A 1141301-nucleotide genomic window follows, 5' to 3' on the forward strand; every position below is an offset into this window, starting at 1 on the left:
GACACCCTGAAAGCTCACGGACAGGCCTGCTTAGGACAGAAGACTCTGATTAACATTTGCATTCCTTCCTCTTTTATGTGTATTTTACTCTAGGGGTTTCACTCCACTTTTGCCTTCATTCTGCTCTAGGTGTATCCAGTATGTCACCTCTTGTTTTATTTTCAAATAAACTGTAATGTCTGTTAACATGTAATGACATAAATGTTATATAACATTTAACAACCTAATATTATTTTCAACACTTCCATATCCTAGTGTCGCCTATACTGCCTAGATCACATAGCAAAGGAACCTCTGCAGGGTCCAGATAGCTCACAGCAACCTTTGTAGTCATAGCAAAATGCTGAGTGCTATGACAGTCAAAGTATACTTCTGTAAAATTCTGTTTTGTATGAGTAGGTTCAAGAAAAGCAACAAATGCTAACAAAGTCAAGGGAAATATTTTTAAAAACCCCAACAAACAAAACCTCATGCTTCTCCTGAAATTGCTTCCACTCTAATTTATTAAAAAAAGAAAAAATAAATCACAAAGTCTCAAAGCATCAGTTCCAGCTAATCAGAACAAATAGGAATGTTATTACTGTTTAACCCTGTGGGAGACCAGGTTTGTATCTCACTGGGTTGTTCAATTGTTGGATCGAATCGACCCTTCCGATTTCCATGTGTGTGGCTGGGGGGGGGGGGGGGGGGGGGGGGGGGGGGGGGGGGGGGCAGGGGGCGGGTTTTCAGCATCTTTGTGCACAGTCAGGCTGCAGCCAACACGCTGAGCGCACACACGGGGCTGGGGGCTCACATGGCTCGGGAGCGGCGGGGCTGAGCTGGCAATCAGATAAGGCCCATCTGGTAGCCCGCCCACACCTCGTCTTCTGGAGCCTTTTATTGGCCGAGTCACCCCCCACTCCAGCCAGAGGGGCAATGGGTGCTGAGGGAACTGGATGTCCCTCCAGGGACAGTGGCCACAGGTGCCAAGGCTCAAAAATGGGGCAGCACAACCTTCCCTCCCTCCCTCCCTCCCTCCCTCCCTCCCTTCCCTTCCTTCCTTCCTTCCTCTCCTCTCCTTCCTTCCTTCCTTCCTTCCTTCCTTCCTTCCTTCCTTCCTTCCTTCCTTCCTTCCTTCCTTCCTTCCTTCCTTCCTTCCTTCCTTCCTTCCTTCCTTCCTTCCTTCCTTCCTTCCTTCCTTCCTTCCTTCCTTCCTTCCTTCCTTCCTTCCTTCCTTCCTTCCTTCCTCTCCTTCCTTCCTCTCCTTCCTTCCTCTCCTTCCTTCCTCTCCTTCCTTCCTTCCTTCCTCTCCTTCCTTCCTTCCTTCCTTCCTTCCTTCCTTCCTTCCTTCCTCCTTCCTCCTTCCTTCCTTCCATTCCTTCCTTCCTTCCTTCCTTCCTTCTTCCTTCCTTCCTTCCTTCCTCTCTTTCCTTCCTCTCCTTCCTTCCTTCCTTCCTTCCTTCCTTCCTTCCTTCCTTCCTTCCTTCCTTCCTTCCTTCCTTCCTTCTTCCTTCCTTCCTTCCTTCCTTCCTTCCTTCCTTCCTTCCTTCCTTCCTTCCTTCCTTCCTCTCTTTCCTTCCTTCCTCTCTTTCCTTCCTTCCTCTCTTTCCTTCCTTCCTCTCTTTCCTTCCTTCCTCTCTTTCCTTCCTTCCTCTCTTTCCTTCCTTCCTCTCTTTCCTTCCTTCCTCTCTTTCCTTCCTTCCTCTCTTTCCTTCCTTCCTCTCTTTCCTTCCTTCCTCTCTTTCCTTCCTTCCTCTCTTTCCTTCCTTCCTCTCTTTCCTTCCTTCCTCTCTTTCCTTCCTTCCTCTCTTTCCTTCCTTCCTCTCTTTCCTTCCTTCCTCTCTTTCCTTCCTTCCTCTCTTTCCTTCCTTCCTCTCTTTCCTTCCTTCCTCTCTTTCCTTCCTTCCTCTCTTTCCTTCCTTCCTCTCTTTCCTTCCTTCCTCTCTTTCCTTCCTTCCTCTCTTTCCTTCCTTCCTCTCTTTCCTTCCTTCCTCTCTTTCCTTCCTTCCTCTCTTTCCTTCCTTCCTCTCTTTCCTTCCTTCCTCTCTTTCCTTCCTTCCTCTCTTTCCTTCCTTCCTCTCTTTCCTTCCTTCCTCTCTTTCCTTCCTTCCTCTCTTTCCTTCCTTCCTCTCTTTCCTTCCTTCCTCTCTTTCCTTCCTTCCTCTCTTTCCTTCCTTCCTCTCTTTCCTTCCTTCCTCTCTTTCCTTCCTTCCTCTCTTTCCTTCCTTCCTCTCTTTCCTTCCTTCCTCTCTTTCCTTCCTTCCTCTCTTTCCTTCCTTCCTCTCTTTCCTTCCTTCTCACTTTCCTTCTTAAAACATTTCTTTGCATAGCCTAATATTTTATAATAATGGAGAGAGTCCATACAAATTTGGATCCCCAAATCTGAGGGAATTCAGAGGCACAAATTAATTTAGAAGTTGCTGTAAGTTTCTGACTCACATAGTTAGAAACTGTTAGTAGTACTGAACAAAGTTTTTGCAAATTCTTTATAATATGAATTCTTATTTATGTTTATTTGGAATGTAAATGTTCAGTGCACTAAATCCAACCTCTGAAATACTGCTATGGTATTACTCATTCTGGTTATAAATTTTGGTTATAAATTTTTTTTAATTGTATTTTTGCTTGTCACCATGTATTACTGTAATCCATTTCTTGCATTTCAAATGAACATATCAATGTACTGATTTTTTTCTGGTTTGGTGGGGCTTTGGTTTTTTTGTTTGTTTGTTTTGGGGGGGTTTTTTGTTTGTTGTTTTTTTTCTTTCTGATCCAGGTGGTCATTTGCTTAAGTAGGACAGCAAGACATGAATGATCCCTCTTTCCATTTCCTTCTATGTACACCAATTCCCTTCTCTCAGTATGACAAAAAACAATGCACTAAGGAACAGTTCTCCAGGCTTCAGTTATTTATTAGGTTGCTTAAATATATACACAAATTGAAGTTATGGTATTGAGAAATCCCATGGAAAAAACTTGTTCCTCATGAGCTTAAAGATTTTTTAAGTTCTTTGCTGAACTGTTTCTTCACTGCACCCTTTCCCTAAATCTCTTGCGCACTACCTAATAAAGTCCTCTGTATTTGAAAATAAGTTATTAGATAAAAATATCCTACTAAAGAATTGCAAAGTTCTAAAAGGAAGTGACTGGGAGTTACAAATAGTAGAATTAAGTTTTTTCATGTTTTAGCTATGTAATTTCTGTATATACCATATGGCTCAGTCTTTAGCTACATGATTCCTTGCTATTTTTTCCAGATCCTGCCTTATTCAGACCACAGAAGCAGGCTGGAATAACCAAACTGCTTTTTGATATTTTGTTTGATCTTCCTGGCACAAAGAGTGGCTCAAGGCATTTTGGACTATACAGTCATTACTTTCTGAGCTTTAGTGTGATACTCATCACTATTGTATGAGTTTCACATGTTACTATTAATTTCATTTCAAACCTCACCTGTGGGACCGGAGATTATTATCTGTAATTTTCATAGAACTGGAATAGATGGATGAGCCTGGGTTAAAGACTCAGGAAGCAAAAAGAAGGATTCACAGGGAATCCTACTATAGATTATTCAAACTTATTCCAGAAACTGCAGTGCTTTAAAGTTTTCAAGTCCGTTAGGGTTTTATGAATGTGCTGTGTGGCCATTACTGTGATTCTGATGGCATTGCATAGGAAACTGGTCCCATAAAGCCATGACATTTCAATATCTACCCCATGCTCACATGCTGGCAGCACATATACCTGTCTTTATCTGCAGATCTGTGTCCAGCTATCCACATGCAAACTAGTGAAAAGTTAATGCTTCCCTTTTAGCTACCTCACAGATAGTAATATTCATATAAAAGAAATATTCAGCAAGAGTTAGAAGTCCAGAAAGTTATATTGTTTCAAGGCTATGTCTAAAATCCTCAGTGTCAAATAAGCATAGGGACTAAAGTAAAAGTATCCACTGATGTACACAATTGAAGTTGCTGAGCCATATTTGGGGGAAAATCAGGATCATATAAGTCTTTCTATGTTCATGACACAGTTTACTGTTGCAACCATGGAAATGTTTGAAGTTGTGAATCTTCATCATTCTTTAAATAGACAACAAGTTTTCAAGCCAGCTCCATGGACCCAAAAACAGGGAATACACCACTTGGTATCAACTCTGAGAAATATATTTTAAGCACCCTCTAGGAAGTCTATAATAGGATCTAGACACCATTTCTAAGTAGCAAAATTTTAATAAATAGAAAAGTCCTTCTGATAACATCTGCTTCCCTTATTACACATTTTGCAAATTCTGCTGGAATTTTGAGAGGAGTCTACCAACTGACAGCACCCTTCACTAAGTGATCCCTATTCATGCCCACAGCACATTCCTTGCTCACTGAGGCAGAAGAGCTTTGGAAAAACAGTATAGGATCATGCAAATATGAAATATATAAAAATGCAGATGCCCAAGAAAGAAAAATCTCATTTCACAGAGTTTGCTTTTACAACTGCAGTAATACTTGCATTTTATTTTAGTTTGGCTTGAGCTTTTCTTGTTCCTACAAGAGAGAAAAGTGACAGAAAGTGGTTAGATGTTGTTGTGAAAAATCTGAGGTATATTTTTTCCCTGTCCTTATCCTTATTCTGGTGAAAAGGGGCAGCATGTAAGGAACAGTTCTTAAATTTTCAATATAAAATACAGAATAATATAATGTCATAGTCATGTTGTATTTCAGTCTATTTGTCAGGAAACAATCCACTGAACTGTTTTGAGGTTTGTGCCTTTTTGCACGCATTAGCGTGCTTTGGTTATATTACAATTAAATTACCATTGTCATTTTCAGAAAAGCAAAGACTCCAGAAAACAAGAATTAAAACATTAGTATTTAATAATAATTACATAAGACTGATTTTGGTAATGAATTTAATCTCTGCTGACTTGCTAGCTAACCATACAGTTACCGTCAGAATCAATCAAGAATTTCCTTGGACTTGACTTAACAGGGTGACATACAATTTAAATACATGATTTGTGATAAATACAAGCTGTCCTGATGAAGATTGCTCTGTTGAATTAGATAATGATTGAATATGAGAAGTGTAATAACAAATATATGCACTGATATTTTTAAGTAGAAATAAAGCCAGCCTGTTAGAATTACCAATAGAAAGTTTAGTGTGGGCATCGCTATCCTTAGTTACATATGTGAGCAGAAGAAGTGTCGTGCACACAGGAAAACATTATCATACTTTGAGCCACAGGGTATGGCAATCAAAGATACAGTTTCTTTATTTCATTATTGTTTAACACCTTTAACTGATGCTAATAGAAAGCTGAATGTTGTATTACTCTTCTGGTGTACAGGGATGCTGCTTTAGACAGACTGCCCTATTAGGCTATTTTGATTCTGATTTTCTGGTAAGAAAGTTTACAAATTTGATTCTAAGAAAGATATACTTTTGCAGATCATTGCTTGGTTAATAGGACAATTTTGCTATCATTTTTACTGAAGTAATCTAAAAACCAAATTTAAAAAAGCACTAACTTTCCTACTAGTTTTCCAACAAAGTACTACTGCCAAATATTGTGGCATTAATCTGCAGTAGTAGACGCTAGTAGCAAGCTTACTCAAGTGTTTCAGCTTTCACCATTGCTGGCCGTAGGGAATGTGTTGTGTTTCACTGGAGGATAGTTCTGCGACTAAAAGACATAGTACTGCTGGAGGGCTGTGTGCCAATGTCTTCAAGTTCCTGAGGTACTAAGTTTCAGCAGATTAGAGGGGGAAAACCCCTCAACTAAACTTAATTCTAGTAAAGTATCTCAGTTAAGGTATTTTTAAAAATCAAGGGCGATTTAATCAACATTTTCTAGACTAATTATAGATGCTGCCAGTAAAAGTGGCATGTACAACTCCACACATTATTAAAACAATTTTTCCTCAGCTTCAAAATTCAGGTAAAAATGGAAACTACTTCTGAATTCTGGATTTGTTTTTTTTAAATGACATTTTTTTCTGTTTCAAAAATTGATTTATTGCCTTTAATAAATTCTCTATTTATGGCTCTCACTCCACAAACTGTAATACTGATCTTGTAATGACCTGGTCCTTCTTGGAGGTATATGAGGTTGCTCAAATATCAACTGGAATTATGAAAGGCTTGTCTATTCTTTTTTTAATTCTCTCAGCTAGTATAGAAAAGACAGAGGTTAGTTTTTTCCCAAATGAACAAGATTTCATAGCAGCCATTACAGTTACACATTAATACTACAATGCTAAATCACTAGGGCTTGATACAACCACATTACTTCAGTACCTGTATTATTACTTTTGTGCCCAAAGAGAAAAAGGGTAGAATTTCCAGACAGAGGATGCATGAGGGAAATGGATATATGCTCCTAAGGATACAAAGAGAACTGGAACCCTTAATTACAGCCTGCAATCTGGAAAGAAATCTCCTATGTGCAGGTTCATTCTTTCATCAAACTAAATCAACTGGTATGCATACAAAAAAAGTGTGCTCACATCTTCCCTGAGATCACAGCGACAGAGAGAAAAATCATTATATTGCAGTAAATGGCCCTACTGCAAAGCCTGATGGCTTGTTGTTGTTGTTTCCTTTTGTTGTCTACAAAGACTCTAAAGTCAGACCTTGTCTTGACTCACGTTTCCTAGTAAAGAAAAGCGACTTAAATGAGGTCTTTACTTTCAGCTGTTCAAGAGTATCGGCGAGCCCGCCCAAGTGGGGAAGTGCTAATTTATAACTCTTCCCTGGCTTGCTGCTGTTTAGGCAATGCTCCAGCAGCTGGTGAAATGATTTAAAGGTGCTAAATAGCAGCACAGAAAAGAGTGGTGGCTTTATTTGATATTCTTCCTGATTGTAAAACTAGGAAACCTTTCAGGTTGGATGTCTTTGGTAAGTTAGACTGTGTTAAATAGTATGCTTAAATCTAAGGGGGTAAGATGTGTTTATGTTTGAAGACATCGTGTTTGTTTTGAAGGTTTGCTCATCTGTTAGAAAATTATCTCTGATAAGGTGTTCTTTTTGACTTTGAGAGCCACTGACAGTAGACAGCAGAGTCACCTTTATTTTGTGAATCAGAACAGGAAAGGCTAGGCTAAAAACTGCGGTCTGATGCTATGTTATTAAGCCCCATATGTTTCAGGCCACAAAAAGATGGTGTTACAGAGAAATGCATTCAATATGCTAAGTTTATTGAGGAAAAATCAGATACCTTTAGAAAGAGCTACTTTTTTGAGTTTATAGTTGAGGCTGCAGCAACCTTGTGATTGTAGACAGAAATGCTGGTACAGGAGGCTTTTGCAGTAAAGTGAACTTAATGTGGAGAACAGATAAAAGGCAGATTTTTCTCAGAGTACCAAATATGTTGTGGTCACTCATATTCTATATATGCAAAGTTGAGAGGACTTTGAGATTGTCATAAGGGAGAAAACAAAGGAACTAGAATTGATTTCTATGCTGGTTTCACTTGCACACAATGTAGACTATCAGTGCAGTGCATAATACTTCTCAATCTATCTGTCTTCTTGGAAAAAAATTATACCTGTCACTTATTTTCCCATTATGAAATTTAGGGAGTATGCCAAGAATGCACTATATTAAAAAAGAGATTGCAGTAGAAAAGTAAGTGTAATGATTATTCAGATTTCTGGAGAAAAAGTCATTTAACATTGCTTTCATGTTCTACAGAAGTAAGGGGAGGGTAGGGCAATACTACAGCTCAATCCAGATCCTGTTCTTTCAGTTGTAATTAAGTTTTGTCCCACAGATCATCTCATGATCAGCTGGATTCTTTTATATACCCTTAATTGCAAAGCTTGAGTGTATACCTTTCTAGCAAAAAAAAAAGGACAGATGGAGGGTTTGGGGGGTGGGATTTTATTTTTTTTCTTTGCTTGCATTTGGGATTTTTTTGTGAATTTGCTACTTTCCATGTAGATTCTTTTTCTTACAATATAACCTGTTGATATATGATGATGGAATTGGCCTCTATTTTAAATATCTTCTCTAAAAATAATGAATACCCAGATACTGTTGGCTTTCAGTACTAGACTGCTGCAGTATCTAGCATTTTTGAACTGTCATCTGTTTTTCTTTTTGAAAATTGTGTATCACCACTTAGAAATCAATATTACCAAAATGCCCTTAAAATTCTTCCTACATTTTTTTCCTGAACATTTACGGTGATACTGCCTGCAATTATATGATACAAACTATTTCTTACCAAATCAGTGCTGATTTAAAAATTCTGTGTAACCTTAAATAAATGTGAAACAACTATTCAGGACAGTATAAAAGACTTCTCCAGATGGCTTGATCATGACAGATAACCTTATTTATTTTTATGACAGTACAGGGGCAAGCTGCACCTGTGGTCTCTTCCCCAGTCTGTCTTGCAGGCTTCTGTTTCAAGCAACAGACCTTACTAACATTTTGCAGAATTGAATACAGCAGTTGACCTAACTTTGGACAGTAGCCCTGCTCTCAAATTCTTGCTCCAGTTTCATGTCAATCAGTACCTTATTCATCCTTTATACAAGCTTTACAAGTGTTTCTTCAGATAGAATATGCCTCTATTTCTTTTATTTTACTGTTCTTAGTCTTAATACCAGGACACTGCTCCCTTTTTTGATGGGGTGAACCTGTCGAGCCCAACTGTAAATTTTGATGTTGTCTCAATGACACAATTCTGAAAGGTTTTGTGACAAAGATCAAAGTTACAAAGCGTATCTCCCTATAAAGATATGTGTTATCCATTCCCTGCAGAAACACTTCACAAGTACAGAAAAGGTTGATCATAATAGGTTCTCTTGCCCAGGTCAGTGGAACATGCAGGTGGCTGAGCTGCAGGAGGTGATGATAAGGCTGTATAATATCAGGGAAGCTGAGAAGGAGTTTAATAGCTGGTTTCAAGTGCAGTCTGCAGCAAACCCAGAGCCTGTGGCCAAACAGCCGAAAAGTTCCCCCAACAACACACACAGTGGGGAGGGGCCCAATAATACATAAGAATGGAAGTCTAAAATGGCTAGGATCAGCAGGAGGAAGACTTCCCTAAAGCCTGAGGTTCCCTTTTAGAGCTCCTTCACCACTCTACAGACTGAAAAGGAAAGATCCATTGTATCAGGAGAGATGCTGGAACTGAAAAATGCAGTCCAACCTGCTCCCTGTATAACAACTGGTGCAATTAAGAAAAGGCAACAGGTGAGTGACTCTTCCAAGACCTGTGGAGGCACCTATTTAGCTACCTGAAGTGCTCCCTGGAGAGGTGTGCTGGTTACTCAGGGCTCCTATCAGGGATGTCACCAGGAGACAACCAAGCCTCATACAGTCTACTGGCTATTATCCACTGCTGTTGTTTCACATGAGCAGCAGTGATACAGACAGGAGCAATCTGAGGAGTATCAAGAAGAATTACAGAGCCCTGAAAGCACTATTAAGGTAGTTTGGAGAATGGGTAGATTTTTCATCATTCCTGCTTGTCAAAGGAAAGGTGTTTGAAGGGTCCTGGTGAATCAACAAATGATTACAGTATTGGTGCCACAGCCAGGTGTTTGTCTACTTACACCATGGAATTCACGATGAGAAACCTGGTTTACTGGGTGCTAATGGAGCCCATCTGTCAGAGAAAGAGAACAGCATCTTCATAGGTTTGCCAAGCTGATGAAGAAGATTTTAAATGAGACCTGATAAGTAAGGTGAACCTTGGTCCATCTCACTCCTACCAGTTTGATGCCAGTGGCAGCAACAGATGCCAAGAGCCTGCAGAGGTGTCACAGGAGTGTACCTGAAGAGCAGCACAAAGGAATTCCATCCACTCCAGCCAGTAAGTTGGTTTCCTAGGGGGCACAACTCAAAACTCTCTATGCAAGTGCAAGTAGTATGGGTGATAAACAAGAGGAGTTAGACATGCACACACTTGTGGGGATATGATCTCATTGGCATCACAGATAGGTGGTGGGATGGCTTCTGTGACTGAAATGTTGGAATGGAAGGACAGGATCTTTAGGAAGGACAAGGAGGGGAGACCTGGAGGTGATATGCCAATGACCAGCTGGAGTGCTGGAGCTCTACCTGGGCATGGATGAGGCACCAGCTAACAGCTTATCGGTCAGGATTAAAGGGAAGGCAGGAACATTACAGCAAGGGTCTGCTACAGGCCACTTGACCAGGAAGACCATGCAAATGAGGCCCTTTATGGACAGGTAGGAGCAGTCCCATGTTCAAACCCTAGTCCTCACTGGGGACCTAAACCACGCTGATATCTGTTGAAGGGACAGTGTTACAGGGCACTAGCAATTCAGGAGGTTGCTGGAATGTATTGGTCATAACTTCCTTCTCTACATGATAGAAGTGCTGAAAAGGAACAGTTCTGTGTTGGACCTTTTCCTAACCAGCAAGGCAGGGCTTCTGGGGAATATGAAGCTGAAGGGCAACCTTGGCTGCAGTGACCCAAGACGTGGTGGGTTTTTTGGAGAATCTTAGGAGAAGATCAAATTCAAAAGCATCTGAGGAATCTGAAGCTGCACAAGTCCCTGAGACCTGATGAGATGCATACACTGGTCCTGAGGGAACTGGCAGAGGAAGTGGCACTATCCATCATATTTGAGAAGTCATGGCAATCTGGTGAAGTTCCCACAGACTTAAATAGAGGAAACAACCCTGACTGTTAGAAACGAGAAAGAAGGAAGACACAAGGTACTACCAGCAAATCAGTCTCATCTCTGTGACCAGTACGAATCCTTCTAGGAACTAAGGGACAGGAAAATTAAGAAGGTGATTGGTGACAGCCAAAGTTATTTCATTAAGGGCAAATCATGCCTGAAAAATTTGGTGGCCTTCTATCACAGCATTGGTAGGGAAGAGCAACTATGTCATCTGCCTGGACATGTGCAAAGCATTTGATGCTGACCCACATGACATCCTTGTTGGTAAACTGGAGACATGTGGATTTGATAGATGGACCACTCAGTGGATAAAAAACTGACTGATGGCCACAGTTGAAGCAGCTCAATGTCCAAGTGAAGACCAGTGATGAGTGGCGTTCCTCAGGAGTCGCTATTGGGAGTAGTGCTGTTTAGCACATTTGTAGGTGACATGGACAGCAGGATTGAGCACACTCTCAGCAAGTTTGCCAACAACACCAAGCTGTGTGGTGTGGTGGACATGCTGGAGGGAAGGGGTGCCATCGGAGGGACCTGGACAGGTTTCAGAAGTGAGTTTGTGCAAACTTTATGAAGTTCAACAAGGCCATGTGCAAGGCCAAGTGCAAGGCCCTGCAGTTGGGTTGGTACAATCCCAGGCATTAATACAGGCTGGGCAGAGAATGGATTGAGAGCAGGCCTGAGTAAAAAGTCTTAGGGGGTGTTCATTGATGAGAAGCTCAACACGACCCAGCCAAGTGAGCTTGCAGCCCAAAAAGCCAACTGTATCCTGGGTGTCAACAAAAAGAACATGGTCAGCAGGTTGAGGGCATTGATTCTGTCCAGAGAAGGTCCAGGAAGATGATCAGGGGGCTGGAGCACCTCTCCTATGAAGACAGACTGAGAGACTTGGGGCCGTTTAGTCTGGAGAAGAGAAGGCTCTGGGGAGACCTAGCAGCTTTCAAATACCTAAAAGGAGCCGACAAGAAAGCTTAGAGAGGGGCTTTTGACAGGGATGAGGAGTGATAGGACAAGGGGTAACGGCTTTACACTGAAAGAGGCTAGTTGAGATAGTAGGAGGCAATTCTTTACTGTGAGGTTTTGAGGCACTAGCACAGGCTGCCAAGAGAAATTGTGGATGTCCCCTTCCTGGAAGTGTTCAAGGCCAGGTTGAACAGGGCTTTGAGCAACCTACTGGAAGGTGTCCCCACTCGTGAAAGGGGTTGGAGCTAGGTGGTCTTTCAGGTCCCTTCCAACCTAAACCATTCTATGAGCATGACAGCATGACTGTGTACAAGTAAGCATGATATTGCTTGAAACAGCCCAGATACTTCATATCTAACCGCAATCATTACAACTTTCATTCTCAATAGCTCTCCTACATTGTTTTTACAGTGCTGGCTTAATCCCTTTCTTTCTATGAGATTTTTGTTAATATTTTAATACCTTTTTTGATCATAAAATTCCAAAAAGAAAAACTATTAATGTAGCTGAATTCAGACAGCCAGAAATTTCTCAACTCGTAGTTCTTATTATCTTGTCTTAGTAAGTCTTGGAATTTCTGTATTATTTCTTATCTATGATATGTTTTGGGTTTTTTTGCTAGTAAAGTTTTATCTAGCAAACTATAATGATGTCAGCCAAACAGACTGAAGAACAAAAGTGTTTATAAAATGCTATAGGTATCTCCTTTATCCCCCACAGCTAATACAAATTTTTATGCTATAATGATATAATAATATGAGAATAATACCATAATGTTCTTAACTTCTCCAATTCTTAACAAAGTAATAATGTAATCAACATCAAATTTTCCCAATCAGTAATGACAAAAAGAAAATTTGGATATAATTTGTGTAGTTTCTGCTGTGAGCCTATGCACTAACACAGATATTGAGATAAGGAAAGTTAAGAAAAAGTTTACAAATTAAAAGGGTAATTTTGTAGCAAAAGGAGGCAGCAAAATGCTGAAACCCAAGTTATCATGTACAGGTGAATCCTAATTTCAAACAAACTTCTCTTAGTCATTAGTCAGCAGTGGTTGTTGTCTTAACAGTAGAAAACACTGTGGTACTGTTGTCTGATTAATAACTTCCATTTGCAATTTGGGTGTTGCCGACTACAATGGAATCATTTTCAAAGTGACTCCAATACTGTATGATAAATGGATGTATTTCAGGAAGAGGGCTTGATCCATAGACAGTGCTGGCCATGGAGAAATGGCTCTCTGCTACAATTAAATTTCAGTTACATTTTAATTCATTTTTCTTTACACTTTTATATTTTCTGGTGCATAATATACTTTGGTATGTTTCTTGCATAAATATTTTTCTGATGTCACTACCGCTTTAGCAGAAACTGCTTAAGATAAGAGATATTGTTATGGGTTAAAAGCTATATTTTTTTAATTGACTTATAATCACCTCTTATATGAGCATACTGATATTCAGCTTGAATTTTAGATTCTTAGTGTTTTTCAAGTATAGTCTGTTTGTTTAACTGATTTGCGAAGAATAAACTATGATCCTCAAATTCCAAACCCATGGTCTGTTTCTAGATTGAAAGGCAAGTATATGTGTTGTAGGTTTCTTGGCTCTGACCACACACTGAAGTTATTTCCTAGAGGAGACTCTAAGAAATTTTATTAAAATATTAGTTTATCTTTAACTGGAGAAAGTAACACATATATGTTGATAAATTAACCAATTTTTTCCGTTGTTCTGATCTCGTTTGGAGGGGGGAAAAAATTAAAGCAAGATAAAATAAACCAAAATCGAGCAATGTAGTTGGTTTTTTTTTTCCAAAAGAATAAAATATTAACCATATGAAAGGCAGTAAATGCACTTGCGTATAAATAGGAAAATATTCCTACTTTCAGGGAATGCATGGATCAGTAGCAATAGAAATAAGGACCTCTGTGGTACTGTCCATAAGCATTTTGCTATTGTTATAGAAGTTGTGAAATCCCTGTCCATATTTCCTAATAACATCTAAATTTGCAAATATTTAATGCTGCACTGAAATTTATTTACTTGGCACCTCTGAAAATCTGACTGTAGTATGTAGGTTAATTGTAAGTAAATGTAAGTACTCACCGTGATCGAGTTAGGAGCCTTGGTGTTCAACACTCCCACTATAACAAGTGGAAAAATAGCTCTTTTAAGTCTGGTTTGATATCTAGATGTGCCTTTCCCTTACTCTGTTGACCACAGGGTAGATGTTGGACAAGGCATCAAAACTTTCAGCCTTCAATAAAGGGTTCAAAGTTGGCCGGGAGAATGCCTGAAGTAATTTTAGTGTTGTTCTTCTTTCTTATTGCCTGACCAATGTAATTTAATCGCTAGATAGCATTATTTATTGTTAGAAACATTTTGGAATTGTTATTTTTTATTATCCTTTCCCTGTGAATTCTTCCAGCTTTGTTATTTTAATGCTAATACATGATACCATGTGGTTCTCAGCAAGTTTTGTGTCAAATATTTAGTACAACTGTGTTGACATTCTGCCAAGCTCTTGGTGAGAGCTGCTTGTAAGAAGTCTTGTTGTTGAATCTGATTCAGTTTAAGGTAGGTCACAAATCTCAGTCACAGCTCAGCAGATCACCCAGATTTTATTGTCTGAGTTAGCCTCTTTTATGGCTGGCTTCCAAAACAGTGTATTGTAGTGTGAGTTCAGAAGAGGCAAACTAGGAAACATGAAGGACTGAGAAGGCACCATGCTGCTAACATGCAATCTGTACTTTGCTAGCAGTCCACTGGTTCAGCTCTTGGCATTGTCCCTTGTGAATAATAACAAATTAAACCATTATAAAAATTGGTATAATTGTTTAGACGAACAAAGATTCTCTGTCTCTTCTGGAGTTTAGTGTGTCTATTATCTCTGCCATCTTCTTAATCAGGAGAAGCAGCTGACACGAAATGTGCTAAATGTGACTAGCAGGAGACCACAGATATCGAGACTCAGTGATTTTCTTCAGTTCAGAGAATATAAGTGACAAGCCCTGGATAAATTCCTTTTTTTTTCATTTAAAAATACCTGCCCATGGTACCAGCCAATATTAAACATGATATTTCCTGAAATCTTTTATCATGTGAAAAGTAAGCCTACAGAGAAGTAAATGCCAGATTTTTTAATATGCCTATGTCCACAGCAATAGGATGTACTCTATTTTGTATGTAACACAATTCACAGAAGGAAAGTTGAACTTTGAAAAAGTAAGTTTCAATACTATAAATCACGAGAGTGTATTGCTGTGTACTGCCAGCATATCTGATGACCTGAATCCACTCACTGAAATCTACTAGTAAAGACAGCAATATTGCAAGTCAGTAAATTCTGGAGAGTGCTTCTGTCCACAGGGTTTTTTTAAGTTCTTACTTCCTCACCACAGTATTAATTTCATCACCCATTGTTGTTCAGAATAAGACAATTTAAACAATCTGTGAGGAATAGCTACAGGTTTTTTCTTGTTAAATTTGCTGCTGGTTTTCAGTACCCTTTAGGAATATTGACTAGATTGGAAATTTATGGCATGAGTTTCTCAAAAATGTGTTTGAGAAAAATGTCTCCTAAAGGTATTTACAAATACTTTAGTAAAAGACCATGAAATATAATAGCAATGTAGAAGGTCATAACAGTTGTTCTGCTGTTCTCAGAAGCATAGTAAATCTTTTCCTCTTTTTGACATGTCTTTCTGTTCTGCTCTTTTTCTGTGCAATAACCTTTATAACTATTGTTAATTATATCATGTTAAGTATATGTTAACTTCAAAGTTAAAGAAACTAAAATATTTGTAACACTGAAATTTTTGACCATTTTATTACTTTTTTCCTTCGTTTCCATATTGCAGCTTGACTTTATTTTTTCCTTGTCTCAGCCTTCTTAGACCAGTCTATGTGTTATTTTGGGTTTTTATATGTACGTTACTTTTCTTATTTCAGCTGTTGCCGAACTATTTTTTCTTGTTTTTTAGAATTAAAACTTATTTCTTCTCTGAGTTTTACCCCTTTCCGTGCCTGAATTATTAGCTCACAGGTTAATTTTCCAGACCAGATTTTACAATTTTTCTTCCTTTAATTTATACATGATATCATCAATTAATATGTTATTTCCCTAGTGAATCGTAGGCCAAATGTTTGATTGTACTCAGCTAAGTCATACCACGAGGAAAGCTCTCTCGGGCAGCTGACACCAGTTAGCCCAGCTAGTTTTTAACCTCTCCTGACCCTTGACACGTTGAAGGCCAACCAAAAACTGCCTGTATGCTGTATCACTTGGTGAATGACACTGATGCTTTGTACAAGGCCATTAGCCCCCTTTTGCTGAGTTTGCATTGGTTTCCCTATTGGTCTGGGCAAAACAAAAACCCTGACTATGAGAGAGAAATACAATTAACTTCAGCTGTGTAATAGCCTTCTTTCAACATCAGCCTCGCATCAATAATTTGACAAAGGTCTAATAATCATGTTGGCATTCGTGCAACCTGGCTGAAATTTGATTGGTGTCCACACAGTATTAAAAAACTTGTCCACTTTTTCCAGGCAAACCTACATACATAAAAATACTACTGCATTCCAAAATTCATTGCAAACAGTAGATTCATGCCCTTTGCATTGTTACTAATAGTGTTCCATCGCTGTTCATTTTTTAACTAAAGAACTAGTTTTATAAGTAGATGGCATACTGTCTTCTAGACTCTAATTAAAACTTATTTTTGGTCCTTAGGTGTAATGCCTACTCTTTGGAGATGAACTCCTAATTAATGCACAGAGATCCTGAAAGTCCCACCTCTCAACAGTAATGATTGACAACCAAGGATACATAAATTGCACTAATTGAGCTTTCCATTTATAAATTTTTCTGCAGCCATCTCATCAGAAAAGGTAGGAGAACAGACGAGCATAAGAAGAGTTATTTTGCTGTGGTGGTGGGGGGTTGGGGGAGTGGAATCTTGCAGAACTACTGAATGCTTATTATTATGTGTGTCAACTCTTCAGGTTTTAGGTGTACCATTTGTTTTACTATGAAAATTAGCATTTTCAATTCTGTGATATGCAGTAGAATAAAGGCACATTACTCACTATGCAAACCAAGACTACCTTGCAAGTCAGTGGACAGTGCTTTGGATCACATATAATGCTGCATGGCAATATACTTTCTGAACAGAAGTTCTGTTGTATTGAGATATTTCAAAGTGTGATTAGTGGCTTATCTGTAAGTGTTCTCTTAATTTTGTCCCACAGTCAGAATCAGAGACTTTGTGGTATTTGTTAAGCAATTACACATTTCTAGGATTCAATTTAGTACTTCAATAATGAAGTTTTCTTTGTATTTTACTTAACTCCATATTTTTCTGGAGTCTGTTAAGATGAAGTAATTGAATAAATGTTCAGTATTCTCATTTGAGCTGAAGTCCACAATTAGATACTAATAAGAACATGGTAGATGGAGAGGAATAAAGGGCACTGGAATGTATCAGAGATATTTGGCAGAGTAATTGCATTGCAAATGGTATATAGGAAGTATAAGAAGCAGCCAAGGGCAGGGGGGGGGGGAGGGGAGGGGAGAGGAATGGAAAGTATGCCAAATATATGCCTATGTAAAGATTTATGCGTTTTAAAATGTAATCCAGGGTACAATGACAAGATATTCAGTCTCAGAAATTTTGTTTGACCAAGGGGGTTTCTTTAATGGATAACTTGGAACAGTTTAGAGTTAACTTATTTATAGCTTTAATGTCTGATGTGTTATAACAAATTTCAGTGAAAATGAAGCTTGTGCAATAGATCAGACTTTCCTGGAAGTAATCTGTTGACTTTGAATGTTTATATTTTACTTTTGCCTAGTATCTATGCTTTTTGCTAGAAATGGGAAGCATTTAAGGTGTTTTGGGGGGGGTTAAAATTTGAACATATTTCAGAAGTGATATTTTAGGATTCTAAGAACAAGCCAGGGTTTAATTTGAGGAGTTTAGCTTGACAGAGAGAAAAATTATTTTCTTGGGTTATATCCATACTGGATAAGATTAAAGTATAAATGCTTACTGACATATCCTTAAATCTGGTATAGAAACAGATCTAGCTGTTGGTATCTTGATGAAAAGTGAACAGATCTGTGGGAAAAATTTAAGCAGATATAGATGTGTGTGTGTGTGTGTGTGTGTGTGTGTGTGTGTGTGTGTGTGTGTGTGTGTGTGTTGGCCAGGGTCTGTTTAACTTCTGAGATGTTTTACTCCTCAATTGCAGCATAAGGCCATAGAGAAAGTGGTTAAAAAACCCCTAAAACTAAAGCAAGGTTTATGTAAGGTTCTGGACGGAGAGCCATCCCACCAAAGCTGTACACTGACTTTGCAACACCCCCTTTGTGTCCAACAAGGTTGTGAAAATGTGTATTACCTACAAAAGAAAAGCAAACTGGGATTATGGAAGCAGAGTGAATTAGGGTTTAGGCCTTTGTATTTCTTTCCATAAAAATATGAGGAAAAAGTGAAACAAAGCTGAAATTTAGAGTTAGACCACAAAGATATAAGTGGAGGCTACAGAAAAAGGTGGGAAATAAAAAACTAAATTATTAAAAATGTGGATATTTTAAATGCCCTTCATATCTAGAATAACTTCATATTCTCAGGATTAGCGAAAACTATTAGTAGATCTTTCTTGAGAATGTTAACTTCATCTTCTTTCTGATATAACTCTTTGTCCAAAGTAACCCATTAAAAACATATATATTTACATATAATTTATAATGTTACTGTGGTTTCCATATTGCGTGTATGGAGGCATAATATCCAGATATTAAGCAAATTTTTTTCTTAATTGCTGGACATCCAATGCATATTCTTTCCACTCTAATTTGGCTACTTTGAGACAGATGAATTGTTTAAAACACTTTGGTAGAACCAAAAAGTATTTTAACTTGGTAAGGACAATAAAGATGCTTTTGTATAAAATAATACAGCAACTAGTCTGTCAAGGTCTAACTTTATTATCATACCTTCAGAATTTTTGAATTTTTATTCTTGTAAAATGGTAAAAACTTACTGTAAGTTTCACTAGACTGTATATATGTAGAAATAGCCATTAACAGGAAGCATTCATGCATTCAGAGTTTTGGCAGTGGTTTTAAACTGTAGTTAAAATGTATTTTGCACTAATTCAAAATAACAGTTCTAGTTATAAAAGCAGCTTTCAAGATCATAGCAACTGTCAGATCAACTGAGGCCAATATATGCCTCTTGCTTATGGTAATCAATTAGACATTAATGATAGGTATTTCATTTTGAATAGCTTCAACAATAAATTATTCTCAGGGAAACATGGTGGAGCCCAGTCCTCATTTGGCTTTTGAAACCAGTAAAATAACAGAACATCAGTCAAGTTAATAAAGTGTGCCCTTATTACACATTCTGCATCTGTACATAAACTGCCAGCATATGATCAAAGACTGCAGCTGTTTCAGTTATATCACAGTCACATCATAGACATTTTCTAGTTATAGCAGAGAGTTCGTTCTAGGGACAACCCAGTCACCTTGAAGACATAGAGAGTTCAGTGGAACTCATTAAATTACACCTTTGTGTTGTACAAACTGGTAGGACATCTATTAGGTATGGTATTCATAATTTCCATGTTAAAATTTTGTATGCATGTTTTATGCATTGCCTGTGTGTCTTCTCTACAAATCCAGACTTGTATTCACATAACATTTCAGAGCTCCATGTTTGCCTATTTTAATTTTGAATTGGCAGTTGCCAAATTGGAAGGATTATTCATAACCAAAATGACTGGATTGTATTGCTCATTTCCAAGCCAAATGAAGGCATTAATAAAACAATTATAATTAAATATTTTAATGCAAGTTAGAATATAAGATTGTGTTTTCATTACTGTCAACATATTTTTTCATTTCATCTCATGGACTAGTGTTTTGCTTAAGTTTGAGTTTTGCCATAGGGTTTTTAGAAAAGTAGAAGTTCACCTATTCAAGTTTTAGTTAATATCAGGTGTGTTTTAATAGGAAGAGATTATTTTTTCTATATTACCAGATTTTAGAATGAGAAACACCAAGAGGAAGAGATCTTAGTGATTATTTTCAAATAGTTATTTCTCAAAAAAAAAGTTAATGTTTTAAGAATGAACATGGAGTAGGTAACTGCTGTATTGCAACAAAGTTAAACTGGCAACTTCTTTGGAATTTTAAAGATACTAGAACCTCAGCCTCATTGCTGTTTTAGTACCACAGTAGAATTCATAGAAATAATATAACTTGATTATTTAGGTAGTGAAGCACTACAATAAAATAAAGGCAACCACCTAATCTGATATTTGAATCTTAATTGTTTTGTAGAGTTTTGTTGGATTTAATTCCTGAAGCAAAATGAAGCAAAACCAAAAAGTGCCCAGAAGCACTTAAGGAAAAGCTCTAATTAAAAATACAACCTTGTGTTCTTAGCTACTCTTCCTAAACCTATTTTTCACACTTTACAGATAAAGAAACATCTCTATATTTCTTCTCATAACACTCAGTGCATGTATAAAAACAAAACAAAAAAAACACAAAAAAAAAAACAAAACAGAAACAAAACAAAACAAAAAATACCAACACAAAAAAACACCCCACAAACAACCCAAACACAATCTACACTAAAATAAGTTATGTGGGATAATAATCTATTATGGTAACAATCAAATTCCTTGTCATGTCATGAAGGGTTATGCTTTAATTAAGCAATAAGGCATGACAGGGTGTGAATTGCACTGTAATAATTCTTGCCTAGTGTATTGTTAGGCAAGAGGCCAAAGGCTTAGCGCCACTGAATGCTGTAGAGATGAATTATTATGCTGTAATTTAAACAATGTAATATACTGCAATAACTGTAAAATGTTACACTTTCAATTTAAAAAATACATATCATAACTTTTTCTATATCTAAATACTCTTCCATCCAATAAACTATTTAATTGCAAAGGCTATCACAGAAAAGAGATAGTTTATTTGTGTTTAGATTTAGAGTGCAAATACGCTTTGAAGACAGTTGTTTCTGGCAGATTTGAATGATGCTGTTTTGATACCATTTTTCCTGAAACAAACAGAAAACATATAGCTCTGAGGAACAAATGTTCCCAAAATTCTTTCTTTGAGTTGTAGTCTAGTTCCGTTTAGTGTGAAAAGAAAGGACTTAGTGAAATTCCTATTACCTGGGAGCCTTGCATTTAGTCTAGGCTTTGTTATAAGCCCTACTTTTTGAAAACACAAGTTTTCTTCCCATTCTTTCTTATTGACAACTTTTCCAAAGACACATCATTTATAAGGCCCTTTAAATTAATCCTTAGACAAATGCTTTTTAAAAAATTTTATTTTCTTTTGTATCTTTTCCTCTCGATCTTCAAAAGAGAAGAAGCAACGAAGATAAGATCCTTCTAACTCAGCATATTCTGTGATTCTGTGAAAAATAAAGGATTGTGAGAGACCTCCCTTTATTTTTCTGTTACAAATCACAAAATCAAAGATACTGTAAATAGCTGGAAATATTGAAAAAAGTGATGAGAATTCATACTTTTCTGCATTTTTGTTAGTTATATGCTGTGTGTAAGAAAATCCATGTAGTTAAATCCTACAATGCATAATGTTTCCCACTACCAAGTAGCCATATATTATGGTCCATTTTGCAAAGTTATTTCACAGTTTCCATCTGACTGGGAAAAGTTCTACGGGTTCCATGCCTTAATTGAGGTGTTGGTGCAATTTCCTTCTTGAGGGAAGTTAGAAGCCTCACCCATTGATGCATTTATTTGTTTGTAGCTGAGCAACACTAGTCAAGTATCTGAAAAATCCCAAAACTCTTTCTTCTCATTTGTGAGATTTAGTAGAACTGAACTAAAATGGGAAGGTTTTCCTCATTATTTCACATTACTTTTGTGGCAGTGATGTAAATCAATACAGCTTCCAGATGTCACAGGTCTGCTGTACAGTATCACTGCAATCTAAATCTCTGTGTGTTCTGTTTGGGTTTTTTGCAGTTGCATTTTTGTGCTCAATCTGAGGCTGACTGTTGCCTGGTGCACTATTGAAAATCAGATATGGGAACAATTTGCAAGTTGCCATTTGACTCCTTAGTTGATTGAAGCTTGTTGTCCTTAAGTAAAACCACAACTTGCCAGTTGACTTAATCGCATTACAATTATTAAACTCCTCTTCAGTGTTGCAATATTTGCTATGGTAATACTAACAAGTCATGTTTAATGCTCTCTTTTTTTTTATATCATCACTTCTGTACTATAGTGTAAATGGAACAGTAATAAAAGACCTTATGAAGAAGACAGTGTTTAGGTTAGTACATGAACAAAGACAATTTTTTTCCACGGCACTTGAATTACAAGCAGATTTCCCTTCAAAGGATTCTTTATACACTTAAAATCTGTCACTGTGACAGAGTTCGCAGGAGGAAACAATTGGTTTCATTTTCACAACAGTTGAGTAGCTGCGTCTTCTTCCAAAGTACAATTCATCAAAAATAAAGCATGTTTCACTTTTGATATGATTTACCACAGCCAGCTGAGGAATTTGCTTTTTGTTTCAGAGTTATCAGGAGACCATTTCTAATTGTTAGCTTTCAACAAACAGTTTTCTTTAATCTTAGACAGCTAAGTCAAGATAAGGATTTGCAGTGATTATTCATAGCTAAAAGAATTTTAAAGCATCTAGGTCCTATAAACTGATGTTTTGAGTGACTTTCTCCATTTTTGTAGTACACAAATCTGTATAAATATTGCATAGCTTTAGTAGAAAAATAAAAGAGCAAAAATATTCAGGACAAAGAATAATAAAGTTCAAGCTTCTTTTTTCAAAACAGTAATGTTTTTGAGATTTGATTAGCAATGACATATTATATGACAAAGGAAAAAGGATTTAGAAATGAAACTAAAAATAGTTGTGTAGTAATTTAATAACTTGGCAGATTTTATTCCATCTGTTAGGAAGAGTTTGAAAGCCATTTCCTGCTGCCATTCACACTGCAGAGGCTTCAGAGTTCAGAGTTGGAATCAAATACCTGATGTGAAAATCTGCTATTATGATTCATATCCAAATATTCATATTGATATTTTTGCCTAGAGTATTGTGCAGGTTTATTTAAAAAAGAAAAAGTGGATCTAGAAGTTTAAGATTATTACTTATTTAATTGTCAGTGTCACAGCTTGTGGCAGAAAAAGTACCAAAAACATTCATCCCTTTCAGTTTATGAAAATTATTGAGACTATTCTATGTGAATGAACAACTCAAGAAACCAGATTTCTCAGACAGATGATCAGGATTCAAAACTGTAATGAACTTACTTTCAGGTGAAAGTACAATACAGAAAGTAGAGTGTGGTATTGATCTGTCCTTTATTGTCATTCAGAACTGATAAGAAAATTTGGGGAAAGAAAACATAAATTAGTGGCCAGAAGGTATGAAGGAGAACGTGTAGTGTAAACCTGTTGCTGATGAACTGGCACTGCAACACACCATCAATAGGGATTGGCGTGCACAGTTTTATGATAATGAGTTAGCTGCAGCAACCCACATCTACCTGTATACAGCTGGTTAGGTGCTATAATTGGTTATTTCTAGATGATAATTCACAGATGTTTGAAAGAAAAAAGTAAACAATTACTTTTTATCTTTAATAACAGAAAATCTATAGCACTCCTGGTAATGTTAATCTAGCAGTATCAAACTGGGAGAATGAGAATATAGGTTGGAATTGTACAAAAGTGAGTGACACAAGCTGCTGTAAACACTATAAATTTATTTTACACAAAAAAGGGTCTTTTACATTTGGTCATTCAGGAAGATAATCTAGAGGGAACACTGAAACTTAACTGGCAACTTTGGGCGTTTTGGCGTTTTTTTCCCTCAAGCTGACCAGAAGAAACACAAATAAGTGTGTTTATATCTTAAAATGTAAAAAAAAAATCTACCTTCCTGATAGAAAAAGTTGTCATTAAAAATTAAAACCCTTATGTAATGTACTTGCCATCCATTTACACATTCTCATACTTTTTGCAAGTTTTAAAATGCTGTGTCCCAAGATTGGTTTATTTCACCCGAAATCACTAGTTGGAAAAGAAAATTAAATAGTTCATTTTAATAACAATAAAAAGGAGTGCTGACAGTCCTACCTGTGAGGGGTTTTTTATGTTCAGCTTTTAAAAAACTTCGTCCCTAATTTCTAGGTACTTTTACAGGTATGTGATGAAAGTGGCATAATTACTTACTGGGTTCTGAGTCCTGCATGAGAGGCCAGTTAGTGTCATATTGAGCTCTGGAGGATGTGCATTTGCTCACACATTTTCAGAACTGGGCTAAAGCAGAGATACAAATCCTTGTGCTAGACCATTGATCCACCAGGTTATCTGCTCTGTCAGGTTATACTTGTTTCCTGGCCAGTCTCTGCAAAACAATTGTTATATTTACAAATACATGTCAATTCAAATAACACTAGTGTTAATGATGTTCGAAAGCATAAGAATCTCTAATTGTAAAGATTCACATTAACATTGTTTATCAGGCCTAAGATTAGCCTGCTGGGGCAATTAGAAGTTAATAATACTAGGTTACTTTGCCAAGGCTAAACTCACAGTGGGTAAACATGTTTTCATGTTGAAATAATTTTTTTTGTGCCAGTGAGTAGACCTTGAATTTAATAAGACCAGCTCAAGCAAACAGATTTGTTGATGTGCAAAATGTGATTTGTCTATGTTACCTGGGCTTCTGGAGAAGGATGTATAACTCTGTGTCAGCAAAAAGACCAGAAGAGTTGACCTGTGTGTCCTTCAGGCTTTAAGTCCTATATGGATTGCAGTCTCCAAAAGTGCATTCTTAAAACTAGCATAAAGGTTACAGTTTTCCATATGGAACAGCAACAGAAACAGTTCATTAAATAGATTGAGCATATATGAAGTTTTAATTAATTCATGCTGATTTGTAAAAGGAAGGCTTAAGTTTAACCTTTTCTTCTGTACAAGGCTTATTCTAAGCATTACTCCTCTTGCCCTTTGAGCCAGCATTAAATTTGGACAGGTATGCCCTGCGATACAATATTTATCTTTGTCAATTTATTTTGTCATAACAAATGGATCCCAAATGTTACTTTTATGCATATGTGTCCACATTATAACAAAGATTGACAGAAAAAATAGGAATAAATTCAGAATTTGAATAACTGAAATCCATGAAAAAACCAATCTTGAAGAAAATTAAATAATCTAATATTCCTAATAATGCAAAAGATGTGAAAATTAAAAAAAATCTCAAGCATTGCATTACTATTATTTGTCTAATCTTTGTAGTTCCTTTCAATGTTGTGTTAGAAGACTGATCAACTAAAAAGCAGAGTTTAGACTTTCCATTTATAAAGCGAGGATTTTTTAGATCTATAACTGTATGCTGCACACCCGAAGGTGGCTTGAACAGCCAACAGGAGTAATAGGAGTGATTAAACCTTGTCACTGGGGGTTAGATGCAGTGCTTTCTTCCTACATGACAGGCTGTGACAGTCAAACAGCACTGAAGCAGAACAAACGACAGTGGCAGTTTGCTGTGAGCAGTGCTACTGTCACAACTCCCACTAGAAAGCCAAATGTTAGGTATTCAGCTCAGGGAAGTTTCAAATAGACCATGCAAATTCTGGTTTCAAAAATTTTCCTGTGAATCAGTAGTGACATGCATTAGCTGCAGAGTGATTGTGTTACTGCGTGAGTGATTGTCCACTGCCGGATGCTGGCCCTGATCATAGTTTATTAGTGACACTGTTGATCCATTTACATTTGTGCTTGGCTCTTCCTGTTACGGGAAATTTGCCTTCATTTGAGAGAAATGGTGTACTAATGTAATTAGAATGAAGGTTATCATCTCTCTTTAATGATTGCATGTGTTTGTCACTCTGAATAACAACATACGTGATGTTATGAATACCCTGCACCTGACTGCACCCAGGATAACACCATATATTCAAACGTATAAGCTTTGATTCCTTAGTAAAAGGGACTGACTTTATGAAGACTATAGAAGAATAAACTGAATTTTTAAAATTTCTTATAAGGCAAAAGTTAACCAAGAAAATGCATTCCAAAATTGAGTCTTTTCAAGTATTATTCCAGGCTTTCGTTACACAACGGGAGAGGCAGATTTTTCAAGGAGACCCAACTAAGGTTCTTAGTAGTCTGCATAAGAGAGAGGCATACTATGAATATTTTGTTTTCTCATTTTCAGCTGAAACTAAACAGTTTTCCAAACCCAGAAGAGTAGTACTGTGTGCCTGCATATGTGTGTATTTAATTCTATAAAGGTGGGTAGCAGGGAGTTGGAAAAAGTTCTAGAGAACCTCTAAAAAGGCAATAGCAAGTCAATATGGGTGAGATTTTTTTTTTGTTATTTCAAAAGACTTTTTTTTAACTAAAGAAATGTTGTACTTAGATTTCTTACTGCTCTCACGCTAAGTAATTCTGAATAAATTCTGGCTTTAAATTTTCAAGTTACTGTTTGTTGCTGTTAGCAATAAGGTTAGATGAAATTCTCACTTTAATTGAAGGTTACAGCACTGTAGTTGATCTTGCTCTGAAAATGTCCCTTCTAGAAGGACTAAACCCCTCCCTTTATATTTATTTATTTTAACCCCAAATTTTGGATTTATGTTTAAAGGATATTTTAATCTTAGGACACATATTTTTCTAATTTTACTAACCTTTTCTAAAAAGAAGGTTAGCAATTAGTTTTTCAGTATTTATTTTTCAGCACCCTTTTTGTTTATTATTTTATTCCAGCTATAGCTATTAAATGAGTAAAGCTTTACACGTGTTATCCCATTTTCACATATATCCACATGCTGACTTACCAGACTGGGGCCTCTTTTTCAATTTTAAAATCATTAAGGAGAATCCCGTCTTATTAAGGCAAGAATCACCTAAGCTTATTTTAGATCTGGTCATGTGCACCCATTCGTCAGTCAGCTACCCTTGCACTGCCAGGCATGTTGCTTCTGGCAGCTCCTGAGTTCTACATTATACTCAAAGTAGTAACAGCTGTGATAATATTTACTGGTTGAAATACTGATATGACACTGCACTCTTTCAATACAGGGCATCTTTTTCACTCTATTCCCTCCCTGGCAAATTATATTAGATTTTTCACAGAGGAGATCCATGCTGAAATACGAGTTCGGTTTCTCCGACATACCTGTCCTTTCCTTAGTCCTTTAATGTCCTTGGTCCTGATAGGATTTGAGACGTGCTGGGAAGGAAGGATCTGTAGGCAAAAATACTGGAGAAACTGTATAGGGAGCATTGTTTCCATCTGGTGAATATTGTGTGGTTCGCCAGAGAAAAATTCGTATCCATCTGTCTTTTCTGGGTATGTAAGAAGAGGTTACCCTCTAATAAATTTTATCAGTGTTCTGGACAGCATTGGGAGCAGTTATGAAATGAAGCAGGACTTTTGTGGAGCAGTAGTAAATTAGAAGTTTCCCTTTGGAACATCTTTTCAGCTGCTGGTGTCTGGTTTTCCTCACTTCTTTTCCTGGGTTTTTGCACATCCTCAAAGGGTTGGCTGGCAGGTATCATAGTCCAGTTAGTGTGTGTTGCTGAGCCAGGACTTCAGCCTTGCAAATCAGGACAGGAGCTTATGAGACGGAAGGGTGATAATGGATGCCTCAAAAACTGCACTAAAATGAAAAAAAAAAAATTAACACCAGCCTCAGGGAGATTAATTTGTTTGCTTTATAATTTCTGTCCATTAAATTATTAACAATAATTTATTATTAGGCATTTGAGATCCATCATGGAAAAACAGAGCCAAGCATTGAGTAAAAGAAGCCTCTTCCATTCAAATACCAATCCAGAGTATTTTCACGGAGCAGTATAATTTATTTAATAATTGTTAAGCAAAAAGCTGAAGCAGGTGATGCCAATATCAATATGAAATGGGGTTTAATTAGTAAAATTAAATTAATAAAATTGAAAGCAGTTGAGTAGAGAGTAATCATGCTAAGAAAGCTACACAGCGGTTTGTTTAAAGTAAGTCATTAATGCCATGATTTAGATGTTCTGTCTTGCTTACCCACCACACAAGCAGTTAATACAAAACATTCAATTTTGCTGTTATGAAAGAAAAAATGTATTTTTTCAAAAAGAGCTGTAAATTACGTTGTGCTGTAAGCATCCATTTTCTTGCCTCCATCACTGCCAACTCCCACTGTTTTCTTTGATATATGATTTGCAGACTACTATTATTATTTATGTGTTTTACAATTACTGTGAAGGACACCTCCCCTTCCTCAGCCCTAAGCCACAAATCTGAAATGAATAAATGCTGTTTATTGTGACAGTCTGCCTTTTGTCTGTGGAACAATGACAAACTACACCACTGACAGCCAGTTACTGTTTTTAACTACTGCTCTTGAGCTCAGTCTTGGAGTGTTCTTCAGAACATGACAGCAGTCAGTCTGGAATAAAATGAGTGAGAATGTATTGTGTTTGTTTAGCATGCCATGACACCATTGTCTAATACATTGAGTAAACAGAAAGAATAAATTACATAACCATGATAGATTTTAGTTCTCTACATTTCATTGAGATTTGTACAATTGTGATCATAACAAAATTAACATATTAATGCTTTTTACTATCAATAATTTTGATATTCATATAGAGTATTGCCTTCTCACTGAAATGAAGTGAGGGAGAAGAAATAAAGGGAGCTCTTAATTATTTGTGTAATCTAAAAACATTCCTTTTCTTTCTGTCTGAGCTCTTCAATGGAGCTAAAAACTGCATAGAATGGCTTTATCTGTGTGAATGTTATAAATGTCTTCTGACCTGCAGCTAGCTCATTTTTAAGTGTTAGAATTACCTGTTTAATATATAATTGTGCTGAGCAGAGCTAGTAGGTAAATCTATGTTTATATTTTGACTAAACCTTGGCTTTTGTCTGTATGCAAACTGGTAAATATGCCAAGGTATTTATTTATTTAATGTAATGTTCTTTAAGAGTTTGCACATGAATATAGCATTTCTTCTTGAAACCGAGTGTTATCCTTCTGTTTATGCTCTTCCCTTACACATACCTGGTGCATGTGTGTGCATGTGTACACACACACAGGCATACACACAAGCAACGCTAGTTTGTAATCGTTTTTTTTATGTATTTCTGCATGTTTGGGTACATAAATGAGTACTGCACTGGTGTTTTACTTAACTTTATAAACACCACAATATCAAAAACGGATTTTCTGACATTTGTATTACTGCAATAGAATCTTGTGCTACTGTTCATAATGGAATATCAATGTCTAGCAATTAACTTAAATCTTTATTCTGTGCATCATTCTACGAGTACTCAACCAAAAAGAACTCTTTCCCTGAATTACATAGAGTATTCTGATCAATACAGGTCTTCTAAAATTTCTTAGTATAAGTGTGGTGTTTTAATTTATTGTTTTTTCTTTCCACAAAGCAAAGACAATTGAGAGAATATTAGTAAATTCCAAGTCTGCATTGGCACTGTCAGCTTGTGGAAAATGTATTTCTAATTAAAAAGACACAATCTATAGTCTTGCTTGGAAGTTGCCATAATCTCACACATTAAAAACTGCAGTTAATTTTTTAATGCATCTCAGATGAATACTTTGCCTTCTCTTCTTTAACTATCTGTGTCTCCTTTTTTATTGTCTGTTTTTTTACTTCTTTGATTTCCCTTTGAAGTCCTCTGTACCCGCTTGGTTTTTTAGACTTCCTATCTTCCTCCTTGCGCAAACACATGGATTCTCTCTCATGTAGTTTTCCATCTGTTAAACAGTGGGATGTATCATTTTCATTTTTATTTTTAAATACAATTAAAATCCAAGAGGTAGGGAGCAGGATAGCTTCAGAATGTACCGATTCTTGTCCTTGCAAAAGTCATTCCTCCAGGACTGTAGTTTTTATAGTAATACCTAGTGAAAACCCTTTAAGAAAATTGATGAAGTTATGTGGCCTCTTGTATATCTTTGTATACTGATTAATACATAAAATAAGTTGATACTCATTTCATCTATGAGTGCAGTAGAGACAAATACTATTCTTTTATGTTTGAAAGAACTACTTTGTGAAAACCTTTTTGAGGGTTAACTATAGTAAAGTACGTTAAAATATAATGAGGCAATATAGGCATTCAAATGCTCATCTAACTCACAGGAAGAGGGTGTTTATGTGTTTTGTGTGGGCAGGAAGTCAGACTTGCAATTCTCTTCTAAAAGGCTCAATCCACACTGAATTCAAAAGAAAAATTCTTCTAGTTTCAGCCTTTTTAGCTTAGCAGTATTTTATGGTGTCAGACTGTGGGGAGAATTTCGTACAGAGGATGGAAATGTGAGCAATCCTGCCTGTCTGCATTCTCTGAAGCTGATAGAGAGATATGCTGAAGCAAGAACATTTAGTGATTTGTATGTAAACACTGTACTCATGGATTTTGGTGTAACCAATAAGAAATGTTGTTCTGTCACTTGAACGTACTCATTTAGCCAATCTGGATAAGAAATGGGGGCGTGCGAACAATGCTGTGAGTTATAATATGCGCTTGAATAAACGGCATTGACTTGATCATATTGGTCAACACGTGATGTCCATTCGATCCTCCGCAACATCAGACAGCAGGAAGTTAACGAGTGAATCACACAGCATAGCAATACATAAAATCGAGAACAGACATATTAAGCCATTTTGACATTCTCTAGGTATTCTAATCCAATGAGAACAGTTCATCCTCTTGCATTGCTTCCTGGCTGCTGAACATATTCCCATTTGACTGAACAATGTTGGTTCATTCATGTAGCTGAAGTATCTTTCCTAAAGATTTAAAATGTGGTTTAACTATTTCAGTTAATGTGCAGGCTATGCCCATTATCTAGCTATAATACGCTACTTGCCATCCATCAGTAGAGTTATCTAAACATTATTGAGTTCCTTTCGGATCTGAAGATTGGTTGAGCTTTCATGTCAGTTATTCGCAGCTGTATATGGATTTGTTTGTTTTTCATTTTCACTGTGAATTTTACTGAGTTGATTTAAGAAAGTCTCCTTATTAATAATTTCCTATTATAATTTAAAGTTATGGATAGTTTAAAACAACATATTTAGACAAGAACAATGGATTATCTCTAAAAACTTTAATGCAAAGTATGTAGCACTGATTTTAATATTAAAGATGAAAATCTAACAAACACATGTTCAAAATTAAAGTAGTGCTTGAATGTATTTTTTAATTGTGTGTGCAAATAGATAAATACTAATGCAAAGGTCAGTAAAGCATATACAAAAAGTTCCTTGCTAATTTGACGTAGAGATGTTAAATTCATACTTGCTGAGGCATTCTGTTATCAGTTACAAAAACTCCAGAATAGAAATAATTTGGCCTGCAATATAAACTGCCCAAAGTTAAGCTTTCATTAGGAATATACCATGAAGTCTCATTTTCAGGCTTTAGATTCCCAATGTGATTTTTCATATTGTAATCTATGTAGGTATGGCAGATTCACATAAACATAAAAAATTTCTTGCATTATAGTGATCTGATTAACTTTGCTATTTTTCAAACCTTCAGAGAAATTGCCATTTCACATATATAGAATAGCTTTCAAGTGGCTTGAAACAGCTACAATGGTTATGCTACTGTTCAACAGAAATCTTTCTCATGCCTTTGAAACTTTATTTGGGGTTGATGGAGTCACTTGCAGAATAACAGTGAAATGGGATCTTCCTTGAAAAGCAGAAAGGTTGAGATCCTTTTGTTATAAAAGAGCTGTGTCTCTTCCACAGTACTCTTGCCCAGTCATTTTAGCTGCAGAAGCCAGAACTATTTGTATTCAGCCCTTCTTACCTTCTCTTTTCCCTCTCTGGTTTCCTCCACTGCAGAACTGAACACCGTGGAATCAGTGAATGACTCCTATTTCAAGTGACAATACATTAATTTAAAAATAGAGGTATGCAGCTATTTTGACAATCTAGATTTGGTATTCTATCTAATAGAAAAGCTTTTACACACTTACATTGCCTCTTGGCAGCCTAAACAAATCTCCATCTGTGAGAAGAGTACTGTACTGATTGTATGACTATGCTATGTACACTTCAATTTGAATACATAAAGCAGGTTTTCTATTATAAAGGTAGTTCTCTCCCTAAACTTTCCTTTGGCCCTGTAGTCACTAAAGATACAAACCAGAAGCAGTAACAAGGAAACTGTAAAATGACCAAAAAAGGTCATTAATTCACACCCATTGTGGCAATGGATTAAGAATCATAAGATCATTTTTCTGAACGACTCACTTGAAGCACCCATACAGGTATACTGCCTTTTTTTTTTCTGCTTCCATGAGCATTCTGTGAAGGCTGCTTTATGTCTCACATTCAAAGATTTTACTGAGCTTTAGCATGCAAATCAACAACCAACATCAGCAGAAAAATGCAGATACAGGATTTGCCTTCTGATTACCAGACAGTCTAACTTTGTTACAAAGTTGCCTTAGGTATCATATCATCAGCTCACAAAACAGTGTAGGGAAACACCTTCAGAATTGAATGTGACTTTAATTATTACCGTCACCAAAAGGACATTAAAAGAAATATCTGAGACCATATCGAGTGTCAGTTTAATTCCTAATCTGTCTGTAAAGAAGTTACTGTGTTAGTACGAGCTAACACAGCAAAGCAAACCTTAGACAAGCTGCCATTTTATGTATTAAAAAGCAAAATTAAACAAAAGTCTTGGAAGCTTTATAAAGTTTTCCAGATATTTCATGTTATAAGTTAATTTTATGTATAGAACATTAAAAATCCTTGTGAAAGGCATCCATGATTCTGGTTAAATTTATTGTCTGGTTTTATAAGATATTAAGCATATAAAATTTGCACTAACTTCTACTGCAATAGGATGCTAAAGAATATTGCTTTTCAATGGATGTCTTACAGTTCTATACCTGCATTGTATTGATGTAATCAGAAATTACTGGATATTCAAAGATTTGCAAATTATTCTTCCATTGTCAATGCTTCATTCACTAGTAAGAAAAATAACAAAACCTAGGTCCATATGTAGTCATTAGAAAGTGAACCTCAGAAAATCCAATTTAAGGAAATGTAATAAAAAATACAAGGTTTATATACAGATGCTCTTTCTTTGATTAGTTTTACATCAGCATGAGAAGCCACAAAATATAAAAAACTTGTTTTTGAATTCCAGGATTGTCTTCAGAATACTCAGGTGTTCTTCTAGCACCCGAGCAGTGTAGAATTCCCAGTACAAAGAGATTTACAGATAAAAAATGAGGGATAAGAAGATTAGAACTAAAATATATGCCATTTTTTGTAGAATATATAATGAAATCCCTATTAATATGGAGCCTTCACTGAAGTTTCAGCATGGATCTCTCAGACTTTGCAGAGGATTTGAGAAATCTTTTTTGAGTAATTACATAAATATGCAAAGGAAATCTCTAGTTTCTTCATTTTATCTGGCAGAAGCTTACAGAAAATAACAAAAGACAGAAAATTCTGGAAGAAAGCTAACAATTACTTTTCTCCAGAATATGTATTGCCCCTGGTGCAATAGTTCACCAAGGAGGAAGTATTAGCTAGTGATGAAAGTTTATATGGATTATTGAAGACTAAGGAGAATTATGAAGAACACCATAAGAACCTCACACAACAAGAGAAAATAAGTTCAGCAGTGGCTGATGAAATTCATCTTCCCTACGTGGGAAACAGCACACACTACAGTGAGTGAATTACAGTATCCTTTATGAACTGAGGGACTCTGAATTAGACATAGCCTCTCAGGACAAAGATCTAGGCATCACTGTAGACAGCTCTATGAAGACATGTGCTTAAAATGTATCAGAGGTCAAAAAATGAATAATATTTGGGCTGTGTAGGGAATATTATGGAAAATATTACAATGTTACATAAATTGATGTACATCCTTACCTTGACTGTTAAATTCTATTTTGGTCAACTCCTTTGTGAAAATTGTATGAAAGGGAAGGTTACTCAAGGGCACCTATAGTATCCTGCTTAGAAAGGAGAAAAGTAAAAAGAAATATGAAAATCTGAATACTAATCAAAATCTCAACTGCATATTTCCCTTTTTTCAGTCTTAATAAAGAAATCAACTGGAGATATATTCTTTAATGAAATATATGGTTGATCTTTAGCACTTAGTGCCTTAAATTTCTTTCAAATTAAAATTTGTTAAAGTGTATATTTCAATGTCATGGATTTTTTTTCTATTTGTAACAAATTCTTTTAAAGTATATGAATGGAGAGGACTGGACTTCTGCCTGTGTGCTTGCGGGATTACTCTTCAGATTATGATGGCATAGCCTTGTCAACTCAGAATGGACAAAAAAACAAAGCCAGTACTCAAATGTTCCTATAGAGCACCCTCCCAAATATAATTTCAAAGCACTGAAATACCCTTACCTGACAGCAATTTGGACTGTTTAGGACCATATGCACACATCTACCTGTGTAGATTGCAGACTTTAGGATGTCTAGAAATATGGTTTAGTTTTTGTAATGGCTTTTTGACTAAAAGACAGAATGGTTTATTATGGTTTGATAGAAGGACAGTATAGTGGGAGATACAGCCACAATTTGCTAGGCAATTAAACATCAGATAAAAAGGAGTAAAAAAAAGAAAATACTTAAGACGCCTTTTTCTACCTTCCTTGGTTTTCTTTATTTTAATTTTTCCTCTTTTTCTCTCTCAATGTTTCTCCTATTTTCGTGGGGTAGAAATATTGTTATTCTATGAAGTTGAAGACTTTTTGATTAATTCTGGGGTTTTTTTATTGCCTCTACATAAAATGCTTTTTTTCCCCCTTGTTCTTTGTTCCTGAAGGGATTCATAGAGTTCCTTCTAGTCTTCATCCTGTGAAAAATGTTGCAACTCAGCCTTAAAGCAATATTAAAAAAGAATATAATATTATAATGTCATTTATGTCTACATTTTCTATTTCTAAAAATCATATTCTTTAATCACATGCAAACGCTAATAAGAAGGATCATCAAGCATTGATAGTCTTGAATTCTATCCATTTTTTAAACTATAAAATGAAAACATTTTTCCAGAATTATTCTTTAAAATATCATTATGTGTTAAGTTAGTTAAGTTTTACTGAATTTCAAAAAATGTGTTGAAAGGCAAGAAAGTAAGAGAAGAGCTCCCTACTGAAGTATGGGTAGAAAACAGTCACAGGTTTCTGGACATATGAAGTATCAGTAAAATGCTGAAGAACTGAGTTCTAATCTCAGTTTCCTGACAAGCCTTCATCTGATAGATAAATAGATTAAGTTAGTGTGTGGGTAGATCATTAGAGGGCTTTTAACTACTACATTTGCAGTATTTCTTAAATATTGGGAAGTAGTACAACAATTCTGTTGAAAGCAAAAGACTAAACAATACAACTTGACTATCACCAGCTACATTATGTTCTTTCTAATCTTTGATAATGTCAGTAAAACTTTGATGTTTTACCCGGAACTGTTGACAGGTCACAGGCCCGTAGTTACAAGGACTTGCCAACTAATGATTTCACATATAGACATGATATGACTTTGACTGTGGACTCTAAAAATTTCAGCCCAATCAATTCCTACACATAGAGGAAAAAGAAATTGATATTTTCATCCTGAGATCTCATCAGTTAATTTTTTCAAAACTCATCTATTTTATCTGACATTCTGATTTTAAAATGATGGGTTTAAGAACTGTGTTAAACATTAGCTCTTGTTACTGTTGACAAGGAAGATATTTCATTATCATGAGCTTTCGGCCTAAGTACAGAATGAAATTATGTTTTAATAATTCTGACATTATTATTTGTTATATTTAACTGTGATGACCATAGTTTTTCCTTTCTATATTTTCCTCTTATCTCTTTTGGTAATGCATGTTTCTTTTATTTGTCAATTTTTCCTAATTATCACTAACAGTTTCAGTTTCATTTCAATTGCCTAATATGTTCTTCATGTTTTGGTTTCATTGGTGTTTCATAAGTATTCATTCTTAAGGAACCACAATATGTCTATTTCTCTTTCAGACTTCACATTTAGTGTATGAAAGTGATAGTCATGCAGTCTGTGCTTTATGATTTATATTGCATGGTGATTGATCATCTACCTACATAGTGGTCGTTTTTAAAGACTAATTTATACTTAGACCTTTTATTGTTTTAGAAAGAATTTCACATAGTGCAGGCAAGCAGAGAAATATCTTCAAAGTAACCAAGATTCTTCTCTAAGGAGTAGAGTAGAGTTTATTGAAGATCAAAAAAATTCAAATCTATTAAAAGTGACTCTATGTGATAGAAATCTACTAGAGAATTACATGAAAGTGGTAGGAGCAACTTCTGAAATGTGTAAGATAAAGCTGAAAAATAAGCTGAACCTCAAGCTGCCATTTATTTTGCAGCTCGGTGATGTCACTGAGCCTGTCACAAGCTGTGTTGCCTCGCACATGGGGCTGGAAGTCTCATAGGGTAAATCCTTGTTCTTCCTTTGATTCCTCTGTGCCTTATCAGAGGAGAAATGCACACATACAACTATGCATAATACAAGGCAGTATTATTTAACAGAGCGCTCCTGTGACATACACAAACCACTCATTTCTTGTTAATATGGCAACAACAGAAAGTCTCCAGAGGGTTGTCCAACCCTGTAATGAGAGGCCTGTGTTATGTGCAGTTCTGTAGCCTCAGAAGTGGCCATGGGTTCAGCCCCTGCTGTGAAATTTGGCTGCTGCCTGAGGCTCTGTGGAAATCATGTTTCTTGCGATGCCCGACCACATGCAAGCCTCCCTGCTGAGAAAAGCAAGGAAATTTGCTGAACTGCATTCATTTATTGCTCTCCCTTACCATCTGAGGCAGGGGAAAAAGGATCTGCAGAGCAGTATTTCTGTCCTAATTTTTATTTCTGAGAGGGAAATAGGAGGGTCATCAATACGTTCCTGAGGATGTGCTGGCTGCAGAAGCCAGTAAGGAACTTGATTTCAGGACAGTCAGACACTAGGCAGATAGAGCAGAGACTACCATCTCAGCAACTTTGAACACATTGAAAGGACAATGAAGGAAGCCTTGAATATTCCCTTTGCATCAAGAGGTTCCAAGACCACTATGTAGGCTAAAAAGTGAAAGGTGTAATGTGACTCATCTCTGCTTCTGTTATGATGTGCCAAAATCAATGAAACAGTAATAGTTGCATGCCTTTTTTATATAGTTTATACATCCGGACTGATGTGGTTCATCTTATATTTCATCTGGGAGATGAGTTACAAGAGTAGTGAAATTAAGGTACCAAACTCTAAAGAAAAGGCTGTCAAACTATGTGTTTAAAAACACAAAATAATTGTGCACAAATATTGTGCAGAAAATGATATTTTATATGCCGCGGTGCTAAGTGTGTAGAGAACAACAATAAATCAGAAAACTTACAAGATTCCCCAAGAAGTCTTCAATTAAAGGACTTGATCTCAAATAGAGAGAATTTTCAGTGTTTGTTGGGGTCAGAGACTGAATAACAGTAAAACTGGAATAAAAGAAACAGGTTGTTAGACATGTATAAATGGATACTGCTTTTCAGAGCACAATTAATATGATGGGGGGTGATTTTATTTGCTTTGTATTCTTCTTCTTATTTCTGATGTTTCCTATTAAAAAGCTGTAAAGAGCTTGTCTGGCATAAATAGTAAGTGTATTGAAGTTAATAGAGCTATCATAGTATACAATAATTTGAACTGGTCGAAAGAGAGAGAAAATATTGCTGATAATGTTAATAGCAATGTTTTAATAAGCTGAGGAAAGGTGACTTGTATGCAGGAAGAGACAAGCTTTTTTTGTTTATTCAGTTGTCCTACAGCCTTAAGGAAAAGCAAGTGCCAAGACAAGACTGGGGAGACCATTACAACAGTCTAAAGCTGGAGAGAGATCCATCACAAATCAGAAAACATGGTGTTACAGTGAGAGAAAAGCAGGGACTATGTAAATACACATTGAGGTGTGCACTGAATAATTTCAAGTGGATTGGAGGGAGAGGATCACAAGAAACCAGTGCAGAAGTCAAGGGTTTCTTTTTCAGTGATTCAGAAAGGAGGAGTGTCTGTTATAAAAAAGACATTCAAGCAAGAACAGAAAAAATTGTAGATGTAGTTCCTACCAGAAAGCAGAAGATAAGACAGTAATGTAATAAGGAGAATCAAGAGAAGAATTTCAGTTTTATGTGTCTTTATCTCCCTGTGTTCAACACAAAGAACTTCAGTGTCTCTGCATATCTGTCTGTGTGTATATATGTATATATGCACACAGACACAGATGCAGTATAGGTGCTTTCAATGTAAATCTTTTGTTTCTTTTGCGAAACAATGATAAAGCATAATAAATTTTGTAAGGCATAAAAAATTACATTTGCAGATTGTTCTGTTAAAGCCTGTCTATGTATGTACATACACAAACTGTTATGGACCTTTAAGTAAAGTACTATATTCTCAATGCATTCGGCAAATAACGCTTATGACCTACTTCCAGGCTGTTAAATAGTAGCATTTGTGGTAATATTATAGGATTGTATTATGGTTTTTTGTAATAAGGAATTGCTAAATCTTCTTTTGCTAGTGCCAGACTGCTGGGTTCTCAAAAAAAAAAAAAGAAAAAAAACACAAACCAAAACCCACTCCCAAACACCCACACCAAAACAAATCATAAAATGCAAAATGTAATTTATTTCACATGTAATCCTCATAATAGTTTGCACTTAGATAAGTTAGAATTATATCTATATATACTCAAACTGCTTTTGAAAGCCATAATATTTCCTGAGATAAAGAGATAAAATATTCATTTTAATATTTTTCCTTTTTTATTATTACTTTTTAAATGAATTGATTATGTGAAGTAATTTTTAAAGTCAAGAAATTGTCAACAACAAGATTAGCCTTTGTTCTGAGTCAGGAAAAGAAAGTTATGGGATTTAAATTAAAAGGTTTTATACAGTGATTCCAAATTGGTGAGGCAGACAGTAGGTAGATACTGACAATGCAACTATGCAGAATAGTCAAGTCCCTTAAAATTGAGCTTAAAGTATAAAGAGGGGGAAAAATTACTCTTGCTAGCAAGTGCATGAAAGTGGAAAAAAACACTTCAACTGTTCCTAGAATCCAGTAATTCTAGAGTATATTTATACAGTTTATATGCAGTATTCTGATTTTTTACTTCCCTAGAGTCTACTTCACTTCTACTACATGAACAAAAAACCCCAAACCGTCTTCATTAGCACTTAAAACAACATTTCATCACACCAATTGTCTGCTTGGCTGCAATAACTGTATTATATTTTACTTTTTTGTTTAAATTAAGTGTTATAGATGAATATTGACTGGCAAACACTACTACAGCATTTGCAAATATAATAAGCTTTTTTTCTTTGTTATTTCATAACTATTAGTATATTGCTTGATAGGTTTAGTTAGTTTTAACTGTTCTATAAAATAATTTGCTGCAGTCTTCCTCAGTGATTTTTTTTTTATCTCACATGAATGATCTTCAGGGATGTTCAGTTCAACTGCATAATACAAGTCATGTCACTGTGAACCCCACTTTTTCATAGTGTTTCAGTTCAAATTTTGGAGAGAACTAAAGAACATTTTAGGGAACAGTATAGTCTGATAGTATAGTTTTTATTTGTGACTTTGGAAATAAATTGCAGTGTGGGAAAAGCAGCTGAAAACATGGATAAAAGTCGTATGCGGGATTATTGTAGACCCTGTCAAAATAAATGGTAGAATATTTTTTAGTATGTAATTAAATGTCAAGTTTTGTGAGTTAATGGAATTTCTGTAGTCACATCAAGGTCAGACGAGCAATTACTGTTTATGAATTATCTGAAATCTTGTATAGCCTCTTCTAGCTAGTCTTATAGCATCTATTTATATTAGACATCTTTGCCATTTCTGATGCTTCTCCCCCATAGTTTCTGTTAACAGCAATGTGGTGCATTTTGTCAATTCTGTAGTTGTTTGCAAAACCTTCCTTTATTTCACTGAAGTGCTTGCAATTAGCCCACTTCTCCCCATTGAGAGGCATCTTTGTAATAACAGCTTTCCTGGCAGAGCTTTTGTTAGGGAGATTTTAAAATCAAGAGTCTACAAAGGTTGGGAAAAATCTAATCATACAAAAGTTCAGCAAATCCCTTTCAAGGTCGTATCTGGTAAGATTACATAGATTTTCCACTTCAGCAAACCGTAGAGTTTAGCATTTTTAGGGATGAATTCAGAGTGATAGACTTAATAAAATATACCAATTCTGATAGAAATTGTTTACTAAACTCAAAGAAAAGCCTGAACTCATCCCCCACCTCCCACGCCACCCCCTCACCCATGGTCTTTAGTGGGGTTACCTTTCTCCCCCATGCAGCCTCTTGTATCACTTCCTTTGAAGTCGTTCACAGCATTTGTTTGACAGCCACTGGGTGTGGGAAGTATAAGGCTATAGCAAGTATCTCCATAGCATAATCCGCCCAGTCACTGTTGGTCACTGATCCAGCTGCATGCAGCAGCTTAGTAGTCAAAGGGCATGGTAATTCCCTCCTTCTGTCTTTTCTTTCTTCCAAGGCAAAGTCTTCACCTGGTGTTTTTGATTCATGCATTCAAATTATGATGGCTGCCATCATCAGCCCTGTGGGTGACATTAGAAATTCTCTGAGCCAACAGCTAATACCACAGCTTGTTAAGCGACCATGTCAGCCTGATTTTAGGGCCCGTTTTGCAGTTCACCGCAGGCCTATCTAAAAGCATCAGGAGTCTCCATCTAGCAGGACAGGCTCATTGTCTTTCTAAATGTCTCCTTCTGATAAGCACATCCAAATATGGTTCATTCACTGTGGATTTGAAGGCACAGTGGGGAACTTGGCTCACACAGAGACTGCAACAAAATGCTTAATATTTTCAGTTGGTACAGAGCTAAAGAACCCAATTTTCAATTTCAGGATACAAACATTTACTCCTTGACTATGATCAAGAGTTTGAAATTTAAATCAGAAGTCTTCAAAAGCTATTCTAACTCTCAAAGGAATAGGCTTTCCTGTACTTAGTACAAAGAAAACCCTGGGTTTATATCAGAGTTTAAACACACAGAATTCACAAGATGACCAGGAGTATAGTTGCCTAAAGACGTTGTAGAAAATTTTTCTCTGAATAATTTTGTGTGAAGTATATGATTTCAGTAACTGTGAGGTTAGTGACAGGTCTATGAATACTGCGGTCTTATCAGCCTTGCAAACTTTATTTGGTTTTAAATAAGAGCTATGAACACATAATTGTCTATGCTGCCTTATATATTTCTTTTTAATGTTTTGTCTAACCCGAGCTTTGGCAATAGAAGGCAATGAATATCTTTCAGTTGCAGGAAAAGGGAATTATACAAAAAGTGTACTGTTGCTACTCTCTATATTTAGCTGAGTCTCTGATCTGCAAACTGTTATTTTTTTTTAGATAGAAACAGGGCTAAGTTTTTTCTAACTTCGTAGGCACTTTTTTAATCAGAAAACAAATAGATGTCCTTTCCCATAGCATAAATCCACAATTATAATACTAATGCAACAGCTTTTGTTCTTTAAGAAGAAAATCAGTTACTTGCCAATGAGGTATGTAAAAGTGTTTATCTTGCAGAACTATCAGTTTGAGCCAGTATGCATAAGGAAAGAGCTAATTTAAGAAATCCGCAGGAAATTAGAGTGGCTCTTTTATTATCAACATCAATTTCCTAAATACTGTGTTGCTTTTGGCTTATATTCCACTGACCTACTGTAATGATGCTGCAGACTTATTTTATTCCTCTGTAAGCTGGCAAACTGGCAGCTATGCTAGTCTGTTGGCTTTCTTATGGAGATAACTAAGAAACCCATTTTCTAACAGAAAAATCTAGTCTTTTGTACCCTGTGTCTCCTTTAGTGATTGTGATTTCATGTGTAACATGCTATTAGAAAACTTCTTCCCCCTTATAAATTCTCAAAGGCTTTATAGGAAGAGGATGTTTCCAAAATGCACCATAATTGCACTGTGGCAGACATTCATACTTTTCCATTTTTAAAGTGTAGTTTTTCTGTTGTTACTAAGTATGTGAGACAAAGCTTTGACTTGATTGAGATATGTAGGAGTTACATCTCACACAACGTATATATCTCTCCAAATATTAAATGTAATTTAATTCAGCAGGCAAATTTCCATTCTCATTATTTTCCAACCACTTTTTCTCTAGTATGTCTGGAAGGCTTTTTGACATGGTATAAAACAGAGAGATATGTGGGTATAAGGTGGAGCAAAAGCTGTGAATGCAGAACTACACAATTCTATGTGGACTTAAAAAAATTAGGGTTGGAGTAGATGTCTAAAATTAGACAAACAGAGCAGGATAATTCAGAAAGAATAGAAGAAGTTCCCTCGTGTAATGTACAGAAAAACCAGATGATCAGCATGGATTTGTGAAAGGCAAGTACTGCTTGACTAACCTGGTGTCCTATGACAAGCTGACCCTCCTAGTGGATGAGAGAAAGAGTGTGCATGTTGTCTACCTAGAGTTTAGTAAAGACTTTGACACTAATTCCCACAACACTCTCCTGCAGAAACTGGCTGTTTATGACTTGAACAGGTGCACTTATGGGTAAAAAACTCGCTGGGCCCAGAGAATGGTAGTGAATGGAGTTACATCCAGCTGGCAGTCTGTCACAAGTGTTGTTACCCTGGGCTCAGGTGGGGCCAGTCCTGTTTAATGAATGTCTTTATCTATGATCCAAATGAGGGCATCGAGGGCACTGTCATTAAGTTTGTGAATGAGACCAAGTTGAGCAGGAGTGTTGATCTGCTGAAGGGTGAGAAGGCTATGCAGAGGGATCTGGACAGGCTGGATTGGTGGGCCAAGAACAGTATGACGTTCAACAAGGCAAAGTGTCAAGTCCTGAATGTGGATTATGGCAACCCCGTGTAGTACTACAGGCAGGGGTAAGAGTGGCTGAAAAGCTGCCTGGCAGAAAAGGACCTGGAGATGTTGCTCAACAGGTTGGCTGAACATGAGCCAGCAGTGATTTCAGATGGCCAAGATACGCAATGGCATCAGAAATAGTGTGGCCAGCAGGACTAGGGCAGTGATAAGCACAGTCAAAGTCATGCCTTAGGCCCCTCACTACCTGAAAGATCTTGAGGTGCTGGAGCATCTCCAGAGAAAGGCAACAAAGCTGGAGAAGTCCTGTGAGGAGCATCTGAGGAAGCTGGGGTTATTTATCCTGGAGAAAAGGAGTCTCAGGGCAGACCTTATTGCTCACTACAGCTACCTCAAAGCAGGTTGTAGCAAGGTGGGGCATCAGCCTCTTCTCCCAGCTAACAAGCCATAGAACAAGAGGAAATGACTTCAAGTTGCACCCAGAGAGGTTTAGATTTTGGATATTAAGAAAAATGTCTTCACTGAAAGGGTTGTTAAGCATTGGAACAGTCTGCCAAGGAAAGAAGTTAAGTCACCACTGCTGGAGGTATTTAAAAATTTTGGTGTTGTGGCACCTAGGGACATGGCTTCATGGTGGGCTTGGCCATGCTGGGTTAAGGGTTGGACTCACTGCTCTAAAAGGTCTTTTCCAACCTAAATGATTTTGTAATATTAGGTATTTTGTGAGAGTGCAATGGCAGCAATAAGCTAATGATTTGTTCCCATTGCTTTGCTATAGAGATACTTATGGAGAATTGCATTACATGGGATCTACTAATGTGGTTTGTTAAGCTTACTTGAATCTTATTGACTCTTGTCTACACAGGGCATAACAGAGCTTAAACTTGAGTCCACCATCATTTTCCCTTCTTCATGGTCCTAAAATACAAAACATTTCTTCCACTTATTAAAATATCTTCCATCGCTTTCCATATTTTTTAGATTGTGATTAGGAATTAACACAGTTAATTCCAAGATGAATCAGACAAAGTACCCCAGCACTGTTATTTAAGTGATGAGCAAATGAATTTCACAAAGGAGTCCTTCATCCCCAGTCAGCATGCCATTAAAAAGAACAAAACCCCAAGATTACTATAAATCACGTTTTTTCTTCATTTGTCCTCATATACAAACTCTTAATACTTGTATTAGCAAGTTTAGTATTTTTCCCTATGACATTTTATGAGAAAAATACTGGTTATGATTTCAGTACTTGTGGACTAGTCTGCATGCTATCAATCAAAGTATCCTGTCTGGATTTTGTTATCTCCCTCCATTCTCTCCAGCAGCCTGCAGGCTGCTTTCAGGTCTCAGAAGAAATAAGCCTTTCCTTTTAAAAATAAGCAAGAGCTTAGCAATGAATACTACTGCTGCCTCAATTCCTTCCATTATAATGTCCTGCCTAATGCTTTTCACTTTACTTTTCATTTCCTTTGTGTGCTGAGATCTGGGAAAATTAAGATCTGCAGTACTCCATATTCAAGCATATATTTGAGACTGGCACCTTGCAGCATTCTCACATGATCTCTGCTATTAGTGAATGTAAAAACAGTTTCTACCCATCTCCCTCTTCCTATTTCTTGAACTAATAGATCAGTGGGAGAAATTTTCCATGCATAATGTAAAGAAAGAGGAGCTTAACTCAATGATTTTTTGGTTAACCATTGATTGGAGTAGAGGAGGAGAATCCAGAAATTTTGTAATTTTGGAGGGTTTTTTATGACTTTCTGCCTGGACTTCAATCTCTAAGATGAGTATCATCATCTTCCTGGTGAGGTGCTGGCAAGGAGCTGGAACCTGATTTTGTGAGTTAGCAAAATCCATGAATGATTGTAGAAAAATAATATAAGCATTGTAAAAGAAAACTTGATGGGGAAAAAACCAGAACCACGAAGCATTCATTTGGGTACTTGACAGCCACAGAAAACTCGCTATTACGTTAGACTGTTACAATTAATTATGTTAAACTGTTACCGTTAATGCTAATGAGAAGGTATCAAAGGAGAAACTAGAGATCAACATGACACATACATACAGGTACTAAGTGTAGTATTCTTCATAGAAGAGGAGGATCAGAGGGTGTGACAGGTCTTTGCAGTATATCCTGCTTTCTGTAAAATACATAGCTAGCACTGAAAAATCAATTCTAGTAAGAAGACCAATATTTTTTTTTCTATATGTGCATGAGCTCAGGCTCTGATTCTGTTTGGGACTCCTAAATGATCTCATTCGTCCCACTCACAAGATGCTTTGTGTCTTGTTGCTGAGCAGGCTCACAGCACATGAACTATATATCTTTTGATTAAAACAAAATTTGAAGATATTGTTCTGGCAATATACTTTATCTACTCCAACCCCTAGACATTTAGTCTATGAGATCAAGACATAGATAGTGCATAGCACAGTCTGAAACATGTAGTGTGGATGATGGGTGTTGTGAGATTGCTTGCAAAAAGTTAATTTCTGAGCAATCCAAACTGCTTTAGCTCCATGAGAATCATGCTGATATTTCAGCCTGCAAGGACACACACCTGCTGTTTGTCCAGTAGGCGACAGTCACTCCTTGCAAGTGTTTTCATGAGAACGTCTCAACTGACTTCCTGATCTCCGGACATGGACCTCAAAACATCGAGATGAGATAATACAAACACCAGACTTGTGAGAGATAGGCTTTTAACCAATTAGAAGTTCTAGGGTGTTGGGGTGAGACTCGTTTAGCCAATAAGATGTACCTCTAACCCTATATAAACCGTGTGCTGTGTGTAATAAAAGGTCTTCACTATAAACTTCATGAGCTTGTTGGTGAAGTCCTTTCTCTACGCGAAAGTTTGTTTACTTTAGATGGGGTCTCAGTATCCACAGCTGAACTTATCAAATCTTCTCTTACAGAAACACACTGTATGAAGACATAGCCATAGTTTCTTCTGTTTCATGTCAGATTTATTTGCCCATACTAGTAACCTGGTAACTGTCTTAAAAATTGCAAGAAATCTGAGAAAAATTAGAAGTGCCTTTGATGGGTCTCTCAGCACCCAACTGTATTGTGAAGAAAAGTCTTAGGAAACAAATCTTGGCTCTTTTATCTTTTTTTTTTTTCATCCTTCTGTATTGATAAACACTCTTCCCAGGTGAGAAGAAATTGTTGCAACTCTGATTTTTAAGTGAGACATGCTTTAGCAACTCTACTGGACATTTTTAGCCATTGAATGTTTTAATTCCTTAAACTGATACTTCGCTTTTGCACTTAGTATGTACACAGCAACATTTGAAAATTATTTTGAACAGTGAAAGATGCATTTTATATGTAGTGAGAAAGGACCAAAAGCATATCTCTTCTTTCCAAATGTAATGAGGTCTGCAACAAAGCAGCTCATCAAAGATGTAAATGTACCTGAATTACTAAGTCCTCATTTTCTGAGCGGCGGCAATTAAATAAACTTGAAACCAGTGGCTGTAATCCTCAAGATTGGATCTGATTAATAACACAAGCGATAGCCTGCTGATTCTAAAGTCAAAAACTGAATAAATGCATGTTGCCACATTCAGCAATAAAGTAATAAGCTGTTTAGAATAAATATGATTGGCCCAAAATAATGCCAGAAACCATATCAAACACACACAAAAAAAAACCAGAACGTAAAATAAATATATCCACAATTTGAATCAGAGTTAGGATGATAGATATGGTAAAAAATTATTCATGGCATATTTAAGTGAGGCCTAACTAGTGCCACAATAGCAGTATTTATTTAATTAGAGCATGGTCATTGTTTGACAATTACTTTTAAAAACTTCCCTAAAATCAAATAGATAATAATTGTAAAATTGTAATCGTTCAGCTATGCAAGCAATCGGAAAGTTTAATAGCTGTCCAAGGGAGTAAAGAACCTAGATAGATTTGGCATATCAAATCATTGCAATACAGTAACTAACAAAATAGAAAACTGTTAATGGAATTACTTGCATATTAAAGAAAGCAAAGATTGCTATTTGATATCCCAAACCTGAGAATTAGCTGACAAGAATCAGTGAAGCCAGTAGCCATGTAAATTGCATGGGATAGTTAAAACAGGCAGTTTCCTTGCCAGTATGGCACATTCTGGAAGTGCTTTACTCTTCAGAATATATCAATGGCCACAGCAGATGAGGCAGTAGTTCCATCTAACCTCTGATTGTGTCACTAAGAATGGCTATGCAGGTATGTGACTCATCTCCTAATATTCTCCTAATTACCAACCATTTTAAGCTTAGAATTGTACAGAGACAGATGTGGTTGTATGTGTGTGTCTTGTTTTTAGTGGGTCTTTCTTCTCTCTCTTTTCCAGATTCCCCTAGAGCCTATTCAGACTTTGCATATGTATAGCTCTCCCTAGTAATGATTCCATAAATATCCTCTTTTTTTTCTTCAGGTATATAGTCTAGTTTCATTACTGGTCCCCAGGTCTTGTATGGTAAGAGATGATCAGTCCCTATCCACCATCTCAGTGTGACTTTTGTTATTGTAGACTTCTGAAACTCACATAAATACATCTTTTAACAGGTAGATGGACCCTAATCTGTGCTGTTCTTCCTCACAAAGCAGTGCTTCCATGTTTCTGATAGCTATTGAACTTCATTCTGAAGTTTTCTGAGATTTCTGAGATGTGAGAGACGCATGGTATTCAAGGTGTGGCAGAACAAAAATTTTTGGTGCAATAGAATAGTACAGTGATGTTTATTGTGTTGTATTGTGGTCTTTTCATAATATTTGGATTACTTTCTGCCTGGTGTTAACCTTAATTTGTCCTTTGGTAATGGATTTTTGTCAAAAGTCATTTGGATATTAATGTTACCTCAGCTGGACCACTTTGTACGTCAAGTGGATCACACATATGCTCCATGATTCTTCAAAAGAGCTTTAGGATTTGCATGTGCCAAAATTATGCTTCCCAAGTAGAATACGTCTATTCATGTGACCATTAATCAGAATATTCATTTACCTAGCAGAGACATCAGGATTACATATAGGTATGCATTTCCTCAGATTTGTCCAACCCTCCCTCATGCTCTTTGAAATCAAGGAAGATTTAAGGCAGAGATTTCATACCAACAATAACTAGTACATACATTTCACCCCTAGGCTCTTGTAGAAAATCTGATTGAATACCACCTACCCTTAGGTGTTTACTAATTTCCATTTTTTGTCACTGTTCTGTAATAAATTTCACAGTCTCTATAATGTCAGATCCTCTGTCAGACAGGGGTTAAGCAAGGGATTGTTCCTCGTTTCTTCCACAGTGAATTCAGGGAATTAATTTGGTTTTCCTACAATGACTTTAGGTTGTCTTGACAATTCTTCTGTACCCTCCTCATCAACTGGCACTACAGAATCTCTGGCATGAGTCTTTCTCTTTATACATTTCAAGGAAGGTCTGTTATTGCTTATCATTTCTACTAGTTGCTTTTCGAGTTCTCTTTTTAGCCCATTTGGTTATGCTTTTGCATTTAGTCTTCCAGATTTCATTGTTCTTTTTATTTTCTTCATTTTCATATTATCTCAAGTATTTGAAGTGTACTGTCTTCTTTGTCATAACCTCCTTAACCTTTAAGATTAAGGATACTATTTCACAGTGAGAAGCTATATTAGGCATATTGCAGCATCATTTTACATAATTTATGTTGATTGGGACTATAAAGACAATGTAATTTTTGTTTTTCAATTCTCTAACAGAAGAAATATATCAGCAGGATATTATTAAACATTTCCTAGAAAAACATTTCAGTTTTGTATCCCTCATTAAAAAAATTTAATCTGGTACTTCAGTAAAGGATCCCTGAAAATAGGAAAATACCAGATTTTTTTGTGTAGCCTGTTGTCTGTCAAAGAAAGCAATTCAGTTTTCCAAGTGATATATTTTAGTTTTAATAGTGTATACATGCTGTCTTGACACCAGGGCAGCCATTCCTTCCTTGACTTTTAAATTATGGCACAAACATTTCTCATCAATTGCAATTTTAGAGCCATTTGAAAGCTTAGATTTGGCCCTGTAGTTTCGCTGTGCCTGTACAATTGAGGAGAATAACTTCTGTGATGAGTACTATTATGGTCATTGTCTTCCTGTGAGGTGGACCTAAGTCTCTGCTGAAGCTGGACAAGATGCAATAAGTGTGTGCAGTCCTCTGAGTATTGCTAAGGGATGTCTGTGAATTCACAAGGTGTAAGGAGTGTGCCATTTATGCTGTTCCATGTAGGCTATGAAAATATACCATTTTTTAAAAGATTGGCTATGTGCACCACTACTGTATGGTTAATACTTAATTTCAAGAAATAAGCTATATAAAAAAGGGCTTTGCATCAGACTTCCTGAGCTTATGTAAGCAAATAATCATCCTATGGTGGTTTGAAATCAAAAGCTAAAGTGCCTTTTTCCACTGTTAGAGTTTCTTAGGTATGATTCTACAATTGGGTGCTTTTTTTGCCTGCAAAATTTGAATTCATAGAGTGTACTTTTCTCTCTATAGGATATCTAGTTTGTGTGAATTATCACATATTTAACATATTGTACATATGTAAATTGTGTATTGATATGTAGAATTTTGGGGAACTTAAATTTTCAGATATGTGTTTCACAGCAACCACTTCTGCTCCTCCAAGTAGCATTGGCATAACAATATTAAAATCATGGTTAGTAGGGTCTCTTTCAGGATTTTACAAACTGTAGGCAGTCCTTCTAACTTTCTCAATTTTGTTGTCAATTATTGTTTGCTGAGAGGTTATTGGTACTAACAGATATCAAGAAGCATCCCATGAAAAATGAAGGGTGGTTCGTCATGAAAAGGGTAGCCCTTCCTAGTGATTCATCATAAATGATGAAAGGCTAATTCCCTAATGAAGCTGTTCTTATACCTTTACAGTCTGCATGTGCCAATGGCCACTGTCAAAGATAAAATCATTGGGTAGCAGAAGTTGTGGGGTGGCCTTGTTTGTGGAACTCTAAATGTAGTAAATTTTATTAATACAAAATTTTAGGCACTGAGTACTAAAGTCTGTTGTCTAAACTGATGGCCTGGATTTTTGTTTCCAAGCACTTCAGGCACAAATTCCTTCTTGGCCAAGAAGAGAGTCTTTGCTAGACAAGCTTGAAATTTTCTGGAAACTAGTTTTGTTGTGCTGCATGTATGTTTCACTTTTAATTCCCCAGTCCTGTCTGGTAGAATACAAGCACATGTGGTCATAAACACTCCATTACTTCTGCCCGAACAGATTCTATATTGTGCCTTTTTTTAACTTTGTTTAAAACTTTTTGGAAAGTGTAGAATTTAATTCTGGTCAAAATAGGAAATAGTTAACCTAGATTCACAAAATGGCTTGGATTGGAAAAGACTTTAAAGATCTTTCAGTTGTACACACCCCTCATGCCACCTTAAGCAGGGACACTACCCACTAGATTAGGGCTCCCTCCAGCTTGGCCTTGAACACAGCTAGGGTGTTAACAGCTTCTCTGGGCAACGTGTTCCAGTGCCTAACTAGCCGCTGAGAAAAGAATTTCTTTCTAAAATCTAATCTAATCTAGTCTCTCATCTTTCACTTTAAAGTCATTCCCCTTTGTCCTATCACTATCTCCCCTTATAAAACCTCTAGCAGACATACTCCTGCTGGAGAAAAAAGATAGTTGTTATTATTGGTATATCTTAAGTGAACTGAAAGGAGTCAAAATCCAGTTTAAAGTTTCAGTTTTGAGCTTGTTTGGATCTACAAATTGCTTTCCTAACTGTAGCAAGGGATCTTCAACTTCCTTTCTAGGCAATTTAATAAAACTCTTTATTGTCCAATTCTCCTTTGTTCTCCAACTAAAACTCATCTCTGCCTGTAAAAGCAGTTGAGGAAATGAATGTTCTGAACTATAATTACTCTTCATAAACTCCCTGAAGAATTCTGCTGATAGGTTATCTCTCTATTAGGTAGAAACAGTAAGATGTCTGTGGTGTTCAATTTTTCATATATTTACTTTGTTCCAAGCAGTCTGTTTTATTTAACAATGTTGCCTTCTTGGCCTCTCTACTCTCCCATGGGTTACAAAATCTGCCTTTTACCCATTCCTTTCAAGATCTGAATCTAGTGATCTCATTCTCTATCAAGGAAATATTTAATCCATTTTTTATTTAGCCTAATCATGCATGATGCCTGATTTAATGAAATGGAGTATTTATTTCCAGGCTATTTTAAGTCTGGTTTTATTCTCTAAATATTACTTTATTAAAAATAATTATGTCAACCTAAAAAGTTAAAGAAATCCAGTAACTCCTAAATAACTTCTCAAAGGCAGACATTAAAATGCTCTCCCTAAATTCAGATTTTTTCCAACTATTAGACAATTTGCCCACAGTTTTCTTCCTAGCCAATACACTATCTACATAAACTAACTTACTTGATACAGATTTCTAGTTCTGGAAAAAATTAACTGGTCTTAGACCAGAAAAACAACTGGTAAAAAAACTCACGTGATTTCTCATTGGGGGTGCTGAACAATTTTTTAGTCAAACTGCATTTATAGAGAAATGGATGTAGCTAAAAAGGACTTGTACGACTTTTAAAAATAAATCTCAGTTGGTCTTATGAACTCAGAGCTTTGCACTACAGTTTCTTAGTGTTTTCTCACATTCAATCACCTTAATCTTTAGGCCACATATACCCAAGGTCTGTTGTCTGCAGGCACTTGTGTAGATACACCCTCAGTGCGTCTCTCTCCTCCATCTTCAACTACTCTTCTTTCTCTCTCTTTGAAGCTCAGGCTATACCTTTTTTTTTTTTTTAATGAAGCATGAAATTCTTTCTTAGTCACTTGAAAAAGGATACTGGGAATTTACAAATATAAAAAACTGTTCTGAGACTCAGTTTTGCACTTCTCTCTCCTAAGTCCCATTAACTCAATTGAAAGAGCAGCTCTTTCATTCTTTCATGCACACAAATATATCCATATTTATCTTTTTGTGAAGACAGTTATTTTCTCCTCTCTGAACAGACCTCAGTATTTCAAGCTGCTTTTGATACACTGTGTTTTCTAGGTCACAGAGACCTCATTAGGTATTTCAGAGCTATGTTTGCAGTTTCCTAATACTTGTAAGCTCAAAGAAAGTATTCTCTCCAAATACTGAGAAACAATCTTTAAGCTTCACTCAAATGCCATGTAGTTTGCTGTTATTTTTCATTACACATCAATATATCTGTAAATCTGGAATAAAAAAGTCTAGCCATAATGCTTATGGCTTAAAAAAAAATAAAATCCTCAGATTATGAAATTTTAGAAGGATTAACACTAGAACAGTGCAACTCAAAGTCAGTATACACTTATATTGTACATTACAATTTGCCTTCAAGTTATTTTATTAATTTATAATACTCTTTCTAGGGCTAGTTTCAGTAAATTGCATTAATACTGAGGGCAAATTTGGAAGTCAGCTTTCAGTCAAATACATTAGACTACAAATCCAAGTTATAAACACTTTTCAGGACACATAGCAATTTTATTGTTTTCTGGTAAACAAAAATATACTGTTACAAATACACTGTAATTTATGGAAGACCTTCCTCCATGGTTGCAGTTGTTGAACATTAAATTGAGAATAGAGACTATCTTCTGAATTTATATAGTCCCTGTAGAATTGAAACTACAGTCTGTAAAAAATTTTCTGTATTCAGACTTTAATCAAAGATGAAAAGGATGAAACAAGCAGTCACCAAAGCCATTGAACAAAACTGAGTATTGTACATTCAAGAATGGCATCAGGAACCCCCATGGGGATGTGACAGGATGAGACTAGGAAATGTTTGTGGCTAACAGGACACAAAAAAGTTCTTTCACTTTCTAATGTAAACAGGTTCAAATTAGCCATAGTATAGCATTTCCCTTGGGAATCACCTAAATATTTTAACTACAGAGTTATAGAAAGAGGACTGAAGATTTCCCATGTCTTCTAGTGCCCAACCACAGGTAAAAAAACCTGATTACACTTCTGTTCTGTTGGTTGCAGAGGTTTGTAGGTAACAATTTACATTTCTGAGTTTCAGCATGACATTGAAGATATAAGCTGTTGCAATAGGGACTTAGATTTTAGAGGCAATTCATAGTATAGTTAAGGTATCCCTTCATAGTACTGACTTTCAGATCCTTAAACATAGAAAAGATATATTTATTTGCACTACCTGCTGTCATTGAAGAACAGAACTTAAGCATGATGTTATTGTCAATTGCTCTCTATCCATTTTAAAGCATAATATTTTTTTATTGTATAGCAACATGGTGTTTTTGAAAGTGTACAGTGCTAATTTCCAGCAGTATTTAAAGTATAGCACAATCTTGTCAACTTAATTGAACTTATATGATTGCTAACTTAATTAAAAGCTCACATTCCATTATATGAATGAAATATATATACAAACTTATACTTGTAGAAAATACCTACTATAAATATGGACAATGGAAGGTCTATGATTCCAGAATTCTTTTATGCAATCTTGCATTTACAAATGTATTGACTGTTAAAAGCATGTGATCAGACAGTGTTGATTTGTAGCAAAGGACTTTGTGATAAGTACTTGGTATTATTTGAAAATTCATCTATGTCACCAGAAGGAGTGCTGGATATTCTGTACACCGTGGAAGGTGGCCATAAGTCTGGATGCACACGTCTTTGAGCTTAGAAGTTGCAATCAGATCCACGCTCTTGTTCTATAGGTCTTGTATGAATATAAAAGCACAGATTGTATAGTAAAGAAACAATGCTCTTGTAAACACAAATGGAAATCTCTAAGAATCTCATCTTGGTTACACACAAGAGGGGTGTATTCTCCACTGAAGTCTAATGGGATGTGCATCGAGGGGAGAATAATATGCACCATTGCCTTGTTCACTAACAGGTGAAGGGTAATATAGATGAAATTGGAGAACTAATGGGCAAGACAGTTCCATTAGCATATACACGGCAGTTTCACGTTTTGCAGCAAAGTAAAGGCAAAGTAGTGGCATAAACCAAGGAAAGATTAAGCCTAGGACCTGCTGTTGATGTGATGAAAACAACTTGACATTTGAGTCTTTCAAGTGCTGGTTTATCACATGAGTGGCTCAAATGATTACTTTCTCTGTAGAATCTAACAATGAGAGAACCTGAAGGACCTGCACACTGTATCAGATATGGTGCAAAAGAAATGCTGAACTGTATGAATTTGGAGATATAGCGTGAAGTTGTCATTTTGCACATTTCTAGCAAATGACTGAAGGAAGCCACCTGATTAAAGGTGTAGAGTGTTGTGGTTTTTTGACAAAAGATAGATAGATCAGTGAATCACTTGATCAATCAACATTTAAAGCTTAAATCAATTCAAAGCTTTTGTCAATTTTTTTTTTTTGCATTGTAGGTTTCAAAGGTTGAGAGTATATATAGGCAAACTTCCTTCTCTTCCAGTTCATATGTAAAGCATTTTTCATTCCTCCATAGATGTTCAAGGATTAATTGCTCTTAAATGTGGCAATTCAAATACATGCCATATGATGTTTTAAATGTGTTTCTAAAACTTTTTAATATTGTGAGTGGATCTTTGATATCTGCCATCTGGAGAAACATACATTTCTATCTGTGGGCTCTGTAAAAAAAAAAAAAAAATTGAAAAATTAAAAAAGGTAGCTTTTTCCAAATGGTCTTGTAAAACTGCTGATCAAAAATAATTATGCTCCAAAATTGAAACACCTCAAAAGATATTTATAGACATATTGAGAAAATGTTATGTACTGCTCTAAATGTGAAACAAACATAAATAAGACAAGTTTTATTATGTCTATTGAATAGTTTCAGAATACCTTTAATCCAGTTCTAATTGGTTAACAATGTATCTGTGAGAAGTCAGATATCTTTTCTTCGTTTATTAGAAATAGCAGAATAATACCTGCATAGGAATTTTAGTATTCACTGACATTAATTAAATGCTGAGTTCTGTTCTCATACAACCTATTTTATATATTTTTCTTCTAATAATCCATTATATTTTCTAAAGATCTTCTCTGGAGATGACAAGAATAAATGAAAAGTTCCTTAATTGAACCAAAATGCTTATTGCTCTTAGTATACTGTGTCATTGTAGCAGTACTCAGTAGTTCTCATTCAAGATGGACATGAATGACAGCAGTAGAGAGTATCTAACATATCTTCTACGGGCAAAACCTACATAATCATGGTTAACACAATTGCTCAAAGTTTTTAGTCAACATAATATAATGTATGCAGACCTCTAAGACTGTGAATCTTTTGACTATAGGAGATCTGTTTTATAATTGCATGTCTGCATGCATTGTGAGAATGATGATAGAATTTTACACAGTGATTTTTCAAAAAAATTACTGATTTTATCTGGATTTTATTTAAGAAGATCTGACTAGATTAGCATTAAATATTTTTCATTTAAATATAAGGGATATTAAAAAAAGAAGCAAATCTCAATCCTAATGTAACAAAAAAAATCATTATTTTTTTGGCAATACAATCAATTTTGGAAAGCCACTGTTGCTTCAGTTGTAGTAAACAAATTCTTGGAACTAAAGCTTACTGAAAAGGTTCATTTTATTTTTTAGTATTTTCAATTACTAATTATGTTATTATTTCTTAGCTAGAAAAACAATTGTTTGTTTTTTGCTGTTTGCACAAAGTTATATGCGAGGGTTTTAATTATTTGGGGTTATTTTGTGCTGTATTGACATTTTAGGCAGTGAAGGATATGTTTTGTTAGATTTATGTTAACAGAAAGGTCTATAATCTATATTCTACACTCTTGTTAGCAGCCAGAATGACTACTGAGGAATAATGCTGTAGAGAAAACCTTGAACAATTGTGTTGCTCTATAACACAGAGCTGGAAGTGTTGTGAGGTAAAAAGATCAGTATTCCAAGGTAAGCTTTCAGAAGCACTAAAACCCCCAAACTGTATTTCATTTTTTGCCAAGCATTGTGGCATTCCAGTTATTGCTGTGCCTTTGGAGGACAATATGTTTGTAGGTGTGTGAACCTATTCTTTCACTCTCTGCTCATGTAGCCAAACCACTTTCTTCATATAAACTAAAGAAGCGTGCAGGTATGATACCTCCTGATATCTTTGTGTTGTGAAAGCTGTATTGGGGAGGATCCACTTCAACATCAGGGAAAGTTTTTCTAATAATGCCACACTGACACCACTACTGAGCTGGCTGTAGTATACAAATTTTCCACTATTTTCATGCTCTTTTAGTGATAGCAAAAACAGTGGTCCTCGTCATGGTGAGCAGTGAGGCTACTGATGAAGGACAGTAAGCAGATGCAGCTGGTGGGAGCCATTTGCCTGGTCCGTTGGTGCCAGGGAGGACAATCAGGGATGTGGCAAGGAATGAGGGGCAGGAGACCAGGTGCTCCCCAGCTCAGTATAAACTGCCTCTAAATGTAGCTTTCCATTTTATTCTGTTCCTAAACTAGAAGCCTTGTTTTTGTCAAAGAAAATATTGCAATGCAAGAATATATATTTATTAATAGAAATAGTGTTTTGAACTCACTTCCTTTCTATATTAAGGGTTCCAGACTGTAAAATTTTATCAGAAGTAATTGTGTTTGTTGTGCTTCTATTCCAGTGGCACTATGAACAAATTTAACCAGATGACCCATATTTTCTGTGAATTTTTTTTAAACCTCTGTCACTCTTGATGTTCTGAATGTATGCATAGTAGGAAATATAATCCTATCTGCAGTCAGAGAAGTTGTATCCAGAGATAAAGGTAGACCACAGGTTTTCACAGTATGCTATTAAAGGAGTACAAATCCTCTTTAACAAAGGTAAACACAGCACACTCGTTATAGTGAAAATAGATATTAAGATGCTTTAATTTAAAATGAATAATTTTTAAAATATCTTCAAGACGGCATTATCAGAATTTTACCTTTGGTAAGGCTTTGGTTCTGAAGTGACACTGATAAAAACGACAGCGTTTAGTGGGCAAAAATTGCTCAGAAATCATCTCAGTGCATAACATTGTAGGACACCAGCTATAATAATATTCATACTGTGCTTATACAAAATATTTTCACAGGTTTTCCTTAGATAGCTTCTCTTGCAGCCTAAAGACAGAGAGGCACAGGCCCCATTGAGTGGCCAGATTTTTAGTTTCCTGCCATTAAGCCCAGTCCCCTGCTATTATGAGCATACAGTGTCACATAATCCCTTTCATCAGGATAGAAAGCTAGTCACAGATCCTAATTCTGAGGTCAGTTCTGCTCCTGCACCATCGTCGATTAGAACAGCTGGGGGTAGAAGTGGTCTAATTTGTACCTTCTTATCCAGGCTCCAGAGAGGTTAGCCAGTGTAGCCCACTGTGGCCACCCCTCGAGGAAGCACTTCTAGCAGGCCAGTGTGCTGCACTGAGCATGTTAAAATGTGTTTCATAAAAGGGAAAACTCCTGTTTGCTCTCATTACTGGAATGTCACAAGCTAATATGAAACCAATAGACTTCATCAGTTCGAAAGGTGTAACAATCACCAGCAGTTCATTTGGAGGAGGACAGTTTTGTTTGCTGCAGAATTACCTGCAATATGGCATCCTCTCCTTTTTTTTTTCTTTTCTGATTTTTAAAAATGTGTTATATACACCTATTCTATGAACTTGGACTTATGGAAACATTTGTCAGACAGCATTCTAACTGACTGCATGCTGCCAACCCCCTTCCTCTGACACCAGGGGGCTTATGCATCACTGCCCTTGCACTGCTCATGGTCGTCCACATATATAGCATGAAGAGATGATTGCCCTCTGTTTTAGAATTCAACATATATGATTTTGTAAATGCACTCTGTTTCCATTTGTTCAGTGCAAAGTTGAATTATTAAGGTAGGTCAAAGGCATTGAAGACTTGCACTTCATATTTCCCAACATGTATTTCTCTTGGCGATTTCTGAGCAGGTAGTGTGGAAACTCACTAAAACAAATGCATGTGTGAACTACATAAAGCTGTGCAGTGGTGATGTCAAATTAGAAGGGTTTTCTTGACATCAGTGTATTCTTCATAAATAGAACTTAGCATATTTGTGTCTGACAAATTTTTTTTTCAAATGGCTCTTTGAAAATTTCATGCATATGCTGCTCCTGAAAAGTGGAGTTTAAATAACATAATTTATATGGGATAGTTAAAGAATACATTTTTTTAAAATAGTCACATACAGTATACTACTCTTATTGCAAAATCATAAAATTAGATTGGAAAAGAATAAGCACTTCCCCCAGCTCCCTCAGTACCCTTGTGTTGTCCCATCAGGCTCCATAGACTTGTGTGTGTCTAACAGGTGTAGCAGGTTGGTAACATTTCCCCTTGGATTTTGTGGGATTCATTATGCTCCTTCTCCCTGTTTTCCAGCCCAGGAGGCTGGGTACCCTGATCTTACTATTACATACTGAGATAAAATAGACATTGAGCCTTTTCCTCTTCCATTGTTACTATTTTCCCCCTACACCCATAAAGGATGAAGAGTCTCTTTAGCTCTCCTTTTGTTGCTAATGTATTTATAACAACTTTTTTTGTTGTGTTTTATGGAAGTAGACAAATTAAGTTTTAGATGAGCTTTGATGCTTCTCTTTTCCCTGCGTAATCTCACAGCATACTTGTAGTCCTCCTGAGTTGCCTGCCCCTTCTTCCAAAGGAGATAAACTCGTGGTTTTTTGTTTTGGTTTTTTTGGGGTTTTTTTTGGTCCACATTCCAGCAAAATCTCCCTGTTCAGCCAGACTAATCTTCCCCACTGGCTGCTCTTTTGTTACTTGAGCACAGCCTGCTCCTGCACCTTTAAATTTCCTTCTTGAAGAATGTCCAAACTTCCTGGACTCCCTTGGTCTTCAGGACTGCTTCCCAAAGGACTCTATCTACCAAGGTCCTAAGCAGGACAAAATCTCTCCCCTAAAAGTCCAAGGCAGACGTTCAGCTGGGCCCCTCCTTCTCCAAGGATTGAAAGCTGTATCATTCTGTGATCACTGTGCACAGGATGGACTCTGACCATCACATCACCCACAAGTCCCTCTTTGTTCACAAAAAAACAGGTCTAATAGGTGCCTTTCCTAGTTGGCTCCCTCACAAGCTGCATCAGGCAATTACCTTCCACATGTTCCAGGAATTTCCTTGACTCCTTCCTCTCTCTGCTGTCTTGTATTTCCCGCAGATATCTGAAATCTCCCCAAAAAAGGGCTAGCAACTGTAAGACATCTCTTACAATGCATCTGCATCCTCATCCTGTTTGGATGGTCTGTAATAGTCTACCACCAGGATGTCTGTCTTGTTGGCTTTCCCCCCAACCATAAACACTTGATCCTTAGAGTATCGTCAAACTCTAGACAATCAAAACACTGTCAAAAATACATAACTGCACTACCACCTCTCTGTCCTTGTCTATCCCTTCTCCAGAGTGGTAAAATATATATTATATATGTATAAACATATATATGTACACAAAGATCTGCTGGACACAACAAATGCGTTTCTATAGATGTCTTAAACTTATGCCACTGTGATTTTTTGTGAGACCTGAGGACAGAAATAAAATTTCTTTGCTAGATTGAAAACTTGTTTTAATGTTGTATATATTCTTTTTTGGTCTTTTAAAGTCTTAAATGTTCATATTTCCTTCATCTTGTCATTTCAATGTAGGAGATGGAATAAGCTTTTGCAGTGACATGAAAACTCCAAAATGTAAGAAGAGACATATAATCCTACCAAAGCAAATTTTAGAGATCTGTATGTAAAATATTGGATATTATTATTGTGTAGTTACATATAAAATATATACATATGTTACGCCAATTAGTTCTCTTTTTAATGTAATATTGCAGAATTTCTATACTGAGAACTGGAAAATTGGCAAAATGTTGTTTGGATAAGTTTTTAAAATATAGCTAAGAAGAACAACTATATGTAAAGGGTATCAACAGCTAGGTATTTTCAGTACATGTTAAGTGCTATCTATTTATTTCCAACACACATAAAGGGCATGAACTTTTTTTTTTCAAAAAATATTTTAGAGGACATTAGAAATGCTTGTACTGAATGAAAAACAATGAGAACTAAAATAGCCACATCATTAAAAAGTTATTTACATTGTAAGATAAGAACTCAAAGTTGGAATCTGACTTTATCAAATCATAGTCGTATAATTCAAGAAAAGTCAGGTAATGTTCTATTTTTTCATTCTTTTATATTCTGATTTAGTTGAATATTTTTAAAAGAAATATGTTTATACATAGGCAATCTAGAGGGTAATTGCTTTATATTTGTGGAGAAAGTAGAAAAAGTTCTATCTTCATCATATGCAATTCTTCTTATCAAAGTTTATTTGCCAGATAATAAAACGATCCAGATGCCATCTCTCTCATATTTTATTAATTCTTTATCAAGTTACATCAATTGTTTCATTTTTTACATTAATTAGTAAAAGGACATGATTGTAAATCATCACTTAAATATAATATAATGAAAATGGGAAGGAAAGAAAAAGAATATGCAAATTCTGAAGAACCTTCTTTAAATAATTACTGTTTTTTTCTTCAATCAATTTAAATGTTAAACAATATTGTATAATGACCCTGAAAAAATATAACAGCAATAGCAGAATCAGAGATTAGTGTCTTGAATGTGTGAAACCCTCAGGAAAGCTGATAAACAGAAAAAGAGGAAAGAGTTATCACAAATTAAAAATACAAGACAGAAACTTAAACAAGATTCAAGGGTCAATTTAAAACATATTTTTAAGAAGCTCTTGATCATATTCCTTGTCCCCCACAAAAAGAATTCACTTACATGTTCATTTTCTAATATTTGACACCTATTTTTAATTCCTAGTAGAAATGGCATAATCTGGTTATGCTTTTATAAACAAGGAAAATAAAAGCAAGAGGACAAAAGTAAAATATAAAGACTGATGTAAGTAAATCAGAGCTCTGTTGTAGTACTTACAAAGGTCCAGAAGGAGGCAGATAACTCAAGTATAGAAATTATTAACCCTGGTTATATGGAAGGACTTGGATATGTGGTTTGCTTTCTCACTTCTCTCTCACCCTTTTTCACAATTTTAGTGACATCCATATGGCACTTGCTGTATTTTCAACAAATTGTTGGTCACATGGTAATGTTATAAGATTCTGAGAAGTTACTGCTTTCATTAAATAATACCACTCTTTATTTTGAAAGATCTGAAGGTGGTGGGTTTGTCTTGTGTTGCTTCTCTTTCCTACAGTCATAAATTTGAATTTCTGAGACACAGCAAGTTTTCTCACCATCCTTACACTCACCTGCCCAGCACTACAGTTGGAACAGCTTTCCTCCCCTGTGACTAGTTCAGGAATGCGGATGAAACCATACGATTAGAATTAAGTTGGTACTTAGGTGTCTGATGAGTATAACTATCCTTACTCTCCATAATACCTTTGAGTAATTTTTCTCTGCTCTTCACATTTTGTAAGAATTCTCCCCAGCACAAGAGTGCTCAACAGAGGAAGAGGTCAGCTGCAGCTGAGTGTCTGCTTACATCCTAGCAGGCCAGAGTCCAGCCCTAATCATTAGAAACCTCCTCTTTTTTTGTCCTGAAACTCATCTGAAAATATTTTTCCTGTGAAAAACTTCACACAGGAAAAGAAAAATTGGAGTTTTTTCCTTACATGTCCACTCATAGATCTTACAACAATGTATAAATCATGTCCTAGTAAACCCTGTTAAAGATAGGTAAAAGAGTGGTGCCTGTTGTAAAGAGAATATAGCATTTTGAAGTCTACATAGATGTGGTAACACCAAGAATGTAGATCAGTGCTCTGGCATAGCCACTGATGTTCAAGGTTGAGACAACACGTATTTTAGTCAGAAAAATAATAAACCCAGGAAGGTGCAGTCTGGGCAAAGCTCATAAAGTCATTCATCATCTTTTTCTTGCTATGAGATCTGACTGTGGCTTGTCTAAACTTAAGGCTTGTTGGGCAGAGAGTCACAACGTTGCAATCCTCTATACCTGGTTAGGCAATATACTCTTTGCATTGTGCTAATGAAGTTCCCAAAAGCATTTGTGTTGTATTAAAATACGTCTGTGGAGAGGAAAAACACATCATGAGGTTCCAATGTTCCATCTGCCTGAAGAATTCAGATAAATAATGTAGTGTTTTTGAAAGAACAGTTTAAATAGTTTGCCTTAAATTTCCTTAGTCCTTCTTGAGTGTCATCCTTTTCTATGCTTCTTGAATGTCCTAATAAACACATTGTATTTTTCACTTCTTCTGTCTTAGGATATGTACACTATGTCTCTTTATTTTGTTTTCCAGAGGGTCATTGCTAAAGGACAGAGGGCTTTCAGTGTGAGGGAAAAAATGTTATTTTAATTTTAGTTATAGGTGCCGTTTCAGGTTTCTCAACTGTAAGTGTGTCCTTTTAATGAGAGTTATATGTACATATCAAAAAAATAGGTACTTAAATATCTACTTTGATTGGCTGAAACTCTTTAAATAATTCATATACAATTGTAATCACAATGTTTCTTGTCTGATGAGCTTACATGCTTGATTCAGTGATGGGGAAAAAAACCAATAGGCTAAGTTGTTGATAGTAACTCCTAGGGAAAATATTCCATACTAAAGGATTGCTACTGGAAGTATTGAAAATCTTGGAATGTTAGAAAAATTGAAATTATAAAACCACCGAAGGAAACTATTGCATGTAATCACTGTCGTCTTTTTCTCACAGCTTGACTCTATGACAGTTTGATGGGTTTATTGCAGTTGGCATGGATTGCTTTGGTTGAACTAAATGGCAGCTATCTCGCATGCCCTTGATTGTGTTCAGACTAATCAGAGGCTTTAGGAGTGATGGCTTTTGTGTGGTTTTGAGGAATGATGCATTTTAAAAACTGATATATCCAAGACATTTTAAAATAAACCTATTGCAATAAGACCTGCATTGCCTCAATAAAATCATGTTGGGAACTATCTACTTTGCTCTTCAGTAACACAGGGGCAAAGATTGAGCTACTTCTTTGTTATGACAGTATAAATCTTTGCTGGTTTTAAAAAATTTATACATTACTTAAAATTACCATCTTATTATAATCAAATTATGCCTAAGTCTGATCTGGAGCTCTTCAGCAAAAAATTCTGTTATAGTGTCTAAAATATAATTAGCTAAAATGACAGTTAAATAGAGACTGGGGACATATTTTAAAAGGTCACAAATTATACATGGAGAATTCTATTGCTAAAGAAGTTTAATGTTAATGTATTTAATGGAATATTTGTTCTTCACTTTGTTTTTGTCAAAAATTCTGCTTATTGACAGAAAAAAAGATAAATAATGTAGGCAGTACATACCCTTTGATAGCTACAACACAGAGCATCTAAGAAAAGAAGGGGTTCCTCTCAAATACTACTTCTGAGATAAATTTATGCAACATTCTGTTTCACTTCCTGGGGGATGATATATGTAGTCCCTCACAAAACAAGGGCAATATGATTAGCTATCACTTAGATTAATTTCTTTCCATATATCCATCAGCTTGAGCTGCTAATATTTGCATGTATTGCACTTAATGTCTGAAGCTTGCATTATGCATAGTGAATCATGACAGAAAATTTGTATTACATTGTCTTCTTTATTTATAGCAAAACTGCACAATATGCCTTAAATGTTTAGTCTGGTCTAATTATTAAATGTCTCAGGTGATGTAGCATAATCTCATTGGAAAAAAACTCCCCTTCCTCGATGTAGTGTGATATCTTCTTCCACGATCAGCCCCCCTTGATTCTAGTGGAGGTAGTATGAGATGCTTCTGCTCAACCAGCCAACACACAGTGTCATTAATATAATTTCCTTTTCTTTGTCTGTAGGATTGAGTTAATTCCATTTCATTGCATTTAGATATATCCCCTCTAGAAACATCTTCTATTTAAACATGTCTGTTTCTCTTCAGGAAATTTATGCAGGCAGTAGTAATAAATTGAATTGCCATGAGAGGCATCACTCCTTTTTCCTAAACATCCCTTCTTTCTGCAGCCTCTCAAATGTTATGGTCTATACAACACACAACTCACTTTCATGGGTTCCCCTTGTACTCACCCTTTGTTACTGATATGTGCACCAGAGGTGGATAAAGTCACAGTCTTGTTTCCTGCTCCTCAGACCACATAGTCCACACAATCCACATAGCCAAGGCTGTAGTGTTTCCTATTCTTATTTGTGAGAATCTTTGTTAAGATATGTACCATGGAAAACTGGACTAAAACTTCACTGGGTAACTGTCTCAGTGTGAATTACAATTAGCCTCTAGTTAAAATTTAAATATACACTTTTGCAGAATATGCAATTAGATTTCAATCTCTCCAGTGCTGAAATATTTTTTCCCTTCTTTGAAATCCCTTTAATTTGCAAAAACCATAACCTGCAGCTGACCTAATCTCTCTGCTCATGTCATTAGAATAATTCCAAATCTCTGAAGACAATTTGCAGTGTCCATTCTAGTACTTCTGAACTTACCAGCTTATCTGTGAGTCCATTTTCCTCGCTACTGAGGAGAATTGGTTACATTCTCCCTTACTAGAGGTCAGATCAAAGTGAATTTTGCTAATTACTGCTCAGTATCCAAGCTGACAATGGTAAAAATTAAACAGGCAGACAGAAAAAGAGGAAGACAGAGTAAGTAGAGAGGAAGTGTCAATTACAATTATATCTTGGTTACAGCATCCATTTTATTAAAGGTAATGGAGAAAATGGGGCAAGTGTTTAAGTGTTCAAATATGGCAATAAGTTTTTTCCTTCTCACACTTAAGAGGTGTCACTTGTTTTACTTGCTCTTTGACCTTCCTTTAAATTTTTTCCGACTCCTATTGAATCCTCTCTATAATATGTTGAGACCATTTTATGCTACTGTGTTATGTCTTATGTTTGAAACAAAAGTAGAAAGTTTCTTCATTATTGTAGGTTGGAGATCATCATCACAACCCTCTTTGCCTCAATTAAGATGGCTTTAAAGATGTGTGTGTTCATGTAGAGTCAAGGGAATGGGAATCCCTCCAGAAGGCAATTTCAGCATCAACCTACCTAAGTGCAGGATTTGTATTCCTAGTGGAATTTGGAGTACTTTGCAGCAGTGAGACTGAAAAAGAAGCAGTCACCTACTTCAGTATCAGCAGACACTTTTCTCTTTAAGAGAAAAAATCAAATTCAAATTCCATTCTTTAAGACAAGTGAGATATTTACTTGCCTAAATCATAGTTAGGGTAACAGTAAGATCCATAATCATGCAAGTAAGAGTTACAGTAGGGGTTGTCTCTAGCCCTCCAGTATAAGTTCCATTTACATCCGTTGCATTTCTTGGGCTTTTTCCTCAATTGTGACAATGAGGACTGGGGTTTTTTCTTTTTTTTTTCCTCCCCAGTAAACTCTGAGGTTTCTGTGTCATCAGATGATACCAAGGGCAAAGGTCCTAGGCACAAGCTTTCAGTACCTCTGTATAAAACTATTTATATTTCTCTGGTATTTGGCATAGTCCTCACTTAGATATTGAGAAATCTTACTGTGAAGAATGAAAGAAACAGAATATAAAAGAGAATTTTAATCACAAGTTTAAGTTGCTTTTTCATGGATGCTAAAGCAATACATGCAAACTTATATAACTCCTCTACTGAATAGAAAGAACACATCTTAATATGTGTTTGAATTTTGTCAGAAATGAAGGTTTAGCTTACTAAAAAATAAATACTATTATTATTATTTACTGTTGAATTTTGGTTTATACAGATGCTTTTAAAGCATTATTTTTCATTGTAAACTTTTATAACGTTTTTGTAATCTGATTTGAAATCTTCCAGTCTAAGAGATATTTACCCTCAGTAGACTGATCCAGCTTGCAGTATATTTCAGTGTATGAGACATACTTTCAGTTGAGCTAATTGAATGATTCACCACTGGATGGTGGCCTGGCCCACAGGAGCATTTTTTTACCCTTAAAGTCATAAGTTATGTGCTTAAAAGTAAATTATTGCAGAAAGATTTCAACCAGAACCTCAGCATTTGTACGCTTCTGGTATATATTTTTAATATGAACATAAATACAGACCTCGTTCTTTCTAAGCTTAGTGACATATTCTGGCTTGTACTTAAGCATTTAAAATTCCATCAAATTGTCTCGTCCAGTCTGCCCAGGATGTTAGTTCTGGCAATAGCTTCTCTTCCTTTTTGCTTTCTATTACCTTTCTCCTTCGCATGCTTCACCAGGTTCCCATTTGTTTATAGCTATGTCTAGTCATCTTATAAAGATGACATTGAAGTTCAGTCAACTACCAGTTATTTGTCTGAATGCCAGATTGACCATAATAGAGACTCAAAGTTGTTTCTTTGCATAGCTGGCTCAGGATCAGCAGAGCTTATTAAGTGCCAATACAGCATGGTGGGGATGTGTGTTGCTCCCGGGATCATCACAAGTGGGTTTGGTTTTGACAGCAAGGTTCATAAACTTTCTGCTACTACAGAAACAAATTTGGCTCTTGCCACATTTATAAAACCCAATACATTCCTGTTCATGCTGAACCTTGGCCAGCTTCAATAAACTTCGTCTTGTCTCTGTCGTTCCCATTATTTTCTGTATTTTTCTATTATTTGGCATATTTCAGTCCTCATTATAAAAAATTGCTTTGCTTTCTTCTCTAATTCCATGCTAGTTTGTTATTGGGGTTTTTAATATGTATTTGCTTTACATCTGAGCTTTACACACTGCATTTATATTCTGTGAGGGTTTCTCCTTGTACATCTTTCTCTTTTTTCAGACTTTGTCAGGATGGTCTCACCAATATCTCCTTAAGTCATATTTAAGCTCCTCAGTATAATGTCTTTGACTAATAGGATTGTAAGTGTCATGGTCAGGAGGACCTCGTCACTTCTGTCTGTACAGCACATTCTAACTTATGGTATTTTATGTTTAATGGAACATATTCTGTATCTGTTGTTCTGTCCCTTGCAGAGAAAGGAAAGACTACGGTGGTCAAATAAAAACAGATCAGGCCTTTTCTCTGGAGCTATAGCTACTCTTGAGATTTATATCATGCTTACAATACCATTTCTTCTTCCTTGTATTGTATTTTATTCTTCTTTATACTCTTTATTTAAAACCAAAAGCTAAATTGCACCCAATGCACATCAAGACTGTCAGACTGAAACTCTGCCTGAATACCTTCAGAGTTTACTTTTTTCCAATTTTGAAGTGCTGACATTTTAATGAAATATCCTGTTCTCATTATATATGAGGATCCAAGTAGATTAAATTAACATATAAACATATGTGTACTTGTCATACTGCATTGACTTACCAAATTGTCTGTAATTTCACCTTTCTTTGCATGAATGAATGAGCTCAGTAGTTTGACTGCAAGTAAAAAGTGGTGGGATTTTTCCTACAGTATAATAACTTGAGCCTAGAGAATATTTGGTATGATGCTTTATTACAATCATTCATTCTTTATGAAATCACCAAAGAAGTCAGTGTACAGGTGCAGTATAATTGTGAATCATCTGAATGCAACATCCTGGTTGTATATAGTGTAATGAACTTTTGTTGACTTCATTGCTGGACATATTTATAGTTGTTAATGGCTTAATTTCACACATTTAGATTTCAGCATAATAATTATTGTCATGATGATTACAGTAGCTATGGTTATAATGTAGCTCCAGCGTACCATTGAAAAACTACTCTAAGGATGGTCAAAGACAGCTACTTGTAACAACCAAAACGATCAGTTTCTGGTTGGTTGTTACTGGCTTAAAGATGCTGTCTTTAAACATGTTCAGGCAAGCTCAATGCAAAATAATTAACCTTTAGCAAGGTTATTTAATGAAGAAAAGATATCTCAATTGTTGCCCTTATTGTGTATTGTGTTTGTTTACTCCCTGCAGCCATCAGTGTCACACTAGTAAAATGGTAAAAGTAAAAATAAGATCTGAATATATTGTTTAGTGCTGCAATAAGCACAAATGCATGATCTAATGCATGAACAAGTTTGGGGTGTCTGTATGGCACAGAGCTCTAGAACAGAGGCTCTGATTTGCCAGTTTGAAAATAGCTCAGCTTAACAGGGACCGAGGGTTGTTATATGATGATTATTGTGTAGTGATCTGGTTAATTCACTTCCTAATTCACAGGTTGTTGGATCTACAAAAGCTAATGCCACAAATGACACTCTAGCTTGCACTGTTGGTAGAAACAGTGAGCACTGAATGGGGTGTATAGACTATGCTGTTGTCTTACTGTCACAAGTAGCAGTTCAATGGCAGCAATTATGTACACTGGTGGGAAATTGGGTAGCTTTTTTCTAATGTGCACAATGCAAGGCTCAGCTTTGCTGAGCTGTCCGTTTGGTTCCTTTCACAGAAGCAAACTAAGTTGCAAAAACAAAAAATATCTTTTAGGAGTAAGATTAGTCAAAAAAAAAAAAAGGCAGCTCAGGTTGTGAAAATACTTGAATCAGCTTGAAGAGCATGAATGCTTCTTACATTTGTTTATTTTGGCTCATAGTGAGACCAGAGCTGAACAAAGCAAACCTTAAGCTTGAATATCTTAAATTATTACCAGACTTTTGGATACAAAAGTTGTTTAAAGTATTTTATCTCTATTTCATGCTCAAAAGTTTAAGTTGCACATCCTTTATGTCTTTTGGCAGTATTAAAAATATGGAGCAACACCTTTACCTGAATTATTGTGATGAGAAATTTGTTGTGAGTTGGAGCCTATGTTTTTAACAGGGATAGGGCTGTAACATTGTTGTTCTGCATTTGCTTCCCCGAAGTCACAAGTTACTTCCTGAGTTGTACTATAAAACTTTAATACACTACATCTCCCATAAGGTACCTCTAAGATGTTCAGAAGAAAGAGTAGCCATGTAAATTTGGGACTGCTTCCTCCAGTAGGTATTTCAAACATAGCATTTGCAGATCAAACAACATATCATGGTGATGACACTGCATTCCCTCAGTCATCCCACCTTACATGAGTGAACACCCCAGGATGATGGACTTTCTATCATACAGTTTTGTATTTGCTGAATTTATAAGCAATCCCTCAGATCTCAACATATGCAACTTACAATATCTTCTGTCCAGCAAGTACATAAACTGTTGCTCTTTGGCAAGCTACTTGCTGTTCAATTAATTGTGACTTTAGGATTATTAGCCATATGACTAGGCATAAGAAATAACAATCTATCCACAAAATATTAGAGATACAAAGAGCCCACACCATTCAATAGTTTACATTTCAATAAACAAAAGACACATCTGTGCTACCTCTCTATTTTACACACACATAATTTTTCTGCAGATTTTTGCAGAGCTTCAATAAGACATATAGGCTAGTGAGGCCAGAGTTTTGGCCTACACAACCACAAAGTGCAAAATAACAGCTTAAAAAAGACATATATTCATGTACCGAGTTTAACTGGAAGAAAAGAGCCATGCTCATCAAAGAAAATGTTGGCTACAACAGAAAGTGAACAGATACTGTGTTACAATTACAATACCTATTAGGAGGTGGAAATATTTTTGTATGCAATCTCATAAGGTTCTCACTTTTGTCTTTTCAGTTCTTAATTTAAGTGTACTTAACATCAGATCTTACTGCTAAATTCTATAGAGCCTTTTTTATTTATATCGCGGACAACTTAAAATTTAAGATTTCTTTGGAAAAATTCTGCTAAAAGAAAAAATTACTATGATAAAAATTTCTGCATGAATGTTCAAAAATGGGAGAACTTTTCCTATTAGTGCATTTGATACCAACGACAATAAACAAAAATTGATTTTTCATGTTTTCTCAAGGCCTCAAGTAAACAGAACATCATCTAGCATATAATGATTTTGAATACTAGTCATCTTTTGTGTTCATAGTTTTAAATACTTGAACCTCCCAACAAGAAGTCAAACATATGACATACAACCTGTCTTTCAGTGGAACCCGCAGGACTGTCATAAGCACGGAATTCAAAACCGGTTTTTGGTATTAGTTCCACTTGTCTAATATTTTTACCTCTTCTGGTTTAAGTTCATAAACCATAACCTCATGTGTAATTTAAATCAGTGTTTTCTGGAAGTCCATAAATATTTATTTGATGCAAGGGATAGACCAGAACTCAATCCCAAGATGCTGTTCGGGCTAAGTGGAATCTCCTTAGGAACCGCTTCAAAGATCAATTCCTCTTGTCCATAAAAAACAAGTTTAAATTGTCTTCCATGAACCTGCTGTTAGCAATTGTACTGTTACATTATGTATGATTCTTTGACTGCTCATTGCTTCAACAAACTGCACAGTGCTCCATTAGTGATTTTCAATTTCATGCTAAGCTTTGCAATTTATTAGTGTTGTTTAGGCTAATGTACTATTATTTTGCATATTTTATATCATTTTTCATTTGCTATTCATATGACCTAACAGTTGAGTATTGGGGATCAATAAGCCCTCTGAATATTTTCATATTTGTATTAGGAAAAAGAGGAAAATCATGCAGGCAGCCCAGTATAGAGTCGATTAGGACAAAGTTATTTTTTTAGCAATTTTCAGGTTTCCCTCCACTTTGTCTGCAGACTTAACTGCAGGTTTCCAAACAATGGTATAATATCCAGATGCACTTATTCATGAAAATAATTTGGTTTAGTAACGATCCCCTAATTGTAGATACCTGGACCATGTTCATGTGGATTCTTGGCCAGTGTGCATTCTCTCCGTATGTAAATACCAAGATTAAATTCAGCTTAAATACCACCTACTTCCAAGGAGCAGGTGCAGTTCGCATTTATTTTTGTCTTGATTTTGTCTTTCCTAGACCTGTCCACTGATTCAGAAAAGGAAATATTCATATTAGTGAGGAAAATGTTCTCCTCCCTCCAAAGGTTTTTAAAACTTAAAAGCTTTTGGATGCTCAGTTGACATAGGCAGTAGAAAAGCACAAAAGATTGGCATGCACCAATTCAAATTTTCAAATTAATTTAATTCAAAATTTTCAGAGTCACTTGTCTTAAAATGCAGAAAGCAATATAGCTACAAATAGAGTCTTTATAAAGTATTAATAAAGTGATTTGAAATGTTCATAGACAATATGTAAATGTATGTCAGATTTACTAAAATAGTAATGCAAACAAGGAACAGAATGTTAGGTATCTTACTGGCACATTGCAAATAGGGCATAGGACTTCAATTTTGAATGCTCCTCAGGATGTGGATCAAGGCACCAATGACCACTCAGTAAACATTATAGTAAAATCAGCATATACAAGAGTCATAAAGTATTGATAATCCTGTTTTCCCTTTGAACATTTGCCTTTTGTATAAAATTTAACATATGTAGTCTTTCAACACTGAACCAAAGCTACAAAATTTTTTTTAATGGACAAGGTAGGTATAATTGATAAGCAGTAGTTAACCTCGCATGGTTCTACTACCTTCCATGATTTAGATATTGCATCTCAAATGCTAAAAATATAAGATTTTTATTCATATTCAGGAAAAAAAAAAAAGAGTTGATTTCATCTGGAAATTTTGCATTTCCCCCATAATTTCTGCAGCAGTGTAACCTGTAAGTGATTTTGGATTAAATTTTTTAAATAATGAAAACTGACTTCAGCACTTTCATGTTTAAAATCTCTACATTTATAATGGAAATTAAACATACTTAACTTCAACCTAAGCAAATAGTTCTTCAAAATCAGTCCATTGACTGATTTCCAAAAACCATGTTATGAGGGAAACCTTCAGTTGATCTGAAAGCCTAGGATATTCAGGATGTAGATTTAGTTGCTTTTTGGAATCACTGGGTGCCGTATTCTCCTCCCTGAGGACTTAGGGGTCCTTTGTGTCCCCAGGTGTGGGCAACCAACTCAGCCAGACAGCCCCAGGAGCAAGATCTGCAAAATCATAAGTATCAAACAAATCTCCACATGGCTGATAAGAAATAAGGCCTTTTCCTCAAAACTCCATGTATCCACAAAGTAGTTCTGGTTTGGCACTTCACAAATTAATTTGAATCTAATTGTGTCCGCTCAGGCTTGTGTATGCACACAGACACAGAATTATAGGTATACAAGCGCAGTATCTTCAAAGCTGTAATCTGAAAGTTCATTAGTTGTTAATTTATTGGCATTTTACTACTAGACTTTTCAAAGCCATATGTTTCCCGTACTAGTGTATAGGAAAGCAATAGGCACACGATGACATCAACAGTAAAGTCTCTGACTACTTTTCTTTATAACCCTGTCTTCCCTATTAAGGCAGCCAGTCAGAGTTTCTTGGCATGTCAATGGCTTCTTTCTCTGTCAATGGCTTCTTTCTCTGTCAACATATGGAGAAGATAGAGCTCCTTTCTATATTCCCCTCTGACACCCGCAGCCCTGGTTGTGCCCATCTGGATTTGCTGTTATTCCTTATAAAAAACTAGCACATTTCTTTCCCAGGGCCAATGTAGGGAAAGTAGTGGTGTATCAATGAGTGCCAAAACTCCCTAACAAGAGCAAAAGCTTCTTTCGTGACAGTTTTTTCATGACATTGTCTAAACTGGAGACAGTTGGAAGATGCCAGAACAGCATAAAGAGATATTAACTTCCTATTTATAAAAGGAAATGCTTTCTCAAAATCTGTGAATAGCAGCATAAGCTGCAGCTTTGTGAGACTAGAAAAAAGTTTACAAGTGGTATGGCTATGACAATAATTGTATTTGCGGTGAATTCTTGGTCTAGGCAAGGCATAGTTAAACTTAAGTAAATATTTAGAAATTTCTCCAGATCTGCAGTGATTAAAGATGTACTTTAAAGGATTATTTTGGTTGTAAGCTTTCTTTCTTTCTGAAAAATTTACACGTGTGTATAACAGTGGTCAAACAGATATAGACCATTAATAAAAAAGTAGAGCAGGCGTCTGTGCTGAGAGATAAATGGTTGTGGTTCACAGCACTAACAATCTCTGCTGATGCAGCTGGTAGAGATCGTAAACCCCATGATGAAAATATCTCCATATCCATATTATGATGCTCTAAAGCACTGCAGGCACAGATGGCAGAACTTGTAAGTTCTCTCAGAAACATAGTTATGGTTCACAACATTTTCAGATTCTTCAGAAAGAGCAAATATAGCTTGTAAGCCCTGAGGAGAAGTTGATGGCACTTGTGAACTATGCCAGTTCAGGTGGCAGACCTCGTAGACATTGGGAGAAAAAATAACTGTGATTCACAATGCCTGTCAGAGAAGTGCTAGCGTTTGCAAGCTCTGATGACGCAGTCAGCAAAGCAGAGTTTTGGCATATTTATTTCAGGATGACATCTGAATGAAGGCGGGGAAAAAACCCCACCATGCAGTAAAGTGCCTTATTTTTCTGGTTAGACATCTCAAGTAGATAAAAGTCTGAATCAGTCTTCCTAGAATTTCACCTGTCAGTCCATAACAGTCTCATTAGTTCTTCTTTGACCTTTAAAGTACAAAACTATACAGAAAAGCTGCATTATATTATGCACAATAGCAAGTTACATAAGATGTAAATGAAAGAACAGTGCTCTGTAATTAGATGTTCTTATCTAAATAATTTGTGTAGAGATAAATACATGGATATTTGGGTACCTTTGGGGGGAAAAATGGCCACATCAAAGGCCATTTATTTCTTTGAGAATTATTCAGGGGACTTCTATTGACTTCTTTGTAAATTGAATGGCATCTGTAATTAGATGACCTGTAAGGTGAAAAATACTAAATTTTTATTCATTTAGCCATTTCATCTTTAGGAACAGTCTTACAATGATTTCTTTCTTGATTATTAAGGTAATATTTTGATGTGAATAGATGCTTAAAACTACAGTGCTTAAGATATGTAATTGAGTCACCAGTACTCGATGGTTTCTAGAGCAAGTCCAGAAGACTGTTGAAGACAAAAATGAGCAAAAGACATTCCAAAAGCAGGGGAAAGCCTCTGAGATGTGCAGTATTGCTCTACCAGCAGACTTTACTCCTTGAGTGTTAGCCAAGAGCAGATGCCTACCAGTTGGAAGCACTAAGGCAGGAAGTGTTGTATGTGGTGTGAGAAGAGTCATTTTGATAATCTGATGTTCTTGAGTCCCTAGAGAGATATGAAAATTGAGTAGCTGTGACTTAACAAGTGCTACTTGCCATGCTAAACAAAATATATGTATGTTTCAATGAAATTATTTGCAATATATCCATAACACATTTTATGTGTTTCTATGTTCATTTGAAATATATAGAAATGCCTATATGGACCAGTGTTATTGAACACCAGTCTTCAGCTAAAAGGATGATGACAATTTTCTGTTTTTCTTTTTGGTTTAGAGAAAAACATCTGAGTGATCAAAACCCTTTCTTGTGGTTAAAAATAGATTGAAAATAAAATTAATTTAGACTGTTTGGGTTTTTTATAAAAGTTAAAGTAACTGTTAGTTACTATATTTTTTAACATTTAAAAATAAAAACAAACAAAAAACCCACACAACCCCCAAAAACTCCACAAACAAAAACAATAGATAAATAAAATATAAAATATTGAGTTACAAAATATGTTCTATGGAGGTGGAAAGATTAAAGAGGGGACAAAATGGGCTATTAGTAGTATTAGTAATACTTTTAATACTTGCCAGGAATACTAGCTATTAGCTAGTATTCCTGGCAAGTTTTATCACAACACCAAAATAAATAATTTTGCAGTTCAAAGTTTATTTCTAAACTTTAAATCAAATCCTGTTGTCAAGCTAATTGAAATTTTTGCAAGGTGAATGTGAAAATCTTAGTAGCATGTAGAAAATAATTTCAAATTTTTAAGAGGTGTGAAAATGTAATTTTTCTGTATTTTCTGCACTGATCCACTGACTCATCATTATTATTATACAGTTTATATGTTCTTACAAAAATATTGTGAGCGTTAGGATGTCTTTTATGCTTTCTTCTTCAGTTTTGCTAGCTTATTTACAGAAGTTGAAGTGATAATGTGACAGAATTCTTGGTAGATACAACCTGTCGTATTTACACGCTGGTGATAAAGGTCTGTCCATGTTCAAAGGTACAGGTGTATAGAGCTCATACTGATCTTCATGTGTATATTTCATAAAGCATGACAGTAGGATAACCTCCTTTCCTCTTCTTCCAGTAAAAATCTATTTTTAGATTCAAACCAAACCTAAAAGCAGAGCGTTTTGGGGCTTGAAGGAAAGGTTTTCCGAGCTACTAGTATTAGGGGTTTGTATAGTGTATCCAAAACCAAGTAGATTTCTTAGTCCTTTCCTGCATGACTAGAAAACTCAAATGCAGAACAGGAAAAATGAAAACGGGAAGTATTTAACTATGAATCAGGGAGAGTTTAATCTCTGTTATTTTAAGTAATACTTTGTAACCTGAATTAACAGATAGTAAATTTAAATACACTGCTTGTCCTGTGCATATACTACAGTTTTTGCTGCCAAATAAATATGGCTTTTCATTCATTAATTCTCTGAAAGATACTTTTATGCTTTAATTTCTGTTCTCAAATAACATTTCATCATGTATTATTCTCATATAAATTTGTAATTTTATTAAGGGCTAGAGACAAATAAAAAGGTGGTTTAATTCCCTGTTCCCCAGTAAAATATATTCACATATTGTTTTCATATGAATGTGAATATGACATCTTATGAAGGGCCAATGAGGTGGGGGGTGGGGAAGGGGAAGTGGGAAGAAAGGCATTTTTTCCTAAGGCAGTGTTCAGGATTTCATGAAAATTCCAGTTGAGACAGTTCATAATATTTCTCAAGTATAGCTCAATTAATACATTTTTGCAAAAGCCATGTAAGCATATTAAGTAAATACTATTTTCTTTTTCTCATATATGTGGAAATTGAGGTACAGAAAGGTTAAATGGCATGTGTAATGCATAATCAAAACATTTAAGTCAAGTTGTTGCAACGTATTTCCAAACATTACTTTGATGCTCCAGAGGAAATATTTGTAAATGGAAAAGCCTCTTGTTACTTAGTCCTCTTTCTATGATAGTCTCTACCCTCTACTCTAAAAGATCTCCAGGGGAAAAGATTAATTAGGTTTCAATTATGCTACACAAAAATATGCTTTACGTACTTACAGTCTGAAAAACATTGTGGTGTTTCTCTAATGTGTTTAAAAATTCAAAAATATTTTTAAAAGCCACTTAAAAAGTCAGGCCAAACTCAGACTAATGGAACATGTGTCATCCTAGAAAGTGATGTATTCTCTAGTCTTCCAGGCCTTCCTCTATGACATTACACCACATTGTCTGTAATTTCTGTGATTCATTATTAAAACTTTTCTAGGAGATTAACAAACCAGCTGATTCATGTAGAGGATTATTGCTGCAGGTGTACATGCCTTTTAAATAAAAAAAAACAAACTTCCAAATCTGAAACATGAGGACAGCACCCTTCTTGGTTCAATATATAAAGTTCTATTTTATCACAACATTTTCTTAGCACTTGCATATTCTCACAAACATCTGATATTTCAGTCTTTTTCTCATAAGAGTAGTTGAGTAGTATAGCATTGTGATTACGTTCATGTGGGATTTATTCTACCACTGAAGAATGCACCGAGAGTTTACAAGACTGGATTAGTATCTATATTTTAGTCTGGTCTTTTTCAAAATTCTGCACCAGGCCAGGCTGATCTTTTTGTTCCCCAAACAAATGCCTTTATTTATCTGTTCTTGTGGCTTGAAGCTCTTCTCGTTCAACAAGTTCATGTCTGTATTATTCACCTTACCCAAGGGCTCACATCGGGCTTTTCCTGTTCATCTGATTATGCCTGACATTATTGGAATCTTAAATTGTTGTTCAAGTGACAGTGCTGAAGTTCAAAACCTTTCAGTCTCTTAGAGGGGTCAACACACTGCTATGTAAAACCAATGCATAGACATTGAGTGTTTTTGATTTAAGTAGGTCTCTAATCTCTGCAGATAATGAGTGTGCCTTTGTCACAGAAATTCAGTTCCAGCCTAGATCATAAGATGTTAGAGAAGAATTTTGTTCTGTCATAAAGACACTTACTATGTCTTTATTAAATCATAAGCATGTTTACTTTAATAGTCAGCAGTAAATGTCTTGTTCATTTCCAAGCAGTACAATATCGTTGACAGAGCAACTTTAATCATTGATACAATGATATATTCCCTTTTTCTTAAAAGACTGTGTTAACTTTTTTTATCAGTATCATCATCCCCAAAGAGGGTGAGTAATCTAAAGGCCAATCACAGTAAGTAAGTAAAAGATACCATAAAATAAAAAGTCCCTGAAAGAGAGGCAGGGTGTTTTGAACATTTGGGACCTTTGGGTTGCACAGGTCATTACCTGGAGCTCTAGTATAGAGATCAACGAATTTAAATAGAGCTTTATGAAGGCTCTCTAAGAGCTTAAAAAGTACACTAAAACTAGTAGAATTTATGTACTGCACTTCAACATTGGCAGCAGTGAATTCACTTGCAGAACATTGCAGCTCCTGCAATTGTACAAAAATATTAGATAAAATAATAGAATTGAATATTTCATTTCAATTGGAAGGGATTACAATTATCACCTTGCTCAACTGCCTGCCCACTTCAAGCATATGTGAAGTACATTAAGTTGGTGGGATGTTTTCCTAAAGATTTCCCCACCCTCACTAGTAAAACCATTTATCAGAGATTGGTGCTGCGCTTAACAGTACTGGACATCTCCATTTTCTTAGCACAGAGAACTATCTATTTTTATTACAGTACTTTGGAAATATCCTGTTCATTGCTAGGGGAGCTCACCTTTGTATTCTTGTTAAGTTCTACTCCAAGAAGTGTAGTTGACCCTTTCCACCCCTGTCACCCTGAGTGTACTGTCCATCACTGCCAGAATGCCTTCCAAATGTCAAATCCCCAAATTCCATGGTAGTTAGTAGAAATTGCTGGAAAATTTTCAGGATCTTCTGTAGAATTTTAGTGTCTGTGAATCCTGTACACAATGAAGATGACAAAAAATTCTTTGATGCAGTTCCATTCCATTACTGCAATACGGTTTTCCCAGACTGGCTGCACAGGCCCTGTAGGCGAAGGTCAGCCTTGGCAGCTGGGACGGAAGCTCTGCCTCCCTGCACCACTGGGGTTACCCACCGACTTCTCCTGCAAAACCCACAAACTAGGAACTGGTTCTTTGTTTGTCATCTGGAGCCAGGCAGAACAAAGTAACACAACTTTTATCTACTTCTGTGTAACCTTTTTTAATCTTTTATAAATTTTTAGCCGTGGTATGTATACTTATGTCCTGTCCACTCCAGTCTGCCAATTCCCTTTTTCTCATTTGGGTCTCCTAAGGTACTTGTATGAGTCAGCCAGCAAAATTTAACTGAATTTATACAGTACAAAAAAAGACATGACAACAAAATAGGATGTTTTGTGAGTCTGATTATATAGCGTTATTACAAAGTTATCATTTATAACTGAAGTAATTTTAAAAATTTATTTATACTTGTAAATTTAAATATTTCTTTAAAATCTTGCAGCACTTCCATAAAATCGTAGAAAAGTTTTCCTCGATTTAGCCAGAAAACATCTGAGAAAATTGCTTTGTAGTGTCTGTCTATTTTCCCATTGCTTTAAGTCCAGAAAAAGCATTCACTTTTCTGTAATTTAGATATTGTGCCAAAGTTTTTGGAATAGTGCATTGAAATTGAGCCACAAAATGGTATATGTTTTGTGGAAATGGGATAGCTCAGAAACTACAGATCAAAGGAAGGTATTCTTCCTTATATTATATGTGAACCTGCCATTTCGATACTGAAAATGAAAAAGACAGGAAGACAATTCTGGGGATGAGCTTAACTACATCAGGTTGTTGTTACAATATATGTAGTACTTTGTTCGGGTCAGCAGAATCCTCCCCTATTGCTATAGATCTTCCACAAAGCCAAATATCATAAAAATTCTGTGGAAAAAAAAGACAGGTGTTCAGTCCATCTGCTTTAGGTATCTAATTTAAGGTGTATGTGTAAGTTAGTCTCACTAAACTCTCTTGGAGAGAGGGAGGCTGCTCTAGGAGTTGATTCAAGCGCTCATACTCTGTACTCTACGGTGGCACTGCCTGTCTTTTTCTATGGCTGCCTGCAGAACTTGGCTCCCAATTTAGAAAGCTAAAGTTAAATGCATAAATTAGAAGTTGTGAATACCAAAAAGAGTACTTTGTAACTCCATGTTGTAAACTTATATATTTTAGCCTTTTACTTACTCCCAGCATAAAGGTAACTGTGGCAATTAAGAAAACATTTTGTCATTAATGTTTTTGTATAGAAAAAGACATGTTATTAGAGAACATTTTTCAAGTGCTCGATGCTTTAATATATGGTGTCTTTCTACTGTGCTAACAAAATAAGAAGCAAACCAGGAATCTCTGGGCTATGGTTGATATTTAATAACACAGAAAGAGCAAATAGACATATTTTTAAAAAATCTGGTGGAGTTAATATAAGCTTCTTTGACAGATTGCTTTACCCAGCAAGTTTTTTTTGTTTCAGAGCTTACTGGCAAATTATGATAAACCATCCCATGATGACATTTTCATTTAAGTGTTCCAGAGAAACAAAAATCACCTTTTTCTTGGGAAAATTTGTCACAAGTTTATTACAGTCCTGCCTGATCTTTACTTAGAGCATGGTATAGCTTATTTGCTTAGAAAATGGTAGAGATTATTTTACTTATTCATCCTTATGCAAATTATGCATCCTTAGAAATGCATTTTAAAGCTTGTGCTTCTGTCCACAGTTCATTTACCCAAGCTGTGTGACATCAGGAATACCACCTTGATATATTACAGATGGTGCGATCATTGTAGAAATGGTCATTGACTGATCAGCAGTCACAGTTTATTTCCTATCAGTGTCCACAATTTGCAGCATGAATCAAAGTTCTTCGGTATGGTACAGCTCTTCCTAGAAAAGTAGTTCTGAAAAGCATCACGACCCTGTTGGGCATCATTTACTGTGCATGAACAGAAACACTGAAGGGCCACAAGGCCTCAGGCAGTGCAGAGTAGTCAAAAGATCACCCGGCTATCACACACTCATCAAAAAACTGTTGGCAAAACACATTCATTTAAGAACCAGCAAATGTGCCAAATGCAAAGTCTCTCTCTGGACATAGAGAATATTTTTCCCCCATCCATTTAGCAATAAATGATCATGTGTGAACTAATTTGATATTAAATTGCAAGTAAATTTTTGCTGAATTGTGTCATAACACTCTTACATCTCTCTAACAATTTCTGTGGCAGAAAATATGATTTCAATATTTTTGTGGAGATGATGTCATTTCATTATTTCTTTCCAACATATTTAATAACTGTAGTAATTTTAGGAAAGTGAAGCCCAAGTAAATGACTCCCAGTGGTATTATTGCTTACTATTTTTCTAATTTCTAGTTCTTTGCAATTTACAAAGGATTATCTACATATGAAACAATGAATAAATACCCCATGTAAAGATCTTTTAAAAGGTGGTGAGAGGAGCTTAAAACCTCATTTTCTTCTTACTTGTCACTTGAATTCAGCTGCTGTGGACCCTCTCCAGCTGATCTTCAGAATTAGCTTTGGAGAAAAACTTTTTTTTTTAATTTTACAGAAAAAAGACGCTTCCCCACTTTAACAGCTATCAAAATTCTTTTCACTTTAGCAGTTTGTATTCGGAAAAAGGTACAAGAGATAAAGTTACTACTCTGTTAGGACTTATCCATCTTCTTTCTCCACAAAATATTTCTCTTTTGTCTTTAGTGAAGAATCTTTTTTCATACGTTGCTTCAGTTTGGGTCTCTATAGCTAACATTTTTAAACAGATTGTAGGAAATTTTTACTTTTTTAAAATTAATTTGCCTTCAAATTTCCTAGATATAATTGAAATACAAATTTTAATTGAAATATCTCCTTATTAAATCTTCTGAGGGTGTAATTCTTTTCTAAAATACTCAGTATAATATTCCTGTTTAGTTATAGGGTTGTTGATTCTATTCTTCATGTATCCTCGCACCTTTTTTTGAGTTCTCCCTTGGCTTCATGGCTAATCTGCTATCTGACAGGGAGGAAGAAAGACAGTGAAAGATTTCATTATAGTGTTCAGCAATATAAACAGTCCTATCTTGCTCATTATATTAGCTACAAAAAATCTATAATCATCAAAAATTATATATGTATTCAATTCCAAGTTTTGCCTCTTTGGAGGTTTCTAAGAACATGTGAAAACAAATCTGAGAATAGAGCATGGAGCAAAACCTTCTCTTTGGTTTGGGTTTCTTTGGGTTTTGTTCTGAAACTCAGTTCATTTTCTACAGAGAAGCCCAAAATACCAGTACACCAGGAAAATCTCAACTGTTGCATAAAGATTCCTAAGCACAAGTTTAAATCAGGGAAAAGGGATCCCCATCAGAAAGGAAAATGCTTTAAGAGTTAGGTAACACTTTTATTAATTTTCAGGTTTAATTGTATTTTTACTACATTTTAAGAATGAGTTTCATAAGGATCTCAAAAAGGTTCTTTTCCCTTCCAGCTTGTTAGAAAATGTCTCTCCTGATTCTAGATGAAGACCTGGCCGTTCTGAGCTATACATCTAGTGTCCCTGAATGGGATTACTGAAACTCACTGATCAGGATCTTAATGTGTAGTCATAGGTAGATACAGAAGATATTTGAGCACCTTCACCATTGCATTTGTGCACATAAAGCCCATGATTATGGCTTCTACTCACTTGCAGTAGATTTCCATGTCAGTCTGAGGCTTTGATGTTCAAAATACTCTTCAAAGCAATTAATGGGTTAATTCTTAGCTAAGTTATGAGAGTTAATTTTTATATACATAGCCCCATTCTTGTTGCTCTCCTGCAAAGTAAAACAGGTTATTAAATCCAAAGTAAAAATAAAATACCCAAAATCAAGGGAATCTGTCTACAGAAAGAGTAAAAATCTGGGTAAAAGCAGATGTGTCTGGAGCTTTAGGAACATCTTTGAAAAGACATTTCCATCATAAGCACAGTTGTGATATCATGACAGCACTTTTCACCTAATAAATCCCTGTCAAAAAGAAAAGAATGGAAAATAAGAAGTCTTTAAGGGGCTGGAGGAAATTCTGGAGGCTCTTTGCAACCCACTGGGGACTTGGTTGTCACTATTCATTTCATGTAGAAGGAACTCAAATATTTCACTAAGGGTAGCTGTCTTTAAAAGCAGTGACTTACTGATCTTATCACTAATATAGTATCAGTCACAATAAATATTGAGTCAGACTTAAATTATATCCCATTATTCTTCTGTGAAAGGGGAAAATGCTAATTAGATAGTATGAAGAGCATGTCCTTTACAAAGTCAGCAATAACAGGTTTTTCCCAAAGCAAAAACTGTGTATAGTCATACCATTGAATGCATCCCTTTTAATTTGCACATGCCTTTCTCAGGAACAAGAGCATGTTATTTACTGTCATTAAAAACGAAAGGCCAAAGAAGAAAGCAGGTAAAGAAAGAAGTCCTTCATCACAGATGGAGAAGACAAAAATTTGGCTAGTGCCACAATGTTTCTGGCTTCATGAACAAGCAAACAAATGAAACTACCTGGAAATTCTTCTTGTGAGACTTCCATGACTCAAAAATAGAATTTGGGAAGATAAGACTTCAGAGAAATAGAGGACTAATTACAAGAGTTGTACCTTCCTATTCTATGCTGTTGATCTCATAGGCAAGTACAACCTTACTTTGCTTAGACAAAATCTTGTCTTCTGACATTGTGTAGTCTGGTGCACACATCTTATAGAAACAGTTTTGTGGTTAATGTGCTGTATTTTGTCACATAATAAGAAAATAAATGTAAGATAGTTGTGAAAAATGCATGGCCCTCTCATTGCCTGTACTGAGAAGACCTCAGGAAGGAAGATGGCCAAGAATGGGCTGTGGATCAGCCTGTCCTAGCCTGTCACGAATATGGAGAAAATATGAGACAGGAACTCCTCCAGAGCTTGTTCTAGTGCTTTGAGTGAGCCAAAGAAATTAACTAAGTGAAAAAAGAATGTTTTTTATAATTAAATATGCCTATTTAAGTCTTGCCAGAGACCTTTTTTTTACCTGAATGAAATGTGAATCAGGTCTTGAAAAATAAAATTCACTTGGAAGAAACCAGTGGTTTCCCACATTTTGGCCAGTCTCCATCAAGCTACTGCACTTTAATGGTATGTTCAATCTTATATTCTGACTAGACCCAGGAAAAAATTTTCATTCATACAGTCTAGAGTAATCATAGATAAATGATTCAAACAAAGACTACATACATAGGCATATTATCATAAAAAAAGAAAAGTATTCTTAATCTTGAAAACCAAGCATCCAAAAGGAGTGAAAATTAAGGGAGATCATTATAGAGGCCCTACTTTGAGAGCTTCGATATTACACCTTTTGTTGGGATCAGGATGTGTGCTTTTGAATTAAATCTCATGATCACTGTTCAGATTTGGTTCATATTCGGTGTCTGTTCAGTATGCATGAAATGAATAAAAACTAAGGTAGAAGATGCACCAAATGTACTTTCAGTCCATAGAACTAATCTACTGCTAGTTCCAAGAGCTGCCACTTTCATGAAATGCCTAATGCAGACATTAGGACCAGAGCACCAACAGTTTGACTTTGCTGTTTCCCTTCTGTTGAGCTCTTTTAATTGGTGGTGATACACAAAGCCTTTGACAACAGATGAAGCAATGCCCCCTTAATATACTGTACTGTAGTAGGTTTCTTTGGCTGCTATGGAGAGCTTCCTGCATAAGTCTGCTTCTCTATAGAAAGTTTCTGCCATGTGGCCTTCATCCATCACACACTCCAAAACAAACACCAGGAAAGATGTTTAGAAGAGTGTATGAGGCAAACAATGCACAAAATGTTCAACACAAGTAGGAGGCATAATACTTCCTATCCAAGATAAGAGTCATATTGTAAAATTGCTATAGCCTAAAGCATGGCACCATGCACTAGAATTTCTTCCTTTTCTTTTTTTGTTAATCCAGATGTTTTATGTGCATTGTGGTTCTGCTGCCACCTGTGAATCCCGAAGCTATCACAGAAATTAATCTTCTGTGCAATGCAACAATGTCTGATGTTATCACAATGGGAATGAAAAATCTTCCATTGACTTTGGAGTCTTTGCAATGTCATCAACATTGCTCCTCTGCCAAAGTAAATAGCAGAATTGAAGCAATATAAGAAATTAAATTTTTAAAAAGGGTACCTGAAGTGATGAACATGTACCCAGAAATCCCAAAAGTAGTGCATACTAGTTATAATGTATACTACATGTCATAGCAATTACCAGCATCAATAGATTAGTTACTACATGTTATGTGATAACCCTTTATTAGTAGTACATTTATTTAGATTTTCATAACATATAGATGTACTGTGACTTTCTTATGCAAGTTCTGTAACATCACAAACCAGACACTAACTAAATAAATGATAGGTTGCTAGAGATAGAAGTAAATTTGAGAATATAAAAGTTTGCAAACCTTGATATTTGTCACAGAATTCCATTCGGTAAATTAGTAAAGAATTGATGCAATTGAAGAGATGGTACAGAATACATACCTTAAACTCCATGAGATAATTACCAGATGAGATATTATAGCATGTGTTTATGCATACAAAAAGGAAACAGCCACGGGAAGTCAGTCTGTAGCACACTGTCCATGAAGGACATTACATGGTACATAGGTATTTTCAGGTACTTGCATGGATTTACAGTTGATACAGCTATCTGAATTTCATCTGGTTGCTTATGAGCAATCATTCCCAAGTAGCCCTGTCACCCACTTAGCTGTATGATTAGCAGCAGCAGCAACAACAGCCAGGCTCAAATTTCAGGAGTCATAAACAGCAACTCAAACTCCCACACAGAAAATTGGAGAAATTAAAATAGTCTTTCTGTTGCTCAGTCAGCTAATTTTCTCTCCTTGCAAATATGAATCAGATGGCTTAGCCAAGAGTATATTATTGAAAGGAAAAACAAAAAGAACAGCAGGGAAACATACAATATCTAATTACTCCATCCCACCAAGGAACCATATCTGTTTATTCTTCTGTTTGGTTTCTTGGTAAAGCAAGTGCTAGACCAGCTGCCCATTTCCTACCTCCTGCAGTAAAACCTCTCTTACAATTTGTGATTCTCAAGTTTCATGGCTTGGTCCGTTACCTAGCTGCACTACAGATTCTGTAAATGCCTTTCTGCACTTCAATAAATATATAAACATAAGGGTCAACACACGTTCCCTACCACACACTCACAGGGATCTTCATGAACAGACTCTCTTGTCCATCCTCTTCACCATGCTTTTCACCATATCTCTTGCCTTTCGCCTTTCAGGGTTGTAGGCACGCTAGGTGTAGTTCTTAAAGAGATTCACACACTGTTACAAGACTCTTGCAAGATGAAAACAGCTGCTTTTATTGTTCTGCCTAAAAAATATGGTGCTTGAAATACACTGTTCAGATTACATTAGAATAGAAAAGCAACTTAATATATGTAGGTGAAAGTTTATGATTGCACTACTCATCAAAATACATTTCCAGGCTATAGAACCAAATAAAAATCCATGTTTACTGCTCAAATATCAATAGCAAACCATGGAAGAATCATTAGACTGAAATCTTAGTAGCTCAAGACATATTCCTAGTATTTTGGAACAAGAAAATATGTGGTAAATTCCAGTAGTCAGTGTTGTCACTTTTAAAAAATATGCAAAGCAAATCTTGCAGCCTATTCAGATGAAGGAATATTTGCTGTCACTTAATGTAGTAGCCTTTCCTCATTGCATACTATTTTTAAATTGCAGACTTGTGCAACCCTCCATTTTTTTTCAAGACATATGCATAATTAGCAATACTTTGCTCAGCATGCAAGATTTGAACAACTACCTATAGTATATTAAAAGGTCTTTTAAGCAAAGTGACTTTCCCCCAAAAAAATTCTTCATGTAACTATTAAAATACAGTCCACAAGTTTCAGCTCACTATTTAAAAGGTAAGGTCTGTGATTGATTTGGGCATAATGCCACTGTTTAATTTACTTTGGCTTGATTTTTTTTTTTACCCTTCTTCTGGCTGGTCTGGCAAAAGAAAGTATTTAACACAGCAGTTATCCCTTTGTAAGGGAAAGATACACTGAATTCTCAGGAATGCATTTTTAGTCCCTTTCAGAAAGTGGTGCATGACTATACTGCATTTCATCAGCCGCTGATAATGAGAAACAGGCAATTCAATGGCAAATGCAACTGAGGGATTTGCAGTAGCAGGAGGTTTATGAAACACATATGATTGTAAATGGACCCTGAGATAGTGTGGTTTACAGGATGATAGCTGTATTCATTTAGCTTGTTAATATTTTAGTATTTTATCAGGCTCCTAAGTTTTTCTGAGGTTTTTAGTATTTTATAATGTTTGCCTATACAAGGGTCCTACAAATTTTCATGTAAAATTCATGATGTGATTTCTGTGCTGCAGCAATGCCTTCTAGTCTTTTTATCAGAAAATTTTAGTTAGACTTTTACAAAGGAGCCTTTTTGTTTTCACATAATTTTCAGGTTGTCATGCTAGGCATTATGTATGTATGAGTGTCTTTGCTTTTCAGCTGACTTCAGAGATTCAAATAACGTTTGGGGATTCATTTGCCTATGACTTACTCTATGAAATATATACTCTTAGATACAAGCAAAACATATTTTGAACAGTCGTTAGTATTCACTTGCCCTTAGTTGCATACTTAAAGTTTTTTAGAATTAATAAACATACCATTCAAAACACTGTGAGATAAAGTACTTACTAAATTTATCACAAATATCATTGTTGCTATTTGTAATTGTCAAATTTGAACTTGCCAGTGTAAAAAGCACTTGATAACGTAACACATTTTTTCAGGGTAGGTTGCAAACAAAGCCTTGCTAATATTATTGTGATCATATGTGTCAAATAAACCTTTTCCACTCTCCAAGAATAATAGTTTAATAGTCTTTAGAGCCATATAATTTTGTCCACAGCTATTAGTGGCACTTTATGTCATATAGTCATCAAATGCATTTCCATGAAAGACAAAAGAATAAATATTTCATGGCTACAGCTTTAGAAGAACACTCTGTCTTTCAATCTTGGGCTAGTCTTTCAACATATGTGCCAATCAGAAATCTTTAGCAGATGCAAAATGCATCTTGTCTCCTTGTCAGTGAAGAATGTAAAGATCGCAGGATGTATCTAAAATATTCATCACATAGGCAAAAATCTGAGCATTGTAAGGAACTGCTGAACCCTGTAATCACAACTTATCTGTTTCCTCCTCATCACTGGCCCTAAAATAGTGGAATGTGTCTGGTCATGATATTTTGGTTACATAATATACCTTGACAATCAGTATAGTATTTAATATTGTTATCTTACATCTTTTATCTTATTATTTCTTTCACTTTAGACATAATATTGAGTGAAGACATGCCTACATTATTTTCTACTTAAAAGCTTTTAAGGTTATTTCTACTCATAATTAATTTTTGCTAAATAACTCTCTGCTTCCCATGTGTTTCTGCAAGAATAACCTTGCTGATGTGTCTTCCATTCTGGTCTTCATTCATGATCTAAAGTAGCACTGCTGATAATTATTAGAGTAGATCGTACATGGTCATTTCCTGTTACTCTACCTTGTAGCCAATACCAAGGCTGATATAATCAACCATAACTTCAGTGTAGTTGCATTGAGTCGCATCAAATCTACTTTTGGCTTGTTACCATGTGAGAGGGTTTATATGGACTCTGCCCTTTGAATGAACCTGTGACCTGCTGCTGCAGTCTGGGCTAGCCACTCCATCACTGGGCACTGCTAGAAGCTATTAAATCTTGTGTTGCTTTATCTCAGTTAAATGTGGTTAAGTGAAAGGACATTATTTTAACTGGATGCTGTGTCAATTGAATTTCATAAAGCAACAGCTCACAGCATTTCAGCTCTAATACCACTCTGAAAAGTTGGAAAAATTGAAGCTTTAGAAAGAATTAAACCTTTGATTAAATGCATTAGTTTTTCAAAGAGAAATAAAAGGTTGGATTCTCTTCTGTACTCCAAGTTCAACACTTTAAATGGTATTTTAATGTCTTTTTAAGGTCTATCCACATTCTTTAAACTACGAAACTTCTTCATAGAGGCCAAAGCAATGCATTTTTAACAAAAACATCATTCATTCCATTATATTAGTGATTCATCATTACTAATACAGTGATATAAAAGCATAGAAGTTTGGAAATAAATGTGGAAAGAATGCTGAATGTTTATTTAATGAAAACTACCCCTGAAAAATGAACCACTGAGATCATTCTATGGGAAAATTATGTACATGTAGGAAATGTGACACATTCATATTTCCAAATCTACATTTTCCCTAAATGCAGATTTATCAACTGAAGTCAGTAAAGCTTCTCACATTTTTCTAGTACCTGAAAGCAAGAAACCACAGAGGTACAAAAGTATTTCATGACCATGGCAAAGACAGGTCTTAAGCTTGTTTTACAGCCTATCTGTTTGTCTGCAGGTAACATGAGAACTTGTACGTACTGTACCTGATCATTTCTGAACTTTCAGAGAGCATTTTAAAACTAGTGATTATTTCGTGTAATTAACAAATGGAAGATCTGAAATATTTGCTTCAAAATGCTTATGCAGTGATGCAGACAGGAAGAAGAAAAGGCATTTTCTTCATGGAAGATACGAACACTGCCAGCTAGGAAAGAAGGGATTTAAAACCAATAAGGGGAACTAACTGCCTGGAAAGGTATGATACAGAAAGACTGAGGTACAGAGGCTGATCATGAGGAATCTTGGCATGATCAGAAAGGGATCAAAAGCTCTATTAAATATCTAGACTGTATGTATCAAGCAGAAAAAAATCTGGGTGTAGAAAAATCTCGTATCTAAGAAAGAAGTTGATTTGAAGTTGATTTTGCCGATTACAGAATATATTAATTTAAGTTGTAGTTTAAAGAAGCTGACTCTGAAAGAAAGCATGTGTGGCAGAGACACTTTTCTGCAGCAACTTTGACAGAAGAAGATTTTCCTTTGGGGCAAGTGTGAATTTCTAGTGTGGCAGGAGAAAATGAAGGGGCAGAATACTGAGTAAGCAGGGGGTGAAAGTCACTCTGAGACAAGGAGTTGAAGCGTATCTGTAATTCATTACATACCCTGCATCAGTATCCTCAGTTGGTCCCCTCTCCCTGCACAAGCCTTCCCCCTTGCTGCATTCAAAAGCCTCTCATAAATCCCTCAGCTGCCAGCACATATCACAGGCAGTAGATCTCTGTGCCATTCAGTCTCATTGGGCATAATGCCCAACCTGCCGAAGCAACTCTCTGTGCTAAGTTCTAACAATTTATGGCTTTACTGCTTTCCTGCTATGATAGTTTTTCTTCATGATATTTGAAAACCCAGAACAACTATTTATGACTGTAACCCCAATATGCCATCAAACAAATAAACAGCAACAACAAAAATTTAAAAATGGAAAGAAACCAAATGTGTGCTCAGTTAACTGAAGCTACATGATGTAACTCGATTATCTGAAATGTATTAATATTCATGTTGAATTTAAATAAGGTGAATAGCTTTCCTAATATCTGGTCCTTCAATATCTAAAACTTTTTTAAAACACTACTTCTGTTGAACCCAGTGAATAAGAGATTGGAGTTTGCCTGTTAGGAAGCAAAAGGCAGTACTTGTGAGGCTCTCTTCCTTTATGGGAAATAGGAGAGACACTTAAAAGATAACTGAGCTTTTCTAACTATACATGTGTTACCTTTTGTGCTTATAAAAAAAGTCTCAGACAATCCCTTTAGTGCTCTGTTTTTAGACCGTGAATGCCTGAGTTCACCATTATCTAATACAAGTGAAAAAATATTAAAGTGATGCAGTATTTTTCTTGTTAATTTAACAAGAAGTTACACTAATCAGGTGACTCATTAAAACTTTCAAACCCTATTTTCTTTCTATTTTGATTTCACAGGAGTGGTTCTTGATCCCTTCATATCGCCCTTAATCTCTGGCTACTCTGGAATATAGACAGTATATTTTCCTTCCAGTTGTTTTTAGCATGGCTGTCTAATGAAATTAGATTCATCTGCATGCATTCTGTTTGTCTGTCCATCTGTCAGTCTGGGCTCAAAGCAGAAGCTGGTCCCTTGCACTTAGCAGTGTTCACACATGGGAATAATTCAGTGAGCCTAATGTACTGTAAACTTGCGTTTTAGCAAAGGTAAGTTCCCCCTTTGGACAGTCCTGGTATCTGTTCTGCCTCTGGGAACCTTCATGATCACTGAAGGTTCTCTCAAACGTAGAACTGACTGACTTGTACAGAAGTAAGCTCATAAATATCCTGTAAGTCTATATACGCCTTTTAATATCAGGACATTAAGAACTAATCCCTTTTTTATTTTATTTTTTTTAAAGGAAATGTTCTGAGAAGAAGAAAAAAAAAGTAGTAGTGCAGGCAGCCAGAAATACTATTTTAGTCATTTCACTAATTGTGAAAGTTTACTTGTTTAAAAAATTGACATTTCTTTAGGCCAGCCAACATAAAGGCCTACTGTTAGGTCTGTGCAGACTGCATTTTTCTTTTTCCAAATTCGTACCCATGTCTGCTATTCTGTCCAGACTGAATTAGACCAAATGATACTGTCTGAGAAAAATTACCTTTTCTTCAGCTACAGTATGAGCATTGGAACATTTACACATGTAGTATAATTACTGGGAAATATATTGTGAAATATTTTTGAATGTTTGTTGAAAGAACAAAAGCTACATAGATTTGGTTGGGCTTTATAAATTAAAAACTCAAAAATGACAGTGTGTATTATAAATTTTCTAATTCTTAAAGATTCACAGTGTTACCTTTTCAAATATGCAAACCATATTCAGTATTTTTTTTATTAATCACAGAAAGGTAAAGTTAAAAGGGAGCTTAGTAGATCATCCAGTCCAACACTGTTGTCCAAAACTTAATCAGCAATATTCTTATCATTCTTGACTGAGGAGTTCATACTTGACCTCCAATACTTCAAAATCTTCCTATGCAGTCAGTTCCTAATCCTTTCCAATAGAATTTATTTTTTCTATATGCTGGAGCAAAACCTTTCTTACTCTAGTTTAACTGCATTATCTCTGCTTGTATTTATCATTAAAAAAAATTAAGACTAGGGTTTCTTTTCTCCTGTTTGCAACAGCCTTTTCTGTTTATAAAACTCCTGTCCCTCTTTTCTTTTTTTTTTTTTTTTGGAGGGGCTGGTTAAACTATCCACATCTTGTCAGCCTTTTCTCATAGATGATATTTTCTAGACCAGTCTCTGTATTCTGAAATATTTCCAAACATATCCCTTTGCTTTGTGCATGGCACTCAAATCTGAACACACAGACTTTCTTGAGCCGTCACTGATTCTGAAAAGAACATAAGGAAAATGCTTGCTGTCTTGTTAGTTATACTGTTGTTCATATACCCCACTTCTCTCATTTGCCTTTTTTACAGTAAGGGTGTTGGCATAGTCATTGCTAACTCATCACTTTCCACTTCAGCTCTGGGATCTTTCTCTGAATAATTACTGCCTAATTAATTGATCCCCTTCCATACTTGTACAGTTGGGTATATCTGCTGTCTATAAGACTTTTGACCTGCCCCTATTGCAGAGTTGTCCTTTCTTTCCCAGACCACTTTTCAATCTGTAAAACATATAACTGAATTTTAATCCCACTGCCCAAGATATTTACCGTATCTCCACATTTACAGCATCTGCAAATTTAACAAGTACTCCTTTTTATTTTTAGTAGTGTTGGACTTAGGATAAAACCAGTGAAACTAAGTAGACAGGACTATACTTTTTTTCTCTCTCAAAAATAGTATTCCATTTGCTCTTTTTCAGTCCTCCAGCATCTCATCCGTCCTCCATAATTTTTAAAAGACCACTAAGCCTTCTGAATCTATTTTAATCAGTTAAGTCCCTTAGGATGAATGAAGTTTATCAGCATGGATCATCTGAGAACATCTGTGTTATTTAAGCACTATGTAACCTTGCTTCTTTCTTTTACAGAGTGAGATCTTATCCCTTTTTGCTGCTATGAATTGTGTCTGCTTGCAATTGGTCTTTTCATGAAGACTAATGCGAAAAGGATATTAAATTGTTTTTACTGTATTACAAGTCTATAGATTACACTCTTTGCCAAGCAACAAACCAGCATTTTCTTTGGGCTTTCTTTAAGTAAATGTACATTCCTAATAAGCAATTTGCCAGATAAGCAAGAGCTGTCAAACTATATATACAAACACAGAACAGGAACAGACCTTACGAGTTACCAATTCCAGGCAACCACAATCAATGGCATCTTATAGTCATTTCATGTAGCCATCTCTGTGGTATCTGAATGTCATTAGATTACTTGCCCCCACTCTTCTTGTTGAAAGTCTGTTTCAAAGCCTGATGGTGCTGATAGTCAGAATCTTCTTCCAAGTTTCAGTCAAAAATGTCCTCCAAAATTACATCATACTAGTGGCTCATAACTGTGCTATGCTTGAACCATTTATTCAAAATTTCTTTTTTCTGGTGCTGCCAGATTATGGCAGAAATTCTTGTCCTACCATCTAAACACATGTATCCCAGGCCTTTTGTTTTAAAGGCTTTCTTGTCTGCAATAATAAAAGTGAATATTTGCTATCCATTGTAGGAAAATTTTAACAGTAGATCAATTATTAATGAATGAAATATCATGACTTTTTCAACTAACTTGATCATTTCTTGTGTGGTTTTCAGAAATACAGGTCTTCTCTATACAACCTTTTGTGTGCTAAACTTTTGGCTGGCTTTCTTTAGTGATACACTTTTTAAAATCATAGTTTACACTGATTTTTAATCTAACTGTAGGAGCATGTCCAAAAAATACAATTTCTTTTACTGTAGGGTGCTCAGTTCTAGTTTACTGACAGAGGATTTTTACTCTGGAGTGACATTGAAGATCAAGTTGAGGACTAAAAGAAGCCTACTACTGCTAACTGAGTGTTTTGTGATTGTATCAAGAGCTTAGTATTTTCACAAATGAATAGACTTCAGCATCTCAGTAAAGAACAGAAGAAAACACTTTTACAAAAACATTTCAAAAAGTATGCTTCAGTCATGAAAATTAGGTTCAAGCTGAAATGCAGGGTTTCATAGGAAAGAAATGGCTAAATGATACTATTATCTGCAGTAAAATTAAATTGACCTGTGTTACCGATTTGTTCTGTGCAGGGGTGAAACAGCATTCTTTGTTCTATTTTTTTTTTAACAGCTAAGAAGTCATTTACAAAATAGTACTTTTTCCCAGGATATGGGTTGTTACAAATTGGAGTACAGGAACACATGTGCAAGGATAGAAATAATAAGCCTCTCAAAGGATCTTTTTCTGAGATATTGTGAGAACTGTGCAATTAAACACATACTAAAAGTTAATTTACTTCCCTGTTCTCTCAGCTGTTTTTTCCCTCTGATTCTGCTGTGGGCTAGGAAGGTGTCCATCCAGCGCCTTTCCCCTGCTGTGTTCGACACACCAGTCTGCAGTGGAGGGACAGAATATGCCTTGAACTGTAGACAGACACCTGCCACAGGGACAGCAAAGAGCTTCCAGGCTTTTGAAGAGGCCCTGGAGAGCTCCAGGAGATGCTTTCAGTGACATTTTTTTTCCTGGTCCAGAGCTGGCAAATTATGTTACCTTCAAAGAGGGAGGGCCAAAGACAGGTGTTTGCTTTTCTGTTTAGGTAGCAGAAAAAACAAAAGAAATTAAATTGCAGCTGATTCTTAAGATTGCAGGGAAACCTCCTTTACTATTTTCAGGTCATTATATCTGCAAGTGGAACAACAAGTCTAACTGAAATAAATCCAGATAAAAGCAGAATTAGGACATTAATTCGAAAATCTAGGGACTCTCTCTACTTCTCAGTTTTGAAATCAGATGGTCTAGAGTTCCACTCAGCTTCAGCTCAGTGCATGTGCACTGTGCCAATAAAACTTCAAGTGATAATTTTTAAAAGCCTCTTGCTATAAAAGAAGTACTGTGCATGAATGAACATTTATAAAACTGTAGTAACTTAGCCAAGAAAAAAACAGCTTTACAATACAGAAAGTAAGGCACATTTCTAAATGTGCATCAAATTACGGATTTATTTCTTTTTATTTTTTCACTCTGTGTGGAAGTTTAGAATTACCCAAACACTGACTCCAAGGTTCTAGGCATAAAAAAAGGTATTTCTCCCCTCAGTTGTGTGTCCTTAAACATATTCCAATCAAATAGGACAATACTGAGTTTCTGACAGCAAAAAAAAATTGTATGCTTTGTCACAAACTTCCTAGAGAACTTTTATTTGATACAACAAAATTAACAAAATGTACAAAATTAGTTGTTTAAACCCATCTCAAATGTAAACATTCTAACTCCCTTTGATTCCTTTTAAAAGGTAGGACATATATGGAATTCTTAAGATTTAGCAATCTTTTTGAGGTTTTTCCTGAGATTTGAGGAAGTGGTTGTCTCATATAAACAGGGTTACAGAGACGGACAAAGGTGAGAAGCTGGTCTGCAAAATGCTTCTCGCCTTAGTCTGAAAATTAACTGTACTGACAAAAAAGGAAATGTGACAATTGACTAATAGTAATATTGATAACAAATATTATCATATGTTATCAGTTTTGTGTATCCAATAACAGTAGTCGCAAATGACTGTTTAAAATTTCTCATAGTGTGAAAGTGGTTTTTTTCTTAAAGTTTTTGTTTTAACAAGGTGCCTTTTATTTTTTTTTATTATTCAAATAGGTTCAAAGATACTTCTCTATTCCTAATGCTAGTCTGAAAATTACACTGAATAGAAATATAAAGGGTATTTTTCAATTAATGATCATCCTGAAAATTTTCATCTGAAGGCTCCATTTTATTCTCCTTACACCCAGACATAGATGCAAATTCAGGTAATAAGTCACAGCAAAACTCCCTCTGAGTGGGTTAGTGTATGTCCAAACTTAAAATTCATAATACATCTTTAACAGTTTTCCAAATGTTGATATGTGTAAAGAAGAGCTTGTACCACACTAGGAGTAGGTCTAATGTGTTCCACAGCTATTGCCCAGCAGATGCTGCTTTAATGTGCAAACTTGAGTGAATGCTCCCAAGAGAGCATTCTCCTGACATTGTTAGGCCAGCCTGACCCTCTTTCTTCTGCTCTTATGAAAGGCTTTCCATTGCTAGTTTCCTTCACAGTCCAACACTCACTAACCTCTGGTTCAACTTTCTTCCATAAGAAAGAAGTATCCACTACCTGTACACTGGACGTGGATTGTGCATTAGCTGGAAAAAAACCAGTAATGGTTTGTGCTAGGAAGGCTTTATTTGATTTTTGTTTATTTTGCTTGAAACTGGGACAATATCTAAACAGCATTCATTTCTCTTGTATGACAGAGAGGCATTGCTGGGGGAAGAACATCCAGTTTAATATTTGGTATGCGCAGGTGAAGAACAGGCTGGTCAGTTAGAGATTAATTAGCAAACGGCCAAGGCCCAGGCATGGCAGAAAACAAGAGCTGCAGAGGTAGGTGTGGCTTCAAGAATGAACAGAGCACAAAGGACCAAAGTATTTAAGTCTGAAAAAACTTCTTCATCTTTGAGCTAGTAACTGCTAAACATATTTTTCAAGCTTTGCATTCAATAAACCATACATTAAATACATCTCTTATTCTGCTCTGGCAAGACAAGTAAAGCAATAAGTGTTTTATGAAAATTTTAGCTGTCTTCATCCTATTATGTTTGAGTTCATGATTTTTTTGTTTCAATATTGTTAATACAAGAACTGAAGGCCTGATCAGGAAGAATCTGCTTCTTATAGCCCAAAAGAGAGATATTACCTGAAGCAATGTCCTTGGACAATTTCTGAATTATAAACAAATAAATAAAAACCAAACAACCCATGATAACACAAACCATCAGCATGAAAACTTTAGTTGACACAACATCTGTTTTCAAGGACTTCCTCAGTCATGCTGTTTCCCTTGCAAGGTAAGCTGGTGTATTCTGACTCCCTAGGTTGTGGTACTGCAACATTAGGAAAACCCTTTGTGGTGGGCATCTGTTCAGTTATAATTTGTACACATGAAATATATTCTAAACTCTAGATAGGAACCAATCAATTAATTATTCCTTTACAATCTGACAGGAAATATATTAACTTAATATAGCTGACACTATTTTTTGTTGTTGTTGTAAATTGCTCCCAAAGATTCCTGCCATGAGACATGTAACATTTATATTAATAAAAAAGAAATATTTATTCTTTGGAAATGGTAAAGAAGTTGGTTTTATTCATATTTACCACAAGGAGTTAAAACTGGTATGTTCTTTAAACTTTAATGATTATCATAGTTTGTTCACCAAGTGTAAAGTAGTTACGACTGAATCTAAGCAGAAAATATTATTCATTATTAAATAAAAGATTTAAAAATTCCAGAGAAATTGTGGTTGTTTTACAATGTTGAGGGTATAAGCATAACTGGGGGGTGTGGGGGGGTGGGAAGGGGAGGATTTTGCTATAAAATATGGAATGAAAATGCATTCCCACTGCCTGCTACAATATGCTGCAGGAGTTCCCTACAGCATTTCCTTCCTGTGGTTATGGCTTTAGGCTCACCCTTCCCATGAAGATCTGAGGCTTAAAATAAAAAGAAAAATTAATTCCCTGCTTTTAATTGGTAGACTTATGTCAACATAACATGAAAAGGAATTAGTAAGTAGTCAAAAATGCTCTATGATACTTACATTATTCATTTACATAATTTTCATAGCTGTTGTCTTTTGTTAAATTAGGAATACATATATAGCAGATTATTTAACCCCACAAAGGTTTGTACGTTATACATGCCAGTTGCACAAACTGAGCTTCACAGGTTTAAAACTAACATATGTTCTACACAGTGTGTTGTAGTGCATAGATTCTACTGTGACAATCCATTGGCAGCCTCCATGTCAAAAAACACAAGGTAAACTTTATTAGCATTCATGTTGTTGTAGTAACTTTATTATTTTCAATTCCTACTTCATGCACCAAGACACTCCTGCTCTGTTGTATTGCAGGGGCCTTTTTGTTTTGTTTTTCGGTTTCGCATTTGACATTCCTCTCAGGAGCTGACTTATGCTGAATGTGTTTTTGAATGATAGAGAGACTGCTCCCTTGGGCCAGCACAAATGAATTCTGAAAACTAGAAATGTGTGGAACTACCCAAAAGTACTTTTGACTAGTCAGCATGTTGAGTATTCTTCTGATACCCCACTGCACACTCCCTTACAGTCTGCTGCAATAAACTGGGCTTGAATGGTTTATGTTCAGTTGGTAGTTTTCCTGCTGCCTGTCAATGGCAGTTCATGAAGTTCTATATTATGGCATGTTGTAAGCATAATGTAATATGACACATCCTAATGCTAAAGGCACGCAGTAATAACAAACTCCTGCAATACAGACTGGAAAACTGCCTATAGGGATATAATCTGACAGGTGCAATCTTACTTTGCCTAGCCTTAAACTGACAGGACATGAGCCAACTAGTCAGAAAACCACATAACGGTGTTAGTATGGAGATTTCAGCAGCAGTTCTGCAAATCAGACCCAGCTTTTGTCCATCAGGACTGGTGTGACCCAATTCCAACTTAGTTATGTAAAGATGTTGCTGTCATTTCTGTGTCTACATGTAGTTATTTTCATTATTTGTGTAAAGTCCACTTTTTTGTTCGTGTTTATCTATTTCCTTATTCTGTGATACCTGATGAAATCTTTATACAGATTTTACTGTAACTTTTTATTTTAGTCTATGAAGCCTTGTAAATTACTTTCTGTAAAATGTATGCAAAACAGTGAACTTCTTTCCAACATCATCAAGTTAGCTTCCTTTTTACATCATCTCTGTCACAATAAGGAATAAAACAAGATGCCAAGTGAATCCTCCATAAATACATTCCTAAATATTCACAATAAGAAATACCATTTTCAAGTTAAGCTAAAGTTATCAACAAAAAATTCATATTAAAATATGAAAAAAACTGTAACCACTTTTCCATGCATGTTTTTCTTCTATTTTTTTTTACATGTCAGTCTACAGTACTAACATAAATAAGAGAATTATTTGTCCCACTCTGTTTAACTGCCAAGAGATTCACAAACCTTATTCTTCCATTCATTTAACTCTGGCTAGTTCTGCATTTTTCTGCCCTATTTTCTATCACCCTTAAATTGCCAAAAGCCTGCTGCTCTTCTTTGATGCTGTCATTCATTCTCTGCCTCCAAAACTGTAAACACCACTCTAATACACTCTCCACTCACTCAGGTTCATAATCTGGCTCTCAGCTGTAACTTGTCCCTCACTTTGAGATGAGAGTCCTGAACAGATTCCAGTCTTTCAGGGACAAAGTCTTCCATTAACAGACAGATGATAAATGAGCAAAGGTTACACATTACCAACTGGCAGGTGATAAACCCATCAAAAATAGAGCAAACAAGATTTGCTAAGGCAGCTCTTTCTGGTTCCCAGATGCTGCTGAGTTCCTTACTCAGTGGTAGTTCTTCACCCTTTCTGATTGCTGGGACATTGTCTGCATGAGTGACAGGTTCATAAAAAAAAAACCAACAAAAAAGAAACCTCAGTCCATCCCTTTTTCTTCATTTTAATCACAGGCTGGAAGCTGACTAAAAAAAATCCCTATTTTTTTTTCTCCTCTGTAAAATTATGCAAGAAATTCCAGTTTCTGATACTCTTTCACTCATTTCATAGAAAATCTAGAAGCCAGGTTTTGGAAACAAAGTTCACTGATATATAAATAAATTAATTGGGTTAACACAAATTGAATTTTAGTGCAGCACAGAACAAACATAGGTAAGAGGTCTATGCTCACAGAGGCTCTCTTTGCAGAATTGGGGATTCTGCAACCAAAACTCTTAGCAAAAAATCCTTTGTAGAATTTTGGTTACAAATACAGGCCAGTTGGATTCAGCAGAATCTTTGTAAGAGTATATAGCATAATTTAATGTAGAAATTCTTTAACCCTGAATACTCATTTTGAACCTGCTCCACTGTTTTACAGTAGCTTTTAAATAAAGGTTTGTTTTCTATTCCTATTGTGCTAGTACATATCCATAGGTATATATTCCAAGATTATCACTGGTAATCAAGTCAGTTGAAATAAAATACTAATTATGTTGGGACACAGTTGCACTATATGTATAATAGACAGACAGTTGTATTTTTATTTCATCTATAGAAAACTTCCAGTGCAATAAAATATCTATAGCCTAAACACATTTATTGGGAATCAAAAGGAAAATAAAAATCAATCCCATCCATTCCAATACTGACTTAAGAGAGAGAATTTTGCCAAGTTCTAAGAGCTCCTTTTAACACCAGGGCACTTCTTACTGTGTTTTTTAGATTCCTCATAATCATGCTCTGATTTACAGGCCTGACATGACAGATTTCACCTTAAAAGTTGTCCATTATCGGATGACAGGAGATAAACCCACCAAAAAGTGTAACAAACAAGGAAGAATTATTTGAAGAGTGGCATTATCCTATTTCTGTCAGAAAGTGTGAGTAAATAACCAAGAGTATAACATATTTATGAAGAGGAAGACTTTTTTATTCTTCTTTTAAGGTCGCCTCTTTAATCTGGAGCTGCAGCAGTGGATTTGATGTTTCATAAGTGGTAGGTTTTATCAGGTAAAGTATTTTACCAAGTTCTCTTCCTGACATCAGTGATGTGAAACTAGAAGTTTGAATTCTTTTTCCCTCTCATTTCCAATAACACATGACAGTACTTGCAGTCACAAATAAATGGTGACTTCACTCTTCTTGCCCTTTCCCTGCAAGACAACAGATATATAAGCATATGTATATAACCATATCTAAAGTACACACATACATAAAACTGGCTATTTATTTTGTCTGGTTTTTTCAATGTGTGTTTTATTTTATGTTCTAAACATTTTTGCGTACACATCTACAGATATGATAATATCACATCTAGTAACAAAATTTCAGAAGTAACAGCTAAACATGTAGATAATTTTTAAGATTTTTGTTTCTCACAGTCACTTTTAAATACTCTAATAGCTTTTTATCCAGAAAGTTTAAAAATAATTTAGTTACCTATTTAACATTTCCCCAAGGTTTTCTCTGTAAGTGGAATGGGCTCAATACCCTCCATCCATCCCCCCCAGGACCAAAGCAAGTATTCTTTACTATCAATTATACTGTGCTTCTCACAGAACAATTTTCTCACTCTATACTTGGGATTCATATATCTTGCCTTGTCCCAGTGGCAAGCCTATCAATATATTTTGTTGCTTTGTCATTATGGTCGTGTTGCCTATTTTGAACCACATTCTCATGTTCCTCCTACACTGGCTTTAAATGAGTTTGTTTCAGGAGTGCAATCAGGATCTTCTGTCCCTATTTATGTCTAGGGAAGCTGAGCAAGCCTGGATTTTGGAGTTTCAAAGGTCTTTCACTGTGTGTGTAGCATACCTGTAGTTCTCTTCAAACTGTAAATTAAGTTTGTTGTGGTAGTCTCTGATACTCAAGCCATTCTTTGTAGGCAAGATACATAACTGATTTGCCTTAACCTTTCCAAAGTTTTCTTCATTTTTTCCTGATCATTGCTGCATCCCACTGTCCTTCTGTTTGTATAGACTTCAGTGTCCTGTGGGGTGAGGAGGTTATATTTATATGAAATTATATCTATGGGCCCTTCTAAGATTTGCCACCTGAGACAGGCAAAGTAAAAAGAGCAACCAACACAGGTATCTGTGTAAAACTTGGTACAGAACAAGACTTCTAGAATCTGTGTTATCAAAGCTATATTCATAGAATATCACATTTCTTACTAAAACAATTTAGGAGTCTCTAGTGTAGAGGTATGAATTAGAGTGCATTATATTTGAGGAATCAGTAGTAAGACATACAGATGTGGGTCAACCTCTGCTAGTGTTTCAGGTACTGGTTTCAATGAAATCTGGGTTTGGCTGTTGAATCTCAGTTTGAGATCAAGCTTTGCTGAATATTGATTGCTGCACTGAAACTAGGAATATTACAACTTGCAGGAAAATTGCAAATAATGTGAATGCAGAGTATATGCTCTGTCTGGAAATCTGTTCTCAATTGATAATATTTTTCTATATACTAGCTATCAGTATCTGACATAGAAAAATAGTAATTTCTGACAACATTCTACTTCAGGGTGGAGTAGATTCTTCAATATCCACATAACAGAAATCTAATTGCTGTAGGCTATTGAAACTAGTGATATTTTCAGCTTCTAACCATGCTCTTGCCCTCCCTTTCTCTCTCCGGCTCATTCACAAAAAGATAAATTTCCCTACCTTGATACATTCTGTAAGAGTTTGAATGTAATAAAATTGTAATTGCTGAAGCCTTCACATGTTCATAAGAAACATATTTTATAACTTGAAAGCAGGGTCACTTAAGAAAACCAAGTGCAATTTATTGTAAAGGGCCTATATTTGATGCCTCCATTCTACTTCTGTTCTGAAATGACATGAAGGAATTCTGTTGTTTGATATATACCTGTAATGCAGTTATCTTACAAAACCAAAGAAGACAATAAGTTACAAAGCAGTAAATACTAGAAAAGATTGGATTCGTAAATCAACTCATTCCAGTAAATTTTATTTCTCATTGGCTTCCAGAATATTATGCTTCCATATGTTTATATAGTATCTATAGTGTTATGGTGTGGATAGATAGATAGATGATAGATAGATAGATAGATAGATAGATAGATAGATAGATAGATAGATAGATAGAGCATTTTATACATATAGTGGTATATTACTATATATAATACTGCAGGGAAGAAAGGTATAGTTATGGGGGACAGGTCTGATTAAATTCTGAAGCCATACATATTTACATGGAAATATCATGTTTATGCATAAATTAAACATTATCAAAGCTGTAGTTTTGGTGCTTTTCATGGTAACTGTATTGCGAATGAAAAAATTAGTTACCAAACAAGAGGAACACTTTCCTGCAAAATAGGAATCTTTCTTTCAAGTTACTTGTGTAGAAGAGATCTGGACTGCAACATGAAGTGTTTAATGACATATGTTTGAACATCAAAAGCTTAGAAGAGTAATTGGACACTTTATGCAAAAATTTCAAGATCTTTTGCTTCTCTGTCTCCAATCTTTCTCTAGTACTTACATCTCTCAGTGATCATGGCTTTACTTCACAGTTTGTTACATTGTGTGCCACAAGGACTTCGGATGATTTCTTGGGGGGCTTGAAGTTTCAAACTATTTTATTTTACAGACAGATAGAAAAGTGAGGGGCAATATAAACAAGCACTAAAAAATGTCCTCATTATATTTTTTCTATTTGTTCTCTTTTCTTTACCTGCTTAACAAGTAGAATGCATATCAAAGTAGATTTGAGTCTTATTTTCTAAATATCTTCTGAATTATTTTATCAAAACCCCCTAATTATTCTCGCAGAAACAACTACTGACTGATTTCACTCTCTTTATGCAGTTCTTAACAGAAAGGCAGGAGGTTTTTAAGATGGATACTACTTCCTTTTTTTACTACTCAATATTTAACAGACACAGATACACACATATACACATAATATCTTTTTACAAAAGAAAAAAAGGTCAAATATTAAAAGGAACATAGTTAGCCTTACATTTTGTTGCTGTATGTATAATGCCTGACAAGAGGAGTCAGTGACCACCTATTTGATATTAAAAGTGAAGAGGTGAAAATAACTCTGCACCCAATCCCGTCAGTTACCTGAAGATGAGTAAGATGAGAGACTGAGAATCCCTTCCTGCAGTGCCATTCAATTTGTGGCAATGATAGGTTTCATTCAAAGTATAACAGATTTTAGAAAATGTGCAGAAGTGTGACTTTGTTGACATCCTTTTATTTTCAGTGAGGAATATTCATGTCTGAAGTTATGCATCACTGATTGTTGTGTGAATGTGGATATCTGCCTCACAAATACATGGAGAAGCCAGGCAGTATACCCAAGGAATTACCATTGTTTTTATTTAATTAGCAATTTTTATTAAGTCTTGTAACTGTCTTGCACTGTGGTTATTATCCCCATAAGGACTTTCTGACTTCTCAAAGAAAAATAATTTTGCTTTATTTATATACCAATGAAGCCCCTGGCCCTGAAGTCCTTTGTATGTGAAGGGATTTTTCTCTGATGTATTCCACAGCTTCTGGATTCTGGACAGAAATAATCTCCATTCATGAAGATGGTGAAGATACTCTTTAGTAGTACATATCGAAGATTTGTCATCATTTCTATTTTACTATTCTGCAATTTCCACTATAAAGCTCGTGATACATGTACACATGCATACAGGGACATAAAGGCACTGCACACTGTATCCAGATCTTATGAACCCCACAGACTATAAATTAAACACTTTAATATTTGAATTTTAGGCTGGGCAATATTTTCTTTTGTTAGGACAGCAGTTTTCTGATTAATGTTTTTAATTTAAGCAATGTCTAATACACACAATAATAAAAGTGACAGTTCAGCTTATAATGAGTTAAGGATGTTTCTGAGAATACACAAGAGGTTTTTAAGAGACTTCCAAAGTTTATTTTTACAGAAAAAAAGCCCACAAATTAACCCAAATACTTTTGTTTTTTAATTTTTTACTGTGTTTGTATATCTCTAGTTTTAATAATCTCAGTACTGTATTATGAATAGCGCTTGCACTTTACCAAGGCTGTATTCCGGTTAAAATAGTAAAATAGCATTAAAAGATTAAAGTAACATTTGCAATTGACTACAGTGATAACTAGGAGGAAAGTGACACATACAGGATTGTTAACAGTACAGTTTCAGAGAAGTTAATAATTAAAATAGTATCTTCTGAAAGAATGTGAACATTCCATACATACACACCACTGCTTTTTTTAATTCCTGCAACTTTGATAGAATTCAGTGGTCCTGCCCTTCATACACAGAATCCAAAGGTCCCATTTGGATCTGGCTTACACCTTACTCTATTGATTCACTTTTTCTGATGCTGAAGGAAGAGCCAGGCTCCTCACTCTTTCATGGTAGCCCTTAACTGATGTGGATGATCTCTTTCTGAGCACTGGAGCGTGGCATTGTCCTCCAGTTTTCATTCTGTCCTTTGAGTCTGTCCAGTTCCAAGCAGGTGAAAGGAATCTCCTCCAGTACAAATAAGTGTCTCAAAACCAGTTGTCCAACAAAATTGTTCTTTTTAATGCTGACAGGTTTACAAAACAAACTTTTCAGATGTTAGTCCTTTTCAGTGAAGTTCTCAGACAACATCAGGAAACAATAGCCTGTGTCAATGGAGATCAGTGTGTGTGAAAGTAAATGTATTAAATGCGGAGTGGGTGACAGCTTTGATCCCCAGGAAGAGGTAAACATAAATAAATACCCACTGTGTTTATTCTTTTTCCCCTGGTTGACCTCCACTGATGTAGCTGAGCTTTCCTCTTGTGATATTTGCCAGGCTCTATAAAAAAGATTTTTTTTGGCCTCCTGGGTGAAATGATGAAATATAAAGCCTCCTCTCAGGCTGCAGAAGCCTGATGGATGTGGAACAGCTGGTGGGCTGCGGCTGCACTCCAAAAGGAAGTCTGACAGATGCAGTTGGTGCTATGTTTAAACGGGAAAGATGAATAAATTTTTCTGCTCTACACTTATGTATAGATATCTGTACAATGTAAATTTACTGAGCCCAACATTTTTTAGAACATACATAGGGATGATTTAGTAGAGTGGGACATTAGAATTGGGTATTTCCTGCTAAATAAAGCAGGTATTTAACATACAAAGAGGGTAATATGGTAAAAGAACTATAATATTTTTGCTTTTTAAATATCTGTTGTCTGAGCTAGCTTGTGCTGCATGCAACTTAGGTATGCAGCTCCTACCAGAAAAAAATATACAAAGAAAGCTACTGGGAAAGGAAAGGGGAGTGGAGAGTGAAATACTTGAAATTAAGAGGACAAAGTGGAAGCCTGTGCTTCAACCAAGAAGTGATGAAAGGAAATGAGACAAAACCATAAAATAAAGAAGGAATGTGCTGTCACTGACAAAACCCAAGAAAAGATAGTATTTTAATGACCTAGATACAAATAACATGTTGCTAGATGATGGTTTCTCTAACAAGAAATAAACATTTTTCCTATGAGGCTGATTTCATAGGGAAAGAAAAGCGAGAGCATGTCAAGAGGGAATGCACTAGAAATTAAAATCTCAGACAGCTTTAAGAGCAACAAAAATGATTCATGAAATAAGAGATGCAGAGGTAAGACCTCTTTTTCTAAGGAAGAGAAGTTGGTCAGATAACAAAGAGAGAGAAAACATTACTTGGGGAATCATGGATCTTGGAAGAAATAAGGATAACATGAAATAATGTTAGATTTATTCTGAGAATAATTCAGAATATTCAAATAGGGGACAGGTTAGAAAATGTAGAATTCTTGACAAATATATTTACCTCACTGGGCAGAGAAGACTGTAAAAGTCCAGATTAGGTAAAATTAGGGTTCTGCTGAAGTCAGTGTCTCAAAATCTTCAGTAAAGACAGGGATTTCACTCAAAGTACATAAAAGCATGGAGAAAAATTTGTTAGAAATCAGCAGATAGCATCTGAATGAGCTAATAAAAGAAGGAAATTGTTTAAAAGTGTAGAGACACATAACAGAATAAACTTTAAATAAAAACTCAGAATACTGATCCCAAACCTCAGAAAAATTACCTCTTTTCTGATGTTATAATTGTGATTATTATTATTGTGAAACTGAAAAATGGAGATTTATGATGGGTTTTATTTCATGTATATACAAAGCTGAAGGTGTATTCAGTATATTCAGATAGATGAGTTCTGCTTGTGTGTATATATTTAGGTCATTCAAGTCAGGGTTGATATTTAAGTAGTCATTACAATAAGCCTCACTTAAAATCATTCATGCCTCAAAGCTTATAGAAGTCACTTAGATACAAATTTAAGCACATTTGCAGAAATAATATTTTTCAGAATATTCTAAAATTGAGACCTCTAGCATAAAAAGTTAAATACTCTTAAAGCATATTATACTTGGGTTTGTTGGTTTGGTTTGTTTGGTTTCATTTTGGGTTTGTTGTTTGTTGCTTGGTTTTGGGTTTTTTGTTGTTTGGTTTTGGGGGGTTTTTTCATGTTTTGGTTTTTTCTTGGTTTTTTTTTTTAGACAGTGTAAAATAGCTGGTAAATAGTCAAATGCATTACTCTGCAAATACCTGAAGGACCTACGAATGTTATATGGAATATACATGAAGTGCAAATATCTGTTTGACTTCTGATCTGCAAAATACCTTTTGGACCAGGTCAAACCCTGCAGGAATTTCAGCTCTCTGGAATTTTCTGGGTTTGTTTTAGATTTATTCATAATAATCTCACCCTTTCATATGTAAGAATCTTAACACTCTTCAAACTTGCTCATTCTCCCTCTGTCTCTTGAAAAATTTAATCCAGTGGGTAAACTCAAACTTCAGATGTAACTACATCTTTCGTTCAGCAAAGTAATTCTGTGACTTGCACACCAGTTTCCTATGGATAATTGAATTTTAAGTTATCTGTAATAAATTTTAAGTAGGAGCTCACTCATTTTCAGACACTGGATGAGCAGAAAGAGTTTCTGGGAACACTCTTATAAGTGGGACAGAACTTTAAAGCATAGGATTGGATTAAGGATCTTCCAACAATATTTCTCCTTTATGGATTTTCTGTGTGATGCAATCATGGTACATCTTCTTGACAGGCCATGGGTAGGATCTCTTTCTTCAGTCTCACTGTCTGACTTTGTGAGATAATTAGTAGTGTCTTATTTTGAAAAACTTCATCTTTCCATCAGACTGGTAAAGAGTAGCCAAGAAGTTAAAAAGTTCCAGAGTAGAGACTAGAAGTATAAAGGCAGTACAATTAAAAAAACCCCTAATTCCCTGTACTTCATTTAATCATATTTGTAGTTAAAAAAATCATCTCATCATAAAGAAAAATAGAAGATTTTAAAAAAAAAGTGGGGTATTTTTGGAGCACATTTATATAAATCCTGTTTTCTTAATGGAAAGAAAAACAGACTGAATGCTGACTGCAGCTTGAACCCTGTCTGTCCTGTTCATGTTGTCTTTACAGGCCATGTTTCACTTAGATGTCTTACATTTAATTTATAAAAGAAGCTCTAATATGATGTATTCTCAGCTTTCTAGTTTCATAAGTTCATGTAGTTGAAATAATACATAAACTATTACACAGGTATTTCAGGAATTATCTAAAGTATGGTTTACATATGATTTATACAATGCAGGAAATCAAATTTAAAATAAGGTAAATTCTATGTATATGCAGAAAATTATTGTCATGTTTCCTTTACATGTTCCTAAACTGGCTTTACTAGTAAAATTGTTGGAGTGAATGCTCATTTTCGTATTGCATACAATTCTCTTCTAACGTAGGGAAAATGTTTAGGGTTTTTTTCTACCATGCGGATATGTAACACTGGGCAGTTATAGCACCGACTGGAACTGGTTTAAAATATTACGAACGATCCACCAGCACAAAAACGATGCTCAGAGGTTGGTGGTGGTACGACTCGCGTGTTCATTGAAAAGGGTAGCTCTTGTTTCCTCTCCGAGCTGCAGCCGCCGCGGCCGCGCAGCCTGGGGAGTTTGGCCCGGGGTGCTTGGGGAGAAGCAGCGGCGAGTCCCGAGGGGGATCCCGGGCGGCGCCGTCCCGGGATGCACCCGAAGGCGGCGGGGACGAGACGGGACTGGCAAACGCCCAGGGGCGGCCTCTCCAGCTCCCCGGAGTGCAGTCCCGGGTGTCACAGCTGCCCCGCAGCCGCATTCCAGGGAAGGAAATGAGAGACTCCGGCCCGACCGCTGGCTCGTGGCAGGGCTCCGGACGTCCCTCTGTCTGTTACAGTCCAATATTATTCCAGCAGACAAGGGGAGGACGGCGCGCGGCCACACCTGGCATCCCTTCGGTGCGCCCGCACCTGGATTCCTCCGGTGGCCTCCGCAGCCGCGGGTCTCTCCGGCCCCGGCCCCGAGCCCTTGGGTCCCAAGGGCTTTGTAGGCATTTCTTTCGCCCTGTGATGTGTTTGCCTCCTTGTGTTGTTCTTCTGAAATCACGGGTGTTTGCTTGCACTTTCAAATAGCAGGTTACCAAAATTCCCCTAACTGGTGGGCTTTTATAGAGCAGTTTGCTCAATTTGCTGCAAAAACTAGTACTCTGGCGACTACATTACTCAGCTCCGCATTTCTCCCCAAGGTTACTGACAGTGCAGAAGAGACAGCTGCAGGGAATATTCCTTTTTTCAGTCGGGATCTTGGAATGTTAAGTTAAATAACTAATGAGAGGAGACTTGATCTACTACAGGAGGGTATCAAATGCAGAGTCTGAAACGCTCCTTTCAGCTGAAGGTTCCTCTCAGTCCATCATACAGAATGAGGCACTGCAGAGAGACCAGGCAGTCAGGTAAGGGAGTTTGTGTCCTGAAATGTCTCAGGAAGATTGAACTGAGAATGATCCTCAAAGCCCTCTGAGCATTTCCAGAGGGAACTGCTACTAGGTATGCAAAAATATATAATACAACGTAGAGCTGAAAATAAGCACATTTTATCACAAGAGTCATAATAATGATTTGCATATATATAAATTGCAGCCAGTTTAAACACAGGCAGACAAATTGAACTTTGATTGTTGTGAATACAGAACACATTCTCATTTATATTCTTTGATTGAAAATCATTATTACTTTGCCTATAATTGCCATAATTTATCACATTGTTGAAATTCACCACTAATATGCTATTTGTCTACAGTTTCACTCTAATTGTACATAATTAATTATTCACTTTGCTCAATTGCTAATTGCCTTTTAACATACACTTAAATATAAACATAAAAATACCACTTCAAAGAGAATAGAAAAATAATTTGTTAAACTTTTATATCTGTTATAATTGTAGCTTCATAGAGTGAGGGATTGGTAAGTGTTAAAACAGTAGATCATGATTTAGTAAATTATGAGGGAGGAGTTGTCCAAGGAAAATCTCCATGCCTTATTGCACTCGGAGGCGAACCCTGTCACCAAGAGTGAGGAAAAGCCTGAGGTACTTAGTGCCCTCTTTGCCTCAGTCTTTAAGAGAAAGGCCTGTTATCCTCGGGACCATCAGCCCCCTGAGCTGGTAGACAGGGTAGGAAGCAGAATAGACCCCCTGCAATCCAGGAGGAAGCAGTCAGTGGCCGGTTATGCCACTTATAACTCACAAGCCTATGGGGCCAGATGGGATTCACATGACAGTACTTATGGAGCTGGTGGAACAACTTGCCAAGCCACTCTGCATCATTTATGAACAGTCCTGGTTAAATGGAGATGTCCCAGATGACTGGAGGTTGTCCAGTGTGCTGCCCCTCCACAAGAAGGGTTAGAAGGAGGATCCAGAGACCTACATGCCTGTCGCAGCCTGACCTTGGTGCTGGTGAATGTTATGGAACAGATAGAGTGCAATCACACAGCACGTACAGGGCACCCAGGAGATCAGGGCCAGCCAGCATGGGTTTAGGAAAGACAGGGCCTGCTTGACCAACTTGATCTCCTTATACAGCCAGGTGATTTGCCTAATGGATGAGGGAACAGCTGTGGATGTCTTCCTGGACTTCAGTAAAGCCTTTGATACTGCCTCCCACAGTACTGTCCCAGAGAACCTGGCAGCCCAAGGCTTGGGCTGGTGTGGAGTTCACTGGACGGGCAGGCTGAGATAGCGATAGTGACCGGAGTTGCATCCAGCTGATGCTGGTCATACTGGAGTTCCCCAGGGCTCAGTGTTGGGGCCAGTCCTTTTTAATGTCTTTATCAATGATCTTGACAAAAGAATTGAACACACCCTCAGCAAGTTCATTGAGTTGGGTGGGAGTGTTGATCTGCTAGAGAGTAGGAATGCTCTGCAGAGGCTTCTGAAGATCAATGGGCCAAGGCCAATGGTATCAGGTTCAATAAGGCAAAGTGCTGTGTCCTGTACTTGGACCACAACAGGCCCATGCAGCACTACAGACTGAAGAAAGAGTGCCTGGAATGTGTCCCAGCAGAAAAAGACTTGGGCGTGCTGGTCAACAGCCACCTAAACATGAGTCAGAATTGTTCCCAAATGGTCAAGAAGCCCAGTGGCATCCATTAGAAATAGTGTGGCCAGCAGGACTAGGGAAAGGACTATCCCTGTGTATTCAGTACTGGTGAGGTTCTATGTCCCATTCTGGATCCCTCACTAGAAGAAAGACATGGAGGTGCTGGAGCATGTCTAGAGAAGGGCAACAAAGCTTGTGAAGTGTCTAGAGCGTAAGTCTTTGGTCAAGCAGCTGAGGAACCTGGGGTTGTTTAGCCTGGGGAAGAGGCTGGGGGGACCTTGTCACTCTCTGCAGCTTCCTGAAAGGAGGCTGTAGCAAGGTAGGAGTTAGACTTTTCTTCCAGGTAACAAATGACAGGATAAGAGGAAATGACATCATCCTGTGCCAGGGGAGGTTCAGGTAGGACATCAGGAAGAATTTCTTCACTAAATTGGTGAAGTGCTGAAACAGGCTGCCAGAAGTGGTAGAGTTGTTCAAGAAACGAGTGGATGTAGCACTTAGTGCTAGGGTTTAATGGTGTTCCGTCAAAGGTTGGACTTCATGATCTTAGAGGTCTTTCCAACATTAATGATTCTTTGGTGCTATGAATTCCCATACTCAGTTTCCATAAATTTGAGTGTACTTCAGAGCTACAAACCAGGTAAATTGTAGTGTATAAGGTGACAGCTTATAGGAGGAATAAACAAAGAATCTGGTTTAAAATATCAATAACCTTATTCTTACATCTTTTCAAAAACAGTCTTTATTGTTGTGAGGTTGAAGAGGGAAGGCCCTAACCTGGACAGAACACTTGATAATAAAAGACAGGTTTAGAGCACTGTCAAATCCCTGGGTTTGGCCCTTCTGGTGAAGAGGTCTTGTATTACTTGTAGCACTGCATTTCTCAGTGCATCAGCAAGTAAGAACAAGACCTTGTATGATATATCTCAAAATTACACCCTTAAATGCAGTTTATAACACGCTTAGAAAGAACCAAGTAATAGTCTAGGCAGAAGAAAATCATAGCATCAAAATGGAAATAATTTTGCTGAATTCAACTGTCTCTAGAACTTAGAAGTGCCTCATAATGAAGTAGTTATTACAATCCAACCTGTTAGCCCTGCGGCATATGTATATGCATATAAATATATGTATATATGTGTATGCATGTATGTGTACAGTTCTAGCCCTGCAATCTGGGATAAATTTGAGTCTACCCAGTCTAGATTTAGTATTCTGTATCTCACTAGTTAGTTTGCATTAGTACCGTATCTCATACATTAATCAGAAGGGCTGTTGCAAGAGAGCTAGTTGACAAATTGGGGGGTTAATTAGCATAAAAATACAAAAACCATGTATATGTATTTTATCATCATTATTTTGAGAACAATACTAATTGGAGAAAATAGTTTAATGGACTTATAAATGGACAAGAACAAACTATACCTCAAAGATGACTGCAGCTCACTTAGGATTCCGAATGCCATCCCACTTTCATTCTCAGTATGAATTGAGTTTGTATTGTATAGTACATAAATGATTTTCCTCGACTTTTTAAAAGGCAATATGTATTAATATTTTAAACTGAAGTAATTGCTTCTTGTTCAGCAATGGGTTTCATTTATGAGTGTTTGTCCCTAGCAAATGGAAAGTATGGTTAATCTAAGTTAAAAATGGATTCTTTAAATAGCTCTAATTACCTTCTCTTTATATTTGTATGTTTTAGACTCTTAAGATTTAATCAGTAGCAGTTCTAACAAACCATAATGTTTATTAGCTGGTTTTAAATTATTCTTATGGATGATAGTTCAATGAGAAAATAAACGATGATTTGCCTACTATAGTGCATGGTAAATAAAAGATGGACCAGCACAGAAAAGAGAAATTACATATTATATCATTCCATTTTTATATTAGAAACACAGACAGAATGGAAGAAAACTTGAAACAGGAAAGGGAACAGCTTTCATTTCTCATTTTGCTTAGGCAGATCTTTGAAATTTTGAATGTTTCCTTGGTTGAATCAGAACTTTGGAGTGCTATTAACTTTATTTTGCATCATAACAGTTTGTAACCAGATACTGACAGTCTTTAGTGTGCTATTAACTATACACTCCGAAATCATAGTTTATATGAGGATCAGGTGCAAAATTATTACTGAAGCCTCTATTTTATTATCTTTCTAAACACCATGCAAGTAAGGAGATGAGTTCTTAGATAGCCAGAAAGTTTTTTGCAATGATGTGTTCATATGAATAGAGGGACATAATGTGAAGTATACAGTAGAGTAAAGTGGTAATCTGAAATCCTTTAGCTACACCTGTCTAGATAATGCATAAAACCAACCGAAAACTAATTGTCTTAAGTTTAATATTATATGGTATTTAATGCAAAATCTTTTTAACAATAAACTATGAAAATATTTTAAAGTGCAATACTAAAATACATTAAATACTGAAAGGTAGAAAAAGCCTCAGTCCTTTTAGCTAAAAAGTAAGTAATGCAAAATGAAAATGTGTCTGGATTATATCAGTGTTATCCATCTCTAGCTGTTCAGGGCAGAGTTCTGCAGCTCAGGGTAACCAAAACCTGGTTTCTTAAACACATGCAGTCGAATTCCCTTCTTGCGATTTCTGGAAACAGGTTAGAAAGAGGTTATTTCAGAACACATTTGACTGGAAGTGCTCTAAAAGGTTGGGCTGTTCAGGATTGTCAGAACAACCTGCCAAGAAATGCCTGACGTACTTTGTGTGATCTCAGAAAGATGCTGGTGAGCGGGCAGGGTGTGCCAGCTCCAGATCATCTAAATTCTTCTTCCATAAGGGGAGTTGTCAGCACTCGACAGAATTGTATTTGCCTTTTTTTAAATATGATTTTATTGCTATAACTGAACTGTATAAATCAAAAAATGGAAGTGGTACAATATATTTGTTTAAAGTTTTCAACTGATTTTCTGTGGACATAAAGTCTAAGTCACATTATGAACTTGTGCGTTTCTCTCCTCTCCCACCTCCTCAATAACTTTGAAATGAGTGCTTCAACTAAATTTGACAGGGGCTAGAGGTCTCACAAATAATTATGTTCTGACAAGCTCCAGAAAAAGAGAACACACATAACCCTTGAGTGAACTGTCAAACAGAAAATAGGGAACAGGAGATAATCCCAGTTAGACACTGGGGAATTCATGTGGGGGAAAAAAAGCTTTACAAACCTCCTAAATGCAAGAAAAGCTTCAGATTTTTCACCATCTTAAGTGGTTAAATCAACCTCAAGTCACAGTCACATGAAAAACTGATTCATTCTGGTACTTTAGAGTGAGTATATTATGAATAATACCTCTGAATTGGTAAAAATATATGTAATGATTAATTCTAACCTTTTCACTGGTGATATTGAAAGCATGCTTTGAAATAAAAATCTGTAGACCTATTCTGCTTCTATTGCAGTTATGTAGTGTACTCAGCCATTACATGCAATAGCATTTTTGTCCTTGTTAAGATTATTTGATCTGAAAAAAATGACAAGGTTTAATAAAATCTAACTTTGAGTCAGTTGATTAACACTAAGTCTCTTAAAATATGTTATTTTCCTCTGTGACTCGGGTAAATTTTTTTATCTGATCTAGAGTTTTTCAAGGCCTTATGGAGATTTCCAAGTTACCAGAAGAATATAAAATAAATTAGCGCTAATCTATTTTACTTTATTTTTTCCAAATAAAATGGTAATGTTCTGATTGTAACCTAAGGTTTTGCCTTTGTCTATGTGAATATTTTTGGTTTCTTACTGGAAGTTCACTGTGGTGGTGAATTCTCTACTATTACGAGAAGTGCTGTCAGGTTAAATAATGTAGTTTTAGATATTTAGGTCTTACTTATTCTTTATCAGAGAAAAGATTAATAAAAGGCAGTATTACAAAAAAAATTAGATTGTGTCTTCTTCCCCTGTAGGGAAAGATTTTTACTTGAAAGAGAAAATTTCAGACAGAATTCTTTTACAAAGATGACAGCAGTGGTAGAGCTGGAAGAGCTCAGCTTTGCTCCTGTAAATAAATATTCATGGAAGACTAGAACATTGTATATGCTTCTTAAATTTAGCTTTGAATCTGTTTGCCAGCTGTGTTGATGCCCACATCTCCCAAATGGGAAAGCCTCAACCTTGCTCAAACATGATTTTAGAAATTTGTTCCTCTTTTAGACCTCAGATTTTTTTCCGTTATAGTGAAAGTAAAAATTTTCCCACTTTAAAGCCATTCTTGGAATGTGAAAAGTTTGGCCCATGGAAAACACCTCTGGCTCAGGGAGAACCTGGACAATAAATTGCTGGGGGCTAACCCAGTTTTCTGCAGAAGTATTTCTATACAACTGCCCTATGCACTTTCAGAAGTGTCTGCTAACATCTGATAGTGGAGGCAGAACATTGGGCTATGTCAAGTGATGGTCTAACACATTGCACCTGATTATATATTGCACTTCATGCTCAGTATCTCAAAGTCTGTCGCTTTTAATTTTGCTTTGTGAATATCTCTAATGAGGAATATTCCAAGTCTCAGTAGAGAAGATGAAATCAGGAATCTAAACCTATCGGGAAGGCCTTAAACAACCATTCTTCATTTTCTGAGGGATGATGTTTCTCACTCTATTCATGCTGGAACTGTTCTACTTTGTATAAATAGTATCACGATAAACAGAAAACACAGGTTGCTTCAATACATGTGGCAACCAGTTGTGGTGTTTGGTCTTATTAAGGGAGATAGAGAGGACTTTAAGTCTTTGTCATATGATTCCCTCAGCTATTGGCCTCTTCTATGGTTTTGACAATCAATTTCATTCTCTAGAAATTTTCTAGTTGGCATTAAGTTTTCCTTGTAAGGTGGAAGTTGTTTATCTAACACAGGCAAGGTACAGTTTTCAAAGCTTTAGAGGAAGCCTAGAAACCACTCTGGATCTATTCTTATTACTCAGAAAAAAATTACAAAGAAAGGGTTAAGATTAAATCTCTTAACTGTGGTGAAACATATTTAGGGAGGCATGAGAGTGACCTCATGAAAAAAGAAGAGGTTGCAAAGAATTTGCAGCAGTCATGCATGTCATTTAGTTTAATTACTGTAAAAATCCTAAATATGTAAAGCAAAGAGGACAATATTCTTCTTATCTATGTACTTATGTCTAATACTTATTGAATCTTATCTAGACAAGGACATTTTTTAAAACTATGATTGCATTGTTCCCCTTTATATTTAAAGTTTTAAAATAAATTCTGTGCATCGAAGGCCACATTTTTGAGTCCTCCATGCAGTTGCCACTAATAGCCAGTGCTCATGGATTCTGTATTGCCTCACACGATGACACTCTACCACACTGCTGTGTTTCTTCAACCCACCTTGGAAGTTACATTAGCTCGCTATGGATTTTGTACAGAAGATCAAACAGATTCAAATTTATTCTTATGCCCTATGATTCTGGTAATGTTTTCCTCTTTTGTTTTGCAAACATGACATTTGCTTTCCAATCCCCCAGCTTGAATAGATTTTGCAGTTCAAGAAAAGCAGAGAGAAAAACGTTACAATACCCCTTACCAGTTCTTTCCAATGGTTCTTCCTCCTGTTTTAATTCTTGTTTGCCCTATAATATAGAATCAAATCTTCCATCACTGAGATCAGAAATAACTAAAACATCTTTATTTTTACTGAACAGACTCTGCTATGCCAGTTATTTGCCTTTTAAAATAATTAATTGCATACAGCTAGTATTCCTTGCCATATTTGCCTGCATTCATCAAACTCTGAGTGAAAAATGTTACAAGACAAAGAATTATTTTCAGCATTTTGGAAAGCTGTTTGAATAGTACATTGATAACATCTCAGCAGGTGGAGGTCCCATATGATTCCACCATTCAAGAGAACTTCTTTCAAATGTGATTAATTCCAAGATCCATTTAATCCACCACATTGTGGTGGTCAATTTGAGGCATTTGTGCTGATGAAAATGACTTTTGATTGTACCTTAAATGGCTTTTACTTGAAGTACTCCATGCCAGTTTACTCTCCAGTTCAAAGTGAGATAAAATAGAGTCCATTTTCTGGGTAGAGCTTTTTTTTTTTCCTGGCTCGCTAATCAGCATTTATATGTCTGATATCAAATTAGTTGGTTTGTAATCTCTGTTTTAGAAATATTCCCAGATGCTTCTGGGTACACTTATTTTAAAAATTAGACCAGTGGCATTTTGATTTTCTTTAGCATCACTTTTTCTATGGTACATGTTAACACTAATCTCCGCATTATTAAACACATAAGCCATCATATGCATGTTGGCTCAAATAATCAAGTGCATATGCAGAAAAACAGATGCTCTGGCCAGAGAATTTTGTATGTTCTGTATTAGAAATGGGCTGCATGAAGAGAGTACTCTTTAAAGACAGTGTGTGTTAGAGAGTTTATGTTACTTCTCACTTCCTAAACTCTGAAATTCACCTTCCAACTGATTTTCAATGTGTCGGCCATCTGGGTGTGAACTGGCTTGCTATCTCAGCCAAGAGCTAGATTGTTAAATGGTACTGTAAGGATTAAGCCCTGGGTGACTACCTGATAGAAGGATCCAGTCTGTCTTAACTGATAGATTCAGCTGATATCACTCAAAAAGAAAAAATAGAAAATGAAGGGGAGGGGAGGGAGGTAGATTTAAACTTAGTCTTCAGCTTTACTTATCCGTAGTAATTCACACACTTTTCCCCCAGGAGATTCTTACAGTCTCTCAGGCTTCTAAACAAATCATAATTCTGGTTGCCACTCTGTGTAAGGATTGGAAAGAGAAGAAAGAGAGGAGAGTTTTATGATATCTTTTTATAATGAAGTAGAGGAATTGATGGCATTACGCTATTCTTAATTTAAAATTTTAGACAGTAACAAAAATAATTATTGCAACTTAATAAAAATATATTGCTATGCTTAATTGTTCCAGAAGCTCTAAGGTAAAGACTAACACTTTCTGTGGCAATGACATCCAGAAAGTGTGAAAAAAATAATGGAAATGTGAACATTGTCTATTAGGATTTTTTACCTGTTATTAGTGAGATGACAGTCTATGAGGAAAAGTTAGAATTTCATAGCAAGAACAGTTAATAGTATATTAAGAATCTTCACTGTGCACACTGTCATTGTCCTATAGTAATTTGAAACATATAAGGAGTCACCAATATCTTGTTTGCAGATGTTGATGGTTTATTCATATCTCTACATTTTGTTGTGATTTCCATTTATTAAAAAATAGATAATACCTGGAATATGATACAGATCTCAATTACTATTCAGATTTTTACTATTTTGAAAAATACTATTACCTAAGAATAAACAAACAAACAAAAAACCTTAATTTTTTATTTTTCCCTAAGAATTCACAAAAGTTTGCCTGTAACTTACCATTTTGTACTGTGGAATTTTTTAGCAAACTACATTCTTTCTACCAAGACCACAACCAGCTGGAAAGCATTTCAAAACAGTTTTATTTTCTTTTCTAAACTCTAGAACTTGTTACTACATGCAGCTTTCTTTTAATAATCACCATACATTTGTTTCAGTCTTGGCATTCAGGAACAAAAATTGTTTAGTGATGCAGTTTGTTATGGTCGGTGTTCTGATTGAGATCAGAGAACGCCTTTGCTTCAAGGTAAATCCGCCAGGTTGCTAAGTGGCTAGGGTGGTCCCGTGGTGTAATGGCGAGCACTCCGGACTCTGGATCCCAAGGTCGTGAGTTCGAGTCTCAGTGGAGACCGTACCGGGAAGTTCAATGCCTCCCTGCCATCGGATCCCATCAGATCTCGGATGCTCAGCAGGGTCAGCCCCAGTTAGTACCGGGTGCTGTGACAGTCCCGAGGGGCCGTGGGGCCAGTTCTGTGCACGCTGTGCCCTCACCTAAAAAATCCACTGCGCAGGCTGGAAGGGCACGTGGAGAGAGCAAGAGCGTTTGCGAAGTTTGGCCATTCACACACAGTACACTAAGTGGCTTCAATGAGTAAGAGTATCCTTTTGGCATTGGAAATTTGCTTGAAAATTCAAATATATCATTATATGAAGGAATTTCCAGGAGAAGCCAAGGCCTCACTTGGAATTTTTTTGAATCTTTAAACTTGCCCTTTCTAGGCTTTGACTGTTATACCTCCTGCAGAGGAGTCCAGTCTGCAAGTGTAGACATGCCGCTAAGCTGATCTTTCAACAAGTTATAGACCCTGTATGCTTGCTTTAGCTTATTACTTTTATTTTAAGCCACGTATGGATGTATGGTACCTTTCCATTGAAACACAGTAATCTACTTAAAACTGATATCAGAACTGTACCATGAAGATTTTGGTTTGGAGTTTTTTCAAGATTTGAACAATGTATTTTTTAAAATATCTTGTAAGCCAAAAGTAACACCTCTTTCTTGGTCTCTAATATTTGAAGCCATTGCCTAGTTAGTCTTGTACCTATTCCTACCATTTGTCTGGCTAAACTGGTTTTGAAGGTACAGCATGTATTTTTTTACTGAGACTATAACATATTGTCATGCTGTTCATTCTACTGTCTGGTTTACTGACACATCTTTAAACTTTCAATGACTATTACTTCTCAATTACATTAGTAGACACTGTCTTAAGAACCATGATATGTCCTACCTTTTGAATCCCCTTTTGACTTCTGCCACGGCACCTGGGAATTAAGAAAATTCAAGGAAAGTAGAACCTTTCATTAACTGATTTTTAAAACATTTTTTTTATTTTAAACATACAATGTGATGCACAAATAAAGATCAAGGTGATGCAGATATGATATGGAAGATTCATGTGTTAGTATGCATGGAATTAATGAATTTTAGGATTAAGGGGATAATAGGGAAAGCAAAAAACAGAAGGTGAAGTAGGTGTTCATGTTTAAAACTGAAAATTTACTTCCAAGAATGCTAACATGAAATGAAGTCATAAGGGAAGGTCTCGTTTAACTAAATTCAGAGAATATATTTCAAAAAATCAGAAGTTTTCTCATGAAAAAGGATTAAATGCCATAGGAACACAGTGTCAGTTCTGAAACCTTATCAATAATACAAAATATAAAATTATCCAATTCATTATTAATTTAAATTTTCTCAAGGTAATTAATAAATCTGAAAGACAATATAAAGTTGTCCAAGTCAGAAATCAAATTCCTCTGCTGGCTAGTTTGCCGCAACTCGTTTTCTGTCTTTTTTCATTTAAAATGCAAGCTCATTTCTGATAGTTGTTTCATCTCTAATGTTTCATGGTCATCTTATTCCTTTTACTATAATTAAGGTAAACTATATGATTCTGCCTGAGTTGTTGCTTGTAGTTGCTAAGGTAATAACATGTTATCTTATTCCATCTCTTAATAGAGTCCTGTATTGATTCCTGGGTTATCTGAAGCTTAGCAATGGATGCAGGCCTCCTGAAAGGCTAAAGATGGAGAGGTCCCCAGACCTGTATCTTTCTGGTTTTATCCTCTGATGACAAATTTTTCACCAATACTGAGAATCTGATGCCTTGGTAACCGTGACCACTTTCTGGCTATCTCCTCTCTGCAATCTCTCATCTGAAATTAACATTTTGCTTTCTTGGCCCCTACTCTTCAGTACTTTCACTTCAAAATATTAACCATATCTTTGCCTCAGAGTAATAACTAAGACTTCCCTGTTCCAACTCCTGGACACTGCTTTGGGACATTTGGCCATATATTGTGATCAACCTCGTTCATCCAAAACATATTAAATATTCTGACACTGAATGTATCTTACAGACAAGCCAGGTTTAAACAGTAGACCGAATAATGTTATTTCTACACAATGACATTACTTCAGCTTTACTAAAGGCATTATAGATGACTCAGTGCAGGTTAACAGATAGGCTAATCCACTTCACAGTTGATTTTTTAAAAAAAGTATATATAATATATTATAAAAATAATAAAAATAATTTATTTCAAAAATTTAAATTGATTAATCCATTTCACAATTATCAGCATGGCAGATGTGGAAACAATTACAAATTTCTTTAATCTCTAATCATAAATTTTACAAAAATGAAAGTATTTGTATTCTTACAGGTCTGTCTCCATCATCTAACCACCTGTGGCTGCTTTCCTGAATGGTTTCATTTCATACAAATAGATTAATACTATATCAAACCTAATTTTTCTACTGAAAACAGTAGAAAGTTACAGAAATGTATGATTCTGGATCTTCTTTTGCATGTTTGGAATGCAATTTATTTCCTTATATTGGGCATTTATCTCAGGGCCAAACAGTCTTGAGTCAGGGAAATTCACTTAATATCTTGCCAATTAACATAAGCTTTTAATTACTGATTCGAGTATTGCAAAAGAAAGAAGACAAAAAGTTAGAAAATCAATTCATTTCCATACACACACTTCCCACAGCCCTTCCTCATCTCCAATGCCTGACACCACATGTTGCGTTCAGTCCTTTCAGTGAGGGAACAAGCGGTCCTGGAGATTGGTCTGCAAGAGCTCTTTCCTTTTGCTGTTCTTTGTTTCTTACTCATTTCTCCTGCTCTGGCATGACTCTCCACACTCTTTCACCTGACTCTCTCATGACCTGCAGACTCTTGGGGTCCATCTGCCTACTCCAGCAGGTTTCCTCCATGGAACATAACTTCCTTTAGAGGTGCATCTCATTGCAGGTCCTTTTCCATGTTCTTTCACTGCTTGAGTGTCTCCTGCTCCAGAAAGTTATCATACTTTCTTAAATATGTCTTCACATAGGTGCCGTATGCTCCTGTGATGAGATCCAGCTTTGGCATGCAGTAGGTCGGTTTTGTCCTTGACAGAGAGGGCAGAAACCAGCAGTACTTGGTGCAGAGTATCGTTGGCCTTCCTCCCACACATGATACTCTGCATACCCCTACTAGCAAAACTGCCTGTTATGCCAAAGACAGCAGTTCAGTCAATCTGTAAAAGTTACATTGTTAATATCTTGGAATAGCTATTCTGTTTTGTCCATAGTTTTTGGAAGAGCACAACAAAGCTTGTGGAAAGAATGTAATTAGACATGTGATATTTAAAAATACTGGGTTTTGCTAGCACACTTCTGTAGTTTTAAATAATTTGTGCTTCCAAATCCAAATCTTCATCTCTCATAAGACAATCAAATAAGTCTTTTTCTTTTCATTAGTCCTCATCTCATTGACTAGAATGATATATCAAGAATATTAAACATTTGTTGTAGGTTATTTATTCTTTCATCTGATGAGTTAACAAATCTGGGCAATTCTCTACTTGTGTTACTACTGTAGTGCACAGAAAGCAAAATTTGTGGCAGTCAGTGCTTAGAGATATTTTCATACATCATTCATGTTTAAATTAGTGGCACAAACTTGGTGCTTAAAAATCACATGCCACTCCCCCGATCCAAGAGACTACCTGCGAGCCCATGCTATCAGGCTCTTGTTTTATGAGTGAGATGAAGTGGAAATCCTAACCAGCTGCTGATTTTGGAAAGGCCAGAGTTGGAAGGAACAGCGGAGTTTATTTTTATGATTATTTTGTTTTGCAAAAAAACCCATCCTTGTGGATGATTTCCTATTGGGACAGCTGCTCATATAATGGTTTTAATTACAGTTGCCATCAGGCCAGCTGCAACTCTATCATTTCTACATCCTCAAACCAATATACTCTCCTGTTGATGCTTGCAGGCTCTGCTAAAACAACTTAATAACTCTAGAGGCTGGACAGTAAGATGGGTAGAAGTCAAACTTTATCCATTTTCAAATATGCTATTCAAATTTTTCCCTGTTAGATGATCAATGCAAACACCAATTACACCATGAAAGCCTAGGTGATTGCCTAGATTAACGATATGATTATGTTCTTCATCCATTCTTAGGGAGACTTCGTAGGAGCTGCCATTTTGTTACAGAAAGAATAGTAGTCTGGCATTTCTGTTGGTTACATTAGTTGTCTGAAGGTCAGTGAGAAAGGCAGCATATACAAGTGTGGACTACCATTTCATCTGTGCCTGTAAACAAGGTTGTTGCAAGGCCAAACAAGCCTCACAAGGCTTCTCCAAATTATAGAATCAGGTAGAAAGCAAATGTGTACTTTGCATTTATTTATACAAGTGTAACTTTAAAATATAGCAGATATGCCTTGTTAAAGACATGAGAACACACTCTTTTAGAGAATTTACTCCTGAACTCAAAATATTCATAGCATAACTTTGATCTTCTGTTTACACTGTAAAAGCATATACATCCTATATGGACGATGCATACACTGTCTGCAAAAAAATCAGGCTCATAAACATTTGAAAATGTTTATGTTGTAGCCTTCACAAAGATAATGCTGGGTTTAGGGTTTTTTATTTGTGTTCTCTGTCATATTGCACAAAATCTGAGTATTATTGTGTACAAAGGATTTAGAATACAAAGCGTCTGGACTACAAACAGTATCATACCCAAGTTAATACTCTGCTGTTATTTTTGCCCTTAGTAGGCATTCTTTATTTATAAAGCTACTTCAGCAAGGTGCTAGATCAAAAATTACAGAATTAATTCTGGTCAGACCCAAGTGATGTATATGTTTTTCATTTCGTAATACATGCAATATATAAGAACACAAAGAAAGAAAAGGGTAAATTTTTTGTGTGTCTGTGAGTATCTGAATGCTTAATAACAATCATATTTCTTTTTTTGGTCAGATAGGTAGAAAAATGTCAATGCAATCAGTTAAATGTCCTAATATTTCACCAGGCTTGTAACAGTTATTATGAGTGTGAAATAGTGTAAAATAAGATGGAGATCAACTGCATTTAACATCCTAACAATTCAAGCACGTCTACTTCTTAGTACTGTGCTGCCAGGAAATGTTACCCTGGGAAAACTGGATTCCCTATAGCCACTGAGTCCAGTGGTGCTTTTGATGTTTTTGATGAAAAGTAAGAGATGAAATTTGTTATAACTTCATGTGTTAGTATTCCCTTTGTATTAGGTCCTTCATGGATTCTGATCCCAAGTGAAATTCTGACTTATGATAAGGTTGTGTTGATTTCTTTGCAGATTTTTTATTATTTCTTATAAAGTGTATTGGTTTGGGATAAGATTGTATTAATTTTATATTTAATTAAATGGTTTTTCACTTATGCTTTACATTTTCATGGAAAGTAAAAAATTGACATTATTCCTTAGGAAACATTGAAAAAACCCAAAACATTTAACTTTGATCCACTGCCTTTTTCTGCGTGATTGGGTACCACTGTAAGTTGCACGTATCACTGAAAAGGAAGCCATTGTTCATTACTGAAGGGAAAACACAAAATGGAAACCAGGTCATTCTTCAGTGAAATTCTGTCACACATCATATCTTGACTTACTGGTCTTTGCGATTGTTCCAGTTCTACCTAACTAGCATGAGCAGCAATATTGGGTTTTTCACTCCAAGGGAAATTAATATAAGAAGGGAAAATCAGTTAATTCAAAAGTGAATAGGTAAAGATGGCTTATTGTGGGTGTCTCAGCTTCTTGCACTATATTCTAATTTATAAAAATTAGTGATGAAAATTTTATTAAAGTAGATTTTAAAATGTTGAGTGTAATTTGTATTTCTGATGAGTTTTTTGTATTTGTCTCCCTGTGTAGGAAGATCTGAGTCAAGTACAAATATTTGCCAATGAGTTTGATTAGAAGGATGGGGTGTGAAGAGCAATTTTATTCATACTAAGTGGCAAAATTGAATACTGCAGTCTTATAATGGCCAAAAATGTATTTTTAATGTATTTATTTATCAGCATTTGTATTATCATACTGCTTTGGTTTTCTGGTTTAAATTATTTGTAAAAGCCATAAAAAAATTAAAAATGCACAACTAGGGCTTTGCCCAGTATACCCTAATGCTCACAGTGTAAGGAAGGAACCATGGTCTAGAGAGGGGAATAATGTGGAAGAACGCTTGGGGATAGAAAATTAGTGTCACAGTCAAACAGAAAAGAGAGCTGTGTCTATCATTAAACAGTTTAAGAACACAGGTCAAGCCTTTGAACTGAGTTTGACACAGCGCCACTAAGTAATTATTGAGTCTAACGCTGCAGTCACCTCTCCTTTCAGTCCAAGGCATACTATGGTGCCAGACTGAAGTGTTATCCTACGACTGCTTGTTTTAAGCATCTATTTTTCTGCAGAAAGTTTATGCTGTGTGCTCTTACCAGATATAGAAATTCTTGCTTTTCACTTTCTCTCCTACTCAAGAAAGCATAGCCTTCCCCTTTCAGAAGGAGAATTAATGAAGAAATCTGTGAATGACAGTAGAGGATGGTTTGTGTCTCTTATGTTTCTAGTACACCCTCATATATATGCTGTATTTTAGTGGTTGTCCTCAGCCCTATTGGACATCCTGAGGTGCACAACCCCTTTTCCAGAAATCCTGAAGTCTTTGAAGGTGGGAAACTTAAAGGTGTAAAGAAACCAAGCACGGCAACAACAGTCAGTGTAACTAGAAATGCTTGAGAGGCAGAAATAAAATAATGAGGAAAAATGTCAGCTGCTGAAGAAAGCAAGCTTCTCCCTGCCATCCTCCTCAGATGAGGTAGTGAACCCTTTCATGCCACCTGCAAAGATGAATTCTAAATGTTTAGGATATGAGAAATGAACAGCTATGCCACTGAAAGTATTGCAAAAAAGAAGAATATTTGTAATTATTGCATATGTTTTTGCAATACTTACATTGTTAAGGTCAACAAAAGCCTGTAAAAAATTTAAATCAATAACCCCAGAGGAGAGCAGAGTAATTCACTTTACTATTGAATAATGTACCATGCACAATTATTAGGCATGAGAGGGAAAACCTTTTCACTGATAGGATAAACAAGAACCATTGTAGCACAAGGAAGAAGAAACACATTGGTTGAAGCCATGAGTTTTTGCCCATTCTCCTTTCTTCCCTAGAAGACTGGGGCAGCCATCTTTATTGCGATGATCAGAAAAGATGGCATTGTCAAGGCATAAGGGCCTAGAAGTAATTAAGAAGCTGATTGCCTAGTCTAAAAGGCTTGCTGAGAAACTGAACCACTGAAGGCAGGTCCTGGTGGAAGAGTTAAAATCGTGTTCTCCTGATGTGTTTCTGTTCTGCAGCAATTTTTAGAACAGCAGATCTACTCAACTCTTTCTGCGAGAAAATGCGGTAACTTTATTCTTCATTGTCATTTTATTAATATTATTCTAAAGCTAACTCTGACTGACTAGTCCTGTCTGTAACTTCTTTTAAAGAGCAATTAATTTGTTTAAATTATACATTCATTCTGGAGTAAGTGCTGTTACAGTATGCTGGATGGCATTCACAGCTCCAGACACTTCAGTCAGGCTTCGGATTCGCCAGGAAGCCATGGGACAGTTATACAGCAGGGAGCAGGCAGCAAGCTGATATATGTGACTGCAGATGAAGAAAACCAAACATGTCACTTTGAACCTATTGCGCGACATTATGGAAAGGTAGCATCATTTTTATCTCCTAGGATTCTGTTGCTGTATCGCAGAGCTACTTGTCTTAGTAGGATCATTTAGAGACCAGTCTTGACTACTTGAACTTCTAAAAAATTAAGAGGCACTGAGTAATGTCCAGCAATACCACTGAAAAGAGCCTGCTGTCTCATCCTATGCTGTACTGAAGTTAATCACCCTCTGAGGAAACTGATTTAGTGAAAACTTAGATTAAGTGAATCATTTGAGAATGTTTTTTCTTTCTGGTTCTGCTCCCATCTTCCTCTTGGCAACTGCTCTTATATTTAAGAATAATTACACTAAAAGTGTGTCAGAGATGGACACTGGAGAACAAAAGCAATTTTAATTTCTTTCTAAACTATTATTTTGCTCTTTTCCAAAGAAACATCTCAGGAGATCCAATTAGAATAAAAATTATGCCACCTTGTACAACTTTAGGGGGGGAAAAAAAGAACAAAATATTTTTAATTTGACAGATTTAGGCAATCAAACTGAAGGAAGATGTGAGGCTTGCTATGACAGCTGTTTCCTCTGTCATTGGCACTTTCAGACAATTTCTTAGCTGTGACTCTTCTGATACCATAAAAAGTTGTATAGCTAGAAATATCTACATATGTGGATGGTGTATTTTCAGTGTCTACATCTTTGAGTTCTCAGAAGAGCATCAGTTGCTTTAGCACTTGTGCCATAGGTTGATTCTTTGCTCTGTTATTGGGGCAATATCACATTTCTAAATATGCACAGGGAAGCCTGTAACTGTGGTTTGAAATATACTTGATAGCATCATAGGAACGGAAATATAAATGCTGTCCATTCCTCTTCTTTTTGGAAAAATGTTTTCCAACAACTAGAACGAATCTCTTAAAATGGCACCACCACTTTTGAGTAGCCTTTGGTGCCTTTATACTAACTGAATAAATTGTCTAACAGTAGAACACATTTCCAAAACCACTCCAAAGATTGTAATAATGTATGACCAGCAAATCAAGAGTAAGAGAGAGCAGAGTAGATTCCAAAATAATATAGTATATTTTGTGACTGCCATCTGTTTTCTGTCTAAATATTTTAAGTCCAAGTCAAGGTGCAAATGAACTGATTCTGGTGATCTCAACTTTGTCCTATAAAACAGTATGTATATAGGTGAATTACTGCATGTTTTGGCATAGCTATGGAAAATAGTTATGTCTATGAGAGGAAAGCTGATGTTTGCTCAAGCAGTGAGTAAGTTTCCCAATGTCTGTAATTTTTTACTTTAACAGAAGATACCAGCTTCCAAACTTCCAGCATTCCTCTCTGTGATTATTGTTCAGGAACAGCTTTTATTACAAGCTGTGAACATCTGTTGATAACTTTTTTAAAAGTGTTGGTTTATTAGATTTTTTTTTCCCACTGGTGTGTTATACTCTAATTTCCTTTTCTACTAAAGATTGTTGTGCAGAATACCACCTGTTGTTTTCAGTTCTGTGAAAGGTTTTCAAGCTTCTTGTTACTTATAACACCTTTCTTGAGAATATCATTCCAACAGAGTGATTCAGCCAAAGGGATACAAAGGTCTCACCAGGAGGAAGTCATGACAGAACACCAAGTTCTAGCTATGTATATATAAGCAATTATCTGTAGCTACTCACTATTTCAAAATAATTGGATCTACAGTGTGTTTTCTGTAAGAATGGAATAGCTCTTACTGCTAGTTTTTGGCCACACATTTGTTCCTGTTGTAAGCAAGGCACAAGTCTCTTACATAATGAAAGTTCATTAGAAGTAAAAATGGGACATACTTGTTTATCTAGTATGATATTTGTTCTTATTATAGATTGCTTCAAATGTATTCTATAATGGGTTTTGGTATGCTGGATCTTAAAAAATACAACCAAATACAAAATTTCTTCAGCAAAGAAATAGGATGGTACTGTTTGGCATTACCGATTTCTGAGCAGAAACCTCTGTCCTTCCATTTTAATGTGTAAAGGTTCTGAACTCTCCCTCTAAATTTAAAGATGAATTGCAGATAAATAGAAAATTTAATATTTTCAAGAAAATTCTGATGATAAGCTGCATGCTTCCAGTTAACTGAGGTAAGAAGAACACTGAGTTACATTTAATATGAGGGGGTTTAATATATGGATTACCTAGCATATCACAAGTGTTTTAGAGACTATAATCATGTTTAAAGAAAGAATAATATGTTCCCTTTGAATAAGAAGAACTATATCTATTAGGATTATTGTCAGCTATATTTATGACATCATTAATAAGCATTAAAATTAGTAAATCTTTATAGGTTCAAAGAACAGTTTGCAATCCAGTGTGCAACAACTATATGTTTTAATGTGCCCTCTGCCACTGCCTTATTTTATCATCAGGAGAGGATAGAGAGGCTCTTGGGTTTAAAAACACTAAACTCTTTTTTCCATTGTCTTTGTATGATGCTGTTCATTTTAGAAAGACTTATTTTTCGATTCCCTTTTCCCTTTGCCTTCATATTAATATGTCATAGGAGGATATAATGCCACCTGTTCCAGCTAAGTACAGTGAGATTTACAGAGATGATGTTTAAATAAAACTTTTTTCTTCCAAGTTTCTCTTTTTTGGAATCTCTTTCTACCTGTACCTAGTGATATGTTAGAATTGAAATTACAAAATTCATATTTCTATTACTGTTTTTTTAAAATCAAGAATGAAAGCTAATGCCTTTGATCAGAATTTCAATTGTTGGCTTGATTTCCACAACCTATATTACGTATTTTGGTAACAGTAAGTAGTGTTATTACTTTTTTGGTATCCATAGTGTTTTGCCAGGAACTGGCATAATCCCAAAGACTTTGACTCCGAACTTCAGAGGGATTAAGTGTAAGAACTTGTTTTTGCAACATAGCCATAAAATTTATGCCAAAGTGAGTCTAGCTGTAATGCTTGGATGTACATTACTTCATAGTGCCTTCTCTTTTATCTTGAGTTATCTGTTCCAAAATAAATTCAAACACAGAGCTAAGCCCACACAACGTACCACTGCTGATCTTGAGCTGTGCAGGGCTGACTTTTTGCCAAGCATGTCTCATCTCTCATTCAGATGTCAGGCCTCTAATTCCAGGCACCTTCCTATTGCACAGGCCAGAGGAAGAACACCATGTGTGAAGTGATATGCTCACAATCCATATACTTCAGGTCTGACTTGTATAAAATTATCTGAATATTCTTTTTTTCTTTTTGTGTTTACTACCTTTCTATTATTTTTCCAGATCTGCTTCTGATGTACTCTGCAGCCAACAGAAACTGTCTATTCACAAGGTGCTTATGATGTGTTAAATTTTGTTTTAATTAAAGAATTTCTGAAAATTAATTTTTAATTACAGGATTTTATTGTCATAATAAGGTAAAAATACAACAGAGAATCTCCTTTTTTTGTCTCTAAGAGTCTCATTCTGTGACTAAAATGACTTTTTTCCTATACTATTTTAAGAATTGCATGTAAATGATACATCTTAATCAAGCTTAAAAACAAACAAATAAACAAAACAAAAACAAAAACAAAAAGACCACCAAACTTAAAAGAGCTAATATTTGTCTGTGATGCATGTGCATTAATTCAAAAAGTCTCTTCAGTATCAATATGACTGGAAGTTTAACATTCTCTCAGTGGCAGAGTCAATATTTTGGGGAGATTAAATAATAGCTTTTTTGTGGGTTTGTTCATTTGTGAGCTTAGTGGAAGTGAAGGTGAGCAGATGAAGAACTGCACCAAGATTCTTGTATAAAACCTTTTCTAAGGAGTGTAGTCAACAGATCTGGTTTCTAGGTAGCTCATGTTCTGCCATTTGAATCAGAGCAGAGTAAACGTAAATTGCTGAAAACATACAAGTGACTATTAGACTTGCTAGGCCTTTGTATTTATTTACACAGATGTAATTAAACAATGTGCAGAGCAGAAGAGAATTGAGTCCAGTAACCTTAACAGCCAAATTAGTTTATGCTACATTAACTATTTTTAAGTAATACAAGATTAATGGAAACTATATGAGGAAATATGGTGAAGTTCCCATTTGTCATGAACAGTCTTTAGGAAATTGTTGTAAGTGCAAAGGATTTGGGAAAAAAAAAAGGCAAGTTAATGGAATTTAGATGTGACAAATCATGCAGGTAGGAAGCAGAGGCCTTAAATGAACATAACTACAGTGTTTGTAAGGAAAACATAAAGTTGTATCTGTCATCCGGTTCATGATAACAAAGTTCCATAGTACTGAGGCTGGTACTGAGGAGAGCACTAGGATTTCAGGTGACAAGCTCCTGGTTTAGATAGCCACGTTATTGTGTTCATGATAACAAAGTTTCCTAGTAGAAAGGCTTGTACAGAACAGGGCACTAAGATTTCAGGTCACAGGCTCCTGGTTTAGCTTAGCCACGTAAGGAACTTTGAGATCTGTTCAAGTTTGAAGGTTGATTTTGTTATCCCTATTTCTTCACCTAGTCAGCCATGACTTACCTTTAGTTCTGAGCTTCATCCCTTCATTTGCTTCTTTTGGACCCGATGACTCTGTCTAAAATTCTTTGACATCTATTCAGTCTGAGGAAATTGCTTGTTGGTGCTTTCTCTTTTGTCACTAATGTATCTATGAAGAACAATTTTATTCTTTCTCTTTTTTCCAATTTTTTTTGTTACTGAAATCTAGGCAAATACTCTGAAATAAAACTATGAATGCAGATGCACATATCCCCCCTTATCTGTAGAAAGTTGTTAGAATACTGTATGCACTGTTGAATACTGTCAACATATGGCACGTACCAGCAGAGGCTTAGATGCCTTTCAGCTAGAAAACATGCATTAGCTACAGGGCACAGAATAAACACAGATATAGGAAAAACATTCAGAAAAGAAACATGAAAATTAACATATACAAGCATAACAAATTTTTATAAAGTACACATCAACTCTCTCGGTGCCATCTTATAATGTGTACTTACGACTGACACAAGGGCCTGGAGTAGTTTCAAGTCCTTAAGTGATCTTAGATTATAACTGAATATAATAACTTCTGTGCAACAGTGCTGCTCTGTGTTAAGGTTCAACAGTGATGACTGTCATCCTAAATTTAGTTTTAGATTTAGAGAGTTGCAGCAAGAAAATGGAATATGAAGCCCTGCTGGTACTCACCAACCCTTGCAGAATGCATATGCATGGCAAATCTTTCCTTCAGCACATACTTCCCTGGGAAGAACATTAAGCTAACAAGGCTGCAAGAATGCCATGCTTATACTCCACAAACCTGCTCATGTGTCACTATGGCTGATATCCTGAGATGCCTAGCTGTTAAGCTTTAGCAGGGAAACCTGCATCAGAAGCTGGAACTGAACCAGAGCATCCTGTGCCTAAGTCAGATTCCTGGGGGCTTTCTTACCCTAGTGATTATTACTGCTCTTCCATTAGTACTGCCTCGTTTGAATGTGACAAATAGAAAGTTAGGTAACAAGTTAGGAAGATTATTTAATTCAATTATTTAATTCAGTTTGCAGATTTTCTTGAATTATCATTGAAGAGCAAGGGAGCAGCACAGACCTATTTAGTACAAAACCCCAGTGTTAAATTCTATTCTATTCAAAACAACCATTCAAAAACTTAATTCTATTTTTCCTTTTAAAATGTTCACCATTTCTCTGAGAGGATGCACTGATTTTCCCTTATTAGAAGGTGAGATAAAAAGTCCTTTTCACAAAATTTGTTTTGCTAAGGGTTCATAAAACTGTTGCCTTCAGATCTTGTACCTCTGTGAAGAGAGACACTCTGGAGACAAGTTAATGGAGAAAGTTATACAGGGGTTTATTATTGGAAGCTTCTGAGGTTCAAACCCAGAGGGGTCTGACCCCCAGATCAGGAAGTTCACAGGTTTTATACCCCTTATTAACTTCCAGTCAGTACTCTTATTTCTTTTGAGTGCCCACCCAAAAGCCCTGTTAATCTGCCCCCGTCTTCATGGGGGGGCAGTTAGGCCTTCTTCTGTTGTTTGTGTCCTGTTATCTTGCAGGTGGCTTCTCAGAAACATTGTGGCCTTGGTTGAACCTTAGAATACCTCCCAAACTCGTGAGAAAGGCACTTAATATGTGCACTTAAAATCAGAGCAACTTAGCAGAGCCTATATGATTCTAAAACCTTCTAAAATTACTTTAAATTCTTAGGCATCAAAACACTTGGTTATAATTTTACAGTCTTTAAGCAATACATAGTCTTTTTACAGATTTAGTTTTCATTTATTAGAAAAAGTGTCTATTAGATGAGTTACACATCTGAACTTTAAAAGATTCATGGTATGAGCAGATACAGGGAATATCATGACTCATGGAGAAAGCTGTGAGGGGAAAGGGGAAATCTCAAGAAGAGTTTGAGAAACTGCTTAATGTTAAAAAGATATATGGGATTCCAGGTTAAGTCCTAGGGAGCTTTAGATTTTAAGTCGGTATCCAGAAGTTTTGTTTGCTTTTTACCATGACTTTTGAGTGTGTACATAACATTTTTCTGTAGAGAAAAAGCTGACATTACAGGTGGGTAAAATTAAATTTGATGGGTTAAAGATTAAAGTTGTACCTTGATCTAGGCTCTTAGGGAGATAGATGAATTGTGATGCTGAAGCATAAACATACAGCAGGTCACTGAAGCTCTTATCTGTATATTGTTCATTACACTCAGTATGTGCTGATACTTCAACAGATAGAAACCCAGAAGGACGTGCAGTTGGTTGTATAGCAGGACTCATGTGTATTGTTTCTCTCAGAAACAGTTTTTTCTTCTAATTGACCACAGATGGTTAGATCTCTTTTAGAACAGTAGAAGCCAAAAAGCCTTAAATGATGGCAAGCTGACTGCCTTTCGCTTTCATGACAACTTGCATAGATTACTGTTCTCTGAAAAATGTCTCTGGATTTTAGAAATTCAGATACACAGTAACACTAGAATTCACAAGCATTTTTGTGTGGCAGTTTTTCTATAAGCCACTGTAGCAAATTGAAAATCAGCTGCAAAGGTGATTCCAAACTAGCATTTATTTAGACTTTTTTAGCCTTAGAAAAAGCTAAGACAAAGAGTAATCACTTTCATCTTCTGTTATTGAATTTTTGATTAAGAAATTAGTAAAAGTTCTCCTAATAATTTCATTTCATTATTGTGGAAATATCATGTTTGTGGCATGCAAGAGCTGAAGTTCAAAAACCTTCAAAACTATTGTCTGCATACCTCTCAGGAATATTATAAAGAGAAGCTCCATCAATGTTGGAAAAAATAAACATAATTAAAAAAAAAATAAGAAGAAATCCAATTACCCTTAAGGAACCAAAGACAGAAATACAGACACTGGAGACTTCATTCAAAGGATCTGTTATATTCCTACCTCTTCTAGTATTTTCCTGTGTAGTTGTAGGCAAATCTCATTGTATTTCTATTAACCTTCAAAAAACAGCAATACTGGCTGCTTCTTTGTTTTTGTTGTTAACTTAAACATGCTACTATGGGCACTGGAGAAAAAAAATTAGCCATTTTTCGATAATTTCCTGGTTTATTATTCCCGCACTAGCTTTTCTTTACTTTTGAGCTGTAGCAGTCAAATATAGATTCTGCAGATCTACTAACTGCAGGAAAAGTTGGGTTCTCTCTTTCCAGGAGGCCAGTTTGACAACAATTTTAATCACTTTATAACCCACAGTGTGCCATTAGTTGGGGAATGGAACATAGATCTGAATTAAATAAAATACCACTCATGGTCAGGAGTCCTTTGGAGCTGTTACCATTACAATAAGTTATTTTTATTACTGCATGAAAGTATTGATTTATGAGCACAAAATAAATCCAAAGAATAGGCACATTTATAACACAAAAGAAAGAAATATGAGGGAAAAGAGAAATGTAAATTCCTCCATATTGTGTTTTTGAGAGTACCCAATGTTTTTAATGAATAAAAGAAAATATACATTATAAAACTGAAATGATAGGTGTAGGAACCAACAGTAAGATAACAGCATCATATAAAAACTCCTGAACAATAGCATTTAAGTTCTTAACTGCCATCTCATTTAAAAACAGAGCAAATATCCTTTGTCTTTCATACAGTTTATTGGAATAGCCTGAATGGGTGCCAGGGAAGTTCCACTCTTACACCTTGGTGCAATGTTGACACAGAATTTTGTCAAAACCACACACCAGGCTGCCTCCTGATGGACATTTATCAATATTAACCCTGTTCTTTTAACAGTGTTCTGAATGGATTGTTGATTTCATGGACCATGGAAGTTACAAGGAACATACATCCATTACTGAGTAAATGCCAACCGATACTCTGCATGCAGGTTGCTTTTCATCTGTATGTAGCAAACCTTTTATTAAGGATGCATTGGCACTGCTGCTCCCATTTAGCAAATCAGAAAACTGAAACATAGAATGTGTAAGTTATTAAAAAATTTATTGGCAAGACACAGCTGTTCTGTATGGTTACTTGTAAGCAGAGAATGCTACTTGACTTCCACGAGATCTTCTGGTAATAATTACAGCATAAAAGGCTGACAGCACATACAGTAGATAATTTATCACTTCCAAGTGGAGATACAGAATTTTTTCCTATCCCATTGTTTTCCTTCATACATACACACAACTGAGGTCTTCTGGATTGTTCTGGTTTTGGATGGAAAACAGTTGAACTTCCTAATACTCTTCCATTATCTCTTAAAAATTCAGAAGTAAAACAAGTACACTGACTTGCATTGTATATTCATGAGACTGAAATGAAAATTTTAAAGGTCTTTTATTATCAATAAAATTAAAAGCAGTTGTTTACCCTGACACATGTAATTCTGACTAAATAAAACCATCTTAAAAGTTTTCCTTTCTGACATTCACTAGTTTTAGAAGAAATAATTTGGTTCCAGTGCTGTCCTTTTTTAGCTTAGTGCTCCTTCCCTGAGATGGTAAAAGTCTCTGCCAAATGCCGCAAGGTCTTAAGGATTTTTTAAGCCTTTGAGGGTTTTAGTGGGTCTTAATAATGCCATAGTCCTTATGCTGGCACACAGCCCAGGATGAATTTTACTTTTGATGGCAACAGCTGTGTATCTATCAGGTTTCTGAATCTGTGAGGAGGCCAGAGCAGGATGCTGCAGTCCCCAGGCAGCTGCCGAAAGCAAGGGAAACAGAACTGCTGTGCTGGGATCAGGGCTACCAAGCAACAGGCACCAGCTGGGAGGGGTTGCCTTTGGCATGTGACCCTCCTCATTTTCTTCCAAACCTTTCTAGGAGTTAGGTGTCTTGGAAAGCACATTTCTACCCAGCGAACCGCCTCTGTTACAGGTGTCAGTCCTAGAAGCAGCAATACTGCTTCTTCTTCTCTTCTTAGTAATCCATCTGTTAGCAGCAATTTCCCATGTAAATGGGACAACTAGTGGTTGTACTGATGAGTCTTGATAGTGAAAAGATTATGGGAGGAAAACTTTGAAAATAAAAAATTATAAATATTGAAATGCTTTGAATATTGCAAAATCAAGAGATGACATTTGTAAAGCAATAAGCAAGCATTTAAATCATGTAATAAGCTTTTATGCTTCACAGAAGATACATGACAGCTTGTTTTTTCTTACCGTTATCGTGGATGTTAATCTTAATATTTTTTAAGATGCAGCTCTATTCTTTGCCAGACTTTTCAAGAATGAACAAAGAGCAAAGGTGTGATTTTTTTTCCTGCTTATGAGAGAATTTCAACAAAAGAAAGAGTAAACATGATGAGTTTGAATATTCTTCTAATTTTAATTTTTATTGCCCATTATTGAACAATACCTTCTTCAATTATTTTGTGATGTGGAGATTGAATGACCTAATGACTATTTAGCTAAGAATATGCACAGTAAAATAAGTCATCGCTGTTCAGAATTATCAAGATTTGGGCTTACTTACTGAAAGACTGCTGATCAGCACACCTTCAGGATTTTTCTCTGAGATTCATATCATCTCCTCACTAGTGATTCATATCCCCTCCCCACTAGCAATCTAATCTAACACTACCCTAGAACTGTCAAGAAGGGGGAAGCAGCAGCACTGCTCAGTGTCCTCTCTGTCACTGTACTAGAAGCAAAATCTACAGCATCTCTGTCCTGTCCTCAAATGAAGGTAAACCGGGGAGGAAGGGCAGGGGCGGGGGGGAGGGGGGGGGTGTGGTCCACACGTCTGGGACCTGTGAAATCTGCAGTCAGTAACTGGAGAACACAGGGAGGGAAGTGGGACCATGTTTAGCACTGAGCAGTTGTAAATAACCTGTCTGCAATGTAAATAGTCTATCTGCAAAATAGCACAAGAATTTTAAAGTAGTAATCTCTAGTTCAAATAATAGTCAAACTTTTCTTGGAAATTCAGTGAATAAAAGAAGGAGAGTAGGGTATAAAGGGAGCAATTATACTTGCAGTTAGACTTTTGAGTGGATTTGGGGTTTTGTTTTCAATGTACCTCTTCTTGTCTATTGGTCAACAGTCATTGGGATCAAAATACCTTCCTGAAAGTCTGCCCTATTTCCTTCTCCATCTGAAAAATAAAGACACAGCTGTGTTGCAATGAATATCTCTATACAAGGAACTTTTCTCTGCATTCCACTGTCTCACCCTCTATATCCTGGCAATCAAAAACTTAATGAAGTGTGTTAAGAGTGGAATAGTCCCCCACTGCTTTAAGGCACCTCAGATAAAGACTTAGTCATTCCTGAGTTCCTCTTTCTTCCTCATTGAAGAGTTTCAGGCAGACCTTTAAGATCAACTGACCCATATTTTTGTATTTAGTTACTTTGCTGTCATATTTTTTGGTTTTATCATTGGTACATTTTTACTGCCAGTAAAATACTACTTGTGACCACTCTACATCTCACTCTCACCCCATTCATGTTTCTGTGATCCTCACAAAACGTCTTGGCCTCCCTTTAATCCTTTCGCATTTTTCTGAACTCTGTTTTGATCTTTCACCAGTTCCCTTGTGCCATTCCCATTCTGTCAAATCCCTTTGAGAATGTTTTTCTCTTATGCTCTCCTTATTTCTTGTTCTCTTCCTTCTTTAGTATATAAAGCATACTTGATTGTCAACCTGCATTTTTTCCAGTAAAGACCATGAAACACACAAACCCACATGACTGAGGAAGATCATTCAGCTTTTATGATTTCAGCAATATTTGCAACCTTGATATTAATTTATTGGCTTTTACTGTGGAAGTTATAAATATATTATTCAATTGTTCTTTCATTTACACCTGTTTCAATATAATTCCATTTGATTCAGTCAAGTTATTCTTAAATTACTAATCTAATTGAGACATTAATTGAACTAGAGGATCAAAATTTGGATTTATCTACCTCCAATCCTTTGTAATAAAAGATGGAATATTCCCAGGGAGAAGATAAACAGAAGAAATGTTAGAGCTTGAGAATGGCTTTTTCTAAATTCCTTTTCTAAAACTTAGAAGTTGTAAAGCAAGGCTGTTGGCTTTGCATACCTTTCTTTCACCTCTTAGTTTTGTCCTTTCTGTTAACATAAATCCTGGATATATTATGAGAAATTTTAAATGCGGGGGATAGCATATATTCCTTTTGTTAAGGACATTTTCTTTTGATAGATATGAGAAAAGAAACTGAACTGTGATCCATACAGTTGATCAAAATCTAATTAATTTGTTTAGACTGCAAAAGGAAATTCATCTGTCATCTTCACATGCATCTTGTTTCCTTCTCCTAATTCTAACCATATTTGTCTTAGTAGACACTGAAAATAAAAAAAAAAAAAAATTAAAAAAACCCACCACAAATAGCTTAAGAGGTAGAAGACGTTTCCAGAGTGTGTGCAATTGGAGCAACTTTGTTCTGTGTTTGGATTTGTATTTTCCAAGACAGAGACTTGATGCTGATTAACAGAGATTTTATTTCACATTTGATTTTCTGCCTATAATATGTCATGATATCAAATTTTTTAGAAATATTTTTTTTTAATTCTATCATCTCAACTGATCCTGATGTAAGCACAGACAAAAAAACTGTATAACTTGTAATGAAGACTTCAGGTCTGATAATTTACAGGAAAATACTGTCGTTTCTGCAATTTATAATGCAAAAATATTTACTCAAAAAGCATTTCCTTCAATATTACCTAAGAGACCTAATGGGGTCTTATCTGAAAGACTGCTTGATCAAAAAAGAGATGGTTCATAAAAGTACTTGATAAATAGTAAATAAATGTAGAGCTATTAAATGAAAAATATAGTAGTAGATACATTACTGAAATGCAAGCAGAGAAACTTTGAGGAAAAAAAAGGAAAAGAGAATAGAAACTGAAAATGGAGCAGAGAAGACAGAAAATTATGGAAATATTTTTGGAGATAGGGAAGGAAAGGCTTAATAATAGTCAGTCTGCTCCATTTCTGTCAAATTTGTTTTATGTTTTTTTGAGAAGGTAGACTTTGTTCAAATAAAACTTCTGCTCAAATAATATAAACACATTTGAAGCAAATTGAAATCTGTTATTAAATGTCTGTTCCTTACGTGTTACAAAAACATGGTCTTATCCTACTTTAAGATTCACTCTACCAACATGAAGACAACTACCATCATACTAATAAAGCAGTTCAGGAACAGGAAATTTTTTGTTATCTGCAGGTATCTTTTTTCTTATAGTATGTCTTTGGGTAAAAATGTGTTTGGATAAAACTAACTGGTGTCCTGGATAAATTTGGAATCAAAAACTTTAAATGCAAATAGAACTCTTGAATCATTAAATAACTCACAAAGAAATGAAAATTCTTACTGAAAAGCAAAAATAGCCCTTTCCTGTTAGAGTCACCTTAAATGGAGTATTCCTAGATCTGGGTTTTTTACATTACCAAGCATTCTTGTTTCATGCAAATCTTAGAGCCTACTGTGCACTAAGTGATATTATAGACATCAAATGCACATATTGTGTAGAGGAGTATATCTATAAAGCAATCAACCTTAGGTTATGAAAAATGTAGAATATTTGTCATATCTAAAAAGTATTGCTCTCAAGTTATCTGTTGCTTATATTGTAATAACCTTTAAAATATTTTTAAATCTAAAATAATATACATTTTATCTGGCTTTCAGATTAAAGCTTCACAACATTTAGAGGTTTATCGCTTTCAAATGTTCTAATATTTTCTGGTTCATTGTATTCTGGTGCTTTCTTTTTTAACAAAAGCAACAGGTGTCCATTCCTTAGTTGACTGAAAATGAGCTGTGAGAATTTCACATAATTTTGCAACAAGGACCAAATTACAAAGACAGTAAGCTCACCTTCAAGACTGCTAAATCCTAGTTTTAGCACTTCTGACTTGATTTACAGGATTCAGCAATACAAAGTGAAAGTGATGATGGATAGCCAGCAGCTGTATTTGACTCTGCTATATCTTTGGAACTAACACACAAAGCCCTCAATCCACAGTTATTTAAAAGTCTCTGCTACAAGATCCATTCAGGGGCATCACCTTAGCTTAATGCCCTCTGATAGCTAAGCCAAAAAAAAAAGAGGTATATTTTGCATAATTTTACTTTTTCTTTTTTTTCTTTGGTAGCCTGTTCTATTAAGTAAGCCTTGCACAGTTCTGACAGCAGGTGAGGATTTCCAAAGAGCCTGGAAGTTCTTTGAGGTACATTCCTATCCCATTCAATAATTATTTTTTTATATATAATGCTGGTATAATTTAAATAGACATGAAAACTGACAGAAAAGTAATAATAGACGTAGTTTCCCATTAGTGCAAGTGGGGCAATTACTACTTCACAAATATTGAAACTAGCTCTGATAGAGATAAAATAATTTCTCATAATTTAGTAGTGTTCATCACAGTAGCAGTGAAGGCCTACAACTATTGGCAGTAGAGCAATGTGAATTTTAGTACAGAATGTAAAGTCACAGATTTCACATAATACTCTGAGTTGGAGGGGCTCCACAAGGATCCTAAGTGAATGGCTGTATGGGGATCAAACCCACAACCTTTGTGTTATTAGAACCATGCTCTAACCAAGTGAGCTAATTTTACCTGTCCTGTCTTCCCAAACGGCATGATATTAATGTGAGTTGATGTCAGTTAGTCATTCATCAACTTATTTTACTTCAATGTCCTAATCAAACAGAGAGGCTGTTTCAAATTGGAAAATTGTGCAGTAGCAGTTTCTTACAATGATATTTAGTAAATCCTGATACATTTAAGACATGAGACAGAAAATGGTGTTCTATTCATTTATATAAGGCTAATGAAAATGAATAAATCTTGAGAAGGCAAAAATCAGTGTCTTTATAACTTGCACTTCCCTAGCTGATAAAATGCCTTATTTTGAACATAGTGTAAATGACCCTTTAAGTCCAAACTTCTACTAAGAAGTTTCATTAAAGTACATAAATTACTACAACTGTCAGAGATGGCATTAAGTATTCAATAAAAGTAGACTTAACACAATTAATAGCAATTAAAATTATACTTTTATGATGTCAGCCACCAGCACTGTAAAGACATAATTGCCTGTAAGGACTTCTCTACCATATTTATCCTCTAAAACTGTCCAATTTATATGAAAAATGCCAAAAACATATCCCAAATGGGTACCATTATCCTCTTGTATTTTTAAAAGTGATCTGTCTTTATCCAGCCTGTGCACATTAAGCTAATTTACTTTAATTAGTTTTTTTCTCATTGCCTTAATAGGCATGTTGATAAGGTTTTATTGGAAAAGGGTAGAGGGAGAGATGTTGGTTAGTTTTTTTTCTTTTTCTGACTACAGTTGTTAAACTTTATTCATTAAATATCTTTTAAGAGACTACTATCTAGAATCCTGCACTTAGATTTCCCCTGTTCATATTCTCTCTCTTATGTTTGGTTGTCAGACAAAACCTTACTGAATGATAGAATTTTTGGTATTTTTTAAAAATGTAAAGCAATTTTACTTTGGTTCATTAACGGGTAATTAAATGAGACAATGTGAAAAGGAAATTTGTTTGGACATAACAAATTAATTAATTCCTAGAAAAGTTACTTGTGTCTCTAATATCCAAACAATAGAATATCTGTGAAAAAATGCTAGAGTTCTCAAGCAATATTAAGAACAACATAAAAATGTGTCATCAACAGGTTGCTGTCTGACTTTAAGATCTAGCCTCAGCCTTGTAATTTAAATACAAAGTGCTTACACCTGCTGATGTAATTGGGACACCTGTGTAATTGATAGCAAGAGGGAAGCTTCTATTCTCAGGTACTTGGAATTGCCTTTGGAGACATATAATTCACTCTATTGAGGGTGCAATTCAGTTTCTGGTGTGTCATTACAAAGCTACCTCCAATTTGGATGTGTGAAGTTTAACAGAAAATCTTCCCCACCATATCATCTTCAGAAATATTCTCTGCTGTTCTAACAAAGTTTGCAAAGGTATGTTCAGTGTTTTGCTAGCATCCCTACAGGGTTATTTTTTAATTCTGTAAATTTTCCTTATACAAAATGTGAGAAGCCAAACCATTAGCATGGTTTTATCAGATTAGACTGTGATTTGCTCCTTGCTTTTCCAAAACCTTTTAATGCTCAATATGAGTGTTTTGCAATACAGAAAAGACAAACTGATGTCTGATTTATGTTACTGGATGGATAGTTCAATTTTAAACCAGCCTCACCACACAGCCTAAAAATCAATAGCTATAAAAATACTCAGAATAAGATTACATACAAATTTATGACAGTGAAAATAGCCATGCATGTCTTAAAGCTGTACAGATATGGAGAGTTTTAAAAGTGTTTCGTATTATTTAGAAATTAAAACTTCATTTTCCATAGAAATTCCTCAGAAAAGCACAGAATTTATGATGAATAAATATCAAGCACTGTAGAATCAAGCCCTGATTCAGCTGATTCATTTGAGAATAAGAAACTTCAACTTCATTTTGGATACTGTTAAAATGACTTGAACTCTCTTCTCATTCTTAGGCATTTACAGAATGCCAAAGAATAATATTCCAGTGAATAACTGATAAACTACTTTAAAAATAGGTTACAAGTTTATATATAAGCTCTACAATTGTTTTACATTCATGGAATGAAATTACATTCAAAGTGATTATAAGGAATTCTTGTTAGCCAAAGTTATTGGTATGATGCAAATCTTACACTGCTTTTTTTTAATCCCTGTGATAGTAGTGGATTGGTAACTTTGTATGACATCACATTGACTTAATTATTCATAATTAATCAGGACTGTTTCTCTCACCAAGTCTATGAGTTATGCTACAGGAAAGAAGTTTCTTAGGTTTCCAAACTACTGAATTACAAACCTATCCTACATGAAATTTTTCATGGCATGTTTTTTCCTTTGCTATCCCAATTTGTACTTTACTAGGCAAATTTGTCCTTTTCGTGGAGGAAAAATATTATTCATGTTGAGAAGATTCAATAACTTTTTGACTGACATAACAAAATATAAATGTTGAATTGAAGACTCATTCCCCATCAGAAGGAATTAATATCCTCCCATCCTTCCCCAGGGGAGGGGAGGGGTTTACAACTGAGCCAGTTTGCATAAGGCATAACTCTCCAAAGGGTTTCCTTGTTATCTGACTTGTAGCCTCTGGTGATGGATGTTCACCCCCTCTACCTTATAAAGACCAGAGACTTGTCTCTACGCACCCAAAAATTCACCTCATCCCCTCTTGAGGTGCAAACCTGGCCTCACAAAGGCACCCTGCCAGCTGCACAAGTGGGCAATTGTTTTGTCATTAACCATGAACATTTCAGTCTTTCACAATAATATATAAACTTTTGAAATTGTAGTCAGAGAATATTTTTCAATATTGCTATTTCTTGGTAACAAGGAGTGAGGGGAAAAACACAGTAAAATTACCAAAAACCCTACATGTAAGAGTAAGACAGTTCAACTTGGAAAATTCAGTTAAAGTCTGGATAGTACCAGGGTATTGTGAAAAAATGTACAATTTTTCCTGTAAAAGGTAAGCTAAAGGCTTGAATTTGTCTATTCTTACTCTAAATTATAGTAAGCCAAAGAAACAAAGTAGATATTTGAATTTTTTTGGACACATGTTTGGAACTTTATTAAATCTCTACTTTTAAGGTAACCTCTAAAGAACTGTCTCATAGGAACACTCAGTGTTGTTTATAACGAACTTCCTTGAATATCTTTGCATTGCACCCCTAGGAACTAGAAAATTGTTCTTTTTTTTTTTCTAACATCCACCATTTAACCACTTTCTGGTCTAAAAGCTAAGCTGCAGAAACACTATCAGAGGAAGCAGTTGAGTAAATGTACACATTATTCAGTTCAGACTTTTGATGTGCTGAATTTGGTATTTGATTTTGCAGAACATCTCTCCAAAACCTAATCAGTAGAAGAGTGGCTAAGAGTATAAAAACAGAACAAATGCATACAGCAATTTCCATGAAATTGCTCAAATCAGATTACTAGAGTAGCATCTGAGACCCCTGTAGAAGTTCTCACAAAAAGTTTTGTGAGAGGTTTTGCAAGTTGTAAGTAACATGCAAATGCATACCAATTTTCTGTTGTCTGCCTCTGTGATGGGTTTTGTAATTCATTTAGACTTCTTCTGTATCTAATATTTATCTAATAAAATCACTTGTCATAATGGAATTGACAATTAAAAATTATGACATTGAAAAATAAATTAGTGTTAGAAAATGTCTTGGGATTTCCTTATGAAAGCAAAAGCATTCCAAGGGAAATGGTATAAGGAGCCATAAGTATTCCAGATGGTAAATTATTTTCTATATGACATTCAGATTTATCTGTAAGTGATCAGCATTTTTTTACTTTTATAATATCTGTTTTGCCTTTAGCTTGTCCATAATGTAAAATTTTTTTATCAGTCATGGAAGTCTGTTAGAATCTAGCAAATATTTCTCAGATTTTTTGTACTGATTATATGAGCAGAGTTAACAGGGTATTGATAACATTGGAGATGGTGATTTTGCACTTTAATAGTAGGAAATCTGAACAAGTCGAACTATGGAAGAAGATTCAGGATAAAACAGAGAACTGAAAGCATAAGTCAAAAGACCGAGAATTTATTAGCCTTTACTGTTTTATTAGCTGTTATGGTGTTACATCAAGGTGTGTGGTTCTCTTCAAATTAATGCAACTCATTCTTCTCAGTTGTTTCCATATAGCAACCTTCCATTTCCTAACAGAAATACCTTTTATATATAATGTAACCTTTTGCTAAACTTTATCCCATTTCTATTACTCCAATCTTCAAGGTCATCCATGCTTTCCTGTACAACATCTTCTATACTGGAGCACCTTTACTTACAATGTGTTATCTATGAATGTCATCTGCATGCTCCTACTTTTTTTCTTAGCACGACCACCTATGAAAATATTATATCACACAACTTAAACATCAGGATCTGAGAAACTCATCTATGTCTGACTTTCACCACTTCTAGCAGATACCTTGCCTTTAGACAATTCCTTATCTGTCTAGCCTTGATTACTGTGAGGTAAGTTAATGTGGCATTCTATCAGTTTATTAATGGTGATGGATGAGAGCTACTATATTTATTATTTCCAGAAATTAAATGGGTATTTTTGTTAATGAGAGGGACCAAGTTAGTCTAGCATGGTTTACTTTTGATGCATAAGATGCAAACACATTGAGTCAAACAAGTAGGAAACTTCGAAAGAAAAAATATAAGAAGCATTTCTGGGCAATTCTTCCCTTTGTATACCCTCCCACCACTTGGCAGGCAGTGTCTTCAAGTCTTCTTATGTCAGAGGTCAGGATCGGGTCATTATGTTTGATAGGTATTAATAGGTCCACTAGACCTTTTGAATTATTCATACTTTTGGAGTTCATCATCTTGTGGTGGTGACTTGCACAATTTAGTTATGATTTTGTTTAGAAAAGTCTTGCATTTTTTTTGTTAGAACTTCTCTTGTGGTAGTTGAATTGAAAGATCTTTATTCTGGTGCCATAGTGATGAGAGCTCCCTATATATCTTTATATAGACCTTTATCTTATCCTTCTTCAGCTATCTCTTTTTCAAGCTGATGAACCATGGTCCATTCCACCATCTTCTAGTATGGAATGACTTCAAAATCCCTTTATATTCTTTCTTCCTTCCTTTTTTTCTTCTTTCTTAGATCTGATGCCTTTTTTTTTTTTTTTTGAGATGCAGAGATCAGAAACTTAGTGTTCAACATGAATATACGGTGAATGGATTTATTGCAATAAAAGTTTCCTGCTCTGTTTTTTTTTTTTTCCTAATAATTTTTAATGTTCTACTGCTGCTAGTTTTGACTGAGGTTGAAAGATGGTGCTTTTAGAGAACTACTCAAAATAACTCCTGTATTCTTTTTTGAGGTAGAATGTAGAATCCACAGTTTTGAATGTAGAGAAAGGAGTATTTATTGACACCATTTCACACATTACTCTTCCATTTTCCATTCATATGTGTTGTTTCAAACAAATAGCTCTACCTGGTGAACAGCTAGAGAGGAATCTTGAATTATCTGTTCCCAGAGAAAGCCCCAAAACTCTTTCTGATAAAGGAGATCACAGTACAGTAATGATGCACCATTTGAAGTACCCTCAATTAGTAATGTCGAGTTCAAAAATGGTAAATTAGAGTGATACAGAATTGCTACCCTGACACTGAAATGCTATGCAGTTTTTATGAGAGAAGTAATCTTTAGCTGCTTGCTCTTTATGAGAGTGAGAGAAAGAATATATTTTAAAAGTCATTCTAATGAGGAAGGATATGTTTAAGGCCAGGTTGGATGGATGAGCAAACTGATGAAATTAGAGGCATCCCTCCGCATGGCATTTGTGACATTTTCAGGATTTCTCTGCCACTCCTACATACTATTATATAGACAGTATCTAAGCAGCTAATGCAGATTAGTAAAAAAAAGTCATTGATATCAATGGAGAATCAAACTGATAATGTATATGAAGCTATACTATCAGCATGAAAAATGAAATGGATTGCCATGCCATTTATGTTATGGCACAATAGTTCTTTTATCTTTTGAAGATACCACAAATCCAAATGATCATGAAAGAATCATGCAGAAATCAAGCTCCATTTCTTCACATGCCCTTGCTTATTTTTGATAAGACTAACAAATAAAGATCAGAAAATCTACAGGATTAAATTATCTACATTTACAAGAACGTCTATCTTACCTGTAGCAAGGTAAATATAAGGTGTACAAGATCTTTCTGATGTGTCCACCATGATTAGTTCAGGGATGATGAAAGAGTTCAGTTTCACAGAACCACAGAATGTGATGAGTTGGAAGGGACTCACATGGATCACAGAGTCCAACTCCTGGCCCTGCACAGGACCATTCACAAGAGTCACACCAAGTGCCTGAGAGTATCATCCAAATGCTTCTTGAACACTGTCAGGTTTGGTGCTGTGACCACTTCCTTGGAGATCCTGTTCCAGCATTCAGCCATCCTCATTTGATTTAGTAGAGATTGCCTCACTGACTGTAATTGCTTTGTTAGCAATGTGTATGCTGTATACCTTAGCGCACAGACGCCTGTGTTAGATTTCAAATTCTGTATATACACATAACAGGAGACGTTATCATTGTTTTCCCACATTCCAGCTTAACTTGTTCATTCTTGCCTGTATTACTTGAGTCTATATTGAAAAAAAAAAAGTTAATCATATTTTGCTTTCTTTTACTGGAAACATGAATTTCTTAAACAATTTCAGACAAAAAAAAAAAAAGACATAAATTGGGCAGTGAGAAAACTTTTTCAAAATACACAAATTTTGCACTGAGACAAACACTGGTTTTGCCTTTTTTCTATTGATATTTTACTCATGATAATGTGTACATCTTTAGGGTAAAACAAAGAATATATGCCATTTTTACTCTGCCAGTAAAAAATCATAATTCATAAGCAGAAGCATTAGTACTTTGGTGTAAACAATGAGAGTTGGTCTTCAGTGTTCTTGTCACTGCAAACTGCAGGAGGAAAGTGAAGTTGGCAGTGAATGTTGATTTTTGCACATAATGTTGTTTTCTGAGGAATAACACACATGCATAACTTGCTGTCAGTTTGCTCTAATTATCGTAGATCATCTTCATGATCTGCCACTTGCAACCTAATATATTGTGATAGTTGAAGTAATATGTTCTGGTTATAATTGGTTGCCCACTATTGATATGGGTAATGGATCTCTCCTGTGAAATACAAACAGTAACTAGATGCACAGCATGCAGGTGAGTTAAGTAGCTACACTACCCAGAAATCAGCAGGTATTCTTCATGACTTAGTCTCTAGGCATATTTTTTCCTGAAGCTCAGCATATCTCTAATTGCAATTATATTTTGTGTCCATCTTGTCTCAGATCTTAGAAAAGGGGTTTCTGTGTATAAATATTTAAGTATGAAACTAAAAGGCAATACCAAGCACTTTTCTGCAGACTTGGAGAAATATAGCTACCATAATCTTTTCACAGAATTTTAATTTATATTAGTAGAATTGGTCTCAGGGATAAAGTGAAGAAAGATAAACAAGAAAATCAAATCTTTAACCTGGAAACTGTGAGCTACATTTTGGCATGGCAGGTTTTCATATTGCGTATTTAGTTCAGTGTAATCAATAGCATTAATAAATCAGTACATTGACTGAATTCTGAAAGGATTGTCTCTCTCACACAATTAATTGATTTTTGTGTTCTCCATGTGAACACAGAAACACCATAGTTAAGTGCACAGTTGGTGTAATATTGACTTTTTTTTTCCCCGATATTTAGTCACTAAGTGTTCAAGGTTGACAAGGGCAGTTATATCCCACTCTTTTCTATCAGTAACCATATTTATCTGGAGCACTGGTTTCCCCCAAAGCATTTCTTGGATTGAAAGGTCTACTCTCTTTTACGTGTTCTATTCTAAACTTCCAAAATAATCTGGAGACAAAATTTACATCCTTACAAAGTACTATCAGAAAATTTGATTTAAAAAATGTATGCTTGAGGAAAATGTTTGTGGTTCAGCATAAGCTTTTTAAGTATTTTGCTTTGTTTCTTTAAGTCACTCTGGTTATAGGTGTTGAAGAGGAAACCATCAAAATCTTAAAAGGCTTAGCCCTTCTTTTCTCATCCTCGCTGGTTTACATCTTTCTAAAAGGACTTCAAAAATAAAAAGAAGTGCAAAGGATGTTGCATCCAAAACCACACACAGGTTTAGCCTAGGGTGGTTATCTTTAGTTTTAGTGAACATGGTCTCCTTTAACTTTGCATATTTCAAAACTAACACACTTGGATATTACTTTTGTGACATCCATTGCAAGAAATCTTTGAAAAGAATGATTTACATTTTATTCTATTAATTTTTATTTATTTGACACTTTTATGTTACTTCTAAAATGCATTACAGCAGTTTTACCTGAATTTTCTGCTCTAATTACAACTTACCTAATACTAACCTGATCAACTACCAGACAGCGATTATGTTTCTTCACAACTTGCAGTGTTGGTGGAAATATATGACACAATACAAATTAAATTATTTGAAGAGAATTTGTAGTTCATTACAATTTATCAGTTCAGTATAAATAGTTAAGTAGATATCACCCATATAACACATAGATAAAACATAACAGAAATTACACAACTTATGAATTTGGAGGTAAAGGAGAGGGTTTGACATTTTCAAACTGCATTTAAGAGTCTAAATTAACTACTGTAAGTTTACATGTCTGGTTTAAACATGGGAACTGGTGAAATCTGTGTACCTTTTCACTGATGTTGCAACTAGAATATGGGGGCCAAAACCACTTTAAAATGTTGCATGCTTGGGCTGGGATCAGCATTGTGGTTGGATAGCAGAGGTCCTGCCTGGTATTGAAACACATTCATTTTCAGCACCTTGTTGTCTCCTTAGAAACACTGCTTTTGGTCAGCCATCATCTAATCTCAGCAATTAATGAAACAATAATTATTTGATTCATCAGTGAAGAAATAGAGTTTCTTTAAAAGGCAGACTCCATTTAATTAACAATAATTTGAGATTTTTAGACAGTACAGTTCTGAATACTTAAATTATCTGTCAACTGGCTTTCAAATATATTCTCTCAGAAGTGCCAAAATTTATCCTGATAATTGTTTGGCAGTAATTTATGGTCATATATGCCTGTTGTATCATTCCTTGCACATTGCCCATTCTTGGTTTCATCTGAATGTTCATTGGGGTCTAAACATACAGAATCAAGGGAAAGGCAGAAAAGAGGTCTATGCATATAATAATAGTCATAATGCAACTTAATCTAAAGTAAATATATAGATGTATTCTTTATATTCCTAAATCTGCCTTCATATATGCAGTCATCTTTTGACTTTTCAGGAATATACATTGGTACTTTTGAATGTACAACCTTGCTAGATAGGATAACTTTTTCATACTGCCATCAGCAGGAAAACTATTTATATTCCATGTAAACAAAACAAAACATTCTTCTGTTTAAGAAATAAATCTATGTTGAAAAGAAAAGGCACATTGTTAGTTTATGCTTATTCAAAGCTTTGTTGAGTAGTTAATAAAAGTATGAAAATTAATGTAGTCTTGTTCACAATAATTTAACAATTAAATATCCCACTTTCTCTTAAACTCTTTGATCTTTATATCTCCTTTTTCTCATTTTCTACTCTTTCTCTCTATTAAGAAAAATCCAGTATGTGTGTCATAGCATATGTGCAGTTTGCTATCCTATTTCTTTTGGATAGTGGACTTGGTGTGGGATAATGTGAAGTTGAAAATAGATGCATGTTATGGGTGAGCACGTAAGTGAGAAAAGAGGTATTTTATTCAAAAGAGCCAGTAATCATAGCATGAACTTCATACTTACAAGTAGTTTCAGCAGTGCCAGGTTTGATATGAAAAGGGATGCACGGTGCTCTAATTATTACACATGTTTTTAACATATGTTCTGCATTATATCACAGGGAGACCTGTTCTTTAATGCTGCTTCCTCTTGTGCTACTTTTCCTGTGATACCAATTATTTTAAGCATGTATGACAGGTAACTGGCATCTTTATAGCATCTCAGCAGGTTTAACCAGTAACACTGTGAACATGAAATAGTCTGTTAAGAATCTGTTCTATGGAAAAGGATATCACCGACACAGAAAATGCATAAAACAACCTTCAACAAGAAAATGCAACAGTCATTCATGAGCTGAAGTACGTAGTTTCTAAGTAGTGACACTTTCAGATTAAAATGTTGCATATTCCAGGTCTGCCTTTCAAAACTGTTCAAATGTAGTGTCATGAGCTCTAGTGAATGCACATCCCTGTTAGTAACCAAATTAATTAACAGCATGTTGAGGTTCCCTAGAGACCATCTAGATATATTTTTGTTGCAATTTAATAAAAAATATGGATTTGTGGAGAAGGAGGTAAATCTTTTTACTAATATACAGTTATGTTATTGGGGTGGGGTTTACTGTAGCAAGGTTATAAAATGTGTCTAACAGAGTGTGCTTGTTTTTTCACACAAGCAATAATTAAGAATTTTGTATCTAACAATTATATATTAAGTTATATATAATTGAATATGTATAAAACTATAGATTTATGCACATATAAACACATAAATACAAGTTATACATAACTATATTATTTTCTACATATTTTATATATGTTTGTTCTATATAAACTATATGTATGACTATAGTTTTATACATGCATTATATATCTTATATACACATGCATACATAATTATCACAGAGTCACAGACTGAGTAAGGTTGGAAGAGGCCACAGTGGGTCATCTAATCCAACCTCTCTGCTCAACCTAGTTCTCTCTAGAGCCCATTGCACAGAATATATATATATATATATATATATATATATATATATATATATATATATATATATATATATATATATATATATATATATATATATTTATTCATTGTATATTTTACATTAATTTTGCCTGGATGGGTTTTCCTGGACTTGAGATTCTCGCTCTGTCTTTGAGTTTTATGGTGTTTACATAACAGCTTCTATTCTTAGTACTAACACTGTGGGCCCTGGTTCCTGGCATTGCTGGGATTATGATAACAAACTGTTGCTTACCATGGTAGGTTGTAAGGGCCATCCATTCATACTGAATGAGGCTGATGCTGAGAACCTCATGTTATTTATTCTCCACAGAACTGCAACTTATGTTTTTTTCTAATGGACTTGTTACTGAGAACTTTGGATCAATTGCGTCAATGATTCAATTCAATAAACTAGTAAATAAAAATTCCCTACATGATCTTTGGCTAAGCTGTGTCTAGGAACATGGCTTAAATACAGCTTTTAAAAAAGGACTATTGATAGAAGTAGCCAGATTGCTTCTTTGCATTGATGATCAATGTCTAGCGCTATCCATGGTGTTCCTCATAACTTGTGCTGGAATCCTGTGTGGAGGGTTCCATTTAGTGAGAAGGTACTTACCTTCTTAGTTTCTCTGCCATAAATTGGAATTTGTTGAATAGCAACATTAACTCTATCCTATGCTACTTCCTCAATTTACAAACACTTGAGTCATTATTCTTAGGGTTTTCAAGAGTTCTTACCAACAAAGATGGAGAAAGAATCTTTGTATGGGAAAACTCAGTACCCATTTTTACCATGTCAACATATAACTGCTCAAAAGAGAATGAAGTTTTAGTTCAGTGCCCTCAAAATGAAAACTGCGTTTGTGATGTGCAAGGTGTTCTTCCCCAATTCAAACCAAAGTATGCTTCTCATAGATGTTAACATAGCAATATAATCACTCAAGTTCCAAGCTCGTAGACCTTTCAAGTTGACAGTCAAACAGATATGATGTGCTGGATCGTTTCAGTGTTTTATCTGGCAGATAGCAATAAAGTTTTATAAGCTTTTTCGAGTCATTTTTTCCATAAAATAGCATCGATGTTTTACCGACTTTTCTATTTTGCATGTTCTCTGTGGGATAAAAGGTTTCATCTCAGAATGTGTAATAAATATTCTTCTGACTTTGTGCGCATGATAAACAAGAATCACTGCCTCTAGTTGCCTGCTAGAAACTGATGCCATCATCTAACTCTGTGTCTTGTCCTGGAAATGCAGCTGAGGCAAAGCAGCCACGCTGCTAGCCTGTTGTCTGGACTAGGGTCACAGTATATGACTTTCTGTTGTCTTCTTCCACAAGCTAGTTAGGAACAATTAGATGTTTTTCTTATTGAACATTGGCCATTTTTACATTCTGATAACAATAACTTTCTCCTCCTTTTCTTACACATGTCTTCCGTGATGCTGGGATACTTGTCCCAGGTCTGTTGTGAGAGCTTGTGCATGAGATCACAACTCCTCTGCCAAAGACAACATTTCCCATTAAAATCAGCAAACTGATTAATTGGACTGAATCAGGTGAAACTGAAGAATTCTACATCTGAGCACCTCAGAAAGAGCAGATCAGGGATGAGCCTCTGTTGCTATTTGTTGGACTTTGGCTGCTGTTCTCAGTTCCCATGTTTCTGAGGCCAGCATTCTTTGATCATGCTCCAGTAAATGAAGATCAGAGCATCAAAGGGAGTTAAATATGTTGGCAGTGAGTGTCACCAAGCCTGACTTTCAAGTGTGCAATGCTAAGAATATATTCAGAAATGCTCATTAAGTGAATTAGGACAGTTAGGCACCTAAGAAATTAAACCATGCAGGGAAGAAATTTGAGCACAAGATCACCTAAATCTAGAAATACTAAATATTGAAGAGAGCAAAGATATAAAGTTTTGTGCTTTTTTTTTAATTTAAGCTGGTCTTATTGACAGTTGTAAAATCATAGCTAAGAATTTATTTCTGCAAGTGATAACATATATAGAAAATACAAGCATGAATATTTCAGGGTTGTCTTCACACTCTTTTCTGTCTGGGGTCTAGAAGCAGACTATGTTAAGATCTATGGTGCCGATACTCTGACAACACAAAGAATACTTAGACACTCAGTGATAGAATTAGTTACAAGTCTGTTTTGTAGCTGTGTTTATGCCAAGAACAAAATTTCTCAAATAGTGTGAATCAATAATGTGCTAGCTGGTCACCATGTGTTAGAACATTTTTAATATTAAGCCTTTAGATTTCAGTAACTTACCCTTGTATTGCTACAATTATATTTTAGTATTTATCTTCTTTCATGTTTAAATTGTCTGTACAGTCAAGCTATGTATTCATTTTTTTATATGTTTACACATAAGTTTTAAAAATATTTTCTTTTGCAATCCAGGACTTAAGCTTAAGCAAAAGACTTAAGTGTTGTGTCTCTGCAACATGTGGGAGAGTTTTTACAGACTCTTATTCAGTGTTTTGTTTAGAGGTACCATAGGAAATTATTTTCATGGTTCAGATAGAATTTGGATGCACACATCCAGTATCCACACACCACTTTTTCAGGCTGTAGAGCCAATCAGTCTAATGATCTAATGTAGTATTTAACCTGATTCTCCTTGAAGTTAGAAATAGAATGCTTATTTTCTTAATCTCTGCTTGTCAGAAGTCTGGAGACAATATTAAGAATTTCTTTCCTGCTCGTTGTGGATTAACCCAGGTAGGCAGCCAAGCCCCATGCAGCCATTCACTGTTCCCAAGTGAGGTGGGAAAGAGAATCAGAAGGGTAACAGTGAGAAGACTCATGAGTTTAACAGGTAAAGCAGAAAACGCAAGCACAAGCAAGGCCAAACAAGGGATTCATCTATTACTTCTCATCACCAGGTAGATGTTTAGCCAATTTCAAGCAATCAGGGTTTCCTCATGTGTGACAATTATCTGGAAAGACAGTACCATAACTCTGATCATCCCATTCTCCTCCTTCTCCTTCACCAGCTTTTTTGGTTGAGCACAACCTCCTGTGGTGTTGGATATCCCTTTGGTCAGCTGTCATCTCCCAGCTCCTTGTGCACCACCAACTGACTTGCTAGTTGGGCAATGTGAGAGCAGAGAAAGCCTTGACGGTGTGTAAGCACAGCTCAGCACTCACAGCCCTGAGAACAGCCCTATGGTATCAATACTACTTTGGTCACAGATCCATTACACACACACATACTGGCTATTATGAAGAAAATTAACCATCCCAGCCAAAACAGGTACATTACGTTGCCATTATTTGGATCGTATTGATACCCTCTCATTTAATTCCTTGATCAGTCAGTCTAACACGTACTTTTAAAAACAAAAGATCCCAGAAAATATTGAGCTTTTAACCTTGACCTATTTTGCTTGAAATAAAAGTCAATTTAAAACACCCACTGGAGAACTGCTCCTTCACACCACATTTTTAAAATGCTGAAAGCACAATGAAATTAAAATGTTTTCTCATGGGAAAAGGTATTTACACAAATATAGGAAGTGTGCAATTTTTTTCACATTCCATTCATCATCATAAATTATTTTTATCACTTTCAAAATTGCACCTTAACTAAAGGCTCAGAGGAAGACTGTAGGCTGTTTGGATTCTTGTTTGAAGAGGAGTTCTAGCAACAAAAATTGAGGTTGTTCAGTTCAAGACATATTGTACTTTTTTCCCTTCCAATTTTGGCAGACAGTACAATGTGAACATAATTGGAATGTAAGAAAGATAAGAATGAAACAAGATTTTCTGATACTTTTGTCATTGGTAAAGGCTTTATTCCATGTATCCATTTAATTTGTTAAAGCTCAGTCTTTATATGTGAAATACTCCCAAATTCCTGTTTATTAAAACAAAAAATCATTTTATAATTTACTTCAGGACACTCTAAGATTGCAATACTTATGAAAAATACTGTCTGAAAATAGCCCTTTGTATATATTCCAAGTCTCACTGGGTTTGTTTTCTCTAAAAAATAGTCATTATCTTTTCCATATATTTTATGTTTATTACTGTTGAATATGATGGCTTTGCAAAGCTATGGCAGGGGGATTTATACTATATTTGCTAGTTCATACATCAACAAAATTGCTAAGTTGCAATTGAAAATTCATGTCAGCTGCTCTGAAGTTAGGAAGACTTTTCTCTTAAAATTTATATTAAATTTTCAGGACACATGATCCGTTTTCCACAGTGGCAGAAAAGAAAGAACATTTTCACAGTGACCTGAAGGAATCATATGTGCAAGTAATAGAGGTACAATGACCATAGATCTCTAAAGTGCTTTTTTACATTTAGTATTCAACATACAATCAACACTTCCATATGGTTTAGAGAAATAAAATTGCATTTCACAGCATAGTAACATGTCAGTCCAGCAGTAACTGTAATAAATATTTTATTACAGATAATCTACATCTCATTTAGACTTTAGGAAAGATACACAGTTTATGAACACATCATATATCACAATGCAAAGAGGAAAATAATGATGAAGAAAAGAAAAAATATCATCTATCATATCCTGGATTGCTTTTTGAAGCCACTGTGGTATTCTGTAATAATAATTAAACAATTACAAAATAAAAACATTTGATTACCAAATTCTTCATAATCTGTTCTCATTGCAGAATCCTGGCTCTTCAGAGACCCATTCACATAACATCACATAGAAAGCTGAAGGTAAGATAAAACATCCTACGGCCTCAAGCTCTGGTGGGACCTGTGTATTGTATTGGTGTTTTTAAAATGACACCTTACACTTTAGCTGGCAGAATACAGCAAACTACACAATCACAACAGGCCAGGGTGTGCTCTGTATACAGTTTTCTACTGACTTGACCATTATCAATAATTTACACTGCTGTATCTAATTTATTGTTGTTGCAATAGAAGTGTGGGTCAAAATATAAAATGGAATAAATTCATGAAGTTCAAACTTTAACAGACAAATGTTTTGTTCGAGAAGGAATATTCAGGTTGATAAATTCTCTGCCCTTCTACCAGACTCATCAAGAATAGAACATAATTGAATAAATAATAAAATTCTTAAAGTGTCTCAATAAATCTCTTGTGAGCACCCTCAAGCTTCCACAAGAAACTGCTGCTGCCTATGTGTGCCCTATTGTGATGCTTTTTAATGACAGCCCTCTTTAGATTAATACTTGCAAATGTAATTTGTCACCATGACCTCAGCTCAGCTGAAAGCACATGAGGTAGCAGAGCTCTGAACTGGTGTCCACTCAGAAATGTTTGAATTTGACAGTAATCTGCCTGTGAGCAAACCTTAATCTGTCTGATCAGTACTTACATAGCAACTGTACTGTATTGAACAACTACATGGAGTTTGGATTTTTTTCCTTTAATTTTTAGCTCAGTGATTTTTCTCAATGGTAACCAAAGCCAAATAATTTATAGCTTGTGAACCTCACAAAAGAGCCCATTTACAACTGTATTCTGCATTTTGTGACACCAAATGGAAACTGTGTTCTTCTATATGACTACAAAAGATTTTAGAACAGTGATCAGAAATGTGTTCTGCTCGTTAATGTTTGTACAGTAGCTGCCTTAAAAGAGCTACAGTTTCCTAGAGCAAATCATTCAGAATTCCACTACGCTCTTCAAGTTTAATAGGTTGAGCTCTTTGAGTTCTCCTACCTCCTCCTGATTGATGGTTTGTTTCTCCTTTTAATACAAAATTCAGTAAAATTTCCCACAGTGGAAAGGTTCTTTTAATTATAAAACACCAGCATGTGGGAATGATTCAATTTACACATCAGAAAAGTTCAGTTACTTGACCATAATTTATTTTTTTGTGCTGATCATTTACAGACCACAGATTCTTCTTCCCCTGCCCCCCTCCCCTTCTCACTTGCTCTCGTTCTATGTAAAAGAATAAAAATCTCAGTAAGCTGGAAATGGCTTTAGATATTGTATCACTTAGTCATCAAAACTAGAGCCTTCATTATCAGATTTTTTTTTACCAGCTTTTATCCCTTTCTCATTTCTTAGCTCTGTTGTCATATTTAATTTAAATGTATTCTGCAATTGCTGAGTAATACATTTTTTCCTTGTATCTGACAAAAGGACACTGTAGGGACAGATATGATATCTTGCTCATGGAACTGTGAACATAAGAGATATTCCAAAAAAGGATATTTGCAGTTCTAATGTTGCATATGACACAACTAACCAGCTCTTTATTTTTCTTTTATATATGTATATAATTAAGTAGGTAATACTGAAATAATGCTCTGGAACAGATGGGAGATTTTTGTATTTCAATGTACTTCCTCTATGGAGTACTAATTGTTTTTCTTGGTTTATTTTCAGAATATACCTTAGGACTTTCATTCATTGATAAAGTAGTTTTTAATGACAAAGCTTTGTAGATTCTGGATATGATTTTCTTAGCAAAATCAGAAAATTTAATCTTAATTTGTACTCATTATGAGAATAAGAGAAATAAGCAATAAAAATGTCTAGTATACCATTTATACAAATAGTTTTAAATATGTTTATAGATATGTTCTTAAATTATTTTTGTTTTCATCAAATGTGGTCTGTTACTAAGAACTATTAGATTAGATTGTGGCCATTTCAGACTGAAAAAGTACCTGTAGGGAATTGTAGGTATGCATCATTTATTCTAGGTTGTATTTATAATTTTGGTTCAGCTGAATACTTAAGAATATTTATTGATTGGCTACTTGTTGCCACACACATATGATCACAATGTCTATAATACTGAAATACATTATTGCTACTTCCTTGCTCTCTTAGCATATAATTTAGTCTGTTTTCCACTTTGGAAGGAATGTATTGCATGTTACTCTGGTAAAATATGTAAAACTTTGGGTCAGGGTCATTTCTTCTAATCCTTTTCAGGTATTTGAAAGGTGCTCCTACTTTACCCTGGCCTAAGTATTTAAACTAAAATCCAGTGTGAATGTGTGTTCTGTAGTGTGCCTATGAAAGAGACACTAAAAGGCTATTTTTGGAATATCTGCACCTGTCTCTGTTTGGATATGCTTTTATGTAGAAACACAAATGTATCCCTGGATAAGATCTAAGAGCTGAAACTAGCATGTTCTTGTATAAGAAACCAATGTAAGATGTTCTCTTCTATTGTTCCATTTAGCCATCACAGGCTAAAGGAAGCCAGCTTGATTTTACAAATTTAAATTTCTACTACTGCAGCTTTTTCTAATTCAACTGTACTTTACAGTATCCTGCTCAGTAAAGGGAACAATTCTGATCACATGAGGACAGCAATAACCAAGATCAACCAATACAGTAAAGGTCTCTCCAGTTCTTATTCAGGCAGGCATCTTAACACTAAGCACAGTCAGTATTTATTTCCAGAAGTTAATATTTAAAATTCTTTATGATCTCTGAATAAGCACTGGACCTTTATACTTTCCATCTGAGTGGCATACTCTGCTAAGTAGATGATCATGCACATGATCTCTTACATATTCTTACGTCTTACTTTTGGCTTTAATGGAATTGAACTCCTCTCTTCTTCTGCATCAGTACAACTGAAGCCATGAATAGACTGTTGTTTAAATGGCTTCTAAGGTTGGTACACTATCTGAATATCTCGTGTCCTGAAAGATGTGACCAACCACTCATCACTGCTGCTGCTGGAGCCGCAGGTGTCCTGTGATGATGCACCCTATTCTTCTTGGACATCTTTTGGTAGATAATTGCTTTCAGGTCTGTTTCATTTGCCAAGTTAGCCATGTAGTGTTATTCTCAGTAGGTCTGTGTTCCTGCAGTTGTCAGAAATTTCCAAGAATGTAAATCCTACTTTAGGGATGAAAAATAAACAAAAAGGCCCTGATGTCCGTTGGAAGCAATTTTTGAATAATTTTACAATCTTGTTCTTCCAGACCGTTATCTTGTGACTATTTACTACAGTAAACAGTAAGCTAAAATCAATAACCCTGTACAAAACTTACTAATGTCAATGGAAGTCTTGGCTCACAATTGTTATCACTACATTTTTTGTGATCATTTGTTTCCAGCATCTCTGACTTAAATACTAGCATTTTGTGCAAACTGTATTCATGGCAGTCAAATGGTGCTGAACACTGTGTTTAAGGTTGTTGTTTTAGTATTTTCTATATTCAATAGGTGTCCTGATGATACAGTTTTATGACAGAAGTTATTATTTTGACAGACTTTTTTGTTTTGGTTTGGTTTTCTTTCATGTGCATAAGAATGTTCAATGTCCATATGACTGCAATATTCTCAGACTAATACAAAGAACTTACGGTTTCTGCTGTATTGTATATATTTTTGGACACCCAGTAAATTTTTAATTTAGTAGGTAGGGATTACAGTGACCTAGTCTCTCCTGTTGTAATTTGGCTCTCTCTCTACACTACCTGCTACAGCATCTCCAGTCCTTGCATCACTGATATGAGAATCAGATATCACAGCTGACAGCAGACCCATCTCCACAGTACTACACATATTTTATTCTTTTGTTGTGTGTTTTGATTTGGTGTTTTGTTTTGTGTTTTTTTACAGTTAACCATCTCTATGGGTACTGTTTAAATGCTAGTATGATTCCTCCACATTGCTATTGAGTTTTTGTCAGCCTACCTATGTATTTATGAACTGTAGAGAGGCATGCCAGTGGTAGTATTTTTTCAAGTTGTCCTCAGTAGAATAAACAGGTACTGTACTCAGTCTTTAGAATTGTTATCTACTCGCAACAATCAGTCACCATGTCATTGGATGGATATTTTCATATTTTCAGATGCTTCTAGCATCTTTACACAAAAGTGCACTGACATATTAATTTTAAATCTGAGAAGTTATTTCTTAAAGAAAAAAAATCTTAGCCACTGGTAGGCAGTGATTGAAGATGAGTTTGGAATCTTCTCTCCATCAAAGCCAAAGTCCGCTTCCAAAGTCCTGAGCTGAGAGTCACTTTAGCTTGGGAGTCTCACAGGTCTGAATTTCTGGACATAATTGTCTTTCTGTACAGACAACTTCTCGCTCTTTCCATTCAAAATCCAATATAGGGTTATTGATGGTGTTGATTTCTGTTTTTAGAAAATTATTTCCTTGAAAGTGGAAGAACTTCTGGGTCCTTCTCACAACCAGGTATCTCTCTTCTGAACAGCAGAAGGAAGCTTCATGATTTAGCCCAGTGCTTTGTGTAAATAGTTCTAGAAATCTGGACTAGAGCCATGGTTCTTTTCTCCTGGTCAAATTCCATCATTTTAAGGAATTTGGAGTACCTCCAGTGTACAGCCCCTGTTGAAAACTTCTTCTTGAGATGTATTAATTTATTAATTCAATCTCTCAAGACAAGGAAGGTACTAAAGCTATTAAATTTTAGTATGTTATCATCACAATCAACATGATAGTTCTAATCAGAAGTGGCCAGAGTCAGTAATTACCTCAATTTTGCGAGGCTATTAAGCAGAGCTCCTGAGCACTTCTAACTTGACCTGTAAAACTCAGATGGCCTCAGGTGTAAAGTGACTGCTAAAACACATTCCTGTTTTGCCACATAAGCAAGACCCTGAGGCTCTTGGGATTCCAGCAGAAAGCGGAAATTAGTCCTTATTCTTGAGCCTCGGCACAACCTGCTGGTGTAGCCATAAGCAAGAGGCAGGAGCAATAGAGTTAGTGCTGTTTCATCAGGGCAGGGCTGACCTAATGCGTACAAGTCATAAAGTGACTCACTGTGAAGAGTTCTGGGAAATTTATTCTCTGTAGATGTGGCACTTAGGGTCATGGTTTAGTGGTGCAGGTGGCAGTACTGGGTTAGCAGTAGGACTTGATGATCTTAAAAGTATTTTCCAACCTAAATGATCCTGTGATTATTTTTTTCCCTGAAAACAAGAAAACTTGACTTTGTCCTTAGGAACTATTTCTGTCTTTAATGGCACAATTCTCCTTTGGGACATAAGCAGAGATAACAGGCAAAGTTATGGGTTCCTTCTTAGGGTACACAGCAATGGGGAAAATGCTAACTAGGGAGGTGCTACATCAGTACAATCCAGGACTTTCAGTACTGTCCTTTAAGACCCTTTACTGTTTGCCAAATACTTGCTTTTAGTTCTATGGCTTGTTGATATTAACAGAGATGTTATTAAATCCAGAATCAGAGAGTAAATATCTCAGGTGATAAAATATAGAAGATTTTGTCATTGCTGGTCTGTAAAAAATTTATACTAGCTGGATAGTGGAATAGTAACACATTACTTTCTATGCAGAAAAACATGAGTATTTTTCAGGAAAAAATGTTTACAATTAAATAGAAGTTTAGTTTTGTCACATATTATTCATACTCTTGAATTACATAGGGTGGAGCTTCTGAGTAGTGTATTACATTAAAAAAGAGCAGGAAAATATCCTTTAATAAGTCTCCTTTTTTTTTCTTTTTTTTTTAATTTTCATTTGTTCATACTGTTTATCACTTGCATGCCAAAAAAAAAGAAGGCAACGAAATTAAGATTTTCTTGGTTTCTTAAGAAAAATGTTAAGAAAGGTTGACAGTTTCACTTTTGCGGCATAGTAATAACATGTCTAAAGTACCCCAACTGATGCTGTAAGTATTGCAGCCCTGTTATTTGAAGAGACTCAATTATTTTTGAACAACTGAACTATAGGTTCAAACCGCTTTTTTTTATTTCCCTTCAAGAGACAAAGATCCCTTTCTTGTGGTTTGTTAGGATTCTTTGAATTACTTTTTAAGGCTAATTTGTGGTAGATTTTTGTACTGTGATTTTTATTTTTATTTAGTCTACTAAATCCATCTAACCTATATAGCCTGAGGGAGCTAAGTCAGGAAGCATAGAAAGCAAGAACACCTGAAGTTGGTACTTCAAGCTGAACCAGAAGCTAGTAGAACAAAACTTGTCAGCAAGTATTTTTGTTGAAAGAACTAAGAACTTTGTTTAATTTTTTCCCCAGCATTCCACTTTTATGTTGTAAAAAAATAAAAGGGATTTCCCTACGTTTTGTGTAAAATAAGAAACAACATTTGATTTTTTGCTGGTTTGATGTAGTTTAACAACCTGTGTAGGAAGTGGTAGAGTTTGCTGAAGCTAAGATTTGACCTCCAGATCTATTCTGAAGAGGTTTGAGACATTTTCTTCATTGAACAGTGATAGAAAAGGACATTTTCACACATGCTACACTTCTGAGTTGATGGCAAACTGGTCTCAGGTTCAGTCATCATCCGTATCCTTTTCTTCAGCATCAGAGAGATATAGAGAAGAGGCTGTCCACTGGCTCAGTATGCCTGAGGCTACTGTACAAATTATGTTGTTCAAAAAACTCATTTTAACAAACAGAAAGGTGAATGGAAGGTTTATGTGTGTCAGAGAGACGGTCATCGGCCAGATTTTGTTTTGGTAAGAAAAAGCCAAATAAGAACAGATCCTTTGAGTGACACAAGTCAATGAACCAGGTGAAACTCGGCATAAAATAAGAAACTGGTTGGTTACACACAGACTACAGAGACTTCCCCAAGAATTCTTCAGCAGTTTATAAATTAATAGTAAGTACCAAAATCCAGGTGTACAGAACATGTGTAAGATACAGGCTCCATGTTAAAATTTTAATATACTTGATAATAGCTGTGTCAGACACTATAAAGCAGTGTAAAATGTATGCTTCATTTATTCATTTGTTATCAACTAGCCACATGGGTAGTGTAGTTTATATAAAAGTAGAGATCTTCTACAGGGTCCTACTGAGTTTTGGTAGTCTCCAAAAATTGCAGCTCCAGCACATGTGAAGCTGAATGTGAATGCACAGTCTGATCAAAATTTGGTTTTTCAAGTGGAATTTCAACGCGTGCTATTTCACACCAAAATTGTGAGCAACAATGTTAACTCACTGGTTTTAAAAGAAAAAAAAAGTTGAAAGAGTGAAGGATTGTATTCCTCTGTTCTACTTATTACAGTTGATGAAGGTAGTTATGTATTTAGTCACTGAGACTGAACCTGCTGCAAGAGGCAATACAAGCTACCTTCCACAAATATCTAAAAATATGGTAACTGTGCCTGAGTACACAAGCTCCAGGTGTGATTTTGGAGACTTCACAAGTATTCCTATTACTGAGTACATATCTATCATGTGGGAAAAAAGGTCTAATCTGAGTTGTAAATGCTGAGAATTGCATGTCATTTCCTTTTGAGTGATAAATGCTCTTTTGTCTATGTAGATTTTGTTATATGTTTTTCACAATAATTCCTAACAGTGTGCTGTATCATTAAAATATCAAAATCTAATAAGTCAGCTGGCAATAAATGGAAAAAATAGAAATACATAGCAAAGATTAGTGATATCTAAAAGTGGTTTATAGGTCCTAGTGGGATTCCTCCTTTTTTAACAACAAAGTGCAGAGTGAAAGAATATGCACAGCTTTCTTTGTCTTCCTATTTCTTTTGATCTGAAAGAACAATCAGATAAGGCTGATTTCTGAAGACAGTTCAGAATGAACAGATCTCAGTTGCCCCCAGTGATAACCATCATTGTCAACAGGAGGCATTCCAGGTACTGACACTAGAGCCTTAAATGTTCAGATACTGAACATTTTATCTTTTATTTTAAAAACTACTGCTGGGAACTCTCTTTATAGAATGCAATGGATGATGAGTATTTAGAAGAAGAATGAACCCTGAAGGAGAATAAAGCCCAAGCCTCAGAGACTGCCACTGAACACCAGAAGGACAGAATAATTTAAGGTTATGGTGGGGAATTTCATGCACACAGAAAACACAAAGCTGTGAAAAATGGAAGGATAGAACTCAGGGGTTACAGGCTACAAAACAAAAATTAAAATAATTTTAAGGCCCTGGCCCTAATGAACATTTGTCCAGATCAGAGAATCGTTGAACGTTCTGTCAGAGTTCAGCAAAACTAAATGCTTCTTCACCGGGAAGGCTCAGAACTGGAGTATCTTGAAGTGTTGATAATGAAAGTTGAGGTATCTGGATTAACCCAGTCCACAGAAATGCTAATAGCTGCCTTCTGTAACCCATGTCATTTAGCAAGTGTTATCAGTCCCTCTAAGCACAATCTTCAGCTCTCAATTTTTGAAGAAAATACTGATTTTTGACACTGTGTGACAGTTTGTGTTTTACATGACTCACGTGTGTTGTACAAAGCTCACTGAACAAGGCACAATCCCAGGCAGTGTGCTACAAAAACCGATTATTTACAAATATAAGAATTGTAATATTTTTCTAATGTAAGTGTATTTATATCTTGCCTGCTGCAAAATGCTGCTGATTATTTTTTAAGTTAGTAGTTAACTATCTTTATGATTATCATAGTATTGGTAGTTTAACATACCCTGAAAATATAAATACTATTATCATTAATGAAGGATAACTGACTTCGAATGAGCAGATGCCAATGAATTACTAAGCAAAGGGGTTTTATGTGCTTATCACTGCCACTGCAAAATACATGTTATTCCTTGTCTAGTCTGTTTCCAAATAGTTTGCTCTGTCTACTAATCCCACTTACAAACTGCATTTAAACACATTAACTCCAGTCCTCCAGCTGGTGCCATTGTGTTTTCATGGGTTTTGGATAAATGCCTTCTGATTTTAGTCTCACAACTGGGGCAGAGTTCAGTTTGGAGAGTTTCCAAATAGGAGCTTCATTGACATATGTGTTCCCCTGACACGGAAGAGAAATTTGGGGTAGTTAGAGATTGACTCAAATCATACCGATATTTATGAACAAGTGGGCAACACACTTCTTTTGTTTAAATCTTAAAAAGTCTTAAAATTATCTAATTTTCACTAATAGCTAGTCAGACTTGAGTAGAAGGTAGTGAATCTTGTAGCCCAGCAGGATTTTTCAGGGTGTTGATACAGTGAATGCAGGTGCTGATGAACTGATGACCAGGTTTGTGGCTGTGGATGCCTGTGAGTGGTGAAGAAGACAGATCAAAGTCACAGACATTGAGAAGTACAACTAAAGGTCTCTTCTCTTCTTCCCCCTCCAATACTTTGATTTAGTCCTTGATCTTTTCACCAGTTTCTACTTGTGTGAGAAGGGCATGGTTTTTAGGACACATTCAGTATGTATCTTTGGTTTGGCTGTAACTATAACCACTCTTGAGGCCACATTGCCCAGTTTCCTAAGTGTACAGAAATGCCTGTTTTTCCTCTGAGTTTCCTTTATTGGTAATTTACTGCCAGTTCTGACCTGCAAGGAAAATGCAGCTTTTACTCGTATCCCTCAAAATAGATGCAAGTCTTTCTGCAGGAAGATCAAGGGAAGTAAGTTTAGGAAGCACCAGATTACTTTTGGGAACTCCATGTGTGTTTCTCTGGGGTCCATTTTTTTCTACCACCCAACAGTGATATATGACAGATAATGTTCCAGGAGGACAATTTTAAACAAAGAGTTGGATGTAATGTGAACATTATTGCTTGTCACACTTCACAAAAAAAATCTTATAGTGGTGGCAGGTGTGGAATATGATTTCTTATTTGTGTATCTTAAAACAATTTTTTCGAATGCAAATATAATGTACCAGGTGAAAAGAAAGTCAAATTAATACTACTTTTACTTATTGTTATTTCTAAAACAGTTTCAAAACAGGTGTGCATGAAGGCAATTGAAAACACTGTATAGAAAGCATATGTGGGAAACACCTGTAAACTTTAAGATGGGCTCTAGGTTACATAGAATTCCATTTCTGATAGTGAAACATGTTAAACTTAAACACTTAAACTGTGTTCTCTTTAAATAAACATAATCCAAATTCTAGCCAGCTGGGACCTTCAGAACCTTTACAAGATTTTTGTGTATTGTACAGATAAGCTTGACCATTGTGCTGGTGTTCTCTACTGCTAGAAAATGTACACCTTTAGGTAACTGGAGATTGAAACTGGTTTGTGAGCTTATATAAAACTAGAGAGCTCCATCTCACATTTAAAGTATGTGCAGCAGAAACCTGATGCAAAAGAAAACACATTTTCACATATATTTTCCCCTAAAAATGCCAAAGCTTGCTTTCTGTAGGTTTTTATCAGTGACACTGATCTGAAAGCCCACCTTGCTGATCTTTTTTCATAACTGCAATGCCTACATCTTGCTTTAATTTTTATGTAAAGTTATACAGTGTTGACATGTTCTGTAGCCCTTCTATGACAGGACAGTATGAAAACCTTTCTTTCCATGCCTACTGAAGAAATCATTGGGGTTAAATGACAGGGCTCTACCAGTGATTTGCCTGTCACAGACGACTGTAAATTGTAGCCTGTCTCCAGGATAGTGTTTAGACACATTCTGAGATTAATGGTTTTGCATAGACACTTTTGACTTCAAATGATTTTGAGACAAGCTCCATCAAGAAGATTCTTCCAGTCTGAACCCAACTGAAAATGCCTTACATTTCAGCTGTGTTTATGTGTAACTTTGTTGGTACAGAACAGACAGAATATGATATAAAAATAAAATGGTGTCTCATGTTCCAGACTACATAAAAATTTTCACCTCTGCTTTAACTCTTTGTGACAGATTTCTTTTTTTTTAATGGTAGTTCTTAACACTTTCAAATAACAGGCAGCAATGAGACTTTTTGTTTACATGACTGAGCAGGTCGTATTTTTCTCTGAAAGAAGTGCAGCTTGGAAGGAAGATCTGTATCCTAAATTTAGGAAAGAGGAAGCCTAGGTGTATTAATCACCTAGTAAATCCATTTAAGAATGTGCTAATTCATTCACTTTTCAGAACCTCAATTAGTAGTATGGGTTCTGCAGGAAATGAGATGTTATAATTCAGGAACCCTAACTTAAGACAAAGGTAATAATAAGGTTTCTATTTTGTTTAATGTGGAAATTAGAAAATGTTTAGCAGAAGAATGCAATGAATGTATGCTTTTTCACATGTGTGCTTTTTCACATGTTCTGTATTCTCCTGATCAAAAAAAAAAGGAAAACACCTTTTTCGTTACTATCAATTGGTTTTCAGCTTTTCAAATAGGTACTGAAGGTTTTTACATACAGTATCTGTGATTCTTATATTTGTGACTGAAACATTAAGATGTACTGAAGACTGAGATAAAAACAGATGTATTTGAACAGCAGGCCAGAAGTTTAATAACCTCACATACCAAATATTAGATTTGGTCTGTGCAGGAAGTTACAGGACTCCCTCCATGAAACCCCTCAGCAAATTCAAAGTGTCTTCAGCCAACCTACTAGTGATTTCGGTGCTCTTTCTGCTACGTGTCAGGTAAATAAGGTCAACGCTGGTCACTGCAGATAACAAAGTCCTCACATTGCTGAGTTGAAGGACCAGTATCCACCAGGAGAACACATGAAAATTCCGACTTCTAAGAGCAAACCAAATGGAATTTTTTTCCTAGTTGGCACAGGCCCCAGTCTCATAGTCAGTGATTAGCAGCCTTTAAAAGACATTAAAAAATAAAAAAGTTTCTTCCATGACGTTGCAAGACAAATAGATCCAAAGCAAGCCAAACTGAAGCCAGCTTGGTTGTGGCAACTGGTTAAAGCCACAACAGCTGGGGACAGAGCTCTTGTATTAGCATTGTTCAGGGTTCATGAAGTGACTAGAAGTGATGGCTTCTGAAGCTCAAGGGTGAAGTTTAAATTATGAACACTGGAAAGTAATTTATAAGCCTCTAGTTCCCTTTGTCAGAGAGTTAAGGCCATCTTTCAAGAGAAACCAGTTTTGTGTTACTCACTAATATGCATGATTTTCTCCATTAGATGTTGAGTTGTTCATGTAATGAGTCAGACTGCCATTGCCTTCACTTGCTGAAAGTGAATATTTAAATTTAAAATTAAAAAAAAAACAAACCAGGACCAAAATAAAAACAAAGAACACAAACAAACAAACCCCCCAACATACTATATTAGTATCTAAATACTTCAGCCATAATACCTTAACATGTTTGTTTTAATTCACCTATGGAATGTATCTGACACCTATTTTTTTAACAACTATAGCCAAAGTTTAGAAAAAATGTAAAGCACAAATAAGTGTATATAAAAAATTCCTATTCTAAATGTGATTAGTGCATGCCACTTGTAAATGTCAGCAGTTATTTTTAGAGGAGAGCACTTGTAAGATCTGGCAGAGAACTCTTGAAATGTCAGGAGGCTAAGAGGAAGCATAGCAGAAACCAAATACATACATAAATCTATTAGAGGATTTTAATACTAAGTCCATCATTTTTTTGAAAAGAAAAAAATCCAGCTGTCTTGAAACCAACCTGATACATCATAGTTCCCCTTCCATGTCAGAGGTATTGTGCAGACAGAAGCTTGTCTTTCTGGCAACCTGAGGAAAGAGCTCGTTCTCCCTTTTCCTTCTTGTTCACAAACAGATATTGTTAAACAGCATATTGCACTCTGCTTCTAAGAAGTGTGTGTTATGCTTGTGTAATTTCTTTCTGGCAGACTTATAAAGATGGGCCTCAAAATTTCTAAGAAGGTTTATACTCTGTCTTATATATCTTAAAAATAATACCCATTAAACCCTCCTGGAAGCTATAAAGTGGAGGGCAGTTCTTTGACAGCATTGTTCCTTAGCTCAGAAACAGCACTGTTATCACTTTGTTTGATATAGTAATAGCTGTATACTTGCCAGGTATACTCTATTAAAATATTTTCACAGTGAAATATGGGTCAGCCATGTATGCAGCAGTATTTCAAGCACACCTTTCATCTATCATAACTCTAATTATATATTTCTGCTTGCATATATCAAGGAAAGCTACTGAGTATTTATTGCTGCAAATCTTGATACCTCTTAATACTGAAAAAAATTTGTTTTTCATTTGTGCAGGAATAGCACTTACCTCTTTGATAATCATTGTGCTCACAAATTTCATATCATCCAAGCTCAAGTATGACATTTTCACTTAGAGGTTATGAAGAATATTTTGTTTGCTTGTTGTTTGGGGTTTTTTTATCCAAAGTTTTCTACCTAATTTCCATTGAAAAGTAGGTCCTGTGTCCGCCATGCTTATCAGTGCTGGTGTCTTTGCACCAGAACTCTGTCCTCAAAAATCAGTCTGAATCCATACAATTATTAAGGTCTCTTTAGACAGACTCCAGACATTGGGGTCACCAGAACAGAAAGCCTCCCAACGCTTTCCTATTTTACTCTTCTCATTTACTCTTGGAAAATTGCAGGAGATATATCCATTTTACAGATGTTATATAGTTCATTGCTTTCTTGGTTTACAGGAAATGTAATTTGCACCCTTTAAAAGTAGATCAGTTTATGGAAAACTATGCTCAGAGTTGAAAATAAAATGGACCATCCAGATAAACAAATGACATACTAATGACCGAAAAAACAACTCTCAGTTCTCTTCTATTGCAGTATGTATTCTGAGAATTAAAATACAGGATTCAATGATACACCACTGTATTTTTGCCTAAAAAGGAAATGACAGGACTGGCTGTGATAGAAAATGAAAAAGAAGAATAAGCAGTAGCTTAATTGCATTAATGTAATTAACAATTTTAAACATGATGCATTTTTCTTCTTTGGAAGCAATTTTTAGACTAATTTTTCAGAGTTCCCATAAAAATAAATAGCAAGTAAAAATTCTGCTCTCTGCCTAATCCTGGAGAATTTCAATAAAAATCAATCAATAAAAAAATTTAAGGGACATGATCAAATTTTAACAGATCCAAAATTTGACCACCAAACCTATTTTTACATATGCTCTTACCCTGAGAATCCTGCCCAAAATAAAGTTCAAATACAAATACAAACTCCCAGCTAGGCAGCCAGATCACATTAATGCGATTTCTTCCTAGCATTTTCAGGTAATCTCCTTTTTCTCCTTACTTTCTTCTTGTGCTAAATACTTCAATATATAAATTTATAAAATCTGGCTCTCCTTTGCTCTATTACAATAGTACAGCAGGCAGACAGTTAGAAGACTTGTATGATCATGAAGAAAAGTCTACTAGTATGAAAATACGTGTGCAAATAGTATCCATGTTGGGAATTCAATTTACAAGTCTAATGCAAAACAGTGTTTTCTCTCCTTATATAATTATTATGTGAAATTTGAGCTACTTAATATCAAAATATTTGGATAAATACTGGTTTTTATTTGGAACTGTATCAACTAGAAAGAGGGGAAAAAAGACTAAGCAGAAGACCATTTCTTTTTGCTGCATTTTATTCATAGAGAATATCACGAGTTTTATTCTTGATGACACTAAAAAGAAGATAGATGTCAGAAGACAGATCTTTTTGTACTGGTGTGAAAGAAAAATAGCTCACATAAAAATAAATAAGCTTGGAACTATAAAAATATTGAATATAAATATATTGTTTGTGAGAGGATAGGAATTTATTTTTTTTAATAGGGAATGGATAATGGCATAAGAATGACTGAGAAATTGCCGATGTCAAAATAGTGTTTCAGGGAAAATTACTGAGGAAAAACTAGGACAGGGTTCTAAAAAGTTTAAAAAAAAAAAGAAGAAAGAAAATGCAACCTGAGTTTAGGACCTAAATCCAGGTTCAAACCCTATACAGTAGACCTGATATTTGAAAAGTGTTTAACACTCAGGTTTTCCCACTGATATTAGTATTTAGAACACTGGCGTCCTAAGGACCTGGGCATGAATGTAGACATTTAACTGAAGGCTCCTATTTGTGTGATACTTGATTAATATCTTAATAATAACAGAGTATAAAGAAATTAAGGCAATCTGTAGAGGAAGGGTTTGTTGCAGGGGAGAGCTGTGTTCTTCATCTGAATCCATGGAGAATTGAGAGAAAGAAACTTAGGAAGCTTTGTATTGCCAGTACCAAGAAGATCTAATTACCAGGAAGAGTGATGGTGAGATTGTCACTTTTGAAAATGCGTTGTCTTGGAAAATAAATAAGAGATTAATTAAGAGGATCACAACTGTTTAAATGAGGTAGAAAACCAGATTAAAATGTGCTGGAGCTTAAGGAAGTCTAGAGAGAGAGAGGCAAAATAGTAAGGAAAAAAAAGGCCATAATGGAAAAAAAACTACCTGTGGGGAGAGTTCATATGAAGGCAGAATTTGTTCTCAGAAGAATCCTAGTCTAGTATAGGATTATTTGCCTACTCACTCTGAGTGCTGTGTAGGCCATGGTTGCAAAATACACTTATTTGTGATAGGCATGTCTGTGATATGAATATAGAGTATTATAAGGAACTGAGAGACTTAGGGCTGTGAACCTCCTTTTGTTCTATCCTATTTGTCATTCCTGACCTTTACTTGACCAAGTAAGTTATGAATATATCTTAGAATTACTTGAATCTCAAAAGAAAGAAAAAAGATAGAAAAACCTTTAGAAATTTTTTTATACATAATTTTGCAGAATTTTTAGTGTGCCATTTTGCAGTTTAGCAGATTGGCTTTCCAGACACTTGGCCCACACTAATCTTTGAACCTAACAGAAAAAGAACACTGTTGTGGCAGTTGTATTGCAGAACAGTGAATATATATTGCTGGTGAGCTGGATATTTTGGGTTTTCTTAGGGAGTTCAGACACTGCTAATAATGTGGTAACATATCAGTGAAATATGAAAACAGTGTAGTATTGTTTGTCGAATGAAAGGCATGTAGCATCCTTTTAATTTCTCAAAAGAATCAAAATTGTGAAACTTTGGGGATGCAGTTGTCCAGCCCTCCTGCCTGTGGCTACTCATTGCAGTCTTTATATAACCGTACTTCTGTTGATTTTGGGAAACTAGAAAATTTTTCTTGAAGAAAATGCAACAGACAGTAGTCTGCTTCCTTCTGAGATGTCAAATTCCTACTTTATTATGGTGAGAAAGTGACAGTCAATTTAAACCAGAATTTATTGAGAACATTAAGAGCTGGAAGGGCTTTGGCTAATCACTGTAATGTCCTCAACAAATGGTAAATGAAAGCATCAGGAAATTGAGTTAACACAAGTTAAAAGTTCACATACTTACTGAATTATATTAAAAACCCTATCACCTAATTAAATTATCTAAAACTACTCATTTCAGTCCGTCCTGTTGTACTAGTGAATGCATATGATGGTATTTTTTTAGATGTGTAAAAGTTGACATGTTTAGCATGAATCAGATAAAAAGCCAATGAACAAGATAAAAAGATGAATTATTTACTAATCTGCAATATTCTGAATAGTTATACTTAATGAAGAGTTTTACATTCATGCTTGTTTATGTACATCAAATTTTTAACAAAAAATCAGTATTGTCAGAACTTGTATACATGGAGAAAATTTATCCATTTCTCCTTTATGGAATTTTTTTGGGTAGAAGATGCTAGAGGAGGTATAGTTGCAGGTGGCATGTATTTGTCCATCAGCATGTATTTCAGATGAGCTGACTGCAAAAGCTGTATTTTACCTGGTTTACATACCATTACACTACTTAACAAAGACTTTTTCACGTGGCTAGATTTTATAGTAAGATGTAACATTGGAGATCACATTTTCTAAGCTTTTATGTTGTCCTTCTGGAAAAATCTTTCAATTCCTTTGCTTTGCTTTTAAAGTAAAGGAAAACAATTAGTTCACTAGTATAACTGGCAGATTTTGTACAGTCCCTCTTACGAATTGAAACTTTATTGGAAATAATGGGTAAGGAACATTTTTGTGGTTTCAGCTTATGGCATAGTAATTTGTATTTGAAAACAATAGGCAGATCTTTGAGTATCTGTGAGAAATTTTATTCAGCAGTCTAATAATAGCATGAAGTATCATTCTCACTTCTAGCAGCTCATAGAACTGTTTCAAGAGAAAAAAATCTTGGATAGTGAACAGCAGAAAATTTTGCAGTTTGGAGGGGGTTTGGATTTATATATTTGCTGGCTTTACACTTCCCTGAAATGAATTAAAATCATGTAGGATACAGCTCAATCCTTTGGCTAACCGAAAAGGACAGAACCACCATCTGAATACCTTTTCATAGGAAAGGTCAAGCACCATAGAGGAGCCATTTCTGTCACCAAAGATACAAATGTGTAAGGGAAGATACTGATGATGGCAGAAGAGACAGTTTTCAGCTCTAGAGAGAAAAAAAAATAGTGTGACTTTAATAAATATGAAGATAGCATTCCAACAAGATTCAAATTGGATGTATCCCACAGGAAGTTTCGTCTTTTATTTCACCTTGAGAAAATGCATTCTTCTCCACAACTCTGAAACAGAAAAAAGTTGATTTTCAGAGCGAAATAGGGTGTTACAAATTTGTTTCTAACTTCCTGCTGAAAGAGAAAAGCAAATGTACAAATGAAATTGTTGTCTCACCCTCAGAAAAATAATTATTTTATGAAATGAGGTTTTGTGATTCTGTGACCTGTCCACTCCTATTCTAAGTGCTTCCTTACCAAAAAGAAAGGATATCATTGATTTCTACTGCTGACACCAAGACTAAAGAAATTTTGTTAGGTTGGCTCTCTGATGATTAGTTTAAGACTTGTTGACAAAAAAACCCCAAAAACGTTATCCTTTTTTTCGCCCCTTAAATATTTGATACTTCTTCCCCATTTAAAAATAAGAAACTTAAAATGTATCAAAGGTAACACAGGTATTGGGAAAAAATAATTTCACTGTGTAGCAAATAACTGTTTGTTTTGATGCTGATTTTCACACCCACACACACCACCCTACCACCAAATAGACAAATAAACAGAAAATAAACACCCTATAATATAAAAGGGTACTTCAGCATTTCTGGGTAACTTGAAAGCAGCTTTAGAGAAACCTATGAAAATAAGCATAAGTTTACTTCTTGTAAATGCAGAAAGAGCTTCATTTAGAATTGAGACATTTGTATATATTTTCCCTCATGAGACAGATAAAATCCCATCAATTTCTGTCCCCGTCAGAAGAGAATGGAAGGTAAAAGTCTCTGGGAGTACAGACCAGCTCAGAAAGCCCATTACAGTCTAAGGGGATGACCAAACCCAGAGCAACTTTCAAATCTGTAGTGTACTCTAAAAGCATGGAGAATTATTCCGTGAATGATCATTTCAGAGCGAGGGTTATTTTTTCCTTTCAATAAGAATGCCAAGAGTTGTTTTTAATGAATGAGAAGAAGGAAAGAAATATATGTTATAGCTCTGAAGTGCTTTCTGAAATTCCAGCAGCTGTAATAAGTAATCAAATTCCCTTCACTTTAGCGGTGAGCTGCTCACCCTCAGTGATGAATGCCACGTGTCTTACAGTGCTGATCCATCTCTCTGCTAAGCTCAGTGCTGGTGAAAATTCCAGTGAAATCAATGTGGTTATACCGATGTAAAGCCGGGCTAATGCAGTGAAAGAACAAGCTCTAAAACTCAAAATTCCTTATGTGGCTGCCAAGGAAAAATACCCTCTGCTTTTAAAACCATTTCACAAAAGACATTTGTAGATATTTTAGTGGGATTTCCCAAGGTCTTTTATCGTAGTACTTTTTCCTTTAGATTGTCCAAGTGGAGATCAAAAATCCTTTCACTTCACCCTCAGTGCCATAAGTGTTGTATATCTTTGTGCTTTCACAATATCATGCAATTGCTTTTGCTTCTGAGAATACTACATAACACAGAAAAAAATATTTCCTAATATATAGCCTATATTAAAGCAATAGGACATAGTAAGTCAGATTTCTTAGAAGTAAATTCTGATAATGGCTTACAGAGAAATGAGAGTATTTTTTTTTCTCTTAGCCCAGAATTTAAGAAGAGTTGCAGGACCTATAAGTATCTCTGATTGTTGCCTGGACATTCATCATGCTGAAATAATTTGGCATCTCCAAACAAGCTTCAATAATATGAAATTTTAAAGATACTTTTGTAAACCCATACTTAATTTAACTAAAATAATGAAGAGCATATATTACTTTAGTTTGCAAAACACTGAAATGGTAATTTATATGAAATATTTTCTCCACATATGTTGTATTTTTGTAAGTGGAACTAAAAGCTGTTCCTTATTTTTCATTTTTATTTTTTCCTTGTTTCGTATATTTTGCAAAAAGATGCACGGTCTTGCTAAAATTTTACCAAAGTTTCTAGACTTTATCACCAACTTAGACCATCTAATACATGATTGTTGAATATTCCACATAATCAACAGGAGTTAAATTAGAATATTTTCAACAGGTAACAGTGAAACAAGTAGCAATTTGAATATGAAATGAATGAGAATATTACACAACAAATTTGAGAGAGGGCTCAAGTATTAGAAGGTACATAGAAAATTTTAACATAACAAGGACAAAGTAAATAGAAATGAAAAAGATTTTAAATTGCTATATTTAACAGAGGAAAACTATCCCACCATTATTTATGAAAATTAAATTACACCAAAATATGAATTTTGGTTTTTAACGTTTCAGCTGCCTTTTAGGCACCTTTTTGTTATCCAAAATTAAACATTCAATCTTGTCTTAGTTTTTCTCTGAAATGAAATTTTCTTTTAGAAAAAGACTATACAGAACCACTACTATAATACAGAGGGCTGCAATGAGCTTGTGATGACAATTTCTTTTTTACGTATTACATTACTTTTCTCTGTTAATAAAATATATTTGCAGGCAATATCAGGTTGGCTTTGGTGGGTTCCCATCAAGATATGTCATTTCCACAATCACCATTCAGACTATCTCATCAAATTACTCCCTTTTTTTAATTATTATAGTTTTATAGTTTTCTCCTTTTTTTTTCTCAAGCCCTTCTCTCATCCCTAGAATGCTCTTCTTCTCACAGTTGCTCATATGCAGTTACTAGGGTTGAGAGTTTATTCAAGTAGAGTCTTTGTAGAGTTATTCAGGTATATGAGATCCCTCAATATTTTGGGGTTTTTTAATTAATAGACATTTATGGGAAAGTCTTTTCGGTTTGGCTATTTTCGTGGCTTTTACTGTTTTTTGCCAAAAAAAAGTATATCTAACATTGAAACACATACTTTATATGGATTTACACCAGGAATTAAATGATGAGCTACCAATTCTGCTTTGGGAATTTCTGTAAGAACATTCCAGGGATTTGACTAGTAAATTCAATTACCTAGCTATAGTGACAGAAATGCAGACCATTGCATATGCAAAGATCCATGTGATTTACCAAAATAAGTATTCAGTCTGAGATGCTTATTTGTACAGATTTTCCTGACAGATGTGTATGTTCTACTGCTTTTAATGGGCTTTCTTTGGGGACTTAGGATTAATTCTGCAGCATTTACGTAACTAAACTCATAGTAAACAAACTGGAAGCTTTTTAAGCATAAGGATTGGATTGCATTACTGATATCTAAATGTATTTTCTTTTGGTTTTAAATACACAAGTGTTTTTAAAATAAACTTATTTTTCATGTAGCAAACATCTGATCTCATGTTGTCACTTTCAGACAATGAAGTCTGAAGAGATGTTACTGAACCAAAGTCCTTTGTTACCATGTAGTGCCACAGCTAATAACTGTGAACAATAACACATTGCAGAGTATATTTGATTCTCAAAAAGAATACATGTGCCTGTTAAGCACTGGGGCTCTTTGTCCTCTAAGTTCTTAGTGTGTACCATGCCAGTATACTATAGCTGAAGATGATATTAATATTAATGAAGAATGGAAGCTGAGAAATAACAACTCCCATTCTTTCCCCAGCCCCCTACAAGCTAAATCCATTAGTATAGATAGATCAGCATTAATAAACAAGAAGGACAAAATAGCTCTCAATGCAGGGACAGTTTTGCATGACCTTTGGTACAATAAGCTTGTACTTGGTCATTGTGATGCTCTGAGTTGACCTATGCAGCAATGTTGAATCTGATGTAACCATAGAGAAATATTGTCAGTGCTTCATGTGCAACTTCAGTGTTTCAAGCTGCTGAGCTTTAGGGGAAAGAAGTGTTGAGTTTTTCTCTTTGTGTATCATTAAATTGATTGCATAAGAGCTTCATCCAGGGATCTCAAGTGTAAATCTATAGAAAATACTTGTAAGGATCATTAGGGAAAAGATGCCATTCATTGCTTTGTATTAAAATTGAGTACTTTTATGCTCTGATATGCATAAAGGCAATACTGGCTTAGGATCCAAATTGTTCCTGAACATCCATCAGAAGAATTATTTTTAATTGTTAAGACTCAATATAGTCCCACCAGATTTCAGCATCTAAAGAATTATTTATTTGATCAAATTTATACTGCAAGACACTGAGAAAGACATTGTACACTTGATGCATTACAGGTCTGCTGAGAACACTGTTTTCATGAGTTTTGAGAGCTACAAAACTTTCAGAACCTTTTTTTTCCCAGTCTATGAGGGGCGGGGGGGAGGGGATGGGGGGGTTGGAAGGGTATGGCATACAAAGTGTTATTGGTTTCATTCATTTCAAAAATTGCACAAATGAAACTGACATGTAGCTTCCACATCTACCATATTATAAAGCTGCTATCTGATTCTGTGTGGCCAGACAGAGGAATTGTGAATCTTATGAATAATTATGAATATTCCATAAAAGTGACAAAAGCATTCTTATATTTTAGTGTGTATATAGAGGTAGAAATCACCATACTTACAGTGTATTAATGCTTCAAATCACAAAGGGTACTTGCAACTCACAAGGTAATTCGCTGTTGTAGAAGAAAGCTGTAAAGGAGGCAAGTACTAATTTTTAAGTGATGTGTAAGTAATCTTCATACAAAGCTGCAGGCAGAGTATAGTGAGCATAAGACCAGGGCTGAGCATGACCCCCTAAGTCAGGATTTAGAGTGTTTGCCTCACTTCTTTCCCAAAACTGTTTCATATCTAAAGCTACTTTAGCAATTATAAAAGCATACATTTCTAGTTATGCTCTTCTGAGTATGTGGTTTTTGTTTACAGCCTAAGAGAGATGTACCTCTGTCTTTATTCAGGATAGTGACTTAAATTGGCTTGGTTTCTTGTTAAACTGTCTTTGAAAATTACCCTCTAGAGATTCCCAGGTTTGCCAGGGATTACATTTCCAGTTTCATCCCAATACCAGCCTGTAGCTTTTATTTTTCCCCACAATTGCTTAACTTTTCTTTGTTTTTTACAACTTCCACAACCCTTCCATGTTCCCAGCAACAAAAATGTTGGTTGATGTGAGGCAATATAGACATAGTCCTACTTCAGACTGCAGTGAAAACTTAAAACTATGACCTTCCAGGGCAGCAGGGAAATTCTGCCATACTTGTAACAATGAGTGTCACTAGCCAATGTAGCTTGGCTCGGAAGAAACTTCCTTGTATGTATTTTCCCTCTTATGCATTATTAATACTGCTTTTTAAATCCAATCTGGATTCTTCTTCTTTTTTTTTTTTTTCCAATACTTTTGTTTACTTTCCTATGTGAACTCTAGCTAGCTGCTTTGGCTGGCTGATGGAGACCACTGTTCAGAAACTCATCATCTCAGCAGGATACTTGACTCTTCTTGAAGCACCATCTCTGTTGTAGGAGGAAAGGCAGTGCCCTTCCCTGGGTTGAGTCAGCAGTAACTGTGGTAAATACTTTTGAAATGAAAATTTTTTTAATATATCCTTAACTGCTAAAATGGGTCTAGATTGCAAAAGACAAATTCAGACCAGAAGGAAAGAAGTAAAAAGTCATTAACATTGATAAAGTGAGACTTAAATAAATTTTTGTATTCTGTGGCCCTTTCTATTCCTTTTTAATCTCCTGAAAAATATTTAGTCATACTCTAGAGGTAAACATGTAGCTCAAGACCCACCAAAAAAACCAAACAAAAAAACCTCCCAAAAAACCAAAACCAAAATATCACTATTAATTTTAAGCCATTCCAAATTTAAACCATGTTAACTTCAGGAATGCTACCTCAAAAGAATTTCTACACCTGCACTGTCTCTGCATTTAGGTAGTACTTTGTGAGTCATATGGCAGGAATGTTCATGCAAGGATCCATTCTGGATGCCCTGAGAAAGATCATCGTTCACTAAATGCCTTGCAATGTATTGCTTACCCCAACCATTTTCATGTTCTGACTGATACTAGATGTTACCTTAGTAAGTTTGACGCCTGAAACATTTTAAGTAAATACTGAAAAAGGAGAGAAAAGGAAGGAATCTGGAAACAGTGAGGGAAGGAACATGCATGAATTCTATCTCATCCCATTTGTCTGACTGTTATTTCCTTGAGTATACAAAACCAAAAGCCTCTACTTAACTATATATTTATGCTTAGTAAAGTTCCTGTGCTGATGGAATGCAACAGATAACATTTAGAAATAGAAACAAACAAGAGAGTGGAGATTGCTATCACATGTGTTAATCAGCTGGATCAGCTCTCTTGTTTGGAACTGAAGTCTCTCACTGCCTATATCCAACCTCCCAGCTCCTCTGGAATAAATCCTCTGCATTCCAGGTGATAACTGCTGATCTCTCTTTCTCTGGGTAATCTGTATTACTAAGACCTTCATACCACTCTAAAAACACGCTCCCTCTTAAAGCTGGTTCCTTGGCATTAAGAACTTAATAAATGTTATTTTACAATTAGGAATGTAATTAAACAGAAGTAAAATGTTAGCTGACTAGTTTGTAATATTGGATAAGAGGAAGGCATCGAAAACATTATTAGGTTTTACATTTTTTTTCTCGTCCTTATCCTAATTCCTTATTGTGCAAAACACACCCCCTTTTCTGATCTTTGCATTGTTTCTGTCAGCAATTACGCCAGCTTATGTCTGTCAGGCGGAGAAAGCTCGTTGTCTTTGTAGCAATAGTGCACCGTAGGTTTTTTGAATTAGGATGTTTCAATAATAGTACAGCTGCCCCACCAAGCTGAAGTATGTCACCTTGGTAACATGCTTGGTTTTCATCAGCCTTAGATCCTTTAGACATTCCTGGACCCAGTTTTAGCTGGTTTTTGAATACAATCCACCACAGCACAAGACCAGCTGTTTCTCCACTCATTTCAGTGAAATCCATATTTCTTCTCATGCCTCAAATAACTTGTTTTCTTTTCATACCTAAATTAAATCAAGTGGATACCACAGTGACCACATTAGAAAAGGATAAGTACTTCCAGAATTATTCTCTTTTTTTAAGCCCCTACTTTCAGTGACATTTTTCTGAACGATATGTGAAGACTAATAGAGGTCTTCTTAGTTCAGTAGGAACTTCTAGTATTTTTTCATGCTGGATACTTGTCTAAAAACTGCTTGTCTTTCCAATACTACAAGGAAAAGACATTGCAGAGGGATCAGAATATATGTGTTTCTTTAGCTGTCACTTTTGTAGCTTTTCTTTTTTAAAAATGTAGAAATTATAAACAGGATATCCTTTTAAACTATCATGGTTTTGTTCAGAGAGAAATCTACATTGATCAGAAATTTTAAAATTGTCACTGCATCAGTAAGAAAGGGATTGCGACCTTATAAAGAGTAAATTTGTGATTTTTAATCTAACCTATGTTCTTTAATTCAGACTTTTCCAATCTGTCTTTTATGTAAGAACTTTGAATATTATTAGTAAAATTAGAAAAGGCATTTATATTTCCACATGCTTAATATTTGTACAAGAATATAGAAGATATATTTTATGTAAAAGTAGTATTTCTTTATGTGAAATGTCTGCATTACTGAACATGTATCTAGAGGACAGGAAAATGGTATTTCATCACTTGGAAATTATTATGTAGGATTCAGGCATTAAAAGAGGCTTGACTGAAAGAAAGAATATAATGAATTTTTTCTTTCTTGTTATGATACAGAGCAAATATCAAATGATTTCAACTAGATTCCAGCCTATTCACAAAACTAAGAACCATGTGGGACCTGCTAAATCCAAGTTCTCTTTAACTGTGGGAATTAGATGTTATTGTAAGCGTATTGCCAAAGAGTTTTAACTCTCCATTTTCAGTATTCTGAAAGAAAGAATAGGAAATACGAAAGTAATTGCTAAGAAAAACTGAACTGATAATTTTATGTGATAGGGAAACTAGAGTGCTGCTTCCTAACCTCAATCAAATGTGACATTTGTACTTGAAAATTATCAATTTTTTTATAAGTAGAAATTAAAAACTGCACATGCGCAAAGGTCCTGTTCAGATCAACATCACTGGATGAGGAAAGGACTTGTATTTCACACTGTGCATGTTGGTTTCTGATCCTGAAAGATGACATGGGCTCTAGAATTTTAATCTCTTGCATATAACCCATAAATACACTAATGGCACTTTAAAAAAAAAAAAAAGAGCAATTATAAAAATATGACTGAATGGTTACAACAAAAAAGGAGTATTATTAGAAAGAGAAATTCTTCAGGCAGTATCAGATATTAGCAGAAGACAAAGATGAAAAAATATTTTTGGTGACTGTGCTGTTATGTGCTTTGATTTATGTCGTGATTTACATTTTAGGCATAGATATAATAATGACTGGTTTTTTTAGGCTTTTTTTTGTTTAAAAAAGTGCATCTGTCTATAATGTGCTAAAGAGATGTTGACTACTATAATACAATTAATCTGAGATGTGCATTGAATTCTTTTTCTTATCTGCAATCTTAAAATCATAAAATGTATGAATAACAGTCTTATTTTTAAAAAAAAGTTTATTTTTACATATTTATACCATAAACTTCAATGGTTAATAAAGACTTGAAATGGGATGAATGGTAAAGTATTCTTACAAACATCAGGAAAGTGAGGTTTTACATTGGTAAAACTGATTGCAATTCCATTTATCCATAAAAAATTAGGAAAAAACCCTAAATTGTCCGGTTGTATCATCTGCAACTGAATCAAATTCTTTAAATCCTGAAATTTTTATTACAATTCCCTCCTCCATTAGTTAAAATAAATAAATAAAGCAAAGGTGTGGGGAGGGAGAGAGAGAAACTTACCTAAATCTTCCAGCATTAGCATAGGAATATTACTACTCTGTCATTTAGAACTTGGTAAACATATTTAAAGGTGTAAGTCCCCTGACAAAAAGGGATGTCCTTGGTAAATATTTTTTTACTTTGTCTGGTTTCACATGTAATAGGAAGCGTTGGTTTCCCTATTTTACAGTGAGTGGTCAAGTAAAAAAAAATGGAATGGAATATAACTATTGAAACAGTCTATGTTCTTATTTGAAGTGGCAGAATTACTCAGGCCATGCTTTATTTAAAATCTGAATATTTTCATTTTATTTTGCTTTTCCCCATAAAAGAGTTTTTCATGCCTTTGGAATGTCAGAATGAGCTGTGTGATACTAAGAACGCATCTTAAGTCACTGATCCAAACCTAGACAGTTTTTAAAAATCAAGCGGCTTTCACTTCCTCTCAGGAGTTGCTGGCTCTTCCGGGTGAATCTTAATTCTTCCAGATTTTGAAAATATTGTTACTTTTAAAACTAAGCTGAATCATTAGACTGATATTCAGCTATCATGCACAAATTATATGAGTTTCTTAGATGCAACCTTAAAAGTAACCACACTGCAAGGACACGGGGTTTGTGTGACAGACCAGCACTGGAGTTGGTTTCACTGCAGCCTCTGCTTCCACGTGCTGCTGGCTAAGCTTTTTTCCCTCCAGCTTGGACGAGTCTTTTGCCTGCTTTGCTTGGTTCCTCAGTGAAATAAAGATAGTAATATTCTAGCAATTAAGCATGCTTTTAAAGCCCATTTTCTCAAAGAACTTATGAAGTAGGTTTCACTACATTCATGCCTAACAGTACTGATAGAATCATAGGGAAGACAATGTTCTTATGTGAAAATGCTTCTTTTGATTTTGTCTTGAATCATGAAATATATTGACAGCATATAGTATTTAAGTGACTGTTTTTACAGAATCTGTATTTATGTGATCTTCTTTGAAAAATAAGTAATGCAAAGAAGTCGTTGTATGCATTTGAACCTATGTATTAAAAAAGAGGAAAAACTAATTGTTCAGTTCAGGTGAAGTCTTCATTATAAATGGCAATCAGCATCACTTAGCCTCGGGCATGCATCCTAAATTTTTGAGGAAGTTTTCTGGGACATAACCTCTTTTGCACATATGCTAAAGAGCTGCAAAACCTTTAGTCTTGTCTCTTGGAGAAGCGTGGTTACTTTTGTGGTGTTTGGTCAACATTTTATTTCTCATCACTACAATGTTATGTAAGTGATGACAACAAAAAGTGCTAGCAACCGATCAAATTTGATAATGATGAAATGTATTCTACTGTGTCTTATGTTTACGTTGAAAATAATTTTTATAGAATAATTATTGAGCAAAAAAAATTTAAAGTTTCTAGTAGAAATACCAACAGAGCTTTGATCATGATAGCATAAATGCAGCACGGTAAAAATAAGCCGAAGGAGTTTACAAATTTCTATGTGAGATATGCTATGCACAAAAGAGAGAGAGCAATAGACAGACAGGTAGTGAGGTACATATCAGACATTATAAGGTGAAATTGCCATACAGCAAAGGAATGTATAATATGAAATTAAATACATGTGTTAATGAAGTAGGAAATTGTATACATGTAAGAGTTGTTCATCTTTCATTCACATGGATAGTCAGAATAATAGTACCTGACAAAGAACTAAGAGAAGGGTTAACATTCAATGTGAGGTGGAGTGTTTAATGGATGAACTTAAAAGCAGATAACAATATAGCATCCTATGTATACTTTCATAATTGCTCGTTCCCCCAGAGATAATGGATATCATTATCAGCGGCGCCTGTCCTAAGAAACCTGGCAAGGTTATGATTGTTTGTTACAGCTTTGGTTATATTAACATACACATTAATATTTATAAATATTTGATGTCATGTTAATTTTTCATATAAGATGATTTATGTAATGCTGCTGTGCCCTGTTAGAGGGCATTTGCAGTGTGCTTCATAAGGAAAGAGAATTGATGCATGTTCTTTAAGAGGACTTGCCTCTGTATTGCAGTGCTCATCGTGCATTATTCTGGAGAACAGTGATTTAAGGATAAATTATCTGAATTGCTGATGCATTCCATTAACATTTTAAATAAAACATAAAGAAAAGACCACTATAGGAAATAAAACAATGATATCAACATGGGGGAGGGGGATTTTGCTCCCAAAAAATAAGACTCCTTGGTTTGACCTACCTTTTTTTGCATATTGGGAGAAATTAATAATTATATTCAGGGCATAGCTGTAGAAATTTGGTAGGAAATACTGCATCAGCTTCACAAATAATTTTTGAGAAAAGAGTAATTTTATACAAACATACATACATATATATATATATATATATATATATATATATATATACACATCTTTTGATGACAGAGATAGCTTATGATAAATCCAATCATAAAGAAACATAAAATTTAGCTCTGTCTAAAGCAGGGAGTATGACATAAGAAGTGATGTAAGTAACTATGCTGTTAAACTTCACTATTTCTCACTAATGACTGGAAGCATAATCTCAAATCACTGAGCTTGTGAATTAGTGGATATACAAACAAGTGCAATGAAAGGATATTGTATCACAAAATGTAGGGGGTTTAATTTGACAAATGTAGTTTGTTTATTTGGCAAATGCAATTTCGTTTGGCTTGTTCATAATACTTTGCACTTTAAAAAAATTTTACAGGATGTTTTGTGAAACAATAAAATTTTCATAACAGGAAGTCTTACTGCAGCGCATTACCTACTAAGTCTTTGGGAAATGCACAAAATCACTTTTTGTGCTTTCCCATGGGCTTGCAAGTGCAGCAGTATCACATAATGTATGTGTTCATACATGCATTCTTCTTCAGACACACACATTATTAATTGATTCAGTTTACTTTCCTGCACTTGGATTATGAAACTAAATTTAAAAAATAAGCAAACTGTTAGAAAGAACAATAACCACAATTATTTATATCATTTTTGTCAATTTAGTAACCATGGATTTAAAGTGAAAGAACTGATTTATACTAATGTCTGATATTTTGTTTGATTGTCTGTAATACATGGTAGTAATATCAGTCCGTTTCCTTGACAGAATTTAGTTTCAAATCCAGACTTCATATAAATATTACTTTGAATGATTCAAAATCCCAGACTTCCAAAATCTTGCACATTCCCATGGTACATAATCCTAGGACGATCTGCAGGGTGCTGGCACACATATAAAACAAGCAGCAATAAGCATCTTCCTGGCTGAGCCAGCAGAACTGAGCCTTGAATTCTACCCTCTGGTTAGCAGACCTTCAAAACTACTCAGCAGATCTTCCTTAAAATTAACATCAGAATTTGGTAGAAACAAGTCTACTAGCCCCGGGATAATAAAATATCCTTGTAGGTTTGAGTGTTAGGGAAACATTCATTCATTACCCTAAAAAATTCATAATTTAGTGGAGTTTTTTAAAGGTTGTAGATTATTAAAAATTAACTAATTCCCTAAATATACATGGAATATATTAATGAGTTCTAATCACAGAGGTTTCAGGTTATAAGAAACTATGACCATCTTTGATTTTATATTTCCATTACAATGGGCAGTTATCACTTGTCTTTAAATTAAAATATTTTGGTTTTGTCTTTTGAATACTAGGATGTGAAGTTACAATATGGTTGGGAGGAAGCAGTGATTCCAGGTTCTGGCTCTCTCTCAGATTTTCCATATTATGTAAGGCCAGTTATTTAGAGTGGGTTTCTCTAACTTCATATCATATGTTACATATATCTACTCATTGCATGTCTGCTTTAACCTAGTTGTGTGAACAACTTCTATAGATTTTACAGGGGCAGCAATCACAGAAATCAGCTCATCCCTTCTAAAATGACTAATAGTGTTCATTTCATTCCTTGAGTGGAAATTAAGTAAGAAAAAATCCAGCTTTACTATGAAACTATTTTTTGTGAAAATGAACTTTGGGAAGTCAGGATATGCAGAGAATCCATTAGCTCTCCCATCATAGGAGACCAGTCCATTCTTCTGAGATACAATGATCCCACAAAAGTACCATCTCTCTTCCTACTCCTCCTACTGAGGGGATTTCTGACTGAGGCTTTTCAGTGTCTGTCACCATGTCACTTTCAAATCATGGTACAAACAATGGGGAACATATGGGGAACTCATAAATTACAAATCTTGGTTTTTAAAAAATTGAATATGATCAATGAATTAGGTTATGCAGAAAAGAATTGTTTCTGAGATATGATCTACAGTTATCCTTACCTGATATTATAAATATTTTACATTATAATTTATATTACAAATGTTTTTATAAATGAATGCATCCATAAAGTAGTTTTTTAACACAAAAGACACTGGTTGGTTGAGTTGCCTGTCAGCTTTTAGCAGTTGGAAAGTGGTTACAGATTAATTAATCTGGAACCAAGAATAATGTTTAATATCTATAGTCAGAAACTGATCAAAGTAACAGCAGTATACAGGACGATTTGCCCGGGGGACGGGGAGGGGGAAATTATCTCAGTATGGATGTTTAAAATACCATGTCTTTATGGCTTCAGATAGAATTGTTAAAATATATTATCTGTGGAGTTTCTCTGGAAGATATTTTACAAGTAGCGTCAAAGGAGAAGCTTGTTATCTGTCTCAACATCAGAAAGCCAATGTATTTTTTCATAGCACTCTGATTGCACAAGTCATGTGTCTGTGTTTTGCTGTAAATCTCTCGAATCTCTGTAACCTGCACCACAATTACCCAAACACCCACCTTTGCTACTATAAAGTCTTTTGGCTTTTGAAGTCAAATCATAGGATTTCACTCAAAGTCACAGATGTGAATGAACAGTATCTCTTGATTTTAGACCATCTCTTTTAAAAGTATTTCCTCTGCTTGTTCTATGAAATATGAGCACATCTTCTAAACTGCATCTATACGATTATATAGACTTTTGCCTTCAGGGATAATATCTTGATGAATTTGTGATTGGATTTGGTCAGCAAAATTTATAATATTTCAAAATAAAATAAAATAAAACCCCGGCAGCACTTTGATCCAGAACTGGATTAGATAATGTAGTGACGAGCGTGGTACAAGACCCTACGCTGTAAGTGAGAATACTGCAGAAGGTATACTATTTCTTAAGTCCTCTTTTCAATTTTCAATACCAAATGAGAATTTCATCAGAGTTAACTATCATGGAAGAGGAGGATGAGAAGAAATTACAGAGAATCTCTGGGCTGGAACATGATTAAGTAGTCATACACTACAGTAACTGAAGTGACAGTGGACATTAATTGATCTTCTCTGTGGAAAATGCCAGTACAGGCAGCAGATACTTACAGTGAGAAGAAATGCCACCCTTGTACAAAATATAAGCACCTATTATCTAATGAAAACGTTAAATTAAATTTGATCATTTTTAATGTGAAGATTGATTTATACAGGGTTTAAAAAATAAGTCTATGTTAGGCCAAGTGGTGATAGTATTATTAGAAGACAAAAGGCAAAAAAGGCAAGTGTAAGGCAAAAATAACAAAAATATTCCCCATTCCCCCTTTTTTTTGGTTTCGTTTGTTTTGTTGTTGTTGTTTTTTTTATGAGTAAAAAGTGTTGTCCTTAATTATGATTTTTACTGATGAAATCTTAATATTTGGTAGAAAGAATATACAAGTGCAATGCTTTATTAACTTTTATTACCCAACTTGTGAGAAATCCAAACAGTAAAAGAAAATCATGTATAATGACAAGTGCTTTGGATAATTAGAGGGAGGAAATTCTAAGTAAATCTTGGGTTTTATTAATAGCAAAGAGTGGCATTTGCAATATATGTTTGTATGGTTTCTAGCTTTTTAAGCCCCTAAGTACTGAAACCCTGCCTGATGTGTGACCAGAGCTGTGCATTGGCAGTGAAAGGAGCTGAGGAGGCACACTCCATAGCTTAGCTAGGAGCAGAGAAACAAGCATCCTGTGCTCGGTGTAGTGTGAAGTAAAACAGCATAATTGCAGTTAACAACTAATTTCAGATTTTAAAGATTCACACATGTCAAGAGAAGTGATTCTGTGAGACTTTCTTGTTTGTATTTTTTTCCTGGGTTTTTTTCTGTTGTGATACTGGGAAGTAGGTAGAGATATGCAGAAAAGAATAGATGTGGCAGAGTTTACTGGAGAAAATAAAGCAATAAAAGCAGTTGCTATCAAAGTGGTTATTCTGTAAGGAAACAGTTCACCATTGATGATACAGTCAGGATGGAGATTCTTTCTAGCAAAGAGAGGTCTGGAACCTGTCCTTAATTTAAAAAATAAAAGGTGATATAAAGTCCTGCACTATCCATGATACTAGACTATAGCAGACTAACTGTTCATGACAGTTTCAGAAGGAAGAAAAAAAGTATTCAAAATAGCAATACTCTTTTTAAGTAATGGGTGATTTTAAATATTAATTTTAATAAAATATTCTAGTAAATAGAAATACTACAAATGCACAGTACTCAGTACAAATCAAAGTAAAATACAAATACCAGTAAAATATTTAACATTTCATTATAAAATGGTGATATATAGTGTAAAAATACACAAACATGAGTTATTAATGCATTGAAGGAAAGGCATTTAGCTGTAACTGACATTTCTACAAAACAGCAACAAAGAAAGGTGACTAATTCATTCCCATCAACTTAGTAAAAATGTTTTGAAGTAGGAAAACACTTAATGGAGCCTTCACAAGGCACATTTAAAAACTGATACTTTTTGCAACTTAACTTTTTGATAGATTTTTATTAAGTATTTTTGAAAGCTGCTGGTAGTACAAAGTGAAGTAACTAGTAACTGGTACAAAGTAAGATCAGTAAACCCATGCTGTTTTATTCTAACCTAATTGTTTGAAATTCTCAACTAACTTATATTAGTCTTTTTTTAAGCTGAATTATTTGGGAGGTTTATTTATTATTTATTCTAAATTTATTTTTTCTGTTTAAGAAGCACCTTTTTATAACAAGTATTAAATATTATTCAGATCCTTGCTTGTTATCTTGATATCTATTTGTTTTACTATAGACTATACCACATATAATGTGGAAATTCAGACATAAGCAAGAGGAGGCTGAATTTTAACAGCCTTCAATATGGTGTGAAAATTAGCCAGCATGTTGGTCATGACGAGGAATGCCTCCTCTAATCTCTTCAATTACTTGTGCATAGATTGGTACGACAAGTGCTCAGCATCATGAGTGAGCACAGATAATCAAAGGAAGCCCCGTAATCAAACTACAAACCTCCCATTTCTCTTCCTTGGCAAACATGAAGCAAAGAAACAATCTGAAACTCTTTCCTATATTTGACACAAATAAGGCAGGAGGATCAGAAGGATAAAAAGTAATAGCTGAGAGAAGGTGGTGAATGATAGGTGCTTTCTACAATCAAGGACTAGCATTTTTAACTGATTATACACATTGTTTACAAGCTTGTAAGTACTGCTGCTAGTTTTTCTCTTGTTCATTCAATTCTTCCTGGAGATATTTTTTTCTCAATGATACAGAATATGTATTATTCTAATTTTTAAATTTCCACCAGTTGTAGAAACGTGGCTGGGAATACTATACCTGCCAGCCATCTGAATCTACAATATATTCTTCTTAAAGTTCGTGTCAAAGTAGTGAGAGTTTGTAACTCCACAATTACATCAGAGATTCAAAAGTGTAAGTCATTCTATCATTTGGTGAACTAAGTTATGCAGTATCTTGTATAAAGTGTAAGCTTAGGCAAACTAAGCAGTCTCAAGTCTATCAGCTCAGTATTAAAAGCTTAGCATGCCTGAATGAGAAAATAGCCTTAAAAGGTTTAAAAATAACTATTTTGAATACAATGTTTCCAAAAAATGACTGTTCTCCTAAAACTCTGTCTTTTCCTTTCATTCCAAATTGAATTAAAAATTAAACCTTCTTTCTGCTAGACCAGCTCCTCCATTTTTGCAATGTTCAGGGTTAGTGGAGAAGAGAAAGATTTTAAGTCACTTCTGTGTAGTTAAGTGAAGGTTCAAATGGTCCTAGAAAATGTTCCACTCAGTTTCTGGTTATTTTGAATTAAATGGGTTAGAATGATGACACAAGGGCTACTCAAAGAGCCAAGGTTAAGCTAAATCACTTTACTAATACTGGTACAGTGCAGAAATGTCTTTTAATAAAAACCTTACTGACTGACAACTAGCAGCAGTGAAGAGGTACAATGGAGCTAAGTTCCAGGTAATGTTCCCTGCTGGGAAGGAAATGTCCTCTTCAGAAGGTAAGGTTTCTGAAGATACTCTCTGAACTAAGTATTTCCCACTTAAAAATTGCAGAAATTTCATTTCTGCTATTCTGTCTAGTTTCTGAAAGGGCTCTTGTTGATGAGCAATGGAATTTAAAATAAAAAGATTTCTCTCTTCCAACTGTAGTCTGTCTGCTAGTCCCAGCACAGCCATATTTTAGTGAGCCAATGCCCACACATCTCCTGTGGTCAATTAAAGTGTAAAACTGAAGAGAAAGTATTGTAAGTATGAGAGAGCATTGAGAGAAAAATCAGGTGGACAAAGCTGTGGAAAAAACTACAGAGCTTAAGTAAGGTGGATTTGTGCCTGACATGCATGAAGGAAGGAGAGCTAGTGAATGTCCTCAGAGAAGCTGGCTGAGTGATCACTGGTTTAGTCTGATGTCCAAATACAAAAAAAATAAGAAGAGAAGAGAACTGTTTCAAGTAGAACTGAAACAGAATAATTGAGAGGTTTAAAGTGACCGGGGAAGAAGAGTGGGAATCAGTTTGCTAATGCAACCTTTTTTTTTTTCCCCAAGTCAGAAATGAAAAGTCTTCCTTCATTTCTGATTATCTAACTTTGGTTAGCATTTAAATTTCATATTTGGTCGGGGGTTTTTCTTCCTAAGAAGGGCGCTCCAAACTGAAATGTAATATTACTTATTTTATTCTAGCATATTCCATATCTAAGTATTTAAAAGAAACCGGTAGCGGAAACTGAATAGAAAGAGAACAGAGGGATGTTCTTTTCACTTAGCTTAGTCCATCATCATACAAATTTATTAGTTGAGAAAGATTTGTTGACCAAAGGCTAAAATTTCTGAGTACTTACTCTGAAAGCTAATGTTTATCCACCAAATAAGTTTTTCATTTTCATGTTTTTTTACTCAGAAGTTATAAGAATAAAATAAATTAACATTAAAACTTGCAAATCTACAATTCTACAAGTAAGAAACAGCAAAGTGTGGGGTGCCTGTGAAATATAATTTCTGTGGTAATGTTACATGATTTAATTAAATGACTGCAAAGAGTGGCCCCACCTATAGAAATGAATCATCAGTTTGTACCAAATGGCTTTTCCTTAGAATCCTTTCTTCTTTAGTCGAAAGTATGAATGTTTGTGAAGGATTGCAAGGCAAAAGGTCATTTCATACTTAGGGAACATAATGTCACCTGAAGAACACAGCAATCAGTTTGCCTCTGCTAAAGGTTTATATATGGTTATGAGTGAGTCTCTCAAGCCCAAATGTTCACAGTTGGCTCTACTAGATTAGATATTTTCTAGAAACACAGACAATGCTGTGCAGCACAGTGATCTGTCTTCCACCTACTTGTATATTCCAAATTAGGCACACAAAATTTCTACACTAGTCAAACAACTCTAGAGTTTGAATTCTGGGCCTTTGGACGTTTCTTTTCAATGTAAAATACTAAAACATCATTTTAAAGTAATACAGAACTTCATATGATAGAACTGATGATGTTTTCAAATAATCATAGAATATCCTGAATTGCAAGGGACACACAAGGATCGTTGAAGTCAAACTCCTGTACATAATTATAGTGGGACATAGTAAGAAAGGTCAGGTAAAATCTATTGATTGTAGGAGATAAAACTAAATAGTGATTAACTATCTTTCCTCTAAATAAGAATGGCCTCCACAAAACTAAGTATTTGGTCATTAGAGTATTCTTATATCTAAAACCAGGATGCAGAATTGCAGTTACGCAGGCAGCCTGGAGTGTTAATGGTGCTGTCTGATTATTGATTGATACAGCAATCTCATTACTCTTTGCATATCACTTCTCATTTTAAGGTGTAATAATAAGTGTATATATTAAAATAGCCTAGTATTATACATGAGGATTAACACATGCAAATGCAATTTTTGAAGCCAAAGTAGTACTTACACATATAGAAAACTTAGAAAAATGAGGAATATTATCAGCATAGACATGGAACCTATTATCAAATTACCAAAGGAAGTGGTGTGTGAATTTGATTACTGCCAATGCTGTTACTTATATGTATTGCCATGGCTTCAGTGAGCACTCAGACTGTGAAAGCTCAGAGACATGCTGCATTAGATGTAGCAGAATGGAAAAAGACTCTTCCTGCTTCCAGGGAACTTTACTATCTAAGCATTAAACAAACGCAACAAGGCAGAGAGACTAATGGCGGCACTAGGAGTACCAGTCAGCACAATCACATATACTGTCCAAGCTTTTTGAAGTTATCATGGGAAAGAAGATCTCTAAGCAACAGTAAGAGAACAAGGGAGATGGCTGGCTTTGTGCTTTTTACCAAGAATTTCCCCCAAGTGTGAGAGAAATTGGGGCAGGGAGTGGGGGGTGGGGAAGGAGTGAAGCAGAGAAATGCATTTCAGACTTTAAGAGTTGGCAACAGTGACTGGCATCGTATGCCAGGTTGACATGGGTGTTGAGCTCTTGACAGAAAGAAAGTGAGACTGACAGGATGGAAAAGGGCAATGGGAGAATCCTTAAAATGAAGACAAGTAGCTTAAGTTCAGTACTAGAGAAGATGCTGCCAGAGGAAGGAAATGTTATTGCCAAAGTGGTAGGCTGTACAAATACAACCTTTGTAGGAATACTCAGGAAAGTCGTAAGCCACATAAAACTTTTTTCTTTTCTTTTTTCTTTTTCTTTTTTTTTTTTTACTTTCTGTTATAGAAATCTTTCTGACAAACAATTCCGGTTTATTGTTTGGAGATTCTTTTGAGAACTCTTTATTTTATAATGGAGAAATATAAATGCAGAGCTCTAGTTTTGCCAGCACTGGAGCTATAGATTTCTTCTGCTAGTTCTTTATGATTTTCCATTTCTTTATGATCAGTGTAAGAACCAAAAAGCTGTACTTTTACAATGTGCATATACAAAGGGTTTCTCTAGTTTCTTAATGTTTAGGAAAGAGACACTATAGCTGTTCCCAGACAATTTATGTTGTAAAAAGAAGCTAATTACAACTATCCTTTTCCATGTTGCCCTCTTGCAAGTCTAGTTCCCAGAATAGTGGTACAGCTTTTTAATGAGTCAGCAAATGTTAGAACTGACATTAGTGCTAAACTGGGATTTAGTTTTTTTGAGATTCAACCCTAAGAATCATAGCAAATCATGGAATTGCTATGATATCATCAGCACATCACAAGTGTTCACTGGTCAGAGGAAAATGTTGGATTTTTAAAAATCCAGTGGTTTCATCTCCTGTTGAAAGTTTTAATTAATACACTATTTTGGATCTGGAGAAGTAATGTAGAATCAGACATTCTATGTGCAATTAAACTGTCATGAAATCACCAATGCAAATATTGCACTGCTATGGTAGTAGCTGTGAACTCAAAATATGAAGATAATGAAAGCAGAGTGTTTTCTGTTTTCATCCTCCATTCTACTTCATTTTTCTGCATTTAAATTCCTGAGAAAAGGAACAGAAAAGAACTCATGCATCCAGAAATTGTGGGTGTTTCAACATCACCTCGACTAGTATAGGTGGTACTTAATAGACAACTGAAACAAAACACAAACAGAAGGTTGAAAGCATATGATGGGAGGGACTACAGCAGTCCAAATTTATATCAGTCTCAAAACTGTCTCTGCTGGTGGTGGTTCTCCAGTGCTGAGTTGAAATATGTAAAAGAGTACAGAGTCCCAGTCAAACTGCTTTGGTTTTGCATGTGACATGGAAGTCATGTTCTGAATGAGATCAACATCATAGAATCCAAATTTATGTCACTCTAAGTGACTGAAACTAGTTCTGTTCTGAACTGCTATTTGAGGTCAGAATTATGTCGTAGACTTTTGTGTGTGTTTTTGGAGTTTCTATGGTTAGTTTCTAGTGATTTAAGAATTCTATATCTTCAATTTATTTCAGTTTTTAAAACAGACAAACAAACAAGCAAAACCAAAATAACAAAATTCTATTTTTAAAGTGTTGCAAACTTTTCTCAAGCTATAAAAATAAATGCCTTTGAACAGAAAATATTTGGAAATCCAGAATGAGGATAATTTGTATATTGTGAAATAGCATAAATGTTAAATTAAAAAATTGAATTCTGGTCTAGCAAAGTTGGTACAAGGGCATCAATATTAACATCTGTGGTAAAGTTTCTGATTGCTCTGTCTGTATATATCAATGCTTGTTTTTTCTGTGTAACTTCCTTGGTTTTCCTAAATGGAAATCTCTCTAGAGAGAGGATTGACTTTCTGCATTGTATTTCTTGTAACTTTTTGAAAGGTAATGGTGATATGTTGTGATGCAGTTAACATGCCATATTAACAGAACTCTTGGTTACAGTTGCCATAATATGACTGGTCTGGTAACAGAGGGAAGAATTAAAACAAGAACTCTATAGGAGTTACCACAGTCTCTCATCTTCAAATCCAGTACCTGAACAGTTCTAGAGCTGACCTATTCTTTAGCTGTGCCTTTGCTCCACAAAATACTAGGTAAAAGAACTCATGAAGTCTGGAGGAAGGGGAGCTTACAGCTTGTTTCCCAACTAGTGCTCCTCTTCTTCCTGAGTTCCTCCATCATCTTACCACCTTGCTTTTCATAAACAGAAAGAAAACCCCTAAGTTGTTAACAGCCTGTGGGACTCCACATGTGATAATACTTACATACATAGCACGGTACCATTCCAATACAGGAAATTAGCATTTACAGCTCATGTTCTTTTCTTTCCCAGAAGAATCTTGGTTTGAATGCCTAGTAGTAGAACCCCTTTCAACAACAAGAATTATTTTTTTAAAGAAATCCTTTACTAAGAAGTTACATTCCATTGCCATGGAAACACATGATAAACCCTATAAACAGGGAATTAACATTAAGGAACACAGGTCCAAAAAAACCTGGAGCTGCATACCTTAGTCCTTAATAATAATAAACTATATATATTGCCATAAATGAGATATTCTGAGAATATATGAGAATTGTGGTTTTTTTAAAAAGCAACACTGTTATTTTCTCCGATTAGCTGATACAGTTGGGAAAAGGACAGGCTTTCAGATAGAGGGTTCCTTACTTGGAATCTTCTACAGGGTGTGACAGGAAAGTGTTTCCATTAAAAACTAAGATAGCATTTGACAGGGAAAGTGAATATATATGTTTATATATTTAATTTTATAAAGAATCACTGAAACATCCAACAGTTTTATGAAATCAGGAGGGGAAAGAACTCTATCTTGAGGCTGAAAAGACCCAAGAAACTTGTGGACTGAACTGATGCTTTTTTATAACATGAAGTTCCATAGCATCTGTGTGTACACAGAGAGGTGATAGTTCCATGGTAAATGTGTGATGTGCCTATGTTAGGCTTAATAATCCGACTTTTCTGAGGCAAGTTCTGTGATTCCAAACCTCTGAGCCACTTCAAAGAACTCTTGTTTTTAAAAGTATCAAAAACGTGCTGGGGGAAAAAAAAAAAAAGGTATGCTTTGAATAGAGAACAGTACCTGTCCAGTGGTCCTAAAGAAAAGTGATGGGCAGAGTACTGTATGGAGTAGGCAATATTTAGGCCACAACCAGTACTTACTTCAGTATTTGCATCCCCATGACATACCAAGGCTTTTGTACTACTAGAAAACGAGAGTTCCCTCTGCCAGATACAAATCAGTGCTTGCTTCTAGTAATGAACATCCCCACTGCCAATCAAGAAACAAGAAAACCTCCTACCAACAACTTAGAAAGTGCAAGACTGACACAAAATAATGTTTACTCTTCTACCAAAGTATTAGCAAAACAAAAATGAATGTTTAAAAACATTTAAAGGTTTGGTTTGGTTTGTTGGGTTTTTGGTTGGTTGGTTTCTTTGATTTGAGGGGTTTGTTGGTTTTGTTGTTTTGGTTGGTTGGGTTTTTTGAGAAAGAAACATGAGATATGAATAAACACTTTACAAACAGAGGAGTACTAGGAATATTTTAACAAGCAGAGTACATGTAATAGCCCAAATACAATAATTGTTGTAAAAGTACTTATTTGGAGCAATCTGCCAACCTCTGTTTTGTAGTGTATATCACTAAAACCAATGAGCCACAGCATTGTGTACTTTCCTTTCTGGAAGAACAGGCACCAGCATGAGTTTTTAATACATGTGCATGTTTTTTATAAACAACACGTACCCTAGTGAAGATATTTTGGAATCTTGTGGTGCAGTTTTTCTGAGCTAGGACAAAATTATTAGACCTCAAATTTCCATTTGTAGGAAAGCATATCACCCAATTCTGCTGTAAATACTTTCAGTTACTATTTATTTTTAGGCTGCTACAATTATGCCATGTATGATTTCATTATTGGAGTTAGCAGAACCATGGCTAATGGAATCAGTATCATGGCTACAGCAAGCTTTGTGAATTCTCCCTGCCAGTTTTCTGCATAACTACACTTATGTCAGTCATGCAACACAGGGGTACTCTAACAATTAATTGTAAACCAGGGGGAAACTTTTAATGGACCTCTTCTTGAGATCTTGTGTTAAAAAAAGAAAAGTTCCCATGAGTGAAGTATAAGTTAGCTTTTCCAGGGGGGCAAAAAGGAATGAATTACATTTCTCTTCTTGTCCTTTAAATGAATAGCATAGTTTGGGTGAAATTATCAGGCAATTGCATGCCTTTTATGCAGATAATGCTATTTGATGAAAGCGGTGTTTTGATCTGCTGAGGATAATACAGATCCAGGGTTGGATTCATTGGTAAGAGTAAAGCTGTCTTCTGTGATAACTTCATCTCAGCATGAGGTCAGACGGGGAAAACTGGGATGGGGGATTAAAAAATGACACAGTCGGAGCAGTATTCAGTTCCCTGCTGTGCTCCTGGCTGCACACTATAGCTTATGTTTCTGATCTGTTATGGTATTGTCTGCTTTTCTCTCCCAGAGCAGAAAGAGATTGCTTAAAACTTTTCTTTTTTCAGCTAGAGGGATTAGTTCAGTGCAGTTTTTTAATTAAAGAAACTGTATCTTTTTCAATATAATTTAAGGCTGTACAAGAAAGCCATCAGCATTCATAACATAGCACTGTTACCTGTAACAAAGCCTACCCATTCATTTTCTGCTCAGAAGAAAAAAATCACTAATAAGAGTTTTGAGGGTTAAAAATTGATAATTGGCCCTGTGATTGAAAGAATCACAGTTACTCATTGTCTACTAAGAGTTTTCTGTGAAGGAGCTTCAGATATCTTTGCTGTTTGTTTATTTGGGCTTTCTTAATTAAAACTCTCTGACATCAGGATGGTGTAAAAATATTCTGATATGTGGAAATGGCTCTAATCATGTTTTCTAAACAAACAAAAATAAAAACCCACAAAACCCCACAACCAAACAAAAAACCCCCAACCAAAACACTAAACAAAACAAAAAAAGCAAACCCTCAAATATTAAAATGACATATACCGAAAATGATTCTATAATATCAGCAACTTCTGCTTTATAACAACATTTATCTCCACACAACAGTTTTTCTAAATATATAACTAGTGCCTTTATTAATTAGTGCTAATGATTGACACATAATCATGATACCTAACAGTGGCCAGTGTGTATACATGTCTGTAGATGTAAATGTGTGTTTATGCATATATGTGTCTGTATGTCTGTCTGTATTCATATATATACACATATATATTCAGATATAGGTAGGTAGGCATTCACACATAGTTATATATGTTTTTCAGCTCCAAGAGTTGAATTTACAGCACAATTTAAACAAGGTTAATAGCTAAAACCTTCAAATGTTTCAAATAAGGCCCATATGGTGATCACTTTACAAGGCATACAGGGACTTGCTTAGGTTGCAACATACACATTTCCAACTAAATTCCATGCCAGATCAATTAGAAACAGTTCTCCTGAGCAGACAGGAACAAACACAGATTGTTGCCACTCTGCTGCCTGAACTCTTGTCTTCCAGGAATGGAAGCAGTCATCTTGAATACAATATATTTTACTAACAGCCTAAGAATTTTTTTGAACTACTAGCATTTTAATAAAATCTCTGTTTAGGCACATCAGAGCAATTAACATCCAAATTATCACAACAAAATAGCAGATCGTTGTCCCTCATTGGAGCTTTCAGTTAGAGAGGTATTTTTCCCAGACTGCATTTGTTAGTGATGTCTTCTACTAGGAGTACATGAGAGAAGGAAGAAGGAAAGGATCAGACAATAGAAAAGCATATTTAGTTTCTTTTTCATCATTCTATGTGTTTATTTTTCTTCACATCATCTTTTATACACATTTACTTTATTTGAACAATTAGCTGGAGGGATTTATTAGAATGATTTTTTTAATGCAGCTTTCAGCCAGAAAGCTATAAAGGAAAAAAAAAAGTTAATTATTACTATGAAGCTTAGTTAAAACTAGACCTCTTTCTTCTGGCAAAAATAATAAATTCTGAAAAATTGCTACTTTTTTACGTAAACTTCTGTATGTGTATATAAGGACTGTATATTGACTTCTGAATTGCTATAAATATTCTGCATTCCTCCCGTTAGTGGAAAATACAGATAGTTACCTCCAGCTATAGTTGGTGGGAAAGTGTTATACCAGCAAACACAAATCTTACATTTTTTGTGGTCTTGTGTACTAACCCACACACTGATGGCAGTAATGGCACTTTGTGATGCCTCCTACTTATGAATACAAGGTGATTAAAATGATTATGTGTTTGATTTTAAGGCCATAAGTTTTGCTCAGGCAGTAGTTCCTAACACAGTATTAACACCATATGAAAGGCATTTTTGTATTCCAAATATATGCAAACTCCTTCAGGTTCTTTCCTAAGGACCCAATGAAGAGGGTCAGCAGTTTTGTGCAGCTGAAGTGCATCATTTTCACCAGAGGTCAACTTCCCATATAGCTTTGTTTTATGCAGTGGAACACAAACTAATGTAGTGGAAAAGCATGACCCCCATTTAAAGGTTGATTTGTATGATAATCACTACATTTAGTGGCTTCAAAATGAACGTGTGTAAGGCCCTATCTTGCTTTAATTAAGGTAATTAAGACATATTTCCCTCTGCAGACAGCTATTTAATTTTATGGCTTTGTCAGTGATCAGATTAGAATATTTGTTTTACAATTTCACCACAACTCAATACTCGAGGAAAAAGTGCCTCTCGATCCGCTGCTGGCAGTGAGACGGGCGAGACAGCTCAGCCCTTTCCGCGAAGAAAGAGACCCCAGCGCCGCTCCGCGTGTTCCCAGGCCCCCCAGTCCGTCCTTTCGCGCTCCCCCACGCACTGGGGCTCCCCCCGGACGGCGGCGCGTCGCAGGCTGCCCCTTGTCCCCAAAGTTTTCCCTTTCCCAAAGCGGGACGGTGCGGTTCTCTGCGAGGCTTGGGGCTGGGCTCACGGCCATCTCGTCACCTCCTGACCCTGTCCCGCCGCGGTCGGTGCTCGGCGCGGCGCGGGGGCTGCGCGGGCTCGGCCGCCCCGCCCGGGAGCCGGGGAGGGGAGCGGGGCGGCTCCGTACCGCTCGAGAGCGGCCGCTGGAGCGGCTGCGGACTCGGTCCCATCGCGGAGCTTGCACAGGAGCAAGAGCCGCGGAGCTGACCGCACGAACTATCGGGAACAGTTGCTGCCATGTTAGGATCAGCTAGCAAGATTGAGTCGAAAGGGGCATTTATTTCATTTAATTTCATTTTAATTTATTAGGGTTGTGATTATGAGGTATCCTGGTGTAGGGTAATGCTGTTAGTTGTTTCCATCACGTAGAAGCAGTCCCTGCCTAGCTGACCTAAACCGCACCTTGACGCTTACCCCGAAGTAAAATGGATGGGTTAGGAACAATTTCTTCTTCCATGAGCTGTAGACCCAGGACCCTTGACAATGCAGAGATTTTGAGATCTGTTGTTTTCAGACACGCGAGTGTCCTAAAAAGCGTGGAGTCCTGGGAGAAGAAAGTGCCGATAAGCCTAGCAAAGCCCGAGTTACCGTTCAAGTACGGAAGAGCACGTTAAGAGAAGTTTAAGTAGTTTGAAAAGAATGTGACAGTGTCTCATTTTTTCGGGGTTACTTGTAGATTAGTGCAGGAGCAGACGTGTCTCACATCAGAGGACGTCCTGCTCTCATTAACACTTACTGGTCAAAAAGATTTACTGATAGTCCCATGTAAAAAAAAAAGTCTCTCTATATCGGTATGGAAGGCATATCCTTTTGTTTTCTCTCTCCTAAAATAAGGAGCTTATTGGCAGTCTAAAAAGGGAGAGCTGCAGTGTGATTTTAGAGAGTTCGGTCACATTTAATAGTTTACATTAGGAACATCGTTTCCCACAAAGCTCTAACTCAAATGTGACTGCATAGTTTTCAAATTAACTTAAACTCTGAAGACTGAAATTTAATTAAACTTTGGTAAACCTAGTAATGCTGCTTCAGTGATGTCTAAGTTAAGAGCACTAAAACAACTTACTCTGAATTTCAAATCTCTATTGATAAGTAGTTGACGTTTGTTGTTTATCTGGTGGGCTTTGCTCAAGGAAGGCATGATAGTATATCTTTTTCTTTATGATGAAGGAGCATCTTAACTCAGTGTATTTGAAGGAGATAAAAAAGTTAGTACTATATGAATGGATTTAGTGAAGGTATTGCAAATGGGTGAAGTAGCAGTGCAAAAACGTAGTGCTTTAAATTTGCATTTGCAAAATACAATTTTAAATTTTGAGTTAGAGGACTGTAAGCCAAAAAGAAAAATAAAACTGTAAGTAAAGCCCTGAGTCTACAAGATTTGCTTTTAGTTTAGCAGAAATGCTGTTTTGTATAATATGCAACAAGAATTGCAGCATTTGGTGTGAGTTCAGGGTTAAGATTATACCTGTGTGCCTGGCTATATGCGTTTTGTAACAATGAATTCAGTGTAATTCACATTTTCACACTTTGAGTGCTTTCTAATAAGGACTAAACCCTTTGGTAGGCTATTTTATTTGAAAGACAAGGTCATGATGTTTCCAGTTCTACCTGTATTGTCTGTGCACTTACCTGCACAGTACTCTCTCTAGGGAGATCTCTGTGACTCCTACCTTCTAAAATGAAATCCCACCACTTCAGAGCCACCCACAAAGTCAGTACAGATTATTCATTTCAATCTCATTGGTTTAGCTGTTGTATCTTTAAAAGAACTTTTCCAAACCTGTATTCAAAAGTAGTTATTTTTATTACATCTTTCCTGGTGATGAAGACAGGTTAATTCCATTATAAAATACTGGGTTTGTTTTTTGTATGCTCAATATTATGAATTACACGTTGGCTGTCCGCTTAAAAAGGCTTGAGATATTTGTGATTTTCTGTTGTGCTTGCTGCATAACGGTGCTGTGTGATGCTGGCTCTGTGTGTGTGGTACCTGCTGTAATGCTCAAATGCTGATCTCAGCACTGTCGAATCAGTTTATATATCCAGATACCTTGCCTCTCAGGTTGAGCCCAGTAAAGTATGAAAAAAAAAACAACAAACCAAAAACGTGGGGGTAAAACAGGGGCATGCGAGAGAAAACTGTTGGACTGATCACAAACAGACCACGCGCAAGGCGCGCCGGTAGCATCTCTCATTACCATGTCCATTATTAGGAAGTATTTCCAGTTATTTCAGGACACAAGAATATCGGGATTTTCCTCGTGAGCGTTTAAGATAACACAGTCGTGCATCTTTCATTACAGAGTCAGAGATGCGGTGGATAAAGTTTGGAAAATCAAAGTACTGCAGTGGGTAGCCAGCTAAACGTTCAAAGCTGTTCATGTGTCTAACTTCTCCGAGTGTTTCGTATCTCGTATGTGAAACGCCTTTGAGTTTAAAAGGGAAGGATAAAGGGGTAAAAAAGAGAGAGGTCCTAGACAGATAGGTAGGTAACATCTCAGTGTGTGAAAAGTTACAGCTACTACTTTGAGCCGAGAGGATGCTGAGGAGTCAGGGAGAAAAATAAGCAGAAGCACCTTTGTACGCCACTAAGAAATGGCTTTAAAAGCAGATGTTTAAACTGTAATCAGGTCACTCGGAACACGGTCCCCGCCCAACTCCGAAAATTGCCGGGGTGCGGCGGAAGGGCTGCGGATGCCCGTACGAGGAGCGGACTGCCGAGCCGGAGAGCCTTGCCGGCAGCCCCGGCCTGCCGGGCGGCCCCGCCGCCGTGCCGTGCTGTGCCATGCCATGCCGTGCCCAGGCTGCCGCCAGCGGCGAGGTGCCTCGGCGGGCGGGCTGCCCGCGGCGCCGGCTCTGCTTGGCGAGGCGCGGTGCGGTGCTGCAGGGAGCCGTGGATCATTTCCCCAAATTCTTACCCTCCCCTCATGAAAATAAATAGATCCCCGCGGAAAACAAAATGCGGTGTAGGGAAGCTTCCTGCCCCGCCGGGAGGAGGGAGCGCGCAGTGGAGCCGTGTAAGTTCATTAGTGTTTGCAATCAGGAACTCGCAGACACGCTCATCAGGGCAGAGCGCGGCCAAGAGCTATTCATCAGCCTGAAGTGCTGCTCGCGGATGACCCCTAAATCACCGCCGGCGTCGTGGATGCGCTGATTAGGCTCAGCGTGGGAGCCGCGCCACGGCACTCCACCCGAGTCGCGGGGACAGGACCAGGGGGCTGACGGTCCCCAGCCCAGCGGGTCGGGTCCCGTCCCGGGGCGGCGCGGGGGAGCAGCGGGGCCCTCGACCGGGTCCCCCGCGCTACGGCGCAAGTAGGTGCTGGCGGCGGCGGCTCCTCCCTGCGCTCCTCCCCTGCCCGGCACGTCGCTGTGCGCGAACCTTCGCCCTCCCCTCCCGCAAGAAGAGGGGCCAAACTCCCTGCCCGCCCGGCGGGGGAGGAGGCGGGGAAAGTGAGCTCCGCGGGGCGCGTAAGCTCCCGCGGCGGGGGGCGCGGGCAGCAACTCGTGGCCCTCCCCCCGCCCGGCCCCCGGCCCTCCCTCCGCTCTCGCCCGTCCTCCTCTCCCGCCCGCCCGGCCTGACAAAGTGCCGCCGTGCGCCGCTCTCCCCCGCGCTGCCGCCGGGGCGCGGAGGCGGCGAGGCTCGCGGCGCGCCCGCGGTAAGAGGCGCCTCTCTCCGCGCCCGCGGGTCCGGCCGGCGTCGGAGACCCGGGGCCGGTGCCCTCTGCCCGGACGAGGGAGGGCGGGCAAGGGGGCCGGTGCGCGGGGGACGGCGGACGTTTCTGTGGCCCGCCCTCTCTCCCTCCCTTCCCCACCGCCCCTACAGTGGCACCGTTGGCGGCGGGACCTTCGCCAGGCGCCGGGCGGGAGTCGCGGTGTGCCCCGGGACGCCGGAGCGCGGCCCCAGGTAGGGCTACGCAGGCGCGGAGGACCTGGAGAAAGGGGCCGGGGACACAACTTGATGTGGAAACTCCGCGGTGCGGGGCGGAAAACTGCGCAGGGGTGTCTGGGTCTGGCAGCAGCGCTGCGCGGCCTCGGTGGCCGCTCTGCTGCGCCTCTTGCTGCGGTGGGAGCCGGGCTGCGTTCCGGGGCGCTCCGGCCCGCGGCGTGGGCGCGCTCTCGGGGGGCCTGGGCGCGCTCCCGGCAGCGCGAGGGGGCGGTGGGATTGCGCACGGCCGCCGTTTCACTGCTTTCCCAAGTCGGCATCGTCACTCTCGGAAGGTAAATGGAAGTGTCCGTTCTCCTGTCCGGCGAGTGTAGTGACGCGGGCGGAGGCGCGAAAGCTCGTCTGAGTAAGTTTGTGATGGGTTTGGAACTTGGTGTTTGTTACTCGGGGGTGCGGGCCCGGGGCGCGTTTGGCAGGCGACGGGTGCTGACACGCTCTGCGGGGTGGTCTGTGCTCTGGAGCTGCTCCGGGGAGTTACCTGCCCTCCTGTTCAAGGAGGGGGTTTCTGAGGCTTCTATCTATAATGGTCTGTCCAATAAACTGTAGTGAAAATCATGTTACTGTGTAGCGAAAGCACATGCTCGAAAACGAGCGAAGAAATTGTATGTCACCGTGGTTTGGGGAGTGAAAGGGTGGTCTCCTTCTTGAAATTGCAAACATTTCTGGTGTCTGGTGGGGTTTTTCTTCACGTGGGTATAGGAACCAAATCCATTTTTTCGTGGGTTTAAAACTTTTGTTGGGAAGTTACTTCAAAGCAAAGAAGATGAAATACACCGAAGACCCCCCTGCCCCCCATCTTTATGTGCTCACATACCGTTAGAAGTACATTAATAGGAGCTATTTTTGCAGGATTTCATGTAGTTGTAGGGTCTTCTTAATGTTTAGATTTAAAATACTGTTCTTATAAAGAAACCTGAGCAGTTTTATTTTCCTTCTTTCTGAGTATCTTGTGTCATTTACACTGAGACTTCTTAATTGCATGCTTGTTTTTATTTGACTGTTTTCCTCTGAATTTTAAATATTTTTCTTCAGGAAAAGTATTTTGAATCATTCCATTGAAGAGTTATAGTTCTATTCAGGATGCTTGCATTCTGAAATTCAGTCTAGTAAAGAGCATATTGAAGTATAAAATTGCTCATCTATGGTCTAACAGAAGAGTTAATTGTAAAAACTTTAAAGACATTCTCTGATGAAAAAGACAACTGCTTTTCCCTTCTAAAATAATCCAAGTGCTATTCAGAGTTATTATTGCATTCACATCTTGGAGATTGGTTTAATATTGTATGCAGGAAAAAATTTTCATAAATTGTACTTTGATGTAATGTAAGAATAGTTATAAAGAATGGGCCCTATATGGGTAAGAATATATATATCTGAAAAATGTATCACTTAAATTTTGAGAAAATAGAGCAGGCTGAGAAAAATATTATTTTACAATTCTGAAGCTTTGCTGTTATAAGCTTGCTGGGTTATTTTCAATGGTCTAGTGAACTAGGGGGAAAAAGAAAAGCCTACAGTACGTAAGTATTTAATACACAGATCTGATTAAAATGTGAAGTAAGTTCACAGGAGTGAACACTGAGACGAACGATGATGTTTTGTAGAAGAAGTGCTTGACCACACTGAGAAGATTCCTTTCTTTAATATTTTTTGGAGAAAAAAAAATCCAGAATAACATTCATAATCCAGTTAGCAAGTTAAGACTGGTGCTTCAGTCAAATCTCTTTGAGCCAGGAGTAATTATGCTCTGTTCAAATGGAAAAAGGAAAAAAAAGATTTATTAACTGAAACTATATTTAAAGTTAGAAATCAATACACAGTTGCTGCTTTTAATATGCATCTGTTTGATACAAACCCTATAAAATGTAAGAAAATGAAATAACCAACCTGAAAGCATTTTTTGTCATCTCCTAGGCTCAACAATTAACAGATTATAGGCTTGGCTCAGTAAGGTACTGAATACCTTTACCTCCAGTTAAAATCAGTGAGTGTTACGCTGACTGATGACCATGTAGGTTGATGCAAAAACTCCCATTGACTCATATCACTTTTGGATTAGGCCCGGTGAAAACTGAGAGTGCTCAGGATCAGGTGCTGGTTTTTGAAGGGGCATTGTTTTATACAGACTTAAAGGCAAACACCAGAGATGCTAAGGCTTCAGATCAGACCTACTCTTAATTTTATAGTGATTCTGCACTTACTGTATTGAACGCTGCATTTCTATTACAGAAAACTCATCTCTGTCAAAATACAAATAAAAATATTAAATTCTTAAAGAGAAATCTTTTTTTTTTTTCAAAATACTATGCAAGAATGTGGTGCTTGTGTAAGATTTATAGGCAGATTTGAACTGTGGTGGTACTACAAGAGAGATTGTTAAGATTAGTGCATCTGTGTAATATTATTATCTTTTAAGAATAGCTTTATTCTTAATCTGTTCTATTAAATGAATACATGTAACCTTGTTAGGTTTATTGTTTTAGCAAATGCAGTGATAACGTGACTTTATCTCCTTCATGCTTATGCAGTATCAAGTGAACAAAATATTGTCAGAAATAATTTGTGTGTTTATAGAAAGCCTTTAGTTTGATGAAATAAGTTTTTTAACTCTGGCTAACTGGTAAATAAGTAAGTTCTTTTGGGATGCCTGCATTCAATTCCTCTTCAAAGACTGAAGAGTATCTTGTGATCTTAAAGACTTTATAATAGAGTAGTATTATTTGCAAAGAGTTTTATCTTGTGGTGAGATATATCGGGGGCCACACTGTTAGCTGAATAATTAAAACAAACCCCTAAACATTAAATTTTTTGAGTAACAGTCTTTAAAGAGTTACCATTGTAAAAATGTGCTGCTTTAACAACCTTTCCTTAGTTCTAAAACTGATTAATTGCTGTGTCTTATAAAACCTGATTTATTTCATACTTTTTTCATACCAAGCATTACCATTATGAAGCTCTCCTTATAATTGAGATTAATGTTTCTGAGCAAAGAAGTGGTTTGGAGGGCTGCATTCATTTTGAGTGCTATTCTAATCAATTTTAGATACAACATTTCACATGTATCAGTCTGCATCGGATGCTGCCTTATTATGTAGCATTAACTTGTTAGTGATTGATAGGAAGCCTGCTCCATCTCTAGAAGTGATTTGTTTGAAAACAAGTGTTACAGCTTCCTAGAGTTTGCATGCAGAGTCAGGCATCTGAGGTGCCCATTCTGTGGCCTGACTGAAGCTTGACAGAGTAGTTAGGAAAGAGTGCTGTGCATTTATTGGGAAAAAAAAAAAAGAAAAAAGAAAAGCCAAAAAAACAACAAAACCCAAAATTTCCCCAACCAAAATGCTACACCTGTATTGAATGGTGTTCCTTAAGCTGTGGTATAGGTCTTCATAGGCAGTCTGCTGTGACAGGTATAAGGCACAGACAGTGTCTTTGTGCATCACTACATATTGTTGCAATGCTTGTCTGCTAGATTGAGAAGTAGCTTTAGTTTTGAAATCGAAGCTCACAGGGCTAGTTTCAAATAACAAGATGCACACCTACTGCATTAGTACCTGCATAATTAATGGAAGATGGGCTAATTCTCTATTTTTATATTTTAAAAGTAGCAAGGGTGGTACTTGTTTCAGTAGCTACTGAAATATTTGCCCATTCCTTCTGTGCACCTTCTGGTCCCAGCTTTACTACTGTTTAATTTGTACCCAATAGGCTGTGGTCACAAACTACTGCTGAGTGTGCTGCATAAATATTTAAAGTTCAGGAAAAAATGATTTCTTAATAGTGAGAGAAAAATGAGTTTTAAAAGGCCCAACTTAAAAAAATTAATCTGTGAAACATCTGAAAATGGTAAACAATTGCAAGAAGATGTGTGTGCATCTATTCTCAGGGTAATGATTTAAATATAAATTTTAGTTACTTATGTGTTTCTTGCAAGACATGCTAATTACATTCAGCGCATGTTTAAAGTTTGCATATTGGACTAGTTACATCAGCCTTTAGTTCAAGTGTGCATGTGAACAATAACAGAAGGTTGCAACTGAGGCATGCCATAAAAATATTTCTGTTCTTATGCGGATCAGAAGTTAAGAAAATTATGGAATGTTTACAAATATCAGGCTGTAAGTGCTCCTCGCCACTTAGTTCAGTCTTTTTTTATGGAAGAAACATTGTCAGTAAAGATTCATTTTAATATTGTAACTGAAATAGCTGCTACTGAACTAATATGAAGGGAATAACATCTTAAACATATTATAAAATAGACAGTACAACACAAACTGTATCTCTGATTGCCTTCTTAAATGTGTGTCACATGTTACATATTTCTATCCTACAGTATATTTACTGTTGTTGTAAAATAGTTTTTATGCAAAGCTGATGGTTGGGCGACACGCGGTAAAAAAGTAGTTTAAGCCTGGAACTGTTTTGTGTTGGTATATGCCCTGAGTCTTGCAAAGGAGTGGGTGTATTTGTATAATTTACTCTGAAATCCAACATAGAAGTTCAAGCCTAGCTGACCTAATTATTTTAAATTTTGCAACATGAGTCTGTGTAACAGATTGGGGTTGCTGATACTTGATGTGGATGTTTGCGTCTACAAAGAAAAGTTAATTGTAAACATTAGTGACTAGATATACAGAAAGCAAAACAGTAAACTAGAAACTGCAAAGTGCTGTGCTAAATTCAGCGCTGATTAGCGTATTCTGCAAACCCCCTGAAATCAGCAAATTACCTGGATTGCTATGTACTTCTGAACTGGGAGGCTGTAGTAGCTCTTTCTGTAAAAATCTCTTAGTATATTAACTGTGTGTTATAGGTTATAAAAGCAATTGTGGATTACTTTTACAGTAGACTTTCATGAATGCAAATTCAATCTTCATATGGAAGAGAAAACAGTTTTCAGCTTGAGAACAGACACGTTAAATTATTTTCATTTGCCTTCCTGTTTTTTTTAAAATATTTTAGCACACTTCTAATGTTTGAAATAAGAATTTTAACATGGGTTAACTATGGAATATAATTATGTGATAGTAGAGTCTCTTATGTGATAATAGTCTCTGTTTCTTTTTTTGTTTCCCATCCCCCCACACCCACTTCCCTGACAAAGTGGTTGAATGATGGCAGACATTTTTAGTGAAAAACAGGTTTACTACTTTGTTTACTCTTTCAAGTAATTTATTTTAAAAGTAAAGAGAATATCTTTTATAGTGACAGTATAAAATGTCTATTCTACAAACCTTCTAATTTTAAAAGTTAACATCTATATCCGTATTTTTGCATCTGAATTACAGAAGTGTAAAATAGCAGTTTGCAAAAATCCTAGGATATTACAACCTCAGTTTTTCCTGTGACACCATAGAAAAATATTCAGAAAAGCAACGGATATTCTTGTAAAAGTGGTATTGGTGTGGAACTTAGAATGTGTTGTGTTGAAATCAAAAGTGCTCGTGTTATTTTTCATTATTATGTTGAATTTCTAATAGTATTTCTTGACAGTGGTTAAGCCAACATACAAAGGAACTGATGTGTCTTATTTCCTTATTTCAGTCTTGACAATTTTTAATGTTTAAAGAAAACTCCTGTCAAGGGTAAAATTGGTGAAATATAGATTTAAAATATTTTTCTTGGCAGGAATTGAATAGAAAGCTGCAAGTTAGAATTTTCAGTGGAAGAGGAAAGAAATTAATGAACACATGATTTACTATAATACAGCAATATTTTCCTAAATTGTGGAAGTCCTTGATACACTTTGGCTGGATCAGGCAAGGGGTGACTGTAGTGGTTGAAGAAATCATCATTGCTAATAAGTGCTACTTTAGATTAGCAAATGAAAGACTGCACAGTCCTTCAAAGGCCTCATCCATTCTCATTATAATCCTTTGAACGTTTGTCTGACCTTTCTAAAGAAATCCTATGAAACTTTATGCTTAGAGTTCCGCATAAATGAACTGACCATCACTCAGCACTCAGGAAGTTTGTAATCTAATGACAAGAGCAATAATACATCTTTTTAACACAAAAATATCAAACATTACTTGCCACAGCAAATTGTTAATTTCTCTTAAAGTCTCTTTTGTTAATGATGTAATAGTTGAGACTAATGAATGTGAAGCAGCTTTATAAAAGCAAATAGTATCATGGTTGTCTAACAAAAATCGAAAGAGATTGTATTGCTAGTATTTTTCCCCTCAGCTTTATTATGGTCTGTACATTATTAAGCTGGGATTGGTGGAGTAGTTTTGTTTTTATAGCTAAAAGTATGAAGGTTTATGAAGCTAGAACATGCTCAGCTGAAGCAAACCAGCGTATCTTTACTCACCTTGGTGAAGATGTTGTCATTTACCTTCCCAGTGACGAAGCGTAGGGCTTCTGATCATGAAAGACTTTAGATTTCACTTTAACTCTTCCTTTTTTTTTTTTTTGTAAGCAGTTAACGTCTTCCCAGTTGTAAAATACATTGCTAATTTGAATAGGCTTTGGTGCTTCTAAAAAGCACCATGGATCATGTTTTTTTCCATTAGAAGAAAGAACCCCTCATTCTGGTAGTAAACTCGGCAAAGCAGAAAATAATTCTTGTTATCAAATCAGTTTTTCTTAGAAAGACATTGTTTATTCATTCTACAGAATATATGCAAAGTGGTTGATGTCTCCCTGCTTTCCTAAGAGATATTTTTTATTTCAATGTCAAAAGATTGAGTGGCAAGGTCCAAACCTACACAACAGGAACTGAGAAAAGATTTGATACTCCAGTAAATCAGCTGGTTGAAATCTTGGTTATAAATTGTGAGCCTTTGTTATTGCTTTAGCAACGAAGGCAGAACCATTGGAAGCCTTAACAATCAGGCAGCAGTTACTAAACTACCATTTGTTCAACATTGTTCCCACGCTGGAAGGTAAAAATGTATTTTTAAAGTAATGATGGAACTTGAGAAATAATGGGTCCCTGCAAATGATTGAGCTTAGTCTAAAGAAATAAAGACCTAATTGGGAATGCTGAGGAGTGCTACCTTGCATTTGGTAGGTGATATTGATAAGTGATAAGTCTTCAAAGTTGATTTCCCTTCATCCATAACTAGTTAGAAAATTAAAATTTTAGGCAGAAGAGTACTGTACAGATGGTAGGAAGACTTGTTTTTCATACCTTGCTTTGCTGGTAATACATACACACACATTTTGTCTAATCTTCAATGGTATTAATTTGATTTTGATATAAATTGATGGCAGATGAATGAAAAGCTTTCCTGGCAACTTTAAAATATAGATGGGTCTCTGTGTGTGCATTCAGTATGGTTTGACTGAGTAAGCCTACAGTACAAAATTAGAGGAGGATTTCTCCATTTCCTCTCGCTTGCCTGACAATTGCGGAAGTGTGTGATTTCAGCAGAGGCCAATATGTTGGGAGGTGTCAAAAAACCTTAGGGTTTGAAGTCCACAGTGACATCTCAGTAAATGCTGGGAACAGAAATGCTCACCACCTTTTAGGAAGTTTTTCAGTCATTTGTGTATTAATAGACTATGAAACAAGACTCACCTAGTAATTCAGTCTAAGTGTATGATAACCCAGAAATACATCTGTGAATGACTCAGCTCTACAGGAAACTTAGAAGTACTAAGTGATTAGAAAATCTGGGGTCTTGTTTTCTTTCTTGAGTGAAGAATATCTTAGCATGAAAATGAAATATCAACTCTTACTTAGCTTGAAATAGTTAAAATTACATTTAGAAATGTTTTAAGTGGCTTAAAAATGCATAGCTGCTTTTATCATTCTTTTGATAATTCTTTGTTAATTGTGGAATGATACAGGGCTAATGACATATAATGTTAGCACTTCTAATGATATGTTTAAGAACAGTGCAGTCATTAAATTCAGTAAACTGAATATGTGGGCCTCATAAATAAATGCTGAATTATAATACAAACCACACCATGACCAAATTAATTAGTATGTTTAATCTAGCGAACTCCAGCTAGGCTGCATACAATGTGGACAGGTATTTAATTTCTAAATTTAATATTAGCTGCATAAGTCAACTCTCACCTAATCAGTACAGATCAGTAATCAAAATTTAATATATCTGGTGTTTTATATAAACTTTTTAAAGGAGATATTTTAACACTGTTAGAGATTTTAAGCATTGTCATTAAAAAAGGATGTGAGTGGTAATGTTCCCCTTGTTCTCCCCCTAATTTGTCATCCTCAGGAGGTAGAATTCCTGAGGTCCAAAATAAAAAAATCATTCAGTCAAAATGGCAACACTCATTAACATTCATTCAAGGATCTAGGACAGAATATTTTGTTCTTATTTGATACAAAATTTTCTGTTGGTTGCTTCTCTGTGATAATTATTATATCAGATTTTAGTTATTCAGGGAGAGTTAAAATGCCAGTAGAATCCTCTTGATTTTTCATTTGAAAGTCTTACTTTTCAAAGAAAGTGGAAAATACAAGACAATTTAATTTTTTTTATAACCTGTGAATGCTTCAGTTTTTTCTTCTTGCAGATTACAAGTATTATATTTTTATCACATGAGTTATAGGGCATACAGATTTTCTTGAACCATTTTCTGAATTTTTAAGTGTAACTTTAGTACAGAAACAGGAAATTGGGTGGTATGAGTCCAAATCTCTAAATAATCTGTTCAGTTGGTAGTTCCAGGGACTTCAGTGAGGTTGTGTAATGAATAGGCATTGTGTCTGTGATCAGTGGAATATAGGCTTAGGCTCATTGCTTTCAGAGAATAGTCTAAGATGAGGAGAGTTTGAGAATAATCAACATGTTTTTTCTTTTTTTTTCCTCTTGACTTGGGATTGCACACTCTGCCCGTAACCTCTAATATAAATCTATCTTTGCTTTGGTGTTTTTTTTTAAGTAAATACTTGACTAGGTATGGTTTGATGATTCACTCAGTTTTTATGGAGAGTCCATAAAACACTGAGTGGTCTGACTGCTCTCTGCTCCTCAGTCAAACTTTATCGTTGAATGCATTTAAGATGATTTCCACCCCGACTTCCAGCATTTCAAACAAACAAATCCAGTGACCATTTATTTGATGGACTGTGCAAAAGAACACTCTTGTCCAAAAGGGGACACAGTGAAGTTACACCTATATTATCATATTAAACCCCATGCTATAGATTTCTCATGATAGGACATAATCATCTATATGGGTTAACTCTTAAATTAAGAGCATCCATATAGCATTTTGATCTGTACTGATTTGTGTTACCCCCAGACAATTCTTGGGAGTAGTTCTGCTGTTGAGACTGGGGACATGTTTTTGGGAGTGTTTCCATTAAGCACTTTGCCTCCAGCTTCCTAACTTAGAGGTCAAGACTTCTTACTAACACACACCTGATTTAATTAGTCCTGCTTTAGCTATGGCTTTGGGCAAGATGACCCACACAAGTCCTTTCCAACCTAAATTATTCTGCAACTCCAAGCCTGCTGTCTGCACTCCTTGCAGTCCCTCTTGGAGATATTGCCTGTCCTTGTTGGGTGTCACATCTGAGTTCTGTGTTGCCAAAGGTTCTGTTGAATACATTTCCAAGAATAGTATCATTTAATAGACTCAGAGTTAAAATAATTGTATTTCTGTTTTAATCAGTTTTAATGAATGAATGTTAGGGTTTTATAACCTGTTGTAGGGGTAAGTTTTTATCCACCCTGCTTGTATAACTTGCTTGTTCCTATTAACTCAGCAAGAGGATATATGGGAATAGACAAGCACAAAGAGGCCTGTGTGTTAGAAACTTCATGGTGTTTCTTGAAAAGAGGTATTTTACCTTTGCAAGTTAGCTTTTTTTAAAATATGCTAGTCACAAAATAATGAACTGTACAAAGAAGTCTTTTTCAGTCCTTATTTCAAATCATTGTTAGGTGCAGTAAGTTTTCCTGCACTAGAAACTTGATATAATTAATTAAAATATTAAGAAAGGAAAAAAAAAAGCTTCACTTTAGTGCACATACCTGTTAGTTATACTGCTGACATGACAGACTTTTACTGGATTAAGTGCACAATAGCAACATCATATATGGAACTCCGATTAACAGCTTTTTGTTAAAGTTTTTATTTTGAGACTACATTAAAGATTGTGTTAACTGACTTATGAGAATCACAAATCTGTAGGCATTCTTTTAAAGTTTTTTTTTAAGTGATTTGTTAAAAAATGGGCAAGGGTAACAAGCTACAGTGTTGGGTTTTTAACATTAAGAAAAAATAATTCGAAAAAATTGTTCACTAACTCCCCACTTTTCAGCTGTGAAGAAGCTTTGCTTCCATCTCTCCAATCTCTCAATCACCAGATACTGCACCAAATTGATGTAAACCCATTTGGATGTATAGATTAGACATTAATGCGTATAGTTATTGTGGGATTGAATAACAATTAGGCACCTGAACTGATAACTGTTGGCAGGAGTCCACTGAGCACAAGCAGTGAAATGAAACCTATGGGCAGGTGCCCTATGAAGCCCTTCTTTGCAGAGCTTGAGTTTCATACCTACTTAATGGAAGAAAATAACTGAAACAGCCTGTAAGGTAAGGAATCTTGTCTGCCTACGATTAGGCACCCAAACAGGCGAGCTTTGTGAAGGTCTTTAAGGCATGTCATGACCTCCTCTCCATTGCTTTGAAAGTTGCACACTTTCTGCAGTAGCACTGCTTTGAAATGCCTAAAGCATAGTCTCAATTTAGTGATCTAAGCTAAAGAGATGGGATTTCATACATGCTGCCTCAACCAAACTGCATCAACAGCTGTGAAAGCATGTAAAATAGTGTGGAAATAAGGGTTTATTTAACTGGAAGTAAAAAAATTTTTTTTCATGTTTATTTTTAAATGTAATGACTGAACTAAAATGATAGATATTTCCAAACTATTTGTCATTGATTTGTAAGTTCAGTGTTGTCCCCAGGTTAAAATAGGACCTTGGCTTCTACATTACCATGAACTGCACATTGAAATCAAATGTTGCTGCAAATATATAGAAGTGTTCATGTTTTTAACATGGTTTGCATTGATATTGTTTCAGGAGAAAAATATTTAGAAGTGATTTACTTGTAAACAAATAAGCTCTGTATCTACTGCTATTTTGAATATTTTTGCTAAATGCAATTCAAATAATTTTAAATCAGAAAATGTGCAAAAATTGGATTAAATGTGTTTAAACTATTAAAACTCTTGTAGCTCATTGATGTCAGAAATGTAAGTAGGTAGTGGATATAGTCTTCCCCCCCCTCCAACTACCTATATATTTAGTTTAAAATCATATACTGCAAATCAAAAGTACCAGGAATTCTGAAAGCTTGGTCTTAATATTTCTTCTTCCTCCTTTACTGTGCCATTCACATGACTCTTTCACTGAGCCCTGTTATATGTCTTCCTGATGGCTGAAAATGACTGTTAGATACCAATTTGTATGTGGTGAAGGTGGGTTATATGGTTTTTGTGTGACAAGTGCAGGAACTGCTTGTTCTTTCATCTCCTCTGTAGTGGTTCTTAGCTGTCTTAAAAAACAGTAAGGCTTTGGTTTGATTAACATTTTAAGCTTTCATAAGCTGCCAGTGCTTCCTTTAAAAATAAAAAATTGCCATCCTGTACTCTATAACCTGTCCTCTTTGTTGCCCTCTCCCCTGTAGAAGCTCAACTGTTTGCCTGTTTGTATACTGAGTTCAGAGCAGCCATACAGTTAAAAAAGATTTTGAATGGATACTTTTCAATTTTTATAGTGTTCATTTATTTTTTGCCAGTTTGGTAGTTAGCTCACTGACCCAGTCCAATAAATAGTCACAGCCTAGTGGTAGGTGTGGGACAGGAAAATAAGGAGGATAGGACTGACTTTTAGTTTATTATTTAAAGAGGAAGAGCACACCACCTCCATTTTTCTGCCTCTTACTAAATTAGAAATATAGAGGATAAAAGGAGGTCCTAGAAATGAGTTTGCAACTCTACATTTTTTTCTTCTTTCTGAGTTGTTCTTTCATGATCAGCACCACAGCAGAAGACCTTTGGGCCTAGGGTAACCAAGAGAAACCATAAATAAAAGAGAAGAAAGTGAAATGCAGAACTGTCTTGTTTTCTGTTTTTTTCTTTTTTTTTCACCCCTCCAGTAACGGTATGTGCATCATTTAGCAGGACCACATGGTTGCTTGGTGGGGTTATTTTTCTTCGTATATCTCATTTTATAGAAAGAAAAGCAATGATGCTGAGAGTCCAGAGGAGGACCACCAAGATGATTAGAGGGATGGAGCAACGAGGAAGGGCTGGGAGAATTGGGCTTGTTCAGCCTGGACAAGAGAAGACTTAGGGGTGACCTAACTGAAGACTTCCAGTACCTTGCTTACAAGACAGATGGAGAGAGAATTTTTACAAGACCCTGTAGTGACAGGACGGAGGGAATGCCTTCAAACTGAAAGAGAGTATGTTTAGATTAGATATTAGGATGAAATTCCTAACTATGAGGTTGGTGAGGCACTGGAAGAAGTTGCCCAGAGCAGTTGCAGGTGCTCCATTCCTGGAGGTGTTTAAGGTCAGTTTGGATGAAGCTCTGAGCAACCTGGTATAAAGGAAGGTATCCCTGCTATGGCAGGGCGTTTGAACTAGATATTCCCTAAGGTCCCTTCCAACCAAAGCCATTCTATGATTCTACAATTCTCTTGCTCTGTATTCAAATATTTCTCTAGGAATTACATCAGCAGCAGAAGGGATGTTGCAGCAATGAGCACTTGTTTATAGAGGACATAACAGGGCTGATTTTTCTAGCTTATGCATTTTGTATTTGAGATTTTTTTTAAAAAATGATGTCAGTGTAGTGTCAATTCTATTGATGCCTGTGTTGGTAGTTTGTGCCTTTTGAAGTTTTTAAGGAAAGACTAACTTGGAGTTGATTTTTTCTGAGAAACAAACCTGAAAGAGAGGAGATGCAGCTATTTATGTAGCTTTCCCCTCCACGCACCTATTTCTCTTTCCAGACATCGATTTATAAGGGGATCACTGGGGTTTTCACATTTTAACCCTACCCACTAGCACCAGCTGATGTGACAGCAGGTAATTCTGCATTCTGTGATGGACTTATGGTTATGCCTTGTGCAGCCTTGCTGTTTTGAGGCAGCACAATTCAGTCCCTGTTTTTTCCTGGAGAAGGTCATCATCACTTAGCTATAGGTTATGATGCTGTTACTTTTATTTTTCCTATTGGAGCTGTTCTGCTTCCTATGAACCACTTAAAGATTCATTGGATCAAAAGAGGGCAAAGAAGGGGGAATGTGTCATTGCAGCCTGATGCTTAGGGTGCGCATCTGAAAAGGGGAAAAAATTACACCTTCCTTTAATCTGCCAGACGTGTCCTTTTCCTTCATTCCTGGTGCTGACATGAGTGCTGGTACGCCTTTGGGCTGAGCCAGAATTTATAGGTCTGAGAGATTTTTAATTTTTTCCCTGAAGTTAATTTTCCTTTTTTTGAGGTTAGCCTTTGCTAGCTCAATTTTCAAAGTGTTTCTTGGTGCCACAGTACAGCTGCTAGTGCTGGCATGAAAGAGGAAGGAATCAGTAGCCAGAGCTGGGAATATGAAATTGCCAAGGCTGGAAATGCACTTTTAAAAGGGATTATGTGGTATTAAAGTGAGCATGTATCTACAACATGAATGCATAGATAATAAAAAGCTGGGATGGGAAAACCATGACCACTTTCTGCTTGTAAGAGATGTTACCACTTTCCTAGCCCAAATTTGAGTTGAATCATGTGCCCCTTTTTGGATCAGACTTTTGCCCTTCTCTCTGAAGGAACAGTTGCCAGTTCCTTTGGGTCAGACTGTGGTCAGACATGGCCTGGTTTGTACATGCAGAGGATAGAAATATAAAAGGAAAATAGTGTGGCAAAATAAACAGTTCCAAAATCAAACATAATAGATTAAAAGACAAATCCTTATTTCTCATGTTGTAAGCATCATCTTACAGTGTTTCTGATGTAATTCACCAGATTATTCTTGTATGCACAGGTATCCTGAGCTTGCCCTCTAATCATTTGCTTGCTTGTCTCCCTGCCAGTAAGAGTGGAATGACTGCTGTTGTTACAGATTGAAACACAACTGACACTACAAAGCCTTTTCAGTTGTTCATAAATAAAAGTTATCACTGGAGTTTATTAGGTGTGACAAAACCTTTGGAGTTTACCCTTATTTTACAGACCTGACCACTGAGGCAGTGGTCCACAAGAACTTAGAGTAGAGCTCTCGTATAACCTGGCTCCTCATTAGGCAGTATGGAAGATGATCCTTATTCTTTAAAGGTTTATTTTTGGCTTGCCCTTAATTTTGACTTGGTGCATTAATTTGTCTTAGAGTTTTCTGGAATCAATCATGTACTTCCGTATGGAATGAAGATAATGTGTCAAGCTGTGTTTTTGAGTTGCCTGTCCTCCAATATGATCATGCTTCAAAGTGGAAGACATTTTCATTTAATTCCCTTGGTTTAAAAATCACCCACCGCTGTTGCTTACAAGATCCTGTATGATTACATTTACTTGCAAAACTTTGCTGACTAACCAAGTTTATAATTTTTTTAGGTGACAGTCTCAGCAGCTCACACATTGTAATCTTGTGAAATTTCTTGCTGCTACCATCAGTGAAAACAGTGATTGTTTTTAAGTGATTGTTTACATGGTGGCACAGGCATGGCCTTTAATTAAGTAGTCTGAAAAATGTTCCCATTGTGCCTTCTAAATGTAAATTTGTTGTATTTTTCTTAGTTGCATCTTATGCTTTAAAGCTATGAACCAAAGATGACATCATTGAGGAGAAATGCTTTGTATCTAGGCACTGATGAGCATGTCCTTCAACTTGGGTAATAGAAATGCATTGTTTTGGACTGTTAACAGACTGGACTATTAACAGTACTGTTATTAGGTGGCTGACTTCACAGATTTGTACAGATCACGGTTAAAATTATTGTCTTCCATTCCCTCAGCAGTAAAAAAATGTGCCATAACAGCTATATGAACTAATTTCACACAATTATGTAGTCTGGCAAAGACCTTATATGACATAGAATTTGCTAGCAGTAAGAAATAATTAACTTTCAATTAAAATACTAATTTTAAAAATATTTTTTTTGAGTTACCATTTTGGATCACAAGCTTACTTCTATATGTGTAGTTGCCACTTAAGAGAATTTTGATATTGACTCATAGATGAGGTAATTATCAAGGAAAGAAAACATTAAAAAAGGTAAAGATACTGCCAATATTTGGAGCCTGAGTATGCTTCTCTGTAAGGGAGTATTGAAAGAAAAGGTAATGACATAAAGCAGTGTGTTCCACCCAGGAATCAGCCTGAGTTACCTGTTCAAAAGATGATGTGAAATCTGTCTAATAATAATTCTGGCATGTTTTGTCTTACGAACCCAGACTGAGCAGGTTCTATTCTAGTATATGTGCATATTGTTGACCTCTAATGGGTTTTTACCCACTCACCAGTTTACTCAGTGGAGCAGTTCATGTTAATCTGGTTTCAAACAGTGCCTGAGCTCTGCTGGTGGGAGAGAGGCTGGGTGGAGGTGGCTGAGCCCCTGCTTGAGCAGTACTCCCCTGGAGCAGGAGGAAGATTGTGTGCAGCACTCAGCCCCTTTAGGTCTATGATCTGTCACCCCTCCTGCTGCTTCCTTGTGTGAAAAGGCCAGGGATGGAGGATGCAGCTCACCAGAAGGGATTATTATTCCAAGGGGGAAAAGTGTCTTTGGAGAATTCCTATTTGGGTGGTGTATTCATTGTATGTTTAGAAAGTTCTGAGATGACAACTGTTTAGTGTATAAAACATTTAGTCTCCTAAGTCTCCTGTGCTTTGTGAGATTAAGGACGGTTTACTTGAACAGCAAGAATGTTTCATCCATCCCCTTTCCTCTAATTTCAGTTATGTAATGTCCTTGGAGCAATTTCGAAAAGTCAAGTTAGAAAAGTAAGATTTTTAAGAGAGAGAGATTCTCTCTTTAGAGAGAGAATCTGAACAGGTGAATCTGAATAGGTGAACTATGAATTATGAACTGCATCTTTGCCTGTTGCTTTGGTCCATGGGTCACTGTTCAGAAGGCACCAGAATGAATACATTGTACTCCAAAAAAGAGGCAGAAAATTGAATTTCAGTTCTAAGAGATGTGCTTTGTCTTTCTTCTACTGTCAGCTATAATTAACGATTTGTGGTACGTGTCTGTGATGATTGGTTTTGATTTGTCCATAAGGATGACTAGATTATTTTGTAGCTCTTTCAGCTTAACTTTTGTACGCTACTCTGGCTCAGTGTCAGTTTGATTTAACTCCTTATTATTTTCTCCATTTTTAGTGTCATTTTTAGCTGCTTTTTCATTTCCAAATGCACTTTTTATTTTGAAGTGATGTGGGGAATAGAACATCTGATGGCAGAGTTTTTTAATGTGTGGCATTGCTGAAATGTTTAATGTAATACTTTTTTCTTTTTTGACATGTGATACCTAGTGATCCTATTTAGCTGTTGTAGTTATTTCTTGTTTTAGACTCTGCCTACTGGGGCTTTGTGCTCTGTATAGTGAACTCCCAGGGGTGGAGTTCCTTACTGCGAGTGCCCAAGGAGTGTTCAGAATGGAGGTAAAGGCTTGCTCAGTCGGTGTGGAATTAACAAATGCAGTGGACAGCACAAGTCATACTGTTCTGGTCCTGATGCCAAGGAATTATATTGGATGGTTTGACAAACTTACTTCACCAGATTTGAGGACCAGATAATTGTCTCTGCTGACATCCATGTGAATTATCGTGATGAAGCTCAAGCCGCATGATTTTAGTAAAACGAAAAGATTTCCTCCTGAGATGGGGAATAGAGGTGTTTGGCTAGTTTATTGTTCTAGTGAAATAGAGGTCTGAACGTGAGGCTATGTGCCAGCTGAAATTGATATTGTGCAGGTATGTAAGTGTTGGGAGTGTCAGTGTAGGACAGTGTGTCCTTCCTAAGCAATACAGGCATTTTAGTTAAGCTGTCCAGGGTGACTGTAGACTCGAACCTGTGAGGTCTGTGTCAGGGTAGCAAGTGTGCTTGCAGTAATATGTCTTCAAAAGCTGACCTACTCTGAACAGCAGTGGTAGAGTGACCTTGCAAGTGTGCATCTGCTCTAACTTTGATACAGAGGTCACTTATATGCTGTTTTCTTATAAATCAGGTTGCCGGTGCCTTCTGCAGAGTCTACATTTTTCTGTTTCAAAAAATACTTTCTGTAAACATAATTTTTTACCTTAGATTGCAGAAGTATAGGAGATATAGGGTTATATTGGATTTGAAAAGAAACCAAGCTAGTCTTTGTAAATCCCCAGCCCGTTCTTTTTAGAGTATTAAGTCACTAAAAAAATTTTCACTTATTCATGTAGCATACAAGTAAGTATATAAACATTTACAAAAACCCCTGATAATTATACAGATACCTGTTCCACTTCTTCGCTATCCTGTTTCTTCATCCAAGTTGTTACTGTTCATTACAGTTGAAGTGGGATATGTCAGATGTGCAAAACCCCTCAAATTTCAAATAAGATGGCTTTTTTATCATAGTGATTAGACTTTATATAGCATTTTGCCACAGGACGACTTTTTCCCAATGGCAGGGCAGTGAACAGCTTGTATCTGTGGGAAAGTGGTGGCAAAATTGATGGAACAGTCTGTTCCTGCCGATGTTCATTTTGATGGCCCAGAATATGGCTCTCTTTATCTGCTGCCAAAGCACACCCTAAATTGATGGGACAGCAGGAACAGCCTGGATCTTCATGTGTTAAAGTGAGGAAATGAAATCCTAAATCTCATTTTGGTTTGGAATTAAGTGGGTTGGCAATGCTTGTGGAGTTCAAATGGGGGAAAAGAGGAGTCTTACTCCTCCCTATCATGCAGCACTCTGAAAGGGGTCAGAAGTGTTTAGTGGAGGTTAGAAGCAGACAAACAGGAGAGCTTTTCTTGCAATAGTCAAAACTGAGTTGAAAACTAAGGGAAAGAGGAAAGATGTGAAAGTCTAAAGAAAAAACATGCTGAATTCAAAATGTACCTCAGGAAATACTTAAGAGAAAAAAAGTGCTGTGCCGTCTGCAAGGGGAAAATATCTCTGGTATTACTTAAGAGCAATGATCTCTTCATGTGGTCTGCTGAAATGCTGAACTCTCTAGGGCAACCCTAATTTATCATCTAATTTTTTTGCAAGGGTTCACAAAACTCCCTGTAAGGTAAGAAGAATGATGTTGCTTATACGCAGTTTTTCTCCCACTTTCCATTTTTTCCACAGCAATGGGAAAGGATTTTCCTTTAAACAAGTGTAAACAAGGAAATTGCAGCATTACTTATAAATATCTTCTCCTACTCACCTTAATGTGAGAATGTCATGGAATAGTAGGGTCAGGAATGTGTACAGAACAGGGCTTGGAGACTTGTGTATGTGCCTACGGTACATAAAGTGTATATGTATGCAGTGTGTGTATAAAAAGCCACACCTTTATTAATTTCTTTAATCTGTGTAAGATAAGTTTATAAAGATGCTGTTTTTCATTCCATTCACGGGCAAAGCTGAAGCTGTTCTTGCTCCCTCAGCCCCACTGAGGTCACCAGTAAGTGGGTAAATGTCTGTTGCAGCAAAGTGAAATGGCCACCTTTCTTCCTGGCTGTATTGGAATGCTTTTTTTTTTTTTTCTCGAATGATTTTAAGCTGTTGCTCCATTCGTCACTCCTATAACCAGAAGACCAAAGCAGACAGCTTTGCAGCTGATTCCTGGCCTTTGAGCTTTCTGACTTAGGTGAAGATACCAGCACAGTTTTTTGCTTCAGTAATGTACCTGGGGCATTCAGTCATATCAAGGAACCTTGCCAAGGAAGACTGTTCATAAGTATATAATTTGATTTACTCGTATGATACATTATTTGTTATAAATTATGTTTTTACAGAAGTACACACAAAAAACGGAACATAAAAGTTTCTTTTATTTTTTTCTGAGGTTTGATTCTTAACTGCATGATGTAATTATTTATAAAAAAAGGTTAGACTTATCTAAAAAATGTTTTTCTGTAGCTAGAGAGTAAGCTGAAGATGTGATATTTAAAAATACCAGTACGTCTTAAATTTTAGACTTCCCTCCAGCATTTCTCCTGAGGAAAGCCAAATACATAGTCTTTGACTTTTGTTTATCAATGAACTAACAAGAGATTTCTATTGTAGTACTAGTCTCAGAAGTACCTTACTCTGTGTCTTGCTAATAGAGCAGGTTTGTTCCATCGGGGGTTAAGAATATTTAATCCTTTAATGCTGACATATACAACACATAGCCATGTCAGCTACAGCTGTTTCCAAACATCAGTAACAAAATTATAGATGGTTTTGAAGCTTCTGTGTTGGAAATGAATACATCTGAGGATTCAACTTGCTGACAGTGTTTATGTAATTTAATCTTGCCATCTGGAAGAAAGTAAACATTTTTTAGGAAATTGAAGTTAAGGTAGCAAGCCCCTTGTGGTTTCTGTCTGCTGCAAATAACTTAAGTTGTACCAAATTGATGAAAATCTTCAATAGGGAGGGGATCATGTTTATATTTAAAAGATTGTTATGCAAGTGCATTGATGCATAAAATTGTTTCAGAATATCTGCTTTATTAACTTCCCTGGTTATTCAATAGTTGGATGCCTTTTTTCTGCTCAGACAATCCAGCATGTTTTTCAGTGAAATGTGATAAAATGTAAGAAGCATATGCATGCAGAATGCATAGATATAACTGAAGCAGTAACATGATTGCTTTTCTTCTTATACTCTTATGGGTTTTTTCCTATTCATCCTTGGGTTTTTGGTCTATATTATGTTTTGCTACTCTTTTTTTTTCTTTATTTGTCTGCTTTTTATTTGCTGAGGCTGTGATTTCATTCAAGGTTTTTGCTTGGTTTTCTAAAGAAACTGAGTTTACACAGTCATGCCATGTGTGCATCCATCACACTGTAATAGTTTTAAATCTGTTAGCCAATTTCAAATAAACATGAGAATAAGAAGATTCCAAAGGCATCGATTTTCCATAATGTTTGAGTGTAGGTGGCTTGGTAGAGAAGACACCTTACCAGTGCCATACAGCATGAGCTATATGGAGAGAGAGAAAAGACTAGGGATATATTGGCAATCCAGGCTTAATTGTGTTGTTCACAAAATTGCTTAAATGCTAACTCATTCTCTTCGCTATTCCATTGTTTTCTGTTGGTACAGTCTAATGAAAAGTTTCACGTGATGGTGGGGAAGGCAAAATACTTTTCATGATTGTCATGGCCTAGGACACTTATATAGTTAAAAGGTATTTATCGTAGGAGGCTGATTTTAGATATGCATGATTTGTAGGGATGGACATTGTTAGCCATTTTACACATGGAGATTGTATGGGAGTGGGTGAGACAGAATTGAAGTAGAGCACATGAGAGTTTAGTTTGCCTTTAGGTTTTAAGTCTTTAAGATCATCTTTATCATTTTGAAGGAAATTTACTGCCTTTTATTATATTCTTTAATAAAATCTTTATGTTAAAATCTCTGAATTCGGCAGCATTTGTTGAAAAATACAGGATTTTGTGAAAACATCAACAAATGCCGGAGCCAATGATATGGTAGTGGTGCCCTTGATTCCTAAGGGGTGAAGGGCAGAAAAAATTTAGCAGAGTTATGAACTCAGCAGAAAAAGTTTGGTAATAGTAAAACAAGAACAATGCTTTTCAGACTCTAAAGGGTCAGTAAACCCAGGAAAAAGCTGTAGGCTGTTCCTGCTTGACTTCAGTGTCTGGTGGTTTCAGCTGGTTCTTTCAACCTCTGTTTTCTCTGCTCTTTGAGATTATATTCACCCTTCCTTCTTGATGTCTAAATCCTCTTGCTTTGCCCTCTTCTGCAAGAGGCATTGATTTATTTACTTAGGCTTGTACAAGCATGCTAGTGTTCTGCCAAAGTTAAAAATACTGTTGCCACATAGTAGCTGGTCAAATAATGGGATTTTAAAGTAAAATATCTAACTTCATATTCAGTGGAAGCTGCTTGTCAGCATCTTTTTAGGCTTGAATAGGCTTTTTAAAAAAGTCTAGCTCTAAGCCTTGGTAATTGAAATTAAGCTTATAAGTTTGTCTTATCTACTTTTGAAATTGAAACCAGAACCTTGTCAAACTGCAATGAAGATCTACATGAAAATGAATTAGAATGTTAATGGAGAATTTCTCATTTAGATTTACTTCTTAGCGGTATAAGCAACAATTTTAGGAATGTTGATCTCAATTTTATTGTCTTGGATATGAATGACATTATGAAGTGAACTATTGGGTGTCCAAATCATGCCCCAGTCCAACTTTGTCAGTGTGACCTAGGCATTTTTCTTGAAGTAAATATACAGACTGGTGAGTTTGTAAACATTTATAGCTGTACCCTGTGTTAAATAAGGACTATGCTTTATTTTCATGCGATAAAATTTAATTAGTTTTAAGTCAGGTTTTGGTTTAGGTGTCATTAGTTTAGCATATAATTATTTTGTCTAATAACAATCTGAAATCTGCAAGCATTTTGATCTTTTTCCAAGTTAAAAAATCCAAACCACAACCATCTCTTAAATGTATTCAAACAGTAGCTATAACAGAATCTTATTAGTCAACCATATTACAAATCTTTAAGGGACTGAAAGTGTTTTCACTGATGCTTGTTATATACTGCATTAAGAATATATATATATATATATATAACATATATGTAAATATATATATATATATATATATAAATGTTTTATGTTGGACTTGGGGCTTTTATATGATTTGGAAAAAAATCAGTGATATTTGTTTTTCTGGTGAGCTTAATATTTGCTGTTTGAATTTTAGCTTTTCAAAATTTTCAAAATTAATTTTAAAGCTCCAACTTTCAGAAAATATTACTGGGAACTGTGTGTGTGACAATAGTAAAAGTTTAGTTTTAATAAATGGATATATAGTAGACCTGATAATTTACACACAAATATTGCCTATTAAAGGTATGGTTCACGTGTATTATTTGAATAGTATCTTGTGTCTTCTGTCTTTTGGTTGTGGCTGGCTTCCATTTCTAAAGAAGTTGCTCTGCCAAGGAATCTTCTGTCAGGTCTGCCTATGGGTTTCTCTGTGGGAACAGCATTACAGCAAGGGATAAATGCGGAGAGCTGCAGTGGAGTAAAGGGGAACAGAGCTTCTGTTCTCACTTCCAGTCCAGCCAGCTTATGTTTTGCCAGCAGTGGTTTACAATATTGCTTGCTCGTAATGTTGTTCTAAATTAAATTTCACCTATATTATCAATTTTAAGGTTCTTACGTGTTTCCTCCATAGGAGAGCTCATCTTGTTCTCTACTGATCATTTCATCAGCCTATAGGTCAGGAAATTATGACTAATCAGAGCATAGCAAATGGAATTTTTTTAAGAAATTGAGTAAATGAACAGTCAGCATCCTTGTACTTGATGGATATTTGTCTTTTTGAAGCTCTGTGGTATGATTGGGGAGGGATAAATGGCTTCACAACTAGAAAAGAGACACTCGAATATTGACATTTTAAAAGGAATGTGTACTTTAGCCTAGGAAGAAATTGCCTTATCTTTAAGGAATAGGATTTTCAGGTCCTTCTCTGCTTTTGCAATCACCTGCCCTGTAACACTCAAAAATGTAGATATTTCTGTTAAATTTAGCAGGCATATTGTATGAGTTAACTTGTCATTTTCCCTTCTAGACTTTCTATTTTACTACAATGAGTAGGGTATAGTTCTTAATTCAGTTTCAGTTTTTTTCCAAAGCAATCATATTTGTATCATCTGACATATTTTTAAAGTATCTTTAAGGCAGTTAAATGCCACCCTGACACCCGATCCTGTCAGATCTTGGAAGCCAAGCAGGGTCAGGCCCGGTTAGTACTTGGATGGCAGACCTCCTGGGAATACCAGGGGCTGTATGTTCTAGTCCTGAGGACTTCACTGTCACTGTCCAAGCTCTCTCGGCCGTGGCAGATGAACCTGAGGAATTAAAGGGTGGGGCCAGTTCTGCGCACGCTGAGCCTCACCTAAAAAATCCACTGCACAGGCTGGAAGGGCACACCACGTGGGGAGAGCCCTGCCCAAATCTTCATTCACGAAGTCTGGCCTTGACAAAAGTGTCTTTATAAGAACAAGTGTATTATTACTTGTATAATTGTGTGTATATAAATACTTATATCCATATGGAGGTGCCATATGTAATTATTAAACTCAATACTATACGTGTATGTGTGATTATATGTATAATACAGAATTAAAAGCTTAAAATATAGAACACACTTGTGTAGAAACTTGAAGATGTTGCACACGCCCACTTGTTAAACACCATTATACTACAGTCTCTGTGAAAGGCTGTTGAAAGCTCTTAATAACAATACTATTTACTTGGTGTTAACCTTTAGACTAACAGTAGGGAAAATACAACTTTTTCTATGTGGTTTGCCTTTCCCCTCCCTGGAATGAAACTATCCTAAAAACAATAGGGGACATAAACTGATATTAGAATAGTATATTTGTGTTTATTTTTTGCTTCTAGGCTACTTTAAACCTAGATTTAAAACAGTACTCTTTAGGCATCAATAGGTTGAAGTTCATTTGCAACCCAAATATAACAATAAAAGCAAGTCAAATATATTCCCATTATCACTCAACATGCTGTACTTAGAAGATGGATGTAGAAATGGCAAAAAATATCCAGCTGCTCTACATCAAAAACTAGTCTAAGTATAAATAAGTACTTGGAAATGTTTTGTCTTTAAATTGAAAGGAATCTTGAAATAAAGACTGATTCAATTCAGTGTGACAAATGAAGTATGAATTCAATTCTGACATAAGTAATAGGAAGGGTTTTATTTTTGTTCCTTTAACCGTGTTTTGCCCAGACACATGAATATCGTATTTAGTACTAAGCAGTTTCATAAGGTGAAAGTTGCCAACGCTTAGAGCCAATGTACATTTTCCAGGACACAACCACTGAGCTGACTGAGGAAAGTAGAGAGAGATGTGAAAATCTGGAATAATAGAAAGCATTCATGTCTCATAAAGCTGAATTTCAGCTGGGCGCTTGGAAGTAGAAAGGGGCAAATATGAGGGGAAGTATCTCTTCGCCAACTCAGAGGCACTCTCAGAGGGTTTTGCAGCCATCTAGGGCACTTCCTACTGAGTTATTACTTATTGCAGATATAAAAAAAATCATGGCTTTTTCATGTGATAATAGTGACAGAAGCTACTTTGGACTTGGTATGATCCTTATATTTTATGTAGTTAAATGGTTAATGCATCCTGTGCAGACAAAAGCTACTAAATATCCATCTTGAGGAATTGTGATATAACTACCTTTGCTTTCATTTGTGTTGGGGTAGTTGTGAGCAGGACGGTAGGAAATAAAAGCAGGCTTTTGCTGGGTACAGTGAGGTAGAGATCTAAAGCAAAAGAGCGGGAAAATTGGTTAATTTTTTCAACAGATTTTCTAGAGCAAAGTTCTAGTGATTCTCTTTCCTCTTGTCCCATCCTTTGAGGCGGCACATGACCCTGGCCTTCTGTCTAATTCATTACTAAGACAGAAGTCTTTATGTTGGTTTATATAGAGTAACTGTTGGATAAGCAAACTAGACATTTCCTGCTTGGTAGTTTGTTCAGGTTATGGGTTTGGTTTGGGACATTACTTGCACTTTTGTTCTTCCTTTCAGAGTATAGTGAGTTGGAAAACATTTTGAGGTCTATTAAATTTGCATGAGATTAAGAGACTTTCAGACTATGTTAAGTTTTGAGGACTCATGGCAGGAAAGTAGATGAACTTCTGGAGAACAATGGACAGAAAAGCCAGAAGAGCAGGTTAAGTGAGTAGCTAAAGGAAGATGGAATTGGGCACCAGGTGGCACCCTTTTCCCATAACAAGCTAGTAGTTGATAGATGGTAATTCATCAGATAGTTCTGATAGGCTTCCAGAAGTTTCCTTTTATTGACATCAACATCCTCTCCCCACAGCAGCTTTTTATTTAACCTTTCTTTGCTTTTGGAGTTGTTGTCTTTGGGTCAGCAATTTGGGAGGCAGCGGATGTTGTGATTGATGCAGAGCTGCCAGAGTGCTGGTTGGTTGTTGGTCAGGAGCTGTCCACTGGCTGCTTTCCCAGAGCTGCTGGAGGGGAGAACCAAACAGGCACGCAAATGTCTGCATCAGATGAAGAATGTGAAGGAGACTAAGTGAGAGAGTAACAGCAAAACAATTGAGAGAAAGGAGGAGTCAGGAATTTACCAAAAAGGGATAAATAACTGAAAATGCTATGAATGGGAAGTAACAAGGAGAAGCATATAGATAAGGAGATTATCATACTATCATGAACTTGAGGTAAAGAAAGTCACGGAAAGAAGAAAAAGTAAATGTTCTGTCTGCTCCTACTTCAAAAGTTTCAAGAAAAAACACCTAAAACAAGCCTCATTACAAAGAAAATAGTCATGAAGGAAGAAAGAATCCAAGAGAAAATAAATTCAATCTTTTTTTTTTTTTAGGCAGTTTATGGAGAACTTACTTTAGGCTCTGATGTTGGAAGACAGAAGGGACAGCTGAAAAAGAGTATTGGATACCTGATTATACTGATGCTTTATCATCTGCCCAGTCTAGCTTAAACCCCTGGTTGTTCATGATTATAGAGCAGTAGCTTTTCCATCTGATAGCCAAGTTTGTGCTCTGCAGATTTGCATCTCCACAATTTGAATGGCACAGTTGCTTTTTACACTTTTTCCAGAGAGACTTAAGGTAGATACAGTAAACATTGGAGCTGCCAAGACAAAATGCATTCTGAACCTGTAGTTAAAAACATCTTATTTCTAGGTAGTACTTCTTGCTGAATCATGAAGCATGTAATAATGCATTGCTTCGGAAAGCATTTTATATCCTTAAGACAGAGAAACATATTTCAGCATCTGATAACTAAAAAGAAACTTTTCCAAGGCTGCTGACCCAGATGCTTTAAGATAGGCTTGAATTTAGTTAAATTTTATTTCAGGCTGCTTTTACTGACTTTCCCTCCCCTTCTCCCCTTGCATATTCCCTCGGTGGTCTTTCAAAAGCCAGGTGTCTGGGATTGTGTCCAGCCTACTCTGAAAGCACCCCAGGCCTTGGATTAGTACGCGAGCACTGCCTTTTATTTAAGTCCATGCATTTGCATAATGCCTGCTCAGTCAGACCCACTTGCCATATACAGCCAAGTTGAGCCAAAACCTCAGCAGGTCAGTAGTGCATGGTCCTGGTTTTTACTGAATTTAACTTTAAATGTCACATCTTTTTTTGCAATGAAAACCAAAGAATATTGCAAAGGTGTTTGGGATTTCTGATTCACGGAGGGATGTTTTAGAGATCTTTGATCTTAATGTAAAAGAACTGGAGAAAGTATGTAAAAATGAGCTCTTTCTTAAAGGGTGTGAGTGTAGATCTAATATCAGAGTGAAAATTTTGTTGTGTGTACATGGTATGACAGTACATTGTTAGTATCAAAAACAGTTTCTGTGATACATTGAACAGATTTACCTGGACTGCATCAATGTCATGTGTTATACCAAGTTCTCACTCTAAAAGCATTGTTGCTACTAAATGAAAGATTGAGTCTCGTTTTCTACATGTAGTTCTGAACTACTGAGATATCAAAACCCAAACAAATTAGCCTTGTGAGCCTTTGAAAGCATATCATATGGATTGGAGGGGTGGGGTGGGGGTGTTGGGATTTTTTTTGGTTGGTTGGTTGGTTTGACCTTTTCTGGTAATTGCAATTGTCAGCTTTTATACCTTGGCATTGTTTTGTACTAGAGTCCTTCTCACTATTGTTGAAAGTGGGTCACAGGACTCATCTCAGTTTGGAGTGGAAGAAACAACGGCAGAAAATAGTGAGCTCTGCTTAAGGCTATGTTCAAAATGTTCACACTGCTGAATTGGCAAACAGATGGTATTATTAGTGATTCTTTCTGCAAGAGATGATAGCCAATGCCTGGTTAGCACTTGAACAGTGAATAAACAAAGTACAGACTTTTACAAAAATAAAAATGATCAGTTAAAAGGGACAAATCTAGGAATACTTGTTGCTTAGTTCAGTGATAGGCTTTCTTGTCACAAGTTTCTCTTAATGTATTATAATGTATTAGAAGGGCGTTATTTTTTCAATATTTGTCTCTGCCACTTTTTGGATTTTTTTGCATGAAACCATCAGTTAATTCCAGAACTTAGATATATAATATTCTTGGTACTTAAATAATATGGCATTGCTTGATTTCCCTAATGAGCAAATAGTTGTTTCCTGTACTTTATGTATGTAATTCACATCTTTATGGATGTATTTCTTTAGACTGGAATACTGTATTAATAAAATGTCAATATGAGATTATTCTTGCTCTTAGTGTATGATGCTACTCTTTATAGTTCTTCAATGGCTTAAGTAATGATAGTGATTACATTTTAATACCATTTCTAAATTGTCTTGTTGATGAATGCTTTCTGACTTGAAATTTTTAATTTTATAGATATTTCAATCATATGTGTGCAAAATTCACAATTTAGTTTTGCTGTGTTTTGACCCAGAGTTATCTTTTTCTCCATTTAAATTGTGGGGGTTTTCCATAAAAATCAGAAACTTTTGCTATGTTTTCTTTAGAATTTCAAGATTTTGCTAGTGCTCTACACTTATGAATAAGGCAGAGATTCATTAGGAATACCTTAAGAACACATTATTTACTCTACAAACTAGTTATCTACATCTTATTGTAAAATCTTGATATATGTAAGCAGTGGAGTTTACTCAAGGTTTTCAAAAAGAAGGGATCTTAGAAATTACTAGATTTAACAGCAGATCAGGTCTAATATGGGGAAGATAATTGCATAAAATTGCTGCCAGATTTGGTCTTGCTTCTCTATTACACTGGGTGGTTAGGGCTAATAAGAAAAAACTTTAAATCTTAAGATAGATTATGAAATGAAATATGAATGTTTCTAAATATGCAAGTGTGAAGGTTGTAAATATAAAAAGTGATAAATCAAAGGTTTCATAATACTAACCAGAAAATAACAGAAATGTAAAAATTTCTGGATTGGAATAAAAATTCAGTGTATATTGTGAAATAGAAATATTTATTAGGAGGAAATTTCATAATCTGTTAGTGGAATTTTTATTATGACTGGCATAATGTTGCTCATGGATTTACCTGGTGTAGAGTAGAAAGATTAGAGCATATTGGGACCCTGGATGGTATTTGCAGCCTTTTTTTTCTTGTTTCACCACATGGCAGTTTATCTGAAAGATAAATACTAAAGAAATTATTACTGTGCTCTGCTAGGTTTTGTTGTTACTGAAGGGGAAAGCCTTTGAAGAAGGAACTGTCTCATATCTAAAATGTCCTGTCAACAGCAAAAATGTCTGCAGGACAAAATAAACCTTTGAGATCTTAATATTTTTATAAGCCAGGAACAAGCAGTGATCCACTTAAGAGCAAGGGCTGAATTTATCATGGAGGTCAAGATCTGATGGTGCTGCACTTCTTATGTGCAAGGCAGCAGGGATGCTCTGCCTTTCAAAGCACACCTCTTGGCCCATGCTTTAATGCCAGTTGGTGTCACAATACTTTTGAGTAGTCAGGGGCCCAATGTGTGTCCAAATAATATCCCTTTGCCAGTGGCTTCTGAAGAGCTGTGTGGAGCAATTGGCATGGACTATGGTGGAAGATTTCCAGTGCATGATAGGGATGGCTTTACACCAGCCTTGACCAGCATCTTCAGCACGGATGGTCTATGGAGCTTTCCATTAACTTCTGGAAACACTGAGCTTCCCTTTCCACTGTCACCATCTGTCATTAGAATTAGTATATTACCTACAGTATTTTACATAGTACAGTGGCACTTACTCTTCCAGTCATTTTTGATTTTTCTTCCCTGTCTACAATGATTGAAGCTCATCTGATGCATCTTGGTATGCAAACCTTCTCTGAAAGAAACCCAAATACAGGTAGCTGATAGTGTGTTAACAGAAGGCAAGTACTGAGAACATGTTCAGTGCCATTTCAGAAAACTTACAGAATAACTAGTTTAAAAAAAATGCATCAAGTTTTAATACTCTGGGAAATTTAGTTGTGCAACCATATTTTACTGCTGAAGAAACACCGCACAGTCCTGGTTTCAAAATGAATTTTAAGGAGATGTGCTTGGTTTTCAGTGTATTTCACTAATGGATATTTTAATTAAAAGTAAGATTTTCTGAGCTGAACTAGTTGGAAATAGTTGCTATAGAGGGTTGAAGAAAGGTTGAGCTTGTGAAGATAGTCTGAGGGGAAAGGGGTCAAAAAAGGTTGGTCATTATAAATGTATTTATCAGGGAGGAAAAGATAAACCATTGTGACTAAAGGTGAAAAGGAGGGAAGTGATAGTAATAAATGAGTTGTAGGTGTTTGGGGAGAGGGGGAGAATTTTGTTACTCATCAGGCACAGATTCATAGATACTCTTAGCCTAATTTTGTAAAATGCTGTTAATTGCTTAATGAAAAGTCTTCAGTCAGAACCTCAGGACAAAGACAGTTGTGACTTAAAAAATGTGTTTGGCTTAGTATTTTATGGTTTGAGATTAGCTGTAAGAATCATAACAGGAATCAGATTTATCTCTAATATTTAGGATTTGACAGAAATATCTTAAAAAAATTACTTTTGTTTATTGTTGCTTGGTTATCTGGCATTTAAATTTTTGAGAGATGACTGCACCTTTTTTTTATTTGTTTGGGTTTTTTGTTTTAATAAAAGATGCAAAATAAATAACAAGAGAAGCAGCAATCAAGGAATTCTGTTTTCTAGGTGGTTTTTCCTTGTGGTTTTTTTTTTTAAGAGCTTAGACAGCATTGGTATCGCGAATTGTGAAACAATTTTAAGTGTGACTATACTAAGGCAGGATCCTTGATTTAACCCCTCAAAAGGGCATAAATACATTTTAAGCAGAAAGCTTCTATACAGAACTGACAACAGCCAATTCTGATCACAGTATAAAAATTATCTATTTTGAAAAGGCTGAAATGCACATAGATAAAGTATACAACTTTAAACATTTTAAAGGGTTATGTTTCAATCTGAAGCACAAATGCAATTTCCATAGTGGAAATTCTCGTTAACAGGTAGCTTTTGTGATGATTATTGGATTTAAATTAATAACATTCAAAAGGCTTCTGTTTTGACTTCTTGTCTGTCAAAAAAAAGTTGTCTTTAACTAAAATTTATTGTAGCTTGTTGCAGTTTTAGTGGTATGAAAATTGCTTAGCAGACTGTGTAACAGTACGTGATTCTTCCTTTGTGCTGCACAAAACTCAGCAATAACAAGAGGGGTTTTAAAATACATATTGATAAGGCATATAAACTTCCCCCACCACTTTTTTTAACTGTTGAGTCATACTGTCAGTTTTGACATTTTCATGAGTCTGCTTACAGAGAAGATTTGTGTTGTGTTTTGGATATGACAGGAAGGTCTTAGATATATAGACTGGCAACTTTTCTATGCATCAAAAGGAGACTCACAGTGCAACTGTGGAAGAAAATTGAGCTTCTATTATCCTGGCAGTAGGTATTTTGAGATGAAGAAAACATATGGAACTTGCTAATGGAGAAATCCTAGAAGTAGCCAAGCTCAAGGAAGTTGGGTTGTTATTGTTTTTCTTGGCTGGTGTTGACACTGTGTAGTAATTACTGAGGAATGAGTAAAGCTGGAAATCATGAGTTCCAAGTAGAAACTTGAGTTCAATCTGGTTTTTCAAGGATAAAATATAAGCTTCCATTAGAGGTGTTTCTGATACTTCAAGGCATAATGTATGAGGATGACCTTGAGGGGGGGAAAAAGAATCAAACTGACAATAGATTGCAAATTTTCAGTATCAGTGAAACTTTGATACAACATTGCAAGAGAATGGAAAACTGCCTTCGAGAAGTAGACTTTTGAAATTCAAAACTGGGAAGCTTTTGAACAAATGCAAGTTGTTCAACTTGGAAACAATTTGGTTATTTTCTGTGTCTTGTTTTGGATGGGTTAAGATCAGGAGTAGAAATTATCTCAGATTAAAACCTGAATCAATGCATGACTCTGTAAAACTCCAGGCTCTAAGCTACAAGCTCACTGAAGGGGTTTTACTTTAAAAATATGCAAGGCTCCAAAAATTCGGCCACTGAATTTATTAGAAGAGCCTTCAGTTCTTTTAAAGCCTTAGCAGAGAGTGCACAGGAGAAACACGTTTTCTCAGGAGGTACTTTTACTGGTAAACTTTAGAAAATAAGGAAACTTTGCAAAAATTTAAAAGGCAACATTCAACCAAAATAAAACATTCCACAAAGCATTGATTTGGCACATGCTAACTCATACAACTTAGCAAAACCCAATCCATCCAGTCTCAAGCTACTCAAAATGTTAAGAAAGGCAATTAGGAGAAGAAGTAAAGAAAGTCAAAGAGAATTATAGCTACCATCTCAAGATTCAGTGTAGGTCCAGCTACCAGGAGTCCAGAAGGGTTAGCATGGCACATGTTGAGGCTTTTATTTGCTTTGGCCCCTCTGTGGCCACACCTCCCCACCCCAGGCAGGAATTAGGGCCCACTGAGCACTCTGGAGCTCTGGATCAGGTCAGGGTGAGGGGCAGTGTCCCCAGTGTGCCGGTCAGTCAGAGGCTGGTTTAGGGAGAAAAGGAGATGTGGTATGGAGGGGTGCTCCTGGGCAGCTCCTGACTGACTGCTGCTGTGCAGTTGTCCAGGGATCCTCCAAGGGGCCTTCGTGAAATTTCACCTGCCCCTTCCCCTCCACCCCTTCCCACTTGAGTTGGTCCAAATCAATAATTAATATGATAATCCAGTGTCTCACAGACTCACATAGCAAAAAATAACTGCATTTCTCTCTCTGCTGTAGAAGTTGAGCCTTATTTTACATTAAGCTAAAATATTTTTTCACTTGCAGTAAAAGTACATGTTGGATATCAACCATTTACATTTTAAAAGATTTTAGCAATTAGTAGAAGGAATGCACTTGATATCCCCTGCTTCAGGCTTTGGTCCTTTAGAATCTTGCCCATGCCTTGACAACAGACCTCAGCTATAAAACAAGGGTGGTGCAGGAGCAGGTAGGAGTAGCTTAGGCTGCGTAATATCTGGCCTTATGAACCTTTTATCAGTTTCCATTTCTTAAACACTTCTGTTCACTAGTGTTTTGTTGTTTGGGTTTTGTTTTTTTTTTCAAATTGCAAAGATGTATATCTGAAATGACCAACATTTCGATTGTACTTTTGTACCTAGTGTAAGTCAGTGCTGTGGGATAAGGCAGACTGCTGTGTGCACTTTGCTATTGATACAATCCTTTATGTATTCTGTAAAAAGTCTATTTTAATTTCTTTCATGAAAATGAATATTAAAAGGCATAAAAATGAAACCAGAGTTCAGCTACAATGATTTGAGCGACTTCTCTTTAAGTGGTTACGTGAGCCATGTTCATGTATATATGTAGTCATTTTCAGCTTTCAATTGGAGGTAATAAGATTTAAATTTATGGTACAGCAGAATATACAGCACAGTCTATGAGCACTTGAGTGTTTGACCAGAAGGTGTTTTACATCCTTGCGGTGATCCTCTGTAGAGACCTTATCATGAACCTGACCAAAGCTACTGAGTCACACAGCTGGTTCTGACTTTCAGAACGTAAGGTCAGAGTTTGAGTCAAGTCTCAGATAGCAAAAATGCTTTCAGTTTTACTGAGACAACAAAGACATCTTACATTGCTAGGTAGTTAATGTTTTCTGAGTGGTCTCTCAAGGACAAAGTGTTTGTTGGTTACAATTCCATTATTGTTCTTCCTCGTGGTCTGACAGCACTGTACCCTTCAAAAGGAGAGCACTGAATTATGTCACATACTGTATGTGTCCGGTCGTCTTTCCTGACCAAATGAGTGCAAAAAGATGTGGAAGATCTTAAAGCAAAATGCTTCCTTTTTAGAAAATTTTTTGCCTCCGTTTCCTGAATTCCTTTGTGAATGAAATACACAGTGTGTGTACAATTTACAGTGTAAGATCAAATTGTCCAGAAGAAAATAGTATTTGCTTATGGCAAATGCACAAAAATATTCTATCTGGCTTATTTTTAAAAATGTCAATTCTTCCAGTATGTGTTGCTACAAGAAAATGGGAGTTAAGAATCTATCTGAGCTGTAAGCCCTAGGATTGTTAGCGTTTAGCCCAAGATGTTGCTACTGTATATTTAGTATGAGGTAGGAAGCAAAGTACACGTTCCTTTGGTAAGAAGATGATCTTAAAGTGTGTCATTTAATTAAATGGAGACACTATAGAAACATTCCAGGTATGAAAGTCCAAATGTATAGGTATCAAAGTGGGTAAACAGAATGAACCAACTGTTCAAGAGTGCTCTAAGATGTTTTAAAAGTAAAAATTACAAAGAAGGGAAACAATCAAGACTAGAATATTGATGATGGAAATAAACTATTTCCAATTTTAAATTGATTTCATGATGATAGAAACATCCACCACGACGTACTGGGCAGCTTGTTTATTCTGCACTTTTGTTAAAGTAATAACAGATATTAGGCCTTTCAGGTAGATATTGGTGATGTTATGTTTATGTAATATCAATTTTATTTAAGTCTTCTGTATTTTGAAATTTAGAGTGCATAATTTCTTGCATCTAGCACATGCTTGATTTCGAAGTGCATGGTAAGGAATATTAAAATTCAGTTAGTTCACTGTTTATTAGGTATTTGGATAAAGTTAAGCAGGTTTCACCTGAAATTAATAATAATATTACAAATCAGACAGTTAATTAGTGTTTAAAGATATTAAAGTTTTCTCTATAGAATACAATAAAGGTATTGTAATTATGGACTTGGATTCTTTTAGTGCTTGCCACTGAATTTTTGAAATAACCTTTCACCCTGGTTTTCCCACTGCTCAGTAGCAGGAATAGTCTCAGTCCTGGTCAAGTGCTCCGATACTTGTGGAAGAGAAGTCTGCTCTGTGTGTGTGTTCAGTTTTATATAAGTAGCATTATCCCTACAATATTGAGAATTCCTTCAGAAGAATATATTTGCAAGGACACTTTTTTCACTTCTGTTACATGCTCTTATTTTGCTTCTTTGTATACAAATTTAAGGCTAAAATCGGGCTTGTGTCAGTGCAATATCTGCTCATCAGAATGCTCCCCACTGAATAATACTGTGATGTATACAGCACAATAAATTGAATAGGAATTAGTAGCTTGCTATTTTGAACATAACTATAATGTAGTTTTATGTTTAAGACCTCCGTCCTCGGATTCAGAAATAAGTTGTCTTTCCATTTCTTCTTATTAATGCTTTATTTAAGTGGACGTGCAGGTAACTTTCCAGTTTGATCCCAGTCAGTATTAATCTCCTAAAACACCACACTACGCTTAAGCCAACTTAAAAAAAAAAAAAAAAAAAGTGTGTGTTATATAACTATTTTAGTTTTCTCTTTTTCATACATTGTGAGAGCAGGTATATTGGTGGGGAAAGAAATATTCCCTGACATGCCTGAGAGGTAAAAAGTAAGCATTTATAGGAAAAAATGAGAAACCTTAGAAAAACACAAAAATCCTCTTGAACTTTCTTTTCTCCTACATATAACTAAATGAATTACAAATAATAGTGAAAGAGATTAAAAGGTGTTGATACAGGATGTAAAACATAGAGCCATGCTTAATTATTTTTCTCCCCTAAAAAGCCCTGCCTTCTTCCTCATCTCCCAGAAAACCCAACCCAAAAAAAAAAAACCCCAAAACAATAAGAACACCCATGCAAACGGGGGGGGCAGGCGGGAGGGGGGGGGTCGGGGAGGGAAGCCCAAAATACCTCCAAAGTTGCCATGCTCTCACATGGCCTTCCAGAAATCAATTACTGAAAGAATAGTTCAGGAGAACTAAAGAACATCCTTGTTTCTGTTGCTTAGCTGTAACATAGAGTAACCAGTATCCAAGTTTAGGAGTGTGTTTTGGGATTCTTAAGTAGAAAAATCCAGTAGTTGATAACACAGTTAATAACTGATTTGGGCTGCTGCTCTTCTTACAAGGAGTCTTTAAGCTGTGTGGAACTGTGTGATCAGGAACTGGAGCTGTAAGTTAAAGATGTGATTAGATCAACGACATGGTTTTGTCTTTCAATCTTTGTCACAGTAAATTATACAGTAGGGCTCACAGATACAACCCCAGGTTTGGGTGTTGTTTGGTAGAGGAAGAATGAACAGTGATAAGTAGCAAATCAGAAAAGATAACCACTAAAGAAAGTTGTTTTCAGGCTCCTGACAGGACTACTTTATCTGAAGTCTTCTTGGTTGGGATGAGGGGATCACTCTGGGTTGCACACAAATGTTTTGGCTCATCTAGTAACTATTTTTGTTTGAAAAACCGTAAAATATGGATAATCTAGTTGATTCCTTAAAATGCTGCTAAAGCTGTAAAATGGGAACTAAAATGTTTTCAGCCGAAATGAAATTTGTAAGCTGAAATATCTTTTAATATAATTGAATTTTTGCTAAATGTTCTAGTATGAAGTATTTTGTGTCAAGAGTTGAAATGGATTCCTTAGGACAGCTACCAATATATGGATTTTTGGCTGGTTTAACTGTAGAGAAGAAAAATAATTAAAGACAATCTGACATTTGTATGAATGATTTCTACATCACAGAAACCACCTGAATATTCTAAAGGTAATGATTTTTTTTTTGCTAGTTTGTCCTAATTTGTTTCCTTCTTTTTAATATGTATAATTGACAAAAATAGAACATGCCATTTTACTGAAGAAAATGCACAAAAATTTTAGTTAGGCCTTTATGAAGCATGATACTTGTCTTATGTAAATGATGTCAACAATTCAGATGAGGATTGCACTAATTAATGCTATGTGGGCTGCATGGCATTTAACAAACAGAATAGCTTTGTTAATGCATCATTAGCAAAAAACTTCATTCTTTTTCATCCCTCATTACTGAATGTGCATATGGAAACAATGTGTTTATTGTCCTGGACTGTAGAATTGGTTTTTCAGTCTTGCTGAGTTTGAAATACTATTGATTAGCTGTACCAGTACCATGTATAGTATGATAAATGGCTTGGACACCAGCATTCAAAAATATCTCAAATAGACTAAATTATATCAATGACTTAATAGCAGTATGTTCTTATAGATCTCTGTGTAGCAGATGAAGAATCCCACACAGGTACTTGCACCAAGTATTTAATCTAAAGCGCTGTCAGTTGTGCTTCTGAAGTTGTCTGTAGATAAATATGCAATACTTCTTGTCTATCTGAATAGTATAAACATGGAAAAATCAACTGCAAACGCAGAATGGGAGAAAGTAATGTCTTACCTGCTGTGATGCTCATGAATCAAGAGATAGCTTATGTTAATGATTTCTGTACTGGAGAGGAACATAGTATGCCCAGACTTTTGTTTTGAAAGGTAAATTGAAGTTGCTGGAATACAGAGTTGTTTCCTTCTTCATGAACAGGTGTGGACTGACAGGTTTAATTTTGTGGAAAGAAAAATTTGTCACATTAGTGCTAAATTTAAGGTATTGTCTGTTAGCCACGTGTTTCTTCTGTTCTGCCTTTGTGTCTTAGATTAACAGTGGAAATATGTCCATAGAAAATCTACTTGAGAATAAAAATTTGCAGCAGAACTAAGTGCTACATATGGATTCATGAGGGGCAGGGGTGGTGAACAGGGGAGAAGGAAATTTACATGAGGGTGCCTAAAATATGGAAGTATTCTCTGGCGTGGGATTTAATCACACCCTAAAAATTAGTAGCTAAAGCAATCATTCTGATTTTATACTGGCTTGGAACTTTCCTGTAGAATGTGGCAGAATAAAAGTCAAGTTATGTTGTTTCTTTTGTAGTGTGTAAGGCTGTATCCAGTAAGGAATTTGGGGGGGAGGGAGGTGGAAAGAAGGAAAAATTCTAATTATCTAGACTATTTTAACAACCACAAACCATGGAAGAATATGTTATTAAGTTCAAAAAAGAAATAGAATTATTACCATAAAACATTCTCTGAAGTTTGTTCATGCAAGTGAAATACTGTTGTCTTACAAGGATGAGGTAAGGAAGGGCTCTCTTTTCTCAATGAAGAACATGTAAAAGCTTCTAAAATACTAGGAACCTTCCCTGCTATTAATTAGTTGCACAGAATCACAGAATATGCTGAGTTGGAAGGAACTTACACAGATTGAGTCCGACCCTTAGCCCCACACAGGACCTTCCCCAAGAGTCACACCACATGCCCCAGAGTATCATCCAAATGCTCCTTCAACTCTTTAAGGCTTGGTGTAAGTTCCTTGGGAAAGTATTCCAGGGCCCAACCACCCTCTGGGTGAAGAACCTCTGTCTAATATCCAACCTAAACCTCCCCTGACACAACTTCAGGCCATTCCCTTGGGTCTTGTCACTGGTCACCACAGAGAAGAGATCAGTGCCTGCCCCTCCTCTTCCCTTCACAAGGAAGCTGTAACTGCAATGAGGTCTTTCCTCAGACTCCTCCAGGCTGAACAGACCAAGTGACCTCAGCTGCTCCTCATACAGCTTCCCCTCAAGGCCCTTCACAATCTTCATTGCTCTCCTTTGGATGCTCTCTAATAGCTTAATATCTTTCTTATTTTGCAGTGCCCCAAACTGCACACAATATTCAAGGTGAGGCTGCCCCAGTGCAGAGCAGAGCAGGACAAACCCCTCCCTCAGCGGCCTGGTGATGCTGTGCCTGATGCCCCCCAGGACATGGTTGGCCCTTCTGGCTGCCAGGGCACTGCTGACTCACATTCAGTTTGCTGTTGACCAGGACCCCCAGATCCCTCTCCATGGCACTGCTTTCCAGCATCTCATTCCCCAGTCTGTATGCATATCTGGGGTTGCCCCATTCCATGTGCAGAATCTGGCACTTCCCCTTGTTGAACTTAATATGGTGAATTTCATATGCTGGTGATTGCTCAGTCTGCTAATTTGTTGAGGTCTCTCTGCAGGGCCTCCCTGCCCTCGAGTGAGTCAACAGCTCCTTCCAGTTTTGTGTCATCTGCAAACTTGCTTACTATCCCTTCTAGTCCTGTGTTCAAGTCATTTATGAAGACATTAAAGGGCACAAGGCCTAAGATGGAGCTCTGCAGAACCCCACTAGTGACAGGTCACCAGTCTGATGTCACCCCATTCACTGTCACCCTCTGTGCTTGACCCGTAAACCAATTGCTCACCCACCACATGATGTTTATCCAGCTGTGTACTGGACATTTTGTCCAGAAGGATCCTGTGAGAGAAAGTATCAAAAGCTTTACTGAAATCCAAAAAGATTACATCAACTAGCTTTCCTTGATTAGATAGGTGGGTTATTACCTTGTCATAGAAGGAAATTAGGTTCAGCAAGCAGGACTTTCAGGAAGCCGTGCTGGCTGTGACCAATGACTGTGTTGTCTTTCAGGTGTTTTTCAATACCTCACAGAGAAATTTCCTCCATAACTTTACCAGGCACTAAAGTGAGACTGACGGGTTTCTGGGGCCCTCCTTCTCGCCCTTCTTGAAAACTAGGACAACGTTTGCCAGCTTGCAGTCAGCTTCCCAACAATTCTCAAATTGTCAAGAGAGGTTTAGCAATGACAACAGCTAGCTCTTTGAGGATTCTTGGATAACCCCTTGATTTTAGTTCCCTTCCTGCCTTTCTTTCCAGGAGGTGAAGTGAGTGTGGGGATTGAAATTAAATGAGGAATAGTTATTATATCAACAAAATTAAAGCATATCCCAGCTGTCCTGGAGGCTGTTACCTCTCTGGGTGTTAATCTCAGAAATTCTAATATTTATTATTTCTACCATGTGCCAGTCACTTAATAATTTTCCGTGGATTATGAAGAATCCCATACTCTTCAGGCTACTTGCCCTGGCAGGAGTACAGTGAACCTGAATGCAGAGGTTGTATTACTGGAAAATGAATTGCTGTTTTAAATTATTCTTTGATTGTATGTGAGTAATTATTTAGGTTGGGAGCGACCCCCAGAGGTTGCCTCATTCATCTCCTTCATTGTCCCAAAGCAGAACTCTTTGCGTACTTCAGAAAGATATGTAGTCTGATTGTAGTTTTGTGTGTTAATGAGATAAAACACACTTCTCCTAGTTGATTCTACTTCGATAATTGGCTTTCCATTTTCCATAGGAGTCTATTGCAAGGTGAAAGAAAGTCTGTGGCAAAAGGCAGCTATTTTTTTTAACTTTTGAGGTAAGCTGTCATTGAGTCTGCTCTTTGCAATCATATTGGAAGGGAAGTGAGAGAAAACTGAAAAAATAAGAATGGTGTTTAAGGAAGATGACATTTCCATGTATAGAAGTGTGCCTGTTTCTGTGGATGCCTGTAACTCATAATATTTGTGCTCGTCCTTCACTGATGCTACGTACTTCTTACTCTTCCTCCAGTTGGCAGGTAGATGCTTTGGATAGGTATGCTGCTTCCCTCTCTCACTGGCAGTAAAAAAATATTTTGGTTATTTGTTCAGTTATTTAACCACAACAATAATGGACTTTATAGGAGTGTATATCTGGAGATACAGTTTTTGACTGAAGGAAGGTGAATCAGACTTTTTTTCAGGGCAGTATTTCCCTGAAGTTTCTCACAGTGAAAAAACTTTATTGACTGAAGATCTGTTTTACCTGCTTCCAAAATAGTCCAGCGCCCAGCCTCTGTATCACAGGTTTAAGAACTGGGCCCTCATTTGTCGTGAAAGGTTGGTCGTAACTCTTAATTTATTGGGGAAAGGTGAGTGGAAGCTACTAGAAAAATGAACTATTCACTTTAATTTTTTTTACATTTAAAAAACTTTTATTTTTGTTATTGTAGAAATTAAAGAATATGCTGAAATATAAATTTGAATAAGATTTTTCTCAGAGAAAGAACTGCATGATATGTTTCTGCACTGTGAAATGCTACAATTTGCTAGGCTAAGGGTATATCAAAAGGTTAATTGTGTATCCTCTTTTTCTGAGGCAGCTATTTCTAGGAATAGCTGTTTCTAAGCTTTTCATTCCAATTTCTGTCAACTAGATTTCCACAATGAACAGCCTAAAGAAGCATAAACAGGAGCTTCTGTTGTGGAGTGTGCTGCCTTTTTATTTTAAAGGGATGATTAACCCTTTTAAAACTTCCTTTTGATGTGACCAGACAAAGAAAGTCTCATAGAGCCCTTTGAGATTTGCTTGCAGTGTGAACCTTCTTCAAAAATCAAGACCTTGGCTGTCGAAGTAACCAGGACTCTCAATTTGTTAAAGTACATTTAAATAAGAAGAAAGCAGAATGTCAAATATGTGTATTTGTTGCTGTAGTTCTAGTGTAGCCATACTTTGTACTAGTTAAAGCATGTGTGAGAATATTAACCATCCAGGTTTTTGCTGACAGGATAGAAACCAAAACTAACGACATACAACAATACAGTGGGACAAATATACGAATATTCTCTAACCTGAACATGTAAGCATTTAATACATAAAAATGAATATAGACTATGCTTACTTTTGTCTGGGGCTAGGAATATTGGCAGAGTCTTTCTCAGTAACAAGGACATTCTTTGTAATGTAGATATATGGATACCTTTTCTTTTACAGTCATAACGACTTCTTGTCAAATGAACCAAAAAGTCCCAAGTGAGACTTTCCCATCATGATAGAACAAGAACCCAATAACTTGTTATTCAAAATCCTGTGATAGAATATATTTCTGTCTTCAGAAATTGGGTTCTTTATACATATTCTTGGGAAAAAATGCACTCCAGTGATTGTTTCAATGTATGCAGTGGGTTATAAAGGGAGTTTCAGAGATACTGTATTTATCAGCTGCACATGAACAGTTTGTGGTTTGAAGAGGGAACCTGGGATGTAGAAATCCAACCTTCTGTATCCAATTTTACCCAGTGGAATATGACATTAAACAACCCTATTGTGTGTTTAAAATTTCATTTTGTCTGTTGGAACACTAAACCATATGGTTTATTTGGAGAAGCTTATGGATAGTTTGTTCATCTTTGTTTCCTCATTTTCTACTTTATATATCAGATAACGTAAGGAAATATATTGTGAAAGTCAAAGGTAAACCTGAAAGCTCAGTGTTGTGTTAAACTATACATTATGTCTTAATTATTTTAGAGGAGCGCAAAAGTTGTGCCTCTTTGATTTAGGTTGTACATTTGAATTAAAGTCAGATTGAACTGAGGACTAAAAATCGGATCATTGTGAAATATTTAATTGGGAAAAAGGCATGGATTTTTTGTTTCACAAGGATTAAGTGAAGAATTAAACAGGAAAGAAATTATTATTCCTTTTAATGTGTGAACCAGACTTGGGGTATATTTTCTGATATCAGCCAGTCTTTTTGATTTTTAAAGAATGTGCTGGTGATGGTGGGATTTTTATATTATTTCCACTGTGGCCTGCATTTATTTACTTGCCTTCTTGTATCCGTTTGTTTTTATACAATAGTTTACAAATGCAAGATTTTCTTAAGATATATACTTAGGATGTAGTATAGCTAATCTGTGGAAGTGCTTAAACTATTCAGATAAGTATATGCTGTCTGTGTGAGATGGACTGGAAAGCTGTGTATCACTAGTTATTTATGTAGCTTTTAGCATTGCTGTTTATTGCAATTTATTTAGATTTCTGTTTTGAGCATGTTGTATTATTTCTTGCTTCTGAGACTTGAATTGGAACAGCCTCACAGAGAAATGTTCTTTGATGATGAGTTTGCAAAGTAGGAATGAATGAGCAGAGAGAGTATGCCAGGACTATAATAATGTTTGTAACAGTCATTAAACTGTTTGTTAAGTAATGTGTTCAGACTGACTAGTATTTCCCAGCTTCTACATTGCCCATTATGTGTTCTAGTAAATTAAAACTAGGAAACCTTTGTTGGAGTTAGAGAGCTCAAACTGACATCTAATTCCCTCCGACAATAGGTACAAGCCTGCAAGCCTCTCTAATTCTTTCCAGTCTTTACATTTATTGATCCTTTTGTAAACGTGTTTCATCCAATCTATTACGAACAGCACTGGTTAGAAGTGTGAAGTTTCCCACATTTGACCTAAGGCACATTAAAGCAGTAGCTGTCTGGCATACCATCGGACATCCCAGACTTCTAATCAGAAGAAAATTTGAACCCTTAACTGCCCAACTGGTTTGGTATCCTGCTTTATTTAGAAGGACTGACATGTTAATTATTTGATCTGTCTGGTTTGGAACTGAATTTAGTTCAGTTATCATTTATATTCTAGGCTGTAAATGTTTTATTGCTTGAGTTGGCTTATGTAAGTAGTTTATTTTGATTCAAGATTTCATTTTCCCTAGTCTTGAGTAATGTGTTGCATATACAGATGTAAGTTTCTTACTGCAAAGTATGGATTTAAACCTTTTTCTTTCTTAACATGTCCGTTTTTTTCATCTCTTATTATTGAAAAGTTACCAAAGAATCCATTCATAATCTCTGAAATGAACACAATACATTTTTATTGTTTTTTGCATATCTTATGCTGTAAAACATATGTAATAAATAATTGATAGTAAACAAACACATCTTGTTTTTCGCCACCATATTCATCACCAGTTTCAAAGCTTTGAAGTTCAGTAAATAATTTATGATAGTTGTTAGTGTGAGGAAATCTAACTGTACTCCTGATCCTGTTTTTGCCCTTGTTCTTGAGTAGAACTTTGATTGGTAGCCAAACTGAATGATAATGAATGTATGAATAACCAATGGAATTCATTAACCAGACCAAAAATTAAATCAGCTACTTTTAATTGGAAAAAAATCCTAGAAATACATAATGAAAATTTTCAGTTAAAAGTTTTGGAGTTTAGTCTGGTATGAATTGCATAAGACAATGATGGAAGTAAATGTTTTTAATACAAAGTGGAACATGTTTTGCTCCTGCTTTTGTTCTCAAAAATTCAGTCACTGTGTCTTTTAGCCTGGTTAAATATCTTGCTGAGATCTGTATTTGCTGAGAACGTAACAAAAGATGCCAGAGTTCAAAAATGAAGAAATATGTGGTTTTGCCCTTTACTGAAAAGCTCTGTAGAATATGTGTTCTAATTTCCTTTTGTTGTTCCCTTGTTTGCATGGAAAAGCCAAAGACTTTAGAGAGATTTTTAAGCATTGAAGAGATTTTTTTTTCCCCATGTCATTCAGGCTCTTCAGGATGGCTCTTTATTTGTGTCCTTATAAAAGTTCTTAAATATGTCAGTAATATATTGTTAGTTTTCACCCATATTCTGACTTACCTAAAACTTAAAATAAAGCAGAAAAAACCCCACATGATTTCAGGCAGAGATGTAAAAATTCAATGTAATTCAGTTACTTCCAGATACCAGTTTGTGGTGCCTCCACTTTAACTCTCAAAAAAGAGTGAGATCAGGACAGAACAAAATGGTTTGAATCCATCCTCGTTTTGGCTGCACAAAGCAATGCATCATAAAACCTCACATGTAGTTGTCCCAGGGGGAACCATGATAAAAATTTGATGTTTCTAAGAATTTCTGTTTCTTTTTTTTCTTTTCTTTTTTTCTTTTTCTTTTTTTTTTAAAGATTGTGTATGTACAAATGCTGTATGATGGTACTAATGCTCAGGGTGACAGGATTGCATAGGAATCTTTGGCCGTTCTAACTTCTCTGTGTGGGGCTGTAACCTGCAGTGCTTGTCTTGCTATGTAGTTTTGCATATGTGAAGCCCTAGGTCTTTGCTTTGTGTCTGTCATAGGTGGAATGGGGACCATGGAATGTAAATAGGTTCTGTTTTGTACAGCTCTGATTACAGTGAGGCATCGTGGTGAAGCTTTAAAGAATATTTTCAATGTAGGGCTGAATATATTAGGCACTAACAGGGGAATGCTGTTATTCCATGATACCGGCTCTTCTGGATCTGAGATATAGGTTGGTTTGTAAGGCTTTTTACTTAAAGGTGATTTATAGGTGAAATGAGCCAGATGTTGCAAAGGTTACTATGGATAGCAAGGACTTGTTCTTTCCTTTCAGAAATTTGTTGTCTCAAGATTTCCTGTATGCCACTGTTACTTCTCTCGAAATCAGTATGGGAACTGCCTTGTGTTGGCAAGACCACATTAAGCTAGTATCATCATTAGCTTACTAAATTTTCTTGTGTGGCAGATGACAGAAGACAAATGTTTTGGGAAGTTTCTGACTTTGACCAATATGGTGACAATTTCACTTGGCAAAGCACATTACTACTTTCTCCCTATTGAATAGTAAAACACTTCTCCAAAAAGTGAAGTTGTTAGATCATTTCAGGAGGAGAAAAAAAAAGCCACAATCTTTTATTGTTGAAAGACAGCCTAAATATAGATGTTATCATCGACTGCTCAGTGTTGTTGGACAGTGGCAAATTGTTTTCCTTTAGAGATCTGTAAATGATGTAATGAGCAAGTATTCAATCTTCACTTGGTAGCTCTAGCTGCTTCTTGAAAAGTACTTTGGCTTTGTTTTGTTCTAGTAGCTCTTCTTTTCCTTTCCTTCCCATGGCTTCTGTCATGCTTATTTTGTCTGTGTTTAACTGCTACACTGCAAAACTAGCAATAAATAATCTAATTGTATTTGCAGATGAACAGCCATATTTTTTGGAAGCTTTAAAATTGTTAAAAGATTATTAACAAAGAACATTGCAAGAAACACGTGGCTACAGTGTGACCCCATGTGTTAATTTTGCTGTGCAAGAAGAACCTGTATACTTGCCTAAAGCATCACTTGCTTCATAGATCACTTTGAAGGATTGGGACTTGCTTTTTGTAAGGAACATGGAAAGTATTCGTCAGCTACAGCTCCCTGTTTGCAACAATACATCACCTTCGTATCTTTCTTTGGTCGTAGAGAGAATCTGCTGACAGCAGGGCTTTGATAGAACAGGCCACATTCGCCATTGACTTTTTACTTTCAGTGTCACCTTGGGACATCATCTCTAGTTTCCATGTAATGATACTGTCTTAACGGCTTTAGTACTTATATTTTTTGTTGTCTACTGCAGCCTACTGGTTTTTCAGAGGCTAAGTTCATGAGTTGCACAAAGTGGGCACAAAAATGCTATAGAAGAGGAAGAGGAAAAATCTCAGTCATTTTCAAGCTGGCTTTTGTTGTAGCCAGGTTTAGTGAATAATTTTAAGAATTGTGTAAATTTTTACTGAACTGTATCTGTTTTTGAAAACATCTGGATTTCTTGGCAAGGAAGATGAAGCAGAAAATGTGGGAAAAGGCTGACTTCCAGAAGAATAAAATGAACCTCATCTAAAGGAAACAGGTTAGCAATTATCTTTGCACTGCTGTGTTCAGGATAGACTATTGCTCACACACGGAGCTCAGTTATCTGCAGAACAAAGGAACAGCTTCCGTAAGTGTAACTGTCTGTACAGAAAGATCATAGTCGTAATCTTCATGATCCCTTGTAACTTCATAAAAGGTGAGGTATTCACAAGCGCAATGCTTGAGTTAAATTAATAAAACCAACTCGTGTAGCTGTCAGTGAATGTCTTCATGAACTACATGTTCATTTTGAGATCCCTAGAAGCAGCAGTTATTCAAATTAACAAAAGCAGTGTGCTTTAGTTAAAATTTTGTGTGTGTGTGTATGTGTGCAAATCTACTTGAAGAAATAAGTAATTTATTGTAAAGAGATGAAAATTGTAATCTGACAAATGTGTATTTGTTCATAACCTTTCTGTAAGTATTGAACTCTGTCTTTAATGTCTATTAGTTGTTAAGTCAGATGTCTGAGGCATGGAGAGCTGATAGCAGATATTCATAGTGGAAGCTGATAACTGCCTTAATTAAGCTGCTGCTATCTTTCCATGATAAATTTAGAACTTCTTCATAAGTAATCTGACTTAATGGTCTATTTGCATCCAGGAGTGTTTGATTTAGATCAGTGTTTTTGTTAAGAAATCTGCAGATGTGTGTCTGATGCCCTACCTGTCTGTCCTGGAAAAAGCACCTAGAAGCTTTGTTTCTGCTGTATTGCAATGCCAAGGTGTACATTGTCCTAAAGCTGCCCTTCAAGTATTTAGCTTTTTCAGGGTTGACATGCCTTGAGAAATATTTCTAATTTAATAATAATGCTTCCTCGTACCAATTCTTGACCCCCAAATTCCTTGAATTTTTAGTTACGGTAGAAGATCAAATGTATGTGCAAGTAGGTGGCTAATAGTTGTCCTTGCTAACACTGAGCAGTGCCATCTATTTCACAGAGGCTGTTCCATGCAGCTGTGTCATGCATGAAATTGTGCACATTATCTTTTATATGTTACATTTAGAAGGAAAGACATCCAGCTTCTGAGCTCATGAGGCTTTTATTTGGGGCCAACTTTAGTGAAATAAACATTTCGATGTATTTGAAATGATAATGGGGAAGACAATGAAGTTGTGTACTCTCAGAGCTTGAAAAAGAGCATAGTTTTTGGATGTCATCCAAGATATAATCTACCAGTTTTAAAAAACGAGCTGAAAATCTAGATCTTCTAGACTAAGTTGCAATAGTTGAAGGTAGGAAAAAAATGATATGTGTGTATCAGAAGTTTTCTCTTAATTGTGGCAGGGTTTTTCTGGGATCCATCTCTGCTCCTGGCCAGTTGCATACCTGTGGTGACTTGAGAGTTGTTCTGCCCATGTGTCTCATTCCTCTCTGGTGCAGATTTCACTGCAGTTACCCATTTCATCTTCATATTCTATTACTGCACAAGATCTCTACCGTTAGTCTAAAAATTAAGAACAGCTGAAGAAAACTGGCACTTGCTTAATTTCAGAAAGTTTTATCTTAAAAACTTTGTGTACTAGGATAATTTCAAGGATATTCTTAGAAGCTTTGATGGGCATAGTCCAAGACAACTCTGTTCATGTAGAGTTAATTGCAACTAAACTGGTTTTGAGATAACAAGTTATTTTGGTTTTGGGGTTTTTTTGAGTAGCAAGTTAGTATTATGTCATCAGATTATTTGGATGGATTTATTTTCTCTGTTTTGTTTTCAGGAATTGTAGATATTGTAAATATATCACTAAATAATCAATGACTTAACTGTCTGACAGACGTTTCTTTTTAATTCTTTTCAGGAAAGAATAATTTGAATTGAGAGTTAATTCTTATATTAGATTTTTTTCATCAAAATGTAAAGTACAACATTTTTTCCTGTCTAGAAAATCTGTCATTGTTTCTGAACTGGAACTTTGTAACAGTATTCTTCTTTATAGTTTTTTTAGGAAAAATTAGAGGGAGTGTCCAGTGCTACTTCCTTGCGGGTAGTGAATAACCACTACTCAGAAACTGTAATTTTTATGGTAGTCTAAATTAGAGATAAAGTGGATAATTAAGTTAATGTAAATCACAGAAGTCATCTGAATGTTTGGCTAAAAGTCCGTCATGTATTGTGTACCAAAAAAACCACAAACCAGGAGAGTTGTGTTCCACCAGAATCTGAGAACTGGTTTGAAAGAAAAAGAAGCTCTGAGTGAGAGATTTAGAGATGCATATGGCCATTTATTATAGGAAAAAGAAACCAAATGTGTTCTGCCATATTTCTTTCTGCTGGCTATACTTGTATGTACTAACATTTTTTCCTAGCTCTTTTCTGCTTTTAACTGGTTTTTCTTTTTTTCTGCTTTCTTTTTTTTTCCCTTTAACTTGGTATGCCTCTGGATTAATTTTTAGGATTTTTTTTTTAAAGTAGGGCCTTGAAATTTAATTTTCAATTAATTATTTTTGTGTGTGTGTGCACTTGTGTATGTATGTTGCAATATGATGCTGCTGATTCTGCATTGTTTCATAACTTCTGAGGGGTTAGGGTTTCTTGATGTCATCCCTTGGGGACAGGAAGCAGAAACAGTAAGAAATCCAAGCCAATATGCATAAGCGTGATGTGCTTAAAGTCACAAGAGTGACTCAGATTACTCCTTGGGCAATTGCCATTTGTGAGAAAATAGTGAATGAATACAATATTTGTAGTTTTCCTGTCTTTCAGTCATTAAGGCAGTGGCCAGTTGAGTGGAATTTGAACCTGGAATGATAAATTTTTGCAATGACATCTCTGGATGGTGGGTGTAGTAAATTAGCTCATCGTGTATCACAGAAGTAAATGAAAAATACTTCAGGGGGAAAAAAAAGTTAGAGTTTGCTCTTCCCCAGTCTATGTTTAATCTGTTACAATGTCTGGTTGTAATCAGATTAGTTGCATATTAAGGAATTTGAAAACAAACTTGTCAATGGTTCTCTGTGTAGGATTATGTTACTTTACTGAGGTAGTAGGAATGTTTCTGTACAAATAAATATTCTGTTGGAGTAGTTCTGCATACCAGCAGATGTAGCAGCATCCGTCAGGAAGATACAGATCCAGGGTGCATGTGGCGCTTATGTTATCTGAAGAGATTCTCTGGTTTGTGATTAGAAAGGTGACATATGTAAGTAACACCTACAGATGAGTGGATATCACAGTTTTGCTTTGTTGCCTCACTCCTCTCAGTTTACTGCCCTCTTTATTGCAGTATTTGGCAAACACTTCACTGAGGTAGCTGTGTTTCCAAAGAGCTGCTGAGAGCAGAAGCAGATGGTAGCTCAGTCATTTATCCATCCCGCAATATTTATTTCTATTATTTCTTTGGAAACTGAAATCAATTGATGTTAAGCTTGTGTTTGTTGTTTTGTTTTGTTTGGTTTGGTTTTGCTTTTTAAGAGGAGAAGATAGAAATCATGCCTGATTTATGTTGGTCTTGGTGTTTTTTCTTTTTTCCTCCTAGTCATGAATATTTCAGAGCTTTAATGAAGGGTCTTTGAGGAAGTGGTGGATGATGTACTAAAAGACGAAAAATTAACTAAGACAAATTAGTTTCTTCTGTCTCTAGAATGTCAAGATGATGATAAGGGTATGCCTAAAATACAAATTAGAGTTGAAGGTTTGTGTGGGTTTTCTAGGGAGGAGGGAAGACAACACCAGTCTAACCCTAACTTCCTTCCATTTTGGATCCTTTTCAACAGTGTGGGTTTTTAACGGCTTCTGATGACTTCTCATGTGAAATAAACTGATTTTTTTTGCTTGTTTCTTTATTTACATGAGATGATGGAAAAGACTGTAAACTTTTTTGAGCTTAGTCATTAGTGCTTTAGTATATGGTTAGAATCAAATAATCCTAGCAAAATCAATTGACATTCAGTCTGGTAAAAGAGAAGATTTTACTCAAAACACTCATTTATTTGGAGTAGTTGACCATCATTCTGTGTGGACATATATATTTATTTCATTAGATATATTTAAATTACTGCTGATGGGCTGGACGAATAAACTGAATAAATTCAGGGTGGTGAGCATATACTGACCACTACTGCCATTTCAGTTAAGAAAAAATAGGTAAGATTAGAATAGATTCCATTGCCTTACAACTGAGGGAGAGGGGTTAAACAAATTGAAACTACTCCAAGGCTGAGGTGAAGTTTATGTTGCAAGATATATTGTGTGCACTCTGTTGGGCATAGTCCTTAAAGAAATAGTATGATCACACCAGATCAATGTGGATAGCCTTATTAATAGGGATTGTTAAGCATGGAGAAGCTGGACAGGGTGAGAGGCCATTAAAATATATTACTGCTCTCACTTCCCAATTTGCATTCCAGTCCTTGCCCTCATACCAGTTTTTGGAAGAAGCAGTGTGAGTGAGAGGGTAGGCAAACAGTGTTGATGCCCCAGTTGCAGTATAGTCTCTGCGATCTCCTGGGAATCTCTGATTTCAGCTAGCACACTGCCTTACATTTGTGCTTTGTGCTGTTTGGAATGTTTCAGTGATGGTGTTACAGCAGAAGGCAGGCTGGCAAGTAGCTGAGCTGTTACTCAGGAGTCTGCATGGTGCTCAGATGCCCAGTTAGAGCAATCTGGGGTAAAGAAAACAAAGTGGCTTATTTTGTGAAAGGTGGCTGCATACTTCTTTGTGAATAGTTCAAATAGTGTGCATTTCACCTCTGGTTTATGTGAATGATACGACATCTTGAATGATTTTTTCATTGTCTTTCTTCTAACCCACATCCTGGTCGGGAAGAAAGAAAAGGCCCAGTCGTGGACTGACTGCCCATAGCATAGTAAATGGGGGAGGAGGAGGCTGCTCCCATATAACTTCTGTATACCTTCTGGAAATTCAGCTTCTTTCTCCTCTTAGATCTGATATGCAAAGAACTGTGAAGACAAGAATGATGCTACCCATAAATTACCTTAGATTAATTTATCTTCCAATTCTGTGTAGCACATGTAAGTGAAAATCTTGGAAATATGTTTGCTAAATCATGTGGTAAATGGTCTTGTTGATGACTGCACAGTTGCTCTGGGGTTGAAGCTGTTAAGCACTTATTATGGGAATCCAACAGGGCAAATTAAGAGAAACCTATGTGCATGCTTGTTATTTTAGGACTTTTATGCTTGCCTTCTGAGACCTCATGTAGAACCCCATGACCTAAAAAGACCTGATATCTTTTAGTCAGAGGTTGACTTCTGAAACCTATCGGCAATGGAAATAATCACCTCCAATGGAAGGTTTATTGTTATTATTCTTTATTGCTAAATAGCTGAATATTGCTGGTAATAATACATACAAAGTAGCTTTTTAGCATTCTGCTTAGTTGTATGTGGTATTTTGACTTCTTATTTTATACTTGTAAATTGAGGGGGAAAGGGGAAATATTTTCTTTCATTGTAAGCAACTGCCGAGTGGGTTTATTATTTGTAACACCATTGTTAGTGTTTCTTTTATCTGTGAGTATTCAGATGCAGTGGGTGGAACTTAAATCTGTACATGAATGTTCCTTGGAAATGCTATTCCAAGTATACAAACCCAATGTACATGGTAGAATTTGACATTATAGTAAGTTCTATCTTAGAAGAACTAATGCATGGGTGTTTTTTTTCTCCTGATTTTTAACTGTTATATTTCAAGACTTAAATGTGTAGTCTGTTTAAAACAAATACAGCTACTGTTTATAAAGCATGCTGAATACTTCTCCTAATATATTTCTTTAGAGATTTAACGATTTTTAATGCTAGTATAGAAATGTATACTTTCACATAAACTTCAAATTTCAGTTTGGGACAGTTGAGTAATTCTTTTCACTATTTTTTTTCTAACTTCACTTAGGTTTCTCTCAAATAGCAGGTATCTGAAAAACTGCTGTAGCCTTCTAATGCCATTTTTGCCAGGATCATAAGCATTTTCAATAATGTTTGTGAGCAGCACTACTGATAGATCTTGGGTTCCAGCTGAATTAGTTAAGTCTTTTGATGGCATAATTATGTTGCCAGCCATCATTTTTGTAACAGTGGAACTCCTCTTTGAGGAAAAAAGAGGTCATTCGTCTTTTCTAAGATTCATATGTGAGCTTTATCACTATAGTAATAAAATTCATTGCTTGTTGATAACCCCAAAGGACTCATACTACTGGAAAATGTAACCACGCTTTCGTACATTGTCATGTGCACAGTTAAGTTAGTTTTAGAATAAGCACATGATAAGCAAGTATAGCATACTAAGAAAGAAGGAATGTGTGTTTTGGTTTCATTTAGGGAATGTTGGAAAGTTTGAACAGAATCTTAAAAGTGCCTGAAACAACATTATGTCCTTCCAGTTTTACCTCAGATTCCTCTGGTAAGGTTTATAAACATATTATATTCATTTACATCTAATACTCTAGGACCTTATGTTGTCTTTAAATAGCATTTTCCCACCTTCCTTGCCAGTTTATTTATAAGGCCGCAACTTGCATAGGCAGTGTTTGGATGGCTTTTCTGTAAGCCATATTCTAACCACGTATATTCACTAGTATTCACTTTTCATTTTCATCTCTGTATTTTGTTTGAAGTATTTGTAAAAGTATCCAAAATTAGTTTTATCTATGGTTACAGACTGATTTAATAATTACAGTCTGTGGTATATTGTCTGACTGGCTGTGATATCAGCCAGTGTATCAATGATATTTGGGGAAATTTCTAACGTTGTGAATTAATATGTTGAGCTGGGAACTGCAGTAGCTTTGCTTTGGTACTTTTGCTTCTGTTACTGCTGTGAATAATTATCAAGGACAGTGAGAGGCAGGGAGATCAGGCAGTAGTACTGCTTTAACAGCAGTTGCTAGCCTGCCCAGATCTGTCTGCTACACAAACCACAATGTCCTCCTGGCTTGCAAATCATGCTGACTGTAAACCTTGACAGTACAGAGAGATGAGAAAAAGAACTGAAATCTAAAAAGACTGGGTTTAGGACATATGTTTTTTCCATGGTTTGAAGTGCTTTCACTTTGTCTTTGAGAGAAAAGATGCATAACATTTTGGAGGTGGCATGCAGCAGCATGCAGAAAGGCCTGATAAGAGCAATACAGAACACTTTCCTCTCCCTAGGAATCCTGAAAGGAATTTCAGACTTGTTTGCAAAGGCAGTAATAGAAAGGGTAAGTGAATGGGCTGGAGTAGAAACAATTCCCTTTGTTATGTGAGGACATAAAAAGTAGTTTTTTAATGAAGATTGTTAATGAATGCATTGGTGTTGATGTCTCACGTTGAGCTTCTGTTAGGCTAATCTTTTCTAAAAAATAGAGGCAGTTGAACTCATGCATCGAATGTGCATTGAATGCTAAAACAAATACAAGTCATTGGTTGTGCGTCTTAATGGAGAAGGTGGTGGTGGTAAATGTAAGACATTGTTTTAAATGAAATTAAGTAAGATTGCACACAGTCCCAAGCATGTTAATGTCTCTAGGTGATACTTATCTCCTTAATTCCAAGACTTCTATTATTATAAGAGCTACAGGTACCCAAAGAGAAACAGTAACATTAACTTTGTATACATTCATTACTATAATTTTGTTTTCCATCTGTTTCACTCTTCTGTAGAAACTTCTTTGGCCAGAACCTGATACCCTTGCAAGTGGATCTTCTACTAAGGTTTTTGCATCTCTGAGATCCTAATAAGTAATGAAGAAAAGGAGAGAGCTTTTAGTTCTGCAAACTACAGCTGCAGAGTATTTCAGAATATTTTGTAACAAATCACTACTAGCTATTCTGTACAAATTATGAAACGGATAAAATACCATATGCTGCTACAGAGGACTTCAAAGAAGCTATTTTGATATTTTCAATAGACTAAAACATCACATGCAGATTTACTCAGTCTAATGGGGATTTCACAGTTGTACTGTTGTAAAGAACAATATCTGTACAAGCTAAGTTGTGGGCAGGGAAGGAGGAATGAGACTATAATACAATATAAACTAGATGAGAATTAACTTTTCCTAAAATGCATAACAAACATGATCACCTAACATGCTGTTAGTAGCACAGTGGGTTTTATGGTGCTTTTGTAATTTGGGTACTGTGATTTGTAGACTAATTGGATTCCTGGGCAACACTGAATGTCTTACATTCTTAAGTTGTGTAAAGACTAGTTAAAATAATGGGATTGGCATTAACTTGTTAAAGTTTCCTTTTTAAAAATCTATTTGAAAAGATTTTAAAAATAAGCCTCAGTAGAATTAGAGATATCAGGAAAAGTTCTACTCTTGTGTCTTAGACTATAGGCAATCATTCCATTTGGCTTTATAATGGATACAATAAATTTACATTTTAATTTTTTCTGACCTCCAATTATAAGTGTAAACCAAGGAGCTAAAAACTTCCAGTTCAACTTAGAGCAAATGCTTTGAAACTGAGCCAAAAAACCATGTCATTTAGGAAGTCAATAAATACTTAGAGACAATCTTAAAATCAGGAAGGCACAGTATATTCAATGATTTTATGTTTCAGGAAAGAGATGCTGATATAGATGCATTGTGTGCATCTTCTGTGGGGATAAAAAAAGACATTTAGCTTCTGTTTTAACTATAACACGTGTTTGTGAGGTTGGTGTTCTGGCGCTGTTTATCAAAAGTAAGGCAAGTGTGCACTCTTCTTTTGTGTCATTGCTGGTGCTTATATAAAACCAATTAAGGCTGGTTCAGAAAGCTGCTTAGAGCTTTAACCTCAAGCTCCTCTTATTTCCTCCAGTATTGTTACTACTTTCTGTTTAAACAGTGCCCTTGCAGTCATTAAAATGTCAGAGCAGAGGAGGAGCTCTATGGACAGGGAAATGGGGAAGGACAGAAACAGTAGTGACTTTGATTTAAATTGTTACAAAATTTCATTAACTTCATTAGACACTGATGTACTTGAGGTTCTTGTCCGTGTGTGACTGACAGGATGCTGTGATGTGTCAGGCAGTCTGATGTCTTCTGAGTATTGATTATATTTGATACTGATCTGTGGAAAATGTACAAATGTTGGGCTGAAAACAGTACACGAAATAAAATCCACCAGTGCAAAAACTTGTTATTGCAAAAATTTCACCTGGCATAGGCCTAATAATGATGTTAATGTTTGGGGTTTTTTTAATTATTATTATTAAAGGGAGCATCCTTGGCAAAGGAATAGCTACTGGCTAGACAAACTGATTTTTCACATATGAACTCAAAAGCAGTTAGTCATGTTTTAAAAGGTTTTGAAGACATATGTGAGTCTGTTCTTCAGGTCATCATAGAAAGAGAACTGAGAATTCTAATAGAAACAGTATTTCTTGAAGCATTTGGGAAATACCTGGAGAGAAGAGAAATATGTGCAATAGAAGGAAAAAAAGAGAAGGTTGGATGTGCAAAATAACTTAGGTTCAGCAGTTGGTTCTTGCTGGTAAGGAAACTGAGGCAGGGAAGTGAGTGTGCTTTTCATGGTTCTGTTTGCCTGTCCATGTGTTTGTTTTAGCATTATCTTCAAGTTAAAAATCAAATCTGGAATCACTATGTGTTTTGGTGCTAACCTTCTCACTCATTTTCCTGGAGATTTGAATTGTTAATATAGAATGCCTTCAAGTTTTAGAGCTCTGTGGAGCTCTGCACACACAATGAACAGGATTGCATAAGGTCAGACTCTTACAGGGAGTCTTAATCATCTCAACTTCAATGCCTAATTTATGGGAAGGATGGGGATGTTTGCCAGTGCGACCAAGGAGACGGACTGTACCAAAGTCTCTTCAGAGCCTTGAACTCCTTAGGCATGCAGTCCTTTCTTGTTTAAAATAGTGCATCTGTATTGTTACTGGAAGACATTCCAATTGATTTTTCTGGAGAATCACCTTTTCAGGGTAGTCATAACAATTTTTTGTTTGTTTGTGAAACTCATTTTTCAGGTCTTGAATTTATATTTTGTAGTTGTAACAGCTCTTGTTAGTGTCTCATTAAGGGGTTCTTGAGGTAGTTTAGGCCTTAATTTTAGTAGACCTCAGTTTAGCAGACCCAGATAGCCTTACGTAGATTAGAAGGGACAAGCATCATCTGACTTGAGCAATCAAAGAGATATTTCATGTCATCTCATGTCACAACAAGTACAGAAACAGGTGTAGGAGGAACTCAGCCAGTCCCCTTCCTGGCCGGTGCTGAGTGAACATGTTATCACCATGCAGGTAGCATTGGGCCTTGCCACCACTGCACAGATGTTTGGTTTGGGAAGGACACATTTTTTTGTTATGTGTTTTCTCCTCTCTTGTCAGGCGCTCTTTGCAGGGAGTCTGTTGGGATGTTTTTGTGGTCTGGGTGGTTGGAATCTGTGTTATTTGGGTGGGTAACTCAGTGGTGGTTGTTGTTGGGTTTTTTCCACACTTGTATATACATGTGTTGCATCATATTCTGTTTTTAGTTTTCTGTCTTCTATGGAAAATATAAAAACCTTGCCATTTTAAGTGTTAGTTCTAGGTTTTTTTTCCTCAGGGTTGTGGGGAGGTCCTCTCTCTCTGTGTTGGGCATTTGGCATTTTGTCAGCTCAACCTGGCACAGTTCTCCAGTGTGCAATAAGGTAAATCAGGGAATAATTACAGTTTTAAGGGTATTTTTCAGGTCATCTGGTCCAGCCCCTTGCTCAAAAGAGTGCTACCCTTCGAAGTGCGGTCATGTGGCTCAGGGTGTTTGTAAGTCAGGCTCAGAAAATCCACAAGGATGATGATTTTACAGCATCTCTTGGCAGGCAGTTCCAGTGCCTAACCATTCTCATTTTGAAACTGCAGGAAGGTGTTTTCAATCTATCTTGCAGATTTTGGATTCTGATGCTGACTTGAGCATCTCATTTTTTACTTCTGGGTAAGATGCAGATTAATTGAACATACCAAGCCTGTTTGTTTTTGAGACAGAGCTTTTAAATGATGCACTCTATGAATACTTAATTGCTTTTAAATCACTGTTAGGTTTTTACTTGTTGATATCTGTTTTGATATACTGAAGCTACCAGGGAGTGTTTTGTAATTGCTGAAACATTTAGTTCTGTCTCTATATAAAATAGTTTACATACATTTATTTTTTTGTTTCAGAACTTTGTAATGGGACTCCTCCTTCTGGGCTAATGCTGAAATAAGGAGCTTGCACCTGTCTGGTTTTTGGGCTTATTTCCCTAGAGAGGGCCATTATTTTCAGCTGGCTTCAGAAAAACTAGTGTTGTGTGGTGTGCACATCAGGTTGCATAGCTTGAGAATGGTAATATTTCCAAGAGAATAAAGGATCTGAAAGTAGTTGATAACCTAGTTAAAATGTGTTCTTGAAGAGCAAATAAAAGTGGCAAGGTGTAGGGTTTTTCTCATGTAACCTTCTAAAATTACATAGGTGGTTGAAGATCAAGTTATCCATAAGGTTTTATCACTTTTCATGTCTGTGATTTTTTTTTTCTGTATGAACACTACCATCTTCTGAAGAAAGGGGCACAACTGCAGTGCTAATGAAGTGTAAGGAACTAAAGCTGTCAGTGCTGCAAATGATATTTCCAGGAATGAGAAGTTAGTTTACTTGATGCCTCATAGCAAATGTCTTCGAAAATCTAAGGTGCTGTCTGTGTGAATTATGATGAAAGCATTGAGAGAGAAGGTGTTTATATAGTCTGTCTGGTATGTCTTTTTCCAAAATACATCTTTTGGGAACACATTTTTAAAGCAAAACCAGTGTGTTTGGTACACTTCTGTTCCCTGAGTTAAGGGAACTGGCAATGGCTGACTTATGCCGGTCATTCCAAATGTGTGTCAGAAAAACACATGCATATACTGTCCTCTAGAAGTTTTGACCACTTGACTGAGAACCTGTTATAAAAATGTTTTAAGAAACATTCTAATATTACTGTTACTAATTTTATAGAAAATTTTGTGTTGCATTTTTCTAAGACTTTTTAAAGGTCCCTTGATAGCTGCTAATACTAGAAGAAGAACTTAAGTCTCCTCTGTAATATAAACCTAGAAGCAGGAATGTCTACTGATTTAGTAGAAGATTACAGCACTTCTGTTCACCTGTGGTTAACTTGGTAGGTCACTGGTTCATCATGGCAAGGGAAAAAACAAATAACAGCTATACACCTGCTACACTTATTATAATGGTCTCTCATCCTGTTAAAAGCCACTTGAACTCAAAGCACTTGAAGTGAATTGCCAAGCATAGACCCTGCCTTTGAAAATTGGAGCTCAGCCCCTATTCTGAGTTTCAGTAATAACCTCGTGTCAAGACACAAGGGTTAAGACCCTATTTGTATGTATGGAATTAGGTAGGAATTAGGCATTTGGACTTTTGAGAATCCCTGGATACATCCTCCTGATATCTGCAGTACCCTATGTATTTGTAATAATCCTTCTGCTAGTCTCCTATTGATTGTTTGGTGGGTTTTTTGTCTAGTACATAAGTTTATATTTGCAACTGAATAATATACAACATATTTTATTAACATTTTAATTATTTCAAGATTGGTGAAGAACTTGTTACACTGACTTGGTGTTGCAGTGGATCTTTTGTCTAATTGTTCTCCTGTGTTATGCTCCCCAGTGACCTTGGCCTTAATGCTTCAGCACTTGTAGTTAGCATGTTTATTTGTCAATAGACCCTTGTTGGAGGGAGCTGTGCTGCACTGCATGTTGCACAGAGATGAATGAGATAGCCCTTGCCTTAGGAATACATTGTGTTAAAGGTAAATCTAACACGTGAAGTCCTCTGTCCAGTTATGGCACTACAGCCTGAGAAAGGTGGATTATGTTTTACCAAAACCAGTTGATGATTTTAACATTTAGCTGTTATTTTCCTTTAGTTAGTCATAGTAACTACACTATTAGCTAAAATTTTTCTAAATACCTAATTGAATCTGAAATGCTGAATACCAACACCTTTTTCCTGATAATATAGTATTATTTGTATCTTAAAAGACATATATTAGAAATGCAAGTACTTACAATCAGATGTTTACTGAAAATATGAATAGGTGTGCTGATCTTGCATCCAAGTCTCTTCAATATTCATCTTCCTTAATTATTCTCCTAAAAGTGGGGAAGATACTTTATTGTTGAGTCCATAGTCGTTTGTTATGGGTTGTTAAAATGCTGCATAGTCATTTGCTGTAGAGTTAAAATCATATTTAGGTGTTTGTTGTGGAGAGTTAAAATGTTCACTGCAATGTAAGAAATTGAAATCTACTTGTATTATTAACTTCCCAACTGATACCTCAAGTGAGAGAACTGTCATTTGAAAGCAGTGGGCTGCTCTAGCAATATCTGACTATCACAAACTTACAGCTATATATTTCATATAATGGGTAACATCAGAAATTTTAGGGAGCTATATTTTGAGCTATATTTGAACTATAATTTGCCTTTTCTTTCTTAGAAAACACTACTGTGATTTTTTTTGCAGATAACTTCGTTGCCACTTGACAACATGTATACTTCTTTTGTCTGAAAAGTCTTAAATTTACTGGAGATACACTTGGCAGTGTGGGAGGGAGAAAGCAGGGTTCTAGCTACTTCATCTCAACCCCATCTCCTGGGCACCTGCTTTCCTCCTGTGGCATCAATGACTTGCCCGCCAGTTTGCTGCTGTGACTTCTCCCCAGCTCCAGCCCTGTGTGGTGGCCAAGCTCTGCTTGTCACATCCCACTTTCCATCTCTGCGGTCAAGTACCTCTGTTTCCTCGTATTTAAAGTATGCTGTGTTTGAACAGTGCAGTAAATTGATCCCTGGAGTGTCCAATACTCCAGTACAAGCAAATTCTGACTTGATATTAGTTCACTCTTCTGATTTATTTTGTTTCAAGTGTTTTTTAATTCATAGAAGAAGTTTCTATGTTGACTCATGTTTCACCTTTCCAAACCATTCTGACTTGGTACAGAACTGGGTGTTGTCTTGCTTAAACTTGCATAAACTCCAAGTAAGACTGGCTAGTTTGACAGTTATAATTAATTAAGTAATTAATTAATTGTATATACATATATATATATACACACCCAATCCTGCAGGTCAAATATGTACCATTAGATGCTAGAGCAGGAGTCCTCTCAGCTGCCAGTGTTCATAGAATCACTGCCTTGTTAGCCTTGTCAGCATCTTTAGTTTGAGTGCTGGCAGTTTATTGTGTCAACCATTGACAGAGGTAAATTTCCCTCTGTATTAATGCAGTGGGAAAGAGGTCAAGCAAGCATTTTTGTACATTCTTTTTACAGCCACCAGTAGAGACTACAAACTGAATTAGTCTTTGGGGTTCAGTTCTGTGGTGTTTATGTTAGAAATTCTGAAATGATCAGAGGTTATGAATTCTGGAAAAAAATACCTAGGTAGATGAAACAAGAGGTACTGTAAAGACTTGAAAGATACCTTTTTCTGAAAAAGTATAGAATTAGTGATAGCAAACTGTTTTATGACTTTTTCTATGCACCATAAGGTTAGTGAAAGTAAGACAAACTTCTCTGGTTGAATGGAATTTTTAACTCTATTTCTTAACATAAAGAAGCCTAAAATAAAATATTCTTTCATTCTCACACCCATGCTCTAATGGATATTTGGGTTGGCATAGAACATATCTATTGTATTTTTCTCTCTTGGGACATTCCCTCTTTCTCATGTATTACAAGGGTGAGAGAAGCGTCTTGCTTTAATGTTTGGGAAAAGAGCCCATTTTAAAATATTGCAGATGAAAATTGGAATAGTCCAGAAGGTTTGGTTTGTTTCATTTTTGGTTTGGTTTGGGTTTTTTTGCGGTATTGGGGTTTTTTTGTTTGTGAGTTTTGTTTTATTTTTCTATTGTTGTCTCCTCAGCTCCCTTATTTCTCTCCTCGTGCCTGTTCCTGACTGAAAAATATTGCATAATGGTTTACTGAAGTCATCTTCAGTTTCTATGAATCACTAAATTCCTTTATGTTATATCTATATGGCATACCTACAAAAGTGATCCAGAGAAAAGGAAATGCCTTTGCTTTTGGAGACTTTAAATTTTTCCTGGCAGTGATGTAAAGACAGAGCTATTAGTGGCCAAGTTGAATAGACTTACAGGATGCATCCCAGGAAAAGAAATTTCTTTCTGACTGAAAAGCACTTTAATATCACTACCTCATTTCTGTTATTCATGTGCATCTTTTTATGACAGCATTAATTGTTATATTTCATAAATACTATATATAATATACTTAATATCAAATTTAAATACAAGAGACAAAAGTTTAGGAAGTTGAGAAAATAAGAGATTGATGCAGATACAATCCCGGTACAGTTTTCCTGTGATATCAGTCATGGATTGTGTAGCAAATACGTGATTATACAATGAAAGATTGCATCAAAATGCCTAAAACTAAAAGAACTTTAAGACCAGTTTATTTATATCTAGCTTTAAATGGGAAATCTCACCACCATATGTATTTCATTCTGTAAGTTCTAAATGATCACCGTGCAGCATGGGTAGTGTAGTTCTTAAGTGTGGTTCTTGAACTCTTAATTCTTCTCCATCACAGCAGAGTCTGCCATACAAATGGTAGAACTATTTAATAAGAGAAGATGACAAGTTTAGATTTAGGACACAAATGCGTTTGAGAGATGTGGTTGAGTTTCTTCCTTATTTCAGTAGTTTGGATGATCTCTGTTGCTTAAAGGGCTTTGAACTGGATTGGGAGCACCATATGCCAGACTGTGGGTATTTCCTCAAACAAAATCCTCATTGCTGCAGGGATTCAGGTGTTTACCCCAAAAAGCAAAGAGGTGGCATCAGAGTTGCTGAAGCATGGACTTCATACTTGTTTCAAGAGCATAATCTCTCTCCTAACCCCTTTGACTGTGTTCTTACTCGGTTAGTTGATTTGGGATCCCGGACCATACTTTGAAGCTGTACAGATAATGTTTGTAGAATATGACAGAGTTTTATTATCAAGGCATGAAAGAAAATTGATGTTTCTGATGGGCTGTAAGAAAGTTGGTCCTGAAACAGCTGGTCTGAAGAAATAAGATACTTCTATAGATTGGGACACGTATTCATTCAGAGTTTCAAAGGCAATCTTCACTCAGTGGATCTATCTTAAAGTTAGTATTTTAGTTTACAGTGACTCCTGGTAGGCTACCGAAACCCCACGTGTTTCCTTGATATGCTGCTCAACTTCCTTCAGTCACTGCAGGAGCAGATTCTGACCCTGCAGTTAGCAGAGAACAAATGGAAGTCACATATGGCTGAAATAATGGCTTGTGTAGCACTTACACTGTTACCTTTGGGTTTGGTATTTACCTGGTCGGAAAAAGAACCTGTTTGAGCACAGTCTTTCCTGTCATAAACCTCATTTTTTTCTGCCATAAATTAAAAGTTTTTAATAAAGAATAAGTGTCTGAGATTGAGACAACTGGACTTCCTGTTGCTGTTGGTTTGAAGGTGTAATAACTGGCAGGTTCTGTGAGCTGGTGAAAAGAGTGAACGTCATTTTATGTGATGACTTTTCGGTTTATTAAGAAATTTCTAGGAATAAGATCAGTACCGTTGCTTAAGCATATTTTAGTAATACGTGAATATACAGTACACTGAAAAATGTTACCAATTTTCCTGCACAGAGTTGCTCACTAATGTGTTTGATTTCTAATGGATAGTTTTGGTTGGAAATCTATGAAAAAAAGGCACTATTCCTCTGGCTGTTTTCACTGTATCTTTAAAAGATGTAATTTGAGAAAACTGTAAATTTTCTAGGGTTCTTTCTCATACAAATATGTTTAAAGATGAGTATCAGGGGTAAATAGAATATGGTGCAGAAAAAAGTAATCTGAGAACTGAGAATTCATCTTTCTTGGCAGCATCTAAGTCAGTCTGACCAAGAGCAGTGACTCTATAGCCATTGGTGTTAAACTGTTCAGATCCTTGACAGCCGGATCATTTACTGACCCTTCTCTCATGTGATTTCTTCTGGGATCAAAGAGAGTACTGCCATGTTGAGCATTTCCCAAACACAGGAGGACCATAAAAGAGACAGAGTTATCCGAGATTGACAACTAGATTGATGGTAAGCAGTGCAAAAGGTTCAAGTCTCATGCTAGCATAAAATCATTTGACAGATAGAAATATTTGCTTATAAATTGAAAGAGTAGGTAATAATAGTGTGTTTTATGATTACATTACATGATATTTTATGATTACACAGACTAATAGCTAGCAGATGGCAGAGTATACATTTTACTTGTTTACCAAGTTGATGGATGGCAGTGATTGAAAACCATTTTTTTCCTGGTTGCATTACTCTGAAAGCTTGTAGTGGACAGGCAATTTACAATATGAGTCAACAATAATTTGTATCTGCTCTAGAATTTGGGGGACATCAGTTATTCTGTTTCTTGTTTTATTGGACTCCTTTACATCTTCCAATGATATTTTCTTCTTAGAGGAAGGGGGCAAAAATTGAAGCCTACTTTGAAAGCCAGGCCTTTGAAAGGATGCAGGTGTACTTAGAGTCCACATATACAGATAATATCTATTTGCATGAAGAATAAATGGTGACAGTTTTTCTACTTTGTATTTTAATGTTTATCATATTACTTGGACATTTTGATGAAAAGAGATATGCTCTGTCTTTTGTTTAGGCATCTCAGCACAAATCTATGTTGCTATATTGCATGCAACCAAGGTAGTTAAAGCTATCCATTCACAATAATAATGCAGTGGTTTTCATCCCTTTTGTTTAATTGGTATTGACTTACTCAAATTATCTATGTGTATGTTTTGTATGTATCTGCTATTCATGTGTTGTTTTCTTTATTTTCCTTTCTTAGTTGCTATGGCTTGAAAATACTTCATAACTATGGAGATGTTTCATGATCAGTACACCTAATTTTTTTCTAGATTCATTCCCTATGTGTTTTAGTGTCCACTATCAGGTGCCCCAGGTCCCTACCATGTCCCTCAAGCGTGTTATTCATTCAGTCTCTGTCAATGTTTTTTTTGCTTTATTAGGAGCATTGTGCTTCTGGTTTCAACAAACAGAACCTGAATTCTGATTAGCTAGTAGATTGCCTTTTCTTCAAGCTGTGGTTGCTTTTCCAAGAAGAGTTGATGTGTTGGGTCTTATTTTTCTGTAAAGTTTCTAACTTCTGTGAAATCTGTATCTGAGACATCTAGTATCTTGCACAATTTGATAGAACTTGGACAACATGGTTCAAATTTTATGATTTTCTGTTTAGTCTTCTCATAATAACATTATTTTTCTGGAAAAATTGGGCTAAAACAATCAGATGGCACCAGAATGTCATTTCTCCTTAAAGAATTCAATAAGATGATGGATTCCCCTCCCCTCCCCCCCCCTTAGTAAAAGAGGAAGGGCAATCATTGCAATAATTACTGTGACTGGACAGGATAAAGCATAACTTGAGATTTTTTTCAGATAAGAAGACTCTTGCCTTTTAGCCAGAGGTTGCTTCATAACGTAGATGTCTGGTTTGTAATAAAAATACTGACTCTGCTTAAAACTTTCCCTTAAATTCCCTTCATGAATTCACACACATGAGACCTGAAAATACATTATTGATAGTATGTTTAGTTTTATATCAATCATAGATTCACCAAGTCTCTGTAATTCTACCTTAGAAGTACTGTCTCTTAAAGGGTTTTCATCACTGCAAACTGCTAGTGGCCTTTCAGCAGGGAGGAAGGCTATGAAATTGTCTCACCTTTTGTAATGTGAAAAGGGAAAAATATATTCAGACAGATGCTGGCAGCTTTAGTGAGCTTGTTTTCCACAGTCCCTATTCCCAAGATGCACCTTTTTCCTGTGCAGTAATTGAATTATTTTCTATTTCCTTTATCTTCTTTTCACCGCTGCATTCAGATTTCAGCGGCAAATATATATGTATATGTGTGTCAACAATTACTGTTTTGTTCAGCTTCCCTATCCTGACTGAATCTTTGTTTTGCATTCTCCACAAGATCCAAGTTTCAGACCAGTATGATAATATGACATTTTCTAGTTTGTATGAGTACAGATGAAATGCCTTCGGTAGTGATGCCTGGCTCTGGTTGTAAAGAAGAGAATGAGAAATATATGCTAGAAATCTAGTTACCAAGACTTAAAATTAATTTTCTATGGAAACCTGAATTATGCACCTGAATGTCACTGGTAGATGCTTGAGGTAAGCAGTACAGGAGAAGAGCAGGAATACACAAGAGGAGAAAGAGCAGTACTCATCTGGCCCCTGTAATTGTTGATGGTACTCTTGCTGGGAGAAGATGAGTACCTCAGCAAAAAGTGAGTGCTACATCAGGAATAGTTTTCAGGTCTAGAGTCACTGTGTAATGCTTGCTGGATTCAAATGATGAGGCCAGGTTATGGAGTGAGGATCATAGTTTGATGAGCTAGGAGTCTCTGCCTGTGCCTTCACCTGCCTGCATGTTAGAGTGGCTGGATGCCAGTAAAGGCAGGGGAATGGACCCAAGTTAAAACTGACTTGGTGAAAATGAGTATTTAACTCAGGTCAGCTTTGGTAACAGAGTCACCCCAAACCTTGGGATGAGACAAGGGGCAGGGTGCACAGACCTGCTTAGAAGCAGCAGAGCACAAGGTTGCTACTTTTAGCACTACTGTGGGCTTATACTTGTAAAGTTTTGTTAAAACTACATTTCTGGTTTAGAAGATGACTTTGATTGTTGGGCAGGTACTGTTAGTGTGCAAATCCCAGTTGTGCCAGGATCATAGATGATAAATTAGGCAATAGGTCTTAATTAAAGATTATAAAATGTACAGTTGACTCAAGTTGTCTTGGCTCAGATTTTTATTAGCTTTTTGTTTGCAAAATTGATTCTTATTTATGCATGTAGGCTGCAAACTGCTAGATCTCCTTTGCAAAATTATGTAGCAGAATTTTAAATAGTGACCTTTTTATAGTCTGTGCTTGTGATCTGTCTTAGTGCTGCAAAGCTACACCGTAGTCACTTCATTGTTAAAGCTGCTTTGTTGTATGTAACTGATGTGTTTTAATATTTCTCTTGTTGAGAGGGATAAGGACTTTGCATTTTGTGCCTGTATCTAGATTATGCCTTCATGGTTTCATTATGGTTTTTTTTTTAGTTCTATTCTTATCCTGTTTACGTGTTCATGTAAGTCACTTTGAAACTCTTCTAACAACGTAATACTTCCATTAACCGTCATCAGTATTTGCAAACAGGAGATTTATTCACATTGGGTAACAAATACTTAAATTGTTCCTCTGTGCAGTTTCCAAGAATATACTGCAGCATTTTTACCAATTAACTTGGTATGTAAGATGGTGTAAGTGTTGATCGAATTTCAGAATTCAACCTCTGTATTCTGGGAATGTAGTGAAAGTTAACCACAGATGGTCATAATGAATTTTCTATATATTTAGTCAGTGAAGTGTAAAGGAGTCTAAGAAGTCTATGGAAACTTCTTATTTCATGTTTCAGAACTTTTAACTGTTGTTTTCCCAGAACCATCTGCTTCCAGATACATCTTTCGTCAAACAGCCTTGAGCGCCAAGGGAAGTTCTTAGAGACTTGAGGGAAGTGCTGTTCTCAGTGCAAAGCAAAAGCTACTGTGCATGCTTATAGCCAGATTTGCAAGCATTGGTTCAAGTACCTGCATGCTGCAAATTTGTGTGCTGCTAACGTGTGTGTCTCCAAGGAAGGTGGTTCAAGTGTATCTCCAAATTAGAAAAAATGGATGCAGGTTTTCTGACAAGGGCTGTCTACCATTTAGGTTTTAGCAATAGATTTTGCATCTCTATAGAAAACAAAATGGGTTTCAGAGTAAAGATTTTTGTCTTAACTGTTTACTAGCTGATACAAGTAAAATTTGTTATAACTCTTGGGGATTTTTGTTTTTACTTTAGTTTCTAGAGACGACAACCTATTTTATTATTGTCTGGGTGCCAGTGACCACACTTTAACTTCTAACAACACCAAAGCTGAAGATACATAAAATGATACACTGGTTCATCATTGTTTTCATACATTGCTGCATCGGGCAGTTCTGTCTGATCCAAGATGATTGCTCTTCAGATTTGCAAATCACTGCTTCATAAGGACAGCAACAGCAGTTTTGGGGAGGTGGTAGAATTGGTGAGCTTTTTTTGTTTTCATAAAAAAAACCCCAAACGTTGTATCTCTTTAGCAATTAAAAATTATATATTTACTGTCTTTGATACAACTATATTTAAGTGCCCAATTCAATTTAAAAGAAATAATTTACAAATAGTTTAATTTTATGACTTTTGAAATAGAAAGTATCCATTGTATTCTGTTCCTTAGTCAAAAAGCCCTGGGTTCAATACCAATGCTGATAGAAGGCCGGATGATTGTATGTATGAAGGGACAAGGGAAAACAAAAACAAACACAAGGGGAAAAGTAGTTCATATCACCAGAAGAGATATTTTTGGTAACAAAAAGACTTTGTTCTTTTGTATATTGTGGTTTTGTAGTCACTCTGCAAAATTAGGCTCTGATATTTGCAGTAGATTTTAGTGGAATTTGCATATTGCATGCAGAAGAGAGAATATATGAGGTATATGTGCATAGGTATATTAATTGTATTACAATAAATCACTCTAGAGTATTAAATTGTACAAATAAGACCCAGTCCTGTACTTTAAAACACAATAAAAAGCAACAAATTGAGTAGAAATTTTCACTGCTGTAGATCCACAAGTGTCTGGAAAGAATGAAGGAGAGGGCAAAAATTGTTGGTTCCCCTCTGTCATCCATAATGTCCAGTCCCCTCTTCCCTTGTCTAATGACACTGATTTGTGTATACATTTTGATTAGGAACCTGGGTGCTTGATGCTGCTCATGTTCTAGATGCCAGTGTTTGTAAGATAGGAGCAGAAATCTTGGTCAAGGTCACAAGAGGCAAATTCTGTTTCTGGAGGCTAAATCGGAAATTTGTTGTCTCCACTTTAAAGTTCTCTCTTTACGCTGTGAAAAGGTTGCTTGGAAAATTAAGTAGTATCCATTTCTGCTATCAGTTTTCTGTAAAGAATGAAAAAGGAGGATATTGATCTGGATGACATCCCTATATATAAAACATTCACTGACATATCTTGCGTATTTTCAGTCTGTTCCTTACAGGCAAGACACTTCTTCCATTTACTTAAGACTAAATAATATTTTTTTAAAAAATGCTTTTCCCACCCCACAAATGATTGACTGTATTTGTTTAGATCAGTTACACTGTCTTGGAAAAGCTAGAGGGGGAATTGGAAATGCATCTACTGTACCTCTTGTGCAAATTAGTTTTTTGATTGTTTTGATAGAAGATAATTGCTTAAACATGACGGTTAATTTGTGTTTCAGTGTAGCAGCTTCAGAGAAAGTGTGTTACAGCATGTACAGCTGACTTTAAATTTTCTTTACTTTATACCAGAGGCATTTTTATCTCAGCTTGGAGTGCAGTACATATTTTTTGCAGTATGCTAATACAGCAATCTGTGCAAGGAATAGAATCTTGAGTTTAATCTTACTTTAGAAGTTACTGGCAATGACCATGTCTTTGCTATAAAATATTACAAATGTGGAAAATGTAGTATTTAATGTCTGACCTTTAGTTCATAGGGTTATGCAATCTTAGCTGATTCAGTTTTTCCAAGCAATGAAAAATACAATTAAATATATTTTCTATCAGTAGCCTATGGACAGATTAGGTTAAAAGGCTTATTTTAACCACCTCTTTATCAGCTATATTAATTTGTTACAGTATATGGATGATTAGAAACAACTACATTTTTTCTTTATAATAAAACCCCTAATAGTCTATCCTTGCATAATAAACAGACATTGTTTTTTGGTGAAATCGTAAATGAGTGAATAATCATATATTTACAGTTCTAGCTATAAAGGAAGAAATCCAGATGTTCACTATTGGTCTCTCTGAATCAGTTCTCAAGTTTTGGTGTCTGACATAAATTGAAATGAAACAATTGAATTGTTGTTACACCTCAGTCTTAAATTGTGCTTGTGCTCGGAGTCATTTGAGTGGCCTTGGAAATCTTCATGGAACTGATGCTGTGTAATTAATGAGAGTAACAAATTGCTGTAGAATTGATCCCACTATGGTGTTGCTGAAGAAACAAAACAGGAAGGAAAGTATCTGAAGGGATCAAAACAAGCAAGGAGCTTCTGTGGTGTTGGTTTGTTGTAGAGGCTCTTGTGTCCCTGCCTCAGCATGTGCTGCTAGATGAGGAATGCAAGTGCTGTGGAGAACCATTCGATTTTTAGTCAATTTTTTGCATTTAGGTGAGGGTCAGGAGTCTGCTGAATGGCCTCCCTCAGTGCTTTGCTCTTATAAGACAGCACCATATTTAGCTATAAGAATGAATTTTAAAATAGTGCCTTGATTGTCTTTCAGCGCCTTTTTGCACAAGTACAGTGTTTGTTGTTAATTTGTGTTTGAAAAGCTTCTTTTAAGATTCAGTATCCTTTACCATAGTTCATAATAGCAGAAATCTGAGCAATACTAATGTGGCCATTTCACAGAAATGCTGACGACAAGACTCTAACTTGGAACAACACTTTCGCTACTCCATCATTATGGAATGATTTTGTTTATGATTCTTAGGACCTGAAGCAATTGCATGGAGAACAACAAGTCTAAGGCGAAGTGTTAGGCTTGAGAAAGCACTGCTAACTTATGCCTCTTGTTTAATATTTGTCTGTTTGGATTTCCGATTTATACCATCGTCATACGCAGCCAGTGACTGTGATGGGTTACACTCTGCTTGCTTAACCAGCCCTGGCTTTTTGATAGTTCATTGTGCTGGGGGAGCCTGGTGGCTCTTCCTTCTTTCCCCTGCCCACAGTGAGCATGTTGTCATCAAGGACACACTGTCTTGACAGCAGAGCACTTTGCCCTTTGGAAAACAAGTGTAACTTACCCTTCCTGTGCTTATCTTAAAATTGCTGTATTTGTGAACAAAAGTCTCAGAAATGGTCGTGATGGTATGTTATAATATCATAAAAACTAAGTTTAATCTTGATTTGTTTGCTGCTATGGCAGTGTTCCTGAAACATCACCTCTGCTTCTTTTCCTGAATAAATTTATTGTCTTGTAGGGTTTCTGGCCTGAAAAGTGCACAAATGTCAGAGTGGTGCTGTATATTAAAATATATCATTATTCCTCTTGGTACTATAGCATGATATATCTGAAGGAAAACATTTTTTAAAGGCACACATACATCTTCCTGAGACAGATTTTTGCAAATCTGTCTCCATTTACTCTCATTAGTATTAAATCAGTACAATTGATAACAAATGTCAGATTGTAATGTTTCTGGTGAAGCATACCATCTGCCTGTTTCATAATATGAACATTAATGCTTACAATCAGTATGCTTCAACAACTGGGCTCAGAATGCCAGGTAGTAATGTCTGTTATTTGAGATCTCTGAATACATTATGTATATTGGAACAATAATTGGTTCCATGCTTTCTGGCAAATGTAATTTTTAAAGGAGTTTTAAAGGAGATTCTTTCTGAGCATTGCTTGCCTCCATTGAAGGTACCATCCTCCTCTTACCCTCTGTTTTATTTCTCTGTGATTGATTGCTTGTTTCTTACCAATGTATTTATTTTTCAAGCTAGCTATCCTCTCTTTGAATCACATTAATTTGTGAAGTCAGACAGTCTACCAACTAAGTAATGCTGTGATATTCAAACAGAAATACCCTTCCATCAACTTACCAGTTTATTTTGATGGAAAGTTTTTTATTAGAAACAAACACTCAACAAACTAAAAGAATACAAATATCTGTGAAATCTCTCAATTAAAACTTTCAGGACTGAAGTAGAACATGCTTTTCTTCTACAGCGAGCAATGAAAATTGAAAGCTGAGTTGTATTTCAGATGACTGCTTAGTTGTCCTTCCCACTGATGCATGCACTTTTATTGAGAAGGACGGAAGATCATGGGCTTCAGTTTTCCATAAATCTGATGACTTTATGTCAGCAGTTGAAATCCATGTGTTTGTAGTCAGATGCTACCAGTTCTTAATTCACATTGCCACTCCGTATGCTGTATGTTGTGAGAGTGGAGTGAGCCACCACGTTTGGGAGAGCTGGGCTGGGCCCCTTCTGGTCCTGCAGTATGGATAGCACACTGCAAGCACAGAACCTGATGTGGAGGAAGCAGGAAAGGATTTAGCACCAGGTTGTTTTACAGAAATACTGTTAAGCAGGTCAGTTGCCTAGAAAACAGGAAATGCCCATCTGGACAGGTAATTTAATTAGTACCATGGCTTCATCAAAATCAGTGGCAGAGATGAAGAGAAGACGGGATAGAGATTCCTCTTCTGTTCCTAGTTTTCCTCAAGCTCTTTCCATGGAACTGTAGAATCTTCAATGTCTTCGACTGTTAAACCTGTTTTGGTACGAAATAGGGAGATTGGTTTTTTTGAGACAAATATTACTATACCTGAAAAGTAGCTGGAGAACTGTGGTATATTAATAGCAAAGTTGTATATGTTATGCAGGCATTTTCATTATCGAGAAATACTGTAAATAAAATCAGTAAAAAAATACCAGATACATTCTTTGTTTTGTTATACAGTTACTGTGAAGTAAGGTAATGCACAGGTACCCCTAAAATGCCAGGTAGTTGGAGCATTGTAGGGAAATTTATTTCCAAAATCAAGAGCACTAGACATAAAGAATATTAGCCTTAACGGTGTTTCAAACACCAGGCCTGGGAAAGACATGCCCTCTATTCTTCTCAGGGCCTTTACTATGCCTGCCTGCTCTCCCCCTCCCATCTGTAGGGGCTTTCAAATATGTCTACTAGGACTTATCTTTTTTCTTATAGCAGGGAGAGTTTCTCTGCAATGCAGGAGGAGAAAATATCTAAAACTGTCTCTGGGAAAGATGCCTCTTCCAGGCAGAAAAGTCTTTGTTAGTGAAATAAGCTCTGCTTTCCTTATAATAAGTCTTCCGGAAGGGTCTTCAACCCATACAGTAACCTTTTCAATTTAAATATGAAGCAGTTGTTAACACTATGCACTGATAATGGATAGAGGTTTACTGAGTTATTGCCAGTGATACAGAAACTGATCCTGTGCTTAGTAAATTTCTTTCTCCACTGTGATTTGAGAATGAAAGATAATTGAGCTATTATTTTGATTTCTGAAGATCAGCTGACTTGAAGTAGTATTTGACAAAGAGAAACTCTTGGGGTTTTGCAGAGTTGGGGTTTTTTTGGTTGTTGTGCTGCTGGTTTTCAAACACTGGCAAAACTACTTCCCCACTTATGGCATATGACACTATCTACATTTTTGACAAACTTGTCTCCTTTTGCTGGTTTATTCAGTGTTTACAGAGCAATATGTTACACTCCCAGTTTTGTGCTTTGAAACCTGTGCTGTTGAAAACGTGACAATAAGTAATATTCATTCATGCATCTTGGTTTTTTTTATCTATTTGTACTGAAAGATGTCTTAGAGTATTATGTCTGCATAGCTACATATGTAACTTGTAGGTATGTATACAGTGTATGTACTTGAACCTTTATTTGTATATTAGGTTCTTGCATAAGTACTCAGCAGGTGTTTGTCTTTAGCAGTAGACTAGAAATCTACTCTGTAAAATATAAATATCTGTATTTCTGCAACATTTGTATTTCCAATTTGTCCCCTGAGTCTTGGTCTGACAATGCAGCAGTGATGTCTTTTATGTGCTGAGCATTAACAATTTTTAGATGCTTCAAAGTGTCAAGATTTTTAAGCAGAGGAGTTTTGACAGAGAAAAAAACAATTGAACAAAACCTTTGTTTAAGATTACTGTAGTTCTTGATGCCATGATTCTAAGCAGAGGGTCTGGTAACTTGTATATAGAGTTACAATCCTATAATAAAATCTGAACCTGCAAGTTCTGCCAAGTTTCTTCTAAGTAAATATTTGGTAGACTCTGTCATTTGAAGAATGTAAAATTGCTGCAGGTTGTAAAGCTGTAGAGCTGTGTCAGTGGAAATAAAATGTTTTAAATCACAAGATACTGTATGCACATCCTTATAGAACACATAAATGTAATCATATTAGGATGTTATGTTTTTATATGCACAGTAATGGTGTGCATATGATGCATTGTTGTGATTTAAAGCATTTAAATCTTCATTTATTCTTTTCTCCTGCTATGTTTCCTTTTTTATCCCAATTTTTCTGATCTCAGTAATAAAAGGCAGTTTCTGCTCCTTTTTTTTCCTTTTTTTTTCTTTTTTGAAAGACAAAACCATTTTGGGGGAAAGGATGCAGGAGTTTTCAGATTTACAGGCCCATTTATTAGGATGACCTCTGTTTAATTCATGTAAGAACTGCCAGACTGGAGAGGACTCTCCCATTTTCACCTCCAACCCATGTGAAGGACATAATGAACATTCACAGGCCATAAATAGAGGTCACATGAGTTATATGAAGCTTAGAATACAGATCTGTTTTCCAGGCTGTGGAGTTAGGTATCTCCTAATATTCAAACAATATCTACACAGTAAAAAAAGTTACAAAAATTGATTAGTTAAGACTTCTTTCATAACAGAACAGTTAGTGCTCTCTTACTGTTTTAGGTTTGAGCAAGTTGATAATGTCATTCTCTTTTCTCATTAGCCATTTTTTACTGTGCTATTATCATTATACTAATATATGTTTATTAAGCATTTATAGCAAGTTTCCTGAGATGACAATTTAGTGGTTTATTCAGATGTTATGCATATTCTGTCAAATCTTCAGTTTGAGAGAAGCAAGGAGATGATCTAGAAACTGTTCTGGCTCTGAGAAGAAACATAGGCATAGACTGAGTTGATAGTTAGTCAGATGCTTACAGAGTCTTCAATGTTGGTTTATTCATGAAATGTGCAGCACCAATTATAGCTGATATATGCTGACAAGTGATATTTTTGCTTTACAGTTCTATCTGGTTAGGTAATTTAAATAAATTGGTAAATGTACACAGTACCTGGAATGAGCTAGCCTGCCTGCTGCTTTGCTTGCTAAGAGTTGGCTTAGATTGTTCAGTTCATGAAAGTTTTAAATGCCATGTCTGTGAAAGGCCTGATATAAAGTCCTGCAGCTAAGGAACATTTTTATCACAAATTTTTGGTAGTCAAAAGAGAAGATAGTCAGTGTTAGAACTTACTCATAGTCTTTTCCATAATACTTTTTAAGAAATTACATGTGAGATTGACCTAACTCATACTAATGATGACTGCTGTGAGGAACTCTGTGTAGTCTCTGTGTGCAGGTGTGTTTCTTTCATTTTCTTCTCCTTATATAACCACTGTATTTCTAAAAATCTCTACCTTGCCCTATTTTATTCTGGATGTTTTTCTACACGTCTCTTAAAAAAATGAAAGTGCGTATTTGTTTATTTCCTATGTGACAAGACACTTGCTTTCTCAAGTCCCTCTCACAAGGGTCACTTCTTGGTCATTTGCTCTTTCTTATATACTGTGTCTAAATTATACTTCTAACTGATAGTTCTGTGCTCATGATTTTCAGCTGTACATATTTCTTGACACCTTTAATGACTCTTCTCTGTTGTCTGTGCCTGCTGGTGTTGACTTTCCCTCTAAATACTTCGCATGGATGTGTTTCTCCTGGGGACAAATCAACTGTTCTTGTATAGTTCCTATTTAGGCTTTCTGTGAATAACCTTGGTAGAATGTTTGATCCTGAACTTCTCAACTGATCCTTTTCCTCTACCTGCAAATATTATTTACTATATATATAACACTGGCATTTTATTTAGTACCTTGTGGTCTGATTTTCCTGTCTTGGCAATTTCATTTCTCTCCATCTCTTCTTTGTCTCTGTATTTGCAGCATAGGAAAGAAGCATTCATTATTTTTCTGATTGTTCTATATCTTGGCTGGCTTCCAGTTAATTTGAGGGATCAGTATGCCATCTCTTATATTTTGCTTTCAGTGTTTTCCTTTCATTTTAGCACAGATCTTAGTTACGTAAGTAAAGGGTATTTTAATAGGAGCTCTTGAGTCATAATTATTACTTGAAAATAATTCTTAGACTGTCATGTTATTTGGGTGAATAATTTGCTTAAAACTTAATTTTGAAGTAGTTGTTTTCATTGGTTAGATTTTAAAGCGTAAGTGCATTTACTGTGATTCATACATGACATTTCATAGAGTCCTTCAGCTTTTGGAGAATAACAAAAAAACAAACTCCGTCTGCTGTGACAACTATTTAGTGTATTTCTGCAATGCTGAGGTCCTTTGCTTGTTGACTGATTTAGGCAGACTTAGAAAAATGTCAGTTCTAGAGGTCTAGTCACTAAGAATATAAAGCACTTTTTACCTACTGCTTCTACATTTCTCTGTATAAAGTTTCAAGATGCCTGAATCCACTCTGGGCAGGATGCAAGTGTCCTTTATCATTCTATTCTGTGTAAGCACTTCTGAAGCAATAGACGTTTTCTTGGAACAGTTTGTAAGACTTAAGAGGTTTTCCTTTCTGGGCAGCCTAGGAAGAGTGCTCTAATGACTACTGCAGTGACTATTCACATTAATTCCCAGCTTGCATTTGCTTTCAAATAGTCTGCCTGACCCAGAGGTATTTCTGTGGGACTGGTGAGAGATAGAAGTTGATGTTTTTTGTGGAAACAAGACCTTGCCTGTATGCAGTGCAGTGGAAGCTGCAAACCTGCACCACAAGCAAGGTGCAAGAGGGAAGGGAATCATTCCCAAGCTGTGCTGTTGTGTGTTACCCGTAGAGCTGAATGACAACAGCAGCTCTAGCTCTGAACTTGAGTCTTACCTATATTGACAGCCTATCGGCCCTCACCATCTCTCATCATCTGTAGAGCTGATATAATGTTCCTGCCATTGGATTCTGGCCAAAGAAAGTGTGGTGGTTTTTTCTGAATGTCAAGGGTTGATGCATTTTGGAGCTTGTTGAACGCAGGCAAGTTGTTCATTAGTGTGTTTTTGCTGGCTACAGCTGCAGAACTTGAAAAGAGGTGATCAGTTATGCAAAGGTCAGAGCCTATTTGGAGGCCTGTGTTTGTTTCAGTCAAAATGTTTTAACTTCAAGTGGGAACTAAGGAAAACCAGTTCCTTCCAAATTACACGTCATGACAAATTTGCACGTCATGACAAATTTCAGTTAGACTTCAGTGACCGACCAGAGAGTAGCTCTGAAAGGTATTATGTTTTGAAGTTAATGCTGTCTAAACAGTTACAAAATGTTAGCAAATTTTCTGGTACAGGAGACAAATTTTACCCAGAAGCCTTTGAGAGACCTTAAAAGTCTCTTACTTTGAAACTTTAAAATTTCAATTTTTTGTTGACACATTTTTCTGCTTTAATATTTTGTCTATTGTATTAAGTATTTCAATATTTTAGGTGTATGCAGGGATCTGAAGGGTTTTTTTCAGATGTAATTTAGTATCTTCTTAGCAGCCACAGTGCAAGCAAGTAATTATTAGAAGTTATTGTTGGGATTAGTCTTCTAACTTGCAGAATGAATGTTTTCCTTTTAAGCAGAAAAGTACTTCAAGTGTCTTTAACAGAGATTCTGCAAGGCTCTGACAATAATTTCTTTATCATTTAGATATAAAGGCAAGAGTAATAAGGTAGCCTTAAGAGCTGTCTTGGAATAGTAGTTGGGAATCAGAAATTTATGCCATAGTAAGAGTATGAAACTGTGGTGCCTCTGTCAGTGTAGACATGTAGTCATTTTTTTTTCATTAAACTTACCTTTATAGTGACTTGTAGCAGAAATAAAATTTTAGGGTTTATATATGACTAAGTTAGTGTCTTATTGTAACCTGGAATATTTGGTTTATGTTGATGTTACTTTTTGGGGCAGGGGGAAGAAAATACTAATTTTATTCTGTTCTTACTACTGGTCTAGATTGGGATGTTATACAGGTGATACTGGTCTAGAGTAAGTGGACAGTTGTTAGCTGAACACCTCTCTTATTTTTTTATGGAAATCAATTTCTGTTGCTCAGTGCCATCCCTTTCTTTTCTCTGAACTAGATTTCCACTCCCCATTCTCGAGTTTCTGGCTTGCACTTGTGGAAGTGCAAGTTCTTTTCTCTCCTCATTTTCCATTCTTGCTCTTTCCCTGAGTTGGTTTCTCTGACACTCAAGGCAGCGCATCACACACATCAAGGTAGCCCCCTCTTACTGTGGGACTTAAGTAATAGTGCTGGATGCTCAGCTTCCTTGGCTACTTGCCTTGCTCACACCCAGTGTCTGCTCTGTCCTTGGGAACACATTCTCCCTCCTCCTGGTTTATGGGTGGCAGGGTTGCAAGTACCAAGCTTTGCTACTTGCCATCACTTTGTCATCAGTGGCGTAAGCATCTTCACAGCTCTGGAGAAGCCGCTGTTGTGCTTCACTTTGTGCTGCATGGGCGAGAAATGTTCCTACAGCTGGCAGCTGTGTGTGTTGCGTGTGTTTCCATCTGCTGGAAGATGCTGTCAGGAACAGTATCACTGTAAAGGTGTCCAGCAGCTGCACTGGGAACGATACTCAGGCTTTGGCAAGTGTTACTTGAAGCACTCTTAGTTCAGGACACCTCAATATTTTGCACATTCCCAAAGTGAAACGTGCTAAATGGCTGTGACATACTGGTGGGGGCTGATGTGGTTGGCATCCACACCTGGCTGTCTGGGATCTGCAAATAAGTAAGAGGGATAAACCTACTCCAGTCTGGACAAGAGGATGCTGCTAATCTTAGTGTTCTTGCTGCCTTCTTGTGACCAGGATCAGTGACTACCAAACACTTTGTGTTGATATCAAGATTATTTTCTCATTTTTTAAATCTAGTATTTTCTTGAAAGACATAAAACTTATATTAAAGGGTAAGGGATTTTGTTTTTTATAGTTATGCTATTAGACCTTAATAAGTAGTTTTTGCTTTTCTTTGTACACGCTTGCCACCATACTTTGTGTAAGTCTTCATGGAAGAGACTAACACAGACTCCACAGCAAGCTACATACAGAATATAAATGTAGCAATATTTCTAGTGATGTAATATTTCTAGTTTATTTATTAATAAAGGACAACAAAATATTTTTATTAAACTAATGGAACAATCTGTAAGCTTGGGCAAATTGGAAAAATAAATATTCAATGTTTTTCACTTAATCTATTTAGGTATCCTTTGCCTGAGGACTCAGTATTGTGAGTCTTTTGCTAGATTGTTCGTACAAAATAGGTATCTCTGAAAAAGGATTGCTTCAGATGAATGTTCTTCTGAGTATTTATGAAATGAAGAAACTAGAACTAACACTTTTCACGCTGGTAAAATTCTACTTGGTCCCCTAAGTCTAAGAACTGTTTATTTCAGAGGGACAGAACAGATGTATTTCTAAACTGGTCTTCTATATGTCCAATTCCATGGCATTTCTACTTGAAACATATTTAGGCAGAGCAGATGAGATAGATCAGTCCTCTGTCCTTTAGTTATCTTGTACTGAATTTCTCTTCAGCTTAAAGATTCAGCACTTTGCAGAATATTGTTAAATAGATTAAAACAAAATGCAAATAGATTTTTGTTGATTTGTTTGGGTTTTTATTCTTTTTTTTTAGTACGTGCAATTTTTCTATTAGTGGTAAAAATAGTACAATACTGGAAAAATATTGGAGCTATGGTAGATGGGGAGATAAAATTTATCTGAGCAGAAAATTAACTTTACTGCAAACAGACAGTTCACAACACTATTTTCTGTCTGAGAAGTAGGAGTTAATACAGTGGATTCATCAGAATATCTTACTTAGAGCTATGGTTATGGTTGGCTCTTTCAAGCTAGGCATTCATAAGAATCCAGCACTTAGAAATTGATTTTTTTTTATTCTTACACCATTCTCAAAATTAAGATTGATTTGATCTGCCAGCATGTGACCTTTACAAATCACAACACTACTTTATCACTTGTTCCTTTTTCTGAGGAAAATCTACATAGATAATACAGCTCTCATTTATTACTATCTTGGAATCAATACACCCCTTGTTAAATTCTCTGCTTTACAGAAGTTGCTGTATAATATGGAAGTGATTTCTTTAGGACAGTATTTGTGAACATAAGTTTTGATAATTATACAATATTTGTAACAAAACTCAGATTTGAAGAGTCAGCTATTATGAAGAAGTTACAATCAGTAGATTTTAGTTTAGAAGTGTGGAGATGGAAATATTTTTTCTAGTGAGTATGATAGCTACTTTTATTTTGCATATCTCAAATAATGAGCAGTACACAATTGTAAACTAGCAACACTGTGTGTTAGATAAACATGCTTTTCAAGCTAAACAAAACACTTTCTGCATGTGAATAATCTTCACTTACATATAGGTTTTCAAATTTTCTTCAGTTATATCCTGAATCTTGATTATTTTTCCTGAGTTTAGCCAGAAAAATGAGTGTTTCCTAATTATTATTATTAGTCTTAATAGAATATTTGACCATGTTTGTTCTTTTGTATACACTGATGTGTAAGACAATGGAGCTGAACTAAATAACTTGCCACCACCCAAAGATGCCCTTCCCTGAGCTGTACCATTTCTTTCACTGCTGACTCCGGCTCTGGTATTCAGCATCATGAGATGCTTCAGCTCACTGACCCACTACAAACCTATATGAGTTGAGGAGCTTGCAAAAAAGTTATTTGTAATCTACTTACAGTAAGGTCAAAGTTATGAAATTTTCCATTTTTCTAATGTTTTTTTCCCTCCACCTTCTTGCTACTTGCATAATTTGCGACTCTCCATAGGATAGAACCTTATTTTAAGTGAATGTGTGAAATCAGTGGGTTTTTTTCCCTCACATACTGCCTCTGTAGACTCATGAAAAACAAACTCAGGAAAATTAGTTGGCTGGTTTTCTAGCTCCTCCTGATGTATGGCTACCAGATGTATGTATGGCCAGACTTCGCAAGTGAAGACTTGGGAAGGGCTCTCCCCACGTGGGTGTGCCCTTCCAGCCTGCACAGTGGATTTTTTAGGTGAGGCACAGCGTGCGCAGAACTGGCCCCACCATTTAAGTCCTGAGGTCCATTTGCCATGGCCGAGCGAGCTTGGACAGTGACAGTGAAGTCCTCGGGACTGTCACAGCCCCCAGTACTAACCGGGGCTGACCCTGCTGAGCATCCGAGATCTGACAGGATGGGATGGCAGGGAGGCATTGAACTGGCAGGGGATAGTCCCACTGAGACTCGAACCAGATAAAGCACTACAAATGTATGGGGTGGGTAGAACAGAGCCAGCACCACTTTTGGCAGGGGCCTTTTGGTAGTTTGAATTAAGAAATGCTGTAGCTTGTGTTACTGGGATTTTCTAAACTAAAAGCGTAAGAACAAACGTACTGGTCAGGCCAAGCGGTCAGGCCAAGCACTCAGCTAGTTTCTTTCTTTGCACATATGTGAAAAGATACAACAAAATATCTAAGAGACAGTGAATAGTTATATTTTCAGTTTCAGTTAATTTTTTTCTCTATCTTTTGTGAGTTTTTCCAGCACAACTCTCTGTTGAACCTTTCTCCAAAGAAGAAACATTTATTTGTACACTATTTTGCTATCACCCGTCTGTTGGTTTTTATTTGGGAGTATTTTCTCTGTTACACCATAGCAACTTAGATTTTTGGATCCTGTCTTTCAAGAAGCCTTATGAAATGTCTCTTTTTTTGTGTTCATTTTACTTCTGTAAAAAAAATTTCCTCTTGAAATTTGAAAGATCTAAAAAAGAGATGTAAAAACAGTAGTTTGAGAATTCTTCACTACATCAATGGAATATTAGATGTATATCTTGTGTGAATGTATAGATAAGCAAACCACACTTTTATCATTTCTTGACAACTACTCTTTAAAAATCTGAATTTGATTATTGTAATTCAAGGAACTACAGAGCTACTTGGAAGTTTAAGACCTGAACCTCTTTCTCTGATGCAGTTGTCTAACAGATGTCTCCAGGACACTGTTTTCAAATGTTCTCAAATTGTTGGGTCAATGAAAAAAAAATTCTTCAACACAATAAATTCAGACTTTCCCATTAGTTGGTCTTTATGCTTGTGCTTTTATTGTATTTACATTTTTACGACTTCCTAATATTCTGAAGTACTTGTCAGTTTGGAGGGGTTAGAAAACATCTGTAAAACTAGGGATGAAAAAAAGTCCTGTGCCCTCTTGCAATTAGCTTATTGTTCCTGGATTTTATCCTTTTTTTTTTTTTAAGGAGTCTTGCTGTGTGTAAGGAGGAAGTAGATTTTCCTAAGGTAATATTATGATCTTAGAAGATCTTGTAACATCCACAACAAATATTTTACAATGTTTATCACAACATTTTGAATTAAGGGAAGAGGGTTTACATTTTTTCATTTACCAAGAATACTCAGGGCCAGGTGGCTGGTCTTGTCTTCATGTCTGTTTTCAGCAAGCTGGTAGAGAACCTTAAAAGTCACCTTTCACCCCCAATATGACACATGGAAGATATACCCATGGCATTAATCTTTTCAGATTATGATCACAATGGGATTATTCAGATCATTTGCCTTGCAGGGAAAGTTTGTAAACCACTAATGAGAAGGTATACATTTTTGTGAGCTGAGTAAGCTTTACACGAGAAGTGGCGAGAGATACTGAATTCAGCAGCCCTTAAAAGAAAGACACCTTCTTAAGAAATCCATTGGGATCTAAGCCTGTGATGTATGCCTAAAATCTTTATCCTCTTCACCTGGATTAAATTCAGTGGTTAACAGTGAAACCTGAAGAGTACATGGTGTGGGAAGAGCTGTAGGAAGAGAGAATGTTTTCAGCTCCTTTGTTTGAAGCTTGGCTTTGGGATTTTGGGGTTGTAGCAAACTTTGACCTGCTATAGAGGAAGGGAGGGAAACCCTTTGCTTCCCTCAACAGCTGCTGCTGGCTCCTGCTGGGAGAAAAAAATCAGTGAAGGTGGTATATAAATTGGTAAAGATTCCAAGACTGGGAGAGACAAGCTTATTTTGGCACATAAAGGTAATTTTTTCTATATTTAAATAGTTTACATTTCCCAAGAGGGTGCTTCAAGCCATACTTTACACATTGTATCTTTAGTGAAGGTTGTGATTTGTGATTGTTTTCTCTGTTTGAAACCTGGGTTTCAAAGCATTACACACCAGTGGAGCTTCACTGAAAAGTGTTTTTTACACTAAGTAAGCTTGCTATTATGTGTTCTTTATGTAGTTTGTAATATAGCTTCTAAAAAAGGGAAAATTTGCCATAAATCTTAATCTGTGTTGTCTATTAGATCTGCTTTGTTGTCGTGAAAAAGGGTATTTGGAAAAGTCTTGAGAGGCAGCATATGAACTTGAACAACCAGATATGAAAATATTAGGGCATCTGGACATTTTCCTACAATCCAGTTAAAGACTTTTTTGTATAGAATGCACAGCTGCATGTGGATTGTCAATTATTATGGAAGGCAATTAAATAGCCATGAAAGAAACAGCTATGGTAATTGCATGTACATAGTGTTCATACAGTATTTCTGTCATATGCAGAGGAGGGGCAGAAATGCACAGATTCCTTGTCCCACTTGTATTAATATAAAGTTATTAGCCATAAGTGCCCTCGGAACAATCAAAGCTTTATGAACCCGGCATTGTCTGTTTAACAATGGACAACACAGGCTGGAAAGGTTTTGACCTTCCTGTGAGGACCACACTTTAGCCAGGGAGAACTTAATAGCTATAAGGGTCTCCAGAAAATGGAAGTCTTATGAACCCAACACTGCCTGCCTAACACTGGGCAGCACACAGGTTGGAAGGATCTTTGACACTGTGCTGTAGGGACCACACTTAATAGCAAGAAAAGAACTTTCTCCACAGCAGCTCCCAAAATAGTCTATTAGTACATGTGACAGTTACTGTGGGTTTTGCGTTGCCAGTGATAACGTTTAACTGCGTGATTGTATTTAATTGATGACTAAAAACCCTAAGAGAAACCAGCACAAAACACATTCTACAGAGACAAACACCCCTAACTTAAGTTTCAATACAGCAGTGTACCTCCCATGACAGATTTAGCTAACAGAAAGTACTAACCAGAAACACAACAACATAAAACACAAATCTAGAAACCCTCCTGGTAACACAGAGCAACAAAATGACTTGCACACCACCTTGTCTATAACACAAAGCAAAAGGAAAAAATAGAACTGTTTCCCATTAACACACATATTAAAAAAGAACTACACACTGTAAAGGAACACAACAACTAATATAAAGTAAGATATATACCTAATAAGTTGCGAAGTGTAGCAAAACACAGTATATAATAATTACAGTGCCTATAGAGTAAAGATATAGCCAAGTAAATTAGTATCAACATAGCTGTGAGGTAGAAGTGAAAGCATATTATAAGGGTATAAGGTACTTTATAAGGTATAATGTAACAGGCATTGTATAAGATATATGTGAAATATAAAGAGCACATGGTGTTCTCACCCCTACATTGTCCAAAGAGGTGGGAGGAGACGGGGCAGCTGCTCTCAGCTACGTCTGCAGAGACGATGGCATTTTTCTCTCCTGTTTTTCCTCATGCCCCATTGCTTTTATATTTTTTTTCTCTTAGATTGTTTGAGTGGCTTAGTCAATAATTGGTTTTGGGGTGATAGACAGATGACCATGATATAGTTTATCAGGGCTATCACCCCACAATGTTACAAACAATGCTTTTTTTTAATAATTGTCAAAAATTCTGAGATTCTGACTAATTACACTAAGGTGCATTGTCAAAGCTTATTTAAAACTGGAATGCTGGGATGTAAATCGTGAGACAAGCAAGACAAATTTTTTGCATTGATAAGCTAATTTATACTTGTGTGTGACCTTGAAAACTGTGTATGTGTGATTTTGTTCCAGACATTAGATTCTTCAAAGTAGTAAAATTAAGCATATATGTAAGTATTAGCGTGTTTAGTGGCATATGGCTGTGTACACACTTCAAAAAAATCCATTTGTTATAGTTTTTTAGTTAATGCCTGTTTTCCTTTGAGCCTGGACCATAGTGCCCTTTCTCCCTCCTCCACTCTCCAATAAAAATTAATGAACAGTGTTTTTTACTGCTGCTAGTAATGTTTAATCATCTTAAGATTTCATGTTGATAATGCAATTACTGAATTTACAAATTTTAAACCAGTAACAGTGCAGATCTTTCAGGTAGGTGTTTTCCATCATTCCTTAGCATTTTCATATTACTTCAAAATGTAGGAAAGAACCTTAAACTGAGGTGCTTTAATGGGTTTGATTCATTACTGACAGTTGTGTATATTTCATAGATGTTTCTTACAATCATGTAATAATTTGAATATAAAAACTAAAAACTGCATCAAAATTGATAATGTCTCACATTTATATTTCTTTTGTGTTCTTTTCTGGCTGTGTTTTAACAAGAATTGAAAAATGCTTGTTTTTCTTAGTATAGCTTACATGGTGCTTGTTGTGAGGCATATAACACAGAAAATGAATTGTATATGGTAGTCATTATACCAATTTCTTTTTTACAATTTTACTAGAATAAATTCCTAGTTCTCCATATTTGTTGCCTTCCTTTTTCAGTGTGGTATGCCATGAAGATTATAGGTGTTAAGCAAGTCCAGCAAAAAAATGTCATGTTCATGGGCACTGGTTATCAGTGTTCATCACAGCAGCCCAGAGAACAGGGTTCTGACCTGGTCAGTAAAACCTGCTGGTACAAATTTAGTTGAATTAGTTAGATTGAATTAAATGTCTGTTATGCTCTGCTGTTCACTTTTCTTTCACTCTTCACCAATAGAAGTGCAAGAAACTGAAACATTTTACACTCTTTGCAACATGGAAAATCATCAACAATTTTGTAGAACACAGTGATGTTATTGGTTGTTATTGGCTTGAGACAAAACAGTGGGATAAGAGTTATTTCAATTTCTTAGTTTAAAATTTTGGTCTAAATGGAAGTTACTGTGCCCATTGATCAGTTGAATACAGCCTATATTGAGCTTACCTTATGCTTTTTTGTCTCCTGTTTATAAAAGTTAAATAACTGCAGTAATTTCCTGAACTTATAGTATGAGTTTCTAGGATGTCTCCTGTGTGCTGGTCATCTTACTCTGTCATGGCTTTTGAGGGTGAGTATTTTGTGCTAAAAAGTCAGGCTGGTTTGTAAGACTTCAGTATTTTTTTAATATGAGAAAGAGCAACATTGACTCTCAAGTGGTGCTGGGCAGAGGGAGTGTTTAAATTGGATATTACGATGAATTTGTTCAATGGAAGGATTGTCAAGAACTGGAACAGGTTGCCCAGGGAAGTGTTTGTGTCACCATTGCTGGAGGTGTTTAAAAGACAAGTACATGTGGCACTTTTAAGGACATATGTTTGTGGTGGACTTGTCAGTAGGTTAACAGTTGGACTCAGTGTTCTTAGAAATTTTTTTGAACCTAAATGCTTCTATGATTCTATAGGTTGTGTGGCTAAGGAGAACCTGCATCTGGCTGTGGTGAGCAGCAGCTCATATCACTCCCATTTTTAAGTGCAGTAGCTGCTCCGTTAATTGGTAGGAGAGTAGCCTAAGAGTCCCCAGTATTCTCCCTGTCTGACAAATTACAGGCAGCATACCTGCCTGAAGGGAAAGAAAAATTCCTTTTCTTAAAATTACTATATAATTTAGAATATATGCAGTATATGTAAATTCTGCCACAAGATTAGGTACTTGTATTGCTCCCTTTAGCAGACAGCAAAGAATATCTTGTTACCCTAGAGTTGTGCAAAGGAGCCTGTATGTTTATTTGAATGTTTTAGTACTTGATATAATCTAAAACTACATGTGGTAGTAATGTAATATTTTTTGAGAGATGCAAAGGTGATCATACAAAATTATCAAGAACTCAGAATGCACTGTGACTGTCTGGATTATTCAGATTATTCAAATGCTGCATGTTTGCAAAATGGGAAGTTTATAACCACTTTCGACTCTTCATGCTTCTGACAGTCTGTAAAGAATTGAGATGTTTAAGGAGCTTTGAAATTAAAAAACAGATACTTTGTACTGCTGTTAGAATGACAAATATCTATTTGTGATATTTTCTCTCAAGAAAGTATTAAAACAAAATTTATGGCAGATGAGTAAGTGCACACATAAGAGTTTTTGTTGGGGTTTGGTTGGGTGTTTGGTTTTCTTTTGATTTTTGTGAAATTGATAGTGGTTGTGAGTGAAGGACACTTGGGAGGAAGGTTACCCTCTTCAGCATAGAGTGCTGCTGTTCTTTCTGCTGAAGCCTGAGAGAGGAGTTCATTGATCTCAATAATAATGAAGACATTGAAAAGTCCTTCAGCAAAACCAGGAAGACTAAATCTGACATTGTGATATATCTAAAGTTATTTGATGAGAAAGAAGGAAATGGAGAAAAGATGTCAGGTAACAAACCACAACTTGCTAGACCTTATTTGCGCGTTAGGGATTGTGGAGGGGGTTAGTTTGTTCCCTGCAGCAGGGGTTTGGGTTCTGTACAGGTTTTACTTTTTATTTGAGAGGGAAAGCATCATAGTCTTTCAGTTGCCATAAGGTAGTCATCTTCATTGATTAGTGAGTTAATTTCAGCCAGAGGAAGAGAAGAATGAAATAGAAGGGCAGAAATACTTGGGTGCTAGGCTCTGCTCTATTAACTGGGATTATTTTTAGTATCAAAGAGTTCTCTAGCTTTCCTTGTGGTTAAACACAAACCTGTGGGTCAGTGCGGCAAGCCTTCAATTGGGTGCATGTTAGAGTTCAATACAATGTCAAGTTCAAGTTTTAACTTAACAGTTTTTTTGGAAGATGAAGTATTCACTGTCATACAAATTGTTTGCATATGTATTTAAGATAAGCTTTCTTGGCAAAAAAAAATGGTTATAATTTAAATGAAGGGAGGAGAAGATTGAAGTAAACAGTAATGTCTCCCTTAAACACTATATTCCATGAGTCTGTCTTGCTCTGACAGATACCATTTTCAACTACAACTTCATATTTTATGTATATATATTGACAGCCTTCTAGTGCACTTGCTAATCACAAGATTAAAGAGGAAGTGGCACTGAATTTGCAGACTTGTCAAAAAGGCTTGGAGTGGTGTGTTCTCAAGTGTTAGTCTTTGGGAAACAGGTGATTATACTGCTCATATTTATGATTAAGAAATTTTTTACAAGTACCACTGTTTCTGTGCATCAGTACCAGATTGCCCGGTTCAATACATATGCTGGCATCTGTCTATTTTATAATTAAACGTAGGCCTGTACATCAAGTATCTGAAACAGCTACAACAAATGTGAGTGCTGGTACTGTGTATGTAACCACTGAAAGTTGTCACTTCTTTGTGCTCCTATTATTTCTGGAGTCTAAGCTAAACAGACTAACTGCTGCTAAGAAGCTGTCAGGGGATGCATGTCAAACACTAGGTGTATCATGCGATCAGACCAGCGCTGGCATATAAAAGTCAGTGGCTGGAAAAGGAAAAAAAGTGACCTTTTTCTCTCAACATTGTCTTTACACTGAAAGGAACAGATGAGTTTCTGAATTATTCACAGTCCTGGAAGCTTATAATCGTTAGCAACAGTGACAGCAGCAGAGTATCAAGACAGGGGTTGCATTTTTTGTTAAAATGCCTGTTTCTGAAGCTCATCAAAGGATTCATTTCACAAAACAGTCTCTGGGAATTTGGGTATTTAAGAGCTGTGGGAGCAAGGGCGGTTTCTTTCAAAGAATCAAGAAAGAGAATATTTTCTTCTTAATTTTGTAAGGATCTGTGTTGAAATAAAGGTTAATATTAATCACAGGTCTTATGCAGTAACGGAACAAAGAAGCTCTGTGAAAAGGGGTTGCTGTTTAAGCAAGTAATCTCCGTGAGTTTGTTACAGTGTTAGTAAAAAAAGCAGATCTTTTAACCCATAATATAATTGCTAGATATATAAACTACCTATCCATCTAAATGAACTAACCAATTCCCATAGTAGCAAAATGTACTTCAAACAGATGGTAAGACTGTCTTGGTTATAACTGATACGTGGTGGAAGGTAAGGCTTTTCTTGATGTCATGCATAGTTTTGTCTGCTTAAAATACAGACTGTTTATCATTTCCTCAAAGTAGTTAGCTCTTAATAATACAGTGTTTAAAAATCTTTTGTCTCAGTAGGTCAAATTTAACACTATATTCTTTAAAGTTTCTTCTCCTTTTTAAATTCTGAAGTCTATTGATGATTATTATTATAAATCTGGAAAATAGGCACTTGGATGCAGCGTGTAATAATTATGCCATGGTTTAACATGTCATTAGTGTCCTATGACAAACACTCATCAGTCAGATGCTATTGCCCAAATGAGAGCTTGTGTGGCAGCATCCATTATCATCAATACTCTCTACTGCCTGTTACTAAAGGGAAAGGTTTTGCATATGGAGAGAGTAAGGGAAAAGTGCAAAGTGACTGGAGAGTTAATGTCTGCAGCTCTCAGGAAACCACGTTTTAAAAATTCTTCCAAAGCTTTTACAGTTCTCGTTACTTTTAAAAACTGTTCCTCATGGATGAGAAGGTATGTTTTGTTGATACACTCAGAATCTTAACTTAAAAGAACACGTGCCAAAGATAAAGAACTAAGATTTTTCTAGTAGACCAGTTAATGTTTTAACAGTCTAGTTGTCCATAGAATGCAGAAAAGCATCTTTAATAGCAATTTAAGATTTTTAAACAGAATTTCAACTTCCTGCCATTTTTGGTGTTAATTGTTCCCCTGGGCTGTGCAGGTGGAAATAAAATGGTGGGGGCTATTTCCATGAAGTCGGCAGCATTCTGTGCTCTTCACCACAGAGTGTTCATGAGGGGTCTGTCATCTTATGTGATCTTGGTCTACTGGGGTCTGGTTTTATGTGTTTGATTGTAGCCTTCTCTGTTTGCATCAGTTCCCAGCCTGGGTTTTGAGGGTTGCTCCAAAGCCTTTGCCAGTCTCAGGTGACACAAAGGGTTCTCCTTGTTACCCAGTGATGACTGTGGATTGTCAGACTTTCCCTCTGTGTCTTCAGGTTCAGGCCAGGCTGTAATTGCTCAACCACCCGACAGCTGTTAAAACTTGCTCAGGTCAAGACAAGTCCAGACTGCTCTTGAGACCCTGTGTTGTCTGGGCAGTGCGGAGTCTCTGGCCTTTCACCAGCATTGACAGAAATCATATTTATTGGTCTACTTCATATACAGAAATACAGTTAGATTAAAGCTTTCTGAAGTCATGTGCTCCTGGCTTGTCTTTTCTGTCTGAGAGAATTGTGTCAGTCAGTACTATCTAATATTATCGAAACAAGACTGAAGTCATAGCTGCAGGTCAGAAACTTCTTATTTAAATCTGGCTAAAAAGATACTTTTTTTTTCTTTAATGATAAAGCCAAGAAGATACAAACAATAAGCTAACTCTGTTTTCTCCAAACCCTATCAGACTTCTTGTTGCTCATTGCTCCCTCAGCCTCATGATTCTCCTGTGTGCTGCACCAAGGTCCATTCAGCTGTGAAGTGCTGGAGCAGAGTTGGTCTTCTTAGAAGAGTATTTAAATGAGGGCATCTGCAAGGGGAAGAGGAGGGAAGAGATCTTTCTTGCAGTTGCTATTGCTCTTCATCTTACTTTTTAAAAAAAAACATGAGAACATGTTCTATTCAATTTTTATTTTTTAAAGTAAGTTTTAAACTTAATTTCTGGTAAGCATCTGCCAAATGCAGTTGGCTTCCTCTTCAGTCAATAGGGAGAACATGAACTCCCTCAAAAGACTCGCAACTCTTTTTTTCTGGTAGTTGCATGAAAACCCAGACTCAAGAATTTTATCATCAGGATTCTGGCAAACGGTACTTTGCAACTCTGAACTTTGTCTCGTTTGAGGAAGTCAAGTTGCTCCATGATTTATGGATAAGGCATTCAGAAATTCAGTTTGATTCAGAAATTGAGACTGACAGATTGCTTTCTAAGGAAACTGTATTGTGTCCTGTCACAAGGATGGCACAGACTGAACGGGTAAGTGTAAGTGTTCAGGACTGACATCCTGGTGCGCTAAGGTACTACTTCATTAGTTCCTTATGTTGTACCTTTTACTGAATCACTGGGACACAATCTCTAATTTAACAATTCTACAGTACAGTCAGTGCCCTTAAATCAGTGTCATGAACCAGCACATAGTGGGTTTTATGGTTGGTGTCATGTTTTTGTGAAAGGTAAATAAATGCTTAAATAGGATGTGGAAGATGCAGCCTCACAGCAATGTTTTTGACTTGCTGATAGACAGTATTTCTCATGCAGCAGCTCCTGATAAATCTGGCACCTGTGCCAAAAGCTGTTAATTTCTCCCTCAGGTACACAGGAACATAGCCCTGAGGGAATAATAGGTAAGGAAATACAGAGCAATACATAGTTAGCAATATTTCACTATTTTTAGTGATGCTGATTTTGTTTCCATAATAAATTTCATTTTAATTGAATAAATAGGTAAAAGGAATTTGGAGGTGATTGCAGTGTTAGGTTTTCTGGCGTCAAAGTCCACAGTGGTACTTTGCACATTTGCCTAATTGCTTTGTAACCTACATTTAAAAAAAAAACAACCCTTTTTTTTTTCATTGGGGAAGGATCCCCTGTTATTCTTCAGAGAAGTTGGAAGGGAAACTATTTAAAAACTCAACTTACATAGTTATAACAACACTTCTGCTTTGCCCCTTCCTCCAATACTCTCTGGTTGTCTTGGTTTGGTCACTTTTACCATAATTTTGTGAAGAGACAAATTATCAGCATCTAGATGGTTTAGAGTGTAGAATTGCTGAAGGAACTGGGGAGTCAGATTAGTTACATCCATTTCCCAAGCTGGCTTGACTTAGGTTAGCTACATAGTTGGTTTTACTTTATAGTTAAGAGAAGAATATTTCTGATAATACTTCTCCCATGACATGGCTTTCATGTGTGGTTTTTATTTGTATGTATAAAAATTATTTTGTGTGTACATAATATGTGCACATTCACATTTCACTAGCTTTGTAATGTTCAATTAAGCCTTTTAAGCACTAAGGAAATAAGAACTGTGCATAGGTTAAGATCTCGTGGTTATGTGTCTAGTCATTTCACAGAGGATAAAATGTCTGTCTTTTCAATCTCTCTTTTACTTGCTTTGCTCTAGTCTCCATCAGTATATTTCAAACTGTGCAAGTCTGTCTTTCTCTGTTACAGCTGTGCTTGGTGTTTGTGGGTTTGTTTAGTCTTTTTTCTGGATTTTGTTTGGATTGCTTGCTGAATGTGTGTATGAGGATTCTTTGATTGCATATACTTAAGTTATATGGGGATCCTAAATGATATAACGGTATATTAAGATTACCTTTATCTCTCTTGTTCCCCCAATACCAGCAAATAACCTATGTTAAATCATCTTTCTGACACCTGCATCTTGGAAACCTTGATTAACTTACACACAAAAACTTGTATTACTAATCCTACCCGACAGCTTTATGCAGCTGTATATGAGGCAGTATGAGCAATACCAGCTGTATGAGGCAGTCTGTGTATGAATTGGAGGTGTGCAGTAGCACATTCATTGTTTACAGCTGAATGAAACCTCCCCAGAAGATGAGTGTGTCCCGAAATGATAGCTGAGCAGTCTGAACCCCTTCATTCACCCTGCTGCCTGTGCTCATCCTTTCACCTGGATGCGTTAAGAGCCTATGATATTAATCAGAACGGCTCCAGTCTCAGAGCTTATCTACATCAGTGGTTTTAAAAGTGCACTCTTCTGTCAGCATCACTGCATCTGCACAATAAATTTTGCTAGCTTAAGCTATGACTTCTAGTAAATTCAACTATGCTGGCAGAACTTCTCAGTACAGACTGGATCTCTCAGTACTGTGTGGTTTTACACATATTCTTCAGCTATGCAAATACAGAGACAAGATTTTGATGCCACCAAGTTCAGGTACGGGTGTCAGATGTTTTCTCGTTTTTCTATTGCCTGCAATTCTTCAGTCCTGGACCACTGCTCAGGAGTAGGAAAAATTGATGAATTTTTTCTGAAAGGTGAATGCTTCTGAGCATACATAATGGAGTTGAAAGAACTTTAACTTGGGCTTCCCACTATGTTATAGAGTTCTTCACTTTAGGATGGACATGAGCCCCTCTACTGCATTGTGTAGATCAGGAAAACTTCTAGATCCTACCTTATAATACATCCCATGCTCTTTTTTCTGTTTCCACAAAAATTGTCTCAAGTATCTAGATAATTCAGCAAAAAGTTAATGCTTGGAAGTGCCTGTACTGCACTGAGGTTTGTGTCCTTGGCTGTACAGTAGGAAAACAAGTAATATTTTAGTATTAGGTATAAGACCATGCAAAAAATGAATGCTTCACTTTGTATTTCATATTAAAAAAGAAATATTTGAAACAGGATGGAAGTTAAACTGCCTGCTTGCCCATCCCTATAGTCCATATGGACTTGTTTAAGGCATTTTGATTATCACTGTGGAAAAGATTCTCTTCCTTGTTCTGCTTGTGCTTTCCATGTCCCATAAATGAGTGGAAGCCTGCAGTGTTCCTGGCTTTCGGGCTTGCACCTGTGCTTGCTAAACTTACTTGGTAAGAAATACAATTATATATTGTTTAGGTGTAACTGAACTGTAGAACGTCTCTACAAACTCCTGTTGGATCTAAAAGGATTTAGTTGGTAATTGTGAAATATTTCATTATTCAGTTATTGTTAATTGTCCATGGGTTTGGAAACAAATTTTCTTTTTTGTTATAAAGAGAGATATTTAAAGGATAGAAATTGCCCATCCTTTTAAGGTCACCTTCAGATCTGCTGCTGAAGTGAATTGTTACTTTAATTAGAGGGATTTTAAACCAATGATTGTACTAAGAAATTCCAAGTATTATATGAAGTGGTAATTTAAAGGACTTAAGCAACTTCCCTTCTCCCTGGAAGCACAGTGTTAAGCTGCTTAGTACTTACCGTAGAAGCTTGTGCTTATTTTGGTAAATTGGGATCATTTGTCAGTGAATCATTTTTTACAAGTGGAGGCTGGTTTCTCTTAAGATGTGAGTGCAGTGGATCAAGTCCTGTCACTGGGCTCTGCCAGCAGCAGCTCAGCTGCATCCTCACGTTCAAAGTTTGGTGGCATGGGGGAGGTCAGCAGGAAGTAATTCTTTGTTCTACTTTTTTTCTACTTCCCCAGCTTTCTGAAGGAGGTTTTGAATTATTAAACGTTAATTGTTGTTTAAGTACTGTTACCAGAGAGAACATCTTGGTTGGTAGTCAGGTAGGGCCATGCCAGAGTAGGCTGTGTAGACACTTTCAGAGGGAAACACAGTCCTTTGAACACAATTGCTAATTACTGTGGGAAAACGTGTCTCACATAGTTTGCCAAAGAACTTTAAAAATGCACTATTCTTTTGTTTGCCCTAATCAAAGTTTTAGTTCTGTGAAATTGGAGACAAAACTTGGGAGGTAAGAACGGAATTGGATGATTACAGGACAAAGTTTTCTGTATGACCTTTAAGGTAGGGCTAAAAATCTGGTGCAATGAAAAGAATGGTCTGGAAAAGAGTTAGAACGTGGATTGCACAAATGAAGAGATCCAGCAGGGCAAACAACCTCGAGCCGTTACTGTCGACTGATGTTGGATCACGCTGAAGAAGAGACAATTAGAGGTTGTGACAAGAGGACGCAGCTTGTGAAGAGAGGGAAGCAGGAACCTGAGGAGTATAGAACACACGACAGCTTATGCAGTCTGAATAGATAGGAGAGCTAAATACGTCCTAGGCATTGCTAGTGTAAACAGAATCAAGCTAAACAATGCTTTACTACATGGTATGTAGGTATTAGCTAGTAATTTTTCACACTACTGTGTTAGGAACAGTAAATGAATGTTTTGACAGTATGAATAATGAGTATTTACATTTTGTAGGACTTCTGTGTTCGGGACTTTTCTGGTTTTTATCTGTGCAGTTTTGATTTGTTGCTGTTTTGAGAAAGTGGGGGGGGAAGGTATATTTGAACAAAATGGAGTTCTTGAGCATTAAAAAAATTTAGCAGTGTGCCTTATCAATCTTACTCGTCACTCTTCATTAAGATGAGTCACTAAATAATTCTCCAGATTATCAGGCTGCAACAGTATTCTAATTATAATGGGACTGAAAAATCTGGTTACCTGTCAGATCATTATGAATGAGAAAACCTTGCAAATGTCTCCTGTTTATATGGACTTTCAATTTTCCCTGTGAGAAGCTGCACTTGGAAAAAAGGGTGATGCTGCAAGTGTCTCCCATGTCATGCCACCACAGCAATAGCTTCAGCACCCACACTTAACTATGTTTTTCTTCCCTCTCCTGTGTGTCCTCAATGACATCCTTGTTGCAGTTTCCTTGGGTCCTCCTTTCGTTTCCAGACACCTTCACAATGATGTTTTCTGCTCAGCCTTGTGACTGTATGCCCATCTCTTGCATGTCACATGTAATAAACTTCATTTCCCTTATAGTGACTTGAGAGATGTGTTGTTTTTGAAGCCTCACTATTGTCAAATTGTTTGAAATTAACTGTGAGTTGTTGAAGGGGGAGTTGAATGATCGACAGCCTGTTCAGATGGTGAAGCTGACATACTGATAGCTTTGTTCTCCAAACAAATGCAGAAATGGCTGTGCTGTGCTCTGCTTGGGGATTAAGAGACTGTAGCACCTTAGCTGATGTTCATGGCTTGTTCCTGTGTCATGGTCTTCCTCTCACTTGTTTTAGTTTTAAAAATCCCTAGATTTCTGTGGCTTCATTCCACAACAAAAAAAAAAGACTATGTGGAAGAACTCTGAGCAGATGCAAAAGTAAATTTGGGACACAGCATTCAAGAAGAAATTATACTTGCATAAATTAGAAGACCATTAAGATAGATTAAGTAAGAACACAGTGAGGGAAAAATGATATGCAAAAGGTGGGAAGAAAAGGAAATCATGGCATAAAGGTGGAATTTTGAGTTTAAATGAGTAGAGGGAAGGATTTAGGCCTTTTTATTTGCTGCTGAGTAGTGAATTACCCAGTGCTGAGTCTTTCTGACTTTATTTATTACTTTTCTCTGAAGTGAATGTCAGTTTCCCCACTCTAAGGTTTTCTTTGTTCCGTTCCTCCACTTGCTCTTTTGTCTTCAACTCTTCTCTCTTTCTAGGTTTGCAGTGTTACTTTTGTTCCCCACAATAATTGTTGCTATAATGAGTGCTACTGATTCTGCCACTCTCCATCTTCTGTCCTGAGCTTGTTTTGTTATACATTTTTCTTAAGAGAGCAGAAATACTGCAATATAATCTTCCTTTGCCTCTGTCTTTTCATCAGATATTCTCATCCTCATTCTTTTTAGAGGGATGCACTACACTATTACACTTTTTATCCCTTAGCTCTCTCAGCCCTTTGAGATAAAACACATCTTACACAAAGGCCCCAAATTAGGGGCAGGCACTTCCTCTACAGAGTTCATGACAGTTCCTGCAAAAGGGGGAGCAGAAATTGTCAGTGTAACCCTGTGCCAAGTTCCTGCCAAGGGGCTGTTCTTGTTGACAGTGCAGTTGGTCCAGCCATTCCTCCTTTGCAAGTTATGGATTTTGTGCAGGGTCTGCTTGGCAACTTAATAGCCAGCACAGCCTTAGACTATATGTGCATATGGCCAGCTCAGGGTTAGTTTGAGTTTTCTCTTCAGAAGGTTTGTAGCCTTGTTGTGGGAGGGCTTCCAGGCTGCAGAAATAGCTGTAGCTCTGTCTCAAATGCTGCTATATAGTCTCCGTAGCCTCACAGGAAAATGCCATCCTGAGAAGTACTCCCTTGATTCCCAGCATTACAGAGGGTGAATTATCTCTTTCTGCCTATATGAGGGAAAGCATGAGGTGTTCTTTCCCTCTTCTTCCCCACCCCTAAGAATTTTAAGTAACGACAGCAAAATTGTTATATAAACATCAACCTCTATGACTAACCAGGATCTTGCAGAACTCTTTGATGGTTTTCCTGACTCTTATTGCAAGAAACTTCTGTAATGAACATAGAGTACATTTATTTGTTGTTTATTCTATCTCTAATGTAGCTAAGATTTTGAGATAGACTATGTAAAGTAACTTTTATATTGACATTACCTCCTGTAGTTATGGTAGATATGAGTGTTTTGTTCCTCTGACATGCAGAAAAATGCTTGAAAAATACAAACCATTTTTTACTGGTCTTCCTTATTATTCTTTTGTGTGTATGTGTGGTTTTGTTTGGGATTTTTTGTCTGTTTGTTTTAAATCTGATTCTAAAATATAAGATTTGTTTATGACTTAAGGAAGCTTTTAAATCTTAGTTTGTGAACTGCCTATCTGGCAGGCCATCTGCTTTCCAATCCCCCTTAAGGAAGCTGACTTGGGTTACATCCTCTCTAGTTTCTGTGCTGGAAGACAGACTTTTTATATTAAGAACTGAATTTCTAGATATGATGACCTGAAATGTCCATGTATTAAGAGTCATCAGTTTGACTAATGGCATACCATGGCTACAGATCATTCTAAGCACCTCTTCAAAGTGTCATTTTTCCAGCTCAGTTGATTTCTGACATATCTCACTTTATCAACCATTGAAGTGGAAATTTCATCACTCTTTTATGCTTTTTGAGTTTTTCTTAGTATTTGTTTGTAATAGGTTTTATGGGTGATTAGTTGTGTGAATTCTGAATTTTTTTTGTGGACAGAAGATTTTCTTAATTTTTGCATATTGTACTTTGGCTTTTTAATCTACTTGTTTACATGTATCCCTTGAATTTGCTTTGTTCTTCTACTATTAAGAGGCATCCAAGTCCTATACCTAATGCAATTTGTAGCTAATGCAATATTTACATTAGTTTAATCTGTAAACAATTACAGATTCAAAGGAAATTATTATTACATTAAAATAATGGCACTTGCAGCCATGTATCTGTTGAACAGCACTACTTAGATGCTATTTTCAGCAACTGTTATCAATGCTGAGAATAGGCACCGTCTTGACTTGCAGCCTGTAAAATCCTCTGCTGTTATTCCAGACAGAAATGCAAGCCTGCTTCTTCTCCCAAAAATGTTAGGGTTCTTGTGCTACCTGTGTTTATGTGGTAGTGTATCATGAAAGGATATTTGCTCCCCATCTAAGCCAGTGTTCAGACTGTGCTTGTACTAAGAGATCAATGTGAAAAGAGTGATTATCCTTAATTTGTAATAATGGTAATTAAAACCAAAAATAATAGTAATTCGTAATAATGAAGGCCTTTGCAGCTGGGAATACTGTGATTATTCAGAATGCATACATTTTTAGATTTAGGTGTTGAGAGGGAAGTTTGTGATATGAAATATTTAAGTTCCTTTCCTAGCTCCATTTTGCTGGCCTCAGGGAGGAAAGAAGGGCTCTGCTCCAAAGAACTTGCTGCTTGCCTTACGGCTCCTGCTTCTGGTGAGACTGAGTAGGAGAGATGTTGTTTGGGCTTCCTTATAACAGTATTTCAAACTCCATTACTGTGGCTCTGTAATAAAAATATGTACAAGTTTTATCTTACCTTTTTTTTTTTTTAAATATTTTCTATTCCAGCACTAGGCAGTTAAATGCCACCCTGACACCTGATCCCGTGAGATCTCGGAAGGTCAGCAGGGTCAGGCCTGGTTAGTACTTGGATGGGAGACCTCCTGGCAATACCTGGGGCTGTAGGTTCTAGTCCTGAGGACTTCACTGTCACCGTCCAAGCTCACTCAGCCATGGCAGATGAACCTGAGGAGTTAAAGGGTGGGGTCAGTTCTGTGCAAGCTGAGCCTCACCTAAAAAATCCATTGCGCAGGCTGGAAGGGCACACCACGTGGGGAGAGCCCTTCCCAAAGCTTTGTATGTGAAGTCTGGCAATGATTCCAGCACTGTATATATTAATGCCTCTTATTATTCCCCGAACTAATTCCAATTTTGTTTTTTGTATTTTGAGATTTCTAAAATGGAGATAGACATTGAAACTATAGTAGATCCATAAATCGAGTCAAGCAGTGACGTAATATTTTCTATACAATTATCCCTTCATTTTGGTAGCAAACATTTTATTTCTTAGCTCTTTACTATTTCATGCCTGTGTAGATTTTTAAATATCAAAGGACATAAAATATTGAGGTATATTTAGACTTCTTAGGTACCGTGATGTTCATTGGATCAGGTTTAATGCTGGAAGGAGGCTCTGTGAGTGAAAGATGCGGAGGGAGCACCATGTACATTAGGCATCATTGCCATCCTGTTGCTAAACTGTAATAATCCTTTGAAGTACTCAGAGCTGAAGCTGCTGAATGAAATGCAATACTTTTCTATAGCCCTTTGAAAGGACTGCGGGCATGCTAAAGTTGTTCCTGGGTATTTTGGATAACAGTGTTGCATGACCCTAATGCCTCTTTTACATCTTGGCAATTAAAATATATACTATGTTTTACATCTGTTATACTTTTTCTGAATTGCAGTGTAAAACTTAAGTGTTAAGGCTTTTTTAGTGTAAAAAGGGTAAGTAACTGTGGTTTGGTTGTTTTTTATTTTTCCTTTTCACTACACTGACTTTATTTCATGTTGCAATAGGTGATTAAGAGGAACTGATGGAAGGCTGTTCTGGGGAGCTTTAAATGCAGTGTAAAACTTCTAATGGCATCAGTCAGCTTTGGCTGAGTCTGAGGCCTCAGTCATTGAAGCTCCCGTGTTAGCTTTGACACTTGTGTGTGAATATGCTTTGTGCTCAGCTTTTGTGTTTGCACTTGGTGTCTCTACAACACTTAGAGAAAAAGAAAGAATTTTGATAATTTATTCATTTCAGTTGTTAATTTTTGTCACTTATCTGACTTGGTAATTAAATGTTGTGCTAAATGTGCTAATGATGTCAGAGGTCTGCAATGTACCCTGATGCATAAAGGAATGAGCTCTCTGGTCCTAATGACCTGGTCATGACAAGAATTGCTTCTCTGGTTTTTCTGCTTCACTTCTAAATTAAGTAGAAAGAAATACCTAAGTACTAAATTTAAAATGGACATCTCCTCTTTATTGTTTCAAAGTGGTTTTAAAATTTTGAGTAACACTGGGAAAGCACAGTCTGAGTCTGCTATCAGCTAAGCCATGTACAGAAATGGGATGAGCACGACTCTATCAGAGCTGACATGTCAGTGTAGTGATTAGCGTACACCCTCCTGTGTAATTCAGCCAGGAGCCTGTAACATTGGAGAGATCACTGAAAAGGTCATGGGAGATCCCAATGCTCAGTGACACAGATGAGCATCCTCAGTTTTTATTCTTTGAGAGGTATTGGACCAAAACGTAAAGACATGGCATGCACCAGTTAAATCTTTTTTGATTTTCTACAGTATAAGCAGGCCATTTTAGGTTAGCACTGCAAAAGATCATGTAGTAATATACAGCACTGCTGTTTTGACATGCTTTTGTGAGTGTGTGAGTTAGTAGTTCAATAGCTTTGTAAATATTGCTCTGTGAAAATTCCTTAATTTACTTGGAATGAAGCTATCTGATAGACCATAACTATTGACATATGGGCAAAAATTCCTTGCAGATGAAGGCAAGTGTTTTTATAGTGACACAAAATAAAATTAAATTTATTTGCTTTAAAATTTTAATCTGATTTTTCAAATTAGTTGCTGTAGATTTGGGTAACTCCCCCAGAGATGCTGCTTTTATATTATAGGAAACAGAGGAGAGGAAAAAAAAAAGGAAATATGTTCAAATTTGTGCAGCAGTGGTGCATTTCAATCTGCAGATTTGAGTGGGAAAACTTGTTAATATTTTAGCTACAGTGATCTTTATAAGATCCACTAAATGACAGTTTGGATTTTTTTATTAAAATTGTTTTCTCAGTATTTGAAGATGTTTCTCGTATTGGCGGGGGAGGGATGTTTCCTAGGGGAAAAAAAACAAGAGGTGATTCATAACGAGACAAGAGTTTGTAAAGCCATTTAAGTCTTTTGTTTGACTTATCACTGCTGACTTACTCTACTTAAACATTAACACAGATATCTGTTTCTGTGTTCTGTGAATATGTTTGTGTTCTCTTTTTCTGCTTGTTGTCTTTCTGCTTGTTGTCTTTCTGCTTGTTGTCTGATCAAGGTAAAGAACATTTATTTGTAGACAGATCTTTAAGGTAGCTGTTATTCTGCCCTCTTTTAGATATGTGTATTAATTCACTGATAAGTAATTTCAAAGACAGCATCCTGAGGACATTAACTGTTTCCTAATACTTGCTCATATTATTAATTTTTAAACTCAAAGGTTACTGAAATTAAAAAAGTGTTTTGTGTAATGCCAGATTCAAAAAGATCAGGTTCATAAATCTTAATTTTTTTTTTTTTTTCAAAAATGCCTGTAAAAAATGCACTAGTCCTCCTTATTGTGGCAGGGTAGTCACTACTAAAGTGTCTCCATAATGCGATGCAATTAAACAGTGTGGATTTTGTAACCTTTTCATTCTTTCATTCTTTGCCTGGAGAGATAATAGATAACTTAAAGAACTGCTTTTTAAAGTTTTTTTTATTAATTGACTTTGTGGAAAAATCACTACTTCCTCATGCTACAGCAAAGATTAAATAATTGAGGATTTTAGCTTGGTATAGTTCCAAACTATTGTGCAAAGAAGAGTTTGATTTATTGGTTCGGGTTTTGTTGTGGGTTTTGTTTGTTTGTTTTTAACATAAAATATTTTCAAAACTTGGGGAAAAATTCAAAATTATTTAATCTTTGATGGTGAATAGTGTGTGTCAGTTTTCCTGTGGTGCAAATTAGGAACATTAGGAATTAGTGACCCTTTAAAGTCCTGAAAGGTGAAAAGGGAGATACGCTTCCACAAAGTCTTTACACTGCAAAAGAATTCCTGTGTGTATTTGTTAATAATTATTTTTAAATTTACAATTTAGTATAGTGTTAATAAAAAACAAAGTTTATAAGATGTCTAGAAAATTTTTCTCATGTGGAAAAATACTTGCATTCCTTAGTCAATCAAATATTTTTAAAACTGAGTGTTTCATTTGACCTAAAAAGGTGTGCTGTGTAGGCATGCAGGCATCTAAAGTCATAAATTTAATAAATTTTTCTATTATAAAACTTTGGGTTTTTTCTGATCATGTGAAAATTTCAGTTTCTTTTCAACCCATTAACATTTGAAAATATAGCAAAATTATAAGAGAGTTTGCTTAAGTGGAAAGTTTTGTTACTTTTTTAGTCTACATTGGGATTCACATACATCAAGAAGTGCAAGAACCTTTTTGGAAAATTTTAAGACAGACTGCTATAGGACTGGCTGCCATTCATAAGCTTAAATCATAGTTCTGTACTAAATTAAATACTCTCTAAAAATCTTCTAAGGAGTGACAGCTGATTGTTTGGCATTACTTGTTTAAATAAGGAAAGAGTTATAAAGCATCCTGCTTTTGCTGAAAAGAGTGCAAATGGAGTTTGCTGTTGCTGTGTGGTATGTGCTGTAAACTGTCATTTTAATTTTACATCACTAAGAACTTGACTGATAGTACTTTGTAAAGTAATCAGTTTATTTTTTTACTTCACTTTTAGTTCATTTTATTTTTCTACATTAAAGTGCTTGAAATTGAGGGGACTGCTGAGGGGAAAAAAAGTGCTCCTTGAGACAAAGAAAGGACCCGTAATATATTGAGGTATGAAGCAAGAAATATCAAGGTCTCAGTTAAGAGGTGCAGTTGCAAAGTATTAAAATCATCTGAACTGTTCTTCATTTAGATGCTTTGTCAGCTGTTTAAAGATACAAATTATATTCTTTATTGTATTTTAGTACTTCTCTTTAAAAAACAAAAGCAAAATTTACAGACACTTTCTGTCAGAAATGTAGATATTTTGGCTAAGGGTGCAGGACCCAAGAAATGAAACTGACTAGTCTGGTTTTGAAAATCAAATGTAATGAAATAATAAAGAAAAATAAATACTCATAGAAGTAACTTTCTTACTGTAATATTCCTTAAAAACTTGAGGGAAAGAAAAACTATTTCTCACTGTCATTTACAAATGAAATATTTTCTTGCTTTCTAGAACAGCTTATATAGAACATACTGACTTGGGGAAACCTTCCTGGACATGACCTAAAATGTTTCTGTAGCTTGCTCTGAAATCATGTGTACATCATCTTTGATGGGAACAATTTTCGTAGAATAGAAATTACAATTTAAAAGTTATAGAAGTCTGTAAGTCTAAAAAGAAGTATGTAAAAACCCCAAACATTAAACCCACAAATTTCTGACTAGCAGAAGGAAATCAGATTCATCATTAAAGCATACATTCTTCTCAGCAAAAGAGAAAGCAGATTACCTGCAAATAAATTTTAGGCAAGTAACGCATTCCTAAAGCTGAAAACCTGTTTTTTTCCCCACCAAATTCTCAGTTTGCTTTTGATCTTCTAATCTGTTTTATAAAAATGAGTATTGTGTTGTTGTTCTCAAGAATTTCTTTGCTACTGGGGCAGCTTGTGCATGGAACTCTAGGAATTCTTGCACATATGCACAGAGAGATTCTCACTCATTGTTGAGCAGATTTTCCTTTCTTTGTCTTCCAGACAGTTAGGGAGCAATTACAGCAATTAGAGATCATTGTAACACATCAGTGGCTGTCTTTCTGATTTTGTTATAGGTGAATGTAAGCTGAATGTAGAGAAGACTTCCAAAGAAGCTGGACTGATGTGCACAGAGAAGGAATGAAGTATGGATGTGAAGGAACGTAGGCCTTATTGCTCCCTGACAAAGAGCAGACGGGACAAGGAGCGGCGCTATACAAATTCCTCTGCGGAAAATGAGGAGTGCAGGGTGCCTACGCAGAAGTCTTACAGCTCCAGTGAAACCCTGAAAGCTTTTGATCATGATTCCTCTAGGTTGCTGTATGGAAACCGGGTAAAAGATTTGGTCCACAGAGAAGCAGATGAGTATACCAGACAAGGTAGGCAAGATGTTTTAATTCAGAGTGTATAAATTCATTAGTTCCAAGGCAGTCTTGCTGCAGGAAGACTATGTTATTATATCAGTTTCATCAGTTTTGGTAATATTCTATACACATAGTACACTCCGCTTGTATCTCCCTAAACATTTTACAAAGATGAGGAAGAACTGTGTACCATCTTTGAGGTAAATAATATATGATGCACAGGAAATAAATGGCCTGTATTGGGCAATGAGTCAGTGACAATATTGCAGAGTGAAGTGTAAAACCTTAAAATTTATAAACTAGACCCCCAGTTATTCATCTCATTAACAGATTGCCCAAAAGTTTGACACTCGCTGTATCTCTAAAATGTAAATAGCTTTAAAATTAATAAAAAATAAACAAATACAACTGTTTCAAGAAGGCCACACCTTGTGAATAGGTTTGTGAAAACACAGTATGTGTGGATGAGTGTACAAATAATTCATTAGTTCAGTGCCTTTATCTTTTGGCTCACAAGGGCAGTAACAGAGCACTGCACAGTGAGTAAGGTAAATTAGTTCACAGTTTACGCATTTGGGTGTGTTGGAGGATTGTTTTTAGTGGATATCTATGTTGCTAACAGGTTGCTAAAGCACACTGTCGTATTTTTGAGTCCATGACCGGAGAGACATAAGAAGTCTAAATACCCAAGGAAGTGGTATGATCCTGGGCATCTTGCTATAACTGACTGTTCTTGAGCAGAGGGTTTAGACTAGATGATCTCAAGAGGTCCCTTTGGACCTCAGAGATTCTGAGAGATTGAATTTGGCTCCAGTTAGGGTTCAGCACTTATGCATCACTTTTGGGTTCAAAACTGTAGTGTCTGGAATTGGCATTTTTACATTTCCACAACTGAGCTACTTATTATAAGAAGGAAAAAGAAAAACAGTTAGAAAATGTGTTGAGTACTGCAGCCCAGCTATCTAAAAGCATAAAGCTAGGCCAAGCCTGGGCTGTGGGAACCTAAGCCTCAGTCTTCCGTTTAAATCTATCCTCTTTTATACAGAAATAAGAATAGATTTAGGTATGGAAAAATAAATTTTTGTCCTTGTGAGGAAGTCCTTAATTTTAATTTTAGAATGATTAAAATTATTTTCCCCATTGGTGTTTTTTCTTTGTTCTTTGTAGATTAACTGTACATTAGAATTAGAACTGGGCAGACAGTGTTGGCTTTTTTGCCTACAAATGTTTGTAAGGGAAATAAAAATATTTCTCTTAGGCTCATGTAACTGAGGCTTGCTGCTACTGTAGTCTACTTTCTGCTGTTTATTTTTGGTTTCTGTGATGTATTGAAACTTCAGGTCATCATTACTTTCTAGTTTTTAAGTCATTAGTCACCTAGTAATCACACATGATTATTTTTATGAGGTAAAATCAAGAAGTTTCTAAGACCTGCACTGTAGGCACTTTCTTACTACTAGTGACAAAATTGCATCAAAACAGGCACCATTTACTTAATGAATTCATAAACTATTGCCTGAATAGAATGCTCTTTTTAAAATATCAATAACAAATTGGAAGATGTTATGTGGTCTGGCATATGACATATGATGGTGCACTGGGCCTTGGATTTTTTTTCCTCTTCACTTTCTTCAGAAAAGCACATAGTATTTAGCCAACACTTATTGCCCAATATGCAATAAATTGCATGTCTATGGGCCTCAAATGGTAGTCTGGGATGTATAATGTCCTCTTCACCTTTCAGTGGTTTCAGCACTGTCATCTGCGCCCATTTGATTTCCCTCATTATCCTTTCAATTCTTTTTGTGTCACTTACTGGCTTCCTGTAATGCCATGCTGGTTTGGCACCTCTCGGGACTACCTGCAGGTTTGACAGGGTCAGGTAATAAAGGGCTTGTTTTGCGGTCCTAGGTAGTGTATTCTTTTGATTTATCTTTGACCGAGAATTTACAGTTTCTGGCATGGGAGGTATTTTGTGGAAAAGGTCTTCAAGGTCATTCCAGAGGACTTTAAATAATATATGAAACATGCTTCCCTGTGGTTTTTTTTTATTTCCCACTCTGTCTAGAAATAAAGTGCAGATATGTGGCATTGTTGACAGCCTACTAAATCAACAGAAAATAAATCTAAAAGCAAAAGAAATAAGCTTTAATAAATAACTTTTAATTGGGAATTTATTTTAAAAATTAATCATGGCCAGTGTTTCACTTTTTTTACCCAGGCTATGTAAAATAACTATGAAATTTGCAGCATCCTCAGGACAATTACTGGAGCAGTTCCATGAGTTTCTCAGGTCTCTCCAATGTGGCACAACTAAAACTGTCACTGTCTTTTTTATGACTGATAATTTAGGGTAAGGCCCTTCAAAGCTTTCTACTAATGAATCAGAACTTTGCCACCTTTTCTTCCTGAGTTGACTCAGTACATGTCTTTGTGCTTCCTGCTTCCTAAAATCCAAAGACAGGACTTTTGACAGGGATATTGCTGTTGGAGATAGGTCTGCTTTGTTTAATGGTAGTAACTTTATTGCATGAAACCTTTACTTGTGGAGAGGAGATTCTCTTATTGTCAATTTCAGTCACAGGATCTTTTTCCTCATCTGTTGAATTTCTGTTGCTTTAGATTAATTCCATAAATAGAAATAAGAGTCTAAAAATATTTTTACTTGTCACTATAATTCTAAAAACACTGTTTAAAATATATTGTTCAATAGTTAAACATTAAATTTTTATATAACTGGGATTATCTCGTCACTTTTGAAACCCACTTGACAAGATTGGAAGAGCAGGTGTGCTTGTTTAGGAAATTGCAACTATATATAGACAACATGCTTTAAGTTAACCTCAATCAGAGGTAAGACCTAGAGTGGTGTCTTCCTGTTTGTCTCAAACCTCTTAATTTGTTGCAAAACTGATTTTGTTTTAAAAGCTTTAGATGAGGATTATTTAGCCTATTCTTTTTAGAACTCCTAAATTAGTTATTTATTTTCACTTTGTTTATAAACCCCACATAAGAGTGAAAAAAAAATTGGTAAGCCTGTGAATACTTAAACTCAGCACCCAGCCATGTAATGATGACCATGAGCTGTTTTTCTTAAAGGAAGCTTTAAGATAGATACTCAATTTTATATTGCATGTTTGAGAATGTACCTAATCTCATGCTTGACAATGGAGGAAGCTCCATGAAAGACTATTTACTTTCCAAGGTGTGATGGTATGATTGTTTGTTGTTTATGTGTTAGGGAGGAAGAAAACACCTATTTTCTTATACTTTGAACTATCCAAATATAAAGAGCAGTCTGATTTAAATGTACAACTTCTCTAATTGAGTTAGCAACCCAAATGCTTGTAATTGATCAGGAGTCCCTGCCCATGGCTGGGGAGTTGAAAGTAGGTGATCTTTAAGGCCCCTTCCAACCCAAACCATTCTGTGTTTGATTCTATGATCGTATATTGCACTATGCCCAACTCTTGCTGAATTCAGGATTAAAGCTGACTGTATAAAATTGAATTTCTCTGTTTTACAGAGAAAAATTTGTGTGTTTAGAAAATTAAACTACTGTGCGAAGTGATATAAAGTACGTAGAGACTGCTATGCAAAAGTATGACATGACTACAGTGTGGGTGGGAAGGATTGTAAAAATACAGAAAGCAGTATTTTTGAAATTGCATTTGGAAAAAATAATTAGAAGTAATAGTATAGCAATATGAGAATAATATGAAAGAGATCATGAATCATACCTGGACTCAGAAGAACTGAAAGTCTTTATATTGTTAGTAAGAAAAATGCAGGCAGGCAAAAACTGTTTTATTTACCATCAGATACATGTTAAAGGCAAAAGAGAAATATTCAGTATCTCTCAAGTAGTCACTATTCCATTTCAAATATTTTTGCTGTTTCAGAACAGTATAGTGGTCCCTATAGATTGATTCATGTATCATGTCAGTGAGTTTTTGCACAGGAGCAAAAGGCTGAACCATAAGCACAGGTGGCAGGATGCAGTGCAGATTTGTGAGTGTACAAAATAATCAGAGCATTTTTTGCAAACTGTGGGAATTGAATAGCTGAGCTGCAGGGCACCTTTTGCTATTAGATGAGCCGATGAGGCAGTGCAGGTTTTGTTATTTTTTTACTTTTTGGAAGCTTGAATCAAATATGGTTTAGACTGCAGACAAAGTTATTTGGTCTGTTTAGATGGCTGTGAGAATGAGTTCACTGTGTTTTTATCAGTCAAACAATTTATTGTCAGCCAAACCTTATTATGAATTTATTTTCATGCTATCTCTTTCAGTTTTGCAGGAGAAATTACTCCTATGCACAGTTTGGTGCCTTTAGTCTTCCGGCATACTTAAGTGTCTAAATTAAATTACCTAAGAATTCCTGGAAGCTTCTAAAAGAGAGGCTGAATGTTCCAAAAAAGTAAAGAAAAAAATTCCCTTCCTTCACAATATGCTGGATCATTGATGCCAGGGTGCTGAAAAGCAAAGCCATGTACAGTACATTACAGTGTATGGGTATATCGCACTATTGTTCAGCTGCTATTCCCATGACAATTAGATTTAGGTGCTAGAAAAATATCACCATTCAGCAAAAGAGGACCCTGAAACTGTGATATATATAACAATTTTATTTTATTATATAAGGTATTAAACACTGTCAAGGATACATTTTTAAGAGTTCAAAAACCTGAACCTTAATTGCAACTTCTATCCTAATGTAATATTACTCCAATGTCTATTGCTTTTAAATACTAGCTGTTCAAAATGAGTTATTTGGATAGCAAAATGTTTAATCTTTTTAGTCACCATAAATGTCAACTGTGGGATTAAAGGATTTAAATGGTCATGTTTTTAAACCTAAAGCTTGAGTACTTAAAACCTCCTTCTCTGAAGCAGGGGCAGGATAGATACATAAGGCCATTTGTGACTTACCATTACCTATGGCTCATCAATGAGCTGCTTTTGACTATTGAGTAGGCAAATGAACCTCAATAGAACTGAATTAGCTTGCTTTGCAGGTTATTTGCACAAAGGTATGAAATAACGTTCTAGTGATCTGTGATCTCCCAATGAGCAAATTAATTACCATTTGGTGACTCATCAAGCAGTGTCTCTCAAAATCTGAGGCAGATATTAGAATTAGTGTTTTATGTTTCCTGGCTGCAGTGCCAGATGTGTCCTAATTGTCATCATGACAGATCCTTTTTTGTTATGCTTAAACATGGCCACCTGCAGTGTCTGCCTGATTTCAGTGGGTAACTTCTGTAAGCAGCACACAGTGCCAGTATGTTCTGGATAATTTTGTGGCCTTGAGCTAAGCCCATAACCTTCTGCCAGAGGTGTTTTTTTCTTTTTTACCTTCTGTAATACAGGAATAATAACACCTACCCACCTCACAGGCATGTTGGGAAGATTAATTAGTTTATGTTTGCAAAATGCTTTGAAGATGAAAAGCACTGTAAGTGCTAAGTAGTATTATAATCTCACATTTCTATCCTAGTTACTCCTTAAAGCAACAATAAGAAGTTAATTGGTTTCAGGTTCCAGGTGATAAGGATCTGTTGACTTTTAAAGTTATTCTATTAGCTACAGAGTGATACTAAGAAAAACATTTCTCTTTTATTTGATAGAAATATATTTAGCTTGCCCTCAGTGATATGTACACATGCTCCAAGGTACTCATCTAGTTTAGATTGGTCCCTTGTGGGTCATGGCTTGTATACGAGCTACAGATCTGGAGAAAAAGGACAATTGTAATTCTCCAGGGAGTAATCAACCTTGGTTATTGGCAGTAGACTGCTTGATCAGGCATTTCTACACGGCTTCTACAGGTTCTTGGAGTAAAAGCCTTGTCTTCCAGTAGTCCAGTTGCAGCATAGGAGAGTTAAGTTCTTGATCATAATGATGAAGGATTTATAAGATGAGCAAGGGGCCTTCACAAGGATTTTCAACCTCATGCAAAGGAAGATACTGTAGAAAGTCTTTAATTGCTCTTAAATCTTTCCATAACTCATATTCTGAGATGTATATGATTCTTATGTTCGTAATAAAAGCCAAACTGAGGACTGGGGAGATGAATGGATCACATGCATGGCAATGAAAGATGACTTCAGCATGTTAACATCTATGGAAAGAATAAAGCTAGAAAAGTGTGCAGTTAGACATGGAGTAAGGAGAGAATGAATGAGGCTGAAGAGTCCTGTCTCTGCTGTCTGTTGATTTAGTGCTTAGGGCTGAGAATCAGGGCTGGAGGCCAAGCTGTGAGTGATTGCTGATAACGTCACTGGCAAATAAATGCATAAAGTGAAGCAGAGATGTAAAATAGGAGTAATTCCTCAGAAAGTTCCATGATACTTTTTGCAATTAGTTTGTAAATTGTCACAACTTACTGGCTTGAGAGACAGTACTCTGTGTTACTGTGCTTTTTAAAGCCAAAAGAGGAAATGGCAAAGCCAAGCTAACACATTTGCTTCAAGCTTTGTTTTTCTGCTTTTTTGTTTTGCAGGGGCATAAATATCTGAGTCATAAATCCTTTCTCGTCTTCAGCATAATGGACATTTTGCTGCAACATCTAAATTAAGACACTGCTAAACTACATTTATTATGGGGGTTTACAGAGTGGAAAACCTCTTGGGGGGTTGTGACAGGTAGTGCAATAGAGGGAATAAGAGGTTTTCATTTCTGCAGTAATTTGGGGGTCTATATTCTGTGTTGTTTCTTGCATTTAGCTGTAGTGATGGTCTGAGCACCTCAGTCTCTCCATGCATTGAAGAGTCAGTGCCTATACATGTGGGATACTTCTTCATGAAATTCCACAAATTGCAATGTATACACTACTTTGTTGGGTTTTTTGTTTGTACCTGTAGCCTATAGAAGTAATCAAGTTTTCTACCGTTCTAAGAGGCATATACCTCTGTAGGACTATCTACCCACTTGTGGTGGCAGACATAAATAAGGCATGAACAACTCTAGAATTTTCCATCTTCCCCATATGGAGGAATAGCAGTAAGTCTGAGCTGTAGTTTGTGTGCTTCTCTTCATGTTGTCTCCTCCCTCCTCACCTGCTTTCTTCACTTCACATCTGTATGTCATGTCATCAGCATCATACTGACCTTAATGTGGCAGGTCATACTTGTCAGATCTGTGGTTATAGGCTCTTTGCATACTGGATATCCATCATCTCTACTTTACTTACCCTTGGGTCATATTTTCTTCACATCTATCAAATTTAGGCTTTATTCTTATCTTGTAATAAATGGATGCTAGATGTTGATGATTTGGTCTTAGGATCCTAAGATGAAGACAGAGGTCTAAAATGTCTATACTGTCACTCTGCTCGTGATCAAGACTTGGTGTTCTTTGCTCCTTGTGGAGTTGTGTTTCTTTTCTAAATCCACAAATCCTTTTTTTCCCCCTTTTGCAGCCCATGATCAGGACAGCTGTGCTAGTTTCTCTTAATTTAGCTTGTATGTTATATAATTGTAGTAATAAAATCAGATTTTTATATAAAATCCTCAAATTGGGAACCATAATGTTTAAATTATTAATTCCCTTACTGGAACATGTTTTCTAGAGCTTCAAAGCTATGAACTGTACGATTGTGAAATTATCTTCAGCTGACTTTAATCTTACTCTGTGATAACTTTGGAAGGGCTTGACAAACAGCGTTTTTCTTATACTGGTTTAAGAAGTGTTTCTTATGTTCTAGTCTGGATTAGAACTGAAGTTCCCCTGCCACCTCCAGCCTAACAGGGACTAAAGTTATGAGTTTCCCATTCTGTGCGGGAGGGTCTGCACATTTGAATCATAATTTGGAAAATCAGTGGCAACATGATACTGTTTTGTTCACATCAGTTCTGCTCTATACCCAAAAATAAAAAATTTTCCCAGACTATCTTTTCAATCAATGTCTCCTTGTGATTCTATAGTAATAAAAATACATGGCTGGTTTGAAATACTTTATATCCCACAAATATATGTATCCATGATTTATACTTTTTTCCCCAAGAATTGACTTGGGTTTTGAGTCTTGCATGAAGCTGTTCTATCAAGAGTTGCACAGTAAGTACAGCTCAGAGAACTTAGAGTATCTGACACTAACCTTTTCAGAAGTCACCAAGACCATGACTTATGGCCCCAAATGCTTTTTGAAAGTCCATGAGGAATGGGAGAACTGTGTGGTTGATATTTTTTGAAACTAATGAGCATTTGAAAGTTATATGCACACTCAGTGAGATTTACTGTATTTTAATGCTCTTTGTTATTATGGATGTATTAGAGAAGCAACTGTCTTTCATACAAATCTTCCAGCTCCACTCTAAATCAGATAAGGACAAGAAAGGGAGGTTAAGATGGAAGAGTGAATAGAGCAGAAAGGTCAAGAAAGAGAGATTAAGAGGTGACAAGGAAGATAGTTGTGATGAGTGAAAAATAAAACATAGAATTAAGAACAGGAGGAAATATGATACAGTGAATCAGAATGGTTTAAATTTCCCAGATAATTTTCAAAAAAGCAAAAGAAAAAAATTAGACTGAAGTAATAACAAAATTCTTCACTAAATCAGAAAGAAAATGTTACCATAGGCAAAGCTCATTACTTGTCAGTCTTCACTGCAATTTCTTGCATCCTAGCAAACAGAATCCTGCATGTACAGCTTTGAAAACTCCTCTTAACTAAATATATTGTGATGTTTGTGTGACAGAATGGATGTATCGTGTCTATTAGTCATTCTGTCTTGCATAATTGCATTCTCTCCACCTAACTTTCTGACTTCTGGAGGTAGCGTTTGTACACCTCTTGTCAGAGTTTTCTAGAGCATCCAAGGTATCAGTTTTGCTATTTTTTAAAAAACCTCTACCCTTTCATTTTCAGCAAATCCATTATCCTAATGTACGTTTGTTTCCAATTCTGTGTTCTTCCTACCAAGACTTTTACTTACAAAGGAGCTCATTATAAGTAGGTGTGCCACACTGTATTTGCCCCAGTAAATAAAAAATAATATTTACAAAGAAGTTACATATTTTTCCTTAAGAAATCAGCTAGAATTTGCACTTGAAAGATGATGTTTCTTGCTAAACCAGTTCCAATTCTGCTCTGCTGGTCCAGGAAGATGACACCTACCCCATGCTCTTATCAGTCCTGCGGTGACTACTTAATGCCCTGCAAATAGAAGGGTCAGTTTTGCTGCCTATTGCTATATAAAAAGAAGTTACTTTTTTCATTTTGATTAGTATGCAATTAAATGCTGTCTTTGGAATTGCTAAAGTGAATAGACCAGCCAATTTGCGGTTAACAGAGCTATTCCTTCATAGTTGTCACGTGTATGAGTTAGGATGGCAAAGTACTGTAGTATTAGGTCAATAGTGTTGAGCTCTTGGTTGTACAGTTGTGATGAAGCATTTCAAATGTGATGCAGCTGTGTGCTGGCTTCTGCTTTATAGAAAGTGCTCAGAGGTGTTGAGAATGAGCTCCACATAAAGAGCTTCAACAGAAAAAACATATCCCCTATATGGTATCGAAATATGAAATCAAAAGGAAGTGCTTTGCCCATATCAGAATGGCAGAAAACATTACAGTCCTTGTAACGCTTTGGTATCAGCACTGCTTTTACAATAAGCTTACGTGATACATGTTCTATTATTGAGGATGTATTTGCATTCAGTAATATGCAGACAAAAAATAAAAACAGGAGACAGATATTTTTCCTGGTTTGCTTTCTAAATAAATGAAGCTACCTTTAATAAAAAAAAAATCAGGATTAAGTAGCAAATGAAGGAAATGTAAGGGAGAAGATTGGTTCTTCTAAAGATTTGTGACCATAGTTTTGCATCTGTATAGCTTTAGTTGTTTAACAATTTTTCTAAGTTTAGTATAGGTATTTTTGTCATGCATTATCACAGAGTGGTTACAGGGAAAATATGTTTGATTTTTGAATGGCACAAATCAGTTCTAGGCAGATAGAAGATGGCAAGATACTAAGGAGGAATAGATTAGAAAAAGGACTGTCAAATAATGAAGGATATAGAGACAGCAGATATGACATAAAACTTCATCAGAAAAATTAGCAAGAGCCAACCTAAACAGAATTTTGAGTATGGCCTTGGCTAGGTTTGGGATATGTGGCTTTTTGGTACTGTCTGTCCTCTTAGGACAGGACCAAAGTCAGCAAAAGCACTAACACTATAATTCCTCTGGTTTAAAAGCTGGAGGAGTGGGAATGTATTTATGCTAACTAGGCAGGTGCTTTGGTGGCTTTTCAGATTTTTTTTTCCTTTCCCTCTATTTCAAGATAGTCTATTGTTGCTAAAACCTCACTTGTCATATTATTAGTGGTTAATGAATTAGTAAGGAAACTGCTGATGTCTGGAGATGGTGACAAATTTTCTTTGACAATTTTTTGCTCATTCCTTCTGTTTCCTTTTTTTACCTTTTCATGATTTTAAAGATAACATCTCTGTGTCTATATTTAATATAGATCCAAATTAGAGCAAAGACTGATAACTGAAGAAACTTAGGACCTTTTCTTTGGTTAGTATTCCTCTTCAAAAACCCATTTCCACAAATAACATTTCCAACCTGAAGGTTAGGTTGTTATGGATATCTTTGAATGACTTCTCCAATTTGAGTCAGAGAAATAAATGTGGCACAAGTGCAGCAGGTTTCTGTTTCATTCCAGCTTTTAAATTCTGACTTTTTAAAGTAATACATCATTTCTGAATACATCAGGCTTGCTTATAGCAGTATCTGATTAAACTAAAAAAAATCATTTACATTTCTAGGCAATATAGCCTGCATGATTCTGGCAGAGAAATACATACACACCCACTCACACACACACTCTATCTTTTAAGAATAATAATTAGGAATATTGACCATATATATGAAAAGTACGCTGGTATACTTTTTTGTATGTATTTAACCAATGTAGTTAAGCAGGTACACCAATTGAGTGTGAATCATTGCTCACATAGCAACATAACAGGTAGGCTTGTATGGTTACTGTTGGCAAATGCTGTTTTTAAAAGTGATTGCTGCACAAGTTTCTGAAAGTTATTTTAGAGTTATTAATTAATTTTGTTCTTGTCTGAACAAATGGAGTATGTCAGCAGTACTCATAATACCTATAAATTTATATTCCTAGCCAAGAGAACTGCAGTATCTAATGGCTCGTTGGTAGTAAACAGCATTATTGTAAGTTTTTAAAATGTAGCTTCATGACACATCATCCCAAATAGTCCAAAACCCCCAAAGGTGTCTCCAGGACAAACCTCCTTGAAATGCTGTGTCTAATTTTGTTTCTACTTTCTACTTCATACTTATTTAAAGGAAAGGACAAAAACCACAAAGCACTATGACTATCTGTTTATTCTGTGCCTACATTTTCTTCTCAGAAATTAGTTCATTACAATGAACAAGCTGTTTAAAAGTCTTTATGAGCTCAAGGCACTTATTGTCAGTGGCAGAAATTGCGAATGTGCGTACAGTATAAGAAATTGGTGGTTATATCCCCCACATGGAAGTAATTCTGGAAAGGTTAATTAGAAACTCTACAAACATAAGAGGAGCATCCTCTTTTCATACTGTTTTTTCCTGCTAAGCTGCTATATCCTCCTTTTCAGCTTTTATTTTGATTTCATAGTATTGTTCATTATCAGTTAAAAGTTCCCAACTACTCTGCTTCCCACTGGGTCTGAGTTCAGCTGTGTTCAGCTTCCCCTGGATCCTGGAAGAATTCCTGTTCTCATTGTTCAGAAATCTTAAGATGATATAAAATTTTTCTTTTACATATATATGATTTCCTTTGGGATATAAATTCCTACACAAATAAATATTTTTATTTTTCCATGTCAATTTTTCAGTTCAGGTTTTGTGGGTTGTTTGGGAGTTTTTGGTTTGTGTTTTCATTTGTGTATGCAACTTACATGGACTACAATCCTCTTAGTGACGCTCTTAGGAAAGCTTTAATTCAGAAGATTATGTAGCTTGATGATTCCAAAACTGTTTACAGTATTTCTGGGCTATATCGTAAAACTTCTCAGTGTAGTGAAAAATGCTAATATATTGAATAGGATAAGAAAGCAGTATTCAAACCTGCCACCCGTTTCTGTTTTTGACCTTATGACATGCCATAAGGTGGGGGTTTTAAAAAAATCATAAGAGGGTGGGAAAAAAAGAAGAAAATATTTTACATGGAGGTAGGCTGTTGTAAATTTAAAGTAAAAAATCAAATCCATTAATGGATGGTAGGTGGTCCTAGAAAGGTCAAGGAAGATGTTTTATATAACTCCTGAAATATTTTCTTACAGAAATAGATGTTTAAGAGGCAAATAAAAGTGTGTGTGAGTGTGTGTGTGTGCAATAGTCTCTTCAAACTGCTGTGCCTCACAGATGTCTCCAGGAGTGCAAAGAGGCTGCTTTGGCAGTAGGGGCAGCCGGGGTGTGTGGGGCAGGCTGGCAGAGGAGCTGCAGGTTGTGCTGCTCATCTGCTGCAGCTCAGCCTGCTGTGGCTCAAGAGGCACCGTCCATCTTTGTCTGTCTGAGTCCTTCCTCGCCTTCACAGCTCAGTGCTGTGAGGTTGTGGAGACCATAAGAATAACACCTCATAGCACTGAAGTCAACAGTAGTTTTGTTACTGATTCAAGTAGTCTTGTCTTTGGTCAAAAACATCTCTTTCCTTTCCATTTTAATTGTAAGTCGCCCTGTTCTTAGAACACATGGGATGCTGCATGTGCAATTGTGTACACACCTTAGCTCCTCCATACGTGTGGAGACACCTGTATGCATACACAAGTGCACACAGGCTTGTCCTGTATTTGTATCTGACTTTGGGAACTGTTTGAAAATGTAGATTCACATAATAATGTACCAAATGCATAAACTAGTGTTCTAGACTGTCACCTTTAGGATATATATACCAAAATGCAATATAATAAGCATTTTAGGCACTTCACTACTTTCAATTCTGACCCTGTTACCACTGGGCAGTTTATTTGGCCTGTTTCCTTTGCTGATTAGTTTCAGCTCTCATAAAACCTGGAAATTCACTTGGCATGTGAAAAAAATTACAAGATACTATCAGTGTGCATGATAATCCCCTTTCTTACACCCTTCACACTGTTCAGACATAGTCATAGATATGTTTACTCCTTTATATTTACCTCCCCAGCCATATTTTCATTCAAGTAATCTATTCACAGCTGCATAATAAATAGTTTGATTTATACCTAATTGTAGTAACTAACCTTCCTTATTTATGAAAGTCATTGTCAGAATTCATTTGTGGTTCTGACTGTTAAGAATCTTACAGCAACAAGTTCATGTGACTGCAGCAATAAAATAATAGATGATTTAAAAAACCTCAATGACCAGTGCATTAACTCTTAATATTTCAGGAATTATTTACACTTCTATATTCACACTTTGCAATTCTATTACTTTCTCATTGATAAGATTCTGTTCTTGCTTTAATTTTCTCGCTAGTGTGTTTTTATTAAATGACTAATTTTGGAGAAATTAGGATACCTGTCAGGTTCAAAAATTGAATGTGTGCCCTAATTTGTTCTCAGAGTTATGAAATAATTGTGGGCTAGGGTGGAAAAGCATTATGGGTATAGGCATGCAAAGGAGCTTGCCAAGTGTCTATGTATCATAAAATGTCTTAAATTTACAGACATAAAATAGGATGAAGACACAGCTATTAAAAAGGCAGTCATTTTTGAGTGTCACATAATTTAGACACTCTAAGTTATTGAAGTGTCACAAGTTTATTGCACCGAATTTATGAATACAATCATTTGGGATTCACTTATGTCTCTTGCTCTGCCCCAAAACAGAGGCTAAAAGTCTGTTAAAATGCATAGACTCTGCTTCAGCAGTAAAAGCTTAAAATGCTTCTTAAAATATGATGACACAAAAAATAACAACTTTACTGTAGTACTTGCGGGTAACAGGTGGCCATGTTCCTGTTTATTTGTATTTGTGCATTAAAGTGGGCAGAGAGATCAAATAAAAACTCAGTAAATTTGATTCCTATATAGCTCTTTCATTGCCACGTTAGGGGACATCTCTATGGGGAAAAGAGCCTAGTGCTTTGGCCTCTAACCAGGACAAGCCAAAAAAAACCAAAACAAAACCTTCAAAACCGACCAACTAAAAATCCTGACAAATACTTTAAGTGCTTTTATGCTTTGAAAGATAATTAAGAAAAGATTTATAATTTATTTCTAATCCTTTCATGTGCTGAATTGGCTTTTCTTAGCAGGTTCTGTTTTGTTTGCTTGCTACCCAGGTGCACTTTTGATGTGTTTAAGCAGTTGACAAAACAGTGCTGAGGTGTACTGTGAGTGAAAACAGGCACTGCAGAGAGCTGGAGACAAAAGAATCCACTTGATTGTAGTACAGGCAGAGTTTTGACAAAACACCTTATGTGATATCTGAGACAATTATACACGTGAAGAGTTTTAACTTTTTAGATTCTTAAAACAAAGTAATTAAGAAATTCTCACTTTTTGTTATCTTTTTTTCCCCTAATCAGGACAGAATTTTACCCTAAGGCAGTTAGGAGTTTGTGAACCAGCAGCTCGTCGAGGACTGACATTTTGTGCGGAAATGGGGCTCCCCCACAGAGGTTACTCTATCAGTGCAGGGTCAGATGCTGATACTGAAAATGAAGGAGTGATGTCTCCAGAGCATGCCATGAGACTTTGGGGCAGGGGGGTCAAATCAGGGCGCAGTTCCTGTCTGTCGAGCCGCTCCAACTCAGCCCTCACTCTGACTGATACCGAACACGAGAACAAGTCCGACAGTGAGAACGGTAAGTTATTATGCATATGCCCATATATAAATGAATGTTTTATTTGCTGTTTTGGTTGACACTCTGTAATTTTAAATCATTAAAGAATGGCCTTGAATCATTTACCACCTTCTTTTATTTCCAGTCCTCTTCCCTGAAAAGTCAATATTCAGTATGAGTCCTGACTAATGCAGCCTTTGGGTGTGATGTTTTAACTGTAATTTTTAAAGAGTTTAATCACAAAAAAGATTAGCTCTCTCTTATCTCTGGTCGTGTCACCTGTTAGCCTCTGGGAGACAGCTAAGTGTTGATAAAGTTTCCCAGGCCAGCTTGCATTCAAAAATTTCATTGTAAACTGTTCTTCAAGACATCTTGGAGAAGTTGTAGAATCTAGAATGGATGAATGAACGCAAAGAATAGCCTATTGTCAGGGCTCATGTGATTGGAAAAGAAATTTGATTGTGCTTTAAACATTTTTGCTGATGAGAGCAATTGGAATTGTGGTGAAGAGGGACATGAGGCCTTTGATGTGCCAGTGGGACTGGATTACTGTGTAATTAAAATCTGTAACAAAAATCTTAACAGAGGCTTTGTAGGATGTCGGATACGACCATTATATATTAAGTCTTAGTGGTTAAATGCAAATAGTTTAATACAATTAACTGATTCATTTTTAAAGCTTTTCAAAGTTTTTTACTTCCTCTTGAGATTATATGTTGTTAAATGGTAAATGCACAAATCTTGGAAAACATTTTGTCTTAACTTCTTTTTATTTGCAGATTTTCAGCTTTACTAGAATTAAAACGATTGTTCTATTAACTTCTGACTTTATGACAAATGGAAGAGGAATAAAGAAAAATGAGTAACAATGAAAATTAGTGATGGTTATTGCCTGCATGTCTAGTCTACATGTAATTTTATTAATTTATTAAACCTGTCTGTTCAGCTGTACAAAAGTCAGAGCCATTTTACTGCTATCCTCTGGCAACAACTGTAACACAGTGTGGGAAACAGCAGTGTAGGTGTGTATGTATGGCAATCCTTAAAAAAAATATGCAGTTTTGTTTTAAACTGCAAGCAATAAAGATTAGTCCTTCCTATTTATTATTTTAACTTCAGTTTGAGAAAACAAAACCAAAACTGTATTTTGGTAGTATTCATACTTGGTCTTCCTCTGGTGGCTGGTTCCACCTGAAGATGCCTATGCAAAACAGCTGTCTCAAATGGGACCCTCCTTTTTGTGGTGGACTGAATGCTGCATGGTACCTGAGCAGACAGCTCTCAGTGCTCACAGGTGTCTTGTGTCATGCTTCGAGAATTTGTTTTTTAGTCAAAGGCAAGTTCTGAAAGAGTAGCACAGGAGTACTTGCCTACTGCTTTTTGGCAGTGAAGTTTCTGAGGGATAATGCTTGATATTTCAGCTGCAAAGAAATCTAGAATAAGTTGCTGAGCAGTCCTATGCTTTTCCTTCTGAAAGATCTATGCTGAAACATGTTCTCTTGACCCTTTTGTAAAACCCTAGGTTAATGATTCTGAAGATTCATATTTATATATACATGCATGCGAACATGCTATTTCCATTGAAAGTCATATCTTTATATTACCAAAGAGGTGACTGCTTCAGAAGAACCATAAGTTCAGTATAATTCTTAATATATTTTATATTTAAATTTTTTAAAAGGCAAATTGTCAATTATAATATGCCAAAACTTCCATCAGTTTAAAGTGAGAGTGATTTGGTTTTTTCATGTGTGTGTAGACTGTCAATATGTTAGAAAATACATTATTCTGCAGTGGTTAAAATCATGCAAGGAATGTCTGGCATTTGATACAACTTCAACGAAGAGTTTAGCCACTAAAAAGGATTACAGTTGATTTATTTATTAATAGGGAGACCAGCAGTCCGACTTAAAAATGTACTGGGACTGCTGTGAGGCTAATGAAATTTTGATGGCTTGAGAGTCCCCTAGGGTTATGAAACATATATAACGTGGACCATGTCATAGGTCGCTGTTTCAGTGGTGATGTGAGAGTGGCGAAGAGCTTGATCTTCTTTCGTATTTTTTCTCTGAATTTTTTTTCCCACTGAACATGGAAGACTTGGCTGAGAAATCATTTTATACGCATACTTGGAACTCACTACATTTAATGCTCACAGTAGAATATAAAAAAAATAATTTAAAGCCAGGGAAGCTCTATTGCCCTGGCAGGAGCAGGTGCTCTAATCAAAGGACTAAACTGCAGGTGTGAGTTTTGTTAATTTATGTCCTAAAGTTAACAGATGTGCCAGTATACTGTTAAAATCTGACAAATCTGAGAAGGCTATGAAACCAAAGGTAGAGTTACAAGTCCTCTGCACTGCATGCCCCTTTGCTGTGTGTGAAAGATTCCTGACTGAATTTTGATGGAGCTGTTTTACAGGGAAATGCATTTCTATGCAGCATGTTTGCCTCTAAGGTAAATAAGGAGCAACTGGTTATGATGAGCAAAGTGCAGCACAACCAGATTGTACTTTCCTCACCTAAAGGCCTCAGTGATTGAGCGCTCCCACTCTTCACCCAGTAAAACTATTTAAATGGTCCATTTCTATAAGCAGACCTTATTGTAGTTAATTGGATTTGTCAGAATGATGAGAACTTTGACTTATCCTAAAGGTTTATGACCTCAGGATTAACAATTTGATGTATGTACTTGGGGTTTTCTATCTTGCAAATTAGGCAAGAAGAGAAGCTGGCATAAAAGTACCATTTCCTTTCCTTCCTTGTAACCGCTGTGTATATTTGCTCTTCTGAAATGGTTGTGGATTGCATATCTCTCAGGAACGTTAAACTTGCAGTTCTGTTGCATAATTTCAATAAGTAAATGGAAATAGTTTGTTACAAATACTAACTTGTACTTGTCAGGGTCTTAACAACATGTTTCTAAGATCCTAAAAAAGTGGCTTAGATTCGTAAATGGCATTGGAAGGTCTCTTTAAACAAATAACATTGTACGCAATTAAGCTACAAAATTTTAAATATACTAAAACATATCATGAATGCCAGCAGATTTGTTTGTTTGTTTGTTTTAGAAAACATCACAACATTTATCAAACATAGGGTTTATAGATGTATTCTCATATCAAAGTTTTAGGTTACTGATCAGTAAAAATAATTCTGAAGGGAAGTATTTTTCTTTGACTTCATTCAAGTTGCACATGTGACTCTTGGCATCATGTTCTGAGAGATTTGTCTTGTCAGCCTCCCTGAAGGAGGGCCTGCATCTGTTAATCTGGGCAACCTAGCAGTGATGTATACAGTATGATGTGTGAGTTGGAGCACACTGGGCATGCACATGCTTCTCAGGCTTTCTTCTCCATTCCCATTGCAAGTTATTTCATAAATGCTGCATCTAGAAATTTATGTTGGTAATTGTTCTAGGAGCTGTCACTTTGAAATACAAGCAGCCTCTCTTTTGCACGCTTGCCAGTTACTTTATGTTGTTAAGATGTCTAAGATTACTAAAGCTTGTCTTTTATACTGGATAAATACTCCAGCAGAGTATGAGCTAGAAGTCATAGTTAGGCTTCAAATTGCCCATTTGCTTAAAGGGTCAATATATTTTAAGGTATCTTAGAATTCGCTTATATATTTAAATTCTTTTTAAATCCATTAAACTGCAATCCGTGTCTTAGTGAGAAATCAGAAGGTTAATAAGCAAAACATGAAAGCTAATTCAGCAAGTTACTCCAAAAGTGCACCAGCTTATTATTTATTTATTTATCACTGTCAAGTTATATGACCAGTTTTGTATATACTTTTTGTGCTGGCCTGAAAGTCAGGCTATGGCAGTGATTCTGATTGGAAAGTCACTCCTATAAGACTTAAGCCAAGTCTATGTCACCTTCTACTACTCCTTTGGAAGCAGTAGGGACAGTGCCTCTGAAAAGGAATTGGGCACTCCAGTGACATGCATGCCACGCAGCTGACTGCCACAGAGACTACCCAGGCACGTAGAAAGCAGTACTGATGGCACTAGAACATGGGGATCATTTTTTTTTTATTTGGTAGAGTGTTGCATTGATGGGTGTTTGTTGGAAGACCAGAGGAGATCAGGATGTAGCAAAATAAAAAGAATAAAGGGAGTGGTGTAAGTCCATGGTCTCAGGCAGTCATTCTGAATTGGTTAGATAAATAGTTTGAAATTTGGACCAATTTTTCCACAGATACACATAGTAGATATTGCTGGTAGAATGTTCATTGCTGAGAGCTTCTGTAAAAAGAAAATATCAGTTTGTCAGCTATCTGAACATCTGCTTGCTTCTCTCCAGCTTCAGACAGCTTCTGAAGATAGCATTCTTGTGAATCTAATACTCTCTTATCCTTCCAGAATGATGAATTTACTGGCATTCAGATCTCTGAAATCCAAGAAATACATTGGTAAGACACTTGTCAAGACGTTTTAAATCTGTTCTCTCTAACCCAGTTTATCTATAACATACACCTGAATTCTGCATTCTTAAATAATGCACATAATTCAGGAAGTTGTATTACACGTTTTCAACCATGTAACATCTCTCTTTATTCTAAGGCACAAAACTTGATTTAAATAAATCCTGTTGAATAGGAGCTGCTTGGTACATGCCAACCAAATGCTGAGCCTATGGATCAAAACCAGCCACATAGGTAGTGAATTAATCCTCTGCTTACTGCCCTATCACCAATTACAGCTTCCTCTCTCTTTCCCACAGTATTCCATCTAGAAATTGTCTGCTCCTCATTAAGCATGCCAATATCTCTTAAATCTTGCTTTGCTGCCAAGAAATTTCATGGCCAGGAAATCAGTCTGTTTCATTGTTGACAGAAGTCAGCATGGAACAGAAGTCCATAAACAAAAGTAGTCATCTGATTTTCTGCAATATTATCATATATTTTCTATAGTTATGCCAGTTTTCAGATTCTATTATGATTGTAGATCTGTGGATATATTTCAATTAATTATCTTTTTAGCATTCACTGTTAATGCAGTTGAAAATCATGTTCATAACTCCTTTGGCTGGTGGTAGCCAAAGAGGCAACAGCTGGGCTGACCTTTTTGCAGTAACTTTTTGGGATGTCCTGGATTTCAGAGATTTTAAGTGTCACTAAACCTGCTGTTGAGAAAAAGTATGAGATTCCAAAGGACCACCTTAATTATGCTTTCATCATGAGAGTCTGGTAGAGAACATCAGGCCAGAGAATGAGGCTGTTTGGCAACACTTAGACAAATCTGATGTGCAGGAACTCTAGGCTTAAGAACCGCTACAGCAACAGAGTTAGAACTGGGGTCTGTAAGGAAAAACAAATCAAAGCAGAAAATTTCAGAGAATTCACTCTCGGCTGTTAAGCTTATAAATTCTTCTAATGTTGAGAAGTGGTGAAAGAGGTGTCTAAAGACCAACTGTTGTAGCTCAGGATTTCCCACATATCTGAATTTTAAGGAAAAAAACCATGCAGAAAAAGGAAGGAAAGTCAGAATTGTGAGGAGGAGTTTACAAAGATGCTTCAGGAGGACTTCAGGGGGGTTCAGGCATACAAATAAAATTGAGACACAATCAGTAAAAGAGTAGACAGTTGTACAGAAACATGAAGGCTAAGAAAAAGGAAAAGATGGTGTTGATTTATTAATTAAAAGTGAAGGAAGACCATGTTGCTGATATGTTTTCTTTTGGTTGTTTTTGTTTCGCCATTTGCTGCCTGAGTATCTGATCACAGAGCTAATATTCATACACTTAAATAAAGGATTAGAGGTTACTTAGGTAAATAAATTTTGTCCTGCATGTATAGACTGTCTACAGCTTCTGGGGGTTTTATGATTCATGCATGAGAAACCATTGATGATGGATATGGTTCTGGAAGGTAAAAAAAACAAGACAACTTCAAAAGGGGCAAAGAAAAGGAGGAACCTGCCTAATCAGTAAGATGGAAAACACCCTAGAAAAAAATTGGTAAAAAGTTTGTTTTATAATAATGTGTTTGTACTAAACAAGTCTTGTCAAGCTGTAATGCTTTCCTTCTGCATAGTGCAAGCCACTCCTTGATAAGCAAAAAGAACAGATGCTAGCAGAAAAAGGTATTTTGGTATTGGTGGGGTGTCTGACACTGCCTTCCTCCTGACATGCTCATAGATAGGAAGATGAGATCTAGGTTCATTATTACACAACAAACGTACAACTTACCGGAAAAATCCACAAGGAATGATTAACGTTATTTCATGAACTGGCAAGTTGAATCAAGTCCTATGCCACATAGTGTGTTGAGATTTTTCTTAATGACTTAGACAATGCAAATAGAATGTTGTAACTCAGAAAGAATCACATAGACTTTGTAGGACAGGATGTAAGTGGGAGAAATAATTCCATAAGAAAAAAATGCAGTTCAGTAAATTCAAGTGCAAAGACAAATTTAGATGAGCTTGCTCAAGGTCTTTTTCAAAATTCTGCTGAACATCTACAAGAGAAATGCCACATACTTTCAGGGCAACTGTTCTGGTGCTTAACCAACTTCATTGTGATTTTTTTCCCCTTTATATGTAATCAGAGTTTGCAATTGCTGCAATTGTGACCACTGCATTGGGCAGTGGAAGGCCAAAGTTAGATTTCCACCTTCTGCCTCTTTCAGCCTCACTCAGCTTCATCTCGAGTTGTATGCTTCAGCACTGCAATCTTCACGGGTAGCCTTCACTGAAGTCACTCCAATTTATCAGTGTTGTACTGGCAAGCCCCAAACAGAATAGTGTATTCTAGATGAAGTCTTCAAATGCTGATTAAAAGGGACTAATCACTTCCCAGGGTGTGCTGGCTCCATTCTTCTGAATGCAACCCAGTATGGGGTTAGATCTTTTTGTTGAAAGGGCACACTGCTGAACTTGTCCACGGGGACTCCCCAAGTCCTCTAATAGAAAGCTGCTTTCCAGCAGGCTTTCAGCTAGTACTGTTGTTAGATGTTGTTATTCTGCCTTTGGAATGCATGAGGTTTTTCTAGCCAGTTCTTACAGCCTGTTGAGATCCATCTGAAAGGCAATCCTGCCCTGCAGTGTGTTGATCACTCTTTCCAGCTTGGTGTCATCCACAAGCTTGCTAAGGGCACATTCCATCCTATTAATTCTCAATATGTTAAATGTAGTACAGCCATAAAACAATATCAATCCCAATATTAGCCCCTGAGGAATGCAAGTAATGTTGGCCAACAGTTGCTCTTTGCACTACAAAACACTATTCTTTCAGTCTCTTCATACAAGCAATTTTCCACAAACTGCACTTTGTAGGTCACGCAATCAGTCCATCTTTCTCTGCTTTGGCCACCAGAGTACTATGGGAGACCATGTGGAAAGTCATGCTGAAGTCAAAGAAAACAATGTCTGCTCTTTTCCATTAGTTTGCTGAGACAATTAGCTGTTTGTTAGCTAATTAGCAGTCAGGGAGTTTGGGTGTGATTTGCCTTTGGTAGGTACATGTGCTTAGCTGTGGTTAGCTGTTCTCATTCACTTTCTCTTCTGGAGCCTATGCCAGCACATGAGGAATTACTCCAGCAGTACTTGTTCCATAAACTTCCCTGGGAGTCTGGAGCTGTGCCTCTACTTCCACAGATGTTCCTTACCCATCTTGAAGATAACATGCCTTTATCTTCTACATGGTCATCAGGAGCTTTCCTCCAATGCTGTGCCATTTCAAGAAATCAGACAGTGGCCTTCCAGTTACATTGATCAGCTCTGCCAGCACCTGTGCATGCCTCCTGTCTGGGCCCCTGGGCTTGTGAATGACTATCTTGCAAATCGGTTGTCTAACAGCTCGCTCTTCCCCTGCAGTGGAAGGGCCTCTTAACTGTGGATGAGCTTTGGCTTCTCCATCCCCCATCCTGCATATCTGGGAGACATTTAAATATTCCCCCTGGATAGCTTAACCTCAAAGTCGTAGTGATTATTGTTCAACTGTGTTTTCTGTGGTATGTGAATGTTTCTTTCATGGGTTTATAATGTGTCCACTGTGAAATAATCCTACTCCTGCACTCAATGCTAAAACAGAAATAACTGTCTGTGAATGGCTTTGGGTCTACATTTTGAGGAAAATGCCAGCCAACTGGAAGCCTAGAGAAAGGTCAACAAGCATGATCAGAAGTTTTAAACACACAACAGTGGAACAGATTGGGAGAACTTGGCCTGCTGTGCCTACTGTGTTCTGTCTAGATATTGCTGCTGTTACTAGGGCCACATGTGGCAAATAGGACCAGAGGCAAACAGTGTGAATAGCAAAATGTACAAGTTAGTTCAGACAATGGCATTCCAGGAGTAGCTCAGTGAAAGAGATTACTGGGGACCATGCAGATATTTAATCATCTCACAGATTTTCCAGAACAATTTTTAAATTCTGGTGTAATTGCTGTCAGTCTTTGTGGAAGACAATGGGCAGTAAAAATTCTTGACTTCCTTTCTTGTTTTGGTTTTTGTGAGTCAATTGTTTTATTCAATACAAAAATTAGTAAGCAGGAAGCATGTTGAGAAAATAAAGGCTATATTAATATTTATTTTTTCTTCTAATTGGAAATTGTTAACTTTTCATATACTTTTTTTTCCTCATTGGAAGTTTGATATAAAAATATTACTCTTCAGTTCCACTATTCAAAATACATTGTTTTGGATGTACTTCTGTGAAGAAAGCTTAAAGCAAACAGCTCTTTTTCATTTAAGCTGTGTTTTAATTGTGAGGTTGCTATGAGAGTAAAGCATGCTTTGCACATCTATAAACTGATAATCTCTTCTGGTTTGATTTGAAATGTGGTTTTGATGCCCTTGAAAAATAAGTGGTAGCAATAAACTGCTTTAATTAATGAATTAGAGAGCAAAGATTTGCTGAATCAGGTTTATTGACATAATTGTTACTAGAATAAAAAGAAGAAAACAAAAATTGTCAGCTATGACATTATTTGGTTTGTTGTCATTTGCAAAAAAGTTTCTCAATTACCACTTTCTTAATTTTCTGTATAGTTATGTAGATATGGTGGTGGGGGTGTGTGCATATATACACACACATATATACACATATATTTATATTTTAATTAGCTAAAAACAAAGTAATGGTAGAGGTAAAGTCTAAATAATACCCATTCTATATAAAAAAGTGAGTTATTAAGATCCATTTGTTGTAAAGGTGTTTTTTAAGCTTCCTGTAATGTTGATTTAAGATTTTAATTGAATTTACTTTTATAATGCCATATTTCTCATATGTCATATTGAGAAATAATCTAAAAATGATTTCAACTTTAAAGGAAACATAGGCTGTGCTATTGTAAAAGTATCAGTAAAAATTATAGGTGGCAGCCTTTGTATGCTGGTCGAATAACAGCCAGAGAAAGGTTGCCAAGATGGTTTTTTCCCCCTGCCTTTTTTTTTTCTTTTTCCAAAAAGCTGCAAAGGCCTTTGGAATAGATATTTTTTTAAGAATAATTCTTATTAAACCCATGTAATTACTTACTTTGGCGTTTTTTGGATAAAAAGTTGGGGTTTTTTTAATTCAAAAGAGAATTCACTATAAGTTTAAGTTTCAAATCAGATTTGATATGTAATTCAAATTTTATTCTTTTCAGTTTTTAATAGTGGATGGAACTGATCAGAACTTTCTTGGATCTAGATAGTATACTGGTCTGTTGTGAAAATTTAGGGGTTTTTTATTGATTTAAGGTGAGAAGAGGATGAGGTCTCAAATTTTGGGAAAAGGAATGCTTGTTAAGAAGCTGCAGTTTTGACTTTTGTTCCATACACCCTTCACCCCTTCCCATTCAGCATACTACTTTTTTTCTAAATTATGTCAGGTTTTTGTTTACTTATCTTTTGTTTTCACCTTTATGCTGCAGAGAAGAAGAAATGTGGCTTGAGCTCACAGAAGCTAGGAAGAATACATATTTTCATTCTGTCTACTTAGAAATCTTTTAGTGGAAAGGCCTTTGACTGCTGTGATTACTGTGGCTTAGTCCAGGTTTCTGTATAGTACATGGAAATTTGCAAAATTCTTATAAATATCTTACTTTCTTTTTTTAATTTCCTAATTCTGAAGCCACAGCATCAAGTAAAGAAAGATGAAGGGAAACAATGTAAATCAATTATGGATGAAATTACAAATAGGCAAATGCTTAGTAGGTGTGTGTATCTCATATCTGCTCTGAGAGTGTCCATAACAGATAACAGTTTTCCCAGTGTTTGAAGATTTTGTGCAGCTGCTGTGCCAGATCTGTACTGCTGCTGGCAAATCTCTCCCTGGGGTGCAGTGGCTGCTGACTAGGTACATCTGAGACACAATGTGAGCATTTCCCTCTTTGGTGCAGTACTCACAGCAGAAAACGAAGCTGCTGACCAGGGAAACCCTGGCTCTTGCTTGTCAGGCAACGACAGACTGACAACAGGATGACTTCTCTGCTTGACTGCATTATGGTTGTTTTTTGTCTTGTGGTGAAATAGATTAATAGATGTGTGTATATGGGTAAGTATGTGTATATATAGCTGTCCTTACAGGACCTTTTCTTATACGGTGTTTACTTACAGCTTTTACGCGGTGCTTTCATACAGGGCTGGAGACCAGTTGTTCCTTCTTCAAGTTACCTCAAAACTTTAGAGCATTTTCATAGTGAATCCATGTGCAGTCATGAGCACGGGCAAAGCTATTCTGGTTGTTACACATCTGCCAGTGAATTAGTGTATTCTGGAGAAAGAGATTGACTCCCTGCCCCCTCCAAATCACTGAGGGTTTATAGATGTAATAGTTCTATAAACTACTTTAAAGTTACAAATAAATTGCTTTGGATAATTGCTTGATGACTAATGCTATGGAGTCTCAGTCTGTACCTGTGGCAGACAAAAGAGTTGGGATTGCTTTGTTTGTCAACAAAACTTGAATTTGTTTTTGTAATGGGTTTTTACTGAACCCAACTGTCCTGGTCACATGTGCAGTTTGAAATAAAATAGCAGAAATGAGAAGTCTAAGATCCTTTTGGGCACAATTAAGTTATTTGAAAAGGTTTCAGATTTGTCTTTTCCTCTTGCTGTTGAAGACAGATATTGAATGTATCAAGACAGATTATAACCTTTGAAGTTCTTTTGAATATTCCAAGTTTCCAAGATAACTGGGTCAAAATGACTTTGAAAGATGCAGTCTTGGTTAAATGAATAGTATCCAGTCTCCTTCCATGTAGATTTAACTAGAATTGTTCAAGCTGCTAAGTTCTTCGTTGCGTGATTGCTGTATGCTCTGTAAGGAGATTTATTTAAAATTGCTTAAAAGCTGCACTCAGTGGGGAATTCTGCTGCTCGTTCCCTTAACTACTTTAGCTGCAGAGAACATATGACGTCTTTTTCATTAACTGTCTTTGCTGCTTGTTTGCTTTCAGTGGAGTTCTAGGAGATTGTTATATTGTTTTGTAAACTCAATATTGCTGGATCCTGGCTGCTTATGGCAATTGAGATGAGATTAGATGCTTTTGTTAACAGGCCCCAGACTTTAAATTTATAGGGACTAGGCACCATCTGTTCTCAATTAAAGGTCCTGAGCTCTGAAATTAATTCCTTCCATTGGTCCATTAGACTCAATCTTTTGACCTGAAGTCATGATAAGGTTATATTAGCCTCTCGAGTCTTGGAAAAGTGAGGAGTTCACACAGGGGCAATGCTGAATATTCTTATTAGTCCTTGTATCAGTGTAGTTAGAAGGCAGAAAGCAATGATTGTTTTTCCATTTTACAGGTAGAGTGAGATTTTTTTAAAGTGCCCTGGAGACTTGCATCTCACATCGTCATGACTTCTAATAGGACTTGTGCTTCTAAATCATAGAAGTGCTATTGAAAATCCTTCCCAGGAAAATCAAATTAGTATAAAGAATGTTGATTAAATTCACAGAAAGACTTGATATAGAAGCGGGCTCAGTGTATAAGTTTATTGTTCCCAGACTCACGTTTGCTCATTAGATTAGCTGCGTTGTGCTTCAGCTGTCCTTCACTGATTCCGTCTGCAGCTGCAAAATGATGGGGGACCTTACCAGAAATCCTGGCACTGGAATTGTTCACCCAGTGCATTTGCTGAATTTATGTCTGTCCTGTGGTGTGTAGATGTTGCAGAGAAGAAATGGATGGATGGACAAATTGGTTCACATTTTTGTGGTTGTTACTCCCTCTCCTTCTCATTTCCTTTCTATATTTTACTGAAAATTGTGGTTTGCTCTATCAAAATACAGCAGGAAATACTGTGGACTGAGAGCCTGTAGCCACCAACCTTTTAGTTGCAAAGGAAAAGCTCCAAGGTGCCAAATGGTTATGCTTGTTTTTTAAATTTACTGGGAGTTCCTATATACATGAAAATGTATTTAAAAGGTTTCAGGAGCTTGTAGATCCTCAGCAGACTTTGGTTTTGCGTATACAGTGGTAGTAACCTTCTGCAAGACAGTAAGAGTATTGTTTTTGAGACTGAAGTTTCTTCAATGTCTTAAGAGTACTTCTGTCTTACCCCAAAATGCAATGCATTAGAATGTTTTGGGATCTGCTGGCCATTAAGCTATGAGTAGAAATAAGCAAAGAGAGTTCATATGCCTGTTTTTATTCCTATCCAGCAACCCTCATGACATAAAAAATGCAGCAGTGTTTGACTTCATACAGGGAGCAAAGTCAAAGTGACTGCCTTCTCGGCTTGAAAGGAATGATTTGTGACTGCTCCACCTAAGTGTTGCTTGTTGGCGACCTGTCAGCCAGAGGTTAAACTCAAGAATTCAGTTTTTTTATTACTCCTCCTCAATATTTTCCTTAAGTTCTCCTATCTCTCTGTCCAACTCATAAATTTCTTATTCATTGAGCAGTGAGGGTACTTCCACACTTACAGTTTCATACCTTCAAGGCTGACTGCAATGCTGTTTTCTTGTGCCATCTTGATGCTGCCAAAGCATTTTTATGTATTTGTGCCACCCCTCTGTTATTTTTCAGCCTGCCAGAAGATGGGTAGCTGGGCCCTGTAACTACTGGCTGAAAAATACTGAAATACTGTTTCATGTCCATGGGGAAAACCACTCTTCTTACTATTCTAGCAGCTGCAATGCTTATTTCCAGCAAGGCCATCTCAAGCAGAAGAGAACCTGTTGGCTTTAAAAAGTGGATTTCACCACAATCTAGGTGTAGCCATGTAACAGCTTTTAAATTGGGTTCATAAACAGCTAGATAAAAATAATCTTTTTGTGTGCTGCTACAATTAGGAGTTCATGAAGTTTAGTAACTTGAAAGTTACCTATTTTTCAACAGAGAAACTAGAATAAACTAGAATAATGTTGGAGTCCCCATGATACAAGGCATTCTTTGTCAAGTGTGGCTTACATAGCTCTGTGAAATATATATATAGATTTTCAAATTCAGTTTTAGTCATTACAAATGCCTAGATACCTTTTTGAAAAGATAAGCTGGAGTTCTGATGTTTTTCCCAAATGTAACATACCATATAAAACTAGTCAGTGAACTTACCTAGAAAATGCTAGAGTCCACTTTGCAAACATTAATAACATTCTCCTTATACAGAGAGTCCTTTTTGCACTTCTGGGATTTAGGGAACACATTTGAACTACTATAACAATATTGAAAATATGATAACAGAGTCTGTGTACTTTTTGTTAGCAATTTGCTTTTAAAAAAAGTTCATTCATTTCTTGTTTTCTTACAAATTCTTTGTTCTTTGCAGTATCAAATGCATTGATTTTTATTAAAAAAGTTAATCAGCTTACCTTCATTCAAAATGGATTTTTGTTCCTCTGATCAGCTCTACACAATTGAATTTTTCATCCTCTTTTCTGAGGTATTTCAATGTTATGAAAAAAGCATTAAAGAGAATTCTGATAAATTATTCCTTTAAAAAAAGATTCTGCTGCAATGTACTTTTGTTGAGACTGGAGAGTTAATTGAACTGAGAGATTTCTCTTTTGTTTTCAATGCAAAATATATCTATCCTTGGTAAATACAAGAGACAGTGTCTCATGAGGAACTGGTTCCCTACTGATTTTGGTTACCCCAGAAGTTTTAATAGGAATTTGAAGTAACCATTAGGTGCTGTGTTAGTATCCATTATTTGAAAAGTTGTGATTAAGATATTTTAAAGTAGAGTTTGAATAAGTACTCTATAGGTATGGGGGAAAATATTTCCTAGTCATATAAAGTAACAAAAAAAAAGCTTTCTGAATGTTTTTTATCATGCTCTCTGGTTCTGCTTTAATGGAGCAATGCTTCTTCTTCCCAGAACCTGTAAAAAAACCAGACAGTGTAATATGTTTTTATGCAGAATGTGTGATTATACTGTTTTGCCTTAAGAAACAGAAAACCAGGGAAAAACCCAAACCAATACAACAAAAAAAGCCCAACCCAGAAAAACACCCACAACATTTTTTCCGAGTACTGTCCTTCTTTTCCTTTTTTAAACCAAGCCTGACCTAATATTTTTTAAGTTGTTTTTGTGTCTGTATTACCTCAGGCCGTGCTCTCATCAGAGTTCACAAGCTAAGTGGACTTGAGTTTTGGATAGTCTGTGAAAATAATCAACAAAAGTGTACTGTACCTTCTGGATATAATGATAATGGTTCATTATGTCCATTACATTCAGTACTGATTCCGTGCTGAGTATTATTCTGTGAGTTCAGGTTAGACAGATTAGACTCTGTGTCCCTATCACTTGTAATTACTAAAACACAACTGTTAGCTCAGCTCACTCCCGTTCCAGTGACTTTCCTTCTGCTTATCAATTTCTTCTGAACTTTACATACAGGAAGCCTTCAAAGTATTTGCTTTGAAGTAAGAGATTCTGCAATGAAATCCTGATTTGGTCACTCATTTCCTGTCTCTCCATTTGCACATTACTTTTTCTGGTTTTGTTTTCCTACTTATAAGCAGTACGATGCTCATTTATTTTTTGTCAAACTTACCAAGCCTGCCTTTTTTACCCTCTTGAACTAAATAAATTGAAAAGGTTGGGAATCTTTTGTGTGTGTGTGTCTCTCTCTCTATATATATATATGTGTGTGTGTGTGTATATATATATTAAAAAAGTAAAAATACAAATAAGTAACTTTATAAAAGGCCTTTCATAAATTCAGAAGGGCTTCTGAATCTGGCAAATAATCTCACTAAATTTTATACAACTAAAAAAAATAAGGTGGGTACAAAAATCTACACCATCTCTGGTAATTTCAGATGAGATTGCAGTAAAATTACTGCACAAATTATATGTGTATGTGTGTGCACATTCTGAATAAATGCGTGTATTTTTTATGTTCTTAAAGTGTATGCCAAATTGCTTTTACTGCAAATTTGTTCTTTATCTACTTTCACAGGAGTAAAAAAGCAGAGATGTTACTGCCCTTTCTTTGGTTGTATGGCACCTCCCATTATAGTAGAGTATAGCTAAGCTAGTATTCTCGTACAGGCTTTGGCTAAATTGCTACAAACTTCCTGAAATGATTCTTTTGATTTTTGATTATATCAGTACTTTTAGATCAAGTTCTGACATTTTTCACACTCCTCTGTAATACCATTTTTACGTTTTCTCTTATCTCTTGTTCAGGGCTCTTCAACCTGAGGCTTCAAATTCTATCGATTCAGTAAGAAATTAATTTTCTTTTTTTAGAAAATGGGCATGAGTGTCTCCCTCTCTTGTTTTGAAGAGCTGCACATATTGCCATTCTCAGTGTGCTTGATATTTTCCCATAGGATGTGCAAAGCATGAGAGAGAGGAGGTGAAATCAACTTCTGGAACTGTCTGTACTGATCTCATTGCATCTCAATGAAGCAATGGCCTTTGCTCCCATTCCACCAAAAGCAGAGGAACAGTTTGTCATCAGATAGACAAGCCAGACTCCATTCTTGCACAAAATGACTTGTCACACTATCAGTCAACCACTGATTCTTGGAAGTGGCGCAGATGCTTCCACTTTCTGCATCATAGGTGGGTAGCAGGGATGAGCATTCTCAACCTTGCAGGGGCACTGGATGAGGCTTTACTCCTTTCCTGCAGTGATTAAAGGAAGAGGAAAAGCATCCAAATTCCAGTGGTGGCAGAAAGTCCAACATGGTTTGCATCCTACCAGCCATGTACTGGGACTGCTGATGCAGCAGCTGGCACTGGAGCACCTGCCATTGCATGTAGTAGTCATGTGTGTCACTGCAGCTCATTCATGTTTGCTCTCCCTCCCACATGAGTTGATCTCATCACATAGAGTAAGGAAATTTCTGCCCTAAATTTAGTAGTTGGAACTGTGGAGAGCAAAGCCAGAGTTGACAGTGCAGGTACCAGCCTTATCTGGGCAAAGCATTGCCCTCTTCTGCTGTCTCTGAGTGCTCTGACACCATACTAAACATGTCTGCCATGCTGTTATTTTCTATGCAGTACCTTCCAAGTCTCTCAGAGTCTGCTGTAACCAGAAGGGGCCTCTTTTGTTTCACAGCTGTAGATGATGACAGAGCAGAATTCAAGAGAAAATGCTTGTGTGCATAGTATTTTCTCATTCTGAAATGTGGGATGACTTTATCCTCTCAGGTGTCAACATATGAAGAGATTCAATAAATCCATACATTTCTTATTAGCCCTTCTCATTTTGGTGCTTCCATTCTTCAAACTCTTCTGGTGCACAGCTTTTTAACTTGCAAGGCTCACTTTTGCAAGCAGAATTCCATTTGCAATTTCACTGCATGGCCTGTAACACAGGACACAGGAAAAAACGGATTTTCCAGACAGCTAAGCATTACAATTTATCAGTTGTGAAAGTGTGCTTGAGGAGGGACCAAATCTGTATGCAGATTGACTGACATTGCCAGCAGACATGTAAACATGCAGCATCAACTAGAATATCATGAAAGCTGTAACATATCAGTTCATACTGTTCTATGTTATAGACTTGGTTGGAGTCATCACCAATCAGGTGACTGGAAGAGGGAAAAACAGTGCAGTCCTATGAAGGCAGTATGTGGATAGCTGGAGATGTGAAATAAATGAGTGCATATGTATTTCTGCGTTCCAGGCTTCACTCATAACATGTACAGGTTTGGCTGGAATTTGCGTACTGCCCTCCAGGTATCACCTGAACAGACTAATATAGCAAATCACACTGATTTTATGGAGCAAGATCCACCTTGGTGTCTGGATGCCATGAATACGTGGAGATACTGTTCTTTTCCTTGTTGTGACTATTTACATCAAATGCATCAAGCAGGCTGAGTAACTTGCAAATGCAAGAGATGTGATGCTGGGATGAACACAAAATACCTAGTCTTTCTTTCAGCCTTTGAAATTTGTCAAATTGTCCCACCCAGGGTTTTTCTGCATCTCATTTTTGTGACTGACTTCAGAGAGTAAGTCCTGAAAAACAACACACTTGAAAGCTAAAAGGATATGACATTCATTCATCTCATCTTTGCCATGAAGGAGACTGCCTCACAAGGAGATTTTATCACACAAAATGGCAATTTTCATGGGTTCTGCAGTGATCTGGCATTATCAAAGTAGTAAATGATGACTTAGGTGTGGCTGCTGAAAGGATTTGTGTGGGCAGTGTGAGAGTGTGACTTTCCCTTGAAAGATACATTTGCCACAGAAGAGAATACCAAATTAATAATTTCTACTTCATTGTGAATTAGGTTTATTGCTAGATAGCTTTATTTACTAATCATCCTAAACTCATTGGTGTGTTATTTTTCTCCTGATTGTCAGAGGACTGTCTAAGCTTAGCTGGATAAGGCTCCAGGGTAATTGTTCAATCCAATTTCAGATACCAGAGCTATCAGCAGTTACCTCCTGTTCAGCTGTGTGTCCTGTTTGGGGGGTATTCTTGCAGAAGTGTGGTCCTATCTGATCCAGTCATTTGGGCTCACCTGGAATGTCAGTGGCTTAAGCACCACTATGAGTTACTGTATTTTGCACATTTGGGGAATCTCTTTGCAAAGCAGAAAGCATAAAACTTGTTTCCTTAAGTGGTTGGATTTTTCAAGTGAGACTTGGAATACCTGGGTGCAAAGAGAGTTTCAGTAACATAAAGTCTAGTCAGTCAAGACCAAGTTTCACATCTGCAGTATTTGATAATGAAACTCTGGTACCAGAATTCCTTAGGAATCTCTCTCAGACAAAATTGGGTACAGCTAACTTGTGGAATACTGTGCATGTATTCAGTACTTTTTTCCTAGAGTTTGCATTTTTCAAGTAACATATGCGACTAAATTAAATGTGAAGACAATGGACATTTTCTTTCCACTTCAGGCCTTCCTGCTTTCACTGGCAAAATGCAATTAAAATCAGTAAGCATATAGATAGATTTGAAATACATCAATTTAAAGCCTTTGTGCTGAAGAACGTGCAACTAGAAGTCTTTAAAGTAGGCAATAGACTATTAAAAGTCTAAACAAACTGCTGACTAATTTCATTCAGAAACTAAATTATTCAACAGTATCCAATACATGTTGTCATAGCATGAATTTATAACTAGCTACTCTTCTTGGGAGCATTTTGTGCAATTGCTATAACTTGAATAGTAGGAACTAGATTACTCAATCACTTCAAACTGATTTGCAATATCTGCAGAAATTGGATATCCATGCCTCCAAGTCTCCCTGGCTTTTCTGAGATTGAAAGAAAGTTGTCACATATGTAAATGTGAGTATATGCAGAAAACAAGGCAAGTCTGTACCCTATATGCCTTTAATGATATTTATATGATAGCATATTTCATACCAACACAAATATGAATATTAAGATCTGGAAAATACCTAAAGAGTATTTATAATTGGTATCTACACTGTGTTTTATTCAAAGAACTATAATAAAAATTATCTTGTCTTTCAGAACATTATTATTCACATATCATGCTACTGTATTTAAGGAATTTTAGTTGAAAAGCTTTATGGAAAGTATTTCAATATGTCTCTGGATATATTAAAAACTTAATATTGAAGAATACATCGAGGAGTAAAAAAGTTACTAAAGCACTCCCCTGTGCTGCGATTAATTTGTGTATTATCAAAGTCTTTATTATGAATACAGTTCCTAATGTAGGCCTGTAATAAACAGAGTGTAATTGAATTTTCAATATTTTGCCATCAGGGAGTGATTTTCTTACAAGACCTCTGCTCCATCTTCTGGCTAATTGTCAGCAGTTACTCAGTATTACTGCATTAATGTCACCAAACAGGGAAAACAGAAGTTACCTGCTTCCATTACATGAAAGGATGTGCAATTCCAACCCTTCTCTATTTACTGATTTTGATTAGTGTCCCATTATCACTTGCATCTTTATTAACAGCATGAAGTTTCTTGAAAATGCAACCTTGGAGACAAACTGCACTTCTCATAAATTTGTCTTGGTGTAAGGTTTCAGTCAATTTGAGTGTTCCATGTAGTAAATACAGAAGCAGCCACAGAATTGTGATTGAATTCTATGATCTTAAAGGTGTTTTCCAACCTTAATGACTTGATGATGATGATTTGTAGCCACACTAGTGAGAACAGCCTTTTATGTAACCCAGAACCAAGTATTTCATTTTGTCTTAGCAAATGGAGTGATAAATTTGGGAATTTTAGGATATACACTGCATTTCACTTCCGTTACACATGTTACACTACAGATATAAGAACAACAAAATTATAGACCGCTGAATAGGCAGAGGAAAGCTGATCAGTCTACCAGCTAAACAACCAATGGCTGAGATTTTATGAAGATGTTGGTTCCACTCCTGGTCAATATTTTCATGAAGGTTTTTCAGTGTTTGGATTAGTTCTGTTAACTTTTCCTAGCAGTGCCAGGCTAGGAGGGGCCATAAACAATAAACACTTGGCTGGAAGGGATTAGCATTGCAATATTCTTATGCTGGGTATGTGAGCATAAAACTGTGGTAAATAATCTGCAACTCAATAAGAGAAAGTACAGGTGCAGTTTTAAAGTAGCAATCATTAATTCACAACTTCAGGTTGGGATAACCACGTGACTGGCAGAAGTTCTCGAGGAAGGAAACTAAGTACTGCAAGGGTTTGTTTGTAAACTGTGAATCAACCAAGTAATCATTTTGTGAAGTGAAAGAAAAAAATCTGTTGAGATGTGAGCATGATTGTCATATGAAATAATCAAAGATTTCCTTCAGCATCTCTCAGCACTTGTAAGGCCTCACCATCCACCACTGGGATTCGTGAATCAGGAAAGTTTTGGACCCAAGGCATTGGAAAAGAACAAAATAAGCTGGAATCCAAAGTGCAGAGTATCTCCTCTGAAGAAACAATGGCCTAATGGGACTTTTTCTAAAGAAGGGAAAATGCTGGAACATATGAGACTGATAAGGGGCAGGTAACAACATTGTGGGGTCATTCTGTCAGTAGGTCAAGAAATAATGTGCTAATAGTTGCAAGAGAGATGTTACTTGGGCATTAGGGTAGCTAAACACTATTTGAGATGTCTTGAGAAGACTGTGAGATTTGTCTCCCAGAGGTTTTAACACTAGGTTTTATTAGAATGGATAATCCTTCTCACTGTCTTGTTTCCTGGGAATCTATGGCCCCTGCAGATTGCTATAAACAATGTGTAAAAAAAGTTGCATTTTAAAAGCTGACAAAAATAAAATGTCTAGCATCTTTCACCTTTTTCAGTTAGCTGGTCTTGAAATAGTATTTAATAATAATGCATATGTGTTATTTTTAACACTTTTGCAAGCTGAACAGTTGAGAATTGTTTTGATAATTTATTTATTTTCTCAAACACCTGCCAGTTTGTGAATTTGCCAGGTTTCTTAGCATCCAACTACTGTATTTCAGATTCCATCCCAAACTTTTATATTATCACAAGAAAAAATAATCCCAGACCAGCAAATTTTTACATTATTCTACTGGAAAATATGCAAATATTGTTGTGTACTTACAACAAATGAGCATCAGTTTACAGTTATGTAAATCAGTAAGTTTCCTCACCACTTTCTTCCTTGCAGGGGAAAACACAAAGAAATGTGAAGACAGAGAATGGCCTAGAGCAGGAATTGCTACCTATACTACAATCATGCTATCTTCCCACCAGTGCATTCTCTTTCCAGTGCTTTTTCAGCCCAGCTGCCATTCAGAAATACTATACTGGGACAGAGGCAGTGAGATGAGTGCTGAGAAAACAGGGCACAAATATAGCAGGACAAAAGAATGAATCGGAAAATGCTGCTGGATGGTTTGGAGCACTGACAAAATGGAGACTGATGCTTGTGCTTGAAGATGTGGATAGATTCAAAACTGAGGCAGGAGAAGCTTTGAGTATGTACAATCCTTGATCAAAGAAAGAAACTTAGGCATGTTTATGAGAAATCTGACAAGTCTCTTTTAATGAAGAATTCTTACCTTCAATTAATAACTTCACCTTCAATTAATCAACAATATTATATGATGCTATAGTTGTTAGTCATGTATAAAAATTAACTTACACAGGACATGAACTCAGGCTGAGTAGCTGGATTGTAGCTGTAATATCCTTAAAAATGTGTCCAAAATAATTTTGAAGGTCAGAATTAAGGCACAGAGGCCACAGTCTATCGCCTTGTCTTCCATTAAGAATTACTTGCACTTTGCTAATCAACATAGTCAGTATAACTCTCTGTAAAACATATGCCTGAAATTCTATGTACTACATTGTAATTTTACCTGAGTTCTTCTTCCAGCATAAAGATGCTTTTGATTCTTCCATGTTATTATGCAAAGAATATTTGCCTAGAAAAGACATTATAATAACTCTCTAGCATTCTCATGCCTCCTGGAAAGCTTACAGGAAGTTCAAAGTGAGGAAATGTCTTCATTTCCCCCTGGTCTCTTTCGGCATGAGCACTAGGACTCTGCTTTTATCAGACCTGTCAGGTCTCGTGATTTCAGTGGGAGACTGATTCTCTCAGAATGGTTTCCCCACCATTGCTTTTGTATCCTCTGTACAGGAAAATAGTGCTGAAACATCTTACAGCACTGTAATGCTTTAGCTGATGCATTTGATGGATTGGATCTTATAGCAGAGTTTTTATAGCAAATGAAAAGCCCTTGAAACAGTGTGATCCTCTGCTTTGGTCTTGCATCACCATTCCTCATCCCTTGTTACATTACTGTAATCTGCCTTGTGTAAGTCCTGGCATGTTTCATGAGTTTCATCTTTTAGATTGTTTAACTTTGTAAATTCCCTTCCCAGACTGTCATATTGACAAACATGGCTCTTCTGTTTTGTACCTTTTAACTGTGAGTTTTTAAGTGCTTCATACATTCTTATTTTTTAAGGTGTCACAATTCCTCAGTGTTTCTACAGAGCGGATTATGGCATGGCCCTTCTTCAGATGCACAGCTGAAACGCAGAGACTTGTTTACTAATTGGGCCAAGCTTGTTATGGGGAAGTAAGACTATACAAAGTTAAAAATACTGTATTTTTGCAGCTAAGGAGTTAAGATTTCTTGTCAAGTAGTACACAAGCAGGTAGAAGGCACATGTGATAAATGTGAAGATTTTAGTATCTGGTTCTTGGATGAAATGTGCTGACTGTATGGAGAATGGGAAATGATGTATCTCAGATGAGATCTAGTCACTTAACACCAATAAAAGAAAACCAGAAAACAGAAAAAAAAAGAAACCACCCCAAGATCAGTTAAAATCACTGCATGGTTTTGAGGTACATTCCTACAGCTGCTCAGCAGCAGGATGGTTTTGGTAGCTATCAGGTAGACAGTAATTGGACTGAAAATTAGACAGTGAGGTCATTTACGATGACAACACATAGAGTGAAAATTACTGCTTTGGTTATAAGTGTACACTATGGATTTTGCAGCAGATGTAAATTAGAAGAAAAATTTGCAAGTGGTTGGAGGCTTAAACTGGCTCTCATTTTGCCAGCCTGGTCCCCTTCCATGAGCAGGGGAAATGTAATGTCAAATCTGCTGGGAGTTTCTGGAAATTCTCCAACTATAACTATATCCTTGAAATGAAATTGCATAGCTCCTGTTGAAATAACAAGGACATGGAAATATCAGTTTGAGATTTAGATGTGTGCTGTGTTTTTTGCTTTTCAGGTGGATAGGAAGTCTCTTTTGGCCCGTAGGATGAGAATGCAAAGACATATAACGCAGAGAAGGCAAAATCAAAGTAGGAGTGAGATACAGCTAGGAGGAATAGCTGAGCCCCTCAGGGCCTATGCTATCTAATTTACGTTGAGTGTGCATAAGGGACATGACATTTCCCCTGTTAAGACCTCAAAATGTAAAGTTCAGTAGTTATGTGAATTCATTTTTGTTCAATGTCACTTAAAGACGCTACAAACTTAGCACACAATATGCACTCGGTATTCAGCTTCAGAAAGGGAAAGTGTATTTCAAAAATTGTCAGTAAAATGTGTAAACACACTCCCATAACAAATAATTCTGCCTATTGAAAGGATAAAGTGCTCTTGTCATTTTGAGTCTGGAAAAGGTATATTGAGAAAATACACTATATTGAGAAATTACATCCATACGTTATCATATATTGTTAAACATACAAATAGATCTTGTGCATTTCTTGATTGCCTTAAGTAATAGTGTTATTAAGGTGCTAGTAAACCTGCCTTGAAAATAAAAGCAGCATTGTTTTTTCCCTCCTTTATTCTTTCTCTTGAGGAATATGTTAGTGTAAGTATAGTCTGTGTTTTCTTTGGTTTTAAGGTTTAAGATGATGTCAGTAAAGATGATGTGTTTGATAGCACTTGCAGTTTTTGACATTGCTTTTTACCCACTCTTTTCAAGTACCGTGTCTCATTCTCTCACAGCCTCTCTGAGTTACACTGTTTTTCTAGCTCCCTGAGATCTTGTCTATATTAGCACAGTACCTCTGATAGGTGTTTTTATTTAAAATACTTAACTAATGCTTTTCTGTATTCTTCAGCAGATCCCACCCATCTATTTTTTCTTTTTTTTTTTCCCGTCTTTTACATGACTATGCAATGAACTGGAATCTTTCTCTGCTCCATTCCTACCAAAAAATAGACTGATGATTTTTTGGTCATTAGATTTATGTCAGCTGGTACTTTATTTTCCTTATACTTATTGCTATATTGTTTTGTGTTACTTTCAAAAAATCAGTGATTTCTTTGACTTCCAGGAGGGTTTTACAAGCATAAGTTCTCTATGTGCCAATGCCAGTCTTATTTGGGATTTAGCACAGGAAGGATTCATCTGAAGGGAGGCTGTGCCTTTATGATCAATGCAGAGGAACTCTAGGATGTGGTTCATGTACTGTGGGACATAAGTAGATGCCCAGGTTGATTTCAGGTGATATGCTCCTAAGTGTGTGCTTCTTTGACAGTAGAGGAAGCACGAAAAACATTATACCTGAGTTTAGTTGGAAGTTTGGACTACTGAGATTTTAAGTCAGTTTAAAAGAAAGAAGCTACTTCCCCCCCCCCCCCCCCCCCCCAGTGTAAACTGTTCTCTTCTTGTTATATGGACAAAAAGTTCATCCAGAGTTTTCTTGAGAAAACATGATTTTCAGAAATTATACTAGAGGAATTGAATAATTCTGTTGTTAACATAGTGCAGGAAACCCAAACAAATCCAGCACCCCCCATTGACAATAAAACTGAGAAAGCTATGGAGCAAAGAAAGGGTTCAGGTGGTACTGATACTGAAGAGAACATGTGTATTTTGCAGCAAAAATGTCATTAAAATGTAATTATTCCAAAGACTGAAAATAGCAAAAAATGAATAAAAATCATAAAGTCCAATAAAACTCTTCTAATAACTGACTATTTCCTAAATGCTCCTTGGTTTTTGGGGAAAGAGCATATGTATTTGCCATTTCTTCCTTGTTCAGAGTAATATTATGGGGGACACAGATATGGTGCACTGCACAGAATATGAGAATAACACAGACACTCTGTGCCGTAGTCAAATGTATGTGTTTTCACCCTTCCAATACCCTAGATCATGGTATTATATGCCATTTTAAAGTGTAGAAATTTGTTTAGTGATTTCTTCAGCATTCAGGGATATAGAGTTAAAACATATTTATGTGACTTTTCTGTGGTATTCAGTGTACTTATAGTATATTTTTATTCCTTACAAATTTTGTAGCGCCTTTAAAACTGGAAATATTAACTATTATCAATTAAGCAGTTACCAAATGACCTCAAGTTTGTGTTGTGCTCACATGTGCTGAAATTACAGCAGGGATTACTTCAAAGAAAACCCTTTGTTTGAAGTCTCAAAACTTGTAGTGATTGCTTTGAAGGTGTGGTCCACTCTTTTTCATTTGCTATTGGTAATGTTGACAGCCCTCTTTCAAATAGAATTTAATGCAATTTTATGAGTGATGGAATGGAATTGTATTAGAGTTGTAAAATCTATTTCCAATGGATTTGGTTTCTGTCACTTACAAAATGTAAGATGCTAAACATGGTTAGGAATATTATTGCAGCCATTCTCTTGTAACTGGAGGATTTGTGTCTTGACAAAGACCTTCTCCTGCACAAGTACGTGTGGTGCTACCAGCATCTTCAGGATATGACACACTTCTTTTTCCTCCAGTGGTAATTGCTCAGCAATCAAAATTTGGAAGGCTGTGCATCATGTCCAAGCTGAGAAAGAACACAGTGGGAGGGAGGAATGCTAAACTTGGTTTGGTTTGGGGTTTTTTTGTGGCTGTGGTATGGCCAATGACTTTTCAGGTCTTCAGCTCTATAAGTCCTCTGAATTGTCAATGTTATAAATTTTTTTCTTTTTCCAGCAAATAACATTTGGTATGCAACAAGCAAGAGGTCAGGTCTGCTGCAAATACAGTGTTAAGATTTGGGTTTCATTTGTTCTGCTTTAAAGGATGTTCCTAGCTTGTTTGCCTTTTTTACCATTTTTTCCCCTATCATTTCACAAACATATTCTTCTTTTCATATCATATACATAGTTTTTACTCTGCCCTGTTTGTAATAAAGAAGTGTTCTTTATCAAGATCATAAAGAGAATCACGGTTGTTTATCATGTTCCTGATACTAGCCATCCAACCCAGGCTACTGCTCTTCTGTTAAAATGGGCTAATGTATTTGGCTGTTCTACTGATAAAACAGAGTTATGAAAATGCTTCTGCAGACAACACAAGTTTGATTTTTAAAACAAACCAACAAGCCAAATGAATTTCTAGGCTTTAACTTGTCACTGAAAATTTTAAATTAGTCACTTTAGCAACTAATAGCTGGTGTGCTGAAGCAGGAAAGTATGAAATGCAAAAACCCCACAAACAAATACATATATGTATATGGTTGTTCAGTAGAAAGAGAACCAGCATCATGCATGTGTGTCATTAGGAACAAGGCACAAACATCAAGGTACTTTGCAGATGCAAAGAGCTGTACTTAATTTTCTATTGGAAGGTGACTGTTGAAAGGTCATTTCCTAAAGCATAAGTCAGATTCTTTGGGGATATATCCTTTAGCTTCATCTAATGTTTCATTGAGTGTATAAGCATTAAAGTCAGTGAGAATGACAGGCTGTAGTAAGTGGATCCCAGATGGGCCTTGGGATCTGCAGCGCCAGCTGTTCCACAGCTCCGATAACTCTTGCAGATCTGCAGATCCTTTTGCATCCGCCATGGCATGCCAAGCCCTGGTACTGCCCAGTGCTGATGTTAGAAAGGAGAATGGCTTAATAATTTAGTAAGCGCTACATTTCCTTTGGGGTGTATCTGTGTGATGCTGTTGAGTCACTGAGATATGTAAATAAGCAGAAGTTAAGAGAAACACAATCTTTTAGAAAGCCAAAGCTTTTAAATTTCTTTGTTATTCTGTTTTTCCCTCAAGGGCTTCTCTGAGAATTTATTTCTGTTTTTTATTTTTTAACCAGGTAGAAAACTCTCCTTTTTAAATCTGGTCTGAAACGTGGTTTTTTGCTTGTTAATATCCTGCCCTTCTGAAAATAATGATAAGTAATTGTATAATGATGCTGTATTTTCTTGTTTATGTGCATTTTTAGCTACTGATATTTTTTCAGCCTACTATCAATACTGGCCTTTTTAATTTCTATCTCAGCATTTGGTGTGTACATGTATCTATCCTTTCCCTTCAAATTCAGGAAACATATTCTTCTCCATCACCTGTGCCTTTGTAATATGTTAGTATAGACTTCTGCCAAGCTTTTAAATCTCTCAAATGTCACCTACTTCACAATACTAGAAACAGATGATGAAGAGACAGTCATACTTCTTCAGCATTTCCTGACTAAGAGGAATAAAATTCTGTCTTCTGGTTCTCTGAGTAAATGCAGTGAAAAATCCCTAAAAATATTGCATTTTGACACTTGTTTCTGTAATCCCTACTGTTCACTTCTGAAAAATCAAAGCATAATGCAGTCTTCTCTGTTCATGCAGATTTATATGCATTTAAATATTCAGTCCATATTTTCTGTTCCATATTTGCAAGTAAGAGATAAGACGCAGAATTACAGAACTGTGATAATATTATTTTCAATAGTATTACTCTGATAAGCTGGAGTAGTGCAGTTGAGAATCTGGATCTTTGCAATATTTATTGCTCAGGTACAAAATACATATAGTGCTGTATTAAAAAAACCCTAATGTTTTTGTTTAGATATGTAGCATTAAAAATTCCCAAAATTAAGGCATGAGCGGCTGCCTTTAAATACAGTTTCATATAATTATTTATACTTATGTTTAAAAAGAAAAAAATAAGACATTCCCAGCTAGAAACTTGCATAATGTTCAGGGCCTCCTCTCTTTTCTTCTGTCAGGACTCCACTTGCACTTCATGGAGGGACCAATAGGTATTGGAAAGCAAAGTCACAATTCTCCTACAGAATTAAAAAAAGAACTGGACTTTTTTGGTTTGTGGAAATCAGTCAAAGAATAACTGTATACCTGAAAATATGTGGCAAATAATGCGGTAGAATAAAGTGATAGAAGTTAATCCTGATAATAACTGAGTATTCCAACTCCAGCTGGGGCAGTCACTCTCTGTGCATCCCTAAGTCTGGGGACAATGCTGTACAGATTTTCACATGCCATGTTCTTTCTTTTATTTCTATGAAATCACCAATGCTTCATTACTAAAAAAAGCTGAGATAATGATTATAGAGCACTTGCAGACTTTATGCTGGTTTGAGCATCAGGATATGATAACGTGAATTATTTTTCATCTGTTCAGCAGCATTCAGTCTCCATGGAGGCTGAGAGTGCATTGTGAAAGGTTTTCATATCAGAAAAATAGTAGACCAAGCCCGATAGGTATCAACATCCAACAGAACTGGTTCTTAATGTGAGGAATGATTCATTCTTTTCTTTAGATAAAGTAAGCGAACAAGTCTCGCCATTGAGAGGCATTCAAAATTTTCCTGAATAGGCTTAGGTTTTCTGGTGGAGGTTTGTTATGTAACTCTAATGTGAAAAGAGGCTCCGTGGAAACGGCCACTTCTGACTCAACTGCTGGGAGCTTTCTATGTGCTTACAGTTCAGTTCAGTAATGAAGATGTCGATTTATAAATCCTATAGTCTTGCAAAGTTAACATAGCTTTGGATTAGTGAATTGTGTATTGGTCTTAGTCTTGCGTGTAAATTAACAAAATCAGAGAGCTTTAAATAAATACTCAAGCTCCTCTCTTCATTGCTTTTCCAAACATGTTTACAGTAATGTTTTACTGATGCAGCTGAGACAGAATTTACCAAAAAGTGTAGATCTGATTTAGACCCAGGAGGAATTTATAGCATTGGCAACTCTGGTTTTTAAAGGCAACAAATCCAGCACTGAAATTGCTGAAAAACAATTAATAAAGAGCTTAGACATGTATCTTCAGGACAAAATACTTGCAATCTCTCTATTTTTTTTAACTCAGATTATATCTCTGGGTTTCCACAGTTTCCAGAATTGCAACTGTCTTCACAAACACCAAAATGTAAAAGAGATCATTACTCATTAATGTATTTGTTCTTTGTGTTCAGAACTTAACAACCTACTTTTTCTTTGTGAATGAAATTTACAGGCTAGCATTTTTAAAATACATTTCTAACACTGTTAGAGCAAACATCACTTCAGAGGAGAGTCCAGCTGCAAGCATGTGTCTCATACTACATACCACAAAACCAAATACAAACTTGGTAACATAGTTAAAGAACTTGTTCCTTTCTGAACTTGAAATAACTTTTAACTTCAGGCAAGTTTTTGTTTTGAGCTTTATAAAGAAAACAACAGTTGCCAATATTTTATCTGAATGGGCCATATTCAAATGGAAAACTGTGGAGGTACAGTAGAGACTGAACTGTAAGAGAAACTGCTGACTGATCACAGATTAGCTTCTTTGGGTAATCCTTGTATGGATAACAAAAAGAAAAGAAGGATGGAAATAGTGAATGATTACACTCAAATGTAGATGCATTTAAGGAAAAAAAAACCCAAACCAAAACAAAAAAAAAAACACAAACAAAAAAAAACAAACAAGCCCCACACAAAATAAACACCAAAACCCCACCACACATAATAAAGGACAGTACTTTACTTTGACTGAAATAACTGTTTGCTGCAGTAGTTTTGCTACTTTAAAAGTACCGTCTCATTAAACAAAAAGTACGTTTGATATGTATTTTGTAAGGGTTGTAAATCAATTTCGCCTTATTCAGTAGTAGACTTTCATTAATTTTGAAGACTTTAGGTCATGTTCCTACCTTGGTATTGCTTTGCTGAGCTCCTTAGACAGGTGATATTATGGAGAAAATTTTATAGAAATAGATGATGCATTTCTTTTAAAAACTGATTTTTCTCCAGTTTGTTGTATCACTTACAGACGAATAGTACCAATAACTAAGCACTTATGCACTCATTAAAAATTAGCATTAATCAACTAATATGTTATGCCTGGATACATCTACGTATACTGGTCTTCTGGAAGGGATCAATACACCCTGAATAGCATAATTTGGTCCCTTCTTATTTATATTTACAGTAGCACAATACTATAAACCAAAGAGGTTTTTCTTGTTTTGTCATTTTTAATAACACTCTGTTTTGATTTAGGCATGTTTACTTCTGTTCATGTCTGATCCATTGATCTGTAAATGGGCAGAAATGAAATACACTCATGATAAAGGAATAAAGTTTTCATCTTAATCAGTCAAGTGCAGCCACCTCTGGACTGCTCGGGTTCCCTACTCTACTACCACATCAGTTTTAGTCAGATTAAACATTTAGTTCAATGCACATGAAGTATTACGAGAGGAAAAATAGAGTTGTAAAATCACAAGGTTAGAAGCCCTGATTAAGATCTATTTGTTGTGGGTTTTTAAAAATTATTTCAGTTAATCTACTCAGCCAGAGGGGATAGAGTACCTGTGGTAAAGTCCAAACACCAGGCTGTTTGTGACTAGTTTAAGAATGTTTCCTTGATGAGACTAGTTGGAATTTGTGTCTTATACATACAAATAAATACTACTGACACCTTATAAATAAAGAACAATAGTCTTAGTAAGAAAACCACTGTCCCTAAGAAGGGATGCTAATGTCCAAAATTCAGTTAAGTGCCATGAAATAAGTGGACAGAAAATTGTACTTCAAGTCGAGCATGGCTGTGTGTTTTCTCTCAGGATTTGGGAGGTTTACTCTTACCAGGTAAATAGGTGGTATTCATTGTTCGTTGTTTTCTATGTGTCTCCCACCACAGTGTCATGGAATATTTGTTAGTATATGAGTTTAGGTAGGACTGCCATGTCAGCCTTAGCATGTACCTTAAAAAATTCTTTGGTTATGACTGAGGGTATGAGTAAAAGATTTGGGTCTTCTCTAGTTGATGCCCTCTGAGGTCTTAATGCATTCAGCCCCATCAGTCTTAGTATCAGTATGTGCTTATTATATTGATTTTTTTTCTTTTGCAAGGAAAAAGAAATACATTTATTTTTAAAATTAAATTGCAAAATAATCTCTTAGCAAGTCTTAAAATTGCATCATTTTGATGATTTAGTTGGGCTAACCTGATTTTCAGAGTATTTTATTTGCATTTTGTTGATTAGCAGAAGCTTTATTTCTAGTCACCTTGCCGCTATTGTTTAGAAATGCATTTTTGAAAATGGAATTGATTTTTTTATTAAGGAGCCTTTCCTTTCAGCCAGAGATAAGCCAAATTGACACAGAATATTCTTAAAGCATATGCAGCAGATTGTCTGAATTCCTAAGCTGACTTCTCAGGTACTTTGCTAATGTAGCATTGATCAATCTACAGATCCCAAATTGTGGAGAAGTGATAGAAGTATTGGCCACAGGATGCACTATGGGCCAGAAAGATAAATTGTTTGGGTTGTCTTTTTGCAAGTTTAAGGTCACAATTCATTCATCTTGTTACTTCTCTGTATCCCTTTAGTGGCTTCAATTGCAGGATTAAATATTGAATGGTGGCAGATCATTCAATATATGGCTCTTCTACTTTGGCATTAGAAGGCTTTTCATGCTTAAAATGGAACAGTGTGCACACAGAATGCCAAAGGTAGTCGTGCCGATGATCTATTCTGTAAGATTAATCCCACAACAACATTATCAGGCAATTCTTAACACATCAATTTATTCCTGATATGACACTTCTGAAACAAATGGATAAATGCTTGGCATATACTCAGCATCCTAGGAAAGAGGATGTGGAATTGAACCCTCTACAGGAAAGATCCATATTTAAAATTAACCCATTAAAACCTGAGTCGGGAAAATTTTAGACTGAAATTCACAGCCCCTCATGCAAAGCTGGTCTGTAAGAAACAAGAGTGGGGTAAGAGAGAAGATTCTTCCCCAGAGGCCAGATCATAGTCTGCAGATTCACCACACGCCTTGTTTACAGTAATAGTTGTGCCATTATACTTTTCAACTAGAGAATTGCTTCATGTTTCAGTGTGTTTGGCTTCCCTCAGAAAGGCTCCTCTTTGCCCCCCTGCAGGGCTCTGCTCCTAATCCCACAGGAAGGAGCAAGATCTCTTGCAGACCTTTGCCACACAGCTCTCCTCTCACAGTTCACGAGCAAGGGCAGGCATTGCAAGGCTTTTAGTTTGCTGCACCGGTGAAAAGAGCAAGAGAATTTTGCCTCTAATGATTGCCACCTGCGCAAACTGTATAAACACCTTCTGTGTTTTCAAAGAATGGTACTTACAGAATGTGAAAAGCAGCACAGCTGTGGAGGGTAGGTGCATTTGCAGGTTTTGTAACTCGCATTATGATTGTAGTACAAATCAGCTCGAGGGAGTTTATTGATTCGTGCTTTAAAGCTGTTTTCTATAAGGTTTCAAAATTGGTGTTGTATTTTGTATGTTATGGGCTTTTTTGTTAAATCTGTCTGCAAATTAGGAGAGAGCCTCTGGATTTCAAAAGCACATTATTAACTTCAGCATGTGAGAAGTATCTCCAGAGATAGTTTTGTTTTTTCAAATTGTCTATAATGATTAAATGTGTTACATATGAGTTCAGACAAAAGTGAGATCCAGTTTCAGTCCTGCATCTGACTTGTGGATACACTTCCTAGTGGTGTATTAATTACGCTGCCTGTGCAGATGTCTTACACAGATATTCAGAAAAGGTTGACCCATTTTGTGGCATCACTCATGTGGCCAAGCAAGTGCAAAAGAAGAAGGTGCTGCAGAAGTAATACCCAGGAAGGAACTTGTGCCCAAGGAGGTAAGGTGACACCTCAACATTTACATTCATAATAAAGGAATTTGTCCTTTGGATCTGAGCGCTCCAAATGTGTCTACACTTTCTTGCAAAATTAGAAGGAAATGTTCTTGAAATTTTGGCTTTTGCCATCCCTCAAAAATGACGACAGAGAATTAGGTCATTTACACCTACATACATATGTCTAATACGTGTATGTATTAAACCCCTCTCTCTCTAAAAATATTTGAACCCAGGAATCTCATCTCATAGGGAACATTCGAGACTGCTGGAGTGTCAGCACTTCTGGCAGTCATTCAGGATATGGAGGAGTCTGCTACAAGGGCCACAGATGACTAAAAGTTTTTTAGGCAAGGAAGAACAGTTTCAATAGAGAAGGCTGACAGAGACCTGCCCAAAGATGTCCAGTGTGGCAGTCTGTCAGAGCACATTTCTTGAAAGTCAGAGATCTATTTTAAAGCACTTTCAGAACCTAATCCTCACAAAGAATCATTTCTGTGCCTTGAAAATGGTATAAGGCAGTATTTATGCTGTAGATTCATTTTTCATACTACCCACCTATTATCATGCAAGATTCCTTTTGATCTCATGGAGAATTACACATATGAATTACCTGCTGAATATGTAGTAATTCAGATTCAAAAGAAAAAATTCTCCTTAGTGTTTGAATTATTTTTTTAAAATATCTTCTGATACAATTAGATCCCATATAAGGACATTCTTAGATAGCTACATGAGCTCCCTAAGTACATATTTCCCTGTAACATAGATTGCAAATAAGTTGCTTCATAGGTGTCATGGTGTAGACACCACAAATTATAATGAAATTCTCTTTTTTTTTAATTGGTGAAAATGTTTCTCCTGGGCTTGAAGATGAAATAGCAAAGATGAGAAAAACAGCATGTTACATTCTTAAATCTACAGGATGATAGAATGATTTTCTTTGCTTTAAAAGACCTGCTTTCACTTAAAGGTTGACTTTTCTGCTTACAGAGAGAATTAATATGCTTATTGCCTTCTTCTAGATTCTTTTTAGCACTGTAAAATTAATAACCTCATTATCACATACTCACTAGCCTTATATTTTGTTGTTTCATTTTTGCCTGTTAGATGGACATGAAATTCAAGGTGCAGTTTGGGAGGTGAAAAGCATGGCTGACCTGGAGATTTGACTTCTGATATATATAAAAGTGTGAGCCAACACTTCTCTGTTGATAAGCAATATATGTGACCCATGATGGGCAACTTGCTGTTCCGGTGGAGCAAAATATTAGAGCTAGAGCATGCAGGCTTCTGCTCCACTAGACTTGGAACAGATTAGTAAAATACTTTCCCAGCTTGAGGGGTTTCAGTTTTGTGGGTTTTTTCCCCCCATTACAGATAAACTCATGTGCAAGTTTATTATAAGATTCCTTTGAGAGCACTAGCTTTTTATGAATGGAAAGGTAATTTATAAATGTCCAACATAATTGTATTTTATTATTTTCCCCATAGGACATAATTGCTGTGTTTTCTGTAAGAGACTGCAGTCAGATTTTACAACTACACAGATTTAGTGTTGTACATATTACTTGGTTTTGATAACTGAAGTGAAAATACTTTTCAGTGGAGGTCTTTCTTATTCATATGTTACAATCCTCAAACCAGAATGAAGACTTTACCAAGGCCAGAAGCATTCAGTCCTAAGTTACTGATGCAGGGTTGATCTTTGCCTAGTATGTGGGTTTCTGTAATGCTAAAAACTTCTAACCAGTTTTCTCTGACACGTCTGATACTTCTTTGTTGGAGTGGCCTTGAAGTCTGCTATTTGTAGATCTCTGTTTGAATCATGGGGTCATATTGATGCTTGATTTGGTCACTCAGTTATACTCCATATTTGTATGTGCTTGTCTTAGTTCCTGAATCTTACTCCTTTGGGCATAACACATCTTCAGTCACTATAACATCTAGTTCGTTTTCTTCTTTTTTAAAAGCATTAATATTAACTAGAAAAATCTTTACTCAAGCAAAGTCCAGGATTTGAACGTGTGTGGTCACAAGCTGAATTCATTATTGCAACATTAAATGTCAGTTAGTAAATTTGAGACTTTAAGCCATAAAAACAGTTCTGTGATCTGATATAGAGATTTGGTGTCAGGCACTGAAATTCTTCAAGCATTTCTTCCTGGCTTAAAGCTCTAAAGGCAGCTTAGATTTTTTTAGTAAGGCTTGGTAGCAAACTCCATCCCTATATTGGATTATCACTACCTCCAGAAGCCCCATGCTCAGTCTTGTGCTGGGAGAAGAGTCACTCTTTCCAACTGCAAAGCTGTCTATCAGCATTTAAAGGAGAATATTAAAGTTTAGAAGCAGTTTCCCAAAATCTCAGGAAAAGCATGCAATAGGAAGAGTTCATCATCATGGGATATTTTTCATATGGGTGAGGAAATAATCTTTACCTATTCCAAAGCAGACAATTGATGAGAATTCCAACTATTCCTCAGAAAGCTTCTAAAAGGTTTGTGTGGAATATGTTCTCCAGCATGCAGATGTATCCATGACAAGTTCCATGTTTTGTATTTCTTACATAAAAGAGAATGGTTAGATTGCTTTAAAAGTCCAAGGTAGCAGGACTGTATTCCTATCTCAGGGTAATATTAAACTCAGAATAGGAAGGAGAATGTGAAGTGTCTCACTCATACATATACCTTGCAGTTCAAACTCACAATATTTCCTCTTAAGAGTCTTAGGAAAGATGGTTTTTCTTAAACTAATAGATGCTTTTGTCATGAGTGCACAGCTGTGTTAAGTATCAACTTCTTTGTAAAGCATTCAGCGTCCCATAAGGCTTTTGATTTGTAGATTCAACTCAGTGTATACTGTTGGACACAGGTATTGAATATCCCTATCATATTAGTATTTAAGTGGTGCACAGGTAGGACTCTTAATATACTTTACCAGAAGCATCTATTAGGTGTTTTGACTTTATAAATTGCACCATACTAGTGCGTTTAGGCTGCACAAGACCATATTTTTAGGAACTGTTTAACACAATCTATTGGCCAAAGAGAAGTGAGTCTGCTGTTTTCACAGTGGAGTTGGTTATTTCACAAGGTAGTATAGTGATTCCTTGTTCATTTGTTAGTGTTCTAAGACAAGTTGTTTTATTCCTTTGAAAGGAGAGTATTATGGGCCCACAGTGTATTTAATAGCTTCAAAAACATCAACTTATTGTGTATGAAATCTAGTAAAGCTTTCTCGCTGAGAGGTGTCTCCAAATTTTTTGTCTAAGTTTTCTAAATACCAGAAGGTAGATCAGGTTATTGCAAGTACTCAAAAAAGATTATTTTGATAAGGTATTCTGAAGCTAAATGATTTTGAGGCAGTGCTTGTGGGGAACATTGGCAACGAGAGTACAGTTAGATGAAGGCAACTGTCAGTTGGCAAAGAAAGTGGTCATACTCAAGAAAGTGTCAAAAGTGACAATACTTGATAGGGACAAACTGAACTGTTTTCCTTCGTCCTATGCCTTTTCCATAATTTGTTGCCATCTAGCAATAGGCTAAATTATGTTTCTTTTCAAATGCCTGAGCTCCACCTTGCACACAGAGACATATGCCCATACCGTTTTTCATAGTATCTATCTTGAGTAGATAGGATATGTAACAGCCTTTTTGGTGATTCTAGGGAATAATTGTCCATATTTCCCTGAAAATAACACAGTGCACTTTTTAAATAATGACAGCTGGCATTCATGAGGAGGTGCAGAATAAAACACAGGTATACATGCATATATTCTGTGTCTTTTTTGAAGAAATCTGTGATTCCTCTAGCTTGCAGCTTCTGTCTGCTGTAAAACACTCAATTGTCAATATGGGCAGGCCTACAGTGGGTTATTATATCACAAATACATCAGTTTGTTGCTCTCTGTATGTATGCTTATGTGTGTTACACAGAGTTGAATATGGGAGCAAAAGGGAAATGACATTGTGTGGCACAGTTTGGTTTGCACATGAGTTACTGTCAGATTTCTTTCCCTCCTTTACTCTCTCTTCCCCTTCCTTCATATTAGTGAAATTTAAGTCTGTTGTCTGGGGAAGGGAAGTTACGATGGTGTAACTTTCCATATGAACCAGACTGGATATTCGTGAAAGTTCAGGCACGTAGTGACCTTGTAAGCTCTGACCAAAGCTGGGTCACCACCTTCTGTGTGTTCATCAGTGTGCTGTAATATGCCAGCTTTAGGCAGGGCTCCCCCTTAGCACTCCCTCACACTAGGTAAGGTCTGGTTTAGCTCTGTTTTTAGAATTCTCTTTTCTGAAAGTCAAGTTGTAATAAAACCAGCCAAGGTTTTTTCATGAAATTCAGCTGCTTCTACAATGTACCCTTAGGACTTCTGAGTCCACTCAACAGTCTGTAGTTTTCAATTACTGGCCACATATGGCTTTTAAGGGATCTGGCAAAGGTAACCAAGAAAATTGAACTTAGCAAGATTAAATTTGCTGTGTAGGGATCTTCATCTTCACAAGAAAATTCTTACAGCTGTGTGAAGGAAAAAGCAATTAATAAAAAAAGGCTGAAAACTACACATACCTTGTCTGAAAGTGACTTATAGATCTGAGAATTAAAAAAATCATCTGCTCTCTAGCCACCAAAATACATCAACATTTGGCAAGTGGAAGAAAAGATTCTTTGGTATGTAATTAGAGTTATTATAGGTTTCTTCTTTCTATATGAATTTATTTCAGCTATGTTCACATTCATTAGGCATTAGCTTGTTCTAAAACTGAGTAGCATATTTGTGCATCTGATATTTAAGATGAGACATGTATCTGAACCATGCATTGTCTCCCTGGCCCTTTCACAGTTACGGGTTTCTCATTCTTAAAATGATGAAGACCTGCTCTGTTATCTCAAAACATTTGTGCAGCTATTGGTTATGTAGTATCACCTTTATGGATTGTATCCCTTGTATGCTTCTAAACTAGTGAAACGGACAGAATTTACAGATAGAGAAAACCAGAAGTGAAAGTTGTGGCATTTAAATAGTGAAAGTGTTTCATATCCACTGAGAAAAACACAATGCAAAGGCATTTTATATAGTAGTGTTAATCAGAATATTTCTTTTACCTCTGTAAGGGCCCAAATATACACTCAAACAGCAGTAGAGTTACTCATATTTATAGACATATGGTACCACGGTCCTTACTGTAGTAATATGGTATGCTGGTTTGGGGTTTTTTTCTCATTTTTGCTAATCTGTATTTTTTACACAGCAAAGGGCCAGAAATCCAATTTAGACTGTAAGGAACTGCTGGTTTCCCCGTTAGCATAAGGGAGAGAGCACACCACTTACCAACTGAGCAAAATATGAATAGTGGCATACAGTTTGCATTAATTTAACATTTGTGATGTTTAAGTGGCTGCAGCTAAAATTCAGCTCTGGATGGCAATGGAAATACGCATCCAATCTGCTGAGATGGTACTGACCTGTATCACAGGAGAAGTTACTTTGAATTAAACTCCATTAGTTGTTTCCAAAGTTGTCTCTTCCACCCATTCCCTAACTGAGTTATTATAAAGTGCAAGAATATATTTTTGACAGCAAGGCTGCAGGAAGTGCAGCTTGCAGCTTAGTAGCAGAGTTGTAGTGTTTTGTCCTAACAATCTAGAAAATTATATTCCCAGAAATCAGTAAGTGTAGCAAGAATGCTTACCTATAGAAATCTCTGCAGTTGACTTTTTTAACAGCTGGTAGCCTGTGGGCCTGAATCATTGTGTTCTCAGACCTTCCTTTGTCCTTTGGGCTATATCTGCCTTGCTTGGAAAGCCTCAGTTAACACCCAGTGTTTGTACATGCTTATTCACTGGGTTTCACCAGTGTGTCACCAAAGATTATGGTCTACCACCCTGATGATGCTACTATTTATGTTAATGGCTGAATTTAACTGAGGGAATTGCAAATCAGTCTTAGATACCCTCAGACACACCTGCTTATAACACCTGAAACATCTGAACAGAAGTGGTCAGTGCAAGACTATGGAAAGTACCAAGAGAGACACCTGAGAAGTCCTGAAGCATGATCCAAATACCAGACTCCTTCACAGCAGTTTAAATGTAGTATAAAATCAGGCTGTACAAAATCATATTAGAAATGTTTTTCCCAAGCTGTGTGAATAAAATCTTTATTAAATTATGTGAAATATGATTTGATATAAAATAATTCATAGGTCATCTTTTAAAATTGTGTGTTCACTGTCAGAAGCAATAGATGCTTATACATTATATAAAATAGTATCTTTATTCCCCCTCCAGTTAGTGTTCTAACTAATTGGCTTTTCATACATTCATATTATTGTACTAGAAGTTTAATATTTAAACTACTTAACATGCAAATTGATTACTAGAGGGTCAGACCCTGCTGTAAGCTTTTATCATGAAATTTTATAGACCTATCTGCACCTAGTTAATCTTTTTCTCTTGTGAATCCTATCAAATTGTCTATCTGAGGTACTTAAATTTCTTTAAAGGCACAGATTTCCACTGGAGATATATATTGTTTAGATCTCATAATGGTTGATAATTCTGGCATTTTTATTTTTATATGGTGTAGTCCATCAGGGGAGAAGTGTGAACTAGGGCATAAGGTGAAGATTTTTTTATTGCTCTTCTAGAAATTAAAGTTTCTAAATTCCAGGTTTTGTGTGTTTGTTAGCTGTTATATAGCTGCTGATTTGCTAAATTACCCATTAACGAACCTCGGGAGAAACCTCAGGAGCAGTGTGTGCTGCTGGGTTAGAACCCCTCCATCACCTACCCCACAGTGAGCTCAGTCTGTCAGAAAAGTTAGGGACCCAAGTCTAAGCATCTTCAGGTATTAAGGGCATGTAATTCCCTCGTTAGCACCAGCACACCAAAGGTTGTTTTAGATGGATATAAGCACTGTAATATCTGGTGGTCCTTGATCAGACAAGCCTTCCTGCTGGCAGCACAGAGATCCTGATTCACAGAGAGAGTGAAGATATATACAGGATTGAGACAAAAAATTATGTTTGTAGTGGATTGGTGTTCCTTGTTCTCTACGAAAAGTTGTGGGCCTGGAGGGCATTTTGTGTTGACACAGGGGACATGCCATGGGATGGCTGCAGTGTGTTTGACTGTGGCTGGATGCCAGTGCAGGGACTTGGAGGAAGCTTTGGGAGTGACGTGCCTTTGGGACACTGGAGGCCAGCCTACTGTGACATGGGGGAAGGATACAAGGCTCATACATGAAGTGGGAATAATATGTACAATGGAATGGCAAAAGGAGGGCTTTTATCACTTTTAAAATATTTTGTGCTTTTGAAAAATGAGAGTATTAGACTTGAGCTAGCATGGTATTCCTTTTTCCTTTTGTAATTCAACTTTCTGCCCCACAGGAACAGCAGAAAAAACATCTTTAGTGAGTTTGATTCTTTTGTTTTGCTTGTGTTTTTAAAGGATGCGACAATAAGTCAGGAAAAATGTATTTTGATGTTTTGATTTCAAATTTAGTGATTTAGTCAGCCAGACTTACTTTTGAAACTGGGAAGGATTGCTGTTTCATGACTTGGTAACATTATTCCTTTACAAATATTTTAAGACCATATTTTCAGGCCTAGATTAAGCAAATTGCAGAAGAACAGAGTTTAATTGCAAACTCTGTTTTTCTTTACAAGAGCTCATCATATTTTTCTGGCAGAAAGTCAATGTGGAAGCATTTATGTGACTTCCTCCCCACTAAACCCATTATATCTGTCTTTGGCCATGGGTTTGCGCTGTTAATATGTCATAGAGAGAGCAAGCAGGTTACTAATCAGAAGGTTAAAGGTGACTTGCTTAAATAGAACTACATTAGCCACACTTAATGTGAAAAGACAAAAGAAAGCAGGGAAGAGGCAAAACCGAGAACAGCAACAGCTTTTTCTATGATCTGTGAAGTAAGGGTAGCCTGCATGTTCACAGGTTATTTTGATCCAGATTGCCGTATTTCAGCATACCTGAAACATATTTATTCCAACATTGGTTATTTTGCTAGGTTTTTGTCTAAGATCAAATACTTCCTTAAGTCTGATTTGTGTCTTCTTCACTATACAATCTGTAAAAGTAAAGTAAAGGTAGCAGTGTTTCAGAGAAACCAGTGAAAAGACAGGGCGTATTTTACACTCAGCAATGAAATGCAGAGAAGTCCCAGTTTGTGCTTCACCCTGAGTGATGGATCTGTGTGTTAAAAAGTAACACTCTGCAGTCATGCCACTTTGGGTGCAGAAGTCTGTCTGCATTAGCCAGGAGCTTCACCCAGACTAATAGACTTTGTCAAGAGGTATGGCACAGTGCTAACATGCTTTGATGTTTTGCAGCTCAGAGGTACTTACATACTTGCCAGGTCAGGTATTTTAGCATCTGTATGTAGAAATCCATCCTCAGATTTGTAATTGGAAAAATGTTTATGTAATAATGGAACGAAGGCATGCCCCTATTTTACAAAACAGCAGCAAATTCTTGAAAGTAAGTAAGTTTTTTTTGTTAGGCACATTTGTTTTTAAACCTACTCTGGTTCTGAAAACAAAGAGTAATCAAGAAATTCAAGAATCAAGATGCATGTTGCAGATTCTTATTGTGTTTTCATTACCATAGTTACTTGCATATTAGTTATATGGTAATTACTGCTAATGTCACATTGTTTTACTGAGAAATTGTATTTGTTTTCCATATAAAAATTTAATAAAAACACAGCATATTAATACTAAGATAGAATGAAAACACCCTTACCCTTTTTAACATGTGATTTAACATGTACCCATATAAGTAGCATCTATAGAATTTTCCAGTTGTTAAAATCATTACTGGGCAATAATGTGTTGTGAAAAAGCATTGTAAAACCATCTGTAGCCTTTCAACTAATTTCTTTCATGCCATTTCACTCAATTTAAACCTGTTTGACACTGTCCAAGTTAACAAGTTACTCTTTTCTGTTCTGCACCTGCTGGTGGCAACCCGTAAATCAACATCTCATCCAGAAGCATGAAAGACCTCATTAAATCTATTTTCGTGTGAGTTAACAGATCTCCAAATTAACCTTTCTTTAAAAATAAAATAAGGTAGTAAAGGTCAGCCTTTTTGTACAACAAAGTTTGCTGACCACAGAGATTTTCAAGCCTGATGGCACATTTGACTGCCTGGTTGTCTCATCATTTTGGCAGTGATCTGTTTTATGCCAGTGAGGAATGCTAAAACTCTCTCTGTTGGAAATGTGATGTACATGTACATTTTATAATTTTTTAAGAAGTAGGAAATGAAAGATGGAAGAAAAAATGTTAAAACATTTTTCCCCCAACAGTAGCAAATCATTGATGTGAAATTACTTTTGCTAACAATTTGTGGGGAGAATGGCTCACCTCTCCATTCACTTGCCGACTCTTTGAAAGGCAATACAATCTTTAATTTTGCATTTGCTTTACTATGTTATAATTCTCTTTATTTCACTATAGGTAAATGCAACTAAATATATTTTGACACAATAGTTGCAGAAGGACTACATAAGAAAGCCGTGCCTGACTTGAACATGGACTGTTAACCATTTAGGGCAATTAATTGGACCTGGGAAGCAAAAACTAAGCCCATATATGCTGGCAGTCCTAATGATATTCAGGACTACTATACTGATATTCAGGTATGTCTGAAGATGAAGGGAAAATTTATTTTAGGCACATTACTTTTTCAGTATAGGGTATAGAAGTTAATCTTCTTCCAACAGAAATGGCAAATATAATTCACCTACATTATACATAAAAGACAAATGACAAACATTTCCAAAACTGCAAATGGAAATGTCTATAAATAAAAGCACTTTAGCAACATCAAGTAAAGATAGAAGAAAAAAGACAATAAAGCATTAAGAAGAAAAATGAATATGCTAAGGGTACAAATAGCATCTTAGTAACAATGTTATTACAGCAACATCTATACTTCTGAGTTTGTGTGTCTCATAGAGAACTGAACTCTGATTATAAAATATGTTGAGTAACAGACAGTACAGAGTGCCAATATTTGTAGCAAGGTGCAAGACAATTTATTTATGACATTGGTTAAAATACTGCTACACTGAGCAAGCTTCATTTTTTTCTTATAATTTTTATTTCCGTTTACACATAAATAAATGTTTCCACTGACTGCATTGTAGGGCCAACGTGGATTTTTCCACCTTTTGTCACTACCTAACAGAACATGTTAGCATTAAAGTAATTTGGGTTGGTTGTGAAAACATGCTCAATATTGAACTTGATTGAGTATCTATGACAGAAAATAACACCAGGGGACAATGTGACTCATTAAGAATCTACCGCTAGTATATAAGGGAGAGAAATTGTATGTGCTATCATGGGAACTTCAATGGAGAGATAATGTCTTATGCTAGCTGTACTAAAATGACTCAGACATTCAAAAAAATTATAGATAACTAAAATATTGGTCCAATAAATTCTTTATTAAGTATACATTGATGGCTAAAAAAGAAGAAAAAAATACAGTGTTAATGTTGGCTTAGCTGATTGAACAGATTAATTTATGATTGTTAAATAAAGGAAAATGAAAACTAGGAAATATTATCTTTCTGAAAGACTGTAATGTAAAATCTCTCTTGGTAAATTAAAAACGCACTTTACAAACTCAAAAAAAATTATTCATATCCAAAACCTGAAATGATTCTTTCAGATTTGTGTTGAAAACTGCCTTAGATAGAAAATAAAAAGCCTGTTAAATAAATCAGTTTGAGGGGATGTGTATTGGAAAACAACTGGAGGAGAGCATGATTTGGTGATAATGAGGATGTATCAGCTAAGAAATTCAGAAAACTGAAAAGGCAGAGGAAAAAATTAGGGAGAAATCTGTAACCAGTAAGTTTGATGGGTTTTCTTTTTTTTGATTTCCTTTAATGGGGCATTTGTTGGGTTTCTTGTGGCTGTTAAAGTGAAACTGAATGTATCGTAACAATGTTAACCAAACCTAGACAAAAACAGAAGAATTCCCCAGAGTAAGGCAGAAAATGCTGAATTATTCAATAAATATTTACCTTCTGTACTTGGATGGAGGAATTGGGGGCAAAGAGGCAGTTGGATCACATGATAAAATATTTGCTTTTCCCATGGAAATATGAAATTGCAGCTATTAGTACTGGATGTTTTCAAGCACTCTAGACAGATAACTTCATTCAGGACTGCAAAAATGCATAGTGAAACAACAGGTAGACATAAAGCAGATGAGTTAAGACTGCAAACACAGATGCCAATTTGTATTAAAGTTCCATTAAGAATACTAAAAGATCTGGCTGAAAGACTTTTGCAGTTGTTAAGCTGGCTTCCATGAAGTTGTCTAACACTGGAAAACTTCTGTAAAACAGAAGACAGTGCTGTTACCTACATTTTCTAAATACTGACTGTTTATAATTTTACAAGACTGACTTTTTTTTGGCAAAATAACGTGACTGAATGATGCAGAAATCATTCATGTAAATCATTAACCTTTTACATTCAGTAGCATCAAGACTTATTAATGACTGAAGCCATCTCTGTGCTTTTATGAAAGATTTTCCACTGCCAGAAATTTTAATCATTATCTTTTCTCCTAAAATGAATTTAAACCAGAAATGTCACTAATGGTAGATCTGTGTCCAGTGTTGTGCATGTTTGTAGTGGGATCTTTTGAGTCTGACTTCCATTTGTAGCGTGCAAGATATGCACGACCATAAACCTTGACAGTTTTATTCCATGTTACAATTGCATTCTTTATTTAAAAATCTTTGTGATAAAGATACTAGGAAACCTCCTCTATAATGTCTGTTTTATTTCCAGCAGCTGTCTGCAGGCTGTTCTTTTAGACCCATAGTTAGAATAATTGATATAGAGTCTTTTGAGATGGTAAGGAATGTGATACTTCAGACCATCTGCAAAATGGTAGCCTTACAATAAAAATGAAATGAATAAAAGAAGCACCAGGTACTCACTGTATTAATCTTTTTTCTCTGTCTATGATCTTTTTTCTTTTACCTGTAATAGAGCCCTAACCTTTAAATGTTCTCGGAGTTGAACAATTTTTCATGATCCAGCTGTCTCAGGATTGTTTTAGTTCAGTTTAATATATCTTTTGATTCACTGTTCGGGGGGTTTTTTGGAGTCATTTATGAGATTTATCTCCTGTGCCAGACAGGGGGATAGTAAATCATAATTTGAATAATTACAAAATTATTCCAGTTGAATAAATGAATATGACCTCATTAGACAAAACTCTGAAGACCAGTGTTTTTTTCTAACAAATAGCTGTTTAATGTTACTTTTCTATACCCTTTCTCCCAATAAAATATAAGCATACCAAATCTCTGATTCTTAAGTTTTAAAAGAAAAAGAAGCTGAATTGAAGCATATTGATGTCTCCTTGATCTGTTGAAGTAATAATTTCCAGCCCCCAATATCCAATCCAATATCCATATGCACTAAAAGAGGGTTATTCCATCGCACTTGACTCCAGACAGATGCTGTGACCGTTTCTTTTGCAGCCTTAGCTTTAAATTACACAGACATAGGAGCATGTCAGTTCACTGGATGATCCAGCAGTGATGGTCAATGCTCGTGTACGCTGTGCTGGTACCGCCTTGATCCTGAGTCTTGCTATGCAGTGGCTGTGACTTCTTTGTATTGGGGCAGGCTTTCATCCAAATTCTTAATGATCTAGTTGAAGCCATTGAGCCAGCAGAGTGTTATTTCCTGATCCTCTCCCCACCCCCTCTATTCCCAAATTCTTTGCATAGTTTTCTGAAGATTTAGTAGCTTGAACTTGCTCCCTGCAGAGTCAGACAAACAGCACAATTGACAAAACACAGGAGGCAGGGTTTGTAGGAGATGGACATAACTGCAGCAGCACTAAATATTTTAATGTCAGCTTTAATGGAACTGTATCCTAACCCTGGAAAAAATTACCTGACATCACCAGCAAGCTGAACCAACTCACCATGCAGCTGCACAGGCTGATCTAATAAAAGGGGTAGGAAGGAGGCAGGCAGGCCTGGGACCCCCCCTTTTGGTGCCTTTAGACTGTCATAGCTGTAATATGAAAATGCTTAAGGTTTGCTGAAGACCTGGAAGTTTATGATTCAGTTTTACATCACCTAATTTGTGCTTGCATGTACTTTATTATTGCTCATTGCAATTTACATGAAAAAATTACTTGTGAGGCAGAAAGGAGGAAATTAATTCAAAACCCAAATTTAAAAGTCCAAGTAGGACTTTCCATAAATAACTAACCAGTAAAAAAATATTCATTTCAAAAATAAATGTAAATTTCTTTTGGAACTTGATTGTGTCCCCAAAACCCCTGTACTCCCTCTTGAAGTATACTGAGCTCATTGTACATATTGGTACCTTCTTATTTGACCTTCCTTTCCTAGGAAATAGCAAGGCATAACAGGAGTTCACTGTCTGTACACTTATTTGTTCCACATTTATTTTCCCAGGCTTCGGACACTGGGTCTCAAGTTAGAGGGAAGAGGTAGGTCTTACCATTTTGGTCTGGTGCTTGGGTCAAGCAGGAAAGTGGTGTTAAACAGGAGCAAGCAGAACTGTTGGCTGATGCAAGTTATTCTTGCTCCAGAGTGTCACTTCCTTTCTTTGCTTTACTAAATCTCATCTGTGTCTGTTTAACCATCATTCAGCTATTTCAGAATGGCACCTTTGTTTCCACAAGATTACTTGGCATTGTTGACGTCCATGTAGGCTCCCAGCTGAGTACGTTTGCTGTCAGATAGTCCAGATATTCCCACCTGTGTGAGCAACGCATGGGACTTCCCAAGTTTTGTTCACTGAAATGTACGGTTGATCTGCTTTGGGTAAAGCTGATGGTGTCAGGACAGATCTGAGGCAAAGCAGCCCATTCTGTTAGTTTGTTTATTCTGGGTGTGGTTGTAATTTTCAAGGCATGGAAAGAGTGATTGATTTCAGCCTAGTCTACCTCACTAGCCTTGCCTGGTATAAAGTAGCTTTCTTTTTATTAGGTAGTATGAAGAAAATAAACTTCTTGGAAGGTCTGCTTTTAACTTCTTATCATGGAAGCCTTTAATACTTAAGTTTATAACTTTCCAGTTTACCACTTCCCTGTCCTTGGGCAGATACTGAAAAACCCATTTTAGAGGTGAGGTAGCTGTGTGTTAGTCATCCTAAATACATTGATAAATTATGAGTCAATGCTGTGTCATCTAAAATCAGCCATGGGATTTGTGAGATTAATAAAAGTTGCTTTGTTTCCTTCATTGTTCATCACAAGTTTAAGTAAGGAGGGAGTACATGGTGGGAATTGTACTTTCAGGTATCTGGAATTGCAGACTCAGGTTTAGAAATTAATGGTCAATATTATGTTAAAATAAGAAAGTTACTTTATAACTGAGAACAAATAGTATATAAAATTAAAAATAAACTTGTCCTTCTGCAAGCTCTGTTCAAACAATTTTACTAGCAGATTTATGAAGCTTTCTGGGATGTGCACTGAGTCCTGTACTTAAAAGATACTTACTCCCTAGAGTCCTACTAAAGAAATAATGTTGAAGTTATTTCTTCTCTGCTAGTTTTGTGAAGCCACAGAAATTACCTGTATTTCACCTGACAGCATTCTTGACTTTTCCCTACATTTTGACACCATGACAGGTTTTGTAGTTAGAAAACTGAATGTTCTAGCTCTGTTTTTAACAATTAAATGCTTTTACTTTAATTCAAAATTAATAGAAACAAAATCAGTAACTTCAAAATGAGTAATACAAAGTATGATTCAGCTAGTGATGAATTTTGTCTGCGGTCTATAACAAAGTAAAAAATTAATGAATAAAGACATTGCTGTAAATATAACATCTCCTCTTTTCAGATTTAAATCTTATTGCTTTACACATTTAATTTTGTGCATAAGTGTTGAAGTGATGTATAGTCATTATTTATAAAACTTGGGGTGAACTTGAATCCTCCTTATATTCTCACAGAGCATTTAGGAGGGAATAGAGAATTCTGAGTTTCACCCTCGGAGTTTGGCAGTCAACTCCTTCAGTATATCCAGTGTAAGTGTATCATCTTGCTATTTTCTCTGGATCCTCTATGCACTTGGCTCTGCCTGAGGCCAGAGCCACTATACCTACAAAAGTGTTTCTGCCCTTTCTGTGGGCTTATATGGCCCTATTATACACATATTTTCATACAAAAGGAGATTTCCACAAGTACTGATTTGCTTCAAGAGACTTCCCACAACAGAAGATAAAAGGATGATGTAATTCAGTGAGGAAAGGAATTGCAGCAGTCTCTTGAAGCAAGCAGAGTTCCCTTTATACTGGGTTATGTATGGGTGCTTTCTGTGTGTCTATATATGTATTTAAGTGTCTATTTGTAGCAGAATGAAACTTAAAGTGTTTGCAATTAAACACATTTGACTGAGCTTTGTCAGTGCCATGAGGTAAGTGTTCTCAAATGCTGTGCACCTGTAGGTGCTTGCAAACTAGTAGGGCTGAGATAATTTATGCTGTCTGTCACTTAGCTGTTTTTATCAGTTAATCATGTTTTGTCATTAGTTCTCTACATATGTCACTCTATATGCTCTTTTGTACCACCTACTTCCCATATTATTCACAGGAAATGTAGGTTTAACCCATAAAAGAAGTACACTGTTGCTCTTACGTAGAGAGAGAAATAAAGCGAAGTTTCCAATTATTACAGTCCATATGCTCCACTGAAGTTACAGCATTTCACTACTGATTTAGCAAAGCACAAGGAAAGAGCTGTAGGTGAATCTAGAATGTCCTGTAAGTTTATTTGCAGATCAGCTACTGGTTCACCACTAAGATTTATTTTGCAGTTCTAGTCACAAATACAGTAAGATTGTTAGTGCACCGTGTCTTTTAAGAAAAAACAAACCTTCCAGATCAGTTTTCATTTCTAGGATCACTTGAGCACCACAGGAATTGTAAAAGAAAGTATGTAAATAAACAAATACAGAATATTCATAGCAGTATAACTGAACTCTTTTTTTTCCCTCGTGCATGTGTGGGATGGTATTTTGTTTGGCAAGATACTTTAAGAACAAATGGTAATTTGAGAATGAGAAACAATGATTCAGCTAGTAGGCCTTTATTTCTGTAGTTATAAAACACAGTAAAATGAGAATTGCATGAACTCAGGATTAAAAGGCATCTGTGGAACTTCCTAGGTCCAACCTTCTGTTGAAAGCAAGGCCTTAGACTTAGATGATGAAGGCCTATGTCTCAAGCAGAGATTATTTGAAATAATTTCCCCTCAAGGGAGATCCCACCTTATAGCTGGGCAACTTATTCCAATTTTTCATTGCTCTTATAATGGAGGTTTGGGGGAATGAGGAGGTGTTGTTTTGGTTTTTGGGGTTCTTTTAATACAGATAGAATATCCCCTGAAGCAGCTCGGACCCATTTTCTCTTGTTCTGTCACTGTGAACTGTTGTGAGGAGAGTACCTCCATCCTTCTAACCTCTTTTTAGTTACTGGGAGACTAGAGACTATCATTAGGTTCCTGTGAGCCTTCTCTTCCCTAGATTGCCTGAATCCCTTCTTTGAACTTCTCTTCATGTGGCAGGTTCTCCAATATCAAATAATCCTTGTGGCACTTCAACAGATTTTCTTCAGCTTCAACTGGAGGGACCAAATTGTTGATATTTGTCTACAGTCATCACCATGAAAATATATGAAGAGGGCAACACATAGGAATTTGTGAAACTGTCAGTCTAGTGCTACACTCTGTGTGTTATCCTATACATGGTTTAAACCTATGTAGTCTTTTTAAATGTCTTAGATAGGCTAAGAGACTGGGGGTTTTTATCTGAAGACATCTATATTTTTTGCAATGTTTCATTGTGTTAAAGCATTTCAGTTACATATTTCCATACTTTCCCTTTTGTTATTTATATGTTGTGGCTGCTAGGGTTTGGAACGGTGGGAGTGATAAATGTTCCTTAAAAAAAAAAAAGGGGAAAACCTATTCATTTTCTCCTTTAAGTTTCCCACCATGCAGAACTGCTATTGTACCAACTACTGCTGAACAGTGAATGGTGGTTTTAAATAATCAACTGCATAATTGAATGGATCTTGAAGCACAAATGCAGCATCACTAGGGTTGTGTACTAGAGTTGAACTGCAATTCCAGAAGTAATAGAAATAATGTTTTTCAAAAAAAATCCAACAACCAAAATTGTGCTATTGTCTTAAGACAATGACTGACAGCATTTGTATTTCTTTATATATCCTAAATTCTGATGTTCCCTGACTCACATTAACCTCTTTAGCAAGAATCACAAATCTTTAGAGGATGTCCTATATCTAATTGACTCTCTGTCAAACATATAAAACAAATCCCAGTAATACTTTGCATTAGGGGAGGAAGGGAAATCTGTCATGGCCAGCCCTTGCAGTTTGACTATCCAGATGAGACAGATGTGAAAATCCATGTTTCAACACTCATAACCATAGTTAGAGTTATGAGTGATTCTTGTTAAATGTATTAACTCATAGAGTCTGGTGCAATTTTTTTGTGGGGTTGTTTTGTTGGGGTTTTGTTGTGGGTTTTTTTTTTTTGAGAGGGCTGGAATTACCTTGTCGTAAGATTATTAATAGACAGTTTTTAAAATTACATTAAATAAGCTGGGAAAGATTAAGTATCTATTAATTAATTAATTAACCAGAGTAATATAGCGTGTCTAGTTTTGGCTTCCCTTTTAAAAGGGAAATCCTGGGCAGCAAAATGTTTTGGAAGGTTTTTATTCTCTTAAGGGCTTTCTTAACTGTGGCTCTTATTTCTTTCTTCATATTGCGCCAGGCTTCACTTTGTGAATTGTAGCAAATCCTGCTTCAGTTATAACACTAGAACTCCCCTCTCTTCTCCATATTTCTTGGTTTGTAACACATATCTTTGCTTCTAAGTTCTTAATTTTTAAGTTCCATGTTCTTATATGATGTTGGAAATACTTCTGTATTTCTACCTGTACCATAACTAATGGTGCAGGTAGACATATTTTTTTATCTTCTACTTCTTGCTTATGAGCTTATTGTTGTCCTTTTTGCTATACAAGAACATGTCTATCTTTGCCTAGCAATGTAATTTTTTTAACACTGTGTTGATCCATAGTTTTGAATCTCATTCTGTTGGCATTACAGAGTAGATTTTGACAGCTGAGTAAGTACTATTTAAGAGCACATTTTACTAAGAAGTACTTCCTGCAAAGAAAAGCAGAAAATACATGAAGTCCCATTTAAAATGAAAAACTGAAAAAGAACAACTTTTCAGCACCAGATTTCCTAAACTACCTTTCCAATACACAATCAAAACTCAGGAAAATTCATTTGGGATTACACCCATAGCTTCATTCCAGATGGCTGCACTTTTTAAAATTTTCTCTGTATCAGGAGAAAACCTGTGTACCCATGTGTTCAGATTAAAGTCTAGTTTTGGTAGTGGAGTAAGATGTAGAGTCTTTCACCACTATGAGGAGACAGGTTAAATGCCTCCTTCAGTGAGTATGTCTGTGTAGAACCCTGAGTTTAATCACAGTCCTACTTATACCACTTAGTTATAGTATCACCAGACCAATTATAGCCACATCCAGGGTTATCAGAGATCTTGGCAGAACAAAGTCCAAAGCTATTCACTTACCCTCGACACTGCAGTAGCTTAAATTTGAGAGCTCTGAAAACAACCGCATTGCTGCACTGCAGCTGGGCTGTGGGCAAATGTAATTTTAGTGTCTGATGCTGTCAATCTGGCATCTTTCACAAGTAGGGATTTTATTATGTAGAAATTTAATCTGTCTGCCCTATCTTACAGGGTGGTTATGCAGAACAAGATGCTTTTTAAAAAAAAGAAAGATAAAAAGGGCAAAGACTCCTAAAAAGTTGTTAACTCTGAGAGGACAGACTTTTGAAAGCCAGTGCACACTGCCAAACTCTTGCATTGAAAAGTTTTGGCTGAAATACTGGGACATATAGATGATATGGTCCCAGAAATCTTGCCAAGGAAACTGCAGTCAGAAATGTAGGAAACTGTCCAAGATTAGGCCTCAAACATGCTGCATTCATTACCAGCAGCTGTGCATGAAGTGTTTCTTTATACCACACCACCCAAACCACTGTGGCCTGTCATTGTCATTTTTATAGCAATTTGCTGACTTTTTAAGAAGCAGGAAAACATTTAGCTAAAACAGAAGTTGAAATGACTTAGGGAAGATAATTTAAAGGAATTTTAATGGCTACTGATCGTGTACCATAGAACTATGCTGAAAGGTACATATATTTAGGACTTCACTTTATGTAATAAAACTCACTAAGAAAATAAAATTATGCTAATAATAATTTAATTCTTATTTTAAGTCATAGATGCATACCTTAAAAGATTCCTTAAAAAGCCAGAAAGGTGAACGTGATATGACAGTGGTATTACTGATTATTAGGTTTTTAAATTATTGACATTTTCTTCTAAGATAAATTCAAATATGCCTCCATTAGGGGGAGTTACACATTCATCACTTAGTGCTTCAGATTTTCAGACACTGTTTGTTATGATAGACTTTCCCTTGGATGTTTTTTTAACTTTTAAAATACTTTGCTACTTACTGATACCACCTTCTTGTTGTGGGACATGTTTTTAACTTTTTTAATCATTATGCAAAAATTTGCAGGAAAACAGAAGGTCCAGCTTTATCAATTTCTTCAGAGGGAAAAAATTATAATAGTAGAAATATTTTTATTAACTGGAGGATTTTCCAAAATGAAATATAGATGTTAAGATTTAGAAAACCTGGAGCAAAACTCTCTCAAGCAGTTTTTCTTTTGCCCATCTTTTTTTTTTTTTTCCATCTATGAAACTGCTTCTGCCTCAGGGTAGTTCAGGAAATCTATCAGTGTCTGGTTTGTTTACTTTAGGGCAGGAGGGTTTGAAATAGCATTGTGACCCTTGTGCTGAATGTTAGTATGAGTGTTATCAAAAAAGGCAAAGAATACTGATGGACCTCAGTTGATAAATTCTTGTGCCAGGCTTTAGAGCATAATGGTTTGAGATGAGGTATTGAAATCATGTAGTTACATGCCTAAGCCTTCTCCGTCTTGCTATCCAGTGTAACATGGAGAGCGACAAATCCCTTCCCTTTATACAGAGAACTGAAAACCACAAGTAGCTGAATTTGCTGTGGAGTAAAGTCCACTGCATGTTTGTCCTACAATCACAGCAAGTGCCACTGTGCCTTTGCATAGCCCTTGGAGTATTTTTTCCAGTGTCTCTGGTCCAGTGGTAGGAAGCACTGGCTCCTGGGAAATTTCAGAAGAATTTCTGAGAGGCCACATGAGAAAAAAGGATTTAAAAAGTCGAATTCTAGTATACCACATTTGAGGGCTTGTCTCAAAATGACTTCCAGTATCAGTCTCTGCTCTTCAGCACAGAGCTCTGCTGGAGATTTTCTATCTAACCTCCACAAAGTTAACACAAAGGTAGGTGGACAAAATGAGAAAGGACAATTCAAGGTAGAGAGGAGGGAAGGGGACAGGGAGGGCTGAACTGATGGCTGCAATTCCTAAAGTTCATTTTTCAGCAGTCACTGTCTTTGCCTAGATCAATGACTGAGTTAATGTATGTATATATCACTCTCACTGTAAACAAAAGTATTTGGGTACCTGGGTGGTGGACTCAGAGGTATTAGAACAACATTTCTACCAAAACTGAATTGAAACATTAAATGTGGAATTGAGATATTTCTTGTAAAAAAATTGATATTTCTTGCATATGTTTTCCATGCAATTTTAAGAACTTGTTTTCCATACTTTTCTACTCTTTTGACCCCAAGTACTGAACAAATGCAGTGAGATCAGTATTTCAGCTGTCAAAAAGCACAAGCATCCCCAGCAAACTGGAAGGAGGGAAGAGTAATCCCAAAGTAAGGGAATATCTAGATTCTTGAGAAACGGCTGATGATGCTCCTTGCAGTATAACAGATAGCAGGGAGAACCAAAGGCAAGTTGTATGCATGTGAGAAAATACTTCAGGAAACACTTCTGTAGAAAGAAAGTAAACTCCATGAGGCACTGGTTATGCTCTATCTGCCAATTTACCAATATTAAGGACAACTTCTATAAATTTGATTATCGTCAGGATATTTTCAATAAAAGCTGCAATTTTTACTGAATGCTCTTACCTTTGAATGCTTGTCCAGCAGGCTTGGCTCTGACCATCTCAGATTTTTGGCTTCAGAGCTGATTCAGTCACACTGGCATTCTCAGTCCTAAATGTGGCTCCACTCTTCCATGTAGGTTTTCATTTAGACTTACACTTTGCATGATTTGCTCTTTAAGTGTCAGCATATGGTGGGTAGGAAAAAGAACAGGGAGTGGGGAGACCTTCCTGTGATTTGTGCTGCTTCATCGGTAGTCCAAATATCTGTGTCATGCCATTAGATTTTATGCCCTCTATATATACCTACTACATTTAACTGATTTATTTTCCTTGAGAAATATCTTTTTAGGCTGAATATTCTACCACTTGTTCACATTTTAAGGGCTCTTGTATGAAAGAATTCAGCTGGACTTTGAGTTCCCTCTCTTGGCAGATAACACCAAAGCTTGAGAATCTGGCAGTGCTTGTGGGAAGGTCTTTAGTGAAATGCAGTTAGTGAAATCATTTAGATGATGGAATTAGGAAATGATAGTGATAAAGTTGGCTGCTGTGAAAATAGCAACTGGAAGACAGAGCCAAACTATGATTTCTGAAGCTGTTTAACACACATGGATCCACAGCGGTCTGACATCTATGCAGTGGTGTGCCAAGCAAATAAATAGAGAATGGGAAAGTGCTGGTGGGAAGACGGATGTTTGGGACTATTGCATGTGATAACTTCTATATAATATACTGTGTGCTGGAAACCTGTGCAATGGTTAGACTTGCTTGAATTAAGTCAAGCCCAAGTGGCAGTTGTAAGACCTGTGGTGCAGCCTCATGCTCTGTGTGTGAGCACAAAATATACAGAAATAGTTTTTTCTCCTTTCTCCCTCTAAAGTAAATGGTAACTTTAAATTCTTGATTGTGTCTATGCCCTGTTTCTGAATATACAACATCTGCTGGTATAGAATAAAATTATTCCACAAGCAGTTTGTCATGTTGGTGAATATTAAATGTGTTGTGTTGAATGTGGAAAATGATCACCTGCTCTCTAGGTGAATCAATATCCAACAAATCACTTCAAGGTGTGCAATAAATGCAACTCTAGATGCACTAAAGCACTTAGTCTTATGCCTAACAACCCACCTATCACCAGGCATTCATCATCTGCCTGAATGTGTACCACGGGAAGGCTTGTTCAGGTTGGCAGTTCTAAGTGTACATTAAGTGTATATAAATACTATTCCAATTGTTTATGAAAACCCCTCTAATTTTTTTTCTCTAAGAAAAGGTAATAAGATGTCTACTTAAGAGCAGCCTGAAATGTTTCGGGTTTTTTTAAATAAACCTAAGTTAATATTTTGGAAAGTATTTATTTTATTTTGCATGTATGATTTTTATAACCATTTTGTAGATAGACCACTTGGAGGGATATGGCTCACACCAGGTGTCAGAGGAGTGTGAAATAATTTTTATGCCACATTTCCAAGGCAATAAATGTCATAAAAGCATACAGAAGTGCAGATATAGTACTTTTAGATGAACATTCTCAAACTGTATATAAGAAATCTGTTTGACAGACTTACCCAAAGGATGACACTATTTTCTGATCTTGCCAAAGCAGCAACTGTGTAAAAAGAAAATTTGCTCTGGTGGTTGGTTTTTTTCCCCAAGGAATTATGATGTAAAGGGTGGGAGGAGAAGCTGTAATTAGGAGAAAAGAAATGGTTTCTTTCTACTGAGCAAAAAAGAAATTTCTGACCTAAATGACACAGCAAGTTTTCAGTCATCTTTCCTACAAGAAAAAGCCAAAATAGAAGATGGATGACAGCAGCTGAACGCACAGTCCCAGCCACATAGATTGTGTCATGATCAGTATAATGCTTATTCCAAGAAATATGTGAAATACTTTTCCGTGGGAATCACACGGATATTGATTTTTGTGTGTATGTGTGCCGTTGATTTCAAAATATCTTTTAAAAATGTTATTTCAGAGGTACCTTGAGCCTCTTTCTCAATTTTTCCCCCAGATGATCAGAATACAAGTTAAACTTTTCTAGAGGTATGAAATTCCAGCTTTATCATTAAGAATAGAATGATTTTTTAGAGCTTATTCTCTTACACTGATAGGATTTCCCTGCTGGTGGTCTTCACCAATTCTAAGAGATTCACAATAGGATAGTTTGTTCACAAAAGCAAATTCTTTTTTCAGATTTCAATACAAAACTATTTTACTCTAAATGGATTGTTTCAAAAAGCCTACACATACTTGTTTGTTATGAGATGTCCTGTATCTGATAAGTTTACCTACGAAATTGACCTTTTTTTCCTTCCAGTTACTTTTTTATGTCATTTTCATTTTCAGTAAATATCTTCCTCTTTTTCTTCCAGACAAAAGTATAAATTTTAATTAAAAAAAAATAATCCAGTAATCCAGAGGGATTTAGAGCCCTGGACCCAAGTATTAAATGTAAATCAAAACTTAGTCAGTTGGAAGCTGCTTATTATGAAGATTAGACACTCAGTCTCCAGTTCGAAGCATTAGCTGTGCAAGCAACTGCTTCTTTGCCTTGTTTTACCAGCAAAAGGCAGTGAGGAACAGCTGCTGATAGAAGTTACTGAAAAAATTAGGAAACCAGTATGAAAAATGGAGGGAGGAAGGTGCTGCAATTGTGTGTGTTTTAGGATCTTTAATAGTTTTCCTTTTAGGGTTCTGATGATGCATTGAAGTGAGTCTCACAAATACAAGCAAGTTTCAAATTCATAGACAGTTCAGTTAAAGAGAAATACAATGTTCAGATTATGGTTGGATTTTTCTTTCTTCAGTGAAGCATTTAAACTTTTTCCTAAAATAATACCGCTTTTCCTTGAAAATTAGGTAAAATGACCTGAAAAAGCAGAGCATTATTTTTTTGCTTTGTCTCACTACTGTTATTCACCTAGCAGTTCTGCTGAAATAAATGGCATTAAACTTTTTTTTTTTTGAGCAGGGGATATTTCTTTCAAAGGGCTCATTGATACATCATCTAATCCCCCTGAACTTTCATAAAAATGTCCTCCTCCTCCTCCTCCTGACTTAGCCGTACTATAAGACAAGGAAAGCACGTATGCTTTGTGTTTCCAAGAACTGTGTTAATCATTCAAAGCATATGTGCCCTTTTTTTGCTCTGCTTGACTGGTACTGTAGGTATTTAAACACAGGAATGTAACAGTGAAAAAGTAACTAAAAACTATACAAATGCTATGAAAAACATCATTATTGATGTCTTTGGTGATCAAGATATTCAATTTGCATATTAACTGTATATTTGTATTTTCCCATACCTTTATATATGACAAATCTGTGTAGAGTAGGATGATTCTAATCACGGTATTGTAATGTTAAAAAGCAAAAATCTAGGTGTTTATACACAAAAATATTTTGCAATTTTTACTTCACCTCATACTGCATTGAGCTTGCTGGGAAATTTGTCAAGGAGCTGAGGAACATTATTCAATGTATGAATCCGCAGCACTAACAAATCACAGAGCAAATGTACACTGGGTGGTTTTGAATTGGTTCTTAGGAAAAAAAACCCTGCTATTACCCACTTACATTCAAAAACCATGTCATAATTTTATCCTGTTTTGAGAGGACTATGTTTTTGGTATGACTCTTGCCCTACCCTAGTTACATCTACTTGTTTACAATTTCCACTTGTATTTTTAGGGAAATGCTGATCTGAAACTGCGAGATTCTTAATACAGTCTTGGAAGGGGTTATACAAAATAGAGTTAGGCTTTATCTATGTAAATGAAAAGGAAAAAAGATGTTTATTGTTTTCAGATTTGAACACTAAGTCGGTGAGCTCATCATGGTCTTAGTCTGTTCTTGTTTAAGTCAGCATCATTACTGCATGAAAAATGGCTCATCTTAATCTTCACTTGTGAGAAAAAACTAGTCAATACAGTGTACTATTTAAATGCTTAAGAACTACAAGATGTTCTACATTCTATATATTTGGGCACATGTGCTTTCTCATGGGAACGCATTATACTGCTAATCCTGTTGATATCAGATAGTATTCTTAAGACCTTCATTTCTAGACATTAATCTGCCTTCTTTTTTAGCACATTTCCAGCAGGAACTGGAAAGCTATATTATAACTATTTGGCTTGATCAAGTTTGGTTTTTAAAAGAGACATAAGAATAGACATTGCTGTAATCTGACAAAAATGTTTAAATTTCATAACTTAATACCCTGATGTTTGTAGGGTTGTAAGATAAACAGGTCCCAGAGGGATATAGTGATGCTGTGTGATTTCAGCATCTAGGTAGATACTCCGTTTTTAGTTCTTTGTAATGCAGACAACAGTATCTCTTTAAAGTACACTCAGCATGTCTGTAGAAGTAGCTGTAACACTAATTAACTATTTATGATAGGATGTCTTAACAGGGCACTTAGGCTACTACTATTCAAATAGGTGAATTAGTATTTGGCTAAAAAGGTGTTTGTTCCCTTTTAATAAAAGTCACTGGTCATCATAAATGTTAATAAATAGCTGAAATTATTATCTTGATGAGGAGAATAAAGGCTCAGCAATTAGGACAGGCCTCGGAAGACTATTCGAGATATCATGTTTTCCCTCTCCCACAGTAATACTTCTGTGGTAGTGACAAGTCAGCTTTGTGCATCCATTTGTCATGTGGAAAATGGGCGCAATAAAGTTTTTCACTTTGGTATGATGGCAGCAGGAAGGACTGAATGGTTGTGTGCTGCAAGGAGCACAGCTACAGCACCTGTAGCTACAGTCCAATGACTGCCCAGCAACACCTCCAGTGGAACCTCTGAAGTCCTTTCCAGGTGTCAGTTTAAATGATGGAATTACTAATGTGTTAGTTTTCTGTGATAACACTTGTCTTTATCAGAGAGTGAGTATGGCTGTTTGTTACTACCTTTAAAATCCCAATTACCTAACACAAATTCAAATGCAAATACAAAAAGTAATCATTGTGACTAAGCTGCAATACGCCTCCCTTCTCAGCTAAATGCAAACCAAGCAGTTAGAAAACTGAAAAAAGGCCTTCCCTCCAGAAACTAACCACATTCACAATTCTCTCCTGTTTTCATGCACTCTGGAAAAATATGAACTATGCAACATGCTATGAAGGCCATAAAATTTGAGCTCTTCTGGATCAGGGAAGAGGAATCAGTTCCAAAAGCTTTGAGTTCCCACAAAGAACATCCTAGCAGTTTCTCACTCTCTTATACCAGTAAGGCCCCCAGCTCACTGGTTTGTCCTGATGTAAATTGTGGCAATATGACAGATAGAATGTGAGAGGGAAAAACATACCCTTTCCCCTATGTCTAGGCCAGCTGTGTGGTACTTTTCAGTCACTTAAAAAAACAGGTAAGCTTTCAGGTGACCCTGCTGGTGAGCTGAAAAGACCACTATGGCTTGAATTCAACAGGGGATGAGTGTCTGTTGCCCATGAAATGCAGTTTCCAGTAAGGAGAGTAAAAGTGGCTACAGTAGTGATAAATGTACCTGCAGATAGCTGCATGGATTAACACAGCTCTAATTTATTCCACATTAAGAAAAAGGACTATAATGAGTTATTAATAAAGAAAGACTAAAAATGGGTTCAAATTCAATGGTTAATGCTCTGCATAATTTACTGTAATAATCCTTCTGACCAAATAATTTTTAAAGTGCTTCTCTTCCTATGAATGAAGCACATGCTGCTATTCCCCTGCACCTGCCTTGAATGTTTTGTTTGATCTTTCTTTCTACTGTTCGGCATGAGCTAGGTTGGCATAAAGTGTGATATCCATGCTAGAGTTTGCTTCACCCCCCCATTTGTCTACTCCATATAAATATTTTCCTAAGCAAACATTTATGTTCCAGATTTCTGTAGTGTTGCACCTCATAGATTTCATAAATCATTTGTGCTGGCATTAATGGGAGAGTGGATTCTCAGCACAGGAAATCTCATAGCAAAGGAAAATTCCATTGCAGCTGGCTGGAAATGGAGAGAAGTGGATCCACTGCAGCGACATCCAGGTCTTATTTTTTTGATAGGCTGCAGTCCTCAATTGCTGAATGTACAGTAGCACAAATTTGTAGAAAAATGGTACAAAACATATAGGTGTGGATAGTTTTCCGATGAAAAGAGGGATTGTCCAAATACACTTTCCTTCCATAGCATCTGGCTCTTGGAGGACCCAATATGCCCCTTCCAGCACAGGTCCATGACAGTCTTCTGTAGAGGGGTTGCTCTCAGAGGACAATAATTCAAATGAGATCTAGAGCTCTGCATGAGCTGACTCCAAGCATCAAGTTCCTATTCCCCCTTCTTTCAAGATCTGTAAGGATATTTCTGAATTACTTAGTAGATTTTTCAATGGCAGAAAGTACATATCCATAGGTACTCCAGCAGTTTGGAAAATAGTATTTGCATGATCTAATACTCCATTTATTACAACTAGACCTCTTGGAAGAGAGAATATGAATGTTGTGGAATTGCTAGAAACTTCCTTAAAATTACTAGATTAGTTCATGATTTCATCTCATAGCTCTTTCTTGGCTGGTGTTGCAGCTATCACAGATAGGAGTCTGTCCAGGATTTGAACTGCAAGAAGCTTCCCATTTTTATCTAACTGCCCTGAAAGCCTGAGCAAAGTTTAAGTCAATGAGGACTGTATTACAGTTTCTCCCTTGTGCTAAGTCAAAGCACATGTAGTCTGTTGCTTATCTGATTTAAAGAGCTTTAGGTCAAGAGGTAGTGTTAGTACTATTACTTTGGGATTTTTTCAGAATTTTTCCCCAATGCCAGCCAGGACTGCCCTCATCAAGACATGGCTACTTAGACCATTATTCTCCCCCGGTTCACAGAATTCTACTGTTTCAATCTGTATAGTCTTTGTTCCTCTAGGAAGTTGCAAATGAGGACTAATTGTGTGGGCTTTTTGAATATTATTAAATTTCTTATGAATAATACATCTGAAATATGTGCTTTTATTGCAGCCTTCTACTTAACAGAGTTGAAAACATATTCTGGAATGGTACTGATCTTCCCTGGAAGTACTGTATAGTCATTAACAGTATCTTGTTCTGATTTTTGGCAAGATGTGGCTTCTGGGCAGTTGCTGTGATAACTTGGCCTGGATCAGCAACAGATCTTATAATTGGGTGAGGAGAATTAAGTTCGTTGTTATTAGCAAAGGTCCAAGGTGAAAGGAAAACCATAATAGGAGTTTTTGTGGGAATTACTACATATCACTGTATTTTCTAAGCCAACTCAAAAGGTTCTTTGTGTAGTATTGTTAAGAATGAAGTTGGAGATAATCATTCCCACAGACATTTTAAAGGACTTCCATTTTTCACAAGGGGGTAATAAAAAAAAATCAAAGAATTTAAAATCTGGTTCTTTTACTAAAGACAGAGGCACTAACTCCAGTTGGATTATCATCTGAAAATAGGATTTTCTGTTTTGAATATTTGTATCTGCATATTTTTTATGCCTTTAGTTGTTCTTGCTCTCTCTACAGTATTTCAGAAATTAATGGTAATGTGAATGCTGCATTTTGTACCTAGTGTTGGATAGCTTTATCTGACAGCCATGATGCATAATGTGTCCAGCCAGATCAAGGTGCCGCTCCAAAGGCTTCATTAGCAGCAGGCTTGATTATAAATTGTCAAGTAGAGTGTTTTGAAGTAAGCAGTCTGTTATATTCATGCCTCTGCAGACACGAATTAAAACTGCCTTCTAAGGTGGTAAATGGAGGGGGAGGTGTTTGTGTTTCAATGAAAGTCCAGGTGGTGCGTGATGAGGCGCCGGTGTCACATCTGCGCGCTCACAGCTGCGCTCTGGTCCCGGCGCGGTCCCCGCGCTCCGAGCGCGCCCTCCGGCACTGCCCGCAGCTCTGCCCGGGAGCGCCGCGGGGCTGCGGGGCCGGCCTGCGCGGCAGGGACCAGCCAGGTAGTTTATAATAATGCAACAACTACCTTGAGCGGCAGGGAGTTTATTTTTTGTCACGGCAAATCCCCGCGTTGCGGTGAATGCCCGCAGCAGCCGCGGCCCCGCGCTGCCCGCATAGACAGCGCTGCGGCGGCGGCTCCGCGCTCTCCGCGAAGGATCCCGCTGCCTTCCCCCGGCGCTCCCGACCTCGGCTGCGCCGCCGCCGCGGCCCCGAAAGGGTTACTCGGTGCCAGGCCCGGCCCCGCTCCCCACCGGGGCGGGCAGGGGCGGCCGCCGCAGCCTGTGCGGGGCCGGGCGGGCGGCAGACGGGGCCGCGCGCGGAGCGGCGCGCTCGGGCGGGGCGGGGCGGGGCGGGGCGGGGCGGGGCGGGCGGGCGGGCAGGGGGCGGGGCCGGCTCAGTGCGCGCTCGGGCAGCGCTGGAGGAGCCGCCGGGCAGCGGGACCGGCCGCGGGTGTGGGTGCTGAGCCGAGAGGTAAAACCGCTTTTGTCCTGCTTCTTGCCGTGCTGCTGAAAGAGACCGACCCGGTGTCTGACTGGGATGCGGTAGGAGAGATTTGCGGAATCGGAGATGTAATAAATGAGAAGTTTTTGCATAATTTGCATTTGAGGTATCGCATCTCGCTGCGGAGTGAAGCCTTCGAGCTCCCTCGCCCGACTCTTACGGTCGTGTGATGGGAAAAGTATAAAGTGCTTCTGATTTTTGAGCTTCTTAGAGGCTGCGATACCTGCAGCACTGGGGGGGATGTGAAAGAGATTGTGGTCGTTCAAAAGTGTAGAAAGAAAAATGTAACTTTACAAGTGCAGTGCAAATTATGCAAATAAAAGTATGGAAAAAAAATCAGCCCAGATTAATTTTTGGAAGGATTGTAAAATCCTTCACTTAAAGCTTAGTGTAATCTTTGACATTTACGTGGGCACCTGAAAAAAAAAACAACCCTAAAGCAGAGCTTTGGTATGGAAGTACAGTTCTGCTGTGAGCATTCACATTTCTGTCTGCTGCTCATTTAAAGTGCCAGCTCCTTCTTTTTTGTATACTAATAAACAATACGTATAGAATATACGGCTGTGTCACAAAGTCATTCTATATTCTTAAAGCTTCATATAATCAAATTCACTGCCTAAAGATGGTGTGGTTGAAGATTTGATCCTTTTTCAGTGAAGTGGAAATACTTTCAGTAATTGAAAGCAGATTCATGTCTGGAGTTGTACAAGCCAAGGTTTTCATTTTTAAAATAAACCTTTTGTTCTTCAGCTTTAAATATTTCAGTGAGCCATCCAGAGACCTCTGTTAATTGCTAGAGTAGACTTTAAGGAAGGATTGGGGGGGAATCCTGAGAAAGGTATGTCAGCAATTAAATTTGCTTAAAATGATAATGTCTGTATTCCAGTGCATGAACATATCATTGCATCTTTTGTGCACACTGCACTTTAGTTTTCCTCTTTAGCCACGTGAAACTGAATTTGAACTACCCATCTGTCTGTACAGTGTTTTGTTTTAAACCATCTTCTCTTCTGTTCACCTTACTTAAAATCTGAACTTTGAAGATTTGAGGGAAATACTAATCTGATCCAGTAAACAAACGTGACACTTTGCAGTGATAGGTTCCCCTTTGTTAACTTTGTGTCCGTTCTCTGGCTGTTCTGTGGAAAGCTTTCAGAAACCTTGCCTTCTGATATTTCAGCAATGGGGAAAGAAACTTAGGATGTTAACTACCAGACTCTCAGACAAAGACTGAGCTGCTCTCGAGCTGTTTGTAGCAGCTTTGAAGGTAGAGAACAATGGAGGGAGAGGAAGGGAAGTACCTTCTCTCCTAAGCTCTCTGATCCACAGAGTAAATTCACTAAAATGTGTGGAAAACTTACTGAAGATGGCAAGAGTCCCCTATCTGTTTGAAAGTGTATTAATTGCTTAATAGACACAAGGATCTAATTGCCTGATGTTAAGTACAGGCTATCATTAAGATAAGAATTTGTAATTTCCATAATGGTACTAAAGAGGTCAGGTTTATTTCAGTGAACTTGTAGGTGGTGTGCATTTGGCTAGCATAGTTTGCTTTTCCGTCTTTTCTTTCAAAAGGTAAATCGTTTAATATATCCTCAGTAAGTTTAGGTGGGAGTATTTGAGCAAAATGCAGGAAATGGGAAGTTCTGAAACAAGAACAGAAAAATCTAGTTTACCATTTTTTCATCCATCACATTGGGGCTGAAAACTGTCAAGCGGCTTAGTAACGAAAAATGAGACGTTACAAAATTTTTTGATTAATCACACTACAACTCTGTGGAGAATGGCCTCATATATGTCACAGTATAGTATTTTTTTTTTCTTTTAGGTAGTTATAAAAAGGTTATGTTACAATTTAGCAAGAAACCTACAGCAATGGGACCTTTAAAAATATTTAATTATTAGATGGCTTTGGTTTGACATTTTTACTTTCTAAACTTTTTGTAGTAGATCATGAGAAGTTATATGTTCCATGCAGTGTATTTTATTTTATTGTCTTCCTTTTGGAGAAAAGCAGTTGGTGGTAGTTGTCTAGGACAACTGATAATCAATGCCTTAAAAAAATGTAACATGTCATGTCAGATGTGTGTTCATTCTGAAGGTCCACAATAGAAAGCTGCCAAGCATCCACCAGCTTTGAAATCTGATTTTTCTTAATTACAGATAAGGCTGAACACTGAAATAAACTTTTGTCATAATGGCAAATTTTAGTACTGAAGAGTTTATCCTTTGGCTTGGGAGATATAGAAATATGTCTCAGAATCAGTGTATGATGCAAACAGACCCAATTTAAGGAATTTGTCTTGAGCTGTATTCTTGCTTTTCTAATGTGCATCTGTGAAGATTTAACAAGAATTTTCAAATTACTAAAATGGTCTGATAAGCAATTATGAGATCAGACTTTACAACTTTCCTTCTTGGAACTTATATTGCTTCCCAGTTCACTAGTTGAACTAAACAAGGGAAAATAAAAGGTCATGATATGTTTGCTTTGTACAACATAGGCATTTGAGTGGTGATACCAGAAAATAGAACTTCACTGTATTGTTTTCCAAAATGAGAGGAGACATTAGATTTCCTAATCTTTCTGCATGTATGCAAAGATTTTATTGCTGGTTGTTCCATTCTAAATACGGCTGTAGGTGCTCTCTGTGGTTTCAAAAGGCTTTCTCCAGAGGTAGTTATGGATTCATGCGTTCAGAATAGCAAGAGGGCTTTTGTATGTTCAGTGATATATGAAAGATAATGCTGTGAGCCTGTGACCTCACTAATGGTTTGAAAATGTATACATCTTTTTTAGGTCTGAAGATTTTTGTACAAAATAAGGAATTAGGATGAATAAAATAACTGTACTAATAAAATGTTTCTATGGCTTTCCAATTTAACTTAAGCTTTTTGAATGGTAGGGGCAAGTGATAAAAATAGCACTTTGTTCCTTTAGAAAGCTTCACCCATGTTAAAACTCTCAACAGGATAGATAGGTGACTGAAATACTCTGAATGGAAAAGAGTGATTCACCTTCTTTTTCTAAGATTGAAGGAATTCAAAGTGTCATTATACAGGAAAACTTTGGAACTCAAGGTAACAACAAGATACATAGACTTCTTTGGAGATTGGCTAGGGCAACCATTTTTCAAACTTTAAGTGAAATAATTGTTTTGTGTACACTGCTGTAAAGTAGATTGTTTCTGAAGCAAGTCCTTTAAATGTAAGAAGGAGGTAGGTTGTCATCTCTGGAGACGGTATATCATTCTGGTGGTTACATTTTTGAGGCCTAGAGTATAGTGAAAAGCTTATTTATGACTTGTTATACACAGCAGAAAGGTTTTTTCACAGTAGTGGTATATGAATCATTGCAAACTTCATGTTTTTGATATGGTAATCAGAGATTTTTTGTATTGAGTACTAGAAGGTATCTTTACAGGAGGTTTACATTCTGGTGTATTCAGAATTTGGGAGTTGAGTCTGCATTAAAGAGTGTTACAGTAAAAGTTTGGGCCCGATCCTGGATGTGTTGAAATTTGCACAAACTACATCTACCTCTCAAAGTAATGGTGGCCTGACCAAATGGCAGAGGTTCATGTTCCTGTGAGTTCTGAGGACATGCATGATGGTAAAACGTTGGTCGAATGCGTGTAACAGACTTTCTGCGTACTTTCTTTTCTATCACAAAGGAACAGCAATTTTTGCCATAGCAGTGAGCTAATGTCTAGGATCACATCAACAGTGAGTAATGTGTTTTTATCTTTTTGATACATCTTGCTGTTTTGCCTCTTTCTTGCTTTTGAAGAAGATTCAGACCTATGCAGCAATATTTCTATTAGAAGAAAGAAAAACATTAAAATCAGATCTGTTGCATGCAATTATAAATATAACATCCAACTCCTTTTTCCACTTTTTTATTGTTTATATTCTGTTTCAGTTGTTATTAGTCCAAGAACTATTGACATGGGGATTTTGTTTCTTGGTATCAAGAATTGATGTCCTGGAGAACTCTTTGGGGTGCAAGAGTATATATTAATATTAAAGAAGAAAGTCACTGCTATTATAGAATGATATTATTTGGTTGGTTTCATCATGGTATAAATCATGAGAAAGCACTACCTTAAGCTTCCAAATTGTCATAACTACCAAATTAATTTTTAAACTGCTTTAATTTTCACTTCTAAGATAGCTGCTGACCACACACAAAGGGGGAAAAAAAGGAACAGAAATGCTTTTTTTAGAGCAGTCTTTGGTTTAATCATATAGACCTGCTTTTTCACTAAACATTATTGTACCCATGTATGAAATATAACCATTTCCAAATCTGCAGAAATTTCAGAGTTGTTAACTTTTGCAGAACATTCTTCCTCTTAAGTCATAAACTGTGTTAAAGGAAAGACTGTTGTCCAGGGAGTTGTAAAAAGTAGCCTGGAAAGCCTTTTATGTTCTTTGTTTTAAATAGAATAGAATTGCCTTATGTAACAAAGTTAACTTTGTTAACCTTTTATAATTATTTAACCATTATTTCATTTTACCCCCTGCTTAAACATTGTACATTAATGCAATAGACACCTGGCTGTGCTCTTAAAAGTTTATTTGTCTTTCAATTCCTGTGATAGTAGGGGGCAGTATATCTCCTTAATTATCTTTGTTCAGGGAAATGTTTAAAGGCCAGGGTAGTTAAACAAGGCCATTTGGATTTGCAGTAAGGTCGAAGTCAGATGCAAGGAAAGTGGTTAAATGCATTATCATCTTATTGAGTACATCATCAGTAAAGTGACCTTGATGGAGGTGGAAAAAGCCATTTGGCTATTTTATGACAGCCACCTCTCTGCTGGCTTTATCTCTGCCAGAGAGTACTTCAAATAGCTTTATCACAGTCTTCTCTTGTTGCTTTGAAATCTGATTTTTCTTAATTACAGATAATGAGTTAGAGGCAGAACACTGAAATGAACTTTTGTGATAATGGCAAATTTTAGTACTGAAGGGTTTATCCTTTGGCTTGGGAGGTACAGAAATTTGTCTAAATTGACTATTAAGGTGACCTTTATGTTGATTATTGTATACCTGCCTTTACTGATAATCATTGTTTTTTATTCACTACTCTACTACTTTTTAAACTGTTTTTTATGTTACTATGAGGACAGACAAGCCAGCTTCCAGCCTTAGCAGCGGGGACATTGTTTGTTTTAATGTGTGTGTTTTTTTCTTTTCATAAAGATACTTAAGCCATGGGAGGCCTGTGGTTAAGCTGGAAAAAATAGCTTAGAAAATATATAACTAATGCTTAATTTCTATCTCACTTTTGTTTTATAATTGTAGTAATATTGGTGTCTTGAAAGCTTACAAAAGTAAAACTCTAACTATTGCATGTTAATGTAGGTATTTTATCAAAATACTCCTGACTGTCCATCTTCCCCTCTCTCAACTGTTCATTCTCATTCAAAAATGGTTTCTTTTATTTGTGTAAAACTGCATTGATTTTGAATAAATAGGGTAATTTTCAATTTTTGTCTTCTAAAAGACTGTAGTGCTAGGGGTTTTTTGTTGTTGTTGTTTTTATCTTGCTTTATGTACAGCCATTGTTGTAATTGTTAAGATAATTTTAAAACAAATGCACAAAATGCAAGGAAAGACAATATTGGGAAAACTGAATCCAAATTTGGGCACCTGACAATATAGGTTAATTGGCTGAAACTCACAGCAGAGCACTAAAAATTGTCAGAGACTAGAGGGAATGATTTATAAGAAAAGATGAAAACAAAGAAAAAAAGAATATAGTATAGTCACATGACAGTTCTGCACCGATTGGAGAACCATCTACAAAAATGCTCAAGACCATGTGGACTCAAGTGGTGTATCTAGATGGAATAACATGAAATTAAGAACCCAAAAATACAGGCTGCATATCAAGACACATTTTCTAATGGTAACATCCTGGAGGCTATGGAAAATACCTCAGCACAATTGACAGAAGTCCCATTTTTGGAAGAACTAGTATTACTTGTTTCATGGTAGTGTGTTCAGTGTGGCTGTTACACCTTTTGTTCCTAAGTTTTGATTATGTGTTGCCATTTGGAAGGTAGATGTATTTAACTTCTGCTTTGTGACCAATGATCTCTCATTGAACACAATGATTTCCTAAGAGAGCAGGTTTCTTATTACCATTATGACCTCTGTCTTTGGAGCTGAAAAGCATCTCATAGTTCTATCTCCTCAACAGTTTTACCTCAGTAAGAGAGCACATTATCCTTGGGTGCACAGTATTTTTCTGAGACCTGGTACTTCAGGCAGTTAAGATTTTAAAATTTCTAATTCTCAGCAATGATTTGGTGTGGTCTTTATCGCTGGGTTGTGGAGTCAGGGTGTGTACTCAGCATGAACCATCACCATCCAGATGGAGAAAGAATTGCTGTTTTCACTCATGGCAAGTTCTCCTTGTTCCTCACAGACTTGCCCTATTTATTTCCTCACCTATATGATGGAAGTGCCCTTTGCCTTTGTAGTATAAAGAATTTTCTTACATTTTTCTTTCTGTTTAATTTTTCTTGCTTCATCCTCAGCACTCTCCTGGTACTTATCAATCATGTTCTGCCGTAAAGCAGGAGGATTATCTGTCTGTGTGTGCATTGCCATATGCCCAACCAGAAGACAAGCCTTTTGAAGGCAGGCACATAGAGTCAGAGTTTGAAAATGTGATTCTGTCAAATTCATTTTTTCAACAGATGCCTTCAGGAAGGTCACTATAGAGATAGGCCTGTCCATTGTCTTGTAATGGTACTGAAACGTAAGATTTCTTCTGTCAACCAAGAGACAAACAGTGAACTGATGGATCGTCTTACTGAAGAGGATCTCACTGTCCCTTGAAAAGTGTGCTGAAAGCACTGACGATACTGAAGTCTTTTTTGTAGCCTAGAAATACCTCAAAGAATTTTTCTTTTCCTCCCTCATCTTCCTTTCTTTTTTTGCCCCTCCATTGACCATTTTGGTTTATGGAGCCAAGCACATATTTTATTGCCAGGAGAATTTCTTCTTAACAGCAGTCCTTTCTCCAAAAGATATAGTAAGGTTCATGACATTAAATAAGTATCTCCAGAACATTTCAAATAGTCTTATTCTGCAAACCCTGTTACTCCTCATTTTTACAAGATCCCAGTGTTTGCCACCACCTTTTTCCCCTGAGGTCAAGGAATCTCAGACTTTCCAGTGTGTTCCTCTCTGGATGTAAACCCTTCTCCCCGATGATTTTTTTCTATCAGTGGCTTTTGGATAGTGTTTTGAGTTATTCCTCTGCAGCTCTGCCAGCTTTTCACAGAAGAGACCTGCATATTATTTATCAATTCTCTTTTCACATTCCTGCCCTCCAGCTTTTACATTATTCCCTCATCCTAGTCCTTTCTACCTAATCCTAATTTACTGCTGATCAGAGCCGTGGCAGCAGAACCAGTTACATGAGGTGAAAAAAAGGAATAAAAATAAAAGCCAACATCAGACAAAGTTACATTTTTGCCTTTGAGGCAATTTGTTTCACTTGCAGTGATCTCTGTGAAACCGGGCAGAGCTGAGCATTCTTCATTCCACTTGTATATTGCCTGTTTTTGTTTCCTGTAGTGCAACTGTATCCCAAAAAATAACAGGTAACAAATCATTCTTTCTGAGTGTTTGGCTTCTCTTTGCGTCATACAACAGAGCTTGTGCTAGAATCTGTTCTGTGATTATTGTTCCCCTGTTTTTTTGTGTGTAGTTTTATATGTGTGTTCTTATGCCAAATGTGGTCAGCATTAAATTCGTATGCAGTAGACCACAGGGGAATCTTTACTAAGAAATACCAGTATGTATTGGGTCCTATTTTAGCAGACTGTGAATTGCCATGGTTCCATGGAAGTAGGTTATTTGGTCTATAGTCTGTATAGAAATTACAGCCTTTATTAACATAATTTGTAGACTGATTTGTTGGTCTGAAACAGCATATTGGGTGCATGGGTGTCATTTGCATTTTAGCCGACAGAAGGAGTCCCCTACGCTCAGCTGGCTCATTTTCCACTTGTGTTCATGGCTATAACACAGAGACTTTTTAACATTATACTTGAGCATTGAAAGTGTCCTAGAATTCATTAGCTAAGAGGCCATGGATGCTGAAAAATGCAGAAGCTTGGAAAAGCAGTATTACTTGCTAGATGTTGGGAAGCACCAGTTCTGCTTGCCTGATGAGACCAGCTCGCAGCTGTTGGGTGGTGTGCTGCAGGCTAGCAACACTGGGCATGAGGCATTCCCGCCTTTCTGGGGGTATGCTGCAGGCTAGCAGCATTGGGCACGAGGCATTCCTGCCTTTCTGGGGTTTTCCAAATCCTACCATGTGGTGGAAGAGGTCAACGAAAGGGAGAAAGAGACCAGCCAGGTGCTTTTCATTTTCACTGTAGAGTAAAACTGGATTATAGAGGAGGAGAGGCAGATGCCCAGTCTTTGCGTACAGTAACAAAGGGAACAAGCCAAGGGCCATTTGCTGTTAGAGCCCAAGCACTGCAGATGTGCACATGTGCTTCACCAACAGCCTGAGGATCTAATCCATACAACCTACTGGTGCAGCCCTTGGTACATAGCTAGCGCTCCGTCAGCTGGGTGGGTGGGTGTTATCTGGGAGAGCACTGGTTATTAGAGCCAGCAATTAAGGCAGGAAGAATGGTATCAATTACAAGTTATTGATGATTTTGTGCCAGTGTTTGCCCTCAAGCTTGCACTAAACTGCTCCTGTTGAGTTAGTGCAGATATAAGCATTGAGCCTGAGGCTCATGGTAGGGATAAGAGGGAAAGAGTAAAAAAAAGGCCTTTACAGGGACACACCTGTGTCTCTAAACAAATTTGTGTTTGACAGAAGCCATTAACACCTCTCAGCATAACAGCGCAAACTTAACAGGAAATTCACCGAATGTCTCAAAATACTTTTCACACTGCCATCCCAGTTGCATCTGGATGTCTTTGTTCTTTTTCTCTCCCTGGTGATTTCTGTATGGGGCAGTCAGGCCTGAGAAGGTGGGAACCCTTTTCAATGTGATGCTGACAAACCTGGAGACCCTTTTAAAAGATCGTAGTTATCTCCACTTTCCTAATTACTGATTCCACAGATTCACTTACTGCTCTAGGAACATTCAAACTATGCTTTGCTTCCAGATTTCTTTTGTTAATTTAGGATAATGAGGTTATTTTTTTACTGTTTAAAAAAAAAACACAAACAAGAGGAAAACAAAACAAGAAGAGAAAACCACACAAGAATATGAAATTTTAGTTCCCATTCAGTCCTCAGCCTAGTTGAGAGGCTGCTTGCATAACTACCTTGCATGTACCTGTTCTTGCCGGATCTGTGCTCCTTTATCAATGAAATCAGCTTGAAAAAAGTTCAGTTTTGCCTCATTTTCATACACATTTCCACATTTCTTGGGACAAGTAAAAATACTGTAACTCATAGTAGTGATCACACTTAATTTCTTAAGTGAGATGGCTAAGCAAGAAATATTTTGATGTATTTTCTGCTGTATGTAGATGTATGCAATGCATTTTTTAGTTCATAGAACAAGTTTTTCCCTTCCACACACTACATCCTCAAAGTCATAAACTTTGGTACCATCATTGCTACAATCAGATTTTAAATTTGTTGAAAAGTCTACAAATAGTCCCTTTTTGGCTACCCTTATGAAGAGTCTAAAGAAATGCACTCAGCTCTGTTGTAAGTCAATTATAACTCACACTAAATACCTCTCTGTGGCAGAGGAATGACCTAACTAGCTTATGTTTTGGATGGAAGGACATCTTTTATAAAGCCACGATTGTTCTGTTTGAAGAAAATTATTAGCACTGAAGCATGAAAGCCAAATTTTTGTAAAATAGTTGACTCTGCCAGCTGATCTATTAATCAGTCATCTACAGCTCTCCCCTTCACTCAAATACTGTTTGTAATTCTCCAGAAAGATCTTCTACCTTTGCTTCTCATAATTCTGAATAGCTTTCTCCACCTCAGTAGAATTAAAATGAAGCAGAAAGACAATACTTGTTTACTTTTCACAGTCAAGCAGGTAATAGGCAATTCACTGTCACTGTGACAGTGTCATGCTTTGAGGTGACACAGGGTCTTTCCAATGCAGCAGATGTATGTGTACTTGCACTGTTAATGTTCCTTCTGTCCAGAAAAGGTGGTGTTTTCAAAAGAAACTCCTATGGTCAAAGTCTCATGGACTTTTTTGTAAGCAGGGTTATCTTATTGGTCCAATCATTTGTAAAATGTTAATAGCATAATATATATATATATATATATATATATATATTATAAAATAATAATAGTGTACACTTTTCTCTGAAATACCTGAGTTTTGCAAGTTTCTGTGATGTTGTTAGTAAAACAGATTTTATTAACTTGCTATGCTCTTCCATATGGTGAACTTGCTCCTTTCCTTTACAGGTAGTGGAAGTTGATGTGCCAGTGCAGGGAAACAAGATAACCCTGTTGAAGAAGAACAAAAGCTTACTCTGTAATAAAATGTGTAGAAAATTTTAGAATTTAGTACTGCCAGTGTAGACAGCGTTCATGGAATGAGTGTAGTTACACATCTGTGGTATAAGCAAACCAGGATCAAATCAATGCATAGAAATATTACATAAAACAACTGCCTATAGTTGTTTTTCTCATATTTTATTATTGTACTTTCCTGAGTTATGCCAAAAAGAAGACGATGAAAGATGCTGCTGTTAGCTACCTGCAATTTCGATACCCATACTTAAATTATCTACTATTGTGTGTCTGCTAACAGAAAACCTAGAGTAATCCAGACATAGCCTCACAAAATAGGAGTTCTCAGATTGTTCCATCTACACCTAGAGATCCAGTGAGCTTAATGGACTCACTTTGGAATACAAAAAGAAACAGGCATTATTAGAACATATATATGTCTTCAAACTTTAGGGGTATGTTACGAGTTGAGGAATGTGTAATAAGACTTGTTATAATGTTTGTGTATTAAGTGGCAGCTCAACTTCTCTATGCAACCTGAATTAAACTAGGAAACCTGTTGGTGATCACAGATCAGGTCTGAAGTCTGAATCTTTGGAATTTTCTAGTTCCTATTGGAAAATAGGGATCATTGCCTCCCAGAAATATTTCTAGGTAGTGCCAGCTAGCTCCCTGAGAGCATCCGTCTCTATTGTATACTGATGTCTCTGCAAAGATACCCCTCCAGTGTCCACAGTTTCACATTATAGCACAGAGCTACCTGAGAAGGACCAGGGCCAGCATAATTCTGCTACTCTATGAGTTGGAAACCACTAATCCAGACTGTTAGATCAAGGCATTGATCATTAAAATAAAATATTATAAACTAAAATATTATTAACATTTTGTAAAAATATCTTGGACTCTCAAGGAAGAAATCTAAAGCTTTTTATTTTCTTCCACCTTTTCAGAGGAAATTTGTATGCAAGCTGACTAACGTACCAAATTTCAGCCATTTATGAATTAAAACTGCTAAGTTATGAATGCTTGAGAAATGGAGTGCATAGTAGAAATGACAGTTCCAGCATAAGAATGCCAGGACCTGCTACAATAACTGAATATTATAAGTGCAATAAAATCAGAAATGAGCACCTTCATGTTTCAGAAGGAGATTATGACTAGACACATTGCTTCTGTAGACAAATTCCCCGCTATGTTGCAGCTGTAGCACTAGCAGGTCTTAATGTGCCTACAAGAGTAAATCAGTTTTTAAAGAGGCAATATATTCCAAACTAGCAATCAGCTTTTTTTCTCTTTTTTTTAAATATCTTTATTATGAGCATCTGTAAGGTTTGAAGTGCTTTGTACTGAAGTAGAGTTCCCTGAAACAGGCATCCTGTGTGTGTTGAATGTGTCTAATACCTTGCTTGGTCCTTCTCAGATCAGGAACTCTTAAAATCATATTTGTTGTTTTTTACTTTATGGGTTATGGTGATGTTAATTGGGGCTACCATTCAGATGGTCAACATTTGAGAATGGTTATCCTTTTCATTCTATGAAATCCTTGAGAAACTGAGAAAAGCCATTTACTGAGAGTTGTTACTTCTGTTCAGAAGCGTCCTCATCTGTTTTCCTTACTCTGCAATTGATCACAAGCGCTCAAATGCAGGATTGGGGTTTTTCTGCTGTCGTGAAACACTCCTGAAGAAAGGATTTGCAAAGCAGGTTTGCAGGAAGCAGGGGAATGGGGTTTTTTTAAACTCCTTCATTCACATAAAGGAAAAGGGTGTTTCAAGTTGTTACTTGCATTGTAATGTGTGAATAATAAAGTACTGTCAACACTTAGGCAACTGACTACAAGCTAGTTTTATTGGATAGCAATAGATTACAAGTGTGGCTATGTTTTAAATCAAATAGGTACAATATTCCTTACAATAAATACAATAAAAGCAGTAGTCCTTGCTATCCCTTAGAGAATATTGAACAGTTTAATCCCAAGACACTTAGAAATACAAATATAATGAGATATGTCTGGTAGGAAACCTTCCTCTTGTGCTTCCTACTAAAATTTAAACATAATCTGAGTAGTAGCTTTCCTACGTGTCTTTGACTGATGTTAAAACTTAAATCTTACATGTTAAGATATTAAAACTCACATCTGTACCCATTAAAATAAATAATCTTTAATAATGTGAACAGAAAATGGGTAATAAATTTGAACAGAATTTAAGTATATGTCTCCATGGACCAGAAAAATGTTTTCTTTCATAATTTTTAAAGGGCTTCATATAATGCCAAAATTCCTGCATGAACACATATAAAAATGGACTTATCAAAAAGTCCGACTAGTCAGCTGAAATATTTTGAATAGACAATATTTTTCTTCATGCAGTAAAACTGTGAGAGGAATTATAGACACTGGATTTTTGAATATATCACAAAACAAAATAGTTGAAAAATCTGTGGTTTAGTAGCCTGTGTAAATTTACATCAATTCTGTAAAATTATGTATTTATTATTTGTGGAATTAACAGTGTTTTGATTACAAACTTTTAGAGATGGTAAATACCAAGAACATGTTAAAAAATATGGCATCATTTGTACCAGTAAATCCTCCTAACTGGCAACTGCAGATGGATTTTCATAATGAAACAGTGGATCATTTCTTGTAAGAAGTTAAAGGTTAGAACTATTGCATAAAACATGTTAAGAATATTATGAAAAAGACAATAAGATGTTTGCACTCACTTATGGTAGACCAAGGCTGTTACAGGAACTCAAATTATGGGCTTACTTTTAGGAAAGTGTTTGCAGGAGAGGTATATTGGCAAGCCCTGCACCCTGTTCACAGTGGTAGGAGCATCTATGATTTCACTGAAGGAATTTTGGCTTCCATTATTTTAATTGAATTCTGCTGCTGATACAACTGCATCTGAAGTAGAACATTGACTGGCATATATGTGTTTGTTTAGAGGTGTAATTTTTCCCCCCTTTTCTATTAGGAAAACTGGTCTACCATTATACCTCTATTTCTTGCAGTTTTTATAGCAGATAGTAATCCCTTAGAGATAAATATGTTGTCAACTGTTTCACATTATTATTATTTTCCCTGGGAACTTCACGGTGGTATTTTTTACCAAGAAAAAACCTAATCACCTACACTGAGAAAATACTGACAGTGGCCACACACACAAATATTGTCAGTTAAATCAAAATATTGCCCCACCCTCCTTAAACATAATGAGTTTGCTATGGGGGCACTCCAGTGACTTGAAACAGGTGCTTGTAGAAAGCAACTGAGCTTTTGCATGTTATGTTTTCTCCTCCATATCAGAGTTATATCCAGCCCTGAAAGTCTTATCTCCACTACATTGGCAGTTGGAACTAAGTTTTGTCCCTAAAGCTTTTCAGTCCAATGAAAATGTCCACTGAGCTAAATTCTGGTTTAACTGCGGTTGTGCTGGCTGCCTGGGGTAAGGTGGAGCATTGTAGCACATGGAGGATGAGGAGGAGGAAGGTTGAAGTTTATGTTGCTGTGCTGTAATAACGGCGCAGTTTCTGGATTTACAAGTTTATCGAATGGTGATCCACGGATGCTGTGCTGATACTTTGTGTAGTACACACTGTTTCTCAGGGTAGCTAACCCAGCTGAGAGAGGCAGGGATGGCAGACTCTTCTTTCAGATGTATTTGGTGTACACATTGCTTGTCTCTACTATGGAAACATTTTCTGCTGGGATTTGTCTGTATTTGATTTCTTTAAATCATTGTGTAAAAAAAAAATACAAAAAACCAAAACCAGGACAAATCCAAATAGCTGGAACAAGGTGCTGTTTTGGAGATTGTGTAATTATATGAAGCACAGTGAGATGGCTGTAGTTGTTTGAGATATGCCCAAAATATGTTTAAAATGAGAAGAAAATAGCAATACATCTTGAAGTTAAAACTTCTTCAATGCTTGCAGTTTACATTGACTATCTTAACATGCTATGCATTCATTAATTTAATACAAAAACACCATCTGTGTAAGAAAGATGAAAGTATCTTCTGTTTTTATTTCATATTGAACCAAGTAGTTGCCAGATAGCACACAGCAAGAAAAGCAAACACCTTTCCTCTTTTTTCCCCCACCTTTCATGCCTGGAGTGTGGTTTTCTTTCATATTGTTTCCTTACTGGTGTGTTACTGGACAGGGTGGCTTTTCACTGAGGGGCAGCTGTCTGTGTATTTCTGAGCTGCTTAACTCCCTGGTTGCATGTTGTTAACTGTGCTCCCCATTCTTACCCAGTAACCCCACGAGAGGAGAGTTGCAGCCAAATACTTCCTGCTGGAAGCTCACATGGCTGAAGGAAGCCTGCTTTTTCCACGTCTTGTCCTGAAAGCTTCCTAATTTTCCTCTCCCTTCTCCTTCATATCTGCTCTGATTTGTTACTTCCCTATTTTTTTTCCCGTGGACATTTTTGGTTGCTGTTGGTTGGTTGATGAGTTGCGTTGTTTTGTTCCTCACCCCAGACATGGACTTCTTTTTGGTGCTTCTTTACCATCACACTGCATCCAGCAGTGCTTTTGACTTTGGTTCATCTGTAACTGCACTGAACCAACTAGCTGTGGTTTAGACTAGTGTCTTGGAAACCAGACATATTTTTAAAGCAATCTATGCTGGTTTCAAGGGGAGAGCAGGCAAAAGGCATGGGGCACCTCTGCAGTTTCAGGGAGACATGAGCAGCAATGTCTCATGTTCTCCAGCCTGCTTCTCCAACCCTATTTTTATTTAGCAACCTTACTTGCTAATCACCTTTTTGTTAGCTTGGTTTAAACTTAGTGAAAACTTGAACTTATGGGACAGGCTCCATTTGTTTTCGTGAAACAAACAAAAAAACCCCCTCTCAAACTGTCTTTTGGGTCAATGCCTTGCTAGAAAACAGACTAACTTATAGGACTGCAGAGCTCCATATAGGTCCTGGCTTGGGTGAAGTAATTGTGACCAGAGAGAAATAAAAAGTCATATTTTGGTTTCCTGTGAGAGCTGTACATACTGGCTGTGACATTCAGATCTGCTTAATTTTGATGCAGATTGAACTATAAGTTCGAATATTCTCTTGAGCAAAATTAAAACTCAAACAAGTTATCTGTAAATACCAAAAACTGATTTTTATTAATTGATTGCTAGAGAGATGCGAAAGGAAAAGAGGAAAAATAAGAAAAGTTAGGAAAAACGCTCAAGATTATTTATAGAAGCAGAGGAAAAGATACCACCATGAAAAACTACTTGAGTACCTTATCGATGTAACTGAGAGTGGGGCGAAATGCAGTTTCTCTCTCTGTATCTGTTAGCTTCAGGAGGGTGGTGAGTCTTTGAAATGCAAAATGCCCGTTATTTCCCCTCACAACCAGACCGTCTGGCTTCTGGTTTAGCTGCAAAAGAGGCTGCCTTATTTTAGCCTGTAAGAGAAAAATTCAGAGAAAGGATATACCTCACACACAGTCAGAGTCTTTCTCCAGGCTAACAAGCAGTCTCTCTCTCTCGGCAGATGACGGCTGGTGGTGTTGGAAGGAAGGTAAGATGAGCTGAGAGGAAAGATCAGAAGAAAACCAGACAAGGTTCCCTAGTTTCTCCTTGTCTCTTGTTCTTCTAACTTCTGAATTCATCTTCAGGTTTTTATAATGTTTTCCAACTTCTACACATGTTTTTTGGCACATAGTCAAGTCCAGATATGGGAAACCTATGACAAAGACAGGATCTTCTGGCAGGAAATATTTTCCTTGAGAAAGCTCTTCCACGAAAGCTGACATAGCAATGTTAGCAGAATGTATTGAGAGGTAGAAAACAATGGAGAAACATATTTTTGACCTTTTATATGCTACACTGGCTTCAGCAAGAGCAGGACTTGTTGCAGGATTAACTTCAAGGAAGTTTCTCACTACTTAATCCACAGAAGCTGCTGATGGGGTGTATGGTGCATCTCCTTCTACTGTTACTGCTCTTTTGCTCAGACCTTGCCTTTCTTAATCCCAAGTCAGTATTGGTGTCAATTATAAGGTTGGAAAACATTGATTTAGGAAATGAAAGGTAGTGTTCTTCCCATCTTGAGGAACCAAGACCTTGGCACTTTGCACTGGAACTTGTATATTTGTTCTTTGCACTTTCAAGTTAATGGGAGAGGAAGGATCACATCCTTGTCAAAGTTCAGAAAATTATTAAGTAATTTATTCTAAAGATTAAGTTTGCATTTTTACAGAAAAGCTGTGAACCTTGCAGTATTTCATTGAGTAATACTTTTTGACTTCAAAATGCTTTCAGATTGCCTGTGAGCACCTCTAAGGAGATACTGTGAATGTTGGGACTAATTGTAAGAACTGTGTATTAGCACTGTAACTGGCTAGCTTTGCCTTCCTCAAACAAAAGAAAAACAAACCTAAAGTTCTTGTAGAAAGTCTGTATCTGTGAAGTAGGTAAGGTGAATCCTCAAAGATAAGTATTTATTCAGAGCACTAATCATAAATTATTGACACATATCTGAGCAGTTACAATTTTGGTATCCCGGTTCGAGAATTACTCTGTTACTACTTCCTTTTTTGCTTCAAACCTGACCTAGAGCATAGACTTACTGGCATAAAACGAAATACTGGTGTTTGTTTCCAAATAAAGGTGGGTGATGTGCTATAAAATGAAGATAACCTACTGAACTTCACAAATAACTGCAGTGCCACACAGATCTAAACAAAAACCTCATACTTCCAATATCTTTGAGGCTACTGTTTTAAGGTGGCTTTCTTCTAGTTTCTAGCTTCCTGTTAACTCTTCTGTCACTGCTTCTCAAGCTTGTCACCCTGCTGCTTCTAGCTGCTCTGCAGAGATGCTGGTTACCCAGGGCTTTACACTTAGACCACTGCTCTGTTACTCTGTCCAGCTAGTTGATCACACTAGGTGGGAATTAAGGTTCCTGCTTATGTCAAATTTTAGCAAAGGCCCCACTTACCCTGGCACCATAAGGAAAGCAAACCATAGAGTCTGGTACTAGAGCAGACAAGTTCTTCACTAACCTGAATTTGCAGGGACCTAGTTCTTGCACGTGGAACAAGATTTTGTCAAGTATTCAAATCCTTTCTATTATATATGGGAGCTTCTCATAGGAGGTATGATAGATAGGCTTTTCAATGACTCTTCTCATGGACAGGAGAAGATAAAAAAAAAGGAAATTGTTCCCATTGTTATGACCCTATATCTTATGGTAGAGATGTTCTCCAAGGCTTGAGCCAATCTTGAGCCAACAGTTCACTGACTCTGAAAAAAATACTACAGAAGAAAGCAGATAGAGGGAAAAAGGGCATACTTTTCTGTGGCGTTAGCAAGTCAAATCAGTTCCCATGCAGATAGATGGGTAATAAAGGGCAGAGAGGGGGAGGCAGGAATGGCTGCTAGAGCAGGCAGAAGGTAGGGTGGGGTGACCCCTTTTCAGTGGCAGACCATGAGAACAGCTCAGCCTTGAACTGTGACTTCAGCCTTTGTTTGTAGCACTGAAGTCAAATACCTGTGATCTTTTAAGAACCTGTATCCTATTTTGCATCTGCTTTAGCATTCAGCTGAAGGCATTGGTGATGGCAGAATGGCTTGAGTTTCTGCAGAGTAATATCTGATTTTGTGCTCCACCTCAATATCTTATTCTTTAAGGGTTTTTTTCCTTGCACTTGCAATGTATGTAAGGCACAGACATACCAATAAATACGTACATTGATGGTTGCAGTATTGGTGAAAGTGAAGGTTTCGGTGCTGACTTGCAGTGTATTTGCGATCTATTTACTTTTTGGGATACCCAGTGGGATACGAGAGTGAACTTTTCCTGCTCTTAGTTGAGCCCTTGTATGCTTACTATGCACATTTGTGCAATTGCTGTGAAGAAAAAATCACTACAATAAACTTCTAAACCTGAGCAGCTGTAGTGCCTTCCTCCACAGAAAAATCAAAGGAGTTTATCCAAGACACCCTGTGAGTTTGCTGTCTGTTTCTTGCTGCTACTGTGCCCTGACAGTACAGGAGCATGGTCCTGCCTGAAGAACATGCTGCTGTACAATTGGGACTGCAGCTGGTCCTCTCCCCAAAATACTGCCACTCAATTTCATTGCCCTCCTGTATTTACTCCATAAAAACACCTCTCAAACTGCTGCACAAGGTGCATGCAGGCAAGCACTTTTAAATGATATGGCTCCTTTAATAGCTAGTCTTTAGAGCAGAGTGAGATGAGCTGAGCATCTTGATTTTCACAGAACTGAATGTTTGCCCAGTTCCTCTGTAGCATACATCCCTAAGGATAAATGATAGTCTGCAATCACTTCGGCGTAGCTAGGTGCCATGGAAGTGTCATACAGTATCCGTGGTTGGTTACTTACAGGTCAGAGGTGATGATGAAGTATTTTGGAAGAATGAGAAATTAAAGGGCATATTTTCCTTTATTCTGGAAAAAAACCTCATCAAAATGCTTTGCTCTCAACATACAAATCTCTTTGTTGTTGGCCCCTGATCCTTAGTGCTATGGTGACTTTATAATCTCTTGGACAAAACCAGAGAACGGTAGACAAAACTGGACAGTGAAGCAACAAAGAATTCATTCTCTTTTTTTTTTTTTTAAATAAGCAAAAGGGTTTATATTGAATCATCCCAGCTCTCTCCTAGTGTTTCATTTTGTGTGAGTTTGCAAACAAGATGCAGAGAAGCCAATATCCAGGGAGATCCCATCTACTCCTGTGGCCTGCCAGAGAGGAGAGGCTGGACAGAAGGATTTCATGTGCTCCTGATGCATTCATTTATAGTAGTGTAACTTTGTCATTTGCCAACCAAACGAACATTTAAAAAGGGAGATTAATAGTGGAGAACATCAACTCAAACCTACCATGGCTGTTTGTAATAAGGCTTATTTGATAAACAGTATTTCTGTAAGGTCATTCTCCATTCAGTTGTTTTACTGTGGGCTCTTGCTAATTGATTGGAAACTTATCTTGAGAGGCCGAGTTTGTTCCATGGTTTTGTTAAGGGTGGGAGCTGTTACATGTGACATGAGGCTGTGCAGCCCTTTTGGGCAGCAAATCCCTGTGAAAAGCCCATAGCCTGATGGGCAGGGCCAGCACATGACCTGTGGGCACTGAGCCTGTAGTGGTGCTGGGGCTGGAGCTTGCTTGAGTTTTGAATGAGTGCATGAATGTGTCCATTTTCAAGTCCAGTCTGCTTCAAAACAGACAATGCCTGAAAAAGCATATTTCTTCAGATATCATTGGAATTCAACTATTTAATCAGTTTTACTGCCAGTAGAGTGAGTGCAATATTTCAGCAAACAGACTAATTTTTTTGGAGAATGTAGTATTAATAATATTGAGGAAAGATGTGGATCCTTCTTCTACAAACAGAAAGATACGGAGTATCTTTGGTGCCGTGTTTGTGTTTCATCGGGTTCAGATGAAGTGTAGAGAATATGCTGAACTGTTTTGTGGAATTTAGTGGGAGATAAACACTTGTTTTAGCTCACAGAGAGATGCCTGTTTAGTGATAAAGCTAAGATTACTATCAGCAGATGAAATTTTATATTTTCTGCAGTAGTCTTCATTTACCAATTTAAATATAAAATGCTTTTAAAACTTGACATTTGAATGTAACTTGATTCAAATGAAGGGAGGAAACTGTAAGAAACAAGAAAAAAGTTTGTTGGGTTTTTTAACATTTTATTTTTTGTTTTGCTTGTTTGTACTTGACTGCTGGTTGTTGTCATACTCTCTGTTCTCAGAAGAAAACAGGCAGATATGAACTTTAAATTCAGTGTAGGATGAACAAGGCAACTTCATGAGTAAAAGTTAATTCTCAGTAAAACAGGAGATATTTGTAAAGAGATTAGATAATCCAGATAAATTGCAGGTTCACAGTAGCCTGCCTTGTACTTAATCTTTGCTGAGAGTAGATTAGAAAACCAGGTTAAATCAAACAAGCATGCTTTCATTTATGAGGCTTCATTCCAGCCTAACACTGAGCATGAAAAATGCTGGTTGCCATTTCACGAGGTGCAGGTTGCCAGATCCACGAACTCTTACCAGACCCTTTTGCTACCATACGGGAAGCTTTTGTCAAGCCAGTTCTTCAGAAATGCTTCCACATCCAATACTGGAATCAGTAAATGCTGATGCCCCTTGAAATTTCTACATGGTAATTTCTTTGTGGTTTTTTGTGTTACCAAACTTAACATTATCTGAAGAAAAACCTTAGAGGTTCCCTGTCATTATGTTTTATTGTGCTGTAGGTGGTTTGACTGCTGGTTCTTAGCAGCCTTGCAGAAGCAGATATTGCCCTCCATTTTGAGAGGGATGCACTGACTCCTTAAAATGGCAGCTCTGGGATACATCACTGGATGTGTTGTCAGACCACATTAAAAAAAAAAAAAAAAAAAGAGAAAAAAAAATCAGAAGCTTTCATAGGCACAGAGTGGCATAGGCCACAAAAGGTTGAATACCTCGCCAGATAATCATTTCTTCAATGCCCTTCTCTGTCAGAAAAATCTCCTTATATTTTTTCTGCCAGTGCTTAAGACCCCACAGGCAGTGTCTGTAGCCACCTGAAGTCTGAGTGGCCTCAGAAGGCTTTGAATATTCCCTATTGTCAGTAGGACATTTCTGTGTGTGCTCTGTACAGCTCTAGTACCTTGACTGGCCCATATTTTTTTGTTGTATGCCAAGTGCTTCTTGTTACTTTTAACTGCCCTAATTGTAGCATGTTTAATAGTAAAAAGTTTTGCACTCCTTTATGAAGGGCTTATAAGTGCAGTGGCAGAAGGGTATGACTGAAAGATGGACTTATTTTGAGAGGCCTAATTATAACAGCATCATTTTACTTTTCTGTTGTTGTTGGCCAAGGTTTGTCATGTTTCTAGTGTTGCTATTAATGTCTTCTTAAATGTCAACTTCAAACTGCTGATGGTGATCATCTCATGTCCTATTGCTAAATATATACACGCCATTGAGAATGCCTGATGTAAATGTTATGCCAGACACTTATATATGCATATTAGAAGTCTTCTTATGCTAAATAGCTGCTATCAAATACATACTTGACTATTTTCCTAAGTGTTACACAAAACAAATTGAGGCCCCTTTTTTTTGGGGGGGGGCTGGGGAGTCCTCATGCTCTTGTATTATTTTAAATGATTTGTGATAGGGAAAACCTTGCTTCTAAATAATTATGACACTAAATGCTGCTGAGTAACCCATTCCAGATATATCTTCACTGTTCAACTGAAAGTTAATGTCATTTCCTTGTAAATGTTTCTCTGAAAGATCTGGGTGCATGTGACTACCAGCTAGCAGTCAAATGAAGAAAACAAAAGTATGTCTGAGGGACATTTTTAGTTAAACTTTCTAATAGATTAAAAAAAATGTTGGTTCTTCTGATCTGGTAAATTCAATAAACTTTCAATTATTAAATTGTTAAATTTTCTTTTTTCTGAGTCATTTTGGAAACAAAAAGCCACTTTAAGACATAGGTTCTTAGGGCCTTTGAATTAGTTGGCTATGTGTGAATGACTATTATGTGCAGTGTAAGTTGTGCTGTTCAGTTTACTACTTCTTGGAAGTGCTATGTGCACTTCCTCTGATATATATTGAATTTCATGTGTTTAAGCTATTTGAAGTGTACAATATTTGTAATTTGGATTGAGACATCCATTACGTGCTGTTGGAGCTGTTCTTTAAATTCTTTTCTTTGTAAGAAATCACCTGTAGCTTCACTGTGTAAATAAGATTGCAAATGTAACAGAAAAATGAGTTAGTATCTTGTTGCTCCTCAAAGTGGTTGCAAATGACTGTGGAGATTACATGCCAAGGGAATAAGATTTCGCCTTCATGATGGTTTTGTGATGTTTCCAGAAGCCTTTAATATCTGCCATTATGCTCTTTTCACGGTTCAAAAGCAAGGTCTTGAAATTTTAGAATTATAAATATATTTATTATATTCACCACATCCTCTAAAAAAAAAAAAAGATGTGTCTGACTTCTAGCACATGAATACATAATTGTGGAATTTCAAAGTGCCTCTGTCTTGTTAGAACAGCAAACGTTTGGATATCAAATAGGCAATTTTGCAGAAATGAGGGATGCCATTTGTTTTTATTAAGCTGGGATTTGAGTGTTTGGAGAAAGCATTGGGGGAGGCATTTCTTTTGAAATGGAAGTAATATTCCTCATTTGTGACGTTAAAAATGTTATTTTTGGCATAGTTACATTCTTTATAAGTAAATCTAGGGATCTGTGCCTAAAAGAAATATGCTTATTTTCCATGTCTACTTATAGCTTTGGCTTTTTATTATTATTTTCATTTTCGCAGGGTTTTCTGTGTAGCACCAAAACCGTAATTGAATACACTGCTTTCTAAATGTACCATTGTTGCTTTGAGATGGAAATGCCAGTGTATTGATTACAGAATACCAATGCATTGAAAACTCTTTGTTCTACTACCAAGTCATAAAGGAGATAGTCACTGATGTTTTTCAGTCAAGGAACTGCAGAATAAGTTAAAATTAACTATTTCAGCTGACCACAAACAAAGAAAAAAAACAGGATTAAAAACCAAGCTTGGAATTTAGCCATTTCATCTCTTATGTTTATTCAATTAACATCTTTCCATCATTTATGCAGCTTTTCACTCTTGTCCATTTGGTTATTGACGTATTCCAAACACCAAATCTTGTATAAGTGTGCCTTTATATCCTGAGAAGTTTGCACTTTCTAGGGAAAATTAAGGTTTCAGTTGGTCAATCTAAATTTACAGGAGCCAACATACTTGTGTGATTTTACATGTAATGTATAGTAAGTGAGATGTTGCAACAGAAGTTTCTTGGTTTAGACCAGTCTTATATCCTGATCGACCTTCTTTGCCATAAGAAATTGTTTTTGTATTTTTCAGTGTCCAACCTTGAGGCATTTTGTGCTGTTTCTCTAATTACGCATATGAAGTGACATTTCAGGAACTGTTAGGAACTATTGGAAAATCATTTTTGTAAAGGTTGCTCTTCAGTATGGGATGTGGGAATAATTAGTTCTTTTTTGGTGGGTTGTGTTTGTTTACAAGGAAATTGTTTCCTACACTTAGTGAGAAAAAGCCAGTGCACTCTTCATGCAGTAATTGTTGTCTTCTGCTATTAAAATTAAATCAGGAATTCAGTACAATCAGTTCTAGCCCAAGCCTACAGTTTTAGTACCTTTTGTGCTCAGGGTGAATATGATTATTCTTAAGTGTGTTTGACATTAAGGACAGATTTGTGAACTCAGCATTTTAATTGTTGATCATCATTTGGATGCCTTGTGTTTCAGCATAAGCATGAGGATGTTTGTTTTGTTATTAGGAATTCTTGCAGGAAGTCCATATGCTGGAAAAAGACAAGCTAACATGGAGAAACTGGCAAACACAGAGAGATGCAATTAGCAGAAAAGGAAAAAAATTTCTAAAGCGATATATATCCAGTAAAAATAGAAATAAGGGAGGAAGTTACAGTATATGTTGGAAAAATCCATGGATTGGAGAATAAAATAAGCACAGGATTTCTCTGGAGAATGTTATCTAAGCCCTGGAATTTTGTTAGGAGTAGACTGCACACAGCACAGAGAAGTAACACATACAAAAGCAAGGAGAGGAAAGGGAAAAATTAGTAAGTCTTTTCTATCTCTAACTTACAGCTATAGCCTCTATGTGAGATTCAGCTGGACATGAAACCTGTGCCATAGATTTCAGTGCCGTATGTGCTTCACCATGTCCTGAACTGTGAATCAGGAGCAGCTGAGCATATGATGATCCTCCCTTGCTTTGTGTAGATCAAATTAGTACATTCAATAACTTCCTTACAGTAAATCAATACAAAAATGTTAGTTACAAGTGGAGAGGATTTAGCCTAATGGTAAACAAGGCATTGCCCACATGAAACTTATGGCAGCCCTTGCCCTCGAGCATTTTGGGCAGTTGAGTTATTTTCCTTTTAAATTTTATTTTGGTATTGTACAGTGGCAGTGCAGACCTTGTCAAGCCTGCATTTTGTGGTGTGAAATATAGTCAGTGGCAGCTGTCATGTACAGCAGATAGGATGCCAAGAGGACCCTCTCTATGCAGCATGGATGGATCGACAGGCATGACTGTTTTATATCCCAGTCTTTCTGAGCACTCCCTCCCTTGCCAAGATTACACCTATGACAGCCCCACAGAGATATTTGTTGCTGGTCTTGATATTGTTAATATTAAATATTAGAATTAAGTATAAAATATTAATATTTTAGTAGTCACACAAGTCTCTACGCATCTTTAGAGCCTTTTTGTACTAACTACTTTTCAACCACGTAGAGGCACAGCCCTGTCCTAAGAGCTTGTAATATAAAAAAAAAAGGATATATGAAAAATGGGGAAGGATGACTCAATCACATATCTCTATTATATATTTTGATTTTAATTTATGAGTAAAACACCAAATGTTCCCATTTTCTCTTCAGCCAAGCTATTGGTTGGCCGATTTGGAAGGAGAAACTGCAAACAGATTTATATGTGGATTTGCTTGCCCTTGCTTTATACTTAGGCATATTTCTGTAATTTATAAATCTTGTTGCTTCTTTTCTAAATTAAAAAAAATAATAATTTCAGATGGAATATTCAAAAATATTAAAGAGAATTAAAATTATGTGCCATTTTCCTGGCTTCCCCTTTCTTACATTTGCCATCTAAAGAATATCCTAGAAAAATGGCTTTTATAGATAAATTTTACTGAGTTTAGTCAAATTGTCAACAATACAAATTGATTCCAGATCCAAGATCCAGATTTACTGTAATTGTTTGGAAACAGATGCTGATTCAAATTACTGCATTTAACAGCTAGAAATAAAATTACATTGTCTGGTGATAAAGTGTTAATTTGGATGACTTGGTGTGTGGAACAAACTGCTCCAAGGGGAGCCTCTGCTGTGCCATTTGTGGCTGTGCTGCACAGGAAAGTCAGTGGGGCAAAGGTACAAAGAGACGGCCATTGCAACAAGATGGTCCTGCCAACTGGCTTGGTTTTGGCAACTGGGGCCATGGAGAGCCCCATCCAGGAGGATGCTCTGTCCATCAGGGCAGATGAACAGAGGTTGGGCTGTGTTTGCATGCAGTTGCAGTGATCAGAAGTAAAATTTGTTTAGGTAAGATTACCTGAGATCAGCCTGGGTATTTTTGTATTGTCTGAGCAGAAGCAGCTCTGGGAAGACAAATTCTTTATTTGTAATGACTTGTGAGGATTCTTACAGTCCCTAATACACAAAGCCCCTCAGTGCACTCTGATGATCAAGGATGTCCATCACACAAGAACTGCTAAATTCAGTCATACAAAATATAGACCCAACAGAAGTATATACAGCACCACCAGTAAGTATCATGGACTGGTAGGACATGGGCCTTGAAAGGATAGCAGAGGCTGGCTTTCAATAGGATTTCTCCTAGTTCTGAAGGACTACCTCCTTACACAAAGATGGGGGGAGCCACGTGAATGCACAGCAACAGGCTGTCCCAGTGTGCCAAAAGGCCAGCTGGAGGGGAAGACAGCCAGCTTGGTTAAATAGGGAGATTCTGGAAGAAATCAGGGATAAAAAGAAAGTTTACAGACTATGGAAAAAAAGGGCTGGCTACTTATGAAGAATTTACAGATAGAGCTAGGTCATGCAGGAAAAAAATTAGGGAAAGAAAAGTGGAATTTGAAGTAAATTTGGCTATTTCAGTTAGGGATAACAAAAAGTCCTTTTATAAATACATTAATAACAAAAGGAGGGGCAAGGAAAACCTCCATTCTCTGTTGGACTTGGAGGGAAATATAGTTAAAGAAGATGAGGAGAAGGCTGAGGTACTTAACACCTACTTTGCCTCAGTTTTCACCAGTAAGACAGGTGGCCCTCAAGACAACTGGCCTCTGGAGCTGGTGGACAGGGAGAGGGAGCTGAATACCCCTCCTGTATTCCAGGAGGAAATAGTGACCGACTTACTGAGCCAGCTGGATCCTAACAAGTCTATGGGACCAGATGGGATCCATCCCAGGGTGATGAAGGAGCTGGCAGAAGAGCTTGCCAAACCGCTCTCCATCATCTTCCAACAGTCCTGGCTCTCTGGGCAGGTCCCAGATGATTGGAGGTTGGCGAATGTCACCCCAATCCACAAAAAGGGCTGCAAGCAGGACCCTGGCAACTACAGGCCTGTCAGCCTGACCTCCGTGCCTGGCAAGGTTATGGAGCAGTTCATCCTGAGTGCAATCACACAGCACCTTCAGGGTGGACAAGGGATTAGACCCAGCCAGCATGGGTTTAGGAGGGGCAGGTCCTGTCTGACCAACCTGATCTCTTTTTACGATCAGGTGACCCACCTGGTGGATGAGGGGAAGGCTGTGGATGTGGTCTATCTGGACTTCAGCAAGGCCTTTGATACTGTCTCCCATAATATACTCCCGAAAAAGCTGGTAGCCCATGGCCTGGACAAGTGTACCCTCTCCTGGATTAAGAGCTGGCTGGAGGGTAGGGCCCAGAGGGTGCTGGTGAATGGAGCTGCATCCAGCTGGCGGCCAGTCACCAGTGGTGTTTCCCAGGGGTCTGTGTTGGGTCCAGTCCTGTTTAACATCTTTATTGATGATTTAGATGAGGGGATTGAGTCCATCATCAGCAAATTTGCTGATGACACCAAGCTGGGAGGGAGTGTCGACCTGCTGGAAGGCAGGAGGGCTCTGCAGAGGGATCTGGATAGACTTGAGAGATGGGCTGATTCCAATGGGATGAAGTTCAACAAGGCCAAGTGCCGGGTCCTGCACTTTGGCCACAACAACCCCCTGCAGCGCTACAGGCTGGGTACAGAGTGGCTGGAGAGCAGCCAGGCAGAAAGGGACCTTGGAGTACTAATTGACAGGAAGCTCAACATGAGCCAACAGTGTGCCCAGGTGGCCAAGAAGGCCAATGGGATCCTGTCCTGTATCAAAAATAGCGTGGCCAGCAGGACCAGGGAAGTGATCCTTCCCCTGTACTCTGCATTGGTGAGGCCACACCTTGAGTACTGTGTTCAGTTCTGGGCCCCTCAGTTCAGAAAGGATATTGAGGTGCTGGAGCGAGTCCAGAGAAGAGCAACAAGGCTGGTGAAGGGACTGGAGCACAAGCCCTATGGGGAGAGGCTGAGGGAGCTGGGGTTGTTTAGCCTGGAGAAGAGGAGGCTCAGAGGTGACCTCATCACTGTCTATAACTACCTGAAGGGAAATTATAGCCAGGTGGGGGCTGGTCTCTTCTCCCAGGCACTCAGCAATAGGACAAGGGGGCACGGGCTTAAGCTCTGCCAGGGGAAATTTAAGTTGGATATCAGAAAAAAATTCTTTCCAGAGAGAGTAATCAGGCATTGGAATGGGCTGCCCAGAGAGGTGGTGGATTCACCATCCCTAGAGATTTTTAAACACAGATTGGACGTGGTGCTGGTGCCATGATCTAGTAAATGGACTAGAGTTGGACCAAGGGTTGGACTCGATGATCTTGGAGGTCTTTTCCAACCCAATCGATTCTATGATTCTATGAATGGGCATCTGGCGCAGCTGCTGCTTGAGAGAGGCAAGGAGCTGATTTGCTTCTGCACCTTAGTCTTGTTGACTTGGCTATCTAGATCCCATATTCTGGTGTCTACTTCTGTATGCATGTGTCTTTGAAGGCTTGGTCTTTCTGTGTCTCCTTGTTTGAGATTCCCTGCTTAAAGAACTTCCCACTTCTCCATTAGAAAGTGAATCACTCTGCTTCATAAAATTAACAAGAATACAGCTTGTTTCCTTTTATGTTTTTATGACAGTATCAAAAGTTTGTGACCAGTTTGCCTGGCCTGCCAGGAGACAGGTCTGGTTTGTATGCACTCCTGCTTTAGGTCACAAAGAAACTCAGTCCATCCATGTTTCTGGCTTTTCTTCATGCTCTGTTTAGTGTCATGTTCATTTTCTCCCACTGACCTTAACATCTTGTATCGGTACTGCAAAAGTTCATAATTTCTTGAAGTGTTTCTGCTTTCTGTGAAACCTAAATATGAAAAAGTGATGTTTTAAATACTGTGTCTTATTCTAGCTACTATGTATTTTCAACATATTAGTATTTCTAATGTCTGTTTTTCAATGGTTTCAGGTTTTTCTAATTATTTTTTGAGATTAAAAATCATCTTTCCCTATATATAACAAATACACAGTGACATCTCTCTTTTTTTGGTCAATATTTCATATTGTGTGTTCAAAAACAAAGTCTTTTATTTATGAAAACACTATTTAATGTTTAAGTACTTTGTTTATTTGGGACTTCTAAGCATTACATCTTTACTAATTTGGTTTTTTATGATAACATGAGACCGTGGTGTTTTTATGATGTCTTACATTGACTTCCATACATACGTTATTGCAAAATTTAGGGGTTTGTGGTCTCTGTTTTTATTGCCACAATCCTTCAGATAAATCACTGAGAATAAGATTTAAATCTGTGCAGTGACAAATAGGACCGCAGTGTTTTTAAATTGATTCTTCTCAAAGCAAAAGAGGGTCATGGCCACTCTGTCCAGCAAAGCACTGTGCTAGCCACACTAGCTCATCATGGTGTCACTCTTCTTCCACACTTCTTTGCTTCGGTTTCCATGACTGATCATCATTATTTTATAATCATTTTTAAGAATATGGATGGTCCTACCTCTCTGGCTCTTCATTACTCCTGTTACTACAGTGTTATACAATTCCATGGTGTCCTTCATGTGTTTCATGCCTGTTGTTCTCATCTCTGAATCAGCTAGAGTTTCTGAACTCTACAGAGTATGGCAAAGCGCACTGGAAATCCATCACACTGGTGAGCTGTTAAAACATAATGTGTTGATTCCCCCCAAAATTATTGTCATCTTGTGTTGCTGCCCCTTCCACTTTTCTCATAGTAGACTCTTCCTCCAGTCCCTTCCACACTCCTGGAAGTAGGTGAACTATATGTTCCTGTATTTCTTATTAGCTTGAAAAGGGAGCTATAAAACAATTGAAGTGAACTTTGTGCACTTGACAGTCGCTCAGCCCTAGTGCCCTAAGGGTTGACTTCTTGGAGCTTTTGTTTTCCATTTCAGAGTTAATCAGAGACATAAAGACTATTGTGTCTCAATACCTACAACCACTGAAAAGCAACAAAGGATCAGCACAAATCACTAAACTTCTTATGGCATATAAGACCTGGTCATCTCATTAAGTAATTATCTATGCTCTCTTTTTTTTTTTCCTTCAGCTGTTTTTTTCCTCAGAGGGGACACTTTACCTTATCACCACATTCCCATGTCTTTTTACCTCTTTGTGAAGTAGCATTGGGAAGGTCAATCTTCTTTGAGCGACACAGGCATAGAAGAGCTGCTTTTGGTTTAAGCACTTTCAGTCTTGCAGGAGAATATTTTGGGTGTGAGCTGTTTCAAGTTCTGTTTGCCTAAGTATGACCTGGCTTTCATAATTCATTATTCTTTGCAATATCTGAATTCTGTGGGGTTTTTTTCTGGTGGTTTTGGTTTGGGGTTTTTTTGTCTGACTGGTTGGTTGGATTTGGGGCTTTTGTTGGGGGTATTTTTGTTGTTAGCCTTCTAGTCTTGCATCATTACTATGGGTTCAACCATAATGAGGCTTTTCTCTTTTGCAGTCTTATTTGTTTCCTGATTAAAGGATTTAAGTCATGGGAAATTAAAATCTGGCTTTGTACAGGTTTGCGCATCTACTGCATGAAGGTTCCTGTACTTTTAACGTTGTTCTTGGTGTTGAGTGTCATTGCAGCCTAGACTGTGTTGCCAGTGAGTGGATTGCCATGTGTGTCAATTTTAAAAGTAGTAAGCTTCAGTATCCCAAAGTGTACTTTCTGACTCAAATGGAGAAGTGAAAGTATAGTTCTTGGAACTTGGCAGAAAAAGCAGCTAAATTTGTCTATCAGCAACATCTATATGTACTGAAGATTTTTTTTCACCTCTCCCCACAGGTTGAAATATTAATATTATGTTTTCTGTATTATTTAGCTTTTGAAGGTCAGTGGAAAACTTTGCTCTGTTTTTCTGTTACTGTGAATTGGAATTCTGTCTTTTCCTGGTTTGTTCTTATATGTGCCTGTGGACTTTTCTAATCTCATTTTAGAGGACATGTATGCAGGTCTCAGTATACAATCTCAGCTTATTATGATGCAGTCTCAAAATTAGTGAAGTTTTCTCATGCTTCTGTATTTTTTTATTTTTGTCAAGACGAGTGCTGACTTCTCACTTTTGTATGTTGATGTGAACATTTGTATTTTGATAACATTGTGTCCCAGGTCTGGAATTCATTCCCTGCTTCAAGTTTATCTCGGCATTCTTTTTATCCTGCATGTTTGAAATATTGTATTTCACTTTCTGATGTTCTACTCCCATATGTCTATTGAACCTCTCTGCTAAGCTACAAGCACAAAATTTTGATCCTACTTTTACCTAACGTCTCTGTATTTAAAACTACTATCAGGATGCATAGCAACTATTAAGTAATTTGCTGCACTTACAATCTCCATAATATTGCTGCTAGAATTTACTTTCCATTTGTTTTTCTCAAGTTTGGCCAATATTTTACTATTTTTATATTTAAAAGAAGACATTTCCTTGCACATGGCTGATACTTTGACTTTTTTTTAATTATTTTCTATTTTAATTAATTAGTTTATTCTGATGACTGATACTCTGCTTTGTATAAATTCAGTGAATAGCTTGTCTGAGAAATTCACAGTAAAACGCAAGTACATGAGATGATTGCTCTGAGTAAGCCAAAATAAGTTTAGTAGAGGAATATCCTTGTCAGAAGAAACCTGAAAGAAAATTTTATGTCTGAAAGTTTGAAAGACAGTTTCAGTTGTCAGCTATTTTGAAGAAAATAAAAAGTTGAGGCCACAAAATACAGAAAACAAGCATCAGCTGTGTTATCATAAATCCTTGTGTGTGATTCTGCTTTTTGTGGATGGTGTCAGTGGCCATAACACAGAAATTTTACAGGGGTTTTATCAGAACCTTTACTGATGCTGAAAATTTATTTCCAGAGTTGTTGTCTAGATCCACTGTAGTGCTCGAGTCATTAAATTCTCTAATCTGGTGGCAGGTGGGTGAAATTAAATTAACAGGACTTCAAAATGTGCTTAAACTTATGGCTAGGAGTGAATTGGGTCCGGTGTCGAGGGCACAGCAGACTTGAATGGCTCCTTTGAAGGAATCCTACCCTAGAGGGCTGAACAACTTCATGCTCATTAAATGCAAGAATCATAACTTGACCTTTGGCAATAGTTTCTGTATGCTTTTGACTGTGCTTTAGATGAAGCAAATAAATGCAGTGCTTTAGATGCTGGTGCAATTTATATGGAGTAATAAAAGAAAAACTTGTCTCGTTCTACATAAAGACATTTTCACTCCCACTGTTGTGACTACACATTAAATGGCACTGACATAGAAAAGAGTGGCATTACCAGAGTCAGCAAGACCTTAGGGACCATTGTTGTTTTAACTAGTACAGCTGAAACATGCCCTGAACAAGGTAAGAGGACAGTAGTCTGGAAACCTCTTGCAGCTGCTCGTTTCTCAACCATACAGCCGGTAGTGGGAAGTGTCACCGCCATGACTTGGTGCATCACAGCCTTTACAGTCGTGGGTGGCTGCAGGCAGCACTAATTATTTGTTGAAGTCTGCTGATAGCACAGCAGGTACTGTCCCAGAACAGTGCCGCTCAACTTCACAATTTGCTTCCCGCTCAGAGGTGAGAAGGGCTGTTGAACAAGAGCTGTAAGGTTATCAGAGGTGTCGAGAGGAGCTGCTGCCTAGAGGGGATGACAGTTTGTTTTGTAACGTTGTTTTTGTTTGAAAGAATACGTTAGCAACCATTTTGTGTTAGCTTCACACAATATTTGAAGCTGTATCTGCTTTTCAGGTGGAAAACATCCATAAAGTAATCTCAAGATATTTACCAAGCCTTTGTGGCTTTTTCTTATTCTTTCTTTGTCCTCCTTTCATCTTTCAAGTTGCATTTTCTGGAAATTAAATAATAATGGACTTGTTTTGTCAAAACTCCTTAGCCACTGCAGTATTACAGCCAAAAGACAGTGTGGGAGTTTTCTAGCAATACACTGAATTTCTGGTATGATAATTCTCAGGATCAAAAGTGTGAATTCAGTTGCTAAATCCCAGCTGCCATATTTTCAGGTAATTACTGGAAAAAAATTATCTTACTGTATCGGAAATGGTAACTGAATGTACTCTTATTTTCAAGTACTACTAAGCCTTGTATAGTATGGATATCTGTTGCCCTAAAACAGTCATTAGATAAGTAATATACTAGTCTTTGAGATGTTATTTCATGTATAGTTGAATGTAGGAATGTATAGTTGAGTTTTCACAACTATATCTTAATTTCCTTACCCTTTCTCTTTGGGTTTTTTCCTTTACTTTTCTATTCTTTTGTATGTATATAGGCATTATAGAAACAGAATTTATGCTCTTTTGTAGTGCCTCTACACCATGTTGTGCGTAATACCATAAACAGAGTAAAAAAAAGTCAGATGGTGTTTTTAGGTAAGTGTCACACTAAAAAATTACTGCAGACATTAAACAGTAACATTGTCATGTGCTCCTGATCTTGGCAGATACTTGGTCATAACTGTAGCCTGTCTGCAAAGATTTTTTGTCTCATATTCAAAAAGTAAAACATGGTATAATAGAGCATGTGAAATTGTTTTGTACATTTTTAACACAGTTAATACTTGTTAATGTCAACTTTGTTGCTCACCAGTTTTTAAATATTTTCTAATTCTGATGAAGATTAGCCATATATTAATTTTTACATTCCTGCAAAAATGGAAAAATAAAAATGGAGATTAATTCTGATTTTGGCCTGGGACAGGACTCAGATCTAGGTTACTTTGCTGGTTCATTTGCAGGTGGAGTATAGGTAAGCTGTTTAGGTTGCATCTTCCTAAAGGCTTAGGCAAGCAGCCCCAACCCTCAGTTTCTCTCCTGTCACTGGCTGTGCTCTCCATAGTTGGTGTCAGGACCTGCTCTGCCTTATTGTCATTTTAAAGTGCTAGAGATTTTGCATTTAGCACTGTGTAAGTGCCACTGCTTCTATTAGGAGGAAAAGGATTTCTTTTAATAATTAAAAAGGGTCATGTTCCCTCTCCTGGTGCTCATTTGAAGGAACAGGGAATTGTGCTGAACTCAGTCATTGGTGAGTGAGGGTTGCAGTCAGACAAGCCCCTCTGGCAGCAGCAGAGCCATATGAGAGTTTTCTGCTGCCAGCTGTTTGTCCCAGCCTTCCCCTGTGCGTGCCAGGATCTGCCCAGGTAGCTGCTCCCTAACCTGGAGTGTGCAAACAGTCCTTCATGAATTTCTGATAACAAAGCCTTTCTAACCTGTTGTTTTGACATGGGGAGTTAGGAAATGAACGTGTAGTTGTGATGCTGAGGAGTGTTGTTCCCCCCTCCCCACCGACACATCAGGTATGGAGCAGCTGGAAGCAATAACCTCTTCACCCCTCTCAGATGCATCCAAGGCAGTGCATCTGACGATGGCCTTAGGCAGTCAGAGCTTTCTTACGATTTGGGAGCCTCAAGGGATTTTGGCCAGTCTCATTTGTGGGGTGTGAATGTCCTAAAGATGCAATATATTCAGTAAGAGTAAGATAAAGATAATGCAAAGATATTCAGTAGCAGAATTCAAGAAGCTCTTGCAGTTTTGCTGGTGAAAACTTGGACTTCTGCGAGTTCTCACACATGTAAGGTAGAGGATTTTTTATTTTTTTTTTGGTACTGAGGTGCAGAAATTCCCATTGTAAGAATATGCAAGTTTTCATAGCTCTTGACTGAGTCCGGTCTTACCAGGTATATAGATGGGTGACTTAATTCTGATGTGTCCCTGAGGTATATATGTCTAAGCAGCCTATGCCGTAACTCTTTTCCCCCTTCTTCATTACAATTTGAACTATGTTGCGTGCTTATCAGACAACAGAAACAATCTGCATAGATATTCTAATAGAATGAAAGGAAAAACAGCTTCAATGTTTCAGGAGAAATACTTCCATTCCAAATCAGGACAAACTAGAAGTCCTCAAATTTTTCATGATTGGTAACAAAAATCCCTCAGTTTCACTGTAGTTCATTGGAAACATTTCCCAAAAATAACTTTGTTTACATTTAAAATATATAAAATAATGTTTAATGCTGATTAGATTACATTTGGAATCAGTATTTTTAAATAGGCAAATAGGAGTATTTCTGAGTTATTTCAAACTGATCACGAAGAAGTGCTTTGAAGTGCTCGGTTTTGTAGCACCTCCAGAAAGCTTTGTAAGTGAAGTGTCTCCTCCAAAAATAAGAAGCCTTTATGTATAGCATTCAGGACTTTTAAATCCCTTTTGGAAAAAGGGATTAGATGCAAAAACCAAGACAGGAATATTACAACACCACTATAATGCCTTTTTTTATTACAGCATTTCAAAATACATGCTATCCAGAGATGCAGATTTACAAAATATTGTTTCAGAATATGTGATGTTGGGTTGATTGGCACAGAAATAGATCTGTACTCTGTTAGGATTTTTGGTGTTTGTTGGTTTGTTGTTTGGTTTTTTTTTTTAAAAAAGCTTGTTTAATGTTGTTGCATCACTGAAACTTGATAATTGGGGTTTTCTCCCTTCGCTTTGCTCACCCGTTGTTTTTTACTAAATGCAGTGACATAAAATGATAGTAAATGGAGCTAAAGTAAAATGTCTGTTCTTAAAGCATGCAACATAGTTTTAGCATCACTTCTCTCATCTTTGCTTTGAACGGTATCAAAGCAAAAGACAATCCCTTCTCACCTGGCTGTTGAAGATTACCTTTAGCAAGGTATTATTACTTGAGAGGTGCGCACTTGCATATTTCCTTCAGAAACCACAACTGAATGCTGAGGGGGAAAGAAGGATTCTTATCCATTCTTTTCATATATTTGTCAGAGTGCCTCCCTCTGTAATACCTAAATCTGTGCTTAGAGAGGTCACACTACACTGAGTTTTAAAGGTTGAAACAAAATTTGTGTAGGCGTGTGTTTGCATCCATGTAGGGAATCATTTTGATATTTTAGGGGATAATTGAAAATAGCAGGATAACATTGTATGATTCCTTCTTGTGTACCAAAATGCACATGCTTAAAAACAAAAGCTTTTTCCATACTTTTGGATATAACACAAATTTTGTTTTACGGAAGGAAAAAGAGGAACGGGGACAAAAAGAAAAGGTATTTCTTTCTGCCAAAGCTACTCGGTCTAAAGAGAGGGCACTGGTGCAATTTAATATTAAAGCTTTTAGCAGTGCTCATCACTGAACCTACAGTAGCAGTCACCTTATTTTACCTAGTATTGGCATTGTCTGACAAGCTTACAGTATGGCTGCAGGCGACTGGCTCCTTGTGGGTTCAGGGACCAGTCTGAGCGTTGCAGCCGCACACCTGAGCTGCTGCAGGAGCCAGTGCCAGGCTGAGTCGGGGCTGAAACTCTTTCTTCCCCATTTGCAAGAAGTCTGACTTCTTTCTTCCCCACTTGCAGAATATTGTTCCATATTTAAAATAGTGATTTACAGGCATATAAATGTATTTTATTTTTCTAAAATTATAGGCTGTATTCTTTGTTTTAATACCCAGCTTTTTTGTCTACTGTGTAAAGAGAAATTTGTTCTTCAGTTTAACAAGATACATCTCTGTCTTCTCCATTTAAGGCTGTAGGGAGAGCTGATCAAGCTAACGTGAACCTTTGGTTTCAGCTTTAATAACTTTGTGATACAGATTTTCATATTTGTGTTGGTAGAAGTTAGTGTGGTAACTACATTGCTTTAAAAAGGCAAAACCGAGGCAGGTCTATCTGGACTTGTGTCTCTGCCTTTCTGATTGAAGGAAGCCACTGTCTATATAGCTTATTGCTTCTGGGATTTTAATGACAGTGAAATAGTTCTGTTTAACAGTATTTTTTTCATGCATATCATTTCTCTGAATTAAAATTATTCTTCAGTCTTTAGGCTGTATTTATTCGCCAGAGAAGGTAAAGCAAGCAGTGAGCTTCACAGCAAAGCCGTTTCTGTCAGAATGGAGAGTTAGAGACCAAGGGAAGTGATTTAAATCCTGAATAATTACCAGTGCTTTCAAAATAAAAATATCCTTAGAATTTACTATACCTACTTACAAGAGCTGTGATTGGGAATTTTCCCTAGTGCTGCAAATGATTTGTTAGTCCTTGCAAATCCAGATCTTTGGCAAATGGCTTGAGGAAGATTCATAGTGCCAGGCTTTAAAACAGGCAGGAGTGGTAGACTTGGGGAAGGGAGGGACAGGAGGACTTTTCTTTAATGTGTTGCAATTTGTTTGTTTTTTTTCAAAATGCATTGACAAAGAGAAAGGAAAACAATACAGACAACTTATCTGCAAATGGCTACAACCTTATGTAATCCACTGGATTAAATGGAGTTCCCTACAGGCACAGAGACCTGGCCACATGGAGGAAGATATGGGATTGAGCCATAGCTAGAAGATTTAGAGTATTAATGACTTTTTTTTTCCTTTTGCATTTTTGTTCACTGATTTTTTTTGTTTTCTCTGTGCTTCACACCCACATCTCCCAGGACTTCAGTTTTTTAAGTTAGAATGCAGTGTTATCCAGTCTTGTGAACAAAGGTACAGTTACTTTGTTAGAAGAAGATAATCTGTGTGAGCACAAACAAGATCTTTGAGCATATAAGCAAAGGTGAAGAAGGCAGGCTTACATATGAAAACAGAAATTAAACTCATGATTTCTCAGGGCAGCATAGGATTCTCAGTTTATCCAGTATATTTTATCAATTGTTGCGTTCAGAAATTTTATTAGAGGTTGAACAACTGACTGGAAAATGGGATGTGTTTATATATAAAATGGGATCTCAAATCTGTCTGCAGAACAGAGGAAGAAATTTTCTGCTTGTGACTGAGGCAGTATTGCTTTTGAGGCTTTTTCTTTCCATTCTTTTTCCTAGATTTATGCCTGACTTTTATAGTTTGGAAATTTTTTTTTCAGTAGAATTTTTAAAGAATAATTTGTTAAAGCCTTGAAGAACTAATATTGCCTTCTGTTGAATAGACAGTAAATGTCTAAAACACAAGTATTTTCTGACTACACTCTATCCAGGATGGTAAATCCAACCTAACAAGGCCTTGAAAGGAAGCTGTGGTGTGCTAGCTTGCAGGGCTGAGGGAGACAAAAGAGCAGAACCGGGCAGCCTTTGTAGCCCAATAAAGAAAAAGAAAGTAAACCATTTTTCTCAAGCTTTGACTTCTTGTCTGGTCATATGGTAAACCAGGCTTGCTGAAAGACTTGCGCTTGCTTTGCTTTCTCAAGTGAATAGGTATCTGAAAAATAAGTATGTGATTTAAAAAACCCAGTGCTCCATTGATGATATTAATGAAACCCAAAAACATCAATAGCTAATCTTATCAAATATGCCAACTTCCAGAAGCCTAATTAAAATTCAGAAATAGCAACAAGCCTAGTGTTAAAGTACTATACTGATTTCTTTTAGTATTTTTAATGGATATCTTTATCTCCTTCAGCATTTTCCCTGTATGACAGCGTGGTCCAGGAGCGTAGGAATGTCCAGATTTTTTTTTCTGAGCACAGTTGCAATGTAATAGTTTGTAGCCTATAAATTTCTGCCCAACACATCACAGACATGTATTTCTCAAACAAGAGGTTTGTGTTTCAAATTTGTATTATAATTGAAATGCTGTAAGATGAAATGTCATGGAGAGAGCAAGAATGTTGTATTTTATCCTTACCTGATTGTGAAGGGGAGAAAGAAAAGCTTATTATCTAATCAGACCTACATTTAGCTGGCTTCCATAATTGGCATGAGACCCTCAATCCAAGTACTTGTTTTATAATGGAGATGAGCTGATCCTTTCATGTTCACTGGTTAGCTGGAACACAATTTCGGTTCACACAGAGCCTCTCTCCTTCAGGGGCTAATGCCTAAACAAGGTCCAAGTCTCTCATAGTACCAGTTGTTATAGGAAATTATATGCTTATTTATTGTAATAATTGCACTAAACTACATAATTCCACTCTTCTGGTTTGAACATTTAAAATTAATTTTTTCAGTTTTGTTGTAGATCATTAATTTAGCTAATTTAATTTAGAAATCTTGGTACCTGTATGGCTTGGTACTGCTTCTCCAGATATTGCTACTCTGAGAAGATCCAATTAATCCCCAAACAATTCAATGTAGAGGTACCCAACTTACTGCCCAAATCCAAAGTAATGCATTCATGTGAACCTAAGGTAATTAGAAGCAAGGCTTAACAGACTGTGCTCAGTACTGCAGTGAGGTAGTGTAACTGATCCCAAAATGCAAACTACTACTTGCACATTTGGCATTGTGTCAAATTATAGAAATACACTAGCTCCCTCAAACAGCCCTTTTTTTCTTTTTGGGCTCCAGCCCTCCATAATGCAGAAATTATCAAAGAGAGTTCAGACAGATAGTTGCCTATTTGAGACTATTCACCTCCATTTTAATATTTAATTCAAGTACATGTGAAAAGCTTTCTTCACAGTTGTGGTTCAAAATAACTGTTTTTTTCATTGCGAATCTCAGCTGTGCTCTGTGCCAAAGTAAACTCAACGTGTATTTATATTATAAAAGGTTATTCTTGTAAACCAGAAGTTGTACAGGAAAGTGTCATTTGTGGTGCCTGTGTGAAATAAGTGAAGCCTATATCTGGGTGTGTTCCTTGTGTGTTTCTAATAAGAAGCTCCATATTCACTGTCAGACTTAATTGCCATGATTTGAGAGGTGTCTTACAGGTTTGTTTTGATGAGTGTTCCTCTGTCAGCTACTGCAGTTTTCTCTTGCTTGCTTGAGCTATGATATCTCTCAACCTTTTAATCAAAATGAGCTCAAGCAGAGTAATCAGAAGCGTATGGTGGATGATAGTGACTCAGGAAACCTTCCCAAACTTTAAGCCCTCTCTGCTGCTTCAGTAAAAAGAAATTAAACATCTGCACCCCCATTGGGTCTGTGAGACTTTGGAGAAAGAGGCTATTGGACTTTCAAACAGCAGTGAATAAAACATAAGCCCTGGGAGTGAATAGTGCATAGGGCTTCCTATTTTTTGTGCAGTTTTGGGGGAGTTTGGGGGTGGGATTTTTTAGAATAAAATGTCACCAAATTTCACTGCAGTTCTCTATATGAAGTAGCACCTTGTTTCTCACTGAACAGCCCTTTGAGCCACTGCATCTACCTAAATATGTAGTTGATAACTGGACAGTTGTGTGTCCACCTTTAGCAAAGATTGTCAGTAGCATTTCGCCAGGCTTAATGTTTCTGAATGTCCTCCACAGGCTTTTTTTCTCAGCTTCCTAACACTGCCCAGTAGGAGACTGGCTAAAATAACTATTCTGAACTAGTTGATGTTTACTGCTTTTTCTGATAGCTAGGAATCCTAAGTGGCAAATCATCTTTGCTTTGAAATTTGATATGTAGTCATCTCGTTTTGGTTTCTTTTATTTAGGTTTTCAATTGGGGAAAAAGAGTTCTGGTACAGTTCATAGGGCAAAAATACTTTCAGCCGGATTTGTGTGCTTTGATCTAAAGTAATGCACTAAAAGTATATTAAGATTAAATGGCCACAAACTTTAATGTCAGATTTAGTAGTCATGAAGATCTTTCTGGTATTCTGCAATTGTCAATTCAGTTCTGGGTTTATTAAAAATATATTTGTTTAATTTGTAATTTCATTGGAGTTTTGGAATTATTTTAGGAGCAAAACTTTTTTTCCTGTGTGTCATCACTGCCATCAAGCATTTTCAAATACAACATTTTTTACAAAGCAGGGTCACTCTTTCAAAATTCTTTTCCACAAATAAAAAGTCCCACTAAAAGACCTGCATCAGAAGCACTGTACATGGTACAGATTTCTGTGTGCCTAACAGTAGACTCCAATTTTCCCTCACTCGCACAGATCCTGGCATGACACAGTGATATGTCAATTTTCTTTGGTTTTTTTTCTGAAGATTTTGCAAATGCCCTTTTTGTGAAAATATCAAGGTGAACTTACTGAAGAGTGAAGTAACTGTTCATATTACACTATCTTTGATTAATGTCTTGACAAAACATCCTTACCAGGAGTTCCTGTGGGTTTCTCTTTTGTTGTATTCTCTAGCTGTTGAAGGGTAAATAAGTTAACTGAATATTCAATGTAATCAGCTGGGTGTTCTGTTCAGATAATCATTCGATCAGTACAGTCACATAGGTATTTTGGAAGATGTTGTATTTATTATGAGAGACTGTACAGTAAAGAGATGATCAAACAATAATTTTTTGAGCTGCTACATGAATGGAGTTTTTATCAGGTATGGACATCTCTTAGGACATTGTTATTTAGAAAACCAAAGTACGTCTTGAGTGCTCTAAGATAAAATATGAGACCTGAATTCAGGGCTAAAATACCCAGCCTTTCAGGGCTTAACTAATCCAGTTTTAGTTCTGTGACTTAATAGATTTTTATAATGTATTGATCTGAACATTAAGTTGTACCCATACAAAAAAAATTCCCTTTCTTCTGTATTTAAAGTAAATTTTAAGGAGGAAGAGTGGCCTAGATTCTGGCATTTTTTCTGATGTGTATAAAAGCAATTTCTTAGACAGGTAATCCACAGTAGGTAGAACATTCCCATTCATTTGATATTTAAAAACAAAAAAGTGTTGTCATGGTATGTTGCATCCACAGAGATGGAAATAGTCACACAACTGAAAAAAAAATTTTGAGCGGAGCAACTATTGTGCTTGATTTGAGTACGTGTCATAGAATTTCTGTAAACTTTAGGAACCTTATTTTTAGAGTGCTGTTATTTCAGATTTCTGAATTGTTTTGAGTTTGTACATCAAAAAATCATATACATGTGTTCCAGTTTAAAAGAAATCAAGATGTCTATCAAGGAAAGTGAGGAACCCTTCTGGACTAAGGGGGGGAGGGAGGGGGGGGCTGTCTCTTCCCCCCAAAAAACCACCACAACCTTTGAAATTAAGAGACTTTAATCTGAAAATGTAGAGAAAAAGATTAACAGTTCTTTACTACAAATAGATATATGTATAACCAGAACAGAACAAACAGCAACACTGTCACCAAAACTTTCAAACAAACCAAGTCCTATCTCTGCCCCTTCGGTGCAGTTGCATTTACAGACAGTGGGAGGTGATGCCGCGCCTCAGAGGGCAGCAGCTGTGGCAACTCACGCAACAGGCAAAGACAGCAAGGAGAGCCCTCCTGTGGGAATGGTGGCCACAGGGATAGAGAGACCTTTCCCGTGGGCAGTGTAAGGGTCCTCTCACCATCCTTTGTCCAAAAGCATTGCAAGGGGTTAGCAACTCTTCTGCAGATGGTGTTGGCCCCTCAGTGATCCTGTAGCAAATCCAGGCAGCGGTGATTGTTCTCGCCAAAGAACAGCACAGGGTGCGCGGAGTCGGAGGTCAGCCAGGAACCCCCTCCAAGTGCTTCCACCAGCCCAGCAAACAGCAGCTGGCACACAAGGCAACCAGAGGAGAGAAGTGTGGCAAGCACCAGGAAACCTCTCTCTCCCTCCACCTCTCCCCAGTGCACTCCCCAGCCATCACGCTAGAATGATCAGCCCTCCCTTTGTTTAGGCTTTAGACAGCTGGCTCTGGGAGCAGGTAGTGGTGGGCTGGGCTTCAACAAGCCATCTCATCCAGGCCTCCAACTCCCAAACCACTGTGTTGGTAAGGGACAGAAAAAAAAATTCCATGAAAGCTTTTGAAACTATAACATGGTATGATCCATGTATATACATATATGAGTTTTCTTATCGATTTATGTGGTTACAAATATAAAATATTCATACCTTAATAGAAACTAGAACCAGTCTTTATTGAGTTAAGTTGTGAATGTGGACACCAGGCTGCAGAAATGATTGATGGTTTTCTTACCACTTGTAATAGCCTAACAGGATTTCACAAAACCTTTGTTCACACACTTAAAAATTACCAGAGTATTTCCTGAGCATTTTCTTAAAGTAAAGAGCAGATAGTATAATCTTAAACTGCTGCTTGAGAGAAATTTTCCTAAATGTTGCTTCAAAAATTAGGTATGGAATTTAAGGGAATTTTTTAATGTAAATAAGCACTGTAGATTGCAGTTGCACCTCAACTTATATTGTAATCATTTTTGTTATGTCTTTTTTAACAAACACCTTCTAACATAGAAATTAGAAGTAAGGCTAATTATAAAATACGATTTTATTATATTTTTTGTTCCTGGTTTCTGTCTGGAACTTACCTGCAAGTATATTGAGAAACAGCCACAACTGGATTTCACCATTTATCTTACAATCCCCTAAGCCTGCACTGCTGCCTTTTCCTGTTGAGGGCCCTGACCTCTACACCCTTACTACAAAGTTGCCACTATTGCTTCCTTGCCCTCCCATTTACTGGAGTGAACTCCACACCTCGCCGATGATGTTGTGCATCCCCTATGAGGTGCCTGCTACAGTTGTGGTTTAGTGTGGATCAGGAGTGTGGCCTTTAGGAGACCTCCTGGCTTACCATACTTTAGTGTGTCTCATGGAGCATTGTCAGAGCACCTTCTGGTACTTGCTGGGTGGCATGAAATTGGAAAACAGTATCCAGAAGCATTCTTACCATTCTCAGCTGCACACATGGACTTGTCTACAGGCCATGCTAGAATCAGCATGAAATTAAACCCTTAAAATACAAATCACATGGCCATTGGGTTCTTGGCAGCAGCTGCTCCACCCGACAGATCTGCTCCTTTTGGCATGCTTTGCTTTACAGTGTCTCATGTAGCTATGGCCTATGAGCCCTATGTCTCTGTTTTCCTAGGACTTCAAAACTCTTCTCTGATCCTCAGTGCAATTGTGATCCTCCTGGAAAGAAGAATTTCAGAAGGGACAGTTTAAACTGGGTACCAGGAATTTATGTCATTTGTTGGAGAGAAGTATTCATGTTGTATGATGCTCTCACAGTAACTGAGGATTGTAGTACTATTTTGTTGTGGGTAGCACTTTCCTGGTATTTTTTTCCTATCCTTCCTTTTTCTCGGGCTTGCTTATCCTCAGGAGTGAAATTATTCATTGCCTATGTACTTACTCCTGTATCACCCCGGTAATTTGCTATAACTTCTCTATTCCTTGTTCCCCTTTGATTGGCCTCTCCGTGTAGTCATGTAGTGCATAACACAAAGATGGATTGTATGGCATTCTCTGCTGGGGAAAATCAACACATAGAGCAGGCTCACTGCCAAGATGCTCATAATTAAACTGTTGCTATGGACAGGATTACATCAATGTTTCTAGCAATCATTTACTGCAGTTTTGTGGCTGTCCATACTTGGTTTGGGGTTTTTTTTTAGGTTTGAGTTTTTATCTTCTCTCTACTTACCTCAGTTTGCAGTTGAAGTGTTGCAGCACATAAAGAGAGATGTATAAATAAAAATTATTATTGGGCAACGTAGGAAAACAGAAGCCAATTTCATAATTCTGAGTTTGTATTTGAAGGCAGCATCTTTGTGAGGTGTTTGCATTATCTCAGGTAATGGAAAAGGCGAGACATAGTCATTTCCCTTCAGCCGTCATCGTACTGTTGTGACCTAGGGCTTGATGCAAAACAGCTGTGACACAGCAGCAGTCTGTATGGACAGAGTGTTGGCAATCTGCATTAAAATGTTGCAAATGCAGTAGAATGACAGCAGTAATAGGAAAACGGGAGCAAAGCAGGTAAACCTTTCATTTTTCTTCTGTCCCCCATCTCTTCTGATTCACGTGGAGTAAGTTGTGAGATGGACTAATGACAGTATAGTGTGAAGTACACAGATGGATTGGAACAGACCTAGCTTGCCTGAGTACAATGGTTGTGCTTCACCTGCTACCATATTGCTGCTACTGTTATCCCCTGTGACAATGATCTTCAGCAAGTGCCTCCCTTTGGTAGCACTCAAAATGTTTGGTGTTATAGCTAACTAGTGTGAAGTGCATTAAATGAAGAGAGGTGCAGGATTACAGCCAAAATAAGGTAGTCTGAGAGGTAACAAATCATACTGAGTGCATCTGAGATCACTGTAACGAGATAAACAGTGTGGTGTCACAAAATGGTCTCCCAGTTGACAAAATAATCCATATTTTATAGATTGCCTTAAAAATTGAAGGATGGAGTCAATTATAGCCAATTATGACGCTACATTTACTGGAGTAGTTTTTATATCCTTTGGGGAGAAATAAGGAAATGTTCAAGTCAGTCAGAAAAAGCTTTTGCATTTGCTTCCCTGTTTCATCTGAATGCAGTTTTTTCCCATTTCTTCAGGTGAAAACTGCTTTTGATAGCTGGGTCTAAATTATCTTTAGGAAAAAGTTTGGGGGTTTGTTTTATTATTTTCATTTCTTCATGTTACACATAAAATTATGATAGATAATATGGCAAACAGACGAAGAAAATCAGTCATCAGCTCCTGTCAGTTGTATCTGGGTTTACTCAAAAGGAATTGTAAATGCAGCCTGGTCATGGCAAACCCTGCTTAGACTGTGCATGTTTACATCTTGAATTTGACTTGCTTCTTTCCCAAAAAGGAGCCTTCATGTCACTAAAGAGATACCTAGTAAAGCACTGCATATTTTCAACTTCAGTCTATTAAAATAAAGGAATGAGGCCATGGAATGGTTTGCTATGACCCACAGTTGCTTTTCAGTAAATAGATGTAAAATGAGATATGAAAGCAGTGTATTGAAGATGAACAGACACTCATGTTCTTAAGAGATCTGGTCATTGTCTGAGTGGCTGTGAGGCAAGCATATATTTAATGGCATTTATGTTGTCATTTAGATTATCTCTGTCCTTTGTTTTCATTCCCAGATAGTGTATGGGGTAGCTGTGCATCCCATCTATCTTGTGCTGTAATACTGACTGTGAGGAGTAGTTTCCCTTCTCTAGCAAAGCATGCTGTTATTAATTAATGAAGGATTCAGACATATAGGTAAAGGTGTACTGAAAAATAAAAGCCATCAATAAGCAACTTGTTTGAGTGATGTTTCAAAGTGTTACGCCCCTCCTGTGTTCAGAAATTCATTCACCAGCTAACTTCAGAGGGTGACCTAGTACATGTGCCAATGACAAAAGCTACTTGTAACAATTCAGATCATGTTTTCTGCTTTATGAAATGGGATTGTAAAAATCCTCTCAAAAATGACATCTGAAATAGCATTAAAACACAATTTCCCTTTGATAAGGTTTTAAGGCACTCATATGAAAAGTGACACTGCTTTGAGTAGCTCTGTGTCAGCATTATGCAATGTGTTGCACATAAGTGACATTAATCCATTAAGGGTGTGAGGGTCACTTATTTTTCTCATGAAATCATTAAATACCTTTATTGATTTCTATTCAATCCATTGCATTCCACTCAAATACAGTGATTTCTAGACATGCTAATAGTGCTGTTTCTATAAAGTTTATAGGCCATTGTTTTAAAGACAGATACTGCACTGAAAATAAATTATCATGCCTAAGTGAAACACAAAGGAGCTTGGGGAAGCAATAATATTGTGCTGTTTGCAAACTACCTGAACATACTTTAATGCAAAAGATGGTTTTGTGACACAGTTATTCTAAAATCAATTATTAACCATCATCAGTACATTCTTTGCTTTTTCTAATTGTTCAAAAATAATTTATGTATGTTTGGACTGCTTCTGTTGCATGATGATAAAGCATCTTAAAAATCAAAAGCAAACCTATAAACCCTGTTATAGTAAATATAAAAATTGTAGTACTAATTTTGTGTTGAAGACTGTTTAAAACTTGGGTCATAACAAATGTTTGTATGTTGGAATGGCGTGTACTTACGGTATTAGCAGATTACTTTGTCATGTGAAGCAATGTGTGTGTATGAAGTGCTAGTAGATCAAATACTAGTAAGAATACCTTTTTTCAATTTTTTCATGATGGAACAAATCTCTCAGCAGGAAGTACATAAGACTCAATTAAATATAAGAGATGCATTTTATCACTGTATGAATGGATGCATACTAGACAAAATAAAAAAGAGAATTTTCTGTCCTCTCTACTTGGATGCCATCCTAATGACTTTATCTTGACAGTTAGCCTGATCTTGTTTCCTTTCCTTATGGATGGATAACTTCAGTTGTAGTTTCTGTTTTTCCAACTTAAAAGGAAATGAGGCTTCAGATGAATTAAGAATCTGTTGGAAGACTTAGGATAGTCCTGTTAATTTTTGCAGTTATCTGATATTGTAGTTGTTGCTTGTTACCTCACCTCTTCTACCTTTTTTCCCTTTGGATGCAAACAGTTTCTCAGAGTAAATTGCCAGCTTTGCCCTGAGCATAGCAAAAGTAGACATGGCACATTTATCTCTACAGCTAAAACGTGAAGTTTTTGCTTTCAAGCAGTGAATTGCATCCTGCAGAGGAATTTGTTTTTTTAGTTTTTTTCACTAGGACCCCTAAGGGACTCTGACAGGTCTTGTCAAATAGCATTGGTCATCCTTGTCTCAGACACCAAGTGATGCCAAGTAGTGGCAAGTTTATTGCATTGTGTCTGGAGAATCTGTTGTTCACTCAGCATTTTCCTCATAGGCTGCCTGCCTGATTTCATTGAAGGAAACCTGAGCAAGGCTGTGTTATTAATGAATTATGACAAGCCTTTTGCCTGTCAGGCAGAGAGGTTCCTGCTATCTCCTTTTAAGACAAAAACTTAATGGAAAATGCTCAGCTGGGCAAGCTCTCTGATGATACTCCTTAAGTGCTCATCCCAGGCTGATGCGAATACGCAGAGAGCCGTGAAGCTGCAAGTGGCAGCGTTTAATACCATCTTCCTCATAATGCCTGACTAATTTTCCGGAGAGCGATCGCCGCAGCTGCTGTGAGCGTGGTTATTTGTTTATTTTTCACCTTGGTCCTGGCGGATTGCTGACCCGGCTAATGTGCCGCACGCGCGGGGTGGCGGCGGGGGAGCCCGGACGGCGCTCCTGCTCCCAGCGCTTCCGCTCCCAGCGCTCCCGCTCGCAGCGCTCCCGGCCGTGACAGGAGCGGCAGCCGGAGCCGGGCAGAGTTACACGGGCTGGCTCCACAGCCCGCTCAACCGGGGTAGCGGAGCAATGCCGGCCAAGGATGGAAGGTGGCGATGAGGGAGCCGGCTTATGTTCTTCTTAATGGATGTTTGTGAGCAGGAAGGAGATGGCGTGGGTTGTCGCGGTGAGTTATGGAGCGTGTTTTGCGATCTCCCTCCGGTCGGGCGGCTCATTATGTTAAACAGTGCAGCGTTTAAAGCGCCGTAGCTCTCCTTTATGTGCCTTGGCCTTCATTTGCTGAAATGCTTCAAGTTCACGGTGCTCAAGTAATTTTGGAAACGGGATGTAATTACAAAGGTTTCTTATGCTTACCAACAGCGTTTTTGAACCAGTGTAATTGTCATTACTTGTGGATACTGTAAATTGAATATTCCCTCCCTAATTACATTAAACTCAAGGGTTGTCTGCTTAAGCAGCCAAATAAGAAAAGTTCACCCGTTACTATAAATAGCAAGATTGTTCTTTAGTTCTGCAGACCTTTAAAGCAAAATGCTTTACACGATGTCGCCAGGTGTACATTATAAAGATAGCTTGTAATTAGAGCAGTAATGAGGAATTCTGTTAGAATGGCTTTCTGAAAAACTTCATTTATTCGGCATTTTCTAACTGGATGGCAGAATTAAAGTCTCAGAGTGCATCAGGAATTTTAAAGGGGCTGGCTGCCGTTTGGCACTTCACCTCTTCTGCCCGTGATTTGTGGCTGCCCCAAGTGCCACTGCCAGGAGCAGCTGGAGCTGCAGCAACTTAGCCCTGCCCTTTTGGAAACAACGTGGGGTCAACAGGATGATTTATCTCGTGATCCAAGGGTTCCTGTGATTAATTAATATTTCTTCTCTCACTTCAGGAGACAGATAATGACTTAATTTGTAGTGGGCAGCAGAAGAGAGAGAGGGAAGAGGTGGTTGCCTGAGTTTAGTTTTCTTTGGTTAACAAAAGTAACTGTAGTCTTGCTGAAATCTCCTCTTGATAGATGGAATGCAGAGCTTGAGTTAGTGAGTTGATATGCCTGTCTTGGGTTCAGTTTGTGTCCTGTCATAGCTTCACCAATTCTGTGCATTGTTTTATGAACACTGAAGGCATTTTTCTGGAGTTTGATTGGCTTCTACTTACTTGCAAGTGCAAGTGACTGAAATTTTTAGTGTATTGCTACCAGCTAACATTTACTTTGCTTTCTTCATTCTACTTTAATTAAAATTATACTGTTTATTCCCTGTAGAAGCTTTTTTGTTAGTTGGGACAATGTATTTTCCCAGAGCACTTCCTGCTGAGTGTCTCTCATAACCTGTTTTATAAACCTGCTTGGACAAGGCAAATTGAAAAAAAAAAAAGCATAAGAAAGAAACTTGAATTACAGTCCAATGGTAGAAAATGACGGCTGTAGGAAAAGAATAATAAAAATAAACTCACCTTAATTTCACACTGTAACGCTATAACATTTGAATTCAAACAATTCCTAAGTGGTTTTAAATTAAATGTAAGGCTAGAAAAACTATTTGCAACTCGGTCTGTTTTAAGTCTGTCATTAGTCTATTTGCAGCAACTCTTAGCTAACAGTTTCAACTAATGAAATACCCTGCATAGTTTTCTTTGCTGTTGAAAAATACATTCATATTTGATACATTTTTGAGTTTAAAATTAAGGAATAGTTGTTTATCACTATTCTGGTTTCCAGTGTATTTGTTATCTTTCTGTATTTATTCTATTACATGATAGGCAAAGCTACAGGACAGATTAGTTATAGATTGTGATGGTAGTATCTTTTTCTATACACAAGCATGTGACTATATGAAGTGAATAGACAGTATTTTATGCAAGTAAATAGAGGGTACACAATATGTACCCACTGCTGATAGACACTTTCTGTCTGATATTTTACATTCCAAATGAAAACCAGAACAGCCTCATGGCTCATGCAATTAGATAAAGATACAAGTCATATCAGTCCATTAGAACATAGACAAAATCTTCTCTCATAAAAGCAAGAAGTAGATGTTGTACTAGAGATTAAGGTTGAAATCTGAAGGCCTAAACTTAATTTAGTGGTTCCCTGTTACAGAACCTCAGTGGGTAAAAGCATTTGTCTGTTGTTCAAGCACCAAAGAGTCTGATTCCAGCAGCACATTGAGCACACTATCTGATAGGAAAGAAAATGAGGAAAAGAGAGCAGGGAGAAAGGCAAGACTTCAAAGATTTTTATATTAATTTGTTTTTACTTACCCTTTTGTGGGCTCTTAAATTTACCCTTAAGTTTTAAAATCTTGTCTCTTCAAGATGGTACAGCACAGTGATTTTTAGCTGGATCTATACTGCTGGAATGAAGGCAAATCTTCAAACTTGTCCTTTCCCAGGAATTTTAAATACTGGTAAAGCTTGTGCATTTAGCAATAGCTAAGTTTCTGGTGTTATGGTAATACCTTTTAATAGAGTTCATTTATTATATGTGTGTAATTTGTCAAATTCTTTTTTGAATAGTTTGTCAGCAAGTATCAAGAAGACACTATCTCCTGGAATTTTGGATACAATCTCAGAGAAAAGTCTTTTGAAATTGGCATGCAGTGTTAAAACGTCTGTCTTTGTTCCCCTAATTATAGGTCACTCTTTTGTTTTGAGTTGCTTTCTGTTCTGCTCCAGCCTTTGTAAAAGTAAGCACAAAATACTCAGTGATGAAGTATGTGCCTGGAAGCAGAGACAGTGTATGAACTGGGTGACATTACAGAGTGGCATAATTGTGTTCTCTGTTTTGCTTCCTGTTCAGTTCCTAACAATACCTAATATTTGGGCTGCTTTCTTTTGGCAGCTGAGCACTGAGCTGACATTTTGATGACACTATTTATTGTAACCTCAAGGTCTCACTCCTGAGTGATAATGTTCAGCTCAGAGCCCATCACTGTACATGTCAAGTTAAGGTTATATTTTCCCGTGTGCATCACTCTACACTTATCCACACTGAATTTAATTTACCATTTCATTGTTTAGTCACTCAATTTCATAAGGTCCTGTGATTCTTCACCACTTGCCCTCTTCCTTACTACCATGAATAAATTTGTATCATCTCCAGATGTGTTTGCTTCAGTGCTCAGCTACCTTTCCAGGTCAATTACAGGTATGGGAAGAGGAGCAGATTCCAGTGCAGATCCCCTTGGTACTCCACTGGTAGGCTTCCTCTGCTATGCAGTCTTGCCCATTTACCAATAGTTTCTGGTTGTGTCTTGTAGCCAATTATGTTGCTGTGCAAAGATCTCTATTTTGCCATGGCTGCTTAGTTTCTTTAAAAGCCTTTGGTGAAGTACTTGTTAAAAGCTTTTTTGAATTCTATGTAGGCTGCATTGACTAGATTGCTGGTTTCACTTGTTGAAGCTATTCAGACAATTGGGTTAATTTTGTAAGACTTCACTTAATGAAAACTGAAATTTTATTTTTCTTAGATACGTGCCCAATTAGTTTTTTGTTATTACTGTTTCTATTAATTAACATAGACTTGAGGTTTGCTGGTTGCCATTCCCCAGGCGCTTCTCAGGATGCTGTTTTAGAATTGGGCAGCACACTGGCCTCACTGGTGACCTCGAGTAGCAAGGCAATTTGGAGAGGGGTGATACATTTTCCTGAGTAATTCAGCTATTCTGCCTTTTCAGTTTTCACTCAGTCAGTGCTGTCTGGTGCCAGCCATTTGTTCTTTCATTCAAAGAAAGGACTGGGGTTTTTCTCATATACTTCTGTAACACCCAGCACAAGAGTTCCTTATACCCAGTAACATCATAATAGTAATAAATTAAAATCAAATCAGTTGCTACAAGCTGGATAGAAAAAATGCAAGTCTTGCTTCTGTTATTATTTGCAAGTTTTAGTAACATACTTTTTCTGATTTGCTGTGTTTAATTTTGTACATCTTCATTTCCCTTACTGTTGTTTGAGAGAATTTTTCAGTTTGAAACAACTGAAGAACGGGCAAGATTTCATTTACAGAGAATGAGACTTCTAAAATCCTGAAAATTTATAGAGTTGTCATTTCAGTTATATAAATTTGAGATGTCATGTGGAACCATAGTACTCTAGAAAGGAAGCAGTATTTTTAATTTGGCAATTTCATTTTATTAAAAACATATGGCCTCCATCAGTAATTATCAGTCTTAAATTACAGCAGAGAAATTTTAGCTTGTGGATAGTAAATGTGCAAGAGCACCATGTGTAGTTTCTGAGTGAAGCTTTTGTGATGTTTCAGTTTTCAGGAATATTCGTTTTACATTCCTCATTACACAGCTCCCATTCAAAGCTGAGCAGTTACAAATGATATAAAAAAAAAGACTGAAGGAGATGCTTGGGGTCACAATCTACTGTTTCTTTAGACAAAGCTGTGTCCGTGTTTTATATATTCAGATTTTAGGGATTTGGAAATGGTTTGTAGTCACACTAGGCTGAAATTTTAAATCCATGAGGTTTCTGAGTTCTTTTAACTCCCTGAAGTGGGGTTTTCACCCCACAAGGCAGAAGAATATTGTAGGTGAGATGTTTGACAGCAGGTCCTTTTGCTTCTTGAAAGCAAAGAGCAGTAAAGCTCCTCAGGTGTCTGCAGAAGCGCATCCATGATTTTACTGCAGAATTTTGCTGAGAAAAGTTCTGTCTCGCTCCATCCATGGAGGCAGAGGAAAAGATTGTCTGTTCTTATGTTTTTATCTTACAAAAATGGGCTTTGTGGTGCTTTATAGAGTCCCATGTGATGTCAGAATTGGCAGCTCTGATCCTTCAACTCCACTTTGCTCTGTGTTTCACATCCTGTCAGTCCTCAGTTGGAGAAATGACTGATTCTCTTTTTCTTCTGCCGTGGGCGTTCAGGGGCATGAGTTATGATTCATCGCAGACAAGCCACTCAATCTGATACTCCATCACGCTCGTATTGAAGGAATGAGAAAAGAGTACCAATGTAACTGGGATTGCGGAATTTTTCCATTATGCTTAAGGACTTGGCCAGTTATAGGAAGAAACACTTTCTGTATTGATACATTTTCAGTTTGGTGAGATGAAAGCAGGAAAGGTGAAGAGAGTGGAAAATAGGTCAAAAATCACTAGGTAATGAGGTAAAATGAATTATAAATAATATATGGAACTAACATGACACACATTTAACTTAAACAGTTTGTCAGGCAAAGGTTAAATGAAAATTTACCTGTAGAACAGCGAACTGCTTATATAGACCCTATGTAGAACTGCTTGATAGTGATTTTGTTCTAATTCTTTTGGCAATTACTGTGTACAGACCAGGAAACTGAAGTTAATTCTTCACCAATACAAGGAAATACGGTGTAGAAGAAATGCCAAGTTCTAGTCCAACCCCAGTTTTTTAATGATAAGTACATGCACTTTACAGAATTGCAGGCTTCAGGAGACTTTCCTACAGCCCTCCTCACTCTATTCATAAAGTCTAGAGAAGTCTTCTGGTTTTTGCCTTCAGAAAGATCTCACTGGCAAATTATCTTGGGAGCGTCAGAAGCAGAGCAAGGAACAAGCTGGATATCAGCACTCCGATTTGCTTGGACACTGGCAAGATTCAACTGCCAGATTTGGTATTGAGGAAAAAATCTCCCAGGTCTGAAGGATGAAAAACTTTGAGGCCTTTCTTCTTAGGTTCTGCTTTCCATGAAAATCACCTGCTAGTCTTACAGAGACATATTACACCCGTGTTAAATCAAATTCATTACCGAGATCTTGAGCATTGATTTCCTGGGGACTAACCTCTATATGATAATAGTTTGGAAAAGTGTAGCAGAAAAACTGTTTAACAGGAGGATTTTTAAAGTTTGTTTCAAACATAAAATAGATGTGGAAGAAGACACAAACTACTTTTTAAAAATAGAACAGCAAAATGGGAGTTTAAGTAAGGATGGTAAGAGGCATTGTGTAGGAGATGGTCTGGGTCTTTGGGAACTTTCTGAGGATATGCCAGGGACAGGCATGAGCTGTGGGCTTGTGCGTGCCAGCAGCTCATGACAGCTGATTTAGTAGTAGCATTGCCTTCTTTGTACATAGTGTGTCCAACATAGGACTATGTTTATCCACACAGATATTTTTTCACACCTACCTGGAGTTTCTCTAAGACAACAATGTTGATTTTCAGATTTGGTGTCAGGCATGGTATTTTATGGCCACAAACTGGCGATTTTGACTTCCTTTCTAAGTATATAATAGCAATGACTATAGCAAAAATAATGAAGCATTGTGGGTGGAAGCGCTGTTGGAGTTGCTGTAGGGAATAAAAGACCTCAAGATAAACAACAAAGCTTGGTCTATTTTCAGACCTCCTTTGGGGAGAGCAGCTATGGAATGCACAGATAAACTGGGAGAGGCTATAAAATTATTTCAGTAGGTGATTTAAAATCCAGGTATTTTATGTAGGGACTTTGTTCTGATTGTTCTTTCAGCTTCTTTCAGGGAGGCACAGCTCATAGCCTGTATGCTATTTAGATTTGCAGCCCAGTGATTAATTCAATGAGATGTCTGCTGCCCTTTAAGACCTGGCTGGAGTCTTTTGGTGGTTGGCCTCCTTTTCTCAAGCTCCCACTTCTTCGACACACAGCAGCAGGCCAGCCTAGCTTGCAGCCAGCACGCTTTCTGCTCCAGAAAGGCATTTGGTGAGGAGGGTAACCAAGGCCAAGCTGAGTGAATTATTCTTCAGTCACAGTCGGCTGCCAGCCACCCCGTTTCCTGACAGCAAGGGAGCAGACAGAGACTGTGTTGGGCACAAACCCAGGGGTGATGCTTGTGCAGAATAGTCATTGTGTGCAGGTTTAGTAAATCCAGCTTTTCTAGGAAGTACTACACTTTCTGCTGTGGCTGTGCATTTGCAGTCAGGCTGATTCTCTCAAGATCAACCCCATTTGGCCAGATCTTTACAGTCTGCAGAAGGTGCTGCTCCTGCTGTGGTGTGGAGCTGAACCCTGCTGTGGTAGCTGACAGGGCTTGAGGGGTTTGTTGCCAAATATACCATCATTTCAGTGGTGACACAGAGAATAATTCCTAAACTTCACTGGTGTAGGTACTGCCTCCTTAAAATGTAGACTGGGAGAACAACTAGGAGATTCCTCCTTTTCGCCTATTTATTTTGGGTCTTAATAGACTTAAGTATTTCAGGACTCTGTAGTAAAATAAATGCCTGAGGGAGCCTGAAATGTTCACACATAACTAGGGCTGGCAGGAGAACAAGAATTCAGTGTCATGAAAAATTTAGCAGGCTTGGCATTTGTCTTGATGAGGAACTAAACACGGTTCTTCAGAGACTGTAATGAAAAAAAGAGGGAGAACAAGTTGCTCTGCTATTAGCTGCAGGCTCATTAGCTGAGGCACTCATCTGGAAGGTAGGAGACCCCAGACTTAATCCTTTTGCCTGAATCAAACAAAACATTCAGTGTCTTTTCTCTGGTTAACTGCTGTCTCTCTCCATTTGTCTCTCTCACATGGACCAAAAGTTGGTCTAACCATCTGAGATGCCTCTCCAGTAGCAGGTGGGAATAAAGGTAGTTCTCGGTGTGTTTTTGTGTTGAAGAGTCTGCAGTTGCTGTTGATGAGTGGGTGTGGGATAGTTTGTAAAGAACTGCCCAACTGTATCTACTTAGTCCATTGTTTTGTGAACATGTCTTGAGATTGCTTTCATCAAAAGTAAACTATGACATTAGCAGTATTACCTGGGTCTTTGTTCCATGTACATGTCCCAAAGTGCTGTAAATAGTTTCTAAGTCAATACACTTAGCATGCCAGTGGTTCTACATTAAATGGCATAATTATATAACTAGTGCTACATTCAACATCCCCACATGTTCTTGTTGTGATAATTTTTAGTCGAATTTTAGTGGACTAAATTAATGACTTTGTAAGAGAAAAAATGTCTGAAACTTTTTAATTGTATGTGAGGGAAAATAAAGTGTCCATTAACGAAAATGGTGTATGGAAATAAAAGAGCAAGCCAATAGATTCCATGAAAACAGACTATAACCATAAAAAACTCAAATAAAGCAGTTGTGTTGTATATTATTGTTTATAATGAATTGTTTTCTGCTTTTTCTGCTAATCAGGCATTTTCATAAATGTATTTTCCTTCCAAATGGCTATGTTGTTATTCCCATGGAGTAGCTGTGGTAACATATTGTAGTTGCATGTTAGGATTTTTTCTTTCAAATGGAATGATGTATGAGTCATTTATGCCTCAAACATAGTAAAACTTATTATACCATCATTCATACCACATCTTCTAAATAAATAGATCCAAAAAGGCACTTTCAGTGAAAGTTGGATTCCTGAGAGTTTGCATGGACTGATGAATGTTACGGGCTGATGGATCATTTTTATTCAGAAGTTATTTGTGTATGGTTTTTAATATTGCTGCCTGCTCACCTCAGCACACATAATCTTAGCATCGGTGTGGCAGAGGGGTTTGTATTAAACTGCACTGATTAACAGCCTCCTCTATTTCATGGATCTGATTTTGAAGTATCCTGTGATTTGTTTTCTACTTACGGATGTAAAAATTCTGACCAAGAATTGACTTTGCAGGCTGTAACTGCTTCAGAAACATAATGAATGGCAACTGCATCAGAAAACATGTCATGAATGACTATTCGGACCATTACCATACACCAAAGGTAAATAACAAATACAAACAATACCAAAAAAAAGAAAGCATCTCAGATAACTGAGCAAGAGAGCAAAGACTATTCCTTTGTTTTTATCTCTTCATGTAGAAACCATGCCATTTCAAATGTAGGAGACTAAATTAAGTGTCATGTAGTAGCAGCAACTGCATCAGAAAATTGCGTGTTAGGCATTAGCATGGCAAAGGACAAAATGAGTGAAATGTGGGTAAACCAGACTTCTGTTCTGTGTTTTCGATTTTTCTTGGTGCTTATAAATTGCATTTTAAAAGGTGTGATCCTTTCAGAACAAGTATGTTTATCTTTTAAGTGTTCCTGTGTGATCTCTTTCTTACATAGTGCTGCATTATCAAGCATCACATAAAATAAGTTACTTGGTGTTGATATGAACGCAGAAAGTCAAGCCTTTGGTTGGCTTTTTCAGGGACTGCTCTCATAGTTGGTTGCATTACATCTTTTTATGAAAGAGGCACTGTGTGAATACAAATGTAATCTTGGCCAAGAACCTGTTAAAAAGTGTCTTTTTCAGAGGGGGAAAAAAGCCCCAGTTGAGTAAGTAATTTGTTCATGTCTTTTCTTATCAGTAAATACTTTGATAGATGTTTTGGCAGTAGAGATTTATGAAGGTTGATGTGAGGGAGTGGATAATCTTTAAAAGCAAATGCCAAGAAATATATGGGGAATTTTAGTTTACAGGACAGGGCTTCCAGACCAATTCCTTTAAGGGCTTTCTGTGTAGTAATTGGTTTTTATCTGGCAAGTTTTACAGGTTCTGAGGGGGGGCATCTTGAAAATAGAATTCTTCAATATTAATAATTTTTCAGGAACTCAGAGACTTATGCAGCTTCTGCTGGTGACCCTACTGTTTAGCTGAAGAGCGGTTGTTTCAGAGTTTGCAAAGCACTCAGATGAGAATTTTGTTTCATCTCCTTTCAAAGAGATGGATAATAACCTCTGCCTGTCAGCAGATACGGATGGCCCAGCTGGCATTTCCCTTGTCCTTGGACAAAGGCCCAAGGATTCTGGAAGCAGCTTGGTAAAGAGGGTTTGTTACACTTGGCTCCAGTCAGGTGTAAACAAGTATTTTCTCTATTTTGGAATTTAACTTCTATGTATTTTGGCCCAATCTTTTGGGCCTTTTCTATTTTCATAGAGATAGAACCTCTTCGTAGTAACCAGTGTGGTTTATTTTACCTTGGTTTCTACTATTCTGAAGTGGTCAAATTGGCAAAGAAATAAAGATTATATTATTACTGCTGGATTTTTATAGCTAACATTTACTGAAACTGTATTAGAACCCCCTTTTATTCATTAGCTCATAACTTTATGAAAAGCACTTTTGGACTGAAATTTTCCATGTTTAGTCTGAGGCCAAAGGGATTTTTTTACCTCCATTCAGCATTTTCTGACCTACCTAAGCTAATGTGAGCAGTTTGTATATTTTTTTACGAAATGTTAAGTCTCTGTTCTTCTGAGCTTTAATGGATAACTAACCCTATTTGAAATTTATGGTTTTAAATTGTTGTAATGTGTAGCTAAAGCACAATCCAGTCCTGCCAAATGTAAACACAGATAAAATGTTAAAAAATTAAAAGCTATCAAGTAGAGGGTTTATGTAACTAGTCAAAAAATATTCTGTATTAGCAGTAATTTCTTACAGTCGAAGAGTGGCTAAAAATATGCAACTTTGTAGTGCTTCACAAAATTTTCTCACCAGTTAAAATGTTACTGTTTATATATTCAGGTAAAGGTAACGGACTTTCTGATGTGGGGGTTTTGTTTAATGCCGAATTTTCAGATACACAGTCCAGCTTTCTCTCTGTTCTCAGTACCCTACAGTTTTAATTGCTCTTGGTTTTCTAAATCATCTGTCAATGAGACTGGGCTTTATCAGAAATCTGGCCCTAAAATGCCACCTCTGGCCTATTTCCATACCACTGCCTTAGTGAGCTGATTTTGGTGATCATGCAGAAGGTTTTCATTTCAGCTTTTCAGCTTCCTGCCTGTGGTGGTCTATTTGTTTCTAAGGTGGAAACATTTTCTCCACATGGGAAAGTCTGATAAGTTCTCTTCCAGCAGAGAAATAAATTACATACCAGATGTAATGAGACGTCAATGTCCAGTAAATGTCCTGTTGCTTGCAAGAGTGGTACTGTGTGAGACAACAGTCAATAATTTTCTGGTAAATCTCTAATTCTGCCCTCCCCAGAATTCCTTTGTTAAAGAGTTACATTTAATGTAGCAGAAAAAATCCCTAGGAAGAAACAAAACTTGAAAGTGCAGCAGAAAGGGAAGGGCTTTTGTAAATGAAGCGATGAAGAGCAGAGAAAAATACCTACTCAGTTGTGTTACCTTTGGGCATATGAACCCCATGAAGTTCAAGACTTTTTCACAACTTAAGCCAGTTTGATGTTTCCTTGTCAGGACTTCTTTCTCCTCTCTTGTTGCTAAGTCCGTGCTTTTGTAAGCATTGCGTGGTTCTTTAGTTTTATGGGAAATTTTATTGGTTTGCCTTGTTTTATTGGGAGAATGCAGGGTGCAGCAGCATGATGTTTTAGCTCGTCTGGGAGGCTCTGGCAGCAGCGCTGCTCATTGTGACGGCTGCCTGACTGCTGGGCCTGGCAGTGCCATGCTGGGGAGCACACGGAGCTCATGGGGGCATGTGCCAGTGTTGGGCAGCTTTTAATCAGAAGCTGGTGAAGGTGGCAACAGTCCATCCTTCTTCATCCTCTTTTGCTATGCCACAGCCCTGATCTTCTGAAATGGCTAGTGGTCCTAAAATAAATAGCCAAATGGAGATGTAAATAACCACCCTAAAAGAACTAATTGGTTAGAATATGGTGCTGATGATGCCGTGGTTGCAGGTTCAATCCCTGTACAGGCCATTAGCTTAAGAGTTGAACTTAATGATTCCTGTGGGTTCCCTGCAGCTCAAGAATATTCTGTGTGATTCTGTGTGACTATTGGGAATTAAGTCTATTTTTTTAAGTAAGTTTGATAGGACACTTAGTTTCTTGATATTTTTTCACATTTATCAAAATATCTTTAAATTGCTGTGTTTCCTTCCAAGAAAACAGGTCTTATTCTGTGGTCTGCAAGTACAGGCAAGTTAATGTCATTAAGATATCTCTGGATGCTTTGCTTCAAAAATGTGGTTCCCATTACAGCAGACTGCAAGGCAGTGGCCACACTGTTAGCAAAAATAGCCAAAACCAATGTCTGACATTTATTTGATTGCTTTTCTTGTAGAGAACCCAGTAGAATTAAGAAAACCAAATTTCGTTAATTAGTATTTGTTTTCATTCCTTTTTAGACTGCTTCTTACAGGGGTGGGAGGAATGAGGATGGGAAACTACCTGATTCTAAAAACTGAATGATTTGTGAATCATTCCCAGAAGATTTATTTCATCTTTAAGAAGCCTCTCTCCCACTCCCTTCCAAAAAATCCTTCAAGTTGTCTTCTGCTCTTCAAGATGCATTTCCTGTCCTATTCCAAAAAGGCTTTCTGCCTGCCCTAATTTAGCCCAAAGCAACTTTCAAAATACAAAGTACATTGACTACCGCAGAATCATGATGGAAGAATGATAAACCAGATGTGGCATGGCTCAATCCATTTTACCTCTAATAATAAAAAGTCAAGGATAAGAAGACCAAAGATGCATTTTTGCAAAGGTTACTTTTTAGGTGATTGCTTTTTATGAATTGCCATCTGAAAGAATATCAGTATCCTGAAAAATTACAGTCTTTTGCAAAGGTCAGGACTGAGAGTGAAAACTCGGTAAACTCCAGCCTCATCACTGAGTGAGTATAAGACCCACAGAGACTGAGGACAGCTATCCTTCATATATTGATTATAGTTTGTGCCAGCAGCTCCGTTTTTGATGCTTAGTTCCATTTCTCGAAATGCAGAGAAAAAAATAATTAGAGAGTTTTTTTCCTGGTTTTAACCTGTGCCTGTGATGTATTTATAGTTTGAGTTTTTTGAACATGAAAATTCTGTCAGGTTTTGAGCTTGTTTTGCACATGAATTGATGAATAGAGAGAATGAGTGGCTGCACATCCCCACTGCTCAAGAGTTCTCTGCTGCCCTCTCCCACCCCATGTACTGCTCAGTGAAGTGGCAAGCCCAGGCAGATGTGCACAGCCATTCATGGCTGTGACTGAGGCAGAAGCCACTGGCCATAAATAGGTGCCTTTTGCATTGCATTGGTGCGCAGCTGTGCCTTCCTTGAAGAGAGACCATGCACATCTGTACATGTTTGAACAGGCATTAGCTCAGAGGCTGGGGTAGGAAAGGACCAGGTCTCTGTCTGAGTCATGCAGGTCAAGATGGGGAACTCGGGAGCCTCCCAGTCTGAGTGCAGTGTGGTCTTGGAGACCTTCTGGCCACGATGCTTCAGCTGTTGTGTCTTGCTGCAAGGGCTTGCAAGTTGGTTGCAAGTGGTACTTGTCTTGGCCAAAATTGTGAGTGTGCAACTTGTACAACTGAGTCGGTGTCTGAACTGGTGTCGTTTTGTCCTGGCTGCGCTCCATTAGACGCCTATCATAAGGCACAGGAGCCTGAATCCCAGCAGGTTCTAATGGAGAGGTGACATTTTATATGAGAACTTTTATGTCTCAAGGAAAGATAGGAGTTATTCGAAATATTTAGCAATCCGATGTTGATTTCGGCTTGCTTTTTTCCAAAACCACACCCCCAACTCATCAAAAAAGAGGAAAGGTTTTTGTAAAAATACAGAGAGCTATCACTTAAAATGATTTTCTGAGGATTTTTATTCTTCTGGAAATAGCTCTCTATTCCCCTTCCAATGTTTTGCATGTCCACTTTTCATTAATATTGGGGAAAATAAAGTGCAAGGTTCAGTTGAGTTGAGCAGAATAGCCTCTCAAAAGTAAAACCTGGATGCTAGAGATGCTTGAGGTTTTAGTTCAGCTTATGAACTTTGCTTTGCATCTGTCTGTGCAGTTATAAGGTAATTAATTTTGAAAATAATAGTAAAAAATAATTTTAAAGAAGTAATAAGCAATGCACTTCAGTTAGGATAATTTGTTAAGGCTCAGATTCTGCAATTTCTTTACAGACAAAAACTCCCATTTAAAGTGAAGATGACTGCTGCATGAACTCAGGATTGAAGAAGGAGCTGTTGTGGTCATGCAGTCTGACCCCTGTAAGAACAGGGCAGTCCTTTTCATTTAGCAATATGCTGAGCAGCAGCTGTTAATTTTCTGAAAAAACCAAAATGCTTCTAAACACAAAGTGTTTGCTTCAGAAATGAGTGTCAGTTGTAATGCATAACCATTTTTCTCAAGAAATCTTTCTCTTTTTCAGAAGATAATTACCAGCTTTATATTACGGACTGTGGTTATTATACTACACTTCTAAGAGGGAAAAAAAACAAATTACAATATTTCAGGCTAGTATTTTTCTTTCTTTCTGATGGGTTGCTTTTGTTTTCCTAATCAATGTCCTTTGATTATAGTCTTATAAAATTTCAATTTTCACAGTCTACAGAAGTAGTTTCAACTTTGTGAATTAGAATACATGTCAAGGTAATGCATCTGTTTTGTTTAGAAGTACTACGTTTCTGAGGAAATCTAGGGAAAGTAGATGTCATTTGTGTTCAAGGTTTGCATCTGATGTATAGTCACAGTTCATCAGCAGTCAGAAGAATTGGAAATACTGAAAGTATACCTCCCAATTCATGTGTGAAAGGGTCATTATCTGTTCTGTGTACAAATAAAGCAAAACAAAAACAGTTTTATGCTTTGAAAGCATTTGTTTTTAAAAGAATTCCAGACACGTAATTCTTCTCACTGCAGTGTTTTTCACCACAGATGGATTTATACACTCTTATTTATATATGTGTATATATTTGAAAGACTATCCATGCATGTATTTCCTTGGGGAGATCTTCCTTCCCAGTAGCTACAATGGACAACTCTGGTGTAAGTAGATAAAAGGAACTGTGTTGGTTATAAATAATTGTTCTTTGTGTGCTATGCCACAGCACTTTTTGGTAGTTCCATTTGCGGGTAGAGTATTAATTAAGAGATAACTGTCGCTGCAGGTTGGCTGCAGAAGGCTTCAGGATCCAGCAGAGAGATAAATGCCAATGCCAAGTCATACAGGTTGGAGAGCATACAGGGAGTCCATAATAAAAAAATGACTTTACAATTAAAACTCACTAATGACTAACTTAATGTGTTATATGCAGAGATGAAGAGGTCTAAATTCCGGTCATTAAGGGTTGTACATACCACGTGTGGAGTTTTGAAGTTTTTTAGAAGGCTTTTTTGGGTCAATTACATGTCACACATTGGAAATTGAAATTTGGGATGTGATCAGTAAATTTGTTAGGAGGGTGTAGGTGCCCTTTTTAACAAGAGTGTGTTACAGCTTTCAGCTCGCTGGGAAGTCCTAGAACAGATTGCAAAGAGTCATCTCAGCTTGATTCAGAAGGCCTGTAAGTGTCCTTCATGTTTGAAAGTGTTTTAGTTTCTAATTAATTGAGCCAGAAGACATGTTATTTCTGACCTTCAAAAAGCACTGGTCTTATCCCAGTTTTAAAAGATCTCTTAAGCTGTTTTATTTAAAAAAACAAAAGGCAACTTCTCTTTTCCTGTTGTGAGGGCAAAGTACAAAACGGATATATATATAGCTACTGTTAGTGAGCCATTATATGTATAATATATTTTTTCCACAGTATGGGGTATGTTTTTGGATTTATATGACATAATAGTACCATTTAATATAACATGAAATCTTCATTTCCATGAACTCACCAACAAAAATCCCATTAATTTCAGTAAAGAGGTGTCTGCCTTGCAATTTGTAATTTAATAGCATTTCCTTACTGACATTGAAATCAGTAAGTACTCTTTACCACTATCTTCAAAATAAGACTCTCCTTCTGTGTCTTTGAGATGCAGATAAAGGAATTTTTTTCTTCAGTCTCAGTGACAGGGGCTGCCAAGACTATGAAAGGAGAAATGCACTGTTCTGCCATAGTTACACAGCCTAAACAGAAATGTCTGCTCTTGTGTTGCTTTAAGCAGCCATCAGAAGTTGTATGTAAGGTAGGTATAGGATCTGTGCAATCTGATCAAGATTAAAATAATGGCCCTTCAAATTTTTATAGTGAAATTACTTTTTCAAAGTATGTAACTCACAATGCATCTTATGGAAGTAAATTGATAATGCTAGTTTTTGAGAGACAGTCTAGATACATGAAGAAGAGTTCTGCAGTAAAGAAATCCATGAAGCAACAAAAGCGTTACACATTTTTAGAACCACATTTTAGTTCAGGAAAGTTTTCTTTGCTTCATGAATTATGATCAGAAAAGAAAATAAACAAGGTTTTTCCTTTCTTCTTGGTGTTATATTGCCAGCAAAATGTCTCAGCTTAAAAGTTGGAATCTGGTGGGAAGTGCATATGTTTTAAGGCTCCTCAGAGACTTTTTGGGTCATCCATTTCAGCCCCCCTACCCTGCAACTACAGGTCATTACTACTGCTTCTCTTCCATCCTACTTTTCTCCTAAATGCCACGTTCCAAAATTGTCCAATACTATTTTCTTTAAAATGCATCTAGTGACGATGCAGTTCATCTATGCACCTGTTGTTGGTTTTGGACCAAAGTGCTTCTTTAACATATGATGACTGATAAAATATGAAAGCTGAGCAGCTGTTGGATTCATTCTTCATAATTCCATGTAAATAAGTTTAAATGCAGCTAATAGCTTTTTCTTTTCTTTTCTTTTCTTTTTTAAGGAAAGGTTGTAGGAAATGCATGCGTAACTGTAAGCTGTGGGTTATGTCAAGGTGGGAATGCCCCTGAGGCTCTGGGGTTAAAGGCACAGCTGTGCCCTGCTCTGCCCCCAGTCCTTCCCACACTCTGTAGCAGCCCCCTCTGCTTCCCTGGTCTCATGCTCATGGTGTTAGGCAGCAGCAATTACCGAAGGCTCAGCCTTAGACTTAGGTAAGCCTTAATATAGTTAAAATAGAAATTCCTGTGCGTTGCTGTCAGTCCATTGATGGCAGTCTTCACCATTACTTATTTGCTATCTTTTTAGGAGCTGCACTTATATTTGTCCCTTTGAGCTTCTCCATATGTGACATCAGCTCTGCTTTCAACTGGTAATTTGTGCTGTCTTTTAGATCAGTGCTGATCATGACACAGAACAGTACAATTTTTTTTTAACATAATTACCTTGTACATGTGTGTTTGATATATCCATTATTAGCTCAGGTGTATTTCTTTTTTAATATTCTTCTTATAAACAATTTTCTTTGGGTTTTACTTTCTTTGGGGACTCATTATTTTCTTAGAAAATTTATTCTCTTCTTTACATATTGCTATATTGAGTCTGTTCTTGCTGGAGTTTGCCTATAGTTTCTGCAAATCTTTCTTGCTTTTTCATGTGAGATAACATTTTTTGAAGTATGTAAGTACATTTGAAGGCATGTCTTTTCAATTATGAAAATGCCAACAAACTGAAGTGTGTTTATCCTCATAACTGACCTAAAACATGAGATTTAAGCACTCTTAAGTCCAGTATATTTGCCTGTGAAAAATAGCTTACTCTTGTATCAAAGTTATATAGTAAATACAAGAACTTTTTCTTTTTTACATACAGGCAAGAAAGGCAAAGCAGAACAGAATTTTTTTCCAGATGTATACCAAAAGAAGCAGAAGGGCAGAGGGAAATCAGTAGTTATATCTTTGCGGTGTTTCTCAGAATGAAGTATTCTCTGTGTTGTGTGCCTCTAAGCTGTATGGGAAAAGTGTTATAGTCAATATAATTAGTTTGTCATGTTTAATAATTTTTATTATTTATAAATGCGTTTAAGACTTCAATAAGAGACATTACCAAATATTTTTAAATGTCTTTCAGTCCATGTAAAAAAAAAATGGAAAGGAATATGCACATCATTTACAATTCCTCTGGAAAGTGTGTTTCTTGGGTTGGTTTGTTTTTTTTTCCTTAAGGTGCAGCTTATTCTATAAATGGCAGTATAGATAGCTATCTTCTTTTCACTTGGAATCAAAGAGAAGCTTGCTGCAGAAATCTGCCAGTGCTGGTTGAGGCTGTACAGAAATTCGTGTCCCAGCTGGTTGGCCTGGGGTTCTTGTGAAAAATCAGCTCATATTACAGCTGGCTCCCTTTTCTCTGCAGACCATGTAACTTTGTGACAAGAAAGCAACAAAAGGAGGGCTAAGGCGAATAGCCATCCTTTACTGGATGCAGGGTGAAAATACAGTTACAAAGGATGAGGAAGAAATGGAGGTAACTCAATGCCATCTTTGCCTCAGTCTCTAATAATACAACCAGTAGTCCTCAAGGTACCCAGCCCCCTGAGCTGGAAGACAGGGACACAGCATAGAATAAAGCCCCTGTAGTCCAAGGAGAAATGGTCAGTGACCTGCTACACCTCTTAGGCACACACAACTCTATAGGGATCAGCCCAAGGGTACTGAGGGAGCTGGTGGAAGAGCTTGACAAGCTACTTGCAATCTTTTACCAGCAGTCCTGCTCTGTGGGGAGGCCTCAGGTCATGAAGTTGGCAAACACGACGCCCATTTACAAGAAGTGCTGGAGAGAGAATGCAAGGCACTACAGGCCTGTCAGCCTGACCTCAGTGCTGGGAAGATCATGGAGCAGATTGTCTTGAGTGCTATCATGCAGCATGTTACAGGACAACCTGAGGATCAGGCCCAGACAGCATGGGTTTAGGAAAAGCAGGTCCTGCTTGACCAGCCTGGTCTCTTTCTGTGACAAAGTGACCTGCTTAGTGGATGAGGGAAAGGCTGTGGATGTCATCTACTCAGACTTTAATAAAGTCTTTGATACCACATCCCACAGCATTCTCCTGGAGAAACTGGTTTCCCATGGTGTGGTGGGTGTACTCTTTGCTGGGTTAAAAACTGAGTGGATGGCCAGGCCCAGAGAGTGGTGGTGAATGGAATTACATCCAGCTGGTGATTGGTTATGAGTGGGCATGCCCAGGTCTCTGTTTTGGGGCCAGTCCTGTTTAAATTTGTAATGGGTGTTGTGGACAAGGGGATTGAGTGCACCCTCAGTCAGTTCCCAGACAATCCCAAGTTGGGCTGGAGTGCTGCTCTGTGGAGAGTTGGAAGGTTCCACAGAGGTATCTGGACAGGCTGGATCAGTGGGCTAAGGCAGTTTGCTTTGTTCAACAAGGCAGAGTGCCAAGTCCTGCATTTGGTCACAACTCCATGCAATGCTAGAGGATTGGGGGAGTGACTGGAAAGCTGCCCAGCAGAAAAGAACCTGAAGGTGCTGGTCAACAGCTGGCTGAACATAGGCCAGCAGTGTGCCAGGGAGGTTTAGCCTGAATATTGGGAAAAATTTCTTCACTGAAAGGGTTATCAGGTTTTAGAACTGGCTGCCCAGGGAGGTGGTTGAGTCACCATCCCTGGAGGTGTTTACCAGGCACACAGATGTGGCATTTAGAGACACTGTTTAGTGGTGGGCTTGGCAGTGCTGCATTAAAAGTTGAGCTAAATGATATTAAAATTCTTTTCCAGCCTAAATTATTCTGTGATTCTGAGAGCTGACAGCCAGATTTGGGCTTATTTATGAAAAGTTGCATAATTTCCTGGTGGTGTTATAGCCCTAATCACCTGATTTTTACAGTAGCAGGAATCTATCCACACTGAGTGTAATAGCAGATGCTTTGCTGATAGCCTCACACTTCCACTCCACACCTGACACACAATGTTTTCTGAACTGAAAAACAGTAACGGGGAACCCAAGTGATGCTGGTTCTGGAAGGATACTCATTGCTGCAACGCAGTGTCAACTAGTCATGTAGCCCTGAGATAATTAATAAATTTGAATAAATGAGAGAATTTACAAAACCATTAAGGAACTTTGGACATGACACATTTTCAGGCAACAGGATATTTTGTATGATTATGATTCGTGCAATCAAGGCTCTGTTGCATCTGAAAATTAATGAGTGTAAATTGAGGAGAGAGGAAGCATATTGAGAACATTGTTGTGCATAAGGTCCAAAGACATTACTGGGATGTTGACCCCATTCAGTCAGTATATATACATCTGGAACATATACTGTAACTCTCTTCTCTAGTAAGAGGTCCAAAACAAGTAAAGGACTTGAAAAGTCCTTTCCAGGATAGAAAACAGAAGATTAAAAAAAACCAGAACCAAACATAAAGCTAAATTGTATTTGAAACCACACACACACTGTTATGTATTATTAGAACTATTCAAAAAATGAAATATAGTGGCTACCTAGATCAGTTTTTGTATATCATAAATAATGTATTAAATATTCTATCAAGAAATAACTACAAATCCAGGTTACTGATGCAAGCAGTGTAAAAAATCAAGGTGTAGGAATAAAATCTGGTGGCACTTTGTCTCGAACTAGGAAATGTGCCTACTTCCAATTTCACACGTTGAGCCCTGTCAAATGTCATTCCCCCATCCTTGTTATTTCCCTGACTATAAACCTTGGGTTTTACACAGGAGTTACTTGACTAATATAAGTGCTCACTTTCCTTCCATAACCAAACCTATGTCTTATATTGGAAATAATAGTAATAATATATATTGTGCTTGTTCAGTACCAAAGAGGTAAATGATATGTTGGCATTATTAAACAAACAGTTTGTGGTGAGGCTGTCATGAGTTTTTTCCCAGCAAAACCATTTAGTTAGGACTTAGCAATGTGTTTTAGAGATATTTAAGATACTATGTGATGGGATAAAATGAATATAAAAGAAAAAATAATAATTAGCATGATTCTAGCAGTGTACAAGAGATGGAAGGAAGGTAATGCAAGCTATTGGTGCCAATATGATTTATTGTATTAAACTTAACATTGAGAGGTGCAGCACCTCTGCAGCATAACTGTACTGCTGTGTACCATGAAAATATGATGAAACAAAGCCCCTTTCCCTCTAATTCAAATTTAGATTCATGGTTATGAACAGTAACCATGCCAGTTAATCTAATTTTGGTTTTAACATACCTTATGTAATAAAGCTACTTCATATTCTGGTACAATTCCCCACCTACAGAGAGCATAAAACTTTATGCAAAAGTAGTCTAGCAGTCTTACTTTCTCAGAGTAAGATCTGTCCTCACTAAGGATGAAAAGGAAGCCCCCTATATTCACAGGGTAAATTAAGTAACTCTTTCTCTGCTGCATTCTGGTTTAAATATTGTTTCATCGACGGACTAAATATATTGTTATGATATCCCAAAACTTTATTTAAATCTTTCTTCCTTCATGGTACCTTTAAGGTGCTTTCTAGGTGCATAAATGGGATGTAGTCATTGCATATGCATATTTTAAAATAACTTGTACAGATGGACACAAGTTTGACAGGGGAAACATTTCAGTAGGTTTTAAATAGTCTGTGTGTCTGAGAAAAACAAAACCTAAAGGTGCTATCAGAGGAACTCATATGGTAGAAATTTACATCATTGAGTCTTTGCTTATCTGTATTATTTTTTTTTCATAAATAGATTTTAGATGGGAGTGTCCCACTCAAAGAAGTAGCCCTATATGATAGACACTGTCCATTGAAATAGCGAGTCATGGCATTGTGTTACGTTTTCTAAAGCATTTAAACCAGTTTATTACAGGTAATTTTCGTATTTTCTTTGTCCATCTCTTTTTATTGTTTGAAGTAGACTATTTGCCTTTTGGTGATGCAAAAAATAAACTATTTGTTTTTCATGTGATATCTTGATCCATATTTTAAATTTTTTTCTATTTTTTTATAGGTCCTCCCATGCCATCCTCCTCATCTAGTCCATCAGTTACTGAACATTTACACTCCCCTCCTCCATCACCCAATCTCCATGACAACCAGAGGTGGTTATTAAGTAATAATGCCAGCCAGCCAGTTCAGGACTCTGATACAGATGAGGACTATACTGCCAGCTCATGCCTAGTACAGACCGATACTAATCCAGTGTCTGTCCCAGGTCATGGTAAGAAGAGGACACTTTGTCCATAGTTTAAATACCCTTTTATTTTCCATCCTTCTAAGAAATTGTCTAATAAAAATTAATATATCAAAATTACTTTGTATTTTAAACTGCTTTTCTTTTAAATGTCACACATTATGTCTCTATTTTACTGTAGGATAAGCAAGGGTAGAAAATAACTGCTAATATATAAAAGCTCATTAATTTTAACATGCAATACTTACATTAAACCATAGCAATTAATAATTTATTATGTAATGCAGTTTTTAGCAAGTAACTAATCTTTAGTTGTACTTTTTAAAGGGTAGGCTGAAGTTGGTTAAATTGTCATGATATTTATCTTCAGTATAGTGTAAACGATATCTTTTACTACCTCATCAAGTTCAGCAGGTTCCAGCCCATTCCTTTCATTTCCTCAGGGAAGGAGAGCAGGATTTGTATGTTACTGGATAGGGCACTCAAAATTGAGGAAAAAGTTCTAGAGGAAGAGAGCTGTGTGTTGACAGAAGGCAGTAGTGGCTTCTGAGATGTTTGTTTCCGTGTTTCTCATCCTCCCAAACAGTGTGAGTATGCAACAGGAGTGACATACTTAAAACACCAGTGTCTGCTTATACATCATGCTCTCAGAAACCACATTTTTACTTGATGGCTCGGGGGTTTTTTACATAAGAAAATACAGTAGCCACAGGGTTTCATTTTTGTCTTATGACTGTACAAATTTTCTTGATGTAGATGCACTGGAAGAGCAATTGATTAGTTCTCAGCCCTTCCTCAGCAGAACAAGCCACTTCAGTTCTTAAGAACCATTTCTGTTGATTGATTGTAAAGAACTCCCTTATGAATGAACCACTAGAGGGAGTTTGGAGAAACATTTCTCTAGCGATTGTACATCAGCTGGTAGGACAGAATTATTTTGCTGAGCGAAACACTAGCTTTGAGCTTCTCTTCCTAGCTTGGAGTGGAACTTCGGTGTTTTGTTGAAAAAGCCAATCTGCTGAAAGCAGTCATGTATGTGAATGTGACACATTTGGATTAAGATCTTTAAATTTAATAATGAACTTTATTTTTGCATGTTCAACTTGCTCAATGTTTAATCTGTGTAGAATTACAAAAACTGGTAATTTATTGTCATAATCAGGGTGTGTTATGAAAAGTCTCCTTTCTTTTTGTGTCTAAGAATATGAAATCTGTTAGAAAGTGTATGCATTATCCGAAAGGTAGCCTGGTTTAGTTCAATAAATCAATACATTTACATTACTGTACCTACCAGTCCTTCCTTTACAAATAAAAAATGCAAAAGTGAGACAAAGCTGCTAAAAATTTTGCATAGTTGGGATGATCTCCTTGCATCTCTTCACCTCCTAGGAAGGTAGTAAATGTTCATCATTTCTCTAGGTTTGAGCATTTTGCTGCTTCTGAAATTTGGAACACTTGCTTGCAAGTTGGAGTTTGCCCACCTTGAGGAAATGTTCCTTAAGCCCTTTCATTCCAGTCTCGCTAAATTAATTTCATCTGTTCCCATGCCAGGTCAACTGTTGACCTTTTGGCAGGACAAAATAAAGGGGGGGGTTGATCACAAGTAGGACAGAAGTTAGCACCATGGTATATGTTGAGAGAGTTGTTATTTGTAAAACTTCTGCCAAGCAAAGGAAAACGTGGCATACTCTGCAAGTATATGTTTGTTTTTCCCTTCCCCTCTCTTCCTGCTGTGCTCCCCATCTCCTCTATCTGCAGATGTCTGATATTCATCCCTTCAGAGTATATTTGTAGTAGAAGTGCTTGCAGTTCCTGCTGTCAAAGAATGAAATGAATGATGTATAATACATTCATAGTCTAGTAGTGCTGGCGGTCATACAACACAGCTAATAATCTTTCTCTCTTGCCACAAGATTAGACTTGTTTTTAGAAGTGCTTCATCATGCTAACCACAGATATTGTATATATAGTGATTACCATAATTTGAGTTGGGCTTGTTTGCTTTTTACTCAATAAAGAGAAGACCATAGGTGTTCTGGTAGAGGGCTTCCATGATTGCAGTCAGCTGCAGGATCAGGGTTTGTGTTACTGGAAGAAAGGTTACTTTCACCAAGCACACACATTTATATTGCTTGGACTATCTGCTTGTTTGCTTATGTTTGGTTTCTCATGCTGTATGCTGATGACCTATTGATGGGGAAAAAGTATATTGGTAAAATAAGGAAAACCAGAATTTAATAAGTATTTTCTAAGTTAGCTCCAACTTTCTTTTACTCAATGATTTGCATTGTTATGTAGCATTGCATTCTAGTATGTGGATCTCTCCAAATCTACCCTAGAAAGTAAATATAATTTGTGTCCTTTGGTACAGTATTGTTTGAATATTGTATTCTCTTTAGCTAAAATGTAAGTAATGCAGCATGTGTAACACTTTCACAGTAAGAAGTTTTTCTTTCACCAGTTGTCTTCTTGAGAATCTGGATGTAAGCTTTCTATGCTATCTAATCTTAACAGGTACAAAAATAACTCCAGTCATATTCCAGATGACTTTGTCCAATATTTATATCGGCAGAAAGTGGGAGATTGCTGCTAAAGCTTTTAGGGATAAAAAAGGTACTGACTGAAAACAATTATATTATTGAATTGCTTTCAGTTATATTCACTTTATTTGAATAGCAAATTGAATTAACATCTCTTTAGTCTATGCAAACATCTGTTTGTTTTCCTTTAGTATGAGTTAATTTGATCAATGTAGTTTATTTGATCAACTCACTCAAAATTTAAAGGATCTGATTGAGTATTTGGAATTCTATTAATCTAAACCTTTGAGTCTGATTAGTTTGTTTTGTTAGCCAATGGGAGTTAGCTTCCTTTTCAGGAATAAGCTAAAAAAGAAATGAGAATTACTAAAATGAGTTCTCAAATGCTTACCACATGTAAGGTAAGGTCTTCATAGAGGTGCTGCTAGTAGCCTTAAAAATTGAGATCAAGTGAGAACTATTGTGAACAGCTTAATAAGAATCATTTAATTTCTCTAAAAGCAATGTGTTCGTACCCCAGTGCCATGTGAGAAGGTTGGAAATAACCTGTGAATACTGAGAAGACCCATGGCAAATTAGGCCAGTCTTATCCAGCATCTGGGAAGTACCCTATGTGTCTTTCTGGCAGTCCTGCTGTAGTGCCTACAATACCCTTCCCAGCCCTTATTCCATCTCTGCTTTGCCACAGTTATTCCACGAGGGAAACTACATGTACTGGTGAGCTACAAGTTAACAGCCAAACTGTCACCTGCAGTGTAATGAATAGCAGCTTAGTGGTTCTCATTCTTGGGGAACAAAAGAAAGGGAAGGCCATGGGTGTGTTCTAGAACAGAAGGAAACAAACACGAGGGGGTGAGATTGAATGCCTGAAAGCTGTTTAGCTTTTTTTTTTCTTTTTTTCTTGTGGAATGTAAATTTGCTTATTTTTATTTTCATCATTCTAAGAACTGGCCATCATCTGAATTCCCTGGAATCTCTGAGGGTATCTGCATTGTTTAATGAGATTTTTTTTAATCTTGTATCAAAATTCATAGTAAATTAAGCTTTGTCATAGTTGTATCAATACAAACAACTTGTCTTCAGGTATGACACTGGTCCTAAGACATGTTGCTTGAAAAATTAACTCATACCTGTTTGGTTTGAAATAGTCTGTGACAATAAATTAAGAATAATAGTTCAAACTAGGAGTAGTTGTATTGAAGAACATCATGGGGATATGATATAACCTTGGTTTTATTTAATATCCTCATTAGTTATGTGTATGTTGGAGTAAAAATGGCACTAAAAAAATTTCCCAGTGATAATAAATAGCAAGTGTTCTGAGTGCCAACTAGGGACAAAGTGTTAATAGAAGAGGGCAAGGAAAGATCATTAATTGTATGGCCAGATAATAGAGTGAAATTAGAACTGAAAAATGTAAGCTGGTCTGAGATGCAGAGTGTTCAGGAAAAATCTAAGGAGAAATGGTGATAGAGAATTTTAATTAGACAAATCTGCAACATGGTCTGACTAACAAGTACAATTGTAGCTGGGTACAAATATATCAGCATAGAGGGATTCATAGACTCAGTATCAATGGAATAAGTTTGAAATTTGGCTGTCTTGCTTTTTCAAATTTCCTGCCAAATTCTCTTATTACTATTTATTCTACTGTTCAGATATAGTTGTATGAAAACAATTACGAGGTTACAGGTATTAATATATGGGAATAGGTAAGAGATTAAAATGTTGACTCACTACAGAGCCTAAGCACTAATTACTTTACACTTCCTGGCAAAGAGAAACGAACAACCAAAGATGGAATGGAACATGTTGTATGCGATGTAGAGATACAATTAAAAGTACTAGTATGAAAATAAGGAAAGGAAAGGTTAGGCACATCAGAAAAAACTGTAACAGTGAACAGTGAACTGTATGAAGATATCTAAGTCTGTCCCAAGGGAAGTGACAGAAGTTCTGTCACTTTGTAGCATGAAATTAAAATTAACAAAATGTAGTGCATACTGCTGAGAACAAACCTAAGTTCACTTAGAAGACTGTGGACTGAGGTAACCTCCTGGAACTTTTCTAGTAATACCTGTGTGCATTTCAAATCAGATGTACAAGAGTTTGTGGTTTGTGACAGGCATTTTTGTACTAAGCTGTTAAGTGTGTATTGTGTTAGCAGTCTGCATGTTGCAATGCATTGCCTGTTGTAACGGAAAACGATTTGTCCTGCAACCCAGACTTTACTCTGAAATTGTCCAGGCCTTCTACAATAAATCATTTGCATGACAGCCACTTTCCCTTCTCACTTGCTGAATCATTTTGTGTGCTGCAAAATTACAAAATAAGGCTCCCAGTTCTCAATCAAATTGCCAATGTCTTCTGGGCATGTGCATACTCATGTAAATATTTTGTAAGCAAAAGTGTTTGATACCCATAAATTCAGAATGTCCATGATGCTGAAGAGATGCACTTGACAAGCTTTCCGTAAATATGGAATAAGTTCATGGTATAAAAATACACACTGACTTTTTTCTGAGACCAGAGACAGTTATATTTCAACCACTACGTAGCAGTGCTTGCAGCCTTCCTTGGTAGCTGCAGAACAGAATTAGACACTGCAGGAAGACAAATATCTTTCAGGTACAGATGAACAAGTTTATCTGGTCCACTTGCTTGGGGCAAATGTAGTTGCTTTAAAAACTTAAAAATCGTGTCTTGAATGCTAGCCAGTTTATTTTTTATCTCTTTTTGATATTTGATTTCAATTTCATGAATCCATCTTTTTACCCTCTTTCATTGGTTTTTAAGCCAAACTTCTGTCAACATTGTTCCCTTAATGTACAAAAATGTACATTTGTTCGGTTTAATTAAGCATTCAGTCTGTTTGCCAAGAGCAAATTACAGTTCCCCAATCTTACCCTCACCCCTCCAAAATCAAATTTTGCAAAGTGGTGGGCAATTAGTTCTCATATCTGATTGTTGTAAGTCATGTTTTGCTCTTAAAAGATTTTTGTAGTTTTCTATCTTTGTTCCTTAATAGAAGAGCCAAGACCAATTATTTCTCCTCAGATTGTGGCCTTTGTAGCCTTCGAAGAACATTCTCCCCCACACCTCCTGTATCATTAGCTGCAAAATATCTTTCCAGAGATGATTTTGGCCTTTTCACAAATCAAAGGATTCAGAGTGACAAATTATCCATCTTATCCTCAAATGCATGCCAGATGGGACAACCTGCCAACTGTGTATCGTACTGCGAATATGATCTGATGTAGAGACATTTCCTCCACTCCTCCCTTCCCCATCAAAAATCATATTACAAAAAATCATGCAAGTTAAGAAAATCTGTGAAGATAAATTCATTCTGAAATACAGTGAGATATAAAAGCAGAATATAGTTTTATTGAAGGAAGACTGCTGCATCCAAATGTCATATCACTTAAAGTGAACTAACATGTACCTGGCGTGATAGATGAACGTGAGAGTCAAAAATCCATCCTTCCCTGCATGCCAGTGCTTGCACTCACATCGTTTCCTTTGACTAGCTTGATTACAGAACAGACATTCCTAACTGCCAGATAAGGAGCTTGAATTTAAATTCTGTCTCAGTTTAATGGAAAAATCCTGAAGTCACCATTGGGAACAAGGATGTATTGCCCCTGTGCGGAAGAATACGCTCTAAGAAATTTATGGTAGAAATTAATACAGAAAGTAAAAGGAGAAGGAAACAGTCACATAGAGAGTTTATTTTCATTACAAATTACAAAGCTGAGAACTTTACCCAGCTACTGATTATGCCAGAGGTACAAACAGTGTGTGAGTGCACAGCAAGTAGTAGATTGGAAGCAGATGAAAGTGTGTCAAATCATAGCATTAAACTCTGACGTTTATGATTATTTTATTTCAGGGAAAGGTCTAATATTTTTAATTCTGTATCACAATACAGGATCTTTTAAAAGAAACCTATTTTAGGAAGAGAGAACTCAAGATCTTGTTCATGCTCCCATTTGTTCGTTACTTGGTGGCAACAGCCTGAACTTAAATTTTACAAACCTTTCTTATCAGCTCTAATGCTCATCAAGCCTTGATAGATTTGAGAATACCAAAGTTCTTCCAGAAACATAGAATGACTTGTGAGGTTTTGATAAAATCTTGATTTTTTTTCTGGTTTCTTAGTCTTTAGGCCACTCACATTAGGGATTTTTTATTTAAGGGGGGGAAAAAAGTCATGCTTTTTTCCCCATTTGTGGAAGCTTGATAGTCATTTCATTTTTTTTGTTTCTTTTACCTGAATTAAAATTAGGTCTGTAGTCTGGGTCATTGTAAGGAGCTGGTGGTTTGGAGAGCACCAAATGTCTACCATCTTGCTACAAAATATCCGCATCTAGTAAGGGTAATGTATTATCTTGTCCCATCAGTTGTGGAAAAGTTTCTTCCTTCTGACAAGACTGAGTCTTTAGTTACTGCTGAAGGGAAAAAAGCTGTGCAAATGAATAAAATACCTAATTTATTCCTTAGTTCTGGTGAGTGCTAGGGCCTGATTCTCTGCTTCTGAGGAATTGCCATTAGATTAAATGTAAGTTGCCAGTATTAACAGAAATCAAGTCATTGTAATGCAACTGCAACACACATTTTATTACCGTGTTGAAAAAGTTTCTGTAACACAAAAAAAAAAAAGTTAAAAATGAAAAATGTGATTTGTCTCCTCATTGGCTTTTTGCTTCCACTTGAACTCTGTCTTGAATAGCTTTAAGTTGGAGGATGATGTTTGAATGCTTTAAACATTCTGCTTCCTAGAAGGACTCTTGCAGATTCTCAGAGGAGTTTCTCACAGGAGAAATACTGGGGATTTTGTGCTTGAGTCACTAAGCAAAAAAAATTGATGTGCACTGGATGATTGTGAAAACAAAGCTTATCTCAAATTTGCTTTGAAAAATGAACAGCTAAACATTTGGCACCTTTAACATCCTTTATCTTTTTAAATATTGTCAGTGGTTTTAATAGCATAAGAACTGTACTTAAAGCATGATTGCTCTGCTCTTTTACCTCATACACAAAAGGCTTCTCCATTTAGTATCTTTCTAAGTCTGACATAGCATTGACATGAATTTATTTGTCACTAACCCATTAGGAGTACACAGGAGTAGTAACCCTACATTTTAAGGATGCAGATATCTGACTGGAAGGCACATCAGCCTTCTTTTCTCATGCAAGGCCGAGGATTCCTATTGTCAGATGCAGTGGGCATGAAAGCAGCAATTTTACAGCACAAAAACTCCAATAACATTTACTGCGGTTGGCTGAGATTGCAATGCACACAGGCACTGCTCAGTCTTGGTTGCTTAAGCACCAGCTTCCCTTGGCTTTTTGCCAGTCTGCACACTCCAAAGAGACAAGTCCTTTAAGGAGAAAGAGTTTCCCTTGTAACTTGCTGTGGGGTAAACAGACCATTCAGGCATAGTTTATTGCATTACATACTTGACTATGCATACTGGAATGCAGGAAAGTAATTGGTAGAATTACTTTAATCTTTAGAATTCATAGGTACGAGGTATGGTCTTTGAAGCAGGAGGGGGGGAAAAAATAAGGATGTTTTTATCTGCTAAGTTGCTGATCAATTATTACAAAAGACTGAAAATACTCTCCATGGGTATTCTGTATGCTTAGGCCAGTATCCCTGCTATTGTTACAGAAAATGGAATTAATTTGCCTCTTTATTGCTATTCTTCTCTTGAAGACAAATCCCATAACAGTTAGCAGCAAGATACATGTCAAAGAACAGTTCTATTTATGTAACAGGATACTTTATAGTCATTAGAAAAAACAAAACACCACAGCCCTCATCTTGGAAATACTGTAAGTGTAGTGTACTTGCAAATTAAAAGGAAGTCATTACCGTAAATTTTGCTGACAGTCCAACTCATATTTCATTGATAGGTACTCTTTTGCAATAATCAGCAGTTAACTTATTCCATCATTGTCATAACCTGGAGAATCCACAAGAAATAGTCTCTTAAATATTATTTTGTGTGCAATTTCTTGAAGCTTCAATTAACACTGCAGTAGCTATTCAAACCACGTATAATGGAATTTATTTGTAATAAAGCATGTTATGATAACTGAATATACAGAAGGCTGACTTGGCTATCAGTACAAAATATCAGCTGCTGCTAGTCTTCTAGTTCCTTCAGAGAGCTTCAAAGAAGAGTAAAGCTTTCCCTTGATTTTGTTGGTAGTAGCTGGTGTACAGGGGTTTGTTTTTCTGTTCATTCTTAAATGCAAAGACCATGAGGTGTTTTTGTCAAATGCTGCCTTCCTTCTCCTCAGTGGCGTTCAACAGTGTGATCAGGAATGCTTTAAAATACTGTCTGTGGTATTTCTTCAGTCCCTGGGTTACTTTCTGGTAGCTTGTCCTCTGCTGAGGAGTGAAAACATGAGGATAGGGGTGACCTCGCACACCTCTCTCTGTGCACACCAGCATCGGAAAATGCTGCAGAAAGTGAGTGAAGCACTTCTAATGAATTGCGCTTTTGATTCTTTGAATCCGCACAGCATCTCCATCAGGCTTTTACAGCTGGACTCTTACTGTAATTGCCGCTGGGATGAGATGCGCAACATGGGGTTTGGGAGCTAAGTACTTACATTGTTTTACTGGCCAAAAGTATGTAGCATAGAGGGAGCAACAGACTTCATGAAATTCACAGTTCTGTATCTTCATGTTCTTCACCCTTTTCCAACATGCTGCTGATTTGCCAGCAGGCAGTCTAGATGGGGTTGATAAAAATGGAAAAGCTGAAAGATAGTTTCTTAAAGCAGCAGTAAATTAATAAAGAAGTTGCTTGTTATTATGAATGTGTGATACATATCCAAAAATCTGTTTATTTTTACTGCAAAATTAGAAAAAAGCTCTTCAGCATTTTAACCTTCTTGACATCAGAGTATAAAATAATGCTCAGATTAAAAAATATGCACTGGTAGAAACAATAAATACTTCATAATTTTCAATTTCCAGGTACTTTAGATCTTAACCTGTCTCTGGGTACGCAGCATTTTTGACATATTTACTTGGCTAGTTCAAAGATAATACTTCTTTTCAAGTCTTTATCATGCATTTTTCAAGAGATACAGTATATAGTTGTTACTTATGCCTTGTAATGTATAGTTCTCAAAATTCTCTGCAGTATTTTTCTTCAGATGTCCTTCCTGATCTATTTCCTCAAGGCCTTTAATCAGTGGCTTCTAATGTGGAATATTTTTCTGTTTGTTTATAGTTTTTTATGAAAAAGTGAAAATATTTGGGATCAGAATGCTCCACAGCATCACATATGGATCTCTTCTTTGCTCTAGTTGGATTATTTCTTATTTTAGTCTAGTCTTCCATTTAAAAGTCTTTGTTGTCTCCCTTAATTGTAGTGAATTCTGGCTACTTGTGTGCCTAAGCCAGTATACCTGAAGACAGAGATGGAGGATGGGTTAGATATTTTTAAAATTCCTTTCTAACTTCCAGAAAGTCCTCCAGAATAAACTACTTTGCCAGCCTTCTGGAACAGGAGACCCTGAGGGACATTCCTAGGCAGGGTGGAGTAATCAGCCAGTGTACTTGGATTGTTTGAGCCTGAAAGTTCTTTCTTCCCCTATTACAGAGATTTATACTGTTAGCTAGACATTTAAAATGCTGAAGGGAAAGACCAGCAGAATAACAGCCAAGTAAGACAGTACTGTCTGCCCTGGTTTATCCAGTTGCTTTATCATTAGTAATAATCAGATCGACATTTCTGATAAATAAATTAATCTGGAAGTTCGTTTGAGTCAGTCTTCTACTTTAGGTGCAGCTTTGCTTCATTAGTAAATTTTCATTGTCATTATCACTTTCTATGATCATGACCACAACAGACCAGACTTTTTTTTTTTCCCCTTTGTGCGTATAAAACTCCTTGAAAGAGAGTTAAAAATGAAGCTAGTAAAGAATAAAATGCTTACACTTAAGGATTTAAACCACATATCTCTAGAATTAATACTAGTTCTGTGTTAGGGAAGTTGGCGAAGCTTCCATATCCTTTGTGCATGCTTTAGCAATGTTGTGTCATGTCTTAAAGGAACAGGCAATGACTTTGAATTTTGCACCTGGAATCTTAAACTAGCAGTTATTGTTTATTTTTGAGTGATGGATACTGCTTCCACAAAAAGTTCAAGAAATTTGAAGGCAGAAAGTCAAGAGAATGATTAAAAGATTGTTGGGGGAGTTGTGTGTAGTTAGTGGTATAGAATTTTTCTCTGATGCTGATCTTGAAATAATCAAATGTGAATACTACATATAAACAATGCACTTACCTTTCATCTTAGTGATGGTGATTAGTGACTTTCAATTTACAGAAGTGCAAATAATGGCTTATATCCTGGCAGAATTAAGTTGTGGTTAATGTATGCGTATGTTTCTGTTTCTTGTTACTGGGCTCCCATGATTACAAAATAACTGAAATGTATTTAAAGAAATGTGAAAAGTGTACTCCTGTGATTGCAAAGATTTGGACAATTCAGTGTCATTTGCAGACAGCCTTTGGGAAAAGCTCTTAAGGAGTATGAAGTATGGGAACCACAAGATTCAGTGCTCTTCCACTGCTGCATCAGTGCTGCTCAAATTCTGTTTGGTTCTTTGGGAGATGCTGAGTAGAAAAGGAAAAAAAATGTAGCAGATCCAGTATTTTCAATCACTCAAAAACATGCTCTCTGCTGACATAAGTACCAGGCAGCTCCTTTGCCATCACTTCTGCCTCCAAGTGCAAAGGCTGCTGCTTTGTGGGTTAATAGTCCTAAAATGGCATGCTGTTTCCATTATATTGTCTGAATCTCTGGAGGTAAAGAAGTTGCCCCTTGCCTTACCTGTCTGTTAATATTGACTATGAGTTATGAGTAAAGTGGTGATACATCAGTCTCTAATTTTGAATCCACAAAATACACTGGAAAACTAGATCCCTTTTTCTTTGTGTATTTGTTGTTTACCATAGTATGGATAATGGTTTCCACTGCAGCTGTGAAGCATCAGCAGGCATCATAAGCGCAATTCCTCCATGTGGGAAAGTAAATAAATGAATAATGGAGACTGCTCATCTGCACCCCGAATCAGTTGTTGTTCAGATGTCTTATTGAGGAGCAGGCGTGAATCCCCTATTCCACTAGGAGCATATGCAGCTACTGAGGAACAATTTTTTCTGATACCACCCATCATCTTGGAAAAACAGGCAGGGACATGTTCTTTTCAGGCTCATTCTGAGCCTAACTGCTGGAAGCCACCTTGAGGCAAAGCAAGAAAGAGGTGACTGCAGATGAGAAAGTAAAGACTGTCCTGGACTTCTCTGCCCTTACCTTCATCCTTGATGGCTCATCTATTTCATACTCCTTAAGCAGTCAAAAGTGCTGAGGAATGCCATATAGTCAAATATGTAATACAACAGATAAAAACAGGTGTGAGCCTTTTGCTCCCTCAAGTGATCTGTATGCATGCATGTGATTTTTTTGCCTTTTCCTTTCCATTCTTTGGAGAGGTTGAGTGTTGGGTTTTATAATTCTTGTTCCATCTTAGTTTTAATCCTTCGTATCCTTTAAGTGTGCTCTTTTAATTTCCTCCTTTCCCTCTTTTTGACCTTCTTCTTTGAAGGCATCTTTTTCTTATTGATTAAGTCATTTAACCTTTATTAGACCATACCATGCCACTCCATCCTACTTACTACTTTCTCTTTTATCCTTTTTTTCTCTTGTTTTTAATGGACTCTTTTCATATCATTGTCTCCTTGTTCAGACTTCCTACCTCCCCTTCCTCAATCCCTTTGTTGTTCTCTCCATGGGACAGGTATATCTCATGAAAAGGTGCTTTGTTCAGAATGTATCTGCCTTGGGGCAGCTATTTAATGAAAAAATCAGCTTTCCACCCCATGCTTCTATTCCTCTGAAGCCCAACGCAATAAATGCCAATTACGGTTCTACATAATTAAAATAACCATGTCATATTTCTTTCTTAATAGTACTGTCTTCACATTAAAGGAATGAAATGCTATGCAGCATGTATGTTTTTTGAAACAAAATATCAGAATTATGCTCCTAATCCATATCACAGCCCTCATTATCCAGAATTTTCTTTAACCCCTCTTTTCTGTTCTGAGAATATTCTAGCCATCTGTAGAAGGGTCAGCAAAAACACAAACATGAGTGCTTATAAGAAGTCTAGTTCCTTTATAATTGAGGATGAAAACTAACATCCTGCCAGCTTCTGATCCCTCTTACCCTCTTGTGGCAGGAAAGCTGTTAGAAGAGATGAAAATTAATCAAAAAAACACACAGTCTTTTCTCTTCATGGCTGCTGTGGCTACTGGGAGAATTGGCAGTCACAGAGAGGACTGAAGATACAGAAAAATACCAATCTCGTGGTTTTAACAGTGCAGGGCAAACTTAACCTTTTGGGTGCTGGGCTACTTGTTCTGCTCCAGGGAACTGAGATGTTCCTGGATACCTTAACAGCCTTACAAGAGGATGAAAAGCAGAAATGAAGAGCTGTTGGTACTGATAATGTCACTAATTTCCCCAAATGTGACCACTTTTTCAATAGAGAGTAGCTGTTTCCAGACTTCTCAGTGAGATGCTCCCACTTAACGTGAAATGCCAGTCTTTAATGTGTAAGTTTGATATGAAGTGGCTCTTTACACTCACTGTGTGAAAGTTAACATCTAGATTTGTGCTTTTCTCCAAACGTTTTCTCCATCTTTCTAATTTTTACTTTTTAGAGTTTCATATTCCTGCTTGTAATGCACAATATTGGGCCAATGGCTAGATTTTAACAGCTGAAGCTAATGATTGCTACGGAAATGAACCTGTTTTAGAAGTAAGGATCTTACCCCTGAATGTTGTTAGTATTATTAGATTATACTTTAACAGTCATATTTTTAACAAACAAATGTCAAGTCTGGAATTGCAGATTTCTCTGAAGAAATTAACTATATAAATGAATTACTGAAAGCAGTATTAGGAACTGTGTTTTCTGTAGTGTTTTGTGCTCAATACATCCCACTAGAGAAAGTATTTTTGTTCAAGAGATGACAGGCAGTCAGCAAGTAGGACTTCAGCAACAGCACTGTGTATAAGAATGCTTTTTGCATAAGTAGAAAGATCATATTATTAGAGTGTCACCAGGATACGATTGCAGTGATAGTGACATGTTTGTGTCTGCATGTGAGATAAATGATTAACTGGTGGACAAAGGATAAAACGAGTTTAAAATTGCTGGGAAAAATAGCATGTTACCTATGGCAAGGAAGCTTTTACAAAAAAGTTACTCTGTGTGGACAGACATCACTGCCTCGGTGACTCTCACATTTCACACTGGTGAGGTCACACCTGAGAGGGTTCTCCACCCCAGAAGGAATGTGTCTCCTCTGAGGAAGCTCAGAAGTTAATTTTGACCAGCAATTAATTCACTAGTTCTGCCCCCAGAACCCTAGCTAGTCATCCAGCAGCATCTGAGTGGGCTTGACATGCCTTCCCAGCTGCTGCAGGGCACACAGTGCCCTCGGCCGTGCACCCTCCAAGCATGAGCATGGCAGCCCTGCAGAGCAGCCCTCTGGTGCTGCTGGGGGCTTCCAGAGGGCTTGAGTGGTCAGAGGGAATTAGCTGGTGTTGTAATGCAGGGTGGATAAAGTCTATGACATAGAAAATTGATCCCAGGATCTCTTCCAATGCTCTAGTAGTGTGACTGGGACCAGTGAGCTTTAAAGGAAAGAAAATACAGGCCATATTGTTCTGAGGCACCCCTGAACATGGTCAATAAGAAAACCCCCAAACAACAGAGTTGCTTTTAGAAGAAAATTACACAAACAGAAGAGCTGCTGTTTTTATGTCCAAGGACAGAAGTTCCTTTTGGGTGCCTTTGTCTGTCCCTTGTCAGTCTTTTTTCCTCAATTTTTTTCCCAAACATCTTTAACCATTCTTTCTTCAGTATTTTTTAATTCTCTTGTATGCTAGTAGAAACATTTTTGACATGTCTGAGTGGTTGTCTCTACATGTTTACCATTGTGCATTGTTTTTTCCTTTCCTAGATGTTTGTATTTTTAAGGAATTTCATTGTCTTGAGACTATTATTCCTTTAAAAAAAAAGGGTAGGAGGGAAATTTTTAATTTTTTTTTTAAAGCACAAGGAAAGTAACTTACAACTTTTTTTTCATCTTCTCTCATATTTTGGATACTTGTGAGAATCTTACTTGTGACTATATTATTGGTTTATCAGTCTAGGAATTTCTCAACCCTATGTTCGTTATGACATTATTACATGTATGGTGCAATAAAATACCATGTAACAGAAAAATGTGAAATTACCCAGGATATATTAAGATTTACAAGCGATCACATAAAGAACTAGGGAAAACCAACAGAGTGGGCTTCATATTATTAGAATCTTTCAAATCTGCCCCCTTAGTGTCCCCTTAATTTTTTTCTTTTTAATTGTAGATATTTTCTTATGTAATTTTCTTAGTATGTAAGAAGGAAACACATTGACTCTACAGAAGAAATTCCCCTGTAAAAGAAACACCTTACAAGAATGTAATTTCCGTTCATTGATACAACATTTTGAATTGATTAAGGAGACCAATATAATTTTGTATCTCAGAAGGAATAGCTTGAGTTATTTTTTTCCAAATTGTTCACATTTTATTGGCTGTTTATTTTCTATTGCTTTTCTTTTCAGATTAATGGAAAATACTTGTAATTATCATATCCCTCATTTGATGCAATGAATATATTTTACTGGACAGCTTTATGCATTCAGTGTTATATTTTTTGTTCTGCAGCTGAAGACCTATTTCCTAATTCCGCTTTTGCATATAGATGTTTTGAGGCCTTTTCTAAGCTGCTGTGAATTTTGCATTTACATGTTAGGCAGGTGCAGTATTGCACTAAGTCAGTGATTTTACAAGTTCCAAATCTCAAATAAACTCGTATTAGCTACTCTTGTAGTTTTCAAGATTACAACTTATCATTGCACCATATATTTGCAATTGAATTTTAAATAATAATTTCTAGGTCAATACCCAGTAGTGGTTAGTGCAGAAGCAAAATGTTTGTGGAAACTTTTCCAAACTGTTAATTGAAATTTTCATAGTACGTCTACCCTGCTAAGAGCAAGAGCAAGAAAGGAATACTTTTCTGCCTGGGGCTTTTGTGCTTACATACCATGGAGATAGGAGCTGTATACAAATTTAACTTTGTCTTTTATAGACAGCACTTTGGGTTATGCCTGAACCCAATGATTTTAAAACATCATTGCAGGAGTAATTTTTCTTTTGCAAGTAATAAACATGCCACATCCTTAAAAGACAAAGTGTGAGACATAGCTGTAATTGCTCAGTTTTGGTACCAAGAAAAAGTGGTTTGAAGGAAGCTTAGCACCCTTATCCCTAGAGAGATGTAAATTATCACAGACAACAGCAGACACAGTAACTTCTCACTTGGGTTCTAGTAAACAGCAAGGACACATCAGAAGTATAATAGATATTCATAATATTGATATTCTAAGAGCTGTAACTGCTGCAAATATCAGAGGCAATATGATTTATTCTTTATTTTGTAACACAGTAGATGTCTTTCCTAGAGCTGTGTGTTCCTCGGTGTGTTTCTATGTGAGGGCAAAAAGAATTGCAATAAGAAAGACCTTATTACTATCATAGCAGTGAGACTGAACCTATTAGCTTTCTTCCATGTTCTCTCTTGAGGTTTACTTTTCAAATAAGTTTTTAATTGCTCAGTAATAATTCTTGGGTGTGAGTTTCCTTGTCCCCACCAAAAAGGTAAGTAAATACAGCAGAAGAACGGCAGGTAAGGTTAAGCTCAGTCCTTAATGAAATTACCTGATTTATAGACAATGAGGATAAGTGTGGACAAACCCATCTGCATAGAAACTAGTCTGCTACTCACTCTTGTTCTGTGTGCACAAACTAAAAGACTAAAAATGCATCTCTGTTCCATGAAAGTTGTTTCTGATGTAAAAGAAACCACTAGGGTAGACCTTTATGGCATAAGTACCACTAACCAGAAGTACTCTGGTTTTGTCAGGAAGAGGAAACTGTTATAAAGCTGTTTGAGACTACTGGTGTAGGCAAAAGCCCTCACCATTAAACAAGTAACTGAGCACTAACTCTCTGGGGAGCAAATCTGGCATCTTTGCCTATGTTCACCAAAGATTTGTAACTTAGAGCATCTGGAGAGTTTGTCATATAGGAGGGGTTCACACATCACATTGTACACAAACCTGATGAATTGACCAGGTGGGACTATGAAAACTGACATGATAACTGCTACAGAAAACCACCCTGACATGAGCAGCAGCACATCAGCCATCAAATTTCTTTCTAGGGATTTGCTAAAGAAGCAGTAGCATAATCTCTCACTTCAGTATATGAGTAATTTATTTTGATGGCCCAAACGATTTTCATCTGTGTTCTCATAGTGTGAGGAATATTCAGTAGTGTCCCCATGGCCTACATTTCAATGAGGATTGAGTATAAACAGTCATAAAGAAGGAATCAGACCTCTGACAGATGTGATGTTTTTCTGCAATTTCATATATTGGAGACATGATAAACAATAATCAATTGGCATTTACTTAAAGAAGATACAAGTCTCCTACTGGAAAGAAACAATGAACAAGATTTATGTCAGGTCTCGGAGCTTGAATGAAGCATGGGCCCAGGAGCATTTGTAAGTGCCTTCATTTTAGATACTTTCCTACTAGTCTGATGGATCCCCCAGGTTATTGTCAGAGTTAGTGAAAACCAGGACATGCTCATCCATGTATTTGTCAGTTGACCAAGGGTAGACTTTTTCACAGCAGCAACCACAGCCAGATGGGTTCCAGAGAAAGTACATCCATTGTGATTCATGGGATGCAGGTATAAGTTTCTACTTGTTTCTAGACTTCCAGCATATTGAAGTCTGACTCGTAGCAGCATGTAGTGGTTTAACCCCAGCCAGCAACTAAGCTTCATACAGCCGCTTGCTTACTCCCATACTCCAGCAGGATGGGGGAAAGAGGAACAGTAAAAGGGACAAAACTTATGGGTTGAGATAAGTATAGTTTAATAGTTGAAATAAAATATTACAAGAAAAATAAATTGTAGTTAAAAGGACAATAACAAAGATAAAGATAAATGAAGCCCAAGAAAGACAAGTAATGCAAATGAAAATAATTGCTCATCACAAACTGACTGTTGCCTGTCCCCAAGCAGCAGCTCCCAAGCCAGCCTTGCCTCTAGTTTATATGCTGAGCATGATGCCATGTGGTATGAAATATCCCTTTGGTCAGCTGGGGTCAGCTGTCTTGGCTGTGTCTCCTCCCACCTTCTTGTGCATCCCCAGTCTTCTCGCTGGTGGGGTGTAGTAGGGAGCGTAAAAGACCTTGCTGATTTGTAAGCACTGCTCTGTAATAATTAAAATGTTGCTGATTTATCAACAGTTTCCAGCACAAATCCAAAGCTTAGTCCCATACTAGCTACTATGATGAAAACTATTCCATCCAAAACCAATACATTCTCAATCCCTTATTCCATGCTGTTTAAATTAGGGTTAGGTCTCACACTACTCAATATATCCTCATTAACCATGATCCCTATTAAACATCATAGAATCATAAAATGTTAAAGAGTTGGAATGGACGTTAAAGATCATCTAGTCCCAAACCCCCTGCCATGAGCAGGGACACCTCCCACTAGACCAGGCTGATCAAGGCCTTATCCAGCCTGGCTTCGAACACTGCCAGGGTTGGGACACCCGCATTCTCCTGGGCAACATGTTCCAGTGTTCCACTACCCTCACAATAAATTTTTTTTTCTGATGTCTAACCTAAATTTCCCCTCTTTCAGTCTGTACTCATTACTCCTTGTCCTATCACTACAGTTCCTGATGAAGAGTCACTCTCTGGCTTCCCTGTAGGCCCCCTTCAGATACTGGAAAGTTGATATGAGGTCTCCACAAAACCTTTTCTTCTCCAGGCTGAGCAGCCTCAACTTTATCAGCCTGTGTTCATAGGGCAGGTGCTCCAGTCCTTTTATCAGCCTCATGGGCCTCCTCTGGACTTGTTTCAACAGTTCTATGTCCTTATATTGAAGCACCAGAACTGTATGCAGTATTCCAGATGGGGTATCACAAGAGCAGAGAAGAGGGAGCTGTTGGCCCTGCTCCTTTTGATGCAGCCCAGGACATCGTTGACATACTGCTGGCTCATGGTGAGTTTTTCATCAACCATCAACCCCAAGTCCTCTACAGGGCTCCTCTCCATCACTTTTCCTCAAAACCTGTAGGTGTGCCTGGAGTTGCCATGATGCAGGTTTAGGAGCTTTATTACAGTACATAATTCCCTTAGTCTATGGACCACCTCCACAAAGAGTCTAAAACATCCATAAATATCCACAAATATTCACAAAATGTCCAAAGAGGTCATTTAGTCTATGACCTTGACCTCCATCTCTTCTGGTGAAGAGGTGATGTGCTGCATGGATCTATTGGGCACCAAAGTCAGCTTAGGTTGGGTCACTGCTGGACTGCAACTGCTTCTTGTAAAGCTTCTCCTCCATTCGTTTTGTTGGTAACTGCTGTAGTAATTTCTATAAAAAGCAACTCAGATCATGAGTTACAACAGTTGAAAGGTATATCCTTTGGGCCAGGTAGAGGGTTTAACACAGCACTGAACTCCTTGCTCCTACCAATTCTCATAACATGTAACTTAAATCATGGGTTGTTTTCGTGATGGGTTAAATCACATTGTGGTGCACATTGGACTCCCTCATCTTTCTGCATTACCCACCAAATGAGCCCAAGTGCTTGAGCAAAAATAACTCTACAAACAGGTTTGCCCTTTCTTGGGGAAGGAATAGCCCAAACTCTTAGGCACAGAGGTTCTAATTGGGTGGGGCCAGGTTGGCTGGCAGATTGTCTAGGGTTAACTAGGCAAGTGGCTTCTGCTATATTTGTATCCTAATGCTTGAATATCCCAGTATTCATTGCTCAGAGTGTAGTTTTTAACTGTCCATTTTATCATTTGGTTTTCCTAGCAACTGGTGCACGATAGTGGGTGGGATATAGCCCCTCAATGCTGTGCACCTTGGCTCAGGTGTCTCTTACGTTGTTGTGCAAATGGGTCCTGTTAAGTCTAAGTCAATTCTTTCAGGTATGCTGTGTGACCATACAACCTGCTTTTCAACACCTAGGATAGTATTCCAGCCACTGGCATGGGTCACACAGAATGTTTCCAACCATCCAGTAGTCACTTCCACTGTTGTAAACACATGGTGCAGCAGATTCGTGGTAGTGTGATGTAACTTGTCTTCCAGGCTTCCCATATTTATGTTCCAGCCTTCACCATTTATACCAAAAAGACTTTACCTGCTTAACTAGTTTGCTTATGGTGTGTTTGACATTCATGAATAATCTGCACAATGGCATCAATAGTCAAGTCCACCTCTCAATCACAAGCCCTTCTATCTGTTGCATCTCTTCCTAAATGTCCTGATGTGTAATTGGCCCAATAAGCTGTAAAAATAGCCAACCCTTAAGTTCCCAGTCTAAAGCCACCTGTGCCACTTCAATTCTTGCAGCCTGATCCACCTGCTCATTGTTTCAATGTTTTTCAGTGCCCCAACTCTTGGGTACATGAGCGTCTTGCGATGTACTTTTACAACCAGATTCTCTACCCGAGCACCAATATCTTGCCATAATTCAGCAGCCCAGATGGGTTTATCCCTGCACTGTCAGTTGGTCTGTTCCCATTGCTGTAACCACCGCCACTGAGAATTTGCCACCATCCATGAGTCAGCGCAGAGATAAAGTACTGGCCACTTCTCTTGTTCAGTGATATCTAAAGTCAGCTGAATGGCTTTCACCTCTGCAAACTGACTTGATTCACTTGTTCTTCAGCATTTTCTGTGTCTTGTCATGTAAGACTCAACACAGCAAAAACCTGTAGCATACTATAGCTATTTGGCAGATAAATCATTCTTTGCCTTTATAAGAAGTTCTGTAATAGTTAGAAAAGGTTCTGAATATAGATCACTGAATATGAAAATTGTTGAGATTTTCCAGTTGTCTTTAAAGGAGAGCATATAATACATGTAATGTGCCATAAAGAAGTCTGGACTTACCAAAATCCGTTAAATCTTCACTCAAACTTTACTGAGACCTATAAAATATTTTGGAATCTATGCTTGAAGTTTGTGCTGCTATGGAAAAATATTGCAATGCAAGCATCTTATTTTGTAACAGTTGTAGGAAACTCTAAAATAGCTCTCAGTGCTATTCAGAAATCTGAAAAGTCTTGACAAAGGTACCTACAAAGTCAGATTTTACTTCTAAACATTAAAAAAAGAGCAATTTGATTCAATGGTTATTATTAAATAGTAACAACTAAAAGAGGGAAACTTGGAACTGAAACATACCTATTTAAAAATAAAAGTTCACACATACAGGGCTTTACTCTGTTTTCATTGCCAATTTAGGCTACACAATTAATCAGTGCTTCTGTTATCTTGATAATCTGTCTGCTTGCTGTTGTAAATAACTTACACTTGCTGGTGGAGTTGCTGACAGCTATTTAGGCTTTCAGCTTTCAAAAATGCTTTTAATTGAACATGTTTGCGGCTTCTAAAAGCATTTGTTTCTGAGATAATTTTTGCAGCTAATGTACCTCAAAGTCTTTACTCTTTGTTTGTATTTATTTTCTTTAGATTTGTATTTCCAGTGTGTGAATCTTTTTAATAGACAGATTAATTCACCTGAGATTATAAAGCAACCTGGTAGTTTTCCTGAAAAATGTTACCTTTTTTGTGACATTGGTTTATCTCTGTGGAAGACAGGACATTCTCCTGTAATGCCACATGTAACCTGTGAAAGCTTGCACCTTGGGAAAGGATATGTGCCTAAAATTTTCACACTTACACCTGCATGGAGCCATGAAATCTGGGCTTCAGGGAATTCTTCAGGGAGCCGGTGGGATGGGTTGCATGTTCTTCCCTACCCACAGGTGGTGGAAACTTGACCTGTATCAGAAAAATCTGGTATTCTGAGTATCCCATCCCATTCCTCAGTTTGGTAGTGGTGTGGAGTCACCCCTCAGCAGAACACAAACTGTACCCTTCCTCCAGCTCTCTGAACACACGTTAATCTGTGCACTTGTCATTATAAATTTGGTCTGAGAGCCTGGGGCCTGTACCCACCTCTGCCATATCTGTCCAAGTTTCACCAATAGAACATCTTTCATTTCAAGAGCAGCAAAGAGCTGTTGGGCACATAATTGATTCCTGCAGCCCCCTGCACCTTGGCGGGTGTCATTAACCAGCTTCAGCAGCATGTCTGCCAGACGTACAAAGGCTCTTGCTTGCTTGTGATCACACCATAAGCCAATGACTATGCCAGGAATAAAAAAAAGAGATTTCCTGACATGCTCTGCTGCGATCTTACCATGATAAAATTCTTCCTCCTGAAATGTTTGGTTTTAGCCCCCCATGGTAGTTATAAAAGCATGTTAAATACCAGACTTCTCAGCTTGAGACCATCTGTTTCCCTTGCAATCATGTACCACCCCCACACCCAGGTTCCTTGTCACCAGTGTTGTGGTTTCAGCAGAAGACAAAAATAAAGATATTTTCCTATATGATAGTTTAGCTACAAGATGGACCAGGGAAACATGTTCACATGGAGTGGGTGTGATTGTGCTAGAAATAGAGGGGTGTTTCCCCTCGAGTGGAAGGCAGCAGGCTTCCAGGGACTCTAGTCATTCAGATCTCCTCTGGCTCTATGCCTTGTAAAGTCTTGTCCCCCTTGACTAGGGCATAGCTTGCTTTGTAAATCAGCAGTGTTACATGGTGAGCAAGCTGTCTTTACAAGTGCTCTCCCAGCATACCTAGAAATGCTTTTGACAAATTTGTTACTGGTGAAATGACAGCTGTTAGGTATAAAGGGAGTTGACACACTGTCTGCACAGTAAATAGTTTGAAGCTCGGATTCTGTTTTTGTAGAAGTTAGATTCCTATTAGCTTTCAGATCAATTTTTTAAGAACTAAATAATATGCAGAATTTTTAATTCTGCTAGAAGGACATCAAACTGTAATGAATCATTTTATTTAGCCTTCGCTTACTCCAGAAGCAGGAACATCTCTCCTGCTGCTGCAGTTGCTTGGAATGCAGGAGTATCGTGGATGAATTCTACTTGCATATGTTAATGGTATATGCAGATTTTATCACTTTTCACGGCACAGGGTTGTGATTTACTTTGTGCTTATTTGTGGGTTTTGACAATTATTTCAAAACCTTTATTCTCAAAAAAGGTATTTTAGCGCCGCTCTTTTGGAGTCTTTTTGTGTATACTGTCTAGTTGGCTACGTAAATCAAAGGATGCAGTTGTGAGCTGTGATTTCTCTACCTTTTATCTGTTCTGTCAGTGTCTGTCTGAGAACTACAGCAGTGTTATTAAAAGCCAGAGCTTACTATGACATGAATCAGCCATGTTTTTTTAAGGAGGTTGGTTCAGGCAAGAAGCTGCAGAGTTTAGCTGGAAACTGATGTGAAAGATCATGTGCTGGAAACAGCTTTGTGGCAACAGCACAACTAGGACATAATGAAAATGTGTACAAAGGGCAAAGTCTACAGTCATTTATGAAAATATATATTGAATTTAAATGTAAGAAAAACCGATTTTCTCAATTTTCTGTTTTGTTTGGTTGTTTTTTTTTTTTAAATCATGGAGTTTTCTGCCTTTTTGTTTACTATTGGACATAATTGTTTATTATCATTAATTACAGTACAGTCTGCTTAAGCTGTTCAGCATACTGCTGTCCTTCACAGCATTTGCAAAATAAATAGTGACCACATACAAATGTCTAATTAAATCACTCTCCATGTGCGCTGTTACCTCTGAATTTGCATAAAATGGTTTACTAGATATGGGAGAGTTTTGTTGATAAGTTACATGAACTGAGACAGATTGAAAGGTAGTTTTTGTTTCACATCTTAGCAAATCAAAGCTTAGTTTGATTTGAGGATTAATGAGTTAATGCCTTGATCTTCCTTCTGAAAAGGAAACAGCTGTACTGGAAACGCAGAACATCTTTTAAGAAATCTTTTGCAATGGATTTGTTCTTTTGATTGATACCTAACTAGATTTGATTGTCATTAGAATAGAATAATATTGTACTAAAATCTAGAGTGGTTTTGTGGGTTTTTTTTTCATAAGGAGGAAGAGCAAAATTCTATTGCACATGTAAGCCTAAAAAGCTTATTTAAAGTCATTAGAGAACAATAGTTCCTCAGTTTGCTCTTGTAGAGGCCTCATCCTATTATGCATTTATCTTCCTTGACACTGTAAAGAAAGAAAAGTATTTAAAAGCAGTTTTGGAAGCTTGGTTTCCTATTCTTTTCCTGTTTTTCATAATCCGTGTATTTCTTATACTTGATAACAATTGATTAATTGATATGGAGACAAAATTCCATCTGGTGACCTATTACTGTGCTTGTCTCCTCTTTAAGGCCCAAACTGCAGTCTGGAAGAATTTTTGCCTTAACTCTGCAGACCAGGATTAAACTCCTTCTTTTAAAAATCAAGGCTGTAGAATAAGCATTTCACTTACATGGTTTCCATAGAAGTTTGATTATTATGATTTTTCTCATTAAATTGTATATGCTTTCTCATTTTTCTTAGAATTTTTCTCTCACCTGCTCACTTTTGTGAGGTCTCCTGTGTGTATTATTCATTCAGCCTCTTTTCTGTGCAATTCTACTATTTTTCCCCCCATGGTTTTCTTTTCATGTCACTTACCCCTATTCCTTTTTCATTTCCTCCAAAGCAAGACATCTTATCTGAGTTATTTCAAATCTGATTAAACAAACTCACCTATTTGTGCTTAGAAGTTTTATCTTGTGATTTCCCATTCCTAGCTTATCTTTCACAGGTTTTATTAATGTGACCTTGTGTTCCCAGACAAGGTTGAGCATGCAGAAGTTGGTCAAGTATTTAATTGTTTATAATGAACTAATTTGGGGGGGCCTTTCAAACTGATTTTAGATTTGTGAATTTGCAAAATGTCCAAGGGACGCCATTAACCTTTGCAAGTCCATGACAACAACATTCAGTTGACTTATTTAGTGCAGAATTTTTCCCCTGGCTCTTGGAATTGAGGAATTCAGTGGTTTGCTCCTTCTTTGTGAATGTCAGCCATATGCCAGTAAAAGTCAGGTTTAGTAGTAAAAGAGCATTTTGATGCTATTTTATGTATTGGGCAGAAAGGCAGGTTTTTGCAGCACTGGCTGTGTCAGCTGTAGGCATTACATAATCATGACTTGAGTGTATTTTTTCATGTTAAAGGTTTTGAAAGTTTATATTTTCTTAACCTATTCAGCAATAACTGTGCTTCTCAAATAAGCAGCTTTAGCAAATTGTTTTTCTTGGAAGTGTTAAGAAACAAAATCAGAAGACAGAGAAAAACATACACGTAGCTCACTTTGGAGTAATGATTTTGGATAGGAACCAAAAGTATCTGACACTTGAAAATGCTGGGAAATGTATTAAGAAGTTGTTCATCAGACTATGTAATGTGTACTGCACTCCAGTTAAACAAGTGGTATGAGATGAGCACATATATTAACACACTGTCATTCTGACTGAATTGGGATTGTAGAACTTAGTCATCTTACAGCTGAAGTATGGTTCTTCTTTTTCACAACATTTATTTATAAATCACCGTTTTTGCAATCAAAATTAAGTGGCTGGCAGTATTCCCTATGAACAGAAGGTGCTGGATGGGCAAAGCAGGAAATGGCATACTCTGCATCATTTTACCTGTGTTTTACAGGCAGGTTTTGGCTATATACTCAAAGATTTTTCAGATTAATTCCAGTTTCCTGTCTGCAGTTTGGAAAGCTGAATTTTTTCTCTGTGTAAAAACTCTTTCAGCCAAACTTCTCCATTTTTGCTTCATGTTTTGTTTTCTTTCAATGAAAACCTAAGTTCTCTGTTTAAAGAGCTAGACTTCTATTTGTGAACTGAAAACGTATTTCTCCACTGATTTCCATGAGCTAATAGCAAAAATAGATTGTTTGAAGCTAGGAGTAATTGTATAACTTTCTCACTTCTGACTCTAAATAAGGACAAAGGATGGTTTCGTTTATGAAGATGCAGAAAAGTCTATTCTGAATAGAAGCAGCTGTGACCTTAAGTGAAGCCTGTGGTCTTGGTGATCCACAGCCTCAGGGAGTATTGCTCTGGGAGACTCCTGTCCCTCGGTGGGACAGGAGGCCACAGTCCTGCAAAACATCAGAATCCCACTGCAGAGAAGCCAGGCCAGGAGCACACAGCTGAAGGCTGCATTATTATATTTTGAATCTCTGCATAATGTAAGCTGAGTGTCATTTTTGTGTCTCAAGTGAGCAAGCTTTGTCATTTCTCACAGTGTGATAGCAACTTTTCCCAGTTTGATCTCCAGGTAAATTGTTGGAAGTAAGTCAGTGACATTTTACCAATGAAGGAATTTGTTTGGGTTTGCAGACCTCAGGTGCTAAAAAGAGAATATAAATAATGTCTATTAGTATCCCTGCTATCTACTGTGTGGGTTAGACTTAGGTGGAAGGATATGGCATTTGTGTAATACAACAACAAGATGGTAAGTGTGCTATTGCTTCTCATTCTTTCTGTGTGCATAGTTGCCATCATGTGTTTTATGTTATCTTTTTATTTCTTTTTCTTGTAAAGCAAAATCATAAGTATTTACCCCAGCAGGTTAAATTTCAATTTACTTTAGCAGTGGTTCTGTATTTTTCTTTTTTCACCTTTCTTCTTAAATCCCTCTGGGGATAAAGAGGCCACTATTAGGAAGGTTGTTTGCTGAACTAGTTCCACTATTGCTCTTTTCACTGAAGCTGAAATACTTATCTCAGTTTCAGCTTTCATAAGGTGATTAAGCTTCCACAACCTAGTTGGAAAAGTTCAGCTTACTTGGTTATTTAAAATGTCTGCCTTATGAATGGCAGCATCAGCATTGGTTTTCTTTGATCCAGGTGAATCTGTTCCTTCAACCTGTCCTCTTTCACCCCATAAGCTCTTGTAACTCCCTGCATTAGCTGGGCCCTTACATAGTACTGGACAAGAAGACCTTATCACTGTATGGTATTTAAATTAAACAGATTTTGTCTGCCGTAATGTATTTGCCTGCTATACATATGTATTGAAGGGGTTAATGGACTGGTTGCAGGCTGGAGGTGTTTATGTTGGAATACTTTGACAATCGATTCCAGCTAATGGAAAAAATGCTTTTAAAGTGAGCTGGTTCAGTTCCCACAGTGAACAACAGAGAGTGGAAACAACATTTAATAAACCTTTCAGAAGTAAATCCTGTAATTTTTACTTTCACAACCATCTGTGGAAGAAATGTCGGCTTTCTTCTCAATGGGCAGTATTTCTTCCTGCAGGGTATTTGCCTTACTCTGTTAGGTATCAAGAGAAAGCTCTTTATGTCTTTGGACAAATAAAATTTGAAAAATATATTCTGTTCATGTGTCCTGTAAGACTTAAGTTTAATTGACTTAGACAGGTTGACCAAAAAAAGGCAACCCTAAGATTCCTTCTCAGCTGCCCCTAACTACCTGGTTCCTAGTGAAGTGAAGAAATTTTAGCTATATGCATCTTGTTTTACCAAGATGCATATAGCTAAGTAATATTTCTGTTGTACTTGGATCATAGAGGAATGTTGCATCTTCTGATCTACCTGTGTGCTACCTTCATTTTAAAAATCAGAGCACTTAGAAGATTTGTCAAACATAATTTGTGAAAATAATATATTACTGGGGGTTTTTTTGGTTTTTTAGAGGTTTTTTACTGTAGAGTTCTCGTGCAGAGTTGGAGCTTGCAATAATATTTTTGTTTTGCTAATTAAGATGACTGTATACAGATTCAAATTAAGGAAAAGGATTTTTTTTCTATTGATAAACCTTGCTGAAAATATGAGATTTATTTTCCATTAGAGAATTGGCATGATTTTAAATGCAAGGCATATTTGTTGTGAACCATGAACAGTCTTTATGAAACCTGAAGAAGATTTGTGAAAACAGCCTGTAATAAAAATCACACATGCTTCATAAAACACTACTTGATAGATATCACTTGCACCATTAAGAACTAAACGACAAAGGATGTAATTTCAGTTCTGGCATGCAATATTAATCGAAAGGCTTTAAAGCATCTTGCTGATAGGAACTATGACAACATGACATTGAAGAATTACAAACTAGAGACATCTATCTTAATCAGATTTTCGAAGTAAATGCCATAAAATAGAACGCTATGTTATCTATCTTCACAGGGTCACATATCATATAGGGTATAGCTTTTGAGCTTGTTTATTCTAAAAATATCAGGGACAAAAAACTCTGCCTTTCAAGTAAGTTTGAAGTTCAGTTCGTATACTTATACCAAGTTTTCATGAATAGATTAGTAACTGGTGGTTTCTGTTTCTACAGTAAGATTTCTAAAACATTATGGAGAACGGAATTATAAAACAGAGCTGAGAATGTTCAGGTAGTATCAGTATGAAGTTGTTGAAGGGAAATACTTAATGGATGCAAAATAGAAAAACAAAGTTACAAGTGTACCTTTAACTGGAAATATAACACTCCTGTAGACAGCACAACTGAAAGACACTGGTAAATGTATTTTTAATTCAGTTCCTAAAGCTTGCAATTTTTGTGCATGACTTATTTTTTGTCTTGTGTATATTTAACTGGTAAAGAACAGCATCCTTATAGGGTATGGGAAATTATTAATATGTACTTTGTGGTTTAAAATACCAATTAGGGGCTATCCTAATATGCCCTTCCTGGAGCTTCAGGTACTTCTCTCCTCTCATCATCTAGTCTTAGTCAGACAACTTTCCACATGTGAACCATGAGATCAGTTTGTGTTTCTCCACAATCCAATAAGTCTTTCTTCCCTTTCTGAGCAGAAGTCTTTATTTCTCTTTAAAAAATAAAGTAATGTTAATATTTAAAGGAAAATGTGTAGTCTGAATAACAAAATTCAGGTTTTCTTTATTATTTCTCCAAAACATAGGATCATAAGCAAGGCAATGCAATCTTTCGGGACATATCCTGCATTAAATTCTTCACTGGTAGTTTCTCACTCCTTGGTAGCTTGACAGGTTGTCAGACCCTACAGGCAGTGTACTGATGAGGAGACAAACATTGGCCTACTTTGATCAAGCTACTTGTTTGACTTTTCCCCATTTTGCATTATAATAGTATACACACATACAAGATGCATATCTTGATCAAAGTGTCCTTGTCACTTCTCCTCCTTCTTGTCAACATGTATCTAGCACAGCAGTGGCTGCAGGTTGATTCTGTTTCCATCTGTATGTCCATTACCTGTAAACCAATCACAAAAGGATGGTGCAAGCTGACAAGTCATAGTGCTGTGGTGATTGGCAGTGTGTCACCTCATTCCCTGAGTTGAGTGTGTGGTTCAGATCCTTAAAGCAGTTTGCAGAGCAAAGCCAATTTGGACATGGATAAGATTAAGCAAATATTTGGGATTAACCACAAAATGAGCACATACAGCAAGTTATCTTGGATTGCCACTATAGCTTGTAGTAAATGATCAGAAGGGAAACTTTGAGTCTTGCATACCTTGGAAGAAAAAACTGAAATGAAGCAGTGGTTCATTCAAAAGACAATTCTACCTACTTATAAGCAAATACTTCAGGATATGATTTTTTTCCTAAACCCATAACCTTTGTGTTTTCATTAATTAAAGACAGCTTCTCATGAAAGCTGTTCCCAGCCCAGAGACTTGTGGAGTGATTGGTTTTTCTTGCACAGGGAAGCAGTGGAGCCTTGGCCATAGCAGTCCAACTAGGTTGTCTTACCACTCGGTAAGCAGACACTTAATGAAAGAGCCCCTTTGGGAACTCTGGGAATAGTTACACTCACTCCTTTCAAATTGCAGGGATTTCTGAGGTCAATTCCACTCCTACCTACAGTACTTTTGGAGATACGACCATGTGTCAATAAGGCAAAATTTCAAGTCAATCAGAGTGTTTTATTGAGGAAATCAAACCAGTTCTTATGGAAATTACTTTTGACTGCAAGCAATCAAGTGCTAGCAGACCAGGGACAAGTGACCTGGAAACAAAAGGTTATTTTTTTTTTGCTACCAGTTTTTTTAAACATTCAATCTACTCCAGATGCTTACTTCTGGTATATATTACGGATATTTTCTTTACCATGGCAGAGACTCTTCTAAAGAGAGGAAAGAAGAGCAGCCTGTCTAGAAAGAGTTAAGAATCTCACAGACATAGATACTGAGTTACATTTTGTTCACATTTGAAGTGTTTATATCATAGTGGAAGACTTCACTTTTGTGTTTGTCATGGAAACTCCAAAGTTCACATTAATTACACACTACTGAAAAGCCTAATCCTTATCAAATGGAAATCACCTCTTTTTCCTAGATGAGTAGCTAGCTGACAGGTCTCAGTGAGCTATCTGTTATAGAAAGTCTATTACACAAAATATAAAACAAATTCCTGTTTTCAATAGATACTTGGACTGCTTTTCTCCTTCTGAATTAACCTCTTTCCTCCACATGACCATAGTTATTGTAAATGTCTCTCCTTTTTACTTTCACATATGCATTTTTTCTGTATTCTTTCATACGCTGTTCAAATTCTGTAACAATTAAATTATAAAATTAATTAAATGTAAATTACTTTTTGAAAAGTAAAAGAGAAAAGCATTTTCTTGAAAGCTACAGAGTTGCATATAATTTACCTCTGCAACTGAAATGGCTGCATTGCTTCAGTGTGGTTCCCTGGGGTAAATAACAACTTAAATATGTTTTGAAAAAGTCATGTAACTCTAGTAAGACAGCTTTCTACCTGATTTCTTGTGAGTTTCCTGAGTTATGTACATATGTTCACATGCATAATTGTCTGATGCTGACTTATGCAGCAAATGCCTCAAAAATGGGGGCTATGTTTGTTGTACCTGAAGAACTTGAACACACAGGCTGGTTGCTGGGCCAATTTAACTTGCTTCGTGCTGCAGAAATCTTCTCTTTAAGATGAATGGGATTACTCTGCAGTCATTAAGATCTAGATCGAACAAGAACGTTTTAATTAAAAGAACCATTTTTAGGCCTAAGCCCACCTGTACCCATACCTGCTTATTTTTAGTGTAAATTAGACATTCCCATTTAGATTAAATCAATTACAATAGCATTTAAAATCCAATTTAAAGCAAAGCAACTGTACCTTTCTGTAGTAGTTTTTAAGAATTTCAACACCAATGCACTTTATCAGATTTGAATTCTCTTTCCTAAAATAAGTGGCTTTTTGTGAGGGCTCTGGCCAAGTCCCAGGGCTGCTGACCTTTGCGCTATCCAAGGGAAGAACTGTTTCCCTGTCAGATTCCCTTTTCCCAACAACCGGGTTGATAGAGAGGAAGGAGGAGTTACAAGGTCTTGAGGAGGACATCACAGGAGTAGTGACCAGTGCCGCAGAGCTCATGAAGTATCTGTCGGTGTCATGAAACTCCTACTGTCCTTTTCAACTCCTTACGTATAAAGCAAAAACCCAGTACTTTTCTGGTTGTGATGCTGGTTTCTCAGGAGAGTTGTGTGAATTACTTATCATACATGACTCCATTTCGCTGCATGTGTGGTGAGAATAGTTTGTGTCACAGAGATATTGAGAGACTGTTACTCCATAAAACCAATAGCTTTGTGTGAAAGTTGCATTAATACTGAAAGCTGTTCATTAGCTATTAACTCCTTAAAAGAGAAGTGAAAAAAAGAATCTGGCTGCACTTAAGAACAGCATTCAGACTATTGTGATGATTATCTCTTCCTCATATATCAGTGGTGTAACATTGAAGTTTCTGTTAGAAATTGCATGGCAATCAGAAAAAATGTGGAGTGGGGTAATCTGGCAGGTTGAAGAAAAGCAGTTCTCAGTGATCTCACATTCAGAATGACGGTATAGGACTGAGGAAATGTAGAGAAATACCGATTTTAGCTCTATTGATTTATGGAAAATCTAACTTTGTTAACCACAATTCTACCCGTAGCTCTTGCACAATTAGAAAATAAATAAATCATTCCAGATTATTCAGGTTTTTTTCACCTTTTGGAAGTTGTAGATTCCCTGCCAGTTCAAGTCACCCTCAGACACTGGAAAATATCACCTGGCAGCATCCTATGGGTAGAGACAGTGGGCTTTGAGGACATATGATCTTTGCCAAATTACACTTACTATGTCTTCTAGCTCCCTTCTAGCCTCTCTTAACTTATTTTATATGTTCTTCTGTATCTTCCATGTCACTAATGTTATGGCAGAAGGGCCTTGTAGGTTCATAGTAAATTTCTGTGCAAATAATCTAAGTCCCAAATAGTGGCCTGAGTAACTGACGTATGTCTGAGTAGTACAGTTTCACATTTCCAGCATATTATCAGTGTACTTACTAGATCTGTGTGTTTACCCAGGCAGGGCATAAATATCCTTCACAGAAGGATGTCTATTTTCCTTACTAGCAGCAGAGTGTGTGGGAAGGTCTGCCGTCTGCCTGAGACAAGGCTGCAGGCATGGCATAGTCCCCTTACTCACAACCTCATTTGTGCAAGAGAACAACAGTAACTAATCCTCTGCTTGGTCCTTACCAGAGCATAGTGCAAGATTTTTAATACTAAAAATTATAGACTAAAAAATTGATTTTCAGCTGAGATTTTAAATGAGAAGTTAAGAGGAAAGATGTCAGAGTCACATTTCAGGCAGCAGGAGCTGCAGAAGAGAAGGATTTTGCACTGATCTTAGCAAGACCCTTCAACCAGGCTGGGCACATAGGAGAGTCTAAAAGGGGAATAACAAGGATAAGTCAGATCCTGAGATCAATTTTGATTATTTTTTCTGATTAAAAGTAAATTAATGTAAATTTTTTAATTCCATTTGTAGTTTTTCTGTTGTTTGATTAATAATTTTATATATATTTACATAGACGTGTAAATATTTGCATAGACACGTGCACTTATCTATGTTTTTATACACACATGAATCTATAAATTATAAAATATAAGGGCACTTTTCATTCTGCACATGCTGATAAATAGCTTGTAATCTAAATCAGGTAAACTTTTAACTAGACGTGGGGAAAATTCTTTGCTAGTGTTCATCTGTTAACTTTCCTTCATCTGTCTTGTTGAAATGTGGCTTAAAGCCCTTGGCAGTGATTGTAGTCACATGCAATGACACCTTTTTGTGTGGTGTTGGTGAAGATAAAGCTGATCAGTTGTGTCCTACCTAGATGGTAATTTTTCATTAATATATTAGGGATTTGGTGTTGAAAATGTTAATGGCAGTGTAAATGCTGTCATTCTTTTTATAAGAGATCAAACATTGCTGTTGTTTATTACAAAAGCCATGTTGACCACACAAGATCACTGGAAAGGAGAATGGCACTCTCAAAAACTAAATTCTTTCAAAGACTCTTTTTGTCTGTTTAAGTTTAGCATGTCAATTCCTTAACATTCTGAAATTATCTGATGTTCACAACCTGGGCAATTACTCACCATTAAGTTTATTTTATAGTAGTCACCTGTAAATTATTGGAAACATCTGTTTCAACAGAAATACTTTTCCTGTGTTCTCTGTACCAAGGTATTATTATTCAGTTTGTAACAATTTGCATTTATAACCAGTTCCAGACAGGGAATTGCTTACGAAAATCAAGCAACTAATTTAAAGACTACCTGAAAACATCTGCACTGTGAACTAAGTGCAGGCCCTGTATCTTCTGCTTTGCTTAACATTTGCATTTATATTTTTAAGTATGTTCTGCTACATTAGTTTAGGAAATAGCTTGCAATTTGAATTACATATTGTTAAGTGTTACATGCTTAAGTGCCATCAGTCATTGCTAAATCTCGATAAATTCAGTGTCTCGAGGTTTTCAATTTTGTGTGCATTTTGTTATTTGTCAAAGTTTGTCTTCTGTTTATGACTTACTTGCCACTGATTTTATAGAACAGATTGTTAAAACCTGACATTGATGGAGGTATTCGATTGCAGGTTTTGATGTTCTGAGATTTTGGGTTTAAGCTTTATGGGCATTGTGTGCTTTGGTTAAGTCAAAAAAATATTTCCTTTTGTTCTGATGGCCTCACTCTCTTATCACCTGTGACTTCCTCCAAACTGTAGTTATATTGCATAGTGTGAAATTGAAAAATCTGTTCTGTGTGTGTTCTAATGGATGTGACGGTCATTAAGTATATGAGTCTTCTGACGTTGTAATCAGATGTGAATCAGTCTGTTAAATATCCATGAAGCAACATCTGCTTCACAGAGTGACCTTCTGCTAAAGAATATTTAGCATCTATTAGCAGATCATAGTGCAGCTCTATCTTATTTGAAATGCACTAAACTAGAGTAGTCGACTGCTGTTTAGCAACTAGCTTGTAATAATTTATTGCAGTTAAATAAAGCTTAAAAAACTCCATTAAATAATTATAAGGATTATATGCATCTTGAAAACCTTTGTGTTCTACTGAAATTGCCCATTTAATTTCAGGGTTGGTTTGTTAAAAAAAGCTGAAGTCTAAAGGCACATTAGGGGATCTGTCAGATGCTATTTTCTGTAGGTGTTAATAAAACCAGATTAAAAAAAAAAACCTGAAACAAATTAAAACCAAAAGCAATTTTACCATCTGTTGTATATTAATTAGAACTTGGTGTATCAAGGGTAAACTTGCTCTTGGAGAATGTCACTGAATATCAGCTAATAGAATAATATGCAAATATATTAGATGATAGGATTATATTGAATTTCTATTTTGCTTTGGTTGTAGCAAATTCTGAGATGTTCTATAATGAACTTTAATTTTTTTTCTTCATAGAACAACCTCCAAATAACCAAGGCCAGTCAACCCTGCAGCCTTTGCCGCCTTCTCACAAGCAACATTCAGCACAGCATCACCCATCCATCACCTCACTTAACAGAAACTCACTGACAAATAGGAGGAATCAGAGTCCGGCCCCGCCGGCTGCTTTGCCCGCCGAGCTGCAAACCACACCTGAGTCAGTCCAGCTGCAGGACAGCTGGGTCCTTGGCAGTAATGCACCACTGGAAAGCAGGTAATTACTGAGGTACTACTACACACTGTGGCACTTCTAAAGAAAACATTGAAATTAATGAAAGTTGACCAGCAGCTAATACTTCCCTTTAATTCAGCAAACAAAACTGAAAACTTTTCAGTACTAAAAAATCTGTCCTCTCTGACTCAGTGACTTTCTTCTGCCTTACAATGCCTATTGCAGAGTAATTGGACTCAGAGAGTATACTAATTTTTCCAGACAAGCATTTTCCTTCCTGTTCATAATCTGTGGCTTTTGACTGTTGAAAGAAATCTCTTGCCTTGCTTGCCAGATATTTTATGTGTCCAATATATACTGTCATAGAGATCAAATGTCGAGGAACTTTCAGTAATACTTTTTAATTCCTATACTTGGTACCTTTACAGAAATACTTATGTGAGGTGTGATGTTTTTTAAAGGTACTTAGGATTCGGTAAGACAAAAGAACCTACTTCTGGTATAATGATAAATTTGTCCTCATCTTGATAACTAGCTCTAGGAAAGAAACAGCTAATACGAAGGGTGACACTAACTTCTTCAGATGCAGAATGATGTATGATGCGGAATCATCTATAAAAAACTGATAGGACTGACTGGCACAGAGCTGAATTTACCTACAGTGATTAATTAGTACTCAAGTAACACTCAATCAGCACTAATTTTTTATTAGCGAAAGTCGTAATGTTCCAATTTAATCATCAAACTGAGCATTTATTACTATATTGAAGTTGACATTAATTCTTGAAAATGTTTATGGAATCCGCTCTATTCATTCTTTGAATCCCTTTAAATTATGTTTTATAGCAAAGTAAAGGTGGTTTTGTCTTATTTAAAGCATACACAACCTTAAGATTCTCTTTTAGATTGTTTTTGTCCCCACAGGTGTTTCATAGAATCATAGAATCGATTGGGTTGGAAAAGACCTCCAAGATCATCGAGTCCAACCCTTGGTCCAACTCCAGTCCATTTACTAGATCATGGCACCCAGAGCCACGTCCAATCTGTGTTTAAAAATCTCTAGGGATGGTGAATCCACCACCTCTCTGGGCAGCCCATTCCAATGCCTGATTACTCTCTGTGGAAAGAATTTTTTTCTGATATCCAAATTAAATTTCCCCTGGCAGAGCTTAATCCCGTGCCCCCTTGTCCTATTGCTGAGTGCCTGGGAGAAGAGACCAGCCCCCACCTGGCTATAACTTCCCTTCAGGTAGTTCTAGACAGTGATGAGGTCACCTCTAAGCCTCCTCTTCTCCAGGCTAAACAACCCCAGCTCCCTCAGCCTCTCCCCATAGGACTTGTGCTCCAGTCCCTTCACCAGCCTTGTTGCTCTTCTCTGGACCCGCTCCAGCACCTCAATATCCTTTCTGAACTGAGGGGCCCAGAACTGAACACAGTACTCAAGGTGTGGCCTCCCCAACGCAGAGTACAGGGGAAGGATCACTTCCCTGGTCCTGCTGGTCACACTATTTTTGATACAGGACAGGATCCCATTGGCCTTCTTGGCCACCTGGGCACACTGTTGACTCATGTTGAGCTTCCTGTCAATTAGTACTCCAAGGTCCCTTTCTGTCTGGCTGCTCTCCAGCCACTCTGTGCCCAGCCTGTAGCGCTGCAGGGGGTTGTTTGAGAATGTCTGTTCCTTTTCTTAGTTTCCTTGGGCCCTCCACTATTGCACAGACGCTGTGGAATAGCATTCCACTGAAGAGATTTCATCACCATACTCAAAAAATTTAGTACATTAAGAAAGCATTTTCTTATAGAACAAGTAAGGTTGTAGTGGGAAAAAGATGTTTGATGTTTTCTTGATGCTAGTTAATCTTAGGTAGACTGGTAAGGTCTTTGATGTTTGCTTCAATTGCCATATGGTTTTATTATGTTTATAAAGATGTAGAACTTGAATGAGAATGCCACTACCAACCTGGAGTAAATATTTTTTAAGGAGTAAAGTCTTTTCATCTTTTAAATGTTCCTGATGAAAAGCTAGGCATATTTGGGTGTTAAAGATTTTAACACTTGTGTATGAGCTGAGATGTAAAAGTTTCATATGACAATGGACAGAACCCTACTAATTTTTCTAATTATCTAATTAGTTTTTCTAATAATCTCAGTTGGAACTAGAGGCAAAGAACTCATCGTATTTGTCATTGGCTTTTCCCTTCTTGGTTAAGGATCCTTACTGAGTGTGATTTTTAGGCTCATTTTCAATTATATTAATGACTCTGTGAAAGGTCTCTTCCTTCATCCTTTTCTTAGCCTTCAAGAAAGTTTATTTCCTCTTTGGAAATATTTTTGCTTATGCTCATAGTCAGCTCTTTTTTTTTATCTGACCTGTATGATGGCCCTTTAGAGGTACAGAATGTGAATGTCAGTGTCTATACACAGCTATCTTTGTAGCTCTGTGGGCTCATACTGGTGATGAGTGGTGTAGAAATGACATACAGCTCACTGTCGTGTATTGCTGGGTAGTGAATTGGCTGTCTTTGTGTGTGTGCCTGTAGGTGAGAGGGATATATTTGCCAAGCCTGAAGAAGGTTTTAGTCCCTATCATTCTGCAGTAGTAACGGAAGTGACTTTGAAATATATATTTCATAATACTGGATTCAGTTGTGTATTTAATAGAATATACTCCAATTTGGCTCTGTGTAAAGCAGTGTTAACAAGAGTTAATAGTTTTGTGTAAAGCATTGCTGTTACTGGCTAAATAGATGAACTGTGAGGTAACAGATCAATGATGTCCAACAGAAATTGCAATTTATATTTTATTAAATATGAAAAGACTCTTTGCTTAAAATTTTATGAGGGCCTAAAACTGTAACTTCAATTATGTGAGTGCTTCTTTCATCTTTGATGCCATCTGTAAATGACAGTGAGGTTACTGAGCAGTGGCAGAAATTACCTTCCCTCTATTTGGGCTCAGTAACATCTGCATTAAAACAAAAGCAAGACAGTAAAAAAAATACTTCCTGCAGATTTCCTGCAGACTGCAGGACCTATTCATTGGACATTTAGTGATCTTTACTATTTGACTGTTCCCCAGCCTGCTGTGAGATTCAGCTGTAGAAGCAATATATCTCCTATAGAAGCCAGCACTAGAGAGCAATACGAACTTTTGAAGAAACCACAAAACTTTCCGTTTTTTTCTTTGAACTACTGGTTGGGCAGCCAAAACCACATGCAAATATATGACTGCATGTCAGGTGTGTCATATGATACATTACGATTTAGTAATTAAATATTAGTAGGTTTTTTATTATTATTGATCTTTAAGTTTTTATTCACCTACTTGTTTTAGTAGTGATTTCTTGATCATTATTTGGATGTGCAGAAGTTTTCTAATGTGCAGTCAATTATGAATGTTAGAGGTGCACAGAGGAAAACTGTGTTAGAATTCTTAAATGTGTAGATCAAAATAAACTGGCAACATCTCTTAGTGCCTTTCTTGGGTGATATCTCATTAATTTTAGACATTGAATGTCTAATATCAATTTGTTGGCAAGGAAAAGTGACATACTCCAGTCAAGGAATAAATCTCTGAGTGAATAAAAGAAGAGCTTTGCTTTTCCTTGCTTGATTTGCTGTATAAAATACCTGCATTTTTGAAAGATGGCTGCATTTTGTATGATGGACTGTGAAATTTTGTAGAAACTAGCCAAGAAACTAACATGTTTTTCATAGTTTATACTGGTACTGCTTAGTCTTCTCTTAACACTTAGACTTAAAAGTAGAGTGAGTGGGAACATTACTGTATTCAGTTGCTTATCTACCAATTTTACCAAGAAGAAAGAAGATATTGGTTGAAGAAATACTGGAAAATATTTTAGCATTTTGAGGGATTTAATTTAAGTACTAGAATACCTCAGAAATGGTATAGACAAAACAATTCCTGGAATGTGTTACTTCAAAACTGTTCTTCAAGTTTGATTCAAACTTCATTTTACAATGTGAAGATTTTAGTAACTCCCTAAAGTGTGATGAACATACCCATATGTCTTTATTGGGGTGGATTGCCAATGAAGCTAGTGCCTACAATATTGATTAAGGTGTGGAAAGGGTGTTGATAGTTTCCAGGGAAGTTTTAAATCAATTTGGGTTGAGACTGATTGATTTTCTGCAAAAGCACACTGTTGCTGGAGGTTAAAGTCTGCTCAAAGCAGCTATTTTATGCATTCCACCCACTAAAACAGTGTCTGGTTTAATCAAATTCAAAACTGTTCTGTTTTGTAAGTCTTCCAGGTTTTCACACATGGACTTGATTAGACATGTTATTTCTTTTGAGAAGGTGCATGGCACAAAATAAAGGCAGAAATTGGGGTTGGAATTAAAGTCCTGCTCTTCCAAAGACCCTATTTATCACTGTGAACATGTCACATTACTGGTCTGCAAGTTGAGAAAACAGGACTTTGCTTGAATAGTGAATACATTTTTAAAGACTGACATGCCGTGACTATGGTGTCAGTATATGCACACATTAGACATGTTCTTTAAGTCAAAGAACCAATACTGTTTTGAAAGACTAAAGTCGAATAAAATGTTCTGTTTTCTTCTGATATTCTCTTGCAGTCGGGTTCTCACTGAGCATCTGTTTGAATCCTAAAACACTGGGCCCATATGCTTGTAAGCTTCCTTTGGTGTCAATAGTGTCTTACTTAAGATTTTTGTTTGATCTCTCTGGCATCTTTCCTGCTCAAATATCCCTTGCTGTCACTATGAGTACTTGGAATTTGATCATGCTTTGTATTTTGTCCCCTGGCTCTTAGACAAGCAGTGATAGTCCAGAATTCAGTAGCTTTTGCACAGTATTCCTTGAGTTTATTGTTCCCCTCTTCAGAAATATGCAGTCATTGGAATAATTTAGATAAGACAAAAGAAATATGCAGTTCTAAAAAAAATAATTGTTCATAACTTTGTTTTTCCCCCTTCTTTTTCTCACTATTCCCTGAGAGAACAAGAGTCCCTGGTCCTTCCTTTCCCTCCGCTGCTGCTGTGCATTGTTGTTTGCAGAACATGAGATCTCCATTTACTCTGGTAGCCAGCCCTCTGCATATTTGCTGGCTGGCTGGCTGTGCCAGATAGCCAGCAAGAGAATGGCCTTTTAGTCTCAGTTCACTTTTATAACTTCATCTCTGGTCCAGCCTCATCAACTAAACAACATCCCCCACTATGCACTGTTCAGTCCTTAAGGCTGTTTTGCCACAGGTCGCAGCCAGGAGTTTTATTCAAGGGCTTGCACATAAATAAGGGTTCACCAAAGGGTAATGACCACCTAATGGTAGCCTTGCAATGCTGTGTCTTCAGGTTATAATCCTGCATATAGTTCAGAGGACAGCATGCCAGGCAGATGAGTCCCACATTGTTTTGTACATCCATGAAAAAAAAGTTACGCAATAGAATATATTCTTTTCTGTGGGATCATCCCATTCTTTAATTTAAAATTGCACCTCTAATTTCATCTTTTTGTATCTTTGTGTATAGAGAATTAGAAAATCAAGCAGTCCTTGCAAATGGTCATGACAGCCTTATAGAGATGGATGTGTTTTCTCCAGCATATCACAATAGCAGTTATGGGTATGTGACTCTAAGTGTTTGCATGATGTTAACTGTTGACCCAGAAGAAAAAGTGTGATTTGAAAAGAAATTTATTGCAATAGTAAAAAATATCTGGGACAGACGTCCTCATCTTTATGTCTGATATATTAAAAATTAGGCTTTCAATAGTTTGTCATACTGACTCATGGTAGACACAAAATGGTAAACTTTGACTGCTGAATCTTGTTTGCGTTCACTTAAGACAGTAAGAGTACAATTAAGGTTGTATTAGTTCTCTATGGCCTGATCCTGCAAGCTGTTGGAACCTATTTGTATGATTACACATTTGCCAAATCTGATTCTTAGTTTGTAATATATTTACTACTTAGCAAATGTTTCTTTTAGAAATATTATGACATATTAATATAGCATAAGGAATGACCAATCAAAGAAATCAAGAAGAATTATATATTTAATCTATAATATTTTGACCAGCTAGTTTGAAACTGCAACTGCTGATAAATGTGTAATTGTAAATAGAGAATTCCGTATAAATTAACATTTCAGTTTGTGTAAATAAAGTTTGTGGTTTAGACCTGTTCTGTAACTACCTTACTTTGTCCATAGTATATGTCTAATTTTTGAACTATGCTTTGGCATTCTTATGCCAAGTCTGTATAATTCATTTCTGATCCACACACATAAAACCCCCCTGACAAAGTAGTACCGTATCTAATGAGCCCCAGTCTGTTAATCAGCACACTATGCTAAATTTTAATAAAGAACTGAGAATCATAAATTTGCCCTTGTTTGTTTATCTATACTATGGTAAAATCATATCTTTATGTTCAAGTTCTGTTTTGCTAATGGTGACACTCAACATTATAAAGGGGGTAAGGTGCTATTTGATTAAATGAGGAGATCTGCATCTGCCCATTAATAACTAATTAATCTGTAAGATATACTGCCGCTATACATTGATCTGCTTCTTCTTCCCAAAACTCTTAAACTTTCACTTAGCCACAGTTTACAATCAACAGCAGGAAAAGAATAGGATGTTAAATTCAGTTAATCATTATCAGCAAACTCAAAGATACTGCAGATATTTGCCAGAAGACCTAATACATTATTTTCTTCAAAGTAAAAATGTAAGCATATTGTATTAAAAAAGAACAAAGCCAAATATTATTGTTCTCTGTAGACTGATTACCATACTGATTCAGAGGCATAATTGCTGGAGTTAATAGAACCATGCCTGGTTTATGCTTTGTATGTTTGTAATGGGACTACCACATTCAAGTATTTTAGCAAATGGACTATATTATATGAAATTCCTGTTAGTTGATACTAATTCAGGTAAACAATACAATGAAATTTATCTTGCTTGTAATCCCTTCATTTTTAAAATTATGGTAGCAGGGATCATCTCCTAATGTGAAGGTTTTCCAGAGATAATAACACATCAGTTCCAAAGCATAATATATTTGAGACTACAACATGCTATCAGCATGAAGATTTGGTTTATCAGCCTCACTAACATACTGTGTCACAGCTAGAATCATTATATATTTGTTTCTTTGTGTTCATCTCATGCCTGTGTTACATTATGATATACTGCTTCTTCATTTGTATGGCTTACAGAGCAAATATTAATCTAATGGATTTGACTACTTTAGTGTTAAAAATGATAACAGAAATAGGCACTTCACATAGAAATTCAATTGATTCATCTTCCTAGACCTAAAGAGTAGTTATTTATAGCTTAGAGAGATTTATGCACATTGTATTAATTATCATAAGACAGCTGGAGATCTCAAAGTGTTTTAATGGTATGTATTGTTGGTTTATTCTTTTCTCTAATGTGTAAACATATATTAGCATACCTGTTGACAAAGCAGCTTAGTTTGAAGCAAGAAGTCTGTTTTTCTTTTACTTTACCTGATAGTGTTATCCCCAGGTTATCTGAAAATATGTAGGATTCACTATCAGTAAATGACTGTACTTATATTACTTGTAGATAAAGCTTGCTAGCACTTTCTACTTCTATAGGCTCCTTATTCTCTGAAAATTTCATATTTTTGCAGTGTTGGGGTTTTCAAACTTCCTATTGGCATTTAAGCAGGAATTCTTTGCAAGGAGGTTGATTAGGGATTTTTGTCATCTGTTGGGGGAAAAGTTTGGGAGAGTTGAGTTTAAAGGAGGTCAGGTTGTTATAAGAACATACTGAATTAAACTTGAGTGTAAGAAGCCAAGAGTGCAGAATGGAGAGGAGAAAACTGAAAAAGACTTGGTACAAAAGGGGTAGGAGTGGATGTTCAAATGGGTAGGTGGAGAAGTCCATAAGGAGAAGAAGGAGCTGAGACTGGTTGTTTAGGCAAGGTAGGACATAGATAAAATGCTAGAGAACTAAAGGTTGAACATCTAGAATGAAAACTGAGATTTCTTGTCTTTTACTGGTTGTAATTACTTGTGAAGTCCTTTTGAACTGCATGCACCTCATCACCTGTAGGACTGTCTCAAGATGGTGAGAAACTTTGGCTGCTGACATATGCTCTACTAGTGACAGAAGCAGAAATAATCAAACCCAAGATTTTCTGTGATGGCCTATGCAGATAGGAAAACTTTCAATATGATTTCTTAAGTTTCTTCAAACTCTCTTTAAAAAATCCCAAGTTAAACCAAAGAACATTTTATTAAAAAATTGTCATCGGTGTCATAAAGTTAAACACACAAAATTTACAAAATCAAAAGTAACCTCTTTCAACAGTTGAATGGCTGCAGTTGAACTTGCTATCCCAGTAAGTGCAGCTGGAGTTGAACCAGAGAGGAACTTTTAACAGAGTCTGGAGATTCTTTGTGTCACACTCAAACAGGTGAGGAAACAATACCAAGTATCATGGCAAAACAAAGACCTGGATGACTGTATAGTGCCTGCATTCAACATCTCTGATATTACTGATTGTACAAAGAGAAGTCCAGCTCCTAAAAGGCAAGTGTGGAAATGAGTACCATTAATGTTTCACTGTCTTCTGGGCACAACATGCAATCCTCTGCCTTGTAGAATCCCCAAGGGTGGAATCTCATTTCTGTGTAACTTGGCATGTTGCATATGAAAGACTATGCAAGCATAGTGCTCAAGTTTTCACCATGGAACAAAAAGAAATGGAAATAGGAATGACCCTGAGATTAGCTCAGTTGGTTAAAACTTGGTTGTAATAATGCCAAGGTCATGGGCTCAATACCCTATGTGGGCCATTGACTGAAGAGTTGGACTCGATGATCCTTGTGGGTTCCTTCCAACTCTGCGTCTGTGATTCTGTGATTCTGACTGTTGCATCACGTGTGTGCACAGTTGCCAAGTTGGTGGTAGTGGCTGTAACTCAGAGGTTATGACAGAGCTGTCGCTGCAGTGACAGGAGTCTGGCTGTGTGAGTGACTGCTGATAGCACAGTAGTGGCAGCACAGGGTTCATCACGGGTTATCATGGCCCCTGAATGGCAAGAGAAACACTGCTACGGACATCAGTAAGAGAGCTTAGGTTCACAGGTCCATTATGATGGAATCTTCAGCCTGCTTGCAGCTTGAGGCAGAATCAGATCCTATTAGTCACTGAGAGAATACTTCACTTCTTTAACTTCCCTTTGCTCTTTCTTTTTTTTAAAATGTCCAGTAGCTCAGCCTTTGAGGGGCAGACAAAATTGCGACCTTTGTTCCAACTTCCAAATTAATCCTTGGGTAAATAATGCAGCTCTGAGTCTCTATTAAACTGTTTCTTTTTTAAATAGTTTCCATGTGCTTTTTGAGACATTTAGAGCAATTCTTCTCTTTCAACTTTATGAAGACAGAAAGGCTAGTAAAAAGTACATGTGACCTACCTTTCTTTGCTTTTCTACCTGGAAAGCTTAACTTATTCAATATTCAAGACAGGAACTGGCCAAAGTCAGAATGCCTCATCTCAGAGACAAATTTTCCTATCTCTGTCTTGGTAGGGATAAGATTCCAGAAGAGCAGAGAACAAGATAAGGAATTGTAATATAAATCCTTACTGCTCATGTGAGTATTTCATGTCCTCACTGCAAAATTCAGATGCTTTCCTCTGCTCTCTCTTCCTTTGGAGAGAGAACTGCAATGGCATGAATATTGTCAGTGTCAGAAAGTGTAGCAAGGGGCTGTCAGGTTTACACCAACTGCTGCCTCCTTCAGAAGTGAAGAAGTCTCTGTAAGTGCTGGTCCTCTGAGAGACACAGACAAAGCCTCAGAGGAGAACAGTCACTTGATATTTTTTCAGCAATACGTAGGTTGAGTTTCACTCTCATCTGGAAAGTATGTAATGGGCAAATCCTGTAATGAACAGTATGAGTAACTAAAACTGAGCAAGGTTTCTTTTCTTCCCAACATGAGTCATTCTTTGCACCAGACTCTCCTGTGCCCTTCTGCAAAGTGACTTAGCATTGTTTGTTCCCCTTGTTCATCTTCACAGAGTGCAGTATAGCAGAGAGGAGCATGAACAAGTAGGCTCAGCAGTGCCCTCTGATCATACTCGTTCTTTTGATCCTGGGTTTATGTGATACATATCACAGAAGTGAACTCCTCCTTCTCTGGGGTAGAGAACTAGCAGCCTGAATCTGAACTTGGAGAAACAAATACTAGAACAGGTGCCCTCTGCTTGCTGCAACACTATATTCTTTCTTGCACCACCCAGAAAGTAAGAGTAGTGCAAAAGAAGATTCACTCTTGCACACCAAAGGAGAGGAAGTTTGGGGCTTTTGTCAGGAATCAGTCCTTCAAGTCACCATGTCCAAGTGGCTTTTACAGCAGACTGGGACACTGCCTTATCTGAATTGCTCTTTAAAGCTTCAGCTGCAGGTTGCCACGCCTGATTTCTCGAGTCTTTCTCCATCAGCAGCCAGCAGTGGAGTGGTGGTCTGCCAGGGGGCCAGGTATGGAAGAACACACAGGCAGTAAGAAAGATACTTAACAGGCCTAGTAGTACTTTTGTTCTTTCTTGGCTTTCAGTGTTCAGTTTGTAAAGAAAGTGGGTCCTTGGTGTAAATCCATCCAAATTTAACCAAGTGTTACCATATGTAAAGTGTTTTTCTGAAACATTTGAATAAGCTGGCAGAAGAGGCTTATCTCCAGTTCTCACAGTTGTTTTCTCTGGTTTTGCATATGGATAATAGCGCTCTTCTCTTTCTTTCTTTCCCCCAAACTTTGATCATCATTTCACGTGTTGTGATCTTGGAGATTTTTCCAGGATTATGATAGTATTAATACTGGCTCCAAGGAAGCGGAAATTTACTTTTATCTTTTCCTGGGCAATTTTTTGATTGCATTTCTGCCCAGAAAACAAACTAAGACAAATTCACAGTGTAACATAGTTTCTGTGCTGGCTTGGATTTATGTTAAATGCAGCCATATGGTTCTGTGGAAGTCAGTCATAAGCCTGTGCTAAGGGCAAACACCACCAGCTACAAGGTTTCATCTCAGAAGAATGTTAACAGAAGATGAAGACAGGCATAAAGTGTTCACAGAGAAACAAAAATCCAATTCCTGCTGGAGCCCGCTGAGAAGGCTTATCTCATGCATCAGTGAACCAGAGTTCAAATGAGACCTAGCCAGTAATTTCTGTTATCTTTTACATCTCTCCTGTAATGTCAGTCGGCAGAGATTAATCTTTTCTTTCCATCTGTTTCCTCAGCTCAGTGCAAAGAATCATATTTATTGATGTAATCTATCCATTAGTGAACCAGGCAGAGCTCTCTAATGTCAGGTGGCAGGTCAGGGTCATGATCTCTCTCAGAGAACCTAGTTCAATCCAGCATGAATAGGGCCTGTCAGCAGAGAGAGGGCACACCAGTCACTAGGTGTAGTAGTAGGATTCATTACAATCTTGGACCACCATCTTTTCCACAGTTAATGGTTTTCTTCTGATAGTTGATGTATCTGGTGGGGGTTTTTTAACAAAGAAAAAGCATGATAACTCATTCCCATTAGGGGAAAAGTCAGCTCGGTTTGCATTAAGGAAAGTCAGGGAGACATAAATACAGAAACTTAAATGAGAGAAGTTGGAGCAAACAAAAATAGTGCAGCTGGATATACCCATCCTCTCTTCAAGTAACTTTTGTAAGATTGATTTATTTCTTTGTATGGAAATGGCAAATAAAATGCTAGGTCTTCACTCAGAGATAGAAATGCACTCTCTCTCCATGTGTCAGTGATGATGTATTTGAGGTAGAGAATGAGAGCTTCCAAACCTTAGAAGTCTCTTCTGTCTGACTTACCTATGCCCATTTGAAGCACCAGAAAAATAGAAAGATAAAGTTTCAGCTACCCTTATGTCTTACTTGCTTACATTTGCCTCATGGTGTTGCCAGACATTTGTAGAATGTGCCTTAATACTTTTGAAAAGCAGAATTACTGACTGCTTCTGTATCCAGATAGGTGCGTTGTGAATTGGTACCATTTGAGGGCAAAATCTGTTCGTTTATTTTTAGTTCAGGTGAGCAATCATCAGAGTTGTGTTCATTACAAAGCAGCATAGTTACAGTTTTTATTCCCAGAAATTCAGCATTACAATTATATTAAACGTCAAACTGAGGTAATTAGGAGTATTATTGAATTCTGGAAGTATTGGTCCTGAGACCTAAACATATCACCAAAACATAAAATCACTAAAATTTACATTTCTCTCAACTTGCATTCACTCTAAGTGGATTTGACAGAAGTTTCTTCCACCTCTGGAGGCCTGGGAGAATGCAATTGATGTGTTCCTAATTCTGGGTGTCCAAGGTGTAGATACTGCCACTTGTGCTTTGAAGTGAATCCATGCTAACAGACTGAGGACCTTAGCAGAATGCATAAGACATTTTACCTGGGCTTGCTTACAAGTGTCTTAGTTCATGTAATAATGTCCTCAGATTCAACATACCTTAGAGTTAGAGGTAAATAGGTAATTTTTTAATAGAGTTAGATTTGAGTTGGTCAGGGGGCAGGGGGAGAAGAGGCAAACCTGTGCTCCACAATGTAAAAATTGGTGTGCTCATTAAGTAAAGTATTTAACTTGTGATTACGCACAATGGTATTGCCTTTGCTGGAACAGGCATGTAACAGATTAGTAGACTTGTTATTACATAAAAGAAATTTTGAGAGAGTCATAGATATTTCTGAATATTCAGGGGTCCTTTGATACCTAAGGGTAAAAGAAACAAATGTGAAAAATGTTAGGGATAGTTTTTCTTTCCTCTTTCACCACTCCTCAAGTCACTTTCTATTCTGTCAATTTCCAAATGTCACTTCTGTTTTATTGTGGACTGAAACAACAGGTACCTGAAAATAGCTTTCCTCAACTCCACAGTTGCCTTTGCCTGACCCATAAAAAGCGTGTTTTGCTTTTTTGCTTTAGGCAATTGCTTCTTAAATCTTTTGTATGTTTTACCCTAAAAATAAAGTGAATCAAACAGTAATATAAAAATTTGTCTCTGTGTACTGAAGTGCAAACAGTACGTGCTCATTATACAGGAATGAGAGAGTAATCAGTTGAATTTAAATTGAAATTGCTAGAGGAAAATATATTTTGATATAGTGCATGTTTAGCCTACAGAGCAAAATGCCACAAGACATCAGTGAGAACATGAGTTGTGGACTGTATAGAGAAAGAGTGAGCTGTTAGTGAATAAGTAGACTGGATGGCATTCATCCCATCCTTTGAACTGGCCACTTTCAGAGTATTGTTCCTGGTGATCTACCTCCTGCAGTAATTCCTGGGTTTTTTTCATTTTGAGTACAGTTATATGTATCTGTACACAGATTTTGTACATGTAAGTGTTCTCTATCAAATTAGATGTTCTCTTTCTCCACAATTTTTTGAATGAAGTAACTTGTTAATTTTACTGCATATGCATAGGGGAATTCTACCCCTTACACTGTTTTTCAGACAGAGAACTTCTTCAGAAGTCCAGGCCAGAGATCATTTCTGATATTGGGTTCCTTTTGTAGCACAGTCTTTTGAGTGTTAGAGCTGTTCTCCCTCAAGTTGTCTTCTAGTAGTGGGCTGTAAAGATCTGAAGACCCACAGGTCTTTGACACTATCATGGAACTGACCAAATATTGCATTTAGGACAGTATGGGAGAGAGTGCTGCAGGAAAACCTATACTGTAGTGACCCTATGACATTTGTTACTGATCCTGGTGGAAGCTCTCTATTCAAAAACATGGCTAAACTAGTATATTTATCCTCCTCCAGATTTTTCGGTTTGCTGCTATTGTACAACAATACACAAGGTTCAAAGATTTAAGAGAGAGGGATTTAGGTTTTTTAAACACATATATTTTAAATACAATTTTATTCTGCATCAGTGGTATTATAGCTCTTAAGATGAGAGCTATATGTACATGCATAAGGCCTAGCAATACTGACCTTTATTCTGTGACAGCAGTTGTCAACTAAACAATAGTGCTGCACAAAATAACAATAGCTACCCTTAAATCCCACTGACAGGGTGATAAAATAAGATGCATAATCTGAAATACTTTGAGAAGTTCAGTAGAATTTTGCTGGGCCTTATTCGCAATTCTATATTTAGTATGAATTTTGTAAATGTCCTGTGTGACTTTTAGTGCATTGTGACATACTTGCCATGGTCTTCAGCACTCTATTGGCAGGGTTGTGCTGTATGAAATAATTTAAAACAAACTAAAATACTGCCAAGAAGGTTGTTCGAAATGATAATGTAGGCTGCCCAAAAATTAGAGAAATTAATCTTTTGCGAGGTGAAGTAATTTCAGCAGATGCTTAAAAAAAGTCATGTATCTAATGTAAAAATTATATTAAGAATGTTAAAATGATGCAGTAACTCTATACAAATTGAGACCAGTCTATTTATAAAGTAATGGGCAATATTCCTTTCTACTGGGTGATAGTTTATTTATATAATATCTCAGCTTCTGGCAGTCTGGTGTTTAGGGCCTTCCAGATGTGTTTATGTAATATTGCATTCATTGATGCATAGTATCAATTTTCTTCTAAACTGAGGTCAAAAGTTCTTGTCATAGATCCTTTCGTAAAGAGAGTAATTCTAAATCACATTTCTATTGCTGGATACCTGGCTATCCTATATCAGAGGTGTTTGGGCTTCTGGGCTGAGTCTTACTGTCCTTGAATATTTTGATAATCTATCTCCATTTCCCTAAAGACACAGTTTTCAGTTGACTGAATCTTTCTGCTGGACTCATATGCAGTTTTTATCACTTTTTTTACCCCCTATGTTTTCACATTTACTGAATTTAGTAGAGAGTGCTTCAGTTTTATTTTCCACGGAGGATGGGGCAACACAGTGTGAATTCTCCGCCACCAAGCTCTAGAAGGAAGAAGCCATCTGCATGTCAGCCAGTGCACACCAGCACTTGGTTAAACACCATCACTGAGTTAAATGAAAAGCATGATTATTTACCTGGGTTCATCTGCTTGCTGACACCTTTGAGGTTTTTGATGCTATATTTCTGTCTTTTCTTGTAAGGACAAAAGCTTAAGTAAAAATGCCTTCCATTTGTGAAATAAGGGGACTTCTCAGCTGTCTTTGCATCCAAGGATTAGTTTATGACATAACTTCATATTTTGCCACCAGTCTGCACTTTAGATTGTTTAGGTACTAAATACTTCCCCTACTGAAATGTTAAGATTAACTGAACTTTTTAATAGCAACATCTATTGAATAAGCAGGCAGAGATATATATTGAATAAATGTAAAAGTAGACTATTATTTGCTTTAAAAGTTGAGTTGAATTATTTAATAAAAATAGAACTGGCTTGTCTTGTAAAATATTAGCATGATTCACTGGATTTTTGTACTCCAAAGCTTAATAAAATATTTAAAATGCTGCTCACATGAAGATATAGCAAGTTCATGTTAGGTGATCAATTTTGAATGAAAGATACACTATTGTAGATGCTATAAGCTCCCTGAGATGAAATATAGTGTAATTGCCCACAAGTCAGTGCCTGGTCAAGTAGTACAAACAGTTTAGATTTTAGAAATTAGCTATTTGAGTTCCATAGTTTGAAAAGACAAGATAGATGGATATATAGATAATTAAAATCATTTGTGGATGGATTATGTTTCAAGAGCATAAGAATTTCAGCGTTATCTGGAAGCAGCCTGGATTTGTTGTCAGATACCATATCCTTCTAAGTGTCTCATAGGAACAGTTTGGCATGGCTCAGTGAGGCAGACAAGATGTGCAAGTCTGATAGTGTTACACTTTAAATACTTATCACTTGGAGTTAATGTAGCAGGAGAGTCTGACAACTTTGTTAGTAACTCCACTCATTAGAAATAGAGAGATCCAACCAAATTTTCTTAACCCAGAATAAGATGCCAGACTGGCTTTTCTGTCATTTTTCTCTTAGCATTCAGCCAGACGGTGCCACCGCTATGGCATTTTATTCATGGGATTCAAAGCAAAAGAGAATAGCTTACAGTGAGGAGCTGTGCTGTGTGCTGCCCAAGACTACACACTGCTGAATTCCTACTGCTGAATTCCCACAGCATTCTCCTGTAGAAACTGGCTGATCACAGCATGGGCAGGTGCACTGCGTAGAAAACTGGCTGAATGGCTGGGGACAGAGTGGTGAATGGAGTTATATCCAGCTAGTGGCCAGTCACAAGTGGTGTTCCCCATGGCTCAGTATTGGGACCAGTCCTGTTTAATTTCTTTCTCAACCATCTTTATCAATGATTTATTGATGAAGAGATCAAATGCGTCCTCATCAAGTACACAGAGGCACCAAGTGGGGTGGGAGTATTTATCTGCTGGTGGGTAGGAAAATTCCACAGAGGGTTCTGGACAGGCGAACTGGATGTGCCAAGGCCTGCTGTTTAAGGTTCAACAAGGTCCTGCACTTGGGTCCCAACAACCCCATGAAGCGCTACAGACTGAGGGAAGAGTGCCTGGAAAGCTGCCCAGCAGAAAAAGGACCGGGGAGTGCTGATGGACAGCCAGATGGACATGAGCCAGCAGTGTGTCCTGCTGGCCAAGAAAGCCAATGGCATCCTGGCCTGTATCAAAAAGTGTGGCCAGCAGTGTTTGCCCCCATATACTCAGCACTGGTGAGGCAACGTCTCTAATCCTGTGTCCTGTTCTGGGCCCTACACTAAAAGAACCACATTGAGGTGCTGGAGCAAATCCAGAGAAAGGTAACAAAACTGGTGAAGGGTCTGGAGCACAAATCTTAAGAGGAGCAGCTAAGGGAGCTGGGATTGTTTAGCCTAGAGAAGACGAGTCTTGCGGGGATCTTATCCACCTGAAAGGAGGTTCTAGCAAGGTGAGGGGCAGATGTTGTCACAAGTAAAAAGCCATAGGACAAGAAGAAATGGTTTCAAGTTGCACCAGGGGAGGTTTAGATGAAATATTAGAAAAAAATTCTTCTCTGAAAGGGTTGTCAGTCAGTAGAACTGTCTGCCCAGGAAAGTGGCTGAGTCATCATCCCTGGAGGTATTTAAAAGACGTGTATATGTGGCACTTAAGAACATGGTTTAGTGGTGGGCTTGGCAGTGCTGGGTTAACAGTTGGATTTGATAATCTTGAGAGTCATTTCCAACCTAAATGGTTCTATGATTCACATATAAAAGTTACAGCTTTCATTGCCTTGATGCCTGAGGTGGACTGTCAGAGCTATGACAGTTCACACCACCACTGTCATCTCCCAAGTTTGTCTAAGGAATTAATTCCTCAAAGAGTTTGAGAATATGCATTACAGTCTGTAGTATGCTGTGCTTCACCAAAGCCAATGTCTGAGCTCTCACTTTCTCAGAGAGAAAAAGAGAAAATAAAATACCAGTGTCAGACTGTTTGTTGCATTATTTTGTTAAAGCTTAAAGTATTTGGAGTTCCATTCAAGTGCTCCCGTAATGCCAGTTTGCATTTTCAGTCTGTTGAGTCTATCGGGGGGAGGAGGAGAATGTGAAGATTGCAGGCTGGTCAGGCAGCTTCTTATTTTTAACATGGAAGCTGATGTTTAGGAGGAGTGTTATTGTATCTACTTTATGGCTTTTCTTCTGTTCCCCAAAACAGTAAACATTGCCCATTGAAAGGGAAACAGCTACCTTTGTGTCTTGCATTTTCTTGAGATCTGTGTAGACATTCTTTGTGAAATATACTTGGGCATAGCATTTACCATAAGTAGCCAGAAATGAAAGAGCAATAAAAGTCAGGTGGATAAAACAATTTATCAGGACTTAATGAATTTATGTGATTCTGTGACTCTGTAAAACCAAAGTCATGCTGTTGTTAAGATGTAAAACATTTTTAACATAGGGCTAGTTATTATTATTTTGGTGTTTGTTACATAGAAAATGTCACAACTTGTAATGAAATGCCTTCTTAGCAGGATTTAAACCACCAGGGCTTTGCCTTTTGAAGTTGTTGGTAATACTCTGAGCTCAGATGCCAAAAAAATCTGGAATGTGCTCTTGTGCATCAGTAGATCTAGTGCATATACTTTTCTTGTTTGTGCCAGCAAGTTTAATATTGTTCAGAGTGAAGTAACCTTTGAAACATACTTCATGGAACCATGTTTGTAATGTAAATATTTTCGAGAAGACCTATGCCAAGATGTTCTAGTTATCTGCTAACCTCCCATAGAAAGATCATCTGCAAATGACAAGTCTTGTTTATCAACTGCTGATATTTTTCTCAGGCTCCAGTGGGGCAAATTAATTTCTAGTGTCTTCGTAGTGTATTTCTGACAAAGCTGCTATACATGTATGAATTGGTCCATTACTATGCAAGGACCCAAGCATGGGTCCCAGAGAATGAAAGTTCCATCAGCTAAGAAGTAGTCCAGATTGCCACGTGATGTATCTAGTGAGGCTTTTCCCCTCCACAGCTGGCTCATTTGGTGCTAGATGCTGACCCATCCCTGTACAGGTGACACACAGTAGGCAAACACAGTGTAAGCATGCACTTGGCTTCAGGAGGGCCTGGGTATCAGCACTTCATGGGTGTCCCTTACCCACTGAAAAATGCAAACCTCTCCAGATCAGTTTAGTTGTGCGGTTGGGAAGTTCAAAAGTCTCCACAATATGCTTTCTTCCCTTTATTATCTATAATGTGTTCATTTTGCCAAGCGTAATTAGGCAAGGCCAAGCCATATGCTATAGAGTTACTTACACAGCAAATTGGTGGAAAAGCCCCTGGTGCAAAGGTCTTTCTGTGAAGTTTTGTTGTTTATAGAATTGTGTACCTGCGCAGCAAGAAAAACTCCAGGTGGTATATGCCATGCTTAGAGGCTCTTTCAAAATAATTAACACTTGCATGAACTAAAATGAAAGGATTCTAGCATAGAGAGACTCAGGGAGTAGTATTTCCTTTGGAAATATAATTGGGGGGAAAAAGTTTACTGGTAATTTACAGTGTTTTAACTTTGTTTTTCGTATCTGTTGCTGGTTGTGGTTCTTTCTTAGCACTTACTAAGTATATTTCTTTAAAGTACCTCTCCTAGGCTGTAACTAGCTGCTGTATCCATAATCAGATCTTTTAATGGTAAGGTTATGTGTGAGTAGAGGTGAATTAGTGAACTGATTATTTAGGACACATCTACAAAAAGTCTTTGACTATTTTTGGCAAAGCTGCCAAAAGTTTGTAAATGAAAGATTGCTGTTTTCCTTGTACTTAGCCCAGGAATGCTGTGATAAGTAGTGTGGACTGCAGTCACATTGCTCATTATTGACTTTTTAATGGAGTTCCCTGTAGTCCGTAGCAGAAGCCAACACAAATAAGCAGCAGAAAGCCTGTCCCTACTTGTTGGATAGACTGTGAGAGACTTCCTCCCTACTACACTGTATTTTGGGTAGTTCTGTTTCCTGTCTGGATAGTAGTGTGTTACAAATATTTGGGGGGCTTTGGTCTTTACTTAAAAGGGAAGTATCCTTTTATGTGTGAATGTCATAACAAGTTATTGCTTCTATGACCCTTTGTAGATTGGATGTTGTGAAAAATAGGCAACATTAAACAAAAGAGGGATTGCCTGTGCTCCAGCTTTCTTTACTTTTATACTTTACCATATGCTCTTTCTTTCACAGGCATTTCCTATTCAAAACAGGAACAGGGACCACACCGCTGTTCAGTACTGCAACACCAGGGTACACAATGGCATCCGGCTCTGTTTATTCCCCTCCTACTCGGCCACTACCTAGGAACACTCTATCCAGAAGTGCTTTTAAATTCAAGAAGTCTTCGAAGTACTGTAGCTGGAAATGTACTGCACTCTGTGCTGTAGGGGTCTCAGTGCTGCTGGCAATACTGCTGTCCTACTTTATAGGTGAGTCCCATTTTTATAATTGTCACTATGGACAGTGGTGTCTGATGGATTGTATATGGACTGTGACATACTAACCTTTACCTAGCAAAGTCTTTGGTAACAGTAAAAGCCACAAGGATTTAATCAAAAGTCCCAATTTTTTAGAGGAATTAGAAAATTTGGATATTTTACAATCATTCTGTACCTTGATGGTCAGTGAATTAGCTTCAAAGAAGTATTTGAACTATAATTAAACTATGTGCTGTCAAGTTCTTATAAAAGTATGTAAAATATAGACTGTAAAATTCCATGATGCAAATATAGCTTGCAGCATATCTATGAAATTCTTTTCCTCTCATTTTGTTTGACATATCATTAACACAATGTTTCAGAATGCTATCACTTATTTCATCTTTCCATACATGTATGTTTATGTATAGAGCTAAAGCAAAGGTCTGATAAAGACATTTGATTGCAAGATAGGGAAAATAAGTGTCCAAAGGGACAACGTACAGTGAAGATGTAGACTTATTCCTCTCTTGTGCGTTGTTTATTTTTAATTATTGCCATTTTTCTGTATTTGTTTGTTAAATCCCATTTCCCAATTTTTATTTGAGATGATTTCCTTAATTTCTTCATCTCTTTAATTATTTATTTTCTTAAATGTTCACTATAAATATTATATAATTTGAGTTTTAGGCAGTTATTTGGGACAGTCCTTCTCTATGACAAAATGTCATTGATTTTAATAAGGGAACAGAACAGGATCATTTTGCATTCACAACTTCCTCTGTGGCTTTGTCCAAATTGCAGATTTTTTCATCTCTGTGCCCATAAATGATCTTCAAAGACTTTCTTTTAACTGATTTCTTAATTAGAAATTTTAAGTCACCACAGTTAAGGAAATATAAGTGCAAGGGTCGGGTTTTTGGTGTTGGTTGCAGACAAGTTCAGAGTCTTAAGGAATCAAGAAAAGAAAATAAAAAGAGGAGAGTTAACCTTTCTTTCTCTCCCTCTTTTTAAAACCAGTGTAAATAAATAATAAAGCCTAGAAGTCCTTGAGATCTGAAAATCTTCATTGCCTTTGTTGAAAAAAGCTTGTTGCATTTCAACACAAGCCACAGCATAAGCTATATAAAGCCTTTGAAGTAGTTCTTACTGAGTTAAATCTTCTGTGAACAATGCAAGAAACTGGGTTGCTGAGTAGCTGGAGAAATTGCTGTCTGCCCCAGCAAAGCAGAGGCCCCTGAGCACCCTTTCCACCTCAGCTGCCAGCCCCAAAGAGCAAAAGGCAGGTCTGCACATGTGGGACTTGCCCCTGCTGCTGTTCAGCCCCCGTCAATCACTGGATTTGTGGTTATTTTTTGTGAATGTGCACTGGAGTTTGAAGGTGTGGTTTAGAGTTAAGCTTTCATACTACATCTTTTTAAAGTGGAATTGAAACAATCCCACTTATAAAACCCAGTGATTGGGCTCAGTCTCTGTAATACTGCCTCATAAATCAGCAGAAATAAACATCTGCTATTAAATAAATGCATACATACCAAAGAAGGAATTCAACATGAAGTATCACTGTCAAGAGCCAGGAAAAACAGCCATACATGTAGTAAAATAGTGGAAACCTGATTCTGAGCTGAGCTGTACACTTTGCTAGCCTGAGAGCGAGATTACTTATGAATCTGAGGGGCACAGAAAGATAGCTGTATTGGATTATTTCTCCCATAGGCACATTAAGAAATATAAGCATGTCTAATGCATCTCTACTCATGTATTCAGGAAAAAGAGCCAAGCTTTCCAGTGAGTGAGAGCTTTCAGCTCCACACATCATTTATTCACATACCCTGAAAAAAAAAAACAAAAACGACAAAAAAAACCCAATGTAGCTGTGCAACATTTCATTTCATGGGCGCATGCCAGCTCACATCCTTGCTGAAATAAACAATGCACAAGGGCCTTCCTCTGCTCAGAGTCAATAGGGAGCTCTCTGCCTACCAGTGATATTACACATATTTCAGCTAACTCAGCAATCTAAATGTAAAATTCAACACTCAGGGATGCTCTCTAGAGAACTTTGGGTCCATAAAATCACAAATGGATTGCACTCATTCATATATGTGGTTTTCCCATCTCTACAGATGTAATATCAGAAATATTCTCCATTTAATAGGCCATCCAAGTGTAAATCAGTAGAAATCATTATTGTAAGATGGAAGCAGTCCTTCATCTTGATTAACTATTTCATAGACTCATAGAATGGTTTGGTTTGGAACTGACCTTAAATATCATTTAGTTCCAAATCCCCTGCCATGGACAGAGGCACCTCCCACTAGACCAGGTTGCTCAAAGCCTCAGCCAACCCGACCTTAAATACTTCCAGGGATGGGACATCCACATTTGCTTTGGGCAACCTGTTCCATTGTCTGACCATCCTCAGAGTAAAATATTTTTTCCTATTGTCTAAACTAACCCTGCCCTCTTTCAATTTAAAGCCATTCCCATTTGTCCTATCACTACCCACCTTTGTGAAAAATCCCTCTCCAGATCTCTTTCCCCTTTAGATACTGGAAGGCTGCTTTTAGGTCTCCCTGGAGCCTTCTCTTGTTGAGACTGAACAACCCCAACTCACTCAGCCTGTCTTCATAGGAGACGCATGTTCCATAATGTAGGTGTGAAAGGTCTGAGTAGGAAATTGGGCATCACATAAAAGAATGGGAAGACTGCAGTATTCTGTGACCTCTAGCATTCCATGACATGCCTCCAACACGGTGGTCTGGCATGTCTGCTGAGGTTTACAGCAGCTGAGGTGGCATGTCACATTTGTAAAGCCAGTTTGAGACATGTTTTGAACTTCATAGACATTGCCACAAGCATGAAAATGCTACATCCTTGTACCATTTGCATGAAAGAAGGAATTCAGTATGAAGTATCACTGTCAAGAGCTGGGAAAAACAGACATTTTGCAGCACGATTGCTGCAAAATATGCCAGTACACATTGTTAAGGAACATAGTGTGGTTGATGTCCATTGTGTGACTGTGGCAGCTGCACCCAAATGAACGGTGGTATGACCAGGCCCTTCTCAGAAATGCAGAGAGATGAAGATGTCATGCCCAGGCTTATTTTAGTTGCAAAGAGTGTGGGGTAGAGAAAGTGCCTTGAGATCCTGTTGCCTCTGCTCAGGCAACATAAGGCAGAAGAGACAGTTTGCCAGACTTCATGTCTGCCTTTGCAGAACTGCTCTGTCAATTAGCCCAGCCAGAGGAAGGAGCTGCATCAAGAGTCTGGTTTGTCTTGCACTTCTTCCATCACTCTGACTGGAAAGACTCCTACGGTTACAAAGTCTGCAAAGATGAGGTGAGAGCAGGGAGTGTCAGCATGGGTAGAGACCAGAGAAAACACTGCACTTAATGTAGCCACTTAATGTAGTCTTGGAGATCACAAGGATTTGAAAATGTTATTTCAGTGTAAAGGAAAGTGTCTATTCCAGCCTTCCCTTATTTTCTTGCTTTGAGTCCTACTAATATTTAGAGAAAATAGAAGTGAGTTGTGGAAAACGTTGGTCCTTAGTTTAGAGGCTTCATGTACTTTTAAATGCTTGAGAAAGAATTTAAGCAACAGAAACAGACAAGTGCTGAACCAAAAGAGTGAAGCAACACAGAGAAGAATGGAAGCAAAAAATAACTCTAGTTTGAAGTAAAGGATTCAAGAAAATTCTCCCTGAAATAATGGGTTAGAAAAACAGGGAGTAAGGAACATAAACTGCCTCATTTGGTGATTAAGTTTACACTGGAATTTCTTCAAGCTTCTTGTTTGCTTAAGTGCTGTCTATAATCAGATTTACAACCAGGGAAGCAGAAAAACATTTTTTTGCAGTATGAAGATTTTAGAACATTTCTCCATCTTTGGAAGAGTAGGAAGAGCAATGTTAAATTTAAGCCATGAAAGAGTAAAAAGTATAAAGTTGCCTTTACTTTGACATAAATAGTTTCACCCAACTTGGTATAAGGAGTCCATGTGAGAGATAGGAATAGAGTCCAGCTTTACAGTGTGAGACCAGACAGAGCTTTGTCCTTTGTCTCCCCATGGCTTACTGCCTCCTTCAGCATCCATCATTGACAGTGAATGAATGAAGTGAAAGTTTTGTAGGCCATCTCCTAGGTCAAACATGGGCATCAAGTCCAAGTTTCATATATAACTTCTATCCTTCAGTTTTGCTTTTTGGGATCTTCTCTGTCCACTTTTGGTTTTATTAAGGGGAGGAGCTTCTTGTTCTTGGATGTGGTTTTTTCCTAACAAGAAAATCCAGTGTGTAATTATGGAGAACTAAGCAGTCAGGAGTTGCTTCACAGTGGTGTTGCCTAGCACAGACTCTGAGAGTTGTATTAACAAACTGATTTGTACTGCACTAATTATTTCTTCTGTAGAATGAATTAAACAACGGCAAAAAATTAATGAGAATTTGAAGTCATCAGGGCCCCTCTTTGTTCCCAGGAGATGCTCTGGCAGTTGATTCTCCATTGCCAATGGCACTGTCTTGACATTGTCTAAATCAATACAAGAAATTACTGCCTTTTTCACTGTACATGGAACCAAAGAGGCAAGCAGTGTTCCTCAGTCAGTGCTGGAATTGCACAAGACCAGATTTAGCCAACTAAGCTTGAGGATTTGTACACGGAAAGATTGCACGCATCTGGTGTGTGTTTTGTCTACTAAATAGGTTTGTATGAACATAAGACACTCTTTGAATATACAGTAAGACCTGAGCTATTTAGTCAAGCTATTTAGTCTTCTGTCCTAACTTCTTCACAGCACTAGGTCATATTTCCAAGTCTGCTGAGCGTTTCACTCTGTGGATAACTTCAGATTGATCACTTTGTTTGAGATACCAGACTAGAAAGCCATATTTGATAAATACAGATAATTCATATTTTACACACTGTGTAAAAATAGCTACATTGCTCTTATTCTGTAGTTACTATATTGTGCAGTTAAATGCCACCCTAACACCCGATCCCATCAGATCTCAGAAGCCAAGCAGGGTCAGCCCTCGTCAGTACTTGGATGGGAGACCTCCTGGGAATACTGGGAGCTGTAGGTTCTAGTCCTAAGGACTTTGCTATCACCGTCCAAGCTCACTTGGCCGTGGCAGATGAACCTGAGGACTTAAACGGTGGGGTCAGTTCTGCGCACGCTGTGCCTCACCTAAAAATCCACTGCACAGGCTCGAAGGGCACACCCACGTGGGGAGAGCCCTTCCCAAATCTTCATTCGCGAAGCTGAGCCATGGTGATGACACTGCACTCATACTTTTTGTCTGTCTAAAAATGTTTCTGTTTTATCATCTCAAGATGTTAAAAGTAAGCTGAAAATTTGTATGCTAATAAATTTCTGATAATGGACAACTAGCTTCAGAGTTACCTCAAAAAATTCCTGAGAATAACAACAGAGCAACTTAAGAGGTTTTAAGGTAGAAAGAGGATAAGGAGATGGCCAGGGAAAATGGCAAACAAGTTTCGTCATGCAAGGAAACTGACACAGAAGGATGCAAAGTGTGAAAATTACAGCTGAGGGTCAATTAACTATCCCTCAGGCAAGTTTTAAGTGATCATTAAAAATTACTAAAATGTCTGTTTTTGTAGGCTGAGGTTAACTTTCCATGGCTTCAGTGTTCTTTCCAAGTTGGTTGTGTGTGGTTCTTCCATACTACTCAGGATTTAGTGTGACAGCTGCTGGCATTCACATCTTTTCCCAGATTGCAAAGGACCAGATGCCTTTCCCGTTGGGTTCAGGGGCAGAAGTCATAGTAGAACAGAACCACCCTCCCCAAAACTAATGGATTTGCAGCGCTGACAGTTATAGAACTGAATTTTGTTTCTAAAGCAATGACTAAATATACCTGTAATCAAAAGGAATCTATTTTATTTTATCAATAAAGAACCATATAATATTTCTTTTTGTTTACAATGCCAAGTTAATGTTATTCTGCTATTTGTAAAGCTCAAATACTGCCAGGAATAATGAAAACAACATTATTAATAATGCCATTTAAATAGAGGTTTTATTACAATACCCAGCATAGGTATTGTAATTAACAGGCATGAGGGAGATTATGGTTTAGTTGGCATTAATCACCCATGCTTTCGTTATGTGTTTATGGAAACTGTTCTTCTCTTTGACATGCATTTAATTTTGAGTTTTGTAGTGCTATTGTCACTGGGCATTTCACCAAGAACTTTTGGGTTTCCACATTCTCTTCCCATTTCTGTCTGCATCACTTGGTTGTGCTGGGACCTTAGCCATGTCTGGAGATTCACGGAGGTGTGTGGGTTGGAAATGTGGTCCCTGTTGGCAGATGTGTGGCAGATTTTAATAGCTAGCCAGGTTTAGTCTCCCATCCCTTTTCTTTTTCCAACAAATTAGAGGCATTTACATTTATATATACATTTATGTATCTGAATCTTAAAAAAAAAACCAAAACAGAAATATTTTGTCACTCCTTTTGGTCTGTTGTCTTCATTTGAAGAAAGTACTCTGAGATTTTACAGTTTACCAAATCTACATATCACAATGTCTTGAAACTACCATGCAAAAATCTGCATAAGCTTCTCTTATGCAAACCTGATTAAGAAAGCGTGACAGCTGTCTAAGCATGGCTGCTTAGCATTCTCTAACTGCACCAAGCACTTAGCAGAACCACACTGATGTCTCATGTTCTTGCTCACTATGTGTGTATCTGGAGCTGTGAAGGCAGCCAATGTCTCCAGCACTGTAGAAAGTACATCACACCTTCCAAGGTGTAGACTACTTCTCATTTTAACAATCCATGGAGCTTTTAGGGAAGGCTCTGTGTATCTCTAATGCATTTGGATGCAGCAACAGTGCTCCTTGTCATCCTTTTTTTTCAAAATTAAAGCTTTAAAGGAGTTGGAAGTGGCTGTCTCTCAAAGTCAGCTGAGGATTAGGTACGTAGTTATGTTGTGTCTGCCCCGAATGGACATTTCAGGGTCTCGCTTAGCTCCAAGTGTCATGGGCAGCCAGAAGGTGGCAGCTCTGATGGCAGTACCGTGTGTAGGGCTCTGCCTCCTCAGCATGTGGTTCTGCTCTGCACCAAACAGAAGCTGCTCGGCTGTGCTTTTAGACATCAGTGCCACATGTTGCTCTTTCCTGACGGAAGAGTGGGTATGTGGTCTAACTACAAGGCAGGACTAAAGGGTGTGTAGTCTCTTCAGCTGGGCCTTCGGTGTGTGGTTGGATACCTCGTGAATGTAGTACAGCACAATTATTTAGCAGCTAGAAAACCACCTTCTAGAATGTCAAAGGATTTTGGCTCCTGAATGGACCGTAGAATAGTCCTTGAGGTCTGAAGTACTGATGTCCTACTTCCATTTCAATACTTTACAATCTTTAAATACAGAACTATAGAAGCTGAATAATCAATATATGTAGCCCTTGCCATATTCTCATCAGTTCAGGCAAGTCCTTTCAGTCATTTCTGACATGTTCTTGGTAAATGGCAGTATTCAGATACACATGTGACTGTCAACACTGGTTTTGTGCTTTAACATGGGGCTTAATATTACAGCTAGCGCTTCAATGACTTTCTGCATTACAGAGATTTTCAGTTCTGTCTAACATGACATTAAATTATTTTCCTTGGATCCCGTAGCTGTGACTTTTAGATATCTGTATGAGTTTCATATAATGTTTACATCATTGGTGATAAGCTCACTGGGTCTCCTTGGTGTGGAAATATTTTGTAAACAATAACATAATTTCTTATGCTGACCACATTCTTTCTTTTCAAATTGGGAGATAGAGTGTGCTGGTTTAAAGGTAACACAACAGGAGAAATTAATCCAGCTCAAGAGAGATTACAAGTCAGAGTTACAATTTAATAAAAAGATCACAATAAATACAATGATACAGGGAAAAATTTGGTTTAACTCACAAAAGAATAGATGTATAACCCAGCACTCTGGGGCACAAACAGAATGGTGTTCGTTAGTCGCTGCGCTGAGCACCGTGTGGTCTCCCTGTGTAAAAAGTAAAAGGAAAGGAAAACCTGTTGGTGAGGATGATGGTCACAGTCTGGTCAAGACAGTCGAGGGTCACAGTCTGGTCAAGATTTGCAGTCCTGTTAAAGTTTTAGTCCTCCTCTGGATCCAATGAGTGGTACCAGAAATCCCAAAACCCTAAGATTATATGTGCTCAGGTTCAGGTGGGAATGCCCAGGTCCTCCCCCCAGGTCGAGGAGTTTCACATCTGATTTAAGTCTGTGAGTCATACGATATTTTTGGAATCTTTGATGGTCTAGGTTCTTGCAGCTGCCTACTGTGCCAGCCCTAAAGGCCCATTAGCAGATATGACCCCTCAGGCTGGGTGTGAAGGTGCTGATGACTGCCTGAAGGGGAGTTGTCACAACTGAGTCATTGGTGTGAAGACAGCAACATTCCCATGCCTCGCAGAGTTCTTTAACACCCAGCTTGTAGCCTGAGTGGTCAGGTGTGCCCTGGGCAGCTGCTGCAAACAATTCACTATAACAGTTCATGAGAAATGACATAGAGAGGGTAGGATACACAGTTTTTGTTACACCCACATACTGATAAACTGGTCCTGACCACTGTAACTGGGACACAGAGATAGAATGACGAGTCAGAAAATGAAGTTGTTGCACTTTACCACCTGTAAGTGTAGAAGAATTTTTTCAGAAGGTTTGAGAAGAGAATTTATGTCACTCAAGAAAGCTTTGATGCCTGGGAAAAAAACCTCTTCCCTTGAATAGTTTGGTGTTTTTTCCTCCCTCTTGCCTTACAAGGAGGTTAACTCTCTGAAAAGATGAAGTCTGTAAAGACAAACTTGGAGGCCCTGCAGGGCAGGGCCAGGCAAGCCATTAAAAAGACACTGAGAGAAAAAAGTGGCACACTTCTTCCATGCCTAGCTCAGTGCTGTAAAGTTAGTGTTCTCGGCTTTCAGAAATAAATTTTCCTAAATCCTTCATCTGCCTTGTATTTGGGGTACCTGCATGCAATTTTTCTACACACCATCTTATTGGGCTGAAAGTGTTTTTAACATCTTTCATTGAAACAGTACAATATCTAAACACATTGAACATCCATGTCTTGAAGCACAGACATTAAATATACTTTCTCCTCTCTTGCAAGAATAACATTATGGATAATGCCTTTGATTTATGTTTTTAATGCAAAGATCTTGTTATCGTGTTTCAGATTAGGTGCAAAGCATAGTATTGCTGTTTCAGGTGTGCTCAGTATTAATACTTGATTAGTGTTGTGGATGTCACTTGCTATTATTGTTAGTGGCACTGAGAAAAAAACCTTCATTGAGAAAGATAATCCTCACACAGAAGGATGTAGGAACATGTAATTGACAGTCAGGAGGTTAGAACAGACTTGACAAGATTTCAAGGGATTAAAAAAGTTAATCTGTCAAGGAGTATACCCACCTCTGCTCCAAAGAAGCCTTGTATGCTAAGATTTATCACAAGGTATTTGGCAATAGTCCTGTCACCCTTCCATTTTAGCTCACTGGAGCAAAATGAAACTCATTAATACTGGCAATACAACAGGTGTAGTAATAAACTTCAAGATGACATGATGGTGTCATTGTCCATAGGTCCCACATTTCGATTCTGCCATCATATTGTGATGCAGTATGATGTTTTTTCAAAATATTTTTTGCAGGAATACTGAGATCTCTTGCAAGAACATTATGCAGAGACGTGTCCTTCTTCACTCCTCTCGTAGTCTCCTCACAGACTACCAAATAGTAACAATTTTTCAGTCTAATTAGAAATTCAGGTAAAAGGCACCATTTTTGATAAATAGGAAGCTTAGAGTAGTTGAGATGTTGTTTCTATTTTATCAGTCCAGGTAAACGTGGTATATTTTGATATTATGTAAACGTATGTAATGCTTCAAATGTGTCCTTATGTCTAGAGGTTTTGCAAAGCAGAAATTAAATTATTTGTGTGGTTACTCAAGTTGTTGTGGATATGGGATTAGTCTTCTCTTTGCTGGTAGTTTCAGTTCATTTCTTACTCATGCCAGTGAAGAAAGAAGCCAGCTCTTGGAAATGTGCTGTTTGCTGTGATATTTGAATTATAAGAAATGTATTAAAGCTGTTAGTTTTGTGTATAAATTGCATCTTTTATAAATTGCATCTTTTCTGTAAATTAAAATATTTTCTTGGATTTTTTTTTGTGAAGAAAACTGCTTGGTCTCTTTTTGAATGCCTCAAAAAAATTCATGCTGTTAAAAATGTATGATTTAGATGAGATTTTGGTAAACCGCTCCACACACAAGCACTCTAGAATGAAAAGGTCAAGTACACGTGTCCAACCTTGCTTTAAGCAATAGGATTTGATATTACATTTATGACTGAGATCACAAGAACACATGGGCTTTATATGGGTGTAATTACCCCACTGCAGGAATTAATTATGGATGAAAGTTATATGTCCTCTGAAGTAGACAGGGATCTTTAAATAAGAGATCCTTCATTTTCAAATTGGTGCCATTTCAGACAACTTCATTCACAAAAATTCCCAAACCAACCTAATTCTCTTAGGAATTCTCATCTATGACAGCATTTGTGGTTCAATAATCCAGGAAGAAGTGTGCTGCAACTGTTTAGATGGTGTGAATATTTGCACTTGAAATGAGTAATTATTCTCAATAAGAAAACAAATCAAACACAACCAGAGTGGTTTTGACACTATTTGATGAAATATAGTCACACAAATGTGTCTCTTTTACTAACTATAGAGGCAGTAATGTAGGAGGGGGTTAGGTATTTATAAATTAGTATCAGCTGTATGAAAAAATTAGGTAGCTCCCACCTTGAAGTATAGTAACACATATGGTTTCCTGTGTCATTTTTTTTTTAATTTAAAAATACTTCTAAGTTACCCTCACTATGGTAGAGGAAGAGTGGTATTTTTATTTCGGTAATAATGGTTGAAACTCAAGTAGCCAGCTGCATAGAATTAACCTATTGCTAACCACTGATTTCATGAGATTCACAAGGTGTTAATACGTGGGTACAATAAGCTTGTCTTCATTTTGGAAAGTATTATCTGTTGGTTTGCCTTCTCTTTCACCTTTGAAATGCTGAGTCTCCACCACTTTTTACTGAGGCATTTTTACAGGATGGCAAGTCCTCATTTGATTCACTCCAAATCTTTTCACAGTGCCAAGGAATAATTATTTATGTTTTCAGATTATTTCTCAGGGTTTTAAGGTCCTAGCCACTTCTCTTCTGTTTGTTGTTAGGACTCTGAAGTAGAGGTAATGATATTGAGGTATCCATGTTTGAAAAGGAGAGATACAATCCTTTCTATTATTTCAGTTTAGCTGTAGCCAAAAGTAGAGGGTAACTGTAAAACACATCCTTATTACTGAACCAGTGTCTTTTCACACAATAAAAGGAGTAGTTGGTTTTCTTCATAAATTTTATAAGTGACTTTAGAGCTAAGATTGGCTATTCTTAATACTACCTGTGAGATTTCATAGTTCAGTGTTGTGGCTGATTTAACTTCAAAGGGAAAAAAATCAATGTGAAACTGTAATCCTAAATTGTTTTTCCCAAGGCTTACATAACTGTTACAAAATACAAAGTCGCTTACGAACTGGCTTGCAGGCAATTCACTGACTTTACAAACAATTAGCAGTAAGGTTGTCTTTATGTCATAGTTCTCTTTCATAAATCATATATGGTAAATTACTTTTTCTGTTTGATTTTTATTGGTAGTATTTTTCATGTACCTACAGTACTACTTTGCTCACAGGAATAGTTCCATAAAAAACACATTTCCCTTTAGTGGGGGGAACATGGTATGTTACCCCAATGCACAAAAAACATATTCATGTCAATATAATAAAGGCTGCTCCATCTCGAGCCAATCCTAAGGTGGTGGAGAGGTTTCAGTAAGGTGATGACTGCAATCACTGAGCTGTCTTAAACCTTGGGGGTTTGAACCCAGGGTTTGCACAGGATTATGTGCTTAAGCAGGTAGCTACTGGGTACAAGTTTTCACTGGAGGTGTTGTAGTAAGGTATAGTTGTGCAAGAAAGCCTCTTTGATGGTGATCTCAGTATGTCCTTTCTTTTATAAATATGGATTTAAGTGGAAATTCTGTGGATTTGGAGTTCATCTGCATGTAGTGGTTGGTTTATGCATCTACATAATTGCACAGCTCAGGTGGGTGAGTGGTAATTACCACAGACAGGTCTAAATCACTGTGAAGAAGTTTTGTAAAGAAGTTGTAGGCTATTTTCTTTTGGCCTCAATCATGTGTCTTTGATCTACAAGTGGACTGCTGTAATTGTGATATCGTGAAGCCTCAAAAACAGCAAAGGATTAGAAAACCTATATATTGACTTGCGCATTCAATCAGCTTGCATATGATCTCAGCAGGAAATTCAAAACAAAAGCTAATTTATGGAAAAATATGGAGTTCTAATCACAGTTTAGCTCCATGGGGTTCCAAATAACACACTACAATCTCTACATGCAGATGCTTTCATCTTACATTTCACATTTGGTGACATTCCAAAAGTTCTTATCAAACCTTATTATCATCTTTTATTAAAGCTTATTACATTTCTCCTTATTGCATGTTTGCTGTAATATTCTGTCATTCTTAATATGGAGTAAGAAAGCTTTGATCTTTTCTAGCCAGTCATGAAATGGAAATATGCAACACAAGTGTTTCACTATATACTATAAAGTCCCAGCTCAGTGTGTCCTTTGAACATTGCATTAATTGGCCCCTGTTTCTTTTTCCTTTGGTTTGTAAATCTTTTCATCAGATTACACTTCTCTGTGCCATCAACATGCAAGTAGGTTATGCCTGATCATATAGTGCCACTTAATTATTATTATATCCTTCAAGAGATTTGTGAGGGTTTTGTTTGGTTTGGGGTGTTTGGTTTTTTTGTAGTAAATAAGGGGTTTGAAATATAAAAATGGTTGGACGATTCATCAATGCTCTTGCCTAAGAAAGGTGTTCCCATCAAATTTTGAGACATTGCATTGTCATTGCTTTTCTTAACATTCCTACATTATGAGGGCTGTGATCTAAAGGATGAAGCAAGACTTCTGTTGGAGTCTTGTGGAAAAAAACCTGAAACAGGTAAGGACCAACCTGAACCTCAGCTGTTTTCCAGGAAGCAAGTTTAAGGATGGAAAGGAAGGAGTCAAAGATTGAGAAGGAATAATGTAAAGCATTGCCTGAAGGAATAAAGAAAAGTTATCTCCCCCTACAATACTTGCAAACAAAATCACTGATTATGACTTTATTAGATAGAAACCCAAAATTTACAGAATGTTTTTATGCCTTTGTGTGAACTAAAGGAGACAAAAGAGCCCTTGTCTCAAAAGAGTCAGAAGTCTAATTTGCACTTCCCCATCTTCTCTGTACCTGTAATGATTTCTCACCATCTTGTTAGATTGTAAACAACATTAGCTGGGGAAAAAAAATAAAAATAAGCTGTGTTCAGGAGAAAGCCCAGGGTAATACTGAAGACTATTTAGGTAATACTGAAGACTATTATAAAATGGTTGTCTGTTCATCAGAATAAATGGACAAATCTGAAACAAGATACAACAGATACATGTTACTTAAATAAGAGGCTACTGAATAATGATCTTTGTTTCTGTTTTAAGAAATCTGAATTTTCCCTTAAGCTTTGAATGTGCCTCACATAATTCAGTTGACAGAATTAGACCATTGTTACATAAAAGTCCCTGTCTTGACAACTGAAATGAGACATATAGCAGTACAAGTTTTCAGAGGAATAAATGTTCCATTTGGGGGTGAATGTAGTAAAAATATTTGCTCCAAGACTACCACACATCTTTGTTAACAGTTCAAATGCAACAATACTTTTAAATGGCATGTAATAATCTATGATTAGCAACCAAAGAGAGTAAGTTAGAGTAGATAGCTAATATATCTTTGTTGCTATATTTTTCTAGGCAAATTTTTGTGATGTTTTGCAAATTCTTTGTTAAAAGGTTTCAAGAGAAAGTGAGGAGTAGACTAGAAAGGTTGGATTTTTTTGCAGATGAAACAGTAAGATCAATAGGATTAAAGGGTGAAGGCCATACTTTTTCAGTTACTGTATTGATCTTGACAGATATTACTAAGTTTTTCATATAATGCTATACTAAAATGTTTTACATTCAGAGTATATATTCCGCAACTTTTATAAGATGCTGCTGGTGTCTAATTTTTTGAAGATGCTCAAAAGCGTGTACTTTAAAGCTATTTTAAATTTAGAAATAACAGGCTTTTTGTTGATTTGAGAAAAACTGTAATAAATAAAGGACCTGTCTTTGTAACTTTTAATTCACTTTATTTAAAATTTTAATTAATAATTTTTACTTCACTGTTTGATCTGCAGCAACATCCAAGGTATCATATTATCTGAGAAAAAAGCAAGTGAATGCAAATCACTGACAGTTCATTTGCACATCTGCTGGTCCACTTCAGGTCCTTCAGAATAAAATAGGTTTAGTTTCTAATTATGGCTGCAAGAAAAATATATGGAAGATAATTTAAAAAACCACTTCAGTGTTCAAATATTTCATTTTAAAATGTATTGCCAACAGGGAGATGAACTAGAAGATAATCCTTCAAGAAGATTGAGCAATAATTGCAATTTGCTTAGTTTAAATTATAATCTTACTGCATTGCTTTAAGTATAAGTTATATTCACTTTTCCTTGCATGCAGGTATGCATATATATTATTCTATTAATTCTAGGGAAGCAATTTTGTAAATCATGGTTTGAAAGCACCAGCACGCAGAACTATATAGCAGTGGAAGTCCTGGAAGATGAGTTCAATATCTTACCAAGGTGCTCATCTTCAAGCACAACTTCATTAATAATAACACTGGATTAGCATACTTTGTAAAACACATGGGAGAAGGGGAGGAGGGGGACCACCATCCTTCCGTTCCTCCTGCCAACTGTCCCCACCGTGCTGAGTTCTTTATGTTTGTAGAACACACGCCATAGGCCTTATCTTCAGAGGTCTTGGGAAGATACTTGCTCCTCACAGATAGCCAGTGTTTTTTCTTTCTACTGTTAGTTTTTCATCTGTCGTTATTCTAAGAAAAGCTGGAGGAACACTGGAAGTCCACTTCCCAATTTAGGCAACTCTGTTTCTTCTTTCTACTTCAAAGAATCCCCCCAGCTGTGAATTCTTGTTCCCCCAAAATACCCTGTGTCACCTTTGGAATTCTTTTTTGAAAAAAACAAGTTTGCCAGATGCAGAATGGAATCTGTTGAATTGCTGGCTCTTCTGACCAGTACTTCAAAGAGTTACCTCTCCAGTTCCTACTACTGTGAATAAAGCCCCTGCTTGTATATGTATGGTTTTGTTTGTGCATCCTTATCATCTGCATCTGTAATGCTTTCACCTGCACAACTCACAGGGTTTGCCACGCCCTTTGTTTTTCACATGACCCTAGTTGTTATTTATAGTACTTTAGAGAAAGTTGTGGTTTATCATGGTGAGTTACAGTAGAGACACCCTTGAATTTTGACCAGAATAATAAATAAGTTTTGCTGGGTTTTGCTTTATATTGCTATCCAAAGAAAAGAATACTTTTCCTTCCTGATGGCAATCATAAACCTCAGCATAGTGTGTGTATTCACATCTTAGTCCAAACTTTGTTCAGAGCTACATCCTGGATACTGGATCATGCTAACACCTGTCTATTTTATGAACTAGATGTCCATATCCTCTTACCATTCCGGGGTGGGGGGGGGGGAATTCAGATAAGTCCAGTTCTTGCTGAATGGAGCAACAGCTACATAAATTGGTTTTCTGTTAAAATTCTTTTTTGTGCCTCTCACACCTTTGGCAGAAGAGAACTTTGAGATAGTGAGCAAGGCGGAAAAGGGAAGGCACTCCCCAGCTGAATGCAGCAGGTAGTTGTCAGCTCTCACAGTTCTAGTTCTGCCACGTAGTTACATAAATTATCCTTTTCTCTTATGACCTACTAATAAGGAGACTGATTTCTTTTTGGATGCTGAAGAAAGTCTGGAAGAGGGATTTGAAGTGATAATGCAGTGTATTTGCTCAAGAACAAGTTCCATATAAAGGGAATGCATAAAGCACAACAGTACTAGCTTGAGAAAGAAGCATGCATAACAAATGGGCTGGCAACGACAAAAGAATGAAAAACCCTGATAGCCTGCAACTTCTTCCTGAAGCACATCATTGCAAAATGTTTTACATGGTGTAAACTAGTCATATTTTTGCAAGTGTTTGCTCTGAAATGTATTCTTAGTTGCTATTTTAATTATTAAGTGGACATGAAGGTTTTGTAGACTGGTTACAAGCCAAAATAACTAGACCTCAATTACACATTGAAAGTCAAGATCAACCAAGCTTGAAAAAGCAGTTTAAGGTGGTTCAGAAACCTTTCAGTGAACCGTGTGGTGACAGGTGCTAAGCATGCCCAGTAGCCTGCAACAAATGTTTATGTTAGCATCAAGGCTACTGTAGGTATAAATACATTCCTTCAATCTGAGCTCTGAATTTTTTCAATATTGGAGTCCATTTTTGGCATGAAAGTTGTGGGAGAGAGTGAGGGAGCAAAAGTCCAACTGTTAATTTGGTTACCACTTTTATGTTTGAGATCTGTTCTGGTGAATTTAGCCATATCTGTCAGTAGCTCCCAGACAAGACACTGGTGCTGTGTTCATGCCAAGAGCAGCCCAGATCCTGGGAAGCTTTCTTGTCTCTGATACCTCTTCTTCCCACTCTGTTGGAGGGAATGAACTCCTCATCATCTAAACTATCCCTGCATCCTGAAGGCTGGCCATGCAGATAATTTGTCCAGGAGCAGTACAAGTATCACCTTAAACAACTCAGTCCCAAAGAAAATCCTGTCATAGCTTCAGCAAATGAAGATATTCTCTTGCTAGCTAGAGATTACTTTGCAGAATAGATATGGGGACTGAAACAGCAGAATAGGAAGAAGATCCTAGAAAGTCATAGAATAGGTGATGACCTCTGAGATCATCAAGTCCACCTGTCCACCTAGCACCACCACCATGTTTACCATTAAACTGTGTCCTCAAGAGCCATGTCCACACAGGTTTTTGAACATCTGGGGATGGTGACTCCCCTTCTTCTCTGGACAGTTTGTTTCAATGTTTTACAACCTCAGAATCACAGACTATTCTGAGTTGGAAGGGACCCACAAGGATCATTGAGTCCCTTGCAAGGAAAAGATTTTTCCTAATACCTAATCTAAACCTCTGCTGGCATAAATTGAGGGTGTTTCCTCTCGGCCTGTTAACTTGTTACCTGGTAATAGAGACTGATACCCACCTCACTTCAGCCTGATTTCACCACTCTCTGGGCCTGGCCATCCAGTCAGTTTTTAACCCAGCAAAGAGTACACCCACCACACCATGGGAAACCAGTTTCTCCAGGAGAATGCTGTGGGACATGGTGTCAAAGGCTTTACTAAAGTCTGAGTAGATGACATCCACAGCCTTTCCCTCATCCACTAAGCAGGTCACTTTGTCACAGAAAGAGATCAGGTTGGTCAAGCAGGACCTACTTTTCCTGAACTAATGCTGTCTGGGCCTGATCCTCAGGTTGTCCTGTAACGTGTTGCATGATGGCACTCAAGATGATCTACTCCATGATCTTCCCAGCACTGAGGTCAGGCTGACAGGCCTGTAGTTCCTTGCAATTCTCTCTCCAGCCCTTCTTGTATATGGGCATCATATTTGTCAACATCAGTGACCTGAGACCCTCCCCACTGAGCAGGAGTGCCGGTAAAGGATTGAAAGTGGCTTGTCAAGCTCTTCCACCAGCTCCCTCAGTACCCTTGGTTGAATCCCATCTGGCACCAGGGACTTGTGTGTGTCCAAGTTGCATAGCAGGTCACTGACCATTTCCCCTTGGATTATGGCACCTTCATTCTGCTCTCTGTCTCTGTCTTCCAGCTCCAGGGGCTGGATACCTTCATGACAACTGGTCTTGTTATTAACAGCTGAGGCGAAGAAGGCATTAAGTACCTCAGCCTTTGCCTCATCTTTTGTCACTGTTTATCCAAAAAAGGATAGAGTTTGTCGTTAGCCCTGCTTTTCTTGCTGATGTATTTATAAAAGCACTTCTTATCATCTTTTACAGCAGTGGCCAGATTAAGTTCTAGATGGGCTTTGTCCCTGCATGGCCTCACAACATCCTTGTAGTCCTACTATGCTGCTGGCACTTTTTTCCAGAGACAATAAACCCGCTTTTTCCTCATGAGTTCCATCCAAAGCTCTTTGTTCATCCAAGCCATTCTTCTTCCCCACTGGCTCATCTTTCAGCACATGGGGACTGCCTGCATCTGTGCCTCTAAGATTTCCTTCTTTAAAGCACATCTATCCTTCCTAGACTCCTTTTACTCTTCCTGTTCCACAATGGGAGCAATCAGCCCAGTCTGATATAAGTAAAATGAGGCATTTGTTAGGGTTTGTGGGCACATTTGGAATTGTGATAACCTGTCTTTTCTCTCATCCTCTGAGGATTCATCCATGCTTGCAGCTGTGGGTTATGTGGATGGAGTTGATCCATGACCACAATGATCACAATCTGCATGCCTTCTGGCCGGAGGCATCTGGCATTGTCAGATAAGTCCTTGCTTCTGTCAAAGTTATACCACTGTTGAAAGTCGTTCCAGTGTTGGTGCCTTCATAGATTGACAGACTGAGAACTAGTAACTCTGGGAAGGGTCTTTTCACTTCATTGTTATTCTCTAACACCAAGTAAATGCCGAATTGAGTGGGAATAAACCAGACCTGACTGGCAATATTTAACCCAAAAATCAAGAAACTGTCTTACATTAGATTTGGGACTAAAATGACAGTAGGAAACATAGAAATTTATTTTGCTTCATATGGTTTTGCTTTAATTTTACTTCATATATCAAATTCTTTACAGTAAGAAAGAAGCCCACAATTTTCTGAACACAGCAGAAACAGAGAAGGGGATTGAACTCTTACATCCCTATCCCAGAGGTGGAAGAAAGCCCTCATGCCTTTCTAGATCACAGGAAATCAGTCTGCCTGCATCCATCTCCCTTTGGAGATTCAGAACTAGTTCATACCATTGGACTTGAAGGTTTCAGATACCCTGCTGAGGTACCAGTACCAGGTGCTGCTTATTAGATTCATGGTGACATCAACAATTTTTGTCAGGTGCCTCGTTGTCCTTATAAAGCTGATAAAACCTTAAAGTCTGCTTTTATATTGATGGCTGGCTGAGAGGAGACCAGTTCTGAGTGACAAAAAAGTGCCTGAATTTGTCTTAACAAAACAATTTACCCATGTTCTTAAGTTCCCTATGTCTAACAAAATTCTACCTCGTATTTTGATACTTTATCAACAAGCGTGTTTCTTTCATAGTGTTCTCATATGTTTGTAGTGAAAGGAGGATTATCTAAATTCCATAGCACTGTCTCAGAGAGATTACATAATCGAATTATTTATTGTATTAGTACATATTGCAAGTCTTGGGTTGTCACTGGAATTGTCTAGCAACATTTTTTTGTCTGCTTAAAAAATACTCCTGTATTCACAATCTGTGAAACAACTGCATATATCCATCTGTTCATTTTTATTAGACATTGTTTATTGAACTTGTTGCTAATTCATTGTCCAAGTTGAGAGAGGAATAGTATTTTTGATGGATACAATGAACACTCACTATCTCTGACAGTAAACTAGAGCGGGACTGACATCAGTACAAACACAAAGAGAAGGTAATTGTCACTTACCTTGTAGTAACTATGATTCTGTGAGATGTCATCAATATAGATCCCACAATCCTTGCCTTTGAAGACTTCAAATTCCAGCTGTTTTGAATTATGAGGAAATGGCTAAAAGGTCATGTTAGAGCCTCCCCTTCTGATCTTCCAGTGGACCATGAAGAGGCATGGGGCATGTACACAGTGTCAGCAGATGTTAATGTTGTTCTGAGCTCATGTGTTTGAAAGAAATGAACTTCTAGAGTTACAAAATTCATGTCACATTCTTTTTTTTAATACTTAAGAATTAATAAATGGGGTGAGAAAACAACAAAGTTAAGAAAGGTTATTTAAAGCTCCAGACTGAAAAGAAATGTACTGGGTTTAAATGATGAAATGTTTAGCTATTTGCGGACTTCCATTGCTTCCAGTGAAATGAACAGTATAACAGATAGTAGAATTTGACCCCAGTGATTTTGTTGAAATGTATTAAAATATATACAATCATCAGATGATTAATACATAAATAAAGATTTCAGCTGAGGTAGGGTCAAAATAAAAATGGGTGATTCTAGTGATGTGCTAAAAATGGTGGTGGTCAGATTTTTGGTTTAGCAAGAGATGAGGGGAGGGAAAGTTTTTAGGGTCAGGGAACATTCTACATTATCAGGCTTTGACAGGCAATTTAAGGTCTGAGAAGGAAGAGTAATAGTGGAGTCAGAGACTTGAAACAAAGAGAATATGTCATCTGTAGTGAGGATTTCATTCTTTGAAGTATTCAGTAGTAGGTCTTTAGTTGCATTTTGGTTTTTCGTGTTGTTTAAGGTAAGGGGGAAGGTTTAAGGCAAAGCCCTGGCAGACAGTGTCTTAATTCTGCAGTTTTTGCTGTCTGCCTGACTGAACTTCCTCTGACGCTTGTTGATCTTTAAGTAAGGGTTGCCATGGTCAGTATAGAAAGATTGAAAGATCAGGGAGGAAACCAAAAGGGATGGAGAATTTTTTGTCATTTGGATAGAAGGAATAAATAAATTAATTACATTGACTATAGCAGTGATCTGCTTCAGAGACAGAAGGAGCAAAACAAGAAAGTATAGTGAATTATCTTCCTTATATTTTGCACTAATAGTTAAAATACATGATTACAGATTTTTTTCCAGTGTATTTTTATTCCCTAGTAGCAGTGAAAGAACTGCTGTCATGAAATGAGGAAGCCCATGGTATATCAAATGCAAAATAGCATAATTACTATAAAATTAATTTTTGTGGTATTATAGAGATGTTGGAAAAGAAGGAAATAATCCACAAATAGCACACGTGTGTGTGTGTTATGTGTATCACAGTATAGCATTAAAGTGATTTGCTTTTCCGTATTTTTGCTTTACAATTTTAGGCACGGGGCTCATTCCTTAGTCCCTGGTGATATCAAGGTTCCATCAATTCCCCCTAACGCCACGGAAGGTTGACTCTGTCTTTCATAATTAACTTAGCTAAACTTTTTAACATGGTATCACCTCTCTAATAGACATAGTTGTGTGGAATTAAGTAGTTCGGGAAGTTAGCTTATGCGTTACCATTATCAGTGCAAAGCGTCCCAGTGTCTCTGGTTCTGCTCATAGTCTTGGCCTTTTTCTGTAGATGAATGTGAGGGATGGGCATGTAACTGGAGATTGTGCAGGGTGTTGTTGACAGCATAAAGTGTTCATGTCTTAGGTCAGCCCTGCAACACCCACAGCACCCTCCTTTCTCTCCTGCATTTTTCCTTTTCTCTTTCTGGCTAACCATGACAGATCCATTTGCGGGGGAAATCATTTATTTTAGTAGGTCATTTAGGAGCTCATTGTCTCTTCAGAATCAAAAATGAAATAAAAGAGAAAAGAACATAATTACTGCCTCTCCTTTTGAACATTGATTTGGGACCGGTAAGAGGTTCAAAATTAAACTGGTGAGCTTTCTGTCAACTGCATCCACCGAAAGCACTGTATCATTAAAGGATAGTGGCAGTAATTGCTTAGTGCCATTGCTGTGTTGAACTATTAGTCTGCAAATGCTTGTTCATGTAATTTAATTTTTTAATGTATGGGTTGCTATTCCAATGAGAAGCATGAAAAGTCATTATTTGTGGTATTTGTCAACATGGTTTAAAGCATCAAATAACCTGTATCCTCTACCACCAGCAATGCATCTATTTGGCCTCAACTGGCAATTACAGCAAACTGAAAATGATACATTTGAGAATGGAAAAGTGAATTCTGATGCTGTGCCAACACATCCTGTAACAGTACCTGCTGGAGAAAATGGTAAGTGAAACGGGCACCAATTTTTTTCCTTCTTTTGGAACGTTTCCTTCCTTTGTGTCTTGCATCACCAGAATTTAACAGTGTTCCTTCAAAACTCTGTATATTTCATGAAGTACAGAACATTTGTAAGTAATATTAATTTAAATAGATAAACAGGAGAGCAGTTTCTGCTACCTAGCATATGGGGGCCATGGATCCTCAGCAATAATGTTGATCTTTCTAGGAAAGTTAGCTGTCAACCAAAACTCCTCATAGGAATTTACATGTATCATTTGATAAGGATAGAAAAGCTCTCATCCAGAGAAGGAGAAACTCTGCTTACTCTAAAATATCTGGTCATGCAGGTTTTTGTGGCAGAGATAGCAGCATAGTGCTGAGGCTGGCTCAGACCATCCTGCCTTAGAGGTCATAGGGAATGGGGTCTTGCACTGAAGAAATGGCCACAACAAAGCCAGGGAGCCCAAGGTGACAGGACACACTGTTTCATAAGGGGGACCTGATGCCAAGATTCAGTCTTTGGGAGTTCCAGTGTTTTGGATAAAACATTTTGTGTGTGGGTGTGTTCCCCCCACTCCTTCCCCCACCGCCCGCCATCATAATCTCTTCTCTGGAGAAAAGGCATGTCAGAAGATTTTGCGTATTTCTGAAGCTTCTCTCTTAATTGTATTCAGAAGACAAGTCATGATCAAGGAGCTATGTATGGCATCATGTCCTTACTATGGAATAGCTTGGGTTTTTCTTTATAGAAGATGATCCTTTCTTTTCTTTTTCTTTAATTTCTTTCTGAAATTTAGTAGGTCAGATATAATATGTTCATTTTTTTTCTCAAAGTCTCTAGCATGTAATGTTGAGTCTGAATCATCCAACCAAGTTATAAAGTAAGAAAAAAAACTTTCTTAATTTTGTTGTAGGAGCTTTTAAAATACAAACCACATAAGGGGATTATTTTTTATCGACCTTTTTCCATGTTGCCCTTTAAAATTCTCAAAACATTTAAGAGCTTGTGCACTTTTGGCAAACAGAGGCTTCAAAATCAATAGGTTTTGAATGGAAAACTTGATTTAAATGGTTGATGAATGCAGTGTTTGCTTCATTACACAAAAATCCATTTTCCCATTCACAAGGTACAACTGACCTCCTTACCACTGAGAATGAGGAAGCCTCTGCCAGCAGTTGACATCTGGAAAATTTTTCAAGTTATTACAGCTCCAAGTTATAGAAAAGATATAGCTCAGTTCACTCTTTTTGTTGTCTTTGTAAGCCTATGAAACTTCTCCAGTAGGACTTTTTCTTCTTTCATTTCTTTACCCTACTGCCTTTTTCTTGCAGTTAGTCATTCTCTCTGAATTCTTGTTTTGAATGAATAGCAAAAAGCTACTCAATGGTTAATGAATACTGTTGCTGCAGTGACAGCTCATCATCCCATTGTCTTCTGCCCTCAATAGCCAATATACTTTCTTGTGTAAAATATATTGATGTTTTTGTGAATATTTTATAACCACTAATTGTTCTCTTTCCCTTGATAATTTTAAAATTTTTTTGCAAACTAAAACATGTCATATGCTGCCTCAAAAATAAAAGAAAATAACAAATATATTGCATCCCATTTTTCCTTCCTTTGGTCCCTAAATACTGTGCAAGAGAACAGGGTTAATTCTGTCAGTGTTAAAATGCTGTCCTCTGCAGAATATAGTAAGTGGTCATTTATCAGCATACATCCATACTAAGCAACAGACAGACCAGAGAATGCACATTTTAAACCACAAAAGAAAGACAGGTTAGGCAGAAAGGAACGTGTGATGACTAGATGTGAAATTTAAGGGCCAGGGTCACTGTTCTGTCATACTAGTTACTGAAAACTGTAAGGAAGAATCAATGAAGCCTTGACTTGAATATTTTGACAGCTGAACAACTTCCAGTACCGCCCCTCTTTAGTCCCCTGGTAATATCCTGATAACTGATTTAGACTTGAGAAATTCCAAGTAAAAGTAAATGAACGTGACATTCCATGTTTTGATTTAAAGCTCTGTGTAAGAACTGATACTGTTTAGAAAGCAAAAAGGTCATGATGACACTACAGAGTTCTTATGCTCATTGAGATACAGCAGGGAACAAAGAATAATTAGCACCCTAACCTTAAGAGGGCAAGCAGCCAGTGGCTATTTTGAGAAAGGTACTGGATGCTAAAGGGACATGTGGCTATAGGGTAAAACTACCTCGTTCTTGGTGAAGAAAATGGGAGTCCATAGGAATATTAGCTGCAAAGTTATGAATCCCAATAATTAGTCTTTTCTGGCAAGTTGGTCAAAATATTTGATAAACACTACCTGCTCAGGCTGTCTCGTTCTTTTCAGTAGTACAAGGCAGTAGTTTTTCATGTGAAATTTAGAAATAGGGGAAGCTGCAGATCAATACTGCAAACAAGTGCTTATTGTTTAGTGATTACCAGTTATCAGTGTGTGAATTTATACTGCACAATATGCTTAAATTTGAAGAAAGGAGTAAAAAACAAATGATTAAATAAACTGGAATAGCGAATACAGATCCATCTTCTAAAACAACATATTAACATCATGAAAGGTTAAGTCCAAAGTTAGAAAAGCATCAGACTCATCCTGAAAAATGTAAAAAAAATGATTTCTTTGAGATCAGATATTTCACTGTCTCTTCTCAGCAAAACTCTGATCAATATGGTAATGCTGTGAGATATTTTCAGTGACTGGAACACCACTATGACACAACTCTGATGATAATACAAGCCCCCACTCAAGGCCTTTCAGCAGTGCTTCTGTACCTGTTTAATTCAACAGCAGTCTTGGTTCATCTTAAATGCACAAAAAGTGGTGAGGGTCAATCTGTGACCTCACCTGGCATTTCAGATTTTAATCTATTTTTTTTACAGTCTAAATGTTTGCAAAAAGGTTGTCTCAGTTTGTTCCATCAAATGATGAATAATGTAGAATTTAAACATAAAAGACAGGGCACCATTGTCACTTCTTCAGAACACTCGTATGCAAACAAGTCAGCATCACATTCAAATGGATTTAGTTCAATCTTTATAATAGACTAGCTGCTGCAAAAAAAATTGGTAAAAGCATAGCAAACTCTAAGACTATAATGACAGTTCCATTTTTCTTTATATTACTTTGCTCAAGCCTCACCTTGATGTGCCAGCTGCTTAAATATGGCATTAAGTACTCCAGAGTTAAGGTGTGTTGGTAAGCAAATTCTTACACTCATCTTTGCATCCTAGTCTATATTTGACAATACTGATTCAATCATATTGAAGTAGGCTTTGACCCTGGCTCCGGCTTCCAAGACTGCCTATGTTCACCTGCACAGCTTGGAGTTAGCACCTGAGTATCAGACTTGAGTGTCTGGCCTCCAGCAAATTCATCATCCCACTTGTTAAAGCTGGGTGGTGATGGTTTTTGCAAAACTCTTTTTTAGTGCATCATTTGTAGTAGTAATTGTGTTTCCTACAAATCTGGCAGATAGAAGACACTACAGCAACTAAAACCACGGTGTGTTTGCTGATGATCTTTGAGAAAGGCTTGTAATCTTTGCCTGTTTTTGTACAATAAGGGGCAATGGGGAGATCTCAGAGCTATCACAGACCTGTACTGTCTATAGTGTTCAGCCCCTTGCCTTCAGGGCCACCAACTTGGGCTGGAACAGTTTTACCCTTTAATTTATTTGACAGTGCTTCACCAGGATGGCACAGAGCCTTACAGACTGGATGATATTTTCTGTTCCAGTGGTTCAGTGTAAATTCAGTGTTTGTTGCCTGGACTTAGCCACTTGAACAAAAAGTTTGTTGGGGGTGTTCTGAGTTTATGATGCGGTTTTCTTCTTCTTCAATGCCACAAACAGTAGGCCAATTTTTCAGTGTTAGGATTTGACACCACATGTCTTTTGCATGTTGGCATCTTCTTTGCTTCTTGTTGGCATTTCCAAGCCATCATCACTGACCTCCTAAGCCTAACTGACAGTTGCACAAATGCTTTATAGAGCAAAATCATTAATGCACTTCTGTTCCTGGGAATTCTTAGTGATGGGACTGCAAGATAAATACAGATGATAATAAAAAAGCAGGTAAAGGACCAGATGATGACATGCTAGTATACAATTTGTTCAGGAAACAGTAAGGGTATGGAGGTGGATAGGGAGGTGATAACAACCTTAGGACTAAGGGTCTGTACTGTAGAGGATGTAGGTGTTATGGGGAGCAAAAGCATAAGAACATTAGCACAATGGAACAAGAAACATTGCCTTCATGGTGGGGGGAACACAAAACAAAAAATAGGAAACTGGAACTGTAGACATTATTAGTATTGTATAAATGCTCTCATATCTAACGTGGAAAAGATTGTATATTAGCTCTCTTGACTGCTTATGTTTATATATCTATTATTCTTAAAATCTGTATGCTGCATTTCCCTTTAATTTTTTTTTAGTGTGAGACTTCATTCTGGAAAACCCCTGTTAACATACTTGGAGGAAAAAAATAGGTTTATGTAGATCCTAAACTGTTTCTGTAATACTCATCTTTAGGGATGCTACGGCCTTTTTTAATTGGTAGATATTTGTGGTATTTTTGCCTATTTATTCCAAATCAAAGAATTCCTGGGACTATGTATTCAGAAAGATTGTCAGGTAACATTTTTTCTGAGGTTATTCTAACTATATGAAAGATGATTAAAAGCCAGAAAGGAACACTAATTTTCCATCTCCTTATTATTCTAATCTGTCAGGAAAATTAGGGGGATTTGCACAAGAAAACAACACTATAGATTCTGGAGAACTTGATATAGGCCGAAGAGCGATACAAGAAGTTCCCCCTGGAATTTTTTGGAGATCACAACTCTTCATTGATCAACCACAATTTCTAAAATTCAATATATCCCTTCAGAAAGATGCATTGATTGGAGTATATGGTCGAAAAGGCTTACCACCTTCACACACTCAGGTGAGAACTGCTCGCATTACAGGACGTGTTATTGAAAACTGTGAGCTTTTATCTTTTATATCATTTTTGTCTCTCAGGAATACATCCTTTTCTTTCCATTTTCCTGATTTTTTTTTACCTTTTTTATACTTTATTGATCTCATGTGATGTCCAGAACAGTTGTAATACCCTTAAGTGTTGGGATCCAAAATGGAGGTGGAGAGTGTTCTTATTTTATGAGCTGTTCTAATGCCTAATCAATGATGATGCTTTGATACGGAGTTGTTTCATGCACAACCTGTTGGTACATTTTTCCTTCTGTTCTACATAGACATATCTTTAAAAACCTAAGCAAACGAATAGAGCAACTTACAGCTTTATGTGTGATTGAAACTGTCTGACCAACAGCACATGAGCCAAATTTCCAAAGAAGAAGACAAGCAAATGCTGAAGTATTTGCAGCTTCGTTTATCACTAAATAAATGCATAAAAGAAAAAATATCTACAAAGATATGGTGAACTGGGGTTGTAAAAGTGACGCTCTCTAGATGTCTAGTATCTTGAAACTTTGTTCTTAAGTGTCTCAGAGGGTTTATTCTGTTTCACCCCTCAGATTTCTAATGACACCTTTTATTGCACATGGCCAGAACTTGGCCTAGTAACAAAGACAGACTTTGTATCCATAGTTAGAGAACAGTTAAAGTATAAAAGAATGAACAGTCTTCTGGATTGGCAGGAGAAAGGGAGAATCATTGCCCGCGATGATATTTTAGAATCGATTGTATTCATGTTTTATTTTAAAGATTTAAGACCCTCCAAGCTTAGGTTTCTTTCAGTGCAATATTTGTCCAAGGACTGGCTCTGATCCGTTTTTCCACCAGAAAAGGTACCTCAGCTCATGCACTTCTACCCCATTTGGAGCAGCACCTTACTGATTTATATTTTAAGAGTATGGATTTGCCCTGGACACAGAATCTAATTATAGCAACCTAATGGTATAATTGGATCAAAGCTTGACTGATTGTGCCCGATACATTGTTGCAACAGCAAATCCATAACTGCAAAATTAATATATTTTATTTCAATCCCATATCTTTTAATTTTGATTTTTGTGCTACTGTGCTATTTAAATTTATTTTGCTTTTTTGTTCAAACACATTTTTTTAAAGATGCAGAACATAGAAATGTACCTAATTGCTACACCTATTTAATAGTCGCAAACCACAGAGAAAGGGTCAGCAAAGCAGCTAAAACTGCAGAATTGTTTACTAACTTTATTTTTTAGTTCAGTTTCTATTAAACTACAAACACGTTACTGAATGTGGGAAATGCACTTATGTTTACTTAAGAATTTGATCCTCATAAAAATTATTAAATGGATTTTCTTTGCACCTTCATGTATGAACACCCACCCAGGCTGACAACAAGCACGAGAAATCCTAGCGTAAAGAAAATTGATTTAGAAAGTTATCAGCCATTGGAAGTATGGGTTTGGAATACAAATGCCATCTCAGTGATAACAATAATAACAGGAGTTAGGGGAATACATATGTGGCAAGAATGAATAAAACTGAAGAAGTTGCTTTGAACTGTGCATTTGTATGAGAAGTTATGCAAGTAGGTATGTCTGTACAAGAATGATCCTTACCTGATTCCTTATCTTGTTAAGAGGTTGAAAATAAGATTGCCCTTCATCCAAAAACACAGAAAGGGACACCTCTAAATCTGTTATCCATCACATGTTTTACACAGACTCCAGGTTCTTATTAATGCTTAAGTATAATATAAGAAATAGAAACATACTCAAATCCTGCTACTGTATTTCTGTAGTTTCTGCGACATTTTGGATATATTGTTCCCAGGATATAGGTCAAGCTCTCTTGTCCTATTTTTGCCTGGTATATAATTTTTTACAAACCATTGACTGACACTTGATGCATTGAAAAATTAGGCATGCTTACTTATCAGTGCCCTAGTGAACTTACAGGGCTGCTGAGGAATCCCAAGGGTGCAGGTTTGTCAGAATGTTTATATGGCCTTGAACCCAGTGATGTCTAGTTTAGGTGCCTGAGATAAAGTCCGTATGTAATCTCCTAAAAATGCAGTTTCAGTGAAAGCTTGTAGGGGTTTTTTGTGCCAATGCTTCTGCACATGGAGCAAAAAAAAATGGAGTAAAATATCTCTCAATGGTTTAGGCTTTTCTCCAACGAAGTTATAACACAGGACTTTGATGAAGACACAACTTGAAGTGGTAAAATATATATTTTACCAAAGTAGCTATATAAACAATATAAGGCATTTAGGCAAAAAGACATATAATGAAATAGAACACTGAGGGAATTGCAAGCATAAATCCATTTATTGCTTTCTCATTTCCCCTAACCCTCATGGCTTATACTGACAAAAGTTCCTAACTGCACACCAGGTATAGCTACCAGGGTCAGTCAGACTGACAGTTGATGTTGGGCTTCCATGCATCCTTCCCTCACACAAGGCAGCTTGCTCTAAATATCATCGGAACATAGTAGAAAAACACATGAATGTCCACTCTGAGTTTGATCAAAGGCCCATCTAGCCCAGCATTCTGTCTGTGTTTGTGGCTATACATAGAGATTAATATGGCAGAATGACAGTTCTGTAGTTTTAGTTCCCACAATATGCTTCTGACCTCCATAAGTCTGAAGGACTTTGCTGAGTCAAAGATGCCATCTTTGTATTTTATATAAGCCTTGGATAGATGTTTTTTTCCTGTGAATTTGTGTAGTCACCTTTGAACTTATGGAAGCTTTTAGCATCTGTGATATTTGCAGCAAGGCATAACTGCACATCTCACACTACTCCTCAATGTGTTTTGAGACAGCGTCCCTGTAGTTTTTGTTTGACCTGCTGTTAGTAGTATTTTGGAAGAGGCAGTGGAGAAATTCTCACATATTTCTTCTCCATGCCACCTTTGACTTATAGATCTCTATTTTCATCAGTGTGTTGTGGTTTTTCCAGTTTTTCTCATAATTTTTATGAAAGCTTCTTCAATCCTTTGGTCATCCTTTGCCTTTTCTGAAAGTCCTCCAGTTTTAATGCAGCCTTTTTGAGGTGTGGAGACTAGAACAACTCAGAACATAACAAGCATTTAACTATGATGGTTTCATACAATGCCTTAATGCTGTTTGGTTTGTTTTTTTAATCATAGGACTGATATTTCCATAGATCTGTCTACCATAGCTCCAAAATCTCATCCCAAAATGACAAAAATCAGCTCAGAGCCCACATGTATGTGTAAAGCTAGAGTTGTTTCATGAGGATTTGAAAAGTAGGATCTCGCCCATATACGTCACTTAATGTCTGCATCTCTTGAATGCGATCTGCCCTTACCTCCCAGTCAGAGTGACAAGTGCTAATAACAAAATTTGTGCAAATGAGCAACTGCTGCTTGTCTCTCAAATGTCAGTATTTGAGTTTTCAGATCTTTTGTTAAATAATAGAAAACTCACTCCTATATGCACTCTGCCAGCATTTGTAAAGTTGCCTAGTCACCTGTCCCCCTCCAGTATCTTTGTTCAAGTGCCTGTTATACCCTATATGTGTAACCACACACCACAATCTTCTTTAGCTCCCTCCTTACAGCTTCAGTTTTTCTCCATTGTCACCTTTGACTGTAATGCAAAACTTGCCTATTATATTTACCACCTAGTTCTCCACTTCTCTCCTGTACCCTTTGCCTGTTTATCCACCTCTTTTTTTACCCAGTTAAAACCTGACAGTGAGTAAGAGGAAAGTGGAGTCACTATCTGTACATAACTGTACAACTTCCGATGCCAGAGATCCTACCAGAATGAGGGACATAATGAAAGTATAGAAATGAGCTTTGGAGAGATCTCAAGAAATCTTAGTTTACACTCTTGTCTTGGAACAGGATGACTTGTATATATAAACCATTCCTATCAGTTGTTTAGCGCTTCATTATTAAATAACAGAATGCAGCAAATTTAACTCTTGTTCTGTCCTATAATACAAAATAATAGGGATGCAGCATATAGGAAATGGCCTGATGTGTTGTAATCTAGAAAGAATTTTTGGTTTTCTTGCTGCATTCTCTTTAGGTTCCAAATTTAGTCTCAAACGCAGCTACTATGTGTGTGTCACAGACTGATCTGAGATGTATAGTTCTCCCTTTCTGGGGAATCATAAATAAATCAACCAGAAATAATTGACAGCAGCTGTCCATTCAAAACCCAATCAATGCAAGCCTGAAAGTCTTTGTGACACTTTCTAAAAATGTCAGTTCCATTGCCGCCAGAGAATCAATATGTTTATTTAAAGAGATTTCTAAGACTAAAAAAAAAGGATTTTGGTTTAAAGCAAAATGGTAGGGTAAATGGAATGGTAGGGCAAATCAGCACGTTTAGAATCAACATAAAGGTAATTCATTTATCCTCATAGGTGGAAAGTAAAATTGATATGGTTTTGTTTATGAAGCAAAGATTTTTTTTCTTGTTACCATGTCCTAAATATAAAAAAAACAACCTTTAGAAGGGTTAGGATCAATTATTGATTTTTGTTGGGGAACAGAATGAACAGTAAATTCCCTTCTGTATGGCATTTTAAACATGTTCTTAAATGGTGTTCTGATAACAGCATATGTCCCTATTACATTACAAATTTGAAATCATTAATTGTACCATGCTTGTCAACCATGAGTGGTCAATCAAGTAATGTAGCCAATTTTTTCTATTTAAAAAACACAGTTTTAATCTGAAATTGTTCTTCTACAAAAGTGATCTCCTGCCATATGCGATTTACAAAGGCACTCCTAATGTCTATAAATCACTCATTAGCACTCAGAGCTCCCCAAGGTTTCCCTTATATAAAATATTAGTGAAAACCACCAGACAGAAGTGCTCTTGAGTGAGTTAGGCAGGAGTTTAAAAAAACTAAAATTGTTTTTATCTTTCTCACAAAATAAGATAAATATTTAATTCTCTGACAAATGAGAATGTTGAATCATAATTGGTGATCTGCCAAAGCGGTCACATTCGTTTTCCTGTGGTGCAGCACATACAAAGCTACTGAGGTACCGACTTCTCTGCATCCTAATCCCATTATGTTCTGTTCTGCTGGTTCAGGCATAGCTGGAAAACTGTGTCAGGTGCTGATGGAGGTGTATTAACAATGCATTTCCTTCACATCCTGGCTGGTGGGAAGATGATTCTGATTACTAGGGTGGAGCAGTCTTACAACAGTGGTGAATTTTGGCCTGCAATTTCAGGAAGAGAACATAAGCACTTAAACCCTTGTTCCAGGACAAAGACTGTCATATTTTATTTTGTCCCGGGACCAGTTTCTGAAGGTTACCAGTCAGGGTGTAAAAACAGTGATTCTCTGGTCATGAGAACTGATCTTCTCTCAGCTCAGGTGAGTCAGTAGTTTCACATGCTGGCCTTTACTTTAATGGGCCCTGGATATAATTCCATTTGAGCAATCTCTCCAACATGGGGGAAGATTGAAGGCTTATGTGTTACGGTTCACTTCATACAATAAATATGGGTCACAGTAAAAGTGAAACTTTGAGCAAGCTTAGCCGGAAAAGCAGACACTCCCTACCACAAGCGAGAATGTGCTTTAATTTTCTTGCCTGTTTGATTTTGCTCTATACATATTGAACTTTGCATGCTAAACATGCAGAAGACAACTTTCAAGCCATGAGAACAGGCACCAGATAGTGTAAATCAGTGTAAGGCCTGGAGCAGTTTTAGCCCTCCAGGTGCCATTAGCCTTAGTTAAGATTAACATGCATAAAACCATGTCTTAGGAGTTTGCTTTTTGTATCAGCTGAGATGCTGCTGCACTTTTCCAAGCCCCACTGATGGTTGCTAAAAATGCAGTTTGTGCTGTCCATTGACCTGATGTACCATGGGGTTTTGTCAGTTTGTTATTTTCAACAGTTGCAATGTTTCCTGCTTTCCATCTCCTCTTTTGAGCTTCTTTGATGGGATTTAAAGCTCTTGCTGTCTTTTCTCCAGAATTGTAGACTCTGCAAATGGGGGATTGAGCAGTTTAATCTTCATCTGAAACTAAATGAAGAAAAACAGATTATTAGTGTTGGATATTATTTTTAACCCACATGCCTAAAACACATTTGGAAAGTTAGCTCTCACCTGTAATTCATGTAGCAGTCATGACTGCAGACTCATTTCAACTCTTTCCTTCCCCTAATGTATGTAATAGGTTCATTGGCCACTTGTCACTGGAAAAGCCACTCTAATAAGCATGAGAACTAGTTGGTAATTTTGTTTGACTGCTTTGCAAGGGGCAAAGAAATAAGCAAGGGTTTGTTTCAGCTCCTGCTTCCCTGTTCCAAAAGGCAACTCTTGGTCAAAATACAAGCATACTGTCAGTGTTGCGAGGAAGCTGGCACTGCCATGGGTCATCCCATGACCTCATAAAGCTTCTCTCTATTTCTCCTTGCAGTACGACTTTGTTGAGCTCCTGGATGGCAGCCGGCTGATTGCAAGGGAGCAACGCAACCTGCTGGAATCCGAGCGAGCAGGGCGGCAGGCGAGGTCTGTCAGTCTCCACGAGGCAGGTTTTATCCAGTATTTGGATTCTGGCATCTGGCACCTGGCCTTTTATAATGATGGGAAAAATGCAGAGCAGGTGTCTTTTAATACCATAATTATAGGTAAGCATAATCTTTAAAGCTCTTAACCAAATGCTAGCTACTGGTCAGGTTTTTTAGGAAGACATAGATAGCTATTCATATTTAAATGATCTGACTTTTTTCTTCACAGGTTTTCTATCCATAGTGGTTCCTTTGCTGCTCAGAATAAAACAGAGTATATATATTAGTTTCTTGGTCTAAAACATGAAGGTTGTATCTTCTAATATAATGATGCTTGAAAGGACACTGTTTTGACTCATTTGTTAAATTGCACAGGGCACAGTTGTTAAGTATGGAGCTCATATAGTTTTACCATTATAATTTTAGCCTTTTTCTTGGAATATAACATCCTAAGATACTGGAGACATCAGCAATAGAAAATTACAGCTATTCACACTCTTCAAACCAACCAAACATAAACACTTCTTTGAGCAAGAGCACACTATCAGTAGTGGTTCACATGATAGGTACTTCATGCAGTGAATTATCCTTGTCTTTTTCCCTTTAGAGTCTGTGGTGGAATGTCCCCGAAATTGCCATGGTAATGGTGAATGTGTTTCTGGATCCTGCCATTGTTTTCCTGGGTTTCTGGGCCCCGATTGTTCAAGAGGTAAATCAAACCAATGCTTGTTCTCAAGTCATCTTAAATGGACATGAAGACAAATACACCAAAAAAGCAACTTCTTCAATGTTCTTTATAAAGCTTTGGTGAAGATCTTGGTTGTAATTTTTCTGCCATGTTTTGTTTCACAGCAGCCTGCCCAGTGCTGTGCAGTGGCAATGGGCAGTACTCCAAAGGACGCTGCCTGTGTTACAGTGGCTGGAAGGGCACCGAGTGTGACGTGCCTACGAGTCAGTGCATCGATCCCCAGTGTGGTGGCCGGGGCATTTGCATCATGGGTTCTTGTGCCTGCAACTCTGGGTACAAAGGAGAGAACTGTGAGGAAGGTAAATGAGTAAATGTTATGTCAGCATCTGCTGTTGTTGGTCAGCTTTACAGCTGGCACATGTTGCTCTACCAGTCTTTCGAGATCTAAATCTTATGCACTAACCATGTTTCATCAAAAATCATGTTAGAATACTACAAAACAAGTTTGGGAATCACTAGTATCACTGAATTGTACAGAACTATTATGCTCTATTTATTCTCAAGTAAGCAGAGGGAAAATTCTTAATAACGTGCATTATCTTTTTGCTTGGCAGTATTTTTTTTCTTCTGGCTGAGGTCAGCTTAGAAGAAAGCACACAAAATACAGATGTAGGAATACTTAATGAATTTTCACAGTATAGAGTGAGTCATTAATGTATTGCATTTGTTAGTGATCTTTTCCACTGACCACATTGTGGAAAGTGCTGATTCAAATGCATCAGAGTGAAAAATGATGCATCATTTTTATATTCCAGAGATGTGCATAATAATATTGGTTCTGGTGTGCTGCAAAATGCAGTTCATTTTCCATTCTGTTTTTTTAGGGAGTAAAAAGTGCCATTTTCTTCCTCAATCAAATTGATTTTATTGATCTGCACGTACAAAGTAATGCAATTAAGTCTCTGGAATTAAATTTTCAGACCATTGACCCTACAAGTGTAACATTTTATTGAGTCAAATTGCTAAATTAAATCTCGTCATCTAAGGCACATTAAAGTGAATTAAGACAGATAGACAGGATGCAACTCATTTATTTCTGAGAACAGTTGAGGGTCCTGTATGGCTGTCAAAACTGTATAGCAGTGGATTGGGTCAGTTGATACCGAGTGCTGCAGGAAATCCCACCACTTGCTACACTGTGATTAGGCAGAATCAGGGTGAGTTGCCTGAGACCCAAAGCCAATCTTGTTGTTATTCAGAAAAATTAGCAAACCTTGAAAGATTCTCCATTAACTCAGTGGTAACCTGTAATTTTCTTGGTGTCAGTTGTGTGCATGCACAGATTTCACAATATCAAAGTGATGTGGAAACAAGGTGTTGTTGCAAGGAAAATTGCAGCTATGCAAGTAGTGATGACAGAGTGATTTACCTTGTAGCCACAGAAGGGAGACTGCCACCAAAGTACCTTGGGCCTCTCTTGCCTCCCTCATTGCAATGAAAGAAAAGTGAACTTCTCAGCTTCAGCCTACTCATGTATACTCTTAAGATGAGTGCAATGCTGCCTATTTCGTGAAGTCTAAAATGTGAATTAAGCCCGAAAGTGCCATGAGCATCTTGGGGTAGGTTACTGTTGTTAGGAATGAGAGGTTTAAACTGATCTTTCTCATCTCCATGCAGCGGATTGCTTGGACCCAGCCTGCTCCAGCCATGGCATGTGCATCCATGGCGAGTGCCACTGCAACCCAGGCTGGGGTGGCAACAACTGTGAAATCCTGAAGACAATGTGCTCTGACCAGTGCTCTGGTCATGGCACCTACCTCCAAGAGAGTAGTACCTGCACCTGTGACCCCAACTGGACAGGTCCAGATTGCTCCAATGGTAAGAGTTAAAAGCACTGGCACTTTGTGAAACGTTGTCTTGAGTAGCAGCATTTTAATGACATTACTGTGGTAAGACCTGACCCGCTGAGCTGACTGATGTCTTTGAGTTGACTTTGTTATAAACCATGAATTGATTCAAAGGTCCAAAATAATTGATGAATTTGAAGGATTTGAAAATGAATGTATTTATTTTGTATCTTTTAGCTGGCTTCTCCTGGTAACTTCAGGTATTTCACATGCAAGTTCAGAATATTCTTTGCATAATACATGGATCTTACTTAATACATCTGTTTAGAAACTTAAAACTACAGTAGTGAAACCAGAGACAGTAACATTTTAACAATCTCTCCAGCTAATTGAAGGCATTTTTCTTGAAAACAGACAGTGTTCAAGTTTGAAGGCAAAGGGAGTGCAAGAATGAATCTTAAACAGCTTTCAAGACAGGATACAGGCTGCCAGGGTGAAAGAGTTTGTAGAAGTGAAGAAGCAGAGGGATTTCTTGAAATATGAAACTGAGTTTTTTAATACCATAATCTGAGCTTAGAAACAAAAGGAGAAAACTAGAGGTACTAGCACAGAGAGCAGAATCTAAATATTTATAAAGTATGACAGCAGCCTTTTGACAAATAGGCATTTCTAGGATCTTGTTGGGTAGCCAGATATTAAAAAAGAAATGGTGTCTAACTGTGAGACATATATTTGTCTAAACCAGTTCACCTAAGAACTCAGACATTTTGTTAATGAAAACTGAACACATGGACTAACTGGGTTTTTGCCAGCTTATGAATAAATATAACTTTTTCATGAGGAATCATCTTTTAAAACAAATGTACTTCCTGACCAGGATCTGTGATAATCCATAATGGTTTATGCAAATGTGTCAGTTTAAAAGAAAACCAAGATGTCTATCAAGGAAAGTGAGGAATCCTTCCGGACTAGGAAGAGGAGGGTGTCTTTCCCCTGAAAACCACCACAACCTTTGAAATTAAGAGACTTTAATCAAGAAACGTAGAGGAAAAAAGGATAACAGTTCTTTGCTACAAATATATATATATATATGAAAATAAAAAAAACAGAACAGAACAGAACAAACAGCAACACCATCACCAAAACTTTCAAACAAACCAAGTCCTATCTCTGCCCCTTTGGTGCAGTTGCATTTACAGACAGTGGGAGGTAATGCTGTGCCTCAGGAGACAGCAGCTGTGGCAACTCACTCATGGCCTCTGGCCAGGCAAAGATGGAGGGTAGGGAGAGGTGCTGGCTCTGAAAACTCCCGTGGGAATGGCAGCCACAGGTGATGGGGTGAAACCTTCCCCGTGGGTAGTGTGAGGACCCTCTTGCTGTCCTTTCTCAGAAAGCACTGAGGGGGATTAGCAACTCCTCTGCAGATGGCGTCAGACCCTCAAGGAGTCTGTAGCAAATCCAGGCAATGGGGATTGTTCTCTCAGAAGAACGGCACAGTGTGCACAGAGTCAGGAGTGAGCCAGGGGAACCCCCTCCAAGTGCTTCCACCAGCCCAGCAAACGGCAGCTGCACACAAGGCAGCCAGAGGAGAGAAGTGTGGCAAGCACCAGGAAACCTCTCTCTCCCTCCACTTCCCCCGAGCCATCACATTGGAATGCAAAGCTATCAGCCCTCCCTTTGTCTAGGCTTTGGCTTTGGGAGCAGGTAGTAGGGGGGCTGGGCTTCAACAAGTCATCTGTCCTGGCCTCCAACTCCCAAACCACTGTGTTGGTGAGGAACAGAAAAAAAATTCCATGAATTTGAAACTATAACAGTATACAAGAGTGATAGGACAAAGTTCTAAATATTCGAGAAATAGTGACACAGAGGAGAAAATGTTCCCTTTCGTGAAATGTGTTTAGAACAAAAATTCTTCTCTGAGCATCTCTAGCACTAAAACTGGCTGTTTATCAGAGACCCTTTCTAGTTCTGAGGAAAAACATGGATCCCCTGTTTACTGACACAGTATCCTCTACACTTTTTTTGATGGCCAGTTATGCTGTCTTTTAGTTGTATTTCAAGGAAAGATTTGTTATTAAAATAACAAAATTTTTCTGCTCTCAAATATTTCAAGTGTGTCAGACTCACAAAAAGAGCTTTGTAAAAACGTGCACAGATTATTTGCTGAAGCTGTGCAAAATGACCTTCAGAGCAGTACACTAAAAAGTAAATCTTACCCATAAACATATTGTTAAGTTACTACATGAAAAGAATGAGTTATTTCCATCAGAGGGTTTTGTAGGTTTGAAATCAGCAGAGCTTTCCTCTATCTTCATCAGCAGTTTGTCTGTTAATTAGCCCTTCAATTCCACTTCAATTAAATTAGTTCTAATTAATAAATTCATTACAAAGATTGACGCACCTTGCTCAAAGCAAGTGTGCTAAAAGCTGATAAACACCTTCACCCTAATGAAAAATTGATTAGATTGAAGAGAAATAAACCTTTCTTTCTTGGAGCTGCGTTGATGTTTTTTGTACTCCTAAAGTTAACCAAACCATCTTGCATCTCTTAATCAAAAATTTAATTCAAAGTAGATATAAGATGCTATATAGGTGGCAGGGAGTGAGGGGGAAATTACAACTGTCTTTCTCCACAAAGGTTTTGGGCTGTTTCTTACAGGAAATGTCACAACTCCTTGATACTGTGTTTAATATTCCACAGCACTTTGAGACACCTGAGAAGAAAAACACTGCTGATCGGGAAGTTGGAAACCTTTCTTTCACTGAATGCAATTTTTTTTTGCTGTTAAAAATAATTTTAATCTTTTATTCCTAAACTACTTGTTGTCTTTTACAAGAAAACAAAAAGTAAATACAGCAGTTCTGTGAACCAGTACGTGGCTGCAACCAGCTGTATACCAAGTAACTGAAGTCCCTTAGGCTGTATTGTATCTCCTCTTGTTTTTCTGTTGTCTGCTTAGCAGAAGTAAAGTTTGCTGGAATCTGACTAAATGAACCAAAACTGTAAATGCAAAATCTGGCAGCCTAAATTAGCATCTTGTATTAGCTGAGAATTAATATGCATTGTTTGGGTTCTGACTACCTTTGGCTGTTAACATATTTTTCAATTACTCTATCAGATGCAAGATCCTGTTACGATATGTAAATGACAAGTTAAATTGCTGTATGTTGACTTTTTTTTTAACAAACTATTATTTAAAACAGACTGTTCGTAGCTGTCACTGATACAAATTTACTGAAAGTAAAAGAAAATCATCCTTTATATTTAACAGATGTGTCAGTGTGTCAGCATAGTAATAATTTGTCTCACTAAGGCGGATTCTTTATAATGAAAAAATGTGTCAGAAATGGCACATTTTAACTTTGAAAGAAAACAGGGTATGGAGGGGAAACCTTGTTAAAATGTACTTCATCATGTTAGATTTTCACTCACTACACATGATGATCTAGGTATATGTTACATTTAGTCACCATGAGTACAGTGTAAGTTTAGGTAGGTTTAAGTGCCATATAATCTAAGATAAAAAAAGTTACCCTTAATACATATGTGATCACAAAAAACATGAATGAATATTACTCAGAGCTAGCAAAAGAGCTGTGGAGGTTTAAGCATCACTAAAGGGTGCTGGCTAAATAAGTGAACATTAGCAAAGAGATAAGACTGTACTCTCTGTTCTGTTGGGTCTTACACGAGAATGACTTTCACAGTAAATTCCTTTGATTAAACTTTCAAATATTTTGCCTTTCTTATACTTCACATGTTGAATTAAGATGTACCACTGCTAATTAATATGTCCCTTGTCTCTCCCCTGGGCTCTGTGCCTCCTTTTCTCCCCCTGTCTCCTGGCAAATGCAGAAATCTGTTCGGTGGACTGCGGCACCCACGGTGTGTGCATGGGGGGCACGTGCCGCTGCGAGGAGGGCTGGACGGGGGCAGCCTGCAACCAGCGAGCCTGCCATCCCCGCTGCGCGGAGCATGGCACCTGCAAAGATGGGAAGTGTGAATGTAGCCAGGGATGGAACGGAGAGCACTGTACCATTGGTAGGCTGCCTATGTTTTACCCTGTCTGCGCTGCAAAATTCAAACAGCCAACGCTGCTGGCCACGGCTGAATAAGAAGCGTATTGCTTTGAAGAATGTTTCTTCAAACAGAATATTTGCACGTGTCAGTCTGTGGAAAGGAGTTGATATTTTAAGAAAGGAAACGGTTATATAATGGCTCATGAGTTCTTCATGCCTAGTTTGCTGTGAAAAGAAGGTTGAAGAATTTCCTTTTTAATCTTTTCCCTTTAACTGCCTTTTACTGAGTGGGAAGTTACTTTTATTTTGAACTGTAAATATATTACTCGATTTGTGCATTTCTATTTTTATGTGATAGCTTTATGTCTTTTGGAAATGAAGCTTCCTATTATTTTTCTTTCTTTTAAGGAGAAAAAGCTCTGAAAAGTGACTTGCCTACACAAAAATGTTGCTTCTACAGTGTAATAAATGTGATCTAGCTGCCCAAAATTATGTCCTTGTCAACATAATGTTCTATTTTAGAATTCTCTCAAATTTCTTACATTTTAATAATGTAACAGCAATTTAATACAGCTGATTGAGAAGAATCCATCATTATTACAGCTTCTATGCTTCTGTAACCAAGTTAGTTATAGTGCCTGAAAAACTTTGGAAGTTACTGTGCCTCATCAGTGGAGCTTTTCTGACTCCATTAATGTCCCATATTCAGCAGGATATCCCTCTCCACTACACAGGCTTTGACAGTGAGCTAACATGAGAAATCCTGCATGTAAACAAGAGGACTAAGAAAAAGTGGAGCTGTAGTGCTGAGAAATTCCCACTGATTCCCCTTTGTGCAAAACACTGCAGGTCTGTAACAGAGGAGGAGGGTCCTATGCAAACAATTTTTGTCTCTGCATAACCGCACAGAGAAACTATTGCCTGGCAACAGGTAGAAAGCACAAGCAAAGGAACTGGCAATGTTCTACGTGCAAGAGATGACTAATTTGTACTTAGGTGAGTGGGAACCTTGCACAAAGCTTATCAGAGGCTGTGACAGGAGTAACAGTGTGACTGAAGTATTTATGCATACATTTCCCCAGTATGAGAAGCATCATGGCTAAGCACTTGGAGGTGGATTGAATAGGCAAAAAAAGAGATAGCCACAGGTCAGACAAAGGCAAGCATAACATTGAGTGATGAGGAAATCATGGACAATATGAATAGTAAAAAAAAAATCCAGTTAAAAAAATCACATAGTTTTATGCTTGAAGAGATGGAGGAGAAATGGTTAAAAGAGGTAATGTAGCTGAAGCAACAGGATAGGACAGTAAGTCTAACAGCAGTGGGCCGGTTAGATGTGAATATAGAATGATTTGCTTTTAGCACAAGCTAAAAAGAGGCTGGAGAATTTTAACTTTCATGGAAGTTTTGGAAGGACTCTAACTTTCAATGTCTTAGCACAGCTAAGCCATCACTAGAGCACAAGTATTTCAAAAATAGTAAAACCCTTGCTGCGTTCCCAGGTAGTTTGTAGCCCTGACTGAGAGGCAGGTGGGGTTGCTGTGCTTGGTGGTCACAAGAAACAGTGGTGGGAGCTTTGAGGGCAGGGAAAATGTGGGCCTGTTACAGCTGTTGTAACTGATTACCAAATCATTGAACCAGGAAGGTGAGGCAAGATTTTATTTTGTAGAAAGGAGTCAGGTGTGAAAGTAGTAAGATTGAGTCGTGAATTATTTTTCACAGCAATCACAATTGGTGTGTCTGCAGAGGCCCAGGAGGAACTTACAGGGTTAACATTTTTGAGGAGCTTCCAGAAAACATGCTGACAAAGAAAGTAGAGAGGTGGGGAGAGAACTGCTTTCTGAAAAATAAAAGAAAGTAAATATTTAGAAGTAGAATAAAGCCTTTCCCTTGACTGCTTTAACTTGCCAACGAGCAATTACTCAGCAGATCACTCTGCTGTTGGTCTCGCTGACCTTGGCAGCATTTCAAGGGTCGTAGTTATATATGGATGAACTGCTCTTGAACAGTTTTTCCAACATATTAAGCACAAACAAGTTTTTCTTCAGCAGTGGGTAAGCAGGTCTGTCTTCCCACCTGTTTATTCTTTAAATTGGTGTTTACTTTGTGGCTGCTGCTGTAAAGATAGTTTGATTTGTTTATATTGCCCTTACAGCCTTCAAGAGAGAAGGAGGTACAGGCTCTAGCCTGCTATTATATTTATTTTTTAGAGCTGTTTTCTTCAGGAGCCCAGTATTACGAAGAAGCCAGGTCATTTGATTGCTCATTTCCAAGAGTATTTCCACTTAGTGGTGTAAGAATTCCTACCTTCTCAGCTTGGCAGATGAAGAGTCAAATTGCTTTTCTCTCACCTGCCCTACAGTAGGTAATAGCTCTTTCTGAACAATAAATTTCAAAACACAAGGGACTTCAGAATGTGTCTCTATGCAAACCAGTTTATTATTGTCATACTCCATTTGTAACCCAGGCATTTTGTGCTACTTACAACTCTCTACTTAGTAGCATAATCTTTACATAATTTGCGTTACACACATGAAAGACTCCCACTCCCCCTTTATATGTCTAAAAATAAACTATTGCACCCTTCGCATTTCTTATTTTCCTTAACCATTTAGCTGCAGTACTACAAAGTATTATAGGAATGCAAATGTGTTTCTTTGTTGCAGCTATTATCTGAAAGTCATGGGAGGTGCAACAGCCAAAATTTACAGTTTCTTTGGGAAAGAAATATTCCAAAGAAGGTGTAAATCTTAAGGGCAATTCCCTTTATTCACTTTTTGTGAAAGGAGTAGCCCTGCAGATCTCTAGCTGGATGTACAAAATGAGGTAGATAGTTATGCATTGCTCACAGAGGCGCTAACTGGAATGTATACTGAATCATCGAAATCCATAACTCATTTGATCAAAGAGTTTATGGTATTTTTGTGAAGCATGAATGCAGTTTAAAATGGTAACAAATGTTTTGCACCTCAGGTAATGATTTTTATGTATTTCTAAATGCTGGCTATCTGTCCACTCTCAGCCCACTCTTTGTCTTGCAAGTTGACTTGTGTTAAAATGTAGAATGAAGGAAAAAACAAACCTATCTCCTTAATCAGAAGAAAGTAGTCCTTAGTTTTGTTTCTCTCTAATGTCACTTAAACCCTAGATTGCTTTTTCAGTTATGCTGATTTTTACACGTACTTGAAAATATTCAAATGGAATTTAGCAAAGGAAATTCTATTTGCCCTAAGTTCCCAGATACCCTTTCTTGTTTGTTGATTTGGTTTTTTTTTTTCAGTGCTTCAGGATGTCAGGAAGCAAAATCATAGATTACAAAAGTTGGATTTTTTTTTGTTCAGAAAAAAATTTAGACATGCTTGCCTGGATTAAACATCAGTGTTTCCCTAAAGCTGAGGAAGACTGGATTTGAGGAATAATATGCATGTGTATTTTATATAATTTGATTTGTGATAAAGGGCATAATAGACTAAATAAAGTGGTGGGGGTTTTATTTGTTTGAAGCAATGTGTATAGTCAGGTGGGGAAAATTGTTTTGCCTAATGCAGTGAACCTGATGTGTGTTGCTGATACCCACTGTCCCATTACGCATCTTTGGCACAGGGTAGCTCCAACTTCAATACCACACTTGATGTCAGCCACACTTGTGAGTCATTCCCTTTGCTGTGAACACATACTTCCACTTATTTATATCAAATATCTTCATCAGATAAGTACATGCCCAGTATTTTGGTAAAATTAATCTAATAAGAATTAACAAAAGCCAAGGCTTGGTGCTATTGTTTAGCATCTTAGAGGTTTGAACTAAACACTGGTGATGTATATTTCAAATACTAAACAGTTTAGGCACCTGATTTGTTTACTATCTTTTCCCTCCTGAGAACTGTAACCGTAAAATCATAGGATCATAGAATAGTTTGAGTTGGAAGGGACCTTTAGAGGTCAACCCTCCTGCAGTAAAGCAGGGACATCTTCAACTAGATTTGATTGTTCAGTGCCTCATCCAACCTGGCCTTGAATGATTCCGGGGATGGGGCATTCAGCACCTCTCTGGACAATTTGTTCTTGTGTTTCACCATGCTCACTGGACAAAACTTCTTCCTTAATCTAATTTGAATCTGCCCTCTTTTAGTTTAAAGCTACTACCCCTTGTACTGTCACAGCAGCCCTGCTAAAATGTTTTCATGTAATGTTTTGCCTTTTGCTGTATCCCCATGAGAAGAGGGTAAATCAATAATTTACTGCAAAGTTATGGAAAATCACTTGTCAGTTGTTTATTTGGTCTGGAAGTGACATTCGTGGATCTGAGGTGAACATCCATATATTATTTTTTGAGGCTCAACCTGCATCTCAGTGTGATACAAGACTGTACATGCACAGCTGGTGCCCAGGTGATAGCCTGGATGAAAATTTGCTCTGTAATTAAGTTTTCATAACATGGTTGTGCTAAAGTATGTTTTTGTTTCCTTTTAGTCCTGGCTTGCAGTGAGTTCAGTGACCCTCTCCTGTCTGAGTAGCTGTTTTGTGAGATTAGAACAGATACTGTTTCAGAAGGTCTATTATTTTTTGTGATATAACTGTCATGGACCATGAGTATATTAACTAACTGTCATAGGAAGCCCATAAATATGAATACTTTTCCAGCTGCTTTTCCACTAAACTCTGTTAGCTGAATAAAATTAGTAAATAATTATATTGGTGGGGAAGCTGCTGTATCCATGTGCTGTGTAACATCTCAGTTTTACAATGCAGCTTAATTTTTTCTATAAACTAAATTAGTTTTAGTGTAATCTAAATTGCAAATCGGCCAATTTGCATTAAAACTATGCCTTCTTGTTCAGAATTGTCAACACCTCTTTTTTAAAAGTCTTTAGCATTAAGCATGGGTGGGTAAGACCATCTGTTTATAAAGCTTGCCTGCAGCTTCATTACTTAACATGAGACAGGTTACAGCTGTTTAATTGTTATCATGTTGAACGATTATCTTTCAATCCAAAATTAATATTTATGTATGCATGGAAAGCATATCGTTAAACATGAATGAGCTGAATGTGGATTAATATCATTAAGCATTCATATTAATCCCCCAGGAGGGCTAAAGTTAACATCATGGTACTTCCATGCTACTCTCAAGTGCTGAATGAGGCTACTTTACTTGGTATACAGAACTGTAAATCAAATCCAGTGGTGGCCCACTAAGAAGTGTACAGCTTCTGTTTATATTCCAGGAGGAACCAGAATCTAATTGGTTCATCTTCTAAGAATTTCCCCTAAAATTTAGCTGAGAAAAAAAAACAAGGGGCAGCAAAGTACTCATTTTAACATTTTTCTTTGCATGAAAAGACAATACCATGACATTCAACCAATGAAACCAAAAAATAAGTTTTCTTCAGCAAGAGATTTCTAGTTTCAGCTATTTTAGCCAGAAAAACAGGAAAGTCATCTGGTTTAGATATTCAGAATTATGAAAAAAATTAATTAACATGTAGAGCACTCTCCCATAGTGTGTTTCCATTAGCACAGGCTCTGTTTTGGAGATTGATTAAAATGGTTTTCTGATTAAAATGGTTTTCTGCCTTCTGACATGAAGGCATCTGTGTGCTGGTTTCTCTGTGACCAGCATAAGCACAGAAGTACAGCTAGTGCTGGGGAATGCTAAGACATCATCTATCCAGTGAGTTGTATGGTCTGCACCTGTTCTCTTCAACACATGTTTAGCTTAGGGCTGCTTATATTACAAATTTCAAATATGACTGCAGGGAAATGACACTTTATCTCTTTATAGATTAGAGAGCAAGTAAAGACAAATGTGTTCCTCCAGTGAATTAAACAAAGTGCTTACAGAAAACTTGATATGGCTGTATATCCTTGCACTATATACTTTTGACACATAGGCTTGACAGAGTGAGTCAGGGACCAGTTTGACGGCTTGATCCGTCTTCTCCACATCTGCAGGAGAGCAGCATGGACAGCTGGTGTCGTAATGACCACCACCATTTCAGTGTTGATGCCAATTGCCGGGCATGGGTTACTTTTCTCCAGAGTTTAAATTACTGACAGTATTAAATTTCCTAGCGGTTTAATGTGTCACATATTTAATGTTCATGGGAATTCTTCATAGATTTTAAGATTCTTTTGAAATTTTAGAATTTTGATTAGAAGAAAATTTTTGTCCCTCAAATTGGAATAATTAATGCTGTATTAATATATTCTGTAATTAGCAAGATTCCTAAATTTATGTTTTTCTTTCATTATGGGTTCATGGAGTTATACCTGAGTAAAAATTTCATCTTAAAGGTAAGACTGTATCTGAATGAAGATATGACCCTTGACATTCAAAGTCTTTATTAGATAAAATGAACCAAATATTCAAAATTAATTATATCCAATATCAATTAGTTCACCACCATATTGTGAGCGAAATCTGACCTTCAAAACACCTGACTACATTGCAACTGGGATTTCACAACAATATTTATACCAGTACCTTCAATGCAAAAACCCCACAAAAAAGAGATGATGACTTTTTTGGCACCCAGAGGACAGATAACCACAGTTTAATAAGATTTCATGAAATTTAGAACAAAATTTGGTTTTGATCTTTCCTCTGCCTAAAGATAATGTTATTAATTATCTAGGCCAAGCCTGGAATATGCAAATTATTTGCACATTGGTAAGCATAAAAGTACCAGGTGAATTTAAGATAGTGCACATGGTTCTGGAACTGTGAAAAAAATTGAATTATTGGTCAGGCCTTAACACATTTCAAGAGCAAGTATCTCAAGTACAAATTATCTGTTAGCGTACTTTAAATTGCTAATTGGTTGATTTGCATTTAAATGGGGACCACATGTGAAGTTCAAGTTCAGCACATTTTCGGAGAACAGCAGAATTTTCTGAGATGTGAAGAATTTTAAAGCATGTTACAAAGCTTACTTGAGCTGAAGTGGCCAAGAGAGAGTGAGTGCTTTTGTACATTGTGTAGTTGCATGCTGGTCAGACACATTCTGTAAATGCTTTCAGTCAGGAAGAAAGATGGAAAAAATAATGCTTCCCATCCTGATCCATCCCCTGATACGTTTTCAAGCCAAATTTACCTTTCATGCAGTTCTTAACGTAAGTGTAGGTTTTACCTCCCTCTGAGGCAGGTCTTCACAAGTTTGTCAGGGGTCACAAATGGGCATTGGAAACTTTTTCAGCCTGTACATGTGGGATAGTTTTAACTCCTGAATGGCATATACATTTTCTTCTAAATCCTGTTTGAGTTAGCTAGTTCTTGAATAGGAATCCACACTGCCTATGAACTTAAGAACAGTCCCAAATTTTCTGTGTCTGCTACATCCTTAAAAGTATTCTAAGGTGTCTGTGGCTTTCCAGTAATAATGATGAGAAATCTTACTTTATAGTAGAATTGGAATGGTCTCCAGAACAAAAAAAATATAAAATGTAGTGGGTTTATGTGCCTTTGTGCCTAAAAGCCCATAAATGATTGCTGCAAAGAATGGTTGCAGTTTTGGCAAGGGATAAATTGCTCTGAAATCAGGTCTCTCTGCAGATATCTGAAATGCATAAATGATGGAGAAGGTATGAGTTATGGGTAAAGATTATGTTTTGACCTGTATAGGGTGGAAAAGAAATAAAATTTTGTAAAACTATAGTTCCATCCATGTGCTCTTCTTTATAAGAAGGGCAAAATGGGAATTTAGGAGTAAAAAAGTATCAAAAGGGAATTGTGTTTGCAATCTTCCTCTATTGGCAGCTATGCTCTGAACATATGGTGTGTCAAAGACAAGGTTCTTATAAACTCAGAGAATGGATCATGCCCATGAGCTGCTTACAGTGGAAGAATATGTGCTTTCAGTAATGTTCAGTGATGAATAACAGGAATTGCATTTACAAATGATACCAAAGGCTGCTGCTGCCCCCAAGCACTTTGGAAGGCAGGACAAGAATTTAAAATTACTTTAACAAATAACACAGATTTATGCAGGAAAATAAGGTGCAAGTCAACAAATGCTGGTTTCTGTGCTTAAGAATAATCAGCTGCACAAATCCAAGTTAGGAAGCAGTTTGCCAGACAGAACAGACTCAGGAAAGACTGTAGTTGGTGCTGAATTTGACATGAGTGAACCTCTCTGAGGACAGGCTCCAACAGTAGTACTTTATGAATTCTGAACTCCTCTAAGTTTTCCAGTAGAGGCATGGAGCTCTTCAGAATCTGCATATGGATGCATGGCTTTTTATAGTCACTCTTTGGAAGTAAAAGAAATTGCCTAAAGGAATCAGTATACTACTCTGTAAGTCTGCTGTGGGTAGGATAAGAAATACTAGGTTTAAATACTACAAGGGATATTTGGGGAGTTTTGTTAAAAAGATGTTTAATTTTCAGGATAGTTAAATTGTGGATGGGTAGGAATGGAAGGAAATAAGGGTGATCTGGTAGGCATGTCAGGAGAAGTAAACCACCATGGACTGAGTCTTGAATAGATCAGAGAGGTCAAACCAGAGCTGTCAACTCTGAGTTTTGTACCCAGTTCCTCCTAAACAAGCACCAAAACCTGTTTACAAACTACATTCTCCATGAAGCTTGCAATGAGTTTTCGGTTGGCAAATGTCTGTGAAACCACTGCTAAAGTGTGTGCCTCGTCCTCTGCTAGTGCTTGGATGCACAGGGAGTAACAAGTAATGTTCATAATAAGAGGCTGGTGCACAGGGTGATCTCCTGGTTCCGGAGGATTTTGAAGAATTGGATTCTACCCTTGATTCTACCGTGTGTTTTCTGTTAATTGTTCACAAATGGAGACTTTAAAGGAGTGTTCTCTGTTACTCAGTTTTTGGGGACAAGACTTGCTTGTGTGTGAGTTGTTAAAATGTTGGTTTGTATATTAAATCCTATATAATTCTAAATATTCTGGAAAATCACATCATAGGTGTTTGTAGCCAAGTGGGTAGAGACATCTCACTTTGATCTTTCTATGCCTTAGTTACTCACTGGTAAAATGAGATAAGAATATATTCCTTTCATACCAGGAGTATTAAGATACTGTACTGAATAATTTTGACTTAGGAAGGAAGGTGACAGAAAAGTCTGTAAGAGAACAGTTGTTTCTTTATTTAGGTTGGCATGGTGTGCCTGCTACAAGCGCCTCAGCCATTTGCTTTTTGTGAGAGAATGAGTACTGAATGAGGACTATTAGCTCTGCACATCCACAAGGAAGAAATGTATAAAACTTTCACAGGTAGCCATAAACCAAACATTGCCTGAGTTATAAATTAATTAAAATAATAAGTGAAAATATTAAAACTTTCTGACTCCAAACAAATGGATAAATGTGTAAAAAGCTTAAGGGAAACAGTAGAGTACCAACATATTAGTTTGCTTACAGTCAGTTCTTATTCCAAGAAAAACCTGCTATCTCCTTATATGATATTTGATGCAAGGTTATGTAGAAGCTCAAACATGACCAATGCAAAGTTGTTCACATGTTCCTGCAGCAGATCAGTATCTGAGAGTATGGCCTGTGTGTTACCTGCAGACATACTTACGGAGTCGTGCCAGTGAATGGGAATTGCAATAATGAACTGTGGGAAATGGGGAGAGTAAACAAAACGGTTTGCTCAGAGAGGAGCAGAACAGCATTCTTCATTGTTGCCACATAGTGAAACTATTTCTTCATCATCTCTTCTTTTTTTCTCCCCACCTTCAGCTATATTTTCTCCTAGTTTCTCCTGTTTTCTTTTAGAGGAAGAGGCTGTAATGCAGTAAGGAGTGGAGAAAGCTGATAGTATTAGTGGAGAGGAGGCAGGGGTTTGACTCACCTTTTCAAGGTGTAGGAGGCAAAAAACCTTAAAAGTTGTTTTTTATTTAGGCTGACCTCGATCAATATGGCTTTGGTCACAATCGTTTGTATTTTTGCTTCATGTCTGGTGGTTGCTATGAGGTCAATTTAGCTCTTAGAGCAAAATAACTCATGACTCTTGTGGAGCTATTGAGTCAAAACTGTAATGGGACTAAATATACACTCCAAAAATATGTGGCATGATGTAGTGTAGTGTACAGGTTACAAAGATTCTGATGGGTGAAGATGTCTGATGGAGGATAATAATGTAAAGTAAGAGAGATATAAATTTGCTATACAGCATTTAGAAGCATGTCACTGTTATAATCCTTTATGACAGAATAATCAGAATAAAGCAGTGTTATAAGTACCAATTAAGGAACATCAAATCAATGGGTATGTGACTCATGCTGCTTTAAACAGGAGCTGATTGGAATAAATGGATTTAATACATACTTTTATTCTTAGGCTATTCTGTCATACCTGGAGGAAGTAGCATATGAATAAGGAAGACACTGACATCTCTGATAGGAAACTAATGAGAGACATTAAATTTAAAAAAAAAAAGTCAGCGTTCTGACTGGTTATGAAATATGCTGTGTTAAATATGCATTTGCCTGACTGTTACCATTCTTTGTAAAATACATTTATCTTCCACACCTTTATATAAATATCCCCACAGATTGATAGCATCATTGATATTTTTATGTTATATGACTTTTGAATGCCGCTTAGATCTTCTTGGATTTCAATTAGCCCAGAAAATGTAAAAATTTTATATCTTCATTTTTGTTTTTCTTTTTCCATTTGGAGCTATTTTATGAAGTCCCTCTACTCCTGGAAATAATAGCAAGATTTTAAATAGCACAGTCTTAAACTCTGCAAGAAAACTCCTGTAGGTGTATTACCTGGTCTGTAATTAGACTTTTTAAGGACATAACATAACCTACATGTGCCAGAGGTGTAAATATCTTGACAAGGAGCACCTGCTGAGATCCTCCATCCTACTGAAGTGCTCTAAATCCCACATGGAATTCTCTGTGGAGAAGGCTTGTATTTTGTCATTCCACGCAGGTTCATTCCTCTTTCAGTTGCAGTGCTGTGAAGATGAGGGAGACAGCATGGCTAGTTAAACTTCACTGCAGAGTTATACTATTTTTAGTCATTCATTTTCTGCTTTATGTTTTTCTACAATGCTGCATATTAACCAAAATAGATTTTACTGCTCTCCTTAATGTCAACTGCCCATGAGTAAAAGGATGCTGGAAGGTAGAACTTGTTTTATGAGCATTATAGTTTCATATTCTGGAACTGACTTCTTATAGGACTACTGGTTACAAAAAATCTTAAAGACCGTTTCCTTACTCTTTTTTTTTTCTTTTAATGAAGATTGGGTTTCTGAAAGGAAATAGCATGTGGGGGCCTGGGGTTGCAGGGACTGTTTTCAGTTGCCTAGGAGGTATTTTAGTGTTCTGTTTTGTTACCTATGCCTACATTTGTAGAGGCATTTAATGTTTTACTCGTGGACAGATGCATTCCCCAGACAGACCTAATTGCTTTCATTTTATGAAATAAAGCTTAATTTTTCCTCCACACATACTATACTGTATTTTATGCTATGTGGGAGCAAGTGGGATTATACTGGCCGAGTAAGAGAAGAATTTGATCCACCCTGAAATGCAGCTGTATCACTTTTTTTTTTTTTGTTTGTGGTTAATGTGAAAAGCTACTTGGTTTGTTGCTGCTGCTCTAAATGTTCTGTAACTGATGTTTTCATCTTCTTACTTTTTCTCACTTTAACCTTACTGTTATAGGGGAAAAAAAAAAAGCAGTGCACTGGACACCTGAAAGTTTCTTTAAGAGAAAGGGACTAAAAAGTTCCTACCTGTTTGTCATAACAGTCACTGTGGTTTCTGTGATGTCTCTCATCACCTCCCTACTTGGACTCAGAAGGAGCTTTTTCCCATTCATTCAAACTGGAGGAAGGGCTATAGTTGGAAATGCCTTTCTTACCCACCCAAAGGGATCATAGCAAGTGGCAGAGAACTGCCAAACAGGGGCCATCATCCATGAGGGATTTAGGAAAGGTCACATTTTGAAATGAAGAGAGCCCATGAGGGCTGTGTTGAGAGACCTTGTCCACAGCAAAAACAGGGGATTGTATCCAACCTTGTTGACTCAGCTTGGCATGTCCCAACTGCAGCGGTCTCAGTTCATGTCACCTTGTATGCAGGTGGCTGTGTTTTGTAGTTTGTGATGCACCTGTCCTGTGTGGGTTTGCTATATGACATTAACCCCTTTAACACAACTGCAGTTTGTGTCTGTTTCCTGGAAGTAAACAGGGAACATGTAACCCATCTGTGCTGTGTCTCGTGCATTAAAAGTAAGGCCTGCTGCTTGAAATCCGTCTTATGCTCTGTATGTCATTCATCCATCTGCCTCTTCAAATTTTTTTGCGACATTTTTAGTGTCATAACTTATAAAAAAAAAGTCTTGCTATTCTTATATATACCATGTTATTTATTTGTTATATTTCTAAAGCCTAAGTTCAATTTTCACCTGTTTTTTGAAATTAAATGGATCGCCACACTACAAACCCCACTATACCCTCTTCCACCCCATGTATACAGTCTATCTTATTTTATTTACTTGGTTTGTGTGCTCAGAAGAATAACTGTGGCTGAATTGAAGCGGAAGAAAAAACCCTCCTAAAAATCCTGCTAATCGAACAAGAATTAAGATAGTGTGCTTGTTAATGCAGGTCAAAGTCATATGTGACCTGCAAAGCAAAGATCTTCCTGCATGGTCAGTGTTTTAAAGCTCATATGCTAAGGAGTTGCTCTTACATTGTCTTGAAAATTGAATTTTTTAGCTAGCTTTGATTATATTTTTGTTTAATATGTAAAAATCAAAGCATGTGAAGAGAAGTCAGAAGAAAAATGTAATCTCAGAAAGGTAGCATCTCTTTTTCTTCTGCAGGCCTTCTTCCTGAAGTAGTTTCATTGCATCAGGATGATGTTTGCTGAAAAGAGAATTTAATGCATTTTTAAAAGCTTTGAAATATATTTTCATTTTGTAATGTAAGACCTCTCATGTCAGGTGCACCTGCTTGATTTGCATGTGAATTCTGAACAACTCTTGTTTTATGTGACACTTCTGAAATGTCTGTCTGTTTTTTTTTCTTTTTAATTCTCAAGCTCACTATTTGGATAAGATAGTGAAAGGTACTGTATATTTGCTCTTTGATGACATGCCTATACCTACATGTATTTTTTTATATAAATATATAGTTGAAAACATACTAGTCTGGGCAAAAGAATCTTCTCTTACATACATTCCATGGATTATTATATATAACTCATGTGACTTTCAATTCATCTCAAATTAAAATTTTGCTTCTGTTATATGGTAACACTTTATCAGTAATTATACATTTATATACAAATTGTATACATGTATTAGATTTTATCTGAACCAATAACTGAAGATAGTATTCATTTGCTGTTTGGAACTTTTTATTTTGTCAGTTTGTCATTGGACCTCTACCTTTAAAACTAAATATTTAGGAAACAAAGCAAAGCAATACTCTTGTCACAGAACAAGTGTCATTAGTTCTAAAGAACAGATTAATTATAGAGATGTGTGTGTTTATATACAGACAGATCAATAGAAAACCCAAGGCTATTAAGCTTTTGATCATCTGAATGTAGAAAATCTATAGGAAATTATGACTTGTATTTTGTACGAGTCTAGAAAAATCTTTCATGTCTGTGCAACATTTTCAGTTAAGAGGTTCAAGAATGCAAAAGCCTAAGATGAAACAGCAAAGATTCTTGTATCTTCAGTTACGGTGAAAATTTGATTTAGAAAAATGTTTGAAATATTCCTACCCCTCTTTCCCTGAGTATCTTCCTCTATTCCTTGTGGGTTTTTTCATTAGAATATGGCAATATTGATGGCAATATCCAGGCTTTCACACAATAAGTCTTGAGTGTACCCAGTTGACTCCTAAAATGCTCTGTCAGTATTTCAATTGTATATGTAAGTCTTTCATAAACCAAATAGAAGAATATTAAGAAAAAAATCAGTTCTCAGTTTGTTAACGGATACCAGTAGCAGCTGCAGTCTTAAAGAATAAGAGCAGCAAAACTAATTGCAGCCTGGCATGATGGCACAATATCCGTAACTGTAGCATCCCCATCCTTCCTCACAACAGGTTTTCCTGATTTTCTGCCTTCTAAGAGTGACTTTACAGGAGTTAAGCACCCTTTATAACTTTTTTCTCAGAATATTTGTAATTTGGAGCTACATGTTGAAAGGAGTCAGTAAATTCAAAAGTCTTTTGAAGGAAAAAAAAGGAGACTATTACTTCTGAAAGACTGCTCTAAACCAAAATGGAACAGTAGGTTAGTTCACAAAGATAGTTTTTCAAAAAGTGAAGAATTTTTTACCCAGTTACTTAGGGATTTGGGATAAAAGTTTACATAAAATTTTTGTGTCCAGAAAAATCTGATTTGTAGCCCCCTTTCTCATAAAACTTAGTGCCATATCTGTATTTGCTTCTGTCTTATCATAGTCACAGAAAAGGAACACCAAAATTACATATTTATAGTGTTGTCATCCTCATACAGATCATGTTGGCTGCATGCCAGATTTCATCACTAGAAAGTGACAGATACTGTTTTTGTAATGCAATGTTAGACTGAAAACAATTATCGATTTTGGATATATTAAATTATGTTAATTGTTTCCCAAATTTTCCCTCCTTGGCCATAAAAGCAGACAAGATAGGATATAAAGGTAACAGCACAAAAGCCTTAGGGAGATTGTCACAAAAAATCACTTTCTGCTATCTGTCTTGAAGCACGTCACTACCGTGTTTTTGTTCAGTCTATCAATGTTTATTGTGGTCCTTATGGTATTTCATTTTGTCCGTCCTAAGTAATCAAATACGCACAGCTATTACATTTAGTTGGAAATCCTGTTGGTCCTGTCCCATTCGTATGCAGCCTGAATCCTAGTGTTTGTTAGAATAGATGCTAAGCTGCTTCACTATTTCCTGGGCTTTGCTTATTCTGTGAAAAGGAATGTATTTTTGGCATAAAGTATAGCCATTAAAACTGGCCTATACTTTGTGCAACTATTTAACACACTGTAATTTCACATGAATACACGGCAACTCTGAGACCAGATAAAGTTAACATTCTCTTTTATTATATGCCTAAAATCATACCCATTTTCCTACTTAAGAATTTGGAGGGAATTGTTCATAGTAAGAGGGAGCTTAAACATTTGTGCTAGTAAGTAACCACTACTGCATAGAGCAAATAATGATCTACTCTATGAGCACAGAAAAATGTATTGTTTTACGCAACTGTGTTTGCACCATGCACTCATTTCTTGTTACTTTGCTAAAAAAAATAAAAATAATAAAAAAAACACCTGAATTTTGTCTGGCCTGCAGGTATTTAGAGGATTGGTGCATTTATTTCCTGGTTATACAGGTAAGTGGTGTCTCAAGTGTCAGGCCAATCAAAGATGCCACTTTGTTAAGAATTACATTCCCTAGGTAATGTTGCTGTTCCACTCCATGTGCAATTACAGTATTTGTGCTGTTCCTAAGGCCTGTTCCCAGTAAGTGTCCCTTGTTTGTATTTTTTTTCATTTTATATTATTACAATATTTCAATTACTTGTGCTTTTTTTCTTTGTCTGTTTCAACAGAGGGCTGCCCTGGCTTGTGCAACAGCAATGGGAGGTGCACGCTGGACCAAAATGGTTGGCACTGCGTCTGCCAGCCAGGATGGAGGGGAGCAGGCTGTGACGTAGCCATGGAAACTCTCTGCACTGACAGTAAGGACAATGAGGGAGGTAAGAAACACCACTTGGAGCTTTAACTCTGGGGAGAACGTGTTGAGCAACAGAGACTTTACAGTCAGGTGATTAAATACTGCCATGAGAACCATTCACACATTTTACTAGCTCTTGTGCTGGTAAGAATACGCTGCAGTATCCAGTGCTTTTATATGGCTTATCAGCAAAGCCTTACAAGCTGCATATGACAGATGAGATATGTACTTAGAAAAAGATGGGTGTCACCTTAGTTCCCCTGCAGCGTTCTTTTATACTGGAATAAAACATAGTCAACTCAGTTAACTGTTGTGGAGGGGAAAAAAAGGAAGGAGATCAAAATTTCAGTGACCCCACAAGGAAATTACCCCAAGAGAAAAGTCTGAACCGGGAGTTTACATTTTGACCTATGATACTGTTGCTGGAAACAATTGGTTGCCCAGCCTACAGAGATCTTATCCTTCCATAGCCTGTGAATGCTCACATAACTGACAGGATGCTCCCAGAAGTCTTTTTTTTTTTCGGCTTACTTTTCCACAGAGTGTCATTTAGGTGACAGGTAACAATTTGCAGCAAGATGCAGGCAGGACTCCTGACTTCAGAAATCAATCTGCAATTATTGTTGTAGATAGTAAAGCTAGAGGGGCTGTGACTTTGACATTACTCCAGAATCACATAGAACACCCCCACAAAAACAAGATTAAACGTGAATGCAGTCAAATATTAGATCAACATAATGCTTTTATTATCCGTCTTCCCCTTCTCACCAATTCTTTTTGCTTAACACCATCAGATTCACAGCAGAGATAAAATCTCCTATGGGCCTATGGGTGATGATAAAGTCATCTGTGACTTTGTCTTTCGTTTTCAGACTGCATATGCCTTTGCAGTTGCTGGTTGTCTCTTTGCTCCTGTATCTTAGACATCACAAACTGTAAATAACAGCAGCATTGACTTCCTGAGGAAAATACCACAGTTAAAACTGTGCTTCTGTTTATTGATCTACATGTCTTTTGAATTGTCATCCTTGTCTGTTACATATGACATATTTTGAGTCAGGTTTGCACATTTCAGAGCCTAAAGAGTCTGACGCAGATTCCATGCAGCAGAGACATGCTGTTTGGGGAATTAACTTCAGGTAGACCAGGGAATTAAAGAGATAGTGAAGAAAGGGAAACCTACAAACATTAAAAGAGACTAAGCAAGGAGGAGGAAAGACTAGGTGGAAGTATAAACAACTCGAAATAAAAAAAAGATCATGTAGGGGGAAAATAGGAAAAAACACTGAAAGAGTAGTAATAGACTAAAACAGATTCAGTAATTGTTAAAGATCACAAAAGTATGTGACATATCAGGGGAAAGTCAAGAGTGGGTAATGGACCAGGAGGAGAAAGAGGAGCAAGGTCAACAGGAATGCATATAAATGGAAAAAGGGAAAAGAAGCTGCTTTTTCAGACAGAAAACAGTAATAGTTTTTTGGGAAGAAAAGGGGAAAAGGAACAAGGAATTGGAGCAGAGTAATCTAACAGGATGACTTAAAGTTCAAGAAAAAAAGAACAATATTTGAAGGGGAAAAGAAAAAAGCTGATGCTGGTATTTTGGTGTGCTTTTTTTCTTCTGGTTTTTTTTTCCATTATTTCCTTTACAGACATCATTATGCAGCTATGCATGAGGAAGGGGTTGACCAAACACTTGTTTTGACATGATTAACGTGCTAGGATAATGGTATTTGTCCATGGCATTTTTCTAATTTATAGGCTTTGGTACAGAGCATATTTACTACAGCCTTTGACTGTGGCTAAGGAAAAGGGTTAAAATGTAACAATTATGTCAAATTAAAAATGGAAACATACCTAAGAAAACTGTGAAAAAGTCTCCTTTGAAACCTCTCTGAAGAGAGAAGTGTTTCTCTCCTTTCCAAGAGTACCTGCAATCAGCCCACTAATCTCCAAGCAAGCCATTAAAATTTCAGACAGCTAAAGGGAATGGCATAAGAATTCTTGTGCTGTATTTGTTTATTGCGGGAGATTAGGTTATCTGAGCACTTACGCTGAATTTATAGCGTGACTGCGGGTAGTGTGATCTACATCTCACTAGGCTCAGTGGTTATATAATTAAAGTTATCTCAATTGGTACCTGTTTGATATGCTGTGGTTAATGTTTATGTTTTATCCTACACTGGATAAAATAAATTTCCTATACTAATATGAGTACAATTCATTAATAAAAGTGTCTGCTCTTCCTTTGATTCCTAGCTTTTTCTGGGACTAATTGTTCAAATTCTGTGAACATGAGCCTCCCAAGGATCTCAATGGGAATACTCTCAATAGGAAATCCTAATGGCATCAAGGCATACTTGATCATTTTCCCTTCTAGATACTATTGACATATGACATTATTGCTTATCTTCCTACATGATTACTTCCTGACATTATTATTTATCTCCTTTTAATACAGATTTCTCAGAAGTGTGTGTAGCAGGGTGGGTTCTACAGTTGCTGGAAAAGTGAGGCTGAGCACCATTAAGAGTTCAGAAAAACATAGTCTATTGACAGGGTGACCAAATAGCAGAAACACAAGGAGTCAAAGAGAGAGGAAGAAAAACAGGAGCCCTACTTGTAAATATTCCTGGCTTACCCAAGGATTACTCACTTAGGTTCTTACCAACTCAGATCAATCCCCCAAAGGCAGGGGCTACATCTTCTAGGCATTGGCAGACAGCAGGTGTCCCCGCTGTCCTTTTTGAGAAACAAACCACACCCAGATCATAAGTCCTCTCACCTTTAGTGAGCCTGCTGGTGACATCTACCTCAGGAGTGGTGGCCAGCACCGCCCAAGTAGGGGTCTCAGACTCTGCTCTCTTTCTTCCTCCTTGCTCTCTCTCTCCCTCAGCTCTCCTCCAAAGGCTGTCAACCAATAGGAGAGACCCAAATAATTTTAGTTTATGCGAACTCTGTCTTCAAGGACGAAGCCTTCACTCATCACCTTTTGTTCTCTAGAACTTGGCAGGAAAAGAATAAATCTTTCACAGGTGGCATGAGCAAAAACACAGACCAAAATGTCAACATTTTCAATTCCTGATATGCCATGAAAATCATTTCCTTTCTCTTTAAGGCTCACTCTTTATTTTCCCCTGTGTTTGCTTTAGATTTTTTCTTTACATTGTAGCAGCCTACACAGAAAGTGTGTGCAACAAGCAGATCTTGGGCTGAATTAACTCCTAATGGCTTTGTGAGAAAAGGGAAAGTCAAAGCTCTCTGTGGGTGGAGTAAGTCTAACTTCTTGGAAAAAAATTGTGTCATTATGTGGGCCATGCTTTGTTATTACTGTAGGAAGAATAAGCTGTTTACTCTTTAGTTTAGATGGGTCTTTATTGAACAGGTTCCTTAGTTAAGTTTGCTTTTTATTAGCTGCTATCCAATTATTAAGAGTACTTACAGGCTTTCATGAGCAGAATTTAAAGGGTCATTAATTTTTTTTTTACTGAAATGAAAATAAATACTGTAATAAAGCAAAGCGTACTTAGCACTACTATATTTTTTTAAATTACTTACATAGCCTATTCCTGCTAAACATTGTCACAGAGAGTACAAATTGAGCCTAAAGATTACCTAAACCAGGACTGCTTCTGTGATGGTGGATAATAGCAATTGCTTAGTAAAACATTGTAATAGGGTAAATGTGAACTTATATTTTCTTTTGTATACTAACAGGCTGTTAATTAAAGTAAGAAATTACTGCCTGAGAATGTTTTGAATGTCAGAGAGTTGCTACGTTCAAAGATAACCCAAGCTAAGGAAGTCTCAGGAAGTATGTACTTGCCCTGGAAGTGATACAGTGCCATGCTCATGTTCTCTGGTTTGTGCTCCAACACTTCCCATTATTCTTCAGCTTTTGGTTTAATCTCTGGTTGCTGGTGAGTGCTGGGTTGTTATATTCATAGGACTTATCCATAGTGACTCCAAGACTTCTTACTGGAGTAACAACTCATTTAGAGCCCCACAGTTTATATTTTAGGCTTCTTCACTCCAACAGGGGCGCTGAATTTGAGGACACTGTAGGTATGCTTATAGAGATACTGCAATAGTAACATTGAATAAGGTCCTTGCTCACTGCTTAGTAATAAATCAAGGGCTGCTGTGCTTTTGTGGATTTTCTGACCAGCTGTTCCTACAGGCAGTCATTTTTGTGTCCATGATTGAGTGTATTTATTATAGTCTGTTGTAAAATTGAGCTGTGTAAGGATAATCGAGGTTTGTGAATACAGTTTCCTGTCCTTTCCAGTCTCTTGCCATAGTTTGCCAGTCATCAAAACTGTCCTGGTGGGATGGTCAGCATTCTAGCTCCAAAACTGTATTTTTCCTGTATAGGCACTGAAATTCACTTTTTGGAGAAATTTGTTGCCTAAGTATATAATCAACTTACTTACCAAGAATGTGATTTATGTAGGTCCTTGGTGATCATCTGCCCTTGACACCGGCAGAACTTGTGCCCATGACTTACTTTGTTTTCCCCCCTATTTTTCCTTCCAGCGGTTTTATTCCATTCAAAAGCAAACACTCCCACAGATATATTTTTAGACATGCATCATGGGAATCCTCTGTCTTGACTCCTCTCATTTAATCACAGAATCATGGAAAGTCTTGGGTTGGAGCAGACTTTATTGGCCATCTAGTTCCAACTCCCTTTCTGTGGGACACCTTTCGCTAATACCAGGTCTTAAACAGTTCCAGGGATGGCACGTCCACAACTGCTCTGGGCAACCAGTGCCTCACCTCCCTCACAGTAAAGGATTTCTTTCTAACTTAAACCTACGCTCTTTCAGTTTAAAGCCATTCCTCCTTGTCCTATCACCACATACTCTTTTTAAAAGTCCCTCTCCAGCTCTAGCAGGAAGGCTGCTGTAAGGTCTTCATTAGAGCCTTCTGTTGACCTGGCTGAACAACCCCAACTCACTCAGTCTTCATAGGAAAGGTGCTCCCGTCCCGTGATCACCTTCATGGCTCTCCTCTGGACTCATTCCAACAGTTCCATGTCTTCCTTAGCTGGGGACCCCAGAGCTGAATGCCACACTCCAGGTGGGGTCTCACCTGAGCAGAGTTTTGGTGGTTTTGTTAATCTCTACAAATGAGCAATTTATCAAGAGACCATGTTCCAGTGCATTTTGGTGCATTTTGCAACAAAGGTAAAAGAATTTTTAGAGCTAGACTTTAAATTTTGAGGGAAAAGACAATAAAGTACTCATTACATCTTTCGTATATAGACTTATGTCTAGAACAAGAAAGTATGAAGAGCCTTCTGAAACTGATAATGACTGCCCAGCTGCCTGTAGGAGTTTCTATTTTCTTTATAATTTCACTGTCATATTTGAGTGATGTAACTGACAAGCCAGTGTTGAGCTAAGTCTCATATTTTTCAGGCTAAACAAAATTCATCAATAATCTTCCAGAGCCATTTCAGAAAGGAAATTTTACACTGCTTCACACAGTGCAATAGAGTACATGACTTAGCAGTACTAGATAGCTCTAGCCACATAAATACAGAGAAAGAATGAAAAATGTTTTCTCAAGTTATAAGGAGCCAGATTCATAACCATCCGTCACTCGCCTGGGCAAGTTACTGATAAACTCCACAGGAAAATAACAAACAGCATATCCCTGTATCCTGGCTGGTGAAAATGAGATTCTTGCTCTGATTGATGTTAGTGGTGAAGCTTGTAAAAATGCATTTCCAGCTGATTAGTTCAGAAGGTGTCAATCTCATGCAGTTTTTTGACCTGCGGACTATACTCCAGATGTACATTTGCTTTTTATAAACCAACAAAGATGAACGGAGAAATTTGAGCATTTCTTTGGCAACTGTACAGATATTGCCTGGGAGACCATACAGAGATATAAAACCTCAAAACTATACATTTAACCATCAGTTCCCCAAGCTTGGACACTGATCCAGGCTTCTAGAGTTAAAACCAACAAGGGAGGTCAGTACTTCAGCTAGGAAAGGGTTTTACCTATTTTACAGGAATGAGACTAGAAAATCACAGGAGTCACAGACTATTTGAGGTTGGAAAGGCCTCTGGAAATCATCTAGTCCCGCAGCCTGCTCAAAGCAGGATTAGCCTAAAGAAGATTGCTCAGGGATGTGTCTACTTGGGTTTTGAAAGACTTCAAGCATGGAGACTCCACAACTTCCCTGGGCAGCCTGTTGCAGTAAAAAAGGGTTTTCTGCTGTTCAGATCAAATTTCCTGTGTTTCAGTCTGCCCATTGGCTCTTTCCTTTCACTGGGCCTCACTGAAAGGTGGATTTTTTAACCCATTAGGTATCTGTACACATTGATGAGCTTTCTCTTCACCAGGCTAAGAAGTCTCAACTCTCTCAGCCTTTCCATGTAGGAGAGATATGTCAAGCCCTTAACCATCCACAGGGCCCTTCACCAAGCTTTCTCTGGTATGTCTGTGTCTCCTGCAGCAGAAAGCCCAGACTGCACACAGAGCTGTGTGTGCTCCCCAGTGCTAAGTAGAGGTGAAAGGTCACCTCCCTTGAGCTGTTGGCAACACTCCTAACACAGCCCAGGATGTCACTGACACCTTCTTTGCTGCAAAGCCTTGTTCTGGTGCAGAGCATTGTTCCTCCCCAGGTGCAGGACTTTGCCTTTCTCTTTGCAGAGCTACATGTGGTTCCTGTCAGCCCCTTCCTCCAGCCTGTCAGTGTCTGTCTGAATGGCAACAGGACCCTCTGGTTATCATCATCCCAGGAAAAATGAGTGTTCTTTCTTTTCTCCTAAAAAAGTTCAAACTTGAATATACTTAATGAAGCCATTTTCATCTCTAGTATTTTCCATGAACTGATTTCAATGTCAGCCAAGTTAAATAAGAATTTTAGATGTGCAAAAGAATAGAAATCCCAGTCCTTTACCACTTTGCCAATCCTCTAACTGATCTACATAGCACAGCAATACTTAGAAGAAAACCTTTAGAAGATCTCTGTTTACTTACACTCTTTCAATGTATGATTGAACAAAAATGGATTTTTTTTTCCCTTCAGAAAGAAAATTTACTCGAAAGGTAGATTCAGAAGGTAGATTCCTTTGTGAGAGAAGCAGTCAAGAGCTTCCTCTTCTGTGCTACATTGGTACATTTTTCAGTTTAGTGCAGCAAGCAAGCTCGCCCTGTAATCTAAATTGAATAATAAAATGTTTGAGCTATTTTGGTCTTGCTGTTCTTTTGGGGAAACAATTATCAGCTCTGTGATACCATATTACATTCATCTAGAAATTTCCTGTAGCTGACATTTCCAGGCTCGTTTTCCTTATGACTTTACTTACAGCAAATTAGTAGTTATCAATTTGATCTTGATTTTAATCTTTCAGCAAATTAGATTTCCAGTGATGTGACAGATCTAATGCTCCACATATGTGAATATTTCAGCACAAAAGCACCCATGTGTTTAAATCTTGTTTATACTGGGCAGCATGTCTCATCAGTTTGTTCAGAATAAAATCTAAATGTTAAATACAGATTTTATTCTCTCATACATTTTCATGTGGAAAAACTCATGGAGATTGCCTTTGCCACTAGCAACAAAACCTTTCTGCCAAGATATAGAGGAATGCACCTTGATAAATATTGTGAAATATTAAAAGCTACTTGCAGCATAGGTGTGTTAAAAAACTTGAGGAAAACAGCATGGGGAATTTACTTGTTTCTTTTCTCTAGCAAGCCAAATAACCTTCAATAAAAGCTAATAAGGCCCACGTGAAATGTTTAATATTTATGTGCGTGCAGTGTATGCAGAGCATGAGCGTCTTTATTTTCTGGCTTGTTCAAGACATTTTTAGAAAAGTATTGAAAAAATAGGTTTAATTTTTACATGATACCGAGTACATTCAGTTTGCATGGATCTCTGTGGGAGTTTAGGAACTCAGTGGAAACAAAGTCTCTTTAACTGAAAGTGAATTCATTAAAGTCTTAATTACAAGTATTCTTTCATGCTATGTAAGTTTTCTCTGCTGGCTGGCTCATTCCCATGCAGAGGGGCAGGAGGAAGAGTTTGTTCATTTGTGTGACTTTCTGCCAACAGATGGGCTAGTTGACTGTATGGATCCTGACTGCTGTTTGCAGAGTTCTTGCCAAAACCAGCCTTATTGTCGCGGACTACCTGACCCCCAAGATATTATCAGCCAAAGCCAGCAGTCTCCATCTCAGCAAGCTGCCAAAGCATTTTATGATCGCATCAGTTTTCTCATTGGAGCAGACAGCACTCATGTCATACCTGGAGAAAGTCCTTTCAACAAGAGGTAAGCATGACTCATCTTCTACTCATGAATACAAAAGAATTTGGAGAGTGCATGAGATTCATGCGAGGAGGAGATCCACTATGACTGCAAATTTCATGGGGTGGACTTACAGCAAAGACTTTTTCTCTTAATGTATCAGATTGCTTGTTTTGTCTCAGTTCCTGCAAAATTCAAATTATGAGTGCCAATAGGTTACAGAAGGTACTTGCCATGCTTAGTGTCTGTATTCTAACAGGGCACTTCATTAATGATTAAATAAATCTTTATTTAACCAGTTGATTTAGGCTAGCACAGTTGGAAATATGTCAAACAATGAAAACACTTCAGAAGGAAAAGCAAAGCTCCACTTTTTAAACTGAGCTCACTAAATAATATAAATTATGAATTAATGTAATAGAACTGTTAAGTGCACGACAGTCTAATTGCATAAAACATTTGACTGGTGCTCTATGAAGCAGTAATGACCTGAAAATAAACCAGTAACAGGAAGCAGGTGTCTGGGATCTCACTGAGTGAAAGAAGATGATTTACACTAGAGCTGCTGCGTTTGCAGTAATTTAACAGCATTAATGTGTTTGGGCACAGCAGTTGATTAAAAGTTGTTGCACCAGTGTTCCTTATTGCTCTTTTAAATTCTGTACTCTGTAGTCCCTGCAGTTTCATAGATTGCTTTGATACTAATTGAAAAGTACATTTTTCTTTAAGAGTCTGCCAGAGGTATGACTTACAGTGAGAACATCTAGAGTTTATAAGTTCTTAAAATTCTTCAGTGAATTTCTGCTCTTAGTAACTCAGTACAGACAAAATAAACCAAAGTCAAATCAACAATACTGAAACAAAATTATTATCTGTAGATTCTGAGGCATTTGTTTATACAGTGTAAATCATGTGAACTTGTAAAAGGGTTAGAGTCTGAGGAATGTTTTTTTAATCATAGTTGATACCATGGGGAGAGGGGTGAGTGGTGCTGGATGTGTATGTGTTCACTCACTAGCTTTTATTCATTCAAAAGAGAATGAAAAAAACAATCGTGTAATTTGATCCTGCATCTTTTTCACAGTCTTGCATCCGTCATAAGAGGCCAAGTATTAACTGCAGATGGAACACCACTCATTGGAGTCAATGTCTCCTTTCTACACTATCCAGACTATGGATACACAATCACTCGCCAGGATGGAATGTAAGTTCCCTTTGAAGCACTTCTAAGTCACAAAGACAGCAAAGGCATTACTGAAGAGCCGCCTGTATAACTAAGATAATAATAAAATAATGGAAACAAAAGACATTAACAAAGTGATTGACTAAAGCTGTACTTTGTACATTCTTCAAATGTAAAACATGCTGATTATATACTTTAGAAGTAGAAGGCCTTGCTTAATTTAAATGCAGGATCCCAAACTCTCAATTGTCTCTGTGTGGTAATATGTAATATAATTTAATTGATTTCTCCATTGTTCCCAGTAGGGACATTCTGCCTTCAGAGCAGTACAATGGAATGAAGAATCAATCCATAAAATAGAGGCTGTGGATGGCTTTGGGAAATTGCTGACTATCTAGCCCTCTTGGGATTTTTTTCTAGGTTTGACTTGGTAGCAAATGGTGGTGCCTCTCTGACACTGGTGTTTGAGCGATCACCATTCCTGACACAGTATCACACAGTATGGATTCCCTGGAATGTATTTTATGTCATGGATACCCTTGTCATGAAGAAGGAAGAGAATGACATTCCTAGTTGCGATCTAAGCGGATTTGTAAGGCCAAACCCTGTTATCGTGTCATCGCCTCTATCCACGTTCTTTAGAATTTCTCCTGAAGATAGTCCTGTCATCCCAGAAACACAGGTAAGGTGTGCTTCAAATAGACAGAATTCTATCACAGGCTGATATTAAGCAACTGTAGTGAAAACAGTTCAAACTACTGTTCAAAAGTAAATAATTCTGAATAAGTGCTAAGAATTTGCAATGTGATTATTTTCAGACAGATTTATTTATTCTAAGGGACAATTTTTAAAATTTCATCTGAAGAAGAGAAGTAAGAAACCTGGGTGCATGTTACTGTCTGCTTTATAGTAGACATAATGTCTGCTATACAGAATGTCTTCATCAATCAGGCACTGGCCCATAAAATACACACACTGTAGTAAATCTGACTTTTTGGATTGCCCTCTTGTTAAAAGTGCACCTCAGAAACTGAAAATGACAGCTGTTTTTCCATTCTGCCTTAAAGACCCATACAATTCAATTTATCTGTTTAGTCCTAATAAATAGCATGACACAGATCCTTATAAACTGAAAGAACTGTGCAGCACTGAGGACAAGCCAATGATCACATGTTCTAATCTACTTCTTCAGAACTTGTAATACCAAAAGTAAGACTCCACATCAAAACCTGGATTTAAATGGAAAAACCTGTGACTGGAATGGCTTTTTCTAAATTTTCCTACGCAGGTGTATTAGATTCCTCAATTAGTCTCTTGGCTCTTAAAGCATTTCAGTTGCACTTCAGAAGTAATACATGTCTCATTGTTAATTTTTGAACTTCTAGTGAAACATCCTCCTTCTGCCTCCTTCTCTCTCTCCCCGTCTTATTCTCTCTCCTACTTTCACTATGTCATAATTACATAGGGCACTTTTTTCCCATTCTCTGAGAAATGTCCTTGCCTCTTCAAGGGAAACACAGAAAATGTATTCAAATGTTTTCATGCAGAGCTCTTAAGAAAAGAGCTAACTCATTAAGCAATTCATAGTAGGAGCAGGTTTAAAAGAAAGATGTAAGGAAATTACAACTAAACACTCATATAAATCTAGACTGTGCCAGAAAATTGTTGCTTTTATCCTCACTATCATTTCTGTGCCTTTGATAGTTTCAAGTCAATTAAAGAAAGTATTTGCAAAAGAGAGTCCACTGAAAAACATCTCTGATTTACTTGTTTTGGCAACAGATAGATTCAGTTGCTAAAATTATGGAAAATGGCTTAGATAGATGGGGTATAAATCAAGAAAAACGTAATAATACAAGACTGTCAAAAAACACAAATTTAAAAAACACTTCTAATGTCTGGGTAAACTAGTTATTTCATGAGCAGTGGGATTAATGAAGTCTGGATTCCTACTAATTCTCACCTATTGCTGTAATTCCAGCTATTTGTCACATACAGTCCTTCCCACACAGGCTGCATTCAAACTGGTTTTTTTCCACAGAAGTCCCAACTTGACTACTTCTTCCCTACCTGAACGTTTTTGTTTTTCATAAACCTAAAGAAACTGAATTATCTTTAGAGATTTCTATTGTTATTTTATATATGGTTGAAATTGGCTTCCAGTTTGTGAGGTAAGAGGTCTGATAGGCAGGACTATTGGGTCAAAATGATTTCCTTGGAAAACCACCTGGGAGGAAAGATCATACTCTCAGTGGATCCTAGGCAGTTGGTCATTTGTGATGAGTTAAAATGGTACTCTGGTTATGTATGCAAAAAATCCAGTTCAAATACTATGTAAAAACCCCATTAAGTAGTGTTTTCTTCTATATTCTTTGCTCATCCCACACATAACTTCCTTCTTCAGCAAGTGGGAGCTGCACAGCCATGGCTGGGACATTCCACTTCTAGATCAGGTTCCTCTCAGAAACACATAATACTCTATAGTCTGTTTCCCAAAATTCACTACAGAACCAGATTCCATTCAAAACTGTATGTTCAGTACTGTAGATCTTTTCATGAAAAAGGGACGATGCCAGTTTAGTGTGGGAGACTGGAGGAAGGCACAGAGAAAGAAATTGGTCTCTGTGTTTCCTTCAGTCAGTATTAATCACCCTGTCCGTGTGGTGTGACAGGATTGACTATCCCATACTACAGGACAAAATGATGTGCTTTTGTAATCATCGTCCCTTGAAGTGCTTTGTCATCTCTTGAAGATAATGTTTCCAAGAGTGTTAGTGGCTTATGAATCTCAGATTGATCAGAGGGGCAATTGAAGTCTGTGCCAAAGCAGCAGCACAAAAGGAAACAGCAAAAGAAGGCAAGTGGTAAAGGAGTGATCACAGACCCAAGAGATCATTATTCAAGGAGGATGATAATAACATGTTAAATAAATTTGGACTATTTAGGCATAACTTTATCTACTTTTAATTGCAAGTTGCCGTGCTTTGCCTAGACTTAACTAGCTGAGATTAATCAGTGTGGAACCAGACAGTAAACCATATGCAGATGAGGGAGATCAGGTTGAGCTGGAGCTGCTCCCGTGTGTTTGGTAATATTGTTACTCTCTTTTTCCTAATACAGTAAATGTCTGTTTGCCATATCCTACTATGTAGTCTGGCAGAAACCCTGGAGTCGCAATGAGCACTTCTGAAATGGAGTGTTGGAGGGTTTCCTTCTCCTAAACTTCTGTTAGGCACTGTTAGTTTGCTTGCAAGATGCCTCCTACAGGTCCTGAGCAGCTTGTTTCTGTCACCTCGAGTGTGTGGGAGAATGAAGACTGAATGTTTTCCTTCAAATTGTATGTCCAAGTTTTGCCTCCTCAGACTCTCTCTCACTACTGGCAATACTGCACAGCAGAAATCGGCAAAATTTATTTACCCAGAGGAATTCAGGATAAAATATGGGCCTTGATGGCTTAATCATTTTTTGTAACTTCAGGGTGACCAGATTTTCCACAGATAAATTCACCCATTTTAACATTTAAACCAGCTGTATAATAGGATATCTAGGTATCTCAGCATTCAGTGGATGCTGCATCATTTTTTCACTTAACTTAAATCTCCATAGTTTCAAATTTGTACAGAGAAAAAGATGGAGATTACTTTTAGAGCCAAATATCACCATTTATGCATCCTTTTCCATCACACTTTCTGATGTTCTTCTCTTTTGCTTTCTGTTTGAGACTTCATATAAACCTCTTTATTCTGTTACAAACACATTTTTAGGTTTCTACACGTGTGTCTTTTCCTGTCCCTCTCCTCTGTGGTACCTCAACCATGTTTTAAGTCTAGAAAAACCAAGTATTTTTCCTCCTTTTATTTCTCCTTGCTTTAGAAGCTAAGCTAAGAGTTAAGAGTCTCAGTTCTAGGGGAATGCTTTTTTCTAAAAAAGGAAGACATTTTTCCATCTTAAAATGAGCAGTTTCAGCTTTTACTTAAAGTATAATTTTGGTACTCCTTGATCTCAACCTTTATGTAATAGCAGCAGTTGCCAGTATCTACCTGTATCTAAAACCGTCATTTTTACCCCTCTCAAACCAAGATGGTGTTCCATTTTAATGCAGCAGTTCAGCTGGCACTTCTCAGTAAACAACCTTTTACTGATACTAGGACTAAAGTTTGTACTCATTTGTGAAATTTGTCCTCTATTGAAGTTGCTCAATTTGCCAAAACAATCACAGCAATAATTTCCCCCCCTAACTTTTATTACTTATTCAAAATTCTTAACACCATCATGTCACTTGAATCATGTTATATTTTGGAGCAGGAAAGCATTCCAGAGGCTGGACACCTTTAGTCCTGCTGGCCACAAGGGACAAGGAGCCCTGCACAATTTATGTGACTCAGACACCAGCTGGAACGTTCAGGACAACAAACTGTCTTTGTGAAAATTGCAGTGCCCCTTATCTCAGTCCCCCAGGTTAAATATTTCATGGCTGTCCTCCTGAGAAGCTTGATCGTCCCTAAATAAAATGTCAACCATTAGAATTTGGTGGTGGGACTATAATTCAGTCCCCTTAGGGTATCAGCCTTTCTGAAGATAGTTTGATATTCTATCTCGAAAAGGTAACGTACAGACAGCTTGGTTGTGTTGGCAGTTCCTGATGTGACTTTTATACCCAGTGACTTTCTTGATTGCTTTACAATTGATGTGTTGTCATGGCTCCCATAGGATGCTCTCTGCTGTGCCTGATGATTTAACTTTTAAGATGAACATTAAACTGTTTAATTCTCTTTGTAATGCTTGATTCTGGGAGAGAGATTGAGTTGCATAACCTTACCTCTACATTTCTAAAGTTCTCAAGAAAATACGTTACTACCGGGGATATTTTATGGAAAGAAGGAAGTTATAAGTCAGATTTCCAGCAGGTATTTGAGGCTTCTGCAGAAACTAATAATAGGGGTTTGGGCTTTGTTTTAAACCTCGCTGAGAACTGCATGAGTGTCCTAGTTTCTAATTTGATAGTAATCCAAATACACAGTGGAATTTCTTGAAAATTGAACTTCAAGGTGTCCTCTTTATTGCTTGTTATCTCAGCCAAGAGTACTGGAAGACCACCTATGTGTTTAACACTGCTCTTTCGCAGTTGCAGTTGTAAAAGAAGCAATGGTTGTAACAGGAGGCCAGGGAAGTCCATTAAATTGTGTCCTATTACAAGCGTATTATTTCTTTTTCTCCTCTTGCTTACAGAGACCTCCACCTGTTAGACTAGTTTTAATGTGCAGTATATGAGAGTCTTGCTGGTGTCTTGAGGAGGAATTTGTCTTTTGTTCCTGGGTGGTTTATGATTTTCCTTCAAAGTCTCAAAAAAGGAATGTGTTCACAATCACATATCCCTCAAGAGAGAGGTGGTTTTGTTCATGTAGAAAAGATTTCCCTGTTCTCTGGTTTAGACACTGTATATTGGGCTGAGGGAAAGCAGAGCAGATACAGATATATGAACAGAAATAAGGCCACTCTCACGTCCTTCGAGGTGATGGTGCTGCTTGTCATTTCTTCTCAGTGATGGCAGGTTCTTGGTGGGGAACAAAGAAATAGTCAAAGAATAAGAATTTCTAAATCTGAATTTCACTTGTTTTGTTTCTTCCTATTCCTTGATTTCCAACAGCTCTGTTACAATCTTACTGGAGAACAACAGTTTTATGTCTACATGTGTCAGATGTAAATGATAATAATGTCAGATAATAAGTCAAAATACTATTTCTGATTTTTTGATGCTCTTGTTGGAAAGGAGGTAGATTCAAGTAATATTGTATAAATCTTTCTTTAGATCTCAAAAAAAGTGCTAATTTAGAGGATGGTGTAGGCCTGATGCCCTCTTTGAGAGCATAAACCATGTTACTTGACCCTATTCAACACAGTCAATTGTTTGGAAGCAGCGTCCGAGGATTTCTCTAGCACAGAGATAACAGCACTCATTCAGTAGCCAGCTTTAGATCCCACCAAAATCTTAAGCCTAGTATTTGTGACAGCGCTCCTGAAATCTGCTTTCTACTCATATTAAGTAGTGGTTGGTCTTCATACTTCAGTACACAGAAAAGTAAGATAAAGCTTTTCAAATATACTTCCCCAAGAGTGCTTCTGTAAGAACACCAAGGTTCTGGGCTTGTGTTTCAAGCATCCTTTGTCCTCTCTTTCCACCAAAGAAACGTTACCTTTATAAATGTGCCTAGATACATTTTCCCCTTTTTCCCCCCCCAGTAAACCAGGACACTTGGTAGCTGTTGACCCGAAGTGCTGGCTGCAGTGTTTATGTTCTGACTCAGGCACAGAACAGTATAGGCTCTCTTCATCCACATTACACAGAAATATTTCACATCCATCCATCACCCACAAAAGCTCATCAGCTCAGGAAAAGGCAAGGTAGAGAAGGGGAGGAAGCTTTTAAAAACAAAATTGAATCATTGCACCTCTCTGAAATGTGAAAGTGATAAGCTGATACCTGAGTAGTGAATATTGATCAGGAAATATGGAAAAACTTTCCCTGAGGCACCCTACTTATCTGTCTTCAAAATAAATGGAGGAATGCTCCAGTTCAAAGTATTTAAATCCACTGGTAATGCAAATAATAAAATACCTAAAAGTTCTTCCTGCTCCTACAGGAGCAATTAGGCATCCCAGCCCAAATCTGAGGCTTTGCTGTCCTTAGAGGCTCTAATGCCTTTATTACATATCCATAGCTCGGACATGGGTGGCAGCATAACAAGGGACAATTTTCACTTAGGTGAGAGATGCTTTTTTTGCCTCTTTTGAAAAAAGCAGTTGGGAATGTTTTCCCTTTCCTGCATGCTTCCTTTCCCCCATAAAAATAAAAGAGATGTCTTTGAAATGCTGTGGCAGAAATTACCAGCTAAGCAGCTTCAGTATAATGAAGAATTTAGACTCGACTTTTTAGAAAAAAGGTGAAATGTTATTTATTTATGTATTTTTTAACATTCTTAAATGAAGGTCAGCTATAGGTGATACTTCCTAATGGGTTGTCACGTAACCTTATGTCAAGCATGCTTTTATGACAGCTGCATTGTTCTGTTTAATTTCCAAATCACTCAAATACTGTATTTTTCCCTTAACAATTCATAGGTACTTCATGAAGAAACGACAATACCAGGAACTGATTTGAAGTTATCATACTTGAGCTCCAGAGCTGCAGGATATAAATCTGTACTGAAGATTACTATGACCCAATCCATCATACCATTTAATTTAATGAAAGTTCATCTTATGGTGGCAGTGGTGGGAAGACTATTCCAAAAATGGTTCCCTGCATCCCCAAATCTAGCCTACACTTTCATATGGGATAAAACTGATGCATACAATCAGAGGGTCTATGGATTATCTGAAGCTGTTGGTATGTGTTATGGAGGTTTTTTGCATTTTTAGTGTTGTCTTAAAGATAGGGAAGCACATCTCAAATGCTTGTATCTATTAAGTAGAAAATGTTTAGCAGAATAACATGAGAAATATCAATACATATTAAAACATATTTAAAAATACTAATCTAAACTTTGAATTATGAGGAAAATCCTTCAAAAGGAAAAAGAAACTACAGTAATTTTTCACTTCCAGTTCTTCCCCTTGAAGTAGCCCCTAGCCTAATAATACAGTATGGTGTTTAGTCTGCACACTCTGTGTAGAACAGCATTCTGACTTACATCACAAAAGGGCTTTCCTCTGTACCTGTCTTAATCCACTTACTCTGAATAACTAAAAATATTTTAATGACCCAAGATTGCTTTGGAATTTGTTTACTATTTTCAACACACATAAGGAAGCCATAGGGATTTCCGAGTAGCAAAGGAGAGCAAAAAAATGTATGTAGTTTAAGCAAATCACATTCTTTAAACTCTTTGGAATGAAATTCTATACTTAATGAGGAAATGTACTGTTATTTCAGTGTCTGTAGGTTATGAATATGAGTCTTGCTTGGATCTAACGCTCTGGGAAAAGCGGACTGCCATTCTGCAGGGTTATGAACTGGATGCCTCCAATATGGGTGGCTGGACTTTGGATAAGCATCATGTATTGGATGTTCAGAATGGTAAGGAGTTCATTTTCTTCTTGCTAATTTTACTGCTTCACTGCCCTGCACTTTAGCTTTCTCATTCAAACTTTTTTACTATTGCACTGTTATTTTAAAAAAAGAAAATTATAAAACAATTTCCACATGGTAAATCCTTTAAGCCTCCCTGGCTCCCCAGGGAAGTGGTCATGTTGCCAAGCCTTCCAGAGTTCAGGAAGTTTTTGGACAGTGCTCTCGGGAATATAGTATTATTCCTGGGTTTGTCATGTGCAGAGCCCAGAGCTGGACTTGATAATCCTGTAGAACACTTCCAACTCAGGATATTCTGCGATTTACAGTAAATGGCATGCTTCTATATCCTTTAAATACATACACATAAATAAGTTTATGAAACAGTGTCAGCCTCTGTTGGATATGCTGTGGCGGGTTGACCCTGGCTGAACTCGAGGTGCCCACCAAAGCTACTCTGTGACTCACTTCCCAGCAGGACAGGGCAGGGAAAACAGAACAAAAGAGTTACGAGTCAACCTAAGGGCAGAGAGAAATCACTCACTGGTTACTGTCACAGGCAAAAAATTACTCAACTTCAGAAAATTAGTTTAATTTATTACCAATCAAATCACAGAAGATAATGAGAAAGAAAACCAAATCTTAAAAACAACTCTTCCCTTCTTCCTAGGCTTAGCTTTACTCCTGAATTCCCCACCTCCTCCCTGCCAGCAGAGCAGGGACACAGGGCATGGGGGCTGTGGTCAGTTCATCACATGTTCTCTCTGCTGCTCCTTCCTCCTCAGTGGGAGGATGACTCACACTCTTCCCCTGCTCCAATGTGAGGTCCCTCTCATGGTAGACAGTCTCCATGAACTTCTCCAATGTGAGTCATTCCCACAGGCTGCAGTTCTTCATGAACTCCTTCAGCATGGGTTCCTTTCCACAGAATGCAGCAGCCTGCCCCAGTGTGTGTGTCCCCCAGGATCATAGGTCCTGGCAGCAAACCTGCTCCAACAGGGACTCCTCTCTCCATTGATCCACTGGTCCTGCCAGGAGCCTGCTCCATTGGCTTTTCACAGGGTCACAGCCTCCTTTGGGCAACCCCCTGCTCCAGAGTGGAGTGCTCCACAGGCTGCAGGTGGATACCTGCTACACCATGGACATCCACGGGTTGCAGGGGCACAGCTGCCTCACCATGGGCTTCCCCCACAGGCTGCAGAGCAATCTCAGCTCCAGTACCTGGAGCACCTCCTCCTCTTCCTTCTGCAGACCTTGGTGTCTGCAGAGCTGTTGCTCTCACATACTCTGGCTCTTTCTCCAACTGCAATTTGCTATTCCACAGTATTTTTGGCATCAAGGTATATTTGTCCAGTGTGCAGCTCAGCAACAAAATTTGTCTGGAACCACGTAGGAAAGATGAAATAAACAGAGTCACATGGTTGAAGGTGGTAGTTGGTTGCACTGGATTTTCATGCAACAGAGGAGTCCAGAAGTAACTCATGAGAAGAACATCACTTCTGCACTACCTGATGTCCCTTGAAGGTCTCCCACTATTACAGGAGCTTATTTGTGTGCTACACTGCTCACCACCTAAAGCTTTGCTTCTGACAGGTAGAGAAACAAGGTAACCAAACCAAGGGAAAAGGTGTCATTTTATGTCATTTAAAATATATTTAAAAAAAAAACCCTTTGTAAATTGTTGTAATCCATCTAAAAATGTAAAGAGCTATAATTATAAATATATATATAAGATTGATTCTATTCACAAGGTAAATTGATGGTGGCTTTAAATTCTGTTTAAAAGTACATTTGACACATAATGACTTTTCAAAGTGACATGTGTCTAATTGAATAAACGAAGTGGAGAGTTGTAATGACAAGGTGGGTGAGCTGCATGAATTTATTCAGAAGAAAGTGCAGACAGTATTTGTGTGGACATCCCAAACTACTGCAGTAAATAGACTAATGTACATCTTTTATTCTGTGATAATAGAGGAGAAATGTGAAGGACCAATTTTTCAAGGTAATGACAGAATAAATCAGGTGCAATAGTGCACTGTGCTGACTTGTAGAATTCCTCTGATGAAAATTGTAGAACTCAGCTATTTCAGGCAAAATTATAGTGCCATGATTGTCATAAATGATGTAATCATAGGAGAGGGGATTTCGTATACTGTTAATGCATTCAGGCTTTAACTATTCATGAAAAATACATTCTCCCTCTTTTGATTTAGATTACTTATTTAGATTACTTGCCATTGGTTTTCCGTAAATCATTATCATATTTCCCAATTTTATCATGTATATTGGTTTTACATTTATAATCTCTTGCATTTTGTAATATTAAAAGCATTGAAAACACCTAAAACATTTAAAGGAGAAAGCAAAGTTATTTTTTCTTGTACCTTTCAGTACAGAGTGCACTGTGGGACTGAGGAGAGAAATACATCTTAAATTCCTTATAAACATCTCAAAAGAAAAAGGTATCCCTCAGCCCCAAACTGCCTTGAAACTCTGGGCATGCAATCAATAAAACACAGATCACTGTAAAGTACAAAGTGACATGTGGTTTACATGGATTGTACCACGGAAAGACATATTGTGACTTACGAGTATAACCATAATAGCTGACCATTTGTACAGGACACCTTAATGGATTCATTATGAGATTGAGCAGTGAGGGTCTGGCAACATTTTAACACACTTCTTTTTCCCCTAAGATTTAACATAAAGCATCCATTTTTTCCTCTCAGACTTCCTATGTAGGCTATAAGGAAGAAAAATACTGCTGGCACATTGCTTTGTCTTCATGAAGTTATTGTTTCTTTCATGCCTCAAAGCAGAATTAAGTTTTAGAAGTAGATTGGCCTGGCACCACATTTTTTTTGTTGTTTTGACATTTTTAATAACTGCCTATAACTGCAGACATGGTATTGAGGCAGATTTTGTTGCCAGGGGAACATTTTTTGCTGTGAGCTGACTAAAGAGTATTTTACAACGTAAAATTGAGGAAATCTACTACTTTTTTAAGTGGCTCTTTAATTAATATTTACAATTCGCAGCATTAGTCCACTTTAGATTTCACTTGGCATTCTATTGATAATTAGTTATACTAGAACTTTAGGAATACAATTTGCAAATAAATGTTTTCTCTTTTTTTATAACAAACACCCAGTTAGAATGTCAGTCTTTTCTGGGCAATTTCAAAATTGTAAAGATGTGGGAACACAGACCTTGCTTTCATCAATACACCTTACATTTCCTTCAACATGACAATTTTTATTCTGAATTACAGCTATGAAAATTATTGACACTTAAGAACAATTGAAAATGTGTTTGGTTTGTATTTAGAGTTTCCACTACATTTTGTGGACAAGCTAATTTAATGTTTGCATGTCTATGGCTTAAATATTTTAATGAAGTTTTATTACTTTTAGTGAGAAAAATATGGTGGTAAAACAATTAAAATTCATTAAAGTGGTATTTATCAGCAAAAGGAATATTTAGAGTACCTAATCATCATTTTATGTACATACATTCAAAGTTTTTATAAACTATTTTTGGGGTTTGTTTTTGTTTTGTTTTGTTTTGTTTTTTATATTACCTGCCAGGAATCCTCTACAAAGGAAATGGTGAAAATCAATTTATATCTCAGCAACCTCCAGTTGTCAGTAGCATTATGGGCAATGGGAGGCGCCGCAGCATCTCCTGCCCAAGCTGTAATGGCCAAGCTGATGGTAATAAGTTACTGGCTCCAGTTGCCTTAGCTTGTGGCATTGATGGCAGTCTGTACGTGGGGGACTTCAACTACGTCCGTCGGATATTCCCATCTGGAAATGTAACTAGTGTTCTGGAGCTAAGGTATGTGGCTTTCTTATGCTGGACTTTTGGAGGGGTGAATTACTGTGGCAAATTAAGGTATTGAATTGATTTCTGACATTGTGTAAGTTGGAGTTTCCAAATGCTTTTGGGAACAAAAAAAGTTGAGTCAAAAGATTTTGAAGTGAAAACATTTTACCCTCATAAAATATTTTAACTGTGCTTATCTAAATGTGAGAATTCAATCTACCCAAAGTAACAATTCTGTGGATTTTAAGAGTTAACCCGCACCATCAGTGTAAGTGGACAAGAGATGATCGTTCAGCACTTCACTAATGATAGATATAAATGTTGTCTTCTTCTCATCTTTAAACATCCTTTCTGAATGTTTGTCTAATAATGTTTTTCTGTTCTTTTTTACTTGCTCCCACCAAGAAATAAAGATTTTAGACATAGGTAAGCATTCCTTAAAGAAGATTTATATTTTTCTAACTGTTCTTTCTTTTTTTAACAAATGAATGCTTATAATGGAGAAGTCATTTCTGAGATGTATTACTAGAAAAGAGGAGTATTTTTCAAAAATAATGAGTTCATATGTTTTAGTTATGTCAGCTGTCAGGCTGTATCGTCCTTTCGGATACGAGTTCTTCTTTTCTCATCACTCTCTGTCCACACTCAGGCTTCTTTTTATGCGTGTGTATGCCCTCCTTTGCTGTTCCCTCATCTCTGCTCACTCCTTGCTGGCAGCAGTTTTGCTGATCCTATAAAAACTTACTCATTAATCAGATACCCCAAATACAACGAGAATGGCGTATAAGTAATAAAATTAGGAAAGTATCAAGGGAGTTAATTTCATTAACCTTTTGATGTTGAGTCTTTTCAGGCTCACATTTAACAGATTTGTTTCTTTAAAGGAGAACTTCTTTTAATAAAGGAAGTTGAAATAATAATAACAAAACTCCAGGAGTTCGGATTTTAAAATAAACCAGGACTCACTAGACTGGTCACAGAAACAGTAGTAATCAGGGGATTGTAATACAACATTCCTCCATCCTAGCTTTGCTACGATAATGGCAAAAACAGGAGAGAAGATGGTGATTGCTTAGAATTGATTTGCCACAGCAGTTGGTGCTGATAGGAAGGAAAAAAAAAGAGTCATGCTAAAATCTTGTTGGAAACATGAAACCCTGCAAACCTTTGTGGCAGAACTGCTAAGTATACAGCTTAGCAGGCCCACTGGTCCCTTTCTCTCCTTTTTGCTGCCAGTCATTTTCCTTCCTTTTTTTTAAAATAAACCCCAGAGAGTCATCTCGCTCGTCCTCACTTTTTAAATTCACTTCTCTTTGAACATACTTCTTTGGGAGGAAGGGTTTTATGTTTTTAAAAGTATGTTTCAAATGTGTTAGGCAAAAGATTCCATGACTAAATAAGATGTTTGCATTGGTGCTAATGATCAGAATTGGAAGCTTATGCAGTCTAGTTGGTTTTATGGGGTATTTTCCAGGTGTGACTCAGAGGCAGACTCTTCTGTTGGGTGGGTTTAGGTTTTCAGCATTATATTTAGTTTGCATTTGTTCCATTACACTTAAAAGAACTATATCCCTTGTGGTGTCACAAAGTTGTGATTGCAGGTGAATAGGACATTGTCTCGGCAAATGTATGGAATGTGGAATAATACTTAAAATGGGAATGTGGAATGTACCAACGGGATTAAAGAGCAGACGTGTACTGAGGTTTGTTTTGCTGTGATGTAGTAGCACCGCCCTCTCCTGCCTCTGGCAGAGCTATAGTCACAGGCTCAACCGTGGTATTTCAGAAACTGGATCCTTGCATGTAAGAAAAGCTGATGAGGGAGAATATTGAAGTTTTTCTGCTTTTTATTCATGTCTACACATGCCGAACCTCCAGGTAGCACAATTGCAATCATACCACACAAATTAGTGTAACAGCATGGGCCCACAAAGGGGCGGCACAGTTTCTCCTGAGACAGAAGATGTACAGGACTGTGGAGAACTGGCTCTGCGGGAGCAGTTTTGGAGCCTGTAGGCGGGAGATGTGGAGATCACTGGAGCTTGACATGATCTACTACGAGTTTGAGTTTTCTCTTGCACCATACATTTTCCCAGTGTCTACTCTCAACCTTAGAGATTTGCTGATCAGGGGCTTCCTAAGCCAAGAGTGGGATCCTTATGCTTAATATCCCCTGGCAGCCTTTTTTTCTATTAATTTAGCTACTTTTTATCTAGGATGTGTAAACTTTTAGAATCCACCAATTCCTGTTGCCATGGATTGCCCAGCTAAGGACATACTGTGAGACCAGTATCTTCTTTTGTCTATGTGAATTTGTGCATTCTTGTGAAATGCTGCAGAGGGAAGCACATCTGTGTGGTCTGTAAGAGGAGAAGGGAGCAAATGTCCAGCTTCACTGCCAAGCCCTTCAGGCTGCTAAGGAGATTTCTACTTAAACTGCAGTTTGAAAAACAACCCTCAACAGACCACTTTGCCATATATGATTACTAGGTATTAGAACTAAGAAAATGCACTAAAATATGCATTCCTCAAGTAAAACTCCTAAACAAGTCTAAATACTTACCTATTGCAGCATTTAGCTCTCCTAGCCTGTAAACACGGTGCTTCAGCACACAGTGTGATGTGTCTCCCACCTCAAGTAGCCTGTACTCTAAATTAGAGAGGGGATGCAGATCAAATCTATCCTCTCATGTACCAGTGACCTCACATCTTCTCAATCTCAGAGCTGAACTGATGTCTTTATGCACACTGCTGTCTGTGGGTGATTAATGCTGATAGGCATTCATGGAAGAAGTCATTTTTAGAAGGACTTTGAAGACAGGGAGGTCATTTGTAGGCTATGGCACTATCCCAAGTCTGTAGAAAGCCAGAAAAAAACTTTAGCAAAACATAAAAACAGCTTGGAGGTTTAGACAGTTTGGTCTATGGTTTAGAGGGCACATAGTGAAGGCAAGAGAGAGAGGAACTGAAGCAGGAAGAGTATTTTTTTACAAATCTGTACATGGACAGTAGTGCAGGTGATCTGACAGCTGAAGAAGTAAAAGATCAGCCTAAGAAAGATAAAAGCAAAGGGAAATAGATCATTACAGCTCTGTTCATGCATGTGTGCATTGTACATTCAAAGCACTCAGATTATTTGGTGTAGACAGAACAAGTTAATTTTTAGTCATTTGTCTTTACAGGAGCCCATGTTGGTATATAACTGCATGTTTTGCAGAGCTACTGACAGAGATTAGACAATACTGAATGAGTCAAGTCACTGACTGTGGATTTTATTTCTTTGCATTTGTTGTTATTGGTAGAAGACAGAAGCTTAATTTCATTTCAGGCTACAATGAAATAGCATAAACTCTGCAGCTTTCCAGCTGCTGGCTGCTTATCCCTGTACTATTTTTGAGATCTGCCTAGTGCACATGGATGTTTTTTGGCTAGAAAACAAACATAGTTTTCACTGGACAGTTACTCAGTCCCTCAAACTGTGTTTTGCTTCCATGAGTTACTGGGGGTTTCTATCAACTAAAATGGCCTCAACCATTTAATTTTCACCTGAAAAGAAATGCTGAAGAAATGCCTGTTGTATTAGCTCAGAAAGGAGCCATTAGACATCTACATATGGCAAATTGGAGAGTTTATATTGATTCAGTAGTAATATCCTCTGCATTCCCAAACTTGGGGGGATTTTTTAGTACAATGAGAAAATACATATAAATTATCAGGTGTAATTTTTTTTGGTTGTTTGGTAAGCATATAATACTTACTACGAGAACTCAGCCCCTAATGTTTTTTATGTTGGAATTAATTAGAACATAGAAATATTTTCATATTTATACAGAAAAGAGCTTTCAAAATTCTTTTTAGAATTAAATAATAGCATAAGTCATAAATTACATTGCTTTTGATTTGATGATTCCTTATTCCTTTGGTTAAAAAATATGATTGAGGCAATGTTAGATGGGTTCAAGAGAGGTATTTTAATTTAGATTTCAGTAGTATAAGAAAGGACTTTATTTTAAATTACAATGAAATAAAATTTAATTGCATGTTTCACATTTTGCAATGTGTTTGTACTTGAAGTGCCTGCAAAGTTTCTTAAAGACCAAAGTAATCACGTAAATGGGTATAATTTAATTTTCAGTCTATGGAGGTATAAATAATTTGTACACTACGTAGTCATCATATTAAATGATTGCTGCATAAATTAAGGTTTTGAAAATACCTTCCATCTGTTTGGCACATTGGCAGTAATAGATTTCTTGCAGACAGAAATTTAAAGTAAGCCTACATTTGATTGTTTTCAGACATGCTGTACAATACCCAGGGATACAGCAGAGCTTTTTAAGAGGTGCTAATCATTGTGTATTTGATTTCATTAGTTTGTTTCACTTGGTTTCTTCATTCTGAACCAACATATTAAAAGTCTTAAAACCAACTAAAATCCTATTTATGCAACACATTTTTTCTATGTTTTCGTAATTGGATAGCTATAAAAATCTGTCCCTGCTAAAAGACATCATTTGTTCACAAGTTGTTCCTGTTAGTCTCTTGTTGCTTTTTCCGAGTGGCAGTACATACAAATGTGTTACATTAGCACAGTTATGTATTTACAAAATGTGAAGTATAGCACTCTGCGAACAGATGTTTGGCTATCACCAGACTGGTAGATCTGTTTAAGCAGCACTTTTGCAAACATCAGAAGTGACTGTTCTGACACTGCTTCAGTCCATGAGGGGAACGTCTGAAATTACCTCCTGTATTTACATGACCTTATTTCAGCTCTTCGTGCCATAAATTAGGTCAAGAATCCCAACTGCAGTGGGTTAAGTTTCTACATCATAATCTATCAACACAAAAGGTAATCTCCAGGGCTGTTTTTTTCACCAGCAGGGGAGAAAAGACAGTAATTCTCAATTATGTGGCACCAGTGGAGAGGCAAACTGTAAGTTTCTGGGAAAATGGTTAGCAATATATATTTTCACTGTAATAAAGACTGTGTTGGCATAGTTAGCAGTTTTGTGCCAGTGTGTACAGTTATTTGAAATATGACTCTGAGTTAAGAAGAATGGAGAAGCTCACTCAGTGCTCTGGTGGAAGAGATGATTTTTCCTAATGTGTTAAATCATGCGTATCAGGTATTTGAAAGCAGTGGATTAAACAAATACTTATGAATTATGTCTTATCTCTTGCCTGTGAACTCATCATACGAACTCTGCCTTATCTGTTTATGAATTACCTAAACCATGCACATGAGCAGCCTTAGGTGAATTAGAATAAAACAGGTAGGATAATAGCAACAAAGTGAACAAAGCCTGGGGTCCTCTTTCAAAATTTGGAACTGGATCAAGGTTCCCAGAACTTCTGGAAGGTTTTAAACTACAAAATTTTCATTTGGCCTATTACAGAGACACGTGCTGTCTGTAATTACAGAGCACTGAACAAGCCTGTGAGAACCATGGAGAAAATGGATCTTCTGTCCCCAAAAGGATTAGTTAGATTGGGCTGCCTGTGACACAGGCAAGAAATGTGAACTGAAAAACCATTGACTTTAACTCTTTCTGTATTGCTGCAAATTGCATATGAACTGAACCCTTTTCTTCTTGATCCAGTGTTAGGTGCAATTAATTACAGCATATGCAATGTGTCATTCCATTTTACAGCAACAACCCAGCTCATAGATACTACCTCGCAACTGACCCTGTGACGGGAGATTTGTACGTTTCTGACACGAACACACGCAGGATTTATCGGCCCAAGTCGCTCACAGGTGCAAAAGACCTGACCAAAAATGCCGAGGTGATAGGAGGAACAGGGGAACAGTGCCTGCCATTCGATGAGGCAAGGTGTGGTGATGGAGGCAAGGCAGTAGAGGCAACTCTCATGAGCCCTAAAGGTAAAAACTTCTCCATATTTAACTTTCAAAATAATGCAGAAGTTCAGAGCTGGGAGCATGAGTGTGTTTAACTACTGAACCCAGTAACTGGCTGAAAAATTGAGGGTTTGAATAATTTTTTCCAACTGGAAAGACTGTTGAGGATGAGAGATACAGGGGACTGATTATGAGTTTGGCAGGCAATGGTGAAGATATAAAATTCACATTGCTTTTGGTCCCACTTTTCCCATGTTTCAGGTTAACTTAAAAGCTAGTCCCTTCTCAACACACCAACACACAACAGCAAATGAACAGCAAATGCAATGAACAGTAGTAGATTTCTTATTGAATATTGGGGTTTTATGCAAAATATGTTCACAAGCTGTTTTGCTACCTGCTGCCTGAGACCAGATTTGCTGCCTGCAATGTACCACCTATACCCTTAGTTACGCTTAGCACATTCACTGCTAGTACAACAAACCCCCCTAATTTTTATTTGCTTCACTAAAGGAATAGCTATAGATAAGAATGGGTTAATCTACTTTGTTGATGGGACCATGATCAGAAAAGTGGATCAGAATGGAATAATATCGACTTTGCTTGGCTCCAATGACCTGACCTCAGCACGACCTCTGACCTGTGATACCAGCATGCACATCAGCCAGGTACTTCTTAGTTGCTGCTAATTTGCAAAGCTGAGCTGGGGATAGAAATTGAAATGCTGCTTTCTCGCCCCTTAAAATAAAACTGGGAGGAGTGTGTAATGGATATTTAACAGCAGATTTGGGGGAGCAAGCAACCTGTTCCAAGGACGTGAATTGCTGTATGTTCTCTTAGCTATAAATGCTGCTGTATTCAATTTTTCTGCCCATAAAGTTCAGTTCGGTTTAGAACAGCAAAACTATCAGCAGGAAACATTAAGCCTGGTAGTAAATACTGGGAGAATGACATATCTGTTAAAACTATCTTGGCATGGTGATGTTTTCTGAATCACTATCAACCTTAGCCTGCTACAGTGAATGAGAGGATTTACACAAAACCCCCACGTTTTTGTGTTTGTCTCAAGAAGCTTGCACAGGTAAGAAGGGACATCACTAGTGGTATGGAGTACAGCATTTCATAATCTAGAAGGCAGCAAGTTATTGTTACTATGACAAGAATAAAGGATGCATACTGTTGTTAAGTATGTATTTAGATGTTGATATCTGTCTCTATAGTTATTTATGATACAGAAAAGTCTAACATTTATTGGAGGGGAAATTCAACCTGTATTATCGCTCCAATGCATCTGACTTTTTTCAATAAAATGGATGCCTGAATATTATTTCCCTTGCCTCCCTGAAAAGCTTTAGTTTACTGCATGCATTCATGCCAGTTCTTTTGTCATGACTGCTTACAGCAGATGGAAAATATCCTTACAGCACTGTCTGAAACTGAAGGTGAATTAATTTATTTAATCTGCACTGGTTAAGTGTTTAACAAAACACTTGTATTTGTTTAGGTTCGTCTGGAATGGCCCACAGATTTAGCTATCAACCCAATGGATAACTCCATTTATGTTTTGGATAACAACGTAGTTTTGCAGATCACAGAAAACCGCCAGGTTCGCATTGCCGCAGGGAGGCCAATGCACTGCCAGGTTCCCGGAGTGGAGTACACGGTGGGAAAGCACGCGGTGCAGACCACGCTCGAGTCAGCCACTGCCATTGCCGTGTCCTACAGCGGGGTGCTCTACATCACAGAGACTGATGAAAAAAAGATTAATAGGATAAGACAAGTCACAACTGATGGAGAGATCTCATTAATTGCTGGAATACCCTCAGAGTGTGATTGTAAAAATGATGTCAACTGTGACTGTTACCAAAACGGAGACGGCTATGCTAAAGATGCCAAACTTAATGCCCCTTCCTCCTTAGCTGTGTCTCCCGATGGCACCCTGTATATTGCTGATCTGGGAAATATTAGGATACGGGCTGTGTCAAAGAACAAACCCTTAATGAACTCAATGAACTTCTATGAAGTTGCTTCTCCAACTGACCAAGAGCTTTATATCTTTGATGTCAATGGTACTCATCAGTACACTGTGAGTTTAGTCACAGGAGACTATCTGTACAATTTTAGCTACAGTAATGATAATGATATTACTGCAGTGACAGATAGCAATGGGAATACTCTTCGTATCAGACGGGATCCCAACCGGATGCCAGTGAGAGTGGTCTCTCCCGATAACCAAGTCATCTGGCTGACAATAGGTACTAATGGATGTTTGAAAAGCATGACTGCACAAGGGCAGGAGCTGGTCTTGTTTACCTACCATGGCAACAGTGGACTTCTGGCAACTAAAAGCGATGAGACTGGATGGACCACTTTTTTTGAGTAAGTACATAAAATGAAGTCAATGCCTTATAGTTTTATTGCGTTCTACAGGACCATTTAAAATATTTCTAGAGGCTGATGAAATAACTGTAAAGATGACTCTTCATAACCAAAAGCACAGAAAGATGCTTTTAATTTCTCATACTGTCTTCCTCTGTCTGACTTCTTCTGAACATTGGGTCTGAATAATTTTGAATTCATTATTTTGAACTTCAGTTTTATATACTGAAATAATACTGAGACAACATTTCACTCTTGTCAAGGAATTTGTAACTCAGACAACAATGGCTGTGTAGATTTGCATCAAAATCTGTATTTTCATTCCTCTTGCTCATTAGGTTGGCATTGTTCTGCAGCAAATACTGAGAAGAAACTTGTCTTCACTGCTCAATTTTTTTTTAATTTCTGCTTTTTTTTTAAGTTAAACCATATCTGCATGCTCTCCTACCTTAAAAAAAGAAAGTCTGTGTGGGTAGTAAAAGGTTGTGTTTCACTGAGAGACAAATAATCAGGAAGGATCTCCTGGATGGCACAAAAGGCTTTCACACAGGTGGACCCAGTTGGAGGAAGCTGAGAAAAGCAATGTGGGCCATGGGGAGAAGTTTCATTCCTGTAGGAATAAACTGAAAGCACAGAAACCATGAGAACCATGTTGGGTACAGGTGCAAACACAGCAGTGTTACTGAAACAGTAGGACTTGCAATTTTACCAACCTCAGAAAAAATCTTTTCTGTGAATTGCTTTAGCCTGTGTTACGGTCATTAAGTCATCAATGCCTGTTCATAACAGCCAGATTAGCAAAATGTTTTCGGAATCCTCAATTATATTGACTAAAGAAGGTCATGACAATTTCTACATAAACCAGTAAAACCAGAGTTCACATACAGGTTTTACGGGCAGCTTCATCTCCAAATAAGCTGAAATGCAAACTGATATGCTAAACAAAATGTAACAAAAATACAGTTTAAACCATTATATCAAAAAAGAGCAATGTAGAATTAAACCAGATTTTTTATTAAGTCATCTCTGCTGACTGGAAAAGTACATGTATCTTTAAATCACATGCAAGGCACAATGAGCTTGGGTAAACAAGTGTCTATGAGGGAGTGGAAGACATAGTGTTAGTATGATAAGTCAGAGTGTTAGAGGGCCCTTAGCTGAACTATTCAGGATTACAAAGGGCATCATGAAAATCCACTAAGTCCCTCTTCTTTTCTCCTGTCTTTATGATGAAATGCAGTAGCAACTGCTGCCAAGGTCAGAGCCTAAAGAAAAGGCTTTCATTTCAACACACATGATAAAGAAAATAAAGTGCCAGTGTCAGAGAGTGGCAGCAAAGCCAAACATCTGTGTTCTGAGATAACTTCATATTTCTGTCAGTGTACATTTGGCTGAGGCAGAGTGCAGGAGGACTCTGAGCACCTGTATCTACTCTCCAGCCTTTACATATGCCTATCAGAGACACAAGAGCAGCAGGTGCTGCTTCACTGCATATTGTGTCCTGAAGTGGAGACAGGGCTAGAAATGCTGATCCTTAACAAAGACAGCAGGTGGGATGGTGCCTCTGCCAGTTTTAAGATATTCTTACAATAATATGTAAATTGGCAAGGCTTTGGTAGTGGGCATGTTCCCAGAGCATTAGCAAACATCTGTAATATTTAATTGTGCATTGGTGCATCTGCTGTGTGTCTTTTTAGGTCCTGCCAAGAGGACACAAAAGCACAGCAAGGATACACAGAGGAACAAGAACATATTTGAGTGGGAGAGCATGTGTTCTCCGTCCCAAGAGTTAGCCCTGTTCTGTATGCTGAGAGGCCAAAGCACAGCTTCAGATGGGCTGAGAATAGCCATTCATTTCCACAGAGAGTAAATTTGGTGTTTAACTGTGACACACATAACTACTTGTTTGCAGGAGGTGAGTTGGGCAAGACAGTCAGTGTGGGGGACAGTGAAGTTCTGTACAGAAATCAAGGCATCTACTGGGTACAGCAGGCACTTCAAATTGTGCTGGCATTCATACTGGCTAATTGAGGACCTAGAGTTTTAATCAGGGCAGTAATTTGTCACCATGTTGCCTGTAGTTTTTGTGTACCCCACTGCGGTGTACCACAGAAGTAGCTGGTGGGTCCTGAATGTGTCTTAATGGTGTCTGCATGATCACAAAAAAAGTCGATATTATATTCACTATTAAGTGGTTGATAGGTATGTATTTTTCCTCATAGGGAGAATTTAGGGTACTGTGTGTCATGAAGTACATATCTATTTCCTGAGTCTGTAAATAGCCATCTTTCACACCTGACCTGCTTTCATGCAGACTGTCTGGACTGAGTTAGGTTATGTCCAGCTGGCTTACAGAGAACCCAAAGGGCAGTCTATTCCCCTCAGTATTAGTATTATTTCCAAGCTGCTGCTTATGCACTTCCTGAACAATTACCTCTGACCAATGTCTCGTTAGAATTCCCAAGCTGAAGTAATTGCAGAGAAAGCTAGGCAATTTCACTCTCCCCGAATTTGCAAGTGTCTGAGGCTTTTGCAGAGGCAAAGATAACCATCTCCCCCCTGTAGCCATGGTGAAGCAGTAATCTGTTTAATTGCAACAAGGAAGATTCGGATTAGACATTTGGAAAAACTTCATGGTGAAGATTTTGAAGTCCCAGAGCAGACAGCAACGATGGTGACCCCTTGCCTTTCACAGACTGTCTTTAAGAACAGATTAGACGTCTTTCAGGACCAATGCAGGAAGAACAGATCCTGCCTTTGGGTAGAAGTTAGACTGCATGACCTCTCAAGGTCCCTTCCAGTAATGTTTTCTATGATGCCCTGTACAAGTTAATACCAAAAATAAAAAATGCACTGATTATATAAAGCTACAGGGAATAAGGGGTGGGGAGGAGGGGAAGGACTGTTATTTTTCTTGCCAAAACAGCATTCTTTTTCAACATCCATTGGGCATTCTAGCTGCTTGCTTCTTTTTAACATGAAGTCCCCATACACCAAATTTGTGTCTGTTTATTTCCCTTTTGAAGAAAAGGTAGTTGTAAACACAACTATTTTGCCGTTTTTCATTGTAAGATCAGGTATTATTGTGACTTTTTGGTGCTGATGATTTGTAACATTAAACCCGAGTTTCTTGAGGTTTTTGCTGCTCAGGCCAAAATAGATGGAAACCATGTGTATCATAGAGGGGTTGTGTGGGGGTGACATGACGTACGAGTGTCTCTCAGCTTCTGCATATTCACATTTGTAGGTAGTGTAAGCTAAAACATTTTCAGCTGAAGTGTTTTCTGTTAAAAAAAATGAAGTCTTGTTAAAAGAGGATTCCCTCAAACATCAGGTGAGAAATAAGAAATTGTGAGAAGAAATCATTCTAACTTCCTTGCTCTATTTTAGCAATAGCAAAATATTTCAGCTTCATTGATGATGCATTTTCTTTTAATATCACAATTTATTTATGTATTTTATTTACTCTATTATTCAAATTCTCAAAATACTTTGAGAAGAGGATAAAATATTATATTCCATGGTGAATTTAGACTTTCTCCCCACTTGCAGTTAAAAATGTTCAACTGTTTAAATGTCTGATGGACTAGAAATGCCTTGTTTCAACTAGCTTTGAGTGTGGCTGGATTGTTTCACCTTTTGGTTGTCACACATCTGATTAAATGGCAGAAGATACACATAGGAAAAATGGGTTTAGAGGTAAAAAGTTTGGCCTTGGAACAACTCAGGAATAGCTTTGTTAACTATTTTCTTATTCAGATCTGGTTGTATAACCAGAGCCTGGATCCAAAGAACTGAGATTGTTTCAGTTGAGCTATCAGTGATTTGAGAACAGATTTATGAAAATTATTTAGTCTTTTTTTTTCCTTTTTCAGAACAATTTTTCAGTGAAAAGAGGAAATCTTTGAAAAAAGATTGTATTCTAAAAGTTGGCAATCACTGCTCTGGCCCATACTAAAGCATTTGGCCTTGTTTCTTTTCATGTCTTTTTTCCACAGTTTAAATCACACTAATATCAGACCCAAAAGAATTTTACTTCATTATTTCATTTAACCTGGACACTAATTAATCTATAGTTTATTGTATTTAGTCTTCTCTTTGCCTGAAGAAGGGAAGGACTGACATACACAGGAATTTTTTTTAGACTGTAGTTTTACAGTGAAATTGTAAGTACTAAGTTGAATTACTTAGGATATCATATAATCTGGGGTTTTGTTTGTTTACAGACTTTTGGGTTTTATAACATCTTTTGGTAAAATGGATTTGTAAATTTCTGTTTTGTTAAGGGTTATAGTCTGCTGGTCAAAACTGACACCTTATATTTCAAGAATGAGTACTTTTCTAAAGCACTGTTAAACTCAAATTCGTAATAACTCTTATATGGTTTTGACTGTTTAAAAACTTGCTAAAGAAAATTGTATTAACAAGACATTTACAAAAATGATTGAAAATGCGTGCTTACTAAAAAACCAAAGGAGCCATATGAAGGTAAAAGTCATCCAGATTAGATTTTATAATGAAATTATAATATTAAACAAGGTATAAAAGTAATCAGCCTAATCGAATTCTGCTATAAATTTGTGAGATATCTGAGCTGGAAACTATTAACCATATCTGCATATTATGTATGCATAATATGAACATTTAAACAGATAAATCTTAAAAGTTAATCTACTTATATGCATATTAGCATTTTGAAAATGACACTTCCTGGCTAGCCTATATGACATTATTTCTGTGCAGCAGTTTCCATTCTGAGTTTACATACAGATGGCTAAGCCAGGTGCACAAACAGAGCATTTTCTCTGGACTTAAGTTTTTGAAGTATCAGAAGGGAATGCCTAATAAGCTTTGGAAGTGCCCGTGCAATCACTCAGTTTTGTAGGTCAGGCCAGCCCCCAGCCTGCAACCCCAGGTCCATCAAAGCCCTGGAATGCCAGCAGTTACCAGCTGGGCAATGGAGAAGCCCTTTAGTTGAATTGCTGGCCTGCTGCCATGCCAGCCTACGACTGCTTTGTGCTCCTCAGGTTATCTGAGGAACTGCCAGAGGCTGCTCCACAAGGGAGAATCCCTCCAGGGTAAGCAGGCAGCCTTAGCTGTCTGGCAGCACCTGCTGAGGTTGGACTGCACTGCGAAGGCTGCAGCGCTTGGCACTCAGGTGATCTCTGACAGACACACAGTCCTTCCTTAGAGGTGGCTTAGAACAAGTGGTGGTCATCCCAGTGTTAGGTGCCTGGGATCTGTCCCAGTGTGGTCACAGCCTAAGTGCTTCTGCAGACTCCTCTGTAAAAAGGCAACTGTTCCTTCCTCTCACAGCTCTCCTGGAAGGTTCAGGCTGCATGTGCTCTTCTTAGACATGAAATAATTCCAGTGGCCACTGTTTCTTATCTGTTTTCAGCTTTCTCTCCTTTTGCCTTCCTCTTCTTTTAGAAGCAGTATCAGCAGGCAGAGACCAGATGCAGACTAAGATGGCTCCTCTTCTCTGGAGGAGCTGCCTTTCTTCCATGTCTCCTTTTTGGCTCTTCATACCTCCTGTTATGTTTCCGTAATTTCTTACCTTGTATTTTGCTCCTTCCCACATCTACCAATATTTCCCCAAGGTGTGTTTGACTTCCCTGCTTTTCCTTTCCCAGTGGTGCATTTCTTCTCAATCCCCTCCTGTATCTCTTGATAGTCCATCCAATGTTTCCCCAGGCACTTCATGCCTTGAGCTCATTTGTCTTCTTCCCCTTCTCCCTCTCCCACTCAATCCTTGTCTCCAAGGGAATGCAACAGAAACCTTAGCAAGCACAGCCTTCACAAGTTTACTTTGCTCCCACAGTTAAATTAATAAACTTTCTAGCAATTCTGGAAAGGTGGTGAAATCATGCAGAATATGAGAAATCCTTACTATAATTTATAGACTAGAGAGAATCCCAGGCAAAAATCTATTTTCACTGCATGCTGTGGAGTATCACCCTGTGCATTTTATTAACAATGAGTTCAGTACTGTGGTTTCCCTAAAACTCTGTGATACAGAGGAAAATATTGCCTCTGGCTTGAACTTGTTTAGTTTCCCCAAGTACCAGGCACACTATCTGTAACTGTCAGCATTTGGCAACAGAGAACAGATGACATTTTTCAGCTTTTCTCTTGCTTCATCTTAATACATTGCTTGTGGAGTCTGACTTGGAAATACCAAGCTTTGGCTGTGGAAAAGTCTACGGAACTCAAGCTGAAAGATTTCATTTAGATAAAAGCAAGTATTTAATTTTCATCAGATGAAAATTATCCCTCTATAGTAGTGTCAATTCACTTCCACTTTTACTATAAATTGAGTTTTCATCATTAATATTTCTATAGAGTTTCCTGTAACATTTGTGGGGTTTTATTTTCCTGTAACATTTGTGGTTCTCTTTGTGTTCATTTTTCTATCCCATTTGTGTTTCACTAATATGAATATCTAAAAATGCCTAGTCTTCTTTCTTCTTGCAGTTTTGGGGCTTTGATTCTAATTTGATTCTGTTGTCTTACAAATAGCAGAGCTTTGTACACAATTGTAATCTGGATTTCTATCACTGCTAAACAACATTTTCTGAATGTCCTTGGTATCATAGTGCTTTTTAGATATTTTTATCCTTTTACCATCAACCACCTTTTGTACCTTCTGCTTCTACTGCTGCTGCTTCTTGCTTCATCAGTGTAAAACATAGTGGCTATAAAGTTATTAGCCATACTCATTCAAGCAGTTTTGTTTAGCAGATAACCATGTTCTTGCATTGACTTTTGCGGCATCACATGAGCCTTTGATTGCAAACTGTGACTTAAAAGTGCAGTGTCTTTAATCTTCCCATATTGCATATACTTAAGCAACAAAAGACATATTCTCTTCCTTCTTAACTGTCTCTGAACTGTCTTTGGGGCAATATTTTTGGGATATCCAGTTCTTGCCTAAGTGCCCCTGGATCCACATTGCCTGGCACACTTCAGAACACAATTTCTCTCTTAAAGCATATTTACTTCTCCTCCTCCCAACATGACACAAAATGAAGATCTAGTAGGCATAACCCTCTCTCACCTCTTGACACAGACCAATGGAAGCAAGGCTGGCTAAAAGGTGATTAAAACTCTTCCCCTCTATTCAAACAAAGTCTACCCGCTACCCCAAAAAAACTTGTAGCAAAAAATATCAAGCTGACATGTTTGATTTCTTTATTTTAACTTTCCTCCGGTTAACATCAATATTACACAAATATGTAACCATGTTTCATGCAACACAGAGTTTATGAAAGGAACTTTAGTGATGGTTGTGCTTGCTGACTGTACTTACCATGCCTTTTCTTAAGATAAATCATTAAATGCATTTTAAAATTTCCATCTTCACCTTGCTTCAAAGAATATAGGTTATGATCTCACAGTTTTCTAAACTGGAACTGTAACTCAATTTCAGAGCAAATTTCATAATTATAATATAACATGTTATATACTTTAGTCTTTTAAGACTTGTGCTGACAGTGCAGCACACAGACTTGCTGTTTCAGACTCATTCTGCTTAATACAAAACCCGCCATGTTAAAAATAATTCATTAATACATACCATTAGATAGCGAAGTGAAATTTTTAAGTGAAATGCAGCGTGTCCCCTAATTGCCATGACAGCAGTAGTATGTCTTTTCTAATAGACATTTACACATTTTTTAATTCTTGAATGTTACTGTTACTTCTTCTTAGAACTAGGCTGAGTAATAAACGTAGACCTGAAAACCCATTGAATAGATAATAATATCAAAATAGCAATGCTGAAGACACATAGCAATATTATTACATCTTATATGTATGAGGAAAGAAGAATTGCTTTGATTTCTGTCAAGAAAATCAGCATGTGATGTCTCCGTGGTTTTGGAAAGCACTTAGAAGTAAGGATAATACAGCAAAAAAAAAAAACAGTTTTGTTTGTATTAATGACATAAATGTTCTGCATTGTCAATCCAGTCAGCTCTGCTCAGGCTCCTGCAAGTATCCCGTTCACTTCTGGCTTTATCAAGGACTTAATAATACCATTTGTTCAGTTATTGACATGTTAATATTCTTGTTCCATGTTAATTTCTTTGTCAATCAAAAGTCAGGGAGGCTATGATCAAGCTAACTCACACTCACCTCATAGGGAACCTGGGTGTGGTAAGGGTGGAAGGGCAGCTCCCTACTGCATGTGAAAGAGCTGTTCTCTATTTTCAGTCATGCTGTGTTCAAGCACATTTTCAAGCCTCATCAAGAGATTTGGTGTTCCTTGATGTCGCCAGTGAGGTCAGACTTTAGGAAGCCTACAAGGCATATGCAGGTGAAAGTCTTACCTTTGGAGTCCCCTTCAGAGAGGGGAGGGTCTCTCATTTCTGATGCCTGCACTGGTTCAGTGTGGCTTGTGCTCTGAAGGAATTAGGATGTTATTCTAAATTAACCACAGAACCTGAATCTAGCAATAATTGTTTACTGTCTTGGTATGCCACTGTCCTAAAATAAAAAAAAAAGAACACAACCATATGATTTTCTTTTCCTGTTACTAAATTTGCTTTTCAAATATAATGTCATTTAATATGTAGATTATGTCCACTTTTTGTCACCCTTTATAAACAGCTTTCTGGACTTTTTACCTTTCAAAATTAAAACAAAACAAAACAACAAACCCTCCCCCCCCCCCAAAAAAAAAAAAACCAGACAAAAAAACACACTAAAACAAACCACCAAATAAGAATTAAGGGGAAAAAAGGCAACATTACAGCTTATTCTGGGAACCAAATATCTGGCCAAACAGACAAGCCTTATGTCCTTTTTTCTGTAAAGGCCTGTGCACTCAGCTCTCTAGTGTAAGCAGACCTTATAGCAAGGGACAATCTGTCATACAAAGTATATACACACCAACATTCCTTTTATTTGAAAGGCTATACTCAGGTATTTATAACGACAAGGCACACAGTTTATTTGTAGAGTAATAGATGAGCTAAGGAAGCAGGGGGAGGTGACACAGAAACAAACCAGCAGCCTCCAGGAGCCTTGAGATTAAAGACAGCCAGTGCAGGAAGCTGCTGTGGGAACGCAGCTGGCTCTGCACACCCTGGCAAAAACCAGAATCCAGCCCCTGCGGACCCTGCCAGGCTCAGGCACAGTGGATTCCCATTAGAGGGAAGTTGAAAAGCAATGGACAAGTGTTGACATCTTATAGATAAAAGTCTAGTCACTGTAATTTAGTCTCGTCTTCATAAGAACAAGCCCCCTTCAATTGCTCCTGAATTGGGTGCACTCAGTTCAAAAGGGTGTGTGCTGTGAGGCACACTCCCAGCCCTGGGCAGCTGCTCCATCCCCCAAAATGGTTCTCATGGAAGCCACACTGCCTACATCCTACTGCTCTGAGTGCACCCCTCTCCCCCAGCACACATACTGGAGTTGTTTTTCCTGCTCTTCAGAAAACACTATCATCATTAACGCTATTTATTTGTGCAAGTTCTTGTGCATGTAAGATGTGTGTCAGATATGTGATTCATGAAAGACTTCTTGGGTTTGTGAATCCTTACGAGAGTATATATGACAGGTGCTTGCTGCAGCCATCAGCACAGCATGGAGGACTCAGTAATGTACAGCAATGAGTGAGAAACTGGGCAGTCTTCTGGCAAAAAGGAAAGCAGTCCCAGCATGCTAAATTCATGTGTTGGTTCTTTCTCTGCAAAGCATCCCTGCTCCAAACACCTGTCTCCAAATACGTGGAAGTCATTTTGGATTAGGCTGTGAAGGTGGTCAGTCTTACTGCAGCACAAGCTCTGAACTCGGGCTTGTTTGCCTGGTTATGCAATGAAGTGGAAAAATGAGCATCAAGTCTTCTCTGTAGAGAAGGGAATGAGCTATCACAGAGAAGTTGTTGATTCATTTCTTTGAGCCCCTCTTCCAACAGACACATTTCCTGCAGTGATTCTCATTCAGAGTGTGCCTGTTGTTTTGCAGATGAGTTATGGCTGTCAAGAAAGGCCTACTTAAGTGAATTGTTCATGTCTGGTATGTTGAATGCTAGTTTACAAAAAAAGACCAAAAACTGTCCTTGTAACATTATGACAAAATAGACACAACAAAAAAGAAAAAGCCTCAAGAGCTGCAGTTACAACAGGATAAGGTGAAAAGAAAAATTGTCAATCACTTTCAGCTGAGGAAATCTCTTCATTAAACCTGGACTAAAAAATTTGTCCTGACCACATTGCTAAGGTAAAAGACCATTACCTGAGTTATTTAACCAGCTGTGCAAAGAACTACATAAGACTTTCTCAGATGAAAACAGGATAAAGACCCCTTCCCCATGGAAAACCCATCAGATAAAGGAACAGGGAAAATGGACCAGCTGCTCAAATTTAAACTTGAGTTGTCTAACACTTGATTGGACAGGAGAAATTTAGCTGATACTAATACTTTTAATGACCTTCTAGCTTCTGTGGTTTTGTGTGTTGGCATTTTCTGCCCAAGTTCAATTAAAAAACAAGTAGACATAGAAATTCCTGTCCATATTTGGGCTGCCAGTTGCAGTTTAATTTAGCTCTTTTCTAGAATCACTCCTGGACCTATTTTCTGTTATTCCTGTTCATCTAACTATTTTCTCAGAGCTAAGCACAACAGAAGGGAAAAGGAAAACGAAAAGCAGAAAGGACAGGAAAAAGGAGAGGAAGAGGGGAAAAAATAAAGCAGAAAGGAAAGGGGAAAGATAGGAAGGAAGCTTTTTTTCCCCCATAAATTTAGAATTCTGTAAGGTTGGAAAGAATAGTGATTTTTTTTTTCATAGAATCATAGAACATCCTAATTTGTAAGGGACTCACAAAGATCATTGAAGTCTGACTCCTGGCCCTGGCCAATGCACAGGATAACCCCAAGATTCAGACCATATGCCTGAGAACATTGTACAAACACTTGAAATCACTGGTGAGTCTGTTCCAGTGCCTGACCACCCTCTGGATGAAGAACCTCTCCCTAGTTCCAACTTAAATCACCCCTGACAGAGTTTTGTGCCCTTCTTTCAGATACTGTCAGTGGTCACCACAGAGAAGAGATCAGTGCCTGCCCCTCCCTTCCCCTCATGAGGAAGTTGTAACTGCAATGTGGTCTCCCCTCAGTCTCCTCTAGCATGAACAGACCAAGTGCCCTCAGCCAGTTCTAATACAGCTTCCCCTCAAGGCCTTCACCATCCTGTTTGCCCTCCTTTGGACACTCTCTAATAGCGCAATATCTTTCTTGTATTGCAGTGCCCCAAACTGCACACAATATCCAAGGTGAGGCTGCCCCAGTGCAGAGCAGAGCAGGACAATCCCCTCCCTCGACCGGCTGGCCATGCTGTGCCTGATGCTCCCCAGGACACAGTTGGCTCTCCTGGCTGAATATTTTCTCATGCTTAACAATATTCCAGATAAGAACAAGAGAAAAATGCTATCCCTTCTTAGACGATAATAAAATTCAAAAAAAAACCAAAACAAATCCACTTGTTATAATTTACAAGCTACTAACATACATCAAATTGTCATTTGCTTTCTTCTTGTTAAGGAAAACAAAACAATATTAGGAAGACCTACTGCCATCATATTTTTTACTGTGCATTTTTTTAAAAAGAAGTATTTGTTACATCTCCAAAGGAAGTTATACTTTAGTATCTCAGGTTTTTGATCTATTTGTACTGTGAAATCACAAGCAAGAAGCTAAATCTTTTGAGATGTCAGATACACTGTGTGGAAATAAAGGAATATGTGCATACAGTATCCCAATTAATATTACTCTTTTAAAGGCAGGTTATAAATGAGTACATATGGATCCACTGAAGTTTGTATTTCAATGAGACTAAATAAGAAATGCAAGAAAAAAAAAGAAAAGGAAAAATAATTTGTCTGTCTGTGCATTTGTAGATTATTTTCACTGTTTTCATTCTTATCAGGCTCATTCAGTCTCTCTTCAGACATATAAAAAGCAAAAATGCATACTGAAATGATGAAAGCAACAGCAATGGAGTAAAGTAAAAAAAATAGCAAATTTCATTATGTTCACTTTGACAGTTTTTTCCTTTCTTTCAACAACGCACATAATGGTTAAAGGTGGCCAAAACTAGAGATTCCAGTAAGTTGCCATGCCCAGTTTTAAACCAATGGAGGACAGGAGAGCTCCATACAGGTGATGAAATGGTAATATAAGTGGTGTTATATAAACTGCAGGGTTCTATCCTTTTGACTGGCAAGATAAGCATTTGGATACTGGCTGAGCATGCAGTGAAAGTGTTATATAGTGGCTTCTCTTTACTGTAGTTTTCCAACTTTGAATTCACTATTTGGGAGGGACTAAATCTGCAGTGTGCTACAGAAGCTGAATACAATGGAAGGAATGTATTTGAAAACCAAAACTCTTTAATGTTAAGGACAAAGGTCCTCTATGTAAATGTAACTTGATGGCCTCGACAAGCCAAATGAGACATTTCATTACCAGGTTAGGACAGAGTTTTCAGTATGTTGTCAATGTGGTATGTGCCTAAACCAACAACACATTGCACTCCTGAACATCAACCTTGAACCTTTTGTTCTCACCTGCCAAGAAGCGACACTCTGGTATATAAGGCTTCCCATTAATAGTTTGAAACAATTAGAGTAATGTTCCGTAAACTTTTTAGCCACTCTCAGTAATTTGAGATGCGTAGAGGAAATACCTGATGTGTGTTGAGTGAAAGTGTAACAGTAATGTAACTTCTATTATCAAAATTATATGTCTATATTACGAAATTCATTCATGCCTCATTTCTTTATTACAGTATCTCAAGTCATAGTATAATCTGTAACAGCCTTTAAAGAAATACATAATATACATTTGGACTGCATGTCCTGTTATCTGAAATGTCCAGGAACTGGTGTGCCTTGCATTTCAACCTTACATGTTTACAGTAGCAAAGAAAAAAAACAAAAACCAACCTATTACAGAATTTATTTTGTTAAGGGACTGTGCTGCAGAGGTCTGTGAAGAAACACTATCAGGCATAACTTAGCAATTGGCTTCAGGAACAGTCTTTACTAAACACATTATTTCTACAGCACCTTATTTTACATTGAAGTAACTTCTGATATAAAACATTAATAATGCCCTGCAAGTTGGGGTTGAGCTAAATGTGCTACAGACTAAGATACAATGCACTTGAGAAACGAGTCAGAAATAAAGAAAGTAGGACATTTCCATCTGTGGCAAGGCTTACCAGGAAGTTATTACTGCAAAGTGAAGTGTCCTACATAGCCTAGAACAGAAAATGGTCTGGGAAGGCATGTAATTAAAACTGAAGGAGATGAACAATGGAAGAGAGACTTCCAGCAGGTGAAGTGCAAAAGGTCAAGAATCTGGGAAGCTGATAATTATTATCTCTGAGAAATTCTCAATGCAGAAGTGAAAAACTATCTGGCAGTGGCAGATCATCCTAAAGAAGAAAAAGAATTTGATCTAAGGGGAACTTAGGCTAGCAATGGTGGCAGCTGCCCCCACTGCTGTCTTCTGCAGTTATTGACCAAATACAAAGATTGGTACATTAATGCAAATGGAAACTGATGGGATTAATGCACCCGAGGTCACACCCAGGAAGCAATTTCTGGTTTAGATTCTTCAGAAGTTTATGCGCAGCTTGCTCTTGAGGAATTGAAGAGGTTGGTTGAACGGCTTTGCTGTGGAGCCTGACATAGATAAAGATCAGTGGGCTCCATGGTAACACATGTGCCTGAGCTTGTGTTTGGAGGAAAAGATCAAAGAGGCTGTGAAATGCCAAATATAGGCACTCGCCCTCTAGACTTCAGATCTGATTTCTTTTAGGGCAATTTCAATATTAGAACACTAGGCAGATAAAAAGAAATCTCTCAGTCTAAAACTGACAGTCTTGGATGAATAAATTCACCTTGGCAGCAGAATGTAAGGATATTTGAATGTAATAAGAAAAATGGCTGCAGAATGCCTAAAGGTATGAGTGATGTTGCTATGCTGTGATTGATAAAGCTTTGATTGGGGGTAAGAAGATAGCAAGTATAAAGGAAGCTTAGTATCAATGTGCAGTGAACAAAATGAAGGACACGCATTGCAATCCATCCTAAAATGGAATACGTAGTGAATTGTAGAAAGGCCTATTTCCCTTTTTCCTTTTGTTCTGAGCTATAAAAGTACAACAAATCCTATTCTTACCTCTCACATCTCAGTCACATTTTCTTCTTACACTAGGACATCTGAACCAAGCAATCATGGCTTTTAAGATTCTTTCAGCTTTAAAGCCATGTTTTTAAGAACATGAATGTATAGCATAATTTTTTGCTGATCTTTGAACTCTTCCCCACTGTAATAATATTAGCTGCTTATCTCAGGCTCATGATGTGCTTTCAGGTATTTATGAAAGACAAGACCAGTTCAGAAACCATAGGCACAGAGTCAAAAAATAATAATGTGGAAGCAAGAATGTACTGAAACCACACACTGCACTGAATACTACTGATGTGTAGCATTTTCCAACCCAAGTGGTATACTGAGAAATATGGTAAAAGGGTAAAATGTTCTTACAGGGAAATCTTACCTTCTGTGGCTTTAGTAAGCATTGTTTGAAATAAAGACCAGTACTTGGCTACTGGAATCAAAGGATGCAAGTAATTCCGAACAAAGTAATTTGATGCCATTTTCAAACATAAAGCGGAAAATAGAAAAGGACACTAATTGGACAATATATGTTCCCCAGGGAGTTGCAAAGGGAAGTTGTGCATGAAAATAAAATAAGTTCTTGGAAATGAGGAATGAGGCTGAAGGTCATGAATAGGCTAGCAGTGACATTCATGCACAACGAACATCAGTATTTTTGGTTTGGTCTTCTGCATAAATGGCTTGCCAAGTCCAGTATGTGAAAAAGACCTACAATTAGGGTTAGATACACACTGAAAGAAACCCCATTATCTTGAAATGTACTTAGCTTCAAAAAATAAGTTTCCCCACTTGACTTCCCTGGCTTGCAGTATGGTTTCTGATCTTTAAACATTCTTTTCTTGTCCCTGTTGCTAAGTGAAAGTCCTACATAAACAAAGGAAATCAACTGTGTTAAAAGGATGGAAATGATTGTATGCAAAAAGCTGTCAAATCTACAGAGTAAGCAAACTGGAAAAAGACATTTCTTAACCTAATCCTTTCAGTTACAGCAATGCTATGCAGTACTTATGCTGTTCAGAGAAAGTTAGTGTGGTGTGAGTTAAAACTGTGGGGGATTAATTCTCTCAATTTAAGAAAAAGAGTTTCTGTAGCCTCAGTGATATGCTTGAGGCTTTGGGGGGGCTTTTTTTGTTTTGCTTTTCTTTCCCAGAAGGAGCAATTTTGATGATAATTGTCAGCATGAAATGTCTAGCACACTGTGAGGACCTGCAGGGTCACGTTCTAGTTACTTTAAGAGACTAAGACTCCCTTCAGCTTCCCACTACATGGTCACAGGAGAGGGATGGAAAACTCCCGAGAGCAAACAGGTCACATGTGGGGATGGAATCATCTTTTTGATATTTGTTTCTCTCCATTGCAGCTACAGGCAGGCTGTACTTCTAAACAGGGAGCTTCAGCTGAACTCCTAGGCTGACAAATCAAAACTGTAGTACTGGAAGAGCTAATCTTAAGGACAAGTTTTGTGATCAGAAGCTCACATAATGCTTTCCCTCTCTCTATACTGTGACCACAATGCATATTTGGAAGTGAGCATGGTCTCCAATCACATACCAATGGAGTACACCTAACACAGCATAAGAAAAGACAGGTTTAGATGTCATAGATCTACTTACATTACAGAAATTCCATCTACCTATTCATACTAAACGGATAGAATAGATGGCTGTTGGTTTAAGTAGATTACAGTAGGGCCAGAAAAAAAAATCTCCCACATGGTTTGTATCACACTTCTCAAACCATGATCCACAGGCAGTTAACAATTTATAGATGCTAGATGTTCTGCTTTCCAGCTGCAAGCAGCTTAAGTAGACTACATGTCACTCCAGATTCTGTGTCTTAGTAATACAAGGGATGTTAAGCACTCAGGAACAGGAGGACAGGTGGTCTGCATAGTCATTGAATAGGAAAGACCCAAGGAACACTCTTATTAAGATACCCTTTTTACAAAAAATTTGGAGGACTTCTACAATAACAGCAAAATCTAGTTCAGTAATAGGGAGTGAGTACAGAATGCTACAGAATTTAGCACCAATAAATATGCTGCCTTTGAAATGGTGAATTAGATGTGCAGCAGGATTTGGTCACGCTTCAAAGAATAATATGCAGAGCTGAAGATCCATCTGTTTGCTCTTGCTATCACCATTGAGGCTGCTGTATGTTAAGCAGTCTTTTGACTACTTCAAAGCATGTTTGAAGTCTTTGCTGTGCCTGTCCCATGCACAAAAAAAAAAAAAAAGCAAAAGTGCCATAACAATACGAGTAGCTGGTATTTTTGTTCATTTTACTTGTAAGTGAAAACAATTTGTTCCTGCTATGTATCATTTCTAGACTTTTTTTTCTGGGTTTTTGTTGGTTTTTTTTAGCTATGATAGCGAGGGCCGTCTAACAAACGTTACGTTCCCAACTGGAGTCGTCACTAACCTTCATGGGGAGATGGAAAGGGCCATTACAGTGGACATTGAGTCATCCAGCAGAGAGGAAGATGTCAGCATCACTTCCAATTTGTCATCAATAGATTGTTTCTATACCATGGTTCAAGGTACTGTAAACAAAAGATTTCTCGGCAGATACTTACCTGAAAATGGTTTTCTTATGGTACTAGCAGCTCCAAATAGAAGTGAAACTTTAGGATAGAGTTTGGAGGAAGGAGTGATACATACAGAGTTTTACATATATATAGAAAGAATTGTTCAGGGGAAGAAGTAGCTGCAACAAAAGTAGAATTAAGTAAGTTTTCTAACCAAATAGCTCTTGTAAACAGCTATGGGAAGTAGTCAGAATACCTACTTTCTATTAAAAATTAATCTTAGATAGAAGAGATGAACTGAAAGAGAAATAGGCACAGAAATAGCATAAAGTGAGATTTTTAGCTTTAAAATAGCATGTGATGTCCCAGCAACCACAACCTTGCAAAAGTGAGTAGTCATATATGCTTAGGATTAGGCCAAAAATGCCTAATGAAACAGCAGACAAAGTTCTGTGCCAGTCTGAAGAATATACTGTCAGGATGGGATTTTTTTAAGTGTTAAGTGACTTTGATGAAGGTCCTAAAGGCATTTGTGCTTCTGTGTGAGATACTGATATTCTTAACAATCTCACTCTGGCTGTTTATTACCATTGGGTCAGTTACGTGAGGTCAAGATGTTACATGAACATACTGCATAAAGTGTACAGAAGAAAGGCAGAGTCTTAACCCATGCAGGTAACTTGTAATTCTCTTTTTGGTCTTTCAGATCAGTTAAGAAATAGCTACCAGATTGGTTATGATGGTTCCCTGAGAATCCTGTACGCCAGCGGCCTGGACTCACACTACCAGACAGAGCCACATGTGTTGGCTGGCACTGCCAACCCAACCATGGCAAAGAGAAACATGACCCTCCCAGGAGAGAACGGGCAGAACCTGGTGGAGTGGCGATTCCGGAAAGAGCAAGCCCAGGGAAAAGTCAATGTGTTTGGCCGAAAGCTTAGGGTAAGCACACAAGCATGTGTGGGGTCTACTGCATTCCCATTAAGGAATGAGGAAATGTAAATACGTGCCTGTAGGTACTGCCATCCAACAACCACAGAATATTTACCATAGACAAGCTGACTGTAGATGTGGAAGTACTTGTTTTTACTACTTCATTTGTTTGCTGTTTTTACTTATTAATTGCTCTTTTCTGTGGAATTTAAACTGTTGTTTTTTGTTTCTGGTACTGAATTGACTGAACTGATTTTGAATTTGGTTTTAAATTATCCTACCATAAATTAGTGCAATCCCTGGATTTTTGCTGCAAAGAAGACAAATGTAGAAAAAAGCAGTGACAAAATATATTGCCAGTAAATGTGCTCATATCTATGACACTTCCACTGTGTTATATATATGAAGTATTTAACATTACAAAGTACACTCTCAAGTACTCCCTTGATCTTCTATCTTGTTCCACCCACTACTAGTAGTCTTTCTAAAGAAATTAATTAGGAATTACATCATTCTCCCTTAACAATCTTCTGTCAATCTTGCCTTTGTTCAGACTGGTTTTATTATTGTTTGATAAGCTGGTTTTGTCCCTGGACCTGTGTGTTTGGTTTGTAGGCTGGTCTTAGGCAAAGGTCCTGACAGTCCTCTGCATGAAAGCCTTTTCAGAGCCATTGTACTGAGGGTCCCTTAAAGGTCTCAAACAAAACAACTTGTAAGAACTCTGTCTCAAGGGATGCACCCAAAGTAGACAAGTAACACAGAAAAGGGAGCTCACAAGAGTTTGCTCTGTCTCCTCTTGAGACCTGACATGCGCTTTCACATTACGTCTTGAATCTCTCTGCAAGGCACAGCAATATATTCCTACTCCTGATTGAGGAATCACAGACAGATTTCATGCTTTTCACTAGAAAGAAAAACAGGAGCTAAAGCAGAGCAGGCTAGATGGAGAACTAAATTACTGAAATGTAGCAGGACAGTGGGTAGGGACTGTCAGAAGACTCAGTTTTGTGTCATTAAGTGTTTCCTCACTGAAAATTTTCTCAAGTGCAATTTTTAATATAATGAAACCCAGAGGTTTCAAAATGTATTTGGAGCAAGGTTGTCTCAGACACATTCAACTTTTCTGTAAAAGCACTTTGGTAGCAGAGCTGTTGTTAAGAAGCACTTCAGTTGAAGGCAGTGCTTTAGCTGAGATATGTTACTCCAGCCCATACTGCCCAGTGAAAGCAGCTGTATCACCAAAACTCATCTCTATTCTAATTGCTGACTGTATTATGAGATTATGCAAGCACAGCCAAAATTTCACCAAAAGCTCACGTGTTTGAATCCAAGAGCTCTGTCAGCAATATCTGAAAGCATAAAACTGGCTGGAGCACAAGGCATTTCCTTTCTTTCCCCTCATATCCTGCCCTTATACAGAGGAGACAAATGGGAAGGGAAAAGCAAGGGATGTTATTATCCCACTTAGCAGCTCAGGCGGTGAGACAGCGGGATTAAGTACTTTGTTGCAATTTCCACCGGAAGGATGTGCTTAGCCAAGAAATTAACCACAATTGCCTGAAGTCTGTCTTAACCATAAACCATCCTTCTTTCCTTGCTAGTTTACAAATCAGAAGTGCCTATTTTAATGACAGTGTCTAAGCCCAAGAGATAGACAAGAAAAGTAATAAAAATAATAATGAAATGTAAAATAAGGAAAGGGAGATGGAGAGAAAGGGAAGGAAAAGATCAGAGAAGCAAAACAGTCAGTGAGATGCAAAGATGAGTGCAAGCATGTGTGGGAGAGACTGAGAAATAAAATCTGGAGAAAAAGAAAATTTAAGGATGAATTTAAATAAATGATCTAATATTAAATGTTGGAAAAATTAAACAAAAACTACCTGAAATTAAAGAAGTAAAAAAAAATTACAAAAAGGAGTTGAATGGGAATATTTCATATTTTAAGTTTAACTTACTTCTAGAATCAGTTTAGTAACATTAATTTTTTAGATTATATTTAAATAATACTTGATGGCACATTAAATAGGTAAAGTAACTATTCTGCATCTGCTAGACTTTATGTTCTTTACTAGGAGGCTTCAATGAAAATATGATTTTTTTTTCCCCTAAACTGATAGTGCAGATTCCTCTCATGCCAGTGCTTTCAAATTAAAAATGAGAAAGGTAATGTACATAAATAGACAGAGTAAAACTGAGCATTTATAAGAATTTTCCTCATATTTGCCTGTAACCTATCACCAGCACATTAATACCTCTTATACCAATGTGCTGGTTTAAAGGTAAACCGGCAGGAGAAATGGACCCACCACAAGAGAGATTGTAAGTCAGAGTTACAATTTGATGAAAGATATTACCATAAATACACTGACACAAAGGGAAATTGCTTTCAACTCACAAAGCCCAGCAGTATAACCCAGGGTCCTAGGGCACAAACCCAAAGGGATTTGTTAGCCCTTGTACTGATACCTGTGTGGTTCCCCCAAGTCCAAAGCAAAAGGAAGTGAAACAACCTGTTGGTGCAGGTGATGGCTGTAGTGTGGTCGAGAGTGGCAGTCATAGTCTAGTCAAGAGTGGTGGTCTCCTCCTGTCAAGGTCCTGCTGCTACTCTAGATCTGACAAGTGATTCCTGAGGTCTTACCCACCACTTATGTACCCTCAGGGAGCACCCAGTCCCTCCCCCAGGGTGGGGACTTACACAATGGGTGATTAACTCTGGAGCCATGGGGTATTTCTGAACTGTTGATGGCCCATTAGCAGCCACGTCCCCCCAGGCTGGGTGTGAAGGTGATAATGACTCCCTGGGCAGCTGCTGCAAATGGTACAGTGTTCTTGGGAAATGAATAAAGGGGGTAGAATACACAGCTTTGATCACCCCCACACAGTGACAACTGGTCCCACCTGCTGAACTAGGACAACCAATAACAAAGAATGTAATTTATATTGATCTTTTAGAAGCTTATTGGCCCCCGGGCATGAGTACCAACATCCATGGTTTATGGATTTTTGAATATGAAGGCCTGAAAAATGCAAAAATCCTCCAGTCATTTCATTAGTCAGGATATCTATTCTCTTGTTCTTTTCTAAATGTTATTTAGTGATCTTTTTTCATCTCTTTGTAATGGATGTATCAAGTACTTACAAATGGGTTTTAACAATATTCTTAATACATGTAGCTCTATGTCCATTTCTCCCCTACTTCCTTTATGTTAGCAAAATACATTGCTGAAAAATCTGAGTTATCAGTGTTTCACCCCACTTGGAATAACTTTAAAATGATACAGCAGAAACAGAAATGGTTTACAGATGAACAAAGAAATCCTCAAGGCCTGTTGCAGAACACTAAAACACAGGTCAGTGTTGAGGGGAATGGAGAAGTGCAAAGATACTGATCTAAGAAAAGAAAACCAGACATAAATTAAAAAATGAGAGCTGATTCAATGAAACTGAAAAGTTGGCATATTTAGAACACTAAAAGGTAGGGAGGCAGGGAGAGATTTCAATGTAAAAGTATTTCACAGAAATCACTATCCACCACTGTAGTATAAATACCAATAATAAGGTTTTCAGCATAAATGTATCTAGGTTAAGGCTTTAATTTCCAATCAAAATAGTTATAAACTTCAAAGCATTTTTAGCTTTTTTAGTGATTCAGTAGTTTTCCAGTCATTTATGGCTATAAGCTGGTCAGTTAACTAGGAGAAAGACATAATTCTCTGCTAAGGATTTCAGCCTCATAAATATGTTGCAGCAGTGGACACTACACTGAGTTAAACTTCCATTTGATCCAGAAGAGGAAAGTCTATGTCCTGAGAACTGCTTAACTATTTGAAAATCCAACATGCTTTTGAAGATCTTAGTTTTGTATTTGCCATTTTGAAAAATACTTACTGTGAAGGACTGGGATTCAATTCTTTTTAGCATGACTGTTATGAACTGGAAAAGCAGTTGCTGGGAATATATTTTGACAATAATTTGCTAGATATACTTTAGACTGCCTACAAAAGATGTAGTTTGTTCATTGAAATGGCCCCATTTATTACAGAAGTTTTCAGTGCACATCTTTCAGTATTTTTTAACAGTTAACTAAGCATCAAGAAAAAACAAATTGCAACAAATTCTGAGCCATCTCTTCATATAATCAGACCTTTCAAAGTAGATACTAATATAGTGCCTTACATTTATATCAAGAAGTTGCTAAAATAATTTACGCATACAGCAAATCAATCACTGTAAATGGTATTTAAAGAATAGCTAGCTTTGTGGAAATTACAGGTGGCTAGGGTTTAAACAGCATGATTTATTGTGTCATTTTGTTTACTTTACAAAGGTTAATGGCAGAAACCTCCTTTCAGTTGACTTTGATCGAACCACAAAGACAGAAAAGATCTACGATGACCACCGTAAATTTCTGCTGAGGATTGCCTACGACACATCAGGGCACCCCACGCTGTGGCTACCAAGCAGCAAGCTGATGGCTGTCAATGTCACCTATTCATCCACAGGGCAAATAGGCAGCATACAGCGAGGGACGACTAGTGAGAAAATAGAGTATGATGGACAGGGGAGGATAGTATCCAGAGTGTTTGCTGATGGGAAAACCTGGAGTTACACATACTTGGAAAAGGTAAAGGACATTCAGGTTTTAAAAAACGCTTTGAATTTACTGAAATTGTGCAGCATCCACTGTTGCATACAAAGCAAAAATAGGTAATAGCAGCACATTTCAATTATTCTAAGTATCAACATGTGATTCCAAGGGGAATGTTTCATTCCACAGATATGTAATCATGCTGTAGCTAATCACTAGGAATTGATGTGTTTTTAAATTATTTAGGCCACTGACTAACAAGAAGCATCTGTATTTACCTTTTATCTTAACACTTAAAATAAGGTACAGGGACTATCTGCAATTCAATTCAGTTGAAAATAATTTGTTTGCAAATGCTTTGCTGTTGTGGGGTTGGGGGTTTTTTTCACTACCAAAAAGAATTCTAAGTAGTTACAGCTATCAATTTGTGCTTGCTATACATTGTAGCATCCAAATAAGCAATAGGCAGAAGATAAGGAATCTTCATTATATCTAACAATTGCTCAATGATAGCTCTCGTCCTACAAGTATCTATGAAAATCGTCCTTGTGAGATCTCATGTCTGCTATGTGGAAGGAAAATCCATTTCTTTCTAGGGTTTAAATGTATTTCTGTTGAAGCTGTTGCTCAGCAAACACTGTTTACTAGTTACTGCAGACATAATTTAATCAAGACCTATGATACATAATAGTCATACATCAGAAAAATGTCAGAATAATTCCATGTAGCTCCTTTTGATATGAATAATCAAACAATTATTTTGTCTATGTCTCAAAAGCTTACAGAACAAGAACACAGTATTCAGAGATCTCAGGCTATTCAAATTCTTCAAAATCATCTTTAATTGTAGGGAAGAAATTGTATCTCCCATATGTTGTTCTCCTTGTGAGTTAATGGCTCTAAGACAGTATTGCTTCTTCCAATATTAAACATGACTTATCTGAATCCATTGACAATCTGCTGTTTAGCTGTGAGTGCTTGATAAAAGAGTGATACAGTCATAACAAGTAGCAAATTATGAATGTGGAACTACTAATTACAGAACCCCTTACAATTAAGCACACAAGTAAATTAGGTAGGGAGATGTTAACAACATGTAAGGTCAAGGATAACTCAGTTAAAGAGGAGATAATTTTCTCAAGTGGGAATGTCATGTTTTTGTGAACAAATAGTATCGTATGTGGCAGGAGGGGAGGTACTGCAGCATTTGTCACATAGTAAAAATCTGTTCTTAATTTTCAGTCAATGGTTCTTCTGCTTCATAGCCAACGGCAGTATATCTTTGAATATGATTTGCTGGATCGGCTTTCTGCTATCACCATGCCCAGTGTTGCTCGTCATACCATGCAGACTATCCGCTCCATTGGCTATTACCGGAATATATACAACCCCCCAGAAAGTAATGCTTCTGTTATAATGGACTACAACGAAGAAGGGCAGCTCCTGCAAACTGCTTTCCTGGGGACAAGCCGAAGAGTATTATTCAAGTACAGACGGCAGACCAAGCTCTCAGAAATTTTATATGATAGTACAAGAGTTAGTTTTACTTATGATGAGACAGCAGGAGTCCTGAAAACAGTAAACCTCCAAAGCGATGGTTTTATCTGCACCATTAGATACAGACAAATTGGCCCATTGATTGACAGACAGATTTTCCGCTTTAGCGAAGACGGAATGGTAAATGCCCGATTTGACTACAGCTATGACAATAGCTTCAGAGTGACTAGCATGCAAGGTGTCATCAATGAAACCCCATTGCCTATTGATCTCTACCAGTTTGATGATATCTCTGGCAAAGTTGAACAGTTTGGAAAATTTGGAGTTATATATTACGATATTAACCAGATCATTTCAACAGCTGTAATGACGTACACAAAACACTTTGACGCACATGGCCGCATCAAGGAAATTCAGTATGAAATATTTCGGTCATTAATGTATTGGATTACGATTCAATATGATAACATGGGACGAGTGACGAAAAGAGAAATCAAGATTGGGCCATTTGCCAACACCACAAAATATGCTTATGAATATGATGTAGATGGTCAGCTCCAGACAGTTTATCTGAATGAAAAAATAATGTGGCGATACAACTATGACCTGAACGGCAACCTCCACTTGCTCAACCCCAGCAGCAGTGCCCGTTTGACTCCACTTCGCTATGACCTGAGAGACAGAATAACTCGACTGGGGGATGTTCAGTACCGATTAGACGAAGATGGATTTCTGCGTCAGAGGGGTACTGAAATCTTTGAATACAGTTCAAAGGGCCTTCTTACTCGAGTTTATAGCAAAGGCAGTGGGTGGACAGTGATTTACCGCTATGATGGACTTGGACGAAGAGTTTCCAGTAAAACTAGCCTTGGACAGCATCTCCAGTTTTTTTATGCAGACCTTACTTACCCAACCAGGATAACTCACGTATATAACCACTCAAGTTCTGAAATCACATCTCTTTACTATGATCTGCAAGGACACCTTTTTGCCATGGAAATTAGCAGTGGAGACGAATTTTACATTGCATCAGACAATACGGGGACACCACTGGCAGTTTTCAGTAGCAATGGTCTCATGCTTAAACAAATTCAATACACAGCTTATGGAGAGATCTATTTTGACTCCAACCTCGACTTCCAGCTTGTGATTGGATTCCATGGAGGCTTATACGACCCACTGACCAAGCTAGTCCACTTTGGAGAAAGAGATTACGACATCCTGGCAGGCCGGTGGACAACACCTGATATTGAAATCTGGAAGAGAATTGGGAAGGATCCAGCTCCTTTTAATTTGTATATGTTTAGAAATAATAACCCAGCCAGTAAAATACATGATGTAAAGGATTATATCACAGGTAAGAGAAGGTGACTTGATGGCAGCTGGGGATGCTGGACCTATACACTTGCAATTTAGGAGGAGTGAGATTGTAAGGTAGCAAGGATGGGCAGGGTCCTGCTGTGACCATTTTAACTCATTAACATCACAGAAAATATTCACTCAAAGTTGGTTGATATTTTCCAGGGTAGGCTTTTGCAAGACTGCTAATATAAGTTGCCAGTAAGCTCCAGGGCCAGCACAAAGTAATGAGTACACAACCAGGTGCAGGGAAGAAGGAGTAGGATAATATAGAAAAAGGAGTGTGAACTTCTTGTGCAGCAACAAAAAGATGCTAAGGTGCCACTTCTTCTATACCTAAATTCCTAGGGAACCTGTATGCTTTTTTTGTGGTTCTAGAGTTAGTGATGTGTAGTGTTTTCCATTACTCTATAAACCAAAAATCTGATTGCACATCACCAGAATGTTATGAAAAATGTATGGCTCAGAGACATTGATTTTTTATATTTGAATAGACATAAATAATCTAAAATATTTTACACAGACATCACCAGACTACAGGAAGGGCTCAGCCTCACTCACTTAGGAGCTGTGAGACTACTACTCAGAAGAGCATCCTGGGAATCAAGTGGGTTTGCATTAATTCAACAAGCAGCAGCTATTAAATGGGTTGCTAACAGGTTGCCTGGGAGTAAGGATAATAACAGACCTTAGAATCTGTCCTCTTTTAGCAGCACATTCTGTAGGGGATGCAGTTGCAATCAGATTCTTTGTGGCATTGAAAATTACGCACTTAGTTCAGGAATAGTCCTCAAAATACAGTTTGGGTTCTTTCCTTAACATCTTTGATGTGTGAAATATATAGACACACATTGCTTATATAACATTATTATTACAATTAGTAATTTGGCTGACTGACAGTTTTAGATGTAGAGCCTCATGAGGCATTATCACTTCTTTGAAAATGTTAGAAATTATTTTAAGATAAATATTTTTTATTCTTTTAACATTTGGAACATTTGCTTCCTCATTCCCCCTATTTAGTTTTCTTAAATAAAAATTACTAGACTTGGTAAGGAGCACTTTGCCAACCTCTGAGCTTAGTATTCATGAAAGATAGGGTAGAAAGACAGGAACAAGGCAAAGCACTCATTCTTGCCAAACAATTGTTAATTAATTGCTAGCATCACCTAATTTGTTTATTTTTAACAGAACATCAAATGTATCATAAATAATGTTATCTAATGCTAATTTAGTATCCTGTCTGCTTACTGATGCAATTGTAATACATTTCATTAGCTTTTAATTTCTTCAGTCCAACTTCATCTTGAAGAGGGAGAGATTTCTCTTGAATCAACATAAAATCTCTGCCAAATCATTTAAAAGGTAATTGACCACATAGGTGCTGTTTCAGGGGTAATTTGAAGACATTACAATAACACATATATACCAAAAGGACAAGATGTGCCCTGCAGTACTTTTTTTTTAAGGTATTGATGATGAAGGTGCAACATAAAGTATCTTTAGCCTGATCAAGAAATCCCAGTTAGTTTAGGCTATATTAGCAGGAAATCTCCCTTAAATTGCGCTCCTGTAATTTTTCTGGAAGTCGTTGAGACCTTCAGAATCACTGAAGCCTGCAATGCCTTTCACCTGAGCCTAGTGCAGCTCTTATATAGAACAGATACTTCCTTGTAAGTTTAGAACTGCAAGTTTCCTGTATAGGCTTGTTATTCCAGCTGTAGCACAAATCTAAATCCATAAATATCAAAACAAAGACCATTGAAAATTTTTAATGTTACAGAAGAAAATCAACTATGCCAAAAACTATTCCATGTAAAAATGGTATGATTGAAAAATAAAGAACAATTCTAATATTTTTCTCTCTCTTTTTTCTTTTAATAATTCTCTTTCAGATGTTAACAGCTGGCTGGTGACATTCGGCTTCCATCTGCACAACGCCATTCCTGGTTTCCCTGTTCCAAAATTTGATTTAACAGAACCTTCTTATGAACTTGTAAAGAGCCAGCAATGGGAAGACATACCAGTAAGAAACAAAACTAAACATACAAATGGAACAAGACAATGTTTCCTTCTATTCAGATCATATTAGGCATGAAAAATTCTGATAGCAAGTGTTACTTGCTAGGTTAAATCTGAACAGTACCTTTATCTACTTTCAAAAGAATTTAAGAAATTACAGGTGAAGTTTTTCCTTACAGATCTGCTAAGTTAGGTACCATTTTAAATAAGCTTTTGTTTGCTTTCAGCAATAATAAAAATGCAAAAAGACAATAATCAATGAAAAGAAGCTTAGGACCCTTTAAAGATGTCTAATTTTCATAGCAGAAACTACAGAGATTAGATTTGTACTAACACTCTACTCTGCCTGAAGGCAGAAAATGAACACTGTAGTGAAAAATAGACTGTGAAATAAACAAAAGAACAGGTGATATAAATTATGCATACCAGGCACCATTACAATTTTACTTCTCTTTAATATTAATCGTGCATTATGGACACCATCTTTTATATGTAAAGATAAAATACTGAAAATGAAAATTCCTGAGGGGTAAAGTCTATTATATTACATAAAACCAAAACTCCAGGTGCTTATGAAGTTCTTTAGGAGCAAAGAAAAGAACTTTCATCCTGAAATCCTGCTACAGTTTTAAATTAAAAAAAAACGTGGAAGTAAAATCTAAATCTGCTATTTGAGAAAATTATATTTACAAGTTAAACTTACTCAGAGATCAAAGATTTATGCCCTCAAAAATTCTGTAGTTCTCAGTTAAGAAGACTTAAGAGACATTTAAATGAGTGATCCTAGTGTGATCAGTCAAAACCAGATCTCTTTTTAGAAGAATCATGATCAAAAATGTTTCAATACTAAAATTATATGATCTTAAAGAATCTGCAACCTAATGTTGCAGATTAAAAAAAACCTTAGAAGGGTGTCCCAGCAGAAGGGAACATGCAGGAAATTACCAGCTTTTTTATTATTATTATTTTATTTTTAATAGCAAGGAATTGAGTAACAGGAAAAGACCTTGGAGCACAGCATGAGAATAGTGTCTCCCATGAGCAGTAGAAGCAGTGAAGGAGGAGCATGGCAAGTGCTCCGGGCAGGTGGTTGTACTGGGAGATGAGACCTGTCATCAGGCATGGCTGTGAAGAACTATCAGACATTGTTTATTTAGATCCCAAAGGCTAAGAATGAAATTATCCACTAAGAGCAACAAAGGCACATGAGGAAGAGAACCAGTTTGGTCAAAGAGATGAGAGCAGACAGCTAGTTGTCAAAAATCTTCAGGACAGAGCTCAGTAACATGAGGAGTGCCAGGGGCATGTGACATGACAGAGCAAGAAAGGAGTGAGAGGAAAACAAAGATTCAAAATTTCTCAGGTAGGAAGAAGCTGCTACTCCATTACTCACTGCTGAACAAGCAAATGCAATGGGGAAACCCAAGTAAACACAGAAACCACTTAATATTGTGAAACATTCTGGAGTGAGCCAGCTTTAAAGAGCTCAGAGGATACATGTTAAAAACAAATTTTGCTGTCTACCATGTATTTTGAGCTCAGTAGCTTTCACGTAGGATTTACAACAGGTGAAATCCATACTTATTAGCAAGTGCAGACAGGAATTTGCCACATTCAAGATATTTGAGAGTTCAAGTCAGTTCATGATTCCTTCAGAACTGTCATCTCCAGGAAAGCTACCCTCGGTGGCAGAGCGGAAAAGCTTTTGCAAATTCTTTGCCAGACTTTGATTAGCAGCAAGGCTGATTTAAGGTTGTATGAGTCTTAATAACTCCTGGTTGGTCTCCCACCCTGAAATTTGAGAACACAAAAGAGGCTTTTGACTCATTGGTCAGCAGTGTATCACATGATTTAGGTAAAACTTTACTGATGACAGAGGGGGCCAATTGGAAGTTAAACTGGATCATCATCAGAAACTAAATACTCTTTTTCAAAAGTGAGGCCAAAGCTATTTAAATCTTTCTCTCTGTTTCCTGCTGAGACAACTGCTAGGGCATCAATACTAGCTCATTCACAGCTTTTTGCTGTTAAGACCAAAGGCGAGACAGATCAGATGCGTCTGTTCTACACAGCTATAAGGCCTCATCCCAGACACAGCTGGCCCCATCATTTGAGCTGTCCTGCTATCTGGCTGCACTAGCCAACCATTCCTGCTAGCTGCCTCTGCTCTTTCGGCTGTTCTGGCTAACCAGACCAGTTATGCAGGTAATCCCCATTTCCCAGCCATCCTCTCTTCTAGCAAGAGTGCATCTGGCATAGCAGGCTACATACAGCTCTTCCTTGACAGATTCTCCTATCCCAGTTTTTCCACTAGAGTGGCCTGTTGGTTCTTTTCATTCATTGCCCCTTGTCTTTGCTAGTTATCAACAAAACACTGCTGTGTTCAGGGTTGTACCTGTATGAAGTTCTTGAGGAAAACCTCTGTTAGGCAGCAGGCTGATACCTGAAGGGAAACAGAAGCTCACACAGCTGCACTGGCCACAGCCTTTTCACACATCCCCTTTTATCAGTTTCAGCAAGTATTTGCAAGAAAGGGCATCAGTCCTCACTATTCCACCTCACTGGTATGTACCATTTTCTTGCCTCTCTTTTACTGTAAAGATGAAGACAGGCTGAGAGAGTTGGGGTTTTTCAGCCTGGAAAAGAGAAGGCTTAAGAGTGACCTAATTGTGGCCTTCCAGTACCTGAACAGAACTTACAGGAAAGATGGGGCAAGACTATTTACAAGAGCATGTAGTGACAGTACAAGGGGAAATGGGTTCAAATTGAATAGAGAATAGGTTTAGATTAGATATTAGGAAAAAATTCTTCACTGCAAGGGTCATGAGGCATTGGAACAGGTTGCCCAGTGATGCTGTGGATGCCCCATCCCTGCAGGTATTTAAGGCCAGGTTGGATGGGGCTCTATGGAACCTGGTCTGTTGAAGGTGTCCCATGGCAAGGGGGTTGGAACTAGATGATCTTTAAGGGCCCCTTCCAATCCAAAACATTCTATGATTCTGTGATTAAGTACCGACATTGCAAGCCTGTCCTATGCGGCCCAATAAGTAGCCTCTGAAGTTAAATCTGATTTTTAGGCAGATTCTCAGGGAGACAAAGAGTAAAAGCAGAGAATATTAGCAAAATTGTCTTGTAACACAGCATAACAAGCAGTATGTAGATCTAATTAACTCCTTGGCACTGTCAGTTGTGGCATATCCTGTTGTCGTCCATGGGCAACACACCAAGAAAGCCTGGCTGTTTGGCATTTAGAGGGCTACAGATGGCTGGTAAAACTTCTGTCTGTTCTTGTTTACAGCCAATTTCTGGAGTGCAACAACAAGTGGCGAGACAAGCAAAGGCTTTCCTTTCCCTGGGAAAGATGGCAGAAGTGCAGGTCAGCAGAAGGAAATCCAGTGGAGAAAAGTCGTGGCTGTGGTTTGCCACAGTGAAGTCTCTGATTGGGAAAGGGGTGATGCTTGCTGTCAATCAAGGCAAAGTGCAAACAAACGTGCTCAACATTGCAAATGAGGACTGCATAAAAGTGGCAGCTGTTCTAAACAATGCTTACTACCTAGAAAACTTGCATTTCACCGTGGAGGGAAAGGACACGCACTATTTTATCAAGACCACCTCCCCTGAGAGTGACCTTGGGACGCTGCGGCTGACGAGCGGGCGTAAGGCCCTGGAGAATGGCATCAATGTCACTGTTTCCCAGTCCACCACTGTGGTGAACGGCAGGACTCGTAGGTTTGCCGATGTTGAAATGCAATATGGTGCTTTAGCGGTTCACGTCCGCTACGGCATGACACTTGATGAGGAAAAGGCCCGAATACTGGAGCAAGCCAGGCAAAGAGCTCTTTCCAGTGCCTGGGCCAGAGAACAACAGAGAGTAAGAGATGGAGAGGAAGGTGCCAGGTTGTGGACAGAAGGAGAAAAGAGGCAGTTGCTAAGTGCTGGAAAGGTACAAGGATATGATGGGTACTATGTACTCTCTGTGGAGCAATATCCAGAATTAGCAGACAGTGCTAACAATATACAGTTCCTCAGACAAAGTGAGATAGGAAAGAGGTAACACACTGGCTTTGCTCAGGCTGCCAAAGAGACTGTGTACCAGTGTCTTCTAAAAAGGAGACTAAACTGTTTTGCTGCATTACTACTTGAGCCTAAGCTTACATCTTTGCTCAGATTTTTTCTGTAGCACAATCCAGACTCTGTCACGAAAAGAGCGCCTTCCAGAAGAATGATACTGCTAATGACAAAACATTTTTTCTCAATGACCTTAAAGGTGATCTGCTTTAAAGAATATGTTTACATATGCATACCGCTGCACTCCAGTTGGACTGAAAAGTATTTAAAAAAAAAAAAGAAGAAAAAAAGAAAAGGCCTACAAATTTTGCAACAGGCTGTCCGTTCCTTTGAGGCACTGTATTTAATTAAGATACAGACCCATACAGTGTTTTCAAATATTACTGAATTGTTGACCTTTGCTTACAAGAAGTAGTCTCTCTCTTTCTCTCTCTTTCTCACTGCATAGGATGTGGTATATATCTGTTAATTTTAAAACGTGGGGCAAAAATTACTGTTTATAGACAACCCAACTGCTTTAAACTGTGCTGCTTTCTAAAAGGACATTGGCACAAGTGACTTATGCTACCATGGGAATTTAATAATGGATTTTACAATGCTAACATGGTTTGCCTTGGGGGGAAAATGGCAAGTAGAATCCTTGTTGCATATAAGCAAAGGAAACCCTGATTTTTTTGTAAATTATGTGAGACAAGTTGTTTATGGATTTTTATATGAATTACAATTTACTGTACATCAAATACTAGTCTCAGAGGAGTTAATTTATGTAAAGTGTTTAAAAAAGTTTATACTTAAAAATAAAATGATAAAAACATGTGCTGTGTGTGATTTTTTTTAAAGAAAAAGGAATTGCACCTTTTATGTTATAGCTGTACAGTATAAAGGATTATATTGTAGAGATATAACAGTGATTACTAATGTCCAAAAGTGTTAATATTTTTGTATTATGTTTAAAGCTGTGCATCTATCACTCTGCTGATAGGATGGGGCACTCCACAAAGTGGCTGGCTGACTCAGACCACAGCTCCCTCCCCTCCCTCTCCTGGCCAGTGTCACTTCATCAGTCATTGCTAGAAGGCACAGTAACCAAATAAGTCTTATTTATTATGATGGAAGACTTTAACAGGTTGGGTTTTCCTTGTCTTTTTCCAGCCCTAATGTAATAAACAGACATTTATTCATACCAGGTGAGGTTTCTGTTGTTTTTTTAGAAGCTTTGTTTCACAATGGAGAGAATAGTGTCTCAGGTGCTTGGCAAATTGTATGTAGAAGAAGAAGAGGAAATTATGTAGTTTCATCCAGTTATGTCAACTGTCTTCTGTATAATACAGCTCTTTTAGATGTTAATAACTCCAGATAAGAAGTGTACCTCTGACCTGATGCTACGGAATTGCTCTTTAGGCAGGCAGGCTGTTCAGTAGGTTCATCTCCTGGCCCTCAGCTGGCAGATCAACTCTCATTACTGTGAACACTGAACCTGGGGATGGAGAGGAAGGTCCAGTTCTAGTGCCTAGTCTGCATCTCCACACCACTGCATAGATTTGGCATGCTCTGCTCCAAGGCCCAGTATATTTGTTGCAGGACAGAACTGAAGTGTGCAGCTGGTTCCTTGTAAGAAGCCTGTGGTGGCATCTATGGCATCTGTTCTACATCTTGGCTGAAACCATTCTTAGAGCTTTAGTCTCACGAGCACTAAATTCAGCCACAAAAATATTTTTAAGATGAGACAAAATTGGGGGGTTTTGATGTTCATTGAAATATACACAGTATTTCTACCCATGTATTATAATGACAGAACATAGTAAGTGAACGTGTTAACTATGAATGGTTCAAGTGGATGTAATAAAAATAGTTTTCTAACTGCTTTGTATTCTGAGAGTCTATGGTATTGCATACTCTAAATTGCACATTAGAATTGTTTGATAAACAGATTTGAATTTCTCCCAGCCAAGTCTCAACTGAATCTACAGTATCAGTGACATTACTGTATGTGTGTATTTGGTAGAGCATACAGAATTAACTACACATATAATGAATGCTAATCATCTATTAGAATGAAAGCACAGATTAGTTGTTAGTATTTTTACCCTTGAAGTCGAGGGCCCTAAATTTAGCGAGGATGGTATGTCAGACCCCAGAGGCATCACTGATCTACGTATTATTTTTAAAGATGGAAAATGCTAGGTGTTTGCAGTTCTGTTGGGTGGCTCTTCCACAGCACTGTATTTAGTTAGCATGCTGTTAAGTGCTCTCTGTTGAAATAGGCTCATATTCTAAATTATGTCCAATGTTTCTGTTCTGTTTGAATATGAAAAGCTTGTATAACATGTCAACATTGAAATATATCTTCTACTTGACGCGTACCAGTTCCTTCTCCTTTGTTCTGGCACCAATAAACAACAAATTATAGTATCTGTTGGTGATCATTTTAGATACAGTCAAATCAAGCCAATTACTAGCCTTGTTAGTAGATATAATGAGCCTATTTCTTGCTGAAAAAGACTTGTGATCTGGACATGCTCCTGCAGGAAATAGTGACCTTGGGGAATATAAAAACAAAAGATCTTTTTAAAGAAAAAATAAGCATAAGTAAAGAAGCATATTACAAAAATAAGAAAAAACAAAAGGAGATTCTAAGTATTTTAGACAATGCCAGTCAAAAATGCTATCCTGATATTTTGAGATGTATATTTCGTCTGATTTGTATTGTTCTTTTAATTTGCCTTCTTAACTTTATATGTGTCCTGAATTTTCCACAAATTGATAACTATAGATTGCATCTAGGCTTTCCAATAAAAGCCAACCCAATGTGTGTGTGTGTGTGTTTATATTTGTTTTTCTAAAAAGCTGTATGTCAGATATTGCATCTGTGCTACTGCTTTTCTCGTATTGAAGAAGAAAGCTGATCCCCTTGCACTGGTATCGATTCATTCCCTTCACAGTTGGCAGTATCTTTTTTGACTCTGTCCAATGGCCTCATCTGCTAACTCAGCAAAGTGAATTACTCCATGGGATCCCTCAGGTGGCCTACTTTAGAGAAAAAATTAAATATACCTCACAAAGCCAAATCTTTTCCAGATAAGGAAAGCCAAAGAACAAAAAATCACTTAGAACTGTTTTCTTTCATATCCTCCTGAGTAAAAATATGACAAAAAGTATTTGATTATAAAGAATTAGGTTGGCACTGGTAGTTACATATATACACAGAAAAGATCCTTCAATCTGCACGTAGGTCCACTTTGCAGAAACTGCTGATTTCGGCACTGCTCTATGTCAAGAGACTGCTTTCATTTTAGTTGGAACAGGTAGACTTCACCACACTTACTCTGTAATGACAACCTTGAGCTGGTAACATGTTGATCCAGCACTAATCAGGTCACTGCTTAGATAACTGTGGCCTAATTTTGTTATTTAAAAAAAAAAAGCCAGTAAGAAATCTTTGTATGTTCACACTTGGGAGGTGAGATTTGCATTTGACAAGGGAGGAAAAAAATGCCAGTTACCACTGCCACTCTTCTGAGGCACTTTTAAAGTGATGGCTGAAAGGCTGTAAGAGAAAAAAAACACTGAATAAAGTAACAGTTAAAATCATCTATGAGAGAATAGGCTGCATTTGCAGAGAATCAGATGACAAAATGTCTGAATTCTGCATTGGGGGAAAAAAAAGCTGAAAATGTCGATACCTTGGTTTACTTGCTAACTCCAGAATGGCATGCTATGGTTATACATATGGTCAGCTTGAGAACCTTTAAGAAAAAGAGACTAGTGCACAGTTCTCTGGGGATGGCAAAGCAGAGACACTTATTAGAAACAGCTCCTAAGCAGCTTACTAGAAGCTGCCAGGGTTAAAATAAGCCAAAGCAGAGAGCATCATCTCACAACATAAACTGAACATGTACACAGTGACATCATACCCCTAACTGCAAGGCCACATCCAAACCCACTGAACTGATCAGCTTCTCATCTACAGCCAATTAGTGCTAAGGACTAAATACACAATGCTTACAAAATGAAATTGATCTTTGCAGACACAGGTTGCTGGGGCTAAGTGATCCAAAACAAAAAAAGACAAAATGAAAACCAGTTAATTGATGGGTATGTGCCAATTTTTCCCCCTGGGAAAAAAAGAACACATGGTCTATGGCTATCATGCTAACAGACAGAGCTTAAGACCAGTTTTTAGCTTTGTAGCAGAGTGACAAACATGAGAAAAATTTAACTCTGTGAGTGCCTAGGCTAGACCTATTTAAAAATTCAAAACACTAATAATAGATAAATCCCTGCTTGTTCCCCCAGCCCATTTTTTCAGCAAGAGTAACATAAATAATGATGCCAGAGCTTAATTAAGTGTGCCACAAAAATCTGAAAAAACAGAGCTTGTCTGTTTACATATCCCAGGAACCTGCATATTTGTTACCAATCACTAAAAATGTCTCAGGCCTTTCAGGGTGAAGAGATGGTGGAAAGGTTTTTTTGTCATGCCACCTCCTAATCACAAGACAGCAGTGGCTCTTGCAGTTGGCACTGTGAGGGGGATAGAGGAACATGCTGTCTAGCGCTCGGCATGGTCTGCCCTGGTTTAGTAGCCAGATGTGCTGGGGATGGCGGAGGAGGGAGAGTGGAAGGGAGGTGACCTGTCATTAGGTGGTTTGACATGCACAGTGTGAGTGAAGTCACACAGTACCACACAAGTATTGGCATGAGGATTATCTTAACTGCACTATTCTTTGTACACATGCCTTAAAAAAAAAAAAAAGAAAAAAATTAAAAACAATCCTGGCCTGATTTGTAGCATCACAAATGCCAACTGCGTGCAATTCTGAGCCATGCAAGGATGACATAAAATGCACCAGTAAGTAAAGATAAATAGACTAAATATTGGTCCCCACTTCTAAACAAAGCAAGCTAAAACAGTAACACCATCCCTTTCTTTACATACATGAGATTCTTATATGTCATTTAGAAGGTAAAGAATAAGCATAATAAGATGGCAGCTCATTAGAGTGTCATGTTTTCACAGAACCTATTTTATTGCAGGTAAATTCTCTTGCTGTTAATTACTATAACTTCCTAGGTAAATTGAGCAAACCTTTTAATTTACCAAGTTAAAATTCCATCACTGACGAATATAAATTTCTAGACATGCATACAATATTTTTTCTTACTATGAACTAGAGTTAATAGTTCCCACAAAGCTGTCTTAATAAAGCCTTTTGGGATTCAGGAGGAAAAGGAGGAAATTCAGAACCAAAGAACAAGGCTGAAAGGCGACAAGTTTCAACTAGCTCTAGTTACTCAATCACACTTAAGCTGTCTCAGACAGCATGGTGAGTGCCATGCATTACAGAGGCAAGAGGGAAATTGTTCTCCCAAAACAATAAAGTATTTCCAAATTCCAAGCCCTGGAATAATTTTTAAATTGAAATTACAGGAATAGCTATGTAATGAACCAATTAACCTTACAGCAATAATAATTTTTTTTTTTAAAGTATAAGGAAGTGTAAGAGGAATCAGTTAAGAATTCAGACCTGAGAGCAACTAGAGGCATGATACAAATGCTGTGGAAAACTCCATCCACTGCTTGTAGATAAGAATTACTGTGGCAAAATGAGCTGGGGAGACCATAATACCAGGAACCAGATGCTAATGATCAACTTCCATAATGATGGGGAAGCGCACATAAACAACAAAAAACAACACCCCACCCCACCCCCCAAAAACATCAGTGACACCAGTATCTGCAGATGACAAAAATTAATGGAGTGGCAAATAATGGCTAGGACAGAGCAGTCATACAGAACAATATGAATCATTCGCTGAAGTGAGCCCATTCAAACAAGATGCGTTTCAATACTGGCAACTCCAGAAGTAAAATACCTTGAAATAAGAAATGCAAACCTTGCTATGAAAGGTATGTAGCTGCCTACAAGAAAGCAGTGACTGGAAAAGATTGAGCAGTGCATAATGGATAAATAACGCATTGTGAGATTCCAGTACAGTAGTGGTGGCAATGAAGAGCTCTTAGGGGTGGAGAAGCTTAATGAGATTACTGGCCTTGTTAAACAAGGGAAATATGAAGGCAGCGTTATCTTTAAACGGTGCCAGCAATAGCACTTTTGCATACAGTCCTTATGCATGCATCTTGAAAACGCTCTTAAAACCCTGGAGAGAGAGCAAAAGAAGACATCACACATAAATCTGAGTCTTGGCAAAAAAAAAAATCTTGCAGAGAGAGATTTTAACAGCTCACCACCACCACCACACCCTCCCTACACCAGCCCTCCTCCCCCCCCAAAAAGACACAAAAGGGATTCATGACAATAGTGTTTAAATGCCTTCACAGAAAAAAACCACAAAGTGCTTCTGAACAGAAGGAGGGAAGAGGAAGCAGGTGGGAATGCAATTCTGATAACTATAGGAGAAGTAGTTTCCAGAAGCTTTTGACAAAATGGGCAGCTATTTGGAATTACATATAATGGATGGAGGTGATGGGAGTTTAAACCAGATGACAGCACCATTCGTTTAGCTGCACAGGAGACATCAAAGTGAAACTTTTCTAACTGTGGTAAACGCTAGGCCAGGGGGTTTGGGTTTGTCTTCTCCTTATCACCTGAAGCCAATAAAGATATACTCTAAGTCCCAAGTCGTTAAAAGGAGACTGCAAGGCTAAGGCACTTTAAAAACATCCCCTGGTTTCCACAGCAGAGATACGTTGTTCTATTCCCTTTTACAGCAGCTGATTACTAAAACAAACCTCCTCGGTCTCTAGTAACATAGCCAACTTGCCACATTTATGTCTCCAAGGCACCCAGAGGCAAGTGTTCAGGTGGGAAAAAAAAAAAAAACCTTTGTCTTTGCCAACGCTGACCGCACAGTACCCTGAGCGCAGGTTGCCCTCAGTGTCCGACGCTCCCTCCCGGGTGTTCCACGCTCCGCTGGCCCCGGTGCGGAGAAAGCACCGGGCACAGCCGAGCTGCTGCCCTGCCTCACCCGGGGGGGCAAACTGCTCCCTCCGCGTCCTGGCCCGCCTCATAGCGAAACTCATGCCGAAGGGAAGGGATTGAAAATGCGCTCCCACCGCAAACATGCCGCTCCCCGCCCGGGCACGGCAACCGGCACCGTATCCGCGCCGGGACAAACACCGGCTCCACCAGGAGCGGGGCCCCTTCGCCATCAGCGAGTAGGGCCCTCAGCCCCCAGGGCGGCAGCGCAGCCCGTGGGCAGGCGGCCCGGGGCCCGAGGGCAGGCGGCTCAGGGGCCGGGGGCTCGAGACAGGCGGCCCGGGCGGCACAGGCGGCCGCAGCCGCTCCGCTCCCCGCCCGGCACCTGCCGCCCTCCCCCGGCCCCGGCACGCGGCGCCGCCCGCGGCTCGCGCGCCCCCTGGCGGGCAGGGTGGGGGGGCCGGCGCGCGCCCGCCGGGACTCTCGGCCGCCATTTTATCGGCCCGGTGGGGCCCGGGGTTCCAGCAATAGGAATGAATCAGCCATTCAATAAACAAATAAATGAAACACACATACATACTGCCCTTAAAATCCCGTGCACCCGCAGCATGGCGCCCGGCTGACCCGAGCGGAGCAGGCATGTGTCGCTGGGCTGCTGTGGCCTCCTGCCCCTCTGCGGAGCCCACGCAGAGCGCCATTCCCACGGGCAGGGTGCAAGGAGCAGGTGCTCCACAGGGGCAAGAGCTGCAGTGGGTCCCCGTGGTGCTGCCACCCCAACGCAGGGCACTGCAGCAAGGCTGGGTGAGGAGCACGCTCATACCACCTGGTTCGTTTTCAAACATGGCCAAAGGGTGCCAGCCTGACGACTGGTGCATCCACTCAGTAAAATACATGGGGCTGTTTTTCGTTTTTAACTAAACAAAAAGTATTTACAGATGGCTTTCACCTGCAGCCAGTAACATGAAACAGCCAAAGGGACAAGTGCTCCAACCCAGGAGAGCGTGACATCCCCACAGCATGGCGAGGGGACGCTGCCACAGCCTCAGCCCCGAACTGGGCCAGCGACTGCAGGGGAACAGCCACCCACGATGGAGGGGAAGGGCTGGGGCCGGGCCAGGATGGAAAAGAAGGGCTGGGGTCAGGCCAGGAGGGAGGCGAAGGGCTGGATCCGGCACTGCACACCAAAACACGTGTGTGCATGTGAGCCTGCAAAGATAATTTGTGGGTTTTGCGCCTCAATAAATCAAGACAGACGCCCCTATAAATTTTGCTCCTTGGGAAGAAAGAAGAAGGGCAAGAACTGCATGGAGCAGAGAACAGGGCTATTTTTCTTTTCATTGCCAAGAGCACATCAGTGACACAGTGCTGTGCTGGGTCAGGCCTTCACCCTCTGCTAAGCTAATACCAACAACTTCTTCATTTAAAGGGCAGATAGTAACAGTGGGGCCCCCTTTGCATTATTCTGCCTTTCTTTCTGCCCATTGCAATAGCAGTAGCCTCTGAAGGAGCTGCACTAATTAGTTGCTATTACACTTCTTGGGTGGCTGGAAGAACATACTGCCTCTGACCTCATGCTTTGCAATGTACCTTAACAGCTTATTACTGCTATTGCATGGCAGCAACGGTTCATTTTATAGTTACTTTGAAAGAGCCATTCCTCTAGTCCTGAAGAATAATCCAAGACTAATGCAGTCTCTCCAGAAGACTGCTGTTAAACTGTCTATAACCAATGTCCAAACACTGCACAAAGCTGTTTCATTTGCTTAACATCGACTCACTAGCAATTAATATGCCCGACATAACAGCACACTAGAAGACCCATAAAACCTCTAGCAGTAGGGGAGTAAAATGATTATAACTTTTTTTTTCAATAATACCAGACTACAGTTTGAGCACTGTAATCTTTTCAAAGCAAGAAGCTGAGCTGCATCTGAACAGCTGTTGTTTACTGAAGCAATAATTAGCAATGAACAAGTCAAAATACCCGCTCCCTTCCGTAGCAGCTCAGCGGACACTTGCACCCTGTGCTTGGAAGCAGAGACGCTCTCAGCTTCATATGGAGACTATACTTAATTAAAATCTCACCTAACTAACTTTAAAAAAGGAAATATTTATAATGGCAGCGTCAGCCAGCCTTATGCATACAAGTAATCCCACTGAACTCCTTGTGAGGTGTGAGGCACACACCGCAGCTCATACCAGGTATCCCTAAAACAGTAGTTTTCAGCTGATGGACAGGACACGCTGCAGGTCGGGAATAGAATATTCTGCAAATAAGGTGTTACGCACAGTCCTGCTTAGTGTGCCCGACTGGCTTCACACAAGGTCAAGCTGCTTCCTGCTCCTGGGACTGAAACCTCTGGGAAGCGTGTCTGCAGAGCCATTTGTCATGTCTGCAGGTATCCCGGCTTTTTAGCTTAGTTTGACAGAGCAGTCGACCAGAAGTAAGAGAAAGGAGGAGGGCTGCAGAAGACAAGGGAGCAAATCTGTAGCCGTGTTGAAGATGGGCCTTTGAATTACACACCAGGATGAAACTAGAAATTTCTGTGTTCTTCCATCAGTGGGAAAATCAGTGGGGAAAAAGCAAGCCATCCCACAGTAGCCCCTTGTGTCTTGATTAGGGCTTGCATATGAGCACGTATGAGGTTCCAGCCAGGAGTCTGAGCCTGAGTGTTACATGGTGTCAGCTCACATGGTAACCACCTTTTAACTGGCAGCAGCTGTATATGTACACATCCCTCTGAGACTGAATGAAAACATGGGTATACATCCCAGGTAAGGCTCAGAATTTAGGGTGTCAAATGAGGTTATAGCTAAACCATTCTAATGGCCTGGTACTGTCCAAAGGGATAGTCATATGCCTTTCGCCCACCTCTTCCCAGCCAAAGCCTTCCATCACTTGTGCCACTACTTGTGTGCATCTGAACGTGTTGGGAGCCACTCTGAGGACCTAAATGCCCTCCTTCTCAGAGATTCATTCTGCATGGGTCTGATCTCTCTGGTATGCCTGTAGGCAGCATGAGAGGAGCATCACTTCTCTCCCCAAGTGAGAGGATAGGAACAGGCAGGCAGGCTTGGTGTGAAAGGGAGACAGGAGCAGGACATCACCGACCAGAGTCAGTTTAACAGCTGTCCCATAACAGTTTCAGTCACATGTTCCCTCTGTGGCCCAATAAATATTTAATTACTTAGTTAAAGATGAAACAGAATAAACTAAAGACTGAGAAAGCCATATCTGATGCTAGTAGCATCCTGGATCACTCACCATCTGAGCATTAAAGCTGGAAGTTTAAGTCTCCGGGCTCTCAGAGCACTGGAAGCAGTCTCCAAGGACCTGGGGAGGGCTGCCAGCTGCACCAGGGGAAGCGGGATGCTCCACAGACAGGCATCTGCCTTGCTCCAGAGATTCCTTCTCCTGCATGAGAAGACTTGCCTGCCAAAACTGATAGGTACATTTCCACTAACAGTTGTCAAATCAGTGGCTTCTGACTAGAGAAAATAAAAACATTTTGACAGAAAATGCCTGACCAGCAGTACACAATAAGGCAGAAGCTGACTTGTCTCATTACACCTGTAGTGCCTTAGAGCTCCCTTTTCTGGATAGTCCTTTTGAGAAGGAGCTCTGATGTTAGAGACACAGGGAATTGGGACAGTCAGTCATGAGCTTGAGGAGTTTCAGTTATGTGAAAGAAAATATACTTAAAAGTTAAATAGTTTGTCAGAATTACACTTTTTTATATTATTAAGTGATTCCTAGCACTTTGGTCATTGGGAATTCACCTAGAGTCACTAAGCTAGTTAAGAAAAAAAAAAAAAAAACAAGCAGAAAGCCAGTATAGACCAGACAACGAACCAGTACAATTTGACTGGATGAGCTCAGCAAAGTAAGAAATGGCAAACAGTGAGCATGATTTTAAATGACATCTTCCAGATTTAGATGATAGGAACCTAATTGTCCTTTCAGCGAACTTTGCCACCCTGGAGCTTCAACTGCAGCAGTTGTCATTTTAAAATAAACATGGTGATATTTACATAAATGTAAATAAAATCAAGCCACAGCATGCCATATCTTTCAGGTCTATTAAGACATACCACATGTGGTGCTGTGAGTCACAAGGCCAAATGAGTTCAACAACCCAAGAAATAAAACAGTGCCCTCAAGGTGGCTGGCCTGGGGTGTTATTAAACAGCAACCTACAGTATCTGAAAGAAGGAATTTGAATTTCCTTATTCTTGTTGGCATGTGCATAAATCACTGGAACTCAGTAAAGAAACCATTGTTTTTCCAGAGTTCTTTTCTCAGTCAGTGCAGACCAGAAACACTGAGCTGCAGATGTGATGCTAGGTGAAAAAGGGAGATGCAGAGCTGATAACCCATAGCTAAAAAAGGCTGCTGAGCCTGGATCTTGCAGCCCACACATTGCATCTGATCACATTGTGCCTTAGCCCACCAGAACATGCAGCCAGGGGGGCTCAAATAAAAGCTTATCTATACACAGAAGGTTCAAGATGTAAAGGTGCTGTAGGAATTCAGGTGTACAAGCCCCTTCAAAAGGTTCATACAGGTTCATCTGCTGTGACTAATGGGATTTATACAACCTGTGATCAAAACAGTCCCATTGCCAAAACATTTGTACTGTAAAAAATTTGTAAGACCAATTAGGATATGACAACCATTCTACTGAAATTTCTGGATAGTGTTGCAGGGTTAAGTTTAAAAAAAGACAAACCCAAAGCCAACTGCATATTACAGTAAAAACCTGCTATTACTTATCAGTTAACTTGAACAGTACAGTAGTTATTGGTCAGATATATCCCAATTCAATATCCCCACCACAAAACTGCTTGTGTAGCTTATCTTTTTAGTAGGGAGGAGAGGCAGAGGCTGCAGAGGTGATGGCTTGAGCAGCATAACCTTGGCTTTCTGCTGTCTTCCAGACCAGAAGCCTCTGGCACACAAAGGGAAAAGGCACTCAGCTTTGCTTGCTGCCCAGAATGATCCTTACATTGGTGCCTCAGGGAGCAGTTTCTCTGCACCACATTGCAGGCTTGGGATTTCAAGACCTTGCCCTGTGAATTTCTTTCAAGATCTTGCCTGGAAAAATCCCAAATCACTACTTAAGCTCTTGCTAGGGCATGTGTACCAAGCCACAGGCCTGAGAACACCTACACACACTACAAGCTCACAGGAGCAGCAAACAAATCTTGTTAATGGTATCTTGATAATCTGCATGCCCAGAGAACTTATGACTTTCTTGGTCTAAGAAACACCATTTAAGAGCTTTCTTCCCATTTATTTTAGGACATATTCTCTGGCTATGCTGCTGGGGAAAGCCAAGGTGAAACTGTTGTCTCTTGCCCCTCACAACTGTTTGATTCAGACTGTAATAACTCTGGAGTAGTGTCTGTCTCAGGTATTGCCCTAGGCCGAAGTGAGAAGTTTCCTAGGGTGAAATTACACAATTACCAGCCCACTGCTCAGTGCTCCCGCTAGGCAAGCTGGCCTCAGAAACAGCAGTGAGAAGCTCATGAGAGCCTATGCACCTTCCAAGGCCCCAGTGCCTGTAGTATTTCATATTGCAGGGGTGAAGAGGAGGTGAGAACAACAGAGGTTCTTAATAAAACTTAGTTCTTTTGGAACATCAGTCTTTGAAGTGCTCGTAACATTGTATGAAAGAAGCCAAGCTTTATCCCTGTTTTACAGAGATGTAAGAGTTACAGGCACAGCAGGCCAGGGGCAAAGCCACGAAACAGACCCCCAGGTCTCCCAGTTTCGACAGGTCTAACAGTGGGAACAGGCTGTCGGCATGGGAATCACTTAATAAAGACAGTGTCTCCACAAAGGCACTGACATTTTAGCACTAATTTTAAAAACATTTCCACCAACATCGAAATGGGATGCAGTGGGAGACTTAAGTGCTGATGTAATTCTCATGGAAATGAAATATGAAACAGTTCCCCACAAGAGCCTCAAATGTTAGACTGTATTACATCTGCCTTTCAAGGAGCATTCAAGCCAGTTTCCAAACATCAGTTTAGAAGCTTTTCATAGTCAGGCATATCTTCAGCCAACCAGCAGATGTTCTTAGGAAGTTTTGCATCTGTGTGAGATCCTCTGGAGAAAAAGGAGATCTTCAAAGGGCTAACAGCATCTACTTCTGATTAAAAGCGTAGCCTAGTATGCTGCTTGAACACCACTGGTTGCATCTCACATAGGACGTTCTGATCAGCAGTGTGTTGAAGATTCACAAAAAGTATTTTTCTTGTCCTGTTAGTTTATATGGCATTTAGGATTTTAAATCGTTCTTGACTGAAACACAAGCACCTTGCATTCAGCAGAGACAGCCCTGGACTGACTTTTCTGAAACGGTCACTCCTACTCTACCCACCTCCTGTCCCAAGGGTAGAAAGAGGCATGGCAAAGATCCTCTAGTTTTCCACTGGCAGTGTTTTTCCACTGGCAATGGTTAGCTATCAGCAGCTTCCAGACAGAGTGCGTGCTTGGGGAAGCCCAAGTCAAATTTTATTGCCAGTGTTGAATGTACCGCCACATTTACAACTCTCCCATTTTGTGCTGCACCAAAAACTGTGTCGCCATAACAGGACCCTGGGCTTCTCACATTCCTGAACAGTGAGCTGAACATTCATTCAAACCACATTGTAAAAGAAGTGACCTATGCTTCTGTATTTTAAACATCAGATGTGATTTCCTTATGAGCTGCTACCAAAGGTTTCCTGTTTTCTAGGCAACCTGCCTCTATTGTTCTTCCATAGAAGAAGCTTCACTGCAATACCCCTTCCAAAGGTTTACCTGTGTCATTTCTCCATCTGTCCCAAGCTTATCGGGAGTCCAGCCAGATTCCCATATCACACAGCAACGCTGGCTTTCTCAGTGATTTGGGAGCCTGTTAGTAGCCTGCCTGCATGTTCATGTAATATTAGAAGAGTAAACCTCAGCTGAAGCATAGAGGTTTGTCTTATTAGCGCAGGGGTTTGTACCACTTCTCTGGGGAGAAAAGAGGGAAACTTCTTCCCTGTAAGTGTGACTACTGTTCAGGCTAAGCTGTAAGAGAGCATAAAAGCTGCTCCCACTGTGTAGGCAAGAATAATAATGGTATGGACATGAGAACCCAGGAGAGACATTTGGTATGCAGTGAAACTCATGTAACTTGGAGAGCCTGACACCTAACGTAAGAAGGGCCAATGAAGGTCAAAAAAATTACGTTGGGAATCTGCACTGCTTTTAAACTAGAAATGTTGCCTATTGCTAGTGGCCTTTGGTGTAGTTTTCACTGTGTTCATATGGTAGCTATTCATTGTTGGGTAATTATCTTGTTTTATTTTTCTATTTATTTATCAAATAAATCAAACTAATAAAATTCCAAACCACGATTGCCATGGGAACACTCCAACAAGGACAGATGCAGTGTATAGCTGCAAGGAAAGAAAGCAGGCTTCAACATTATTAAATTATACACAAGACAATCAATACAATTTAACACAAACATCCCTTGCAGGCTCTGCACTAACTATCCAGAAGGCTCAACCAGTAACTTTAGAGACTCTTGCAACACCAAATCTTAACAACCACCATGCCAAGCTTCTATAAGGGCACATGCTTCAGAATGCAGTCTTGCTTGCCCTTCCCTCATGTCCCGCTAAAAGGAATCCCAGAAAACAGATAGTCTACTTTTCCACACCATAGACATGCCAGGTATTTTCCCCTTCCTAAATCCAGTAGATCTGTGTTGAATCCTTGTTCAGACATTCCTAGAATTTGCATTGAAAATTTAGGCCTGGTTAAAATAATACATTTAAACAATGTAAAACAATTTCTGAAAGCAGAAATCAGATCAATTGCAGACAAATATACACTGTTGTTTAGTTTAACTTGGTCACTATCTCTGCAAAGATGGATGACAACAGACAGGAAAACAGAAAGCAGAGAGGAGATTAAAGCGATAAAGGGCCTACAAAGCTCATAGCGATTTTTCTTCTTAATTTCCTCATATTCAAGGTAATGCCACTGAGAAGAAGCCAACAAAAAGAATTACATGCACTGCCCAGACTGTATTTGAAAAAGGCAATCTCATCAGTCCTGATTCTTTCTATCGCTGGCAGTCAGGGATGTCTTTCTGGATACTGCAGAGAGAGAAGGTGCCAGGCATTTGATCAAGCCAGATCACAGTCTCCTTAAGTCCCCCAGCTGGGAACCATCTGGCAGGAACTCACTCTGTGCAGGTCATCCTTTCTATTGCAATGCATTCCCACCTGCCAAAGTGCTGTGATTATCCTGTCTGCCCACATCCTCTTAGACTTGTCCCAGCAGTGCTGACAAGACATTCCCTCACCCCTCATTGCAGAGTCAGGAACTAGACCCATCTCCCTTCTACACTGGGCATCCTGAAGCAATCCTTAATTCTCTTTTCTTTATTTCTAGTTGCTACTCATGACAGTTTCTAAGGAATCAGCTCTGTGGTTAAACAATACCAAAACCTTTGCAGAACAAAAGATAATGTTCATTTGCTTTGATCCCTCTACCCATACTTAGTCTCATTCTGGAATTATTCACTATTTCATTTCCAGTACCAGCCATCATCATCTCCAGTCTCTAGTGCAGCACTGAGTGTGCAATTTCAAAACAGGCAGACATTGATCTTCCCTCTTTAAGCCACCACTGGGTGATACCTCTTATAACATTGTTTGTCCAGGTCAGTCATCCAGCTCCCACTCACGCCCTCTTGCAACATCTCCAGGACAGACCTAATGTCTTTTCGTTACCTACTCAACTATAAAAAATCCTATGTGGTGCCATTCCTTTCCACCCATTGCCCTGCATACAAAGGCATAGGTGCACTTAGATAAGCTTTCTTCAGCTGCAGGAATGGTACCTTCTTTTGTGAAATGCAAATAATCTGTCAGCTGTATTGTATTATTCCTATTGCATTTCTCAGGTCTTTGCATTCTCAGTCACCATCACAATGCACACCAGTGTGACTGGCAAATTATTCCACTGCTTCAGTGGAAGGAAGGCTTGTGATTGTGATGCATTGAAACAATCTTTTACTTAATAAACAAATGCCACTCCAACTTGGAAGGAGAATTTCTGAATAGAAGTGTGTGCAGACTGAAGCATTCAGTGTTAAAACTGTTGCATCCTTACTCCAACCTATTTAGCATGTTGTTTATCTCTCATTTCCTCCTCCATGAAGTATTAAAGCAAAGGCTTAAGTGTAATATAGTTATTGCTAACAAGATTGTGTTTATTCTCCATAGCAATGCACAAGGACACAGTTACAGATTAATTGAGCACTGCCTGATTACCTTTACCATACAAAGTTATTGCAACATCTTCATTCTTCTTTCTTCTGATCAAATAGTTTTAGGTAATCTAAAGTAACCAGTTGTTTTCTTTCTGCTTAACCCTCTAAAGTGTATTTCATCCTTGAGGCTGAATTACTGAGGAGTGACATGTGTTAGGGAGTTTTCCAGAGTTTTGGTTCACCGTTCTTTTTGTTGAACCTCATTATGGCCAGCCTGCTATCATAAATGAAACATCATCATTCTGTAAGTGAAAAATGTTTCTTGTTTAAGCACATGGCTGTGGTAAACTTTTCCATATAAATTTTTTGTTTTCTAAACAGTATAGCAAGATTGGTATCATTTAGATTGCTAAAGTATGTCTTTCAATCAAAATATGAATATGTATTTTGTCACAAAATCAAGGTAAAATGTTCTGTAGCAGCAACTTGATTATTCAGTGGCAAGGCGTATGTTTTTGATACCAATTTAGCTAAAAACAGTGACTCACCTATGAAGAAGGCAGCCTGCACTAGGAACCTTAGGAAGGTGCTTACTTGCTTCATTGAAGTATTTAGTTCCAATGAGGACTGTCCTGTCCAGTAAGTCAAAATGCTTGCAAAGAGCAGAGCAGAGTCAATAATAAGTACTATTAAAGCATTGTCAAATCTAAGGACATGTTGATCTGGAACCTGACTTTACAATGACTCCTAGACTCAGCTTGGAACCAAAATCTAAGCTCTGAAAAGCCTTGAACTCTACCAGTTGACATCTGGGTCCACTCAGGCCACTTAAGCCCATTTCCATGCAGAGGCAAACTGAAAAGCATGTGGTATGCAGGGGAGACAAACCACAGATGTTTATTGTGCTCTTGTGCCCTTAGCAATTGTTTTAATGGGTTGGAGCTCCTGTGAGACCATTTGACTTTTGCTCATGTCTATATTGTTCTCTTATAATGCTGACTGTGCACAAGCCTTAAGCTGTCAACAATCTGCTTCCAGTGTTATTTCAAGACAAGAAAAGTGAAGTGACATCTGATCTGCTGAGAGGGGTTGGGGTGGGTGGTATTTTTAAAATATAAAGCAAAAAAAAATCTGTATAGAATCAATATTATAATCAATGCCTTCTGTCCCTTTGGAAGGCACAGCTTAGTATGAAACACAGGCTTCCTTTTTCTCTGTTGCAACAACTATCCATTAAAAAGACTAGTACTTACTTCGCCAAGACCACATTGTCAGTAAGTGTTTTGAAGCTCTGCAATAATGATTATTGTGCAGTATTGCATTTTAATAATTCAAATAAACCATGGAACATTACGATCTCTACAGCTAAGTAAATACTCGTTGCAACTCCAGCCTTGGAAGGCATCCTCCATTTCAGTGGAATGCTCTCTTTGCAGAAATGAGCATTTTGAAGTCACTGCTTGCCTTCACAACAAACAGTCCCCGCTGCTGCTGGTCACCTCTGGTCTGTGCAGAGGAGAGAATCTGTGTTTGTGAAAATCCTCATCATATGAGAACTGCAGTCAAGTGAGTTTTTTGCTCTCTGTTGTAATGTAAGACCTGTGCAAGCAAGAGGATCGATCCATCCATGTCAGGCATTTAGTTCCTTTCCTTTATTCTTCAATAACTGAAATAAAATTTGGAACTGGAACCTAGACAATGCCAGCAAGAAGTACCTGCCTGTTTCAGGCAGGAGCGACACTATGACATTTCATTTTTAAATGGGGCTACAGGACTCTGGTTGAACACGGAGAATTCTGGGGTGAAGTATTAGCACTAGTCATGAGTTTCCATAGTTCTTCTTACATCCAAGGTTCAAACTGGGAAAAGTAGGAAAAGGCCTTCCTTTCTCTTTGAGACAAAGCACAAATGGTGAGAGGCTTTCTAAAGGACACTAGTGTCAGATGAGTGGATTAGGAAGACGAGAAAGACTCAAGGACAGTGGAGGTGAAGAAATACTACAATTTCCCAAGGATGAGTAGAGCCCTCCAGATAAGAAAAGAATTAGACAAAATTAAGAGAGAAAGTAGAGGTTAGGAGTGATAAAACAAGCGTAATTACTCAAAGGAATTGGTTTGGGGGCAGAAGAGTTAGCAAACGTTGCTTAGTCTAGAAAGTGCATAGGAGCGGCTGTCAAACATGGATGTCAGCTATGTAAAAATATGCTGTTGGTATCACTCATCTGAACTAACATATGGCACACAAATTCCCAGATCTCCCTAGCCACTACTACTTGTGAGGCATGAGGGTTTCACTTCCTGTTTTGCCCTAAACATGCCCTTTCATGGCCACTGAGATTTAGACAGTAACAGAAGTGCAAATTCTCAGAAAGCAAATGAAAAAGTTTTCTCTTGCTGAGGATAGTAAACATTTTTTTTCAGTTCTTACACAAATACAACAACACAGAGGCTCATTTCACTATTCTCTGCCTTAAAAGTGCATGTATTTTTGTGGCACAATTATACTACTAAGTTTGGCAAGGCTGCCTGATCTATTTAGAGTGAAACAGTAAAGACAAAGGACATTTACTAATCTGCTAAATAATTTAGCCGAAGGATCTCTCCATTTTTATGCATGTAGTTTTCTACAACTAACCCTAAAAGGATAAGGTTCTGTTAGATGGAATACTGTCGGATCTAGAATCACTAATATATCCCTAGAAAATGAATGAAGTTGCTGTCTATTAAAGTGCAACAAAACTGCTAAACAGGAAATGGCTGACTGGCTACAATAAATCAAAGCTTAACAAGCCTTTCAATCTCTGTGGGTTTTTATTTGTAGCAGAGAACTGAAGAGGCTAATATTGCTCATTCAAATTTACATAAGTGTTCTTTACTGTCTGCTAGGACAAACAGAGCCCTGGTGGGCACAGACACAATTCCCTTGGCTTCTGAGAAGTCAAAGTAGCCATGGTTTTGAGGAATGTGTTGCTCTGACAAACAGCAGAGTCAGAAGGACTCTATGACAGGCAGAAAATTTGCATTTCCATTAGCAAGGCCTTTGTCAAATAAAATCCCTAAAGGCAATCAAGAATGTGTGTGGAAGGAAAATGCAGTGTATTCATTTACCACCCCTCATGCAAAAAAACAATTTTAAAAGAAACCCCAAACCTGTATCACTCAATGAAACATAAGATAAAAGGTAGAAGGAAAAGATTTACATTCCAGGTGGGCAAACAATAAGGGGATAGTAATTTATGCATGCTTTTGTCTCTGGATAGCCCAGAAAAGAAATGCTGTTAGATAGCTTGGTTGGCTGGCTGACAATTTATCGAGGACTCAATTCTTCTGCCCTGTTCAAAATTAGCAGCTCCTCAAATAATGACATTGAGATGTACTAAGTTAGGGCACAGGAATCAAGCTGAGTCTTCACCTGAGTCACTTTTCTCTCTTGAAAAACATGGCCTAGATGCTCGACTACTTGGAAAAATGAGCCAAATCTTTACATTTTAAAGTTTATCAAAATATGGATACATTTTAAAGGATAGCACTCCATCTTTTTGGCTGATGTCTTTTAGAAATTAATGAAAATATTATTGATTTTAATGAGATTCCTCTTATTTTACACTGTGAACTCTGATTTTCATGGATGAAATTCTTACTAGAAATTAACAGACCATCAGTGGAGTTACAGATAAAACAAGATACTATTTAATGTGAATAAAAATGTCATAAATTGGTCCTAATTTTAATTTGGCTAGCATTTAAAATACATCAGTACTATCACAACTAACACTTATCAGTTTAGGATGTCTATATTCTGCATTAGTTCTTCATTTATGTTCAGATATTTATCATCATGTGTCACTTTATCTTAAAACTGATAGAATTAAATTCATGGATTTGACATGGAGAATGCCCAAAGAAAAACAATAATTTATCAGTTGATATTGGTTTTCCCAGAAATGTTTGGGTATTTCAGGAGAATATGAATCATAAACTTAAGACCATACATAATGAATTTTTTCAAATCTAATTGGTTTATTGGTGTCTTTTTGCCCATCACAGCCCATCTCACCAAGAGCTCTCCCTTTCCTCAGCATTACTTTTGATTCTGACAGCCCTCCCTTTATTCTGGTGCACATGGCTTAGAGCAGGCTGGCTGAGTTCATTGCAGTCCTTACCAAAATTTACTTTAGCTTATCTACATTCTTGAATCCGTGCAATGCCAGCAGTTTCCCTGGACTTCTACACTGAGATGTGGAAACAGGATCCCAGCTCTGGGTCACTGAGGGAGAACACTTGCACATGTGCACTGCCAATAGCTTTAGGAGAACCTGCATTCTCTTTACTAAGGCAGCTAATGAAAGTACACTTCTTTCACCAAGAAGTCTTTCCAGAAACACCTCAAATATTTCCATGCTCCTTTTCATGCAAAACTTTCACAGGTTGACCCTATAGATCACACCTCAGACAAGATAGCTGCCAAGTAAAATTACAGTAATTCTTGATCAGGCATTTGTCTAGTTTATTCCTCCTTCTGTACACAGTCATGTTGTGCCAGTACATCTCCCTGTGTGGTACTTGTAAACTATTCCATCAAAAAAAAAATCCTAAAACTTGGCCCCCACCAAAAGAGTCATATTGGAACAAAAGTTATGAGTTAATGGGCTTCAGCATAAGTCTAAAGAGTATCTTCCCCTTCAAAGGGATTTCTACTCTAAAGTCATCTATGAACTTTCAGAAAGTTTTTCCAGGAATAAATGAATATGTTGAGTGACCATCACATCCACCCCCCCACACACACACAAATCACAGCCCTACCAGAGTGAGAGTGCATGTTCTGAGCTGCAATCAATATATCCATGATGAAGCTGCACTTTCTTCAAGCAGTATCTGCCTAGATGAAATAAAGAACTGAGAGACCATGCACACTAGACAGCGTAGCATCCTATTTTCTAGTTGTTCAGAAACAGGTGCAAATTGCTTTCATTATGCTTTTATAGAGCAGTGGGTTTTCTATAGGCTCTACTAAGTATTACTTTCTGGTTTGGGCTCTTTCTGCCTCTGTACTTATCTATTCTTGCCTCACTAACTTTATTGATAGCAAAGTTTTTCAGCATTTCTTTATTTCTTTCCTTTTTTCTTATAGAAATAAATATTATTCAATTCAACAAATGCATACAAATGGTTTCCATTAGAATTTTAATCTACTCTGAAAATGAAAGAAAAGCTTTGTATAAATCTTTTTAAATTACCAGAACATAAATTCAGATGGGGACATCTCCACCTAGGCTGAGCTGGGGAGTTCACAGCCTGCTGTCCTCGTTCATAAATTAATTGAGGTCTCTAGCTGCTGTAAATGAACAGTGCATCCTGCAAAAGATCATATCTGTCAAGATTGCAGATTGGTTTCTATCAGAGTTTGCAAAAGTCAGAGCTCACAATGCTTTCATTATGTCAATGAGTATGGCTTCCCAACTGGAAAGAAATGTGTTTTGTTCTGTTAGGCCAAGATTTACAGAAAGCAATTTTCCTCCATGCTCCAGCTATGACAAACCTACTGAAAAATGTCATTTCACAATTTCTTTCATTCAGACACCTTTTTACTGACAAATATGTATTCTTTCTGCTCCATGTGTATGCACCAACTGTGACATTTAATGGCCAAGGAAGGTTAATCACAGGTGAGTACATATCCCTCTTGGATATTGCAAGCTATACTGCATTCACTGCCACTTTTCCATTATAAAGTAAGCATGGCTTTAGCTGACTCACACAACTACCTGTTTTATATTACAAATTCATAGATTTTTTAAAAGGCTCCCTAAGATTCTGAGCACCAGCCAGCATATCCATGAATATCTCTTAGGTGCCTTAAATTACACTAAGGTTTTGACAGAGCGTGAAGAGAGTCAAAGACAAGGTGATTATTATTGAGTCCTTGGTTTCTTCCCCCTTGACTTTGTGCTGTTAATCTGCAGGCATGTGAGTGGTGGAGAAAAGAGAACATCAGATCCTAGAGTTTGAGAACCAGGGATTGTTTTGCTTCTGGGTTTTTTTTTTAGACAGTGCCCTATTTGACCGGGCAGGAACCCTGTACACACAAATACCAGTGTGTAAGAGTTTGGGAAATAAAAGGAGGGTAAGACTGACTGAAACAGCCTGCAGCACAAGTGAGTAGAATTGGTACTATTTCAATTTACAGGAAAGGGACTAAACCCCAAACGCAACACTTTTTTTCTTCCATGCTGTGCTGGTTTAAAGGTAAACCAGCAGAAGAAATTAACCCAACTCAGAGAGATTACAAGTCAGAGTTACAGTTTACTAAGAAGATTACAATAAATGCAGTAATATAGAGGAAAATAAGTTTGTTTTAACCCACAAAAGAAGAGATGTATAAGCCAGCACTCTGAGGCACATACAGAATTGGTGTCTGTTAGCCCCTGTGCTGAGCACCACGTCGTCCCCCTGAGTACAAAGTAAAAGGAAAGGAAAGGAAACCTGTTGGTGAGGATGATGGTTGCGGTCTGGTTGAGAGTGGCAGTCACAGTCCTGTTGAGGTTGCGGTCCTCCTCTGGATCTGACAAGCAGTACCAAAAGTCCCAAACCCTGAAGATTATATATGCTAAGGCTCAGGTGGGAATGACCAGTACCTCCCCTGGGGTGGGGGGTTCCACAATGGGTGATCTAACTCTGTGAGTCGTGGGGTATTTTTGGAATTGTTAATGGCCCATTAGCCCTCTAACACCCAGCTTGTAGCCTGAGGGGTTAGGTGTGCCCTGGGCAGCTGCAGCAAATGATCCATTGTTAACAGTTCATGAAAAATGACATAAAGGGTGTAGAATACACAGCTTTGGTTACCCCCACACAGTGATAAACTGGTCCTGGCCGCTGTAACTGGGACACATGTTGTCTGTGCTGGACCTTCTCTCTTCACAGCTGAAGCTGTAGAGAAGAAACTCCCAAATCACCTTAATGTCAACCTTTTACTTCTGCCTCTCTAAGAGAAGAAATATCTCTCTGTTGGGGTGCTCTGAGTATTGCCCAACAACTGAGCATGACTGTTCTCTGGAAGCAATAAAAAGCCACCATGTCAACTCTTAAAAATTATGGGGAGATGCACTACAACTACAAAGACTGGTTGCAGAGAGGTCTTGGTGGTCCTTAGTACAGAAAAGACTAGTGAGGAAGGCCTAGAAGGGCATACTATGGTATTTTGTTCTGTAAATATACACACAACCTTTTAAAGAATGCAGATTATTTATGAGCTAAAAGTTAACATGCTTATTAATCTCAGTTTAAAGGCTTCTGTCTTATCCTCATACTGCCAACCAGTTACAAAGGTGGCTGCCAGCCACAAGAGCCAAGTGCATACTGGAAATTAATTATTTTCTTGGAAGGCTCAGCAGTCACTATATTATCAGAGCAATGGGGGCAATTTAGCTGTTTTATTGAATACTCACTAGTTCTGACCCGTATCACACAGGTGACATTTAGTATCTCTGTGTCATGATGTTGTCCCTTCCTGCCATGACTCAAGACCACCATGCTGTCAAACTCCTCTCCAGGAAAAATACTTGCAGGTGAAAACATCAGCAGCTGTCCTGGTAGTCTAGCTTAGAAAGCATTTAAAATAAGTAATTTGAATGTGCAACTGCTCTGCTCTGTCAAACAACAGGAGGGAAACTTCAGGCTGGAAGTTTTATTGCAACAAATTGCAGATGCTTGAAGATGTGGATTGCAGTGAAAACCTTGGTGGCAAGTTCACCATAGCAGGGACAAGTCAATATGATGTGAGAAAAAAACCCTCCTAAGCAAACACTCTTGCCAACATTTTCTGTTGTATCAGCCCATCCCAAACATATATTATAGATACGTACACCACTCCACAGAACAGCTGCAGGAAAAGGAATAGAGAAAGAAAAAAGCCCAAACCTTCAAGTATCAATTAGTTTGGAATACAAATCAAGCTGCAGAGATTTTTGTGCCACAATGGTTTGGTCCCCAAAGCTGCTACAGGTTGCAGTGACACTCTCAGAATAAAATTCCTCTAAATATATCATTTCCCCCTTTCTTTATTTACTTAGTCCTTTAGTCACTTAACAGTTCCTAATTAGTCTTTTGAGCCCAGTAGTTCCTCCCTATAACTTTAAATATTTGGAAACACCTCAATGCCATTTAGGCATAATTTAAGAGGTTACCCATTTTGAGTTTTCCCCTCATCCCTGAGTTTCTAATCATTATTACACCCTCTGTGTCCTACCTAAAGCAGAAACTGCCCTAGACAGGACCTCAGTGCCTACCAGTGTGCAGAACACCTCGCTGAACAGTCTATGAGAAAGCGTAACTGCTCTCTTCTCCATGACATAGTCCAAATGACACAGTTATTTTTCAATTTACTAAATCCCATTGCAAACTCATCTATTGTGTTCTATTGATCAACTCTTACACTACTTAATAACTTTTTCCAATATTTCTCCCTCTCAGGGACTTTACATGTTTCCAATTTTTTTTTCCCAAATGCAGTAATTTTCTTTCATCTCTTGTATCACGGTGGAGAGTGGCTGAAGAGTGGTTATGGAGACTTGCAGTGAACACAGACCTGAGGGCAATTACCTGTGTAATTGCCTGGAGCAAGACCCAACTAACTCCTCATTCATGCTGGGAAGTCTAACATAGTTGATTGTGATACTTTCCTCAGACACAAAGGATAAAAGAAACTTTCACACTTTAGACACATTAATCTCATGTAAGACCTTGGTTAGTAAATGTTTGACCTTGATTTGTCCACGGTCTAAGAAAAAAGGGGGAAAAGTCAGTGAGACTTAACAATCCTCTTTCCTTCCCTGTCTGCTTTTCCTACTTAGGATTGGCTGTGAATATCTTTACTCTGGTATTTACCTTCAGATTACTAAGATGCATCTTAAATAGACTGCACCAAACCAAAATCTTGAGACAAACAACTGTGATGCAGGACATAAACCAAACAGTAACTGTCTGAATTTACAGGAACATAATCCCAATAATATGGTGTTATATATTTGTTCATCAAATCATGGGTGGGTTTACTGATTTCAAGCATATGATGTTGATCCCCATTAAGGTATCTGGCTAAATGTACCATAAGTTTATCTGATTAGATTGCAGACAGTTCTGATGGTCCACACAACTCCCCTAATGAAAGTTCTGCCTACCAAATGGATCAAAACCCCATCAGCTCTACTGCCTGACATCAATCCCTCCCTATCCTTGTTTTCAGCAACAGTTTTATGGTGTTTTCCATATTAGTAACTGAAGTTCTAATGACCACAATACAGAGGTAAGTACAGAGTTATGTACAAGGCAAGAAATCAGATGTATTTTCTTCTTTTTAATTCAAAGACGGTTGATGTAAGTGACAACCACAACACTTTCATTAAGGTCTTGCTCAAGAGACCTCAGAGGAAAGATGTAAGAGAAGAGCTAGCTCACAAAAATGGTGCATGTGTTTTTGTTCTTCATAGAAAGTGGCAAAGGAAGTGATTTGAAGATCTTGATTACTAAAACAAACAAACAAATTAAGGAAGGATGCTTTACGCATGTGGCTGTATTAGGTTTGCATGGCAAGGTTTTGGCAATAGGAAGGGGGCTACAGAGGTGGCTTCTGTGAGAAGTGGCCAGAAGCTTCCCCTCTGTCCAGTGGAATCAATACCAGCCAAGGCTGTGCACATCAGCAATGGTGGGAGTGCCTCTGGGATAATAGAATTAAGAAGGTGGAGGGGAACCAAAAGGCAAATAGCAACTGGAGAGAGGAGGAAGATGAGCAAGCAACAATTCTGCAGACACCAAGGTCTGCAGAAGGAAGAGGAGGAGGTGCTCCAAGTACTGGAGCTGAGATTGCCCTGCAGCCTGTGGGGGAAGCCCATGGTGAGGCAGCTGTGCCCCTGCAATCTGTGGATGTCCATGGTGTAGCAGGTATCCACCTGCAGCCTGTGGAGCACTCCACTCTGGAGCAGGGGGTTGCCCAAAGGAGGCTGTGACCCTGTGAAAAGCCAATGGAGCAGGCTCCCGGCAGGACCAGTGGAGAGCGGAGTCCCTGTTGGAACAGGTTTGCTGCCAGGACCTGTGATCCTGGGGGGCACTCACACTGGGGCAGGCTGTTCCTGGAGGGCTGCATTCTGTGGAAAGGAACCCACACTGAAGGAGTTCATGAAGAACTGCAGCCTGTGGGAATGACTCACATTGGAGAAGTTCATGGAGACTGTGTACCATGAGAGGGACCTCACATTGGAGCAGGGGAAGAGTGTGAGTCGTCCTCCCACTGAGGAGGAAGGAGCAGCAGAGAGAACATGTGATGAACTGACCACAGCCCCCATTCTCTGTGTCCCTGCTCTGCTGGCAGGGAGGAGGTGGGGAATTCAGGAGTAAAGTTAAGCCTGGGAAAAAGGGATGGGGTGAGGGGGGTTGTTTTAAAGATTTGTTTTTCTTTCTCATTATCCTACAGGTTTTCTCAGGTTGAGTCTTTTTGCTGATGACAGTGATGCCGCCCTGCCATTGTCTCAACCCACAAGCCCTTCCTTCTGTTTTCTGTCCCCTGTTCAGCTGGGGAGGGAGTGACAGAGCGGCTTTGGTGGGCACCTATCAACCCACCAGAGTGTCCAAAGAGTATTAGAGGGATTATTTGTCAAGGAACTGCATTTTTTATGGCAAGTTTTTTACTATTGCTGTCTATCTGAGGTGTCCTAATAACCTTTGTTTCACTGAAGCTTCCATCTGTACTTTTCAACAGAGGTAGGATTCGGAAAGCTGAAATTAATCTACACCCTTGCCATGGAGAAACTCAGACTGGAACACCATCCCACTTCAGAAGCATTAAAATGTGCAGGCAGCAAGACAGAAAGCAAATGTTCCTGTCAGTGCAGGTCAATTCTACAATTTGGAATAAAATTACAACAGAAAGAGCAGTCTTTTGAATACTATATTGCTGTCATTTAAAAGCAGAGAGAGAGATGGGATTTTAGTGAATTATTGAGGGGGCTTGGAGACCCAGCTTTCATGTGACACAGAAGACTACACTAATCACCACCAAGCAGCCCCTAGCAAACAATTCATCTCTCCCGCAATCTAGCTTTTAAATGAAAGGTGCCTGCTCCTTCTGAATTTATTGGACTGTATTCTGACCATAAAGTTAAATTACACAAGGAGTATCTAGAATATCTCAGCACAAAATCAATGTGCATTATTTTATATTTTGCTTTCTTCCTCATAACCTGCATACACACATACACTGATCTATGAAAGTTTGTGTTCGCTAACAACACAGTTTCAAAAAGCGACTCAAGGAAAATACTGAAATTTATTCTAAGACAGAAATAATTCTATTTATCAATCATTTTTCTTCCTCACCTCTTTGCTATTTAGAATATTTGCATAAAAATGGGATCTTTATTTCCCAAGAGTTCGTCAGCTGCTCCTGATATGATATAATTTCCATGGATACCAATTGTATGCGATGTTGCAAGCATGCAACTAAAGGATAAGGAAGAGAGAAATCAACTGCTTTATTCTTTTATTCTTATGTATCTTTTGAGTAACTCCATAAACAAAACCTAAAGCTTTATCTATTCAACTCATCACCCACATAAATAACCCACTCAGTCTCTCTCCTTTCCAAGCTCTCTTGGCAAAAATGTCCCAGCTTATTTAAGTGTGTCCTGTCTTTCAAATATTATCTGCTACTCTATGAGAACAAAACTCTGGTCTTTAGCAGGTGACAGATTTTAATTTGCATTTTTTAAAGCTAAACTTTTCAACTTGCTAATTCAGAAATAGAAGTGGCAGATTTCTCCATTAAAAAATCTTGGTAACATATTACTTTCAGTAAAATGATAAGTAACAAAGAACAATAGTTACAATGAAAATCTATCTAATAAAGAGGGAAGAAATTACAAAAGAAAAGAGCAAGTTTCAAAATTTTTTCATCAGTAAGTATGGCAATTTAATGCAATGTGCCTGAACAACTGCAGGAGACTGAGTTACTACATAGTCTGATGTGGATTTTGATACCCATGTCTTTTTTAAAATAATTTGAAGAATATGTTGTTTTTAATTTAAAGTAATTTCTAGTTACAGGTTTTGGATGAACAAATTTTATCATTTTGTAACTATACAAAAAATATTTTTCAGATAAGCTTGTTCAGACTTTGACCCTGGGATTTCAATTTAGCTTAGAAATGTCCAGAAGAAAACAGCAGAGTAGGCAGAGAGAACTGCAGTGCCCATTCATCTAAGGAATCCTAATCTGACTCACAGGCAAGTCCTTGCAATATTTTGATGGTTAGTCCTTGCCTAACCTATAGAGGTGCAGGAAGACAGTCATAACTATAAAGCCTTCACCATTATCTATGATGCCTCTTTCCAGTATCTCAAAGGAAAGGAGCCATTTCACAGGGAAGAAAACACATACACACAATGAGATAAGAAACTTTGCCAGTCAAAAGCAGGGTTGGGAGCAAAGCTACAGTGAGAGGTCCCACCAGAGAGCACTAACCACTGAGGCACAGACCTGTTTCAAGGGTGGTCAGAACACGGCAGCACTGGGAATGTCTCACTCAATGTATTTTTCCCAATAACATCTCCTCCAGCATCTCTCAAGTCACTCCTTTGTTACACTTTGCAAACAAAATCAAACTTCTCTGCCAGCAGCTAAAAGTTATGACCCCTCAGTCTCCTCGCTAATTTTGGTTTTATTTATCCCAGGCTCAGGCAGCACACTGAGGGGCAGCCACAAAAAGCCTCCCTGTAGCTTGCAGGCTCCTCCTTGCCAAGCCTGCTCACTAGCTGAAAAGAAAGGGATATTAAACCTCACCACAAGCTGAGGGAAAGCTTTCTCCCTTCTGCCATGGAAGGTTCAGTGGGAAGGTTCAATGCAAATACCTGGCTGGGGGCACATAGGTTGACTGCTGCACAGCCCCCAGGGCTGGCAGCATTCCACAATTTTGTGGTGTCCTCCCAGAAACTGAAATTCAAGGGATGCATACCCTGCAACACATAGAGGCAAGGCTCAAAGTTTGCAATTTCTGTTCGTTCTCTACTTCTCAGTAGCCTTAACATTATCTCTAGGTTAGAGATGAACTTTTTTTTTAAACTTTGCTCATCTGTCAAGTCTCATTGCCTGACATCAAGGAGATCAATTTGCCTTCCTTAAACTCAACTCCTGGCTCTTTTGAGAAGCTTCCCTTTATAGATCTTGGTCTCCTAAGCTCCTCTCTACAGCCTGTCTCCCCTGCTGCATCCTTCAACAGATTTTTTCAAATCATAACAGACAACCCATATAGGCTGACATGCTTTTTGCAGTGCTCGCTGCTCACATTGGAATGTTCCTACCCAATTTGCTGGCATTCCTGGGCAGCACAGCAGAGAGTGGGGACGAGAGGAGTCTGCTACATTTGTACAGGCATGCACTTTGGAAAGGATTATTTTTCAGTAGTCAGTGAAAATGACATGGGTGAGGTAACTCCTAAACATTACCGCCAGAGAGTTTTTAGCATGAAGACCAGAGGATGTTCGTAGAATAAAAGAGAAAAAGGAAAACAGGAAAAGACAAAAAAAATCCCCCTGATGTTACCATAATCTGCCCTCTCTTTTGGAGATTTTTCTTTAGAAAGAAAACACATTTAAGTGTGTGAACGCATGACCTGCTCTCTCTTGAATGCCAAATTCTCAGAAACATCATTCATCTTACTACATATTTCTTCTCTGCCTGAGGTGAAGCAGTCAGTTCTGTGTGCCTGACACTGGTAGCTATGCCTTAACCTTAAAAAGCAGTCAAAGTAAAACAAAAGTGAAGCTCCAATTCCATACAGTTATTTCACCTTTTACAGAAAGTTGCCCATTAAAGAAAACTGTGACCTGAAACAGCTCTCCTTTGCTCTTCCCCAGTCCATTGCAAACTCCACCAGGGATATGTAAAAGAACACCTTAGTAACTTCAGTTTAAGCTAAAAGTGCATTTAAAATCAATCCAGGTAATGTGTAGCCCCACTTGAGGGCAGAATCTCAAATCAGAATATTTATTACCAAGCTGTAAAGCTGTGTTTTTGCAGACTTTGTCAGAAAGGAGATATTTGAATGCCAATAGGGACATCAGGCTCCATCTCTTTATAAGCCCTCAGTGAGGAAAGGATGTAAGCACATCATCAACTTTAGCCCCTCTGACTTAAAGGATAGTTAAGCACATATTTTACATTCTGTCATGAACAGGAAATACGTAATACTATATTCATCTTAGCTGCAAGGGGAATTACACACTTACTTATACAGGCTACCTTGCTCACTGCAAAGCATGATTATGGCTTTTCTTGCACTCTGAGCTATGATCAACAGAAAAGGTACTGGCCAGGAGAGAACGATGGGATCTGCCTATTAAGGTTTTTGTTCAAATCAAATATATGAAAGTACCATTTTATTATGCCTCACAGCAAGAACATTCCAGACATTTTGCTCAGTGGAAAAGGACCAGAGGTGCTGGTTGACAGTTGGCTGAACATGAGCCAGCAGTGTGCCCAGGTAGCCAAGAAGGCCAACAGCATCCTGGCCTCTATAATATATATATATTATAATATATAAAACAGTGCTGCTAGCAGGACTAGGGAAGTGATCATTCCCCTGTACTCAGCACTTGTGAGGCTGCATTTCAGTCCTGTGTTCAGTTTTGGGCCCCTTTCTACAAGAAAGACAGTGAAGTGCTGGAGCAAGTTCAGAGAAGGGCAGCAGAGCTGGTAAAGGATCTGGAGCACAAGTCTTATAAAAAGCAGCTGAGGGAGCTGGGGTTGTTTAGCCTGGAGGAGACAGAAGGAAGACCTTATTCCTCTCTAAAACTGCCTGAAAGGAGGTTGTGGTAAGGTGGGTGTCAGTCTCTTTTCACAGGCAACAAGTGACAGAATGAAAGGAAATGGCCTCACATTGTGCCAGGGGAGGTTTAGATTAGATATCAGGAAAAAAAATCATGTAAAGGTTTGTAAAGCATTGCAGGGTGCTGCCCAGGGAAGTGGTGGTTATGGCTCTTTAGGATGTGGTTTCATGGTGAACCTGGTTGTGGTGCTGGGTTAATGGTTGGACTTTGTGATCTTTTAGGTCTTTTCCAGCCTTAACGATTCTACAAATTCTGTGATCAGTGACCTTTCTCTAGGCTTGTCAGTCCTAAGTGCCTAGGATCCCCAGGCAGTGCATCCTGCTGGGCACTGATCTGGCTCACACGTGTTCATGTAGCAGCATTTCCAATCAGAAAGATGAGCCAGCCTGAGCAAAGAGGGGAAGAGCAGCAGGGACATCCTATTTCTAGAGCCATCCTACTGAACCAAGCCATGCCCCAGGAGAGCAGAAGTGACCCTGAAATGGAGATGCTCACCACTGCTGTCCACACAACATGACCCTGGGGAGGCAGCTGTAGAGCTGCATGACCTCGGTCAGGGAAGGATAGTGGAAGAACCAGAGACCCACAGCCCTGCCAGCTGACCAACAATAGGTAACAAACCTCTAACACAACCATGCACTTCCTTTTATCCCCAGACTTCAACATCCCAACACAAAGTTGTGCTGTGGAGGACTTTGTAGTCTTACTCTCCTTCCCCTCAGGGCAAGTCTCCAAGCACAAGCCAACTCTCTTTTACAAAGTTTCCACACCAAAGAAACTCCTGTTTTTTCTCCTCTGGAAGGCAGATAAGCAATGTTACAGTAATAAGTAGATCCCTATAGACTAAGCCATTCATGATATGGCTGTTTGCTAGTTACAGTCTGATGTCTCCAGTTGTCACAGAAACATTTCTTTCCCATGATATTTAAAAGAAAAAAAAAATAGGATATCCATATCCAGTATAATTAAGTACAGTCACCCTTTAAAAGAAGAATACTTGGAATAAGAAATCCTGGCATCTGAATGTGAAGCTCTTTAGCAAAACTTGTCAGTGCTTCAAGAAATAAATATGAAAACCATACCACAAAACGCGAGATGCATTATTATTAGCATCTTTAATAACAGTAGAAAAATTAAGGTGCCATATTGTTTACAACACAAAATTAAAATTTTAATTTCAATCAGTCCTGTTTACCCAGCAACAGTTTGATTAGCAGTCAGCACTGATCGAACAGTGGAGGAAAGAAAATCCTCCCACAACAAGATATGCCACATAAAAGACTTCAGCACGAGTCAACAAGCAGCAATGGCAGCTACACAGCCAGCTACAGAATGTACTCAAGTCTGGCAAACCAAGACACAACTTATGCCACTGAAGAAGTGATTTGAATATATTTTGTTTCCTGTCCTTTGGTGCAGGGTGCCTTACTGAATATTTGCATGGCAGAATTGAAATACGCATTAGCTTGAAACAATGGAGGAATAGGGAGGTAGAGAATGGAGTAAGAAATCGCAGGAAACTGCAGGCAATTGCTTCTTTATTATGCATATTTTGCTGCTGGAGCACATTATTCTCATTCTCCTCCGGGCAGGATTTGTTAAGAGCACAGTAAATAATGTCAAAAACTAAAAAATCCAGCACATTGAGCTTGATTTTTTTTCTTTTGCCTCATATTTGGCAGAGGGAATGCCCTGGCAGAGGCTAGATTTTCCAGCACAAATCTTGATGCATACAAAACAGGCGTAGCAGTTTCCTATTCCTCCCTCTACTCCTTAATTCCTTCTTAAAAAAAAAAAAAAGAAAAAATCAGGTAGAGACACAACAACAAATGGCTGTAATTCATGTATCATGTCACATGTATCTCCATTTTAAGTGTTGCCCTTCTGCTGCACAGTTGACAGAGAGATGGGGCCCTTCTGGTTCATTTTTCCCAGTGACAGGCAGCAGCCCTCCTGCCACAATTATCTGGTGGTGCCTTCAAGGCATAGAGCTGCCCAAGGCACCTTCCTCCTGGGATACCTCCTCAGCAGGGAAGGGGTTCAAAGCTCAGCTGCATCAATGCCTTGGAAGCATTCAGATGACATAAGCCCACTGCTCCTGAAGATGAGCAATGTTAGGAAGCAAGCTGCTACGATTAAGCTCTTACTCCAGCAAAAACAAAAATCAAATACTGCACGCTTCCATAGCTTGATTAACCACATGCTTCATTAAAGCTTTCACTGCTGTTTAACCGAGCTGTAAATGCCAGGAAGACAGTGAGCTTTCTGAATGAGGCTCAGACAGTTCAAGAATTCTTTCCCCTTTCTCCCTCCTCATTTCCTTCAAGCCAGAGAAAGTAAACAGGTGAGTTAAGTGTAAAAGGAAAGGAATGTGGATTTAAAGGTTTCATATAGGGTTTCTTAATCTGTCAGCTCCATTCAATGCTTTTGCACTGTGACTTTCAGTAGTTCCCAAGGCTAAGAACACAGAGCAGATGCAGACTAAGCACTTGAAACAAGTTTTACCCCTCTGTTCTCAAATCAGAGATGGTTTTACATTAGATAAACCTGGATTTTAAAGTGAAGGGAGAGAAATCTGCTAAAAGAGGCTTTAGTGGTGCAAACTCTTTGAGCTCTCACCACTGAAGAGAGAAAGAGTTGGTACCTCACACTTTCAGCCCTCTATTATATAAATGCTTTTCTTACCTACAACTGAGAAGAAACATCTGCAAGTGGCCTTTCAGCTGTGGTCATTTCTGTACTTCATGCTTAAGTGCTCCCAGTGTAGCAGCAACCCAAAACAACCCTGCTAGGTTACTAGAGCACTGCTTGCTGCTCCTTTATGAATCTCATGCTGCTTCACAGCAGCTTCCCAGCTCCCTGAAGCTCACCTGCTTCCCACAGGCCCAGCTGCACCTCATAAACTTATCCCAGGCCCCGGGGTGAGAACTACCCCTAGATCCCTGCAACTGCTGCTTCAGGGTGAGCAGGTGAGGCCTCTGTGCTTGGTCTCACCTCACTTGCATAGACTTCCCTTTCCTAGCTTCAGAAAGAAAAGTCAGGGGTGGTAAGTCGAAATTTTCTGTTATTTTGCTCATTGTCAACAGCCTAAAATCCCTGCAAGATTCATTCTGCTAGCTGGTAGAACTACTGCAGCTTCTGCAGTTATGTACATAAAGCTTTCAGGTTGAATGATGCACCAGAAGAGTTTTTACTGCCAAGGTTGTCATAGGCTACTTTGGAAATAAGAACAATTGTACTGGTCACAGCACACTTTTTGTTATCTTTGTGAAAATACTCCTAACATGCAAAGCAATAAAGTGCTCAGTGAGTGAGCAAAGCTTCAAAGATGAAGATTATGCTTTTACTCAGTATGGCAGGCTTTGAAACCATCCTTTCTTAAATTAAATTTATGTAAATAAGATAGCTAGTTCCTTGGGTTCTGTGACAGGAGAATGGAACAGTTATTTATAAGGAAAATCTAGATGATGACAGAATTTAGTTTTAACTGTTAAGACAGACTTATATTGAACTGGATTTGTGATTTCATCTTCCAATGAATGCTCCTGAAGTAACTATGGAAATGCTTCTCAGAGTCTCCTTTCAGGTCTCTGTACCAGGCTTTCCAAGCAATCACTAATGAAGCCTTAGCCCCCAGCCACCTCTCCTTTCCCCAGCAGGCTGAAGGGGTGGTTGACCATGGAAGTGGTGCTGGTGGCCACAAAAGGGCCTGTGAAGTTTCACTGTGGTGAACCATCAGGCTCAAAGAGCCAGTGGTTCAAAGTCCAGCTGTATTAGTGGCTGGGGAATGAGCTGATGGAAACATGATGGTGTGTGGCACCAGAATAGAATCACTACCTGTTGGCTGGGCATCTAGTGGATGGATGAAAGGCACCTTGACAAAATGGGATCCCCATGGATGCTTCTGTCCACTAGTGGATCCTGTTGCCATGCCCTTGCTGCTGAGAAGGCACATCAGTAAGCATCCAGGATTGGAATGGATGACCAGAAAGGCTACAGAATCTCTATTCTTTTAGATACTCACCCAGACAAGGCCTGAGCAACTGGATCTAACTTGTAAGTAAACAGTGCTTTCAGAAGCAAGTGGTAAGACTAAATGCTCTCTTAGAGATCCTTCCAGTCTAAATGTTTCTATTCATCTTGAACTTCAGCAGCAGAAACATAGTTTATTGTATTTACCTGTTTTCTTTGTTTCCTCTTAGTAATTATTCTTTATTTGAAAGTCAAAGCAGTATCTCCTCAACTATTAAAACAAACCCCAAAAGAAGTGAGAAGCATACAGTGCTTTAGACAGGCATAAAGTAAGGATCAAAACTTTGATTTGCTCTAAAACATTAACCTCAGACTAAGCATGTACTGTCTCGAGTTGTGCACATGTGTTTTCCCTTTCCATAAAGTTGCCCTGGAAATCACAAGCCCACTTACTAGCCTGTGTCAACTGACAATTACTCTGGTATCTTGTATACGTACCTCTACCAGATCAAAAACTGACCAGGAAGAATTTAAAAGCCTGTCCTATTCTCCAGTACTGTTTTTTTGTTAAACAAACAGGACAGTCCTGGGGAAACAAAAAGAATTCATCATTTAAAAAGTGCTTTCCTAAAAACACCTAGACAATGGTTAAAAAAAACTCCTGAGTTTTCATGCACATTATGTATTCACAGTATCCAGCATATATCTTTTAAGTCTGAACTTAGATCAGCAATTATCTATGAAGAAAACAGCAATTTTGCTGCCAAATTCAAAAATTCTGCTTTTTCTCGCCCCTCTGTCACAGTGTCAGACACATATAACTCAAAATGCTTCTACTTACTAATTCAGGCCAAAGAAAAAGATGTGCATAAGCTGGTTTAGTGACATTTTATTAAAGTAATTTTTCAGGCTTCACCCTCCCCCTACACATATGTGCAAATTTCTCCTTCTGGTACTAAGCTACAGACCAATTTTGAGATGGAAAACAGTTGTAGGAAAAAGAGAGAAACTAAAATTATTTTATAAATGGACACATAATACATTACAGTGGTCCCTTTAGTAGTCAAGTGGTTCATGAACATTATACTTTATGTAATATCACAAATGCACAAAATACGCTTTCCATATGATTGCAAAAACAGCAGCACTCTGGAGCCAAGTGCATGACTTAATATTATAATAACGAGTCAACTTCAATGTAGTGGATTTTAATAAGACTTTAATAATACTGGTATGAAGCCAAATTACATAATGTCCCAAAATATGAAACAAGGCTTTTATAGAAAAAATAAAAGCTCATTGAAATATAACATTAAAAAAACCAAAACTAGCAACAAAACAAACAACCACCAATGTTATCTAAACAAAACCATTAGGCATATTTAATTTTTAAAAATCAAATTAGAGAAAAAGAACTCAAATCTATTCCCAGATCTCAGGATAAAATTAAAAAGGATATTATTTTAGGCAACATTTATTAAAATGAAGGTACTATTCCAGCTCTGGGAAACACGCTAACAGCATTAATTACCTCTTTTGGCACAGATATGGATTGATGATCTCCAATTTCTCTCAAAAGGACAAAATATGATTCAGTTACCTTACAGATTGAGTTTAAGACTGAGCTATGTTGGATTATCTAGAAACCACTTAGACCAATAGAATTATTTCCTTCTACACATGAAAACAAACTCCAAGTAAGAGTCCAAAGGTAAAGAGCCGAATTATTTATTCCCTCAACCCAATCCAGTTCTGGAACCTTGAGAGAAACAAGGACTTGAAGGCACCTGTAACGCTCCATCAGGCATGGACAATTTTCAGAAGAGCTTCCTCTCTCACCCCTCCCCAAGTATGGCAGTGTTAGACAGCAAGTAAAAGAAAAATCAGTATTTTAATTTTTGGGTAACACAAGCAGAACACCACACATTCTTAAAGCTGTAAAACTTTTCAAACATTAGTCTTAAGCTAGTTGGAAGATTAACATTTGCATGGATAACATTTTTTGTTCTTTATTAGGATCAACTGTTTAGATCCACATATCTGAGAGAGATCAACATATATTAGTATGTTCCAACAGCTACTGGTGCACACCACTGTTAAACTGAGCCTAAATCAATGCTCACAGCCCATCAGAGCACGTGGTGATGAATACCAGAAGAATCAGAGCAGTTTTCTTCAAATATATTGTCTCATCTATGTGTCTCCACTTTTTAAGCAGTTTGGATAAAGGCATAAAAAAATTTTAAGTATATTTAGATTCCACATGGCAAGATGAAGTGAGAGGGAACATTTTATGCCTTGGATTTCTCATAAGTCTTTAGCTACAGACACCATTAAAAAGTTGCAAGTAACTTCAAGATGAAAGGCATTAGCAGCTTTTTAGAAAAGGATAATCATACTTTTCTAAAGACTTAATGAGACGTAATTCACAGAAGCTTTTGACTTGGTCTACTGTTAATTGAATCAAAGTCGATGATGATCTTGTTACATTTTGGCTTGAATTCCCTAAAAAAAAAATACAGCTATTAGTGAGTAGTTAAAACATTTTGCTTGCTTTAGTTCCAGCTAAATTTTTGAAGGAATAAAAAAACCCCAAACCACCACGTCCTTGGATTCACATAGTTTTCTTTTCTATGGGAGCCAATTATAGTGCACCATACTGAGAGAAAGCTGGACAAGAAAGACTAAGACAAAAAGACACATGGGGTGGGTTAGCCTGTATATTCTTCAGCTATTGGAGTTCATAAATTACCCAGGAGTCAAAGGACTTTTAACAACTCAGCTGCAGGTGATGGCACCGTGTTACCAGGGCTGGGATTTTTGTTCATATATATTAATATTTCAAGTATTTTTAACGTATATTTACAGATATAGGTACACATATAGGTATCCAGAAAAATACTTAAATATACTGCATACATATGTATATATAGAAGATATTGGGAGTATATTCTGATAATATTGATATTTTAATCTTTTTTTCTGCCAAGTTTTCAAAATCACTTTTAAACTTTATGTCAATATATTAAAATATTTTTGTGCTAGGGGAATAGATCACATTAAGCATCATACTGGGTAAAACCCAAACTAGTTAAGAGGGATTCATTTAAAAATTGTAACTTCAGAACTGTAAAATTAATACTGCCACAAAATGTTTCCTTTTATTATCATTAGAGCATCTGCTACAGTAATTAGCAAGGAGGGTACTTGGGGACCCAGAATATATTTTCCAATCTATCAGTAAACAAAAGATTATGCAAATAGTTTGGATTTAGTGCCTAATTAAGCTTTGCAGTTCAGTTCAAGAGATTCATTAAGTACCACCTACATCCTTACAAATCAATACAAGGATAAGTAACAGTCAACACAGAAAAGCACATGCTGCTGACCACAGAAACTCTGAATGCTTTGTCCAGAATAGTAATCTGAAATGCAAAAAACATTTGTCACCCTGGAGAAGTTACAAGATTTGACTTGCAAGAGAATGATTTATGCTTCTTAGTCAAATAGTCTTAGTAGACAGGAAATACACTAAAGGACTAAAACTGAATTTCAAGTACTGCTGTGTTTTTCCATGGATGTTTCTCAGCCCAGGAGGTATCTTTCATCCTAAAATTTTATCTGTCAGAATTGTTATGTTTGCAAATTTTTCAAAGTCTTTATATGAATATTGTAAAACTTTTTAGCGTTGCAAAGCCTCCCTGACTGCATAATTAGCCTCACCCACAGCATGTTACTCCTATCCAACTTGCTATTGAACAGATTGTCTTTAGGTATCTCTGTCAGTGTCTTTAAAAAGCCCACTCTTCAAACATTTTTCAGATTTTCATTACTTTAAGGCAAATATTCCAGGTCTTATGCTTTTCTCAGAAAAAAAAGATGACCAAAGAACTGGGATAGTTATAGGCACCATAAATTAATTTTGGGTGGCTGGTTTGACACCTTCCCAAAGTGACTGCAATAAAAAGATACTAAAGTTTCAATAAGGATCAGGTTATTCACAAAGAAAAATAAAATCAGCTGGTCATTTCAGTCCAACTCATGTGATGATATGATGATTCGGGTTCTAGGGGACTGCTGGAGATCATCTCATCTAACCTCCTGCTCAAAGCAGGACCAACCATCATGTTTGCAATTTCACTTGCATCCCATAACAAACCCAGTGATTTTCTCATACAACTGTTATGAAATTGAAATATAACCATACCATACAGGAGGCAAAAGAATGGTGCAACAGTCTGCCAATCCAGTATCTTTTACAGAGCAAGCCATCTACAAGCACCAGAGAAGAATGAAATGCTGCACAATGCAAAGAAGAAAAGCATTTTTTTCTCCTTTCCAAAGTAAAAATAGTTAATTCAAAGTTCTCTCACCTGTATATAACACCTGCCAAATCAAACATCCGCCGTGCAGCTGTCATTTCTGTAGTGTCATGGTACTTGTCAGACATAAAAATAACTTCCTTTATGCCTAAAGGAGTCATATAGAAAAAATGTTAGAATTACACTGAAAAAAATAGTAATGTCTGGTGCACAATATCAGAAAAGGCAGCATTCACCCACATGCTCTACAACTCCTTGGTACACCTCTATTTATAGATGTATGCTGTCTCAAATTGCTGAATGATATATGCCTGAATTACTTAGGCAGGGGAGAAGCATAAAAGCTTCAAAAAAGAATTCACAAGGTTTCAGAGCCTATCAACATCTTCCCGTGTTTGCCAGACAACATGAATATCAATACATTGCAATTTAGTGATGATCTAAGTGCATAAGGAAAAGGATGAGTGACTACACTGAGAACAAGGAGCCAATCTACCTTAAAGACCATTTGATTTCGATTTTATAAATAAGACACTTGTAGCATAAATGCAGAATAACATCATCTTTCCCTCTTCACCTCTCTTGATTTCAAACCTTAGTGAACCAAAATAAAGAAGCATTCTGTTTGCTACTTTCTTCCCAGATTACTGTGGCCATTAGTAGTGAAACTCCCCAGAACAGCAGTCCATGCTGGGATAGCATGACTTCACTCAATGAGCAAGTATGTGCTAGTTTAAGCAGTGATTTTTACAGAACTGAAGCCTGCTGCAGATACTGCCTAATGTGAAGAAGGAGACACATTTAGGCCAGCACACTTTGCTGCAGTGGCACAGATTTATAACAATTGTAATGAAAGATATAATTAAAGTGGGATCATAGCAGTCTTATGACATTTATGAGCAAAGATATTTTAAAATCTTCAAATATCTACCATGCATCACATTCAAATTAAAATTTCATGTGTATATACTCCCAACAGACCTTTTGTCATGCAGAAGTTTATTTCTTTCTGCCCTATTCTATTCAATGTGTCAGAGCACAGTAAAATTGGCAGTAATTATATGCAAAGCTTGTGTTGTTCTTTGGCAGCTCCTGGTCTACAAAGTTACAAACCCAAATTAGAAGTACGATTAGAATCACAGAAAATGTAATTAGCACTGGAAAAATTTGGCACCATTCAGATGCAAAAAACCCACAAGTAGCAGCTTACGAAGTTGACAGTGCACTTAATTTAGATCCAAGATCAGTAATTCAACATCAAATACCTCTATAAGATCCCAGTGAGCCGGCAGCACTGCAACCCTGCAAAATCAAGCTGGCACTACTGCTTACCTGCCTGGATGATGAGCTTTGCACATTCATTACATGGAAATAAGGCAACATACATGCTGCAGCCATTCACGTCAGCTGAGTTTTTGTTCATGATGGCATTCAATTCGGCGTGGCACACTGATTAAACAAAAAAAGAAACAATTCGTAATACTGATCTTCAAAATAAATCAGTCAAACTAAAATTCAAGTGTTACAATATAACTGCTTGTATCTTTTCAAAGGCAAATAGCTTGCACAGCTTGTCATAAAGGGCAGAGGAAGAAATAAAAGCAGAAATACCAAGATCGATGAAGGTCAATTGTTCTGACCAGGCTGCCGATTAGTAATGATATCATTAAGTGCATTAGCATTGCCATTTGCTAACACCTATTGCAGGCAACAAAGCCGCAGGCTGTGGGCCAAGTAGTTGCAACCACCCTAAGTGAAGCAATATCTCACAGCTTCACAACTCCCTGGAGTATCTAATTGCCAGTATAAAACAGCTCATTTATGTGTTTACATGCACAGATAGGAACAGTCTTACGGCTGTAACAGTGCGCTGTGCACTCTTAAAGGCAGGAGAATCATGAAGTAAAACTGAGCAGCTCTGTCCTCTGGGTCTCAGAACGGCTCTGCGCTGCTGCATGACTCTCTCACCCCAGAATACACAAGACACACTCAACCATAAAAATGCCCCAACTTTAATATTAAACTGACTTTACTGCTCATTAAAAGGTGCCAGACTTCCCAAGCAGGAAAACAGAGTCCTGTGTTTCTCCATGGATTTGAGATAGGCCAGGTAGCAACAGACCATCCTGCCTTATTCCACCATAACACAACAGCCTTTTCTGGACAGACAGCACCTTAGGGCTTGTGTTTTAAGGCACACATCAACAGATTAGCTGATGTGTTACCAACACAGGTGAGAAGAGCACAGTTTCTGGGCCATCCACAACGACCTCTGAAAAAAACATTAAGATCTCTCTGAGAACTTCCTGTTTACTCCTAGGAATAACAGCGAGTTGCATAATTTATATACCTACCTACTAAGAAACTGCCTGCTGCCCTGACTTTATAAACAGATGCTGAAGGGAGGTGTGGGTTTGAGCTCATTTAGAGGCAACATTAGAGTTTTTCCATTCCTTGTTTTGAAGAACAGATTTTTAAAAAAGTAGTTTCCCTCTCCCTTGAGTCCATGAAAAAATTAAAACAGTTTCATAGCACAGCTTCACAGTAAACTTGGTATCATATGCTGACCCCTGCGTGAATGATTTCACCACACAAACAACTGAGTGCAGTACCTTCAACATGCAGGAATCCTTGCTGAATGGAAATGTTTTCTGTATGAGCCAAATGTCTACCTGGAACTGTCTATGTAACAGCTAATGCACTACATATTTACAGCCTAATTTACAGCATGCTAACCTTCCCATACAGGCGAGTCTCAAAGGACCAAACACTTGCTAAAGACGGCTCAGTATTGGCTTCTACCATGCCCATGTTATGCTGTCCACATACCTTCTTGTAACTAGTAAAGCCAGACACTAACACAAAAAAATAGGAAATTTAAATAAAAACAACCAACACCCAAAAGCCAACCCAAGCACCACCACATTACGGTTTCTTTTACTATGATTATTGTTTCTATTGCAACTGTTATCGAGTCACGTTTTTTTTTAAATATATGCCATTAAGTGTAACATAAACAGTTACATGAACATATACATTTAGAAAATCCAGAAAATATGTTGAACTCCAAGTATATTACTAAGTTACAACAATCTTATGTAGCTTTCACAATAAATAGAGAACTAATTTTCTGAGGTTACACAGGATTAAGTGAAAACGAGTGTCATTATTTCAACAACTGGAACTAGGTTATGTCAACAGAACAGAAACTTACGTTCTGGGCAGCAGTCTAAAACATCGAAGGCCCCCAGAAAGAAGGACGTTTTCAAAGTCTCACGGAACTAAAAAAACCCAAAACTATTTCCTTCAGTAAATATTTTTCTTTCATTAAAACTCAGAAATTTTCAGCCATAAAACCAAACAAGTTTTATTAGTAGTACTGCAACAAGTTTCCTTCCTGAACTGATGAGAGAGAAAGATTCTTTTGGCAGACTTCTACAAGCTTTCAACAACAAACCTCTTCCCAAGCAAAAATGATCAGGCCAAAAATAACTGATAGAAGATAATCAGCTGGAGCAAGGGAAAAGGAGAAATTTTTTTCCTGATCATTTTAACACTATCTAAAGCTAAGTATGATTACAAGCCTCCAGTGTGGACAGAAGACACAGAGAAAGCAGTAAGAAACAGACTAATCATTCCAAGACAAAAACTACCCAGGGCTCCAACAGATCCAGCAGGCTTCCATTTCAAATAGAAAAAGTAGGATTTTTATGCACACAGTAGCCTAACCAAGTATTTCTTAATGAACTTCCTGCAGAAGGTTGTACAGGACTAGAACTTCCAGAAGTCATCTTTTCCCATCCAGTATCACTTTTTTTTATTCTACTGGGCAAATAAATACAAAATCATTTTGGCTCAGTTGCTGTGATTTTTAAGAATATTCTGGAGAACTGTCATTACACATATCTTTGTTTTATGTATTTCCCTGGGTATCTGCTACTGGCCCCTGTAAGGGAAATTATGCTAGATGGTCCTTAGGAAGGTATTGGCATCAGACAAATACTTTTAGGCTTTGACACATGACTCTCAATTCCCTCTTACTCCTATTCACCTCTCTCTGACAGGCATCAGTAAGGTAAGGTAGTTTATAATCCCCATATTTTTCTTATAACCCTGTCAAGCTTTATTAGGAGACAGAAAACAAATCCAGGAGACCAAAATCTCTCTTGTTAATGACTAAGTAGTTCACACTTGGGATGTTATGCAGTTTTCTAGTCTGTTAAGAGCTCCTGCTAATAGTTACAAATTGTTCTGAGATAGTAAGAACTAACTTAAAGTAACATTTCACAGGTGGCACAGTATTCAACACTCTCAAAACTGTATATTTAAGCTGACTTAAATAGGTAGTTTCTAGTAAAACTAAGAATTTTTATAATACCCTATGAGGGGCTCCAAAGTTTTGGGGGTTTTCTAAATAATACTCATGTATAGCCAACACAGTAAGTCTGCAACACTGGTTTCCATTCTAGAAAAATGGCTTGAAAAGTATTCTCAAAAGGCTTCATTAGCTGAAGAAATAACCATGCAATGAGAAGTTAAGTGTGTGTTCTGACATTCCCACCACCTGCTACTATTTCGTGACAGGGGTAAAAAAAAAAAGAAAAAAAAAAAAGAAAAAAGCAGATGAATGTCTGCTTCATTACTGGTAGTATTAATTGCCAGTGTTTCCATCTTCTCATTGCATACTGGTTTGTGTTGCATGTATGAGGTAGTACTCATCCTTAAACCCTCCTGTAAATAAGAGACCCTTACTTGCTCTTTAAATGGTAAATGTTCAGGAATTGAACACTTAAGATGAACGTGTTCTCAGTGGGTTGCAGAGTCAGAAGTACAGTTCCAACGTACTAAAAGGGTTCTGACTAGAAATTTTTTAACAACCACAGGACTAGTCAAAGTATTTCTCAATACTGTTTAGAGGCTTACATGCTTGATGAAGGGCATGGTAGGGACCACCATAACTTTAAAGAAGCAGTCAGAAGGGCTAGGGGGAATGGCTTTTTATAAATTACCAACTGAGCCAGACTAGGAATTTTGAGAAAAAAATAAATATGGTGTTACATTTGAAAAGAATACATTTCAATGTATATAAATTGTCACACAAAGTTTTGACTTATGTATTAACATAAGTCTTTACACTGACATAGTAACCAACTTGATAAAGATTATGGCTTCTCAGTACAGATGCATGGTAATAGCACAGCATTCTTCAACATAAACCTGGCACAGAAATGGATACTGGAGTTCTGTAATTTGGCCTACTTCTTTTTGGCCTCTTGGTAAAATCTTCACCTTTTCTTGTTCAGCCTTTGTCCACCCCACCTTTATCCAAGCTCCACCTACCAGTTATCCTTTACTTGCTGGGTATCTGGCATTGAACACAGCAAGAAGTACAGAAGGTAGCAAAATACTAATTAAAAGAATGGAGTCCGGAGTGACAACCACTGGCAACAGCGGTTGATGGATCTAGAATTTGTAGAATGACTTTTTCAACCTTTCTGAAATTGCAGGGATGGTTGCTGGTCACTGCATTAGGGGCAGGCAGGACACTGGTGCTGGGCTGACACTGCCCTCAGCCCTTCCTGCTCGTCTCTTTCCTGCTCTGTGTGCTGGAGAAGAGCAGTTGTTCTGGTCAGGGCACAGAGGCAAGGAGGGATAACAGCACCAGATTTTCTTGGAGTCCTGGCCTCTTCAGGCTGCAGTAACAAAGACGGAACAGCCTCAGCCTCACTGCTTTCTTCCATGAATAAGGAGAACTGGGAAGTAAAGATGAGAACCACTCAGCCCATTTGTGAATATCACAAAACCAGCCAGGCTCAGACAGATAAGCCCCTCTCATTAAGCCTAATTTACCCTATTTGCCAGTCCCTCCCATTCTGCTCCAAGTTGGTTCTACTCTCAGCAGAACAGAGGCATTTCTCAGTGGGCAAGCAGAACAAGAGAAATTATTCTTGGTGTTTCCAAATCTCCAAACTTTCTACAGATTTGATGTATGACATCAGAATTGGACAAAAATCCATGCAGGACGAGAGTAAGTGGAGTACTCCATGAGTAAGTGGAGACTGTCTCCTATAGATCCCCTTTCCAGCTGAAGTCTCAGCTTTGCACTGCCAAATGGATAGAGAGCATCACACCTCTTCATAGGGCCTTATCAAATTTTGTGCTGTCAAAATAACAGCTTCTATAAAACCAACATTTGTCTGAATAACAATGAGTGTTCATTTATCTGAAAAATTGACAAAAAGCTCATAATCCTAACATGAGGAAGTGCTGGTAACAGTTTGTTTCACTTTTCACAGCAGGTACTGTTCAATTGGAGCATCCTTTTTGCCACAGCACATACTTTACTATATCTGAACTTGTATAAATATTTGTAAGTATATTTACTCAGTATCTTCTATATTGCTCAGAGGTTTCTAAATTTGTCAGTCATTTTAATTGAAAACTTAATTAGAGACTGGTTGTCAAATGGATGTTCTTAGATTACAGTGGAGACAGAGGGCATAACAGAAGCACAGCAACAAACATTACTGGGAATATTTGTGTAAAAAAAATGTTGTATTTTAAAATGATTGTTGAGAGAAAACTGAGCATCATCAAATCCTTGGATTCATCCAACAGAAACAGAGGGCACATTTTTGACTATAAAAGCCAGAATTTTGCCTAATTATTAAGAAGCTTCTGCTCACAGTACTGAATATGCTTCAGGAGGAGCTTTTAGTAACACATTAGTCAAGAAGGTATTCAAAGTTGGCCTTCCCTTTCTCTCATGTGCACAGACACATCCCCACTGCTGTCACTGACTGGCAGCCTGGAAACAGCCAGTTCCAACATAACAAGGAAATCCTGAATTTGTGCAGTGAAAAATGGCATTCTGCAAAACACCCTGTGCTTTCTGATATAGCAAGGCTATACTACTGAACTGCTCAAATATACACCACAGACAGAAGGAAGAGTTTTAATTCACTTCAAGACTCTCATAAGGAATGCACAGTATCAATACAGGTGGATTCACAGTCACTATTCCAGTAATATCCAAATGCCTTGCAAACATTTGCATCCTCTAGGGTAAAGTGAGCACTACTTACCACATTTTGATGCCTTCTTTTAGTAGCAGCTCAGGTTTCATAGATTTCTTGATCAAGCATAACCCTGTCCCTAATAATAAGCTGAGCAGAACCCACACTTGAGGGGGTGGGATATGTACAGTGTATTGCAGCAGACATAGATAACCAAGACACTGGTGAATTTCAAACCAACAAGGTTAAAGATACAGCAAAATTCAAGAGTCACAGGACTCGTTTAAGCTTTACAACAGAAGTTCAAAAGGTAATTATTATCAGTAAGTGCACGGTAAATCACATTGAATAAGAAAAGCTAAAAGAACAATCCTGGCACAAACAAGAACCTATACACTAACCACAGAAAAATTTAGAGTGGAAATTGGAAGTTTTCTAGCTGCAAAACAGTAGATCTGATCAGAGCTGTGGGGTCAATGCATCCATCAGTTCTGCTGGAGCTCAATAAATTTATTATAGAATCATCTAACACATTTATCCAAAGATAGCCTGTGGGTCCAATCCCCCACTATGTCTCTGCTGCTATACACAGACAGGGCCAGGGACTGATCCTTGGCCCTGAGGCCAACTGGCTTGTGTACCTCTCACTCAGGACTCCATCAGCATTACACGGCACTTGGCCCTGGGTTTCCTCAAGGCTCCATGTTCTCAAGAGTCCCACGACACCACATACTTATTCTGTATGTCTCAGTTCAAAGTGCATAAAGAAGTGAGATGACTTTTTGCAGTCCACCAGAGAGGTATTGTCAGAGCATGAAACAGAGTATGCATTGCATATCCCCCAGTATGGCCTGAGGGGAGGAGGAGGGTTAAGCATACCCTCTCAGCAGGCTTTGCATTATAAGCCTATACAGGATGACTGTTTTCTTGCAGCCTTTTTTCTACCGTGCCCTCTGGAGCACCACTGGAAGAGCAATACTCGGGCTTTGTTCTGGAGAAAGGTAGTGAAAGTGGTCCAAAACAGATGGGAAGTGAGCTAATGTTTATGCCTCACCTACAACAGTACATAAGACCAGGAGGTCAGCATTCAGATCCTCCTCCAGCCTTTTTCTGTAGCACTGCAGGTGCATGAAATAGCCCTAGAAGACACCTTCCAACTTAGTGTGGTGGTACATGCACAATTACCATCATCTTTATCTAATAAGCTACACTGCAGCTCTAGTGATGACAGTGTCACTATTCCCACAGTTAGCTAATGGAGCACACAGTAAGGTTGTACCATCCCTGAACAAGCCAATCAGGAAAAAGCAAGGATAAAAAGTTCAATTTCCACAAATGCTGTGATGATTAGCAAAAGCAGAAAGGAAAACATGACAGTTTAATGAGATTTTAGCAGCAATTCTATGTGTCTCTGCATCTACAAGAATTTTTTTAAGTAGCAGGGTTTTTTTTATATATATACTTGTCTGGTCTGTCAACTGTGCTATCAAGATTAATAAGAAACAGCTAGAGTTTAAATGATCTGTGAATTACAAAATAGCTTGTTTATTCATCACAGCAACACTTTGTGTTACAAAGTTGTGATATTTTTTAATGAGGTGAACACTAAGATTCTGGGGGGGAAAGGCAGTAGTCAGACCACTTGTTTCTCCAAACTGTTACTGGTTGGTGCATTTTTCAAACCACATCCTCCACATCTTTTGGAGTCAGAGTTAAGCTAAAAAAAATAAAGAACTTCTCAGATCATCTTATACAAAGATTCATCACAGTACTTTTAATTCAGTCACCTTAAAGTGCCTGGAACATGATCAGATGGCAAAAACCACCCACAATGATCTTAGTTCAGAATGGAGACCTTACAGCACCATAAAGATTCAACCAAAATCAATATTCTGTTCTCAGTGTTTTATATTTAATCAATTAGCTAACACTTGTTTCCTCACCCTATAAATAAAGAGCAGTCATACCAAGTTGTACCATTATGGTCACAGCATTGTATGTAAAACCAATGGTTTAGGGCAGACTTCAAATTTGGCCCTATTCTGGGAATACATCTCTAATGAAAAATTATATGAAATAGTCTCAAGCTTAAGGGTTAACATTAGAGGTTTTATAATAAATTGGTAAAGTGAACAAGGACAAAGCACAGGGGGTTTAAGAACTCAAAAGTATCAAACTGATGGATTATGTGCTCAGCCACAGCATATCGTCTTCCACTTCAATGCTATGGGAAACCAGAAAATGTAATGCTGCTTTTTAAAGAGAGCTCAGGCTATGTCAAAACTCATACAAGTTTAATTTCTCTATCAGACCAATTGTTAAAAGTTACAAGTGAGAAACAGAATTAGTAGGCAGAGATAAATACTGTACACTGGAAAAGAGCCAGTATTTCTTTGCAAAGGGTGAACTCTGGTGCTTTTTTCCCCCCACCCATGCAGGGAGAAGGGAAAATTTCTCAAGGCTCTTGTTCTGTTTGTTATTCCTTCCCCTGCCCAGGACAGGCTGAGATGCAGCACAGCATGAAGGAGCTCCTAATGCTTGTTGTTCCTGTACCCCTGGCTTCTGCTGCATTGGTCTCACCCAGAGGTGCAGCCGGGCCAGAGTGGATACAGAAAGATGAAGGGGGACGTAAGGAAGCACAGGGAATGTATGGTCTCTTACCAGTCCTAACCAAGGTTTCTTCCCAACATCAGCTAGGCAGGTCACAAGGCAGCTCTCAATCCCATTTCCATGCCCAGCAGACAGCAGGCATGGCACAAAGCCTGAGGCAGCCCAGTCTCCAGTTCCTGCAAACTGCACCAGGCTCAAAGGAGTAACTATACAGCCCTGCTCAGAGGTGCACTAAGAGTCAGAAAATCCTTCAGAGCACACTTACAAACTATGTCAACTGCAGACACAAGCAGCATCCAGAGCAGCACTCAGCCACATTTACCAGGAAACCATCCTTCTTCATTCCCTTTGCCCATTTAGCACATGTGAATCAAATCAGAGGCTGGAAGGAACAATGAAAGCCACCTCACCCATAGGATAGAGCCACTGCACACTACATGAGGCAAGAGAGGTACAGAATGACAGAATGCAATCACCAGCTTCAGGACAAACGGAATTCAGCTCCTTCCTAAGTATTACCTGTGCCATCAACACCTGACATGGAAATTTCCCACAACCACTGGAGTTTACAATTTTAATACCTACATTTCAGACCCAGTTATTGGTTTTGCATATACAGTCTCTGTAATTTCTGCAGAGATGAACACACTGCAACTGTGAGCTGCTTTCTATTTACAAACTTGCACTATCCAATCCAAAATGGCTAATATTTATGAACATATTTCACCAGGAAGTCAGACTTTCATAAAAACCATGATTTTTATCCTGCTGTACCACATATTGGCACATTAACAAAATCAGGTGAGTGAAGAAAAATTGATTGATACTTCACCAGCCGAACTTTCACAGTTAGAGATATCACAAGTCTAACCTGTCAACCACAAGAAGCCTTACCATAAGGATATTTTGTGTCCAGTCTATTTTCTGCTGTTCTTGTCCAGGGTAGTACATCATCGCTGCAACCATTAGGCATCCCATTGTAGCCAATTCCAACAATCTTGTTTTCTGAATTTACAATGCAGGCACCAACCTAAATAAAATCAGATAAATGGATTGCAAAACAGCATATCAGCAACGAAGATGAGATGTGAATAGTTAGTCCTACAATTTTGAATTAAGTAATAAAATTTGCATTTAAGATATTAACAAGGCTACAATTGTACCTAAATTGTGGAGCTTTAAAATAAATCAGGGCAGAGGCAACCCTGCTACCCCTTTGGTTGTGCCATTCCCATCCCAGCCTGCCAGCACTACTCCTTGTCTGATCATGAAGTGAACCCAGTTCAGGGTGGAGAAACAGCACTGATTTACTGATTTAACCCTAGTAAACATGTCAGTTCAACTGCCCAAACTAGCTTTTCCAGCAGCAGTATGCCCAGCAGCAGCCAAAGAAAAGGTATGAAAGGTAGAAATACAGAAATACAGTAGTGTTGGCTTATGCAGGCTTCACAAGCCTTTATGGCTTGTTTACACAAATATGCACTAAAATACCAGACCTTTTAACTCCCACTTTGCATTGCTTCAATCCAAGTCTACACAGGGACTTTTTTTACAGAATTATTTAAGTGTCCCATTTTTATGTTTTCTGCCCATATTATTCACTGAAACGGCAACAGTACTGATTTTAATTCACACAATGTGTTTATCAACCAGCTCTTGGGTAACAAAGATTTAGCCCCAAGTGAAAAACGTTCAGTGAGCCAAGTGCTGTAACATACAGAAGGCAGTGAGTAATTGAACAGATTGTTTTTCTGGGATTTGCTTCCTGAATTTTTTCACACAAAGGAAGACTAACAGGACATCCAGCAGAACACCATGTATCAGGAGGGGTATCAATCACCTCAAATCAATATTGAAAAATACTAAATAGAGGCACGTGAAAGATGCAAAAAATGGGGACAGTGAAGCAGAGGGAAAAGGGGATCCTGAGGGAGGAACCAAACTAGAAGAAAATTGTCAACCCAAGAACAAACAAGCAAATACTCTTACAGGTGAGGAAAGGAAACTTGGAAAAATGCTGTGTCTCAAAAAATTACAAACTGAAACTTTCAGCAGTCTTATCCTTCTCTCAAAGGACTATATTTACTGGGAAAAGGAGAGAAAATTCGAGCACTATGTTAATTTCCAGATGAAAAGATGATACACAAAATTCCAAGCCACAAATGTACACACAGAATTATACACAAGGTCAGCCCCAATAACAGAATTTCTGTAACAAAAGGTGCTGACTATGTTAAAAACTGAATAGCTATACACTGAAATAACTTTTATTAAGAAATCCCTGAAAGTGCTACATATGCATCTGATGCAATGTGCAATAAAGATTAGGTTATGTTATTACTATATGTTGCCTTCTTACCTGAGAGCTTGGATCCTTACTTCTTTGTGCTGACAAAAAAGCTACTGCCATAAAATATTCAGGCCATTCCAAATAATCCTCTCGTTTTTTGCAGGATGCTTCACTGCTGAAACTATAGTTTACAGAAAAAAAACAGCCATCAGTAAGCAACACAGACCTAAGAGCTACCACAAACTGTATTCTTTTAATGTGCATAAGTTTAAAGGATCAGAATATGGCTAAGACCACATATTCACTAATATTTTAACAGTAAAACCAACAGTGATATGTGCTTTCCAGGAACTTGTATAAGCAACATTTCCTTTCAGGGAACAAGCATCCAAGCACAGTTAGAAATTTCAGTTTTAGATAAGAAGGTTGAGGTATTCAGAGCACTGAGCTATTCAAAGACAGAGCAATTTATCCTTTTTAGATAACACCTTCTATCTTTCTAAGTTTCAGGTATATCATGTACTGGCATTCTTCTCACCCAAACAACATAATCTTTTTTATGATGACCACGATAACTGCAAGCCTCTAATCTAAGTTATTTTGTACTTCTGCCTATGACAAGTGCTTGCTAGATTTCTATTTGGTAGCTTCCTCTACATGTAGTCATTCATTTCTGACAGTACAGTTATCACTGTAAGTTTGCCTCTTGTTACAATATTTACCACCAGAAATCTAAGGCCATTCCAACAGTTCCCTGCTAAGTTTCCCTTGAGATTATGTGCTATAAAAGCCTTCTGAAAACTGACAGGAGATAGGTTCTAGAACTTTGCCTTCAGATATAACGTGTAGAAGTAACACAAAAGGTGGCTTCTTTCCCTGCACTGAAGGGCATATTTGGGGGAAGGAGGAGGGAAAAACAGGTGATGCATCATTTTCATTTTCTCTTGCCTGCTTATGGTGGAAACCTGCTTGGCCAGTGTTAAGACACAACAGGGAAATTTCTGTGCTTTCCAACTCAAAGAAAAGAAAGACATCTCCCTCCCATCTCCACCCACATATCTAAGCTTTGAAAATTTCAAGGAAAAGATCAAAGTCAAAGAAATTTCCCCAAACTGTCACACCTATTATTGCTACAACTTGAAAAACACCCCAAACACAATGATTAGCCTATCAAAATACAAGGGGCACAGTACTTTCATTCTTGGGCTCCTCTTACCAAGGACTACAGCTTAAGACTTGAGATATCCTTTTAGTGATGAACAGCCACACAGAAAAATACATCACAGGTAACTGCAAGGAGCAAGACATCTTCTAGCAACACTTGTACCAGCCCTTTCAGAAGGCAAACGTTAGAAGGCAAGTGTTCAGTTAATCATTATTTTTATAACCAAAAACCTGTATTAGAGGGTTGCAGTTTCCTTGTCATAAAGACGTTATGCTATTTGAGTAAAGGCAATGCCAACACATGATAAAACTGTACTTTAGAAACCTACAGGGTGCTACTTACCAAAGATAAATTGCTGGTTTTGAATAGCTCGGATGTGGCACATTACAAGTTAGCAATTTTGGCTTGTTCTTGGAATGAATGAGGATCATCTTCAAAGCTACTCTCCCGTAAGGAGGCAGAAACACACTCTTGGTGTAACCCACACAGCTCTCTCACACTTTGATGACAGTGTAAATAGTGCCCAAAACTGTCAATTGTCAAAGCAAACACACAAATCAAGTATGTGATTCTGAAAATGCCCAAACTGGCTTGAGTCACTGTAACAAAAGGGTTGGGGCTATATCCTACCAAGAAGGAAAAGTGTTCAGAGAACAGTAAGTTCACAGCAGAAAGCAAAGAATAAAGACTTGCCCTCACACCTCTCCATGCCAAACCAAACTCTGACAGGCTAACTGAAATGTCAAGGAAGTTTTTCCACTAACCAATTATTTAAAATATACCACAAAAACAGATCTATAAAATCTAAAACACCATTGGACTTTAAATGATCAATTTAATACACTAACTACATGACATGCACAGAGATGTCTTTGGAGAGGGATGAAACACAAAATGCGGAACTACACTGAATAAAACATTCTGGGGAGAGGGCTTTAGAAAGACAGTAGCACTCTGAACTAAGAGGTCATGAGTTCTCCTTTTGTTAAATTATTCCCTAGCAACCCTATTTATCCAAAACACACCAAAAGCTAGTATTTACTTTTCTAATAAATACAGAACTGTATGTAAGTGGAGGTCCCTCAGAGTACCAAATTCACAGGGAGAGAAGAGTATCTAAAAATGAGCAGAAAGCTTACATCAAAGAGAACATTAAAAAAATCAAAAACCTTACTCAATTACTTCTACTTAACATCACCATGTTCGGTGAGATAATTCCCTCAACTCAGGGCACAGGAATGCAGGAGTGTAAAGTGGGTATAAACCACTTAATTTCTGATTGAGCAGAAGCCAAGGCCCTGGCTAGCAGTCAAGCACACACAGGAAAATTAAGTTTATGGATTTAGGGCAGCTGATCATCTTCTTTATACTAATTTGCAAGTTCTGTAATTACAACAATGAAAGCTACTCTAGAAAATACGATAGCTAGCTGTAAAATAGGCAATTAAGCCTTACCCTTATGATAACCCATAAGAACTTATGAACAAAAACAATGGGATCTGAAAGCCATGAAGAAAACTCAGCTCAAGAAGAATGGGGGGAAAGAAACATTGAAATTTTAAAATAATTAGCTGTCTATAGAAAAGTTTGTGTAAATAGTATTTCAAACGAAAATAGAGAAAAAGATTCTGTAATTAGAGAACACTGCCTCCCTTTTCACTTCTTTTTCATCCATCTAGGCTTCAACAAAGCTGTAACACCATCTGAAAAAGGAATAAATGTCATTCAGCTACTAAAAAAAAGTCTACCATAATGAAAAATTTCATTGAGAATCCTAAAACAGAATATATCACCTCAGATCTTTTCATATAACAATTATGATGGCCAGCTATACAACAACCTGGTACAACCAGAGAACTGGTGGATATCTGACCCACTTCCCTCTTTTCCTGAGTTTTTCCTCTGTTTTCTTTGAGGTCATGTGCATTATGTTACAACTGTATTCTAGAAGTATTTTCCCCAAGTACCAAGTATATTACTGAAGACCAACTATCAATACTTTGTCATTCAAATCACGGAAATTAGTAAAAAAGTAAAAAAATAACATGTAAAGTAAAAAAATAACATGTGTATTAAAATAAGAAATAAGCATCTTCAGCAATGCTCTTGTTCCCCAAAAGCCAAACAGGATATGGGCTCTTGATGATTTTCAAGCCTGCTTCTTCTTCAAGTCTCATATTTTATTATCACTATTAGATCAAACAAACGCGGCATTTCCTTTACTTGAGGCTTCTCACCTTTCCCCTCATACAGGTACTGAGGTATGGTCATTACCTGTTCCTTACTAGGAGGGAAGGTTTTGAGAGAAAATCAATCTTAGAGAAAAACGACACTCAGTGCATAGAACATTAACTATATTCAATATTTTCTTGGGAGATAACCCACCAAACCTGTAAACATAAACACTGCATAGAAATACTGAACCCGGTACACGAACATTTCCCTTCACTGAACGTATTTCACTTCTAGAGTCCCTTTTAACTTTATTTAATTTCATGTTGCTCACGCCTGTCTCCCTTTCCGGAGACAATGAACACGAGACACCCAGCGCCTGCACAGCCCAGCTGGAACAGGCCATGCCCTCACCGCGGGGCCTCGGGGGCTTCACGGAGTGCCGGGACGGGTTACCCGGCACGGCCAGGCCGGCCCCGCCCCTGCCCCGGGGGACACACATCAGCTGCCCTCCCTCCTCCCCCTACCCCGGGGGACACACACCAGCTGCCCTCCCTCCTGCCTCCGGGAACACACACCAGCCGCCCTCCCTCCTGCCCCTATCCCGGGACACACACACCAGCTTCCCACCCTCCTCTCCTTCTCCCTGCCCCTGAGGACACCAGCCTCCTTCCCTCCTGCCCCTGTTCCTGCCCTGGAGGACACACACCAGCCTCCCTCCCTCCCTCCCTCCCTCCTGCCCCTGCGGACAGCAGCTTCCCTCCCGCCTGCCCTGGGCCCCATGGCGCGGCGGGCTTCACGCCGGCCCGGGGCAGAGAAAGTTTAGTCAGCAGGATGGGAGGAGAGCCTAATGCCGGTGGAAGCGGGATGGCAGCCGGCAAGAGCCTGTAGCAGCTTCCCGCGGGCCCCGCCGCGCTGCTGCAGCCGCGTACCCGTTCTGGTGGCGGCCGGGCCCGGGGCCGCTCATCCCGCCGCGATGGCTTTGCCGCTTGGCGCCACAGCGGAGGCGGGCGGGGACAAGGCCGTGGGGTGGGGCCCGCGGGAAGCTTTTCCAACCTCTTCCCGGCCGCCATCCGTCTTGCACCGGCGCTGGGCTGTCCTGCTACCCTGTTGACCAAACTTTCTGTGCCCCGGGCCGGCGTGGAGCCCGCTGCGCCCCGCAGGAGCGGGTTCGCCGAGCCGGGGCAGGTCCCGCCGCCCCCAGGCCGCTCTGAGCTCCGCGACGTGCGAACGAGGGGCTGGGTGTCTGTGGGTGTAGGTGCCAGGTTTCCGACAGATGCTCTTTCTAGCTCTATGTTTGACGCAAGGGTGTGGGTTTTCGCCCGGCTCACGCTCTTGAAGTAAATACTATTTATTACAGCTTGACATTAACTTATTAAGATGTCTAAAAATCGGGGGGTTGGTGTGTTTTGGTTTTTTCGTTCTCTGGATACGGAATTGATGTGGAAGGTGAGTTATGGTTTATTAATACCTCCAGCTGCTGCCAGGGTTTAGAAGTCTCCCAGGATCCGCCGGTAGCAGAACATACATATATAGTCCATTCCAGTGCAAAATAAGCAGTATAATATTAAAGTGTCGGTATGGTGTGTTTGCCTCCCTCCATGCGAGCTCCCTGTCCTAGCTGGGTGGCTGCACAGGGCCTGCCCTTATGGAAGCACTCAAAGGGAGCCAGGTACACACGTTTGCTCCATGGGGCTGCAAGCCATCAGGTGGGGACTGCCCAACCCAGCCACACATGACCTGTTTGGTTCCCACTGGAGGCAGTGACAGGTGCAGCAAACTCAGTGATGGGCAAAACATTTGCCTTTGAGAGCATCCCCAAGAGGAGTCTGTGCGCGCAAGCCGTGGGCTCACACTGCGTGTGAGATGCACCACTGATCTCAGTGTGGTCAACAGACACAGCTGAGAGGATGGTTGCCTGCAACCTGGTCAAAAATCCTCCTCTTCACCCAGGAAAATGCTTCAGGTTGGGAAACAGGACATTTTTTGGAAACCGGGTGCACAGCAGTCCTGTCCCAGAAGCTGTCTTCATAGTCCCCCCCCTACTGACCATTTGCATAGCAAATTATACAAGTGGGTACACCTTACTATAGCAACATGTGTGCAGGAACATGGCAAAGTCAAGGAACCTGCCATGCTCGGTTATTTTTGAAGCTATGCCAAAACAGAGAGATCCTGCGGTAATCAAAACAGAGGAACACACTGCTAATATGTTTCCATATTTATATTCCTGTATCAGCGAGCTATCTCTTTTTTTGGAAGCAAATGACAAACCATCAAATATGAAAATGTTACTTAATTTCACAGATATTTATATTCAGTTGTAACTAGAAAACTTGGCAAAAACAGCCAGTTATATTTCAACTGACAAGTTTTCCAACCCTCAGAGAAGGAAAACATATAGCTATTTCCATTTGCAAGACTTCTATTATCACAATTTCACATGGACAACAAATGCTCATGTAGGGTTTGTTAATGAATGAAAAGGAACTATTTAAATTCAAGAAAAAGAAAACATAGTTAATGAAAGTAGCAGCACTCATGAAAGCATAAGCCTGGAGGTAAAATAAAAGGCCTGACAATGGCTGATCATAAAGAGAATTATGGAGCAATCATTTAATAAATCTGGAGAAAAAAATAGCATAATTCAATGGAAAAAGTTTTCTACTATCTGTATATCTGTTACAGCACTCTTGAAATATGAATTAAAGTAGCTAGTGCTGCAATTACCCATGCCAAATTGGTTATTTTTCATAATTGGGATTCTGAGGACAGACCATGATACCTACTAATCTTTAAAATGCAGTGTTTTCATGTTGATCATATGTAGTTAATGATTTTCTCTTCTGTGAACACCACAGTTCTTACAAACTATTCCCTTCCTCTAAACTTAACAGGTTTTCCAGCTAACATCTATAAACAAGCCAGAACCATATTCAAAGTAATGCAATTCCCATTTCTCCAAAATCAAACTAAGACTCTTTCTTCCTTCTCTTTCTCACCCATCATAGAAGAAAAAAATTCACTGCAAAGTAACAGCTTATATTATTAAACAATGAGGTTTTTAATTTCAGAGTGGAGTTTTCAATTTCCTAAAAAATTACGTAAGAATTATATATCTTTTGAAATTAAAAACTAGGATATTTTCATCATGCTGAGCAAATAAGCTTCGTAATAAGTTGAAAATACTATTTTATCACCATCTTTTAGATCAACAAATGTATATCTTCAAATTTTTTTTTCAAACATTATTGACTCTTCTATCTTATCCTTCCTCCAAAAAAAATCACCAAAAAAATCTAACAACAAAAAACAACCTAGCTAACAACATTCAGCATTTCTTGTAACACAGCACTATAAATGGCCTGAAATTTCTGGTGAAATTTTAGTTAGCAGACTCCCATAGTGTTGCTAAATGACACATCTGGAAACCTTGCTACATTGTGATTTTTCCCTCTGTTTTTTTCAAAGAATTATACTGAAACTTCCCTTATGAGCAAGCTGTACTGTTCTTCTGACCATATGCTGCCTTACATGACCTGACAGCCTCTCTTCAAGCACACATGAGAAGTCGGTTACACTGGGATTAGTTAAGATTTAGGCCAGGATTCTGTGGTCTAAACACAGGGTTGAGCTGTGGGTAGGTAGTTTGACTTGCTACAGGTGTGGGGCAGTCATGTTGCCTGGTGGGTTCCATAAGACTTCTCTGGCAGGTACTGGCTTTGCAAAAACAGCAACTACTCTGGGTCTGCCATCTGAATCCTCCTTTCCATAACTCTTCAATCTAGAAGCTTATTTGCATCCTTCATCTATCTCAGAACCATTCAGACCTCTTTGACAGAACCAGAGGGCTCTACCTCAAAGCCTCTGTTGAGACAGACATGCACTCAAATAGGCCAAATTTCTTTTTAATTTTGTATCTGACACTCTTCTCCTGTCCTTACACATTCCTCTCTTGTTGCACTGAAGGAGGATGTATGTCAAGAAGCCTCAAATACCTCATATAGTCTTTTGTAAGTTATTTGTTTTGTGTTTTGTTTCCTAACATGGTCCCAAGCATGGATTGTCATGACCTTGCTGTATAGACATCAATAAACAATCTGAGCTAATTACAAATACTTTAGATGCTCATATTAATGAAAAGTGATACAAGTTTGAAAGACATGGTAAATATATAACCATCTGTCAAGTTGGTTATATTTTTAGCTTACTGCTGCTTATGAAATGTTTGCAGGTACCTTTTGTCAATTTTGATAAAAGCAAACTAAGTTGACTTTGGGGGACCCCCAGGTTTCAGACCCCCTCTTCTCTTTCTCGCTGCTTGCCAACGGACTCCCTTAACTTTGCTGGCAAACACGATTTCTCCCCAAATGTAACATATGTGTAAGTTGTCACTCAGAGAGTAATGTTTGCTATTTGCCAGGATATTGAGCCTGTGATTTGGTAGACCCCTCTGAAACCAATCTCAAAACTTAAGGGAAAATTAAAAAGAAATTGCTAATGAGCTGTTGTCTTTTTCTGTAATAGAATGAATTTTTCAGGAACTAATTACCCTGCTTAGAGAGAAAGACAAATAAATAAATATGATAATCTCTACATTTTAACATCTGGTTCTTTTCTGTCTTTAAGACAAGGAACTGCTCACTGACAGGAAAATTTTCACATTTAGAGAATATTATTTTTTAGGCAAGTCTCATTTTCTAAATATTTTTCCAAATAGGAATTTCTACTTGAGTTAAACACTTTCTTCTATACTTGCTTATGGATCAAGAGCACATTAAATACAAATGCAGCTGCTGGTATATGCTGCAGTTCTCAATTTCTATAGTTAATTTAATCAAGAATTATGAAGTTAGGGCTTCGTCACTGATCAAATAACATTTGTTGCAATGTCAGGCTTTACACTGTGAAAAAAGTCCTCTTTGGAACCTGCTCGCGAGAAGACCTAAACAGGGTTAGCTGGGGCAGCTTGTTAGTAAAGAAGCCAATTAACAGAACTGCAGTGAACTGTCAGATTTTTATATTGTAGCATTTTGTATAGGGAACATAAGCATTTCATTAAGTTTAGCATGTAGCTAAACATAAGCATTTCATTAACTTTAGCTCTTTATACTATGTAATTTTGGAACTACCTATTAATAAAGATGGTAAGGAATGCAACTTATTGCCAGCCTTTGATCAAAACCAAATTGGACAGTATCATGGTAATTTTGGTGCAGGTGGAAGCCTGTTGCAAGTCTGTTACTTTCAAACTCAGGTACCAAAATTCGGGGTATTTCTGTGCTTTTCGTGTCTAAATCCTTACTTTCTCTAATCATAGATTTTAATGGCTTGTGCATTACCTTACCTTTCTATAGTGTCTGTTCCATGAAAACTAAAATCTAGTGCTAGACTTAAGTTTTCTTCCTTCCTATCCGAGTGAGATACTATTTTGAGTATCACATTCTCAATCTTTCAGACTCAAAATTCTGCAGTTTACTAACTCCCTAAATCCAGAATTTTTGCACTTTATTCTGACTGGGGTCACAAATGAGTATAATTAATACTTTTTAAACAGTCTTCTGAACTATTTTTAACACTACAGCTATTTTTCATCTCACCTAAAAATTGTATGGGCATATGGTGCTGTCCTAATTTTGACATTTTTCTTTTTTGATTCATATTGACAGTTCTAGTTCCAGGCAAATATTTTCTTCGCAGTACCTTGATCACCTTGTTGTTTCTTTGGCATCAGTATATTCTCCAGCTAGACTTGTTCTTTTCATATATTGTTTGCTGATGTTTTCTCTGTTTGGACTTCTTCAGCATTTGTATCTAAAATTCAGTCCTCTATTTTTGAAACTCCTTGTTCCATCCATCCCCACCCTTGCATCCAAATTCCCTGTTTTATGTAAGCTAGTACAATTCTCATACTGAATCCAAAACACAGCACTGTACCAGTTACTAAGAAAAAAATTAATTTTATCCCAGCTGAAACCAGAATAATGGGACAAAAATGAGTGCTAGAAAAACAGGAGATATTGCACATGATATTTTTTCCTATCTCCATCCAAGACTGGAAATCCCAGATAATCTTGCTAAGTTGTGCTTTGGAAAGTAAACTGAGGCATGAAGACTCAGACTGCAAATCCTCTGGCAATCCTGGTGTTTTCTTTCAAAGTATGAATTACCATCCTTACCCACCCATACTAGTCATGATCACAGATATTCCCTAATTAGAAGTGAGAAATTAATTTTCTGCTTTCAGTATAAAATTTCACTTTCTTGGTATGCTGCTTCTGTACTCAGCACCTGCCTACATACTTCACAGCTTTCTATTTCTTCCATTACCTTCCCCTTATTTTTCACGGCTATTTTTAATATCTAAGAGGATTATTTTCTATTTCCACAGCTTCTGATTTGGCATGATTTTCCCATCATGATGCAGTAGCTTCTCACAAATCTGTTGCAGTGTATCAGCAGGCACAAACCCCAACTGGACAATAACATTACCTGTAATCACTACATCAGACACATTCTGATGACAGAAACCTTTACTCTTCCATAAAAATAATATTGAATAATACTGAATACAGGTAACCCTTTGTGTCTGGGCAACTAGTTTGCTGTTAGTAGTCTTCCCATTTCTTCTCCTGATACAAATTCCATTTATGTTTGTCTTCTTTAACCTCAGTGAAATTTCTGTCCAAGTTGCTTCTTGTTCCTCTCAATTTTTGTTTATGATAAGCTTTAGATTTCCTCTGTTGAGAATTTTCCTTTTTTTTAATGTATAATTTCCTGTGATTTATCTTAACTGTATATTTAGGTTCCACTATTATAGCCTGATAATACTTAAATCTTCATATAAGAGCTGCAATGCAGAATCATTTTCTAACAACTTTATATGGGATTTAGCGTGGAAGGTTTTAAGTAAATGTGCTAAATCCATTCTGTGATAAGAGATGAATTACCCTTTTAGCTAACCAGTGGACTGGGACAGGGGGGAAAGACAATTTCTCAGGATTCTCAGATACACTGCTTTAGCTACCTAAATTAAACTAAGTTAAAAGAAATAAAGAGAACTGCTTCACTCACCCTGGGTTTGTTCCGTATCTCACCTCAGCATGATGAGATCCCTTTGACCTACTTGCCTTTCAAGTTTGCCAATATTCCCAATTCCCCAAATTAGCATCAAAGGCCTTTCCCTTGCTCAGTAATAACTGCTCCATCTCTAGGACATAGCACTAAGAGAACTGTGAGACAGGAGGCACAATGCCTTCATTTTGTAACATCCCGAGTGTTAGCTTGGCATCAGGGCGGAGGGAGATCGGGTGCCACTATCAGATTATATGTAACTACTTTTCATCTCTTCTAAATTCTGTCTGTTTCTTAAACTCATTGAACTAATTACAGAAGAGCAGTAACAGCCACGCTGCTCTAACATGAAGAAAAGTGAGCTGGAGCTGTCAGGAAATACATTTGACATCCTAACTTGGAAGAATGGGAACTCTGTGCTCCCTCTGTAGATATGAGGGGAAATATACCCATTAGTAAACCTAATTTATTTCATAAGCAGAGTTGACAGCATGATTCCATTTCAATATTTCCTGGCACTTTCCTTTTATGAGATTCTACTTTTAGTTGTCTACATCAGACGAACATGATTTGTTCAGACTGAAATAACCCAAGCTGAGCACTTGCTTCTACCAAGATTTTTTTTTATCTTTCAGTTTGTAGCCATAATTTTTATGCTATTGTAGCTATAAAACCATTATAAATAAAAACATATTCACATTAGGAAGGCATTGACTCAGATGGCAAAGACAGTATATGGTAAATGAGGAATTTTATCATGAAACCACAGAAATCTTGTGCTATAGAAAAGAGACAATTAGGTAAAGGAGGCAAAGAGCAAGATGTGATTTTTAAGCAGGAATCATTAAGGAATTCAAAGGTGGATGAGCTATAGATTGTGGAAAGAGGAAACAGGCATTAATTAGATATATCCAATTCCTATTTCTCAGAATACAACAGAATGTTTTTAGGGTTTGAAGTACTGAAGAAAAACTGTCTTTTGAGGCCAGCCTTCTCAGCAGCCTAGGGAGCTAAAGAAATTAAATAACAGATGTGCTTTATTTTTTTCAAAACTGAGGAAGCAAAAGAGAAATGAAGTGGATATTCTTCATTTACAGGAAAGTAAACTAAAAACCTCCCTATTACTGCTAAAGAAAATTTAGTACGCTCTACAGGGACAGTAACAAGGAGATCTCTGAATCTCTCTGTTGGCATATATGTCCTCTGGGGTGAGCATTTTTCCACAGAAGATGAATGTCTTACACAAGCAAAATAAGAAACCATCAAAAGTCATAAGAATTTTATGGGCTTTGTGAAAACTGGCTACTCTTGTTAGTACAATTTTTTAGAATAAAAGTGCTTCCATGCAGAGTCTGTTAAATTGACTTTAACGGTCTTTTAAAGGATTAGAGAACAGAGAATTCTTGTTGGGAGATATTATATGGGTCAATTTATTTGTGCAGTTTGTGTTAAAAAATTTTGCAATGTTTTGAACAGCACTTCAGCTGATCTCCAGTACGAGAACCTGAAATTAGCTAGCACAATGGAATCAATATTGAGCACTATTTAGTCTCTGAAAGAAATTCAGTCTGACAGAGAAGAGTAAGAGTAAGAGCAGTGTGAGGAAACAGAGACTCCAGCTGAAAAGCCGGGTACAGAAATTTCCTATAAAGCAGGAGAAATTAGTTGATGTCACCACAGCAAGAAAACCATAGTGACAGAATAAAATGTTATCCAGGTTCAGGAATACTTTATTATCACCACCTTGGGTCACTAAGCTTCACAAGCTATATCCATCAAGTGTGATACCAGTATATATACTCAGAGCTGAAGCTAGAAGGTGCAGTGCTTTAATGTACTAACGATGTACATTAAGACACCTGGGTTCAAAGTCAGTTTATGATAGGAACAAAATGAGTTTGTTGGTCTCAGCCTGCACTCTAGTGGACAAGAGCACATAAACCCAGTCCTGAGATGAGTCCCAAGAATTAGTTGGCCAAGACATGGTGAAATTCACCTTCTCTGAATGTTATTAAAATATGTTTGCTTTCTGTGCTATTCTGAAACACTGCAAGATGAGCAGCATCTCTTAAATACTGTGTTCAGTATTCTTGTCACCAGGATTTCAAAAATACAACAGAAGGTGAAACAATACAGTGGAAGTCAGTAAAGGCAATGAGATGTTTCCATGTTAAGGACAAAATGGAGATAAAATGACATACTGCCATAGCAGATACATATAGTGTTTATGACTAGGTAAAATACATGTCTATATTTACCTTTTTTCACCATACAAGACACTGAGAAATGAAAAAAAAAGACACAATAATAAGGAAAAAATATTTTCTTGATACTTAATTAACCTGTAAACTCATGTCTGAAAGACATCTTTGAGAAAGAGCTAAGTAGGACTTAAATAAAAGATAGTGCTGTTACATGAATAATAAGATTAACAAGGGTTATTTTAGATAGCATTAAAATGTATGAGGGATGTAAACTCTCATAATTCAAGTTATAAAACAAACATAAATTACCTAAAGCATGGGGAGAATATATACCTACAGATGTTTTACTTCTAGTGTATCCCATAGAATGTTTACACTCACGTCAGTGAGCCGGCAGTTGAATGCTGGACTCTCAGATTTGTGTAGTCTCTGGTATTTTCTATGCTTCCAAGATAAATTCCTTAGTGAAGCATTTGCAGAAATTAGCTGCAAAACATTGTCTGGGATTATGACCCCATTTCAGCTTATTGCCCTTTACATTATTTAACCTTTTATCAATCAAGAGAACAATACTGATACCCAGGCATTTAAAATTACAATGCCAATCATGTGCCAACTACAAAGGCAAAGTAAAAATTTTATTGAGTTATCCTGTCTTTTCAAAATTTTTAAAAATATCTAAAAATAATATTAGCTACCACTAGCTTAAAATTGACTATCATGTATTATATATATGTATATTATATTAACATATCTATAAAATATATTAAAGCCATTTTTTACAGTCTTGAGATCTGTCCTAGTATAAAATGACCTTTCCATTATTTTTTATCATGTCATCTACCTCACATATTTTCAGGAATGTTTGAACACTTCTACATTTTGCAAGCCCACATTTCATGATAATTTGAAGTTCAGTTTTTATCCAAATAAATTTCACCTTATGAAGTGTCTACTGTTTACCATGTTTAGAACACTATATTTCTAGATTTTTCATAATTAAAAAAGCAGTCTCTTTTTCAGTCTTTGAATGACAGAGCAGCCCCTGTGACATTATTCTGATTCCAAATATAGAGAATCACCAATTTTTGTCAAAAAATGACTTTGCTCTTAATTTTGCAAAAAACTGCAACTCCAGATATATAGAATCACAGAATATGCTGAGTTGGAGGAAGGGACTCACAAGGGTCACCGAGTCCAACAATCAGCCCTGCACAGGACCATCCCCAAGAGTCACACCATGTGCCTGAGAGTGTCATCCAAACGCTTCTTGAACTCTGTCAGGCTTGGTGCTGTGACCACTTGCCTTATAACAAGCATTAATTTCCACTGTCCCTTCAGTTACTATTATACTATTAGTTTTTCAAAGTTCGTCTTTCCATAGTGCTTTCAGAATTACCACTTCTGATTATTTTATTCCCAATCTGATAGTTAATGGTTTTCATAAAGGTTGAGCCAATAAATGTTAATGTGCAAATGTGAATTATCACTTACAGAAAAACATTTTTCTAGATTTTGCAGATAAAAAGTGAATTTTAACTACGTTTAAAAGTGAACTAAGTGAATTTGAAAGCCTCTAAAATCACAAGGCAAATAAAGTCCAGTCTTAACCTACTGGGAAAGGGAACTGACTCAAAATTTCTGCTTATGCAAAGACAGTAATATGCTTCCATGAGTAAATTCTTACTTCAAAACTATGTTTTTACAGAGTAGCTTGACAAGAATAATTTTCTTGAAGATAAAAAAAAAAGAAATGTTAAATGGGACCTAAATTTGTCAAGCATAACACAGAGGAACAAAACAGCTAAGACTCATATAACTTCAAAAGAATTTGAATTATGCAATTAAATTCAGACTTGTGGCATGAACTAAGATAATTACCAGGAAAATAGCAGCTTTTGCAGTCAATAACAGCCATTGGATTGAGTTTGTCAATTTTTCTGAGCTGACAAATGAAAGATGATAGCTGCTGAAATGAGCTGCAGATTATATAAGAACTACTATGGTCTGTAAGAGCTAATGCTTTTATTCTCAAAGCCTGAAGCTGTAAAAATATTAATAAAATCATCTCCATTTAGGTAGTTGTAGTGCACCAAGTATCCAGTCAAGAAAGGTTTCCTGATGAAGACAGTCTTTGTTTCCACTTGTCATCAAACACAGCTTTCTAAAAATGTTTTTCTGCTCTATTCTCCTGATAATTCAACAGCTGTAGGACCAAGAAAACCTTGTCAGAAGTACTGGCTGCTTGCACAGAATTTCTGTTGCACTCATGACCGCCTGCTGGCAAATACTAATGCACAGAACAAAAATAAGTAAGAGCTATAGCTCAAAATGGATAGTGCTGGAAATAGGATATAGCAAGTGTACTGATAAGGGCGAAATCCCACTCATAAAGGTGGTGCCTCACTGCTAGAGAACAAATAAATAAAAAACAGTATTTATGCTATGCAAGATCTTAATCTTTATTTGTGATCTTACAAAAGAGCTTAAAATCCTTTACTTTCTGCAGACCCGAGATCTGTGCATACTAAAGGAGGAACACACTGTAACCATGACTATATATTCCAGGGATATAAACTGCTGAATGACAGCTCAGGCTCAGCCAAAGCTGATCAAAGCCTCCGGAATTTTATCTCCCCAACTTCTGTGGGACCCCAGTGTGACAAGCTTATCTCTGTGATCCCAAATTTAGAATATGTCAGAATGTGTTAATCCTACATGTTTATTTTCACATTTGACAATATTTTTTTCAATTAAAATGGCAGGCAGGACCCAAGCTTTCAATTTGCTCACTTGTTTCCATCACTTGGAAAGTGTCATGGCACAGAGAGAAGTTCCAACTTTTGGATGTTACCTGTTGGCTGAAGTATTTTCATCTTCCCCCAGCTCTTCAAAAAGTTTCTGAATTAGTTTGCAGAGAAATATGAATACTAAAAAATCTTAGAACAAAAGTCTTAAAAAATATCATGAAAAGGAAATGAGAAGAACCCTAGTCTGTTACTATTTTTACACCTCATTATTTTGGAAAGTCATTGATTTGTTAATGCTATAATTGAACTGTCTTAGACATGGTACAGATTTGCCAGACTGGTCAGCTCTCCTGTACCCAAAGGTATAGTACAGTTTAGACAAGCAGGTCATCAGCCTGAGCAGTTAGGGGCTTACATCCAGGCACTTCTTCCCTACAGTTTTGGTTTAATTCAAAAAAGAGTAATGAAGTAAGAAAGACAAAGTTTCTTAAAAGGAAGAAAAGAACAGCTCAGATTCAACTTTGTACAGGCACCAAGGAACCTATTTATGAACACTGTAGTAGGAATACACACTTTCTCTTAAGGAAGACTTCAGAAAGGGCAAAAGGAAGATGGTGTAACTAACCAGCAGGGGAGGTAAGGTTGTTACAAGCCAAAATAGATCTTCAAAAATGCTGAAGTCATGTCCAAATGACACAAGAATAAAGAGGTACAAACTCTGGGAGGTTAAATGTGAAAACATAATAAGACAGACAAAAATCATCTGAATAATTGCTAACAAAGGAAGTGTAACTACTAATCTCTTTTGCTACAAAACACATCAGAAGCAGGAATTTTGCTAGAATCTCTAAGAGCAGTTCATTGTCAGGTCATAAAAGAGTACTCTGAGGTCATTGCAGAGAAGCTAAGTGAAGTCTTTGCACTGGTGTTCACTGTGGAAGGAACTGGGAAGATTCCAAAACCAGAACACTTCTTGGTGGGGGACTCATCTGAAGAACAGTCTGAAATTGAAACTACCATAGAAGAGATTATGGAATAAATAGATAAAGTGAAAATCACCAGGACTGTGTAGTATGCACTCCAGATTTCTAAAGGAACTGAAGGACAAAAGAGCTGAATTACTCACTGCAGGGTATAACCTATTGCTTAAAATTGCCTTGCTTCTGGAAAGCAGTAAATGTGACATCAGTTCTTTAAAAAGGTTCAAGGGAAAATCTGAGAAATGGTAGGAATCTAAGTCTGATGTGTACTGGGCAAGTTACTAGAAACTATGATAAGAAACAAAATTAGGGGACATCTGGGTGGATCTGATTTATATGGGTAGAGTTAGCATTCCATTGAGGAAAACACTGCTTTACAGTTCTGATAACTTTACAATTCTGATGAATTTTTCCAAGGAGCTGTAAAGGATATGGCTAATATGGGAATGATGATGATGATGATAATGTCAATACATTCTACTTTGATTTCCAAACTTGATTCAGGTTAGAATTAGGATTTATTAAACCCAGATGTCTACAGGGATGGTAAGACTAAGGGGAGAAAAAAAGACCACCAAGGCAGGACTTCAGGGGTGGCTTATAGGGAGCATATTATGTGAGGGCATCATAAGCATGTTCAGCCTGATCTGACATAAGCCTTGGGGTAAGACTAAGGAAAAGTTGTTTCAAAGGTGTGACTGTATGGCTCTTTTTCCCAAATGGAGGAAAAGGCCCAGGAAAGCAAAGACCTTGTACTGGTGAAAAGAGGCACCATTCACTGCGTTGTTATTTTCAGCGCATTCAGGATTTTGCCAATACAGTTAAAAGACCAAAGACTCCATAGTGACCTCCAGAGTGCAGGGTCTCATGAGCTGTTTGGGCTTGTCTTGACATGAGCTGATTTTAATTTGATTGGGTTGTGCGAGTGTGTGTGTGTGTGTGTGTGTGTGTGTGTGTGTGTGTGTGTGTGTGACAGCCATCTAGTAGTCAAGTGGGTATTGCCTAAGTGGGTTGAGTGTGATCCGTATATCACTTTATATGATGAAAGCCTAACTACCCTATTGTATCAGTGGCTTTTATGTTGAAAGGGCTGTAGGAGGCTGTGGGGAAGATTTCAGACTTTAGCAATGGAAAGGATGCTGGCTAGAGTAAGAAAACCCAAGGAGATACCAAATCAGAGGGAAAAAGATTCTCTCCTACTGTGAACATTAAACTCTTTCCATCAAAGAAAACAGGAAGCCAGTGACTCATAACACCTTCATTTCTTATGCAATCTTTTTAAAGACATGTCAATCAGTGTGGCAAAAGCATTAAGTCACATGAATGGCTGGAGAACTAGTCCTCTGAGGTAATCTGAGGCTGCCTACCAACTTGGGAAGTTGGCTGTAGTGGTCAAGTTTAAGGGACCATGCTTTGCATATGGAACACAACAATCTTCTCTCTGCATGAAGAATCAGAAACTTAGTCTTTGTTATTCTAATTTCATGAAGCCAACGGAGAAGATGCTCACATTTTCCTGTTAATTTTTGTCATTATTTAAAAGCTGTATAAATTAACAGAGAACAAAGAAATATGAAGTATGCAAGGAAAAAAACCCTCTTGCTAACACAAGTCTATATTGCCCTTAATTGCCACAAACTTCAGTGAAGTACAAACCCAGCATATGAAAAAAGTCTCAACTCAGACTTCTTTTCACCATGAATCCCTGTGGAATTCATAGTGGGTCTGGTGGCAAGAATTTTTAAAAGAATTCCAGTTTTAAATATATAACCACCTAATATGTTGGAACAGTAATTCTCCTTCCATTAAATTTAATGGGTACTTTTTAGATTTCATGTGTTTGTGACATTTTTGCAGGTTCATATTTCCTTTGTTGTCTTCATATTGCCACAGAGTCGCACCCCAGGGTACTTTATGAAACTGCAACTGATGTAAAAAACTTGACTAGTAGATTTTTGTGCCTCAAATATATGTTTCATGACATTTTAAATTATTTCTTGATGGAATCTACTTTGGTATTAGGCTGTAGTTCATTTCTGTTATGTGAAAACATATTTTTGCATTGGGTGCAGTACCAAATACACTGCTTTATGCACTGTCAGTAAAATGTTAAATGACATTATGACAGGTATCTAAAAATATAAGAGGAACATTTCTATTTTGGTAAACTGCCCAAATCTTCAATGCCAATAGAATTTTTAATGTTTCAGTGTGAAGATTACCAAAATGGAAATCATGCCTAAAAAACTTGCTTTATTTCTTTGAGGAAATGACAATAAAAGCAGACAAAAGTAAAGAAGCATGTATTATTCACTTGGATTTCAAGAAAACTTTTAATCTAGTACCAAATACATTATTAATGAATAAGGTAAGAAGGTAGGGAAGTAATACTCAACTGGACAGCAAGCTGGCTTGCTTACAAAGTCAAGGAATGACCACAATATGAAAGAAAGATGACACATGCAGAGAGCTTAGCATTAAACCCCCTTCTTCATCATACTAATGAACTGGACAACTGACAGGGCTTCAAGGTTTGAAGTGTCAGGAATACATGTAACAGCTCATCATGAACAGAAAGGAGGAAAATATAGTTCAAATTGAATGGGAAAAAAGTGGAAATATGTCTGCCATAGAAGTGAAAATTTAAAATGTGTAAAAGTAAGCATAAGGCTCTACTGAGTATGTCAAAGACCTATAAATCTTCAATACAAAGTTTAAAACATTGAGTAATTAGATAAATGTTAATATTAACTTATTTGGTAAAAATATAAAATACCATTAGACATTCAGTATCTGGCAGCAACTGGAAAGGACAAAAATGATGTGCAGAAGACAAAGAATGCTAAATCCAGACTCATAGTACACAGGAGTGTGGAAAGAATTGAAAACTAGAATACAAGCTTGAATTTGTCTCAGGAAGACAAAGATTAACACTTCTTTCCATCAGTTCTTTGTCTGTGCAGCGAAAGGGTCATTATGCCAGCAGACAGAGAATCACAGAATCAGCTAGGTTGGAAAAGACCTCTGAGACCATAGAGTCCAACCTATGATTTAACACCACCTTGTCAGCTACTCAGTGCCATGGTCTAGCTCACAAATAAACATTTAGCTGAAGTTGAAGCAAAGGAAGAAGTGATGCTACTTGAAGAGCTCACAGAAACACTAAGTCTGCTCTGAAAATGGAAAGCAGAAAGTGGCCAACTCTGTCCATAATCATGGACTGTTTGTGGATTCTTACATCTTTGCATCTGGGACTAATGCTTGTTCTCAGGCAGTTGTTTTTGTTGAACTGCACTAGATAATGGTCTTGGCTTCATTATTCTTACTTCAGTTACCTAAACTGGCCCCACTGTTTAAGTCCTGAGGTTCATCTGCCACGGCCGAGCGAGCTTGGACAGTGACAGGGAAGTCCTCAGGACTGGAACCTACAGCACCCGGCATTTCCCAGGAGGTCTCCCATCCAAGTACTAATCCGAGGCTGACCCTGCCGAGCTTCCGAGATCTGACGGGATCGGATGTCAGGGAGGCATTTAACTGCCTAAATGACAGTAAGGCAGAATAAAACCTGCAGCTCTCCAGATGCTCTAGCCTGCTTCTCATCTTCTAAAAATCAAGAGTCAATTCTGCACACACAAAACACATTCTGCACTCTTCATATTTCCTTTTCATTGATTTGAAGTCTGAAGATCAGAGATCTCAGTATTCTGCAGCCTCAAGCCAAGCTAACTGAAATCTAGAGGATGTAGAATGTGATGTTAGGGCTTGGCAGAGTTGCTTAATTGCCAGCCTCTATCAGAATAACATCTACCTGTACGGCAGACAAAATTCTGGAGAACTGTGGGTAGGGGCAGGGAAGGAAAAATAGAATCAATTCTTTCAAAAGAAAAGACAATCACATAAGGTCACTACCTTCCATTTCATGTGCAAGACCAGCTAGACCATGAAACAGACCCCTCCTTAATGGAGCAAAACAAAATGACACATATATGTTTCCCCAGTATTTTTAGGGCAGAGGTTAAATGAGGATAGTCATCTTAGCCCATTATTGGAAGGAATTCAAATACTAAGTGTGGCATAAGAGAATGAATAGAATAGAATAGGTTTGGGGGTTTTTTTCACAGTGAGTTCTAACCTTTAGTACATAGAGCAATACAGCTGTCTTCCTACTGATGTCAGATGCTTATGGAGAAAATAAGACTGAAAGCAGTGATTGTGGGGGATCCTTCCTGAGAGTTTTTTGTGCTGGAGATTAAGGTACTGAGAAGAAAATAAACCTTCTCCCTGTCCCATCTGAATCCTTCTCACAGCAAGGGGATGAACTACTCTTTGCCATGCTGACCTGTTCTGTGTTGGTCTTTGTAGTTCCTTTGTGTTATTAAACCTTTCTAAGTCAGTATGGAGAGTGTTCGTGGTTTTCCTTTAAGATTCTCTCAAATTAGCCTGTGGCTGTTCTTGCTTAATTCTTAGATATTTTTGTCATCTTACTGGGTGATGGTAATTCAAAGGTGCTGTCAAACTCTCTGATGAATCTTAGATCCATACTTCATATCTAATATTTTCATAAAGAATTTTTACTCAAAGGCACTCAGATATTCACCTTTGGATTTCCAGATTTTGTATCCACACATTAAGATGCAAATTATCCCTACTCTCCCTCCTCAAAGCAATCTCCTAACACTTCTTTTCATAATGTCAGGTTTTAACTTTAGAATGCTCAGTTTTGCAATACTAATAACCATTTTTGGTAGAATATGCAAAATAGAGAAGTCTGCTCTTAGCAGGACTGGCATCAGTGGTATTATTCCTACTCTTAGTAAGTACAATGATGAATACAAATAGGACCAATGCATTTGAAAATAGTTCCTTGGGATCCTGTTCTGGACAATTTTCCATTTAATTGTTTCTTTTACGAAGCTTTCAAGACATCCAGAAATTTTCTATAAGTATTTATAATAGATTGGAAGTATTTATAATAGGGGGTGGGGGAGGGGAAGAGGGGGGAGGGGAAGAGAGGGGAGGGGAAGGGAGGGGAAGGGAAAGGAGGGAAGGGGAAGGGAAAGGAGGGGAGGGGAAGGGAAAGGAGGGGAGGGGAAGGGAGGGGAGGGGAAGGGAAGGGAAGGAAGGGGAGGGGAGGAGGGGAGGGGAGGGGAGGGGAGGGGAGGGGAGGGGAGGGGAGGGGAGGGGAAGGGAAGGGAAGGGAGGGGAGGGGAAGGGAAGGGAAGAAAGGGGAAGGGAAGGGAAGAGGAGGAGGGGAGGGGAGGGGAGGGGAGGGGAGGGGAGGGGAGGGGAGGGGAGGGGAGGGGAGGGGAGGGGAGGGGAGGGGAGGGGAGGGGAAGGGAAGGGAAGGGAGGAGGGGAGGCGAGGGGAGGGGAGGGGAGGGGAGGGGAGGGGAGGGGAAGGGAAGAAAGGGGAAGGGAAGAAAGGGGAAGGGAAGGGAAGGGAAGGGAAGGGAAGGGAAGGGAAGGGAAGGGAAGGGAAGGGAAGGGAAGGGAAGGGAAGGGAAGGGAAGGGAAGGGAAGGGAAGGGAAGGGAAGGGAAGGGAAGGGAAGGGAAGGGAAGGGAAGGGAAGGGAAGGGAAGGGGAAGGGGAGGGGAGGGGAGGGGAGGGGAGGGGAGGGAGGGGAGGGGAGGGGAGGGGAAGGGAAGGGAGGGGAAGGGAAGGGAGGGGAAGGGAAGGGAGGGGAAGGGAAGGGAGGGGAGGGAAGGGAAGGGAAGGGAAGGGGGAAGGGAAGGGAAGGGAAGGGGAAGGGAAGGGAAGGGAAGGGAAGGGAAGGGAAGGGAAGGGAAGGGAAGGGAAGGGAAGGGAAGGGAAGGGAAGGGAAGGAAGGGAAGGGAAGGGAAGGGAAGGGAAGGGAAGGGAAGGGAAGGGAAGGGAAGGGAAGGGAAGGGAAGGGAAGGGAAGGGAAGGGAAGGGAAGGGAAGGGAAGGGAAGGGAAGGGAAGGGAAGGGAAGGGAGGGGAGGGGAGGGGAGGGGAGGGGAGGGGAGGGGAGGGGAGGGGAGGGGAGGGGAGGGGAGGGGAGGGGAGGGAAGGGAAGGGAAGGGAAGGGAAGGGAAGGGAAGGGAAGGGAAGGGAAGGGAAGGGAAGGGAAGGGAAGGGAAGGGAAGGGAAGGGAAGGGAAGGGAAGGGAAGGGAAGGGAAGGGAAGGGAAGGGAAGGGAAGGGAAGGGAAGGGAAGGGAAGGGAGGGGATGGGAGGGGAGGGGAGGGGAGGGGAGGGGAGGGGAGGGGAGGGGAGGGGAGGGGAGGGGAGGGGAGGGGAGGGGAGGGGAGGGGAGGGGGGTGGGGGGGGTGGGAGGGGGGGTGGGGTGGGGGGAGGGGTGGGGGGTGGGGGGAGGGGTGGGGGGAGGGGGGGGTGGGAGGGGGGGGTGGGGGGGGGGTGGGGGTGGGGGGGGGAGGGAGGGGAGGAGAGGAGGAGAGGAGAGGAGAGGGAGAGGAGAGGAGGAGAGGAGAGGAGAGGAGAGGAGAGGTGAGGTGAGGAGTGGTGTGGTGTGGTGAGTGGTGTGTGTGGAGGGAGAGGAGAGGAGAGGAGAGGAGAGGAGAGGAGAGGGGGAGGGGAGAGGGAGGGGAGAGGAGAGGGAGAGGAGAAAAGTAAACATCTCTGAATTTCTGCAGTGGTTTTAAAAGGATAGAATTGTGGGATGCAATAATACCACAAAGTATCTTTCCTTCCTGATTTTGTAAGATTGGAAGTGAATAATAAGAAATGGTAAAATTTAATAAAAACAGTCTTTTTTTAGTAAAATGCTTCCTTCTGGAAAGCAAGATGGTTAATGATGCAACAGTAAATGCTGAAGATACAGCTCGGCATACATTCTGTAATGGAAGTCATGTTGGGCTTGTAGTAGACCTTAGGCTGGCTGTTTAAGTACAGCTATACTTCACCTACAGGCTTGAATGCAAATTCAGTTTACTTAGAAATTTAACCAACTTTATTTCAAAATAAAGTTTCTCATAGGGAAAAAAAAACCTTTAAAACTTCTTACTTCTTACCATTACTCTCAAACTTATTTTAAAGGTGTCTTTTGAAAAGAAAAACTAACCTATTAATCTGAATGACAATTATTACTGTTCTCAAAATGAAACCACTTAAAGAACCTGGTTGTTCTTATGGAAAAGTTTAAAACTATTATACTTCAAATTAAGTTTGAAAGTATTGCATATTGAGTTGCCTTTTTCTTTTCTCCCATCGATTTTAATTACTAGTATATTTGCATGAAAATAGGATCTTTATTTCTTGAAAGCTCATCAGCTCCCGCTGCTCATTCTTCATTGAAGATATCACATGCAAAGGGTTAGATCTTCAGGTGAGGTAGAAGCAAGAGCAGATGTGCTCAGAAGAATGAAATTTTTTTATGCAAATACTATTTTTAATAAAACAGAAGTGGACAAAAAGTGAAAATACATGCTCTGAAAGCAAAATTCTGATATCTCTTCCAGGATATACAGATGTGTCTTCCAAAAAAAAAAGTAGTTTTGAATTTAAAAACTGAATACATGAAAATACAATATGAAACCCCAAAAACTTACTAGATCATTGTTTATTCCAACTGCCCTAATTTGATACTCATGCCCTTACTGCACAAGGAGACACAAGTCCAAGGCAGTCAGGTTCATTTAAACCCTCAAAATAAGACTTTGCCTGTAGAAAAGTTTCTAATTTTTGATGCTCCTTTCTGAAAAAATGGCTGATTTCTACCTTAAGAGAGGCATTCATATAGTAAAAACCACCAGTCAAATGCTCCTGTGAAGAAACCATGAGAAGGCAATACTGTCATGTTTGACAATAATTGCAACTACCCACAGCTTGCATGGGAAGCATCCTGAAGTTTCTTCCACTCTGGGCACCAGGCGCGTGATGGCAGCAAATGAGTTGTTATTCCAAAACTGCGCACAAAAGTTTGGCTGTGCAAATGTTTTGGAGTGACTGAAGGGCACTAATGATTGCCATGATCAGATCCCCCGTATAATATATGGGCAGTACTGCCTCTGTGATGAAAGGGGGCACCACTGGGTTGGGAAGGGAAGGGAAAGGGGCTGGGTTTATAATGAGTCCTACTAAGAAAAGTACAGCTCTGTCAAAGCTCCAAAAAGAGTATTTGCCTTCATTTCTTCTGGTACAGAAAATGCCACAGGGGCAGAGTGAAGGGCCAGACAGTATTTTACCTACAGCCAGGAAATATTGACAGTGCACTCGTGTACTCAGATTCAAATCTGCAAAACAAATGAATTGCTACTAATAAAAACAAAGCACAGAGTCCCTTTTACATTGTTTTATCCTGTTTAAAAGACAAACATTTGCACACTGCAAGCCTCAAATGGATAAATGCTACCATGAGAACTTATAAGCCATCTGCTAGTTTCCTAATGAAGCCAGTAACTATTATTGTTTACAGTTGAACACCGGGGGTCATGTGTATTTGCTGTAATGAAAGAATCAATGCATCACTGCAGATGCTAAAGGAGAACTTTTTTCCAGACGGCTAATTATAAATACAAAAATAGCAAATAAAAAAAAAATCTGTTCAATTCCATGGAGAAATAGTACTTGGCACAACAAATACAAAATGCAGCACCAGTCTGTTTTCTAGTAGTCTCCACTTGACAGGCTCAGCTTACAGAAACAAAATCACAAAAAGTTACTCTTCAATGCTTAACAAATAGCTGACCACCTATAGGTGCTTAGCCTCTAATTCTCTAACCTTTACAAACTCCTACTTTATTTAATAGTATTGTTTATCTGAATGTAATGATGAAGTGTGCATTAGCAGATATCTCTCTGTTGCTGTTTCACTCTGCATTTCTTGCTTGAAAAAGACACCATGATTTTTAAAAAATGAGTTTGGTTGAGTGATTAAAAATGTCCTGAAGTTTCTCAGATTTTTTTAAATGTTTGTTGAAGAGAAACTGATACACAGCAGTAATACAATTGATTTCTGGCTTATGATTTCATCACCCAAACAAAAAAAAAGACTTACAAAAATTGACAAAGTAATATTAATTCCAAACATTTAGCAAAACCCAAAAAATGATAATCCTTTGGACTTCTGTACATTATGGAATACTCAATTTCACTGACAATTAGCCATTAATTTTGAAATCTTTTTGATGGCCTTTATTTACTGTAAAAAAGTATCATAATTTCAGGACAGTTCCTACAACCTGTAAATCAAGAGAACTTACTTGCCCTTCTGAGTCGGAAACCTGCAAATGACTTCTCATTGCCTGGCTGATACCATCAGGGCCATGGCACAGCCTTCTTGCAGCTTGTGCTCTCCTCACGCCACCTGCAACATACACAGAGCTACATATCTATTATGTGGCTAAAGGGCTGACTAACATAGTGGTTAGATGGGTTGCAGTAAATGGGAAAGCTGTATTATTGTAGGCCAAATCAGTAAACCCATAGTAAAGAAAGGGAGCAAACAATATTCCTCTTTTACCATAATAAATACTTGTAGCAGGTTGTACTCGAGGCAGAAATAAAGCAAGCTGTCTGCAGGAGAAAACTGCTTCTTTTTAAATTTGGTCGTTATACTGTGGTGCTGGCCAGGGAGAGCTAACACTAGATAGCCCAGGCTGGGCAGAGTTCATTGGTGAGGTCAGAGAGCCCAGAGGAGCACCCCTATATAGATAGACCTGTTAAGTCTGTTGCTTGGGTACCCTGCTGCACCCTGACACTGAGGGTTCTGCATGTCAGCTATTCCCTGCTCCCAGCCTGCTGTGTCAGATGTGACTGACTGTGTGAAGTGCACAGCAGGGATTCCCAAGGAAATTTCCCACTGCAGCCCTTTGCTGTGGTCCCCTCTTTGTCTGATGGTCGCACACCTGTGGCCAGCACACTTGGGCAGACCTGTTGTGTGAACTGCCACACATATTCCTGAGGTATGCAGGTAGCACAAGCAAGTGACCTGAGATGCTGGGTTAAGAGAAGATGGAAGGGCCTGCTTAGTATCCAAAGCTTTGCTTTGCTTTGCTTTGCTTTGCTTTGCTTTGCTTTGCTTTGCTTTGCTTTGCTTTGGCAGACCTGGCTGAACCCTGCCAGAGAAAATCAGTACAAAGAGCTGAGTGACTGATGTACAGAAGAGGATGAAGAGAATAATTGTTCTGGTTTCAGCTGGGATAGAGTTAGTTTTCTACCTAGTATCTGATACAGTGCTGTATTTTGGGTTTAGGTAGAAAATGATGTTGATAGCACATTGATGTTTTAGTTGTTGCTAAGCAGTGTTTACTAAGCCATGGAATTTTCAGCTTCTCACCCCACCCCACCACTGAGCAGGCTGGAGGGGCACAAGAAGCAGGGAGGGGACACAGCTGGGACAGCTGACTCAAACTAGCCAAAGAGATATGGCATCATGCTCAGTATATAAACTAGGGGGAAAGCTGAACAAGGGTGGGACACAGCTGGGACAGCTGACTCAAACTAGCCAAAGAGATATGGCATCATGCTCAGTATATAAACTAGGGGGAAAGCTGAACAAGGGTCACTGTTCAAGAACTGGCTGCACATCAGTCAGGATGAGGTGAACAATTGCATTGGTCATCACTTGTTTTGTATGTTATTATCATCATGATTATTATTTTGCCTCCATTTTCTGTCCTATTAACTGTCCTTATTTCAACCCATACATTTAATTTTTTCCCCTCAGTTCTCTCTCCTGTCCCAGTGCCAGGGGGTTGGTGAATGAGCATGTGTTGTGTTATCTGCCTGCTGGATTAGACCATGACACTCCATTTGACACCCAACAAGGGTCACAAAGGGCTGTGATAATGACAGATCTGACCAAAGCATGTTAAAACAAACTCATTATAAGCATTTGTGGAATTGTTTAATAGTTGTTTGTCACAGTGTTAACTTGTTTCCTCTCAGAGCTGTTGTGCTTGTTCTCAGGGTTGAGTTATGTAACACTTTATTTGCTATGTATGTTCCCTGTTGGGCTGTTTATGACCTGTGGGGATTGGATTAAGGGTATCATTTTGTTGTACTTTGTAACATTGGCTTATGATACGATAAAATTACTGGCCATGAGACTAATCTGGTATTTATACTCAGCATTACCGCCATCTCAATACTTTGGGAGCCATCTCTCAAAAACTATTAATTATTAATAATTAGACTCTTAACCTTTTCTCCTCAGAGAGCCAATCTATGGGAGACACAAGACACGCTTTCCCTTTCTCCTTTAACTTCTCCTTCTCCTCCAGCATAGTTACAACAGCTCTTGAAAATTGTGAATATCCTTGGGATGTTCAAACCAGTGTGTTCCTGTTGATATGTCTCCTATTCCTAAATGTGTTTCAGATCTTGTTTAAACAACCATTTAAGAATACCACCCAGAGATTTCCCCTAAGGCTGGGTAGTTAGGACTTGAAGCGTGTGGGGGATAGTATGAGCAAGTACCCAGGACAGAAAGTCACAACTTGTTTCAGTCCAGTGTTTCAGAACTTCACTCCTGAACAAGTGGAGGATCCAGAAAAATTAGTAAAATATTTGGAAAAATATGCCATCACCCTGGCCATTCCAGAGACACAAATCACCACAATGTGCTGGGGGCTGGCCCAGGCACAGGGGCTGGCCCAGACCCTGTTCAACACTACTCAGTGCTGTCTGGGGGAAAAGAAAGTGTCTGGGTCTGATGAGAAAGTGACAGGTATTGCAGCTATTCCAACTGCAGTGACTGGCACAGCAGATGAATCAGAGAACCAGCCCATGCCAGTATCAGTTGCCCAATACACAAGAAGAAATGCTGGAAGCAAAAGTCAACTCAACTAAAGTAAAGGAAGAAAGAAAATCTTCCCTTACTAAGGGAAGAAGTGCATCAAGCAGACTACTCCAAAGCAGGGCCATCAGGAGAACAGGAGAAAGAAGAGGCAGAACCCGTAACATGGGTGAGAACCCATCCCTGAGAGTGATGTGAGACATGCATCTCATCAAAAAAGATTTCAGCCATCATCCACGTGAGCACATTGTCATCTGACAACTCTGCTGCTGGGATAATAGGGCCAGTAGTTTGGAATTAGAGGGTAAGAAAGCCAAATGGCTAGGATCCTTTTCTAGGGAAGAGGGCATTGACAATTCAGTAGGAAAACAGGCACAAGTCCTCAGCCTCTGAGGTATCCCTTCAAGGAAGGTGTTATATGTCACCCAGGGAAACGGAGAAAGGTATCCAGTACCTGAGGGCATTAGCCATGTTGGAGGTGATTCATGATGACCTGAACAATGAGCAGTTCTATGAGGGTTGGTTTCTTGTAGCCTCGTTATGCTGTGTGCTGAAGGAATCTGCAACGATATGGAATCTCCTGGTCCTGGATTATTAGCCCATTAACCTAGGAGAAATGTGTGCTCTATGCTCACCCCGACCATGTGGTCTCTGAGAGCCCCCCAGAAAGGACACACAGGGACCACCAGCGAAGGCAGGAACAAAGAGGAAGTTTAATCAGGGGTACAGGTTTATATGGACTTTGGAGGGATACAAACTCACCAATAAGGGACAAGGGGGGGAGTCTGAATTTGTGCCAATAGGAGTAAGGGGATTTACATTCAATGGGAGAGGGTTTCAGGTAACATGAGGTCACTGTCCTTGTCCCAGCCCCCTGGCCTGGCAGGGGCTCATTGGAAGAAGACAGTGACTATGCAGTTTTTGCATTCAGTACATTCAAACCACATCAAAAACATCAGTTATTAAAGCATTCTCAGTGGCTGGTGTATTTTCTTCATCAGCCCATTTCTCACATGACATTCACCAAGCCGTGTATTGAGAATGCATTGCTACACAGTGACCCAAAGGCACAGATGAAGTCAAGTGCACATGACCCATGTAGAGGGTTTATACAGAGCACAACATGATGGTATGCTGACTCATTGCCAGTAATGACCTAGAAAGACAGAGAGGGACACACAGAGGGTGAATTGGCTGGCCAACTCCAGCAATATGAAGAAAGTTCTCTGCCTCATTATGGGCCTGTGTCTCACCTGTGGAGAAACCACCTGAGAAACCGTCACTGGAGTCCCAGCAATTCAAAGAGGGTATGTTCTACTCCCCACCTGTATGGAGCAGTATCTAACTGTTAACACTAAGAATTCCTCTGCTCAAAAGAGAGGGTACAGTGGATACACATCATAGTTACCCTGTGGTTTTATCTGTGTGAACATGGAGAGGACATGAGGAACTGGGATGAAAAATCAACCTCAACCATAGAGGGACAGGTATGTGAGTTGCAAGAGTGCTCAGTATATACACTAGGGAGAAAGCCGGCCAGAGGCCTCTGCTCATCGATCAGTGGGTGGTGAGCAATCGCATTGTACATCACTTGCTTTGTATATTCTAATTTTCCTCCTTCTACTATTATTATTACTATTCCTTTCTTTTCTGTCCTATTAAACTGTTTTTATCTCAAACCATGAATTTTACTTTTTTCCCATCAGTTCTCTCCCATCCGAGTGGTAGGGTGGCAGTGAGCAGACAGCTATATAGTGTTCAGCTGCCTGCCCAGGTAAACCATGAAGATAGTTGAGTTATTTACTCTGACAATGCTTCCATCTTTGTGGACTTAAGTGAATAACTTAATTTATATGCCTTAATTCTCTGTTTCATAATGTGTCTGAAATAATGCTTTCTTCCTCAAACCATAGACAAGTGTGTATGAATGTACTCGCTTCTCCAAATTACAGGGGAGCTAGTTGCAAGAATTAATTAGTTAATGTTTGCATAGTGCTTTGAAGGCAGAAAGCACTCTATAAATGCTAATTATTAAATCAAATGTTTATCTGACTTTATTACTAAACCACTAATAAAATGTTACATAGTTGTTGCAGGTTGGAAAAAGCACTTTTACTGTCTAAAAGATATAAAGGTTTTAATTAGCAAATGTTTTGAAAGTACTTTGCCAAGGAAAAAAAATGCTAACTGTTAATACAGGCTTTCCCTAATGAAAATGGCTACAAAATATTAACTCCTGGATGCTACTGTAACTTCTGCATATATTATCTAAAGTTTTGTCCCATGGCAACAACATTTTTATTTGAAGCACAATTTTTGTAATATTGATGAAAAAAATTGTGCTTATGTTTGTCAAATAAATGTTTAGATTCAGCAAGAGATTAAAGACATCATTCTTAGCAGAGAATAGCAAAACCTAATGTATTGTCAAATTATACATATATACACTTACCATATTTTTGCTATCCAACTTTAAATCGTATTTTGCTAAGTTTCCAAGCTGCTGCTGATTTACAGGGCTCAGACCTTCCAAATGCTGTACTGTACTTGTACATTTTTCCACACATGATCTTCAAATCTAAGCATGCAAACACATTTGAAACTTTTATGCGTAGGCAGTTAGGCAGTATGAAAGACTGAATTCTGAAAGTGCCTCAAGCCTTCTGAAACACTGTGGATCTCTAGCTTTGCATAGTTTGATCCTGCCAGAAGAAACCTTTTATTCACCTGTTTGTGCCACTTGGTTTCCCTTCTGGATATAATAATATAAACCTGTATATAATAAGAACATGTTGATTTATTGAATATAATAATTAATGTATTAACATAACTGGTTCTGGCTCACCCCCTTTCTACATGCATTTTAGACATAAACTTGCTTTCAGAGGAAGAGGAGGAGGAGGAAGAGTAGTATTTCAAAATTATACAATGGTAATCAGTATTTCTCAAGTGCCTGGGCTAGCAGTTTGAAAAGTTTGAAAGTAGATCATTATATATATAATACCTGTTGTAATTTCTGTCTGTGGCTGTAGAAAATAAGAATCATAGAATCATAGAATCAGTTGGGTTGGACAAGACCTCCGCAATCATCAAGTCCAACCCTTGGTCCAACTCCAGTCCATTTACTAGATCATGACACTCAGTGACATGTCCAATCTCAGTTTAAAAACCTCCAGGGATGGTGAATCCACCACCTCTCTGGGCAGACCATTCCAATGCCTGATTACTCTCTCTGGAAAGAATTTTTTTCTGATCTCCAACTTAAATTTCCCCTGGCAGAGCTTGAGCCCGTGCCCCCTTGTCCTATTGCTGAGTGCCTGGGAGAAGAGACCAACCCCCACCTGGCTAGAACTTCCCTTCAGGTAGTTATAGACAGTGATGAGGTCACCTCTAAGCCTCCTCTTCTCCAGGCTAAACAACCCCAGCTCCCTCAGCCTCTCCCCACAGGACTTGTGCTCCAGTCCCTTCACCAGCCTTGTTGCTCTTCTCTGGACTCGCTCCAGCACCTCAATATCCTTTCTGAACTGAGGAGCCCAGAACTGAACACAATACTCAAGGTGTGGCCTCACCAACGCAGAGTACAGGGGAAGGATCACTTCTCTGGTCCTGCTGGCCATGCTGTTTTTGAAAGAAAACTCTAGCCATAAGAAAAGTCCCGCTAGTCTGCTTTGCTGAGAGAGGAGCAATGTGCCAGCATTGTCCCTGCCTGAAACCAGGCTGATGGGAGGAGGAGGAGGATGCAGCCAGCCAGGCGCACTCAGTGGAGCAATGCAGCCTGGCTGCTGAGGCAGAGGCTGCCCATCTCCACAGCCCACAAGATAAAACACCTCCTGCTGTCTCTAGTGCTCCCAGCAGGAAGGAGAGGTCCAGGTGTTGCTCCCACAGAAACAAAAAGGTCTGCTGCTTTCCAATGTCACAGATGGGTGGCTCCAAAAGGTCCCCCTCAAACAGCCCTGGGAGAGGCAGTAGGATGTCTTCATTAATTTGAGCTATAAATCACAACTTCATATGGCAGAAAAATGTCCAGAATATGCTACAGTAATGGGTTTTGTCCATTTCTGTGATCTTATTATAGCTTTTCAGGCAGATGCAGAGTCAGAGCAGCAGCAGGAGTGCTAAACCTTCATCACCACATTGATTTGTCAAGCTGTCCCTGAAAGAAAGATGACTGAGATTTTTCGGAAAGGAGGCAGGGGTCAGGGCTGGGGACAGGAAGGACCATCTAGGAATAGATGGGGAATGAAAAGTATTCTGTAGACTTGTCAAAATGTTAAAGGGGTCCTTAGCAGAAGAAGCTCCAGACTACTGACTTTCTGTAATCCCAGGGGGTTTTAATGTGTTTTCTTGGTTGCAAATTCACTTTATAAAACAAAATTATTGTATCTTTACAAGATAATTCTAGACTAACTAATAAACAGTCCAAATAATTTTGTAGTTAGTCAAAAATTACACATTGTGAAATGAGGTGTCAATGACATAAAGTAGTAACAGTAGAGCTGAAGTAAGGTCTTAATGATTTTTTTGTTGCTATCTTAATTAGTCATTACTTTTAAAAAATTATAGGAAATTGTGTGGCCTTTTTGAAGAAAGTTTATGGATATTATGATAAATGGATGGTATTCAGATTATTCTAAAAATTTGTGAAAAAATAAAAATAATCCCTTTTTAAAATTTTGAATGCTACATTAATTAAATCAAAATGGAAGGGTATAAACAAATTCTTGTTTGAAAAACCTTCAAATGTATATCAGCTTCCACAGAGTAATTCTGATGACATCAGAGCTCAAAAAGACAGGTCTACTTTGAGACCTGTATTTTGACTTTGTGTAGTTTATCTTTTCACGTTCTGATATCACAAGTGGTATTAATCCATTTATGGATGACAACAACAGAATTAGACATAATGCAGAAAAAAATCAGACATGCCAAGAAATACTTCTCTCTTGTAGATGGGGAAAAAGCACATTAAGTGTTAATAGGTTATGCTAATAAAATACTTTCTAGTTTGGCAGTAAATTGTGAAAAATCAGGTCATAGCACTGAGACAGGCATTACAGCTTTGGAATATGATTCCAAAAGTAAATGATATGTGTTTCAATAGAAAAAAAAAATCATGTTATCTGAGAAACAAATATGCAGGTTATCAGTAGAGAAGGGTGGCCTTAGTCCTGGAAACCCCTTTGAGAAGAAGAGCTTCAGTCACAGTAGCAATCCTTGGATGCAAGCCCCAGTGAGTTGCTGTAACAGCAGTTAACCCAATCCATGGCAAAAATAATGTGGAAACTGTAGCAGAGGTGGAGAGATGCTACGTATCACTATTTGGCAGTATTTGACTATTTCACTATTTGACTGTTGATAGAGTGTTAGTTCTATTTCTGATATTTCAAACAGAAGAAAGATCTCCTTTAATTGGACCCGAGTCAGATGAGAGAAATGAAAATTATCAAGTGACAGGGAAGTGAGCTTTAGAGTGAAAACTTAGGAAAGAGGAGATTAAAAGGCTATTTGATTGTATTAGTTACAGTTGCAAAATAGAAATAATAATTTCCGCATGTTCAAGATGAGATTTACACACATCTGATAAAATACAAGAATGAAGAATTCTGACGTGGAAATGCTATAGCTATGCTTAATTCTGGTATATAGAAAGCACTCAAATTAAAATCTAGTATCTGAAGATGATGCAAAACCTCCCTGCTTTACTTGCTCGCTTCAATTAAAAACTCAACAGTTACTACCATTCAGTTTTTTGGGTTTCCTGAAATCATTTGAAGGCAACCCTAAAATTCTTCTATTTGGTTTGGTATTCCATTATCCTTGCTTAGTTTGGCAATGTCGTTTTCTTCCTGCCTGCTTTGGGTTTGCTTTAAAGAAAGTCTGCTCCTGCAACTTGTTGCAAAACAATTTCCTTATTCAGGTACACAATAAAACTATAAATAGGCCTAACTACATATTGGAACAATCTCACATTTCAGAAATCATGTGCAACTATCCATGTAGATTATACTCCAGTGCTGCTCAGGAAAAGCAAAGCTTTGCAGATATTAAGAAGCCCTGTCATACGCTGGAATTGACACTGTTTACCCTATACCCAGGCTGGATGTCATTTGGAATATTGGATCAGGTTAAGAATTTAAATCATTGGACTAGCAGAACTTCACTTAGTGCTGCAAAAGTATCAACTGTTGGGTACAGCAGCAGAGAAAACAAAGTTTTGACATGTTCATTATGCTTTGCCTTTCATCCATTATAGTTTGCCTTTGGTTTTGGTTGGGTTTTGTTGGGGGTTTTTGTTTGTGGGGTTTGGTTTTTTTTCTATTTCTCAGTTTTCTGAAGGTCCTTTAGTTCTGTATTTGACATGGTTTCAAAAATATGACATCACAAGACATCATTATTATTCTGTTATGATGGTCTGGTATATTTAAACTTATGAATCCTCTGTAAATAAAGTGAAAGGTTATGAAAAAGAATTTTAGCTCTGCAGTCTGGTTTTGGTTTTTTTTATTTTACTTTGATTTGGAAATGTCATGGTTCACTTCAAGCTCACCAGAGTGAGTTTAATGGATTAGAATATATTATTGAAATGAGACTGCTGGGGAAGTATATTCCACAGATGTGGAATACTGTGAAGGGAGATTAAACTCCAGTGCATTAAAAGGCAGTGTACCACTACTTTTTCTTTCTTGCCTTACAGAATAAAGGGCAGGAGTAGCACTACAAGTTCACTACAGCAGAGAAGTTTTATCTATATTTATCTTTTCTTCATTAATGCTGATACATCAAAAACTATCTCTTAAATACAGAAAAGCATTACTCTTTCACGTGGCATTATGGACACAAAACATGCATACATGTGCTTTTGAAATTTTTTTAATGTTCTTTTTTTATGATTTTTTTTTCTGAAACATGATTTCCTTTAAGGATTTGATTCAAGACAACTTCTTTTCATGAACAACTCATTATTTTCTTCTCGCTGCCTCCCATGAAAACCATCTACAACCTTAAAAATTTGTATTTAATTTGACAGCTCTTTGCTTTCACTTAACAGCATCTCAGCAGCTGTGATCAGTACTGTTACATGTAACTTTAGAACAGGCACACTGCTTGCAGAGGTGTCAACAGCCCTCAACCTCCAGTTGCTGCTTCCTAGAGTCACAGAATATCCTGTGTTGGAAGAGACCCACAGGGATCATCAAGTCCAACTCCTGGCACTGCAGAGGACAACCCCAAGAATCCCACTGTGTGTATGAATCTTGGTTTAAGGATATGGGGCAAAACTAGATGGAAGCTGTAGAACAACCTACCCTGATTCCACTACATTTTGAAGACACATTCCACTTTATTTCCTTGCTGTGGAAGGTCTAATTCTGCAATCTAAAAAAAAAAAAAATAAAATTCCCCAACTTCTTGTTTCTGTGTTCCTGGAGTGGGAAGTATGCTGCTGCATAAGTCTATCTTCTTCCACATTTATGTTTGGGGAAAAAAGGTACCAATGTTAAGTGAGCAGAGAGTTTCTGAACTGGTGTTTGAAAATGCCATTTTTCTTCTTTGTATCCAAAACCCCACTTCTACTTGTTTCAGATGCTGAAGGTGGCATATTGAGTTGTACAGTCATGTATTAATGCTTCCACAGAAGAACCAAGGTCTTTTGTGAGTGATGGTGTCCACAGTACCACAGACAGCTGCAGAGACTGCAGTTTTGAGGCAGTTTCTCGCTTGTTCTGATTGCCTAGTGAGACTGAAGAGAAAGCAGCACCAATTTCAAACATCCAGCTGCTTGCTTCCAAAGGCACCTCTGGCCAACAGTTTGAGAAGTCACTTTGCATGTAGCAGTTTCTTTGGTTTGGTATGTTTGAATTATGTGGCAAGCTTTTGTGCCCTTTAAAGATGTGGAGAAGTGGGCAAACATGAATCTCATGGAATCTGCAAAGAGAAAAACAATGTGCTCCGCCTGGGAGGGAATAAAACCTCATACACCACTACACGCTCCAGGCCCAGGTGATCCTTGGTGATATGAGGCCATTGAGGTAGGTGATCCTTGTTCTCTATTCAGCACTGGTGAGGCCACACCTGGCACACAGCGTCCAATTCTGGGCCTCCTTGTACAAGAGACCAGCAAAGGGCCACACAAGGATTATTAAAGGAACGGGAGCACCTCACATATGAGTAAAAGTTGAGAGAGGTGGGACTGCTGGGCCTAGAGAAGGCTCGGTTCTATCTCATGAATGTATATAAATACCTGAAGGGAGAGTGCAAAAATTAGAGAGTGAGGCTCTTTTCAGTGTGCTCAGTGACAGGACCATTGGGCACACAGACAATGAGGTTCCCTTTGAACACCAGGAAACCCCTTTTTCCTGTGCAGGTGACCAAGCAGTGGAGACGGTTGCCCTGAGAGGCTGAGGAATCTTCATTCTTGGAAATACTAAAAAAAAAATAAAAATGCCTGGACATCATCCTGGGCAATTGTCTCTAGGTGGTTCTGTGTAACCAAGGGGGTTGAACAAGATGACCTCCAGACAACACCATTCCAATCGCAATCATCCCGTGATTCTGTGATTTCTTCGGTATAAGCATCAACTATATATCCTTTTGCTTTATTTGTACACCTTTAGAGAACAGCTGATTATCAGCAACAGCTGTGACATTTCATACTCCAAAGATATTACGCATTATTTAAATTATTTAAATTTTGCAGATTTTGCCTGGATTCATTATGTATTTTTTAAATTATTGGTCAGTGTAATTTTTTTATGCTGTTTGAAGTTGTTCTTAGTGGATTTAATTTATGAACACACAAGTACAGCTAACTACAATTTATGCTGTTGTATTGTTTTTACACCAAGAAATTCAAAAGAGAGAACTGCTGAAATATTGTCATGTGTCTTATATGTGGACACAACCATTTCATAACACATGCTTGACCATATGGAATTAATAACTTTTATACACATTTTACCTGGTAATAAGATACCAAAGGAATTTTTGTATGAATTATAATCTTTTTCTTGTGATAAGAAAGCTTATCCAAAGTATTCCTGAGACCTCATATTGAAATAATAAAAATGACACAATTCAGTTCAATAACTTCAGCTCAGGAGCTGAAAAGCACCCGACACTCTAATCCCTATCCTATTTCATTTACGTATGTTTTACTCCATCATGTCACTTAACACAATTCTTCTTTTTTAAGTCCACTACAAAGTGGACATAATAGTCCCATGCTGTGTTCTTTAAATTGTTTCAATCCTGCAAAAAGTGAAAACATTGGGATTCTCAGTTTTGGACAACCATACTAGAATGAAAATTGCCATGGAATGATCCATACAATTCAGCAACATCTCTAGCAGTCTAGAAGTGATAAATCTTGGTATTGTTACATCAGTCCCTTTTTTGGTATAAATTTGCAGTTTCAGATTTTATTTTTGCAGCACGGTTTTTAGTTTCACTTAGCAATTAGATAGGATTGAGGTTACTTTGTTGTTGGCCAGGCCAAACATCAAAGTACTTTGTATTCATGCAAAGGAAAAGAGGGAAAGTAGAGATGAAAAGCAGGTAAAGGAAAAAAGAAGAATTTTTTTCATATTATAGTTTGGCAAGTTCATACTTCTTTGCATTGGAAATAAGACTTTTCATTTGTTAGAAGAAAGGTTCCCTGAGCCTCTCCATCACTCAGAGGATCTTTTTTTCTTTTGTAGTGCAGGTGTTAAATACCCTATTAGTCCAGTCTACTTAATTCACTGCACAGTGTTTCTGAAAGTATACAGATGATACACAGGAGAAATGTACTTCAGGATGTTGTTGCTAAAACGTTACTTTTTGCATTTCATCTGTTGCCCTCCTTAGATACCACATAGGAGACCTACACAAAGTGCTTTCTTCTGGCTGTGGTGGAAACACTCCTTGTACCAGTAGAGAGGGACTGTTAAAAGCATTAGCTCTGTATACCTGTGGACTTGAATATTACTTGATGGAGTATGTTAGGTACTTGAAGAAATTAATTGCTGTTCACCACCAAAGAGCTGTTATTGAGCTCCATTCTTCCCTCCCTGCCAATGAGCAGAAACTTGCTATGGCTGGCTTGCTTTTTCCTTACACATGGCCAAAAGAGAAGATCAAGCTCTTGGGAACCTTCTTGGCTACCAGGCATGCTTTGACATTTTTCAAAGGCATTATACAGCTGTGAGTAGACACTGTCATTCCACAGATATGATGAAACATAGGAAACTTATGTACAAGTATCAGAAATACACAAGAAACACAGTGAGGCTGTTTCTGTGGAAGATATAATACCAAGACTGCATCAAGAATGTTTTGGCAATATGAGTCAGAGGCTAAACTGAACCTCATCAGTTCCTAGGGGGTTTGGAACAGCCAAAATTCTCCATCTTCTTTTTTCTTGGGCCACAGAAATTTCAGCAGTATGAATCAGAATTAACAGAACTCAGTGATAAGTCAGTTTAATGAGTGGTTTGGGGTGAGTCTGAGAAGATTTTACCAGGAAAATGTTACATTTCCACAGTTAGGCTTGAGGTACAGCTCATACCACATCATTTGCATTCTAAACTTTCCACTTCTTACTCTAAACTTCTAATCTGACTAACAATTAGTTAAAATTATTCTGTGTGCTTACTTGGAGAATTACAGGATTTGAGTTATGTCTGCAAGTACTCAAAACATGTAATTGCTCATTACTTTCTCTATACATGCCTGAAAGGAAAAAATAGCCAAAACTCTGGAAAAAAAAAAGTAAAAAAAAAAAAAGCAAGCTAGTATATATTCATTTGAAGCAGAACCTGGTAAGGTCTTTTTCCCCTGATACTCTGGGAAGTCTTTGTAGAACAGCCTAAGCAGCAAGCTGTCTAACTGAATTTAAGTGGAGAGAGCAGGCTTTGAAATAACAAGAAAAGCTGAATAAGCATAAAATTATCTGGCTCCATTGATTCTGCAGAGCTTCATCATAAATTCAACCAGAAACAATATTATTCAAAGATCTTTGACTCTCAGATGTATACATGTATCAGAAGCTGACAACAGTGAAAGTAGCACTGCTCCACCTTTCCTCCCTCAAGCATGTATACTGTTTACAGGACATTAAAAACCTTTCTAAAACTAAAAAAATCTCAGTGCATCAGGGAGTCATATTTATTGATGTAGGGCTTTTTTCTTTGCAAACACAGCTCTCAGATGAAATTCACTGTTGTTAAACAAACAAATATTTATAATGCTGAAAATACTGATTATTTTTTAGAGTTCTATTGTAGCTACATGTGATGGAAGTCAGATGGTTTAAATGTTTAAAAAACCCCAATATAATCAACACCTATTTTCAAACATTTTCATCAGATGTTCCCAGAAATTAATTCTGTCATCATACTTCATAGTTCACTTTGCACTGAAATTCTGTGTGAAAGCAGTGGAGACTCAACTATGTGGATTTTCAGAGGGACAGGTGCAGGTCCTGCTTCAGAGCTGTGGACAGTGCAAGTTAGAGCTGTAACAGCTGTGAATTTAATCAGAGACAACACTCTAGTGGATCATCAAGTTAAGAGAGTCTCTCATTAGGGAAGGACAAGGTACAAAGATGTCTTCGTTGATCACAGGCAGTCCCAGCAACAGCTTTACTGTGAAAGAAGAAGCAAGCAGGGAGTATCAGAAGATGAACTACATTAGTAAAGACTGGAGTAGGGTATGTTATGTGACAGGATACAAGCATAGGGCTTTGAAGACCCCCTTTCTGGATAGAGCCACTTCCACACTTGTGTTCTGAATTTTCACATAGTCATTTTTTCTTCTGCTAGCTGACACAAAATTGTTATGAGTCTAATTTCCTTTAACTCAATCCTTTATGTACTACTTAAAACAGGAATTTCTTTGGGCTGGTTAAACACGCATATGCAAAGCAAAAGAGAGGAACAATTAGCTCCTATTTGTTGATTACAGCTTGTTATTTATCATACTTGCTGATAGATACTTAAGTCATGCCATAGTCACATTGTTCAGTGCTTTTGGGCACCTCCTTCATGTGCACCCTTCTGTGTTTTGAATAAAGCATACTCACATCTTCTGAACTACCCTGTCTTACGCAAATAAGACAAACAATCTGTGGTATGTGCTGTCAGCTGACAATGTCAGCACAACACGCTGGGCAGGTTGTCAATTGAGATGTACGAGGTATACTTGAAAAACTCCTTTTAGTTAGAACTTAGAGCATATTTCAGGCTAAAAAGAATCATTATGAATATCTGTTCTGCCTTCCTTTATTAGACATATGAAAAACTATTTAAGGGTAGTGGAAGAAATTCTTTCTATCAGTCCAAATCACGAAAGAACAAAAAAATCAAGAGGATAATTGGATTCCATTTTGTACAATAGCAATCCTTCAAAAAGCTGTATGTTCTCACTGGTAGTATTAAAGGTCTATTTACACAAATAATATCTATTGTTGTCTGACTTCAAATACTGTCATTTCTAAGTAGTCCAAAACTGGCAGTCTGGACTGTAGACTCAAATTATGGATGTAAACACAGTGAAGTACTCAAACAATGGAAATTAGAGGATTGAGAGAGCCTAACACCATGCAGCAGTTTAAGTGTAAGCACATCTGTACAGAGACACTCAAGCATATGCATAAAATGTAGACAATTATGCAATGATCTTAGTGTATTAATTTCCAAAAATTTAAGAACTTCAATTTCCATCTATTTGTGCAAGTTAAATTTTTTATATTTTTTCATAAGACGTTTTACCTTGGTAGAAATGGTTATAAATCAGATCCACATCCATGTGGATCTCATCTGAGCAATAATCAAAGATGTGGGTCTGGCTGCCTTGGTGGAACTAAGTATTACTTCAGGTGCCATAACTACCTCCAGAGAAAGCATGGGCATGAATGATGTTTCAGTTTTGTCTTGGTATTACACATTTTCTGGTCTGATGCTTTCCTTTGTGTAGATTATTTAGAGACTAGGAGTACAGGAATGCTGCTTTATAACAGGCCTGCTTTTTCAGGATGAAAAAGGCTGTATTGTTATAAAAGCTACTTTTTATTGCCAAGTGTAAGTAACTGGCAGTTGGTTTCAGGAAGAAAAGTATATCCTCTACAGCTTTTTATCAACTTACATAATGAAATGTCTTATTGATAACACAAACTGAACTTTAGAAGGGAAAAGGAAATCCAGTTTATCCTGTCACACAACTGCCACATGTACTTTCTCACTGTAAGATGTCACATATAGACAAGTTTGTAAAATTGAGTAGATTATTTAAAAGGACATAAATGTAAATGCTTAGTAAAAGCAATTTTTTTACAATGATGGAAAACAAGACTGGTCTTTATAAACCAATCAGCTCATTGAAACTTGACATTCTCAATGCATGAAAATAAATGCATCTGTCACTTTAATAGGCAATGATCCTGTTGCAGTCCAGTGGCTGAACTCTTATGGATATCCAGAAGTTAGGACAGCTCAGTTGGTTTCTCCACCATTAACTACCAGGACCTTTCTTCATGTATGAAGTTTCACTCCACATTACCGTAATAAAACAGATATCACAATAAAATCTTCAAGAGTCTGGAGGAGGGAGACATATGGGTCATTTGGAGACAGTATTACAGAATAAAGTAAGTAGAATGACTAAAATAATAAAGGTCTTAGCTGTACTAGATTGACAACTAGCTAAATTAAAATCCTATCTTGCTTGTACTTTTTTCTATTTAGGAGCAGATCCAACAGTAGGACTTAGATAGCTGTAAATTAGTTACTACAATGCCTGTCAGATATGCGGCCTCTGAAGCAGAATCCAAAAGCTTGTTATGCACTGACCAAGTCCAGTACTTAATAAGTGTAAATTGTCTCAGAAGAATTATTTGCAGAGCTGAATGTTAGACAGCTATCACAGAGTAGATAAACAGATTTTATTAAAAAAAAAAAAAAAGGACAGCTCTGAGTCTCAGACTTCCTCTCCCAGGAAAATTTTGTTACCTAAAACCAGTAACTTTACATGAAAAGAAATAAAACATTCTAGAGCAGAGGGACTTGGGTTACTTATGAATCCTAGCTGCTAAACTAAAGAGTCACATTCCCTCATGGATGCTCTACTTCTGGTGCCAGATCTTGGGAATCAGATACACATGCAAATTAATAGAGCTCATTAAGTTACCTTCTATCAGCTGAACCATGGTAAACAGGCTGGGGTACCCTTCTTCTGTGGCAAATGCGAGACAAATATACAGTAACTCACACCTGGTTTCTATACTTAATGCGATTTAGCCGCCTGCTTTTGAGGCCACGATGGTTCAGGGCACATGTGGTATTGCACGTATTCTCCACTGGTTCTTCTGTTAAAAGAAGAAACAAAACACAAAACCACAACCAACAAACATACGTACAAATCCAAAACTAAAGACACTAAGTTTAGGTACTTCGAAGTTAAAGAAGAGTTTAAAATTTAAAAAAAAAAGTGAACCCAAGTACTTTAAACGTGAAGGTCCTTTTTGGGAACCCTTGAGCCTTACTGGAGTTTTTAGCCAGAGTTCCTAAGGTGTAAAGCGAGGTTAGCGCGACCCGAAGGGCAGGGGAGGGAACTCGGCACGGAGGCAGTGGCCGAGCTGCTGTTCCCGGGCGCGTTCCCCAAGCCCTCGGGCAGGACATGCCCCGCGACAGTGGCTGCCCAGACGATGGGGGCCGCAGCAAGCTGTGACAAAGGCCGAGACGCCGCGGTGCCCGCGGGGCGGAGGCGGCTGCGGGGACGAGACCGGAGCGGCCGGCCCCTATCCCCTGCCCCCAGGCCGGCCGAGCCCCGGGCAGGGCTCGATGGAGCAGACGGGCCGGTCCCGCCGTCCCGCCCTGCCCGCCGCACTTTCCCGTGTCGGTCCCGCAGCCAGGCCTGCCCCGCCCGGCCCGGCGGGCAGCGCGGCCAGGGTTAACCCTGAGGAATGCGGCGAGAGGAATGTGCATGCAGATGAGATGGATGCTAATCTCATGCTAATGAGCGGCGGCCGCGGCCGCCCGGGGCTCAGCCGGGCTCCCCGCGCCCAGACGGCAGCTGGGCTCGGCCGGCAGCCCTGCCCCGGCCGCCCGGGCACGGCGCTCTGAGCCCCGGCACAGGCTCCGCTGCGCTCCCGCCAGCCCCGCTCCCGGCCCCTGCCCCTGCCCCTGCCCCGGGGCTTTCCCGCTCCCCCAGCTTGCTTTCTGTCCCTATGGAGCAGCTATCCCCGCCACCCGACCATGCCTGGGAAAGCGGGGAATAGGCAGCTCCCCTTACCCGATGGCTGGGAGGAGGCGAGAGATTACGACGGCAAAGTCTTCTACATCGATCACAACACGAAGCGGACCAGCTGGATAGACCCCCGGGACAGGTGGGTGTTCGGCAGGGCGGCGGCGAGGCCCGGGCGGGAGTGGGCTCGGAGCGGGGCAGCCCCGGGCCGGGGGGCAGGAGGAGCCCCTGCCTGCGAGCGGGCACGCCGTGCCCTCCTTCCCACGGCACGGGTACAGCCTGTTCCTAAGCCCGGTGCGTGAGATGGTGTAGGGGCGGAGGGGAGGAGGAGGGGGGCAAGCCCGTAGAGCTCGTCCCGGAGTGGCCGGGGCGTTTGAGGAGTTCCCGACAGGTACCAAAGTTTGCGAGTCCTTCCCAAACTGGAGGCGCTGGGTCCTCGCCCTCCCTCTCCGCCGGGCGCCGCGGAGCTCGGCCACCTCCCTCCTTCCCTCCCGGCTGGCGGAGCATCTCGGACGCCTCGCCCCGCTGTGCCCCCGGTCCCCGGCCCTGTGCCGGGCTGCCGGAGGCCTCGTGTGGTCACTAGGCCTCAGCGAGCCCAAAGCCGCACGCTGCCCGCAGCCCGATCCCGGAGCGTTTGCTGCCCTTCCCGGGGCTGAGCTCTGAAAACCTGTGGTTGTGCTTCCAAGCGAAGGACCCGGCGCGCCGGCTGCTCACCCTGGAGCTCCCAGGGCAGGGCTGCCAGCTAGGCGGGGATGCTGCTCTTGGGCTCGGTTTCAGTGCCGTTTGTAATAGCAGAAGTACGGGCGCACAAGACAGCTAGTGTAAAACATCTGTTTTGTCGAAAGTGGTGCCAGAAAGTAATTAAACCCCAAAATTTTGGGCGTATTACGAAAAACAGTGTTGCTATTGAAAACAGTGCAGTCTAATTATAAAAAAAGTTTTAAAAGGCATTATAAATTTATGGAACAAACAGCAGTGAATTATAAATGAAGGGCTTGGTTTATATTTCTCAGGTGAAGTTAGAAAAGGTAGTTGTCATGAAGCTTGCTGGCTGTAAGTGGCATAGGGACAAAAGTTTTGACAAGCGGCATGTGCAGTGTAAGGCCTTCTGCTCTGTCCTACTTGCTATAACAGCAAATTCCAGTAGTGACAAACTTAAATTCCTCTGTATTTCAAAACATGTTAATTACCTCGTAAATATTAGTGAGGTGATAAGACGTACAGGACAATGTTATTTATTACACTTGGCCTTCTCAGGTGATTATTTTTTGTAACTCAGGCAGTATGAAACTTCTGGATTTACAGTCTCTAGAAATAGTGGATATGAAGTTTTGTTTAGTTTTAGACCTTTAATTTGTGTTTTCAAAGTAGAATAGAAGATGGCATGATTGAGGTAAAGCAAAATTGTGACATTGGAGTGCACTTGTTATAACACTGCCTCATGAGTATACTCCTAATTTAATTTTTGTGCCACATTCTCTAGTCCTGAAAAGTTCAAGAGTATTTATATTTGATGGTAAAATTTGAGTCTTCACTCTCATTAATAGACTAGACAGCAAGTAAATAACGTTTGTGTGTTTGCCATCCTGTAGGGATAGGATAAATATTGTTTCATTAGTATCTTACAGGTGAAAGACAAATTAACTCCTGAGACTTTACTTCCTTGGCTCTCATTACAGCTTATAAAGACCTTTCAGAAGAGTAGTGTTTGAAATAATTGTTAACCTGTGTCAGTCATGCAAAACAAACAAAAAGAGGAATTTTGCTTGAGAGAATCCATGCTTTAGTACATGGCTCAACTGTGAAGCTGAACTGCCTGTACAGAAGAGAAACTGATAAACCCATTTAATTAAACTTGCAGTAATTGTAATTACAATATCCCTGTTTGGAATGTGTATTTATATTGGTGACCTGTTTTGGAAAAATGAATAATAAATGCATGAAAGCCCTGTGATGGCTTTGCTCTGTATTCTATTTTATCTTTCAGGTATTTAGAGAATATACATTTGGAAACCATACAGGACATAATTAGAACTTGCTGTCAGAAAATTTGAAAAGTGATTTTACAAGTTTATCAATAAAATAAAATATGGATTTGTGCTGTTTCAAAAACGTATCTTAAATTGTCAAAATGAAGGTAATGGATTCCACAGAAGGACTGAAAACATGTTCCCTTGCCTGATGATACTTTAGGACTTTTTTTCTCTAGGTATTTTCTCTGCTGGAGATGATAAAGTTTTCATGATGTACTTGTGGAATGTCAGTACCTGGGCTCCTAAAATCTTTCACTGGTAAACCAGGTGTAGAATAGATAAGTTTTTATGGACAATATTCCTTCTGATGTTGTTGCACTGCATTCCCTGGAGGGTTACTTAGAAAAGTCATCCTTCATGTTTTAAAATAATTTTTATCCTCTTTGAGTTAGAAGATACCAAAGACTAGTGCTGTGAGACATTAGCCATGTGTTTGTGGGCTGCCAGGTGTATTTGAGCACACTTAGGAACCTCTTTGTTACTGGTTTAAAATAATCATATCTAGAAATAAGTTGACAGTTGAAAATGCCGTATTTCAAATCTTTGTGGAAAATTCTCTGTTGTGATTGTAAGTTTTTTCTTAATATAGCGGTGCTTTTTCTCATTTTCTTTTCCAGGCTGTTTTGATAGTATATGTATTTGCTACTGTTTAGATGGTGCATGTCTGGTAATATAATTATAGCCTTGTGTACAGCTGTGAAAAACCTCTCATCAGCTTCAAGATCGGGGCTCAGTTTCCAGTTTTGCCCACTTCATTTATCTGAGTAATCCCATTGACAATAGAGAATCTCACACTTTCGAGGACAAGAGTGACTTGGCTTGTTGAGGTTTCGGACTGTTGTGGAAACTCAGGGGTTTTCAATGTTTTGCACTATTCAACAGTGACTTTTCTCTCCAAACCCTTAGAATACTGTGCTGAATTGTTTTGAAGACTGATGGCTCAAAAGAGAGGGCACTTTAAGATATAAAGTGTGAGAAAGAGAAACATAAAAGCAAGAATGTGAGAGTTGTAGTAACGTTTTCACTCACTTAATATATAGATGTGATTTCTTTGTTCATGACTCCTTCATGCTATAGCAAACTGAGAACTTGCTGGTCTTGACAATTCTTCTGAAACCGGTTTATTGTAAGAAGGGATATAGCCCCAAAATATCAATTGTATCCTGCTACTACTTGACAAAGTTATAAAAATACAACTATGGACTAAAGAGGATGAGCCATATGAAAAGGGGAGAAAGGGTTAGAGGAATTCATACTTTTGGGATTTTTAAGTTCCCTTGAAACTCTTGGTAAGGTATTGATGCGTTTTTCTTCTTCTGATAGACTATTAAGAGGTGCTTGGGATTGGACAGAAATTTGAAAAGGAAATTTTTTTCCATCATTCAGCACATTTTAAGTAGGCTTTATGTTTGTTGTGTTCCTTAGTGGAACCAGCAGAGTATAACACTAAGAAGGAATGGAATGAGAGATGGGAGTCTCAATACCCTGAGGTTTTCAGCAGTTGGATGATGCTTGGTATTGTTACCATGAATGCAGAGCTTCTCATGTCTTGGTTTCTTTGTAGTAGACAATCCCATGCCCACTGCTGATGACCACTGCCTCAAAACAGATGATTTTTTTTTATAGTTTGCCTAAAATGAGTTCTACATCACAAAGTCTCAAGCTGCAAGTGATCTTTATTTATATGGTTATCTGCACTCGTGTCCCACTTCTGTCAGTGGTAAGGACTGAACTGCTCTGAAAGCAAAGCTGTGCTTTCTTTCTGTCCTCATTTTGCTTTCCACTGAGGAGAAAGATCTGTTTAAAATCTATTTGTACATTTGAAATAGTTCATAGTATACTTTTGCTAGTGTGTCTGGAGTACTTGCTGACTATAGAATGCAGAAAGTTCTTGAGAAACATCAGATGTGCAGAAACGAGAACTTTAAGAGATTGTGAAAGAGTTTTCTGTGTGAATAGGGAATGCAGTTTCCATTGCTGCTTTCATCTTTTGGGGAGGTGAAAACACTGCAATTTTTAGCATGGGATTCAGTAACTTGTGCAAGATTTGTCTGAATTAGACCATTTAAACAGTTTGTCTTTTTCCCTTGGAAAAGAAGGGTACTTTGTTCCTTAACTTCTCACTGGAACTTGGTTTCTCTTGTCCTATGAACAGCAGAGATTGAATAGTGAATATACTGAGATTGAAGTTATTTGAGGAGTGGGACTTTCGTCCTGTCTCTTTCCTGGCACTCCTGTAGCTTAGGGGTGTGTGGTAGAAGACTTCCAGTCATAGCAGAGGTAGGAGGCATGTAAGACACTGAGCTGGTAAAGGTTAAAGGTTGCAAATAAGAAGCAAGGAGAAAAGGAATAGCATGGTGAGAGGCATCATCAGAGGTTGGAAAATACATTTGGATTGATTCTTTCTTCCACACAAGTAAACTGTGCTGTGACAGGTGAGTAAAGTAATAAGTGTTAATTATTACATTTTGAAAGGGGTGGATCTTAATTCTGTTTTAAGTGCAAACCTCAACATTTCTGATGTAAGGTACCTGATAAATCCCTTCTTTAGGCTACTACTTGCTAAGAATGAATTTAATGGCAAACCAGCACTGAAAGGTTTCTTGTCTCATTCTCTTTCTATTTTTCTTTCTCTTGTTTGTTGGTAACTGAGGAGGGAATGGGGCTTTTATATTTTTGATGGCATGGAGCTGCTAAATGATTGGTTCAACATACCTTATGACACTTGAACCTTAGTAAGAAATAGTTACCTGCCTCTTTTGAAAAATCAGTAGAGAATCATTTGATGACACTCTAAGGCGTGCAGCTTGCAATAATCCTATAGAGAGATGGGACAAGAATTTTTCTCCCCAAGCACTTTTTTCTTCCCTGTTTCATCCTGAAGTGTCGTTTGCTGGTTTTTTATTCCTAATTCCACATTATTTGTCCCTGCATCCTTGTCTACTCAGGAATGTGCATGTGCCCTGTGAAACTGTCTGGTATCTCATTCTCTTTTCAGTGACAGGTTGGGGACTGCTTTTACTTAATTGATGTATATTTATTCAAAATAAACCTGTGATGCAAGTACTGAACGGGTCAATGAGAGACTGGCTGTTTCTGAAGTTCTGACACCTTCATTTGTTTATCCAGTGTAAAGTAGAATTCTAATATTGCAAAGCTAATACAGCAGTGATAGCATCAGACAGTGTTAAAATACATAGTGATTGTGCGTGGGAGGGTTTCAACCAGTCTGTCGTTTGCTTGGGGCTGTGAGTTGTTGATTTTAGCATTAGTGAAAACGGCTGTGGTAACTCTGAGATAATGCTTTTATTCTTTATTTCTCTGGGACTGATAGAGCTGCACTGTATCTTTCGTCTCAGATCATGTGCAATTACCAAGTCAGGAAATGCTGCAGAGTATTTGCTTATGTGTGCAAAGTATGTGCTGCTGGTTACAGCCAAGGACTGTGACCTGGTATGTAAAGTGGGGCAAGTGGTCTAGACTGTGGTTTATCCAGACCTGTGTCTGAAGTACTTGCCTATTAGAGCTATTTCAATTAAAACCTATCTTGACTTACAATATAGTGTTACAGTAATTGTCATGCACAACATAAGCTTTAATGAGAAGCTGTACACGTGAAGGAAAATAGATCATTGCTGAAATGAATGGAACTGAGCTGTTTGCTAGATATGTTGTCTTACTATAGTATGGTTTAACAAGGGAAGACTTCAGAACTCTGTTTTCTGAGAAGGGTAACTGAGTCTACTTTGGAGTAATGGTGAGTTAAATTTTCATTTTTACAGGCAAGGGTCAATATATAGATCAAATAGGAAAAATTATTTACAACCTCAGAGATCTGTACTGGTTACATTAGTAATTCTTGGTTTTTTTCCCAGTTAAATAACTTGCATCCAACTCTTTGGTTATAATTCTGTGCTTTGAACATGAAATTAAGGTTATTAGAATAAAATAAGAGGATTTCTCTACTTCCTGATGTTTGTAAAGACAAGTTGATTTTGGGAAATGGGTTTTGGTTTGGCATTCTTACTACTTTTTTCTTTTTTGCCTAAAAAACCCCCTTACAGGTATTTGAGATTTAACAATTTTTACATCACACAAATGACTGAAAACTGAAATACTGTGCATGGAGGTAACGGAAAAGATTGAAAATGGACAAACATATTTACATTCAATAATATTTCCATAGTGATACACTTTCAGAATGGCATGAATAGAAATGATGCTAAGATTCCACAACTGTTATGCTATGGTGTATAAGTTCTAATGAATTTACAGTAACCTGGAAGGGAAGTGGAGAAGGGTTGCAGAGAGAGGCAGTGCAGCCCACTGAGTTCGGACTGTCACGGTTCTGTTTACTTGTCCTTCTTCTGCCACCAAACCAACCCCAGGAGATGATTTGACTGAAATTAAACTTCTTGTTTTAGGGTTGTTTTCCAGCAGAATCAGCTCGTTGTGTCACTGAATAGATAAATACTAGTGCTAGTGTGAGGCAGGAGGCAAGTCCAGAGCAGGGAGCAAAAGAGGAAAAGAGTGCTGTAGAAATCAAGATGCAGATCAATCCTAGTGTCCATGGAACTGTTGTCTTAGGTGTCCGTTTCTCTTTTTGGGTGTCTCCATTGTTTTTCTTGTGCATGTCTTTGTGTTCACCTTTGCTGTGAACCAGTTGTACAACTGTTACAGATGTTTTTGATCCTAAATATGTTTTCTGTCACCAAGAAACCTTTATGATGCTACAGACTTTTTTACTGACTTTTTAAATGTTTGTTGCTGTGAAGCTTTTGTTGAAGAGAAATTCTGTCACATTGCACAATTGCAGAATTAGAATCTGTTTTTTTGGGATTGTGCTGCTGTGTACAATATGTTTATGAATAGCTAATTTCTGCTCTGCATGAAAGTAGATAAGAAATTCTTTGGTGCATTTTGTTCCTGGTTATTCATAAAATGTGTTTTATGCTCTGCTGCAAAGTGCCTCACCAGAATGATGGTGTAATTCAAAATTTGGAATGTTTTTTTTGTGTGAAGCAAACTGGAGCCATTTGTCTTCATGCATTTGAAGTTGTCATCTGTATGGACAAATTGACTTGCCCCTTATTTGGAAGGAGCAGCTGGTGGCTGAAAAGGGAAGTTGTACAGTAGTTATGGTTTGGGTTTTTTGTGTTTCTTGAGTAATTTATAGGGTTTTGCTTTGTGGTTGTAGAGTTTGGGTCTTTTTAAATAGCACGTGTTGTATTGGGTGTTGCTGAATACTATTGGTCTTCACACTGACTTTTTGTGTGCAGAACTGCTAATTACGGTGAAGTTCTTACCTGATGAAGTCAACCTCTGGCTCTTGTTTTTAAAAAAGCTTCTTGGGGGAGAGATTGCTTCCCCCCTTTGTTTAAGTGTATTTTTTTAGGGGCTAATTTGCTTTTGGAGTGTTTTTGTTTGTTAGGACTTCTAGGCTAGAGGCAGTCTGTCAGTGTATTCTGTCAACTGAAACAATCATTTGCATCTAATAGAACAAGATCAGATGCTGTCCTTTGAAGTTGGATACTGTTTGTACTTGAAGAAAGGCAACTTTATCCATCAACTGTGAATACATATTGTATTCAAAGTAATTATTTGGGTGGGTAAAGACATAGTGTCTCCGGGACAGCAAACTCTAATTTCTGCATCCTCCTGCTGTGTGCTGTACCTGTGTTGGACCTGCTTTGAAAGGTCTGTGCTGTTTTTCTCAATTCATGAAGTAAAACTTTAATCTTTATTTGAAAAACAAAAAGAACAACCATACTGGGCTGCCTTCCATAATATGCTGTTTGTTCTGGTAATCAGGCTTTTGGTGTCCAGAAATACCGTTATTTTTTATACTTTTGGTATGGAGGAAAAGATCTAGAAGAATCTGTTTAGACTAAACGCTGCATGGGCACTCTATTAGCAACTTTCTTGTGTTTTTAGCAAAGGAATAGTACTTTATGCACCTATTTTTTTCTTTCTCAATTACTTTCAAGTGCTAAACTGTAGTCTTGTCCAGATAGGCTTATCTTATGATTTCCAGATCTAACCCGTGAAGAATTCAATGCCTGGCCCTTCCCTCTAAGAGCTTACTTCCCTCATGGATTTGGGAGTGTCTGAGAAAGATATATCTGGTTTTAATCATGTGGCAGATGAACTTTTGATAAAATCTGTGAATTGTGTACAAGTACATTGTGCCATATGGCAGAAAGTATGCCCAGTGCATGATGAGTGGTGCCTGCCTTTGGCTGTGTGGCAGCCATATGTCTTGGTAGCTTCTTGTCAAGATGGGTTTGACCAAAGCACAGGTGTCCCCTGTCGTGTAACTGCATGGCAGTGTTCTTACTGGGATCACACGGTGGGGGAACAGTTGTGGTCTCCTCTGCCTCTCGCTCTCTAGGACACTTCTGGACAGTGTGATTTGCCAACATGTAGCATCTAATGGACTTTGCTTCTATGAAATAGTCTGTGATTGCTATTACTTATGAAGCTTCTTTGACCTTTAATTAATCTTTGGTGGGTTTGTAAGAGGTGCTTGTGATACCAAATTTTCCTGTGAGCTCAGTGACATTTGTGTTCCATAGAGTATCCACCACTCAAGTGTAGTTGTACTTCTGTTGTTATATGTGTGTGTTACTGAGGGTGTGCTTTAAATTTTAAAACATTTTGGCTGTCCTGAGTTGCACTGTGAATACTCAGGTCTTGTATACATTGTTTCTTGGTACAGCACCAAATAATGTGCTTTCATTTTTTAATTATTTCTGAGTAGGCATGGCAAACATCCTGTGAGAAACTCACAAGGCTTCAGAAGTTTAGGAGCTTAGTAGCTTATTTTATGTAGGAGGTGTCTCAGTAGGTATATATTAACACATGACTTGTGTTATTAATTTATTGTTAAAACTGTGACAGAAGTCAGGTCATGGTTCTGCCTAAGGGCTATATGGGACTTAATTATGCTTTTTGTGTACTCTTGGGAATGTACTTCCAAGTGTACCTAAGCTCACTGTCCATCCAAATCTGATCCCCATATTCTCAAGACCTCTACAATGTATATTCAGTGTAGTCATATGTCATAAAAAAGGAAATCAAGTCCTTTTCGGTTCATTGAGCCTGGACCTACTACCAGAGGACAGTGTGAGAAGCACCTGCATACGATGTGAGCAGGTGAACAATTTGCTGTGTCTGGTGGCAGAGCTAAAGGAAGAGGTCGATAGGCTCAGAAACATAAGGGAGAGTGAAAGGGAAATTGACTGGTGGAGTCACACCCTTTCCACTCCTAAGGAAGCCCAGCAGGAGGTGGTGAAGCCCAGCCCCTCCTGCCATCAGGCAGACAGAACAGACCATAGGGATGGGACCGAATGGAAACAGGTGCCTGGTCGTAGAGGCAAAAACACCCCCTCTCGACCCCTTTCACCTGCCAGGGTGCCCTTAAAAAACAGGTATATGGCTCTGGACTCGGACAGTCTGTTGGGGGACAGTCAGGAGGAGGATCTGTCTACAAGGTCTTCTGGTTACCCCCAGTCTACCGGATGGGTTACAACTACAGGTAAGAGGAAAAAGAGAAGGGTTGTTGTAATCGGTGACTCCCTTCTGAGGGGAACTGAGGGCCCTATATGTTGGCCAGACCCGTCCCACAGGGAAGTTTGCTGCCTTCCTGGGGCCAGGGTGAGGGATATTACCAACAGACTTCCTAAACTTATCCAACCCTCAGACTATTACCCACTGTTGGTTATCCAGGTTGGAAGTGATGACATTAATAAGAGGAGTACTAGAGTAATTAAAAAAGATTTCAAGGCACTGACCCGATCTCTTCAGGGGACAGAAGCACAGGTAGTAATTGCCTCAGTTCCTGTGCTAGCTGGGATGAATGAGGAGAGGTTTAGGAAAGCTCAGCTTACCAATAGGTGGCTTAGGGCATGGTGCCATCATCAAAATTTTGGGTTTTTTGATCATGGCGCAAACTCTGTGTTGCCCAGTCTTGTCAAAGCAGATGGGCTCCATTTATCTAGGAAGGGAAAAAGAACTGTAGCCCATAAGTTGGCAGGGTTAGTTAGGAGGGCTTTAAACTAGGTTTGAAGGGGCAAGGGATGGCAAGTGGGCTCTCCAGAGATAGGCCTAAGGGCATAGAGCCCGAGTTGAGAATGAAATCAATGGCCCAGCTGAAGTGCATGTACACCAATGCACGCAGTATGGGAAACGAACAAGAGGAGCTGGAAGCCATAGTGCAGCAGGAAAACTATGACATAGTTGCTGTCACAGAAACGTGGTGGGATGAATCACATGACAGGAGTGCTGCTATGGGGGGCTACAAGCTCTTCAGAAAGGACAGGCAGGGAAGGAGAGGTGGAGGGGTGGCTTTATATGTTAGAGAGTCTCTTGACTCTGTTGAAGTTGAGGTCAGCAGTGACAAGGTTGAGTGCCTGTGGGCCAGAATCAGGGGCAAGGCCAACAAGGCTGACACCCTTGTGGGTGTCTGTTACAGACCGCCCAACCGGGATGATGAAGGAGATGAATTGTTCTACAAGCAGCTGGCAGATGTCTCAAAATCTCCAGCCCTTGTTCTTATGGGTGACTTTAACCTGCCAGATATCTGCTGGGAGCTTCATACTGCAGAGAAGAGGCAGTCAAGGAGGTTCTTGGAGTGTATAGAGGACAATTTACTTCATCAACTGGTAAATGAGCCTACCAGGGGTAAGGCCCTGCTAGACCTACTGTTTACAAACAGAGAGGGGCTGGTAGATGATGTAGTGGTTGGAGGCCTCCTGGGGCATAGTGACCATGAAATAATAGAATTTTCAGTCCTCAGGGATGTAAGGAGAGCCACCATTAAAACCTCTACCTTGGACTTTTGGAGAGCAGATTTTGGCCTATTCAAAGAACTGATTCAGAGCATACCCTGGGAAACAACCCTTAAAGGCAAGGGGGTCCAGGAGGGATGGACATGTTTTAAGAGGGAGATTTTGAATGCACAGCAACAGGCTATACCAGTGTGCCGAAAGGTCAGCCGGAGGGGAAGACGGCCAGCTTGGTTAAATAGGGAGATTCTTCAAGAAATCAGGGATAAAAAGAAAGTTTACAGACTATGAAAAACAGGGCTGGCTACTTATGAAGAATTTCCAGATAGAGCTAGGTCATGCAGGAAAAAAATTAGGGAGAGAAAAGTGGAATTTGAAGTAAATTTGGCTATTTCAGTTAGGGATAACAAAAAGTCCTTTTATAAATACATTAATAACAAAAGGAGGGGCAAGGAAAACCTCCATTCTCTGTTGGACTTGGAGGGAAATATAGTTAAGGAAGATGAGGAGAAGGCTGAGGTACTTAACACCTACTTTGCCTCAGTTTTCACCAGTAGGACAGGTGGCCCTCAAGACAACTGGCCTCTGGAGCTGGTAGACAGGGAGAGGGAGCTGAATAGGCCTCCTGTATTCCAGGAGGAAATAGTGACCGACTTACTGAGCCAGCTGGATCCTAACAAGTCTGTGGGACCAGATGGGATCCATCCCAGGGTGATGAGGGAGCTGGCAGAAGAGCTTGCTAAACCACTCTCCATCATCTTCCAACAGTCCTGGCTCTCTGGGGAGGTCTCAGATGATTGGAGGTTGGCCAATGTCACCCCAATCCACAAAAAGGGCTGCAAGCAGGACCCTGGCAACTAGAGGCCTGTCAGCCTGACCTCCATGCCTGGCAGGGTTATGGAGCAGTTCATCCTGAGGGCAATCACACAGCACCTTCAGGGTGGACAAGGGATTAGACCCAGCCAGCATGGGTTTAGGAGGGGCAGGTCCGGTCTGACCAACCTGATCTCTTTTTACGATTAGGTGACCCACCTGGTGGATGAGGGGAAGGCTGTGGTTGTGGTCTATCTGGACTTCAGCAAGGCCTTTGACACTGTCTCCCATAATATACTCCTGGAAAAGCTGGTAGCCCATGGCCTGGACAAGTGTACCCTCTCCTGGATTAAGAGCTGGCTGGAGGGTTGGGCTCAGAGAGTGCTGGTGAACGGAGCTGCATCCAGCTGGTGGCCAGTCACCAGTGATGTTCCCCAGGGGTCTGTGTTGGGTCCAGTCCTGTTTAACATCTTTATTGATGATTTAGATGAGGGGATTGAGTCCATCATCAGCAAATTTGCTGATGACACCAAGCTGGAAGGGAGTGTTGATCTGCTGGAAGGCAGGAGGGCTCTGCAGAGGGATCGGGATAGACTTGAGAGATGGGCTGATTCCAGTGGGATGAAGTTCAATAAGGCCAAGTGCCAGGTCCTGCACTTTGGCCACAACAACCCCCTGCAGCACTACAGGCTGGGCACAGAGTGGCTGGAGAGCAGCCAGGCAGAAAGGGACCTTGGAGTACTAATTGACAGGAAGCTCAACATGAGCCAACAGTGTGCCCAGGTGGCCAAGAAGGCCAATGGGATCCTGTCCTGTATCAAAAATAGCGTGACCAGCAGGACCAGAGAAGTGATCCTTCCCCTGTACTCTGCATTGGTGAGGCCACACCTTGAGTATTGTGTTCAGTTCTGGGCCCCTCAGTTCAGAAAGGATATTGAGGTGCTGGAGCGGGTCCAGAGAAGAGCAACAAGGCTGGTGAAGGGACTGGAGCACAAGCCCTATGGGGAGAGGCTGAGAGAGCTGGGGTTGTTTAGCCTGGAGAAGAGGAGGCTCAGAGGTGACCTCATCACTGTCTATAACTACCTGAAGGGAAGTTCTAGCCAGGTGGGGGTTGGTCTCTTTTCCCAGGCAGTCAGCAATAGGACAAGGGGGCAGGGGCTCAAGCTCTGCCAGGGGAAATTTAAGTTGGATATCAGAAAAAAATTCTTTCCAGAGAGTGTAATCAGGCATCGGAATGGTCTGCCCAGAGAGGTGGTGGATTCACCATCCCCAGAGATTTTTAAACGCAGATTGGACGTGGCGCTGAGTGCCATGATCTAGTAAATGGACTGGAGTTGGACCAAGGGTTGGACTCGATGATCTTGGAGGTCTTTTCCAACCCAATCGATTCTGTGATTCTATTATATGATTCTGTTAGTGCTGTCTAAACACATCATCTTGTACAGTAATTTTTGATAAATTTTAAATGATGACCCTCGCAAATGTTATTTATGTTTATATTTTTTCTGAGGTACTGAATTTATTTTACTTATATTCCCAGCAATGGAAAGTTTTACCATCTGCAGGATCTGACCCAAATGGTATTTTGAGGTTTTTGTTGCTTGAGACGTTTAGTGCGAAGTGCAAAGACTTGCAGTTAGGCTTCCTTTTTAGTTTGGATGGAATTCAGAGCAATTCAGTTTGGTGGGCTATGGACTTCTCTTAGAAAGATTTGCAAAATAAGTTATGGTATGAGTCTAAGGTACAAACTATTTACTACTAAATTCCAGGATGAGCAGTGACAAACTGACAAAACCAGAACTGGAACGTCAATAGGGTTGGAGTAAGAGCAAGAAAACAGGATATTGCTCTCAGGGTCTGACTTGAATGTCACCCTTCTGAAGTAACAGTGTTCCCTTTAATTTATGGATTAATTAATTCATTGGATTGGAATGTAGAGCTATGAAGAAACCCTAGAAATCAAGGTGTTTTCTTCTCTGTTTTCATGTATTAATGTTCCTGGATAGTAGGAGTTTTGCCAGAGTTCTTCATATTTTCTTTCACAGTTCCCACCTGTGTTTAACACATAAGCTGCAGGCTGAGGTGGTACTTTAATGGGTTATATCATGGAGGATCATTTGGAATGGAAATATAAAATACTTAAAATGTATTTCGCTTAGCATTGATGAGTTAATGGTCATACATAAGAGACTGGAATTCAAGGCAACAATCTGACAAGGAATAAAGACTTCCTTCTGTCACATTGTGAGTATTGAATTGTTTGAAATGAACTGTTAACACATTTACAGTTGATCTGGTGAATAGTAGAATGCTATGGATATGAATAAACTTCTGAAACCTCTACATGACATTCCTGAAATAGTGTTTAAATGATTAGGAATATTATGGGATGCAGGAAAGTACGCAAAGATTGTAGTCAGGCTAGCATGATCAGTGGTTTACTACTGCAGTAAGTAAGGCTTAATATGCAGGACTATTTAATACACAGTAAACTGATGATTTAAGTTTCTGAACTTTCCATATTCCTTTCTATTTGGTTGGTTTTTGTTTTTCTGTTAATGATAATCTCTAGACTCTCCTTTTGTGCCTGCTTTTTGAGAGAAAGACTGTAGTGAACTGAAGTTTGAGGTTTGCTAAGGCATTGTTAATTGGTTAGGCTGCTGTTAGCTAAATTAATGATGCTATGGTCTAGAAAGTGAATTGCTGATAGCAGAAGAAGTTATTATAGTGATATGGATTTGGGGTTTTGTTTCTTTCTTACGTTCTTCTTTGCTTTGTGGTGGTTGTTCTGCCTCACTTGCTAGCATGACTTAGAATGATGTAAAATGGTGAGAGTACCAGAGTACCCTATTTGTGGCAGTACTTACTGAGGTAGTAGGTCATTGCTCACTGAGCTGGTAGGTTACTAACAGATCTTTTGGGAATAAGCTCTCATAAACAGCTGTTTTGTAATACTGTATTTGAAAAGGTTTTTAAAATGGCCAGTGTTAGACCTTTGTCTGAATGCCCTCCTTTTACTCCTATGTGACCAGTACCCATATGTGCAGGACTTGCAGTGATGTTTAAAGCTGATGTGATGGTGCACACAGTAACATCCAGATACTGTGAAAGGTTTCATGTCGGCTTGGTGATGGTGATGTCCTGATGGGTATTATGATTACATAACGACCTTGTACTTAACTTTAAACGTAAGATGAATGAATACTTGCAAAAATTTTGAAGGACAAGAAGCTTAAAGGAAGACATTACTTCTTAGCCCTTCAGTTCAATTCACGGAATTTGCCTCTCTGCAGGCAGTCACTTACGCAGATGCCTCATTAGAAGCTGACATATTGTAAAAAGCAGCTATATTGAAAACAGAGGAAGTTGTGAAACCTGATACATATTTATTTCCTGAAAATATATTCTTTGTGCTGGATTGCAAACTCTTTTTGGAGGTATCCCACTGCAGAATGTTTATAAACTTCTTTCTTGGGCTCTCTCTTTCCACCTTTCATGTCAAGTGAATACTCTGAGGTCTAGCAAAAGTTGAACTAGCTGTTTTTGTCCTCTTCATAAGTGAGTTAGACAGACAGAGAGATGTTATACTAATCTTTTCTGTAGCTTCTCTTCCCTATGATGACTCTTAATACAAAGGTCAGGTTTGATCCTGGCTTAAAAATGTTGGCATTGAAACGGAAATATGTGTATGAGCACATACCCTGGGAACCTGAACTGTAGTTCTGATCATAACAGGTCATAGGTCTCTTTTGGCCCAGCTGATCCAGAAGTCAACATTGAGAGGTGGAACTGGTACTTAAGCAAGTTTCACTTCATTATAGCATGTCTGGCAACTCAGGAGGTCAGAAGCACTCCCATACCCCACTTTTCCCAGCTGAGATGTAGCCAAACAGCGTTACCTTTCCATTTTTCCTGGGGATATCTGCTATGGCTGTCAGTCAGCCTGACATCACTCAGTGATGTGGGTGAAAAGGAATATCGGGATGGTAAAATCTTTCAAAGTGGCCATTCCTATACTGTCTACTGTCTTCTCAGGAATGTGTTCACTGAAGTCACAGAATTTTGAGCTGATCAAGGAATGTAAATAAACTTCCTGCTGCTGTGGGCAATCTCAGTAAGGTCAAAGTGAGGCAATTCAGGGACAAATTTTTTATTTCTGGTGTTAAGACTTTTGGACCTGCTGCAGAAATATCCTAAGGATATACTGGATAATGGAAATTATATATTAAGTTGGAAGGGAGGAGAGTGGGCAGAGAGTCTATATGATAAATAATAGTTTTTATTTTTAATTATTTTTTAAATAAAAAGGAGCAAATGTAATATTGTACAAAATCCATGTTTACTATTCTGTTTCAGGGAAACACATTAGTGCATTACTGTATTTCAGTTCTACCTGTTTGGTTGAGATATATTTGATTTTCATGTGAAAACATCTCTAAGTTTCTTTGAGAGAACAGAATGGTTCATCATGCAAAATGACTGGGACAGTATTTGGCTGACACCAGTTTGAGTGGTCTGATGCACAAATGAATTTATGAAACAGAGACACTGGAATAGCAGACACTGAAGTTTTGATTTTTTCAATAAAGTTTTGTGCTAGTAAAGGCTGAGGGTATTTCAATTTCCACCTTTTGTTCCTGTTTGACACCCCCCCCTTCAACTGTGCTACACATCAGTTTGTGCAACTTTGCTGTGAATCAGAGTAGAAAGGCTTAAAAGCAGCAAGAGCAAAAATCAAAAGATCACAATATAGGTTGTATTGCAACATAAGCTTGTAGTACTTCTACATTAGTGAAAAGTCAGTTTACCTCTTTTGTTAAAAATTATTATTATTATTTTGAAAAGATGAAATCACCTTCCTTAAACTAGCTTTGGTACTGAAGACTTCCCATTGTGAAAGCACAATCTCTGAATGGTGTGGAGACTAAGGATAAATTGTGTGTTGAATGTGTACCACATGAATACTGACTGGTCTCCACACAAATGTTAAAGGATATAAAAGTACCAGCAGGCAATTGATGAAAAAAATTTTTTTCAGTAGAAATCACAGAGTTTTAACATTGAGATGGAATTAATACTGATCATTATGTTGAAACTGATGGGCAAATATATAATCTGTATCCCAGAAGAGCTTTAAAAATAATTGCCAGTGAAATTGCAATGATTTAGGGCATAAAACAATTTGGCAGTGTAGCCTGGGATTTGTGGACAGGCATTAGAAGAGGTTGTGCTGAATGGTTGTGAGCGAGACTCAGAGCAACCTGGTCTGATTTCAGAATTGTCCTGCATTGGGAAGTGTGTTGGACCAGATCTCCTCCAGAGGTTCCTTCCCTTCATTATTTACCAGGCGTGTGTGGGTAAATGTGGCTTTGTCAGTGTTAGATCATCAAACTAAATAAATGTGGTGTTCTGGAAAAAGATACTGGTTTCAGCGAAGTAAAGTCTTGATGTAATCTGTTTAAATGCAAAGAAAGTACTACCATACCTGACATGAAGTCTTTAATCCCTACCACCTGTGCTTTTAATGGAAAATTTAGATGATCAAGTAACTATGGGACAAGGAGACTAAAATGTGCTGTGGGAATGGGAATTATGAGGGTAGTTGGAGGTTAGAAGTGTTGTTTAGGAGCATAATGACAGTAACTCAACCACTGTTCACTTTAATAGTGTGTGTAAGAAGATTTAAAGCTTCAATTTTCTTTAGCTATCAATTCTACAAGCAAAGTACAGAAATTAAATTTCTTTATCACATTGATGACCAACTCTCTTCTATTTGATATTGATACAGAACTCCAACACCCTGGAGTTATCATGTACTTCTAGTAATTTGAATTTTAGAATTTGGTGAGGAAAATGTGTATTACTTCTAGTGATTGGTTTATTAAAGTTACCTCTGTGTGGGCTATGTTATCTGCAGTGTAATATTAAAGTTACTACTAAATGTGCTGGAAGCATCTTGTTAAAATTGTTTTTTTTCTGTTCCTTCAAATGTGACTTTGGAAGGGACAGCATTTTAAAGTTTGTTCCAGAAGGCACTTTCAGAGATGGATGATTGAAAACAACTCTCCTGAATGGCACCTTGCTGTACTTCATAGATCATAACAGCTTTTATTCACCACTGTGATTGTTTTTTAAATTACTACCTGTGGATGAATACTTGAAAGAATTGGCCTGCTGGTTACGTTTGGTTTGATTGAGGGCTATCTTGAAGTTGCCTTTAAATTACATGGGGTTCTTGATGATCCTGGCATTTTCTAATCTTCTTTGTACTACATGGTTTGTTTTATTTCTTAAATTCTTGCAATTTTAGAAAGAATAGTAATTCTATCTTTAATATATTTTTTGGTTTTAGAAAATATGTCATTTCAAGATAAAAGGTACAGAGATACTTCTTTAGCAAATGAGAGTTGCTGTTTGTTTTGCTTTATTCTTCCACTGGAAGCCATAAATTATGTAATGAATAATTATTATACTAATAGTTGCTGATGGACAGGAAACTGTTTAATTGATAAAAGATACGTTTGTTAAAGGGATAGTTCCAAGTGACATCCATAACAGTGATGTACAAAAGCAAAACTACTTTAATAGTTTATTGAAATGTCGACATTTCATTGGACTGTCACTAATAGGCCAGGCAGAAGAAAAGGGAGAAAATGAATGTCAGAAGACAAAGTGACAGTTGAAGTCGCTTGAAATATTTAAATCAACTTTTTTTTTTTCCAGAAGTTACACTGTTGATAAGGCTGTGTGGAACATTCCATTCTTCTGTTCTGATGAAAAATTTGTGTCGGGTTCTTTGGGGAATGTAAAAGACTGGGAAGATTTCATTGCTTGTTAGTCAGTGTAGTGGTCTGGAATGTGAAAGAGTCAGATTCCAATCCCTTTCCTGGCTCGGAATGGCATGGTGCTATTGAAAAGCCATTTTCCCTCAATGAATGAAATGGAAGAGGTAGCTGAACTTGCCAGTTGTTTTCCTGAACTGCCATAACCTAAGCACCAGGAAAATCTAGGTTTTCGTTTGGGTAATGGATCATTTCGAAAAATGAAGCAGACAAATGGATAAAATGAAGCAGTGCTGTAGAAATTCCTGTGGAATGTAATCATTGGCCTCTAGATAGCACTGGGAGTTGTGCCTGTCCCTAGAGACATTTTGCCAATCAACGACTGTCTGTGATCTCTGTAAATTCCTCTCAGATTTTTATCAACAGCGGCTCCCTGGTTCAGGTGCCATGTTCTTTGTGCCCTCTGTGTCTACTATTTGATCAGAAAATAGCTCCAGTGAATAAGCAAAAGATAGAAGTGTGATGAAAAGAATGGGTCTTGGCCCATTCAAATACATCACTCCATCTGTGTGAATAGGATGGGATAAGTAAGAGGTAGGTGAGGATGATGGCAGCAGGAGAATGCAATGTTTTTCAATGCTCTGAAGTCTACAGTACATTTGAGCTTGCTGGCAGCTTAACAAGTAGGGTTGTTAGTGAGTGGCAGAAGGGCCATGATTTGCACTGTGCAGTTCTTGTTAGTTCTGCTTTTTGGGCCACAACAGCAAAACAGAGGGAAACAAAGACTTGAAGGTCAGGGTTGAGTGTTTAAGTCCTTATATTGTCTTACTGGGGAGTTTGTCACGCTACAGACATCCTAACCCCACTCTTAACTTCAGCTGAGGGGTTTCTCTGACCCCTCTCTACCTTGTTTTGCACCTGGTGACTGCAAATCATGCTCTGCAAGAAGTACCCTCTCCCACTTTGCTGTTCTGATAGACTTGGCTGTCATTCTGCTACTGTGGGTGTCACAGGAGCATCAGCCACATGAATCTTCCTGCCTGTGTTCCTGCTGTCCCTGCAGTTGTCCACACTGCAGCACTCTGGGTTACAGCTATTGGTAAGTATTTGGGCTATTCTTGAAGGCCTTTGGTTATAGCATAAGCATGATAAATGTCAGTACAGTAAAGGCCCTTTGCACATCAAATAGGCTTCCTAGTCAGGTTTGCAAAAGGAAGAGATTTTGTCTTCCCAAAGCCCAGTGAAAGAATGAAAAAATGGCCTTGCCTGCTTTTTTTAGCTGGCACAGTGGATTGCCATGCTCCATCAACCAGACTAATTCTGTGGCTACCAGTGAGGGTCACCAAGCACTGCTGCTTCCTTGTGTATCTCCCAGCAGCTGGCTGTAGAGGGACAGCAGGAAGAACAATCCAGGCATGGGAAAACAAGGAGATAACACTGTTAGTTACTTCGCAAAGTTCATTACTCTGTGTTGCACAAGGTCATGCATTTCTTCTGCAGGCTTTTGTCAGATGGAGCCAGGTTCATCAGTATCAGAAGTTACATGTGGTGGTGTTTGATTTGGGGTGGGGTTTTTTGTTCTTATTATGATTCCAAATAAGAGATATCTGCTGCTATGATTTTTGAAAGCAGAAAGTTTTTGCACTGTTTGCTCAGGGTTAAAACTCTTGGAACTGATGAAACACAGAAGTTAGTTTGGGAGTGCATGAAATTACTGTGTACTGAAAAGTGAAGAGCTATGCAAATCACGTTTAAGAAGGAATGCAAATGCTTTATTTGACTGCAAAACCCTACCTTTCTTCCTTACTGTTTTTGCCTTTCAGTTCTTCATAGCATGGCACAAAGAGGTGCTTGGTATACTGGCAACTGCAGGCATGAGTTGGTCAGCTCACAAGTGTGTTAAAAATGTTTAGAACTAAATGTAAAAGAATGGATTTTTCATTAAGCAGGCATGCAGTGAGGATGATTCTTATTAACTTCTAACATTTCAAAGATTTGTTGAAAGATCAGATCTCTCTTTTTATGGCTGATTTAAATCAATCATTGTTCTGTCTGGCAAAATTCTAAACCCACCTTTGAAAGCCCTTTTGAGAATTATCCTTCCCTCACCCTAGGTTATATCTGCCAGATCAGGAAATTCCAGCTTCTCTTAAAGTTATTATGGAATCCTCAGAGTCTAAAAAATTAAAATCAGATTTTTGCTGGACTGTGAATAATCACGACCCTCTCCTTGTTCCCTAACTTTTCCACATACTTTTTAAAATAGAACTTAAGCCACACTGAGTGCTTGCAGATAAGCTAAAAAAGAATTACATGGACTGTCACAAGCTTGGAAATCTGCTTGTTAGGTCAAGCTTTGTGCTTATACACATTCTGACTGAATGTTAATTTTCCTTGTATTTGTTTTCTTTCCATAGTATATTGTAGAACATTGAAATGCTTGCAGCTGCCCAATGGTATTTTCAGCAGATCAGAAGTTTGACTCCTACTTCATTACAGAGTGCCTACTTTTAAACCTTCCAGTACTTCTGGAATTTATTTTAGATGACTGATGTTTATAGGATGAGAGTCAGAAGCCTAACCTACAAGTAGATATGTTTTATTTTAAAAGTTTGAATGATACATGCAGTAATTTCCTAAAGGAACCAAGGGATATTATGTAGAATTGAAGGAAAAATAATAGCTCAAAGTATTAATATTTATGTTAAAGATTTTTCACAAAAGCAACTGATGTAGATTGATTTATGAGAGATAGTAAGAGTCATCCATTGAGAAATTGAGAGTACTTAAGTAATTGGATAGCAGAGATTTGTATCTAGACTATCTCTTAAGAGCAATCTTCTCTATTCAGTTTAAAAGAATAATAAATGGCAAATGGAAATGTGGTGGTTATCTTGGCAAGGAATTATTTTATTTCCACTGTATGAGCTAATGTTGAGGTTTTTCATTACTCAAACTGTATAAAAACTTTACATCTAACAAAATACTGAAAATGATTTTTATGAAGTATTCATTTAAAAATACTGTCTCTAAGAAATTCCAAAAGTCTGTGAAATTGCAGCTTCCTAGTCAGCTGAATTTATTGAAACATTGCTTATATGGCAACTTGTCTTTTCCAGTACAAAAGATATGTACAGCATGGGAGATTACCGTTTAATCAGTTGTTTATGCTTAGGTGTTGTTTTTCTGTGAAAGTGCCTCTGCTCAGTAGTTGAGACAGCATTGTAGTTTTCTGTGTCGTTAGCAATAGCTTTTAAACTCTCCTTGCTAGAGCCTCATTAGGGAACTAGTTTTGACTGGGAAAAAAAACTAAAAATGTCTAAAGTAAAGCTTCTCAGAGAAGGACAAAATATATTTTAGATTTTGTTTTACAAACATGACAAAAGGCAGGTAACTAAAGTATTAATCACATACAAAGGTTGCTTCTAACCTTATTGAAGTCAAGGCTGCCTTTGGTGGAGAAATTTCCTTGGCTTGTTCTGTGAAGTTGTGTATCCTTCGCAGGATGGGACAATTCACTGATTTACATTATTCTGATTTGAAATTCAAGTAGCCAGTAGATCAGAGTATTAGAACAAATAGAAATTTTCCTAATTGCCCAAGCATTTCCATTTTGTAATCCAACAGGAACTGAACACTGTTCTCTGTAATTTCTTTCCTTTTCTCAGAAACAAGGGTTTGCAACCAGTTAGTCCACAAAACTCCCAACCTACCAAAGTCAGCCTCCCAACTCGCATCACTTAAAAAATGTACAGGGCAGTTAAACACCTGTCCAGTTTTGCTTGTTTAGTCTAATGTATTTGTTTTAATAGCTTAATCGCGAGGGGAAGGAGTAATTGTGGATGTTGCAGTGCTGCCTGTGGTCTCCATCACAAATCAGGGTTTCAGTGTCTGTTTGGAACTCAGTTGTTTTGTGACTAATTTGCACCAACCTGAATTGGGACTGCAAGTGGTTTCACCCTTTTTCTGGCATTACTATTTGTACCAATACTGAACTGGTTAGTCAGCTAAACTGGTTAAAAAAATAGAAAACCTCAATTTCTCCTTCTAGTTTATTTCCTAGAACTGACTTACCATGGAGTTACTTGAGTGCCAACACAAGTAAGAGAAGAGGCATGGACACGTATCATGGAGAAAGTGCAGAACTGTGACAGCCAGGTTAGATCCAGTTCAATTGTTATCAGTATTTGATGTGGTAGAGGCAAGTGGCAAAAATTATTTTTCTCTACTGAAGATACTCAGTGATGGAGTTACGCTCCAAGAAACAAAGGCAAGGCCAAGAGTGAGTACACATCTACCTATGTGTGTGAATGTGGCTTGGAAGTGTGACAACAGTGAAGATTTAAAAATTATATGCCAAAAGCATGGCCACCTCTGAGATCAGAGTTACCATTTCTCCCACCACATTCCTGTCCTCAAGGTCTTTTTTTTTTTCTGATACCAACACTAGAGTTCTTTCAACTTGACTGCTTTCTCTCATCCTTCCACTGTGCCCACCCTTGCAAAGAGCCTGAACTCATCTCAAAACATTCCCTGCAGGTAGGGGCAGGGTGCTGTGGCATCCCTCTGAAGCTGCCTCTTCTCCAGGCTAAGCAAACCCCAGTCCCTCCGTGTCTTCCCAGGGGCAGGTGCTTCAGCTCTCAGCCATCCTCCTGGCTTTCCCGTGGACTTGCTCCGGTTGTGTTCATTTATGTTTTTCATGCCTTAGAGGATCGGAACTGGGTGGAGCATTTGAGATGCAATCTTACAAGTGCGGAGTAGGAGAGGTCATCACTTTCCTTGATCTACTGGCCACATTCTTGCTGAAGGAGGAAGCTGTTGGCCCTCTCTGCAGCCAGGGCACCCGGATCACTGCCAGCTCACTGTGTGCCAGGGCCCCGGAGCTGCTTCACAGCTGATCACTCCCAGCCTCTATTGTTGTAAGGGGCATTTGCTTCCTGGATAGAGGACTTTGTTGTTGCTGAATCTCTGAAGGTTGTTCCTCCAGCCTATTGTTCCCTCCAGCGTGATGTCATATGCAAGTCTGACGAAAGTGCAGTCTGATGCCTGTTCCAAGTCATTGATACAGATGTTAAACAGGCCAGGTCCCTCCAATAGTCCCCATTTTACTATTTTCCACATAGAGTACAACTAGTTGAAAGGAAGGCAAGCATGATTTGCAAGCTGTTGTTAAAATACTAGGACAGACCAAGATACTTGATGCCATGTTTTTAGTCAAAGGTGGAGTCTAGCTCTGACTTCTTTTGTTCAACTCAAGATGGAACTCAAACTTGTTGCTCCCTTGAGTAGGTTAGCTTTCTAGTGTTCCTAAAATTTTATTTTGACCATTTATTTGCCAGAAATGGGATTAATGTAAGTCTAAGAAATGTTGGCTTTTAGATACTCTTTAAAAAAAGCATCCTTTTTGACTAAAACTCAGCTTGGTTTTACTTCTTTTAAGAGAAAATCTAGTGATTCATTATAAAAATGTCAATAACTAAATAGTTATTAAATAAGAATACATTAAAGGTATTTTAAAGATAATTTTGCTTATGATTTACAGTGCTCCACAATGTTCTCTGTAGTAAGACAATTTTAAGAATACTTTCTAACAAAGTCCAGTTTGAAGTATGTGCACAAGACCAAAGTATTTTTCTTCCTTTTCTTTTTTTCTCCCGCTGGGAAATACTCTCTTCACTTTCATCTTTGTATGTTAACTCTTAGGATTTGTGTATAACCTGTTCCTTTCTGTTGCAAAAGAATAATGCTGCTATAATAATTGCTATCTTGAGAAGTGTGGTATTTTTGGCCTAAGTTTTAGCTAGGCCTAGATTAGGTCTTAATTTTAGTAGGCTCAGATAGTATTATGTAGATTAAAGGGGACAAACATCACCTGACTTAAGCAACCAAACAGATATTTCATATCATTTGACATCAAACAGGTGTAAAAAGAGGTGTAGGAGGTGCCCAGCTCTCTTTGCCCTTCATGGCCGAGTGCTGAGGGGACCTGCTCTCATGTGCTGGGAGCGACTGGCCTCACCACTGCTTGCAGCTGTTCCAGTTCAAGAAGTAAACACTTTTTTTCATGGTTGTTTTTTTCTCCTCTCTTGCCAGGTGTCTCTTGGGAAGCATCTTTTGGGGTGTTTTGTGTGTCTAGGTGGTGAAATCTGTATTATTTGTTGACAACTCAGTGTGAAATTATTTGTTGTTTCTTCCTGTCTTTGTGTATATTGCATTTGGCTTTTAAGTTTCTCTCTTCTGTGTAAATATAAAAGGTTTGTCGTTTTAAGTTTTAGGGTTCTTTTTCCTCCCTTTCCCTCGGAAGTAGGGAGGTTCTGAGTCTGTGGTTGGCACTTGGCATTTTGCCAAGTCAGTGGAACGCAGAAGTTTCACCTGCCTTGGTTGGTTGGTTGGGTTTGTTGTCTTTTTACTCCTTAATGTAAAGGTCAGCAGATTCTGTGTAGATAGAATGCTTTCTTTAAATTTACTTTAAGACAAAATACTGTCTGACACAATTCTTGTCTTGGGAATTACAATTTCCAATCTTAACAGCCTTGGGAAATGAGGGAGTGGCAGATTTAATTCATCTTCCTGCTTGTGCTAGAAGATGAGTGAGTTTAGAATAGCAACTCCAATACGAAAACAGTTGTATCTGGAATATCATATTTACTGTCACTATGAGTCTGTACTTTGTATTTTTTGTCAAATCATGTTTGAAAGCAATTACAATTTTGACTTGAACAAAATGCAGTGGCAGTGAGGTCCAGCTATGATTGTGCGTTTTATAGAACTTTGCTTTGAGCCTTTTGTACTTTCTGCATGTGCTTTCTTGTAGCGTGAGAAACATAGAATAAATGCTGCCTATTCTTTCATAAGTACAATATTTCCACTCTGTAAGCAGCTACTGAGATTAATGCCCTTGCCTTCGTTTCTCTGCATCTTGGTCTGTGGTTTTACGTTCAAGATGTTGTTGTGCAGAACTATAGGGCTATCAGAGGAGAATGTATTATTAAAAAGTAATCACACAACAGCTTAAAAAAACTAGTATGGTGGTATTTTCTGTTTTGTTTTATATTTCTTTCCTTGTAACTTGTAAGCAAGCTGTTTGGCATTTTGACTTCTGCTAAATGTTGAGCTGATTCAAAGAGCCTTCCACAAGGAATTGCATCACTTCTTCAGTAGTGTTAGCAACAATAGTTGATGTCTCTTAATCCAGTTAAAAGTCATACAGTGATACAACATCTCCTCACAGATCTTTGTAAATAGCAATTGAATTTGAAAATGTGCAGAATAGCCTCATTCTGCTGTTGTCATCTTCGTTCCCCTTCTCTTCCACCTGGAAAGACAGGACTGGTAAAACATTGCTGTTAGCTACTCATGAGATCATTTTGAGTATTGCTTTGACGTTTGTATGCTTATTTGAAGGAATTTACTCTGTGTTATCAGCAACCACAACCAGGGACTAGGTTTTAATATGTACTATGTTCTCTGAAGTAATTCTTTAACCTGGATTAGAATACTCTTTTCCAATCAATGACACAAACTGCTAATAAACCTGAAGGGAGTGCATTTTCATGTTTTCATGAACGGTGGGCGGCTCTATTCCAGTCTGGTTAGTAGAGCATTAGCTCATCTAGAAACTCCATGTTCCCTTTTAGAGTGTCTCAGAGAATTCCTCAGTAATCTTTGCAAATTACTGCCTTGGAAGTATTTCCCCTGGTCTGAACAACTCTGAACCAAACATAAGTGGTAAAGAGGGTAATCTGTCAAGCAGTTGTATGCTGGGGGTGGAGAAAAGGTTTATAGGGGACTCAAAAAGGATAGCTGACATGAAAGAGATTTGGTGAGTCTGACATGAGAGGTAGTAGCTGGTCCTTCGTATGTTTTTTGGGTTTTTTCCTTCCAGTAGAAGGCCATGTCTCAATGTATATGTATTGTATTCCTCTTAGGGACTACTAGAAAATTTGCTGCCTTCATTACACATTTTGTGGTGGTTTCTTTTTCAGACAGTTTCTGGGAGTGGGTGTGGGAAGGAAGTCACAGCAAACTTAGATGTTTCCTGTTGGATATTTGGTGCATATTTCCCATTCCTCAAACCTTACAGCCACTGGGAATAAATTTAATCTCAAACTTGAAGTCAATTAATATTGTGAATAAAGAAATGTAAAAGCAGTAGGGAAGGTGAAGGAATTCTGCAGTGATTTTGTTTAATGTAATACTATTTTCTGAGTATCTTGGAATATTCAAAGAAAGGCAGTTTAATTTTAATAAAAGCATTACAAAGTAGAATTTTTCATATTAAGTTATTGGGACAGATTAAATGTAGGCCATAACATATATCTGAAATCTTATAATTTTACACTATTGTAATTTTACAGTACCCTGACACTTGATCACCTTGCACTTCTAAGTTCAATGTTAGATTTGTATGAAGCAAACATTTGCTACAGCCCTTACTTGTCATTTCAGTTTTGTGCAATTTTACTAATATATGTCAGTCTGTGACTTCCATCACTTTGCTCTCAAGAATGTAAAGATTTTTCTAGACTCTGTCTTCTATGAAAACATAGCTGAAATTATTTGAGGGATCTTTCTAAACCATTTGGGCCAAGGATTGGAAGACTTTTTAATGGTCTCTTATTAAGATAGAAATATATTATCTTTTTTCAATATTATGCTGCTTGCAGTTTTATAAAATCAGTATTGTGTTTGTTCTTTTTCCATGTAAAAAATCAATACATTTTTAAAAATTTCTCCGATAGCATCTGAAAACAGGGTTTGCCAGTGGCCAGAGATGGACCAAGAGGTTGTGTACCATTTGAGCTCTGTTCTGCTCGTTTTTTTTTGCATCAGGAGCTGCATTGTACTGCAAAACACATAATGATTTAATGAAATATGGATTAAAAATTGTTACAGAACAAGTGGTTGGATGCGAAGCTGGAATCAGGACATGAAGAACTCAGTATTGAGTAGAACAGAGTGGGGTGCTGTTTGGTTCAGTTTGTAGGTCTGGAACCAAATTGCAGTGGCCTTGGGCTTAGCTCAGGTTTGCTGTTCCCTGCTTCTGGCATGATTGGTGTACTTCCCTGAAGTGCTTCACAGTGCTAAAGTTGAATGTTTGTGAGGTTATCTGAGATGTTCACATGGATAGTACTTTTCAAAAGTGCTTGTCATAGATTTAAGTTTCTTTCTACTGAAATTGGTAACACTCTTGCTGACTTCAGTGGGAGCAGAGTTAGGCTAGGAGTGTCTTTAAATATAGTCTCTGTAAATCAAAAGGATCCTTGCAATGCAAGGAAGTGTTTGCAGGAGAAGTGGAGTTCACAGAACAAAATTTTCAAAATCGTTTTCTGTAGCTGATGGGGTGGAGTAGTGTGTGTATGAAGTTACAGAAAGGAGGAAGGGGAAAGGTTGGAGATAGAGAAGATCTTTCAGTGTTGACATTAAATATGATTGGTTTCTGGTTTTGACTGTGTTCTTTCTTTGAAATACATTTCTCTTTCCCATATTTAATTTTCACACTACAAAAATGTCCTGTATTTAACCCTTTAGTAGTTAGCAATCTGTCATGAATCCTGCTTTTGATACTTTGTGCCTGACAGCCAAGCTGACAAGTCATTCAAATTAACAGAATAAATATTTTAATCCTTTATTGTAAGTGTATTTGTTTTGATTTATTCTAGTAAAGCATTTCAATCTATAGACATTTTCCTCCCATTGTTTGTTGTATCCTACTTCAGTTAAATAGTAAGCTTTTGGGGACAGATGTTACTCCTGTTTGCATATGGAAATTACTGCAGTATGTGCTGTTATTTGACTTTCTTAAAACAATGCTTGACTGTGTTTGTTGGGGGGTTTTTTTAGGGTTAGGGTGGGGATTTTTTTGTTCTTTGGCTTTCGTTTTCCTTTTTTTACCTCATGTATTTCTCAGGGATCCATTTCCTGTTATAGAAGAATAGTTGGATAACAAATGTATGAAATGAGAAGCAGAGTGATACAAGATAGGTAAAGGAAACATTTCCAAGTCAAGTTTGCCAGCAGAGATTGTAGGATTGGGAATGCTTAAAATTACTGGAAAAATAGCATGATGTATATGGACTTAAAACTCATGGGTAAGTTCCTTAACAGTGTTCTCATTTCATGACAACATGGTTTCCCTACTGTCATGTCTGTATAAATAACCTATAGCAACGCTGCACGTAATAGGCTTTTCATAATGTCACTGCATTTGAGCTTTCCAGGGGAAGGCTCAAAGGTCATATCATTGGTTCATGGCTGTGGAATTATTCCTGTGCTAGGGTATGGTTATCAGACATTCCTCACATTCCAGGTGTCTAATATTATAGTGCTTACACGCCAGCGCAGGACCAACTGCTGTGTCAAAGGAAAGCGCGGGGGAAAACATTCAGGGCATCACCCATTTCCACGCCTTTGTGTTGTCCCCCCTTTCCCCTAACCTCTCAAAATGTCATCTTTTGCATTGAATTTGGCAATGTTAGAGAGGCAAGTTAATTACAAACAGTGATTTGATTGGGGGATTGGCCCTACAAAAACAAATAGCTGGTATGCTGAGCTGCAAAATAGTGGTTCTCTTTTTCACTTACAGACTTGGTTGTTTTCAGGACCTTCAATGCTGAAATGATGTAGCAAAATGTATGTAGCTGTGTTCAGTGTATTTTTTGGTTTGTTGTTATTTTTTTCACTCGTGGTGATTGTTAAGTGAGAAGCCAACAGTTTACCATAATCAAAAGGAAAAGGAAACAAAAAACCATGCCAGCAGGCAGTTTGACCTGGTCCTGCAACCAGTGGGTGTGGGTCCCTTCCTTCCCAACAGCATTCTTCCCCTCTGGCTCTCAGCTATTCAGTTCATGTGCCTTTTCAGCAGCACCTGTGAAGGGACAGAGTGAGCTGACATTGAACTAATGCCAGCTGCTTTGTAACTGGGAGGAGGCAGTTTTGCTCTGCTTCCTTGCGCTTATAACGCGGTTTTATGGCGGTCATTAACATGCACACAGCATCTTATGGTAAGCTGGAGGCAGCACCTCCCTCTGCACGCACCTCCCCCTGTCTGCTGCCTCCTGGGCTGAAAGCTTAAGTTGTGGTGTGTTCTCTGCTTGCTTCCTTCTGAGTGTTTGTGTGTGAGAAGGGTATCAGCTGCCCACTTTGTGTGGGGTTTTTACTGTGGAGGAAATGGGCAAGATCTTTGGAGGACCTGAGGATTTCCATCCCTAACTTTTCTGTCTTGCATAAAGCTTAGGGAGTTTGGGGACATACCCAAACAATGTCCCACCATTCTGTTGCTGTAAGATAGTGAATTTATGTATGTTTCTTAGTATAATCCTCCATCTGCATGTCTGTATGTTTTCCTTTACCAAGAAAACCTTGTAAAACCAAGAAGTGTATTTCTTTAGGGCCTGCTGTCTTTTGTAAGTATTCAAGGGCTTCAAAGAATCATAGGATAGAAATTGCAAGCTATGAAAAATATATACCTGTAATTATTTTTAGAAAACTAGAGTCAGTGCCCACATATTTCAAATTTCCATTCTTTTATATAAACTTGTCTGTTTTACCCATCTTTGTATTACCAGGAACAAAAAATCAGGAAAACAAGTGAAGACCTATTAAATGTATCCAGGAAACACTTGCTGATGGAGTTAATAAATCTTTGTCTCCCTAAAGTGTAGAACTCCGCTGTGACTTTAGCCTCTGCAATTAGTTTTTGAGTATCCAGTTGTGGTACAAAAAGATGAAGGCGCAGCACTGTTGACTGTTACATGTCCATGCCAGGAGTGTGGCTGGGAGCATTTGAGTGTAAACCTGTATTGTTGTGTGCATGCGTGTGTGATACAAGGCAGACCCATTAGTGGTGCACATGCTACTGGCTATAGACATACATTTAATGCTATTAAGAAGCATAATTTAATGTTATTGCAATTTTTTCATAATTAAAGAATGGGGTGGTGTTTAATTTGAGCTATTAGTAATTCTGTATTGGCATAGAAAAGGGTAATATGCATGTTTGCTGTCTTTTAAGCATAGATATTTGTTAACATTTGGTTGTGCACATCTTGTGAACAAGGTAAACATGCATAACCCCACCATATTTATTTATTTTACACCACTATTTTCATAGAGGGACTGTGACCATGCTACTCCTTGTTTGGTGTGTTCTGATGTGGTACTGACATCCATTTAGTTACTCTTTCAAAATAATACCTGTAATAAAGTGGCAGTATATCTTAATAATACCGCTATTAAAAGAGAATGTACCTAACCAATTCAAAGTTTGTACATAATGTGTTGGCCTGATATATGAATGGGAGGCACTACTGTGTTAAGAACATGGTGTTTAGAAGCAGAAATTCTCTTGAGTGACTCATGAATGAGCTTTTTAAAGAGAGAGATTTTGGGGGGTATTTACTAGTTTATAGACTTGAATGAACAAAGAATATGGCAAAAGGTATTTTGTGGGCAAAATCTGCCCCTCCCTACAGGTAAACACTCTAGTTACCACTTTTTAAAGTCAGGAAAGTGATAGCAATATAATTAATACAAGTAAATGCATTTTGTTACAGCTTCAGCCACTGTAATTTGTAGAAGAGAAAATTGTATTCCCTGTGCAATGTAATTTTCATGCTGTTAATCACCTCATCCATAGCGAGTGTCAGTGCCTCTAACTCCGCTCTGCAACACGGAGCTACGCTTGGGTCTCTTTTGCCATTCTGGTGCTCTCTGCTGCCTGCTGTAGCATTCATCCCACTTAAATTTAGTTATCCTTGCACAGGCTAAGGAGTCTTGCATTCAGGATCCTGTACTTACTAGGAGAAGAGGGAAAACTTCAAGTTCAAAATAGATGTGCTGAATCTGCCCCTCTAAGGAACCTAAAGGAGGAGTTCAGATTAGATAACTGCCTTTTGAAGTTATTGAGATTAATTGCACCCCTGAGTTTTATATAAGAAATTCATGTTGTGTGCCTGAAATGAGTAAAATCCATGTTTGTAAGGATATTTGGGATGGGATTAGAATACATGTTTATACACCCTTCAAAGTAATAATGCCTATAGCATTGGAAAGTTCGGTAACAACTGAATTGATTTTGAGGTCCAAGTTGAGCACTAAATTCAGGCAATCTGGTGAAGAATTTAGAACATTTTTCTTCTTCTGTTTGTACATTCCTTTCCTTGGTGAGTTGATTTAAATTTTCACATTTGCTTGTCTCAAGCTATGGATGAAAGTAAGAATTAAATACTTTGAGCCTTTTGCAAAATAAGCAATTAACTGATGTTGATCATATGTTCCTATTCTGAGTCACTGTGCTAACTGAAAGCACCCAGAGTAAACTTCTTCTGTTACTGTTGATTTGTGTTAAAGGGTATATCATCTGTACACCCTTCTCTAATGATGTGTGTAGTTAAATAAGCCAGTGTGAGTGTAGTTCTTCCATCATTGAATTTCTTCTGTTATGTTTTAATAGATGCTCATTCCTGAACATCTGAATAGTTACTTACATTTTGTCTTCTCAGTTCCTGGAGTGTGGAGAAGGGGTATATTTTTCAGAACAGTTTCTGTCTAGAAAAATACTAGTGAGGACTGAATTGTAAGAGGAAATAAATGATGTGTAATATACACCATTATATATGAGAAATGAGGGAGTATGAAATTTTACCTGTACAACATTGCATGTAAGTCTGACACAAAACCTTGCTATATGGCAAAGTATGTGAGTTGGTTTTGGGTATTTGGAGAAAGTTTTGAAAAACATGTGGAAGTTGCTATAGGAGCAGAGCATTGACCCGAGTTGTAATTGAATTCCAAACTTCAAATTTTGACTATAGATCAAGTACCACACAGCAAAAGAGGTATTCTTGAAAGTAATTTTGAGAGAGATTAAGATGAACCTGTTCATAATTCTCAGATATTTGTGTACATCTTACCAACTTGTGTTTTTGTCCTTTCTAATTGAGGAAAAGTCTCAGGTTTATGTGGAGTGAGAGTTTTTTTGGTGTCTCTTTCTCCCCCCTCCCTGCACGACCATTTTCTGAGGACTGCCTATTGTAACCTTTTCTCTTCCTTATACTCTCCACCACATATATTATAAATCACAGAAAATAATTGATTCAAATTGTTCTCTATAAGCAAATCATATCAATAACTGTACTCACACAGTCCTTCAGAGGGTGGATAAAACCAGGTCTTGGAAGGGTGCTAAGGAGATCAGTGATGCTGGTATCAACTGAGTTTAGAAAAGGGTGAAGACTGAAGTCCAGAGTTTTCTATTGATAGAGTCCTAATCATAATATGGGTAACTTATAGTTCAGTTCAACTGATTTAATCCTGAATGAATTTTGGAGAAAAAAGGGGGTCAGAGAGGAGGAATGCAGTGGAATGAAGCATTTCTCTTGCATAGAGCAATGTGTTCAAAGTGGTTTGTGTATATATGCAAATCCACATATACATTTTTAAGAACATGAACCTTGATACTCTCAGATCACAGGGATGTGAAATATTTAACAGAAAGACAGTAAGTTTTACTAGTATATGTAGAAAATTTCTCAATTTTTGTGAACCCTGACCTTAGAAAAAGCCTGTCTTCTGTGTATTTTTGGGATCTAGGGACCACAAGATGTGGTCTACATCAAACAAAAAAAGTTATCCAAATGGAACAGTGTTTCTGCATTGACAATCCATCAGTCTGAGGTTACAGTACCATTTTACATCATCATCAGCCTCATTTTTTAGAGCATGATGCCAACAATATGGGTTATGGGTGGTGGGTTCGATCCCCATGTGGGCCATTCGCTTGAGAGTTGGATGATGATCCTTGTGGGTCTCTTTCAACTCAGAGTATTCTGTGATTCATTATTAACCTTAGATTCATATACAGACTTATTTTTACAGCCAGGGCTGTAGGTGCAGTAACAAATGTTAATGATAACACATTTATCATTGTAGAAACTACATTTTAAGAGCTTAGATAACTCTGTATTTTGAAAACTTTAAAGAAAAATGTGGATTTGATATGATAATACAGCTTTGCAATTTATAAGCTGTATCTATCTCCTAGGTTTCCCAGGACATCTGTGAAGTGATTGGCAATAACACAATTAGATGTTATGTATATAATGGAATTACATACTGTTCTTCCTGGTTTTTCTAAGAATAGCCACTTGTTATACAGACCTGCTTCTTGTTTGCTAAGGTTCAAAAAAGTCCAAAACGCCCCTAGCTGAGAATATCTGAACTTTTAATGATATTTTGAGCTTTTAATGATATGCATTAAAAAAAACCCACGCCTTTGTTAACTAATTGAACTTCCCTGGATGCTAAATGTGGATTTTAAGTTGTCCTTTTTGGAGTATTGGCATTCTTTTAAGAACATGTAAATTGATGGCTACAAACTGAAACAGTATTATGAACTACCTCCGAATATCAGTGCCCTAGAGATGCAGCACTTAATCCTCTTTTATGGTGCAATAAACCTCATTTTGCTTGGGTCACAGTTAATGAATGCAATGGCAGTCCATCTATCATAGGTTATTATGCCACAGATAATGATCTTCACACTGACAAGATTCCTTCAGTCCTTGTTCCTGGATATTATTTCCTTTCCAAATGCATCTCGTAACTGCTTTCAGCTTTTGTCTTGCAAATTTTCTCTTGCTTCATGTCACGTTAATCTCATCTATTTGCCATATGTATTTTGAAAGTAAATACTGTTTATTTGAGACAGTTCTGAGGGCCTTAAGCAATCAGGTATCACATTGTGCTGGTTGTTGTTCAATTGTAAAAGTACACATCAGACTAGAAAATCTTGTGCTACTAAAAAACTCTGGGACGAAAAAGAGAGTTGTGGGACTGTTACACAGAAGTAATTGTGATCTTACTTTGTACAAACTTTCTCATGTTTTAAAAACCTCCTCAGGAGCACTTCTTCTGACAGTTCAGATCTTAAGAATGCGATGTCCAAGCATGATCCAGCAGAGCAGAATTCATAGAACAATTTGTCCAGTACTGTCTGTATTTTTGGGCCTCTATCTCCCTCTTCTCGTTTTGTTTAAGATGCAGAGGGAGTCACTCAAGTACTTTTCCACAGTTTTTGGTGTTGCTTTAATGTATGAAGTGTCTGGGATGAGAGAATGGCTGCTATTCATTCCCACAGTATCTGATTTCAGACAAATGGTAACACCTGTACAGAACATTTGCATGATCAGAGTCGACTGCAGTCTAACCTACAGAATGTGCTATTACAGTAAGAAGTCCATATTTAATTAAAACTAAAATTGTTGTGGAGCACAGATGAAAAGCCAGGATAGTACTGGGCTTATATCCTTCCTGTAGAGGTGATCTAAAAATCATGTCTTGTTATTGTTAGCTTTGGTGTATATCTTTGGTGAAAGAATTGAATGCTTATGCAGAGTTCTAAATTAATTTATTACAGACCATCTGGCCATGTTTATATGAGTTTGTTATGATTCCTATGTTGCTATATGGTATTTCAAATATTTTTTCTACTTGAACTACATGAATTAAATTTTGAGTTAATATTATAATGTTAAGGCTGAGGGTAACATTGAACATTTATTTTTATTCAATTTAAGATATTTCATGAAAATCTACCCTTGTAATCAAATTTGAGACAGGATTTCTTCACAGGAAGATGTACCCTTGTAGCTGGCACATCTTGTTCATGTGACTGACCAAAGGACTGTTGTTTTTATGTGATTGATGTTCCTCTGAGCAGTAGTGGCCTGGGAACATCATGACTTGGATACCGTGTTCAGTCTGCTGTGTGCTGCCTGTCTGAAACTGTGATTGTGTTTATCCTGGCTGTAAAAGGCTTTTTTTACTTTCCTCAGATCCATCTCTTTCTCTCTAGCTATTACTATTTGCAACAAAACAGTGATCTTTGAAGTGATGCTGGTAATTACAAGTAGGCAGCATTTGGGCAGGTGTGTTTGATATGGCAGCACTGGGCAGCTGTTAACCTGCTGAGCTGTGTGGCTTCTGCTGCCCTGAGAGGAGGAGGAGGGTCAGGAGCAGGGTGGCATGTCAGAGAGCTGGGGTTTCTGGAGAGCTCCTTGGAGCAGCCTCACTCAGAGCTGTGCCAGTGTCTGCATATAAGAATGTATGTCAGTAGTGTGAGAGGGTAGAACAGATAGGCTTGCCCAACTACGGACCCGCTCTCTCTCTGGAAGTCACTGGGGACTTGACAGCTTGGTTGTGCTGCTTATAGGCCATATTTTTATGTTCTAGTGATCCAGATGTAATTCTGCATTGGTAATCTCACCTGTATTTTGTGATAGTTTTCAGTGTGTTCAGTGGTTTTGCACACTTCAAAGTGGCAATAAATAAGTGAATTAGTCTTACACCTGCAAATTTGTTCAGAACCTCAAATTAAGTGTTAGTAACCTTCATAGGATTATGTTGTAAACTGGAGAAATAAGAGGAAATGGATTCACATTAAAAATTTTAAAAAAAAAGCACAATTCAAAACGGTTTGAATCCTAAGAGCTTGGTTCTTTGTGATTTCTGCATTCCTAGTTTGGAGGAATACTATGTCCTACTTAAAAGAATTGATAGATCAGATACCTTGATGATGGTAATGAAGATAATAGTGGGGCTGTAATTTCTAAGTCAAACTTGTGTTCGAATTTGTTTTTTTCAGCTGCATAAAGAATTCAGTAATTTTATAAGGTAGTTTCTATCTGGTGTTTTCTATGCAAAATCCAATTCAGTTTGTAGAAGGTAAAGTGTGATACTCTTTTCTCTTTCTTTTCTCAGAAAAATGTCAATCAATTAGTTTCTTCTGGTGAGGAAGTAATTAAAAAATCATGAAACACAGAAAAGCCTGTGTGAATTAGACGATTAGCTTTTTTTATTTATATAGAATTTTAATGGTAAGGTGAAAAAAGAGCCTTTGGTGATAGAACTTAATCAGCAGCAAGCAAAGGAGTGCTGCTTGTGTCCCACAAACTGGTCTTGATAATCTGACTCTGAGGATTTCTTTTTAAAACTCTGGATATGTACTCATCTTATTGTCACTATGGTGACAATAAAACCTTAAATGTCTTGTTCTTCCTATTAAATATGTCAGTATACCAGAGATGGCATTTATCTGTAGATGTATCAACAGGAAATTCAATACTAATTTCTTTTTTAAAGAAAGGGAAAAAGATGATCATGTAAAGCTTTGCTCAGCCTCAGTTGGAAAAGAGCCCATGTATATTTTTATCGATCTATTTTGTGTTTCAAATAGGTCCTCCATTATTAAAATGGAAAACTTTAATCATTTGTCTTCTTAAAAAAAGCATCGTGGCCATCTAAGGCCATTAGATGTTACTTGTAAAATGTCTATTCTGTGCATACTACTGCTTGCTTTATTCAAATGCATGGATTGATGAGTGCTGCTATAACTGCATCTTGGGTGGTTGTGTTCTCTTTTCTGACTTTCTTGTCTGTGGCCATTAGAGAAAATGATCTTGAAATCTTGTACTCTTTTCTCTGACTCAAGGTTGAAGAGTGCAGTTCTCCTGGTGACAAATAGGAATGTAGATAATGTTTGGTTTTTGGGGTTTTTTTACAAGCTCTTGGTTGTTGTTTAATTTTCACTATCAAATGTGAAAGATGTTGCAGTGCATTTTTCACTTGAGTTCCTGGACTGAAAACTGTTTGCAATAATATGTTCTTGGAGTTAATAAATTCAGAAGAATGGAATGGGGGAAAAACAGTCAAGAGCCAAAACTTTAAGAGGGAGAAAATAACTTGCCCTCCTTTCCCCTTCCATCTTTCTTCAGTTTCTGTCATAAAAGGAGTTCATATGAATAACAAACATGAGTATGGAAGAGAGAACAGCCATGCCATTAAATTGTTTCTTTGTTGTAGGTTAACAAAGCCCTTGTCATTTGCGGATTGTGTTGGGAATGAGTTGCCGTGGGGATGGGAGGCTGCATATGATCCTCAGATTGGTGTATACTTTATTGATCACATAAACCGTAAGTATTTTTCAGTTTGCTGTATTGATTATAAAAGAAGATTTTTCTTGATTAGACTCAGAATTCTTGATTAGAATCAAAGTGCTGGGGAAAATTTGCCCTTTGGTATAACATTATTGGCTCTAAAAGGCTTACAAGAAAATCTGCTGCTAGAAAAATGGTTACATCTGTTTCATATTTTTAATTGCATGGAAATTATGTCTAAACCATACAAAGCTAGCAAAATTTGGAATACAATGCTATTTAGAGTTAGTGAAATAAATATAACTCTGAAAGCATTTTTGTGTCCTCTTTATGAATTTCTTACTCCATATTTATACCTTTTTGTATTTTTTCAGAAATAGTCTCTAACAGCACAATAGCAGAGATTCTGTTTGAGAGTAAGACCTACACTTGTGCTAGCAGTGCTGTATACTTACTCTAAAAAATAGTAAGCTGTCAACACCCATTTCAGGTGCTTTAAGTTGGCAGAGACAACTGCACAGTAGATATGGCATGGGCAGTAACAGCCCAGTAGCCTTCTGGAACAAGAGCTGGAGACAAGGCTTGCAATGCATGGCATCTCAAATGTATGGGCCCGTGAATCAGCCCTGCAGTGTCTGAACTGCTTGTGTAGTCAGTGGCTCTCTAGTCAGTACAGGCAGTGCCACGTAAAGTGCTGTAGCTGACTGGGTGTCCGCTTTGAAGACGAGATGATTTATTCTCCTTTGATTGGGTTGGACTACTACTTTGATAACTAGAATATGATATTAGATATCAGCTGTGCTTATTGAGCACCTACAGCCAGATAACTAATCTTGGACTGAATCCCACCCAATAACCTCTTTGTGCTCTTATAGCCTTGCTTTATTGGAATAGCAATGAGAGTCCTCTGATCTTACATATGATATTAGACATTTGTGAACTTTTAAAAATAGGGACATCCTTGACTGAATTCAAAAAGTGAAAAAAGAAGCAACTTGCTTCTTAATCCAAATGCTATTACCAGATTGAACTTGTCTCTAACTTCTGCTTTGGCTAAAACTATAGAACATAAAGCTGTAAAATTTTGAAAGGCAATTCACATTTCTGAGTGTTTTGAAAGTGCTTTCAGATGACTGCTCTAGTAATTGTGCTCTTTTTATTTAATGTGTGCTCAAAACATTTAATCAAGTCTAAAAATCTCAAGTAGCTTTGTTGGGTTTTTTTAAGGAAGTTTAATACTTTCTTTACTCTTGAACACTATTTCTGATTATTATAAGCTATTCAGAAGTTGAAATTTTTCTTCACATATTTATAAGATGTTGAGGCTTGGACAACATTGTCTTGGAATTCTCTTAAATATTGTAAATGTACTGCAAACACTCATGTTGTGTATATCCATCTGTATACGTGTCTTCTGTGGCTGGGACAAGTCTGATTAGCTGTGTCATGTTAATGTGCCTGATGGATATCAAAATGGTGTGCTTTGGACATTGGTATATGTTTAAAGTGGTTTTCATGCCTTATTCAGAAGTGCATTTGATTCCTCTTACATTAATGTATGTATTTCTTTGTAGCAATTTCAGTGAAACATCTTATTTTGTAAAGCTGTATGTTTTAGTTTCGTAAACTGTATTTTGCACAGTGTTTTGGTGAGAGTACTCCTGAGTTGTTGGGAAGTAAACTGCCTAAGAATCTTACAAGTAGGTAATTTTTCTGATGTGCCAAATGTGGAGATTATAACTTTTGCTTTATCTGACTAGGGTGCATGTGTTGTTTTAATGCCATTGAAATCTCTAGTGGGGAGGTCACTTGAAATAAGGGGGGAATGCCTTTCTAAAAAACAGGTTTTATGCCTGGTTACTGCTTTATTAACTTTGTAATAATTCAGATGTGTTGGATATGCTTTTTGGATTTAAACTGTTAAAATTCTCTGTTAGGGCAATGGCTGTGTTAGAACAAGGAAGATGCCTTTACTTTTTTGAAAGTTGTTTTGTTAATTCTCTGTTACTGGACAAAGAAGAAAACCTGTTGCTACTGCTAGGAAGAGGAACAAATGGATAGATGCCTGAAAAACAGGTTGGATAAAGTGGAATTTCAGGACTCGTAAAGTGGCATATTGAGGGGATGGCACATTGGGAAGAAATCTGCTTCCATATGTTAGGTAGGGAGAGGTGACTGATGACATTTCATGTTCACTGCCTTCTGGCTGGATTTATTTCAGCAAAACGTTTGAGGGAAGGCACATTGATTCTCTCCTCCTGCATCCCATAATTACTTATTCTGAACAGCTTCTCTATTATCTGTCATTATTATTATTTCTTTTTCTAATGTTTTTCCTACTGTGTGCCTGATCCAATCATGAAGTTTCAGGTTGCCCACAGAACCTGGTCCGGTTTTACTGCAACGGCTCTGATCTTGGTAGATTTCTCAAACCAACCCAGTAAGTTACAAGGACCAGGCTAGAACTTAGGGCAATGGACTGTAAATTCAGAAGGTCTTACTTGTGGTTGTTCACCACTTTTCTGTTAAAAATTCAAGGCTGAAAATGTTAAGGATGGAATTTCCATTAGTTTTCAGGTAGGTACTTATTCCACTCTTCTGGAAGGGCGGATATTTGCAGAACTCCCACTGATTTTGAGAAAGCAATACTAGGCTGGACCATGCAAAGTTCTAAAAAGTCTACACTTTAATATCAGTTCTTAAAGAAAAATGCAAGTCAATGTATATATTATTTTTTCAAAATAGCTAAATATTTTTGTTGTCTGTGTAATTATTTGTCTTAGTCCTTTTCCTTCTCTTCTCTCACATTAGCCTGAGAAAAGCCTACTTTCCTTAATTGCCAGTGCAAACTCATCTCTCCTCTGCAGAGGGTTAAGACCTGTCTGTGAGCAGTTTGCAATTGTAGAACAATGTCTCAGATTCTTTTGGTGTCAATATGTTGAGGTGTAATTTAGTTTTATTATCATCTCGTATTTTCTATTGTTTGTTTTTTTTTTTTATTCCCCAAATATAGTTTGGGTTCTTTTCAAGCTTGTACTGATTGCCTTAGAGCGTTCTCATGATCCTTTTGGATGATGTAACACACTTTGAGAAACACTGACTGAGGTCATTACTTTATGAATATATTACCCCAATTAGGAGTTCTAATGTAATGCTTTCAGCTTCAAGGGAGACCAGATTACAGGCCATCTGGCAAGGCAGAGCATGCATATGATGTGGGTAACTAATACTGTAAGAAGTTAAATGCTTTCCCTGTGGTTCAGTAGTGCCCTTTGTGAGAGCATGACTGAAGAGATGTTACTTGGTGGCAAGGGCCTGAGGAGTTCCTTTTGTTCAGGATTCTTATTACTGTGATTTGAGAGTGTCCAAAGATGTTATAACTTATGCTGCTCACTCATATTATTGTATGCATGTTCTCATGTGCTCATCTACTTCAGCTAATTTGCTAACATTTACTAGTTTTGCTAAACAACATGGTTAGGAACTCAAAGCAATGCTAAACATAACACATAACTATTACTCCACTTTATTTTGTATGTCTGCAGGCAATTCTTCAGCAGGGTTTTCAGCATCAAGCATTAAGTGTCTGAGATGCAAACATATGTGCTCTTAGAGCTTGGATTTGCAAACACTTTTAAGCTGGTATAATCTTTGAAAGAATTGGTCCCCTGCTCTGTTGCTACCTCTGGCCTTTTGTTCTGTCCCTGCAATGTTTTTGCTTATACTGGCATGAACATTTGCATGGCCAGACAGTGAATCAGATCAGGGAGCTGATTTGACTTGAAACTAATCTGGTATTGGAAAAAAAAAAAGTTGCTATTTGTTCTCCTTCCCTCACCTCTATTTATGCAAGCAAGAAAGGGAAGGTGACCTGGGGATATGAAAGAACAGTCATGTGGAAGACACAGAGGACAGCTATTTTTCATAGTAGCAGTGGTTAAAGGCATCTTGAAATTACACCCTTGAACTTTCATCTGTTCCATGCCCTGTGCAGGCTTACTAGAAAGCAATGTTGACTCTGAGGCTGTGCTTTCCAGGTGCACTTCTCGGGTGGTGGTGGCAGCTAAAGTAGCAGTTGTTGCTCGCTCTGGTTCCTGCCCCACATTGTGGCAGTGTGAGGCTGTGTAGTAAACATGGACAATGGGGAAGGGCTGTGCTTCCTGAGGTGCGAGTTGTTTTGCGCCTCGTCCCTCTTCCCCCAGCTGCTCAGGGTTTCTGATCCAGATTGTTGTGTGGTATGTGTTTAGATGAAGATCTGTGGAGGTAATGGGAGCAAGAAAGGGAAACTTCTGCTTCTGGCTTGACATGAATAGACTAAGGGTATCCCAGACTGGGGCAAGTTCTGCCTTGCATTCAGCACCCTGTGTGTGTGCCTAAATAACTTAGCACCTTTACTTCAATTCTTATATTCAGTCTCAGGAGTAACAAGGCAAGTGGTTGTTTTCTTTGTTGTATTGATCCAGTTAAGCTATGAAAGATGTACTCTGCTGTTAGTAATGTTTGGTGGCAAAGAAACTGAGTGACAGTATTTGAAAGATGATGATGATAGGAAGGAATAGCTCTTCCTTGCCGGTACAATTTCAGACCATCACATCACTTTCATTTTGCCATTCTGTACTTTGTATTCCATATGATGGTTTTTCTGCCTGCCCTGCACTCCAGCACTTTTACTCAAATAAGAGTTGGACAACTACCTTCTCTGTTTCTGTGGCTCCTCCCTACTTAGTTTTAGTTGTCCCCTTTGAAAGCATGAATGTACCTTTCCCAGAAACAGCTTTCTATCACTGTTTCATCTGCAAAGAAGAATAAAATTGAGTCAGCAATGCTAAAAAAACAACAACAAATGGGTGAAGAGGTTTGTCTTGAACAGAGTTCATCAAACGTCCCTATTTCCACTCTAGGTATCCTTTCTTCTTAAAATTTCAAAGCCTAACTATTACCTTCCCTGTTTGACACTTACAGCACAATATTTTAACTACAGGTGTTCTATTTCTTCTTGTAATCTGAAAGGCTTTCATGCTAGTTTATGTTTGTGCTACTGGTTTATCTAACACAGGGACTTTTGCGGATAGACTGACTGTTCTCTGCTCCATCCTGGGACTCCAGTACACCTGCATCTATGAAAGTATGTCAGACTGTGCTTTCAGAAAAGGAAGAAATCTAAAAATCCCACCATGAGTCTGCAATTACCAATAGCTTGAGGGAATCCAATGGTGTATCATGATCACTGATGTGCAGTTTGTTCCCATGACCTGCCACCTTCTAAGCAGTGGTGACATGCAAATAATTGTGAAGAGACTTTACTGTCAGCAAACACCCGTGGTGGAACCCAAGACCGGTATATCTTATCTTGAATCTTACTTGTAGGTAAATGTCTTCTCAGTGCCATGGCTATAAAAGGGGATTAGAGTAATCTGGTGCATGCTGGCTGCAGAAGGGGGGGCTTCAGCAATGAAGGCTCTGGATTAAGAATGATTTTACCTGCTGGCATTTATGTAAAGATCACACTTGCATCTTTTTCTTATGTCTTAGTTCTGCTTGCCTTAGCAGTAGAACATTGCATGCTTTCTTGATAGTGTAGAAAAAGGTGCTCAGAGTTTCTACTGTACTTGACCGAGATATATAAGAATATGCTACCCAATATCTAGAGGAAGCTGATAGTGAAAATTTTTGAATAAATCTTTCTTGGAAATCTGCTTGTCCTTGACAGTATAGCTGGAAAGACTTCTCATTTACTCTCCTTGCTCAAATTCAAGCACAGAATTATTTTATGGAAAAGTGAGGAAGGTGTCTGAAAGAGAGGATTCATTTTTGTGTGAAAGTTCTATGTTAGGAAGCAAACTGTAGAGAGGTCAGTGGTCAGTTCTGAACATACTCTAAATAACCTAATTTTTCTCCAAGTCTCTCTTTACTTTTGTAAGTATTTTAAAAAGCGGGGGAAAGGAATAAGAAAAAAAAGAAGGCATTCAGAAAGCATTTGCTATGTAAATAATAAAGTATATTCCTTAAGACAGTCTGGTAACACTCGGTTATTCCCCCAGAAGCCAGTGCTAGTGCATTTGCTTGTTTCCTAACCATTGACTTGCATCTCAGTTGCCTGCAGTATTTGTAATGCCAGTTGAAGTACAATGTAGTAATATTTGCACTTTTTTCATTAGTGTGTTTTTGTTTCGCAGGCAGAAGCACTGGATATTTGAAAGTTTGTTTGTCAAATAGTGTGGGATATGCTTGTAGAATAAACACGTCCATAGTGATTAAGTAATGTTGTTGATAAAACTGCTTTCTCCACCCACCACTAAGCTAACTCATATTGTCCTGTGGTAGTTGGTGTCAGACATCATTTTTCCTCTTCTAATGTTATATGTCAAAGGGTTGTTGTTGGGTTTTTTTGTGCCATCTAGAGACATTTTTGTGCAAGATACCACTGAAATCTTGATTCTCCTTTGGTGTGCCTGGCTTTGGTTTGACTGCCCTGCAGCCCTTTTTCAGGGGCTTGCTCTTAGCATGCAGTAAACTGCTTTCCCTCCCAAACCACCTCTGTGGAGTAGAATGTAATCCTACCATAGCAAAGGTATTGGTTGCTGTTGAAAAACCAGTCTGGATTTAGCTTTTGCATGTTCTTCAGCCACTGGGTTCAGGAGAGGCTCCAGTGATGAGCAATTCTGATTGTAGTCAGCTGTTCAGTTTAGGTTTTGAGTCTTGGTCAGAACTACTCTCTCAGAACTACTCAGGATTCAGCCACTGCAGTTTTGCCATCTCTTGTCTGGTAGTTCTGGTTTCCAGATTCGGAAGTTTTCCTGTAAATGAAATTTTCCAGTATGTATGTATGGCCAGACTTTGTGAACAAAGATTTGGGCAGGGCTCTCCCCATGTGCCCTTCCAGCCTGCGCAGTGGATTTTTTAGGTGAGGCACAGTGTGTGCAGAACTGGCCCCACCGTTTCAGTCCTGAGGTCCATCTGCCACGGCTGAGCGAGCTTGGACAGTGACAGTGAAGTCCTCAGGACTGTCACAGCACCCGGTACTAACCGGGGCTGACCCTGCTGAGCATCCGAGATCTGACGGGATGGGATGGCAGGGAGGCATTGAACTGCCAGGGGATGGTCCCCACTGAGACTCGAACTCACGACCTTGGGATTCAGAGTCCAGAGTGCCCTCCATTACACCACGGGACCACAATTTTCCATTATATGAGGTAGAAGGTACACGGTACTGATTAGTAGATCCATATTTAAGTACTTAAGTGGGCTTACTGCTGCGAAAAAAAAAAGGTGGTTGCCCCAGCTGTGTGGTTCTTCCTCCTTTATAGTGGCTCATTAGACCTCTGGTAACATCACAACTCACCTAACCTGCCAGAACGTGATGCATCTGCTATTGTGTTACCTTTTGGAGGCAGTCAGTGTTTGGGTGGATTTAGTACATCAAATAGGTTTGGCTCTGAATCGAGTTAGCACCAGAGACTGTGTAAAAGAGAACTTGTGAATCTGTGATGTTGAGGAGTGTGGGTTTGAGGTGATGTGGTAGAAACCATCCCTACCGAAAAAAAGAGAGCTATTGCACAGCAGCAGCTGTGGCATGCAACTCCCCCTGCTCTCCTTTCTACAGATACTGGGTCTCTGGTCCTCGTGTATTGCCAGGTCAGTGAGTTTCTGTTGGAATAACCTCTCTTTGGAGATGGTGATTCTGCAACATTTACAAGTTGGAATAATGTGGGCATGTGTTTAAATGGATGAGAGTTCTCCCTTCAGAAGGAATAGTATGTCATGGTTTTTGTCTCCTCTTGCAGCATATGTGTCATCCTCAAGTAGCAATCTAGTGTATCTCGCTTTTTTTAAAGTGGGACTGCTTCAGAGTACTTGTTCTCTGTGTTGCCTAAATGCAGTGTGTCTGACTGAACACAATTTACATGTGGGTTGTTCTAGAACGAATCAACGCTATTATTTTTTTTGGCAAGTGGAGTTGTTGCAAAACTATTGCTTCCACATATTGTTAATTCTGTAGTAAAATGTCCAATTCTCTCATGTCTCACAGTGGGGCGTCAGGGAGCCATTCCCTTCCCTGTGGGATTTTCTAGTGGGATTTTAATTTCATGTATTTTAGGGAAATAAGATCTACTGCTGATAAGGTAATAGTTTCCTTCTGTTCAAGTAGACTGTAAAAATCTGGCAGAGCTGCTTGATAGTAGACAGGAACATAATGTATGAAAATATCTCATTTAAAAACATTGACATGCCTTACTATCGCCTCTATCCCATGTATAATATATATCCTATGTATAATTACGCAGATCATACATAACATTGCTGTCCTTGAAGCACATTCCAGCCAAAAGAATAAGGAAAATTTTCAAGGCATAAAGTCTGTTCTGGAATTTTGATTTTGAACTATTGTCTGGGCCAGGTTTTTTTCTGGGTTTAATTGCATGAAACGTAGCTGGCAGTGAGACAAGAAGAGTGCATGTCATGAATAGCAGTATGATTAAAGCCAGCACAGCTTCCTCTTCTGTTACAGGGCTGTGACCATTCCAGTGCACAGAAACTCCCTTGGGTGGAGCATGCCATCCTGGAGTTTGTGAGTTCTCCTGGGCGAGACCACGGAATTTCCCCCCAGTGTGGGTGGTCACTCAGATCTTTAAAAATAGGAGGAAATAAATTTCTTATTATTTTTCCGTAAATTTATTAACTCCACACTTGCAGTAATTTATTTCAAGTTAAAATAATTGGTTTTAAATTAAGATCTCTTAATAGAATTGAGTAATTTTGCTTTGCAAGTGGCTTTGCCAAATGATGCTAAAACTAAGTCAAATTAGGAACGCATAATTTGAATATTACACTCACCACCACCCTCTCCTTTCTGTTACTATGGTTCATTATTTTTGCATTGTGATTGGACAGACGAAGTTGTTTCATACACTTTTTTTTAATCTAAGTGTTGGTCTTCATGGAGCCTGATGGACAACTCTTAGTTGTTTAAAGATCCATTTTAAGTAGACTCCTTTAGTTCATACCTATGTTTCTGCAGAAAGTTTTGGAGAGGCCCTGCCAGTGGGAATGGTGTGTTCTGTCTCCACTGCAGATGACTGAAGTCCAGTTTACATTTTCTAGAACAGATGCAACTCTGCGGCTCTGTCTAATGTTCATTACCAGTGCTTACTCCTCACCTGATGGGCAGAAATAACCTCTCCCCAATCTGCTGCAAGCTTCGCGTGTGCTGCAGACAAGGTTATAAAGCATTCTGTTGCAGTCACCAGTGGAAATGTTTATCTGCCTTAAAAAGGAATGAGATCTCCCTAGTTTATTCTAAATCAGCTCTTGAATAATAAGGGTAGGAAAAAGTTTGGATGTTCTTTATGTTTAAGCATGAAGGGCTTCACAACTCATTTTGAAATGTTTGGCAAGCTGTTCCCTCGATGACTTGCATGTAACTATCCCAATAATATTCTTGTGCATATAAGTTTGACCTTAGCAGCAGGTGCTTGAAAATTCTTGTCTAAGAAAAAAAATTCTTATCTTTCTGAGGCTTTACTCTGAGAAGTATAAATATTTGGTTTTGAAAGAACTCTGCTTTTTAAAAAAAATTACTGGCTCTTAGAAGGTACATGTGCTCAAATGAACATACTTTCAAAATGCAGGGCTACCATACCAGAAGTGTTATCCATAGTCCTCTCTTTGGGTTTTTTCCTCCATGGGGTAAACATAATGATTAAAATGGAGATAATTGACAAGTATAGATGAATAAACATATGGTGCTACTACACAAGGCCATGTTTTTACATATATGAACAACTTGCCAAACAAGTGATACAGGGTTTTTTGGGTTTTCCACTTCATAATATTTAAGAAGAATACAGTGAAAAATACTTTAGAGTCTTCTCTGTTTGGTAGAAGTTGAGTAACAATTCTGGGATAGTCATTCCATACTGCTTGACTTTTTCCCTGATGTTGTATTTTCACAACTGAGTGTTTGTTCCAGAATAAAATATGAGCAGATAGAATTGGCCAAGAGTAATTTGACTAATCCATGCTACTTATACAGGCAAATGCTCAGCCTTGGTATGCTGAAGTTACAGAGCACGATTTTTAAAATGCAGGGTCACCTTTAACTCATTTATGACTATCAGTATAAAAGTTGTTAGCTCATATATAATTATAGTACTGTTTTGTACTTGTGGCTTGGAGAAGCAAAAAGAAAATGTTGGATTGTATTTGTCAGCAATACAAAATAATCTGCTGCTGATCAGCTTTGTCCTTCTCTCACAGTCACAAGGACAGGGCATCTGTAGGCCACATTTTAGAACTCTGCAGGCTACATTTGGTCTTTGGGCTGCATGTTGAGCAATCCTCACTTAAAACCTACAAAGCAATTACCTACAACATGCTCGAAGATGAGACCTTCCAATCTTGTAAGATTATTTGGTGGCTGCTGGTTGCACTCTTAAAACACAATCACATCATTACATTCTTCTGAAAAACCACCATAACTGCATTTATCGTATTTGATCATTGACCCATGAGAATCCTGCTTCTTGCTCTTCATCCTGCTTCACAAAAAAGGACAACTCTGGAAAACAGCACTTCTTATCTTGTGTAAATAACTGTGAATGTGGAGTGTGTTAAAGCACAACAACAATAAGTGGGCACAGATAGGAACATGTGTTGCCAATTTAGGAGAAAAAAAGGTATCGATTTGCTTCTTTGTGTGCCCAATATCTTTGTGTAAAAGAGCAGGTGGCTATAAACATGGATCTATGTGTATGTGTGCCAGTAGCTGTAGTTAGTTTTTTTGGAGGGAGTGTTCCTGTTGGGCTTATTGGAAAACCAACTGTGTATAAAGCTTCCCTGCTTTAATCTTTTATGCACCACACTTGGGTTTATGTGGTTTATACTCTCTATGCATCCATTGTGCGCATCTAAGAAATGCCTTTCCCAAGTAGAAATGTCAAATTTGTAAATGGTGGAGAGAGGGTGTTTGTGTATTTTAAAAGCATTGGTAGTTCCATAGAGGTTGTCAGTTTAGGATTCTACAGGATTAGTTTTATGGGATGCTGCTTTTTCTTTGCATGTCTTTTTGTTTGTGTAATATTATCAAGAGAAAAGTCTTTTGTAAAATTGATAGTTGGTATTGAAAATTTTTATTAACCAGAACCTGCCCTTATCAGCTTCCACTGTTACAAAAATCTGTTCTCATATATGGAGTTGAGAGAGTGCCTTCTCCCAAGAGTGCACTTCAGCTACAGTTTAGAGCAATCACAGTGGTTCTGCTGCAGTTCTTTTTTCTCTCCATGTCTTCAGCCACTTGTTCCCATTTCATTCCCTCCACCCGCCACCAGCCCTGCACTGGTTCCACAGTAAAGCAACTCGGAGGACTGAAGTGGTAGAAGTCTAACCCAGAGAACCTCCCTCCTACTTTTTTGCAGAAAAAATCTGAAGTAAATACTTCACACTTAAATAGTTTGATACTGAATGTTACTTTCTCTCTCTGTAGATCTCTGCAGATTTATAGTATGTAACCTAGGGAAGTTTGGTGCCTGTTTGCATTTCGAACTTGTCATGGCTCTGTCTTATGAGAATGTTTTTGTGCTCACTATAGCTTTAAAGGAAGAATATTCATTGTACAGCTTCAAAAAGTGCTGAACTAAGTCAGGAGATAATGACAAGGTTGAACATTAAACCATAATTCATCCTCTTTGTATGTTTTCAGTAAAAATAAAATCTTAACACCTACAAGTAGATTGATCTTATCATACACTTTCTTAACATATACCACTATGTTATGTCTGATCCACTTGTCTACATATCCTATGCAAGTCTGTCTTCTGTGTGGCTGCTGGAGTTAAAATGCTTGACCTGAAGCCCATCGTGAGACAAAGGGCTGTTCCAGTCTACTCAGTTATACCTGAGTAGTCAGTGAAAAGAACGAGACACCTCAAAAAAGCAGTTTGGCCCCAAATGTCTTTGATGGAGTGAGCTACTCTCTAAGGGCAGCCATCTCTATCTATTGACCATAAAAGAAAGTTGTGTATGGGATCAGATATCTAGCAGGAATAGGGACAGTTAGGTGAGAGTTAATGATCTATTAGTTTAGTTACAGGGGGAAAGATAAAATCGTTTTTGTAGAGCTAAAGGAGAGAGATAACCACTAAAAACATGAGTAACATATGGCTGTAAAATTAATGAATTGGAGAGGGGGTTGACAAACTGTAATTGCTAAGATTGCTTCTAATGTTTGTTCAGAAATGGTTTAAATTTTAAGATGTCATTGAAGGACTTTTATCCCATTATTTCTGAATATGCTTATCCAAAAAAAAAAATTCTTGAATTTTATGATGTTACGAATTTGAACTTGAAGACATAGGAATGATGTATATATAAGCATTTGCCTATTGTACCCTAAATTGGAATTTTGTAACTGATCCCTTCATTACTGTTTCTTACACACACTATCGTGGCAGAGGAAGTCAAGCATCTGCTTAGTAACCAAGGGCAAACTATAGTTTAGACTTCTCTAACTGGGCAAAGAAGCAATTTTAGTTTTCAACGAGTTTCAGCAGAGGTCTCTTAAAATCCTTTACTTTTCTCCTGTACAGAAACAACACAAATAGAAGATCCCAGGAAACAATGGCGGAAAGAACAAGAGAGAATGTTAAAAGATTATCTTACAATAGCCCAGGATGCTCTCAGTACTCAGAAGGAACTGTACCTGGTGAAAGAACAGAGACTGGCACTTGCACTGGATGAGTATGTACGGTTGAACGGTGCCTACAAAGAAAAATCCAGCTCTCGTACAAGCTGTAAGTACAGTAGAGAATACAATGTAACTTCTTTGATCTGTCCCTTGCAAGGGATCCTGTTTCCCTTTAGGATGAGTTTTAAAGGTTTGCTATGAACACCTTGTACTCTGGCTTTTTTAGAGACAGCATTCCTACATTATTTATTTATTTATTATGAAGCTATTCTGCCGGAACCCTCTTCTCTCTGATACAGTTGAACTCCTTTGAGCCATGATTTAGAGCAGTTGGCTCTGAAATCTATTTTGTCATGTAGTTTGTCAGGGCAAAATGCTGCCAAATCTGGGTTCAAAGTAAATAGGATCTCTTGCCTTCATGGCTGCATACTGGAATGGCCCCTACTGTGCTGGCTGGTGTCTGCAATAGACCAAGAAGGGAATTTGCTGCTGATTTGTTAGAAGAGCACACAGTAATTCTGTAGCCTGTGTGCTGTGACCAGGGATGAGGTAGAGATACACATTACAGTGTTGGGCAAGGAATCAGCATGGGGTAAAGCACCATCTGAGGCCTGTTATGGGCCAAACACCTCTCCTAGAAGTAGATAGTGTGATAAAAGCAGCATATGCATCTGCAGAGGAACTGAGTGCCAGACCTCTGAGGCTTCTGAATAAATCTGCTTGCCAGAGATCTCCTTAGAAATTAGAACTTTCAGGAAGGAAGTGATCACAAGATAGCTCACTGGATAGGAAGCCAGGGAGAATGAAGTGCTACTTTAGGAACCTGGGATAAGTAAATGAGGAATGATACCATAAAGTGGTAAGGGAAGAAAGGGGAAATTTTGATTATTTATTAATTATTGCCATGTTGCAATGCTAGCTACTCTATAAAGGGTTTTTTTCTAAAGTATTACATTCTTTTCTGCACGTTGTAGTTTTTGATCAATGGGGATTCATTGAGGAAGTGACTAGTGATTTAAACATACTTAAATATTTGTCTCTTTTTTGTCTTTTTACAAAAAGTGTTTTCAAGCTCCTCGTCAAGCACAAAGTATGACCCTGACATTCTGAAGGCTGAAATCACCACTACAAGATTAAGGGTGAGAGTGCTTGACTCCTACTCATTTGGATTCTGTCTGCAAAGTGTATGACTATAGAATAAGCTTAGCTTGAACTAGCAGATGTGTCTTGTATTCTGGTACTGAAACCTCCTAATATTTAATTGGATACCATAAAGGGGTTTAAAATTAATTTTTAAAGTTGTACTCTAGTATATTTTGGGGAAACTTCCACAGATATTCTGATAAGATGTAAGTTTAAATAAATCTGATAACTATTTTCAGTTGTATGCTTTTGTTTTTAAAAGGAAGAGTAAAAACAGAAACGTAGTAGGCCAAGGTGAAATGCAGCTAGATGACTTTTTACACAGTCTTTCTGCTGTGAGAAATGCATCAATAATAGTCACATGAACTACCTCGGAAGTTGGTTAGAAAAACACTTTTCAATAGTGATGTGAAACCTCTCTCTGTTTTGTCAAAATGGAAGACTTCAGATCAAGGATGATAGTTTGTGTCTGCATGTTGAAATTGCTAAATAACACATTTGCATTATTTGGTCAGCTTTGTGCAGTATGGTCATTAACAGACTCCATATAAAGAACTTTCACAGGTTAATCTTTAGGGAATTTATCTTGAATAAGGAGGAAATGGTGTGGAAGACATATATATAGGGAGTTATTTACTTCAGCTGCAGCATATAATGCTTTATGGATAGCCCAGACTTTCTGTAGTTAATAATGAAAAAAATTAGATCAAACCATGCAGGTTACAAAGACAGCACCTCCCAGGATATTTCTGGAGTGTAGTCTGGGGTAGCAGAAGCAGCACAAGTGACAGCATTTACTCAGCCCTTCCATTGCCCCCTCCTGGTTTCTGCACAGAGCAACACCCACAGAAGCCTCAGAGTAACATCCTCCTTCACTTGGAGCAAGAGTTGTTATTAGAAATCCAAACAATTAATGTTTAAAAGGAACTGTGAAATAGTTCATTAACTGTTTAAAACCCAGTATAAATCAGGGGTGGAATGCACTCTAAAACTGGTGTCTGGATGTTGTTCTGACTAATTGTACACCTGTTCTTCCTTAACAAACTCAATTGGTAGTACCTTGTCCTTTAAGCAGAAGGGATGGCAGTTATTGAGGGAACTTATTTATTGCTGGAAGAGGTGGGAAGAAAAACTTTATAAGCTCAGTAGGGAGAATCAACATCAGTAAGAAAGAAGAGACGAGGCAATAGCTTATTTCTAAAATGAGTGGAGCAGTAACAAATGTTCCCTTTGGCAAGGCTAGTATATTTGGGAAATGAACCGCGTTGTTGCAGAATACATGACCAAATTTAAACATAGTCTCCTACAGGTCAAAGAGGGAAAAATACAGGCATGGTCCTGTGCTTGCTTTTTCCCATTGCTGTTGACTACAGATCTACAATTTGTTCACCAAGGAGAGTCAGATGTGTTAATCACAGTAATATGTTTTTTGGAGGTGCTTTCCTCTCTTTTTTGTTTCTTGGAGTCAAGGAGCCTAATGTCCTGCTGGTTCCCAACACCTGTTTTATTGGCATTGCAAAGTCCTGCATATGTGGCTAAAATAGGTGACCTGAATCTTGTCTGCAGAGTTTAGAAAGGTGCAGTCCAAGAATATCTCGATCAGCATAAAGTGTGTTGTCATCCATCCAAAGCCACTGGATATGAAAATTGAGATGAGAAAAAGTGGAGCCCTGTGATGCTAGGGCTGGAAAGGGGTTTTCATGGAAGATGGCAAGAGAGGTATGGATATAATCATAGTTTACACTTGTTTGAATGTTTGAGGATGCTTGTTAATATGCCAGCTTTGGGCATTTTGCAGTATATGCGTGTGTGGACTTGAGAAACAAAGTCATTAGTGAGCTGCTGGTCAGTTACTTAGAATTTACATGTTGTTTAGTGAAGGGTTAGGCCAGTTGTACTAAACCTGTTTCTCACAGTATCTGAGGCTTACTGGTATCATCAGGTTAATGGAGGCTGGAAGGGGCAAACAGCATTCAGGGAAGTTCTGAATTGGCCTTTCGCCTTTTCCTTGTTAGCTGTGTGTAATATATGCCTGTGCACAATATGGAGCCTTCTGGATACATGAATTGCCTGTCATGCAATAGATCGTGATAAAAATAAGACAGAAATCAGAGAGCTGTTAAGTGAAATAAGCAGAAGAAAGATCTTTCTCAACAGATTAAAATTGAAGGATCTGACCCTGCAGAGGACTTTGAGTGAGCCAATTTGGGGTCTTAATTAGTCATCAGTAAGATAACTCAAACAGCACAAAGCATATGCGATCACAGTCAGTTTCATGCATATGCAGCAAGCACGTAGGGAATGCACCTTTATAAAAGAACAAGGGATGGCAAGGGGAGGGTGGTCGTGTTGTTCCATTAGTACTAGGTGCTGGGAATAGAATGGGCTTAGCACAGGAGCCTGCTTGAGGATTCAGTTTGAAGGAGGAAGCAAGAGACCTGTCAGGTGACTGAAGCTGCTGTGCAGAAGCAGTAGGAATGGGATGAATGTTAAAACAAGGGAAGAGTTGTGAAAAAGCAGGAGTTATATGAAAGTTTTGAAGGAGAAGACAAGGAGCCTAAGAATAGTTTAATGCAGGTATGATGCAGTAAACACAGTCTGTATTATGATGTAGGTCACATCCTTCTAGAGTAATGCACCCAACTCACATTTCTTGATAATGAAAGGATGATGAAGTACAGCAGAGGACACTCAGAAGATGTTCTTGAGGAAAATGTAAGGGTTTCTGAGAGATCCAATCCTCTAAGTTGAAATCAAGTGTGTCTTCTGCTGTTACTATAAATTCACATTTCTGATTTTAAAAGAAAAAAGTTCAGACGTTCTGTGTCTTTCAGAAAAATTCAGACTTGTTATATATTTTACATGTCACTTTACCTGGATATCTGTTCATTTTCCTTTACCTTGATCAGAACACTTGAGGGATTATTCTTGGGGTTTTCATGCTAGTCAAGTAAGAAATAGTTAAGGAGCACTGAATGTGTACTTAGAGACACTATTTATCATGCTAACTATTCAGTATAGTCAAAATAAAATCAGTTTTCTGTCAAGTAAAGCAGCTAGTGATGAGAGATTCCAGGAGCCTGAACCTTACCCCTCATCCAGAAAACAGATTTTGCTTTGGAGAAAATGGAAATTAAAAGCATTTTATTTCTGTCACAGAAAATTCATTAGGCAGAAACTACAAACCTGAATGCCTAAGTATCATTCACAAGCCCATGTGAAGACCATGCAAATCACTGAATATTTTAGAAATTTAAAGCATTTTAAGTCTTGTGGAAAGCTTCAGCAGCTGCTGCTGCTCAGTACTTTTAGTTGCCTGTCAAGTTGGGAATCTCACTTTTTTTTCTTCTTTTTAATTTGAAGAATATCAGTAAGTTGGAATTCTAGGGGATTTGGATACAAAACATCTTGGAGACTTATTTTGAAATTAATTTCAGTTAAAGTGGTCTAAATTCTTGATATTAATATAATAAATTTTTCAAGAGAGTTGGATATCTGGGGACCTTATGTAAACAAGCAGGAATTTCACAGTGGTAGGTGACAGCAGGGGACTTTCAGATATTTCTTTTTTCACTCTAATGATTGGAAAATTAGAAAGCTTAACAATAGCTTAAACAATATTTTAACAATATCTGGCTAGATGCATGAATACCAAAATCTGGGACTCCACATTTCAAGGTGTTTGCTTATGATAAATTTGTGTTTAAGTACATTCCTTTTTAGGTGGCCCAGAAACTGTGTTTCAAATGTTTGGGAAATACGACATTAAAAATTAAATGGAGGATTTTTTTATTCAATCTTGATTCATAAATATTTTGTAGTGTACTCACATCTGCTGGCATCTGAAGTAGCAATATTAAGATTAAGAAGCAATTGACCGTGCAAATTTAGGGAAAGTAGGGAATGATTTTCCAAGGACATTTCTATTAAATAGACATGTGTATTTGTGATCCCCATGTGTTTAGTGATTGCTGACTTCGAACTAAATGACTGTGAATTAGATATTTAGGGATCCAGTGTCTGTAAAGCTTTATAAGAAAGAATTGTTCATAGGAGGGGAAAAAAGAGTCCATTTTGTCTTTTACAGTGCAAATTACTTGAGAGCTTCCAGGAATGAAAAAGTAAAAATATAATAAGCCTAAAAGTAAACAGGCATGTCCCTGTAGGACAGTTAGAATGCATGCTAAACAAGTGAGAAGTAAATTAGTTGTTAAAGTTCTCTCAGGTTTAATAACACAGTGTGGTATCAATACAAATAAGGAATGTGATTTAATCTGCCTGTGTCCCTTTAATACTAAAACATGTTGCCCATAGACATCAGGAAGAGAACAGATCCTTTTTTTTTTATGTGTGTCAGTAGAGCAGTTTACTCTTTTTCTCTCATCTGATGTAGAGCATACATTAATTGTTCAAAGCCATGTGTTACACCATTTAACAAGAGGAATTTTCTAACTCTTGCTTTGATTTAACACCCAAGGTTAAGAAGCTGAAGAGGGAACTCTCTCAGATGAAGCAAGAGCTGCTGTACAAGGAAGAGGGCTTTGAAACACTGCAACAGTGAGTAAAAGAAAATAGTAGAAAATTACTTAATTCAGACACCTGATTTTTTTTATCATGGAATTGAATCCATTTTATGTGAGAGAATTATTGTGGGAGAAAAGGGAATCTAATATCTCTTTTTGTTGTAGTTAGGAAGCAGAAAATCTGTAGAAATGGCAGACCTTTTGTTCAAATGTTACATGAGAAATCTGTCTCCCCTCTTATTTTTTTTCATGAGGTAGCTCCCATTGCAAAGAGGCAGAAAGAAGGGCAATGATTAAGGGTCCCAAGGATGAAATTAGCTGCTTTCTATGTCCCATTTAAACTTTTTTTTAGATTTTTGAAAAAGTACTTAGGTCTTTCTTTCCTCCTTCTCCACACTTGAGCTCAAAAGAGAGAAAGAGAAGAGTGCTGCTCTTGGAGGTACGAATGGTACACAACTGTGCAGAGTTGGAAATCAGTCACAATTTGAGGATTAGAGACCTGCCTTTCTTTGTTCCAGTTGCTGGGATGCCTGGTGTCCAAAGAGCTGATGTTGAACCAGATGAGCTTTCTGGGTATTTAACCAGTTGGATTATTAGGGAATGGGTTTTTTTTCAGTCTCAGCACTCCCTGCTGCTCCTGACTTACAAAATTTGACCCTGAAATACTAAACATTACTGCAACTTTCACCACAAAGAACTTGCTGCTGAAGAAACCTAACAAGTTCGTTTCTTGACTAATGTGAAGAGAAATTTGTCAGTGCTAGTTGTTTCCTAGGTTGTGGTATGTACCCATCCATGAAGGATACACTTACAGGAAAATGCTGAGCTGTTTGCTCTTAGTACACTGGTTACAGTAGAAGAGGCGTTGCAGCGTTAGTGTCATGTTGGCTGGATCATTTACCCTTTTCCTCAGGACCTCCTGTGCTTGGCAGGATACTGGCAGATAAGTAATAATCTCTGTCCTGGAGAGCTTGCAGAACATATACAGAAAGTGGACAAAAGGTGGGAAAAGGGAAGAGCATTTCCATATTCCTGGGAGAGGACTAAAATACAGAGAAGTGATTTGCAAAGACTGACAGAGCATCTGTGATTGGAGGGGAGAGATTGGAGTTCAGTTTCCAGTGTTAATCTTTTTTGTAGACTGTTGCCTGTGTGTTTTAATAATCAGTTCTAAAATTTTTTTTTAACTGAGAAAGAAAATCTGCTATAGGAAGTGACCAGTCATAATTAGAGACATGCCAAAATTCATGAAAAATGTGAGATTTTTACAAGAAGAGTTTGAAGTCCATTGGGAATTGAAAACTCTCAGCACCTTATGAGAAATCCTCCTTTATTTTGACTGAAACAGAAATTTAGGATTTGTCTGTCAGTTAAATATATACAGACCAGCAAGGATAGATGATTGAATTTAACCATAAATCAGATCTCATTTGTAGTAAAATTTAGAAGAAAGACACATTGATTCTAAAGCTTAAGGTAATAAAACCTCATGCTGCTGTCCCAGGATTAAAGGTTAGCCAATCATGCTGGTTTTATTATATTAATTCAACAATGAAGTATTGTTTTAAAGCAGCTTGCTCACAAGCCATTTTGATAGGAATCCAAAGCATGTTTCAGAAACTGTCAACAGCATTCCACAGAAACACAATGGACGTTTGTTTTTACAATTCAGTCAGCCACTTTCAAACAGTACTAATCCCATTAATTTAAAACAGGATGATGGAATATCTTATATGTCAGAGATCCTTCTTGTCTATCTTAATTATATACAGAATAAAGCAGTTGCAATTTGAATGTGGCATGTCATATTACTAGACAGCATGTGGCATATTACTCAACTGTTCGTTCATGATCACAATTTTTGGCGTATCCTGTATCTATTTGACCTTAGCAACCTGATCAGTTACCAAAAATTGAGTGTTGTCAGACACTAAGTGCCTGCCCTGTGAAAGAGTTTGAGGAACTTTCAAGCTGAAACAAACACATCCTTGAATGGGAATGATTTCTGAGTCACATAGGTGATTTTCTTTCATAAATGCAATTTAGTTTGTGCGAAAAGTGGAGTGTGGAGAAAGAATAGACATGCTCACAGCTTTAAAGACTACTTTAGAACTTTGATATCTTTGTCACCAAAACTGGAAGAAAAGTAGAATGCGGTTACAAGTGTTTTGTGCAAGTTGTCATTTTTGCAGGGGATGCTCAAGATCACTTTTGATCATTAAAATGTTTGTTCATTCCTCACTCACAAGGTTAATGGCTTCCAGCAAAGATGACGGACGATGATAAAACCCAGAAAACTAATTGCGTTATAAAAGAATGTATTCTCTACTAAATGCTTGATTTTTGCCAAGATGACCATTGGTTTTAATTTGTGCAGTAAAGCTGCAGTCATTTCCATGATGCTGTGAAATATTCAGTTAAACTAGAGACCAGAGAAATGTGTTTACAAAATATTATAATTTTGGAAGGAAATATGTAAATTCTAAAATGAATCATCTTTTAATCTAAATGTTTAGGAGAGGCTTTTAAATTATTTTCAGTTTACAGTTTCTAAAATCACTGATAGTTCAGGAATGTAATAAATTGTCCAATCTTTGCCATATGGTAATAATTACCCAGAGATTTTTGTGAATAAAGAGAGCCTGGTGACTGGTTGCACACAACAGCTGTTCCAGACAGTTAATGCCCAGGATTAGGGTGAACTAGAGGGAAGCTGAGATGAGAATGGTGCTGGTTATGTTTCTGCTTGGAAAGGCTGATTAGTACCAAGAAGCTTGCTTGTCTGCCTGTGTCCCAGTGTGGGTCTGGGTAGAAAAGTACTTCTGGCAATCAATTCTGCTTCTGTAAGGATCACAAAGATTTAATTGTGTGAAGGATGTACCCAAAAGCTGCTTCCGTGCTGCCAGAGAGTTACAGTGGGGATGGGAATTTTGGCAGTGTTGGCAGCAATAACTCTGTACTCTTGGTAGAATGTGTAGAAAGAAGTCTTTGGGTAAGCCATTTGCTGGGCATTGTGTGTATGCTACATAGCTTGACATTTTTGCCCAGGATTAAGCAGTATTTGAATGGAGATTTCAGCGTCCTTTCTAACTTTGTGTGCGACTGTTACAGGAAATGCCGTCTCATCTCCTTCCCTTCTGTTCTCTAACTATCCTCCTGCTTGAAGCAGAACAGCGGAGATATTAGTATTATTATCTGTATCTGGTATTAGTATTCCCTCTTTCCACAGAATTGACCAAAAAATGTCTGGAGGCCAGGGCGGATATGAACTGTGTGAGGCCAAAGCCATCCTGAGGGAACTGAAGTCCATCAGAAAGGCCATAAGTTCAGGCGAGAGAGAAAAACAAGATTTAATGAAGGTATTTCAACTGGTTGATGCAAATTTTGTGTGGATTTGTTTTCTACATGACTCACTTCCTTGATGATAAATACTTTGCATTTTATGTTTTTAAGGGATTCTCAAAATTCTTTGAGCCAAACTAGTCTTAGAATCAATTTTCAGATGCAAAAAGTGAAGCCTGTGATGTTCCTAATTCTGTGTTAGAAAACACAGATTTATTTTTTTTTAACTTGTATGTAAGGTACCAGGTATATGTTACCTCTAAAGCCTAATTTAAAATATTAAGTGGACAAAATTGAGGTGTGTTTTTGAGATGCATGACCATTTTCTAAATCAGTGAAAGTTTTTCAAATCTAAATTGTCCCATTTCCACTTCTGAAAGCATTTTTTTTAATCAGCCAAGTATTTGGTTGACAAGTAAAAAAACACAAATAAAACAATAGACCCAACCAAAACCCCAAAACAGACACAAACCCAAATGAGCAGTTTTTACATTTTCACAGGTGTTGGTCTCCCCTAGTCACATACCAATGGCTTGATTAGAAGGATAGTTTGCTTAATATGAAAAACCACGGAGCTGTTACAGTGGAGCCTTTAAATAAATACCTTTTGGAGATAAATGGGCATAACATGGTAAAAGTGCAAAGAAATTTTAATACCCAGTTGCTTCTCTGTTTCCTGGATAGAGTCTTGCAAAGCTGAGAGAGAAATTCAATCTTGACCAAACCACTGAAACATCTGAACCAGACCTGAGTTCCAGTTCTATAAACTCCCAGCTGTGTTTTCCTAGGCAAACTCTGGATACAGGGTCTCAGACTGACATTTCTGGTGAGGTGAGCTTTTTTCCATTTTGTCCAGTGTAAAGAGAAATTGAAACAGAATGCTACAGTTAATGGAATTGGAATCAAATGGCTGTTCACTGTTGCTGAGATACCTATATCTATCTACCTATCTACCCATCTATCTATCTATCTATCTATCTATCTATCTATCTATCTATCTATTCTATCTATCTATTCTATCTATCTATCCATGTTTCAGAATATTACTTAGAACCAGTTATCTGATCTTTTCCCCCCTTGAATTTTAAATCAAGATTCAGATGAGTGTTATACATTTGGCATGAAACATTTATGACAACCTGATCTAGTCAAATATTTCCAGTACAATGAGGGTCAGGATAAATAGCTAGTATTTTTTTTGATCTGTCTGTAGGATATGTTTTACCTTACAGACTTAATTTACTATGAAGATTTTTTTAATTTTCAGAAAAAAGATTTCAGAATTTAAATGTGCAATTTCATTTCACGTAGCTTAAAAACTGTCAGTGAAACTACTTGTTCAGTGATTTAGTAAAATTCACTGATGGTGTATTTTGTACACACATAAAGCTGTGCTTAATTTTGAGACTTTCTTTGAAGTTCTGCAAGCTAAGTTGATAATGAAGAGAGTGTACAAGGTTTTTCAAACAGAGCTAAGCTTGCCTATGTTTTGTAGCGAATTTACTGAAGCCTAACTCTGAAATGCACTGACTTAGTTCTAAATTAGGAGTTCAGTAGAGTTCAAAGTAGGAGGTCAAAATTTTGGGTGCAATCACTACAATACCTCTGAAAATGCTCTGGCTTTACTGTGGTGGAATATGAACAATTGGCAGTACAGCAATTAAAAATAGATGAACTGGCTCAGAAGGAAACAGTGCTGTTCTGTACATCTGAGTAGATGAGATCTTAACTAGGCATTTAACAGCAGATGTGGCACTGGCTGCAGAGGGCTGGGGGTGTAGTTTTAAGTCATAATTTTTCTGTCCTCTGCCTCGGTTTTATTCATGCATTTAACAGCTTTGCATGGTGATAAGGCTACTTCTTTCCCCGCCCCCCACCCCCAACAGATTGGAGCAAGAAGTAGAGCAAATTTAGCGGAGAAGGTCCGGCTGAGTCTGCAGTACGAGGAGGCCAAGAGAAGGTAATGGGGCAGGTGGTGGTTGGGTCTCAGCCCGGAGCTGGGGCATATTCCGAGCCCCGCAGCGCGGTCCCTGTCCCTGTCCCGTGCTCGCGGTTGGGTCTCAGCCCGGAGCCGGGCAGGTTCCAGCCCCACGGCTCTATCGCCATCCCTATCTCTGTGCGCGCAGCGACACCCAGCGGAAGCGCTCCCGCTGTGTCCCTTCCAACGCCAGAGCTTCCAGGGGCTCCCGCGCCTCTGGAACAGCGTGTTTGTAATGTAGTGCTACGTTACACGTGTTAAGAAGAAAATTAAGACAGTGACAAACTACTGGCCTATTCAGGACTGAGGGAATAGAGTGAACTGGCCTTCTGCTGAAAGGAGTTGCTACGTTATTTATGTCCGTTATATCCTTTGGGATCATCGTTTTACTTCACTGTACCACTGAAGGCTCTTTAGTTTCAGAGTTGCTTCAGATTTCCAGTGTAAATTTAGTAGACTTAATTATTTCTTTTTTCCCTAGGACTGCAGGTAATTTAAATTCTTATCATCACTGTGAGGTTGGGTTTTTTAATGAGTTTAACCTGAGGAGAAAAGAATTCAGGAACTGCTGCACTGATGAATGTGGAATGCCTTTCAAATGAAGTTGTGTGGTGGTTGCTCATGAAGTGGTGCCATTTTGATGAATTGCCACAGCGCTGAAAAATGGGCATCAAAAGGCAGAACACTCAGGGTTCAAATGACATGTCTTTGGTGCACCAGACGTGTATATAATGCTGGGGGACGATTTACTATTGAGATAACAGTCTTGTTTTATTATTTTCTAATATTTGTCACAAAAATTAATGTCAGCTATTCAGAAAGCTTCTTGGTTGTGTTATGGAGGCTCTTTATAACATAAGGGAAATAGTAATCTACAAACTGTCCCACACTCAGAGGTCCTTTTTTTACTATAAAGAACTAAACAAGGCAACAAAATAAAAAAATAACACTTCTCCCCAGATTAAAAGGGTGCCTAAAATGCCTTTTAATCTGAGATTAAGTATTATTTCACTTGGAATACTGTGGCATGGTCAGTTAGAAACTATGAAAATAAATTTGCAACTTAAAAGTGTCAGGTAAAGGCATAGTGTTTTTACGTTTTAAAGGGAGGAGGCTGCACAACAATTTTTTTGCCTGATTTCAAATGTATACCCTCCTGATACAGAGTAGTAGCTCCCCATCCCTGCCAATAGCAACAGTAATCCTTTATATCCTCATTATGGATCATAAAACTTTATTATATAATCAATGCATTCATCAAAGAGTGCTAAGGCTATTGTGTTTGTTCAGTATTGAAGGTGTGATTTTGGCTGAGAATCATCATGTACATAATACTAATTGTCAAGTTGTGTTTTAGATGCAGGTAGATGGTATTTTTTCTCGGCATAATTGATCCAAAACCAAATCATTCTCTATTTTGACTCTGTCTTGATACCAGGAAGTCACAGCACTGTGTTTTATCTTTCCTTTGTAGAAACAAAAAACCTCCTGGCAGTAAGTAACTCACTTTACCACTTCTGCCTTGAACAGGGGGAAAAGAAAAATAGAGAACAAAAGAAAAACAGTACAATGCTCAGAGTATGGAGTACTGCAGCACAGGATCTTTATTTCTCACAAATTAGTTTGCCAAGAACATGGGCCGAAATTTCAGTGGGCTTAACTTGGAATAATGAAGATACATACCAGTTTGCACATAAAGTTCAGTACCTATTTACAGGCTCCCCACAATTACTGTGGCCATTGTAATCATCACTGTAATTTAATAAGAGTTGACCATCTTTTCTGAAATATTAAATGTGCAAATTCTCAATTTTTTTTTTTATAAAGTAACTAAGAGAAGGAGAGGATCTTGAAAGTGAGCTTCTCTACTGGAAAATTATTAGATAATTTTGTACATTGCAGGTTTTATGTTGCTTAGCCAGCAGAATGTCTTGAAGAGGTGGAATGTTCATAACTATGCTAAATTCAGTTGCAGTTGTTATTCAAAAGGTCTGATAGAGCATGCTGAGAATCCTATCCTGATGTGATGGAGACCTAGCAAATATTCCTTTTTGGCCTGTTGTGGCATCCCACCCTTTAAGAGGAATGGAACACCCAAGATTCGTGGATGCCTGTGGTTGAAAAGGAATGACAAAGAGTCAGAGGGTCTGCAAAAACATATAAAATTTTATTAGTAAATTATACACATGGCATGGAAATTGGTATGTTAGTCCCTGACTTCCTGGTATAAACACGTTGGTGGGTTGTGAATAAGGGGTAGGCTGAGAGAGGAAAGAGAGAGAGGAAGAAAGGATGGAAAGAAGGAAACAAAGAAACAAACATCATCAGCCCCTGGCTCCATTATCAGTCCAGCTGATTGGGGGGTCCAGGGTCCTGGGGGCACTGCCCAGGCTTTGTGGAGGTACCTTTTTCCCTGCTTGTCACGAAACCTGAACTCCACAGGCACAGTTCTTAGTGTGCCTTTCGAAGAGGCTTTAGGGAGCTTCTCACCCTATCATTAAATAAAGCACCGACTGCATCTATTTTTTTGAGGTTTTCTGGTAATTTATTTCATAGTCCTCCTCGTCATGAGTTACAGCTACTAGGGAATCATGGGAAAAAGAGAAGAAGAAGAAGACACACTATATTTACATTAACACTTTTTATCCATTCCTGCACAGCAATCTACAAACTATAGGGGGGACTATATGTAGACCTATTTTTTCACATAGTTACACACAATTCTAAAACCTACACACACCATGCAAACTATCTAACACCACACAGTTATAGCTAATTATAAGTAATATATATTTCACAAAGATTGCTAGGTCTAAACAGTCTTTATGCAACTTAATTTAACTTCATAGAAGAGCTCTTTTAATATTACTCCGTGGAGCTTCTACAGGCCTCTTCTCTCACTTCTGCACCAGCTCAAGGTCTCTAGACAAATTCCATTCTTATCTCACCAGCTTGCACCTGCAAATTTGTCTTTGATTCACTAGCCTGAAAATGTATGTATTCCAACACCCACTCTGGAGAGAAGTTTCTTGCTTTCTATGCAAATTAGTTATCATACATGGTTCATTCTCCTAAATCTATCTGGAAATGGATCAAGGGTTTCAGGGGTCTTTGGTGCTCTTGGTCACCTTCTACTGGGTCAACATTGATGGACAGTCCATGCCTGCTCCTCAGCCTTGTTCCTGCCTTTCGCTGTACTGTGTTGTGCTTATCTCCAGGAACCAGAACAAGGACGTTTGACCCAGAAAAGTGCTGCTCTACCTCCATATGGCCCCCTTCTCCAGTCACATCCTGTTCTTTCTCACAGCATGGCCTTACCAACAATTCTTGGTTGGCTACCCAGCTGTTGGTGCTTGAGACATACATGTTAGTCCCTTATCTTCTGGGCTTCTATACCTGTTGAACAAGAACTTCCTCAAAAGTGTGACATCAGTTCAGTCTTCATATCTGTATAGTCTTTTGTCTGTCTGATAAGGCAGCTGAAGAGTGTCAGTTATGGTAGCAGGGAATTGTCAATAGCAGAGAGAGCAAAAGACCGATTTGGAGACCACCATGCCATCCCATCCCCATCCTGATCCCGTCCCAATCCCATCCCATAAAGCATCAAACAGCTGTCAGCAGCAGCAACTTTCAGAACAAGGTTAGCTGGAACCAGTAACCTGGAGATAAAAGGCTTGACATTTCATTATCCATCTAAAATTATTTCATTGTTTTCCATCTGAGTACTGCTCCTCTGAGGGACTGTTGAGTCCTTATCCTGTTGAGCTGCAAAATATGTTGAAATACTTCATGTTATTTCATCTCACAATTTGGTTGTGGCAGCACTGCTGATATTATTTCTGTTTATTTTACATCAGGGGGTTTTGTGAAAATACCCTGAGTCAAACTTGTTCTTGCAGTGGTTTTGTGGAAAGATGTCTTGTTTCCATTTTTGAAGCTTTTGTTTTTTCATTGTGGTGCAGGTGAGAAGGAAATGCTACCTATGGAAAAAGAAAGAGGAGTAGTTTCCCTTAAGCTTCTAGTATAAGCAGTGGGATCGTTAGATTCAACATGAACTGTTCTTAGCTTTGACTCTAAATTAAAGCCTTAATGTACTGTAAAGTTATTACTAGAGAGGAAAAATAAGCATGATATTATTAGTTTTGTTAATCACCAAAAACAAACTGGAAATAAGAAAAATGTTTTCCCAGAAATCTGTCAGAACTACACAAAGATTATGTGTGCCAAATTATTTGTGTGTATCTATGAAGTGTGGCATGGTCATTCCCTTGGATAGTGCCTGGTAACATTGAAGTTTCATGGGCTGGTATCATCTGAGCTGATTTAGGTGCATTTCACTATGACAGTTACAAGTAAATAAAAGTAGCACATTAGTTTCTCTGGGCCTAGATTGCAGGGAAACTTCTGTTTTGACATCTTCTTTCTCTGCCTTTTCCCCATCCTACAAGAAAGAGATGCAGAAGGCTATGAGCTTTACATGTTTCAGAATTTCCATATTCTTGAGCTATGGAGCTAGTTCAGGTGTGGCTAAGGCTGGAAGTGACTGAAAGTTACCATCTTACTAAATACAGAGTACATATAAAGGGAATGTTTAGGCTTTCCCAGTAGACAAGGAGTCTTTATTGCAAGACCTACACTTTTTTAGCTATGCTGCTGAGCCCATAGACAAAATGATTATGGAGACTGAATACTCAAAGTAACCTGCCTTGATCAGTACAATGATAATGTTGCCTAGTTTCTGCTTCCATTATATGCATGTGTCTGTGCAGTAGGTGTGGATAACCAAGTCTTGGCTGCCTTAACTCTGTGGCTGGACATCTGCAATGGGAACAGTGGTTGTGCAAACTCAGACCCTTGAGTTAATGATCTTCTTTCTGTTTAGGTAGCTGTTGTCCTATTACCTTTCATTTTAATTGCACGGAAGAGCAGTGATTTTGTCTTGGGAGCTGCATGCATGTGTGATGCTGCAGTGAGCACCTTGCTATAGTGCGTGTTCTTTCACCATAGTTGTTACTGTTCTGTGGAGCAGTTGGCCTCCAACAGCTTAGGAAAATCCACCAGACTCCTGAATGAGCAGAGCATAGTGCCACTGCTATATTACCAGACAGATTGCTTTCAATAAAGCTTTTATTAACATTTTGACTTCTACTTGAACTTGGCAATGGAACAGGAGCAACTAATTTGTAATGCATACACGTATTGCTGTTGGCCTGGATAGATGGCCTGGTTCTTTGGCATGGTCTACATTCTTGTGAAGCAAAACTAACTAAAAATCAAGCTTTGCATATAAAAAGCTGTCATGCCCTGATACCTTTCAAAATACTGTATCACTTCTCTCTTTCCTGGGATTTGTGTGCTGGGCTGGGCTCAGGTAAATCTGCTTTGTTTTATTTTAGCATGGCTAATTTGAAGATTGAACTCTCTAAGCTGGATAGTGAAACCTGGCCTGGAGCACTGGATGTGGAGAAGGAAAAACTGTTGTTAATTAATGAAAAGGAAGAGCTTTTAAAGGAGCTCCAGTTTATTACACCACGCAAGCGTACTCAAGATGAGCTAGAGCAGCTAGAAGCAGAAAGGAAAAGGCTTGAAGAAGAGCTGGTGTCTGTAAAAAGCACACCCAGTCAAGCACTTGCTGAAAGGTAAGAGGTTGTCCTTTGCTAATATTAAGTGCTGCTTTCTTCAATCTAACCTTTGTACTCATTACAAAACCTGAACTATGCCTTGATGGGCTATTTTCCTTCAGTAATTGTTCTATGTAGATCTTAATTAAATTTGTTATTAGCCCTATGGGCAGAAACACAAAGAAGTCCTCTGTGCTGTGACAGAAAGTGAACACCCTCTATGTGCACTGCAGTATCAGTTGCTCTCTGTTACCAGCATGAAAATGCTTGTGACAGATGTTAAATAACAGGAATGTCAGCATAGCAGCAGAAAGTCAATACATTATTCACTCCTTTCTGATAATAGCTGTAAACTGAACTTGGGTTATAAAGATTATTTTGATTGTTGCAACATCTGAAGCCTTTCATATTGAGAGTTTTATTATATACAAACATGCAACCAAAAGGGGAAAAAAACCCCCACAAGTTCAGATGAGAAGTGTAATTGCTGCAAAACTTTCCTAACTTGCTGTTACCTACTTGGTAACCAAGTAGCTCCCACATAAATTGTTTTAGCCAGATTCAGAGTTTGAGAAAATCAAAGCTCTAAGTGGAAATAAATGTATGGGCACCTCTAGCACACACTGAGTGCGATAAACAGAAAATGTCATTGTGTGTATCACTGTAGTATGCCTTACTGATGTAATACAGGCAGCACTGAGCAGCTTTTTTACTTCCCTCTACTGGGAAAGGCTTGCTGTGGCTCCAGTTTCATTGAATGGTGAAATTCCTATTAGCAGCATTAGAAGCTGGGTCCTAAATTGTAGCTGAGTGGTGAGGAACGTTTTTTTGTGTGTGTTTACAAAGTACATATGTGTGTATTAGACATGATTTTTAATATTTGTATACTTTATAATGGTTTTAACTACATTATATTGGTAACCCTAATATATTTTAAAAGAAGGTTTATGTGCTACTGGAACTGTATTTTTACAGGAGAAGCTACCTGTCTGTGGTGGTAGTATCTAAAGTATAACTGAGCTGTTGCTCTCTGACTTCTATTTATAAATGGAGAATCAAATTCACAAATAAATAACTTTAATCTAAGATTTTGAGAATATGCTCTTGTAAGTAATAGCTAAATCTTGACTCAAGCTATAAATAGGTAGCTGGTGTCTGAGTCCTGTGTTTTGGATTTGCTTGTTTAGTGCCAAAGAAAATTCTGCTCCTGACTGCTTTCCCATACATGACTAATGCCAAACTTAAGAGTACCAAGGGCAAGTGAAATTGTTCCCCACTGTCAAGAAGAAATGAATTTTCCATGTGTGGTGACACAATGACTTGTTAGAACTTCCTTTTTTCACCTTCATTTTCCTCAAATTTTTCTCCTGATTTTTAATCCTGAAAATGTGGATTTTTAAATATTTTTCCCCTGAAGTTACTGTAAGATATGTTGTACATTGCTGGTTGAGCTGGCACTTAGGGTGGCTTCTGGTTTTCTTTTTTGTTATTCCAGTGAATCTCAAATGAATTTCTACCTGCAACTGTTTATGATATTAAAACTGTCTCCCTTGGTGACTTTAGAGCACATAAAAACACCAGGCTATTTTGGGGAATATTTCTGGTTTGTCTTCTGTAAACAGAAAGCAAATCTTCATTTTGTAGAAGGGTTCAGATGGTGAAACTTCTTCTGAAATCTTATTTGAAAAAAGAATATATTTAATTGTATCAGATCAACTATCAGCAGTTTGTTTCTTGGAGATGAGGAAGTTTCTTTTCTCCATTATCAATTATTATTTTCTTCCCTGATGTTTCATGAATGCCTTCAGTTTGTAATGTTTTCACAGGTACTGATAGTGAATCAACAGTGTAAGAAACTGTGGATTGTGCCAGAGCTTAATGTGATGAGGGTTTTTCATTGGTTTGGTGGTTTGGTTTTTTTTCTTTATTTCTAAAGGGAAAAGAAAGAGAAGATGTGCTCTGACTCAAAACAAAAACATTATAGCATAGCCCGGGGTTATTTTGGAGTAGGATGCTGAAATTGCCACTAGTAGATGTACGCGGATTCAATTTACAGAAGGAGGGTATAGATCATAACATATCAACTTCAAAAAAGCAGAGACGGCATACTCTGCCTGCTTTAAGAAGCCTTCCAGCAACTGTGCAGAAGTAACTGGATTGGGGAATTGTTGAGAACTACTTGCTACTTTCTTGCCTTTGCATTGGTGTCAGGGAGATTCCATTACTGCTTTAATCCTTGGCAAAATCTGCCAAGTAATCACAGGCATTTAAACAGTTGCATGATTAACTACTTAATTTTGGTGTTGCCTGCAAAACTGGCACCTGTTCTTGTACCTGTCATAATAAACATGTCCGTGTAAGTTTGCACTGAAAGGTGAGGTATGTGCACTTTAACTTTTCAATGTATTTTCTTAGGAGATTCTACGCCCCTCTCAGCAGTGTTAGAATTTAAGATCAAAACTGGAGAAAGATGTCTTACTAACACTGAAGTCTCTCCTGCAATGAGTAATAGGTTAATTTAAATAGGAGGGGTGCAAACAGGAGAGATGAAAGAGGCCCCTGTCAGAAGGAATAACACTATGGTTGTTTAAGTGTTTTCATGAGGGTTTTTTTTTATATTAAAGTTCCTACTTATGTTATAAAGAGAGAAGGTTTATTGCCTGAAAGATTTAGAGGTTTGTTTTCTTTTTTCTATTTAGCCTAATGTAGAATAAAAAAACTGCCCCTGAATCTCAATTTGTTGTGGGATAGTAAAATTGTTTCCTATGTTTCATCACCCAGCTTGTGTTTGTGACTTGTGATTAACGTATTTCTGAAATTTACCTGCAGGTATTAATATTTGTACTTTAATTCCTAGTACATCAAATTACATCCAGGAATTTTTTTTTCAAGTGCTAAATTATATGGGATGAATTGTATTTTATCAACCCCCTTAAGATAATAAAAGAAAACAAACTGTTGTCTGTGCTTTGGAGACAAATAAGCAAACAAACCTTTTAGTTCAATAGTACAAATTCGGTGGAACAACTAACTATAAGTCTCTTTTGAGGACTTCAGTCAGAGAAATTCCTAAGCTTTTATTTCCTTTCTTGCCTTCTACCATTAGTAGTTGAACACACAGAGCAATCTTTGTGCATCTTCCTTAAGGAAAAAATGATAGTTCATTACTGAAAAGCCACAAAAGAGCTAGTGAAGGGCACTCTTGCTTGGGAAAAGCAGGATAGATTAGGCTTTAACAGAAGACTGAAGGCATCAATAGTAAAATGATAGCAAAGAGTGCTTGATACCATAAATGAGCATAATTTGTGCTTTGGAAACCTTGTGTGTATGTCTTCCTGGGCAAAGAATGAAGTTCCATGTATGCTTTTCACAGCCTTAGCAGGTATTAGCAGCTGAACACATTGCAGTGTAAGAGCACACACGGTGTGAGCAGTGAAGTGGAAGTTCACACCCTGGCTGACCTCAGGGTAACTTTTTCACCTTTGCATAACCCAGATTTGCTCGCTGAATAAGCATTAGTGTAAGCAAGTGCTTTTCATGCTTTGCTGAATCAGGGACTTAATGTCTTTTTACTGGTATCTGACACTCAAAGGGGTTGAATTCTGGGAACTCTCGAGTATTTAATTCAGTTAATTCACTTTGTGTAAGAAAGCCATGGTTGATTTTTGTTTTTTTCTTTGAACTGTGCTGTGCATTTGAATTTTAATTTTTGCATCCTGATACGACAGAAAGGCCAAAGGAACCATTCTGGGGAATGAACCATCAACGTGGGGTTTTTTTGAAATCCATTAAAGGAAGGGATGTAATTTCTTGTTTCTCAGATTAGTTACTCTTGACAACTTGTGACATGTATCAGTTGACTGAGCAAGGCCTAGAGAACAATACTGTAATCCACGACTACAGGAGGATTTTTGCTGAATCCACTGAGGGAAAGAAATTTATTTAGTGTTGTAAATGGAGTGATAAAGGGAATTATAAAAGAAAAAAAAATCACTGTAAAGGTTAGTGAATCATTTCTGCTAGCAGCCAGCCAGGAGGAATAGGAGAGTTCCCCTTTTGTGGCTTTAGAGCTACACTAGATAACGAAGCAGGAGGCAATAAATCCTGCTTTTTCATAAAGGTGAACCTTGAGCATTAAAATGCTGTGTGGTTCTGAGGTGATGACAAAGCTGTTGGGGATGTAGAAGTCTTTACCAAGGGGTCCTAAATATCATCCATCATCTCAGAACCTTTCATTGACTACTGCTTTGATTTGCTGTACTTTGTCTCTATATAAAGATTTTGAAATTAAAGAGAGTGCCTCGATTTTAAACTTTGAAATATCAAAACTAATACTGGCATTAGTCTTCTTTTGATTTTGTTAGTTTAGTTTTGTTTTGGTGGAATTAGTTTTGGGTTTGGTTTGTTTTTTTCCTGGAACTGTATGAAGTGAGGAGCCAGTCTGTAGCATGGGTTTTAGAAACTGTGTTAGAGCAGATCTTATTGTCCTGAAGTTGCAGCTATTTTCCCAGTGCTCATCTATTAACTCTTTTATTGGGTGCATGTTCCCCTTAGTGCAGTGTGAGTGTCCCAATGCTCTGCTTGCTTGTACACTCAGCATTTGTTACAGTGCTTGGTATTCTGCAGGTAAAGGCACTCTGCTGAAGCAGTTCGGGTTTTACGATAGGACCGAGAGCTAACACTGTTATTTTGGATTTTAGTATCTGTCAACCTGATAAAAATATGAGGGATCTTTTTGTTTCTTTCTTATCTATAAGGTATTTTAGCCTACAGATTATTTTGTAATGCTTTCCTGAACTAATATGTATTTCTCTTTGCAGCTTGAAATTGGAGGAGAGAAGGAAAGAGCTGGTACAGAAACTTGAGGAAACTACAAAGTTAACTACTTACTTGCATTCACAGCTTAGGAGGTGAGACTGTATGCAGCATGTAAAACCTGTTTGCTAGTGGAATTGGAGGTCTTAACTTCATTCTTAGGTTTTTCTCTTAGCTGGAAGCTCAGTAAAATTTGTGTAATATATAACTCAGAAAAAACAAGTGTAATAGCTTCAAGCATTTTGTCACCATGCAAACCTGATGTAATTTGGAATTTCAGTAGGCACTCAAGACTGGATTCAACGGTTTTTGCACAGCTTCCATAGTTAAGCAGGCAGGCTTATTTTGCCTCTGCATAAGTAACTAAGTACATCACAACTTCTCTAACTGGTCCTATCTTCAAAATCTTGTAATTGTGGAGACCAAACAATTTCTCAGAGTTCTGTCTAAAGTTGTTACAAGTGTAGCTTTTATTCTGTTTAGAAAGTGGAGAAGCTTAATGAGTACATGTGTGCATGTGAATATCTAGTGAGTAGGTCATTCTCGTTTGATTCTTCAACACTGACTGACACTCTCTGTAGGCAGAAATGTATCCTCAGCTGCATTTTTTTTTCTGACAGTCATTGATTCAAAATTTGACTCTGGGTTTATAAAATTCATAGTGATAACAAAAGAGTAATCAGTTACAGCAACTGTGAACTCAAACTCACAGCTCTGATGGGAATTCTAATATTTAATGATTATAGGATCATAGAATTATAGAATTATTTGGGTTGGAAGGGACCTTAAAGATCATCTAGTTCAATCCCTTTGCCATGGACAGGGACACCTTCCACTAGACCAGGTTGCTCAGGGCCTTGTCCCTCAGGGATGCATGAAACATGTAACTGGTACTAGGGAAGAGTTTCTCTCATCTCTGGACTGTTACTCTGGGCTACCAAGCCTGACGTCCATTATATTAATTTAGAAAATCCTGGATTTTCTTGCCTGTCCCACTGGGATGCACCAGTCAGACACTGTAATGTTTACCTGTTTCCTCAGAAATCAAAATAGTGCTGTAAGAGGAAAAGTATTTTTAAGCATTCTGTAAAGGTCCTCTCACAATAAGTCATACATCGTATTCATTGGATCTAGGGTGGTTTAGCTATTTCAGGCATCTCAGCCAGATCCCATAAATGGCATCTTGATTGGTGATTAGTTAGGAAAAAAGTATTTTAAATAATTTTTGAAAGTATTTTGTACTCACGTGTAGACTTTGGGAAGTCTCTTTGTCCTGTTAAAACCAGCTTTCTAGTCCAGTGGAAAAAAAATTTAAGTTGATAATTCTGTTATTGTTCAGTAAACAACTTTAAAGTATTTAGAAGGGCCTGCTTGAAATACTTTTTCTTGACATTTTTTTCCCAGCAGTCCTTCAGAGCTGATGCAGTGACACTCAGTTTCTCTGGCTTGGCAAGAGTCCTTTTCTCCTGTTACTAACAGGAAAAGATTGCATGTTATGGCCTTTGCCATACCTTATATAGTTGGATTTACTGTGCATGTAGAGTGTGTGTTGTCTTACAGATGTGAAGCAGTTGTGCTATACGTTGTCTTCCAGCTACCATCTTTCCCAGATGCTTGACAGAGGGTAGGCTGCATTAACTGCTCCAGGGGTGACAGCACTCCTCTGCTGTCATAAGCTCCCCCCCGGGATCCCTTTCCTGTCATATTGACCACATGAGCACCCACATCAGAGCAGAGCAGGCCTTTGAGGGAATACAGCAGCTGAGAAGGCTGCTGTTACTGCCGGACCAGTTTGTCAAATCTGCAGCCTTCTCCAGAAGAAAAGGGGCTTAGGCAACTGGGCATAAGCTGGATAAATCACCCTGGTGATGTGCAGGTTGGACACACTGATCTAAGCCAAGTATGGGTGCTTAAAAAACATAAAGTCCAAATCAGCATTTGGTTGTAAACCGCTATAGTGCAGTTGCAGTCAGACTTCTCTCTCCTTGTTCCGTTTTTTGCTGATTTAGTTTAGTAACATCAGGGTATGTGTTTGTGCTCTCTTTGCAGCCTCTCAACTAGTACGTTGTCTGTGTCTTCAGGGAGCAGTTTGGGATCCCTGGCATCCAGCAGGGGGTCCCTGAACACGTCAAGCAGAGGGTCGCTAAACTCGCTCAGCTCCACGGATCTCTACTATAGCCAAGGCGACCAAGTAACAGATTTGGACTATCAGTATAAACTTGACTTCATATTGCAAGAAAAAAGTGGTTACGTTCCTTCGGGGCCTATCACTACTATTCATGAGAATGAAGTGGTCAGTTCCCATGGGAGACTGGGTTACAGTGACTCTCCTTCAGCTGCAGACCATCCCAAATTGACTGAACCTCCCAAATCTGTGACATCACTGTCTTCCAGATCATCACTCTCCTCCTTATCCCCTCCAGGCTCCCCTTTGGTTGTAGAAGCTGCGTTTTCAGTGTCAGCTCAAAATTCCCCTCTACATCACCTCATTTCAGACTTTGAAGACCCTGACTTTTTGGGTGACTTTGCAGGTATTAGTCTCTGTGAGAACCAAATACTGTTGGACTCTGACGCCAGAGCAGGATCTCAGATTCCTACATGTGGTAAAGATTTCAGTGGAGGTGTTAGGCAGCCTCTGCCTTCTCTGCATGAGGGAAGTTCAGGTAACTAAAAAAAAATCTAATGTCAAATGTATATGTAACATGAAAACTAACAGCTGGCTCCTGAATGAGGAGGTACCCCGGGTAACTAAAGCATATCTTTATCAGCACACATTTGCCATGATGGGCAGTCAACCTTTCTAAATAACCTTACTTCTTGCTTTGGCTGCACAGAGCTGCAATCACTGATTCCATCTACATTTTTCAATAATTATCCCAGAAAAAAAGTTCATGTGTTGCAATCTCTGTCATGGAAAAACAACACAAAACCTTGAAAGTGGATCTTGAAGGCATGGAGGATGCTTGGTGTTCCTAGGTACTGTCAGCGTGTATGGATATGGAGCAAAATTACCCTCTGCTGGTTTTTGATAACTTGAAATCAGATGCTTTGTTTCTCACTGAACAGTAAGTTACTTACAAACTGACATACTCAGTAATAAGAGATTTCTGGATTCAGAATTATATGTGTATGTGTATCTAGTTACTTGAACCTGCTTTCAGTGAAAGATCTGCAGTTCATTGTGAGTTGAGAAAGACAGGTGACCACATGCCATGTAAGTTACAGTGAGCCACTCCCCATTTTTAACAAGGATTTCACAGCTTTTATCTTTTTAGCCAAGTTGGAACAGAGATCCTAAGCTAGTAGAGGCTCCCCCTGTAGCCTGGGGGTAACTTCCAAAAGAATGAGACATCTCATCCTTTAGCATACTTCCTTTAAGGAAGATGGGATGAATGGCCCTGTGAGTTATCAAGGTATCCTTAGTAACTAGTTAACTTTGAAGTGTGGTGAATTTCACTTCAGGTCTGCAGTAAAAGCCATGCAACATACTCAGTCACCTTACACTGTCAGAACCTTTGGCAGAGCCAGAACTTCAAAAATGCCAGCTGTTAAGGATTGATGTCTTGTGCTCAGTGTTACAGTGCCCACTGTACTGCTTTTTGTTAGGGTTGACAGGATGTTGTGCTTTCTATGCACATCTAGTCTTGTCTAGTGTCATTCTGTGTCCTTGTCTTCAAGTATGTTGCAAACCCTTCGTGTTTACAGAATCACAGAATCAACTGGGTTGGAAGGGACCCACAAAGATTATCCAACCCAGCCCTTAGCCCCTCACAGGACTATCCCCAAGAGTCACACCACATACCCCAGAGTATCATCCAAATACTCCTTCAACTCTGTCGGGCTTGGTGCTGTGACTACTCCCCTGGGAACCGTGTTCCAGTACTCAACCACACTCTGGGTGAAGAACCTCTTTCTAATATCCAGCCTAAACCTTCCCCCCTGACACAACTTCAGGCCATTCTCTTGAGTCCTGTCAGTGGTCCCACAGAGTAGAGATCAGTGCCTGCCCCTCCTCTTCACCTCACAAGGAAGCTGTAACTGCAATGAGGTCTCCCATCAGTCTCTTCTCCAGGCTGAACAGACCAAGTGACCTCAGCTGCTCCTCATACAACTTCCCCTCAAGGCCCTTCACCATCTTCACTGCCCTCCTCTGGATACTCTTTAATAGCTTAATGTCCTTCTTATATTGTGGCACCCAAAACTGCACACAATATTCAAGGTGAGGCTGCCCCAGTGCAGAACAGAGTGGGACAATCCCCTCACTCAACCGGCTGGTAATGCTGTGCCTGATGCCCGCCGGACAGGTTTTGTTACACAGGGACTCTGTTTTCCTAAGGAAGAACTGAGGGATATCCAGCAGTGCTGAGCACTGGCAGCTCTAGATGAAAACTGGTCAGTCCCTAGCATTCCCAGCTCCACATTTCTGGGCCTGAGTTGATAGGGAAGCAGCTTACTAAGGAGTTTGGATCTCTCAGAATAAATACAGCCTAGCTCATGAGAGTCCATTGGCCAGGTTTGTTGCTAAGTTTGAACCCTTGTGCTTGGAGTTTGCTGGTATTTAGTAAAGGTGCCTGGACATAGTGATGCAGTTACATATTTTATTGAGAAATTTGGTTTTTATAATCTCAGGAAATTGTCTAACATGTGTTAGCTAATTAGGTTACCTTACTGCAGTACTGTAGTAATTTCACTGGTGGCCAGAGCAACATGGCACCAGAAGAGAAAGTCATAGTGTGCTTAGCTGTGAGTCCCCTCTCTGTGCCACTGTGCAGAAAGAAAACAAGAAATTGACTGATGTCCTGATGGTCTCAACCTGTGAAGTGCAAAGTGAAAAAATATGGAAGGGGAATTTGGAGAGAGAGGGTCATATTGTCATTTGTCTTCTCAGGGTAGTGTAACACAGTAGTTACGTTACTTCAGAGCTGTATTATAAAAAGATTGAAACAATAATTATTTTTCCTGCCTGTGTTTCAGCAGCGTGTCCTTTTGGAATTAACAGCATCTTTCAGTCTGTCTTTTGCAATCTGTCTGCAGCTCATCTAGTCTGAGAACTGAATTCAAGATGGCTTGGAATTTGGGAACACATAGAGCTATGTGGAATCAGAATTGGTTTTTTAAAATTTATTTCAATAGATTCCAAGGGCATTGTGTGTTGTCTAACATTTTTTAACTTCTTGAGGACCTATTATTCTGGATATTGTCAGGGTGTCTTTTAAGTCTACATAAGTAGTTACTGTTTTAAATTGTAAATTTCATCCTCTGCTTCTCCATACTGATACTTCCTCATGTAGGGTCATATACATAATGTAAATTATCTGTAAATTTGTGTTAAGACTGCTAAAACAAGCATTCAAATTTTGAAAAGCCAGATACTAATTAATTATGCTTCAATACCTCTAGTTTCCACAGTAAAAGGGGCCTCATGGTGAGGCTTCAGTGCATTAACAGTGAGACATAGACCTGGGGTTGGTTCAGTGTTTCTACTCTAATTTCATTCTTGAAGCTGCTGTGATGATGAATGGGAAAGTTTGCAACAAACTCAGCAGGAGGCATTAAACCTGCATGGAAAATTTCAGCCCACACACTTAAGTTTTCCAAGACAACCAATCTGAATACTGCTGACTCTTAACTTGCACATAGACAGACTGGAAGACACTATAGCTCATATTTTCATGGGATCTGCAGTCGCTCTCTAGATGCAGTTGCTCACCTGCTTGTCTGTCTGTCTCTGACTTTTCTGTTTGGTGAACCCTGCAGACAACTGCTCCTTTGCACATGTCCCTGCTGTCAGAAACCAAGTTGGAATATCATGTAGTTCTTCCACAGTCAGTCTCTGTCATTGTCAAAGTCAATTCAGGCTGCTGTAGTAATTCCTAAGGGTAATCAATAAATCATGTCATCACCTTCACCCCTCACATGGTGCAGCAGAAAGGAAAAAGCACTTCATCATCAAGGAAAAAGCTTTCCTACTGCCATAAATAAAAGCCCAAATCCAGCAATCAATCATCTAATCTGGAGACTTAAATTTTAAACATCTTAACAGGATGTAAAGTCATGATTCAGATGGAGGTGATAATGCATACCAATATCGTCACTCCTTGGCAGATGAAAGGACTGCACAGGCCCTCGGCTTACTGTGCTGCAGAATGTGGCTTCACTGCATGACACCAGCATATGAATGCGAGTTGAAGATTAAAGCTAAGTGGTCGTTGATAGTAAAGAGACTGTAGTATAAAAAGGTTTTGATGATAGTAAAGCAGAGGGGATTTTTCATTTCTACCCGTTGTATCATTGGGGAGAGGGTGTCTGTCTGACTTCTGAATATTTAATAAACTGTAGGCAAGCCTTTGGCATGTAGCTGAAGTGTCACTACAGGGCTGAATATGAACATGGCAAATACAGGTTTAAAGGTCAGGATAATGAGGGTTAATAATGAGAATAATGAAGGATAAAAACTAGCTCAACAGAAAAGGGTGATGATAGGAGCCTGTATCTCTGGGAGTGCATAATAGTACATTTTCAAGTTCATCAGTCTGGTTGTATCTGTAGCCAGAATATGTGGGAACAGCAGCACAGTCTTAGAATGTTCAATGATGTGAAACAAAACTACTCTCTGATACTCAGTTAAGGGTCACCTCTTTCAACTTGACAGCTTTCTAAGCTATGCTCTTCTCTCTTCCTGACTATTAATCTCTTCGACTAATTTTCATTCTTTTTCCTTTCTTTAGGTGTTGACTTACCAAGGAGAATAGACAGTCACTTGCTTGAGGAGAAAACTGCCCGTGTGTCTGCTGCTGTGTCTGATGAGTCTGTAGCTGGGGACAGTGGTGTATATGAAGCTTCTGTGAAACAGTAGGTTTGAGAAATCATTCAAGTCTTCCCACCAAAAAGTTGAATACATCTGTGAGCAGTTCACATAGTACCAGCAGAAGTCATTAATTGGTCTTGCCTTTTTTAGAAATATTTTGTACTTTCAGATGAATTGCCATATGACAAAGTTTAGTTTGGGTTAATTTTTGTGCTGTATAACTTGGCTGAGTAGCATTAATATGCTTCTTTATAACACTGGGGGGTTTTCTCTTGCTAGAAGTGTTCCTGAGAGAAAAACTATTTAAACTGTGCAGGTTCTGCCATGTGATTGTATTGACACTACTCAGAGTTAATGTTTCTACTTCTGTTTAGATACAAACTTAAGATTGCGTGACATTTTGTTTGAATTTATTTTTTTTTCAAAGGAGGTTATAGAAAAGAAATCCTCATTTTTAATGTTGGTATTAAATTAATCCAGGTTGGGGTTTAATGTTCACTGTGGTGAACAGGATATAAGAAATGTATTTGCTGTTGACAAGACAACTTCTAGAGGATTCTTCATACTAGTTTATGTAGCATTGTCTGTTTTCTGACAGTGAGAACAATGAACTTCAGACTGCAGAGCAGGAGACTTGCTAACTGTGAGAGAAACAAAAATCTTTATTTTTCACCTCAGTTTTGTCAAGTTGTTGACATTAAGATTTTTTTGTCCTTTTGAATATTCAGAGAGAGATGTTTTAGCAGGATGGTTGCAAAGACATAGATGCATGTCTTCTCTTGCCAGGTTAAAAGCTGTTCTTTTAGAACAGAGAAAGGTGCATTATGGTATCATAAATGGTGTCATAAATGGGTTTTATTGGCATATGATAAAATTACTTGTCAAGTCTTTCACAAATTAAAATGTAATAAAAAGTAGATGCGACCAAATAAAAGTACTCAAATACAAAAGGACTTTCTCCTGAAGTATTAGAAAGCCGGTTCAATCTCACCTTAGGTCATGGACCCATATTTCTCCCTGCACTCTGAGTCCTAATATTAGTTTGCTCCGCTTCTTCAGTTAGACCTAATGCAACTTCTTAGGCTGAAATAAACTCCCATCTATTAAAACCTCAGCCTTCCCTTGACTAAGCAGCTGGAACTGTGTATTTTGGGTCAATAACCACTATTGTCATTATATTTTGTTTCAATTCTGAGCTGCTGTGATCAAAACTTACTGTCTGCTCCAGTTACAAGTACAGTGTAAGAAATGAGCAGATATTGGACTAAAAGCTGTGGAAGTTTTGTGGAGCAAGTCATTAGCTGTCCTCTCCAGTGACTGTGAGTGGTGGGATAGGTGGAAAACAGAACAAATTCCTGTCACTACTCAGAAAAAGGGGAAAGAAGGCAATTGCATTCCCTAAACCTCTGTACAAAAGGAAACTATTGCTATTTGTGCAAGCTGAGATTTACATACTGGCTATTCCATGATAGCTCCAGGTGTGGATACTCTTAATTATTACTGAGTAGGAAGTAGTGAAGAGGTGATGATTGCCTCTGTGTGAACCGCTTATGTTTGGTACAAGTGTCTTTCTGAGCACTGTCTATGGAAGGACAGTGTGCTGAAGTTACAATGCAGTGATTTCTGCTGTATAGACCAGTCCTTTGTGTTGAGTAATTTAAGGCAGGGGAGGAAATACATTCATTCTATCAAATTAGCTATCAGCAAGGAAATGTGCAGTAAAAAGAAAATCTCTAAATGCAGAGTCTTAAAATAATGCTGTCATGTCCTGTGAGATGTCTCTGTCAGTCTTCACATTTCCTATCTTAATATTTTCTGTCTTGACCTTGTTTATTGATTCCAACAGTCTAGTTTTAAAAATCAATGAAACACATTAATACCACATCCTCAGTCAAACCTCCCAGAAAATGACTGGAATTATTTTGACACATGGATTCTCTGTAATTAATTTCAACACTGGATTTGTTCTTCAGCTGCAAGACTTGTATCCCTTTGGTTCTTTGAATGCTTGTGAAAACAGGCTCACAGGACAGATGCTTGTTATTTGCACAGAAACCTTTGTATTTTAGAGACCTCCAAAGCTCAGTATTCTGCAAAGCAGTATTTCATATCTAGTTTATGTGTGGCCTGAGATTATTACAATTTTAATTTCCAATTTTATATTCAGTAGGATAAAGAAGTCCTAAAGGAAAAAGTTTTTCCTATAGGAAAAAAATCATGATATTTTCTCCTGATGGTTAGTCCAGCCTGCTTCAGGAATCAGCCTAAGGCCTTTCTGAGTCATTGCTGCAGTAGTTGAATGGTGCCGGCAGCGACTGTGCCTGAAACAGGCATTGCTGTTGTGTAGGCTCTGAAACTCTCATTTGGAGTGCCTGCTGTCAGTGAATCAGCCTGTTCAGGAGAATGTGTATATATTCTCTGTGTGCATGCCTTAGTTATTGCTGAAAGCTAACCGTAATGCTCCTCAATTGATTTTTTGCCTATTGTTTCTAGAACAAATGAAACTGAGGATATTGTATGTAGTGAAGATGATGCAACAATTCTAGAGGCTGCTCAGGTACAAATAGAACTCAGGTAAGTGACCAGCAAAGGGAATATTTCTGTTTATACATAAACATGAATAGTAAACTTTCCTCATATTGTCCTTTCTTTAACAGATATGACCACGACAATTCAAGTTTTGTGATAATCATAGTACGACTCAGAAATTTTCCAGCGTTTTCTGTCTCACTTGGCTCTAAGGTGTAAGTCAAACAACCACTGAGCAGTAGAGTTGTAATATGACAGTACAATAATAAATTGTAAAAATTCTCCAAAAGATCCAGTTGATTTACTGCTTAACAGCACTGAAATATATATAAAATTTTTCAAACTGTAGTACTATTTAGCTTTTACATATTCCAACAATGCTGCATGAAAAATAAGTTATCAAGAAATTTGCACATTCCACTAAAGTAGAATAAAAAGTATTTTTAAATGATATTTCTGTCTAGTGCTTCTAAACATTCTGTAGCTTTGTGAGTGCAAAACAACTATTCTGTAGTTACTAAAAACATTCTTTTGATACTTTGCTATCCTTTCAGCTCAGAATGTTGTCTTTTTACATTTAAGTGGCATTTTGATGTAAAATGATATTTAAAGTAGTATGTTTCTTTTAAGTGAACTTTTAAAGGTAAGGGGTAATTTAATAAATGGCAAGTGGACGTGCACAATCACAATGAGATACATCATCCATAACAACTGGGGCCTGGAGGGCAGTTAAGAATTGGTTCTTGTGTCAAAGTGGTCCAGCAAGAAAAGTCTCAAAGTAAATTAGAGTGGAAATGTTTTGTAGAAAATGAACAGAAATCCCTGAATATGTTACCACTGAGATTCTGATGCAAAATTCTCATCTGTACAAATAAGTACACCTTTCCCTGGGGACACTTAACACTTGAGTGAGTTCTTTGACAGACTGTAAGGCTATGATAAACTATTGAAAAGCTTAATAAGATTGGAATAGAACATAATCAATCCTTGGAAAATTTGGTTTTCTTCCTGGTTCCTTTCCTTTTGTCACCCATTGCCTTGAATTTGATTGGCAGATAAATAGGAAGCCACTGAATATGGAAATGTTGTATCAAGGATACCAGCCTGGGTGCTTGCTGGATTTTTCTGTTTGCTTTTATTGATTATAAATGGTTGTCTATTACCATCCTTCCTTCTCTGACCTGCATATTTCCTCTACTGGTCTTCCAAGTCATTAGCATTTAGCACAAGAATATAGAAAAACTATAGAAGAATAAATTGACACAGCTGAGAGAAAAAGTAGGTAATGTAGAATGTCAAGAAGATGTTCAGTTAGATAAAGTTAGGTCATAGGTCTTTTTAGGAATTAAAATGAAATGTGGAGTTGTAATTAGTAGTCAAGAAGTCCAGACCTGCTGCTGCTAAAAGAGATTGAATGAAATTAAAGCTCCACAAAACAAGGAGGAAGAAAGGACAGGGTAAAGGCAGGACCTTGCCAATGACATTTTTTTCTATCACCGTTGTGTGCACATATATATATAATCTGTACAGATACATATAATGATAAAATTTGGGTCTGGAAAATGATGCTATGTTATAGCTGTATTTCCTAGAACATCCAATTGGATAGATTAGCACTGTATTGATCCTTTAAACATGGAGGAATAGATTTGACATGAATAGATTTCTACAGATATCAGTAAAAGCTGTTCCCTTTTACTGTAGGTAGAGCATAGTTGAAGAGTTGCTGTGTCAGGATCACTTTTTCATCAGTCTATGTTTGTCACAGCAAAATCTGAGGCATTGCTTGATCCTCACTTTGTTTATTAAAAAGAAAGTAACCTCTCCTGTAAAACAAAGAGAATGAGCAATTTATCTTTTACTTCTTCGTTTAGCCCTCCTTCTTGCCTGATGCCAGTAAATTGGCAAACAACCAATCAAAAAAGCTCCAACGAAACACCTTTTAAACATACTTTTGACAAACACTTCATGTGCTATTCCTACCTCTTCTCTATATGTTTTTAGTTGCTTAGTCTATTAAAATGGCTGTTTTCAGTAGACCAAGCAAATTGCTCTCCTACGTTTATACAAATACTGCAGCAGCATTACTGGAATTACATTATACTACAACTTAACCTTGGGATTGGCTTGCCATAGTGCTGGATACCTGCTATCCAGGCTATACATGCGAACCAGACTATTTAGATCTTGCTCTTTATCCCAAGAGGTTTGGCATACTTGGGGAATAAAGACTATGCCCAAATTCAAGTAAAAACATCAAATTTCTCACAGACCGATTTTTTTAGAATTTAATTAATGTAAAAGTAAGTTTTTAATGCTATTAGCAACACTATGCATGAAATGAAAAAGTATAATAGCAGTGCTGTAAATTTCAGGAGAAAAAGCTTTACCAGAAGTATTTTCTTTGGTCCACTTTTTCTTCTTGCTTTACCTGGCTTCATTGCATTCTGTTCTGCAGTAAATTTCAATTCTCTTTAAAGCCACTACCAGAAACAGACTAATGCATAGACACAGAAAAGGTATAAAACAATTACTATGCTCATTCATGTGTATGAGAAACTGTGCAATGGGTAAATAACATATACAAATTGCATTAGAAATACCTTTACTCTGTTAAACTGCTGCTAAAGTGAGACCTGCAAGTTAGGTAGTACTTTTATCCACGTAATATCCATTCATATTTGTTACAAAAAAAGAAAGCAGACATGTAATAATTTCAGTTTTCTCTGTGCTTTAATTTAGGCTTGCAACATGCAAGTCTTGCAAGTCTTCTAAGTTTCACTTAATGTATTAGGAATTGATTTTAAGCAGCTATGGCCCTAGCTATTTTCTTCCTCGATTTCCTTTGTTTTCTGGCTTCTTTGGAGGCTTTGTTATGCTTGTGTCTTTAGAAGAGTAAAATATGTCACTTCTTTTCATTGCTGCTTACATTGTTCTAAGAGTTTAATTTTCACATCCTCCCAGTTTTTCTCATTTTTTTAATTAACATTAAGATTGTGTGTCCTCCCATCTGTGACACGTTCTTCAGTGTTTACAGTACTATACTAGATGATAATTTTGGATAGAGACAGAAATAGCTACCTCTCTTGCTACTACCTTACCAGGCATAGAAATTCTTTTTTGCGAAGTGTTTCTCCAAGGGGCAAGAGGAGTTTCTCACTCATCTTTGTCACCTCTTTTCCATTCCACCTCTGATTTGTCAGTGTTCCATTTTCTTCCTGTGCAGTCCTTTAGCTGATGGGGTCAACTTCTATGATGCATGACCAGCAAGTGCCAGTTCAAATTCAGGTGAAGATTCTGTTTTGTTTCTGGCAGGTATATTAGAGTAGCAGTACTTCCATCCTCAACTGATATCAGCTGTCTGTTCCGCACCAAAGTTCATCCTGCTATGGAAACCATCTTATTCAACGAGATATTCAGAATCGCCATTTCCCAAGTAACACTACTACAGAAGACACTGAGAGTAGATGTTTGTGCTGTCAGTAGAAGTCATCAGGAAGAATGCTTGGTATGCAGTTTTATTTCTGGGGGTTTTTGGCATGCTTCGATGGTCAAGGCTGCTAAAATTCCACAGTGCTTGGAGACAAACTCTGAAGCATAACTTATTTGTTGCTATAGTACTTAAAATACTGCCTTTCACTGAAATTCCTGATACAGAACCTAATCCTGGATGGAAGTTCTAGCAGGTGTTATGATAATTCTCACACTGCATTACCATAACCCTTTAAATATAGATTGCTATTCTGTCTGCCATTTAATACATAAAACCTCCATAAACTTCAATATAACATGACCTTAACACTAGATTTTAAAGTAAAAGCTGAAAAAGAGCCACAGGGAGGAAAAAACGGCAGCAAACTCATGTGATCACAACTTGTCACAAAGAGCAAACTAAATTATGGTTTTGCATATTGTTTTAAATTATATGATGAACACCTTTTTGGTTTTCATGATCTGTAGAAATAATAAAAAGGCATGACATTCATAACTCAGACCATTGGGAACTGTCACGTTTTAAATTTTGTTTTTAATCATGGTCATCACCTAATCAGTGATGCCTCATTTACTTTCAAATTGCTTTTGCATGGTCTGGTACAACTGAGTTTAGTTTTTCACCATGTGAGTGATTTTAGTAGCACAGTGAGACTTTTTTAGTTACAACACAACTGAAGAGATGCTGGAACCTGCTGGGGTTCATCAGCTCCAACTGCTGGGAACAGCCTCTCACTTTCAGAAATCTCTAAGTTTATTCCTGGGGATTCTGTTGGGGATTCAGTATGTGAGAGGTTTCCCCGGAGGAAAAGAAAGAGCAGCAGAGCAAAAATGCAATAGAATGCAGGATACAACGGTGAAGAAAATACCCAACAACAACAAAAAGCCCCCCCACAGAAGACAAGGGTTAATCACAAGATCAAATCAAAGAGTTGGGAGTATCATCCCAGCAGAAAGCCCTGGGCAATATGACCAGAGTCTTGGCAAGAGCTGTGTATGCAGTCCAGTAGCCAAAGAACAGAGGATTCTAATCTCCAAGGCACAGCCCAAACATGAGTACTTCAGAAGTTTTCCCAGAGTACCAACTCAGTGGGTGTCAGTGCTTGTCCAAATGAAAGGGTTTCTTAATCTTTTGCTGTCTTTTCATCTGCTCCTTCACTGGTTAGAGCAAACAAGGTCATCCATTATTTCCAAGTGGATGGTTTTTGTGGTGGGACAACTAAAAATTATGTGAGATTTGCTGCCCCACAGGTTGGTGCTACAGGCTTCATTGGCACAGGTTTCTGATACTGGATGCAGCAGAAAGCAGGTGTGTGCATTACAGTAATAGAGATGTGCGTGTGTGCACATGGGGAGAAATTCTGCAGACTGAAATCAAGGATTGGCCATATGAAGGACTTCTCCATTAACTTGTATTTGCTTATTTTAGCTGGAAGTGGAAAGAAATAGAAAGTTGTACAGTTGAAAAGGGAATTAAGATTCGTGTCAAACTGGTGCTACCTATTTCACATGGTAAATACTGTAGAATTTATTTTCAGCTGTTTTGTAGCAAACAGAACCAAGTTAAACAGTTTTCTTCCCCTTTCTTATTTTGTGCAGACTGGGACTCAGATCAGCCTGGCAGATTTATCATTTTCTGATGAGACCTGTGCGCTCTGGTACAACCTGTTGCCTTGCAAGCAAATTCCTGGCAAAAAAACCAAGGAACAAAATGATGAATGCATGTTTCTGCTAAGCAAGCAGTCACTGGACTCACTGGACTTGGTGAGCAATGGGTTGGCTATGACTGCAGTAGCAAGAAAAAGAGACTCGAATTGTGCTGTTGCATTGTGGTTATTTGAATGTGTTAATTGACCTCCTCTGAAGGTCCAAGGCTCTGTTTTGCAACACTTTTGACTAGCATGACTTCGTGTGTGAGTAGTTCCTGTGTGGGGTGTCAGACTTGTTAGGGAGGGGGATAGGACAGATGCTTTTTAGTGGGATACAAAATTGCACTCCAATTTGAAACACTTCATCTGTATTTCTTTTTAGAAAGAATGTTATTGAAGAGCTTCTGAAAGTTTACCATTTATTTTCATGTGCCCACATTAAAAATTGCTATTTATTAACTATTTAAAGCCATTGCACTGAAAATGCTGTTTATGCAAAACACATACTGATTCTGGTTAAATAAGCTTCTTTGCTTTAATGCCTTTTTAAAAGAACCACATTAAAATATAACTTTAAAGAGCACCCTTTTTTCACCTCAGAATATTACAAGTATGAGAGGGAAGAAGAGAAAATACATTAAAGGATGACAAGAGCATATTTGATTGCATTGTCATTTAAAAAACAACCTATTTTTGATTCATATTTACTGTGTTTAAAAGCAATAATTTAATGTGCTGTACACTAACAATTCAAACACTTTTTACCTGTGATTTGGATCAGTTTCTGTTGCAAACTAGGGCCTAGTGGACTGCACACACCAATATGATGTTCAAGCAAATCCCAAGTTTATTCAAAAACACAGGTAATATATGACTTCGTGTGACCCCGCCCCAGGTGCAGTGGTCTGACTCCAATTGGTTGAGGCTGGAAACATGTCCTTTTAAGGTGAAAATGAAACTTGTGAGGTGGTCCTCCAGACCCACCTGAATCAGGGCTGCAACAAGTTTCTGCTGACATCAGGGAGCAGCAGGGTAATGCAGCTCTTGCAAGGGTTGTCAGTTTTTTTACCACTTATGTATCACTCAATTCTGCTTTCATCTTTTCTTGGCTTGTGACCAGGATGCTGTGTCAGTTCTGCTGGAGAGGACATCTGCTGAGCTGGAAGCAGTAGAGCAGGAGCTGGCTGCAGATGAGGAGGAGGAGGAGCAGGAGCAAAGAGGCTCTGAGGAAGACTGGTAAAGCCACTTTTCCTCCCTCATTCCCCTTGTTCATACTTGAACGATTCAGCGCATCCTTCCTATTCTTTGACAAACAAAAGGAGATTGGAGATGTTTGGAGATTGTAGACCTGTAGAATTGGTTTGGGTTGGAAGGGACCTTTAAAGATCATCCAGTTCCAGTGGAATTGGAGTAAAGTCTTGTTCTCTTGTGTGGTCAATTCATTCACGTTCTTTTAGGTTTACAGTGTCTTGGCTGCTCTATTAACTCTTACTGCCAGTGCTCCTCCGCTCCAAGTACACCTTCTTAACAAAACCGCTTAGCCAGTCTAAGCCACTGGAGGTGTAGCACAAGGTCTCATATCAAATATTATAGTTCAATTAAGTGTCATAAGCAGTTAACAGGATTTGAAAAGGGAGCTGCTGTCTGACAAAGTAAGTGTGGGTGTGCTTCCATTGATGGTCTTGTTTTTGAAGAAACAGTGAGCTTTCCCAAGAAACAGATTTCTTGATAAAATGCTATTTGAGTTCTGTTATTGTGCAATTTCTTAGCTACAGTGTAGAAGTAAATACATGCTTTATTTTGAGGGAAAGGGAGACTCACTCATTTGTTTATGAACTTCTTATATAACAAAATTCCTTCAATGTTATCAACATTACAGTCATTGAATGTAGTGCAGTGTTGTCATAGTGATCCTGAGATTGAACTGTAGTAGCACTTGCTGAGTTGTACTGGAGGCTGCAATGAAATGTGCCTTCACATGAAATTAGTGGAATCATCTGGATATTTTCCCCATCAGGAAAATGCATACCTTATACATAGGTGCAAGTCTAGGCCTTCTGATATCTTTCTCTGGTGAACCTTTTCAGTTCTAGAATAAGCCTGGGTTACTTCTGTTCATACAGGCTAGAGATGCTCATAGAAGCCTCTGATGAGATTGTGGATGAAGAGGAAGATGGCATTAAGCTGGCAGTAGATGGCAGCTATACTGATGACATGGGGTTACCCATCAATGCACCAGAAACAAAAGAAGACAAGGACAGAGAACCCACTGATGAGGCGCATGAAAGCCAGCAAGCTGCTGTAATACTAACACTGGTGAATATCTTAAAATTGACATTCCTATTAAAAGTGACACATCTTACTGTGTCTAGAGATCTATTTCTGAGCAGTTAATACAGAAATCTGCTTCATTTGAGCACTTAAAATTTGATGTGGACTTTGCTGTAGCACTTGTCAGCATGCACTTGTGATGCAATCAGTGTGGTCACTTCTGAGCTAGGAAGCGGACGTTTAACAGACATGCTGAGCAGAACTTCTAAGCTCAAAACAATTAACTGAAACTCTAGCTTCACTTTTTGGTTGCATAGGGAGAGTATTCAAAATAAAAGTGCAGTTCAGTAGTTTCAGCTTGTGCATATTGAAAATATTTTTGCTCATCTATTTCATAGTTTCCTTTTTTTTTTTCTGATTCATCTGATAAACATGGGTAAACACAGAACAGGGGTCAAGACCTTTAAACCATTGCCAGGATTTCTGTATTTCTTCCCTCTGTTTTAAGGTGTGAAATACAAAAACTGGCTTAGCAGAGAAAAGGATGGAAGATTAATGAACAGTGTTAAGCTGAACTACCACTGAACTACCTACACACCACACAAAACAAATTCTAATTCCATGTTCTTGGTAATTGTTGTCTCTAAATTATATTCCATTTTCCTGGAAGCACTCCTGGTAAATTTGTAGTAAACATATCCCTGATAGGGTAGCACACCCTCAGAAATAAAATTTTTAGAACCTTTCTGCATCTGAATAAAAATACTGTTGCATGCGTTAAACCCACAGGTTCTGTAAGACAGCAGAGGTAAAAAGGCAAAGTGACATCTCGTTCCTTCAACTCTGTGACAATACAGAAGTTCAGCACCCCAGTGGACTTGCTGGAAACTGTAATTAACTGCCAATTAATGTGGCAAGATTCCAAATGAGCTAAGGCCATGGAATTAAAAGGACTGACAGTCTGCTGGGTAGGAAGCAAATGTAGATCAAAGCCCTCACTCGGCAAGGGGAGACATCAAGGACAACAAGTGAAGGCTAGGCATGCACACAAGTACTTTGCTAAGCCTGGACTGGATGAACCTGGAGAATGAATTAAAGACGTAGCAGACTGCATTGCAGAGCCAGGCACAGTCTGGATCTTTGTGTGCCAGATCCTCTCGGGTTTGCAGTTGTCCTGTTTAGGACACTGTATTTATCACCTGCACTTTGAAAACTATGAACCTTTTTAAATTACCCAAGCTGAAGAAAAAGCCCCAGTGCACATCAAGAACACTGGATGTTCTAGCAGCTGCAGAAGTTGATCTAGTCTGGCAGTCAGGATGTTTGCAGCATGTAAGTGAGCACAGGCCATGCCCCTTGTGGGAATGGGGGGCACCTGAAGCTCCCTGTGGCACACACTGGTCAACTGTAGCAGGCAGCAGGCCATGCTGAGGGACAGCAGCCAGTAGTGTCTTTTCCCTGGGTTCACAAGGCAGGTGAAGCTCTGCATATTGCCATACAGCAGCCCTGGTGCTGAGGGTTGGGCATGTAGCAGTATGTCTGGAAGAACCTGGGCAATATAACTTTCCCAGCTCCTTTCAGTGTGCACAGGCACCATCTCTAGCATGGCAGAATCTTGCTTGTCTGCAAATACAAAACTAAATATAAATGCACAATAATAGCATCTGCAAATGGCAAAGTAAAACACTTGTTGCACTGTTGCATCAGACCATCTGTCAGGCAGCAAAGGCCTTTCTGCAAAAGCTTTAGTTTCACTGGCTACAAAGAGTACCTTCAAAGCCTCTCCACTCACTTGTTAAGCCTTTTGGGAATTTTGTGTTTCTTTACTTAGCATGAGTTCTCCGTAAATGCAAGTTGCTTTTTGCTGCTGGCCTTTTTCCATCCACTGCAAGATAATAAGGATGCTTGTAAAATCCAAAGTCACAAAAACTAGTGCTGACATGTATCTGGATATAGTAGGTCTTCTAAACTAAATTTCTTTCCATAGGTTGATAAAGAGACTAACACTGAAGAATCAGCTGACGAGAACACACCAGTCCGGCCCAAAGACAGAGCCAGCTGGAGCTCAAGACAGCATCCCTTTGTCAGGAACAGCATGATAGTGCGCTCACAGACCTTCTCTCCAGGCGAGCGGAACCAATACATCTGTAGGGTAAGAGGAAAGACACTTGGAATGAAGAGCTATTAACCAAACAGTCATTTAACTTCTTGGGAATGAAGGATTAATGACAGGGAATCATGTACCAGTTTTCCCTGCAAGAGGCAGAGCCTGTGCTTTCTCTAGAGTCTTTTTTTCTCTAACTGACCTGATGCATAGTAGAATTGACTTTCAGCAGAGTTGCACACTTTTGCAAAACAGCTCTACTAGGGCAAAAATACATCCTATTGGAGAGAAGTAACACATGCCTGTGCTGGCTGGCTGCTTGTCATCAACTACAAAGCACTCACAGCAAAATAATTTGTTAAAACATGGAATAGAAGTCACTGTAAAATGCCATTGAATTACCATATTTTAATAATGCAGCCATTTAAGGGTAACAGTGTGGAAAGAGCTCAGTCATCAATTTTAAATCTCGCTTTGTATCTCAACTGGTTTTAAACCTGTGCAGCCCAAATCCTGCTGTAATTGCATCTTTGAAAGATGTGCGAGCACTGCCTCAGGGCTGGGTTTTAAACATGGCTTTGGCAGCTAAGTTCGCAGTCTCTCTAGATCTATGGTAGTGTGGAAAAAAGAGATTTAAATTGTCAGCCTTGTTGCTGCTAAACTAACTGTAAAACTCATGTGTTTAAAGATTAAAGCATGGGTTACCAGATCTATAGATTTTAATTACAAAAAACCCTAGAAAAGGCAGTTTATTTTGATCTTTAGTTTCTACAGGTTACTCATACAAGTATGACTTTTTTAAAAAAAGAATACTTAAGCTTTAATTCTCCATTCAGAGACAGTTGTTTTAATCATTTGGGAACATTAAAGCTGATCTCTTCTCTGTGATTCTCATTAGCCTAAAAAAAAATCTATAGACAATACCTACATACTATTCCATATACCCTCCAGAATGAAACACAGCAGAGTGTTACAATCTTTATATAATTTGGATAGATTATTGACTTAATTCAGAACCTAGGCTTCATCTTAATTTCCATACTGGAATTTATATCCTAAATGGAAATTAGAAGTATTGGCACAAAATACAGCCTTAGCTAACTACCTATGTAGGTCTTCAAAAGGAAGAAAAGCAAGTTGCTTTGTAGTTAGTGTAAACTCCTGCAGTTTTTGCATCTGCAAAACTGTTGGGCTTTCATATCTTTGAACATTGCTACCTACCTGCTTCCAGAAGCCAGAATTCAAAAAAAGCTTACCTTGAACAAACCATTTTTTTCCTGATTGGATGTAGTATTGCCTGGAAGCGAGGTACTCTGGGGAAAAAAACATATCTGCACAGATAAATGTTGTGCAGTTTCCAGAATACTTGTCCTCTGTTGCGGCTCCAGAGTGGGCACTGTAGCTGCACCCAGATTCGCAGGGAGGGCTGAACAACATGGGTCTCCCCAGTCCCAAATGTCAGTTTGCACCACAAGCATATCCAGCCTTGTTTGCTTTGTGGTGCTGCATGAGAGGAAAGCACCTGTTGGATATGCTCTGGTGAGCTGCCAGCTGCTTTCTATTCAGAAGAGATGGCCTGGCTTTAAGAGAGTACCTACTCTTATACAGTGGTACAGAAAACGCAGAGATCTTTGAGGGCTAAAAGAACAGAAGCAAAGACTGTTGGTGCCTTTGAAAAATCTCCCTTGAAAAGTGCTTAAAGAGCATCCGTGATGATAGCTGCCTCTCTGTACCCAGGGGTGAGCTCCCAGTAGTGACTTATGGTGCAAAGACAGATTTGTCTCCTGAGAGGTGTACTCATATTGCAAGATGTTGTATTTCTCACCCCCAGGCCCCAGCCAGCCCTGTGTAAGCACACTTTGGGGCTCTGGCTTCACTTACTGAAATGTTAGCAGAATAGTTCTTTTTGTCTGGCCTTTTCTGAAGAGGTGAAATACATATCCTGCAGGGAGATGCTTCTGTTTTCCCTGGAGATTACCACCTATTAGATGCTGATGCATTTAACAACAAGTCTGCGCCAATGGAATGGAACAAATGCGAAAGTTAAGAAAGCTGTTGCCAAGCTGTGGCACATGATTTTGAGAAGCAGGAAGTGCTTCTGAAGGAACCTGTAGGCACACCTATACACTTGTTACAAATAATAATACTACAAAAATATTGCTTGTTGGAAAGGTGCATGTCTACAGTAATTTACCTTCCTTGTAGTAAATTTGTTAAAAGCCTGCCCCAGGTAAGTGAATCCATAGTTTGTATCTGCAGCCAGACAATGATTTTTCAGTATTTAATAACCATAGTTACCTTCCTTGCATTCCTAAAGAGTCTACTTATTATTCATTCGGTGAGATCAATGGTTGTCTTTGTGTAGGATTAGAATTTTGGAGTAGATGAATATTCTAGTTGCAGATTTTTTTACTTTATACTAAAAATATGACCTACATGTATATCAACACTGAGGTTCTCTTGACTGGTTATGTCAATACAGATGTATTTCCATATGAAGGTGCTTTATATGTGTTTGTTATGTACGTTTTGACAGTTGAATCGAAGCGACAGTGACAGCTCCACACTAGCCAAGAAGTCTCTCTTTGTGAGAAACGCCACGGAGCGGCGGAGCCTGAGAGTTAAACGGGTATGTGCTATGTCATCTGGACATGGTTTACAACAAAGGAAGGGAAGAGAAGGAATAACAAAAGACTTAAAGGATATGCTTTATTGCCAGTTTTTCAGCAACAGCAATGCAAGTACCACATGTAGTCCTGTAGTTTCCCATTGATATCCCAACGCAGTGGTCTCAGTGGCACAGCTTCCCCCTCTAACAAAGCCTGTGTTGTTTTAGTTGTGGCTGAAGCCAGCAGTCAGACACTGCTGCTAAGCATGATGGCATTTGTTGTTGAACTTGAGCTTACTGCTGAACTGGAGGGATCTGGGTTAAAGAACTTGTATTACGAAGGGCCCCAGGGTGGCTCACACTGCACAAAAGTCAACACCAGCAAGATATATCGTAAGCAAATTTTGGTGGAAATTTCAAGGATTTAGATGTTCTTCAAAAGGGATTTACTCTTCTTCAAGAGTGTCCAAGTAGCAAAAGGATTGAAGGGCAAGAGAGTAAGATTCTCCTTCTCTTGCATGAAATTAATTCTTACATAAATTGAGAGAGTTATATTTTAATCTTAACTGTAACTAGAAAAATAGTCCTGTGGAAGGCACGTTACCAGGTAGCAGGATTACATTTTGCATAAAAAAGAAATACTGAATAGTTTGGGATAGCTTCTCGTGCCTGACTTACTCATGCAAAAAGTCTCTGTGAAAGAACAGTAAGTAATGTGAAATATGCTGCAGAAATGCATGTTTACAGACATGGTAATATTGTGTGCTACCATCTCTGGTAGGTTAGGCCTTGAAAAAGCAAATGTTTATAAAAATGTAATTTAAATCTAGGGGGAAATCCATAGTGTTGGGTCTCCTGGCATTGTGTCATCCTGGGGATCAGAATAGTTTTTTTGGTTTTAACCTGTAAATTGTGCACCTGGTTGGAGAAACTTTTGCATTCAATAACTAGTGACTGAAATAAAATATCAGGATATGTGAATTTTTGGACTTAAAAAAAAGACTGCTAAAGAAAAACACAAAAGAACAAACCAAAAACCAAAACAAAAAAAACCCTTGGTCTTTTCTGCCTGTATTATGTCTACACTAGCCTCTCTATATGATAATTCTTATTGTTCTGTTTCCCAAATGTTTCAGCCTGTTTGCCAGCCAATCATGCGCAGAGCTACGCAGGAGTGTCCCGTGCGCACTTCCCTGGACTTGGAGCTGGACCTCCAGGCATCACGCACCAGACAGAATCGTCTGAATGATGAGCTTCAGGCCTTGAGGGACCTGAAACAGAAACTTGAGGAAATGAAAGACAGAGGAGAGGCAGAGCTTCCCCTGTGTGTGCTAGAGGATGAACGTTTCCAGAAACTCTTGAAACAAGCTGAAAAACAGGTACGAGCAGATTTGGATATGTGTGAGTAAGTAGGCATATACAATGATGAGCTCTGAATTAGATGTTACGAGTGAGATACTCCAGATATAAGTAACAAAAACATCAGCAAAAACATCACAGCAATCAGCAGATGTCAAAAAGCAAATAAGACAGGAGTTACTAAGAAAAGAACTTGGAATAAAACAAATAATTGCTTTATGATCCAAATACTATTAGGCATGTAATTTAAATGTTGTTCATTTCTTGGTCCCCTTCTCAAAGTGGAAAATAAAACTACAGAGGGTGAGGTCAATAAGGATGGTCAAAGAAGGAAACAGCTTTCCTGTTAGGAGTGGCTAAATAGCTACAACTGAAGTCTATACAATCATGAGTGGAGATAGAGGAAAGCAATTAATCATTGTCTTTTATTCTACAGGAAGTAGAGAATTGAAGTGGTGGCAGGTTAAATGCAAGCAAATATAGCACAACATGCAGAAACTGTAAAAACATTTTCAACAGAACATTGAGTGCCACAAGTTTGTGTAGGTTCAAAAATTTATGATTTCATCAATTTGATAAATTCATGGAAGAAAAATCCAACAGAGGTCATTAACTATAATGACACCATACACTTCAAGAAGTCCTCAACTGTATAATAGCTTAGGAAACAAAACTTCTTTCCAGTATGTTCTCCCAGTTCTATGTTTGTACCCTGTTCTGTCTTTCTGTCTCTCTTTTGGCATCTGCTGTTGACTGTAGTTAGTGAAGTTCTGAAATGACCATGAAACACTAGTGGAGTTTAGGCTGAGCATTGACAAGTGTCTGAAAAACCCTGGGGCAAAATGCAGTAAGACAGTGCTGATAAAACATCACACAGTGTAACTGTTGTTTTATACCATATTAATTGTATGAATTTGATCTAAGTTTTAATCCATAAAAATAGTAGCTTACAGAAACGAAGTGTAGCTAAACATATTTAGAAGTTCATAGTTAATATCTAATGCTGGATGCAGGATTGAAAAGAGAATTTCTGGTTGCTTAATTTAAAACTGCTCCCACTCTAAAGCTATTCCCACTGGAACATAGTGTGCCTCTGTAACATTTAGTATTATCAATCCTTTGGATTTGTGGTTTATTTCAGCTGGCTCTCTCCAGGCAGCAGGGAGGTTTGTCACACTTTATATCACTGGTGTCAGTGATCAACACCATTTCCACACAACTGTGGTGAGGAATAAGGGTAATAATATATATTCCTAAAATATATACAGCATTTAAGTCCTCCTTTCCAAGGTAGAAGTCAGAACAATGATCACAGTCACTCCACCTCTTTGAAGAGTGGTTACAAAGTTTCTTGACATATTTCTACCCTTAAAATCTTGCAGCCTTCCCCTGTGGAGTAAAACATCCCTGAGAATGCTGTACTCTGCTGTCAGTGTTCCCTCTTGGGTTTGCAAAGCACAGCAGCCTCGAGAACATTGTCCTAGATTATTTTTTAGTTCCTGCAGGCATTATAATGGCACAGACTAATGCAGCAGCTGGAAACGCCAGAGAAATTGAGTCTCAAATGAAAAATGAAATCGCAGATGTGGGGAATGTTGAGAATCAGTGGCTGTTTGCTAGCACTCAGTTACTCTGCTGGAAGCCAGATACAGAGGCTCCATACCTTCCTACCACACCTTCCTAAGTGCAAGTATGTAAAACCCACTAATACCTGCAGATCAGAAAACAGTAGGTAATTCTGTGCATCAGAAGCATTTTCTCTTGTTTAGATTGGAGTTTTGTGAGAAATCATGCAGTATTTTGAAGTTTAAATCCTAACTCCTCATATGAGTAAGTTTTCAGATACCTACTGTCCTCTGAAATACTACTTTGTTTATATCCAAAAACTATTCCTGTAAATGTCTGTAAGTATCTTTATTTCTTTTCAGTACATCTTCTGTGTAGAGGTCATCTGTAGTTATGTCATCAATACCAAAAGTATATCCTTGTTCCAGTGTTTTGGTATTTAGCACAATTAAATTTTTCTGTAGATTCAGTTTCTTCTATACAAAAATCATGGAAGAAAAACACAGGAAATAGTGTTTCAGCTTTAATTTTGATAGTGTTTCTTCTTTGTCATCTTATACTCACTTTAGTTTAAATTAAACCCAGATAGAGAGATTCCAATCTGGCACTTATTTTTGGTAGAAAAGTGCCAGATTTTTGGGACTTATTGAATGTATGGCCATTTCATTAGGGTGCTTTTCTGTATTTTATGTAGATCACTCAAGAAACATCATGTAAGTACAAACAGTCATGTACATACCTATTATTCATACTCCTACAGACACTGGGCTGAAATCCAAGTTTCTCTGAGAGCATCCTGAAAAAAATTAATGGATTAAAAAATGAAAAAGGAATATATGGTAATAGGGAGTATGAAAACAAAGAAGTCATCTATGCTGTTAACCTGAAATGCAGTAGTCACAAGAATCTCCTGTATAATTTGGGAAAGGATAAAATTAGAAAATTTTCAATATTGTATGTTATTAACGAGGGAAGCTGGTAAAACATATGGCCAGTGACATATGCAAAATGAATTAAGACATTATCGGTTGTAGATTGCAAATTTATGCTCACTACTAATAAAACAAAGTAATATTTATAGGTTAAATTCATTTTTAAATCATTATTTTGGAGTTGGGGACTGAAGAAGTTAACAGCAGTACAAGCTGACTGGATTTTGAGCAAGTTTTTGAAAGGGTGGTGCTCTTTCATGTAAAACACTTTCATATAAAACACCAGAGTCCATTTCAACAGACAGAGGGTACCACTACCCTGCTGTGAACAGCTTTGTTAAAACTACCCAGTATGAAACTGATAGCATGGACAAGCTCTTTTGAATTAGTTGGGTTTGTTGTTTAGGAGTCTGCTGGGTTGAATTCAGAACTGGAGATGTGAACTCCTAAGTTACAAACCACCTTTGAAGATCGCTGGTCTTGGCTTGCATGTATGTTTTAATTTGAGGTAACAGAACAGTGGGTTTGAGTGTCTGAAGTTAAGAATCAAAAAGCAACCTCATTAGAACTTTATAGTTGTTTAAGAATATGGTCAGCCTCCGTTAAATTTTGATGGCTGACAAAATTCATGCTACAGTACATAATATTTGTCTGACAGTGCCTGCGGCCCAGAAATGAAAGCAAAGTGGACACCCAAGGTGGGACTGGCCATGCCATGAACTCCACGTGTCATGAGGGTGATAATACATGTGTTAGGGGACTCACTTGCATAGGAACAGTGGCTATTTCTCTAAGGAGTCCAGGTGACCTAAAAAGAGCTGCTGTTCAAATTACTGAGTGCTCAGAAACCCTCGATAAAGCTTGTTAAAAATCGAAGCACAACTATTAATAGCAGTCTTGTTGCCAAAATGGTGGATGGCACAGCTGTGATTGTCCTGTTGATGCAGCAGTGCTTGGCAAAGACACAGAGCCAGGAATACTGAGGTACAGAAATACAGGATCTTACTTGGGGGTATGTTGCTGCTCCACAACGTTCACAAAAGACCTTTGATCTATTGTTACCACTGGTGTTCTGTTCACCTGCCTTGGCTTTCACACCTCTGCAATGCAAATGAAAGAAGTAAGTCTCGCATGCAAAATAGGTGCCGTGTCATGAATACAAGCACAAAAGTTCATTTTCCTTGCTAACAAGATAACAAAACTTGAAAGCTTATTTTGAGAGCACACCTTCCCCTGTTTTTCTGTAGAGTAGGTATAGGTAACTACGTTAGTAGTAAGTTTTAGAGTATGTATAGGTACCTTTCCTGAGAGCTTTCATTAGGAAATAAAAGTGTTTTACACGGAAAGAAAATCAGTGGATCCCAGTTCTAAAAAGATACTTGGATAGACAACATGTGCTCGTACAAATTTAGGTATTGTCTAATTATATCCTTAAAAAATATCTCATCAAAATTTATAAAACCTAGTAGCCACCTGTGATGGCGTGGGATTTGCTCTATTTTTTTAGGAAAAACCCTGTTAACTTATTTTGTGCCCATGGCTTAGGTTTGTGATGTTAGTCTTCTGTGTTGCTGACCCTTTATATAGAGATTATCATACATTGATTTAGTTTGGAAAAAACTTCCAATATCACTGAGTCCAACAGTAAATCTAACACTGCCAAGTGTTTTCCTTGACACAGAAGAATCTCTCATTTCTTTGACATGAGTAGATGTTCATTATCAGCAAAATGCAGTTATTTTTCTTGTTGCAGGCTGATCAGTCAAAAGAAGAGCAGAAACAAGGCTTAAGTGCTGAGAAATTGATGAGGAAAGCTTCTAAGGATGTGTGCCGGCTGCGGGAGCAGAGCCAGAAAGTGCCGCTGCAGGTGCAGTCATTCAGGTAGGGCCTGTTCTGCTATTCATGCTCTTTCTAATGTAGTGAAGTAACATGAATTCTTTCTAGATATAATCAGACATGCCCTGTAATATTAGTCAAAAGTCCACGTGCTTTTGAATTGCCAGAAGCATCACGAATTTCTAACGTGGCTCTAAGTCGGAGTTTCAAAGAACCAGGCCTGGGTAGTTGCTCATGTGTCAGAGGTGTCAGTGTGTCAGCTGGGATGTGATGAGGAAGCCAAAGGGGGTTTCAGACCTGTGTAACATCTGCTGTAGGCAGGCACGTGTGTGGCTGTTGCTGTGCCTCACCTCACCCACAGGAGGTTGACAGTAGGCTTTAAGTCATGACATCTCTTCCAGTGATGACAGGTGCCTGGAGCAAATCACCCCTCAAGGAGAAGTAGAACAGGATAAATCTCATCAGGGAACTGATTAAGCACTACTTGTACCTTGCTCAAGGAAGATCTTGAATCCTTCCTTCTTTTTGTTTCCCTTCTCCATCTGGTTGTGGGAACAGCAACCAATTACTTGAAGCAAATAATTAACTGTTCTTGCTTACCATAAGCCAGAATGAACACTTTCTATCTCAAATCTTAATTCTAACTGGTCTAAATTCTTAAAGTAAGTGGCAGGACTTGTAGCCTGAAGGCCACACTTACATATGAAAATAAATACAAATATTTTGATTGAAAAATACCGTGCTTGTTCTTGAACATAGAAACAATACTGCAAGTTAATTTGATCTGTTTTGTCAGTAACACATGTTTTTAAAGTTTGATTGGATTCCTTTATTGGAAGTGAAAGTCAGCTGCTAATAAATGTGAGATATATATCATTTTTTAACCCTCATTTGTGAGCAGCTGGAGAAATCTGTAAGCAAGTAAGGGCCTGTGAGGTGATATGTATTGCAAACCACAGCTGTAAGTGATGCAATCAAAGCAAGAGAGAAAGGAAAGGAGTTACTCAGCAAAGAAGAACAGCTGAGTTGTTTAGTGCGACACTGAGAGCAGTTTTCACCTTATGTGCAAGTCTTGAGAAGGAGTTTTGGTCAGTGCTGGTCATTTAACAGTCATCACAAACTGCTGCCTAAATCTACCAGAACATGTAATAGTGCTCAAGACTTCATTTCCCTTGCAAGGGGGATATCAAAAAGCTCCATTGTCCTTTATCTTCTAGTCACCACACAACTAGGAGGAGGAATCCAGTTTAGCTAGTTGATTTTATTTTGAGCTACTGTTTCTCTTGGGAACTCAAGCTTCACCAGTGAAAAACATTGTTTAGTCTTCTGGAGAAATACTTACTGCGGAGGCGGAATTGTATGTGCCCTGCTAGGTGGGTTTGTTACAGTGCTGTGGCCTCAGCCCAATCACAGAGAGGCATTTTTGAAGCTGTCAAGAAGAATGACTCTTCCAAGCTTTAATTTTTAAGTCCCTGGTACTTATCTTCTGCTTTCTGGGCTGCTGCTAGGCAAGCCTGTGTAAAGTTGTTACGCTTCAGTAATTTCTCAGGTCATAGGAGTCAGAAATGGGAACAGCACAGGGGAAGCAACTGGAGAATGGGTTAACAATTCTGCTTCTCTGAGTCTTGCCCAGACACAACTGTTCCCACCCCCTACCCTCTTCCCATGTCAGGATAAAATAATTTATTTTGCCTTTTTGTCCCTCCACTGAAAATACCATCATAGGAAGTTCAGTGACTGGATCAATATTTCAGTCTTACCATTGCAGCTATTAATGAAATATTGATATTTTCCTGTGTCAAAATTGGAGCTGCTTTATACATAAATCTGCCTAAGAAGGGAATTATGTCACATGAATGTGACACACTTGTTGTAAATAAATTCACTGTGTATTTTCCAAACCTCTGTTTTAAAGGACTGTGCTGTACAGTAGATGACATTGGAGTCATGCCACGAATGGTAAAATAAAACCTTGTTTTCTTTTCTAATTTCAGGGAGAAGATAGCGTACTTTACACGAGCAAAGATCAGTATACCAACCCTTCCAGCTGATGATGTGTAATTATGGTTTTTCACTGAAGTGTTTTTCCATTTGTTCATCTCTTTTTAGATGAACTTTGTAGTGTCAGTGATGTGCTTTCAACGATCTTCTATTTTACATTCACTGTTGATATGTTTATTTGTAAAATACAGCGAATTGAATTGTTGTAATGTAAAAAATGGCAAAAAACCCCCAACCACCAGAAAACCAAAGTAGATTAATTTTGGTATACTGATGCTGATTTTGTACAGTTTGTATGTATCGCATGTGTGTTTTTATTTTGTATAGATGGAACAAAGGAACTAAGGCAGTACTAAGCAAGCATCCTGTTGAACTGCACTGTCTTGAGAAAAATTATGTTCAACAGACAATTGTTTATCTTTTCACTATTTTCATGTGAGCAGACTGTGAAGATGGCTGTTTTGCCATACAATATTTTTGTACAAGTGTGACTTTTAAAGTTAGCCACAAGTGTAAGCTCCTTTCCAAAACATCCAGGCTGCCTCACAACAGCTGCTAATTGCATTCATCACCCGCACTGGAATTTTGTTTCTGAAAACAAATTTCTTCTGCTTTTGTTTTTCAGTACCTTGTAGGAAGAGACAGCATTTAGTTTTGTGAATTTACAGTACTTTAACCTGCACTAAAAGGTTTCTTGCATCTGCAGGAGAATGAGAAAGGCAAGGCAGACAAGTAACCCTAAAAACTTATTATGAAACTACCAAAAGGGGCAGCTGCTTTCTGAATGGGATGAATCAAATGCATAATACCAACATTGAAATCAGCGTATCCACTGTACAGTTCAAACTGAGAGTTTCTCTCTGTTAATCTTTTGTCCTAGGGGGCTGTCTGATTGCCAACTAGGAATAAATAAAGGTGTATGTTAGGTTTACAAATATGAAGATGTTTCATCAAAGTATTTGTACTCGGAGAAAAATCTGTCACATGCTAAGTTATCAGAAGTCCTGTTGGTAAGGGAAACCCTTTCTGAAAAAGCTGCAGCCTAGAGGTCTGCACATATTTCGGTACAATAAATAACATTTCTAAAAATACACAGTGGACCCTGTATTCAGTTGCGGGTGTACAGGTTTAATGAATTGATGTGAATGGCTTGCTACTTCCTAGCAGGCTGCTTCATCACAGACAGTTTGGATGACTTCTGTTAGAAGTCCAGAACATTAGACATAGGTAGGTGTTTAAGCAGTCCTGTCTTGGTAAAGCAGTTGGGTTCTTATCTCTTGTACTGTGTAAGTAGTGGGACATTGCAGAGAGCAGAATTATTTCATTTTCTCCTTAATATGTTGCATTCAGATGCATTTCATTCACTACCTAGTTTTCTTCCCCGAGCAACAAGCCACAGTGCATGGACTTCATCTCTCAGAAATGCTATAATTACTTGGTGAAAAAATGGAAACAAATATAACCACAATATGGTAGCAGCTGTCTTAAATTCAACGTGACAATTTTGAGAGGTCTGTGTAACACCCAAGGGTTTTCGTATGCACAGATACATCAGTTCACTGAAATGTATAGCCAACTGTACTGTTTGGGGCAAGATGACTGATTGAACATCTTTTATGATGCCCCCTTTGGTTTTTGTGTCCTGGGTTTGAGATAACATTCATGTTTGAAAGGTCAATTAAAAAACAAACACAAAATAAATCTAGAATTATTTAATGTAGAGGTGAAATGAAGGTTGACAGTTTCAACTTCTCAATTTGATTGTATAATTTGTTTGTAGAAAGATATTTAGAGGTGTACTTTATGATTTTTCTTTTATTTATTTACTGTCTTATTTATGTTCTGTTTAATATAGTTCAGTTCTGGACATAAAAATATTTGACATTAAGGATGCCATTGTGAAAAATACTTAGAGCTGTCTAAATTCTTGCCAGATTAGCTGATTTTCCTCACATGTTGAGTAATTTCCAAAAAAACCTTATTATTCTCTGATTTGTAAGCATGAGGTGAGGTCAAAACTTAAGTATTGCTGGCTTCAGCTTGCAAAACTCATTTGAAAATGAGAGACTTATACATATTCATGCTCTCAGTTTTCCAGATTGGTAAAGTTGTACATATTTATAGGCAGCTTTTAACAATTCTGGGTTTGGAGTTTTGCGGGTTTTTACTAATTCAGCTTATTCACACTTGAAACGCTCAATTGAATAAGCTAAAATACCACATACAAATAAGCTCCCATCAGTTTAAAGTTATAAATATTCCTCTTGAAGTGGAATTTACTCTGCACAGCAGGGTATGAAGAATGTAATTAGTTCTATTGCCAGGTACCAATGTCACTGCAGTTGCATATATATAAAATTAAATATTACTGGTACAAGAATATTTAGCCAAATGAGCAAAGTTTAGCAGAAATTGTAGTAGAGCACAAATCAAATAACTTTAAGATTATTTTTCTTTTTACTATTGCTATGTTTATACTGTATTAAATATAAAATGCTCAGGACTGAACTAAATATTTAATCAGGTTATATTCTGAATCTGTTTCTGTTCTAATTTTGTCTGTAAGAGTATGCAAGTACATCGCATAGATTAACTTGTCTCTGCACTTTTCATGTGTTTCAGTGATTGGAAAATACATTTTTTTAACAAAGCTCTTTTCCAGACCAGTGTTTTATTTAATTCTTTTATTGCTGTTCTATCTCTTTATATGCTCTTTGCAGAAACAGATGGCTGCTACAGCTTTGTCACTGTAAAATCATGGCATTTTGTAGAAAGTTCACCTCAATCACTGACAGCTTTTAGGGTGTAAATTATATAGAAACTGATTCATGTACTTGAAGGTAGTTTTGTACATTCATGAAGTCAAAACTGCAGCAACAATGAACACGGTCCACTCCACTGGACAATACCTCAGGATTATTCAGAAATACTGGCTTTCCTTAGAGAGAGAGGGAGAGATTGGGCAGGGATACAAGGTGGTCTTATTCTCTCTCTCTCACAGAGACATGATGGAGACTCTTGTATTACAGGACTTATGTCTGAGAATGTTTAGTTTACTGTAAATGATACAGGCCCAGTGAACTTCATTCAAGGTTGTACTGCATGAGGTTTTTGGAATGCATATTGAACTGGCACCACAAACTGTTTGACTTAAACTAATACTATTTTTGTAAAAAGTACATTGTTTAAAGCAGGCCCCGTAGGAGTTCTACTGTTTAGGATACAGCCAAGCCTCTGTGCAGGCCTAGAGATTAAAAATTTTATGCTCACTCTATAAAAGCCCAAAGCCATACTACACACCCAAAATCTGCAGTTGATCACCTTTGGGAGAAATACAGTGGTGTGTACTACTTAGTAAGAAAGAATCCCTCCCCCAATCTTGTAAACAGGGACCTGTCTGTTCAGCAGATTTTTCTTACTGTAATGCAAGAGTAAGAAATCGGAAGACCTGGTATGAACCCTTTTCAAAGTTTTCCAATTTCCAGATGTTGATGGGCATCTTATATATCTGCCATTGCAGACGGCTCTGATAATTGACAGTCAGATGATAAGCAGATTGTGGAGAGGGGTAGAGATCCCCCTAGAATTATAAAAAAATCCACCAAACCAGCCATGAAACAGGGACTGCAGACATCCATCCACAGGAGTATTCCTCCAAGTAGTAACAGCTGTTTCTTTAGCTTCTGCTCTGTATCATCCATCTTCAGGCAGTCCAAACAAAGGCTGGAAACCACAACACTCAGAAGTTCTAGTCCATTTGATGTAGACACTAAAATCCTGGAAATTTTGAATTCTAGAGGCAAAGCTAGGAAAGAACCAAAATCTTTACACTATGTTCCCCTACACCTTGAACTATACAGGTTTGCCAGAGTCCCATGGTCGAAGCTCCAGTACATTTAAATCAAAGCTGAGATTTTTCCAGGCTAGTGAATAGTTATAGGTACTGGTTAAAATCCATCCTAGCACAGACAACAGAAATCCAGCCAACTGTAGCCTGTGTGCCAGTGCCATTTTTTGCAGTCACAGAAGCACCAAACTGCTGACTCTTGGAGGCAAATTCTTTGTCATACTGTAAATAAGCAGAAGTTAAAACAATGCTTTATGAAGCATGGAATACTTCTCCCCCTCCCTCCTGCTTTATGTTGCCTGGTTCCATGTGCAGTGTTTGGGGGACTAGGAGGTGGTGTGATAAACCAGAAGCAGAAAGGTATGGCCACAGCTGGGCTCACCTTTCATTAGTTTTGGGTTTAGTTTAGTTTTTAAGAAAAGCAGATACTTGGCTTTCCCTTTTTCTGCTAAAGCATTACAGCAGTTCTGCTAGTTTGGGCATCTCATAGTTTGTTTTCAAATTAATTTTATTATCGCACTGATGCACTTTCACTTAGAGAAAAGGAGGCTGTCTGCTCTGTGGCAAGTGAAATGTTGTGTTTAAAGTTAGAGATTGCACAGCAACATGTTCCGAACATGACTGAACAGAGCTTAACGAATCATCGATAGGATGCATAATGCCTCAAGACTGTATCTGAAGAAGATAATGTAACTATTTTTTAAAGTAACATTTCTCAGCCTATTTTTGATGCATAAATTATGCAGGTGCCAGAATGACTTAGAATAAATTGTATGGGCAGTTTAATGTGGCAGACTGGGAAAACACGACTTGCTGGATATGAGGCACCCACACCATCACACCCCATATACAAAAACAGATCTGTAAAGCTTGCTACAATTTCAGAAACCTATTTCCAAATACACAGAAAAAACATTTGATGCAATGCAGGTATTTATAGACTGTTTAGGATAGGGAATCTCCTCTAGTTTGTACATCACTGCATTAGGCAAGGGAAAAATTGCAACAGCTAGTCAAGCTTTGAGGCTCATTTCATTGGCTGCATAAAAAAGGAAGCACATTTTGGTTGAAAACCAAGCTGTAAGAGAACATGCATATTCATTTTCAAGATTTTTACAGTGCAATTGAGAAAACAAAAGCAGCTCTTCTGCAGAGTCCACAAAAACTTCAGCATTTTGCTGTGAAACACAGTTTTAGGCAGTTCCCCAGGTGAGAAAACACATCACCTTCCAATACCAGTTTATGGAGAAAACAGACATAAATTTAGGAAATCAGCTAGGTAACAAAGAGGCCTTTGAATTACTACTGGAACAAGCTTCTGGCTTGTGCTGGGATTTGGAAAAGATAGGACAGTATTTCTGTACTGCTTAAAACCTTGCATTTTAAGGCCTAGTTTCGGTTTCCAAGCATTGACACTGATCCTGCTGTTCTGCTACTGCGTAATGGACCGAAGACGCATGGACTTCACTGGAACAGGCTGTGCAATTAAGTAGGGATCCTCCTAATATAAGACAAAATCCAGCAAGCCAGCCAACAAACAATGCTTCCCCAAAATCCCACCTGGGAACAATGTCTGGTATATTCTCATCCCAAAACTCCTGGACTGTGGAATGGGCAACCCAGGAAACTGGGACAATAGCTGTAATCCCCGATATCCAGACGAGCATTCCTCCAAACAGCAACAACCTTTTCTTTTGTTCTTGTTGTCTTTCACCAATTTTCAAACAGTCCAACCCAAATCCTGAGAGCAAAAGGCCCAAAAGCCCTGATCCATTGGAAAAAAACATCAAAATCCTAGAAATCCTGAGCTCTGGAGGCAAAGCTAGGAAAGAATCAAAGTCCTTGCATTGCATTCCCCCTTCTTCCTGGACAACACAAGCTTGCCAGAGTCCCATGGTCCAGATCTCCAGTTCATTCAGTTCCAAGTTAAGATTTTTCCACTGGGGTAGATAGGTGGTGAGACAGGACAGGACCCATCCCAACAGAGAGAACAGTATGCCACTTAATTGCATCATTGGTTGATAGACCAAGGCCATTGTAAGAGCAGAGTCCTGAAAGCTTGAGGAGGAGGGAGGTTTCCCCAGCAGTTCTGTACCAACTGCTACCTTGAGTGATGGTGGAAGCTATGATGGTTTTAGTTCTCTGCTGCCCCAAATATAAGCCCTTGCTGTTAACCCTTTGCGAGCTCTGAAACACTTTTTTGTTCTTCATGAATATAAAGTTTCACGTAAAGGACGAAGGGCTTCACTAAACCATGAGTTAGGCTTTCCGATAAGGATTTGATCTGTTACCTTCCAATTTGCTTGGTAAAATTATATCCCAATGCCTGATGATTACAAGCCTGAGGATGAACAAAGAGGGCTCTATGACCCCTCACCCTAAAACACAACAGAAATCTTTGTGCTTCAATACGGATTAATTAGATTTTAAGTGGTGATAAAAAGGCAGCTCTGTGTGCAACAGGACTTCATTGTAATAGCTAAATTTGAGATTTCAGGGATGTAAATCAAGGCCTTGTAAAGAAAGGTAGACTGTTTGCCTATAATCTTTATTCTTAGGCTTCCTCAACATACATAATGGCTTATCTTCCACTGCCCTGTTTTATGACCCCAGCACTGTAAAAGATGCTTTGTAAAAGATCCTTATGCTTCACATTTTCTACATTCACTTCTTTTAAAATGGGCTTTGTTTTGACAGACTTTTAAGGGGAAAAGGAGACGGGTATGGTGCAAGTACCATAGAAAATGAAATCCTAGACATCCCTCCACCATAATGAATCTGGGCAGATCATCAACTTTACCTGCCCCAGGACTTCAGCAATACCATGGTAGCAACTTACACCAGCTCAGTGTCCCCTTTCCTAAAGCCCATGTCCCAGATGGCCCACAGCGTACACACTTGGTATCTATATCAGCAACATTTGGCACTCAGTGCTCCCAGGGCGAGGAATGCCTGGTACACCTCTCTGATCAAAGCAAGACACCATTATGCCATTACCCCATTAGAAAGCCCAGCTTTTTTCCTGCTCATGTCAGCTACACTACTTGACTACAGGGTCAGCAAGGGGAACATCTGTTTGCTGTTCCCCTCCCCACATGTAACAGCACAACCTTTACAGAAGGGAGCTGAGCAGCATGAACATATGTGTATGAACCAGAGATGCTTTCCAGTCTTTCTGGACTTCATTTTCTAGAAGTGATAATGTAAATATCAGCATATTTTAATTCCCAGTTGCACAACATGGATTATGTGATTGGAAAACACAGCACTGCTTTTGAAGGTTTCCAAAATCCTGAAGGGTATCATTAAGAACTGTCACTGTGAGAAGATCTCTTCTTCCCTGTTTCTGTATGGAGAGATAATTTCTAACCCTTGGGGTTTTTTCCTGTCACAAGCTGTGAAGAATCAACATAAGCAAAGGTGCTCTATTTCCCTTTATCAGTCCGACAGCTTTTCCTTGGCCAAAAGATTACCGTGCAGAAAAGCAGGAATCACCAAGGATATGATTGACTACATTGGGAACAAATTGATGCAAGCAAGTCTGTAACTTTGGCCATCCACTAGGCAAAAGAAAACAGACCAATCTTACATTCACTCCTTCATTCAAGCTCCAGATTGTATTTACAGATTTGGGAGTTGTTTTTCTCCTCATTCTCTGTTCAGAGCAAAAATGCTAGTTCTGGAAATCATCATGACTTTCACTGAGAATCTCCATAGTGCCATTGGAATAATTTTTGAGATAAACAACCACACTTCTGTAGTGATTCTCCTCCTTCAGGGACTATGTTCTTATCTGACATTAAAAATCACACTTAATGACAGACTTATTGGAAGCCTGTTGCACTTCTCTGGACTGGGAACATTCTCTGGACTGGGAGCATTTTCTCTGCTCCTAATTCCAAGTCAATATTGTGTGAGAACACAGGATTAAGCATGTGAAGTCTATTCATTTTGCAAATGTTGAGCACAGCTGGAACAGTATACCAGCCTTTAAATTTTAGCCATCAGAGCATTGGTACTGTTGCCTTAGTAAGATCTGCCAGTTAAGTTCTGCAACTTACTATTAATGATGCACTAACTTAGGACAAGCAAAGCTTCCTTAAACTATCCTGAATAAGATTATATATAATCCTTGTTCTTCCAAGGCAGCAGTGGGATGAAAATAAGAAAGGTAACACTTGCCTTGTCACCAGGATAGCAACAAGGTCTGAAATGCCTTTGCTCGGGACTTCCTGATCTTGTGAAAATCTCAGCTGAACTGAGATATGTTCTTTCTTAGGTCAGTCACTGCCTTAGTCTGATCTCACTTGTCCTTCTTTCACACTTTTGCTACCCACTGTTATTTCTTCCTTTCTCTCCCATCTAAAAATGTCTCATTCTCAAAGTAATTTTATTTTGGTAGACTTGTGCCTACATGGACGGTGACATGTCAGAGTTCTTATAAAGCCTAAGGGCAAGAATTGGGCTCCCATCAGTTTCTGTCCTACTGCTCAGGGAAATTTAAAACATAAGCCCAGGGTTCACTGTTAAATTGCCAGGAGAAGAAACATGTGCTGACAACTGCACAGCCTGAGACAGGAGACTCGAAACGTCATAAGGAGTTTCAGTGGAGATGCCCACTGAGAGCTGCCCTGGGGAATCTGCCTGCCAGGGACCTCCACAGCCAGTGCCAGGAGCCCATGGACAAGTGAGCTGCCCCAGGACACCTCTGCCTCTCCTCTCCCTGCTCCTCCTGCCAGCCTCAGCAGCAAGGACTCTGTCCAACACAAGCTTGGAAGAAGTAAAGGAAGAACAGGTACAGCTGTCACTGACCACTGTGTTTTCAGGTAAGGAAGATGAGGATGAATTTAGAGGGAGTTTTGACTGGGTTTAGAGTATTTCTTTTCCCTACTATTTTTTCCCTATAGACTTTAAAGCCTGATGTATGCAACATGCAGGGATACCACCCTACAGAGGCTTACACAGCTAAAATAATCTGAGCCAGTAGGAACTGAGGTGCAGAGGAGTCTTCTGGTCAGGCTTTTACTGCCTGCCCCGTGCAGGTGGCCAGCAGGGACTCAAAAGCCTCAGCCCCACTGAAGCCAGGCACTTGTCACAGACACACAGAGTAGTACATCCTACGCTCGTTCCTGTTGCCACTGGACTGTTTCAGCAGCCAGTTCTGTGAGACACTGAGCTTTCATACCTCATGTTACACACAATTCCTGTGAAGAATATGACACAGGTTGTGATTATGCTCCTACAGGCTCAGGAATATTTTTAAAGCATTGGAGATCACAGCAGTCACTCAAACTAACTCCAAGCATCATTTTGCAAATGGATTCTGACTACACTAAAGCAGAATGGGGGTGGCCAGCATGCATATAATTTTATGCAATTAAGTGCATTAGATTTTTACTCCCCATGAAACCATTTCAGGCTGAATACAAGGATTCTGAATCTTACTGCGAGTAATACATAGCCCCTCAAAAGCTCCACTAACTCTTCTGGGAGCCTCCACGGTGAGAGATAGATATACTAATACTTTACCAGCTGCAAAGAGCAGTAGGGAGTTGTTGTCTTTACACAACTCTGCAGCCCACACAATTATCCCAATATTCCATGGTCACTGTAAGAGGGAAAAAAATCTCAGGTGCAGTACCTCAGCTTGTGATTAGGTAATTTAATACCACAAAAGCTGTATTATGAGACTGGCTGTTTCCTATACTTTTAGCTCCTTCATAAAGCATAATCATGTTCATTTTGTGGGCTTTTTATTCTTTTTCAGTGGTCCAAAAATGTGGTCATCTGTTAAGTACAATGATCTCCAATAGCATTCCCCTGTCACTATTATAATTTTCTCTAACCTGAAGACAGTCATGGAGTTCCCTAAATACTTTTTGTTGCTCATTTAAATATCAAGTACTGTCATGAATCATTCACAGATCTCTCAATTTTAGGTTCCCATTTTATGGATACATGTGAAAAAGATGGTAATAAAAGCTAGTGTCCAGATGTTCTATGCCAGTGGTAGTTAGAGCCAGTGAAACACAGCTGCTGTCAGAAGCTAGCAAGGTACTGTCTTCAGCAGCTTACTACAAGTGAGTTCATTCATCCAGTCTTTTGCTTTCGACCTTATTCCTTGAACTGAAAGTTACAAGAGTTAGTGTTGTCTTACCCAGCTAAGAACCCATTTCTCTGTGATGCTGGAGCTTCTTTGGAGTTTGCATATCCAATGTGCTCCTCAGTGAAAACACTGAAACACCAAGCAAATAACACAACCTACACTGCTATCCATACTGACCTACATCTAACTGAACTTGACAAAAAATGTATTATTTGTATTGGTAGAGCCTCAGGTTTCACCCAAAAGGCCATGTCACCTCTTCTGATTGCCTCTCCTGGCAGAGGCAGTGAGGACACCCCAGAGGCTGCAGACGGTGCCACAGCGCTGTGCGCCAGGACCGGCTCAGCAAGGCAAACTGGACAGCAGTAGGAGGTGAGGACTCACCACCTTCAGAACAGCCAGGAAGGGGCTGCAGAACCCTCTCACAAGGGAAAAAGGCGCAGCCATCACTGGCCTTCTGAATAGGACCTCCTTTCTCAAAAGGGAATGTTCCCAGCTTTTCAGTATTGGAGGGACTGCCCAAACTTGCATACCTCCCCTCTTCAAACACTGGATATAATTCACTCAGCAACTTTAACAAGAGGCTGGTATGTATGCAAAAGAAATGTACTTCTGTGATTGAAAGATCTTGCTAAGAGTTTCACTTCTTTATGATTAATCAAAAGCTTGAAATAGGATGTCATGTAGAATTAATGGCAGTTGCACAAGATCTGGAATGGAAAGGCACTGAAAGAGTCAAGCACAGCAAAGTGAAACTGTTGATTTCTGCTTTAGGGACTTATTCAAAGGTTGAAATAAGAGAGGGTAGATTTGCCATCATTATACTGGAAGAATAAAGAATGCTTTAAGGCTCAGTACTTCAACATTTGCAGAAACTTTTCCATCACCATCCCAATCCAGACTTCAAAGTGAGGGTTGACTGGGTTAGAAAATTAGCCTTATTCTTCAGGGAATTATTTTGGATATACCGTCAATACAGGAGATTACTGTAAGTATGAAAACTCATGTCATTTGAGTAATTGAAATGTGATTTCCTTGAATGATGGAAGCCTAAGGAATTGATTTTTTTAGTTGTGAAATGTGTAGGTTTCTTTATCACTGTGCATCCCTTTTTATGAGATTCTGGTTTAATAGAGTGTTACACATACATATTTGTGTAATGCTTTTCATTTAACACCTGCAAACAATTATTATAATAAGCTTTCTCATTTCTTAAGATACGTTTCTTAATGTGAGTGAATTTATGAGAAATTATTTGTAGTACCCAGCTGAACCTACATGAGGAATTGTTATTGCATGACAATTGGGATTACAAAGATAATGCAGACTTGTTAACCATAAATTAGAAGACTGCACATACCTTTTGACATCAATCTAGCCAGAAGGTGAAATGAGTCACAAGAATTTTTGACAAGTGAAGGAAGTGTGGGGTACCTGTGGCATTTTGCTCATCTACCATATTGAGATTTGGGGGAAGGGAGGAAAGAAGCTGAACAAATTTATGGTAGTAAATGAAAAGACAGTGAAAAAGCTTAGGTTCTGAGTGCAAGAAAACACTTGTGAAGAGTATCAAAATGGGTATTCCCCAATATGAAGATAACCTGTGTTCACTTGAGCAGACATTTGCTTTCAATTCTTTGGTCTGTCACAAGAATCTACTTTTAATTTACATAGTACCAAGGAAGAGATACTGGGAAAGTGACTATTCTGCAATATACTCAAGTCTCTGTATTATTTTGTACAAAACTGCATGTAGATGAATGGCAGCAACTACATCATTTAGGGGAATGTATAAAGACAGATATGTTATGGCATACATTTGCAAAGGCACATTTGCTAATACAAGAATGGCAGTACTATGCCAGGACAAGCCAAAATTTTATCTAACCCAGCAGGAAAAGAATATAACATGGTAAGGATAGATTGCTACTGTCTTCACCCTACAGTATAAAAATCTCTGAGTATGAACTTTAAATCTACATCATCGTGTTTAGTAGCCTTGATGGACCCCTTCCCCTGCAAATTTCCACTGAAGCACACACTTGTTGCACCCAATGCACCTTACAATGACAACTTCCACTGCTCAATTTTGCCTTGCATCATTTTATCCCCTGTAATTATAAACTCACTTCTAGATCATTTATCTACTAGTCCCTAGTTCTTATGTGATGTTCATTACTCTTCTGTCATGGTTTAACCCCAGCTGGTAACCAAGCCCTGTGCTACCACTTGCTCATTTCCCACCCCCAGGACTGGGGAGAAAATCAGAAGGGTAAAAGTAAGAAAACTCATGGGTTGAGGTAAAGACAGTTTCATAAAGAAAACAAAGGCACACATGAAAGCAAAATGTAATGAGTTGGAAAGACAAATGGCAAAACTCTGAACATCCACCCCTTCCTTCTTCCCCTAGCTCTGTATGTGGAGCATGACACCATATGGTACAGAATATCCCTGTGGTCACTTGGGGTCAGCTATCCCAGTTGTGTCCCCTCCCAGCTCCCTGTGCACCCCCAGCCTCCTCACTGGAGGAGTGGGATGAGGAGCAGAAAAGGCCTTAACTTTGTGTAAGCACAGCTCAGTGAGTGACAACATCCAGCCCCATACCAGCTAATGTGAACAAAACTCTATCACAGCCCAAACCAGCACACTAATTCACTATCTCAACACTACTGTTTTTGGTACATCTCTTTAATGTCCTTATGCAGAGGTATTGTTTATGCTAAAAGACCCTAGCTTATTATACATACAATTAGCTCTAGCAGATGAAAGAGTGGTGATCTCTCTTATGGTGATTGTGCATAGCCACTGTCAGGGATCAATACAGTGTGCACACTATCATTCCATAAGACAACTGGTGTGGGAAAACAAACCTCTGTTCTTTCATACCACTACCAATACGATTGTCATAGTTATGCTCATGTTCACCATGCACTTTAAGACAAAAAGGTTTTGTCTTTGCTGAAGTTGAAAAATATTGTGAACACCATGTTTTTGGTATATTGGTATTCTGATGTCTGTGTTTTGGTAGAACAAGAACTCTAGCCCAAGAAATACCATGGAAAAAAGTGAATTATCTCAGCAGTAGTCTGCTTGAAATCTAGTATTTTCTACCATAAGATATGATCTAAAAATGGGGTTTTTTTCCTTTTTAATAGGAAGGATACACTCCCAGGTGGATGTACAAATGACTTTCCTGTAATATTCTGCCAGATGCACAGATGGCATAAGATGAGGAAGGTGCCCCTCACACCAAGTGCATGATGATTTTCATAAAGTAGAGATTCAGTGGTTGGGAGCAATACATCCGTACTCATATAAAAGCCCTTTATGCTACAGCATATTATCATGATTCTCTTTACCTAATTATCACTTCTCTGCAGGACAATGATCACAGAATTTTCTGCCGTTGTGGTAGAGGGAAAAATGGGGCATTATATCCCTCAAAGAGTGCAAGTGAACTCTATCTGACCTACATGTCCAGTTACACAGACCACAACCCACAGGAACACCACTGACAGCAGGGTGAAGAAAAATCTTTAACCTGCAGTGTTTCCCTACAAAGGTGGAATAAAATCACATCTAGTTTCCATGTAAATTTGAGGAATCATTACAAGTACTTTTATCCATTTTTCTCTTACAAGACAAAATAAAGCAAATCACAACTAATAGATAGTTGCTTAGCTTTTCTTTAAAAAAACAGTCTCTGCTGATAGAATAAACACAGCATTTCTAAGCAACCTGTTCTAATGAAGCACTGGAATATAGATTGTATTTTCTAAGGTCATGTTCATGTTCTCTCTTTTTGTCCTCCTTTCTTAAGCAACAGCACCTAGTGGTGAATATCCTAGAATACCCTGAGTTGGAAAGGACTACAAGGATCATCGAGTTCAGCTCCTGGCCCTGCACAGAACAACCCCAAGATTGACACCATGTGTCACAGAGATGGACATTGTCTTCTCTCTTACACACTACTCTCCTGTTGTTGCAGTCCCTAAAAGGACATAGTTTTTGTTGTTGTTATCATCATTAAACCACATTCAGTTTATGATTTGCTCTCTTTTTTAATTCTGGTATGATATTAGCATTTTTTATGGTGCATGCACACGTGCACACACACACAGACTTCTGATGATGCTGAGAAGACAAGGACACCTCCCAGCTCCTAGCATGTGTATGGAAGAAGATGGGGGCTGGCAAGCATTCCCCTTCCTCTACTCCCTGCTGATATCCCTCCATGTAGCCCTGACAGAAGTTCTTTGCCTCTCACCTCTGCAAGTGGTTTGCTTTTAGAAATGTTTGATCACTGAGCTCCCTGCTGAACTCCTATTTCATCTCCACAAATGCAAGAGAGAGGCAACCTTTTACAGATTTCTGAATCAGAATCAAACTATGTCCAGATTGTGAAAGGCTGAAAGTGAGATGGCTTGCGGAAAGGGAAGGGAAAGGATATAGCTCTGGAATATCTTGTTAAAGATCCAGAGCTCAATTCCTAATGATGCCGTGAATGACCCTTCCCCCCAAAAAAGGGACTTTGAGCCACGTTAGTGTAGGGTAAGATAAAAAGTAAAGGTCCTTTAATATCACAGGGCCTACAGCCCACAGGAATACAGGGTGACATGCATGTGTCTTAGTTCTTGTTTCCATGGCTTTTATAATAAGATCCCTCCAATCATTGCTTTACACATTTCTCAGTCCAGCCCCAGTCCCACCCCTGGTCCAACCCCCTGGAATTGGGTCTGGGGTCGTCAAGACCCTCTGCCTTCATCAACTCTTCTTCCTTGGGCACACAAAGGTCTCTTGGAGTTCATCAAGTTCTGACTTTTGGGTTACTCTGACCTATGTTTATGTTTCGTTCTGTAGGCCTTCTGACATCCTTCAGCTCTTTACCTTGGAAAGGAGTCTAAACAAGATTAATTAACTAAAGGAATTTGAGCTCCCTGTTCTGGGACAGGGGTAGTGATAGAAAGGCATTAAACTTAAACTGTTAGAAATATTAACCTTCTAAAAATCTACAACTACTGTGTTCCTAAAATCTACAAAATGTGAAAATCAGAACAAAAACCCTTTCGGCATCACTAAATATGGGGCCTGCATGAGGCACAGTGCATATGAGAAGAAAAAGAAAATCAGTGTACGTACCTGTGGCACTTTCTCTTGCTTAGTTAGAGAGCAGTCACATCTCTTGGATTATTTGCTACGGTATAGAAAACATTAGTGTGTTCAAATCATCTCACAGCTACCACACAGAACATTTACTTTTCTTGTGGTTAGACCATGTGTCACAATATGTAGCAAATAAAGTGGCTCCTCAGCCTTGTACAGGAAAACACGGTTCTACCCCCAGCTGGTGTGGGGTAGCCCAGGCTGCAAAGGCAGCAATCCTCCTGGGGCTGAGGAGACCAGCTGGGATGAAGCCAGTCTGAGGAGAGAACAGCTTTTATCAGCTGACAACAACAGTGTTGCATCACAGTTTTGAACTCAGTGTAACAGAGCCTTTTGAGCCGCTGTTAACTACAGAGCTACATTACTTGTGTAAGACCAGGAGAAGCAGGCCAGGGAAAAGTTTGGGAGATCCCATGGCAAAAAGATAACAAAACCCCTGTCTCCTTTGTTTTTGTATGATTTAGCTCTGCATCAGAGAACAGCCCACTGCTGGAGCCTAATAAGTGACGTAAATAACCAGTAACAAATGAAAATATCTCTGACTGTGATTGAAGATACTAAAGTTTCAGTAGAAGGTTGTACAGTGTCAAATATTGCAGCACAGCCTGGGGCTGCCACAATTCCCACTGCCAGTTGGATTAGGAATTAAAGGCAGAAATTAATAACTTCTGCAAATGAAACAGAAGCTACAGATGCATAACTTCAGAGTTTCCAACAGCTCAGGGAAAAAGCAGTAGCTGACAGAAAGCTGAGAGCTGCCCAAGAGCAGCCTACTAACATTTCCTCAGTAAAGAAAAGATAGATTTACAGTCAGCTGGGCAATCTGGGACAAGAAGCTGTCTTTGGGAGTGTGCCTCACAGAAATGCTGCAAACTAAAGCATAAAAAATATCTTTGAAATGCTACATATGTGAAATATTAGATAATTAATATAGAAATCTTGAGACTCTGCAATGCCAGAAGCACCTGATACAGATAAAAACCTAATTTATAAAGACATATCTAGGGCCCTGAAGGCAAAAATAAAATAATTCAGATCATAAAGCAAAGAAACCCTGTTGTTAGAATCTGGTATGAGAAGCAGTCAGGGAGGCAGGTTGTCACAGGATTCCAAAGGCAGTTTGTATCTAAATACATCTTGAACTGTCTTTGACTCCCTTGCTTAATTTTTGTTTTAAATGGGGGTGAGGGGGAATGGGCAGGGCATTGGAAAATCAGTTATTTACAAGAGTTCAAAGAGTTTCAACTGAAAACATACTAACAACTCCAAGCAGAAAGAATAATAGCCAGATGGCAAAAACATATATCATATATTTAAATAGCACCCACAGAAGTTAAACATTCAAATATAAATATGCATATTCCTTTTGGTATTTCACTTATTAAAAAAGACAAGCAGTTCCAAATTTCATTTTTTGGGAATCATATGCTTTATTTTCAGGAACTGAATGCTGTTCCCACTAGCCTCATCTACCCTTGAAGCATGATACTTACACTTCAAACTATTTCTTGGGGTTCTGGAATAACTGAACAGTGCTTTATGCCTTCTCTTTGTGTTGTTATGTGCAAACTAAACACTAGTCCCGTCCAGGCTAAAAAACCCAGACTTACAGGTTCTATGGACATGACAAGAAGCTCGAAAGCAACATAAAATTATTGTTAACACAAATCAGAACTATAAAGTCAGTTTTAATGCATTGAAATAAGCAGACAAATTCAAACAAACAAAACCATTAACACATAGAGTTTACACAAGTGGCCATGAGAAGATGGGAGCTCAAGTTTTGATTTTCACACAAACTGAATTGCTGAGAAATAATCACAATTCAGTTTCATAGTCTGGATTCAGCTCTTGTAATGGATGTACTTTTAAGAAGCAATTTAACCATATTGTCTCCAAGTACCTTGTTTCTCTTTACCTATAAACCTATTGCACCTCTAAGGTGGCCAGGAAGAACAAAGCAGTTACTGTGGAAGATATTTTACAAGTAGCAATCTAATTCTGAATTTTATAAGGCAAATCATTTCACTTTCAAAGGAAAAAAGGCTCTATTGGACAAACATTTTAGTGCACAGCACATTTAGGAATGTCTGGCAGTGTCAGTATTCTGATGAGGAAAGTGGTCCTAAGCATTGATACATCTTATGACTGTAGGAGAATTGATAATAGAATTCCTTGATGTTTTATTTAAAAGTTTTGCTCAATAATTCAATAAAGAGATCCATTATAAATCAGGAAAGAGTAAGAACATGCCATAAGTACAATCCAGTAATGAATAAAAAAGCAAATCCACACAAGGAAAGCAAGTGTCTGTCATTTAGGCAGCACATAATTCACTACTTAACTCTACCAAATTAAGGTATCTGGGGTATAGACCAGCATGGATCTAAACAGCGACCCTGCTGTAACCCCTTCATCCTGCGAGAATGGAGAGTGAAAAGTACACAGCAGCTCCAATATTTGCATTAACAGACATACAATGGTATAGCTTTTTGATCACCCACAGATGCCTGATTTTTTTCTGGATTCCAAGTGAGGCAAATACAGAAAGGAAAAGCAATATGTATGTGCTTTGTTCCTTATATCCTTCCTTCTCATTCCTGATGAATCACTGTCTCAGATAGGTCCTCCAGTGCTTATTAATGCATCAAAACTCTTTTGTGCACAAATTCCGAGAACAGGATTCATCCCAAAAAGGTGATTTACCTTTACTTCATAGAAAGAAGTCCTTCATGGACATGTCATTTCTGCCATAAGCTGCCTATATTTAGTTTCATAAAGGCAATTAAAAAAACCTAATTTCTTACATTCCCACAGGTCTTGTCATTCTGCATATCCTAGCAGGAACTACAGAAGTATTTCCCATAAACTTACAAGGAATCTGCTAGCATCAAGAAAGCCAAACCAAATTAGGAAATGTATTTCCACAGAGTCTTCCATCAAGAAACAGTAAATATGAAAATTTCCAACAACTCAGCATGTTGCTACATTGCCATTTGCCCATAAATTCCAATAATACACAGTTCTGCGATCCCATTAGCATCCTGGAGAGTAAAAAACAAGTGAGCCATAAATCTCAAATCCTATAATCACAGTCAGTGCTACCCATCCCATATCTTTGAATCCAAAAGATTTTTTTAAATTGCATTAGCTATTTTTATTTTTGTGCAAAAATAAGCAATTCTGAACTGAATGACACCTTTTACCAATTTCAACTGTAACCCTGTCGTCTAACACTTTCTTTAAACAAGATATCTAAGAAAAAAAAAATTCGACTTCAGGATCTCTTATTACAGCAGCGACATCAAAATTAGATATAGAAGGCTAAGCACTCTTTACTTCCTTTCTTCCTTCGTTCTCAGGAAGTAATATTGCCAATATCTATTCTGTTCCAGATAGTCCTGATTGACCCTTCAGAATACATCAGAATTTGTCCCAGATATCCTTGGTAGGTATTGATTAATAATAGACATCTTTGTTTCTAACTCAGGTACCACTGAAGCACCCAATAACAACACAAACCAGAACTTAGAAGGACATGACAGTGGTAACATTTGCAAGGAAACAAGATTTTGCTTTAATCAATCTCCTGCTGCTTTATATTCCTAATCTGATGGCAAATGCCACTAGGCTGATATGTCTTCAGGTAAAGAATAGCTGCCTTCATTTTATTATCCTAACAGGATTGTGGAAAAAAAAATCAATTAAAAAAATCCATGTCTCTAAAAGATTACTTAGGAACAAGCTCTAAGAATTGTATAAACCTTCCTTATACTGCAACGTCAGGCATAACTGGAAAGCCAAAAGAAATAGGAAGCATAAGCCTCAAGAACTAAATGCAAGTGAAGCAGAACTAGACCACCTTCCCTTATGTCTCCATTCTATTTCTCTTTTTCAGCTTTGGAAAGCTGTAGTAGAACTCTGCTCCTTTGCTGATATCCTGTAAGTATTCAAATGTAAAACTTCTCAGATTGTGTAACAAGTCATCAAACAGAGGCACAGGCTTTTGTACATGGCAATGGAAATTAGAATTTGCTATACTTGCCACTACTTAATTTCTTAAAAGTCAGACCTGACAGTCATCTAAATTACATTAGAAGCTCAACACTAAGAGGGTGTGTGTTGTAAAGGGCTGTGGTAGCATTTTTAAGCTTTTTATAACTGTAGAATAGGGAGTTTAAGCTAATGGTGCTATTGTCTCTAGGTATTCATGTTCAAGAGGCTAGAATCATTTACTGCACCACAACCTGTCCCTGACTTGCCAGATTTACTTCTTTTCAAGTAGGACTTGTCCTTTTAAAGAAATCACATAAAAAATCATTCACATACATTATGTTTTCTGATGCTATGTATTTAAACAAGCAAGGTGTAAAAGCATATTTCTGCAAAACCACAACCAAATAGTAGTAAAGTGATGAACAACCATTCCAGGCAGTTTCCCCACAAATAAATTTCCTCTCCACTTAAATAAGAGACATTTAGGGGCTTATTTTCAGACACAGTTTATGTGTATTCATAAACCAAACCAACTGGTGACATACCTCAGAGAAAGTTACAATAGAGTATTGATCAACATTGTGCTTACCTCTCTTACATTACAATTTCTCTTATGACCCAAGCTGACAAAGATTTTCAATTAAATGCAGCTTGAGTTCTTCAGCATCTGAGAGACTAACTGCTAATGCCCTTACTATGTAGCCTACAAACATTTTATTGCTAGTGCAATAATGTACAAGTTGATGGTTATAGCTCTAACATGAGAAAGGGCATATGGTTCCTGTCAAACTGTTCTGTTTATTTCACCCTTACAGCTGTTCTGGAAGCAAACAGAAATTTTAGGTAGAACTCTCAAAACTTGAATTGGTTTCTGTGTGCATAGCTACTCATGCTAAAAGCTTTCATTTAAACAAATACCTCAGTGCAGTCAGCACAACCAAAAGCAATTGAGAGTCATTCGCCATTTGCTTTCCCTTTCACTATACGGCTATTCAGCGATCCCAGGCATAAACAGAGCAGTGCTTCTAGACATACTATGACAGCATACAAAGTGTTAGTGCCTGGTCCTGAAGGACTTTAAGTCAAAAAGAAAAGATTAAAACCTTCTGTAAGTTTCCCTGAGGGCCTGATGAAAAAGACACATTTAATATTATTGCAAAAGTTCATTGAGACTCCAACCAGTGCTGTGCTAAGTAACAACACTTCTTTCTCTGCTCTTAAGTTGGGTCCCCATTCTTAGCAGTAGCACAGCCCAGGATCAGATGGGAAGCCTGAGGCTACTTAAAGAAAACATTCATTCTCCTCAGCTCGCTGACAGCTTTTAAACAAACAACTTAAAACCACTTCCAACTTTTGAGCATTAGAAATGGTCTCAGCAAAAACAGATCTGTAAGGCACAGAAGGCTGCCGGCAGTGAGAAACAAGTTGAATCTATTAAATTTACCACGTCGCCATCTGACGGAATCTAACACGTTTCTTCAAGGCTGTAGCAAATACAGGCAAATATGTTCTATTCTAAGAAAATATTTATTTCACCACATCTGGAAAGATTATAGCATTGTTCCTTTCCTTACCAGCAAATAAAAACAGTAGCCTGGTAGTACAGGGAGAACAGACACACCCCTGGAGTATCAGATTATGGTGTCCTGCAATTTTATCCAAATCTATGCTTCCAGTTTTTGATCATCAAACATAGCAAGGCACACCTGCATGTGCAGAAAGCCTAACTCAATTGCTCTGGCAAACACAAGTTACTTCTTTACTATGCATGGGTTGCACCCTCATGGCCCAGTGCTAGACCCACAGAACATGCATGCCCCCAAACAGGGCTGTGCATGCCCCATGGACTCAGCCAACACTCCTGCTCTACGATCCATACATTACGTTTATCTAGAGCAAAGCCTGCTTGCTATTGCTCCCAACACCACTCCACAGGGACATTTGGAAACACAAAAGGGCTTCACAGCTTAATGTAGAATCAAGCTTTTGTGACAGAATGCTCTCATCAGTTGAGTGTGTCCAGCAAGATTCTGGGTGCCCTTGTCATTAGCACATACCTAGAAAGCAAACAAATCCTATGAAAACACATCTGTGCCCACCCAGTAATATTAATAGCCAGGAAGAATAAGTGTGCTTCACATTCCTGTTAGCAATGTATTAACTTGCTGTAGTTCAGACAGCTCCATGCAAATTAACAGAGAGGTTATGGGAACTTAGACTACGCTCTTAATGATGTTCATAATACTATCTTTCAGCACACCAGTGGGAATTATGGAGAGCTGCATTGTGAGATATTATTTCTAGTGCCATAACAGCTTTAAGACACACACATAAAAGTATAAGACACAAGTATGCCTAAGGAAGATTTTAGTGACTCTTAATAACTTCTTAATCATAGAAGTGTTTCTAATACAATTGTTTCCAGCATGTAATTTAAATTTAAAATTAATGTTTAACAGAAGTAGATGTAATGAACCAGTTTTATTTGGATTTCTTATTGTAATACCTCAGCTCTGCCAATTATAAGCTAACATTTCAATATCATACACTGCCACAGTAGAAGACAAAAGCTCTGAATGGTTAGAAGATAAACAGCAGTGATTCTTTGTTCAGCCCCGGTTTGTGAGAGAAATCAAGCAATTTCTATTATATGCCACTTAAAATATTTGAAGGTGAAAAAAGAGAGAAAATTCCCATTTATAAGTTAGCAGGGGAAAAGCAGCTGAGAACCTTTATATGGTAAGATAAAATATGTATCCTAGCTACAGGGAGACCATTTTGTTCTTGCAAAAAAGAGAAGAGCGCTGTTCTAGACAAGAGTGGGATAGATCTTCTCTAAACAAATTAAATGCTTCCTCTCTAAAATACTTCTAAATTGAACCAGAACAATCTAGCAAAGCTCTGCCCAATAATGTGCAAGCTCAAAACAGTAGTACCTGAGATTACCTAATTTCCTGAATTTAGATATGTCCTGTGCAAGAGTTTTGTGACAAGATTCAGCTTTTACACCACACTAATATGATGAAGACATGCTCTGTGTCATCAGCAATAAACTCCTAGGGCTACAAAAAGGCTTCCTCACAGACTTCCTCACGATGCTATCATAGATATTACTAATTAGCTCAGAAGAGAAAAACCTTGCATCATTTTTCTCTCTTTCTGAGAGTTGAAGCTACTTAGAACTATGCAGTCAAAAAAACCCAAGCTCCCTTGTTTGCACTGGCTGATGGGGTACATGGGGGATATACCAACAGCCCTTTTAAGACACAGATTCCAGGTTTGGGTAGGCCTGTGGGGCAAACTAGACCCACAGTCAAAAATTCCCAGACTGTCAGCCATGCAGCCTGTATCTATTCTGGAAAGCAAAGTTTCAAAAGCCTCATTCCCAGGCATTAGAAAAAAATCAATAAGCACTCATTCAATATATCTGGGCAGGGACAAAGAAGACACTGTTTATGAATGCCAGAAAACATCTGGAAAAAGCACTGTCTAAGTAACAGAAGTACCAAAGCTATGTAGGACCCATTGTCCTGCCACAGGCATGCATAGGCCTTGCTACATCCTTTTTTCAGGGAGGAAAAGAGGTTAATCTGTGGAGCAAGTCATCAAAAGTATCAGCCTCTTTCCAGGAAACCACTTAACTTTTCCCTTTGTTCAAGTTAGTCTCTATCTGCAAACAACAACCTTCCACACCAGTGCTGCCATACAAATCTTGCTGAACTGTGCCGAATGGAGCTCCAGTTAAGATTTAAGCACAAGCACCACAAAAAAAGAGTGAGCCTACTTCAGGGTGCTCACTAAGGTCTTACTGCAACACTTGTCACAGAGGAGCACAGCCTCCCCAACTCACACATCTCTTGCTAAAAACACCCCTGCAGATCAAGAAGTTGGGCCCCTCTCACATCACAGTTCTCTGCAGGGCTCCCATTTGATCCCAGCCTTCCCTCACTCAAAAGCCAAATGGTAAAACTCCCACCCCCAATTAGGTTCCCTCAGCTCCCTGTTACCTCTTTCATTTCACATGGATATTTTTATTTTCTTGCAGTCAAGCACAGTCACTACAGTCAGTTTTCCTCCTCTCACTGGTCTTTCCTGCCCACCTGCCAGCTGCCACCACAGATTCCTCATACCCCTAGGCACAGCTGAGGGTAATTAGGTACTCAGGTTAAATTGAGCCTCTTTCCTGCCAGTTTAGGGTTATACCTCTGCAGTGAGCTAGTCTCACAATGACTTTCCATCCCTATGGTGAAAAGAGGGCAGACTTTAACTCCTGATGTGTATAGAAGACATTCAGGAGCTTTTGGGTTGCTTTTTAATCAGAAGAAAGCAAGAAACAGACTACTTTCTGCTATTACAAAGATTAACAGCAGTTTCAAAAAAATAGTTTGCTTTTCTTTGAGTTGGACCCAAATGCTTTAAGAACCTATAGGAATAAAGTGAGATGGACCTGCTCATTCCAGAAGAGTAAACAGTTTTGGTTGTTCAGCTGAGATCAAAGGGACTCTATCAAACCAATTTTGACCTCTGTCAGATTTTGAGTGAGTGTCCCAGTTATTTACACACGTGACATGTACTCTCTTTTGACTAGGAATGCCATTCACCCTAGAGTTTTTGGTGAACAGGTATATTCTTGTGGAAACCACTGAATTGCCATACTAGCACGTCCTATAAACAAATAAAACCACTTCCCCCTAACAAAACATGGAGAATTTTGCTTTAAATACTGCAAAACTGAACACAAAATACTCTCACCAGCACACATCACCAAGTTCAGGAACAGCAGTGAGGGGCTGCTCCTCAACCCAGTATGAGTGTACACAACCACATGGCCCCAGTTTTTAATTTTTGCATGTTAAGAAAGCAACCTCTACAGCCTAGTGTTTAGACCTGCACAACGGAGGACACATGGATTTCAGTCCTTCTTTTGGCAACTATCCTATATCAGCTATTTGTAAGAACCAGGCTTCCCCACCTTCCCTTTTCTTTGGGAGTCCTCTTGCCATCGAGTGACACACTCACTCTTCCTGATCCAGAGCATATTTAATCATTTCATGCAAAACTTCACTAAAGAGAACTTAGTAAGCAGAGTATGAGAACATTTTATAGCCTGGCAATTAGGACATTGCATTTCAAATTCCTACAAGCAGTAAATTAAACGGACTTTGTGTAAGTACTGTCTGGATTAATGCTCTAATCATTAAGCCATTGGACAAACAAGGAGAGGGTACAGGCCACTCTTGCCTTTTAACAAGCTTAACTTAATAAATAAACCTTTTCTATGTCAACTTCATTTTATACACAAACAGAAAACACCCATAGCAAGTCAACCAGCAAGCAGCAAAACATTTTTCTACCCTTTCTCTCCATGGTCCTTCAGACCACCATGTAGGAATGGGCCTCTCTCACATAGGGTCACCTGGATACCCCCACCTGCTGAATATCCATTCCTTCCAGAGACACTCGTCTTTAGACCATCCACTTCTCTTTCTGGACTGGTATACAAATGACACGGTTAAGTACGAATCAGGCATCTAAACATTGCTTTATTAAGTATTATGGCTGTTCTCCCAGGCCTATAGAGTGTCCCTTGCTGCCCATCTCCTCTCCTAAGAAGTACCACTACCTGTTTCGGAGCTAGCTGTGTTTTGCATGGACCCCATGCTTGTTAATCCCAGAATGGTGACTCGATTACCTGCCAGTTATGAATGAGTTACCTCACCTGTGAACCTCATTGGGACCTATATAGGTGAGAGAGAACCAGAGCTCGCCAGCACCAGCAAGTCTGAGACACCCTTAGCCATGACACACGCTATGTGGGAACTTCATTATCAGAGAAGGCGGCACCTGTGGGTTACAGATTCTTCAGTGCAAATTTTCAGTTCAGTGCAAATTTTTACATCATATACATAAATATCACTAAAATATTAACATTTGTAGATGTAACCTTTAGGCCTTTAAAAAAAAACCCCAAACTTAATCTCAGCACATATTTTTCTCTTTGCTATGTTTCTCTTTCCCTTCTAACCTGGGAATTAAAAGAGCCAACTAGTTTACAACAAGGCTTCAAACCACATTTTGGAAATAAAAAGGAGAAGAGCAATTTGCTTAACATCTACCCCACTCAAATAAACCCCAAATTTGTTGGGCATTTATCCTCAAAGCACACTTGACAATGGGGCAACATGATGCTGAAACGCTCAAAGGCAGAATTGTTCTGGGATAATCGGTTTATGTCATTCACAGACTGTGCCATTCATTGTGTGGCCAGTACAAACCTCCTTCTGTGCTAAAGAACAGAAGAGCTCTGGGGTTTACTGGTCATGAATGGAAACCCTCACTCTGTATCATGATAAAAGCAAATATATCATGAATCCATGCCAATGCATTACAGTGAGGATAAAATATAAAACAATGCAGACTATAAGTTCATAGGACAGCTGCTTCCCAGATACTGAAAATACAGGCTAAATGCTAGTTTGAAATCTGCGCTGCAGGCTCCTTGACTAACACTTGGCTCTCAATAAAGAGATTACTGTAGGATTAAGCCTTACCTTGGGAAGTAGAAAAGAAACAAATCTCTAATTATCTCTACTATTGTACTCTGGCCATGATTTCTTTTTCTCTGGGGAAAAATAAGCTTTGTACTGGCTAGAGTTTAATGTGTGTATTCCTTCAGTTAGTTTTAATATATTTTAAAGTATTAATAAGGTAACTTGTAACTTTTATTCTCTAGTTGTTAATGTACTCTCTAATAGGAATATTTTTTGTAATTGTTCTTGCAGCAAATACACGTGTTCATGCTAAAAAGCCCTTTTAAAAATATTTTACTCAGAAACCTGAAATTCCCTTTTGTGTATGACCTAAAACACCTGAACCACTACAGTAGAAGGAATTTTGGATTTGTAATCAAACAGTTTACTTTTCGTTACTATTTAACTAAACCATTGACAAATATTTGCAAATCAAACTGTCTCTGTTAATGACTAAACGCCATCAAGAACAGAAATAACCTGCCTCATTTAGAGAGGAATGCCATCCAAAGGGCAAAACTTACTATCTTGTTCTACCTCCTAGGGGAAAAGTTGAAGTTGGAAGAAAATTAACTGAGGAAAAAAAACGACAGAAGTCTTGATCTCAAAAAATAAAATTATGACTGTGGTGAGTGGAGTGAAGATAGACGGAAACTGAAGGACCTGCTTTCTAATAATGTGAGAAAAACTCAGTATGTGATTCTGAGGGAGAGAATGAGAAGTTAATGACAAGTCAGAATTGCAGTTTAAAATAACACAAGAAAAACACATGAGACAGTAATTTTGGTCAACTTGCTGAAGAGAAAAAGAAAGATGAATTCAGAGGAAAAAAAATAGAAATGACAGACACAGACAAGACATTACAGGAGGGTATAGAAAAAGAGTAAGGAAAAAGCATTACAAAGATATGAGAGAGAAACATGGGCTGTTGCATGAGACAGATAATCAGATGTTGCACATGCAGAAGAAATTAAAATCACCAGGGAAATTCACTAAGCTACAATAAAGAAACAGGAGCTAGAAAACAAAATAAACCAAAACAAACTACATAAAAATAAAGAAAAGCCTAAGTTATTTGTCATTTTCTCATTTGTCCTAAACCTAATCTAAATTACACACAATATTGTTTGATTTAGAGGAAGTCAGGAAGATTCTGCAAAATGTTTTGGTTTCTTTCCCCTGGAAAATGAAGTGTCCAAATCACAGTTTTCCTGAAATGTTTCTATTCTATTAGGAAAAGTAGAACAAAATACGTTGTTCTGAGTTAAACTGAATTGATGTTAAGTTTGTCTAACCAATCAAACCCCCTCATCTGGGGTTAATCTATAATTAAACTTCTCCTGTATGAATTGTTGTAGGCTTTCTGGGGAGTTATTGTTCAACTACCACATTCTGTTCAATGGATTAACTTTTCCAAGGAGGATTGCAGCTTCCCATCTGCCCAAACTGTTATGTTATACACTACTTGCAGGAAAAGCAGTATGTCATGGAAGACATCCCCTAAACAGACACCTAGCCTAGAGATGAAAATGGGAATAAGGCATGGAATAGTTTCTTTCACAGACATTCCCCTTCCCACTTGTAATGATTATTTGCTTCCAGTCTGCAGCCTTATTATGATTTTCTCTTTCGTACTCTCACCTTCTTTCACACACAAAGATATTTTTTCTACACTCCATGCTCTTACCACTACTACATCTCTTTCCACATTTCTGTCACCTTCTCTCTGCCCCTCCTTTACTTACCAGACACTGTCTGCTAGGAAGTCTAGTATGTCTGCTGTGAAAAGCAATACATTCTTCTTGGTATTTCGGGCACATCAGCCTGTCCAGAAATCTTCATTCTCAAATGGCTGTCCCTCAGACCCTTTCCATGAGCCCACAAAACAAGCCTCTTGGCTGATGCCAGTTAAGGAGTTGATGGAATATGTGAGTGTATTTGCAAACACTCAAGTCCTTGGGGTGTGATAGTGAAAAGGACACATATTTTTAGGTTTAAAGAAAAAAAATAACATCTTTCTATTATATGTTGTGATGTATATGCCCAGGGGTGTAATATGTATGTATCTGTGATATGTGTGTTGATTATAAGAAGTATTCTCAGCTCCTGCTGATTTTTTTCCTTGCACCTAGGACTTATTACAGTAGAAAATAGATTTCCAAAAACATATTACAAAAAAAATATAGTAAGATAGTTGCATTTAAGATATATAAAAGAAATTTAGTATTAGATCACAGATCAGTCATCAGTAAATTTCTTCTGGTTTTATTTTGGGTTTTTTAAGACAGTAACTTCATGTATTTTACAAACTAAATAAGCCTATATGGAAAATGAACTGCTGTGTATTGCAAATTTATAGAACACTTTAGCCTTTCCTTCTGGAATCAACTAACCTCCCAGGAAAAAATCCTTTTCAAAGCTTCATTCCAAAGAACATTTGTGTCTGAATTACGAGAGACCTAAAGGATGAACCAGTCAAATGCTCTCCAAATCCTTAGTAAATCAGCTTTGTGTTGGAGAGGAGTTGCCTTCCACCCCCACAAAGGAATTTCAAAGGTGTGAGTTACTCAGTGTACTTGTATTTTTCAACAGAAATAACAGATGTTCTCAAGATTCTCCAAGCTGTGACTCCAACTGTTGTGCTGAAAAAAGTCATGACCTAGCTCCTACAAACATATTAAAACTGATTTTTTTTCACTTTACATTTTATTAGCCAGTTGCTTTGCCTATTTATACCTTTAAACATGATGCTTTCAACGACAAAGGGACTCATCACACATTAATTGAAACCAACGTCAGCACTCCAACTGAGTGCCAGAGTCCTTTACAAATATTGGCAAGCATATTTAATGAATTCACGTTTAAGAAAAGCCCAATCTTTGAAGAATTTTTGATGTCTTGTCGTATTTAGAATAGCAAAACAATAGGTATGGGAACCAAAAATTTTATCAAGGATCTGTCCCTTTCTAATTACACCTCAAAATGTAAGATTAGACCTGCCTTCTCCTTATTATATAAAAGAGGTAATATTAGATGCCATTGTTTGAATAAAGCACATATGAATCTGTGATGCAAGCATAGTATAAACCTTATGAATTGCTAATTTAGTGCAGGGCAGGACTAAATCAAGATCATGGTGGGTGGATAAATGCACCTTTAAAAATACACAACTATCATTTGCATGTACATTTTAGTCTGCCTTGTCCGCTACCTGTGAGCTTGACACGACATAGCACACAACATGCAATTTCTGAATTACAGCATTTAGTGTACCTTAGGCAAATGGTAGTAGTTGAGCCCTGTCCCAAACTTCTGCAGCATGGGAGCCTTCACATGAGTTTACCTACCTCTCCATATTCACAAAACTTGCATGATTCCAACTGGTTTTGAGATTTAAAAACAATTGCCTTCTCAAACTTGGCATATACAAATGGCAACAGTGGATGAGGAAAAGGCTGAGGTACTGAGTAACTTTTTTGTCTCAGTCTTCAATGGGAACCTCTCTTCCTACACCTCTTGAGTGGATGGACAGCAGGATGAGGACAGGGGGTGCAAATTCCCTCCCACTGTAAGTAAAGACCAGGTTTGTGACCATCTGAGGAACCTGAATGTACATAAGTCTGTGCGACTAATCCTGAGGGAATTGGCTGATATAGTTGCCCAGCCACTCTCTATGATATTTGAAAAGTCTTGGCAGTCAGGTGAAGTTCCAAGTGACTGGGAAAAGAGAAAAGCAGTGCCCATCTTTAAAAATGTAGAAAGGAGAATCCTTGTAACTACCTACTTGCCAGCCTCTCCTCTCTGCATGGGAAGATCTTCCTAGAAGCTGTGCTAAAGGCACAGGGAGGACAGGGAGGTGGTTCAGGAGAGCCAGCATGGCTTCACCAAGGGCAAGTCCTGCCTGACCACCATAGTGGCCTTCTGTGATGGAGTGGCTACATCAGTGGATAAAGGAAGGGCTACAGATGTCATTTACCTGAGATTCTGTAAAGCCTTTGACATGGTCCCTCACAACATTGTTCTCTCTAAATTGGAGAGAGAGGGATTGACAGGTGGACTGTTAGGAGGATTAGGAATTGGTTGGACAGCTGGTTGCACATCCAGAGGGTAGTGGCCAATGACTCAGAGTCCCAGTGGACATCAGAGAAAAGTGTTGTCCCTCAGGGTGCCATAGTGGGACCAGTGTTATTTAGTATCTTCATTAATGACAAAGGGATCGAGTGCACCCTCAGCAAATTTGCAGATGACACCAAGCTGAGTGGTACTGTTGACACAATTGAAGACAGGATGCCATCCAGATGAACCTGGACTAGCTTGAGAAATGTGCCTCTGGGAATATCATGAGCTTTAACAAGACCAAGTGCAAGGTGCTGCACCTGGGTTAGGACAGCATCCAGCATCAATACAGGCCAGGGGATGAATGGATCAAGAGCAGCTCTGCTGAGAAGGACTTGGGGGTGCTGGTGGATGAAAGCCTGGATGAGCTGTCAGTGTGCGCTTGCAGCCCCATGTCCTGGGTTTCATCAAAAGAAGCATGGCCAGAAAGGTGATTCTGCCTCTCTTCTCTGCTCTGGTGAGACCCCACTTGGAGTTCTGAGATCTGTCCTTCTGAGCATAGAAAGGAACCTATTGGAACAAGTCCAGAAGAGGGCCATCAAGATGACTAGAGGGATGGAGCATCTCTTCTATGAGAAAAGGCTAAGAGAATTGGCATTGTTCAGGCTGGAGAAGAGAAGGCACTGGCAAGACCTAATTGCAGCCTTGCAGTACCTGAAGGGGCCCTACAAGAAAGCCAGAGACTTTTCACAAGGGCAGGTAGTGATAACACAAGGGAGAATGGCTTTAATCTGAATGAGTATAGGTTTATATTAAATATAAGAAAGAAATTCTTTACTGTGAGGATGGTCAGGCACTGGCACAGGTTGCCCAGAGCAGTTGTGGATGTCCCATCCCTGGAAGTGCTCAAGATCAGGTTGGCTGAGACTTTGAGCAGCCTTGTCTAGCAGAAGGTGTCCCTGTCCACAGCAGCAGGGTTGGAACTAGATGATCTTTATGGTCCCTTTCAACCCAAACCATTCTATAATTCTATGATTTTACAATTTTATGATAAATTGGTTCATAGATTCAAAACTTATGTACAGGTAAAAAGGTAGCATTGCACATAATTGATGCAGCCCATTCTGTGTACATTAAAATTGCCTGACTGACAGACCCTAGAAAGTAATTACCATGGTGAAATCATTAACTAGCACTGGGCTAACTCTGGGGAGCTCTGCAAACAAAGATACTCTTTTAGTTTGTCGGTGACCCAAGAGAATAGTATCTTTCTCTTCAGGGTTTATGGGCTGAAATACTCAAAGAGTTTGTTATCCAAGTCAGACAAGTATGTAACAGTAAAGCCTTAACTTAAAAACTCAGTTGATAACACTAGTCACTTGTTACAGACATATTCATTATCCTATAATGAATCATACTTTCTTAAGCATGATATAGGTTGTACTTTTTCACTTTAGGAGATATGAGTACAAGCCACTAAAAAGTATATTTAATTTTGTCTCATTTATAGCAAATTACATCATTTTAGTTTAATAAAGTTAAATACACAATGCCTGTCTTCTTACAGTATTGTCTCAATCAAAATACACTTTTGAAGAAAATGAAAGGTTTTAACTGCTGTCAGTTGAACACATTTTATAAAAAGTAATTTCTGTAGTGCCTTGTTTTCTGCATTCACCAAACAAATATTCAGAGCCTCAGCTCTCTACACATTCATGAATAAAAAGACAATGTGTAGCCTCTGAGACTTTTTCAAATAAAGAAGGAGGGAGCCTTCCTCACCTGTAGTCAGAGATTTTGTCTGTGAATGGTTTACTTATACAGTGTGTATGTTACTTGAACAACTTAAGTCAAAGACCTTCTTACCATGTACTTGCTAGAATCAATACTTAACTTCCAGACAATTAATAGGGCTTGCAGCTTGGGTATCAAGTGTTTCTGAATACTAGAGTCAGCTGTCTAGTGGTGTGTACTGGGTGTATACTCTACCTTTTAAAAGCATAAGTATTCTGAAACTTCATGGCCTGTCACCTTAATTAGCCGAACTGCTAGAAAATTAAAGAGACTTTTTATTATCAGTGCTTTTCATTCCTGAGTGCTACCAAAAAAACATCCAAACACAAACCCAGTTTTGTCTTTCATTGCCCGCATGGAGAAATTACTAAGAAATCTACTGAGAATTGTGCTGACAATCGTACTGAAATCTCTGAGATTAAACTTTGCATAACTCAGTATCAGTGAATGGCACAAGGGATTTATCATGACCACAGAGGGACTGAGGTTGTCTCCTGTCAATTGACACGTGTGTTCACACGACTAGGGCTCCAGTCTTACCAGGCACTTTGGGAGTAGTTTTCACCCTTTCACTATTCATTCCATATCAGACAGATCAGTCAGATCAGTCAGACAGCATGCAAATAATAGCCGGTTATTTTTAAAGGTATATGTATCCACTGTGCACTGCACTGAATCATGCCCTGCACTAGGCTCCTTTTAAATCAGCAGTTCATGAGCTTTATTCCATGGTTACATCACTGATTCATTCAATTAGGAACCTGACAACACTTATTTTGTAAAACAGAGAAGAGGTGTAATTAGAAAAGGACAGATCCTTGACAAACTGCTTTGGTTCCTGTGCCTGTTATTTGTATTCTTAATATTTCAAGATGTTAGAGGTTATGCAAAGACCGGACATTTTTAAACTAGAGGCATTATAAGGTAATAAAGTCATGCAAACACAGAAGGGAGGCAGGCATTTTGCAGGGAGCTGTGAAATAGCAAACAACCATACAGAAAAACAGGTTTAATTTCTTTGCTTCCCATACATCTCTTTTATGTAGGCTGCCATGCAGAATAAAACAAATGCCCTACATAAACTCTAGTATTTTATGTCAATAGAGTCCTCTTTATCAAATGTACTTGTAATCTTCCCAGAGAATGATATCAAAGCTCTTTGACAAGACTCATTTTTCCTGAATAAAACAGACACTCTGTGGTCATGAATGAAAATGTGATCTACTAGCTGCTAAATATTGAAAGCATGTAGATCTCAGTTCTCTAGCTTTCTGTCCTCCTCTCAGTGATGTCTTAAGTCTCTAAGAATCTTAAATTGCATACCATGGCTATTAGACTAAATTCTGATCCAGCCTCAACCCTTTCAATTGGTTTTTGGCAGGTATAACTTAGAACAGAATACTCACTTCGCTCTACCTACACACAAAATGATAAAGTAACAGAATTTCCCAAAGGAACAGAGACAGGGAAAACCCACCATTTTATATTAGCTGTCCATAAAAAAGAATTGTGCAGAACCACATGTAGCTCCATTCTAAAAGAGTTGTGGCCAGATGTTTGTCCAGTTAGCATTGTGGGTGAATTTGCTGGTAAGGGACCTGTAAAACACACCACCATGCTCTCATCACAGGATGCAGAGCATGGTTCTCACTGAGTGAATTAGAGTGACTACAGCCCCTGAGGGTGCAGTCTGGTAATACTACTAAGCCAGTAACAGTCATCTGTCAGAAAGGGCACAGTTCCAGTCCCCCTCTTTCTCTCTTAGTCCCTGTGGCAAATGTATTCCTGGAATCCACAGACTTAAGCAACTTTGGTATGGCAAATTAAATAGCCTTTGTTGGATCTACTTTCTGGAAGTATGTTACAGACTTAGAAACAAGAAAAAGAATTTGGTTTACTGTGTTTTTTTCATTAATACTAATTTTAAAATTACACCTAAATGCACCCTCACTGTACAGACATAAAAATAACAAGGTGTTTTGCCCCTGAAGTGCCTATTATTTATTGCTAGGCTTATAGAGAGAAGATGAGCAGGAAGAAGAGATGACACCAGTTCAAATGAAAAAGTGTATCCAGCAAAACAGTTGTGTAGCTATGCTCTGGCTGACAAACCTTGAGGCAGAGATGCTTGGGAAAGTAGAGGAAGAAGAGTTTAGGAGTATTTCTGCAGATTTTGTGCTATGCATAATCAGCAGCACGGATGAAAGCCTAAAAGTGAATGTACAAGAGTGCTTTAAATACCGGTATTGTTTATAAAATGGCAATGAGGGATACTTCTTGGTGATGTAGATTAGACACAGCTAGAAATATTTGTATTCCACACAATGAAGAAAAGGGAACCAATGGCATTGTGCACAAAAGGAGGAGTGACAGGACTGAGACGATGAGCCAAGAAAATGACCTTTGCAATTGGATTCAAAGACAATGAAAGTGTTGTTAAGTATATGTTATGCACACAGCTCCCAGAAGCAGGTTGTTCTGGGCAGGTAGGGAGGCAGGAGTCCATGGGAGCTGAGAAGGTAAGCAAAGCATACCTTTAAAAGATAAAAAGCAGTAACAGAGCAGATATCAACTATTAAAAACAAACCAGAGCCCACAGATTAACAATTTGAACAGCTGGTTTGGATGAGAAAAGAGCCAGCACAAGGGCATCCTACCAAGTATACTATAATTAAAGACTAGAAATATTTGTAAGAAATTTATACAAATCTAAGACTGCAGTCTGGAAAGCAGCAGTAATGAAGACTATCTCAAAAACAGTGTCTGTCCTGAAGCACATACTGAATTTCAGGTAACATGGACAGTTCTTGGTGGTTGCTTTCTTAAAACAGAGGTGAACCTCATTTAAGTTTAAAGCAATTGCATTTTATTTACTGTCTTTCTCCCAGGATCTCTACAGTTTTCTCACTGGGACTTAAAAACTGCGAGCAAGCAGAGATGAAGGATGAGTCTTAGGAAAAGGCCTGTCTTTTACAAGAACTCTTGAGCTGACACAAAGAAGATGTGGATTTGGATTAGCAGGCTAGCCATCAGTTCTCCCAGCATACTGAATTCCCCTGGATTTTAAGAGCCTGCGTACAGTAAAAAGAGTAAAGCAGTTCCTGCTTTGTCCAAGAAAAAGCCCTTTATTTTCTCATTCTGTCCAGGTGGTGTTTTGCCATGGAAAAGGGATTTGCTGTAAGCCTTTCAGTGTTGTGCATTGACAACATTTTCTATGAAAAAGTTCCATGTGGAAAATCAGACTACAGAACATATTTAGGGAGACTCAGGAGACCTACAGGAAGACTTTCATGCAGTTATAGCAACAAAAAACTGTGACAGTTAGCAAAATTCAGCTGTGAGCTGCTAATTATTGTGTGCTCCAACCCTCTTTCACAGACTAAAACCTTCAGCAGTTGAAGTCCTGTAGTCTCTGAAAAGCCTATCTGGAGTTTATCCTCTGGAGGCTGTGGGGAGAAAGGGAGTGACCCTTCCCTGATTAATTATGGAGCTTTATCTTCCTTCTCAGATGGAAGATGAAATTTCAGTTTTGAGAGCTTTTATATTGTCATATTTTTTTCAGCTTTTGAAAAATAGTTACTTCATTTCGAACTTATCAAAACAATTTAATTTTGACGTATAAGGCTCTAAGAAATGATCCGTCAGCCTTTTCTCATGAGGAGAAAAAGTTGCCCTTGGGATAACCAATGCCTCTTTCTGTGCTTTCATACAGCCTGGTGGTTTGAGCACAAGCTGAATCCAGCCTGGGAAGAAATGGTACCTCCCCAAGGCTGCCTTACAGTGGGGAGATGTGCCACCATTCCAGAGTGGCCTGTAAGGAATCAAAGACAGGATCACCCTGTGATAGTAGCTCACAGCACTAGTAATAGTCCTGTAAATCTTTAATATTCTGCATAGTGTACCTTGTTAGGGTTCTCCTCCTTTTCTTTCCAAGGACTAGAATCAATTCCTGTTTTATTCTGATCTACAAGTCTATGAACTTCTAAATTCACAGCCATCAGGTCTTGCAATGAGACAGTTCTTTATGGCACTCCGTCTGGGTTGTCTGGCAGGCTTTCACATGACACTGTCTTTTCAGCATAGTAATGTTTCATCTGGTCTTTGCTGGAACACAGATAGTTGTAATATCTTTGTTCACTATCTGCTAAATGCATTTATTGAGCAACATTTCTTAACTAAATAAAAGCATAGCTCTACATTTGGCCTTCATTTCTTACCAACAGATTTCCTCTTACTGAGTTATTGTTGTTGTCTTTAATTCTCTCTATACTGTTTTCAACTGTAATGTTTTTCTTTATGATAGGGGTTTTTTGTTTCCTCAGTCTTGGCTAGGTTAAATTGGATCACTTTTAAGTCACTGTTCTGCATTTAAATATGAGGACAAGAAAAAAGTATTCTTCTACAAACTAATCAGGAGTTTGCATCTTAGAGGTATTTTATTGTTTTACTGTATTCAGCAAACAGAAAACCCAAAGCTTGTGCTCATGGTATCAGCAGTCAAGGCTCTAACTTATAAATAAAATTAAAAACATGGTAGCCATAAGTTTAACATTTTGCTTGTGTTGTTGCCAGCTCCCTCTTGTTTGTATAAATGATCTCCACACAATCACTGTAGAAAAACATCAGGTGCTGGCCCAGAATAATCAAGTGTCTGATTTTTCCCCACTCTTAGATTTTGAGTTCCTGTCTGCAGTACTTAATTATAAACCATCACCCCCAGGCCTTCCTCTCTATTACTGATTTCTAAACAGCAGCTTCTAGTTTTGTATATATAATGATGGTTATTTCTTCCCAGGGGTATTACTTTACATTTATCTATATTAAATCTCATTTCTCTTTCCTCTGTCCATCTCTCAAAAGTTGTCCCTAACCTTATTCTCCAGTGAGGAGAGATCCTTTCTCAGAGCTGCTTTGTTTATGGGATTCATTGCTAAAAGCACATAATAGGTAAAATATTTGTGTAGCTCTTCTAGACTTTTCCTCTTTTCTGCGTTCCAATTCTGCTCCCTCTGATGTAGTCATTGACTTCAATTCAATCAAGAACAAGCATTTAAAGAGCTGGCCCATTGTTTGGATAATGGCAGTAGTCCAGTTATTGAAATTTCTTAATCCTTTGTTTGGATTAAATTTCTTGTTCTGTTCTGAAACAAGCATGGGGAATGAGAGATGAGATTAAACCATATTACACTGCATCCCAAGCCTCCAAAAAGTGTTTCATAAAAGTGACTTGTAAATACTCCCAGTGTCTGCTCTTTTTATGCACCTGAAGGAAGTTGTGTAATTTCATGCCAGCACTTTCATTTTGGCATGTTTGGATTCATTTGTGTCTCTGCTGGCTTAAGTTTGATTTTTAACTGACAGGTATTTGGTTCTGGGCTAGCTTTTGGCACAGCAGCCCCAGTACTGTACATCATTATTGATTTGTTCCCTGATGTCTCTCAGGTCTTCTATAATTCTCTCTGCATATCAGCAAAATTAAGATGAACTAGCCCTTTGGGGTTTAGACAGCCTTCGACAAAATCTTGCCCAGGAAGTAGATTTGCCTGATTCCAGCCAGCGGCCTAACTGAATCTGGGCAAGCCCCTCATACAGATGAGAAAGTGAGTCTTTTCTACTGGTGTCACTTGAAATGTTCTTGAAATGCTCTACAGATGACAACAGTTGCTGCAGCAGCCTTCTCAGGGGTTTTGGAGTTCGTGCTCCCTTCCTGGCTTTGGCACTAATGATCATGCAGTCCCGCAGGGAGTCAGCTCAGCAGTGATGCTAATTAATTACTGCAGACAGGAGCTCAAAATCTAACATTGTTGAAAAATCAAATGGCTGTGCTGCTTTGTCTGCAGCTGGTCTCTAATGGCTGCATTTGGGAGAAATGTTTAGCACAGCTAAGAGCAAAAGCGCTCTCACTGCTGTTAAAATAATAGAGCAGTGAAGAATTGGATAGTACTAAATGCAACAAATTAGAAAGTGGCTAAAATAACATCACAGTAAAGAAAAATTAGTTCTCAACAGTTTTACCAATAGGGTGCTCTTAGGAAGGATGTTGCTAAAAACCTAGGACTGGAAGAGACCATCTGGGACTGAGTCAGTCCCTCCAATCACAAGTTGTCATTCAATACTCTGTGACTGCAGAATAATCCACAGAATATTGACACTGCATGTCTTCATGCACAACAGATCTCTTTCAGCATCTTACAATAATCTTCAGACCTACTGTAAACAGAAAAAGTCGCATCAATAATGTGCTTCAGGAAAAGAACAAGTGAAATCATGAACATTGTCCATGTCTGAGGACACAGACTCACATTCCAGCCTTTCCCCTTTTCCTTTCTCACCATATGTACCAACACACTGCATCAAGTCAGGTCACAAGTTTAGCTGAATACTCACTGTATAAAATAATGATTCATTTTCAGCCACATCAGCTCCATGAAATCAGTGCAGAATGAGCAGGGGTTTTTTGTTTGGGGTTTGTTTTTTTTTTTGGCAAGTTTAGTTCTTGGCTACAGAGCTCCCTGGACCAACCTACTGCTCAGCTGCAAAAATACCAAAGCAGACCATGATAGCTCTGACTTAGATACAGATAAGCTGCTGTGGGACTGTACTCCAGAGATGAAATTTCTCATTGCAGCAAAGCCAACCAAATGGCTAGCTGCCACTGAAAGGAGAAGTTCCCTGCAAGTCTGCCCCAACTGGAACTGCTATTCAATAAACCATTCAATAATTACTTTTTATGGTGAGGTTTGTTTTGCTCTAGTTCAGCTCACCATGGCCACCAGAAAAGTGGAAATGACTGGCCAAGGAGGAGGCGGAGAAGCTGAATGACCTCACTTTTTTGCACTGGCAACTGGCTAGAGTTGTGTGGTTATATCACAAAGCTGTCCTGCATAAGCAGTTCCCTTTGAATGCTCCTACCTGCTTCTGTACCATTCATTTGCCAGCATCCATAGTTACACAGCCAGTGTTAAACAGGATCAATGACTAATTAAACTCAAGAAATCTGGAGAAGAAAAAGCATCTTTTTTTTTTCTGACCGACGTGTTCCCTGATTGAGTTCATGTTAGAGATGAACAAGATTTGCCTGCATGACAGCAGAACAAGAAAATGTGGATATGTGTAGTAAATGAGAAATGGGATGAGATGTGGAAGAAATTTTCAGATTTTCCAAAAAGTCTCTTTCTGAGTGAGTATTGGCAATAGCCTGTGTCAAGCACAGAGCTGGACTAGATGACTAGCAGTCATCCCTCCCAAACAACATGTGATTTTATAATTCTTTATTACAGGAATTAGAAGTCATACGCCAGTAAGTACTCAGAGCAATTTTTGTACTTGTGTTAAATAAGCTACAGTAATGAGTGTATTTCAAACCCGTACAACCTATTAAATGACAATGTTTTTCTTACCATTTCTTCATGTGGCCACACTTAAGCCAGCCAGCTCTGTTAAATTTCAGCTCATCTTGGTAAGTGGGTGCTATTTTCACTCCTGTTCCTCAGGAAAGCAGTCACTCAGGTGTTTCTCAGAAGACTGACACTGCACTCTCTCAGTGCTTCTTTGCCCTTATTCCTCCCTTTATTCCTCTTCTATGCTGAACACAGCAGTAGAATAGTTCTCTTCCTAATGTTGGATTTGTCCTACAGGAAGAACAAAATTTATTCTTTACAAGGCAGCCTTTTCCTCTTTATTTAGAAAGTGGAGAATTAGAATTCATATGTAGTCGCAGTATTTATGGATCATCTAAGTAGCAAAAAAGGACATTATATCATAGATCTGGCAGACATTGTTCCTTCAATTCACAACATGAATTAGATAATGCAAACACACATTTAGAATGCAAGTGTCATATCTCCACAGTTCTAGGCACTTTATTTACCAGTCTATTGATACATGCAACGTATCCACCAAATGTCAGCTGTAATATATAATAACTAATTATCGACTGCATGAAAAAAGAAGTTACTATTAGAATGTGACCTTGCTCTACACACAGCAACACAAAAACCAGTGCCCAGGATACGAGCCCCAGAAAAAATCAGACAGAGGGCATCAAAAATGATCCAGAGGTTGAAAAATAACATCCAAGGTATAAGGTTTAAGAAATCTAATAAATCTGCCATAGAGGAATGGTGACTGGATCACTGTACACAGATAAACACATAGGGCAAAGATATTTGATCATAGAGGAAGCTTTTCAGTCTTGAAGACAGAAACATAACAAGATCTAATGACCGGAAACTGGAGACAAAATCAAGATTGAAATTAAGTGATTTCTTAGTAGAGGGGGAACTAGACATTGGAACAACTTACCTGTGGAGGTGGTAGAGTCACCGCTGCTTGGAGTCTTTAAGGCAACATGAGGAGACATATTCCAGTCCAGCCTCTAGAAAAACTCCTGAAGGAAATTAGACAAAATGATCATTTGTTTTTAGCCTTGCAGAAAGGAAGCTGTTTCATACAAGTCTATGAATGCACCTCAACAGAGTGTCTCCTGGTCTGTTTGAACAGGGGAACTGAGGCTGGGCCTACAGTATCAAATCTATAAGGTCGCTTCTGGAAGAAATATTGCCCTTGTATCCCAGGCACAAATTTGATTTAAATATTTATCATCTGCTGTCAGCAGATGGATTTTTAAAATAAATAAATATTTTTTTTAAGAACAGAAATCAAACATATACTGCCTATAAATATTTACATACTTCTCACAGATAATGATGGCTTCTGTGTGACTCTTTAAAAGCATTTGCTAACTGCCATGACTTTATGCCACGCATGCACAAATTTTCCTGGCAGACGCAGTAGGAAAAAAACCTAATTGAAGATAGCATCAAAAAGAATAACCCCCCCCTGAAAAATACCCAACTTTGTTTTCTTGATTATTTACTCTGTGTGTGCCTTTGTTAAGCAATATTATTTTTTAAATCTACATTCCTGCTATCAGGAGCTCACTATCACTACCATACCTCGGATAAAAAAAATAGGTTGATGACATTATAAAGTTTACAATGATTGCCTGAATCTTCAGGGAACCGGATCTCTCCCTGTGACATCACAGCAATATCAATATCAAGAAGCTATTAATTCTCATCATTTTCATAATTTCACAGATGTCATCTCTTAATCCATTATGTCCAAATGTATTATGCTGTATAGTTCCTTGGTGACTTGCCACAGGTCAATTATCATTAATCATAGCATTGTTTGGGTTGAAGGAACCTTGAAGATTGTCTAGTTCCAACTCCGCTGCCGTGGGCAGGGACACCTTCCACTGGACCAGGTTGCCCAAAGTCCTGCCCAAACTGGCCCTGATCACTTTCAGTGATGGGGCATCCACAACTGCTCTGGGCAACCTGTGCCAGTGCCTGACCATCCTCACAGTAAAGAATTTTTTCCTGATATCTATACCTACCCTCATTCAGTTTAAAGCCATTCCCCCTTGTGCAACCACTACATGCTTTTGTGAAAAGTCTCTCTCCACCTTTCTTGCAGCCCCCCTTTAAGCAGTGAAAGGCCACAATCAGGTCTCCCCAGAGCCTTCTCTTTTCCAGGCTGAACAAACCCAACTCTCTCAGCCTGTCTCCATAGGAGAGGTGCTCCAGCCCCTTGATCATCTTTGTGGCTCTCCTCTGGACTTGCTCAAACAGGTCAGTGTCCTTCCTTAGCTGGGGACCCCAGAGCTGGATGCAGCAGTCCAGGTGAGGTCTCACCAGAGTGGAGTAGAGGGGCAGAATCATCTCCCTTAACCTGCTGGCCACACTGCTTTTGATGCAGCCCAGGATACAATTAGCTTTCTGGGCTGCAAGTGAACATTGCTGGCACATGCCAAGCTTCTCATCCACCAACATCCACAAGCCCTTCTCCCCAGGGATGTTTTCAATCCATTCGCTGCCCAGCCTGTATTCATGCTTGAGATTGTCCCAATCCAACTGCTGGAACTTGCACTTGGTCTTTTTGAACTTCATGAGGTTTGCACAGACCTACCTCTCAAGCCTCTGCAGGTCCCTCTGATGGCACCCCTTCCCTCCAGCATGTTCACCACACTACATAGCCTGGTGTTGTCAGCAAGCTAGCTGAGGGTGCACTCAATGCCACTGTCCATGTCACCTACAAATGTGCTAAACAGCATCAGCCCCAATACTGATCCCTGAGGAACACCACTTGTCATTCCTCCATTTGGACATTGGCCATTGACCATAACTTTTCGGAATGCAACTGTTCAGTCAATTTCTTAGCTGCTGAGTGGTCCATCCATCAAATCCATGTCTCCCTACTTGAACAAAAAGGATATTGTTCAGGACAGTGTCAAATGCTTTGCACAAGTCCAGGTAGATAATGTCAGTTGCTCTTTCCTTATTCCCCAATGCTGCAACCCCACTGTAGAAGGCCAACAAATTTACCAGGCATGATTTGCCCTTAGTGAAGTCATGCTGGCTGTCACCAATCACTTCCTTCTTTTTCATGTGACATAGCAAGGTTTCCAGGAGGATCTGCTCTATCATCCTGCCAGATACAAAGGTGAGATTGACGAGCCTGTAGTTCCCCATGTCTTCCTTTTTCCTCTTTTTAAAAATGGGGGTTACATTTCCCCTTTTCCAGTCAGAGGAAACTTCATCAAAATGCCACAACTTCTGAAACACAACAGATAGCATACGTCTGCCCCTTTCCTTCAAGACCTGTGGATGTATCTCATCAGGTCCCATGAACTTGTGCACATTTAGGTTCTCAGAACCTGATCTTCTCTTACCTTGGGCAGTTCTTCATTCTCCCAGTCCCTGCCTTTGCCTTCTCCAACCTGGGTGCTGTGGTGGAAGCACCTGCCAGTGAAGATGGAGACAAAAAAGCTGTTGAGTACCTCACTCTTCTCCATATCTTGGGTAACCAGGTCCTCCATTTCATTCTAGAGAGGGCCCACATTTTCCCTAGTCTGCTCTAGTTATTATTGATGGCTCATTACATTCTAATAAAACCTCTATATAACCTGTCTGTCAAATGGAAATGAAATACCAGAGAGAAGATGCCAGAATGCCTACTTGAGATCCTTTTAAAAATATTAAAAAAAGAAGAAAAAAAGGTACTAGATCTTCTAGTACCATCTAACCCACAGGTCATGCTGAACACTGCCTCTTGAACAATGTTTTTGCTTTATTTCTTCATTTTACCTTGTTTTTACTAATAAGCACCAGCCTTCTTACAAGCATCAACTTGAATATTCAAATTAGTTTTTAAAGAATGCTATGTTTATAGATATATTAATCAGTTATTTTAAAAGACAGCAATTCTGCGGTCAGTGCTTTGGGGATATACTTGCCATCCAGTTACATGGACACAGAATTTATGTTGTAGTCATGATCATGTCTCTAACCTGAAACATTGCTTTGCCTCACTGAAGGGGGAAGGCAGGTCTCCTGATAAATGTACTGGAGGAGAATGTGCTTTGCTCTTTGCCATACTGCTGTCTGCCTTCATGACCTTGCAGCAGATTCACAATTTCTGTAAAGTTATGGTGACTGAAAAAATTACCATCCCCTTCTTTCCTGCTCCTCTCAGTACTTACAGTCTTAAATAAGAAGTAAAACAGAACAGTTTTAAGAAGCAGCTATGTTGGATGCCCATTACTCCACAGCAACTACTCAGAACCTGAAACACACATCTAAAAGAGCATCTTCTGTTTTAACAGAGGGAGGTAATCCCTGGCACAAAGCCACATCTGACACCTGTATGTGGCAAATACATCTGTTACTGTAGCTAAAGCCTACAGGGGAAGGAACAAGAGGCCATGGGCAAATGATTTCTCTCTTTGGATGTGGACATATGACTTGATGCAGCAGTATGTGCAGAATCCTCCAGCCAGGTCTGAGCCAGAGTCACAGGCACTGTGTGTTTGTATGACCACAGTGTTGTAGCTAACCTAATTAGCTCCATGTCCAACCTAATTAGCATCAACTACCACAGGGTTAAGTACTTCGGGTGCAACAGCACTCATACACAAGTCTACAGCTGCTGCCTCCTATTCCACCAGTAACTCAATGAATATGTGCTAAGTCCTGTGCGCTGTTGCATGGTCAAGAGGTGCCCTTTGTCATGTTCATGTTGTTTTGGGGTTTTTTAAATAGCTAACACAGTTTAATTTTACTGCTTCCAAGGCAATGTGCAGCTTCACTCACTGCTGTTTTTCTACAGTTTCTATTTAACTGAATAGGAAAAAAATACTCAGCACACCAAGATACTAGGATTAAATGCATTTAGGATATGCTTCCACATGTGTCTAAAAAGAACCTGCACAGTGAAAACAGCGAGGCAAAAAGAAATCCCTAAGTCTCTATGCTCAGCTGCTCGTGTAAGTGCTGACTCTCTGCTCTTATGTCTCTGGGGCACTAATTTACAATTCTATAAGATGTTCCTGTAAACTGCTTAGTAGCAATGCTATCTCCATTTGCACAAGCATGAACGATGTTCCAAGGTGTGAAGCAAGAGAAAATAAACCTCTGGTATTTACATATGAGCTTAGGGAAATACATCTCCTTCAGGGCATAGCTTTGGGAATTTTTGTTTAAAAAATATTCTGTGGCAGTTTAATCCCTTTTAGCTTCTCAAATAAACTGATACAGTATGCCTGTTTCAAGCTAACACATGGACACATTAATTGTAGTAATGAAATCTAAAATTCCTATAAGCAATCGAACCAGACACTATCAGCTGGCAGTTTATCGTATGTGTCATTGTAGAGGGAACCTTGAGAGATGTGAAGGATGCAGAAATTGCTCCAGGAAGGGTATTCCATATGTTGAGGGTGACCAAAAGGACCTCATTAACACATCTACCAGAAAAGCAGATGGAGCAGATAAGGAGACTAAGAGAGAAAAGGACAGAGAATGACATGAAAAGGCAAAGTTGTGAAGTGCCGTGGTGCAACTGAGGACACAGCTGAGCTGACTGAGCACCCAGCTGCTGCTGAGCAGGTGGGCTTCACGGGCTCCGACACAACAGCCAGGCAAGCCCTTGGAAAAAGATGTGAACACTTCTGTACTGGGTTAGCTCCCACACCTGGCTCACTTGGGTGAGATAAACACTAGTGTTGGCACAAGGGAAAGGCCAGGAACCAACCCATGACGAGGGGTGCGGAAAGAGGCACAGCACCACCCTTTCGGCAGCAGCTGCCTATTAGCTTGGCTTAGCTCTATCATCAAAATCAGGTCACAGCTTAACACCTACCAACAGCGCAACATGAACCAGCATAAAGCCATTGCTGCTCTGCAACTCTGCGTCTCTCACCACTTGTCTCTGCCCCAGACCAGCTGTCTGATAGACTCAATTGGAGAAATAAGCTGGTTGAAAAATGCTCCTCTCCTCCCTCCCCCATCCTATTTTTCAGCCAAATCAGGTTCCTAATCTGGCTTACCACACAGCTGAACAAAACAACTGTGCCAGCAAACCAGCGGGCACATCAAAGAGACAGGCGCGGATGGCTAGGAGCAAAAACTCTTAGGCCAGTACAGCTGCCAAAAAAAATTGTCAGACTGCACTCTCAGAGGGCTAGAGGGCTTGCAGAGACAGGGAAATCTATGGAGATACACTAAAGAGGTAAGTACAAAAAGGAACCACAGAAATAGGCCAGTAACATAAGTGCAAGAATAGTGTTTCAAGGGACCTTTTTGACATGTCAGGTCAGGCATAGGGAAAAAAGCTGTCATAAGCAGGATGTGAGATAACAAAAGCCTAAAAAAGCATATCTGTGATGTGGACAGAGATAAGGCTTTAGAGAAGAAAAGGAAATAAAATTCATATACATCAAGATAAACAGGTGAAAAAAAGAGTGGAGTCAAAGATGGCTCCCATGACTCCTACAGGTCTGATAGACAGAGAATAATTGTGTGTCTTCCAGGTAGGATTGCAAAATCTCTACACAGGAAAAAACAGGGGTCCTTGTGTGGGGACTGCAGATGGTGTTTCAAGTCAGGAAGTTCTCTGAAACACTATATGACATTTCCTCTACAGGTGGAAGCCTTTAATCCTGAATGCTTTCCTATGCAGTTTTTTCAAATGAGCTTAAAAGCCAACATACTTGCACTTGTTCATAATGGTAGAAGTGGCTGAGATCAACAGCATTGGCACAGAGGACAGGGGTCAAAAATTTTTCAGATGTTTTGTAAACCTTCCTGTAAGAATCCAGAACAGGCCAAAGTCACTCCTCTTAGCCTTTACCTTTGTGGGGGAAGAAGGGGTATTCAGATTCAGAAGCCTTGACTATCCCTCCACTGTAATTTTGCTACTGCCAAAATCTAGAACTACAGCTAGGAGTGTTTAAGAGCTGATTTTGATGACAAATTACTACATCAGGATGGAAAATGAGTCCACATTTGTCTATTTCAGTAATGGAATGAAAAAGTAAGACACTCAATTTTTGGAGTTATATTCAACTTCTGGAGATATTTCCATGCAATCTTGTCTCCTTCAGTGCCATCCAGTGGAATTAATGTGAAATACCACTTTTATGCACAGGGATGGTATACAAAAACACAACAGCACACAAAACAGCTCTATATTTTCAGGAGGTGCTGTTCATACCAGGCATATTGCAGGTTGTCAAGATATTGGTATAACAGTAAGGAAAAACAGAACCATGATTTCCAATAGCTATAATTCAAAATGGATCTGACATTGATGCTTGATAGTTTCAGGAAAGCTCCTTATATAATTTCTAAAATAATTATTTGTGTCTGCAAAATATGTAGGACATACAAAATTCACACTAGTACAGCACAGTATAAAGATTTAACAGCATACATTTTGTAAAGCACCTATGTGCAATTCAAGCCAATAAAATATTAGTTGTAATTTTGCTTCTCCTCCAAGGCACAAACAGCTTGACTGAAGGAGCAGGGATATCTAGATTTATAGGTGCTTACATTACTAATAATACAAGTATTTTAAAAACATATTCACACATATCTATATTGCATTACATATGTGTGTGTATGCAGACATGCATACGTGCTGTATACATACATATGCACACCCGCAAATAAAATGTAGGTATCATAAAGCCTCACAACAGGTTCTTTTTTCATATAAAACCTCCTTGCCCTTTTAGTACTTTTCTGAATCCTCTAGAATTACAATGAACTCATGTCAATATTTGCATTAAGATTCCTAAGGCCATTTTCTTGCTTTTTCCAACTCCAGGATAGAGCCATTTGCTAAAGGCCTAGGGCTTCCTACGTAAAAACCCTTTACAGGTGGATGGCAAGATGAATTTCTGCAAACAAATGGATTTCTACCTCTTTTGTTCCTTTACAGCATGCAGAAAAGACAAGAAAATATATTTTACTATATTAAAAAGTCAGAATACTTTCTTGGTCTTACATACCCTAGCAAATGCCTACTGCAATGGAAAAAACCAAACCCACTGAAATGCTAATGTCTCTGTGCTTGTGAGTTTTAACTTTCCTTTCTCTAAATCTCTGTTCAAATCCCAATGGTTCTCCTGTCAATGCTCCACCTCCCAGCATAGCTTGTCCCTTTCCTCAGAGTCAAGACTTGATTCTGTTTGATTTTGTCTGCTCTACCAATGTGCTCTCATTTTTCTGGTGTCCTCACTGGCTATCCTCTCATGTCTCTTAGTCCTAGGCTTCTGGCATACAGTCCCCCACCGATCCCTCATCTATATTAACTTGTCCCCTTGCCTTGAACTCTTTCTCCTTTATTTCTCCTTGAGAATTTGATTTTCCTCCTCACCTAATCCCAGTATCCCCTCCCTATTGCTCTACTCTAATGTTAAGGTTTTCCATCCCCAGTAGTTTCAGTCTTGCCATATTCTCTATCTCCTTATTTCATGTTTCCTTCCCCTCAGTCAGGTCCTTGTTCCCTCGCCATTCCAATAAGACACTCTCAAGCATTTTGAAGAAGAGAAAACAGCAGCTTTTTGAGAGAACACGGGATAGTTACCATAGCCTCACTCTCAGTCCACAGATTCATCCTAGTCCACAGTGGCAAACAGAGGTCTGTTTAGGGCTCACAACTGGGGAACACTTGACTGCAATAGTTGCAAGGATGGTAAGGACACATGCTAAATCAGGAATGTGGAAAATTAATTTCTTCAAGGCTCATAAATTATGCTATGTGTAGTCAGAAGGCCATACACCCCCTCCCAATTTAGCCTTTTCTGACAAATTTCAAGTTTGCTCTAAAGCATAAAGGCATTTAAGAACTTCAAATATAAGATCTCCACAATAATTTACCCTAGACAAAGCCATTTTTTCTTAGATCATGTTTGGCAGCAGTAAAGTCATCCTAAACGTCCATCCTCAGCATGGAAAATTTCACACAAGTGGTATGTTGGCTAAAACATAGTTTAGTAAGCAAAATCTAGCAAGTGATATGCTGCCTTTAGCTGTGGTTAAAGTTTAACAAAATCATTTAAAGGACAACAACTGACAACCCTATTGTGGGCATTGTTATATATTTAAAGTGTAACATAAGTGGAAAATAGTATTTAAGACCATTTATGTGTAAAGGAAAATTATTATGGATTTACCTATTAATTGTTACCTTTAGTTTTATACTCTGTAATTACTCAATAAATTTTCCTCAGATGAGCAATCTCAGAAGAGTGGATGATTTCATAATCCAGACCTGCTTATGGTAGCATAACAACAGTTGCATAACAGTGGTGAAACGAAAATAAGATTAACACTAACCTCCCTTCCATTGACAAGCTCATATAGTAATTAATGCTCTTCTAGCAAGTAGTTTATTTTATTCCAAGGGCTAGTTTCTTGAACAGTAATGGCTGGCTACCTTGGCACATGCAGACATGTCTCCCTGGCAGTGCTGTCCCTTGCCTGGCTGGGAGAGCTTCAATGAATGGCTCCAGCAGAACACATAACATTATCTTGGGAAACAGCAACACGACACTTCCCCATCCTTCTTCCAGATGCATTTCTAGTGAATTTGAGCCAGAGCTCTCCAGTGTTTGCTTATGACTTATAGTAGAGACCAACCTACAGATGGTTCTCAGGCGATTTACTGTGCCAGGCCAGTAAAATCCCACTGTTACAGCCTTTCTGTGGTGATAACTTTGAGCTCTCTTTGCACTGTTATGATGTTAAGGGCACACTTCTCATATTAAGCTGAATAAAGGATGTCACTATATATTAACCTTAATTGCATAGAATATAATTGAACTCAATGGGAGCTACTGCCCTCTGTGTTTCAGAGGGACTTGACTTTGAAGAAATAATAATTCACTGGTTTATAAAGGCAGAAATAAACTTATTATACAGGAAGTGCAGGTGCAATACTATGATTATAGACACTGGTGTGATTCACCTTGAGATTTTAGTTATATCTTGCCAAAAGCAGCTATTATCAAGCCCCAAATGACTCAAACAACACCATCATTGATATGACACATTTAGAAGTTCCTTCCCAGTGGGAACAAAACCATCTCTTTTCTTCCAATGTTGAAAATTAAATACACAGCATTAGCATCATCAGCAAGGTGTTTAACTTCAAAATTGCCTTTCCTAGTGAGAATGAAAACACTACTTGTTACATTTTTTTTTAATTAACAGCAGTGTTTTTTGTTACTTTTTTTTTTAAATTAACAGCAGTGTTTTCCTTTCATCTCTTTTCTAATGCACACACTTGCTTAATCAACCTGAGACACAGTATGTCTCTAGTGCTCCGAGACCATTGCAGGGATACACCTATGTTTGTCTGTGCTTGACATGCCATACTTCAGGGCTAGGATTTATCCTGTTTCCAGATGCTTCAAGCATACAATAATAAAGTAAAAAGAATGTGACTGGGGAAAAAAAAACAGATGGAGGAGAAAACAAAAGGTTCAATTTTTGTTTAAGTCATCTTTGTACCAACAACACTGATACATTAATGCAGCAGGAGTCTCAGAGAAAATTAACCCAAAATTAAAGCATAAAGTGCCAAAAAGGTACCAGACCATAGAATATGTTCCCTACAACCAAAAACTGTTGAGAGCTGTTCCAGATGTGTTCAGGACTGTCCTCTGACTTTTCTCCAGCTGTCACCTATATTTGTGTTCACATATATGGTCAGTGGGCAAAGAGGTCACACAGCTCTCAGTTCATTTGTCCTCTAAAACTGGGCAAGAAAAAGTTGATTTAATCAGTCCTTGAGCCACTCTATGACCAGATAATGTACTGAGCTCTGTAGCTGTGCTGGGTCTCCAGCACTCCCTAGAACAACGTTCATGTAGGAGCCTGGGACTCACAGGTAAGACCGTATAATCTTAAGCCCATCCGGTGACCAGAAGCAAACACAAAGCTATGTGGTGTGGAGTTCTTTCTCTGATGTTTGGTTGTCATTAACCCAGCAGCACCAGACTTCTGGGGATCCCCCTGAATGTATGGAATGCCCTTATTACCCTCTGGAGTCTAACCCTCCCCAGCTCCCACTCTTAACTGGTATATGAGAAGCTCAACATGGACTAGTCCTTAGCCACTCCATTTGGTAACTCAGATGCTTGTGGAGGACGTCAGGGCATTCTTGTCTGTGCTGTTTGCTCTGCTACTTCTGCAAGAGTACAGAAAATCCTGCTGCAGCTGCTCAGGCTTTGTTGCATTCCTGCTGCCTCTGAGGGTCAGATCTCAAGCCTGGACCAAGTCCCAGCCAGCTTCATTAGAAAGCAAACAGATTCATTGAAGAGTATGAACAAACAGGCTGGCAGCACGGACAATCTTGGCTGAAGTGCAGACTCCAACCTACGTTTGCAGGGATTCCATTCACCCCTCCATTCTAGGGTCTGCATGGACCATGAAGTCAAGGACTGTGATATCACAGACTCAGAGGTCTAGGAGACAGGCCCATCTCTCCTCTAAGCAGAAAACCTAATGTGATAGATCACATCCTTCATATATTTGAGCCTACATTACCAGATAACCACATGCAAGACTGATACAACTAATGCTTGGAAACACATGCAGTGATTCACAGTGCTGTTTCTAAACCTTCTGACATTGTTTCTTAACAAACCCATTGCTCCAAGACACCCACACCAGAGAGGGTACAAACTTTCTGCCCTTTTCTTCCTCTACATGCAAATATAAAACAATAGTGATCCTGCCAGCCTCATCCCACTCATTACTGTTCTCTTGCTCTATGTCACTGAACTATTCTTGCCAACGCACAAGATAACACTGTGTGGGCTAACCAGGTAAGTGAAGGAAAAGCACTTCCACTCTAACGGACTATATTTTTCTGACTTAGTTTCCTTAATCACTTAGGTTTTGCTCCATAGAGGTACTCTAAGTTAAACCACTATGTATCAATTTCCAGAAAATAAGGCATTTAAGTCACTTAAAGAGAAACACTCCTTCCTTAAATGCAACCTATTTTGTAGTTCACTTCATAATGACATGTAGGTGTTAAAAATTGAAAACTTGAGTAAACCCAGACTTTTAATTCAGACAGAAAAATCAATACATTTCTCCAGGGACAGCCCTTTAGAAATCGAAATTCATTCCTCTGTTGCATTGATTCAGTATGCACCATCTTGGCAGACCAAAGCTTGTGATATATTCACAGTGTGCCTATTGCTTTTTCATGCAGAATTCTCCAAACTGTTTTGAATTAAATTCTGGGGTAATCTTTTGCAAACTAAATACAGCCTACAGAGCTGCAAGAGCAATTAGATGAACCTTTTGTAGCCAGCTGTTCTCATTTAATGCTTCCTCCAAAATACTGCAACAACCCGTGTCCTTACCATCACATTCCTGTCACACGCCCATGATGCAAAATGTGGAATATGTCAAGATTATTTTAAGTCAGGATGTTCTTTGATGCAAGCCTAATCAACAGGTAAGGAGACCTCATCAGTGGAACAGGGAGCAGCTAGCATCTCTTAGACATGGACATCCGGAAACTAACAAGCTTAAAGGATACAGTAAATCAAGATGTTGAAGTATGTCTAAGTATACATTGTTAACTAGGCAAAATACTCAAGGTTCATGTACCGTATAGCTGAACTGTCATAGAATTACAGAATACGCTGACTTGGAAGGGACCCAAAAGTAGGAATCTGAAATCCAGCTTACAGCAAAAAGAGCTAGAAATCTTAAACAGCAAGCCTTAGTCAACAAGGGCTGAGAGAAATTCCATCGCCAAGAACAGAGGAGGCTTGGTAATGCTCAACTTGAAGATAAGCTGTCTCCTGCCTTAACATAAGAAAAGAGTTTAGAATGAATGTTATCAGATTGTGTTGTAATCCCCTGCTGTCTTCCCTCCATAAATTCCTGAAATTACCATAACCCTTCCTACCTATTAGCATGTGTCTCCCTGAAACCTTAAAAAGTGGTCAAGGGTTCAATAAAGTATTTCAGTTTTGTTCCCCATACTGGGATCGTGTATTTTTTTGACCTTCACACCCAAAAGGATCACTGAGTCCAACTCAGCCCTACAGAGACCATCCCCGAGAGTCACACCATGTACCTATTATCCAAATGATTCTTGAGCTCTGGCAGGCTTGGTGCCTTTGTTGAGGTCTCTCTGCAGGGCCTCCATACCTTTCAGGGAGTCAACAGCTCCTTCCAGTTTTGTGTCATCTGCAAACTTGGTTAGTATCCCTTCCAAGGGATACTAAGTCTTGCATCCAAGCAATTCATGAAGATGTGGAAGAGAACAGAACCTAAGATGGAGCCCTGCAGAACCCCACTATAGTATAATATTAAAAATCATGCCTACAGAACAAAACACTTCTGCCCAGGCAAAGACCCTTCTCCTGAGCATGCATAGAATTTAGCTGGGGTTCCATAACTTATATGGAAATTACTAACCAATCATAATAGAGAGGTTGTGCTTGGAAAGTTACTAACTCTGAGCTTCTGTGTATAAATAACGGCTCAGGAATTATGGAGGGGTGTGCCTGATTTGTGGAATACCACCAAGCACACAGGCTTAAGCAACTCTGAAATAAATTACCAAGTCTCTCGAGTGTGCAATTTTTGGCTTGTTGCACACCAGGTAACAAATATGATTTTGTGGACAACACCGAGGAGGAAAGGGGAAAAGGACCTTGTGGTTCCTTTTCCTTTCGCCAGCAAGAAAGGACCTGGGGCTGCTGGCCAACAGCTGGTCGAACATGAGCCATCAGTGTGCCAAGAGGGCTAGGAAGGACAATGGCATCCAATGGCACATATCAGGAATAGTGTGGCCAGCAGGACTAGGGCAGGAGTCAGCCTCCTGTACTCAGCACTGTTGAGGCTACACCTCAAGTACTGTATCTGGTTTGGGGCTTCTCAATTCAGGAAGGACACTGAGGTGCTGGAGTCTCTGGAGAAGGGTAATGGAGCTTGTGATGGGTCTAAAGATTAAGTCCTATGAGCAGTGGCTGAGGGAGCTGGGGTTGTTTAGCCCAGAGAGAAGGAGGCTCAGGGGTGACCTTATGGCTCTCCACATTTAAGGACACTGTAGCCAGGTGGGGGTCGGCCTCTTCTCCAGGACAACTAGCGACAGGAAAGAGGAAATAGCTTCAAGCTGCACCAGGGGAGGGTCAGATTGGACACCAGGAGGAATTTCTTCACAGAAAGAGTGATTAGACAGTGGAATGGGCTGCCCAGGGAGGTGGTGGTGTCACTGTCCCTGGAAGTGTTTAAAACTGCAAGTGGCACTTGGTGCCATGGTCTAGATGACAAGGTGGTGTTCAGTCATAGGTTGGCCTCGATAATCTCAGAGGTCTTTTCTAACCTAAATGATTCTGAGGTAAAAACACCACTTAATCCCCATGAACTCCGACCTCTGCAAGCCTGGACAAATGAAGCCGTAAAGCAGGCCTTTAGTTCAGGCTTTCACCAGGCAGGATACAGGAAGAGCACCGGTGCCCAGAGCAGCTCCTTCCCCGCTCCGTGCCCACACAGCCCCTCCCCGTGCCCACACAGCACCCCCCGTGCCCACACAGCCCCTCCCCGCCCCGTGCCTACACAGCCCCTTCCCGTGCCCACACAGCCCCTCCCCATGCCCACACATACCCCCCCGTGCCCACACAGACCCCTTCCCGTGCCCCCACAGCCCCTCCCCGTGGCGCCCCGAGGCCTCAGAGGGCACCCAGCCTGCCCGCCCCGTGCCCGCCCCGACGCCGGATGTGAGCTCAGACGCGGGCCGGAAGCGGTGGGGCGGGTGTTCCGCGGCGGCGATGGCGGGCAAGGCGGCGGCGGCCTCGGCCGAGCCCCTGGGGCGGACGGCGGAGGAGGCGGCCTGGGCGGAGACGCTGCGCGGGGCCTGCGAGCCCGAGCACCACTGGCGGTACCGTCGGGAGTTTCTGCTGCGCAATGTGGCGGAGCCGCCGGCGGCGGGCAGCGCTCAGCTGCAGCGCCTGGTGTCCCTCTCCATGGTGTGGGCCAACCACGTCTTCCTGGGATGCCGGTGAGTGGAGCGGGGCCTGCGGCGGCGGCTGGAGCGGCGCGGGGCGGCCGCCTCACATCGCCCCTTCCCTCCTTTCCCCTTGTCGCCCCTCCAGGTACCCGCCGCAGGTCATGGAGAAGGCGCTGGAAATGGCCGAAGGCATCCAAGTGTCCGGCGCGCCTGTCCACACCACGAGAGATGAACTGGTTGCCAAGGTGAAGAAAAGAGGCATATCAAGTAGCAATGGTTAGCAGATCATAGCTGTGACAATACATAGGAGTCTAGAAAATGCTTGTTTTTAAATGTTCGCGGTTTGCCTCGGGCTTATAAAGTAGTTGAAATAATTTACTTTTAAAACTCCCTTTTTTCGTTTCCTCTCTCTATGCTATTTTTTTCCTAATATAGTATCTCTAAAACAGATGTAATGTGCACATATTCCTTTGGTAATGTAGAGTTGTTGCTTTGAACTTTAAGCTGTTTACTTGTGCATTGCAATGTGGATTGCTGTACTCCAGCTTAAATGCATTCTTGTTACTTTGCTTACTGTCAGGCATTATTGCTGTGTGAGAAACTGATTTTTTTTAAAAAACTTACATGGTATTAGTAAACAAAATATACTTACTTTACTCTAGGTCACGTAGTCTCTTTAATGTATGTTGGTCACCTTTGGTTTGGACTTCAGGAATAGAAATGCATACTTGCCTATGTGTCCCAAACCAACATCTGAAATCTTGCACCTGAGTATTTTCAGGGTTTTGTCAAAAAATACTAAAATATTCTGAAATAGGACATTAAAGCTTGAAATTACAGTTCAAGGTATATTTCTAATATATACCTTTTAAATTCACAGAGCTTACTGCTAGAATGTTTTAGATGATTTCTCTCTAGATTGAGATTTCATAGTTCAGAAATCAGAGGATAACATATTTTACTTGTTTTGCAGAAGGGCTAGAGCAGCCCTCCAAGAGGCAAGCTGTTGAGAAAAGCAAAGACTCTAAGGATGCTGTAAAGGATGTTAAAACAATCAAGGCAAAAGCCCTGAAGGAAACAGTGAGCACATTGCCAAAAAAGGAGGAGAAAGGTACTATCAAAGATGCAGAAAGTGCCCAGTCAACGTGCAGATCAGATCAAGAAATGGTTGCAGCATCAGACATAGAACCAGAAGGAAGGCCTGCTAATGCTGAAAATACTGCTGAGCAAAAGCGATCTTCATCTGAAAAAGAGCCAGGAAAGAAACCTTGCTCAAGCCCACCTGAGGAAAGCAAGTGTGAAGATGTGCTATCACCTGAAAAGAGCCCCCTGCAGCCAGAGGCGGTGGTGACAGCAGTGTCACTGGCTGCCAAGAGCACCGCACAGGCAGCAGTAGTGGCAGTGGCATCAACCTCCAAGAGCACCCCACAGGCAGCAGCAGTACCACTGACTGCCAAGGGCACCCCACAGGCTGCAGCAGTGGCAGCACCAGTGCCACCAACCACCAAGAGCACCCCACAGGCAACAGTGGTGGCAGCGGCAGCAGCAGTGCCACCAACCACCAAGAGTACCCCACAGGCAGCAGTGGGGGGAGCAGCAGCAGTGCCACCAACCACCAAGAGCACCCCACAGGCAGCAGTGGTGGCAGCAGCTGTGCCACTGACCACCAAGAGTACCCCACAGGTGGCAGCGGTGCCACCAACCACCAAGAGCACCTCACAAACAAATGCTGCGCTGCTGTCTTCCAAAACCCAGGCGAGTGCCCCAGCATCAGTGTCCAAGAGTGCTGCTCAGATGGGCAGCTCGCTGCTTCTGGCCCCCAAGACAGGCACTCAGGTTGGCACCTCGCTGCTGCTGGCCTCCAAGGGCACTGCTAAGGTGGGCTCCTCGCTCCTGTCCTCCAAGAGCAGTGCCGAGGTGGCTGCCTCCCTGCTGGCTGCTCGGAGCGGTGCACAGCCAGGATCCTCACTGCTGGCTTCCAAGAGCAGTGCTCAGGTGGCTGCTACACTGCTGGCTGCTCGGAGTGGAGCTCAGCAAGGTCCCTCCTCCCGGGGTGGAGCTCAGGCAGGCGCTTCCTTACTGGCTTCCAAGAGTGGCTCACAGGCAAGTGAAAGCGCTGCTAAAGCTTTGTGCAAACCCTTAACCAGTGAAGACGCAAAGGAAAGACAGCCTTTTTTCAATAGACTCTACAAAGCTGTAGCCTGGAAACTGGTTGCTGTTGGGGGTTTCAGTCCTAATGTAAATCATGCAGAACTTCTAAACTCATCTATTCAGTCCGTAAAAGCTACCTTAGATGTTGCTTTTGTTCCCCTGAAGGAACTTGCAGACTTGCCTCAAAATAAAAGCTCTCTAGAAAATATAGTTTGTGAACTGAGGTGCAAGTCTGTCTACTTGGGTACTGGCTGTGGTAAAAGTATGGAAAATGCCAAAGCAGTGGCTTCAAGAGAAGCTTTGAAATTATTCCTCAAGAAGAAAGTTATAGTGAAGATATGTAAAAGAAAATACAAAGGTAGTGAAATTGAAGATTTGGTGCTTCTGGATGAAGAGTCGAAGCCTTCAAATTTGCCTCCAGCTTTAAGAAATCCGCGTGAGATCTTGTAGGGGAGAGAATCACTGTTTGTACTGTGTATAGTATTTCAACACAAGGACTGAAAGTTAATTTTGTACTTTGAAAATGTAGGCTTCCAGATATTTTGTATTTCTTTCTCAGTTTTGCAAGACAGTGGTAGTCCTGTCACTCGATAGCAATTGTATAAAACTTGTTAGAGATGACAAGTGTGCATTTAAAGGTATTGCCTTAATATACAGCACACTAGTGTGCTGTTGTATTTGCAAAATAGTCTACCTAACTCTTCTATTTTTAATTAAACTATTAAGGTACAATTTGCTGTTTAAAACCTGACATTTTTGTAATTCTTACAATTTGATGGCAGTATGCTCAGTTGTCTACCATGTCTTTTCTAGCCACATAGAAGTGTGTACATAGGGACCATAATACTTGAATGACTGACCGTTGTTTAAAAATTTCAATCAAAAAGTTGAATCATCTGTTTCAGGCTTGTTCCTCATAATGTTCACTGTTGCTCATACTAGTGGAGAAAGTAGTTGGTTGACTATTTTTATGGGATGTTTTTGTAACACTTGCAATATAAGCGACACCCTGATCCCATTTAACATTATACTAGCAGATCAGAGCCCACTTAACGTCACACTGGCAAATTAGTAATTAGTCAAATCACAGCTATTTCAACCACCAAAACTAAACAGATTTAATTTATATTGTGAAGTATAATTTACAGTTTGGGAGTTTTTTTCAAATAAACATGGATTTCTATGCTAAGTATCTTTTGACCACAACTCAAAACAATAAAACCTCTGGGATAAACTTTTATAGTACTTTGGTTTTGGCTACTAAATATTCCAGCCATTTCAATAGCTTTCCAACACCTTCAGAAAAGCTTTACTTTGAGTGGCTTCAAGGTATAATCCCCATGAGTTCTTTTCTTTAGATGTGTAGCTGAAATACTGTAAAACCGATAGAGTAGACCTATAGAATATGAATTTCTAGTTTTGTAACCCCAAATAAGCAAAATGAAGATGCTGCTGTCTGCAGGAGACAGTGTATTGTAAAGCATTCATGCTAGTTAAGCTCTTCCTTTGCTACATTTTTACACCCTGTACAGAATGATTTGAATCAAAGAAAGTAGATTACCTTTTATTTTCGGTGTTGCTGAAATACCCGCACAAACTGCATGTTTTGGTATATTGGATAATGACATGTAATTGTAAAGACATAATGTCTTCAGTGTTATTTTGAATTAATCTTGTCTGACTACAGTAGTTAGCATCATTTAGTGGTGACTTTATGCTTCACTGACAGATCCATTGATAAAGCACTACAGGAGTCAATAGGAATTTCTGCGATCCCAGTAGTACTTAAAGACTTATATCCACTTAAAGACCTCCAGTTCTTTTGTGATTTTGGGACTAAACCACGGCAGTGTTGTTATGCTGTGCCCTACATGATTTTAAACAGCAGTGGCTCTCCAGTCCATTTCTCCAGAAGCGTGCAAGGCACTCACGCTTCCCAATGGCAGCTTGAGAACTTCCTCCAACTGACCCCTGGGCTTCTGTGCTCTTGGTCACCCTTCACCCTAGTTAGGTTTCTCAGGAGTTCTCCCTCAGCATTTCTGGAGTACCAGCTGATGTTTGGAATGCAATGCGCTCAGTTATGTCAGCGCAAGATCTGGTGTGCACTTCAAAGTGCAGGACAGGACAGGCTTTGTGCTGTGCTTAGGAACTGTGGTATTCATGGTGGAAAGTACGAGATCCATTCTAAAGTCCCCAGCCTGTTTGGGTAGAGACACAGAACGACTGTTTGTGGGGCAGGAGTTGTGTCCCATGCCCTCTGGAGTACAGCTTTTGCTGCTGGTTGGGCATCTCCAGATCACTGGTTCAGAATTGCAGCGCATGTTGCAATGTGAAAACCTGTGTTTCTCCTCCATAAAGCAAAGCTCACAGTATTCAGTGACCTCAAGGAACTGTTAGGGTGACTGTTTAAAAGGCTGAAGTTCTAGATGCCTTTTTTTAAAAGACCTGACTTAGGCTTACTTTTTTAAAAATTTTGAATGTTACTCCTCTTTGATGTTTGGTTGTGAATCATTAAAGAACGAGTCTGTAGCTACTCTTAATAGAAACTGAAGGTTGAAGTGTGTTATTTTTATTTCACGCTCTACATGGAAAGCAACTCAAAATGCACATTTGAACATGCAAGTGAAAAAGCATTATTCGAGTATTTGAATGAGAATGTATTAACATTTCATTAAGCCTAGAGGAAGAAAGAAAGAATTTCAAAGAACTGGCAGTGGCAAGAAGTGTTTATGCAGTCCTGATAGTACTAAAACCTTTCGGTCTCCCTTCCAGGTACTGTCCTGGTCTCTAGCGATGGGGATGCTGGTCTTTTACGGTCAGACCCTGCCGACAAGGACCGGCGGGAACACGTGCACTGACACTGTAGGAGTGCAGAGTTACCTCAGGGGGACAAAGGAAACCAACCAACCGAAAGAAAAACAGCCTGTTTTGTCTGCAGAAGTACAGGAAATCGCAGCCATCAGAAATGGCTCCCGCTTCCCCTGGGGTGTGCTGGAACAGCCGCGCCGTTCCTTGCGGACGGCGGCCCCGTTGACATGCTGTTGGCAGCTGCACAGCACGCTGCGGTGTGGCGGCTCTCGCCGGGGGCTCCTAAGCCCGCGCTGGGGTGACGCGGGGCGGGCTCTGGGAGGCCACAAGGCGCGGCAGAGCGCCCGCCCGGCTGGGGGCGGGGTCTGGGCGTCATTTGCATAACGCGTTCCCGGGGCCGCTTCGTCTCTCCGCGGCGAGGACTTCGCGGACGCTCGGGGCCATGGCGCCCCTCTGGGGTGGTTCAGCGGTCTGTGTACTCTGTATCATCTGGGGAGGCCAGCGTACGAACAAACGAGAGTACCAAGCGCTCCTCGCCCTGCCCTTGACGCTGAGCCAGCTGCCAGCCTTTATAAAGTAGCAATGGTGACCGAAGAGGGGCGGGATGCTCTGAAGACCTGCTCGCTAGGCCACGCACGGAGGACGCTGTTCCTCACGGGCCTCGCCCGCCTAGGGGAAAGTCCCCGGACCGCAGGCAGAGAGTGCCGGGCGTTGCTGCGCCCCCGCCCGCCCCGCAGCGCGCCAAACCCCGCCGAGACGCCCCCGGGCCGAGCGGACGAGCGCGGGGCGGGCTCTCGTCACGGCCACAGACACGCAGGTAGCGCGCCACGGGCGCCAACAGAACGGGGCTCACTCTCAGGCCATCCCCTTTTTGCCGGGCCCATCCCTCCGGACACCTCTCACGGCTGCCCGTACCCTCCCGGCGCATTAGAGCCCTGGGCAGGGGGAGCAAAGAACGTGTGTACACTCTCCCGGCGCAGCAGAGCCCTGGGCAGGGAGAGCAAGGCACGCGTGGGGAAGCGTTGCTGCCCGGCAGCGGCGGGCAGGACACGCGGTCCCGCAGCCCCCTGCTGCCCACAGCCGCTGGGCGTCAGGTGCCAAGTGGAACACGGAACCACACAATTAGACTGGAAGAAACCTCTGAGGTCTTCGAGCCCAACCTTTCACCGAACACCACCTTGTCAGCTAGACCGTGGAGCTAAGCACCACATCCAATCTTTTCTCAAACACCTCCAGAGACGGTGACCCCACCACTTCCCTGGGCAGCAGCCCATTCCAGTGCTTGATAACCCTTTCGGTGAAGAAATTCCTCCAAAAGAGACGGGGAGACACTTTCAGATGGAGCGCTTACCCCTGCCTGAGACGGCCTTCCCTTCCTTCCTGCTCCAGGATGTAGCAAGGGGCCAGATGGAAGCACCTTGCCACAGGCACTTGCACCAGGCATAAGTTAAACACCAAACACAGGAGAATGATGCATACCCCAGTGATGGCACAAACACTGACACAGCACTGGGTACGAACCACACTGCCCCAGCACAGCAGCTGCTTACCCACCCTGTGCTGTGCTGTGCTGTTCTGTGCTGTACTGTACCATACCCCTGGGCTTCCCTGCTCATCTGGACCTCCTCAGAGAAGGCCAGTGTGTGCCACCAGTATTATGTGCCTACTGTAAGCAGGTTCTTGTTCTAACACTCCCAGGTACTATGCAAGATGCTGCTGCCCTGCCAATAATCTGAATTAATTTTATAGTTAGTGCTGTTCTTATCTCTAGTATGACAAGCAAATAGCACATCACCATGCTCAGCTCTGTGGAATAAAGCCCTCTGCTGCCCAACAGTCATGTCTGGGTATGAAACAGAAGAGCATTGGCAGAGGTCCCCAAAATATCATCGTTTGGGCACCTCATACCCAAAGTAGATGATTTATTACCTTACCCGAAAACCTCCCAAGCAGCCCAGAGCCAATGCTTCCTGCTTGTCCATGCTGGCTTGGTATTTATGGAGCTCTTGTGGCAAACCCAGGTCTGCTAAACTAGTGGTGTCTTTCTTTTTGGTTGAGCCTCAGTCATGTGGCCTATACATAGGCACAGCACAGTTTGCAAACCCTGTTGGTCTCCGTGTTGTTCCTCTTCCAGCAAGATCCTCATGGTGACCTCTTTCCAGCCATGTCAGATCCTGTGCTAGGCAGAGGAGACCAGCATGCAGAGCAGAGAGTACCTCTGCAGAAATAGTGATGACAGCTTGGACTGCCTCATGCAAGGGTGCACAAGGGATTGAGAAACCAACTGGCTCAAGCTGCTATTTTGGTTTGCTGTCTTGGCCACTTGAAGTACTTGAGTGTCTTTTTTTTCTCCCATGATTCTTCATATGATCAGCTAGAGATATGTACATGGGAAAAGAGAGATTTCAAATTAAACTGCTATCAAAGAACCCATACCCAAAAAACAACTAAACTAGGACACAGCTCTATGAAGTTTTGGGTTTTGGTTGAGAAGCTGTAATGATATCCCAGTGTCCTGGTTTCGTCTGCTGAAAAGATATATCTAAGGCTCTATGAAACTAATGTTTCATGAGTTGTCATCCCTCTGTAGTGCAGGTAACATCAGCTGTACACGCTGAAGATCACAGTCAAACTTGTGTAGACAAGCTGAAGCTTGTGCAGTGATAGAGGTGTGCTTGTTTTTCGAAGGTGCACTGTAGCACCTTAACGATTTGGGCTGGTTCTTGTGTGTGTGAACAAAATGCTCTCACTTGTAGTTTATGGTAAATGTTGGTCTTCAAATTTGTTAGTAGGAGAGAATACATTAAACATCAGACTTCTCTTGCCTACAGACGACACTAAGCTGACATGACATGGTCTAGTGGTCCAGAGACTGAGGAGGAAAAGCATACATTGAGAGTTTTGATGCTGTCTCTCTCTTTCACTAGGCAGTTAAGTCCCCAGCTTTTTAAGTTGCAAAGTGAGGAAAAATTAAAAAAATATCTGCTTTGCAGAATATTTCTAAGTTGTTTTTTCATCTAAAATGTGTGTTTTGGCAATGTTTTTGAATAATGTATAATATGACACACTCTTTGTCCAGGCAACCACAATTAGCTCGTGTGCCTTCTAGATGATTCTGTTAGTTGCCACTGCCACAGCAAAGGTATTGCCATCAGCTAATTTAAGTGGTTTTAGGAAGATGCTGTCACCAAATTTGCTGTCAGGAAGTATCACTTTTTAGTCTGTGATTAATTAACACGCACTCACAGATGAGCATTTAGGAAAACAGGTTTTATGTTGATACCTGGTAACAATTTCAAATATGTTGCAGGCTAATTTTGAAAATTACACATGATAATTTCTAAGCATAACTGCCTGTTCCTAAGTCAGTGGAAGTTTTGAGTTCCAGTGGTTATCAGCAAGGTATTCCCCTCCTACAGTAACCCTCCTGCAACTAAAAAAGCATTGTTCAGCTCCAACATCTGAGCCTACAGCCCCTTAAAGTTTGAATTGGCACTGCTACTCAAGTAATATTGTTAGGCCCAAGTGGGCTGCAAAAGGATTTCTTTTATATATGAGTGTCAGAGGTTGACCACATTGGGCAAAAGATACTTTGTCACTAGTAAGAAATCTGGAATGATCTAACCAATGTTTGCCTGATTTTCTAAATCCTCTGACATTTTATGTTTTACATTTAAAATTCTCTGGTGTTTAGCCTGGAGAAGAGACAACTGAGAGGGTTTCTTATTAAGGTCTATAAGTATCCAAAGGGAGGGTGTCAAGAGGATGGAGCCAGGTTCTTCTCAGTGGAGCCAAGCAACAGGGTGAGAGACAATGGGCAGAAACTGATGCACAGGAAGTTCCACCTGAATGTGAGGAAGAACTTCTTTACTGTGTGGGTGACAGTGCACTGGAACAGATTACTCAGAGAGGTTGTGGAATTTTTGTCTCTGGAAATTTTCAAGAACTGTCTGGGCACAATCTTAAGTAATGTGCTGGAGGGGACTCTGCCTGAGCAGGGAGGTTGGATCAGGTGACCCACTGTGGTCCCTTCCAATGTCACCCATTCTGTGATTCTGTGATTTTAACTGCAGTTTAAGAGACAAACGGTATTCAGGAAGATGCTGCACATATTTTGACAACAGTCTTTCACCCCAGATTCTTCTTTGGTTTGGAATAAATGCCACATTTATCTTTATTATTTTGAGGAAGAAGACATTTGAGAGACTAGGGATCTATTCATTTTGTTTAACCGTTAATTTTTCTCATAATTACAACTGAATAATAAAACAAATGTAAACTCTGTCAGTTTCTGGGGAAAAAAAAACTGTGCATTGGTCATATTGTAGTAGTACAGAATAATACTGCTTTCTGGTAATTCAGAGTAAGTAGTGGCACTGAAAAACTTGCGTAGCAGCAACACTTCTAGGAAACATAATGTAGGTGACTTGGTGCTAATGTTTAAGATACAAAATTACTCTCAGGTACTATTCACAAATGACTTTTCACTTGCATTAATCATTTGTGCTAGGTTTGGATAAGCAGATTCCAAAGGGGAAAAAAATCCACACAAGGACAGAATTAAAATGAGGCTTCCTTCTGTTTGTTTCAGAGATTTAATGACGTATGCCAAAACTCTCTTCAAGTTTTCATGGGAACTCTGCAATTCATAACTGGTAACTTATAGGCATGTAAGTACCCCATTTTCACATACAGAGTGGAATTCATTTCACTGACATCTCTGACAACAGATCTGGGCTCCCCTTACAGTCAATGGAGCCATTTTCAGAGCAAGACCTACTTATACTAAGATTCTCTCTTATTTGACATATTTTGCTGAGTGACTCTCACCTTTATTTTGTGAACCAGAAAGAAAAAATAACATCCACATACGGGAGAGTATTATGGATGTCTTAAACCATCAACTACTGAAACTTCCACCAGGTGCACTGCCTGCCCTCACTTCAGAAGCGTGATTACAAAGATATGATTATGTGTGTTTGTTCCTTACAAGAGGACAAAAGAAGAGCATGTTTTTCATATGATCTGTGCTGAGCAGCAGAATCACAAAAATGTAGCGTGCATGTTAGTGTGTAGCTCCGGTAAGAGGACACAAAAATCCTTTGTTTAATTGTGGACAAAAGGGGCTTGGTTCTTTTCAATTAAAGTCACATGGATTCTTGCATTTACTTGAATGGAAGAGGATCAAGCTTCAGGGTTGAGCTAAAAGGGCAAAGACGGTTGCTACATGTTTGCAGAAGATTACTTTGTTGCCATTGTCACCGGCTTCCCTAAACATCATCTCCATGCTGAGTTTTTTGGCACGGTGATCGGCCCTTGAGTTGGAAGGCTAATCCACTGATCATTTATGCTTTAAGACAGTAGGTGAGGAAGAAGAGTCACTGTCTGAAAGCAGTGTCCTGCAGAGGAAGACAGGGAAGTGTTACTTCAGATACAAGTGGACAGATTAATGTTATAAATGACAGGAAATGATGCATGTGACCCTATAGTCACAGTGACCAGATGTGGCTCCTCAGCTGGTCAGCAGTGTCCCCCTCCTCTAAGGAGCTGCAGTTCCCATGCCAGCCAACCATGCTCCATAGCACCTGTGACAAGCTGGTGGTGTCCAGCTACTGATGATTTCCAGAGGGTATTCCAAACACAGCTGATAGTCTCAAAAAGATGCAATATGGTTCTGCTCAAAACAAAGTGACAGCACGTCAGTGTGCTCTGATAGAAGCAATGATTTAACATAAAAGTCAATTCCTTGACATGTCCTGCCTTGGGCCTATCAGCTTCTCAGAACTTTTGGATGCAGCCATGGCAGTAGAGTATGGATACTGAATGGAAAGAACTATAAAAAACAGATAAACACTTATTACACAACAAAGCACAGAGTAAACTTAGTTTGCACACTTTATTCCATTCTTCAGTCTGCTGATGGTGAGATAAGCAGAACCCATCCATTTAAAGAAAAAAGGTGAGCAGGATATTGCAGCTGCCTTCTTCCTCATGTTAATATAAGTCACCTAACTACTAATTTGGTCTCAGGAAGATATTTTGTTTTAGAGCATATTGGCAGAAAACAGGAACTTCTCCACTTTTGAAAAGATGTTTGCATTTGTATGAGCAAGAACATGTATCTTCTGATCATTGTGGGATGTTTGTTACTTGGTACCAGAAAGCTCTTTGGTACAGCTGAGAATGAAGCTAACAGGGTAAAAAGCACATGCCACTGTTTACAGGAAATGTACTGTCTAGTTTATCATCTTATTGAAATGATCTGATGTTAGCCCATGTCTTATTTTCAGGTGTTCTGAACTTGTGTAAATGAAGGAGAAAAATAATAATGGTTGCATTCGTATGACTTGTATTCCACCAGATGAATCAAGCCTAATACTTAAGGAAAACCAAAAGCAGTGATGTCTGGCATTACAGCGAAGTATATTTTGAATGGTGCAGTTTTAGAGAAGCTTTTGAGAATAGCTTACCTGGACAAGTACAGTACTACCTCTGTAACTCTGGCAAGGATGGCTTCTTCCCAGAATATCATCTATACAAAGGTCAGCTATGGCTTCCTTCAGCTGACTCTTTAAAGACCCCATCTGACTGGTACTCATTCTTTCCTTTCTTTGTATCTTGGATAATTCTTCATCTTATTCATCCTCTTCATCCCATGGAAGCCAGAGAAGCTTTTCTGCCAGGAAATATATATCATCAAAACCAGTTCTTTTGCTTAAAAGAAGCACTCTGTTATCATCATTTGAGCATTTCTACTAAATGCTAAACAGGTCTTTCACAATTACAGCCCCTTATGTACTTGTCCTGATCAATAATGCTACTTTTCCCCTCCCTCACCCCCAGGCTGAAACTCTTGCTGGGCTATCAATGGAAAGCCAAACAAAATCTAACCAATTTGTGTATTATTATGTGAAACAGGACAGGAATCAGCTTTGATTTCAGGATGTAAAATCAGGATTATGAAAGGTGAGAGGTAAAACTGCAAATGGGGAAAATAAGGTTTGGATTAAAACTCTGAAAATATTTTATCATAGTAAAATCTATAATATAATGAAATATTTTTTTACAAGAGAAGGGGAATACTCTAGCTAGGGCTACTGTTAGGACCTATTCTTTGTGAAAACTGGAGTTAGTTTAGAGACATATAAATAAATCTAAATAAATTGAATATAGGACTTCTGTGTATTATTGACTCTTGGAAGACAACCATTGAGATGGTTCTTATGTACACCCTAATATCACATCCCTGATATCACCATGTATGTCAACCTCAGGCTGACAATTGTCCATTTAGAAGAGAGTGTTTGTGGAAATGTATGGTCTCTCATCCTGTCCATCTCTACAAAGAGCAGAGTTCTGCTCTGCCTTGCCTCTTCTTACATCCACATTATTCTCACATACAGGCAGTGAAAGAAGAGACATAGCTGGGTCACAGAGGTATCAAAAAGGAGTCAAAAGGATCATGGTTCTCCCGTGCTTGCTCCTAGCCATTTTGAGACATGGGCAAAGTAGGGAATTCAGCCTGCTACCCTTGCTTTCCTTCCCCCCTGAGGCTTAGCAGCAAGCTAAGGCTTCTTTTTCCCAGGGAAATCTGCTCTAATGTTACTACTGCAGTCTACAGGCTACTTATCTCTATTTAAGACTACTGTCTTTATTTAACTGTTTGAAAGCAGCAACAACACTTAAATTCAGGAATCATTAGCTGTTCTCTGCTGTACCTTAGATACTGCTTCCTCCATAGTGACAAACAGCAAGTTTTATCTCAGAAACTACCTCTAACTAATGCTATGAATTATTCTAAAAATATTTTATTGGCTATTTCTTTACCAACTGTCAGAGAAAAAAAAAAGTTATGCCGAAATATTGGTTTCAAATTAAGAGTTAATTGTTATTAACATTTAATTTTAAATAACACGTTAATTTTAAGTGAACATTTTTGCTTTATTTTTTTTCTGCTCTGTGGGGGAAGTCTCTTATTTCTCAGCTTTATTTCCTCATGAGATGGCAGAATAATACAGCCATTCAAACATACTAAAAGCAGAAACACAACTCCTCAAAACAGCCAACATCTTTCTCAAGAACATCGTAGTGCTGATATTAATCCAAGTCCTTTTACACTGCTACACAGGTAGTGCTTTTTGGCTGCACAGTGTTATGTGCTACTATTACATCAAAGAATTCAATCTTCAGTTACTCAGTTACTTCAGTTACTCAAAGGTGACAGCACAATACAGTTTCAGTGTGTTACTGTCAGTGGAAGTGAAGATAATTGAGTTATTGCCACTTTCCAAATCTATTTGTGCAAAAATGAGACAAGTAGCATAAAATGACCCGAGGCTGAGCTGTAACAAAGCACAAAAAAAAGCAGCTGGTTTTATAGGTGTCACGGATTTTAAAATGAGGGTGCCCTCTTAAGAACATGAACACACAAAATTACAGACTTCCTGTTTCTTTAGCCAGAGTGACATCAGCATAATAAAGAATGTTTTGAAAGTACCGCCTACAACGTTGTTTTCATTCGCTTTTAATGAACTTGCCAACACATTAATGACTTGGGCAAAGCTGTGTGTCTGCAGCTACAGTTACTCAACAGTTTAGAGAGAGATATGAAAATCCTATGTAGGATATGCACTTGGCAGCTGCACGAGTTGGACTTTAGGAATGTGTTCAAATTCTTCTGTGAACTGGGGTCTTAAGAAAATAACCCTTGCAGACTGCCATCATGTGAGACACACTAATACTGCTGTGGGACTAGCCATGGAGCCACCTGGCACAGATCACACGGTGACAGAATCACAGGGAAAAAGGAGCCAGGCAGTGATCCTCTGGAGGCCATCAAAGCAGAGCCAGATCAGGCTGTGCCAGGCCTCAGCCAGGTAGCCTCCAAAAATATCCAAGAAAGGAGACCGAACAACCTCTCTGAGCAACCTGTGGTCCTGCTTGACCACTACTCAAGATCATGCCATGCTGAAATTTATCTGCAGGCTTAGCATGGCTACTCTTTTACTAGGGTTTTTTTAGCCTTGAATTCAGTCATCCTTGATGCCTTTTTTTTTTAAGTTTGCCAGATGCATTTTTCCCATTTTTTTTCAAGTTCCTAAAATATAAATGCAACATACTGCAAAACATACAGGTCTCCTCAGGATGTTTCAAGACTCCACAAGATTATTTTTTCCCCTGATGCTTACCAATTATTATTCATGCAGTAAAGACCTGAAAAATGTCTGAAAGAGAAGTAGAGAAGAAACCACAACATTTTGGTAGTTCTATCCCCTTTATATCATTCTTCCAGTAGAAAATTACATAGCTAGAAATTATATTTCTACTTTTGTTTCCTACTATAGTTGTGGCCAACATCTCATATAAATTCTTTAACAGCTTTGTGAAACACATGCTATTCTGTCAAATTTGGGAGATTTGCTGGTAGGCGAGTGGGTTTTAAAAGGCCAAAGTTCTTTGACACCTTGTTTAAAACATTCTTGAAGTGATTCCTCAGGGCAAAAATGTGGCTCAGCTTCCCCGAGTCATAAAGCCATCACTGCAGTCGTTTAGGGCTGGCTCGGGCAGCCGTTCTCATGGACAGGGACAGTCACACCGACCCTCGTGGGCCGAGGGACACCCCACACGGGCGGCGGAAGCGGCGGCGGCTCCTGCGCCTTTAGGGGCGGCCCCGCCCCGCGCGCGCCCCCGCCCCTCGCCGTGGTCGGGCCAATGGGAGCGCGCGCGCGGGGAAGGCGGGAGAATGCGAACCCCTGGCAGCGCCGCCGGCCGCGCCTTATAAGGGCAGGGCGTGGCGCATGCGCGCGGCGGCCAGGGGCGGGGGCGCCGCGCGGGGGTTTCGCTCCGTCGGCGGCACCGCGGGAAGGGGCGCGGGGGGCCGGGCAGGGAGCGGACACCCCGCCGCTCACCCAGCGCCGAGCACCGGCCCCGCCACGCCCCCCGGCCGGCACAGCGGCGGCGGAGGGGGGGAGAAGAGGAGGAGGAGGAGAAGGAGGAAGGCGCGGGGCCGCAGCGGGGACCCCGCGCCCGGTGCGGGCGGCGCGGCGGCGGCGGATGTGCTGCTGGCGCGGGGGGATGATGCTGGCGGGGCCGCAGCTGGTGGCGGGGCCGGCGGCGCCGGGCGGAGAGCGGGCCCGGCTGCTCTCGCTCTACGTGCAGGACTACCTGGAGTGCGTGGAGTCGCTGCCGCTGGACATCCAGCGCAACGCCTCGCTGCTGCGGGAGATGGACACGCAGTGCCAAGGTGAGCGCCGCCACGGGGCACCGGGCGAGGAAGGGAGACGGGGACGCTCGCCCGGCCGCCGCACATGCGCCTGGAGCGGAGCGGCTGGGGCCGTGGTGGGACCCTGGCAGGGCCCTGCGGGGCTGGGCCCGGGGCGGTGCCGGGCTCCCGGCGGCCGGTCAGTGCGGGGGGAGCAGCCTCGCTCCGGGGGCGGTGCTGCCCGGCCCTAGGCCCCGGCTCCGCCGTGCGGAGCCGCTCCCGCCCCTCTCCGCCCCGGCGCGGGGCAGCTGGAGGCGGGGGCGCGGGAATCGGCCTTTCCGCAGCTCCTCCCGCCGGGCGGGGCGGTGTGCCGGTTCCGGCGGAGCCCTGCCCCGTCCCACAGCACTCCGCACGGGCCGGCGGGGATGCCAGACGCGGCAGCAGCGCTCCCCTGGGTCACGGAGCGGCGCCGCGGGGCGGGAAGTTGCCCTGAACTTACCCCAAGGCACAGCTCTTTCGGCAGAGAGGTTCGGTGCCCGTTAAAGCCCTTCCTCCACCCAGCCCGGCGCGCAGCGGTGCCCGGCACTGCCCGCCTGCCCTGCCCTGCGGCAGGAATTCAGTCCCGCGGAGTCGGCCTTGGAGACGCATCTCCCTTCGTGGCGTGGGCAGGAGGGGACCGGGGGCGCGCCGAGGCCTGTCGGGCGTTGCGTGGCCTCCTCAGCAGGCAGCGGTTGTGAGGGGATTCTTTCGATTACCTTTCTAATTACCCGGAAAGATACATAAGAACAGGCTTTTGTAAGTTTCCTGGGGTTTTAAAGTTTAAAGGGCACAGACTTGCCTGCAGCATTCTGAATTCCTAGTCAATTCCTGGCAGGCTCTTCCCCTCCTGGTCTGTGGTGACTATCCAGCACTTCTCGTCTGCCTTGAACAGATTCAGTCTTTTATCTAGGCTGTGTTTCCTATATATCTTCATTCAGCCACTAATGCAGTAGTGGGCCACAGGAGAGGTTTGTTGCTACTCTTAACCAAAGCCTTCAACTGTTTTAAAAAACAACAAAAAATGTCTAAGACACTAAAAAAATGGATAAAAATATTTTGGGTCCAAGTCGGAAGATGTAAAAGCAATGCTATATTATATCAACTAATTTAGAAGGTTATAGTCTGTGAAGGAGTAACAAAGTCACTCCTGTGCTTAAAAAACAAATCCTTTTAGTTTTCATGAGCTCCACTAAACTTAATAAGATTATCTGTAGTGAACACTTTGCTTTGTATTGAGTTGGGTTTTTTTGGGTTTGCTTTTGGTTTTTCTTTAGCAGGGGCTTCAGAGCTGTTCATTAGAGTGTATGGATGACTTCTCTAATCTTAGGGACTCACAAGGTAAACTTCTATCTCTGTCAACCAAAAACTTATTTCCTCATTTTAGTGGATGGTGATCCATTTAAATCGTTCCAGGCTGTATCCAGGGAATAACTGATGTAGGTTGAATGTTGTTCTTTATCACAGTGTGAAAAAGTAAACAGCTACTGTTGGTGGATTCTTCTGGGTTGGGCATTCCAAATATGGGAAATCTGTGTAACTATACCTACACTTCCCACCCACCCCCTCTAAAAAACAAGAAGTCCGTGTAGGAGATAATGTGGCTGCAGAATATTGTACTCTGGTCATGCCTTTCTGGTTCAGCAGTGTACAAAGTACCTTACTACATGCTTTTCAGGAGTAGAGGTTAATTTTTTTTTCAGAGCAATGAGCAAGTGATGCAGCTGAAGATTCTGAGAAACAAAGTCTATGGTTTTAGTGGTAGTGGGAATGCTGATTATGAAAATACAGGTTGAGTTATTGGACAAGCGGAATCCTTCTCTAGTGAAAGTCTGGAACAGAATAAAATGTATTTGGCTCCTGCTGTCATACAGGTTTTAGAATTTATAGTAAAAAGCAGCTGTTCATGCTTAAGCTGCTGTTTCAAGACGTCAGCAGGAAAGAAAAATTGGTGGGAAGGATTTTGAGATAATAACTATGTCTTCTATTTAGCACGAGCTTGAACTGTTTCACAACTGTACAACGCAAATTCTTTAAAAATGAAAGCCAGTCTGTGAAATGCAGGTCTTTAGAAGAAGATAATTGTGCTGCATATCTTCTTGCTTTAGAAGTAAATAGTTCAGTATCATTCACTTACCTGTTCAAATAAAATCCTTAAATTTGGCATAACACTGTGCATCAAGTTTATCTGACAGTTTTTTCTAATGTATTTCCTGTTCCTTATGTGTAGATCTACTGTAACTGTTGGCTTGGGAAATATTTCAAAATCCAGTGATATAGAACAGAGTACAGACTAAGACTGATGTATAAGGCATTTGTTGATCTCATATTTAAGTTCATTAAACTTGCTTCTGAGAACTAAATTCAGTGAGAAATTCACAGCAACTCTTGCAGTTATTTTGCACGACTTTCGAGAAGGAAGGCTTGGAAGTCAAACTGTAAGCCACTCACTAGTTGCTTAAAAATATCCTGTGATGTACTAAAGAGAAGGTCATGTATTCTGAAAGGTTCAGCCTTGATTTAAAATACAACTTGCTGTAATTTGTTCTGGTAATAGAAAAAGCATTTTGAGTGGTGCAAGCTAATTTTCATCCTGATTGTAAATTTATTATGTAACTTGTTTTACTTCTTTTATAACTATGTTTACTTGAAAGTGTAGTATCAAACCTTTAGATGAATAAGAAGAGGAAGGCAGAGGACCTGGGGGATCCTAATTCTGGAGTGTTATATATCATGATACATAATGATTCTATGAATTTAAGGTTTCTTCCTGTGATAAAATAAGCTATTGCTTTGGTATGTAGGCCGGGGTTTTGGAAGTATTCTGATAAGGACTCTTAACAGAAAGTCCTGCTTCTTCAGATGGAGGGAGGATCTGGATTATCCATGCATCAGCAACAATGGTGTCCCCTTTCTTGGGTTATCCTTTCTTTTCCCAGTGCCTAAAATAAGCTTGCTCTGTGTTACAACTTGAGAATTTTTTTCTTGCAACAGATTGTGACCTTAAACAGTGATTTGATGACCACTGCAACTTGAATAATATATCCTATCTAACCCACTAGGGTATATTATACTTAAAATTTGTACTGTTTCTCATCAGTTAGAAATACATTCCTGTGTTTTTTTGAGCATGTTCCATCTTGTGCAATTATTCCTATTATTTTGTTTATTTTATAGAAGCCTTAAAAGAAATAGATGATGTCTATGAAAAATACAAGGCGGAAAATGATCCTGTTCAGAAAAAACGCTTGCAGCAGCATCTTCAGCGTGCATTAATCAACAGTCAAGAACTTGGAGATGAAAAAATTCAGATAGTTACTCAGATGCTAGAACTGGTAGAGAATAGAGCCCGTCAAATGGAAACACACTCTCAGTGTTTTCAAGATCTGTCTGAGAACGAAAAGCCTCTGGAAAAGGCAAAGATAGAGTCCTGCCAGCCGGAGAGATCTTCCCGCAGACCTCGTCGGCAGCGAACCAGTGAAAGCCGCGATCTGTGCCATATAGCAAATGGTATCGATGACTGCGATGATCAGCCACCGAAGGAAAAGAGATCAAAATCTGCCAAGAAGAAAAAACGCTCCAAAGCCAAACAGGAGAGAGATGTTTCACCTGTAGAATTTGCAATTGATCCCAATGAACCGACTTACTGCTTATGCAACCAGGTGTCTTACGGTGAAATGATAGGATGTGACAATGAACAGTGCCCTATTGAGTGGTTCCACTTCTCATGTGTTGGACTCACGTATAAACCGAAGGGGAAGTGGTATTGCCCCAAGTGCAGAGGAGACAATGAGAAAACAATGGACAAATGTACTGACAAATCAAAAAAGGATAGAAGATCGAGGTAGTGAAAGGAATTTATGTTTTAAGAGTTGCTCCTTTTATATTAAAATATTTCATTTCCCGAGAATGCTGTTTTAGGAAATGCATAAGACTATGCAATAATTTTTAATCTATACTGTTAATGGAGTATTAGAAGCTGTTATACCTTCTGTGATCTTTAACTTTCTGCACTGAATAACCAAATAATTGAAACAGGGTGGCTTCAGACCTTTCATAGGAGACATTACAAGCGTATGGAGCTTGGTTTCAATCTAACCCATAAGTATTTTAAAGAACCTTGTGAATTTTGAAGTAATGGTGGTGGGAAAGATACTGAAGAACTTCTCGTGTTATGGTAAAGGCTTTGAATAGCCTCACGTACATTCTAACAACTGAGTTTGTTCTTTATCCAGGATTTTATGTTTTCAGTTTTTGTGTTAATATCACACATTTGGAGTTAGGTTTTTGAATTCAGCTGTAACTGTAAAAGTCTTCCGAGCTAAAAGCAGATGTCTTCAGTGACTTTCATAGGACCAGTATGTTATTTCAAGGAGAAAATACCACTAACCTAAGCTTTAGGTTTTTTTTCCCCCGGTCAATATTAAACCCTTCTCTTTGTGACTTTATACTTGGGAGTCAATTTTTCAGTATGATAGAATTATGGTGTATACTTAATTTTGGATATTCTCAGTAGGTTTTGTTTGAGTTTTGTCAAGCATCCAGAGACGGCTTTTATCGTTTAAGATGATCTCACTATTGCCATAACTATTTCCTTGGTTGTTTATATTTTGCCACTGCTTACATAAACCTTGAAGTGATAAAAGGACCCCCTGAGAGGAGGGGATATTAAGTTTTCAGGGAACAGAAATTGGAAACGTGATGGAATCTTCATCATAATTGATCTGTAGAGAGCTGAAACATGACTGGTATTCCCTGGGGTGTAAACTTTGCTCTTCCGTAAGTGGGATTTGTGTCTGCATGTGGCCACACGTGAGTTTAGGCACAGCACCACAGTTCTTGGACTTGGACAACTGTCTAAAAAGCCTGAAGGTAAAAGCTTTCAATGAAAGTTTTGATAGATAATAAAAAAGAAAGCATAAGCATGCTTGGCATAGAGCCAGTAGACAATTCCCAGCAGGTTTGTGACAGGCTATGTAAGAGTCTTGTCCTGAAGTATGCTGGTAGTACCTAAATACTACTTGGGTGGTAGTTAAGATGAACTTCCTCACTGCCATGTCTTAGAGGAGATAAGAAAAAGGTGAAAACAGCTGTTCCTGCTCATTTGCAGTGGGAGATGCTGATGGAGAAGTGAGTGGGGTATTAAAGCCTGGGTTTAGGCTCCCTGCTGAATGCGCCTCTTGAGACTGGAGTTCTGGTGGGCTTTGCAAGGCAGGCAGCAGCTCTGCGGGGCTGGCTGGGGGGGTTTATCTGTGGGTTGGCTGCAAGGGCTCAGAATTCCCCATAGGTCTCTGCCCTTTGCTGCTCAGGTTTCTCTTGACAGCACAGAGGGGAAAGTGACACCATATTTAGCTGAGCCTGCTTGGAAAGCAGTTGTGCTGAGTTGAGAGCAGCCCAGAAGGCAGATGAGCATAAGCAAGCTGCAGTGGCTGAATGCCATCAGCATTCCTTCCTGGATCCCCACTAGAGGGCTGTGCTGGCCAGGGATAGAGGGTGGGATGTGCCATGTGTGGCATAAAGAAAGCCTTGGTGCTGTCAGGCCAGAAGGCCTGAGTCAGTATCAGGACACTATATTATAAATTATGGAACACACTCAGCTTGTTTCCTCAGTTATGATCCATTTCCTTAACAGGATTTAACACTTCCAAGTAGCAGTACTTATATGTCAGGGGACTGTAAAGGCGTATTTTGAATTTTTGCTCTAAAATTGTAGGTTTATTAAGCAGACCAGTGCTCCACTGGGGAGACCTGTACCACAGTAAGTAAACAGCTCCTGCAGGAAACAACTGTAGGGGCTCTGACCATCAGCAGGGTAGAGAGAGGGTACCAACTGTGCTTTCTGGGCGTAGTGGATGATGTGAGGTTGCAAGGATAGACTTCTTGAGGGGGCTGGATCATGGCTACTAATGGAGAATGATCAGGCCAGCTGTTGGAGATAAGCAGCATAAGTTGTCTGCTGTGCATTTTACTCCAATCTTTTTTTTAATATGCTATGGCTTAGTGATTCTCAAATTTCCTTGGAAAGATTGATTTGAAGCCTAGGGCTGAAGATTGTAGGAACATGTAAAGACCTAAAATAGCCATGCTCCCTAATATTAAAAAGTATCACTTAAGTATTAACACTGCAGTTGCAGAATGAAGTACAAGTGAATTTGTAACTATTAGCATTACTAATTTATCTTGAAAAGTATTGCTTGAATTTGCATTGGATAGATCAAGCACACTTTTCTCCAGTGCAGAGGAGAAAGCAGGGAGCCTTATATAATTGTTCATCTGAAATAATTGCTAAAGTAGGAAGTGTATGTTGGGGTGTTAAGGAAAGGAAATTTTAGATTTTGAAAGTGGTCCAGATAAATATTTCTAATTTGGGGATGCTTTCTTTTATGTTAATGGTCCTTCCAGTAGGGAATATGAATTCTTAAAGTTTCTAGTGAAGATACTGCTGGGGGAAATGGCACTTGCTTGCCTGCCTAATATATGAAATTGCTCAAATGTGGAAGTAATTCAGGTTATATTGCAGATTAGCAGCATGCCTCAAATGTACATGAGTGTTTCTAAAATTTCCTCTTTAAATGCTATGGCTAATTTGTTGTGAAGACAAACAGGAGAAGATCTGACACTATTGGACATTTAGCATTCACCACTTTTGTTTTTTTTACCCAAACCCAGATTTTTTGGGTTTGCATCCATTTTCATAGAAGATCAGTGGTAATTGCTGCAGATGCATGTAAGATGCTAGTATGAAATCAGAAAGGTAAGTAGAAAACTCTTCCGTTGCTTCTTAATGTTGAGTTCCTTCTCCTAAAGGGATGAACCTTGCTAGTGAAGTGAAAACAAAAAGTAAACACTGCTAAACAAGTTGATCTTCAAGATGTATATTGTTTTTCATCAAGTAAGTTTAGCTACCTGCAAAAAAACCCCTGGGCAACACACACTTTGGAATTTGATAGAAGTCTGTGTGACAACACAGGAACTGCTTCCGTTTTTGTAAATAATTGCTGCATTTTAATTCAGCCTAGGTTACATCTAGATTTCTTAAAGTTTATGAAAATATGGTGCACTTCTCTTAAGTTCTTGCTTTTTGCCTTTCAGTTTTGAAGTGATGCAAGTTCAGCAACAGCAAAAGGTCTCCGTAAATTATTTAAAAGAAGCTGTATCAGAGCAAGACTATTTCTTGATCATTGTCCCATGGACCAGTTTGATTAATTTTAACAAAATAATCAGTTAATCAAACCAAGCTTTAAAGCAAAACACAAATACATGTACTAGAAAGTCTACTGTTTTGAAAACAAAATGAGTGATTTCATATTTGCCATCTATATGGTAAGGCCATTTTTATATCTGCAGCACAATGGTAATACCTCTGTATTTAAACTAGTTTTCACTTACCAAGCTTTAGCTCATCCACACATCCAGAAACGGTAATGTGGTATTGACAAGTCTTGAAACCAGTGCAGAATGGTGGTAAGTGAAATGTCCCTGTCTTCCCTGAATTTATCTAAGGATTTTATTTTGGATATTCTTTCAGAATAAGCCTTTGTAAATAAGGTGGCATTTCCTAACTTTGAGCACACTTTCCTCTTTTAAAAGCCTCTCACTTCAGCTTGAAGGAAACTGCTACAGTTTGTCTGAATTCATACTTGACATGAGCAGTTTGACACTTCTGTGGCTTGTACCATTTCTGACTGCAACAGATCTGATTGTTAAAAGTCCTGATCTGGATTTTTATTCTTTAGGTTCAGCTGCTCTGTTGGGACAAAACTCCAATGATTGTCACACCAGCAAGTTAAGGGCTTAGAGATCTTTCTCCCTCTTATGTGCATACATGCTGCCTTTATTAAGAGGTCTCATTTCCAGTGGCTCTGCAAGTCTTCGATATTGACACCTCAGACTGAAAAAAATACCACAGGTTTTTGCCTCTGATCTTCTGAAACCGATGAGCAGGGCTGTCACTCAAATCCACAAGAATGGTTTTCTGTCCAGTGATGCTTTACTATCAGGGGTAAAGCCAGATATTAATGTTCAGCTGTTAAAGTCTCACGGACTTATATATCCTAGAAGGAAGACGATGTTTGGTTTTTTACTGTTGTACCATTGGAAGAGTTGAAAAGAGTTTGAAATTCTCTCTTGTGCCAATTTTCTGATTACTCTGCAGTCTCTGGAATAGCTTGAGGATTATGGATTTCCACTACAGCTGGCCAGTAAACTATTGTATTTGCTGAAAATTCTGGGAAATATTTCTGGGACGCTGTCATTTGCCTTGGAATTCAAGCCTCTTAAGATAAAACTAATATTACATCTGAAACCTTTCTAATTTTGGTTGGGGTAGTGTAAGAGTTCTAAAAGCTTATTTTGACAAGTTCTGCACTTTTTTCCACCTGTGTCTGCATTCTTTTGGTTTGCCTGGTATAGGGCAAGTTGAGTTTTAAGTCAGCCAGCATAGTTTTAACTTCAAGTATTAGACTGAACTGCATCTCTGTTCTGCTGCACCTGTATCCCAGCAGAGCGTTACTGACTATAGCATGACCAAATTTGTACTTCAAGCATTGCATGCTGCTTTCTTTTTTTTTTCTCAAATATACATCAAGGGAGTTATAAGTAGCATATACACAGATTAAGCTAATTTCTGTTCTCAAGGCCTGTTTTCCAGTGTAGAGATGAGTGCCTAGTGGGTGCACAGAAAAGTAAAATGCTCCCTAAAGATATTTACAGAGTGCCTCCACTGCATATGGAAGCACTGGTGAATGAATTTCACTACAGAAATTAGCTGTGCACATTAAGACTAGAAAAAAGTTAGTTTATAGTTGGAAGAACTGGGGGGAAGAAGCAACTTGGGTACTTTATGGGTTGAATGTAGTGTGATTTCAGAAGCCTAAAAGGAAACTTTCATCTCCTGCTGAGAAATAGAAGAAAATAAAATGAATTCTAGAACTTTTGGGAATAACATTCAGTAGAGATATTAGGATAAAATCCTGTCCCGATTAATTCTGTTGAGCGGTGTTCCACCCAGCATACTGACTTCCAGCTTCCTTTGATTAAAGCCTAAAAAAAGATTAAAACTCCATGGCAACTACTGTCTTAAATCCTGACAGCCATAGTATAAATTACATCTTGGAAAAACCTAATACTGAAAAGTTTTATTTAGGTCACCAGTCAGGCTAGGAAATAAAAGGCTTATAGATGCCACCTCAAACTTCATTTTGTCCCTGCATGGTATCAGTGAGGCGGAGATTTTTGTGGGAGGCAAACTGGATGCTATATAACTGCAGTATAACTTCAAAAATCTGACAAGTTTTAGGTGTGTAAACTTGCTTCATACTCCTGAGGTCAAAACTGCAATTTAATTGCGACTGTAGTCTTGCAGTCAGGAATACAGCAAGGTTCAGCTGAGAGACAGCAACACAGACAGGTATAATGTGAGATTATCACAGTGCTTGCATTTGCTAGCAGTAGAGGAACAGTATTGGTTTTGGTTTTTTTCTGTTTGTTTTGTTGTTGGATTTGTGTGGGGTTTTTATTTAAGTGAGAGGGGGGAGAGAGGTGTATGGAGGCTGTGCAGTTTATTTGACCACGGGTGTCCCAGGATCCACAGCTGTGTTACAGAAGCTATGAATCTGTTTGGGGCTTGTATAGAGATACTGCTTTTTTGCTGTTTGAGGTTAACAATACATAGGTCATCATTTGGAAATTAATATAAATGGATGTTAAAAGTCTAGAGTAAAGAGGGACCTGTGATAAACAAAACCAACCCTCCCCAGTCTTCTGCTATTTGCATGAAAATTATCTGATACTGTTATATACTTAGTTCTGGTTTTTTGTTCTTTGACTATTTTTTACCCCATCCTCTCTGGACTATGTGCCTTTCTGGCCTTGAAGAATGCCTTTAATTCTCTTAAGAATGCTTCATTGAAGCCATGAAAATGGCCTGGATAGCCTGCTGGCTGAGGAGGGAGGGACTGGTAATCAGGAGCATTGATCCTGCTCTCCAGCACAGGGACAAAGCGAGGTCAGACATGCCCCTAGTCTGTCAGCTGCTGCTGGGCAGGCACAGAATTATTCCAAGGCTCCTTTAGACCTCATGAGATAGTAAAGTTAAAGTCCTCAATATTCTATTTAAAAGGAGTGAGTCTACCAGTCATTTCTCAAATAAAACCAAGATAATATCAAAACTGCAACTAGAGTTGCAGCCATTACATTGCTATATTATTGCCAACTTAGAAATTTTGCCTTGTAAAAGTTCAGTGCTAACATGGCATCTATTACTGGAGAAAGATGAGAAACGGACACAGTATAATAATCAGTTTTATATACCTGCAAGTAGGACTGTTTTTGCCCTTGCCTCCAGCAGCTGGAGTTTGATGATCATAGAATTGATTGGGTTGGAAAAGACCTCCGAAGTTATCAAGTCCAACCCTTGGTCCAACTCCAGTTCATTTACCAGATCATGGCACTCAGTGCCATGTCCAGTCTCAGTTTAAAAACCTCCAGGGATGGTGAATCCACCACCTCTCTGGGCAGGCCATTCCAATACCTGATGACTCTCTCTGTAAAGAATTTTTTTCTGATATCCAACTTAAATTTCCCCTGGCAGAGCTTGAGCCCATGTCCCCTTGTCCTATTGCTGACTGCCTGGGAGAAGAGACCAACCCTCACCTGGGTTGTTCAGGTAGTTATAGACAGTGATGAGGTCACCTCTAAGCCTCCTCTTCTCCAGGCTAAACAACCCCAGCTCCCTCAGCCTCTCCCCATAGGGCTTGTGCTCCAGTCCCTTCACCAGCCTTGTTGCTCTTCTCTGGACTCGCTCCAGCACCTCAATATCCTTTCTGAACTGAGTGGCCCAGAACCGAACACAATACTCATGGTGTGGCCTCACCAATGCAGAGTACAGGGGAAGGATCACTTCTCTGGTCCTGCTGGCCACGCTATTTTTGATACAGGCCAGAATTCCATTGGCCTTCTTGGCCACCTGGGCACACTGTTGGCTCATGTTGAGCTTCCTGTCAATTAGTACCCCCAGGTCCTTTTCTGCCTGGCTGCTCTCCAGCCACTCTGTGCCCAGCCTGTAGCACTGCAGGGGGTTGTTGTGGCCAAAGTGCAGAATCCGGCACTTGGCCTTATTGAACTTCATCCCATTGGAATCAGCCCATCTCTCAAGTCTATCCAGATCCCTCTGCAGAACCCTCCTGCCTTCCAGCAGGTCGACACTCCCTCCCAATTTGGTGTCATCAGCAAATTTGCTGATCACAGTATAACGTACTCCTTTGTAACCTGGAATAATTGTATGCTGGTGTTTAAATGGATCCCAGATTTTTATTCTGTGAACAGATAACAAAAACCTACTCAAATACAGATAGAAAGCTTATAGGAAGAAGAATCTAATTATTTTTTCCCCAAAGGTATAATATTGAGATAACAAACAATGGCCAGTTGAACACAGTGAGTTGTATAAATTAAGCAGTAGAGCTGGGACATGGGATATAAGATAATCTCACCATCATGTGGCTTTGGGAAGAGCTTTAACGAAGTTTAAAACATAGTAAATGATTTGTATTTCTGAGTACCAGTTGGATCATCAGAATTTCTGCATTGGTAAAGGAACTGTTCGTATTAATTTCATAAAACTTGGAAATGTTGAATAATAGTTCAAGTCATACAAAACCAAATCTCTGTGCATTTTCTATATAACAATACATACTTTGGCTATGATTTTCAGTGCAGTAATCTGCAATCTAATAATAGTATACACCAGTGTAGCAAATTCACCTACATTGTGATTATATTTTATTTAGCAATAGAAGGTAGGAGTAATTTTGAGACTGTCCCCTCTTACACTATTAAAATACTTGTACTAAACTGCAAAGGTAGTTCTGGGTGATTTTATGTAAAGTACATGCCATAAAATTTGTTGTTATCACACCAGAGCTGTTCTAAACTCACCTTCAGAAGACACACTTCCCTGTTCCCAAAGCGCTTGCAGAGGAGGTAAGTTGACAAAGTGTATGTCTATTCTTGCATCTGTGCAACGTTTGGCCTTGCTTGCTGTGGGGAGGGTACTTAGTGCACTGCAAAGCTGATGAGGCTTTACAGTCACAAGGCTGGTCTTCCTGTAAACATGCTTTACACTTTTGAAACCCGCTTAGGGATAAAAGATGAGGCTTTCTTGAAAAGTGACATTTTAAGTATTTAAATTTTTCTTTAGAGAAATCCCTAATGTTTTGTCACATGCTTGTGGCTGTTGCCATGGAGACAAAATGGGTTTAGGGGAAGCCGGTCAGACACAAGTCTCATATTTAATAAATTTTTTTTTGCTCACGCCTCTCTGTTTTGTATTTAATGACTTGTCATCTGTACTTGCTGGTATGAGGTACAACAGAAGAAAAAGTATCCACAGATTTCAAAGGCATGACTTTGTGGAGTGAACCAGAGTCACTGAACTGCAGCTTCAGTGACTGCCAACTGTAAAAGATGTTAAAACTTATAAGAATTAAATTAACTGAAAAGAAATTTAAAACTTGTCTTAAATCAAATCGTGCAGATTCCTCAGAGGAGGAATGTCCTGACGGTAACCAAAAACACTCCTGTGTCTTTTCTGTCACTGGATGAAGGATTTATAAAAAAAAGCTCCAGCTATTTTGGAATATAGCTTTTAGGCAGAAGTTTATTCAAAAATCGCAGTAGGAAAATGTTGTTAGTAAGTTATGGTCAAGTTACATGTTTGCCAGACCAGCAGATCATTTGATAAGGCTCCTTCTTTGAGCTTTATGGCCAAAGTAAATCTGCATATAAAGATACATAAAATGTCCCTGGACTATAATCCTAGTTTTTCTTTTACTAAATTAGGCACAGATACTAAATGGAATTACCTAATAAATATAAAAATGGTATACTTTCATTCAATACTTTATAGCTGAAACTAAGTTACTTAGGCTGACTGTGCTTTCAGACACCTTTTACTTTCCCACTGATACTCTTTTCTAACAGCTTGTGCCTTTCCACTTTGCCCATTTGTCCAAAGGGTTTGTCCAGATGTGCTCTTCTTCAGGTGCTTCATCTCCAACAGCCTGAATAACTGGTAAGACTGAGGTGCAATTTTAAATCATGGCCTTGGCAAAACAGGAATCTGCAGGTTGTGTCTCTCTTCAAAGGTTGGCTCTATTAAACAATTTTAAAAACCATGAACACATAATGATGTTGAAACTGTTTGTTTTTGCCTTGAATAGCAAAAAGGAGGAGAGACACTGGTACAAGCTCCTGAACTAAAGTCAGGCTTGTGAATACTGAGTAATGAGAGGGCAGTAAGCTCACACCTCTAAGATACTGCTTGTGTTTTTGGCAAAATGGCCAAGTTCCTACTGGAGGCTTGATTGCCTCAACCGAAAGCACCTAAGTAGGGTACCCTGGTTGAAGTCATCTAACTCAAGGCTTTAAAATATGGCTTATAGATACCATTAGGTATCTGAATCAATCCATGGGAAGTAACTGAAGCAATACTTGTGGTATTGCTATTCCTTCTATGCTTTTGAACCATGGAGGCAGATTTTTAATGGAGTGTTATGAGTTTCAGTTGAAGGTGGCGCTTATATAAGCGACTCCATTAAAGCAGGCTGCAAAATAGCTTTGTCATAGTTTTATTTTAGTGTATCATTTCAAGCAGCTCTCTGTTTAAATCTTAAATAAAACTCATTAGAGATCACCATGTGAGCTGTTAGGCTTGGAAAGATCATGAAACAGCTGACTGGACTTCCAATAGCTCTAAATAATGGCATGCAGAATTTTCACTCAATTGTCTCTCATTACTGCTGTTCATGCCTTAAAAATGCTAAGTTTCTTCTAAGTCTTATTTTTCACTAGATCCCTGTATTTTGTTTGATGCTTGTACCTTCTTCAGCCCAGGGTCTCCCTGTAGTGTTTGTGTACCTGTGATGAGATTTTTACTCCAGAGTGGAGTGATCATTATCTACCTCAGCTCACAAGTAGTCATACTTAAAAACTGAGTCCCATGTAAAGATAGCACTGTTTGCTAAAGATGATACACAACAAAACCTAACTGCTAACAAATTGTGCAACTCTAGTAATAAGTGCCCAATGTTCCTGCTCATTTCCAGTTTAGAAGATCAGAACATAGAAGCAGAAACTTACATATTTGCATCATTCCTTAAAGTAGCAAAAACCTGGCAAGATGATCAGCCATAGTTTTACCACGGTGAAAAGATTCAAATGAGTGAAAGAAAATTATGTGACAGTAATTTTTTTAAAAAAGATAAAGTAATTTTTGCAAACGTAAATCCTTGACTTAGATTTTGTGCTTCTGCTGCAATTACCTTTGCATTTCATGAAGTTACCTTATCAGCATTAGCCAGCTTCCTCATTTTTCCTTTCTGAGCAAGAGATTCAGTGGAAGAACTTGATCATTGTGGAGTCTACCATTCATGTCATAACAAAAGAGGAACATATCTGGGAGTTTACTCATTTTCCATCATGACTTATATGTAATTCTCAAGCAGTACAAATCTGGCTCTTTTTCAGTAATTTTTAAACCTAAAATTTAGAAAAATAGTAATTTTAAGTGTATGTCAGATAAAAATGTCTAATATTTTGATTATTTAATAAAGTACAATAATCAATGACAAAACCCACTAGGATTTGAAGAGAGTAAGATCAACATCTCACTAATTTTGTGCTATTGAAAAAAATCCCAGTGAAATCTTGTGAGATGAATAACTAGGAATACTGTTTTAAGACTTGTTGAGTAATTATATGTGCTATTCAGTTTAGCAAACCACACTTAAAGGTGAAGGGAGTTCAGATAAGCAACATCTTAGAGGTGTAGAAGATAATGACTTCTAATGATAGAATAGAGCCCAGAAACAATAGGACTGAAGTCACTAATCCCCAGTAATATCAAATTTTGCTGCCAAAAGGAAAAGGACATCTGTCTAAATGAAAAGGGCAATAACTAATGTTCTTTGGATGGAGCATTAGAAGTTTAAGGCAGAAAACAAAACAAAAAAATGAGCTGTCCAACTATAGTGACAGTGAAACACTGAAATTTATTACTGCAGTAAGTAAAGATCTCCAGTGACAACAATACTACAAGACAGGCTAGACAATCCTGTTGGGATCAGTTTAATTGTAACTGATCCTGCCTTTGGGCAAGGGAAATGCATTGGATCAGGAGTTCTTGAGCTGTGGGAAGACTCTGGCATATCCTTGGAGGCCCAGACAAAGCTCTAGGAGAATTTAATTTGATATTTTTCCTTCTTCCCACCTTTTCCCCTAGAAGTTCCCTCTGAAAATCATTTGAAGAACATTGTATTTACTCACAGCCAGCAGGACGGACGGAGGGGAGCAGAGCCATTAGATCCACCCTGCCTAGGGGCACATTTTGAGCATTGCCAGTGGCCAGCTGAGGGGGCACTTGTGGCATGTTCTTTGCATTCCCCAAAGTGAGCTGAACTGTGTTGAAGGTTATGCTACCCCAGCAGCACAGGGGAAGGCTGACCTTTCTCTTCATAGTGAAATTCAGATCCCCAGCTGAAGAACACTGAAAGACATAGGACAAGAGGAATGGTGCAGTTTCCCAGGGGCATCAAGTCTTGTACCAGGTAGAGGAAGCTTCGAATGATGGCTGCAGAACACAACTACCCAGGGACAAGGCTTTGTGTTTGTACAGAAGTACCACCTATTTTCTGGAGTGAAAGTAGGGATGTTTGTATATATGAAGAGCCTATCCTATTACAGTAGAAAGACAGGCCCAATAATAATAAATTTCAGTACCATTAGGATAAGTGGCCTCCTAAAAGGATTTTCATCTCGGCTTTCTACTTGCTGCATGTAATTAATTATTAATAACAAAATAATTACATTCTTCATGCTCATAGAAAATTTGATAGATGTTCAGGTATCTTAAGCAGCAAACCTGGATACCATGCTTTGGTTTCTACCTATTCAAGAAACACTGGACTAATATTCCACAGTATTTTCTTTGGTGTTAGTTTTTGGTGGGAGGGACTGGCAAAATGAGGACATGACTTTTAGCACTAGAGAAAATATTTAGTAAGTAATCTTTGCTGTGATCATTTCTGAGGAGTGTCATGAAAAATTCACCATCCAAACTCTTGGGTATTTTTATAAGACATCTAGCAGATACTTTTCAACATAAAAATGCATTTAAACTTACAAAAAGTAACACCTTACACTCTGCCACAGGTGGGAGTGGAAGACTTAGACAAAATTTATTAAAGGAGCCCTGCCACTGAGTCACAAGGTGCAGAAAGGACTCCCTTGCTTTCTAAACCCCTTCTCAGAGAGGAGTTGAGGTGCAGCCGAATCCAGTCTTAGCCTCAGATTATGTCAACCTTTTGAATTTAAGGAATTACAGAGGTGGGATTGAACCACTTTTGCCCCACAGGTTTCAGTGATTGGCAAAATAAGAGTATTTATATAAAATGAATTGTTTATTATTACAAATGATCAGACCAAAAATCTACTTAAATACAGTCATGACCCCAGAACACTTGCCTGTTTGAGATCTTCCTCATGCCAGATCATAATGGAGACTACAAAGTGAAACAAAGCTAGAAATAAGTGACATAATATTTAAAAAAAAAGGAATACAAAGCTGGACAAAATAGCTTCTCAGATTTCTGACAGTTATATAACATATGCATCACTGAGCAGAACAGTATTTTGAGAGGTGAGAGAAACTGTATAAACTCCATACATGAGGATGTTGTTCCCCACCTTTTCATCTTCAATAAGCAAAAAGGATACACAATTTACCTAATAGGTGATCACTACAAATTTAAGGCTTCCAGAAAATCTGCTTCTTGCTCATCTTTTGTATACTGTAAGCAGACAGATTGCACCTTAAGTAACTACTGTGAACAGCACTGGTAGAATGAATTTCTTGCATTTACTCAGAAGTCAAAACATGCTGTCTGCAACTCCAGACTTCAAGAGGTAAATGGAAGTAGTGAGGAAAATTGTCAGCGTGCTTACACCTTCCATTCACCCAGGACTGCCCTGTCAATGAACAAAACAAAACGGAAAAAAGGATTGGGAACCACTGATTGAGACTAATATCTGGAAAGATAGTAATGGTATTGAAATATTATGTAAGTAAGACAGTCACAACCCCTCCTTCCCACTTCTCAGGCAGCTAGGGTCACTAATTCTTGCAGCTGAAGGAATATAATAATTGCATGTCAGTCTGGTCTTCATCTCTTTGATCTTCCTGCTTCAAGACAAGGACACTCTGGCTTTAAAGAAGTTTACAGTGACCTTCTTTAGGTATTCCAGTAATTCAGTGCAAATCCATGGCCTGGAAAACTGATGTTTCACTTCAGCTCTGCAGTGTTACAGAAGTAACACTTTTTTAACACAAGCTGAAGTTGTCACCTGTCCCTCCTTTGCTCATTCTCCTTTTGGGTGGAGTCTGCTGGTACAGGTCCCTGGTGGTCTTTGGCCTGCCAAAATAGGCTGCTCAGGAGTTTTATCTGTATTGCAGCTGATCCAACCCTTTACAAACCAGTTTCCAAATTCCCAATGACAAAAAGATCCCTGGCAAAATATCAGGATGCTTTGATATCACATGAACCATGTTCTGGGAACAGCACCAAAAGATCTTATCCAAACATTTCTCGCAGACCTCACAAATGCTAGGGAAAACCAACTCAGTCCAACAGGCATAGGGAAGAATGAGTTGCATCCTTCTGCTCCAGTGAGGTCTTTATTATTGTTAGAGAGTTTTATCCTCTAGAAAGCAACTTTTTTTGTCTCCTTCCATTTCTGGAAAACAGGGCCTTAGTTCACAGTTCAGGTTCCACAGTAGCTTTGAAACTATGGAGTAAAGCTGACCTTAACCAGACTTAAAGTTTCCACTCAGACACACAACATACTGTAAAGAATTGGGTTTTTTCAGATTTTAATTTTATTTAGAGACTTCCATGAGTATTTGATGGATTTTAAGAGAATGCCCTTTCTGATAATAATTGTTGTGACCAAAGGAAATAGAAGAAAGTAAGATGGTTGACTGAACAATCATTCTAATTAAAAGTATTTAGCAGTTAGTTTTATGAAGCATAAGTATATCATTTTTTCTATAGATAAAACTTTGTGAATGACACAGTCAGTGCTGGAGACAAACTCTTACCTAACCTCAGAGAAGCCAAGCAGTAGCCCTCCCTCGAGAATCCTGTACTCTTTACTTTGGCAAAGAATGATGTAATGACCTGACTGTTTCTTCACATGCTTTTTCAAAAGGTCATTAAGTTAACAGAGTCTAGTAAAAATATACTTTAAAAATGCTTTCCTGCTTTGTGTAATTATCTAAGTAAATATTTTGTTTAATTAGGTTTTACAGAAAGGTAAAAAAAATCCATAAGCATGCACACACCCCCAAACTGAGTGTTAGAGAATCCCAGAAGGGAGGAAAATTGCTTTTTTGTAAATATGAAGAGTCCTGTATCCATTATCACCTCAATATTAATGCTTTCTACCTTTTCCATTCTAACAGCATGGCATTCTGATTTTACTGTTGCACACTGTAACCACTCCAGCACTGAGATTCCTGCATACATCTCCAAGACAAAAAAACCCCAAACACTCACAATTTATGGCTAATAATTATTCCACCTACAGAGCTGTCTCTGTTGTGTTTTAAACTTTGAAGTGGCTTATGAATCTTCTGAATAATTCTGTGACAGTGATCACCAATTTCTCAGCACAGATAGATGTGTATCCAATTGCAACACAGGGCCAAAATCCTGGCCTCACTGAAACCAACGGGAATCAAGAGTTCCAAACTCTCATAATTAATTAATTAAGAAAAACACCCAAAACATATTTTGCTATAATTTGGCTGAGACAGGGTCTAGAAAAGTCTGGACATCAAGGCATTGCAAGGATGAGTCCTTTGGCTAACTATGATTCCAGCAATGCTCAGCATTGTGTTCATTTATGTTAGTTCTGAATCCAGCCCCTTGCAATGTGTAAATAGTCAAGGCAATCCAGGCTCAAATTACAGAAAGCAGTACATTTTGTGTGTTCTTTTTGGCTTTAATCACCTTTTGAAGTTTTCAGTCACATTTTCAAAGGCAACACTGTGCTTTTCATGTTCTCTTGTTGGCCTAAACTGAAAGAAAGGCAATGTTTAAACATCAAATACCTGTGTATTTTGAACATGCCTAGAACAATTCTCTATATCCTGTATATCCACAATGTCTCAAATTCCAGTTGTATTTTTTGTCTTGTTTGTAGTAACAGTCAATAACTGGTTATTGATCTTTGCAACCAAGTTCCCTTTGAAGGTAGTTCTCTCCCCTACAAAGGGCTAAATGAAGTTCAGGTGATACACCTACATATTTTAGGTTAAATTGTAAAGAAAAAAAAAAGTATTTGTAACACAGGACTTGAACAGTCTACCTGAATTTTGCTGTCCACCTCTTCGCTAAGTACCCAAAGGCCAGGTGCACAGATGTTTGCACTGGTGATCGTTTCACTTTGTCAGTGAAATACAAGATGCTCATCACTTTGTATAAAGCCTGATGTAATCCGTCTTACAGAGAAAGTAGAAAATAGCAAAACTGTCTCTCTTCAACTGTCTTACCACAACATCTCTGTTCAGAAGGAATGTTTCCAGGTATCTTTTCCTAAGCCAAGCTGCAAGGACATTTCTTAGAATAAGTAATTGTTTGACTTTAATGCCATCAAATAAATATTTGAATCACATGTTATTTACAAGAAAATCTAAAATGTATATTCAATTATGGATCTTTGAGATTAGTATTCCGTTTACTGATAAACTATTGAGATAGCAGCAGAAGCTTGAATTCAGCAGTAAAAATCATACCTTGGTTTCCAGAATGTGGAGATTTTTTGATTAAGGTACATTTCAGTGATAAGGAGCAATCATAGCATCTGTAACTTGATTTAAATTCTCTCAAAGTTCCACATAATTTACATGAAATTTGGTTCACATTTCTCAGAAGTATGAATACACTTATTCACCACTGAAGCCCATTTCCTTTGTCACATGATTTATTTCACAGCACTCAGGTAATTTGGTATTAAATTTTTTAACCACGTGGCACACTGTTTATCACTGCAACCTTGTTACAGATCTGCATGTGAAACAGTAGGAAATTAAATAATGTAGCATGATAAAGTAGAAGAGATTATTGAAATAGAATATGGAATGACAATATCAATAGTTTGAGATTTCCATTTGCATGATCCTTTCAGAAATTATTAAAATCCAAAGAAACAATTCTCCTTTATTTAAGAAATGGAAACAGAAATTAAACCACTGACCTCCAAGATGAACTGCAAGTAACTTGGCCACATGCCAGTGGTCTTCACATTCCAGAGTATTATCTCAGTAGTATTAGTGTCTGGAATACATTTTAATACCATGAGATGTTAGCCCAGATGATTAATGAAGCAGGTGCAAATAAAGTCCTTGCAGCAACTCTGAAGAGTGCGAGAGTAGACAAAGGTGCTAACACTGAAAAGTTCTACTTGCATAATAGCTTTTGCCATGAAAAGAACCGCAGAGCTGTTCATAGCAAGAGGGAGGTTTCTATTACACCACTATAGACACTTTGTAACATCAATTGCTTTAAAATCTGTAAGACTAGTTGAAAAGAAAATATGCTCTCTCAAGAATATTTCAGACGCAAACACCAGTGTAAAGTGAAGGCAGCTCTGCTGATCCTTCCAGAAGTAATGGAGTAATACCAAATTTGACCTTGGAGCAGCTGCTGGGCAGGATAGGATGCAGGCACCAGAATACGGAGGGTTCAGTGGAGGTGCGAGAGAGCCGAAATCTCCTGCCTTCAGAAGGAACACAGATGAAGGAAGAAGTTAGGGGTAAACCCAAACCTTTAGGAAAAATTAGGTACCTAAAGTTGTTGAAAGGCTGCCAGTGTGATTTTCAAATACTCCACATTTAGAAAATTTGAAAAGATGCTTTTGGAGACCCCATGGGCCACCAAAATATTTTTTAAAATTCCTCTTCTGGAGAAGCAAGAATATAATTTCTAAACATTCACTACTTAAAGACCACAAGGAAGTAGTCATTGGTTACAGTTTCTCCCCGACCAGTGGCCACAGACTTGGCATATCAGTTTAACAACCACATCTCCTTTGCTAGCACTCAACACCTTGGCTTCCTTCCTATTTCTGTGGAAAGATGAATCAATCAAAACAGAAAACATACCTGTAGCCTTAATCTATTACAGTACTAGATAAAACTTGAAGACTTAAGTGTATGTACAAGGAAGACTGAATTGTTTCCAGATGTGTATGCTCCACTGAGTGCAAAAGGTATATGACGATGTCAGGTCTATTCTATCAGAATTAACTAGATGAGCCAGATAAAAAATAAACCCCAGATGCTCTGATGCAGCCTGATTTGGACTTTGTATACCAACTATGACATGTCTGGGAGGGGGAGGATTGCTCTGGAAGGGACAGTTCAGGAATAAAAACTATCAGATTACTAAATACACTAGTTAACTGCATATTTTAATGCTATGAAAGATTGTCATATACAGTAGGGATTTTTAATATGGTTTGATTTTGCTTTATTTGAAATATTTTGCCCCATCCCTGCCTGCACTGAATCTAGATGCAGCATTCATTATGATTTGTTGTCCTCCCAATACCATCATCATCTGCAAATCCAGTTTTTTACCCTTCAGACGTATCAGTGATAAAAAAGCGATAAAACCCAAGGCCGAATAAGGACATGAATATACACTTTGGATGATTCCTTTTAGAGTCCCTTGTATGTATGGCTATGGCTTCCTTCCTTTTTCATCTGTTTTCTTTCTAGCACTTTGTTTTAACTTGTTGCAGCTGGATTTACCTTTGCAAACTATTTCTGTCTTTGATATAGGATATTGCCAGTGCCATTTGAAAATCAAATAAAAGTGAGTGGCAGATATTTCTCCTAAATCTCATAATTCAAATCCTGCATAATACATAAGTAATTATGACCATTCTTTACTACCATTATATTTTATAGAAGTGAATTAGTCACTGTTAGGAAACCCATGGGGTTTTTGCATGACTACGATATTTGCACAGCAAAGATTAGTAATAAACTTCCAGCTGATACTGGAAAGAGGACACCAACTGAGAGAACACTCCTGCACTGCACTAGCACAAACCTTGCTCTATTTAAATTCAGTTTGACAATCTCAACAAACATAAAGCTGCATGCTGGATTGGTGTAGCAAACTAGGAAAGAATGTCCTTGAACCTACGTTTGGAAGCAGTACTTGAGGTTGTTGAAGAAATACGAGAATTCAAAGCTACAAACTGTATCCTGGAGATCCCTTATAACATTTGGATTCAGATTACATAATGAAAATACATCAATTAGACAGCAATGGAGTAAATACAAAGAAATTATTAGCAGACTTGACTTTCACAAAAAGATAACGATGGAAGACTGATATTCAGGAATTTTTTAATCCTAAATTTTCAGTGGTGAAAAATACTTTCTACTACTCTATAAGCACATAGAATATAATTTTTCACTGAATCTCTTGATGTAAGTATGGAGCAATGTCTGTGTATAGTAGTGCCTGCTGAACAAAGGAGTATTTTATGCAGCAACTGGCATGAGTCCATCAGATCAAAACAATGAAATACTAAAAAAGAAAAAAAAAGTATGGGTTCAGAACAGAGCTAAGTGTATTTCCTGAGTCTGCAGCTGGTATCTATTCCTTTCCCCTTCCTGACCTGAGAATAAAGTATGAGGCAATAAAATTCTAAGGGGAAGGAAAGTCAAATATGAAAAACAGAGAATATGAAAGTACAACGACCACACAAAGCAAGAGAGAAAAATAAATCCAAACAAGAAAGAGAACTGAAACAAAGATTGAAATGACAAAAGGAATTAAGTGCAGAGAGAGAAGAAAAAAGCTGTCAGAAATAATTAAGAGGAGCATAAAAAGTAATTTAAAAAACTAAAAAAGCAAAGTGAAGTGTCGTTTTATATCTAGTTACCTACACCTGAAAGGAATTATAATGTATCCGCTCTTCCCAAAAAGTTGTAATATTTTCTCCCATTCTATTTTCTTTAATTTAGAAAATCCTTAAGTGCACATTCAAAGTGTCATATAGCACAGTAATTTATCTTTGTGCTGAAAGACACAATTGTAATCTGCATAATTTACATTTTGGTTTGTTTTTGAAATCAATGAGTGTCCTGCTAATGTTTTTGACATTTTTACATTTATCTTTTATTTTCTATATTTGACAGACTCATTCCTATTGAAATGTTGGAAAATGACTATTAAAAGTCCTGAGAAGTTATCCTATTATTAACTAAATTGACTGCAAAATAAATACAGAAATAAGTCCTCCTCCCTGAAATGCTGAAAAAATGGATAATGAGCCCTTTGTAAGTAAGATAGGATCCAGACATTATAGAAAAGAAAGGTATTAAAACCTCATTCTCCAATATATAAGGCAAATTCTAACTGAGGAAGCTGTAAAGTGAAGTCTATTAGACAGCAATTTGATGTAACTGTCTTGTATCTTCCTTTCAAGGACATGACAAAATACTGTCAAGGAACTGAAACCTGAGCTGAAACCAAGGTTATTTGATGTGTTACCATTTTTGCAAGCCATGATTTTGGAATTGAAAAAAAAAATCCCATAGGAAGTCTCATAGACTGTTGGTGGAGTAGAAAGCAAATTTAAATACTACTTAGGGAAGTTTCTCTGTCTTCTATCAGTCATAATTCTTATGACCATTAGACTTACCATTCTGCAGAAGTCAAAGGATGCAATGGTACTTAAAATCACAAACTACTTGAGCAAATAGCAAGCAATGCAGAGGCAATAAGGACCACCTTTGTACATAATTGCTCAGCTATAATTAACTGTGAGCTTTCCTGCCTTTTGTAGTAAAAAAGAAGTCAACTCCACCTATTCCTAAAGACAGCTTGTGTTCATATGATCAGAAACAGTATCAGAAGTTGTTCTTTATCACCTTTCAGCTGTTAATCTCCAGACCACCACTCCTCCCATCCTCTAAGCCAAAGGAAGATTTTTTCAAAAAGTCGAAATATAAATTGATCTTATGATTTAACAAAAAAGAACAAGAACAATGAAATGCCTCCCAACTTGACCAATTGTTTACCACAAAAAAACACCCCCAAGGTGTTCCTCTTTCATTGCCCTTGTCAGTATTGGCATAGCCAAGGCAAGGAGATGCACGTGTTAAGCCCTCATGTTTATTGACAAGCAAACTAGCTAAAATTCTCAAGGTAGTTTTTTTAAATTGCTTTTTATGAGATTTGTCAGGCTCCTAACCTGTTCACCATAGTCTGGAGTTTCATATGCAATAATAAAAAAATAGCTTGATACAATTAAAAAATTGCTTGAATTTTAACTTCTACTAATATGCAATTAAGAAATCACTGCTGTTGAGCTGCATAAAAATCAGCTAAGTGAAAAAGTCAGAACATTTGTCAGTATATCATTATGAATTGAGTTAAAATGGAATATATCAAAATACTGTGATTCTTTTTAAGTTTGGAAGCACTTCAATATTTAGTTTCAAAATTTTCAGTCAAAATAAACACTTTCAACACTTGACACATTCTGTGCTGAAAAAATTCAGAACACATGCATGAACCACAGCTTCCATCCTTTTTCAGCCAAACTGGTTTTTTATAAACAAAATTTCAGTTTAACATAGAGCAGAAATACCCTCCAGCCTGTTTGTAGTTAGGAATTTTCAGATTTCCTTTTAGAGACACAGATACCCTATTCACACTTGCTTAATTTTCTCAGGGAAAACTACCTTACTGTCAAAGTTATTTCTATTTTGTACAATTTTGGCATCATAATTCATGGTACAAAAACCAGCGTACATAAACCCCAAAGAATGCTGACATGTACATCACAGGATTTTGCTTTGCTTGCTTTGCCACAGAAATAACAGTTCCCAAAAAAGGTCATGACTTAGCACAGGGAGGTGCACTTATTTCCTACCTGGTCACCATGTGCCCCCAAGCTAACTGGAGGACAGATGCCCAAATCCAAAGGTCTGTGAAGTCTGAGAGTGGACTTTCACCAGGTAACCTTCTGGGACTTGAAAGGCCAACTCAAGTTGCTCCAGAAGAAGGTAGATTGGATTTTAGGAAAATTTCTTCATCAGAAGGGTTGTCAAGCATTAGAACAGAGTGGCCAGGGAAGTGGTTGAGTCTCCATCCCTAGAGGCATTTAAAAGACGTGTAGCTGTGGCACTTAGGGACATGGTTATGTGGTGGACTTGGCAGGGTTAGGTTAATGGTTGGACTCAGTGATTGTACAGGTCTTTTCCAACTTAAGTGATTGCATGATTCTATGAAAATTAGATGGTTCTTGGCTTGAGCTCCCTCTGGTGGGTAATGCACAGAGACCACAAATACTGCTAAAAGTAACCACCACAAAACAAAACAACATGCAGGTTGCTATGTTTTGCTTCAATTACACATAAATACACCTGCTGAGTCATGATTATAATCGAGATCAGAGTTAAAGCTGCAACTTAACATATTTGTGCTGAAAAGTGGAAGATGCAAGGTTCCTGCCAGAACTGAAGTCCCTTCCAACCACTTCATGATGCAGCAGGCATGTACTTCGTTTTGAAAGAAAATTGTAGAACTTGTAAAAGACATTTTTTTCCAATTAACATTTGTCTCCTTTTAAAAAGGAAACCATCTAACTTTCAGGTACAATAAAGAACCTGGTATCAGAAGCTCCTCACTCGATCTGTAATTTTAATTGGACTTCTAAGGAATGGACCAAATACCCTCTCCAGAATAATTTTAGTTAGTTACTCTCCTGTTATGCTGCTCCATATGTTTGCACTTTTATTAAGTAACATAACGTTTTTATGGGATGAGGGGTTCACATGCATGTCATGTATAGTACAGACTCACTTGTTTGTAGACATGTAGGACTGAATCCTCCATGTGGTGTCTGCTGGCTAATTAATCTGTAAATTTCTGAATCCTCCTGCTTGTGTATCATGGACTAGGTAGAGAATAGACTTGTATGAACCTGCTTACAATACTCAGTTCTGTGCTAAGAAAGAAGTACTAACTGACTTGGTTAGATCTGATGCAAACTCACTTTGAACCCCAAAGAAAACATTTGATTTTCCTTTCTTCTTCATATGAAAACCAGAAAAGGTCTATCAGAACAAAAAAAATCATTATGTTTGGCTTTGCTTTTAAATTATTATTGCATTAATTAAGATTATTCTGCAGTAGTAATTTTATTCTCTGCAGTGTAAAGTAAGAAATGTCAGTTTTTTGAGCTCCCCAGGTTCCGGCGCGAGAATCACGATGTAACCTCCATAGGAGTATGATCAGCGTTCTGAGTTATTGTTTACATTACACACACACACATATCGCATATTCTCTCAGTCTATGAATAGTACAGGAATACCACTGGTCTATGGCTAGGGCGTGCTACCAGCTGGATTGGTGCTTTTCTCAAAACTATGCCCTTCTGTATCAATGTGTTTACCTGCTTCTCCCAACGGCTGCTGCATTCTATCTATTGTTTACTGCTCTTCTTGAAGCAGGCTCAAGTATACAGAGGCCCCGTTTCCCTCTCCATGGCCTGGGCTGTGCACAAAAACTTCTAAGTTCAAATTTCTTCCTTTTTACTTTTTGCACAGCTCAGGCCTGGTTGACTGACTTTACCACTAGCCACTTTATACAACTTAAGGCACAGCTAAGCACAAGCAAGCAGATTACAATAGTAGCTAAACACACAACACTTTGCTTAAGTAAATCTTGTAACCACCCGGTAATGCCCAACGATTTCAGCCAATCACTGAAAGGAGAAGTTGAATCTGACAGTTGTTTGAAACCTTCTTGCAACTGCTCAAGACTTTTATATATAGATTGGGAATGATCAGATAGATTCATGCAACACATTCCTTCAAGTCTTTGCACCCATGTCCTTGAGCTAACAGCAGAAGTCCATGGCCCATTTTGCAGGACTGCATGCCTGACACCATCTACATCAGTGGTCAATTCCGAAAGGACTTTGGATGTTATGTTTGGTTCTTTCGCAGTCCAGCAAGCTAATTGTCGAATTACCCGTAAAGATTTTGAAGTACCTATTCCAGCTATTATCGATGTGATGATATTGACGGGAGTGCTCCAAAAGGCTACCCTGCTATCACAGCTTGGCCCTAGTTGGTATACTGATCGTTTACTACGTAATGCTTTGGTGCGATTCCATAAGGTGTTGTTCAGCATTTGAGCTATGGTAGGCTTGAACAGAGTAAGTTTACCAAGATAGCAAAGGCTTCTGACTGGATTACTGGGGATACCAGGCCATGCTCTATCTCTGCAAATTAAAAACAGACCTTCTGGCAAGGCTAGACCCATAGTGTTATTCCTCCAAACGTCGGAATACAGACATTTTGGAGGACAGTAGCTGTTCTCTCAAACCTCTCTATAGACAGAAGGTCTCGGTGATACTGTCTGCACAGATGACAATTGAACTTTACTGGACTTCAGTAGGGTAGCAGTCTTTTTATTTCCCTTGAACAGCACAGCTCCAAAACTTGGGGGAGCTGATGCCATGAGGTCTAACTCCTGGGGTTCTGCTATGGCTCTATTTAATGACATAATTAACGCTCCTTGCCACCAAGCAGTGTAATTGTACGCAGATATTGGTTTGGTGGCCTTGGCTGTGGCATCACTCATTGTGCACAGCGTGTCATTCCTTACATATCCCTTAAACCATTTTGGGGCAAATGTTGGGACTCCTATCAGGCAGGTTCTAAATGGGTCTCTGGGTGTGGCCACAGAAAGACAAAAGGAATCTTCTCCAGTCTCCTTAGCAATAGTAACCCAAATGTTGTTATTAGGCTCTATTTTGTGAAGGATTGAGGCTGTACTGGGACTAACTAAAACACACAGCAGATATATACAACAGAAGCAACTGACAATTTCTTTACCCATTGTGTCTAAAAACAAACTCACTTCAACTACTCTAATTAGGATATTACAGGAAGTTGTGGATGCACTATAGAATTTAGACAGGATATTCTCAAAAACACTCTTCACAGAGGCTACCCTGGATGGCAACTGTTACCAGATGCTGAATTCCCACACTCCACTCAGTTCCCTATGACCAAGGATCTTATACAGTCACAGCAACAAGATTTCCACTCGAGGTGGAAGATTTCCACTAGAGCTGTGGGTTTGGTCACGTCTAGCTGCCGTCCTCCTCGTTGCCGCTTGGAGTATGAACAGGCTCATCCGAAGATGGGGCAGCAGGAGCAGATTGAGCAGCTCGAGTCCATCTGCAGGGCATTTAAATTCTTCAGGTAGTTCTTTGGCCTTTTAAAGACGCATTCATCAGTCATTACAAACATCGGAGAATAGATACACACATACTGTCATTCTGACAATTTTCCCTTTTTGTAATTGTGCCATAAAAAATAGCAACAATAGCTTTCTGCAGGGCCCTTGCAGAAGACCAGTTGCACTTGGTGTTAACTACAGCACAAGTGTCACAATTACAAAAAATCTCCAATTTAGTTTTCACCATAGATAAAAACTTTTTAGTTATAATCTATCTATAGTCTATTTTGAAGCAATTTGTTTAGCTACTTTTATTTATCATTCACTCTATTATTCACTCTGTCATTCACTGTTACTGTCACTCTTCTCCCCCTTTTTATTTTTAGAACAAGTAACTTAAATGCTGCTCTATTTGCAATGTAGCAAGCTTAACCCTAAATGGGAAAAGTAGCAGTTAACAACACAGTCAAAGCTATAAATGTAACCTTACTTTAATGACCTAAACCTTTACCAAATTAACATTACTCTGCTAACTCAATTAACACCCTAACTCTTAACTTATTCTGCTTAACATCTTAACCCTTTAACAAAGTAAAAACATTATTCTATCAGCTTAACAAATCAATTGTCTTAACAAAAGAGAAAAAAACCCAGTCACTATTCTATCTGCTTAACATCATTATCTGTTACAAATGAAGAAACATTCCTGCAGGCACTGTCATCGATGCATCAAGAAAAACTTAAGAAACCTTAACAGAAATGTAACACTACACAACATTATTTCTATAAACTTGTTATGTTGCATTAAGTCTTATGTTCATAAAAACAGATCTTAACACTTCTAAGTCTTGCAATCCTAGTGTTGTTTATGGTAAATATGCATTCTTGTATCACATGTCTTAACCAATTTAATGCTTTATAATTAAAACCACTGTTTGTCTTAATTCACTTTTGCACTTTAAAAAGAGCTTGTTTTGAAAATGCTTAAAACTAACAGATGGAGACACATCAAGCATCACCAGGCGTTATGAATCTTGAATCTGAGGGATCAAACCTAAAGCTTTAATCAGTCACTAAAGTTCTGTCATCTCATCTTGATACAGTCAGAGAGAACTGACTGTTCCGATCCATTGCTGACTTCAACCTGTGGAGACAAAAATAGAAACTTTTCTCCAAATTATTAAATGCCTAGAACACTCTATAACCATTTAAGAAAAGCCAAAAACTAACAGAGAAATCGGTTCAACAGATCTCTTCTAGGCTTCTCTGCTGCTCTCTGAATTGCTGGAGAAAGATGCTGCATTTTGTCTGTGCATGATGTATTGTAAGGCTGTGACCGCAGGGCATCAGGTGCTTGTGTTCCGTTGTCTCGAAGGCAAGCTGGGCTGATGTTTGTTAAAGCGAGGTCACTCAAGTTCTTGCTTTCTGATTAACTGACAGGCTTGCAGACTGTCAGGGGTAAGCTGAAACCACAACAACCAGAGTCCTTTGCGAGACTACATTTCCCATAAGCCACTGCAAGGAGCGGATGACGTAATGCAAACATCTGCCGTCCAACTACAAAACCCACAATGCCTTGCGAGACTCGCGCATGACAGAGAGCTCGGTGACGCACCGGAGGGCGCTCACTCCCCTCCCCATTGGAGGGGGGGCCGGCCCCTCCCATCCCGGAGCAGGAAGCGCCATTTTCAAACTACGCAGGAAAAATTCCCTGGCATCGGAAAGCTGGAATACAACTGGAAGCAAGGTGTTGCAGCCTCCACAGATGAAAACGAAGCAAAACAGAGTTAAGAGAGCAGTTTTTTGGCAACTCACGGCTTTTTGCAGGCTGAAGAGAACGTGCGGAACTCAGAGACCATACAGAGCAAAGCCCACGTGGTACGATCGGGCCGTACTGTCCTTTGCAAGTACAGATCCGTGTCCCACGTCCTGTTCTGCGCTGTCTTTCTTTCTCGCGCCGACTCTGGGATTGTGTGCAATGCAGGGAGGGGCGGCGGGAGGGGAAAAGCGGCGATCCCAAGGCAGTGAAAAGAAAACAGCAGCAGGCGGGAGTGGCGTGGGGCGGGCGGGCAGCAGTCCCAAAAGCGGCGAACGCCGGAGCCGCAGCGGTGTTGGCCAGGGCTGAGGGGGTGAAGGGGCGGCAGCAGCTTCCCACAGAGACGGGAGCCAGACCCGCAACGCCCGCTCCGGGCCGGCGAGAACCAGCGGCAGGAGCGAGGGGAAAGCCAGTGGTTGTGCGCGACTTCTAAAGGTGTCCCCCCCAGGGTGGCTGCAGCGGGGGCTGCGGCAGCGGGAACAGGAGCCGATCGCGGCTAGTACGGAAAACCGCCCCAGTCCTTTCGGCTTTTACGTTCCGCCACGTGTCCCTTGCAAGTTTCCTGTTAGTCCTGAGTTCATACCAGAGGTTCTTTCTCATGGCTTCCCACATAAATAACGTGGGTGGGCTTTGGAAAAAGCCTTGCTGTTTAGCCCATACAACGAGCTTTTTAAAGAATTGTCCACTGTCTGCGTCACTTCGCTTAGCTAGTATACCCAGCAAAAGCCATATCGCAGCAGCTGTCTCGGTTTCCTTCTGTTCAATAAGCCAAGACCCTCGGTAGGAGGGAGGGAGCGACCCTCGCCTTTGTTTACTGCGGTCCGTGCACTTCGTTCCGCGGCAGCCTCTCCTACCCCGCCTCTTCAGCGTGAACGACCAGCCCAGTTCCACCGGTACCGATCTCAGCTACCTGGTCCAGACTCCGACCGACATGCGAGAATCAGCAATTATCGCATTTAAGGCCGCGATTCTCCACCAATTAAAGTAAGAAATGTCGTTTTTTTGAGCTCCCCAGGTTCCGGCGCGAGAATCACGATGTAACCTCCATAGGAGTATGATCAGCGTTCTGATTTATTGTTTACATTACACACACATCGCATATTCTCTCAGTCTATGAATAGTACAGGAATATCACTGGTCTATGGCTAGGGCGTGCTACCAGCTGGATTGGTGCTTTTCTCAAAACTATGCCCTTCTGTATCAATGTGTTTACCTGCTTCTCCCAACGGCTGCTGCATTCTATCTATTGTTTACTGCTCTTCTTGAAGCAGGCTTAAGGATGCAGAGGCCCCGTTTCCCTCTCCATGGCCTGGGCTGTGCACAAAAACTTCTAAGTTCAAATTTCTTCCAACAGCAGTGAAATAGAATTTCACAGCATGCATTTTATTTTGTTTGGCCAAACTCCAGGCTCTCTGATCCTCTAGTAGAGCCTAAAGAGTTGCCTGCAGATTATAGAGTTACATATGTTTAAGAGGATTAAACAGTACATAGTGAAGAAAAAGGCATTTAGGATAATTGAGAAATAAAGTCTAATTTACATATTTATTACGGCAGTAACACAAGGTTCTGAGGAATGCCAAAACCAGTGATATCTTTAACTTATTACTGGAACTAATCTGTTTCCCACTTTTAGGAAATAATACATTGCTGATCACTCTGGCTGAGTGCCCTCTTAATTTTGGGTTCTAGTTTTACCTGTCTCAAGACGCTCAGCAGATGTTCCCTCTCTGAGAGGAAGTGGAGCACGCTCTTGAAATACCTTACGTAGTTTCTGGAAAGTGCTCAGCCATTTGCTGCCTGTGCACAGATCACTGCTGAAAATATTCTTTTAAAATGTGCTATGAAGATGACTAAAAGACAAACTGTGAGAACATACTGAAAAATTAAGAAGCTGATCTAATCATAGAACATGACTGAAGAACACCATTACTTCAGGTGGGTGCAGCTCTAGCCTATCTGCTGCACACTTTGGCTGATGGACAGATACAAGTTTGAGACTTATTACCTGTGTTTTAACAGTATGTATCTCAACTGGGTCTCAGTTACACCATCTCTAAGAGAGGGATAAAATTTCGTATTCCTGTCTGATGACAGTGTTACCAGCATCATTAATAAAGACTTCAGATACCTTCCAATGCTGGACTTCATGGTGTAATAAGGAAATCACTGCTGTTCATTTAAATAAAGATGCTATTCATCTGCAGGATATAATAATGTTGAGGGAAACTGTTCAGATTTATTATTTCTTCCCTGCAAGCATTTAGCAATAAAACTTCCATTGATTAAAGAAGTGAGTCACTTTCAGATTAATAAAGAATACATTCATTTCCTTAACAGACTGGAAGGAAACCCACATTTATTTCTTTACCAACAAACTTATGAACAGATGGAATTCAGCACTGACCTGGTAGCCTGCAGTTTTTAAGTACTTGAAACAAAATGGACATGAGAGCAGACTTCAGGCTGTTCAGGGAATTAGTAAAGTCCCCTGGTAAAATGTTTTTGCAGATGCTAGTCATTTTTCAAATATCACCTCCTAAGGGCATGGGAGCAGGCAATTCCTGAATGTCAGAAGTCAAGCAGACAAGGCAGAAGAATGGCTTGGCTGAACAGGAATCTTCTCTTGGAAATAAGGGGAAAAAAGAAGTGTATGCCCAGTGAGAGTAGGGTCAAGTGACATGGGAAGAATTCAGAGATGCTGCTTGCCACTGCAGGGAGAAAATTTGTGTGGCCAAAGCTCAGCTGGAGTTGAAGCTGCCAGAAATGTGGGTGAAAATAAAAAGTTTTTTCAAATACACTCATGGCAATAGGCAGTACAGAAATATCATTGCCTGTTACAGAATGAGGATGGTCACCTCACAATCAGGGACAGAGACAAGGCAGAGGTGTTTAATACTTTCTTTGCCTCTGTCTTCAACATGGATGATGGACCAAGGGGGACTCAGTGCCCTGAGCTGGAGGACCCTGACTGGGAGAATGATCAACTCCCAGCTGACCCTGAAACTGTGGGATCTGCTGCTCCAGCTTGAATCCCTTCAAAACTATGGAGCCTGATGGGATTCATCCCAGAATCCTCGAAGAGCTGGCTGATGTGACAGCAAAACCTCTCTCAATGATTTTTGAGTGGTTTTAAGAATCCAGAGAGGTCCCAGCTGACTGGAAGCTGGTGAACATTGTTCCAATTTTCAAGAAGGGCAAGAAGGAGGTCCCTGGAAACTACAGGCATGTCAGTCTCACTTCAGTGCCCCATAAAATCATGGAAAAGATTATGCTGGAAGGTATTGAAAAACACCTGAAAGACAATGCAGTCACTGGTCACAGCCAGCATGACCTCATGAGATAAAAGTCCTGCTTATCCAACATGATTTCCTTTTATGACAACGTAACCCATCAAGGTCAAGGGAAGCCAGTCGAAGTAATCTTTTTGGATTTCAGTAAAGTTTTTGATACTGTTGCTCACAGGATCCTTCTGGACAAACTGTCCAGCACACAGCTGGATAAACACATCATGTGGTGTGTGAGCAATTGGTTCATGGGTCAGTCACAGAGAGTGATAACGAATGGGGTAACATCAGACTCCTGTGCGGTCACTAGCCTACCAGATGTAGTGAAACTTCTGACACCACCTGGGAGCCCCCACCTCAGATCTATCAACTGGAGTTACAACCTCTTTCTTTACAGTAATTTTATAATTGAGACTAGGATTCTTCCATTAATGCATTTCTTTCTGCCTCTGATTCTAACACAAATGAGCATAGTGAGATCAGGTTGTAGTAAAGAAAGAATCATTGTGGTTTTGATTATTTTGCTGCATTTGATGGCAAAAGCTTCAAGTGAGTCAGAAGATAAATATTTCTCAAATAAGACACATTCTTACAGGGAATATGCTTTGTCTGTTTGTACCTTAAGTGATGTGATGCAAAGATGCACCTTACCAAGACTGTGCTTACATGTACATGCATGGCAAATCACATTCTAACCATTCTGCTCATAAGACACACTTTGAGACGTAAATATTGATGAGCTGAATTTGCATTTGTGGAATATACATCTAAATCCAAATTTTGTGCACTACTCTTCCTTCCAGCAGGCAAAATTCTGAGCTTGCAGCACTCAGAATATTAAACGACTCGGAATCTCAGGAAAGATGAATCTAGGTCTTAGAGTTGTCTCCAATTCTTTAGTACTGAAAATTGCATTTGCTTGGTATACAAGAATCTCACAGCTCCAAATCAGAATTTCTAGATTTGTTTCTGTGTATCACTTTCTTCTGGTAAGCATTTAGAGGTCACAAATCCGCTGCATGGACATAAACTCTGAAGCAAACTAAAGCCACTCAGATCTTATTTTATTAAAGCAAATTAATTTGCCTCTGTCCATAAATATATATATAACATATATAACAAGTCATCTTGTTTTAAATGTCCACTTTGTTACAGAGACAGTTCTGTTACTTTATTTGCTTTCACAAAGTGGAAAATTCCCTCTCTTTTCAGGTTTTCCTACTAAGAGGGAAACTAGGAAGAAAAGCATTAACCACCTGCATGAACACTACTGGGAGAAAAAAACCCACAAACAAAGCCAGAAAACATGTAGTCACAGAATGAAAATCTTTTTTTGAATGCTTTTTTTCACATAAACTTCACATAAGCAGTTTTAATTCTGGCACATCCTTACCTGTGAACATGATTATTTCCTTTGAGTGGACTTGTAACTTTAGCACTATTTTGATTTTGGAAATAAATTCCTATACATCCTGTACTTTTATCATGTAAAGACATGGTGTGATGTGGGGAAAGGAAAATCATAATCATGCTATACGTCAGTTAATATTCTGGTAATATTCTAGTGCTGATCTTCACAGAAAAGTACAAAACTGATAATGCTGTACAAAATTTGTTAATCACCTATAGAGACTATGTATTTTTTATCAATGGGTTGCTACATTTTTCCTGTACTATTATAAAATCCTACTCTTTAAGGTCAATTGAACCACAGTTTTCACTGTAAGTAGAGATCAAGTGGTTCCCTACAGTGAAGACAGCAGCTCTTTACATAGTAATGCTTTCTTATTTGTTTTTACTGCAGGAAATCATAAAATGCATTAAATGACAGAGACTCTTACTTGATTTAAAGTAAGATCCTGCTCTGAAAAGTGACTTCATACAAGACTGTTTATTGCCTCTCAGTGGCACTACAGCAAATAATTGTTTGAGAAGGAAAGGATAGGTTTTTTCCTTCCATATTGCTTCTTGAATCCTATCTTCTAAACTCATCCTAGGCTGATGTTCCCTTTCTGATCATCAGCAGTAATAAAGATACTGCAGAAGAAACTATGCACTCAGAGACACCCACACAACACCCTCCTTCTCCAATAAGGCTGTGCAGTTACAGCTTGGCTTTCTCTCTCATTGCTATAACCTCACCCCATCTCACAACATAAGCAACTTGCAGTAGGCAATCACAGAGTTTTCAAACTTCTGCCTATTCTTAGCATTAATACTTTAAACACAAACATCTGTAGGGACCACAGGCATGAATGCTCAGATATAGTAGCAAAGTATAGCTGTGAAAAACTTTCAGCCTGACATAGGACACCAGTGCCTGGATATAGATTCTCGTATGCCTTGTGCAATTCAGCCATTTGGAGTAACTCCTTGCTTTGCTACGAACAAAGGAGAAAGAAACAGTTAATTCTTTCTTTCACCCATATAAAATATTTTAACATGATTTCCCAATGCCTAATCAGTGTGTTTTGTCTTATTTCTGAGAGTACACCAGTCTTTCAGAGGTTGCTTCCATGGGCTCAGAAAGAGAAGCATAACAGGAATTTCTTCTCCCAACCATGAAGCAGACCCACTCTGAGATGAAAGAAACTAGTGACAGGAATAAAATCTACAATCCTCTTGCCCTTTACCATAACTCAAAGTCATGATAGAATTTACAGCTCTGCAATGACAGGCTTAGCTTTTGTTTTGTTGTATTGTACTGCAGCAGTGAACATTTATTCCCTATGCTCTTTGAGTTTTGCACACAAGGATGCTCTTTCCCATCCACTTTCTCCGCCCACCCACCCAGAATTCTCACATTTGCGATGAATGAACATTTCCTCCCCTCTTCATTCTGCTGCTAACTAAAAGTGCTTAGGATGCTGCACTGTTGAAGGAAACAATTTCAAAGGGAAAATATTTCTGGTTCAGATGAGTTCAAGGATTTTCACAGTACAAAGTCAATGGTATAGCCCAAAATCACTTGTATTGCCTCATATGAAAGAAGGATAGTCTCCCTACACTTGCACTTCTGCCAAAGGCCCTCTATGGAGAAATGCTGCTTTTTTCCTACTCCTGATACTGGTCTTTTACTCACCAAAATCTAATTGCTCATCAGTTGGGCACACTTTACCTATCCACCCCATATCTAACAAGGCAAAGCAAGACTGCAGAAACTATCACCCTTGATTTCAGGGGTGAGCAGGACATGGCAGGCACACACTGCTGACCAGTCACAGCTGTCACCATGTACTCGACATAAAGGCAGTCTGCATTATTCCCTGGCATTTGATACATTGAAGTGCAATGGGGCATCTTTGGTCATGGTGCTAACAGCATTTTGGACACTTGTTGGTTTTACTTTTTTCATTATTAGTATTGACACTGGTCTTCTCAGGTCAACCAAAGCTCTACTGTGAAAATCCTGAAATTAAATAGGCAGTGTAGCCCTACAACCAAGAGACTCTTATCCTACTGAAATAAAGCATAAATCACACATAAAGCATTAACCCACAGCCAATGGGGTTTTACCTAAAAGACAAAAAAAAGGGAGTGGATTTTTCAGCAGCATTTATAATTTTCTCAGGAGTCACGATCTCTATTTACAGTTGTGCTTTTCTTCATGAGAATCATTACATTTTCCCTCCCTCAGCAGTCAGTGCTCATGCCTCTCCAAAATATCAAGTACCCAGATTTTTTAAATGATTCTGTTCCAATCATCATATCATATCAGAAAATGGTTTAAGAACACAAATTACCCTTCAAAATTTACACAAAAAAAAAAAAAACTAGTACAAAAGTTCCCAATGCAAAATATTTCCCTTGAAAGCACACCTCAAACCAAACACATTTACTAAGACAACCAGAGGAGACTCTCAGATCTCTTCATGACAGTAGGCGATTTACAGGCAGACTATTAGCTGAAAAATGAGGCATTTCACAAGGTTAGTAGGTTACACACAGTAACACTATAAAAAGCAAGAGATGTGGTTCTTATTTGTCCTCCCACTCTCCCTAAGTAATCTTTAATCAGATGAATTGTCATGGCAACTTGATTTATACACCAAGGATACCAGCAAAGACAAGTCAATTCCCCTTGGGGAACTTGTGAGTAGAAAGAGTCCTGCTTGTTCTGGCACTGTCAGAGACTAAAGTTAAATGCCCTTCCCTTTTACATGTTCACCACATACTGCCAGAGCAACTTTTCCCTGCAGTGGTACGCCCTGACAGATGCTCTTGCTCAGATTACAGCCACGAGCCTCCAGTTTATGTCAAAAGGCAAGACTGAACTGTTTGGAAAATTCCTCCCATATGTACTTTACAACCTTTTACTATATGAGAGTCAAGTTCAAACAGAAATCATGACTTTCTGAAACTAAGACTGCACTGGACTTGCTCTGTGCAGACTGAACACAATGGATACCGTCCTGTGACTCTCACTGTGGTGACTGACCCTCACACTAGTAACAGAGCTACCCTGAGTATCATGTAAACATACATCCCAAGAGGGAAGACAGAATTCTTCCACTGATTTTTAAGAATGTTCAAACTTGCACAGCATAGAGGAGAATAAACAATTTAAAAAAAACCAAACCCAAACAACACATCCCACAGCAGATAGGCATTTATTAAAGTTCATCTCAAAACAAACAAAAATAATAAAGGACATTAAGGCATCTTGTATTCAAATAACAGTTCATATAGTAAAGATGACTTCTCTTTCTCATACAAGAGAGCAAGATACGAAAGAAAAAGGAGCTCACCCAAAAAAGAGTTCTCCCAATATGTTTGACAGATTGCTGACTTCCACTGTCCCATCAGTCAGCAAACCCCTCTAAAGAATGGCCATTTCTCCAGTGAAAGAGCTACAAAATCGCAACACTCACTGAGACATGTACAAGAGAGCACTTTTCCATCCCCTCAGACGCGCTGGAGAAAGACCAAGCTGGAATATTGCGAGAGTAAAGAAGACACATTTCTGCTGTAACCACAGACTAGAATGCTCGAGCAGACAAGAATTTTGGCCTTGCTTTCACTAGTACTTCCTATTTTAACTAGTGAAAATGGGACCACAAGCACTAGTCTGTTTTGCAATGCAACACATCTCATATTCTCCTTTCATGTTCATATTAGATAAACAAATGACAGAGCTCTTATTTCCATGGAATAATTTATTATGATCAATTAAAAGCTGTCAAGTGACCAATCACTGTTATAGTGCTCTTTTCTTCAATCGGAATAAGAACATCATGAAATGTTTACAGTATCATTGGGTTCACTATAACAGGATTTTACTACAGACTAAAATATAAATTAATAAACACTGCAGCACTATTCACTTCACCACACTGACTCTCTATATCCTTTGTCACATTCTAACCTTCATTTAAGGCAAGTTTGTTGTTTTTTTTTTTTCCAAAGAAGACCACATAGTCTCTACATAAACTTGTGTAACTAGACTTACAAGTTAGGAAATCAAGCTTTATAAAATGTTTACTTCAACAGATATGAAAGTTATTAAGAGAGAGGTGGTGACCCAAAATTACACTGTATTAAAAGGTGGAGTTTCCTTGTATCAAAGTCCTTTATTCATCATCTTTAGAACCAGTTTTGCTTAACTATGAAAGAGACACAAAAAGAAAAGTATTCAGAGTTTAGACTGCCATTCCATTTATTAGGAAACAAGAACATTATCTCCATCTCACATTGAACACATATATACTTAATTAACAATACAGACTGTGCTACTGTACCAAGAGACTGAAAGGCATCAAAATTAATTCTTAAGCTTAAACACTAAATGAGCTTACTTCCTTAACATGAAAGTTGAACTAATAAAAAACAACAAAAAAGAAACCCCAGAAAAACCTCAGGATACCCTTTCTGTTTAATCTGAAGTCTCCGTAACCAGCTCTCCACAATAATAAAGATGAAGTAGTGCAATATTATCTTCACACATCTCTAAGAGAATCCCCATATAGAAATTTAGACAATATAAAAACAGACATTAACTTAATGTTTCTCATTTTTTAAAGCCAAGTTCATAATTATTAAATGTAGAATGCCTATTATGAAATTTATCTGGAATCCAAGACATCCACTACAAATAGCCACTTTTAACTTAGAAAGGACTCTGCCCCAAACGACCCTCATCATTTACTTGCTCTTAGTTAACAACTGGAACTGGTGCTAGGTTTCACACTGAAAATTATTCATACTTGTGTGAAATAAAATAGTTTGCTTTCAAAATGGTCAAGCAGTGACTTTTACTGAATTAGCAAATGTAAGAGGGTGGAAGAATTCAATGATGAGGGAGCAAGTAGAAAATAATTATTCACTGGAGGAGGTATAGCAGAGAATGAGGCTTGTAGGAGACAATAAAGTGCTTCCACCTGGGACAGCTCCCTTTTAATGCTTACTTGTCCACTGCCCTCCAGAACCCAGCAGCACCACTAACTTTATTTTAAACCTTGTTGTCATATGAAGACAGAATAATTGCAGTACATTTCGTCAGCAAAATCTCCTCATCGTAAAATTAAAATTTGATTGCTTAATAAATAAAAAAGAAATATTCAACCAACCAAGGTCAAAAAGCAATCAAAGTCCTTCTGACTAACATTCAGAAGGACTAGCATTTTAAAGCATTTGAGAAATACATAACTTAAGAGTCCAAAATAAGCAACACTTCTTACTCACTCTTTACTTACAGTAAAAAGAGGTAACTTGAAAATACTTACATGCTGGACACACATAGAAATTAATCAGACACCATAGTCAAATCCAAACATAGTTGGAAGAAAAGCAAGAAAAAATACATCAGATCAGTTTTCTTCAGATACAAGCACAAATAATTTTTAATGTACATACACAGTAGTTTCATAAGACTGCACATAATACAGCCATGTTACCTTAATTACGTCCACCCAGTTCCATCCTCGTGGAAGCTCCCCTTTGTTATCTGCAGAATAAGAAGGTTTTATTTTCAACACACAAGCTAAGGGGAATATTTATCTTTCTTCAAAATCAAGACACAGAATTCTAAATATCCAAACTCCTCAGCTTCTCCATTATGAAGCTATGAGGACAAAACCAGATTTTAATGTCTTAAACACAGCTTGTTCTTCAACCAACCTCAAATGCACACACAAGAATAAATGGCTTTAAGCTGCAGCAGTGGAGGTCCAGAATAGATATTAGAAAAACATTTTTCACTGACACGAGTGGTTAGGCATTGGAGTAAATTGCCCAGGGAGGTGGTGGAGTCACCGTCTCTGGAAGTGTTCAAGAGATGTCTGGATGTGGGACTTAGGGATACAGTTCAGGGATGATTATGGTGGTGCTGGGTTGACAGTTGGACTGGATGAAATTGAAGGTCTCTTCCAGCCTTGATGATTCTGTCATTATGTGATTCAAACTAATTCTGTTTGAATAAAAACACCTCAGTCCACCTGAAATTTAATTTAGAAGGTAACTCCCACATGAGTTGGGCTGATCAGCAATGATGAATTCTGTCAAAGAACAAAATTTTATGCAGCTTTTCCTTTACACAGTTAACACTAAGCCTACCAATTACACATTAGGTTAGGTAGATTATATGCAGAAACCTCTATCCCAGGGTACCAATTATTGCTGCAATAACATCTAAACAAGTAAAACAGAGATCACAGACTTAAAGTAGTTAATCTTATAAACAAGTGACTACTGCCTTTGACTCTAGCAAGAAATCATTGCTATAAAATTAAGATTTTCATACTGATCAAAAAAGAATATTATAGTGAACAAACCTGTTTTATCAGCTAGTTTTCGTTTCTGGGTTTTTGATAACTGCTCCTTTTTCTCTTTTTTCTTACTTGCTGGCACATCAGGAGTTCCAGTTGCAATACTATTGCTTACTGAAGTCTGAGAAGGATAAAAGTGGTTGTAAATACTTGTGTATTAGTTCCACAGATACCTCTGTGTGGTGTGACTACTGAACCTGACATCCTGAAATATCTTGACTGTCAGAAAGAAGCAATGCCATCAGCAGCCTGCAGCTTTTAATCAACATAGCATCAGGATTGTAGTTTTAAAAAAAGACATACGTTGGGGACTAGAATTATTCACTTTTACAGTTGGAAAGAGCATCTCTTTCACTTTTCAAATTTAATCATAGAGTGTGATTTAGATTTCAGTGAAGGGATTCACACTTCCCAAACACGGAAGCCATTCCTTCTTCCTCAAAGCAGATCTGCAGCACAATGATGGCAAATAATGTCCTTACACAACACAAAAGCCACAAATTGACCCAGCCTGACTCCTTAAGACCCTCGAGGTGCACTTATGCAATCCACTACATTTGATGAAGGCTGCAGTAAAGTGCCACACCCCTAACCTTCAGCAGACACCTTAAATCTGTTTCAGCTTCCTTTAGTTTTGCTTCCACTCCAAGTCTCCATGTTTATGTTACCCTGTGGGCCAGAATAGCACCCTACAAACTGTTCAGTATAACAGCAAAGTAACAGTCAGATATGACTATAGAGCATTGTGGCATCATGCTCTGTGTGACACTTTTAGCCACTAACATGTATACCCAACAAACTGACTGGCAACCTAAAGAGAGAGCTATGAATTATTCAGAAAAGTAATAACCAATTTTTTAGTTTTAAAAGCACAAAATTAAAATGTGAATTTATCTACTTACCACAGTGTTAACAGGCTGATTTTCCATGAACACCTCTTTATTGTCTTTGGCATATTCAAAAAGTGTGTATGTCATAGCAGTTCCAAGATTCGCTTCAACTTCTACCATTAACTTCTCCAATATACTTTGCTTAATAGCTGAAGATCTGAAAGAAACCATCACACTCAAATATAAACTAGACAGATGAAGACAAGCTTATCAAACAAAAAGCCCCCACATACAAGGCCAGGGAGTGAAGCTGTCATAAATACTTACATTGTGTTGTTGAAGAAAGCATCCATTGATATGACTGGTGCTGTTTGTGGATATGTTTCTGGCCAAGAAACTTCTATTAAAAAGGCTTTGGGATCACCACTTTCACCTATCTGAAGGAAAAAAACGACCAACTTCATAAAGCAACTGTTTCCAGTCACCTACTAAGGATTACAACACCAATGAGGAATTCTTTCATTTCTTTTACATCAATCCAATTCCTTGAGACAACACTATTTTCATAAAGTTCCCAGTTAGAAAATGAAGCTGTTATCTGGAAAAACAATTTCAAAGCACACTGATTACAAAACAGCTGTGCTCTATATGTGACACCAGTGCAAGAATATGACGGTCAAAGGTGGCACATGAATTCTTTCTCAAGCACTTACTTGCACTATGCCTTGTCACAATACAAATCCTTCTTCGTGGGAAAGGTTATTATTGCCTTTATCTAACATGAAGTTTTGCTGTATTTAAATTGAGTTATCTTAAATTTTGACAATTATTTTTCATCTAATAAAAATTAGCAATGACTAAAGTTGGTGAAATGTAAAACAACACAGTGTAGACTTGTAAGCATATCACATTTTCCCCTTTTGAGGAAATTAAATTTTCTAAGAATGATCCTGTCAGTGAAGAAAGGCTGCACATATATGGATGGGATTCCAGTGCTATTAATTAAATTGGCCTATATGTCATTACAATTATTGACATTATTTTTAAGTTACTGGAGAAGTCATGCAAAGGTGATTCTAGATGCCTCCTCCCAGCACAGGTATATGGCATTTTCAGAAGTCTCCCTTCTGTCCCATGGGTGCCTAAGTTTTCATAAGTAAAGTTCTCTGGCTGTCCAAAGATCTGACTCAGTCTGTGCTCTGAGAAACTTCCAGGTCTTTAAATCTGAGCAAGCTGGTGAGAATTTCATGCCAGAATCTAGCGGCGTATCCTGAGCTCATCACTCCTTGTATGTCTCTCCTGAGCAGAGCTGTATCAGTCCACGTGCCCAAAGCATTTAGTGGATTTTCTCTTTAGCAGGTAGAGAGAGCACGTCCAACTGCCTCTGGACAAGAGACTGGAAGCTTGTAACTGAGCAGTAAGGAAGGTTCAAAGTTTTATATACAAACATCTCTAAGTTTCTATGTTTCTGACCAGCTGGGGGAAGTGCTACTCAGCAGGCTGGCTCCTTCAGATGGTTTGACAGGTCTGGCTATGCAGGGCATAGATACGCAAGCAGGATGCCTGGCTAACGGATAACCGGCTGGTGGTGCCAAGCAATAGGACAAGAGGCAATGGGCAGAAACGGATCCACTGGATCCATCTGAGTATGAGGAAGGACTTCCTTACTGTGTGGGTGCTGGAGCACTGGAACAGATTGCCCGGAGTGGTTGTGGAGTCTCCCTCACTGGAAGTATTACAGAAGCATCCAGACACAATCCTGTGCAGCGAGCTCTAAGATGACTCTGCTTGAGCAGGGAGGTTCGACTAAATGACCCTCTGGAACCTTCCAACCTGACCCATCCTGTGATTCTGTGATAAACCCACTCTGGGAGCCGGTTCCTAAACATAAGACACTGTGCTGTGAAGCATCATTATACCAGAGATCCCGAACAGCGGCCTACAGATCAACCCTTCTTTGCACATCGGACACCCTTTGGCTTAGCAACCCCTGGCACGGCAACCACCAGGCAGCAAAGGAACTTCGAGGTGCAACTTCGCCTTACCCTGTACTGGAAGGACACGGGGCTGAGCTCCCTGAAGCACAGGTCTCCCTCGTAGATGGAACGCAGCGCCTCCAGCTCCATCTGCAGCCAGAGCAGAGGAGAGTAGAGCAGAGCACGGGTTACCGATCGAGGCCCGGCATAACACTCCCACGCGGCCGCGGTCGGTGCGCGAAGCCGTGCCCGGCTCCCTCCTCCCGTCCCTCACCACTCCAGTGCCCGCCGCCTCCCTCCGCCCCCGGCGCCGCCGTCTCTCTCCACAAGGCAGTGCCTCCCTCCCGGGTCCGCTGTGCCGCAGGGAGCAGGGCCCAGGACCCACCTCCTGGTCCTCGTTGGCCGCCATGGCCGGAGGTGCCGCCGCCCGGCCCGGGCCCGTTCCCGCCGGGGCTGGGCGGGCCTGGCCAAGCGGCCCCGCCTTCCCCGTGCCACCGCCTCCGTGCTCTCCCATTGGCCAGTTGCGTTTCCTCCTGCCGTTCATTGGCTCTCTCGCGTGTGACGTCCCCTCCCCTATTGGCGGGGGCGGTGTGGCGGAGGCGCCGATTGGTTGCCAGCGCTGCCTTTCCGACGCCACCCAGCGCTTCTTCCTGAGGCGCCGGCCCGCCCGCACCCCCTCCCGTGACCCGCGGCCGCTCCCAGCTGGAGCTTCCCGGCTCGGTCCCGCCGCGGTGAGCGCCGCTCCGGGGAGGACGGGCTCGGTACAACGGGGCGCTCCTGCGGCCGGCCTGCACCGCCCTCCCGCTGCCACCCCGCCGGTCGCCGTGCCGGGCTCAGGATGACCCCGCCGTCGCACTGGGACTTCCCGGTGGAGCTGTGCTGCCGGCCCATGGCGTTCGTCACGCTCACCGGCCTGGACGTGGTGTACAACGCCGTGCACCGCGCCGTGTGGGACGCCTTCTGCGCCAACCGCAGGGCCGACCGCGTCCCCATCTCCTTTAAAGTGCTGCCCGGCGACCACGAGTACCCCAAGTGCAGGACGAAGGTATCGGGCGCCGGTCGGGACGGGGCTCCATCTGCTGTCCCCGCAGTGCTCCGCCCCGGCAACGGGGACGAGGGGCTCGGTGCCTCCCTGCGGGCTGGTCCGCAGGGTCCGCAGGCGGTGCTGCCTCTTGCCCCGCCGCTGAGGGCGAGGCGTGCGAGTGTGAAGTCAGGCAAGTCGTGAGGGCGAGGGAAAAGCCAAGGGTGTTGTGACGAGCGCTGTGGGCTCATAAGAAAGCCAGGTGCCTTAGCTCGTTAGCCAGAAGCAGGAAAGAATAAGAAAGCCAGATGCCTTAGCTCGTTAGCCAGAAGCAGAGAAAGTCAGTGTGGTTTGCTTTTTAAAGTACTTGCTGTTCTACTCAGCATTAATGTACCTTGTAAAATCTGAGCTTTAATGAAACCTCAAGTTTCACTCTGGAGAGACTAGATACTTGAAATTAGTGTGTTCTGGAAAAAGCATGAAGCCTTTAACTAAGTGAACTGCAGCAGAAGTAATATCTGTGCTCTACTCTCTGCTTTGCAATGGCTAGTTAAGAAGCCATGTCAATGGATTTAACCCTTGGAGGACTACATAATTCCATGATGCTGGCAAAGAATCTGAACTGGTGTGTCCTTGCTCTGTTTGAGAGCCCTGTTTTAAAATGAGCCTAATATTTCATGGCAGTGTGTGAAACATGCTTCTGAACTCTACTCTGCTTGACATCTGTTGTTCTTTGCTGCTGATATGTCAAACATCAGGCCCTGATGCCAGGTATTGAGGTATATGTCTTACTCAATAGGAAGGAAAGGCTTGAGGGAAAGAATGTTAAAGGAAAGATAACAAACATATTCTCAAGTAACAAGAATGTAGAGGCAATTCCTTTTCACCTGCTACCAATGTTTGCAAATGGATTTTGTAGCTTGCTTTAATATCCTCATTCTTTTCAGAGGACATCCTATGAATGGTATATTCCAAAAGGAATCCTGAAGACTGGTTGGATGAACAAACACCTGAATTTGGTTCCAGCACTTGTGGTGGTATTCTATGAACTGGACTGGGATGAGCCACAGTGGAAGGAAAAACAGTTGGAGTGTGCTACTCGAGTTGAAATTGTCAGGTAGCCTTTTGTTTGCTTGGTTCATAATGTGCTAAAAGTTAATGTAAATGTGAATTGCAGAATATGAAATGTAATTTTTTTTCTTAGACACAAATTAAGGGGAATTTGAGCTTTGCTTTTTACTGACAGTAAGAAAACTTTTTGTAGTGGTTTATTTGGAAAAATTACTTAAGTAGAAACAGCCCCTGAAATTTTGCTTGCTAACCCCTATTTAATTTAGATGCAATTATTCTGTCCCCAAAAAGGGAACACATTATTCTAATGCAATTAGACATTCTGTGAATGATGAAGTATGTTGTTGTGCTTGACTTCTATGTAACATTCTTTCAGTGTTTCCATCTAGACTGAAATCTCATGTTGTTCGGATTATTCAGAAATAAGAAATGAAACCTTGGCACCGTACTGTGTTGTTCTCATTTTAGGCAAAGTTTGCAGGGAAGAAATACAAAGGTCGCTGTGGTTTTGATTCAGAAAAAAACGCCATTGCCTCCAGGTACTTGAAAACTCTGCACAGCTGTGGGATTCTCAGAAGGCTCTGATGGACTGAGCTGACTTCTGTTTTTCACATTATGTGCAGTTCTTCGTCTAACATCTACATACATTAAGTACATTGTGACTGCAGGAAGGTGTAAGGATACAAAGAGCGCTCAGGGGAGTTCACCCTAAACATCTGATACTTCTTCCTCTTACACTCAAGTCCATTTGGTTTCAAAGATGGTTTACTAGTGTAATACACCTGACATGTCTTCTTGTAAGCAAGTTGCATTTAAAACCTTGTTTAAATCAAGAAAAGCAGTAAAAAATATTGCAAATGTAAAGGAAGGATATTTGGTACCTAGAGAGGTCCTTCATCTTACCTGAATAAAATTTTGGAGCCGAGTAGAGCTGTGAAATGCACTGCATGTTAACCTTATGTCTGTAGAGCTGCTGCTTCAGCTGTAGCTGCATGCTTTTGAGTGTCTGGCAGACTTTTTTTGGTTTTGCTCTACCTGCTGTGTGTGTTTGTCTTTTCTGGATGCTGTTGTATTTCTCAAGACGTAGGGTATTTAATTTCATGAGAGATGAAATTTATGTCGTACTTGTAGTTTTTTTGCTAGAAACTGCTAGAAAGTTTCTGCAATGCATTCTGCTGGATTAAGCACATAGTATTCTGAAAGAAGTAAGAAAGAATGTAGTCTTGGTTTTATCTTTATTAGATTTTTTCATACCTTTTAGGATTTTAGATCTACCTAAGGTTCATAGGACTTTTAAGCTTTTAGAGCTACTTTGACTATTGCTGCACCACATACCACTTACTTGTGCTTTTCTTGACTTCACTAGGAGAAGATGTTATTGCGTCAGAGAGGGCAGCTGCTTTATGTAACGCTTGTGACCTTTCTGGAAAATCCCTCTTTGTACTTCCACACACTGATCATCTTGTTGGCTATATTATAAGGTAAGTAACTGTGAAACACTGTTTTGCTCTGTTTGCTAATTGTGGGTCAGTTTATACAACACCAGGCCTGGTGGCAACAGATGGTGTACACTTATCTCAAAGGAGGAAGAGGATCTTTGCACAAGAGTTAGTGCACATTTCAAAAAACAACAGTACAAAAAAAAGGTGTCTGAACATGTCAGAAGTTCTGATATTAGTCTTCTAATTTTGATATTTTTAATTCAGATTTCACAGTAATAAAAGATAATTTGTTTTGTACCTCTCAGACTGGCTTATGTTCTCTTATATGGCTGCAATATAATACTAAAACAAGTATATTAGGTAGACTTTGTCTTGTCCATCTGTTGTGACTGAACTTGTAGTTAACGATTGCTGTGCATGGTCTGTCCCATTGTTTTCATTGCCGTCCTCTCAGCTGCATGACAGGCAGAATACAAGTTGTGATCTGCCTTAGAAAGGGTCTGCAGTGATCTCTTCTTGGGCAAATCAGAGAGCTGGTACTTCAGCCTTAATTTCCTGTGTGTGTCAGTGCTATTGCAAATAATCCTCTCCTGGGTCTTGTTCCAGTTGATTTTACTCGTTATAGCTTGATCACACAGCATATCTTTCTTAAATACTCCTCAACATCATATACTGCATTTGGTGGTCTTGTCCTCTTTGTCTTTTGCTTCTCCCCCTGTGACTTGCTTTGGGCTATTTATCCTGCAAACATAAATTCCACTGTTACTTCTGCAAACCAGGTAGCTGTAGATTTTTGGACAGAATAATAAAACCAAGTTTGTACCCTCATAATTTTTACTGCTGTTTTTTTCTTCACACTCCTCCCTCCACGGTCCAGCAGATAAGATCTTGTTCTGTTACATATTCTGGGAGCCTCAGCAAAGTTTGCTTGCTTTGATTTAGGGGCATCTTTCCACTTTATATTGCCTTGCAAAATCATAACAGCTTATCCTCATACTTTCTAAAATTAAATGCTAGAGATTGTTCTATGATAAATCAGTATATAAAGCTCTCAAACTTACTCGTTCTACTTCTTGCTATCTCTGAGTGAAGAGTTTTGTCTGCAGACTCTTACACCTGTGTTGTAACTTACAGAAGAGTAGGAATGCCTTGAGCTGCTTGGCCAACATTGAAATAAGCAGGATTTAAAGTAACTTATTTTGAAGAACTTGGAATTTCTTTGTATGTGGGAGAAACTTTGTGAAACTTATGAGCAACTTTGTTGCAGGTTGGAAAATGCTTTCTATGAGCATGCTCAGACTTACTATTACACAGAAATACGGAGAGTTAAATCTCATAAGGAGTTCTTGAACAAAACCACTCATCAGGTAATGTTACCCTATTTTTGAAATACTGTGCAAGTTACATTGCATGTTAAAATATGAAAATAAGGATTGTTTTCAGGTTTTATTTTCTGCAATTTAAACTTTTATTTTAATTGGTTTTGTTCTTAGATTTGTCTTCCTCACATCTGCCTTAGAAATGATGCAGCCCAGAAATGAGGTTCTCAGATTAAAAAAGGAAAAGCATCTTAATTATCTCTATGGTTTAACCTATTTGAGTGTACTTTCTTAATGAGTTGTTGGATGTGTTTTCATTAGACATTTTGTACTCAAAGTTACACTTGATTTGGCTTTTTAACTTTTGCTTTTCAAATCTGCTCAGACACACGATGTTCTGTTGAGATTGCCAGCTTCCTTCTCTTGGAATATGGAATCCAAGTAATGAGCTCCAAACCACAATTGACTCTGTTGTAGAGATTTCAGGGTGTTACAAAGCCTCTCCCTTGTTCCAGGGTAAAAGACTTTGAACAGATGAAATTTGTTGAAAGACCACTGCTGCATCGTGGTGGTAGAGAGGGCTATTAGGAAGCTGTTGCATAGTCAGTTTTTCGAGCAAAGTGCTGTGTTATGTAAAACTCTGAAGTTATCACCTGTATTTGCTCTGTAGGTAACACATATGTTCAGATGCTTGTGAATGATGTACACTTGTTGTGTTTTGCAGCTTTTATTTGTGAGACACCAGTTCAAAATAGCATTCTTCAGTGAGCTGAAACAGGATACTCAGAATGCTCTCAAGTAAGACTCATATAATCTTCCCCCACCCTCTACCCCAAATTACTGCTAAGCCATTTTCCTAAATGAAAAATTATTAAAATATATATGTAAGGGGCACATTCTTCACTGGGGAGAACACTCTGATTGGAAGGCTGTTTTCTGCTGTTGGCAATCCTTTTCTTAAATTTTATTATCGTGTATGATTTAATTCTAATTAGAGTATTTGTGCTTAGGAATTATAGAACTGCATATAATCTTGTGCATGAATTGAGGGCTCATGAAACGAACATGCTGGAAATCAAGACCATGGCAGGATTTATAAATTACAAGGTAACAACTGTGCTTCTAATCTTTGACAACCTTTACTTAAAAAAGAGTTGATGCATCTTTAGTGTATAAATGTTTAAAAGTTCACTTTATATTGCTTTTGCAGAGATGGATTAGAAAGAGTTATCAGTGAAATACCAGTTACACTCAGACTTGCAGGGACTTCTGAATTCCACATAAAAGAAAGATCCTTAGCTGAAGTTTGGAATTATTTTGAAGGGTTGGAGTTCATTTGAAATGCAGTCATCTGAAAGACTAGACTCTCTTTAACTCTCACTGTGTGCAGGGGGGATTAGCAAAAGGGCTGTTTGTTCCTTGAATATTTTTGTCGTCTTGCAAAGCTTAAGTCAGTATAGTTCAGTTACTGCTTGTTAGGAGGAATAAAAGAACTTCTTAAGAATAAGACTATACTTTTCTTGTATTTTGAAGAGTTTTACGTAAAACAACTATCCCACCACTTACAACAATCTTGGAGTTGGATTCCATCAAATTCCATTTGCGCACTGCAGGCTTCAAAGATAATGATCTTCATAGTGGGTCTGTGTTAAATTTGGCAGTGAGTTACATACTCTTCTGTGGATGTCTTGGGGAAGAAAAATAGCCTTAGATGAAATAGAGAAACACATGGTTTCAGGCATAGTGCATTATGCTTTACATTTATTTTTCTCCCACTGTTTTTTATGCACTTTTTGCTCTTCAAAAGTATGTAAAAGTAGTTTGGGGGGGTTTTTGAGTGCTAGTTCTTAGCAGCCTAACAACAGTGGTTTTTCTGCTTATTTTGGTGTTTTCTAGATCTGTCGCCTCTGTTTTCAGCATAATACTCCACTGGATGCAATCGCACAGTTCAGAAAGCATATTGACCTATGTAAGAAGAAAATAGGAAGTGCAGAACTGGCTTTTGAGCATGCTGCCTGGATGTCCAAACAGTATGTTTGTGCTTAGTAGTGTTTCTGGCTTAGTTTTTTGCAACCTTATGAAGTTCACTGTTTTACTTGTATAGAAAAGACACAAATTCTGAGCTTTTTATGTAAGAGAAAGATACATTGGAAGATACAAACTGTACACTGTTGTTCTGTTTTGCACTGATTATTGATCACTTTTCTCTTTAAATGAATGGAGTATGACAGAAATGCAGCCATAGAATTTAGATGCAAAATTCAGAGTTATGTCATCTGTCTTAAGACTAACCACAGCTTTTAATCGTAGAGTACCTTTCAGTTCAAATTGCTGTTCTGTACATAATCTTGGTTATGAAATTTTTTTAACAGGTTTCAGGCTTTTGGTGACTTGTTTGATGAAGCGATTAAGCTGGGATTGACAGCAATTCAAACTCAGAATCCAGGTTTCTATTACCAGCAGGCAGCCTACTATGCACAGGAACGGAAACAACTAGCAAGTATGCTTTGTAACCATGATGTAAGTTGGGAGGGGAGAAAATGCTTTGCAAGTAACTAGATAGTAAATTAGCTAATACTGTAGTCTGAAATGGAACAATCTGTAATATGCATAAATGAAATCCAAGCAAAGAATGTGTCTTTCTGATGCTTACTAACATTACATGTATTTGTTACGTACGGGAAAAGTTACTCCACAGCAAATGCATTAATATTATGTTTATTACAAATAATTCTGACACGTTTTAAAAATATTTATTTATTTTTAAAAATATACTTTCTACATCTCTGAATACTTGAAAACTTACTGGTTTGTTTTTCAGTATATTTTTCTATGTGTGCACTGTATTTGGTGACTTACAGAAAGCAGAGAAACAAGAGCATTAGTATTAGTATATGGGGGAGGGTATTGTTTTAGGGGTTTTCTGATACTTACCTGGTACAAAATGAAATATAAACCCTTTTTTATTACTGTATTTGCTGAATTTACAGTCCTCTGTGATGTATCCCAATCCGGATCCCCTGGAAACACAAACTGGAGTGCTTGACTTCTATGGGCAGAGACCATGGCGGCAAGGAATATTAAGTATGTTTTGTGTATTGTGTCTGTGGAGTGTGGACAAATTTAGCTGCTAATCCTGCCAGCTGCCTTAGTGGTCATCAGCATGTAGTCCCTTTTCTACTGAGATGGATGAAGGGCTGAGACTTCTCTCTCTTGTTAGTTGGTTGTACGACTTGGGCAGGTGTCAGCTGGCAGCACAGGAATTGTCCTTGATAAGCAGAAAAAGGAACCTCAGGTTTGTGCAGGCTCAGGTCTTCAGCAAAGTTGCATAGACCGTACTGAAGCTGTGCTACTGCTTTGGTTCTCTTGCTGCTGAAGCTACCTGTAATCACTGTGCTGCAGAAATCCTGTCTGCAGTGAAACGTGATCCTGGGAAAAGAGAAGTTGGAGAGCTGGATACAGCAAAAGTAATGATACCTGTGAAAGTGATTGTTATAAGTTCATCCTGCCATCCATACTGTGTCTTGTCAACTGCAGACAGGAGCTCAGGACTTTTTTTTTCTGAAAAAGTTTTTGGATGTTCAAGTGGATTGAGAGAATGCAATGACTAGATTTTAACCCAGTAAAGGAATTTGTGATTTTTCCTACTAAGGGCGACATTTTCTCAGAATTTCTGACTCTGCATTGTAACAGCTTTTAACTTTATATGAATATACCTACAGTTCTGAGATCTTCCTTGTTGTCTGTGGTTTTCCTTCCCTTTCCATTTCGTCTCCTGTATTCTCTGCATATCCTTTGGGCTTTGCTACTTTATCACTGCCCTCTTTTAAAGACTTCATTTACTGTAAATAAAGTACCTGTCTAACTTCTTTTATCTTCCGCCTTTACTCTTTTAAAATTAGTTACAATTTACTGCTGAAGTTAAACAGTTTAAGATGAAGAGAAACTTTACTTGTTCATATTAATGTTGGGGTTTTTTTGTTCCAGCAAGAGTTTATAGTCCTTTAAAGCCCTGTGCAGTTCTTAATGTGTTGATGAGCTCTGTGCTACAGAAACATAAGCTTGTATCCTTATTTGAGATCAGATTGGAAAAAGGCTATAGATTTGTCCTAACATATGCTCTTTGCTAGTTTTGGGCAGCTTCAGATAATTTCTTTTAAGCAAGGGGGAAGTTATTTGTGTTCTAGAATTGCCCTTGTAGAGAGAGATAACTGTCTGCAAGGTAACAGAATACACAAGTATGTTTGAGTCAAAGTTTGCATTGCATATTGCTCAATGCATAAATAGTTCCCTTTGAGTCTGTCCAGAATTCCAGTTTCATGGATTTTTTCATTGTCTTATGCAGGCTTTGATCTTTCTGATCCTGAAAAGGAAAAGATGGGGATTTTATCTTTACAGTTAAAAGAGAAAAACGTCCTTCACTCGGTAAGTTTTGTTCTACCAAAAAACCATAATCTGTTTTCTAACACAAGCCTAATGTCTGCATATATAATGATATCAGTAATGGTTTTATCTGTTAGGAGCTAATAATCACTCTGTTGAGTAATGCTGTCGCACAGTTCAAGAAATACAAATGTCCCAGAATGAAAAGTCATTTGAGTAAGTATAGATAATCAGATGTGTTTTTTAAATTTAATTTTGCAAAGACTTTCAGTATTGATCTGGAACTTTTTTTTTATTATCAGTGGTTCAAATGGGAGAAGAGTATTACTACGCTAAAGATTATGCCAAGGCTTTGAAGTGAGTATCATTCATGATCACTTCTTTTACATGCTGTCTTCTCACCAAGACTCCATGTCTAATTGCTATGGAATAATGCTGGAATTTTTATAAGATGCTCCTTGTACTTGGATCTGTTCAAAGTAGAAGCTATTGAGTCTACAAACTGCACTTATATTAGAGAAAGCAAAACAGATACAATGAGTCAGTTTTTACAGCAGAAAAGCTTTCTGCCCTGAGCTGTTTGGGGAATTTGCCTTATTGGGCAAATAGTATTTATTTCTAACTCATTGATTGAATGCTCCCTGTCCTTCTGTGTCTCTTTTTTGAAGTACAAGAGTGGAGTTTACATGGAGGAGAAGATAGGCTAGAATAAGCATATCAATTTGTGCCAAGCCTGATTGTTCTATGAGCGAGCCTTTTTTGTTTATATTAGGTAGATTTTTCTGAAGTAGGCAGAAATTGTCTTTAACAGCTGAGCAGAGTTAAATCATTTCTCTGCTTCCTCTGTAATAGCAAACATTGGTCAGTATTAGGAACGTATTAAGGTGTGCAGCTTTGCCTGATGAAGATTGATGCTTTTTTGTAGATGTTGGAAACTCTTGAAGGGAGCAGGGAATAGGAGATAGGAGAGAGAAGAAATATCTTGGCTTGAGGAATATTAAAGCTCTTCAGTTTGAAAGGGGACTTTATTGTGGGGGTTGGGGTTGTTTTTCTTAATAGATACTGCATATCCAATAGTATGTCCAGTTGCTGTTTTGCTAGTTCTTTATGTGAAGACAGGTGAGTTTTCTTGTTCTCTTCTGAAAATTTTTCTAGTTTGAAATAGAAAATTCAGGAGATAAATGTGGTTTTTTACCACAATTCCATGCTGTTTTCAATAAATCATTGTCACATATAAACAATAGACTTGACTTTAATCTAGCATTTGTATTATTGAAGATGAATTTTATATTAATGATGCCAAATAAAGGCAAGCTTTTAAAAAATTGGTGAGTATAACTTTTCTCTGAATTTTACTGTGTTGTAGGCTCTTGGATTATGTTATGTGTGAATATCGCAGTGAAGGATGGTGGACCCTTCTCACTTCCATATTGACAACAGCGCTCAAATGTTCCTATCTGATGGCCCAGCTAAAAGATTATATAACATACTCTTTAGAGCTACTGGGTAGAGGTAGGTATTCTTTTAAGACACATACTCAGCCTATACAGAAAAATTTAAGTACATGTATTTTGAAGTATGACAAGTCATTGTCAGATACAGTGCTTACAGTGCTTAAATTATTTGACTACAAAATAGTTGTGTACCTGTGCTGAATTTTTACTGCCTTCTGTGGTATGCTGGAAGTTGAGTATTCTTGCCCTTCTATTATAAAATTTAATTGGATTCAGATAGACTGGGTCGGGATATTTGAGGCACAGAGCTTCGTTTGAGACTTGAAATAATGCAACAGGAACTTTCTGGGCTTTGAGATGGGAAAGAACTGTAGTATAGCTGAAGGGGAGAAATGTTTTCCTTGGTAATAAAGGTTAACACAATTTGTCTGAACTTTTAAATCTCAAATATGCTTCTCTTAGACTTGTTACTGGAACTCTGCTGATGAAATATGCATGTGATGGTATGTTTTAAGGAAAAAATGTGAGACAGGGTGGCTGCACAGTAACAATGCAAGTGCTCTGATTCATGTAATTTCTGTTCGTTGACACTGCAGAAATAACACTTTTGGGCCCTAAATTACTAATACCACTATTAGGGTAGGTGTGGTAAAAGTGGGTTTGCATCTTCTTGTAGCTAGCCAGGCTACTCTGCTTTGTATTGAAGAATAGCAAACAATGCAAACCCACCTTTCTGCAAGAGAAGAATGCTTATTTTAAATAGTTCCTTTTTTATTTCTTGTCACCTTCTGTAGTTGTTGTCTCTATTATTACCTGAATTTGCCTCTTTGCATGTTCCAGACTTCTTTATGCTTTCTTCTGTTTTTGAACATAAAAAACAGGAAGGTATAAGCACTTGGGATTTTGCTCCAATAAAATACAAAATGCTTGTCTAACCAGAAAATATTTTCCTTGGTTCCAGTGAAAGTAAGAGGAAACATTTAAACCAGGAAAAGTTCTGAAAACTGAATGGATCCTTGATTAGTGGTAGATGGATGCTAGAATTTTTTTCCCTGGAATACGTTATTTGAAAGATGTAATCTACAGGAAAGATTTATTGTTAAGTTAAAAAAATAAAAAAAGTAGGAACATTTGCTTCTGTCTTGTAACCTTTGTTTTGTTCTGCTTGTTAGCATCTACTCTTAAAGAAGATCAGAAATCTCGAATAGAAAAAAATCTGATAAAAGTTCTAATGGTAAGTGACAGGACTCCTATTACCCTTTGAAATAATCCTATGAGTGGTCAGTGTCTGGTAACCTTCTTTTGTTGTTATTTGTAATCTCTTACCTGTGTACAGAATGAAAGTCCTGATCCCGAACCTGATTGTGACTCCGCTGCTGTGAAAGCATCACAGAAATTGTGGGCTGATCGTGTTTCCTTGGCAGGCAGTAATATTTTTACAATAGAAGTCCAAGATTTTATACCATTTGGTAAGTAAGAAAGCAAATTTGTCAGATCATAAGTTTTGATGTAGTTATAACTTGAAAATGGCTAATTAGGAAAAAAATATGAAGTGTGTATCAAATCCAGCAATAACATTCCAGCACTGCTCTGTTCTTCAGCTAAACAGCAGGATAAGAAATAGTGAGAGAATTCAATGATCTCTTATCACTGATATGGATTACTAAAGAAGAATTCTGATTTTTGAAAGACTTTTGCACTCTGATGTGCTTTGAAGTAGAATTCTGAGTAAAGAGGGCAGAATGTGTGCAAAGCAATATTTCCCATAGAAACAGGGAATGAGTGACTGTCACAGAAAATGGCATGCAGGTATACAGGACTATCTATTTTCTGCTGGACATCTGCATCTCCTCTCCTCTGCAAAGGTTTTGGCCGAGTGCTGAAAAGTGGCTTTCTGTGACAGTGTTAGTAGCCAAATTTGTCCCACTTACAAACCAGAGTTGTAAAAATATACACAAACACAGAAAAATCAAAAAAATCCTTAACACAATTATTTCAAGTGTGCTTTTGAAATTTAATGTTGTAGTTTGTGTTTAACACCTACTTCCTGTTTCTTTATTTTTTTATCAATTCCAGTCCAGTGCAAAGCAAAATTTCTTGCTCCTAGTTTTCATGTTGATGTTCCTGCGCAATTTGATGTGTACTTGAGAGCTGATTGTCCTCATCCTATCAGATTTTCTAAGCTTTGCATCAGTTTCAATAATCAGGTAACTATGTTCTTTGTATCTCTGAGCTAGTGACAGAAGCTTTTGATAAGAATGGAATAATATCTATCATTGTTTTTAAACATAAAAAAATAAAAGCTTTTCCCCCAAAAATTATGTTAAGCTGAAAGATGTTTTTGTGGTTTCTCTTCCATTATCTATCACTTTTGTCAAGTAGGTTTATACTGGAATAAAACTCCAAAATGCAGTTCTATTAGTTCATCTGTCATATCTTTTTTTTTCTATGAAGCTTTCTACACTTTCAGAAGTATCATTTTAGTGTCTTATTTCTTGTAATGCAGAAAGTTACATTAATATACTGGATATCTTGTGTCAAAGAATTGCATTGTATTACTTGCTAACTCTAACTTTGATAGTGTGAAAAGTAGGAAGAACTCATATAGTTTGATTCAGTTACAGTCCTACTATTTGCCATACTGCCATTACTCTCTAAAGATGTCTTCAGTCTGAATTTATCAACTTTTCCCTCCCATTCCTCCACTGTAGGATTACAACCAATACTGTGTGGTAGAAGAAGCCTATCAAAAAAGTGATATTCTAGAACAGTCATCACAAGGAACAATGTGCTTAGTGCCTGGCAAAACAAGAAAATTCTCTTTCAAATTTGTTGCAAAGACTGAAGATGTAGGAAAGAAGATAGAGGTTTGTTAATTTGTGTTGCACCTTTCTTACCGCTACATAAAATGAACTCCCAATACAATGTGCCCTCTAATCTGGCACCAGTTATTAAGTCACTGCTGATTCACATGTTTGAATTCTTGAAATTTAGTATCAAAAGTGAGAGTAAAATTATTGACAGTGCCAAAACCAACAAAAAATTCACAAAAACCTAAGTATTGCTCCAAGTTTTTTTGTGGTTTTACTTCTTTTTTTTTTTTTTAAATATGTGCAATACATTAAAAAAAGTGATATGTGGTATAGCCCCATGGGAGGGTAGGAAACCACAACCTACTGCACTGCACACACATAAGCTCGGATACTTTTTTGCTACCGTTTCATTAAATGAGATCCTGGGCTGGTGAGGTCCAAGGTCCTCAAAGCTGCCAGAAGCTTTTTGATGATACATGTATTTATTGTGCCTATATATGTTAGAAAACTATATTCTTACCGTAGGTGGTCCGAAGAGAAAGTTACCAATACCTGTTTAAATTTGTGTCTATCAGATCACTTCTGTGGATTTGATCCTGGGAAGTGAGTCTGGGCGCTGTGTGATCCTGAACTGGCGAGGAGGAGGGGGAGACGCTGCCTCCTCTCAGGAAGCACTGCAGGCAGCACGTTCTTTCAAGCGAAGACCTAAGCTCCCAGACAGTGAGGTGCACTGGGACAGTTTGACTATTCAGGCAAGCACTATGTGAGTAAAACCTTGAAAATTTTATAATATATTTTATATGTGTCTCCTGTCTCCAATATTTTATTGTTAGTCTCCTGTGATGTCCTGACAACTCTGCTTGTTTGAACTTCTTCAATACAAGCTTTTTAATGCCTTTGCTTAACTGGGGATAAGATAGATACTATGGAATTCTTTAGGACTCTTGAGAATCTGGATAGCTAGAAGCACAGAACAAGCTTGCAGTGATCTGAGTCTACCAAGTACACTTTAGCTTTCCCTCTCACCATACTTTGCTAGGTAAACTTTTCCCAGATTTTTGTGTAAACTGGGAAGTATTATTGTTCCGTTATGAAAGCAATCACACAAAGAACCCCTAAAAATGTATTGAAAAGGTATTATTAATAATAAAAATAATTAGGTTTCATTGCATTTGGTGCAGTGCTTTTTTCTTTCCTGACGGAACATCTGAGCCATTAGTGCTTATTTACTGGGATTCCAAAGCGGTCTGTTTTTCCTGAGTTTTTCCCATCATATTGCTTTTCAGGTGTCTCCCTTCTCTTAGTTTAATAGGCCACCAGTTCTCTTAAACAGTAGGTGGGTTTAATCTCCTTTAAACTAGGCTTAAAAACATATTGTTTGAGAAACATACAATAACTGAGTCTCTTCTCTTAAAGGATTATTTCTAGGGTGCCAAACATTTCTGTTCAGCTCCGTCATGAACCTCCTGCCCTGACTAATGAAATGTATTGTTTGATTGTGACAGTCCAGTCACATGAGGAGACAGTGGCCAAAGACGTTAAGCTTACAGCAGGTTTAAAGCCAGGTATTTGGGATTATTTTCTTTTAATCCAGTGGTCTCATAATTGACTCCTTGTTCTTGATGCAATGCAGAGAACTGTAGTAAATGGCTTTCCTGCAGTAATTAAGAGCTGAACCAAAGTGAAAGCTGGGAATGATGAAATACCAGTGGTAAGGACAAGAGTTAACAGACTCATTCAGTTATGATTATTTTAACCACTCCTTGTCTGTAGTGTTTACATAGATTTTTTCAGAAAGTAAGTCTTTACCAGCTTGAAAGAAAACATGGAAGCTTTTGCTTTTTAACTTTTTATTTAGTTTGCTCATAACTAAATTTTTCTTTCCCCTAAAGAGAAATCTTTTTCTTGCTGAGGTGAAAGCATTAGACAGTGCTAGATAAATGTTTTCTTTAGTCTTTATGGGTTTACTCCCACACCCATCCTGCTTTTTTTTTCCCTGCCCTGGACAACATGGTTTGATTTTTAAACCACTTGAAATTTGGGGAAAAATGGACAACTTTTCACTCCTTGAATGAAAAGGAAAAAATGCAAATATTGTAGGTGGAAGTCCTAGCTGTATGTAGATATTGCTGATAGCTTTCAATTTGTCAAGCCCAAATGTTATACTCAGTTATGCCTATTTGTAGCAATTATCCTAAAAGGTAAAAATACTTTTAAGCCACTAATGTATAGGCTGCCATATGTTCTGTGTATTCGGAAACAGAACAACATATCCTATGCAGTTGTGTGGTTCATTAAAGTCAGTAAAGTGTTCTTGGAACTTGTTTATTTGGATGTTTGGGCTTGGCTCTTGAAGCAGTGTTTAATAGATGGTCTTTGTTTTTCTTGGGTTTTTTCCTTGCTTGATCTTGACTCTTTAACATGTGATATGCAAGGTCAGAGTGGGCTTGCTGATTGCATTAAAAGAACAATTGAAATGTGACATTTAGTTTAAGAGGGAAGGTGATACATTTTCTACATTTGCAACTCTGGCAAAGTGTGGCTTCTTTGGCTTGGAAAATTATCCCACATAATTGCAGTAATGCCACCCTAGTTAAGCTCTGGCCAAAGGATGGTGTCATTTGACATCTATACATTTGGTTTTATGTATTTTCAACACCAATTTGGAAGAACAGTTTTAAAAATATGTGAAATCATTAAACCATGCTCTTGAAAACAGAAGAATCACAGAACAATGAAACTTCCTTTTTACTTCATTATGGAGTATCAAGAAAACTTGGATCACATAATCATGTTGCATTGCATATATGGTAGGGAACATCTAGGTGTGATTTCTGGTTTTTGAGATACCTTTTTCTGGGCTTAACAGATAAAACAAACTTGCAGGGAAGTGAAATCTCCAACTTAAAAAACTTAAGATGTGAAATCTACCCTCTGCTGGTACTTTTGAAAGATTCCCTCAACCAAATGAACAATGTAATTCCTATGCATTGCTTTTTTGGGATTAATATTGCTTTATTTTTAGTTATTATTTTCATGCTTTAGTGACGTAAGCCTGTGTGGATATGAAAATGATTTTTAATCCTAGGTCAAGATGCCAACCTGACTCAGAAAACTCATGTGACTCTTCATGGAACAGATGCATGTGATGACTCTTTTCCTGCACTGCTTCCTGATATCCCTGTAGGAGACTTGCAACCAGGAGAAAAGGTGAAGGCTTAAAACCTTAATTCTGTACCACACTTAAGAAAATAGGAACTAACCCATAAAAAACTCCCATAGAAGGACAGAAGTTTACTTTCAGATGTATGAACCAATAAATTAAATACTTATAGCATATTTAGCCTAACTTACTTCTAGTTTAGTAGTTCTTTAACTACATTCTGTTTTGGACTAAATTTGGGAATAAGGTGTGTTCTGGGATTGATGGTACAGTTGGGAGACAAGAAATAAGGAGGCTAATCTTTGCTGTTAATTAAATGCACTGCCTAATGGACAGTGGATCATAGTCAGCAAGTGGGATTCCACAAGGTAGAGGATCAAATACGCCAGTTTTGCACCAAAATGAAGCTGCAACCAGTAAATTAGAAGTTGTGTATAGCATATATTGCACAGTTATGGCTTTTTCCTTGTACTGTTAAGTAACAGATGAACATCAGTAGCACAGCAGCTGGTGCTGTGCTACTCTGAGTAAAATTCACTGCATGATTAATACTGAAGGAAATCCCTTATGGTCAAAACAATACCCATTCTGCTTTTACCCTCTTGGACCAACTAAGATGATTAATACATTTTGGACAGCTTTAAGCCTAATTAAGGTAATTTAGGTATAGCTTGACTCACACAGTCTCTTTTATTTTGCAGATGGAAAAACCAATATACATTCGTTGTGGAACTGTTGGTGCAAGAATGTTTCTGTTTTACATTTCTTACTTAATCAACATTGTTGTCGAGGGGAAAGAAATCCTCTGCAAGTGTCACCGGGTAGGTTTTAAAGATGCACCAGTTGCTGGAGAAACATTCCTGAAATGCAGGAAATATTCTAAAAGATGTAATTTCATTTTAATAACCTTTCTAGTAGATAGAAAAAATGCTAAATCAACATTTGGTATAATCACCCTTTTTGGGGTGAGCAGTTCCATAACTGTAAGCAGAAGAAAGATTTTCTATCTTTATTCTTAAATATCTTTAAATATATAGTCTTCCTGGGGGAGGAGTATTTTTAAATTATGATTAAAAGGAACTACATTAGTAATCTTTGTCATCAATAGCCAGGTCTGAAACTGAATATAACTTTTTCCTCCCTCTTCTTTCTACTCCTTTTGTTACCTATACAGGATGAAACTGTAACTATAGACACAGTATTTCCTTTTGATGTTGCTGTCAAATTTGTTTCCACAAAGGTATGTGTTTGAAAGGTTGATGTTTTGGAGTCACACCACTTTGCATAGTTGCACCCTGTTTGGTTAGAAATCCTCAGAGCTTGTGTCTGTCTTTGGCAGTTGGAGCACTTGGACAGAGTGTTTGCAGATATACCCTTTTTACTGATGACAGACATCCTGAGTGCCTCTCCTTGGCCTCTCACTATTGTAACTAGTCAGCTGCAGCTGTCAGCTTCCATGACCCCAGTAGATCAACTGGAATCTTACGTGGAGAATGGTAAGTTTTCTTAGAGTATGCTCTCTATCAGGAGGATACTTTTTGCGTAAATTGGGAGTAATAAAAGGGGACACTTTAAATAATGCTTGCTTATCAAACTGTAAATAGAAGAAAGCTGCTTAATACTCTAGTTGCTTGCCAGAATGCAACTTGGACAACAATATGCTTCAAAATGTAGTTCTGCTTCACTAGATCAAGTAAATAGACTTGAATGATGGATGGTAAACAAAATTCTAAAAACAACAGAGGTAAAGGAAAGCACCTGTGAGAGTACTTCTGAAATCAAGGACTTGCAATACTCTTACTCCTCTGTAGAGTCAAGGGTTACCTGGCTAAAAGCAATTATTTCCCACATCCTTTACTCTTCAAACTATGATATTTCATGTTCAGCTCTGGCACGTTTTGCTTCATGGTTTCTTGTTGATGCTCCTGAAGAGCTGAGTGCCAGGACATGTGAACCGCACAGGCACCAACCATAGCTGTCCACTTTTTGGTTAATTTTTTTTTAAGATTTAATGATTAATTTTGAAAGACAGCAACCTATTTTGTTAGTACTTTCTTAAAATCACTCTATAAATGAAAACATACCTTTTTTTTCCATTCATTTGAGTGGAGGGGAAGAAAAAGAAGAAAGAGTGAAAATGCAAAGCCAGTAGATTTTTCTTGTGTTCCTTCTCTTGTCTTCACTTCCCATCCCTTTGGGTGGGAGAGGGGATGTATCCATGTTCGTATTAATTTTCAAACATCAGAGATGTTATCCTGATGACTTAGAATTTGATGTTGGAGAGGTGTAGAATTTGCATTAGCGTTATTTTGCTTTTTGTATATGTTTATGAACTCTAAATTTGCAATGACTCATTCTGTGTCTACATAAAAGACCTCATAATGCCATTTGAAAAGTAAACCATCATATATTTGCATATGTCACCCTTTCAAGTATTGAAATATTTTGCAATCTATTGAATTTATACACTATGTAGGTATAGTTTACAAAGCATTTCAAAGGCCTTTCTGACTGAATGCTTGTGTCATATTGGATTTTTAGACTTGGTGGCTTCTGCAAAAATTATACTTTGATTTTAAACAAAATCTTGCTGATAGTTGTTTTACAGACAGGTGAGAGTGCCAGTGAGTGCTTCTGCCTTCGATGTCCTCCAGTTACTAATGCTAGTGGAGTGGCAACAGGGTGTTACATAATTTCCTGGAAGAGGTAAGCACCTCTTGGCCTTGATGCAGAGAGGAAGGAGCTGATTTGTTGTTAGGGATGGTAGGGCATTCTTGGTTTGGGTTTATGGGAGAGGGGAGAGTGCAAAAAAGCAAGAAGTTTTGAATCTTCCTGTAGCAGGCACCATCTATACTTTGGACCTTACTGCATAGGTTGTTAGACTTTTGATACAGATTTCACTTAAGAGATATATGGGGTCATGGGTTTAGCATTCCGTGAAAGTGTCGTCTTTGTAAGGTCTTAGGTCAGTTACAAAGCTGTTTTGTCACCTGCCACTCCCTGTCTTCTCCAGTCATTAAATACTTGTGTATTTGTGGTTTTTCTTTCTACCACTGAAACTACTAAATATTAATTTATTTGAAGCTACTAAAATATTTAGTCAAACATTATAATGTTCTTTTAGTGTATTTACTTGATACTTCATGTTGTATAGTATTCAACATGGTCTGCATTTGACTTTTCCCTACAGAAGTTCACCTGTGGAAAGTGTACCCGTTGTTAACACAGTCATCACTCTACCACATGTGATTGTAGAGAGCATTCCCCTCCATGTTAATGCAGGTAATATTACTTTGGCAACGTGTATGTCCCAGTTAGAATCTTTAGAACTGTCAGAATTTTTTAGAGGACCCGGAGCTTGGAATTACTGTAGCAAAAGGCAGAAAACTGGTGCTGGATATTATGGGACTAATGAAATAAACTGTATCATCACTTTGTCTCAGGCCTTGGCCTTCTTCTCCCCTTGAAGGGAAGAGGAGGAAGGTAGTTACATGAAAGTGTTCTCCTGAAAGCTGTCAGTGGATTGACCTGTATTACATGACAGCACAGAGGCCTCTGCTGATGCTGCCCTCCCAGAAGGTTTCTCTAGAAGCCTTTTTACCTATGGCAAAAATCATTCCATCCACCCACACACTGGCTGCATCCCGAGAAAAAAATAGCCTGGAGAGCTGGAGATGCTTGTGGGCAGGTGAACTGTTTTTCTTCTAGCACTTACCTGCACAAGAACAGAGGGGGACTGTGAACGCACATAATTCTAATGCTTTCCTCAGTTTGGTTTCATTTTTACTGAGATTCTTCCACCATCCTATCCTGTTATATTTTGAAGAAGCTTCCTTGACAGTATCTGATTAGGCTTTGGTAAGCTGAAAATACCCAGCAGCAATCGAAGTGACTTCCTAGTTAGCATTCTAGTGTTAGCAGTTGGGAGGTTTGTATCTAGACGTTGAAGAAGTGTTACTGAAAGTTTGTAATGAAGTTGTATTCTGTTCTTTAGTCTGTTTGTAAAAAAACTTGTCAGAAAAGCTTGAGATGTCTAGATAGTGTGTGTTTTTTGTTCAAACTTTTCACTCTTTTGCAATAGACACTTTCTTTAATGAAACTTGGAAATGGATTTTATATTTGAGATTGCTTACTTTCTTTCCAAAGATCTGCCATCATTTGGTCGAGTCCGAGAATCCTTACCTGTCAGGTATCACCTGGAAAATAAGACCAACTTAGTCCAGGATGTGGAGGTGTCCGTGGAACCCAGTGATGCTTTCATGTTCTCTGGCCTTAAACAGGTACGAAACAGGCACATCTACTGATCCCTGCTGGCCTATCTGATAGTGAAGAATACATTGATTAGACTTACACTGATGTGCAGGGTGGACAAACTCATTGTTTTTTAGATATTTAAAGTATGGTAAATTCTGTCTGGTAGAATACATGGATGCAGACCCCATTTAGAAAGGGATGAATGGAAGCCTGACTAGGAGCTGTCATGTTGTTTATGGGTGGCGTGGTTTTTTCAGTGTAGAAGCAAGAATTTAACTTGGAATGGAAACTTAGTTACATTCTTTCCAACTTGAGAAAGGAACCAATGTATTAGTAGAAAGTAACCAGAGGACTGCTTTTGGACACAGAACTGACCTATGTTTGTGGCTTTCTTTTGGTTTAAGATCCGATTAAGAATCCTTCCTGGCACACAGCAGGAAATGTTGTATAACTTCTACCCTCTGATGGCCGGATATCAGCAGTTACCTTCTCTTCATGTTAACTTGATGCGATTCCCAAACTTCACCACTCAGTTGCTCAGACGATTCATCCCGACACACATTTTTGTAAAGGTAAGGCTGTGAGAAGTGACTTGTGTTTAAAGGCTCCCCTTGGGGAAGCACAGTTTCTGGTGATAACCACTCCAGCTCTGTTCAAGCTGAGTGTTTCTAAGCAGACTAAAATGGCCACCTTGTAACAGTTACTTTCTTTGGAAAAATTTGTGTTGTTCCTTGATGTCATCAACCAAAATCTAGGAAATCTGTCTTGGTGCAATATCTATTTGGTTACCACTAGGTGAACGACCTGAATGTGCTTGTCCTGTCCCTGTTGTTCTGTTCCATGTCTTTGTTAAATGAGTTTTAAAGTTTCCTCTATGTTGAGCATAATGGAGTGAGCTAAATATAGTGAAATATTTTTAATATCATAATTTGTAGCACTTCTGAAAAGAGAAGTGTTTGAGCAATGCATATGGCTATGTTCAGAGACACTGTAACATCCCACACTTCCCTAAAATAACTTCTAAAAACATTCTGTCAGTGAATCACTCAGTTTAGATTTTTTCAAAAGTTATACAACTCCAAAGAGCTCAGTCATGCCATGAAAAACAAATCTCGGTGGTCTTTGGACTTTTTAAGTCATTTAAATCCAATTGCCCAGAATAATGCTTTCTCATTCCACTGCTGCTGTCTCCAGAATATTTTGTTCACTTTTTATTCAGACTCTTAACAAGCAAGAAGCTTGAAAAGTTTGTTTGTATGATTTGAGATGGACTTGTTCAGACATTTGCAATCATGTTTCTAGGAAACGGACCTGGCATTCTTTCAGTTTTGTTTTAACCAAAACATATAGGCAGAACTTACTTTTTGTGTATGCTGTCAGTCAGTGGCTTTTCCAGATTTGTTGTCAAGGTGTCCCCCTAAGTAAATAAAAAAAGCATTTTCCCCAAAAAGTGAGGTGTTCACAACACTCCTGTGGACTCTCTCAGGCTTCAGAATTTTTGGTTTCGCTTTGGAGTTGTCATGACTTCAGTAAACCTTATTGTGAGAGTGCTTTTTCTTCTTTAAAACTTCCTCCTTGCTCTCTCCCATCTCTAGTGATGTTGCTTCAAATTCCGCCGAGAAACTCAGTCTCATTCCTGTTTTATGCATTAATAATTTTCAGCTTTCTGTACTGCAGTAAAGCTCAGAACTCTGATCAGCCACGCCTTGTGCTAAGCTGTCCAGATGTGTATTTAACAGAGTAGTTAAGGAACTGAGGCCAAGTGCTCACTGGGCCAAACTGAAATTTCAGCTGGATGTCCTCTGTGTTGTTCTTCTATTGGAAACGTTTAGAAGTAAGGATAAGCTTGATGCTATACTTGTGTACCAGAGCTACATGGATAACACAGTGTACTGCAAAGTTAGTTTCCTAGTAAGCTCAGTCTCTTGTGTTTGGTTTGGGTTTTTTTTGTTGGGAAGGGGGTTGTTTATGTGATTCAGATTTTTTTTTAATTCTCTATTTTCTTAAAGCCTCAGGGTCGACAAGCTGATGATAACTCGATTGCAGCTGCATAACTCTGAACCTGTACCTCTGCACTTAAAGAAAATGGGATGTTGCACAGAATATGCACAGCTTACTTTGGAAACATGGCTTTTGATCAAACCATAAGAAGTAAATTTTATTTTTAAATGACAACTCTTAGCTCAACTAATGTTTAAAAAAACTAATATTTCACAGACTTTCTTTAAGGAATACACATATGGGGAAATCTTGGTGCTTTATTTAACAAGGACATTGTTTTGAAGTTAATTTTGAATGTTAAACTTTTAAAGCATTATTGAGGCACATGAGTACTTAAGTGAAGAAATTCTAAAACATTTGACCAAAACTGAAAGATGTTTTCCTAGTTAACAGTACATTTAACTGCAAAGTTTGCACTTGCTATTAGAGATACACAGCAATGAAAGTGATCATTCTTTACAGCAGTTTGTCCTGTGTCCTTAGTGTTGAGGGCAGAAGGAAGAGGTTGTGCAGTAGCACTGTAAACTACAAATGGTTACTCCACACTGTTGAAATTGAGCAGCTTACTAGTCCTTTAAAACTCTTACTCTAAAAAGGCACTGTTTCTCCTGGGTTAAGCCATACATCCAAAGTGGAATTCAGCAGCTAGTCTAATGATCAGAGAGATTCATTCTTAACAGGTGGAGTATTCAACCTGAAGCTGGTATGGTTTGGGATTGTTTTACACACACAGCTTCCAGATAAAAGACATGTCTTGGTAGTCTCCTGCTGTGTGAATTTAGAAAATAGACATCCTACTGTTGTACAGCTCCAGAAGAACTGGTGTTTAAAATACAGTAAACTATGTATATATGAAAACTTGCTTTGTGAAAACTTGCATTGTTTAACTTTCTAAGTAATTACATTTTGATTGCTTGGGAAATACCTTATTTATTGTCAAAGTGAAGTTCTAATAAACAGCCTGTGACAGAGTACTTCTGAAACTGTGTCCTTAATAGCAGTTTTCACAATTGTTTCATAACTCTGGTTTCTCTTGTGGACTGATGCATTTATCTGTGACAGTGGAGTCCCAAATAACAGCTATGATACTTGGAGGAAAGCATGAGTGAAGTCCTGAAAAACTGTGTGAGCACGTACAGTTTTTTCATGGAGTGCAGGTGTAGTTAAATTATGAGGGGTTTTTTTTTAGTGCAGAGAGGGGGATAAGAAGATGAATGACAAATGAAAACTTCCTTATTCTTTCCTTAAATATACTGAGGTAAGTGGTAGTCATGGAATAGGTATCTTATCCGTCTCCTTTTTTTTTTTAAGAGTGGAAAATGTATTTCATTTCCAGATTTTTTTTTCTTTCAGGGAGCCAGTCAGGTTACAGCAACTCTGGCAGCTCTGTTACTGCTTTTTAAAAGACTTGTTGATGCAAGTAGTTTAGGTGTTCAGTGGAGAACTGGGGTGCCTTCCCCCGCCTCCAAAACGGTCTAACAGTGAAACAGTGATTTGTATTCCTTTGAGGGGGAGGAGAGCATAAAACACTTTCATGGTTACAATAGTATGAAAGTCTTAAGTGAACTGTGTAAATAGGTTCCTACTTAAAATGGTGAGTAGTAAAGGTAGAAACTATAAAATAGAAAGTACAAAAATGCAAACGTACCTCACACCATGGGGAAAAAAAATACTTGTTACTTTGCTGTAGTTGCAATTTCTGTTCTTTTTTTTCATTCAAAAAGGGAATCTTTTCTTGTTTTGTGTAATCTTATTATAGCTCTAGACACTACAAAGCAAAGATTTTTGTCTTAGTTGTCTCTAAAATGCTAGGCTTTTATCCTGTGTAAATGACTGATGTGAATGAAAACATGCAACAAGTAGGAACCACCTTGTTAAAAATGCTCGAGAAGAGATTAATGATGATTATCTTTCTGACTCATAAAACTAATGCTGAAGGGAATGTTTGTGATTCATAACCCAATGGAAGTCTTAAGGAGATTAAAAAGGCACATATATTTCAGTGTCAGTGCAATTTTTTTAATATTTACTGTATTTTGCATGGTGCTCATCAAAATTCAATGTATACTATTTAAATACAGCGTATTTTAATTGGAACTAATTTAAGTATCAAAGAAAAGAGACTCTCTCTATAGACTAGTTTAAAAGTAGCCCTCAGGTAAAAAAGATTGAGATCAACATTCCAGACTGCTCCTGAGCTTGAGACAGCCTCAACACTATTGTTTCCTTCAGTTTTATGCTACTTGGTGCATGTTCTTCCCTTCTTACACACTGAGATGGGACATTTCCCCTCATCTCTGATCTGGTCTACTGCAAAGTCTAGAGCAAACAAAGTACTCTATTCCTTTGTTGCTTCTAACTGCTAAACTCTAAGAGGTTAAGGAAGCGAAGGATTAAAAGGAAGATTTTCATTTCAGATTCATTTTTAGGGCCTTGCACTAAGTATTCTCAGGTTATTGATTTACACATGGGCTTTGGAGGTTCTACCAGCTTTCTTTTATCATATCCTAATGAACAAGTTGTTTGTGCTTTCTCTACCTTCACCTGGGGGATTAAAGGTTTCTGAATAAGAGTACTACTGTTAGGACCATCCTTCAGGTTTGAAAGCACCTCATTCCTTAAACCTCCTCTGCTTCTTCATTTTCTAAAAACAATGAGCTCCTGCTCCTTCACATAGTTTCAGTTAGGCTAAAGGAGAGAAGGGTGAACATAACCCCAAACTACCTTCCCAGTATGAAAGTAGGACTGAGTAGCAATCTCTGCTTGACTCAATGGGCAACTGAGGCAGCTGTTACTTGCCTTGTAAGTTTGTCCCATTGGCCCACCACACTGGGTTGTAAAGTAGTTCATGATTGTAATGCTTCTTACCTCACCAGGAAACGTGGTTGTTGCGTAGCTGTAAAGTGAGTTGTGTTGTCAATAAAAATAATGTATATCCCAATTAATCATAGTGCTTAAAAAAGGTTCAGAAAATAAGTTTACATAATGTGTAAAATAATTTTGGAGAATAGGTTCTTTAGAGCTCTCTGAAGGAATGATTCTGGGTGCTGTAGTATAATAAAACTAGATAAGAGGGAAAATAATTTCATCTGCTTTGAGGTTTCTGCTAGTGTAAACTCTATGGGTGAAGAAACCTAGTGGAAGTATTAAATGCCACAAGGAACCCTGCTGAATTTAGGGGCTAGCATGCTCTGTGTGCTCTGTAAAAAAACACAGGGCTGACTTCAGATAACACAGATACGTTCATGCAGAATGTGACTGACTGCACTTCACCTTGCTGGTGGAGAGGGCTCCACAGGAACGAGCTCCTTACTTTTCAAGCAGATTGCTTGAAGGTTCCCTTCAAACGGCTTGAAGTTGTGTCAGGGGAGGTTTAGGTTGGATATTAAAAAGACCTTCTCCCAGAGGGTGGTTGGGCACTGGGACAGGGTCCCCAGGGAAGTGGTCACAGCAGCAAGCCTGACAGCGTTCAAGAAGTGTTTGGACAATGAACTTAGGCACATGGTGTGCTTCTTGGGGATGGTCCTATGCAGGGCCAGGAGTTGGACTTGATGATCCCTGGGGGTCCTTTTCAACTTGAGGTATTCTGTGATTCACACTCAGGCAGTGGCCTTCCTACTTGCTCACTTGCTTGTGCAAATAGGTACTGACTTCCAGAGGTCACTGTGACCTTCTGTTTGATCTCCTTATGTTACTGTGTTTCTTGATACGTTTTTTTCTCAAAAAGCTCTGCAAGTTTCCTCTAGAATAAGTTCTAACTTCTGCGATTACTCAGGAAACTGACTGGGCTGTTGCCTGTCTTGGACCCCAGAAGTCTATGACTGAAATATCCTTTGCATCTTGGATGCCAGACATGCCTCACCTCTCCACTTGTTCAGGAAAAACCACTCGTGGGAAAACCCTTACTTTGTTCCTACAGCAGATTGTGTTGGGACCTCCTCTGAGACTGTGCCCATGGATTTCCATGATCAAAGCCTGCTCTGAGGTAATTCCCTCAGCCTCGGACTAGGAGAGAATACAGCTTGGCATTGCCTCACGTGGGAGTGTGCAAATGCACCCTCTGGCTGTGGAAATATCCAGGTACGGTGCAGGACTCAGAGAAGTTTTCAACTGTAACAGAGCTCTGAGACTTGTCTTCGTTTGCCCTGCAGAAACTGATGGGTGGTGTGACTGAGCAGTGCAGTGGGGTCCAGGCATGGGGACAGCAGCCTTTGCAAACCATACAGGAACAGTTTTGATTTGGGGGAGGTGAGTAAGGAATATACGTTGCAAATACTAATAGGAATGAACAAGACTTGAGAAAAGTAAAACTCCACATGCCTCAGTGTTGCAATTTTTCTGTCAAAGAGATAATAAGTGTTGGATAAGGAAACCCAGGTATGTATATGTTTAAGTAGAACTCTAAAGTACCCCAAAGATTTATTCAAGACACTAAAAATTCTCTCAGCTGGAAAGAATGTAAATATTTTATTCTATTTTTTTTCCAAGAAAATCATGTCAAATATTCTTGCTAGATCTCTAGATAATTTGTGGAGTAACATGATACTGTGCAAAGGCAAGGAAGTTTGTATGGCCAGGCTTATAGGATGTGTTGTATTAACACAAAGCTATGTTAAGTATGCATGCTGATTACCATTGTCTGAACTTGCCAGGGGGTGGGAAGATCTGAGAGTCAGAAATTTATCCCTGGAAAGTAAATTGAAACATGCAGCTGACATTTTTTTTGCCTGCATTTAGGAGTTGATAAGAAGTATCTGATTCCCTGGGGTCATTCAAAGCTGACCTTAAGGCTGAAGTTTCAGTTAATCTTTCTAGAAGTCTAACTGTTCATCCTCCAGCAGTGCTTTTACGTCAGAGCATGGACATAGTTTCTCCATGTAAACCACTTTGCATACAAAAGTTTAGCTTTTCTGTCTTATCTGCACTCTTTAGCAATTACTGTGGGGTTTTTAATATTTTAAAGTAGGTAATGGAAAAGCTTAAAATTGTAAAATATTTTTTCATACTCTTTTTGGTTAACTAGTATTTAAATTATTCTTTTCCCAAACTATTTTAATAAGTAGTTATATGAAATGTATTGAATCCAAGTGGTTTTCTTTAGCTTTTATATATGCATACATGTATACATATACACACCTATGTATACCAGTGAAATAAATAAATTGTAGTAAAACAATAATGAATACACAAATGAGGATAAGCCTCCCTTTATTTCAGTTCCCTCTCCCACACTGAAGGTATTCCATTAACCTGCAGAATGGGATGAACTTAGCCTGATTTTTCTTCACTGTTTGGTTTTATGATGCCATCATAGAAATTTTCTTGCCACCTGTTTTTGCCAGCAGTAGAGGTGGGGTTGGCTGTCTTGCACCCTCCACCAGGGTCATTCCAGATGCCTGTTTCTGCCCTAAAATGTTAGCAAAATGATGGAGCTGCTTCACAGCAGCCAGTACATCCAGAGTCACCAGCTGTAATCCTGGCATAAGCACACATGTACACATACCTACATGTATATAGAGAGATAAATACATCCTCTGTTTTGTAATTGACATCGAGGAATCCTGCCCCAGCATTTCCTAGAAGCTTGGTACTTGGACATATGTGCTCAATAATGTACTGCTTCATCAAAATAGGCCACAAGTGACAAAGCAAACAGTTGTAGTAAACATGAAAACATAAATGATAATCATAGATAAAGGAAATTAGAAATCCACTTGAAGGTATCAGAATGCTCACTAGATAGTTTTCCATACATTGGTTTCTCTGTGAGCCAACAATAGGAATCTAAAAAGCAAAATAATGAAAATTTAGCTGAGTTTTCAACCACCGCCCTCTTTATAACAAGGAAAATGCTAGTTTTTCTCTGTGCTACAAAATCACCTGTTTATAAGATCTTTACCTGGCCAGGAGATTGCAGAGAGGTCAGACAAATGTTAGTGTCTCTCTCGCGGGGTCACTGCTCCTCCACTGAAGACTTTCATGTAGGTAGCGTAGTAATGGCTTGTGTTAATTTATGACCTTGAAGATACTCATCACTCAGATGGATATGGACTTGAGAAGCTTTTACTTCAAATACTCCTCTAGCCCAGGAATAAAAGGGATGCTGATAAGAATGATTAATGAATTCAGTGAAGGAGTTTTTAGGCAGTGAGAGAGGAATGCTCTTATCCCCCTCAGCTAGGCATTACTGAGTACACCAGGTAATTTTAACAGAAATGGTTTTTTTTAATTCTTGGGTTAGTTACACATCCTTAAGAGGCTGTGCTCTTTGCAGTCAGCAAACATCAGGTGAGCAACATCAGGTTAGTTGCTCCACTGACTGGAAAGGAGCTGTGCCCATTTGCACCTGGGGCAATCTGGTATGACATTCTTTGTGCCAGGGTTACCCCATGGCATGAAACATGCACTGCTGAGCAGAGCAGGTGGGATTTATCTGGGATTTCATTGCTAGGGCAAAACAGCATGAGTAGTTATGAGCTATCCACAATGAGAAGAGGGCATAGTATTTTCTGTGGGGAAATAGAGATGTACACCTATGATTAAGCTTCATGTTTGTTACTGTAATGTAAATCATTGTGGTAAACTTTGGCTTCTGATTGCTGTCCTATTTCTAGCTAAATTAATTTGATGTTTTATTAATTTATCCACATGAGGAGATCCAGAAACGCTGGCTGTTTGAACTCTGGTGCATGGTTTTACTGCAAGTAACCTGCCTTCTTATACTGTAAAACTGATGGCTGTCTCCTGCAAATCAGGATCAGGATCTCCTGGTGTTTCCCCTACCCTGTCCCTGCAGGCTAGAAGGAAGACTCCACTTGGGAGCAAGCTGCCAGTTGCTCTGCAAACACATGTTCCCAGGATAGCCACGGCCCATGCTGCAGGTTATTAAGTATGGTGATTTAAAAAAGGGTGGGCTTTTCCAGTTGGACTTCACTGAGCCTCAGAGAAACAACTTTCTGGGAAGCTCTGACTTCTCTTTGTGTTAATGACTCTTGGTAAATACTTGGTTAAATTTTCCTTTTCTTGTTTGTAGGCTGTCTTTCTCCCAGTAGCATCCATGCACTTGGTTGTGCTCTGGGTTGGTGTTGGAAGCCAGGCCAACCTGCAGCCAGCAAAGCTAAGGCGTGCCCAAGTGCCCTCTCCACCCTGTGCAGGTGCTCTCGTGTTGTTCTGACCCTCGCCTGCTCTGCTGATAATTTGCAAAATAATGAAATTACATTTTAGTCACCACACAGTATTTTAAAATCAGCTGGATATTTTCCTTGCCCTTGTCTTGAAAGGACAGCTAGCACCAAGAACAGGATCTGGTCATGTGGTGAACAGCCCCCTGTGGTGAGCTAAGCCCTGGGCTTGCTGTGTCCTGGAGGCACAGTTTCCACTGTTGTTGGAAGGAGAGGGAATGTTGCAGGGATATCACTATTATTAAGACCTCTAAGGGTATATGCACACCAGTGATTGATTTTGAATTGCTGTTTCCAGAAAGAAAAGCTCCCAAAACTTACATAAATCTTGGCCTGGGATTTTTCTGCTCCTCTATTATCATGTTGGGTTGCCATTGTGTTCTGAACCGTTTGCACAAGGGAGATGTTGGGGCTCCTTCAGGCAGCATGTGCCAGCAGCCACATCCAGACTGCCCTAAGCCCTTGCGCAGCTTCCTGTTCCCTATGGCAAGTGCTGTCCACTGGGGCTTTCCCAGAGCCCTTGCAGGGCTGAACCTCAGCTCCTTCTCAGCCTAAGCCATGATAGACTCTGAATGCAACCACTACTGCTGTGAAGGGCTGACTCGCAAAGGCGTGAACCAGGTGCTGCGAAGGACCAGCCCAGCAGGACTTAACCTCTTGCCATTGAGATTATCTGTGAGCAAGGTGCCCATCCTTGGCAATGCTTCACACATGTTGGGAATATGCTGGTGCTGCCAAGACACACAACCATGGCCACAGTACAACACAGAGCTGAACACAAGATGGAGAATGCCCATGGGATAAACTACTGCTGCTCTTTGACTGGTAGGCATGTTGCCAATGGAATCTGGAGGGGATCTGCTGTGCTCCCAGGCAGAAATGCACACCTCTCTCCCAGATTTGCGCAGGGATCAAGTAAGGTTGCCTCAGCACAAAGGGACATTTTCATAAAGTAAGAGCAGTAAAATATTCACAGATCTTAAATTGTGAATAAAGAACCAGATATGTTGAGAGATTAATGCAGTGCTATGGGGAAAAGTGAGTGCTGGGGGCTGTAATGGTGAAACAGTGGGAAAAAAAAGCTGACAGGTCATGGAAAGTGGACTGGGCAAGGGACCCTGAGGACCAGGAGGAGTGAGGACTCCCAGCTGTAAAGTACTGCTGCCCACTTTGGAGCTTGGAGAAGCCTTGTTTGGGGCTTTGACTCTCAACAAGAGGGAGGATCCAGCCACCCCCTCTTTACCCTGGCCTGTGTGCCACCTCCTTCCTCCCCTTCTTATCCTCTGGCCCTGGAGAAGAGGAAGTTATTGGAATGGAGGCCAAACTCCAAGGACTGCCTAAAGCAGCATTGATGGAATAGTGGGTCTGCCAGGTCATTGTCAAACGAACTTCTTCAATCCTTGGTTTTCAGTGACTGCTGGGTGTGCTCGTTTGTGCTCTGCTGTCACCATACTCTTCTGTGCTTTTAGGTTTCCTGCAAGGCTGCCCACAGCTAATGGTACGGGGCAAGACACAGGACTCGCTGCCAGAGCCCCACAGATGCCCACAGACTCCATGCACATTGCTCTGCATGTCAAAAAGATCACGAGTTTGAAAACAAAAGCAGTGGAGCCTCAGATCAGCAGCAAATCCAACTGCTCCTGCAACCCTCCGTACAGCACCATCCAGTGGCACCTGCTGAAGCTGCATTGCCACAGCCACAGGCCTGGCAGGGCAGGGTTACCTCCAGCCCTGTTCTCCACAGAGGTCTTTCCAGTTACACCTCCTTGAGTGTTTTGTATGACAAGGCATCATGAACTAAAATGGAAGCAAGGAAACACTGAAGTTTCCTCCCTCTTTCCCCCCTTCCAATGCCTGGGTTGATGTGAACCTGCTGGGAACCATCCAGCCTTTGAAAGCACGGGAGGTTGGCCTCAAAAAGGGGCCACAAGGTCAAGTATGGACTGACCAGGGTTGATTGCTGCAGCATCTCTGAATGTGCCCTTTCAGTGTGGAAACAGCAGTACAAAAGCTGGTTGTTGGGTTCTGTAACTTGCAGTATTTGCTATAGAAAAAAGAAGGAAAAGCCTAAGCAGTTTCTTTTTAAAGCTACTGCATACACTGGCAAAGCTCTTCTCATAAAACCCATGGTAAAAATTACTCATTCCCACTTCTGCCTTGCAAAGAAATTATCTGATTCTTGGTTATTAACATGTAACTCTCTCCTGCACAAATATGAAGCAATGATGCATCCACTTTTTATAAACCAATACACAACCTCGTTTACATTAACATCAATACAAAATTCATTTATAAGAGTATTTTTTAGTACCTCAGCAGGAAATTATGTTCCTCCTGGATCTGACATTTGCCAGTGGAGTGGATTCAGATTTAGCTGCTGAAATGTGCACTGTCCAGGAAATTATCCAGGAGAGCTTAGACTTTTTCAAAATACATCTTACAGTCCCACTACTGAACTCTTGATCTATAGGTGAACTTCCTGTTGGAGCTCTCCCTTTTTAAGCTGGTGGGACTGGGTTCTCCTCCCAAAGCCACAAAGGGGTCAGAGCAGTGCTTCTGTGACAGAGGCCAGCCCCTGCTCTCTTCTTCCACAGTGAAGTTTCACTGCATTCTGGGCATGGCAGAGAAACACAGGATGGTATTCCATATTGATCCCTAGGGCAAGCATGAAAATAGAGGAGAAGAGGGGGAGAGGAGAGTTGCTGGATAGGGAGGAAAGGAGAAAAGAGGAATGTAGTGGAGAGAGAGCCACTGCCCACCATGCCTGAGATGTTTAAAACACTAAGCCGATAATGGCTAATAGAAGAACAAAAGCTAAACTTTCTGGTTTAGCCTGGTGTTGGGTCCATGGATAATCTTCAAAGAGGAGGTACAAATGTAAAGGGAATTAAGCTCTGGGAAATGTTCAGTCTGGCACATCTGGTTTTAAAAGGGGTTGTTGGATTTGTTTGGGGTTTTTTTCTGGATGGTGCTTTTTTTTCAGAGTGCCAAAGGCTATTCTCTCTGTCAAATGTAGACTCTTGACCTTCTAGTTGGGATGACAAGAGAGTTATCTCAGGGTGTGTCCACATCTGTCAGGCAATATTAGGCATGAAATTGAGCTGTCTGTCTTCTTTAGCTAAAATGATTTCACAAATACTTCATAAATGCCTGTCTTTGCAGAGCAGAGAATTGGCTGTATTATCTCAGTGCATTCATATTGAGATTGATGACAACTGGGGTCACTGGTTAAACTGTCTAATCCCGACAAGCTGAGGCAAAGGGAAGAGGCAGGAGAGCAGCAGGATGGCTGCTTAAAATTACCTGCAAGAGAGATCAGTCTCAAGAGCAGGCAGGGCTAGCAAGGAAACCAACAGGTCTTCCATATGATTCATCCATCAGATCCCGCTGTTCAGGGACACTGCCTCAAAGATGTGGTTGTACTTGAGGATCAACACTTGTGACATTGGGCAGGCTTACCTCATCTCCCATACAGAGCTTGCAACTGTAATTACAGCTATTATAAAGGTCTAATGCAAGGGAGCAGTGTTTAGGAGATGGGAGCGAAACTGCCATTTAGGCAAAAGGTTTAGCTATAATGAAGGGCTATTAAACCACGAATAAATTCTCTTACATCCACTCCACCACCCCTTTCACCAACTCCTTATTGCCATAGGGGACCTGAAAGTGAGCCTCTAGCCCATCAGCCTTCATATTTGTCTCTTTGCTCTGAGTGAAATGAAAATTATGGAGGAGCAAACAAGCTTAGCCGGCGGCTGGCAGACACTGCAATCTGAATGTGTGCCAGTTCTTGGCACTCACCCAACAGGTACAAAACTGGTACTGGAAGAGCTGCTGCCAGGCCCCTTGGAGAAGGGGGCTGTTACCCCCCTCCTTGTGCACATGAGCATTCATTGGGCTATTCCACTGCCCCTCACCAGCTAAAAGAGTAAAAGAGGATGTTTCATACCACAGTGTAACAGGTATTGATCTGTTTCTAAAAGTAATAATTGTTTATTGTAGGCAGCTATAAGGTGCCTGTTATTTTCATATGTAAACCAAGCATGGCTTAGTCTGAACTAGCTCATCAAAGTCAAACAACTTAAGGCCTGAAGTGAAATGAAAAGACAGAAGTTTATTGAGTAGAGCAAAATTGATAAGAAATTTCTGCAAAAAGGAAAAAGAGGGAAAAAAACCCCCCATGATGGTAATTTCTTTGTCAGGGATATTTTGTTCTTTTCCAAGAGCATCTTTATCAAGACAAGAAGCACCAGAAATTGGTATCTTGATCAAGAAAAGGTGGATGTGTTAAAAACACACTTGTTAGGATATCAGTGGCTTGAGAAGCCACAAGCAGCAGCAGTGAATTAAAACCCAAGGTGAGCATGTTATCCAACATTCTTTGCTACATCCAGCCTTTCCCTACATGCAAATTCTGTGATTGTGGTTAGTCCCCTTTCCCACAGGAATTTTCTCATGCTTGAGTGCAGAAATCCTCTTCCTACAAAGCTCTGGCCATTCGAAAGACATGGTTTGGGGGAGCCCAGAGGAAGGCTGTAAGCCCAGCCCACATTTTCTGAACTGAGTTGTGGTCAGTGGATCAGTGCACAGAAAGTGAAAAGATGTCACTGGCCGCTTACAGGGAGCAAGCCTGGCTCCAGCCTGTGCTTTCCGGCCAAAGAGCAAGAATGTCAGGGTACAGATGGAGCCTCCTTGTATCTTGACACACTGTATCCCTCTGCTTCCTAACTGTATGGGTGTCTGCCTGTTTGCCTGCCTGCCTAAAAAGCGAGACAAAATCTCAAAGGGCTTGTACCCAAACCCAGCAACACCAATTGCTTTCCCTTTCCTCAGTCAGAAAGTAGGAGCTATCTTCCTAAAACTGGCAAAGCCAAAAGACCAGGGAGCTTCCCCATCCTGCAATATGGGAAAGCCTCCCCAGATCTGTGCCACCAAGGGGCTCTCAGTGAAGCCAGCATGTATCAGTTTGTCCTTCCAGCCCCATATGTCAGGTCTCACCATGCCAGGGGGCACTGCTGAATATCCCTCTCTTCTGCCTGTAGGCATGAACTGTATCATTTCCACCAATGCAGTTTTTTACCGCTCCACTTTGGGTTGGAAAAGTGGTATTCCTACCCTTCTCAAGCCCACCCTGTTCAGCTCAGACTGATGCTTACTTGTCACCCGCAGCTCTGCTGTCAGGGCAGAGCCAAGGCTGCTTACAAAGCCTGTGCCCAGCTCTGGTTCTCTCACTCTGTGTGCTGATCACTCTACCTGCAGATTGCCTTGTGGCACAGAATCCTCTTCTTATTTTTTTCCCCCCAGATAGGCATTGTAATAACAGCCCCTGATTAAATTCTCCTTCTGGAAGGTGGAAGGGTTCATTTAATTGTTTGTTTAGAAATGGTCAGCTCTGTCTACCTTGCCTTCTTGCTTAGGCACAATATGTACCTCCCAAATGAAAGTGTGGAGCCACAGGTCATCATCATTCTGTCATTTTGGCCCCCAGTCCAATGGAATTCCTGCAGAAAAATCGAGCCAGTAGAAGTTGGAACTTTTGGCTGTGCATGTTATGTGAACAAGGATTTTTCTTTACCTCACTTTGCCTATGTATGCCATTACATTTGCATACTCTTAGGGGTATGCATATTTCACTGTAATTTTGTTCTCCAGTGTGCAACTTTGCACTGCCCCCAGCACTTACAGGACTACATGAGAAGGTCCAGTAGGAGGAAAACACATGTATTCAAAGCAGAGACATTTCAGATGAAAATGCCAAGGCCTTTTGATTTCCTTGGGCTAACTTTTGCCTCATGAATTCAGCAATATGAGATCTGCCAGACATTAGCCACATGCGTTTGCTAGGCTGGGCCAGGAGTCAGCAGAGCCCCCACACTTCAGGCCATGGGCTGTGAAAGGAAATATGAAAAAGGACAGAGAAATAGAATTTATTGCTCTTTCTTCCAGGGCACGAATGAAAATTAATGGCCATTTCATTCACAGTTTCTTTCCATTACTGGCAGGGGAATCAAAAAAACAAACCCTAGTTCTTTTGGCGTGTCAGTGCTTGAGCTGCCTCAATGTGTTTTCAGTGGTTCTTGCAAGGCAATGTGACAAGCAGCTATTTTAGGCAAACTGGTGTGCCATCTCCATAATTAAAATTGCATATTGCCTGCAAATATTGAGTCCTTTATGGGTTCAGTAGAGTACAACTGCAGAGTTTAAAATAAAATCTCATCTATGTCAAATACAGTATCTGACTGTAATCTGGACAAAAGCAACCATCAATATCATAGTACATAAGAGAAAATTATAGGTTGGAAGGCACATACAAGAACCTCCAGAAAATATATTTAGAAAGTCAAGATATAAACATGCCCTTGTCTTTCCTCTTTATTGTTTTACAGTCAAGAATTTCCGATGCAGGGCATCTATTCTGGCCCCTTTTACCTGCACTACTGTGCTGAGCTGTACACCAGCTTTTTGGCTTCAAAACATCTATAAGTCTTGTTTCCCTCTTTGCAACTTCACAAATAAATAAAATTAAAGGGCTTTCCAGTTCAGGTGTTTTAGTGCTGTATTATTTAGCTGTCTAAACATAGGAATTTGAATGTGAGAGACCTGTACTCTGTATTATACATGTCCTATGACTTAAAGTGGGAACTCATTTTCCATGTCTGCTGGGAGGTGATTTTCCTCCTGGTCAGCGTAACTGCCCCAGAACATGTAGGCTATCGTTAAGCAGACAATTCAAGAGGCACTCACCTTGCTGCAAAGATTAAACTGTTGCCAAATATTTTCCTGAAGAGGAAAATGGGCATATCTGCCCATACCCTGGGATCTCCTCTCCTCTCTCGGGTTGCATTCTGCCCACAGAATCCTTCATGATGCCAGCAAGTCTGAGTCAGGTAAAAGCACAGAGCTTAAAAATGATGCAGTCAGCTGTTTCCTACTCTGCTTATTAGCTGGGTGTTTAGTTTGGACCCGGCTCATCACTCTTCACCCAGGAAACTCCCATTGACTTCATTGGGAACTCTGTCTGAGCAGGAACTTCTGAGCAGGGCTTCTTGATGGAGGATGGCAGGATGGGACAGAACACAAAACTCCTTCCAGAGCAGAGACTCAAACAGCCATTTCTGAGTTTAAATAGCAGGTCTCAGGGGACTTTACAAATATGAGAAATATTATTATCTCTGTATTACAAAAACCGCTTACCAAAACAAAAGGGTAAAGCTAAACAAGGTGATGTTTTAGGAATTTTTGGTGTCAAATAAGTGTCATGAAGTGATGCAAACTAAGCAAATGTAGAGTTACAAAGGATGCCACACTTCTGGGAAGAGTTTTAAGAAACAACTATTAGCATGCCCCTTCCATCCTCTTGCTTTGCTTAAGTGCAAGTTGCCATCACTGTTCATGACCTCTGTTGTTTCAGAGCATTCACTCTTCAGAGATTGCACCTGTTTTTTCTCATGTTATGACAAGAAGAGCAGCATCAGGCCTGTGTTACCTACATACCTGCTTCTGACCCTTCTCCTGCACACTTGAAACAGCAAAGCCAGACCCAGTTCACATTGACTCTGTGTCCAAGAAAGTCTAGCCAGGCTCACATAGGTCTTGAATGGGGCCAGAGGAGGCAGTCACTCCTCTCAAATTTTATCATTAAGGTCTGCAAGCTCTGGTCTTATTAGGGCTGCAGTCAGTGCCGTGTCTGACGACGGCAGTCACACTGAGCAGTGCATCACTGCACTGCCTTCCACATGGGAATAGATGCAGGTATTTTAAAACAAAAAGCCCTGCCAAAAATATCTGAAGCTGACAGTTTCTCACCACACAGACTTTAACCACCTGAAAAGCCACATAACAATAACAGCAGCTTCTTCTCAGGAATGAGGTGACTTGGCTGGGAAGTGTGAAGGACTCTCTTGCTAGGTGACAACACAGGATGAACAGTGGGAGGAAAGATATAATTTCTTCTTGTATAAAATGACTAGAAAGACTAAAAAAGAGTTTTCTGATATGAAATAGTCTTCCAAAACCTCTTCTGGAAGGCACTTGCTGACTTAACTGCATGAATACAGTATCTAAAGCAGATCACTTGTTGACACACTATGTAGGCTGCAAAACTGTGCAACTTACCTTACTATGTACAAATCAGGGATGGACAGCCACCATTGAATATATGTTTCATTTCAGCCTTTCTTTTTCATTCTGTGGCCTTGGATGAATTCTGGGGGAATACTCTTTTTGCAGGGAGTTTTTAATGAGGCAATGTTTGCAGCAGGCAAAGATGCTGCACCTGATCTATGGATCAGTAAAGACATCCAAAGAACACAGCTCTGCCAGGTGTGTTTGACTTCCTGCTCCTACCCAGAATGAACAACTCCATTTGCTGCAGACCTCTTGCCACCACTGATGCATTTCAAAGGAACATGGCTAAATTTTCAGGGGTTTTGTCTCAGTAAACTGAGCAATGTAAACTTCTGCCTTTCCAAATACTTCAGAGTTATTAGGAGTTCCACTTCACCCCTTTCATTACTTGGCCATAAGAAGATTGTGGGCTGTCTTTCACTTGTGTTTCTACTGGAAAATACCAGATTGGCTATAATGTGGCTATAAATCTTGATGGCTGTGAAGAAGTCCCTAGAAATAAGAGTGAATGACAAGGAAATAAGAGTGAATGACAAGAAAAGAGATGCTATTTAACTTCAAATCAACAAGCAATAAAATGTAAATAAATCAAAATAAATCAACCTCCCCAAATTCTAAGGACAAAAAATATTTGAATCAGTAAGGAAATGGGGAAAAAAGTGGAATAATGAATGATGATCAGTTTATGCAGTACATACTTGTTGCTCACAACCTATACCCTGGCCGTTGAAAGAAGGGGAGTTTCTTAACCAGGCCCTCAGGATGTCACTTGGGCAATCCTGGCACCAGCTTGTATGAGGACAGCACCTAGCCCCTAGCCCAATTTGTGCCACATCTGCTTCATCTGACAAGTTTTGGACAAATCATTGTATACTCTCTTTCACTGCCTTGTCTCTACACCTGTGTGTGACACTACATGTGTGCAAGCTGCAGAGGCAGCCTGCTGAAAAGGACAGGGAGTGAGGGCCAGCCTGCAAGCACACAGGCCTGAAGTGGTGTAAGTGAAGAGGTGATGAAAGCAGGGTGGGAGAGGATTAGCAGGCTGAGGACTAGCTTTTACAGGAGGATGAGCCAGGGGTAGGAAAGATATCAACAACCCACAAATGTTACTGCAAGGAGGAGGAAAATGACTGTGTGGGGTGTTTCACCACACAAATTGCTTCAGAAATTAGTACTGAGGGGAAAAGGAGCTTAGCTAATGGAGAGAGCAATACTGATGCTGTGACCAAAGGCTACCAGGCATGCTGCACTGAACATGTCTTTCTGTCAGAAGCAGCAGAAGGAATTGACAAGCACATGGGATTTCAGGGCTGTGGAGAAAATGTGGGGCCACACATCTAACTCTTCAGTGTGTATCTGGTGCAAAAACCTAAAACTCAAACAGCTTAATTTGGCTCCTTTGTTCTCACAGATAGGAATAAAAACTGAAAACTCCTCCAAGCCCTGAAGTTACCTGGTGACTCTGATCAGCAGCTGTCTATGTGATGTGCTCTTCATAAAGGCAACACAAAGGTGAGCCCTGCCCAGGAGAACTGAAATGCAAGTATGATGGGCAAGATAAAAGGCTGATACAATGCAGAGAGGAGGAAGGCACAAGGTAAGAATAACACGAGGATGACAAGATCATGGCAGTAGTTTCAACACACTTAAGACTAGTTCTTTTAATAGGCAACCAATGGCTCAGGTGAACTTTGGGAAACAGTTTGGAGGACAGTGAGGATGCTGGGGCAGGAGGGTCCTCTTGGCAAAGCTTAGTGCTGAATGGTGATGTGAGAGCTCCTTTGAAATCCTAACAGCAGCAGCATCAAAACTATTACTGGCTGAGGTAAGGGGCTGCTTGAGATCTTGCTGTGCTGAATACTTGGCAAGGGGTTAGAAACTTGCAAACCAAGTGTTAATATGCTCTGCTCCTGGCTCACAGTTTTTCTGGATAATGTATTTTACCTCTGATTTTCCCTTTGGAAATAACTTTTTTCCTTGTAAAACTCTTTGGGATGCTGATAAGTTTGACTTTTCTCTATGTGGTGCCTAGACAGCACTGGATAAAACCCAAAAGTAGGGAGCAGGGATGTCAGAGGAACCTGGCTGTTTCAGAGTGCCTCAGAGAAGGAATTGGATGAACCCAGCTGGAGAGCTGCACACGAATTGAATGAGGTTAGATATGCCAAGGGATGTTGATGTGAGTGAACTCAGGAGCAACACATAAAACATGAGTTTGTGCACAGCATGGGATGGAGTGGGTGTAGCAGTTCTCATACTGCTGCCTGGCAGAGCTGCTGCTGCCTGCTCTCTCCTCTCACTCACCTCTCCTCTGCCTCCACTCTTTCCCTCTTTTTCTACAGCAGTTTTCTTCTTCATGTCTTTGACCTTTCTGGTGCATTCCCATGCTTCACTGCCCATGTCCCAAGTACCATGGTGCCCTGCACCCTGAGGCGAGGCAAGGGTACTGCTGAGGCCACTCACATTGTTCACACACCAACAAGGTGCTCAGCTGCTACAGGCCATTCAGGAACTCAAGCCTCATTTTCAGAAATGAGACTCAGTTTTGCTGGGGGGTTGAGGGTTCCTATAGAAGATAGAATTGAAGTTTCTAAATCTGTCTTCTCACAAGCATAACTGGCACCTTGCTGCCAGTACCTGCAACTCAGTGGCCACCTACCACCTTGATGCACCCCCCAGGCCAGGCTCTGCTGGCAAAGGACCCCTCTGATTCTGCTCACACCTTGCTCAGTTTTGCTGAGCTCTCTCTTGGGCCTCATGTGACCCAGAGCATGGAGGACGGAAAATATTAAACTGCTGGAAAAAAGCCACAGAAGTTAGGAGTGAACCTTAACTTACTCCATTACCACCAGATTTCAGAACTACTAAGACACAAAGTGACACAGGATTTCAACGGGTGAAGAGAAAAGCATTTGGGCATGTGGCAGGGTAGTATGCTGCTCACTGGGTATGTTACCTACAGCTGTGTAACCACTGGAGGAAGCAAACCATAAGGAATTGCGAGACTTGCTGGGATAATCTGGATGCGGCTGAGGGATGACCCAGTGTTTCACTTGTGGAAGGGAAGGGTGAGGGTCTCCAGAAGGCGGGGGTAGCAGGGTGGTGCCGGGAAGCCTACACACCGGCCGGGACACGCAGCGGGCTAGTGTCGCTTCTGCGGATGGTGCTCCCGAGCTGGGACAGGGAGGCGTGCGGGGAGGGGAGATGGAGTGCGGACTTCCCGGCCGCTGCCCGCTGCGGGACCGGCAGCTCCATCCCCAGCTCGCCCGAGGCAGGGCAGGACGCGCCGCGGGTGTGCCGGGGGCGGAGCGGGCCGGGCCGGGCTCGACGGGGGCGGAGCGGCGCGGAGCGCGGACAGCCGGCCGCGGGAGGCGGCATGGCCATGGCTGTGTCAGTGTCCGTGCCCGTGCCCGTGCCCGTGCCCGTGCCCGTGCCCGGCGGCGGACGGTGAGCGGCCATGCCGCGCAGGGCAGAGCGGTGCCTGCAGATCGCCCCGCACTCCCTGGCCATCGTGCTGGACGCCGCGGCCGGGGGGCGGCCAGGGGGCGGTGGCGCCGCCGGGGCAGGTGCGGGGCCGGCGGCGGAGCTGGGCCGCCACCGCATCGGCTACGAGATCTTCGCGGACTTCAAGCGGGAGAACATGCAGCACTTCTGGGACCGGCGGGCCACGGCGGCGGTGGCCGAGACCTTCTTCCTGGGCTGGATCGACGAGCAGGTGCTGCTGGTGCAGGGCAAGGAGGAGCACCTGGAGGTGCTGCGGCAGGGCTGGGCACGCCGCTCCCTCAAGCCCCCCAGCGGCTTCCACATCAAGTGCCTGGGTAGGTGCCACCGGGCCGGGGCGCTGCCCCCGAGCGCCCGCCGCGGGTGCCCGGCCGAGTCGGGGCGTGGAGGGATCGTCCCTTCCCGCCGCGAGGGCTTAGCCCCCAAACGGGGTGTGCGCCGGAGGGGGAGCCGGGACGGGAGCGGTGGCATCACAGGGATGCGCTGCCGGTAAGCGGGAGTCTCCGGAGGAGCCGCGGCTGTAGGGTCGGTCGGAGAGGCGCGTCCCCTCGTTTCCTTCAGCGACAGAGGTTTAAAACACAAACTGGAAGTGCTGGAATATACCCCCCGCAGGGTGAAATGCCCGCTGGGCTCCTGCGGTCCGGCCTCCGCCCGCGGCGCCCTCCCCGGGCTGCTTGGCTCAGGAGTTAGAAGCCCGTTTTAGTTCTAGGTTTGCTAAAACAGTGTTTCACTTTATGTTCGGATCTACTTGCTAGATCAAACCTGAGTCACAGTGTTGCTGTGAAGATGTCACATAGTAAGAAGTAGTAGTAGTAGGATGTGAGTAAGGTTTTCTTGAGGTGCAAGGCAGGTGGCTTTTGGAGCTACTGTAAATGGCCAGTCTGTTATGCCGTGGTGGGGTGAAAGGTTCAAGTTACATGTGATTCCCCACGGGAATCCCACCAGTGTGCAGTGTGGCCTAGGACAAAGCACACCTCATCCTGAATTTTCTTCAGGAAACAAAATCCTGCTAGCATAGAGAGCAGAATGGTTTGCAGCACTTATTTTGACACAAAAAAACCAAAACAACCCTGAACAAATGCCCCCGGAAAAGAGCTGTGACTGTTTGCTGTATATATCTGGGAGTTGTGTAGAACAACAGAGCTGAAGCTTTCCTGAGGAGTTAAGGTAAGTTGCAACCTTCACAGCTTGAAACCAGGTTCTCTTATGGAGAGAAGGCAAATTGTGAGTGTTTGTTGTATTGTTGTAAAGAACTTTTTGTTCCCCAGGGCTGCTGCAGTGGGGACAATGAGACAAACTGTCTTTTCCTCATGTACAATTTATGTCACCTGTGTCCTATGCAGCAGGCACTGGGAACAGGTCATAGAGCTAAAGATGCTTTCTCTGCATCAAGAGTTTCAGACCCTAAAAATAGGATATTTTCATGCATTTCTTTAAAAAAAAATAGCTGAGTAAGGTTCCTGCAAAGAATGGAACACGAATATTCAGGGTTTCCCAGTTTCCAGATTTTAATCTCAGTTTTGAATATTTTTAGCTGTCTTTGTCCTTCTGGGACAAGCAATGCAGGCTCTTATCACTTCTGTTTACTGGCAATCTTGTTTCTTGCAGAGTAGCCATTCGCTGTTTGTCACTCACTGTTTCCCCATCAGACTTATTTGAATATTACAAATTTTTCTGTGCTGAGGGACATTTTTTTCCTCATTATAGCAAAATTTCTTCTGAACCTCAAATGACAAAACAGTGTTGGAGAACAGGTTCTGGTGATAGAAAAGTTTTGTGTACTCCACCAATATTTAGAGTAGGGTAAAAAGCTGAGCAGTGGTTAGTGCTTGCTGATCATCCTAGCTCATGTGGGCTTTTTGGCTTCAGTTGCATGGAGAATGAAGAGCTTTTGAATTGGCCCCATCATTTGACAGAGTGTAAGGATCAGTGTTTGATTTTTGGGGTGTTCCTGGACCTTGCCCACTGGGTGACATTCCTCAGCTTGCTGCCCAGGAGAGCTGTGGAAGGGTGTGCTCTGACCTTGACATTACTAAAGCCACATAAGGAATGTGGACAGGTCTTTTTGGCCCATTTTAAAATACGGAAACAAACCTTTTGCTAGAAGTTCATGTTAATAAGTAAGCTCACTGGTGTGTAAATAATATGCATTCCTTGGGGGGGTTATCTTTGCTGTGAATTTACAAAAGAGTGGAGCCAAAAGTTTTCATTTGACTTTAAGAATAGTGAGTGACTCTGAGTATTTGATTACAGGCTATGAAAGAAGAGTAGGGACCTACTGGAGTCTTGCCTGTTGTGTAGTGCCCTTAGCTGCACTAAATGTGATGGGAGGAACTGATTTCTGCCCCTCCCCAGACTGATAATTCAGGTCTTTTATCTAACTAGATTCAGCTCAAACTTGCTGTAAAGTTAGGTAGTTAAAGAATTGTCAAAGTAATGGCCTTGGCCTGTGGGCATGAGCATCTGCTTACATGCGTGTAATTGTATTTTCAACATAATTAGGTGCCTAATGTGTAAATGGCTGTGACTTATTTGGGAGCTTTCTCACACTTTATTATCTACTTAGTTGCATTAAGGCAGCGAACAACATATTTCAAGACAAAAAGCAAAAGTCCCCATGCTTTTCAGCTTTGAAAACAAAGCGGTCGGTATCTTAGGCAGAGAGGAAAACCTCTCTGTTGGGAGGTGCAGAATAGTAATATTTTACTCCTGTTAATAAATAACTGATGGAGTGAAGGGGGAAAAGTGGCACAGTACTTTTGATGAAGGTGAACCTGCTGTTTTCTGTTGCTCTGGTCCAGTCCATAGTCCCTGTGCATTGCAGAGGAGGGGTGCATGAGAGGCTTACCCAGGAGGTCTTTCTCTGCACCTCAGGACCATTGGGATACCCGGACAATGCTGAGTTAGGCCATGAATTGGTTCTTGCCTTATCTCTTGGATGGCTGGCTGCATGCAGAAAGGTGAGGGTGCCTTTCTGCCTCACCTGCCCCTGGAGCGTAGCTGGGATGGGGTAGCTGGAAGCCCAGCTGCTTGCCCCAAAAGAGGTGGGGGGGCGGGGGGGACTGTCCCAACCTTCTTCTGCTGCCTGGCACAGGGAAAGGGACAAAAAGGCCTCCTCTTCTTGGCTGCATGACCTCCTTCCCTTCACCTGTAATGTTAAGTGCTAACATGGCCCAGAAATTGTGACTGCCACCTGACTTTCAAACCTGTGCTGCTGTTGCTGAAGTTTCTTGTTCATTGTGGTCCAGAGGCTTGGCTGGTCTAATGAGTAATGACTTGTGATGGCTGTAGAGATAGTAACTGGAGGGAAACGTAGCTGGTGAGGAGGAGGGAATACTAAGCATCTAGTAGGAATAGCATGTTTTCTGCTGCTGGGATTGTAAAATGTAAACCAGAAGACTCATTGCAGAATAGTCTTTCCACATTTAAGTCACCCTGACTCGATCATGGAAAGCTCATGAAAGTGTAATCTGTACTTAACTGGCACTGGGCAGTCCTAGTATGCTCAATGCAGAGCTACCTGAGCCACAAAGTAAATGGATTAAAATCCACATGAGATTCTAGTGTCCAAAGATTTGACTTTTGAATTATAAAATTAGACCTCACAGTGAAATACAGCAGGAATATGAAGCACATGAGAAACTTGCTTATAGTACTGACATCTTGGGGCTGGAGGACACAGAGGATGAAGTGTTTCATGTTTGACTTTCAAACTTACTCCTCAGGCAATTTTCTTAAACTAAATGGTTAGGCCATAAAAGCTTGCTCAGCTTCCAGTTTCACAGTGATCAGAGCTATTTGAATATTAGGAAATTGGTGAGTGTATCTAGGTTTTTAAGTTGGCTGAAGGGAAGCTTTGGGAAACATAAGCAGTCCTTGAAAAAACAAAATCCCCAAACCAGCACTTGGTTAATATGCTGATTAAGGGGGTCATGGAAACCTTATGCAAACCTATAGGTCCCGTGATGAAAGTCATTGTCTTTGCAAGCTTTCTTGTAACTTTGCAAGGCTTTTGCAACTTAAGTCTTTAATGAGCGTTAGTATTTTAATAAGATTTCTTTCTTTGACACACCTTCCATTTGCACTCACTAATATTTGTCATCCCGGAAGCTGATTTTTTCTTCCCCTTTCAGCTCTTCTGTGCAAGGTGCTGTTGGTACAGCAGGGTGTTCCACCTCGTTTTCATGTCTTCATTGCTTTTTGTGTTCCCAGTTGAGACTTCCTTCTGCATCTCTTGCACTTGGTTCCTGTGTCACGGACAATGGGCATCTTTGAGAGGTTTTCATACGCTTTGCAGAAAGGCCATGGCCTTTTGTAAAGATTGCTTGAAAAGAAATGACCAAGCTTTATAATAACCCTTCGGTCATGTTCAGACCAATTTCTCCAATTAGTAGCTGATGTTCAAATGAAGTTTTCAAGAAATGTATGTGCAATAATTAAACTAACTAGCACGAGTTATCATTCAATGAAGTCGGCAGGGCTGGGCTGTTGTGCATTGTTCCTGCTTGGCCAGGCATAGGAGGGAAAACTTTTTTTGCCACGCTGGGAGCTGGAGCTAAGTGTTCCCTTTCTTTTCTTTCCCTGGCACATTCTCTCTTGCCACCAAAAAAATTAAATTAACACCCCACCAGTTGAGGTTTGGAAATTTTCACAATAGGTTTTTCAGTTGTTAGTGGATGATTATGGTGAAGTGTAGAGTGTTGGACATGAAACATTATTCATTTATAGCCAGTCATAAAACATGAATTGTCTTTTTTTCCTCCCAATTATCTCCTTTATATAATGAAAATTTCTTTTCAGTAGGGGAGCATTAGGTTTCATAGTAATAAAACACCCAATGACTTTACCACACACTCAGGTACACCTTTGGTATGCCTTGTGGTATTACCATGGAAACTTCAGTGGATTTAAACTACATTTTTTTTCTCTTTCTTTTCCACTCCAACTTAGAGCCAGTTAAAGATTGGCTAAGCACTTTCTATATCTGTGAGGTGGTTATTGCAGCCTGGAAAGAAAAAAGAAAAAAAGTAAACTTAAACTTATGGCCGGGCTGAGGTTCTTATGAATTTACTTCCAAATTTGCATAAAGAACTTTGCTGCCCACAAGTGTTGGGTTGGGTCTTTAATGTATTTTGGGGACTGGGGAGACAGACATAAGAGCTAAATGAGTATGGGCTGTATATAAAGTGCCTTATTTCTCAATATGTGGTTTGTGCTTTTGTTGTGAGAGTTAAGTCTTGAAGTCAGAATTGCTTTCATACAGTTCTCTAAAGAAAACTGTGGATGGCCTGTAAGACTAGTGCTGGTTGTCTAAAATGTATTGTGAAAATAAAAAGAAAACACAAAGGAAGAAAAGATACGGCTTATTAAATTTCATTTTTTCCCTCAAAGCAACTTTTCTTCAACAAGCAAAGTCAAATACACAGATCAATGGCATTCATTGTGCAGCTCAAGGGCAGGATTTATGAGATTAATGGCCAGCTAGTAGTATCTTCCCACCTCCTTCCTCCCCAGAAACAGAACCATTGTATAGGAAAGTGTCTTTTCCGGTGGCAAATAAGTCATACAGCCTTGCAAGTGTATGCTCTGTATAAAATGCAGTGCTGCAAAGGAACTGTGGTGGCTGAGAGCTGCCCTCGGCCATGGGGCTTTGACAAAGCAAAAGGTCTCTCACTCTCTCCATCTATTTGTTTGTGTGTGTCTGGTGTTTAATTAAATGTTCCTTGTTGCCCTCCTCAAAGGGCCCTTGTCTTTTCCAGGGAGCAGTGCAGTGAGTATGCATGCACTGAATGAAGGCCTTCTCAGGTGTTACTCCCAGGGCTTAAATGGGTTCCTGGGCTGCCAGCATCATGTGCCACCAGACCACTCACTACATCACCTTTCCATCTGTCCTGCTCTTTGTTTTTACAAAATCGTTTTCGATTTAAAAAAAACTGAGGTTGATGAGGTGTCCAGGGAACATCCTGCCTGCTCCTCTTTGTTTAGTGGCATGAAAACTCAGTCATGTTTCTTCCTTTGTCCCGTCTTTGTAATTTGCTAGTGAGAGGCAAGTTGCTTGATATTTTACTAATCCAACTGTAATGATTTTTGTTGGCTAAGTTTAGACCTTCTGTGTGTGTTGCCACAGTTTAAAATTTTTCTTGAAATGGGTTTTGATTCATAGAATGGCTTGGGTTGGAAGCCATATGGAAACATAATCTCATCCCTACCTATGGCATGGGGTTTGGAAACCTTCCACTAGACCAGATTGCTCAGAGCTCCATCAAACCTGGTCTTAAACACTTCCAGGGATGAGACATGCACAGCTTCTATTGGTAACTTGTTCCAGTGCCTCAGCAATCTCACAGTAAAGAATTCTGTACTAATACCTATTCTAAACCTACTTTCTTTCAGTTTAAGGCAATTTCCCCCTGTCTTTTTGCTATGTGCCCTCTTGAAAAGTGTTTTTCCAGCTCTTTTGTAGGCCTCCTTTAGCTACTGAAAGGGGCTAAAAGGTCTCCCCTTAATCTTCTCAGCCAGTCTTCATGGGAGAGGTGCCCCAGCCCCCTGATTCTGGAGAATCATAGAATATTCTGATTTCTAAGGGGCCCAGAAGGGATCATCGAGCCCAGCTCAACCCTGCACAGGACCATCCCCAAGAGTCACACCATGTGCCCTAGAGTATTGTCCAAATGCTTCTTGAACTTTGGCAGGCTTCATGCTGTGACCACTTCCCTGGGGAGCCTGTTCTAGTGCTCAACCACCCTCTGGATGAAGAACCTCTTTCTAATATCCAGCCTAAACTTCCCCTGACACAACTGCAGGCCATTTCCTTGGGTCTTGTCACTGGTCACCACAAAGAAGAGATCAGTGCCTGCCCCTCCTTTTCCCCTCACAAGGAAGTTGTAACTGCAATGATGTCTCCCCTCAGTCTCCTCTTCTCCAGGCTGAACAGACCAAGTGACCTCAGCTGCTCCTCATACAGCTTCCCCTCAAGGCCCTTCACCATCTTGTTTGCCCTCCTTTGGACTTTCTCTAATAGCTTAATATCTTTCTTATATTGTAGTGCCCAAAACTGCACACAATATTCAAGGTGAGGCTGCCCCAGGGCAGAGCAGAGAAGGACAATCCCTTCCCTTGACTGGCTGGTGATGCTGTGCCTGATGCCCCCAGGACACGGTTGGCCCTCCTGGCTGCCAGGGCTCTGCTGACTCAGATTCAACTCGCCGTCAACCAGTATCCCTCAGGTCCCTTTCCCTTTTCAACATCTCATTCCCCAGTCTGTATGAACAATTGGGGTTGCCCCATCCTGGTGCAGAATCCTCCAGCACTTTCCCTTGTTAAACTTCATATGGTTGGTGATTGCCCAGCCCTCTAATTTGTCGAGGTCTCTCTGCAGGGTCTCCCCACTTTGAGGGAGTCAATCGCTCCTTCCAATTTTATGTCATCTGCCAACTTGCTTACTGTTCCTTCCAGTCCTGTGTCCAAGTCATTTATGAAGACATTGAAGGGCACAGGACCTAAGATGGAGCTCTTCAGAGCCCCACTAGTGACAGGTCACCAGTCTGATGTCACCCCATTCACTGTCACCCTCTGTGCTCGCCCCGTGAGCCAATTGCTTACCCACCACATGATGTTTATCCAGCTGTGCTGGACATTTTGTCCGGAGGGATCCTATGAGAGACAGTATCAAATGCCTTAATGCAATCCAAAAAGATTAAAATCAACTGGTTTCCTTTGATCAACTTGATGGGTTACGTTGTCATAGATGGAACTCAGGTTTGACAAGTGGGACTTTCTTCTCAGGAAGCTGTTCTGGCTGTGACCAATGACTGTGTTGTCTTTCAGGTGTTTTTCAATACTTTCCAAAATAATCTTCTTTATAACTCTACCAGACACTGAAGTGAGACTGACAGGCCTGTAGTTTCCAGCGTCTACCTTCTTGCCCTTCTAGAAAATCTGGACAAATGTTCACCAGCTTCCAGTCAGCTGGGACCTCTCCGGCTTGTCAAGACCACTCAGAAATCATCAAGAGAGGTTTTGCAATGCACGTTTAGTTCAGAGAGGTTCTCAGAAAGGTCAGCTGTGTATGAAAGCACTGCTGTCCCTGAGCTTGGGTGGCAGGTTGTTGTTTCAGCTCCTTTGTAAAGGGGATGATAGCAAAGTTGGTGCTCTCTCCCAGCTCTTTTAGTGCTGTTTCCTCAGGCCATTATTTTGGATGGTAACCCTGTCTTCCTTTCTGTAGGCCAGGAGAATCACAGGTTGTCCCCTGGCAGGGCATGCCAAAGCATTACCACATTTTTCTCTGCTTTTGAGACATCCTTTTAGAGAGAGTGGCAGAAAAAGGTGCAGCCCAGACAGATTGTGTGTCCTCTAAAACTCTTGGCATCCAAAGCTGCCTCCTGAGCAATGTCACTCCTTTCCTTGGCTTCAGCAAACACGTGGTATTTAAATTTCTTTTTTCTTAGTAGTCAAGGAAAGGCTGAAGTGTTTGGAGGAAACAAAAACTGCACCCAGGTGGTGGTTTCCCCTGAAGAAACTGTATCTGTGAAAGGTGAGGATGAAAGGAACTTAACAGTTTTCTGCAGTACCAGAAATTTAACAGGGTTCTGAAAATTCAAGCTGTCTTCAAACTTTGCTTCTTGGTTTTAAATACAAAAGCATAAATGTTTTGATTATTTTCTAATTATGTTGACTGCTGGGAATGTTATTGCAGCCTCCAGTTTCCATTACTGAAACTGCTCCCTGGGTGGGCCAAATCTGGAAAGGTTTTTAAGGGTATTACATTCTTGGCATGAAATGCCTTCACCTAATATGTAAACATGCTTTCTTCTGAGATCTTCAGAGATCACTGTACTTGATCCCTCCCTTTCTGACCTGGGATTTTACCTGAGAAATATCTGAATGTAAAGAATGTATGAATACATATATTTTAATGAAACAAAGTACTTTCCTGTTGACATTTGAGCAGGACTTCATGGCTCCTTTTTCAGTCAGGCTCCTGTTCTGAGCCACAATAACAATTGAACACACATTGAAAGGGAATCTGAACAGTGGTCCTAGTTGCTTTTTGTTTTTTCTCCATAACAGAAAGACAATGGTGTAATATTGCCATCAGCACTTATAAAGCCTATTTTTGCTTTTCTTGTGAAAGAAAGTTACTATACTGTGCACTAAACTAATGCACAGGGTAATGAGTTCTGTAGTGTGTTTTCTGGAGCTGGATATGCTTCTAATCCATGTTACAAGACTTTGATGTTGTTCTTCCATGGAGGAACAGGATGGGGTACCAAACAGCAGAAGCTGGAGTAAAATACAGCAGCCTTTTAGCTTAACCTTGAATTCCATTATCAGATAATTAATGAAGGGATATGCAGATGTATCAAACATTATTCTTTTAGAAATACAAACCAATTCACTTAAACTCTAGGCAACAACTCCAAACTTGGTTCTTTGCAAAATCTGTAACTGTGACTGAGGAAAATGTTTCTATCTGAAGACTGTGGTTTGGGTACCTTCCAGCATCTTTAGTTTTAAAGCAGTTTTTGCTAACAGGTAGTGCTTCAGAGGGTACTTCTGCTAGCTCATGCATGCTTTTGGAGGAGATCAAGAATGCTGAAGGACCCATTGCTGGCCTCAGTATGGGGAATCTCACTGAAAGAGCAGAATGGGCCTCCTGGGCAGTGACCTAGCGGCTTTCACAATAACATAGCCTAAATTGCAGTGGATAGCAGGACTGGGCTGACTATGAGGCAGGCTGATTCCTCCTGGTGCCAGGAGAAGGGGAATAAAGGTGTGTTTTAGGAGGGGAAGACCTAGCGCTGGACTGTGGCTGAGCAAGTGTCTCAGTCCCACATTGGCAGCAGGGCAGTTGCATCGCTGTGTCCACCCTCACCTGCAACTGCAGCTCCAGCAGCTCCTGCTTATCTGCTGCCTTGAAGCTGCACCTGCCATAACATCTGCTCTCTCTGGGTGTTCAGAGGCTCTCAGGACAGAGTGAAACTGCAAGGACCATATTTTCACTGGAGCTGTAAAACTTGCAATGTATTATTAACATTAGAAAAAGCTGGGAGCTACCAGTGTGTCTGAGATTTGGCAGCAGAGTTGTAGGTATTATTGAGGTCTTATAAAACAAGTATTTATTTTTTTAAACTGTGAACCCTTTTCATCTTTTACAAAAGGCCTATTGCAAATCTAGCAAAACTTTTAGACAAAGAAGAAAGAGAAATTAATATTCTCTCTTTCAGACTATAGTTGTATTTTTCACTTTGGTCATAATATCCATGGATATATTTATATATGCAAAGAATATGGAAGAAATAGATAGGTTTCTGGATGCAACAATCTTTCTCCGGGTCATTGGGAGGAAGTCTTGATAACCTAATATCTACTTACCTTGCCGTAATAGCATCCTTGGATTCATGAGGTTACAGAATCCTGCTACTGTGCCAATAACAATGCATGCAGTTCGTTATTTATGTCCCTTCACAAAGAGATCAAATTGGCATAAATAGGATTTACTATTGCCTGTTAATTTATTTTGTTTGAATTCTAGAGAGGTAACTGAAGTCCTGTGAGCTCCATGTGATGCTAGAGTGCATTTCTATATGTTTTGTGGTGGTTTTTTTTGGTTTTGGGAATGGGGTTAGTTTTTTGGGGGGTTGTTGGTTTTTATAAAATGCTTTTTATTTTTTAGAGGGGTTGTTTTAATCAAAGAATTTATGGTGTGCTTTTTTGGATGCCAGTAGTCCTCAGCCTGCCCTTGCGCCTTCCAGACACTCTTCAGCCTATGTGGAAGTGGACTGTTACCTTGACTCCCATTCCAGCAGACTGGCTTTAAATGTTTGCTCTCCTGCTTGTGTTCTTTACAGGATTAGTGCCCAAACAAGTTCCCTTTTCATTGACAGATGAAATAACAATAGCTGGCATTGAGAGAAAGCCAAGTATTTTCTCTGGGTTTCCCTGAAGGGCCTCCTTTGTCTTTACTGTCTCTGCTCAGGGAAACTTGTATACCTTCTAACTCTGAGGGTGCTGTTGAGATGCTCTGACTTGTGAAGACAGAAGTAGGTCAGCACCTGTGTGAAGATTTCCATCCACTTCCTGTGCCTGCTAGTGGGAGCCTGCTGGTAAGACTTTGCAAATGGTCCCTGTCAGGTGGGGTGGACCAGACTGATGTGGGCAATCTTGAGAGCCCAAAGAAGAGTGTGAAACATCCACAGCACCAGGAAGGAGAGTAGAGGAAGGAGATCTTGGTGGACTGTCCCATACTCGGTGTTCACGTGCCTGTTGAAGTCAAAGGACAAGCAAGTTGTGGACAGCTGGATGATCCTGAACAGACCTTTACAGGTGCCAGATGAGTGGCCCTGGGCTGGCTGTGGGAAGTCAGCATCTCGCCTGGGCTGTAGGAATGTCCTAATTATTTGCATGTTCACAAGCTGGTTTAAAGAGTTGAAAGACAGGATTTTAAGGTCTATTTTAATGCAGTATCTAACATACTAGACATTATTACAGAAGGGGTTATTAAAATAAATAAAAAGGAGGATTTTCTCCCAAGTTTAATCACAGAAAAGAGAATTTAAAGGGGCACATTCACCCACTGTCTCTGAAGTTGGGAGAGAAAAATCTTTGAGCACTTTACTGCTGTCATTTCTCATTTGTCTAGCTACATGCTATCATCTCCATCTTTCAGCAAACTGGGAGGTTTCTGCCAAGTGGGGATGGAAGAATATAGGGCTTGTGGAGCCGTGAAGCTTTGCAGTGTTTCTTAAAGAAATGTTATGTGCTTAAGTGTTCCATGATAGAAGCTTAGGGCAAATTTCAGTTGAGTTCCTTCATATAGATATGTGTGTGAGGGTGTATATAATATTTTAAGTGCTGTATGAACAGAGATTTTCCATTACTTTGAGTGGTCTTTATTCAACAAGGTGCATATACCCACATGTGCTTTTAGCAAGTTGAGTCTGAGTTTGGTGGGAGGATTCACGTTTTTGAATATAAGCATGTTGTTTGTTCTTGTATTTGCCTGGCTGTTGTTAAGAGATTTGCCAGAGGAATCTCCTCCTGTTTAATTCCAGAGTGGGTCATCTGTGTCTAAGCTGGGAATGCTTTGAGAATTAAGTTTGCAAAATCAGGACTATTATTTTTTGCATTTTTATTTTGATGTGTACAGTACTCTGAGAAATAAACTGCGGAAGAGTTCACCCAGCTTTTGTAAGTGTCTTAAGGAAAAGTACAAAGAGGAAGTCTTAATTAATACTCATTCAATAAAAGTATGAATTGGAAGTCTTAATTAACACTTTGTCAATAGAGATGAAGTCACAAAAAGTAGGCAACTTGACCTACAAGCATTCTGATTTCTTTCCTTGGGCAGGAATTAGTGGCTATCATCTTGTCATTGTTTATTTATGGCAGTAACTTGTAGCCTTTAGTTTATAGATTTCTTATTAATTCAAGGTCTTTGGTTTTGTTTCTAAGGTATTTTTTGATTGTTAGTTTGTCTTTGCTAGAGGTGTACAGCTAGAGCTCCTTGGAGAAGCTGATGCCAAATAGCTGTTGGAAGGTCTGTAGGGACTTGCTTCTTGGCTGCCTTTCAAGTGCTATGTGGCTGTAAAATGTTTTAGTGTCAGAATCACTACATCTATCATTGTTCGGCTTTTCTCTGTCAATAACTAGTCTCATTCAGTGACATTTTTGGTCTTAAAAGGGGAAAGCAGATTTATCTGTGTGCCAGCACATGAGTCTTTTCAATTTTTCTGCTCAGATAATTGTTGGACTTCAGGTTTCAGACTTACATTAATCTCAGTGCTGTCTTTCCAGTCTCCTCAATGTTTGCATACAGAGACAGGCCAGAGTGTATCCTGTTGAGAGCCACTAGATACCAATCTTCTGGTAAGATGTAAGAAAAATGAGCTACAGACTTCAGTGTTGATTTTTGTGATGAGTGACTGGGGTAAAAAGGAAATAATTTTGACAGAACTTTTCCCACTAGTTAGGACAATGTTTAACAACTGGAATGTGCTATTTCAATCTTTTCCTTCTTTTCATGCTGGGAACAATTTTGCTCAGTGGCTTGTGCACCTATTTCCAATTCCTGAGGATTTCCCATTGCTTTGAATCATTTATGCTGCCTCCTGTCCTGGTGAGTTACTGTGATAATCCTCAGCTTTCTTTAGTTTGCAGATTGCTGCATTTACAGTGTAAATACAGCAAATATAAGTGGTGCTTTTCACTTTTATCTTTCTGTATACCATTTGGAAAGGAGTTCACAGGTCAGCTGGGGACTTGCAGACCCCAAGTTGAAAAGCCCTGACCTTGCCAACCCCAGCATTTAAACTTCTGAATGTTCAGGTACATGCACAGCTGAAACTTGTGCTCCCCTATCGGTGTGCTGCAGACTTACCAAACCTTCCCTTCAAATAGTTCAGAGTTTGTCATCTCTGACAGCTACCCTGAACCTCTGCTTGCTGTGCACCTTTTCCCCTTCTCTTTGCGTTAAGGACATGTGTGGTGGTAACTTTTGGAGCAGCAGGGATGGCTGGCACTCTGAGGGCTGGAAAGCTTGCTCCAAACGTTGCTCCTTGTCTTGTGTTTGAGAGCACAAGTCCTTTGGGGCAGAGATCTTGGTGGCTCTGTCACATTGATGTGCTGGACACTGCAGTGTGGAGCCAGGGCTAAAGTCCATAAGTGCTCTCTCAGTGCAAAACCTTAGATAATTATATATGTCTGTGAGGTTACTTGTGAATGAAAGGTAATCTGTAAATAAGCAACCAGGCAAAGAATTCTTGCTCAAAACCTGCCTGGATTTGCTTTACCTGTTTTCTCACCACTTGGGCTGTAGTAATTACTTCTTGTGGCAGTCCTCAGCCTGCTTCATGAATGAGTTGCATGCATAAGTCTTTTGAAAGCTTTAGTAGAGCTATGGTGAGTTTACAATCACAGATACTGAGATAGGTGTTTGGTTTGAATCTGGAGCCATAAACACATAATACTTCATAAATGGCTATCCTTACCCTGTTTGCTCTGCTTGTTAACTGAGAAAATGGGAGCAGGGTCTGTTGGGTCTGTAGGCATGAGAGAAGTCATGTCATACTGTCCCAGGCTGTGGTATTGCACTCTTAGTGTATGCCATGTAAACACTAACTCTGGTTGCACAAAAGGCAACTGGAGCCTGTAATGGTTTATATAGTGTTTCTTTTGTTAAACTTCAAAATAGTGATTCTTGTGTGACATTACCTATAGGTTTTAGTACTGTCTATGACTTTTTGCAGGCTTGTTCTTTCCTAATTATGGTAAGAAAATAAGAAATTTGCACCTCAAGGCAACTCTGCATCTTCTAGTGAAGCATGTTGGTCAGTATAGTCCTTTTCAGGTTTGTCAGTAGGTTCTCTCCTCTTCATGGCAATAACCAGAGATATATCTGGGGAAGTAGGGGTGGAAGCAGAAGTGGTATCTTGTGGGGTATCTTTATTTTCCCTTCCTGAAACCACAGGTTTTAGTGTTTGTGTAAAATGACTAAGGTTTCTGTTAGCGCTCGGCTCCTTGATTTTTCCTGCCTATGTTTCAGCTGAATATAAATGTATTCGAGCTAGTTTTGAGCTAGCCAGCTCAGATGTGGTTTGCATTCTTCAACTCCAGCAATAATTATGCTGTTTGGCAGTGTCTAACTCCCCTTGCCACTCAAAGCAGCCTGTGATGAGCTGCTGCAGTAAGCACTTCAATCCCTGGATTAAAGCTGGCTCAGGCTTACCTAGACTACACTGCAGTGCTGGGATACTGTAACTCTTCTTTACAAACTGAGTTGTTGTAGTGAATTCCTCAGGGCTTTTTGCTTCCAGTCTTTTGAGTTTCTTTTTTCTGTGAACTTAGCATGTGTGGCTTTTTCCTTTATCCATGACTGACCTTTTCTCAATGCTGTGTAAGCTCCTGTCATCTTCTCTACCGGTGGCTTTGTGCCAGGATCATTCCAGCCTTATAGAGTGCCCATACCAGCCTGTCCCTTAGCAGCTTATCCACCCTGCTGCTTGTAGCATCATTGTTCTTGTGTTGACTCTGCTCCAGCTGCTTCTACAGTATCCACCCTCTTCAGAGACATCTTGTCTCTCCTGATGGCTCCAGAAATTTCATTGGCTGCATTTGAAACTAGCTGGAGCTGAGCCTTCAAAATTTGGCTCCTGGAATGGATATGGTGCTATTTTCCTTTGGAGTCAGACCATGTATTTTGTAAAGGACATGTTTTTGATCCTTAGAAACATGAGATGGTTAAGGCAAGGCATGATGCCAAGCAGTGTGGGAAAAATGGGATTGAGAAACCAACCACTGGGACCTAAGATGCTTGAGTCAATCTGTACCAGTGTTGTCCCTAATTTGCCTTTTTCTCTCTCTGTTTCCTCTTTGTTGAGGACAGCACAGGTCCATTTCCAGATATTTACCTGCAGAACTATAGTCCCTCCTTAATCTTAGCAGGAACAAAACTTCTTTCTGTATCTGCACTGCTTGTGTGTGTCAAAACTAAAAAGGTTTCACAGCCTTTGCTGTCCCTTTACCCCAACACAGAAGCCCACAGTGAACCATCTCAGAGGCAAGAACTTAATGTGTAGCAGGGAGAGAGGAAAAGAGAGTTCAAGATAAATTACTGTGGACTTGCCACTTTATCTTCTCTTTGTTATAGTCTGCAAACAAATATGGATGGGATCATAAAATAACTTCTGTGGGAAGGGAATTCCAGAGGTCTCTGGGCTGACCTCCCACTTGCAGCCATGACATCAGGCTAGGTTGTTCCCATCATCTAACCTGTAACTCCCTGTTGAAGACAACAGCAGCTCTGGTGGATCTTGTGGATGGTTTCCATGATTCCCGCATGTTTTGCTGTGGACAGGTCCTTTTGGAACTTCGGCTCCTGCGTAACAGGTTCCCCTGGTGCTCCTGCCTCAAGGTACTCCAGATAGTGGGAGACCTGTGAACAGCCAGCGCTGTCTGGCTGTCTCTTCCACCCACACCGTTTGAACACTGGCTTTTTTGAGGCAAATGAGATACCTTTTTGGAATGCACAGCTATAACAAGATTAGGCAGTTGGTGCCTTTGGTAGCAATGTATTTGCTCTTAAAATAAAAAAGTATAACTGCCCCCCCTCAAAAAAAAAAAGTTTGCCTGTCTCAGATGTATTTCTGTGTTTTGACAGATCCTTAAGGTGATTGACAGAGCCATAGTTGCCAGCAGCTTTTTATAGGAGCTTTTCTTACCACATGGCTAGTCTTGGGAAAGACTTATTTTTCCACCAACCACTTAATCCATGGGTTAAATTTTTTTTTAAAAACCCCACAGCAATAGCTGCTTTAGGTAATCCTGATAGACCTTTTGAAATGGCCAGTTAGCATGCCTTTTCTTTAATTTTAAATGCTGAGAAATTAGTTTTAATGACTTGTTGAATGGAAGTTATGGAAAACAAATGACCAAAATGCTCTTTCTTTCTCCTACAACCTCATTTTCCCACTTCTTTTGTGACTTTTCTGTCTGCGGTTGACCTGCTTCTTGTGCAGCCATAGTCCTTTTACTTAGGTCATTAAGTCATGTTTTTAGTCTGGATTCTCTCAAACTACTCTTAGAGAGCATTTCCTTCTTATCCCTTTCCTTTTGTTCTTACCTCAATACTTTGGCATAATGCACTTACTGGAGGCTACAGGCCTTGAAGTTGGTCTTATAATAGAGGGGAGGAGACATTGATGATTCACACTTTATTTTCACTGTTTCTGCAGTCTGATGGATACTCTCTGGTCTATGAAAACATGTGGTTCATTGGCTTGCAGAAAATTCATCTTCTGAATAGATGATTTAAAAAAATAAGGAAATAAATCTATATTTTTGCATAGTAATGTCAGTAAAAACACAGAAAGCGTACAAAGTCCGTGAGCACTTTGGCCCACCTGCTACAATTTCTAATACAACAGGTCTGTTAATTGCTCCTGATTCAGGATAAGATTGGTTGTGTTCAGTGTGTCTGGTCAGCACATTTGGGCATCCACACCGCAGTGGATCTGGAAAGGGACTCGTCAAAGGAGGAAGGAGAATAGATGGATGGCCCTTGTGCTTTTAGAAGCTGTTACCTAAACCCTGGTGGGTTACTGGAGGAGGCTTGGTAACCACAGAGCTTCCCATCCCATGATTCACAAATGATCCAGCTTTTATTTGCATCAGTGGGAATTTCCCAGTGGCAGTAGGAGTTAGATGGTGTTTCTTGTGAAATGAGAAATAGAGATGCCTCAAGTTAAGAGGAATACAGTAGAAAAAGAATATATGAAACATGGACTTTGTGCTTTATCTTATTGTTTCTTCTAACATGCATTTCCTTGCTTTTTACTCAAGAAGAGATATTTTGCTGTTTAATTATTAACAGATCAGCTTCTGAGGGTCCAACCAGAAAGTACGTTATCAGTCTCCAGGAATGAGAGTGCACTTTCAGAAACAATTTGCAGCTTTCATCATGGTTGTAAAGATAATGTGAATTATGACAGTTTGGTAAAAATAGTGCTGGAGCCAAACTCACCCTGGACTCAGGAAAGAGGGTAGGTCATACTTTTTGCTGTTATTGCAGGATAACTATGAAGGCTGCTGGTAAATTTGAATATTCATGCTATTTAGTTGCTAGAAAAAGTAAATACATTTTTTTCTATTATCTTGTGAACAAACTAGCTTTCTTTGTAGTGTTGTAAGCAGCTGGTTTCAGTGAATTGTAGAAGGTACAGAGGAATAAAATCAAGAAATTCTCTGCTCTTGTGTTCCAGTTATTCTGTTTTACATTTAAATAGTTGAGAAGTTTTTGTGTGTAAGCAAGGTTTGCTGCCAACGGAGCCAGATTATGTACCTTTTCTGATGGTGTAACTCATGCAAGATATGCTGCCCAAAGCATCACTAGAAATACAATATAGTGGCGTTTGCAAGCCCAGGCAAATATATACAAGATTTTCTGCATTTCTAAATGTAGAATCCTGAGCTGCCTGTCTGACTAAGACATTGGTAAGGGCATGCCTGGCTTTATTAGATAGAAGTCCATTCTTTTACTTTATTAGATAGGAGTCTGATATTTGGCTTTATTAGATAGGAATCTATTATTTGGCTTTATTAGATGACTTGTTTGTTTGTTTGTTTGTGACTATCTAGCAGTGTCTGGGCAGGCTATCTCACGCTGTTAGCACAGGGCTCCTTGAAAGCAAAAGTCATCCTGGTTCTTTGAAGGTTTGCAAAATTTGTCACTTTACATCATAAACCAGGAGGGGAAAAATACAGATGTTATGTTGAAAGGAGTATTGTTGGTGTAGCTTGCATTTCCTTCTTTCAGTCCACTTGTCACTCATTGAAACCTCTTCCTTCTCCATTCCATGTTTGTGTTGGGTGTCAAGGTGTCTATTATCGTTTGTGATGTTGGCCTGAGCATCCCACACTCCTGGCACTCCTGACTAGGACTTCATGGTGATGACTGGACAACACTGAGAGTGCAGAAGCACAACAAACACAATTAAAATGTCTTTGTTCCTTTTAAGAACCTGTTTGTTAGGTATATTTAAAAGCAAGGGTGTGAATCACGTTCAGAACTACAGTTTGGTTTATTTGTAGCTTTGAAGGTCACGAGACTTCCGTTGGAACAGTTCTTGTGTATTTATTCTGGCTGACAACTGGACCAAAGGGTTTTCTCAGCCTTCTTTATGCAGCAGCCAAGTACTTGGACATTTTCTGTCTAAAGGATAAAAAAATATTTGAGAATATACTCAAGTTGATAACAGAAAGGTAAATAGAAAAGAAATAAACAGAAACAGAGGCAGGAACTTAAGCTTTCTCTTTGATTTTTTGAAACTTAGTGTTTTGCCAGTTTGGTTTGAACTTAATGTACGTTTCAGTTTTTCCTGTAAACTGATGGGTTAAGAAGTAGAAAATAAAATGGAAGATGGTAGAACACCAGTGTAAAAGAGCCAGAAAACTAGAAAAGATGCAAGGATGTATTCTTGAAATTTGGAGAATTATTTTCACATGTAGCAGCTATATTTTAGAAGCTGATTGAATTGTGAGTCATGGGAGAAAATGAGTAGAGCACGGATTTTTTCTGGCTTTTTTGCTGATATAAGGATTTGAGATGATGAAATTAAAATATTAGGAGGTACATAAGAAAAACTCAAAAGTGTTATATTTTCAGAAAACATAATAAAACAATGAAAAGGTAATGTTTTGGGATTTTTGTATTCTCCATATCATATATGAAATATTTCTCATAAAAACAAAAAAACAACAGAACAGCCTTCCCTCCGAAACCTGAAAGGTTTTCTCTTCAAAAGTAAATAGACACATTCACAGAAGGAAAATGTGGCACATTCAATAACTTATTTATGTGCTGCAAGACCATGCCTGGCTCCCCCTGTGAGAATTCAGAACTACTTTTTGTAGCCACAGGTGGCTCCCAGCAGAGTTCACAGGAGGGATTGTGTGTGGAGATGCTCCCATTTCTGTTCTGTGTAGCGCTGGTGGTCACTGAGTCTGCAGGGCTGCGTGTGCCTGGCCTGCCGTCTCGGAGCCATGAGAGTTTAACTTGGCTGAGAGGTGGGCGGTAGGCACTGGAGACAGGGGCCTCTTTTTGATGAAAACCAAAGCACAGGGTGAAATGAGCAGAAGATCTCAGCCTGGAAATGCTGGTTTGAGTTCCCCATTGTGGGTTGAAGAGGGTCAGTGCACTGGTATGCTGCCTATTATACTGTCTTCCTTCTACAGACGCATCATTTTCTTCATCTGATAATTTGCTTCAAGGACCAGAAAAGCAAGTTTGAGGAATTTGCCCCCATTGTTGAAAGAAAACCTGGGGATGTCCCAGGAGCTTATTAGAGACTTGTAACAACCTACATGAAGCAAGGGATTCTTGCTGTCAAAGGCTTTTATAAAAGGAGATACTTTCTACAGTATTCATATCAAAATGGGCTGTTTTATTTAAAAATGCTGAGGTTGGAACAAAGTGAGTGCAGCGTATTGGTGGGTTTTGGGTCCTGATCTCTGCAAATGCCAGAAGAGGAGATTAAATGTTTCTTCATAGGGGGATTATAATGGCTCTGACATGGTTACTCATGTGCATATTTTCCATAGTGTGACCATGAAGTACAAACATTTGGGATAACATGTAATCTAGGGAGGTGAGGAGAATTAATTTGTCACATCTTTTGAATAGCATGAGCAGAAAAAAGATAACAGTTCATTAATACTGCCAATACAAGAAAAAATCATTTATCTCTACCTGTGTGTCCTAGTTCAGCTGGAGGGACCAGCTAACCCTGTGTGGTGGTGATCAAACCTGTGTATTCCACCCCCTCTATTCATTCCCCAAGGACAATGGGCCATTAGCAGCAGCTGCCCAGGGAGCCATTATCACTTCACACCCAGCCTGAGGGGGGCGGAGCTGCTAATGGGCCATCAACAGCTCAACAACCCCTGGCTCCCAGAGTTAATCACCCATTGTGTGAGTCCCCGCCCAGGGGGAGGGACTGGGTGCTCCCTGAGGGTACATAAGTGGTGGGTAAGAAGACCTCAGGACCTTCTCGTCGGATCCAGAGCAGCAGCAGGACCTCGACAGCAGGAGATCACCGCTCTCGCCCAGACCACAGCCCTCGCCTGCACCAACAGGTTTTTCTTTTCCTTTTGCTCTGGACTTGGGGGAGCCACAGGGGTCTCAGCAGAAGGGCAAACAAACCCCCTTGGGTTTGTGCCCCAGGACACTGGGTTATACTGCTGGGGTATTGTGAGTTGAAAGCAATTTCCCTTGTGTATCAGTGTTGTTATTGTAATATTATTATTAAATTTTAGCTCTGACTTATAATCTCTCTCGTGGTGAGTTCATTTCCCCTGCTGGTTCACCTTCAAACCAGCACATTTTTTGGCGCCCAACGTGGGGCCACGAGAGAGAAGTCAGAATTACAATTTCATTTTGTGTATTTGGATACAGAAACTCCCTGACTACCATGTTGCTTGATGTATTCATGTGGATGGTGTATCTGGGCCTGTTCATATTTCGACACATGGGGAACCATGTGCCTATTTTGATGCTCTCTTTAATACCAGGGAGAAGGATCAAAATTGCTTTATTAATATACTATGTTTATGTTGTCATAACATCAGAAGCAATGAATTTCATTGTGAATGTATATTCAGTCTGGTGTGCCTGTCCTGGATTGGGTTGTTACCTCTGGGGTCTCATTAAAAATAGCACCCAGACTGTGGGGAAAACAGGCGGAGATGGTTACTTCCACCTTTTCACCTCTGCTACAACAATCATTGAAAATATTGAGCTTCCTTTTGATGTTAGGGACAGTATAATCCTACTGTTAGTGCTGTTAGTGTTGCTTTGTCTCCTCTGTACTGTATGCACCATGTTTAGGGTCAGAACTGGGCTCTCTAAGGAGACTTGCTGGAGGCCTGCCCTGGGAGCGGATGATGTTGAGTGGCACGGGAAGTGGGAAGATATGGGCCAGTATTTGGAGACCTTCTCTCCTCAAATGATCTGGAAATTCACCCCAGAACAACTGCAGGACCCTGCCAAAATGCTAAGCTATGTGAAAGGAAGATGCTCTGGTAGTCCCAGAGATGTGCAGCTCACAGCAACCTGCTGGGCCCTGGCCACTGCCTACCGCACACTGCTTGGTGTGGTACAGCATCATCAGGAGGAGGAGAAAAGGAGCAAATCCACAGGCACCATGTCTACCCAAACCACGGCTGAGCCAGAGAGGAAGAGAGATACATCAACCAGCGGCATGTCCACCCAGACCATGACTGAGCCAGAGAGGAAGAGAGGTACATCAACCAGCAGCATGTCCGTCCAGACCATGACTGAGCCAGAGAGAAGAGACACATCAACCAGCACCATGCCCACACAAACCACAGCTGAGCCAGAGAGAAAGGGAAACAAATCAACCAGCACCATGTCCACACAAACCATGGAGGAGCCAGAAGGACAACAGAAACCGATAGCAGTTGCCCCTGTCCAGAAAAGAAAATCAAAGACCAAATCAGTTCGTATAGTGAATGACGAGGAAGAGTCAGGACCTTCATCTCAAGCAGAAGAAATGGAGCCAGAAATAATCACCCGGTCCCTATCCCTGGGAGAGCTGCGTGAGCTCCGGAGAGAGTTCACACGACAGGCAAATGAGTCCATCTTGACCTGGCTACTTCGAATCTGGGATGCTGCAGCCAATGACACAATTCTAGATGGGAGTGAGGCAAGGCAGCTGGGATCCCTGTCTCGAGATGTTGTCATTGATCAGGGCATTGGAAAGAGACAGGAAACTCTCAGCCTCTGGCGGCGACTGTTGTCAAGCGTGAGGGAGAGATATCTTTGTAAGGAGGACCTCCACGTACAGCAAGGACAGTGGAACACGATGGAACAAGGTATCCGGTGCTTAAGGGAATTAGCCGTACTGGAGATAATCTTTTCAGAGGATGAGAGATTCCCTAAAAGTCCAGATGGTGTCCAGTGCACATCCCAGATGTGGTTAAAATTTGCACGACTTGGGCCAGAAATGTATTCTCGCTACCTTGCAACATTGCAGTGGAGAGAGGGAGAAGACAAGGTGGGTGCACTGGTCAGCAAACTCAGGATTTATGAAGACACTGTCACTGCTCCATTACGAGCCCATGTCTCAGCTGTGGAAACAAAACTGGCTGAACTGGAAGAGAAGATTAAGGAAGGACTCTTCCATATCTCTCCAGAACAAACAAGAGTCTCCACCATCAGAAGCAGGCGTCTCCCAGCTAAGGAGAAAGGGTACACTCCACGCGGCAATCTGTGGTTTTACCTCCATGAGCATGGAGAAGATATGAGGAAGTGGGATGGGAAACCCACCTCTTCCTTAGCAGCTCGGGTACGTGAATTGCAAAGAGGCACAACTAACACAGGCAATTCTTCAAGGTTGAAGGCTGCTCCGGTCTCTCGTGGGCAAGGCTCCAGACAGTATAGGAATGATGATGTTATGCCCGATCCTCTTGAAGGAACCTCCCGGTCATATTCACAGGGAGAGCGCAGTGAATACCATGACCAGAACTAGGGGGGCCCTGCCTCTAGCCAGGTAGAGGAGAGGGACAATCGGGTTTATTGGACTGTGTGGATTCGGTGGCCTGGCTCATCAGACCCACAGAAATACAAAGCTTTAGTGGACACTGGCGCACAATGCACGTTGATGCCATCAGGATACGTCGGGGCAGAATCCATCTCTATTTCTGGGGTAACAGGGGGATCCCAACAGCTGACTGTACTGGAAGCTGAAGTCAGCTTGACTGGCAAGGAATGGCATAGACACCCCATTGTGACTGGTCCAGAAGCCCCATGTATCCTTGGCATAGACTACCTAAGGAATGGATATTTCAAAGACCCAAAGGGACTGCGTTGGGCCTTTGGCATAGCTGCTGTGGAGACAGAGGAAATCAGACAGCTGAGCACCTTGCCTGGCCTCTCAGAGGACCCTTCTGCTGTAGGACTGCTGAAAGTTGAAGAACAATTGGTACCGCTGGCCACAGCCACAGTGCACCGTCGGCAATACCGCACTGACCGAGACTCTGTGACCCCCATACACAAGATGATTCGTGAGCTGGAGAGCCAAGGGGTGGTCAGCAAGACTCACTCACCCTTTAATAGCCCCATATGGCCAGTACGAAAGTCCAGTGGAGAGTGGAGGCTGACGGTGGATTACCGTGGTCTCAATGAGGTCACACCCCCCCTGAGTGCCGCTGTGCCGGACATGCTGGAGCTTCAGTATGAGCTGGAGTCCAAGGCAGCCAAGTGGTATGCCACCATCGACATTGCCAATGCCTTTTTCTCCATTCCGTTGGCAGCAGAGTGCAGGCCGCAGTTTGCTTTCACCTGGAAGGGGGTGCAGTACACCTGGAATCGACTGCCCCAGGGGTGGAAACACAGTCCCACCATTTGCCATGGACTGATCCAGACTGCATTGGAAAAGGGTGAGGCTCCAGAACATCTACAGTACATCGATGACATCATTGTATGGGGGAACACAGCAGGGGAGGTTTTTGAGAAAGGAAAGAAGATAATCCAGATTCTCCTAAGAGCTGGTTTTGCCATTAAACGAAGTAAGGTCAAGGGACCTGCTCAGGAAATTCAGTTCCTAGGAGTGAAGTGGCAAGACGGGCGTCGTCAGATTCCAACAGAGGTGATCAACAAAATAGCAGCTATGTCCCCACCGACCAGCAAGAAGGAAACTCAGGCTTTCCTAGGCGCCGTGGGCTTTTGGAGGATGCATATCCCTGAGTACAGTCAGATTGTAAGCCCTCTCTACCTTGTGACACGGAAGAAAAATGATTTCCAGTGGGGCCCTGAACAACAACAAGCCTTTGAGCAGATTAAACAGGAGATTACCCACGCAGTAGCCCTTGGGCCAGTCAGGACAGGACAGGATGTGAAGAATGTGCTCTACACTGCAGCCGGGGAGAATGGCCCATCCTGGAGCCTCTGGCAGAAAGTACCTGGGGAGACTCGAGGACGACCGCTGGGATTCTGGAGCCGGGGATACAAAGGATCTGAGGCCAGCTACACCCCAACTGAGAAAGAGATCCTGGCAGCGTATGAAGGAGTTCGAGCTGCCTCAGAAGTGATTGGCACTGAGGCACAGCTCATCCTGGCACCCCGACTACCAGTGTTGGGCTGGATGTTCAAAGGAAAAGCTCCTTCTACCCATCACGCCACTGATGCCACATGGAGTAAGTGGATCGCTCTGATCACACAGCGAACCCGGATAGGGAATCCTAATCGCCCTGGGATTTTGGAAATCATCACCAACTGGCCGGAAGGTGAGAGTTTCGGATTGTCCTCTGAAGAAGAAGAGGAGCAGGTGACACGAGCTGAGGAGGCCCCACCATATAACCAGCTACCAGAAGAGGAGAAGCGATATGCTCTCTTCACAGATGGCTCCTGCCGCATTGTAGGGACAAGCCGGAAATGGAAAGCAGCTGTATGGAGTCCTACACGTCGAGTTGCAGAAGCGACTGAAGGACAAGGTGGATCGAGTCAGGTCGCAGAGCTGAAAGCTGTTCAGCTGGCTTTGGATATTGCCGAACGAGAGAAGTGGCCAAGACTCTACCTTTACACTGACTCGTGGATGGTGGCCAATGCTCTGTGGGGATGGCTGGAGCGCTGGAGAAAGGCCGGCTGGCAGCGCAAAGGGAAACCCATCTGGGCGGCTGAGATGTGGCAGGACATCGCTGCCCGGGTAGAGAAGCTGAGTGTGAAGGTCCGTCACGTAGATGCTCATGTACCCAAGAGCCGGGCTAATGAGGAGCATCGTAACAACGAGCAGGTGGATCGAGCTGCCAAGATTGAAGTCTCTCAGGTGGATCTGGATTGGCAGCATAAAGGTGAATTGTTTCTAGCCCGATGGGCCCATGATGCTTCTGGTCATCAAGGCAGAGATGCAACATACAGATGGGCTCGTGACCGAGGGGTGGATCTAACCATGGACAGTGTCTCACAGGTTATCCATGACTGTGACACATGTGCTGCCATCAAGCAGGCCAAGCGGGTGAAGCCTCTATGGTATGGTGGACGGTGGTCGAAATACAGGTATGGGGAAGCCTGGCAAGTTGACTACATCACACTTCCCCAAACACGCCAAGGCAAGCGCTACGTGCTGACCATGGTAGAGGCAACCACTGGATGGCTAGAGACATACCCCGTATCTCACGCCACTGCCCGGAATACCATCCTGGGCCTTGAGAAACAAGTCCTGTGGAGACACGGCACCCCAGAGAGAATAGAGTCTGACAACGGCACCCACTTCAAGAACAGCCTCATAGACACCTGGGCCAGAGAGCACGGCATTGAGTGGGTGTATCATATCCCCTACCATGCTCCAGCTGCCGGGAAAGTTGAGCGATGTAATGGACTGCTGAAAACAACCTTGAAGGCGTTGGGTGGGGGAACTTTCAAACACTGGGAGCTGCATTTGGCAAAGGCCACCTGGTTGGTCAACACCCGGGGCTCCATCAATCGAGCTGGCCCTGCCCAATCAGAACTCTTGAATACTGTAGATGGAGATAAAGTCCCTGTGGTCCATATGAGAGGTATGTTAGGAAAGACTGTTTGGGTGAGTCCCACCTCAAACAAAGGCAAACCCATCCGAGGGATTGTCTTTGCTCAAGGACCTGGTTGCACTTGGTGGGTAATGCAAAAAGATGGAGAAACACGTTGTGTACCACAAGGGGACCTAATTTTGAGCGAGAAGAGTTTGTAATGTTTCATTGTATACATGTGTATATATATGTATAGGTAAAAAGGGGGTTAATTTGGGAATGACTAGATGGAGTGGAATAAGGGGTGGATAATGTCCTAGTTCAGCTGGAGGGACCAGCTAACCCTGTGTGGTGGTGATCAAACCTGTGTATTCCACCCCCTCTATTCATTCCCCAAGGACAATGGGCCATTAGCAGCAGCTGCCCAGGGAGCCATTATCACTTCACACCCAGCCTGAGGGGGGCGGAGCTGCTAATGGGCCATCAACAGCTCAACAACCCCTGGCTCCCAGAGTTAATCACCCATTGTGTGAGTCCCCGCCCAGGGGGAGGGACTGGGTGCTCCCTGAGGGTACATAAGTGGTGGGTAAGAAGACCTCAGGACCTTCTCGTCGGATCCAGAGCAGCAGCAGGACCTCGACAGCAGGAGATCACCGCTCTCGCCCAGACCACAGCCCTCGCCTGCACCAACAGGTTTTTCTTTTCCTTTTGCTCTGGACTTGGGGGAGCCACAGGGGTCTCAGCAGAAGGGCAAACAAACCCCCTTGGGTTTGTGCCCCAGGACACTGGGTTATACTGCTGGGGTATTGTGAGTTGAAAGCAATTTCCCTTGTGTATCAGTGTTGTTATTGTAATATTATTATTAAATTTTAGCTCTGACTTATAATCTCTCTCGTGGTGAGTTCATTTCCCCTGCTGGTTCACCTTCAAACCAGCACACTGTGTGATGTAAAACTATTTGACAATTAAAAATATATTTGCTGAACTTTGATGGAACAGAGGGTCTCACACAGGGTGTCATTTAGGATTTCTGCTCCTTTCTGGTTTTTACTTAGGATCTTTTGTTGTTTGTTTTTCCTGCTGGAATAATTCAGCATGGCAAATAACATAGCATGAAGCAGTCATAATGGTCTTTTTTTTCTCTTGGTATAATTTCTTAAGGTTGGGTCTGCCAATAAGAATGACTTCCCAATTTTGGCTTGTTGTATAGGTCTATATGCAACAGGTAGGAGGAAGGACAGCAGTAGCTGGGCCCTCTATAAGTAATGTAGTCCCAAGAACCAAGATGCTAACTTGAGAGAGGCCTTTCTCACACCCTCTCGTGTGGTGGTTTGAGAAACAGTTACTTGACAATCTTTCTCTGCCCAAATCTGCTCACGGGCTGATTTCACAAGATGCAGTGAGCTGAAGGAAGAGCCCCTCAGTGTGCTCCTGGGACTTACCTTGTGCTGGCACGAGCTATAATGGGATGTCCCCGAGAACTACTTTGCTTGCCAGTCCTGGAGAAAACAAGCAGCTGGACCATGCATATCTTTAGCATGGCAAGAATGTCAGGAGTGGTGGAGACAGAAAGGTCTCACTTCCACAGGTTGGGGTGTAGGATCCAGTCCATGTAGGGTGTTGACACTGCTGGAGTAGTGAGAGAGGAAGCTGAGCATTTTAGGTACTGCCCCCTTAGCTCCTGTGCTTGTGTGCAAGGCAGGCTGATGACAGCTTTAGGAACAAGGCTTACAGATGTTGGTGTGACCGGCTGAGGAGAAAGAAGAAATTTTGGAATGTTTCGTTCTTTGCAGTAGTTTTTCCTTGCTGTGGTGGCATCAGCATTATTGAGTATTATTCTAAAAATCACACCCTTGTTTCTTTACTTGTATCTGCTTGTGTGGCTCAAAGAGACCTTGTTCCACAGCGGCAACACACCTTGTGAAATGCTGCATCCTAAGAGAAAGCTTTAAATCTCAGGGGTGCTTTGGGATAACCATTTCCTTATGCTTCAATTTGCTGGCTAGTGCACAAACCAGATTTTTGACATACCGTTTATTGCACTGATACCTGCAAACACAAAGTGAGACTGTATATTAAAGTCGATTTATGATGTAACTGCATGCAAAGGAATCAGGTCTTCAAGCTTAAGAAAACTAAAACTTTTAGAAGCAAATCCTAATGTCAGAGTTTAGTCATTTGTGTGACCTAGCTGGCCCAGCCAGCCAGATTGGTGGCAGAGAGACATCATCACTGCATAGGACATGTCTAGTGTTAACTCAGTGTTATAGAGAGCAGAGGGAAGAGAGAATGGAAAGAAATTGGACAGAAATAGTAAAAGTAAAGAGAACAGTTGGGATATACATTCATTTGGAGAGGAAAGCCATTGTAAGTCATCCTGTGAGTCTCGTGTATATTGGGCTGTGGTGGTGGCAGTATGTCCCTGTGTGGCTGGGGTTTCAGTGCTTTGATCTTTATGTAAGCAGAAGGTTGAAAAGATTCTCTGTCTAGAAGATTTATAAATAATGCGTAAGTTTAATGTGATATGGAATATAGAGTATTTATTGATCAAAACTTGAACAGAGTAGGCAAGAATTGGCTTCTTGAGGAGCTGTGTATTAACACTTAATTTTGGATTCCCAGTCTGCTTTCCTTCCAAACTTTTCTTCCCCATTAAAAGCTCACATGAGGTGAGATGTATTAGTGTGCAACCCAGTGGCTTTCCTTGCCATTGCTTAGGGTTGCTTTTCTGAGTATTTTGGAGGATTTGTCCCTGTGGGGTTCTGCTGACATTATGGGTACTCGCTCTCTGCTTCTCAAACAGTAGCTGAACTTTGTAAAATCAGGCCTTTATCTTTGCTTTGGTAAGCTTTTTTATTACAGAGCAGCAGTCTAGTAATGTGCATCTTTACTTGCATTGATCTACATAAACCTACTGTTTTTGTTTCCTTTCTCATTTCTGTCATAGGTTGGATTTGATGATCTCAGAGGTCTTTTCCAACTTAATTGATTCTGTGATTCTGCAATGGGTGTTTTTGTCCAGCTTATTAGTTTCCTTGTGGAGGGGAAGATGTGCGTGTCTTGCTGGATGACTGGTAAAACCTAACTTACTTTGCTCTGAGGCATTTCTTGAGTTTATATTATAAAAGCTAAACCCCTTTGATGCAGTGCAGAACAGCAGTTCTGCTATTATGGGCGTAATTTTCTCTATGAAGAATGCAGGATGGTTAAGTCCTTCTGTCAGGCTGGGCTCTGTTTTAGACCCATCTGACATGTAAAGAAGGCTAAGAAATAGCCATATTCTTCTTCCATGACTTTGTTTGAAGATGGAACAGGAGGTTCCTCCTCCTGCTTTTTCTCCCTGCAAAATACGTGTATTTTGGTCAAGTGATGAGTTTCCCTCTGTTTTCCCGCCGCAGTCCTGTGAGCAGTTTCAGCTTGATGAGGAATGCTTGATGTAATCTCCTGAAATTAGCCAAGTAGGTGTGTTGCGCTGCTTATTAGACTGCTAGTGACCGTTAGCTGTTTTATCTCAGTTGTAATTTAAACAGTGTTACCAGGAAAGGAATGAGAGAAGGTGGGTCAGGAAGCTGAAGCTGGAGCTGAATCCAAGGTGGGATGTGTTTGGACTTGTGGGTGAAAAAGTATCTTGCAAAGATAGTGGCAGCAAGTGTCTTCTAGCTATCAGACTACCTTTATACTAAAAAAGGAGATTTCCAGTCTCAAAACATCCAATTTACATTGTTATGTGAAGAGTTTTTGCCATTTGGTGCAAAGTTCTTCATAACTCTCCTCAAATCACCCCCACCAAGGTATGGGGAGTTTTGGTCAAACTGGATAAAGCATTTTCCTCCTATAACGCCATTTCTTTTCCCCTGCAGAGAGGTGAGAAGGTGCATGGAGTTTAACTGTGACCAGCAAAGCATGTCTGCTTGGTTTTGGAAGTATTTTGTTTTAGGATCTCACACAGACCGCATCTTTCCTTGTGAGTTGTGACTGACTCTCTGGGCCTTAGGGACATAAACCATGCTTTTGTTTCAACTTCTTAATTTACAAAATGAAAGTAAAGTTGAAGACCTTGCATGTCCTCCTGCTGTTGTGGGACTCCCTTGGAGTGGATTTGACAGCGATGCTGGAAATGGCTGGTGCTTTCTGGCTTACTGTTTATATGTCCCTGGAAGATCTATGCAGAGAGGACACTAAGTGAGTTCAGAATCATAAAGAGATTGGGAAATCCCTTCTGTCTAAATTAGTGCATTTGAAGTGATGGAAGTTTACTTGTAAGGGTACACTGACCACCATTTTAGAAGTAACTGGTAATGTCATCAAGGGAGTAGTTGAGTGTTGTAGCATCCTGAAGTGCTTGAGGAAGATAAACCAAAGCCATCTATGAGCAAAACAGTCCCTTTTACTCTGCAGGAAAACAGCCAACCTTCTGATTATCTGTGATGGGCCAGATGTGGTCTTCTGCCAGAAATTAGTGACAATTTAGAGAAGAACCAAATTTTGCTTCTAAATGGGGCAATAATGGTGTAAGTGAGATTTTTTAAAATGTTCTTATAGATTATTTTAACAAGTGCCATGTGAATTCTTTTCTTCAGATGAAACTGTGGACCATGTTGTTTGTGGTACAAAGTGAAACCCCATTTCTTTGGGGCGGGGGAAGCGGGTTGGAGTGGAGCAACAAACCTGGAAAGGCGCTGAACATGGGCAGGTCTCTGGTGAGGAAGGAAACTGGCTGTAGGTATTGTCGAGGAAGGGGTGCTGCTTTTCGTAACCCACAGGAAAGGGTGTGAAATGTGGTAATAATTGTAGGAAATAATAGTCGTTGTTCTGGCTGGACTGCGTCCTACACAGTGAATGGAAATAAACACGGATCTCTCTGAATCTCATCACAGTGCAGTGAGAAAGGAAATAAGGAAATTAAGTAAAAGGGATCTTGGTAGGCTTTAGTTTTCTTCTGCAGAGAAGTGGGAAGGAGCACAGAGTTTAAATGTACTCTGCAGAATGTGTAGATTTGGTCTGAAGTATTTCAGGATCAGGCAGAAGGCAAAACACCTATATAAACTCCTGACTTGTGCCTGTGGGCTATGTCTGTGTGGGGTTCTGGTATTAATGCTATATTAAAGTCTTGGATTTTTTAACTCTGTCTTCCCTATAGTCTTTCTGCTGCGCATGAGGAAACTTTTCTCCTTGAATTTTGATTTATCTTCATATCTTCTCTGTCTCAACACCCTTTCTTGGTCAGGTCAGTACCTTTCACCATCTGTATTTGGCTGCTTTGCTTTCAACTCTCCTCTTTCCCCCTGATCCCCTCAGTGACCTCTCTTGCTGCCCTGCTGGCACCTCCTTTTTTCAGTTCTCACTGCTCCTTTTCTGGGCTGTTCCTGTTCACTCTCTCTCATTAGTCTTGCCTGCTGTACATCAGCCTGCTCCATGGTCTCGGCTGCCCTTTCTATATTGCTCACCTGCTCTCTCTTGTTCATCTCTTCCCACTTAGCCTTTCATTGCCTTTGATGTTCCTCTCAGTGTAGCTTACTGGTGGTACAAGCTATCTTGTTACCCTTCCTCCCAAACACCTTCTTCATCCCTTCACAATTTTTCCTTGTCCTATCCCATTTGGACACGTAGTACGTGTTTATTTAGTCTCAGCCTCTTGCTCATCCCATGTGTCCAGACTAAGCCTACAATACTCGGCTACGAACTTTCGAGGAAATCTAATTCAGTTTTTACAAGCTCCAAACTTTGCAGGCTATAATTACCTCTTGCTGTCATCACTGAGACCTCCTTCTCGCTGGCTTACCTGACGCAGGCAAGCACACACACATGTGTACATATACCACATCCCTATTTGCCCCAGGTCTTTAGCCTGTGCAACCATTGGATCGTCTGTGCTGGGTACTTGCTGTCACTGCTCCTTGGCACAACTCTTTCAGCGGCTTCCGGTTCTACCTAGTTCTCCTCCTGTCTGCTGAGCCAGGTATTGTCCCCCACATTACTCTTCCCCATGAAGTGTGGAAGGGCTTGCTTGTGTGTGTCTGCAGTGTCTTTCTGGGTTGGCTGGGCCTTCCTTTTGCTGTATTCAAATACTCTCAGTGGTTACCTCTATTGGATACCTTCATACCTTTGTATGGAGATGCCTTTTCTTTAGCATGTCCAGTCCCCTGTCAATGCCCACCCTTGACATGACTGCTCTGTTTTTGTTGTTCCCTTAGTATTCTCCTTGTCTTGCCCTCCTGGTCTAAGACAGGTGGGCACCTTTCTAGATAAGGATTCTTCCACATTTCAGTCAGTCCTAGGAAGTGAACAGCATTCTAACTTGGTACTGAAATATTTTTTAACAGCTCTCGTGAACTCATCCCTACTGTGACATTGCCAGTCAGTGAGGTTAAATTCTTGTGCTGACCTCTGTGGAAAAAAAAGGAAATCCACTTTGGAAATTATTTGTAGGGTGTCTGCCAATTTATGGAAGGCATAAAAAGAAAGTAAGCTTTCTTGGGAACACAGCCTTTTGTCAGTGTAGCTTTTTCTGCCCCTGGATGCACTGTGAACATTGTCGCTGCTGTTTCTTGGGTCAAATGCCTGAACCATTAAAATACAGAGGAGAAGAAGCCCCTGTCTCATGTGAGACATGAAGTAGTGTTGCTGCATTCACTCTGGCTTGGACATGCTTGTCTGATTTCAGAGTTATTGGAGCAATCGTGGTATGCCCCTTTGTCTTCTCCCTACTTCTCCTTCGAGGGCCTCTGGCAGGTCTTAGAGGGCAGAACTGGGAATCCAGGATTGTTTGATTCAAGATTTGCAAGCAGAAACCCAAGGAAATGTAATTTTAAACATAGGAAAAATCTCTGCATGTCCAGCCCATCAAGGCACCAAGGTCACTTGGTTCATTTTCCCCATTTCTTGGTGTACATGACTTCTTATACTTCAAGTAGTGGGGCAGCAGAACAAAGCAGTGGTCAAAGGAAATAAAGACCGCTTATATCTAGTTTTAATTTCTTTTTTCTTCTATTTGGTTACCTGTACAATATTTATTAATAAAAAACTTGCTCATTCTTCTATTGCAGACTCTCAAATTAGTGTGTGCAGTATCTTCCTGACAGGTGCTGGAGATGTAATCAGGAACGAAGGTTCTCTTAGCAAATGCTTTGTTAAAGTACACTTTTAAATACCATCTTACCAGGAATGAAGAGTGCCTGTAGCCATATTAAAAGAACCTCCTTTCAGAAGCTGAGAGGTTTGGGAAGATGGGATCAGGTATATGTAGTGTTACAAACAGTGCTCATCTGCTGGGTTTATCCTCCATTAAATTTTCAGCATGGATTCTCATAACACAGTGTCAGCAGAAACACAGGCAAAGTTTAAAGGATTACTCTGGTTAACACAGGGATGTGAGTTTGGGGTTTTGTTTGTTGCAATACAGCTGAAGGAGTCATTTGGGTGCCTCACTTGGACTTATGCCCACATCTAAACATATGGTACAGCAGTTGCCGGAATCCAGATAATAACTTCGTTTTCTTTGCTATTTAGGTTCAAACTTGTGCTGACAGGTCCTCTCCCAAGCTTTGTTTCAACCCACTTTGTGAACCCAGTAGAGAAATTAATCTCTCTCTGTGCCTCAGTTTCCCCATACTGCAAGCAGCAATGTTAATAATAATATGCTGCTTCTCTTTTAAGGTGTTTGGAGTGAACAGATGAAAAGCACCAAATATGAGCTTGCTATTTAATTATTGGGCCTATTGCTTGTACTCAATTTGTCTGACCATGCAATGGGAACACACGTGACTGGGAGACCTGGATTTCTCATGTTTGTCTGGGCAGCACCTGGGCAGTGCTGCCAGCCTGCCCAGCTGGGCCAGGGCCTACAGCCTGGCAAACATAGCTGGCATTAGCCAGCTGGCCACTTCAAAGGGTGACGGTGAGAAGGGAGTGAAAACTTGCAAGGGCAAATGCACGCTTAAAACCTGATCAAAGCAACCTTTTTATCTTCTGACTAGGGAGCCTGAAAACACTGGCAGTGCTGCTTCCTAGGTGATTTCAAGCTGTATTAATAATTCAAAAAGAAGTGAGTCAAACCAGCTAATCCATGTAAACTGCTGTCATAGGTGTGTGGTGAAATGCACATCCATCAGCCCTGAGCAGCTGCTGTGTGGGGTTGCGTCAAAGCACATTGGTGCCTGTTTCCCTGAGTGGTATGGGAGGCAGGGTCACAGGGTGTGGGAATTCTAATTTCTCTTTCCCTAAGAAATTGCTGATGAATGACTTTTCAGATTTGGGGTCCTAAGACACACTGTAAAAGTGGATAGCATGTTTTTACTACTTTTTACAGTAGTAAAAATTAAATTTAGCCCAGGGGGAATAGGCTTTGGAATAGAGTTTGAAATTTATAGGCTGGCTAAAGTGATCCCTGGAGGGCTGATAGCAATGTGTGCACTATCCAGATGTGTCATGACCTCCTGAGGACAGCTGTAGATATGACAGATATATTAGACATTAAATGTCTATTTTACATCTTCCCATTTTAAAGTAAATGTTTAAACTGCAAATAAACAAGTGGTTTAGAAAAAAAGTGTAACATGGGTTGATTGTACAAAAAATTGTGTTGTGCTGTACCATTACACCAACAGTATCAAGCCTATAGGCAAAGGCTTATGCCTTGGATTTACGGAGTATATGGTGTGTCTGGGTCTCACTGTAGAAACCATGTGTAGGAGGAGACAGTTTCAAGTTGCAAGACCTGTTGTCATTAGTGGTTCCTCAGTCTCCTGGGTCTAGGGTTGCTCAGCCTGAAAGCAGCAGATAATCAGTGAGGTCAGTTTTAGGGATGTTGGGGTTGATTTTCAAAGTCATGTGATTTTATAATGTTTTCAAGAAAAATCTGATAGTAGAGTCAGATGTTACTCTGTGAAAACTTTGAGGAGATGATAGTGAACCAAAGTTTTGCACAGTTACAAACATAAACATGCAGTTAGGTAAAATGAATACTAAGTATAATTAGTTCATAGTGCCCCTGAATTTAAAAGAAAATAAATATTCAATTTCATAGTTCTTATCCAGCTTATGCCAATAGCAGTATCATCCCATAACAAATTTATGTCCTCAAGATAAAATGGAGAGCACTGATTTCTCTTTTAAGCAGGTGAAATATAAATTTATTGATGTGTTCTGAAAAATGTCTCTGTATCGGAGCATTCCAGGTGTCTACAAGCTAGTTTCAACCTAGCCATTTTCCTGCATAGTGTGATGCACATGACATATTATTTGCATTTACCCCTCTGCTTTTTTCTCTTTCAAGTTTAATTTGTTGTTTTTTGCTGTCCTGCTGTGTGGGGACAATGCTGAAAATACTACCTTTTCTGCATGTGTAAGCTGCCTTTTTCCCCTCTTCTACTCCGTATCACTGCTGTTGTCTCTTCCAGTGACTGCCACAGCTTTTATGTGAAATGGAAGTTATGAAATGTAAATGGTATCTCAACAGCAATTTAAGTACATATTATGAAATTGGTTTACCTGTAAAAGAACAAGGGGGAAGTGACCCTGTATTTGGTTTTGATCCCATAACCAATTGCTTCTTTATCTGAATGGCCTTAATAGCTTTGATCTAGATTCTCCATGTGCTCTGCAGATACACAGGTTTTGAGAATTATTTGTGCACCAAGTAGTTCATGATGATCGCAAAGTCTTTGCAGGAATAGTGTTGGAGTATCTAGCGGTAACTTTTTCAAGTACCTAGCCTACACAATGTGACTTTTTTTTTCCCAGTTATGCTTAAAATCCAACCCCAGAACTTGTTTTTATATACTAGCTAAATATTTTCTTGGTGTGCAAGCTGTCTTACTAATTCTGACTGAAGTGACTGTAGCATTAAATCACAGTGCAAAAAAAGCCAGAAATACGCAGGATCCATCCCGCTAGGTGTACATAGTGAGGGAAGAAAACCCGGCAGCATCTCACACTTTAAACTTTGCATTCAGTGAGCCCTCACTTTAATACCTGATGTCCTCATTTGTGTTATGTAGGACACAGTTTGTGTGCCAAGAAGTGGAGAAACTTGGTCTTGATTTTGACACTTGCTCTTGATTTTTTATGATTTTGACATTGAAAAGAAAACATAATTTCTGGCTCCTTTGCATATGTTTCTCCCAATGAAACAAGGTGTCACAATCTGGTGGAGTGAGTGGGAAATGGAACTGAAAGCATCAGTCACTGCACTTTCTAGCTGGTAGGCAGCTCCATGCCTTGCTGTGCTCTAGACCAGACATTTCTTGGCAGATGCTTCCCACTGGTGTTAGCAGTGATGAAGGTGAGGGTGTAAGCAAGGCTTACTGATTTCTGCTCTCATTAATCATATCACTTAGGTCATTACGGCTGGCCTCAGGAGCCCTCCTTTCTCAGCCCTGCAAGCCACATCCACCTCATGGGAGAGGTATGTTGGGAAGTTGTAAAATGGTAGGGTAGAGGCAGTCTGGGCATGTACTGGGTTTTTTTTTCCCCCTGCTTAATACCTTTTCCAACATTTTCTGAAGATCGGGAGCTGCAGAGTGCTCGCTGTCAAGCTTGCACTTGCTCTGCTGCTTTTGAAGTTTTCCTTCTTCCAGACTTCCTGAATGACTGCAGGTCTTGAAAGTTTGGTGCTTCAGATTACTGAATAACTTACTGCTACTTGTGATGTATTATCCTGACTTTTGGTCATGATTCTGTGGGCTTTTTTCAATCTCTGCTCTGTTGCTGAGGGACACTTTTTCTGGGGGCAACTTTCGTCCTTCTTGGGTAGGAAATGTCTCACATGGCTCTTGGTGATTCTCTCAGGGGTTTGTTGGGGCCAGCTTGGTATTCCTTTACAAGAGTGAGTGAGGAGGTAAGACTTTGTCTTTTATTATCTGTAATGGTTTGCAGCTGATTGAAGACATCGCAGGCTCGCTGCCTTTTCAAGTCCTGAGATCCTGGGAATGCTGCCGTGGTTGTGCACTGGGAGTCCTACAGCATGATGGCAAACACTGTAGTCTCTGTGCAATAATGTTTGCAACTTCTGCACGACAGGATGGACACAATGTATTTACAACTCTGGCCAAGCTGCGATAGCTGCTGGCTGCAAGAACTTCTCATAACTTGCAGAAAGAAAATCAAATGCCACTCTGAAAATCTCTTGTAAACCTTCCTGGATCTCCCTAGCCTGGTTGTACCTGTCCTGCTCTGAAAGTCCAGCCCAGTAAAAAGCACTGGGCTGTTGGGAGTGTTAGGAAGAGGGTTTTGTGTTAAGCCAGGAGTCTGGGGCTGCCTGGGGCAGATCTGGAAAGGATCTTTGTGGACCATCACATGGATGGCCCAGCTCTGAGGAGGCTCAGCAAGCTGGTGTTGCCACACTGCTGTTTCACTGATTTTCATGCAAGCCTTCCTTGGTGCCAGCTGCAAGGAAGGCCATCCCTGGCAGATCACTTGTGGCAAGGATGGGTTTTGTTGGTCTGCAGAAATCCAAACCGGGAGTGGGATGGGGTAAAAGTATCTGCCATGAGAATGGATCTGGAGTACAGACCCTGCATAAGCTCATGTGGGTAGTGCTATGATCACAGCCCTTACATACTGCTGTTTCCCACTGCTGGATGTTATTACCTATCAGGAAACAGGTGGAAAAATTGTCCAGGAAACATGGACCAGGATTTTGCTATAGCCAGTTTGGGGTTTGGCAACTGGGGTGAGCAGGCCTGTTTCCATTCAGCATCCGTTTCTCTGTGAAAAATAGTAGGAAATCTGGTTTTTCAATCCCTTTGACATTTGTCTGTGCATTGACTCAAATGCCCCAAATATTTCACAGCTGAGGTAGTAACAAAATAAGTTTTAATTTCAACATTGCAAAAATTTGAAGCAACATTTAAAAAAATATTGTTCCAATCCAGAATGACCATTGCCAAACCAGCACTATGTGTAGCCCTACATTATGTGAAGTGGTAGCTAGAGAAAGCATTATCCCCTCTCCTCTACCCACTTGTCTTTGCCTCCTGCTCCCCTGTTTGGGTTTGGACATCTCTCATGTTTCCCCATAACAAAACTTTCCAGTTCCCTTAGTCCATGGGAGTGATGCAAGAGAGGTGAAGAGTAGTTAGTGTCAGTCCTGTCCAACTCCCTTCCTCTCCCCTAAATTTAGGCCTGCTTAAATGTGCTTTTCATAACTGGCAGATGGGCAAGTCTGTGTGTTCCTGTGGAGTCAGGAGTAAGAGGAACATAAGGAAAGGGCTGTGTTATGAAAACTGCTGGAGCTTCATGGATTCTGCTCTCTACTTCTAGGTCAGGACAATTTCAGAGCACTAACATTTTTGCTTCTTGATCAAGATGAAGACTAGGAGCATGCAGCCCTGTGTAGTTTTCATTATGGAAGAATGAATTGGGGTCCTGGAGGGCAGGAAGTAGAACACTGGTCACAGGCTGCCTTGCTTCCAGCACTAGAAATGCCTCATTGTGTATTTTTTACCTCTATCCCCCTGGAAGGGTCCCTACCTGCATGTCTGTGCACGTGTGAGCTGAACAGAGTGGTGAGTGTCACACCACCTGGCTCTGTCCTGAGTAGCACCCACTTCCCTCTTACCTTCATGATCTCCTGTGTAAAAGTCCTGGGCCCAGCTAACCCCTCTGCAACCCAACCAGTTTGGTTTTCCTTCACAAATCACTATGAAATTCTGCTGCAATACAGTACAAATAGCTGCACAGCTTTTTTTTTCCTCTAGACCAAACCTGGACAGAATTTTACTTCTTAAGCACTGAAAACCTGCAAATGTAACTTCTCTTTTTCTTAAAAAAGGGGAAAGAAAGGTAATCTTAGCTATGTAAAGTGTATGAAACATTCATGTTTTCAAAATGCACAGCGTATAGCACAGGTGTACTTCCAAAGTCAAACCTTTTCTATAGTGAGGCGGTCAGAGCTCTCCTGCAGTTGCCAGCAGGGATACACTTTTAGGTTGCTTTAACAGTGAGCAAAAGGTTCTGTCTCTGTGGTGGCTTGCTAGATGTTATACACTAAAGCAGTTTGCATATATTCACCTGCTGTTGTGAGCTAAAGAGATTCACACACACATGCTCTTCACTTTTTCCCCCCCTTTTTTAGCTGTTTGAACTGCCCTGGAGCAGAGGTGAAAACCACTAAAACTGACAACATGACAGAAACACTCCACAAGTGAACCATCTAGGATTTAGGTTTTTTTCCTTTTCCCCTTCCTTGGCTGACTAATCTGTAAAAACAGCTGGAATGAAAAGCATCCAGCTTCATGCTTGGAGAAAAGAAGTCTTTGGGTATTTCATCAAGTAATTGCAGCAGCCAAGATTCGGAGCTGGCTGTAGGGTCCCTTGCTGTTCCTGTGTTCCTGCTAGTCAGCCTGGTTTGGCCTCAGGATTTATGGCGTGGGCTGAGAGACTGAAGGCAAAGCCCTCATGGGACTGTGGGTGCTTGCTGACCCTTTCTCCCCCATAACCTCATCTTCCTCCTCTTCCTCCTCCCTCTCTGGGTGCTGTGGCTAAGCCCAGCCACCGAGACACTTGGCAGTGTGGTGATGTGCGTGGCATACAAATGAGAGGCCACTCCTCTCCAAAGAATGAGCTCAGGAACACTCGCCCTATTAACTTGTTTTATTTGGCATTTTTGAGAAAAAGACCCAATCCCTAACCCTCTGTTTTCAGGATTCTCTTTAAATAGCCAGTTCTGGAAACAGGAACTTCCTTTACCTCTGGAAACAGGAAACAGATCTGACTATTACATATTTGTTTTAAATCTTTCAATTATCCACTGCTGCCCCTCACCTCTTTCTTTCTGCTGCTCAGCAAAATTCTCTATTTTTAATAAGCCAGTACCTGGGGGTATTGTGCAAGACTCAAGGGTGTGCTGCCGTGAAGTAAATCAATGTATTTTGTTTTAAAGCTGGCAGGGCTAATGTTTTCTGTGTCCATCATGTTCATTACACATACAAACACAAGAAGTTCTGTTAACTGAAGTTTGATGACTTAATGAAATAATTAAAAGAAGATGGGAAAAAAAAAGAGAATTGGCATCCCCGAATTAAATGAAGGACAAGATTTTTATTTTCTCTTAAGGCTAATAATCAAAGTCTACTGACAAGAAAGGACATACCAATGGAACTGGAGTACTAGAAATTCAGGGCTGGAAGCGGCTTCAAGATATCTTCTAATCCATCTCATTGCCCCCGAGAAGGATAGATGTTTATCTTCAAAACCTCTGATGAGGATGATTTCACAACCCATCAACAAATCCGTTGCTATGCCTTAACTCTCTGTATAGTCCAAAAGATTTTTCATAATACTCTCAAAAATTGTTATGTTTAGAGTAGGGTTTTGTTTTCATTTGTGCAGTAGAACAACTGATGACCGTCCTTTGTGAACAGTTATCTGGTTTTAGGACTGTGTATTCTCAGGATGTATTTGCCACCTCTGTAACCTCTTAAACATCTGAGCTTTTCCCTATAGGTCATGTTTCCAAATGTCTTTCGACTCTTGTTGCTTATCTCTTGGACTCTATGCCTGCCTTTTTTTGAACGGGTTATTTCCCAGATGGGGCAAAGTCTCCATCTGAAGCCTCACAGCTGATGCACAGAGAGAAATAGCAGCCTCTTGAGCTGTGCCTATCATACCCTGTAAGTCTGTGCTTTGGTGGTCTTTGCAGAAGCTCTGTGCAATTGACTCCTGACCTATTTGCAATCTTCTGTAAATTTGGTGTTTTGGTGGTACTGCTGCCTTTCTGTTTTGCCCATCTTTGTTTCTGTGGAACCCTCCTTTGTAAGCAGAGCATGGAGCCATTAACTGTCCTGGAGATGTGTTGGCTCTTAAATAATCACAAGTGGGGTTACTGTGCCAAGTTTTGGTTTGGAGTAACTGTTTTTTCTGCTTCCAGACCTTGATGTAGCTCCAGAAAAAGAAAGGTGTTTACAGATGCATTATGGATTAGCACCCTGGTTGCCAGCTCTTTGTAGCCAGGTCCCAGCCCTGGCTGGGTGCTGTGATGCCTCTCGTGCTCTGAACGTGCTTGAGCAGGTGGAAATCTCTGTCAGTCTGTTGCCTTCATGTCCAGACTCTCCCTGCCAGGGTGCACTGGGTTGTTCTCAAGGCCTTTTAGTAGCCTCTTGCACTCAGGGTAAGACTCATCTTTGCTCACCCTAGCCCTGCTGTTACCCTTGACACCTGAATTTGTTACCTCTTGGTTGTTCCCTCCAAGGCTGGCAGGGCATCAGTGCCTCACAACCTTCTTCCCAAGACACCCCAAGATATGCAGAGCTGCAGTTTGACAGAAGATCAGCAAGCTATATTTGCTGTCCAACCTCTGTGACGGGCTGTAGAGATCTCCAGAATCAGAGAGAAGGCTCCCTGCTGCTCCCCAACACTGCAGCTCACCCTCACAGTCCCAGGACTCAGAATCCAACTCACATGCTCCCTGTTTGTAACCATAATTTATGCTTAGCTGGCTGACTTCTCCTGTAAAGGTCTCAGGAAGAGAGATAGAGAGGTAGTGGTTAACACTGGTTTAGAAGTGATCTGCTGCCAACAGGTGCAGCTGTTGATCTCTATACACACCCCTGGATAGCCAAGCAGAAAGTAGCTAACCTGGGGAAGTTGATCTTGTTCAGTAATTAAACACCCTAACTTTTAATTCACTTCTGGTTAGTACAGAATCTGTAGTATCCCTTTGATGCTTTAAATGGTGCATCTGTGCTGGGCACCATGAGCTGCTCCGCTCAGCCCTGCGGTTCCACCTGGTCCCTGGCATTGGTCTGGTCCAGAACACAACTGCTTTTGATGTTAACTTATTAGCTCTCAGCAAAGGGTAGCTGCTTTTGGCAAAGGATCCTAAAACAATTGCCACATTAGCAATGAATTGAAACAAACCTGAAATAACTCTTTGTTTTAAATCCAGCGTAACGTGTTGGAGCAGTTTGAGTATGCTTTGGCATGCTGACTGATAATGGAGATTTTTTCTTCTGTGTTGGTTAGTTTGAAAAATAATAACCAATTGCAGCTGAAACAGTAAAGATGTGTCCTCCAGATGAATTGTAGCTCACAAAGAGTCTGCACAACTCACTGGCTCTTCTGATACCTTCTTGTTCTGAGTTAGTGTGACGGTTTTACCTTTGAAACATAATGGGAAAAAAACCCCCACTGTGATTAGCCACTAGTTGAAGATAAGCTTCTAAGTGATGTCCCCAGAAAAGTACAGGAAAAGAACAAGAAATAGCTTTTGGTTTTGCATCCAAAAGAGTAGTGGTATTAATTCTTCTCTTTGTCAAGTTTCTCTGGAGCCTGTTATGGTGTGTGTTAAGAGTTTACGTGAGGTCAATGGGAGCCTTATGGGTTATTTCATCATATCTCAGTGCAGCTCTGCCCTGGTGACAACTCATCTTTCCAGCTAGTCCGGGGAGGAAGCCGGAAATCCTGATTCTGATGCAGAGGAGTGGAATCGCCAGCTAACCGGTCTGGCTGGGTGGTTTTGGTGTCATCTTCCCAAATTACAAAAAGGCAGCTGAATCTGTTTTATTTGGTTTCTCTGAGCCAGGGTGCTGTGTTTGTGACAACATTTGCATGGCAGCTCTTGACAGTGTCAACTCACTGAGTGTGCAAATAATATTTTGCATAGAGGCTGAATTTCCTGCTTATACAGCAGTGACTTGCCAGGGCACTTGAACACCTACATGAGCTGTGCTTGGGCACAGTACTTGCTCCCACAGGCACTTCCCAAGGATGTGGCTTGTGGCCATAGCAGAGGAGGAGGGGATGCTGCTAGAGTAACCTCCTAGTCTAGCCAGATGTGCCTCCTGTGCTTCCTTCACCTGTGAGTTTTATTCAGAGCTCATGATATTTAATTATTGCTATTCCCATTAATGTATGCAAAGATACTAATCGTTTTTCTAGTGTTCCCCAAGTGCTGGGCACTGAGCAGTCTCTGGGACTGCAGTGTGTATTTTTGTAATGTGACATCTGTCTTCCTGCAAATAATTTATTTACCTGCATGAAATGATCATTGTGCTCCTGTTGGTATGTGAATCAGAGGATTCTTTGGCTAGCATTTCAGAGCATGACTCATATTGAAGGCATTAAGTTTTCAAGGAGTTAAGTATGTTCATATGTATTTCATGGGGAGGCACGTAAAAATGGTAAGTAGGTTCCCTCTGCTGCCTTGAAGAAGCGTTGCCCATTTTTTTTTTTCTTTTTTTTTTTTTTTAGCCAGAGATGATCTCTACTTGCTGCCTTTACTTTAAATAAATGTACAGCTGTTAGGTTTGTTGCTGTTTTGTTCAACTATTCAAACTTTGATCTGTGGCTTCACACTTCTTTCTTAAACATCTTTGTTACTTTCTATAAAGTATGAGTGGCACATTGTGTGAAACAGTCCCATTGCTGCGTTTTTGATGGCCAGGGGCCTGGAGCATGTGCTGTGGAAGAAGAGACTTGAGAATAGGGGTTTGTTCAACCTGGAGAGGAGATGGCTGTGCAGGAGACCTTACTACAACCTGCCCTTATCTCTGGGTAAGTTAAGGAAAAGATAGAGCCAGGCTCCAAGGGACAAAGATTGCAAACTGGAAAGGGATTTTCTGAGAAAATATTAAAAGAAGAAAATCTCCATGAGGAAAATTACATATCGATAAATTCCCTAGAGGGTCTCTACAGAGAACCTCAGAGGTTTTCAAGGCTGAAGTGGACCAAGCCCTGTGCAACATCACATTATGTCAGGGTTGGCCCTGCTTTTAGCAGGAAGCTGCAGGTTTCCCAAGGCCCTTTCCCACCTAACAGTCCTATTTAGTGATGTTACCCGTAAATATGGGCCTCTGAGGTGAGTGAAATGCAGCGTGGCCTGACCTTCCATTATCTTTGGTATTCCACTTCTAAATGGGAGTAAAGGGGACTTCACCGTGATTGTGCTGAACTTGGTGATAGTGGGAAATTCTGTCACGGAAAATATTTCCATAAGCAATTGACTGCTGCCTGTCTAATTGCATGTCCTTGAGGGCACATCGCAGGGCAAGTGAGGCGTTTATCTGATGCAGCAAATACAGCCCTGAAGTCTTCAGCCTTGCTGTTACCCTCTTTTTCCAGATTGATGGGGGAACATTGACAGACTTCTGTCTGTATGAGTTGACCCAGATCATGTTGCAAATCCAGGTTTCGCTGCAGGAAACTGGAAGAAAAATAGAAGTTTTCTGTGCTGTCTGGAGCCTCCCCTTGTTGGGTTGCCTCTTCCACAAGTCAGGGGCTGAGCCCTCCGTCGAGGGGGTATGGCAAGCCCTTGGCAAGCAGTCTTAGGAACAAAGCTCGTGCCGGGGATCGCGGGGCATGGGCGGCAGCAGCGGATCGCTCAGCATCCTCGTCAGCACCGACTGGTTTTGTGGTTGCGTTTTCACCAATTCTGGCAGCTGGTTCTGGGAAGTGAAGCCTGCGGGATGCAGGACCCAGCGAACGCGTTCCCCGTGTGTGTATATGTGTGTGTGCGAGGTGCGTGGCTCAGAGCCCGCGGCAGCCGCTCCGACACCCGCGGTGCGGTGGGTGCCTCCGCAGAGCCCCCGCGACCGCGCCGCCAGCGCCCTCCGCCGGCCCCGCGGAGTCGCTCGCCGGGCGGGCGGGAGAGTGAGGGAGGCGAGGGCCCCGCAGTCAGATCCGACCTCCTCAAGGATTGAAGTCCTCTCAGAAGAAGCGAAGAGGTGAGGTGATTCTGCCCCTTGGCTCCGCTCCAATGAGACCCCGCCTGCAGTACTGCCTCCAGCACGGTAAAGCCGCGGGGCCCGAGCAGGGCCATAAAAATGATCGGAGGGCTGGAGCATCTCTCCTGTAACAACAGGCTGAGAGAGCTGATGTTGTTCATCTCGGAGAAGGGAAGGCTCTGGGGAGACATTTGAGTAGCCTTCCAGTGACTGAAAGGGGCTATAAGAATCACAGAATATGCTGAGTGAGAAGGGACCCACAAGGATCATCAAGTCCGAACCTTAGTCCTGCACAGGACCATCCCCAAGAGTCACACCATGTGCCTGAGAGTATCATCCCAACATTTCTTGAACTCTGTCAGGATTGGTGCTGTGACCACTTCCCTGGGCAGCCTGTTCCAGCAGCCAACTACCCTGCAGGTGAAGAAACTTTTCCTAATATCTAACCTAAAAATGATGGGGACAGTCTTTTTAGCAGGGCCTGTTGTGATAGGACAAGGGATCATGGTTTTTGAGGGATCATGGTTTTTAAGGAGGGTAGATTCAGGCTGGATGTAAGGAAGAAATTTTTTACAGTCAGCTTGGTGAGGCACTAGAACAGGATGCCTAGAGGGGTAGGAGATGCCCCATTCCTGAGAACATTCAAGGTCAGGCTGGTTGGTGCTCTGAATAACCCGATCTATTTGAAGATGTCCCTGTTCATGGCAGGGGCTTAGACTAGGTGACCTTCAAAGGTCCATTCCAACCCAGACCAATCTATGATTCTGTAAGGAGGGAGACAATGCATTGTGGCTCTCTCTTTTTGTGGGATCTTTGGCATCAGCCCTCTCAGTGGATCCTCAGACAAACCCCACAGGAGTTGAGCTGAAACAGCGGCAACGGGTGAGTCTCTGCCCCAGCAGTGGACCAAAGCAGATCCCTTTCCAAATTTGATCTGTGTCTCAGCCCCAATACATCTCATGTTTTGCAGTAATTTCTGCAAGCACTGGTCTTTCTGCAGACACACAATGCGAGATCTCAGAGATGCAAAGTTGAAAGTATTACCTCTGCCTTTACGGCCTTGGATTATTTTATTCTGCTTCAGTTTGTCACATTCTCTGGGAAGTCTGTGCCACTTTAGGTCATTGGTACTTACTTATTCCCTGTTTTCTCAGTTGGGAGGATTTTAAGACAGAAATTACTGGTGGTCTGAAAACTTCCACTGCACAGATTTATCATATGGATTGTGTTTGGCCATTGCAAAGTATGTTTGACAGCAGTAAGCTAAGAGGCTAAATGCTGTGGTGATTTATAGTCCTCTTAGGGCACATAGTTATTCATTTACCTCTTCAAAACAAAGAAGTTCACTGTTAATGAGGACAGTTCATCATAGCTCAGCTGCCCAGACATAGTTTGAGACGCAAGGATCACAGATAAGCTCTGGGAGGGGTGCAGAGAGTGGAACCTGCATGCTTGTCCAGGTCAGGCAAGGTGTCACTGGGTGCTTGCCCTCTCCTTGGAGCCTGCCCCAGTGAGGCTTACACTAATCCAGTGAAAGGGAAGGAAGTACTTTTTCCTAACATAAATATCCCTGGATGTATTTTTACAGGTATTGGGTACTATGCTGTTAAGTATTGTGAATATATTATAAATAATAGCAAACATTATGCATTTAAAATCTGTCCAAAAGTGTTCTTCAAATGTAGGGTAACCAAACAATATTGAGGTACTTCACATTCAAGAGCTTTATTGAATTTTGGGCAAACATTTCTGTGAAAATGATATATATGTGTCCACTTAAAAACAAACATAGATGATCAACTGATGAAAAGCATGTTTTATACTGTTCTTTTCTTTTTTACCTCTCCAAATTATGTTACTTTTTTTTTTTTTTTAGTTTAGGTACACACCAAATCAGATTTTTCAATATAGATGCATTACTCTTATAAGTACAGGAGTACTAGGAATGTAGTTCAGAACTGAAACTTGAGCTCCCAACTTTCTGCCTTGAAGTAAGACTTTTTATTTACATTTTTAAGCTTATGAAAACTAGCAAGTTAGAAGTTTTGACAAATGGTGCTTCAGCATATTGCAATAACGCTCAGGCTGCAATGCCTGTCTGCACAGCTCACCACCATCTGCCTGTCTCTTTCTCTCTGCTTTTTTTTCTTTTGTATTGTTTAGATTTGACTGTGTCTAAACAGCAGGCTGGTTTCCTATACACGGTATCTTCTGCTATGTTAAAGTATGAATTTACAGAACAGAAAGGTGGGCAAAAATGTTTCAGAAATGAGAAGAATGGTGAAAGGGAGGAAAAAGCCTACTTGATCCACAACTTTCAAGGGATAAATGAAAGATATATCTCTATTAGCTCTGGCTCCTGGGGATTTTGACACACCATTTCCTATCTTCTTATGATGGAGATCTAAAAGAGAAATTGAACTTTGCATCCGTCAGCAGTAGCCTGGTTGTTTCTTTCTCCATCCAAACTGCTTGGTCTTCAGCAGGTGGGTTGCTCTTCCACAGTCTTCTTTTTAATTTTTCCTTTTTCAGGGATCAACTTCTGTTTCCACTCTACCTCTTCCTTCAAAGCTGCTCCTCTGTCTTTTCACAGAGCTGTCTGTCCTCATTCTTCATCCTGTCCTGCTCGGCAGCTCTGTTGGACATGCAGTGCCCTGTGGCTGGTTCCTATTTTCATCCCTTGGTTGTGCCTCCCATTCTGGGAGCGAGAATGGTGACCAGGATCCAGCAAGCAACCTGAAGGAGTCAAGTCAGCATGCAGTCTTTTACCAACGTGCACTGTGAAGCCAAGACAGCAGGAATGAAGGGCAGGAGTTGTGATCCCAGGTCAGGGATAAGGACTGATGTTGGCCAGGTTCCTGCAGCAGTGCTGCCTCCTTGCCCTCACCTGTGGTCCCACCCTAGACTGTGGCATCAATGCCAGTCTGGAGGCTCGTGTTAGTTTCAGTGTAGCGGGCTGAGACATAAACCCCCCTGTCACACAAAGGGCTAAAAAGGAGACATTCTGCAAAGTTTGTCATTGCTTATCTGGCAGCAAGTCAGAGCAGACTTGGGCTGTGGCTCAGCCCTGATATCTCAGTGGTCTTTACTTTCTAAAGCTGTAGGATAATAAACAGCAAAGTGTGCAAGAGAGAACATGACCGTTTCCCTGCCCTTTCCATCTCTGTGTCTAGTTGTGCTTTTCTTTGGTTCTGGGAATGTTCTTCTTTGACCAAAGAGGGTATAAATTATGGGATTTACAGCCCGTGGAATAGCCTGAGGCAAGTAATTCCTAGAAGATGCTTTCCTCTTCTTTAATGGGTCATTAACGTTTAGAGCTAAGAATCAAAGCAGGCAGAGGAAACAAATGGGGAAATCGTTTCCTGAAAGAGGGAAGAAAGCTGCTATTCACTCATCAGGATATTCTTAGATGTGCGTGGGAACAGCCTGGCAAAAGAAAGGAGCTTGAGAGGCAAGCCAGGTGACAGTGATGTGCATGGGACAGTTCTGAGGGAGTTTGAGCCATGTCATCCTGAGGTAGAGACATGCTAATTCTTCCTGAATGGAGTTTCCTCCCTATTCCCATCTCATTCCCCTTCTTCCAGTACAGGGAAGTGATCCTTCCCCTGTACTCTGCGTTGGTGAGGCCACACCTTGAGTACTGTGTTCAGTTCTGGGCCCCTCAGTTCAGAAAGGATATTGAGGTGCTGGAGCGAGTCCAGAGAAGAGCAACAAGGCTGGTGAAGGGACTGGAGCACAAGCCCTATGGGGAGAGGCTGAGGGAGCTGGGGTTGTTTAGCCTGGAGAAGAGGAGGCTCAGAGGTGACCTCATCACTGTCTATAACTACCTGAAGGGAAGTTATAGCCAGGTGGGGGCTGGTCTCTTTTTCCAGGCACTCAGCAATAGGACAAGGGGGCATGGACTTAAGCTCTGCCAGGGGAAATTTAAGTTGGAGATCAGAAAAAAATTCTTTCCAGAGAGAGTAATCAGGCATTGGAATGGGCTGCCCAGAGAGGTGGTGGATTCACCATCCCTAGAGATTTTTAAACGCAGATTGGATGTGGCGCTGGGTGCCATGATCTAGTAAATGGACTGGAGTTGGACCAAGAGTTGGACTCGATGATCTTGGAGGTCTTTTCCAACCCAAACGATTCTATGATTCTGTGATTCTATGAATTGTAGGGGTGGGAGGTGTTTACAAACTCATCAGCTTTGATTGTGGCTGTGCGAGTGTTAGTTGTGATGTTGCTGTTACTCTGGTGCAAGAAGGTCAGGGGAGGAATTGTGATGCAGAGCTGATCTCAGGTGAGATCCCAAGTGTTCATCTGCTCCAATGTGCCCTTCCAGGATAGTAGGATTGCCAGTGGAGTAGGGGCAGCTCTTGTCAAAGTGATGGGGAAAATGTGTCTCTGAGACCTGGACGAACGCTCAGTCAAGGAGTGTGTGTTGCCTGCGAGGAGGCAAACGAGCTCCTAAGGGGTCTGGTTTGAGGCTTGAGGCAGGTTAGGAGAACACTAAAGGATTAGAGTTTGCTGCCTTTCTCTGTTCCTTGCTGCCAGATCACTTTTGACCCCAGTGAGATTTAATTACTTCAGATAGGTAATTAACAGCTACTCTCAGTAATTAGGGGAGTGTGTGATTAGATTGCTGAGGTGGGGGGAAAGTTGTGTCTGCAAAGTCCATCTGGCAGTGCTGCTTTCATCTGCCTGCAGCGTCCAGCAGTACAAGGTGCTAATACCCTTGTAGGTCTTCACTCCCCATGGCAGGAGCTGCAGAAAGTATTGCTACAGACTGCTTGGATGTGGGTTTGGCTTCCCCCCCGCCCCGCCCCAGTCAACTAACATGAAAGAGTGATAAAATAGATTTTAAAGGATGATATGGAAGCAGGGCAGTTTGTGGACATGACAGCGTTGCTCTGCCTGTCTAGCTAGCAGGATTAGGGGAAGTGGGAAAGGTTGTGCTGAACTTCCGTGGCAAGAGATCTTGGGCAGTTCAATGAGTATCTCTCCAAGCTTTCATAAAAAACTAGATCTTGGATTACAGCGGCTGCATCAGAATTTAAATGCCATGTCTATTATGCTGTAGTTAAAAGGAGATGAAGTGTATTAATAGGTAGCAAGGTTTTGCACCTGCTTAATCAAATCATCCTTCCTTGTCGCATTTTACTCCTGTAGGTGCATCTAATAGGTGCTGATGGATCTACTGTGGCATAAGAAAATAACATTTATATTGGCTGTTACATTAATTTCCCTGATAAAATGAGGCTACTGGGATGACCCATCTGACTCCTGTGATATTTTTATAAAGAATGAAATTGAGTACATTTGTTATTATTAGCGTATTAAAAATATTAGGTTTGTTGTCTTAGTTGTGCTGTGTTTTCTCATGCTGTCTCTTATGCTGATTGCTAATGTCAGGCTTTGGCAGGAGCTGGCCTAGGCAGACCCTTCCTGTGATGGGAACCAGATGGATGGTTTTGCTCTGGCTGCCCCTCCCATTGAACACCAGGAACAGGAGGAGGGGAAGCCCTTTTGGCAGGAGGAGGCGGTGAGGGAGAGGATAGGTCACTGGTAAAAAAGTAAATGAATGGCAGAGGACCAGTTCTCATCTATCCACTGCTTCTTTTCCCTTGAGGCTCCCAGTTTTGCAACTTTCAACCTCACCCTTGACTTCAACTTCTTGGCTTTCAAGAAATTGTGCTGTATGCTACATTTTCATTACTGGTAAAATTGATGGAAAATCACATTTTAATATGTGAAAAATGCAGTGTTCTTGACTGTCAAAGCTCCATTCAGCTGGAAAAAATCTATGTGAGGCATTCTTTTATATTTCATGTATTTTGTGCATTGGTTGGAATGAAAAAATAATGAAAGGCTGTATTTTGTCAACTTTTGCATCTGTCTGACTGGCAGCACTGACTGATTTGTTTTTTAAATGTATTTATTTCTTGCACTAAGCACTATTATTCTTCACCCTTTCATGATAAATGCAAATAATATGTGGAATGTGCAAATAATATGTGAAAAAGATAGATGCAAATTATTTGGTCCCTCCAGGTAGGTCTGCAAAAAAAGCTGGAAATGTGACTGCAGTGTGGAAAAGTACTGTCTTTATACCAGCTGCAGCAATGGTATCAGGGCTACTGTCTGTCTTTGTTTCAGGTTTCTGCGGACACATCTATTTTAGGTTTTTAAATGTATTTTTTCATCTTCTCTTTTTCCCTTTCCTCTCCTGCTGTGAAACTTTAAATGGGATCTGAGCACTCTGAATATCTGAAGCACATCACTCAGTCCATAGACCCTTCTGCATTTGTGGGACCACTGCTGCACAGGTGTGATGTGTCCAAGCTGCTGAGGCTATTGGGTTGTGCCTGGGGAGTGAGCTACATAACCCTGGTGTCAGGGAGAGCGAGAGGTTACCCCTCCTGAGGTCCAGACTAATATACCTTTCAGCATGAATCAAGCTTTCCCTCTGGGGAGAAACGTGGCTTCCCTCCCTGCACAGCCATGTGCCAGCTGTGTTGGTACCTGGGCACAAGTCAGATGGAAGGGAGCCAGACTAACTTGGCATTGTGAGCTGCTGCAACTTTAGGAATATCTTTGCAGCAGGAACAGGGTTTGTTCCTACCTCACCATCGCCCCTAACCATGCTCCTGCCCCAGGGAAGATGTTATGCCACTCTGCACCGCTGAGGGGTGGGTTGTGGCCCTGGGTGTCTTGGCCATGCTCTTGAGAACTGTCTGAGCCAGTAACATAGGAAGACCATGCAGTGCAGCTGACAGATCCATCCAGCTGGCTGCCAGGTGGACTCTATGGTTAGGCATACCTGCAAGTCAGGATCTCCTATTACAACTTTTTTTTTTAAGTCAGAATTGTCTTGCTGCCTAGATCACTATGATTGCAATGTGAAATGAAGAGCCAGTGAAAAGAGGTGTCAGGGTGCTCCTACTTGGCATTGTTTCATTGTTGCCACTTACCAATTCCAATAAAGATTTTAATGTGACACAAATTTTCAATTATTCTAAATACTAAAAAAGTGATATCTTTATTCTTGCTAGTTCTGTACAGATTTTCTTTCAATGGAAAAAAAAAAAAGCTTACAGAGAAAGTAGTAGAAGTAAAAGCTTACAGAAAAATCTAGAAAATCCTTCTTTATACCTGAGGCATTGTTTCTCTCTGCACTTAACTTCCAGGTCCTGTATGTGTTAGGAGCTCTTCAGTGAGGGCTATTAGCCATTAGGACAATCCTGTTCTGGAGACCTTTCTGGACGGAGGAGGGTACCTTACTGTGCTTTTGTAGTTCACCAGCCCTGAAATTCTTGCAAGGGTGCTGGGCTTGTGAGGACTTGCTGGCCTGGATAGTAAATGATCAGTGGTGTGTTGCTTTCAGTGAGAAGGTCACACAGAAGCAGATTCCAGGAGAAGTTGGGTAGGAAGGGACCTGAGGAGGTCTCTGGTCCAACTTCCTGCTCAGGGCAGTGCCACCTGTGAGGTCAGGTTGTTCAAGGCTTAATCCAGTCAGGTCAGACTGGAAAGTCTCCAGGAACATGAAGACCTGTTCCAGGAAACTCTTGTTAATTTGATTTTTGTTACCACATGGCACTTAGAGCAGTCAGAGGTAACTATGTGCCACCATTTTCTCTGTACAAGATATTCCTGAGACATTTTGTTTAGGAGTCAGTGTAAGCAATGACCCCACAAGCCTGGAGCACTTCTCCTACATGGCATTCCCTGCCGTGAAGAAGTGGGTGCCAGGGATGAGGACTTGCTTTGTCCTCTTTTGGGAGTAGGTGTGGAGCAAGCAATGCCATCCTACCAGACCAGGGGAAGAGAACCAGTTCAACCCCTTTTATCCTTGGTTTTCTTTGACCTTTTTGCCACAGCCACATCTAAGTGATGGAGTAGGAACTGTGGTGCCCCTGAGCTGTCCTCCTTTCTCCCCAGTAAGCTATGCATTTGTCCTGGCTGAAATAGCCTGCCCTGGATTGGTGACTTGGTAGCTGTCGCTGCTGTCAATAGAAGGGCTGAGCCGTAGTGCCTGTCTTTGGCAGAAGTAATTCTCACTATGTGCATTTGGTCACAGGGCTGGGGCATGGGGATGTTGTAGTACCTCACTCAGGGCCTGAGATCTACAGTGTAAGCCGTCAGAGAGATGAGCACCTCCTGCAGCTTCAGCTGGGGATAGAAAGCCAAACCTTGCCAGCAGGACGCAGCCCAGGAGGTGCCTATTGGACTCCCTGCACATTTGCATTTTCTAATCTGCTGCCTCAAGCATTATCTTGCTTGCTCAGACAAGTCATTCACCACATCAGGAACGTGTGGGAAAAGAACTCAGTCAGTATAACCAGAGGAAAATAAATGGTTGTGTGGTTGGCCATTTGGAGCTGAGCTAGCTTGGGAATTTTTTTCTTTCAGCAACACCCTGAAAAAAATGAAGTGTGAATATAAAGAGTTTGCTTCCTTCTTGCACAGGCATGCATCCAAAAAAAGACATCTACTCCTAAATGCTTTGTTAGCGCTTTAGAGGATCCAAAGACAGTGTGTTTGACTGGTAGGACTTCGGATCTTCCCCACTCAAACGAGCTTTGAATACAAGGGAAGTCTCTGGCACAGAAGAGAGGAGAAGCCACAGTGATCACCTGGGATGTTGCAGTGTGCTGCTCAGTCACGCAGACGCTACTTCTCCTCTTGATTCTGCATTTGTATTTGAAGAGAGGATCCCAGGCATAATGTAAGTACAGAGGGGGAACCATGTCCTGTGTTAGGGGCAGTAACAGCAGGCTGCAGTGGGTGAGATCCCAAAAGGGACTAATGTTTGTTACCAGGGCGGGAAAAGAAAAAACGTGTTCAGGCTAAGGCAGTTCTGAAAAATGCAGACTTACTTTGTGTGAGATGTAAAGTGGATTTCACAGCTACTATTTGTTGTTTCTATTTAGCGAAAAAGAACAGGATGTCTTCTGCTGTAATAGAAATGCCAGTGTAAATAATTTATTTGCTAATTAGTAGACATTGATCTAATGACAGAGATATTTCACAACAAGTTATTTGGATCATATCAAACCCTGTATTCTAGAGGTGGCTTTTCCCCTCTCTTGGGTTTAAAGCAGTTGTGTGGATTAATCATACTGTAATGCAGCCAGACACTCTTGTCCGTGCTTGACTCAGGGAGCAGAGGCTTTTTGGCTTGATACATGCAGGAGAAAATCACATCCATATTTTACAAGTATATTTTGGAAATAAAAGCTTCAATTTAATTAGAAAAACCAAACAAAACACCTTGTTTTTTCCAGTAAATTAGGTCATGCAGCCTGATTGCCTGGCCCATCTGTTGCTGTTGATAAGTATGTTATTTTTCTAAAGGCCAATACTAAATGGTATTATGTAGTTATCTACTCTTTTATGCCTCTTGGCTTGTCAAGTACTGTCATTATATCAACTGCTGTTCTTAAAATGGGATTTTGGTTAAAATAGTATATACCTGCCATCTGGTTGAAAAATGTAAGCTTCCTACACAACTAAGTGGAGTGATACTTCAGTATTAGGAATAGCTCATGTTCTCTTGAAAATAGCAGCTGATGGCAGATTGCAGAAATCAGCCAGTTATCAGTTGTCATTAAGCTATTTGATATCTGACATATATGGAAAGCATGCTATTTATAAGTGTTCAATTATGTTATAGAAGTATTCCTTTTTTTTTTTTCTTTCTTTCCCTTTACGCATTTACATATGTTGGTTTGACTGGATTGGAAAGCAAAGTCTCCCTTAATATTTACCAAATAGATGTGCTGCAGACTGCTTATAACATTTCTGTCATCAAAAAATGGTCTTAGAGGAGTATAGAAGTAAACTTGGTGTTCCTGTGCTGTAGAACTGTAGATATCTAAAGATACAAAGAGTCCAAGAAACAGAAATAAGTAGAACCAACCAGCAGAAGATTGCACAACTAGAAATTTTAATGGAAAATCTGCATTTTACTTCTATATGTATTTGCATTTCTGCTAGTAGGAGAAAAGACCTCAAGATTTAGGATCAACTAAAGCAGAAACTATAAAGGCATAATTATTTGTGAAACCTGGGCAAGTCTCTGGGCAACCAAAGACTCTCAGAGCTATAGGTTGGTCACTAACATGAAAGTCTAATGGTAACCACTAAGCAATGATTCCTGTACTATGCAGGGCAGAGGATGCTGCTGCAGAAGGCAGTGAAGCATTGTGATGCTATGACCTGTTCCCTTGTCATACATTTTGAGGTAACTGATGATTACAGAAAACAAAGCAGAAGCAGTCTGCTTAAAAACAGGGATTATATATTACTTCTATGAGTGGAAATGTGAACAAGAAAACCAATCAAAATAGGATGGGGTACTTTAAGGCTATTAATTTTACTCAGAGGTGGTGTGAGGAGGTATTATTTTCATGTGGGCTGGGGGTCAGACCCTAATTAATCTGCTTCAGTGATGTTGAAATATTGTCAGCACATCCTGCAAAGTTTTGCCAAAAATAAATAGTATCACCTATAAATAAAATATAATTAAAATTAGTTAATATATTTAGTAATCTGCAAATAATACCTGATTATTCTCAAAATACTTCCATTGCATTAAACCAGAAATGTATTGAGTACTATGAGGAGTTTTTTGACCCCACTGGCAAACTTCTGATCTCTTCTCCTATATGATTTTTGACTGGAAAATTAAAGTCTTTGCTGTTTTGGCTTCAGCCAAATCTTTATCAGGTTTGAACCTGTTTGGTTTGAATCTGAATTCTCTTGTTTTTCAAGTGACATCTGAGATTCTGGTTGTGAAAAGTTCTCTAGTAGTTTTCCTTTTATAAGTTACTTCGCCCATAACTATCCATCCATAATGAAAATGTGTTCAGCTTCATAATTATAAGTTTTAGTTTTTTACAGTCAACAGAGGTATGTTCTAACAGAAAATTGGGTAGCAAAGGTGTAGGTCAGAGGTTGTGGTTTGTTTTTTATTCATTGAGTTTTCCTCACCAGAGTTTTTGGAAATTTTATTGTGGAGACGAATTATGTCTCCCTTGCTTCAGGCTTTTGGAGATCTTCTGACCCCATCAAAGCAGCTTCAGCAATCTCAGCATTTTGGCAACATTGCAACTACCTTGACCATAAAAAGACTTGAAACCGGTGCAGAGAACACTTCCTGCAGCAGAAGGTTTGCAGGAATGAGCAATGCCCAGGAGTGACTGCGGCTCTCCAGCGCACCTTTCCAGGTGTGTGTACACAAGCCAGCTCCCTGTGCTTTCCTGCTAGCCAAGCTGGTGTTCCCAGTGGTCTGAGGTGCTGGAGAGAAGCCTTCTGCTGGCACACAGGGAAGGCTGGCAGAGGAGGCAGGGCAGAGACTCTGTGAAAAATGCAGCTGTTTGATAGTTCAGGGCAGTTGGGCAGAAAATAACTCTTCCTCTCCACTTCCCAGAATGCATACAGTTATTTGCAATTCCAAGCTGATTATTCTCTAATTTAGTAGTGAACAACTCATCTCCCTGGTGTGCTCCTCCTTACCTCCCAGCCACCAGTTCTACCTGCTTGTTCACTTGCTTACCAACCAACAGGAGCAAAATTGTTGCCTGGTTTAGACCCCTTTGGCTCAGCCTTCACAGGGCATTTTCAGCTCCCTGGCCCTGGAAAAAGCTTAATGAAAACTCATTTACTTGCCTCTCTTTTTTTGGTCTGTACCTTTTTCATGTATTTATCCGCACAGCAGATGGCTAATAAAAAACCCCAATCAAATAATCTAAATGTGTCTTGTTGGGGGGGGGGGTGATTTTACAGAGAAAATTGGGAGGGAGAACAAGCACTCGGGGATCAAAACTAGCTGTATAGGCACTTTTATTTAAGGACAGAACACAGTAAGGTGCTTTACTTCTTACATTTGTGGAAAAATGTGTCAAAACACCAATTATAGTTGAAGAAAGTATTTTTAAGTGTAACAAAACTTGTAAAGATGACCAGGAGTGGTCCGTGGTAGTTAGGCATCAGTGCAAGAAGCATCCTGGAACACAAGGCTGTTTCTCAAAGGAGCTTAATGGTTCTGCAACTGCATAACAGTTTTCCTTTATATTCTAGGCAGATGCCAAAAGTACTGGATATGATAGCGTGTTACTCCTAGCATTTTTATAAGGAGGTTAGGAAATTATGTAGCAAAAAGCAGTTGTCTTTTCACAGGGGTTCTGAGAGTATTGGGTGTTCAAATGAATTCACTACATCAGGTGTAAATGTGAGAACTTACTCTCAGAGGTCCTGAAATACAAAACCTTTTCCCAGCACAAACTTGTCTTGGAAATGAGCTTTCTGGGACATTGTTCTCATGCTGTTCTCAGGTTAATTGTTCTAGGTCAAGCTTTCTCGTGGAAGCTTAAATTATTTTCTCAGCTTCTCAAATTCTGACCTCTTTATGTCAGTGGAGAATCTGGTAACACCCATATTTAGGCCACCATTAAATATACTGCATTATGAACATTTGGGGTTTTTCCTTTTTTTTTTACGGGAAGCAGGAGGTGGGAGAGAAGAACTCTAAAACTGGTTTTGTTTGCAGCAGTATATAACTTGCATTTGGCTTAAGGGAGCATCTTTGACTTGGCAAGTTCTGCTTTAATCAAGAGAGATCTAGAAAATGAAAATTTTCTTACCATGGCCTACGTTCCTTGAGAAACTTTAGTTGGGCCAGAAAATATGTGCTCTGTCTGACCACACAGGCTTTAAAGTAGCAGCAGCCAGAGAGGCTGTGGGATTGTCTAAGAAATTGTGAGATGAAGGAGAGCTCCCCAGCACCCAGCACATGCCCTGAGTACTTTGCTGAAGGGCACCAGGTGATAAAGGAGTCTCTTCCGGCTGGAAGCTGCCCAGGAGCACCCTCCAGGCCCTGCCTTCAGTGCTGAGGATGCAACTGTGCCTTGTTCTGCTTCCTCACAGAGTAATCACAGCCTTTCTCCATCATCTCATGATAGGGGGGTTGCTCAAGGTGAGAACACATGTGATGAAGTTCAGGATCAAATTCCATGGGCAATGTCCCAGGTAACCTGTCTAATCTGAAGGGGCTTTTTGTACAGTTTAAGTTTTTGATGAGTGTCATGTAGTAGTTGCTGGTACCAACAGGTATTCTGAGTATATTGCTCAGAGAATTAGTGGTTTGGCTTAAGATGGGGAAAAGAAGAAAAAAGAGCTTTTAAATTCTCTAAACTTGGCATAAAGTACTCACGGTGGGAACAGTGATAGAAGCAATGTGAGGCCCATCAGGGCAGTATGTTCTGAGATAACAGCTTTCCACAGTGTAAGAAAGAAGATATTTAGGGTTGTATGTATACAGCATGGAGTGTGCATAGTTAACTATTCTTCCATTTTCCTTAAGATACCTTATGAATTTATGTGCTGAAAGATGAAACCTGAAGTTAAAAGCTCTGAAGGCAACTGCTTTCACTTTAAGTGGCAGATATGTAGATTCTGGTACAACCTAAAGTTTTGATGCTCTTCTGTCTGTGTGTTATGACAAAACCCCTTTTGTGGTACATGTATGGATTTGCTATCTCTGTACCAGGACATAAATGACAGTTTTCTGACTCTGTGGTCACAGAAGCTCTTTAGGAAAGCATGTGTTACTGTTCCCATTTTAGAGCTGAGAGCATGAGAGAATACATAACCACATACTATGTTTTTCCCCAGGACTTCTGTTTCATACTAGCTATACAATAGATACATGAGGGAAAATACAGTATCTGGGCTGTTGTACTGGGAAGGGTGTCCTATGGCAATGCACTTGTGGCAGTATTGCATCACCTCAGGGGTTCATACATCTCACCAAATGAATATTTTCGTAAGATACAGGGAGAACTGGAAACTAACATGCTTTACCTGAAAATTATGCAAGGATCCTTATTAAATGTTTTCTTTTTGCTGTAGGGGAGACTCACTTTGTGACTGCGATTATTATGTGCAAAAATAATGGTTGTGAAGTACTCATTAGGCCCTGCTGAAGTGGATGGTTCTGATGCGTGGGGTTCCCATGGGCTCAGAGGCAATGCACCCATGTCTTTGTGATCCTGTACTGTTCTGTGGGAAAGAGGTATTTCTGCTCTAGATAATATAAAGAATTAACAAGGGTCTTTAAAAGAGCAATGTCATTTGGACTTTTTAATAATGAAACTGTAGTTAAAATGTTTCCTTGACTACAGGAAAGATGCAGACATTTGTGTGTACAAGTGGTGTATCACATTACCTTCTCAGGTAGCAAGCAGAAGCCCACTCAGTACTTGAGGACTGTTTTAACGTGCCCTTGGATCAAGGTCTTGTCTAGATTAAAAGCTCAAACTGAGTTATGTGAGGTACTGCAACTGCATGCATGCTCTTTTCTCATGGCAAATGTGAGCTTATTCGAATTATTTGTATCTCAGGTACAAGTCCTGGGGACAATAGTGCAGAGATAATGTTCAGCTGATGCCTGATAACTTTATTATTAATTGATTATTGAGAAAGAAGCAGGAGTGTTGGTATATATGTTGCTAGCTTCGTTTCATCATGCTGACTGTTCCCAGGTGAAGTCTTACTTAGCAATGAAATGCAGGTGAGCTAGTTTTAAACAGGAACAGGCTGAATTCAACCAGCTAACAGAGATCTAAAGCTCTCTGCCAAATGCTTGAGGGTTGGTTGCCTGATGTGTGATGCTTCTCAGCAGTGATTTAAATAGATATTTGGCATCACCATTGCTCTATTCCCATTGCCCAGGAAAGATGCCTGCATTTATCAGGGCTGCAGGACAAGCTGGATAGAGTGGCTCATGATCATTGGAGCAGAGTCCAAGCATTTCATCTCACTTGGGATCATCAGGAAGAACTTGTAGGAGGAGGGAGAGTTGGCAGAGATCTTTCCCTTTCTCTACGGTAGTGCCTATCATGTGCCTCTTGATTCAGATAGACTGTACTTGAGCCCTTGGCTTTCTAGGAAAAAACATGAGAAACCTTAGGTCTGGGACACCTGGCACATTGCCAGCTTAGCTTATGGGCAGAAATGAAAGAAATGGAAAGGATGGCTCCCTCACCTTCTCCCAGGAAGAAGAAAGCCTGACAAAGCAAGGCAGCTGGCTGTACTTGCCTTTTCTTGTCACTTTACTTAAAGAAAAAATGAAGGAGAAGCCTGAAACTTGGCCAGTGACATAGATTCCGAGGGCAGAACCAAGCACAGCAATGATATTAGCTATCTGCCTGTACTCAAGTCTGTGTTAGACAGAAAAAAGGATTTATGAATGAATTCTTTCTTCTTCTCTGGAATATCTCTGTTCATTCCAGGCTAGAGCAGAGATTATCTATTTGGAAAAGCATTTTTTTTAGAATAAGGTTTACTACCATAATATCTTCATGCCACTTTTGGTTCATGTACAGTGTGGAGACCTTGAATGTTTCATGTCTCATATAAAATAAGACCACAAGGTATAAGATACCTTGTGTTTTCATGTCTGTGTATGCATGTGACATGCCTGTTTCATGCAATGTGTATGCACATGAGATTTTTTTATGACCTAACTTTCTTGAAAAGGTTTTGATTTTGACCAACTTTGTTCAGTGTGATTTTAAGTAGAATGCTAATAAATTAGTTTAGATGCACAAACTTTGTTTCTGAAAAATATGCTGAGTTCATTAAATGGATCAGAATTGATAGTCTGCTGCAAAAGAATTTCCATTAATCTTCTTCGAGGCAGGAGATAAGATTTCAGAATCAGATTAAATATTTGTGTTCCACATTAGAAGACCTCCTTGGTTCTGTCTGACAGTCAATTAATCCTCTTCAGGGTCGTGGTTCCTTCAGTCTGCATTTAATTCTTTCATGTTGTGCCTTAAGGACTTTTTACAGACTGTTAATGCACATTTATTTGGAGTTGAAAATTACATCAGAGGTTTGACCTTCCTTCATGTTTGTTTGTCTTTGGTTTGCTTCTTTTAGCTGAGAGGAGGGAGCAGGGGGCACTCCCTTGAGTTTAGTAGGAGTGGCAAGAGCAGCGTGTAGAGCAGATCCCACTGAGCTGTTTGGGCATCATGTGCATCTCATGATTCAGTCTCATGCTGAGGGTGCCATACGCTCCCCACCCAGCCGCCCAGCATCTCCACTCACTCAGCATGAATTTCCCACTATGTACATGTGGGAAGTGAGGTGACAGTTTGCTCGCAGGCAGAACACAGGATACTAGATGGGGAGAGAGAGTGTAAAAAACATCTGCTTTAAGCTGGTACTGAGGATATTTGCATAATTTATTAGTATTTTTAGCAAACAAGCATAATTAAGGAAATAAATATTTGTCATGCATACAACACACAGAGTTGTTTAGTATCAGATGATGTCATTGTTCAGTGGTGCTTTGCCTTTTACCTCTGTATACAGCAGAGGGCACTAAGTGGTACTTAGCTTTTAAAGCACAGGAAAATTCTGCATTTTTTTTCTTCATTATGCAGATGGCTGCCTAAAGAGTACTTCTTGTGTGACTCTGTTACTGGCTACTACCTTTTTTGGTATCTAGAGAGATGGTGCATCCAAGGGCAGTCTGTCAACAGTTTTACATGTTTTGAAAAAAAAAAAAGTCAAATGTTATATTAATTTTCTGAGTCGATTGGCAGTCATCGCTGTCACTGTGATTCCTCATAAGTTTCCAGCATAATCATGGTGACACTGGAGAAGACCTAGATAGATCTCTCATCCTGCAGTGATGATGTATGTGAACTCCTAGAAAACCAGGGCTAAAGTTTGGAGAATTTGCCAAGCCAGAGCAACTGCTGAAAGACTAGAGACTGAAGCATGTTGATGATTTTTACAGCAAGGATATTTTGCACAATAACCACTTTTCTCAGTATCAAAATAATCTAAAACAACTTTTCTGGAAGCTCTCTGATATAAAAAGTGTGTGTAATGATTCATGACAAGTTTCATAACCCTACACTAAAAAGTAGTTTATATCACTACCATCTCTTGAGTACATTCAATTTGTCTGCTAAAAAATAAATTAAGGTAAAAATTCATTGCATTTAAGTACAAAATGTCAGGGATTAAAATATTCTTAATGGTAAGAGATGAGAAGTAGTGGACTGTTTCTTCAGTTAAAATTATTTGGAGGGAAATAAAACTGAAGGAAGATGGATTCAAAAGGAAAAGGAGGTAACTCTTCATGCCAGAAGGAGTAACCTGCAGAACGTCTATCCAGATGATGCTGTGGGTGCAAAAGGGTTTATATAGGCTTGATGAGAGAGCCTGGGCAAGCCTCTGGCAAAGAGGTCTCACAAAGACCACTTAATAGAAGAATCAGAGTAGGCACAGCAAATCCTTTGAGCTGAAAATGGGCGGATATGCAGAGTTTATTAGGAGGAGATATGACTACCACTTTATCCTTCCCTGCTGCACACTGCTGGCCTCTTTAGAAGGCTAAATATTGGACTAGATCTATATTTTGGATTGCTGGGTCCTTTCTTCCGTTTTAATGCTCTTATAATTCAAAATTTTTTTAAAAATGAAGGTGTTGAAAGCAGTGCTTGTGCAATGAATCACAAATGTGAAGCAGTTTCAGGTGTGTGACAGACTACATTCATTGCTTGGCTATCAAACTATAAATCAGAGTTATAAAGCCACACCTGTGGAAGATTTCTGCTGTATTTATTCAGATGGCTTTCAAGTCTCATTTAAGAATGTTTCTCTAAATGTTTTCAAATTATACCTTATTTTTTAAAATAGCTTGCTAAAATGGTCTGAACTGAATCATTGCACTATTAATATTTCATCCCAGATCTCCATATTCTGTTGGTTCCAGTAATAAATCTCCAGTTTGCAGCATGTTGGATTAGTAAGGTGAATAGTTGCTTTCTTTAATGTCTTATCCCGAGAGTCATGGTATCTGAGCTGGTTACAAATACAATCAGCTATTCAAATGACCAAACCATAAAACTGTGGATTAAATTAACATGAGTTCATTGCAGGAGTCCTGTGGCCACAGTAGTAAGTCCAGTCCTGTCTTCCAGCAGAAAGGCAACCAGTCCTGGCAGGGAATTACAGCTGCACATCCTGCACTAGCTGCACCTCCTGCACTTGCTGCACCTCTGTCTAGCAGAGTATCGCCAGTAGCAAAGGCATGGCTGACATCTCTGAAGGGAATCTTTGACTTGGTTGCAGTGTAATCTTCCTAACATTGCACCAGTGGGTTTTACTGAGTGGGGGACCCATCGTATCAAAGCTGTGGTTCATGGAGGGGTTTGCACAAGAAGATGAGGTGAACCAGTCTGTTGATGGGTTGTTTTCTTGCCCAAACAGGGCTCATCTTGTGCTGGGCACAGAGCAGGGTGCGGAAATGCCAGAGGGTACCAAAATGTTGTGGATGCCCGGAGCAAGCAGGCACTAGCTTCTGATGGGTGGTGTGTGCCATAGTTTTGCCAGCCTTTGGAGGAACAAATTTTCCCTTGGCTGGGTTTTTCTGCAGCTGGCTGGCCTGCCTGGACTTGGGAGAGCATTTAGAAGTACATGCTAGGGGTTTGATCTGCATGACTTTAATCATCCCAAACAAGCCAGTCCTGTCCACATGCAAATACTCAATGTCAAACTGTGTCATCACTTTGCGTTTTGTTTAAGAGTTTTGTATTTTTCTTAGTTTGGCAACTGCTGTGTCTTATGAGAATCAGAAACAACCTTTTTGCTTGAAGTTGGCCCTTTTGCTTATTTGCATATGCAATTTCAGATAAACATCAGTATCTCAAATCCTTCTGCTTTCCCCTTCTTTCTAGCCCTGAGCAGAAAGTATCTGTGTTGGGACTGGTGGGATGGTCTAGAGGGCACCCAGGCATGCTCACTGGGAACTGGGCTGAGGAGGGGCAGAACCAGTTTTCAGATGTAAGCTGATCGCAGCTTGAGCCTGGGGCTGGTGGGACTTCCTCTGACAGGTGAGAAGTTTTTGTGTGGTAATAAGCCCTGTGAACAGTCTTTATTCTTCTTCCTGCCTTAAATCACTGCTGTGTTAAAAGTATGTTCCTTTTTTTCCCATGCCATTCTTTCCTGTGTCAAACAGAACAGTTTTATCATAAGGTTAGGCAAAAAAATTAAATGCTTTTAATTGTTTTTTTTTCTTCCAGGGACACTTTACAGACAGTTTAGCATTAAAGATAAATGAAAGATTGGGATGATTTGTGTCTGTGTGTGTCAAAAACTACCTCATCCTTCTAGCTATGCTTGTCAGTTTAGGGGAAGCTGACATATAGCCCACAGATAACACATGCATGAAGAACACCTTTTTGATCTCTTGTTAAGATGCAGGGTTGGCACTACAAGATGTGAGGGTTGTTTCTAACTCTGCTCCCTGTGTGGTGCTGGGTGAGTTCCGTGGGACACCCTGGAGAGCAAGCAGCACACTGGGGTGTTCCCCTTTAGGACTCTCACTTGGAGCCTGCTGGGGACTGATTTTCTCCTTGTTTTTTAATCTGGGATGCTGAGGCCCAGAGAAAGCCAAGTGGCCACATTTGCAATTGTGGGACTTTGGAATTCTGTGAAAAATAAATTTAAAAACATCATCCTTTTCACTGTGAAAGATGATGCAAATCACTGAACAGCTTTTAAAAATGGAGAGTGCTATGTTGTGTGTCTAACTAGATGTTATACCTCCCAGAGCACTGGAAGGCTATTTCAGTTACTTGCACTCCTAGCTACAGAAATGCTGTAAGTAATAGAATATCTAGAATTAAATATCTAGAAGTAATAGAATATCTAGAATTAATAGACCGTGCAGTGGTGTGCAATTAATAAACCATACTGACACGACAACCCAAGTACTTGGAAATTATTTTTTTCTTTTCATTGTAAAATGCAGATGTGAATAGGAAAAAGATGGTTAGTACTTTCACATATTTAGAAATAATTTTTTCCTCCTGGCCTGAAGTTTTCCTTGTATTTGCATTCATGTGTGAGATTTAGTGTTCTTTCTTTGTAGTAGAATGAATAAAGATACCATGAAAAGTTGTTTCCTCTGTAGATATTACAGTTCTGTACAGAAGTATTTATGACTGCTAATTTTTATTGAAATAAGAGTTACATGCTACTGCAGAGTTTTTTTTTTCTTTTAAGAAACAGTGCAAGCAAATTCAGTTAGAAAACTAAGAGCAATGTTGTGGGGGATGAAAACTATGTTTTCATTTTGGATTTTTCTTTACGACATACAGAAATGCAAAATGTAGGATTGTATTAGTGCATTTAGACCATCTCAGACTATTACATGCTGTACATGCTGGGGGAAGGGAGTCAAATGCCACAGTTAAGCAGATGGTGTTAATGAGTCTGTCTGTGTAACACTTCCCACACCACAGAGTGGGTGGAAGGACGGGAGTAGACTTCTCTATGCTGTCACAAAGCTCAGATGCTGCACCAGATACAGCACCAGGCTGTCTTGCACCACATGTTGGTGGGTCAGATGGGAGCGTCCTGCTTGAAGCCCAGCTTTCCTGTGCTGTACCCACTTCCTTCTTTCTGACTTCAGTCTCTGGACTGTGGGATCTGCTGTTCCCACAGTACCACTCAAGTCCTCAGGACTACAAGGGTACTTTTTGCAGGAGTTGTTTGGAGCTCAGTAGTTCATTCAGAGACACTCCTCTGTCCATCCCTATAATAACATACCTGTGGATGTGGAAATGTGAAGAGGATCTGATCCTTAACCAACCGATTGATGCAACCATTTGTTATGATCAGGTTGTTTAAAATTATTAGAGAGGTGCCTCTTCCAGAATTAAGGTGCAAATGAGACTATATGCCAAAGTCAATAGTGCAGATTTTTATTTAACAGAAAATGTGAGGCAGAGACAGACAGAAAAAAATTATAGAGAGAAAAGGGATGGTGGCAGGGAGATAAAGAATGACAGAGAGACAGATTAAGTAGAAAAAAATGCAACCACTTCATGTATTCTGATAGTGTCCTGTTGGTCCTCTTCTGGTCTTCTTGGTGGTGAGGATTCCAGTCTTGTCAAAGTGATGGTTGCAGTCTGTATCCATCGAGGCAAGGCCAAGGTGGTGAGGGAAGATTCCCATGTGTTCAGTGAAGTCCATAGTGGTAAGGGAAGAATTTGAAAGAAGTCTGTCTGGCTTTTATTAGGCTTAGGCTAGGTGGGAATGCCCCTGATACCTCCCCTGGGGTGGGGAGTTTTACAATGGATGATGTAACACTGGATCACAGGACATTTTGTGAGTCTTCGACACCTTCTAGGACATTACAACTGCCTGTTACATCAAGACAGTTGAGTCCATTACGGTCCATCAGCAGGCAATGTGTGAATTGTCCCAGCGTTTCCCTCGAGGGGAGTTATCACAGCTGAGTCATTTGTGTAAGGACAAAGAATTACTACCCCACCTCTCAGGATTTTCCTCTCCTTATCTTGTTCAACACCCAGCTGGCAGCTCATGGTGGTGTGTGTGCACATCCTTAGCACTCCTGGAGTTACACTGCACATGATCAGTTTGCACCTTGATTGTCTGAGCCATTAACATTCCAGTCTGTTGAGGAATATTTCAATAACACAGGCCATAGTGTGTTATTGGAAGCCTATGTGCACAGCCCAGGCCATGGAGAGGGAAACCGGGCCCCTGTATCCTTGAGCCTGCTTCAAGAAGAGCAGTAAACAATAGAAAGAATGCAGCAGCCATTAGGAGAAGCAGGTAAACACATTGATACAGAAGGGCATAGCTTTGAGAAAAGTACCAATCCAGCTGGTAGCACGCCCTAGCCATTGACCAGTGATATTCCTGTATTATTCGTGGACTCAGAAAATATGCAATATGTGTGTGTGTATTGTAAACAATAAATCGGAGCACTGACCATACTCCTATGGAGGTTACGTCTTTGACTCTGCGCCGGAACCTGGGGAGCTCAAAAAACCGACATTTCTTACTTTACCAGTCTCCCACACTGGTGGATACATTCTTCTCCTAGATAATTGGACAATAATACCATCTTTATTTGATCTCATGTTCACGTCACAGTCCACATTAGTAGGCTTATTTATAGTAAACAATTTTACGCGGAGGAAATGGATTTCACACAACAAACCATCATGGTTTATGGTAAAAGACTTTTATTACACACTGCACGTGATTTATATAGGGTTAAGGCTACGTTCTATTGGCTAAATTGAATCTCACACCATCAAACTACAAATTCTAATTGGTTATAATCCATACCTCAAAAGTTTAGTGTTTTGATGAAATCATCCTGACTGTTTTCAGGTACATCTCCGGAGTCCTGTGGGAAACCTGAAGAGTTCTTATAAGAAACTTCTGGGGAGTTGCTGAGAACTCCCGGGGAGTGATTTCTCCTTTACCGGGCAACAGCAGCTGTGGCCTTGTTGATTCTTAGCTGGTAGTCTCACAGGGTCCATATAGGTCTGAATTGCTAATGTTTCATTTCTTTGTACCAACACATATTCAGGATGATGGAGTGGGTTTTGGTGAGCAGTCACTTCTTTGTACAGTTTGCTGCAGTGGACAAAAGCCTTTCGGTGATCTTAACCATGGTTAAGCCATTAACAATTTCAGACTCTCATGTCATCCTGTGGTCATCTTTTCATCATATACTGATCTGTGAGGGCACCTGCATCACATCCTGCATCACATTTACATCCTGCCAATTCAAAGAATCTACCAAAAAATGTCTTGCTCTACTTTCAGGACTCTTGCCAGTATGTAAAATTACACTGATTACTTTTAATCCTTTACTCACTTTAGTTGCAGTACAAAAACTTTTTGCTGGTGGGAAAATAATGCAAAAGCTCTTTGTTCAGAAAATGTGGGGTAGGAGGTGGTTACCAGTACCCTTTACAGTTGTAAGGCTAGTGGTTAACCATAGCTGAGGGCAGTAGCATTACTATAATTGCAGCTGGTGACATTTCACCCCTGGTGATTTTCAGGGGGTTAAATGGTCTCACAATGACCTTTCCTGATTTTCAGCAGCTAATATGTTGGCTAAAATATTTTAATTCTTTTCACAGCACTGTATTTTTGCATAATTGGATTTTATGTCCTTAGAAGGGCTGCATTATTCTTCTAAGCCCAGAAGATAACGAGAACAATTAAAGAGAAGACAATGAGATCAGTCCTAAATGGGGGGTGAGATAATCCAAGAAGAATCTGTATTTTCAAGGATGGTTCATATGACAGAGCTCACTGACACACAAGTGGTGCCTGTTGCTTCAGAACCATATGACAGTGCTTTTGTCATACATCATGCAGGGTTAGCATGGGAGTTGCATCAACAGGGAGTAGTGAACAGGCAGAGATTTCTGGGTAATGTGAAGGATATAGCCAGTAATTACAGACTCACTTCCCTGCCCCAGAAGACCTGAGCACTTTTGTCCTGTCTCCAAGCCAGTGAGCAGGACAGCTGTAACATTGATCTCCTTTTAACCCTTTCTTGAGCTGTGGTGTTAGACATACCAGTCATTTGACTCCCTGGCCCTGGGAAGGGTCAACTGCAGCCTTTATCATTGCAGAAGAACCCATAATTAGAGGGTCCTTAATGTTGTGTGTAGGTAGCGGTATGTACTGCGTACGTAATATAGGCATAATATATAATATAGTTGCTGCTAACATAAGGAAAGTTACTTTTTTTTGCAACTACATGAGTAAACAAGTTGAGCCCACATAAGTCATCAGACCAAGAGTGATAACTCATTGGCCATCTGCTTCTCTCTGTGACTTTGTTTTTGTTGCCTGATTTTTGGAAACAAAAATGTATCACAGGAGCTTCATCTTGCCATCTTCAGATAATTCAGTTGTCCCAATCGTCCTTGGGAATGATGGGTGATTATGTTTTGTTTCTGACTGTGAAAATCATGATATCCAAGAAAAAACTGACTTCCAAAAATGCCAAGCAAAACATGAACTCATACACAAATTATGAACACAATTTATCCAGTTTGTCAGAATAACTATTTTGTTACTGGCGTTATTTAATTTTCATCCAGAATGAGTAATTCCCCTTTTTTGGAAATGTGAAACCCTACCTTGTGCAGGAATAGGTTGAAATTTGGATAAACATAATTAATCTGAGCATTAAGTATCCAATAACTTGCCTCCATCACTTGGGAGATGTCCCTGCTTGTAGTACTTGTAATTTGCATTTGCATTGCTGCATACAGCTGTATAACTGACTCTAAAGTTATGCATCATGTTTTGGAAAGGGATTGGGCACTTCTTGCCATGAAAGGTGCATAGTGTCCTTTGTTGGGTTTTTTGGCTTGGTTTTTTTTTCCTTCAGGAAGGCAAAGATAATCCAAAGGTTTTCTGAACTTGTTCTTGTTTTTCACCACTGATTTTATTCCCAGTTGGTATGCTCAGGTCTCTTAAACAGTATTACATGAGTTAGAAGGTGTGAATTTCTTACCTAATTGTTCCAGAGGTGGTGGAATATTGTTATTAGAAGATATAATGAAATTTGTTTTTCTGGCCATGTCTTCTCTTGGTGTGTTTGTTCTGAAGCCATAAGCTTTGCACTGATTTTCAAGGTGTAGCAATCAGGAAGAATGCAGTTTTCTGAAGTGGTACAGATAAATAGGATTATGTTTAGACACCCTCTGAACAAAGACTTTGCCACTTCTGAAGTGTCCTGCTCAACACTTTGATTTGCTAAAAGAGGAATCCATGTTATTATAGTCACATGCTCAGAGATCAGTGTTCTTATTTGGCTAGGGTTTTTTTTTAGTTTAAACAGAAAAAAAGTAAAATGTGTTTGAAGCTTCTGTAACTGGTTACACAGGAAAAAAAAGAAGTAGAACTAAATATTTAAATGAGTTGTTGATAGCATACACTTAAGAAAAAATTTTACTTTTATAATGTTAGTGATATAGATCTCATTTAAATTGACAAGAAGTCTTCTCAGAAATATGTTATTTTTAAAAATATTACTATTGAATCATGCACATTTGTTTGCAAATAATGGGTTGTTGGTTACATTAGTTGAGGACAGAGAATACTAGTAGTTTTGTTTCATACTGAAATGTTATCTTTTTTTTCTCTTGGATAAACCACACTGACTGTCTGTAGTTGATCTTACAAGCAGTGTGAGTCAAGGCAAACCTGAACTGTGTCTGTGTTATTGCTTCTCACTCCAAGGAAGTTCTATGGAACTGATCTTCCCCAATAATAAATCACCTACCTACTAGGGTTTCTTTAGTGATGGTTTTTTAGATGTATACTTTGCTGAAGCCTAGGTGAGGTTACAACTGCCTGGAGTTTGCTCCTGCTTATTTTATAGGGGTAAGGAGTCCAGCAGACAGCCAGAGATCTTGACTTGATTCCTGCTATGAAGAGTGCAGATTGAATACAAGGAGCATTTTTGGCTGCCAGGGCTATGTCCAGCAGTGCCTGTTCTCCACGATGCTTCAGAGGTTTTGTGCCCCTTCACTGCCCTAACGCAGGGAGTCAGGGCAGAACCTCTGTTTTAGAAGACCCCCATCGTCTTTCAGACTGTGGAGAGCCAATACTGCCTATATGATTGAATTATTGGATCATGTTTCTCTAGTTTGGTGTGTTATAAAAGATGTCTGTGATCTGTAATCATAATTTCTGTGCTTGTTTAATCATTGTGGAACAATAGTTCTTATGCTTACCCTGCTTTGCCTTCCATCCTCCTCTATCTCACCTTGCCAAAAGCATGGGCAGCTCCTGAGCTTGCTATAACCTTTCAGTCTTTTTCTGCAGCTGGAACATTTCCATGAACAGGCTTTCCCCTCCTGTGGAGGTACCCAAATAATTTACTGATACCTAGAAGCAGAGGACAGCAGCTTGTCAAACATGCATGTAGTCACAGCAAAGGCAGTTTCTGTGGGCTGGGCTACACTAATTTGAAAATAACACAACATTCAACACCTTAAATACTTCCAAACTGCAGCAGCCTGGTTCTTCAGGCTGGTATTTCACCAGTGATTTAAGCATGAATTCACTGCTGGCTGGAGTGCTTGCTTCCCTTAACCACTTCTAGTTAAAGAGGTTTTAAACTCCTGGTACCTTTCATGACACTGAAATCCAAAGGCTCCTCAGACTGTGGACATCCCTATGGCAACCAGTTACCTTCCTCCTCAACTACACCGTGTGTAAGTCTGGACAGGGTGCTTGTGGAGCATCTTGCCAGAAGGACAGGGTTCATGAGACCTTATGAGAAGAGAAACCAAACCCAGATTCTTAAAAATTAATATAAAACTAATTTTTTCATAGAGTTTAAGATACCCAAATGAGAAAGGAGAGGCATTGAGCATTCACAGAGAGGTAGAGGACAGAAATAAAACTCCTACCACCTTGTTTACCTCCAGTGGAATGAAAGTGGACAGGAAAACGTGACCAGCTGCCAACAGTTTTGAACTACAAAGCTCATTGGTTACAACTGGGCCCTATGTCAGTGGCACGGCACCACAGTGTTTGTCTGCTCCCCATCCCTGCAAGCAACTCTCTCAGAGCTTAAGGTGACAGTACTTGGCAAAGCTGGTATGCTAAACTGATCGCTCTATTTTTTCTTCTTTGAAAACCTCATCCTGCGTAATGACCTGTGTTTGTTGAGAAAAGCTGCAGTGCAAAAAAAGCATGTTAGTTTATGGGATAAGAGGGGATAAAACAGGTTTCTCAATCCTTGTTTCTTTTGTGTGCACTAGAAGGCTCTTGGCAGGCAGATAGCTGGATTTCCAGTGCAGTAGGGAACCACACTGGCTTCTATTGCAATAATTGGGCAGATGCTATAGAAGATGATGCAATAAAACCTGTATGTTACTTCTAAGTGGCTGGGCTTTTGATAATTGCTGTAGGACCATTTATTAGATAAATAATTAGTCTTTTCAGATAAGAAGTAGGAGACAATATACATTGGAGAGATTTATGAGAGCTAAAAGGTAACACGTGCATATATTGGCAGCTGTTAACAACACTAATTTTTGTGCTTCATCTAATTCGTGAATTTTATTTCAAAAGCTTCAGGCAATGCAAGATTGAGAATATGGTGGCTGAAAGCAAAGCAACTTCAAAATGTATTTGAGAAGCCTGCATATGATATCCATTCCTTTTATAAGGAATATTTCCTTCATGACCTCCTCCTGCTTTGTATTTAACATTTCAAAGAACTTTGGGGAACTGTCTGTAGGCTGTGTCTTCATGAAGTAGCCAAGGATTTAAAGCATTGTCACTGCTGGCCCCAAGCTGAAAACTGCAGGTGGTTTTAATACCGGGATTGGGGGGTGGGTGTCTAAACCCAACCTTTTGTGTTCAGATTAGGGAGTGCAGGAAGATAGACTTAAGGGGTGTTACTGAGAATTTTTTTCACTGGCAGCTCAATAATAGCATCAGGCTTTGGAAATACTCTTTTCCAATTCTTTGTTATTTCAGTAATTACTATGTGGTGGGTAGAAATCCATGGGGTTTGTAGTTTTTAAAGTACCACAGCAATGACACAGGGATGTGGGCAATAAAAAGAAGTATTTGTTTTTATAACTTTTTACTCCTTGGAGGACTGAGGGGACTTAAATGCCTTCTTGGATAGCCTATCATTGTTTCAGTCCTGATGTCTGTGTTTATTTTGTCTTGGTTCCACTGGCTGCAATAATCATAAGATCCATCTTTGGAGAGGAAGGAAGACAAAAACAATTTGACACCAGCATCATGCTCTGACATATCTGAAATTTGCCAGTTGCAAAGGCAGATTTCATGATCTACTTTACACTGCCTGAGAGATGGAAAGGTTACTAAACATCTCCATTATGAAAAAGTTCAAAAGCCCATCGCTGACCACTTGCATATGGAGTTTCTTTTACTTTCTGTTAGACACTAAAAAACATTTGTCCTGCGTATCTTTTGATTCATGGAATACTTGGAGGTACAAAGCACTTGAAATTTTTATGTACAGGAACATGATGACTTCTTGCTAGAGTTTCTGAGATGAGCACCATACCTAATAAGATTTACCACAGCTGGCCTGTGTAGGTATTGAGTTCAGCTCAATAGTAATCAACTTTAATGAAGACTAAAGGCTTTCTAGCTCTTAATTTTGTACATGGTTCTTTCAAATAGAATTCTAACAGCAGGAAATTTTACTTGCATGTAAATGGTCTCACTTAAGATGTTTGTTTCTCTTGAGAAAGATATTTTTAGATTTCTGGAAATATTAGGTATATTAAGTATAAGTGGTTCTCTCTGCCTTACTAAAATTCATTATAATACATAAAGCATTCTGAAAGAAATCTTATCCTTTGCCACTGCTATTCACATGCTTTAAAGGATATAAGTATGCTTTTGTGGTGGGAGTGAGGGGTATGCTTTTCAGAATTAGAAAGGAATTTTTTTCTTTATTTTTCTAGTTTGATTTTAGCTTACTTTTCTTGATTTCACGATTTTATTTTGACTATTGCAATGATATTCCTTTGTAATAAGGGAATTTTTTTCTTTATAACATCTACATGTTTCTCTTGTTCTCATCTTTGTCTCTGGTCAAAAAGTTGTAAAAATTCACACCAGAGACTGCTCTTACATCCAGTGTGACACCAGTTCTATGTCAGAAACATTTTGCTAAGGCTAGAGTTTGGGTGCTGCTCCCTGCTGCTTTGCTCCACAGAGGAGTCACAGATCTTGCACTGACCTCCAGAAACAGTGCTCTGCTGCATTTAAGTCCTTGTTTGTATTTAAAAACAAATTAATTAATAACAAAGCAACGGACAGCCACACAGTAATATAGAAGGATATATGGCGGGCGGGGCGGGAGGTGGGGGTGGGGGGGTGAAGGGAGAGTAGCAGAGCTCCCTAGGGTTGATACATTTGCTTTAACAGACTGCACTGTTATGTAGGGTGTCACTTAGTAAGAAAAAATTATTTTGTTGGACTAGTCCCCAGCTGAAGAATTTAACTTTCTCACAAGGTGATGAGAGAAGTTTGAGACCCAGTGCTATAAAACGTTTTTTTTCTTGTTCCTCTACTAGAATACAAAAATCTCTGCATTCAGGAGAAATGCTGAGAACAGCTTCTACAGAGAGGCAAGTGCAAGTGGTGCCTGCATAAACCTTCATCTGAACAGGGCAATGGGAAATTGTCTCTGTTTGCACACAGGTGGGTAATATCAGACCTTCAAAGCCAAGCAGAGGGTGGCAACAAGCTGTGGTAACCAGGAGGGGAGAGGGTAGATGTCTCAGGAGTGGAGTCTATCTTCTGAGGGTGCTGCTGCAGAATCAGAAAGAACAGAGAAGCCCCAGGGTCCCAATGAAAACCAATGACTGACAAGTACTACCTTTACAGGAACAAACTGACTCTGCAACATTGCAGTCTGGTCCAGAGAACATGCAGACTGATAGTTTTGCATTGATTTTCCAAAGGCCTTTGAGTTGGGCATGTGTTGAGTCATCTAATTTCTGTCTGTGTTTATGATTTCTCTCTAGAGTTTTTTAAAGCCCAAACACCAGTATGTAGCAATGAGACAGCCTCTGAATCTAAGACTATAATAAAATATCTCAGAAGTAAATGAATTATTTTTCTGTGAGATGATGAATTGGTGCTTTTTCACTCTTGGGTTTGTTTCTTGTTTGCATTGTCTTCAAACTCCGAGTGGGAACCACACATTGTCAGCATTAAACCACTGTTTTGAAAGCCTGTTTAATATAGGCAGAACTTCATACACATATGGAAGTAAATTCATGACAAGAGGTTGTTTACAAAGGGTGGAGTAGTCTATTTTAGGCCTCCCAACTTTTCTAAGGTTTTAAAGATCTTTGCCTCTTGTTCATGCGATATATATACAAATGTAAAATATACTCACTGTATTGCACAGCTGTATAAGCAAGAATTTTGAGAGGGAGCTTAATACTGCGTTATTCAGCAAATGCTCTGTGGCGTTATAGCAGCTGCTGGGATTTAGTTCCCTTGGTATGCTGTTTTTAGGACTGCAGATATGTTCATTGCCCTATTTGCAAATGTGCCTATGGTGCTTTGTTCAGTGTTCTGTATGGCAAGTAGTTCTTCTAGACAAGAATTTAGGGTTTGAAACTAATACACTGGTAAATAATACCCATGTAACATGCACAACAGTGCCTACTTGCTACTGCCAAGGGTCTTCTTTTCTTAATGGATTTTTCCTTTGTACATGATTACCTACCTGACACACAGAATCTGCTTGTTGATGTAGCACTCACAAGCTTCACAAGAGCTCAAGGTCTTCATGTGTTTGGTGCCGCCTTTGCAACATAGGCTCTGTGGAGGAATGGGAATAGACACAGAGGTGTGTGAATTAGTCTTTAGAAAGATAAACTGTAATGGCTCTTACTGCTGGTGGGATCTACATTGACTACTCACTTCTTGGTCTCCATTATTGTTGGCTCCCAAAGCAGAGAGTTAGGCTGGGTTTCTAACTTACAGTACAGCTGGCCCCCATATATCACTGTGTTACTTAAATACCAGGGTACTAATGATATGTGACACCAGTGGAAAACAAGAAAGTCGAGGCCAACATTTTCAGCATGTCTTTTGCTACTATATCCTTCGGAAGAACAGCCAGTGAATGAACTGAGTTGCCATTTGAGCTAGTCTAAGTCCACTTCTCCAAGTTTTTAATTCCGTTGCATGTGAGATGTTTAATAAATGCTTGGCTGTGTGGAAATCTGTGCAGGATTCATGGTTTGTCTCCCTCTCTAGTTAGTTCTGTTCACTGAGGATTTACAAGCCCAGCTTCCATCCATTTTAACTAATCAGCTTTGAGCCAGTGATAATAGGAGAGGAAAAGCATGTATCAAAGTGAAAGCTGTATCCTGCACCCTGGGTTCCTGCTGGTACACTGGTATGTTTTTTGGTAGATTTGTGTACCCAGATTGAAAACCCTTCTGCCTCAATTGTCTTCTGTGCAGAGGAAGCACAAATGCAACCAGAAGGTCTGCCATGAAAAAAACAAGCCAAAACAAAACAGAGGAGCCTTTCTTCTCATAATGGAGGCAGGTTTTTCTTACAAGTCATGCAAGTTAAAATAAATACCACAGCACATAAGGCAGCACACAGAAAAAATGAATTGGTGAGCTACAGCACGTGTGCTGCAGCAGTGCTGCATTCCTGTCATCACACATTCCCAAAGCGTAACACTGAGAGACGTATGATCTGAAACTGGTTTAAGAGGTGCTATAACTAAGCCAGGATAGCACACAACCTGATAGCAAGACTGAAGACTTGCTTGTGATAAGCTCTGAAACATTTTCCTTTTTTTATATTTGGAAATTTTTACACTTAGATCTTTGCATTTTGGATTTTTTCTTTCCCTTTTTGGTGGAGTTTCTCAAATGCTCTCTCCAAGGAGAGAGTTGTCTGAGCAAACCAAACTTTTCCTTTGTCAATAAATCCATGAAGAAAGGCTGCCTCATTTTGTGACCTGGACCACAAACATATGTTACAAGTACTTGTCTTCTCTTGCATATTTGAGTAACAAGCACTATTAAGAGGTGACAAATTAGTAGCGTTAGCGTCAGAAGTCTAAGGGCTGCTGTGAAAGGGTGTACTGCATCATGAGTTTTCTGGTTTGTTCTTGCTAGTATGTCAGATTACAAATATCTGGAAGGGAAAACTGGTGCTCCCTGCAGCCAAGGACAGCTGCAACCTGTTGCCAGACTTCCTTAACCAGTAAGGGATTGCTTAAAACTGTATCTTACAGAGTCTGAGTTCTGCACCTTTGTTAATACAGAGATACAAGAATCTATGCATGAAAATGGTGAGTTTATGCAGTGGGCAACTTTCCCCTTCATGAATTTATTAATATTAGAAATGTTGGTAATATATTTTCTCAGGAAGACTGTTATGCAGAGCTGTAAATCTGATAAACCCATAGATTGCCAAGGCCTGTGATATTATACCTGAACTTGATGTCTTTCCCAAGTTCTTAATTATATTTTCCCCACCTCTTCTCACAGTCCATTTTACCCCCTCCTCCTCTGCCTGTACTCCAGGCTTTCCCCTTCCTTTTGCCTTTTATTTTCTGTTTATTCCTTTCTTCTCTCCCTCTCTCACTTTCATAAGGCTCTGCATTTCCTTCCCAGAATCTTGCAGCATCTTATCCCCATCTTGTAAAAAGTTACAGAGTTTGAAGGGGTGGTTTTCACAGGCCACAAAATGATCCTCTGCTCCCTGTTTTACCTGGCTGCCAGTGACTGTGGCCTTCCCTAGTGCAGAGTCTCCCATATGACCCAGTATTGCCAAAAGTATCCATAGTCTTTGTTTCTGTAGCTGGGGACCAGGAAAGCACCCTTATCATAGACCTGCAGAGGGTGAAGCCACAAGGATTTGTGTGGCACTTGGCATCTTGTCAGTACTGGTTCTTCAGGTGGTGTTGGGAGTTTGTCAGACACCAGCTCAGCTAACAGTAATATAGTGAAGCCCTTCTAATTTCCTCCTGTGAGGCAGCCAGGTGGCTTTGTGCAACAGGCAAGGGAGGGACAGAGTAACGGAGGACCCAGGCTTGAAATATATATGGTTTAAGAGACAATGATTTTAGAGGTGTAGCTTGTCGTAGTGAAGGGGAGGATTGCTTTTCCTCCTTGCATGTCCTATAGTTTTACATTTTTTATTTTAGTGTTTGGGTTGTGAGCTTATTTATTTTGAAAACCTCATGCAGTCAGTCCCCAAGCCAATCTATCTGAGACAGTAAAACCAGCCCACCCTGCTACTGAAGCCAGCTGCTCTCCCTGTGGAAACTTGTTTGTCCTAGGGAGGAAAATAATAGTCCCAACTGAAACTTGAATTACCGCATTGATGAGAGCAATTACCATATATGCAGAAGCACACATATATATATATATATAGTATACAGCTCACCATATTATATTCTGCTGCATTATCATTTTTTTCAACTGAGGAAAAATAAGCCTATGAAATGGAAGCTGGAACCAAAAAGTTTTAAAAGGGTGTTTATCACTGATTTCCTACAGTCTTCTTGGCCAGTTGTGTCCTTTTCTTTTCTACATTTTTCATCTACAAAATGGGATCAGATCTGCTTAGCAACTAATAAGTGAGTCTTTATGAAGATCAAATGCAATAGATATTCTTAGTAATATTTGTTTTCTCACTTTTTGAAAGATAACACAAGAGTTTCAAAAGCAGAGATTTTGAATTGCTTCTCCAAAAGCTTTCCAGCTCCTTGTGAATGTGGACTGAAGCAGGGTCGTGATTGAAAGCTTGAATATATAAGAATCCTTTGTAACATCTTATATGTACCTAAGTTTCTTTTTGAAATTCATAATGTTAAATCAGTGCCTTTGAAATGGCTAGTATTATGTTGCCAATTCCTGATAAGGAATTGTTAGGTTATAAGGGAGGTAGGATGCCTATTTTTGGTGTAGTTCAGACTTTTTTGCCAAGATCTGTTATAGTCTATTTATCCAAGCCTCACCTCTCCCTCTAGTAATCCAAGAAAGAGAGAGTACCTGTTAGACTTTAAGTACTAAATTATAAAAATTAATGCTTTGTCTGATTCTCAGCAAAAAACTTCTGCATTAAATCTTTTCCTTAGTAAAAACAAAAAAGCAAACCCAAACCGAAAACAAATCATAAAACAAACAACTGGGGATAAATTAAAAAAAAAAAGGTGCAAGCAAAAAGCTTTGAAACCATGTCCTTTTCATTTTTCCATCACTTCAATTTTTGCCTGGAAGAAGTGTTTTTGCTTACCCCTTAACAAGCTCCATCAGACTATTTCCATAGTTATTTTTACAACTGGCAAAAAGTTACCAGTGCGTAACAGGTAGGCAAAAATATTTGTAAATTAAAGTAGAATTTCCCAGTGGTTTCAGCCAAAGAAAATCGGTCCTCCCTGTCCATGCTGGAACTGTTGGATTAAACAGCATATTTTTATTTATTTCAGACAGTGATTATAAGGATACTGTACCATTGTTCACCAAGAAGGACAGCCATTTGTAACTGAAAAATCTTCTTTTCTTACCCTGCTCTGACATAGCCATATGAAGGCACAAATATATTTCTGTTTATTAAAGAAATGTAATTTTAAATGCCTAAGAATAAAATGTTGTGGGCTGGTTTGTTGGTTTGGGGGGTTTTTTAAGCCCTCAAATTTTAGCTTTCAGATCATATGAAGAAAATTGTTTTATTTCAGTTTGGCTGCTGAAGCAAAAAAATCAATTACACTAACAGTTCTAGCTCTTATTCCAAAGAAAACAGCCAAACTTAAACTCAGTCTTTAATTATATATTTGATTCATCCCAGTAACAACACTTGACTTCAAACAATGCAAGAACAGAAGGAAACTTGCTCTGAATTCCTCTCTTCAAAGAAGAGAACTCTTTCAGATACTATGTCAGAAAACTTTAAGCTGAAACAAAACATTGTAACTGTGAGAAGACTGTATATGAGGAACTTTGGAGGCCTCTAAAATTGCTTTTAAACAAATCTCCCCACATTTGGGAAGGGAAAATCAACTTTGCTAGATGGATTAATTATTCCTCTACTTCCTTCCTGTTTTCCATAGTTGTAGGAACAAATTGTTATTAATTTAAAATAACCAGAATGAAAATGCATTTTTATCTGTGCCCAAAACTATTAGCCAATCTAATTCCTACAACTGATAAATAGAAGATACCATGTGTTAATTGTATGTACTGTATTACTCTCATGACAATTCATGGATGTGTACAAATTAAGTCAATTAAAGCTACTTGAAAGACTTCTGTACGCTGGCACTGGTTCATCATTGCACAACAAATTACTTGAAAAGAATTGGGACGAGTTTTTTCTGACAGTTGCAGAGCCGCCTTCTCTTTTTTTTCCTCAATACTCGTTAGAATATTTTAGTTGGGATTATACAGAAAGCCGGTATAAAGATCACTGTGGTCTTGTTCGTTGGGGCGTGTGTGTCCTTTGTTCTATCTTTCTACTTCTTGATCTCATTTTTCCTCCTCATTGCTGATTCCTATTTGTCTCTTGCGTCATGTCTTCTTGTCTTTTTAATGGAACAGATTGATATCTAGGGCTATGTCTAGACTAGGAGAAAGGTTGAGGTTAGTTCAGCTTTAAATGGACGTTAGCTGGCCAGCTGTATTCAACCACTTCTTGGCCGCTTCAGCTTTCAGACAGGCCAATGGGAATTTATGCTTCTGGCTAGAATTTAATTTGCTTTTGCATTTGGTAAAATAGGTATGATTGTTAGGTTTGACTTACCGAGGTAGTGCTAACCTGCCTCTCCCAACCTTGGCTTTCAGTGAGAAAAGTTGAACAATTCTAAAAGGTCTCCTTACGGTTTTTCTGGTCTGAGAGTGAAAACACATTCTATTATAAGCTTTGCGTAGGTTGTTGAGTGAATTGCTGGATGAGTAAGTTCCATGGTGGAAAATCTTACATTTTTATTAGAGGAGCTCTAGGCCATCTTTTTTCTCATCTTTTTTCCTGCTGCTGCCAGTGTACAAAGCATCACTAGAAACACGTCATTCCTATTGGCTTTTCATGCAGTTGAATCTGAATGAGAAACAACCCCATAACATTTACCAATTTTTGCCAATCTTCATTAATGTAATTTCTACGCATGTGAAAGGGACTGCGGCACATGAAATCGCGAGTGGTTCTGTCGTGTATGTGCTGCCTGCAGTGGCATAGCCGGGTGGGCTGAGGTGGGCGCTGAAGTGCCTAACCCGCAGCTACGGGATTATGTGTCTTGGTCCACTGGTTTTGAGGTGCAGTTCATTCACCGATGGGCATCCTTTTACTAGTTCATCACTACTTAAAATGTCCAATTACAAAATTACAGCCCTGTTTTTCCATGCTCTAAGAAATGCGACCCAAGCCGCTGGAAGCAGGATTAGTTATAAAAATCTAAATACCTAAGTAACTTATTGCCAACATTTTCACATCTCTGCATTGCGGTTGTTCCCACTGGTACTGCTGGCAGCACCTGTCACCAAGCGTGCTCGGAGCTGTCTCGCAGAGGAGGAGCCGAGTCCCTTCGAACAGTTCTGGCAACCGGAGTTCACAGAACGCCCAGGTGGCCTGGCCCCATTCGGGATGGTTCCCTGGGCGCAGGTGTGGGAAGGGTGAGCAGGCCGGTGTCCTGTGGAGTGTGGCGGTTCCTTAACGCGGTGGTGGGACTGACCAGGCGCTGCTGGAGAGCCGGGAAGTGGCGTTCTCCAGGCGCCCCGGGCAAAGGCGGCGGCGGATGCGGGGTGAACCCCGCTGCCCTCCCGCAGGGGTGCTCCGGCTATGCCGATCTTTGCCGGCCGCCCTTTCCTCGGCTGGAGCGGTGCCCGCAGCGCCCCACGGCCGCCCTTCCCCCGGCTGGAGCGGTGCCCGCAGCGCCCCACGGCCGCCCTTCCCCCGGCTGGAGCGGTGCCCGCAGCGCCCCACGGCCGCCCTGCCGCCGCTGCTCCTCTCCGCAGCCCGGCAGTGCGCGCCCGAACGCAGCGCTGCCCGCCACAGCCACCGCCAGGAAATAAGGAGGAAAGGAAGGAAGGCCGGAAAGGAGGCGGAGCGGGCGGGAAGGGACCGGGTCCCGGTGCCGGCGGTGCGCGGCGCTGTGTGTGCGGGCGGCGGGGCCCGGCGGGCCTGGCATGCCCCCGCCCGGCACTCCGGCAGCGGCTGCTCGTGGCACGGCGCGGCGCAGGGCGGGCTGCGAGCGAGCGGGCGGAGCGGCCGGCGGCCCCCCCCGGTGGCCTCGCCCCTCGCGCCGGCAGCTCCTAGCGCGGAGCCGCGGCGGCCCAGCCCCGGGGACAGGCGGGCGGCAGTGGGTGCCGGCCATGGCGAGGTGCGGCGCGGCCGGGGGCCGCGGGCCTGAGGAGGGCGGCGGCGGCGGCGGCGGAGCGAGCGCTCGCGGTTGGATCCGCTGGTGCCGCGGCTGAGAGAGGCGCCTGCCGGCCCTCCCTCTACTCCTGCTCCTCCTCTCCCTCCTCCTCCTGCCGCTGCTCCTCCCGCCGCGCCGGAGCTGCCGCCGCCTCCCTAGCGCCGGGCGCGCCGCGGTCGGGGTCGCAGTCGGCGGCCGCCGGGATTTCGGCGTTTGTTTGGGCCTTTTGTGTCGCGGCTCACAGTTGGCTAAGCACGGCCGGGCTGAATCGGGCCATTGTTCGGGACCCCCGAGCTCCCACGCCGCACATCCCTCGCCCCCAGCCCCCCCTTCAGCCTTCCCCCTCTTCCCCCCCTCGTTTTTTGCTTGAGAAGCCACATAACGTGCCTTTCCTCCACGCAAATCTGGGAGCCGTAAGCCGGACCGATTGCAAATGAAGTGTAATGCATTGTGGGACGTGTGTAAAATTGGATCATTCGAGGGGGAAAAGAAAAAAAAAGGAAGGGACCTGCGGCTGGCGCCCTAGAAGAGGGAGCGGCGCGATGCGCGCAGGTTGCGCCCCGGTGGCGGCCGCGCTCGGCTGATGCCCGGCGGCGCCCCCGACCCGACCCATGCGGCGGCGGCTCTCGGCGCGGGCAGCAGCAGCATGAAGAAGACGCGCAGTACGACCTTGCGGCGGGCCTGGCCTAGCTCCGACTTCTCCGACCGGGCCTCAGACCGCATGAGGTCCCGCAGCGAGAAGGACTACCGACTGCACAAGCACTTCCCCCCAGCTTTTATTTCCCAGGCATCACGGGGCTACATGACATCAGGTTTGTAACATAATTTGTGTATGCGAGAGAGCTTTATTGCGAGGCTGCGGCGAGATGTGTGTCTGGCCGGGCAGGCTGTGTTAGTGGGTATGGAGGGGAGCCTGCGATCGGGAGGCTGATTTGTTATGAATAATGAAAAAAAAATAGCGTACATCCACCATTTTGTACCTCTGCAAGATTCACAGCAGGGTCCTCGCAATATGGTGTTTAAAATCTATTACTCAAGCGAAATAAATATACAAGAGAAACGGTTGCTTCTTTCTGTCGTGGAATAAAAATGACCAGCTGTGCAGAGCATGGAGCCCTTTGCTCCTTTTGTGTGTAAAAGCATGTGCTGGATATTTACTGCTGCCCCACACATTCATCGTTAAATGCAGTTAACTCTGGGTAACTCAGCGGGCTTTCGTGTTTTTCCATTTTGGAAAGGAAAAGGGTCACCTGTAATTGCAAATGCTCTTGCCTTGTTATAAGCTCTTTGGGTTGCGGCTGCATGGTTCTGCAATGGCAAAGCATGCGTTGGTGAAAATGACTGTAAACACATTTACATTTGTTTTTCGAGGTGTAGAAGGGGACCAGAGCTCTGTATGTGGCAGAACACACACGTGCATGTATATTCGTTTGTCAGTTGCTTTCAAGGAGGGCCGTTGGGAAATAATGGACACTGCACCAACATGTTTGTGCATGGGAAAGAGAAAGCACAAACAAAACAAAAAACACCGCAGGGAAAGGCAGTCATCCCCGAGAGGCTTGGCCTCCGATGGAGTGCTGGTGAGATTTCAGAAAGCCTCAGTGCTGTTAGTGGAATCTGCTCCATCCTGAAACGTGTCTTAATGGCCTTAGAATTAAGACATTTCATAAACACGCAGAAGAAGACCTGGGAAAATGCTGATCGGGAGGGGACCAGGGGCAGAAAATCCAGGAAACCTCCTTTGTTGTTCTGCTGCCTGCTTATTGTGATGATAGGACATATCATTTCATTATTATAAAATTCCGGTTTATCACAAAGGCACATTTTTCCCTCTGAGGCTCAATTTAGGTTGAGTAGGCAGATTCCTTTAAAGGAGAAAATGAAGGTATTTATTATGCATTACTGAAAACGTCTCCAGTCCTGTACCCTGTTGTGCCCCCCCACCACCACCACCCCATTTCTGCTGCAAAGGCTGAGCCAAAGATTGTGGTTGTCAGTTATACGCTTGCTTTCCTGTCTCTGGCCCTAATAAATGTATCTCATTAGTCAGGATTGGTTTCTCATATTTTAAAAATCTCTTGTGACTGTTCCTTCTTTATTTAATGCCTGCGCACAAGGGAAATAATATGCATTTTATTGAAAAATTTGCCTTTCTAACAACAAGCACAATAATTGTGCTATTTTGGCAATAGGGGCTCTGATTTTTCCTTTTCCTGGGAAGTCACATATTGAGAGGAAATAACAAGGATAATTTATGCTCTAACAGCTGAATGGGGTGGAGGGATTGATTTGTGTCGTTGGTTCTGCAGGACCTGAAAGGGGCTGGAAAGCTGAATCTGTCCATACTGCAAAGATTTTTGTCGTTCTGTGTGAGTCCTGATATTCCCACTGTAAGATACGCTGTGTCAGTTCTGTTGAAGTAGGTACTTTTAGGCCTTTCTTTCAGTGTGGAAGCCTGTACTGAAAAGAGAAGGAGCTCACATCAGTGTTTTGTGCCAAGCAGTGTGGGGTTTACATGTTTTTAATTCTTCAGGGAAGCAGTCTTCTTCTGCGAAAGCTTTATATTTGCAAACCAGACAAACACCAGCAGTCTGCAGAATCAGATGTGTCACCCTGAATTTGTTAGCAGATACCCGTTCCTTGGAAGGTAGGAGGGGGCACAGAATTTTAATCTGTTATATATGTTTTAAAGTAATCTCCAGACCTCCAGAATACTTGATTATGAATATAGTGCACATTGATTTCAGTTACAACAGCTGAAGAAGGACAAACATCATGTTTAGTTTTACTAATTTGCTAAAGTTGTTGGAGGGGGAACACATGAAAATTAAAATTGGCAAATGTTTGCTGGTTTTGTTGAGGTTTTGTTGTTTATTGGGTTTGGTTTTGTTTTTTAAACTTCAACAACAACTTAGCAGGCTCTTATCTGAAAATGCAGTTGTTCTCTCTTGATGGATAGTTTCCACATTAATTTATTTTTAAAGGATCCTTGTCCAGTCACGGCCTTTTCAAATATTAGTTTTGGGAGGAATAGCTGCTGTATCTAAACACTTCTGACTATTTGAAGAAAACTCTTGTCCTTGCAGGAAATCTATAGGAAGTTCTCTGGCATAAAAATTGTGGGGATCAGGAATACAAATACTTTCTTTGTCACCCAGAATGTCGTAGAAGAGAAAGTGTCCTGAAACACATGGGCTTTTCAGAAGGCTGCGTTCTGTTTATCCAACCATTTAACCTCATCACCATTAGGCATTGTTGTTGTTCTCGTTTAATTAAATGCCTCATTGTTTTCGATGGGGGTGGAGGGTGGGAAAGAAACCTTGGGGTTTTGCCTCAGTTACTGTGCTTAGGGAAATAAGGCAAAGCATACAATCAACCAACCTTCAATAAGATGCTGAGAAGCTCAAAATATTAATATTCAAGTATGCCTGAACAGAGCATGAAGAAGCGTGTATATATTTCAGCACAGAGAAATACTGAGAAATGGTGTTGCAGTTAATGCCATGGTGTTTTATTTGAGAAAAATACAGTCTCTAAGCAGAACCATGTTTATAATGGAAGTGCAAACCTCATGCTGGAGTGGTGAAGCACACCTGATTTTAAGCAACCTTTTCAGTAAAACTGAGTAAGGACCAGTTTGATATTTACCTGATTTGAAGCAGCATTGGTGGCTGGCCAGTCACATTTTCAGTACTCAGGGGACAAACTGCCCATAATTATAGAAATTTGGTGCAGATGCAATTCATATGAAATCTAAAGATTGTTTGACAGATGAACGGAGATGGAAGTAAGGAGGGGAAAAAAGCAGACAATTTAGAAAATCACACATTTTTGCTGCTGAATAATCTCTTGACACATGCTGTTAAATAGGCTGTACTCCAGGGTTTCTTTAGGCCTCCTAGCAACCACTAGGTTCAAAGGCCATGCAAGGAGTTCATTGTTCATGCAGAATATTAATTTCCCAGTGGAGGACTGTCTTGGAGAGAAAACACTGAAAAAGAAAATTACAACAATGTACAACTTTGACCTTGCATGAAAAGAAACATTGAAAAGTTTGAATCCAATAAAATTCATACATGTTACTGAAAAAGGGGAAATATGCTTGAAGCTTTTGATAGATTGCTCCTTAATTCAAGGGAAAATAAAGAAATTATATGCAACTGCCAAGCAGAATGAAACTTAATGAAACTTAGAAGGGCTCCAAATAGTCACATGAAATAATATGTATAGCTTTTGAAACGTTGGAAGCTTCATGCTTTTTTCTTCCCCTCTTCTAAATAACAAAGGCAAATCCTGGATTTTGTTTTAGCAGAGAGAAACTGCACCCTGTGTTTGACCCAGCCATTAAGTGTTACACGAACTGAACAGCACTCTTGAAAGAAATAACATTTTCTGCAGCCTTTCTTGAGTTACTTTGATTGAAGAATTTGGTGTTGGAGGTATTGTGTCAGTTTGAGATGGAGGTGGTGTAGCGTAACAGTGTAGCACACACAGCATGAGGAACGTCTAAAGAGCTTTCTACCATGGTAAGAACTAATTCCAGAGCGTGTTCATTTGAAGGTTACCTTCTGAAAAGTATGCAATTACTTTACTATTCTTTATATACAGTTTCCTCTCCGAGGTGTCAGCTCTCCAAAGTTGAAAGGTAAAAGTCGGTCTCTGTGTTGTGTACTGTTACTGGAGTTTGATTTCCGAGTTGAAGAAGAAGGGAAAGGAGAGAAGCATATAACGCTCCTATCCAACTGATGGTATCTGTGCAAATTAAAATTGGCGGGAGGAAAAGATATCCTCATTCTCTCTTTAAAGGATGTTTGATAAAAGGTCTAGGACAGCCTCTTCAAGCTCCTTGAACAGTAAGAAGGCTCTTGGGAGTCACTTGAGCAAATGAGAGTCCTGGATATTTTTTTTGAGCTTGAATCTCTAATTCTAAAAATTAGTATTTGGAGATAATCATGCATGATCTGAAGAACTCAGTTTAACGTAATTGAGAAATGACAGATACATGCAAAGCCTTGAAGCTTTCTCAGTTCTCCTGTCCCTTAATTCAGCTATCTAAAGGAATATGTTCTAGCTTGAAAGTAGCTGTACTGTAATTAATATTTAATGGTAATAATCAGTATTGCATCACCTTCTTTCTCTCAGTGTGGTATTGAAAAACACCTTACCATTCACATTCTTAACAGTAATGTGATCTCTCTGCCTTCCTGAATTCTGAGTAGTTTTAGGTTGTCTTAGGCCAGACTCATTGCTGGGACAGTAAAAACTGAGATCATGTAGGTGTCAATGGCTATCAGGACTGCCTTTGGCTCGTGCTCTATCCTTTTTTTTAGCCTGTGCTAACCTGGTGAATCCCAAGGGGGTCCCTCTGTTCAGTTACTTGATGGGCTATATTTGCTTAATTGCTTGGGAAGTTGCTCCTGAGCTCACTGTGTCTTCCAGTCCCCTTTGGCCTCTACAGCATCCACTTTAATTGACAGAGAATTAGAAACTTCGACTGCATCCTCATTGGGGTGAATGGTCTAAGTGTGCTCTGTCTTCAGACCCCAAACATGGTGCAAGTTCATAGATCAGTCATTTTTGTGCAGTTTCTCATTCATTTTGTTTCCTCCCCGGTTTCTTGCCTAAAAGAGTGTCAAAGACAGGGTTCTCTCTCCTCCGGTAGAACCCTGGGGTTCATTCCTTGGTTGCACGTGCAGTATGAACTCTCACTCAATTCTGTGCCTGTGTGTTTTGCCACACATATGCCTGGTCCTTGCCCACCAGATACCAAGACATTTCCTGCATATCCATGACTTCAGACGAAGCTGTGGGCAGTGTCTTGAGCACTACTTGTGCAGCCAGCTGACCAAGCTGCATTTGACTCTCTGTTGCTCTCCCGAGCTGTTGTGACCTATGAGCAAGGGAATCCAGAGTGTCTTTTTTCTTCATGGCATTATAAGTAAAATCAAAGAGGAATGAATATAAGAAAGAAAGAAGTCTCTGTGTGTGCCTATCTTACCTAGGCCTGTTCAGATTTCTGTCTCAGCTCAAAGCACTCATCCCTGCAGGGCTAAGTTTCAAGTTACCTTTCCTCCTCGACCCCGTGTTGCTGCTTGTGTTCAAAGTCTCCATGTTCTTTCTGCTGGTTTGCTTGGACTTTCGGCCAGTTTGGGGTTCACAGAGGTGCCTCCAGGATCAGATCACCAAAGGGTGCCATTGGCATTTGTACAAGGGTGTCAATCTGAATTTGAATACATTCCTAGGTACATTTTCCAGCAGTCCTGTGGTCAAGGTGCTTTTTCTCTATACACACTGGGCATCATAATAGCCAGTGAAGATACAGGAAGCTCCTCTTCTCAAGAGTAGACAAGGGTTCAGAACTAACACAGTCCTGATTCGTCACAAATAGCTTCCAGTCTTTCACAGGTGTAGAAGTTATACTCTGTTGGCAACATTTGATAAACCCGAAGGGGGTTGAATTTCTTGCCATTTTGGAATTGAATAGCAGCCATGTCTTTGCAAAATGCATTACTTGTTGGAGAGGACTGAAATGTGAGGATTTTGCAGATCACCTTGGGTTAGCCTGGTGACCTGCTCAGTTGTGAGCAACAATAGGCCTTCATTTGTATGCTGGAGAGTTCATCCCAGAGTAAACTACCATTTTTATAACATTCTTTGCACAGTTTAAAGTGGTGTAAGTACAATCAGGTGTGAAGACTAGAAGGATGATATTGTGCTAAGCACATTGTAGAAATCCTCCAAAAACTGGGGGTTTCTTTTCAGTGTTTGGGGAAGTTTCTTTATTGTGAGTCTGCTTCATAGTCCGTAGCAGGTTGTAGAATATCTGTGAATAGCATTAAAACCAGAGCCAGCATGCATATTCTGGACTGTGACTCAAGTAAAGCAGTGCTGGAAAAAGATTTTAGATAGTTACTCTTGAATTGTCCTGAATATGCTTTCCCCGTGCTAGAAGAGACCAGACAGTGTTAGAACCATGATCAAAATTGTGAGCTAATTTAGAGCTTGTGTAAAAGCTGCTAAATAATACAATATTAATAGTGTTTGGGTTCTTTTCCTTGAAAATCATGATACTTTACATTTTTTAAATTATGAAATTACCATTATCGAAACTGGGTGTCTGATAGTTTTGGTGGTGGAGATGTACACCTGAGCCTAGAAATATAGGTTGCCCCATGTAGGAAGTATCTAATGAATAGTTCATGCAATTCAATCTAACCATTGGGTTTGATTTTCACCAGAAGAGGGAAACTGAGACCTGAGTGCCTGAACTTAATCTGAACACTTTCAGTTATAGCTATTTTTTCTAGGTTAATCATATAGGACAGGAAGCAGAAATGAGGGTTAAAAGTTTTTCTAAAAGTCTCAGGAAATTGTGCTTTTGTACTTGTTCTTGCAGTGTTTTTGGTATCAAGGCCAGTGGTAACCACAGCAGTCCTGGGGAAAATGCTTGAATAGTGAAGTTTCAAAACTCTCCCAAACCAATATGTGTTGTTCCTGAGTGATGCCTTGTATCTATGAGGGGGTATGAAAGTTGTTTATAGCTACTGGCTTGCTTTTTTCAGCATGTTTTATCGAGTTGGCTGCTCTACTGATGTTGTTCAGTATCTTGGATGACATATAGGTGCTGGAATTATCTTGCTCAAATAGGCTGTGGAGGAGAGGATGAGAGGGAAAAAAGAAAAAAGGAAGACCCAACTTTACAGGAAGTATATTTGGGCATGCAGCATGATGGAGTGGGTAGAGTAGTCTAGTTTAGACAGAACCCTGGGCTGTATTGGCAGGTTTTAAACAGTCTGCAAAAGGTAACTGAAATAAGAAAACTTGATTTTCATCAGGCTTGAATTCATTATAAAAAGGATAGCAACTTTCCCTATTCCTTCCCTCAAAGAGAGATTAAAATCGCTGGCTTTGAAAGTCAGGAGGTGAGAGAGGTATTCCCAGTTGTGTCAGTCATCAGCTTTGTTTCCCTGGGCACTTTTAACTGTTTCTGCAGTTCTCTAGGCTTAGATTGTAATCTGCTCAGTAGGAGAACTGTCTCATTTGTTTTATAATGTAATATTGGCAGTCACAAAAACCCTGCCTTGAACTGGTAACGGTGGGTAAGAACAGACATCCAAAAATAGGTGCGTTCAGTGTGAACAAAGCAGTCCTCATTCTGCAGGTGAAATCCTGTGTTCAGATCAACATTTGGATGTCACTGTGTTCTTAAGAATTTGCCATCTTGCCTTCCTGCAAGCTGAAAAAGAAAGCCTGTTTATAATACCAGCAGTAAATGATGTGGAATGATTGTTATTCAGTACTGTTATCACTTCTACCTTGTCAACCAACTCCTCACAACCCAGAGATAGTTCTGTTTTTCACCAAATTGTGGATGATGCGATTCCTATAATTTTTAAAGTATAGGAGTGTTTGTTGTTACTTCAGTGGGAAATGCTATCTGCAGAAGATCACTACAAACTCAGAATTTATTAGAAATTTCAAGTTGTGCTATTTTAAAAACAGATCTCAGTGGTTTTATTGGATTTGATAGGGTGTGAAAGCAGTAGAAGAAGAATAAACAGTAGTTAAAGAACTGCGTTTATTTTGTAGACTTGATGTCGATATTTGGGTATTGTTAAAAGAATTAATGAGAAGTTGATTGTCTTTTTGCTGGTCTTTTTATTTAAGGAAAGTAGCAAATAGAGGTACAGCAGAGGCATCTTGGAAATCTTTAATTTTGTATCTGTTTTGTAAAGTTACTCTTAACTTTTGTTTCTCTGTGATACATTAGGGGTATATCCAGTACGTTGCATTCAGGTTTCAGCTCAAATGATTAAGCAGTAACTACTTCTGTTTACCAGCTTTTCTTTTCAGAAGTTGTCCAGGTAGCCTGGATGAACTGCAGCCCTCTTACTTTCCATCCCCTGCTGACCAGGGGATTTATTTTGAAAAGCATGTCTAACATTAGAGTAGAACAGGCTCCCAGACACTGTCACCTTCCCAAACGTGATCAAAAATGCATCTGCAGTTTAGCTGGGGTGCTGGAGCAGGAATGTGTGCATGTTGCCTTGTGTTTCGGTACTGTCCTCAGGTGTTACATGTGTCAGTGAAAGGATCTTGCACACCCATGCTTGAGGTGCTGATAGTGAGTAGAAATCTGCATTTAATGATCTCAAAGCATCTTTTCTAGTTACTATGATCTGTCTCAGCTATATTGTTTAAAGAAAAAAAAATGAATGGCTCTTTGTGTTGAATTTGACCTCTACATTTTGAGGCTTGAAGAGTATAATAGACAATTGAGAAATACTTTTGTAATGTGGCCTGGAAAATTCAAAGTTCAGTGTGAAAGCTGAGTTCATAATAACACAGGAAGCTGTGCTGGGAGAACCTAGATTATATAAACTAGTTAGCTTGCCCATTTGTGTTCTTTTAATTTCCTCCATAATTTCCTATGAATTTCCTGTTGATGACCTGTGACCTAGTTTCAGAAGATGAACTTCTGACCATATGTGATAACACTGTAAATGCCATAAATTGGACTCTTTATCCTGTAAGCCAGTAAAGATGGTGTACTAAATTTCATTGTGGCACTTTGCCTCTTACATTTTCAGAGTACTGTACACTGAAGTACCATTCTTCATTTTCATTGAATGTTCTAAATTCTGCTCCCCTGAGAATTTACATTCTTGGAGTATACAGTGATCTCTTTCACTACATGTAAGCCTTAAACTAAATATTTTTTAAACAGAGTGAAATGGAAAATTTTTACAAGATTTTCTTAAGATTTGTGTGCTTTTAGGTGTAATTACCGCATTGTTGGCTTGAGGAGTAGAGGAGACAAAAACTTCAGTGGAGAAGCTTATTTGCTTTAACATGAAATTTGGAACAGCTGAAACTCCCATCTGTAAACTGGGCATGTCTGCAGCACATCTCTTTTGAGAGATGGAGGACAGATATCACTGGCCATGGAAACTTCACCCAAGACCCAAGTGAGCCCTCAGCCTCTGGTGTTAATTTCAGAGCAGTTTTACTGAGGAATAGATGGGATTACGGGTGGAAGAAGCATGGTTAGCTAGTCTTTCCAGGTGCTGGCCTCCTCCCTTTGCACTAGTCCAGTCAAAAATTAGAATAAATGAAATCCATCTTTGCAGAATGTTTAGGGGTTTGTAATACCTTACTTGGTCTTTAGTCTCTGCTTTCCTTATGAATGGATGTCGTTATTTCTTCCTTTTTAGATACAAATGTTCCATAGGTATTGAATTTTCAAGAATGAAATCCTGAAATGGCATTTGCATGGAATGTCTGCGTGAGAATGGATCTGGTTGAAATGTTTTCACAGAATGCAAATGCAAAAAATAGTTTACTGCATTTTTTCCATCCAGCTCTAGCAAAGTCTCAGTTTCTGACCAATTTTCAAAATCTGGAAAGAGATATAACCATCTCTAAATGGAACATTTTGCAGGTTTTGTTTTTTGCTAAAGTCATGAGGCATTTACCCCTGATTCAATATTAGACTCAGTCTGTATAATTATTTTAATTGCAGAAATATTCTTCATTAACCATGAGCATAAAATTTACATCTTCTAGAACCCTCACTTTAAAAATTACATTCTTAACTCCCTCATTTCACTAGAGGTTGAAGTAGATATGTGAGATATTGTTTAAAGTTATGCAATAACTTTCCATCAGATATGTGGTCTGCCATATTGCCCATTGTGCAGTACAGTAAAACGTTTATATAAGTTTATTAAATTTGCTGTGTTGCAAGCCTGTGCTCTGTGTGCATGTGCTAATGGTTCTACATGAGAATGCATGTTAAGTCCCCAAGGGTCTGATTCTGTCCTTTAGTGGGAAAAGTGCACAAAGTTTTGGTTGACTGTTCCGGTAGGAAACTTTAACACCCAGCAGTGCTGCTTCCATGAATGATGCATGCACCCATCTTTCTTGCAAGTATTGTTTGCCTACAGAGGAGAATTGGAAAGGCTGAGGAGGATGTAGCTGTAAGTGCTGAGTAATGCTCTCTCTTAAATGAGGTCTGCTTTTGAAGATTGGACAGCTGGAGAAACTGGGGCAGGCTTACCAGAAACAAGGATGGAGTGCAATGGCTGAGAGCAAAGAGGAGTCGTGGGCAGAGATGCTGTTCTGCCAGAGCAGGCTTGTGTTCTTGTGTCCTGGCCATGGGATGTACACTTCACCTTCACCAGCTCAACCTTAGATTTCAATTTTAGTTATTTAACTGGCTGCATTTAATCAGGACTATCACTCCTTCACTTGTGTATCTCTGAGCTCATTTCAGAGGCTAATAATTGATACAACTTTTTTTCTGCCTACCAGATGATAATCTCATTCAGTTTTCATACCAGTGCTGATTGTTCCAAGTAGAGCAATAGGCATGTAGCAGTACAATACACTTGGCTTTTCATGGTTATCTTTTTTTATCGTAACAGTGATCCCTTTTTCACACCCATAAACAATGGACTTAAGTAAAATGAAGTGTTTCACTGTAGCTTGCATTTAGAGTTAAATCATCAAAAGGTAAGTTAAAAGAGGAGAAGTAAAAAGCTATACTGGACTGTGTCATTGTAATTTATTCACTAATTAATGTGGCAGTGGAACAGGATGGTGTGATGAAGCAATAAGAAAGGATACAAAATGGTATTGATGGTGAATTTTACTCATAAGTTGTCAATACTAGGTCTGTCGTCATTGTCTGACAGCACAGCTACCCTTTAGAAAGGTTTTACCTTTAACACCAAATTAGCTTCAAACCCATCTCTTCAGATCAGAGCATTTGACCTGTGTTTTATACTCCTGCATGGCTACTTGTATGTGATTGCTGTGCATAACACTGGGAGGAGTATTCTGTTACGGGGGACCAGCAGGGAGAAAGAAAAAAATCTAAAACCTGCTTTGGTATACATGGCCATGCAATGACAGTTTTGGATGATGTTTTTCCAGCAAGAGCTGAAAAGAGTGTGGAAAATTTTCCTTTCTTTTTTACCACAAGTGAGAACCTAACCTGGCTGTGCCAGGTAAGATCCAAGTCTATCTTGCCGACTCTGCTGTATCCAACTATAACTACAAACAGTTGCCAAGGAAGTGGAGGGAGAGAGCAAGTATGTATGCTGCTTCTCCCTGCCATGCTTCCCACCTCCAGCTGGTTCAGGCAATACAGTTTAACAGTCCTCATCATGTTTTGCTTCTAGATGTATTCTCTGACAGCAGAAGAGGGTTCGGGAGTGTCAACTGCTCACCGTGCATGCAGGGAACTGCCCTGTGGCAACCCCGAGTTGTGTGCATTATTGTCTAAACATCCATTAGGTCTTATCCTGTCCTGTTTTGCAGCTTTTTTCGCTAGTGAGGAATACACACACACATAAAGAAGGTTTTGAGGGTCTTGGTATCTTTGATGGTGGGAGGGCAGCAGATCAGCTGTTAGGCCAAGAGGCAGCATTAATCCCATCTCTTCAAATACAACATACACATTCCAGATAACTGGGATATTAATAGGACTCATGTCATCGAACATTCTCTTCTGAAGTCATGAAAGAAACATTTGTTAATTATTTCTGTAATTCCACTTATTCCTCCTTTCGTTTAGTTTCCTTCCCCTAGTTCCTTCCTTTCCTTTCCCTTTGAATTCTGGGCCTCATGAGCAATCTCATCCTGAAGGTGACACATACCTAGATGAAAGGCTTGCATTAAGCAGGAGTTTCTTGTTATATCAACTCTTGACATTCCAATAATGTCAACTCCTGATTCAAATTGCAAGCAGGATCTGGTGCCAAGGCATTAGTTGTTTCCAAGTCTTTTGCTTAATAGTAAGCCAGAACTGCTATTTCAAGACAGAGTTGACCTGAGAAAATGCTGCAGAAGTGGGTCCTAATGTTTCATGTCTTCAAGGTATCCCCTTTTCTTTTTTTGGAGGTGTTGGCTGGCTCACAAGATTAATCTTGGTTCTGCTAATAACTAAAGGCCATAACTTTCCAGCATGGCTTCCTGAGATTGTGACACATTGGATTTCTCAGTGAAAGTGCTGGGTTTTGTAGGAGCCACATGTTCAACATCTCTGGAGGCTGATAAATTGGACTGGACAGGTTTAAACATCCACATTATCTGGGATTTCTTATGGGCCTGAACTGAACCCATCCATTTTTTTCAGCAAATAGTCTGCTTTAGGAGACAGTGGTGGAGCATAGAGCCAAATCCAGTCACCATTAGCTCTCTGCAGAGCTGCCAAAGTATTCATCAAAATTATGTCCCAAAGCCCTGTCAATTAACAGACCAGCATTATAGAAATGTTTTCTGAAATAGATTTCAGATGTGTTGTACAGATGTGGATGGAGACAATTCCATGTGGTGGTTCTTCCAGAGATGCTGAGTGCATGTGCTGCACCTGGGCCAGCCTTGGCAGGGCACCCTCTGTGCACATTTTGGGGTGCTCACGGGCATCGTCTGTTGGATGTTTATGTTCAAAGTAACTTTACTGCATGTGCTGAGTGGCATAATGTAGTCATACTGCTTATATATCACTTTACTTTATACTTATGATCTTTTTAAGACTGTTCTCTCTAATCTCCACCCTTCTGCTGAAGTTTTATGTATTACTTGTTAATGTAACATCAGAGCACATCCATTTAATATATTTTATTTGAGGAGATTGTTGTATACCAATGTGAGTGTATTTTGTTTATGCTTTGTGTACCTCTGCAGGTGTTTAATTTAGTTGTGCATGCTGTTAGTAATTGTAATTGATGTTGCAGATGTGTTTCCTAGCAAGAATAATATATAAACATTGGAAAAACATGCAAATGGTAGAAAATATGGGATACAAAACACTAAATATGGTAAAAAACTGATGAAATTTTAATAATAGATTTCAGTTTTAAAAAAAATAAGAATTCACTCTCAGCAATTTTTGGATTTGTCACTTCTTGTTTCATTTGCAGAAGTGTTGTTAACCACTGTTGTGTCACAGAGATTCTCACAGGAGATTGACTTTTGTCCACTCCAGTGCATGATCTAATCTAATTGCCTAGTGGGTGCTTAATCAGAGTACCTCCAAAGTACATGATTTTATAGTAGGAAGTTACTATTCCACATTAAAAGAATAAAAACTATTTTACATTTGAGTGCACAGTAAGGACATACCAAATATCCCTTACAGAATTTCAAACCTTTTTTTTGTGAACTCTTGGAAAAAAGTATGTGCTTTTAATCTGTATTAGCTAATCTAGAAGCAACAGCAAAGGTCAAATGTTAAATGTTTAATTTGGTTTCTCTAGTAGTTGGATCATTACAAATCATCTGATAGACTACGTGGTCAGATTCTTCTTTGTATATGAGTACAACCCTACTGATTTTTAACTGAGTTATGGCCAATTTATTGTAGCATGAGAGCAAGAGCAGGGCCTTTGAGTCCATTGCTGGCAACAGCAGAATAGTTTCTCTAGACAGAGCCAGGCAACTCGATGGGAAGACCAAGGGTCATTTGCAGTATGAACATCAGCATGTGTTAGTCCTGCATTTGTTAAAGGTGTCCGTTAACTCCTAGTTGTGTGATGTAAAGGAAGGCAGTCATGGTGACATGGAGTAATGCCATGCCTGTCTTTGCAGCAGCTGTCACTGAAGTGAGAGTGCTGCTGCTGTGACAGGGGCGCTCTCACTCAGTCTCGTCTCGCCTGTGCCTCTAGGCTGGTGATCCCCTGCTGGCACAATGGCGAAAGGGGACATACCCCTCTTGGTGCTTAAGGGAAGGTGAAGGAGAACAAGATCCTGAGGCACTTAGATCAAAAGCATGTAGGTAAGGGAAGAACTGGAGCCTCAAGTGGTTATTGCTGAGTATTATTTGCAGACTATCCTAAAACCAGGGCAAGTTGCCAGGTTTTGTGGTGATATGTCATGCCTTGCTGAAATATGCTGTGGTGTGACATCACAGAGTTTATCTTTCCCTGTCATGATTCTGAACTACACCTTGATGCTGTTGCAATATGGCAGTTCCTCCTCTTTATTTTTACAGCAGAAAAGCAGGAAGAAAACCAAAGTGTTCAAAGGGAGTTTTCACTGAGTGGAGGCTGCAGGACTTTTCCCATTAGTTGCTCACAACTAGCCATTAAAGAAAAAAAAAAGCCAGGAAGTCTTTGTGAGCTGCGTTTTCCATTGCTTTATCTCGTAGATGATTTCTCCCTTGTCAGTACTCTGATGTCTCTTTGTATGTCAGGGCTTTGGCCTCAATCTTTCTGCAGTACCCCTTGTGATGGATCATTAAAACCTGTGGGAACATAAGACCTTTGAGGCTGCTCCCTCTGTCCAGTTTGCTTGAGGCTGTCTGAGAGTTACAGTGTGGAAGAACTGACAGTGCAGGCCTGAGAGACAGCAGTGTCACACCACACATTCCATCATGAAACCTGACCCTCCAAAACATGTCTGGTGTGTGAGGACCCTAATTTCAGAGTTTTTAATTTACTTAATAGTTAGCTCATAGAGAAATTGTGCTTAAACACAAAGCATTTCATTAAGTGCGAAAGGTATCTTTTGTTAATCCCAATTTCGTGCTCTCTTCACTAATAAATTAACAAATTCTTTTCAGATTCCCCCCTGTCTTAACAGTGGAGAGGAAAAAGCTGGGTAACTACTAGAAACCTGTAGGCTGTGGTCTCTGTTGCAAAGCTTCTACTTTGAAGCTAGCACAGTATATTTAATTTGGCATTAAGGGGAACCTTGTAGGTGTAAATATTAACAGAACGGGCCACAAATAAATTTGGAACATTCAGCAGCACTTCACAATGCTGAAATGAAATATATGAAGTGCAGCTTTAGCAAATGTTTATATAAAACATGCTACAGAATGATTATACCTCTCTTATCTCAGGCACTTATCTCTAGCTAAAGCCAAGTGGTTGGAAGGCTTAAATTGCTCAGTATTTTTGAAGACAGTGTGGTAATGAAATATGCTAAGTAGCTGGGTTTTATGTGTGAGCATTTTGGATATTTTTTTTGGCCTGATTACTTTTATCTGTGAAGACACAAAAATGACACAATGTCTTTCTGAAGACACAGAAGGAAAAAGGCAAAGTCTAATGAGTTTAATTGCAGGAGCTGATGTTGGTAGTTGTACTTAAACCGCTTTAGCAGTTGCATCTCAATTTTGCCTTTTTTGGAAATCTTCTGTACAGAAGTACTCACATTATATGTGTGTAGATCGTATGCCCCCCTCTTGTCAAAGCCAAAAAGAGCTTGATCACATTGGGTGTCCTGTTCCCATGGTCAGGAGCAGGGTGGTGGGACTCTGAGGTCCCTTGCTTAAGGATCTGATGGCCTGCCACCAAACCTGTGTGACCAAGCATTTGTGAAAGGATGGGAGTAGTGCAGGATAATTTGTTGAATGTCTCATGGCTGTTGCTGTGTTGTATACTTGTAAAAGCTGCCTGACACCAGTTCAGAGCAGCAGTGAGAGTAAATCAAGGTATGGCTTTTTTATAGAGATCTAGAAATCAGTTATGCTCAGATATTTCATGGTATGGGTGGGTTTGTTGTATTGCTTTTGTTCTTTGCAAAGAATAAGGCATAACGTGCTTTTGTAGTTTGCATTCAGACAGGAAGTTCATGTTTGCTGTATAGTTCAAAATGGCAGAGACTTTTTTCTCTTAGTGTGTGAACCACAGAAGTTGGAATCTTATGTTGCTTGTCCTTGCATTCGTGATTGTAGGAGATGGCTCCATTGTGATTGCAGCTATAGTTCAATGGAGGAATAGCATTAAGGAACAAATGAATATTGGATTTATAACTTTCCTTAGGATAGTTCATCGAAAAAGACCAGACAGCTCTTCCTGTGATATTAACAAATGCTCTCTGCCTTGCCACTAATACAAACCTTGGAAATACTGCAGTCTGGCTTTGTGGGTCAAAGATGGGATGTGCTTTCTGGTGGTTCTCAAAGCATCAGCAGTTTGGAACAAGCAGCAGTGTGGTTTTTTTGGTCTTCATGGTAAACATGTGTGCTGTTAAGTGGTTTCTTTTTTATTTCAAGTCTAGCACTGAAGTTCTTATGCTTCTCATCTTGACTAATCAAAGGTTAACTTTTCCTCCGCCCCCCCTCCCTTACTTCTCATTCTCTTCACTCTTCACTTTCACTTCTCATGCTGCAGCTGGGAATAAGTACAAAGGTCAGTGTCAAAATCCCTAATTTTCCTCCATATTGGGACTAGTGAAGCCAAAGAAGTAGGTATTTCTTTGTAGCCCGCTATAGGAAATGCAGCAACTTGGTGGTATGTAGTGCTAATTCATAGCTTCTTGCTGCTGCCTTCCATGTTTAGCAGTGCTTTGTCAGGCATTGATCAAATGAACCTCAGGTCCAGTATGACATTTTAGAAATTTTGATCATACCCCTGACTCTTGGGACAAAAAGCTTATCATCAGTTTTACGAAGGAGGGTTGAGTTTGCCTGGAAGGAGCTGAGTTGTGCTACCTAGAAGAGCAGCCAGACAAGTGCAAGTGAAGGAACAGTTCAGGAACTCTGAAGACAAAAGTACTGATGTAGGAAGTGATTTATAAGCTGATTTTTTGCAGTATTTATAGCCATTTTTTTCTCAAAACGTCACTGACAAACCCTTCTCACAGCTAGGAAAAATATTGTTTTTCAAAGCTGGTGTAACCAGGAGAAGGAGACTTTACTGATATCTTTCAGTGTTCTCTAAGGCATCTTCATACATCTCAGGACTGTTGGTGATCTGACAGTGAGCGGCTCTATTCTGAACTATTTCCAAAATAAACCTTGTACTTCTTCATGTGCACTTTACCAGCAACTTTCAGATAGTTTTCTGCGACATTTGTAGGCAGTTTGACCTGTAAAATGTCAGGAAGTACGAAGAGAATTTCAGAAAACCCAATAAAACCACTGATTTTGAGCTACTTGTACATCTGCTTTATCTCTGGTTCTCAGTTCTCACAGAGAGTCCATCTGTGCAGCCACAAGACATGTTTACACCTGGCCTGTACCCTGAACCCTCCTGCCTTTATCTCACCCTCACCTGTTCTGGGTGCCGTGTCAGGAAAGCTCCCTGCCCACAACTAATACTGTATTTGGAGGGAGAATATTTATGGGGTTTTTATTACTGATGATGTGTATATGTGTGTCATCTCTATGGATTCATTTCCTTGTGCCCAAAAAGAGTGGTACTTCCCTCACACACAGTCAGGACATTTTACTGGGTTTTGTTCAGTGCATTCAGGCCAAGCTTGATGCAAATGAGTGTCTTCTCAGTAGAGGTGCAACAAGAGGTCATAGCAAGTTTGATATATTTTGAGGTTTTTCTTGGAACCTTTTTATTAAACAACAACTTAATTTAAAAATCAAACCCAAATTTTATGCACTGATCATTAGCAGAATAATTGTTATTCATGGGTAAGTTGTTTTCTTGGTTTTGCTGATTTTAAGCAGGGTTAGGGGGAGAGATAAGGTAACTGTATTTATTGTTTGCATAAACAAATTGATATTTCGTCTGGAGATGACAGTGGTATGTTCAAGTAACAGTTTAAAACTATTTAAAGACAAATATGTATTTGTTGTGTAAAAGTTACTAGCCAAAAACTGTAGTAAAATGACCTTGAATTTGTTGACCTAACTTTATATAGCAGAAGATAGCAAAAAAATGTAATCCCAGAAGTATAAATTCTGATAATTTCTGATGATCTAGGATGTTACAATTCCCTCATTTTTAAGCCATTCATTAAAAAGAAGGAAAAGAAAAAAGAAACTAAGGGTTAAAGCTGAAATATTCTGTCTTTCAATCTAGTCATTCTTTGGTGCAAAAATTTACTATTTTTTTAGATCGCATGGCTCACTTATATTGCATTTAAGTTCCAGTGGCAAGAGTACTTGTTCTAATTTGGTGCATTCAGGATTTTTAAGTAGTTTAGTCAGACTTCTATATTTGAACTAGAATAAATGGGCATATGGCAAGTGGAAGAACATGTAATCACTCTGCTGCCTCAAAATTCTTTTGAGGTCAAGAATTTGAAAAGAGGAACCTATGGTGTGGTTTGTGAGCACAATAGGAACAGCTGGTGCTCAGCACTTTTGAAAATGAGGTCACTTTATTCTTGGTTGAAATGTGCAAAATGGGTCATCTGGGCATAGGCTTAAGACAAAGGCTAAGCACGTGGCCATTTATAACCAAGTTGTCCATGTTTCCAGAACTAGTTGGTTAAAAGGATTCAGTTAAACAAAGAAACATTGGGATAGGTCTGGACTTTCCTAACTTTTGGAAGCATAGTTCCTACTAGGAAAATAAATTACTACTATGTATTTTTGAAGATCTGCTTATCATGAGGATTGCATCATCCATATTTTCCAATCACCCCTCCCTCTCATGCCTTTCTGCTCATCCTTCACATAACCTACTTTAGGAAACACTGCTCTATTGTACTGTCCTTGGGAACACTGCTGCTTCTCCAGTCTCAGCCCTGGGAATTCCCTAGTCCTGCCAACGAAACAAAGGAGAAAATCCGAAACATGCACAAGCCCTATAGCATCAATAGCAAAATTCTAAAGATGCATTAAGAAAGATAACAGGAACTCAACTTAGATTTGCCTTTGGATTTTTAATTTATAAATGTTTTTTTCAAAACATACCTAAGTTGATGGCATTAGGGCCGTGTTTTGTATTTTCGTTAGCTGAATGGCTGTTGCTAACACATCTGAGGTGATGGTATGAGTCACAGGACTCAGATACATCAAAAGGTGGCAAATTTGAGACCCGATACTGATTGCTGTTGTCTGCTGCAAGATATGCATAAGAAGTTGAGCATGAGAACTCATATGTATTTCCAGTGGGAGTGGGCAGGTCTTGAGTTTCAGACCTTGCCTCCCGTCATCCCAATAGCCAGTACAATAGTATGGTAGAAATTGGCATCTGACTGAACACCCTGAATGTCAGGATTATAGGAAAAATTCAGATTGGAAGGGATACCAGGTGACTGTAGTACAACCTTGTCCTTGTGAATACACACCATTCTTCTCAAGTGGAGTTCAATCTTTGTGCACAAACGACACCTTTTAAATCAAAGTAAATTCTGTTAATTTAGTTGTGGAATAGTACATGCAAATCACACTGGTTTTAAGCAAAAGCTTGAAGCCCAGGCTGAAATAAACTGCACTCCTAATTCAAGGACTGTGCATTCTGTCCTTAATGATCTTACCTGGAAGAACTTTTTGTTAGTCTATCCTTCTATTGCCTTAATTGCAAAAAAATACAGATTTTTTTGACTGCAAAATACTTCTGTGTATTTTTTCTCATTTTTTATGCAGTTTTGTGACCCATTGATGAATAACTCAAGAAGGTCTGTAGTGATATTGGCAAGAATAAATGAAGGAAAAGGGGGGGGGGAAATTCTTTTCTCAAATCCTGTGTATTTTGCCTCCTCAGGTGGATCTGTGCTGGAGTTAGTCAGGACTGCATCTCATAGCTAACACCAGATTTCAGATATGCCCATGCGAATGGTTCTCATTATTTTCGTACTACTGGAAGTTTAATTTACTGAGGTAGGTGTGAAGATTGCCCTTGTGCAAGTGAGGAAATTTGCCTGTACAAACCAGGCTTACATTTTGGCTAGCTTTTAACAAGAGCTGTCAATAAGAGCATGGAGGAAGACAACACAGTGGTGATAGCAGCAGTACAAGGAATTCTGGACTGGAAAAGCAGAATACGATAGCTCCATGATTGACAAAGTGCAGCCAGGGCTAAGCTGGGCTATCAGCACACATTGTTGCAGAACAGTGTTTCTTGTGTAATGTGTGTGTAGGTTTGGATTGGAAAAGTGTTTCTCTTTCATTGAACTGTATGTATTGTGTGATAAGTATTCAGTGACAGCTAAATAGTTAGTATGAAGATGCATAGCAGGTTGGGTTTTTCTCTCTACCGCAAGATCTTGGATGTCTTTCAGCAGTCAGAAATACTGTCTTTTGATACCATGCAGCTTTACTACTTTCGGTTTCACTGCTACAGGAAAGTCCTTAAAAAGCAAACCATAAGATTCCTGCACTGTCTTTCTCTCTCAAAGGGTTGCCTTGGATGAATTGCTGCACTGAAGTGTAATTAATCACTAGCTGGGAGGTGGAGCAAGGGTGGCTGGCATAGCAGACGGAAGAAGAATTGTCTGTGGGATGCCCAGATGAACAGGGCATGTCTGGAGGAGCAGTGGTGATGTCTGTCTTGTTTCCATGACATGAATTGTGTCCCACTTTTGACTTCATCTCAAGTTCTCGTAGATGGTTTTCAGGTAATGAGGGAGACTACTCCAGTTTTTGCAATCACTGTAATTGATTCTGGCTTTGCAGAAGAGGTATTTTAAAGGGTAACAGTAGTATTTATTAGTCATTTCACAACACTTTTTGTATTTAATTTCATCCTTAGTTTAAACTTGCTGAACTAATAACACTTTGTAAGCTCTTTAGGATATCATGTGTAGGCGTTTTCATCTTTGCAGAAGTTGCATGCTAAAGGAATAGAGGAGCAGCTCTTGAAGCCTGTGATCCGCCTGCAGAGAAACTGCTATCCATACAGAGACCATAAAGCAATTCTAGGGATGCCTTCAGAGGACAGTGCACAAGCACTAAGTAGGGAGAGTATTGGGGAAAAAGAAGGTGTATTCTGGGGTAAGACTTCTGGATGCTTGAGCTTCAGGGAGGCAGTTTCAATCAAACCTTCTGAGAGCACAGAGCAGGGCCAGGGGAGAAGCCCAGAGCTGCCTTCGCCAGTCTTGACATTCTCTGTTAGGCAGCAATGAGAGGGGGCCAGAGCGTAACCCAATGTGCTGGATGTCTGTGCTGCAACAGCAAAGATGCCCTGGATTGCAAATTTATCTGTTTTAAACATTAACAACCCACTGCCCACCAAACCAGCTCAAGTCAAACTCATAGCACTTCGCTGTGATGTCTTCGCAGATGTCTTCTGTGAAATGCAGTGTTGCTGTTTGTTGTACTTGGTGTTGGTTGACGTGTCAAACTCCTTGATCTAAACAATGTTCAGGACATAATTAGCTTTGTCTGCAATATTCTAGGATTAACTGTCGTAAGAATTGTTATTGAACATCTTACCAGTGCTAAAATCTTTCTCACCTGCTCTGAACCTCCCCCTCATTTATGTTGACTGTAGAAGAAAAGTTTATTCACCGCCATGCATGTTTCCAGATATGTATAGATATCATAAATACTGAGACTTTCTTGTTTCTGTACTTTTGTCTGTGCTTTTTTGTTTATTTGTTCTGTACTATTTATTTCAGTGCAGCTTACTGTGATACTGAACACTGCATCTGCTTTGGTAGGGTTTTGTAGTGTTTTTACATTTTTAATTGGAAGCTGTGGTGGCCTGTGTAGATTCTTTGTCATGCATATGAGTGCATTATGCAGCCTTACTTCATTCTATCTTGCTAAGTCTTGTTTTAAATGTTTTCTGCCTTTTTTTTTTTTTTTTGCTTTTTGTGCCATGGGTGAAATCACATATGCAATGATTTTCTTTTGATTTTGTGGGCACATGTGACTCCCCAACTCAAGACCCTTTGTGATTTCCTTTGTCATTATGAATACTCATATGAATGTATATTTTCACAATTTACTATGCTTTGTATGTCTGAGCAACATTCACTTAAAGTACTCTTGGAGATCAAGCACAGGGTTTTGTTGATGTTGCAACAGTGGGTTTTCATTCTTATTTCATTGAATTAATATATTTTTGCTCAACTAATGCTGAGTTCTTCAAATATTTGGTGTCAGATGCTTTTGTCTTAGTCTTTTTCAGGAGTATTTTGACCAACAAAATTGAGTCTTTGCTGTTTTAATTTGCTTCTCTGAGTAATTCCGAGGTATCTGTCACATTGTAAAAATACTTGTTGTTTGATTCTGAGGGGAAACAGTGGGGAGGACGTAAGGGGCAATTTCTTAAGACCTGTCATGATGGTGAAATTTTTATTTAGCCTGACCTCTGCTGGGTAGGTCTTGGACATGGCTCTACCTTTCTATCCTGACATAACACTGCTCTCCTTTTGTATTTTCAATAACATCTACATGACCAGAAATTCAAGTCTTGACTCTACAAGCACAGACTTCACCTAAATTCAAGTGCCTGGTGTGCAGCTGAAGAGAAAGTGCCTTTTTAATCTTATTGTAATTATTCATTCGTATGGCAATCGGGTACCTGTTGTGTTGGGCACTTAAAATAAAGGATGGTAAATGCTGTGAAGCCTTAAACTCTATGCACTGAAAGAGAAGTAAGATGCGAAAGAGATGGAGGTGCAAAATACATGCAGAGTAAAATATTCTCCTACATATTATACTGCCAGCAAATTCTGTCAGAGAAATAATAGTGCAGCAAAGATGAATCTGAATTATTGTTTGCGAGAGAAACCTCACTTTGGAATTTGGGGAGTGTGGAATAAATTATTCTTTGAGAGCTTGTTACTTTTATTCCCTCTTTTTGCGGCAGAACCATTACCTTCCATATCCTTGTAGTTATCTGCAGAAAAACAGTTAAAAACAAGTTCTATAAATAATGCCTAAATTTAATTGATTTTTGTTTAAAAAATATCAACAGGATAGAAAGAGATAGGAGTGATTCTTAACCTTCTGTCATTTGACCATTGTCTACTGCTGAACCTCTGTGTGTGTGTGTGTGAGAGAGAGAGAGTATGTACATAAATGGAGAAAACTGCTTCTCCTTTCTTGACTTTGAATCTTAATTACATCCTGAGAATGCAGAATGGACCAAGAAAGAAAAATAAAATAGAAAAAAAACCCCAAACAACCCAAGAATCCCCCCCCCCCCAACAAACTAAACCCCCAAAACAACCAAACCTCCAACCTAAAAAAGAGTTCTTGGAATCAATTTTGGATAGCAGGTTGTGGGGATGAAGTGAGGGTGCTGCTACCTGGAAGGAATTTGACTTCTGCAATAAACTGGGTAGAAATTCTTCCTCTCTGCACCACCAGGTTGTCCCTTGACTGGAAGTGCTGAACAGGATTTGAAGGCTGTGAGTTGCATTGTGCTCCCAGTCCTCCCATCTTCCAGGTCAGCAGCTGAGGCCTCTATCCAAACAGATGCTTAGAAAATGTATTCAGAACCCTCAGTCTATTCAGCAGTGGTTTTCACCTGCCACCCCAGAAGGCCATCCCTTCATTCCCCATGGTCAAGAGCTTGGTTTTGCTTCTTTGGTCTGTGCAGCCAAGGGACCACCGTGCTGGTGCTTGGTTGTAGGTCTGCCCTGGTTGTAGACTTGTCCAGTTTTGCTTTGAGGTAAAGCACTTTCCAGAGACCTTTCCCTTTAAAAGTCAAAGCTTCATAGTGGATAGTGTCAGCATTTCCTGGAAACCCCCTCAGGATAGGTATCTCTCTCACTTTTTCCTTTAAATCTTTTGTTTGTTTGTTTTCTTAGCCTAAATCTTAAAAAATTACACCCATTTCCCAATTTCTGTAGGTGTTTTTTTTTCTCTCAGGAATTTCAAAAGTGCCTCTTTTTTTCTTCATAACTGTTTCAACCCTTCCGCCTCTTCCACTCACTCTTCCTTCGTCTTCCATCTCATTCTGAAAGACCATTTCCCCTTTCTCATTGTATCATGTGTGCTCTCCTGCTCTCCACCATCACTATCAGTCCTCCCCGCCATCCTTTCAGGCAGGATGGAGCGCACTTCTCATCACTTGTACTTTGTATCTTCTTTCTGAATCTTAAGCAAAGCCTTTCTGATCTCTTTGTGTGTTCTGGAGCAGAACGTGCCAGGATCGGAACAGGGCGAGGTTGAAAGCAAAATCACTAAAGCAATGATTGAGAGTCATCTTGAAAATAAAAAGTTAACTTTGTGATTCATTATCTTCTTTGTAAGAGCTAGAAAGTTCTTTCGTGTTTGCACATTTGAAGTGCTTGCATTTTGAATGAGCTCAGGAGGTTTATTTGAAGATGTAAGGTATTGGTATGAGAGTTTCAAGTGATTGTTCAAGAACATTTATGTGTTTTGGAGTCTGGCATTTGTCACATCAAAACACTTAAATTGTTCTTTGTTTTTTGCTTTTGTTTGGTTTTGGGTTTGGGGTTTTTTCTCTTTGAAGGAGGTACAAGGGGATTAGTCAGAGAATCAGGATAATGTCTTTATCAAACGAAATATTTTGTGGGAATAAGTCCACAAGCAGCTCCTCATTCAAGCATTATTAGAAACACTATTAAAACACTTTCACCTATACAGTTTTGTGTGCATCGTTTGGGTTTGCAATAGAAGGTGGCACAAAATTAACTGCCAAGATTAGGAATTCTCTTTTTGAAGAGGTTGCATGGCATCATCTGTGGTATTACTGAAATATCATAATTATCTTTTTTTTTGTCTCTCTTTTTTTTTCCTTTTCATGTGCTCAGAATTTACCTGAATTTTTGTAGCGGGTGTCTGCAAAAGTACAAAATCCAGTTAGAAAAAGCAGAAGTTCAGGATGAAGTTTCTAGCTAAAATCCTTTTCTGCCTCTGAAGGTTTAGCTGTGTCTTAGTTTATTTGCTACACTTTCAAAAAGTTGGTGCTTCTTTTTAATGGACATTTTATGGTTTTCAGCGAATAGCTGGTTAATGAATGGCCCTGACTGTTGAAAGCTTACAAGAATAATGCATTCAATACAAGAGAGGGAGGGGGACATTTCCAGTGGTATGTCTGTCTTGTTTTGTGAGACACTATCCATCATTAAATTGGCATTTAAAACAGCTGCTGTTGCATGGTTGTCTTTGTGAGAGGCAGCAATGTCACAGGACTTTCTGTTTTATTTGGTAATAGGTAATGAATATTAAATGATGCTATTAAGGGTCTTAGTTCCAATAAGAGACAGTAGAAAGACTTGCAGAGTATCTATATTCTTGATGACAGAGCTCAGGCATAAGATCACAGAGATGAGAGACTCATGCTTGAATGCTGTGCCCAGGTTTCAAGAACTTGTGCACCAGCTGGATCCTCTTTTCACAATGCTTATTTATTATGTCTATCCAGTATGTTCACTAGCAGTGAAGAAATGACTGCTCTTCATGGGCTGTGAGCTTTGATGAGCTTTAAGGAAAAACCACAGCAGATCTTTCAGACAGTCCTGGAGCTTTTGCCATGGAGGAACCCAAACTCATTTTTCTGGAGTATTTTTGTATGCATTAGGAGTGGGTGACACAGAATGCTTTCTTAGTATAATTTGTTTGCTTACAGAAAGATACCATTTCTGATCCCTTGAACATCAAAGTAGGAACAAACTGAGGGCTGGCAGTCCCTTCCTACATAAATGCTTGGTTAGGTGCTCCAGATCTTATTCACAGGATCAAATTTTCTGCTTCTGAGACTCTCACCTCATTCACTGAAGTTGCTTAATCTGCAGCATTGTACCAGGTCCCGGCCTGCCCCGAAAAACCCTGCTAGCTCCACATTCTTCAGCAGCAAGCCTGGGCTGCTGAGCTTGACAATGTCCTCCTGAGCTGATAAGCAACTCAGAAGGTGGGAAGGATGAAATCATGCTCCAGACAGCATCACCATTATGGTTCCTTCGCTTGGGGCATGACTTTATCGCTTTAGAATCAAGATTTGAAATGAAAAATAAACATTTTCAAAGCAGCCCTGCAGCCCCTCAGGGATTTGCCTTAATGCTTACTCCTTTGTAGCCTGTCTTCCAGGTACTCAGATACTTCTCCAGCCAACATCCTTCCCACAGCTGCCTTCTGGTAGGGGCCTGATTCTGAAGGCAGATGGGGTCTTTGAGTCCCAGCTCCTGCTACTGCTGCAGGTGACTGTTAAACCTATTCATAAATGACTCTGGATTCATTTTAAAACCAGATTTTGTCCCCACTGTTCCTCATAGAAGACTCTGCTATTACTTGCTGCTGTCATGGCTGGTCATCTTGGTTTCAGTTCCAGTCTGAATTTTCTGTTTGCTGAAACAGTACTGTTTTCTGGGTGATGCATGGTGAGTGTCTCACCAGTGCTGGCAGACTTGGATATTTACTGTTTGTTCTGTCTAAACACATAGCTTTAGTAAAGTGGTAAACTTGTGTGCAAAATTAGGTGTTTTCTAAGGTTTGCATTTTAGATTAGAAGAATTCTTGTGACAGTCACATTAGATGCTGACTAAGTTTTTGGATAGAATCTGTTCAGTAGTGTTATCAGCTGTTTTCTTTTGGTTTCTTTTTAGTTGTTTTTATTGTGAGTGTGATGGACAAGATCTCTGTCTAAGACTTAAAATATTCCTGCTTGCTTTTTGAAACATTTCTTCAAGCTCTTTCTTTTTCTTGCGTGCATGAAGTGCTTAATGCCCTCCATCTCCATGAAAATCTTTTGTGTATAACTCTAAAAGCTCCCTTAGGACTGTAGACTTTTTTAAATGGAGCAATTTAAACATTTTCCACAAAAATGGGCACTTGGGGCAAATGTCATTATAAAAATTGTAAGAATATTTGTTAGATATTTTCACTGGGTTTTATTGTTTAGGGTTTTTTTTAAGACCTGCCTCTCAAGTCACAGTGGAAATTACAAGTCAAATAGAATCAGCATGATTTATGTTATTGGCAGAGTAGTAAGGAGTTCGTGAGACTGGGAAGATAAACATTAATAAGAAAGAGCAACAATAGGCAGTCTTCTCTACTTCAGTCAACATGGTGCAGATGTTGAGGCTGATGTAATGTCATTGCTGCTTTCCTGATCGGAGTTGTGCATACATATATATAAGCACATGAAAATCAGTCAAGAATTGTGTTTGCAAGATAAATTACTACAACAGGGATTGAGATGCAGAACAAAGCCAAAAATTCAAATTCAAATCCTGCTCAGACTGAATGAAAGTTTTCATTTGCAACAACTGTGTTAAGATTCTCAAGTTTAACATAAGGAAGTACAGGATACTGGATATTCTTGTAAGGATGTATATTGAAACTTGTGTTGTAAAATTTGAGGCTTATGTACAGTTGACTAGTAGACAGAGGCTCTATTTTGTGGAGGTTTGGGGATTCTAAGGAAATTGTTTTATAATCTGAAACAGAGCTCCAAAGTAGTCAGATTTCATGTGGACGAAAATCCTAAACCCAGTATTTTTAGATCCATGCAGGATTTTAGATTCCAGCAGGATCAGACTGCTTTGTTTTAAATTTGACTGTTTAAATGTTTTAAATGTTGCTCTCCCTAATGCAGCCTTTCAGAACAAACTAATTTGAAGGGGCAAAGAGAAACTCTTCTTGTGGGAATGCAGTAAGTTCTGACATTTGTCAAAACATTTCTCCCTCTTTCTAAAATTAATATTTCACAATATCAGTATAATTTTCTGCTACATTTTAATATCAGTGGAATTGTATTCTATACATTATGATTTCTGCCATTCTTTGTGACTGTGTGTCATCTGGTTTTTGAGGAGATCCTCCAGCAGTGGGTGATGAAATGCAGGATTCTGCCTGTCTTCTCCTGCATGTTACTTTCCACTAGAACGGTCAGTGTCTGATGTCTAATAGACCAGATATTCTTTGGGAAACTCAGTTATTGCTGGTGATGGTTTTTAACCGATCTTTGGTGCTATGATTGAAAATGGGTACATGCTGTCTCTGTTGGTACAGCACTATTTTTAAACACATTCTTGGAATGTGTGCTTGCTACTTATATCCTTGTTTATTCCAGCTACATGTCCTTACTTTGTTCAAGTGTTGATGGTCTATCAGATATGACAAACTAAGCTTTGCTTTTGCAAAACTTGCCCTTCGTAGTTCAAACCAGTGCTAATGGATCTGAACCCAGTAATTTACTAAGCCTTTTTAAAGCACTTTGAAAATATCAGCTGTCACATGGACTTGCTGTCAGGATGGTGACTGTGTCAGTCATTTTTGTGATGAGTGGCCATATTGCCATGGAGTTTCATGATAACTGAGCAAGTCTTACCCATAACTGGTGACTCCCAGTGCAGGAGGTCCTGCTTCTGCATTGCCTGTGGCATCCGACTTTGCTCTGAGACAGTATCTCCTCTGTCTTAACCGGGCACCCAGTCAGGGTTTGGCATAAAATATCCATTTTTTTATTTGGCAGGACTAGCCTTCTGCTACGTTAGTTCATGGGAGAGGATCAAGCATAAATGCCGGCTGTCCTGGAGTGGGTGAGGAGAGCAATGGATAGCCTTTAGCCTGGTTAGCTCTATTATCCAGCTAGGCATTTATGATGAATGCTTTGGCAAGTGACAACTTGTCTGTGGAAGGACTTTCATCTCCCTATGAACAAAGGAGAAATACCACTGAATACCACCAGCATGGTCAGGGATTCCTCCTGCCATCCGAAGTAGCAGTGGTGACATCCAACAGCATTTTCAGTTTTAATTCAGAGGATCTAGCTGAAAATAGTTGTCAGCATTGGCACTGTTTCCCACTGTAGGTCAGACTGGGCTGGCTTGGTCTGTTTGAGGCTTACCCAAATGTGCCTGTTGGCAATGCGGCTGAACAAGGGTTGAGTGCTGTGAGCTGATTTTGAGCACGTAGCTCAGTTTTGGTTTCCCAGAGCTGTTCAAGGGAGTTTGGTTCTGGTTTCACTGCACACTCAGATGCTTTGCCTAATAAAATCACCATATTTCCTAGTGAGATGTTAGCACAGATGAGTGCATAATTTCCATCATATGCATCTGATGTGAGTGTTTCAAGGGCAGTATGGGTATGTATGGTCTTTTTATTGTCTCTTTAACCCTGTCTCTCTCTTATAAATGAAAGACTGCTGGCATGGCAGAGACCATTTTGCATAAACTATTCAGTAAGGTTTTCCAGATGCTTAAATTTCAAAATAAAAAAAAACGTCCAAGGGGTCCAAACCTGTATCTAAGATCTGGCAAGTACTAAGGGCTGTATGGGCAGTGCAGAGCTGACCCTGACCTGGGCAGCTCTGTTAGCTCTGTAACTGCTGCTCCACAGCGGTCAACACGGACTGCAAAAACTGTGTCAGTGGTGAGTGTCCCCACAGGGGCAGTGTGAAGCTGACCCAGGAACATTTCTTTTAGTTACAGTCACAGTGTTGAATGCACAACAGGTGTCTCAAGTTGCTTTCCAACACCTTGACCAACCTTTGCTTTTGAATTAAAGCTGTTTTTCCTGGTGCCATTTAGGGAAACTTGATGATTAGCCTGTAGGAGTTACGTGTGCTGGTTGTGTCCTGAAGCTTTTCCTGGTGGCTGGAAGAATCCAGGTGTGCTGTTCCAGGAACTCCTGGAATTCCTGCTGGTGAGAGCACGGCCTCAAGTTTGGTTCTTGCTGTAACTAATTTGCTTGATGATCATCTATTGGTTCAGTTCTGGTTGACATTTTAAAACTTGCATTTGAGAGGGATGTGAAGTTGAAACAAATTGAAGGCCTAGTCTAGCGTAATCTTACCATAATCTTTCCTATTTAGCAATGAAGGAGAAAAGAACAAAAACCTCTGTAACCTTCCAGCTCCAGAATTTTGGTATTTGGGCAAATCCTGTATATAGACGTTGTTATTAGATGATTCCAGGCTTTCAGTTAACACAAACTGTGGAGAATGCTAAGGAATCCTTTGCTTTCAGAAATACGTGAGCACCAGATTTTTTGTTCCTTTCTTTAAGTGCAAACAAGATGCCAATAGAAATTACGGCTTTTGATTATAGGCTTATCATCCTCAAGCTAATAGTTGTGGCACATCCTCCATGGATTGTGCAATTTGGTTGTGCAGTTGCTAGTTTAGCTGTAAGCTATTGTTAGTCAGCTTGTTCTCCCTGGTTGATTGCCAAATTCTTCCTCCTGAGGAAGGAGGAAAGAAGGAGGAAAAAAGGAATCGTGAATGTTTAATAATGAGGATATGTGGATGGTCCCAAAGTAAAACACCAAAACTGATAAAATCATTATGAACATTTTTTTCCTTTTCCTAAAGGAACTTCTAAAATATAAAAATAGAAATAATTGGTGAGTATGTAAAGCTGAGTATCTCAAGGAGGAAGTGATCTCATGCTCCCATGGCCTCAGATATGATTGCATCTGAAACATGTTGGCTCTGTCTGAACTAGGCTATGAACTCTTTAGGGCAGTGCCGTCTTCCAGATCTTGTAAAATGCCAACACAGCTGATGTTACCCACTAAAGAACCATTTTCTCATACTTGACTTGTAGAGAAAGTGATGGGTGTCAGTGGCATTAGGGAAGGAAATATGTTGCCAGCATGTAAAAGGTCTTGGAGGTCAATGGCAGAGAAGCCAAAGCAGTACTATGGGAAAGATGTATAGGCAAGAAGATGCTTCAGAAACAGTATGGTGGTATGGCTTTTTAAAAACACTTGGCACTGTCTTGGTTTGTAGTGCTGAGCTTTGGCCTGGGGTTGTGTGATCATAGGAATCACCTGCTGTTGCTCTTCTATAGAGCCTGGCATGGGGAAGGCTTATAGAGGGTTTTCAGAGGGTTTTTTTGTTTTGTAATGTTGGGATTTTTGTTCATTTGGTTTTGTTTTCCACTCAGCTATTTGTTTATTGCGAAAGGACAGTGCCAGTGGTCTTGTGGATTTTGTGTGTGGATTTCCAGAGTGTAGTTGCAGGGCGAGGGAGGTCCTAGCACTTGTGCTGTCATGCAGCAGTTTCTCGGTTTTGCTTAAAGGAGTGGCCTTTCAAAATTGGGATAACTCTTCTGTGTTACTTTCTTGATCTTCTTTTTCCAGTCTTCAAGCAGAAAGCTTCCACTTTGTTCCACTAAGCTCCAGTAATAGATTGCATGTCAAAGTGTGGAATAAATGCATTTGTGCAGCTTCCTTAAGTAATTAAAATGATGAGTGAGCTCATAAAGAGAAGAATATTGAAATCAGGGTGAATCAGTGGTTAATTTGCTTCTAGTCCAATCTCAGCTTCCCTCATGCCTGAGCACTGGAAGAGGATGAGGTCATGGTTCTGATTCTTGACCACAGCACACAGCAGACCTCCTGTGTCTTACCAGTGCTTGCATCAGCTGCACACCAAACACTGAGTTACTGTGACGCAAATACGCTTTAGCTTTCTCCTACCTGTGCATCAGCTTGGTTGTACGTACTGCTGATGCCTGTGGACCATGAAAGACACCAGCCCTAAAAACCAAGATGCTCATTAACACTCATGAAGAAAGCCTTCAGCCCAGCTTCAGAGCAAAGTTCAGATTCATCCTCAGAATCCACAACAGGCATCTACTGTTACCCTGTGATTTGCCTTTAAAACTAATTCTCCTGCTTGCTTTTGATGAGACCAAGGGAGATGCAGAATGTGATTTGGTTTAGCTTTCTGATTTGCTCTGTAGCTTTGGTTTTCAGCATGTGTGCTGATCACTGTTTTTACAAACCATGTTTATGTCATAGAACCTTCTGCATCTATTCAAGATAGAGGCAGCAGGTCTTTCTACCCTTCTGGTACAAAAACATTTCCTTTATGGGTGTCATTTTAGGCAATAACTTCCTCTTAAATGTAAGTGGTAGATGGGCCAAAGATTTTGCACAAGTTCAGGTGCTGCCTCAATAGCCAGAGGGGGAATATTCTGTTGTTGGTCCTTTGTTTCACCCTCTTAAACTCTAAAAGTGAAACAACAAAAACCTTGCCTCAGTCATGAAGCCATGTTGAATTTAAAAGTTGCATGAAATACTTGAAGAGTATTTTTGAAGTAGTTTTGAAGAAGGGGGTGGATTTGGTTGCAGCGGCTGTTCAGATTTCCATTGGGCATCAGCCCACATGTCCCCTTGCACTGCTGCCCTTGGGAGGCAAAGGGGGTTTTGTGCCTTTGCTGCTTTTGTGGAGTACCAAGCCCCCATTGTGCCCTCACTTCAGGTGGGAGGATTTCTCACGGGGACAGAGTGTTCATAGAGGCATGGGATGGAAATCTGCTTTACCATCATGTAAAATCACCAACCTTAAACAAAAGCACAAAGCCTTACAACCTCTAGGCCAAAGAAACCAATCAACCAAAAAAACAACCCTTATTTTTGCTTGTGAGCCCCCCCTGGCTGGGATTTTGGCCATTCCTGCCCCAGCTGCAGCATCCAGAGGTGCATGTCCTGTGGGAATTACTCCTGCATCCCAAATGGCAGGGGCGCGGGTGGCCTTTACAGGAGGAGAAACTGCGCTGGATTTTGGTTGAAAACGTGTCGTGCAAAGGGCGGAGAGTAACGTCGCATCTTTTGACTTTGCTTTTCCTTCCTTCTTTGGGAGCCCCGAAACGTTGCCAGCTCTCCGTAAGGGCTCGGCGGGGCTGCCGGGGCTGGGCCCGCACGCGTTGCCATGGCGGCGGCCGAGCCGCTGTGCCGGAGGGGCCAGGCCGGGCCGTTCCTCCCCGGCGGGCTGCGCGGCCCGCTCTCCCCGCACGGTAAAACCTTCGTCAGCGGCGCGGGGCGGTGCGAGGCTGCCGGGCGAGCTGTAGCGGAGGGGCCGCTCTTACCCCGGGAGACGAGGATGGTGCCGTGCCCCGGGTGCTTGCGGTTAGCGCAGGCTGTGCTGGCGGCGGCTCAGCGCGCGTTCAGGCGCAGCCGCCCGGTGGGGGAGGGCCGAGCTGCCCGCCGGGGGAGGGCCGAGCTGAGGCAGGACTGAGCCGGGGAAGGGCCGAGCCGGGGCAGGCTGAGCTGCCGCCGGGGGAGCGCCGCGGTGCCCCAGGTGTTCGGAGGCGGCCCTGGCAGCGCAGGGTTCTTCGGCTGAGCGCGGCGGGCCGGTCTCCCAGCACGGCTGAACCGCGCCGCTACTGACAGCCCTAGAAAGCTGCAGAGCTTAGTGGCAAAGCGAGTAAATCTGGTCTATCGAAGCACTTCCTTTGAGGTTCTTTATTGCTAGTGCTGGAGGAAAAGAATCGATGTTTTTAAATAGGTTACAAAATTTCAAAGCATATTTAAAACATTGTGAAACATCTCGGCAGTCCATCTGTGTTATTTCTTCTCAACTTTTTTTTAGTTTGATGGTTGAAACTCCAGGTGAAGTCTTGGTTAGCTACTGCAAAGCTCTCCAATGTTTTCTTCCAGTTCTAGAATTGAAATTGGTATTAATGCCTAATCTTGCGATGCTGGAACTATCTCCTTCCAGCTCCAATAAACTGGAAGTAGGTCCCTATTCCAAAGTCTTCCAGAAGCTGCAGGTAGATACACTGTTAGCTCAGTAGGTTAAAGCATGATGCTTTCACACCATACAACTGCTTGTACTGGTTGCATCACAGCTCAGATTGAAAATTACAGCCCAGGCTGGTTTAGGAATTTAAGATCTTAATCTTAAAATCTGGAACAGTACCTGACAGATAAATTATGATGCATAGTGCACCTGGTGTGCTGGACCTGGGGCACAGGTGAGATGAGACTACACACATGTAGTAGCCAGTTTCCGGATACCAGGCAGCCTGAGTTGCCAGGCATCTGGAAAAGTGGGCAATTACTTCAAAAACATGGGAAAAGTCCTTGCACGTGCAAGCATGTATTTTTGTGAATAAAGTAGTCAGTCTGTTGTCAGTTAGTATCATCCTTCCTTTCATTCCCCCTTCTTCCAACAGACTATAACTCACTATACAAGCTGAAAACAAATTTATGCTTTGGATAGTTGCATGGAAACCTCAGTTGTTCCTTGAGGGGCAAAGAAGCATTCATTGGAGGGGAAAATATGTGGTGACTATATTTTACAAGGTAATTTCTGCCCCTGTAAAAAGTTACCTTAACAGGAAGAAAATGTAACTGGGAAGTTGCACTAGGTTTTTGCATTCTTACTCTCCAAAGATATTATGAGAAATACCAGAATTATATTCACTAAAACCAAGAGCTTTTTACTCTGTATACTTCTTAAAATACAGTTTTGCAACCCCCAGACTTTTCTTGGAAGAACTAATTACATCAAAACTTCCTTGCAAAATGTTTGTCAGGAGCAAAGCAAAATACATGTTAATCATTTTCAAACCTCTGTGTCCTGAAGTGGACTTTTAGGCTCTTGTTTGTAGATGGAAGTATGGAGATGCATCCAAGACTTTCAGGTGTTTCCAAATAGCTTACATGCCTGTATTCTTTTTGCACTCAAGTCTGAGCTTTTATGCCAGGTTCCAGAAATGATTGGTCTAGAATTAGGCTTCTCAGGAAGTCCTGATTTTAAGAAGTACCAAGAGTACAGCAGCGCTCAATGGAAATAAAGGGAAGTGAAAATCTACATCAGTTTTGAAACTCAAGCTGTGATTATTAGAAACAACATATGGCAATAGAAGCTACATTTGGCTCCTTTAATATCTCTGCCTTTTACCATAACAGGAATTTTTTAGAGAAATAATACTTGAAACTCTGCATGTCAATGGTTGTATACTCATGAAGAGTGAAGTTATCAGAACCCACAAAAAATCAGTAGAAAGTTAATTCCTTTGTTTAAACATTTACTTTTTCAATGCATCAGGGAGAATATGATTGAACAATGGGAAGACACATCCTTGTCTCTAACAAAATTAGTATTTTATTTTTACTATTGATTATTCCATTTTTTACTTTCACCTTTTTAGACATGATACCAAAGGTCATGCAGAGGGATTCAGCAGGATTATGCATATACAACTGACTCCATTGATAGAAGTTTTGGAAGTTGTGTAAGCTAAATCAAGTTAAAACCCCCACTCATATTCCAGAATAAATGAGTATTTACATAGATATAATTATACTAAGGTATTTCTGGCAGTAAATTAGTCTTTTAGACCAAAGCACTGAGGTCAGTTTCCATGTTATCCCTGTTACACAGATGTTCCCTAAACTGAGTTCAGAGAGGGTACCCAACTGGATGCTGCATGACAAATCTATTTTGGAATAACTCAATTAAATGTAGTACTAGAAATGAAGTACACAATTTAAAGAAAAAATTCACAAGCCTAATGCAGAGGCTTTGCAGACCATGCAGGACATGCAGGATGCCCTTTGGACAGCCTCACTTTTCAAGTTCTTGTGGATTACACCTTCTTTCTATGAAACTGTATGTGCACGTGTGTTTTGAAGAGCTTCTCATAAAGCAGCAGAACACTTCTAAACACAGTATTGGTGATGACATGCTTAACTGCTTTCAAATGTTTTTGTTCAAACTGCCCAGACCTTTAACATGCTCCCTCAGTGACGTTGCATATGTGTCTTATTAGTATGCATACTGCTAATTTACTCTCAACTTTCTTTACTGTCCTGTAAGTTCCCACCCTTTTTCCAGCTTTGATCTTTCATCATAAAAGCTTAGAAACAACCCTTTTGAGATCAAGCTAAATGTGTCTTTTTAACTATTCTGCCTCTTCTAGATGCTGGAAGGGGAGAAGGGCTCATTCCAACGTGGTGTAGGATGCGGGTTCCAGAGCCAAGGCTCTGCTGGGGATGCTCCCCCTGCTGGGTCATTGGCACCGGGGCTCAGGCTTAGGGCTGCACTGCATGGTACATTTTTCCTTTCAGGCTTTCAGTTGAAACTTTGAATGGAGGCTTTGACTGAATTGTGTGGCACGAGGTGAAGGTCAGCCTAGAAAACAAAACAAAGGCAAGCACCAAGTGGATGCACATCAGCTGTCCCAAAACAACTGTCCTTTGTTCAGTTATCTTCACTGATACATGCAGCCATTCCCACTTTGCTTATTCCAGCAATGCTGTAGACCCTTAGTTTTTCCTAGCCTTCCTACAGCTGGAGGTACAAATTTTATTTCTTACCATTTGGTTATTATTTCTGCTTCTGTTCAGCCCCACTTCTTTTAACAAGTTTTCTTTCATCAGTATCATCTCAAATGCTGCATCGCCTGCTTTAGGCATCAAATGAAAATCAGCTCTTCCCTCACATTTCCTTTTAGCCTTTCGTGCGTTCTTACTTATATTGTTTCTTGTTTTTCTCTCTAATCTTCTTCTCCTACTAATTCAATCTTTATAGCCTAGGTTCTTCTTTAGGTACCCTCTGTATCTGCTCTTTAAGACTTAAACTTGTAGCTAGCAAACAGGCAGGAGAAATAGCAAAGATTTCAAGAGATGCTTCCAGGGTTATTTGCACCCCTGTAGGTGTTTCTGAGGTCTGGTCTGTGCAGCAGTCCCGGTCTCTCAAAGAGAATGCCCAGGTGAGGAGAGGGGCACGTACCATCTCCTGCACCATGTGCAATGCAGTGTTTACTGAGGATCAGAAATGCTTTTGAAGCAGAGAGTCTTGTCAAGCTCTGGCTCTGACCAAGACACTTTTTGCCCTTCTAAGCAGGAGGTGCCCTCAGGCCGATAAGGTCTGGGTGAGTTAAAGTACTGTCTGTGGGGGTAGCTCATGGAAAGAATATGATGGTAACTATAAGGCCTTTTTTCTTATGGTCAAGAATAAGGAATTACAACATGGTCACAGGATAAGGAATGACTTCCATTGTTGTTTTTGTTTTAATGTGTGTTAAGAAAATGCTATCTTGCTTTAGCATAAAATACAGTAATTTGAAGCTCGAGTTTATATATCCCCTGTGCTTTGATCTCCAAATTTTTTACAAAGGATTTTTCTCTCTGTGTTCAGTGGTTACTTGTGAAATCTGTTAAAAAAATTATCTTAATTCTCCTTTTGCTAGCTTTTTGGTTTAGTTCAGTTTAAGTTGAGATTGTCAGCAGCATCTGGGATCATCTCAGGAATCTAGCCTTGACATCCTGGTTTAGATCTCTGTACTGAATAAGAAGGCAAAGACATAACTATTTTTACATGCTCTCATCTTTCAGAAAACTGGGTCACAGCGACACTCAGGGAACACAAGAACTCTTCCACGCTCTAGTGCTTTATAAATGCTTGGTGAAAGTCCAAAAGAAAAGTCTTGTCAAGCTCAGTTTAGTATGCAGACAAGAAGAAAGAAGAGTGGCCACTTCAGATCTCTGGAAATGGTTAACAGAGTTTTGTGCAGCAGGGATCGATAGCAAATGTTTGGGGTTTAATAGCTGTATTAAAAATCTGAAGGATGGAATGGATAATGAAGTGGTAACCCTGTCTGTCAGGTCACAGTTGTTCAGGTTCATTAAGACTGCTGAGGGAGATTTCAGAAGGCACTGGCGACAGCTGAGCGAAACAGCTCAGCAATTATGCAGCACAGTGACATCAGCAACGTAGTATAAGGCAGTGCAGTGAACATGGACAGAATAGTGCTTAAATATGTTAAGTTTCATTTGTTTAGAAGCACAGTCTGCATGTTGCTGGAGTCAGTGGTGAACAAGTTAGCTGAGTCAGGAGTGGTAATTAAAAGTCTAAACTTAAGCCTCTATAAATGAGGAGATACATAAGAAGTTATGCAAGAGAGATCTCTCTCTGAAATTGACAATCTCATCCTTTTGCATACTGTGTTTGGTTTTATGGCTCATGTACAGGGAGATTTCAGATTCCTGAAATTTCACTTAAAATTAAAAGAGCAGTAGGTAGAGAGGTGTTACTGTTGTAATAGTAGGAAAATGTCTGTTGTAGGTTTTGGTTTACTGCTTCCTGTAGTAGAATGAGTGCTCAGTAAAATTCAAAAGCAAAAAACATGAGAAATGGACAAGAGGAAATATTTCATCTAGTGAGCTGTTTAATTGTGGGAGCCCCTGGTTCCAGGTACTGTCATTTATTTGAGGAGATAGGTTTTGATTGATGCATTTGCTGATAGTCATTCAGAGAAAAAATGAAAATCTGCCAGTCCTTGAGGACCTGAAAAGGACTGTTTCCATCTGGAACAAGGGCATTTCCCTTTAAGGTGCAGTCTACATTAGTGGGAGTGTGCACGGTTGGTTTTCTAATGCTTCCTCTAAGATGCTTGACTGACATAAGGGAGGCAGCAGATCTAGTGAGCTGCTGAACTATTGCACAGTGGCATTTCCTGTGTTCCCATCCTCACAGTTGTTCTCCATCCTGGTGAGACTGAAGGACAGAATTTGAAAGTATTTTGAGCCACTGTGGGAAACAGAGTTCACTGCATCTACCCCATGCAGGTAGAGCATAGGGGCAGAATATTCTAGTAGAGCTTCTTCATGTGTTGGGGTGTAAAATATTTCAATTGCATGAGCATTAAAGTACATCTCATCTGCTTACAGGTACTCCAGCTACAGTGAAAACTCTGCTTTCTACCACAGGGAAAAAAATTACCCAGTAAACTCTTTAGTCTTTAGAGTGGCTAACCTTTTTCTTTTTAAAACCACTTTGGCACTAATTGAATTGATTCCATGCCTGGCCTTTTCATCGTCTCTCTCTTCTAGCCAGGAAAACCTGGTCTGTTAAAGGCTGCTGCAGTACCATGGGACTTGTGTTCAGTGTTGCAGGTTCTTATTTTAACCTGAAGTTATCTGCCAGTCATCACTGTTGGTTTGAAAAGCTCTAACCACTGCAGTACTGTCTTTGGGATGAAAATCTTTTAATGGTTACAGCAGTCAATATAAATGAGAGACAGTACACTATGCCACTGGGTTGTGTTGCTAATTATCACTTCACCTTTCAAGAATTTTAGATCCTGAATATTTGCTGCAGCATCTCCAGCCACATTGGAAATGTGTTCTGGCTAAGCTGAGGAGGATAGTGAAGAACATGTGGCTAAGACTTTCAACAGCCATGTTCTGTGCTCTCAGGAGAATTTGAGAGGGAATATTTTTCTGTGCGTTTTTAAAATTTCCAGCCTAAAAGAAAACATCTACGTTTATCATTGTTTGTTGGGTTTTGTTTCTTTTGTTTCTCATGTGCTCTCTCTTGCCAAATCTCCTCGAGTCAGACTTGTTTAATGCTTCTGTCTTACATTGCATTTGCTGTTTGCTGCCAGAGAACAGGCAGGCTTTTCTTTTTTGAGGCCATGTGGTGTTGGTGTGGTTGATTACAATGTAACATTAATATTATTCAAATTAATTTGATAGTATCAGGTTTGTATGAAAAAAAACAAACCCAAACTCTTCTTTTTTCCCATCTTGTGGTCCTAGTGACAAAATCTGTTAGAAAATTCTTTTGTGTGGTTTAAAATATTCCATACTTTCTAGTGAACTGTAATTTAAAGAAGCTCCTTTTAGTAGTTGAAATCTAAAAAGACAGTTGATTTGCCTACTGGGCTTTTGAGAGAGGGAGTTGTGTTGGTTGCTTTGTTTTTCCTGTTAAGACTTGATGGGTTCATTCAAATGCCATTTCCTGAGCTGTTGTATTAGCAAGTGTGGCACTGGGTTATGAATCTGTTCTGCATACAGTAACATTTAAAGTATAGCTTGTTTTTCAATTTAGGTTTTGAGATTCTTTTTTTGAGTGTGATAAGTGGAGATGCTTAAAAATGGATTACAACTGAGAAGAATTGGATGATCAAAGATCCTTAATCATATCTGCAGAGTGTGCTGTTAAAGATCATGGTCTTGGGAGTCAAACCCAGAAAAATTTTCTTCAGACTTGGCGGAAGGCAGCACAAAAATAACGGGAACTGCTTGTTCAGTTGCAGGGTGACAGGGAGCCAGCAATATAGTATGGCTATGGGGGGGAAAAAGCAAGGTATAGGGTTGGGTATTTCCACTACAAGTAAGGAAATTCCAATTTCCTGGTACCTGATGCAGATGAGAGGTGAGCTAGGGCACTAGAATACAGTGCAGAATTCTGGTTGTTGCTTTTAAAGGGAAGTTATGTAAGTTACAGAAAATATAGGGAAGTCCTCTAGAAGGCTTAAAGGGACAGGAGGAGCAGTGGTATGAAAGGGCACTAGAAGAGTGTGCTTTTTTAAAAGCCAGTGGAATGTGGTCTAAAGGAGGGGAGGTGTGGTCTCTGCTGATACATTGAGGTATAAGCAGCAGGAGTAAAAAGAAAAAAAAAAGAGTATTTAAGCCCTAGACAACATTAGCACAAAACCAGATGGGCATTACTTGTTTGAATATTACTGAGCTTAATACTCTGATTATGTTTCCTCTTGTGTTTTCTTAAGTGATTTCTTAAAGAACCAGGAGATTTGTTCAGGTAAGTGAAGTGGAACTTATTAGCATGATACAAGTAAGTTATTATCAATGGAGCACTAATATGTCAAAATTTCTAGTATTAAGAGTTTTCCTAAAGAAATGTAAGTGTAAGTTTGGTGTTCCTTAGTCTGTTTTCTTCTGGAACCACAGGGTTAGTGGATTGTGTTCCTAGTCTAGTGTCCAGGTGCTTCCTGCTTTGTGAAACTGGCTCTTGTAGAAGTAATCATAATACTAATGACTGTATTTTCTGCAGATACACACTCTGATTGCTGAGTGTAGATGCCCAATTTTAGCCTCCAAAATTTGGGATCCAGGCTAACTGGTACAGGCTAGTCTGAATTACACTCTTGATAACCTTCTTGGTGTCTTTTGACCATGTTCTTTTTTAATCTTTTTTGTTCTCTGTCATGTGTGGTGAGTGTGGGGAGGAGTGCATGTGTCCCCATTTGAACATATTCCTTTCCTCGTCTTGAGTTTCCCTCTACTAATAGTGGAAGGGCTGTGGTGAAGGAAGGGACTTGCAGGCCCTGACTCAGGAGGACTCAAGGATGTATGCAAGCTAATGTGAAATTTGACAAAGGAGTCTTGTGTTGAACACTATGTGTGTGCAATGGAAGGAAATGGGATCTTTAGATCATTTCCTTCCTCAGGGTGTGATGGAGATTGATCTCAGGCTGTATTGTATTTTGTACTAGTCTATTTGGATGCATGTGCTTGCATGGAATTATTCAGAGAGAAGTACATGGTGTATTTGTACTGTACGCTGTCAATAAGACAGCTTTTGTTTCAGTACTAACCTCTGTCATGTGCTGGGAGGGGAGATGTAGGATGGAAGACCAGAGTAGCTGCCTTGATTGGGTAGTGCATGTGATGTTTTGGCTAGGCCTTCCTTCTGTAAGGCCACGCTGCAGTAGCATCACTGATGGTGGCAGCACTGGTTTATGCATCAGCTTCAGATCTTCTAAACATTCTCAATTTACATTTTCCCTTTGATGGTCTCTCCTCTTACTTTCGCTCTCTCCTGTGCTTGAGGTATCAGGAGCTTCGTGCTGTTCTTAATCACAGAATCACAGAATCTGCTGAGTTGGAAAGGACCCACAAAAATTGTCGAGTGCAACCCTTAGACCCACGTAGGACCATCCACAGAGTCACACCATGTGTGTGAGAGTATCATCTAAACACTTCTTGAACTCTGTAAGACTTAGTGCTGTGACCACTGCTCTGGGGAGCCTGTTCCAGTGCCAAATTATGCTCTGGGTGAAGAACCTCTTTCTAATATCCAACCTAAACCTTCCCTGATGTAACTTCAGGCCATTCCCTTGGGTCGTGTCACTGGTCACCATAGAGGAGAGATCAGTGCCCCTCCCTTTCCCCTCACAAGGAAGTTGTAGACTGCAGTGAAATCTTCCCTCAGTCTCCTCTTCTCTAGGCTGAATAGACCAAGTGACCTCAGCCACTCCTAACATGGCTTTCCCTCAAGGCCCTTCACTGTCTTTATTGCTCTCCTCTGGATGGTCTCTAATAGCTTAATATCTTTCTTACGTTGTAGTGCCCCAAACTGCACACAATATCCAAGGTGAGTCTGCCCCAGGGCAGAGCAGGACAATCCCCTCCCTTGACTGGCCGGCCATGCTGTGCCTGATGCCCCCCAGGACACAGTTGGCCCTCCTGGCTGCCAGGGCACTGCTGACTCACATGCAGCTTGCCATCGACCAGGACCCCCTTTCAGTGGCACTGCTTTCCAGCCTCTCATTCCCCAGTCTGAACATACATCATACTGTAGAATCCAGCAGTCCCCCTTGTTGAACTTCAAAGAGCTGGTGATTGCCCAGCCCTCTAATTTGTCGAGGTCTCTTCACTATTACACTCTGTGCTCAACCCATGAATCAGTTGCTCACCCACCACATGATGTTTATCCACCTGTGTACTAGACATTTTGTCCAGAAGGATCCTCTGAGAGACAGTATCGAAAGCTTCACTGAAATCCAAAAAGATTACATTGACTGGCTTTCCTTGATCACCTAGGTGGGTTACATTGTCATAGAAGGACATCAGGTTGGATAAGCAGGACTTTCCTCTCATGAGGCTGTGTTGGCTGTGACCAATGACTGTGTTGCCTTTCAGGTGTTTTTCAATACCTCCCAGAATAATCTCCATAACTGTACCAGACACTCAAGTGAGACTGACAGGCCTGTAGTTTCCAAGATCCCTCTTGATCTTGAAAATCTGGACAATGTTCACCAGCTTCCAGTCATCTGGGACATCTCCGGATTCCCAAGACCACTCAAAAATCATTGAGAGAGTTTTTTGCCATGACAGCAGCTAGCTCTGAGGAGTCTGGGGTGAATTCCATCAGGCCCCATAGATTTCTAGGGATCCAGCTGGAACAGCAGATCCCACACAGTTTCAGGGTTGACTGGGAGTGGATCATTCTCACAGTCACGTTCCTCCAACTCAAGGCACTGATTAAATGCTGATTAAAGGGCTGCAGCTGATGAATTTGAGTAAAGGCATGCCTAGGTGCATGTGCACATGAGATGTCTGTGCAGCCCAGGTACATGTGCACTCTCAGTGCATTCACACACTCAGTCACACATGCTAGAGGAATTCTGTCACTCAAAGCTTGCAGTAGTGTCAGTCTGTTCAGAATAGTCAGACTGGTCCTGAGGATATAATTTAGGTTCAAGTGCTAGAGAAATTTGTTAGAGAGAAAAGGTATTCGGGCTGCAATATTACCTTTATCTTTTGTCAGTGTTTTAACTTTGATGATGGTAGCATAACTACAGCTGCAAGAACTTGTGCATGTGTGTGACAACAGTGCAGTGTGCAAAAACCTGGCTGGTTAGCTTTGCGTGAGAGTTGTCTGGTGCAAAGGGAAAGCAGATTGGAGCTCTCATTTTTTTCAGTAAGTGCTTGTTGTAATTCACTTTTAAGCCCACAGAAACTTCTCTTCATGGAATGAGTTTCATTGCTGTAAAGTGGGTGTGTACTTAGCAGACAACCAACCAGAGTTTCTGCAGGATGATCCTGGGCGACCCAAACATTGCAAGTGCCAAGTTGGATTTATTAGAGGCATTGAAGCTGATCCTGCAGCCCCAGGAAAGGCAAAACTCCTGTAAAGTTTACGGCAAATGTCTTGAATGAGGCCTTCAGGGGACAGAGAAATTGATGTTTATAGCAAAGCCCCAGCTTTTCATGTTGAGATGATGGCATCTGTGTAACTACAGGTCTAGCAAAGCACCTGGTTTACCTTACACAGGTATATTAGCCTGCTTATAGTATGGGTTTACTGCATAATAGTCACCATGGACCTGCAGCCAAAAGTGGTGTTTGTTAGTTGTATAACCCAGCTGTTTACTTGTCATCTTAAAACACTTACATAGATCTATTTTAGGCTTGGTTGGACTCTTTCACTGCCAGGGTTGTTGCAGGGTTGGGGCTTGCAGTGTAGGGAGGTGGTGACTTGTGTATTTCATTCAGTAATAAACACCTGATCTGTTCAGTTATGGGAGCACTTAGAAGAACTGCCTGTTCCAGCACAGCGGAGTCCTAAAGTGCTGTGTTTCACTCATTTTGGTGGCTAAATTGTAACTAGAAGTAGTTCTTCTGCAGTAAAGACAATTTTGAATGTTTCTTTATTTTCAAAGAAAATCTCCAAACAACTAAAAATGTTTCTTTAAAACAGCAGCATCTATCTCTCATCGTGCACTATTGCACCTCTTCTATGTTTTTCTGTTGCTTTAGCTTAACATCTCCTCAACAAGCAAAGGAAAACTTAGCTCTGAGAGTGAGATCCTGGCACAGTGACCTCGTTCTGAGCATTACCTTCTTTGTCAGTAGCAGCAGAAGCTGAAGCAGCTCTGCTGGCCCTCAGCACTTGGAGCAGTTTGACATTTTCTGTCTGGCATGGTTTCAGGGCTCACTTTGTTGTGAGCCCAAATAGTGAACGGGTTGATGAAAAATGAGCTTGCAAGAACTTGTCCACTGCTTCTAATCTTCTGATAAACAGTTTGCAGCAGCACAACTTTGATCCAGTGTACAGCAGAGCTATTTGTTACATTCAGGTCTGCAGCATTCTTCAGGAGAGAGTAAATCTTCCTTTTTAATCAATAGAGTCAAAACTGGTAAGTGTCATGATAAACAGTGAATAATGTAAGAAAATAACTGCTCTGTGTAAGTGTGTGTATGCCCACATATGTCTGTGCACTTGTGTTTCTGTGTATTAGGGGAGTTGTGTGTTACATCAGAAAGATATGTTAGGGATAATTTTTTTGTCTTGAGTAGAGGGTTAAAGCTTCAACTTACTTGTCTTTGCTAATGCATGTAAATAGCTTTCTTGTCCACTTAATGAGAAGGCTGTCTTGTTATCCTGTACAGTGCAGCTGGGCACTGTTCCAGAAGCATAGGCACTTCATTTCAAAGACAAAGAAGCCAGCGCAGACACGGGGAGAAACCTGGAACATTGCGCTGTGGATTTTTTTCAGAGCGATGACTCATTTCAGTTCACAAAGGATTCTGGGCAGGGTAGTGAGAAGTCAGGTTGGCTGATCCATTCCTATGACTTCACTTTGCAGAGAGCCAGGGAGAAGAGGAGTGACACTGCAGAATCCTGAGGTACTGCAGTGGAGAGGTGTTTTGCGAAGACTGTGAGTGCCTTCGGAACAGGGGGTGGTGTCAGAACGTGATTCCAGTCATTCCATGGAAACAGGGCAAAAGAGAGAGAGAGAGAGATGTTTTCAAAACACTATGTGGGAGTTATATTTGTAGTCCCTTTTAGATTCTCTACCCCCACCTCCCCTGTAATTTCTTAACCATTTATTTCTCATGCTTATGTGAGAATTGTGTGAAATAGTGTTCCTTTCAGTGAACCTGCGTAGATAATAACTGCATATTTTTTTCAATATGCCCCGATTTCCTTCTTTAAGAGGTGGATGTTCAGCATATTAATGCCTGAAAGCATGCTTTGTTTTTTTCTTTCAGGTCCTGTGGCACTGAGCTATGCTGCATTCAGCCAGCTTCCATAGTGATATAAAGCCCCAGTTTGCACACTGTTGTTACATCACAGCTACTCTGGATACTGTACTGGAGCATGGAACCAGACCACAGGGGTTCAGGTAAGTCCCCCTTTTTTAACATATTGTGTGCCGGGAATACAGACATGGACAATTATTAAAAGATCCATTCGAAAAATGTTGTTTGGGAAAATACATTCTAAAGCACACAATATATTAAAAAAACACAGTCTCCACTCTCTTCCTTTCAAGGATAAGCAGCACTACAGAAATTTCAACTGAATCCTGTGGGAAAGTTCCATGCTCCAGCAGAAACTTTTTATAATGAGAGTTGTAACATGTGCTGGGATATCACTTTGGACCAGGACACAGCTGACCACAGGACATGAACAAAGAAAAGGAAAATTAAATCACATTAAATTAAGTTTGTTAACTATGGGCAATTTAGCACCTGTTTCTTAAAGGTAGTACCACTTGATGAACCTGAAGGTCATTATTTTAGCTGGTTCTAAATGATTAAAAAGATCAAATTATGTAGTTCAAGTTAGTAACTGTAAGGAACTAGAACTTTATTTAGAGGCAACTGTTTGTTGTATGGTTATTTGCCATGTTTTCTTCACGCTGTTTAGATTTGGAGTGGTCACAGTTTTGGAAGTGTTCATTGTTTGTTTTGGTGCACGTGCATTTCAGAGGTGCAGAAGGAGCTTGCTGGTTAGTGAATGAATGTGTGTTGCTGCATTTGTTGAGTCTTTGTTTAAGCTGCTCTTAAACAGGAATAAAGGGATGAATCTTTAATGTGTTTTTTTATTATTGTTATCAGTCCTCTGATATGTGTAGCTGTCCAGTAACCATAACCTGCAGCTTCTTTCGTAAAATACAGCAGGAAATACAGCTTAAAGGAGGATCTAGGCTATGTCTGAGAACAGTGCAAGCAACACTTCTAATTTTCTTTGTTTCAGATTTTGCCAATGAAATATTTTCTGTGTTAGTGTGCTAGTGCAGATTCAAGGTATTTTAGAGTAGTCTGGGTAATACCTCAGGAATCTGCATATTCTTCCTTTTCCCTTCTGTTGTTCAGTGAAATGTGAATGTCTGGCTTAAAATGACAATTGTATATCCTCATTGTGAATTCACATAAGAATAGTTTTGCTTGCTTCACCTATGTAGGTATTCTTTAATTAGCATAATTCAGTCACATAGGGGTATGAGGCAAAAAGGGGTAATTGTGCAACTCAGGCCAGACATGTGACTTCTTTAGCATCTGTCCCTTTTTGAAGTGAATCTGAAAATGTACTTTTTCTAGAAAAATTTTTTCCCTAACAGTATTCTTTAAAAAAAGTGATAATAGCTGGATTGAAGAGCCCTCTTTTTGCCCATTACTAGTAGGTTTTGTTTTGTTAGCTACCTTCTGTTTGAAAATTACCTTTCTGTAGTTCTTCCCAGAGTGAAATCATAAGCAAATGTTGATCAGAACAGGCTGTTGGCAAGAAATTTTTGTAGGGGAATCCTGTTGCAACCACCACTATTAGTATGAGGGGTCATGAAGTTACTCTACTCTAGTTTTGATGTTTTGTATTAAATAATGCAGCAGCTGTAAGCAGCAAAATTAGTGAAGTCAGTTTGTCCTTGGCAAGTGTTTTTGACTGGATTCTTGCCTATCTAGTGTGAGGTCACTTTGCCGAAGCTCTGTATAGATGGAATATGCACAGCAAACACTTGTTTTAGAATCACTGTTGTCTAATGAAGCTCAGCCTTTCTGGCACACGCACACACACAAACTGTGGTTGTGCAAGCCTCATTTTCTGTGGAAACCAGACTAAAACTGATGTTTAGAGGTTGTCATGATCTGTAAGAAACAGAAGGTTAAAAAGGTGTTGAGAGTTGGAAAGGAGATGGGAAATTTGGCTTCCTGTATTTTACAGGATGCAGACTGTAATCAGAGGGTCTCTTCCCTATTTCAGGGAAACAGGGTGTATAAATTCTAATATAGTGTGGTTTTACACTGTAACTTCTTTAATTTCCCTTCATAATGGTTGTACTGACTTCCCTTAAGAGGTGGTTTTTCAAGTAGTCTTTATGCAAAGTTCATAAGACAAAGAGTTTGACTTCCAGATCACTTCTTTCCAGCAGCAGAATCACTAATAAAGATTCTGTCATCAGTATGCAGTTGATAGTTGAATTGCTATACATGATGCAGAGTGTGGTCTTCCTCACTTTCTCCCAGAATGGTGTTACCCAGACTGTCAGAGAACAGACCCACTAGATACACTGGCACAGGAAGAGTTGTGGCTGGGAGGGGTTCAGGATGTCTGAATTCTCATTCCCATCTATGTTAGACCATCACTTTCTCATCTGTATATTAAGGATAGTTATAGTTCCCAGTTTTTCAAAATGTTTTGAAAACCACTGAGGAAAAATGCTGTGTAAAAGCTAAGTGTTTATTTTATGTGCTACATAATCTTTTGTTCTAACTAATAAAAATAATCTTTGCCCCTGGGTAGTACTGCAAATCCCCAGGGCATAAATTAGGACAATTTTCATTCACTGTTTGTGCAAGATATTCTTGAAAATTAAGTGACACTTAAAACAAGAAATCTAGAAAACTTTTTTTAATGTTTTAAATTATTTAGAGAAAAGTTTGGAAGGACTTCAGAAACAGCTAAAACTGTGTATGTATGTGTATATGTCTTATATTTAAACAGGGCATGCAGTCAGCTGGTGAAAACTGCTCTCTGAACTCCAGTTTTCATTTAATTGGGAACATAAACATATGAGAGTCGAGGCTAGTAATTTGATTTCCGAAGAAAGCTGCTCAAGACAAGCATCACTCAGAGCTAACAGGAGCCATATGCTAAATGTTTCATGTTAGTGATGTGGTCTTCAAAAAAAACAGGAAAAGCCTGTTAGCTTTTTTTAAAGCTGATCTTTCCTGAAGGAATTGTAGTGAACCTTCTATTCAAGAGGCTAATCAGTATTTATGTGTGTAATTGATGTTAATATATTATCTAATAGATGGAAGATATTTACTGTTATTGTGCATCAAAGAAGTTGCTTCACTTAACTATAACTGCAGAGTGCATGTACTTTCCTAGAGCCACAGGATAGCCAAGATAAAATTTGGCAAATTAGAGCCTGCTTGAGTGAGAGGATTCTGGCTTTCTGTGACCAGGCCTGCTCAAAATGTGTGCTAGCCTTTTTAAACAAGAGCTAGTAACTATCTCTAGCAGACAGTTAAGAACAAAAAGCTGTGGAGATCATTCTGTCACGATGGATGTAAAGAGAGTTTTCTTGTCATAATAAAGGTTGAAAAGCACTCACTGGAAAAGAATAGGGCCTAACTGTCAACACAAAACAGAGAGGCCCTTACAAAAACCAGTGTTTGTTGAACATTTGTATTGCATTTAAAGCAATTTAAATAATGATTTTATGGACAATTACAGTAATCTTTATAGTTAACTAAATGGTTGCTAAGCTCCCAAATATTTGCAAGCAGGATGTGTGTTACCCTGACATGAACTATACTCTGCTTTACTAGTGATTGTGTGAACATTAAGGAACCAATACTGAGTCATAGAATCAATTGGGTTGGAAAAGACCTCTGAGATCATCAAGTCCAACCCTTGGTCCACTCCAGTCCATTTACTAGATCATGGCACTCAGTGCCACATCCAATCTCAGTTTAAAAACCTCCAGGGATGGTGAATCCACCACCTCTCTGGGTAGACCATTCCAATGCCTGATTAATCTCTCTGCGAAGAATTTTTTTCTGATCTCCAACTTAAATTTCCCCTGGCAGAGCTTGAGCCTGTGCCCCCTGGTCCTGTTGCTGAGTGCCTGGGAGAAGAGACCAACCCCTGCCTGGCTAGAATTTCAGTGATGTTTTGTGTTGATGAGTTATGTGAAGAATAGTTAGTATTTCAGTGGAAACTCCTGGCTTGTTCCTGGTGACAGGAGTCCAAAATGGGGGGGGGTCATGTGCAGACTGTGTTTTCTGCACACTAACCTAGAAAGCAATTCCATGCTGAAGACCTGCCTTGAAAAGAAGGATTGTGTGAAGTTACTAAAATCCAGGCAAACTTTATTATTTCTTGTCTTGTACTGAACCAGTTTTAAGTTAACAAGTCCAAACTGGAACTGATCCCAGAGATGGATCTCTGCGGGTTTTTGGCAGTCAAAGGAGAAGGATGAGCTGCTCCTGGAAGTGAGCAGAGCAACTGCTTTCTGAGTTCTTGTCCAGGTGTCCTTCTGGGGGCAGCTGCAAGGCTGCAGGGCAAAGCTGCATGTATGAAACTCCTTGAGTCCTTTTCCCACTTCAGGAGCCTGATAATGGTATTAAGGCCCCTTCCGTATATCCTAAGTATTGGTCTGGTTAGCTGTGAATGGATTGTTCCTGTGCAAGCGAAAGTGATTCAAAGGAAGGCTCCCATGCCACTGCATTCTGCATCACTTGAAAATTGCACCATTTCTTTTCCAGCTTTTTAATTAGCCTTTTCTAATCGAATATAATTCTCCTAATGCTTCTATCCACTGCTGACTCGACTAGTTCAATCTCTGCTAGAGATGGATCTGGTTCCTGAGTTCAAGTAGGGACCTGAAATGTTTTTCGATTAAAGACATGAGATACTGGTGATATTAACCCCAAGAGTCACATATGTTATACTTTAAGTTTTCAGTATCTTTTAGCAAATGCAAAGTATAGATGGAATACGCTTAAAATACTACCACAAATAATATACAGTAAGATTTATCCCAACTGCAAGTACTGCACCTAGTCCAAATTCAAGCCACATAGATTTATGCCAAAAATCCTATCCACCGTTATCCCGAGGTGGGACTTGAACACACAATCTCAGGGCCCAAGGTGGGACTCAAACCCACAGTCTCAGACTCCTTTATATCCTGCATATGACTTACAGATTTCAGTTTCCGGGTAGGTGTCCCTACCCCTTCAAATGCCTATAATGAAAGGTACTTTAAAGAGGGCTTACCATTTCTCGGGATCTTGTCTGTCCCCATACGATCCGAGGACCGGTGGAGCCTTCGCAGAGTCAAGGGACTCTGGCGCTCCCTCTAAGGGTCCCCAGTCCTGCGGGTCACGCAGCCGAACAGAGAGGCTCCTGCTGGCTCGCCAGTCAGATTCCAAGGAATCGACCCACAGCTGAACTGGAAGCCAAAGTACTTTTATTAACACTGGTAGGGAGAGCACAGGGTCTGCCTTCCAAAACTCTGCTGAAACAGTCTTGGTCAGCTTACATAGTAAATCTCGCTAAGGGTACTGGTTGCAAGACATCTTTTAAATTGCATTTTGACCTCACATTTTTGTGGATTCATGGTTTTACTGATAGAGATCTCCAGCATCCAAGTTTGTGGCTTAAAAAAACCCAGCTATTCTATTCTTTCTTATCTTTGGCCTTGCATAAGACCCAAGCAAGGCTGATTTCCTGATTACAGCTTACCAATTAGCACGTCTTGTTTTTCTAAAGGCTTTTGCATCCTGCTAAGTCATCCTCGTGCTAAGTGAGCTCCCCTTACACACCCTTGGTAGGTTACAATATAGCATGGCTTTGTTTCAAAAGGAAGAGGTCTTCCTCCTGCTCTCCCATCCTGGCAGTGTGTAGGTAGGTGGCAGTGTGAGCGCATAGCTGGGAGCAGGCACAGGGATACTCCTGCCACGGTGCTTGGGTTTAAGAAATTGACAGGTCTTTGATGATCCAGATAAAACAATTGAGGAAGTTGCTGCCCTTCACCTGGATACTCTTTAAACTACTCTGTTCTGGGCAAAACCAGGACACCAGAGAGTCTGTTTCAGTGCCCGCTGAACCTGGTAAGATTAAACTTCAACTGAGGCCAGCATATGCCAATCTGTTTGACATTGCACTGAACTGAATTTAGTAGTTCTCACAAGAATACCCATGACACAAAATTGCTTAAATTGCTTAGCTAAATCTGCATAATTCTTGTAATAATTCTGATCCTGCTTAGACATGAAACTAATTGTTAAAGAAACTGATCCCCTACACAAAGTGCATGGTGACTGATGATCAACATTGGTAAACATATGTGTCTGGCTGATCACAAAGATCTGGCTATGAACAAGTTTAAATGACAGCAGATATAATTATTAGTAAATAGTAATAAAATAACTGTGATATCCTTTATCCACTCTTAAGTGATGAGCAACGCCATTTGTTCCCAAGCCATGTGGAAGCGTATCTCTCATGTTTCACTGTAAGCTGTTTGTGATCTTCTTTGCCATTGTCTGGAAAGCATGTGGGAGGAACTTTTAGGTGTGTATGAATAAAAAATGTCTGGAAAAGGTTTTATTTTAAGGTCATAATTCTATGGTCAGATTCTAAGAATGAGGATCTTGGCCTGCACTGTGTTGAAACTGGAAGAATGCTGCAGTGCTGGGAATGCAGCATTGATCTGGTTGGGGCTGATTAAGCAGAAGCAATCAGGAGACAGCATAGCAAAATGTGTATTTTTAAATCATTGTTGTGTCTCGGGTAATGTGTATCACTGTTGTACAACACATTGTACAGCTGGTGATTGAAAAACATTGCTCATAAGTCTCACTGAGACAGTTATGCAATTTGCTACTCCCACCAATTCTTTTTCCCTCAAAGTGCTGAATATAATGCAAGATTAAATACACTTCAATAATCAGTTTTAGAAGCTGCTCCTCTTGTTTAGTATAAGTAATAGGAGTATAGAATGAATAGGGCAAATATTAGATCCTCTGCATTGTGGGTGAAAGTTTGAATTTGAATTAATTTCTAGTAATTTGATTCATGATTTAATCACAAGGTATTGCTCTGTGACAGCAGAAATAGGGTGATTTTCCTGAAATTTCAAGCTATTTAGCTACAACTTAATCCCTGGCTATTGAGTGACCTGTGGCCAGAATAGGATTCGTAGTCAAGCACCTCTTGTTCTGTCTGTTACTCTTTATTATTCCTTTTCCACTGGCAAGGAAAATCTTTGAGCCTGCTGCTTTCCTCTCTTTGACATCATTGGGGAACTGTTACCACTTCAAGAGGAGGAACGGAGCACCAGACCAGAACCAAAAAGCATTTTTGTACTTGGATAAACTTCTCCGGGGACACCTCCTGGTTGCGGGGGAGAAGCTTGCGTGCCCTCATGAGGTTGAGAGCTATGCTGGAGGTGGTTTGTGCCACCGGTAGGATCTCCCATGCCAGACAGGTCTCAGCTGAAGGGTCAGACAAAGTGTGTCCACGGGCAGGATGGGCCCGCTAGCCATCTGGCAACCATCCTAGGAGAAGGACAACTCCAACCCCAAACCCGGGCAGATGGAGCTCGTTTAGCCTTGTAAGGCCATCCATCTAAGAGAAGGATACTCTAACCAAACCTACGTCCTGAGGTATTCACTGTCACCGTCCAAGCTCGCTAGGCCGTGGCAGATGAACCTTAGGAGTAAAGGGTGGGGCCAGTTCTGCGCACGCTGTGCCTCACCTAAAAAATCCATTGTGCAGGTTTGAAGGGTTCACCCACGTTGCAAAGCCCTGTAGTGACAGGTGAGGGTCGAAAACGGCAGGTGATAGGAAGCAGCTGGAAGCCACAGACCCAACCATGCATGCAGGCGGTTCAGGATATGGGTCATTAGAGACTTGACCCCGGAGATGACAGTCTCTTGCGGCAGCATCCTGAATGACCAAGCAGCCTTTTCTAGGGACAGCACTGCTTGCTCCACACGGAGAGGGGCCTAGCAAAGGTGGCCTAAACAAAGCTCATCTCCACACCCGGTTGGATAACCGCGGCCAACCGGCATCTTCCATGAGGTCAAACAAAAACAAAGAGATTTCAAAGGCATACACCTGCCTGCAAAGGTGTGCTCAAACTAACACTCGCATGTTGGAACATCAGAACCATGCTTGATACTCGGGATGGTGGACGTCCTGAGCGTCGTTCTGCTCTAATTGCCCAACGAACTGTCACGGCTTAACATTGACATTGCTGCTCTCAGTGAAGTTCGTCTTCATGAGGAAGACAGGCTTAAAGAACATGGTGCTGGCTACACACTCTACTGGTCAGGCAAACCCAAAACCGAAAGACACCTTTCAGGAGTTGGCTTCATGATTAAAAACTCCATTGCCTCCAAACTTGAAAATCTACCGACAGGTCATTCCGATCGCGTTATGTCCTTACGCCTCCCTCTACACAACAAGCAACATGTTGTTCTTTTTAGCGTATATGCCCCAACTCTCCAAGCTGACCCAGCGGAAAAGGACAAATTCTACACAGACCTGCACCGCCTCACCCAAAATGTTCCTGCAGATAAGATCATAATCCTTGGTGACTTCAACGCCAGAGTAGGTAAGAATTCTGAAGCCTGGAAAGGAGTCCTGGGCAAGCATGGCATTGGAAACTGCAACGACAACGGATGCCTCCTGCTAGAGTTTTGTGCAGAACGGCAGCTCACCATCACCAACACTATCTTTAAATAGAAAGACAGCCTGAAGACAACCTGGATGCATCCTCGATCCAAGCACTGGCATTTCATTGACTATATCTTATTACAACAGAGAAATGTCAGTGATGTCAGTCATACTCGAGTGATGCCGAGTGCAGAATGTCAAACAGACCACCGCCTTGTGCACTGCAAACTTAACCTCCACTTCAAGTCCAAACCTAAGAGAGGCGGCATTCCAAGGCAGAGGCTCCAAGTCAGCAATCTTCAAACAGCCACAATGAGAGACAGTTTTCAGGGAAACCTTCAAACTAGACTTAAAGATAATCCCATAGATCCCTCTCCTGAAGCACTTTGGCAACATATTAAAAGTTGCATCCTGCAGTCCTCTGAAGAGTCCCTAGGGTTCTCCTCCAAGAAAAACAAAGACTGGTTTGATGAGAACAATCAAGAGACCCAGGAATTGCTGAAGAAGAAGAGAACTGCTCACCAAGCACACCTTGCTCAGCTATCTTGCCATATAAAAAAAGCTGCCTTTCGTCTTGCATGCAGCAAGCTCCAACAGAAACTTCGAGACATCCAGAACAAATGGTGGCTCAACCTAGCAGAAAAGACACAACTATGCGCAGATTTGGGTGACCAAAGAGGATTCTATGAGGCCCCGAAAGCAGTGTACGGACCCACACACCAGGTTCAAAGCCCCCTACTCAGTGCAGATGGTCAACTGCTTCTAACAGATAAAACCTCCATCCTGAACTGATGGTCTGAGCACTTTCAGACTCTCTTCAGTGCCAACCGTGTAGTCCAAGGCTCAGCAATTCAGCACATTACACAACAACCGGTGAAACATGAATTGGATGCAGCCCCTACTATGGGAGAGACACTTAAGGCCATACAACAGGTGAAACCTGGCAAGGCAGCTGGGGTTGATGGAATTCCACCTGAAATCTGGAAGCATGGAGGTCAAGCACTCCATGCCAAATTCCATGACCTTGTTGTGCATTGCTGGGAACAAGGGGAACTACCACCAGATCTCCGTGATGCAGTCATCATCACCCTGTACAAGAAGAAAGGAGAAAAATCAGACTGCTCAAATTACCGAGGTATTACTTTGCTCTCCATTGCTGGTAAAATCCTTGCAAGAATACTTCTGAACAGATTAGTACCCACTATTGCAGAAGATCTTCTACCTGAAAGCCAGTGTGGTTTCAGAGCCAATAGGAGAACCACAGACATGGTGTTTGTTCTCAGACAATTGCAAGAGAAGTGTAGGGAACAGAACAAAGGTCTCTATATAACCTTCGTTGACCTCACCAAAGCTTTCGACACTGTGAGCAGAAAAGGCCTGTGGCAGATCTTGGAACGTTTAGGATGTCCCCCCAAGTTCCTCAAAATGATCATCCTGCTACATGAGGATCAGCGTGGACAAGTCAGGTATGGCGATGCACTCTCTGAGCCCTTTCCAATAACCAATGGTGTGAAACAAGGTTGCGTTCTTGCACCAACTCTATTCACAATCTTCTTCAGCATGTTGTTCCAAAGAGCCACAGCAGACCTCGATGAAGAAAACGGCATCTACATCCGTTATCGTACCGATGGAAGCCTCTTCAACCTAAGGCGACTGAAGGCCCACACCAAGACCCTGAATCACCTTGTCCGTGAGCTGCTTTTTGCTGATGATGCCGCCCTCGTTGCTCGCACAGAAGCAGCTCTGCAGCACTTAACATCCTGCTTTGCAGAGGCTGCTGAGCTTTTTGGGCTGGAAGTCAGCCTGAAGAAGACAGAAGTTCTCTACCAACCTGCACCTCAAGAAATCTTCCATCATCCTCACATCACCATAGGCAATTCAGAGCTTAAGTCAGTCCAGCAGTTCACCTATCTGGGAAGTATCATTTCCTCAGACGGTAAGATCAACAAAGAGATAGACAACAGGCTAGCAAAGGCATACAGAGCCTTCGGAAAACTCCATAAAAGAGTCTGGTCCAATAAACACCTGAAGAAAAGTACAAAGATTAGTGTCTACAGAGCCATTGTACTGTCTACTCTTTTATATGGGTCTGAATCCTGGGTCATCTACCGCCACCACCTGCGGCTTCTCGAACGCTTCCATCAGCGCTGCCTCCGTTCAATCCTAAACATCCACTGGTCTGATTATGTGACCAATGTGTCTGTTCTTGAACAGGCAGGGGTCAGCAGTATCGAGGCCATGCTGATGAGAACGCAGCTACGCTGGGCAGGGCACATCTCCAGGATGGAGGATCACCGCCTTCCGAAGATTGTGCTCTATGGTGAACTTGCCACCGGCTGCCACAAGAGAGGAGCCCCGAAGAAGAGATACAAGGACTCCTGAAACAACACCTCAGCCTTGGCCATATTGACTGCCACCAATGGTCCACTCTGGCCTCCAATCAGGATTCATGGAGACACACCATTCACGATGCTGCTGCTTCCTTTGAGAATGCACAGAGGGTCAGTCTTGAGGAGAAAAGACAACACAGAAAGAACCGTTCCTTGCCAATGTCACCTAGGGAGACGTTCCGCTGTGCCTTTTGTGACCGGACCTGCCTATCCCGTATCCGCCTTTTTAGCCACCAGCACGCTTGCAGCAAGCGTGGGTAGTGCCCTTCTCAAATCTTAGTTCGCGAAGCCTAGCCATGATGATGACTTGGATAAAGTATGATAAAATGCACTCGTATATGTGTATTTGTGTAGTCGTGCTAGTATTACCAAATTATAATTTCTTTTGTGACTTTTCTTAAGATCTTTCAAAGGTTTTTCTTAAGTATAGGTTAATGAATTCTTTGTCAAGACAACATGAGAAAAGTAACAGCAAAGTTAATTTTCAGAATGTCCTGAAACCAGTGAAACTTCTAAAAAATACATAGTTTGTACAAAGACATTTGACATGTAGATCCAGGAGAGGTTTATTACGGTTATCAGTCTTAAGGTCTTTTGATGCCTTTGGGACTCTAAAGAGTGTTCTGTGCTTTGTAAGCTGAGTAAAAACCTTATTCATTAACCTAGCGACATTTTTTCTGATCTTTGTTATGATTAATAAAAAATACTGTATCAAATGGAAATGATTCATACTGCTGTCCTTTGAAAAGGGAGTGAAATCTCCCCTTTTTATGTCCACAGAAATGCATGTGACTATTTTGTTTGTGCACGTAACTAGTAGAATCTTAAACATGGGGTTTTGTAGCCATGAGTGCTAATTTGTTGGCATTTTTCTGAATCTATTGTACGTAACCTTTGAGAAACTATGCCTGCATGGCATGTATCTCCCATTTTCCAAAGTTCAGCATGTCTAAGTATTGAAAAAGCTGTTGGATGGTTCTCCGTTATGAGTTTTATCCCCAGCTCAGTACAAAGACTTGAGAGCTCTGTGAATTTTTGCTAGTTATATCTCTACTTCCTTGTTCTAGAAGCAGATTTTTAAATACAACGCTTCATTGCGCATCTGTTGTCTTTTTACAGGTGATGTATCACCCATCAGCATGTCTCCCATCACTCAGTCACAGTTTATTCCACTTGGGGAGATCCTTTGCCTGGCCATCTCAGCAATGAACTCTGCCCGAAAACAAGTCACACAAGAAGCACTAATGGAACACCTCACCACCTGCTTCCCAGGTAACCAGTCATTAATAAACCATCAGGCAGATGAGTGCATGTCTGTAAAAGGGCAGTCAAACAATCCCCAGTCCCTTCTGGGTGGGATATTGACTCATCCTGACATGCTGAGCAAAAGTAAAAGGCAGCATTAGGGTCTAATCTTTATTCTTAAATATATGGAGAATTGAGTTCTCCTTGGTCAGGGTGTTCATGTGAGATGCATTTTGTGGGGTTAATTCCTGACTTTATGTAAATAATAAAATTAACTAAGGTACTAAACAACAAACTATTGGCTTGTTTCTGTTTGCAGATGGTATTGGAAAAAGCTTGTTTGTGATTTTTCTCACAAACTAACCTTCTCTGTCATCATAGTCTAAGATGTTTAGGGCTTATTTAGTAGCTGTGGAGAACAAAGCATGATGTGTCATTGCCAGAGCAGACTTAATTCACCTTGTGGCTTTCAAGCCAGTTGCAGCTAACTCAGAAGAGCTCTGTTGACCTCATTCAACCAGCTCATTGTCCAGGCTCCACAGAGATAACCTCATGGAGGTCTCCATAGACAATTCTTTCTTAAAGAGCAGGTTTCTCACATACTGTGCATCTCCTTCTGTGTGGGACAGGGTCTCAATGTGTGGTCTGATGCAAGTTGCACAGTCCAGTGACGATGATGTGCCTTCTTCAGGGAGAGGGTATATTTAAACTGCAAGGACAGTGTTAGCCTGTGTTCCAGGGAGTTTCAGACCCTTTCTTGGACACAGTTCTGGCTTCTGCTTCTATACTACCCTTGCATGAAAAATCATAAAAAAAATCCAAAGATAACATGACAGCACTCTTCAAGACTAAACTAAAAGATCTGGAGAGCCATAGATATATTTGTTGTGTTCATAAATGCTGTAAGCTGTTCAGGATGTATTCCTGTAAGCATTTGGTAATATTTATGAAATGGTAAATGGAAAATATCTTGGATTAAAGATACTGTAACACCAAAAAGTAAGAACGTACTCTTGAATATGCTGCTTCTGTACTGGTCATCTGTATCTGGAGCTGGTGAAACATGAAAAATGCATCTTGTAGAGATATTTTAAATTGTAGTGCAAAAGTACTGGGCAGAGGTTTACTGCTCAGGAGAGCACAACTTCTTCGTTTGTTCTTTGTATGATGTTTGACTACTCTGTGACTGGGTTTGCAGTTCTCCAAAGTAGTTAAGAAACTTCTCCATTGTACCTATTTTACAGCTGCAAGAAGCAGCTAATTTAGAATACTTCAGTAGGAAAACTACTGATGAATCTGCCTCATCCAGGTAGCCTAACCATAGCCATGTTTTGATGTCTGGAATTTTTTTGCTTACGTTTCAGAGCAAGAGTTGCTTAAAGCCTGAAAGGCTTTTGCTACAACTGGTACTAAATTCTGAGAGTTTAGCACGTAATTCTGGATTGAGAGCTGTGTTTGGAATAAACAATTCTATCTGGCATTTAATAATTGTGCCTTGAAAAAAAATACTGCAAGCATATTTTGTAAATACTGGATTTTTCTCCTAGTTCGTAGTTTTGTTTACCAGGGTGGGGGTTTTTTTCAGTATGTTTGTCTGGTTTTGAAAATAGGGATAAAAATGCAAAGAAGGCAAAGTTCACAATTGTAACTCCTTTTCGTTAATGTTGACAATATTTTTTCCAAGTCATCAAGCTTCTGTATAGCTGTGTACTAGAAAAATTCCATAGATTCCAAATATTTTTTTCATTGATTCAATATTTCTATATAAACAGTATCGTATGGTGGAAATTATAATCTGTTGGTGACATCCCTTGAGTTTCCTGGGAGCATGATTATCAGTTGACTTAGTGTCTTGTGCTATTCTTGTTAGACAGAACCAAACATGAAAAATAATTCAACAGGCTGGATTATTTTGTAGACACTGCCGAGAAGAAGCCTGAGGCAAGTTAGCACGTAGTCTCTTGCTGCCTTTTTTTTTTCTGCTAGCCATTGACATGTGAATTTCTCAAGTCTGAGATTAAAAACAAGGGAGAAGCTCACTTCCCAAAATGTAAAGATAGTTATTTGAATTAAAAAAGAGTCCACCAAATTGTTGTTCAATGTTTTCCCTTCTCTAGAGAAATGCCTTTCTCTTCCAACGATGACATGTTTAGCATAGCAAGCATAGATATTCTTTCAATGTATGAGGGTTGTCCAAAAAATTTCTTCTTTTCAATAAAGAGAACTTCTTATGCAGAGTGATATTTTTCTCATCTGCCCAAACTCTAATAAATCACCTGCAGGTTTTTGAGCCCTTGTGTTCTCTCTGACTATTTTAAAATATCTGATGTCCTCTCATATTCTGATAATTTATTTTTCCTAACTAGGTGCTAATGCTCTGAGGGAGAGGGAGAGCATTACCACTGTAGATGTATCTGTTGTCACATAACCTCTCTGTATCTCTTCCTGTAGCAGCACTTGTCTGCCTGTGTTGTTTGTGTTTTAATAAACAGATGCTTCACTGCATTTCATCATGTGGATAAATTTCCTAAGACTCCAGATGCTGTTCTCAAAACTGTCTAAGAATAATAGACCTTCTCCTTCAGTGCAGGGTCTTACAGTTGCAGTCTAGCCCTCTAGTTTGCTGAGCCATTGTGCAGGCATAAATCTGGGCCATGGCTCTATCTGAAATAAGGTATGCTAATTATTTATAACATCACATAGCAACCACTCCACATCCTTAACTAGTATTTCATGAGCCAATCAGAGTATTTCTTTTATCCCTTGTTAAGCCTTAGCATCAGCTCAGGAGAAAATCATTTTAGCAGATTTAACACCATTTAAATACTACTTCAGATGTTTTTTTCATTAATTTATTTTATTCAGAAAGTTTGTAATGATAATGCACATCTCATTTGTGGGTTTTGTTATTTGTCAGGTTTTTAAAAAAGCAAGAGGGCTGCTCCTGCACCTGCTCCTTTTACTCTCTCTTAGAATTAAACAATGAGATATTTGCAGAGCCTTACTTTGTAATTTATTGACCATGGTTTAAATCCCATACATTAAATGTAAGTCTTTGAAATCCATTATAAGGAGCTAAGAACGTAACCTCAGTTCTGTGTTTGGCAACCAGACCATCTTATGTGTACAAACCTGGATGAAGAAAATATCAAGCCTTAGTCTTTGCTGCCTTTAGTAAAGATATTTTTCTTTTTTTTCCTCCCCATTTTTGTTCACATTTTATTGTCCATATTTAAATAATTTTAAGATGTTCAAAATTTCAGTTTAGAAAATACACGTGTATTGGACTAGGTTGTTTTTGAAGCAAATGGTTTTCTGAAAGCTGACAAATTCCTCTGACATTCACCTTTATAACTGTTCACTCTCTAAATATGTGAAATATATGTGTAGCACTTAAAAGAAGTGTCTTACATTAACTGAGTTCACTCTAGGTCAGTGTTCTTTGTGAGCAGCAAACGACATAATCTTCTGTCTGGAAGCTCAGTGGATGGCATAGTAGACTCTCTTGAGATACAGAAAATGTACATGTCTGATGATTCAGTGTCCAGACAGTTTCTGCTTTTGAATTATTAAACCACGACATAATCTTAAATAACACCACTGCTGTCATGCAATATTTTATGTGCTAGAGTCTCTAAGCTACAGGATTTTTTCCCCTTGTTTCTATTTAATGGAAGAAGGGAGACCATAAGGAGACTTCTGAACGGAGGGGTCATGACGTGCGCAGATTGCTGTAAAGAGAGAGGTCCTGAGAAAGACAAGAAACCTGTATTGAAAATAGGAACAATGGGAGCCAGAGTAATGTTGCTGCTCCTGTCTGCCATGCAGGAAAGCATAACTTGAGTTTGGGTCTGTTTCTACTTTTGTAAGTACCTGAAAGAGCTCGGAACAAAACCCATAGCTACCCTTACCTGGCAATGCTGAGCTTCAGAGATCTGCATCTGCCATCATCACTGCTGGCCCAGTGACCCACAGAGGTGTGTGGTATGCTGGGAGTAATAGAAGCGAGGCTTCAGCTCCAGAGAAAAGGCTGACACAATTAACTCTGCAGCATCGTTGACTGCCCAGACACACTATTTTTTTTTCTTGATGTTTATCTGCACATTCTCCATTCACAGGAGTTAGTCAATTAATGTAACTACTGTGCATCCAGTGTTTAGAGACTCACTTACCCAGAACATTGTAGCCATTATGGTTTACTGGGTGAAAAATACATATTACTGTTTTTGCCATATGCTTGCAGTGCATTTTTGCCTAAATTAATGGAAAACATCAGAGCATCCATTTCAATCTCTTTCCCTTAATTTTCTGTAATCTCCCAGGAGAAATGTTTTTGTCACTTTTATTTTTGTTCTACTGTTTTTGAAATAGTATGTTAAGAGAAGTCTTTTAAGTAAAATAGGGGTGAAGAAGCAAATTCTCACAAAGGTGAGTACCTGTTGAGGCATTGACTTGTAAGCTCTCAGAAAATGCAATGGCTCGGGCAGGTTGGAAGAGAGGTAGAGGAAGGAAGAGAGGTTGGCTGTGCAGAGCAAGTGCACCTCAGTTGAACCAGGGTTGTCCCTGCCGTGCATTTTCAGCACACGATGAACAAATGAGCTTGAGTTTCATGGTCATCCACTTCTTGTCGTGATGCAAGGCATAATGTAAAAGGAGTGGCACTACTTAAGCAGACATAGCAGCTCCACTGCAGGAAGGAAGAGATTAGATGGCCACTGGTTGTTATGGGAAACCAAAATCACTGTTCATGTTCCTGTGCATTACCAAAAGTTCATTTAGAGGACACCCTGCTCTCAGGTTGCCACTGCCTCACAATCCAGAGGAAGCTCACCATATTGTTTACTGCAGTCCAGAATGATTCAGAATTCTGGACTAGAGAAGGGTAGTCTTTTTTTTTCCCCAGCTCTCTGGATTTCAGCTTTCCCCACCAGTTGCTATTTCTGGCATGTTAGCTTATCCAGGAGTTCTGAGGGTCTTTGTTACTCTCTTTAGGATTATTACATGAAGTGTGGACACCTGCATGAAAAGGGGAGAAAATGCATGCTCCTGATTCTCCATATTTTTAACTAATTTTCAGTCTCATTTATGCTCTCCAGGAATATCCTAGCTTCACCACTCTTCCTTCCTGAGTTTGGATCAGCCCCAATCTTTCAGCTCTATGGATTATACATGAAATATATTTACTGCCTCCATGTACTTCTCCCTGTGCTTTCTGTGTTGCAACTGCTTTTATTCATGCATCCATGTTATTCCTAACACTGCTGTTTCCATTGTAAGATTTTAGTTACAGATATGAGCAGTATAGTCATGTCACTGAGTTCAAACAACATTCAGAATTAGACATAAGAATATTTACTATGTTGCCCACAACCCAGTTGCAAGAAAAAGAAGGAGTTAAGGAATTACTACAACTTCTCTTTTTCTTGTTGCTGATCTTTTGGTGGAGGTGTTGCTGTCACCCTCATGTTTGCTCACACAAGGAGATCAGTGACCTTTGGCATGTTTGAGGAGAGTTGGTGACCAAACTTTATGTGCTACTGGAGATACTGTGTTTGTGGCAGGTACACATGGTTGAGATTTTTCCACTAAGTGTTTCTGTAGAAACCATATACTTCCTTGAAATGTTTTTTGAATGCATGGAATTTCTGTTCTTGAAGACACAGTTTGAATTGACAAGGTCCTGGCCAACCTGACCTAAGTTGCTCTCTGATTTTTTTTTTTCTGAATTACTTTTGTTTAAAATAAAACTAAGATCCAGAGTAAGTAATATTAACTTTTTTAGTCTAAAATAGAATGTACAAACTTTTGAAAAACGTTTCTCTAGTTCTAAAAATGTAAACCCAGCATAAAAATGCATTTTAGTTCAACAAAATGTATAGATTGAAGATAGCTTTATCCACTGAAAGCTTGGAAGTATTTTTATTTTTGATTCAGCATAAACAGATTTTTTTAAACTAGCCAGTGAACTAAAGTTCTTGTTTCCTCAGCTCTAGATGGAACTTACTTCTATGCACAACATGACAGCTTAATATTTTATCTAATAAAGTACTGAAGACTTGGTCCTGCACACTGAACCCATCAGACATACTGGTAGTGGGAAGGACACCAGTCTCGTGTTGCCAAGTCTGCCATGTGGCACTGATGCAGGCTTGTCATACTTGGCCCTCTCTCAGTATGCAATACATGCACTTAGGAAGTGTAGTGTCCCTCACATCTCACTCAAAAGGCAAGGGACTCTGAGAAGCAAATTTTTTAGGAACTAATCTGTAACTTCCAACATTATGGAAAAGTGTGTTTGGGTAAGATGAACTGTATCATTCAGGATTTATCATTTTTTAGAGTGGCCGGTATAGTTGAAACATGTTGTAATGGGAGAGCAAGTCAGTTTGATCAAGTTTATGATGAAGGGGAGTTTGAGGGGATGCTTTTTTTTCCTTGTGTAGTATTCTTCTGTGGTAAAACAACTTAGGCATCCAAAGTGTCAAATAACCACTGCTTTGTATGTGACAAGGCATTATTAGAGTAGGTCTGGTGAATTAGGATATAAATATTTAGTTGGATGTAGAATGAAAGTGAAATGTTTGCCCTTACACTCTTTGATTTTCAGTGATTCCATCTTGTACCTTACAGTCACCTGCACAATGGAAGTGACTAGAAACTCTCTCCTTTTTTTTTTTTTAGCACTTTATTAATGGCCTCCTTTCTATTTAATTAATAATTTATATGTCTGAAGGGTAGGAGATGGAGAAACAAACAGAGAAGAGAATGCCTAACAAAGTGCTTTACTGAAGTTGTTTGTTCAGCATATTCCAGCTTGTACACTAGAAAGAAAACAACTTTTTGTTGGGGAGGGGGAAACCAGAGAGTCCTGCACAGTTTTATGCACTCCCTGATATGTGTTTACTGTCCTTTCTAGGAGTTCCAACGCCCAGTCCAGAAATCCTTCGACATACTTTGAATATGCTTGTACGGGAGAGGAAAATATACCCAACTCCAGATGGTTATTTCATTGTAACCCCACAGACTTACTTTATAACACCATCTCTTATAAGAACTAACAGTAAATGGTACCATTTGGATGAGAGGATACCTGACAGGTCTCAATGTACCTCTCCACAACAAGGAACTATAACTCCCTCCACCTCGGGATGCGTCAGGGACCGAACACTACCCAAAAACCACTGCGACTCCTGCCATTGTTGCAGAGAAGACATGCACAGCATGCATGCATCTACCCTACAGAGGAAATCAGCAAAAGACTGTAAAGACTCATACTGTCCTCCCTCATTATGTCAGGTCCCACCTACTGAGAAAAGTAAAAGTACTGTCAATTTTTCTTATAAAGCAGAGACACTCACAAAGCCTAAGGATGTAGAAAAGCAGTCTAAAAAATTTGGACTCAAATTATTCCGATTAAGTTTTAAGAAGGACAAGACAAAACAGTTGGCAAATTTCTCTGCCCAGTTTCCTCCAGAGGAATGGCCACTAAGGGATGAGGACACCCCTACCACTATACCTAGAGAGGTAGAAATGGAGATTATCAGGCGCATTAACCCAGACTTGACTGTGGAAAATGTCATGAGACACACTGCACTAATGAAGAAACTTGAAGAAGAAAAAGCTCAACGAAGCAAAGCAGGATCTTCAGCTCACCATAGTGGACGAAGTAAAAAGAGCAGGAATCACAGGAAGTCTCATGGGAAGTCGAGGTCACACAGCAAGACCAGGGTGTCCAAAGGAGACCCATCAGATGGCTCTCATTTGGATATACCTGCTGAAAGGGAGTATGAGTTCTATGATCCCTTGACTCGATCCCCCCGGGAAGGCTGTTTTATAATAGAGCACAAGGGAGATAATTATATAATGCACAGTAGTCCTAACATGATTGAATCTCACTTTCCCATGACACCAGAGTGGGATGTGTCTGGTGAACTGGCCAAAAGAAGAACTGAAATGCCTTTCCCTGAACCTTCCAGGGGAAGCTCCCACTCCAAGGTCCATCGGAGCCACAGCCATACACAGGATAGAAGATCGAGGAACGAGCGGTCCAGTAAGGCTAAAGAAAGGTCTAGATCCATGGATAACTCCAAGGGACCTTTGGGCTCAGCAGCTTTAGGCACACCTGAAGATATAGGTGAAGGCTGTAGCCCAGATGACCAAACAACTAGCCAAACTTATATTGATGATAGTACCTTAAGGCCATCTCAGTCACTCAGTCATCAAAGGGCTCTGATTTCATCTGCAAGCTACAAAGAGACTTGTATCCCTGAAAAAACTAGTGGCAGTGTAGAAACCCCCAGTTCCTGTAGCCTACTGGAACAAAGCAAGCCTACAGAGAATTTGCCATCGTATAGCGAGCTCAACTCCTGCACAACAAAATCTGCAGTTGATGACTATTTTCAGTGCAACACATCCAGTGAGACTGTGCTTACTGCTCCATCACCACTGGGAAAGAATAAAGAGGATCATGATACACTAACAGGGACAGATGGGCTCAAAAAAATGACTCCTGCAGAAAGACAGTCTCAACATATTGCAAGGGAGCCTGGGGTGCACAAGGATGAGTCCCCAAAAGGCCCAAGCAGTGGTTTAGCGGTTGCTGGACAAACTCCAGAGGTGATTGCAAACGGGCGGCTGGTTCAACACCACAGCGCTGAATCAAGCAGCCTTGATAAAAGGAAAGAAATATTTAGCAAGGATACACTCTTTAAACCTCTGCACAGCACTCTTTCTGTGAATAGTTACCATAAGTCTAACACACTTCTTCTAAAACCCCATCAAAAGACCCCCTCTGACACATTGCCAGTCAGATGTGAGAAACTTGAACAAGTGAAAGTAACCTCAGTCACACAAGTCATGCCCGTTTCTCAGAGACAGCAAGAGACAACTGGGAACCAGGAGGCCTCCTTCGACTACTACAATGTATCTGATGATGATGACTCAGAGGAAGGAACCAACAAAAATGCTGAGGAAGAAAAGAACAGGGATGATGTTGGTACAATGCAGTGGCTCCTAGAGAGAGAAAAGGAGAGGGATCTGCAGCGAAAGTTTGAGAAGAATCTTACTCTTCTCACCCCTAAGGAAACAGAAAATACCAACAACCAGAGAGCCACCCACTCAGCCCGCCTGGACAGCATGGACAGCAGCAGCATTACTGTGGACAGCGGGTTCAACTCTCCACGGTAGGACTGTCACATTCATTGCAGCTTTACAGACTAGGAAGTCCATTTATAGTTAATTGTGTGTGATACTGGTGACAGAATGTAGGGCTGTATTAAACAATTTCACACATTTTCAGACAGTGTTTTCTGCAGCTCTGGAATTTTCTGTTCAGATGTGTGGGTTTCCCACCATACCGTAAGAAACCAATGACCATTTGCGGCATTGACTCTGTATTAGTTAATTTTCTGTTTGCTGAATACCTCCTTGTATCGATTTTTTCCCCTATATTAAACTTGTGTTTGCATTTAGAATAGAAGGGATGAGTTTATGTTACTCCCGCCTTCCCTTTCCTTCTAAGATACCATCAACAAGACTAATGGAAAGACTAGGCATGACTAGGTGGCATAATCTTTGGCTCAGACAAAAAAAAATTATATTGTTTTGTATTTGGTCTTTTTGTTTGCTTCCTTCAGAAATTTTGGAAGTGTATCTAGTCACCATTCCAAACAGGTAAGATTGGAACAGCCACTCCACCTACAATGCCTAAAGTGCTCAGGATATTTGAATTTCAGAGGTGACTCAGTGCTGCATCAGCTGAGAGAGAGGTGATAATTGGGAAAAGAGTCCAGATGTTTACATGTGGTGGTGCTGGTTAGTAATTTCCATTCCAGGGATTTCAGACATCATGGAAGTCTCAGTGTGCTAGAAATCTTAACAGGCAGCATAGCGAGGAGAAAGTTGCTGGTATGTTCCCTGCCCTGGAGATTTCACAAGCTCATTTCCAGGTTAAGAATTCTTTACTCGAGCCTTTTTCTTTGTCTCTCTGACCTTTGGCAGTCCTAGGTCCTTGACAGAATGGACCTTGACCAGTTTTGTTTGGCCTGGATAGCAGCCCATCAGAGTTCAGAGCAGTAACTCTAAGAACATAGAAATAATTTACCATAGTAGTTCTCTTATAGTGTCCTACTTAAGCTTAAATTATGTATTGCCTGTGTTTAAAAATAAAACCTTCCAGACTGGATTTGTATTAGGTGAAAAAAAAATTGGATGGTTTTTTTTTGGTTTTGATCTTTTTTTTTATTTTCCTCTGTAAATGGTGTTCTTATTCCACAGAACTACAAGGTTTTTTGTATCTATAGCTAAGGCTCTCAGAAAGGCATGTGAAGGATTTCCTGTTTCTACATAGGGCTAAATTTTATTTTCAGTTGAAGTCCTGTCATTCTGGAATAAATTCCTTTGGATTTGATGGCTATTCTCTCTTGATGTTAATGACAAGGCAGCAATTAGTGAGCCTCATGCAACATGCAGTGATTATTAAAATAGAGCTGGCTTTTAGCAAATGTATCCATTTTCTGAGTAAAAAAATTGAAAAATAATTTGAGTAAATTGTACCATTTACACTGAGCCCACCCTAAAAAAGAAACTTGAAAAGGTTTTGAATCCGTTTGTGCTATTGATTGTTCTGCAGACACTTCACATCTTTCTCACATACAACTGTTTTATGAAGCTGTTTGCACTGTTCTTTTTTAAATGTAATCTCTTTCTTTAGTCAAAGTGCTATATTTGCAGTTGGTTTTTGTGGGGGAGCATGTCATGGTATTTGCTTCTTGCTCAAACCTGCCTTACTGCACAGAATGTAAGAGTCACCTCCAGGACAGGATATTGACTGGATTAAAATTCAGTTCTTGGACTCCTTTTGTATGCTAGCTGAATATCAGACTTGTGTTTCTGGTTAATGCAAAGATAGACATCTTCTTCCCTAATTATTTACACAAAAGCTAAAATTTTTGTTTAACATAAACTTAGCTAGCAAGAAAACAGAATATGGTGAGCATACTGAATATAGTGCTGCTATACCACTTTGTTTAGATCAAAAGGGAAACAGATATGCAGCTTTCAAAAATGAATGTTTGTACATACTTTTAAAAATTATTTTACTGTTTACTTATTAACAAAGGCCATTTTTTGGCATGACAACATGAAGTAAACTTCAAAAAAAAAAGGCAAGATTCTGTAGGGTTTTCTTGAGTATTTATTTTACGAGACCAGCACATAGTCTGGATATTTCGAAGACTTTTTCATGAGCTTTTTATCAAAATTATTAAATTGGATGATTTTGCTGAGGTTTGGTCACTCTCTGGTATGTCTGTAAAAATAAATTTTGCTGAGGGTGAATTCTGCCCTTTGGCTATAATTGCCATGCTGTTACTACTTTCCTACCTTATCGCAAAAAATGTGCTTCACAGCCCTTTTCCAGGAAATACAAAATAGCAATCTAGCATCCATCTGGTAAGAGTCAGCCAGATCTGACAGCATCCTTTAGCAGATGCCCAGGAAAGAGTGTAAGAACAAGATGTGCATGTGCTGATGTTCCTCAGGTATATTCTCGCCTCCACTGATGATGAAACTTTTTGACTTGCTGCCTCCACTGATGATGTTACTCTCTAGTTTCTAAGGTGGGGTGGTATCTTTTCATTTAAGCTGAAGTATGCAACATTGCTTGGGGAATCAAAACTGCCAATTCCACACTGGGAAAGAGAAAGTATATGTTTAAAGTGTGACAAATTGAAAAAAGGACAGTAAAAACAAATTTTAAAAGTCCAGATGTAGTTAAAGATATTTGCAATGGTCATTCGACTTCCAAAGTATTTTTGTTTTAAATTTGTGAACAAACCAATCACTGTTGGGAAGAAAGCTTTACAGTATTTTGTGTATTGCTTTTATGCAAGCTGTATGTAGTAAATGTTAGCTGTCAAGATTAATTTTATTCCTTTATTTTTAGAGCTTATGTAATTCTGTTGTTCCTTTGTCACCTAAAGAAAGAAGTGGTCCTAATTTTGGCATTACTCTGCATGCAAAATTCTCACTGCAGTCTTTATGTATACATGTTGTAATGATCAGCTTGTAATATCAGAGTTGAAAATGTTTGAAGATCTGAAACTAGTGGTCCCATAAAGAATGACACAATACAGAATCATCTCAGACAACCAAGATTTGCATCTATTTTAATTAAAAAGCAGAGGGAGAGGAATCAAAAAATGAGCAACAGAAGTGCACCATATATTGTTGCAGCTCACAGAAATTACTTGCTATGTGCGCCAGCCGTCGTAGCAGTCTGGAACTATGGACAGTAAGACACTCATTGGCAGAAGATTATCAGTACTATTTTGATCAGTTTAAAAGATCTATGGGAGTTTTCCTAAAAGCATCATAGATTTTCTGGATTCAGTCAGTTTAAGATTATTCAAATCTGCCCTATAACTAGGCTGGGTGTTCCTTCCTCTGTGCTATGCACTGACACGTTTCTCCCGTGCCACATCCAAAGCTATGCATTCCTACTCTTCCCCTGATGCTAGCACTAATCTTTTTTTCTTTTTTTTTTTTCTGAAGGCTAGCATGTAATTGAGAACAGTCCCTGATCTGGCTGGCTGCAAGGCTTAGCCTCAGGGATGCCACAGAAACATGTGGTAGGGTCAGGTCCACACAAAGCAGGCAAGAGCTGCCCTTTTCAGTAGCAGATAAATCAGGTGGACTTTAAACTGACTATGAAACTTGCCATTAGTATCTTTGTTTCTAGTGCTTATTTAATAACTCCATTCAATCCTTTAAATGTGTTCTGTAAACATCTCCATAGCAAGTGGTGATGTAATTTTACAAAGAAAAGGGGTACAAGTGAAGGATACCTGACCAGGGACCACAAAGCTATTTGAAAGCAAAGCTCTCTGCATGGGAACACATTATTTGGCAGATCAAACATTATTAAAGAGTGTAAAGGTAACAACAAGAGTAATAGTCATAAAACTAGCCTTAGCATGTCATAGCTGAATTTATCAAAAGCCATAGACATAAAATACAGGCTCCTCTCCTTTCATAATTAGATGTGTCATTAAAGAGCTTAATCTTTAAAAATGCGAAGTGTCCTGTCACTCCTGTGAATAAACGATACGGTAGAACTAAAGGAACATTGTCCATTTTCTGATGAAGTAGCAGCAGAAGTTGTTCAGGGCATGATCACAGACCGGGCACTTAAGATTGCTCAGCATATTGGTAAGTTGCAATTGTCTCAGCTGCAAAGCAAAATTGAAGTGTTATATTTAGAAGCATTGTGGGTTTAGAGTAAAGTAGACCTTTTAGTTAATATTTTGTGTTCAAAAGTATAGGTAGAAGAGGAGACAACAGAGGACACTGTTACATAATTGCTGTCCTAGCTCTGCTTAGTCACAGTGCTGATTTGATGAAGCTACTTGGCAAAAATGCATCAGTCAGAAAAGAAAATAAGTATGTTCCAAGTGCAAGATGGAACCTGTTTCCTTGGATGAAAAATTCAGATGCTTGATACTGGTTCAGCTTACAGCCTGTGTGACAGCTTCAACTGTGCTTAGTACTATACCTGTGTGTTCTAGTATGGTGACTGCTGAGCACCTCTGGAATGCATTTTAGAGGAACATATGTGTACCATCAAAATGAGGTGCTTCATTGATGTGACATTACATGCAAACACAGGAAACCTATTATAAAACACTCTATTCTCCTTTCCTGTCTGGTCAATAGATATATAGGCATGTCATATATGAGCGTGTATATATATTTCTTTTCCATTCCAGTACTCGTGAGAGCCTGGCATCCAACACTTCAAGTATTGTTGAAAGCAACAGGCGTCAGAACCCCGCCCTGAGTCCTGCACATGGTGGCGCAGGCCCAACATTCAGCTTCCGAGCCACTGCAGACCCACCCACGAGTGAAGCTGAGAAACTGCAGAAACCTGCTAACTGTCTGCAAGCTTCTGTCACTAGTGTCTGATAGTCATCCTGCCTCAGATCGTCTGTCTCATCCTATACAGCAAAGTTTACGACACTGGGACTGATGTTTACATCTTTGGGGAAAAATAAAACAAGCATCTCAAACACAGTTTTAGTGTTTACTTAAACTGTGCTGCTATGTAGACTAGGGGCAACATAGAAATCTTTATTTCAAGGTATTGCTTTTCACATTTGCGGCTCTGTAGCAACAGAATAGCAGTAGGGATAATATGTACACTTTTTGCTTCACTTAATTGTAACTGAGCACATATATGAAAGTCTAGACACTGTAAGTGTAATCTGCATTTTCAATGTCCATGCAGTTGCCAACTTCATTTAGAAAAATGCCACAGATGTGTGATGTCCCTGGTCAGAGGCTAAACTCTGCTGCAGAGTTGATAATTTTTTACTTCAAAAACTGAGCCACTGCTGAAAGTAACTGGCAAGGATCACCATGAGGAAAAACAATGCCAAACATGACAAGTGATGATCTCAGCTCTATCTGTGAATTATTAATACTAATCAGTCATTTTCACTGTGCATTTTTGTGACACAATTTTACAAATACCTGTTTAATCAAGTAAAAGGAGGTTTGGGTTTTGTTTTGATTTGCTTTTTTCTAAGTATGAAGGGTGGGAGGGAGGCAGTTTCTCCTTTTGTTTCAAAAGTATGAGAGATGTTTAATTAATGAGACTTGCTATTTGACCTTCCATAGTCACTGATGAGGAGGTGGGCCTATGCATAGAGGGGGGAGTGGGGAGGGAACAGAAGGATAACTGTCATGGAGCCACAATGTGGAGTGACACAAAATATGTCACTTGTCTTCAGTGTAATTCACATATTTTTAAAAGGTAGTCTAATTCTTGTGTCACTTCTGGTATTGCATCTTGCCATTAATATATGAATCAGGATAGCTAATTTCTTGGAACAAAAATATCCTTTATGATATAAATGACAAGTATGGCCTGAAGAATCAATTTCTTTCTAGTGGAAGGACATAAATCTATTTTATGTAGCTTATTAAATAGAGTGCCTAAATTAGGCTATTAAAATAACATACAGTGTAGTGATTATCAGAGAACGAAATTTAGAGAATTATAAACTTCTGGCCTTTTTATTCAGTGGATGTTATTTGCAATTTAGCATTTTATGTACCTGTCTGGTTTCTAGAAATTAAATGTGTCCACTTGGTTTGCAGTAGAAATCTAAGTCCTGTAGGCACAGTGCATCCTAATTGCTCTCTCTAAACTGTTACTCCAACGTAATTAGTACTATTCTAATTACTGCAGAGTAAATTCTACAGATAGTCAAACTCCAAGAGTAATTTTTAGTTATAGGGTCAGATTCTGCTCTGTTACTCATGCAGCGTGGTAGTGCAATGAACTGACTTTTTTATCAGAACAGACAAATTCGTGGAAGAATAACAAAGATACTAAAATGTGCAACAGCCCAAATTGTTTCATATAAAAATGACGTTTACCCTGTCTAGCTCTTGTAGAACACAGGTATGAAACCCAACTGTATGTATTAAAACCCAGTATTTTCATCAGGTTCTGGTGACTTATTACTCTGTATACAAAGTCATTTGAGCTTCATTTATGTTCTCTGTTGTCATCAGAAGATTCAGACTTATGTTACACCGTTGGATATAGTTCATTTACTTATAGGGTGGATTTCAACTCTGGACACAGTTTCCAGTTCTGTCAAGAACACCCAGTCAATGCACAGGTCTGTTTTCATTGATTTCAGTGTATAATTTCCATTTCATAGGAGCAATAAGACCTTTCAGTGCACATAAAGAAAATTATTGTGCTTTTGGTTGGTTATCAAAGTCACTTGGCCTTTAGCCTTCTGCCTTATCATACCTTCCAAGATGTGCTCTAATTACCATATAATGCTTTGCATGACGCATCTTATTATTCAGTATGTAACTCCAGCCGTATTTATTCCATGCAAACTGTAGAGTCAGAGTTTTTGTGGGGAATTGTCATATACTATGCAGTGGCTAACTGTGATTTTGTTTCTGACATGAGCTCTGACATCAGTAGCATGTATCAATTCAGTAAATAAAGTCAAAATGATAAAATTTACAGTGATGATCTGAAGTACTAACAGCAGTATTAAAATGTAAAGAGCAAAGACAGATTTCATGTTTGGAGAAATAATTGTTTGTCATAAGCTAATCAGAATTTGTGCAGGCAGCTGGTTGTACAGAAGACATCATTCCAACAAAATGTGATAGTACATACCTATAAACAGTATAGTATTTTATTTCTTAAAGTTCCCAGAGACCAGCAAACAACACCACTGTCATATTAATGTTGACATGGCATTGTACCAATATTAATGTGACTCTTGGAATATGGAATGTAAACAGAAGTTTCAACTAGAAACGTTCTAATCTTGATTTGTTTTTTTTTCTTTTAAAATCAACAATGGAATATAAGGAAATTCCATCTTGAGGTTCTTGTAACAAAACCACGAGAGTGGAGCTTGAGTGCTTTATGTCACCCTAATCCTTTGATGAAGTCATAGCCTTGTATTACATGGTTGCTTATCTGTCATTCTTCTAATGTATCAATTGAAAGGTTTACAGAGTTAGATTAGGTTGAATCTGTGTTGTGTTCAACTGTAAAGGGTCAACACAAATCTGTCGGCATTTTGCACATTTAATATGTATTATTATAATACAATGTTACTTTTATGGTAATTTTTTTTACACATATAACTACCTCCATGAATTTGATGAGATGCAGCAACATGAAAAGTGTATTGTACAAAGCAAGGTTAAAAACTTTGAAGCATTAGGTCATGGCATTCTCTTGTGTGTCAATGCTTGCGTATGAAGTCATCATGTTTCCATTGCCACAATTTCCTTCTACAGTGTTAAGAAGATGGCTTTCAGATGAGTCACTTAAAGACTTTGACAAGGCTGCATAATTGTGATAAAAGTGAAAGGGAGGCTGAAACCTTCCAGCCTTTCCCCAGTTACTGCTAAATTTCTGCCTGGTAGAACTTGAAAATGTATTTGTAATTTAGAAAATTAAAAACATCTACAGTCTGTGAAATATGATTGACAGTTTGGGGTTTAACAGAAGACCCTCTGGGTATTTTCTTGGCAGCCTTCAGATATTTTGGGCCCTATTCTGCCTCCATCTTTGTCAACATTAGTACGTCATGGCTTCTCTGAACTGGCAAAGGTGTTAAAACAGCTATTCCTTTACTGATATGCACTCTGGTCACTAGATTGTGTGCATCTAAAACATTTGCTCCTATAGAAATTACCAAGAGCCTTTAATTAACTTTGCTGGGAGCAGTATTAGGGTCCCTACTCTAGGTATGTGCCTATTGTTCAAAGAACGTGGGCAAGTTTCCAAGAAAACTTAAGCTGGCTTTTGAAAAGTGACCAGCTGCAACAAGCCACCTTTCAAGAGGGACAAAAGAAAGATTTTTCCAAACAACCAAAGGAAGAAAGTGGCAGTTGAACCTAAGCAGATCACATTTATATACGAATCCCGATTTATGAACACCTTTCTGCAAACGTGGTACCATTATCTTGGTGCAAATTAATATACAATCATCAGTTGAGCTAATTTTGCCATTTAAAGTATTTCAGTTAAAAATCAGAATAAATCATTAACCATTTGACTCCCTGCATCACTGTAAAATGACTGTTATATGCGAAACAATGTTCACTCTAAAAAGTAAAAATGTATTGGAAAACAAACATTTTAATGAAAACCATGGCCTAAGTATTTGCCAGCGGTAGTCGTTTTTAGAAAAGAGAATAAGCAAACCAGTATCAGAGGCCATAATAAACACAGATAATACTTTGCACTTAAATCACACCTTTTTGCCTGAGGGCCTCGAAGCACTTGACATAGTACCAGCTAAGCCTTGTGAGCCTGTGAGGTAGGCAGAGTTCACTGACCCTGCTCTTTGTCCAGGCCCATTGGAAAAAACAAAGGCTAAGAGTCTGCAGACTGATTTCTTAAGCAGTTGGTTTCTTAAAGTTACTAGAATAAGTTTAATAGCTAACCAAAGTGTTCCATGTTTATACTCTGAAATTATTCTTTTGATGCATTCAATTTGTTTAAGTAAAAGAGAAACTGCTTTGCAGCCCTGCAGACACTCTTGGATTAACAGTGCCAAAACCAAGTTTTTAGTCATATGAGTACTGCCAGCAGTGGTTTTAGAAACAGTTATGTTAATTAAAAATTAGTTTTTCAAATACATTTTGCAGTGCTTTTCCCAACACAGTTGTTCAAATTATTGCGCTGAGAAAGCAAATAGCACTCCTAATCTGTTGTCCTACCCACAGTTTACAATTCTCTTTGCTCTTCTGAAGAAAACTGTACAGTATTAGAGAGAAAAGTTCTATTTTTTACAAAATTCTTTAAAAAAAAGGTATATATCTAAAATGTTCCCCCCAGCATAAGTAAAGTGCATCGTTACTGCATGAGAGGCGTGCAGTGGACCCACCGAAAGCCAAGCTGGTGCTAGAAGAAAATGGGACTATCATACTCCTTTCGTAGCGGCGCTCCAAACGTTGGTTTCAGATACGCGAGTGTAAATCTGGCTTAACTCCCCTGATCTCCCGAGGATCTGAGAGAGATGGGAATGGGTCGTTAACTCCATTGAAGCTCAGTTCTGAGCTGAGGGTTTCGTGTTCCTCCCCCCGCCCCGAGACACTAAATGCAGAGAAGGAGCAGAAGGCCACGTGCATGCACCTGGCTCTGGAAGGGCAGCCCGGGCTGAATCCCTGCTGAAACGCACAGCCACCCAGCTGGGTGCCGGGTGTTCCCCAACTCGGAAGGGTGATTTCCCATGTGGTGCACTGCCCTCGCGTTGTATAGTGGTTAGAGACACCCAAAGGATACCCACCCAGAAGTATGAAAGGGCCCTTGGAGTAATTGGCACAGATGTTACTTTTATATGTGGAGGAGATTTACGTTTAAAGGGATCATAATTCTGCAGGTAATTTTCTGTGAGTGACTGAATGTGGCTGTTGCATTAGGTTTAAATGAGTTAATAAATGCAAGTGGGACTTACTGTATGTTAGAAGGGAGTTTTGCAGCCAAGACTGCCTTGTATAAATGTGTTTGCACTGAAAAAAAATTTAAAAAATTACTTGGTCTCTGGTTGCTGTAAAGGTCATCCAAGATGGATGTTCTGTTTATATTGTATAGTATTTCATATGAAATAATTGCAGTTCATGAAATGTCTTCCCTAACGTTACTGATTTATAACAGCACATTTGTAACATGGTTTTTATTGTGTCAGTGTACCATATTGTAAATGATGATTACTTGTCATGCTTAGTATAATAATTTAAAGAAAAAAAAAGGACAGGGATTTTTGTAAGTCTATATTTGAAAGTCCCTCCATATGGTAATACTGTGTTCCTGTTGTTTATGTAGTGTTGTGTGAAATATCCATTTTGGATTGTGTTACTTTTTAAGATATTAAATAACATTTGGTTATATGTTCTAAGTGGATTCTTTGCACTCATCGGTGGTTTTTAGAGAATATACTTAGATTTCATTTTAAAGAATATACTTACATTTCCATTTAACATGCTATTTCTCTCCCTCACATGGGAAACCTTGCACGACAAGCCAGAAATCTCGGAAAAACAAGGGTCAAAACAATTTCCATGTTCCCCTATGCTTTACAAAAGCTCTCTGGGCCATTAAGTAGGAGTGCAAGGGAGAAAATTCACCAATTTCAAAACATCCTGGTTTGGACTGGACATGGAAGTGACAGGTGCAGGGGGAGTGTGATGTCCATGGAATGTGTGAGTGCCCAGCTGAGATGCATCCACGCTTTAGGAAATGAGAAATCCATTGTTGCCTGGAGCAACAGGTGTCAGGTCCCTCTTTTCCTCTCCTCTCCATCCTCGAGCCAGAGAAAGATCTGGTCCAGATGCCCAAAAGAAAAGGCTCTAGCAATGAGGTTTTTTTCACATTTTTCAAAAAAACTGATAGTGGCTGATGGGAAAGGCCTAAGCATGCAGGTGCCATTTTCCTTCTCTCTAACACCCACCACCCGAAAGAAGGTTTTGAGGAGGTTTAGGGTCCAGAAGATTGCCAGAGTTGTGCCATGAGAACTCCTGTTTGCCATAAACACTCAGCTATGGGTATTTACAAATGTACAAGATAAAAAGCATGGTAGCTTCTGTTGGAAGTAGGTGCTATCATAAGCACCTTGTCTTATCACTTGCTAGTGGCACATACTACTACTGTACTATTTGTAGTCTTTGCTGGTTCCCCTTCATCCATCTGGTTCCTTTGTAATCCATATCCATGAAATTGTGCATTTTGAATTACAGGGCGGGGAAAAGCCAAAGCCACACAGGGTTTGGTTAGGGCTTTATGCTAGCACTGTCCTAGTGCCTTGCACAGGCAAAGTCAGTTTTGGGTGTTGGTCAGAATCAGACTTTCCTGGCCTTTCCAGTATTGCTGGAGAAGTTTTCAAGCACCATTTCCCCCTCACAGAAAGTTTTGTTAGGCCGATCATTACCTAGAGAGAAACTACTGTTGTCCAAAGTCATCACACTTTGCACTTCAAAACTTTCTTGGAAGCCTGGCTTGAATTCTCTTTATACTTACTCTGTTGACAGGTAAACCAAAGATCTTCAGCAAGTGACATTTTTCTGGTGAAACATGGCTTATAACATACAGAAAATGTCTAGGGCTGTTGCTTGGCTGAACTACTCTCTTGATTTTAAATTAAGCCTTTCTGCTAATAGCACTGAGTAAATTTCCATCCCTCTGTATCTACAGATATCTTACATCTGTAAGATAATGTTTTTGAAAGATCTCTGCAGATTTTTCTTCCATTAGCCTCTCAACTTTTTGTTTAGTTTGGTTTTTTTCCTCAGAAATTATTTTCTATAATGTCCTTTATCCACTGAATCCCCTCTTTTGCTCCTTTTTGATATTTATTCTTCTTCAGGTTGGGTATATTTTTTTACATGTTATTTGACATGAGATGTTCTCTGCCCCTTTTCTCATCCTCCCTTTTCATGACATCATCCTAATTCTGTAGTGTCTTTTTCACTCTCCTTGCTTATCAGAAGGACCTCGGAGAAGAAAAAGTGGCCAGCTGCTTCAGGATAGGTGCTCCTGTCAGCAGTTCCCTTTGAGCCACGCTGTTGCAGGTTCTTTATTTTTAAAAAGTTCAGGAATGTAAATATGCCCCCATTTTTTCATCCTTTCTGTTATCTTTCTCCTTGTGACTGCTACGCCTTGTTTTTTGACTATGTGCTTTTCTGTCCGACATCTCTGTGCTTTGAGGGGTCAGAGAGGAGACCCATAACCCTAAACAGCACTGGAACAAGAAGTCACATTTCTCTTCCTCAGGACACCAAGCAAGAAGGCCCCAGGTAAATGCTTAGGAAGGCAATTCCTCCAGCTATGCTTTGCAGAATGGCTATGAGAAAAATGGCCTTTACTTACCAGCCTTTTATAAACTGCAGGGAGGGAGCCTGTGGCTCTGACACTCCCATTCACTGTAGCTGGTATATGAAGGCAAAAGGGGTTTGTAGCAGTAAAAGATCCTGGGACTTCGATAGCTGCCTGTGGTTTTGTGTGGAGATGGCTGAGCTTGCATTTATAAGTAACTATGCCTGTAGGTCCTCATGTTTAGCAAAGTATTTTTAGCCCAACTGTGACAGAAGTGATTAATAGAGACTGGGAATGGGAAATCCCAAGTACTTCTTTTAACATATTTTTTGTTTTAATCTTTCATCCTAATAAGCACATAAAACTTAACCCTGTGCTGCCAGCTATGTGAAAGCAAGCACACACAGTAAATAAATCTACCAGATGTTTGTGTGTACACTGAAATAGTTATGTACCCTGCTTGATTGCTTGCTTCCTTAGGGAAACCTGAAGTCTTTTGTTTTGAATTCTCTCCATTTCACTCCTCTTGTCCCTCTGCTTGTTGCTGGTATTAGACCAGTTGCCTAGTATGTGCCAAAGAGGGTCAGTCTGGCAGGGAGCTGCAAAAGTAGCAGCTTCCAATGTGTTCAGCAGTGCACCAGTAGTGAGAGGACAAGCAGGAGCCAGCACTTCTCCCATGGATGTAGGCTTTCCTCATGCAGAACTTAAAAGGTGGGCCAGCACTGGCACTTAGAGCTCCAAGCAGCAACTGTGCTGCAGCCCACGCTCACAGGGCTGCAGTTCCAATTGCAGTCAGTCAGTCTCAGCACAGATAGACTGCATCACTTGCTGTTGAAACTTCTGTACCAGAGGATGCACATCAGGAGCACAGCCTCAGCACTGAAGCCTTTTTGGGTCTTACTAGCTGGGTTTTTGGGAAAAGAACATATGTAATTAACTTTACATGGCAGCTTGTGCATTGGAGGGATTTGAATGCAAACCACATCCCACGACCCACATAACTGGAACCTGCACTTTACATCTCTACCATGCACATCACTGTGCATGTACCACAGGGCAGTGCCTACCAGGAGCAGACATCAAGCTTGCAAACTTGAGGACTCAGGAGCACAAACCTCCAGGCTCGGTGAGCTTTAGGATTGTGGGCAGTGACTGGGATGGGGACGGCAGAGAGGGGCACTTGTCTTTCTGGCTGTGGCAGGTGAATGCTGCCCCTGCCTCCACAGCAAGACCCACTCTTCCCTCTGCACTTTTGTTCCTTGCAGCTGGTTGCCCAGTAGCCTTGAACCAAACCCCAGTCTCGTCTTCCTCCCTGGTGAGCTGTGCGACCCCAGCCCATTGCTGCTACTCACCCCCAGGATGGGGAGGCCGTGGCAGGGGAGAGGCTCCTCTCTGTCCAGTTTAATGTGTGCCTCTGGCTCGGGCCTAAAATGAACCTGCCAGAGAAGTTCATTTTAGCATCCAGCTAAAGACACGATGATGACTTTCAGATACTTGTAACTGGTCCAGCTGTAACCCTTATCTAAGACATGACCCTGGTAGAACTTCTCTGTAAAACAGGAATCACCATTTTTTCTCTCTTTTTTTTTTAAATCTAGACAGTGCAGTATGGTTTTTTCTTTTCTTCTGAAGGAGTGCTGGAACTCCCCAGGGAACTTTGGGTTGAAGCAGAGGTCAGATGAAGTCTGTGGCAGAAACATCAGAGGAGGCACCATGAGGAGGAGAAGCAGAAGAGCCACTTTTTCCATCATGGTGAAAGCACACAAGGCCACCCGAGGAACAGACGTGCCAAGTCCCCAGAGACACTCTGATCAGAGCCCTGACCTTGCTCCATGTAGGAGAAGCACGTGCCCAGCCCACAAAGTAGAAGAGGAAACCCAGAAAGCTCCTCAGCTCTATTGCTGTTCTGTTGTCCTTTGGCTCCTGCATCCAGCAAGCTGGCAGTTCCCTGGCAGCCCTTCCTGGCAGCATGGACTGTACTGGTTTCCCATCTTCAGCCCTCCCTTACTTCTGAGGAATGTCATCTTATCTTCTAACCATAGTGCATTATTTTGAAGTACTCACCAGTGGACCCTGGAGATTTATTAGTAATTCATGATGATGAAATTCGAGAGTCCTCACACCTAAGGTAGACAATACATTTATTGTTTCTCCTTGAATGTACACTCTTTGCCTTTATGGTTTTATTGTTATCTATAACCCAGTATGGAGAGACACTATCTCTCATGCTTTGTTGTTAGACAACAGATAAGTTTCACCAAATCACAGTTTGTATAAGAAAAAAAAAAGTGAGAAGCTCACTTATTTTTGCAGACAGAATTTAAAAAATAAAATCCCACAAAACTAAAGCCTTACAGAATGATAAACAGGTTTGAAACATTTTTCACTGCATTTAAAGCATTTGCCTGGAGATGAGTAGACTTTCCTTTATCCAGAAACTAGTAGAAGACTATTGCCTTAAAATATTTAGACCATTGCAGATTTCAGAACTGTTTGTGTTTCTAAAAATTAGATGCTTGGAATGTTACTGAGGAGGAAACTGCATTTTTTTGACACAGGGTAAGTCCTCAGGTCCAATCAGTTGAGACCACCAGCTTCAATCTCAAGACAGAGCAGAGAGACTGAGTTAGTCCCACCTCAGGCTAAAACTAAAGGCTGTTGGCATTTACTTTTTGGTAAAAACAATATAATCCCTGGACTATACTGACATGCAGTGTGTGAATTCTGTGAATCTTGGCTGCTGCCTTGTGCCGCAGATAACGCAGCCAATGATACAACCCTGGCAGGGGTCTCCATGAACAGGCTGGTCAGCAGGCAAACAGCTTCTGTTCAGATTTCTTCCAAACTGGGATCTCTGCAATTCAAGGGGAAGAGAAGGAGGGTGGATACCTTCCCCAGAAGGAGAAAAAGGAAATTGAAGTATCAGGGCTTAAAAACTTGAGAGATTTCACCAAAATAAAGAGGACAACTCGTAGGCAGAGGAATGTGAGACTGTACTTCAGTAGCAGGGACGTCAAAGTCGGGAGCAGCAACTGGAGAAGAAAGATATCAATTGAAGACAGAAAAAAAAAATCTTCACATTACATGGAGGCAAAAGGGTCCTGGGCTCCCAAAGGCCAGCTGAGGCAGGGAACTACATGTGCCTGCCTTCATGTTTTATACAGACCTAAAATAAATAGCAACTGATACTGGAATGTTCTGACGTGTGTCTGTAGTTGTGCTGTGAGGATGTGGTGTCCCTGAGCAATGTCCAGTCAGGAGGCAGGAGGCAGTGCAGCCACTGAGGGCAGCAGGGGCTGGCTTCCCTGGAGGTGCCCCATCCACAGGTGAAGTTCTGATAAAAGCCCTGGGGAAAGGGAGGGAGAGTAATCGTGGCTGGGGCCACCTGGCAGTGCTCCCACAGGGGCTCCTCCTCTCTGCTGCCCAAGTGCAATGGCCCTCTTTATTTCTGAAGAACAACTTGCCATGTTTCACCTGCTAGGTAGGAACTAGGCACATTTGCAAAACTGGTAAGGTGCTCAGCACTCCTGAGGTATTTTCCTCTGCTCAGGCAGTCCCCTAAAACACAAGTGGTAATTGCTTGTCTCAACCCATCAGCCTTTCCCCTTCCTGTGTGCTGAGGAAGTTTCTGCTCCTGAAGGTTTTGGTAATCCTCAAGGCACTCGCATTTAATTCCAGGCTTGGAATAAAACCTTCTCCCTTTTTTCCATCCATTACTTTCATACAGGCAATAGCTTGCAGTTTGTTCCCTTGCAAAGGCTGCAAAGCACTTCCAAGTTTATTTTGTGTCCTAAAAATCATATTCTCTCTCCAGCAGGAGAAGGTCTTTGATTCATTCCAGGTATTTGCACATGGCAGCAGTCTCCAGACACAACAGATTACCGGAGGGAGATGGATGAGCAACCTACAATTGCTTCTCCTCTTGCCACTTCTCACAGGCAGGCAAGTTTTGGTACTGGCTCTGTGTGCCACACTGGTATTTGAAACCTTTTAAACATCACTCAGAGGTGTCTGCATTTCTACCTGTGTTTGTCATTGGGGACTGGAAGGGGGATGCAGAACAGTTTCAGATTATTGCGTAAGATTCATCTTAGATCTTCTCTTTGTTTACCTACTGCCAGTTCCAAATTAGCCCATTCCTATCAATTCAAACAGAAGAAAAGCACTGGCAGAGACCATCTCGGCCCTGTGGTTGCTGTGTGTGCACTCAGTACAGCCTCAGGCTGCATTTGTGGCTCTCTCTGATTGCCTCCTTTCTCCCACCCTTGCAGGATTTTTGGCAAGGACTGCTTTTCAGGCTGGGTTTGTTACTGGCCAGCTGGGGCCCTCCTCCCTGGCTGAGGTCCTGGATGCTGAGCTCATTATAAAATAATTTATTCAGTCTTTGGATGTGTTTTTTATATGAAAGCTGTTAGGCCAAAGAGGGTCTTGTGCTGCAATGACTACCTTTCCTCAGGCACAGAAGTTCTGGGAATGGCTATTTCCCACACTGAAGCTGGTTGACTGCCTTATTATCTGGCATTCTGGCTAGGATGGCGCTGTTAGGGCTGTCACGACCCACACTGGTGACAAGCAGCATGGCTAGTGGTGCAGGGTGAACACAGAACAAGAGCTTCTTTTACACAGAAAATTTCCTATGCTTCATCAACACTATGCTGAATATAGGGCCAATGAAAATAAGATTTTTTTCAAGAAAGAAGTGGCTTAAATACTTAGCTTCACAGAGTCAGGCAAGCAGCTGAGCAGCTCTTTAGAGATCCTTTTATTTAGAGGCTGCAACTGGTAAAGACCTTGTCCACTCTACCAGCAACCTCAAATGAAATGCTGTTTTGCTCAGCTTCCTGGAAGGATGCTAAAGCTTACCGTTAGTGGGAACAATCCTTTTCTATGGACAAGGGAAAAACCTCCAAAAACGCCATCTATAGTGATCTGTGCTGCCAGCTTTTTCTGAGTAGTCCATACAACTCACAATGGGAAAGAGAATAGTTTCACCCAATTACTTGGGAAGAACAGATTTTGAAGAGTAAAACGGGACCAGTCCCCTAGCCTGCACTCTGGTAGAAGGTAATTTCTATAAAATGCTGTCCCAGTGATACCTCACACTCATTGGATGCGTGGAAAGAGGTATGGTAGGAGTAAATGTGAGTGGTACAGCACTGAGCAATTGTGATGACAATCATGGTGGCATCCTTTTCCAAACAGGATGAGGAGCTTGTACTGATTCATATTTTGTTTCCATGGCACTATTTATAAATCTGCTCACACTTCCTAAATGATAACCCTAATGGCAAATTACTAATCTCTCATAATTTGTCATGTATCTGAATTATTTTATGTATTTTCAGTGGGAAAAGCAACTATTTTCTTGAGTGATTCAAAACAGCGAACACTAGAGATGGTGGACTGATCAGGAACAATGAAGCATGTGAAGCCTGGCTGGATATTGCCTGTTGGATTGGAGCAGACCTGGCTCTCATTGCAACTAAATTGGGAAAATTCACCCTTGATCTCAGCTACTTGCATTTTCCATCACAGGACCTCGCAGACATTTTCAGAGGTGCCCAGGCCATCTGCTTCAGACATCTCAGAATGCAGCTGTCCCTTGGCACCAAGGGAAGCTATGTGATAGATACACAGAGCAGCAGCTCCTGCAGTTTTGGGGGTCCTTCAGTAAAAGCTTCATTTGGAGCCTGTCTGCAGCAGGTGTGGGGCAGCTGTTGAGGGCAGTGGGGTCACGTGGCTGTCACTGCTTAACTCATCCTGCATGACAAGGCACTTCACCTGCCATGGAGGAACCCCCTTTGGAGTGCAGGTCATGTTTCAATCGCCTCAGCTCCTACACCATTAATTCCTCTATCCTCCTCCTCTATATTCATTTCCTAAGCTGCTCTAGCTGTCACATCTGCACAATTACCAGCTGCTTTCCCATTTTTAATTGCCCTCAGAGGGCTTCTGCAAGAGCCACACCTGCTTTTGTGTGGGTCTTAATTTGTCACTGTCCAAACTGGAGCAGCAAGTATTTAAAATTCAGCCTCTACGAGTGTGTTGTATTTCTTCAAATGCGTGATTAATTGCTAGGCCTTTGCAGGCTGCATTCAGCTATTTCTGCATAAAACAGAGTCTGTCTTTTGCTGGAAAGCTCCCCACATCATGGATATTAAATATCATCTTGTCAAGGGGACTTGGGTTTGTTCATCCCATTTCTTCTTGCAGAAAGAGGTAAGAAACTCAAAGAAAGCTTAGGACTCTTTCAAGTTTATTCTGTTTAGAGGGGGGGAAATAGATGTTTTTCTTTGTCAAACTGTTCTTATAAGCAAACATTTGAAATTAGGGCAGAAGGGGACGTTCCAGGTCATTCTACTCAGTCCCTGCAGCAGTGTAAGCAAGCAGGTTGTATAATCCAGCCCATAAACTACTTGAACTCCACCTTAAAAATCATTGTGTTTGGTTTTAGGGTTTTCTTGTCCTCTTTCACAGCTGCTATGGGAAAGCTCCTTTAAAATCTTAGTTTTAAGTCCAAAATTATTTCCATGATATATCCATGCTTGCTTGGAGAAGACCTCTATAGCTGGGCAAGGGGTACTTTCCTTCTCTCTTACAGCATCTTCTCAGCCTAGACGTGTGAGGTGTGGGATGTGGCCAGCATGGTTACGCCTCTCCTACCCCACGTGAGTTAGCCCTCTCTCAACCCTCAAAACCTCATGGACAATTAATGAGCTGTAAGCTGAAAAACATCTTGCTGCCTACTCTGGTAAACACAGAAACAAAATCTTGAACCCCAAAGCTCCACCAGTATGGAGGACATGGAAAGAGTATCAAGAGAGAGTGAGATTTACAGGATGGATGGATGGATGGATATATAGGCAGGCAAATAATCATTTTCAAAAAATTTATTTTTAATTTGGCAGAGCCTCCTTCTGCCCAAGGGCCAAGTAGAGAGTCGGAGGTACCTCTCAGAAATCAAAAGCATGCCCCTTCTGAGTCACTTTGTATGGACATGATCTGCATGAACCTGAATAGAGAGCACCTGACAGTGACTGCCAATGCACTGGTTTTTTAGCAATGTAGGATGAGCAGCATGTTGGACCGCTAAGGAAAGGCTAAAATGGCCTGTTATGGACACATGGCTCAGTTACATACATTTACATGGCCAGGAGCCCTCCCGTCAAGAGAGCTGGTGTGAGCACCAGGTAGGCTGAGCAGTCGACAGAGAACGTGGATGATGCCCTGCCAGCACTACCTGCACGCCATGCCCTTCGCAACTGCCAGTGCCACCTTGGCCGCACTTTTTCTGTTTGGCAAAAGCAATGCCAGTGTCTCCAGGCAATTTTGAGGCTTAGTTAATATTCACCAAACCATATATCTAAGTGCTGAGTTATGTTTAAGCATATTATTAATTTCTTGAGAACAGAAGGCTGTTCAAGAGCTGTCAGTGCCCACTCCTGCGACCATAGAAAACTGGTCATGTGGGAGATGCCCACATGGTCCCAGAAGAGGATGTGTCCCTTGGTGAGGGACACAGAAACACCTCTGCACACACCAGTGCCCCTTGCTCCCAAAGACTGCTACAATCCTGATATTAAAATTACTCATTTACTGCAACCAAGAGAGGAACAAAATGAGCTCCCTGAAGCTCAGTTAAGCTCTGATCTGTGCTGGTGTGGGAGGTGGGCACTTCATCTTCCTCATCTTAGCCCACTCTCCTCAGCCCTTCTCACCACTTCTCTGCTGCCTGTGACTGCTTTATTCAGTTCTCCTGCACTGACAAAGGCTCAGAGTCCCCAGTGTGACACTGCTGGGACACCTGACCCAAGGATGCTGTGTTCAACCTTGAGCCAAGGTGCAAGTGAACACAAATAACAAAGCAAGAGCTGCATCACTCACCCTTGCTACCCTCCACTCCCCTCTTCTATGAATGTGCTTTATTTCCCTCCAGTGGGATCAGGCTTTAATGACAACATAGGCAGCTCGAGGTGCAGCCCAAGTCCTCAGAGCGGGAAGTACATCCAGCTGGTTCCTGTCACGGGTCATTAAGGGCCACATACACACGTGGCCCTTGCTAAGCCCACTCATTCTCCTGTAGAAATGGGGGCAGGAGCAGGTG

The 1141301-nt window shown here is 38.8% G+C and overlaps 9 protein-coding genes and 3 long non-coding RNA genes across 21 annotated transcripts; 6 read left to right on the top strand and 6 right to left on the bottom strand.

Moving 5' to 3' along the window:
• Positions 1-16478: 16478 nt before the first annotated feature.
• On the top strand, positions 16479-625352 carry TENM3 (teneurin transmembrane protein 3). Its single transcript, XM_071556284.1, has 32 exons — positions 16479-16504; positions 154969-155020; positions 304765-305067; positions 319586-319864; positions 451224-451433; positions 485886-486123; positions 505728-505966; positions 527905-528027; positions 532782-532996; positions 539441-539651; positions 540139-540240; positions 540384-540578; positions 541897-542097; positions 545923-546108; positions 559126-559152; positions 561652-561798; positions 569857-570073; positions 571134-571253; positions 571653-571914; positions 578352-578619; positions 579166-579309; positions 582894-583143; positions 583537-583557; positions 588786-589018; positions 589508-589662; positions 590499-591373; positions 607930-608105; positions 608800-609035; positions 613354-613650; positions 614857-616468; positions 618366-618496; positions 621791-625352. The coding sequence occupies exons 3-32, from the start codon at positions 304836-304838 to the stop codon at positions 622544-622546; spliced, it is 8358 nt and encodes a 2785-aa protein (XP_071412385.1). The 5' UTR covers positions 16479-16504; positions 154969-155020; positions 304765-304835; the 3' UTR covers positions 622547-625352.
• Positions 625353-658785: 33433 nt separating this feature from the next.
• DCTD (dCMP deaminase) lies at positions 658786-678190 on the bottom strand. The gene is made up of 6 exons (XM_071555176.1): positions 678117-678190; positions 673917-674028; positions 672452-672587; positions 663264-663380; positions 661983-662079; positions 658786-660114 (listed from the first exon to the last, which is right to left on the bottom strand). The coding sequence occupies exons 1-6, from the start codon at positions 678149-678151 to the stop codon at positions 660036-660038; spliced, it is 576 nt and encodes a 191-aa protein (XP_071411277.1). The 5' UTR covers positions 678152-678190; the 3' UTR covers positions 658786-660035.
• Positions 678191-711633: 33443 nt separating this feature from the next.
• On the bottom strand, positions 711634-717564 carry LOC139672377 (uncharacterized). Its single transcript, XR_011697920.1, has 3 exons — positions 717173-717564; positions 716069-716246; positions 711634-715479 (listed from the first exon to the last, which is right to left on the bottom strand). It is a non-coding gene; the product is annotated as an uncharacterized lncRNA (long non-coding RNA).
• On the top strand, positions 717127-820329 carry WWC2 (WW and C2 domain containing 2). 4 transcript variants are annotated; one of them, XM_071556285.1, is made up of 23 exons: positions 717127-717266; positions 754400-754509; positions 767058-767261; positions 768218-768294; positions 772776-772855; positions 776051-776180; positions 776848-776994; positions 778050-778123; positions 783538-783780; positions 788583-788672; positions 790627-791240; positions 795306-795429; positions 797879-797959; positions 798043-798129; positions 801230-801422; positions 803006-803170; positions 804176-804291; positions 805179-805371; positions 807314-807478; positions 809967-810059; positions 811175-811417; positions 815649-815776; positions 817726-820329. In XM_071556285.1, the coding sequence occupies exons 1-23, from the start codon at positions 717136-717138 to the stop codon at positions 817790-817792; spliced, it is 3555 nt and encodes a 1184-aa protein (XP_071412386.1). In that variant the 5' UTR covers positions 717127-717135; the 3' UTR covers positions 817793-820329. The 4 variants fall into 4 exon arrangements, with proteins under 4 accessions (XP_071412386.1, XP_071412387.1, XP_071412388.1 ...); XM_071556286.1 differs by having other exon boundaries at positions 790627-791108; XM_071556287.1 differs by lacking the exons at positions 776051-776180; positions 776848-776994; positions 778050-778123.
• On the bottom strand, positions 811079-860037 carry LOC139672376 (uncharacterized). The gene is made up of 6 exons (XR_011697919.1): positions 859963-860037; positions 857529-857613; positions 856625-856855; positions 814902-814995; positions 813703-813759; positions 811079-811309 (listed from the first exon to the last, which is right to left on the bottom strand). It is a non-coding gene; the product is annotated as an uncharacterized lncRNA (long non-coding RNA).
• Positions 822962-823615, bottom strand: LOC139671881 (claudin-22-like). The gene has a single exon (XM_071555178.1). It carries the CDS (start codon positions 823613-823615, stop codon positions 822962-822964), a length of 654 nt encoding a protein of 217 aa, XP_071411279.1.
• An 11320-nt stretch (positions 860038-871357) lies between the features above and the next one.
• On the top strand, positions 871358-876253 carry CDKN2AIP (CDKN2A interacting protein). The gene is made up of 3 exons (XM_071556290.1): positions 871358-871613; positions 871708-871838; positions 872536-876253. Exons 1-3 carry the CDS (start codon positions 871384-871386, stop codon positions 874161-874163), a joined length of 1989 nt encoding a protein of 662 aa, XP_071412391.1. The 5' UTR covers positions 871358-871383; the 3' UTR covers positions 874164-876253.
• Positions 876254-881036: 4783 nt separating this feature from the next.
• On the bottom strand, positions 881037-887019 carry LOC139672380 (uncharacterized). Its single transcript, XR_011697921.1, has 3 exons — positions 886686-887019; positions 882992-883197; positions 881037-881920 (listed from the first exon to the last, which is right to left on the bottom strand). It is a non-coding gene; the product is annotated as an uncharacterized lncRNA (long non-coding RNA).
• ING2 (inhibitor of growth family member 2) lies at positions 886233-891206 on the top strand. Its single transcript, XM_071556292.1, has 2 exons — positions 886233-886764; positions 889936-891206. Exons 1-2 carry the CDS (start codon positions 886233-886235, stop codon positions 890604-890606), a joined length of 1203 nt encoding a protein of 400 aa, XP_071412393.1. The 3' UTR covers positions 890607-891206.
• A 33585-nt stretch (positions 891207-924791) lies between these two features.
• On the bottom strand, positions 924792-931250 carry RWDD4 (RWD domain containing 4). The gene is made up of 7 exons (XM_071555179.1): positions 931153-931250; positions 930837-930917; positions 929119-929228; positions 928864-929008; positions 927968-928082; positions 927092-927141; positions 924792-926923 (listed from the first exon to the last, which is right to left on the bottom strand). Exons 1-7 carry the CDS (start codon positions 931174-931176, stop codon positions 926876-926878), a joined length of 573 nt encoding a protein of 190 aa, XP_071411280.1. The 5' UTR covers positions 931177-931250; the 3' UTR covers positions 924792-926875.
• A 153-nt stretch (positions 931251-931403) lies between these two features.
• Positions 931404-955469, top strand: TRAPPC11 (trafficking protein particle complex subunit 11). The gene is made up of 29 exons (XM_071556293.1): positions 931404-931812; positions 932736-932905; positions 933328-933398; positions 934226-934340; positions 935569-935668; positions 936345-936418; positions 936631-936727; positions 937517-937650; positions 937993-938140; positions 938611-938704; positions 939966-940045; positions 940141-940219; positions 940306-940360; positions 941370-941515; positions 942630-942691; positions 942794-942926; positions 943534-943664; positions 944169-944324; positions 944846-945033; positions 945687-945835; positions 947359-947480; positions 948135-948254; positions 948608-948673; positions 948773-948929; positions 950031-950139; positions 950624-950715; positions 951580-951713; positions 952092-952259; positions 953697-955469. The coding sequence occupies exons 1-29, from the start codon at positions 931606-931608 to the stop codon at positions 953739-953741; spliced, it is 3402 nt and encodes a 1133-aa protein (XP_071412394.1). The 5' UTR covers positions 931404-931605; the 3' UTR covers positions 953742-955469.
• Positions 955470-972368: 16899 nt separating this feature from the next.
• STOX2 (storkhead box 2) lies at positions 972369-1131274 on the top strand. 7 transcript variants are annotated; one of them, XM_071556298.1, is made up of 6 exons: positions 1008849-1008918; positions 1025627-1025885; positions 1046116-1046242; positions 1111705-1111857; positions 1118747-1121012; positions 1125597-1131274. In XM_071556298.1, exons 3-6 carry the CDS (start codon positions 1046215-1046217, stop codon positions 1125790-1125792), a joined length of 2643 nt encoding a protein of 880 aa, XP_071412399.1. In that variant the 5' UTR covers positions 1008849-1008918; positions 1025627-1025885; positions 1046116-1046214; the 3' UTR covers positions 1125793-1131274. The 7 variants fall into 7 exon arrangements, with proteins under 7 accessions (XP_071412395.1, XP_071412399.1, XP_071412398.1 ...); XM_071556297.1 differs by lacking the exon at positions 1008849-1008918 and having other exon boundaries at positions 1025483-1025885; XM_071556299.1 differs by lacking the exons at positions 1008849-1008918; positions 1025627-1025885; positions 1046116-1046242 and adding exons at positions 1099388-1099401; positions 1099768-1099901.
• Positions 1131275-1141301: the final 10027 nt, after the last annotated feature.

Source organism: Pithys albifrons, chromosome 5, assembly GCF_047495875.1.
Source record: "Pithys albifrons albifrons isolate INPA30051 chromosome 5, PitAlb_v1, whole genome shotgun sequence".
Lineage (NCBI taxonomy): Eukaryota > Metazoa > Chordata > Aves > Passeriformes > Thamnophilidae > Pithys > Pithys albifrons.

Bases quoted from the DNA above. Each gene is read 5' to 3' on its own strand.
- TENM3 (XM_071556284.1), top strand. From the start codon at position 304,836: ATGGATGTGAAGGAACGTAGGCCTTATTGCTCCCTGACAAAGAGCAGA. The intron at 571,254-571,652 runs GTAAGTTCCCTT...ATTTTTTTCTAG, and splicing joins ATCACTCGCCAGGATGGAAT to GTTTGACTTGGTAGCAAATG. The intron at 579,310-582,893 runs GTAAGGAGTTCA...ATTACCTGCCAG, and splicing joins TGTATTGGATGTTCAGAATG to GAATCCTCTACAAAGGAAAT.
- DCTD (XM_071555176.1), bottom strand. From the start codon at position 678,151: ATGAGCGGCCCCGGGCCCGGCCGCCACCAGAACGG. The intron at 672,588-673,916 runs GTAAGAAGGCAA...GATTTTATTTAG, and splicing joins GTAAGGATCCAAGCTCTCAG to GTTGGTGCCTGCATTGTAAA. The intron at 662,080-663,263 runs GTAAGCAGTAGT...TGACTCCTTTAG, and splicing joins AAAGCTCATCATCCAGGCAG to GCATAAAGGAAGTTATTTTT.
- WWC2 (XM_071556285.1), top strand. From the start codon at position 717,136: ATGCCTGGGAAAGCGGGGAATAGGCAGCTCCCCTTACCCGATGGCTGG. The intron at 768,295-772,775 runs GTGAGAGTGCTT...TTAACACCCAAG, and splicing joins TCACCACTACAAGATTAAGG to GTTAAGAAGCTGAAGAGGGA. The intron at 798,130-801,229 runs GTAAGTCAAACA...TGTTTCTGGCAG, and splicing joins GTCTCACTTGGCTCTAAGGT to GTATATTAGAGTAGCAGTAC.
- LOC139671881 (XM_071555178.1), bottom strand. From the start codon at position 823,615: ATGGCCTTGGTCTATCAACCAATGATGCAATTAAGTGGCATACTGTTC.
- CDKN2AIP (XM_071556290.1), top strand. From the start codon at position 871,384: ATGGCGGGCAAGGCGGCGGCGGCCTCGGCCGAGCCCCTGGGGCGGACG. The intron at 871,614-871,707 runs GTGAGTGGAGCG...TCGCCCCTCCAG, and splicing joins CACGTCTTCCTGGGATGCCG to GTACCCGCCGCAGGTCATGG. The intron at 871,839-872,535 runs GTTAGCAGATCA...CTTGTTTTGCAG, and splicing joins AGGCATATCAAGTAGCAATG to AAGGGCTAGAGCAGCCCTCC.
- ING2 (XM_071556292.1), top strand. From the start codon at position 886,233: ATGGGAGCGCGCGCGCGGGGAAGGCGGGAGAATGCGAACCCCTGGCAG. The intron at 886,765-889,935 runs GTGAGCGCCGCC...TTTATTTTATAG, and splicing joins GATGGACACGCAGTGCCAAG to AAGCCTTAAAAGAAATAGAT.
- RWDD4 (XM_071555179.1), bottom strand. From the start codon at position 931,176: ATGGCGGCCAACGAGGACCAGGAG. The intron at 929,229-930,836 runs GTAAGGCGAAGT...TTTTTCCTTCAG, and splicing joins CCGTGTCCTTCCAGTACAGG to ATAGGTGAAAGTGGTGATCC. The intron at 926,924-927,091 runs GTAACATGGCTG...ATGTGTGTCCAG, and splicing joins ACTGGGTGGACGTAATTAAG to CATGTAAGTATTTTCAAGTT.
- TRAPPC11 (XM_071556293.1), top strand. From the start codon at position 931,606: ATGACCCCGCCGTCGCACTGGGACTTCCCGGTGGAGCTGTGCTGCCGG. The intron at 942,692-942,793 runs GTAAGTGACAGG...ACCTGTGTACAG, and splicing joins ATCTGATAAAAGTTCTAATG to AATGAAAGTCCTGATCCCGA. The intron at 952,260-953,696 runs GTAAGGCTGTGA...ATTTTCTTAAAG, and splicing joins CGACACACATTTTTGTAAAG to CCTCAGGGTCGACAAGCTGA.
- STOX2 (XM_071556294.1), top strand. From the start codon at position 972,454: ATGCCGCGCAGGGCAGAGCGGTGCCTGCAGATCGCCCCGCACTCCCTG. The intron at 972,815-1,111,704 runs GTAGGTGCCACC...GTCTTTTTACAG, and splicing joins CTTCCACATCAAGTGCCTGG to GTGATGTATCACCCATCAGC. The intron at 1,121,013-1,125,596 runs GTAGGACTGTCA...TTTCCATTCCAG, and splicing joins AGCGGGTTCAACTCTCCACG to TACTCGTGAGAGCCTGGCAT.